At 46.4% G+C, this 912,273-nt stretch overlaps 2 protein-coding genes across 7 annotated transcripts in view; one reads left to right on the plus strand and one right to left on the minus strand.

The window, feature by feature from the left end:
- Nucleotides 1-191,838: 191,838 nt before the first annotated feature.
- On the minus strand, nucleotides 191,839-710,631 carry LOC138567301 (cyclin-Q-like). 4 transcript variants are annotated; one of them, XM_069645366.1, is made up of 7 exons: nucleotides 710,486-710,631; nucleotides 495,344-495,462; nucleotides 330,642-330,786; nucleotides 296,874-297,057; nucleotides 295,471-295,603; nucleotides 218,730-218,957; nucleotides 191,839-192,727 (listed from the first exon to the last, which is right to left on the minus strand). In XM_069645366.1, exons 3-7 carry the CDS (start codon nucleotides 330,775-330,777, stop codon nucleotides 192,638-192,640), a joined length of 771 nt encoding a protein of 256 aa, XP_069501467.1. In that variant the 5' UTR covers nucleotides 330,778-330,786; nucleotides 495,344-495,462; nucleotides 710,486-710,631; the 3' UTR covers nucleotides 191,839-192,637. The 4 variants fall into 4 exon arrangements, with proteins under 4 accessions (XP_069501467.1, XP_069501471.1, XP_069501470.1 ...); XM_069645370.1 differs by lacking the exons at nucleotides 495,344-495,462; nucleotides 710,486-710,631 and adding an exon at nucleotides 455,730-455,910; XM_069645369.1 differs by lacking the exons at nucleotides 495,344-495,462; nucleotides 710,486-710,631 and adding an exon at nucleotides 455,806-455,877.
- Nucleotides 710,632-899,277: 188,646 nt separating this feature from the next.
- Nucleotides 899,278-912,273, plus strand: part of DUSP9 (dual specificity phosphatase 9) — a 197,731-nt gene continuing 184,735 nt past the window's right edge. The window contains exon 1 of one of the 3 annotated variants that reach the window (XM_069645363.1): nucleotides 899,278-899,652. The gene's annotated coding sequence lies outside the window, so the exon portion shown is untranslated. Of the gene's footprint in view, nucleotides 899,653-899,729; nucleotides 900,133-912,273 lie in introns of those variants that run through there. The other 2 variants (XM_069645364.1, XM_069645365.1) reach the window with 2 other exon arrangements.

Consider the following 912,273-nt stretch of genomic DNA (forward strand, 5'->3'; position numbering starts at 1 on the left):
TTTCATCACAATACTGTGTCGTGAGGGTGGTCGACATGGAGAGACGCACAGTGCTTATCGTTGGTGATACTTTTGTGCACCATCTGCACAGGTGGTGCGTGCAAAGAGGCGTTGCTGGTAATTTCGGGTTGGCAGGAGTGGACGCTTTCTGGGCCTGTCAGGGTGACTGCAGTTTCGGCAGGATGGTTCGCCTTTGCAGATATGTGGCGTCCATCACGAACGTGGACTGTGTTGTGGCGCACTATGGAAGTGCACATTTGGGTTAGATGTCGTGCGGATGATTAATCCGTCTACTGATGAGGTTGCTGACCGCAGTGATGTGTATTTTCCCTACTGCCAAGGTGGTGTTCTCATGCATAACACCAAGAGCATTGTGGGTCCATGACGGTGTAATTTGTCCCCAGCCAGCGGTCAGAAGGTGCGTTATAAACAGAAGTGTGCGTCAATTTATGCAGACTGATGGCATGTTCTCCACCCACTATGAGATCTTAAGGTTGCAAAATATGCAGTGCTTCTGTAGAAATGGCATTTATTTGACCGCCATTGCCAATGCTGCTTTCTTTCACGCTGTTCAGGAAGCATTGACCAGAATGTTGTGAATATGTGAGAACAGGCAAACAGAAACACATACAAAGAGAAAATACAAAAAAGAATTGCTTGCATGCACGTAAAAAAAAAACCTTTATACCTATACGCTGGAAGACTGAAACCCCTGCCCAGTTTCATATTGTTTACCACCCACCTGCCCCCATGCCCCCCCACCTTCGCTTTCACGAAAAGGTAGTGGATTAGGCGGTATTTTCAGGATGGCACATGCCACATCCTGGATGGCTATGTGGATGTATGCGGATGGAGAAATCATTGCAGTGGGCGTGCTTTGGAATGGCACAACATTTCTACTGTAAATGTGCAACGGTACACTTCGAGTGCTGTACAGCAGTGACAGTGTTCAATGATGGCGGCTTTAATGCGATTGGTGGATGCGTGTGTGCCTATTTACCAGTGACCCAATAAAATCAAGCTGCAAAGAAGATACTGCAAAGGGAAGAAGGACTGTTCCAGCTTTACAGGGCTGCGGCCCATGCGCTACTTTGTGAGGCGCATGTGCCAAAATCTGGCCTTTACACCACCGAGCCAAATTGCCATGGCAGCGTGGGGATTAACCAATCAGGTAGTGTGGGTGTGGTTAACAGGAAGTGGAGGTGAAGCGGTTGCACATTATACTCTGTGTACTGAGGGTGGCTGACATGGCGAAATGTATTGTGCTGACTGTTGGTGATCCTTTCGTAATACATCTGCGCAATTAAGTCCTGCAAATGTTGACAGCAATTTTGGTTTGGAAGGAGTGGATGCATTGTGGAACGCTGTGTATGAGTGCAATTTTGTCGATATGCATGCACTTTGCAAAGACCTCACCACGTTTCCAGTAGTAGATGTTATCGTAATTCATTACGACGGCATGCACATTGGTTACCTGCCTTGCTTACATTTGTTCCGTAGACTGAGGAGGCTGCTGGATGTCGTGAGGACACTTTTTCCCACCGCCAAGGTGCTTTTCTCATCTATAATACCGCAAAGAGTATGGCCTACTGCTCATGAATGTTGTTACGAGCCAGATGAAGGAAGGTGTCTCATCAACAGAAGAATGTACACTTTTTTGTCCGCTCGTGGAATGTTCTTCAGCAACAATGACCTTAGTACTTGTGGAAATGCAGAGTTTTTCCATGAAAATGGCATTTTGTTGTCATCCATTGGCAATGCATTTTTGTTTGCTCGTCTACAGGATGCGGTGAAGAGTTTACTGAACTAATGTGCCTAGAAGAAAACACAAAAGCTACAAAAGCTACTAAGAACAGACAAAAAAGGTGTTTTTTAGAAGGATCTTCACACAAAAAAAGACAGACGCTTTCAAGAGTCGCCCCTTTCTACGAACTCCCCCAGCCCTGGTTGCAAGTTATTCCCCCACGACCGCACGCAGCACGAAAGTCACATGCTGGAATTTTGCAGGTAGTGGCCACGAAAATGGAACTGTGGGTATTGTCCAATGAGTTGCTTAGGATGTGTGGCAATAGGAAGAGGGGCTCCTGCTGCACAGGGGACTGGCCCTTGATGTAATAGGGGACCCGCATGTGCCACATTCGACGCTCCTCGCCATACTGGCCTATGGAAATGGAACTAGAGCGATTGTCCTATGATATGCTGCTCAGGGTGTGCGTCAGAAGAAATCGTGCCAATAGGAAGAAGGACTCCTCCAGCTTTACTGGGTACTTGGAGAAAGGCACGTGTCACATTCTGCGTTTGTGAGCATGCTGGCCAATAAAAATGGGACTGTGCCCTTTGGCCAATCAGGTGGCCAGGGTGTACGTTACAGAAAAGAGCACCAATAGGGAGAAGGAGTCCTCCTCCTTCACCGGGGCGCCTCCCTCGCGGCGATTGGAGAAAGGCACGTGCCACATTTTGCCCTGCTCACCATGTTGGCCAATGGAAATGGGACTATGGCCTTTGGCCAATCAGGTGCTCTGGGTGTGCGTCACAGGAAAGGGAGGCATTCACTTTTCCAGAACTTTGTGTACTGCAGCTGGCAAACATGGCAAGATGCACAGTTTTCGTAGTGGGTGATTACTTTGTGGAAGATCTATGGGTGTATGCCCTCCAAGAAGACTTGTCTAGCAATTTAGGTTTGGAGGGGGTGGACGTTTTGTGGAGTGGTATGGAATCATGCTGTTTTGGCAGACTGCTTCTAGAATGTCGACAACTGTAAATGTTGTGATCGTGCACTTTGGAGGCTTCTTTTTGTGTTCCATGCCTTGTTCCTGTGTGTTCAGTCAACTGAAGATTTTTATGAAAGCAGTGCAGCACATTTTTCCTACTGCCAAGGTGCTTTTCTCATTTATACTGCTGAGAATCGTGTGGCATTATTCCAATGCCTCCTGTTGCCAGCCAGAGGTCAGAAGGGGTTTCATCAACAGAAGCATGTGCGACTTCTTGAGTGCTGCTGGGATGTTCTCCTGTGAGAATGAGAACATTGGTTCCCGATACATACACCTTTTCAAGGGAAATGGCATGTCTTTGTTGGCCACTGGCAATGAAATGTTTGTGCACAATCTACAGACTGTACTGAAGACCCTACTGCAAGAATGTGAGCTGAAGTTGAAAACACACATTCATGTATGAAAGTGTTTCTAGGGAAGCACCTTTAAAACATTTTTTTTAAAAAAATACCAAAAAAAACAAATGTTCTTTTAAGTGGCACCACAACCAATGACGTGCGCCATCCTGGTAGAAAGTTATTACCACACTCCTGTGCACGTGCTGTCATGGCCACTGGCCAGGAGCCACAGACCCCACAACATAAAGGGTCCAGTTGGACCCAGCCTTTGGCACCAGGCTCATGAATAAGTGTGCAATGCACACTTTTATTTCTGTGCAAGGTGCTTGTCTCCCCTGCAGGGGCCTCCATGTGCTTCCAGTTCGGGCGTGGCCTTGAGAGAGAGTTGGGCTGCACGTACAGCATCCTTTAGGAGTGGCAGGTGGGGCCATGAGTCAGAACTAATGGGCGTGGCCGGAGCCAGGCTATTTAAGCCTGCCCCGCCCGCATGCAAGCACTTTGTGTTAATCTGCTTATGGCAATTTAACGCTCACCACTGCCTGAGCACAACCTTATCTGTTTCAGCAACCACAGTCAGAGAGCAACCTTACCTGTTTCAGCAACTGCAGTCGGAGCACATCCTTACCTGTTTCAGCAACCGCAGTCGGAGCGCATCCTTACCTGTTTCCACCAACTACAGTCGGAGCACATGATTACCTGTTTCCAGCTACCGGGCACAGCACTTACCAGGGAATCAGCTTACAGCCAGCATCATCATAGACCCAGGTATTCTTCATCCGCCTCCAGACCTCCGGATAGCAGCGCTCCAGTCCTACATCGCGACAGGCGGTGCCTGCAAGAGAAAGACAAAGACAAGGTTAGAAACGGCTAAGACCATTACGTTTAAGGTCATTCTTAGACAAATCCTTGCGCTTGACTTTAAACCAATACTCACCATCTGTTGGAACATCGTGGACTCCATTCTCTTCCCATTTGGCCTCGCTTCTTGCACCGCAACTACCGCTGGGTCGCATATCACCTATTGGGAGAAAGCGGAGGGAAGACATTATAAAAGGATACAGACAATAATAATAATCAAGGAAAGACATTATTAAAAGGATACAGACAATAATCAAGGAAAGACATTATTAAAGGATAATTACCTTTAGGAGTGGTTCAGCCACAGCCGGTCTGGGCTGCCACGCACATGGGCCAGTGAAGGAACTTCATCCATCAAAAGCGCCCCTGCAGTGAGAAGCAGGCCAGAGAGCTCGCCATCATCAATAAACAGGTTAGACTATATGGGTCGGCGTATGCTCACCACATTCTGGGAAGAAGGGTTTGAAGGAGACAGCAGTCATATTGCAGCATTCTCACAACCTCTCATATCCTCGCAGGGGCAGTGCCAACAACCAGCGCAGTCCACAGCACACAAGCAGGGGAAGAAGCCTTACAAGGGGAAGTCATTTCCAGGAAGGGCTGCAACCGTGCCCCAACGTCGCTGCAGAGACCAGGTGAGCGTAACACGTGCAGTCTGCTAATATTGCGATAGTTGCAGGGTGGCACGTGGTACATATGCCCCTTTTGCAGATGACGACCATAGAAATGGGCCTGCATAGGCTACGGGATTGGGCAATACAGTTTGTGGGTGTGGTGTTTACGGACCGACGGTTCTACCCTGTGTATTTGTTCACAGAAATGCAGAGGGTGCCGTTATGGCTGTGTGTGTTTTACGAGGCACAGCGTGCACATTTTAGGGTATGCCAACATACATTCAGTGAAAGTGAATGCAAAACACTGTGCACTCGCTACTCATTTACCAGTCTATGATGTGCATTTGTATTGCTATAGACTAGGTACAATAAAGTGCCTGATTTTGGTTTGTGTGTGTGATACGCAATCATGACGATATTATTGTTGTTCATTGTGCAGGGAACATTGCACAGCATGTTACACGTGTTTCAGTGCCGTTTGTGATGAAAGAGGCACTTGCACAGTTCATGCGTTTCTTTCCGCTCTCTTGCATAACTTTCTATCGCAGTATGCAGCTACCGATGTGGCAGTGTCATTTTCTATTTGGTCCGTCAATGAAGACAGCACAGTACATTGCAAAGAAGTGTATTTGTGCATTTCTTTGTCATGTGCCAATGGCATACTTCGCCCATGGCATTATGACGTTTCAAAGCACGAATACTTTTCTCTACCTACAACGTTCATCTTACTGTGCCAGCTATCTCGATTTCTGCACATCCCATCTAAATTGGCTTGGTGCCTTTCTTGCAAGTATTGATATGGTCTAGTAGTAAGTGTTGCGCTGTAACTCTCTTGAAAACACTCTGCAACACGTAAAGAAACCTCTTGGTACACCGCACTCCTTTCTAACCGAATAAACTACAGTGTTCTCCACAATGCCACGCCTCCCACCCTGCAGGCATGCATTGCCAATTCCGTTGTTCATCTGTGAAAGGTGCTTTTTTTTAAAAACCTTTTTTTCTGTTACTCAGTGCATCTTTATTTATGATCATGTTCACACAAGCGCCACAGAAGGAAAAAGTCTGGTACAGAAGGGGCAGCATCTGCCTAGATACTATAGGGGATGTGGCGGGAGACGGAATTATTGGGTGGCCCTCACCTACGTAGGCGGCACTCATTGTAATGCTCCTGTAATGACCGTTGCAATGCACTTCCAACTACCTTCCCTGTGTACAGTAGCGCATTGCACTACATGTACAATACAATGTCCTTTGCCGGGTAAGGGTCTGAAGCGCAGCATATGCTTTGGCAAAGGTTATTTTACAGCTCCGCTGCCCTACAGGAGTGCCCCTCTTGTTGCCCGCATGGGAATGTGGAAAATGCTGTACATGAAAGTACCCAACGTCATTCTTTGAAAGGCGGTAGCCGGCCCACTGCTCCTTTGTCCTTTAATTTGAGTTGTCGTCACATGCAGTACAAACACTTTATGTTACGCCATTACTGTTAGCGGTACCATCCACGGATATACATACATTGTGGAATACAAGAATGTTTACAACAATGCCAACCACAGCTTCTTTACGTTTGCCACAAAGCCATTTATTCTGTGCAACCCATGAACATACAGCGCTTTTCTAACCACCTGTAAGATTGTTTGTGCTCTGCATATTCTGCTATTTCCTTACTTGCCTTTACATGCACTAGTATGTGCTTGCGGAAGGTGCACCAGCTTGGCAATTGTGCAGCCTTACTACAGACTGTCCCACTTGCAGTTACATGTTTTCTTCAACTGTATAACCGGCACACGAGCTGTTCATACTTTCCATCACACTGCTGAGTGCACACACAATGTATCGGTTTCACGGGTCATGGAAAGGGAAGCAGCAGATAGAACAAAGTAATGCCACATTTAACACGCCCACGTCACAGTGCAGGTTGCTGTACTTTGTTTACCAGTGGCTGTTATACAGTTAGGAGTACTTTAGCCACACATTGCTAAGTTTGCAGAGCCTCCCACTTAGTGGACAGCAATACTTTAAATGTGGTAGCCTACTGCATGAATAGGTAGGGCTGGTGACAGGGGCAGTGTTATCAGCATACAGTGCATGACCTATGCATGGGTCTAGGTGTGGAACGTTAACACTTGCACTTCCACAACTACTTAAAAGTACATTTGAAGATGCTGACACTAATGGAGTCCTATGAATACTTGCCGTGTAATTGCTCATACGCCAACCAGCTGAAGTCTATATATGTTACAAAAAACCTTTTCCCTTTACTGAAAAAGCGATGTTATGCTTAAAGTGCCCGACTAAAAACCTATGAAATTCAATAACAAAAAACGTTGTTAAAGGGACATTATGGTTAAGTTGCACTACTAAAAAACCTGTGAAATTCAATGGAAAAACATTGTTATAGGAACGTTATGGTTACAGGTAAAACCGGAAACAAATATACACACACACAAATAGTCAAAGCAAAAAGAAAGAATATATTACAATAAAAAATTCTGTCAGCTTCAGACATCTCAAACAAGCTTTTTTGCTCCCTTATGAAGTAGGGTCTCCAGCAGTGCTGGCACCAGTGCCTATAATAACACAAAGTATTTGAGATGGTAGTGCAACCTATTTCAATTTAAACGTTAGCATAATCCAGAAAGCTCTGAACTGTTAATGCAATTCCAGATTTAGAGTATTTGTAACCCAATTGGGAGAAGTTCATAGTTCCTACAGACCATTATTTTAAAAAAAACTATGCTGGACCTAGAGGATCCATCAAATGTTAGGCCTTTTTCAAGCTTCCTTTCTGGGGCAAGTTCTTGGAATTTTTTACTGTATCTCAGATCCAAGGTTTTGAAGAGGTTAATAATCTTCTGGATCTAAATCAAGCTGGGTTATCACTATGATGAATGACATTAAGAGAATGGTCGATGGCCGCAGTAATGCAGACCTCAATGTCTTTATAGATGAGATTTAAAAAGTGTGAACCTAGCTTTCAAAAGGTCATATGGGACCAGTTTTGAGGTTGTCCGGGAATGATCCTTCTGTGAGGGAGGCATTGATGATGGTGAGGAGCACATTGAGGACCAGGCCCGTTGATTGTTTAATGATGGAGGCCGGAATGATATCATCAGAGTCAGAAGTAGGTTTAAGGGAGACAATCATTTTTAAGAGATCCGGGGAAAGAGAGGAGAGAATTTGGTCCAGAGGGGCAGTGTGCATGCCGGGGTGCAGGAGATGCTAATAGAGTAAGAGGTTGATTCGATGGTCACTTGGATTTTGCCTATTTTTTCAATACAAAGTGTGTTGATTGCATTGCATTTTTCCTGAGTACCTGAGGGTTTGGTACAATGTTTTACTACTTCAAGAGGGCTTTGCTCCTATTAGTGGCAGCCACAATAGTGGTGGAGTAGTAAGCAGCTTTGGCCTCGGTAATTAGAATTCTACGGTTTGCACAGAGAGATTTGAGGTTTGTGAGGTCTCCCAAGTTATGGTTTTTGCCTATCTGGATTTTAGGGGGGTATGAGTGTCCACCAATTTCATAGCAGAGTTGCTGAATAATTCCAGGAGGCCCAAGGCATTCCCTGCGGTGGGGAACTCTGTAAAGATTTCTCCCAGCTCACTGACAGGGAAACATTGTGTATGGGAGTGTTTAGGCATTCAAGCATTGAGTCCAAGAAACAGTAATGTTTCCAATAGGCCTGGATAAACTTACCTAGATCCCCTATATTTTTGGTGATTCCTCAAGGACGAACCTCGGACACACCTTTTGAAAAGCTCATCTAAATTTTTTCCACATGGTATAAATGGCTGATGCTGCCATTAAGTCCCATTAAGTATCAGATGGTGGTCATACAGGCAGGAGGTAGGGAGAGGTACTAAGTGTATGAGACCCAGTCAGAGAGTGAGATGTAAGGTTGGTTTTGCTTACACAGAACTGTGTGGCCCATTCACTGGATTAGAGTGTCTAAACCATACAAGTGGCATCTTCAGAGATGTGGGAGAGGGTGACACACCAGCCCATGCCATAGAGTGACACCTAGTAGACGGGAATACCTGAGAGCAGCCTGTGGGAGAGTCACGCTCAAATGATTTACCTCAGAGATTCAGGGAGGCGGGTGACACATCATGCAGTGTCCATCTGTTGAATGAAGTGGACGAGACACCTGGGAGGAGGAACAGAAAATCCCCCAGGGCAGCTCTCTGGGGAGCGAACCTTGTCTGATTTATCTAGAAGGGAGCAGAAGAAATACAGAGAGGCAAGAAACGCACCGATCTGTATGCATATCTTTATGCAAGTGAGCAAGACTTGTGGCATCCCTGAGGGCAGCTTGTGGGAGTGTCATGTTCCCTTGATTTACCTGGAGGGTGCAGCAGATAGTCAGGGAGGAAGGTGAGACATCAGTCAGTGTCCGTCACTTGACAAGAGCAGGCAAAACATGTGCCAGTGGGTGACACCTGGCAGGATGAGCGTAAAGCTCCAGGAATCCTCAAAGGCATGCTTGTGGGATTGTGAAGCTTATCTGATTTACCTGTGAGGGAGCAGCGGAGATGGAGGTAGGTGGGTGATGCACAACAGTCAGTGTCAGTCTCTTGGCAGAGGTGTATGAGACACATGCCATGGGGTCACACATGGAAGAGGAGTGGGAGGAGCCTGTAATCCCAGGAAGCAGTTTATAGGATAGTCATGCTCACCTGATTTACCTAGTAGGTGCAGCAAATATTGAGGGAGGGAGGATGGTTATACATTGTTGAACACACTTGGAACACCATATCCACAACCAAGCGAGCTAGAGGCAGGAGGGAGACATGCTGCTGGTGATCATTCCCTCCTGAATCAGCACTGGTTGCGTTTACAGTGGAGAACTGCACGTGGCAAATTGAGTGAATCATCCAACCTATGTTCCACTCCCCCCGTTACAAGCGATTCAGGGATACATATGCCATTACAAGAAAATGCACAGGCAGTGAACCATGACATTGAACAACCAACACCAACAAAGGAAGGTGCACATTCATTTTCAGCATCTCTGGGGCAGATGGTAAGAGGTGGAGATCTTATCTAATGAAGATTAGGAAAGACGACAGATGGAATACTTGAACAGTAGAACAAGACTGAAAATCCCAGATCTCTACCTCCACTACCTCATCCACAGGGTCCAACAGTAAATAAGAGAGGGATGGTCTAGGCAAGCATTTCTGCTGGATAACAGGCATACAGAGGTGCAAGAGTAGAATGACACAACCATAAATGCAGAGGCTGTAGTATTACTTGAATCACGCCCCTCACCTGTATACACTCTCTCTGCAAAACAGACGTCCAGCTGCAGATCAGCCAGCACAAAACATTACTACATGGCATCTAGAACTCCACCAGCACCATCACAGCTACATGAATCCCGCCCTGTACTGCTAGCCACTATGAAAGTCAAAAGTGTGGCCATAGTTTACAGAAAATAAAAAGCAGCAGAATCTGGACACATACACTCTCAGCCGGAAAACAGAATTGCAGGGAAGGGCAGGAACAAACATGCTTAACCCATCTATGCAGTCCAATATGCAGCGGCATCATGCACAGAAATGGGAAGAAGTCAAAAGATCTGAAATGTACTCCTCTCCAAACCATCAGACAAGTAGCATATCTCTACAAGTAGGCACTATTACCACTGAAAATACTTCACCTGCGCCAGTGCTTGGTACTGGGAGTAGCACACCACGCTCGAGCCCCTGCACCCAATAGCAGTGATCCCCCATTGCATCAAGGCAAAGAATAGAAGCATTAGAGTACATTGCCTGTTTGATGCTTACCTGGTTATAATGTCGGCAAAAGATCTCTTGCCCCTTACTCATCAGTGGAACATGCTGGATTTCGGTTCCTTAAGGGAAAAGTTGATCCCACTTGTTCCTGGAGGCTGTTTCTTCTCACACAAAGTGTTATCAGAATTGTATGACGAGAGTATGAATACAGTAAAGCAGGCACTACAGCAGCCCTTGGGACAGAATGTTCACTTCAACATGGACATGAGTATCAGAGGTAAGTCTAATGACTATATGGCCATCCCAGCACACTGGGTGGTCTTTCTTTCCTCCAACATCTGAAGGCACGCCCCTGTACGCTCACACCAGAAAAAATACAACCCACTAGAGAAAAAGGCCCATACACTGCTTGCAAGGATAACAAGTATTTATTTCTACAAAATAGAAGTGCATCAGAAAAGAACTCTGCTGCTGACGAATGTTCTGCCAATTCTGTGATGTGCAGCAAGCTAAAAAGACAACTGGCATCATCAATATCGTCATTACATACAGTAAAAACCTGCGAGACTGGTTGGATTGGCCATATTCATGGGTGGTCCATTCCATAGGGGTTACTAGGCCATTGGTCCCAGCCTTCTTGTCCATGTCCGTCCACGTGGGTGCTGCTGGGCTCGTCATCCATGATAAAACAGGGCCTAACAAGCAATTACTTATTTCGAAAACAATGCTAATCTATCACTGTAATGGTGCACCGGGCAGACACAGAGATGGGCCCAGGGGAGAGCCAAGGTCATACCAACTTGCATACTTCACCAACTCCCAGATGCGCCAGCAGCCTCCCATGGTCCTCCGCCCTCATTTTGAATTATAATTTCACCTCGCAGCACAAATCACGTGACCCAAATGTGCCTCGTTTCCTGATCTTTCTGATCGATCGGGGGTTTTACAGCTTTATGGTCTGCCATCTGCGCCTGGCTGGTGACGTGGTATGTGGGTATCTTGCGATCAAAGCATAGGAGAGCTGTAACTCTGATGTGTGGGGTGTTGTGCTGAGGGTTTGTGCTAACTGTATCGTGGAATGGTAACTGCCAAGAGGCGCTCTGCCCCAGAGCATATTCTTTCCAGGGTGTGAAGGCCTACAACCTCTGAGACAATGGCAGGTTTGTAACTCACCGAAGCTCACTTGTGGTGGGGGTTGTGTGGGCAATGCAAATCTACTACTAACACGTTTGGTACTATTGGGCCTATGTGCAAACATTGCTGCCAATAACTAAGATGGCCTTTACCCCTGCCTCTACTATATAGCTCCTAGTGCATGCACTATGCAATCATACATTCTCCTGTGTGTATGCCCCCCACACCTCTGCACCCTCGATGTGCGGTTTACAGTTTGTATGTCATTCATAATCGCTTAGGCCGGTAGGAAGACCCTCTCCCCTTCCCAACTGTCCCCCTTTCATTCATTTTACATTAACGAATTCCCCAGTATTGCTGCCCCGTTTATCCCTCAATAATCGTTCTCTTCCTATATCTGTACCCTTTCAAACCGTCCAGCTTCCAGATATGGTGCCAATCCCTCCTTAGGAACCCATGCTCTACACATGCTGCACAAACTTGCTCCTGATCAAGCATACTGTTCATGGGTACAAGTCCTATATATACACCCTCTATCCCCAGCCGAATCAACCCAATGCTCAGTATTATCCTTTTTGGGTCGTCGGTCTGGGTACTGCATTCTGTGGTACCGCAAGGTGCGTTTGATGCCCCAATTGAGACCATCATCCTAGCACTAGTAGGTACTGTCTTGGCACAGCATGTGAGGGCCTACTGGCAGGTACAGAAGATGACCGGCACAAACACGATCACGGGTACCAACATCTTTAATATTGGCCCATCAAGGACGGTGCCCAGGAGAAAATGCTGTCAAACCAGTCCTCGCTTTGTATTCCAGCTTCTTTTTTCATGCGTAATCCTAGGGTGTGTACGGCTCCTATTATTTGCGAGAGGGAGCCATTCTGTGCATCATTAGGAGGCACGGATGTGCAAGAGGAATCTCTAATATTTTTGCACATGCCTCCTTCCATCGATGTGAGAAGGTCAAGAAGGTAGCGGTTCTGCATCATCATCAGCAGCAATGCTTGCAACTCTACCTTTATAGTGTTGAACCCTTTTTCCATGTCATTTGCCAGCTGATTTAGTTCCCAACGGACTATCTGCAGCCATTTAGCGTTAGCCGCTGCTTGGACCCTAGGTAGTAACAGTGATGCAAAGAACTTTTCTGCGCCACTAAATAGTCTTTACTCATCGGGTATCTCACCGAGGAGTTCAGATACATCGTGAGATAAATAGTTTGCTCTTTTCTTCCTCCGCAACTTGCCTTTTCTTTTGCTTTTAGGGAGGATGTGGAACTCCGGGGCCTGTAATGGATTTCTCATAGGCCCTTCGGAGGTTGGATCTACAATTGGTGGTGATGTGTCTATCGGCCCTGCTTGGAGATGCTCTTTGGGTATTACAAGTAGTGCCGAGTGCAAGGTAGCTAGCGAACAATAGCCACTCCATGAGGGTGGGAGGTGCAAGTACGCCTGCTGACCACACACGCAATAATAGTCCATAACTGCAGCTGTGCTTTTCTTGAGGTCTGGAATGAGCAATGTATTGTTGCATTGGTCCCTACAGAAACAGTCCCCTCATTGTAAAAGCATAGTCCATATTTTTCTTCTCTGGGCACCTTCACTGTTTTTTCCCATTGCCTTTATCCATGTCAATGTGTGATATGGTCAATCCAGAATGGTGCACATGCTGCATTCACCTGGGCCAGGACCTTATCTTCAATCCCTATTAACCGACCTGCCATACAACTCAGCGTCATTTCTTGCCACTTATTCACCACATATTTAAATCCTTGTAACACCGAAAATAGTCTTGGTAAGCACTGGATGCTTTTAGGGTCGCTGTTGCATTGTAGTCGATCTGGATGTGTGCCTGGAACGTGCCTTTTATACTACATAGTGCTAGATGTATTAGGCATTGAGCCTCTAGAATGGGTACTTCCTGCGGCACTAAAACTTTGGGGGTCCCTGATGCATGCAGTATCAACAAACAAACATTACAACTCCAATTCACTTTCTCTCTCCCCACAGTGCTCATGTCCGTGTACCAGCTATTGGACAGTTCTGGATTGCACATATCCTCCATAACATCCAAGCCAAGCAAATGATAGGCATCATACTTTGCCCTTTTTTGTTTGTCTTTTCATTAGTTTGTTTCCTTTTATATATCCATTAGTAACTCTACAAGTACTAGTGTCATTAGTGCAGCTGGCCTCGTGGATAAGATTGGGGAAAAATAAGGACCTGACAATAACGTCTAACAATCCTGATCCAAGGGGTACGTCTCCAACAGGGAAAGAACTGTTACTGCTGGCATGTAAGTTAGCATTTGTACTAGTACTATTATATACATTATCAGTTAAAAAGAGTATTTGATCTCATAGAGACCTGGATGCTTAATAATAATTTGGCATTAAAGAAAAGTAAAACTGAACTGATGATAGTAGGTAGTTCAGCCGCCCTTATGAAGCTGGATAGGAAATACGGTTCCCTTAGGCTAGGGACTGACAATATCATTCCTGTCCCAAAACTCAAGATTTTGGAAGTGATCTTTGATCAGTCACTTTCTATGAGTCCCCATGTAACCAGCGTTGTCTCTGCCTCAGCTTATTATGTTAAACTGTTTTATCATTTTAGGCCCCTCATTACACAGGCTAGTGCAGAAACAATCGCCAGAGCCATTATAGGGGGCAAGATCAATTATTGTGGTAGTCTACTGGTCAGACTTTGCAAGAGCGATGTTCACAGGCTCCAGACAGTTCAAAATAGGGCAGTAAGAGTAGTGATGGGTCTGTCCAGAAGAGATCACATATCGGACGCTAGGCGTTCTCTTCATTGGCTTCCAATCAAAGCACGTGTTAAGTACCCGATACTAGTTATTACATTCAAATGTAGGCTAGGATTTATGCCAGCATACTTGCAGGACTCCATCACTAATAAAGTAAATGGCAGAGCCTTGAGGTCTTGTGGACAGAGTTTTCTGTTCCTCCCTCGGTGCAGAACATCTAAAGCCGAGAAGGGTGCCTTCCATTTAGCAGCCCCAAAGCTCTGGAATCAGTTACCGATTGCACTAAGGAGCCAAAGCTCTCTGTCGGTTTTTAAGAAAGAATTAAAAACGCTCCTGTTCTCTTAATCTTAGCATGCCTTCCCCCAGTCATTCAGCCTCCAGAGCCCCTACTCTATGTGAGATATATGTTCTTTGTCACTGTCCGTCTCAAGTGCCTGCACATTTATGTCCCAGGGTCCATAGTGCGCATTACAAATACTGTAATGTAATATAATCCCCATCACCCCCTTTTTATGCCCATATAAAAAAAGTTCCTAAAATAAACGCCTAATGCATACATATCAATTGCAAACAAGCCTGCGATATAAAGCAGTGCACATAAGTATGAGTATGAAAATCTACACACAGTATGATAATTACATTTTTTCTTAATATATAGGGAGTTGTTTGCGAGCACTGGTGGCATCTTCTGCTGTTTCTGAAAAGCCATTATATTATTTAAGGAGAGATATAATCGAGGAGAAAAAAGAAACAGAGAGAGAGAAAGAGAAAAAAAGATAAAGAGGGGAGAGAGATAGACAGAAAGATAAAGAGCGAGATGGATAGAGAGAGCGAGAAAGAGAAAGAAAGAGAGAGAATGAGATAAGGAGTGGAAGACCATCAGGAGGGTGCAAGAGAGCACCCCTGTGCAAAAGTGCTGTGTAGTGCAGGTGTGCAATGGTTGTAGTGGCACCAAGTGGCCAAACAGGAGGTAGGTAGTATGTCTCAGTACACAATTGGTCAGGACTGCTGGGCATAGGAAGTCACTACGCTGTGCTCAGGGGTGCTCTCCGCACATCTGATAGGTGGATCCAGTAGGGCAGCTCCTTCACTTTGACAGCAAGGGGAGTGGAGAAGACGATCACATATGGCCCGCTCTATCTGGGGTCGCTCCACTTGCGGATGAAGTTCTGCATGTAGATCAGGTTACCTGGTAGTAAAAGTTAAGTGGATGGGGAATCTGATGGTGTAGCATTCGCAGCACCTGGTGATTCCTCGTATCAGGGGGTGCAATCCTTCAAGAGACAATTTTAATGGCCTGTGTTAGTGTGGTCAAGTAGCTTTGAAACTCTCGTCCTAACAAAGATGCTGCCCTGTGTGCGTCTGATGTTCTTCAAACAGGAGAAAGGGGGGTATGCATGCGATGACCAATGACCACATCATGGGGTGACAAGTAGTGGTCTTTGCAGGGATGTGTGTGCAAGTTGTAAAGTGCTAGTGGCAAGCAGTGCACCCAGTTTTTGTTCAAAGTGGTGCAAAGCTTGGGCAATTTGCTCTTTAGAAGGCCTTTCATCCTCTCCACAACTCCATTGGCCTGGGGGTGGCCTGGGGGTGGCATATTCGATGTTTAATGACAAGCAATTTCTCAGAACAATTCATTAAAAAAGTGTATGCTGTTATCTGACCTTAATACACTGCACACACCCGATCGAGGAAAAACCTAATGCACTAAACATGTAGCTGCACATTTGGCATCTGGATGTGCACATGGTCCTGCCTATACCCACCAGTAGTGACAGACGACAACGATCAAATAGCGTGACCCCATGCACCTCTCACCCATATCCACGTAGTCGATATGCAACTCGTGAAATGGCCCAGTAGGAAGGGGCAGAGTGCCTCTTATTGTTCGGAGTGTGATTCCATGCTGTCATTCTGACAAGTGGTGCAATAACCAATAAAGCTTGCCAAGTGTTCCTGAAGGTTTGGGACAAGCCAGTCTTCCTGTATATCAGCAGCAATATGTTGCTTAGAAACATGATGGATGATAAAGATGGTCAAACGCTACTATCAGTAACTCGTGTGGCATAACTGCTTTCCCAGTTATCTCCGGTCTCCATAATAAATCAGTAGGGGATTGTTTGTAACCTCTTTTTAACAACAATTGTTTTTCTTCCTCTAGGGCCCATCCCTGTATCTCAATTATTTGTGTTGTTAGTATTGTGTTGTAAGGGATACGGTGATGCTCGAGGTTGCTCATTAGCACATTGTATCATGCTGGCTAAGGCACTGGAATATATGCAGCTATTTTGTCTGCTGCGTCTGGGACAGCTTTACTGAGGGAGACCATCTCTGTGTTATTTGTATGGGCGGTGCATTTTATGACTGCCACAACAGATGGTTGTGAAAGTGCAAAAATGAGTCTATCTAACAACGTAGCATGCTGAACTGGGGAACCATCAGCCCTTCTGAACTCCCTCCTTTTCCAACTTGAGAGACCGGTGTGCACTTTTTTAGTGACGTACGCTGAATTGGAATAGATGGTCGAATGGCACCCCTGTGATGCTTGCAGCGCTTCAATGAGCGCTATGAGCTCCGCTGCCTGAGTTGAAAAGTGCATTGGTCATCTTTTTTGCACTAATGTTTTCGCATTGTCATCCACTAGGCGCACCACTTCCGCCCCAGTGTGTCTCAGGCCAGTATCCTGGTCAATTGTTACTGAACCATCAACAAAGAGAACCTCACCCACCCCCTTCGAGTGGGCTGTCTCTCGCTTTGGGGATGTTTTCCTCCTCCCCTTCATAAGATACACAGTCATGATGGGCCATGCACAGTTCAGTCACAAACATAGCAGGGTTTACTGTCTTGCATCTTACAATGTGGATATTTGGGCTTAACACAATTCTCTCATAGGGAGACGCTCCTTGGTTTCTAGGGTGGACTTTGATCTTTCCAGGGTAGAGAACATAGCGTGCTGCATGTACAAGGAGATGGAACACCCCATTGCTATCGTCAAACTCATTTCAATTTTGAATGCAGCAGCAGCGGGTGCCTGTTTGCATGCAAATTGTCCCTGCATTACTGAGTCCAAGAGGCTGCTGTTGTAGGCCAATGGCTTGTGGGCCATTGTGCTCTTTTGTGTTAGTACTGCAGTCATAAATTGGCTTTTGGACTGAGAAAATAAATAAAATTGTTGTGCATAGTCTGGGGTTCCCAGAAACGGGGCAATAGATATTACTACTTTAAGGGCCTTTCACTGTTTTCTGGTGGCAGTTCGTTGCGAATAGGGGTGAGTTTGCTTCCGTCTGTTTGCGAAAAGTTTTGGTAAACAGTTTGTCATCTTGCACATATATTGTGAGATCAAGAAAGTCTAAACTAGAGTCACTAGATGGTCCTGACAGAAAAATCCCTTCTTCATTGTTGTTTAAGCGATCTCTGAATTTGATGAGCTATTGGTCATTGCCATTCCAGATTAGTAGAATATCGTTGATAAATCTGGTCCACATCACAATCTTGTCTTGTGCATATTGGTCTGAGTAAACATACTTATCCTCGAACATGCTCATAAAGAGATTTGCAAGTGCGAGAGCATATTTTACGCCCCTGGCTACTCCCTGCTTTTGCTTGAAGTATCTCTTGTCAAGATATTATTTTCCAAAGTTGTTGTCAACATTTCTTTCAGCATAGTCACGTAATGGTAGTGTGAAGCAGTTTCCCCACGGAATATGTACTCTATGGTTTCAATGGCTGACTCATGTTTAATCGATGTGTACAGGGCACGGACATCCCAGGTAACAAGTTTATATGTGCCCACCCAATGAATAGTTTGAAGTTTCTTGATTACATCAGTTGAATCTTTACAGAAAGCTCTAATGTCAGGTACACGTGGGCTTAGTATATTGTCAATATATTCACCACTAACAATCGGTCTTCCTTCCGGAATTCTATTGAATGTTTTATGCACTTTAGGTAAGAAATAAATGGTCGGGACCACAGGATAAGGGACAGATATGTAGGCTCTTTCATCTTCAGTAATTAGGCCTTTCCTTTCCCATGTTTTAATCTGCTCCATTATCAAGTTCTTGATTTCCATGGTAGGGTTTGTTCGAAGTTCCTCATAACAGAATGGGGTTTTTAGGTGATTCTCTGCCATCTGTATGTAATCCACACGGTCCATGATAATTATTTTTCCCCCTTCATCGGCTTCCTTGATAACTATGGACTGATCCTTCTGAAGATTTTTCAGGGCTTTAATTTCCTCTGGGGTGAGGTGTTGTTTTTAGTCTTGAATCTGTTGCTTGACTTGTTCTTACGTTCGAATAAATTGTTAATGTCCAACTGAACCACTTTGTGAAAAGCATCTATCATGTTTTCTTGGGCAAATTGCGGTGTGAATTTAGATTTAATTTTCAAATGTTGTGTAGTGATACTGATGGGTTGTATTCTTAAATCATGTAACGTTTCATGCGCCTCCAATTCTTCTGATTCAAGAGTTCGTAATAGATGAATATTTTCAATATCTTGTATGGACAATGTACTTGGTTTCTCATGACTTGGTCGATATTGCTATCTTGGGTAGCAAAGAACTTTTTTAATTTCAATTTCCTTGTAAATTTAAATAGATCAATTTGGGTTTGAATATGATCGTATCTATATGTAGGGGCAAAAGAAAGGCCTTTGTTAAGTAATTTAATTTAATCTGTTGTCAAGTCTTTGGACGAAATATTCATAACAAGGTCATTGCTTGTTTTGTTCCTGTAGCTAGCCGTACTCTGGCTCTTGTCAAACGTCTGTAATCTTCCAGGGCATTTGGATTTCCGCTGTCTTGCACCCCCCCTCCTTCCTCTCCTCCTGGTGAAACTGGTTGGGGGTTTATAGATGGAGTTGTCTGAAAACGGACTTGCTTGGTATTAGTTAGTCTAGTTCCCTTTTTAAAACGTCTAATCTGGTTAAAAAAACCTGATCCTTCAGTATTACGTTCTATTTCCCTTGATTCCTCTTTGTCAGTCTCAGAATCAACATCAGAGCTACCTGGTGAGCTGGTTGGTGTGTTGTCTTTTGAAAGTGGTTTGGACAGTTTATTATATTTTTCTTGGAAAGTGAATACTTTGTCTTCGCAATAGTCCCGTTCATCTCTGTAGAATTTGCGTATTTTATGTATCTTGATCTCGTCCTGATATTTCATAAGTATTTCATGCATTTTATTAAAGTTTTTCTCCTTGGTTGCTTCCAATGCTTGTGTTTCCTTTATTTCTTGGGTGATGAGATCTATTTGTTCTTTTGCTCGTTTCTGTTCCCTTGTAGCATGTTCAATAAGTATTTCGATCATTTTGGTGGAACTTGTGTTCAAATTCTTTGCCCAGTCTTCCGCTAGGTCTTTGTCCTCATCTTTTGAGAAATCAGGGAAGATCAAAATCCTTAGGCCACAAGGTATGAATCTGTTTTCTAGATAGTTCTTCAAAGATATAATTTCCCAAAATGTATTGATTTCTTTTCTCGAAATTCTTTCTAATTTGATAAACTTGTATCGTAAGTCTTCTCTTCTGGGTACAGAGGATGAAAATCCATGTCTAGTATCTCCTCTTTGAGAGAAAAGGTTTTTTGCGTCTTGTTCCCGGTTCAAGATATATTGAGCCATGTTTGTTAGTTATTAAGGCAGCACAGAAAGTTGGTAGCTTGGATAACACACTATAGCACAGTCCAGGGGTTTGTGTGTACCAATTTACACACCCATGCGCCTGGCTGCTACTCCAATTTGAGATTGTGTCGCAGTTAGTGCGGGGCAGAAAAAAGGGGGACCAGACCCCGACCCCTTGAAAACACAGTAGACAGTAATGCTCCACACTTTAGGAACTGCACCACACTTGGTTCTGGTGAAAAAGGTATATGTTTAATATGTTGCCCTTTCCAGATAACAAGTGTTTCGACACACAGGTGTCTTTTTCAAATCAGGGCTAATCAAAACTGACATGATGTAATAACTTATATTAACCAAATGACAAGTCGAGGATATGTAAAAACCAAAAATACAGAAAATACATAGTCACATAGGTGTAAGAATGATGCCATTACACATAGCGTAAGATCCATTATCTAGCACATTACAATTTATGATGTCTAATCGTGATAATTAAATGCATGTAATCTAGTAATAATGCAATAAAACACTATAGTCCATACATCATTCAATTATTGGTTTTATGCGGTAAGTTACACCGCACAATTTCACTTGATATGGTAAATGAAGTATGTGTATTTTGAAATTAGTGTATGGCCAGATACTTGAAGGGGCCATAGACAGTGTCGAGTATGTTGGCCTACAGTGCTCAAACGGCATTTAACCCATGATTTGCAATCTGATTTCAAATAGAGGGATTCATCCCGTGACATTTTTTGCTTCTTTGCATTGGAAACCTAGATGTGGAAGATAGGTAAGGTTCTCATGAGCATAACTATATATATATTTTTCACCAAAAGGACTGGTAATATCATGTTCAGATGAACCGTTCATTTAAATTGAATTAATTACTTATTGCCTTGGTCTATTTTTTGTTCTCTTTTTTATTTACCTTAAACCTCCACCCCTTTCACCCCTCCCTGATTTTATGTGACTTCTTACTGTTTCATGGTTATTGGTATTGGAACATAAGGGTGGCGTCCTGCCACACACATTTTTATGGGTATTGATCTGCATTCACATTCACTGCAGAAATTATACCATTTGACATGCCAAGTTTCAAAGAGACTGTATACTTGTGTTAAATGGAGGTCTAAACAAAAGAAAAAACTGTATATAGAGCTGATGTTGAATAAACATGGGTTTGGTTTCCCATAGTATTATATAGTTTTTTTTAGAACAAAAACCTGCCTAATATCTAATATTTGGCAGACATATTAAGAAGAGAACAGAAAAAAACAATCCAGATTATTCACAGATGAACATAGGTGTGTTATTACATAGATTATTAATATTGCACCTTCATCATGTATGCTGCACACAATGCCTATGTTTCTACATGAGTAGCTTAGTATAATGGAAAGAACTTCATAATACAATGCTATTTGTATCAATGCATTGCTTAATGCACTACTACCTCATGATATTTATTCCAATGATCCTTGACACTTTTTTTTATCAACATTACAATAAGAATCCCTTGTACAGACTTTTCATGAAAAGTAAATGCAAATGTGATGTCATGAGTGATGTCATCAATGACATTTGTGATGTCATCTTTGATGTCCTGGGTGTTAGTTTTAGCAGTGCACGGTGGTGGCGCGAGTTATGGTTGCTTAGCTTACAATAACTGGCGAATTTCAGGGGGTTTTCGGTTTTACTTGGAACCATATCAAGGTCCCTTTAACAAAGTTTTTTTCACTAAATTTCATAGGTTTTTAGTAACGCAACTTAACCATAAAGTCTCTTTAACAAAGGTTTTTTTACTGAATTTCATAGGGTTTTAGTAGCGCCTATAACATGACATGAGTGAAAACAGTGATACTAATGGTAGACACTACACTTCTCTATATAAACCAATTTATTACCCATTAGTTTATGTGTAATTACCAAAATTTGTGTTTTTTAAACACACCATACAGACATTAAAAATAATACAGAAACAGAGACCTTAGAAAATCATCTGCAGCGAATGGAGCAAAAAATGTAAACGAATAGTGCGCTCAGAAATATTATTGTCCCGAGGGGTCGGGCATCTGTTTCTAAACATACGTTGATCGAGCGAACAAACATTTCCTATGTACCTTACCGTAGTTTTCCTCTTTTTTACACATGCGAAATCAGTCAACAGGGCGCGGCCATCTTGTGATAATCTTATCTGTTGCTGCATCGCCCAAGGTGGACTTCCCTGGCAGCACTAATTCATATGCCCCGCCCCTGAGGCTGACATCACCAAACCTAGTGATATTCTCTGTCTATCTCCAGGACATTACTGGGCAGTGTAGCCAAATGCACCCAGTCATCACCTACGTGATAACGTTAGCTGACACAGAACCCTGAATTTCAACATCATGTCACAGCACAGCGCATCCCAATTTTGAATATAAAACCATATGTTTAAAGGAAATAGCAAAACTGTACAATTTTTAAAGTACTTTTATTTCACAATAAACCTCCGAGAACATCCGAGTGCGCCCAGTGTTTATTATGTCCAGGGACACCATGAACACATCACAACCCTCTCCAACCTAAACAAATACAGCATTTGACCCATCTCTTTCTCCCCCACCCTCTCCAAGCACTCATACACACTCCCCAAAATTGGATTTATGCTTACTTCCAGCGCATGTCCGCGTATCCAATATGGCGGGCGCATCGAAACCATTTGACGCACCTCACGCCTCATCCACGCCTCATCCCAGCCAATCAAAGAATATGACGCGTGTCCGCAGACACGACACAAGCCGATTATCCAATTGGTGTCCTGTCCGCGGAGCGAACAGGGAAATGTGTCCGCAGAGCGGACATAGATATCACTAATTGTTTTGGCTTGCGTTTTGGTCATTCAAATAAAAACTACTGGACGGATTTACACCAATTTAACAAAAGCATGCTTTCGGGACCAAGCCTCCGCCGCCCCTGCTGCAAATTTGGTGAAAACCCGTCCAGCGGTTTGGGCTGTAGGCGCGACAGAAATTTTTCCCGACTATGTCTATGGGAAAAAAATACATTTTGGGACCCCCCTATTACTTTGCCCCTCCTTGACCAAACCTCACCAAACTTTGCAAAATAATTCAGAGTGGGCCATATACTTTATCAGGAAAGTTTGGTGAGGCTTCGTCTAGGGGGAGCAAAGTTATAAGCCACCCAAAAAGTGTTCTTCCTATGGGTTTAGCAACTTAACTATTACTACATGGTCGCTACCGCAGGCCATGTGATATATATATATATATATACAATGAAAAAACGTTGTTAAATGGACGTTATGGTTAAGTTGCGCTACTAAAAACCTATCAAATTCAGTGAAAAAACTTTGTTAAAGGGATGTTACGGTTACAAGTAAAACCCAAAAACCCCTGAAATTCCCCAGTTATGGTAAGCTAAACAACCATAACTCGCGCCACCATCGTGCACTGCTAAGACTAACACCCAGGGCATCAAAGATGACATCAGTGATGTTATTGATGACATCACTGATGCCATCACATATCTGGGCCACTTGTTTTTGTTCATTGACATATATAGGCCAGGTGGTTTTGTTCACTGGCAGTCAGAATAATAAAATTGAAAAAGGTGCTATATATCTAGACGTTAACCTTGTCATATGTTCTTTAAGTACTTTCCTTAGCGTTTGGTCTCAGCTCATGGTGCACATACATGGGGAAATGAGCAGGCCTCAAACAACTGCACAGTGCACGGTGGTGGCGCGAGTTATGGTTGTTTAGCTTACCATAACTGGCGAATTTCTGGGGGTTTTCGGTTTTACTTGTAACCATAACGTCCCTTTAACAAAGTTTTTTCACTGAATTTGATAGGTTTTTAGTAGCGCAACGTAACGATAACATCGCTTTAACAAAGTTTTTTCATTGAATTTCATAGGTTTTTATTAGTCCAACTGAACCATAACGCCGAATTTCATAGTTTTTTACCAGTGCATGCTATTTTCCTACAATTTACTAATATCATACTTACCCAATATAGCAATATTTGTGTCCCATTTACAAAGTGTCACCTTAAAACTCTGCCATTTCCCACCTTCTGGAATAATTTTTAACACTGCTATACACTTTTTGCAACTAATTCAACTAGTTTTGCATCCGTAGCCATCTACAAAGATCTGACCCCAAGGCGAACCTTCCGGACAGTGCCACATGACCATACACTGGCGCGTGGCATGATGATGTGTCCGAGAACCCGTCGCACTTCACGATAAGATCTCTGCTTCGCGGACAGTTCAGAACTGCATTTTCTACTGATCTAGGAACTTTCAACTTCAAAATTTCCCTTGCACAGCTTCAACACCTATTCCTACTCATTATCCATTAACAATCTAGTACACAGTACATACTTTTAGCAAAACTGCTATTTATCTTAAAATGGCATCAGCTAATGCCATCCCTCCTCCCCAAGAGCCACCACCACTGCTGTAATCAATGAGCATGAGAAACACTGCCCCCTACCTTAGAAATAACACACGCGCAACATTTTCCCTTGTCCACCTACCCCTCCATATTAGTGTTGGGTTCCTTTTCCCTCATTTCCCTCCCCACCTTTCGTTCTCAGATCTCCTGCCAAAGAAAATACACCCAAAAACAACAAAAGAACCACCTTTCACAGTTAAAAAATAGAACTAAAAAAAACATGTATAGACTCCATCTACTTTATATTTCTCAGTAAAGTACATAGACTCAATAAGATTTTCTAACATGTCCATTTGCATTTTGTGTTATGCTAATGGGAATATTGTGGCGTTCATCCTCCGTTCCAGGGACTGGAATGGTGGATACCGGCCCAGCAGCCCAAGTTATCAGCCCAAACAAAGTGAGGGTGGATAACGAGGTCTCTGGACCATTATCCCACCATTCCAGCTCCTGAAATGGGGGATGAAGGCCATTAGCAAACTAGGTTCCCAAAGCGGGAAACCGAGGTGCTAAAAAAAGAGGATTTTTCTTCCTACACCGGGATGCCTGTGGCGTCCCGGTGTAGGAAGGAAAATCCTTTTCAAAGATGGCCACCATGGAAAGGGAAGGCGAGGGTTCCATACAGGGCCCTCTTCGCTTTCCATGGCAGCCTGCAGAAGACAAAAAGAGAACCCTATGACCATATTACCACAAGCACATTTTTCTTCCCTTTCAGATCTATCCTAATTTCGAATAACTTTACCACAAAGCCAGTCCCAGGTGGACATGGCCACTTTAATCCTATGTTTTGTCCTTTGTGGTCATGGCCAGTAGCCTGATTGTCCGGATCATGACCTTATTCCACTACCCGGACAATCTGGCCACTGCCCATGGCCACAGGCTACCCCTCACTAAAGGTATACCGCTATTTTTTGTAGCTACATTATGACACTTGTCAAATAATAAAAGACTGGCACATTTGCAAAACCATGCTTGTAGGTCCTTGCCAATGCTCCTTATGTAAGTGTGCTGGAAATCCACTGATGTTTTATTTTTTCAGAAGTGTCAAATGTATGCACATACAATCGTCATATAACCTAGCCCCCACTTGACAAAATCAATTCAGACTTTACGAAAACATCTATATCTAGATATATAATCTTTTTGCAAACCTTGTGTAGATTTGTCAAATGGCACCACATTTATAAGCCTTTACAATATTTTGGGACCCCCCCTCTAATTTTGCTCCCTCTTGACAGAATCCCTCCAAACTTTGCAGCTCAGAAATATACATGCAAAATGACATGCAGTTGCATTAAGTGGCGCCAAAGTTATAATCCTTCCAAGAACTGCATTTCACCAACCCTGTAATGCTGAGGTGTCTGCGAACTTTTCAGGACTGTTCGCGAACATCCAAACTGTTCGTGGACTTTCGCAGCAAAAAACACCCGGTATTTTGCTTCTTGCAGCCATACCCCATCCCATCCTCATCACCCCTAACCTCCCCAGAGATTATTTGATAAGTTTGACAAGTGAAATGTTGTGTTTTTTAATATGTTACAGCGGTGAAGTCTCCGAATCCAAGATGGCGGGTGTTTCCAAAAATCTGGCGCACTTCACGCTCTTCACCATCCAATCAGCGAACACGTCGCACGTCCGCGGAAATGACGCAAGCCGATTAACCAATCGGTGTCTTGTCCACGCAATGTACAGGGAAGTGTTTCCGCGGAGCGGACATAGATATCACTAATTTTTTGTGACCTACTTTTTGGTCGTTTTAAAAAAAACTACTGGGCGGATTTTCACCAAATTTACAAAAGCACGCTTTCGCAAATTTGGTGAAAATCCGTCCAGTGGTTTGGGCTGTAAGCGTGAGCAAAGTTTTTTCCCCATTCAGTCTATGGGAAAAAAATAAATTTTGGGACCTCCCCCTATAACTACCCCCCCTCCCGCCCCGGACCAAACCTCACCAAACCTTTGCACAACAATTCAGAGGGCCATATACTTTTTTTGCAAAGTTTGGTGTGGATTCGTCCAGGGGGAGCAAAGTTATAAGCCGCCCAAAAAGTGCTTTTCCTATGGGTTTGGCAACTTAACCATAACACTATACATGTATTCTAAAGGTGTCCCTCCTCCCATTTTAACAGATAAGCGATCAGACCTTCCATCCTTGCGTTTACTCGCGGCAGCTCGTCAAAGTCAGAATCGGTTTTCTGTCCCCTCCTTCACGTTGCCCCCAGTCAAAATTCCCTCCCCTTCCCTACATGCACACCCAATACTACACTACACTCACACAATATACTTACAATACCATACCCGCAACAACCCACTTTAAATTTCCACTCCTCATTGATAAATACTACTATATCCGAGCACACACTAATTATGAAGGGCTTCTTCTCGTTTTTCAAAAAAAATGTATTGGTTTTTTATAATGTGCTTAATACCCGAGTTCAGTTTCTAAGTGCAGATCCGGGGTTCAAACCTCTGATGCTCTTCTTGGTCTTGTTTCCAAGACCAGCACATTGCCCCTGTGCTATCCTCCGTGTTCACAAAGTAAATTGTACCATCATCTCCCCTCACTCAGGAAGGCTCCCTACACTCCTTTATTTGCCTTCCTTATTATTCATCTTAAAAATTCAATAAATGAAAACAAATTCTCCTTTACCACATAGTCACACACTCCCTTCCTCCATTCGCACAATCCCTGCTTTTCATACATGTGCACCGTTCCTCTACTTGTTATAACTTGCAAGGGTATATTCACGTATGTGTGTTCACCCGAACTCCTCCGTCAGGGGTACCAACAAAGACCTGCACTCTCCTCAGAGCTGTGTCCTGCTTCAAAGAGCAGATAGGAATTCTGTAAAAAAGGCCCTTGCACACTTCTGGGGCTGACGTGCCTAGGTCATTGCAGCTGGGCGCGTCCCCTTTGGAGAAGTGGCCTGGAAGACTCCGTCTGCACGGGGGTCGCTGGGATTACATCTCGGTCACCAAATGAAGGCACGCCTGTGCACGCTCACACCAGAAGAAATACAACCCGCTGGGGAAAAAGACCCAAGACACTGCTTACAAGGCTAACAATGTATTTCTACAAAATAGGAGTACATCAGCAAAGAACTCTGCAGCCGCCGAACGTTCTGCCAAATTGCGGATGTGCAGCAAGCTAAAAGGATGCCTGGCATCATCAATGTTGTCATTAGATACAGAAAAATACCTGCAAGACTGGTTGGATTGACCCTATACATGGGTGGCCGACGCCATAGGGGATACTAGGCCATTGGTCCCAGCCTTCTTGTCCGTCTCTATCCGCGTGGGTGCTGCTGGGCTCATCATCCACGATAAAACGGGGCCTAACAGGCAATTACTTATTTCGAAAACAATGCTACTCTATCCCTGTAATGGTGCACCTGGCAGACAAAGAGATGGGCCCAGAGGGAGAGCCAAGGTCATACCAACTCGCATACTTCACTCACTCGCAGATGCACCAGCAGCCTCCCAAGGTCCTCCACGCTCGTTTTGAACCATAATTGTATCCCTTCCTGGCACCTCGCAGCACAAATCATGTGACTCAAATGTGAAGGCGAGATAACCTTGCTTTCTCATCGATCAGGGGTCTTACAGCTTTATGGTTAGTGCTCTGCACTTGGATGGCGCTGTGTTATGTGAGGGGCTTGCAATCAAAGCATAGGAGGGCTGTAACTCTGGCTTTGTGTTTAGGGGTCATGCTATCTGTCTTGTGGAATGGTAACTGCCAAGAGGCGCTCTGCCCCCTTCTTGTGGCCTTGATTGGGCCCCTAGGGTACCCTCGCGTATGGAAACAAGGCACAATCACCACACACGAACTGATACGCCAGACACGAGGTTCAATTCCCAAAATATAGGGTTTATTGCAAAGCACATAGTCTCAGTCGGCCGACTGGGTCTCACGTCCCGCAACGTGTCTCACACAGACCTCGTGGGACGCAAGAGAGCGAGCATCCTACATCAGTTACATATATACAAAATGATCATCTTATTATCAGTAGTGACACATTCAAAACCGCCCATAATGTATCTTTCTTTGCAATGGTTTCGATGATTGACAATTATGACGAATATGACACCCTTCAGACATTTATTGAGCAACAGTTTGCAATTTGCGAAGTCGCAGACCCGATTCTTTGTTTTAGGGAACATAAAGCTCTTGTTCTTACTAGCAAGCTGCGTGCAGGGGAAGGACACATTCCAGGCCTCGCTATCTTGTAGTTTCTATTTGTGTGCTAGAGGTCAGCTCTATCTACAGGCGCTCAGTGAAGAGGGGCCATAAAAGAGAGCATAATTCAAGCCATGAATTGTTAATTTCTACCGTTTCTGCCGCACCAGTGAAACTAGCTGGCACCTGCGTAGTGATTAAATGCCTTGTTGCTTACTGCCAAGGACTTGTGAGGGAGGAGACCGGGGCATTGCTGTCTGGGTTGCCTGGGCTGCGTTTCAACATGTAACTTGTGGCCTTGCTCTATGCATGAGCAATAACGGAATAGAATTCACTTACAGCAAAGCAGTTTGAACAGAAAGCAAAAAAGTGAAAATTTGTCAAAATGGCGAATTCTATTCCTACAAAATGGACGCTCTCTGGTTATGCTCATGAGTCTGTACTAATAATGCTGAACATATGATGCGGTTGGTTTTCAGCCAACAAAATATATCGCCTATGCTATGGAAGGGCAATTTCTAGACTCACAAACCCTCCTCTTGGCCGTAAGCCAAACGCATCATTCGAACATCACATCTTCCTCTGACCATGTATCTGATTCCGAGCTTTGCATACTACTATAATCGTCATCATTGTCATCGATATTGATCGACATACATTCTTTCACTGTCTTCATTTCATGATTCATCTTTGTATCCAATCTGTTTTTTTTCTGTGTTACCATGTGTACGCATTCATCACTCAATTCAGTGCAAATTATTGGTAAACAGTGTATGCAACAACAGCATGTCATGAATATCCTGAGCACTGCTACTAGAATTGCAACCAATTTCCATCCTCATGAGCATAATATTTCCCAAAGCCAGGGGTTTATGTTTAATTCCCAACTACCTTCTGGGGGATGGAGGTCGGAGGTGCAACTTTTTTATCGCTTCAAAAATCGTAGGGGAGGAGTCACTTACAAATACGCAACACAATGATCCCACGATTTTACAAACTCCCCCACGATCAGCCAAAACTATGTCAAGATCCATCCTATTTTGAAGTGTCATCAATCTAATCCCTTTTTCCTCCAAAGTCATGTTGTATAATATATCCATTGTCCCATTTATCTTTTTTTCTAATATTCTGGACAGTTGTCTTATATTATAGGAGTTTATTGCTTGACCCCAAAATGGTATAAATGATTTTGCTATGTCTTCTGTAATTAATCCTCCTTCCTTATCTCGTCGTGGTCTTGATCTAGATAGTTTGGCTATATCTGCCGTGTTTGAAAGAAACACCCCCGGAAACAGAATCCCCAAGTAACAAGTACCTACCCAATTTCTAGGCAACCAGGGATAAGCTTTTTCTCCACATATGAAATAGACAGGATCATCTATATACACGGGTTCTTCCTCTCTCTCGAAACAGAGCGTGGACTGTAATTTACTGTATAGGAGGGGGCACTGTATCTTTATTCCCTTCTAGGTTCTTGATGATTTATATGGCACATATAGTCTATCTTGTGGCATTACTACTGGGGTTATTGGTCTTGCTTTGCGAAATATAGAGCAACCTACAGGTTTCATTATTACCTCCTCAAATTTGTCCATGTTTGTTTTATCTAATTGACCCGTTTCACTCTTATTCCATTTCCCATAATACAGTGCACTTAAGGACGCATAACATGCAGAACTCAATGGCAATGGCTGCACATACCAACCTATTCCCTTTCCACCATGTTGTGGTATATGGGTACACTCCCAACAATTGTTTTTTCTCAGAATTGAGTGTGTCATATTCATTATCAGAAGTAATGTGCTATTTTCATATCCTTCCCTGTGTCTTTCTTCCATTGGGGACAAAGCATAAAAATTACATGGACTGGGATTTCAGTGGTGGAAATATTTCTAATAGGCAAGAACACTTCCAATGGATGTATCTCTTCTAGATACCATAATACCAGTACCGTCATTATCAGGGCTAGTATACTCATGACACACATGACTATTGTTACGATCAGCATACAATTTTTTCGGCACTTTTTTCGGCAATCTTACAGTCTCTTTATTTACTACATTGTCAGCATTGGTGCAGGAGGGGGCAGACGCTGGTGCAGGCATTTTCCTTGATTCTTCTTCTCCAACAATGTTTGTCGTGAATATATCTTACCGCTGCATTTGTCTGAATATCAGTAAGTTCTGAAGCGTCAACAAAATGTTTTAGCCAGTTTTCCACAGCCTGGATTGCTATACGTTGGGCAAGATTATCGTGCTTCTGCACATTGCTCAAAGAACTCCGGAGCAGTCATCAATTGCCTTTGTACCATATTAGCCCCACTTGTCCATGTGGGGTGATCAACACATGGATTTTTTTGTTTTCAACGATAGCACCGGGGAGCCGCGTTCCTGAGCTGTCGGATTTGCTCTCCACTAGGCCTCCGGTTCCCACTTCATCCGTGATGGGAAATAGAGGCAACAAAGAAAATAGAACGAAGATCTGATAACCACTTATCTCGAGACCGTAGATTGTACCGTATTGCTCTAGGTACTGTGTGATCGATGAATAGTGCGGGCGCACTTCCAGATTCAGGCTCAGTCAGCCTGCAGCGCAGCGAAAAGTGGTGGGCACCAAAGTGATGATGCAGGCTTCGTGTCAGCCAGCATTGATGTAGATTCTGCTGAGCAACGTTGGGGCACTCTTAGTCCTTTCTCCTTTATAGCAATCTTTCCTGGCTTTGTTTCAGGATTAGACAGATTTTGTGGCAGAAAACTGGCAACAATTTCCTTTGTTTTAGAGGCAGCCATCTCCCTCTTGTCGTCTGGATCAGGCAGTTCTTTCAATGGCAATGGAACTCTCTTCGTATGCGTGGCATGTATCCACGCCTTCCTACCGTCCACACAGACTGCTGTCTGTGTTGCCAGAAGGACTTCGTAGGGCCCACGCCATCTGGGTGCAAGCGATGACTTCCTCTCGAAATTCTTCACCAGGATCCAGGTACCTGGCTGCAGAGAATGTCCCTGACCAGTATATCTGATGAGACGAGCCTCCTGCACCTGCTGATGAATCAAACGCAATTTCTGCATTAACAGGTTACAATAGGTACTAAGCACAGGATTTCTACTTCACTCAACCGCCTTGGCTGCGGCGCACACCAAACATTAGAAGGCCTCCCCATTACTATTTCACAGCCCAGTCCTTGCCTGCACAGATGTGCGCATGCACAACAAAGCTAGGGGCAATGCATCAGTCCAGCATAACTCGTTTCCTGCACACATTTTACTAATCCTGGCCTTTAATATGCTGTTCTGACGTTCAACAAGCCCGGCGCTCATTGGATGCCTGGCACAATGGAATATTTTATCAATCTGAAGACCTGCGCAAATCTGTAAAATTACTGCGCCAACAAAGTGTGGGCCGTTGTCTGACCATATGACTCGGGGCAAGCCAAACCACGAAAAGTACTCCTTTAACATCACTTTAGCAGTGCTCATGGCGGTGCAATCCTTCAGAGGATATGCTTCCACCCATTTACTGAACGCACACACTACCACCAGTACATATTTTAAGTTCTGACACCTTTCCATCTCTATAAAATCGAAATGGATCACCTGAAATGGCATAGAGCGGGGGTCAAAACTACCTGTTGGGGTAGCTGTTCCTTTTCCAACATTGTGTTGTAAACACGTTATGCAATTCTGTACTAGCCTTTCCGCATTTTTCTTTGTGTGTGTGTTCTGCCATACTGTAGCTAAATGCTGAATTATTTTCTTTGCACAAATGTGCGTGGGGCTGTGGGCCATACTGACCATTGCAGTTACATAGGAGTTGGGCAGCATCCAATTTCTACTCTTCTTGTCCACCCAGCAACCTTCCAGATCTAATTCTGCAGAGCCCTTAGCCCATTCTTGTATTTCATCAGTAGTTGCTTCTGCCTGCATCTCTTTGACGGTAGCAATCCCATTCTCTATCATGCAAGGCACTTCTCCTGACTGTACTGTTAACATTTTGGTACTCTAATCAGTTTGTTTCGCAATCCTGTCTGCAAATGCGTTTCCCTCTCCCAATTTACATGTTACTTTTTTATGCGCCTCGCATTTCACTATTGCTAGGCGCTTCGGACAAGTAAGTGCAGACAGCAATCGTACAATCAAAGCGCCATGTTGAATTCTGGTTCCATGTGATGTCAAGAAACCCCTCTCACCCCAAAGGCGTATTGACTGTCAGTATATATATATATTTACACTCAGATTTTCAGAAATTTCACATGCTCTGGTTAACGCTATTATCTCAGCGGCTTGTGCAGAGTTGTAGGGGATTCTTTTGCTTTCTACAATACTTTTTTGTGTCGTAATGGCATAGGCAGCAGTTGATGTGCCATCAGGTAATTTAAAGCAGGAGCCGTCACAAAACAGTTCTCCATCTGGCTCTTTCTGTGGGGTGTCTGTTAAATCAACTCTTCCTTTCGTTTCTTCTTCAGTAACCATTAAACAATCATGGGGAGGTGATTCATTCTCCCTTATTTCTCCACTGGGCAGTGGCATTTATTCTGCAGGATTCAAAGCGCTACACCTCATAATTTGAATGTGTGGTGCAAATAGGACAATTTCATATCTAGTCAATCTAGCGGACGTGAGGTGTTGCGTCTGCGTTCTATTTAATGGAACGTCTATGGCATGTGGCACCATTAAAATGAAGGTGTGCCCCAACAACATTCCTTCGGTTTGTTACACTGATGCAGCAGCTGCTGAAACAGCTTGCAAACAACGTGGTAACCCGCATGCTACAGGGTCCAGCTCAGAAGAAAAATAACTGCATGGTCTTTTTCTTCCACCTTGTTCCTGCGTCAAAACAGCCAACGCGCAGCCTTCATTCTCATGCACAAATAATATGAAAATGTTTTTCTTATAAAAGCAAACACGCCAATTGTGTTAAGTAGGTGCTTTTATTAAGTAATGTGAAGCACAGTATCTTGAGACCCCCAACACATCCAGGATCTCAGGTTCAACTGCTATAACTCAAGCAACAACAAACTCTCCAAGATTCAGTGTTCCATTTAGAACATAATGTCGCATGCCCATTCCAGAATGAACATGACAAAGTAAAGCATGAAACACTAGTCATTTATACAACACATCCCCCTCCCCTATTTTACAAAAAAAAAATGTTTTATGAACACACAAGTTTATCACTTTAAATAAGCAAGAAGCAGGTTATCTCTTAATCTTCGCAACTCTGGACATGTTCCAGATTTGCCCACTTTCCAACCCCACAGCATTTCTAAAAACCTGCACAACTTTAACAGGGTCCGTATACAGGGGCTCTCCTTTCTTCAAGAGCACAGCCTTTCTTATTCGAACCCAGTCTCCAACTTTAACCACCGTTCTCTTTTTAGGATTTTTCTCATTGACTTTTTCCACCCATTTTCCTTTACGTACATCCATTCTTTTTTTTACATCTTCCACAACTACATCCGTCTCTCTTCCCTTGCCCAGCCAAGCTGGAGCCACCAATGTGTTGGCTTTTCGGCCCCTCATGAGTTCAAAAGGGCTCACACCTGTCTCAGGACCAGGAGCCATCCGCAACGCGTACAACCTTTCCCTCACAGCTACTCTCCTATCTAAACCACATGCGTTCTCCCCACGGATAGCTTCCACAATACACCTATTGACCCTTTTGGCCATACCATTTCCTTGTGGATAATACAGGGGAGACCTTTTGTGCCCAATCCCACATTTAACCAGATAAGCTCTGAGCAACGTTCCAGTGAATTGGGGACCATTGTCTGTGAGGATACTACTAGGTAGACACTGCCTTTCAAATACATTTTCAAGAAATTCTATAATGCGTTGACATATAACTTCTCTCATGATCTTGAACTCCGTCCATCTTGAGAATGTGTCAACTAGGGCAAGGATGAACTGTTCTCTACCCATCCCCATGTCAACCGGACCCAAAACATCCATTGCTACATCTTGCCACACTCCCTCAGGTGTACTTGTCTTTCCCATGGGCTGAGACACAGCCATCAAATTTTTTCTTGATTTAATACAATCTGTGCATGCACCAACCACTTTCTCAATTTCGCGGTCGATACCTGGCCACCAGTAGTCTGCTTTTATCACTTCTTTCGTTTTACATACCCCTATATGCCCATGATCAGCAGATTTTATCAGCTTTTCCCTCAGGCACCCAGGAACTACCAATTTGTCACATCGGAACAATAGCCCCCCCTTTCACAGACAATTCCATTCTTACTTCCCATAATGACCTTTCCTCCCCGGAAAGTAATCTTTTCTCTGGCCACTCATTTTCTACAAACATCATTATGCGTTTCCACATTTCATCTGATTCTAACACACAAATCCATTCTTGCTTTTGTATGATTCCCTCTGCAGTTACAAAAACCATTTCACTCTCACCACACACATTATTGATGCCCTCACTTGCCCCATCCTCCAATTTCACCCTGGAGGCATGGTCCGCGTGTACGTTTTCTTTCCCTGCAACCACTTCTACAGTGAACTTGTGGCATTGTAGTCTTGTGACCCAACCGGCAACTCTCCTTGATACCTTGTCAAGTCCTTTACTTTCAAAAATTGCCTTGAGGGGCTTATGATCTGTTCTTAAAGTAAAATCCTGACCCCACACAAAATTCTTCATTTTCTCTATGCCCCAATGGCATGCCAATGCTTCCTTTTCCAGAACAGAATAATTAAGTTCTGCCCCTCTCAACATTCGGGATGCATGCATTACAACCACCTCTGAGCCATCGACATCTAGTTGCAACATCACTACTCCTATTCCAGTATCACTGGCATCAACTGACAGAATAGTCCTTTTCCTTGTATCAAACATCGATAAGGGTTTGGCCATATCTATTTTCTTTTCATCTCTTCAAACTCTCTCTCACATTCCCTACTCCAATCAAATTCAACTCCTTTCCTTAAAAATGCCCTTAAACTGGTTATGCAGTCAGCATAGTTCTCAACAAACCTATGATAGAATTCAATAGTACCTAGAAATGACCTCAATTCAGCTTTATTCTTAGGTGATTTTGTCTTAAGAATGGAATCCACCAGATATTTCATGGCCTAGATATTCAACAGCCTGTGTCATAAAAACACATTTTTCACCTCGCAAAGTTATACCGCTCTCCTTAAAAAGTCTCCCCTTCAATTGTTCCTCATCCTTTCCACATATGAGAACATCATTCTGAAAGCACCACACACCTTTGACATCTTTTAACAACTTGTCCATAACCTTTTGGAATACCGAAGATGCCGATATTAAACCAAAAGGCATGCGTCGAAATTGATATATTCCCTCATAAGTATTGAAAGCAGTCAATTTGCGAGATTCAGCATCTAAATTGATTTGATGGTAGGCACTTGCCATATCAAGTTTGGCAAAAAATGTTGCACTTCCAATTCTACTTAACAACTCTCCCATGTTTGGAAGAGGGTGGCGATCCACCACAACACACCGATTAAGTTCCCTTAGATCGATGCACACTCTCAAATCTCCACTACTTTTCTTCACTACAACCACAGGAGAAATCCACTCTACTGCCTTGGCCGGCTCAATAATACCTTCTTTTTCTAATTTCATCAGTTCCTCACATACAGCTTTTCGCATCGACAAAGGTAAAGGCCTAAGTTTAGATGCAACTGGTTTACTTCCCTCTTTTACAACAATCTTGTGAACCATTCCTTTTAAGCATCCTACATTACTCTTGAATACTTCTGGATACTTAAGTAACAACTCATGTCTTCTGGGATTATTTCCACACGATCCATGTGTATTGGCCAGATTAAGTATTTGTTCCTCACTATTGGGATCTAACTTGATGCATAATCCTCTCTGCTCCTTCCAACCCAGCAATGTTTCCCCCCTTTTTGTGACATACATTTTTCCACGAGTCACTCTGCCCTTAAACTCGAACTCGGCATTACAACATCCCAAAATTTCTATCTTATCACCATTGTACCCACCCGGCATTTTATCAGAGGGCAGTAATTGTTCTATAGAACCACCAACTACATTTTCAAACACCACTCTGGACATTAACGTGATCTTTGAACATGAGTCTGCCAACACCTTAACTAAGTGTCCATTCACTTTTATCCAGGCAGAGGGGTGTTCACATTCATCAGACCCTGAGCACTTTACCATGTGAACAGTAACAATTTCATTCTCAGAAATATCACCTTCCTCAGATGTTGCACCGTCATATTCTTCAACGAGAAGAGTTCCTTTTCCACTACCAACCCGATAATTTTTTGGCAACAGTTCTCAAAATGACCCCATTTCTTACAAATGCTGCAATTCACGCGCCTTTCAGGACATATGGGAGACGTGGACAAATGTTGAGCACTGCCACATCTGAAACACAGTCTGTCTTCCCTTTTTTTGTGACCCTGGGGGCTATCTTTATGGACGCGTCTATTTACCTGTTCACTACCCCCACTGTTGTTTTGGGTAGCCTCATAACGTCTATCAGGTTTGAACTTCTGCTTTTTCTTTTCTTTCATGTAGGATCCTTTCTTATCATTCACCTTCAGAACCTCAAAAGTTGACATTGACTTATTTTCCTTAACCCCCAATTTGGCTACACACTGTAAGGTGTGCTCGATCCTTTTTGCAATGCCTATAACCTCCTCTAAATTAGGGTCATCTTTCAACCAAATTTCCTTGCAAATTTTATCATTTGCACAATGTAACATAAACTGGTCCCTTATATGTTCATCTAGACTACCACCAAATTTACAATTAAGAGACAAGTGTCTTAGAGCCGTGATGTAATCTTCAACAGATTCTCCATCATTTTGGAACCTCATCCCAAAATTATATCTTTCCAGGTCAGTACTCATTTTAGCTTCAAAATGTTTGTCCAACTTTAACAAAGCAACATCAAAATTGTTAGATCCCTCTTCCAAATCCAGTTCAGAAATATCTGGGAGAGTGTCATATATTCTCTGACCTTCATATCCCAAAAAGTGCATCAGCATTGCCACCTTCCTCTCCAGCGACATCCCATTACCACAGGTAGCTTTAACGTAATGTAAAAACCCCTTTTTCCAAGGTGCCCATTTAATCTTGGGCGGGCCTGGAGTAGGCATAAACACTTGGGGACCAGGTACTCCAGAAAGTGCCATATTATAACTTCAATCCGCAGCACTGGGTATTAAATATGCGTCTGGTGTCCCTCGTCCAGGACCAGAACAGCAAACACAGTCAATCTCTCCCCTTTCACTGGGTGGGTGTCAGTTAGCCAAAACTGGGGTTACACGAATCAGTACACTAGGCTGCTGGAAATATCACACCTGTTCCTGTTCTCAGCAGCAATCCCAGGCCGCCTTCGCCGGAGGGCCCTAGGCGGGTTTAACACAACACTCGCTTCACCCTGCAAAGTGAGACCTCTATTCCGAAAGCAGAGTCTCCACCACAGAATTTGCCTGACATCCGCACACGTGACTCACTTGTTTAGAACCGCGATCCAATGAAGGGCACATACACGGTTCCTTCCGCGATAACTGCCTGATTTCCGGATACGTGGTGGATCACGTGACATGGCAAAGTAAAGCATGAAACACTAGTCATTTATACAACAGTTTTCATAGTTTGGTGTGCCCAAAACTGGGGCGGAGCACAATGCAGTTTTGAGCAGATCAAATGCTCTCTGGCATTCTTCATTCCATTGCAACGGCATCACAACATCCTTCTTCGTCAATGCCACCATCGGTTTCACAATCATCGCGAAGTTCGCTATCCATTGACGGCAATAGGAAGCCACGCCTATTATGACTCTGACTCCTTTCTGCATTTTTGGAATAGGTATACCAGAGATACTTTCTATCCTTTCTGGTGTCAGTCAGTCTTCTCCCCTCTTTCGAAAGTAGGTAGTCCATATTAAGAAACTATAGGCCTAGTAATATGAGCCAAAAGAAATAAAATCACTCTGCGGTGACATGACAAGCTAAATAATAGGGTTGCTGTGCACTAAGTAGCTAATGCTAATGCATGGCTCCTATATGTGTTCCTGATGTAAGCATACCCACCGAAATAGATAGAGGGGTTAAACATAGGTTCTCTGCCATGAATGCATGTACAAAAATAACAATAGGCTCTTTAGTAATAAAGTTTGTTTTGTGTGTTTTTTAGATACTCTGAGACATTGCACATTTGATTGTGTAACATGTGGTACTTGTGAATATTGTGTCCTGAAGAAAGCCTTACATACACGATTAATCAACAAAAAATAAGGAGAAGTCGGTGTGGGATCAAAATATTAAGGCTGGAAACGTATTTGTGCACGTCGACACAAAGAAAGTGGGGACGTTTTAGCAAAACAAGATCAGGCTAATTTGAAGTCACCCTTTGGGTTACTAACAGCACTATTGTTGACTATCAAGTATCGTGTGAACACAACAGAAGAGTTAAATTATAGCTCAAGTGTCTTTTATTTGTGTTTTTCTAGGTATAATGAGTTTTGCAAATGTGACCAAATGGTCTGTTTTATTAGAAAATATAATAAACTGATGAATTATTTTAGCTAAAATTGAGCCTACCATCTCTCTATATTTGTTAAAAGATTGATGGTCTGTGAATACATGTATGTGGTGTGAGACCCAGATGTGTGACCTCCGGTGAGGATACGTAAAGGTAGTTTGTTGGTAACCCTTCTTTTGGTTCTCTCTGTATTTAGTCCTTTGCCAACAAGCCCCTAAAAAAAGAGGACTCGTGCTGTAAAAGTGTGCTCATTGTTTTTGTATAAAAAAGGTAGCCCAAATAAGCCACCTCCTTTCGACAATATTGGAATTTTTTCAAACTAGCTTTATGGCCATGTGCTGCTAAGTGTGACAATAACAAAACGGTACTCTTACTACAAATCTCCTCTGTATCAGCAGAAATTAACAAATCATCAATATATTGCAATAATACACAACCCGCCGGTAATTCTAGAATATCTAACTTCTTTTAATGCTCTGCTGCAAATACTTGGACTCTCTGTATAGCCTTGTGGAATACATGTGAACGTAAATGACCGTCCCCCTAATGTGAAAGAAAATAAATATCTGCTATCCTGGTGTACTAGAATGCTGAAAAATGCATTCTTAAGGTCTATCATGCAAATATATGCTGCCGAGGCAGGCATCATTGTCAAAATTGTAGTGACGTCTGGGACCAATGGGAACTGAGGATTAACCACTTTGTTCAATGCGGGTAAATCAATTATGAAACGGTACGGTATCTCATTACCTCCTTTCTTATACACTGGGAGAATGGGGCGGTTAGAAGTGCTACCTGTAATCTCTTCAATTACCTTCAGTTTTACCAAATCTGAGACAATATTTTTCAATGCTGTCACGCCCTCCATCGAAATTTTGTACTGAGGAATACGTGGCAATGTTACTCCTTCTTTCAAAACAATTTTCACTGGTTCTATCTTCAAACATCCCACATCATTGTCATCCGTTGCCCACACACAAGCTGGTACTTCACTTAACTCCCCTGGCAAAGGCTTAGACAGGAACTCGGACACTGGTATATTCTGTGGTGGTATTGTCAAAAACACTCCATCAGGAGTGCAATGGATAGTTGCACTTAGTTTCTTCAATAAATGTAATCCTAATAGATTTTCCCCGCACTTCTCTGTCAATAGGAATGGACAATATTCGGTAAATGGCCCTAGTGTTACTGGTACTGATTGGGACACGAGATTGATTACTGGCGTACTTGCAAACCCTACTGAAATATTCTTTTGCCCTTTACAGCGGTATTTCCGGAACCAAGTGGTGGTCTATTGAGCACTTTTGTGCACCTGTGTCTACGAGAAAGCTGTGCTCTCTATTCCTGACTTTCATTTCTACGTAGGGTCCTTTTTGATTTACGGGAATAAACACTGGTTCCGACCCCTTTCTTGGGCTGTCCTATTGGGGAAACAACAGATCATCCGATGTGTAGTCACCAGAATAATATGTATTTGGCTGTGTATCAAAAATATTTCTGCCCCTGCCTTTATTGCGCTCACTTTGATTTTGGAAGTAAGGAGTCTGACTCTGATCTTGGTTCTGATTCTGATTGCCATTCCCTTGATTATTCTGGTTTTGCTGCATATTATTATTCCTATTCTGTCCATTTGTTCCTGGGTGACCTCTATGCTGTCTTCTCTGACCATACCCATTTCTATTTTGCAAGTGTGGACATTGCGCTCGCCAATGACCCTCTTACTTACAATATGCACACTGATTTAATCCCAAAGGACCTCCATGCATGTTGGAATTACTTCCTCTCCCTTGTGCATTTCCTCTTCCTCTATCGTGACCCGCTCCTGTTGGAGTAACACCCTTGTTTTCAAATTTACCCTTTCCTTCGCCTCTTTCTCTTTCTCTGTATTCACTCTATTCTCATAATACTGGGCCATATGCAATACTTCACTCAATGATTTTGCTTGTCATGCACTTTCAGATGTCATTATCAGGTTTTGAATTGGAGGTATTAATTCCCTCACATATTTATCAACAAATAGTTTTTTCCCTGCCTCAGTGCTTACATCCTGCCCACTGAAATATGTAAACACTTCCTCAAATCTATTTAAATAGTCTGTTGCTAACTCATCTTTGCCTTGAACACATGCAGTTAATTTGTCCCATACAATTATTTTTTCTGGAACTATCTCCTTCAATTTTTTTTATTTGGCGATGGTTTCTCGTCTGCAACCTCTGTTGCTAGATGCTCCCATGTGTCACCAAAACTATCTTGATCATCTACTTTTCTTATTTGCTTCCATATGTCTGCTGGTAAAATTACTGGGAAGATTAGGTCAATTTCGTTAATAGTAAAAATGGACGATTTCAAATAGTACTCTATTTCTTTATAGAATCCCACCAGATTTTTCCTCAAATCAGGGATCGTCTGTTTTATATTATTCACCTCTTGTCTGGAGAAAGGGACATGTACATATTGTGCTGTATAATGTGCTTCCGTAACCTGTGCAGGTTGATTACCTGATGCAGGAATTTCTACTTTTGGCACAAAAGTAGGTGGAACTTCCCTCATAGGAAATACCGCACTTACTTTTCCTCCTCCCTCCCTCATATGCAACACTTTTGCTAAATCAAGAGATAAGGCTGTTTCTCCTGTATCGCGTTCAATAGCTCTCTTATATACTGCGATTAATTCGGGGGGGAGCTAGCTTGTTTATTTTCTATATCTCTATCATGCAAATATTCAACCATCACCTGCAGTGCTTTCCTTTTCATTGGTAATATATATTGATCAAATATTTCGTGCACTTCCATCGTGGGAATATTAGCATCTGTAATCCATTTTAGCGCCTCCCGTGTACATATTTTCATTTTCTCACTAGGCTGTCTTGACGGTGGAAGAAATCGCCACTGCACATATGGTACCGCCTCTTTCCTTTCCCTCCTTATGTCTGTTCCAATACCCTGGCATAGAAAACATTTCAGCATATGCTTCATCAAGTTCATTTTTCAATTCAAAAAGCCTGTCCACATGTTCCTTTATTTCTACTTCTCTTTCTATCATCCGTGCAAAAGTATTCAAATCCCACAACTTCTGCGGCAGTACCATACCAATCAACTGCTTCCATCTCTCCATTAAATATTCTCCCATGCATTCCAACAATACCTGCTTTTCACTAGTGTTCCTGAAATCATATATCGAATCCAGCGTCAATGTCTCATCGTTTCCATCTATATACATTTCTGCCTGTTCTTTTAACTCCTTTCTTCTCTCTTTGCTGACCGCACTACGGGTTACTCTAGTGCGGGTTACGTTGTGCCGTCCCCTCTCTTCCCGTACCGTCTTCTCTTGTTACTGTGAATTCAAGTTCAATAGGCGGAGGGGGAAGGGGAATGTCTTGGGGGTGAGGGGGGCGGTGCAGATGGAACAACTGGAAGGGGGAGTGGTTGCTGCGGCTGTATGGTCTGCAACTGTAATGATGACTGGGCAACAGGGATAGGTTGGGCAATGGGGATTAATGCAATTTTATCAACCCTACTCTTAGGGCGCTCTTGTCTCGTCTCGGTTAATATCTTATTGATTAGTTCATCTGATAAATGCAATTCTTGTTGAGGATATATTTTGTCTACCCCCATCTGGACACATCTATCTATCTGTCTTTCTTATATTCTCATCCCCCTCCTTTTCATCCTGTTCTTTCACTTTCTCTATTCTTGACTTGTGCCTGCGCGCATTTTTCTCTCTGCTTCTCAAGCAGAGCATAGCTTCCTTCCTCCAGTCTCTAATGACGTCAAACGTTGCAGGGCGCGCTTTCTTTTTCAACAGTATTGATTCCAAATAATCTTTTCGCGCAATCTCATAACTCCCATGTTTTGGCCATTGTAGATCTTCTTTGTGGCTGGTTTGCCTATGCCAAATTTCACAAAACATTATTGGCCCTATACCATACTGCACATACATCTCATATGCCGGCGACCATACAGGTGGCGCAGCATGGCCAGTTTCCAAAGATTGTCTACCGCAGTGGAAAAATCCCACTAAACAGGAAGACAATATCCCAGGCATTTTTTAACCTTACCCTGGGCATTTGATCTTGCAAGAGCAACACTCAACCAATATCAGGGTTATTTAGAATCGGGGCACGACTCACCTGATCAACCAAGTCGTCTTTCAAGACGCAATTCATCCGTATACTGACGCAACCAAGAATCGTCGTGTCTGCGTATCTTGGCTCACTCTGCCTCGTTTTGGGACCCTCGCCTCCTTCTCTCTGGCCGGAGACGTCGATCAGGGATCAGTTGTGTATAGATCTGCAAAGGCGTTTCTCATCACTTTCACAGGGGCGCCCCGAACACCTCTTGATCCCGGCTCGACCGTCTCGTCCTCGCTTTGTTTTTTCTTTCTGTCACCTTCCTTAAATTACCACGTCTACGATGGAGTAAGTGGGGGAGAGTCACTATTCGGGCACCATTATGATGGGCCCCTCGGGGACCCTCGCATATGGAAACAAGGCACAATCACCACACACAAACTGATACGCCAGACACGAGGTTCAATTCCCAAAACCTAGGGTTTATTGCAAAGCAAATAGTCTCAGTCGGCCGACTGGGTCTCACGTCCCGCAACGTGTGTCACCCAGACCTTGTGGGACACAAGAGAGCGAGCATTCTACATCAGTTACATATATACAAAATCATCATCTTATTATCAGTAGTGACACATTCAAAACCGCGCATAATGTATCTTTCTTTGCAATGGTTTTGATGATTGACAATTATGACGAATATGACACCCTTCAGACATTTATTCAGCAACAGTTTGCAATTTGCGAAGTCACAGACACGATTCTTTGTTTTAGGGAACATAAAGCTCTTGTTCTTACTAGCAAGCTGTGTGCAGGGGAGAGACACATTCCAGGCCTCACTATCTTCTAGTTTCTATTTGTGTGCTAGAGGTCAGCTCGATCTACAGGCACTCAGTGAAGGGGGGCCATAAAAGAGAGCATAATTCAAGCCATTAATTGTTCATTTCTACCGTTTCTGCCGCACCAGCGAGACTAGCTGGCACCTGCGTAGTGATTAAATGCCTTGTTGCTTACTTCCAAGGACTTGTGAGGGAGGAGACCGGGGCATTGCTGTCTGGGTTGCCTGGGCTGCGTTTCAACATGTAACTTGTGGCCTTGCTCTATGCATGAGCAGTAACGGAATAGAATTCACTTACAGCAAAGCAGTTTGAACAGAAAGCAAAAAAGTGAAAATTTGTCAAAATGGCGAATTCTATTCCTACAAAATGGACGCTCTCTGGTTATGCTCACGAGTCTGTACTAATAATGCTGAACATATGATGCGATTGGTTTTCAGCCAACAAAATATATCGCCTATGCTATGGGAGGGTAATTTCTAGACTCACAGCCTTGCAGAGCACATACTTTCCTGGCCACGAAGGCCTACAGCCTCTGAGACAATGGCAGACTTGTAACTCTCACCGAAGCTCACTCGTGGTGGGGATTATGTCTACTACTTACACATTTGGTACTTTTCGCTGCCCTTGGGCCTACGTGCAAAAAGGGCTGCCAATAACTATGCTTACATTCACCTCTTCTATATAGCTCCTAGTGCATTCACCATGCAATCATACATTCTGCTGTGTGTATAACCCCCTGCTCCCTCGATGTGCGGTTTACAGTTTGTTTCTCATTCGGAATCACTTAGGCGGGACGACTCTCCTTCTTAACACATCCAAGAGGGGTACCCAAGTATTTAAAGGGAGAAGCAGGTGTGTGCAATTCAGCATCAGGCAACCTTGTACATGCAAGGGTTTCACGGTTTTGACAGTTGGGAGAAGGTGGAGGAGGTGGAAACACAGTGGCTAAGAACAAGACAATGGAGCACATTTTCTTGTTGCCTTCAGGCTCGGACTTGGCTATAGGGCAAAGATCGGGCTAAAAACGCTAGTTTGGGATGATTTTTTTGTCAAAGTGGGCCACCTTTTTGGCCAATGTGGGCCAGTATGAGGAGTTATTTCACCATGCGATTAGTAGTTTGGACCATTGTTACTGAATACTATTCTTTAAATTGCACAATTTGTATCACATTTTATCAAAAAACTCCTTCTTCGATACTACTCAAACAGTCTGTTACAAAAGGAATGAATTGCCATTTGGAACTGTGGATCACATTTTAATTTGTGCCCAAGACAATTGTATGCCCCAGTCCGACCCTGGTTGCCTTACAAATTGGGAAGACAATGCATGTCCCTTGCTTTACACGTCCTTCACCTTGTGGTCACACACTTTAACACAAATTGTTAAACCTGTGAAAGAAATGTTCACTGTGGCCCAGAAGATAAGTTTAGATTTAATTCAGGCTTACCATGCCACAAATAAAGTCTGCCAACCTCAAGTGTGACACAAGTTGCCACTGCAGAATATGAAGACCTTGGTGGCGACCCAGTGGCACTCTAATTTGCACATGCTATACTGGCTACCCGAACAGTGCAACACCACAATCAATTAATGCAACACTCAAAGCAGAGCTGTAGATGTGGCATTTTTAGCACAGTGTCATTGGCAGCTGCTAGCTAATGTTTGTTCTATTCTTCAACTGTTTCAGGAGGCCACTAAGCAAGTTAGTCATCACAACACATCCCCGGGTGAGGTTCTTGCTCTGGTGTACCCGTTTGGGCTCAAGCTAACCAACCTGGCAATGGCTAGCCTTGACCAGGGATGGTGATACGGCAGAGCTAAAGTGGGACCTGCTTTCAACCTCACACAGTAATCTGGGGATAGTTGGATTTAAGGAAGGATAACATTGGGTACCTGCTGGCTACCCTTGTGGGCCCACATTTCCAAGTAAAAGTGGCGCTTTTTCAATTGCGTTGCACATGGGATGGGATCTTGCAATAAGCATCACAAGGAAGAGACAAAAGCTATGAGAGCAGTGCAGGCTCAGCTTACTAAGGAGGAGAATCTCTGGTATACCTGCCTCAGTGACTCGGGAATCTTCAATACATACAGGTCATTAAAAGACAGTGGATCATCAGCCACAAAAATGCTTCATGCCTATTTACTAGACACTTCACCCGTCGTACAGGATGAAGAGTTAGTGCAGTATTGATACAGTAAGTAGGCAGTCTGGCCAATAGCACTTGTGTGAGCTGCTGTGGAATCACTAAACTGCCCCATGCAAGTGTTTAATCCAAGAGATTTTTTAGTGCCGCCAAGACTATTGACTCACCAAAGTGGAGGCAGAGCCATTCCACGTGTAGAACAATTGGCATCTATAAAAATGAACTGTCACTTGATTGTGGAAGACTAGAGGAAGGCAGACAAGAGAAGAAACAAAACAATCCTACAACTACAACCTAAAACTACAGCCTACAATCCCCACTCACAATCTACAACTACAACCTACAAATACAATACAAAACAATAAAAACAAAAATGTACATTAAAAACACAAAGAGCACTTTTTCGGGGGGTGAAACAAATGGGTACGGGAAGTTTTTTTTTATGTTTTATAAAAGGACACATAAGGGGAATGGTAAAAGAGGAAATGGCACACTTTTTTTAAAGGGAAACTACCACAAGACCTTAACACACACAGAGCAAACAATTAGACATGCGGGAACAGAACATTTTCTTTTTTAAAAGAACTACTTCCCAAATCACCAACAACCAACACTAAACACTCCTCCAAACTACTTAAAAAGGCCGTTCAAATGCTCCCAAAGTGTCCAAACACCCTCCAAGTGTGAGTCTGCCCTGTTTGCACCTTCACTCACTGCCAAGCAATCCAGGAAATGAGCAGAGCCTTAAATAGGAGATATACTTCCTTTAGGAGATTTGTGGCCTCTGATTCGCTCTACGAACCTAGACGTACTTGATGAATCACTGGAGTGGGCCCTCATTGGCTAGATGAATACAACTAATAAACCTGTTATTTGTCATGAGAGCCACCGCTCCGGATTGGATGATGAATCATTTTGCCAGACCCTGAAGACTGCCACAAGTTTGTCAGGGATTCATCAGCATCTAAAAACCCATCCGGTTCATACAGTAGGGACACATCGCTACCATGTGTCAATTTTCAGATAGTTTGTCCAGCCCTATTTTAAAAGTACATACAAGACATGTGGATGAGCACTGCTACAAGAAGAAAAGGGTGTTTCAGTGCACTTGTCTGTTGGAGGAGAGTGAAGGCTAGGGTGATATGTTGGCAAAGTTAGTGTCAGATTTTCTGTGCATAGAACTAACATCTGCAAACCAGTCTTGCCTTTGAAACCTTTTGTTGTTCTGGTTTTGAAAGAAAGTTAACTATTTCAGCACTGCTTGCCTCCTTCCCAGGAGAGTGTAAAGTGCTTTAGGGAAGGAAGGATGGTGGACAGAGTTGAAAGCTGCAGGCATTATTATTATTAATATTATTATTATTATTATTTACTCGGATATGTAGAGCGCACGTCAGCCCGGGGGCATCGTGGCGCTTGTTACAGACATATCTTAGTTGCATATACACAAGTAATACATAATTTACAGGAGCAGGTCTGACATTTGTACCAATTTACAGTGCAGTATATTTACATAGGTTAGCGAGTGTGACATATTATTGTGCAAGGAAGGAGGTCTTAAGTTTCCTATGAAAAATCGAGAGTGAGTTCTCCGCTCTAATGTCTGCAGGTAGAGCGTTCCAGGACTTGGCAGCAATGTAGGGGAAGCTTAGGCCAACGGCTTTGGCTTTTTTGATGCGTGGGATATGGAGTAAGTTGGTGTATTGCGTCCTGGTGGGACGTGAGGAGGAGGGTTTGGAGACAGGTAGGACGGGGCGGAAAGAGAGGCATTTGTGTGTGAGGGTGAGGACTTTGAGTGTGATCCACTCTTTGATCGGGAGCCATTGGGCCGAGTGTCTGGCCTGGGAGATATGCTCTCTTCGTGGGATGCTAAGAGCAGCCCAGAGAGCATTGTACAGTGTGACTTGTCTGTTTAGGTTTTTTGCCGATATGCCTGCTAGGAGGGCATTGCAACAGTCATGTTTGGCTCCAATGGTTGCTCTGGCTATTGAAAGGCAGTTAGGTTTTGAGAGGTATGGCTTGATGGCGTTTATAAGTTTGGTGGTATGCGCAGAAGAGGAAGTGATTGCGCAGACTTGTCTGGTCATTGATAGTGAGGAGTCTAGGTAAACTCCCAGTGTCTTGACAACTGTGGATACGGGGTTGATGGAGTTGTCAATGGAGAAGTTGGCGTACAGTTTGTCCAGTTTGTCTAGGGTGCTCTGTTGACCAAGTATCACGATTTCAGTCTTGTCTCCATTAAGGCAGAGACCATTAACTGCCATCCAAGCCTGGATGATGGAGTAGATCGTGTGTAGTACCTTGGCGTCTTCGTGGTATGATCCTGAGAGAGGTAAAAGTACTTGTGTGTCGTCCGCGTAGTTCATGTACGTGATACCATGTGAGTCGAGTTTGTCAAAGAGAGGCTTAGTGAACAAGTTGTAAAGTGTGGGTGCAATGCAGGATCCTTGAGGGACCCCGCAATGGATTGTAGAAGGTGTGGCGTTAGCAATGTCTGAGAAGACTTTCATGGCTCTTCCCTCGAGGAAGGAGGTGATCCAGAGATCTGATTCGTTAGAGAAATTGGCTGAGTGTGTGAGGTGTGAGGTGAGGGTCTTGTGATCAACCAGATCGAATGCGGCTGAGAGCTCTAGGAGGAGCAGTAGGGCTGGCTTACCCTTATCCATGATTTGGGTGATCTGATTCTTCAGATCCCCCTGGGCTGTTTCAGTGCCGTGACCTTTCCGGAAGCCTGATTGCCTGGTCCCTAGGATGGAGTGGGTTTCCAGAAAGTGTTGGATTTGGCAGTGTGCGGCTTTGTCCAGTAATTCCAAGAGGAATGGCACTGTAGTTATCGGTCTGTAGTTGTTGGGTTGTAGGGGGTCGAGGGTATTTTTTTTAGAGGGGGCGGACCCAGGCCTCTTTGAGGCTAGCTGGGATAATGCCTGAATTAAAGGACGCATTTATGAAGGCTGTAAAGAGCGGCGCAAAGCAGTATGTGGAGTCTTTGATGAGCTTGGGCGGGCATATATCGCCTTTACAAGGGGAGGGTTTGAGATTTTTTAGTAAGTTGATAACTTCTGGTTCAGTGACGTCCCTGAAGGAGAAGTCAGGTATGGTGGGCTTAGACGAGGCGAGTGTGGAGTTGGTCCAGAATTGCAGATCCAGAAATGTTAGTGAGGAGCGTTGTCCTTTATGATCAGAAGTGTGTTGTAGATGGAAGTGGTCCTTACTGAAATTACAGTGGAAACCTGAGAATTTTGAATGGAGGAGGATGATGGGGGCGTTCGTTGGAAGGTTTACAGGTTTGGTGTACGGTTTCCTTATCAAGGGGAACATCTGACTAGTTGTGAATGAAGGAGGAAATGTTCCTGTGGAAAGGGATGTCTTGATTAGGTGAAGGACCAGTGAGAGTGTTTCTCTGGCAAGTGCCAAAGACAGTGGAGAGTAGAATGTGGTTTTGCATCTTGTGGGCTGGATGAAGGTAAATATATTCACCAGGCCATCTGTGCTAAGATATATGGAGGCATGTTGGGGGTTGTAGCAAGGTGTATGGAATGACAGAGACATTGTAAACTGAGTTTCTAATCAGATTTTTTTCTTGATGGTGGAGATTTTATCAACAAAGTACAGGTTTATTTAGACTTCTGGATAGAATAAGAGATGGTGGGTGGAGAGAGGGGGCTAATGCAATGTTTACAAGCTTTGAAGAGACACTTGCTTACAATTCTTGCTTGAGTGACATAGGGCCTCATTACGAGGAGGGCGGTAAGGGGTTAACAGCACCGGTAAAGGTGCCAGAGCCGTTAACCCCTTACTGCCCCATTACGAGGTCCTCTCGCGGGACCCGCTCAGGACGCCTGGTTTTACCAAACATCCTAAGCGGGTCCCGCGAGCGGCCCAGCATGCTAACAACGGGCCCATCATTAACGGGCCCATTGTTAGCATGCTCCCCATTCCCATTGAGCCCTATAGGGGCTCAATGGGAATGGGGATGGACTGGGTCCAGGTTCCCTGAACTGGGAAATACCAGGCCCTCCAAGGTCGGAATGGCCCGGTATTTCCTCATTCAGGGTACCCGGACACGGGTTTGGGGGTAGCCATGCCCTTGTTAAGGGCATGGCTACCACCAAACTAGTAATGAGGCCCATAGTCTGCTTTATTCTCAACTGTGTGAGATTATCTCCTGTGTTTAGAAGGCAACAGATTGTTTTGGTTTGCTATTTTTGGAGATCAGATGTGCGTGTAATTTGTAAATCTGGGGCAATGCCGAATTGAAGTGGTCTACCAGTGTCAATGTGTTGTAAAGGTGAGAGTTCACTCGATCAGAGTGTGCAAGTCTCCTAAGAATAAGTCGTGAAGGCGAGACACAATTTATGCAGAAATATAGTCAGTGAATTGAGGAATTCCTCATTTTGTATCCCTGGGCTGTAAATGTGCCGAGGGGAACGGCATTCTCGGATTTTCATAGAAGAAATATGGGATGAGAGGATAGTGAAGGCGAGTTCAGATTTGAAAATAATGATGAGGTGTCACGCCGCTTACCTTGCGTTTGGGGTCCTCCTGCCAGAGATGGCGTGCCCCATCCTGGCGGATGTATCCGCGCTTCCGTTTGGGGGGTCCTGGGGTGTCTTTGGTGCCGGGTGCTTCCGGGATCCACGTGCGCGCTGGACTGCGCATGAGCGGGCGGCTGTGTCTCGCTCTACACGCATGCGCAGTGCACAGGGTGCACGAGCAGGGACGGACTTGCGGTCCGAGCCTCTCTCTGGGCATACCAACGCCTGGGAGACAGCACGGCTTGCGTTTCAAGCCTCCCAGGTGTTGGTAGCCCTATTTAAGGAGCCTGGCCCTTCTATCAAACTGCAACTCAACGCGGTTTGGTCCAGATCGTGTCCACGCCAGTTCCTTGTGCTCCTGACTTACCTTTTGACCCAATTCCTGTTCTTCCTTGTTTCCTGGTTCTTCCTCTTTGGCTGTGCTGTCCTGGACCCTCTCCTTGCTCCTTGTCCTGGGGTAGGGTTCCCCCTGATTTCCCTTGTCCCAGACCCTTATTCTGCCCTGGGGTAGTTCCCCTTCAGTTCCCGCTTTTAGGGCTGGTCCTTGGGGCTAACCTTTTCCATCTTTAGTATCCCCTGCCTTCCTGCATGCTCTCCCTCTTGCTGCCTTGGTACGCTGCCCTTTTGGGTTCAACAACTTCTTACGACATCTTGCCTATGGTTCCTCCATCACCCGGATCCTGTTGTCTACAGAGGGACCCTGAACTGTCAACAGAAGACGCTTCCCATGTCAGTGCCTGAACTGTCCTGACGTCACGTAAATCAGGGGAAAGCGCATCCGTGGCGTTGGGAGCTGGTTCACCTCCAACCAGTTTCCCATTCGGATGGGAGTTCGGCTTGTTTCCCGCGTCATCCAAATCTCCACAGGACTTTGACAGTCTGGCATCTTCCCCGAGACCCTCAATCGGACGAACAGGTACGCAGCGCCCTTGTGACGCTTTCCTTAACAGATTGAGATGCCTGCCTTCAGACTCTGAGATGGAAGAGGACCAGGGTCTTCGAAATGAGATTCAAGCCCTTCGTGCTGAGATGACAGCGCTTCACCAGGAGGATGTAACATTACGCCAAATGGTGACGCAGAACATTGGAGCTGCTCCTCAGCCTGAAAGCACTATGGCTCACAGAGCACCAATCAAGTTTGATGGTGACCCCAGGCGTGTGGGTGAATTCTGTAATCATTGTCGGATACATTTCCTCGGCCGGTCAACTCATTTCAATAATGATAAGGCTAAGATCAGTTACATACTTGCAATTTATCTGGAAATGCTCTTGCTTGGGCAACACCCTTGGTTGTTACTAATAATCCTATACTCAGTGATTTCGTGGCCTTTGAAAAGGCATTCCTGGAAGTTTTTCAGTCTCCTAATCTGGCCTCTGCAGCGCAAAACCAACTAATGGACATTCGGCAGGCCAATAATGATATAATCACGTATATTGGTCGTTTCCGTCAACTGATTCCCAATGGCCTGAGATAACTCACAAGACCTTGTTCCACAGGGTATTAAGAGAGAAATACAAGGACGAGTTGTTGCACATTCCAGAACCCGAAAACCTCCAGAGGCTTATTGAACAAGTATTGAGGATTGGCCGAGAAAAGAGGTGAGAGACCTCGGTTTGAGAAGGCGTATCCCAGACCACCAAATATACCGACTGGTACACCAGCATCTTCAGATTCTACTCCTGAACCTATGCAATTGGGTGCAGTAAGAGGTCCTTTATCTGAAGAAGAGAAGAAGCGCGGGAGAAGTCTGCGACTGTGCTTATACTGTGGGGCTGCTGGTCACTATCTGGGTACCTGTCCTCTGCGCCCTATCAAGAAAGGGGGAAACTAAAAGTCCTGTCGTGTACCGGAAAGGCTACGACAGGTCCTTTCTTGCTTCCAGACCTTGCCTGTTCCAGTTGTGTGCTCCCACCTATGCAACCGGCTTTGTTGATGGTTTTGAAGATCAAGTTGAGGTGGCTTGGTAAGACAGTTGATATTAGTTTATTGGATTGTGGGGCTTCTGGAAATTATATTGATGAGGATTTCGCCACTAACAGTGGGATACCATTGCATTCCAGAAGAACCGCACTGCCTGTGGAGGTTATTGATGGTATTCCTTCAGCTTCGGGCCCCATACGATTGCATACTATCGGCATGCTACTGCGGATTCAGGGACATGAGGAATTAATAGCTCTCGATGTAATCAAGTCACCTTCATACCAGGTGGTGTTGGGGTTACCATGGCTTCTGCGACACAATCCCACTATCAATTGGGAGACTCAAACTCTAGTATTTACCTCTGGTCTTTGTCTTCAAGATTGTTGCAGGTCCGGTACGTCTTTGGACTCACCAACTTCAACACCTCTAGTCTTCGGTAGGGACTCATCTGGTCTGTGTTCTTTTTCTCAGATTCCACATGTGTATGCAGATGTAAGGACTGTGTTTTCTGAGCCCGGAGACATACCCCTTCCACCTCACAGATCCTTTGATTGTTCCGTTGATCTGATTCCGGGTGCAGTGATTCCCCATGGGAAGGTATATGCCTTGACTCAGTCCGAAAGACAAGTACTTCAAGACTATCTAGATGATTGTGTTAATAAAGGATACATTGTGCCTTCCAAATTCCCTGCGGGATTCCCGCTGTTTTTTGTGAAGAAGAAAGAAGGCACCTTACGGCCATGTATCGATTATCGCCAACTTAATGATGTCACCCTTAAGGACAGGTACTCATTACCTTTGAGTCGAAACATCTTGGCGTCCTTACGATCAGCCAAATTCTTCACTAAATTGGATCTCCGCGGAGCCTACCATCTGGTCCGGATCAAAAAGGGTGATGAGTGGAAGACGGCCTTTAAGACTCCATTTGGGCATTACGAATACAGGGTAATGCCCTTTGGTTTGTGTAATGCCCTGGCCGTCTTCCAACGCTTTATGGACAACATCTTCAGTGACTTGATAGGTATCTCGGTCTGGGTCTATCTGGATGATATCCTTGTCTTTTCCAACAATCTGGAACAACATGTTTCACATGTCAGAGAGTTACTTCAACGTCTATTGCAAAATCAACTGTTCGCCAAGGCCGAGAAATGTCCTTTTCATCAGAAAGATATGGAGTTTTTGGGATATGTGATCAGCAATGCAGGCATACAACATGGATTCCGATAAGGTTCATGCCATCCGCGCGCTAGAGAGCCGTCCAAGATGGCGGCTTCCCTGTGAGCTCCGTGTAGCTCCCCAAAAATCCTGAAAATATCATTCTTCCGTGGTGACTAGTTGAGCAGTTGTGAATACCCAGCGAGAGATAAGGCGTTTTTGTGCATAACTCTGGAACTATTTCATCGTCGCATGAGGTTTCGCCCACGAACGACGGCCGGAGGAAGGTCCCACCCCTCCCTCTGCCATCTTGGTGGCGGCGTGGCCTCGGCGGGGCTGTAGCGGGACAGCCGTAAGAGAGATAGAAGAACCCGGCTGTAACATCAAAAGGTGCCGGCCGTGCGGCGCCGGAGCTTTGGGGCCGTTGGACAGAGCGGAGAAACCGCACCGCAGTGGTGTGCAGCGGCGCCCACCCCTCCCCCCCCCCAAGCACCGGCAGTGCCTCGCTTGAGCTCCTGAGAAGTGGGGAGGAGCTGATTGCTGAGAAGCCGCGGAGTCGGGCGTGGGCCCGGGGGACCAGCGCGAACAAGCCGCAGACCATACTCCAATGGAAAGCCAGGTACGAGCGCGTTGTGCGCCCCCATAACCGCCAGCACCCGAGATAAGTGGGATTTGTCTCCCGGCTCTCCCGCGCGTCAACATTACCTGCAACCGCCGCGGTTCGGTGGGGCCTAGTCGCCACGTTCATAAAACGAACATAGATCAGAAGCGAAACCAAACTTTGTAGAGTGTGCGCCTAACCGCGCGCCAAGGAACCCCCGGCAAGCCTGCCACAAACACATCCAGCAGACTCTCGGCTAGCCCTCCTGAGCCCGCCCTGTGTCATTTCCTCGGTGCTCCATCGCTCACTTCTCATCGAGATCATGGGGAAAACAGATAGATCACAGAGAAAACTGAACTTTGAGTGCTGCCCCTCCGTCAAAGCGTCCTCTTCCAACAGTCGATCACAATCGCCCAACCCAAGTCCGCCCCACGAAGAAGAGGAGACGCAAGACTTCGATATTAGAGAAATTCTGTTAGACCTCGAGGCAGGGATAGGGAGCCTGGGGAGCAAACTAGACTCGCTTTCCTCCAAAGTAGACCTGCTCCAACATCAATTGGATAAACATGCTGACAGACTCGACTCTGTCGAACAGAGGGTCTCCGACCTTGATGACGGGTCATCGGCCTTAACCTCCAGGGTATCCCTACTGGAGGCGCAAATGAAGGCCGTGAGCGCCAAAAACGAGGACTTGGAGGGCCGCTCTCGGCGCAATAACATAAGGATCGTCGGAATCAGAGAGCACCAACCCACCCTAAAAATGGAGGAATATGTGGAGAAAATTTGCATGGACCTGTTCGGCTCGAAGATTACAAGAAAACCAGATCCAATACTCCATGCTTTTCCCGGCGAAACTTCGCCTTCAGCACGAAGGCAAAACACAGTTTTTCAGCACTCCAGAAGAGATCAGTCATTACCTGGACCGCACCGGATGCAGGCCTGCCCCAAACAACCGAAACCCTCAGAGGGGAAATAGACCGAGGAGGGATCCGCCATAAAAATCCACTTTGTAATTGTTGCAAATTGAAAGACACCTCACCAGCACCCACATAGCTGTTCTTTCACCACGGACCGCAATTCATACCGAAAGTTGGGAGCCAGCCCCCTCTTGGAGGGCCACCAGCGCCCCCAGCACTGCAATGTTGTTTATTGTGTTTATATGGGACTGTTCTTCGTGGGCCAGTTGGGGGTTGCCCACACAAGGGTGGGATTCCAATTCAGCCGAGCCACCACATACCCCTCTCCCCTAAACCACGACAATCACTTGGTTCCTCGTCGCTCCAACACAAGCCGGGCCCTTCGGCCAGATTGCAAGAATCCAGCCAATTCCGCCAGTCCTGATGGTTCGGAACTTAATTAACCTCCAAGATGGCAGGAACAACACTTAAAATCGCCACTTGGAACATCCAAGGGGGTAACCATCCAGCGAAGAATAGAAGGATCCTCCATTATCTCCGACGTCACAAGATCAACATCGCTATTTTACAAGAAACTCATCTCCTGCCTTCATCAGAACAACTTTGGGCTAAATCATGGGGTTTCATAGGTATTTCTCATCATATTCGTCATACGCTAGAGGTGTTGCAATTTTAATAGACAGGAAATCGAACTTTAGTCTCATTAACTCAGTAATGGACTCCGAGGGAAGAGCCCTACTGGTGAGGGGGTTGATCTCGGGGAGAGAGGTGGCAATAGTAAACTCATACGCACCAAATACCGATGGTCCCGACAACTTTAACTGGGTCATGACTCAGCTGGGGAAGATCAACGCAGTAACCATTATTTGGGGAGCGGACCTTAACATGCCAATTGACCCCATTCTCGACAAGTCCCATAACACAACAGGACATCCCTCCAAACCAGCGCCCAAGTCCACGAGATCTGCCATAAGTTCGAGCTGTCCGACACATGGAGGCAACACAACCGTGACGCAAGAGAGTACACCTTTCATTCTGCGGTTCACAATACAAGTTACCGGATCGATTACATTCTGGCATCCACTCACTGTCCTTTTAACTGGGGGGAAAGCCAGATCTTGCCGAGTTCCTTCTCTGATCATTCAATGGTCACACTGGAAGTCACCCTCTCAGGCACCACAAACCCTGGGCTCCGATGAAGATTCAAGCCCGGATCACTCAACGAAACCGTCTTCGCAGATGAACTTCGCAAAGAACTAATATCCTTTATAGAAATAAATCAGGACTCTGTCGCCTCGGCCAGCACCTTGTGGGAAACACTAAAATGTTATGTGCGAGGAGTTTGCCTGGCCAAAGAAAATGGCATACTAAAACTGATCCGGAAAGACTTGGCCAGCAGTGAACAACGCTTGAAAGATCTGGAGATGAGTGCCTCCACTACCCAAGACCCTCATGTCCAAGCCGAAATAAAGAAAGAACTGCTGAAGTTCAAAGGAATAGCTGATCGAGAAATAATGTTCATGAGCCGCAAACACCAGGTCTGTCAATATGGGGAAGGTCAGAAACCAGGTGCCTTGTTAGCCCGTCTTCTTTCAATAGACAAATCTCCGACCCAAGTGGAGTGTATTAAAGATTACCAAGGTCAACTAGTATATTCAGAAGAAAAAATTGCCAACGTATTTCGTGACTTCTATCAGGTGCTTTACAGTTCCAAAGGCGTTTCCGATCCAGAATCGATTAAAAAATTCCTCGACGACACAGAGTTGTACTGGGTTGAAGCGGAGCTACGTGAGCCCTTGAACGCTCCGATAACAGTAGATGAAATTCTGGAGGCAATAAAATCCCTCCCAAATGCCAAGGCGCCTGTGCCCGATGGGCTCATCAGAGAATTCTATAAGGCCCATGCAACCATCCTTGCTCCTCTTCTGCTCTGAGTTTTTGAAGAATCTTCGCAGTGTGGTTACCTCCCCCCCACATCACGTGAAGCCAACGTAATGTTGCTGCACAAAGTCGGCAAACCCCCAGTTGAATGTGCATCTTACAGGCCAATCTCCTTGATTAATTTGGACAATAAAATTGTAGCTAAAATCCTTGCTGCGCGGTTGCTCCCTCTTAAGCCTGCAATCGTATTAGGGGATCAAGCTGGGTTTATCCCGGGGCGAAGCACAACCTATGGGATCAGAAGACTGTTTGGTGTCATAGAGGCCCTAAATCCAACACAACAGGCCATAGCAGTCCTTCTTGACGCCGAGAAGGCGTTTGATTCGGTTGAATGGCCATTTATGTTCGCAACGCTTACACAAATGGGCCTAGGTAAATTCTTTATCAAATTAGTGTCCTTACTATATAGTGCCCCCCGCTCATATATTACACTCGGATACTCCAGGTCCTCAAGCATAAAACTAGAACGCGGAACTAGACAGGGTTGCCCGCTCTCTGCCCTTATTTTTGCCCTCATCATGGAACCCTTGGCGTCAAGGCTTCGCGCCAACCATCTGACACAAGGTCTTAAACTGGGTCCCCATAGATTAATTGTCTCTCTCTACGCTGATGACGACATGTTATTTGTCAGCGACCCCCAGGCCAATCTTAACCAGGTAATGCGAGAAGTCATACAATTTGGGCGAATGTCAGGTATCAAAACCAACGACTCAAAATCTGTAATTTTTCCCCTGACCCCGACCACAACTGAATTCGCGGACGATTACGGCCTTAAATGGGAAACCTCAAAGGTTCGCTATCTGGGTATTTATATGTCACGTAATCATCATGAGATATATGGAGATAACGATGTCTGTGCACTGAATTCCTTGCAGGAACAAATTCATAGGTGGAAAACTCTACCCCTAACATTGTGGAGAAGAACCTCCTTAACGAAAATGGTCATATTACCCAAACTTCTTTATTTGTTCACGAACATTCCGCTACTTGTCCCCAAATCCTTTTTCCAAAAAGTCAAGAGTCTAGTCCTAGAGTTGTTGTGGGCTGGGAAACCAGCGTGCGTAGCGTACAACACATTAATGTTGCCAGTGTTGAATGGCGGACTAGCGCTCCCCGATATTGAAAAGTACTACTGCGCAGCTCAGGCCCAATTTTTCAGTCATTGGTATACAGTCCACTTTGTTCGGCCCCATGTGCAGGTGGAACATGCCCTAGCTTCCCCCAACCTCCTGAGGGCCGTCATGATCAGTCATATGCCGGTCCCCTACAACACGCTAAACACGGTCCTATCCACCTACGCAATTTGGAAAAAAATAGCCAATAAACACAGGGTGACAATGAGATTTTCCCCATTACTGCCCATTAGATTCGTTCCTGGAATCCCCCTTACTAATGAGAAAGTGTTTCTTGTTTGGACAGGCAAGGTTAACATTCACTACTTTGGAGACCTCTTCCCCGGGGGCACCTTTCTGACTCCACAAATGGCCAAAGATAGAGGCGGCAACTCTTCGTTAGATGTGCTCATCTACTTTAGACTCCGTCACACCCTTCAAAAGCTGTTTCCGTCCTTTCCCAATCAATCTCCCACATGAGACTTATTACACAATACAATTCAAGCACAGGGGGAAGGACGATTAGTGTCACTACTATATAAATCCCTCTTAGTAGACAGTGTGACACCCAAACCCAAGCCGCAGCAAAAATGGGAATCAGCCATTCAGGAATCGATTTCGGACGATGACTGGTCCTATATCCTCCGCCAAACGTAAAAAAGTTGCAATAAACACTCAGCATAAATTAATTCACTTTAACTTCGTGCATCAGAGATACTACACCCCAGTCAGGAGGAACAAACACCACCCAGAATTGTCAGCCCGATGCTGTTCTACAAATAACTGAAGACATCATAGGCGAGGAAGTGTCCCCAACACCTCTTGGAACCCTGCTCAGTCTTACAAAATACTTGCAGCCAGCATCTCGAAAACTGGCAGCCCTTCTCCTGGTGCTGGCTCGTAGGAGAATCGCGATGTCATGGGGCCGCGGCCCACTTCCCAAGATTGAAGACTGGAAGAAAGACATTATTTATTGTCAAAACACTGAGTGTGAATTCATAAGACTCCTACCACTGCATGCTCGCCCCTCGGACATCTGGGGTCCATACATAAACTACCTACTAAAAAATGCAGATCCCCCAGATTCTGATTCATCTGCGGGCTAGATGTTGTGCAGAGAGGTCCAGATTCGTGAGGAGGCGCTGGACAATAGCGAACTGATGATAATGCGAAAGCAACTCACGGAATCCTGCAAGGGTAAACTTGAGGGGGGGTGAGGGGTTGGCTTGGTGGGGTTGTTTAAAGTTGGGGTCTTGTTTTTCTTTTTTCTTTCTAATTTTCTTTTTTCGCTGATTGTTTTATTATGGTTGCGCACCCTAGAGGTGCCTATGTATGGTGATCATGTTGAAAAACCAAAATAAAGTTTTAAAAAAAAAGGTTCACGGCATCCGAAACTGGCAACAACCTCACAATTTGAAATCTCTCCAGCTGTTCTTGGGATTCGCGCTTCATTCCACATTTAGCACGGGTGATGGCCCCATTGACGTGTTTGACCAGCGTCAAGATACCATTCCTCTGGGATCAACAGGCTTCCTCAGCTTTTGACTCTTTGAAAACGGCGTTCAGTACAGCTCCCGTTCTACGTCATCCCAACTATGAGATGCCATACATCGATGAGGCTGATGCCTCCAACTTCACTGTTGGCACCGTTCTCCTGCAGAAACAACCTGCATCCGGCGAAGAACACCCTTTGGCCTATTTTTGACGAAAACTCTCTCCCAGTGAACAGAATTACGCCGTTATTGAGAGGGAGCTTCTGGCCATCAAAATGGCATTTGAGGAATGGAGGCACCATTTGCTTGGGGGACTCTTCCCCGTAGAAGTACGTACAGATAATCGCAATTTACAATTTTTGCGGTCTTTGCAGTGTCGCACTGCTCGCCAAGCCCGATGGGCCGCCTTCTTTTCCCATTACGACTTCAGTATCACATACATTCCCAGTGCTCAGAACCTGAAGGCTGATGCCTTATCTCGCTCTCTGGAGAAAGAAGATGAAAGTACCAGTTTGAACACCCCACTGATTTCGCCCAAACATTTTCTATTGATGATTTCACCTCACCTGCAGAAGATATTGCAAGAGACTCTGGTCGACCCAGATCGAGTTGACCTTTTGAAACAACCACAGATCACAGAAAAGCAACGGTTTACTATTCTTTTTTAATCGATTGTACATGCCCACAAGCTCCCTTCAGTTGAACACACTCCACGGATTCCATGATTCGCAAGTTGATGGCCATCGTGGTATCAAGGCTACCCAGGAGCTGGTCTCCAGACAATTCTGGTGGCCTGGTTGGGCCAAGGAGGTTAAACAATATGTGGAGAGTTGTCCTATCTGCGCTCAGACCAAGACACCCAAGAGAACGCCTTTGGGATTGGTATGTCCTATCGAAACACCGCCCTACCCATGGCACAACATCGCCACTGATTTCATTGTCGAGCTTCCACCTTCGGAGGGCTACACTTGCATCATGGTGGTAGTGGACTGTTTCTCCAAGTATGCGCACTTTATTCAGTTTCTTGGAATTCCTACCTCCTCTCAGATGTCTCTGGCGTTTTTACATGACATCTACCGGTTACATGGGTTGCCAGAGAAGATCATCTCTGATCGTGGATCCCAATTCCTCTCCTCCTTTTGTCATCAGTTGTGCAGTCATCTTGGAATCCACAGGGCTTTGAGTTCTGGCTATCACCCGCACACCAATGGTCAGACAGGGAGAACTAATCAGACCCTGGAGCAGTACCTGCGTTGCTATGCCAATGCCACTCACTCCAACTGGAAGAAGCATCTAGATCTGGCTGAGGTTTCCTATAACAACACAACCCATGCCACCGCCGGTGTCAGTCCCTTTTACTGCTCCGCCAGACAACATCCTAAACTGGTTCCTTTTCGTCCTGAACAACTCAGAGCTGTCCCATCTGCCGATCAGTTGGTCATCAATATCCAGAGGCAACACGACTTGGCATGCAGTACTTTGGCAGAGGCACGAGAGCGCATGAAAAGGCAGGCGGAAAAGGGCCAGACCACAGAACCAGACTTCCAAGTAGGTGATTTGGCTTGGTTATCATCCAAAGACATGCCAGTACGCAATTTGCCCACTAAACTGGCACCCCGATTCTATGGGCCTTTCAAGATTTAAAGCGCTTGTCCTCAGTGGCTTTTCAGCTAGAGTTACCCCAATCTTGGCGAGTGCACCCAGTGTTTCATGTCTCCCTTTTGAAACCCCTTGTGGAGGATGTCTTTGGGAGCTCCTGTCCTCGTACCTCTTCTATTCAGGTCCCTGAGTTTGAAGTACAGGAAATATATGATTCACGAATTTGTCAGGGTGTGCTCCAGTTTTTGGTGGATTGGAAAGGATACCCGGCTTGCGATCGCACCTGGGAGCCACACTGTCATGTGCATGCACAACGTCTTGTTCGTGACTTTTTCCTTCGTTATCCCTGGAAGCCTGGGGCCCCGGGTCTTTCTGGGAGGGGGCATAGTGTCACCCCCCTTACCATGGGTTTCGGGTCCTCCTGCCATAGACGGTGTGCACAATCCTGGCAGATGTATCCGCGCATCTGTTTGGGGGTTCTGGGGGTCCTGGGGTGTCTTTGGTCCCGGGTGCTTCCGGGTTCCCCGTGCGCGCTGGACTGCGCAAGCGCGGGCGGCGCAAGCGCGGGCGGCCGTGTCTCACTCTCCGTGCATGCGCAGTGCACAGGACGTTCGGGCAGGGATGAACTTGCGGTCCTAGCCTCCCTCTGGGCATACCAATGCCTGAGAGACAGCACGGCTTGCGTTTCAAGCCTCCCAGGTGTTGGCAGCCCTATTTAAGGAGCCTAGCCATTCTATCAAACTGCGTCTCAAGGCTGTTTGGTCCAGATCGTGTCCACGCCGGTTCCCTGTGCTCCGGACCTACCTTTTGACCTGATTCCTGTTCTTCCTTGTTTCCTGGTTCTTCCTGTTTGGCTGTGCTGTCCTGGACCCTCTCCTTGCTCCTTGTCGTGGGGTAGGGTTCCCCCTGATATCCCTTGTCCCAGACCCTTAATCTGCCCTGGGGTGGTTCCCCTTCAGTTCCCTCTTTTAGGGCTGGTCCTTGGGGCAATCCTGTTCCATCTTTAGTATGCCCTGCCTTCCTGCCTGCTCTGCCTCTTGCTGCCTTGGTACGATGCTCTTTTGGGTTCAACAACTTCTTACATCTTGCCTACAGTTCCTCCATCATCCGGATCCTGTTGTCTACAGAAGGACCCTGAACTGTCAACAGAAGAGGCTTTCCCTGTCAGTGCCTGCACTGTCCTGACATCACGTAAATCAGGGGAAAGTGCACCCGTGGCATTGGGAGCGGGTTCACCTCCAACCCGGTTCCCATTCGGATGGGAGTTTGGCTCGTTTCCCGCGTCATCCAAATCTCCACAGGACTTTCCGACAGTCTGGCATCTTCCCCGAGACCCTCAATCGGACGAACAGGTACGCAGCGCCCTTGTGATGCTTTCCTTAACAGATTGAGTTGCCTGCCTTCAGACTCTGAGATGGAAGAGGACCAGGGTCTTCGAAATGAGATTCAAGCCCTTCGTGCTGAGATGACAGCGCTTCACCAGGAGGATGTTAAGCCTCATAGTGGATAGGTCGGCAGGTCACATGTAAATCTATGAAAGATGCCAATGCTGGAGACTGTAGAAACTCTTTCTTCTCCTACGTTGGATCTTTCACAAATTCATATTCTGTTGAATACATTACAAAGAAGTTAAATAAATAGCACTTACAAAGGTATAGAAGAGGAGAAATGAGGCTCAACAGAAGCAAACAGGCTGTGCAAGACTGCATGCGCTACTCTAGCAGCTTCAGTATGTTCATGCCAATGAGTGGCTTGCATCTGCAATCTTGCAAGTAGTAAACCCATCTTCTAACTACTGGGCTACTGCGTCTCCTTTTAGAAAACTCCTCTCCAAACTTCTTATCAATGTAGTAGAATTTTGTGAAGGTGTGGTTAACCTATGTTGCTGCTCTGAACATCTCGTCGTCCGGAGATACATCCACAAACAGTGATGTACTATATACAAAGGCTCATGGGGGAATAGGCCTGCCGGCTTTCTTGTGGCAAAAGCCAATGCAGGGTGAAAACCATCTAGCAACATCCACTTTAGATATTCCTTTTCCCATGCCATGAGGGCCAAAGACTAAGAACAGCTGACCTGAGCGATGAATCTCCTTTGTCCAGTAATACTCCAGGTCTCTTTTCACATCCAGGGAGCGGAACCATCTTTTGGCCGGTGAAGATGGGTTGCCAAAGAAAGTCAGAAGAATCAATGGCTTGTTCAGCTCAAAGTTTGTGGAGACTTTCGGCATCGATTTAGGGTTAATCCAAACGATCATTCTAACTTTGTGAAATTTCAAGCATGGTTCATGGACTTCTAGTTGCTGGCATTTTTCTGACGATACTAGCAGAGGAGCTTGTCACAAAAAAATCTGTCTTCAAAGATATAAACTCGATGTCTGCTTTATGCATAGGTTCAAATGGAGGTCCATCAACTTAGAGAGAACTGTTTCATTCCCACCTCTGTGCAACCTTTTTTGGAGGAAACGCCCTGAACAATCACTTTATGAATTTGTTGATGATCCTCTTAGACAACGAGAAGCTGTGTCTGGTTGTAGAGTACAGAGGGAGATGACTGCGAAATGAACCTTGGTGGAAGAGCAAGAAAAAACACTTTAGTCGGATTTAATAAGTATTGAAGGTGTTAGTGTGGCTGTCAATCAGAAGGGATAATGTCTTGCTTACAGAACCTTTTCCATTTACTGCCATGGCAATGCTTAGTGGACTGAGCTCTTGCTATAGCAACAATGTTGTTATATTCCTGAGGCACTGCTATGTTCCCCAAATCTCGGGATTCAGGAGCCACACTCTGGGGTTCAAGGAAGCCAGGATGGGGTGGAGAAGCCTGATCTGCTGCATGAACAAGTCAGGTGTCTGGCGGACAACTATTGCATGTGCATGCAACAGGAGTAGAAGAGCTGACTTCTCAAATTGATTAGCCCATGCTGGAGCAATATGAATCATTCAACAAGGTTGCCGTGTTACATTATGCAGGACTCTCAAACAAAAGCATATAGTAACTTGTTCTTCGAGGGAAATGAGAATGTGTCCCCAGACTGTCTGTATGATGGACTCTGCTGGCAAACAACTAGTATTACCCATTGTTTGGATGGCAGTTTGATTTGACGTCTTCATCATGTGTTCAAGATGTAATCAACTTGATATTGCTGCAACTTCCATTGGTGGCATGCAGTGAGGTCAGTGCTCAGTTATCCACTGTGGAGTTTCTGGTTGCCCGTTATGTGGAACTGAAGCACAAACATTCCTTAGCTGAAAGCCCATTTGCTAAGATTCTGGGCTTCAATTTATAAGAAGCTGGAACACGTTTCCCCCTTGTTGTGATGTTGTCTCTGAAAAGTCTGATGACTTTGCCTTTCACCCAAGGCAAACAAGACTTCAGTGTCCAAAGGACCACCCAGAGCTGTAGTATACTGATTTGCAATTGACTTTCTTCTTGGGACTAGAGCCCCTTATCCTGGAGATCCCCCATGTGTGCTCCCTTGCCCTCTGTAGGTGTGTCTGTTGTGACCGTTACTGGGAAGCGAGGGTCCATGAATGGTGCGCCTCTCATTAGATTATGCTCGTTCAGCCACAACAGACCGCTGCAGAATGGAGCTGTTGGGGCAATGTCATCATCTCAACATCCTGAGGTCTGTCACCATCTGGCATCTAGGCACTCAGGCGAGTTAGCAGTTCAGGATAACAGGCATCCAAGAAGAAAGCATGCCAAGCAGAGACTTATAGACGAGAAACATTGCTACTTTCCTTAACATCAGGATCTGTGTTCTGGAGAGTAGAGATTGCATCCTTTTGGATCAAGTCCCCATTGCGCTTGTTGTTTCCAGAAGTGCCCCTCTGAACACAATCAGCTTAATGGAATCTTGCAGGATTTTTTGTAATTCACTGAGAATCCCAGAGATCCTAGAGTCTCATTGTCTGCTATATTAAATGCTGATTTGACTCTTTGGTAGAGGCTTGAATAAGCAGATAGCTAGGGTAAGACATGATGGCCTGCTCTCATCAGAACAGCCACTGGACCAAGGTATTTGATGAAAATCCTTACTATCAACATAAGCCTGAAGGGTAGGACCTTTAATTGGTACTGGTTCCCATCTACTAGGGCCCTTCTGTGGAGGTGGTGTATGGAGATATGGAAGTAAGCATCTTCTTAATCCAATGAGGTGAGACAATTCCTGTTTTGTAGCTTTGTGAGGACCTTCTGCAAACATGACCATTTGTAAAGACTAGTCCCTGTGAAATCAGTGGTGTGTGCGGATCCGTTATAGGAATACGAATGATATAAAGAGCGTAATTGTTCACCTGACCCCGAATATCTCCTATTGGAGCAAAAGGAGTAGTGTGTTTGCCTATACTTTAGAGAGCACAAAGAATAAGGTGCATCTGCATTAGTCTTGATGGCCAATAGTGTGTCATTGACATCCTTATAAAAAAATACCTCACTGTCGAGAGGCATATTAACTACTTTAGCTTGCACATTAGCCCTAACGTTTGTTGCTTTTATCCATCCCTGCCTCTGCAGGATCGCTCCATTGCCCAGCTAGCAGAAACCAGTGTCCGCAATATTCACTGCTACTGTTATGAAGTAATACCAGGGCACATTGCCTTCATGAAAGAAAGCAAAGGCCTCCTCCTTCTTCTAATCAGACAGGGACTCGAGACTATAACATTGCATGGTTGTGCCTCGCCAGAATGGCAAGTTAGCTGCTATATCCATATCAGTTGCAGTGGCACTAGCCTTTTTTTCTAAAGGCATCATGCTGCTTGCCCTCTTTATCTGGAGGGACTGCACAGGGGAAATATGGATTCACTGATCTTTTCCTGACGGCAGCTGACAATTGAATCTAGACTAGGCTGTGCCCATCAACACCATCAAGAACTTTCATTTTAGAAATGGCACCTCCTTGCCAGTAGGCCATCTGTTCACATATACTGCAAAATAGAACAGACAGGATTGTGTTCCTTGCCTTCCCTCTCCTTTGGTAAACGGAGACCTCCTTCCTCTTTTCCGTTAGAAGAAAATGAAACATTTTCACAGCCTTTGCAATTGTTAATTGAAAGGCCCTATCGCATCCATAGCTGAATCCATTGGTGGTGGTGTGGGGGTGTTCTTCTAGTGTTTTTTTATCAAACTTGTCTGTCTTGGATGAATGAGTTATAGGGGTCTACCTCTTTCCACTGCTTGGGACATTTCACTGCTTGTATCTGCTGCCCTTCTATGGGATGCTATTCCCCCATGCTACTTTTCTACCAACCCCTTAACCCCTCCCCCCACCCAGTTTCGCCACTCCCTCTCTCTCCACCTGCCCCACATATGGTGCAGTAAAATGTCCCACAGTGAAACAGCTGCGGTGAGATGGGGGACACGGAGTCAGAGATGTGTCAGGTTGATTCTCCTCTCGTGTATCTGTAGCGGAGGCAAGGTCCACTTCTTCCTGCAAACTTCATGATCCCTCGTCTTTGTGAGTTCAAGGAGCTGGATCCAGGGAACTGCGCATGCGCGAGCCGCGCATGAGGAGCTAAAGGCATCAGCTCCCGGTGGCCGTGACAATATATCCTGTAAAAAGCCGGTAATTGCTTGAAAACGCCTGACCTCGGGCAACACAGAGGCAGCGCACCCATCCAGGCGGCGAACCCTGCAATCTGGGGCAGAATCGGACCCGGGATCACAAGGAACGCCCCGGAGTCCGTTGGCGCGAATCTCGCCGCCATTGCCGGACGGATGTGAGCGGCTGCTCCGCCCCTCCCCCCTGCCCCCTCGAGCGGCCGCGACCTTGGCCCCCCGGGGAGCGAACCACTACCGGACCACGATCGGCGGGGGCACGCCTGCGGATTACCGTTGGAACCCGAGGTGGCGACCAGAAGCGGCATCGAATCGCGGCACGACAGCGGCTGGCACCCCGCGCCTGAGGCCATCACGACTTGATCCCCTAGCGGCTGGGAGCTAGCAGCACAGAGCAGCCTCTCGTAGGCGCCAGAACAGGCTCCCCCCACCCCCGAGCGGCGAGACTGCGCCACCTGAGGCTGGGAAGCAGTGAGGAAGGAGAGAGGACTGGGGACAGTGCAGCAACATCACAAGGTACGCGCAGCCCCCCCTGCCAACCCCGCGAACAACTGGACAGTTTCCCGCGCCTCTCCAGTGTCCCCCCGGTGGCGCCGCAGATACGCCCGCGGAGGAGCTGGCATACGGGGGCTGAACGCGCTACACATTGCCGGAGGGGCAAAGCACTTGCTGGACTGGGCCACATATTGAGAAGGGGTGCGGAGCTGGAGCCCTCCCTCCCCCCCCCCCCCCATCAGTGAGACGGCGGCACCTGGGGTGGAGCGACGGCGCAGGCACAGGCAACGCGAGGCCGCGCTCCCCCCAGCAGCAACAGCAGGATACGGGCAACCTCTCCCCCCCCCTAATCCGGCGAATTGCGGGACAGAGACCCGCATGAGGGAGGCGGCACACTCCAAGACAACAACAGTGAGGAGTCGCGGGGATTGAAGGCATACCGCCCTCCCCAGTAAGCACCTACTCCCCAAAAGCCTTGCGGACTGACCATCCTCGGGGCGCGATTGCGGAGGGAGCAAGGCCCATACCGCCCCACAGGCAGAAACCAATGGACGTACACCCCACAAAGGGGGAATAACTCCTGGAGGGATCACGCACTGTGAACTACAGACAACCCCCCCCAGTAAACTCCGGACCCTCCATCGAGCACACCAGACCAGCCGGAACAGGGGACTGGCTCTCAGCAACCTACATATCATCACTGGGGCACAGGATCAAGGACAGAGGGGCAACAGATAGACGCCCGACAAGCCCACCCCAACTGGGCCTCCACGGCAATCCCTGAGGACATCCACGCGATCCACCTGGGCCTAAAATCTCACACAAACTACTGCCCTGGACATGGGCAAAGACAAGGCCAAGCGGCAGACCCTGCAGAGCAAAATGGACCTCTACACAGTGGAGGCCCCCTCGCGACAGGAGACACATAGCCTGGTGAAACCAGGCAACAGGGAAGAAACTCAGGACCCCCAACTCTCCCTGAATGATGTAATGAAGGCAATTGGGGACTCGAGAACATCGCTGGAACTCAATATAGGTGGAGTCTCCACGGAAGTATCTCTCCTACGCCAAGATCTCCGCAACCTATCGTCCAGGGTCGGAGAAGCAGAACAAAGAGTGTCAGACACAGAAGATAACGTCCGCCAGTTGGAGCAACAACTCGCCATAATTGCCCAAAAAGTCAATCAACTTGAATACCGAGCCGAAGACAGTGAGGGCAGGGCACGTCGCAATAACCTCAGGATCCTCGGGATCCCAGAAAAAGGATCCCAGAAAAAGAGGAAGGCCCCAGTGTTGAACTTTTCCTAGAAGACTGGCTGACCCGCATCTTCGCCCCCAGGAAACTGTCAGAATTCTTCTCTATCGAAAGAGCACACAGGGTACCCACCGGGCGACCTGCCCCAGGAGCCCTGCCCAGAACAATAATTGCACATCTCCTCAACTATCGGGACCAAGACGCTATCCTGCAGATGGCACGGGTCTCCAGTCCAATTACATACAATGGCTACAAAGTGGGGTTCTACCCGGACTATACTAAAGAGGTCCAAAAGGCCCGCCAATCTTTGACTCTGTCAAGAAGAAACTCCACTCCTTATCAATCAAGTTCGCTCTCTTCTTCCCAGCGACGCTCAAGGTCCACCATGAGGGTACAAACCCACCTATTTCACAACCCCAAAGAAGCATGGGACTGGCTTGAAACGCAGATCCTCAATGGGCCTGCGGTCCGACGCTCGCCCTCTGGACCGTCTGTCCGCAAACCCGGACCTGGGCAGAACTCACCGCCCCACACTCAGACAGTCTCGGAATCCGAATCGCCACAGGGCTCCACCAAAAATACCACAGGGAACGGATGAGGTCTGGGCACCACAGAATTGAACTCGCCACGAGATACCACGGCAACTACATTATTGCGGCCGCCATCGACTAGGCACCGCAGTCCCAAGCGTAGTCCGAGGGATCCCGCAGCGGTTACCACCCGAGCTCGGATCATCCCGAGGAAGCTGCAGTTCACCAAGTTATAAGTTTAATGTTTGGGCGACAGGTGCTCCCAGTTGAGGGGGGAAGTACAGGGTGGGGGGAGTTTTGGGGACCTAAGGAAACGGATTCACGAGACAAGAAGGCTGGAAGCAGACGAATGCAGGCGACAGGCGCTCCCAGTTGGGGGGGAAGTACAGGGAGGGGGGCGTTTTAGGTATATAAGGAATCCGAATTATGGATCGAGAAGGCATGACACCGATGGGCACTGGCGAGGGGGGGCGCGCATGGCCTCTGGGCGAAACGGCTAATAACACTACTGTTCTCCAAGCGTCTGGCGGGTCGTCACGGAGCGACCCACTGGCGTTTCCTCTGCGCTCCCTTGAACACTATGCAACTGCCATTGATCCGTCCAGATGACGAGCTACAGCACCCACGCAGATAGGATGACCTCCAACAGGATATCCTTACTGTCCTGGAATGTTAATGGACTGGGCTCCAGCATAAAGCGAAGGCTGGTGCTCCAATATCTTAATCGCTACTCGCCGGACATAGCTCTTTTAAACGAAACACACCTGATCGGTACGAACTCCAATTTTTTCAAAAGGTCCAACTACCCGCACACCTACCAGGCCGGATTCACGAAAGGCGCCAGGGGCACGATGATCCTCGTTCACAAACGCGTCCCCCTACAGGTTAGGAAGGTCAGAGCTGACCCCCCGGGGCCGATGTGTTGCTGCTCGCCGATGTCTGGGGCGAAAAATGGGGCCTCGCAGCAATTTATGCCCCCCCACGCTCACGAAGGAACTACTGTCTGAACTGCGGCATGTCCTCCTGGAGGAAGAGTCCGATCTGTGGGTGATAGGAGGGGACTTTAACGAGGTCATGGACACTGATCTTGATAGATCTCATAGGAGATCCGGATGCCGCCGCGCCTCTACGCCACTCGCCATGTTCGCCGAAGCCCTGGGAATGACGGACACATGGCGTTCACTCCATGACGACGAGGCCGGTTTTTCATTCTTCTCTGGCGCGCACAAATCGTTCTCCAGGATTGATTATGCCTTCATCCCCAGTAGCATAAACCACAGACTCCTGGCTGCTGAGTTCCTCGCAAGGGGCGTTTCGGACCACTCCTCACTCCTCTTAACCCTGAAGAGCGCCTGCCCAGGTCCGGATCGCAACTGGCGTCTGAACACATACCATCTGCGGCTCCCCGAGATAGCGGAGGAACTGGAAAAAAAGACAACAGTTTTTCGAGCTCAATGAGGACTCAGTGGACTGCCCGATCGCGATCTGGGAGGCATATAAGGCAGTTCTTCGGGGAGAAGCTATCTCAGCGGTTTTTGCCCACCAAAGAAGACAAGCCCAGAAGATCAGAGAGGCAGAGGCATATGTCCTGGAGTGTGAAAACAGACCCTGGAGCACAGCGACCGGGAGACGAAGGATGCCCTGACCACGGCACAAGATGCCCTCAGTAACCTAGCTCTGGACACAGCACGAACTGCCCACCAGCTCGTCCGGAGTCAAATTTATGAACGCGGCGACAAAGCAAATAAGACACTGGCCTGGCTGGAGAGGCGACAACAAAACAGGGGACATGTGCGTGCCATCAAGTCACCGGATGGCACACTACTCACGGGCGACTCTGACATTGTCGAAGCATTTGCCACCTACTATGAGAAGCTCTATACCCCACCCACCGAGAGCTCGCCGGCTGCACCCTCCCATTACCTCGACCGAGGTGCAAGAAACTCTCACGACGCCAGTTGGAACTCCTGAACGCGGAACTCACAGAGACCGAGATGCAAGAGGTGCAAGAGGCGCTAACACAGCTCCAACCCGGGAAAACCCTGGGCCCCAACGGCTTCCCCACGAAAACATGGAAATCCCTCGGAGGTAGGCTATCGACCCATATGCACCGCATGTTCCTACGTAGCAAAGAACTCGGGGCGCTCCCCCCGGACCTCAGGAAGGCATGCATCATAGTCATACATAAACCTGGGAAACCTCAGGAGGAATGTGCCTCCTATCGCCCCATCTCATTAATTAATGGAGAAGCCAAGGTCCTCGCCAGAGCACTCGCCAACAGGCTTCTGAAAGTAATAGAGACCCTTATTCATCCGGACCAGTGCGGATTTATGCCCAACAAGTCCACTCGTATGAACCTACGCAGGGTCCAACTGGCGCTGTGCAGAGCCAAAGAGATACCGGTCCCACTAGCCCTCCTGGCGGTGGACTTTGAAAAGGCATTTGACTCGGTGAGGTGGGACGCTCTGTGGGCAATCATGGACCGGATGAACCTGGGACAAGCATTCATATCATGGGTCAGGCTGCTCTATGCAATCCCGGAGGCCACGGTAAGAGTAAACGGCAGATCCTCTAAACCATTCCCACTGGGTAGGGGTACGAGACAGGGGTGCCCGCTGTCTCTGCTTCTCTTCCTCCTGGCTATCGAACCACTTGCTATTGAGCTCAGAGCTAACACCAACTGGACCGGGTTCGCCTGCCTGGGGGGGGGGGGGGGGTGGTGAAGACCGCCTTTCGCTATATGCGGACGACCTCCTTGTCTATCTCAGTAACCCATGCATCTCATGCCCTATTGTTTCCCTCATCCTTAGGGAATATCAGAACTTTGCGGGTCTGAAAGTGAATGAAACCAAAACTATTTACTTCCCAATCCAGGGTGGTGATTCCGCGATTCCTGAGTCTTGCCCATACCACATCTCTATCAGGGAATTTACATATTTAGGCATACGACTCGACCCGACACTTGAAAGGTTCCCCCAACTGAACCTACAACCTGTGATTGAGCGGTTCAACAGAGACACTTCACTCCCCCTGTCGCTGTTGGGTAGAGCCGCACTATTTAAGATGATGACCCTCCCGAGAGTCCTCCACGTCCTCCAAAACGCCCCATTCATCGTCTCCAAGGAAATGTTTGCACTTATCGATAGGAATCTCCGCACACTATTATGGGGAGGGAAGCAATCCAGAATTGCCCTTGATACGCTCCAAAGATCGGTCTGGGAGGGGGGTATCGGCTTGCCCTACATACGTACATACTACCTTGCAACACAGATCGGAGTGGTAAACGATTGGATGCATGCAGACCCCACACTACCGCACATCCGTATCGAGCTGGAGACCATGACCCCATTATCCCCACTCCAGAAACTGTATGCCACCCACAACCGTCTCCCGAGGCTTCCCAAGACGATTCACCATATCCGCCGAGCTTGGCGGGAGGCACACAAACTGGTCGGCTGGAAAGGAATTCCAACACTGTCCCAACCTATATGGCACAACGCACTCCTCCCAGAAGTAGTGAAAATGGGTGCTTTCGCTCACTGGCACGCAAAAGGGATACACACACTGGCACATGTGATACAGGGGGGTCGCCTTCTAGACTTCGAGACTATGCAAGTACAGTTTGATCTGACGCCCATGGACCGGTTTCGACATGCGCAGTTGGCCCACGCCATCCACACCCAATTCCCAGACACGACAGACATACCCCCATGCTCTCCCATTGAGACCAATATCCTCCCCCAGGGCATCCCTTCAAAGGTCACCTCCACTCTCTATCAGGCCCTCAATTATTTTGGGACTCCGCAGCTTGACGGGCTCAAAGCAAAGTGGGAAAGGGATGTGGGTCAACTAGAGCCGGAGGACTGGGTCGACGCGTTGATGTCCCCCAGGGAAATTGGGATAGAAAATAAACTCAGACTAATACAATTGAGAATTCTCCACCGCTCTTATCACTCACGGGCTGCAATGGCCAGATGGGGGGGGACTAGATGATGGGACATATATCAGAGGCAAAACTGAGTCCGCCACCTTCTACCATATGATATGGGAATGCCCAGTGTTACAGCTCTTCCGGGGGGACTGTATTAATATGATTTCTGCCGCCATGGGAACACCAATCCCTAGGGACCCCAAAATGGTACTCCTGGGCATCTGGGGGGAAGCAGACCTGACAAAACATGGGAAAATGTTCCTGTCAATAGCATTAGGGGCTGGCAAGAGACTTATCGCGGCTAAATGGGGTTCTGCAGACCCACTGTGTCTGAACCGATGGAGGAATGACCTGAACAGGTGTGCGGCTTCGGAACGCCGGATCTACAACGCACTGGGTTGCCCCCACAAATTCAGGAAAATATGGGACAAATGGCTTGATGCGAAGTAAACCCCGCCGGTCGATACAGCTCAACATCTTGATTAACTTTATCCGCCTGCCTTGACCTGCAACTGTCCTTGGCCCTTGGCCCTGCGATGCCCCTCTTGCCTTTGATATTGTCTTTGATGCTGCTATGCTACGCCTTTCTCATTTGTTGTATGCTGATGATTCATGTTTCTTGTTATGTTATTATGCTTTAAAACTCAATAAACAGAGTTATAAAAAAAAAAGGAGCTGGATCCCCTATCTCACTGCAACTGTTTCAGTGTGGGACACTGAATCAGAGATGTGTCAGGTTGATTCTCCTCTCGTGTATCTGTAGCGGAGGCAAGGTCCACTTCTTCCTGCAAACTTCATGATCCCTCGTCTTTGTGAGTTCAAGGAGCTGGATCCCAAGGCATAGGGTGTAATGGGAATGCTTCAGAAGGGTGGAGTCACCAGTGGCTTGAGCTGAATGTAATTGAGGTTCACAGTAATCTTCTTGTTCGTCGTCTTCATCTGACAACTGGCCCTCAAACTCTGAATCTATTTGTTATTGCAGGATCTCATCATGTAGAATCTCAGTAGGGTCCAAAAGAGTGGAGGGCACATTAGGGTGCAATGTGGGGATGCCCTGTTTTGGTTTCAGAGGAAAGAGAAGGCTCAATAACATCAATCTCTGGGGCTGTAAGAGTTTTGTCAGATGCTAAAAACTGGCCTTGTGATGACAATTGGCTGTGATATCTACTTCCTGATCTGCAGAGCACAGGAAAGGCACCAGCCGGCACATCCTCCAAGGGACCTTATATACGGCACATACCTGTTTGTGCCCCCATTTCTACCGGAGAAGCCATCCACCTGGGGGGGCAGGAGCCCAACCCTCCACCTTTCCGTGTTGCTCGATTGCGCCGAGACGCACGTCGGATCATCCAAATGCAGCATACAGGGTAAACATACCCACTGGAGCCCTCCTGCACTATCCTCGAGCCTTTAGGAATTTGCCACCAGATTTTGCCATTTTTCCCCATTCAGTGACCCGAAATCCAGGCCATCCCACGAGAAGCCTCCAGAAAATGGCTGCCGCGCCGTTTCTTTAGCTGTTGCCTAGCAACCCGCTCCAATGCAGCCTGCCTCCCATTGACTCTGATATCTACTTCCTGATCTGCATAGCGCCAGCAGGCGCGAGCCGGCACATCCTCGAAGGCACATACTACAAGGCACGCACCTGTCCTGAGTCTGTCCAGAGTCGAAAGAGGCCAGGGCCAGGAACTCTGCCCTGTTTTGCCTCCAGCTCATTTTCCCTCTTCTCATTTGTCTATTGACTAGCAATTCACTTTCTGGTAAGCACCCTGTTTGCTCCATCTGCATATCCAATGCAATTAAACTTGTGGTACGCCTATCTTCCCTCCCTCGACCGACTCCCACATTGCACAATTTACGCTTCTTGCCTACTTGCTGGCTCTGTACCATTGTGCTTACCTAGATTACTTTGTTCAGTAATGCTTGCACGTACCTGTCTGTGCCCCCACTGCCCTCCTGCATTGTATACCTACCTTGTATCGCTGTTCTACCTGTACACCTGCTACATCATCTGCTGCCTTTGCTAATCTATCTCCGCTTTAATGCTGTTCTCAACAGTCATTGTCCACCATAACCTGCATAACAGCTGCATCTAAGCCTGTTTAGCCCATGGCGTTTAGCAACCTTGCTACGCCGCATACTGTGTATTACTGTCTATGTGCATTTGCATAACTGCGTTTTATCTGCCACGTGAACTGCCCTGGCCGCCAGTTATATTGCATCCTGCTGCCTTCTCACTTCTATGATCAGTAATTTCAATGCGATGTATCACCACTTATTATTGCTTAAATTGTATGATCACTCGTACTTGCCAACCCTGTAATAATTTGAACAGATTTGGCCTCGGTTGTCACACGAATAGTAACTCATTGCATTACAAAACTGTTGCCTGATGCAGCTGTATCTCTAGGATTATCTACTGCTGTCTGCCCCCCTATTATGGTCTATCGATTTTGTCATAATTTCGAATACACTCTGCCACCACTGCGACCATTGCCCTACAACTGCTAGCCCACAGCTCACGTTCTTACTGGCTATTACACATTGCCCCTCTCCAGCCATTCTCATAACGAAGTACTGCACGCCGCGTGTACTCGACTAGATCCTGGAGCATTACTGTCCTCACACGTACGTCCGCATAAGCTAGCACTGTCTCTACCCACGTGTACCAACAGGCAGAGTGACCATGGGTGATGTGTGGCAGGATGGGAGGATGGGAAGGCAAGAGAGTTTGATTCATTGGTGGAAGACACTGGATTACATCAAGGACAATACATCACATACATCAGGCTGATGAAGATGATAAAAGGTACGTGGCCTGATGCAGTGTTGGCCCGACAGCCTGAGGCCATCATAGAAACATTTTACGATGCATCAGAAGGGGGCCATGAGGTCTCCCTGATATATGAGCTGTTCATGTCTAAAGTGCGGAAAGAGGTAACCAAGACGAGACTAGACTGGGAGGAAGAGGTGGGGAAAGCAATGAGAGATGGGCTATGGGTCAGGGTACAGGGATACCACAAACAAGTATCAAGGAATGTTAGGTTGCAACAGATTCAGTTATATGTTACCCACAGAGCATTCATGACCCCTGAGAAGATAGCCAAGTTGAAAAATACTGGAACAAAGGCATGCCCAAAATGTGGGGAGGTGAATGCAGGAATGGTACATATGTTCTGGGCATGCCCCGAAATAGGGAAATTCTGGAGGGAGGTGGCCCACTTCATGGCAAGAAAGGAGATAAATGTAGATGTGAGCTCCCCCTGGGCATGCATGTTGGGGGGGGTTCCCCAGACAGAGTAAAAGCGAGCAAACCTAAATAGCTGGCATATATACTGGCAAAACGCAGGATAGCAATGAGCTGGAAAGCTAGTAGGAGACCGAGGGCAGAAGCATGGTGGTACGATCTTCAGAAATGGGCGGATGCCGAAACAACCGTGTGGGACGTGGCAGCCAAAAGAAGGGGGGGGGGGCGGAGCGAGCACGTTGATTGCCTGGAAACAAATAGTAGCAACATTGTCCGGGTCTGACCAGGCAAGCATGGAGGAAGATAGCCCTCCAAGAGAAAAGGAAGGAGGAACGCCCGCAGGAACGGATTGAGGAAGGTTGAAGTGTTTGGTATGCTTGGGGAGGTTGAGGGGGGAGAAAATACAACATGGAACTGTACATGAAGATTGACATGCATATTCATTGTTAAACTGTATGGTGTACATGTTGGAAAACAATAGAAAAAAAAAAGACAAAAGTAAAATGCAAAAGCACTGCAGGCTGCAATGAGTCAAATCCAGTAGTCGCATATAGGTAAGATGCAAAAGCAGCGTAGGCTACAGGGAGTCGAAATCCAGTAGTTGCATATAAGTAGAATCACATGCAACGTAGGCTACAGGGAGTCGAAATCCAGTAGTTGCATATAGATGAAATGCAAAAGCAGCACAGGCTGCAAACAGTCAAATCCAATAGTTGCATATAGGTAGAATACAAATGCAGCGTAGGCTACAGGGAGTCAAAATCAAGTAGTTGCATATAAGTAAACTGCACATGCAGCGTAGGCTACAGGGAGTCAAACCCAGTATTTGCCTATAGGTAAAGTGCAAATGCATTGTCGACTACAAAGCGTCACAAGACAAAGTTAAGACAGTACATCCCTGCGGGAAAGTATACATGATGCAGATTATATTTTAATGTGAGGGATAGGGGATCGTCATTGCAAGGGTGCTAGACCGAGTCAGGTAAGGGGTATTGCAGTGTGGTAGGCATGTATTAGCAATGCCATCTCAGGAAAGGCACATCGCATATCATGTATTAGAGAGCTGAATTACAGGTCGGAGGCAAGAGGCTCGTGTAGGCGAGAAAAGGTGGGTGATGAGCGTGCTGAATGTTAGATACCATGCCTTTGGTGAGTATGGGTTACCAACACTTAGGATGGTCGGCTACCACAGTGAAAGCAGGACAGTCACAGGAGGCAGACACAAGGTATGGAAGGGAGGTGGGAGAGCACGCTGAAATAGGGTGCAAGCAGAGGGAGACCAGCTTGGGATTAGTTTATCTTAGGCTGCATACTGACTGCTGGAGGAGCCAGAAGTGATGGCCAAGGATCCTCAGGCGGTAATCAGGGTCAATAGCAGTGGTGAAGGAGGCTGCATGGCAGAGATTTGAGGCCTGAAGTGCTGTATGCGCCCGAACAGGCCCAGACAGGTAAACAGGCCTTTTAAGTCGGCCTTAGAAGTCGGAAAGAAATGGCGTCGCCATCCGGCTCGGTTCCATGCAGGCGGATGTAGCGCTTCCCAGCCAATAACTATGCTCGATAGGTGCAGGCTGGGGAAGCGCGTTTCCTGGTCGAGGGGGTGAAAATGCGGCGGCCATAATGGTATGGAGCTCCAGCTCCCACACACCATTGTGAGCACTGCAGGCAGAGCGGCAAGGGTGAAATGAGCCAGCCTGAGCGGCTCGTGCTGGCAGCATAGCGAATAGGTGCGTGGGATTTTGCTTGACACGTCGCAGGACCACTTTTATTCACATTTATTCGTTCTCTTTCAATTGGTCTCCCTCCGCCGGGCTCAGACCAAATGTATCTACTGTTATTACTTCTCAGCTAGACACCTTACAGAGATCTTCGATTGAGCGTCCATGCAGTGCCGGACCACTCCGTCAAAGTATTGTATGCTTGCTTTAAAGTTCAATCAATCCTCAGCAGTTTAACTTCACTCGTGTCTCTTATCACACGCGTTTTAACAATGTTCGTTCCAGCGCTCGCCATACAATGTAGCTGCTTGCAACCTTGGCTTCAACACAGACCTGTCTTTTATCGGTCTCCCCGACTCACCGGCTGTGCTGCTTTCACTGAAGCTGCTTTAATCTTATATCTAAGGATGGAACTACAGTGGCTGGTGATTCTCCACGCCTTGATTATTGACGCGGGAGGGCCCCAGGTATCTCCGACACACAATGCAGGATTCATCAGCCTGGTATCCTAATCTTACTTTCCCGAAACCTAGAGAGAAAGTGTAACGGTTCCCTGTCGAAAAGGTCGAGGGAATTTCCCTCCTTGCGATCCCCTTCTGTTTTGCCGCCTTTCCTCTCTTACTCAACTGGCATCTCGAAAATTGCTGTTTCCGCGTGTGCTTTTCCTCGCTCAGAGTGTGCTCTCGTGCTCCACCTTTTATCAGTGTGGGGAAGTGTAATGTAAGTCAGGTGTGAGTGATTGTCGATAATTGCCTGACCTCGCCTGACCATATTATTGGGACATGTCAGGTACACGGGTCGGGTGTTAGTCTGTTTTCCCTTAGAGCAGGCTGCCAGTGAGAAAGTGTTTGTGTTGTAAAAGGGGGTTGGGGGGTGTAGAGTTCCTAAATATCCTACCGGGTAGGATGGGGTAAAGGTGTTACAGGGAAGGGGATACCGCGTCTCACCATCCGGTGGCCCACTCCCACAAGACCCCTCACCCAGGTGATCCTCCCACACTGGTCCATCCCCAGGAATGATTTAACCCCAGCTCTGAGAATCTGCGGAACTATTACTGCCGTGCTAATACTGCTGGCGGTAATAGCGCCGAAAATACACCATTGGGCCCAATGGGGAATTCCTGAATGGGCCCAAAGGGGAATGGGAACTTACCCTTCCGCAAAACCCATGATCCAGTGCGAATAACACCGGGGGGTTGGCGGTAACGCTAATAGCCCGATACCGCCCAACTCGTGATGAGGCCCATAGTATTTTTTTCACGTGGAAAGAGTTTCTGACTGGTGAATAGGATAGGGTGTTCTAATACATCACAAACTTGTTACAAAACTGCTCCTAACCCTGGAAGAGAGGCGTCAGTTTGTAACACAAACTCTTTTGAAAAATCTACTACCTTAAGGATCGGGCTCTGGGACAGGGATTGTTTTAAGCGGTTGTAACATACATCGTCCTTGTCAGTCCAATGAATCATCTGGGGTTCCGCGTTCTTTGATTTGTCTGTCAAACTAGCTGTTCTGTCTGAGAAATTAGGGATAAATCTACGGTAATAACCGATTAACCCTAAGAATGCTCTGAGGTCTCTGTTGGTTTTAGGTGTGGACGTTATCTAGGACGGTTTTCACTTTTTCTCGTTGAGGCTGGCCACTGCCATTCCCTAGAAAGAAGCAGAGGTATTTCACGGCTGATTGAGCCAGCTTACATTTTGATGGATTGGCAGCTAAGCCGGCTTCTCTGAGGGCTCTCAAAATAGCAAAGAGATGGAAAGGATGGTCTTACTATAAATGACTGTCGTCAATATAAGCCCCTCAGAAATCGAGTAGGCGTGCAATATCCTGTCCATAAGCCATTGGAAAGTGGTGGGGGCCCTGTGTAAGCCAAAAGGGAGGATTTTGAACTGGAATAGTCCCTCAGCGTCGTGAAAGCTGTCTTTTCCTTATCAGGTCCTTGTACAGGGACCTGCCAGTACCCCCTGGTTAAGTCTAAGGATGATAGGAAGGTGGCATTTCCGAGTTTATCAATCAATTCATCAATGCGCGGCATGGGATAGGCATCACAGTCGGAGATGGTGTTGACCTGTCAGAAGTCTATGCAAAATCTTCAGGAATTATGGTTTTGTGACCAACACTATAGGGGAGGACCATGGGCTTGAAGAAGGTTTGATAATATTTGCCCTTAGCATTTTGTTCACTTCCTCAACCACTATCCGTCTGGCTTCCGTGTGTCTATATGGTTTCAAATGGACCAATTTTCCCTTTAGAATTCTGATATAATGATACCTGCCTTGCACGGTCCCTGGTTTCACACAGAATATATCGGGGAATCAATTCACAACTTGCCTGACCCCACACACCACAGGTGCAGCGCTCACCGCAATCCCTCCCTCCCCTGATCCTCCCCATCACATCTCCTGCATACCTACCACCGCCTGCCTACTCTTCGCACTCCCCATCGACCAAGCACACTCACCCCCCTCAAAGAGCACGTGCGTCCCGAACCCCCACTACCAGCCCTCGGTCAGTCTCAGACACCAAGACTGATCCAATCACACCTTTCATCGCAACAACTAACTCCTTACCCCTTGCCTCTCAATCCAACCGAGCCCTCCCAGTCACAAGCGTCACAAAAAGCACCACGCTTCATGAAGTCACCCCTGCCTCCTTTTCAATACCTGCTCCATGGCAAGAAACAGACAGCATCTTTGACCTCCCATCCTCTGACAATCCTGACCTAAGTTTCATCACTAAAACTTGGTTGTCAGACGATTTTGCACCACTAGCGCATGAGGCTTTCCCCCCCTGGATACTCGCTTATCTCCCACAACAGACCTTCCAGATGTGGCAGAGTAGCGATCCTCTACAAACCTCATTTATCCATCTCACTCACCAAAACCTTGACATGAAATGCTAACTGTGAATCCCTTCTAGTAAAACTCTCTCTACCATCAACACTCAGTCACAGCTTCCTACTCATGTACAGACCCCCTGCATATGACAGACATTTTGCCAACAATCTCCGTGAATCGCTAGCAACCATTCAGGTAAACCACCCAACAATCACATTACTGGGGGACTTCAATATCTGGATCGATGTGCCAACAACATCATGACCCAAACCCTGGTCGACAGTCCAGAGGCACTCAACCTCTCCCGACACACCACTGGTCCAACCCACTCCGATTGTCACATTGATGCAATCTTCAGCTCCGATTACCTTGTGTCTGTATCTAGTCCCAAACCGCTCATCTGGACAGACCACTCCGCCATGCCTTTCTCTGTCCACAATCACCCCCTACACCCAAGGCTCTCCCTGCCCCCACTCATGATTACAAATGCTGGAACAAAGTCAAAGTACTCCCTGACCTAGCTGAAGCCATGCTACACAGTCTCCCAGCACCGCTGACCTCAGATAGACCCTTGACCATCAAATCCTGTGTCTCATGGCTTATAGAATCACTACTTCCGCTCACGCACCGCAGCCTCTCGCAAAGGGCCACCCCCCAAATGGTTCACACCCCAGCTGAAGACTATCAAAAGCCAAAATAATTCTGTTGAGCGCAAATGGCAAACATCTAAAACCACTCTAAGCAGATTTGTGTTTGCACGCCTTTAACCCAAAGAGGAGGTAAGGGGAAATATTTTTTTATACTGCTACACCGATAGCAAAACCCCAAGATAGGTGAAACCTATGAGAAATGCACGACAGGTGCTGGTGAGCAGTGTTGGACCACAGGTGGGAACACTCCTACTCTCTACTACACGGTGAGGAAAGAACTCGACTAACAACAATAGACAGGAAAATTCAATCAAATGCTAGAACACACACAGAATAGAAAAATATACAATTTTATTCAAATACATTAAAATTATGAAATCACAACAAAAAATAACTCAAAATACATTGCATCTTCTGTTAGTTTAACAGAAATTTAACAGACAAAAAAGAATGCACAGGGAAACATAACCACATTAAAGGAGGCTTGCGAGCTTGACCAGTCAATCAAGTCAAGCTAATCAGTCAACCCAAGAGTTTTGGTGGTTGACCGGATGTTTGCTAAAATCACAAATATCCATTCATTACCATACCACTCCATTCCCATTCAGCCCAACATGTTGCATTTCTCACACACTTCTCATACAATAAAATCAGGGGAAATTCTTCAGGGGCTCTTGTAAGCCTGTAAACAGTTAGCAATGTGTTACATGGAAAATAGAAAACCACAATGATCTTCAAATTCAAGACCCAACAGGATAGATCAGACAATGGGTTTTTGCACAGACGGTCGGTTCTTCCACAACATGTAAAGCGGCAGTCAGCTTAATCCTGCTGCAGCGACCCACGTTACTCTGTCAAATAGAGAAACGGCGTGTTCACACTTGTGGAGGAGACAGAACAGAGGTAATTAAGGAGCCTCATATCCTAAAAGGCTAGTCAATTAGCCATTGATTAGGGGGGTTCATTATTACTATCAACCTATTATTCGAGTACTTAATGCTCTAAAACCACAAAAATGATCAAAAAGCTGCTTGAGATCTCAACATAAGAGAGGGAACACCTGTCGATCCACTGTCAGATGACACTACAGCAGGAATCGGCTATCAAACTTAACACTCAAGATAATGCAGTGTTAAAATATATATAATACACCAATCTATCAGTTTCTTAAGGGCAACAACAAACAGGCAAATGGTTGCAATAGTTAGGCTCTTAGAGACCTAACTCGACCATGTTACCCATATCACACACGAGCATTATATGTAAGTCTTCACTCACCAATACTCACGTCGGTGGCCATGTTTCAAGAACCACGCAAAAGTTGAACGTGAGTGGCGCCGTATTTGTCTCTGTGGCTGGTGCCGAGTTTGACCCTGATGGTTGATAAGAAAGATAAAAGGGAGTCAAACAGAGATAAGCACATTGAAAAGGCTAGCCGACCGTCAGCGGCTAATCTTTTTTATGGTAGGAGTAGTGGTAATTGCTCAACCGCATTTACCTAAATCAATGAAAGCAGAATCACTGTTTAGTGGTCTAGTCGATTATTGCCTAAAAAACACCAAAGGTGTCACGGCTGGTTAGCGGTGCAGACAGTAAAAATAAGAGAGAGTTGGGGAAACATGCACTGGAAAAGTATTAAACTGCATTGTCTCGACAGGAGTAGCTGGTTGGAAACGCGAGTTCATAAGTCCGCGTTTGTTTCAACAGGCAAAAAAGATCTTTACCTGTGTGCGTTTTCGTGTACGTCCAACGTTATAAATGAAAGGAGGAACACGCTGGCCTGGAACTATGTGGGCGGCTATCCAGTGTTGTTAGCGCTCGTCCATCTAAGGCGTCTGTGTTGCGACCCCTGTGAACAACCCAAGGGAATAGTCAGAGCAACATAGATACTCCAGACATTGTCCACTTCAATACAATTTGGCCCGACCTAACCATTGGGTAAGTGTGACCCAATGCACTACAAACACATAACTGAGTGGGGCGGCGTGTGCATTTTGCTTACCGTTCGTTCAGTGTGGAAATGCAGATCGCAACAACCACACCCTTCGTCAAATGCAGTTGTCAATAAGGGCTAAGCAGCTGCGTAGCGTGTTTCAAGTGCTCGGATCTCGATCGTCTGAGCGGTCGAGATCAGCCACCACCGTAATTACAAATCTGAGATCAGAAAGGCCAAAAGGCCTATTACCATAAACAAATCCTGAACTGTTGCAGCAGCAGCAAAGAGCTCCACAGGATCATCTCGGAATTTGTGAAACCCACCTGCACCACTGCCCAGACCACACCCACACAAACGCTCTGCAACTCCCTCTCGCTGCATTTCTACAACACATCACTGGACAGGATGGCAACCCTTAATACCAAACTTTCTGCCCTCTCCCCCACACCTGACTCTTTCGATTCCATTGCTCCGACTACCGCAATGCCATCTTTCGACTCAACACCACCTCGAGAGACGAGTTCCTTCATCTACTATCCAGCAGCAGATCCTCCAGATCCTGCCTTGACACCTGTCCCGCCTCTCTTCTGAAAGAAATATTCTTCTCAACCTGTGCAGGAGAACATGCAAGGTCCATACTAAATGAATCCCTCGCCGCTGGGATATTTCCCTAGGCGTTTAAAATAGCGCATGCCAAACGCTTCTAAGAAAGCCACCTCTCTACCCCCTTGACCCTAAGAATTACAGGCCGATCTCCAACACCAGATTCTTGGCAAAACTCATTGACCACGATTCACCCTCTCAACTCAACCACTTCGTAGAATCCAACAAACTACTCAATCCCGCTCAATGAGGCTTCAGGCTGTGACATGGAACAGAAACCATCCTGATCTTAAACTGGGATGATTTGAAGGTCGCAGCAGGCTCAGAGGGTTGTGCAGCACTGGTTCTCCTTGATCTGTCAGCAGCCTTTGACACTGTTAACCATTCTGTCCTCCTTGACCGACTCCACTCCCTAGGAATGCGAGGCTCGGCACTCAAATGGATTGCCTCCTTCTTCAACAACAGGAAACAAATCACTTTCCTCTCCCCTTTTGTCACAACCACTTGCACCATGAACACTGGAGTACCCCCGAGGTGCCTGCCTCTCTACTCTCCTTTTCAGCCTCTATTTGACCACTCTACCAAGGATCATTCGTGCGCACAACCTCACCTGCTACAACTACACTGACGATACCCAAATAATCCTGAGAATTCCCAAAATAAGCTCTACCCATGCCCAACCTTGAAGCCTGCCTCAGAGATATTGACTGATGGATGACAAGAAAACACCTCCTTCTGAACCCAAATAAAACTGAGATCATGGTGTGCGGCAACAATGCCCTTCTCCCGCAACCACTCCCATGGCCCCCCGCCCTCCCTTGGAACCCCACTCCTACCTCCAATATAGTCAAAAACCTTGGCTGCACTATGGACTCTGGCGTAACCCTCTCAATCAGATCAATAATGTATCAAAACCCTGTCACTACCACCTCAAAATCCTGATACACATCTTCCCTTACCTCACCTACACCCAACAGACTCGCTGCTATTATGTCCATTGTGATGTCGAGACTGGACTATGCCAACTCCTTATACCTGGGTGCACCGGCATACCAACCTAAACTCCAAAGAGCTCAGAACGCTGCCACCAGACTCCTCCTTGCTCTGGACACAGGGATCACATCTTCCCCCGCTCTCCGCACCCTTCACTGGCTCCCTGTTGGACAAAGGGCCACTTTAAAAATCCTATGCATTACCCACCGAGAGGTGCACATGACCAGCCCAGCATACCTACAAGAGAAGATTACACCCTACCACCCATCACGCACCCTGAGGTCAAGCACTGCCCTCTTACTAGTGACTCCAGCCTCCAAATTGAGCAAGGATTGGAGGGTCCTTGGCTCCAACTCTGTGGAACTCCCTCCCTCCGCACATTCAACACACACAAGACTACATGGCCTTCCGCAAACCTCTAAAAACCTGCCTCTTTCTGTAAACCATGAATAGGACCATCTAGGGCAGCTGAGCCCTACCAACATTATGGACTCATGACTTCAACGACATTTACTCTAGAAAGTAATTACAGCCGGCTGACAAATTCCCAGCCTGTCCTTTAGCATCACTGCCTTGGTGTGACCACGTTGGTGTGAGATATCTCCTGCCCTACAGCCAAGTATCCTGCCTAGACCTACCCTACAACCCACCACAAACCACAACCAGAGACCTGGAAAATGGGCTCCTAAAACACAGTGCTAAGCCTAAGAATAATGCCCCTCTGACCAAGCAAAACATAATTTACCACAGCCCTACCTGTGAATCTACCTCAGAGTGACGCTTCCGTGAAACAAGGGGACGACCACTAGCGGCTCGTCCGGATTCATAATGCAATCCAGGAATAGTGGGCTCCTAAGAGTAAATCATCCACTCCAGACACTCACCTCTCCTACCGCCATGTTCACCCACTACTTTGAACAACTCAACATCCTACTAGAACGCAGCTATACCCCATGAAAGAAATCAGCCTAGCTGCACACATATACATCCTACAGAGGTCTAATGCCGCCAGAATGCAGTCTGGGAGACCAACCACCTGACTGCACACATTCGACTGATCCCGCTCTACCACTGCACCTAATGTTAGGATGCAGCTACTATAAGGCAATCACACTAGCTGCACACATATTGAGTGCACCCAAGCACCCTATACTACCCTACTCTCTCGACTGACCTCGACTACTGTCCCCAAGGGCGTTCAACCCACAAGCGCTTTGAGATCATACCAATGATATATAGGGCGCTATATAAATTCGTAATAACAATGTTGTGACTAAATCTTTAAGTCTTCTTGTTGTTGACTAGATAGCTCTTGGGGAATTAATTTAAAAGTATCTATTTCCTCAGGTACCAAACAAGACAGTATTGAGGCAGTGGCTGCGGATGGATTTTCTTTCCCTTGTTTTAAGAGATTTACATAGTAGAGGTGGGTCTTTCGTTTCTTGTCAAGTTGGGCTATTTTTTAGGTACAGGTCCCTGTTTGCTCTAATATTTCATGTGGCCCATGCCACTCTGAGACAAGTTTATTTTCAGAGGTAACTAAGAGGACTAATAACTTTTGTCATATTGAAAAAGATCTTCAGTTTACCTTTTTGTCGTAGGTGGACCTGTTGTGCTTGGGCTTTTTCCATGTGGGTATAGACTAGATTTCGAACAAGTTTCATATGCTCTTGCAATCTGTTTGTGAGACAGGAATAGGTGCCTCTTCTTGTTCTTCTAAGAAATCTCTTGGTTCTCTGCCATAAAGTAGTTTGAAAGGAGAGAAACAAATCGATGCCTGAGGGGTCTTTCTTACTGCAAATAGGGCTCAGGGAAACATGATCCCAATCCTTCCTGTCCGTCTACCAACTTTCTTAGGATCATCTTAAGTGTTTTGTTAAATCTTTCTACCAATCCGTCCGTTTGGGGTGGTAAACTGATTTTCTTAAGGTGGCAATATGGAGCAATTATTTGACTTCAACAATGAGTTTGCTCATAAAATTGGATCCCTGAATTTCCTTGGGAAAACCAACCCTGGAAAAATACGGCAATATATATTTTTTAATCAGTTGGGTTGTGTTATTCCGCATGGGGAATACCTCAGGGTATCGGGTGGCGTAATCACGGATTACGAGGACATACTTGTTACCCAGTATAGAGATTTCCAACGGTACAATGATATCCATCCCAATCCGGGGGAAAGGGATTTCTATTATTGGTAAAGCGTTCAGAGGGGCAGGTCCGGGAAGATGCCTACTGGTTTCTGACATATTTCACACCTCTGAATTAAGTTCTTCATATCAGTATGGATACCTGGCAAATAAAACTTCCCACTGATGTGGGCCTGGGTCTTAATATGTCCTAAGTGTCTCCCTGTCAAATGAGAATGTGCAATCTCTAGCACGATCTTCCAATGGGTTTCAGGGATTACTGAGTTTTACTTATGCCTTCTGTGGAGGTTTCCTTTCTGTACAGTAATCCTTGTCGTAGGAAGAAAAAGGGACTTCTCTTCTCCAATCCTTACCCTTCAGGAATCACCTTTAAGAAACCCTCTGCGAGTGGTGGATCATTTCGCTGGGCGAAGGCTAGTTCGGGAAAGATGGTAGGTTTGTCTTCCCTTTTTGCCTCTGTGATAGATGGTTCATCAACTTGCCCAAAGCCTAAGGTACCTCTATCAGTTTCTTCTGATTCACTCTCTATAAAACGCAGAAATAGAGCCTTTTCAAGAATTCCCTGGGCAATTTTGTCCCATTATGTATTTAAAATGGAATTTCGCCATGGTTCTGTAGGAGAAACTTTATGTCTCCCCGAAGTCGGGATCTATGATGCCTGCTAGGACATCCAGACTGAACTTCTAGGCATGGCCAGATTTTGGAGGCAATCTTATCTAACACCCATGAGGGGATGTCAAGACTAAGTCTGTCGGAATCATTCATCTTTTTCCTGGAGGGATAGTATCTTCCCTGCTGCTACAGATATCAAAGCCTATTGATTCTTTTGTGGCGATAGAGGGATCTGAGGCTCTATAACTAAGCTTCTGGAATTTTAGGGCTCCCCAATTTTTCTCAATTGAGTCGCATCCCACTCCTGACACAATCTGTAAGGAAGGCCTGGTATCAAACAGTAAGTCAGACACAAGTGATCACAGTTCAAGGGTATTTAAAGAACTTCAACTGGGTTTGAAAAACACCTATATAATCCTAAATCAAAAGATGGGAGCAAGCTATGACCATCAAATAATAATAACGCAGTCCTAGTGGTGTCTTGTCTAAATAAAACGGTCTATACTAATAAACGTATTGCCAATCCCTACTTCTAAATACAAATAGTGCGAGAAACAATGTTATGAAAAAGAAAAGTGTTCAAGAAATGTCAGGCTATTCAAGCCGTTGGCTTCCCTTACCCACGTATTCAGCACAGGACAAGGCGACACACTTGAGCTCGCTTCTCTAGCACACAGACGCAGTTCAAGAGTTCAACATCAGGACCTTCTGTGCCAACATCTCGGTCATTCAAAGTCTCTTATTTCAGAGGGCCAGATGCAACACAACAAAACAGTACAGTTCCTTTCTTCTTAGGATTTCCACATATTTATTTATTGTTTGCTTTTTAGGTGCTTAAACAATAAGATAATACTGTTTCAAAGCCCCTAGCCCCAGGGCAAGGGAGGGAGCAGGAGTGGGAAATAGAATAAAACACAATAAATAAGAGCAGTGGGGGGAAGCGGAAAACAGGATGCACCTACTATGCCGTGTGAGTATTCAGAATGTGCAAGTGCAGCAAGGGAGAAGGCGGGGGGCCCGTGCTGTGGGGTCAAGCTCAAGGGGGAGCCACAGATGAAGTGCGAGGAATGTTGAGTGCTACACGGCCCTGTGGAAGCGAGAGGTGAAAGTGCGAGCCACCGGGGCAGAGGGTGGAAGTGCAAGTGCAGAAGACAGGAGCTGACTCGGGATGTAAAGGTTGTTTTATTGCTATAAAAAGGGTGTCCTAATAATCAAATTTAAAAACATCTTCCTGTATCATTCATTAACCCATGTGTGGTCATTAATACACATTTTCCTTCAAATAGTCTTTTCGAAACTCAGTCAAATTGACTTTTTAGACATTTTCATTATGGGTGTTTTTTGTTACCCCATTTTTTGTTATTTGCTTTTTTGTGTTGAAAGAAATAGTATTGCTTCATTCTGTTCAAAACCAGGATTGTCGTTTTTCATTTCTTCATGCCTCTTTTTTGTAAGAGTTGCTTAATTTATCAAACAAATATTCACAACAAACATTGAAATAAATTAATAGCACCCAACAATCAGTGCTCGTCAAACATACTTTTGTTAAAATCACATATAGAGGTATGTCGACAAATCTTTAGATACAACACATATACGGGTACAAGGAAGAAAATTACATTAAAAAAAGTCTCCTATTTGCATCTATCAAGCGTTCCTGATTCCTTTAGCTGCCTGAACCAGTCAGCTATGTGTGAAGCCTTATTTTTCTCAGTGTGTGTATATTTCTCAGAATTGGTTATTCATCCTGGGGGCTCTGGGCTGTGGCAAAAAATGAACGGTTATTTTTTCCTACAACGGTCAACGGTCATTCGACCAATCCTCTGCCGACGTCGCTAATGGTTAGCTGTAGACCGGGGCAAGGACTTAGTCTTGGGAATCCTTATCCTTTCTTTGGACTTTCGGCAGGATATTTTGAATTCGGCAGCCTTCTGCTGGACCTGGATTGGGGTACCCCCTAGTGTGGAACACCAAATACTGAGTTCCTAAAGTGTTGATTGCTCGGGACATAGAATTTAGACAAGAAAGACTATGAAAAGGTAAAGAAGGAATGGGCCTTTATTGGCCTTGCACTCATTGACCTTGTAAAACCAACCCTTCCTCAGAGGGATTGAGTAGGGACGTGGGCCGCAGGGTGCTATGCTTTATTTAGTAGGGGTGTCCGCAAGTCGCATTCAGAAATAAAGGTTGGGATTAGATTAAATGCTGTCATGGGCTACTGCAGTAACATGCATGTAGGCAGAATCGCACCCACCTGTGAGGGGATTTTCTGTTGTATTGTTGCCCAGGGTTGTTGGGGTATGCACCCTCTATTTGGGATGGCAATAATATTGAGAGACAGAAAATATATGGTCATATCTATGATGGGAAGAGGGATTCTGTACATGTACAGTGTTTAATCATACAGTTATCAATGCGCTGAGGTGATGATTATCATTTGAGCTACCATTTAAACTTTCTCTCTCGCCAAACATTCATGGTTTAGCTGGTGCCTTCACCTGCAAGATTGAGAAATACAGGCGGAGTGGGGGGTCTGTGCAAAATCTCTCTATCAGAGCTGATGTGGCGCTTTCTTTTAGCTGTTTATGACCTATGAAAAGGGTTTTCCTGGTCCAGATGAGCTCCCATTAGGATAACCACATGTAATCCGTCTCTGCATCCATTTCAGGTCCATGTCTGCACCTGTTTCTGACGCTGTAAAGAATAAGACAGGGGAGCGGGGGATTTGTTGATCTGTCCATGCAGGTGGGTGTTGGGCACATTGTATATTTATAGGTGCAGCAAGGATCTAGAAGAGGTTTTACCTGCGGGGCAGCCGTGCTAAAAGCGCTGTACCGTTCACATGCATCGGGATTCAGAGGTTTCCTAGGTTATTTGAGGCTACTATACATTTGAGCATGCTCTTTGCCCAGGACCTGGATGTCAACGAGCTGCAGCAATAGTGGCGGCCATTATTAAAGGGCTACCTTTGTCGGTGGGATAACTGTAGTGAATGGGGGGTAGGACAGAGGGGGGAAAAAGGAAACCACACAGTGACAGTACACAGCGACCCAGAAACTGTGCCTATTAGGGGGCCACGTGGTGATTCGAAAGGATCAGATATCATTATCGGGGTTCCTTATGGTTCCAGTATGTGGAGCATCATTCTGAGTGATGTGCTCAGATGTATGCTCACCATATGGTTGTCGCAGTGTGTGTGTGGCCCTCCTGACACATATATTGAACAATGCTGCAGGGTGTAACTGGTCCAACTACCTGTACGGATCTTATCCAATGGCCCTTAGTATAAATTACATGTAGTGATTGGAAGACAGGGGCACGGCCTCTATTAAGTAATGGGTCCCAGCTGGAATGCTGGTTAAGGGACCTGATTTTGAAGAATTAGATGTGTGTGTGTGTGTGTGTGATGTACATCTATTGAGACCCTTTGAGGGGTGTTTATTGACCTTCAATAAACTGACTGGATGCTGAATTTGGGTGTTCTGTAGGGTTCTCTGGGCTTGGGGTTTTGGGCGATAGGGCCATCCCTCTCTGGCTCGACTTTCTGTTTTTCCCTCCTCCTAATACAGGCGTCCCTAGCAGCCATGTGTTCTGCAAAATTGGGACAGAACCAGTCCTCTCCAATATGAACAGAAAGCAACGCCTTCCCTATATGTGTACGATGTTGTAATTGTGTCAGTGCAGCGTGCAATAATGAAAATGGCAGCACCACTTTTCCTGTGTTATTTTGCCACCATAAGGCGTCTGTCGGAGACACTGTACATCCCCTCTTAATCCCTAGCTCTTTTCCTTCCCTGGGTGCAGCTCCCTGCAATTCCATAATCTGTGTCACTGGTAATGTGTTATATCATTCCTTTAGTATCATTGTTCGGGCATAATTGCGCGCTGGGGACGAAGCAGCAGCGTGTTTTGCTTCCGCATCTGCTGCCTCGTTACCCCTAGAGATAGGGTCCACCCCCCCTAGAGCGTGTTTGGCATTTCGCCACTGCTATGCGCAGTGGGTACTGGAGTGCCTCTTATCAGTCTGCCCAATAGGAGTGCGTGTGCACTGGTGACCCATCAGCACGTCTGAAGTACCTTAGCCAACGTGACAGGCCAGAATGCACTGTGGATGCCACGTAGGCTGAATCTGAATACACTGTCACTTCCTTTCCTATGCTGTGCTCCAATGCTAATATTAAAGCTAATTCTGCTGCTTGTGCTGATAATTGTGAAGTCGACATGTGCTTGTCACCACCTCGCTCGTCCTGGCCTCTCTCAATCTCACTACTGCTGTCCCAATATGTCTTTCCGCATTTGTTTGGTCAATTGTTGATGACCCGTCAATATAAAGTACGTCTCCCCCTCAAGTGCATTCTCCTGTACTTTTCTAGTGTCACTGAATTCTTCTATGTTGGCTGTGCAGTTGTGCACATAGACTCTTTTACGGATTCAGTGATGGAAGTCGCAGGGTTGACAAGTCTGCATCTCAGTTGAGGGCTGGGTTTGACAGTAACACCTTGTATTCTGAAGTTGTCATTCTACTTTTTGGTCTTTCCAGTATTGCGAAGAGAGCATGCTCTGCATAAAGAGTAGTGCTACATCCCATGGTCATACTCACTGATTTGTCTACTGTGAATTCTGCGGCAGCCAATGCCGGTTCACATGCATAGTAAACTCTCATTACTGGGTCTAATTTCCCACTGTAATATGCAAAAGGTTTGTGCCACATGCTTGGCTTTTGTGTCAGTACTGCAGTCATAACCACTCCATTTGAGTGTGAGAATATGAAAATCTCACTTTGATAGTCTGGGATCCCTAAAACTGGAGCTGTGCATATTGCTTCTTTCAGCTCATCAAATGCCTCAGTCAACTCGGTTGTCCATTGTAATGTACCCTCCCCTTTTTGTGCTTCCTTCAGTGCACTCAATAGGGGTCTAGTGTAAGTGCTGTAATCAAATACCTATGCCCTGCAGTAATTACATAGTCCTAAAAACTGCTGCGTTTGTCTTATGGTTGTGGGTTTGGCTGTCTTGCGTATTGCTTCTGCCCTTTCTGGTGTCACTTTTTGCCCACCTCGGGATATCATTTGTCCAATGTACAACATTTCTTTCTGGCAATATTGTAATTTGGCCTGGTACCCTTTGTCTGCTAGTACTGTCAACATGTGCACAGAGTCATCTCTACACTGTGTCTCTGTCTTGCTGCAAATCAATATGTTTATGTACTGTATAACAGTGCTCTCTAATTTTACATTTCCTAATTCCATTTGAAGTACTCTGTTGAATACAGAAGGTGATTCGCAGTACCCTTGAGGAAGTTTTGATTGTTTCCACTTCTTATTTCTATGTAGAAATTAAGTTAAGACTTGAGAGTCTGGGTGTAATGGTATAGAGAAGAACGCATTCTTCAAATCTATGACCGTGAAGTAGGTAGCTTCCAAGGGAATGCTACACAAAATGGTCGCTGGATTCTGTATAAAATGCCACAACCCACGGTCACCTTTTTGACAGGATACATCGTAGTGTTGCACAGTGATTCCGATGGTCCTAGGATGCCAAGCTTCACTAGTGCTGCAATGGTCACAAAGATAGCCTCATCTGCCTCCCTCGAAAAGGGATACTGCCTCGCTCTTGGTAAAACAGCTCCTGGCTTCAGGTTTATTTTCACTGCTCCTAACCCTTTCAGAAGCCCCACATCACAGGTACTTGTGGTCTATAAAATGCTGGGGACCTTTGCCAAGTCTTCCTTGAGAAATGTCAGCAGTGCTTTTAGCATCATCGCCATTCTCTGTGCTACCTCTGTGTAATGTATTTTCACCCAGTATGTGATGCTAATTTCAAACACCATCTCCTGATCTGATCAGTTGTCTTCGAATAGTTCTTCGTCTGTAACTGTAGCCAATCTGTACCCCTCTACCACGGCAATCACGGATCGCCATGGTCGCCCTGCGTCAGCTGTCCCATGTACTGCTATCCAGTTCCAGTCGTCCCCCACTATTACTGCCTCTAATTCTAGTGGCACTATCGTCCCTTGCTTCTTGTCCAATGGCATTTCTGGCCTGAAGAAGTACTCATTTGGAATTCGCCACATTTTTCCCTGAATCCCTGGGAGCCATGCTATTATTATTTCAGCCCCATATCGAAATAGCTCCTCATCTGCTGGTACCCCGCTCTGCAACTTGCGTCCACAGTAAGCTTGAATAATTTCCCTCACATTTAGACGGTGTATCCCAGGTGTGGAACACAATACCCTCTTGTCAGGGAATGCAATGATCATGTTGAGTTTGCTCATGATATCCCCTCCCCGTTATGTTTACTGTTGTCTGTCATGAATATAGGAAGGGTAGAGTTAAGTCGTGTTCTCCTATAGAAAGTGCAATATCGTCTGCAAATAGAACCAATTCTGTTTCTCCAGAGAATCCTTGAGCCTTCATGGCATCACCTGCCATTCTATACTTCCCTTCTTTTATGCAGGATCTAGTCGCCCTAGTGTCTACAAAAAAGCATAACGTTTTGCCACCCATCGTCACCCCTATGCGTGGTCCTCCGCTGGGTTGGGTGTAATTGATAGAATGGAACACATTAAGTCTATCTGTGGGCTGTCCAATTGAGAGTATAATGACATTCTGTTTCCTAATAATGTGTTGCCCCCCCCCCCACTACAGTGACCGACCCTAGTTTCCTAATGGGAGTTGTCATGGAGTCTGTGCATGCCAGTGTCCCATAGTTTGGCTGTGCCGTGTATGATGGCTGAGTGTTATTCTGCATCTGCTGTATCTTTGGTGTCTGTGAATATTGTTGTGTGGGTGTCTGCATTTGTGATGTCTGTCATGGGCTGTTGGGCTTGTGGGTATGCGCTTGGTGCCTGTCCTTGTTGTCGTCGTGTCTGGTTTTGGGCATAGAACTCATTCTGTCCCCTGGGTATGCCAGCTGATATTGCATCCTCTCTCCTGTGGCCTCCCCCTGTATTTCTACATACCGTAGAGATATGCCCTATCTTTCCACACACCCAGCACTGGTGTGGTTCTCTTATTTGTCTCTGATACCCTCCAGAGACCCTTTCTAAACCCTGCTGAATTTGTTGTCTGTATCCTCGATACCCTCCCAAAAGTCCTGCTTAGCTTGGTTGCAATTGATGCCCATAATTGCGTCTGTTTGGTGGCCCCCTCTTCCTCGGAATCCATGCCGTGCATCTCCCCACCCCATGAACCCTTCTCCTGTGGGCAGGGATGCATACTGTGTCTGTGGTGCGTTCTGTCCTTCCAAGCTTGTTAGCACTGCTCCTTCCATGGCGTATTTAGACAGTTTTGTTCTGCACTAAATTCACCTCGTCCAGCTTTCTTTCCTCACGCTTTTTCCTCATGCTTTCTTACATTAGTCTGCAGTAATGTACTATTGCAAGTTTCCTTTCTTACCATGGTTTTGCTTCGATCGCCACCAACTTCCTTAGTATATGATAGAATATTGCCACTGTTTTCTCCCACGGTTCTTGCATTTCGACGCACCATCACTCTGGAATAGCATGAATATATTGTAGGGGGTCTTCATCTTCCCCCATCCAATGTGCCATGATATCTGACGCGCGTCAATACTGCGTCCGTAGAGCTTGCCATACAGCCATTCGGCAGTTAGCAAACGGTGAACCATTGCATGCAGTGTTCTGTGTTGTTACTCCTGGATACCCCGTCCTTTTCCATACGTCAGTGGCAGCCTCTCCAAGGTCTGCCACTAGTAAACCTTTTACAATCCCAACTGCAAATTTTTGTGCTGCCATCATCCTTTCCATTTTGTATACCCATTTCTCCAAACCTGCGATCAAACGAAGGTAGCCTACAACTCAAACTTTCCTTGTCGCTATGTTTCCAGGGTATGTATAGGGTTCGCCCCCCTCCCCTTTCCAGTAAGGGGAACTGTGACAGCCCTGCCCCCCCATCCACTCTCCCCATGTCTTTGGTGGATGCAAATTAATTTGTCATTTCTCCCCTCCTTCGTGCTGGAAGGTCTCTAAGTCTTTGCACATATGGGGTTAAGTCATCCAAGCTGTGCAATGTAGCTCTGGACTGTTGTAGTCTCCCGTCCTTATCCCCCAGCGTCTTTGTCTGCTCCCCAAGTGGAGCTCTGATCAGTGAGTTTTCCCTGCCCACTCCCTCGTTCTCACTCCCTACCAATTCATCTTCTGACTGAGTGTCACCCAAGTCACTGCCAAAATCGATCATGGAAGCTCAGACCCCTCAGTACCTTTGCTCCCTGTGGTTCCCCTTCTAGGTTAATCAAGTTCTCGCAGCCCCCCTTACGGAGGACCCTGTGTTTGTTTTGTCTGACAGCGTAGCTGCCCTATCACATTTCTTGCTGCACTCTTGTTCCGCGTGCCTATCCCTTCCTTCGCTGTCATCAAAAGTGGTCGTTCCCAACTTTAGTCTTATGTCTCTCACTGCACGCTCCTCCTCCTTGCATTTGCGCTCTCTTCCAAGGGGCTCAATTTGCCACTTTCTCTTACCAAAACCTACCTTTCCTTCTCGTCTTCATCCCTTCTCCTTTCTGTCTTTGAGCTCTCTCTTTCTCCTCATCTCTTGCTGCTCCTGCTCTCTCTACTGCCTTTAGCTTCTCCCTTTCTCATGCTCCTAATTTTCCTTTCTTTTGTCTCCACCTCTTCCTTTATCTCTGCCCACTCTTGTGCGTCCCTGCTCTCTTTGCAACCAGCTACTTCCTTACTCGCCCCCCCCCTGTTTCTCCCACTGTCTTCCCATCTAATTTCAGGAGTTTTTGTCCTCCTACTGTAAGAAAGGCATGTTATCAACCAGTAAGACAGACACAAGTGATCACAGTTTAAGAGTGTGTATTGAACTATGACCATCAAATAACGCAGTCCTAGTCAAGTATGTCAAAATAAAAGGGCCTATACTAACAAAAACCTATTGCCAATCCTTACTTCTAAATACAAATAGTGTGGGAAACAATGTTATGCAAAAAGAAAAGTGTTCAAGAAATCATATGTCAGGTTATTCAAGCCATTGGCTTCCCTTCCCCATGTTTTCAGCACGGGACAAGGCGGCAAACTAAAGCTTAGCACACTCTTTGGCTTCTCTAGCACGAGGATGCAGTTCAAGACTCCAACATCAGGGCCTTCTGTGCCAAAGTCTCTTTGTCTTTCAAAGTCATTTCAGACAGCCTGATGCAACACGACAAACACCAAAGGTGCTTTCTTCTCAGGATTTCACAACTTCTCAGGTGATTTAGTGTTCATCCAGCGTACACTTTCGACTGTGCGCTGGATTTTACATGACCCGTCGTAGGACCACTTCGATTCACAATTATTCATTCTCTTTCAATTGGTCCTCTCTCCCGGGCTCGGGACAAATTTATCTTCTTTGGCCACTTCTCATTTGGATACCTTACAGATATCTTCAATTGAGCACCCACGCGGTGCCGGACCACTCCGTCAAAGGTATTGTATTTTGCTTTCAAAGTTCAATCACTCATCAGCAGTTCAACTTTACTTGCGTCTCTTATTACATGTGTTTTAACAATGTTCATTCCAGTGCTCGCTTCAGCGCTCACCATGCTATGTTGCTGCTTGCAACCTTGGTTTCATCACAGACCGGCCTTGTATCGGTCTCCCCAACTGGCCGGCTGTGTTGATTTCACTGACGCTGGTCAGTGAAATCACAGCGGCTGGTGATTCTCCCCGCATTGATTATTGACGTGGGAGTGCCCCAGGTATCTCTGACACACAATGCAGGATTCTTCAGGCTGGCTTCCTGGTCTTACGCTATCTATTCTTGAGGTCTCTGGAAAGTAACGGTTCCTTGTCGAAAAGGTCAACGGAACGTCCCTCCTTGCGTTCCCCTTCTGTTTTTCAGTTTTTCCTCTCTTGTTCAGCTGCTGTCTAGAGACTGCTGTTTCCTAGTGTTCTTTGCCTCAATCAGAGTGTGCTCTTTTGTTCCGCCTTTAATCCGCGTGGGGAAGCTTAATGAAATGGTGTTTTGTGTGATGGTCACTAATTGCCTGACCTTGCCTCACCATTATATTGGGACACATCAGGTATACCGCTCGGATGTTAGTCTGTTTTCTCTCATAGCGGGCTTTCAGTGAGAAAGTGTTCGTGTTTGGAAAGGGGTGGAGGGTAGAGTTTGGAAAGGGGTGGAGGGTAGAGTTCCTAACTATCATATCTGGTAGGATGGGGTAAAGGTGTTACAGGGAAGGGGATACCACGTCTCACCATTTGGTGTCCCACTCTCACTCCCTGAAGACCCCTCACCCAGGTGATCCTCCTGGACTGGTCCACCCCAGGAACTGGATTCAAAAGCGATGGCCGTGTCCTGGCCACCTGGATGACATATCCCCAGGGACTAGTGGTTGAGACACCTTCTGGTTTCTCACACTACTCACTCGCTGGATACTATATTCTCCAGCCCTTCCCTCGTGCTTGTCTGGGTCTCGCTGTGCATCCCTTTTCCACCTCTTGCTTGTCCGGCCACTATTTGCCCCTCCTCCTTGGTTTATGGTGGAGGTTTGAATGTTGGATCGCTGCTGTTAACTCCTTATAGGGTACTGTCCCTGTGTTCCTGCTGCAGCCCCTTAGCGCTCATGGTCAGGTGGAAGTGGGGGCTGAGGGCTTTTCGCCCAGGGTCTACTGTAGGCTCACCATCCATTGATTCCTTTGCCACATCCCCGAGTCATCCATAAACATTTTCCAGAGCTCAAATATAGGCATACGATTGCTCAACATTTCTCCTTATAAACCGCTTACAAATGTGTGTGTAACGGTTGCGTCGCGTATTTGGAGAAGCTCCCGCCCTTTGGCCGTGGCTTAGTCAATTTTCCTTCTGTAATTTTAATCCATTCTGCGCTATAATTACAAATCTTGTCCTTATTTCGCGGAAGAGCCTTACATAGGTGCTGTAGGGGCGTATCCCCCGCACCATTACCACAATACATTGCTTTTTTAATACTTACTTGACCTCGAGTCAAGGTTTGACAACTGCAGTTTTGTACAAAATATACTTATCATGAACAATGTCCAATTTCAAAATAATACTTGTTTTGTACTATCACGAGCCTCTCTGGCTCTCAGTCATCTGTCCAGGTGTGCTCTGCACACCACCCTTCTGCAACTCTCTGCCTCCTCAGGCACACCCACCAATCTCGCGCATGCACCGCCACAGAACAGCCGATCAGCCGATTTGGTCCTTGTGCTCTCCTATACACAAACCTCCCTGGTGACATCTCTTCAACAACAAAGGAATACGAGAAATCACTAACAAAGCTCACAACACTATTGTCCATTACACAGATATTTTCAAAACCCCAACATATACCCACGGCCGTCGCCCTGACTCCTAACAGGGAATACCAATATTCCCCATGCTCAAGCTGTACCTACAGCGTCACCTTGTAGATAAAAAGCCTCAGCGAGTCTTAACCAGAAGAACACTTTGCGCAATTTAAGCTAGCACATTTTCTAAGCCCTGTATACAGGGATACCATCATCCATGACCTGAGCTAAAACGCCCAATCCACAGGAAATCCAATATTTACATAACTTCTGTCATCCGTACCCTTAAGTCAATAGTCAAGGCTATTCACCAGAACCTTTTACCTCAACGATCGAATGTTCCCTATGCATGAACAAATGACATTTACCTCCACTCCTTTCCCTACTCTACTGCACAATACTCGACAATACTTCAACAGAACTCAACAATACTACACTGATACTAAACAATACTCATCACCACCCCACACCCAACATTTCTTTACCACATCCCTTAATTGCTGTGTGGCTGAGTCAATTCTTACACTCCGTGATCCACTGACGCTGCTCGGCCACCAGCTCTCCCCAAAACTGCCACACCTGGTCTGGTGGGCTCCTCACGGACCGCAGGCAGGATATTTCCAAGACGGCTCCTGATGGCCTCTGCACGGGGTGCACTTCCCATGTGGTCTCAGGCTCCATGTGGCCCCTCTCAGTCCTACAGGCGCAGAAACAGAAGAGGCTGCTCTATGCTGAACGGGCGTAGTGAACCATACCTCTGCTACCATTTTGTATAGGTATGCCAGAGAGGACCGGGGTTCACACCACGCATTCACTGTTCAGAGCACCTACGGCCCAACAAACCCTCCCCCGACATACAAACGGACTCAGCCAAGGGCAAGTTAGAATTGTCCTTTATTTTCCATAACAGACAGGGATCATACAGGAAAACAAAACCCTGCAGCAATCACAGCTCCTAAACCCATGTCCGGGCCTTTTGTCGAGGTCTGATGTCACAAATCAGGGCTCTTCCCCATTAACCTAAGTAAGAGCATGAGTGATTGGGTGATTGCACTGGTATTACCTATAGCCGGCGAATATAGAGGTTATCTGACTGGCCCTCTCATGTCAGGTGGCTTGCTTGAACCTTCCCCAGAAACTATTACATTGTTGCAGGGTCGCAGGATTACCTTGCCCTTTGTCATCCACCCCTAGATTTGTGTTTCCTGATTGGCTGGAGCTGATCTCCCAAGGCCTGGGACCCAGCTCTAGTCTCAGTGCTCCATGCACCTTCACAAGGTGATGAGAAAGACCATGTGTTCCCATTGTTGCCATCAGTATTACCACTTTGCCTTTGAGAGTACCTGCAGGTTTGCAATGTTGTAAAAACACCACATGTATCACTTCATGTCTGTTTCACTGGGAACTGCTCCTCTTCCCAACATAAGTAAATTGCCATTGGTCGGCAAGGCTGCACCACATGGGTGAAGACCACAAAACTGAGCTTTCTAGTCTGGAATTAGTGATGATTTATTCTGCTTTTCTGCAGGTGGCTCTTTGTCTCTGAGGCTTAGGAATGTTCTGCTCATCTCCGACCTTGGCTGCAAGCCTTGGCCTGGTGCTTCGTGCAGCGTAATTCTGCTTTTCTTCATCCCTCGTCCTGAGGCCTGTGGCTTCACTTCATTCAGCTATAGCTATGCTATAATTGCTTTGTGTGTGTATTGTGCTATTCTTCTTAAAGGTTAGTAGTATTTTGGTTCTTCCAGGTGCCTTATGCAATCCTGCAGTTCCATATGGTTAGTTGCAATAAACATCTGCAAGCTTGCTCTGCATCTCTTGCTTTCTTGCATTTCTGCATTAAAAAGGGTTTCAACAGTATGTATATGTATCTGTCCTCTATCTACAGAACTGTGTAAGCATGTCCTTCGTGTGCGTATGTGTGCGTCCATGTGATTTTGTGCATGGATGCAAGTTTGGTTCATGGCTAAGGTTGCTATGTCCTGGTGTCTCTAATGCCGGCAGCAGAGTTAGATATTGGTCATTAGTCGATCAGGTCAAGAGAGGCACATGTATCCATGTTCAGTGTTGGTGCACCTGGATCCATGATAACATTAGCTGGATAAGATTTGAATGTCTGTCCGAAAGAATATCTGTTTTCATATGTATTTGTCACTGGCCCTCATGGGGGCTGTCTAAACAGCGACTGGCATCTTGCATAACTGGCTCTTCAGGCTATCACATTTATAGGGGTCAAGAGGGGCATTCCAGGGACCCTCTCTTCAGTATGTTCATTCTATTGAATGGTGCCACCTCTGTCTGGTCTTCCGACTGGGACGTATGTTTTCCCTAAGGCAATGGCTACTTGTCTACCTAGGGACCTTCTAGATGTCTGGACATAGCACACTTAGTACTCTAGGAGTGTTATAGGGTAGTGCCTCCCTTCACCCAGTTCCACCTTTTCTTGTTGCACACATGGTCTCACTGACCCTGCCCTACACTAGGCCCTAGATGTTTTCCTCCCCACCGTTCTACTGTCCCTCTGATCTAACACTCTGCCTTCCTACCTCCACCATTTAATGTTACTACTCCTCCTTTCCTCCACTCACTACTGTGAATACCGTCTGTTACCTCTGGTGTATCTTCTCCTCCTTCCTCCTCCTTGCCACCGCTGCAACTATTACCTCTCTGTTCTTACTGCTAGTCCTTACTCCGCTACTCCCCTCTTCTACTACCACTCCTGTCCCTACTGTTGCTCCCAGTCCACTGCCACTGTATTACTACTGCTGCCGCTCTACTAGCTCTTTTAACTCCAGTCTTTTCTTCATGCTGCTACTACTTACTACCTCTCCCTACTATTCTGCTTCTCCCACTAGCACGTCCTACTACCACTTCCTCCACTTCCTACTACCACTACCCCCACTCCCAACTACCACTACCTCCACTCTCAATTACTACTCCCACTTCTCTACTTCCGCTCTATCACTAATGCACTCACTCCACACTCAGACTCTACAGACCCCCCTCTCTCCAATAACGTCTGTACTCCTGTCACACTCACCTCTTCTAGTCTCTCGAATGTACTCCTACACCGCATGTCCTCACCCAACTGCAGCCCACGCTAAACTCGCCCCAAACTTCTTCTTAAATACACCTAGCCTTCTCAGGATTGGCCAATTTACCCCCTACCAATGGCTTACCTTGCTCTCAGGGGGTGCGACAGGGGAGGGCTTGGGGGCTAGATTAGGGCTTTAAGCCCTACCCTCTTTACTATGTGGCTCTGTCGTGTTAATGAGTTTCTCCAGGTGCACAGGCTTTTCTCCTTTGCTGGCCCGCTCTACTTGTTGCTGGGATGTTTTCAGCCTGACGGCGGGGCTTGCTGCCTGCAACTTCAAGCCGGGTTCTGCAGTCTCTTTTCCTCTGCGCCCCTTTGCGGTGCAGCCACCCTCTTCTCTACAGCATACTGCAATGGTGCCATCCTAGCAAGTAAGTATGTGCTGCGAGGAAGCCTGCCTGCACATTCTCTGGCACATGGGGGTGTTTGGGTCAGACTTCCTCGCTCCCCTGACAGCGATAAATGGCCCTGTCACACAACAGTTCAAACTTAAAATCAGAAATGAATGGGAACAAGATCTTGGAATAAGTTTAGAAGAGGAGAAATGTTAAGACACTTGAGACATGCTTGCTGGTTCAACATCCCAGGAAAAAGAACCAGAAATATACAACAATGTTAACAGACTTGGTGTGTATTTTAGGGAATGAACCAGAAGGCCCTAAGACAAACAACGGGTGGGAAGATCATTAGAAAGGGACATTAGGCAAAACTAAAGTCTGGTACCAAAACAAGCATCCATGAGGCGCAGACAAAAATAATATAATAGGCTACAACATGCAGCCACAATCCATATTCTATCCCTCAGACAACAAACCTCTGTGAATAGCAATCAAATTAAAAATCTCTACAAGAATAAGCTATATGATACATGACAGACAGAAATAACAACAATTAATTAGGAATGACTTGTGAAATGAGACGGAATGGAACATGCAGACAACATATCTCAAGGTTACAAAGGAAAGGCAATACTATGAAAGGAGTAACAGCAGTAAACGTTAGTGGTTGTATATTTATAGAACTTCAATGCTGTAATGATGCATATTACAAATACATCAAGAAAATAAAAAAATAAAAATTGTTTTAATCGTAGGGTTGGGGTTGTATTCAATAGTTTTGTTTGCATTTCATGGTTCTTAGGTTCTGTCACGAAATAACCGAAAGTGTTCTTACATAAATCAAATCCACCTTGTGTGTACATCACTCTTTCAGGGAAGGGCAGCCAGGGTTCCTTCTGGTGGGGTGAAAGAAACAGAACCAAATTTTACAGTAGTTTAATTTACAATATGGTTTCACCTTCTACAAGCCCCTTACCCTAGGGATGACATAACGGCTCAGGAATAACCCTTCATGGCTAACAGGTTTATTTAGTTTAATGTGTTTTAGTTTCAAAACATTTCACATACATTTCATACACACATTCAACCTACTTAAACAAAACATACATTTACACCAATCATATAACTATAAAAATCATCTATATACGTATAAAAACGTATACCACCTAAAAATGACTTCAAATCTAAAAATCAGCTTAAAAACAGTCCATCTTCAATCTAACAGCAACTATCTTCCATATTCTATAGAGTGCATAGGCGTATTATTGTTCGCTAAACTCTTTTTCCAAATAGTACTACTTTTGTTCTCATCGACATTGTACACAAACCTACTCAACTCTCTCATATACAGTTCCCTACAGATTGTGTCAACACATGTCTAGGGGTTTCCAATCTACTGGGGATTTGGCACATACGACATGATCTGCTTTTTAATTCTGTTCCCCACCTAGGCCCTATTTCTCTAAGGGCAGGCACATGGTTCATTCAAAGCAGCAATATGAATCGTCTCAATTTCAAAAGGGCAGATAATCAAATATTGCTGCAATGCTACGAATTGATGCATCCTTCCAAAGGTTTCAGAACACGTTTTTTATTTTCTTAGTCTTTCGTAGTTCATGTTCCAGTACCAAGTTCTAGGTTTTCACCTCCACTTCCAACTGAAGGATACTAAATCCAAAGACAAGTCAGGATTCCAGCAAAGTGTTTCAAATTTGCTCATACACTGGGCCTCTAACCAGATTTTCTATTTTGCAGTTTCATTTTGAGTAATCAGAGGTCTAATCACCCTTTGAATCATACTTTTAGGGTCTTTCAGAATCTTGCTATATAATAGGCCCCTCTTTTCTATGTCCTGTCCTTCTAAAGATAGCAACCCTACCTCAACCCTTGTGATTGAAATAGGCACACAAAAAGGCAAGAACAATATTTTTCTCCAAAATTGCCCCTGCACAATTTTCAACCATTTCAAGTCTATGCCTGAGAGCGCCTCTAGCCCATACAGTATGGATGGACAGAAACATTGTATAGTCGACTTATTACATCCATACTGTATCCAGTGGTCCCCTGTGCATATATTGCAATCCTTACAGTAAAAGAGTGCCAATCTTTTTCTAACTCTTACCAAATTCTCATATCCACTCCTTTCTTGAAAGGTCAAACTTGATATTTATATTTCTCCACGTATTCCAGCTTATTTCCCATTAAACTCAGGGTCGAAAGAGGTATCAGCCTAATACAGAATATCATAGCCTTAGTTTTGTTTACAATGACTTAAAGATCACTTTCAACAGCAAACCATTCTAAAGCCCTAAGTGAGGCGTTCATTCCCCTACATGTGTGATCTGGTATCACAATATCATCTGCGTACAAAACAGTGGCAATATGGATCCTTACAATTTTAGGTGGACAATTGGTTTCAGCATGCAGAATGGCTGACAAATCAACAAATTAAACAGTGGTGGAACTAAAACACAGACTTGCTTCACTCGCTTCCTAGTCTCAATAGATTTAGTGAAGGCTCCACAACTGTCCAACCGCACTGTGGCACAATTATTAGTATACAATCGCCTCACAAGTAGGAGTAACTCCATTTTGCACCCCATTTTGCCATTTTTTCCCCAGAGTTTGCCCCGATTTATTGTGGCACGCAGATCAACAAATGTCACATACAATCCTAGCTCACCCTTTTGTCTGGCTCTTCCTATAATGTAATCCATAAGCACAGTACTCCAGATAAGATTTCCAAGTGGGAGTATTTTACTCCCTATTTTTTAAAATTTGTGAGTAAAATGATTTTTAAGGAGTAAAAATGTAAGTCCAATTCCCAATAGGAGTATTTTATAAGCACGTGAAAATCTCGTTAAATACTAGACGCCGCCATATTGGATGAGGACTAGAGCGGTGGAGTGGCATAAGCGAATGTCTCCAGCGCCCCCAAAGCTTCCAACCACAGTACCTGACAGTATACCCCGTCTCCTCGGAATCCCCCCCACCTTTCCAGGATGTAATTGGTGGAATCTTCTTCTTAGCAATCGGGGGGGCATGAATGTGGGAGCTTGGTTTCCAGGATCTCTCTTCTACAGGGTATCCCTTCCAATGTACCAGGTATTGTACCTTGCCCTTGCGATATCTGGAATCCACTAGGTAGGAAACCTCATACTCAACTGGAACTGGGGTAACAGATGTCTGTACTCTATGAAACCGTCTCTTAAATGGGTCTTCCTTGTGCATCTTCAGGAGGAAGGTGTGGAATACTGGATGCACCCTCTGGAGGTATTTGGGTAGTTTAAGCTTATAGGCCACCGGATCGATTCTGGATAAGATAGGAAAGGGACCCAAATATTGTGAGGAGAATTTACCAGTGTGGACCCATTTAGGTAGGAATTTGGTAGATAGCCAGACTAACTGACCTGTCTTCCAGTCAGGGTTGTTGCGTCTACCCTTGTCGGCCCATCTTTTTTGTGCCTGTTGACTGGTCTCATGTGCCTTCTTGGCCAAGGCATGCACTTCATGAAGGTCCTTCAAAACACTGTCCAGGGCAGGAACACTGGTCGGTGGTATGTTAGACCAAGGTAAGTGGTGAGGATGGTAGCCATAAGTACAATAGAATGGGCTCATCCGGATGGTAGTATGTATGGAATTGTTATAGGCGAGTTCCGCCTGTGGAAGGTATCGAAACCACTCGTCTTGCTGGGGACAACAAAAGCATCTCAGGTACTGTTCGAGGCTTGCATTGAGCCTTTATGTTTGCCCGTTACTCCGGGGATGGTACCTTGAAGAAAGAGCCCTGTGAATACCCAAAGATTGACAGAGTGCTGACCAGAACCTGGATGCAAATGGGGAGCCTCAATCTGATACAATGGTCCTGGGCAAACCATGAAGACGAACCACATCACAGAGAAAAGTGGCTGCGGTTTCAGGTGCTGAGGGTATGTGTGAGAAGGCTGAGAAATGGGCTATTTTACTGTATGAATCTACAGTAACCATAATCACCGTCTTGCCATACGATCTGGGGAGGTCCACAATTAAGTCTGTGGAAATATGTTCCCACGGACGTTCCGGCAATTGTGGCTGTTGTAATAAACCGATCGGTTTACCCGTTTGGTATTTGCTGGAAGCACAAACAGGACAAGAAGATACATACTCATGTACGTCCTTCCGGAGGGTAGGCCACCCGAAACCTCTACCAAGTAGTTTGTATGTCTTCCTGATACCAGGGTGACCAACCAGAGGAGCATCGTGACACCAGGAAAGCACCGGTTTATGTAACCACTTGGTGGGAATAAAGAGGGCTGTATCATGATAATAGAGACCATCACTACCTTGAGTAACAGGAGAAGGAAATCTGGCTTGATCCAGATACTGTGGAATTAGATACTGAAGAAAAGGGGTGGCAGATGCAACTATTTTGAGGGCTAGAAAAACCAGTCTGTGACCTTGATAGTTTCCAGAGTCCTCTCCGTCACTGCGGGACAAAGCATCCACCTTCTGATTTTCTGAACCTTGGATATGAGTGATTAAAAAGTTGATTTGTAAGAAGAAGTAGGCCCATCTGGCATGACGGGCATTAGTACATTCCATTTGTTGCACGACTTGTAGGTTGCGATGGTCTGTGCGGATGATGAAACTGTGGCCCGCACCTTGCAGAAGATGACGCCACTCTTGGCAGACTAACTTAATAGCTAACAGTTCTCTCTCGAGAACTGAATAGTTACGTTCACTGCTGGTTAACATTTTAGAACAGTAGGCAACTGGATGTTCTTCCCCGTCAAGAGTCTTCTGAAGTAGAATGGCTCCTACTGCTCCTATAGAAGCGTCATTCTCCAGGATAAACTGTTTAGTCTGGTCCGGTTGTACAAGGATGGGAGCAGAAGTGAACAATCCTTTAAGTTGTTGAAAGGCTTCTCTGGGTCCCTTGTCAAAGGAGTATTTGACTCCCTTATTTAGAAGTGATGCGATAGGTGATACTACGTTGGAAAAATTAGGTATAAATCTATAATAATTTGCCAACCCGAGAAACCTTTGTACTTCTTTGATGTTCGAGGGTTCCTTCCATTCCACTATGGCCTTGATCTTCTTTGGGTCCATCTTGATGCCGTCCTTCGACAGGATGAAACCTAGGTAGGATATAGTAGTTACCTCTAACTCAAATTTTTCTGGCTTAACCAACAATTGATGGGTTTGTAGACGATGTACTTCTTTTACGAATCGGCGGTGGTCTTGTAAAGTTCGGGAAAATATCAGAATGACGTCCAAGTAGACTACCACTGACAAACAGCACGTCCGAAAAAATCTCATCCATAAACCGCTGGAATATGGCAGGCGCATTTACCAGCCCAAAGGGCATCACCTTGTATTTGAACAGACCCAAAGGGGTCCAAAAGGCAGTCTTCCATTCGTCGCCCTTCCGTACCCTCAAAAGATGGTATGCACCTCTTAGATCAAGCTTGGTAAAATAAACTGCCCCCTGAACCACCTCCAGGACTTCTCTTATCAACGGCATTGGGTATCGATCGCGGATCGTGATTTGATGGAGACCACTGTAATCAATGCATGGTCGCAGTTCAGAGGAGTCCTTCTTTGGGATAAAGAACAAGGATGCACCACAAGAAGAATTGGATTCCTGAATGAGACCGTTCTGTAAATTAGCGTCCAGGTAGTCTTTTAGTGCACGTCTTTCAGGCATTGATAATGAGTCCATGCAACCAAAAGGCACCACCGATTCCGGTATTAGGTCTATGGAACAATCTTCTTTCCTGTGAGGAGGTAAGAGTCTAGGTAGGGTCTCCTGGAACACTTCAAAATATTCCTGGTATAGGACGGGAACCGAAAATATGGTCACTGTTCTGACGATGTTGGTCACTTCTTCGTTTGAGTTCTTGACAGGAAGGTTCATACAGTTTGATTCGCAATATGCCGAGTTAAAGCTCACTCTGTTGGATGTCCAGTCGATGGCAGGATTATGCCTTCTCAACCAAGGTATTCCGATAACCACATGGAAGGGAGCTGCTCTGATGAGATCAAAAAACAGATATTCTTGATGTTCTCCCAGCTTCATCCTCAAAGGAATAGTCTCATTAATAATGGGACCCTTAGATAATGGTATACCATCCACTCCTTCGACTGGTATGGGTCTTGGCGTGGGTCTTGAGGGTACCATCTTCTCTCTGGCCCAATTTAAGTCGATAAAGTTACCCGCTGCACCACAATCCAGCATTGCCAGTACTTCGGTAGGTTCTGAATCGGTCAGCCAAAGGTGTACTCTGAATACCATTAGTTGATTGTCGTCTGACTTCTCTATTGATCTGGAATAGTTGCAAGGGTTGCAGGTGGCTCCCCCGATACTTCCCTTGCATAAGAACGGGGGCTGGAGTTTTCCTTCCTCCTGCGTGGAACTTATGGACAATTACTCAAGAGATGCTTGGAAGAACCACAATACATGCATAACCTAGCTTCACGACCTTGTCTTCTCTCTTCCTGGGTTAACGGTCCTCGCGTGGCTCCGATTTGCATTGGCTCTTCAGTAGAATGAGTGTTCCTAAGTGATGGAGATTGGGAAGGCGGATTGGAAGCCTGAGGGGTAATGCGACGACTTATTTCCTGACGGCGTTCTTGCATCCGAAACTCAATTTGTAGGGATAATGTAATTAAATCCTGAAAGGTAGCAGGTCTGGCCACTCTGGCTAGTTCATCCTTAATTTCATCTTGGAGCCCCTGGCGAAAAATGGTCTGTTTAGCTGAGTCAGGCCAATCGGATTTAGCGGCCAGTCTCAAAAAACGGGAGATGTACGTTTGTAGGTCGGTGGTTCCCTGCCGCACATCTAATATTGCTTCCAGAGAGGTGTACAGCACTTCTAGTCGGTCGAATCGTTCTTTAAGTGTTTCCAAAAAGCGGTCATAGTCATTTAAGGAGGGATCATTCCCAGTGGCCCAGGATAACGCATTTCCCATAAGGTTAGCGATGATGAATCCAACCCTGGATTGTGCAGTTTCACAGCCATGAGGTCTGAAAGTAAAATGAACATGGCAGGCATCTAGGAAATCCTTAATACCCCCAAGGTGCCAATCGTCTTTGCCAAAGGATAAGGCCATGGGTGGTAAGTCACCCTGATCATCGCGGCGTAACACGACTTGCTGTCTGAGTGCGATATTCTCATTCCGCAAAGCCTGTACCTCTACAGTAAGGTTCTGCATGGCAGCCACCAACTCTTGATACTGTTCCAACGACACAATGGGTGTATCTGGGTGTTGTATGCTGTCAGACTCCTGCGTACCCTTCAATTCTCCTCACCTGATTCTTCTGAAGTTCGGTCCTTGATAACAGTACCTGAAGGTTTGCGTCCTCCTTGTCGGGAGACGACCTTTCCTTAGGCTTGTGGTCCTTCCGTTCGTGCAAATAGGGTTTGGCTCCCCCAGAGGCCACCTTGACAGAGATGGGAATCTGCCATCGGGGGACCCCGAGGAGCCAGCCCCAGTTACGTGGAAAAAGCCAAGTGGCAGAAAAAACCCTGATGACCAAGAGTTCTGGTAGGATCTCAAAGTTCCGGGGTGCTGAGCAGAATATTGAGTACTGGATTCTGCAGCCCAAAGAGTCAAGCTGCTGGTCACAAGGATCGGTAGTCAGAAATTCCAAAAATAGGAGTGATTGCCACGGAAAGAGGTAAACAGAAAAGAAAAGAGGGTAACAGAGAGCTGAAAGAGGAAAAGGTAAATAAGGTAAATAAGATCCAACGAGAGTTGATCCAAGAGTGAAAAGGACGGATAGCCGCTAAAAGAAAGGTGGCGATATGTGACTAGAAGGAGCAGCAGAACCAAAAGGAGGAGTATAGATATGAACGGCAAGTAGAAGCCACAATGAGAAGGGCAGCGGAAGAAACCCAATACAAAAAAGGAAGCAGGCAAGCCGAACACTGGCAAGAACGCCGAAGGAAAGTAAACGTAGAAAAAAATGAAAGGCGATAGAAATGCTAGGTTGAGCGAACGTTAGTTAGAAGCTTAGGACAGATGAACAAAACACAGAAACTACAAAGGATTAGTCAGGGCGAAACTGATAGGATTCAAAAGTGGGCAAAAAACTCGGAGAGTAGCACAGAGCTTGACCAAGAAAACAGATACAATGCAATGAACGGGGGGGTGGAGTCTGGTTAAATACTAGTCGCCGCCATATTGGATGACTAGAGCTGTGGAGTGGCATAAGTTAATGTCTCCAGTGCTCCCACAGCTTCCAACCACAGTTCCTGACAATTAGAGACAACCTTGGGGCACCTTTGCGAGGTAGGAAACCTTATAATGTATGGCAGACCCACTAATAAGTTAACAGCTGGAAAATGTGAGCAAGACAGATTCTGAGAACTATGATCTCTCCTATAGATATCCTGAAAATTGGCCAGTGAAGTTTAGAAAATGAAGGTCTATGGAGATGAATAGACTTTGAGAAACCGTAATATTTACTCCTAATGAAGGGAATTTTCCCGAAATGCGTTGAGAATGCTATGTACCACTACCTGTGAAAAATAAGTGTTACATATTTGCACATTTTTTCATTATATACAATTTCTTTTTTGATTAAATTTGATGTATGTGAATACGTAAAAAACCTATAATTACCAACAGAATAATATTTGTGAATACACAAATATTGGTTATCTTGAAATTACTGTGAAGATTATCGGTTATAAACATTACCATATAGTAGCTGGTTGTAGAAATATCACCCTGAAATCGTCTTTGCAGATATACCTAATATAAATTGTATCAGGAAAATAATCACTCTTAGAATTATCCGTTAGAAATTCTTCCTTAAATATGTTGACATAGAGCTTTCCCTAGAAAACCATACCTATTGGCTGTCTAGTGACAGTACCTTGAGTGTGCAGGGGACGCGAGGGGTCCACAACCTGTGGATACCCTCTCTTCTTTGGTTTTCTAGAACTCACAACCTAGTGTCAGGGTTGTGTCTCTCCTCTGCACCTCATAATTTATCTAAAAAACTACCAAACAGGTCCATTCCTGAACTACTTAGGTGTGCATATGTTCCCATTTCCTCCCTGTACTTGAGAGAGCAGCAGAACCTATCCTGAAACCCATTTGGGATTTAGATAGTACGTTTGATTCATTTGCCCATTTTTTTTAAGATATAGCAATATCGAAGAAGCAAAGATTTTGCTGGTAGAATCTAGTAGTTTTTGGGAGAAAGTTCTCGGGGGGCCTCTCGTTGCCACTTTTTAAAAAAAATAAATTACAGCAACATAACGTTGGTGCCATGAAGGAGGAATAACACATTCCCTATTGATTTCAGCAAATAAATTAAATAGCATCTACAACCATAAAGCTAGGGTCAAGCTTGCACTTTTTCTTACAAGCCTTTTACATTTGCTCCAAAACTCCATGAAACACCTTGCTCTCCATAGCCATCAATGCCAAAAGCACAAGTAATTCACACCTTAATCTTTTCTCACACGAAATACATTCTGATATTGATCAAGTCTGGATACTATTCAAAGTTAATCTCAGTGACATTCACCTTGAAAACACCCTCCTGCCCCCCCCCCCCACATACACACACAGAAATGTCTTGTGGTTGGTTAGCAGTATGACAAAAGTTTCAAATTTCTTCACCATCCAAGCACACACAATCTTCACCTCAATCACAATTTGATTGCACTCAACATTACACATTTGTGATATATGCATCTTAACTCTTGCCAGTTAGGAGAGTCTCGCTCTCAAACCAAACCAAGGCTACATCAACTATAGCCACACCCTTCCAGTTTTCAACATACTATTTCAGGATTGATGCTGTAGTTCTGCTATTCCCCCCAAATGCCCTGCTACAATTTAAGTCCCCCAAAATACCACCCCCTTCCCTAACCAGACAGAAAACTAAATTTTCTTTGAAATCAACTTTGTGTAAACATGGAGAACCCCAGTAAGGATATCATTTTTCATGGTAATATCGAGCATGAATTTGGCATCAACCCCCTTCCCACTGATGACATGGTACACATATTCCGATTCCTGCTTCAGGAAGCAACTTTTATGCCTATAGCGTCAACCCTGGACCCCGGAGTCCACCAAACTACTTCTGGAGAATTTCACCATGCATTCCAACAATGGGAGCATAAATCAATAGAGATCCTCACTAGCATTCACACGATTGATGCCCTTGAACATAGCATTGGGGACGGGCCAAAGAGGAACAGTTTAAATGAAAGTTCCCAATGTGTCAACAATGCAGTTGCTAATATGGTAGCAGGTGCATGAAACCCCAAGTGCTGCCACCATTTAATGTGTCATGGGAATGTGCAAAAAGCAACCCATTTTTTCTTATTAATGCTGCTGAAATTAATGCATAACCCTAATCTCATTCTTTTATCCATGCAACTGGGGAAAGATAAAATGGTGATTCTAGTACTTCAATTATTCCCTCAGAACCCCATCTACAATAACTGACCTGTTGATGTGCCAAGAGGACCATTCCTGCACCAATGCTTTGTTGGCACTGCACCCAGATTTAGTTAGATCATAATAATAATACTAATTTGGCACTTATGCGAACCCTCAGGTATCTGGGCGCTGCTTATTATTACCCACGGTGTGTGGTGCTCATTTATCGACCTCGGAAGGATGAAAGGCTGAGTTTGGCCCTGCCGGGATTCGAACCTGCGTTAGCAGGCTCTGCACGGATGTCAAAGCGAGCGCTCTACTCGCTGTGCCTCTTGACCGGCGTTATCATGCTTTGGTAGTATCCTTTTACCTTACCCCTTCTGTATTTAATTTTTTTTAAAAGTGCTTGTATACTACCAACACAGCTTCAAGCTTTCCTTTGCAGACAGATCATATACATTGCAAAGAAAAGGTAACTACCATAATCTTCAACAGCCCCCGTTTCAGGCTCCATACTTTCCATCCTTGTTCTGCAAGAGTTTAACAATCTTGTGCCATTTACCCTGCATTTTTGTTTCAAAGATCCCTGCCATTTATTTACCCCTCATGATATAATTCCAGCATAGGGTTCAGTGTTTGCAAGGCAGGTCACTCTTATTGATCCATAGCATTTCATAGATATCCGAATTATATCTGCCCCATATTTTGAGCTTCCTTTACCATTTACAGTCCGGACTTTTTCATACATCTTGTTTCAGGTAATGGTCTTCTTGATCTTTAATAATGCAACACCTTATTTTTTAACAAACACACATGCGTATGCACACGTACACACTTTATTCTGCAATTTCTTTGCATTCTTTCCCAACTGTAGTGCAGCTTTTACTGGTTGCCAAGCAGGTTGCAGACCAACAAAGATAGAATCCTTCAACCCCAGTTTAGCTCAGTTAGCCTCTGCATAAAAAGGGTTTTGCTCTTTCTGGAAAGGCATACACATTTTGCATCTCTCCTTTTCTGCTGATCTTTATTCAAATGGCAGACTGTTCTATACCCTTTGCTAATTATCGTCCTTTTTAGGGTTGAATTCTTAGAACTTTGGTGTCATGTGTTCAGCATCTGCACAATGGCTAGCTCTCTCTTTTCATCGGTATTTGTGAATTCAAAATTTGCAGGCAATAAACTCAAGCTGGTAGCAAAGTCTTGCACCGTTGTGGAGATGGCTTGGGATCTATGCAAGTTCCGTCTGTCAATTATTACACCTAAAGTGATAGTGTTTTGCAGACCTAATTTGGTTTCTTCACACTCCAATGTCATTCAATCACACCCACACACTGCACCACTGGTGGAGGGTGATCACACCATTTTTCTTTATTTGCCAAATTAATTAAAGAGGAAGGTATGTTTATTGTGAAGTTGGAAGTGAACACAACATGGGATTATTCCAGAAGAATAAGTTACTTACCAACTGTAACATTCTTTCAATTGGATGTTCCTCCCACGTATGCCTCATCTTAGATATTCGTATCTTCAGCTTTGCTGCTTCGGAAAGAAGATTTCTTCCAGGAGGCGCTGTGCTTGAGGTCACAGTATCGATGTCCCTCGAGGGCTACCGTCAAGGTCATCCGCAGTATAAAGGGCTTGAGCCGCGCCTGTTGACTTCAGTTCTGTTTTGTTTTTTCAATATACCCAGCTTAGTAGTCTACCAGGCTTTCTTTAGACCTCAAGCTCTGAAGAAATTCGGAGTGCAATTGATGTAAACTGTACGGCGGGGTAGGCTGGGAGGGTCGATGAGGAATACGTGGGAGGAACATCCAATCGTAAGAATGTTACAGTTGGTAAGTAACTTGTTCTTCAAATGGATTGTATCCTCCCATGCATTCCTCATCTTAGTTATACTCCCAAAGCAGTATAAATTTGGAGGAGTGAGTACCAGGTGATACTAATCATGGACTGTATGAAGAACGGACTTAGCAAACAGACCTTGTGATGGGGTGGAATCTAGAGAATAGTGTTTCACAAAAGTGTGCATAGGCGACCAGGTGGCAGCTGCACAAATATCTTGCACCGGAACACCCCTTCTGGAGAGCCGGTCAAAGTTGCCGTGTCCCTAGTTGAGTGAGCTCTTAGGCCATCTGGAGGCTCTTTTCCAGCCAATCTGTAGCATTCAGTAATTGCCAAAATGATCCATCTGGATAATGTCTGTTTAGTTACTGCTAGGCCCAATTTATGTCCAGTATATCCAACAAAAAGCTGGTCACCTTGCCGAAATGTTGCCAATCTAGCAATACATAAACTGAGAGCCCTTTTGGGGTCCAGTCTGTGTAGTCTTTCTTGATCTTTACTTGCATGAGGAGGTGGATAAAAAGAAGGCAGAGTGATTTTTGCAACAGAAGAGACTAGTTTAGGCAAAAACAAGCGTTTGACTCCGAGAATAACCTTATCCTTACGAAAGATGGTGTGAGAAGGCTTACAAGAGAGAGCCTGCAACTCACTCACCCTGCAGGCTGATGTAATTGCCACTAGAAGGATTGTCTTTAAGTAAGGAGCCTTAGCAGACAAGAGTGCAAGGGCTCAAAAGGAATGCATGTAAGGAACTTTAAAACTAAATTTAAATCCCACATGGGTACCTGAAAAGGAACTGAAGGGTACACATTAGTGAGACCTTTCAGGAACTGGACAATCAAAGGCATCTTGAAGTAAGACACTTCTTCCGAGGAGCGCTTAAAAATAGATATCGCTGCCAAGTTTCCTTTTATTGTGCCAACCTGAAGTCCCAGATTGGCTAAGTGTAAAAGGAATGAAAGTACCATAGGTGTTATTACATAGGAATGGGTTCACATTCTTATCTTTGCCCCAGTTACTGAACTTGTTCCAATGACACCGGTGCAATGATTTTGTTGCTGGTCTTCTGGCTAGAGCAAAATCTCCATTACATCAGCCGGGAGGTCCCAATCCTTACATCTTAGCCTCTCAGAAACCATGCGTGAAGGCTGAGTGTTTTGACCTCTGGATGGAGAACTCGACCTTCCTATTGCGAAAGAAGATCCTCTCTTTGTGAAAGATGTATTGGAGGGCAGATGGACATGTCCAGAAGGTCCGGGTACCATGTCCTCCTGGCCCAATCCGGGGCAATTAGGATCATGGTTTTCTCGAACTTTCTCAACCTCCTGATTACATGAGGAATCATGGGGACTGGAGGGAACGCGTATAGGAGTGGAAATTCCCAGTCCACTACGAATGCATCCCCTAGTGCTCCTCTTGGAGGAAATTCCCTTGAGCAGTACAGTTTGAACTTCTGGTTGACACTGGTTGCAAACAGATCCACCTGAGGGGTTCACCAAAGAGTGAAGATCTCTTGAAGCACTTCCTGAGCTAGTTCCCACTCGTGGGACACTGTGCTCTGCTCAGAGCATCCGCCGCTGTGTTCTGCTCTCTGGCTAGTTGAACTGCCGACAGAGATTCCTTTCTGCACAGAAGTAGTGATCCTACGCCTCCTCTCTTGTTGAGGTAGTAGGTGGCCACTGTGTTGTCCGTCATTATCAGTATATTCTTTCCTCATACAGAGGGCAGAAAGGCCTTCAGCTCCAATAGGTTGATGTGTAGTTTGGACTCGGATGGAGACCAACGACCGCCGATTGTCAGATTGTTGGTGTGTGCTCACCACCCTGTGATGAGACGTCCGTCACTACTGTGATCTCCGGCCATGGTTGCCAAAAAGATTCTCCCTTGAGGATATTGTCCTTGCAAGCCCACCATAGAAGATCTTGAGCCACTCTGTCTGGAACTTGCAAAAGATCTGACATATCCCCTGGACCATTGAGTCCTGAGGGCCCATTGAAGGGATCTCGTTCTCAATCTGGCCTCTGGGACCAGAAAAATGCAGGATGCCATGAGGTCGAGCAACCTCAGAAAATCGAAGGCCGGCAGATGCAGGGCATTCTGGAACTTTGTTACCATCTGCAGAATGTGACGAGCTCTCACTTCGTGAGGTGAGGCTTTGCCCGAGGAAGTATCCAGGACTGCTCCGATGAATTGGAGTCTTTGGAATGGTATCATATTTGACTTCTTGAAATTGAGGGAGAAGCTCAGTCTGTGTAAGAAGTGGCAGGTCATGTTCAGATGTTCCTGGGCTTGTTCTGGTGAACGCGCCCTGATTAACCAATCGTCCAGGTAAGGGTTGACATGAATCCCACCTCTCCTGAGACTCGCTGCCACTACCGCCATCATCTTGGTGAAAACCCTTGGGGCGGAGATCAACCCGAATGGCAGAACTCGATAGTGAGAATTGCTAATCGAAAACCTCGGGTACTTCCTGTGCTTGAGATGGATCGGCACATGAAAGTAAGCATCCTGAAGGTCCAATGATACCAACCAGTCTTGGAGTTGGAGAGCCTGAAGGATCTGAGAAAGTGTTAGCATCTTGAACTTGTCCTTCCTGAGGAACTTGTTCAAGTTTCTTAAGTCCAAGATGGGTCTCAATCCTCCATCCTTTTTTGGGATGAGAACGTATGGGGAACAACAACCCTTGTTCCACCCTGCTACAGGTACATGTTCTATTGCACCTTTCTCTAGCAGGGTTAACATTTCCTGCAACAGGGGCAGATCTGGAATTTGACAGAGTTGTATCCCGGTGGATGATCCTGAGGCCTTCTTTGAAAGGGAAGGCAGTAACCCTGGGCTACTGTTTCCAGTGCCCAAGCATATGAAGAAATGCCCCGCCATTCGTTCAGATGCTGAGAGATTCTGCCCCTCACCGGGGTCTTGTGGGTCAAGGCCTCAGAGTGGCTTTGCAAAGGCTGTAGCAGCGGCTGAGTGGACAGATTCCACTGCTGGGGCTGATTTGGTATCCTTTCTTCTTCCACCACGAGAAAATGTTCTTTGCTGTCCTCTGACTGGCCTGTCCTTTTCCTCTTCCAAATGAGGAATAAAAACAAAAAGGACGACCCCTCCAGGAAGATGAGCCTGAGTAGGAGTGTTGCTGAGGTCGTCGTATGGAGGTGCTAAGTGATTTAGCCCCCACATTAGAGGTCTGCAGATTCTCCAAACTTCCATCTGCCTTGCTTCCATACAACCTCAAGCCGTCAAATGGCATATTGAGAAGTCTGGCCTGCACATCTGGTGCGAAACCCGACTTTCTCAGCCACGCAAATCTGCGTAGCACTGTGCTAGACGCCATGGACCTGCTGATAATAATAATTTAGCATTTATATAGCACTACGAACCCTCAAGTATCTGAGCGCTGCTTATTATTACTCACAGTGTGTGGTGCTCATTTATCGACCTCGGACGGATGAAAGGCTGAGTTTGGCCCTGCCAGGATTCGAACCTGCATCAGCAGCCCTGCACAGATGTCAAAGTGAGCGTTCTACTCGCTGTGCTATCGGACCACTGATGCCGTCAGCAGTGTCCAGTCCTGATTAAAGGCACTCCCCCATAGCCTCCTTTCCATCTTTCACAATCGGAAGGAAACTGTTTCGCTCCTTGCCCTGAGGATTACGTTCAGCCGCTGCAGTAATACAATCCCACAGGGTTCTGTGAATCTTGCAAGTATGCAAGTCACATTTGTTGACTTTAAGGCCATGCTTCCCAAAGAGAAAATCTTGCCAGACCAGACATCAATTATTTTACTGTCCCTATCTGGGGGAATTGAAGGGTATGCCGACTGTCTAGTGCATGTGGCTGCCTGGACTACTAAGCTCTCAGGTATAGGATGTTTAGTTAAGTATCAGGGTCAGAAGAAGAGGATCTGTATTTTCCTGCAAATGTTTTATTTACAGCTGGTCCAGAATCTGGGGTTTCCCATGCAGCCATAACCTTTTTCTGAAGGGCAGTCTGAAAAGGAAGGACAGGATACTTTTGAGGACCTTCACAAAGAATGTCTATCCTGTCGTCTTGCTCAAAAACGGGGGAATTTCTATTCCACCCCATAAATTCTACTACCCTATTCATAAGGTTCCTATATCCTAATTCTGCATGGTCAGGATTATCAAACTCCAATTTAGGAGACGTGTCTAGACCACTAGCTTTTTGCAGGCATTCTTAGAGGTCAGCCATTTCAGTGAGGATCAATTAGTTCCTCCCCACTTTTTGTCCTCCAATGGTCTTTATGGAGATTTAAGAGAAATAGGTTGGGCAACAAAGCAAACTGATTTTTTTTAAATACATGACAATCAGGAAAAGTAAAAGGGAGTAAAAGAGTATCAGGCAGAGAATAAAAGGTATGTTAGGAAAAATTATAAGTTATACAAAATTACTTAAAATTAACTAACATAGGTTATAGTAATGCATTAAACCTGAGTTAATATCCACCTATCGAAGGGAGATCAATGTGGGTCCAAATAAGAAACAATTTACAAAACATGCCCCAATTGTCACACAAGCTCGTGACCTGTTTGGACCTGCTTGGATTGCCTGACTTTGCCTGCCTGGACTTTGCTGGCCCCGCCCCCCGCTACCGGAAGTGCTTATAATCCTCTTCCGGCGCGCATCTGCGCGCGCGCATCAAGTACGCGCTCTAAGTAGCGCTGTTTGCTGGCCATCCTCGCTGTCACACGAGCTCGTGACCTGTTTGGACCTGCTTGGATTGCCTGACTTTGCCTGCCTGGACTTTGCTGGCCCCGCCCCCCGCTACCGGAAGTGCTTATAATCCTCTTCCGGCGCGCATCTGCGCGCGCGCATCAAGTACGCGCTCTAAGTAGCGCTGTTTGCTGGCCATCCTCGCTGTCACACGAGCTCGTGACCTGTTTGGACCTGCTTGGATTGCCTGACTTTGCCTGCCTGGACTTTGGTATATTTCCCTCCTGCATTACTATTGATACTATATTGCCTAATATTAGTATATGTCACTTATATATGTCTACTTTTCTATTATTCTAGCTGGCCCCGCCCCCCGCTACCGGAAGTGCTTATAATCCTCTTCCGGCGCGCATCTGCGCGCGCGCATCAAGTACGCGCTCTAAGTAGCGCTGTTTGCTGGCCATCCTCGCTGTCACACGAGCTCATGACCTGTTTGGACCAGCTTGGATTGCCTGACTTTGCCTGCCTGGACTTTGGTATATTTCCCTCCTGCATTACTATTGATACTATATTGCCTAATATTAGTATATGTCACTTATATATGTCTACTTTTCTATTATTCTAGCTGGCCCCGCCCCCCGCTACCGGAAGTGATTATAATCCTCTTCCGGCGCGCATCTGCACGCGCGCATCAAGTACGCGCTCTAAGTAGCGCTGTTTGCTGTTCGGCTGCGGGGTGCGATTTCCTCCTTCGATTATAGGTTTTCTATCAGCCTCACGGCTCATTTCACACAGTCCATTACCCCCTGACCCTCTCAAATGTTAAATTATTTTGAGCGGACCTAGTCGATTTTGCGACTGCTCTCGCCCAAAACAAAAGAGAAAGTCATCCGTTTTCTGTACATTCTTTTCACTCCCTTTCCTTTTCGAGGTTGCTTCGGTGAAAATGGCAAATGGCTTGAGAAGCGCCAAGGGCAGATTCATCGCCCCCCCCCCGCTTTCAGTAACAAGTATTGACTCACTGGTATGTCCGGGCACGCCATCTTACACTGAAATAACTGCCCCGGACGTTCGAGCGCCCTTACCAATCCTGGACCTGCCGTGTACTCCTTGCCCTGTAGTACATACTGTGCAAATAAACACACCAAAAAACCCTCTACCTCCCCTGCTTTCCTCACCTTCGACCCCTCCGGTGCCTCCAATTTCTTCCCCTTCTATCAGTCCTGAAGTACGCAAGGCTATTGATGATTTCCAAAGTTGCTCTGTATCTCCGTTGGTCACTGATTCTGATCAATGCCAATTTGATCTAACCATGGCGAAAATGGAGGCATTGGATAAGGCGGTCTGCCGCTCTATAGGCACTTTGACACCTATAGTCCTTAATTCTGTATCAAACCGTATGGTTACCCAAGCTCACGCGTTGCATGATCCCAAAACTCTTCAGGATAAGAGCGACAGTTCAACCAATGCCACCAATAAAAAACTTTCCTTTCCGCATTTACTGTTATCTCCTGAACCCACTTGCAAAACTACTAATGTGGAACATTTGGTACCATCTTCTCATGAATGTCAAACTCAGCACCCTTGTGAGGGGTCTCAATCCTAATACTCCCCAAATTCGTTTCCGGTGATCATCCGTATTCTGGACCTCCTGGACAAAGGTCATGACCTGACCCATCTTGCACTGAGGGAGATCAAGTCATCGCAGTCAATGATCATTGCTAAGATGGACCGGATCGAGGGTTTCATCATAGCAGCTGAAATGCTAAATAATTCCAAAAATGTAGGCCCTACGGTTCAGCAATCTGCCTCCACCCAGTCCACGAAAAATAAAAGTATACAGTGCTGCTTGGATCTGACCCCAGAATTGCCTGCCATTTATTCTGCAAAGCCTATAGACTCTCCCCCGTGCAAATATTACCATCCTGCTTGCGATTTGAACTCAGCCATTGAAAAAATGAACACATTATTAGCTTTATACCCCCCGGCAATTCCGCCCCCTATGATTGGCCCTGATAGCCCCACTGTTCTTCTTACAGCTCTTGAACATATGCAATCCTCACCTCCGGTTCCTGATTCCGGTAGTAATTACACTGGCTTCATGTCGCGGAAGGCTAAGAAACTCCACCAAAGAGCTGTAAAAAGAAACGCTAAAAGAAAGAAGAAGATCATCTCAAAAGATTTCAATACCTCACCTGGCTCGATTATTAGGATCAACGATAACACACCAACAGATGAGGATCATATTGACCTTAATCAGCTCTCGAAAGAAAACCAAGATGTCCTAACTCCATCCGTAATACTAGATCTGCCTGAAAGTGATACAGCAGTTTGCCCCTGTAAAATTACTGGGCCCCACGCAGCTATACTTCCAACTATTGACTCTAGTTTGACCATTTTGGATATCCCTCGAGTCGAGAAACAACAAGCTGTCCTCACTGAAACACACACCTTAAAACGAAAAACGAAGAACATTAATGCAACTCCAATCAACTCATCCTCAAACGGACAAGCACCGTCACTTTTGACAGGACCCAAATCAAATCTGATTACTTATTTTCCGGTCTGTGGGAGAAATCGTACCACCCGGCTTGCCGAAATGGCAGGGCATGATTCCCCAGCCTATTCCCTCCCAGGAACCGGTACTGAAATATGTATCTCACCCCCTGGAAACAATCTAAATGCTAATACTAGCAATACAATGAACACTGCCTGGGACCAACCCAATGCACTGATACCACCTTGCTTGCCCTCTGTGCCTTTAGCACTTCCATGTTCGACTGACGTGCAATCCAGTATCATTATGGGCTCATCGCGTGCACTTCCTCATCTGATCAATGATCCCAAATGTTGTACTGCCTTGCATAGCAATGCCGACTTTATTAACCGTATTAGCTCTGAGAGGTCTGGTAACGGATTAGGTAAGGTTGCACTATGGGCCCCTGATTCCACCATGGTATCCTCCATTCCTCCTCCTAACATCATATTCCCCCCTCTTGCTCCGAATTGCACCCCTGACCAGAGCCTCCCAACGGGTGGCCACACCTCTGACCAGAACCTTCCAACGGGTGGCTGCACCCTTGATCCTCAAGCTACTACCATGCTATCCCATCATGCAATTCTGGACATTTTGAGGAAGGAACTTGATGAAAGATCATCGAAATCGAACCTTCCTAATGCAATCTCCCATCATGCAGCTTCCTCGATCTCCCACCAGGGTTCGTTCTGCGAAATCACTTCTGATCCCCACTCAAAAGCACTCGACCAACGATCTGTTACGAATGCACCAATTATTCCGGAAAAACACCATTTAATAGGTTTTGAGGGGAAAAGTGATCTACTCGGCAGAAATCGAATCAATCGTGCCTTTCTTTTGGCACTATTTGGTCGCATCCCCCAACTACGGATGTTCAAATCGGCCGACATTCTAAGAGTATCATTAGCTACGGACAATAACTACCGTGCCGCAATTTACTTAGCGTCAGAGACCGTGAAGAAATACTTATGGTCTAACAGGGATGGCATTTATGAAGAAGGCCTCATCCTTACTTCATTGGAAAATGAACAAGAGGCCAACGAATTTATCCAATTTAACTGTCCCCAGGCTATGAGCCCCGAAGTGCCTGTTCCACTACAAGCTATCAATCATCCGGCCGCTAATGTTGCAATCTCTGAACTTTTGCTCAAAATAGGCACCTCTTACAACTTGCCTTGGCTTGCCCCTATGCTGAATTCCCTCTTAAAAACTACGGACGGTTTCTCCTCTTCATAGCCATCCTTCATAGACCACCTTTCTTTCCAATCATGGAACTCATGCGGATACCTTAATCTCATGAAATGGCACTCAACTCTCGACCATTTGAGTCGTCCATCAATATTAATGTTCCAGGAGACCATGAAAACCTCCTCCTTTCTTTTGCCTGATTATGTAACGCATCACATTCCTGCTACATGTGCTCCGGTTGGCCGCCCTTCGGGTGGAATTATGATAGCCATAGACAATGCTCTTATGTTTAATTCAAAAATCGTGTGGCACGCTAATAACCTACTAGCAGTTCTACTGGATACGAACCTCCAGAACTATCCCCATTTAATTATTATGACTATGTATTGGAATCCGTCCACCCTTGAGATTGATGAGATGATTGAGATAGTTGAGAACTGTCTGGAATATGTCACTCATGAATATGAAAAGACTGAAATCATTCTAGGTGGTGACTTTAACTGTGATTGCAGAACCATCAATGAAATCGGAAATCCCCCTAGAAACCCTCTCTCTAAAAATAGAGGCAAGATATGGAGGTCCTTTTTGAAAGACTGGGACTTAGATCTTATTCCACCTGTCGACCTGTTGAATTGGACCACATGGTCAAGAGATGGCAAAATGTCAACTCTTGACTTTATATTTGTTAGTCACAACTTGCTTCTACGAACTTCTCCCCTACGAATCTCCATGTTGCCTTTTAGTGACCATGCTGCGTTACTAGGTAATTTGAAACTTGATTTTTCTATTACCGGAGTTGACCATGCTACTGCATTATGTGAAGTAGATCGACCTATGACCTCTATCAGATGGTCTACGGCTCTCTGCAAGCAATTTATTCAATTTATAAAGTCAGCCACTGCGCCTTGGCATAACCTGGATTGTATGCCTATGGATGCCCTTGAGCAGCAATACGCTGAAATAACACACAGAGCACTAACATACCTCAACAAAAAGAAAAATACAGACAGCAAAGACTGTCATTCTTTTGATCCGCTGTATAAGGTACAGAAGCGGGAAAAAAACAAGGCTCTTAGGGCCCTGAAAAAACTTCCAGATCTGTCGCAGGAACAATATCTTTCACAGCGCAAATCCATTCTGTCGAATTACAAACATAGCTTGAAGCAGTTAAGGCTCATAAGGCATAACGAAATAAATTGTAAACTCATCAGAGCCATTTCTGCTCATGACACCTGTATTATATGGCGAACGATTAAGAGCAATTCTTCGCAAGTAACACTTTCAATGCCGAATGTCATATCGGAACCTACTTGGCATAAGTATATCTGGCTCAAATTCCGGATTCCGGAGCAATTTGCGAATATCTCGACACCGCTAATAAGATATCAAGATCTGCCGCGGTTGGGCTGGTCCATTGCTGACATTAAATGGGCGATCTCCAAACTCAGATATTCTAAATCATCCGGTCCCGATGGCCTACCTCCATGCCTCTATAAAGAAGATCCGGACCTGTGGGCCAGTATTCTCAATACCAAGTTTCAGTCCATTTTTAACACAGGAATTATTCCAGCTTCATGGCTAACTGCTAACATCATTCCGATTTTCAAGAAAGGAGATGCTGCGCTGCCACAGAATTACCGTCCCATTGCCTTAATTGACACTGCGGCGAAATTATTCGCCTCTCTCCTTCTTCATGACTTGGAAAAGCACATTGGGGCACTAGGACTATATTCCAAATACCAAACCGGATTTAGAAAAGGCATGTCCACCACGTTAAATGCTATGGTAATAGCATTTACGATCGCAGAAGCCAAAAAACCAACATCTAACCCGGTCTACATTGCCTTTATCGACATGTCCTCAGCCTTCGACACAGTGATTCGTAATATATTATGGACGAAGTTGACCAACATGGGAATCCCACCTATTCTCATTTATTGGTTTAAAGCTTTACATACTAACACTTCTTATAGAATCAAGCTCACTTCAGAGGGACGTGTTTCTAAAGATATCAGTACAGAGGTGGGGCTGAAGCAGGGTTGTAATCTTGCTGCTACCCTCTTTAACCTATACCTCTCTGATCTTGATAAAGGTTGGGATGAAAAAAATCTTTTCTCTGCTAAAATCGGCTTGATCCACCTTAAGTGGCTCGCCTTTGCGGATGATATCATTTTATTTGATCCCACCCCGTCAGGCCTCCAACTTAAACTACGTCTATTTGAAGAATTTGCACTAGTACACAACCTGATGCCTAATCCTGCTAAAACAGCAGTCATGCAATTTGGTGTACAGAAACGAACCGGCAAATCACAGTGGCATCTCATGCAGATCCCCATCTCAGTTATTAGAGAAACAATCTACTTGGGATACCACTTATCAGAGAAAAATTCTATCTCAATGTGGCATGATGTTCTCAGCAAAAAGATCAGACCCTTGATATCACAATCCAAAGTCATCTATGCAAAATATTGCAAATTCTCACTAATTCCCCTTATCGAGTTCTTTACTTTGAAAATTGAAAGCGTAATCCTGTATTCTCTTGACATATGTATGGGTGAAATGGGCCCAATTTTGGACCAACTGCAGGGTACTGCCCTGAAACGTGCCATGTCGCTTCCGATGTCCCTCCCCAATGCGATCTTGAGGCATGAATTGGGTCTAGTCGCACTGTCTACTCGTTGGAAATGGCGTCTCCTCACCAATTTTGCCAAGATCAGGCATCCCACAGCGAACTCCCTATATGCCGAGTTAAATCACACCATTACGCTGTCACCCACGTCTTCCATGGCCCTCTATGTGTCAAAAATGGCTGGTATACTCAAGACGGCTAACATCACCGTGGACGATGTCTATCATAGACCGGGCTATGCTAAAAAAAAACTTTTTGAACTTGATTGGTGCACAACCCTTGATAAAATGGGATCGTACTATCTTTACAAGGAATATCAATTATTTGCACGTAAACGTATCCCTAGACACGACTACATTGTGCTTTTTCCTTGTAACTCCACGCGGAGGACGTATCTCTGGTTCAAACTCAATTTGTTTCACACTAAAGAAAGAGTTGTAAAATGGATCGGTCATAAGCTGTATGCCTCCAGTCCGCACTGTAGATTTCCCATGTGTACCGAACCCACTGAAACATTAAAACATCTGGTTTTAAACTGTCCCCATTTTAGGAATCAAAGATCGTTATTATTGATGGAATTTGTAAACATTAATTTTATTGACTGCCTTCCCTTTCTCTGGGACAGAATGATGCGAGGTAACCATAAGCCGTTGATATATGCTGTATCGAAATTATGTAAAGTGATTGCAAGAGAATTGGAAAAAGACTGTTACATGAATATCTCTTGAATCACTTATTTTAACTCTCTTCCCCCTTGTAAAATTAGTATGAATTTGAGGATGCATGTACATTTGAGCGTATAGATAATCCCATTGTGTATTCTCTTGTTTTTTTATGTGTTTTTCATTATGTTATATGAATTAATGGTTCTTAAACTTCGACTTGAATGATGTCTTTTTAGGTCTATGCATTGTAAATCTTCATGTTTGTAGGCATTTGTTGTAATGCCCTCTTTTTATCATAACTTCTTTGTAAAGTCTCTCCTACTTGCTAGGAGAGTCAAATACAAATAATAAAAAAAAAAAAATTATACTTTTATCAGTATTTTTTCATAGACAGCAACCAGGCTCATCAGTTATGAACAGGAATATTAACACCTTTCCAGCTGGAGTTGATAATTATATATGCAGTGGAAAATAAATCCTACTTATGGTTTGTATTTAGAGAGAATTAAGAATCAGAAGTTTTCCGGACTGTATTCCAAAAATCGAAAGTGACTGCATCATTCAAATAGCATATGTTTAAGAACCTGTAATCTAAATGCAGTACCAACAGTCTGACGAAGAACTCTACTTCCTCTTAAAAGGTTTGTAAGGTGACGTGAAATATGAAGAAATTGGTTTGAGGGAATCTTAGGACCAATCGCGATTCAATATTTGAATTCCACAGATATTTTTCCAATTCAGAAGGCTAAATTCAGATCATCCCAAAACCTAAACATTTAATTGTAAAGTCCAGGGATATAGTACACTATACATGATAGCTAACAACAAAGCAACACCAAAAATGCAAGCTTGAAAGATTTGGATTACATTTTTTAAATACACTTAGTGAACACTTTCCTCAACATGACAAAGATCCATCTTGCTTGGAAAAAGAATAAAACAAGATTGTATTAGCGTGAAGGAGAAAGGTCCGAGCTCGCCCTCTTGATGTCTCCTATAGTATAAACCCATTTATCAATCCACGCCTCCTAATTGTACACCGTCCACTATTTATTTAAAGGTTTTTCAAAGATTAATATCACAAGATAACCTCATTTGATTATGCAGTGTAGACAAGCTCCCACAATGCATCCAGCATGGACATGAAAATAGGATTGAAATATGTGCTGTCTGTTCTACGTCCTGTAACTAAGTCAGTAAGATTTCTACAGCTGGGAGCAAATGAATGCGCAACAGTTGTGGAATCCAAGGGAACCCTTGCTCCTTGGTATAGCTAGAAGTGAGGTACTTGCTCTCTAACACATAAAAAGATGGCATAAGTTTTGACAGAGCAATTCTGGGTATGTATAGCAACTTGGAAATTGAACCTTGTTTTGTGAAAAATGTGTTCGGAAACTCAACCAGAGGTATGCATAGGACATACATCAGGGGTCTGCAACCTGCTGCTATCCAGATGCTTTGTACTACGACACCCATGATAAATCATTATTCAGTATGCTAGTTAGGGGTGATGAAGTTGTTGTCCAAAACATCTGGAGAGTCAAAGGTTGCTGACCCCTGACAAACGATTGAGAGCTTTGCTCATCTACACAGTATGGAGACAATCCCACAAAGTATTTAAAGAAAATGACTGTAAGAATATAATTATTCAAAATGTAATTATTTATATACACATTCAACTTCAGTTTCTTGCAAGTTCCAATATATTGACTGTAGTCCATAACACATCACTGTCACCCAAATCCCTCGCACATTCATGAGATGGGAAATTCATTTTTAGTTCTATTTAGCAAAGACCAGGGACCTTTGAGTAATCCTGAATAATTTTTAAATGTTACGAACAGAAAAGGCAGGAATCCTTACATAAAGAGGAATGTTGCCCGCATATGCACAAAACTTCACTTCTACATTCCCTCTGAAAAGGGGTTTGACAACTTAAGAGGTTCTAAAGCCAGTAAATATAATATAGGCAAGAGGGGACAGCATCTCCAAATTCCCCTGCAACATGAGAAGTAGGGAGAAGTTGTACCATTAATTGTGGTTCCATAAACAAAGCACTTAATGTTATGTTAAAGGTTTTTATACCGCGCACTGGTCCCTTGATGCTCTGGTCGGATCTGTAAAGCAAGAGGGTAAGGGGGTGTAAGTTAGCAGGACTTAGCTGAAGAAAAGAGCAAGAGGGCTGTGATGTGCTGTGCTGTGCTGTTGGCAGCATCAGTTCGGTTTACACTGTTAGCTGAACGTAAATGTGATTTTCAGTCGGTAGCCGTCATGTGCTGTTGTGCGAGGCTATGTGTGGTTTCTTTCGTTGTTGTGGTGTAGTGAAGTGTGTGCAGTTTGTTGTGCTGTAGAGGTATGTTGTGTATAGTTCAGAGTTTGAGAGGTGGATGCAGAAAGGGGAGTTCTTATTTAGAAGGGTTGGTTAGTGGCGGTTCTCTAACCTACCCCCTCTGTTTTGACTGTCTGTGGCAAATATTTCTCCCCATAATACATTGTGATGTGTTACAATTACCCCTCCTATGTTGTATGCAGAGGTGTCAGCTCTCAACAGGGCTATTCAATGGTGGCACCCTCTCCACCCTTAGTGTTCAGACCAAATGCCGCCCACATCCCAGTGTGCAGCAACTAGTTATTTATATAGCGCCTATCCACAATGTGTTTCAAAGCGCTTCAAGGCAAGGGAGCAAACAAGGGAAAATACAAGGACATCCTTACAGGCCATGAACAGTAAGGATGTGAAATTAACTATCGTACTCAGCGTGATGACATTTCAGATAGTGCAAGAGCTAAGACATAGATAAGGAAGGGAGGGAGGGGGAGAGTGGGAAGGAAATGGAAACAGACAACTACCGTACTAGGCCTGACGACATTTCTAGTAGAGATGGAGAAAACAAAAAGGTGAGGGAGAGGGATGCAGAAACGGAGGGGAGATACAAAACAAGCGACTATCGTACTAGGACTGACGACATTTCAGATAGTGCTGCAGGGTGGCAGGGAGGGGGCAGTGCAGTAAGTAAGCGGAGGGGGTGGAGACAGACGAGGTTGCTATCATACTAAGTCCAGGGACAATTCTGATAGAGTAAGTGCCTAGAAGAAAGTAAGGGGAGGAGATAGGAAAAGGGAGAAAGGGAGAGGAGTAAAGAACAGAGAGTAAGCAGTCAAAAAGAGTGGCGAAGCAAGAGGGGAGAGTGAATACAAATGCAGAAGTCAGTAGTAACACAATGTTGCAAGCCTGGATACAAGATGAAGATGGGAACAGCATGATTCAGGGCCACCATGAGAAAGGGTGACGCACCGTAAATCAATGAAGTCCATAAAAGTCAAACCCAGCATTGGCCACAAGACAGTGATGGTGAAACCAGAATGTATCACGACAGACTCCTGCAGAAGAAGGCTGGAAGGGTGTGGGGGAGAGCAGGGTAGAAGAATCGAGCAAAACAGGCAACACCTGGGTGCGAGAAGGGGGGGCAAAAGGGAACATCATGGCAGGACTAGAGGGGTGGGGATGGCCTGTGGGGACAGCGGGAGTAAACACATGTTGGTGCATGCTTACCTGCTGTCTGAGCAGGGGTTCGGGCCCTGAATCCTCCTGGTCCGAACAGGTCCAAACAGGAATTGTCCTTTTCTTTGTCTGCCCTTCACTTAGGACGCCCGGGTGAGAGACGCCCTTATTCGAAGAGTTAAGAGGAGGTAAGAAGAGGCAGGGCTAAGAAGGTGGGTGGTGCTTAGGGCAGGTGACCTAGATCCACTTACACCTGCTCACCATCTGCAAAGGAAGAGAGGCTGGAGGGCTCCTTAAGTGGTGAAAAAGAGCAGCAACCAGAAAGGCACAAGGTGGGCGGGGCTTGCTAAGTGGGGAGAAGAGCGGCAACCAGGAAGGAACCAGGTGGGTGGTGCTTAGGCCAGGTGACCTAGATCCACTTGCACCTGCTCCCCATCTGCCAATCACTCCTATGTACCCCCGCACCCACCAGGAGGGGACCTGCTCCCTTTGCCCTGTAGTCCTTAAGTTCCGGTTTTGGGATGCCCCTCTCTCCCCCCTTTTTTTTTATCTAGAGCCCTCTTATCCATGGTCCAATTAAGACGACCCCTCTCTGTCCCTTGGTTTCAGTTTGACCCTCTATGGTGACGGGTACATCTGGATCTCCCTCCCATTCAGACGTCGATCTACTTCCCTGCACTTCAGTCCAGTCCAGTCCAGTCCAGTCTGGCCTATTCCCCAGTCTTTCAGTTTTCTGTTTGTTTCATGTGCCGTGGGTGTTCATTCACTTTCGTACCGCTGAGTTGAAGAGCCAGGTTTTTAGAAGTTTGTGAATTTTAGATTCTACTTAATGGTTCATATTTCACTGGGGAAGGCGTTCCAAAGTTTAACGGCTAGGCATGTTTAACAAAGACTTTTAATAAAAAGCTTCTATTGATAAGAGAAATGTACACAAAACATGATCAATTTCTCTACTCCCCCGAAAGAAAGTACCAAGCAATACAAACTCGGGTGACCAGAGGACGAATCTCTCTTAAGAAACCCTGACTTGACTGGTTGTATTATAGATCGGATAACGCATGAAGGAAAGTCTGCAAAGATAAAAGCAAACAATTGAAAATGTTTAGCAATTAAAATTATTGGAAGTTGATAACCATTTCTGTCCTTTCCAGCATAGGTATGGCCATTACTAAAACATTTTTGAAAGAACCTTCAACTTCTTCCAAGTTGACAAAGTGCTAAAGGAATAGTAAATGGGGTGACAATATAGATTTAAAGGTTTTATCAAATCCAGGAGAAATGGCACCAGCAGCAGGCGCCGTTCGGATCTACAGGTTTTGATAGCCAATGATAATTCATAAAATGTAATGGGTTGTTCCAATAACTATCTGCAAGTGAAAGTTTAGTAACAGAACTCGGATTTAAAAAAGTATTTAATCATGTCATCCGGAGGGGGGGGATCTGCCTCATAGTATAACTGTTCATAGAAATGACATAATTCATCAGGGATGCTAAATTTGTCAACAAGCTACCCTAAAAGTAGGCCAATGTTCAATTTTCTTCCCAGCCTATTAGCACAGACACTTTGTACATCTTTGTTTTCAGCATCAATGTGCTTGGATTGATAAGAAAGTAAAGAAAGGCAATGCTTTGTACAGTGGAGCAAAGGCTGCGGTGACCGTCAACGGTCTCACCTCTGAAAGCTTTGCCGTTAGAAGGGTACACGTCAAGGCTGCCCTTTGTCGCCTTCGCTTTTTGACTTGTTTATAGAGCTGCTGGCTGCTATGCTCAGGGCGCATCAGAGCATACAGGGGAGTTAATTTGGTGAGTGTACTTCTAAGGTGCTTTAGTATGTGGCAGATCTCTTGGTGCTGACTCTCTGACCCGGAACGCTCCTGCAGAGAGTTGATGTCTTTGTAGATGTTTGGAGAAATCTCTGATTACAAGGTAAAGTTGAAAAGATGTTGATTTTCCACATCTCGCCTTCGTGCCCTAGGGCCCTCTTTGATGTCGAGCAAAATGCTTAGTCTTTGAGTGGTTTTAGGTATGCAGGTCACTAGAGAGGTCGATTCACTCCTTGGTTTGAACATTGGGCTTAAACTTGCAGAGATTGCTTTATGTCATGTCTCAAGTGGGGGAGACTGCATTTATCGCTCTGGGGTACAATTAGTACAATTAAGATGACCCTGCTACCCAAGTTGTTGTATGTATTTAGCATGCTCCCTCTTCTGCTTTCGGGTAAGCGGGAGTGGGACATTATTCCATTTCATAATCTTCTTTGGAGTGAAGGTGGGAAGCCGAGAATTCCGAAAGATGTCCTTTTGAGACTAGTGCACTTGGGTGGCTTTGGCTTTCCTATAGACAGGCAGTATCACACAGCCTTCACGCTGCGCACTCTGCGTTGTTGTTTTGTAAGTCTAGAAAACGACCCTAGCCAAGCATAGAAAGTATATTATGTTGGTCGTAAACCAATCGCATCACATAACCAACATCGCAAGCACAGACTCGTCAGTATAAACATAGGGCGTCCATCTTATGTAACATTCGCCATTTGCTTTTTTCCTTTGTTAAAATGCTTTGCAAAACGTATTATATTCTGAAAACCCAATACACGGTACAAGGCCGCAGCTTGCATGTTGAAAGAACAGCCCAGACACGAATGTCAAACAGTACAGAAATACATTGTTTTCCTCCCTCACTGTGTCCTTGAAAGCAAGCGGAAACAGCATTCAATCAGCGGCCCAGGTGCCGGCCTGTCTCCCTACAGCTGTAGAAACAGGCAGTTAAAACATGATTTAGACTTTTCTAGCGGTCCTCCTTCGCAGATCTTCCTTAGAACAGGCTGACCCCTAGTTCACGAATAGAAACTGGTAGATAACGTGCTTTGGAATGTGTCTCTCTCGTGAACATGATATCTTAAATGAACAAGAGCTTTGTGTTCTTAAGAACTATGACTGCAACTGTTGCTAAACTATAAGAAACTTGTCATAATGTGTCATAATTGTCAATCACCAAACCCTAGCTCAAGAAGATACATTATGGGCGGTTCTGATGTGCCTTGAAGGCTGGTATTTTGTATATATGCAACTGTTCTTATGATGCTCACGCTCTTGCGTCTAACGAGGTCTGGGTGACACACGTTGCGAGAAGTTAGACCCCAGTCGGCCGACTGAGCATATTTTTTGCAATAAACCCTAGCACTTGCAAAATCGAACCTCGTGTCTGCCGTATCACTAGTATATGGTGATTGTGCCTTGGTTTCCATATGCAAAGGTCTTCAGAGCCTAGCAAAAAATGGCACCCGAATAGGGATCCTCCCCCTTTTGCTCCATCATATACATTAAGTTCGAAGAAGGCGAAAGCGAATCGAGGACGAGGCCGTCGAGCCGGGATCGAAAGGTGTTCGGGGTACCCCTGTGAAAGTGATGAGACTCCTTTGCAGATCTGTACACAGCCGATACCTGGTCGACGAGCAGCATCCAGAGAGCATCGAGGCGAGGGTCCCGAAATGAGGCAGATTGAGCCAGATACGCAGTCACGATGATTCTTGGTTGCGTCTGTATACGGACGAATTGCACCTTGAGTGACGAACTGATTGATCAGGTGAGTCGTGCCCAGATTTTTAACAGCCCTGATATTGATTGAGTGTTGCTCTTGCAAGATTAAACACCCAGGGTAAGGAAATGAGTAAGATCAATTGGGTCTGGGAAATTGTCTTCCTGTCTAGTGGGATTTTACCACTGCAGTAGACAATCTTTGGAAACTGGCCAGGTTGTGCCACCCGTAGGGTCGCCAGCGTTTGAAATGTGTGAAATATGGCATAGGGGCAATAATGTTCAAAGCAATTTGGCATAAGCAGACCAGACATGAAGCAGACTTGCAGTGGCCGAACGAGGGGACTTTTGAATTAGCACGAACAGAACACTTAGAATCAGTATTGCTACGCAAGAAGGCACGTCCAGCGACATTCAATGTCGTGAGAGACTGGAGGAAGGAAGCTAATCTCTGTTTAATAAGTAGGCAGAAACATGCACATAGACACAAATCAAACAGAAAAAGCGCTAGAACTAAATGAGCTTAAAGGATGCACAGCTTCCAAATACCAAAATATTGGGATTAGTGTAATCAGAATGCAAATTAATATATTAACATATGTTTCCTACAGTAAATTCATCTATGTATTTTTTTAGTCTCCATCTCTATAACATCATCAGCGTTGGTGCAGGAGGGAACAGGAGTAAGTATAGGCATTGTCTGCAATCCTTATCTCGGCAATGTTCGTTGCAAAAAATGTCTTTACAGCAGCACATGTTTAAGCAGCAAAGCGTCCAAATAGCAGCAAAGCGTCTAGGCCAGTTCCCGTTAGCCTGCTTTATAAAGAAGTAGCAAGCTTATTGTGACTCTGCACAGTGCTCCAAAACAGTAGAACAGGGAAGCCGCGTTCCAGAGCTTTCAATTTGATGCAGATTGATACAGCTCCCACACTCCACTTCCCTAAGCCTCAGTTTCCCAATCCATCCGTGTTGGCAAAAAAAACACACAGATCAGATCACTTCCGACTTTGAGAACGTAGGTTGTACCTTATTGCTCCAGGTACTGTGTGATCAATGAATAATGCCTTTTCATTTCCAGTAACAGGCTTAGTGTCAGCCTGCGATGCAATGGGTGATGATGCAACGGTGGTCGGGCAAGGCTGAGGCACCTTTGGCCCTTTGATCCTTGTTTCAATCTCCCTGGGCCCTTCCTCAGGATTAGGAAGCACTTCTGGCAGAGAACTGGCAATCGTGTCTTTGCGATCGGGTGCAGCTGTTTCTTTCTCAGCGTTTGGATCAGGCAGCTCTTTCAAAGGAAATGGAATTCTTTTTGTATGCGTTGCATGGATCCACGCCTTGCGACCATCCACTCGGTCTGCAGTCTGTTGCCAGGAGGACCTGGTAAGGGCCCTTACACCTCGGTTTAAATGTTTTTTCTCGAATGCGGGATGGTGTGTCGGAAATACAAGAACACGTAGGCTGGCTATTTGTGTTTAACAGTGAGCTTGACCAATTGATTGAAAAAATTAAGTGCGGTTATTCATTATTCCCCTGATGGAGTGCATTTGACAATATAACCACAAAAAGCGCTGGTCGCACAATTACTGACTGAATTAAGTAGCGTACCAACTTGTATATGGGCGATTAATGATAATGATGTTGGCTGTTTGAAGATGGAGCCGGTAAAAATTGTTTTAAAGGAAGGAATTACATTTCCACGCATTCCACTGTATAACATTTCAGTAGAAGGAGAGAAAGCATCGAAATGCATGGTTTCTGATTTGATTAAACGAAATGTGATGGAAGAGATTACTGGTAGCACTTGCAATAGTCCAATTCTTCCAGTTTACAAGAAAGGAGGTAATGAAATACCGTATTGTTTCATAATTGATTTGCGCGGATTGAATAAAGTAGTTAATCCCCAATTTCCAATGGTCCTAGATGTGACTACCATTTTGACTATGATTCCAGCATCTGCATCATATTTTAGTTTTGTAGATTTGAAGAATGCATTTTTTAGCATTCCGGTACATCCAGATAGCAGATATTTATTTGCTTTTACTCTAGGAGGACATTCATTCACATGGATTCCACAAGGTTATACTGAAAGCCCGAGTATTTATAGTAGAGCATTGAAGGAACAACTAGACATGCTAGAGCTACCAACAGGTTGTGTATTATTGCAATACATTGATGACCTATTGATTGCAGCAGACACAGAAGACATTTGCAAGAAGAGCACAGCTGCATTGCTGACACAATTAGCAGCACATGGACGTAAAGCATCATTACAAAAATTCCAGTATTGTCGAAAGGAGGTGACCTATTTGGGCTACCTACTTTCGAAGGAGTGAAGGAGACTGACACCAGAAAGGATAGAAAGCATCTCTGGTATGCCTATTCCAAAAGCGCAGAAGGCAAGCTATAATAGGCATGGCTTCATATTGTAGGCAGTGGATCCCGAATTTCGCCATGATTGTGAAACCAATGGTGGCATTAACAAAGAAGGATGTTGCTTTGCCCTTGCCATGGAGTATGTAATGTCAAAAGCATTTGATTTGCTCAAAGCTGCATTGTGCTCAGCTCCAGTTTTGGGCACACCAAATTATGAGAAGAATTTAAAGTTATTTGTGCATGAAAACAATGGATGTGCTTTGGCTGTTTTAACCAAGGAACAAGGAGGGAGAAATAGACTATGCGGTTATTTTTCTTCTGCGCTGGATCCTGTTGCATGCGCTTTGCTGCGCTGTTTGCGAGCTGTTGCTGGGGCTGCCACGTCAGTAAAACAAACCGAGGGAATGGTTTTGGTCACACCTTAACCATACTGGTGCCTCACGTAGTAGACATTCTTTTAAATAGAATGCAGACGCAACATCTTACATCAGCCAGGCTGACGAGATATGAAATAGTTCTATTTGCACCGCATATTCAAATTATGAGGTGTTGCGCTTTGAATCCGGCTGAGTTAATGCCCCCTCCCAATGAAAGAACGGGTGAAAAAGAATTCCCCCATGATTGTTTAATGGTTACTGAGCAAGAAACGAAAGGAAGAATTGATCTAACAGACACCCCGTGGAAGGAGACAGATGGAGAACTGTTTGGTGACGGTTCTTGTTTCAAATTACCTGATGGTACATCAACTGCTGCATATGCCATCACGACACAAAAGAGTATTGTAGAAAGCAAAAGAATCCCATACAACTCTGCACAGGCTGCAGAGAAAATAGTGTTAACAAGAGCATGTGAAATTTCTGAAAACCTGAATATAAAAATATATACTGACAGTCAGTACGCATTTGGGGTGGTACACAATTTTGGTTGACTATGGGCTGAGAGGGATTTCCTGACATCACATGGAACCAATATCCAAAATTAAGATTGTTGTCTGCCTTTGCACTTCCTAAACGACTAGCAATAATGAAATGTGAAGCGCATAAAAAAATAACATGTAACGTTGGAAAAGGAAACGCATTTGCAGAAAAAATTGCAAAACAAACTGCCACCGATTTACATACGAAAATGTGTATGGAGAGATCAAAAGAGGTACCCTGCATGGTAGAGAATGGAATTGCAACAGTTAAAGAGATGCAAACAGAAGCAACTGCAGACGAAATAAAAGCTTGGTCCGAGGGTACAGCAGAACTAGACAGAGGGTTGCTGGGTGGACAAAAGAAGTAAAAAATGGATGTTGCCAAATGCCTATGTAACAGCGATGGTCATTATGGCCCACACCCCCACGCACATATGTGCTAGGAAAATGATTCAGCATCTAGACACAGAGCCTCATCACGAGTTGGGCGGTAAACCCCGGCGCTATTAGCGCCAGCGCCAATAGCCCTAAAGCCAAACCCCCCCGGCGCTATTAGCGTCAGATCACGGGTTTGGCAGAAGGGTCATTGCCCATTCCCCATTGGGCCCCATTCGGGAATTCCTCATTCCCCATTGGGGAAAATCTGTGCTATTACCACCAGCGGATTTCCCTTCGGCGGTAATCGTGCCGAAAATCGTCAATTTTGCCGCCTATTTCCCCCCAGCTCAGGGCTGGGGGGAAATCCACCAAAGCCATGATTTGGCGGACCCTTAAATGCAGCGGTAATAGCGCTACCGCCACATCTAAGGGTTACCGCCAGACTCGTGATGAGGCCCACAGTATGGCAGAATCCACACATTAAAAAAACTGCTAACAGACTAGTCCAGAACTGCAGGACCGGTTTGCAACATAACATTGGAAAAGGAACAACTACACCAGTAGGTAGCTTTGCCCCCCCCCTCTATGCCTTTTGAATTCATTCATTTTGATTTCATAGAAATGGAAAGGTGTCAGAATTTCAAGTACTTCCTTGTAGTGGTCTGTGCATTTAGCAGATGGGTGGAGGCATATCCACTTAAAGATTGCACGTCAATGAGCACAGCAAAGATGATGTTAAAAGAATACTTCTCCTGTTTTGGCCTGCCACGTGTCATATGGTCAGATAACGGCCAGCGTTTTATTGCGGCCGTGATATTACAAATTTGTGCAGGTCTCCAGATTGATAAACGATTCCATTTGGCCCGACACCCGATGAGTGCCGGTCTTGTTGAGCGCCAGAACGGTATTTTGAAGAATAAAATTAGCAAAATATGCTCAGGGAGTCAGCTGAAGTGGCCTGATGCGCTGCCATTAGCTTTGCTGTGCATGCGAACATCTGTACAGGCAAGGACTGGACTCTACCCCTATGAAATCGTAATGGGGAGACCCGCAAATGTTTGGAGCGTACCACAGCCTAAACATCTAAATGAAATTGAATACCCTTTGCTGAGCACTTATTGTAAACTGTTAACTCAGAAATTGCGTTTGATTCATGAGCCGGTGCAGGGGGCAATTCTGGTCAGATATACCAGCCTGGGGCATTGTCTACATTCTGGAGACTGGGTGCCGACTAAGAATTTAGAGCGGAAGTCCTCACTGGCACCGAGGTGGAAGGGCCCGTACCAGGTCCTCCTGGCAACACAGACTGCAGTCCGAGTGGATGGTCGTAAGGCCTGGATCCATGCAACGCATACGAAAAGAATTCTATTTCCTTTGAAAGAGCTGCCTGATCCAAACGCCGAGAAAGTAACAGCTGCACTCAATCGCAAAGACACGATTGCCAGTTCTCTGCCAGAAGTGCTTCCTAAGCCCGAGGAAGGGCCCGGGGAGATTGGAACAAGGATCAAAGGGCCAAAGGTGCCTCAGCCTTGCCCGACCACCGTTGCATCATCACCCATTGCATCGCAGGCTGACACTAAGCCTGTTACTGGAAATGAAAAGGCATTATTCATTGATCACACAGTGCCTGGAGCAATAAGGTACAACCTACGTTCTCAAAGTCAGAAGTGATTTGATCTGCGTGTTTGTTTTGCCTCTATTCCCAACACGGATGAATTGGGAAACGAAGGCCTAGGGAAGTGGAGCGTGGGAGCTGTATCAAATTGAAAGATCTGGAATGCGGCTTCCCGGCGCTACCTTGAAAAAAAAAAAAAGGAATGGCCAATGCGAGCCCGAGCGGACAAGCGGGGAGGCATATGGTACCAACACAACTGATGCTTGCTGTAACGTTTTTGGAGCACTGTGCAGAGTCACAATAAGCTTGCTACGTCTTTACAAAGCAGGCTAACGAGAAGTGGCCGAGACGCTTTGCTGCTATTTGGACGCTTTGCTGCTTAAACGTGTGCTGCTGTAAAGAAATTATTCTTGACGAAGATTGCCGAGATAAGGATTGCAGACAATGCCTATACTTACTCCTGTTCCCTCGTGCACCAATCCTGATGATGTTATAGGGATAGACTAAAAAAATACGTAGAAGAATTTGCTGTAGGAAACATATGTTAATAATTATGATATTACTTTGCATTCTGATTACACTAATCCCAATATTTTGTATTTGGAAGCTGTGCATCCTTTAAACTAATTTTTGCCTGCTACTAATGCTCCTGCCACAAACAGTTGGTACATGTGCTCTCTTACACTCTCCCTCCATTAGACGAGAGACACAGAAAAGGCTATGACAATAAAACATTGCTTTTAATTATGAATATGACTCACACTATCCTGAATAGAACAAATTGTTGGGTCTAGGTGGAAAAGGAATGGGTTGGTACGTACAGCCATTACCTCTTAATACGCCATTACCTCTTAATACGGCATGTTATGCATCCTTGAGTGCATTATTCTTTGGGAACTGGAATAAGAGTGATACAGGCCAATGATGAACGTCCAAACTGGTCCATCACTTTGGATAGGTTCTGGTTTCGTCAAAAGATCCAGTTGTTCTGGGGAGAAGTCCTCCATTGTATGGACCTTGTACTGGGCCTTTCCCTCCCTCCCCCACACACCTAAGCTATGAGTGTTGGGTTTATTTCCGGTTGACAATTTGCCAGTTGGTAAACTCTTTGGTGTCTACAGAGCTCTTGTGGGGGCTAAGAAGCATATTTTGTTGCATTGGAAGAGCAAAGTCAGACCTATATGATAGGTTATTTATAACGCGCCTAATACCCAGAGGTTTCTAAGCGTGGACCCGGGGATCAAACCCATGTTGCTCCGTGTCGTCTTGCTTCCAAGGCAAGCACGTTGCCCTTGAGCTATCCTCCCGAGACAACCTACTGTTGATGACTGGCTTCACAACCTGTCGCTCTTTTCCAGCAGAAAAAGGGTGTCCTTCAAGTGTAAACAGCGGCTTGATAAGTACACAGCCAAGTAAAACACTCCCAGGTGCTTTATTACAATCCACCTCTCACATGTGATTGGACAAAATCTCTTTAAAAAAATCCCATCTTCCTCCAATTCCTACACTCTCAGTGGCAGCCATTTATCTAAACTACCAGCGTCAGATCGTATTCACAGTCCAGCCTTGCTTGGGATTCATCCATTGCAGGTTGTTGACACCATGACATGATAAAACACAAACAAACATAGCAACAACTGGCTTAAGGCCTTTAAACCTTAACTCCTAACTGCACATGGTTCCCATAAATACTTCAAGCGATATGAAGAAGGCCGAGTAAACCAAGTCTCCTTTCAATTAGCAATAACTCTCTCATTCCCCGGTTCTCCATCTCCATGGATAAATTCTAATCTAAATAGATGCCATTTCGTCACACATAGCACATCTGAAAGTATAATTGACACTCCTGCATTTCAATTACTTTAACCCCGAACACTGACGTACCCCATGTTTTACTGTTGGTCAAAAACAAATAGCAAAACCCTTCTGTCAAGCTCTCATACGTTCAAGAGATAACATCTGTTTTCTGTAATACTTATCAGACCATAAAACCAATGGCCGCTTCTTGAGCTGAGCTGGCCATCTGCGGAAATAGTTTCTCAAAAGTCAACTCCCAAGCCTGCAAAACCTGAACTTCCATTATCAAATATACATTGCACAAACTGCTAGCTGCAAAATCCAAATTAATTCCTAAAAAGCCCACTACATACATATTTATATAAACTCCCTTTGTATATTTTCCTCGGTGTGCATGTCATATATATATTATTTCTTTTTGACTGTGGGTTTTGAGGACAGACTCCCTCTGCCTGCGCATAAAAAAAAGGAAATGTTCCAGTTTCCACGTACCTTAGAGCACCCGGTGTGTGAATCGCATTCATGTTGCATTTGTTTGTTTTAACATTTTATCTTTCTGCGTGCATGCAAATGTCATATATATCAGTTCTAAACAAAAAATAACAAACAAACATTCCAACAATACTTAACTACACTGGATACATATAAAATTGCAGCAGTGCACCCAGATCACTGCACCAGTCATAAATATGGCATGCACAACATCAACCCCTTGTGCTTGTGGGGACCCTTCCAGACCACCCCGACTTTCCCCCCCTTTAGCTAATACTTAAACTAACAAATAATCTTCTTGGGGAGCACCCCCACAATAATTTCTCATCTCTGTCCCAAAAGGGGCATACTCCTCTGCTGAACAAACCCAACTCACCCCCCCCCCCCAGCATTTCTGCAATCTACCCACCACTCCACACAATAATCAAACCTTGGTGGAGGACACAGAACACCTTCAGTCCGAGTACCCATGTGAGATGAAATTGTAGTTATTCTAGCCATGGACAGGGTCACAGTTATCATGGCAGCTGCTTTCCATACCTGGGCAGAACAATATCGTAAGAGTATTTGACAGGAACAGAAAAGAATAAGAAAAAAGAAAAATAGGGAACAACATTTTCACAGCGAGGCTCATCCAAAATGGTACCCAAGAGAAGAAAGACTCCAACCACGAATCATTGGTAGTGACTGCCTCATTTTCCATAATCACTCCAAGCTTATGTAAGGCAGTGATAGTCTGCGTTAGGGTACCATTCTCTGTGTCATTGGGAGGCACAAATGTGCAACAAGTACTCCCAATCTTCTGACATATTCCCCCCTGCATTGCAATCAGGGGATCGAGTATGTACCGATTCTGCAAAGTCATTAGCCTAAGTGCCCGTAACTTCTTTGATGGCACTAAATGCAGACTCAGATATGTTGACAACCAGTCACACCTGGAGCCACTTGGCATTCACCGCGGATTGGACACCAGGTGCCAGAAGAGAAGTGAAGAAAGTTACAGTATGGCTAAACGGTCGGTAATGATCAGAAATGTCAATTAAAGCTTTTGATGAGGACGCTGACAAGTAGTTCGAGAGTCTGGTGTGTTGCAATAGTTCCCGATCTTCGTTGTTGATTAAAGTCATTGGTTTGTCCATATGCGTTGATGAAGGGCACGCCTTAGTGGCCGCTGAAGAAATTTCTTTTATTGGAACACCTCTCTGAAGAGCAGCAGAGGTTGCCATGACCCTTGTGGAATGTACTTTCAAGTCTTCCGGCGGGTCTTTGCCCGCTAACCTGTAACATTCCCGGCCTGTGGGTGGTAAACTGAGCACAACCTATGCTTGAATCCCAAAAGCGAAGTGATTTCTGTGAATAAGGCATTAAAAAAGTGGGTTCCATTGTAGGCTTTTAGTACCTCACAAATTCCCCACTGTGGAAATAACTATCGCCAGAAATGTTGCTGCCGATTTAGCATCAGGATGTACACATGGACCAACCTAAAGCTACCGGGAGAATGGACAAGTGACAACAATCAAATAACGATAGTTACTACACCTTGTAATTGCGTCCATGAAGTCGGTATGGATCTCCCTGAATGGCCAGAAGGGCATAGGCAAGTCTCCCCTTACAGACTTCATGGTGTTTCCAGGGTTGATTCTTTGCACACTACACAGTTTCCTCCAAATCTACTTACCTGTTACAGGAGATTCAGGACAAACCACTCTTCCTTGTGCTCTGCTGCAATTTGTCTCAGAGAAGTATGCCATGGTTAATGTAGTTGCTCTAGAGTCAAAAGAAGCAGCTCTACGTGCATTAATACCTTCCCCGCAACCTCCTGTCTCCAAAGCAAATGCATGGGTGAGAGGAAACATCCTCTCCTTCCAGAGCTCCAGTTCTTCTCTAGGGGATGTCTCTTGCATCTCTATGATCTGAAGCACTGTAACTGCGGTGTACGGGGCTGGCAACTGTACCTGTTGGGACACGGTTTCTATATTCTCAGAATCTGTAAAGGGTAAATACACTGCTTCCTTTGACGCCTTGTCTGCGGCATCATTCCCAAAAGCTATTGAATTAGTGCGGTGTAACGCTCACCTGGTATCCACGGGGATGTCACTCAGCCTGTTCTGACCTCTTACGACCTCGAGCCCTTCCCTGGAGGCTATTCGACTGGAGACTGGGCCTGAAACACACGATTGGTAGAGTTTAACTCCCTATTGTCTGTGTGCTTGAACCCCTTCTTCCCCGGGGTCCAACCCTTCCCTTTGATCTACAGCTCACCTTGTTTTCTTGGATAGTGTGCTCTCTGTCCTGCCTTCAGCGCAGGGGCGCGTTGATTGATAAGGGCTTGTTGCTGCCTAGTTACTTCACTGGCAAGAGTCCGACAGGTAAGTATTATTATTCTTTTGAACAGTTCTCTAACTTCGTTCCTTTCCTTCCTTAGATGATGGCCGGCGTCCGGGGATGGCGGTGTGCTGCTGAGATGAGTAGCGCTGAAGGTGAGTGAGAGCTCGATGCGCGATGCACCCCTTTCGTATTTGCATTGAACTGTGTTCTTTTTCTGTCTTTTAGGTGCCGCGACGTTTTCAGCGTGGATGCAGGTTATGAAGAACAAATGCGGTGGGTAAGCGCGGTATGCAGCGCCTCTAGATGTTTCCACACTAACCTGGAGTGTCTTTTCCCTCTTGCAGATGGATGAGAAGTTCCGGAGACAGAGTTCCCCCAGAGTGGCTCGCATTCAGGTAAGCATTTGAAGCTCATACAGTATTTAAAAATAAGCGAAGATTTGCAGGATTCCTACTAATGCCTTTTCCCTTTACCTTAGGAAGCGCCGTGCCGGGATGGGAATGACACCGCCGATGACTGATGGGCAGAAGCGCCGCAAGGTAAGGCTGTTCCTAACAGTGTTCTTGTTCTTACAGGAGCTGAGCGCAGAAGAAAGATGCAGGCCTACTGGAGACCGATCCGAACACGGTGAGTGTCACGCTGCAGGTACAGAAAACGCAAAGCATGTTTCTTAGCCTGGGTGTGGCTTAAGGTGCCTCTGGGCTAAACCACACCCAAAAGACTAGACCGCACATGCAGTTCTGGGAACCGAAATATGTGGGGGAATCCATCTTGTCCCCATCAATGCACTACAAGTCCCATCCCCAATGTTATCCTATGGGAGTGAGTAAGTCTGGTGTCACAAGCGCCAAGTCTGACTCCAAGTGGGTCTTTGGAGGGATGGAGAGGCCTTTGAGGGCCATGTAGGTGATTGTGGCCTAGCTCCAGCCTGACATCTTGGAGGGCTGGGGACATGAGGTCAGGAATCATGACATGCGGTTAGTATGTGCAGTGCATTTGACCAAACCTATCTCTGCGGGCAATGTGAACACTGCAATTAGTCGGGATAGCAGCGCAGAATGCTGAAAAAGGGGGCCCATCAGACCACCTAAACCCTCTTCTCTACCATCATGATAACCCAGAATGTACAGTGGAGGTGACATACGCAGAGTCAGAGTAAATAGTGACTGCCGTCCCCTTACTCATTTCTAGAACCTCTATAAAGTGCCACCAGTTCTGCTGCTTGCACAGAGTAATGAGCTAGCAACCGCCCCTTCAGTCTGACCCGGTATTCCCTTTCCTCAAAGCCCACAACAGCTGTACTCTTATGCACCTCACCCGTGCCCTGGTTGATGGTCAAAGGCCCATCAACAAAAAGTACCTCACCCCCTCCAGGGCATGCTCTTTCACATTCACCCACTCTTCCTCTTATCCCTCGTAAGTGGCATAATCATGGAACATGTCCTCCGGTTTCAGAGGTTAAGCTACAAGTGTTGCAGGATTGACTAGGTGACACCGCACAGGATGTATGGATGCATTTGATAAAATGACCTCCTCACCTGACACTCTGAGTTGTTAACGTTGACTTAGACTTCTCCAAGATCGCAAAGACTGCATGCTCCATGTACAATGTCACTGGGCAACCCATAGTAACGGTGGAAGACCTTTGTATTGCAAAAGCCGCTGCCGCTAGAGCTTGCTTAAAAGGTAACTGTCCCTGCATCACTGGGTCTGGGAGTCTGATGTAATACGCTAAAGGTTTGTGGACTAACAATGTCTGCTGGGTCAAGACAGCTGTCATCACCTGCCCGTTTGAATGCATAAACAAATAAAATGGCATTGTAATTCTGGGTCACCAAGATCAGCGCATTGCTGATCGCGGCCTCGAGTTCCCCAAATCAAGTCCCCATTTCCACAGACCACTATTAGACCCTCCACCTGCTGTACTTCTTTAAGCACCTGCAGAAAGGACCTCTCGTAACTAGAGTAATTGAAGATCCATGATCTACAATAGTAACAGAGTCCGAAAAACTTCTGCATTGTTTCACTGACTGGCTGAAGCATATTGTGAACTGCGGTGGCTGTGTCTAGAATTACCTTCCTTCCTGCAGGCGATATTACTTGCCCCAAATATACTAACTCTGTACGGCAGTAATGCAATTTTTCTTTGTCCACTTTGTAACCCTTGTCTGCGAGCAGGGTGAGGAGCATAATGGAGTCTCCTCAACACCGCTCCTTTGAAGTGCTACAATCCAATATATCATCCACGTACTGAATTATGATACTGGAAAGATGTTAAGTCAACAAATCCATTTGAACCACGCTGTTGAAGACACCCAGCGATTCAAAGTACCTCGGGGCAAACTTGGGTGCGCGAATCTCTGACCACGATACGTAAACGCTGTGAAGTACTGAGAATCTGGGTGTAAGGGAACACAGACTTTACTTACCCCTGGTAATTGGATGTTCCTCCCATGTATTCCTCATCTTAATTATCCTTCCAGCTTTAGCTGCTTCTGAATTTTTTTTCGACAGGGGGCGGTGTGTGCCGTCTCGTCGAGTCGATGTTCCTCGAGGGTCTCCGTTCGACTGTCGACATCATCATCAGTATAAATAGCGCACACAGCTCCCGCTGGCTTCAGTTCTGTTTTTTCCCCCTCCTGTAGAGGAATTATCAGGCGTACCGTAGACCGCAGGCTCCAAGAAAGCGTAAAGACATGTAAATTCTACAGCGGGGTATGTTGAGAGGGGTTATGAGGAATATGTGGGAGAAACATCCAATCAAAAGAACGTTACCAGGGATAAGTAACTTGTTCTTCGAATGGGTTGGTCCTCCCACGTATTCCTCATCTTATAATAGACTCCCAATGCAGCAATAAATTGGAGGTGGGAGTACACATATTTTGTTTTAATTGTTGTCATGGACTGAATGAAGGACCGTTTTAACAAATTGTCCCTTCTGACTGGAAGATGAATCCAGGCAGAAATGTTTCACAGACGTGTGAACAGACGACCTAGTGGCCGCTGAAGAAATTTCTTTTATTGGAACACCTCTCTGAAGAGCAGCAGAGGTTGCCATGACCCTTGTGGAATGTACTTTCAAGCCTTCCGGCGGGTCTTTGCCCGCTAACCTGTAACATTCCCCAATAGCCAGGATGATCCATCTTGATAGGGTCTGTTTTGTCACAGCTAAACCTATTTTAGGGCCTCTAGAGCCAATGAATATTTGGTCATGTTGACAAAATTTAGCCATTCTTGATATATAAAAACCGAGCGCTTTTTGGGCCCAGCCCATGTAATCTTTCCTCTTCCTTTCCAGGAGAAGGAGGTGGATAGAAAGTTGGCAAAATTATCTTTTGCGGCAAGTGGAAGTCAGAGACTTCAGGTAGAAAAGAAGGTGCCACCCTGAGAACAACCTTGTCTTTATAGAAATACTGTATGTGGGGGTTTACAGGAATGTGCCTGCAACTCTCTTACCCTGCAGGCTGACGTTATTGCGATTAGCAAAACAGTTTTCAGGTTCCCCAAAGGGTGAAGATCTCTAGAAGGACTTCCTGACCTAGTTCCCAATTGTCGGAGACTGTGCTCCGCATGCTCAGAGCATCCGCTGCCATGTTCTCCTCTCCGGCTAGGTGAACTGCCAATAGAGAGATTCCTTCTTCAATTGCCCAGAACCAGAGCTGCATTGCTTCTCTGCACAGTGGTAGTGACCATATGCCTCCTGTCTTGATGAGGTAGTACATGGCCACTGTGTTGGACATTCTTTCCCCATACATAGTGCAGAAAGGCCTTCAGCGCTAGTCTGATGGCCCTCAGCTCCAAAAGGTTGATGTGTAGTTTGGATTCCAATGAAGACCAACGATGGCCGATTGTCGGCTCGTTGGTGTTGGCTCCCCAACCCATGAGTGAGGCATCCGTCACTACAGTTATCTCTGGCCAAGGCTGCCAAAAAGATTCTCCCTTGAGAATGTTGTCCTTGCAAGCGCACCACAGAAGGTCCTGAGCGACTTTGCTCAAAACTTTCAGGTAGTCTGACATTCTGCATGAGAATTGGTACATCAATTCCAGAGAGCACATTGGAGGGATCTCATTCTGAGACAAGCCTCTGGAACCAGAAAAATGCAGGATGCCATGAGACGGAGCAACCTCAAAAAGCCGAAGGCCGGAAGATGCTGGGCACTCTGGAATTTGGTGACCATCTGCAGAATATGTTGAGCTCTCACCTCGAGTGGCGAGGCTTTCCCAGACGAAGCATCCAGGACTACTGCAATAAATTGCAGTCTTTGAGATGGTATCATGAGGGACTTCTTGTACTTGAGGGAGAAGCCCAATTTGTGGAAAGAGTGGTAGGTTACGCCGAGATGTTCCCGGGCTTGTTCGGGTGAACGGGCCCTGATCAGCCAATCGTCCAGGTAGGGATAGACGCGAATTCCCCCCACCCCCCTGAAACTCGCTGCCACCACTGACATTAACCCGCGGAGCGGAGGTCAGCCCGAATGGCAGAACTCAAAACTAATAATGAGAAACGACAACCGCAATCCTCACATAGTTTGTGCTTGTGACGGATAGGAACATGAAAGTAAGCATCCTGAAGGTCCAATGACACCATCCAGTATTGGAGTTGGAGAGCCTGCAGCATTTGGGAAAGGGTAACCATCTTGAACTTGTCCTTCCTGAGGAACTTGGTCAAGTTTCTTAAGTCAAAGAATGGTCTCAATCCTCTGTCCTTTTTGGGAATAAGAAAGTATGGGGAGAACCAATCCTTGTTCCTTTCCACCACAGGTACTGGTTCTATAGCACCTTTCTCTAGCAGGGTCATAATTTCCAGCCCAAGAAGCGGTTCCAGAACTTTGAAAGTTGTTCCCTAGTGGATGATCCCGAGGCCTTTTTTAAAAAGGAAGGCAGTAACCTTGGGCTACAGATTATAGTGCCAAAGCATCTGAAGTAATGCCCCACCATTCTTTCAGATGCTGAGTAAGTTTGCGTCCCACCGGGGTCTTGCGAGTCAAGGCCTCAGAGTGGTTTTGAGGCGGCTGAGGGTAAAACTGCCGCTGCTTGGGCTGGCTTAGCACCTCTCCCTCGTCCACCACAAGGGCATCTTCTCTGACCTCTTTGACTCACTTGTCCTTTTCCTCTTCCAATCGAGGAGTAGAATCGAAAGGACTTATCCCTCAAGATGAACCTGGAGAAGGGGTGTTGAGGCTGTCTAATGGCGGTGCTAAGGGATTTAGCCGCCGCTTTCAAGGTCGGCAGCTTTTCCAAACTCTCATCAGCCTTGCTGCCAAACAGCCTGGAGCCATCAAAGGGCATATTGAGGGCTCTAGACTGTACATCTGGTGCAAATCCAGACTTCCTCAAACACACAAATCTGTGCAACACAGTGCTAGTTAGCATGGATCTGCTGATGCTGTCGGCAGTATCCAGACCTGACTGGTGGCATTCTCCCATTGCCTTCTTACCCTCCTTGCCGATAGCCAGGAAGCCGTCGCTTTCTTTATCTTCCGGGATGTGGTCAGCCGGCATAACTACGCAGTCCCAAAGGGTAAACGTAAATCTTGACAAGGTACAAGTTGCGTTAGTTGACTTTAACACCATACTACCGGCAGTAAATATTTTTTCTCGCCCAGGCATCCACTCTCTGATCATCCCTATCTGGAGGGATAGAGGGGCATGCGGATTGCTTAGTCGAATAGCACCTTGAACCACCAAACCTTCTGGTGTTGGATGTTTTGTTAAGTACTTTGGGTCACTGCTGGATGGCCTATATTTTTTAACAGAATGTTTATTTACTGCAGCCGCAGTATCGGGTGTCTCCCAATTTGTTGAGACCCTTCTTTGTAGTGCAATGTGAAAAGGCAAAATTGGATCTTTTTGGGGATCCTAATCCGAAATATCCGTTAGGTCATCCAGCTCGAAAGGAGTAGGCCTGCTCCAACATCAAAACACTATCACCTTGCTCATTAGCTTCCTATGAGGACTCAGCGTGGTCAGTAGGATCTGGTTTACCAAATTCCAGTCCAGGAGAGGTATCTAAACCACTAGCTGATTGAAGGTTATCATACAAATCTTTTAACCTAAACTCTTCTGAGATGAATTCCTCTGGCACATTAGGGGTGCCATATTGTAACCCAAATGTTGGTGTGTTATAATCTGAAGGTTCATTTTCTTCATAGATGGAGGTTAAAGATTTAAAGAAAATCTGTCTTTGGCAAAGGTTTGAAAACCTTTTCCTGGGTTACTGTTGGCTTCGACAACTTCAAGGAAATCGCCGACAATTACTTCGGAGTCGATTGTCAGGGTCAACTTTGACACTGGCAGTGACGGCTCAGACGCCAATGGTGTTAGCAAAGGCGCCTGTGATTTTTTTTACTTTTTCAAAGGAACCCTAGATGGACTGGATTCCTGATGTGTGGAAGCTCTTGACAATTTATCGTCGGATCGAGATTTTTCTTGATGCTGTTCGGGCTTATGGCTCTGTTTTGAAGGTTTCGTCTTTGACTTCCCTTTACCTTCTAGATGCAGATTGACAGGGGCATGGGCTTGCGGCTTGTGCTTCCAGGGGGTCGGGCCACATTCTCAAAGATTTTAAGCATTTCTTTACGAAACGCATTCCCATTTTGCTGGGGAGTCTGACTTAGTTGGACATTTGATTACCTCGGCCGATGGATCACTAGAGGCCGAAGGTGACCTGTGATGCCATTTCTTGGCCTTTTTCGAAGACTAAGAATGGCACGATTGACTACTCGATCGAGATTTTATATCTTGTTCGTCGAGAACTTCGACTCATCGGTCTTTCTTTTTGAGCTCCTCAAAGGAGACTTCGAATGCAACCTCCCCACCGCCAATTTATCTTTACGCTCCCTCAGAGCCTTTTTGGTCATTCCTGACAGGAGTTAAGTCAGAGGTACGGTGACCGGTACCAAGACACCACAGACATATGTGGTGGGGGTCAGTGATCAACATCTTCGATCCACAGTTTTGGCACTTCTTGAAGCCCATATTGGGCGTTGATGGAGCCTACAGGGAAGACATTTTCATAGATCGAAAATAGCTGACAAAGTTCACTGAAGAAACAAAGCTGTAATTCTTCTAAGCGCTTGCTCGGAAAAACGTAACTGAAGCCAATGGGTGCTGCGTGCGCTATTTATACTGATGATGACGTCAACAGTTCCAATGGAGGCCCTCGTGGGACATCGACTCAACGAGACGGCACACAGCGCACCCTGTCGAAAATAATTTCCAACGCAACTAAAGCTGGAAGGATAATTATCATAAGATGAGGAATACGTGGGAGGGCACAATCCATTCGAAAAACACATTTTTATAAATAAATCACTGTGAAGTGGGTCGACCCAGTAGGGATGTTAAAGAGAATGGTGGCAGGATTCGGTGCTTCCAGAAAATCTGCATCAACAATATTATTAAGGGAATGCAAATCCTGGACCATATTCCAACTGGACCCCTCCGCTTTCTTGCCAGGGTAGATGGCTGTATTGCATGGGGACACAGAAGGTTTTATTATACCCTCCTTCAACAATGCCATAATGGTCTCATAAATCCCTTTGTCCGCCTCCCTAGACATGGGGTATTGTTTAACCCACGGGAATATCGCACCAGGTTTACATTTTATCCTCACCACTCCAACACTCTTTTGCAGCCCCACATCATGATAATTGCTTGACTACAAATGGTCTGGCATCTTTCCCAAATCTTCCTTCCAATATGGTGATGTATTTGTTAACGATGAGGATGGTCTCTGGTACTTACCTTTGCTCTATTGCGGTCTGGCAAGGCACCCCAATTTCAAAGACCATCGGTCCTGTCTCTTTGAACAATTGCTCATCGGACACATCCCTTAGCGATGCGGTCAGATCAATGCACAGAACTGTGCGCAACTCTCTGCCTTCCTCATCTGTGCCTTAGAGAACCACCCTGCTGTTTTTGATCACTACCGACTATAGTGCCTGGTGTTACTTCCTGAGGCAACAGGCCAGGATAAAAACTCCACTGGTACCCGCCATGTCTGATTTTTGAGCCCTGGTACCCATTTTACCAAAAACCATCACCCCATAAAGGAACAATTCTGAATTTACCGGAACCCTCCCCCTAGTCAAGCTGTCACTACAATACGCTTGCAAATGCACTGCCTCACTTATCGGAGCCAAACCTGGTGTCGGGCATAACCTTCCTCTCCTTTTCTGGTCTTCTTTTACAAAAATGCACAATGTGTGCTTGAATCTCCAGCCAACTTTGGCCTCCAATACTACCACCTTATGTAAATCATGCAGACTTCCTTAGAGAGACCCTTTATTTGCATTTGGTAAAAGAAATGGCCATGTGTTCGGTCCCACATTTCTCCCTTACCTGCACTCCACATCTCCTGAATTTACTGGATGTGTGCACAGGATCACCCTCCAATTTCATTGTTTTCGTTAAAATCAAATTTATATCTGGATACATCATTTGCAGGCCCCCCCAACCCTGTGCCCTATAATTATTAAAAGCTGCTTAGTCAAGGGTGTTTGTATCTAACTGAACTCCCAGATACCCTGCTCTTTTCCAAAGTTCATCTGACCACTCCCCACATGAGCACCAGGGAATGAAAAAGGATTCTTGTCCCCATGTCTGCACCGATGCTTGTGCTGGCATGGTCAGTGGGAGCTGATGGGCCTGTGTGACCCCAGTCACTGTGTTCTGTTCAATCTGTGCCCGCTGCGATTGCACAGAGCCTGGGGCATATGGCAGGGGGGCATCTGCTCAGCTCCAAAGTTGAAATACTGTGGTTGTTCACAACAACCTCTTGACACATCTCACAATGTCCCATATGACCAACACTGAACACCATAGAACCCTCCATGTTTTCCCATTGGACCATTGAACTGTGGCCCTATACTCCGAACCCGCCAAAAGACCCACCTCCCCCCGGAAATGCTCCCTGCCCCTCAAACTCCCTCATTTGCATTGGCCCGGGAGCATACCCATCCATCCACCTGTGTCATACCCGATTCACCATGTCCCTGTTGTCCCTCCATAAACTTCTTAATGACCACCTCTTCCAAGCCAATCTATGCCAATTTTTTCTGCAAAAGCTTAGCCTCTGCTTTTTGAGCCTGCTTTATACGCACCTTCTCTTTTTCTTGTCTTTTACAAAAATGCACAATGTGCACTTGAATCTCCAACCAACTCTTGGCCTCCGTTCCTAACACCTTATCTAAATTATGCTGATTTCCTTAGAGAGCCCCTTTTTTAGCATGTGGCAAAAAAATTGCCACACTTTGGTCCCACATTTCTCCTGTCTCTGCCCTCCACATCTCCTGAATCAACTGGATGTATCATCCTCCAATTTCATTGTTTTCGTTAAAATCAAATTTATATCCTGCATATCTGGATACATATCTGGCATATCCGGATACATAACTTGCGGTGCCCCACAAACCTGTGCCCTACAATTATTAAAAGCTACTCTGTTATGGGTATTCGCATCTTACTGAACTCCTGGATACCCCGCTCTTTTCCAAAGCTCACCTGCCCGCTCCCCCATCAGGAAAGAATAGGCTTTTCAAATCCCCTATGACCAACCTGATGCCAGCGGTATGTTTTTCCAATGCATAAATCCACTTCCCCGCCCCTGCCGTGAGCAAAGGGAGTGTTTTCATCAAGTTGTTCCAGTCCATGTGTGACCATGGGACAGAATACCCTCTTTCTTGGCCCTTCTGAAGTAACGGAAACTGAGTTGCACCAGTTTTTACTGGGGCTTCCCCCCATCTCACCCCTACTACTTGCTACACCCATGCGAGTACCCCAGCGTGTCCTATGACTCCATGGTCTGCTCTCCATTGCTGCTACTGGAGAGGGAGGGAAGGCTACTTCGCCCTGCTCATCATCCCATTCCTCCCCCTCTCCTGTTCCGATTACCACATCCCGTGAACCTTCTACAGGCAAAGAAGCATAACCAGCACTACCATAGGGTGACTGCCTCTCATCCTCCCTGCTGTGGCAGCATCCCTGTTCTCCATATCCACCTCAACTGCTCCGATAACTGATTGATCCAATCTCACAAGAACCTGCCCATTCCACCACCTTCCTTCCTCTACATCCCTTACCTCTCTTTTCCCTTCTTCCTGCTCTTTAGCTCTTTGCCGGCAGAGCAGCATTAACTTTCTCCGCTAGCCTTAGCACTTCTTTCTTGTTTTCCCGCTCTTGTGTCTCTACCACTCTTCACAGCCTATCCTCTATCCTATCAGGAAAAGGTCTAACCTCCTCCTCCCTCGTTCTGAATCCTTCATCTGCTCTTCTAGCCGCTGGCCTCACTCTCCCTCATTCCTTCTCTCTCAATCTGTCTGCTAATCTAGCAGTCGGGGGAGCTATCCCCTTTCCGCTCTCTATTCTCAGTCTTTCTGTAGCCCTTACCATCCAAGGACTTACCCTTCCACTTTCCTCGCTATCCAACTTCATAGGCATCGCAGGTGATGGAGGCATCACCTGTGTCGATCTTGCAACCACTGGAGTGGCCACTGGGGAAAATGGAGGTTCAAACTCTGGGTCCTTTTACCCCTCTGCAGACAAAGAATAGCACCCATATGGGGGTGGTGCAGAAGGAATTCCAGCACCCTCCTTTTTCAGCCCTTCCTGCACGATTTTAACATTGTGGCCCATCACATCTTTTTCATACATCCTTTGCACCCACTTGTTCCATACAACCTACAAAGTTCTAAGATATTTAACCACTTCCCTAGTTTTGAGCCTTTGTGCCTTGTAGTCAAGAAAGGATGCAAGTTCTCCAATACCCACATGTCATAGGACCCCCCCAATAGGCCAAGAATTTAGCATTTTCCCCTTAGTGTCCCAAAACCTTTCCCTGTGGTACTTTAGAATTTTCGCCTTACAGCCAGGAAGTACCAGACACAAATGATTCAACAGTCTCCATACTCCACCTCAATTTATCCAAAATGTTTTTCCCAAAAACAATAGCAAACCAAACCCACGGCACAAAATAAATGTCTTCCCAAAACAATCCCCGCATTTACCCCTATCCAGTTAGTCATTGCCCACACTCAATCACCGTACTCATGTATACCGCAATTACCTCGCTCAGCTATTCGCTTTAATTCTACTTCAAACTCTTACAAAAAGATAGCATCTTATAAAAAAAAACTGTGCCGGACAATATCCTCCGAGATATCTCCCGCACTCGAGCATAGGAGTGCAAAAGCTTTTCACTACAGCACTGCTGCTCTCACTTCCCTTTTTTTTTACTAGTACGTTCCTCTCTACTACAAAACTGTCTTTTCCTGACGACAGGAAGTTTCCCCATCACTACTTCAACTAACCAAAAAAATCAAGGTGCACAGCCGATACACAATAAAGACTGTCAAGGGTATACTTCAGAGAGGTATCTACGGTTGGACTTATCATAAGATGCCACCCCACCTTCAGGTGAGGGCTCCAGCCAACCAGACAAGCAAACTAAAGGGTATCAAGACAACCCCTACAGTGGGCATGCCAGGTAGGATACCACCTGACATCTTTAAAATAACAAACTAGGTAAAAACATATATGTATAAAGGACTTAGAACACAAAACAGTACAATCACTCGCTCAGAGCACTCTCCCTTTCAATCCTCGTAACCTCAACTAACTCTGTATTCCAACTCTACCTTACCAAATACCTTAAATCAAGAGAAACCAACCCCATTTCCCTCCTTGATTTACATCCAAAAGTACACTCACGTGAACCTGAGGCACTGCGTTGTGGTGCTCTGTTAAAACGTCCTAGACAACTGGGCCACGGTACCACACCTTTGTGGAAAAGACAGTTCTTTAACCAATATGATAGTATATGGTATTTATTGCGCGCCTATACACAAGTGTTTCAAGGCGCGATGAGGCAAGGGAGGGGGAATAAATGGAATACAGACAACAATCTTACTAGGCCAGGTGACATTGAGATCATGGAAGTGCTGGGGAGGCGGGAGGGGAAAAGTGCGAGCGGAACGGTGGGGGGCAGTGTAGTACATGGGATCACACAGTAGGACAAATAAAAAAGGGTGGCCAGCTGGTGGCAAGTGCAAGGGTAAGTGCAGACATCAAGTGTCAAGTGGTGATAGGGGACTTTAGGGATATAGAAACAGACCCCGAGTGCAAAGGTTGCTGAGGGGGGGGGGGGGGGGGGGGGCAACCAGTGCAGGAGTGCAACTGGCGGGAAAAGGGACCTGGGCCCGAGATCAGAGGGTACCCAGGTGACCAGTGTAGTTCCAATTTCAACCAGGAGTTCAGCAGGGGAGAGGAAGAGAGAAAGCAGACGCAAAGAGGTGCTCCCGGAACCGGAGCTGGTTCTTCTCAAGAGGCAGGGAGGCTGTTCCAGAGGGAGGCCCCAGCCAAGAAAAGAGATCCACCACGCTTGGAGAAGCGACTGACCCTGAGGAAGTTGGAGACAGAGGAGTGAAGGGCTGGATAAGGAAGATATTTACAATGAGGGAGTTGAAGATATTGAGGCCTCAGACCCCAGAAGGCCTTGTGGACAATGCAGACTTTTAACTTAATCCTCGCAGCCACGGGTAGCCAGTGAAGAGATTTCAGTCCTGGAGAGATACGATCCCTGGACTTGAGACCAAGGACAAGTCTCGTAGTCCTGTTTTGGATTAGTTGCAGAGGGCGGAGAGTAGAAGCAGGCAGATTTAATAAGAGGGTGTTGCAGTAGTCCAGCCTAGAGAAAACCAGAGCTCTGAAGACAGTGAGCTTCTGGGGGAAGGAGAGGAAAGGAAGAATACTTCTGAGGAGGTGCAGTTATCGCATCCGCAAACCTCCCTTTCACTGTGCACAGAAGACTGATTCCCGTAGTGAGGTGCTGCAGCCGAGTGGTGCGGACAGAAGACACCCAACATCTCGGAAAGCCTGGGCTCCTGGCTGGCTCCCAAATTTGTGGGAGCGGACCCCTAATTACCTCAACCTAAGCGGGCCCACCAACTGAGGAACGAGTGTACTTTCTGAAAGTAAAGCAAGTTTATTGTACAATTGTTCAGGGAGCAGTTAGATGGTAACGTGGAACCAAACTAACCCAAGTCTCAACGAACCATATCAGTTGATACATTTCTGCAACAGTTAAAACCCTCCCAGATGCTTTGTTACAATCCAACCACCACAGGCAATTGGACAAAACATCTTCAAAGAAATCCCATCTTTCTCCAATTCCTACGCTCTCATTGCTAGCCGTTTATCTTAACTACCATCTTCAGATAGCCTTCATAGTCCACCACTGCTAGGGATTCGTCAATGGTAGGTCGTGACATCATGACATGATAAAACTTTCACATACAAACAATTAATTGCTAGCAACAACTGGCCTAAGGCCTTTTAACCTTAACTCCTAATTGCACATGGTTCACATAAAATACTTCAAGCGATACGAAGAAGGCTGAGTAAACCACTTCTTTGAACTAGTGATAGCTATCCCATTACCCGGTTCCCTGTCTCCATTGGAACATTATATATAAACAGCTGCCATTTCATCACACACAGCACATCTGGAAGTACAAAATCTCCTGTGTTTCAATTACTTTAGCCCACAGCATTGAATTACCCATTGTTTTACTGTTGGTCAAAAACCTTGTGTCATTCTCCCATGCATTCAAGAGAAAACATCTATTTTCTGTAATACTTATCAGACCATAAAACCCATGGCTGCTCCTTGAGCTGAGCGGACCATTGCGAAGGATGAAGTTACTTATTTACCTATCCTCTGGCCACTGAAACTCTGCGGAACAAGGTTTCTCAAAATTCAACCCCCAAAACCTGCAAAACCAGAACTTCCCAGTTACCTAAAATACATTGCACAAACTGCTAGATGCAAAATCCGAATTAATTCATAAAAAGCCCACTACATACAGATTTATATGAGCACCCTTTGTATGTTCCTCTGTGTGCATGTCTAATACATTTTTCTCTTTTACCATGGGGTTTCAGAATAGGCTCCCACTTCGCTTGCACATTAAACAAAAAATAATCTTCCAGTTTCTACATACTCTAGAGCACCTTATGTGTGATTCGTGTTCATGTTGCATTTGGTGGTTTTAACATTTGATCTTTCTGTGTGTTAGGCAGAAACCTGTGCAGTTCCCTCTGGGACCACTGCAAAAGATTTAAGACTACAGGTGTTTGGCAGTAAACCCACTTGGTAGCAGTCTGTACCACACAGATTCACTTGGTAGCTGTGGCTGAGCAGTCAGACTTCCCTCAAGAAGAGTTAGGCAGTATACAGAGTATCCACAATAGGTCAAAAGAACACAGTAGAACAAGTAAACACTGGCCAGAGCTTGGTGTAAAAGAGAGATGATTATTTATTTAAAACCACATCTAATAAAACACACATGCACTAATATTAAGCAGTTCAAAAACACGGTCACTAAAAGATATACACTCCCTTAAAAGAATATTAGACAATTTTTAAGTAAAGCCCCACTTATTTTCAGACAGCAGTGAGCGGTTAACGCAGATGGCACTCCAATAATTCGTTTTAAAAAGGGACAGAAAAGCAGACATAAATTGAAACAGATCCCAACACTTTCACAAGAACACAACAAGAGAGGAAGGCAAAGTAAAACCGTGAAGTTAGAGTTCAGAAGGCCGGATCCACTTTAAGAGGATCAGAACGAAATGTATCCAAGGTCACACGGTTAAAAAGTGCACAAAAGTCTCGGAAAGGTTCAGAAAGAGTTGGGCCAAAAGAAAGGGGACCAGTTAGATGGTCAAGGTGGCCAGCCCAGTCCAGAAGGTTAAGGGATTATTATTACCTTGTAGCAATCTTTAGAAAGGGAGGCCTGGCGGACACGGTACCTTAAAGTGGTGAGAATACTCCAGCAGGGGCAGTTGTTCCTGGCAGCGGATGCAGTGGGTGCTTCGTCTGGGGGAAGAGAGGATCTTGTCAGGGAGGAAGACAGGAGTCTGTTGCACTGCCAGGGAAGAAACCAGCCGCGGAGTTCTCAGTTAAAAGGAGCGGTCCTTTGGTTCGCAGTCCAGTGGTAAGTGGCTATCCAGTTGCCGGGGTGCTTGGCACGGGCAATTCGACCACAAGCCGTCCTGGAATGCGAGGAAAAGAAGGTAAACTGGTTTTGCCCACCAGTCAGGGGAAGAAGACTCTCCCGCAGTGAGATCTTCTCTGTCGTCGGGAAGTGGTGAGTCGGTTCTGCAGGGCTCCACCGGTGTTGTATCGTAGCAGGTCGGCTCAGCTTCTCCCTCGTCGGATTCTCAGGTCCTGTGGCGACTTCTGAAGTTCCAGTCCCCAAAGCCCTGCTTTTATGCAGCACACCCCCATTCACTCAGCCTAGCTGTCAATCAAACATGCTAAGGCCGGCTCACCACTTGGGCCAATCACACAAGAGTGTGACTTGAGTTACCAAGGTAACTCAGTCCAGGGTGCCTAAACCCCCCTCCCATACCCCCAGTGGTACCCAGACAGAGTGGCACCACTTTTGGAGGCTTCTGTGGAGAAGCCCGCCAAAAAGTGGAACAAAGGGCTCGACTTGGGTTGGAGTCACAGAAGAGAACACAAACGGCATTTTAGAATCGAGTCCTGGCAAAAAATACCAACCGGCGAATTAATATTAAATAAACCGGCGGTATGTTCGAGGCTATGAGAATTAAATAATTCAAGTTGGTAGCCTCGAACAATGGGAAAATCCCATAGGGATATATTTGCGGTCGAATATAAAAAGTAGTATCCACTGCCACCAGCCAAAACTTGATCAGGGGGGAAGGAGATGTGCCCCCTTGACTAACAGACCCCAGGGCAATCGAATTGCCCCGACCAGTACGTCAACAATATGATGGTTTGTACCGGTTTCTGTTAACAATTTGGGACTAGTAAAGCCAATGGTGACTTTACATGCCCTGGGAGACAGTAGTCAGTCCCAGGGTATGGAGTCTATGGTGGGGTGTCACTATGACACCCCTGTGTCACTGCACAGGGGGTGCTGTGTAACACACATAGTAAAAACACATGAGACCCTATGGGGTAAAGGACCCCATAGCCCATAAAACACAAACAGTCAAAGGAACACCATAAATCATGTCCAAGAGTGGGAGAAAAAGAGTCTCACTCTTGGCAGAAGAAAAAAAACAAACTCCAGAAATCCAGCAAAGCTGCTGGGGGACTCACTAGGTTAGGAAATTCAGCCTAAAGAGAGAATTCTCCCTAAAACTGTGCCTGCAAATCTAATATGTATCCGTTGTAAACAAAAAGTAACTCTAAAATTAACATTCCATCCATAATTAACTACTATGATTCATATATGAAATGGATATATATGAAATTGTAACATTGCGCTCATATCGCCGCACACCCAGTCATCAATAGGACACGCGCAACATGGACCCCTCATGCTCGTGGGGACCCTTCTGACCACCTCAACATTGTTTTTATTTTTCATACTAATGGACCAGTTGCCTTTGCATCCTAGATGTGTTTTGAATCAGTTGCCCGTTATGTATAGGCTGTTGCTCTTTCTGTAAAATCAATACAAAAATAAAAGAAAGGAAACTAGTCATCTTGCAATGGACTATGTGGATGCTACAAGGCTGCTGTTGATTGGACCATAAGGAAAGCTTAGTTTTGTAGTTCTATCCAATTGATATGTAAGGGCACTTTTCACTAACATGTGCAAGTACTGTTCCACTGGAGAAAGCGTTCTTTCGACTGGATGTTCCTCCCACGTATTCCTTATCTTTGATAAATCCACTTCCAGCTTGCTGGCATCAGAAACATTTTTCACAGTAAAGGGCGCTGCGTGTCGACGTCCCTCTAAGTCCTCTGTATCGGCGCCGAGGTCACCATAGGTATAAATAGTCTCACGCAGCGTCCGTTGCTCAGTTACGTTTTGAGGTTGCAGGAAATGGTTAATAACCTTGAAGGAGCGTAGGCTGCAACTACAAGGGAAGTTTGACTGCAGGAAGGATGGGAGGGGCGATAAGGAATACGTGGGAGGAACATGCAGTCGAAATGATTGTGCCCTCCCACGTATTCCTGATCTTTGATAGACTCCCATAGCAGTAGTATATAGAGGAGGCGGGAGTAAAGTGAAACGTTTCCCTTTAAAGATGCACATAGTGCAACACAGCTTTTCCAAATTTCGTCGTCTCCTGGCTAGAGGAGGAATCAAGACTGTAGAATTTAGTGAAAGTGTGAGCGGGCAACCATGTGGCAGCCGCACATATGTCCTTAATTGGAACTCCTCTTTGGAGAGCTGAAGAGGCTGCTACCCCTGGTTGAATGAGCACTGCGATGTTGAGGGGGCTCTTTTCCTGCCAATTTATAGCGCTCTATAATGGTTAATATAATCCATCTTGAGATGGTTTGTTTTGTAATAGGTAAACTTAATTTGTGCCATGCATACCCCACAAAAAATTGGTCTGCTTGACTAATCGTCGCAAGTCTGATGATGTAAAAACTCAAGGCACGCCTTGGATCCAGCCTGTGCAATCTCTCCTCCTCATTCCCTGGATGGGGAGGAGGATAAAACGAGGGTAAGGTTATCTTTTGTGTGATGTGGAATTCCGAGACTACCTTTGGGAGAAAATTCGGCTTCACTTGGAGCACAACCTTATCTTCATGAAAGATCGCATGTGGAAGTTTGCAAGATAAAGCATGTAATTCGCTCACTCTTCTGGCCGAAGTTAAAGCCACTAGAAAGACTGTTTTAAGCGTAAGAAACTTTAATGAACAGGAATGAAGGGGTTTGAATGGAGAACCCATTAGACATTTGAAGACTAGGTTTAGGTGCCACATTGGAACTTGAAAAGGAGTTGGGGGAAAAACATTAGTTAACCCTTTCAGAAATTGAATCACTATGGGCAATTTGAAGTATGAAGGCTCCTCCACGGTGAGCTGCGAGGTAGCGCTTGTTTGTGCCAACTTGAAGACCTGAATTTTCCAAATATAGCAAAAAAGATAACACCATCAGTGTACTACATGAAAAGGGTTCAATATTCTTTTCTCTACACCAGCTGCAAAATTTGTTCCAACGGCAGCGGTATAAAGATTTTGTTGCTGGCCTTCTGGCTGAACGCAACACCTCCATTACGTCATCCGGGAGATCCCAATCCTTGTATCTCAGCCTTTCAGAAACCAGGTGTGAAGGTTGAGGGTCCTGATATCCCGATGGAGAACCCGACCTCCCTTCGGAGAGAGAAGATACTCTCTTTGCGGAAACAAATCGAAGGACAGATGGACATGTCTAGAAGATCCGGGTACCACGTTCTCCTGGCCCAATCCGGGGGAAATTAGGATCATGGGTTTCCGGAATGTTCTCAACCTCCTGATCATTTGAGGAATGATCAGGGCGACTGGAGGAAACGCGTACAGAAGTGGAAACTCCCAATTCACTACGAACGCGTCCCCTAGAGCTCCTCTCGGGGTAAATTCCATTGAGCAATACTGATCGCACTTCCAGTCGATACTGGTGGCAAACAGATCCACTTGAGGGATTCCAAAGGGCGAAGATCTCATGAAGGACTTCCTGAGGTATTTCCCACTCGTGGGAAACTGTTCTGCCCGCTCAGAGCGTCCGCCGTCAAGTTCTTCTCTCCGGCTAGGTGAGCTGCCGATAGAGGGATTCCTTCTCAAATTGCCCAAAACCAGAGCTGCATTGCCTTTCTGCACAGTGGCAGTGCCCCTACGACCCCTCCTTTGTTGAGGTAGTGCATGGCCACTGTGTTATCTGTCATTATCAGGACATTCTTTCCCTGTACTGATGGCAGGAAAGCCTTCAGCGCTAGTCTGATCGCTCTCAGCTCTAATAGGGTGATGTGCAGTCTGGACTCCGATGGAGACCAACGACCGCTTATGGTCAAGTCGTTAGCATGGGCTCCCCACCCCGTGAGTGAGGCATCCGTGACTACTGTTATCTCTGGCCATGGTTGCCAAAACTGTTCTCCTTTCAAGATATTCTCCCGACAGGCCCACCACTGAAGGTCTCAAGCTACTCTGTCTGGGATTAGTAGGAGATCTGACATCTTTACCGAGCATTTTATTTAAATTTATACAGCGCCGGGAGGCATCCTGGCGCTGTTACAGCAAGTTACTTAGTACAGTAGGACAGGTAATACATAGGCAGTGACAAAATTGGTACATGCTCAGTGACAGTGTTGAGAAAGAGTTCCAGGGGTTACAGTGGAACAGAGTGGAGAAAGTACATTTGTAAAAAATTGTTAGTTAAATAAATTTGTTTTTAGCAGCTTTCTAAACAGTGTAAGAGATTCTTCGCTTCTTAGGCTGAGAGGTAGAGCGTTCCAGGCTATGGGGGCTAATACGTCAAAGCTAGTGCCGCCAGCTTTGGCTCTGTTGAACGCTGGGAAAGAGAGCAGGTGGGAGTATTGGTCACGTTTAGGTCTGTGGGCTGGAGTCTGTTGTATTCTGTCTACTAGGTAGGCTGGGGCGGTCTTGGCAAGGCACTTGGGTGTGATGGTAAGGGCTTTGAATGTTATGCGTTCTCTGATTGGGAGCCAGTGGGCATCCTTTCTTGCCTGGGAGATGTGCTCTCTCTTGGGGATGCAGAGGGCATTGTTTTGTGCAATCTGTAGTCTGTTAATGTTATTGGCAGACGTGCCCATGAGAAGGATGTTACAGTGGTAAAGTTTTGTGCCAATTGTGGCTCTCGCAATGTTAAGGAGATTGCTTGTCGATAGGTGGGGTTTTACTACATAATTGTAGAATTGTGACCACTGGGTCCTTAACGCCCACTGGAGAGATCGCATCCTCAGGCGGGCCTTTGGCACTAGGAAAATGCAGGATGCCATGAGACCGAGCAACCTCAAAAAGTCAAAGGCTGGTAGACATTGGGCATTTTGAAACCTGGTGACCATCTGTAGAATATCTTGAGTCCTCACCTCTGGTGGCAAGGCTTTTCCCAGGGATGTGTCCAGGACTGCTCCAATGAACTGGAGTCTCTGTGATGGTATCTGTGACTTCAAGTTGAGGGAGAAGCCCAGCTTGTGGAGGAAATGGCAAACATAATCTAGATGAATCTGAGCTTGTTCCGGGGACGCTGCTCTGATCAACCAGTCATCTAGGTAGGGATAGACTTGAATCCCGTCCCTCCTTAAACTTGCAGCCACAACCGCCATTAGCTTGATAAAGACACTCAGGCGGAAGTCAGCCCAAAGGGCAGAACTCGAAATTGATAATGAGAGTTGCCAATTGCGAAACTCAGGTACTTCCTGTGCCTGAGATGGATGGGCACATGGAAGTAAGCATCCTGAGGAAGGAACAAGTTACTTACCTGTAACTGTTGTTCTCCAGCATGGGTCTGGCATGGATTCACATGCTCATGAATATTCCCAGTCGTCAGGCTGGGAATCCTTGGTATAGAAAAAAATCAGTATCAGTTTCGTTTCTGATCTGTCTTTCTTAGTAGTAACCAATCACTGGTCTCTGGGTCATACTGCCCCCCAGCCAATGACTGCCCTCTCCCTAAGCCCCGCCTCTGGCAGCCATCCTCAGATTTGGTAGCACGTAAAGTGGCAGTATGACAAGTGAAGAGCCGCAGAGGGGTAGGCAGGAGGGTTTGCATGTGAATCCATGCCAGACCCATGCTGGAGAACAACAGTTACAGGTAAGTAACTTGTTCCTTCTCCAGCATGGGGTCTGGCATGGATTCACATGCTCATGAATAAGAGAATACATAGCAGTACACACATGCACAACCACGGGAGGTGGCAACAGGCTCAACATTAAGCAATACAACAACTCAACATTAAGCAATTCTTACCTCCTCACCAGGGAGAACAGTTTGCGCAGCACTGCTTGGCCGACCCTGGACTCCTCCCTGGAGTCCCGATCGACGCAGTAGAATCTTGTGAAGGTGTGCGTCGACCTCCACGTCGCAGCCCTGCAGATGTCCATCAGGGGCACACCAGACAGGAACGCCGTGGTAGTAGCGATCGCTCTGGTCGAATGGGCTCTCGGACGGCCGGGCAGCGGCCGGTTTGCCAACCGGTGACAGTGCATGATGCAGCTGGTGAGCCATCTGGAAATGGAAGTCTTCGAGAGAGCCTTCCCTCGATTCACAGTCCCAAAGTTCACAAACAGCTGTGACGTCTTCTGAAAACTCTTCGTGCGGTCCACGTAGAACATCCAGCGAGTGCAAAGTCCTCTCGGCCGGCGACGAAGGCGACGGGAAGAAAACTGGCAACACCAAGGGCTCGTTGAGGTGGAAGTCCGACGGCACCTTGGGCATAAAGGAGGGGTGTGTCCGCAGCACCACCCTTGTGTCATGAAAAGTCAAGTATGGAGGCTTGCAAGATCGTCGTGCGGAGGTGATGGCCACAAGAAAAGCTGTCTTCCATGACAGGAACTTCAAAGGCGCCGAATGCATAGGCTCGAATGGGGGCCCCCATGAGCCTGGTCAGCACCACATTAAGCTCCCACGCCGGGGCAGGAGCCTTCACTGGCGGGAATGATCGGAATAGTCCCTTCATGAATTCTTTCACCAGGCGATGAGACCACAAGGACGCCCGTCCCGTAGACCTGGTATATCGGGAGATTGCAGCCAGATGTATTTTGATGGAGGCGTGAGCCAGTCCAGCTTTGGCCAGCGACAGTAGGTACGGCAGTACTTGAGGGGCCGTAATCCGCAGAGGATTAATCTTCAGTGCACGGCACCAGACAGAGAACCTCTTCCATTTATGTCCGTAGCACTTGAGAGTTGAGGACGCCCTGGTCTTTGCAAGAACCTCTCTGCAGTCGGCCGGGATGTCGTGCCCTCCAAACTCTAGTGCTGCAGGAGCCAGGCCTGCAAGTTCAGCGACTCAGGGTTGTGGTGAAGAATGGCGCCTCCTTCTCTGGAGAGAAGGTCTGCGTCCGTCGGTAGCTTGACTGGTGGGGACGTTCACAAGTCCAGAAGGTCCGGGAACCAGATCTGTCTCGGCCACGCCAGTGCGACAAGTGCACCAGGACCTCTTGAGCTGGTTGATGAGCCGGAGCCGCAACGGCAGCGGAGGGAACGCATAAAGAAATAGGCCGTCCCAGGGGAGCGAGAAAGCATCGCCCATGCTCCTCGGCTGGGGGAACCTGCTGGTGAACCTCCAGCACTTGGAATTCGTCGCCGTCGCAAAGAGATCGATTTGGGGTTCGCCCCATTTTCGGAAGAGTCGATCCACTCGATCCTGGCGTAGTTACCACACGTGGCACGAGCGCAGCTCCCTGCTGAGTGAGTAGACGATTGTGTTTTTTATTCCTGCCAGATGAAGAGGCACCAGAAACATCCCCTGGGCGACGGCCCAATGCCACAGATCCTGGGCTTTCCTGGATAGGGCAGGGGACCTGGTTCCGCCCTGCTTCCGGATGTAGAACATCGTGGTGGTGTTGTCGGTGAAGATCCTCACCACCTTGCCCTTGAAGGACGGAAGAAAGGACCTGAGGGCCCAGAACACTGCGCGGAGCTCCAAGATGTTGATGTGGAGAGACTTCTCCGGGAGCCAAAGGCCTCTCGCGTGAAGATCTCCGGAGTGCGCTTCCCAACCTTCCAGGGAGGCGTCCATCGTCACCGTCACCTGGTGAGCTGGGGTCTGAAAGTCTGTGCCTGCCGACAGATGGGAGCGGGTACCCCACCACCGGATCGCCTGACTGAACGTCTCGTTGAGGGATCCTGTCCTCGAAGCTGCCCGTCGACTGGACCCAGAGGGCGTCGAGGAACTCTTGTAAGGGGCGCATCCGAATACTGCAAAGGCGCACCAGATAAATGCAGGAGGGCATCATCCCGAGGACGGATTTGATAGATTTTACCCTGGCCATGTCCGTGGCCAGCAGACACTGCACCTTGCCCAGAATGGTCCTGGTCCTTTCCTCCGACGGCGAGGCCAGCCGTGCCACTGTGTCGAGCTTGGCTCCCAGAAACAGGGTGACTTGCGACAGAACCAGGCTGGATTTTGGAAAGTTGATGGAGAATCCCAGGTCCGTGAGCAGCTGGACGGTCTTCGCAGTGTGCTCCACAGCGAACTCCCTTGTCCTTGCCCGGATGAGCCAGTCGTCCAGGTAGGGGTAGACGTGGATCCCCTGTAGGCGCAGCCACGCCGCCACCGGTGCGAGGCACTTGGTGAACACCCTGGGTGCCGACTTCAATCCGAACGGGAGGGCTTTGAACTGGTAGTGCCGCCCTTGGACCACAAACCTGAGGAACTTTCGGTGTCTTTTTAAAATGGGGATGTGGAAGTACGCATCCTCCAAGGCCAACGACGACAGGAAATCGCCCTCCTCCAGGTGTCCCAGCACGTGCTGGAGGGTGACCATACGGAACTTCTGTGCCTTGATGTACTTGTTCAGTTGTCGTAGGTCCAGGATGGGGCGCCATCCTCCTGTCTTCTTTTTTACGAGGAAGTACCTTGAGTACACTCCGGAGCCCCGAAGCCTCTTTGGGACGAGCTCGATGGCACCCTTCTTGAGCATCGCACTTACTTCCAACAGTAGTTGAGGGACGTGATTTTCCTTCCTGGCCACGGGTGGAACGCGAGGGCACTTCTTCTGAAACTCGAGGGCGTGCCCTTGGGCCAGGGCGTCCAGCACCCAACGGTCGGTGGAGATGGACTCCCACACGCTGACGAACCTCACCAGCTGGCCTCCCACCGGGGTGCTTCGGCGGGGGCCCGACCCCACGGTCGGTTCAATCTTGTTTGGAGGCCGCCTTGCCTCCTTGACCTCCCTGTCGACGACGACTGGCACCACCTGACTTGCTGCGTCCCCTGTAGGCTTCCTGGGACGAAGATCTTGCCGCTTGGTGGTACGTGGAGGAGCCACTGCCGGATCCCTTGGAGGCACCTTGTCTGCCTCCGGAGCTCCGAAAGGACGGCCGTCGTTGTTGGAGCACTCCCGGTGCCCGGGCAGTCTGTCTGCCTTGATGGCCTGAAGGGACTCATCAACCGCCTTCACAAACAGGTTGTTCCCGTCGAAGGGCATGTCCAAAACCTTGGTTTGTACGTCCTGGCGGAAATCCGTGGCCTTGAGCCACCCTCGTCGTCTCAAGCAAACGCCGTTGCCCAAATGACGGAAACCGGTGTCGGCGATGTCCGTTGCCACCGTGATGGTATGGTCCGAAGCAATCTCACCCTCCTGTAGGATTTCAAGGGCCTCAGCCCTTTTGGCGTCCGGAAGGAAGTCCAACAGAGGGGCGATTTTGAACCACAATCCCTGCCGTAGTGGGCTACGATAGCCAGAGCGTTGGCCGCCTTGATAGTTGTCGTTGCGGATGAGATCATCCGCCGTCCCATCGTGTCCAACTTCCTGCCCTCGCCGTCCGGCGGGGAAGTTGATGTCGAGGCCGATGCCCCCCCAGCTTTCTTCTTTGCCGCCGCCGAGATGACCGAATCCAGGGTAGGTTGCGCCCGAAGACACAAGGGGGCAGCGTCGGGGACCCGGTACTTCTTCTCGTACCGGTCCCTCTTTGCCGGCGCCGTGGCAGGGTTCTTGAGGAGGGCGAGCCCCTCATCCCAGATGTCATCAAGAAGCGGTACGGCGAGGACCGTCTTCCTTTTAGCCTCGCGCTGTTGGTAAAGGAACCCTTCCTTTTTCTCTTCTGGGCAGAGCTGGAAGAGCTCGGATGCCCTGGAAATCATGGCATGAAAGGATCCAATTTTGTCAGGCGGGGACGCCCGAGCAGGGGGGCGATGAGGGACACGTTCCGTCGCCGCCTCCGTCATCATCTGTACCTGTCGTAGCCGTGTCCGTGCCTGTATCATCCCCGTGGGTAGTAGACCGGGGGGGAGGCAGAGCAGGCCGCAGAGGTGGGAGAGGTGGAGTAGGATGCGTCGTCCTCCTCTTATGCAGTGGACTTTCTGAAGGTCCTGGCTCCGGTTCCCCCGTCGGGTCAGGCTCAGGTACCTCTGTCGGGGGGAGGGGCAACCTTGTCCTTATCTCCGAACATAAGGACTGAATCGCTGACAAAATGGCCGCCGAAGTGTCCTGCGGCGCCGGAAACGACGGGCGCGTGGGCTCTTGAGGAGCCTTGTCGGCGAGCCTTGGCGGCGACCCCGTCGCTCTCGTCGTCACCCTCGTCGGGATCCCTCCCGATGGGCTGGGCCTCATCCACGACTTCGATGAGCTCTTCTTCAGAGGTCGTGTCCGTATCCACGATGGCCACCAGCCACTCCCTCACGAGGACTTCGTGGGGGTCTTCTCAATGGGCCTGAAAGATGACTCCCTCCGCGGTGGCAGGGAGACTCTGGGTCCTGAGGGCGCCTCCACAGGCTGAGCCAGGGCCGCAGGGACATCCTCAATCGAGGTCTTAGCAGGGTGAATTAAGGCCATCGTCACCTTCTGGACGCCTGGGGCCTTCACCTTGGGGGGAGGGTCCGAGCCTCGCTCCCCCTCTGCTGGAATCTTCGAGATCAACCAGGGCCTCTCCAGAAGCTTCGCCGGGTTCTCGGACTTCCTCATACCCGAGCCAGAGAGTTGGCTCGTGGTTGATGGCACCGGGGAGGATGCCCGACCGTTCGGTGCTCCCGGTGCCTGCGGACTCGCAGTGCTTAGCCTTTTGTTGGGCCCCCGTCGCCACTCAGACTTCTTTTTCTTCTTCTCGCCTGATGGGCTCTTCCCTTCCAGCCAGTTGGCGAGACGGAGGTGGCGATCCTTCATGGTCCGCTCCGACATGTTCCCACAAAACGCGCAGTCCTTCTCCGTGTGTGTCTTGTCCTCATGGAGACAGTCGAGGCATAACAAATGCTCGTCCTCCTTGAAAACATTCTGAAGCTGGCATCCAGGGCCTCCCCCACAGGTCCTGAACAGCTTCCCAGGCGTCGAGCTTCCTTTCTCCTGCTCCTGGGCCATGTCCGGGGTAGGCCTCAGAACTTCTGGAATCCTCCAAAAGCGTAACTCGACGAAATCTTCACCCTTGAGGGGCGTAGAAAACTCTGAAACGGATCCCCGTTGATCGGATGTAGAAACGGTGGAGCTTGAGGCTCTATTTAACCAAAAAATGAGAAAAATCTCCTGAAAAAAGCACGAAAACGCAGCAAAAGCTCGAGAGCTACAGCACGAGGACTCCCAACACTTGAACGTGCGGTAAAAATCTGAGGATGGCTGCCAGAGGCGGGGCTTAGGGAGAGGGCAGTCATTGGCTGGGGGCAGTATGACCCAGAGACCAGGGATCGGTTACTACTAAGAAACACAGATCAGAAACGAAACTGATACCGATTTTTTTCTATACCAAGGATTCCCGGCCTGACTGGGAATATTCATGAGCATGTGAATCCATGCCAGACCCCATGCTGGAGAATTTGTTCAATTCTCGCAAGTCCAAGATGGGTCTCAATCCTCCGTCCTCCTTCCGTATTAGAAAATGGGGGGGAATACCAACCCTTGTTCGTCGCTGCTACAGGTACCGGTTCTAATGGCACCTTTCTCTAGCAGGTCTGAAATCTCCTGCATAAGGAGCAGGTCTGGAAACTTCAAACAGTTGTTCCCTGGTGGACGTGACTCTGAAGAGTTTGTAGGAAAGGCAGGTAGTAACCTTGGGCAACTGTCTCCAATGCCCAAGCATCCAACGTAATAGCCTGCCATTCTGTCAGATGTTGAGTTAACCTGCTTCCTACTGGTGTCTTGTGAGGGGAGACCTCAGAGTGGTTTAGAAGCGGCTGACGCAGATGCTGAGTGCAAAGTAGCACCTGCTGATGCGGGTTTGGTACCTTTGACCCGTCCACCACGGGTGAATCATCTCTGGCCCCTTTGAGCTGGCTGTCCTCTGCCTTTTTTGAATGCAGTGTAAAAACTAAAGGACTTCCCCCTCCAGGATGTACCTGTGGGGCGATTTGGAGTTTGCCATATCACAGCCCCGAGTGATTTCGCTGCTGCTTTAGATGCAATTTCTCCAGGCTGTTATCAGCCTTTTTGCCAAATAGAGAAGTGCCGTCAAAGGGCATATTCAGAAGTATGGCTTGCACATCTGAAGCAAAACCAGACTTCCACAACCACGCAAATCTGCGGATTGTCGTACTCACAGGTATGGCTCTGCTGATGCTGTCAGCAGAGTCGATGCCTGTTTGGAGGGACTCGCACATCGCATCCTTCGCATCCTTGATGATGTTCAAGAATGCTTCTCGTTCCTCCGCTTCCGGGAGACAGTCAGCCACTGATGAAGCACACTCCCAAAGGGTGTGGCTGAATCTCACTAGCGTGCAAGTGGCGTTGATAGGCTTAAGCGCCATACTGCATGCTGAAAATACTTTTTTTGACATTGCATCAAATCTTTTGTCATCTCTGTCTTGTGGTATAGTGGGGTATGCCAACTTACTACTTGACAACGTCACTGCCTGCACTACTAAACTCTCTGGAGTTGGGTGCTTGCTTAGATATTCAGGGTCTGAAGCGGACACTTTGTTTTTAGCCGAGTTTTTTTATTGAATGCAAGCATAACTTCAGGTGTCTCCCAACTCGCGGATATTTTCCTCTGCAATGCAGCATGAAAAAGGGACGATAGGGTCCTCTTGGGGCCCTTTATCCAAGATATCAGTAAGCTCATCTTGCTGGAAAGAGGGTGCAGGTGTAGTCCACTCCGTAAATTGCATAATCCTAGCCATAAGGGCTCTGTAAGGTATTTCTGCATATTCTCCAGGTTCTGGTCTAGCATGTTCGGCCTCTGGAGAGGTATCTATGCCACTGGCATCTTGTAAAGACTCTTGTAGATCTTTCAATCTATTTTCTTCCGAAATTAGTTCCTCTGGAATGGGTACTGTTCTTTGTAACCCAAAAGGTCTCTCATTGTCAGAGTCCTCCCCTTCCTCATATATAGAGGATAAAGATCTGAAATAAGCAGATCTTGGATAAGGGGTTATACCCATTTCCAGAGAAGGAGCCAAATTGGTGGTTACTGCTTGTGAAAACGTGGTTGTAGACATAGGTCTCGACAAACCTGTAAAAGGCGTTGAAAACGTCAAAAAGGGCCTTGGTGTACTCGAGAGGACCGGAATCCTACTCGGTGTCGAAGTTGTCGACACCACTCTCGACACCTTGGTCGGAACCTTCAACACCTCTGGTGCCCGTGGCGTAGTTGAGGTTTGACGCCTCGAGGACGTATCCTTCATCTGGGTCGAAGACGGCGTCAATGACACAGATTTGTGCGTTGAAGGTACCTTCGACGATGGCGCAGCCGTATCAGATTATGTTTTACCTTTACTCGAGGGTTCATGACGCTCGAGGATTTTTGGTCGCCGGGTTCAATGACTCGCAGCGTTTTTGTATTTCGCGTCTTTCAACTAGGGGATCACCTCTAGGCATCTCCGAGGGGGTCAAGGCCGCTTTCTCGAAGACCCTAAGCATCTTTTTGCGAAATTCTTCCCACTTAGTCAGAGAGCTGTGCTTAGTGGGGCAGGTGACCCTTTCCGGGGAATTTGAGGAAGTGGAAGAGGGAGATCTATGACGCCTCTTTTTAGAGTGTCTCGATCTCGAAGCGTGATGGGAACCGCTTCGAGATCTCAATCGGGAATGTTTCTTTTGACGGTGAGGAGACGAATGTCTCGATTCAGTCGAGGACAATTTTGAAGGGGTAGAAGATTTAACAGCCTTGCCCCTTTCTAACTTACCCATACGCTCCTTCAAGGCTTTCAACGTCATAGACATACATTCCAAACACTGGTGCTCTGATCCCAGGCACCACAAACAGATCCTGTGAGGATCCGTTAGTGACATCTTCTTTCCACAATCGCAAAATTTTTTGAAGCCGTTTCGTGGCGTCGATGGTTTGGATGAAGATGCCATTGTAGATATTTTAGATTTGAGTAATTTCAAAGAATAGTGTAGCACCGAGCGTTGCGTCTCCGAGGCTCACGAAGCGCGGAAAAACGGAACTGAGCAACGGATGCTGCGCAAGACTATTTATATCTATGGTGAGGTCGGCGCTGATACGGAGGCCTTCGAGGCAAGTCGACGCGCAGCACCCTCTACTGTGAATTTTTTTTGCGAGGCAAGCAAGCTGAAGTGGATTTATCAAAGATAAGGAATACGCGGGAGGACACAATCCATTCGAATGGTAATATTTAAATGGATATCAGACCATCTTACGTAGAAGGGAAGGATGTTTATGAAGGACTACCTTTCCAGGATTTCAATCACCTGTCTGGCTGAAGCTATGGTGACCAAAAAAAGGTTACTTAAAAAAATGATGTTTCAGATGTAATCCGTGTAATAGCTTGAAAGGTGAACCCACATGTGTAGACAGGACTACACTATGCTTTCAGGAAAGGTGGGTGGGGTCTTCAAACTAGTGAAAAAATATTTTTAGTGAGTGACAAATGATCAACCCTTATGGAATAGTACGGCAAACTACACCTTGCCAATTAAATATGTTAATACCATATCTTCTTGACACTGCCATGTGTCTGCTTTGGTCTTTATGTACCAAATGTGCAATCATTTCCATGTAAAACCCCCAAAATGTTCCAGTTGAAAGTCTCTTTGCATCTAAATATACATGTACAGTCTTGTGGTAGGTCCAAAAATATATACTGCAAGATCTTAAAAGCCAGGCTGCTATTTTCAGCAAGGGAAGGTTTTGGTAGAAAAGACTCTCTCGCTTGTTCATCACGAGTTCATGACTGCACAGCAGCTTCTTGAGTGGTAATAGTCATCTTCATCAGTCTGTGTACCACTTTATTCTTGGCAGTTCTGGTCCTTTTAAATCATTGTAGATCGGAACCAGCTCACCATCACAATAGTCAAATCAGAAAACAACACGAATAGGACATCGAAAGGCAATACCCCATTAAAATCAGGAATCTGGATGTGAAGTACACCCCCTTGTGTTTCTTGCTTTGGCTAAAAATACTTGGGTGCCCTCATTTTTAAACAATATTCTGTGAAACCATGCTGCTGAGCACACATGTTTTTTAAGTTAACTGTAAAGCATTGGTCCTTATGTGTTCTATTTCTGGTAGATGTACAACTGAGATTGGTGCCTGATACTGGTGGGAGGATTGGCTGAGCTTTTTTAGAGTGGGTTCTCTACCTCACTTCATCACTGGGCATATTATTTTAATACATCATTGTAAGTTTGTATTAGTACGGTTAGGGAGGTTTACACAAGTTGCGGTCTGTGACAGAACTTGGAAAAGCCCACCTTAGGTGACAGGGTTGCACCCCCTAAGCGACAGGGCTGTACCCCTTAAGTTTAGTCTTTAACTACCCAAAGGTTTGGTACAATGGCTGTGCATCCAGGCTTAGTCTAGGAGGGAGACGGGTTGTAGTGAGGCACACAGTACTTGGAGCATACAATTGGTTTAAGAAAACACTTACACACTAGCAGTTATATAAAGAATAGTCATTCCTTTTATATACACTAAGGCTTTAGAAGAAGGTAATGAAGGTACTATTCACACATTAATATCATAGGAGATTAAATCAATCAAATTTAAAGCAACACAAAAAGGGTGAAAAAAAGGTTATATGGAATCTTACTGATCACAATTACAAAGTGGTAAATTTAATCGCGGACAAATTATCAGGTTACTCACTATAGTGACCACCTTACTCCTAGTTCATAGTCCCCTTTCCTCCATACTTATGGACATCTCTCCGTCCTGTGGGACGGGACCGAAGCACTTTGTAAAAAGCATCCAAAATGTTTCCAAAAATGTGTCCTTCCTCTTATTCCTGCGCGGGGCCCGGCGCGCTGCCATAACCCCACTCACCTTGGCTCCACCCCGCGCATCACCCATCAGTCTTTTTCTATCGCCAGGTCAGAGACCTATTAGCAATAACAGAGGAACCTTATTAGAGGGGACGGAGGGCGGGAGTATGGAGGAAAGAGGACTTTGGACTAGGAGTAAGGTTGTCACTACGGTGAGTAACCTGGTAATACTCCTACATCCCGTCCTCTTTCCTCCATACTTATGGGAGATTCCCAGGCACTTCTTACAGGAACTACGCGTGGATGGAAATACTCCTTACTGAAAAAGGTTCTTCAGCACAGCCTGACCAAACTGAGCATCAGCTCTTGAGCTTGTGTAAAGACAATAATGCTTACAAAAAGCAGACGGGGTAGGCCCAAGTAGCTGCCCTAGTGATGGACTCCCAGGGGACATATTTCTGAAAAGCAACCGCGGCTGCCTTGCCCCGCACCAGGTGTGCATGAATATCCTTAGGAGGTTTCAGCCCTCGGACGGTGAAAGACTCCATAATGCAGGCGGCGATCTGCCGAGAAATAGTCGCCTTAGACACCTGCTTACCCTGAGGGTTACCAAAAGTCACAAACAGTTGAGAGCAACTCTTAAGCTCGGAAGTTCTGTCCAGATAGCACTTAAGAGCCCTTCTGACATCGAGACAATGCAGACCCCTTTCTGCCTCTGAGGTAGGGTTCGGAAAAAAGACGGGCAGGGAGATCTACTGATTCAAATGGAATTCAGTTACCACCTTCGGCAGGAAAGCAGAATTCGTCCGTAGGACTACCTTATCCTTGTGTAAGACCAAAAAGGGATGCTCCATCGACAAAGCCTGGAGCTCACTCACCCGCCTCGCTGATGTAACAGCGACCAAAAAGGACACTTTCCATGATAGGTACTTGAGGTCCACCATGGCCATTGGTTCAAAAGGCTTATGGCACAACGCCGTCAGGACTACATTTAGATCCCACAGCGGGTGCGGACTACGAATTGGAGGGTAAAGGCATGTCAAGCCTGCAAAATGCCTCTTAGCCACTGGATTACACAGCAAGTAAGAACATTGGTCCATAGAAAGATAAGCAGAGACCACTGAAATGTAAGGTCTGCATGACAGAACGTGAACAACCAACTCTGCTAGGAAGGATACGAAGGACAGCACTGTATCAATCGTAGCCCCCCCCCCCTCTTGGGTCCAACTGTTTTTCCAAACACCAATGACAGAACCTGAGCCATTTACTTCTGTATTGGGATCTAGTCGAGGGTTTCCTGGCTGCCTGGATAATACACATGTTATCCACAGACAAGTTAAGATGCTCTAAAGACTTGAACTCGGGCACCATGCCGCCAAGCTGAGCAATTGTGGGGAGGGGTGCCACATCCGCTGTTCCCCGTGGTGAAGAAGATCGGGAGTCACTGGTAACCTGATCGGCGGATACACAGACAGGTGTTGAAGTTCTGAGAACCAAAACCTGGCCGGCCACCACGGGGCTATGAGTAGAAGGGAACAGTTCACCGAGTTTATCAAATTGCTCGATGGACCAGAGGCAGAGGCGATAAGGCGTAAGCTCTCATGTCGTGCCATGGAATCTCGAGAGCATCCTCCAGAGAGGAGGCTCCCAGCCCCCCTCTGGAGGCATACTGAGGAAGCTTCTTGGTTTCCGCCGTAGCGAAGAGGTCCACCTCCAGTGTGCCCAAACGCAAGAAAATCCATGAGAGGACCTCCGCCTTCAACTCCCACTCATAGCCGACCACTGTCCGCCGGCTGAGGGCATCCGCTGTGACATTCAGCTGGCCCGGGATGTGCACTGCAAGCAGCCAAACACCATGAAGCACGGCACACTCCCAAATCTGGATGGACAGGTCCACGAGAGGGGGAGACTTGGTTCCCCCTTGCTTGATGATGTAATACATCGACACCATATTGTCCGTGCGTATGCGGACCACCTTGTTGGCTATGATCAGTCTGAAAGCCCTGAGTGCTAGGAAGATCGCCAGAATCTCTAAATGATTTATGTGGAGGAGCTTGTCCTGAGGCGACCAGAGATCCGAGACCTGAAGAGGATCTAACGTCGCACCCCACCCCAGGAGGGAGGAGTCACTTGTGATCGTCACCGTTGGGCTGGGTCCTGAAACCATGCACCCACCGACAGGTTGCTGAGAGATGACCACCATTCCAGGTCCACTCTCATGGAAGCAGGAATCATTATCAGCTTGGAATCCGGGTCCACAGCCTGACGGCAAGAACTCTGAAGAGCCATCTGGGTCCGCCTCATCTTGAGACGAGGAAGAGCCAACACGCACAAGGCCATGAGGCCCAGAAGCCTCTCGAACCACCAGGCCTACATGCTCTCCGACTGCGCAAACATCCGACACGTGGCTAACAGATCCGCCATCCTGTCCCCGGTCAGGTACACTCTGCAGTCGATCGTGTTCCAGCGAAAACCCAGGAAATATCAAGTCCTGCGAGACCGTCATGGAAGATTTCCGCCAGTTCACCGACAGCCCAAGATGGAACAGGAGCTGAAGGAGAGACTGAGGATTGCCCGCTGCTGTCAGCAGACAAGGGCTGCATAAGAGCCAATTGTCAAATACGGAAACACATGGATACCCTGCAGACGAAGATAGGCCGCAATCACCGACATCATCGTGAAGACACACGACGCCGAGCTGAGGCCAAAAGGAAGCACCCGAAACTGGAAGTGCTCCTCTCCCAAAGAGAAACTGAGCTATCTCCTGTGTGGATTCCAAATCAGAATATGCATATACGCATCCTGAAGATCCACCACACTGAGCCAATCGCCCATCTGCAAGGAGGACCGTATCTGGCTGGGCATGATCATCTTGAATTTCTCTTGGGGTAGGAAAAGATTGAACTGGGAAAGGTCTAGGATGGTACGCAGGCCAGTCTGCTTGGGTTTGGGCACCGTAAACAGCCAGGAGTAGAAGCCGTCCCCTCGTTCCCCGAGGGGAATGGGTTCCACAGCTCTGAGGTCCAGCAGTTTCTGAACCTCGGCTTTGAGGGAGGGCGAGCCCAACAGCTGAAAGGGAGGGTTGAAGGGTGGGGTAGGGGTAAGCGGAAGCCCGCCCGAGCAAAGACCCATCTGTCTTCGGTGATGGTCTGCCATGCCTCCCAATGAGACGCAATGAGTCCTCCCACGGGGTCTCGTGCGAGCGCGGAGAACCCTCATTTTGTAGGTTTTTCGGTGGTGTTGCCACCTGAGGAGGCTGAGGAGCGGGAGAAAAACAGAGTCTGTTGTTGCCTACGGCGGTTATTCCCCAAAGGGGTATCTACTCTGCGAGATTTCCAGTCGAGGAAGCCCCTAAAGCCAGAGGAGGGTCGGCTTTGTGACAACGGTCTCTGGGTTTTGAAAGGAGTCTTAACAAGGACCGACAAGGATTTAGCTGTCTGAGTGCTATCCTTCATTTTAGTGAACTCTATATCTGTTGTAGAATGAAAGAGCTCCTTACCATCGAACGGAAGGTCCAACACCTTGTCCTGCACTTCTTCCGAGAATTTAGTGGCATGCAGCCATGCCTGCCATTAGGTATCAACCCCCAGCATAAGGCCCCGAGCCAAGGAGTCTACGTGATAAGCAGCAGCCTCCAGGAGATCCTGGGCCAAGACCCTGACGTCGGATAATCCCCCCCCCTAAAGTCTTCCAGCTTCTCGACCGGGATGAATTCCTCAAACTTCGACAAACCTTTCCACATCCGCATATTAGACCCTGCTAACACCAGTTCGGCATTGGCCTGCCTGAGCTGCAAGGCAGAGTTGGCAAAGATTTTTCTCCCAAGGGAGTCTCCTTTCCCAGAACTTGAGTAGCCGTCGTGGAAGAGGATGCTGCAGGCCTGGACTGCAAAGTGGCCGCAGCCACCACTGTGGAGGAGGGGGGCGGACAAGATGACAGGGCCACCTCTTCCAAAGAATGCAGCCTGTGTCTCGCGTCAATTTTCTTATTGATGAAAAGTCCAGAGTGTGGCTTTTCCCAGACCCTACGGACCTCGGCCAAAACGTCCTTCTGCAAGAACATGCCGGTACGCTCCAAAGGAGACAGGGTGAAAGCCCCAGAAAGCACACCCTCCTGCGGAGTGGGTGCCTCGGGCACCGGAACATCTAAGAAGCACATCATGTCCAGTACCAGGTCATGAAAAGCTCTAATAGAGCGGAGCAGGTCCTCGTTGTCCTGATCGCCTTGCGTGTCATCTGACAGGTCAGGATCCTGCTGAGCCATGTCGGGCGCTGCCTTGTCCACGGGGGATAATGGGGGCAAAGGCAGAAGAGTCGGGGAAGGCACCGTAGGCAAGGGAGGTGCCGGCGGAACCACCGGAGGAACGGGTGGAGCCGGAAGCACAGGCGGACATATCTCCCTAAAAAGCCCTTTGAAATACTCTTTCATGGGGTCGGTACCATGAGCGTTTGAAATTTACCGAAAAAGGCATCCTCCGGGAACTGCTTTGGAACATGAGGAGGACCATTCCAGGGACGTAACGGGGAAGGGTGCCACAGCGGCCCTTTCACCGACGTATCCACATAAATCAAAGGTGCCGACCCCGCAGGCAACGAAACATTGTGCAGAAGGGGCATCCGGGCATTCCAATCGTTAACTGGCTGATAAGGATGCACACGAGGAACTCTATGTTCACCCAAGGAACCAAGCCCTGCACCTGAGGCCGAAGGTGTAGTTGTAGGGGTAGCACCCAAAATGGCTGCCGTGGTCGTGGCGAGAACGGGCGCCATTTTGTCATCGCCCGAGGGGAACTGCAGCACGTGAGGAAATGAGGCAGGGGTCCACGTCGATGGATCAGGGGTCTTAACTTTAGCCTTAACATAAGGAACCTCGGCAGAGCCGGTACTATGAGGCCTGGAATGTTTCTGCGACATACCAACCGCCAAATTAGCCTTCCCAGGAAGGACCCCGGCACTGCCGGTAAAAGAAGAACTTTCCTTCTTTGCCCCCTCAACAGATCTGGTGTCGCCGCAAGAGCGGGAATGGTGAGAAACAGCCTTCACCGATAAGGCCTTGTCAGGCCTCTCAGAAATGTTGGTAAGTTTAGCCTCTGTAAGGGGGACCTCGGACCCACGTCCGGTAACAGCCTTATCCGCGCGGGCCTCCAACATCCGTTCGGTAACACCAAGGCCTCGGGACGCATCCCAGTCTTATTTTTGAGGGAAGCCGATAGAGCGGCTTCAGAGCGAGCTCCGGTATCCCACGACTCAGTAGAACTGGGTCTACAAACAGCCCCCACAAGAGGGGCCTCTGAGAGTGCTCCAGTATCTACAGGCCCCTTACGGAGACCCTCGGAGAAAACTTTGGTACAATTATTAGGCCCAATGGGCACCTCAGGGCGATCCCTGGTGATAGAGCGATCAACGCTCCTCCCGGCCCGAGAGGAACCTGGAAAGGTATCCCCCGGCCGGGGTGCTCTGAAAAGTAAAGAACTTACTGGGCGTTTTTTCTTTTCGTCGATGAATGCCTGAAAATGCGAAGGAGTCGTTCGTCGGAACACCTCCTCCCACCGCTCCAACCGACATTGAAGTGCCCGGACCGAAAGGGAGTCGCAGTAAAAACAGGAGTCCCAACGGTGATCCGGACCCAAACACTCTAAACAAAGAGGATGGGGATCCGCCCTCGCGAAGCGACGGTGACACGGTGAACAATCTGGAAAGTCTAGTTTGAGCAACAGACTAGTACACGATAGCTAGCGAGAGCCAGAGAGGAAAAAAGGGAAGAACATCTTCTGAGGATGCAAGTGCGTCCATTCCCGAAAGAGCAGAGAAAAGGACTGACGGGCGGTGCGCGGGGCAGAGCCAAGATGGGCGAGGTAACGGCCGCGTGCCGGGCCCCACGCAGGAACGAGAGGAAGGACACATTTTTGGAAAAATTTTGGATGCTTTTTACAAAGTGCTCCGGTCCCGTCCCACAGGACGGAGAGATGTCCCATAAGTATGGAGGAAAGGGGACGGGACGTAGGAGTGCACAAAAAACACAATTTTTAAAAAATTTTAATTGGGGGAGGTCCCCCCCAAACCCCCTGTTTTAAGCTTTTAACGCCACCACAACCACATCCCAACTTATTTTAACCCTTTACCCCACTACCCTTTAATTAATGTTTGCAATGTTTTTCGGTGTTATTGTCTGCTCTGAAATTTACCACTGTGTTTTGCTTGCAATAAAATGACTGGATACCGAAAAAACAACTGATGCTAATAAGAAAACTTATATCAACTCTTGCAGCTTTAGTTAACCCATGCCCAACTAATCTTCAAAAGTCCAAACCTATACCAAAGGAGTCTCACAGAGTAGTCAAGAGGGGCAGTGGGGGCTCAGTGACCAAGGGCTGAGGAGTAAAGAGGCATGTAAGCAGCAGACAGAGCAGAGTCTATGAAGGTTTCTTCAGGTTAAGGAATAGTTTGTTTGGGAAATTTAGAGTCCAGTGCGTTGTTCACGCCAACGTGACTTAGGGTGCCCTGGAGGGAGGGTGCAAGTAACAGTTTAACTGCACCCCCCCCCCCCCCAAGAACAATCTGAGCAACGAAGCAAGACCAAGTTAAGTACCTAGGCTCGAGAAAGTACCTTATCAATGAAGAACTTGGTGCAGGAGGTAGCTCCCCAAGGTGAGGCGACAGTTGTCCCCGGGTTCGGGATTCTTGGCCTGGATGTCTGAAGAAGGAACTTGCAGGGAATAGACGGATGCACTCGAGCAGTGGGACATCCAGCATTGGATCTTCACGGCACTGATGACTTGGAGCCCTTCACAGGCTTTGGGTCCAAAATGGTTGTCGTCCGCTAGACTTTACTGTACTTCTTGGTCCACGACTCAGCTGAGGGGACGACCAAGAGTGGAAAAATGTCACTGCAGGCCCAGAAGGATGCCCACGAGGTTTCAGACAGATCCTCGGTTGGCAAGACGTTGCACTGCAAAATGGCATAGGTGCCAGGCTATTGTGAGTTGGCAACACAAGCTCACAGCTCTTTGTGGGATAGCGAAAATGCAGGTGGTCTTGAGACTGGTTAGGCCCACCAGACCATGGGAGAAGTCATCTTCAATAGATCTTCTGCGTCGCTCGGAATTCGGAGTCGTGTCGTCAGCAGTCATTCAACGGCTCTGGTGGTCGCTTCAAAGTTGCTGGGACGTCCTACAAATTCCTCTTTGGATCTTTAGTCCAGTGGTTGACTGAGGTTCAGCTGCAGGACTTTGCCTTTTATGCAGGAAAACTGGCTGAGGCCACACCAATCACCATTTAAGCCTTTCATGCAAATATGGGGCAAGAGGGAGCAGCCAGCCTCCCAGCTCAAACTGGACCCAGGCAGGCACACTGTAGGAGTAAAAACATGGGAGTTTTGGTTACCTCCCCCACTTTCTGTCCTTTCAGGCACTCAGCAGGCTTTCCAAGGGAAGTCCTCCAAAGACACAAGACCTCCCCCGCCCAGGAAGGTGGAAGAAGGCTCCAGTAAGAGCAAGTCATCATGAACAAGGCTTAAAAAGTACAGCCACCATTTTAGGAAAATGGTGACCCCTGTGTCCCTACTGAAGCTGCCAAGACAGCCTGAAGTTCCTGGAACAGTGATAAAAGGGAGACAATGTTTCCCCTCAGCACTCCACATAAGGTGGGGCGTGCTGATCTCACCAAATAAAATACAGGAGGGACAAAAGGGTGTGTCCCCCTGCCCTGGTAAAAGTAGTTAACCCAGGTAAAATAAAAAGTAAAGCCTAAGGAACTTCCAGCAACACTGCACAGAAAGTGCTGTGCACTGTAATTGTAAAAGGTAGATGCCAGAAAACATGGAGGAAAGCATAATGGAATGAAAAAGTATCCAAAAGAGATACAAAGTGTTCCCAACTACAGAGTAAAAGAATCAGTGAGTGTGGAAAAAAGTTCCAACTCACTCACGAGAGTCATAAAAAAAAACAAGAGTCCAGCAAAAAGTGTTGGGGGTGCACAGGTGGAGATAAGTTCATTCAAAAAGCAAATTTTACTTTAACAAGTACTAATCCATCTAAAATGGGTACGAAAAAATGAACTGCCCAAAGCTCCCAACCACATTCCTTGGGTGGCTAGAGTACTCAATCCCCACCCTGTTTAAGTGATGCAACCATCAATCGTTTTTCCTACCAGATGTTGAAAAGGTGCTTCTACCATTACTTTTAAAGTTTTTGTCCACCAAGTTCAGATAGCAGAACTTTCGTGCACCAGTACATTTTGTCCACCAAGAGGTCAGGTTATTTTACTATGATCCTGAAATCAGTCCAGGAGACTGTGTGTTAGAAACATTGGTTTGGTGTAATGAAAATCACTAAGTCCTCAAACCCAGCAGAGAGGGCACCTGGGGGAAGAGTAGTCTTCAGCGTGCATTTCTTCTTTTGGATAGATAGGAAATGTCTATTCAGTAGAGGGTCCTATCTAAGTTTTAAAGGTTGTACCCAGGTACTGTATGCTTTGAATCGGAGTGAGCATGAGCATGATTTAACCCCTTGTTAACATAAAAGGCAAAACGGTTTCTGCTGTTTGGGTGATCTTTACTGATTGCCGAAGAGCTTTCTCAATAAGCCAATTATCTAAATGCAGCTAGATGAATGTGTTCTTTCTTGGAAAGACTGCCACATCTGCTATGCACTTGGAGAAAGTTCATGGAGCAGACGCAAGACTGAAAGCAAACATTGTTTGGCTCATCTTTATAATAATCCAGAGCTATCACTGCCTTTTATAATTTTGCAGCTTATTCCATGGACTGATGGAACTGGGAGAGCCCTGTTCACCTTTCTTGTTGTAGGTAACATAAGATTTGACATGCAGTCACTATTTGTAGGATAAGAACAACAGTGAATATGTGCTTTATGCCATATATTCGGATGCAATGAACACTTATAAGAATGGAACGCTGACAAAATGTCTACATCCCATACTCTCCATAACATTCATTCACATATCTAAAAATGTGCAAAAGATAAGCAATCCTTTGCATTCTTCTCTCTATTTGTCTGCTCCTTGAAGTTTAGGTTCCCTGTTATTCGAGACATGTGACATACCCTACATTTGCCACGTATACATGGTACAGATACATGCCATTGCGAACATTTACTTACTAGTAATGAATATGAACTGAAATATTTGTTTATATAATCACATTTCGATAGGATCCTACAACTATTGAAGAATCTGAGATCCTGAGGGATTCGGGAACAAAAAGAAAATCCCTGGTGTATTAACTAGAGTTGTATTTTGTAACAGATTTTGCCCGGTATTATCCTCTGTAGTTTTCATATATATGTATACGTTGTATGTTTTTACTTATTTATCTCATGTTTATTATTTTAGGCTTTATGTGTGTCCTCTCATTTTCATCACAGGACTTGATCTTATGGATGTGTTCTGTCATGGGTTAGGAGATGGCATAGTTCATGATTATATTATGGATTAGCAATTTCAATAATAAAAATGTAGACTTTTTATAAATATTTAGCTGTTTGGTCATTATCAATGAATCGGATGTATTCTTTGCACATTTTATGAATGAGGTGTGAATAGGTCATTAATTAACCTTAATAATGTTTCTTTCAATATTCAACGCTGATAGGAAGCACCCATTACTGGTAGTAATTCTTTCCCATGGGAATCATACGAAGCCCCCATGACTTTCCTTTAGGGAACATAGAAGTAGGCATCCTCAAACGCTATGGCTGCCAGCCAAGCTTCTCCAGTAAGGTGCAGGACAATTTTATGAAGAGCTAGGATTCTGAATATTTCCTTTCTTATCTACCAGCTGAATCTGAGATCCAGGAAAGGCCCAACATCCTCCATTCTTTAACCCTTTTTTGCTGTGCTTGGAAATACCTAAAAAAACAATGCCTTTCCTACTTGCTTCATCAGCACCGTTTCTATGGCGTTTCTTGCAACAAGGATTGCCTCTCGCTGCAGCCTGATCTGATGAACTGGCATTCCATCCAGTTTGGGGTGCATTTCCGGTGTGATCCCCTTTAGCCTCGATTCACAGGGTTGAATATGCGGAACACCAATGCAATGTTTGCAATGTCCATCCAGGCCTCGATACCATCCTCTGGGATGCCCCTCCGTAGAAGGTGAGGTAACAAGTAAGATGTCTGCATGTGATGAGCCTTCTCTACTGCAACTGATGATTATGCAGTGCTAATTACATTGTTCGAATGCCTGTGCCCTGTTGAAACAGACCGTTAGCTTTGTGATTGCCAATTAGGTAATTGAGCACCGTCATTGTTACTTGCAAAGTGGTAAACCTCTGATGGCTTTGAAATAGTCTACTCCATTATATGTTCAACTCAAAGCACCTTTATCCAAATCATATTTTATACGGCAGTATTCACAAACACTACTTTCTTCTCGTACCAATGCTACATACAGAGTGGTGTGACCTTCCATGTTAGCAGAGACTCGCATAACCTTCCCACCTCTCCCTGCTTTTCGTCTTCCATTTAGCTCCCAAAGCACACCTGCAATCCTCCCACCCAGACCCCTCGCAACCTCCCAATCCACCCTCCCTTCATCCTTGCATGGCACTGTGCTGCTTTGAACAGCTCCCAGCCACCCATTCTCCTCCAGGTTTCCTTTACTTCTTCATCACCCTACCAGTAGTAAGCCCACACATCCGCCGGCAGGCGGAAGCCGGCGGCCACCCAAGGCCAACATAAGGCCGTCTGCCCTGTTTGCCCCCTCAGACCCCCATCGACGTGGAGAGGGCAGGAGCCCCCCACCACCGTCCAGGACCGCAGGACGTCCAAGATCCCAACGGAGACCCCCGACTCGACGGAGACGGCGTGATCCCCTCACAGGATCCGCAGAGCACAGGATCCGCAGAGGCACCCCCCTGCTCTGGCTATCTGCTCCCCCTGGGCACCCCAGCACAGAAGCCCCTACCGCCTCCTGCACCCCGAGAAACACGCGCGCCGACATTATTTAAAAAACAAAAACAAAATGTCGGGCGCGATGCGGCCCGAAAGCGAGGCTTGGCATCACACGTTGCCTAGCAACGGTGTGTAGGCTGCCTTTAAGCCCACACATCCGCCGGCAGGCGGAAGCCGGCGGCCACCCAAGGCCAACATAAGGCCGTCTGCCCTGTTTGCCCCCTCAGACCCCCATCGACGTGGAGAGGGCAGGAGCCCCCCACCACCGTCCAGGACCGCAGGACGTCCAAGATCCCAACGGAGACCCCCGACTCGACGGAGACGGCGTGATCCCCTCACAGGATCCGCAGAGCACAGGATCCGCAGAGGCACCCCCCTGCTCTGGCTATCTGCTCCCCCTGGGCACCCCAGCACAGAAGCCCCTACCGCCTCCTGCACCCCGAGAAACACGCGCGCCGACATTATTTAAAAAACAAAAACAAAATGTCGGGCGCGATGCGGCCCGAAAGCGAGGCTTGGCATCACACGTTGCCTAGCAACGGTGTGTAGGCTGCCTTTAAGCCCACACATCCGCCGGCAGGCGGAAGCCGGCGGCCACCCAAGGCCAACATAAGGCCGTCTGCCCTGTTTGCCCCTGTTCGCTCCGGGGAGCTACTGCTTCTTAAGGTAAAAACTTTTTAGCACATTGTACGCGGATGAGAGATTATTTACTGGACTTTAATCCACGTGAGTACTGTTACTGCTAAACTGCTATGCTATAACTAGCTACAGTAGTGCTCCCCTGTTACCCCTGTCACGTGCTATGCCCCTTGCCCTGGCCCAGACACCCATTGTCCTATGTTGTGCTTTTGATTGTTATATGATTCATGCTATGCCTAGTGCTGTGCCTCATGGTAAACCACAAATATACTGTGCTCCTTGGTCGCCTACAGACCACATTTCAGCTGTGTTGTGCCCCTTGGTCGCCTACAGACCAGTCTAGAATTGTATTGTGCCCTATGGTCGCCCACAGACCACATGTCAGCTGTGTTGTGCCCCTTGGTCGCCTACAGACCAGTCTAGAACTGTATTGTGCCCTATGGTCGCCCACAGACCACATGTCAGCTGTGTTGTGCCCCTTGGTCGCCTACAGACCAGTCTAGAATTGTATTGTGCCCCTTGGTCGCCTACAGACCAGTCTAGAATTGTATTGTGCCCCTTGGTCGCCTACAGACCAGTCTAGAATTGTATTGTGCCCCTTGGTCGCCTACAGACCACATTTCAGCTGTGTTGTGCCCTTTGGTCGCCCACAGACCACATGTCAGCTGTGTTGTGCCCCTTGGTCGCCTACAGACCAGTCTAGAATTGTATTGTGCCCCTTGGTCGCCTACAAACCAGTCTAGAATTGTATTGTGCCCCTTGGTCGCCTACAGACCAGTCTAGAATTGTATTGTGCCCCTTGGTCGCCTACAGACCACATTTCAGCTGTGTTGTGCCCCCTGGTCAAAATGCTCTTTTGTGATACAGACTGCCCCAAACTGTCCTGATTTACTCTGTGATCTGACCTTCTGCGTTTTTGCACACTTACATGTACATCCCTTGTCTACCAATGCAGCCCCCTAGCCCACACCCCAAAGCGCCTACATACCTCCCTTCCACTTTTTCCATCTTTCTCACATCCCTCTCCTTTCTGGCCACCTGCAACATGCTGCATGCGCACCTAGATCAACATGCCCACCTTCGCCCCACCCCTCCAGCAGACCTCATACACAACACACCGTCATTTGCACTCCATCCCACACTCAACTCCCGTACCGACCCGGTCGGACACCACCCACTCCACCTCAGGCTCTGCAGACTGAGAACTCGCACTAAACACCTCCTTACTCTCCGCAGTACTCCACACTCCACATTCCTTAGGAACTACAGACTCAGCTCTCGCACCCATACATCAGCCGCTCAGACTTCCTTCCCTGACCACGCTCACTACCTTAGCTCTCACCACGCTGCATGTGCCACGACCAAGCCTCACACACCCAAATTCTCACCGCCCACCCCCAGCACCACCAACACACACACTATACATCCAAACTTAAGATGCGCCCTCATCAACGCGCGCTCTGTCCATGCCCATGCCATTGAAATCAATGACCTTATCTCTACCCATGATCTCGACATACTTGCCATCTCCGAAACTTGGCTCCATGAAGCCTCCAGTCCTTCCATTCACCTCGCTCTCCCTGAAAACTATACCATCCTTAGACAGGACCGTAAAAACTTAAAAAGTGGTGGCGGCGTAGCCCTCATCTTCAAGGACACCCTCTCCATAAGAATGTGTAATCAACAATGGGACAATAACGCCGATCTCCTCACTGCCAAACTAGCCCTTTCACCTAATTGCACCATAAACTTCTTTATCACCTACAGACCACCAGGATCTCCTCTTTACTACCAAAAGCAACTCCTCCAAAACATAGGCAACAACCTCAAAAGCACCACCAAAAGCATCCTACTAGGGGACATTAATCTTGGCTTAGCTGACCCAAAGGACAAAGCAGCCGCAAATTTAGCCAAAGAACTATCTAACATGGGATTCGAACACAAAGTTACTGCACCCACTCACAGCAAAGGCAGATCCATTGACTGGCTAGCTGATCACAACTGCTCATCGACAATTACCTCCATCTCAGCCCTTCCATGGACGGACCATCACTTCATCCAATTTACCATTCCTACCACGCCTTCTCATAAAACCTTAACCCATGCCCCACCCGCTAAAGTAAGAAGCTCCAAAAAACTCACTGCTGCCAACCTCGCCCCTCTCCTTGATACCTCACAACTCAAGCACCCATTCCCCACTGACCCTACATCTCTAGCCAACATCTATTCCAGCACACTCACTCAAGCCATCGATCTCATTGCCCCGCTAGAAGAAAAAAAAGGGAAAAAATCTATGCACTGCAACTCTTGGTTCACTGAAGAACTATCCGTCCTACGCACCAAGAAACGCAAAGCCCTAACCAGGTGGCAAGCAGCGCCTAATCAATCCTCGCTTAAAGACTTTAAAGAGATCTCTCTGACCTACAAAAAAGCCATATTCCTTGCTAAATCCGAATCCTACAACCAGAGAATCACTAATGCCAGCTCCAAATCTAGAGAAATTTTCTCCATATTCAAAGAACTCACCACACCAGCCTCTAGCCCAGACAAAATCATCAAGGATGAAGCATGGTGTACAGGCATCCAGGCTGCTCTCCTCAACAAAGTTAAATCACTCCAAGACAAAATAGCCTCCCAACGCAAAGCTCTCAACACCCCCACCTGCCCGCCCATACTTCACACCAACAACTCCCCATCACAAACACCCCTTTTTGCCTTCAGAGAAGTCTCGGAGACGGAAGTCAATGACCTCCTAAAAAAAATCAAACCCTCCACTTGCAAAGGGGATATCTGCCCACCCTCCGTAATCAAAGAGAGCGCAGAATACCTCACCCCCATCATCACGGCTTTTATCAATGCCTCCTTCACATCTGGAAGTGTACCACAATGCCTAAAAGAAGCCTGGGTCCGCCCGCTCCTAAAAAAACCCTCCCTTGATCCTTCCTCCCCTAACAACTACCGCCCCATCACCACCGTCCCCTTTCTCCTTAAAATCTTGGACAAAGCTGCTCACAATCAAATCCAACACTACCTGGAAACAAACACCATCCTAGGCAAAAGACAGTCAGGTTTCCGCAAAGGCCATGGGACTGAAACTGCTCTTCTAGATTTAAAAAATCAGATTACTAAAATAATGGACACAGGCAAACCTGCCCTCCTCCTCCTCCTCGACCTTTCTGCAGCATTCGATTTGGTCGACCACAGCATTCTCACAACGCACCTCTCCAATGCTGCACACTTCTCTCACAAGGCTACCACATGGATTACATCCTTCCTTGAAGGCAGGGCCATGAAAGTGTACTCTGACCAGGATAGCGCCCCCCCCACCACTATCAATTGTGGAGTCCCACAAGGGTCCTGCACCGCACCGACCCTCTACAACCTATTCACCAAACCCCTCTTTGACCTACTGGACTCCCTCAACATAGCGTACACCAACTACGCTGATGACACGCAGGTCCTCCTCCCCCTCTCTGGAGACTACGACCTTGACTCAGAAGCCCTCCTCAAAATCTACTCAACTATCCAAACATGGATGGCTATCAATGGCCTCTGCCTAAACGGAGACAAAACCGAAATCATCATCCTAGCCCCTAACGAAACTCTAACCAAACTCAGCCCCAATTACTCGCACATGATCATCGACAATATTAGCATACCTGTCTCCTCTGCCGTCAAGACCCTAGGAGTCTACATTGACGCGACACTCTCAATGACAAGACAAACCAGCGCCATTGCCTCAGCTTCTGCTCTGACTACCAAACTCATCTACGCCATAAAACCCTACCTCACCACGCCCAACTGCCTCTCCATAGCCAGAGCTACTATAGGAGCCAGACTGGACTACTGTAACGCCCTCCTGGCAGGCACCTCATCAAAAAACCTAAACAAGCTCCAAACAGTGCAAAACAATGCCCTCCGTGCTGCACTACACATGCCCAAAACTGACCATATCTCACAGGCCAGAAGACGCGTCCATTGGCTCCCAGTCAAGGAAAGGATCAACTTTAAAATCCTCACCCTCACACACAAATGCATTAACCTCACAGCACCCCCCTACCTATCTGAGACTATAACCAAGAACTCCTCCATCCGCCCCAGAAGAAGTCACCACGCCAACCAACTCCAAGTACCCACTGTAAAAAGAGCCAAAGCCGGCGGCATTGGCTTCCCTCACATAGCACCTAAGCTATGGAATGCCCTCCCCAACGCGCTTAGAGCAGAACCATCTCTGTATCTCTTTCGCAAATCCCTCAAAACCACGCTATTCAACTAACGCCACCTTCCCCTCACCCACCTCAGCTCGCACACATCTGATACTAAAAGTGTTCGATACGAAATGCTTCCTGTAATGAAAATTGCTTGTAACCATCTTCCTTCCATTGTAACCAGACTATGTATGTATTCATGTAACAGCGCCACGATGCCCCCGGGCTGATGTGCGCCTTAAATAAATCTGAATAAATAAATAAATAAATAAAATGCCACCAAAGAGTTAAGGGAAGCTATGGTAAGTTTAACTGTGCGAGTAATGTCGGTGTCTCATTCTGAAAAATTGCCATTCAGTAATTTATTTGGACTGAAGGCCCTCAATAGCCACCTTCTAGACTTTGGCTGCTGAAAAGGTTCCTGAAAAATGGAGGCCTTGAATTATTTGTTCAGTATCAGCCATTAATGGAAGTCACAGCCACAAATTAGGTCTTAAAGAAAGAACATACCAGTATTTCTGTCTCAAGGTCCACACAAAGGCACTAACCTCCTGGTTAGAAACAGTCTTGCCTGTCCAACTTGCAAGAGAGGATTTCACTTATCTTCTTGCATGAACTGTGTTCAATACGCTATGGAATCCATAGTGACACATCATATTGACATAGTAAATCAGCCTCACTTACTAGAGGATACAGAATCTGTGAAACATACCGTTTGTCCCCATACCATGAAGTACTTTGCTATACAATGTGGTGCTTATAAAGGGAACGAAAAAGACTGAGGATTTTGTTATTGCTGCTGACACCAGAATCAAATCTGGAAAAAGATGTATTCTCATTCAAAGTGCCTTGCTCATATCCTCTTGCCCCGGAATCAACCTTGTCCATTTCATAAAAGCAGGCGTTAGAACATATTCTTGCATGATTACTGGCATGAAGGGTACCGATTGCCTGGAAGACGAAATATCTCAAACAACTGTTTTAGGTGTGGTTGGTTTCAGTGTTGGGGATTTCTACTTGATGTTGTGGCGCTCTTGTCCAAATCAATGCCCCTTTCCTCCAAAGAAGCAAATTCTGAAGGATACTGACATATGAAAGGGAGCTCTGTAGGTGGGGATGGGGATCGTAACCCAAGAGCTAGAGCATGTCCAGAGGCATATCATGGACAGGCAAGGTGGAGTCTGGAAGACATGGTTGACTGTGGCCATAACCATTTGTGTCAAGGTCTTGAGAGAAAGACATCCCCCTCCTGGTTAAATAGCCGCAGACTGCCTCAACATTGACTGTATCAAGGTCGAGTGCACAAACATGAAAAAGGAGATCCTTAACAGCCAGAGTGGACCTTGAGACCACGTGGTTCAGCCAGATTGGGGCAAGGGGGCAACAACACTGCCAATAACAGGTTTCTGCCTCACCTCCTTGCAGGTTTGGTGGAGCAAGATTGATATCTCTGATGCCCCAATATGTCCATCCACCCCTGCAACCCCTTACACAGCATGCTAAGGGGGAGAAAACAGCTCTACACAAAGCACACACACCTTTGGACCAGGTTTCAATACTTATCTGGATTAACTCGTGCCTTCATGTTTCCACAGTCGTAAATTGAGTACCATAAATGTGGATAACAATTAATGTTACCAAGAGCTAAGAAATTGGAATTTCTGGTATGCAGCACTATATAAAAAAACAAATCCATGTCCTGGCAGACATGACCCTTCTCAATGCAGTGGTCTTCAGGCAAAGAGTATATGCTTGCCAGTTTACCATCCCATTTGGGGAATCTGTCAAATCGGGCAGGTATGTTGAAGCTCTAGAAACCTGTCAAGAACTACAATGCATTTCTGTAAAATAAATCCAGGAAAACTTCAAATGATGTCAAATGAGGAAAACTCTGTAAAAAGAGCTTGAAATTAAGCAATAATAGGTTAAAAGCAAAGTTAGTTCAGGGATATTCCTACTGAGACAACATGACTAAAGGCTAACTGCCACCACAGTGCAATGTGGGTCTCTCCGAACGCTTCACTTTTTCAAGCTGCTGTGGGTCTAATCTATATGCAGCACAATGGAATCTCTTCTCACATTCAAATTTACTTCAAGGGGTAAAAGCAGGCAAACAAACTAGAACCTGATGGTACCTACTATTTTTGTTTAGGTGGAAAAAAAAAAACACAATTGTATTTATATGACTTTCTTTATAATTGTATAAATGTCTCAAGACATTTTTCACATTGAAATGTGTTCTTGGATCCTGCTCTTGCACCGAGACATTCTAATTTTTATGATGAAGAAAGAAAATTCCATGACTCAAACCATCAGCTGCGCCGGCTGGAGATTAGCTAGAACACTTGGTTGCTGCATTCAGTCAGGTTTCCAAAAGTCATCTGTAGAAAGTAATAGCAACGCAGCAAATTCTACCATGAATTTTCAATAGTAGTTATAGGTCGTCTGTTCTCCGCTGCACACCTCCCCAAGTGTGCACCCACTACCCAAAGTTGCTCCCAATTCTGTATTTGACATACCAGTTCTAAATACAGCATTCCGACATAAATATTTCCGCCACACACAGGAAGAGATGCACAAGTATGCAAACCAAAAAGGATATTTTACACAGAGAAAATGGAGACCTGCACTGATCCCCGAATGTAGAAGTAGAGTTCCATCGAGCAATGTAGCTTTGGCATACTTTCCAATTCCTTTTTACATTACATTTGTAGGTCCATCATGCTCAGTTCGTCACTTTCCTCTCTTGTACACAGGAGATGTTCAGGTTTTATACACAAAGCCAACACTAGATCGGGTATGCTTGTTAAAATATCCAGTGTGAAGGAGGGTAGACCCATCTCACCATTTTTAAAACGCAGCATCACCACAGCCAAGGACCCAGTCTTGGAAGTGCACCATGTCTCAATAACCAGAAATTGAGGTAGTGCCTCATGCACCTTTAACCGGCAGAATTCCACATTATCATCCATCAGGAAATTTCAGTGTCCAAAGTGTAAATGTGTATCAGTTCCGCGATAATGCTATGGAGCACTGGTTTGGTAAGATTGTCACTAAAAACCTGCAGTGGAATTAAAGAAAAGAAAGTCAAACCGATGCATATATGAAATGACAGTGACACTAGAAAATCCGATCTTGCCGACCTGGAAACTTCCTGTGTATAGAACATTAGAATTAAAACATAACATCCTGTTTGTCGGGCCAGTTGGTCCTGTTCAAAATCACTCGTGAAAGCCCAGCCAACACAAAAAAAAAACTACTCACAACCCAAAGCAGTACATAGGAGAAGTGTCATTTAACCACATAAGCGTGGCATTGATCTGCAGCTAAAATGAGTGACCCACAATTATAACAGGTACTACGAGAAGTGGCTGTCCTAGTCTTGTGCAACGGAAAGGGCTTGCACAGGATGTGGACGGCCGTGTCCCGGCCAGGGAACTGGTCAAACAATAACATGATAAACCAATCAGGTCTCCACCACCCCTGAACACTTCTGTTGTAAGAAAAAAATCAAGGGCATTCCATCTTGCATTCACATGTGCCTTTTATATGACAAACATGAATTGTCCTAACAACGGTTTTTGTATCTTATTAGTAAAATATTTTATTGGTTATTAAACTTAATTTTCATTACTGTTCATATTGTGGTGGTCTTTATTTAGTGTCTTGACAAGCATCCTGTTACATAACCGCTCTACGTTATTGAACAAAGGCAGCCGCTTTCTACAAACTGAGCATAGTCAACTTAGTTAAAACACAGAGGTTAACGGATTTAACAGTCCTCTTTCCACTTTATTGCAGGGTATCTGGCATTTCTTTTCCAAAGACTGGAGCATGAGCAACACAGCTTCAGCCGGAATGCACAAGCACATGCTTTAACCATGCCCTGCTCTGCCCCTCAGTCCCCTCTGCGACTCTTTTTACGATTCCTAGACTATTTCAAGCTACGAGGTTGGATGCGTTTATGTGGGGGGAAAGTTACAGGAGATTTCCCAAAGTTGGATAAAAAAAACAAACCCAGAAAGTACTGGATCCCTGCCAAAATGTTTGAGGAGAACCGCTTCACCAAATTGTACACGGGCCATGGAACTGGAGTCCAAGGAATAAAGTTTGCAGTGGGCATGCAAAGTGGACACAAAGCTGCCTTATAAAACAAATCAAAGGGCACCCTATCATAAAAGAACCTCGACACAGTCTTAGCTAAATGTGAATGGCCCTCAATCCTTTTGGTGAAGGTAGAGACCTCTTGCAGTTGGACTGTTATAAACTGGAAACCATCCATCTATAAAGCTACGATAGAATGCCAGGAGAAGCATCAAAAGTGACCAATGGTCTAGAAGACTTTCGGATAGTCTCTTCTCTCTCGCTCTCTCCTAACACATGTAAAATTTAAGAGCACTGTGCACACTGAGCACAGGGAGGACTTTTTACTGGAATCGACGAGTGGGTGTGGAAAAACAGGGAGGCAGCTCTTATGGGCAATGTGGAAATAAGTAACCACCATTGGTGAGAAAGAGGAATAGGTCCATGGAACCACCATTGCTTTGTATAATCAGCTAATAGTTCTTACGAGCATGGTAGAAAGTTCACCGGCTCTCTTGGTGAATGCAAGGATCATTAAGAATACTGTTTTCAGAGTGACCAGTTAAATGTCAGCTGTCGCCATTGGTTCAAACTGTTCATGACCAGAGGCAAGAGGGATTCTATGATGGAAGAGTGCAGCTGGCTGGAAAAACAAAAGTTTGACAAGTGAGGTAGAGTGCCTACGAACCACTGGGTTAGAAAGGGAGAAGGATTCTTCCAGGCTGCAGTAGGCTCTGACCAGGCACAATTTAGTACCGAGATGCTTATTGCTAGCTGTAGCCGGTTGTGGAACCTCACACATTTCCTTCACCTCCTTCAGCTCATCCGCTGAAGCGGAATCACCAGTTTATCCTGTCTGGCCAATGATACTGCTGTCAACTCTGCAGTCTTTGTTAATGGGGCCATTGGGAACCCCAAGCTCTAGGAATTCCATCTCTGCTCGAAAAATCTCAAGGTGCAATCTAACTGAAGGAAGACTTTCCTCTCACACTGGTTGCTACCTCCAGTTCAATCACCTTCGGTGAACTTTGAGCAATCTTGGGATGGGATGGGATGGGAGTGGCAGCATCTTGAGGCGAGGAAATGGAGGGCAAGAGAAAAGTGGTGAGATAGGAGACGCATCTCGGGGGTAGCCATCATGGCCTCCCTTGTCGCTGAAAAGCAGAGTTCCCATTGAAAACAAGGTCTGAAATGTATGAAACATCACCAAGAGTTAGGACTCTTGCTGAGGGGCATACAGACTCCCAGTACTTGTAGGGATAGGGCCCGCTGGTAGGCTCTGTACAGGAGGCAGCACTTCAAACATCAAAAATAGCATTGACTGGCATTCAGCTTCTATGACAGGCCAGTAGATCCAAGAATGCAGTGAGACAGACGAAATGGCTAGGGTTCTGAAAAACATAGTGCAGCAGGTGCAGACTGGTTTTTAAAGGGACATGGTGTGTGCCTCCTGCTAAGAAGTGTGCCATTGTTAAGAGAAAGCAGTAGATGAGACTGACACGATGTAGCCCACCAACCCACTGCAGCATTTTACTGCAGTGTTTTATTCCAGGGTAGCAGAATAAGGAGTAGGCGGGTTGGGGATGAGGCGCAGCACTAGAATGGACGTGTAGGGAGCCGGAAACTGTAAAAATAGAGCAAAACATGCAGTAAAATGTCCCATACGATGTCACCTCCTGATAAAGCCACAGGGTGTCCCCTAATCCCTATCTTCAAGTCTTAAGAGTTCTAGGGACCAGGGGTGCTCACTCGTTTGCTATCTGGAGTAGGTCATTCCGGGGTTACGAGAAGGGGTAGGGAGGATATTATACATATCCCCTTCTAAGGTCCCAACCAGTTGGATGTCTGCCCCCCTGGAGCATGTGCAGTCAAAGACTTCCCCCCACTGTCAGGTGCCAGTCTGGGAGCTCTATCTCCATCCACCCACACAGACAGACTCCAGCGACTGGTCATGCACAGCATCCCATTCACAAGTCATTTGCTATTTATGTTGCCCAGTTTCACTCCACCAATGCAAGCTTCCACTTCTGCAAGCTGCTATATTCACTTTGACTCTCGGAGCACGTAGCGTGAGCAAGGTTTCAGCTGGGTAAAATGCATCCCTTTTGAGTGTGGTTCTTCCTTTCCTGCTGACTCACAATGGAGAAACACACTCACCCGATTCCTACCCCACTGCAAGTCGATACAAACCTGGACCTGGGGCATGGCCCATCACAGCGAATCCGTTAGGACAATACCTCTCTTTCACCCGACTTAAAAATGGCAGATGGGCCATTTGAGCCTTCAGCCACTGCAGCACCAAGGCTAAATAGCACCATAAGCAACATGTGCTCAATAACCAGTGTAAATTATGGAGACTTTAGGAGAGGGGAAAACACATGGAGAAAGGGAATAACCAATCTCACTTAGAGCCCAAATCACTCTAGCAATAAGCTTAAATTAAGAAAACTACTATGAAGGAGTTTGAGGCTCAGGAGCAAGAGCCACAAACACAACACCGCAACAACACACAAGGACTGACATCGATCCGAGTTGAAGCTGCCAACAGAACACCACTCCTCTCACTATCCTACTCCCGCTTCACCTGCTAACCCATCCCACCTTCTCGTTTGCAGATCCGCCATAGCGGCTGAGGACCAACTCTGTTGGTGACCGTGCACGGTACAAATACCTTTAACATTAACATGTGTAATTGCCTGGTATACTCTCCTGCTAGGGATAGGGGGACACGGGGACACACACACACACACGCACAAGTGTCCGGTATACTCTCCTGCCATGGCCTGGTTTACTTTCCTGCCATGGTCCCTTATATGCACACACATGTTGTTTCTCTTAACTTTCACAGTTGTGCATACCCTTTTTGGCACACTATATCCTCTTGATACATCATTCGATTTGGGTTCCCCATGTATTTGCATTCCATGCATTGATATACTGATAGGGGTCTTACTCGCAATACACGGTCTCTTGTGCCTCAATCAGTCTCTTTGCTTTCTCTGCTTCTATGTCTTTAGTTATTATTGTTGTTCTAGTTGGTAAAGCCGCTGAAGCACCCCGTGGTCCCCACTGCGCTTGGGTTGACTCACCAACTCTTTTTGGCCTTCTCGGTCCTATTCACACTGAAGTGGCAAAGGTGTACCGCCTGCTTTCCTCTCTGGACTGCTTTCTCTGCATTCTGGTGTCTTCCATGGCTTCGCCTCAGCACGCTTGCCTTGGCTCAGGTTCCATTAGGTAAATTGCTGCTTTCTGCAGTCGGCGAATGAGGAGTACCATCCTTGCAGTGCTTCTCTTCTCCCTTCCGGGTGAGTCGCTTGGCTCTGGCACACCATGTCATGCTTCCAAGCTTCAGAAGCCTCGCGCAGAGGTGAGATTTCTTCTCCCAAACAGCAGCAGTCTCTAAGACTCTGCCTCCGGTCTTTACTCTCCAGGGCACTGTTAGGCAGAAACCTGTGCAGTTCCCTCTGGGACCACTGCAAAAGATTTAGGACTACATGTGTTTGGCAGTAAACCCACTTGGTAGCAGTCTGTACCACACAGATTCACTTGGTAGCTGTGGCTGAGCAGTCAGACTTCCCTCAAGAAGAGTTAGGCAGTATACAGAGAATTCACAATAGGTCAAGAGAACACAGTAGAACAAGTACACACTGACCAGGGATTGGTGTAAAAGATATAATTATTTATTTAAAACCACATCTAGAAAAACACACAGGCACTAATAGTAAGCAATTCAAAAACATGGTCACTAAGATATACACTCCCTTAAAAGAATATTAGACAAGTCTTAAGTAAAGCTCCACTTATTTTCAGACAGCGGTGAGCGCTTAACGTAGATGGCGCTCTAATAGTTCGTTTTAAAAAGGGAGAGAATAGCAGAGACAAAGTTGAAACAGATCCCAACACTTTTACCAGAACATGACAAGATAGAAAGGCAAAGTAAAACCGTGTAGTTAGAGTTCAAGAGGCCGGACCCACTTTCAGAGGATTCAAACGAAATGTGTCCAAGGTCACACGGTTGCAGTGCACGGAAGTCTTGTAAGGGTTAAAAAAAAGGAGTTGGACCAACAAAAGGGACCAGTTAGAGGGTCAAGGCGGCCAGCCCAGTCCAGAAGGTTAAGGGGTTATTATTACCTTGTAGCAATCTTTAGAAAGGGAGGCCTGGCGGACACAGTACCTTAAAGTGGTGAGAACGCTCCAGCGGGGGCAGTTGTTCCTGGCAGCGGATGTAAATCGGTGCTTCGTCTGGGGGAAGAGAGGATCTCGTCGTGGAGGAAGACAGGAGTCCGTTGCACTGCCAGGGAAGAAACCAGCCGCGAAGTTTCTCAGGTACAAGAAGCGGTCTGGTGATTCGCGGTTCAGTGGTGAGTGGCTATCCGGCCGCCGGGGTGCTTGGCACGGGCAGTTGGACCACAAACCGGGCTGGGGTGCGAAGAAGGAAAGGTAAACTGGTTGTGCCCACCAGTCAGGGGAAGAAGCCTCTCCAGCTGGGAGATCTTCTCTGTGGTCGGGAAGTGGTGAGTCGGTTCTGCAGGGCTCCACTGGTGGTGTCGTCGTGGTAGGTCGGCTCAGCTTCTCCCTCGTCGGATTCTCAGGTCCTGTAGCGACTTCTGAAGTTCCAGTCCCCAAAGCCCTGCTTTTATGCAGAAAACCCCCATTCACTGAGACTAGCTGTCAATCAAACATGCCAAGTGGTGAGCCGGCTCACCACTTGGGCCAATCACACAAGAGTGCGACTTGAGTTACCAAGGTAACTCAGTCCAGGGTGCCTAAACCCCCTCCCACACCTCCTGTGGTACCCAGACAGAGTGGCACCACTTTTGGAGGCTTCTGTGGAGAAGCCCGCCAAAAAGTGGAACAAAGGGCTCGACTTGGGTTGGAGTCACAGAAGAGAACACAAACGCCATTTTAGAATCGAGTCTTGGCAAAAAATACCAACCGGAGAATATTAATTAAATAAACAGGCGGTATGTTCGAGGCTATGAGAATTAAATAATTAAAGGTGGTAGCCTCGAACAATGGGAAAATCCCATAGGAAAATATTCGCGGTCGAATATAAAAAGTAGTTTCAACTGCCACCAGCCAAAACTCGATCAGGGGGGACGGAGACGTGCCCCCTCGACTAACAGAACCCGGGGCAATCGAATTGCCCCAACCAGTACGTCCACAATATGATGGTTTGTACTGGTTTCTGTAAATAATTTGGGACTAGTAAAGCCAATGGTGACTTTACATGCCCTGGGAAACAGTAGTCAGTCCCAGGGTATGGAGTCTATGGTGGGGTGTCACTATGACACCCCTGTGTTACTGCACGGAGGGTGCTGTGTAACACACATAGGAAAAACATATGAGACCCTATGGAGTAAAGGACCCCATAGCCCATAAAACACATTACTAGTCAAAGGAATACCATAAATCATGTCCAAGAGTGGGAGAAAAAGAGTCTCACTTTTGGCAGGAGGAAAAAAACAAACTCCAGAAATCCAGCAAAGCTGCTGGGGGGGGGACTCACTAGGTTAGGAAATTCAGCCTAAAGAGAGAATTCTCCCTAACAGGCACATTGAGCTTGTGTCTCCTTCCGCTCCGCATTGCTCTTTCCCTCTTCCTCGTGCCAGTATTTGAGTGATTGTGGGAAAAGGAATCCATTGTTCTTGGTTGATGTAAATTGCTTGAAAAATCTCTTTCAATAGTTCTGAGTGGTGAATCCGTGCTATATGATGAATAATCACAACTGAAAAAGGTGGTCTTGGAGCTTCCACATTTTAGACCAGGGATGGAAGTTTGGTCTATAAGGTTTTGGGAAAGATGTTCTCTACCCCCCCCTAGAAAGGGGTGTAGACGTATGGCAATAGACCATGATGGTACTGGGTATAAAGGGATCATCTTCACGGGCAAATGGGTGATACCATGTCTCATCCAATGAAGCCATGACATCCCCCCCCCGGAGGCTGTCTTCTCCCATGTGATCCTCCCTCAAATAGCTGCACCCAGGGTCAGGATCAGGTGCAGCTGCCGTCCCCTGGCCACATGAGAGGAGGTTACCGTTGGGAGATCAGTGATGACTCCATTGGATTTATCTAAGTGATCAGGACTCAACAGATAAATGCAACATGAAATGCAATGCACAACTAATTGCAGGTTATACTTAGTACAGATACAGGCAGGTACACGCAATTCACTTTTGCATGGAGGCTTTTTGTAAAATTGATGTAGTGGTACGAATAGAAGTTAGTGCTAACAAGTTAAGCCCTTTTTTGTTTATGGGGTGTTTGTGTCACAACAGGGATATGACATATCGCAATACTACACAAGCCACAATCTACCTCCTCCTCCTGTTAATTATGCAACTCATGGATATGCCTATAGTCGAATAGTTCAAAAACATTAGAAGACCCCCAAATTCTTATGAAAATATAAAAACCAATATATTCATTTTTTGCAAGACAAATTGGTCTCGTCTCCTTATAACTCATCTAGTAAAAGACAATACACAACACATATGGATCCAACCACACTAAGTGCACTACTGATGGAGGGGGTTTTAGTGCCTGATGTGGAAATACAGTACTCTCAACAATTCTTTTACATTTGTTGACACATGGTCAAGTCGGGAACGTGTTTGTCATCTCACAGCTATTCATATCCTTATCAATTCAGATCACAGTCTCCATGAACCTACAAAAAATGAATTTCTTTCCTGACGAAGGCCTATAAGCAAAATGATAAGCGATCACAAGGGATGGGCGAAACTCTGCGAAAAGGCCAAAAGGCTGTGTGTCAACAAACCTGTTTTTAATCACATCCTTTGTTTAATAAAACAGTAATCCCAAGGGGAATTATGGGCCATGTGTGGCTTCTCTAATGCTGAAAAACTGAGTCTCTAAATCTGTGTATTCAACTGTTTGAAACTAGTAGTTTCATGGAGAAAATTAATACATTGAGTTTTATATTTTCATAAAGAGTCTTTTATACAGTTGTTGAACTATTCGACTGTAGGTTTATCCAGGAGTTGTATAATTGAGTAACATGAGGGGGGAGTGGCTTGTGTAGTATTGCAATGTGGTACGGTATATTAAAAAAAATGCTTTGTGGGTTATGGAGTTCTTCATAACATGGTGGTCTGTTCATCTAATAGTGAAAGACCATTGTACGTTATGGTTAACTGTTCCATGTTATTATGCATGTGGTCCTAGTAGATATTTAGGAGGTATCACATGTGGTGGTTTGTTCTGTTCTTCAGTGGCTGTAAGTTTTCCATGCTGAGCTAGTTACCCAAAACTGTACCATATGATAGTACATCTTCTAGTTTGATAAGCCTAAAACCAAATTGAGAGTAAGTGTTGAATTTACTTCCAAAATGTATGCGTTGTACAGATCCTGCACCATCCAGGGTATGAATGAACATATGAAGGTATGGTTTTCCCAAGATCGTATGCTGTGCGTTTGTTTTTTCATATATACTTTTTAGCTTACACTGCATTTACCCTTAATTGTTATCAAAAAGCAATTACAAAGTCATGCTATTCACAAGATAACAGTTCACTTAACTTAGGCCTAAGGCCCCTGAGCACAAGCCCCCCCTGCCTGTGCCCCTCATTCACGCTGCAAGGGCTGGATCCCAACATCACTGAAGCTGCAGGAGCAGCTGTCCCTCCTCGACTGCTGCAGGAGCGACTAGACTTCATCCCGAATCATTCCATATGCGCCATAATAAGGAATCAGCTGACAACCACATTTTCACCCACATTTGAAAAAGCCTACCTGGCCCGAGACCGAGGTCTCGTTCTGCCTTACTGTTGCATCCCACGTGGAGCTGCTGCTCCGTGGTCCACTGTCTGATGAAAATTGCCCCTAAAATGGCCGCCGCAGCGATGCCCGCATTTTGTTTACTTCAGGTTGCCTAGCAACCAATCCACTCGACGTGCCTATAGAATACGAGGGCAGCCAGAAGGCGCAAGCCGGCCCCCTACGCCTAATGCCCCCTAGCACAAGCCCCCCTGTCTGTGCCTATCGGGGCCTTTAGGGCAGCAGGCTTGTTACGCTGCCTTGTCGCCTCAAACCTTTTAATTGGTATGCACTGCACACTTGGCGCCTAACCTTCCCAAACATTACTTTGAACTGAGAGGACTCTTTCAAACATTTAAGATACTCTCATATGGACCACCCAGCTGTGGTTGGCAAACCCTAACCTGAGTTCTACATCTACATATCCGCCGACTTATGCGGTAAACGTACAAACAAATGATACGGTTAACCACGCAATCGATACTATGATATCCCCCCAGTTGTAGAACCTCTCTAATGTACTATGTTAGAATCTGATCTTACCAATGCCATTCACTAGCTAATGTTGTGCCTTATTAGCCTTGTACCTACAGATGTTCTATACTATGTTTATTGAATTTATATAGCGCTTTAAGCCAAAGCGCTTTACAGTATAACAGGTACAAGTGAGAGAAACCTATATACAAGCATGAACAGGTAATTAGAACAATAAGTAGAACTATTTACAAAGAGGGGGAGGGGGATATGGTAGAGGAGAGGGTAGGAGAAGGGAGTAACGGTGTAGGATTTGAGGTAGGGGGGAAGGGGAAGCATATACAAGCATGAACAGGTCATTAGAACAATAAGTAGAATTATTTACAAGTGGGGTGGGGATAGGGTAGAGGAGGGAGTAGGAGAAGGGAGTTACAGTGTAGGATTTGAGGTAGGGGGGGAGGGTTAGGGAAGGGGGAGTGATCTGGTGTCATTACCTTGAAGTAGTATTTGTTACTAATTTAAGGTCAGAGGGGAAGGAAAGTCAAGGGGGGAAGAAGGGGGTGTAGAAGATGAGCTTTCAGGGAGTGGCGGAAGGATGAGTAGGTAGGGATGGAGCGGATGGAGAGCGGGAGGGAGTTCCAGTGTATGGGGGCCAAGAGTTGGAAGGAGCGGAAGCATGAGGAGGCACATGGGGCTGGGGGTACAGTGAGGAGGTAGCGGTTTGCTGAGTGGAGAGAGCGGGAGGGGGAGAAAAAATGAGATGAGGGAGGAAAGGTAGGGGGGCGCTAGGTCATGGAGAGATTTGTAGACCAGACAGAGGAATTGAAATTTCAGTTGTGAGAGGAAGGGAAGCCAGCCAAGTTGAGTGAGAGAGGAAGAAATAGAGTCTCGAGGGCCGAGGAGGCATAGAGTACAGATAGAGGAGTGGATTTTAGGGGAGTTAGGGAGTCCAAAGAGGAGAGAGGAGCAGTAGAAGAGGCGGGAGAAAATGAGGGAGGAGATTAGGAGTTTGGAAGCAAGGAATGTGAGAGAGGTGCGGATCTTGCGGATGTTATAGAGGTGGTACCGACAGGCTCGAGAGGTTAGAGATGTGGTTGGAGAAGGAGAGAGAGGAGTCGAGGTGGAGGCTGAGATTGCGGGCATGAGAAGATATGGGGAGGTTGGAAGGTGGAAAGTGGATGAAGGGAGGGGGAGAATTAGGAGGGAAGAAAAGCACCTCAGTCTTGTCAGTGTTGAGGGAAAGAAAGTGGGATGACATCAAATCTTTTATGGCCGTGAGGCAGGAAAAAAGAATGAGGTGGAGGTCAGCTGTGAAGGAAGAGAAGGAAAGAAAGAGTTTGGTGTCATCAGCATAGAAGTGGTGGGAAATGCCGAAAGAAGAAATGACTGGGGAGAGAAGGGAGGTATAGAGAGAAAAGAAAGGGTCCCAGCACGGAACCCTGAGGGATGCCATAGTTCAGGGGGAGGCTGGAGGAGGTGCGGCGGCCCCAGGAGACAGTGAAGGATCGATTGGAGAGGTAAGAGGTGAGCCAGGAGAGAACAGTCTTTGAAGCCGAAGGAGGACAGAGTGCTAAGTAGTAAGGGGTGATCTACGGTATCAAAAGCTGCAGAAAGATCAAGGAGGATGAGAATTGAAGATTGCTTAGCGTAACGAGCAGTGAGGAGAGAGTTGAGGACATAGGTGAGGGCTGTCTCAGTGGAGTGTTTTGGGGGCGGAAACCAGATTGAGCGGGGAGGAGGGAGAGTGATGAGACGAAAGAAAAAAGTTGAGTAAGCAAGGCAACAAGAGGGTTAGCAGAAGGTTTCTTCATGATAGGGATTAGGGTGGCATGTTTGAAAGCTGAAGGAAAGGTGGCGGAGGAGAGACAGATGTTGAAGAAGGTGGTTAGGTAGGGAATAAGGAGGGGGTACATTTTGGGGATGAGGGAGGTGGGGATGGGGTCAGAGGGAGCAGCTGTAGGGTGAGTTTTGGACAGTAGGTGGGAGACACATGCCGGGGTGATAGGAGAGAAGGAGGAAAAGTTGGCAGAGCTGGAAGAGGGAGAGGAGGTAGGGGGAGAAGGAAGAAGAGGATATGATGTTCTGGCGAAGAGAGGATTTTGGATGAGAAGAAGTTGGCGAAGTCAGAGGGAGAGAGGGGAGAGTTCGTGGAAGGGTCAGAAGTGGGAGGGGAGAGAAGCCGAGAGAGGGTCTGGAAGATACAGCGAGGTTGAGAGGCTTTTGAGTGGAGGAGGCTAGAGTAGTAGGAGTGTTTGGCAGCTGAGAGGCAAGAGTCGGAGAGAGAATGTTATGAGAAATAAGAGGATTGATTAGTCAGAGAAGGGGATTTGATCCAGCGTCGATCGAGGCGGCGCATGGACAGAACGTGTGAAGAGAGCCAGGGCCAGGGTTGGGAACGTTTGTGAGAAGGGGAGAAGGGAGTGAGAGGATAGAGTTGGTCAAGACTGGAGGTTAAAAAGGAGGACAGTGTGGAGAGGGCGTCATCTGCTGAGAGGGAAGCGAGGAAGAACATGAGTCGTGGAAGAGAGTAGGGTTAAAGTTGTGCAGAGGTCGCGACAAGAGAAGGAGGGAGAGGTGGGGGAAGAGAAGGGGAGAGGAGTGAGGGAGAAGGAGAGTAAGGCATGGTCGGATAGATAGTTGGGAAGAGACGATATGGGTGAGGAAGAGAAAGATGAGATCAAGTGTGGAGCCAGAGGAGTGGGTAGGAAGGGGAGAGAGGAGGTAGGAGTCAAGTAATGAGAGAAGAGGAGAAGAAGGGAGATGTGGATGAGAGAGGGAGGTTGAAGTCGCCAAGGACAGAGAGGAGTAGGAGAAGGAGAGGAGAGAGGAGAGAGACAAGATGGTCAAGGTCTTCATAGAAGGAAGAGAGGGGGCCAGGAGGTCTAAATAATTAAGAAGGAGATTGCGTGAGGAAAGGTGAAGGATTTGTAAAGAAATTCAAAGGAAGAGAAGGTGGGGAGGGTGAGGGAAGGGGATGAGGAAAGACATTTAGAGTGAAAAATGAGGCAGCCGCTGCCCCCACGACCAGAGGGGCGTGAGACATTGGAGAAGGAGGAGGAGGAGAGAGAGAGATGCAGGGACTGTGGAATTGAAGAGGGGGATCCAAGTCACGGTGATGCAGAGGAAGTGAAGATTTAGTCGGAAGAACAGGTCAAAGGTCGCCAGGGCTTTATTGCAGATAGAACAGGCATTCCAGAGGGCAATGTTGATGCTTGAGGGGGTAGCACTGGGGAGATGGATAAGATTGGGGCGAGAAGTGATGGTGCAGGGTGGGAGGAGTGGGCAGGGGTGGAGGTGTGAGGTGGGGGTGGACATTAGGATGAGGGGAAGGTAGAGGAGGAGGAGAGGGGGAGGGAGAAGGATGGAAGAAGACGAAGGGAGAGACAGTATACCAGACCACATTAGCTACATCCTCTACGAATTTGAATCCCATGTTGCTGTTGTTTATATCTCACCTTTTGTTGATAACATTGCCATTGAGATCTCATAGCACTAGACTGTACTACTCGCTGCCTGTCTGTGTACTCGATCATACAATACTTTGATTGTTAACTACTGAATACTGGCTACATTCAATGCCTGTAGTTAGGCCTGCACTATTGTCCATGAAGACCACCTGTGTCAGACCCTCCAACGTACTGTGACAGCACATTCGTAGCTACCTTACTACCTTTGAACCTCTCGTTGTGCATTAACTTACGCCTTCCCTTCACTCTTGACCCAACATTAACAAACTGAACCAACTTGCTTCCCCTTTGTGAACTTTTCCTCTGCCTATCCCTACCCACCAACATAATTTCCACGATATATGCCTATTAGACCTGCTCCCAAAGTCATGTACTCCCTCACTACCACTATTCTATGCATGTTGCCACTGTTTAGTTCACTCCTCGCACTAACACTACCTTCACTTACTATTACCACAATGGCCAACGTCCAGCTACACAGCGCCTTGGTCACACTAACACCACAATGGTCATGTCTCACAAACATCGGTTCTCTCTTACTACGACCACACCACTATTTCAGTCGGATCTCATAACACAGACTAAATTCCTGCCGCCTTTTCAACCAGTCTTCGCTAATCCCACCCATAATGTCAAAATAAGCACCAGCCCCACCTGTCCTCTATCCCCCAGCTCAATGGATCCAATTATATGCCACCCGGCCTACTCCCAACCAACCTTGCTTCACTAACTTCAGAAACTATAGGCTTGGATCTAGACTTAAAAATGCCCAACAACCGCTAACTAATTACAGTGACAAACTAAATATCCCAACCTTACTAAAGAAGAGAATCAAACAAAAGTCAAACAACATTTCTACCAATAACCAAACTCGACAGAAAACTGTTCCATCAGCCAAACTCACTTGACAATGACACACCACATATCAAAGGTGCATTGGTAAATGCCAGATCCATGGTAGCTCATGCATTAGACATTTTTGACCTCATTGTCTCAAACCAACTAGATTTCCTAGCCATAACTGAGGCTTGGCTTCATGCAGCAGCAGGACCAACCCTGTCACTAGCTATACTAGAAAACTATACCATACTAAGATTAGATAGAGAAACATCCAGAGGAGGCCACATTGCGTTCATTGCTAAAACTAAATTGGGACTAAGGGTCCTCCCACATATCCCTTTCCCCTCAGGAGAACACTTGACAGTCAAATTGCCACTTACAGCGTCGCGTACCATAACTATGCACCTCATATGTAGACCATCTGGCCCTATTTCAACTTTTGTGGAAGATATCACTTCACTACTTAATATAAACACGAAACCTAGCTCACAAATCATATTACTAGGAGACCTCAATCTAGGCCTTAATGACATGAATGACAACAATGCCTCAGCACTCGCTAATACTATCACTGAATTAGGCTTCATCCACCGCATCAACACGCCAAAACATACCAAAGGAAGAACCTTAGATTATCTAGCCGACCTTAACTGTGATACTAGAATCGTATCCGATGAACCGTGTGCCTGGACTGACCATCACCTTATCTCCTTCACCTTACAAGACAGCTTACAAACCAATCTGACGAATCCAACGGCTCCCCCGGCACTTAAAAGAAACAAGCGCAATATAACAGTGGAGAACTTATTACTCTTACTCCAACCTATTACCAGTCCTACCTCCACTAGTTCAGACCCGTCTGCACTAGTAGAATTATACAATTTTACTATCAAACAAGCCATTGATAAAATGGCACCCTTAAAAATGTGCAAAGTTAAGCCATGAGCATACCTAAACTCCTGGTTCACCCCTAATCTCAAAGCCTTATGCAACAAAAAAAAAGTGCAGAATCCTTATGAAACAATAATCCTAAAGCTTTGAATAAGAAAAACTCTCTAAAATCTCCACTAGATACAAATCTGAGATCCTTCAAACCAAAATGTACACTTATAACGACAGAATTAATAAAGCCAATTCAAGCACTAGAGAACTCTTCATCATCTTAAGAGAACTAGAGTCCCCTACACCTCCAACTGAAACTTGTATAAAGGACAAGACTTGGTGTACAAATATTCAAACTGCGCTCCCTGAAAGAAATTATCTTTTACAAGAGGAAAACAAAACTAAAAAAACTAACTTTCTGGGGACCTGCCCTTGCAAGAGTTGCAGAAGATTCCCACAAAACCATGCAACCGTTTCCATCCACGACGTAGTAGACATAATAGCCTCCCTCAAACCATCCAGATGCCAGGGGGACCCTTGCCCGGCACCAATAATCAAAAAGGCAGCCCGGGAACTAGCGCCATTCGCCACTACTCTAATAAACTCTTCCTTTGATTCATGTACCGTCCCATCCAATTTTAAAGGTGGTTGGGCCAATAACTACTATTCCATTCCTCTTGAAAATTCTAGGCAGGGCGGCCTACTTACAGATACAGACTTACCATGAATCCAACAATCTCCTTGGCCTGCGACAGTTAGGATTTAGACCCAAACACGCCACAGAATCTGCTTTAATAGACCTGAAAAACCAAATGGACGAGCTAAAGGACAAAGGGAAGAAGATCCTCCTCTCCCTCCTCTTCCTCCTCTTCCTGGATCTCCTGGATCTCGTTAATCATAACGTTTTGTATAATCATTTGACATCAGCTGCCCACTTCTCCGCTGAAAACTGCTAACTATTTAGCCCAGAGCACACCTATTATAAACAAAGTTAATATTGTTAAATACTTTGTGGGTTGCAGGGGAGAACAACAACCTTGACACTGGGTTGTATCAAACAATGTACAGACAGCAGGTGACCACAATTTTGTGGAACACTCCCGTCCCCTGCACACCCTAGTGTTGTAATGACAACCAAAATTCACACATTTTTATAAAATTTAAAAATAAAGTTTTATAAAAAATATATTTTTGTATCCAAAGATTTGTAACCAACATTTTTTAAAGTACAAACAATCAGAAAAATTGTATGTAAATAAATTCTTTACTCACCAAGTGCATATTTTCACCATCACTTCTTGATGTACTTTGGCAATTGGTATTCCAACATAACATTTCACATTGCAGGTAAACATTTGCATACTATCGATCAACATACAACAAGTACTAGTTCTTTACTCCTAGTTATATTTGATCTATTTGTTCTTAACTGTGGTGTACTTGACGCGTTTCGGGGAAACAAAACCCCTTCTTCAGAAGACATTTACCAGTGCTTTCCTTTCTCAATATATCTAGAGAAATATATAATAAATAAATTCTCAGTAATCTTTCACATCAGTTCATTTATCTCTGTCATGTCTGTGTGGCATCAAATATATCATCACCTGGATATGCATTCCTTAGTTCTATCTTATGATAGTTCCTTGTGTCATCATCGTGTGTCCTATATGACCAATCCTAAAGGAAACAAAAAGAGACCACATTCAGTCTCAACTGGTTATAACTCAGTCTTCCAACTTTATAATTAGAGATATCAGATCGTACTGGTTAATAACTGTGTATCCAGGTTTAAATGTCCTTGATTCGATAATGCTAGGGATTATGTGTCTATATATGTTAAAAGGAGTATAGAGTCCATCAACCTGGATTAGTCACTCTGTATTGGCTTACCTGTAGATAAAAACAAAGTTCACAATGACTCATCCTGCTCTACTGAATAAAGAGGTGATTTTATGCATATTAGCAAATGTATTATAAAGTCAGTTATTCATATCATACTGTCATGATGAGTTGACTAATATTGTCAATATTTCTATTCACTGAATACCATCACTCATGCGTGTATCCCCCAATTAGTATCCTGAAAAAATTCAAAAGGATTTCTATGATATTCCCACCAAAATTAAAAACGTGCTGCAAAGCTTTACAGAAACCTTTACATGTAGTGTTAAGCTGGCTTACCTGGAGGGGGACATTATTTCATGGATTCTGTAATGTGCTTGTAGCAGCGATATAAAAAAAAAGGCCGCTATTTGGGTGCCCAATGTGACCAGTATACTAATGTGATAGTTCCCAAACGATCTGAAAAGTGATTCAGATAGATATTAAGTGTAGAGTCCTACCAAAGGATCTCGCTCTAGTCAGGATATATTAAATTGCAATAACAAAAGTTGTCTCATGTAACCGATTCATTATCACTCACCTAAGGGGACATTCTTGCATGAGCTCAGTTTTCCGAAATTCAAAGAAAGCGGCGAGATTCAAGATGGCCGTCTTTTTATTTCGCGTAACGTGATGACGTCATTTGTTTACATTATGCCAAAATTCATAAATGGGAGAAATCCGGTTCCATAGAATAAATTGTCACTATACTAAATCATCTTTTTGTCTAGTATCAAAAAAAGGATTATCTGGTCTCAAGGTCATTTTAGGATACTAAGTTGTGACCTTTAATGAGTATCAAGGGCATATGTTTCAATTACAGCTCGTACTCAATTAGTTCTTACAGTGTAGCTCAGTTAGTAAAATAGTATTGTCTACAACCACGACCATTCAACTAACCATGGAATGTGATCCAAGGTGAATTACCGAAGGGCACCGTTTGAGGGTCGAGCCCCCCCCCCCGGCACCACCGGAGTGAGGAGTAGACCATACCCCCACCTTGCCATTGTTGGTGGGCACATCACCCCGAAATCTGGACTTCCGTGGTGGAGCCGCCGTGAAACCACAACCCGTTTTAGTTTGGCGGGATAGTGACCCCTCCCCCCTTCGGCGCTGCGGCTCCACGAGAAGCTACGCGGAGCCCGGGCTTGAGAGCGGCCTGTGGCAAGGCCGAGCGACGCTGGCTGGCGCCTTCCCCCTTCTCCCTGGAGGGAGGTAGTGGTGGCAGGACGTGCCTTAGAAGTAGCTGGGCCCGCTCTCCTTGGGGCAGACACAAGCCCCCTGCAACATCCGGGGAGGGCTCGGAGCGACGCCGTTGGGTCCCCCTGTGCGTGGAGAGCGGAATCGGGCAGAGGAAGAGAGCCCCCGCCGAGGGCATACTGCGCCGCGAGAGGCGCGAAAGTGGAGAGCTTGGACCGGGACCCGAGGCACAAGGACGGCGGGCGGGGCCCTCCCCCAGGCCCGCTCAGATCGGATGCGGCATCAACCCTACGGGGTGGCACCAGCAGGCCCATGAGGTGAGGAGATCACAGCGAGACCCGAACGGCACCCCGAGAGCCTCCAAGATCGTGGGAGGAAACGGAGTAGCACAGGGGGTGGTCCACTACCCCTTCCATCGAACCTGGGAGGGTTATTGAGTGAGTCTCCCGACATCCGTGGGACCCCCGGGGAAAACTGCCAGTCATAGACAGTATAGACTCTTTGGCAGAGGGCCCGCGACCAATCCTTTAGACATCTCCCGCCTGGCTGGGGTGGGGTGTCAAGACGCATGCACCAGGAGATCCCATTTGCAGGACAAGGAAAGACGCAGAAGTGAGGATACAAGGTGGAAGACCAGTGGCGGTGCATTCTGCACCTACACGGGGGAGCCTGTGAGCGACCAGGACCTCCTGCAAAGCATCTTCGCTCCCTATGCTTCCAGAGTGATCAGCCCCTGCCCCTAGCGAAGCCGGCGGTGAGGCCCCCTGAACACGTGCTTTTTGGAGGCAGAACCCTCGAGTCAGAGATGTCCGGGGGGTCAGGGGGGCTATGAGCTGGAAGGAGGCACTACAGAGATTTCGCCGTCTGTCCCCGAGCCCCCAAGTACGTCCTGAAATGGCAGCACAGACACACCAGGAAGCTGCGGACACTAGCACTGTCACCAGGGGCATGGCGGCCCTCCTGGAGGAAATCAGAGGCTTCAGGGCAGATATAGCGCTGCGACTGGACACCCTGGACAAGAAAGTTGACAAAATAGACGATAGAGTTCTCGAGCTCGAGAATAACACTGCTTCCAACGATATCTTCGAGACCCAATTCGATATGCGCCTTGCAGAGATTGAAAGGAGGGAAGTGAAATGCTCCTTGAAGTTGGATGACAGAGAACAGGGTATGTCGGTGTAACTTGCGCTTTTTAGGTTTCCCGGAGCACGAAGGGGAAACTCAAGCGGACATTAATAAAGCTGTTAGCGCAGTGGTCGGCTTGCTGTTCGGAGGGGCCAACACGAATGTGCCCACCATCGACAGGGCCCACAGAGCGGGCACATCCTCCAGAGGCCCCAGGTCCATTCTTGTTCGCTTTCACTATTTTGCCGAGAAAAGCAAGATTCTCGAATTGGCTCGCAAGACAGGCCCAGTGGAGTGGGAAGGGGCCCAAATCTCAGTCCATCAGGATCTGTCAGCTTTTACATTGGCAAGGCGCCTCCTATGCTCTCCGCTGACAAAAATGCTCCAGTCCAAGGGGGTCCGATACAGGTGGGGGTACCCCTTCTCGCTCTCTTTTGAGTTTGAAGGCTATAAGTATGCGCTGGTGACGGAGGACGACATCCAGAGAGTGTCAGGCGAACTATTGGCTGGTCCGAATATGGAACTGGGTGACCAGGAGGGTGAGCGAGCTCCGACAGGCCCAAAAGGGACCAGGGCCCCAAGGGAAAGATGCAGGGTTTGTGGCCAAAGGAAATTCAGGAGAGTGGCCCCGGCATCCCTGGGGCTCCCGGACACATGAAAAGGGCTTGTGGTGTTCAATGAGAAAGCCTGTAATCGACTGAGTGGATGGGGGGAAATAATTGTTTATACCCAGGGATGACCTTGGGGGTGGGGGGGGTGGTCTCGAGTTGTTATTAATCAAGAGTTATTGAGCCCGGAGGGGGAGACAATGGTGGCCTGTTGGCGATAGGATGAGACCAAAGACCTGCCAGGCGATCAGGGGGGAGGGGGGGGGGGGGCGGGGAGGGGGGGAAGTAAGGGGGTTGGAATGTTGGGGTTCTAGTTATGGAACACCAGGTTTTGGGGTCTACTACGCACCCCCAGGGCTTTCACGAGCCTCTAATGGGGTGGGCAAGCACCGTGGGAGCAAGAACCGTTGCTGTTTTTCGAGGGGAGCTACGAGCCTTTATCAGTGTACTAAGGTATGATTTGCTCCAGTACTTGACAGTGGGATCGTTAAATGTGCAGGGGCTCAATTCGCCTACGAAGAGGTTGTTGTTGGTGCGGGAATTTGCAAGGCTCCGGCTTCACTTCTTATTTGTTATACAGGAAACTCACTGGGTTCGGCGCAAGGATCCAAAGCTAAGAGCTAAAACCATTGAACAGGTATTCACAGCATCTTCTCAGGCAAAGAAGCGAGGAGTAGCTTTGGTGGTATCCCCCCGGGGCCCACTTTGTGTTCAAAGCCTTGAAATCAGATCCAGATGGACGATATCTTATGGTTAAGGGCGAGGTGCGGGGCCGGCTGTTTACTCTGGTGTGTATTTACGCCCAAATGAAGCACAGGATGCCTTCTGGGTTGGAATGAAAGAAACAATAATATCATTCTCGGAGGGTACCCTATTGATTGGTGGAGATTTTAATATGGTTCTATGGCCCGAGAGGGATAGGAAATCTGCTAAACCCTGCCCGAACACGCACCTTCACAAGAGACTTGCTGTGGCCTTTCGCGAAGTGAACAGGGATCTGGGCCTGAGTGACACATGTACCTCCAAGCAGGGTCGGAATCCCGACTATACTTTTTACTCAAGGCCCCATGCAGCTTTCTCCCGTATTGATTACATCTTGGTTGAGACTTCGCTTCAGGGGGAGGTCACTGACTGGGGAGTGGAGATTGTCCCCTGGACTGACCACGACATGGTAAAAATTAGACTGGGTCTCCCCCCTGCCCCAGCAGTAGGTTCCCGGTGGAGGTGTAATGACCTTCTACAGGACAAAGAGGTCCGCCAATCCCTTCTGGTGGCCATAGAGGACTATTTCTCCCTCAATGATAACGGCGAGGTTGGGGTTATGGGAGGCATTTAAGGCAACTATTAGAGGCACCCTCATTGGGATAGGGTTGGGGAAAAAGAGGGAAAGAGCCTGTGAGGAGAAATCATTAAGGGAAAAGATAGAAGCTATACAACCAGGGGGGAAATTAAAAACACAGATGTTCCCTGGGAAATGGGAGGAATTGCAGAGGTTACGAACCAACTTGGCGGACCTCCTCGTGGGACAGACGGAAAAGAAGCTCTCTTTCTTAAAAACAGAAATATATAGAAAAGGGGGAAAAGGCGGATAAGATATTGGCTTGGAGGCTTCATGAGTTCAGAAACAGCAGAAAGGTGAATTCCATCTGCACCCCGGAGGGGGACTCGACAGTGAGGGATGGTAAAATCGCAGAACAATTTAGGCGATATTATGAAAGGCTGTACAGCTCGGAATACGTGGGAGATGTGAATGAGGTTGACAGCTTTCTCGACTCCCTCCCGATCCCGGGCCTCCACCCCGACAAAGCTGAGTCACTGGAGCTGCCCATAACCCCACAAGAATTAATAGATACCATATCCTCGGTGAAAAGCGGAACGGCCCCAGGGGACGATGGCTATACAGTCAAGTTTTATAAAACTTACCAGTCCACGCTCGCCCCATTCATGGCCAAGATGTTCAATGCTGCTTTGAATCAGGGCTCCCTCCCACCCACGATGATGTCGGCTTTGATTGTAGTTCTCCCCAAGGAGGGAAAGGATCCCGCCTATTGTCAATCATATCGCCCCATCTCCCTTCTCAACACGGATGTTAAAATCCTGGCTAAACTCCTAGCAAATAGGTTGGCGAAACTCCTCCCTTCCCTAGTACATGGCGATCAGGTGGGTTTTGTTTCGGGGCGCCAGGGATCAGACAACATAAGGAAAACCCTTGATCTCATGCATGAGGCTTCAAAACAAGAGGTGGAAGGCTACCTTCTTTCGTTAGACTCAGAAAAGGCCTTCGACCGTGTCTAGTGGCCTTACATGGGCAGAGTTCTTCGCAAGATGGGGTTGGGAGACAACTTCTGTGGGTGGATCGCAGCACTTTCCAACGGCCCCTCAGCGAGAGTATTGGTCAACGGAGACACCACGGAACCGTTCTCCCTCTCCAGGGGCACCCAACAGGGATGTCCCATGTCTACCCTTTTATATGCCTTGGCAATGGAACCTCTGGCTGTAGCAGTCAGGACAGACCAGGAAATCACGGGAATAAGGTGTGGTGACTGCGACTTTAAACTATCCTTATTCGCAGATGATATCCTGGGCTACCTAACAAACCTCCAGGTCTCCCTACCAAGGTTATTCGATCTCATACACTATTTCAGCTCCTTCTCGGGGCTGAAGGTAAACAGGCAGCTCTGAAATACTGGTGGTAAGAATAGAGCGGGAATCCACCAGATACCTGGGCACCACCATCCCCAGAGACCTCTCCCAACTATACCAATGCAATTTCCCAGAGATCTTGGCTCAGGTTAGTAGTGACCTTGAACGTTTGGCTCCCCTTACACTCTCTTGGCTGGGGCGCATGGTTACGGTGAAGATGAATATCTTGCCCCGCCTCCTTTATCTCTTCGCAGCGCTCCCTGTGGTGATACCCGATGCCTTTTTTGAGGTACTCCAATCCCGGGTCCTCCAATTTATCTGGAATGGCAAAAGGACGAGAGTCAAGACTTCTACCTTGACCCTTCCAAAGTCAGATGGTGGGTTCGGTCTCCCGGACTTCAGGCTTTATTATAAAGCAGCCCAGGTCTGAGTGATGTTGGAACATATGAGGGCTGACATGGGAACATATTGGACATATATTGAGGACATTCATGCCCACCCGAGAAAAGTTAGAGACCTTTTGTGGGCCTCCCCCAGGGCTCTCCCCTCACATCTCAGAACTCATTCCTCCTTGGCAGCCCTCTGGGCGGCTTGAAAGCCTAATGCCGCTAACAAACAGCTATCCTCTTGGCCATCCCCCCTGACTTCGCTCTGGGGCTCCCCTATTGATCTGGGCTCCAAGGGATTCCGAGACACCCAATCTTGGTCAGACATGGGCCTGGAGAGAATCTCTCAATTGTATTGTGAGGAGGGCTTTATAGAATATGACAAATTGACCGAAGCATTGGCAGACAACCCTCCCTCAGTCTTCGAATACCTACGCTTGAAGGGGATCCTGACCCACCCTCGCTGGGCCGATCACCTCAAACGCCCCCTCACCCCTTTCGAGACTATCCTGGCCAAAACCACAACTCGGAAGGGCTCCTTATCTATGTTCTATAGCGTCTTGATAACAGCGGACCTGGAGGGCAGACAATCTTTCAAAAAGATCTGGGAAGCTAGGCTGGGCATGCCTCTGGATGACAATACTTGGAGGGCAATCTTTAAATGCATTTTCACTGGTTCTCTATATACGGCTGCTATAGAACATAGCTTCAAAATTCTCCATTCATGGCACCGCCCCCCGGCCACCCTGTCCAAAATGTTTAGGGATGTATCCCCCTTTTGCCCCAGAGGTTGTCACCAACGAGGCACATGGTTTCATCTGTAGTGGGAATGCCCAGTCATTCAGGTTTATTGGTCGGAACTACTTAGTTGGATTAAGGAAATTGAGGGGTTCTGCCCGACCCTACTGCCATTGGAAATCCTCCTGGGCATCCCCACGCCAGAGACAGAACTGAATGCGTTCTGTAAGGTCATTGGGGCCATGTTGAGAGCGGGGAGGCTAGCGCTCGCCCAAAAGTGGAAAAGTGCTTTGGCCCCGTCCAAAGAGGAATGGCTCTGCAAACTCAGGTCGATTTTCATATATGAAAAGCTTACCGCAATAACAAACGACACCATGACGGACTTTGTGCAAGAATGGACTGCAGTTCTTCTCCATGAGGATTGTATTTCTATGAGCCTGTAGAATGTATCTTAGGTTGCTTCCATAAGATGCCTATCTCCATGCCTCCTTGAGACTGTGATTGTTTCCCAACCGGTTAATTCACGATCTGAACCCACTGTGTCAAGTGATTTGTCTAATTGGTATTTAGCAAGCAATCGTTCTCCCCAGAGCTATTATTGTTCGTGAATCCTCAAAACATGGTATGTTGAAATTGGGCGAGGGTGGGGGGAGGGTGGTGGTGGGAAGGGAGTTATTATTGGAAAAACCGACAACTTGTTCCTCTTTTTGTGTCTTACTGGTTGAACGGACCGTTTCGTTCAGCCCTATATGTATGTTATGAATAAAACAAATTGGAAAAAAAAAGAATAACTAACTTTATAATACATTTGGTAATATGCATAAAATCACCTCTTTATTCAGTAGAGCCAGATGAGTCATTGTGAACTCCGTTTTTATCTACAGGTGAGCCAATACAGAGTGACTAATCCAGGTTGATGGACTCTATACTCCCTTTAACATATATGGACACATAAGCCCTAGCATTATCGAATCAAGGACATTTAAACCTGGATACACAGGTATTAACCAGTACGATCTGATATCTCTAATTATGAAGTTGGAAGACTGAGTTATAACCAGTTGAGACTGAATGCGGTCTCTTTTTGTTCCCTTTAGGATTGGTCATATAGGACACACGATGATGACACAAGGAACTATCATAACCATAAGATAGAACTAAGGAATGCATATCCAGGTGATGATATATTTGAAGCCACCCAGACATGACAAAGATAAATAAACTGATGTGAAAGATTACTAAGAATATTTATTTATTATATATTTCTCTAGATATATTGAGAAAGGAAAGCACTGGTAAATATCTTCTGAAAAAGGGGTTTTGTCCCCGAAACGCATCAAGTACACCACAGTTAAGAACAAGTAGATCAAATATAACTAGGAGTAAAGAACTAGTACTTGTTGTATGTTGATCGATAGTATGCAAATGTTTACCTGCAATGTGAAATGTTATGTTGGAATACCGATTGCCAAAGTACATCAAGAAGTGATGGTGAAAATATGCACTTAGTGAGTAAAGAATTTATTTACATACAATTTTTCCGATTGTTTGTACTTTAAACATTTTTGGTTACAAATCTTTGGATGCAAAAATATATTTTTTATAAAACTTTATTTTTAAATTTATAAAAATGTGTGAATTTTGGTTGTCATTACAACACTAGGGTGTGCAGGGGACGGGAGTGTTCCACTTCTCCGCTGAAGCCACTGCCTGGATACAATCCTTCCTGGATAATCGAACCATGAGGGTTTTATCACCAACTGCATCAACTGAGCCTGCACCAATCACCTGCGCAATACCACAGGGGTCGTGTGTCTCCCCCACGATGTACAATATTTTTAACAACCTGCTTTTCGATGACCTCGACAATCTGGGTGTCACCTACACCAACTATGCAGAAGATTTTCATTCCCATCACTGGCAATCATGACTCTGCCTCAACCTTGCTCAACAAATATACCTTATTATCCAAGCATGGATAGCCACTCACAGCCTCTGTCTTAATGATGAAAAGAAACAGCTTCTTATTGGCTCTACAGTAAGACAAAATTACTTGGGCAACCAGTTTAAATCATTTAATATCGACGGTATCAATATTAAAGTATCGAAGGAGGTAGAAACCTTAGGTTTGTATCTTGACTGTGCCCTAAACTTGAATAGACAAGTCAATGCCACAGCTGTCATGGCAGACACTTGTAAACTAATGAATGCTTGCAAACCATTCCTCTCGACAGCAGGTTGTACCACTCTGGCTAGAGCTTTCATTTTATCAAAATTAGACTATTGCAACACCTTATACTTCGGCTCGAGTAAACAAATTACAAATGCTGCAAAATAATGCATTAATAACTGTGTTAAATATTCCCAGAACGCAGCACAACTCGCCGGTCAGACGTAGCACTAATTAGCACTCTGTTAAGGACAGAATCAACTTCAAATCATTAACCCTTACGCATAAATGCCTCTCCAACTCAGCCCCTAAATACGTAACAGACAAATTCTCCAAAAACACATCGGAACGACCGACAAGAACCCTACACTCACATTGCCTCAAGGTTCAGAAAGCAGGTGAAAGTAGCTTTCCTGTCCTGGCAGCCAAACTTTGGAACTCCCTGCCTGTCGACCTAAAATCAGAACCATCCTACTACAGCTTTAGAAAAAATATCAAAACTTGGCTCTTCCCTCACAATGCATAATGTATTAGCCTGTCATCTTTGTAAATATCTGTAATGTAATCCCTGCAAATGTGTAATGTAAATAATATTTTATATATGCTTCTTCTGCATCTTTGTTTTAGGCTTGTATGTAACTCTGTAACGCGACCAGATACCTCTAAACAAACAGAACATATAAAAAATAAAAAGAATTACATACTCTAATGCTCACAGCAAATCTGCTTTGGAATATCAAGACATGCATGTTTTTTGCTCAAGCCATGATGTGTTAAATCTCACCTGCCACCACTGCTTCTCAGCCTCTGAATCAGCTGGCACCTCAACACCATAGCACTGCAGGGCAAAGAAAAGGATGGCTACTGCTATGTGCTGTGCTTCATATTGAAGGCACAAGGCCCGGTGATAGCTGTCCCGCAGCAAGGCCCAAGCTGCTTGTGCAATAGGCGTTCGATCCCAGCAGTGACGATTCATCCAGTTTTTTAGCGAAACCAGGTAATGCAGGAGGTACTGTAAGAAAAAGGGAATACAAATTAATTGCCTCTCCCAACTAACAACTAAAAGTGAAAACAGAAGCACCCCAAAAGAGGTCTACCATTTAATCACATACATTTTAGGAAAAAGCAGTCAACACCACACTCATATGAAAAACAAATACATAGAGTTCATGGAGCGAGACTTGGGAAACTTCTAATTCAGACATCTGCTTTATCTCAAAGCCTTTTAGAATTTGTATGTTCAAATGGCTGAACTAATAAATATTGGGGAAGCATGTCTACAAGGCAACAAATGGATTTATAACTAAAAGGTTCACAGCAGTACAGCTCCCCTTTTCGGTATGCTGATGGCAACCAGTTGCTCTCACTGCGTCCAGCATGCCCTGTGCTAACACTTTCACTTACAAACACAGTTTTTTAGAGCCGGTTTTTTCCAAGTCTGTCCCACTATTAGACTTAATAAATGTCTGTTTTTAAAGTTCATTATGTTAAGGATGGCCCAATGTGCACGTATTGCATTTATTCACATTGTGTAGTTCCATTGGCACAGTTTCTTTTCAATTCAAGATCTTGCTCCAAAGCACTTTTTTTCTTAATGATTTTAAATTCTTGTAATCTGAAATTCACTCTTGGCAAATCAAGTGTGAAACACTTGTAGAAAGGTCCCACAATCTATATAATTTTCAATAGTCGGCAAGATGCCCTTGCACAAATTGCATTTACCTTCGCATAAATTGCATTGACTAATTTGGTGTGTTACATTTGCAGATACGTTGTTGTTCTTCATAAGCCTTACCAAGTCTCCACAAATATATCACAAGATTATTTAGAAAGTATGAAGCAATGTGAAGCCCAAGGATCATTATCTTCCATTATCAACCCGCAAGGAAAAGTGCTGAAAACCCATTTAATATACTCTTAACGCTTGGTCAAGGTGTCGCAACATTTGTATGTGTTTTTCTATAAACACAATCAATAGTAGGAACATGAAAAAATCTTTTCAGAGAAAATCCAATGCCAAATACTCACCTATTTTGCCATGCACTTTCAAGCTCATGGGTCTATGTTCATATAGCTAACACAACATGGGTGCAAGAATTTATATACAGTAGGTAATTAATTTCCGAAGTGTGAAAACAAGGTGTGCCTCTAGAGATTGATGTGAACAGTAACTAATGGGGCCCAAGTTACACTTCTTTTAATTTTCAAATGATTACAGTTCTACTTTTTACAAGCAGATATAGCTAATTACTTCTTTTTTGGCTTATGCAGCAGTAAGGAGTAAACAATAGTAAGCTTTGGTTAACAGACAAGTTTTGAGAAGAATGGAGTACAAGTGTCAAACACATTCACCATGGTATGCATCATTTTAGTTTGGGCCTCCATTTTCTATGTATTAGATGAATCTACAATGTTTGGAATGTTTGCTCCTTTCCATTTTGTGCTGGCTTCATCATGTGATTATGTGAACAATGAACAACTTCTCCTAACTACTTTGGAGACATCAGTATCTCTGAGAGGATGTACAATATACAAGAGGAAGCTTTGATGAAATTGTGATTCTCATTAAAAATGTTAGTCCAAACCCTCTGCCACTCGATATACATTTTTGGGGAACACATAGGGCACTGTTCCACTAGTTTTCTGTGCTCTTCATAAATTGATAAAGTCTGGAACTGTTCCCCAATAATATCAGGAAACTAAAACTGTCAAGGTGACTCCTGTCCGCTCCAATCATTAAAGAGGCCGCGCATGACCTCGCCCCTTTCATCACTAGCCTTATCAATGCCTCCTTCAAAACAGGTACGGCACCTGATACCTTAAAAGATGCCTAGGTCATTCCACTCCTCAAAAAACCCTCACTTGACCCTAGTAACCCCTCCAATTACAGACCTAATACGACAGTGCCTTGTCTACTAAAAATACTGGACCGCTTACTTACAAATTCAAGCATATCTAGAAACGAACAATCTCCTGGGCCTTAGGCAATCTGGCTTCCGCCCTAGGCATGGTACAGAAACAGCCTTGATTGACCTTGTAACCCAAATGCATGATATAAAAGACAAGGGTAAATTAGTATGCCTACTACTACTCGACCTATCCGCGGCCTTCGATCTTGTCAACCATCAAATACTGTGCCAACACCTAAAATCAGCCGCACACTTTTCTGACTCCGCTACCTCTTGGATTAGGTCTTTCCTTGCTAACAGAACCATGAGTCTTCTCAGCCTCAGCCTCTGCCGAACCGTCTCCTGTACTCTGTGGGGTCCCTCAAGGATCATGCATCTCCCCTATGTCCTATAATGTCTTTAGTAAGCCTTTATTCGATATTCTTGACTACTTGGGTGTCTCGTATACTAACTATGCCGACGACACCCAGATACTGATCCCAATCTCAGGAAATCACTATGAAGACTCCAAAGTCCTTAACGGAATTTACTCAGTAATCCAAGCCTGGATGGCGCACCATGGACTCTGTTTAAATGATGAGAAAACTGATACTAATACTTGGCCCACGCTCCAGACTGAATAAACTAGACCCTTCATTTTGATGGCAACACCATCACGGCTTCTAATAACACTAAAACACTCGGTATTTACCTAGATGACACTTTATTCTTCAACAGACAAACCAACGCTGTGGTTGCAGCATCTGCCTACACTTGAAAGCTTATTACTGCTTGTAGGCCCTTCCTCACGACACCCAACTGCATCACCCTGGCCAGAACGTTAGTTATGTCCAAAATCGATTATTGTAACTCACTCTTTTTAGGGACTAGCCTTAGAAACATGAACAAACTACAAGTGACACAGAACAACGCTATCAGGGCTGCCCTTAGCACCCCAAAGAAGTCACACATATCCGACACAAGACGTAACCTTAACTGGCTGTCAAACACAGAATAGCCCTTAAAACCCTAGCCTTAACACACAAAGCCAAAGCCCACCTCGCCCCAGTATAGCTCTCCAACAGACTCCTGCCACACACATCCTCAAGGCCCTTATAATCGGCCCAAGCCCACACTATGTCCACTCCCAGATTCAAGCTGCAGAATTCAGAGGGTTCTAGCTTTCCTGTCCAGGCGGCTAAGCTCTGGAACACGCTGCCGACGTCCATTAGATCCGAACCGTCCTTCCATATCTTCAAAAGAAAATTCATACACTGGTTGCATGAACTTGACTGCCAGTCGCCTTATGGCTCTCACTAACATGACCGCGGCTGCAGTTACGCCCTTTGGTATTTGTTTGCACTCATTATTGTGTCCTGCATACTATTGTTGTAACCTATTTAATTGTGTAACTGAAGTATCCTGTGTAACTGTACTGCCTTAAGAGCTTTAATAGCTGTAAGATATGCGCCCAGCTGCCTCAGGGCCGTGAGTGCTTTACAAATAAAATAAATACAAATACAAAATAAAATGCCAGAATGGGGAGGATGACAAGGAAAGCAAAAAAGTAAATTGCCAATTGCCATCTCCTCCACACTTTCTATAATTTCTTGACTTTTCAGGAGAAATAAAATCCATCCTAACAGCAACATTCAGGAACATCCTTATTCTTTTCTTTTTTTTTTGCATTTGGTTTAAATTAAACCTTTACAATTCTCATTAGAAAATACAGGACATAAACAATACATCAGACATAAATACAATTCAAATGCATGTACAAGCACATAGGCTTAAATCGAAATGTCCTTAATAGCAAATTTGCTTAATAAAAGAAGTTTCCACTCCGTTTCCTCTCTCCACATGACTATCTCCTCTTCAATCTCCTCACTTGGCTGGCTCTCGTTTCACTCCCAACTCAAATTCAACTTCCTCTGTCTTGTCTTCAAATCCCTCCATGATCTTGACCCTCCCTACCTTTCCTCCCTCCTTTCATTCTACTCTCCCTCTCCGTTCTGCTGATCACTTCCTACTTACTGTTCCACCTGCACCATGTGCCCCTTCCCGCTTCTGGTCCTTGCCCCACTCCACTGGCATTTTCTCCCTCTCCGCTCCATCTCCACATATTCATCTTTTCCGCTCCTCCTTAAAATCCCACCTACTTGAATCTCCCTCCTGACAGTTCTCTACTATTTCCCTCTTCTGCTCTACCCTACTTAGGCTTTCCAATGATCTTGGCAAATTGTTCTGCATATTGTTCTTGGTTATTTGACTCATGATTTGTTTTTTACTGCTAATGTATTCCTGTTTCAGATAAAGCGCTTTGGCTTAAAGCGCTATATAAAATCCCAAAAATATAAATACAAATCAAATCTATTAAACAAACCTTATTTCCTAAATACAAAAGTCTTCGTTCCAGTACTACCGCTTATTAAGTGGACATTCGTCAAACTTTACGGCATATTAAGACTTAACATCCAAAATATACATGACGGTCTAGCATTTTCCGGATTTATTAAGACATTGTTTCCATATAGTATCCTCACTGCAGCCTACTCTATATTGTAGAAAAGGCATCATAAATGTCGACCTATGTGCAGTTAATGCTCCACACTCAAGGACTTTATGGTTTCCAAATTAGAATTACAAAATCTACACCGACTCTCAGCCTCTGTGATTAGACTTCTCCTGAGCAAGATCTCTTTGGTCAGGAGCAGGTTCCAGCATAACCCAAGTAGCAGCCCCCTTTAGTAGCAGTTAGGGAATTGGGAGAGGATGGTAGAGAGAGATCCTCGACGTTTGTGCTCATGATGCATAAGAGTGGAATACATCAGTAGTCAATGCCCAATCAGTATCATGCAAGGCTTTTTTGGTCTTCAAGGGGTTGTTAATTAAAGTCTCCAGATCAGAACCAATACTTACGAGGACAGCTTCACATATTCTAAATAAGGCCAGATAGTTAGAATTACCGTAGGGCTCAATTCTACAGTTAATAGCACCACCAAGGGTCTGATAAAGGGAGTAAGCAATAGGTGCTACAGGATTTGAGAATAGCGCCAGTAACCGCCACTCTACCCGAGCTCTTAATCACGTGGCCCCAAGTTCAAACCTGATGGCCGCCAGTGGTACACCATTCGATACACCGAGGATCTTCCTCCACAGCCTGCCCTCAATCCCATCTAATAATTTGAAAATATAATTTTGAAGTTCAAGACCATAGATTGCTCTTGGTACGATATTCCCTTTAAAGAACATTAGGGCAGGTTTAATAGAGAATCTGCCAAACGTACGATCAATTTTAATTATCTGGCACTGCACTTGAGCTGCCTTTTGCAGCAGAATATCCGTACCACTTTTGAGGCCTTTAGGAGCCCCAAAGTAGAACCCAAAATATACAACACTAGGACTGTTCTTAATAGTTATCCCTTCAATGTCGCAAGAAGTATGGCTACTCTTCTTTCCTTTTCCTTGTAGATGCCAAGATTTGTGTTTTCCTTGGGCTGATAATGAGACCATTGTCTTTGGCATACCCAGCAAAGGACTTTAGCAATCTCTGCAAGCCGATCCCGGCTTGATCAAAGATCAGGAAGTCATCAGCATAAGCCAACCATGCTATTTTCGACTGCCCAACTCTTGGAGAAATAAGGCCACCGTCGCCGAAACGTCGGGCATATATTGGTTGAAAAGCCAGGGGGCCAACACGCAGCGCTGCCTGACCCCCAGATATGAGTGGATTCTCTTAGTGAGATCCCCTTTTTGACTTTGCCGGGCCTTTATCACACAGTTTTCATAAACCCATTTACAAGCCTCAAAAGTTCTGCCAGCATACCCCATCCGGCCAATTTGGCCCATAGCCGACTCCAGTCTACACAATCAAAAGCAGCCGATACATCGACAGGCAATATAAGTACAACCTTTGGGCATCAGCCAGGAGGCTTCTTGGATGCACCAAACCACTAGGCCATTAAAGTTGGTAGAATAACCCTTGCGGAAGCCTGTCTGTAGTTTATTTAATGAGTGTGCTGAGAAAGCCCATGGTTTCAGATGGGTCAAAACCACACACAACCACAATCCTAAAACACAAAAAAATGCACAAACTTCACTACACTGCAACAACAAAACACACCACGTATAGCCTTGCACAACAGCACACAGCGGCAGTGTTAACCGAACTGAAGCTGCTAACAGCACATCACTGCTCTCTAGCACTGATCCCGCTCGTTCCCACTAACCTCACCCCCTAACCCTCTTTTTCCTTTTCAGATCCACCAGAGCGCCAGGGGACCACTCCGGTGGCGCTAGTGCGTGGTACAAATATCCTTTAACATTAACTTAACATTAGGATACCTAGAAGACCACTCATCAATATACTCACATCGCTTTCACAAAAGGAATAATCTCAAGGATTCCCGTATGCCAGTATATGTTGATTAGCAAAAACCTCAGTGCACAATCAGAGGAACACATTGCCTTTCTTAACTTAACCATGCAAGAGGGATTGGTAGAAAGGTGTCTACTCCCACTGGTATTCCAGAATTTAAGGCAAAATGTTATCTCCCTCGTCCCCGTACCCAGAGCTCTTAATTGACCATTGCACTGGCTTTCACCACAAAGTTGACGTAACTGCTGCCCAGTCCATTTTACTCTCATGCTCCCATTCCACTGACACCAGCTCTCCTAGCCTCATCATCATATGATCGGACCACAATACATAAGCTTTCTTGAGCCCCCCCAAAAAACATCCTCCTACTTAATAGGACTGATTTTAAAACCAAGATCTAAGAGACTAGATCGCTGGGAAAGGACAAGTTCTTTTACCAAAGAAAAATTAAGATAAACAATGCTAGTATCCAGGTGAAATCCATCCGAAAAAGCCACTATCAATATCTGAAGAGCAAAGAAGACCCAGGGATGGGATTTCAGCAAACATCAGCAGGATGTTTGATTGAGACAAACTGGAAAGTTGGAACCGAGAACACACGACATCTTAAGTCTGAGCTCCCTTTTACTCACAAATGATTCATTCATTCTCCCTCTTGGGTTCCCATTAAGCCTTTCCCCCATTACATCAATTGCCATGGCAAGATACTATATGATTTACCCCCATTGCGGGGCGGGACACTAAGGAGAGCGATCCCGTGGCACATAGGTGGTAGGTACGTAGATGGCAACTTGCTCAAAATCTGAGCTGCCTCAGCCCAGATTTTGGGTTCACAAGGCCAGCGACGTGGGCATGAGTCAGCTGGTTTCAAAAGTATCTTGGTCGCCTCCATAGATGGAAGACAAACAGATCTCAGCAGCGAATCCCTCCTACTTAGCAGGATCCCCTCTCTCCCCTCCGGGTGATTTGCAATCGGAACACGTACAGGCAAACTCCCCCCCCCCCTTTCCTTTGTTTGGTTCTCAGTCATACAAGAATCCCCATCCTGATGGGGAATGAGGGCGTGGTGAGTGGCTGCTTGGCCAGAGTGGTAGACAACTCCACGGAGGATGCCATATATACATCGTTCCCAGGATGAGCCCCTGCAGTCAACAGGCCTAACAGAGTGACCAGCCTCCCTTGATGTTCCCACCCTCATACACGTTACCCCTCATTTGGAGGGGGTAGGAATACCAGCACAGAGAAATCCGGAGGAACCGGAGCAGCCTGTGCAATAGAGTCAGACCTTATTCATTACCGGATCTAATGGAGGATCGCCTTCCAATAGAGGCGGCATGTTGGTTCTAAAGAGGGGTTTGTAGTTCAGTTTGAGGCTATTTTGGCTGGCTGCAAGGGTCTTTTTTTTAATAAGTTTCGCTGATTTCGGGCAAGTGGCTTGGCGGCCATGAGTTGAGGAGTGGTATACGAGAGCTCCCGCATGATCCGTCATAAGATCCTGAAAAGCTAGCAGTAAACTTAACAGAAACGACTGCAGAGACACAGAGGCATCCGAAGGTCCAGGGCACCGGCTAATAGGTATCCTGAACGAAACCGGACCAGGTTATGGTCAGGAGAGGCGAAGAGGAGAATGTGGCACTAGTATCCAAAATGGCAGGCGAGACTCGCGGCACTGGCGGATGAGACCCACAGTCACTGCAGGGACAGACGAGACACAAGATGGCGGTGTGTGCGGGGCACGCGTCCTGAAGCCGGGGCGGACGCTGGTGCTGTGAGGAACCACCCGGCTGGTGATCAGGCAGCCCTAAACACACCTAGGGCTGGTAGAGGAGATCCGGCTTGCCACGAGGAAGAGGCGTAAAGCCGCTGGGGGGGGGCACTGTGACAAGTGGACAAAGGCGAGTGACCACTGGGAGGAACCTGCAAACCCGGCGCAGTGAAGGCCAGAGTGGAGCCCACAACAGGGTGCCTGAGTCACTGGACCCCCCCGGGGGAGTCCGCCGTGCCAAATATCCAGTGAGTGTGGCTCCGACCCTCTTGGTGCGGATTCAGGGAAGCATCACCCCGACTCCCGGGTGTGGGGTGCATCTGGCAAGCAGACGACAGACCGAGGGGACAGCACGCATTGGCTCAGTATATGAGGAGCAGCAGTCCCCTCAAGGCAGGGGGGCTACGGAAAGACACAAACAGTATCCTGCTTCAACAACAGTGCAGGCGCGGGAGACATCCGGGCAATACATCCCTTGAAACAAAGAGGGCCCCGAACAGCTCCAGAGTAGATCCCTGCGAAGAGGGAGACAGGACAAAGGGGGGCTGCAGGAGGACAGAGGGTGCCTGGCTCACCCGGACAAAAGCCCCGAGGCAGAGGACGAAGATTGTTGGCCACCATCTGGAACTCCCCTCCCACCCCCCCTCCACAGCTAGTGAGACTGGGAGGACAAGCGGGGAGGCGGACAGCGCAGGCAATCATATACAACAGGCCGGCACGAACAAAGATCTGACATGTGGGAGGGCACAGTCTATTCGCCCGCACAGGCAGGTGGTCACCTCAGGTTTCCAGAGGCCAGTCAATAAACCCAAAAGGCCCTGCGGAGGACTACGACTACGGCCTGGGCGTTCACAGAGCTACCACCAGCACTGGCGGTAGAGGGAGAAGGGCATGTGAAAGTGGACTAGTGGGAAGCCCAAGTCCTGTGGACAGTCACCGAGACACGGGAGGCTACGTTTGCAGAAGGGGGGTTGTAGCTCCGCAAAACAAGGCCATCGCACACATGCAGCCCCAGTAGGGGGAAACTGCGCCGTACTCCGTGAAGGCGTGGGGAAGACCACGGCAGAGCAGACGCCCACAACAGGGTGCCTGCTACACCGGAGCACCCGGTGGGGACCGCCACAGAAAGCTTCTGGCGAGTGCGACCCCGGACCTTCACAGTGCAGATCCAGGAGAGCGTAGCCCTGACAGCCGGGGGTTAGAAGCGCCTCGCAAAGAGCTGACGGGCTAAGGGGACAGTAAGCAGCGTCCTGGCACATTGAGAGTGGCGGTCCCCGCTAGGAAGAGGGCTGCGTGAGGCACGCTGGTCGGCACCCATAACAGTGCAGGCAGGGGAGAGCACTGGCCACCATGTAGGACGACATATTCCCAGAGGCAAGGCGGGCCCCGAATAGGCCTGCAGTGTAATCCCATGTGGAGGGGGACAGAAAAAAGGGGGCTGCTGGGGGTCAGTGGAGGCCGGGGCCCCCTGAGAGCATAATCAACACCGGACAAAGAACGACAAAAGCCAGGACAGCATGACTGGGCACTAACAAGCTGCAAGGGGGCGGGCGTTACCGCTTGCCCAACCTAGAGGACACCGCACCACTGTAACATCACAGCCTGTAATGTTGTGAGGGCGGCGCACAGGAACAAAGAAACAACGAAACCCCACCGGCAGGGCGGAAGCCCAGGGACGAACTCGGAGGAGCGAGACACCAAAGGAAGAAGCATGTCAGGGAGTACACAAAGGTGGAAGAAGGCACGTTTGTGGGAGACACAAAAGACAACATCCAAGCCGACAATTAATAGACCTAAGGGTTAAGAGAAGAAGCTGGGGCCCCGACACAGACGCACATGCGCCACTGGTACCGGAATGCCGGACAAACAGAAAGGTGGCAAAGGAAGGCAAACCAGCATGCAGGCGTTCGCCAGGAAGAACGGGGATCCTCAGGCTGAGGAGCCGGAGGACGGGACCCCACGGAAAGACAACTTGTGATGCCAGTTTAAAGACACCGCACCGAGTGCACCCACGGAAAAGAGGGTGGCATGCGGAAAGCAGCACAGCCCGAGCAGGGGGAGGGTGGCTGAGCTTTTATTGACGGTTATAGTAGTTGTGTGGTTAGGTTTGTTAGGAGAAGGCACGAGTGGAGGGGAAGCACCAAACAGCAAGGACATGAAAGAGGCACAACTGGCAAGCAATCAGAGCTAGGTCCAAATGCAAAGATCTAGAGATATATACCAGGGTTGCGAACCCGCACGGAACCAGCGCAAGCAGAATTAAAAGAGACGAAAAGGGGTCAGCATTGCCCCAGCCGGCGGGGAATAGTAACGGCAGAACCGGAAGCATCAATCACCAGAAGAAGACCAACACATGAGCCCATGGGAACTGGTGGGCCGCTGGATTCAGTGAACAAATTGGCCAGGAATCACTGAACATAGTCACCTGGAATGTCAGGGGACTGAACCACTATATCAAGAGACTCAGGGTCTATGCCTGGCTGAACAGGGCGAAAGTACATATCGCAATATTACAGGAAATGCATCTGGCGGCCGAAAAGCAGACCAAGGTAGCCAAGAAGTGGGGAGGCCAAACATAGTTCAACGTACTCCAACTACGCCAGGGGGGTGTTGACGCGGATTGCCCCAGGAATCCCATCCAGCCCATAAAACAAGAAAAGGACAAGGGAGGCAGAGTGGTAATCGTTCAGGGGATGTTAGAGAACCGGGAGGTGTGTCTGACAATTACGCCCTGACTAGCCCCATATAGGGAAGCGTCGATTATCTGGGCTGGCAACTTCAATTGTACATTGAACCCTCGGCTGGATAGATCAGATGACAAGCAAAGGAAGCCAGCACCACCGGCCAGAGCGCTACAGAAGATACTGGACCAGCTCGAATTGGAAAACGCCTGGAGGAAGGTACATGCAGGCACTAGAGGAGATGCACACTATAGAGCCCCACATGGGATATTCGCCCAAATAGATTATTTGTTTACGGGTGGGGAGGCACTGGGGGAATTCACGGAGATACACATCAATGCACGAACGTTATCTGACCACGCACCACTGGTCGCGGCATGGACACACAAAGGAGAGCCCCTATACCCACACGGCGAATGAGGGCAGAGGCATTGATGGATGGGAGTTCCAGGAGTATATCCAGGATACAATAGATGATTATTTTGACCACAATACGGGGAGTGTGGATAGCACTGGAACGGTTTGTGAAACCCTTAAAGTGGTGGTTAGGGGAGCAGCAATAGGAAAGGCTGGAGGTCTCAGGCGAAGTATCTTGGGTGAACTGGACGATGTAGAAAGGGAGATAGAACGAGCAGAGGTGCGGGCGGGCAGGATGAGAAGTGAGCCGGGAGAACTTACCACTCTAAGGCTGCAGTGTATAGCAATCTGGGAGAGACTAGGGAAACTGGACTATGGGAAATATACACAGAGGCTGCACGGAGAGGGAGATAAACCCAGCAGACTGCTAGCCTGGAAGGACCCGATAAATGCAATTAAAGATGAGCAGAGAGAGGAGGTCCGGACCCTGAAAGGCATTAATGAGGTTTCTTCACGATTCTATGAGAATTTGTACTCCCAGGCCCAGGAGGCAAGAGTCAGGAGATATAGCCGATGCTCTGGCAGAGATTAACCTTCCCAAGCTGACAGAGGAACAAGCTTGAATGCTAGATGCGCCCCTCACTGCGGAGGAACTGTCATAACTGATATTTCGACAGGCAAGTCCCCGGGACCCGATGGGTTACCAAGTGAATTATGTAAGAAATACAGTGCTACCCCGGCCCCGAGGTTGCTAGAGACACTTGAGGAGGTGTATGAGAGGGGACAGTTGCCAAGGTGTATGTCAGAATCCGTAATTGTGCCCATGTTAAAGCCAGGGAAACAGCCCCTAGAGTGCGGGTCCTACAGACCGATCTCCCCGATGAACCAAGATTTGAAAATCCTGACAGCGACCCTAGCCAGCCGACTCAAACGGGTCAAACCCACACTGGTGCACCCAGACCAAACAGGATATGTACCAGGGAGGAATACAATATGGAATCTCTGTAGACTCCACAACATCAAAGATAACACGAACCAGAGACACGGGGGGGCGGGAGGGGATTGCAGTAGCATCACTGGATGCTATAAAAGCCTTTGACTCAGTGAACTGGGACTGGCTCCTTGGTGCGCTGGCTCACTCTGGGATAGGTGAAGGGTTTTTATGCTGGATCAAGCTCCTATACAAGGATCCAAGGGCAAAGGTGAAGACAGGTAGACATGTCTCGAAGGGGTGGAACATTGCTCGGGGCACAAAGCAGGGTTGCCCACTGTCCCGGATGCTAGATTTACTGGCCCTGGAACCATTTGTGGCCTTCCTCAGGGCAGAGTACAAAGATACGGAATAGAGATAGACGGGGTGGTGCATCAAATATCGATATATGCCGACGACATGCTCCTCTATGTTGAGAAACCACTGGCACACTTGCCGACCTGCTCGAAGCCCTAGGAGCATTCGGCAGACTGTTGGGAATCACTATTAATAAGGGAAAGTCGTTGCAGTTTCCCCTAGCGGATCTGAGAGGAGCAACCCCAAACCAGCTGCCGAACTTGGGCCTCACGTGGAAGCCACCTAGGAGTAGACATTTATCATGACATTACAGAGACACACAAAGCGAACACTCAGGGGGTCTTAGACAAAATAGGGAAAGCAATGCAGTTTTGGAAGACATTACTGCTGAGGAGGATAGGGAGGGCAGCTCTGTTGAAGAGGACGGTATTACCCTCTACTGTACTATTTCACTAACATCCCTTACTACATCCCTGGGTCGTTCTTTAGGATACTACACACTATGGCAAGGGAATTCCTGTGGGGAGGAGGGAGAAACAGCATAGCACTGAGCACACTACAAAGGGACTATGAGTGAGGGGTGGGAGGGCATCAGGTTACCAGACTTCGAACGATATTATATGGCGGGACAGTTTTAATTTGTCGTACAGTGGGTGGGAGAGGACACATCAATAGACAATACACTTTCAACAGGCAATTCAACAATATTACTTGTGGGAACTCTTGTGGATAGATACAGCCTCAACCATAACATTCCCCAACATGGTGAAGCTGGGCCTGGCCCTGTGGAGGAGAGCATGGAAAACCCAAAGGATATGTGACCCCTGCTCCAGGCAGAACCCTCTTGCAGGACTAGTAGACACCCGCATAGTGACGCTGACAGCGTATCTAACACAGTGGGAAGATAAGGGAGTAGCCCAGATTGGGGACTTGTGGCGCAATGGACATTGGGCAGACTTTCAGACTTTTTCATATTGTACAACAACTTGTTCCGAACGATCAGGAAAAGGTGGGAGACCCTGCCGGAGGTGGATGAAGCTGGGGGGCACTGGATGCATTGTATGATATTTCGGAGGGGGGGGGGGACACAGTGTCCAGACTCTATGTACAGCAAGAGAGCTACAAGCACATGCCAGAATGGAGGAAGAGCTCCAGAAATCCTTTACAGATGGCGAATGGAGCCGAGCCATCCGATACGCAAAGAAAGTCTGTAGGAATGCAAGGTTTAGACAGATGCAGCTTTATTTTATACATAGAGCATATCTCATGCCTAAAAGAATATTGGCCAGGGGGAACAGGCAGACCTGGAGTTGCCTGCGCTGCTCTGCGGAATTGGCGGACATGCAGCATATGTTCTGGTCCTGCCCGGTGATAACCAACCAAGGAAAGGGGCATCGAGAGGGGTATGGGGGCATCCAAATGCAAGCATGGTCACCGGAGTCTATCTGCTGGACCTATTCCCGAGAGGAGATAAACAGAGGACACACTTGGCAAAAATTTAAGATTTGATGACAGTGATGGCGAAGCGCCGCATAGCAATGACATGGAACACAAGCACGGAACAGTCAATAGAAATGTGTTGGGCTTTACGAGCATTGTGGACAGGGGATGAGAACGCCTCATCAGAAAACCAAGAAGATAGAAGTAGTGCAAACTCCAACTCGAATGTGCCAGTAGTGTAGTGATGTTTGTTGTGGTTTATGGTTGTTGTACGTTATGTTTTGAGTTGAAAAAAGGTTTAGCTGATTTCCCTTAGTGGTTTATTGGTGGTCGGCTCTTCAGCAGTTGCCCCACAAACCAAGGGAACTTGCACAGGTACGCAGAGTTCCCCGGTAGATCAATCCTTGTAGCATCCCTTATACTGCCTTGCTGGGGCAAGTTGTCCGAGTTGAGGCACAACTTTGACACAGGGGAAATACTCTTAGCGGGTGTTTGTTCAATGACCCTTGGAGTAGTAGTGTCAGAAATTTCAATGATATCCTCCACATTCACTGGCATAGTATGTGACCCCGCCAGGAGGGACTCCCAATGCAGCCAGGCCAGATCGCATTGGATGAAAACGCCACTCTGAACCAACATAATCTAGTTTGCTGTTCACCACAGTTATCAGGGAGTTTGCTGACTTTAACTCAGCCCAGATGTTATCATAGAAAGATACACAAGAACTCAGAACCATATTAAGGGCAGAGACCATCGGATGGGTCAAACAAATTTTTTCATCTGCTTCCCTGAGTGTGTGGTGCATAGCAGGATTTTCATTTTTATTTTATTTTCATTTTTATAAACGCGCCACATGGCCGCAGGCCTCAGAGCGCACATTCATGTTGATGTCATGATTCCTGCCCCTCTTGTCCCCAGCTCTCCAAGATGTCAGGCTGGAGCCAGGATACGATCGCCTACATGGCCCTCAAGGGCCTCTCCATCCCTCCAAAGACCCACTTGGAGTCAGACTTGGCGCTTGTGGCACCAGACTCACTCACTCACTCCCATAGGAGAACATTGGAGATTGGACTTGTAGTGCATTGATGGGGACAAGATGGATGCCCCCACATATTTCGGTTCCCAGAACTGCATGTGCAGTCTAGTATTTTGGGTGTGGTTCAGCCCAGAGACACCTGGGATACCCAGAGACTATTTAAGACACGCCCAGGCTGAGAAACATCCTTTGCGTTTTCTGCACCTGCAGCGTGACACTGTGTTCGGATCAGTCTCCAGTAGGCCTGCATCTTTCTTCTGCGCTCAGCTCCTGCAAGAACAAGAACACTGTTAGGAACAGCCTTACCTTGCGGCGCTTCTGCCCATCATTCATCGCTTCTTCTCTTCTGCGGGCACCTTTGGCGGTGTCATTCCCACCCCGGCACGCCGCTTCCTAAGGAAAAGGGAAAAGAACAGAAAAAAGGCATTAGCAAGCATTCAGCAAATCTTCGCTTATTTTTAAAGACTGTACGAGCTTCAAACGCTTACCTGAATCCCAGCCGCTCTGACGGAACTTCTCATCCATCTGCAAGAGCGAAAAGACACTCCAGGTTAGCGTGGAAACATCTAGAGGCGCTGCATACCGCGCTTACTCACTGAATTCCTTCTTTATAACCGGCATCCACGCTGAAAACGTCGCAGCACCTAAAAGACACAGAAAAAGAACTCCGTTCAATACAAATACGAAAGGGTCGCATCGCGCTCTCACTCACCTTCAGCGCTACTCCTCTCAGCAGCACGTCGCCATCCCTGGACGCCGGCCACCATCTAAGGAAGGAAAGGAACGAAGTTAGAGAACGGTTCAAAAGACTCATTATACTTACCTGTCAGACTCTTGCCAGTGAAGTAACTAGGCAGCAACAAGCCTGCATCAATCAACGCGCCCCTGCGCTGAAAGCAGGATGGAGAGCACACTTTCCAAGAAAACAGGATGAGCTGTGGATCAAAGGGAAGGGTTGGACCCCGGGGAAGAAGGGGTTCAAGCACACAGAGACAATAGGGAGTTAAACTCTACTAATCCTGTGTTTCAGGCCCAGTCTCCAGTCCAGTAGACTCCAGGGAAGGGTTCGAGGTCGTAAGAGGTCAGAACAGGCTGAGTGACGTTCCCGTGGATACCAGGTGAGTGTACAGTTGAACACTAGCCTCAGGGGAACAGTCATCATAGACTCGAGCATGGCCATCGGCTTTGTTGGTAATGGAATACCTATCGGTTAAATTGGTGAGATCCGACAGGGAGCCAGGTAACGATGCGTTGCATGTATGGTGGACCATGCTATCAGTTATCAAACAGCGTTTGCCCCGAAAAGCATCATGTTCCACAGCTTGGTCAGCAAATACAATGATCCTAATGTCTAAGGTCTTTTTGGCCACCAAAATGATCCGGTGCCAACATAACCAAATTATCCAAAATCGCCTTGGCTCTAACCAATGGTAGAGATTTCAGTTTGGTACTTGTTTGCGCAGATTTTACTAAATAGTGATCCAAGAAACGTTGTCCAGACATAGGCAGAAATGCTCAAGAAGCTCAAGAAGTTTTAGGTAAAGCTAGGGGTTTAGTGAGGATGTTGCTGCCTGTTTAAAATTGAGTGATAGCAGCATGCACTGTATCCATAATAGGCAATTTAGCAGGATTGAACTGATCATCTGGATTTAAAGTCAGTTGAGGTACTATATACCCTGTATTTATTTCTCCACAAGGCACAGGCAGTGTAGTCTCCACGCTGGTATAAGGAGGAGAGAACCGACAGAGCGATGAAGACACCTGCAGCGTCTGTAGTGCCTTGCTATTGCGGCCGAGCAGGGAAACATTGTATTGCTGTCTAGCCGGAACAAAAAAAAAAAATTCAGATCCCAAGTGAGGCTCTTGACCCGACTGGCTTCGCAGGCATGATCGCATGGTAACTTATAGGTCCTACCAATAAAGTTCAGCAAACAACGATCCCCACTCATGGCAAAATGTAGCACTCTGTGTAAATGCTGAGTGAAACCTGATGATAATGGTATTAATCACTGCAAACAGAGGATACAGTTCAGTATTGTAGCCGGGAGTAACAGACTAATTCAGCTGTGCTACTTCAGTCTACTAGATCGAAAGTAGCAGCTGGCCCACATCAAAGGGAGTAAATCTCCCTGCAGGCTCTGGGAATACGCTGTAGCACGAGGATAGCAGGCGGAGCTTCCCACGGTGAGTAGACAGGAGGAAAACACTGCAGCTTCCAGGAAAATGAAGAGCCCTTATTGTGCCCATCCCATATATTTGTTGCAACCTTAATCCCTTATCTGACCTGCAGCTCCATGCTTCCACCGAAACCAGTTCCCACTGGGGTTCAGTTACAATACTTTTTTTGTTACACTTCTACCTCAGAACGGCTCTCTAATCTGCCAGACTATTAAGGAACGAGACATTCCACAGATGGCAAAAAAGGATTTGTTGTTCTCAGGTACACTGGATGTGTCAAACACTTTCCAAGGTACTCAAAGAAGGGACAACTGTACTTATTCCGTAGTCACATTTTCCCCCATACTCATGGAACATTGTATGAAATGGAGAGGGGACGGAGCCTATTGCGCAGAAGCATTCCACTTGAAAAAAAAGCAGTGGGGCTTTACCGCACAGTCGTGATTCTCACCATACCGTGCCTGTCAAGCCTAACGTCCACCCCAAAGGCAGGCTACATGCCCATCTATGGAGGGCATTGTGGCAGAAAGTAGTGCTGTACCAAATGCAAGGCTCTGGAGAGAAGGGGATCTCAGCACCTAGTACAAGGGAAACCACCAACCCTGAACACCGAAAAGGCTTACTATTGGACGGCACTATTATCATGTCCTACGCCTTAAAGGATCTAGAACTAATTCTTCTTATTGGTATATGTAGGATTAAAGATGTGTTCAATATCTTCCTACACTGTTTTATCAATAAACAACAAATATTTACAATTGCAATATAGTGTGTTTATAGTCATAAATAGAAACACATTGGGAATGCTCACTTAGCATTTGTGTACATTTATAAACTTTTTTAGAGATGGCTAAAAATGTTAGTCAAATAATATGCACTTACACAAAGTAACAATAATGTAGTTTAATATAGTCTTGGCATCCTTTTACTCATTTCCACAAGGTTACCGCAACCTACAACCAATCAGACTTGTCTAGCCATTTAAAACTGTGGTACAGGAAAACATAAAATTATGATCACTGTAGTGCTGTCAGGATTGGCAAGTCAGGGGATAGGATAGGTTATAGCACTCCCTGTGCAACCTATTCCGTAGAATGGGTACAAAAAAACTGTCAATCACGGGACCACCAAGGGACACAGGCAGCACAGATCCTTAACGTGCCGTCTCACTTGTCCCCGGAGACGAGAAGGGTAAAGAAAAGCTGGAAACTTGCATGATCTGACCTTTGTTTAATATTGTATATGTCAGAAGATCCGTGGAGACCCTCGCGCAAATTTGAGCTGGTGGGAGGAAAGTTGATGCATGGCCCCGGGGGAGCTAGAACGTACCCCATCTTGCCAGCTGCACTGTAGCTGGGCTCTGGGCGCTGTGTGCTTCATCAGAGATGGACAGAGTGATTGAATGGGGCGATGTACCTGCTACGTTCCATACTGGTAGCATGCTTCATCCCTGCGGAGGCACGCTTGGGCAGCCGGTGACTGGTGACAGTGGAGGCCAGAACCAGGGGAGCCCCGGGCATGCACAAAATGGCTCTTCCGGTGCAGGACACAGGAGTGCCCCTGGTCACGCACAGTGCAGCGAGCAAGTAAGAGTAAGCGCTATCATATAGGGCCGTGACACAAAGGGAGCCAACACCGAACTTTGCGCAGAGGTGAAGCTACACGCTGGGGGCTGTGCAGCAGCATTGCAGAGGGGGCATTTCCTACGCAAGGCGGTGAAGTAGAGATTATAGGTGCCCACCCCTGCATGACTAGTGCGACTGGTGGGATACCATGCAGGCCATATGCCTCTGGTGAGAAAGGACATACTTGGTACAGTTATTGGGAGGGCGCTCTCCACTCTGGTGCTTCGGCCTAACTGCTTTGAACTGAGGTTTGGTGAGGGGGTTGACCCAGTGATTCTGTGCGGTGTGCCTGGTCTGCAGGAGCCCCAGGTGAAGTGCAACTCAGTGGCTTCATTGTGGCATTGGTGCCTACCGTCAGTGAATATTGAAGGGGGGAATCAGTTCTCTCCCTGGAGCACTGGGTGCAGACACTAATAAATGGACTTTGAGGAAGCTCCCTCCCTTGAAATTACTTTTGACAGGATTCATTGGGCAGGCGGCCCTCCAGGGGGTCCAAGATCAGTCCTAGCGAAATGTCATCATTTCAGGCACACAGCACCTATCCTACGGAAAGCCAGAGAGAAAGATCAGAGTCTGACTAGATGCTGGGAATCTCACCCACTGACTCAGTGGTTACGGGAGAAAGACATCAGATACCGATGGGGATTCCAGTTTGCTCTCTCATTCGAAAATCCTGCAGAGGAGTATAGGGCCACTTCGTTGAAGGAGGCGCAAGATATTCTGCGAAAGGTGATGTCGGAAGATCGCAGTTCGGAGGCAGGCGACGCCCGGTCAACAACAGATGTCCAGATGGAGACCTCATCTCTTCGGCCAAGAAGAGGCAGAGCGGCGGGCACAAGAAAGTTCTGGAGGTTTAATACACCTTGACTTTAACCCAGACTCAATTTTTAGCTCGTTTAGAGTGCTTATTACCGCCAACTGTCCCGGGAATGCACGGGGGGTGCTGGCCTTGTGGACTTGGCCTCAGGTTCTCTGGGGGCTCTATGTACTTTGATTTTGGCAGTTGAAGGGAAAAGTTCATGTTAATGGTTTGTTGAGAGATGTGCAATTAGGCTGATCGGGGATGTGACCAAGGCTGTCCGGGGATGAGGGGTCACTCTTTGCTACCCCTAATATCCTGGGGCATCTTGTTATTCAAGGGCTCTTCGCCCTCTCTGGTCAGTGGGGTCGGGCGAGTCACAGTGGGAATTGGGGAAATGGTGGAAGCATGGGTTAGTTTGGTTGTTCTTGGGGTGGGGCCAGAAGGAGGGGGGACGTTGGATGAGAGTTTGTTGGGATGGGACGGTTACGATGGGGAGGAGCGGCTCTATTAAGGTGCAACTACATATAGTATCCGAATGACAGAACAGCAAGAATTTTGTTGAGTGCTTATGGTGGGCTCACTCAACGTAAAAGGTTTGAATTCTCTGCAAAAGCGGTACATGACAGTGCAAGAGTTTAGACAGTCTAACCTAGATATTTCTCTGCTTGCAGGAGACCAAATAGAAGACAGGAGAGGAGTATACATTGCGCTGGAAAGGGCTGGAGGAACTCATGGTGGTCAACGGGCCCAGCCAAAAAAAGCGGGCGTGTATTTTGATACAAAGCAAACTAGGCTTTGAGGTGACCCAAGTTAAAAAAAGGGATGGAAGGACGATTGTTGGCGGTGAATGGACTTCTGGGACAAAGGGCTGTAGCATTGCGCTCTCATTATGCCCACAATAAGCAAAAGTTAGTCTTCCGCTCGGAAGCCCTGGCCCTGATACTGCTGGGGGACCGGATTACTGTTATGTGGGGGAGACCTGAACCTTATTTAGGGACCCTGCCAAAGATTGGGGACTCACCTCCTTCACCACAAGAGGGAGCAGCACTTATGGCGCTCTTAGAGGAGCATTTTACTGCTACTAGAATAGACTATATTTTTCTTGAAGCGGCACAGGAATACCTTATGACGGGGCAGATAGTCAGATAGTGGGATGCTCGATCACGATATGGGTGTTGGGTACTTTGGTTATGGACCAAAGCTCTCCATCAGACATGCGCTGCGTTTGTAATGATACCCAGTGGCGTGTTTAGGCTTTCTGCTGCCCTAGGCCCAAATAATTGTATGCACCCCACCCCAACTTTACCCCACCTCTGCAAGATTCTGCATCTTCACCAGATTCCGCTCCTTCAACAGAGAGTCCGCTTTGGCAAAACTACACCCATTCTCCACCATCTTGTCCCATTTTGGCTTCATAGCAACATAAGGATGTTTTAGAGGCTGAGAGGATTAGGAAGTTATTGCTTCCACTCTCATTGAAGCCTGTTATTGTCTGTTATGTTGGTTGAAACAGTGTTTTCAGATCTCTGCTGCCCAGTATTTGGGGAAAGTGTGTGTTCTACAGTTAAGTTCACTAGAGGTACTCCTTGAGGCCCACTGCCTACTTTCAATTAGGTCAGAGAACAATCTTTTAGAGAAGCAGAGAATAAGCTGTCTGCCAACTGGACACAAGTGTGGGAGGATTGGAACAAGGAATTTCGATTTCAATGCCAATATCTGGTTTCTACACAATTGCCTGCAGTCCACCCTTGAGAAGCACTTTGACTGGTCTGTAATATGAATGTTTCAGGCAACATAACTTCAATTCTACATGTGGTCTTGTGAAATGGTATAGATACATATGAAATATATATGCAGGTGGTTCAGGAGCATAACGAAAATGTTGATTAAAAATAACTAAACAACCTTCCCATGGTAACAGCTCTGCTGTTGGCAGGGTCCATAACGGAGATTAAGGAAGTTAACACCTGCTGCAGCCCATGTACCTCCAAATCCCTGGGGCTGGAACACCATTAAAAGATGGCCAAGTGACAAGTGAAAATTGTAACCTCTGCCTGGGCATAACACCTCTGTGGAATAAAAAATAGTTGGAGAAGGTTTTTGGGACCATTGGCTGAGCATTTGCACGGTGGAATAATGGATGGGTAACAACAACATTCCCCGTAGATGTGCAGTCCAGGCAGCTTTTATAACAAATTAAGTGATACATACTGTTTACATCTTTGCTGTTGGTGCCATTGTCCGAAACACCCAAGAGTAATGGGTCAGGCTTTTCAGCACAACATTACTTTTGCGGGTGTGGGACCTGCCAACTTGCGTTTGTGGTCATTTAAATTTTGTGCCAACTCGTTCGAGCTGGTTGGACTGTACAATACGAAGGAACATTTTCAGATTTATGGTTTATAGATCGCGATTTTGTGCTGCCATTTCAGTTAATTTTATTGTCAAACAGTAAAATTCATACCTTGTATTTTAAATGTAATTCATGTAAAGGTTACTTCTAAATGTAATTGTTATGCATTGTGTGGCATGCTTTACAGTTGTTCTCCTGGTAGCACTGAGCATGCAGCTTAATGTGATCAAAGGCACATGATAAACCCAGCAGGAATGCCATTTGCCTTCTTAGCACTGGGCAGCTTCTGTAAATATGGTCAAAGGGATATCTTGAAGGGACATCTCAGACCTTTTTTCTTTACAGCTCTGAAATCGTGTATACCTTTGGAACACAGTTTGTTTTCCCTTTCAACCTTCTATTGGCTTTGGGCATAATTTCACAGGCTTCTTGATGCACTTACACATTTAGACTTACTCTTTGCCATTTTAACCGCTGTACAATCAATTTCATGTTTGCACCTTCCTGGTGGCCACATATCTCCGAAACGTGTGGCTGGTGAGAGAAAGTGCTGCTTGCCTCTGAACATCATTTTAGTGCCAACCTGTGGGATTGCTGTGCTTGACGTAAGCATAGGCATGAATTTAATATTGGAAAATGATGCATAGTTTTTAACCTTTACTTTTCTGCAGGGAGAACACTAATTTTGCAATGGTTTCATAAATGTATGTCATGTGTATTTGAACATAATGTCATGATTGGCTACCCCAGTAGCCAAAAGAACCAACCGGGAGCTGGCAGGCGTAAGCCGGCCTCCCACCTAAAGCCCACACACAAGGCCCCGTTGGCCTCTGTTAGCCGAGGTGAGCCGTGACCGTGTTGCCCCCCGAGGAATACGTCCATGTCATAACTGCCCTCCGGCCGTAGTCTCCAGCAACCGATGCCATTCCTAAGGCCTGCTTTCACAAGGCCTGTCAATGCCTGAGCTGTCTTCTGACAGACCCCCTGCACGATTCCTCAGAGCCTTCCATAAGCCGTAACAAAGGTACTGTACTTGTCCCATCTCTGAGCAGGCCTCCGACCTTTGGCGCCGTTTACATTGCAAAGACTCCCATACTACAATGCTCCCCGTGCCTACGATGACCAGTGCACCCACCTCATCCTAGTTACCGCCCCAGTCCGCTCGCCGCAGACGCATTAATCACTGCAATTACAGGACTTGTGCCTGAGCCACTAACTGTAATACTGCCATACAATTGTACTTAAATATGCCCACACACCTTGTCTATTAAGTACATGTACTTGAGTTCTTGTGCTGCTTTGAAAACTTAGCTTCAGGCCGTCTGGACATACGTAAACCTGGCCATAACGACTGCACTGCTGATTTGCCACTAGCCTTCAGATGTTGATATTAGCCATAGTTGTGGTACCCTCTGGGCTTAGACTACCCATACCCTGCCTAGGCATCCAGGATACCGACATTGTGCATCTACAGAGGAGCTACTGTCTAACTACTGAACCCCCACTGCTGAAACTAGCCACCTGCTTCTATTGCTGTTGCATTGTCAGCCCACACAGTGGACTCTTGCATTTAGGTGAAACCTCATTGTTTAAACTAATGCATTTTCAGCCTATACTGTAACTGTCGAATTTAGGTGAACCCTCACTGCTCAAACTAACTATATGCATTTTCAGCCTATATTGTGATTTTCGAATTTAGGTGAACCCTAATGGTTTAAACCAGTTACATGCATTCTCACCCTTTACTGTGGTGGTCAAATTTAGGCGATCCCTCACCATTTAAACTAGCTATTTACATTCTCTGCCTTTATTTTCACGAATTCAGGCGAACCCCCACCACCGAAATCAGCCACCTACCTACCGGATTGCTATCCCATACTATAATTTTCTAATAAAGGCGCATCACAATTCAGCCACCGCTGAAACTGCACCTCTACACGTACACTGCACTCTTAGCTTCTACTGAGACAGCTCAACTAGGTTATCCCCTTCTGCTGAAACTGATTCCTGGCCATCATTATATAGCAGTCTTTTAGCGACACCTGTTACACTGTTACCACTGATAACGCTAGCTAAGTGCCTACTGCCCACTACCACCCTGCCTAACATGAGTAAAAATACAAATACCCCGACTCTCATGCTCACGATTGGTCTCATCATAATCATGGCCTCTGCTGCCTATAGCTCAAGTCCACCCACAGACAGAAACACGAGACTTAGATCAAGACTACCCTGCATCTATGAACCTAAAAGAAATAAAACAAGTAATACCACTTGACTCCTCTCCACCCCCTCCACCACCTGGCCAAGCAAGCACAGGTAGCTAAAACAGTCACTCCTATCTTAGTGCCGGATCACTCGCACATAAAGAAGCATTTGAACCAAATTAGACACAACCAAACCCTCTCACAATCCTAACCCTAAGAGCTCTTTTACGCTAACGGGGTCACTCAACGCCAGATCCATGGTTGCCCTGCCGCCGAAATTGCAGGCATCCTATACAACGATAACCTGGACCTACTCGCCATAACAGAGACCTGGCTCCACGAGGCTGCAGGACCTACCCTGATAGCTATACCTGACAGCTACTAGATCCTTAGGGGTAGATAGACCCAATACCAAAGGCGGTGGCCTAGCCATCATCTCCAAAACCACCTTGCCCATTAGGTTTGCCACCTCTCCCTCATGTTCTTCCTGTGAAATACCACACAGCCAAGTTGCTATTATCTAATAACCGCACGTTGACCATCCATTTGATCTACAGGCCCCCAGGACCACTAGGGACCTTTGAAGAAGACCTCACTAACGTTATAGCAAACAACTCTCAAAACCACTCCCAAACATTGCTGATGGGCGATTTCAACATTGGCGTCAATGACCTAGATAACAAACACGCCAACTCAATTGCAGCTCTACTTAATGATCACGGGCTTACCCAAAAAGTCCTCGCCCCTACCCACATCCAGGGCAGAACCCATGACTGGGTATCACACCTCAACTGTAACATTGCCATCACCGACATTATCCCACAACTCTGGACGGACCATTATCTAATAAACTTTACCGCCACACTTGATCTCCTGAGCCCTAAGACTATCAACATGGTAACACCCTCCCCACCAGAAGCAAAAAAGATATTGCTGCTGAAAAACTCATCCCTCTCCTCCTCCCAGCTATTAATAGCCTGGACAATAACACTGACCCGGACACCTTAGTGGATACCTTCAACAAAGCTATGACCACTGCACTAGACACCATCGCACCAACCAAACTGCGCAGAGGTAAGCAGGAAGCACACCTGAATGCCTGGTTCACACCCCAATTTAAGGACTTAAGAAAACAAAGAAGAATGCTTCAAGCCATCTGGCTCAACTCACCCGCCGAAAATAACAGAATTAAACTTGCCCAACTATCCAAACTCTGTAAGAAAGAAATCATCAAGACAAAAAAATATATACTCGACATTAGAATCACAAAAGCTAAATCAAATACCAAGGAACTCTTTTCCATCCTCCGGGAAATGGAATCCCCCTAAAACCAGCAGACACCACTCCCAAGGATGAGAAATGGTGCACTAACATACAAAACGCCCTATCTAACAAAATCACCACCCTGCAACACAAAATAACAAAAGGACTCTGCCCCTTCTCCGATCAAAAATCACCATTGCCCATCGAGCCCAATACTATGCCTCCTTTCAGTTTCAAAACAATCTCCATTATTGACACTGAAAAAGTCATTCTCTCCCTGAAACCATCCAACTGCAAGGGCGACAGCTGCCCAGCGCAAATAATAAAAGATGCAGCTAGGGACCTAGCCCCTTTTATATCGAAGCTTATAAATTCCTCTTTTAAATCAAACACAGTACCTACCATCTTGAATGAATCTTTGGTCCTTCCACTACTCAAAAAACAAACCCTTGATCCATCCATCCATCCATCCATCCATCCCAACCAATTACAGACCCATCACTACGGTGCCATTCCTTCTCAGAAACATTGACAGAGTGGCCTACTTACAAATCCAGGACTACCTGGAAGCCAACCATCTGCTAGGTTCTCGGCAATCAGGTTTCCGTCCCCTCCATGGTACCGAAACAGCCCTGCTAGACCTCAAGACTAAAATTGAGGATAGTGGAAAAATGGCATTGCTACTTCTACTGGACCTGTCTGCAGCCTTCGACCTGGTGGATCACGCAGTTCTATGCAACCACTTCAGGCTCTCTGCCAATTTCACGGGGGAAGCCATAGCATGCGTCCAATCATTTCTAGCTAACCGGACTATGAGAGTCTTTTCAACCTCAACCTGCGTTGATCCTATCCAAATAATATGTGGAGTCCCACAGGGTTCCTGTGTCTCACCCACTATGTATAACATTTTCACCAAGCCACTGTTTGACAAGTTGGACAGACTGGGCGTCACCAACACAAATTATGCAGATGACACCCAGATCCTCATACCCCTTTCGGGCAACTATGAAACAGACCTGGCTTTGATGAATAAGATTTACATCCTCATTCAGGCATGGATGGCGACCCACGGCCTCTGCCTGAATGACAATAAAACTGAGATACTGCTCCTTGGATCCGATACCAACCTAAATAAACTACCCCCAAACTACTCATCCTTCAACATTGATAACAATATAATTACAGTTATGCCTGTAGTAAAAACACTAGGTTTCTATCTAGACTCCTGCCTCACCCTCAAAAAGCAAGTTAGCTCCCTTGCCTCCACAACAGCTTAAACTTGCAAGCTAATCCGTGCTGCCAGACCATTCCTCTCCAATGCCAGCTGTATCACCTTGGCTAACGCTCCAATTATGTCCAGACTAGATTATTGCAACACCTTGTACTCTGGAGCCAACAAATATGTCACTGACAAACTACAATGACTGCAAAATAATGCCCTAAGAGCAGCGCTGAACGTCCCAACTAGAGACCACATCACTAAATCCAGGAAAGAGACCCATTGGCTAAAAATAAAAGACAAAATCCTCCTAAAAACGATTTCCATCACATCCAAATGCTTAAACAACCTAGCTCCATTGTACCTAGCGGGGAAAGAAAAAAAAAAAATGAAAATCGCTATGAGAACCACGTCCCGACCCACCAGATCTGCCAATTCATTCATGCTCGAAACCCCTCGATTTAAGCTACCTACGGCTAGAGGAACCAGTTTCCCAGTCAAAGCCGCGCAATCCTGGAATACACTTCCAATTGACCTTAGACGCCCATTACCCTATGCCAGATTTAGACACAATGTTATCAACTGGCTCCGCACCAACGACCTATAACCTTCTCGTCCCCTCTCTGCCACTCCACCCTCAACTTGACTATGTTTAGCCCTGGTCCTTGACTTGCACCTTTAATCAGCTAGATCCTGTATTATACACTGAGGTGGGTATATCATTCACATATATATATATCCACCCTAAATATAAGTAATGCCCACCTTGATCAACTAGATCCTGTATTATATACACTGTATTATATCGTATTGTATTATATTGGCATGTATGTACCTGCCTGAGACTGGCACTGTAACTAAGCCTCGAGAATTCTTGTACTGCTGCGCCCGTCTACCTAAGGGTTTGGTGCATTATCAAATTAATAAACAAACAAACATACATACAGGGCGATTCCTTGGGGGGAGTGGCTTGACGGCAATGCGGTAGGAGGCACTGCCCGAGAGCTCCAACGAGATCCTAAAGAGTATCCTGTTAATCTGGCGTAATTCGAAACTATACACAGCAAAAATTACTGAGCAGACGAAGGAAAATTCACAGATCACTCAGTGAGCCTGCAGAGCATAACCGGAACAGCATTGCAGAGAAATCAGCCGAGAAGAACCCCGCTGGCAGAATACAAAATGGCGGGCGCGGGTGGACCGCTGAAGGAGGCTGAATGCAGGAACGTTCTGGCCACCCGAGGTAGAGCTGCTGAGCTCACAGCGCTGACACCAGAGTCCCGGAGGGAGGCCCGACCGGGCAGCGACCCCCCATCAACGCCCCCCCCCGTCAACCACCTCCAGCCGAGTCTCGCAACAGGAGAACACATTCAGGAGGCGACCAAGTCGGGCTGCCAGGTCTACGAGCCAGGAGCGTGGCTGGCTCCGGCAAGAGCGCATTGGCAGGTGGTGGTGAGAGCTGATCTGATCCGGGAGGCGAGACAGTAGGAAGCGGGCAACGCGGAGGACGACAGAACCCGCGCCCACTGTGGGGCGATATCACGGCCCTCTGACATGGGCAGAGCAGGCCCTGAGGAGGCCAAGAATGTGTATAGAGGGACACTGATCCGACGGCCAGACTGGCATAAAAGGAGCCGTGAGCAATAGGAAGGCCAGTGACGACGGCTGCAGCAAACAGGAAGGCACTCGTCGGAACGGACAGACAACGCCTATAAAAAGGTGTTCGGAAGACAAGTGAATGCTGGCTCTAAGAGGAACAAGCACGACAAACCACATCTGCAGGACTAAATGGACTAACAAGATACAATGACCGCACACTTTACATGAGTGCACAGCATTCTAAATTCAGTGCAAACAAGAGGAGCCCTTTATGAACTGTATGTGTGATCTGCCGCCCGGGGGGACTGGTGAAGGACAGTGAGCCCGGTGAGAGTCGGCAAGACAGCATTTGGGAGTCAGACACAGCGGACGCAGAAAACAGGGCCCAACCTGCTCTGAAGGAACGCAGCAATGAAGGACCCAAGAAGGGGATGGTGCAGAGATGCTGCAGTAACCTACTGGCACCTCGAGAAGTAAGAAAGGCGCAGGGAAGACATCTGAGAGTCTAGAAGCCAAGGGCGGCAGCAAAGACAGCAGAGGACACTAAAACGAACCGGAGGGGGAAGGACCATGCTCTGCCACATCGTCGCTCTATAATCAGCGGCCTATAAGCAACATTAAGACACTACATTCCTGCAAGTGGGGAGATTGGGAAATATTCAGAGGAGGAAGATGCACAAAGAGGCAAAAGGCAGTATAACATGGGAGGTCACAATCCGCCCGAAAAGTGATGAGGACGAAGTGGGCTAACAAGTTTTGGAAAGAGGCAATCCCACCCGGTGAATGAGACGGAAAGTTTGTAAAGTGGAAGGCCAGGCCAATGCGACCTGGGCACCAAGGGGCGCCCTATAAGTGAAGCGAAGCTCGGGGAGAAGTGTTGCAGACCGGAGGAGAGGCCCTCGGAACCCCAGAATTAACGAGGCCGGTAGCACGGACAGATCCAACATCACCTACGGCAACACGCAGCAGGCGCTAGTTCCACTCAGACCCACGTGATTGGGCCTACAGAAAGGGCAGAAGAGGAAAAGAAGCCTGATCCCTGCAAGAGAGATAATGCCAAACAGAACAACAGGGGCAAAAAGTAATCAGTATAGACTATTTCACCAGGAAATCTGGGAGCAGGCAATCTGCCCAGCCAAACGCAGCGATGGCCGTAACAAGTGCCACGCACCAGTTAGGAAGTGCGAGTGAGGAACCAATCCTGGAAGCAATAGCCACCCTGAAGGCCTTCCTGGAAAATTAAATGGACACAGCAATAGGTGCCTTGAAGGCGTCCTTAGAAAATAAGTTGGACACAGTCATGGTGGACGTGGGCTTCCTCCGCCAGGATGCACGAAACCTGACGGACAGAGCGACGACGGTGGAGCAGCAGGTACAGCAAAACACCACCGATGTCACCGTCACACAGACACAAATGACGGAAGTAATGCAGAGAGTCAAGATCCTGGAACGGAGAGCGGAGGATGCAGAAGCGAGGGCACGGAGAAACAACATCCGAATAGTCGGGCTTCCAGAAGGTGAAGAAGGCAGAGACCCCACGGGGTACGTTGAGAATCTGCTGCTCCAGGAGGTCGGGGTGGGAATGCTGGCTCAGGGCTTTGTGGTGGAGAGAGCACATAGAGCCCTGACCAGGAGCCCCCAACCATGCGCCCCCCCCTGAGAGCGATGATCGCCAGGATCATGAACTTTAAAGACCGAGAAAAGATGGCATTTTCAAGAGAAGGGGTAGTGATCAGCAGGAACTCTTCCAGGATTACCATGTACCCAGACTACACAGTCATGGTCCAGACGCAGAAGGTGTGGTTTGGCACGACTTAAGAGCGCCTCAGGGTCGCAGGCGTGCGCTATATGCTGCTATATCCCACTAAACTCAAAGTGATATATCAAGGGAAGTCCTTTTTGTTCGAGATGACACAGGAGGCCCATACATGGATGGATCAACTAGGCATCCCCCAGCAAAGACCGAGGAATGCCAATGAAGAAGATATTCAGCCCCAGGCATAAAGACTGAGGACTACCATGTAGAGACGTCAAGTTTACAGAATCTAAGACAAGCCAGAAGGAAGTAAAGATGGAGCGGCGGGCTCCAGTTCAGCCATAGGGGCCGACAGGACACGTACCGCCAGAGTGTTTTGTGAGTTCAGATGCCAGTTTGGAGGAGTCACGCTGCGGCGGGCCAGTCCCACTTCGGTGGGCAGAGCAAGAGAAGTGGCGAAGCCTGAGCAGGGGAAGGGTGGCTGGGCGTTGGTTAGATAGTTAATCAATTGTTTGAGAGGATGGTAGAAGGCACTAATAGTGCAGGAAGCAACATACGTAGAAGCAAAGGAAGAGGAATGAGAGGCGGCGGAAACAAGGAAGAGCAGGAAACGGGAGCCCAGAGCAATAGTCCCGGTCAGGAACCCAATGAGAGGGTGACATGGGAATGCGCTGGAGGGAGGAGACAGAATTGAACCACAGAGAGATGGAACGCCCCAAGAGGGAGCCAAGAGATGGAGATACAGGGTAGGGTACATTTGGACGGCCATGGGACGACAGAGCCGGAAGAGACACAGTGAATATGGGCCCAGATGAGATAAAGATTGCAACCTGGAATGTCAGGGGGCTCAATGCCTATGTGAAAAGACTTAGGGTACATGCGTGGCTAAACAAAATTAAGATAGAGATGTTGCAAGAGACTCACCTTAGACGAGAGAAGCTAACTAAAGTAGACAAGAAATGGGGAGGACATGTGTACGGCTCTACATATTCCAACTACGCTAGGGGAGTACTAATTTGGGTGGCCCCTGGGATTCCATTTCAACTAATTAAGCAAGAGCGTTACACTGAAGGAAGAATGATCCTAGTGCATGGAATGTTTGAAAATAAGGAGATCTGCTTAGTAAACACGTACGCACCGAATCATGAGGCGGAGAGTTCTTTAGAGGACTTGCGCCAAAACTAGTGCAGTACAGAGAAGCGACACTCATCTGGGCGGGAGACTTCAACTGCACTCTTGATCCACTCATAGCCAGGTCATATGACAAATTCAGGAAGCCGGCCCCCCCAGCCAAGGCGTTACAAACGGCCCTGACTCGACTGCAGCTGACAGATGTATGGAGGAAGGCGCACACAGTGAGGATAGAGGATATACACATTATAGTGCCCCCATGGGATATTTACACGTATAGATTATTTATTCACAGGCACAGAATTGTTGACAGAATTTTCGGTGATAGAAATTAAGATGCACACATTATCCAACCACACACCACTGGTAGCAATATGGGTACACAACCACAGAAGGGCCCCGATTCCAACTAGGCGGCTGAGGGCAAAGGCATTAAAAGGAGAGTTTGAGGAATTATTGCGCAATGTGATAGAAGACTACTTTGAGTACAACGTGGGAAGCGTAGAGAGCAATGGCACGCTATGGTACGTGTTCAGGTTGGTGGTCGAAGGCGTCGGAAATTGGTAGCGGCAGATCAAGAAGGATGGGAGAGGAACCCAGAGAGCTGATTGATCTGAGACTCAGATGTGTAGAGTTATGGGAGAAGTTGGGAAGGTTGAATTATGGGAAATATTTACAGCAGCTGCACACAGAAGGGGACAAACCTGGTAGGCTCCTGGCCTGGCTCACCAAGCAGGAAAATAAAAAAGAACCAATTAACACGATATGCGATGAAGCAGGGACAGAGGTCAGGTGTCAAGAGGTCATTAATAAGTTATTTTCCCACTTCTTTGAGCGATTGTATGCCCTCAACCCAGAGCTGGAGCCGGGGGACATAGCAGATGCTCTAGCAGAGATAAGACTGCCGAAGCTAGCAGAAGATCGGGCCCCACTATTACATGAATTCCTCACGGTAGAGGAAATAGAGACAGTAATAGCGGAACTCCCATCAGGCAAGTCCCCGGGTCCCGACGGGCTCCCGGGGGAAATCTATAAGGTGTCTCAGAGCGCCCTGGCACCAAGATTGCTTGAAACATATCAAGAGGCCAGATAGCATGTCGGAATCGGTAATTATACTGATCCTTAAACCCGTGAAAACCCCTCTGGAGTGCGCCTCATACAGGCCGATCACGCTTATCAACCAAGATGCTAAAATCCTCACTTCAGTGTTAGCTAACCGCCTTAAGCGAGTGATACCCGCGCTGATCCATGTAGACCAGACGGGTTATGTCCCGGGGAGGAAGACGTAGTAGAATCTCGGGAGTCTCCATCATGTGGTAGACCGGACAAATCTTAGACGGGGCGAATGCACAGTAGTGTCATTAGACGCTGTGAAGGCCTTCGATTCTGTGAATTGGAGGTGGTTGCTGGAGGTACTTGCCCACTGGAGTAAGGGAGGGGTTCCTTAGGTGGATTAGGTTGCTATATAAGGATCCCAGGACCAGAGTGAAAGACGGCATATTTTTGACATCTGGAGGATATATAGAGGCACGAAGCAGGGCTGTCCATTATCGCTGATGTTGTATGTATTGGCTCTGGAAGCGCTTGTAGTTTTCCTTAGAGCGGAGTATGGAGACACGGGGGAAGACATAGATGGAGTTGTACATCAGGTCTCGCTGTATGCAGATGATATGTTCCTATTTGTGGAAAACCCACAAGAAAACCTGTCCCGTCTACTGGAAGCAATTGATGCATACACCAGACTTTCGGGCATAGCCATCAATAAAGAAAAGTCCTCACTATTTCGCTTGGCAGACTTGAGACGGATCCTCTTGGAACAGCTTCCAGATCTGGGCCTTAGATGGGCGCCGGATTCCTTCCGATACCTGGGGATAGAAATACACTAGGATACCGCAGATACACATAAAATAAACACACAAGCAGCCCTTGACAGAAAGCAAAAAGCTATGGGATTCTGGGAAACAATTACGTTGGGTATGATGGGGAGGGCGGCCCTCTTGAAGATGGTGGTACTCCCACACTTGTTATACTTCTTCATGAACATTCCATACAACATACAGAGGACCTTCTTCACAAAGCTGAACACGATAGCTTGACAGTTCCTGTGGAGGTTGGGGGGTGCAGAATCGCCAGGACGACTCTGCAAAGAGACTATGATGCAGGAGGCATTCGATTGTCGGACTTTGAAAAGTACTAACTAGTGGGACAATTACAATTTGTGGTCAAATGGTTGGGGGAGGACATAACTATAGACACGATACTTTTCCAACCGGCGCAAAAAGTACACTTTTTGAGAGAACTGCCATGGATCGATAATTCCCTGATTAAGACCCTATCAAATATGGTCAGACTCGCAACAACACTGGAGCAGGGCGTGGAAACTTCAGGGGACGAAAGATACTTGTTCAACTCAGACCCCCCTAACCGGATTCGTAGGCCCAGATACAGGAACTCTAGCGACAGAGATCCCAGTGGGAGGCCAAAGGAGTGGCCCAGATAGGATACCTGAGGAAGGAGGGACAATGGACAGAATTCCCAGACCTTATGGAGGACCAAGATATACATGGAGGCCAGTTTATTCTACATGCCAGAATGATAACGGCAATTAGGAAGAGATGGGCAGAATGGCCGGAGGAAGAGGATATGGAGGGAGGGCTGGATGCATGGTATACCATTTCTGAATGGTGACATAGAGCCTCAAGACTATATGAACAGTTGTTGCGACACAGCAACGTGAGAGTGTTACAAGTGAGAGAACGCTGGGAAACGGAGCTTCAGAGACCATTTAGCGAACAGGAATGGGTAAGGGTGCCGAGATATCCAAAAAAAGGTGTCCAGAAACGCAAGGTTTAGACAAGCACATTTATACCTTGCACACAGGGCATACCTCACGCCCAAAAGGATGACCATGGTGAGACAGGGTGAACCCTGTTATTTCCCCCTGTTGCCCTGAGGAAGAAGCTGACATGTTGCATATGTTTTGGACCTGTCCAGTAATACGTATTTTCTGGGAGGGAATCAAGAAGAAAGTGGCAGGGGTGGACTTCAAATGCAAGCATGGGAACCTGAGTTGTATCTACTGGGGCTCTTCCCCAGGAGACACCGACAAAGGACGCACCTGGCCAAAATGAAAGATCTGGTATGCATATTGGCTAAACGCCGGATAGCAATGACATGGAACTCCAAGGAGGGCCCAAGTATAGACTTATGGTGGTTTGATCTTCAGAAGTGGGCGGTGGCAGAGACAGTGGTATGGATGAGAGCGGTGCAGAGGGGGGAGGGGAAAGCAGTCAGAAGATAACAGCGTGGAACTCCCCGATGCAAGAGCTATTTGGAAAAGGGCCAGAAGGTGACTCTGGAGATTCTGGGTAAGCGGAGGGACATTGATAAGTGGAGGGATGCGAACACGCGGCACCCCTTGGAAAGCCTGGCAGGAGAGATAGACTTGAGACTGATCACACGGAGGGAGGCGACCCACAACAACACGGCCACAGTGTGCCACACACAAGTGCCAGAGTGGTTGTTATGTTAGGTTTTGGTGTTTGGTTTTTGTGGTTGTTTTATGGTTAGAAATAATAAAGAGTTAAAAAAAAAAGGGGGAGGGGTAGATTCCTTAACACGGTGTATGTATGTGTTGATTAGAACACACTCCAATGATAATGGTGGGTGGCCCCAATAAAACCATTTGTATTCTCACTGGTTTGCATATTAAGCAGAAATCTGGGAGCATAAGCATGAGCAAAGAAGTTTATATCGTTCACAACGGACGCAAGAGTTGTATGACTGAATCACTAAATACTCAAAGCACGTTGGGTTTGGTACACATTTCCTTATTTATTTGTTAACAAGCGTCACCCTAACAATACAGCTTTTGTAAATATCAAGCATATGTACAAGTTTGGCCGGCGAATACATAAACTGTCTAAGTGCAATGTCTAATAACAGCTCCAAATCATTCATGCGTTGTGTTTCTGAAAGACTCAGAAACAAAACACCTTTTAATTCAAAAAATGACAATGAGTAAATTCAAATTAACTGCTATTAAAAGGGTTTCTCCAGTGACAATCTGCCACCCTAGGCCTGGGCCTAGTTGGCTTATTGTATACATCACCGATTTATTGATACCCTGTTTAGGATCAGGTTTTTAGAGACTTTCAGGACAGAAATGCAGGTCTTCTTAAAGTGCAATGACAAGGGCGAGATACCGCTTTATATAGTATGCGAAACAGCAAAACAGCTAAGGCCACCATCCACGGCATTCTCATATCCTAGGGAGCAGCCAAAAAGAGGGAAAGATAATTACACAAGTCTGAATTAAAACAGATCAAGGGGAAAGAGGAGGAGTTAAGCAGAAGGTATTCAAATGGGGAGATAAGGCGCACACTACTGGCATCTCGCACGAGACATCAACAGGGCGGAAAGGATGGTCTTTAATATCAGAAATGAAAAGGGGGAAATAATGTCGGACCCAAAAGGGATTGCAACAAGAGTTTGAGACTTATTCCAAGCTATATACTACTGAGGACCATGGGGAAGAAGGAGCAATTCATGAATACTTACATTCTCTCCCACTAAATTTGTTAGGACCCGAGGAGCGGGAGGCGCTCGATGCTGCCATTTCAGGTGAGGAAATGTGGATTGCCATTGCCGGGCTACCGGCAGGGTCTGCACCAGGGCTACCGGCAGGGACCGCACCAGGGCTACCGGCAGGGACCGCACCAGGGCAGGACGGCTGTACGGTGGGATTTTACAAAAGACATGGCCCTCTGCTGATCCCTTGCCTGAAGAGGCTCTTCAACAACATCCTCGATGGAGATGCTACCACGAATACGTTTACACAAGCGTGTATCATAGTAATTCCCAAAGAAGGTAGGGATGTATTGGATTGTGGGTCCTAGAGACTCACATGCCTCCAACACAGATTCAAAAATGTATGCCAGCGTTCTTGCAGGTAGGCTAAATCTTGTCCTCCCCTCGCCGATACATAACGACCAGGTTGATTTTATCAGAGATAAACAGGGGACGGACAATATTCGTAAGACCTTAAACCTGATGGCAGGAGCAGATAAGGGGGAGAAGACGCAGTCCTGTGATCTGTGAATGTAGGTTTGGTGCTTTATGAAAGACACCCTGATGAAGACAGGTATAGGGTGCAGATGGCTGGCAGGGGCAATTGGGCTTAATGAACAAGCGAGGTTGGTGGTGAATGGAGTTGCCTCTCGATCATTCCACCTAAGTCGCGGGACGCTGCATGATGTCCCTTGTCGCCACTTCTATATGCACTGACTCTTGAGGCGCTAGCAGTAGCCGTACGCTTGGACGAGTGGATCCGAGGTCTAACCATGGAGACTAGAGAATACAAACTGGCGCTATATGCTATTGACATTTTGGCATATCTGAGCTCTCAGAGTACGTTGGTGGCAGCGTTTCTCCTACCTCCAGCTGAAAGGGGGTTTGACAGAGGTACGCTGGGCATTGATCTGAAACACCCACTGACCCAATTCGAGAAGATTCTAAACACACAAACTGGATCTAAAGGCCTCATCTCGCAACGGAATTTGTCATTGTTGATGACTGGACAAGTGGGCATACCAGGATCTCGGACACAGTGGTCCACGGACCTCCAGCTCACAGAGAAAACAGATTTGGATGGTAATATACAGGGCGATCTGGTCTTCCTCCATAGAGATCCAATTTAAAATGCGTAATAGCAGTTTTTTGTTCAAGTGGCATGAAGCAAGTGATTTCATTTAACACAGAAGCCTGACATTGTGCTAAACAAGCAGGTGAGTAATCGCAGTTATAGTTAGTAGGTTTGAATGTCATGATTAGAGTATCTCATCAGAGGAAATTGGAGCAAACCTAAAACTATGGACAGAAGCGGTCAGAGATTGTTTAGGATGTAGGAATTTGAAAGGTAGCGGTGTTAGCATAAATATTATTATGAATTATAATGACTATTAAAAAATAATCATTAAACTAATTAGCCAGTTGAGTAGTAAGTAGCAGAGTTGACGATATGCATGACGGGTTAGATAATTTTCTAATGACGTTCAACATTTCTTTGGGCAAATTGATAGTCACATTAATGTGATTTTACAAAAAGCTTGATGTAACAAAAAGAATAGCTGTTTTGTAAACAATAAGGGCTGTACTTAGAACACTACAGGAGAGGCAGGGTCGTTTTTTACACCGCAAGGTTTCTTTTTTCAGTAATCCTCTTTGAGGGCCCAAAGGAAAGCAGAATACTTCGTTTTTTGTGTGTCTTGGCAGCTTGTTGAATGGTGATAAAAAATGATATGGAATGAATACAAAGGAAAAGTGGTTCATATTATATGATAGGTTATTTATAACGCGCTTAATACCCAGAGGTTTCCAAGCGCAGACCCGGGGATCGAACCTGTGGTGCTCTGTGTCGTCTTGCTTCCAAGGCAAGCATGTTGCCTCTGAGCTATCCTCTCGAGATTTGTAATTCAATTTCTTGTTCTACAATATTTGATTGAATGATGTGGTGTGTGGGGCTTTGAAACAGACTGTAGCGTGAATGACAAAACAGGGTTTGAAATTGAGGGGTGATGGGAGCTCTTCAGCTCCAGCTTGTTGCCCAGAAGTGCTTGGTTAGCTTAATGACAATATATGACATGCATTACTTACCGTAAAAGCATTTCTGATTGTATCTGCTTAGATTCACATGCTGTGCATATAGTCCGACATCCAGTGGTCACCGCAGAGTATTGCATCTCGTCTTTCGAGAATCGAAAGGGGACGTCGACATGGGCGTACTTGTAACACCATCCCTAACGTGACGTGTAGTGTACCCAAAATCCCTCACGCGTCGAGGTCCCTCAGATTGTATTTTTACTGCCGTGAGGGAGCTTGTGACTATCGTGAGTGAGTACAGAAAAGAGAGAAATTAGTAAGACGTCTATGTTCCTTCCATCCGAGCGGGGAGGAAGAGTGGGCGCATGCTAAGCAGATACAATCATCAGAAATGCTTTTACGGTAAGTAATGCATGTGTTCTGATGCTTGTGAATCTACTTAGAATCACATGCTGTGCATAAACTAGCGAGCAGTACCCAGAATTGGAGGTGGGTTGTGAGAAGGAACAGCAGTGAAAAGATGTCTTGGTACTGCTTGTCCTACCTGAGAATCAGACCTAGAATGAGTGTCTAGGCAATTGTGTTTTGTAAAAGTGTGTACAGAACTCCAGGTTGCCCCTTTGCAAATGGACTATAGGCGAACATTTGCAATGAATGCTATGGAAGCCCCATTGCCTCGAATAGAAAACACTCTAGGCTTGAAGGGCAGTTCTCTCTTAACAAGAGTGTAACAGAGTGTGATGCATTTGACAATCCACCTAGAGATCGTTGATTTGGAGACATGGTCTCCTTCTCTACCTGCTGCCACCGAAACAAAAAACTGATTTATCTTTCTTAGTGGTTGAGCGTTTTCCATGTAAAACATGACTGCTCTGCGTACATCCAGTGTGTGCAAGCTTCTTTCCCCCATGTTTGAGGGGTTCAGAAAGAACGTGGGTAGTTCTATGGATGGGTTAAGATGGAACTTTGAAATGAATTTAGGTGCAAACCTAGGGTGAGTGCACAGAACCAAGTTATCTCTGAACTGTAACAAAGGGGGTCTAGAACTGAGAGCGCTTGTAGTTCACCGACTCTCCTAATGGAAGTAATGGCTACTAAAAAGGCAGTCTTGTAGGTGAGATCTTTGAGACTTGCTTTATGCACGGGCTCGAAAGGAGACCCCATAAGTCTAGTCAACACCACATTAAGGTCCCATCCGGGAGCTGGGTTAGAAACGGGAGGGTGAATTCTCTTTACTCCCTCCATGAAAGCCTTAATAACTGGTAAGTTCCACCACAATACCTTTTGTTGTGATGTAGTGTAGGCTGAAAGAGCAGCTAAATGAATTTTTAGCGAGTTAAAGACCAGGCCTGAGTCAAGTAAACGAGTCCGCTACAAGACGATGTGTAGGAGAGCAGTCAATGGGGTTGATGCTCTTAGAGTTGCACCAGATTACAAAACGCTTCCACTTACTGGAATAGCAATAACGTGTGTGAGGTTTTCTTGCCTCTCTGAGTATGTCCATACATCTCTGAGGGAGTAGCAGGTGCCCGAACTCTAGGACCTCAGGAGCCATGCCGCTAAATTCAGCGTCTGCGGGCATTGGGTGAAGTGTCTCCCCTTTGTCTTGCGACAACATGTTGTATAGGCAAGGCAGTTTCATTCGAGGAGATAGGGACATCTCCATCAAATGAGCGAACCATGGTTTGCAGGTCCACATGGGGACCACAAATATCATTGTAACTGGATCCTGGTGCATCTTGTGCACTATTTTGTTGAGTAGGGGAGTCGGGGAAAAGCGTAAATAAATTTCCCGGACCATGTTATCCAGAGTCTGTTCCCCTTGGAACGGTTCTGGGAGTACCTGGAGGTGTAATCTTGGCATTGAGCGTTCTCCAGAGTTGCGAACTCTGGGAAGCCCCATTCTACGAAGATGTTGGAGACTATGTCTTTGTGTAATCGCCATTCGCACTCCATGGGTAGTGGGAAATCTCTGCTGAGTAAGTCTGCCAGAAGATTGAGTTCCCCTGGAACATGTTGTGACAACAGGAACATGTGTGTTGAGAGCCCACTTCCAAATGTTCTGGGGCAGTTTGGACAGCCCTGGAGAGCGGGTGTCCCCTTGCTTGTTCAGATAGTATATGGCCGTGGTGCTGTCTGTGAGGATCATGACCGTCATTCCCTGCAGTTGTGTCTGGAAAGCGTTCAGTTCTTTGAATACTGCTAACAGTTCCAACAGGTTTATGTGGTTGGATGCTATGTCTGACGACCAAACTGGGTGCGCTGTCTGTTGAAGCAGGTGAGCTCCCCACCCTGTGAGAGATGCGTCTGTAGTTAGCCTCCACTGCGGGAGTGAAGGATTTCCCATTCAAGAGGTTCTCCCTCAACCACAACCCTAGCGAGAGAACGAGGGCTGGCGAGACAACCACTAGATCATCCCATTGTCCACTGGCCTGACACCACTGGCCGTTGAGCCACTCCTGCATAGGACGCAAGCGCGCGCGAAGAACTAAAATGCATGACGCCATAATTCCCAACATTCGTATAGCCTTGCGTACCGTCACCTCTCGACTGGCTGCATATTGAGGGATTTGAAACAGCATGTTTTGGACCCGCTCGTTGGAGAGGAAGACCAAGCCGTCCTTTGTTCAAATTAGAGCCCGTAGGAATTCTGTGACCCGACTGGGGTCTAGGCTGGATTTCTTCTCGTTGATGGAGAAACCCAGACTGAATAGAAGAGCTATAGTCCTTTGGGTATTTGACAGACATGTTTCGTAGGAGTCCCCTGTTATGAGCCAGTCGTCGAGATAAGGATAAACTAGAATGGATTGCCTGCGCAGGTGTGCTGCTGCCACTGCCAGTACCTTTGTAAATACCCTTGGTGCAGAGGCTATGCCGAAGGGTATTACCTTGAACTGACAGTGCTTGTCTTGTATCATGAATCTGAGGTATTTTCTGTGCGCCGGCAACATTGAAATATGAAAGTATGCATCTTTCATGTCCAAAGTTGCCATGTAATCCCGCCTGTGTGAGCAGGGGAATTACCTCTTGCAGAGTGACCATACGAAACGCTTGGGGCTTCACAAATGTGTTCGGTGGGTGCAAATCTAGTACAGGGCGCATGGTGTGATCCTTTTTAGGTACAAGGAAGTACAATGAATAAATACCCTTGTTTACCTGTAGAAGAGGTACGACTTCTATGGCGCCCTTTTCCTGCAGGGTCTCGACTTCTTGTAGCAGGATGCACAGATGTTCTGGCGTCAGGCGTCTTGCTTGTGGCGGTCTGAACTGTGGGGTCCGGCAGAATTCTATACAGTATCCATGGGCGAAGGGTCATTAGCACCCACCAATCTGTAGTTATTCCCTTCCCTGCTTGAAGAAATGTTAGCCGGCCCCCGATGGGGGATGCATGGGAGGGGACGTGGAACTGCGGGTCATTTCTGGCCTGAGGCCGGGGAGCCTCAAGTGGTAGAATCCGGCCCCTTCCTTTACCACGTTGTTGCCCCTTTCTGGGGTATCAGGTGGTGTAGCTGCTGGTTCCTTGGGAAGAGGACCAGTTATTCCCCGAGCTGTATCGATTTTGAGGAAACCGTTGCCCAAGAAAGGAAAGTCTATTCTCGCTTCCCTTTCTTTGAGAAGGTCTCTGGGTGATCTGGTCCAGAGTCTTAGAGTGTCATGCTCCTTTTTTGCAGTTTCAAGGGCTTCATCCACTGCTTTCCAAATAAATTAATCTCCTCCACTGGTTTATTTATAAATGAAGCTTGCGTTTTTGGCTTGAACCCAGAGTTCCTAAGCCAGGCGTGCCTTTTCGGGAGGGTACCTTGAGCCAAAGATCTTCCTACTTGCTCTGCTGCATTCAAAGTATTCTTTAGCATACTTTGGTTAACTTGCCTGCCCTTTGCCACTGTTGAGAGCAGATGGGTTTGCTGTGGCTCCTGGACTTCTTGAAGGCCCTCCTCTAGCTTGGCCCATTGTGCCTCAGCATATCTGGCCAACAACCTTGTATTGTTTGCGATGCGAGTGGAGTAAGCCGCTGCTGCAGTGATCCTTTACCCTAGAGCATAAAGTCTCTTACATTCCTTGTCAGGGGGTGCCTCCCGAGTAGATAGGGGTACCCCTGCTCTTTTCCTGGTAGTTGTAACAACCAGTGAATCTGGAGTAGAATGACCCCTGATGTAAAGGGGGTTGAGGAGGAGGGTCAGAAAAGTTTCTCTACCCTCGGATTCACTGCTCTAGTAAGTGCAGGTGCTAATAAAGAAGGTGCCAATCTCTTCTTAATTGAATTTAGTAGAGGAATAGCTTGGCTGTCAGGTGGTTTTTCTTTCAAATTGTCTTCCACAAAATCAGCCTCTGGAACAGCTTCTTGAGTAGCAATGTTGAAGTGTTCTGCTGCTTTCCTCAATATAGCGTTGAAAGCCATTTGATCCTCCACCAGGGAGGCCTGTCGAGTGGTGGTGGTTGGAGGGGAGTCCAAGCACAAGGCATCAGGTTCCGGTGTTGGAGTAGGTGACTGCCAAGGGCGAGGACAATGGAATCCGGGTCCAATCCCCAACCCTCAGTGGGGTCTCCATGAACCGCCTCAGAGTCGATAAAGGCATCTTCATTTTGAGCCTCCTCCTCGGTGAGGTCATAAATATACTCCTCTTCTTCCTCATCTTGAGTAGGGTCAAAGACCCTCTGTAGCTTAGCCACAGGGAGAGGGGGATTTTCCCTCCCTAGACCTCTTGGGTGTGCATTTCTCAGAGAGTTACACAAACGTCTCTAGCCTGTCCATACATCCTTCACATTTTTCTGTGGACCAAAACCATGAACCAGAGCGGTCCAGGGGTGGAAAGGGCTCTTCTAGTCGATCATCCGTTTGCAAACGTTGAAAGCCGAAGAAATCCCTTCCGGAGCTTCCGAAAAGTCTTCTCGGGGTTCCGACAGTTGACTCGTGTCCCTTTAGTTGTCTGTGGGCCTTTCCGTAGGCTCCGGTAAATCCTTCAGCCTATCCTTGGATCTCGACGAATCCTTGTGCTTGTCCTTGGGTTTCGATGAATCCTTGGGTTTTTGTTTCTGAGAATCCGCCGAAATGATCCTGGCGATGCTCTGAGTAATCACCTCAGAATCGGAAAGTTCTGATGTTCGGGCCTCTGGTTGCGTGACTACTTTTGGCGGAACCAGGGCCTTTTCGGCTGTGGACGCTTTCTTCCAATTCGTCTCGACGGGTGGGTGGATATTGGGGGCAGCGCCCTTAATTTTAGACGGCCCAGTCGCAAGACGCGCCTGCAGTTGCAGGGAGGGCTGCCGACCTGGACGGTCGGCAGGCAAGGCCGAAGTTTTCGGTGTGCCCGCTGCCGCTTTGGACCACTTCAACTGTTTCATCGAAGACGTCCCTGTAGTTGTGCGTTTAGCGTGTGTAACATGTGTGTCTATGTTGCCGGGGTGTACATTCCCAATAGCAGGGCCAGAGTCTTGCCTAGCAGGGCCGGGGACCAACGACGCAGAGTGAGAATGCTCCACGAGAGGTCAATCGCCTCCAAATCGGAGGCTTGTTCGTCACTCAGCCCCTTGTCATAATTGGCAGTTGTGGCAGCGGAAGAACCAGACTCGGCCTGCGACATTCCGTAGGCCACCCACCGTTTAACACTGCGCTCCTTTAGAGTTTTCAGGCGCAGGAGCTTGCAAGCCGCAAAACCATTTCGTCGTGATTAAGGGGTAAACACTGGTTACATTTGGGGTGCTTATCTTTCCAAGGGAATTTGGCTCTGCAAACAGGACAAAACCTAAATGGAGTCCTCTCCATAGCCGAGGACATAAATGGTGACGAAGAGACCCAGGGAACAAAGAGAGAGGAAAGGGAAAAGCATTCTCAAAGAAATTAAATGTCCACCCCGACCCCACTCTCCCTACTGTGTAGGCTGGCCAGAAGGCCCGGCCACGTGGTCGGCAGGTATTCTGGGTACACTACACGTCACATTAGGGATAGTGTTACAGGCATGCCCATGTCGACGTATACTTTCTTTTCTCGAAAAACAAGATGCAATATTCTGCGGTGACCACTGGATGTCGGACTATATGCACAGAATGTGATTCTAAACAGATTAACAAGCATCAGAAACATACATATAGAGAGGTTGAGAAGCATAGTTGTGAGCCGGAAACTTCCTCCATAGGACCGGCATCTTTTGTCCCGGATGACGACCTCCGGAAGCAGACCTCCCCCGACAAATGGGCATTGGTAAAGGCCAATATAATCAAAGACCTCAACCGGTGTAATAACTGTCGACTTTTGCACTTAGATTGACTCCTTAGATAACTGTGTAGGGAGCTACCACCTAATTAAGATGGACACATCTTGCCAAACTGTTCCCCCAACTCCTACTACATTGTGTGCAGGGACCTACCATCTAACCAAGACAGACACATCTAGCCAAACTAACCCCATCTATAGCGTCCCTGAACAAATGAACATCAGTTAGTTCTTATGCCAGGGAAAATCGACCAGGGCTTACTAACTATCCAGTCAGCATTTGATGCTGGGGTTCCCATTGCTGACCCCCCTCAAACCCCCCCCCCCCCCCCCCCCCCCCCCCCAAGGGTCAGGCCCTGTGTCATCACCCATGACTCAGGCAAAGGTCCGGAAGGTCCTGATCCCTCATCATTGGTGAATATAAGAAAAACCAAACCAGGCCCATTTGAGGGGGCCCAAGTTGTGAAAGGCTGCCCCACTTCATCCATTTCCAAGATGTTCCGAGTGAGGAAAGCATCAATGCCGGTAATCAGGGATAAGTCCCTACAAGTCTTTATCATGAATGCAAGGAATTTCATCATTACCAAAGTAGAAAAATCATGTGGGTTCCCCAAAGAGCAGGGTCGGGAGTGGTCAGATGTTCAGATTTGAAAATTGTACGTAGACTGGATATTGACGAGTGGTGTACGCAGGAAAATCGGGTCTGTGTTCTGGTAGGATGTGGGGCCAATAATCTACCCCCTTTTCTTAGCAAATGCAAGTACTTGCCGAGGTTCCATGTGTTAAAATCACGGCAAAAATGGCTGTGGACACAAAATATTGCAACAAATAGGCTGTGATTTTGCCGCCGCAATCCATGTAAAGGATGCGGGTGACACCCTCGCAACTCCCGGACCCATTATACCATTTAAGGAGAGCGGGGGAGACCCCTGCAACCCCATCTCCTCTTAAATGGTGTAATGGGGTACACCTTTAACAGGTCAAACCACAGTATTTTTGCCCCGATTTTTTGCACAGGCAACATTTTTGCCGCAATTATATCACTGCATACCCTTGCCTAAGGGTGTATCTGATTTAAAATGTATTCTGAGCTAGTTCTGGTCTGCTAATTATTTTGTCAAAGAATGTTGATATCAAGTTAGTTTTGTTTTATGTATTTGTGTTTTACATGTTGCAAGTCTTGTTTCGTTATAGCGCTCCAATGCCTGCAGGCTTTAGCACTTTATAAACATACAAATAAAAACACCAGCAGCTACTTTTGGCTCCCCACGTTAAGTGCTGCTGAACAACATCTATGCAACTGTAACTCTCTGTGTTTGGGCCCATCTATAAACATTAGAACACATCTATACAACATTTAAATCATAAGAAGTCATAAATAATGGACACAATTATATGTTTGCATCTTATTTGGAAGCTAGATTTGCAAAACACTATTTAGTAGCTTCCTGTTCCACTGTACCACCTCCTGGTTACCGGCTAATGCTGGAAATTGTGAAGGGTCAGAAATGTGAGACAGACACAAAGGTAACGTTTTCTCAAGGTTTGCTGTCAAGGGGAAGGTATGACACGAATAGGAGAGACTAGATATTCATCTTCTTCTGAAGAGGACAATGAAATCATTCCTAGAAATGTAATGCCATATCATCAATGAACCAATCCCTCTAATATCAATGTGAAAAGAACATGTTATCAAAAGTCAATTAAACAAGATGAATTTGATATCTTTAATTCCTGAGAATCTGAGTTGAAAACCTTGAATTGTCACAATTCTGTCTTAATAGAAAGTGATCCCTCAAAATGTGAAATTCCAGACTCTTCCCACACAATCCCCTTTATTTAATAAGTCTCAGTGTATAGAACACCCTGGCTTAATTGAAAATAACATGGAACAACTTAATGTTACACCTTTTTCTATGGACTCCAGTTGCCGCAGTGCTAAATACACTAGGATGAAGTAGAGGAGCCTAGAGGCAATGAGGAGCCCAGAAACCCCAGAGTGGGATATTTACAAGCTGAAACCTAGCTGAGAGAGGAAGGTGGTCATGGAGCAGTTGATGGCAGGGCGGGAAGCCATCGTCTAAGGTGCAGAGGCAGCCACAGAGAGAAGGAACGAGTTACTTACTTGTAACTGTTCTCCAGCATGGGAATGGCATGGATTCACATGCTCATGAATATTCCCCGTCTTCAGACTGGGAATCCTCAGTAAAGAAAAAATCAGTTTCACTTCTGAATTCTCTTTCTCCTAACAATCAATCACTGGTCTCTGGGTCATACTGCCCCCAGCCAATGACTGCCCTCTACCTAAGCCCATCCTCTGGCAGCCATCTTCAAATTTGGTAGCACGTAAAGTGGCAGTAGGACCAAGAGAAGAGCCACAGAGGGGTAGGCAGGAGGGTTTGCATGTGAATCCATGCCAGACCCTTCCTGGAGAACAACAGTTACAGGTAAGTAACTTGTTCCTTCTCCAGCATGGGGTCTGGCATGGATTCACATGCTCATGAATAAATACATAGCAGTACACACATGCACAACCACGGGAGGTGGCAAGGCTCAACATTAAGCATTTAAACAACTCAACATTAAATATCTCTTACCTCCTCACCAGGCTCACCTTCAAGCGAACAGGTTGCACAGCACTACTTGGCCGACTCTGGACCCCTCCCTGGAATCCGGGTCGACGCAGTAGAATCTCGTGAAGCTGTGCGTCGACCTCCACGTAGCAGCCCTGCAGATGTCCAGCAGGGGCACACCAGACAGGAACGCCGTAGTTGCAGTGATCGCTCTGGTCGAATGGGCTCTCGGACGGCCAGACAACAGTCGGTTTGCCAACCAATGACAATGGGTGATGCAGCCGGAGAGCCATCTGGAAATGGAAGCCTTGGAGAGGGCCTTCCCTTGGTTCACAGTGCCAAAGTTCACAAACATCTGTGAAGTCTTCCGAAAACTCTTTGTGCGGTCCACGTAGAAGTTCAGCGCTCTAGCCACATCCAGCGAGACCAAAGTCTTCTCAGCCGGCGACGGGAAGAAACAGGCAACACCAAGGGCTCGTTGTGATGGCAGTCCGACGGCACCTTGGTCATGAAGGAGGGGTCTGTCCTCAGCTCGACCCTCGTTTCGTGGAATGTCAAGTACAGCGGCTTGCAGGAAAGGGCCTAGATCTCTCCCACTCGTCGTGCGGAGGTGAAGGTCACAAGAAACGCCTCTCCCACGATAGGAATTTCAGAGGTGCCGAATGCAGAGGCTCGAACGGAGGATCCAGGAGGCTAGTCAGCACCACATTGAGCTCCCACGCCAGAGCAGGAGCCTTCACCGGCGGGAACGAGCGGAAAAGCTTTCATGAACTCCTTAACCAGGCGATGAGACCACAGCAACGATCGCCCCGGAGCTCTGGTATAGCGTATGATAGCCGCCAGACAGTGGCGGCTGGTGAGTTTGAAAGCTGGTGGGGCGTACATTTCCCAGGGCGAATTTAGTAGCGAGCGCGCACAGCGTGCGAGCCCACACCCCCAACAGGGGGGGAAAAAAATGGCCTACAAAATGTGCAATTTACTGTCCAAAAAACCCACCGAAATATGAAAAAAGCATTTGGTTTTACATATTAATGGTGGTACACTATTCTTACGTGTGCAAGTGTGATGATGTATTTTACAGCAGCTTGTATTGAGAATAGCTGGTACTATGGTGTATGCATAAAGAAATTCATTATATAGTCCATAATGATGGAAACATATGTTTGTCATGCTGTTACTGGCATTCACATGCGTTCATCATCTTAATAAGGTGGGATTTTAGGCATTTTCTGAAAGGGGGAAACTAAGCTAAAATATTACTTTAGTTTTTAATCACTTAATGCGACATTTGTCCTACCTCTAATGGCTGTCTGCCTCGCTGAGTTGCCATTGCTCCTCCCCCCTTTTCTTTTCTGAACGCTCGTCATCCTGCTGCCTCTGCAGTCCTCTAGACCCCCTGCTGTCGCCGTCGCTCCGCCCTAGATTTTATTTGTATTTATTTATTTTTTCTTTCATGTTTTTATTTATTTCTGAGAGGGTGTATGTCCAAACCCCCCCCCACACCCTCCACATCCCCCACATCCCCATGCTACACCACCTGCTCAAAGACTAGCAGAGCCCCACCATCCTACAACTGCCCCCAGTTTGTTTCAGCAAAGTGACTAAAAGACAGACCAAGAAGTTCAGAAGTTTAAGGTGGAGGCAATGGCAGAAATACAGTGTGACATGCAGGGCAGGGGCAAATGGGGTAACCTCTGCTTCATTGGTATTACAGAGGATGTCAAAGTGAGCACCTGCCTGGATTCCCTCCTGCTGTGCTGGCCATTAATTCGCTTTTTCCTAGAACACTGGCTCTTCTGATCCTACTCCTCAGAGTAGTAGTCTCTCAATGTTTGGTCCTCAGCCTACTACTCTTCACGCTCTACTCCTCCTCCCTCCACAAACATACATTCTCCTTCAGTTTCTCCTACTAACTCTTTGAGGGCATTAAGTCAATCCTCTTCTCATTCTTCACTGCCACCATCAACCTCTCCCGCTGGGTCGCATGGTGCCTCTCCACCATACGTTACTGGATGGCCTTTCACGGTCTAATGCTCAGTTACTTAAAAAGCAAAGCAATCTCTTTCCAGCTCCTATGACTTCTGTCCTTTCCTCCTCCCCTATTTATTTACCGCTGATCGCCTTACATATTCCCACAAAGCATGCAAACCTGGGGTGCCCTCCTATAGAGCTTTAAAGCTCCAGTACTTAATCACCTGCACCACACAGCCATTGCTGCCTGGCTCCCTCGACTTCCTGCTAGTCTTGTCCTGGTAGCCTATGATCAGTCTCGGGAAGATAGATCAGGGGCAACGTGCACGCCTTGGAAACAAGATGACACGGAGCACCGCAGGTTCGATCCCCCGGTCAACGCTTAGAAACCTCTGGGTATTAAGCGCGTTATAAATAACGTATATCGTATCAGGCACCCTCCTCAATCTAGCTCTCCAGCCCTCTGCCCCTCTTGCTTCGGCTCCTTCCTCCTAACCTTCCTCCACTAGAACTCCCTTGCTCCAGACTTTAAAACACCAGCATCATTGCATCAGTCTTCGAGCAGCACCTTCTACACCTGTACAGCATAGCCCCCAAAGCTACCTCCCTCAACCCAAACCACCAATGCTACCCCTTGGGGCCTTGTGTCAGACATGGCCCCAAAGTTGTGTGTGTCCCGGCCCGACACAAGTTGCCTACACGGCTCCTACAGTCAGCACTGAAAGACGTGTAGATCCCTGGCCTGCATGTCTTTCAGTGCCGACTGTAGGGACCGTGTTACTGTAACATGGCCCCTACAGTCAGCACTGAAAGAGGTAGGATGTGATCCAGGACAATACTAGATAACCGATACCCTGTAGATTGACATTGTTTGCAGTAGCGTATGGTAGACGGTATTGAATGCTGCTGATAAACCGAGCTGCATCAGCGCTCCAACTCCAACCCATCAGCAATCTTACAATGATCCTCGATCACACTGGTCAAAAAACTGCAATACACATACAACGGTGCAAAACAGCTTTGTTCGCATGACTCTTCCCCTTAAGATCAGCGTTCTGTTGCATCTGCGTGGCTACTGTATGCTCGAGCAATTTAGCTCGATACGGAAATTGTGAAATGGTCTACAAATTCACTGAAACATAAGGCGCCAGAAAGGTTTTGTTCACTAATGGCACCACAATTGCACGTTTTTAAACAATCAGGACCAATGCCTGCCTTTAGGTATATATTAATAGTGATTCAGATTGTACTGATCACTGCATTTTGGCAGGGCATGGGTCCTCAGAGGATCTGAAAGGGAGGCTCTCATTAATCAGTTCTTCCACTTGTCGGACAGTCAGTGTACATTCAGTTAAATACTCTAAGATATGGCTTGTCTTTCAACTAGAGAATTCAACATTAAGCGATTCATGTCACTGCCTCCATATATATTCACTAGGCCCTGGCCTGCATGTCTTTCAGTGCTGACTGTAGGGGCCGCCATATTACTGTAACACGGCCCCTACAGTCAGCACTGAAAGACATGTAGGCCCTGGCCTGCACGTCATTCAGTGCGGACTGTAGGGGCCGTGTTACACACACGCGGCCATGCAAAACAGTGGGTAGGGTAAGGGTTGGTACTAAGTTCACTTACCGCAGCAGGCAAGGCAGGGCCCAAGCTGTCTCTCTGGTCAGACAACTCTCCCGTCTTAGCAGGGGTCGGGTCCGGTCCAGTCGTCTTGTGGCATTCGCTCGTCGGGCAGAGAAAGAGAAGTGTGAAGGTGGTGCAGGCGCACGTACACACCCTGCGCCACCTGCATAGATACAGTAATGTCATTGGCTGTTTGCCAGCCAATGCAAGGTTTGTCATTGGCTGGAAAACAGCCAATGACATTACTGTAGCAAGAGGGGGGGGGGGGGGGAGAGAAGAATTCTTCACTGCGCTGTTTGCACACATTTTATGCTGGCAGGGCCACCCCTCAAGCGCCCCGCCAGCCTACTAATGAAAAGGCCTTACGTAGAGTGCGTGGAGCTACGAGCTCCACGCACTCTACTATTGTAAAAATGTGTGTAAAACAGGACGCGCCCCGCTGTGGCAGCCAGCCCGACGCCCATAGGAGTCAAGGGCCTCGGGCCAGCTGCCACAGTATTGTTGCCACAGCGCCCCCGCGCTGGTGGGAAATGCAGAAGATTCAGAAGAGATTCTTCTGAATCTTGCTGCTTTTTTCCTGCTTTTTTCTTCTTTTCTACTTTTTGGGGGTCACAGAAACAACCGCAACAGAGGAAATGCATAGAGGAGCAGGCTGTCCCAGGGGAGGAGAACGCATCCCCCAAGCTCCCGGGCTGAGGAAACCTGCTGGCGAACCTATGGCACTTGGAGTTCCTCGCCGTCGCAAAAAGGTCGATCTGGGGGTTGCCCCATCGTCGAAACAGTAGATCCACTTGATCCTGCCGCAGCTCCCACTCGTGGCTAGCGCGCAGCTCCCTGCTGAGTGAGTCGGCGACTGTGTTCTTCCCTCCTGCCAGATGAGAGGGTACCAGGAACATCCCCTGGGCGACGGCCCAGTGCCACAGGTCCTGCGCTTCCTTGGAGAGAGCCGGGGATCTGGTGCCCCCCTGCTTCCAAATGTAGAACAGTGTGGTGGTGTTGTCAGTGATGACCCGCACCACCTTGCCCTTGAGGGACGGGAGGAATGATCTGCGGGCCCAAAACACGGCCTGGAGTTATAGAACGTTGATGTGCAACGACTTCTCCAGTAGTCATAGGCCTCTTGCGCGGAGATCTCCGGTGTGCGCACCCCATCCCTCCAGGGAGGCATCCGTCGTCACTGCCTCCTGATGTGCTGGGGTCTGAAAGTCCGTGCCCGCCGCTAGATGCGTGCGGAGGCCCCATCACTGAATTGTTCGACGGAATATCTCGTTGAGGGCGATCTTGTCCTCGAAGCTCCCCACCCCTTGAATCCAATGGGCGTCGAGGAACTCCTGCAGCGGTCACATCCGCAGCCTGCACAGCCGAATGAGGTAGATGCATGACGACATCCTGCCGAGCAGGGACTTGGTGAACCTCACCCTGGCAACTTCGATGGTCAACAGCCGTTGAACCTTGCCCAGGATGGCTTTTATCCTGTCCACTGACGGTGCAGGCAGGCGCGCCATCGTGTCGAGCCTGGACCCCAGGAACTGAGAGTCCTGCGATGGCACCAAGCAGGACTTCACATAGTTTATCGAGAACCCCAGTTCCGTGAGCAGGCGGACGGTCCTCGCTGTGTGTTCGGCGGCGAGTTGCCTTGACTTCGCTCAAATGAGCCAATCATCCAGATGGGGGTAGATGTGGACCCCCCCTGCAGGTGCAGCCGCACCGCCACCGGTGCCAGGCACTTGGTGAAGACCCTTGGAGCCGACTTCAAACCGAAGGGAAGGGCCTTGAACTGATAGTGCCGTCCTTGGACCACGAAGCGCAGAAACCTTTGATGCCCCTTGTGGATGGGGATGTAGAAATCAGAAAACGGGGACAATTCCTTTGGCACTCTAGGGTGTGTCCATGGGCCAGGGCATCCAGTACCCAATGGCCGGAGATTGACTTCCACACGCTGACGAAGTTTGCCAGCCGGCCTCCCACCGGGGTGCTCATGTGGGGGTGTTACGCTCACCTGGCTCCCACAGAGGCGTCGATCTGAACTGGACAGCTGCGGTCTCCACCAGTGTGACGCGTAGGGCCGAGATGACGGACTGGACTGGCCCACCTAGCTTCGTTTGCATGGCCTGTAGGAATATTCTTCTGTAAATGGAGAAAGGGAATTAACCACCCGTGGGGTTGAGCGTAAATCACCCCACCCCCACTGTTCTCCCCACAGATCACCTTTGATGTCCCCTCTTATAGTCTCACCTGATGGTTTGAAAAGATGAGCTCTCCATCCTGCATTGATCGCAGGGGCGCGTTGATAACCAGTTCCTTCACTGGCTCGGAGGAATTGGTGAGTTCCAGAACAATATTGACTCCGAAAATTATGTAGTTCGTAAGAGTTCACATGTCTGACTTTCACTCTTGTCCGATCCTTGCAGTTTGCAGCTTGACCCCAGCGAAGAGTTCCTCGTGGTAGCTGACGAAGTTCAGGTAAGGATTTGGCTTATCCAACACAGTTCAATAAAATAAGACCAGAATGTAACCTGTGGCTTGCTCCCTTATTCAGGTGTGGAGAGAAAATATGAAGTTCGGGGAATAATGCCTCCGGTGGTTAAATTAGGTAAGTCTATTGTGGTGAGAAGAGTTCCCCTTGTTAGTCCCTTCGTCTCACCTTGTTGTCTTTTTGTTCCCCTTAGGGGCTGGGGTACGGCGAGGATGCAATGGAGACTGCGCCGACCCGTGAAGAGGAATAGTACCCCCGGCGGTAATCAGGTAAGTCTATGGGGGTAGTTACTATTGCCTCTGTTTATTCCCTTGGCTCACCTTTGCTGTTCTTGTGTTCCCCTTAGGTGCCAGAATGCGGCGGGAACGTGCAGAAGGATGCGGTGGATCGTGAGGATGCTGCGAAGGCCGGTGAGTTCAGCGCAGCGCTGTAGCAGGCGAGGTGGCGCGCGTAAAATGCTTCTTTCTGCAAGCTCGAAGGCGCGGTGGATCCGGAATTCAGGTAAGGATCGAAGGTTTTGCTCTTATTCTAACCTCTTCTCCTTCTGTTCCTCCCTTTTTTTTTTAGGAGCTGCAGACTCGAGGCGGGCGTGGCAGAAAACTGGATGCAGGCTTGCAGACATGGTGAGCGTTACGCTGCTGGATGCAGAATAACACGAAGCGTGTGCTGCTCTTCGGGCGTGGTTTAAATAGCCTCCAAAGTAGTCCTAGGTAAGTATTCCTCCCCAGCCCCACCAGAGTAAAAAAATAGTCCCTAGGTAAAATAGTCCTTCCAAGCCTCATTTGGCTTGGAGCTCTGCAGCATGGTCTGCATCAGGTAAGTTCTACTCTATGAGCCTGGCGCCATAGGCGCCAGGACTGACTCCATATGAGCCTGGTGCAATAGGTGCCAGGACTGCACCCAAACAGCCACTAGCAGGGGTTTTTGGGCTTGCTCAAAATAACTTGATGCCTGCTTCCGGGGTTGCTGGACCTGGTCTGGTTCCCCGGGGGTAGGCCTCATGACAGGGGGCCCGACATCACGGCCGGTTCAGTCCTGTTCCGCCGAGGCTGTACCACCTTGGGCACCTTGTCGATGACGATTTCCTCTGGCCTTGCTGCGGCCCCTGTAGGCTTCCTGGGACGAAGAACGGGGCGCTTGACGGTACGAAGAAAAGCTGCCACCGAATCCTTTGGAGGCGCCCTGTGATTTGCCTCCGGAAGCCCGAAAGGACAGCCGTCGCTGCTGGAGAGTGCCCAAGGCACGGGACGTCTCGGTGTCTGCCTTTATGGACTGCAGCGGCTCATCCACTGTCTTGCCGAACAAGTTGTCCCCATCGAAGGGCATGTCAATATCCTCGTCTGGACGTCCTGATGGAAGTTGGCGGCCTTGACCCAACCATGCCCACGAAGGTAAACGTTGTTGCCCATCTGGCAGAACCCAGTGTCTCCAATGTCCGTGGCCACCGTGATGGCATGGTCCGATGCCACCTCGCCCTCTTGTAGGATTTCAAGGGCCTCCGCCCTCTTGTCACCTGGGAGGAGTCCAGGAGAGGGGTGATTTTAAACCACATCTCCCTGTTGTTGCGGGCCACGATTTGGAGGGCGTTGGCCGCCTTAATGGTCATCGCCGCCGACGAGATGACTCGTCGTCCCATGGCGTCTAGCTTCTTTCCCTCGCCGTCCGGTGGGGAAGTGGAATTCAATGCCGTCGACCCTGCAGATTACTTCCTGGCCGCTGCCGAGACCAAGTCCGAGGACGGCTGTACGCCGAGACACTTCAGTGCAGAGTCTGGAACCTGGTATTTCTTCTCGTACCGGTCTCTCTTCACCGAGGCCGAGGACGGGTTCCTCAGGAGGGGCAGCCCTTCATCCCAAATGTCGTCCAACAGCGGGATCGAGAGCATTGTCTTCCTCTTGGCCTCTTGTCGTTGATAAAGGAATCCCTCCTTCCTCTTTTCCCCAGGGTTGAGCTGGAACAGCTCCGAGGCCCTAGAGATCACAGCGTTGAAGGAGCCGATCTCGTCGGGGGGGGGGGGGGTGGGGTGAAGACCTTGGTACCGGCTGTTAGGGAGAATTGTCTGTTTAGGCTGAATTTCCTAACCTAGCGAGTCCCCCAGCAGCTTTGTTGGATTTCTGGAGTTTGTTTTTTTTTCTCCTGCCAAGAGGGAGACTCTTTTTCTCCCACTCTTGGACATGATTTATGGTGTTCCTTTGACTGTTAATGTGTTTTATGGGCTATGGGGTCCTTTACTCCATAGGGTCTCATGAATTTTTACTATGTGTGTTACACAGCACCCTCCGTGCAGTGACACGGGGGTGTCATAGTGACACCCCACCATAGACTCCATACCCTGCGACTGACTACTGTCTCCCAGGGCATGGAAAGTCACCCTTGGCTTTACTAGTCCCAAATTATGAACAGAAACCAGTACAAACCATCATATTGTGGACGTAATGGTCGGGGCAATTCGATTGCCCCGGGGTCTGTTAGTCGAGGGGGCACGTCTCCGTCCCCCCTGATCGAGTTTTGGCTGGTGGCAGTGGATACTACTTTTTATATTCGACCGCGAATATATCCCTATGGGATTTTCCCATTGTTCGAGGCTACCAACTTTAATTATTTAATTCTCATAGCCTCAAACATACCGCCGGTTTATTTGATTAATATTAATTCACTGGTTGGTATTTTTTGCCAGGACTCGATTCTAAAATGGCGTTTGTGTTCTCTTCTGTGACTCCAACCCAAGTCGAGCCCTTGGTTTCACTTTTGACGGGCTTCTCCACAGAAGCCTCCAAAAGTGGTGCCACTCTGTCTGGGTACCACAGGGGGTGTGGGAGGGTGGTTTAGGCACCTTGGACTGAGTTACCTTGGTAACTCAAGTCACACTCTTGTGTGATTGGCCCCAGTGGTGAGCCGGCCTAACTCTTCTTGAGGGAAGTCTGACTGCTCAGCCACAGCTACCAAGTGAATCTGTGTGGTACAATCTGCTACCAAGTGGGTTTACTGCCAAACACCTGTAGTCTTAAATCTTTTGCAGTGGTCCCAGAGGGAACTGCACAGGTTTCTGCCTAACACTGGTGTACAGCGGTGGGATTTGTATTGAATATACACTTTAGAGTGTTTTTTGAACACTTTAGGACAACTAACCACAAAGCTTAGCACTAAGAAGCTGATTTTCTAACTATGTCTGCTATGGAGACTTATACCCTAGAATCATTGTCTGCCAAAACTGTTGATTGCTTAAAGGTATTGTGTAGACATAAGAATCTCTCTGAGAAGGGCAAGAAAATGGAACTTATAGAAAGATTGTTCGAAAACCAAAGTCTGGGTGGTACAGAGGAATCTACCCCCCACACCCCCCCCCCCGGCAAATGTAGAAAACAGTGATGGTATTGATCTGAATCAAAGTCTTGATAATGAGTCAGAAGAGGAAAGTGAACCTAATGAAGTTAGCCACTCTGAGCCTCTGTCTGCCTTACCTACTGTACCTACTGGGCTTATACCAGGTCCTACATGTAACCCTGCTTATTTTGAACTTGAAAAAATGAAGCTTGAATTAGAGTACAAACGTTTTATTGCTCAATCTGAAAGAAACCAAGAGCTAGAGTTCAGAAGAATGAATGCCCAGGCTGAGCAGAAGAAAGCTGAGTTAAGACTCAGAGAAATAGAGCTTAATCATGAACTAGAAATGAAAAAGTTGTCTGTGGAAAATGCTTCCCTCTCCTCTGGTTCCTCTAGGAGTTCCAGTCCCAAAAGACCCCGGATGCCTAAGGAATTAGTGGGTATGTATGTACCTAAATTGGATGTGTTGGATTGGTTAAAAATGTTTGTGTATAATCATGGGCTCCAGGACATCACAGGGAATGAGTTACTTCCCTGGTTGTTCTCTAGGCTTCCCCCTGTTGCAACTGATGTGGTAATGGAGTTGGGGGAGGTGGATAAGAAGGATTATGAATGTGTGAAACTAGCTTTGATAGCTAGATTTGGGAAGACCCCTTCCCAATACCTTAAGAGGTTTAGGACTCTCAAAAAGCATGATGGTACCCTGTGGGCTACCTGGGTGAGTGAAAGTTTGAAAAACTTAGAGGGATGGATTAAGGGTTACAGAGTTAACACTTACGAAGGCATGAAGAATCTTGTAATGTTGGAGTCAATTTATAATGCCTGCTCTCCTGAGCTCAGACAGCACTTGGCTGATTCAAAGGAATTGGATTCCAGGAAGTTAGCGAAGGCTGCTGACTTGTGGGTTGCCAACAGGGCCACTCAAGGATTCTGGGCTTACTCAGAAAAAGGATGAGGGGAAAACAGCCAAAAAAGGACTCCAAAGAGAATTCTAATAATTCCAATTCCAAAGAGGGCCCCAAACAAAACCAAAAGGGTAAGCCACAAGGGAAACCAAATCAGGCTAGTGTACCTTGTGGTGCCAAACCAGAAGGAGGTCAGAAAAAGCCACCATTCCAGAAAGCATTTGGTAAATGCTTTGTTTGTGGCTCTACTGACCATGTGAAAGGAGATCCCAGATGTAAGGGTAAACCTTCAGGGGTCCAGCTTGTCTCCAAATGGCAAGTGGAAACATTCTATTGCTGGCTGATGAACCCATTGGAGTCTCAGCCAGTGTTTCTTTAGCGTCTCTGGGTTTGTGGGAACAACAGAACTTAGATGTCTATAATTATATCCCAGATAATACTAAAGAGTATTATAAGGACAGTGTCCAGGTGAATGGTCAGGAGACTCCTGCCATTAGGGACACTGGGGCCAGCATAACTGTGGTGGACACATTGTTTTTTCAGGCTGAGCATGTTGCTAAGGCACCCAAACGCCTCACAAAGTTAGCTGGAGGGCCTGTGCAGACGCTTCCCCAATTACCAGTTCTCATCCAGTGTAATGACATGACTCTGAAGATACCCGTCAGCATACAAAGTGAGGTGCCAGGAAGGGTTCTGCTGGGTAATGACTTGAAAACTCTTGGAGTAGTGTCACATACCCCCAGACCTCCTAGTAAAAGGTTACAGGAGCTCACCAGACCTGCAAGGGAGAGAACCATGAGAGGTACTCCCAAGGAGATGATGAAGAAAGAGATCACTCCTACTCCACTGGAGATGTCAGCTGCTGTCTCCAAGAAACTAGAAGGAAAAAGGAAACCTAAAACTTCTAAAAAGAACCTCACAGCCAGCACTCCAGTGCAGCCAACAAGGACTTCCCCGAGGTTGTCCAAAGTTACACCAGTAACTCCCCCTCCAGCTGAGGCTGAGAGGGAGGTACAACCCTGTGTGGTTGAACTAGACTCTGAAGAAGAGCTAGTGGAAGGCCAGGAACTCATTGGAGATGTGGATCCTGTTGACCATCCTGAGCTGCAGTCTTTACTGGCAGAAGGTGGACCCAACAGGGCAGACTTCAGTAAGGGACAGAGAGAATGTCCAACTCTGGAAGGTCTTCGCCACCAGGCAGATGCACAGGCTGAAGGGAAAGAGCCTGGGAAATATAGGTTACACTGGGAAGATGGCCTTTTCTACAGTGAACCAACGGAGTCTGCACCTAGGGACAACAAACGAATTGTAGTACCCCAAGAGAACAGACCACAGTTCTTGCAGTTAGCCCACGAGATTCCTTTGGCTGGTCACTTGAGTTTCAAGAAGACTAAGGAAAGGCTCTCGCTCTACTTTTATTGGCCAAAGATGGGGGCTGAAGTAGATAAGTACTGCAGGAGCTGCCACACCTGCCAGACTTCTGGTAAGGTTGGCTCCAAGAATGTGGCACCTTTAGTGCCTCTCCCTGTAGTGGGAGTCCCATTTGAGAGAGTAGGGATCGACATTGTTGGTCCCCTTGATCCTCCAACCTCCTCAGGCAACAGGTTTATACTTGTTGTAGTAGACCATGCTACTAGGTACCCTGAGGCAATTCCTATGAGGACTGTTACAGCTCCGGCTGTGGCTAATGGCTAAGGCCCTCCTTGGTATTTTTACCAGGGTTGGGTTTCCTAAGGAAGTAATCTGACAGGGGGTCGAATTTTATGTCCCACTACATGAAAGCCATGTGGAAAACCTGCGGAGTTACTTACAAGTTCTCAACCGCATACCACCCTCAGACAAACGGACTGGTTGAAAGGTTCAACAGAACCATGAAGAGCATGATAGGTGCTGTAGAGGACCCCCTTAAAATAAAGTGGGACCTTCTACTGCCATGCCTTCTCTTTGCTTATAGAGAAGTCCCTCAGGAGGGAGTAGGTTATTCTCCATTTTGAACTTCTTTATGGTCATCCGGTCAGAGGTCCATTGGCCCTGATCAAGGAGGGGTTGGAGAGTGCTCCTTCCCCCAAGCCAGTCAGAGTGACTGACTATGTGATAGGTCTCCGAAGCAGAATGTCACAAATGATGGCAGAAGCAAGTGATAACTTGAAAGCTGGACAAGCAGTGGTCAAGCACTGGCATGACCAAAAGGCTAACATGGTTGAGTTTACTCAGGACCAGCTATTTCTCGTTATGATTCCAACAAGGCAGAGGGCCTTGCAAGACAAATGGATGGGACCCTTCAAGGTTGTGGGTAAACTTGGAGGTCAACTATCTGGTGGACTTGAGCAACCCCAAGGAGGCTCCTACAGTCTTCCACACCAACAGACTAAAAGCGTATGTCTCCAGACCTGATGTAGGAGCTTTGCTTCTAGCATCATCAGAGGAAGAAGATGAGAGTGAAGCTCTTCCTGATCTCCTCAGAGGCTTACCTTTAGACAAAAAGATTGACGGAGTAAATCTCTCTTCAAACCTGACACCTGAACAACAGGAAGAGCGCAAATCTATGTTAAATCAGTTTGCCTCCCTGTTCTCACTTTCACCAGGCTTGACCCCTTGGGGACAGCATGACATACTCACTGGTGACTGTCTGCTAGTCAAAAGCAGAGGATATCGAATGTCAGAGAATGTAAGAACCCACATCAAATGTGAGGTCAGCAAGATGCTTGATCTCGCGGTAAAAGAGCCCTCTACTAATCCATGTTCTAGCCCAGTTGTGTTCGTACCAAAGGCAGGATCTAAGGAACTTAGATTCTGTGTGGATTACAGAGCTCTTAATGCAGTCACTAAGACTGATGCCTACCCTTTGCCAAGGACAGATTAGTTAGTGGACAAACTTGGTGCAGCCAAGTTCCTCAGCACATTTGACTTGACGTCAGGCTATTGGCAAATAGCCGTGACAGACCATGCCAAGGAGAAAACTGCATTTTCTACCCCAGTTGGCTTATACCAGTTTAAGGTTATGCCTTTTGGATTGAAAAATGCACCTGCTACATTTCAAAGGATGGTAAACCAGGTTCTGAATGGGATGGAGGACTTCTGCATGGCATACTTGGATGACATAGCCGTGTTCAGCAATTCCTGGGAAGAACATGTGGACCACCTGAGATATGTTTTGCAGGCTCTTGGAAAGGCCAATCTGACCATAAAGGCGAGTAAATGCCAGATTGGACAGAGTAAAGTGGTCTACCTTGGACATGAGGTAGGAGGTGGAGAAATAAGGCCTTTGCCCAGTAAGATTGAAGCTGTGCAAAATTGGACAACACCTACTACTCAGACCCAGGTGAGAGCCTTCTTAGGTCTCACTGGGTATTACAGGAATTTCATTGAGAACTATGGGTCCATAGCTTCTCCACTGAATATCATCTCCTCTCCTAAATTCCCTAAAAAGGTTAGGTGGAATGAGGAATGCAATCAGGCCTTTGAAACCCTGAAAAGGGCTCTTTGCCAAGCCCCAGTACTCAAGAGCTCCTGACTACCACCAAACTTTCATTGTGCAAACAGATGCTTAAAAATGTAGGAATAGGTGCAGTCCTTAGTCAACTGGATGGGAAAGGTAGGGGACACCCCATTTGCTTCATAAGTAGAAAACTGATGGATCCTGAAACAAGGTGGGCAACCATTGAACAAGGGTGTTTTGCTATTGTGTGGGCTCTGAAGAAGTTTAGGCCATACTTGTATGGTTCTACTTTTGTCATTCAGACTGAGCACCAACCCTTGAGATGGTTAATGCAAATGAAAGGGGAAAACCCAAAACTATTCAGATGGTCAATCTGCCTGCGGTTTGATTTCACCATTGAGCACAGGTCAGGGTGTCACCACCAAAATGCTGATGGTCTCTCTAGGATGTATGTCTCTCTAGGATGTATATCATCGACTAGAGGTATGAGATTAATCCAGGAGTGGATTAAATCCTCCTGTCCCTTAGTCTGGGGGGGCGAGTGTTAGGGAGAATTCTCTATTTAGGCTGAATTTCCTAACCTAGTGAGTCCCCAAGCAGCTTTGCTGGATTTCTGGAGTTTGTTTTTTTCTCCTGCCAAGAGTGAGGCTCTTTCTCCCACTCTTTGACATATATGGTGTTCCTTTGACTGTTAATGTGTTTTATGGGCTATGGGGTCCTTTACTCCATAGGGTCTTATGTGTTTTTACTATGCGTGTTACACAGCACCCTCTGTGCAGTGACACAGGGGTGTCATAGTGACACCCCACCATAGACTCCATACCCTGGGACCGACTACTGTCTCCCAGGGCATGTAAAGTCACCATTGGCTTTACTAGTCCCAAATTATGAACAGAAACCAGTACAAACCATCATATTGTGGACGTACTGGTCGGGGCAATTCAATTGCCCCGGGGTCTGTTAGTCGAGGGGGCACGTCTCCGTCCCCCCTGATCGAGTTTTGGCTGGTGGCAGTGGATACTACTTTTTATATCCGACCGCGAATATATCCCTATGGGATTTTCCCATTGTTCGAGGCTACCAACTTTAATTATTTCATTCTCAGCCTCGAACATACCGCCGGTTTATTTAATTAATATTAATTCGCCGGTTGGTATTTTTTGCCAGGACTCGATTCGAAAATGGCGTTTGTGTTCTCTTCTGTGACTCCAACCCAAGTCGAGCCCTTTGTTCCACTTTTGACGGGCTTCTCCACAGAAGCCTCCAAAAGTGGTGCCACTCTGTCTGGGTAACACAGGGGGTCTGGGAGGGGGTTTAGGCACCCTGGACCGAGTTACCTTGGTAACTCAAGTCGCACTCTTGTGCGATTGGCCCAAGTGGTGAGCCGGCCTTAGCATGTTTGATTGACAGCTAGGCTGAGTGAATGGGGGTGTGCTGCATAAAAGCAGGGCTTTGGGGACTGGAACTTCAGAAGTCGCCACAGGACCTGAGAATCCGACGAGGGAGACGCTGAGCCGACCTGCTACGATGACACCACTGGTGGAGCCCTGCGGAACCGACTCACCACTTCCCGACGACAGAGAAGATCTCACTGCGGGAGAGTCTTCTTCCCCTGACTGGTGGGCACAACCAGTTTACCTTCTTTTCCTCGCATTCCAGGAGGCCTTGTGGTCGAATTGCCCGTGCCAAGCACCCCGGCAACTGGATAGCCACTTACCACTGGACCGCAAACCAAAGGACCGCTCCTTTTAACTGAGAACTCTGCGGCTGGTTTCTTCCCTGTCAGTGCAACAGACTCCTGTCTTCCTCCCCGACGAGATCCTCTCTTCCCCCAGACGAAGCACCCACTTGCATCCGCTGCCAGGAACAACTGCCCCCGCAGGAGTATTCTCACCACTTTAAGGTACCGTGTCCGCCAGGCCCCCCTTTCTAAAGATTGCTACAAGGTAATAATAATCCCTTAACCTTCTGGACTGGGCTGGCCACCTTGACCATCTAACTGGTCCCCTTTCTTTTGGCCCAACTCTTTCTGAACCTTTCCGAGACTTTTGTGCACTTTTTAACCATGTGACCTTGGACACATTTCGTTCTGATCCTCTTAAAGTGGATCCGGCTTTCTGAACTCTAACTTCACGGTTTGACACTGCCTTCCTCTCTTGCTGTGTTCTTGTGAAAGTGTTGGGATCCGTTTCAATTTTTATCCTGCTTTTCTCTCCCTTTTAAAACAAACTATTAGAGTGCCATCTGCGTTAAGCGCTCACAGCGGTCTGAAAATAAGTGGAGCTTTACTTAAGACTTGTCTAATATTCTTTTAAGGGAGTGTATATCTTTTAGTGACCGTGTTTTTGAACTGCTTAATATTAGTGCCTGTGTGTTTTATTAGATGTGGTTTTAAATAAATAATTATCTCTTTTACACCAAGCTCTGGTCAGTGTTTGCTTGTTCTACTGTGTTCTTTTGACCTATTGTGAATACTCTGAATACTGCCTAACTCTTCTTGAGGGAAGTCTGACTGCTCAGCCACAGCTACCAAGTGAATCTGTGTGGTACAGACTGCTACCAAGTGGGTTTACTGCCAAACACCTGTAGTCTTAAATCTTTTGCAGTGGTCCCAGAGGGAACTGCACAGGTTTCTGCCTAACACTGGCGACAGGAGATCGTTCCGTCATCGTCGCCCGTACCCGTCGTCGCTGTATCCGGCTCAGTCTCGTCCCTCAGCGGAGGGGATGGAGGAGAGGGATGGTACGCTGGAGGAGGATGGAGTCGTCTCCTCTTAGCTGGTGGATCCTCTGAAGGTCCAGGCGCCGGATCGCCCGTCGGAGGCGTGGGCAACCTTGTCCGTATCTCAGTGCACAGGGTGTGCAGAGCCTGCAGGATGTCTTCCGACCTGTCCGTCGGTGGGGGAGGTGGTTGTGACAGGAGCATTGAAAGTGGTGTGGTGTCCGGTTCCTCATCGCCCTGCCGCTCCTCGTCGGTCCCCTCGTCTCTCTCCCCATCTGCCTCGTTGGGGTCCTTCCCATAGGACCTGGCCTAGACGAACTTCTTGTCAAGAACTGCCTTAAGGCCCGAGAGCTCCTCCTCGCAGGAGATATCCGAGTCCGGCAGGACTACCGTGCCCCCCCCCCCCCTTCTTCTCGGCCAGGGGCGACGGTCTCGGGAGATGATCGGCATCGCCTTCACGGGAGTCTTCTCAATGGGCAGAAAGGAGGATGCCCTGCAGTGGGGTGGGAAACTCATCTTGGTGGAGGTCTCCTGTGAACCCGCATCCACCCCCTTTGTTAGGGACGCCACCACTCCCTCAATAGCCGTTTTCGCCTGGTGAACCTGGGCCTTCACGACATTGGGCGCGTCTGAGGCCTTCACCGTGGGAGGAGGGCCAGCGCCTCGCTCCTCCTTGGCTTTCTCTGTCGGAGTCGATCGGGCCTTCTCCAGAAGCTTACCCGAGTGCTCAGACTTCCTTTTCTTTGCTGAGCCGGAGCGTTGGCTCGTGGTTGACCGTGTCGGCGATGCTGCGCCCAGCCTGGCTGCCGCTGGGCCCATGTCAACGTCGCTTCCGGTGTCTGCAGACTCGCAGTGCTTTGCCTTCTGTTGGGCCCCTGTTGCCAGAGCGCCCTCAAAGGTCTTAGAAGACAGCTCAAATTTCCTTTTGGGAGAAGTACGTTGCCAGGGCTCACCTGCCGTCGTGTTCTTCATCTCCAGCCACATGGCGAGCCTCTTGCGACGGTCCTTCATGGTGCGGGAGGACATGTCCTTGAAGAACGCACAGACCTACTCCACGTGCGATTCATCCGAGTGTAGGCAGTAAAGGAAGTGCCCATCCTCCAGGAAAATGTTCCTTAGTCCACATCATGGGCAGATCCTAAACAGGTGTCGAGACTCCCTGGTCGCGGGGTAGGCCTCAAGAATCTTCTGGAATCCTCCGAAAATTTCAACAAAAAAAAAAATATTAAAAAAAAAAAATCAACCAACATTGAGGGGCGTAAAATATTCCGAAAACCGGTCCCCGTTAATCGGATGATGAATCGGTGGAGCTTGAGGCTCAATTAACCGAAAAAAGAGAAAACTCTTTGAAAAAATGCAATACGCAGTAAAAGCTCGAGAGCTATAGCACGAGGACTCCCAACAATTGAATGTGTGGTAAAAATCTGAAGATGGCTGCCAGAGGAGGGGCTTAGGTAGAGGGCTGTCATTGACAGGGGGCAGTATGACCCAGAGACCAGTGATTGGTTGTTAGGAGAAAGACAGTTCAGAAGTGAAACTCAAACTGATTTTTTCTTTACCGCGGATTCCCAGCCTGGCGACGGGGAATATTCATGAGCATGTGAATCCATGCCAGACCCCCATGCTGAAGAAGCCCACGTATAGGAGCCACCTCGACAACTGAAAACAGGAAAGACTGCAGAGTATGCGCAGAGGAAGAAAGCGTACTAAGGAGAAGCAGAGTGGAAAAGTCGGGCTTCCCGAACAGCACGTGGTAGACTGGTATTGCAGTGGAAGACCAACGAAGCAAGCGTCGCTGCCAAGACTGCTGCATCACTTACCCGAGAGGCATGCAGAGACGAGGAAGAAAGCCGACCGAAAGCAGAAGCACCCCTATGAAGCCGAAGAGCCAGCAAGAGCAGCCGCAGAGCCGGTGATTTGGCAAAGCAGTAACGCTAACCCCAGGGCGCTCTGTGAACTAAGATTGTCACAGAAGCAGAGTTTTGACTACCGAACCATTGATAAAGCGAAGCAGAATTTACTTGAATCACAAACAGAGTTTTAAATACGAACTGTTGATAAAGCAAAGCAGAACTTGATTGCTGACTACCAAACAATTAGAGAAACCAAAACTAAGTGGCAAAGAGGAAAGTTTCCCCATAAGGGAATACAAGAGGGGAATGTGTGTAGACATTACCCACAGCCAAGAGGATGTCAAAAGCCTCTGGGCAAACAACCTGTAAAAAAAGCCTCAAACAAATACTACTCCCAGCCAAGAGGCTATGAGAAGTCTATATTGAGACACAGTGGGAAAAGTTCACAACAAGCATTACCATCAGCCAAGAAGTTGTGAAAACCCCTTAAGAGCACCTGAAGTATAAAATCCATTTTGAGAGATATACTTTAGGAAAACCATATATCTCAACCTGCCAACATCCAAGTGATTGTGAAACTAGATTGAGGCGAAAAGGGTGCAACTCTTCGTTTTTGGGATTTCAATTGGAGGAATATTGTAACCCAAACTGCTATCAATACATTATTAAGACATCTTTTAAGAATAAATCTTTCACATATTATTCTCAGTTTAAGGAAAATTGGAACACAAGGTGTCAAGAACTAAAAGAATGTAAGAAGAGACAACTGTTGGTTACACCCCCTTCCAAGAAAGATTGGTGTGGAGAATATTAGGCCCACCACCATCATCATCATGTTTGAAGTTAGTTGTAGTAGTTTTCTTCCTGGCAGGCGAGTATACCAGGAAAGGGTTTAGTGCAGTTTGTCCTGGCAGCTGAGTGGAACAGGAAAGAAGATGGTTGTTTCTTACAATTGTGGCAGAAATACATGTGGAAAGAACTTTTGTTGAATAAAGAGAATTCTCTTAGGTACGTTATAATTTATTAATAAGCAGTAGAAACAATAAGACAAGTTGCTTTTTGCTATCCTAAGAAGTGTTTCATTTTATGAAGATGTTTTGGGAAAGAGTAACGTGCTACCCTGAGAAGGAGTTTACTTTCAAAGAAAGTAAATAACATAAAAAACGCATTTGATTTTGAAACCTGTGTTTTGGGGGAGAAAGTTAATCTTCCTTGCAAGAGACATATTGTGGAAGGCATTGAATTGTTTGGACTGTCAACCATCTGCGGTTAAAAGAATATTTGTTGTTTCTCTAAGAAAGACTGGTTGAAAAAGACTTTTCTAATTCTTTGAATGGAACTTTGTTGAAACAGAACTATAATCTGAGTATTAATGAATTGATCCAGGGGAAGGCAATACAACTATGTTCGTAAGGAATATTTCTAAGGACATTTAAGTTTGAATTACAAAACTGTTTTGTTGAATCAAAGGTCAGCCATACTTTCCTTGTACAAATAGATCGTGTTTATTAGTGTGAGGGCCAGACGTATTTTGGACACTAGGTCATTTTTTTGTATTAGCTTGCTAGGTAGGGACCGCTCTGTTAGGTTCGATAACTAAGAGCCCATCAACCAGGGCATTATTTTTTTAGAAAGACCTGCATAACATCACTGCACTTTGGCAACTTCAATATTTAGCAATACTGAATGTCATCTTTTATAAAAGATGCACAGCGTCTGACATGTCTGAACAATAAATACATTTGTTAGTCAAGGAGTTTTCATGCACACGGTTTACCCTTGCCCCATTTACATTCATAAACAGAGGTCCAACAGAAGTTACAGGCATGGGAAGACCAAAATAAATGCATAACCTGGGTAAGAGGTCCTACAGATGGCCTTCCTGGCATACCAAACTGGGAAGCTACCCCCTGTGTATCCTCCAAAGCCATTTTTATATCTAGTGTGTGTGTCCCATGGGTTCGAAGAATGTGTGAGGATTGTGTTAGTACTGTAGGTGCCTGTAGTCGTGGGACATTGAGGGATCTTTGCAGATCTTTGCAGGGTTCGTTCTACGGGCCAATATGTTTGGGTCCTTATTTGCTTTTGCTACTTGGTTATTGATATCAGTAATTGGTCCAACCTGTTGAGGTGGTCTGCCACCTGCCAGGACCTGGGTGTTTGCACCTTAAGGGGATAACTACTAGGTGGCTCCTTGGCCAGATTCCCCAAGGATATCGCTTGGGCATTAGCGATAGAATGTATTTCATCTACTTTTGCTAGAAGGGGGCCTACCACAAAGCATTTTATCAACAGCTTCCTTCAGGGTCTCCAGCTCTACCCTCAGGTCAACGACGTTTGATTAATCTTCCTTATTTCTCAAAATGGGGTCTTTGGACATTTAACATTAGCCTTGGTAATATCGGACACATTCCTGGTCTTCTTATACAAAGCTTTGTCTGACAGTATTTTGACCCAAACCTTTCATCCTTTACCCCCCCCCCCTTAATCCTCACATTTATTTTTTGCCTTACTATCACATTTCCCCTTTGCCCATTCAAGGGTGCTCAATATTGAGTATTTCTTCGAGGTATGGATTCTGGCCGAGATTACCACTATGTCATCCTCTATTGTTTCCGGGTTAATCGATTTTCAGTTTCTCGTGCCAGACCTACAGGTGCCTCTGTCCCTATGATCTTCTCTACAATGACCTGGTTAGTATGCACTGGGGCTTCTTCAACAGGTGGAGTTAGACCAGCCTCAGGGGTACTGGCGTGATGTTAGATGATACATGGCAGCGCTGGACTCACCAGGCTCATCTTGCCAACAGGTAGGGAACACACTTTACCGCCCTCTTGGCCCGCTCTCATGTCATTGACAAAAGCTTCCAGGTACTCTTTCTGCAACCCACTCATCTTACCACAAAGGGAACTGGTGCTTTTCTCAAGGACCCCAGGGCCAACCACCTATGTCACTATCTACTGCAACTCTCCATCTGTGCCATTCACCACACAATTTGAACTGGGAGGCTTTTTGCCCTTAACCCTTACTGCCCCCCTCGATGTCGTAAAGTAGGTCTTTAATTTCCATTATGACCACATTGACTTCCATGATTGGTTGGAACATTCCAAAGAGTTTTTATTGGGCCTTTCACTGGGGCGGTGTCAAATCGCCTGTTTTGGACATGGCTCCAGTGACCTCTATGAGGCTGATAATACCAAGGCACCAATTGGTCCTTACCCTCAACACAGCACCCACTTATCGGCCCCTCATGTGCAAAATGGTTTAAGTTACTTACCTGTAACTATTGTTCCCCAGCATGGGTCTGGCATGGATTCACATGCTCATGAATATTCCCAGTCGTCAGGCTGGGAATACTCGGTAAAAGAAAAAACTGTCACTTTCACTGTCCTCTGGGTCATACTGCCTCCATCCAATGACTGTCCTCTCCCCAAGCCTTGCCTCTGGCAGCCATCTTCAGATTTGGTAAGCATGTAAAGGGGCAGTATGACCAAGAAGAGCCCCAGAGGGGCTGGAGGGAAGGCTTGCAGCTAAGTAACAAACCTTTTCCAGCATGGGGTCTGGCATGGATTCACATGCTCATGAATAACAAATACATAGCAGTACACATTACACAACCACGGGAGGTGGCAAGGCTCAACAGAAGCAATTAACACTTACCCCGGGAACAGACTCACATCAAGCGAACAGGTTGCACAACGCTGCCTGGCCTACTCTGGACTCCTCCCTGAAATCCCTGTTGACGCGGTAGAACTTTGTGAAGGTATACGGGGACCTCCATGTTGCAGCCCTGCTGATGTCGAGCAGGGAACACCAGAATGGAACGCTGCCGTCAAAGCGATTGCTCTGGTGGAGTGGGCTCTCGGACGGCCCAGCAGAGACCGGTTCGCCATCCGATGACAGTGCATGATGCAGCCAGAGAGCCATCTTGAGATGGAAGTGTTGGACAAGCCCTTCCCATGGTTCACAGGTCCAAAGTACAAACAATTGAGAAGTCTTCCGAAAACTATAGAACTTCAAGGCACAAGCAACATCCAGCGAATGCAAGGCCCTCTATGCCAGCAACAAAGGTTTCGGGAAGAAAACAAGCAACACCAAACGCTTGTTGAGGTGGAATTCTGACTGAACCTTCGGCATGAAAGTGGGGTGCGTACGCAGTACCTCACGTGATTTGTGGAAAGTCAAGATACGGCTGCTTGCAGCATAGGGCTTGGATCTCACCCACAGGTCTGGCTGAGGTGATGGCCACAAGGAATGCTGTCTTCCACGAGTGGGGCTTGATGCAAAGGTTCGAAAGGTGCCCTTACGAGTCTTGCCAGGACCATGTTTAGTTCCCATGCCGGGGAAGGCCCTTCAGCGGAGGGAAAGACGGAAAAAGCTCCTTGAGGAACTCCTTGACGAGTCTGGGACCAAAGCGAGGATCTTCCCGGGGATCTGGTGTAGCGCGAGATGGCCGCCAGGTGCACCTTGATGGAAGCGTGAGCAAGCCCAGCTTTTGCCAAGGACTGCAAGTATGGAAGAATCTGTGAAGCCGTGACCCTCAGTGGGGTAATCTTCTGCGACTGGCACCACGCAGCAAAACGCTTCCACTTATGGCTGTAGCACTTTAGAGCCGACAACGCCCTGGTTTTGGTGAGGAACTCCTTGCAGTTAGCTGGCAACTCATAACCTCGAAACTCTAAGGCTGCAGGAGCCATGACTTCAGGTTCAGAGATCCTGGGTCGTGATGAAGGATTGCGTCTCCCTCCCTGGTGAGCAGATCCTGAAGTAACAGCAACTTGCCTGGAGGCTACACTGACAGGCAGAGTAGGTTCGGATAGCAAAATCTGCCTCGGCCACGCCGGGCGATGAGTATTATCTTGCACCAACACTGAGTGTGTTGATCACACATAGCACGAGAGGAAATGGGGGAAAAGTGTACAGAAACAGACCTTCCCACAGGAAAGAGAGCACGTCCCCCATGCTCCTCAGTTGGTGGAACCTGCTGATGAACTTCTGGCACTTGAGTTTGCCGCCGTGACAAAAAGATCAGAGGTCTGCCCCGTTTGACACAAAGATGGTCCACCTGATCCTGGCAAAGTTCCTACTGGTGGCAGGAGCGCTGCTCCCTGCAAAGGGAGTCTGCAAAGGGAGTCTGCAAAGGTTTCTTGATGCCTGCCAGGTGCAACGGGATGAGGAACATCCCTTGTCCAATGGTCCAATGCCACAAGTCCTGAGCTTCATGAAGAGCGCCAGGGATCGAGTGTCCCATTATTTCCTGATGTAGAACATGGTGGTGGTGTTGTCCGTGAAGATCCTCACCACTTTGTCTCTCAGAGACGGTAGGAAAGACTTGAAGGCCCAGACACCTGCCCGTAACTCCAGGATGTTGATGGCAGATCCTTCTTCTGCGGAAGCCACAGACCTCTGGCGTGTATAAGTCCGGTGTGAGCTCCCCAACCTTCCAGAGAGGCATTCGTGATGACCGTCTCCTGGTATGGCGGGGTTTGAAATCCCGTTTCTTGGGTGATGTGGGAGCGTACCCCCCCCCCCCACCACTCTATTGCCCGCCGGAACTCCTTGCTAAGGGTAATCTGGTCCGTAAAATTCCCAGACACTTGTATCCAAAGTGCATCCAATTGCTGTAGGGGTCGCATCTGCAACCTGTATAGGTGGACGAAGTAAATGCAGAACGACATTATGCCCAGCAAAGACTTAACGGCCCGAACCGTGGCCGCCTTCGCTGACAACAGCCGCTGTACCTTCCTGTGAATGGACGCTAGCCTCTCCTCCGAGGGGGACATCAAGCAAGCCACTGTGTTGAGTATGGCGCTTAGGAACAGCGCATTCTGCTATGGCGTTCAGCAGGACTTCGGATAGTTCACAGAGGACATCAGCTCCGCCAGTCACCAGACGGTCTCCTTCGTGTGATCATCGGCTAGTTCCCGGGAGCGGGCTCGTAACAGCCAATCGTCCAGGTACGGGTATACGTGTACGCCCTGCAGCCGCAGGTGGGCCGCCACCGGGGCCAGGCATTTTGTGAACACCCTTGTGGCCGACCTTAGGCCGAAAGGTAAGGCCTTTAACTGGTAATGTTGGCCTTGTACCACTAAACATATGTTTCCTGTGGATGGGTACGTGGAAGTACGCATCCTCTGGGCCCAACGACATGAAGAAATCCCCTTCCTCCAATTGGCCGAGCATGTGTTTCAACGTGACCATCCAGAATTTTTGGGACTTCAAGTACTTGTTTAGATGGTGCAGGTCCAGGATGAGCCTCCAGCCCCCGGTCTTCTTTATGACCAGAAAGTATCTGGAAGAGACTCCGGAGCCCCAGAGCCATTGGGGAACTAGCTCTATCATCCCTTTCCGTAACATGGCTCACACTTCTTACAGGAGTTGAGGGATGTGCGCTCCTGACGGGGACCGGTGGAATAATAGGGCATCTGCATTGGAACTACAAGGTGTGTCCCTCAGCGTCGCTGGTGATGATCTTCTTCGTCAGTCGGCCTCCAACCGGGGTGCACAAGTGGGGGCTCCAAAAGTGCCTAGTCTCAAAAACTCGTTCCTGAAATCAAACATTTGCTCTTGGGTTGCTCTCTGAGAGAGCTCTCCTTCAAGAACATACTCTCCCTTACCTTAGGGAATACGGCAAGGGTCAGATTGAAGTTATTCTCATCCACAAGCCAAAGGTCGCCCTTCACGGTTTCAGACCATCACAGGCTTGTCTGTATTACTTTCCTGCAAAGACAGTGGCTTTTGACAGAGTCTGGACTTATTAGGCTAACTACCAAGCTCTGCCTACTACTAATAGTCTTTGCCTCTTGCCAGGGACTAGGCTGTAGCCTCTTGCAGGCTAATAACCAACCTCTCCTAGGCCATGGCTGACCTGTGATCTGGCCTCTCATTCCTAGCAGGCTTATTTTGTTTGAATTGTGTCCTCCAATGATCCTACAGAGAGCATCTCGAAGTGCCTTACAAAGGGTGAAAAAGAAGTTACCTTTCCAGGACAGGAAGGTCAGGATAGACAAGAGGATGGCAGGGGAAGTGGTTTCGCTGGATTAGGCGTGGGGAAATATGTATGTTTGGTAGAAGTTTTCAGAAAGTGGTGATAGTGCGTGGTGCGGATGTGGAATGATAGGGCATCCAAGGATTTGGGTGCCCATTGAGTGAATGCTTGTTTGTGTGCAAGTTCATTTGCAGAGGGTAAGGTGTAGGAGATTTTGGTTGGCTTGTCTTGAATTTATATGTGTGAGGGGTTTCAGTTTGTTGTGAAGGTAGGATGGCCTTTGAAAAGCAATTCTGAGATACAGGGAACCAGCCAGTGCAACTGGGAGAGTGTGGGTGTTGAGTGTTTGAGTAGATGCAAGAGGAGTCTTGCTGCTGCGTTCAGGAGAGAGTGAGTGAGTGAGATATATCTATATCTCTGTGGCAGGTTTTTGAACCAGGGGGTGAGGTCTGAGTGTTGCCTGGAGATTGGAGGTTTTGAATGGGTTGAGTTTGAGAAAGTGGGAAGCCATCCAGGTGGTGATAGTAGTAAGCTTTTTAGAGCGTGGAGTAGTAAGGGGGATGGGATTTGGTTGTATAATTGTGTCATTTGAAAATTGACATTGTGACCACTAAGGATTTGTCCGAGGGATTCAACGTATAGGTTGAAGAGGTGGGGAGCTAGGGAGAATCCTTGTGGAAACCATACTCGACTGATGTGGGGTAGGTTAGATAGGAGGACATGCAGACAAAGAGTGTCCTGTTAGTAAAGGAGGAAAACAAGTAGAGAGTCTCACAATTTCATCCTGTGGGATAGGATGTTTCAGAGAAGGGTGTGGCCGATGGTGTCAAACCATTTCTTCAGTGTTGTTGGGAAGGTCATCCAGTTTATCAAGTGTTACAGTTTCAGTGCTGTTGCCCAAAAGCTGTTTGGAATAAGTGGAGGAGGTTGTTTGTGGTGATGTGCTGTTTGAGTTGGCTTGTGAAGAAGCATTCCATGATTCTAGCAAGGTATGGCAGGATAGTAAGGGCACAGTCGTTTGTAGTGGGGTTGAGGGACAGTTTGACGGGAGAGGTGATTTGTCCTGTTTTGAGTGTGCAAGGGAGTGTGCCATGTGAGAGACGGGAGTTGATGTTGACCCAGTTCGTAGCCAGGGTGGTGATGCAGTTTGATGCAGCTATCCGTGGATAGGAGTTATCTAGGTGGCGTGCTGAATTTGATTTTTCTGTGAGAGTGAGGAGCGGGCCTTGGTCGATGCAGTGGAATGTTTACCATGTGTTGCAAGGTTTGGGAGTAGGGGATGGCAGTGGGAAAGCAGCAAGCGTGTCTGTAGAGCATTTTACACATAGGCTAACTTGTCAGTCACAAAGATTTAGTAGTTTCCAGAAAACCATGACTCCTCCGTTTACTGTTTGTTACTCAACTGCTTTCCCCGCCTCGGTGGACTGAAGTTCAAACACCCTTAATCTCGGGGCCCTTCAGTCTTATTTTATTCATTTTGACCTGCTCCAAGTGCCTTAATTATGCTAGATTGGCTATGCCATTTCCTCATTACCAAATGGCCACATGATTGGGCAGGGTACCTTTCCAACTTCCATTTTTAGGTTTCCCTCTCCTCTCGGTTGTCTAATGTGTTTTGACTTCCCTGCAGCTTTGGGAGTAATGTCTTGATTAGTAATCTGTGTGTGGGCTATGGGCTTACTTACCACATCTGCAATCTGAGTCACATGGAAATGCAATGGCTCTGCCTCACAGCTCCACTCCCTCTGCCACTAGGTACATTATCTGGAGTGAAGTGTTTTTAGCTCCTTGCAAGCCTTATGTCTCTTGCATGTGACCTGTTGTCTGTATTCGTTATTCCTAACCTGTGAGCAGACTTGCAAGCCACTTGCATCCTATTCTGAAGTGTTGTGGCTTCCCTGTAGCTTCGTTATTAGTAATGTCTTGATCACTAGACAGGCAGAGGAAAATGACAACAAGAATTCTCCAATTTTAAAATAATGTTATGCAGTTGTGGGGAAGGGTTGTAGGGACCAAACCCAAACCATCCTCATTTTTTTTGTATTATGTAATTTATTGAGCGCGGATCTAGCTTCGAGAAGCAACAGAGCGCTTTACAGAGGTGTACAACATAACAGATGCATGACAGAGTGCTTTTCAGTGGTAACAATAGAACAGATATACAGCGGGGGTGGGATAAAGAGGGGGAACAGAGGAGGGATACAGCTGTACCGGGTGGCAGGGAGCAGAGGGGCCGGTACCATCTAGTGAGTCAGGTAGCGCGAGTGGAGAAATGATGGCCTAGGTATTGAGGAGGAGAGACAAAGTTTTCTTTTCTGAATTGTAGGAGCGTGGGGGCAAGTCTGATGCAGGCGGGGAGGAGGTTCCATAGTCTTGGGGTGTAGGCAGAACAGGCTTGTTTTCTGGTCCTTTCCCTTTTGCAGCGGCGGATATCAAGTCTGCACAGGTCCTGGCTTCTGGTGGTGCACTGTCTGCCAGAAATGAAGAGTTTCCCCGCAAGGTAGATGGGTGACGTTAGGGCGACTGCCTTCTAGATGATGCAGCAAGACTTGAAGGTGATTTGGGAGTGCAGTGGGAGCAGTGAAGGTCCCCGAGCGCCAGGGTGATGTGGTCGTATCTGCTCAGATCCTTGATGAAGCGTGCGGCCGCATGTAGGAACCTTCTCATGGGCACAAGGGAGGATGACGGGAGGCCTTCGAGGAGTGCATTGCCGCCATCCATGTGGGATAGGACCTTTACTTGAACAGTGCATCTAAAAGCTGTCCGGAGGAAGGGAGAGCTGATGCAGAGCTGTATTGAGTCTTACCTATGTGTGTCTTGAAGGAAAGGTGTTTGTCGATGTGGAATCGGAGGGATTTGGCGCAGGAGGTGAGCTAGGGTGTGAAGCCGTCAAAGTTCATGGTTGATAGCCATTTCTGTATGTCTGGGTGTTCAGTGTTGTTGGTGAGAAGTAGGAATTCGGTCTTGGAGGGGTTGAGCTTCAAGTATGAACTGGACATCCAAAACTGGATCAGTGAGAGGCATGTTTTGAGCCTATGATGACCTTGATGGAGTCGATCTTGAGGTATAGAAGTGTATTGTCGGCGTGTTGGTGGATGTTGTATGTGGCTAGGAGGGCTGCCAGCTGTTCCATGTATAGATTGAGGATCACTGCGGAGAGGATGATGTGAGGGGTAGCATTGGTGATCGAGGAGTCTATCTGAATAAACGGCTTGCGGTTGACGAGGTAGGTCTTGAACGAGCATAGGACAAGGTTGCTGATTCCCATGCGCCGATGTAGGGTGTTCGTAAGCGCATGGTGGTCTACTGTGTCGAAAGCGGCCGAGAGGTCGAATAGAACCAGGATGCAGGGTTAGCCGTCGTCAAGGATGTTGAGGGTGTCGTCGACCACCTGTATGGTTGCTGTCTCTGTGCTGCATCTGGGTCTGAATCTGGATTGGCACGTTTGGAGGAGATTGTTGGTGTCAATGTGTTGCTGCAGTTGTGTGGCTACCGCTTCCTCAATGCTCTTATGAAGGAAAGATGGATGAGGGGGCAATAGTTACCTAGGATGTCAAGATTCCAGAGTGGCTTCCTTTTGTAGAGGGAGGATTTGGCAAATTGTGAGGGTCGATGGGAAGGTGCCTTGAGTTAGGGAGCCGTTGATGATGTCCAGGTAGGGAAGTAGAGCTTCTGTGGGGAGGGTCTTGAGGGTGGATGCTGCGAGGATGTCATCTGTATACGATGTGGCTTTGAGGGCGGCCAGGGTTTCTACCAGGTCCCCTGTCAAGTGTCTTGAGTGTTGTCCAGGGTGTGGAGATATTGCCAGGAAGGACATGGCATGGGTCTGTGGATGCAGAGCTGGCATCTATGTGCTGGTGAATCTTGCTGATTTTATCGATGAAACTGTTGAAGGCGGTGGATTTTTTGATGAGCGTGGTATGGCAGTGTTGGGTAGCGAGTTGACTTACTGCTTGACCGCTTTGAAGTGGGCTCTTTTGTTGTTGGCTTCTGCTATGGTATTCTGATAGTAGGAGACCTTGCTTGTGTTGATTAGTTGTCGGCGTGTTGCTCAGAGTTCTTTGAGGAGCACCAGGTCGGTAGCAGTCCTGGAGCGGCGCCAGGTTTTCTCTCGTTTCCTGATGACTCTTTGCTGAGGTCGATTTCTTGCATGTACCAGGCTTTCAGGGTTGCTCACTTGAATTAATTTGTCAGAAAACATTTACGTTCCACCAGTTTAATAATTCACCATGTGCCAATGTGTATTATCATGTAGTTAATTTCCATAGGCCAAACATTGTGGCCAGGAAGATGTGCATTTGAAATAAAATAGGCCCTGTGTCAGAGTTTGACACCCGTAGCCTAAGCAGTCTTCTGTGACCAGCAGAAGCAGATACAGATGTAAAAAAGACTTAGAGCTTCTGGGGCACTAAGCCATCCTCTATCAAACAAACATAACAATAGCACAACATAACGACTGTTCAAGGAAGACCTGAAACACTTCAGACAATCAATCCTCTGGCTGCTAGTATGACAGCAACACAACCAAAGGAACAGACCCAGTTAAGCAACACACTGACAATTGTACAGTTCGAGTCCTAAACACCTAATAATAATACCCAGCGGGGGTTGGCGGGGTGAAGGAGGAGGGGAAAAAGGAAAAATATTATGGATTTGCCCGGAGACAATCCTTTAAATTGTTCTCTGCCTCAGGGGGCACAAGCCTACCAATTGACAATCAATACCAGCCTTTCATTGGGTGATTAAGCACCGACGTGTCCGCATGAGACATGACTGGTGCTTTATAGAACATTATAGTCTAACCAACATAAAAGCGAGATTGGCTTCGTCTATTGTGCCACACGCAGAAGTGAGAAGACACAACTTACTTTGTGTGGGTGTTGGAAAGAGACTCGGAAGTTTAAAAGTCTCAGCATAAGTAATTCACACTGCACAATGCTGTCTCTGAGCTCCCAGAAGCGGGCGTCCAACTCCAGAGGATCACTGCCAGGATTCAGGTACCTATGTAAAATAAAGGAAAAAGGAGTCAGGAGAGAGGGGCAGAAGTGTGAGAAGATTTATCTCCCATGTATGACCTACATACTAAAAACGTACAGAGTATTCTGAGGCAGACTATAGAAAAACGTAGTTTAGGGTTCTCATTTCAGCAGATTCAAAAGCTCCCACAGACATTTCATCCCACAATTGCTATTGAATACATAACCCACCTCGTTCTCAATATACAGGGCTATGCACAGAGGAAGAGACCTGTGTCCCACCCCATAGTTTTAAGACATATAGTAACTGTCGATTGAAGCTTTGGCAAACTATTTTGCCATTGTGTCACAATCCTGGACAGGACCAGTCCATGACTGCTAGTGCACACCACCCCACATCAGCCTTCCTGTTAATTTGATGACTGCCAGATGTTGCAAGCACTCAAAAGCGCAATTCTTATGCAAATCTCTGCTCACGCACAATGACTGGCAACATTTCATATTTCAGTCCCAAAAGTAGGATGAGGATGCAATGGAATTTAGGAATACAAAAAAAAGGTGGGAGTGGGGATCAACACCATGAACAAGCTGAGACTACATCATCTGCAGTGTTCGATAATTGCCAGGAGCTGGAAGCTATTTAGCTCCTGTTAACAGCCAAGGGGAGCCTGGTTAGCTGGAAACCAACAGCTACCAGGAGCTTCTATTCACTCCCCAGACAAGTGGCGACACACATACATAGCTAGGCGATATTAACTTTGCAGTTTTGGAAATGTATATAAAAGAGACTAAAGGACACACCAAAGGGACATTTAAAGAATATTGAATAATATGTTATGGGCAAAAAGTTAGAGTTTGCATCTTTGCACAAGTTAGATTTGCTCTGACAATGTGCTAGTTCCTAGTTCCCTATAGGTAGCTCCTGCCTAACGTATGATGTCCGATACCCAGGCGCTGCTTTTTGCTCCTGGTCAACAAATCCTTACTTCGACCTCTGCATCTGTATGCACTCTGCTGTGGCTGATTGAGAAATACATTTTGGATAACTAATTTCACATGCAAATTACATCGATGAAATGCTGGGAAGCAATGGGACTAATAATCTAACATTTAGGAGGAGTGCAAATGTGTTAGTAAGGTTGTGATGGATGAGTAATTGTTACTTATGGGAAGTACAGGTTCTTCTGCCAAGAAATGGTACATAATCTGCAAAAGTCTTTTGGCCATTGGCAGTGATTCATATTACAGGGAATTAAGGTACTCTTTAGTTTTTGACTTTTTAATAAAGAAAATACCTGTGGGCCACATTGATAATATCTCTTGTCCGCAGGTGCTGCTCCTCCACTTTGCCTGCCAGGTAGATTGCAGACATTGCCACAAGGTACGGATCGTAGGCATCAAGGCTCGTTTCACAAAAGAACTTGTGGTAAATGGTGCAGGCAGTGGCAATGGGAATAGACTGCATTCCCAGCTTCACCCCTAGGAAAAAAGAAACCAAAGTGTGTACAAATAGAGTCTTGCCTTTACAGAATTGGCATGACAATGCCTCGAAACTAAAGGGAAGTCCACAATATAAGAGACCTGTTCAACAACGACCAACCCCTTCCAACATACACTCCCTTAGTCAGACTATTTAACCAAGCTACACCCTACAAAAGGTATACTAATTTAGTGCCCATTCAGTACGCATCCAAATGTTTCCTCCCCATCAATTAACCAGATTGGATTTTCGCCTTGTTGAAAAAGAGCACCAGCCAGTGAAAAGGCCAGGCACTCCTATTTAATAATTGATGAATATCCCTAACGTTACTTAATTTTTATACTGCGCCCATCACCATTAGAGTCGTCCTACGGTACCTGAACCTTGTCCATGATGTAGTGAATTGCGACCTCGCAAGACCTTTGAAGGTGGATAGTAAAGAAAAGGGATGCACAAGGGCAGAGGTACATAGGCTGAGGGAGGGCCAATATGGATGTGGTGGTATTGACACAATTGGTTATTAGTGATCAGGAGATAACAATTCATGAATGTAAAGACGATTTAAAACAAAGGCTTTACTGTGATGGCAATATCTAGACCAGACGATGCATGGCACCAGATATAGTTGGTGTCCGGTTGAGTGATATATTTGAGATATGTTCAAGAGGGCCCTTTAAGTGTGGACGCTTCACCAGATTAGTTAGTAAGAAACACTGGCTGTGTCCGGGGAGAGAACTGTTTTTTCCAAGCCAGCAGATCGATAAGTCAGTGTCAAGAGTTGGGGCAGGTAAAGATGAGGCAAGGGGAAGAGGAGAAACAAACCTGCACTTAGTAGTATCATGTTGTGAAGCTGTAAATTAGGTATAATTCATAATCCACAAGGTAATCCAATCAATGCTCTATGACCTTCCCAATTTAAGGCAGCAGACTGATTGTGGTACGTTCTGAAAAAGCTACTCTGATCTTGCTGCACATCTTAAACACCGTGAGCACGGACTGAAGAAGATTCTTAAGGTGGTGTGCTAGATAGGGACTAAAAGCCTGGGAGCTGAGTTACAAGCTACAGACCAGCCATAAAATACACCCGCTGCACTTCATTTCTATAAATAAACACAGCACACTTGAGCAATAAGTCCCTCGCCGGCGGAGTGGGAGGGGGCATTACTGCATGGGTTAATACCCCGGGGCCCATAGTAAAAGGCCCGAGCATTGCTGCGGTAATGCCCCCCGGCGAGGGGCTTATTGCTATTTGTACACCGGACCATTGGACTGGGGTAGTGATAGTGTCTTTATTCGGTTGCAAGACGCTCTGCTGTTCAGCAACTGAAAAAATTAAAATAAAATGCCAGCCATGGGACAGGATATGTTCTCCCTTTCCATGGCGGCCATTGAAAAGAGTAAACAAAAAAGTAAACAAAGAACATGGCAGCCATGGAAAGGGAGAAGGGACTACATGTAGCCCCTTCTCCCTTTCCTTGGCGACCACACGCGGAAGGAACACAGGGGGACATAGCAGCAGCAACCCGAGCCTGGTCGGCTTGTTAAGGACCCGTTGACGGCCAATCAGATCGTTTGTAACAATCCGATTGTCCCTCACTGTATACTAATATCAATTACTCGCCAAGAGTCAATTATCAGTAGTCAAAGGCTAGTGGCGAGTGTGCATTTTGCACCCTGTGAGTAGTATTTATAGGCAAAGATGGATAAAAAGAAAATTACATAAAATGCCCACTTTCTAGCAGAGTGGAAAGCTTGCACAGTAAATAAGACTCTTGGGGCAACCCAACAAATCAGATACTTTAAGTATGCAAAATAAATTAAACTTCAATATTGCATAAAAGTGAAATAAACCAAAATAAAACAAGACCAGGGAAAATCTCAAATCCAAACTAAACACAGCAGCTCTATTTCTGCTTAGTTGTGACCTTTAGCTCAGGGCTCGAGGCGGAGGCGAGTGGTGGATTTCCCGTTGTCCCCTTTGAGTTTTTTGAAAATATTTCCCTTTGCCACCTTCTTGCGCTACTGTGCGCACTCCAACACCCCTCCACCTCCCTTTCCAGTATTGCCGCCTCCATCCCGCCCCCAGAGTCCCAACACCCAGGGCATCCCCCTCAGCGAAGGGACCAGAAGCAAAGGGCAGGTCCCAAAGCAGCAGCTCCAGACCTTGTCTGCAGGTGTATCAGGAAGCAGGCAGCCGTCAATCAGCAGCGACAGACAAAGTAGGTGTGGTGCGGACAGGGGGAACAGCAATCACTGCGCCCAACAAAACTGGCCCACCTCTCTCTCTCCCTCATCTTCCACACCACCCATTAGCTTGCAGCCTGCATGTACGATCTCTATTTAGCAACTGTTAACCCATATAAACCCGCTGAGTTGTCAACTGTGTTGCCTAGCCATCTCTCACTTCTAGGAGAACTGGTGGTTGTCGATATCTCACATCTAGATTTACTGTACTCTAAATATGCTAGCCACTCCAGAAAGAATTGAGAGCATTGACCCGCATCACATCTGGGCAGAACCGTGGCAAATAGCTTGGGTCACATCTAGGCAAAATTGTAAATATTAGCTTGTGTCACATCTAGGCAGAATTGTGAATATTAGCTTGCATCAAATCTAGGTAGAATTGTAAATATTAGCTTGCGCCACATCTAGACAGGAACGTGAATATTAGTTTGTGTCACAGCTAGGCAGAAATGTGGAGATATGCATGCGCCACATCTCAAGGCATAAATTAGTTTTGCAAAATTGATTAGCAGAAATTGCTAAATAAAAAATAAAAAATGTTTAGCAATCCAACCTAAATGGTTAGCAATTTTTATATCTTTATTTTTAAAGGGATGAGTAGTTAATTGCAACAAGGAAATTGCCCAAATAAGGCACAGGTCTTCTCCAGGCCTTTTAGGCCAGGCACCATCCATTTATTACATTGACACTGAAACAACATTTAGAAGGCCTCATGCCTGCAGGCTATCAGTGCAGACACAACTGCTAGCAAATAGCTAGGAATAATACATCGCCAGCCAATCATCAAACAGGAGAAATATCATTCCCAGACAATTGATGCCACACAGCCTGTGGGTATATGCATGCCTACTAAATGCTCTTTGATGCGAGGGCAGCAGCAAATCACTGCATTTCAGGGGCAGCATCATGGCATTTCAACCTTTTTAGTTGAAAGGAGCCTGAGTCTCAGGGGGTTCCCCAGCAGCTGCTTGCATGTTAGCAGTCATGAATCGTATTGCATGGCAACAAACAGATTATATTCCATTCTTTAAATGTGCACTTTGCAGTGCACACAGAAGCTGCACGAGCTGGAGTCCTTCAGGCCATCACCTTCCTTGGGCCTCTCTGGTATCTAAATGTGTTCTTATCGCCTTATTGCATTTTTAGTCCAGTGGCTCTGCAATAGCCCCTTGCTACTAAAATAGGATTTCAGTTGAAGTTTAGTGTTTCAGTTCTCCGCTGTTTGGCAGTCTTGTGATAATCGGCCGCTATTAACCCCCTGGCTGTATTTTATGGTCTTCATTAGGATGTACACACAGGTGCCTCAGACTTTCTCAGCTCCAAAAGGGGCCCCGCAAAGATCATTTTGAAATGAGCCCGCTGAGCCATGACTCAGCAGGCCCTGCTGTAATCCAGCAAATCAAAGACATTTAGAAAGCCTCCTGCCTACAGGTTGTATCATCAGTGGCAGGTTGAGCATTAGCAAATGGCTGGGAATAATATATCTCCTGCCAATCATGGCAGGAGAAATATTTCCAGACACTTGACAGCACACAACCCGCACTGATAACGCAGCCAGACCTGCCTGAATTCTGGTATTGTTCTGTATCCCATGGGTTATTTCATGCTCGTATCCGGGACTCCCGGGAAGAGCATCAAGCCTCTGGGATTGTCAGGGCCTGCAATAAAAGCAATGCCTTTCGTCCCTCAGCAGTGATCAGAGGATGCCTGTGATGGAAAGAGTGCACAATGCTGCTCAGTCTGCAAAGTGCACAGGGCTCCCTTCGAGGCATTTAAAGAACTAACACCTCTTTGTTATTAGTCAGTGATCAGAATGGAGCAGGCATTGGCTATTTTGAACAAGAAAGGCCAAATAAAGGCCCCGCTAAATTATGTTATCTTGAATGTGTATAGCGTCTCCTGCCAAAGTTATGACCATATTTTTTTGTCATGTGGCTATAAGTATTGAGAGATCTATTGCACCTTAAGGTTATTTTTGTAAGCATGTGCCCCCTTTTTCTATATAGGACTAGACAAGGACAGAATTTATAGTAATTAGAGCTGCAGCGAAGCACGGACCGCAGAAATCTCAGGGTTTTTGATTTTCAAATGTAGGTAGGTCTGCCTGCATAAATACCTTGTAAATGTTGTTTGAAGTACAGTGCAGCAGCAAATCACTGCAGCACTGTGCTTCAAAGAACATTAAGAAGGCAATATGCCTGCAGGCTGCTCTCAGTGCTAGGGCAGTGTGAGCCCTGCACTAACACTGCCTGCAGGCACAAGGCTTTCTAAATGTTCTTTGAAGAGCGAGACCGCAGCAAACCACTGCAGTCCTGCTCTTCAAAAAACATTAAGAAGGCAATATGCCGGCAGGATGTTATCAGTGCCCCACCACCTACTAAAATAAAATTAGCATGTACTTACCAGCAGCAACCACGATAGCTGGAGAAACTGTCTCGAGCTGCCTCTTGCATGCTCGGCCTCGGCACATGGGCTCCTCTGCGCATGTGTTTTACATGGAGCCTGGGCTGCGCACATAAAAAAACAAAAATGCTTCAGTTTCAGCCCAGCCCGGGAGCCGCTGCCTCGCCTGTGTGCACTCTGCACCCCAGACACAGGCTGTGCTGACTAAACCTAAATCCTCGTTCTAAAAATCATGTCACAGTTAGTGCGACATGATTATTGAAATAAAAAGCTAATAAGCAGTACTGTATCGCAAACTGCGATGCGATACCGCTTATTTTATGCCTTGCATCTAGATAGAATTTTGGAGATTAGCATGCACCAGATCGGGAAAGAATTGTGAAGATTAGCATGGGTCACATCTAGATGGCGATGCCACTAAACAACCCCCTAAAAAAAAAATAATCTCACCCCTCTGCATACACCTCTCTAACTCTAACCAAACACAGCCAAACCTCTAAAGCACACCAAACTGTACACATTTCACTACACCGCAACAATAAAACAAATTAAAAATAGCTAAGCACAACATAACATGACGGCTACCAAACGAAAAGCACGCGTAAACTCAGCAGACTGTGTTAACCGAACTGAAGCTGCCAACAGCATATCGCAGCTCTTTGGCACGTTTCCCACTCTGACCTACTAACTCGCCCTACGCCCTCGGGTTTTCAGATCCGCCGCTACCCTGGTGGTGATAGTACGTGGTAAAAATGTCCTTTAACATTAACAAAACTAGTGTAAATTAAGGCCTTGTGTTTTTTGGCAGTAGACAGTCATCTTTACTAGTTTATTTGGCCTTCAAAATGTTCTTCTACATGCACCCCACATTGCTCTCATCAGGATTACCCCTCCAAGGTTTCTGGCTTAAATACGCCAGTGGCAGTATCACACAAATATGGATATTTGCCTTTGCTTCACCCTGTTGATAGGGGATTGCATCTGAAAGAAGTGAAAAGTGCACTTTTGCAAGTGGAAACTGCCAGAATGTGTTTTCATAACAAAAATGGTCCAAGTCTTCATTGTCCCTACAGGTCATTAATTAAGCTTTCTAAACAGATACCGGGTTCATGGGATAATTACCTACTTCCCAGTTAGTGTCCCAGGTGAAATGAAGGGCTAAAAGTTGGGGAAGGTCATCATCCCATGATCAGGACCATTGGCAAGGTCTAGGCAGCTATAATAGCACATATAGTTGTGCAAATAAAAAGTAAAGTGAATGATTTTGGGCTGCTACGCAAGACCTAATGTTTGGAGTGTGGTCTAGAACAGAGATTAACCCCTTAAGTGCCAAGGACGAGGTATCTCGTCCTTGGGATTACCTCCCTGTTGCCAAGGACGAGATACCTCGTCCTTTTTGGCACTTAGTTTTGTGTGATCCCTGCAAAGGAGGGATCACACAAAACTGTAATCCAACCCCTGGGTTATGCGAGGGGGAGGTCCCTCCTCACTGCCCGGGGGCTGGATTACCTTCAGTTTCACATCTGCGTGCATAACGCACGCCATGAAACAAAGCATTTTCACCGCGGCAGCCATTTTCAGCTGCCGTGGTGAAAACACAAGGTGAGTGTCCACCTTGCTCTGCCTCGATCTCCGGCTGTATTTCAAACCGGAGATCGAGGCAGGTGTCGTTGAAAAGGGGAGATTCTCTCCTTTCCAACGACACCTTGTGTGACAGCATTGCTGGTCACGGAGCTGGCGCAGAGCGCTCGATCTGTGGCCAGCAATGCCACTGGACCACCAGGGATGTGTTTTCAAAGCAGAGGGAGGAGGGGGCTGCTTACAATAAGCAGCCCTCCTCCCCAGCCCCCAAAGCATGGGGGCACATATATGGATAACCCTGGGGGCAGATAGCGGATCATCTGCCCCCAGGGAAGGGGGCACAATGAAAAAAAAAATGAAAAAAAGGAGAAAAATAACAAAGGGAGATTTGGGTGGGGGGGCCACCAGGAACTTTTTTTTTTTTTAAATGTGTGCACAAAATGGGGGTGGCCCTCTCCCCCTCATCCTAAGGGGAAAGGGGGGCACCCCTTGTAGCCCTCCCTGTGGGCAGATTTCTGCCCCCAGGCAGGAGTACATGAGGTGGCCCACCATCCAATTGGTGGGGGCTGCCAGGAAAGTGTGGGGGCCGCCAGGAAAGTGTGGGCAAGCCCGCCAAAGGATGGGGCCTGCAGGTTAGGGCCCCCTTGGGCAGATGGGTGCCCATCTGCCCCCATCTGCCCTAGGGATTGGGCCCACGGGTAAAACAAACAAATTAATTGATTGTTTTGGTGAGAGTGCCCCCCCCCCCCCCACTAGACCACCAGGGATTTTTTTTTTTTATGAGAAGGGGGTGTCCCTTAACCCCCCCTCCCAAAATGGACAGGGGGTCATGTCATGCAGCCCTCCCTGGCGGCAGTTATCTGCTCCTAGGAAGGGGCATCTGACCACCGGGGAGAGCTGCATGAGATGCCCCCCCCTCTAATCCGCCCCCAGGGAGGGCTGAATGAGATGCTCTCCCTGCATTTGGTGTGGGGGGGTGGAGGGGGCCACCCCCCTTTACATTAGAAAATTCCCCGGCGGTTTAGGGTGCCCCTCAGCCCCCCCTAAAGTGTAGTCTACCATTTTCAATTCATTTGTTTACCAAACTTCCCTTGGTGCAGATGGGCACAATGGTGTGCCAATCTGTCCCCAGGGTGCCCAAACCTTAATGCCCCACCCACTGGGGGACCTGTCGCACATTTTTTGGTGGCCCTCTCTCCCCCACCCCAAACGGAGGGGGGGGTACCTCTTGCAGCCATTCATAGGAGCCCCAGGGAGGCCTGCATGAGGTGCCCCCCCACCCATTTAGGGTGGGGGGGGGGGGGGGGAAGAGGGCCCTTGCCATTACACCAGATGACAAATCGCTTCCATTTGCTGGAGTAGCAATGCCTGGTGTTAGGTTTCCGTGCTACTCTGAGTATGTCCATACATCTTTGAGGGAGTTGGAGGTGCCCGAACTCTATGAATACAGGAGCCAGGCTGCTAAATTGAGAGTTTGAGGACATGGAAATAGTGTTTCCCCCGGTCTTGAGAAAGCATGTTGTATGGGCACAGCAGCTTCCTGGGAGGGGAGACTGACATGGCCATGAGATGGGCGAACCAAGGCTGCAGGGCCCACATCGGGGCCACCAGAATCATCCTGACTGGCTCTTGGTCCATCTTGTGCACAATTCTGTTGAACGGGGGAAATCGGGGGGGAAAGTGTAGACAAATTTCCCAGACCATGTTATCCAAAGACCGTTCCCTTTAGTGCGGTTCTGAGGGTAGCTGGAGGCATAATCTCAGCAATGGGCGTTCTCCAGAGTGGCGAACAAGTCTACCTCTCGGAAGCCCCAGTCTGCAAAGACTTGGAGTACAATGTCCTTGTGTAGTCGCCACTCATGCTCTACGGGTAGAGGGAAGTCTCTGCTGAGTACGTGCACCAGAAGATTGAGTTCACCTGGAACATGTTGTGACAGGAGGAAAATCGAGAGCACACTTCCATATGTTCTGGGACAGTTTGGACAGCCCTAGAGAGTGAGTGCTCCCTTGTTTAAGAAATACATGGCCGTAGTACTGTCTGTGAGGACTAGAACTGTCTTCCGCTGGACTTGTGTTTGGAAGGCCTTCAGGGACTTGAACACTGCTAGCAGTTTCAACAAGTTTATTTGATTTGATGCTACCGCTGGGGACCACACGCCGTGCGCCGTCTGATGAAGGAGGAGAGCCCCCCACCCAGTCATAGATGCGTCTGTGGTGAGAGTGGCTTCTACTGTGGGGGTGGTGAAGGTTTTCCCCTGCAGAACATTTTTCCTTGACCACCACGGCAGAGACTGAACAAGGGCTGCCGAGATAACCACTAGATCATCCCGTGGCCTGATACCATTGGCTTGAGAGCCACTCTTGCATGGGGCGCATGCGCAGGCGAGCGTGTGGAACTAGGTAGATGCAGGAGGCCATCATCCCTTACAGTCGCATGGCTTTGCCTACGGTCACCTTGTGACTAACTACGTAGTGAGGGATCTAGAAGAGCATGATGCCGTCTTTGGTCAGAATTAGAGCCCCCAGAAACCTAGGTTGAAGAGGAGATCTACCATCTACTGGGTATTTGTTTGACATGTCCGTACAAATCCCCTGTTATGAGCCAGTCGTCGAGGTTAAGGATAGGCTGGGATGTACTGCCTGCGCAGGTGCGCAGCTACTGCCGCCAGTACCTTCGTGAACACCTGTGGAGCTGAGGCAATGCCGAAGGGGAGATCCTTGAACTGATAGGGGGTGTTTTCTATCATGAACCTAAGGTACTTTCTGTGCACTGGCAACATTGAAATATGAAAGTATGCATCTTTCATATCCAATGTGGCCATGCAGCAGCAGTGGGATTACTTCCTGCAGTGTTGTCATTCAGAATTTTTGAGGTTTGACATACTTGTTTGCTGGGCGCAGGGCTAGCACATGGTGAGATCCTTTTTGGGTACAAGGAAGTACACTGAATAAATACCCATGTTTACCTGGTGAATGAGGACGACCTCTACGGTGCCCTTTTCCAGAACCTCAAAGTAAGTTTCACCCGATTTACCAAGAAAAAGGACATCCGCCACAAAATAGTCTATACAACTCCCATTGGCGGAACACACACCAGCACAAATGAAGGCACACAGCAAACAAGACAGACGATGTCCCTTCAAACAGCAAAATATTTTTCCCATACACCCAAAAACGTTCATGCAGCACACTTACACTGTCAACCTCATGGAGTAAGTTACACCACTCTACACAGATATCCCAAGATCCACACTCGCTTAGTAAACCGGCTCAACACTCTTGGGGCATTGCGCTCACTGATACACACACCACCCCTGACATTCCCATCAAAACAGGAACATCCACAGAAATGCCCATTTGACGTGGCCTGGAGAGGCAGATACGCTGTGCAAAGCAAGACACCGACACGTACACTTTACATTTCAGATATTCAGACTCTCAGACACTACGCCATGGGATGGCGGATTTTCCACCAAATGTCAAACCAATGCTAGGACTCCTCAAACATGGGTAACACAAGCCACTACTGGTACAGCAGCGACACGGCATACACATCACACAGCGACACAGACATATTACAACGTATACCAAGACACAGATGCATGCGAATCACTCAACAACATGACCCCACACATGCTACCTCATCAAGACACTGGATCCACAACCGACAAGGTGCACGCTGGGATATAGGTAAGGTCTAGACCACATGGTGGACCCAAACACCGGTGCACTCAAACAACAAAGTCCACCCGACTGCCAAAAAACAGAATGACACACCCATCACATTTAGCGTCAAGCGCCTCCACACCCACTGATAATCTATAAAAAACCACCACACCAGTGGCCCCAATCACTGCAGAGGTCGTGGTGCCCATCAAAATGGGAAGGTTGGAAGGTGTGCCAGTGCAATATGAACTTCACAGGAGGAGAGGTGGATGTGATAATATGGTGGAGTTCATCAATCAGAACAGGACCACCATGATCCGGACCCCTTGACACTGTATCACGCGGAGTCCGCTGCACATACTTGGGAACAGCCTCACACAGATCAGCGCCCTGGACATGAACTGCACCGCGTAAGACCTCATGATAAAGTGGGCAGACGAGAAGCATCGGGTGAAGCTGAAGTACACCAAAATCACAGTCACCCAAGCTCTCGGAGGAAACTCACCAGGCCTCACAGAGAGATTGATGCCAAGAGAGGAGCTGGCCATCAGCCTGATCCAGAAGGACACCTGCACGGGCATACAAGGCACTGCGACAGGCACAGTCTACCGAGGTAACACTTAATGTCCCTCATCACAAGTTAAAAAACTTGTGATTCCGTGATCCCGGTGGCACCGTTTCTGGCAACCTAAATCATGGAATCACTGGTATTTTTATTTTATTTATTTGCATTTTTAAAGCGCTCACACAGCCAACAGGCATCGAGGCGCTGTTACAGGAATTGTGTTTTTTTGTTGCAAAATAGTTTTTTTTGTCTTAGTTGTGTATTTATAACGCGCTTAAATACCCGGAGGTTTCCAAGCGCGGACTCGGGGATCGAACCTGTGTTGCTTCTTGTCGTCTTGCTTCCAAGGCGCGCACGTTGCCACTGAGCTATCCTCCTGGGACATATCACAAGTACGCGAGCATGTGCACTCCGGTATGCTGGTAACAGTGCCAGTGTCATCCCGCAAACACCTTCAAGTCACTGTTCATGCTGCTTCCATCATCAAAAATGGCAGTGGCACTGTCTCGAACATCTCTACAATGGAAACGCTGGTGATGGCGAAACAACGTCATCGCCGGAACTGGAGGTTTGCCAGCTGCCATTTTAAAAAACTCAACTTAAAATCACCAACCTCCGAACACTGGCATCATGTCAGGAGCTGCAAAATCCTGTGTAACCCAAGTCGGCATGCGTAAGACATGACTTACTCACCGTACTAGCATTTCTGATGATTGCATCTGCTTAGATTCACATGCTGTGCATATGGTCCGACATCCAGTGGTAACCGCAGAGTATTGGATCTTGTCTTTCGGCATAGGCGTGTCTAACACTATCCCCATCGTAACGTGTAGTGTACTCAAAATCCCTCACGCGCCGAGGTCGATCCGATAGTATTTATTCTGCAATGAGTGTCTAGGCAATAGTGTTTCGTAAAGGTGTGTACAGAACTCCAGGTTGCCGCTTTGCAAATGGACTCTACGGGAACAAGTGCAATGAATGCTATGGAAGCCGCAGTGGCCCAAGTAGAGTGTGCTGTAGGCTTGAAGGGCAGTTCTCTCTTAGCAAGAGTGTAACACAGTGTAATGCGTTTGACAATCCATCTTGAGATAGCCAATTTAGAGACCGGATCCCCAGCTCTACCAGCTGCCACTGAAACAAAAAACTGGTTTGCCTTCCTCAGTGGTTTAGTCCTTTCCAGGTAGAACATGACTGCCCGGCGCACATATCGTGTGTGTAGGCTTCTTGCTAGTGGGATTCTGCAAGAAAGTGGGTAGTTTGATCGATTGGTTCACATGGAACTTCGAGATGAACTTAGGCGCAAATCTGGGATGAGTGCGCAGAACCACCTTATCCCTGTGGACTGTAACAAAAGGGTCTAGGACTGAAAGGGCCTGTAGTTCGCTAACCCTTCTAATAGAAGTCATAGCCACTAGGAAGGCTGTCTTGTAAGTTAGGTCTTTCAGACGTGCTTTATGCATTGGCTCAAAAGGAGATCCCATGAGTCTGGTTAAAACCACATTTAGATCCCATCCAGGAGCTGGGTGAGAAATGGGGGGATGGATACTCTTAACCCCTTCCATAAAAGCCTTAATAACTTGTATTTTCCACCACAACACTCTCTGTTGTGACGTAGTGTAGGCTGAGAGAGCAACTAGATGAACCTTTAGGGAATTGAAGACCAGTCCTGAGTCTAACAAATGGGTTAGGTACAGTACAATGTGTGTGGGTGAGCAATCAATGGGATTGACGCCCTTGGTATTACACCAGATGACAAAGCGATTCCATTTACTGGAATAGCAATAGCGCGTGTTAGGTTTCCTAGCTTCCCCGAGTATGTCCATGCATCTCTGAGGGAGCTGAAGGTGTCCAAACTCTATGACCTCAGGAGCCACGCCGCTAAATTCAGAGTTTGTGGGCAGGAGAGTAGGGACTTCCTCCCCACCCCCCGTCCTGAGACATGATATACAGGCAGGGTAGTTTTACTGGGGGGCATGGGGTGGGTGAAGAAGGACATCTCCATTAGATGAGCGAACCAGACCTGGCGGGCCCACATGGGGGCCACCAGTACCACGGTAACTGGTTCCTGGTGCATCTTGTGCGCTATCTTGTTGAGAAGGGGAGTCCCGGGGGGGGGGGCGTAGAAAATTTTCCCTGACCATGCTATCCAATCCAGAGTCCGTTCCCCTTGAAGCGGTTCTGGGGATACCTGGAGGCGTAGCCTTGGCATTGGGCGTTCTCCTGAGTAGCGAACAGATCTATCTCTGGGAAGCCCCATTCTGCAAAGACGTTGAAGACAATGTCTTTGTGTAGACGCCATTTGTATTCTAAGGGCAGTGGGAAATCTATGCTGAGCACAGCCGCCAGACGATCGAGTTCCCCTGGAACGTGTTGGGACGTGCAGCTTGGATAGCCCTGGAGAGTGTGTGCCGCCTTGTTTGTTTAGGTAGTACATGGCTGTGGTGTTGTCTGTCAGGAACAGAACTGCCTTCCCTTGTAGTCGAGTCTGAAAGGCCTTTAGTGCCTTGAATACTGTCAATAGCTCTAACAGATTTATATGGTTGGATGCTACTTGTGGGGACCACACTCCATGCGCTGTCTGCTGAAGTAGGTGAGCCCCCCGACCCCGTGAGAGATGTGTCTGTCGTGAGTGGCGGGGGTGGTGAAGGTCTTCCCCTTCAAGAGGTTGTCCCTTGACCACCACTGCAGAGAGAGAACGAGGACTGGTGAGACAACTAAATCTTCCCATGGTCCGCTGGCATGACAGCACTGGCTGTTGAGCCACTCTTGCATGGGACGCATGCGCAGTCGCACGTGGGGAGCAAAAAAAAATGCATGACGCCATCATACCTAGCAAGCGCATAGCATTGCTTACCGTCAATTCCCGAATAGCTACACATTGAGGGTTCTGAGAAAGCATGTTCTGAACCCTCTCGTTGGAGGGGAAGACAAGACCCTCCTTTGTCTCAATCAGAGCACCTAGGAATTGTTTGGCTTGACTGGGGTCCAAGCTGCTTTTCTTCTCGTTGGAGAATCCTAGACTGAATAGGAGGTCTATTGTCTTCTGTGCATTTCTTAGGCATGTCTCCTAAGAGTCCCCTGTTATGAGCCAGTTGTCAAGGTAAGGGTAGACAGGGACGTATAGCATGCGCAGGTGTGCTGCTGCCCCTGTCAGGCCTTTCATAAACACCCTTGGCGCTTAGGCAATGCCAAAGGGGAGTACCTTGAACTGATAGTGCTTGTCCTCTATCATAAACCTTAAGTATTTTCTGTGCGCTGGCAACATTGAAATATGAAAGTATGCATCTTTCATGTCCAATGTTGCCATGTAATCCCTCTGCTTCAGCTGTGGAATTACTTCCTGCAGAGTTACCATACGAAACTTTTGAGGTTTGACAAATTTGTTCGCTGGGCGCATGTCTAGTACAGGGCGCATGGTGAGGTCCTTTATGGGTACAAGGAAGTACACTGAATAAATACCCTTGTTTACCTGAAGAATAGGGACGGCTTCAATGGCGTCCTTTTCCAGAAGTGCTTCCACCTCTTGCTTCAGGATTCTCAGATGATCTGGCGTTGGGCGTCTTGTCTTGGGCGGTCTGAACTGTGGAGGCCGGGCGAATTCCACGCAGTACCGGTGGGAGACCGTCTTTAGAACACGCTGGTCTGATGTAATCCCCTCCCATGCCGAAAGGAAAGATGTTAAGCGCCCCCCCCCCCCCCCCCGACTGGGGTGACATGGGATGGGACCTGGATCCGTAGGTCATTTCTGACCGGAGACTGCAGGATTCCTGGAGTTGGGACCTCTGCCCTTCCCACGACGCTGACCCCTAGGTGGATAGTTGGCAGGGGTGCTGGACGCTTGATATGAGTTCCAGTTGTTTCCCGTGTTGTAGATGTTTTGGGCGGAACGGAATTGGCCTCGAAAGGACCGGCGGGAACCACTTCCCCTCTGGGGAGAGGGTTTCTGTATCTATTGCAGGGACTTAAGAGTCGCATGCTCTTTTTTGGCAGTCTCCAAAGCATCGTCGACTTCTTTACCAAAGAGATTCGATTCTTCGATAGGTTTGTTTATGAGAGCAGCTTGGATTTCCGGCTTGAAGCCCGAGTTTCGGAGCTAAGCGTGCCGCTTAAGCAGAGTGCCCTGAGCCAGGGATCCTACTGCCATCTCCGCAGTATCCAGAGTGTTCTTTAAAACATTCTGATTGACTTGACACAATGGCAAGTAATTTGGATCTTGCGGGTTCAGGCACCTCCTGGAGACCTTCTTGTATAAGGTTCCATTGTGCATCAGCATAACTGCCAAGCAAAGTGGCGGTGTTTGCGATGCGCTTTGTAAAGGCAGCTGCCGTGGTAACACGTTTACCCAAGGCATATGATCTTGTTGACTTCTTATCGGGAGGCGCTTCTCTCCCGCCCGTTTCTGGGTGGTGGTGACCACTAAGGTCTGTAGGCGTGGCCTTTAATATATTGAAGGTCTGTAGGCGATGGCCGAAATAATTTCTCCACCCTTGTATTGACTGCCCTGGTCGGCGCTGGTGTGACAAGAGAAGGAGCCAGTCTCGTCTTAATGGAATTAAGGAGAGGGATTGTTGACTGGAGGGAGGGGGACAGGGGGTTGGGGGGGAGGAGGGTGTCTTTAAGAATGTCCTCCACAAAATCTTGATCAGGTATGGCTTCTTACAGTGATTGGCTGCCTTTCTTAAAATTGCATTAAAGGCCATCTGATAGTCTATTGGTGACGCCTGGCGGGCCGGGGTGGAAGGAGGGGAGTCCACACATAGGACATCTGTGTCCCGATTGTGAGTAAAGAGTGCCCATGGATCTGTATCAACTTGGTGAGAGTCCTCCCATTTGTCCATGGCATCCGCCTGGTCATCTGCAGTATAGTCTTGTAGGAAGGCATTCTCTTCTTCCTCATCATAAATATCTTGGTATGTGTCCATTTGAATTTCCTCCTCAGGGTGAGTAGAAATTAAATGGTCCCGAGAAGATTCTACATTTCCAGGAAATCTTAAGGTCGACATAGAAAGAGGATCCTCACGAGGTCTCTTAGGTGTAGGGTGCTCTGAGAGCGACAATCCTTTCCAGGCGGTCCATGCACCCTTCAAATTTTTCCCTGGTCCATTTAGATGAGCCAGAAGGTGCAAAATCTTCATTTTCTTACCCTTGGCGCCAAAATGTATTAGCAATAGCGCTAGACAAAGGCTCCTGCATGACCTCATAGTCTTTGCGAGCATCGGAGTGCTGTGGTGAATCTTCAGACGTGTCCACGGAACACTCCTTGCGTTTTGATGATTCTTTAGGCATCAACCCCACTGCTGAAGTGATCCTCGCAATACTTTCGGCGATGTCCGACGAATCGTGGCATGCCGTAGGCCTAGCGGTAGAAAGAGGCATAGAGGAAGAAGGAGGCCTAGCGGCGGGTTGTCGCCTACCAATTGATTAGTAGGCCCAATTTTTGTCCTACCGGGGCCTTAGGGGGGGGTGGGGGGAGAGTCAGAGCGTCGGATGAGCGCTCTTCGCCGGCCAAATGTGATTTTGAAGTAGCACCCTTAATTTTCAAAGGCCCAGTCGCAAGACGCTGCTGCGGATGCGGGGAAGGCTGTTGATCTGCAAGATCAGAGAAAACCGTCGACATTTTCGGCAGTCCTATTGGCGCTTTCACAAGTTTCGATGAACCAGTCGAATTTGTGGCAGGTGTTGTGTGTTTAGTGTGGGTTTTATGAACGCCCCTGTCGCCTGGTGTTGTCCCCATAGCGCGACTTGCGTGAGGCCCGGAGGGGTCAGGATGGGCGTGGCGGACCTAGGAGGGTCCGTCATAAGGTCAATGGCATCCGGTATGGATGCTTGGTCATCACTGGTGCCCCTGTCACTTTCGGCAGGTGCGCGGTGGGGGAAGAAGATCCAGCCCACGACATGCCGTAGACGGCCCACCGCTTAACGCAGCGCTCCTTAAGAGTTTTGGGTCGAAGGAGTCTACAAGCTGCGCACCGGGCTACGTCCTGGTCAAGGGGTAGACAATTATTGTACTTCCCGTGCTCGTCCTTCCACAGGTATCTAATCCTGCAAGAGGGGCAAAACCTTAATGGTGTCCTTTCCATGGCGAAAGGTAATAAAAATTATGACCAGTCCTAGAGGGTGAAGAGGGGGAAAGAGGAGAGACAGAACGAAGATATGAGCACCACGACCCCACTATCCCTATTGTGTAGGCCGGCCAGAGGGCCCAGCCACGTGGATGACTCTGCCGCCGGATCTTGGGTGTCTAGGTCCACCGCAGTCGAAGGTTCCCGCAGTCTTCGTCGTAGTATCTTGAAGCACCATCAAAGTGACTTCAGGGAAATAAACCGACAAAGTCGGTAAACAAGGATAGACGATGTCTCTTATGAAGAGCTCTGCAATGGGGAGCCTAGTTATCTGGGTGAAAAAAAACAATCTGAGGGACCTCGGCACGTCAGGGATTTTGGGTACACTACACGTCACGATAGGGATAGTGTTACAGACACGCCTATGCCGACGTCCCCTTTCGGGCCCCGAAAGACAAGATGCAATACTTGCGGTGACCACTGGATGTCGGACCATATGCACAGTATGTGATTCTAAGCAGATTAACAAGCATCAGAAACCACGTTTTACGGAGTCAGAATTAAGCATGCTCACAGACACCATTGTGGCAAATGCTGGTCAGCTGTTCACATCTGACTGCAGGAGCACCAGCCAACTAAGAAAGACTGCAATATGGGAGGAGGTCGCAGAGAAGGTGTCGGCTGTGGGCCCTGTTCCCTGCACCCCAAAATATTGCCACAAGCGGTGGGAGGACCTCCGCCTGAGAGTCTGCAACCTGCTCTTGGCCCACAGGAGTGATAGCAGGGCAACTGGAGGCGGGACAGGCTACCCAATAATGTTGATGGCCTGGGAGGAGACATGCAGCACTGTGCTGCATCTCAAGGGCATTGATGGAGCCAAAGCGATGGAGGCCGGCACAGGGACCCAAGCAGATGTCGGTGAGTACAACATGCATCACCCAAATAATTACTGCAGGCATGCAAATGTAGGCACAACACATGCACACATGTCCAACTGCATAACGCTAACCACATCCAACCCATACAGTGGGCAACGTACCATGGCTGTTGTCCTAGGGTGCACAAACATTCTCCCCCCCTTCCATACACACATATGCCGACATAAGTACAGGTCATGCACAGACACCGACAACATGAGAATCAACAAATACACAAGGCAAACACCCTCCAAGGCCGCATGCATGCACCACAAGCAATCTGCCCCATGACACACCCACATGCATGGCGCATCGAAAGCACCCCGACATACCCGCCACATGGTTGACCGGCTACCTGTCCGACCGACACCACAAAGTGCGGCAGTGCCCTCCCCACCCATCCACCTCACTCCCCCACCTGTGGTGTCCCTCAGGGCACCATTCAAACCCCATGCGCCCACAACACCTATTTCTCACCTCTGGCCCACTAGATCAACACCATTGCACTCCACCCCCGTTGTCATGCTGACGACACACTGCCCATCTACAGACTTTCATTCTGTGCTTCCTCTCCATCCCCTTTCAAACATGACTGCCAACGATCTCTGCCTCAACACCAGCAAGACAGAGAAGCCACGCACCTTGACGGCAGAGCCCTGACACCCACCCACTCCCTAGCCAACCTCCATAGGCCCACTCCCCACATACCCCTGATAGGCCACAAACCTGTGGACAGCTCTGACTTATCCCACACCCTCTATCCGTCCATGACAAACCATGGCAAGAAGCCCTACACAGCACCTCCACCTCAGAGGCATCCTCCCCCAACTCTTGGGCCATGATCCCAATATCTCCAGATGACTGGTTCCCACTGACCATGACTCCAGTACCAGCCCTCCCACATTGGACCTCTCGCCTCCCTCTGCCCCTCATACATATCCAGAATTATGCTGCGTGATTCAATCTAGGCCCAAGCCCCGGAACCGCTACCCTCCACTTGTACCCCGACCGCAAATTGCAATACAAAGAGTCCCTTCTCCATATACAAGCTTGTCTGGGGCCTGTTGCCCCATGAGAAACACTGCAGCCAGCCCATCCACGACCAGTCACACTCAGCATCCCTCACAGGCACTTTTCAATGGCCACCCTTCCCTGTATCCGCCCAAATCTGGGCAAGCCCATCCTTCACACTGTACTGCATTAGCCCCTCCCCCCCCCATTTCCCCCTTGCACCTGCCCCTGTGGCTCCCACCCCCTGCATCACACCCCTACTGATGCTTGTGAATCTGCTTAGAATCACATACTGTGTATATAGTCCAACATCTAGTGGTAATCTCAGAGTATTGCATCTTTCTTTTGAAGATCGAAAGGGGACATCGACATAGGAGTGACTATAACACTATCCATAACCTGACGTGCAGTGTACCCAAACTCCCTCACAGGTCGAGGACCCTCAGATTGTTTTTTTTCCACCAACCTAGTTGGTCACCTAATGCGGAGCTCGCAAGAGTTAATATTGCTTACTTTGTCTCCACGACCTACGGTCGTCTAGTCTGACTAATGTTCGATGAGTGCCTTGTAGGCTTCCTGCCGCCGAAGACATCCACAACTGCTCGGCAACTGTCGACCGCATAGCCTCAGCCCTCCAGCCAGGCCCTTACAGTAGGGAGAGTGGGGCACTGGGTTTATTCTTCTTCAAGAATGTATTTCCTTTTCCCTTCTCTTTCTCTATTTGGTTTGGCCACCATCACCCTCTGCTATGGAGAGGATGCCCTTTAAATTTTGCCCGTCGTGTAACAGCAAGTTTCCTTGGAAGGACACCCATCGGCATTGCAATCGGTGTCTGCCTCGAGACCACGACGAGCGCTCATGCAAGTCCTGCAAGCTCCTTCAGCCAAAAACATAGAAGGACAAGCGGACTAAATGGTGGGTGGCCTACGCTATGCAGGCCAAAAGCCATTCCCCCGTTGGCGCCGTCGCTTCAGACGACAAAGAATCCATTGGCAGCAATGGCTCTGAATTGAAAGCCATCGACCATTCGGCAGAACCTTCAGGCTCCCATATGCCCGGCCCGACAGACAGGCCGCCGGCTCTGTTATGGGGATTTTACACCCCGGCGACAAGGGAACACATGCACCACAAAATGCTAAACACACAACCCCTAAGGCCTCCTCAACAGTCGGCGAACAAGCGTGCAACGCCAACTGGACGGCCGGAAATGTTGGCGCCTCCCGAACCTTGCGGTTCGGCACCCTCCACCCAACCGTCTTCGCGGCATGCGACTGGGCATTCCTCTGGAAAGGGCATTCACCCAAAAAAAAACATATGGTTGCCGACACACCGTCCAAGGACGCACAAGCACCTAAGGCCTCAGTGGAGTCGTCAACCACTACATCGCCATCGGTCGCGTCGAGACCCTTCATTCAGCTGGCGAAAATTCATGAAATCTTCTCAGCTATTTCGGCAGCTACAGCACACAAGGGCACCCCCTCTTGTCGAGGAGTATTTTGAAGCCCCCCAGCCTCTCTCGAAGGCCTTATTAGGAACATTTCCCCTTTCCGGGCAATCTTTTCCAGACCCTTCTGCATCTTCCCTATGGACTAGGGAGAGATTTTAAAACTGTGTGGACAAAATGGCCCAATTTATTAACTTTTCAGACAAATGCACCACTCCCAAAAGACCTAGGGAAGAGGACTCCTGCCCCATTTCACATAAATTGCACACATTTCCCATCTCTGCACAAGGCAACCAGGAGGATATCTTGGATGTCTCACAGCAGGAGGATACCTACGAGGACATTAATCTAATCTATTTGCTCAGGACACATCTGACCAAGACCCAGACTGGGATCAAGATCAGTTAGGGGATCAGGGCCCATGGCCATCACCAACACATACCCCTGACCCGTACATCATTTGTCTAGATACCACTTCTTCGCCTCTACAGAAAGTGTTGTCACCTGTAGATGACCAAATGTTATTCAACTCTATTTTAAAAAGAGCGGCCGATCATTTTCAGATCGCAACACATGAGGCAGCTCCAGACTCAGAGGTTTCTCCTTGAGGATATCCTAAAAGTCCGACTAGTCAAGCCATACCCTTACTCAATTCTATAAAGAAGCGCCTAGCTCCTTCCTAATTGTCGCCGTTCCTCACACGGGCAGTCCAGGTTGAAAAATGATTCCGCCCATCACCTTCCAACCCACTATACATACAGGTCATACCACACCAGACGCCCTGGTGGTTACAACCACTAGGAAGAAGGCAGGGGTTCACTCTCAAGTGATGCCATAACCTGGGTTCAGTCCTTCCTTGCTAACCATACAATGAGAGTCTTCTCCCCATCAGCAGCTGCTGAGCCCATACAAGTCTCCTGCGGCGTACCCCAGGGATCATGTGTTTCTCCTACCATGTATAACATCTTTATTAATCCTGTGTTTGCCAAGTTGGATAGACTGGGAGTCACCTACACTAATTACGCAGATGACACCCAGATCCTCATTCCCCTTTCGGGCAACTTTCTGGAGGACTCGGCCTTAGTAAATAAGATATACCTCCTCATTCAGGCATGGATGGCATCTCGCGGCCTATGCCTGAATGATGACAAAGGAACAAGTTACTTACCTGTAACTGTTGTTCTCCAGCATGGGTCTGGCATGGATTCACATGCTCATGAATATTCCCCGTCGTCAGGCTGGGAATCCTCGGTAAAGAAAAAACCAGTATCAGTTTCGTTTCTGATCTGTCTTTCGTAGTGATAACCAATCACTGGTCTCTGCGTCACACTGACCACAGCCAATGACTGCCCTCTACCTAAGCACCGCCTCTGGCAGCCATCTTCAGATTTGGAAGCACGTGAAGTGGCAGTATGACCAAGTGAAGAGCCGCAGAGGGGTAGGCGGGAGGGTTCGCATGTGAATCCATGCCAGACCCATGCTGGAGAACAACAGTTACAGGTAAGTAACTTGTTCCTTCTCCAGCATGGGGTCTGGCATGGATTCACATGCTCATGAATAAAGAATACATAGCAGTACACACATGCACAACCACGGGAGGTGGCAAAGGCTCAACATTAAGCATCACATCAACTCAACATTAAGCATCTTACCTCCTCACCAGGCTCACCTCAGGCGAACAGGTTGCGCAGCACTGCTTGGCCGACCCTGGACTCCTCCCTGGAATCCCGGTCGACGCAGTAGAATTTCGTGAAGGTGTGCGTCGACCTCCACGTAGCAGCCCTGCATATGTCCAGCAGGGGCACACCAGCTAGGAACGCCGTGGTAGCTGCGATCGCTCTGGTGGAATGGGCTCTCGGACGGCCAGGCAGCGGTCGGTTTGCCAACCGGTGACAGCACATGATACAGCCGGAGAGCCATCTGGAGATGGAAGCCTTCGAGAGAGCCTTCCCCTGATTGACAGGTCCAAAGTTCACAAAGAGTTGTGACGTCTTCCGAAAACCCTTCGTGCGGTCCACGTAGAACTTCAGCGCTCTAGCCACATCCAGCGAGTGCAAAGTCCTCTCAGCCGGCGATGAAGGCGACGGGAAGAACACAGGTAACACCAAGGGTTCGTTGAGATGGAAGTCCGACGGTACCTTGGGCATGAAGGAGGGGTGCGTCCTGAGCACTACCCTCGTGTCGTGGAAAGTCAAGTACGGGGCCTTGCAGGAAAGGGCCTGGATCTCTCCCACTCGTCGTGCGGAGGTGATGGCCACAAGAAAAGCTGTTTTCCACGATAGAAACTTCAACGGGGCCGAGTGCAGAGGCTCGAACGGAGGTCCCATGAGCTTGGTCAGCACCACGTTGAGCTCCCACGCCGGGGCCGGAGCCTTCACCGGCGGGAACGATCTGAACAGTCCCTTCATGAACTCTTTCACCAGACGATGAGACCACAAGGACGTCCGCCCCGTGGTTCTGGTGTATCGGGAGATCGCAGCAAGATGAATCTTGATGGACGCGTGTGCCAGACCAGCTTTGGCCAGCGTCAGCAGGTACGGCAGTACTTGGGGAGCCGTAATCCGTAGAGGGTTAATCTTCTGTGCGTGGCACCAGACAGAGAACCTCTTCCATTTGTGTCCGTAGCATTTAAGAGTCGAGGACGCCCTGGCCTTTGCAAGAACCTCTCTGCAATCGGCCGGTATGTCGTATCCTCCAAACTCTAGCGCTGCAGGAGCCAGGCCTGCAAGTTCAGCGACTTCGGGTCGTGGTGGAGGATGGCGCCTCCTTCCCTGGAGAGTAGATCCGCGTCCGCCGGCAGCTTGATCGGCGGGGACGCTGACAAGTCCAGAAGGTCCGGGAACCATATCTGCCTCGGCCACGCAGGTGCGACGAGGATCATCCTGCACGTGACCTCTTGAGCTGGTTGACGAGCCGGATTAGCAGAGGCAAGGGAGGGAACGCGTAGAGGAACAGGCCCTCCCAGGGGAACGAGAAAGCATCGCCCATGCTCCTCGTCTGGGGAAACCTGCTGGCGAACCTCCGGCACTTGGTGTTCGTCGCCGTCGCGAACAGGTCGATCTGGGGTGTGCCCCACCGTCGGAAGAGGCGATCCACCAGATCCTGCCGTAGTTCCCACTCGTGGCACGAGCGCAGTTCCCTGCTGAGTGAGTCGGCGATGGTGTTTTTTATCCCTGCCAGATGAAACGGCACCAGAAAAATCCCTTGGGCGACGGCCCAATGCCACAGGTCCTGCGCCTCCTTGGACAGCGCTGGGGACCTGGTTCCGCCCTGTTTCCTGATGTAAAACATGGTGGTGGTGTTGTCGGTGAAGATCCTCACCACCTTGCCCTTGAGGGACGGAAGGAAGGACCTGAGGGCCCAAAACACTGCACGGAGCTTCAGGACGTTGATATGCAGGGACTTCTCCGTCGGGAGCCAGAGTCCCCTTGCGTGCAGATTTTCGGTGTGCGCGCCCCACCCTTCCAGGGAGGCATCCGTGGTCACAGTCTCCTGGTGGGCTGGGGTCTGGAAGTCCATGCCCGCCGTCAGATGCGCGCGGGTGCCCCACCACCGTATCGCTCGTCGGAAACTCTCGTCGAGCTTGATCCTTTCCTCGAAGCTGCCCGTCGTCTGGATCCAGCGCGCATCCAGGAATTCTTGCAACGGGCGCATCCGGAGCCTGCACATGGGAATGAGGTAGATGCAGGAAGACATCATCCCGAGGAGGGACTTGATGGACCTCACCTTGGCCGCGTCGGCCACCAACATCCGTTGCACCTTGCCCAAGATGGTCCTGGTCCTCTCCTCCGACGGGGAGGCCAGAAGGGACACTGTCGAGCCTCGCTCCCAGAAACAGTGCGACTTGCGCGGGCACCAGGTGGGATTTGGCGTAGTTCACGGAGAATCCCAGGTCCGTGAGGAGTTGGACGGTCCTTGCCGTGTGGACCACGGCGAGCTCCCTCGTCTTGGCGCGGATGAGCCAGTCGTCCAGGTAGGGGTAGACGTGAATCCCCTCGCGGCGCAGCTGCGCCGCCACCGGTGCGAGGCACTTGGTGAATACCCTGGGTGCCGACCGTAGTCCGAAGGGAAGGGCTTTGAACTGGTAATGACGCCCTTGGACCACGAATCTGAGGAATTTTCGATGCCCCTTTAGGATGGGAATGTGGAAGTAGGCATCCTCCAAATCCAACGACGATAGGAAGTCTCCTTCCTCCAGCTGACCCAGGACGTGCTGGAGGGTGACCATCCGGAACTTCTGCGCCTTGATGAACTTGTTCAGACGTCGCAGGTCTAGGATGGGGCGCCATCCTCCCGTCTTCTTCTTCACGAGGAAGTATCGCGAGTAGACTCCGGAGCCCCGAAGCCTCTTTGGGACGAGTTCGATGGCGCCCTTTCTGAGCATCGCCTTTACCTCCAGGAGAAGTTGAGGGACGTGAAGTTCTTTCCTGGCCACGGGGGGGACGCGCGGGCACCTTCTTAGAAACTCGAGCGCGTGGCCCCGGGCCAGGGCGTCCAGCACCCAACGGTCGGTGGAGATGGACTCCCACACGCTGACGAAGCCCGCCAGCCGGCCTCCCACCGGTGTGCTTCGGTGGGGGCCCGACCCCACGGCCGGTTCAATCCTGCTTGGACGCGGCCTTGCCGCCTTGACCTCCTTGGCGACGACGGCGGGGTCCGCTAGACTTGCCTCGTCCTCTGTAGGCCTCTTGCGACGACGAGCGGGCCGCTTGACGGTAGGAAGCGAAACCGCCGCCGGAACCTTTGGAGGCGCCCTTGCCTCCGCCGCTCCGAAAGGGCGTTCGTCGTTGCTGCAGGACTCCAAGGGCCCTGGCCGTCTCAGTATCCGCCTTGATGGCCTGAAGGGAATCGTCCACTGTCTTCCCAAACAGGTTGTTCCCGTCGAAGGGCATGTCCAGGACTCTGGTCTGGACGTCCGGCCGAAAGTCCGTAGCTTTGAGCCATCCACGACGTCGAAGGCAAACGCCGTTGCCCAGCTGGCGGAACCCAGTGTCGGCGATGTCCGTCGCCACGGTGATGGCGTGGTCCGACGCCACCTCACCTTCCTGCAGGATCTCAAGGGCCTCCGCCCTCTTGTCGTCCGGCAGAAAATCCAGCAGGGGAGCTATCTTGTACCAGAGCTCCCTGTCGTAGCGGGCCACGATAGCCAAGGCGTTGGCCGCTTTAATCGTCGTCGCTGCCGACGAGATGACTCTACGTCCCATAGCATCCAATTTCTTTCCCTCGCCGTCCGGCGGGGAAGTCGATGTGGAGGCCGCACCCCCCCCCGCTTTCTTCCTGGCTGCCGCGGAGACGACGGAGTCCGGGGTAGGCTGCGCCCGGAGGCATAGGGGGGCCGTGTCCGGGACCCGGTACTTTTTCTCGTACCGGTCTCTTCTAGCTGGCGTCGTGGAAGGGTTCTTGAGGAGGGAAAGGCCCTCATCCCAAATGTCGTCCAACAGAGGCACTGCGAGGACCGTCTTCCTCTTGGCCTCGCGCCGCTGATAAAGGAAGCCTTCCTTTTTCTTCTCCTCAGGGCAGAGTTGGAAAAGCTCGGACGCCCTGGAGATCATGGAGTGGAAAGATCCGATCTCGTCGGGCGGAGAAGCCCTGGTGGGAGGCGACGACGGAAAATCCTCGTCGTATGCCTCGTCGTCCGTACCCGTCGCTGCCGTGTCAGTCCCCGTATCATCCCCTCGGGTGGACGGGGAGGAGGGCTGGACGGGGCGCGATGGTTGAAAAGGAGGTGGTGGATGGATCCTTCTTTTCTTGGTAGGGGGAACACCAGAAGGTCCCGGTTCTGGATCCCCCGACGGGAGAGGTTCCTCCGTCGGTAACGGTAGCCTCGTCCTTATCTCGGAGCATAAGGACTGTATGGCCAACAAAATGGCCGCCGAGTTGTCTTGCGGCGCTGGCAGAGGGGATTCCGACGGGCGAGCAGGGGCCCCGTCGGTATCCTCGACGATGTCGTCGTCGTCACCTGCGTCGGGGTCCATTCCGACGGGCTGGCCTTCTTCCACGCCTAGGCCGTGGCTTAAGACCTCGATCAGCTCCTCTTCTGAGGTTGAGGCCGAATCTACGACGACGCCCTGCCCCCCCTTCTTCCCCACGGAGGGTTTCACGGGGGTCCTATCGATGGGCACAAAGGAAGACTCCCTCCGAGGAGGCAGGGAGATTCTGGGCCCTGAGGTCGCCACCACTGGTGTAGCCACCACAGGCTGAGCCAGGGCCGCCGCGACCGTTTCGATAGAGGGCTTGGTCGGATGGATCAAGGCCTTCACCACCTTAGGTGCGCTCACCGCCTTATCCTTGAGGGAGGGGGCACTGCCACGCTCCTCCTCTGCCTTAGAGCTCGACCGGGGCCTCTCCAGGAGCTTCGCCGGGTGCTCGGCCTTCCTCTTACCCGACCCAGAGCGTTGGCTCGTGGTTGATGGTGCCGGGGAGGGTGCGCCCTGCCTGGCGCCCGTAGAGCCCGACCGTTCGGCGCTCCCGGTGCCAGCGGACTCGCGGTGCTTGGCCTTATGTTGGGCCCCCGTCGCCGGGGCGCCCTCAAAGGTCTTAGAAGACCGCTCGGATTTCTTCTTCTTCTCGCCAGACGGGCTCTTACCCTCCAGCCAGTTGGCGAGACGTTGATGGCGGTCCTTCATGGTCCGTTCCGACATGTTGCCGCAAAACGCACAGTCCTTCTCCACGTGCGTCTTGTCCTCATGAAGGCAGTAAAGGCAGAAAGAGTGTTCGTCCTCCTTGAAGACGTTCTGCAGCTGGCATCCAGGGCAGACCCTGAACAGCTTTCCGGGCGTCGAGCTTCCCTTCTCCTGGGCCATCTCCGAGACCGGGCCTGAGAAGCTTCTGGAGTCCTCCGAAGCGTAGCTCGACGAAATCTTCACCCTTGAGGGGCACAGATGAATCCGACACGGGTCCCCGTTGATCGGATGTAGGATCGGTGGAGCTTGAGGCTCTTTTGACCGAAAGAATCGAAGTTTTTTTTTTTGTGAAAAAGCGCGAAAAAAAAGCACTAACGCTCGCCGCTCGGATAGAGCAATAGCACGAGGATCCCAACACATGAACGTGCGGTAAAAATCTGAAGATGGCTGCCAGAGGCGGTGCTTAGGTAGAGGGCAGTCATTGGCTGTGGTCAGTGTGACGCAGAGACCAGTGATTGGTTATCACTACGAAAGACAGATCAGAAACGAAACTGATACTGGTTTTTTCTTTACTGAGGATTCCCAGCCTGACGACGGGGAATATTCATGAGCATGTGAATCCATGCCAGACCCCATGCTGGAGAAACGGAGTTACTGATCCTAGGTTCAGAGACGGCCATAAAAAAACTCAACCCTAGCTATGCCTCCTTCAACATGGACAATGACGTCATCAAAGTGATGCCCGCAGACAAAATATTAGGCTTTTACCTGGACTCTGCACTTAACCTTAAAAAGCAAGTCAACTCATTAGCATCATCAACAGCATATACATGCAAACTGATACGAGCCTGCAGGCCATTTCTCTCTGAAACTAACTGTATTACCCTGGCCAATGCCCTAATAATATCCAGATTGGATTACTGTAATGCCCTGTACGCAGGAGCCAATAAGTACATTATTGACAAATTGCAGACTTCAAAACAATGCCCTTAGAGCAGCTCTAAATATCCCTAAGAGAGCACATCTCTACATTTAGAAGAGATGTCCACTGGCTTAAGGTCAACGACAGGATCCTCCTTAAAACACTCTCACGTCCAAATGCCTGAATAATGCACCTCCACCTTATCTTGTAGAAAGAATAAACAAGAGACTCACTGCCCGGCCCATGAGATCTGCCAACGCTTACACCTTAGAGATTCCAGATTTAAACGTACCATAGCAGGCGGCTCCAGCTTCCCCGTCATAGCCGCTCAATCTTGGAATGCACTCCCACTCGATCTCATAACAGACCAAACCTATTCCAGATTTAGACGGAAAGTCCTCACCTGGATACATACCAATGACTCCTAAGCCCTTCTCGCCCCGCGCTTATACCACGACTGCACTTGCTACCCAATGCTCGTTAGGCCTTACCGTTCTCAATGTATGTGCTTCTTTTGTACCATTCAACTGTAAACATGTAATACCTTTTTGTGACCACTAGTCCCTGCATTCTATGTGGCAGTAACACTGTATTTCTTGTATGTACGTATCTACTCTGTAACTAAGCTTTAAGTATACTTGTAACGTCGCGCCCAGCTACCTGAGGGTTTGGTGCACTTTATCAAATAAATAAACAAACTGTCCACAGCAGAAGCCCCTCCGGATAAAGATTGTAAAAACGTTATGTGTTCAGTAAACAAATCACTGCCTCTGCGGCCTATTCTACTAGTATTGCAAACAGTACAACTCTTCTGGCAAGCAACAGCGATGGCCAATGGGGCCTATGGCTTAGGGCAGACAGGTTACCCACAGCATATTTAAAAATATTCTAGACTCTGCTGAGACTGCTGGATGCACTCTATCCCAGTGGACTTTACTTAAGAGACAGGCCTGGTTGAAGAACTCCGGCCTCTCTCATTAAACCAGTCGAGGACTCCAACCTTTTCAGGAAAGTTGTCGATGATGCCCTGGAGACTGCCAAGAAGCAGCAAGAAAACGCTGAAATCACTCAGCCACATCACGGCCAAGCCCTTCCACCAACGTGGAGGCTCTAACTCCTGCCGTTCCCTTCATGGACAATCTTTTTCTCGGTTTCCCCATGGACAATATGGCTCAAGAAGTACACCCTGGTCCTCCGGCTAAGGCTCTACCAGTAACAGCCAGTATCAAGAAAGAGGTCCTTGTAGAGGCAAGGGTAAAGGCAGGAACTCTACTCCTAGAGGCTCCCCGGCCTCCACCTCAAAGTGACTCGTCGATTCGGGTCCCCTCCCACACCTCCCCGGTTGGGGGTCGCTTGTCATTCATTCATGCCTGGGAGGGGATCACATCAGACCAGTGGCTGTTAAAGTCCATTACCCACGACTACTGCATCGAGTTTCACTGACCACCTCGATACCACTCACCGAAAAGCAGACGCCTGTCGCCAGAACATCTGTGCATCCTGCTGGAAGAGGTTCCGCGATATTGCTGTGTCTGACTTAGTACATTTCCTCATCTTGACGTAACTTATAGTGTGCTTATGCCAAATTGACGTTTCACGGAATTTACACCAAAAATTGGCATAGTTATCAAGTCGGCCCCATAGATCTGGTCAGCCTTTCCAGAGGCAATACTGAAAATGTGACCATCGGTCTGAATAATTCTCTAAATACATTTGTTCAACAAGTGACTGGCTGTGTTTCCTACCCCAAGCTTAAGCATAAGTAGGCATGGTGGGCAAGAGACTAAGTGGAGATGGGCACGCAACTGACTGTCTAAAACATACCGGCAATAAGTAGGTTGGCACATGCCATTACTGAGACCACCTCATTCCTTCATGCTTCTTTGAGAGCAGCCCAGCAGTGTGTCGTTCTCTTTCCTGTATGCATGTTGTTTTCAGTGCCACACTTAAATGTTTGTGACTGGAATACATCAGGGCACTTGTGAAGGAAACAAACCAGAAGCAGATAAGAACAGATGAGATATTCCAGGGGGCAGTTGTCCTGCTACTCCAAGAACCACATTTTTCCTATGCCTGATGAAGATTATGAAATCTTGAACATAAAGGACTTTTAGCCTAACTAAGGTATCATCCTGTTGTCTTTTTTGGAGCAACTATATATGTGCGAAGGAAACCAAACAGAAGAATCAAACAGATACAACATTCCAGAGGTGAATCCTTGAGCTGCCCTGCTGTTCCAAAGGCCTCATTCTTTCTTATGCCTGATGACATCATTCGAAAATTAAGAAAGAACCACCCCCTGGATCCAAGGGTCTTTACCTTGGAGAAAATAGTTGTTGAAATCATTATTATATTTGGTTTTGAATACTTTTTCTTATCATTCAGAAAAAGACATTTCCTTGCACCCTTTGTTTTGTTTTAGTGGCAGAGACAGGATAAGAACTTTTGGACACAAGGACGGCTTTTCAGTTATCAACTTCCTGACATAGATTGATCCTTAGTTTTGAATTTTAGGAAGGGGAATTCCTCTTAGAATAGGGCCAGTTAGGCAATTTCCAAACCCGTTTTGATTCAATAAATGTCTTTACTTGAGAATATGAATCCCCTTGTGTCTGTCATTTCTGACCCCTCACATCTACTACAGACCACAATATATCACAAACCTACAGACCGGCCCATTTATTTGAAGAGTGACAGCTTCCAGCGAGCACACACAAGGCATGCCACAATATTCAGCCAGGCAATAAGGTACAACCGAATACGTTCAGACACAAGGGACCAGGATAACAACATACATGCTTTGAGATCGGACTTCCTGAACCACGGATTGAACTGCAGGATTGTGGACAGAGATCAACCAGGCAACAAGGATCCCCTGCAGCAACCTCCTGGAATATAGAGCAAAAGGGGCAGACAAAACGGGTGCCACTGGTCGTCACATACAATCCAGAGTTGGAATCGCTCCGCAAGATTGCTGAAGAATTGCAAACTAACTAGGACAAGGATGGACGACTGTGTGAGGGTTTTCCCTGCAATGCCATTCCTTGCTTTCAGACAGCCAGCAAATCTCAAATAAATCACGATAAGTCACACAAAATGTAACAAAGCCGTGCAATGACAAAAGATGCCTGACCTATTTACATATCTACAGTTCAGAAACAATCAAGATACCCGACACAGGGCAGGATTACAAAAAAACCAGGAAATTTCACATGTGCATCCAGCAATGTTGTGTATCAGATTATGTGTTTGAAATGTCCCCTGCAGGGTTACTATGCTGGGGAAACTGGCCAGCAACTTCATAAGCAGATAAATTTGCACAGACAAAACATTTAAGTCACAAAGTAAGGAGACGACCTTCGGTCTGCACTTTTTGGAACCAAATCGCACCCTGGATGACTAAAATTGTAGTGCTGAAAGGAAACTTTAGGACATAAAATGTGCAAAAATATATGAATACAAATGCATTGTGGCTTCATGAGTCACTATGCTGATTAACAAATTCCCATTCTTTGCACCAGAGGTCAAAATAGATGGACCTGTTTTTTCCTATAACATTTTCTATGGTTCTTTACTGACAATTAACCCAAACCCCATCTGCTTCTCTGATGCAATGTTATGTTGCTGCACTCACTCCTGACCAAGCCCTACCAGCTCTTTAAAAGCCCTGCCCCGTAATCTTCCCAGCTTCCCTTAATCCTCGTACAGAGCCATCAAAAGTCTCAACAAACCACCGCTATTCCCTATCGAACAAGTGTGCTCCAAAGTCTATTCCTGGTCATCTTATCAAAAGCCATGGAGAGGTCGATGGATGCCGCATAAGTACAACCATTCGCCCATTCCATGCCAAAACTTGCAGTGCCTTCACCATTAAACCATTAAGGTTAGTAGTGTGTCCTTTACGAAAACAGTCTGAAATGGGCTCAATCGACCAGTTGCCACAGCCCATTCTTCTACACAAGCTTCCCAAAGGCTGGTTAGTGCTCCTGTTCCATGCCAAACAGTGTTTATCCCCTCCCCCGACCCAGATGTAGACAAGCACACAACGCAGCAGTATCCTTTTCACACCAACCTTCACAAGCCAAAGAACCAAAATATGGTCCCCCCCTCCTTATTGCCCTTCTGGGAGGATACTGAAAATGTGACCAATAGACTGAACCATTTTCCAAATACAAGCCTCCAACAAGTGACTGGCTACCTTTCCTATCCCAAGCATGCTGGGCAAAAGGCTTAGTGGAGATGGACATACACATGACTAGGTCTAAAACAAACTGGTCTTCAGTAGGAGTGCACATACTATGACTGACAACCCCATTCCGTTTTCAGTGCTCCACTTAAATCTTTGGGACTGCAATGCGTGGGGGGCGACTTCTGAAGGCTAAGGCTCCTTGTGAAGGAAACCAATCAGAAGCAGACACGAACAGATATTCCAGGTGAATCCATGAGCTGCCCTGCTATTCCAAAAGCCTCATTCTTTTCCTATGCCTGATGAGGTCATTTAAAAATTACGAATGCTTGCAAATAAATGACTTTGTTAACATAATTAAGGTATCACCTGATTTTCTTTTTTGGAGCAACATGTATACAAAGTTATTGCATGCCATTATGTACACGTTCAGTTTTAGTATACCAAAAAAGCGCAGGCTAACTGCAACGATATGGTTCATGAGCGATGAAGCCCAATTCTATTTATATCGTTACATAGGGGAAAAATAAATTCTCTGTAGCGTAAGACCTCGTCCATGAAGTTCAAATATTGATAAGTAACTGATCTAACCAGATCTGAACGCTCCATACCCAAATTGGTGTTTTATGGACTACCTCATGTAAAAGTAAGAATGTTGAAACATCTACTATCTAATCTGGTTAGATCAGTTGCTTGTCAATATTTGGTGAACTTCATGGATGGGATGTACTTGTTAGCTAAAGAGGATTTCATTCATTTACACAAATGACAGGCAGCCTGATGTAAACAGCACCTAGACCGAGATTCTACTCATCGGCACACCCACTCCATCCTTCCCTGCAGCTCTCTGGCTGGCCTCTCTCAGCCCTCTTCCTGCTCCTGCCTGCAAGGCAAAAAACCTCGGGGTCATCTTCGACTCCACACTCTCCTTCTCTCCTCACATATCTGACGTCTCTAAGAAGTCACACTACCAGCTGCACCTCCTCAGAGGTATCCTTCCTTTCCTCTCCTTCCCCCAGAAGCTCACAGTCTCCAGAGCCCTGGTTCTCTCTAAGCTGGACTACTGTAACAGCCTCTATCTAAATATGCCTGCCTCTACGCTCCGCCCTCTGCAACTCAACCAGAACAGGATCGCGAGACTTGTCCTTGGCCTCAAGCCCAGGGACCGTATCTCTCCAGGACTGGAATCTCTACACTGGCTTCCAGTGGCTGCGAGGATTAAGTTCAAAGCCCTCCGCATTGTACACAAGGCCTTCTGGGGCCTGGGGCCAAAATACCTTCAACTCTCTTCCTAAATATCTTCCTTCTTGAGCTCTTCGCTCATCCGCCTCCAACTCCCTCAGGGTCAGCCGCTTCTCCAAGCAACGAGTTGGGGGTAGATCTCTCTCCGCGGCAGGGGCCACCCTCTGGAACAGCCTTCCTGCCTCCCTGAAACTTGAGGAGAACCATCTCCGGTTCCAGAAGCACCTCAAAACTTTCCTCTTTGCTTCTGCTTTCTCTCCCCCTCTCCCCTGCTAAATTCCGGACTGAAATTGTGCTGAATCTGCAACTGGGCCACTCTCACCGATCTCGGTCCTTGGCCCAGCCACTCTCCCCTTGCACTGCCTACCCGGCAACCCCTGCACTGCGGGACTGTCTCTGTATCCCTACAGCCCCCCCCCTTCCCAGCACTTGTTTGCACTTACCTTGCACTTGCCACCAGCTGGCCCTTATTTATCTTGTTATTCTACTACCCCTGTACTGCACTTTCCCCTCTCCCTTTCCCCTTGCACTTTTCCCTTCCCCTCTACCCATGCACGCGCGATCTGAAGGACACCTGGCCTAGTAGGATCATTGTCTGTCTTCCCTTTGTTCAACCTCCCTGCCTCGTCGCGCCTTGAAACACTTGTGTATAGGCGCGTTACAAATTTCATATCATATCACCTTGACTTGAAAAGGAACCGAATGAAGGATGATTACCTGCTTCCATGATGAATCGTGTCACTCTAAAATGTATTTTTGTCTGGCTGGATACTTTGTCCATGTTGCTTTGATGGCTCTTCCATGAGCTTTGCCTGGAACTGGCTTCGATGTCCATTTCAACTCCAGTGCTCATCTTCTTGCTCTACAAAAAATAAAGAGTTATGGAAAAGACTGTTTCCACACATGCCAGGCTCAAGTATAACAATAAAATATTGATGGTTTTCCATCCAGGTGTCCCCTCTGTACTTAACGTATCCCCCCAATAAAACACCCTTCGAAAGAAACTAAGTACGTATTCAAAGTTGCCGTATCTATGGCAACAAAAAAATTGTTGGGGTCAAACCAATGACAATCCTAAACTATCCACTTAAGCATTTAACACCAAGGCACAACACAGAATACCTTGGCTATCACACATACAAGAAAGGGTTCTACGTTATTTCGGCAAATGATTTTACATCGTGGGACTTTTCATCGCCAGCCTTTCATCGCCAAAATTATTTTTTATTTAAGGGGGGCTTCGCCCCCCCAAACACCCCTTACTTAAATAATCATACCCCAAACCGCACCAAACACCCCCCCCCCATAAAAAAGTTTTTAAAAAGTTTTTGGCGATGAAAGGGTTGGCGATGAAAAGTCCCACGATGTAAAATCATTAATAACGTAGAACCCTTTCTTGTATGTGTGATAGCCAAGGTATTCTGTGTTGTGCCTTGGTGTTAAATGTAAAATCATTCGACGAAATGCATGTATACCCAAGAAAGGAACCCCTAGATGTACTCTGTGGGCAGCATCGGGCATCTGAATTTCCAATTCCCAAATAACTGTTCACATATTAGTGCCCCACCCAAATAGACCCCACACAGAAAGAGGTTGTGGGATATACAAAATCATACATTTTTTTTTTACAGAAGAATGATGCATATCAAGACAACAAATTATGATATTTGTCTCGAGAGGCTACCTTAGCCTAGGAACCATAGAACCATCACATGGTAACTTTTACAAGAACTATGCCAACAACCTAAACTACTACCAGGCGGATATATTTTAACTTGCAAGGCACTAGCCAACCATAAACAATCACTTGTCACTGCAATTTTACACCTAGACAAACAACATTTCTTAAATCGCCAAGAGTCAATTATCATGATGGCGTGTGGTGGTGCAATTTCTGAGCCCCACTACTACTGAACTATTATAACCCACATTATCCAGGAGGCAATACCATCTTACTTTGAAAAAAGGACCCTACTGCTGTGATAAACATCAGTTTGGACCATGCATATCCAAAGTTGGACGTTTCTGCCCAAGTCAGATTCAATGATTCCGGCATTACATTCATTACTTAAGATTCATAAAGATCGAACCGACCCTCCAGGTCTAAACTCATTTTTTTTTAATATTGAGAGGGACTTCTCAAAGTCTTGGAGCTTTTCTTCGGTGACTTACTGGGTGTGATCATTTAAAGCTCACAATGAATGTTCACTGTCAGATAGTCTTTCTGGATCTGAGCATCATATAGCATAAACCGCCTTTTCTGAAAGTTTGTTTACAAAACCTACCTCATAATCGTCTACTCAATTTTCAAACTTTCCACCAACCATGTTTTCGGTATGAACTCTGATTCGGCAAGTTTATCTGGATAAGAATGAATGTACAGAGCCCTTACATATTTTTTTAAATGCACAACTACTTACTATGTGAAAAGTTAAGAGCAGGGGCTACCTCACTTGCTCCACTAATAGTACAGAAGAGAGCTAGAACTCAAGTGTACCTAAAAAGAAAACAGGGAAAATAAAACACTGGTGCGTTACAAACTTTTCAGAAGGGTTCGGAAGGCATGCATTACTTACCGTAAAAACATTTCTGATGATTGCATCTGCTTAGATTCACATGCGCTGCATATAGTCTGACATCCAGTGGTCACAGCAGAGTATTGCATCTTGTCTTTCGAGGATCGAAAGGGGGCATAGGCGTGTCTGTAACACTACCCCTATCGTGACTTGTAGTGTACCCAAAATCCCTCATGCGCCGAGGTCCCTCCGATTGTATTTTTTCTGCCATGAGGGAGCCTATGACTAGCATGAGTGAGTGCAGAAAGAGAGAAATTACTAAGACGTCTATGTTCCTTCCATCCGAGAGGGGAGGAAGGGATGGGCGCATTTGAATATAAGCAGATACAGTCATCAGAAATGCTTTTACGGTAAGTAATGCATGTCTTCTGATGCTTGTTAATCTGCTTAGACTAGCGAGCAGTACCCAGAGTTGGAGGTGGGATGTTAGAAGGAACGGTAGTGAAAAGATGTCTTAGTACTGCCTGTCCCACCTGAGAATCAGACCTAGAATGAGTGTCTAGGCAAAAGTGTTTTGTAAAGGGGTGTACAGAACTCCAGGTTGCAGCTTTGCAAATGGACTCTAGGGGAACATTTGCAATCAATGCTATGGAAGCCCCAGTGCCTCGAGTAGAATGTGCTCTAGGCTTGAAGGGCAGCTCTCTCTTAGCAAGAGAGAAACAGAGTGTGATGCATTTGACAATCTCTTTAGAGATAGGGTTTCCCACTCTACCTGCTGCCACTGAAACGAAAAACTGGTTTGTTTTTCTTAGTGGTCGAGTTCTTTCCCATGTAAAACATGACTGCTCTGCGTACATCCAGTGTGTGCAGGCTTCTTTCTCCCATGTTTGAGGGGTTCTGAAAGAACGTTGGTAGTTTTATGGATTGGTTCACATGGAACTTTGAAATTAATTTAGGCACAAACCTAGGGTGAGTAAACTATTACAAAGGCGTCTAGAACTGAGAGCGCTTGTAGTTCACGGACTCTCCTAATGGAAGTAATGGCTATTAAAAAGGCAGTTGTGTAGGTGAGATCTTTGAGACTTGCCGTATGCATGGGCTCGAAAGGAGACCCCATAAGCCTGGTCTCATCCGGGAGCTGGATTAGAAATGGGAGGGGGAATTCTCTTTACTCCTTCCATGAAAGCCTTAATAACTGGTATCTTCCACCACAACACCTTCTGTTGTGATGTAGTCTATGCTGAAAGAGCAGCTAAGTGAACCTTTAGAGAGTTAAGGACCAGGCCTGAGTCAAGTAAATGAGTCGGGTACAAAACAATATGTGTAGGAGAGCAGTCAACAGGGTTGATGCTCTTAGAGTTGCACCAAATGACAAAAATGCTTCCACTTACTGGAATAGCAATATTGAGTGTTAGGTTTTCTTGCCTCCCTGAGTATGTCCATACATCTCTGAGGGAGTTGTAGGGGCCCAAACTCTGACTTCAGGAGCCAGTCCGCTAAATTCAATGTCTGCGGGCATGGGTGAAGTGTCTCTCCTTTGTCTTGTGGCAACATGTTGTACGGGCAAGACAGTTTCATCAGAGGAGATATAGACATTCCCATCAGATGAGTGAACCAGGGTTGGCGGGCGCACATGGGGGCCACCAATATCATTGTGACTGGTTCCTGGTGCATCTTGTGCACTATATTGTTGAGAAGCCGAGTCGGGGGGAAAAGCGACAACCACTAGATCGTCCCATTGTCCGCTGGTCTGACACAACTGGCTATTGAGCCACTCCTGCATTGGACGCATGTGCAAGCGCGCGTGAGGAAACAAATAAATACATGACGCCATCATTCCTAACAGTCGCTTAGCCTTGCGTACAGTCACCCGACGACTGGCTACATCTTGAGGGATTTGAAACAGCATGTTTTGGACCCTCTCATTGGAGGGGAAGACGAGGCCGTCCTTTGTTCGAATTAGAGCCCCTAGGAACTGCTTGACCTGACTGGGGTCTAGGCTGGATTTCTTCTAGTTGATTGAGAATCCCAGACTGAATAAAGGATCTATTGTTCTCTGGGTATTCGACAGACAGGTTTCGTAAGAGTCCCCCGTATTGAGCCAGTCGTCGAAGTAAGGATAAACCGGGATGGATTTTCTGCACAGGTGTGCTGCTGCCACTGCTAGTACCTTTGTAAATACCCTTGGTGCGGAGGCTATGCCGAAGGGTAGTACCTTGAATTGATAGTGTTCGTTTTGTATCATGAATCTGAGGTATTGTCTGTGTGCCAGCAACATTGAAATATGAAAGTATGCATCTTTCATGTTCAGTGTTGCCATGTAATCCCCCTGTGAGAGCAGGGGAATTACTTCCTGCAGAGTGATCATGCAGAACTTTTGTGGCTTTACAAATTTGTTCGCTGGGCACAGATCTAATACAGGGCGCATAGTGAGATCCTTTTTGGGTACAAGGAAGTACACTGAATAAATACCTTTGTTCACCTGCGAAAGAGGAACAACCTCTATGGCTTCCTTTTCCTGTAGTGTCTGGACTTCCTGAAGAAGGATACGCGAGATGGTCTGGTGTCAATCGTCTTGCGCGTGGAGGTCTGAACGTTGGGGGAACGGCAGAACACTGTCTTTACCCCCAATGGTCTGTAGTTATCCCCGCCCAAGCCTGAAGGAATGATGTTAGCCGGCTCCCAAACGGGGAGGCATGGGAAGGGACCTGGATCTTAGGGTCATTTTGAACCGGAGGCCGGGGAGCCTCTAGGGGTAGAGTTACGGCCCCTTCCTTTCCCAACATGCTGCCCCCTTTGGGGATACGGGGTGGTGTATCTGCTGGTTCCCTGTGGAGAGGACCAAATGTTTCCCGAGGTGTACTGGTGTTGAGGGAAGCGATGGCCAGGAAGAAGGCGTCTGGACCCAGACCCTCACCTTGTGGATGGTCTTTGTGTGATCTGGTCTAGCGTCTTCATGGTGTCATGCTCCTTCTTTGCGGTCTCAAGAGCCTCGTCGACCACTCTTCCAAATAGGTTGGATTCTTCCAAGGGTTTATTAAATCAGACACGCTTGCATTTCTGGCTTGAACCCAGAGTTTCTTAGCCACGCGTGTCTTTTTAGGAGGGTGCCCTGAGCCAAAGATCGACCCGTTGTCCCAGCAGAATCCAAAGTGTTCTCAAGTATACTTTGATTTACCTGCCTGCCCTCGGTTACCATGGTCAGAAGACGAGCCCGAAGCGGTTCAGGAACCTCCTGCAGGCCTTCCTGTAACAAGGCCCACTGAGCGTCTGCATAGCTGGCTAACAAGGTGGTATTGTTAGCGATGCATGTAGAAAAGGCTGCTGCGGCCGTGACCCTCTTTCCTAGGGTGTAGAGTCTTTGAAACTCTTTGTCAAGGGGGTGCCTCGCTGGTTGACAGGGGAACCCCTGCCCTTTTTTCTTGTAGTGGTCACCACCAGAGAGTCTGGGGTGGAGTGACCTCTGATATAAAGGGCGTCAGAGGGAGGGGGGGGAGGGGGATGAAAAAGCTTTTCTATCCTCGGATTAACTGCTCTTGTGAGTGCAGGTGTTGCTAACGAGGGAGCCAGATGCTTTTTAATCCGAGTTGAGGAGAGGAATCGCCTGGCTGGCTGGCGGCTTCTCTTTAAGAATATCCTCCACAAAGTCAGCCTCAGGAACAGCTTCATCGGTGGCAATTTTGAAATGTTCTGCTGCCCTGAGTAACATGGCGTTAAACAACATTTGATCGTCCACTGGAGAGGGCTGTCTAGTGGGAGTAGTCGGGGGGGGGGGGGGGAATCCAAAACACAGGGCATCAGGATCTGGTGAAAGGTTTGGAGACTGCCATGGTGGAGGGTCACCCATATCTAGGTTTTCCCCCCCACCCCTCTATGGGGTCATGCATATCCTCAGGGTCGATACAGTGATCATCATCCTGCGTGTCTGCAGGAACTTCCTCCTCAGGGAGGTTGTAGGTGTATACATCCGCCTCTTGAGAGGAGTCAAAGTCTTGGAAATGTAGCCACAGGGTCCAAAAGGCTTTCTTCCCATGGTCTTTTGGGGGTGGATTGCTCTAAGAAGGTAACAAACCTGTCAAGCTTCTCCATACAATTCTCAAATGTTTCCCTAGTCCAAACAGAAGACCTAGCGGGGTCTAGAGGTGGAAAGTGCTCCTGTAAACACTTCTCTGCTGTAAAACGTCGAGATTTGTCTTAACGTCGAAGAAATACCTTATTTGCCTTCCCAAAACTCCAGCCTTAAGCTATCTTTGGATTTAGACTGATCCTTGGCCTTTTCCGTAGGCCTCAGCGAATCTTTCGGCTGCCGCTTCGGAGCGTCAGCTGAAACAATTCTCTCGGCAACGTCCTCCGCAGACGGGAGACACGTAGCCTTGGCCTGCGGTTGAGTAGTTTTGGCAGAGCCGGGACCTTACCTCCGGCGGATGCTTTTTTCGGCAGAGCTAGGGCCTAGTCTTCGGCGGACGCCTTCTTCAGCGGAGTAGGGGCCTTGTCGTCGGCAGACACCTTCTTGTGATGCGTCTCGTAGGAACTTGGAATATTGGTAGCGCCCTTTGTTTTCAAATGCCCAGTCACTAGACGCATCCGCGGCTGCAGGGAGGGCTGCCGATCGTGACAGTCGGCGGGCACGGCCAGAACCTCCGGTGTGCCCGTTGACGCTGTGGTATTCTCCGAATTCAAAGAATGGCCGGGGGTTGTGCGTTTAGTGATATGCAAATGTTCGTCTTTGTCGCCGGGGTGTATATTCCCTATAGCAGTGCCTGAGCCGTGCCTGGAGGGGCTGTGGACAGACGCAGAGCGGGAGCGCTCCGTCGAAAGGTCAATGACCTCCGGGTCGGCGGTATGCTCGTCACTATTGCCCTCGTCGCACTCTGCGGTTGCGGCAGCAGGAGATGACTTGGCCTTCAACATCCTGTAGGCCGCCCAGCGCTTGACACAGCGCTCCTTCGTCCTAAAACATTGGAGGAGCTTGCAAGCCGCACAACCTTCTTCGTTATGATCGAGGGGCAAGCAACGGTTACACCGTCGATGCTTATCTCTCCAAGGAAATTTTCCCTTGCAAATGGGGCAAAACCTAAATGGAGTCCTCTCCATCGCTGAGGATAGGGAAAGTGACGAAGACCAAAGAGGAAAGAGTGTTGAATGGGAAGGGCATTCTCAGATTTTACAGAAATGTCCACCCGACCCCGCTCTCCCTACTGTGTAGGCCGGCTGGAAGGCCCGGCCACGTGGTCGGCAGCTCCGACAGGATCACTGTCCGCTGGAGGTTTCGGCAGAGATCCGGAACAGCCGTCGAGAAGAAGGACGGTTAGGGTGATCTTAAATATTATTATAATCTATTCGACCACATTTTAGGTACACTACACGTCACAATAGGGATATTGTTACAGAGACGCCTATGCCAACATCCCCTTTCGATCCTCAAAAGATAAGATGTAATACTCCACGGAGACCGCTGGATGTCAGACTATATGCACAACATAGGATTCTAAACAGATTAACAAGCATCAGAAAAATAAATACATCTTCTCAAATAGGCATTTTAAAACTGATATTAGGAAAGATCAATGCACCCCTTTGTCTAAGGTTCTCGTCTTTCTTGAAAGGGCAAACACATATTAAGATCGATCAAGAACTACAGCAACATACCTTGTGGAGTCAGTGGGGTCACCCATCAGTGTTGGGTCACTGTATGTGTGGAAACTAGATTGCCAGTGTACTATTGAACCTAAAGAGATCAAGTTCAATCGTTAAGAAACTTTCATTGGAATTTAACAGCACTATACCTTCTGTGATGTCCCTGTGTGCTCATCTACATAGACCGCACTAAAAGAAAGGTGTCTGTTAGGAAAGATTTCCATTTATGAGTAATTTTCCCTCCAGTTGTGTACCCCCCAACTTTTTGCTGCTGTTCAAACACCATAGTCTGACTTTGCCAGTGAAGCACAGCCTTCAGCTGCACTCTACTGGGCTTTCCTTCACTTTGTATGGGGAAACTGACGTGCCCTTAAAGACAGTCAGTACTGGGAGACTTTTTCCCTTAGTCCTTTCCAATGTTGCAACTTTTCTGCAACATGATACAAGTGCACAATGTACCTTACAGTACAGTGCGCTTGGGTCTTCCTTTCTTTTCCGAAAAGGCCCTAGACTCCCTCAAAGGATGTTTCAGGAGAAGTGCAGATGTGCCTTGGACAGGGTTGGTGGCAGCTTATCTTTTTGCTTTATGTTATCCCTTTCTTGCTGTGCAAACCGCTGTTACCACGGTTGGCACAGGAAGGTGGCCTTGCTCCAAAATGGCCATGCCACCAGGTTCTTTGACCTGTCCTTTGGCCATCTTGCCCCTTTGCCTTCCCCAGGTCGAGCCGACCCATGGCAGTCCTTATTTGGGCATGCATTCTCCCACGAAACGCCAAGCTTTCGCTGGCTTCTGCATGCCTTGTGTGTGCTTCCAGGATGTGGGTTGGACTGTCTAGTTCCAATACACATCCTGGGTGCCAGAGAGTCTGGTGTGCTGGGAACGACTGGGACCACCGTGGTCCATGATTGTCCACGTCTGGTGTGCCTGAATGTGAGCAGATCTCTCATTGGGTCCTCTGCATTTTGGCGCAAAGGAGATTCTGGATAAGAGAAGGCAACAAACACCCACACCGGGTCGATCTCTTGAGTTCTCACTGAGCCTAGGATAGGATCCAAGTATCCTGAAACTAAGAATCCAAGTCGAGGAACCGCTGGTGCCCAGTCAGAAGGTTTGGCACCCCGAGCCCACTGTCACCCCGCTGGACCCCTCTGCATCTGATCGAACTAGGTCTGCAAAGACGCTTCGAGCCATTGGAATAGTGGGACCAACTATTCTCGGCACCTTCATCAAACCCTGAAAGTTAGCCTTCTCGGAAGTGTCCCTGGGCCAACCAGTGTGCTGACCAGCTTGCGCAGGACCTTTGCTCTGACACCACGGCTGTTTTGAGACGACCCTTGATGGCACTCACACCGAATTTCGTACACTTGGCATTCCCAGGTCTGGCATAAAGAGAGAGGGCCCGAATCGGATTACATGCGGTTTCTGTGTCGCCCAGCCGTGGCGACGAACTTGGCAGGTGCCTTGCTGCTGTGCCCCTTTGTCCCCTGAAGCCTGCTACAGTGAAACTGGCCCGATCCATCCACCCGGAGCATTGAAATCGCCACTGTCCCGTTTGGGAATCAACGCTGCAGCTTCACCACTGAAAGCCGCAGAGCCACACAACTGCCGCAGTTGAACCTGCAACCGAAGTGGACTTGACTGCCGAAGTTTGGTCCGGAGGGCGCCAGGGCAGGGTGGGGAGAGGGGGGGGGGTGAGGTCGGTGAGTACTTGCAACCCTTATCAGTGGCCCCCACCGCATCCACCAATTTTTATGCACGAGAGTCCCTTGAAGCCCACTCTCCCTTCCACAGATAGCCTGAGCTATCGAACCATTCCCAACTCCTAGAACCTGTTCTGCCCTCCACGAATAGTGGCAACGTATTCTTCATCGTGTCACCCACCTTCCCGAGCTGCTACAGCCCCTGCAAGAGACCCTTCTGCACTATCCCGTTCACCAGCATTTGAAAGTACATCAGGCGTTAGGCTCCTCTCTTCGTAAGGACTGGACTGCCTCTCAGTTAGGGTTAATTTCATGAAGAATTGCCTAAAGAGTATTTGCACTGCTTGTTTCCTTCCCTTTTAGGTTGTGGACCCATTCTGTGCTTATTATCCTTTTAGGCCACTTGGTCTTGTATATATGTATTGTAGGTTTGTATTGGTTTAAAAGGTATTGCAATTGATTATTACTGTGTGTTGAAACTCAAAGGCCTTGAATAAATGTATTTGTTTTTTTTAATATATATACACCTGACTGGGAGTGATTGTGTCGTTTACTCTGTGTGCTCACTGAGGTCTTTCAGTGACCCTCACCCCCTACTGAGACCTAGTGTTGACCACCGTCAATGCTACCTTGATTGGTCTGGCTTGTCCAGAAGGTTACCCTGTTCCAAGAAACTAGGCTGGCCTTCTGAACTTCTGCCCACCAGGTCAGAGTTCAGAAATCCATTTTAACAAATGTACAGCAGTGGGATAGGACTGAAGGTATCCAGTGTTACACACTAGTGAAGGTATTTCAGATTACCCCTACCCAGGACACATAGTGACCTTAGTAGTAAGTAACTGTAAAGGCCATAGACCTATCCAGAATAATGGAAACAATTACTTATTTTTTTTTATAGTTTATTACAAACTTTTAAAAACACACAGTGAGCAGAATCATAGCAAAAGCAGCATATTTAGCAAGACTGTTATCATACTTTTTCATCCATTTATCAATTTATCCGGATAGCGTACACCCTTTGTTCCTTTATTATTCTCGGCTTTTCTCACCTCTTACCTACCTCTTATTTTTACATTCTCTCCACCCTTTTTTCACTAAATGTCTTGCTATCTCCTCTAAAAATGCTGTCAATGCAAAAGTTAATTTATTCCTTTCTCCTAGATACATTGTACTCCACCATTCGTCTACAGTATATGTGGAACATTCATTTGATAACTTCCCCAGGTATCTTATTCTCTCGTCTTGCAAGCTGGGGCATAAAAGTACCAGGTGTTTTGTCGTTTCTTCAGAGTTAGAGACAACATAAGGGTTCCTCGTGCGGCCTCGCTCCCCTTTGATACGTCTCCCTAGTTTCCAATTCATCGAGTCTGAAGTTCATAAAGATTCTTCTCCTTTTCTTACATGGGAATTGTACCATATATTTCGGGAGTTCATTTAATTTCTTTGCTTCAAAGGGAGCATTTTTCATTCTTTGGTGTTGTCTTTACCAATATAACCTTGAATGCTTAAAAATCTGAAACACTGAGAACAATGTGTACCTAGAGAGGTTTGCTTGCTCAAGGTACAAAGGGTAAAATGATTCAGAGAATCATAGATTGGCAAGCGTTGCAACTCACTGCCATTACCACCGATGAAAGTGCAGAAGGAGGTGGGGTTGCTCTCACTGACAGATCTGTTAGATCTGTTGCTGCACTCATCCATGGTACCCTGGAAGACAGAGATGATGTGATGTCCCAAGTTTCCTCTGCCAGCTCTGATGCTGATGCCATGTTGAAATTCAAGAATCAATAGCTGCTGTTTAAGCAGAAGGAGATTGCATTTCATATGGTTAAGCTGAAGCGAGAACAGGCAGAAAAACAAAAGGACAGATCACCAGTTGGAACTGGCCAAGCTTCAAGTTTCAAACGGATCCACATTTGAGCATGCATTTGAGGTTGAAGAGTTTGTAAATGCTGATAAGATTGCATGGTCGCTCAGCAGACTACCCCATTCAGGCTGCAGTGCTATTATGGAAATGTCAAAAGCTTAAAGAGTAGATTTTGCAATGTTGAAAAAAAACTCTCATCTTTAAGTTTGGGAAGGCTCCTGCCCAATACTTGAAGAGGTTTAGAGAGTACAAAAAGAAAGGAGGTAGTACGTGGGTGTCTTATGTAACTGTTCCTTAAAGAACTTGACTGGTTGGGTTGGAAGCTATAGGGTCCCCACCTTTGAGGGTACGGTATGTCTTGTCATGCTTGAACATATTTTTGCATCCTGTTCCCCTGAGCTTAAGCAGCATTTGGCAGATTCGAAGAAGTTAGATCCTAAGAAGCTGGTCATAGCAGCAGATGTGTGGGAGTCACAGAGTGTCACATAAGGACAAGACATCCTGGCAAACAGGGGGAGGGGAAAAAGTGAAAAGATAAATAGGGTTGGGGGTCTGATAAAACATCCTCCCAAAAGAGCCAGAAAAAGAAATCTAAGGGTAAGTCACAGGAAAACGCACAGGGCAGTGGAAGTTATCCTTCCAATTAGAACTCTTGTTACAGTAAGCCTCCTTGTGTCCCAAGACCCAGTGGATCTTGTGTGGCTTGTGGAGCAAGTGACCATGTGATGGGAGAGCCCTGATGTAAGGTCAAAACCTTGGGGTCCACTCTGCGAATCTGGCCTTCTCCTTCTATGAGGAAGAAGAGATCACAGGGACATCTTTCTCCTCAGACTCCTTCCCCAGTGGGATAGAATCTGAAGTAGTTTTAGTTTCCCTGGGAGAATAAAGTCTGAGGCTTATGCTAGAATTCCTGAGAACACCAAGCACTATTTTAAAGAAAGTGTGCTGATCAATTGAGTTGATATTCCTGCCCTTAGGGATAGTGGGGCCAGCAAAACAGTAGTGTATTCTACCTTGGTAGACCCAGAGGAAATTGGCAGAGCTCCTCTGTTGCCCACTAAGTTAGCTGATGGGCCCCCTCTCAAGTTCCCAGTTATGCCTGTAAATCTTACTATAAATGGTACATTAGTCAGTATTCCAGTGAGCATTCAGAAGCAAGTCCCAGGAAAGGTCCTGCTGGGGAATGATCTCAGAGCTTTAGGGCTTGTGGGTGACACAGCAGAGAGACCATGCACAAGGTCAAAAACAAGGGCTGCACTGGTCAAGTCCAATGCCAAGCCTAAACCAAAGGGGAAACCCAAGGCTATAAGGAGTCAAATAAAAAAGACAGAAGAGGGAAAGAGAGGGAAAGAATATTCCCCCTAACTCACCTACCACTGAGGTGGAGGTAGTTGGTCAAACACCTGAACCGGACGGAGAAGAGGTGTTGCCTGAAATCCTCAATCCCCATGACCATCCTGAACTACAGTTTGCTAGTGGAAGGTAGTCTCGACAGGGTTGAGTTCAGTAGGGGCCAACATCAGTGCCCATCTTTGGAAGGCCTAAGGAGACAGGCCTGCTTCCAGCTTGAGGGTGACCCTCCTGGGAAGCACAGGATTTATTGGGAAGTTGAGCCCCTCTACAGTGAGCCCACAGAGTCTACAGGAGACCATAGGAGGTTGGTGGTTCCCCTTGCTGTAAGACCCTTCCTCTTGCAGTTGGCGCATGAAGTACCCCTTGCTGGTCACCTTGGAATCAAGAGAACCAAGAAAAGGTTATCCATGCACTTCTACTGGCCCATGATGGGGGTGCAAGTAGAAAGCCACTGCAGGAGCTGTGCCACATGACAGTTATCTGGGAAAAGTGGAAGAACAATCCAAGCTCCATTGGTACCACTCCCAGTTGTGGGGGAACCATTTGAGAGGGTAGGGATTGACATTGTTGGTCCCCTTGACCACCAAACATCCGCAATAGGTTTATACTGGTCGACCATGCCACCATATATCCTGAGGCCATCCCATTGAAGATTGACTGCCAATTTACTTGGCATATTTACTAGGGTTGGCTTCCCTAAAGAAGTTGCGTCTGATGGGGGCAGCAACTTTATGTCAAAGTATATGCAGGCCATGTGGAAGGAATGGTCTCCTTGAGCGGTTTCACATGACCCTTAGGAGCATGATTGGGGCTCTGGAAGATCTTCTATTACCATGCTAACGGTTTTCCTACAGAGAGGTACCTCAGGAGAGTGTTGGCTTCAGCCCCTTTGAACTTCTTTTTGGCCACCCTGTAAGGGGGTCCTTTGCAATAGTCAGAAAGGGATGAGAGATACCCACTCCCTACATCAATATCAATGAAGTAGACTGTGTGCTAAGAAAGATGTCCTCATCAATTTCACACCAGGTCAGCAAGTCCTGATCATGAATCCTATAAGACCTGGAGCTTTGCAGGACAAATGGTCAGCCCCTTACACAGTGGTGAAGTCACTGGGTGAGGTCAACTATTTAGTGGACCGTGGAAGGGCTGGACAGGCTCCAATAGTGCTCCATGTAAATAAACTGAAGGCATTCATCCCAAAGGTTGAAATAAATGCACTGCTGCTGGCTTCAGATGTCGAGGAGGAGTCAGAACCTTTCCCTGGCCTGTTCTAGGGCAGTCATTCAGATAGCTCCATTGAGGGTGTCAAAGTGGCCCCTCACCTGGCTTCTGATCAACAAGAGGTTGTCAGAAGTTTGCTCTGGGGAAGTTCTCCCCCTTGTTTTCACAAGCTCCTGGTTTGACACCTTGGTGCAAACATGATATTGACAGAGGAGATAGTGTACCTACTAAAAGAAGAAGATGCAGTGTAGCTACTAAAAGTAGGAGATGCAGGCTGTCACACAAAGTAAGGTCTTACATTAAGACAGACCGCCCTCCTCACATCCAGTGTGTGGAGTTTTACTTCAGCTGAGCTAGTTGGCCTCTGAAAGAAAGCGGGAAGCTCAATAGATTGGTTCACATGGAATTTAGAAATGAATTTAGGTGAGAACCTAGGACGAGTATGTAAAACCAAATTATAGATTGGTTCACGTGGAATTTGTAAATTAATTTAGGTGAGATCCTAGGACGAGTATGTAAAACCAAATTATCAATTTATCTTTATGTATGATAAAGAAAGGGTCCTGCGCTGACAATGCTTGCAATTCACACAACTCTTCTTATGGAAGTAATAGCCACTAAGAAGGCAGTCTTGTGTGTCAGGTGTTTAAAGCTTGACTTATGCATAAGCTCGGATGGGGGCCCCATAAGCTTTGCTAGCACTACATCGAGTTCCCATCCTGGTGGTGGGTTTGAAATAGAAGGGTGGAGTCTTGACTCCCTCCATGAATGCCTTATTTTGCACCACAATACCTTGCTCTGAGAGGTGGTATTAGCTGATAAAGCCGCCAGGTGGACCTTTATAGAGTTGAATACTAACCCCGAACAAGTGGAGCATATAGTTAAGAATGTGTGAAGGAGTACATTCTATGGGGTTTATTTGTTTGGACTGGCACCAAATTACGAGTCTCCCCCACTTGTCGAAATAACAGTGTCTAGGGTTAGGTTTTCTTGCCTCCTTGAGTATATCCATACCCCACTGTGGTAAATTAGGCGTCTTAACTCTGACTTCAGGATCCATGCTGCCAAGTTCATCGAGTGTGGTAGAGGGTGTACTGTTGTTCCCCAGTGTTGAGTTACCAGGTTGGTTAGGTATGGCAGTTTGATGGGATCGCACATCGCCAGTTTGCGCAGATGTGGATACCATGGCTGTCTCGCCCACATAGGAGCAACTAGGATAAGCGTCATCTGTTCTCTGTGCATTTTGTTCACTCTCCTGCTCATTAATGGAGTCGGGGGAAAAGCGTAAGCAAATTTCCCTGGCCAGTTCATCCATAGGGCGTTTCCCTTGGAGTCTGGCTGGGGGAACCTGGACGCGAAGTCTGGGAATTGCTTGTTTTCGCCTGTAGCGAGAAAGTCTATTGTTGGGTAACCCATTGAGAGAAGATGTGGTCTACGACGCCTAAGTCTAGTTGCCACTCGTGTTCCTCTGGCAGGGAATCTCTGCTCAGAGAGTCTGCTAGAATGTCGAGTACCCACCCCTGGAACGTGTTGTGAGGATAGGCATATTCCTCGTCCGAGGGTCCATTTCCATATTTTCTGTGCCAACTTGGACAGACTTGGAGAGTGCGTGCCCCCTGTTTGTTGATGTAAACATCGCAGTTGTGCTGTCCATAAGAATTTGAACCGAATGGTTCGTCAGTTGCACTTCAAATGCTTGGAGTGCTTCAAGTACTGCTAGTAGTTCCAGAAGGTTGATATGGTTCTGTGCGGTGACCTGGGTCCACCGACCATGTGCTGTGTGGTGAAGATAATGAACCCCCCACCCGGAGAGTGACGCTATCTGTTGTGACAATCGCTTGTGCTTCCGGATCGTGGAAGGGTTTTCCCTTTAACAGATTCTCTTGACCACCAGCGTAGGCTCTGTACTAGTGTTGGGGAAACGACCACTAGATCATCCCACTGACCACTTGCCTGAGACCCTTGTTTCGCCAACCACTCCTGCATTGGTGGCATGCGCAGACGTGCGTGCAGGACTAGATGTATGCACAATGCCATAATGCCTAACAAACGCATAGCTTTGCCTACGCTTAACTGGAGACCGGCTTGATTCTGGGGTATTTGCCGAAGCATGTTCTGCACTCTTTCCATGGAAGGGAAGGCCGAGCCTGTGTTTGTTTATTTATTTATATAGTGCTCTTGACCCAGAGGTATCTGGGTGCTTAAAGTACAGAATATGGTTACAGGTGAGCAGCAGGTACATAATACAAGTATGTAAAGAATACATAATACAGTAAAGCAAGCAGTAAACAGTGATCCAACAATACAAAAATGCAGATGCTGTCACATGTTGAACAAGTTATAGGTTAGATTTTGTTGAGAAGCCAAGAGATGACACGGCTTCTGAATGCTGTGAAGGATTGGGTGGATTTGATATTCTGTGGAAGTATGTTCCATAATTGGGCTGCAAGAACTGGGAAGCTGGGTCTGCCTGCCCTTTTAAGATTGTATCTGGGTACTATGAGGCAGGGTGTGTTTGAGGATCTGGTAGTTCTCGCTGGAAATTTTTTGGTGAATTTGTCAGTAATGTAAGGTGGGGCTTGATGATTAAGCGCGTTGGGGGCGAGGCAGAGGGTTTTCAAGTCAATTTATTTTCTTGGATGAAAAGCCATTTGCACTGTTTTCTCGTAGCCAATATGTGTTCTCTTTTGGGTATGTTTAATGATGCTCTGAGCACATTATTTTGCAGAATTTGCAGTTTGTTGGTTATGGATTTGTTGGCGCCAAAGTAAAGGCTGTTGCAGTAATCCAGCTTGGATTGTATCGGTGCTCTGGCCAATGTGAGGCAGCTGTTGGGGGATAATAGTGGCCTGCAGGCCCTAAACAGCTTACCTGTGTAGGCGGTGGCTGATGCCGTCATGTTGACCTGTTTAGTAAGATTGCAGTTGGCATCGAGGTAGAACCCAAGAGTTTTAACGTCTTTGGCAATGGGAATGTTCCCATCTATGTGGATGCTGGTATATTTGGGGCTGAGTTTGAGTAGGTTATTGGGTGAGCAGACTAGGAGCAGCTCTGTCTTGTCATCATTCAGGCATAAGCCATGAGTGGCCATCCATACCTGAATGATGGAGTAGACTTTGTTGATGCGGCGGACGTGGGTTTCGTAGGTACCAGATAGTGGTATGAGTATCTGGGAGTCATCTGCGAAATTAGTGTAGGTGACACCCAGATGGCCTAGTTTGTCGAAAAGGGGCTGTGTAAAAATATTGTACAAAGTGGGCAATACGCATGAATCTTGTGGGACTCTGCATGTTATGGGGTTTGGGTCTGCTGCTGCTGTGAGTGAGAAGACGCGCATAGTCCTGTTGTCGAGGAAGGATCGTATCCACATGACGGCGGAGTTGGAGAAATGAGCTGCCCATGACAAGTGGTCACATAGTATGTTGTGGTCAACCAAGTCAAAGATAGGTCCAGGAGGAGTAGTACAGCTACTTTGCGTCTTTTAGGTCGTCAATTTGGCTATTGAGGTCAACAAGTGTGGTTTTAGTTCCATGTTGTGGTCTAAAACCAGTTTGACGAGTTCCTAGTAGTGTAGTGGTCTCTAGGTGATCTTGTATTTGCAAGTAGGCTACTCTGTCTAGAATTCTTAGTAAAAAGGGGACTGTGCTGATTGGCCTACAGTTCGTGGGAATCACCGGGTGGATGTTTGTTTTTTTTAGTAAAGGGAGGACCCATGACTGTTTAAGGTTACTTGGGACTAGGTTATTAGTGAATGAGGAGTTTATTAATTTGGTAATAAAGTTGGCTAGCTCTCTGGCCGCATCCTTTATAATCTGCGCTGGACAGCTGTCGCCTTTGCAGTTGGAAGGTTTAAGTGAAGTTGTGATTTTTTTCAACTTCAGGAATGGATAGCTTGTTAAATTTGAAGCCTGAGTTAAGGTATGTGGTAAGGGGGCAAAGTCGGATTTGTTGGATTGGCTGATGACAGTTGGTGCTGTTTGTTGGCTATTTTGGTCTCGAGTCCCGTGATTTTGTTGGCGAGTGCATTTTGGATGCTAGTGCACCAGGGTTTGTCCTTTTCACTAGTATCTATAAGGGGGTTGGGGTTTTCTATCTAAGGATGGTGAAAAGTTAGTGTTAGATCCTGCTTGTTTAATTTGATCATTGTACGTGTCTTTTTTGGTTCGGATAATCTCACTTTTGTATAAGGCGGTGGTATTTATGAGGTTAGTTTTGTTTTCTGAGGAGGGAAGTGATTTCGAAAGTGTCTCAAGTTTTCTTTTTTCTGCGCGAGGCAGTTTGAGTTCAGGGGTGAACCAAGAATTCAGGTGTGCTCTAGGTTTAGCTTTGCGTAGTTTACGTGGGGAAAGGGGGTCTATAGCTTTCGTCAAAGAATCAATGTAGGGGTTAACCAGTAGGTTGAGGTCAACTGTGTCTGGTAGAGCATTTAGGGTGGGGGATGACCAGTGGTACTATGTTCTCAGCTGTAATATTCCATTTGTTTCTGGTGAGGCAAGGTAATGCCGCTGGAGACTTTAACGTAATAGGGTTATTGGCATTGAGTTCAAAGTATAAGAGGTGATGGTCAGACCATACAAGGGGTGTAGAGTCCTTGAGGGTGATGTTACAATTAATGGCTGTTATCCAGTCAAGTATCCTGCCCTGCGCATGGGTGGGTAAAGTGCTTACTTGAGTGAAGCCTAGTTCGGATAGTGCAGTGGCTAAGGAGGTGGCAGAAATGTCATTAGGGTCATTATAGCCAAGGTTGAAGTCCCCTAGAATGATGCTTTGCGTGGTTAGTTTGGTGTTGTTGGCTGCTAATGATGTGGTATCTTCCTCAAAGGCTCCAGGAGGACCTGGGTGCCTGCATATGAGGTGGATAGTGATGATACTTTTGGCAGAGGTTTGGAGCTTGACATCCCAGGATGTCAGAGGAGGGGAGGTAGCCAGTCTCATGTCAAGTGTAGCTTTGAAAATGATGGCAATTCCTCCTCCTCGAGCATTGGTCTGTCAGCTCCGATGATGGAGTAGTTGTCTGGGACAGCTAAAGTGATGGATGGGCCTCCAGCGTCATGTAGCCACGTTTCTGTCACAGCAAGGAAGTCAAGGTCATTAGTCAGAATGAGGTCTGCAATCTCGGTTGCATGGCAACGAGGGACCTAGCATTTAGAAGGACCCCTTTTAGCGATGGCTTCTGGGTGTCTTTATCGCTGTGGATTGAGGTATTGCCGACTGAGTTCTTAGTCTGGCCAGTGTAGGATCTATTGCTTGCTTGTTTTTTACTGGTGGATTTGGTGTGGCGCAGTCTGGTGGCTAGTCTGTTGCACATTGTGATGTCTGGGATGTATGTGAGAGTGTTAGTGTGTATGTGAGGCAGTTGTGGGGCAATAAGAGGGAGGATGGGTAGACCAGATTTAGCTTGGGGGGGGGGAATGCAAGAGAGAAGTGGGGGAGAAAAGGCGTAGGCTTGATCCTGGAGTCCCGATAGGTCAGGTTCAATGCTGGGAGGAACACAGTGGCCTTGATCATGGGAGTGGATGCAGGGAGAGAGCTAGGATGACCCCTTAGGTCGGGGTTATCAAGGGGCTGCATCGTGTGGCTGGGAGGTTCGCTAGTAATGGACCTAAAGGTGGTGAGTATTAGCGGTATGATGTAGGAGGTGCTGATCATGATGGGGCTACTAAATGCAGTGTTGGGGCAGTGCCAGGGCAGTGTCTTCAAAGTTATCTCAGTCTACATAGAAGGGATGACGGAGTGGCTAATGGACGCCAACCTACGCTAAGCAAGGCTAGTACATCTCTGATGATGGAGTGTGCTTTGTCAGGGGTCTCGGTGGCTAGTACAGATAAAAGGCTGTTTCAGTAAACATGCAATCAAAGTGAGCTAGTACAGGTTAAGGCATAGTGGCCATTACAGGAATCACGCAAAAAGGCTGTTTCAGTAAACATGTACACAGTGCGCTAGCACAGGTCAAGGCACAGTAGGCTATTGCAGGCATGGATTTTTAAGCATAATGGGCCAATGCAATCAAGATAATACAGGAGTGAGCCCTTGGGCATGATGGGTTACTACACATGCATAGGCTATTACAGTAAAACAATTGAGCAGTACAGGTAGTGGGCTGTTTCTATAGGGCCCTATATACAAAGGTTGGTACGTATAGAGACAGGATAGGCAGTTCGAGGCGATCCGATGTGTACAGTGAAGCAGTAGGAGTCGAATAAGTTCCAGTATATAAAATATACTTTGTGCGGTTTTGAGATTGAGTTGAGTATCTAATACAGCTCCTAGGAACTGTTTGGATTGGTACAAGACTTAATTTTTTCTCGTTTATCGAGAAGCCCAAATGGAAGAGATGATCTATGGTTCTTTGCGTGTTTAGTTTGCAAAGATGGGGAGTCTCTCCTGTGATCAGCCAGTCGTCCACATAGGGGTACACTGGGATTGCCTCCCTGCGCAAGTGCGCCGCCGCCGCCACCGCCAGCACCTTGGTGAATACCCTTGGAGCTGATGCTATTGCAAAGGGTAGCACCTTGAATTGGTATTGCTGGTTTGCTACTTTGAACCCCAAGAGTTTTCTGTGCGCTGAGAGCATTGAAATATGAAAATAGGCATCTTTCATATCCAATGTTGCCATGCAATCCCCTTGTTTTAGCAGGGGAATTACTTCTTGTAGCGTTGTCATGCTGAACTTTTGTGGCTTTACATAAGTGTTTTCAGGGCGCAAGTCTAGTACTGGGCGCATTGTCAGATCTTTCTTTGGTACAACGAAGTATGTTGAATAAATATTCTTGTTTACCTCGTTGTATGGCACAATCTCGATGGCACCCTTGAGGAGCAGCGCGTTCACCTCTTCTATTAAGAAGCATAGTTCTTCTGATGTTTTCCTTTGACGTAGAGGGAGGTTTGATGGTGTTCCTATGAGCTCCAGGCAATAACCTACCGCTACTGTCGATACACCCACTTGTCCGTGGTTATTCCCTCCCATGCGTGGGTGAAGTTTGAAATTCGTCCCCATACTGGGGAGGCATGGGAGGGGAACAGTAGCGGGTTGCCATTGTTTGGGAGGCGTTCCTCCTCCTCTGGAAGTGAAGGCTCCCCCCCCTGCCGCGTCCCCTGCGCTGGCCTCTAGGATAGCCCTGGGACGCTTGACCATGGTTGCTGTTCCATGAAGAATTCTGTTTTTGCTCATAGCCTGAGCCTCTCTGGGAGTTTTGTCAGCGAAAACGACAAAAATCGTTTCCGCCCCCTTGCACAGTTTGTTTGTTGGTAAGTTGGCCAAGAGATTTGAGAGTTTCATACTCCTCTTCGGCCAACTTTAGAGCATCCTCCACTGCTTTGCCAAATAGTACATTTGGTTCCACTGGCATGTTAAGCAACATTGCCTGTGTTTCCAGCTTAAAACCGGATTGGCAATGTCTGCAGCGTCAAGGTTATTTTTTAGCAGACTGCTGGCAGTAGCTTTGCCTTCAGCTGCTACAAGTGAAAGTTTACTTCGTAGAGGCTCTGGAGCAGAATCACCAAGGGCTGAAATTTCATCCCATTTATTGCAGTCATAGCTCGCCAACAGTGTGGAATTGTTGGCGATTCTAGCTTGGTACGCTGCCGAAGTTGCCACTTTCCTACTCAAGGTGTAGAGCTTCTTTCTCTCCTTGTCTGATGGAGCTTCTGAAGAGGCTAGAGGTGTACCCGCCCTCTTCCGGGTAGTTGTGAATCTGGTTTAAGCTGTCCTCTGATATATAATGGATCAGATGGCACTGGTCGGAATAGTTTTTCTATTCGTGGATTGACTGCCCTGGTTTGATTGGGCGTTTCAGGAGAGGGTTGGATCCTCCTTTGACCAGACTTTGATATGGGTATAAACTGGGTGGCCACCTTTTTGTCCTCCAGGATATCTTCTGCAAAAGCCTTTTCTTGCTGAGTTTGGTGCTCAGCTGCTTTGATTAATAGATCATTAAAGACTGGCCGATTATCCACTGGGGAATAAGGTAAGGGGGAGTCTTGTGGAATAGGAGAGTCTATAGTGTAAACCTCTGACTCATCGTCATTATTATGATCACCATCATCCCCATCATAGTATTCATCCTCCTCCTGTTCCTCCCGATCTCCCTCTGTATCTGCATGCATGCATGTCATAAAGGTCTGCAGTGCAAGACCTTTTAGTTGGAGGTTGGAATGAAAACAAGGGTTGAATAGTGGAAGACCTGGGCGGATAGCTTGAGGCCTGATCAGTTGGAGGGGTCTTTAGAAAACTTTCTAAAGCATTAGGATTTTTTTCAAAAGAATCTGCAAAGAAAGACATTCTAGACATAACTATCTATGTTTTATGATGAACACTTAGCTGGGGAAGACCCCAAAGTAGGGTACAGTAGGTGTCTGGGTAAGATCTTTATAATGTAGGGCCTCACTTAAAGGGACCCCCCCCCCTCATCTTGTGGGGCACTTACAGTGTCCTCCACCCTCTGAGACTCTCCTTTGTGGATCTTGGTCTTCTGGGACTTGTCCTTATGATTTGGGCTCTTAAGAGGAAGATGTTTTGGAATTGGAACCTCGAATAATGGTACGGGACATGTTTTTGAATCAGGTGAGATAACCCTGAATCTTTAGGCTTCCCTACCGGTTTCGACAAAACGCGTCGAGTTTCGTTACTGGGATGGACCTTTGCCGCATCAACCGACGTTCAGTTGTAGAAGTTTTGTGGGTGGCGTCTTTAGTCTTGTGGGGCCTGTTATGAGGCGACCGTGACTTGGAGTGTCCAGAGGACAGGGAATCCACTGATCTGCCGCTAGACGCTGAATCTCGGCATTTGTCTGGCGGAGCCGACACATCGCTGCGGGTTGTGCGTTTAGTGCGATGGGACGATGTAGTGCTCTTGCCGCCGGGTGTAGTCCCCAAAACAGAGCCACCGGCATGTCTCCCAGGGTCGGTGGCTAACACTTGGGAACGTGCCTGTGCCCCATCACCCTCGCTGTCTGAAAAGGCGGTGTCGATGCCGTGACTGGAGGCTTCCTCCACGTCCATGGTGGCCTCGGCCTGCATGGCGTGATGGGCCCAGCGCTTTGTTCTGCGATCCTTAAGGGTCTTGGGCCGAAAGAGCTTACAAGCTCGACAGTGCCCTTCGACCCGGTTTAAACAGAGGTTACAGACTCTATGTTTGTCGATCCACAGAACATGGAAGGTAGCTACAGGCCCCAGTATGAGTTTTCGCATTAGCAACCCGAGGAGGCCAGGAAGAAGGTTTCCCTGAATTGAGGGACTTGTGTTATTTAAGCGAAGGACTTTAGGTTGGAGATCTCCCCAAAACCTTTCCACTTAAGGGAAGGACTTACTTATTTTCCTAATCAGCGTGTGATTTAGCCATTCCGACAACCCACTATTTTAGGAACTTTTAATTCAGGAAACCTTTATATTAAGTTGAGAATTAGCTGTGACAGATTTACTTTAGGGTTTTAGTACTTTGGGCACCTTTGTGACTCCATAGGTGACGTGCACCTTAGGTTTGTCTTATTCACACAGGGATGGACTTAGGTTTGAACACTTTGCTTTATTCCACAAACCCGGTTTTGTCTTACGTTTGCTTAATAAAAAGAGTTGCTTTTTTTAAAGACCCAAAGTTTGGAGATCCTTCTGTTCGCCCTGTCGTCACACTCGTCACAGTTATTGGCAAACGTGTTATTACGGGGCTAGACTGGCCTACATTCAATGAATACCAGTTTAGCCACTAAATATCACTTCACTTACCATTTTGCTTTACCGTTGATGGATGGTTCTGTGCATCAAGGATAAAGCAAAAAGGAAAGCCATGCCCCCAGCCACCCCAACTCTAAATTTAGGCGTTAGGGCTGACGCGCGCACACACACGAACACTACTCACACATTCATATATACTTTTAAGCTTTATTTCGGTAATAAAAATACCATCTAAGCACCAGTGATACATTTACACAAATAAAATCAGACTTAAAATCTTAAGTATGTCACCTATACAATGTGAAACTAAAAACGCGAGACAAGGTTATCAAATTAAGATGTCTAGAAACTCAGTATAATTGGTTATTAATACAACTCCATAATGGACAATGCCAAATTGTGGGACTAATCCAAGAAAATCAAAGCGGGTTACATACAGTACAGTATAGTTTACAATAAAAGTAGATGCAAATCACATTCAGATTCATAAAGTTCTTCATACGTGCAGAAAGTGGATTACATCCCAGACCAATACAAAACCATGTCTAGTTATCCTTCTGTTTCTCATGTATAAAACTGTATCAAACCAAGGAGTGTGTGTACATAGAGAAACAAAAGTACTTCCAAAGGAATTATATCATCCACCCTTTTGTAAAACGAGATCCGTCACGTCATATTTCTTAACTTACTAAAACAGTATTCTTTTTTAAAAACGAGATTATCATGATGTATTGTAATAAAAATGATTTTTGTCCATACAATTACCAAAAGCGTGAGACATCAAGGTGCACGCAATTAGAGAAATAAAATCAAATAGTGCTATCTTCCAGGACGGCAGGGGTTAATCTATCTATCATTTTCAGCCTCCTTAGCCAGGCCGATGAATGAATCTGGACATGCAGTACGCAATAAAAGAATCTGCTGAGCCTTGACAATACAGGACAGCCTCCGAGGTTGATCTAATACCCAAAGCCCTAAGCATCAGTCTCAGATACTGTGCCCTTAGAATTCTTTATTCAATACAAAAGAATACCACACAAGGGGCACATTCCTGAAATTACAGCGCCCCATAAATTGGTGATGCTACTCAGAGTGCCCAATCGGAATTCTATACATAGGGCTCCTGCATAGAGAGGGTGAATAATGTCAAGGTACATTTCGTACCAAAATTCTTGTTTGGTCGTAAGATAAATAAGGCCCATCCCCAGCCTCCTTCAAGCAAACTCCATTTGCCTCCTGGTAATCACCAACACAGTCTCCTTGGCTCTAGCTAGGACAGTCTTGTATATTAGCATCAGTCTTGACCATAATGCAGGCTCTTCCATTTCATGGAGGATTCTCTTTACATGCATCATCCATGACAGACTCCCCTCCCCCCCTTCTAGTTCCAACATGCGGACCATAGTATCACGCTACTTTCCTAGCCCAGGGGTCGACCACAATCTCAGCCAATAATTAACTGGTTTAAATGCAACCTGTTCATCAAAATGGACCAAATTCGTTTCCAGGTGTAGAATAGCATTTGGGGAGCTTTGGGGAAGAAGCAATATTTTTCAGTTGTATGCCCATTTGAGAGGTGGATAGGAGGACTGCATCACCGGCAAAGAACAAAGCCAGCATATGGTCCTTGCCAACTTTGGGTTGGTCAAGGCAATTGCCAACTTCATCAATGTATATGCAAAATAACAGGGGAGCAAGGACGCTTCCCTGCCTCACAACTCTGCTTACCTTAAATCTGTCAGTAACTTCACCCGCTAGACCATAAACGGGACCATTGCCTTATTGTCCATATACAATGCCCGTATGATCCCAATCAAATGTGCAGGGATAGGTCTTTTGTGAAGAACACGCCATAGTTGGTCACGTGGTACTCCATCAAACGCTGTTTGAAAGACCACAAAAAACAGCGTAAAGTTTCACTTTCCTCAATATGGTGTACTTCTGGATTAATAGGGACAGCTGGAAGCCTAATTCATTGTACTCATTCCTTCCCGGAATCTTACTTGCAAATTGTGTATTGTCTCTTGGTGATCTACCTATTTTTGTATGTGCCTCAGTACTGATTTGGCAAAGATTTCATATATTATTCATACAACTACTTGCATGCAGACATTCATGAAAACAAATGTCAACATATAATCATGTTAAGTATAAAAAAAAAAAAAGCACACTTATCTAAATGCACCCTCCACTCGCACCTGCACTGCCACAGGGATGACCTCCTCTCAACGACAAACACGCTGACAGGAGAGGACTTCTGTCCGGCCGCGAGGCTCCGATGCCCCACCCTCTCCCACTATAAGCTATACTTGTTCCGGTGCTGAAAGGGCTCGCAAAAAAAAAGAAAAAAAGAAATAAAAATAAATTAAAAAATAATGCACGGCGGGGGGATGTACCCCTGCTCAGAGGCAGGCAACATAGTCCCCATGCAAATAATGCACCCTGGGCATTGTGCTGCCCGCCGTTCAGGTGAGGGAAGGTTCTTCTGCCAGGTTCTCCCCGATTGCACTCTTTAGTTTCCATTCCTGCGTTACAACTTCCGACCCCCTAATTTGGGAAACCATTGTGTCTTCATATGCGACTGTTACCCATGAAGTATGGGATGCATTACTCACCGTAATCGTATTTCTGATGCTTGTATCTCCTTAGATTCACATGCTGTGCATAGGCCGACATCTAGTGGAAGCTGCAGAGTAGTACAGTTGGTTTCGAAACTCGAATTACAAGTGGAAGCAATGAGCACACCCAACTAATTTAAAATTTGTTAAATCAAAATTTTCCATGTCAAACAGAGTATAAACCATATAACGTTGCTCTGTTTGTCAAATGATCCACAAGTGTCCGACCTTCAACTGTGATGTAATAAAGTTTGACTCAAAATGCTACCTATTAAAACTTTCAGGCAGACTGAGCACCAACCAATGTTCCCCCTAAGATGAGCCTGCACGCTGTTTTATTGGCCACTGAAACTCTCCATCACTGTGCACCAGTGGCGTTGCCAGAAATCAGATTTAGAAGGGGCACAGAGGGGGGCCACAGACAAAAGTATGGGGTTCCACAGACAAAAGTAGGGGGGCCGCATATAAAAGGGCAATGAATGACGTCAGAAGCCCTCCTGCAGTGAATCTTCTGTTCACACTACCACACCCCACTGCACCTGCCCTCCCATCAGAATGTAGGCACTAAACCATCAAGTCACTAATGACCCATCATTAGCGGGTTTGTGTGCTACATTCGGATTGGGGGGGCTGCTCTTGGCTGCAGGGGGAACTTAAAAGCTCTTCATTGTTGTGCGGCAGCATCAATTGTGGCCCTGTGTGTGTGTGCTGTGCGGGCAGACAAACACTGTAGACAGAACAGAGAACGTAGCCATGCTGAGGTAGGGGGCGGGGCATAAGGGGGGGCCCAGGATTTCAGAGGAGGGGCCCGAGACCCCCTTGCAACGCCACTGCTGCACACCAGACATAAGCAATGTCTGTACAAATGCTTCTTTCACTCAGATTAGTTGAAAGACAACCAATCAGAGTGAACTGAGTCCACACCCTGTCTGCGTGCTTTTTCTTGGCAGAGTAGGCCAGGTGATCCTTGTCAGAGCGCACGCGACAGTCTTGAAGCGATGCCTAGAGGTAGGATTAGGATGGCCACTTTCAATCCTCGAGTTCTTCATTTTTCACAGCTTGCATCCATGACCTGCTGGTGCAGGTGTGGAAATGCAGATTTTGACTTTCATGCAAGCCGTGCTGCTTCCTGCCACTCTCCAAGCAACTCAGCACAGGGGAAAGGAGACATGTTCGCATCATTTGGCTTTTGTTTTTGTGCAGCTGCTATAGCTACTGGCTGACTAGGAAGCTTGCTTCATTCCTATGCTGAGGAGCTCATCGAGGCACTGCCTGTCCCCTCTGTTGACACTGATTAACTCTCACTCGGGTTCACCATCGCTGCCTTGACAGGGATTGCTACTGCAGTGAACAATACCACGTGCCAACGTGCTGGCAGCAACAGCACCATCATGAATGTGAAGTATTTATTACTGAATCTAATAATTTCAACTGTACTGATGGTGGTGCATTGGTGCATGAACGTTAGTGTGTCACACATTGCTGGACGTCTAAAAGTACTGTTTCTTGGCCAGCATTCTATCTCCCCCATTACTCCGTTGCATTATCTCCGGACGCACGAATGGAGCTTTATATGGTTTGGAACTCCTGCCTCGTTTTAAAATGCATGAAAAGACATCCTTTTGCCTCCAGTGTGTTGTATGAACTGAACTTCAGGAATGCCTTGGAGCCAGCCTATGGGTTTGTGCTCTTCGATTACATCACGGGCAGCACCGACCAGAGCACGGCCCTCGCGGGGAACCATGACACCTAGGAGAGAGAGCCACAGCGTGAGCCCCACCGCATGACGTATGCATCGGGATGCCTCATGTACACATAAATCTAAGTTTTCTGTGTGTGTACATAGTGGGAGTGGCTGTCCTATGAGACTCGTGTACGGTGGGAGTGTCACGTCTTGTGCTTCAAGTCACTTCTACAAGATGGGATATGTCTATACATGCCACACAGTCACACAGGGTGTTTGTCCCTGCATGCCACGCAAGCAGATAAGGGTGTATCGCAAAGTACACGCCTCCTTGCAGGTCACTTGTGTACATGGATGGTAGTATTGCTGCATTGCACATGACTGGTCAGGGTATACACATGCATGTCTCACATACTGTTAAGAGTGTGTCTATTCATGCCACATGGGGTGGGGTGACGGGGTTGGGGGGGTTGCATGCCTTGCTGCATGTCCTGCTCATGTCTGAATATTATCTGCATATCACACAAATGTGGCTTCAAGTTGTGTACATGTGAGGAAAGTGTAGGTCTGGATAGAAAGGTGTCCTTAGGGAGTCTGCATATTGCCTGGATATGGGTCTACGTGTACCATGTTTTTTTATTCAACTTTTCAATATTCTTTTCCATATAAAAAGACACTTTAAAATAATTATATCCAAAGTAAGTACAAATTCAATAAAATGAAATGCATGTATGTAATAAACTAGCGGTTATTCATCTCACATTTCACGATACATTTGACAGTCTATCCACACTTCCAATTTGTAAATAAACTAATTCAAGGTTTTCACTCTGAAGGAATTATTCACACATGCTCCGTTACTCATTGTAATTTACCATTTTCTAGCATCATTAGATAGTTTACAAGAGCAATTCTAACTTTATTCAAATTGGTGATTATATATAAATATACCACAATGGTTCTGCAGTTATGTGTCCAAAGCCTTCAAAATGTCGTTTGAAGTACTCTATTCGATAATTTATCAAGGCAGGACAGGTTATCAAATGAGGCAGGGTTTCCGGTTCTGCAGAGTTATTGCAAAAGCGGCAGATGTTTTCGTCTGAAGAAATTAATTTCCATTTGGCTAGAATGTCTCTCGTATACCAGATGTTCAGTCTAAATCTGATAGAGATCTCGATATTTTGCATCCGGAAATTTCAAGATCTAAGATTCCGGTGTTCCAAGTCTCTTAAGTAAGGTGTAAATCCAATCCCACAGGATCATGTTCTCTTTTGCTTGGGTTGGTTATCAATAAAGTTTCAGTTACACCGGCCTCAAGCACAAACTCCTTGACCTTCACCCGCCATTCCTTCATCATTGTATGTTCAGTCATTTCTTTATATTTAGACAGAATGTCAAGTATAGTTTTAGCCTTGGATCCCATAATACATTTTCGGTGTAAACTGCACAATTTTCACATATACATTGCATACAGTGATGTTAGCCCTAGGTCATATGCACATAGGAATGTTATTTGGGAATTTCAACAGTTTTTTTTTCCAAAAGATTCCCTCAATCACAGACCAGAAGGATTTGTCACGCCATGTTCTCGCGTCTGAACCATATAACACTGTTGGGACTGCTTTCTAGCAATAAAAAGGGAAGTAATGGTTTTAGGGAGAATGTTCTATACTTCTAATTTAGTGATATAGCTTGCGAAGTAGCCGTTTTCATTTTGGCTCCAATTTCATATTAGTACGATGCATCTGATATTAGGTGATTAACATTCAAACCCAAATACTTGTACTCCGATACAATCTCTAGAGGTTTCTGGTGCAGAGACCAAGATTGACGAATCCTTCTCTTCGCATATGTGGTTGCTACAATCATAGTCTTTGACTTATCCAAACTGACAATCATCTTGTTATGTGCGTAGTCCCTTAGTTGATCTAGCAGGGTTTGCAGACCCCTGGCCGTCTTAGCCAACAACACAAGATCGTCGGCATAGAGAAGCCAGGGGATCGCACAGCCCCCTAGACGAAGAGAATCAGACATTATATAGATGAAATGGTTTTTAACATCAGATATGAAAACATTAAACAATGAGGATGCCAACATGCATCCGTTTAAGACCTCTGTATGTATTAATGCGCCAAGTTAACTTGCCATCCATCAAGAGTCTTATTTGTATGGATGTATTAGTGTGAAATTCACGTATCCAGTGTTGCAAGTGATCAGGACAGTTCCTCTTTAATAGTTTATCAAATGTCTCGATACTGAATCAAAAGCAGTTTCAAAATCGAAGGCCATGAATAAAGATTGCTTCATTTGCCATTCATGATGCTTAATAGCATGTAATACATGCAGGCTGATGGAAGTCCCTAGCCCTGGCGTAAATCCTGATTGGTATGGATCATTGATGTTAGTCTCTTTGGTCCATTGATTAAACTCAACCAAAATCAAGCATGCAAAATGTTTTCCGGGCGCATCCAAAAGGGCTATTGGACTGTAATTTCTGGGATCAAGCCTATCTTCCTTTTTGTAGATAGGAACAATAATAGACTTTAGCCACGAGTGGGGAATTCTCTGTGAGTGGATTACCTGCAGAAATATTACTCTCAATAGTTGACCATGCCTCTGGATGAGTTTTCAACATTACGTTGGCTAACCCATCCGGGCCCGGGGCTCTAGAAGAGCTCAGTTTCTTATTGTTCTCTAGAATATCCACTTCATTTATATCTAAGTGGGGTAGATTTTGCGAAGGAGTTATAGTGGAATGACTAGCCCAGGGAATATCAGCATAAAATGAGTTATAATATTCTAACCATACCTCCTCTGGTACTGCATTAATCTGTATAACAGACTGTTGATCAGTATATATAGTTTTTAAAAGACCCCATAGCAAGGCTGAGCTCTTGGAGGCTATAGTGGAAAGCATAAGTTGAGCATCTTTAAGATGCATTGCAGCTTTGTGTTGTTTGAGTCAATTAACATATCTGGTCTTAAGTTCAGATGTTTGTTGTACCCTTTGAGCCAAAGGTAAATAGCCAAGGTCTCGAATTGTTCCTCATTTTTGCTTTCAATAGTCTTACAGAGTCATCTTTTACGTGCAGATGTGCTTTCTTAAAAGTAATATATTTGACATTTTTCATGTTTAAATAACTGAAGAGCCGCAACATACATTCCATCCCGTAAGACAATGCCTGGACATAAAATGTAATTAGAATAGGATATATTGCCTTTGTCGAAGTAACTAAATGAATATTATAACATTCTGCTGGATTAATAATAGGATCAGTTGACCAAGACCACGTCATCTCTAATATGTCATGATCACTTATAGCTTGTTCCGTTACTTTAAAGGATTTTAGACATGCAAAGAGATTGGTATCTACGTAGATATAATCTATTAGAGAAGCTTGATTGCCTCTTCGCCAAGTGTTTTCTTGGTGGAACATCGTTTAGAATAGAGCTATTGACCATATTGAGGCCTCTTTCTTCCATCAGGTGAATCAATTTTTTGATGGAGGTCTGATGCTTTTTACCTTTTCCTGTCATGCAGTTCATGTTGAGATCTCCTGCTACAACAATATGTTCTACATGTGGATATTTGGCAATAAGATCTAAACACATCTCTATAACTTCAAAGAATTGTTTGTCTTTTATCGCTTGATCATTCCAGTATAGGTTTAAGCACGCAACATGTTTAAAAGGTGGACTTAATTCTAACTGTAATTGTATGTAGCTGCTCGGTGCTGCCCAAGAGGTTAGGCTCAGATCCCTTGTATTTTTCACTGCTACCATGAGGCCAGCCATCGGTCTCCCTCTCAGTCCATTGCTGGCTGGATTCAAAACTACTTGATGGTGGCCCTCCCCATCCGAGTCTCGCCAGAATTCTTTAAATCCCTCTCCAAAATTATCACAAAATATATTTGGCAAAACAAACCCCGAGATTGTCACAAGTGCTTACGGCTCAAAAAACAGACGGAGGCATGGCGCTCCCCCATATGAAGAAATACTACGAGGCGGCACAATTGTGGGTCTTACATGAATGGATCACAGATAACTCAGAAAAAACGTCGGAGGCACAGGACAGGGCTGACGCAAACACTAATCTGCGCCACCTCCTATGGAGGAAACCCGAACACAGACACCAAAATATCAAACTCAGCGAAGTCATGAGCTCCACCATGGAAATCTGGAACAGAGCAACCAAAAAGGGAACTCTAATGATAGACTCCGCCCCTTTCATACCTCTCCTAGACAACCCAGACTCCCCCCCCCCCCCGGTCAAGAAAAAGGATCCTTTAAGAAATGGAGGGAAGCGCATTGTACAAAAGTGGGTGATATGATTGAGGAACGTCAGATCAGATCTTTCCAGGAATGCCAGGAACTACTGGGCCTCACGGAAAAGGACGGATACCAGTGTGAGCAACTCCACCACTGGCTCACAACTCCAAGAATAACAGAGGCATGGACAAGGGACCTCACCCCCATTTGAGACCTACATACTGACCCAAACGGGGGAAACAAAATTTGTATCCTCTCTCTACAAATTCCTTAACACACAAGATGAAAAGATCACCTGGCTGTACATGAAAAAGTGGGAAGCAACCCTAGGGAAACAAATCACGAGGGACCATTGGTTATACCTCTGGCAAATAATTCCGAAATGGACACGACCAGTACAAACAAGGGAAGCCTGGACAAAAGTGATGATACAATGGCATTACAAGCCGGATAGAATCCACAAAATGTTCCCCACAACACAAGGGAAATGCTGGAGGGGATGTGACACACTTGGAACCTGGAGACACATCTGGTGGGACTGCATAGAAATCCAACAATATTGGGAGGAAGTGAAAGCACAAATGCAGGTTATCTTCGAGGGAGCTGCCAGCCTAGGAGAAGAAATATGGATGTGCGGCATGTGGGCCCCCCCCGAGATAAGTCCTTTACTAAGACACAAAAACGGAATTTTATGGGCTTCCTAATAGCAGCGTGGATGGCAATTGCGCAAAAATGGAAACAAAAAGCCCCTCCAACCTCTCAAGAATGGCTTCGAAGGATTTGGACATACGTAGCGATGGAGAAGATCATGTAGAACCTCCAAGGAGACAGACAGAAGTTTACCACGGATTGGGGAGAAACCATAGAATTCCTGCAAAGAGATTTCATACAACAATGGTGCCCCCACAACATCTGCATACTGGATATGTTCACAGCCTAAAGTAGAAACACCTAAGGATCGTAGAGACACTTCATAGACGTTAATTCTGTGAGGAGGGAGGGGGAGGGGAAGGGGTTTTGAGGCACACTGTTGAGTCCTGTTTGAAGAAATGCCAATAAAAATTATTTTTAAAAAAACAAAAAAAAAAAAACTACTTGATGGTTATCCCAAACTGGGGGGGATCGTGAGCCACACCTCTTGGAGAAGAATGATATCGAAATTTTCAAGCCAACTCAATGAAGATGAAGTTAGATGCTTATTGCCACGTGTATTCCACGAGCCCAAGTTAAAGATAAGATCTATTATAGGTTCGGATTGTTATTGGTTGTTTTTTGTATGAGGGTCATTTGCAAAAATTACAGATTGGTCATTTGCTTGATCCGTTGAGGAACAGAAGAACGACATGGATGTAGACAACCATGTTTTTTTTTGTATTCCCTCCATGATTCATAGGCAGAGTTTGGTCATCTTCAGGCATCATATTTGTATTCAAGAATAAGAATCCCAACTGATAGAGCTCATGTCTGGCATGCCAGATGATATTTCTCACTAAACAGGATGACATCCACAATTTAACTACAGATGTGTCATGGTGATGGATAAATTCCACTTGAGCTATGTCAGTGGTTGTTACATCTTGTAGGCTGGGAACATTGCTCATGATGTTCAACACAGAAGACCTGTTAAGATCATATGTCCCAAAGCCATTACTACGTAATTGCAATATCAGACTGAAGCAAGCAATAGTTTCAGTTTTGTTCCGAGTTACTTTTGATTTAGTGTTATTAGATAAATGCTTTATGCGAGATGCTTAAACATCATTCACCTGTACTGGATTTATCCCCAATTGCTTGCATATATTCTGTTGTGGCATTATGGATCTCACGTCATTCTCTTTCAATTGGGTAATGCATGGCCCTCCTTGAGCCTGTATTTTGTGTACAATTGGTCCAGTTGGATGAGACATGAACAGGTCAAAAGATTTTTGTATTTCTTCTCGCCTGGTTTGTAACGTGATAAGAGAGGAATCCACCACTTGATTTGTGAGTAGTGACGGGGTTGACTTCGGTTTTAGTTGGAGTTCAGTCACAGAGGCAGTCGTTATGACGCAGTTCGCATGATTTTGTTTTTTGCGCTTCTTCTACCAGGTTATCCAACGGAGCATAAAATAAATTCAGTGCAAGTAAGGATTCATTATTTGAGCCATTTGTGTTCGGTTTGATGCTTTGATCTTCGATAACGCTGCATACATCCTTATTACGGCTGATCCTCGTTCTTTTATTCTTCTGTCAGGCAGAGGTAAGGATCTGATAAATTGACGCAAGTTCCTATTTTTCGGTGCTTTTGTCATATTTTGGTTTTTAATTTTTTTTTGCCATTATGTCTTTGATTGTAGTGGACTTTCGTTCACAATAAGTGACAAGTTACTTACCTGTAACTGTTCTCCAGCATGGGTCTGGCATGGATTCACATGCTCATGAATATTCCCCGTCGTCAGGCTGGGAATCATCAGTAAAGAAAAAAAATCAGTATCAATTTCGTTTCTGATCTGTCTTTCTTAGTAGTAACCAATCACTGATCTCTGGGTCATACTGCCCCCAGCCAATGACTGCCTTCTCCCTAAGCCCCGCCTCCGGCAGCCATCCTTAGATTTGGTAGCACGCCAAGTGGCAGTATGACCAAATGAAGAGCCGCAGAGGGGTAGGCAGGAGTGTTCGCATGTGAATCCATGCCAGACCCATGCTGGAGAACAACAGTTACAGGTAAGTAACTTGTTCCTTCTCCAGCATGGGGTCTGGCATGGATTCACATGCTCATGAATAAAAGAATACATAGCAGTATACACATGCACAGCCACGGGAGGTGGCAACAGGCTCAACATTAAGCAATATAACAACTCAACACTAAGCGTCTCTTACCTCCTCACCAGGCTCACCTTAAGCGAACAGGTTGCGCAGCACTGTTTGGCCGACCCTGGACTCCTCCCTGGAGTCCCGATCGACGCAGTAGAATCTTGTGAAGAAGTGCGTCGACCTCCACGTAGCAGCCCTGCAGATGTCCAGCAGGGGCACACCAGACAGGAATGCCGTGGTAGCAGCGATCGCTCTGGTCGAATGGGCTCTCGGACGGCCGGACAGCGGTCAGTTTGCCAACCGGCGACAATGCATGATGCAGCCGGAGAGCCATCTGGAAATGGAAGTCTTCGAAAGAGCCTTCCCTTGATTCACAGACCCAAAGTTCACAAACAGTTGTGACGTCTTCCGAAAACTCTTCGTGCGGTCCACGTAGAACTTCAGTGCTCTAGCAACATCCAGCGAGTGCAAAGTCCTCTCGGCCGGCGTCGAAGGCGACAGAAAGAAAACTGCTAACACCAGGGGCTCGTTGAGGTGGAAGTCTGACGCACCGCCCTCGTGTCATGAAAAGTCAAGTATGGAGGCTTGCAAGATAGGGCCTGAATCTCTCCCACTCGTAGTGCAGAGGTGATGGCCACAAGGAACGCTGTCTTCCATGACAGGAACTTCAAAGGCGCCAAATGCATAGGCTCGAATGGGGCTCCCATGAGCCTGGTCAGCACCACTTAAGCTTCCACGCCGGGGCAGGAGCCTTCACCGGCGGGAATGATCGGAATAGTCCCTTCATAAACTCCTTCACCAGGCGATGAGACCACAAGGACGCCCATCCCATCGTCCTGGTATATCGGGAGATGGCAGCCAGATTTATTTTTATGGAGGCGTGAGCCAGTCCAGCCTTGGCCAGCAACAGTAGGTACGGCAGTACTTGAGGGGCCGTAATTCGCAGAGGGTTAATCTTCTGTGCACGGCACCAGACAGAGAACCTCTTCCATTTATGACCATAACACTGAATTGAGAATTGAGGGCGCCCTGGCCTTTGCAAGAACCTCTCTGCAATCACCCGGAATATCGTACCCTCCAAACTCTAGTGCTGCAGGAGCCAGGCCTGCAAGTTCAGCGACTGTGGGACGTGGTGGAGAATGGCACCTCCTTCTCTGGAGAGAAGATCCGCGTCCGCCGGCAGCCTAACTGGCGGGGACATTGACAAGTCCAGAAGGTCCGGGAACCAGATCTGCCTCGGCCACGCCGGTACGACGAGGATCATCCTGCACCTGGACTTCTTGAGCTGGTTGATGAGGCGGAGCAGCAACGGCAACGGAGGGAACGCGTATAGAAACAGGCCGTCCCAAGGGAACGAGAAAGCATCGCTCATGCTCCTCGGCTGTGGGAAACTGCTGGCGAACCTCTGGCACTTGGGAGTTTGTCGCTGTTGCAAACAGGGTGATCTGGGGTTTGCCCCATCGTTGGAAGAGTCGATCCACTTGATCCTGGCGCAGTTCCCACTCGTGGCACGAGCGCAGCTCCCTGCTGAGTGAGTCGGCCATGGTGTTTTTTATTCCTGCCAGGTGCAAGGGAACCAGAAACATCCTCTGGGCGATGGCCCAGTGCCACAGATCCTGTGCTTCCTTGGATGGGGCTGGGGATCTGGTGCCCCCCTGCTTCCGTATGTAGAACATCGTGGTGTTGTCGGTGAAGATCCTCACCACTTTGTCCTTGAGGGATGGGAGGAACGACCTGAGCGCCCAGAACACTGCTCGGAGCTCCAAGATGTTGATGTGAAGAGACCTCTCCTCTGGGAGCCAAAGGCCTCTGGCGTGGAGATCTCCGGTGTGGGCCCCCCCACCCCCAACCCTCCAGAGAGGCGTCCGTAGTCATCGCCTCCTGAAACGCCGTGGTTTGAAAGTCTGTGCCTGTAGTGAGGTGAGCCCGGGTGCCCCACCATAGGATTGCCCAACAGAACTCCTCGTCGAGAGGGATCCTGTCCTCGAAGCAGCCCCTCGCCTGAAACCAGCGGGCGTCGAGGAACTCCTGTAGCGGACGCATCCGAAGTCTGCAAAGGGGCACAAGGTAGATGCATGAGGACATCATCCCGAGAAGGGACTTGATGGACCTCACCCTGGCCACGTCCGTGGCTAACAGGCGCCGCACCTTGCCCAGGATGGTCTTGGTCCTCTCCTCTGAAGGGGAGGCCAATTGCTCCACTGTATCAAGCTTCGCTCCCAAAATCAGCGCTACCTGCGATGGAACCAGGTGGGATTTGGGGTAGTTGATGGCGAACCCCAGCTCCGTGAGCAACCAGACGGTCCTCGCTGTATGAACGACGCCGAGTTCCCTTGACCTTGCCCGGATTAGCCAGTCGTCCAGGTAGGGGTAGACGTGGATCCCCTGCAGGCGCAGCTGCACCGCCACTGGTGCCAGGCACTTGGTGAAAACCCTGGGTGCCGACTTTAATCCGAACGGTAGGGCTCTGAATTGATAGTGGCGTCCCTGAACCACGAACCTGAGGAACTTCATGTTCCTTTTTAGAATGGGGATGTGGAAGTAAGCATCCTCCAGGTCCAACGACGATAGGAAGTCGCCTTCCTCCAGCTGTCCCAGCACGTGCTTGAGGGTGACCATCCTAAATTTCTGCGCCTTGATGTATTTGTTTAACCGACGCAGGTCCAGAATGGGGCGCCAACCGCCTGTCTTTTTTCTGACGAGGAAGTACCTGGAGTACACTCCAGAGCCCCGGAGCCTCCTGGGGACGAACTCGATGGCACCTTTCTTGAGCATCACCTTTACTTCCAACAGCAGTTGAGGGACGTGATTCTCCTTCCTGGCTACGGGAGCAATGCGAGGGCACTTCTCTAGAAATTCCAGCGAGTGCTCTTTGGCCAGGGTGTCCAACACCCAACGATCGGTGGAGATGGACTCCCACACTCTGACGGCCTCCCACCGGGGTGCTTCGGTGGGGGCCCGACAACCCGGCCGGGTCAGTCTTGCTTGGAAGCGGCCTTGCCGCCTTGGCGACGACGGCGGGAACCCCCTTGCTTGCCGCGACCTCTGTAAGCTTCCTGGGAAGAGGAGCAGGCCACCTGGCGGTAAGTGGAGGAGTCACCGCTGGAGCCTTTGGAGGCACCCCGTCTGCCTCTGGGGCTCCGAAAGGGGCGTCGCTGCTGAAGCACCTCGAGGGCCCAGGCCGTCTCAAAGTCGGTCTTGATGGCCTGTAGAGACTCATCAACCGCCTTACCAAAAAGGTTGTTGCTGTCGAAAGGCATGTCCAACACTCTGGTCTGGATGTCCTGGCGAAAATCTGTCGCCTCTAGCCATCCTCGTCGTCGGAGGCAAACCCTGTTGCCCAGTTGGCGAAATCCGGTATCGGCAATGTCCGTTGCCACCGTTATGGCGTGATCCGACGCCACCTCGCCCGCTTGCAGAATTTCTAGGGCCTCCACCCTTTTGTCATCAGGCAGGAAATCTAGCAGGGGAGCTATCTTGAACCATAGCTCCCTGTCGTAGCGGCCCACGATAGCTAAGGCACTGGCCGATGATTCGTCGTCCCATAGAGTCCAACTTCTTGCCCTCGCTGTCCGGCGGGGAAGTGGAAGTTGAAGCCGCCGCGCCCGCTGCTGCCTTCTTAGCCGCTGCCGAGACGACCGAGTCTGGCGTGGGCTGGGCCCTGAGGCACAAGGGGGCAACATCATGGACTCGGTACTTCTTCTCGTACCTGTCCCTCTTGGCGGGTGTCGTGGCAGGGTTCTTGAGGTCAGCAAGCCCCTCGTCCCAGATGTCGTCGAGTAAAGGCACCGCGAGGACCGTCTTCCTCTTAGCCTCTCGTCGTTGGTACAGAAACCTCTCCTTTTTGTGTTCTTCAGGGCAGAGCTGGAAGAGCTCAGATGCCCTGGTTATCATGGCGTGGAAAGAGCCAACCTCGTCGGCTGGGGACACCCGCGGGGGGGGCGCGACGACGGGATGTCCGCTAGGTCATCACCACCGTCATCGTCCGTCCCCGTCGCTGTATCCGTCGCCGTATCCTCTCTAGGGTCCGGTGAGGGGGAAGAGGCGTCCACCGGTCTCGCAGGCACGAAGGGCGGAGCGGGGTGGACTCTCCTCCGCTTGGACGGAGGGCTTCCCGAAGGGCCTGGTTCTGGCTCCTCCGTCGGGGTTTCATCCTTATCTCGGTACATAAGGATTGGAATGCCAACAAAATGGCCACCGAGCTATCCTGGGGCTCGGGCAATGGCTGCGACGGACGGGATGGCCGCTCCACTGGGCCCTGTTCGTCGTTGCTATCTTTGATCACGTCAGCAGGAACCGTCCCCTGGGATCGAACCTTCTCGAACCTCTCGTTGAGGTTTATGAACCTCTCGTTGAGGCCTATGGACCTTTCGTTGAGGCCCTTCTCGGTCTCCACCAGTTCCTCCCTCAGAGGCTGATTCCGAGTCTGTAATGGCCTCCCCCCCTCTTTTTCAGCCGGGGGCTTCAGCGATGGGCTGCATAGAGGATTCCCTCCGCGGCGGCAGGGATACTCTGGGCCCAGAGGCCGTTTCCATTGGCGTAGTCTCAGCCGGCTCCGGCAGGGTCGCAGCGACCACTTCGGTAGAGGCCTTAGCCGGGTGGATCAAAGCCCTCACCACCTTAGGTGTGTCCTGGGCCTTCGGCTTGGGGCGGGGGGAGGGGGGGGATCAGCGCCTCGCTCCCCCTTTCAGATCGGCCGGGTCCGCTCCAGCGGCCTACCCGGGTTCTCGGACTTCCTCTTCCCCGAACCAGAGCGCTGGCTCGTGGTCGAACGTGCCAGGGAAGTAGCGCCCTGCTTGGCAACCGAAGAGCCTGACCTTTCAGCGCTCCCGGACTCGCAGTACTTGGCCTTCTGTTGGGCCCCCGTCGCTGGGGCTCCCTCAAAGGACTTAGAACCCGCTCAGACTACTTCTTCGCCTTCTCACTTGCTGTGCCCTTCTCCAGCCAGGTGGCGAGGCGGGAACGACAATCTTGTTTGGTCCGTTCCGAAAGGTTCTTGCAGAACGCACAGTCCTGCTCCACGTGCGTCTTGTCCCCATGGAGGCAGTAGAGACATCGCGAATGCTCGTCCTCCTTGAAAAGGTTATATAATCCGCATCCAGGGCAGTTCCTGAACAGCTTGGATCCGGGCGTCGAGCTCTCCTTATCCTGGGCCATGTGCATTGAGGTAGGCCGCAGATCTTCCGGAATCCTCCAAGAAGTGTAAACTCGACGAAAACTTCACCCTTGAGGGGCGTAGAAGAATTCCAAAACGGGTCCCCGTTATCGGAAGTAGAAACGGTGGAGCTGGAGGCTCGATTCCAAAAAAATGAGAAAAAAGCGTGAAAACGCAGTAAAAAAATAAATAAAAAAAACTTGAGAGCTAAACACGAGGACTCCCAACACTTGAGCGTGCGGTAAAAATCTGAGGATGGCTGCCAGAGGCGGGGCTTAGGGAGAGGGCAGTCATTGGCTGTGGGCAGTATGACCCAGAGATCAGTGATTGGTTACTACTAAGAAAGACAGATCTGAAACGAAACTGATACCGATTTTTTCTTTACCGAAGATTCCCAGCCTGACGACAGGGAATATTCTTGAGCATGTGAATCCATGCCAGACCCCATGCTGGAGAACATGCAAATATATTGAATGGCGGTTTCTTTAAAACCGTAAACTCTGCAGGTGGCTTTTTAGAATCAACTTGAGTTTGAGAAAGTGTTGGATCATATATCTGAATTACTTCAACCTGTAGATTTTCATCATTAACACACCCCGTTTTTCTGAAGGTCTTCAGTTTTTGCGCATGTTTAGTCTTGTTTGCTTCAGACGGTATAGATTCTTGGTCATCTCTTGGTCGAATTATAGACATTTCCTTTGGTAATGGATGATCTTCACTTTTTGTATTACCATTGTTATTCAGATTTGATGTTGCTTCTCGAGTCATTGTTGAGCCCTCTATAATCGGTAAAGATTGTTGTCTAGTATCCAATAACTCTTAGTAAAAGATTTTGGTCAATAAGGCAAGAGTCTAAGCTTTCGTAAAGTTTGGCAAAGGAGAAAAGCGCTGTGTTCATGGCTTGTAGCGTTATCTCAGGAAATAGCATTGTGGTTGGAGAAGGAATTTCATGAGAATGTGCCATGAAAGGCTTAAATTGCCTCGGTGTAGGCTGAGTATTGATAATACAGAGGATTTGTTTGGTGAACGAGTGAACATAACAGGCGATTGTGACAGGTGTTCATAGTCTCGAGGGTCACTTAATTTTTTTTGAAGGGGTCAACTGTTGGTGAGTGATTTGTGTCTTTGCAGGAATTAAGGGTAAGGCTGCAGTTATCTCATCTGCGTCAGACTGAGGGGGCTGGTTAACTTGTGAAGGAAGTGTCCGTTGAGATTCTTCATGAATTACATGAACTTGCGCTCTGGCCTCGATTTGATTTAATATAGGGAGTGCAAAGTCACCAGGGAGACTTGTTTCCGAGAAGGCTGCTAATAAAGAGCCAGATGGCGTACACAAATTAATGTGTTGTATTTCTTCAGTTCTTGAAGATGGTAGAGGTACATTTGAGAGTGCTGCACGTGTTACCTTTGGTGGGTCACTCACGTTTGTTGTCTTAGCCTGGATTTGATCTGGATAGAATTTCCGTATGTCTGTTATACAAGAAATCGACTTTGCACGAGCAGCTAATTTATCAGGGCGCACTCGGTTTACAGTGCGAGCAGCTCACTTAGGCATTTCATTGTTTGAAAAGAATGCTTCCCCTGCTTGGTTCGGTGGCATTCCTGACAAAAGAGTATATATAATATTTCCATTTGCTCTTCGAGTCAGTGGCTTTTATATTAGTATAATTTTCAACAGCAATCAAATATTTAAATTTGAAATTATTTTCAACAAATACCGTAGTGTAAGTGAGAACTTGTCTCCTCTTCACCCTCCAGCCCTATCTGCAGTATCAGCCCTAGACGAAGCCCTTGCTGCTGATCTGGGCTTCTTGGAAGGGAAGGGGGGAGTCTCTAGCAACACTGAAAAAAAGGAAAATAGGCAACAATTGTATCAAGTAGGTCTGATCAAGTCCAGTCGTACGTTGCCACAAAAGTCTCTTGTAGTTGGAATAAATATATACCGTGATCTCCAAGTTCATATGCAAAATAGGTCTTTGTGAATGAAACGGACAGCAGTAGCAGTATCAGCACTTGACGAAGCCCTTGCTAGAATGAGCGCGCCATACGTTTGTTTCTGCATATCACCTGTATGCATGGGTGGTAATGGAATGAATAGAGCTCCAAGTAGCTGCTTTGCAAAGTGTGTCAAGGGGTACATTTACAATGAAAGCCAGAGTGGCCCCAATGCCTCTTGTAGAGTGGGCTCTTGGCGTGAAAGGCAGAGTATTTTCAGAAAGGGAGTAACACAGCTGGATACAATTTATAATCCACTTAGAGATGGCGCCTTTAGAGACGCGATCTCCCTCTCTGCCTGTAGCTACGGAGACAAACAGTTGGTCCGTTTTCCTTAGCGGCCTGGTCTTGTCTACATAGTATAGGACTGCCCTACACACATCTAGGGTGTGTAGTTTCACCTCAGCAGAGCTGTGGGGTTCTTGGAAGAAAGCCGGAAGCTCAATGGACTGGTTAACGTGGAATTTAGAAATCAATTTAGGTGAAAACCTAGGGTGTGTTTGTAAAACCAGTTTATCTTTATGAACATTAAATAAAGAATCCTGCACTGACAGGGCCTTTAATTTCACTGACCCTTCTTATGGATGTAATGGCTACTAAAAAGGCAGTTTTATATGTCAGGTGTTTGAAACTGCGTTTATGCATGGGCTCGAATGGGGGGCCCATGAGTCTAGCCAGCACCAAATTAAGGTCCTATCCTGGTGGTGGGTTAGAAATTGGAGGGTGGAGTCTCTTTACCCCTTCCATGAAGGCTTTAACCACTGGTACTTTCCACCACGATACCTGGTTATGGGAGGTGGTGTATGCTGACAGTGCTGCCAGATGTACCTTTAGTGAATGAAATACCAACCCTGCGTCCAGCAGGTGGAGTATGTAGGTGACGATAGTGGAAGGAGTGCAATCAACTGGGTTGATTTGATTTTTATGGCACCAGTAAACAAATCTTTTCCATTTGTCAAAATAACAGAGCCTAGTGTTGGGCTTCGTAGATTCCTTTAGGATGTCCATGCACCTTTGTGGTAAATTGAGGTGTCCAAACTCTATGACTTCAGGGGCCATACTGCCAAGTTAATTGAGCTGGGTTGAGGATGCACTGTTTGACCTTGGTGCTGGGATAGTAGGTTGTACCAGCACAGGAGTCTGATGGGTTTGCACGCTGCTAGCCTGCGCAGGTGTGGGAACCATGGTTGTCTTGCCCACATGGGAGCAACTAGGATGAGCGTCATCGATTCCCTGTGCATCTTGTTGACCACCTTCCTCATTAGAGGAGTTGGTGGAAAAGCATAAGCAAACATCCCTGACCAGTTCGTCCACAGGGCGTTCCCCTTGGAGCCTGGCTGGGGAAACCTGGATGCGAAGTCTGGGCATTGTCTGTTTTCGCTTGTGGCAAAGAGGTCTATAGTGGGGAAACCGCACTGAGAGAAGATGTCTTCTACGACTTCTCTGTGTAGAGATCACTCGTGTTCTCTTGGGAGAAGATCTCTGCTCAAGGCGTCTGCTAGTGAATTGAGATCCCCTGGAACATGTTGAGATGACAGGTAAATTTTCCGTCTGAGTGCCCATATCCAAATTTTCTGAGCAAGCTTGGACAGATTCGGCGAACGAGTCCCTCCCTGCTTGTTTAGGTAGAACATCGCTGTCGTGCTGTCTGTTAAGATCTGCACTGACAGGTTCAACAGGTGGGGCTCAAATGCTCTGAATACTGCCAGAAGCTCTAGCAGATTGATATGATTCTTGACCACTGTGCGAGACCAGAGACCCTGAGCTGTGTGGTGAAGGAGGTGTGCTCCCCACCCTGACAGGGATGCATCTGTAGTGACTACAGCCTGTACTTCTGGATCGTAAAAGGGTTTCCCCTTTGACAGGTTCTCTCTTGTCCACCAGTGAAGACTTTGTACAAGTGTTGGCGAAACGACCACTAGATCGTCCCACTGACTACTTGCCTGAGACCACTGTTTCGCCAAACATTCTTGCATGGGACGCATGCGCAGGCGCGTGTGGGGGACCAGATAAATACATGACGCCATCATGCCTAGCAAACGCATCGCTTTGTGCACCGTTATCTGGCGACCGGGCAGATATAGAGGAATTTACAGTAGTAGATTCCGAATTCTTTCCTCCGATGGAAAGGCCAACCCCTCTTGAGTGTTTAGTACAGTTCCTAGGAACTGTTTGGAGGTGCTTGGCACCAGGCTTGATTTTTTCTCGTTTATGGAGAAACCCAACTCGAAGAGGAGGTCGACAGTTCTCTGAATGTTTGAACTGCAAATTACTGGGGTCTCCCGCGTGATGAGCCAGTCGTCCAGGTAAGGGTACACTGGGATTGCCTCCCTACATAGGTGTGCCGCCACCACCGCCAGAACCTTGGTGAATACCCTTGGAGCCGAGGCTATACCGAAGGGCAACAGCTTGAACTGGTAGTGCTGACCGTCCACCTTGAAGCGCAAGAATCTTCTGTGCGCTGGGAACATGGAAATATGAAAATAAGCATCTTTCATGTCCAATGTTGCCATGTAATCAACTTTTTTTTTTTCTGTTTTTTATTTTTTTTTTTCTCTTGGAGAGTAGTCATGCGAAACTTTTGGGGCTTGACATACTTGATTTGCAGGGCGCAAGTATAAAACTGAGCGCATTGTCAGATCTTTTTTTGGCACAAGGAAGTAAGTTGAATAAATACCCTTGTTTACCTGTTTGCCCGGGACGAGTTTGATCGCGTCCTTTTCGATCTCCTCGAGGAGGATCTTCTGGTGGTCCAAGGAATGTACTTTTTGTTGTGGGGGGGGTGGTTTTGGGGACGCTCAAGCAGTTCTATGCAGTATCCTGCAGACACTGTGGACAGCACCCATTCCCAAGCTTGGGTGAAGTTGGTAATGCGTCCCCCTACTGGAGATGCGTGGGAAGGGACCCGGATCTTGGCGTCACTGTTTTCCGGGAGGCGTGCCGCCTCTGCTGGGGCTGCCTCTTGCCTTAACACGGCCCCTCTTGTTTCCCCTGTTGTAACTCTGGGTAGACTGCTGGTTGTTACCCCATGATGTACCCTGCCCCTGAGAATAGTTGGAGCCTCTTTGTGAATTTTGGCCGCGTGGGCAACGAAAATTGCCATTTCCTCTTTGATTAGGGGGTTTGTTGGTCAACTGTCCCAGGGATTTCCGAGTCTCATACTCATCTTTGGCATTTTTTTTAATGCGTCCTCTACCGCCTTGCCAAACAGTAGATTAGGCTCCACTGGCATGTCGATTAAGGATGCTTGCGTCTCAGGTTTAAACCCTGATTGTCTTAACCAAGCATGCCTCTTAATGACAGTGCTCTCTGCTATTAGCCTGCCAGCGTTATCCGCGTCATCGAAGGTTGCCTTCAGGATGCAACCGGACACGGCTCTCCCCTCTGACGCAGCCTGGGCCAACTGGCCCTTTAAAGGTTCTGGTACGGAGTTGAAGTGCAGCAACTTGCTCCCACTGGTGGCAGTTGTAACTAGCCAACAGGGTGGTGGAGTTGGCAATCCTTGCCTGGTAGGCGGAAGTGGAGGCTACCTTCCTTCCCAACCCGTAGATCTTTTTGCTCTCCTTGTCGGGGGGAGCCTCAGATGAAGATAGGGGCGTTCCCGCCCTCTTCCGGGTATTAGTCACTACCAGGGAGTCAGTTTTCAGTTGCCCCTTTATGTAAAGCGGGTCTGATTGGGCTGCCCTGAACAATTTTTCGATTCTGGGGTTTACCGCCATGGTGCGGTTTGGATTGAGAAGGGAAGGATCAATTCTCCTTTGTATAGACTTGAGAATAGGGATGGCCTGGGCAATGGGTTTCTTTTCTCCTACTAGTTCCTCGGCAAAGTCCCTCTCCTCCTGTGCTCCCCGAGTGTCTATGCGGAAGTGTTCTGCCGCTCTAGACAAAACCTCATTTAGGAGAGGTTGGTTGTCGACTGGAGAGTCGGTAACCTGAGGTTCTTTGCCTACCGGGGAGTCTATTCTGTAGACTTCTGGGTCATCATGTTCCTCCTCCTCCTCCACTTCCTCCTCCTCCACTTCCTCCTCCTCCACTTCCTCCTCTTGGTCCTAGTCATCCCCATAGTAGGCCACCCCAGTTTGGTCGTCCAAGCTTACCAATTCCGGATCCTCATATTGTAGTGGATCCTCACTATACTGAGTGTATGGCTGTACGTAGAAAGGGTCAGAAGACAGACTTTGCGTTGGTGCCTCAACTCGAGGTTTCTTACCAGGGGGGGGTTGCGGGTCCCTAGAACCTGAGGGAGTAGCCCCATCAGGGGTATATGAGAGCAAGTGATCTGGGTTCTTGGCATAGAAGTCTGCTAGGGATGACATTCTAGACATACCTCTGTCTATATCCTCATTGGACCATTCTTTGGAGCTGGGGATTACCCTTTCCTGGGAGGGTTTCCCTGCTGTGACCTGACTGGACCTATGGGCTTGTGCAGGGGTCTTGGCTAGCCGTTACCAGAAGACTTAGCACTGTCTTTATGTAGCAGAGGTGTAGAAGAAGGCTGAGATGTTTTCTTCTTCCGTTTTCTCCCCTCCCCATGAGTGGAAGAGTGCTTCCCTGGTGTTTTCACCTTCTCAGAGCTTTTCGATGTCTGACGCCGAGATTCGGGGGTAGAGTCCCTTTCCTTAGAGTGAGGATGTCAGGATACAGGAGCAGCCGTCGAGCGGTCTGCTGACGCCGACTCCTGGAGTGCGGCCTGGGGAGGGAGGTCGGCTTCGTCATCCGACGATCGTACTTCCATAACTTTGGTGAGTGAGGCCCTCTTGGCAACAGTGGATGGTTGCCTGGTGTCATGCGGCGATCTTGACCGAGAACGCCCAGAGGACACCGATTCGGTGGACCGTTCTGTGTGTGCCTCTTTCCGAGAACTCGACAGGCGCTTTGATTATCGGTTGGACTTAGAGTGTTTAGTGGAAGTGATGTGGGTAGCGCTTGTGTCGCCGGATGTGCTCCCCATAGCTGCCCTGCCAGACAACCTTCCGAGGTCGGGGACTTGTGCTTGGCTGTCTTTTGACGCCACGTTGCCGTCGCCGTCCGATAGTACGGCGTCGCTGCCATCACTGAAGGTGCCCTCCGCTTCCATGGCCTCTCGTTGCCTGGCGTGGTGGGCCCAACGTTTGGTCGAACGGTCCTTTAGAGTCTTCGCCTTGAACCGGCTACATGCTCTGCAGTTTGCCTCAGGGTGGTCCCTCGGCAAGCAGAGGTTACAGGTGGCGTGTCCGTCAACCCAAGTCTACTTGCGGTTGCACTTAGGGCAAAATTAGAAAGGGGTACCCTCCATACGCACCCTGTGGCAGCGGGCTAGTGTGTGTAGGAATATATATATATAAATATATGTGAGTGTATGTACCACCCCCACTCTCCCTACTTGAAGGGCCGAGGCCAGAGGCCTTCCGACGCCCAAAGTCTGTTGTGCAGCTCTCAACGGTTGTTTTCTTCTCCAGGCCCGCGTTGAGCTTCGAACTTCGGTGACTCGACGTGGGAATGGAGAAAACGGGGAAATATTATACTATTTGCAAGATTATGGCTAAAAGCCAGGGAACTCCGCGGAATGCTTCCGACAAGTATGGCGGAAAAAAACAATCTCAGGGTCCTAGACGCATGAGGGATCATGGGTATAGTGGACGTCACACTAGGGATAGTATTACTGGCACGCTCTGTGTCGACGCCCATTTTCGAAAAACAAACTGTAATACTCCACAGCTTCCACTAGATGTCAGCCTATGCACAGGATGTGATCCAAGCAGATTCCACAAGCCTCTGAAATTATATATATAACGGTATACCGTTAAAGATACCATGAACCACTTAATTGAACAATAATAACCGTCACATTGTTTATATCGGTATACCGTTTATACCATTAACTGTGCTTTTCAATCTGATTTGGAAAGGCTGCAGTAAGCAATTGCTGCACAGTCTTGGTTTTGCAAGGTTGGATGTGCCATCTGCCAAGTAGTTTCAGTTGGAACAGTTTTTAATTCCATTCCATAAACCACACGTGTCTGACCAGACACAAAATCACTATGTTAGCAATAGGAAGAATAAATACAGTGCCAAGAAGGAAAAAGGGTTTACTTTGGGTTGGCGGCTTTGGGGTTTATATATTTATAATGGATTATGTTTGCTAAACATATGACAATGGGGGATTTCCCTGGTTCTATCATTGAATTTACATGTAATAAGTCACACTGCGAAATGTACTCATCTCTGTGGCTATTCCCTGCTGCCATACCAAAGGGTAAGATGCCCGTAATTATTGAACACCTTTTGGCCTGCAAGTAAACTAAAGGCTGTAACGTAAAGAGAGCGTGTGTATGCGCACAAGCGTATACTACCATCAGCCCCCATTGATCTGTGGCATTCAGGTTATAAAGATGGCAACATGTTCATCTTCACCAGTAGCCAGTGGGGAGCTAAAAGCCCAAATGACCACTTAAGAAAAGCTATTCAGTTTGCTTTGCCAGTCGCAGCAGGCCCCCCCATCCCTCCTCCTCTCCACACGTGCATTTGTGTTTGGTGGAAGCAAGAGGTGGCATTTCAGTGGAAAGTATGTTGAAAAGCCCACTTCTTGCCCTCAGTGCCTGGAAAATATTTGTTAAAATTGGTTAACTCCACCTGCTATACCGCGATAACCATGGTATACCGTCATTTGGCAAAAAAGATTATTGTACCACCAAAAAACAGATACCATGACACCCCTAATATATTATATATATATACACATATACATACACACACACACCCACACACACACACACGAAAATAAAATGCAGTAAATAAATGCAAAGATAGCGCTCTAAGCTACCAGAAAGGGCCTACTCACTTTATATTACTACAAGCAACAGACATGTGAATGTAATTACCATGTGATTACGATCGGGTGCTGCACTTGATAGTATGCTTACTGAAGATCACATGGGTAGATTTCACAACCTCAACATTTCCCCAGCTGCATTAATTCCAGAATCAAGATCAAGTGTGGGTTTGGAGGTGTATGTTTCAGGTAGTAAAGAAGTGAGCACAAAGCACACACCAAAGAGATTTCTAGGTTTTAAAAGGCTTAAATAAAAATATAATAAGCGCAGGTAAAGGTACAAATGTTGTTAGTTCAGTATGATATATACTGAACTATCAGTGTTGCCTGTAAGGCCCATATGCGCAGCATGGTGATAAGTATCAGGTAAACATGCCTTTGGAAACGGTGCAGTCACTGGACAAATTCTGGACGGACGTCTACAATTACATCCAGTTTTCGTCGGGTCCTTGCAGCAACTTGCCAATTGGTCCCGGCAATGGATGAGACTGATCTACCGCATGTTTGCTTAGAAAGGGCACGGGTAGATCCCCCTCCATTGCTGTCGCTATTGGAATGAAGTCCATACCAACCTACTCACCCTTCAGACCCAGTGAGACCAACTTGGAATGCGTGAGGGAAACTTAAATAAAAGGCTAGATATCGGATCCCCGTATGATAAACGGCTCCCATTATATGACGCAAGTGCCGTCGGCCCCCATGGATGCGCACATCCAGAGGGCGCGGAGAGCGGCGATATCCTTTTCATGGGGGACTTATACAAGGAGGGCTGCTTTGTAGACTGGAATGATTTGAAGTCACACTTAGGCGACAACCCACTGCAAATATTCAATTATCTCTCTATGAAAGCAGCATACATGTCACACTGGGCAACATTCCCCGAGGAGCCCCACACCCCCATGCATGCCTATAATATATATTAGTTCTCTCACCGGGGAAGAAGAGTATTTCCACACTATATAAACTAGCACAAAGCAAGGACACCGGAGCAGTCACGAAGGGCAGCGCCAAATGGATGCCAATCTCCAAGTAGACTTTACAGACCCACAATGGAAGGCTGTAAACAACCTAATGAAATCGGCATCTCTGAATTCTAAATATCGCCTTATACATTTTAAGGTTCTCAATAGATTATATTACTATCCCTCTAGAACAGGGCTATTCCAAACTGATATGGTGGCAGAATGCCCCAGATATCATACGGTGAACGCTACTTTGTTGCACATGCTGTGGTCATGTTCAAAACTGGATGGGTACTGGCGTTCAATTATTAATGTTCTTACAGACGTCTTAGGGCAGCAGCTAACACTAACTGCACGTGATCGCATAATAAGCTATATGGGCAAGATGGGGACCCCCCCAAGCGCAGAGTTCTAAACCTAGGATTGCTTTTGGCTAAAAGAGCGATACTAATGAAATGGACTTGCAAGGAACCGCCCATGGAGGAAGTATGGCTACAGTATGTTATTTAGGCGAATGGTAACGAAGAACTGTATATCACTTTACTAACAAGTATTAGCCACCCTAAAGACATTTGGTCAGAATTCCGAATACACTTAGCAAAAGCTGCACAATTGTAGATTACACTTATGCTAATGCTGTAATGTTTGATCACACGCTATTCTGTACATCTGTATATGGCTGTTGTATGTTCCGCTCATGTCAAGTGCCGTATTGCTCGTTACATAATGTCTGTGATCACTGTATTGAATGTATTCCACCAAGTGTTGCAAACATTTTTTCTTTATTAAAAAGCCAGTTGGTTTTGATCAGATTCCTAACCACTTGCCACAAACATTTTGCCTCAGAATACTTGATTTACACAAACTTGAAACAGCAATAGCACAAAGAAGCAGACCAAGCAGCATTTAGTGATGTCTTCAAACAGCATAAAGTAACAGATCCCCGATTTCCAAAGTTACCCAACAATGCTAAAACATTGGGACCAAAAAAAAAAAAAAAGTAGCAACTTATTTCAAGCTAAACTAAATATTGAAGTAGTAAGTGGAACTCGGAATAACATGAATTTTTTTTTAAATGTGTTGCCATTTTATTTGGTGAATTGCGGTGCCACGATCCCCACAAAAGACTTCCCCAGTACTGCCTTACGGCGATAACAGTTTGGAGAAAGACTGACAGCAGTGGTGCAGCTCACCGCACGTGGCGAAGAGGGCATCCACCCTTCAGCACGCCTGTGATGGAACACCGGGAACCCAGATGGTGGCGTGCTACATGCTCTCTGAGGGATGGAATTGGATGAGAGGCGCTGCCAGAGAGGTGCGCAGGACCTCATAGGAAAGGCCTTAGCCTTTTCCTACGGCAGTGCTAGCACAAGTCCAAGGTGCTCGCAACACCATAGAGCATGTGGAAGGACCCAAGTTCGAATCTCAATAGAGGAACCTGGGGAAGTGTAAGGGGTACTTATTAATAAAATAAAAACCTGAGCCCCAAGGATCAGACAAATAATTAAAAAGAGGTCCAGGATAAAAGAAGAATAAATAATATAAGTGAAATCATTACTAAAAACAGAAGTCCAATCGGCCAATCAGGAAAGAGAGCCTAACCCAAGTGGACCAGAGTGGAAACACCTTGCCAGCCAATCCTGTAAGCAGGGCTTTCCCCAATCAGCAGCCAAGATGATCAGACGGAGTCTGCCTATAAAAGCAGAGCCAGCTAATTCTGAACGTGTCTCAGTCATGGACAGGTTCCCTGTGCTTCTCGCCAGACGCTGGTGAAGAGAAGCTGAGCTGTATCCTGGAGAAGGAGATGCTGCCTGGGTGAAAGCGCCTGGACTACCCTGGAGCACTGACTGCATGGAATCTACCTGAAGAACCTTGAGTAAACCGATGGACCCACAGAGGAGGGTGGGGGAAGAGGGTAGAAGAAGAGTACCTCTGTAGCCCACCTAAGCATAAAAGAGTGGGAGAGCTGACCTGCCTGGGAAGAGGCTAAGGCAACCCTTCCATAAGACCCTGGTAGAGAGGCCAAAACAGAAGCCGGTCCCCTGAAGAAGAGAGGGCCAAACCCTTCGAGAAGACCCTGCCAGAGAGACCAGGACAGAAGCTTGACCCCTGAAGAGAAGAGGGCAAACGCAAAGCCTCCTGAAGAGGACAGGGCAAAGCAAAGAGAGAAAAGGTGAGAATACCCCAAATAGGGGGTAAGAGAGAGAAATTCAGAAGCCCAACTGGGGGTTGGGGCTACACACTAAGCAACCAGAAGAGAGCAAGAGATTGTGGGAGGGATGAATCAACCAAGGGATTAAAATACAGAACCAAAACACAGGACCCATCTGATCCCTTGCCTAAGAGGTCCTGCATCTGGAAGGTAGCTACAGGCCCCAGTATGAGTTTTCGCATAAGCAACCCGAGGAGGCCAGGAAGAAGGTTTCCCTGAATTAAGGGACTTGTGTTATTTAAGGGAAGGACTTTAGGTTGGAGATCTCCCCAAAACCTTTCCACTTAAGGGAAGGACTTACTTATTTCCCCAATATCAGCATGTGATTTAGCCATTCCTATTTTAGGAACTTTTAATTCAGGAAACCTTTATATTAAATTGAGAATTAGCTGTGACAGATTTACTTTAGGGTTTTTAGTACTTTGGGCACCTGTGTGACTCACTAGGAGACGTGCACCTTAGGTTTGCCTTATTCACACAGGGATGGACTTAGGTTTGAACACTTTGCTTTATTCCTCAAACCCGGTTTTGTCTTACGTTTGCTTAATAAAGAGTTGCTTTTTTTTTAAAAGACCCAAAGTCTGGAGACCCTTCTGTTCGCCCTGTCTTCACACTGGTCAGTTATTGGCAAATGTGTTATTACGGGGCTAGACTGGCCTACATTCAATGAATACCAGTTTAGCCACTAAATATCACTTCACTTACCATTTCGCTTTACCGTTGATGGATGGTTCTGTGCATCAAGGATAAAGCAAAAAGGAATGGCATGCCCCCAGCCACCCCAACTCTAAATTTAGGGGTTAGGGCTGACGCACACACAAACACTACCCACACATTCATATATTCTTTTAAGCTTTTTTTGGTAGTAAAAATACCATCTAAGCACCAGCGATATATTTACACAAATAAAATCAGACTTAAAATCTTAAGTATGTCACCTATACAATGTGAAACTAAAAATGCAAGACAAGGTTATCAAATTAAGATGTATAGAAACTCAGTATAATTGGTTATTAATACAACTCCATAATGGACAATGCCAAATTGTGGGACTAATCCATGAAAAGCAAAGCGAGTTACATACAGTACAGTGGTTGACAATAAAAGTAGATGCAAATCACATTCAGATTCATAAAGTGCTTCATAAGTGCAACAAGTGGATTACATCCCAGACCAATACAAAACCATATCTAGTTATCCTTCTGTTTCTCATGTATAAAACTCTATCAAACCAGGGAGTGTGTGCACATAGAGAAACAAAAGTACTTCCAAAGGAATTAGATCATCCACCCTTTCGTAAAACGAGACCCGTCACGTCATATTTCTTAAAACTTACTAAAACAGTACTCTTTAACAACAAGACTATTATCATGATCTTATTGTAATAAAAATGATTTTTGTCCATACAATTACCAAAAGCGTGAGACATCAAGGTGCATGCAATTAGAGAAATAAAATCAAATAGTGCTATCTTCCAGGATGGCAGGGGTTAATCTATCTATCATTTTCAGCCTCTTTAGCCAGGCCACTGAATGAATCTGGACATGCAGTACACAATAAAAGAATCTGCTGAGCCTTGACAATACATGAGAGCCTCCGAGGTTGATCTAATACCCAAAGCCCTAAGCATCAGTCTCAGATACTGTGCCCTTAGAATTCTTAATTCAATACAAAAGAATACCACACATGGGGCACATTCCTGAAATTACAGCGCCCCATACCTTGGTGAACATTGCTACTCAGTGCCCAATCGGAATTCTATACATAGGGCTCCTGCATAGAGGGCGAACAACGTCAAGGTACATTTCGTACCAAAATTCTTGTTTGGTCGTAAGCTAAATAAGGCCCATCCCCAGCCTCCTGCAAGCAAATTCCATTTGCCTCCTGGTAATCACCAACACAGTCTCCTTGGCTCTAGCTAGGACAGTCTCGTCTATTAGCATCAGTCTTGCCCACAAAGCAGGCTCTTCTATTTCATGGAGGATTCTCTTTACATGCATCATCTATGACAGATTCTTCCCCCCCTTCAAGTTCCAACATGCGGACCATAGTATCACGCTACTTTCCTAGCCCAGGGGTCGACCACAATCTCAGCCAATAATTAACTGGTTTAAATGCAACCTGTTCATCAAAATGGACCAAATTAGTTTCCAGGTGTAGAATAGCATTTGGGGAGCTTTGGGGAAGAAGCAATATTTTTTTGTTTAATATGTTGCCCACTGTCTTCAATTTTACATTATTGGTATAACCCTAGATATCTGCTCCATATAAGGCTGAGGGAATTGCCTGCCTCTTAAAAAGTTCTGTAACTGGTGAGATTGTGCCACCGCCATGACGGCGGTGGAATCCTCTCGCTGCAGCACTGCATTTTTCTAAGCTGATGCACGATTTATCGACTTGGGGAATCCAACCACAGTTCTTGTGAAATCTGATCCCCATATAGTTGCAGAAACCTACTTCCTCTCATTTGCTTTCTTAAAAGGACCTAGGCTTAAAAACCAACTACTTTGTTTTCCCAACATTTAAATTAAGTCCCAATGTCTCACAGTTATTTATGAAAATTGACAAGTTCAGTTTTATGCCCATTTGAGAGGTGGATAGGAGGACTGCATCACCGGCAAAGAACAAAGCCGGCATATGGTCCTTGCCAACTTTGGGTTGGTCAAGGCAATTGCCAACTTCATCAATGTATATGCAAAATAACAGGGGAGCAAGGACGCTTCCCTGCCTCACAACTCTGCTTACCTTAAATCTGTCAGTAACTTCAACCGCTAGACCATAAACGGGACCATTGCCTTATTGTCCATATACAATGCCCGCATGATCCCAATCAAATGTGCAGGGATATGTCTTCTGTGAAGAACACGCCATAGTTGGTCACGTGGTACTCCATCAAACGCTGTTTGAAAGTCCACAACAAACAGCGAAAAGTTTCACTTTCCTTTATATGGTGTACTTCTGGATTAATAGGGACAGCCAGAAGCCTAGTTGATTGTACTCATTCCTTCCCGGACTCCTACTTGCAAATTGTGGATTGTCTCTTGGTGAGATACCCATTTTTGTATGTGCCTCAGTACTGATTTGGCAAAAATGTCATTATTCATACAACTCCTTGCATGCACACATTCATGAAAACAAATGTCAACATACATACATGTTAAGTTTATTTATTTATTTTTTTTAAAAAGCACACTTACTTAATGCACCCTCCACTCGCACCTGCACTGCCACAGGGATGACCAGATGGCCCTCCCCTCCTCCCAACGACAAACACGCTGACAGGAGAGGACTTCTCTCCTGTCCGGCCGCGACGCTCTGATGCCTCACCCCCTCCCACTATTATAAGCTATGCTTGTTGCGGTGCTGAAAGGGCTCGCAAAAAATGCACGGTGGAGGATGTGCCCCTGCTCAGAGGCAGGCAGCACAATTCCCAGTGTGCATTATTTGCATGGGGACTATGCTGCCTGCCTCTGAGCAGGGGCACATCCTCCACCGTGCATTATTTTTATTTTTTTGCCTGCCGTTCAGGTGAGGGACGACCTGCAACTCAGCGAGGGCAACAAAGTTCTTCTGCAAAGTTCTCCCCGATTGCACACTTTAGTTTCCATTCCTGCGTTACAACTTCCGACCCCTTAATTTGGGAAACCATTGTGTCGTCATATGCGACTGTTACCCATGAAGTATGGGATACATTACTCACCGTAATCGTATTTCTGATGCTAGTATCTGCTTAGATTCACATGCTGTTCATAGGCCGACATCTAGTGGAAGCTGCGGAGTATTACAGTTGTTTTCGAATCTCGAATTACAAGTGGAAGCAATGAGCACACCCAATTAATTTTAAATTTGTTAAATCAAATTTTCCATGTCAACAGAGTATAAACCATTTAACGTTGCCCTGTTTGTCAACAAATGATCCACAAGTGTCCGACCTTCAACTGTGATGTAATAAAGTTTGACTCAAAATGCTACCTATTAAAACTTTCAGGCAGACTGAGCACCAACCAATGTTCCCCCTAAAATGAGCCTGCACGCTGTTTTATTGACCACTGAAACTCTCCATCACTGCGCCCCAGTGGCGTTGCCAGGAACCAGATTTTAGGAGGGACACAGAGGGGGGGGGGGGGGGGGGCACAGACAAAAGTATGTGGTGCCACAGAAAAAAGTAGGGGGGCGCATATAAAAGGGCAATGCATGACGTCAGAAGCCCTCCTGCAGAGAATCTTCTGTTCACACCAACTACCACACCCCACTGCACCTGTCCTCCCATCAGAATGTAGGCACTAAACCATTAAGTCACTAATGACCCATCATTAGCGGGTTTGTGTGCTACATTCGGATTGGGGGGGCTGCTCTTGGCTGCAGGGGGAACTTAAAAGCTCTTCATTGTTGTGCGGCAGCATCAATTGTGGCCCTGTGTGTGTGTGCTGTGCGGGCAGACAAACACTGTAGACAGAACAGAGAAAGTAGCCATGCTGAGGTAGGGGGCGGGGCATAAGGGGGGGCCCAGGATTTCAGAGGAGGGGCCCGAGACCCCCTTGCAACGCCACTGCTGCACACCAGACATAAGCAATGGCTGTACAAATGCTTCTTTCACTCAGATTAGTTGAAAGACAACCAATCAGAGTGAACTGAGTCCACACCCTGTCTGCGTGCTTTTTCTTGGCAGAGTAGGCCAGGTGATCCTTGTCAGAGCGCACGCGACAGGCTTGAGGCGATGCCTAGAGGTAGGATTGGTATGGAAAGGAGACATGTTCGCATCATTTGGCTTTTGTTTTTGTGCAGCTGCTATAGCTACTGGCTGACTAGGAAGCTTGCTTCATTCCTATGCTGAGGAGCTCATCGAGGCACTGTCTGTCCCCTCTGTTCACGCGGATTAACTCACTCGGTTCAACATCGCTGCCTTGACAGGGATTGCTACTGCAGTGAACAATACCACGTGCCAACATGATGGCAGCAACAACACCATCATGAATGTGAAGTATGTATTACTGAATCTAATAATTTCAACTGTACTGATGGTGGTGCATTCGTGCATGAACGGTAGTGTGTCACACATTGCTGGACGTCTAAAAGTACTGTTTCTTGGCCAGCATTCTATCTCCCCCATTACTCAGTTGCATCAGCTCCGGACGCACGAATGGAGCGTTATATGGTTTGGAACTCCTGCCTCGTTTTAAAACGCATGAAAATACATCCTTTTGCCTCCAGTGTGTTGTATGAACTGAACTTCAGGAATGCCTTGGAGACAGCCTATGGGTTTGTGCTCTTCGATTACATCACGGGCAGCACCGACCAGAGCACGGCCCTCGCGACACCTAGGAGAGAGAGAGAGAGAGCCACAGCGTGAGCCCCACCGCATGACGTGTGCATAGGGATGCCTCATGTACACAGAATGTGTGTATTGAATAAATCTCTGTTTTCTGTGTGTGTACATAGTGGGAGTGGCTGTCCTATGAGACTCGTGTACGGTGGGAGTGACACGTCTTGTGCTTCAAGCCACTTCTACAAGGTGGGATATGTCTATACATGCCACACAGTCACAGGGTGTTTGTCCCTGCATACCACGCAAGCAGATAAGGGTGTATCTACTCGCAAAGTGCACGCCTCCTTGCAGGTCACTTGTGTACATGGATGGTAGTCTTGCTGCATTGCACATGACTGTCAGGGTATACACATGCATGTCTCACATACTGTTAAGAGTGTGTCTATTCATGCCACATGGGGTGGGGTGACGGGGTTGGGGGGTTGCATGCCTTGCTGCATGTCCTGCTCATGTCTGAATATTATCTGCATATCACACAAATGTGGCTTCAAGTTGTGTACATGTGAAGAAAGTGTAGGTCTGGATAGAAAGGTGTCCTTAGGGAGTCTGTATATGGCCTGGATATGGGTCGACGTGTATCATATGTTTATTTTGTATTGGTATAGTTGATAAATCAACTTTTCAATATTCATTTCCATACAAAAAGACACTTTAAAATAATTATATCCAAAATATCTACAAATTTAATCAAACAAATAAAATGAAATGCATGTATGTAATAAACTAGCGGTTATTCATCTCACATTTCAAGATACATTTGACAGTCTATCCACACTTCCAATTGGTAAATAACCTATTCAAGGTTTTCACTCTGAGGGAATTATTCATACATGCTCTGTTACTCATTTTAATTTACCATTTTCTAAGTTGAGCATCATTAGATAGTTTACAAGAGCAATATATATATAATACCACCATGGTTCTGCAGTTATGTGTCCAAAACCTTCAAAATGTCGTTTGAAGTACTCGATTCGATAATTTATCAAGGCAGGACAGGTTGTTATCAAATGAGGCAGGGTTTCCGGTTCTGCAGAGTTATTGCAAAAGCGGAAGATGTTTTCCGTCTGAAGAAATTAATTTCCATTTGGCTAGAATGTCTCTCGTATACCAGATGTTCAGTCTAAATCTGATAAAGAGATCTCGATATTTTGCATCCGGAAATTTCAAGATATAAGATTCTGCTGTTCTAAGTCTCTTAAGTATGGTGCAGAAAAACTGTGTATGTTTCCGTTTTATACATTGAGATCGTGTGTAAATCCAATCCCACAGCATAATTTTCTCTTTTGCTTGGGTTGGTTATCAATAAAGTTTCAGTTACATCGGCCTCAAGCAAAAACTCCCTGACCTTCACCCGCCATTCCTTCATCATTATATGTTCAGTCATTTCTTTATATTTAGACAGAATGTCAAGTATAGTTTTAGCCTTGGATCCCATAATACATTTTCGGTGTAAACTGCACAATTTTCACATATACATTGCATACAGTGATGTTAGCCCTAGCTCATAGCGCAATATGCACATAGAGATGGTATTTGGCAATTTCAACTGTTATTTTCTCCAAAAGATTCCCTCAAACACAGACCAGAAGGATTCGTCAAGCCATGTTCTCGCTTCTGAACCATATAACACGGTTGGGACTGCTTTCTGGCAATAAAAGGTAAGTATTGGTTTTAGGGAGAACGTTCCATACTTAGAATTTACTAATATAGTTTGCGATGTAGCCGTTTTCATTTTGGCTCTAATTTCATTATAGTACGATGCATCTGATATCAGGTTATTAACATTCAAACCCAAATACTTGTACTCCGATACAATCTCTAGAGGTTTCTGGTGCAGAGACCAAGACTAACGAATCCTTCTCTTCACATATGTGGTTGCTACAATCATAGTCTTTGACTTATCCAAATTGACAATCAACTTGTTATGTGCGTAGTCCCTTAGTTGATCTAGCAGCGTTTGCAGACCCCTGGCCGTCTTGGCCAACAACACAAGATCGTCGGCATAGAGAAGCCAGGGGAATCGTACAGCCCCCTAGACGAAGAGAATCAGACATTATATTGATGAAATGGTTTATAACATCAGATATGAAAAAATTAAACAATGAGGATGCCAACAGGCATCCGTTTACGACCTCTGCATGTATTAATGCTCTGAGTTAACTTGCCATCCATGGAGAGTCTTATTTGTATTAGTGTGAAATCCACGTATCCAGTGTTGCAAGGGATCAGTACCGTTCCCCTTTACTAGTTTATCAAATAGCAATTGTCTAGATACTGAATCAAAAGCAGTTTCAAAATCGAAGGCCATGAATAGAGGTTGCTTCATTTGCATTCATGATGCTTAATAGCATGTAATACATGCAGGTTAATGGAAGTTCCTAGCCCTGGCATAAATCCCGATTGGTATGGATCATTGATTTTAGTCTTTTTGATCCATTGATTAAACTCAGCCAAAATCAAACATGCAAAATGTTTTCCGGGCGCATCCAAAAGCACGATTGGCCTGTAATTTCTGGGATCAAGCCTATCTTGCTTTTTGTAGATAGGAACGATAATAGACTTTAGCCACGAGTGGGGAATTCTCCGAGTGGATTATCTGTAGAAATATTACTCCCAATATAGTTGACCATACCTCTGGATGAGTTTTCAGCATTACATTGGCTAACCCATCCGGGCCCGGGGCTCCAGAAGAGCTCAGTTTCTTAATGTTCTCTAGAATATCCACTTCATTTATACCTAAGTGGGGTAGATTTTGCAAAGGAGTTATGGTGGAATGATTAGCCCAGGGAATATCAGCATAAAATGAGTTCTAATATTCTAACCATACCTCCTCTGGTACTGCATTAATCTGTATAAGAGACTGTTGATCAGTATATATAGTTTTTATAAGACCCCATAAAGGCTGAGCTCTTTGAGGCTATAGTGGAAAGCATAAGTTGAGCATCTTTAAGATGCATTGCAGCTTTGTGTTGTTTGAGCCAATTAACATATCTGGTCTTAAGTTTAGATGTTTTTTGTACCCTTTGAGCCAAAGGTAAATAGCCAAGGTCTCGAATTGTTCCTCATTTTTGCTTTCGATAGGCTTACAGAGTCATCTGTTACGTGCAGATGTGCTTTCTTAAAAGTAATACATTTGACATTTTTCATGTTTAATAACTGAAGAGCCGCAACATACATTCCATCCCGTAAGACAATGCCTGGACATAAAATGTAATTAGAATAGGATATATTGCCTTTGACGAAGTAACTAAATGAATATTATAATATTCTGCTGGATTAATAATAGGAACAGTTGACCAAGACCACGTCATCTCTAATATGTCATGATCACTTATAGCTTGTTCCGTTACTTTAAAGGATTTTAGACATGCAATGGTATCTACGTAGATATAATCTATTAGAGAAGCTTGATTGCCTCTTCGCCAAGTGTTTTTTGGTGGGACATCGTTTAGAATAGAGCCATTGACCATATTGAGGCCTCTTTCTTCCATCAGGTGAATCAATTTTTTGATGGAGGTCTGATGCTTTTTACCTTTTCCCGTCATGCAGTTCATGTTGAGATCACCTGCTACAACAATATGTTCTACATGTGGATATTTGGCAATCAGATCTAAACACATCTCTATATCTTCAAAGAATTGTTTGTCTTTTAATCGCTTGATGATTCCAGTATAAGTTTAAGCACGCAACATGTTTGGAGGTGGACTTAATTCGAACTAATTGTATGTAGCTGCTCGGTGCTGCCCAAGACGTTAGGCTCAGATCGCTTGTATATTTCACTGCTACCATGAGGCCAACCATCGGTCTCCTTCTCAGTACATTGCTGGCTGGATTCAAAACTACTTGATGGTTATCCCAAACTTGGGGGATCGTGAGCCACACCTCTTGGAGAAGAAAGATATCGAAATTTGCAAGTGAACTCAATGAAGATGAAGTTAGATGCTTATTGCCACGTGTATTCCACAAGCCCAATTTAAAGATCTGATCTATTATAGGTTCGGTATGTTATTGGTTGTTTTTTGTAGGATGGTCATTTGCGAAAATTACAAATCGGGCATCTGCTTGATCCGTTGAGGAACAGGAGATCGTCATGGATTGACAACCATGTTTTTTTTGTATTCCCTCCATGATTCATAGGCAGAGTTTGGTTATCTTCAGGCATCATATTTGTATTCAAGAATAAGAATCCCAACTGATAGAGCTCATGTCTGGCCTGCCAGATGATATTTCTCACTAAACCTGATGACATCCACAATTTAACTACAGATGTGTCATGGCGGTGGATAAATTCCACTTGAGCTATGTCAGTGGTTGTTACATCTTGTAGGCTGGGAACATTGCTCATGATGTTCAACACAGAAGACCTGTTGAGATCATATGTCCCAAAGCCATTACTACGTAATTGCAATATCAGACTGAAGCAAGCAATAGTTTCAGTTTTGTTCAGAGTTACTTTTGATTTAGTGTTATTACATAAATGCTTTATGTGAGATGCTTCAACGTCATTCGCCTGTACTGGATCCCCAATTGCTTGCATATATTCTGTTGTGGGATTATGGATCTCACGTCATTCTCTTTCAGTTGGGTAATGCGTGGCCCTCCTTGTGCCTGTATTTTTTGTACAATTGGCCCAGTTGGATGAGACATGAACAGGTCGAGAGATTTTTGTATTTCTTCTCGCCTTGTTTGTAACGTACTAAGAGAGGAATCCATCACTTGATTTGCGAGTAGTGACGGGGTTGACTTCGGTTTTAGTTGGAGTTCAGTCACAGAGGGAGTGGTTATGATGCAGTTCGCATGATTCTGTTTTTGCACTTATTCTACCAGGTTATCCAACGGAGCATAAGATAAATTCAGTGCAAGTAAGGATTATTTGAGCCATTTGTGTTCGGTTTCAATAATGATGCTTTGATCTTCGATAACCCTGCATACTTCCTTATTACGGCTGATCCTCGTTCTTTTATTCTTCTGTCGGGCAGCAGTAAGGATCTGATAAATTGACAGGAGTTCCTATTTTTCGGTGCTTTTGTCATCTTTTGGTTTTTAGTTTTTTTAACCATTATGTCTTTGATTGTGTTGGACTTTTGTTCACAATAAGATGCAAATATATTGGATGACAGTTTCTTTAAAACCGTAAACTCTGCAGGTGGCTTTTTAGAATCAACTTGAGTTTGAGAAAGTTTTGGGTCATATAGCTGAATTACTTCAACCTGTAGATTTTCATCATTAACACAACCCGTTTTTCTGAAGGTCTTCAGTTTTTGCGCATGTTTAGTCTTGCTCGTTTCAGACAGAATGGATTCTTGGTCATCTCTTGGTCGAATTATAGAGATTTCCTTTGGTAATGGATGATCTTCACTTTTTGTATTACCATTGTTATTCAGATTTGATGTTGCTTCTTGAGTCATTGTTGAGACCTCTACCATCGGTAAAGATTGTTGTCTAGTATCCAATAACCCTTAGTAAAAAGTTTTAGTCAATAAGGCGAGAGTCTAAGCTTTCGTAAAGTTTGGCAAAGGAGAAAAGTGCTGTGCTCATGGCTTGTAGCGTTATCTCAGGAAATAGCATTGTGGTTGGAGAGGGAATTTCATGAGAATGTGCCATGAAAGGCTTAAATTGCCTCGGTGTAGGCTGAGTATAGGATATTGATAATACAGAGGATTTGTTTGGTGAACATAACAGGCGATTGTGACAGGTGTTCATAGTCTCGAGGGTCACTTAATTTTGAAGGGGTCAACTGTTGGTGAGTGATTTGTGTCTTTGCAGGAATTAAGGGTAAGGCTGCGGGTATCTCATCTGTGTCAGACTGAGGGAGCTGGTTAATTTGTGAAGGAAGAGTCCGTTGAGATTCTTCATGAATTACATGAACTTGCGCCCTGGCCTCGATTTGATTTAATTTAGGGAGTGCAAAGTCACCAAGGAGACTTGTTTCCAAGAAGGCTGCTAATAAAGAGCCAGATGGCGCACCTAAATTAATTTGTTGCATTTCTTCAGTTCTCGAAGATGGTAGAGGTACATTTGAGAGTGCTGCATGTGTTACCTTTGGTGGGTCACTCACGTTTGTTGCCTTAGCCTGGATTTGATCTAGATAGAATTTCCTTATGTCTTGTTATACAGGAAATCGACTTCGCACGAGCAGCTAGTTTATCAGGGCGCACTCCGTTTACAGTGCGAGTTGCTTGCTTAGGTGTTTCATTGTTTGAAAAGAATGCTTCCCCTGCTTGGTTCGGCGGCACTCCCGACAAAAGAGTATATATAATATTACCATTTGCTCTGTAAGTCAGTGGCTTTTATATTAGTATAATTTTCAACAGCAATCAAATATTTAAACATTTAAATTATTTTCAACAAATACCATAGTGTAAGTGAGAACTTGTCTCCTCTTCACCCTCCAGCCCCATCTGCAGTATCAGCCCTTGACGAAGCCCTTGCTCGAATGCGCGTGTGCGAATGCGCGTGCTTTCCTGCTGATATGGGCTTCTGGGAAGGGAAGGAGGAGGAAGAGTCTCTATCAACACTGAAAAAAAGGAAAATAGGCAACAATTGTATCAAGTAGATCAAGCCCAGTCGTACGTTGCCACAAAAGTCTCTTGTAGTTGAAATAAATATATACCGTGATCTCCAAGTTCATATGCAAAATAGGGCTTTGTGAATGAAACAGACAGCACGGACAGCAGTAGCAGTATCAGCACTTGACGAAGCTCTTGCTCGAATGCGCGCGCCATGTTTGTTTCTGCATATCACCTGTATGCATGGGTGGTAATGGCCAAACCATGTTCCCCCACATAGATTACGTGTTGGATGACATGGAATTCTGGCCCTTTTCCAGAAAGCTGGCATGAACTTCTAGGGAATTGATTTTCTCTATATGAAGGTTTTCAGGCTCCTTGGCTGAATATACAGACCTGTCCGAACCAAAAAACGTCATATGTGTTTGGCTATGTTTCATGTGAATTTTGTCGTTGATGCACTGGCCTTGGGCGTCCAAGGCCATCGAAGTTGAAAGGATGCATAGTTGTGAATGCGACTGGAGTGCGGCTTATGCTCCATTCTTCTGTGGACCATTAAGAGTCTGCGGCAACATACCGTGGCAGTGGTGGGTCCACTAGTACCTCACACCTCTCCAAAAGGATGACCACAGCTGCAGGCCTTTAGCGCAATGGTGCCTGTAAGCGTAGCTACTGCCTTCATTCGCTAAAACGTTCAGGTAGAAGCCACAAAAGCCTCACTTACAAATAAGCATTAACAGCTGATACCAACCCCTTCTTCCACCAAGTAAGCCACTACTCTAGCACCAGCTCCTACTTTTGAGACCCCACTGTGTAGGTGGGTGGAGACACCCATGAACCCATTGCTAGTTGAGGCCAGGCCAGAATCTCCCCGAGAACGCCCCATTGCTGTAAAGACTGCCGCTGTTTGGACTCTTTTTCCCAAAACAGAGACCCAAGTGTGCTGAATGGGCCATTGAATTGGAAGACTTTCTCAATGCCATCGAAGGGAGCAAGGCAGGAGAAAGGTTTCATTAATCTGGCAGGAAAAGAGCTATATCTTATCCCACACTAATGGCATCACTGAATGCAAAGTTCATCACACCAGGAACCATGGACTAGAGGAGGCACGCATTCAGCCAGTGCTTCCTTTTTGAAGGAGACACAAACTCCTTTGTGACCAGACTACAGGGATTGGTGAGCCATGTTATCTCCAGCGTGGAAGCCAGCAACCTGAGGGTAATTGAAGGCTGCCACTCATCATTCTTCAGCAAACAAATCTTCAAAAATGTGCTTTCACACCATGTCCCTGAACTGGTAAGAGTAGCAGAAAGGGGTGCGCTACAAAGCGGCTTCCATGGTAGCATCAAAAGGAAATGCTGAAAACGAGCTTCCTCACTGAAGCAGGATCAATGGAAAGCCGGTGGCCCTACAAATCTCCTCCATAGGGGGAGCTAATGGAAATCAATGACCGCATATTGGCACTGATCCTGACTCAAACCTCTTCCAAGGGTTAATAATGCCTAAAGACTTCTAAATGACAAAACACATAGTCTGAAGGCCCACCGCCCCATTCTCACCAAATATATAGATGCTTTCTGCGATGTAATAAGCAGCCCACCTAGGTCTTCCCTCTCAAACACTCCCAGCCCCATGCCGATTTGCAAGCACTCGGCCATGGAGCCAAAACATTCTTTTGATGAATGGGCTGTACACGACATGGTGGACTGCTAAATTGAAGGGAGAGCTTTTTGGATGAGATGGAGTGCTTTCTTGACAAAACATTGATGCTACTAATGTTTCTACATAAAGAATGGCACTTCATAGTTTTAACAATGTCTGTATAAAGTATGCTAATTTTACATATTTAGTTGTACGGGCATTGCCTGCAAAAATAAAGCTTTTTTTGATTCTGATACTTTAAAGCACTCAAAATCCCCAAAAATTGAAATTCAGTTACACCCGGCAATAGAGAAGGAATTGAAATCCATATTGGATCACAACTTGATTGAGAAGGCAAAAGTACCTACCCTCCCAAAGTCAGGAGGACACGAGCTCCAGTGTGTTGAAATGAGGCAGACGAATCTAGCCACCCAGCGGGACTACCACCCGGGACTGTGAAAGGAGACCTGATAATCCAGCTCAACAGTGCAAAAGTCTTCTCAATATAGACCGGACTAAAGGTTACTACCAAATTGAATAGGTGCCCCAATTCTCATACATAATCACATTATCCATACATCTAGGACTGTTCAGAAGCAGGACACTACTCTATGCAATCCACTCCGCCACTTAAATCGTCTGAGAGGCAATCTGCAGAATCCTTTAAACAATGCACTCCACTACAGTGATGCCCTACTCCTGTTAAGAGATGCACACCAAACACCACAACCAAACACTAGAACACACCTGCCAAGCACTTAAGACCCCAGCTTAATCTAAACGCACAAAGATTTAGCAAGAACAGTTTCACGTTCTTCTGACCTCTCTTCTCACAAGAAGGGTTAACCTGACCCAGACATGCTGTTATATATGCAAGACACAATCTTGTTAAGAGTAACATGATTAGCTGCAGCAAAGGCATGAAGAGAGCAAGGTGCTGCCCTGAGACCCCCTTCCCTCCGGTATTGCTGACAGCAGTGAAGACAGCTGTCCCAGGGAAACCCTCTGGGGAAGAAAACCCTGTTTCTGCTGCTTGTCGTTCTTGGTGTAGATGTATTCCACAAAGATGAGATGCCCATCTTCCTCTCCTTGCAGCGTTGCATACTACGGTATTGATTCACACATTATCCTCTGAAGAGTAAATGTCTCCGGAGCCAAGCTCTGGATTAAACAATGGTAAAAGTTGATCAGTATAAAGGGAAGTTTTGTGGAGGTATGGTTTATAGCAGTGTATTTATGTCTCCCAGTGCGGAATAAAGCACAGAAGGGACGTGCCCGGAATCAGCACTACTGCGTGAAGCGGAGACACTGGAATGCTGTAAGAGGAGACACCGGAAAACTATCCTTGCTTCCAACAGGTGGTGTGTATGCGCCAATCTGTGTTTGGGAGAAATGCCAGAGTGGGTTTAAAGCACAGACAGGGAAGGGGAAGAAAGGAATAGAAATAACGGAACAGAGAAATAGGGTTTTGCTAGAAAACAAACTTACAAGTGTCTTGCTAATGAAGTAGCAACGCGTTGTTGCAGAGGGAAATGTCTTCATTGTAGACTTCCCGATACAAGAGTCAATACAGTATAAGGAGCGGTGATGACAAGAGCTCGTTGCTCCCTGTACTGCTAGACAGTTACCTTGTGCTGCAGGCGCCATGTTGAATGAGGATTAATGAGTCGATCTGCCGCCACCTATGCCACAAGAAGTGCTGCTTAGAGCAATACGTGACACAATGTAAAAACACTATCCCGCGTAGCAGCCTCTAAAACTGATGGCACAGCCAGGTCTTTCCTTGGAATGGTGGGGATACTGCACCCGCTATATTAAGGAGTTTGTAACCGTGGCCACAACGAAATGCAACCTCACAAAGCAAGGATACCCACTCCAGAAGTCCTCCCGACTGCCATGAAGCCTTCACGAAAACCAAGAGGCACTCGCAAATACCCGCCATTTAGCCTTGAGAGAGAGAGAGACCACGGTTGATGCAAGCCCAGCGGGGCTGAGATTCATTTTGTCTCAACATTTGCATGGACAGGAGTTGCCTTACAGAATTGTCTAGGAACGAAAACTCTAGCAGTTGCCTGGGCATACAGACACTTACAACATTTCCTGTATGTCGGGCCCTTCACAATTATAATTTAGCAATGAGCACCAATAGTGATCTTTTTATCTTTGAAAACATAAGAGCTAAGAAACCAGCGTACATCGAACAATGGGGTATTCATACCCAACGGTATGATTATCGCATCATCGAAAACCCAGGATGAGAACGCAATCCTGCAGATAGCATATCACGTTACTCAAATGCCAACAAGACAAAGTAACCAGAAGTCATAGCAGATGAGTATCTTAACTTCACGAGCCTGTAAGCAATACATGTAAAGGATGTGAAAGTCAAAGCAGTCAGCAGTGAGCTCGTGATAACAGAGTTGACTGTTGTGCTGCACAGAACTTGGCTTGTCATGCCTTAGGCTCCGTCACTCAAAATGATCCAGATTGCCCACAAGCTTTTGCAGCTACCAAACGATTTTTAAGAGGCACGACTCGACGGACTGGATGGTTGAGGAAATGATCAAAGCCTGGCAAGTATGCTAATGCACTTACAAAGACAACCTGCCACCACCCCTCCAGATGTCCGAACTGCCAACTCTGCTGTGGAAGAGTGAGAGTGAATTATTTGGCCCCTTCAATCCGCAAAATAGATCTTTGATCATCACTGATGTATGTTTGTGCTTTAGTGTAATACGAAAAATCTTGATGACCTTCCAGTTGTTTCTACATTTGATGTCGGCAAACGGGAAAGCCTCAACAAGATTGAACACTGTAATGAACCTCCATTCAATGGCCATTACTTTTTGCAATTACCTGAGATTCAGACACCAGAAAGTAACTTCTGTGGCCGCAGACGAATGGGAGGACCAGAGCCTTCTGGCTAATGTCAAAAAGGGCGTACAGAAGGTTAAAATGGGTCACTAAACCCAGCAATAACTGTGCCAACTACTCCAACCCTACCAAAACACTCCCCATGGTAACACCAACAAATGCCCTCCGGGTTAATGCTAAGCAGGTGAATAGAAACAAGTATACCCTGCATCCTGACCGACTCACCGGCAGGTGATGAAACCATAAAGAAGGGAGACTAGAGGTACAAAGTGAATCTGAAGAACTCCCCACTCCAACAGAGGCATTCTTGAGAAAGCAAGGAGAGTGCCGGAAAGCGGATAGGAACCAAGTAAATTAAGTGCTAGAGGGCCAACAGAGACTCTGAAAGATGGATATCCGACTTAAACCCCAACCAATGATAGTGACTTGAGCAAACAGGATAATGATCACTGCGGTAAACAAAGCCAATATTGTGACACAAAATGGCTCAAACTGCAGGAAACCCCTGAAGTTCGAAGACCCTGAAACAGTGGAGTGGATGCTGGAAAAAGTGAGATTCTTAAAAGAGAAGACCACACTAGAGAAGCAGTAGAACCACCTCTCTGAAAGAAACATGAAGATCCAACTCAACAGGAAATGAGACAGAGTTTAGACATAAACAGACTCCTCAAAGAATGGAGTGTGGAGAGGTTATATTCCTGACCAGCACGTGAGAGGGGACCATGACACCAGGAACCTGTAGTAATCACATGGCCGGGGACAAATAAAAGGTATAGGGCTAGAGGAACGCTCTTGCTTCCTGAGATGCTCCCAAGATTAGACAACTGCATTAGACCTCATGTCACGGTATAGAGAAGCAAGGAGTAAAAGCCACACTTGAAATCTGCTTCTATAGAATGTATGTGTGGTGGCTTTTTATAAAGCGCATGCATTATGGCTCTATAGAGCAAGGAAGATTTGCGTCTGTATTGAGTGGGCAGGTCATTAATTAAGTTCTGTAATAGACATGGTTTACATTTTTTCTGGGAGGTCGGAAGAATACCTTAGAGGAGAAAAGAAGTTGGAAGTTCTTTCCAGCTGCGAGGACCCCGATGAGAGAATGGTCTCCTGCCAGATCTTGCTTTTTTAACTGCCGGCACCACCAAGAGAACACCAGAGCTTGACTTCGGGTGCCTGGCTGGATGATGAAGATGCAAACTATTAGTATAGTATTTAATTTGTCATGTAGAGCTTTGTGTATCAGACACCTAGCCTTGAACCACATTTTCTTTTTTTTATTGGTAGCCAATGAGGCAGGGTGTATGTATACTTGGTATTGTCAAAGCACTAGTGTATCCGAATTTGTATAGGATGCTTGCTGCAATACACAAAATATTTAAACCCAAAAGTTAGCAACTGTAAGAATTTAGAAAATGATCGTTCTTACTCTAATGTGCCATTCCAATTAGTAAAGTACTATTGAATATGCGTTTCATTAATTGGAATTGTTTATTTTAGAACAAAAGATAATTTTCTAACTTATGCCAACACGTTTCGCTCAATTTCTGAGCTTCATTAAGGTCAAATACATTCGAGATGATTGCATAATCAAACAATATCGCCAATGTTAATGATTAACAGAGTTTTTGTATAATTAAAGCTGACATGAGGTCTATTGTGTATTGTTAATCACCCGTTATTCAACAGTAAACCTTCATCAAATGATTTAAGCTATTCAGCAGTAAATCTTCATCAAATTATGAAACCTATAAAGTAAAGAGCCCAGTGCCAGATTATGCCAGTCGTTCAGTTTTATAGCCGCGACTTATTAATGGGACATTTATTCCTAGCATTCCTCCAAGATTCCTCGTCTAATGATAGACAATAACAACTGGTGGAATCTTGTAACAATTGTGTTGTTGCATCTATCTTACAATTTTCTTTAAGCAATTTCAATGTTGTATCTACTCCTCCTTAGTAGTCATTATTGGTGTAGCTGCTCCGGTCGGTGTGTATTCATCGTTCTCACCTGTGGTGAGAGTAACTATAGGGTATCTATCCTCACACCTAATCCCTTTGGCTCCTCTTCTCAGGTGGCCAGGGAAAAGCCATCGCTTTTGGATCCTGACACTGGTGGTGGAGAAGCGAGGGAGGATCACCTGGGTGGAGAGTCCTTGGGGATTGGGAAGAGGGTATCCACAGGTGAGACATGACATGATATTGCATTTATAACGCGCCTATACACAAGTGTTTCAAGGCGGGACAAGGCAAGGGAGGGGGGAACAGAGGGAAGACAGAGACAACAATCTTACTAGGCCAGGTGACATGAGATCGCGCAAGTGCAGGGGAGGTGGGGAAGTGAAAAGTGGCCAGAGCAGTACATAGGATAACAGTAAAATAAATAAAGACAATAAAAAGTGTGGCCAGCTGGTGGCAAGTGCAGACAACAGGTTTCAAGTGCTGGTAGGGGGCTGTAGGGATACAGACACAGTCTCCGAGTGCAAGGGTTGCCAGAGGGCCAGTGCAGGTGTGCAACTTCCAGGGAGGGGACCTGGGCCCGAGATCAGAGGGTAGCCAGGTAACCAGTGCAGTTTCAGTCAAGAGATCAGCAGGGGAGAGAAGGAGAGAAAGCAGAAGCCAAGAGGAAGGTCTTGAGGTGCTTCCGGCACCGGAGATGGTTCTCCTCAAGTTTCAGAGAGGAGGAGAGACTTTTCCAGAGGAAGGCCCCAGCAGAAGAAAGAGCTCTACCACCAACTCGTTGCTTGGAGAAGCGACTGACCCTGAGAGAGTTGGAGGAGGATGAGCGAAGAGCTCGAGAATGAAGATATTTAGGAAGAGTGAGTTGAAGGTATTGAGGCTCCAGGCCCTAGAAGGCCTTGTGGACAATGCAGAGGGTTTTGAACTTAATCCGTGCTGCCACTGGGAGACAGTGCAGAGATTTCAGTCCTGGAGAGATACGATCCCTGGGATTGAGGCCAAGGACAAGTCTCGCAGTCCTGTTTTGGATGAGTTGCAGAGGTCAGAGTAGATGCAGGCGGATTTAGAAAGAGATTGTTGCAGTAGTCCAGCTTAGAGAGAACCAGAGCTCTGGAGACAGTGAGCTTCTGGGGGGAAGGAGAGGAAAGGGAGAATACCTCTGAGGAGGTGCAGCTGGTAGCGTGACTTCTTAGAGACGTCAGATGTGAGGAGAGAAGGAAAGTGTGGAATCGAAGATGACCCCAAAGGTTTTTAGCCTCACAGGTGGGAGCAGGAAGAGGGCCCAGAGAGGCCGGCCAGAGAGTGACCGTAAAGGAGGGAGCAGGTGTGCCGATGAGGAGAATCTCGGTCTTAATGGCGTTAAGGCCGAGATTATTGGCGGCACACCTCTCCTGGGTAGCAGAGAGACAGTCAGAGAAGAGGTGGTGGAAGGGAGCCCGGAAACGAGCAGAGTGTCGGCCGCATACCACTGAAAGTTGGGGCAGAGAGTGGCAATGCAGTGGGCAAGAAGTGCCAGGTATTGGTTGAACAGCCATGGAGAGAGGTTAGACCCCTGGGGAACACCACAGGTAGAGATGGAGGAGAGGAAGGACCCAAGTTGGACCTGGGAGGGTAGATTGGAGAGGAAAGACTTCAGCCAAGCCAGCGCCCGATTGGTGATACCCAGGTTATCATGAAGATGGTTGAGCAGAATGGCATGGTTGACTGTGTCAAAGGGAGAAGAGAGATCAAGTAAGATGAGGACACAGGGGTTGTCCCCCTTTCCCTTGTGAGAACCAACCTAACCCTCCCCCGGCCTTTAAGGGCTATTGTAAAATATCTCCCCTCATTCAACCAACCATAGTACTGGGACGAAGAAGCGACTGGGAGTAGTGAACACTAGTAACTAATTTCACCACTCTAGTACTGCAACGAGGAAGAGGCCTGCAGAGTGTTGAAAGGTTCAGGCAAGTCCCAAGTTCTCGGCTAATTGCGACTAAGCAATGACAATTTGGAACTCGCACCTGCAACCCGTCAAGTGATTGTAGGTGTATAAAAAGGAAGGAGACCAGCAGAGAAGCCTGTATGCGAGGAGGAAGCCGCGGTGGGTCCTTTATGGGTGCCAGGATGCTGGCAGACGACCCCAAGGAACTGTGGAGCCCAGGGCCAGGCGGGCCACGAGAAGGACACAGGTGGGGGAGCCTCAATGGTTGGAGGTTCGCAGCTGGAGCTGTGAATGCATAAGGAAGCAGTAAAGCAACTCTCAGCGTCCGCAGAGAGAAAGCAGAGCTGCCGGCGTGAGGCGGAGAGAAACTAAAGTGTGAGTGGGGCTAATGGTAGGTAGGTAGTATCCGATTTTCACAAACTTATAAGTACAAGCTGTTTAAAACACAGAAGAAAGCAAGTATGGAAGATTCCGAGAGAGCATGAAAGCAAGGTGGTGAAGTTAACAAAACCACTGCAAAGCTAACTTTGCATAAATACAGTGTGGCAAGGCCAGAGAATGAAAAAGGATATGTGACATATTGGGGCAAAGCCAAGCGGCTCACAAGGGGAAGCCAAGTGAATGTGAATCTTCACACAGGTACAAGTCAGAAGAACCTGTGTGGGCTAGAGAGCCTAGGGTTCCTTGTTGCGTGACCTGTAATGGGTGGACCGTGTGGTCTGACAACTGCACCTAGACCGGTGAACCCCAATTGTGAAAAACAAAAGTTGCTGAAGTGAAGTAAGACAAAGCAATTTGATTGAACCGTTAAAAAAACAGGAGTGTAAAGTTGATTGAGAGCGGTTTTTGAACATTGAAAGATTGAGAATAAGTATAAGTTGACCATCTTGAACTTGAAAGGGAACCTTGAGGTTTTGCGGAACTGCCTTGAACTTTGGGAAGGGAACCCAAGGTTTTATGGAACTGTCTTGAACTAGGAAGCTAATCCCGAGACTTTTGTGAACTTTCCTGAATTTGGGAAGGGTAACTGAAAAGTAAGCTAGGAGCTGGAAGAAGCGCAAACATTTATTTCGAACACGTTTTCTTTTATTGCTGACATCCACACACATTGTTTAGCTTTAGTTGTGAGGGCAAGTATAGGTTTTGGACACTGACAAAAATTTTAAGTGGAACTTTCTGACTCCGACTTTCTTTAGTTTCTTTCAGGTAGGGAAATCCCACCTTTGCATAGGGCAAGTTAAGCATTCATCCATCCTAACTTTTGAGTTCATAAAGCAATTCTGTTTCAACTTCGAATCTGTTGTCTGTGTCTTGCTTCATGATGCCTTCACAGTGGGAAGGATAGAAAAAGAAGCACGTACTTACGTTTGCAAAGGTGGTCAAAACACGATTTTACCACCTCAGATGTGTGTGGGATGGGGGACAGTCCAGAGTCTCACATAATTCCTACGTTCTGCAGAACTGGACTAAGATCTGTTCTTCTGCCAAAGTATTCTGGACAAAAAGTTGTCCTCTGTGTCCACCACTGCAATAAAGGCAAAAACCTCTACTTTATTCAGGTTAATTAATTGCGAGTTCCTATCCAATCCTTTATGCTTCCAAGGTAAACTTTTAATCTATGCAATGAAGTGGCTCTGACAACATGACCAAAACGTGGGCGTCTTTTGCATAGTTCAAAAAGCAGAATCTGCGTTGGCCAATCGGTAAGCTAGAGGTCTGATGTACAAATTAAACAAAAGCGGGGGGGTGGGAGGGCAAGATGGTCCTTGCAGTACACTGCATGCCATAGAGCTGGGGGGATGACCAGAATGGTCCCACATTGAACACTTGTGCGCCAGATCATAATGCGCTAATCAATTTATTATCCACCTAAGCCAAGTTCCAATAGTATTTGCTAGTCGACTGGGTTGAATGTTGCTGACGGGTCCAGTAACACCACTGCACCAGCCTCGTCTTTCTCCCATAGTGCCTGGGTCTTATCCCACTCATTTTGGCTGGTTTGACTGCCTCATTCTTCATGAACTTGGTTGCTTGGTTTATACCAATACATTTGTTTGGCGAGAAAGGGAATCTGTGAGATGGGGGTTGCAAATCAGTTGGATCAAAAGATGGCTTCTTCAGAAGTGGCAGGATCACAGCATTTTTCCAGCACTCTGGCATCGTACCCAAGATTTAAGACAAATGAAATGGTTCTTTTATCGAACCATGATCTAATGTTAAGATTTCCTTTGGTGCTATAGGTGCCATAGGATCAAGCACACTGCGTCTGTCCAAGAGAGACCCTGTAGCATTGTCACCCCGGGCTATGACTGTGATTGGCAAGAGCACCCCATGCTGCACGGCATGACCTGGCCTAGAGGCCATCCGGTGGGCCATGGCCGCTGAACCCACCACCCATCACCACAATCGTTCACCGGGCTACAGAGCACTGGGTTCTCACTCTGTGGCCATTGTCTATAGGGTTGTGCCCCCCCCCCAAACCTTAGCTTGCATCACATCTAGATGGAAATGTGAATGTTAGCATGTGCCACACTTAGATGGAATAGTGGATGATAGCAGCCACCACACCTAGACATAATTGCAAGGACAGCAATGCCAACTAACCATTCCACTGACAATTTCATCCCTCTGCATACACCTCTCAACTCTAACCAAACACAGCCACAAGCCTTAACCGCACAAACTTCACTACATTGCAACAACAAAACAAACCGCACATAGACTTGCACAACAGCGCACGACGACTACCGACCGTAAAACACCATAAGCCCAGCCAACGGACCCACCGGGCTGAGGCTGCCAACAGCACATCACTGCCATCTTTCCCCTTTCCAGCTCATTCCCACTAACTCACCCCCCGTCCCTTTTTCAGAGCTGCCAGGGCGACAGGGGACCACTCCAGTGGTGATAGTGCGCGGTACAAATATCCTTTAACATTAACATGTGCCAATATATATTTTTTTTATTGTTTAAAGTGCATTTGGTTACTTTTCAACCTTTTCACACTATTACAAATACATAATAAAAACCTTTTCACACCGTTACAGCACATAGCGGAAACAGAATAAAAAAACACATGCCATCAGATACCATCATGATAATATCAAGATCTAGTAGAACACTTACAAAACAGGCATATAATTAAAAACAGAAAGTCTTCAAACATTACAGGTTAAAATTAGAGTTACAAAATGTCATATCTTCCATTCCAAAGGGTCCCTTTATTAACAGAAGTTTGCTAGCAGCAATTTCCCATGCATGAAAACCAGGTGCTGAAATTACCACGGATTCGGACCCGAACACACAGCTCCAAAATTGATTAGTAGTAGGCATCACAAATTTAGCATAGGTTCGCTCATATAATCCTTCCAAAACCTTACATTGGGTTAGAATATGTTGCCCGGATTTTATATTTTTACTGCACAATCTACATATTCTATCTTCATGCAGAATACCCGCCCATGCCCCTGTATTTTCGAGTACTGGAATAGTCTGCAACCTCACCAAGGTGATAAACCTAATCAGAGCCGGATGGTGCCCTTTTGTTAAATACGTCTTGGGAACACCCAGACCAAAGGCATGATGGGCATATACCTCTGAATTCCATATGGTTCTAGGATGGCTTAAAGCCTGATCAGCGTCAAAGGTCCTGGCTCTCACAGGGATCCTGGCCAGGTTGAATCCAAGCCAGGAATCCGGCAATGGAGTTACCCCGATGTCAACCAGGCAGCGCATCACCCTTGAGTCCAGGTTGTTAAACCATTCGCTCTTCAGGAATCTCAATGAATGTAGAGTGGTATGTGCCAACAGAGAATTCTTCCTCCCCCCCCTAAGTTGTATTTTATCGTTGCACACAAATTACAGGAAGCAAGCGACCACATCGTAAAAAGAGAGGGTAGGCCGAGTTCCAGCCTAATAGCCCAAGGCATAAAATAAGCGGTATTGCATCACAATTTGCGATACGATACCGCTGGTTTGCCTTTTAATTTTATAATCATGTTGCAGAAACTGCGATATGATTTATGCCACCGAGCGCAGAGCTTAAAGGCACAGATTACTGTGCCTTTTTATTTAAACTTTGCGCTCGGTGCACTGACAGTGTGCAGGCAGCAGCTCCCCGGCTGGGCTAAATACATTGTATCAATATATGAACCCAGCCCGGGGGCCGCGTCGAAGTCACGTGGAGAACACTGCAGCAGGAGCACCCCAGCTCCACTCACAGACCCGCCTTCTAGCTGAGGTAAGTGGTTCTTGCTGGGGTGCTTAGGGGAGGGTGTGGGGAGGAGGGTGCAAGCCTTCTGCAAGCCCCTTGTCTGCGGGGCAGGGTGTTAGCAAGTGGCCATGGCTAGGAAGAAATATTTTGCCTGCCCGTACGGGTGGGAGAAATATTAATTCCAGCCACTTGCTAGTACCCAGCCCCACAGTAAAATGGCATGCTGGCAGATCGCCTTTCAATATTCTTTCCTGCTCGTGATTCACGAGAAGGAAGGAATATTTGAAATGCCCTCTGCAAGCAGGCTATGTTATCACTGCAGGCCTGGGTGTTAAGAAAGTGGCTGGAAATAATATTTCTCCTGCCCGAACAGACGGGAGAAATATTATTTCTGCCACTTTCTAAGCACCCAGGTCCGCTCGAATAACATAGCCTGCTACAGAAGGCACTTAACATTTTCTTTCAGTCTCGTGATTAAAAAGGTGCCACAAGCGCTTCAATCACGAGACTGAAAGAATATGTAAAATGCCCTCTGCAAGCAGGCTATGTTGTTGGCCTAGAGTGACCAGACATCCCGGTTTTGACGGGACTGTCCCGGTATTTGGTGCTCTGTCCCCCCTTTCTCAAGATTATGTTCCCATTGGAAACTGCAGTGGTCTCGTTTTTTTGTAGTAGGTCTTCATAGCTTGCAGGCAGGAATGCACAATCTCGCACAGAAGAAATGCTTTATTTTACAAATTAAGATAATGCTAGTTTGTAATAAATGTATTATAATATGTGTTTCTTTGAACAGCAACACTTCAACCCCCTTCTCCTCCAAACGCGACTGAAGTGTAGTGCCTTGACAGCCACTTTCAAGAGTTAGTCCTACGTTTATGTTAGTTGCCATGTCCCAGTTTTTTACTTTTTAAATTTGGTCACCCTATGGTGGCCTGATGGGCATTACAAAGACGTTCCATTACGGATAAGGGTGCACTGGAACCCTGGCTTTCAGTCTCGTGATTAAAGTGCGTGTGGCACCTTAATCACTAGAACTTTCTAAGCACCCAGGCCCGCACTAATAACATCATGGTGCTGCAGAAGGCTTTTAAATATTCCTTCAGTCTCCAAGATGGCGACGACACCAGGTAGACGTGTGTCGACGGCGCTCCAGAACCTCCAACTCACTTAAACAGTTCCACCACCCCTTATGAGCTGAGGAACTCAGGAAAACAGTGGCCGGCGCCCCCCCGTACTTTCGATCACCCGTAGCTGCTACATCACCCGGCAGGAGAAGGGGAAACAACCGCTGCGCGCATCGGAGGCCCACGGGCGAAAGGAGAAGCATCAGGCCTACTGTGCTGGGCAGGAGAGGGGGCGCTGCAGGCGGGACGAGAGCAGCCCCGTCCTTGTCCTCACGCCGTGGTGCGGCCTCGGGGGAGCGGATGTGCTCTTGGCCGCACAGCGGGCTCTCCCGCCAACCATCGGGCACGGCTGGCTGAGCCGGGAGGAGGAGACCCCGGGAAAGGAGGCACCTTCAGGACACACCGGCGGAGTTGCTATCGGCCCAGCGGCGGAGCCTCGGATCGGAGGTCCGCGGGAGCCGGGTGCACGCCGGGGGGCCCGCGCAAGTCCTTGCGAGCGGCGGCGAGCTCCGGGCAGGAACACCGGCCCGTGAAGCAGAGTACGGCCCCAGGCGGCGAGTGGATACTACCAGAGAAGTGCGGTGAGCGGAGCGGGGCCCAGGGGCCATTTATGCTGGGCTGGCGTTGGCACCCCGCGCGGCCTCACGGAGGTACTGTCCTACTACACGCAACCCCAACAGGCCCCAAGGCAACGTTAAGCACTGCAAGGCTGGAGATTCAGGCCTGGTCAGGAACAGCGAGGCAAGGAACTCAGGCCCGGTCAGGAGTAACTCCCTGGGGAGGCACGGGCAGGATCAGAGGGGACCTTCCGGCCTTCAAGCCACAATTATAGCAGCTAAAAACAAGAGCAAGGCCAATAAGAGCGGTCAGTCGCAGGCGGACGCCCCCTCTGGTCAAGCAAGGACGCAGCCGAAGAACGCAGGCCACACAGGCGGGGGGGGGGAGTGGTGGGGGGGAGGGGGGAGGTGGGGGGAGTATGGAGCAGGAGCATGCCGAGACCCTGGAAGCGTCTGAACAGACCTCACGCCAGGATCTGCACGGGGGGCTGCTTTCATTCCAAGCATCCTTGGGGAAAACCTTTCAAGAGCAATTTCAATTAATGAGGTCCGACATCAACCAGGCGCTGGCCGAAATCAAGCAGGAAGTGGGTCAACTGGGGGAGAGAACGGACATAGTCGAAAAAGGCCTGCAGGAGATAGCTTCACTGTTCTCCGTGGCCTCTCTGCCTATCGAGAGACTCGACACGGCAACGCAGAACTTGGAAATAAGAATGGAAGACATGGAAAACAGGTCTCGGCGGATCAACATCAGGTTGAAGCTCCTGCCGGAGACGGTGCAAGAGAGGGACTTGAAGGAAACGGTTCAAGGAATTTTTTGCGGAGCTACTGGGCGAGCCTTCACCTGATCGGATCGAGTTAGACAGGGTTCACAGAGTGGGTTTCCTCAATAGGAACCCGAAGTCTAGGCCGCGGGACATGTTAGCGGCGTTCACAAGATATGCTCAAAAAGAGGCAGTACTCAAGGCCGCTAGACAAAAAGAGCCGATATACTTTAACGACCAACGTATTGAACTGTACCAGGATCTCGCCAGCTGTACCCTGCTCAAGAGGTGACAATGGAGCCCCCTCACCCTGAAGCTTAAAGAAAAGGGGATTAGATATAAGTGGACCTTCCCTTTTGGACTTGTCTTCGAGAGGCTGGTTCTCAGAAGCGGATAACCAAAATGCAGGAAGGAGCGGACCTACTTCAACTTGAACTGGATCAAGAGCTGTTCGGGGAATCGAGGGTGGCGGGTCCGAGCGTCTCCTCGGAGGCGGGAAGTGGTGTCCGAACCAGGCCATTGGAATGGTCACTGGTCGGTGAGGGGAAAAGGAGGAGGCCCGTGAGGCGGAGGCCCCCCGGGAAGTGAGATGATGTGGAGCCAGCAGCGGTGGAGTGATCTGGACCAGAGGAGAACTAATCGGGTATTTGAATAATCTCAGGGGGTGGTGGACACAAAGGCTGTTTTGATTACAAGGAGGAGAGAGGGCGCTAAGAGCAAACATCATGGGAACTTCCGCTTGGGAGACACCCTAAAGGACAAGGAGGGTAGGTTTGTTGTGGTAAAAGGCACAATTGCGGAAGAGACGTATACAATAGGGGTGATTTATGCGCCCAACACAGGGCAGGACTCCTTCCTCTGCAATCTCATGGGGAAAATAGGTGACTGGGCAAGAGGCCAGATAATCATAATGGGGGACCTGAATATAGCATGGAACAAGGTTAAAGACAGGTCAGGAGGGACTAAAAGCCATGGGGGAGGGGTGGTAGCCTCAGCGGAACTCTGGGACAAAGTGGAGAGCGTAGGGTTGAGGGATGTCTGGAGGGAATTGAAAGGGGACGAGGAGGGCTACACATTCCTTTGCGAAGTTCATGGGACCCAGTCCAGAATTGACTACATCTGGATCTCAGCCAATCTGGTGGGTAAGGTCAAAGAGATGCAGCTGGAACTGGGAAAGAGGAGGAGGGGGCTGTGGGGTTGGAAATACCCAGAACACCTGCTGAGGGACCCTGTGGTAAGGGAGGAGATAGAGGGCAAGATGTGAGAGTTCTTTGATAACAACAAGAGAGGGGACAGGGGTGAGGATATTAAATGGGACGCGTTTAAGGCCACATTGAGGGGGGAAATTATAGCACTTAAGGCACAGAGACAGAAACAGCTACAGGTCTTGGAGGCCCGGCTAGAAGCAGAAGTTGAGGAAGCGAGAGGCAGGGTAGCGGCGAACCCCAGCAGGACTAACCAGAAGGACTACAGGAGGGCAGTAGGACAATTGGGGATCCTCCGGAGGGGGCCTCGCTTTTCGTGAGGCAAAAATGTTATGCAAGAGGGAATAAGGCGGACGCCCTGCTGGCTCGCCTCCTTCGGGGAGCTGCCTCTAGAAACACAATCACGGCTCTAAACTCAGATAGGGGGGAAAGGGTTACTCGAATAGAAGATATCCAAGAGGCCATGGCTGAATTTTACGAGACCTTGTATGCTTCACAGCACCCCTGCGGCCAAGCCCAAGAGAAATTCCTGGAAAGGGTTAACCTGCGTAAAATTGAGGGGGACGCCCAGACTGGTTTACAACAAAAGATAAAGGAGGACGAGGTGACGGGGGTTATTCGGAAGCTGCCCGCAGGTAAGGCCCCTGCCCCTGATGGGTACACTGCGTCCTTTTATAAGACATTTGCGGGAGTGCTGGTTCCACAGTTGACCTACCTTTTCAACTCTTTTTTAGGTAGTGGGCAAATCACCCCGTCCATGAAAGAAGCCAAGATTTCCCCGATTCTGAAGGAGGGCAAGGACCCTCTCGAAAGATCCTCCTACAGGCCAATAGCACTTATTAACGTAGACACAAAAATCTACACTAAGATCCTGGCGAATAGGCTTGAGGGGCTTCTCCCGGATCTGATCCGCCAGGATCAGGCGGGATTCGTGAAGGGGAGGCAGACAGCGGATAATATTAGAAGGGTGGCCCATCTGGTGGAAAAGGCGGAAAAGACTCGTACACCGGCAGTACTTCGGTCCTTAGACGCTGAAAAAGCATTCGACCGGGTGGAGTGGTCCTTCCTTTTCAAAACCATGGAAAAAATGGGGTTATGAGGCGCTTATTTACAGATGGTCAAGGCGAACTATGAGGGCCCGCGAGCGAGGGTGGTGGTTAATGGGGCTTTAACTAGATCATTCCAACTCCAAAGAGGTACAAAAAAGGGATGCCCCCTATCGCCCCTGCAATATGCGTTTACTTGGAGCCCCTCCTGCAGGCAATTCGGGAATACAGGGAATACCGTTTGAGGGCAGGCAGCACAAGGTGGCGGCCTTCGCGGACGACATGTTGCTTGCCCTGACCAATCCCATAGAGTCGAGTATGCAATGCAGGCTACTGCTGGAAGACTTTGGGGAAGCATCCGGATTACGCATTAACATGCACAAGTCGGAATTGATGGACCTGACATTGGCAAGCGAAGAGAGGGAGGAGTTGAAGGGGACGACGCCCTTCGCCTGGCGACCGGGGGAATTACGTACCTGGGGGGTGAGAATCACTCAGGCTCTACGAGGATGGTATGCAGCAAACTACCACCCACTCCTGCAAAGAATTAAAAAAGACCTCCTTAAATGGCGGAACTTGCGGATTTCCTGGTTGGGGAAGCTAGAGGCACTTAAAATGGTTAGCCTGCCGAGGTTGCTCTACCTCTTCCAAGCTATCCCTCAAGCAGTCCCGGCCAGCTTCTTTTAAGGAGCTCCAGGTGGTAACAAACGAGTTTATATGGGAGGGTAAAAGGGCAAGGGCGAGTAGGATGCAATTTATGGTCCCGAGAAAAGGGGGGGTCGCAAGCTCTTCCCAACTTCCATCAATATTACGAAGCGGCCCAACTGAGGGTGATTAGGGAATGGCTGCAGGAGGGGAGTGGGGGGGGGGGGGACACTGGGTTCAGATGGACAGAGCGGTCACGCGACATGAACTGGGGGAGGTTCTGTGGCTACCCAGACAGCATCGTCCAGGCCATATGTACCCGAGCTCGATCACCAAACTAGTTGCAGACAATTGGGACAGACTGGTCCAACGTAAGGAAATTACAACCTACCCTTCCCCCTTCATCCCCATCTTCAATAATAAAGACTTTACCCCGGGGTTAGAAAGAGGGGCATTCTGGAACTGGCGGGAGGTAGAATGTCGTTGGATGCGGGACATGTTTATAGGAGGGGAGATCAGTTCTTTTGTAGATTGTAAAAGGGATTTTGCACTGTGAGAAGGTGAAAGGCGGAGATACTCACAGCTGCGACACTGGCTTCTATACCCCATAAATAAGGATGCGGCTACTAGATCACTGACCCTTTTTGAGAAATTCCTGATGACCAACGACGGCTCGAAAGGCCTTATCTCGCAGATTTATAAGATCTTGGATGAGGCTACCCCGAGGCCGCAATGGGCATATATGGGAAGGTGAGAAAAAATTCTGGGCAGGGAAATAGAGAAGACGGAGTGGGAAAATCTATGGAGGAAGATCCCTAAACTAGCGAGAGCCTCGCAAACCCGGGAGGCCTGGTATAAGATTATATGGGTGGCACTATACTACAGCTCGGCTGCGCAGGATCTACCCAGATTCGTCGGGAACTTGCTGGAGGGGATGCGGCCAGGGGGGCACTGTGGAACATATTTGGTGGCGATGCCCAAAAATAGTCCCGTTCTGGGGAGACATCAAGCAGGCGATGGAACAAGTGTTTGGGGCAGAGGGAGGCATACCCCGGAATGGTCACTATTAGGCTTGAGGCCAGCAGAAGGGCTGGCGGGTTCGAGGGGCAGGGAAAGAGCGAGGGTGATGCTCACTCTGGCAGCAATGACAATCAGAGCCCAGAGATGGAAGAGCTCGAACATACCAATGTTTCAAGACTGGTTGCGTAAAGTCTGGGAGATAGCAGCGATGGAATGGGCCTCCTATGCAATGAACAATACAATACAAAACTTTGCGGGCGAGTGGGGTGAGGTCCTTTCCTTTCTCAGAGATTATTTCAGGATCGGGTGGAGCCCGCAACGTTTAAGACGTTTGGATCTGAAATAACCCTGACTAGACACTTTGTGGTGACAGGGAGCTACAGAGACTTTGGCACAGCACCGGGGGGGGGGAAAGGAGGGAGGGGGGGAGTTGTGGGGATTGTTAAAGTTGTTGAAAAATTCAATAAAGAGAATTTAAAAAAAATATATATATATTCCTTCAGTCTCGTGATTAAGGTGCCACGAGCATTTAATCACGAGACTGAAAGCCAGTGTTCCCGTAAAACCTGATCCATTTTGGAACGTCTTTGTATCTCAGATAACTGCAGTTTTAAATCACACTGCTATCCATCTAGATCAGGGGTGCACAACTGATTTTGACAGAGGGCCGAAGGTACCTTACATGATGGCTATAGTGGGCAGAAAAGTAAATGTGGTTGGGCAGGTAGACGGGGCGTGGCATGGCATGGCGTGAGGCTTTTTCAACCCCCAATTTTTATTAATCACATGGAAAAAGAATATGTTTTTGAGGTGTAACAATGTTTATTTGTATTTCAAACTTACATTTTGTGCTACACATTTTCCATTGTTATTTATTTCCATTTAGTTATTGCATATTGTCTATTTAATTAAATTATATATATTTTATTGACCCGTAATTGGACATTCCGTTATTTTGGACTGCTATACTTTGCTATTTGGGTTGCCCAAGAGGATTATGGCCTTCGTTAACTCAGGTTTCCACAAAAAGCAAAGGATGTACATCTTCTAACTGTGCCCGTTTTAGCTTTATTATTGGGTTCACTCTTGGGGTGCGACACTATGCCCCATGGCCCCTACCCCCAACCAGACACTATGCCCCGTGGCCCCAACCCCCACCAAGCACTATGCCCCATGACACCCACCCCCCAACCAAACACTATGCCCCATGGCCCCCACCCCCAACCAAACACTATGCCCCATGGCCCCTACCCCCTCAACCAAACACTATGCCCCATGGCCCCCACTCCCCAACCAAGCACTACGCCCCATGACACCCACCCCTCAACCAAACGCTATGCCCCATGTCCCCCAACCAAACGCTATGCCCCATGTCCCCCAACCAAACGCTATGCCCCATGGTCCCCACCCCTCAAACCAAACTAACAAGCATACACCAATACACCATGCACCCATACAAACCCAAGCCCTCCAATTCAGCATACAAACTCACAAGCATACACCATGCACCCATACAAACCCGAGCCCTCCAACTCGGGATACAAACTCACAAGCATACACCAAGCACCCATACAAACCCGAGCCCTCCAACTCAGCATACAAACTCACAAGCATACACCATGCACCCATACAAACCCGAGCCCTCCAACTCAGCATACAAACTCACAAGCATACACCATGCACCCATACAAACCCGAGCCCTCCAACTCAGCATACAAACTCACAAGCATACACCATGCACCCATACAAACCCGAGCCCTCCAACTCAGCATACAAACTCACAAGCATACACCAAGCACCCATACAGACCCGAAACCCCAACCCGCATCTCAACATACACAGCACTTCCCAGAAACACACACTCAGGCAGACCCGACACACAAACACAAACCCACCCCCCTGTACTTACCGGACATGCTGCAAGGCAGGCTAGCTGGAACGCTGGCGAGGTCTCTGGCACTACGGCTGGCGTGGGCGTGGCAAGGCCGAAATGCCTTCTGGCATCAAGCCTTACTGGCCACGCCAGCCGTAGTGCTGTCCCTCCATTGGTGCAGCACACACGCACTACGTGGCTCATAGGAGCTACGTGGTGCGTGTGCCTTGAGCCAACGAGGGCCAGTGTTTTCGTCCGGCCCGGAAGAGTTACAAAGACTTTCCTTATGGAGGGCAGCCAATGCTGCTTGCAGGCCGCCCTCCATTAGGAAAGTCTGTTCCTCGCGGACCGGACAAAACTGCATGGCGGGCCGTAAATAGTGCACCCGTGATCTAGATAATCTGATCGAAGACTGTGATATGCCAACATTCTGGGACCAGTTTCAAAAATAGTAAGTACCATATGAGGACATCACAGCAGATGTCACGTCAATATTACCCAATGAAATGACAAAGAAGTAATCTGGGGGTTAACAGCCGCTGATTATCACTAAACGGTCAGGCAGCAGGAAGTTGAAATAATACCCACTGAAAAGCTAGAAATCCTATATAAAGCCTACGTCAGCAAGTGCATGCTGCGGAGGAACCCGTGTGAAAAGGCAATGAGGTGATAACACTTCTGTATACCCCAAGGGAAGTGACGGCTGGAAGAGCTCCCGCAAATGCAACCAAGGCATTAAGCCCCAGAACAAAAGTATATACAGATATATAAATTGCTGTGTTATTATATAACACTGCAAACTGGCAACATGGGGTAGTTGCTGTGGACATCCCCGAGGCACATCAACTGAAAAGGTTGAAAGGCCCGGATGCTGTTCCTGATTGCAGGGCTCGTTGCTAGCAAGTGGCTGGCAGTAATATTTCTCCACCCGTTCCCGTGGGACAAATATTTCCAGCCACTTAAGCACATTTCTGTGGTTAATCAGTTGCTCTTTGTTTGTTTTGTAAACATTGGAATGGGTCTGTAGAGGACGATAACAGGAACGAGTGAACCTTCACACTGACTTTGACAACAAACGAAGAGTCACCAGAGAGGTAAGAAAAGCATAGCCCATCTTTTTATACTAAAAAATCTTTTGTGTTGGTGCCATAGGCAGCGCCTTACAAGAATGGAATAATATTTTGAAAAGCCTTTTGCGGTCGGCCAGCAGGGGGCGCACGGATGTGTTTGCTTTCCGTGTAGGCTCCGCGCAAGGGTCCTGAAAAGTGGATTGAGACCCCTCCCCCCCCAGCCAAAATAATCACCGAATCGGGCGTCGTAGGTGTCCGTGACGCACTGGTAAGAAAATTTGGCTTCAAACATAGCTTCCTTCGCGGAGATACTTCCCTCTGCATATTCCGGCGCAGGAAGTCAAAGAGGGCCTGCGAGCTCCCGCCAAACTCCTGAGCGACTACGCAGCTGTGATATTCGCAGGGCCCCTTGAAGGTACTGTGTGAAGATGCGCTTAGCCCTATAAAGCCCACTTGAGGCGTCCACGGCCCCCGGGAGGTTGTGCACACTCCCACTCCCAGAATCGAAGGCCGTGGAAGAAGAAGGCCGCCCGCCTTTGGGTGCTCCCGGCACCGTCCCCACACTACCGTGAGGCGATTGCTGAAGGTGCTGCACTACAGATGGCCTCCGCTGATGCTTACACTGCGGGCACGCACTCCGGTCACGGTGGACGGAGACGCCCGCATTGGGACTATTGAGACTACATGCTCCCGCGTAGTACAAAATCGCTCTTCCTCGCAATACCACAGTGCTGGCTCCCCTCAGCGCAATTGATTGAGTTGTCCGAGAAGCCCGACTCACGTAGAACCTCAGGACCTCGGCACGCCGGACGGCACCGCTGGAAGCGCGCACGTTGTTCAGCGCAGAGCTGCTCATGCCCACTCTCCCTCTTGGCGTCTTGTCCCTGATCCACAACGCGTAAGGGATATAAGCACTTGCTGGGCCTGACATCACGGTATTGGAACCCCGAAGAGATGGGAGAAGCTATAATGCCACAGACAATAAGCATTAAGGAGCACGAGTAGATCCCTCTTCGGCGAAAAAGGAGAGGGTTGGGTCCCTGTTGGACAGGACATGTGCCCTCCTCTGATGCCATACATACCTCCAAGCTCACCAGATCTAAAAACAGGACCCCAGCTTTCCGTCTGGAGTGCTCTTTGTGCATAAGGAATACCCAAGGTGGTCGTACCCTGTCTGCAAACTGCTGTCCCTCTCCCTGGGGAACTACTCTCGGAGCCTCCCGTTGTGCTACGTCGCAGGCAAGTCCCCATGAAAATAGGGCTAAACAAGTAACAAAAAAGAACCAAGTGGTGCTTGATTACACATGAGAAGCTGCTTGTCAAGGGAACTTTCCAAAGCACCTCACTCGAAGCCACGTCTGGCCACCGTAGGACAAAAGCTCGCATGCACAAGCGCACCATCCTCGAATGACCATTCCGGCGTTATAGCCCTCCTACGTGCATTTGAGATCTATCGCCCATGGACCCTACGGGCAAACTGGCGAGATACAAGTTCGTACCAACCACTGAACCGCCAAAGTCTTTCACTGAGTCCAGGATGTCGACGTCAGGGTCTGATGCAGCTGCGACCAAGGCGGACGTCGCTGACCTACTTACCGAGATGAGGGGCATGAGAGCGGACATTGGCAGCAAAATAGATAAAATTACACAGAGGATGGACAAAATGGATGACCGGCTGGAACAGGTCGAGCATAATCAAACCTCCCTGAACACACTGGAGGCACAAATGGTCCACCGCATTGCAGAGATAGAACATGGAGAAGAGGAAATACGGCTCAAGGTTGATGATCTTGAAAACAGGGAGCGCCATAACATACGGGTTTCTGGCGTTCCCGAGAGAGAGGGCGAAACCGAATATGATCTAAAGCGAACCCTGCACGCTATTCTGAAGCTCCTCTTGAAGGACGAATCGGTGGATGAACCCAAAATTGACTGTATTCATAGAGCTGGAGGCAGACCAGGATGCCAGAGATCGGTGCTAGCTCGTTTTCACAATTATGCTGACAGAGCACGAATCCTAGAGAAGACCAGAAACATCCCACAACTTTTGGATGACTCCAATATTTCACTCTACCAAGACTTATTATCACTCACGTTGGCAATGAGGAAGAAGTGTTCTCCAACCACAAAGATGCTAAAGGACAAAGGCATTAGATACCGATGGGGCTACCCGTTCTCCCTCACCTTTGAGTGGGAGGGCTCGTCAATGAGACTTGTCTCGGAAAAAGACATTGTTGAGTGTATAGCGGACCTCATAGGTCCCCAGGGGCAGGGCCCCTCCCTGGGTGAATCGAAAAGTGAGGACGACGAGTGGCGCACCAAGGGCCTGCGGCGGAGGAGGATTCAGGGATCCAGGAAATTCCGGAGGATTAACAATTCCCAGGACATGGAGCACTAATCTAGATCCAAGAGTGTCACATCAGGCTGCACGACGCATGGAAATGAGGGGGTGGATGGTATGGCTGAAGCTGGGAGCTTGAGCGCCACCTGACAGTGGTTGGTGTACCTCAGACTCATTTGTGGGGGAACTAAACCTCGGCATACGCCAACGATGCACCCGACTCTAAGGTCAGAATATTTGTCTTATTGCTTTACTCTAGTCGCACAAGCGGCGAATTTGGACCCGAATGCTTGGATTGCCTGATAGACCTATGAGGTAAAACAGACACTGGATAGATGCCTAAAATGGAGGGGGAAAGGGGGTCGGGATTCATATTTACAAGCTGGTTTTGTTGAGTTATGAGTACATGGTTGGGGGCTCATTGTTAAACTTACATTAAGATGGGACCGCTTGTTTTGCGGTTTCCATTGGTGGTCCGAGGCCGACTGGGTGATGTTAACCTGGACGGACCGGGCGGACACCGAATGTATGGGGGAGGGAGGGCAGGGATGGGTGGGCGGGATGGGATAACGACACATAGTACACCAGAAGGCAGTACACCAGAAGGCAGTACACCAGAAGGCAGAAGAGCACGAAACGGGACTATGAAGGGACAGGAAGCGAACTGGGCAGGTCAATCCTTGACCTCTTCAGGACTTATTGAGTCCCAACTCAAAAAAGACGAATCACACTCCGTGCTATCAAACATGGCAAGGGCTATGAAGCAGACGATTTGGTCATTCATATACTCCCACAAAGCTCGAGATGTCTCCTACATTCTCTAACACACTACGCATATGCACACTTAATGTAAAGGGTCTGAATTCCCCCACAAAATGCTCCATGGTGGCCAGGGAATTCAGGCGGTCCAACAGACATTCTATTTCTCCGAGAAACACGATATCGAAGAGGGGAGGAGAAACCTATTCCATCTCGTGAGGTGGGCCTTTCCTTCTGGAGCTCTAATATCACAAAAAAGGGGGGAGAGGGGATTCTAATTTGCAAAGGTCTCAGGATGGTAACTCAAGTCATGGACGGACGAGGGAAGGGCTCTCGTGGTGGTGGGAAACATTCTTGGCACAATTGTCATCCTGGCTACACTTTAAGCTCCTAATCAAGGGCAGAAAAAGTTCCTCCATAGGATTACTGAGAAGGTTTTTAACATGGCACAGGGACACATAGCTCTTGGTGGAGATTTTAACACATGGATGGATATTTCAGTGGACAGACAAACCAGGGCAGAGGCACATAACCCACCCATCTCTCGAGATGAAGCTGAAATCAAACTAACCCTTGACCTATATGGTCTCACCGACAGCTGGCGCCACCTACACCCAACGGATAGAGGCTTCACTTTCCACTCCCTCCCCATGACACGCTTACACATATAGATTATATTTTCCTTTCCGATGGCCTTCTCCGGATACTTCATGCAGCAAATATATATCCTACCGGATGGTCAGATCATGACATGGTTGCGGTTGATGTGTGCTGGAACGACCTGGCCCCTCGGAACTCTAAATGGAGATGCAATGATTCCCTATGGGCTGACTCTGTTTTCAAGGAAACCCTTGAAAATTAGACTGAGCAATTTTTTCTTACCAATGATACAGGAGAGGTTGGGAAGGCATCCGTATGGTAAGCAGCTAAGGCCACTTGGAGGGGGGTGCTCATTAGGGATGGGGCCCCAAAAAAAAAAAGAAAAAAAAAAAAAAAGAACGTGCTTTGATAGAAACGAACATTAGGGAAAAGCTCCACAAAGCCCAGAAACTAGCGCAGTCTTTCCCATGTGACAGACCCAAGCACATGGCCGAAGCCAAACGGCTCAGAGAAGAGCTCAAATTACTTATCGTGGGTAAGACAGCCCGAACCTTACAATATTTAAAACAAAAATATTATGAAAAGGGCGATAAAGCAGATGCCCTCCTGGCGGCTCGTCTTCGGGCACAGAAAGCAGAGAGATGGGTCGATCTTATCGAAAGGACCGATGGCACCCTCACAGATACGATAGTAACATCCCCGGAAGGGATACAGGAAGCATTCGCCGATTTTTAGGGGGGCTTTATATATGCAACCCCCCCCTCCCCTAGGTAGCATTGGCACATATCTTAAAGAGGTCCGGATCCCCACACTCACGTCCATAGAGGCTGAATCCTTAGACACACCAGTCACAGAAGAAGAAGTCACAGAAGCCATAAAACGCCTAAAGACAGGAAAGGCACCGGGTGACGATGGTTTCACGCCCGGATTCTATAAGGCGTTCTCTCCACTCATCGCCCCCTTCCTTGTATCCTTATTCAATCATCTTTGAAACAGGCCAAGCACCCCCGTCCTTTTCCCATGCCCTTCTCGCTGTCATTCCAAAGGAAGGGAGGGACCCCACACACTGTAGTTCCTATCGCCCCATCTCTCTTCTCAACATCAATGCTAAAATGTATGCAAGAGTCATTGCAGCCCGACTCGAAATGTACCTACCACGACTAATACATTCTGATCACTAATACATTCTGATCAGGTTGGCTTTGTCATTGGGAGACAGGGTGCAGACACCATGAGAAAAACACTACACTTCCCTGTCCCTTCTGTCACTAGATGCCGAGAAGGCCTTGACAGGGTGGCATGGGACTTCCTAGAAAGGGTACTAGTTTGGTACGGGTTAGGGCCGAAGCTACGCCGTGCCATTACAGTCCTGTACACATCTCCTACAACTTCAGTGACAGTAAACGGGGGCTACTCACAATGGTTCCCTTTGGAAAGGGGAACAAGGCAGGGTTGCCCATTATCAGCAATACTTTTCGTGCTATCCCTTGAACCGTTGGCGCAGAAATTAAGGCAGGACGGTAGAGTTTAAGGCATTACAGTGGGAGAACGCGAATACAAACTAGGCCTCTATGCTGACGATATATTATTGCACCTAACTGATCCCCTAAACTCTGTTCCGGCTGCGATCAGCATAATCGAAGAATCTGAAGAACTGGCTGGCCTCAAAATCAATACCGGAAAGTCGATCCTCCTTCCCATTGACAAAAGTAGAGATGCTGAGGTGGACCGCTTTGATCCCCTAGGAGTAAAAGGTCAGCCTCACCACGTTTCGATACCTGGGCATTAATGTAACCCGAGACCTTGACTCTCTTTACGAGGCTAATTTTCCCCCACTATCACTCACCCTTCAAAAGGACATTCAAAGGGGGTCTAGACTCACCATCTCCTGGCTGGGCCGTTTAAATGCAATAAAAATGGTGATTCTCCCTAAAATATTCTATCTGTTCCAAATGCTCCCCATTAAAATGCCCCAGGAATACTTTACGAACACAAGAAAAGTTATTTTAGCCTTCCTGTGGCAAAGCCAAAAGCCGAGAGTCCCCAGATCCTTGCTCCAGCTCCGAAAGGACAATGCGGGGGTAGGTGCCCCGGACATAGGAACATACTACAGGGCAGCCCAACTACGTGTCCTTGTCCCGCACGTCAGACAGAAGTCAGAACCACAGTGGATAGCCCTAGACAATTATCACCTCCGACCATTCATCCTTGGAGAATGGCTATGGGTTCTGGGGCCCCAATTGCGAAACAGTGTTAAAAATCACCCCATTATTGGAACGATATGGGCAATATGGACACCAGGCAAGAAAATGGTGGGAGGTACGACCTGGCCCTCTCCCCTTGGACATCTTTTGTCACCGGGGATCCGAGATGCAATCCCGGATCCAGGGAGCTTTGAGACATGGTACGATGCAGGATTACAAAGGGCTGGTCAACTCTGGGGAGACGGCGCCTTTATCACCATTCAGGACCTGCAAGAGGCACTTGGCATAGGTCCGCTCTCGATCTTCCTATATCTGAGACTCAAGGGGGTGATGACTAGGGCAATATGGAAGGACAAGTTACAAAGGGATCTCACCCCGGTTGAAAGCATTCTCAACACATGTACGAGTTCTAGGGGCTTAATAAGTGCAATGTACTCGGCGCTGATCGAGGTTGATATTACGCCATCCCACACATTGAAGAGTAGGTGGGAATCAGACATGAGCAGGCAGATCTCACCAAAATTATGTCTCCAAATATGTAGACGAAGGGCGAAATCCCCCATCTCTTGCCAATACAAATAACATGCCGTCAACCTGTTGTACAGGTGGCAATATGACCCGCCTCGACTTGCCAAAATGTACCAAGGGGTAAGCCCATATTGCTGGAGGGGCTGTGGGAAGCGGGCCGATTATTGGCATATGTGGTGGAGATGTGAGGTGGTCCAAGCTTACTGGACGGAAGTTCTCAGCTGGATCAAGGAGTTGGATGATGGCGACAGAGAGAGAAACATCCACTTTTGATCTTGTTTGGCTTAGTTGAAACGGACAATATGATCATGAAAGCGCCCAAAATGATACAAGGTCTACTGTTGGCCGCTAGAGCTTGTCTCACCATGGTATGGAAGAGAGCCAGGCTCCCTAATAAAACCGAATGGCTGGGTGTTGGGTGTTGCCCTGAGTATATATAGAATGGACAACCTCACTGCAGTCCTCCACGGGGAAATCGCACCTCAGTTGAGAATGCATGGTCGGAATTTCGAGCTAAATATGTGACAGAATGTGTGCAAAGCGTTTTTACATTTCAGAGACAATGTAAGTAGTGGTTGACAATGTCTGCTATATCAAACCCGCAGGATCTTATGTGCACACGTGATCGACATCAGAGTCAAAATTGGTTCAGATGTATATATTGGTCTCTTCGAGTCCTTCAGATGGTATTATGTGGAAAGGGGGGAGGGAGGGAGGGAAAGGGTACATTGGTTTGATGACACTATTGAAAAGTTAAGTGACGTGCAATAGATGCTATGCGTTTTATATACTGTTTTTCCTTCTTATGTGCTATTTCTCGTATTTGACCGGTTGGTCGCAAATGCCTACATATGATCGTCAAACTTTTGCCTTGCAAACCAATAAAATTCAAATAAAAAGATAAATTCAAAAAAGGCCTTTTGCAAGCAGGTTGTGTTATTTGGCCGTCACTTGTAGCCTTATATTCAGGGTGGTGCAAATACTCCCCCAAGGATGGTTGCTTCGAGTGATTGTGTTCTTTGCAAATAAACAACCATTTTGTGGTTCTTGAAACACAAAACAAATGTGTACTAATTAGAGCTTGAAAGGCATGTGGTAAATTTCTGGCAAATTCTGGCTTCATTGCTTAACCAAACTGTGATCCTGGGGAAATCATTTGACCCAACCCAGCCACACCAGTGTGCTGGCAAGAACAGAAATGTGCAATATTTATCCTTAGGCAGTGTTGGTGGCCTGATGGGCATTACATTGCACAATTTGCTGCCGTGTCACTCAGTACTTCAAACAATGCCGTGGAGTCACAAAATGCGGTGCATGTGCGCCATAGGTTCAGAGAGATTTCCGACCTCTTGGGCACCCCGATTTTTCTGTTGGCTTTTAGGTGTCTGGGACGGCACTCCCTCTTGATCATTTATTTTGATCTCTTAAATCATCTCAGTTTTTGCCGTCTTGCAATAAACCAGACCACAAATGGTTGATTACCTGTTAACTTGCTGGGCCCATTTGTCTCGCAGATGAAACTTTATGGCTCTAGTAACTGGTAGGTGCTGCATCAGGGCCTCAATGACCTTGGCAGACCAAGAGACAGGCATCTAGCCATTTGGTTCTGCAGAATAAGATAACTAATGTCCCCAACTTGTCATACACTCATTGTAGCTGGTGTCTTCATCGTGGGCAGTTGCTTGTGACCGTTTTATGCCAAACACTAGTTAAATGAAACTAGATAATAAAAAGGACACACGCACAATTGCATCTTTATTGATGTCTTGTTGAGATGGACACTGCACTATGCACCACTGACTGCTGCAAGACCCAGCTGCACAGAGCCTTCAACTGAAAAATGTTTTCAGAGCTTTTTTTTTTTTTTTAAATCAGATCTATTTATGTAGTCCATTCATGCAGTGAACCTTTACATTTTACACTCATTGCACTAATGTATTACTTCAGAGGTACATAGAAATGCTGTATTCTTGCTAATTGTATGCCTTGGGGGTAAAACTAACTTCTGATGACATTTAAAACAGGAGTACAAAATTGCTAATCAAATAAGTTTATTTGCTAATCAAAAATATTTTAATTAGCTAATTCTGCTAATCAATGTTTGAAAACTAATTTATGCCTTGTAGCCTGTGTGTATTCACAATGGTAGGTTCAACAAGGACCGAAGGATCTTTCCCTCTAACCTACCCAGATGGGACACCAACCTCCATGGGAAAACCTCTAAGGCATATAGCATGGTGGACACAATTGAAGACTTACATGCTAAAATCTTGGCTTCTATGCATCTTCCTCCTTGGGAGTCGATCATTTTTTTTTTAAAGTGCACCCGAAAGAGTTGTCCTAATAGAGATTCCTAGGTATCTGTACTCCTTTCTAATATTTCCCCCCCCCCCTAACCACCAATTATGACTGCTCCTTGCAAGTGCCCCTTTTCCGAACACCATAACCTTTGTCTTTTTAATATTTGGTCTCAGGCATAGGTTGATGGAATAGCCAAATAGCGCCTGTAATGAGTACTGTAAACCTGTTTTTGTTCGATCAATAATGACAACGTGGATCAGCATATGACATACAAACCAAGCTCGTATCCCCCATACTGAGCTTGGGGGTTTGGGGAGTTCATTACCTCCCCTAGCCTTTGTCCGAGTTGAGATATGCATAGATTAAAAATCAGGGGTGCCAAAGCACAACCCTGTTTTAGTCCCTTCTTGATATGAATGGGGCTTGATAAGTCCCCATTCTGGGAAAGTCCAATTCTGACTTCTGTCTCGCTGTACAGTGCTTTAATATAATAGCTTTCAACATTTCCCACAATGTATCTCTGTCCACACTATCAAAGGCGACTGAGAAATCAACAAAACAGGCGTAAAGCGCTGTACCAGGATAACGTTGGGTATCTTATATTAAAGTCAATAATGTCCAAATTTAATGTGATGAGGCACACCCTTTCTAAAACCAGTTTGATGGTAACTTAGTAAGCCCTTTCCAGCCACCCAAGCAGACAATTCCAGCAATATGCTAGCAAAGGTTTTTGCACTACAATCTAGCATAGCTAGTAATCTATAGTTGTCTGGCAGGTCACGTGGGCGCTTTTTATAGACTGGAATTAAAATTGTCAATTTCCATGTTTTTGGGATAGTACTAGTTTCGCAGACATATTTAAACAAGTGTTTTAGGATATGAGCCAATAATGAGACATCTGCCTTCCAGACCAGATTTGAAAGCCCATCAGGGCCAACTGCACTAGATGCCTTGATTTGATTAATTTTCGTCTCTAGGTCAGCACTTTAAGTGCAAGCAAACAGTCTTCCTCCTAAACATAACCTCCCTGGTGTTCAGGATATTAAACCTACATCTAAGAAGAAGATCTCTGTATATAGACAATGGAAACTTTAAGGGGAATTTTGACAAGGTGTTCATCCACCCCTGCTCCAAAGTCAAAGACAACCCCGATTTTAAAGTTGCACAATGATCAATTGTAGAGCTCCAGTCCTGCCTCATCAATTTGTTTTTGACTGATACTGGATTGTGTAACAGCAATTCAATCAATCTGGATCTCCTTTTCCTGAAGGAAGGCTTCTAATTTAAGTTTCCATGCCTATAACGATGTATCTAGCGAACTTTTGCCCAAAGTCAGTATTTCAAGAGGCTTTATTGCTTCTTGCAAAACACATTTTCTATTTAAACTAATGGACTTCCAAGCCACCAATGATTCCAAAGATTGCAGCCTAAGTTCCAATCTAATAATACAGGACGATAGACTATTTGGGAGTTTCAGGACAGCTCGCCAAAATTGGCCTTCAAGCCTCTCCCACCACTGCCAAGGTAAGCGGAGGAATGCCTCCGCTCCATACGTTAGAATTTGGGCTACCTTCTGTTTGTAGAAGGATAGGATGGGGACCATCGTAAATTTGCCAAATCTATAGTGCAAGACTTTCCCCTAGTTAATCAAGGGGACAAGTCTAGTCCGCAAAAATTCCAACTGAGAGGCTCATTACTATTCTTATTGATCGTAGCCCCCCCCCAAATAGACCATTGCATCTACAATCTCTAGGAGTACGCCCTTCACCCTCCAGGTAAATTTCTCCTCCTTTGTTTTTCCGGCATGCTTCATAGGGAGGATTTTTGACTTTTAATATTGATGCTCATGCCATTGGCACTCAGATAGTGCTCAAAAGCTTCAAATCGACGCTTGATATGTATTAAGTCGCACACCAGGCAGAATCTTTCATTTGGTTTTCATTGCCCCAGGTCCTAGGCCTTAGTTGATTAACCCGGTCAGCCCAGGTTAATTGCACGTCCCACGCAGATCTCTAAGTCTTGATGAGGCGCCATATTTGCTTGCATAGAATTTTTTGGGGCAGGGCATTCCCCTGCCGATAACTGAGTCTGAGGGGGCGCACCCGGAAACTCTGCCCTTCCATTCGGCAGGTGTAGTTCCTCACGCATGGTTAATATGCTCGACTCTAACTCGCCCCTTTCATCAGCACTTAATTTACCCGTCACAGATGGCACTTGTGCCAACGGTTGGTTATTGCTGACCTGTTGTGGCCTTCTCACCTGCACCGAGGACCCAATCCCAAAACTTCCACCACCAAGTGGCATGGTCAGGGATTTAGTCACCCAGCCATCCATAGGGCCTTTAAGGATAACTTGTCTGGTCTTGCCATCTGCCAGGGTATTTGAGACACTTAACACCCCCTGCTTTTTTCAATTGATGCCAGGTTAGGCCCGTTAGTTGTCTTTGGTCACTTCTTTAAACGCTTGGCCTTACAGGGAGGGGAATGTGACGCGTTCAACATGGAAATCTCAGCACAAATAACTTCCAACGCCCCACTATCCAAAGCCGCCACAACATATGCCCTTTCTTGGGAAGGCTCCTCCTTCCTGGGAGAGGATATGGCACTTATTGTATGGCTGATTTTTTGGTTGACCATTTCATCAAGGGAAGAACCTGTTTAAGGAGTGTTATTCCAACCACATCCTCTCTTAAGGCCTTCTTGTCCTTCACCATCCCAACCACATCCTCTCTTAGGGACTTCTTGTCCTTCAGCATCCTGGAACACAAAGCACCTCAATTTTTGGTTCCAAGGACCCCAATCTACTGTTCCCTTGTGGGGTCTGGTCTTATCGATTACATCTCCCTCCTCTTCAATTTCCTCCAAACTTTCTTCCCTATCACTCTCACTCTCCCCAGGCGCCTATTCTGACAGGGTCATAACATTTTCCAAATTAGGTGTGCAAGAAAAGTTGCAGGACATCAAATTATCAGTCTCAAAGTCAGCTGGCGCCATAGAATTCCTTTTCACCACATGTGACCAATTATTATCCAAGGAGGTTACTGGATCCAACTCATGATTTATGGTGCCAGGTGTTTAGTGTGGCGAACACACCCTCCAGGAAATAGCTTAGTAGGAGGGGGGGGGGGAGAATGTTTTTATTTTTGTCTGGGAGTGAGGATTAACCGGTAGGAGAGGAGTCGCAATCTTATTTACATGACACTGCGACTGATTTGTTCATGGTCGGAATTCTCATGCGTTTTCCCAGTGTCTTAATTTCCCAGATAATCCAAATACAAGGAAGCAACAACTACCAGGGAGATCACATATAGGTCTTACAATTCAGGGAGAGAATTTTCAGCCCAGTTAGTTACAAAAGTATTGTCAAGTGTTATAGTTCAACTTTCTTTCTCCCCAAGCCCTTTAGCCGGAGATAACAGAGTTGCTCCGGTCCGTAGAACTAGATATTCCATGCTTAAAGGTGTTAGAATAGGCAGGGAGAGGACCTACTGTGTCAACCTCCAATCGACTCCAGCAGCCAGGGTACCAGGTCGACTTCCACCGCCCCACGGACCACAGACCACTTAACCCACTTCCACCAACATACACTGAACCATGCACTGACTTTCAGCTACTTGTTATGTGCTTCAAAACCCACTCCAACAATAGTTGTACAGTAGCTAACCTATTTGTACTTGAAGAACTCCGGTGTTTGTGTAGCAAAATTCAGAAATACATAAGAGTCGGAACTCCGTAGGGGCACGTGGGCCCAGGCACATTAGTTTTATGGTGACATGTTTTGTCCCTGAAACGTATCTGCTCTTTGAGCATGTGGTAACATTCCCAATTGGGAATGTGTGGCTCACATAAATGATAGTTCAAAAAGAATTGTTCATGCTATGGAGGAAAGGGGGAGCCTGAGAACATCTAGGGATAGCGCATTCATATCGGTTGTCACTAATGAAAACTGCAAACAGTGTATGGCACTGTGCATTGACGTCTTAAAATGATGCAACAATTCTGAGAACGACTGCTTGCGTTTGATCCACATAGCTCGGTAGCAGGGCCTCAAACCCCAAACAGGGCCTGCATAGGATTAAAATGTTTGTATGGACGAATACCTTTTTGAATTTCATTTTTAATTATGGTACAATTTACAGAATGGGCAAACATTATTTGTCAGTTTGTGTAGTGTATGTGCAAAATTGCAACTATACTGTGCACAATGCAACTGGTATTCCTCGGACCATTGGCTGTCTCACTCGAACAATGGTGTCCCGGAGTTGGCAGAGGAGCGAAAGGTAAGTGTATTTTATGTACCAAAACACAGAGGTGTGCATCTGACAGCATAGACAAGTAAACAGTCTCAATCAGGACAAAAAGCCCCTGTAACATTAGTTTTACCTCAACCTGGAAGTTACCTTCTGCTCTCACGCATACGTCAAGAGAGCAAGAGTTGTGTGGAGCCTAGATTGTCTATACGGTACAGACAGTTGATTCAATATTCGAAGGTCATCAGGAAGAAATACTGATAATGAGCATACTCTGCAGCCATCTGATTGCAGACTGCAAACATGGTCTGATTTGTTTTCTAAGTGATTGGTCATCTCAACTGATATGTTTTCTGCACTGACCAACAGACGGGTTTTCCATCCACATGAGAATTTATTTTGCAGATATACATGCTCTTTTCATGGCTCATTTCAGAGTGAATGCTTAGCATATTACTATACATATTTCTTGTATATTATTAACCAACTGATTTAAACTGCTCTTTGTTGGTTTGCAAGGCAGGCTTTATTGAACAGGGTTCTTGCTGGGTTATCGAAAAATAACAGAGAAAGCATTTCATTTTGGCGTAACTTTTAAGAGGGAGGAGAATATATGGTTTGTCAACTTGCCAAGTACCAAAGCGCTACTCGTTGAACCAAGAAACCTACGGTCAAGTGTCAACTTTCCCCTTTCACCAAATGGTGTGATCATGGGAAATAACTTCACAAAGAAACTGCCACTATTCCGTTGTGTCAGACTGTCATGTTACGTTGTGTTATGTTATGGTTATTTGGCATTTATATATCGCTCTATACATCAGTGGTCTGACCTCAAAGCGCTGGTAAATTGAACGGCCGTGGGGATTGCAGTCCATGTCAGTCGAGAGAGTAGGGTGTAAAAGGGTGCTTGGGTGGACGGATTATGTGCACAGCTGATGCAAAAGCCTGATGGTAGCTGAAAAACTAGCATTAGGTGTGGTGATATTTGAAATCAGATGAATGTGTGCAGTGTGGAGGGAGATCACCAACACTGGGTTTTGGCTGCATTAGGCCTGTGTAGGACGCTTATGTGTCCAGCTAGGCCCAAATTTCATCAGTATAGTTGCGTTTTATCAGAATGATGAGGTGCTCATGGAGTATTGTTCGTATGTGAGCAGCTAGCCTGAATTGATTTAGGGGTGTAGCTGCGCTCTAATTGTGTGTTGGTGTAGAGTAGAGAGTGAGCATAGTTATAGGAGAGGTTAGTGTCCGGGTCGAGTTCTGATCTAACAAGCTCAGTATTTCGTATTCCAAGTGCACGTTTGTGATTGCTGCGTCCAGAGTAAACTTATTAGTGACTTCATAAGCACTTTGCGGTGGTGTCATTGCTCCTGATCACACTGAACATTGGTCACCGGGTTGAAGGTCTCGGTCGCCTTAGATGTTCATAGTTGGTGTTATGGAAAGAGCCAGGATTTTAGAGCTTTGCGGAACGTCATGTAGTCTTGGGTGTGTCAAATATGAGGGGGGAGTGAGTTCCACAGAGTTGGGGCTAATGTTGAGAAGGCGGATCCTCCGATTCTTACAGAATTAGAGGTTGGAATCGCTAGAAGGAGGACAGTGCTTGATATTAGGGTGCGAGAGGGGAGGTAGGGTTTTAGCTTCTCTTGTATGTACGTTGGGCCGGTCTTGTGCACTGCGCGGTGGGTAATTCAAAGTGTCTTGAAGGTGGCCCTTCGTCCAACTGGGAGCCAGTGCAGGGTTCGGAGAGCGGGTGAGATGTGGCTCTGTGTCACAGGGCAAGGAGGAGTTTGGCAGCAGTATTTTGGGCTCTTTGGAGTTTGAGTTGGTATGCCAGTGCTCCCATGTAAAGGGAGTTGGCATAATCCAGTGTCAATTTAACAATAGATATAAGAGCGGCGAGTCTGTTGGGGTAGGAGAGGTAAGGAAAGATACATCTAAGACGTTAGAGGTGGTAGTGACAGCATTTTGAAACAATGATCTGGCGGGAGAAAGTTAGTGCAGACTCCATCGTGCAGGCTAGGTTTTTGACTACATCGGAGGGAGGAAGTGGTGGGCAGAGGGAGGTGGGGCCATGGGTGCGGATGTTGGAGAAGGGAAGTATTGCTGCATACCATGATTTCAGTTTTATAAAGGTTCAGGGGGGTGGGGGTGGTTACTTGTCATCCATTGATCAATATCAGGGAGACAAGCTTCAAGGTCGGGAGGCGGGTCGTTTTTTGTCTTGGGAATTCAAAAGATCATTTGGGTATCATCAGTGTAGTTTTAACAGGAGAGGTTGCGCGTGTGGATGATTCGTGGTCGAGTGGTCAGATAGAGGTTGAAGAGGAGAGCAGAGAGGCATACGCCTTGGGGTACTCCAGTGTTCACTGGGTGAGCAGTTGAAACAAAGGGAGAGGAGGGCTATTTGTTTCCTGTTGCTGAGGATCGAGGCAATCCACTTGAGTGCTGAGTTACGGATTCCTAGGGAGTGGACGCGGTCAAGGAGGATTTAATCATTAACTGTGTCAAAGACAGCAGAGAGATTGAGGAGAATCAGTGCTGCAGTCCGGTGAATGAGTTTCGTGAGAAATCTGGTGTTGTAGAAGTGGCTTGACATGCGCTATTTTAAAGGCTTCAGGGAAGATGCCAGAGGTGAGGAAGTCGCTTAGTATGGTTCTCGCATGTTCTCCTGCGCAGGTAGAGGAGAATATTTCCTTCAGGAGAGAGACGGGGCAGGGGTCGAGGGGCGACCCGGAAGGTCTGCTGGCTGATAGTAGGTCACGGAACTAGTCTCTGGAGATGGGTTTGAAAAAGTCGAAGGTCGGAAAAGCAAAGCGGGCGTCGGTGGAGTGGGGTTGATGTAGGATATGGGGTGAGCGAGGACAATTGTGTTAAGGGTTGCCATCCTATCATGTGCAGTGTTGTAGAAATGTAGCGAGAGGGAGTAACAGAGTGATTGTGTGGGAGTGGATTGTGCAGATGTGCAGTTAGGTTTTACAAATTCGGAGATGATCTTGTGGTGTTCTTTGCCGTTACTGGCACAGTTCAGAATTTGTTTATTGTAATAGGCATTTTTAACCTTTCGAATCTTGGATTTGTAATTACGGTGGTGGAGGGCGAACATGGATCTGCTGAGATCTGTTTTAGAGGCTCGCCATTTGCGTTCAAGAGTTGTTGCGACAGTCCTCGGATGGGGTGTGAACCATTTGGGGGATGGTCCTTTGCATGAGGTTGCAGGGCGCGAGATGGTGAGAGGAATTAGTGATTCCTTAAGCCAGGAGTCGAAGGAATCGATGGTTAAGGGTCTACCACAGGGCAGCGTTCCAGGAGGATGGAGTAGCAGGGCTTCGGCTAGGTCGGGGAGTACCTTGACTTTGTTCCAGCATTTGTGTTCAACGGTGGGGCTAGACAAAGCTGTAGGAGGGGTAGGTTTCTGGCTAGAGAAAGGGATGGCAAGGTGGTCGGTCCAGATAAGAGGTTTGGGACTGGATATATAGACCAGGTCAAAGGAGCTGAAAATCACTTCAAGGTTGTGCCCACCAAAGTGGGTTGGACCAGTGGGATGTTGGGAGAGGTTGAGTGCATCAAGACTGTCAACCAGAGGGTGGGTCTTGGGGTCGTTGGGCATATCAAACCAGATATTGAAATCTCCCAGGAGTGTAAGAGATGGGTGAATGGTAGGTATTGAGTCACAGAGGTTGTTGGCGAAATGTCTGTCGTATCCACGGGGTCTGTAGATGAGTAGGAAGCTGTGGGTGAATGTCGATGATAGCGAGAGTTTTACCAGAAGGGACTCACAGGATGCGTTGCATGCCTGGGATTTGACGAGTGAGATGGTGAAATGGGGTTTGTAGGGAACTGCCGCTCCGCCACCTCTGAAGGCCTATTGTGGCTGGTAAGCGAGTAGCCGGGGCGGGGGGGGGGTAGCCTTGTGCGCGACTGGTGCAAAACCTTCAGAGAACCAGGTTTCGGTGATAGAAGTGAGGTTGGGATTGTCAGAGGATAGGTCAAAGATGTTGTGTCCGTTTCTTGCAACGGAGCGGGCATTAAAGAGGATGCATGTGACTTTGTGAGGGGAGGTGGTTTTCTTCAAAGGAGTGCTCAGTGGACCTGGATGCCAGTTGAGGAGGGGGATGTGGTGGTATCATTCTGGGTGGTGGAGACTGGCTCGGGGGCAGGGGTTATGGAGGTGCTGGAAGTCTGCAGATTTTGAGTTTTAGGTGAGAGGTTACGTCGATGGGCGGGGAAGAGTAGGAGGGTGGTGGTATGTGGGAGACAGAGGGGGTATCAGGGCGAGTTGGGAGGGTGGTGAGTGGATTTAGGCAGGTTGTTTCCAGTTCGAGTCTGGAGAGCGCTGGGGGGTTTCAGGGTATTGGGAGAGAAGTCAAGAGAAAGGGCGTGGAGAGTGGGAGAAGCAGGAGGGGGAGGATCTGAAGGTAGGGGTGGGAAATGCTGGGAAGTTGGACCGATGGAGAAGTGGTGAGGTATGGAGGGACAGTGGAGAGGACCAGACACTCGTTCAGCTTTTTATGGGTTTTGTTATCATAGGATTGTGGGAGAGGGTAGGAGGGTCAGAGGGGGGAAGGGGTTGAAGCAACCATTCTAGATAGGGCGAGACGTGCCGCTTTCAGAGAAGGGAAGGAATATGAAGAGGCGGGTCTGTGAGTGGGGGGGGGGTCGAGTAGGGGCTGATGGGGACAGAGAGGGCGAAATGGAGGTAGGTTGAAAGGGTGGCAAGTTCCTCAGTGGGCACAAGGGTGGCGTGGTAGAGGGGGACTCCCGATGTTTGGGGTGCCAGAGACCTCCTCTGGCTTGTGAGCTTAATTTGGGCGTGGTGTCTTGACGGGGAATGTGGGATTGTTCTCAATAGATGCTAGAGGGAAGGTGGATGTTGATGCATTTGGGTGGGTTGAGGAGTGGGGGATGTTCGTTTGAGGAGACAGGCGTTTGGTGCGCCAGAGCTCATCTGCTCTTAGAGCTGGAGGGGGCATGATCGTGGGAGGGTGGGCAGGCGCCGTCCGGGTGTACTGATGTTTGGGTGCAGGGGTTGCGACCAGATGCGGGATAAAAGGGGGGGTCATAAAGTTGGGTGCTATAGCGGGGGTAATGTGCCGGGACCGGTGAGTTAAGGGGAGGGTATGGTGCAGGGAGGCAAGGAAAGAGGACGGGTCGAAGAGGCAGTCTTTGTTGAAGTGGGGTCTGCATCCCGTGGGGAGGTTAACAGGCTGTATCTAGGGATTGATGTCCTTATAACAGTAGATGTTGTCACTCTAGAATGAAGAACCAGCGTCTAGATTCTGGAGACCAGGATGGTTGCAGGGTCAAACAGGGATCAGCAGTAGAATGCGACAACTCTTACATGCAATAGGCGTGCCTCGGATTGGGACACTTGGACAGAGGGAAAGAGGCTTAACACGAGACACTAGCCAATGCAGTAACAAACAATGCAAGAATCCTGGATGGTACAGCATCGCCCAGATTCATGGAAACAGGATCAAGGGAGAGGGCAACTACGACAACAGGAAATGCAGTTGCAAGTAATAAGCATTCACCTTAGGTGTAAACAGCAGCGCCTAGACTTGGGACACCTGAACAGAGGGAGAAAGGGCCCAACACAGGGGGCAGTTCTAAAGTGGCACTCAATGGATGTGACACAATGGAGCATTAACAATTTTCAATCTAACATGGCGACACCAGCTAATGCAGTAGCAGGTAGTTTAGTTTAGTTTATTATTTGATAATGTGCTCCAAACTAAGGGGTAGCCGGGTGCAGCAGTTACAAGAATACTTAGGCTGCATACATACAGAAGATGCATTATGTGAGTTATTAACATATACTATACAAACATACATGAGATACAAAATGTGAATCCCTCTCATTGGTCTGATGTCGGAAGAATCAAAGTGGTTATGCGCAATGATAGGACCGGGTTCATTTACTTAGTTGTCGTTATTCCAGAGCCAACTTTTCACATTACATCTGAATCTAGTATACGATCACTCTAGATGTAACAGCAGCGATTAGACTCAGGAAACCAGGACAGAGGGAGAAAAGGGCCAATACAAGGGGCAGTTCTATAGAGGCACCCAATTCACAGTGCTATATCAGTGTGGGACTTTCTAGGTGTGAATCAATAAAACATTAACAATCTCCAGGTGCGCGATGCAGGTAAATAGTTCCACAGCACTATCTCAGTGTGGCACCTTCTAGGTGTGAATCACACCTGGCAGAGGATGGAGGCTTCACAATGTGGTTTGAGTACAAGAGAAAGACACACCATAGGTTTGAGAGTCCTAGGTTTCACAATGCAGACTACATGAAGGAGAAAACACACCTAGATTTGAAAGACCTGTATAGTGCGCGAGAAGCCTCGGTTTCGCAATGCAGTTTACAAACAGCACAATAACCAGTTATCTCGGTGTGGCGCTCTCTAGATGTGGCTTAAGGCCCTGTTACCAAGTGTCTGAGGAAGTGACGCTTGCTAGTGTTCAGTGCGTTATTCTAGTGTGGTGCTTTCTAAATGTGATTCAAAACAATATGAAACATTCTCCAAGGGTGCGGCACAGGCTAATAATTACAGTACTATCCCGATGTAGGTAAGTTCACTATGTGGCAGGGCTTCCTGGGTAGAGCGATAGCTCTACTCCCCACCCAGGCAAATCCTACCTTGGTAGTAGCTGCTGGTTGACGGCTAGCCACTGGCTTCCCCTGCAGACACAACCTGGAGCCGCCTTTTGCCTTGGGGCCCTTAGCCGCAAGGGGTGCACGGGCAGAGGGCTGGGCTGCTCTGGGAAGATCAGATAACCATCAAAACACACCAATCAGGGACGGTGGGAGGTCTGGGCAATTGGGAAGTGGAAGGGGAGAGAGGGATGGGTGGGCAGAGGGCGCACATCAGGGCTGGGGGCACACAAAAAAAACACAAATTCACCCAGGCAAAGGCCCAGGAGGGTCTCCTAGCAGAATCACTCACCTGCTTCGCATTTACAAAAAGAGGCGAGCAGGGGTAGGCATAGCAGCACCCGGTCAACGCACCAATCAGGGACAGGGGGTGGGCTGAGAGGCGGGAGGTCTGTGCTACCGGGAAGTGGAAGGGGAGAGAGCGATGGGTGGGGAGAGGGTGCACAATGGGGCTAAGGGCACAATTCACCCAGGCAAAGGCCCAGGAGGATCTTCTAGCAGAATCACTCACCTGATTCGCATTTACATGTGAACTTGTTTTAGAAATTTTAATGCAGCCACTACTGAGGGAGTAACTCTGCAACATGTTGAATACCTGCATTTCCCCTTTTGTTTTGATGTGTCCATTTTCAAATGTTTTTGCCTTACTGTGCGCGTCTTTACGTTTTCTAAGATAGTGATGAGTACTCTGTACTGTATCACTAAGCTTTGCTCAATGCAATTCTTTTACTCGTAGTGGAGGCCATACATCCAATGATAGGCCACTCCTCCTTCTGCAATGTAGAAGTTTGACCATTTACCCTACTGAAAACATCCCTCCAGGCAGGAACTCCATCACCCTCTGCAGTGCACACTTCGGTGACGGAGGCATTTGATGCTACTCTTCGCTTAAAATGATGAAATGGTAGAAATACCTAGTCAAAATACCTTGTGGGGTAGTTTATAACAACATGTGGTGGCAACCACCAGTCAGGCAGTGGGCTGGCACTATGATCTATCTACAACCTCTCTCCTAACCACCAGGCACATGGCCATTAATCGGGAGACAGAGATCAGTTTTAGAGCCTTGCCGTGTTCCCCAATGTTCCTTTAGTTCTTCTCTGTGACTTTGCAAATCTGCTGGAGTTCTTTCTGTGAAAACATCATGCATGTTTCTTTACATTAACAAAATTATAAGAATCTCTCAGGGACTACACTGTTGCACACCAATGAACACGCCAATTCACTTGTGGTGACATACAAGGCCACTGCTGTTAAGTTTCATTATACAAACTGATCAGGATCAGGCTTGAACAATTTGACTTGTGATACTGTCACAGTGCTGCACCCAGGGCACTAGGGAAGGGCAGTATTGTTACAAAGTAGTGGCAAGGCTCTTGAATTGATTTCATATCTGCTTAAAGTGCACTGGCTGAGCAGAAATGATAGATTAGCGCTCATATTTTAATCCTTATTATTCACACTAATCCGAAATATAGAAAATTTTCTATTTACACACATCCTTCAGAAATGTATGTTTTAAACAACGCAAAAAAAGGTATTCTAGTTTATAAAATTTAGTTTGATGCTATTTTGAATAGCATCATTTTACAATTTCTTTTATGACCCAAAACCCCCTAAATGCACATGCTCGCCCCACAACGCTCTCTTGCTTAGTGATTCACTCATTCATTTAGGTGCGCGCATGCCTCGGAGCGCACATAAGGATTCAATTAAGGCACAGGGCAAGAAAATTAGAGGGAACATTGATGACTCCTATTTAATTCTACTAAGGCAGTGATCTCCAACATGTAGCTCGGGAGAAACAGGTTGCTCACAGCACCCTAAAATGTTGCTCGCCAGTTGCTCTGGGATACTGTATGGGAGGCCAAAAAGGAGGAGGTGCTACAGTAATGCGAGACGAATGGCAATGTAGGATGAACTAGGAAAGCAAGGGAAAACTAGCAGATAGATGACATATTATATGTTGTGAAGGCATCATCACAATAAGCTGAAGGGCAGGGGTAGGTGGCACATGGGTTTGCATAGCACAGAGAGCATGGTAGGAAGCTCATGATCTATTAAAATCAGAAGCCATAACCGCCTCCTGCTGCACCCACACTGACTGGCCCATTTGGATGTGCAGTTTGCATTGACCCAATGAGATAGTCATTCAGGAGAACCTGGAAGCCAAACCGATGCCAAACGGGGAAGGCAGGGATGAACAATGCTACTGCAATCATCAGTAGATGCATCCATTTAACCGTCATTTAAAAGGCCTGCCTATCCTGGCAACTCTCTACCATCGCTACATCACATGGAACAGAAACAATGGTTGGAGAAGTTACTTAATTTGTCTAGTAAGCACTGTAAACAACAGGGTCTCTCCTTTCCGTACCACTTTATGATGAAGTAGGGATGCTAACAGAAGCATGTCTTGTGTCACCTTTCTCTGTGCCCCAGCTAATGACATGTCTCCATGGAAATGGCAGGAATCGTTTCAGTTTTTTTGTATAGCATGTGTTCTGCTCTGTTCAGCTATCTTCGTTGCTCGTAGCCCGTGCGAACAGATACTTGTTCTAGCATTACTATCGATTTTAATTTTCAACTATGGCAACTATACAGCCCTACCAGTACGAGCCTGAGTATTCTGAGGCGGAATTAGCTGATAGAGAACGATGCGGAAACCATGGTGCATCGGACGACAGTTGGGAAGACAAATCACTAGATCCCGAGTCAGAGCCTAGTCGCATGGAAGACATTTCCACATGGTGTACCTGCAATCGGTGCGAGGTCATGCCAACCGAGGAGGAGAACTGCTGCTGCAGAGAAAACTCTGGATGCTTGGAAGAAGCCAAACAGCCGCTATGCGTTACTGAGCTGCATAACTTCAGGGCACCTGCCTCACAAGGATTATGATGGTGCTTATGCATGAATTTTCGTGCAACAGTTCGGCCTCGCAATCAAAGTAACGAGTAAGTGTACTCTAGATAGGATGTCACTTTGACCACTGAGGCCACTAACATTTCTTGTTTGTCTCCTATATCGTCGTAACTTTGATCTATCACTGCCAAATGAATGTAGTCTGGCAATTCAATACATCTCTCGCGCTTTGGGGGAAATCATGGTGGTCATCTTATGTGTCTTTCAATTTCAACTAAGAAACAATATTTTCTGTACCCCAAACGTAACGGATTGCATGCGTGTTCACTTCTGTAATGTGTCTACACTTTAAAGCACAAGCTGATTGATCCATGAAGTAACAGTTGTACGGGCAACTATGCCAAAGGATACAGGATGCATTTTCAACTAAGGTTTGTACACTTATCAGGTTCATTTACATACATTATATGTATGCTTCTCTTCCACAGGTGGTACAGGCTGGTGGCCTATCGTTCGTTTACATGGGGGCTTCATGGGAAGCTTGGATATCGTGTTCGACGAGTAATACCCACCTGTGTCGTTGGAGCCATTTGCGCCGAATTCCCCAGTGACAGTGCACAGTACAGGGGATTTTCCCACACCGTGCTGCAACCCGAACTATACAATGTGTAGTATATTTGTGCCATCAACATCAGCAATAAAATACAAAAGAGCTTTTATGAATAGTTGTTTCAATTTTTCAGTGAATCAAGGTCACTTGCCTATGAGGGACATGAAATAATGGTTGGTGCCCTTTTACTCTCACCTCCTCTGCAATAATCCATCCCCCCCTCCATTATAAACAGCCAAGGTGCCAAACACCATGTACACTTCAAAGGTATCTTCCACACAGGGGCCATTGTTCACACGGCCTCCCCAGACCCAATTCTCCAGGCTCCCCTGTAGCATACCGCACCAGAAACATGTCAAACATTCACATACACACCCACTTTTCTAATCCTTTATAAAACCCATGATATTTATCCGGAGAATATCTGAGCACTGGAAGTCAACTCTTGATCGTGCTACCTGTGAACATCTGTGGGCACTGGAAAGTCAACACCTGATCGTGCTAGCTTTTCTTCTGCTACTAACTCCCCTGCTTGTTGAATCTAATCGTTTGTTATTCAAGGCAAGGGCAGATCACCTTTTAACTTCACTATATTCATCTCAATGACTTTACCGTTGTCTAATGTAAGTTTTATGATCTTGATATATAGTACATTATATCATTGTCAATTGAAATAGATTGCATCTTTCTCGGACCATGTCTATAAGCAGGTTTCCTTTTGATGCATGAAAGTATGAGTAACACGCTGCGATTAGCGTCATAGCAATCAATGCTGTATGTACAAAAAATGCTAATAAATAAATAAATACCTAGGTCAATTCAATATGTATGTAGTATTCGACTACGCTACACAGGTTTTGCTTCTTTGAACAAAACAAACATTGCACAGAAAACTGATAATTCTATAAATCTCATGCATTCAGTACAATTTTTTTGTAATTGTTTATACTTTTTTTTTATATATACAGATTGATTTTTCAAGAATGCCTGCTTGTATGGTTTTGGGTTGCCGTCCTAGGAGCCATGTGAAAAGTCAGGGCACAATCCTGCATCCATTCCCGAAGGATATTCATTTAATAAGAAGATGGGTTCAACATTGTGGTTTTGCAGTGGACGAGATTGAAAGTAGAGCCCAGGCTGTCTTTGGAGACTTGAGGCCCAATTGATTCCGCATCTGCAGCCTGCACTTTAGCCAGGATATGTACGACCAATCAACGAACACAAAAAAGGGTCGACCCAGAATGTTTTGTAAATTGCTTCCAAATGCAATTCCAACTCTATTGATGCACACGCTGCCTCTGGCGAGTCCCGGGTGATGAATTACCTGTAGGCGGTGGGATACTGAACAGATAACTGCTTCAACAGATTGGTGCTTTCGGTGTAAATGTGTCTTACTAAAGTTTGCATATTTACCAGATTGCATTACATTTTAACTATACCACATTTTACAACACATCTGTCCCTGGTTTATGGAGCCTCAAAAGAGCTCATTATGAACATGGAAAACAATGCCATAGTGCCCTTCACACGATGCATAATGTTTTCGTAATCGGTCGCTTAACATGTCAATTTTTTTAGGAAAGCATACGGACGGAAGCACAGACCCTCGAAAGTGGCGAAACAACCGACATGTCCAGTATACCATTGGTGAGCCCTACAGACTCGCAGAAGTTTATATTCGACAGTTGCATTTTACCTACATATCTAATGCAAATCTAATTTTCAATTTTACCACTTCATGACAATGCACTGCAAATGAAGGAGCAAGATTCTGCATCCATTTATTTTCACGAGTCAACTACAACTTCAAGCACTATTTTATTTCACTTTTCCTTTCCGAGAATGTATTATGCTTGGAATTTCCAATAATAGGAAAACGTTTATGTATCCTGTCGGTTGTTTACACTAGGTGTCATTTATGGGTTTCTCTTTATATGTACCATTGTCTGCATCCCATGGTCTCTGTTCCATTTCGATGTTGTCATCCGTACTAAAACAAGTACTGTGTTACAGGTGGATGCTGGTACTTTGACTACAATTACATCATCCTTTGCAGCTGGTGCAGAGTATGAGGTATCCGTACTAACAGTTACATTGAATGAAAGAAATTAAATCCTACATGCTGTTAGACAGTGACATGCATATAAACGCGCAGTGTTTCAAACCTTTATCATTTCAGTTCCAACGTTGCAGTTCCTCCCTAATGCTGAATACATTGCAAAACGTTTGAGGGGAACATTACAATCAGTATATTTTGCACGGTGATCTCTGATCAAGTAAACTTCGAAATGTATGTTTTGACTAAATGACATGCACTGTTTGCGAGGGTATGTGTGTAACCGATGAAAGATTTGAATTTCCAATATGATTGACTTTTTTTTTTTTAGGAATATTCTATTCAAGGAATGTACACAAGGTGTGGAATTAGAAGTGGAGGCATGTAGATCAGTGTGCATGCATATGAAATACTGGAGAACACGAGTGGAGCACACTAGAGAATAAAGCATAGACTAGAACACGCATGGGAACCAGAGCGCATGAGTGTGTTGTGCAATCTTGAACGCCTGAAATGACCAAGAATGCATAGAACGGACCTGACCACTCAGAATTGCGTGACGTATATAGTATGCCTTGGAATGCATGAAACCTACGAAAGAGCATACTTCATATCACACCCCACGCTTACTCTCTCCTTACACCACCACTCAACTAGAACACAGAGATACTATGACACCATTCGGTATAACTGTTCTCATATCAACATCTGCCGCTCAACCCCCATCACTCTAAGTAAACATTGCTGGTCTCACACCCCCAGCCAGGCGTTCTCCTCAGGCCTAACGCTGCCACACTCAGTCTGGATAATTCGGCCAGAGCGAACACATACTCCTGATCTCTCAACCACCACACCTACCGCTAAGAAGCAGCTACCACATGAATTCCGCACCAGCTGCACACATACCCGGTGCGCACACGCACCTTTGGACTCTCTCTAATCTCTCTACTGACTCGAACTTCGGTTCCCAAGGGCGTTCAACCTACCAGCACCTTCAGACCATACCAATGGTATATAAGGCGCTATATAAATGCAAAATAACATAACATAACATAGATCAGAGGTGGTGGATCAGCTTGCTGGTGCCGTCATTATAGAGAAGACCACGGTTTCACAGAAAATCAAGAAAACAAGGGTAACTAGGAAACAATTTCATTTTCTAGAAGTGTTTTGGGCTGGTATTTTCTTCATAACATGTTTTTGTATCTAAAGTGCTATCTACTGTATGTGTGCTATACACTGAACATGTTTTTACAACCCATCTCCTAGAGACCCCAGAAGGAAAACAAGTATAAAGACACAGACAACAATTGAAACCAAAGATGTCGCTTGCCAAACAGATTTCACCATGGAGCAACTACTATTTGAGGCGCAGCGTGATCCATTCAATAAGCAGACTCGTGATGCTTAAGCCCAATGGCCTGAAACTGAATGAAATGTGACCGGCGAATCCAGCAAAGTGTTCTTGGACCATTGCTACAATATGAGAACACCCGCCCAAAAAAAAAAAAAAAAAAGGTCCACCCAATAAACAATGGACATTGATGGTTTCTCCAAGTCGTGTGCAATTAACACAAGCTGAACTAACAACTAACAGACTGAAGCTTCTACGCAATTGACAGAGGAACTTGCCAAAGATCTCGACTACAGTTTGTCTAGTTTGGCCGATTTGTCCACCACAGTTCAGTCACAAAACACAATCATGCAGGATGAATGGCTAAAGGAGCAGAAATACATTGTATTCGACAGCTGCCTGGTAGAGATTATAGTGATGCTGAAATGTATCCATACATTGAGGGAGAAAATATGCGGGCAGCCATTGGTGCATGTGTCTCGTGTATTACAAGGCACTAACCTTAAAATCCAAGCCAGCTGTGTCCACATCCATGATATATTTTCATGGTGCGCTCAACCGATGCTGGGCAAAGTGCTAGATGGAAAACTACTATGGTCAGCAGCTTTACTTTTTAGTGCCTCAAATTTTAGTAAGTTGTCAGTTTCTGTCAATTTGTGGGAATTCAGTTCCTTGCTAATACGCAGTACTACAAATATCAAAAGAGAATCCCTATTCCCCGCTATTAGTCAAGCCTGGAAAATTGAACAAATGTCAATTGAAAGCACATTCTCAGGCAACCGGTTCAGGCTAGCTGGCGACAGTGCGACAGCTCCAGATTTTCAGCAAAGTACTGCACATACCACTTTCAATACATAGAAACAAAAAGAATTGTGAGTTCTGAGATCGTGCAGGTGGTGTCCCAATGTAAATCCTCTGTGGCCATGGAGAAACATGGTTTCATAAAATCCCTGGAACATCTTCAATCGAGGGAAATGCAAATAGACCTCATAGCCACTGACACGCATGTTTCAATAGCCAAGGCCACGCGAGAGCAGTTTCCAAACATTCGTCATCAATTTGAAGTATGGCACGTTGCCAAATCAGTCAAAAAAATTACAGCTGCTGGTAAAAAGAATTGTTTGGAAAATATTTTACAGTGGTCTCAGTCGTTCAGCACCCATCTTTGGTGGAGCTCCAAAACTTGTGATGGGTCTGTGGAAATTCTACTTGAAAAATGGCACTCATTAATGCACCACTGTTCCACGTTCACTCATGGACAGAAAACCAACACGTTCACCAATGTGCACATGGACCTTTATCGGAGGAGCAAGAACGCAAGAAGAGTGGTTGGTTCCATCGTCACCTCCACACAAAGCTCTTGTGAAGATCGTGTTTGATAAGACCTAAAGAGACTCACAGAATTCTGTACCACTGGAGATTTGGAGGTGTTCCACAATATGTGCCTAAAGTACAGACCCAAAAGATTGCATTTCAGCATAGACGGTATGAAAGCTCGGACATAACTAGCTGTATTAGCGCATAACGAGAACCTAGGGAGAGAACAATTGAGAACTGCAGGAAACTTTGGGATGCTTCGTTACACAATGGCCTTTGCAAAACGAAGCAAAAAAATGGGTGGCCAAGCCAATATACCAGGAAATGGAATTCGATTTTGTGAAAGATCTCACTTTGACTGTGTTGGACATGCATACTCATGGAATCGATCCATATCTCTGAGGTCAAACTTCCTACTGCAATTCCTCAGAGGTACTCTGCCTTTCCTCTCCTTCCCTCAGAAGCTCACTGTCTCCCAAGCTCTGGTTCTCTCTAGGTTGGACTATAGTAACAGCCTCTTTCTAAATCTACTTGCCTCTACTCTATGCCCTCTGCAACTTATCCAGAACAGGACTGCAAGACTTGTCCTTGGCCTCAAGCTCTGGGATCGTATCTCTCCAGCCCTGAAATCTCTCCATTGGCTCCCAGTGGATGCAAGGATTAAATTCAAAACCCTCTGCATTGTCCACAAGGCTTTCTGGGGCCTGGGTCCAAAATACCCTCAGCTATCCCTCTGCAAATACCTCCCCTCTCGAGCTCTTCGCTCCTCTACCTCTAACTCCCCCCGGGTCAATCGTTTCTCAAAGAAACAAGCTGGGGTAGATCTCCATCTTCCGCTGTGGCCTCCCTCTGGAACAGCCTCCCTGCCAATCTAAAACTTGAGGAGAACCATCTCCGGTTCCGGAAGAACCTCAAGACCTTCCTCTTCGTTTCCGCCTTCGCTCACCCTCTCCCCTGCTGATCTGCTCTCTCTTGGCATGTGCACTTGGCCATCCACTGTCCCGTGGGCCCAGGTACCTGCTCACCCTGTCACCCTTCTGCACTGCCTCCTGGCCTCTGCTTGCACTGAGGACTACAGTATCTGTACCCTTACAGCCCCCCATACATTTTTCTTCTTTTTCTGCACTTATCAGACTTACCCAGTCTGCTGCCTTAAACACAGCACTTGCCACTTGCTGGCTGCACTACCACTGTTTATTGCCCCCATTTTCTATTTATTTTTATTTATTATCTTTTATCTGCTCTCCTCTGCTCCGCACTTTCCACTCTCCCCCTTCCATGCACTTTTTCCCCCATTTTCCCATTCCCATGCACTTGTGCGTTCTCAATGTCACTGGGCCTAGAAAGATCGTTGTTGTGTTGTGTTCTCCCCTGTTGCCCTCCCTTGCCTAGTCGCGCTCTGAAACACTTGTGTACGAACGCGATACAAATAAAATATATCATAATTTTGTTCCGAGAGCACATACATTGCCACAAAACATTGCAAACGTACCCTGTCCACCTAAAGCGGATCTCGTTGAACAGTTGACTTCCCGGTATAAATGATTTGCAGCAGTGTTCGTACATGACAATGGAATGCTGTTAATACTTTCAATAGCTTTGAAATTCGAGTTCAAGAAGTATTTAATTATGCACATTTAATCCGGTTTACGATTCATTTATTTTTATCTTGAATGATAACATGCATGTCTGTGGTTACTTGGTGTCTGTAAAGCTCGACATAGGTGGCCAAAGCTTCCAAATTGTCTTTTTCAAATGTATCCTCTGTCAACTTTTTTTTTGCAAGAGGATGCCATACAGTGTAACGCTGTTTTGTGTCCGCTTACGCTTTCGCCACACTCTTGTGGGTCCTTGACTGATCAGGGGACGGAAGGGTCAGATGGATATCAGCATGAAAGGAACTGTGGGGTCTGAACAGGTGGGCTCAGGCCTGGCGGGGTGTAGGTTAGTGCACGGGAAGTTCAGTGGCGATGAATGGGCGCTTAGATTTATGACACGTTAGAGTCTCACGTTATCCGCAGAGCACATTCCTCCGTGGGAACAGGGCATGCGCAGACGTGGCGAGGACATGGGGTGGGCTGGCTGAGCTAGGAGCTGGCGATGGGACAGTTGCATTTGTACAAAGAGAGATGGATTTTCGGGCATAGTAGAAAGATATCATTGGGCCTATTTGAAAATGGTTTCCACGTAATCTGTTTTACTTACCCTAACTTACAAAAAGAAATGAAATCACTAGCACTACTGATGGGTAAAAAAAGTATTCACGTTTGTGGACATCTAATTTGTTTAAAGATACAAAGAGTTAGTGAAGAACTTTGGCCCAGCAAGGGCGTTGAGTCGTCAGCGGTCAGTGTCGGCGAGAGGGACGTGACCATGGCTAGCTTCAGTAGCTTCCTCCACGTCTCCGAGGTCTTCGGGTGGTGGGAAACCCTCCAGCGGATTCTCACCCTAGGCTCTAAACTATACTAAAACATTCCTTTTCAACAGTAGCCCACCTAAGTTCTCTACCCTCGAGTTGTCTACTGATACTGAATATGATCGAATGTTCTCTCCCTTTGTCATCTAACTGGGACAAGACAGCTCCAATTCCTTTGTTGCAGGCGTCAGTTTGAACGATAAAGGGCTTGCTATAATCAGGCGCACACAACACAGGTGCCCTACACAGACTTTCCTTCAAGCCATTGAAGGCCCTCTGACAGTCTTCAGTCCAATTAACCTTCCTCAGTTGTTTGGGCGAAGTCAGAGCATTCAGGGGTCCAGCTATAGTTCCATAGTCTACCATGAAGTTGTGAGAATACCCAGCGAGGCCCAAAAAGGCTCTCACCTGGGTTTGAGTAGTCCCAGTCATGTATATCCTGTACCTTACTGGGGAGAGGTTAAATTTGACCCCCTGCTACCTCATGACCAAGATATGCGTCTTTCCCCTGTGCCATCTGGCACTTGGTGGCCTTGATAGTGGTGTTAGCCCTTTTCAAGGCCTGCAACACTTTATCCAAGTGAGTCAAATGCTCCTCCCAAGTGGAACTGAGGATGGCGATGTCGTCTATGTAGGCCACACAAAAGGCCTCTAGCCCACCAAGTGCATGATTGACTGGAAAGTGGCAGGTGCATTCTTCAACCCAGAAGGCACGACTCTAAACTGTTAGAGCACCTCAGGTGTTGAGAATGCAGTCTTTTCCTTAGCATGGTCTGTCAGAGCTATTTGCCAATAGCCTGAGGTAAGGTCAAAGGTGCTCACAAATTTGGCAGCACCTATGGTGTCCACGAGCTAATCAGCCCTGGGCAATGGGTGTGCGTCAGTTTTGGTGACGACATTGACTCCTCTGTAGTCCACACAGAACCTCCAATCCTTGGTACCTGCCTGGGAACAAGAACCACTGGACCAGGGAGTGGTTGAGGGTTCAATAACACCCAGATCCAACATCTTGGTGACCTCAGCTTGGATGCGGTTCTTAACTGTATCTGACATACAGTAGCACCTGCTTTTGACAGGCACATTGTCACCAGTGTCAATTTCATGCCTACATCATGGTGCAAGGCCTGGCATCTGTGAGAACAAAGAGAAATACTGCCAGAACAAAGCCCTGCAGGCCCTCTGCTGCTCTGTCGTCAGATGTGGCGAGAGATGCACTCCCTCCACTGAGCCATACTGAGGGTTTCTATGCAGCAAAGCAGGAAGGGGCTCACTCTCATCCTCTTCTTGCTCCGAAGCAAGTAAAAGACATGAGACTTCAGCTTGCCTATGGAAAGGCTTGAGCCTGTTAACATGGAATACCTGAGGGGCTACCACAGGGACTCCCATGTCAACCAGATAATTGACTTTGCCCATCTTGGAGATGATCCTGAAGGGTCCAGTCCACTTATCTGCCAAAGCTAGAGGCTTGGTAGGCTCCATCACAAGGATTTCCTGTCCCAGAGTCCAATCCACTTGCGAGGCTTTAAGGTCATGCCAGTATCTGTTCAGCTCCTGGCTTGCCTTTAGATTCACTGTCGCCTGACCCATCATCTGTTTCATCCTCCGTCTGAGACCTAACACATAGTCCCCCACTTGTTTGGCAGGACCTGGACAGGTGGCTTCCAACCCTTCTCTGATCAAGGTAAGGGGCCCCCACACTGGATGGCCAAAGAGTAACTCAAAGGGGCTGAAACCAACACCCTCTTGAGGTACCTCTCTGTAAGCGAGCAGCAGACATGGCAGGAGGAGATCCCATTTCCTCCTTGGGGGCTCTTCCAAAGCGCCTAGCATGCCCTTGAGAGTTTTATTAAATCTCTCGACCAGACCATTGGTCTGGGGATGGTTAAGAGGTAGAGAACTTGTAGGATACCCCACACTCTTTCCACATTGTTTTCATGTAGCTCGAAATGAAGTTGGATCCTCTGTCATAAACAACCTCTTTAGGGAATCCAACACGGGGGAAAAGGCCCAGGAGCACCCTGGCAACCACCTTGGCCGTAACGGTCCGAAGGGGTATAGCTTCAGGGCACCTGGTGGCATGATCTACCAAGACCAGGATGAACCGATGTCCACCTGAAGTAGGAGGGTCAAGGGGACCGACAATGTCAATGCCCACCCTCTCAATTGGTGTGCCAACCACTGGCAATGGCTGCAGTGGGGTAATAAGTCTTGACAGACAACTGACAAGTTGGGCAGGTTCTTGCAGTGGGACTCCACTTCTACTCCCATCCAGGCCAGTATAAATGGGCAGAGAGCCTTTGCTTCGTCTTCTTGGTACCAAGATGACCAGCTAAGGGAACCTCATGCGCCAACTGCAGTAGGAGGACCTGTAAACCTGGGGTGCGACCAACCTCTTGAGGGCACCAGGTTCAGGCTTAGTGGGGTCACTTACAAGGAACTCACCCTCCCAATAGATCCGGAATATCCTAGGCACTTCTCCTTGTGCCTGGGACAGGGCCGGTTTCCTCAGACCCTCAAGAGAGTGGAACTCTCTCTGACCCTTACAGAAGTCCGCCCGTGAGGGTTCCCCTTCAGCTAACAAGCATTGAAGGTCGGGGTGGTCCTCCGGGTTGAGTACCTCTACAGGAGAGTCTTCTGGCTCTTCTCCCACAGGAGTTGAGGCTTGTGTCTCCACTGGATACAGCCGGCCGGAGCATGAATCCCAATGGGTGCTGAAGGAGCAGCAGGAAGGGAAGGGGTTCCTTCTGCAGAGGCAACCTTCTTGCTCTTCCTTCTTCGTCGTTCCTTGGGTTTCCCTGTCGGCGAGGGTACCGGACTCACAGCAGGACCCGGTGTGACCTGTGATCGGGTGACTGCCGCAGCAGTCATGGGTAGACCATCCGTGATCATCCCCAATTCTACCAAATCATTTCCTAACAAAATGTTAGCAGGTACGTTGTCCTGTACCAGAAGAGGAAGCTTGGCTGTCTTGTCTTCAATCGTAATGTTGACTAAGGCTACAGGTGATGATTTGGGAAGCCCACCAGCTAACTTGGAGGTGCTCAAAGGAGCACCTACATAGTGTTCTGGCTTGAGCAGGGTCCTGTCCTCCCACTCATGCTCGCCCCAGCGTCTCTCAAACCAGCAGAAGGCTGGCCATTCAAGAGGACACTTCTCAAAAACTTACGGTTGGTCTGTGGGATTGTCACCAGTACTTCTGCGTACTGGTCCCAGGCCCCCAAGGGACACTAGGGAAATCTCCACGGGAGCACCGAAGGTGATCCCAGTAGAGGATGGGAGGACAGTGGCCTCCACCTCAGGTACGGAGTAGGGGTAAGTCAGGCTGACAGCCTGGACTCCAAGTGCCTTACCCCTACACTTGGGGTTACTCCTTTTGTGGTCCAGAGTCCCACAGTCACAACAAGTGCCAGGAGTGCGGGGTACTGTAATGGAACCACAAGGACCCTGCTTTGCAGCAGGCGGACCACTGCTCTTACTCCCACCCACAAGAGACTTATCCCACTAGGTTTTGGGTCTTGGGAGAGGAAGGTTTTGGTTTACCCGACTGATTGCTTTTGTGACTCCTCAGCCTTCTGAGAGGTCCCCTTTTCTTTGTTCTTGTCCTTCCCACGGCAGTCCTTAGGGCACACCCGGTGGGAGACCCACTTGTCAGCCAGCCTGGCCAGCTTAAAGGGATCTAGAACGTTCTGGTCAGCAACATACTGACGCAACTCCAGTGAACAGGCTTCTGAAAAATACTCAAAAAATAAACAGCTCAACAAACGTTTTCACTTTGTAACCATCAATCCACCCCATCATGTTCATGTGCGCAGCACTCACCCAGTCAACCCAAGACACATTCTCTAAAAGGTATTGGGTCGGTGTCTTGCCAAACTTGGCAATCAAAGCAGACTTCATGCACTCATACTGACTCCTTTCTTCCACACTCAGTTTCAGAATACAGTCATATCCAGTCTGATGCACTCCGCTTGACAAAAACTTAGCCCAATCTCTTTTATCAACATCATGAATTGCAAAAGCCATCTCAAACACTTCAATCTATTGGAGGATGTCAGAACCCTCTGCATACACACCAACCAAATATTTCATAAACTTGGTAGCTGGGGACCTAACACTCAACTGGTTTCACTGAAGTGTCCACTCTAGCTCTGACATTAAGTGCCCTTGTTCTCAAGTTCAATGTCGTGATCTCCGAGTTCAAGATCCCTATTCTTGTGCTTGACTTGTTGTGCCAACTCCTCTTTCTTAAGCTTCACCTAAGCTCCCTAGCTCCAAGTCCACCAAGTCAATATCAACTATTGGCGACCAATTTCCCAAATAGACTAAAGAGTAATCAATGAATGGCCTGAGCCTAGAATTTGCAAACTTGTGTTTCCCAGGAATACCAGATGAGAATCTACCGTTTGTAGACTGAAATCTTAGCTTTACTAAGCTTTTTAGCAAAAATTCTACTACGTTTATTTTAGCTCACATCTTGTCATACGAGGGTGGGGATATCAAAAACAACATCTTCGTCCCTTACACCATAATCTTCAAACATTGCATTCAGATTAAAATCCCCCCTATGACGAGCATCATATTTGCTGGATGGGTAGAAAAATACTTAGCTAATTGCATGTTGTGCAACAGCTTTGCAAGGCGGTTCCTGTGACAGGCCCCTTTTGGGGGTTATAACAAAGTATTAAGTGCCAAAAGGGGTCCTTGCCCCAGTCTATATCAATCACCAGAAGGGTGGTGAAGAAGAAGAAACACATATGCGCTTATACTTCATTCTTGAAGACATACATATGCTGCCAGCCCCCCCCCCAATTCCTCCAGCTCTTGCTACTTCAAAGAAAGCCTTAAATCCAGCCAATTGAATTGGTGTGGTTGCCCACTTCGCCTGAAACATCAACCCAACAACAACAAAAAATATAAGAAGATCACCAGGTCAAGGCCTCCCAATCGATTTGCCAAACAAGCAATGTTCCAGGAGATGATTCTCAGTCAATTCCTGCAATCAATTTCATGGCTGGGGGGGCACAATAGGCAACTGTACACAACCTCTCAGTGTCAGTGATAAAGGGGGCAAGGAGAGATTGTGCAATTCAATATTCTCTTCAAGAAAAGTTGATTTAAATCCATGAGCACAAGATCTTCCTTTTAACCTATATTGCAGTTATGTAAAGGTGCTGGTCTGCCGGGCCTGACCATATTTCAAAAAGTATGATTTCTCGTCATCTAAGTGACAGAATTTGTCAAAGTTACTCTCTTGCCATGATGTTTCTTTTGTCCCAAATCAGATTGCAGACTAAAACCTCTGCAGAACATGCAATCCGATAAGGTCCTTAGAGATGGCAATGCTTTGTTGGATAGGAACCCTATTCCCATATAGTGAGCTAATACTTTGATTGGTGCCCTGCGATATGCAGTCTTAGTTTCATGAAATAAAGCCTTAAATGTGCAGATAAGATCTAATTTTCTCCACTGTGCAAGATCAGGTTGGGTGCATTTCCTTGGTTAGAAAGATTTAAAACCAAGCCATCATTTGGGTCATGTTGGAAGCTGTGGCAGATTGTTTGATCGGTCTCATATCAGCACTCCTTCCTCGATTCCCTGTTGCCTTCGTTATGTCAATGTTTTTGGGAGCTAACCCAGTTTCATATTTTTCGGCGACCAATGAACTCCGATAGGGAGGCTTCCATCGACCCAATTGACTTCAGGTTATTAGTTTGCATACTCACGGAGACCAAATTCTGTTTTTTAAGACTCAGATCTTGACCTCTGCTGATAGCTATCGCAAGATTACGGTCACCAATTTTATCCACTTCCTCTCGCCTAGTGTTCTTTTGATTGTTCCTGGCAATGCAGGACCGTTTTTCTTAATGGATATCAAGTCCAAGCTTTTCTCTAGCAAGAGCCGGTCCTGTAGTCTCTCCTTTCAAACTAAATGTTTTGTTCAACTCTTTTACTAGAACCTCCAACTGTAGGATCCTTCTGGAAGGTTAAGCCTTGGAGCGGTAAAAGAGGGTTCCAATAGTCTCTGCATAGTTCCTATAAAGGATTGATCTTAATTCTCTTCAGAGCAGTTACTTCCTGCTGCTTCGATATGGCCCCTCATGTCCTCCTTAAAAGACCGTTCTTCTGAAAGGTCCTGTCTAGGCACTTTTTCGCCATAACAGGCAACATTAGCATTCACGTAACATAATTTGTAGTATAAGGGGGCTTCTCTGTTCTCCTACCATCAGTAATTGTTTACTGCTCCTTATAACCCACCATAGCAGTGATGGTTCTTTTTAGGCAAAACCCAGGAAGAGGAGGGGGTTGATTACCCTCTCTTGGCTCTCATCCCAACTGCTTGCTGTTGTAATCAGCTGAGTCTTTATTTGTTCTCTCAACCTCAGTCAGGCTCAATTGTTTCTCCCTTAGGCTGGCCTTTTGCCCTCTTGGAATTTTGGGCAAACTCGAGAGTGCCTTGCTGGCCTAGTGAGTTAGCAGATAACAATTGGGTAGATCAATGTAGCTAATAAATAGCCAATCAATTAAATAATCTAACAGTCAAAAAGTCAAAATAGTTGGAAATTAGAGCATCCTATATAGAAAAAATGTGAAAATAATAAACAAGCATCATATAGACCCGGAACATCAACTAACTCTCCTAAACCTTAGTGTCCAAAGTTATAGCTACTCAAACAAGTTTCAGCTAATAAAGGTGTAAACGTATGCGACAAAAACGCTAATAGTGAAGGAAGTTTAAATTGGCTCATGCTGAAATCAGATCCAGCATGCCACTTGTCCACAGGTTCCACACCGGTACGAGTACTTCAAGTACTCCAGTGCCTCTCGAACTAAGGTCAGTTAACCCACCTACTGATCATCTGTATACAAACTAAAATATTTTTTATATAGCACCAATCGCCCGAAGGCCTCAGAGTGCTCACAGACAGACAGACAGAGTGCTGCACATGGAGCAACATGCTGGACCAAGGGGGGGTCCATCCAGTCTAATGTTTAAACACATCAGTTCAGATTTCTGTCGAAAAGTAATGTTTTTAAGCTGAAGTGCTGAGTGGATACAACCCGTGATGTCCAGGAGAAGCAGATTCCAAAGAGACAGGGCCTAAGCATTAAAGCTTGCTCCACCAAGCTTTTTCAGGACAACGCGTGGTAGTTCGAGTAACATCTTGTTATTTGAACGTAGTGTCCGACAGGAGGAAGATTTGTTCACTCTAGTGGCGAGGTAACCCGAAGCTTCGACCATCAGGCATTTAAACACCATAACGGCACCTTTGAATTTGATACGTTGTTCAATCGGGAGCAAATGTAGCTTCCTGCGATAGTCTGAGACATGAGATTGGCGGTCAAGGCCGCAGACAACTCAAACTGCACCATTTTGCAGTACTTCAAGTTTACTAATGTTGCCTTTTGATGTCTGCAGAAGACTATTACAGTAATCCATCTTCATGTTTACTATAGCCGCCGCAATCAGAGCCCCGTCAGACTCAGATAAAGGGGCAGATCTGCCACAGTAGGTGTACATAGTAAGAGCACGAATATTTTAAAATGGGAGACATGTTTTTGAAAGGAAAGGTGGGAGTCAAAATAGACCCCCGGTGTCTTTACTGAGTCCGACACTGGGATAGAGTTCCCATTAATCACAAAGCTTTTGTTTTGTGAATCTAAATTCTTCAGTCTATGGGGTTTTCCAAGCATAAGAAGCTCTGTTTTCGTGTCATTTAATGCCAAGGAGTTTAGGGCCATCAATTTCTGGATCCCTCTGCATCATCCATAAGGCTGTCTGGATCCGGTGACCATGTTATCTACAACTGGCACTCATCAAATACTCTCCCACCAGATCTCTATGCTCTTTAGGCACCAACACTGGCACCAACACTCTGCATGACAAGCGGTTCTCAAAACAGCAAGCTCATTGACAATCTCTTTCCTCGGCTGGCTCCCTCCTCTGGAATAGCCTCCCCCTTCCTCTCCGTCTTGAGCCCGATCTCCTCAAATTCTGGAAGCTCCTCAAGACTTTCTTTTTCACCTCCTCCTTCCTCCTCTCCCTCTCTTGCTAAACCCCACAGTCGCCATGATTGGTGACTAGGGTGCTGTGTCCTTCTGGGCCTTGGCCTACCCCCAATCACCTTCAGCCCCCACCCACCCCCAGCACTTGCCTTTGATGCCCCCTAGCCTGTGCTGTCTCACAGGCCTGCACTTATTGTATTGGCAGTTGACCACTCCCATCAAGAGATATCTGCCAGGCACTTAACCAATGATTGGAACGTACTCCTTAGCACTTCCCTCCGTGGAGCCCCTCGAACTTATCCCCCCCAAACCCAATTGTCCCTTCTCTCTCTCTGCAATTGCACGTTCTGAATGCTCATAAGGCCTAGTAGGACTGCCTCTTTCTTCTCTTCACTGTTATCATAGTCTCTTTCTTCTCTTCACTGTTATCATAGTCTCTTTCTTCTCTTCACTGTTATCATAGTCTCTTTCTGCTCTTCACTGTTATCATATTTGCCCCTCATTCCCCCCCTGACCTGTGGGCACTTTGAAGCATAATTTACTTTATAAGCGCCTTACAAATGCATTATAAATGAATGCCCTGGGTCCTATACAAATAATGATTTTCCCAATCCCCCTTGTCCCTTCTCTCCCTCTCTGCAATTGCACGTTCTGAATACTCATAAGGCCTAGTAGGACCGCCTCTTTCTTCTCTTCACTGTTATTATATTTGCCCCTCATTCCCCCCCCCCCCCCCCTCTGGGTGCTTTGAAGCATAATTTACTTTATAAGCGCCTTACAAATGCACTATAAATTAATGCCGAGTCCTATACAAATAAGGATTTTATTGTGCCAACACTTGCGTATAGGCACATTATAAATAACCAAAAAATAAACCACAATGCGAGAACAGAATAACCTGGGAAAGCCTTTGCGTTACATACATGCCAATACGTTGCCACGGCTGGGAGGAAAGTTGTGTAATACAAAAAGGGAGAAGTGAATTTTCCCATTGGATTGAATTGGGCCAAACACATTTTAGGAGGGAGAAAATAAAAAGTAGCACCATTACTGGTGAAAATATCACGAGTCTCCCACACAAATCGGGAGGGTTGCCATGTAGGCATTTATGACTTAAGAACGTGCATACTCTGTGTGCCGAAGCGTTCGTTATAGCAGTCATAGAGATGAAGCAGTAAAAAAAAGGTGGAAACTCTTCAGCCCGCATCATTTCAACCCAGTAATACGTAATCTCTGACATCTGTTCTCACTGTGCAGCAAGGAACATGGCATCTTTTTAGTTGTTACTACCCGTACTAAAATGCCCTTCTTCTCACACAGCAGCACTCACATTTTTGTTGTGAAGGAACTACTTCAACAGGACGTGACGTAGAACAGCTTCTTACATGCCTGCCTGCGAGTCGTACCTTCAACGTCACCCTCTTCGTCAGTGCGGCGCCGTCTCCCAATGTACTAGAGAGCACGCCTTCCTATTGGTCCTTGCCACAGGAGCCAGCACAGGAACTGGAAGTGACGGATGCGCAGGCAGGACAGGCTTTAAAAGAAGCGGAAGTGCATGGCTTAAGTTACCAACGAGAAAACATTGGCTTATTCTATGCAATAGTTACTTAGTTATGTTTAAGTGAGTTTAGGAAAAGCAGAATCTCACCCGCATTTTTGTTTAGCGAAGTGTCTTTGATCATTCGTTTTTCATTATTTAAACCGCAGTATTTGAGGAAGCCAAAGTAGAAGCTTCATATTGATATTTTGATATTGATATTTAATTTCTATCGCGCTCGTACACAAGTGTTTCAGAGCGCGAAAGTGTTTCATGCGTGTGTCCCCCCCTAAAATCAGGCTTTTAATAACAAAATGTGCGTTTTCTTCGACCGTCTACGTTTTACATGATTTAAGCTGCGGTTTTTGAGGGTGCGAGAAGAGGCTGCTTATGTTTGCAAAGTGAAAGTTGCATTTGTTAAGAACATACATGCCAACATTTTGCCATAGCTGAGAGGGAGATTTTGTAAAAGAAATCGGGAAAATTTACATGCCAACATTCGGATGCACCTGGGCGGGAGATTTCATCAGGGAAATCGGGAGACCAATATTTTCCCATACGAATGCATTGGGGCTACATATATTTTAGGCGGGAGACCGTGAAAAATAGCAATATTTTTCACTGAAAAATCGGTAGTGTCCTACCTAAATCAGGAGGGTTGGCAAAGAATTTTATTTTACAGGACATTTTAAAATATGTGCATGAGTGCATTTTCAAAAAGAAAATAATGTTTTGTTTGTTTATTTGACACTTCATTTAGGTGTGACACCTTTGTTTGAAGCAAAACTGGACTTTGACGCCTGCCCCTATTTTTTAGAAGCACTGTCCCCACAACACACCCTTTTTTTTTATAGATATCAAAACTAGCAAGGGGGGCACAGAGCATTTGAGAACGTGGGTCTATGATATAATATTGGAGTCATAGTGGGATTGTCATCTACACAATCGAAGGCTGGATTGGGTAAATAATTATAAGGAGGAGAGTATGCCCCGAAATTTAAAGGTAACCTGTAGCACCACCAATGATGAGTTGCAAGTGTGTAAAGTGATATGTTCAGGAATAGAGAATAGATGGGGGGAGTCTGATTGGTCCTGGCTTGCAGCCACTTGTGAGTCACTTCAAGGCAGCTTTAATAAAGTGCCCTTGATGGGTATTATTTGTTGAAACTCTAGGGGCACTAGCCATTTAGTAAATAATATGAATTCATGTGAAATATTAAAGGAATTCCCTATAATAATGATCCAGGAGACTTGGTTAACAATGAATGTCTGTTTGGATGGGTACTGCATAAGTCAGCAATTGGCAACTCAAGGACAAGTAGGTAAACTATCATGGGGCCTCCTCACTACTATCGAAAATAAGATGGGATGGTCACTCAAAGCTTACGTATTCTGGTATGCAACGTCATGGTTGATTGGTATTTGAATGAGGTGGAATCCTCTGCTACCAATTTCTTTATTATGAATATCTACTGGAATTCGGATAGATTTCTGATTGGGCCCTTCCTTAAAAAGAATGAGTCCTTGTTAGAAGATTGGTACATGCAAGGTCAGGGAGGCTTTGTCCTTTTGGCAGGTGATCTAAATTCTAAACTGTCACTATTAAATGGGGAGGAAGAGAGTGAGGAGACGTTTCGCCTTAGGGCTGCCACCCTGGATGAAAACGGTGACCTTCGGTCTACATTCATGCTCATAGGAATGTTGCTGGTGATTTTTCATTGTGTGACACCTGGTACATGGGCAATTGTGCCTCCAGAAATTACTATGTTATGGTTAATAAGGAGCTATTCCCTCGAGTAAACTTTCGAATTAGGGACACATGCCTGAGTTACCATAGGATGTTAACTGCTCAATTCTCTATTAAGCAGTACACAAAGGAGGGCCCAACTGGAGGGTCTAGTAAATTCAGCAGGGGACCACATTAAATGGAAACAGGAATATCACATTTTATTTGGTTGTCATGAATGCTCTGGATGATTCAAGAGAGTGTTTAACCTCATCTTATTCGTATAGCACCTTTATTAAAAAGTCTGAAAATAAGTTGTCCTCGAGCTTAAGTTTGTGCTCTTGTTTTCAAACAGAACATGGTTCTCTCCTCACCTCGAGAGAACCTCTTCCTTTGAGTTCTTGAACCTTTTAAACAAAACAGAGTTTTGTTTCTTCCTGAAGGTAAGTAACCCTCTCCACCAATTATATATTGTTCTCCTGCCTTCAGGAAGAAACAGAGGAGACCTCTCCTGACATAACCCACACACTTCTCATGCAAAGAATATACAAGTAAACAACCTTTGCTTGAAAGTTCCAACAAACTTTGCTTGAAAGTTCCAACAAACTTAGAGAAAAACCCCAGTTCCCCAATCTTCTGTAGGGAACCTCTTCCTGGGTTCCTGTTCTATTTCTCCTATAAACACAAAGTTCCTCACAATTTCCTGGCGGGATCTTCCTCCCCAGCCTGTGGCATAAAATAATCATTTCCATTCTTTTCCATGCCTGGTTCATTAACCTGTGACCACAAAAGTGATGGGTGGAAGGTTTTGAATGAATCTGTACCACTGGCAATGCTCTGGGCAACCTTCCACACCACCGTTTTTTAGCCCGTCTGCGCCATTGCAAAAGTAGTCCAACCATATGCAAATCAGTCAGGTACTGCCACCAATGGTAGCAGCCCATCCCGAACTGCTATGCCAGGTCCCCTCTGCACGGAAACACAAGCAACCCCAGACATGTTTCGGCCTTGTTGGGCCTCCTCAGTGAGGTGCAGCTTGGTTCCCTATGGCACAGCGAGGAAGGGACCCACGTCTGGGCATACCCTCTCTCACATAGTGAGACAAACTGTGACCACAAAAGTGATGGGTGGAAGGTTTTGAATGAATCTGTACAACTGGCAAGACTCTGGGCAACCTCCCACACCACAGTTTTTTTAGCCCGTCTGCGCCATTACAAAAGGGATCCAGCCATATGCAAATCAGTCAGGTACTGCCACCAATGGTAGCAGCCCAGCCCGAATTGCTAGGCCAGGTCCCCTCTGCACGGAATGCACAAGCAACCCCAGACATGTTTCGGCCTTGTTGGGCCTCCTCAGTGAGGTGCAGCTTGGTCTCCTATGGCGCAGCGAGCAAGGGACCCACGTCTGGGCATACCCTCTCTCACATAGTGAGACAAACTGTGACCACAAAAGTGATGGGTGGAAGGTTTTGAATGAATCTGTACCACTGGCAATGCTCTGGGCAACCTTCCCCCCCGAGTGGGACGGGTATGCCCACGGGTCCCGAGTCTGCCGGGCCTAGAGACCCAAGCTACTCCTCACTGATGATGCCCAACAAGGCTGAAACATGTCTGGGGATGCTTGTGGTCTCGTGCAGAAGGGATGTGACCTAGCAGTTCGGGCTGGACTGCCCCTTTTGGGGTAGGACCAAACCTGATTTGCATATGGTTTTTCCCTTTTTGTAATGGCTTGGCAGGCTAAAAAACGATGGTCTGGAGGGTTGCCTAGATCATTGCCCGTGGTTATGATTAATTCAAAACCTTCCAGCCATCACCTTTCTGTTTTGTTCTGGTTCAGTAACATTCCAGGCCTTATCGTAGACTTTCCAAATTATGTATCAAGTCAGGTTTACTAGCCTGCCAGACTTGATGTTCGCAGCTTTTAGTTCTCTTGCAATGAAATGGGTCTTTGAGCCTTATCCATTCCTCTGATGGGCCTTGCCCGATTCCATCTGGGTCTCAGACCCTGTTCCTCTGCTTTAAATGGATTCCTTTTCCCACTTTACTTATTGTCCATTTGGATAGACCTGGTATACTTTCCTGCTAGGTACTTTCCCTTGTATCAAAGTATGTGCCTTCACTGTTATCGCTTTGTACCCTTTGCTATGGGTTTATCTGTTTCATATATCTGTATGTTTCCTCTTTCATCCACTTGTAATCTTCGGGGTGTTTTTATATGGTTTACAAAGTTTGTATCAATTGGTATCGGAATCCTTACACCCCTTGTGCTCTTCAGGATGCTTTCATGTGATTTACAAAGTTTGCATTAATCTGATTGGGATCCCATTCTCCCCCTTGTGCTCCTCAGGATGCTTTCATGTGATTTACAAAGTTTGCATTAATCTGTATGGGATCCCCTTAGCCCCTTTGTGCCCTTCGAGATGCTTTCACAATGTTGCTTAATTCCTTTAGATCCCTTAATGCTCCGCTAACTGGCCCGGCCCTTTCCCAAACTTTGGGAATTCTTGGCACAGTCTCCTGTTAAGGTGAACTCCCAGGAATTCAGAGCCTTTTGCTAAGAGTCTGTGGGTGCCGAACTCATGGAATGCCTAACTCCTTCCCAGCCCAAAAGGATCTAAGGTATAACTGGTTTATTACAGCCAACAAACCACAGGGATCACATGCACGGCAGCGATTCCGGGCACCTCTCAGCAAATTCTGGCTAGCAGGGCAGTTTTGGTAACAAATGGCGTCACAACTCACGTCACATTCCGGGCCTTCAAATACCTAACTCCACTCTGGATAGGTTGTTGAGTGGTAGTTCCCCTATAGGAGCCCATATAGAGGTGAGTTCATTGGACCAGGCCACGTCAGGTGTCAGATTGAACTATCCCAGACAATTGCTACTTTATAATTGTTACAGTGTGCAGACCCCATGATTGGTCAGTGATCCCAGCTACCCACCCCTAAGGTCATGAATTTTGGTTGGTGGAGCCCTGAGCCCCCAAGCCTGGGACAAACGGAGTTCCCAGACCGCAAGACACCTGTTCACGGAGCATGTGCAACTATGTGTCCGTGAGGTGCAACTATGTGTCAGCGTCATTACCGTGTGTGGATCATCATTGCTGTGAGCACGCTCCATTCTCAGCGCAGAACTGTAACTTAAGTGAAAGTTTGTTGCGAACATTGTCTGGGCCGTGAGATGGTTTGCTCTTCCCAGCCACCAAATCTTGGCTTATCAGCTCGGCCAGATCACGTGCTTGGAGACCAGGAGCTCTGAATTATTTTGTATTTTACGTGAATGGGCTCCTTTGCAGCTCGTCTTACTTCGGTTCAGGGTGAGGAATGTCACTTGCTACATTGCAACCTTGTCAGTGGCTTTGTTCCTGCCTCAGTGATTCTGCTTGCAGAGCATTCTGTGTGGCTTCAGGTTTTCTAAAATGATCATGGCCTACTAGAACCTCATTAGCCCTGGTCTGGTTTCTACTGTATACGCCTTTCATAGTATCCATAGGCTAGTACATTATGGCTGTCGGGTCCCTCGAGTGCTCCTGCCATTTCATAGGGTTATTCGCATGTAAGCATTGGAAAGCATTTTCCTGCGTTGCTGCGGCAAGCTAATGGCAAAAATAATAAATGTGCAGACAGTATGTACATGTCACTGTCCTCTAACTCATAGAACTGTACGCATGTGTTCTTCGTGTAGTTGGGTGTGTGAGTTTCCCGAATGTGCGGATGGGATGTGTGCTTCATGTCTGACGTAGCTATGTCGTGGTGGTGTCTGTAATGACTTGAGACATGGCTTCTCGGCGCCTTAGTCGATTCTGTCCATGTATCTGTCTCCCTCTTGTGTATATTCATCCACTCTGGGTAGTGTTCGCACTGCTCCTGGGTTGTAGGGTCTGGCAAGAGGGTATCTCTTGTGGTAGTTGTCAACCATACCACCACAGTCTCTTCCATCGTATATCAATCGCCATACCTTCGTTATCCCTGCCCGGTGTGCTTAGTAGTTGATGTGATCTTCAAATGACCAGTACATATAGACGCACCCACCTTTGGGTTTGCACCATACCCCCTTCCCTACATATTTCTTTGGGCTGCATGGGTTTTCTACCTTCATTCCAGGTGGGAATATGTCAGATTCTGCTATTTTCTGCCTTAGTCTCTCTCTTTCCTTTACAATACTGCCCATAGCTTCTCCATTCTCCAGTTCCATTAGTACTTGCATCCCTACTACCTCTTACGCAATTTTCTAGCACCTTCGAATACATCTTGATCCCACACAGAGATTCTGCTCCCAGTACTAGTCCTCCAACTATCACCTTCAGTCCATCAGCCAGCCAGGAAGGCACCCATGACCAGAGTTAGGCGAACCAGCTCTTGTCCTTTCCTGTTCCCTTCGCCTCTTGTTCAATTATTGTGTGCATCACATCAGGGCTAATTGAGCGACTGCGTCTCAGTGTCCCGTTGTCTTCGTCTTTGGCAGGTATGAACGTGCAACAGGAACTCCCTATTATTTTCCGCAAACTCCTCCTTCCATAGCTGTAAGGAGATCCAGAACATATCTATTCTGGAGCGCCACCAACCTTATTGCTCTGAGCTCTTCTTTGATTGGTTACCATCAACTCCGAGCGGGTGATCTAGCGTTTGCATACATCTGTACTGAGGGTAATAGTGATGCAAAGAACATTTGTGTTCTGCTGAATAATTTTCCCCATAAGTAATTTCCCTCTCTCTTTACCCTGCTTAGTGTTTTGTGTTGGTTAGTATTGTACGGTTGGACAGTTGCTGCAGTGTTCAGTGATCTTTTCTTCCTCTTGTTGGGTTACATTTTCAGGAACTCATCTAGCTTGACGTCCTTCCTCGGTACCACTAAAGAGGGCATGTTGACGTGTGCTAGGGAGCATAACCCTCCCCAGTTTGGTGGCAGTTTGTGATATGCCTTTGCTCTGCAAGCCCAATAGTGGTCCATCAGTTCTGCTGTTCCCGCTCCCATTTCTGGTATTGTTTCTATTCTTTTGCATCCAATGTTTTCTCCTACTTCTTATTCGCCATTGCGTTGATAACACAGTGTTGTTGTAGTAAGGGGAACTATTGGCATAGGTCCAGCTTCCCTGTCCACCCATGTCACCAATGATGTGCTTCTGTCCCACTCTTTGAGGCACTTGTCATTTTCTTCTTGCACTTTATTCACTGGTGCCTTTGCTAAGGTTAGGGCTTTACTTCTCAACACTCCTTACTTGTCCATAGATCAGTATTTGTGGTCTCTCCCAGCACCCCGGCTCTCCTTCTACTTCCCTCGCTCTCCACTTGCATGGCAGATATTGCTGTGTGATTGTCTTTGTTTCCCCTTTTTCAGATCCTTCTGTTATGTACTGCAACCCCTCACCGAGTTGCCAGTAATTGTTCATCACAGGTAACGTCTTAATATAGTTGTCCTCGTAGGGAAAGGTCACCTTGGACATTCACCTTAATGTGGCTGTTCTCCCTTGGAATCTTCCTTGTGTTTGGAACATTGCTAGATACATCAGACATTGTGCTGTTGCTGCAGGGATTTCTGTTGCCAAGAAGGTACGGGAAGCGCTCATAGTAAAGGGGATTAATAAGCAGACATAGCAGCTCTCCCCGGTAGTATCCCAACCAATTTAGACATGTGCTTCTACCACATGTTGTTTTTTACGTGTGCTGTTTCTGTGAGATATGTGTCAACTTCCTTTATGTCTGTGCCAACACTGTGCTTACCTCTTCTTACCTCATCAGCAGTGTCTTCACTTCCACCTGACATGATAGTCCTTGCTGCTTGGGTCGGGAATTGTTAGTGTGGGAGACAGCGGTGACATGCAAAACAAAGTACAGCTGCCAGAAGGCAGTACCTAAGAGCCCAGTGGATAATAGGAACCGCACAACAATCATGACAATCTTTATTGTTTGTACCATAATTACTTATGCACTATTGAGCAGCTGATGAGATGATAAAGTTGCTTGCCTGAAAATCGAGAGAAGAGGCGTTATTATATTAGTATTTGTGAGTAGTATTTAAGCTCTGCATACTAAATAATCACTGAGTGCCCATGCAAATATCTCTTACCAAATTTTCTGTATAGAGGAGTTTCGTAACGTTGGAAGGACAGAGTATGCACTGTGTTCAAGTTGTGTGTATGTTTCGGCCAAATACTCTATGAATACTAGGAAGTAAATCTCAGGGGAACGTGCTGTAAAATGGCAGGGTCTTCTTATAGCACGAACGAATTGGTTGGAAAATGCTTTGGGGCGATCAATAGGAGGTAACATCAGACAGTCCTCTCTAACAATTATATCACAGTCGCAGCACCCTGCATGTGTGAAAAAAGAAGAGAAATGTTAAGACGGTGCACTGCTGTGGTCGGTTCGCGACCTGCGTTTACGAAAAAAGGAAAATGTTAAATTGTGTTACTGCTGTCAATGTGCATTTATGTTGAAGTTGTTTCTTCTCAAGGGAGTGTGTTTGGAAGAGGGGATATTTCAGAGGTCAAATTACTTGGGAAGAGGGTAGTGTTCTTCATTGGTCAATTTGCACCAATGTTGCTGTGGGAACTTCAGTGGCTTGGGAGCGTTTGACCATTGAGTGGCCAGTAGTCTCTAGTTCAGGGGTGTTTGGGACATTTGTGTTTTCTTGTGGATCATCAGTCGTTGCAACGTTGGCCCTGTCAATCTCTGCAGTTGTGCGTTGGGGCGAGGCCAATGCTTTGTAGGGCTTGATGTCCTGGAAGTGATACCAAACCTACTTCCCTTGCAACCTCACTGCTCTATCGGTTATTGCCTCAACGATGTGTGGACCAGTAAAGCGGGGTGCATTCTATCGCCTCACAAAATTCGTAAGAAGGACGAGTTCTCCTTTTTACACAAGTTGTACCTGGCGTGTTTCTTGTTCTTGGTCGTTAGTACCTGCTTCTACGTTGTCTTCATGCCTGCCCTGTGTTCGCTGTATCTGACGAGAGATAAAAGAAGCGCTAGAAACTAGTGAAGTTACATAGTCGGACATTTCCTGTCCTAATATATCAGCCACATTTTCGCAGTCCTTCAGTGCCCTAGTGGGAGGAGCCAATGGGAGGTGCATGTGCCGTACTGTCACCACTTCGTGGAGTGTTAAATGGTGGTCAGACCCTGGTTTGTTGCGCAGTTCGAATAGGGCTAATGGCAAACAATGCAACCAGTTTTTCTTGGTGTTTTGCAGAATTTATGCAATTTGCTCCTTCAAGAGACCATTGAGGTGTTCACACAATCCATTTGCTTGCGGGTGGTTTGCACATGCAAATTTGTGTTTTATTCCTAGCAGGGTAGTGATGTGTTGGAACATTTCATTGGCGAAGTGAGGGCCGTTGGCAGACCACAGGATCTCACAAATGCCCACTTTGGGAATACTTCCTAGGCCAGAAACTTTGCAGCTCAGAGGGCGTCAGCATGGCAGCAGGGTCCAGCCTCTACCCATCATGAGAAGGGGCAGAGAAGCACTATCATGTAGCTGTATCCTTGACATACTTGGATCATGTCCACATAGTCAACATGGAGGTGCAGGAATGGGCCTTTGGGTCTGGGTATGGCTCCTTACAACACTCAGGGTGTGTCTAGCGGTGAACCGCTGGCACATCAAACAATTACTGATAAAGTTCGCTACATGTTTATTTAAATTAGGACAGAACCATGATTCGCCAATGCGTGCTGCAATGACGCAAGTGGTAAGCACGGGACATTGAACATCCTCTCTTTACCCAGAGTTCCTTTTCATCCCTGGGTGCAGCCCCCTGCAGTTCCATTATCTGAGTTTCTGGAAGGTAATTGTATCCCTCCTTCAACAGCATCTGCCCCACCCCCTCTTTCTTTTTGTTTTCCCTTCAATTCCCACATTTCTCCGAAATATGATGCACACTTTGCTTCATAGTCTGTTGCTTCATTGCATCCTCCCCAATAGTGTGCGCTTGACACTTCACTAATGCTAGTTCCTGTGGGTATGTTATTAGTTCTATTAGTTCTCCTAACAGGGCATGCTGTACCAGAGTTCCGTCAGCTCTCCTGAATCCTCTCCTGAGCCATCCTACTAATCCTGAATGTACTGTTGAGGTGACATAAGCACTGTCTGAGTAGATTGTAACCCTCTTGTCTGCATTGTTTTGCAGGGCCAATATTAGTGCAACTAATTCTGCTGCTTGAGCTGAATAATGAGGAGGTAATCGAGCACTCACTACTACCTCGCTTGTCCAATCTTCCTTCAATCTCACTACAGCAGCCCCAGTTCTCCTGATGACATCACTTTGTTCAATAGTTGAAGAACCACCAATGTACAGTACCTCTCCCTCCTCAAGTACACCTTCCTCTACCTTGCTTGTCTCAGTGTATATCTCTATGTTTTTGGTGCAGTCATGGGCCCATTCTCCTGGTTGGTAGACATCTGCCATGAATAGTGATGGGTTTACATTTTTGCATCTTACTATCTTCAATTCTGGTTTTGAAAGTGTTATCTCATAACCTGTTGCTCTTTGTGTTGTCAGTGTGTTTTTTTGGCTTGTGCAGTATCGCAAAGAGGGCCTGGCGTGTTCCACGTAGAGGGTGGTTGTGCTCCCCATTGTTATTGTTGAGGCCTGTTCTACTGCGAATGCTGCAGCAGCCAATGATTGTTCGCACAGATAATGTCCTCTCATAATTGGATCAAGTTGTCCACTGTAATAAGCAATCGGCCTATGGCCCATGCTTGTCTTTTGGGTCAGTACTGCCTTCATAACCACACAGTCGGCATGTGAAAACAGGAAGAATTCTTTTTGTATTCTGGGGTCCCTAACACTGGAGCTGTGCATATTGCTTCTTTCAGCTCGCTGGAGGCTTCAGTCATTTCTCTTTTCCAACCCAGCGGCTTTGATTCTCTCTGTGCTTCCTTGAGGGTGGTTAAGAGTGGACATGTGTAGGAACTGTAGTCAAAAACCCATGCCCTGCAATAGTTGCATAAGCCGAGAAACTTCTGTAGTTCTCTCACTGTTTTGTTTTGTGGAGCGTTATGGATTGTTTGAGCTCCCTTTGGGGCAATGTACCTACCGTCTTTGGCAGTACTGGAGTTTGTCCTTTTCTACCTTGTATCCTTTTTCTGCTAGTACGGTGAGCATGTGTACTGAGTCTGCTCTGCACTCTTCCTCTGTTCGGCTACAGATATCATCTACGTACTGCAAGACCTTTCTCTCTGTCTGTACATTCCCTAAATCCTTCTGTATTACTCCGTTAAAGATAGATGGTGATTCGCAGTACCCTTGTGGTAATCTGATGTGTTTCCATTTCTGGTTGCGGTACATAAAGCTGGCCAAATCTTGTGAATCCGGGTGTAATGGTACTGAGAAGAAGGCATTTTTAAGGTCAATAACAGTGAAACAGAAGGTCAATAACAGTGAAACAGGTGGCTTCTGCTGGGATGCCACATAAGATTGTTGCAGGATTTGCTACTACCGGGTACTCTGCCTCCACACTGCAATTGTTGCCCTCCATGCCTTCCCCTAGTCATCAATTACATGCACTGCAACCCAATCCTCTCTTCCCACAACTCCCTTGATATCTAAAGATACAATTGTTGCCTCCTTCTCATCTAGTGGTGTCTCTGGTCTGAATAGTTACTCACCTGGTCTCCTCCATACGTTCGCTGCTATTCCTGGCATCCATGCAAGGGCCATGTCTGTCCCGTACTGGAACATCTAGGGGTCTGATGTTCCCCCCGCTGTACTGTAGCCCCGCAATATGCTTGAACAACAATCTGGCTTTCAGTAAAGCTGTGTATCCCTGGTGTGGAGCATACTATGCCCTTGGGGCTCTTTACAATACCGGCAGTAGCTGTGCCGGTATAACAGGCATGGCTGCTGCCGGTATCGATTTTTTTCCGGTGCCTGCGAATGGGCAATTATCGGGTCATTACGGGCCCGCCGGACCTGGTAATTGCCCATTCGTGGGCGCCGGAAAAAATGCTCCCCAATCCCATTTGGGCCCCATAGCGCTCAATGGGAATGGGGAGGTTGGATGCACCAGCACCATTAAGAATGGTGCCGGTGCATCCGACATGCTCTGCATGCGGGTGCCGGTACGCCAGCCAGGTCAGACCTGGCGGGCGGGAGGGCACCCACGAGCAGAACTTGTAGTTTGCTGGTCCGGTAACAACGGTACCGGCAAGCTTAGGACCGGCAAACCTATAATGAGGGCCCTTGTCTCTGAATGAGATGCTCATATTCAGTCTGCTCATTATGTCCCGTCCCAATATTTTTACAGGTGTTTGTTTGAAGTAGAGCAAGGGTAAAGATAAGTTGTGATCTCTTATAGATAAGGATATGTTATCAGTCAAGAGAACCACTTCTCGAGCCCCAGAGAATCCTTGAGTGTTCATGGCATCGCCTGACAAAGCAAATGTTCCCTCCCGAATGCATGACCTAGTGTCAACAAGAAAGGAAAACGTTTTGTCACCTATCGCCACCCTTATGCGAGGTTCCTCTGCACGGTTCGGTCTGACCGACAGGATGGGACACAAGTTCGTCCATGGGCTGTCCTATTGTGGGTACAATGATAATCTGTTCCCTATGTAAGGGTTGTTCCCCACTATGGTAACTCCTCCCATTCATCTGACAGGTACCGTTGCCGTCGTGTCCATGGGTTCTGGGGAGTAACGATCCTTTATTTGTGTTAGCTGTTGTGCTGCTTGCAAATATTGGGGTAGTGGTGCTGTGGTTTGGGGTGCTGTCATGTCTGGTGGTGTTGGTGCAGCCTAAGGCTGTGTCTGTATGGGATGTGTGGCCTGTTTTTTTATGTTCTGTGACTGCCCTTGTTGCTGTATGTCCTGGCGGTAGTAGCCGTCCTGTCTTCCTTGGTAGCCCTGTTGGCCCTGTTCTCCCCACCCCTGTGGTACCCCTCTGCTTCTGCATGCACGGGAAATGTGTCACAGCTGCCCGCAGGTCCAGCACTGGGGTGGTTATCTCGCTTGCCATGGGAAGCCCCCCACCTTCTTTTCCTGGTCCTTGTGACATTTTTTGTGTGTGTCCCCTAAACCCTCCCGTGGGTTTGTGTGAATGTGGTCCGAAACCTCACCCCCTTTGGAAACCTCCCCTACCTCTGTAATTCTGTTGGTATCCGCCCCTTCCCATGTACCCTACTTCCATGGGCGGTGCATATTGTTGCATGGGGTTGTATGGCATCTGATGTTGGTACAGAGGCTGAGTTGCTGTTGCTTGTGTATGTGGGTTAGGGATTGTTATTAATGCTCCTTCCAGTGCAAATTTTGAGAATTTATTTTGAACCAGCTTGGCTTCGTCTGCTTTTCTCTCTTCTGCCTTTTGTTTTGCTTTCTCTTGCCATAGCCTGCCATGATGCACTATGGTGAGTTGTATTTCTGGCCAACTCTTTGCCTCCATCCCCACTATTTGTTTCAAACTGTTCTGTACTTGTTCTGGTAATCCTTGTATCAAGAAGTGATAAAAGATTGCTATCGTTTTGTCCCACGGCTCTCGAGTTTCAAGGCGCCAAAGCTCTTGAATCTCTTGGATATAAGTAACAGGATCCTCGTCATCACGCATGTTGAGTGACGTAATAGCTCCTATGTCTGACGTGTAGGGATATTGTGTCCGCAGTGCCTGCCACACTCCGGCACTGCAATTGGCAAATGGCGCCCGTCGTGTGCATTGTTCTGGATGGTCACCCCAGGAACCCCCGCCCTCTTCCAAATGTCATCAGCTGCGTCACAAAATATTGAAACCATTAAGCCCTTGACGTCACCCACTGCCTGTCTGTGCCCTGCAATCAGTTTCTCCATTTCACAGATCCACTTCCCTGCCCGGCACTTCATGAGGGTAATCAGTACTTGACATTGTCCTTGTCTGTGTGCTTCTAGGGCACGTATTGTGGTCTTGCCTCTCCCCGCTCTAGTAAAGGCCTCTGTGAGTATGCTGCCCTCTCCTTCGGTGTCTATCTGTACTGCCTGACCTGGATGGGCCCTCTTTCGTCCTCAACGTCTGCGCACATGTTCAATGGTTCTACTGCCGGTGTCTGTTGTAGTTGGTCATATACCCTAGGCAGTTGTCCCCTGGAACAGGAGTGTCCCCTGGATTGTGCAACAGTCTCCTCATCCCTCCTGCGCCCGGGGAGGTCTCATAGTCTGTTACTGTAAGGAGTTTGTGGGGTCACCCCGTCTGCTGTGTCTTGTGTTGTTCATCTGTGTTGTGCCTTACTCCCCTCTGTGCCTGCGATCTGCACTCCCATTATGTCCCTTGACCTGTCCTTGTGAGGTAGAGTTTGCTGGGCCCCTCCCTCTCCTCACTGGGGGTGTCATTATGGTCTGACTCTTCGTCCATGTGGCTACAGAATCCATTTGAAAAGTTTAATTTCCATTTTTTGGGTTGGGACTATGCTGGGCATTAAAGGAATAGTGCGCTCAAAAATATTATTGTCCCAACAGATGGGCAATAATGTAAAACATGCATTAAACATAATTTTAATGAAAGTTCATACGTAAACATTTGAGCAAACGAGGCTCAAAGCATTTACATGGGAGCATCCATTTTGCCATTTCAGGCAGCCTACTCAGCTCATGTTAAGCTCTGCCCTGGCGGCACTAAACAGCCAGAGCAGAGCTGTACATGAGCGTGGGAGGCTGCCTTCACTTTCATTTTACGTTTTCTGTGCTCTCCAAGCCCAGGGAAGCACCGAAAAATGTAAAATGAAAGGCAAAAAGCAAAGGTGCAGCCAGGGCTCTAGATAAGGTGTGTACTAGGCCTTTTTACGCATGACATTTCTTGTAAATACGACAGCTTTACTATTTTCCTGTGTACATTTACACATAAGAGCAGACTGCAATGCAATGGTCAGGTTAATTGACAGAAACCAGAAGACTTCTTTTGATTTTTATCCAAGTGGATGTAATTGCAAACAGAATGTATTTCTGTGAAACATTTTAAAAAAAGAAACTGTACGATGGGATAAAAGGAATGGTTTATTTCCATTCAGCTTCTAGTCTGCTGCTGCACACGGAGCAAACAGAAGCACTGTGCATATTTATTTCCCTAGCATTTTAGGATTGTAAAATTAATAAAATTAAAAAATAAGCTGCAATTGAGAATTCATATTTTGTAACAAATTATGCTTTTTTCCCAACTGAAAGCAAACCAGTATTGACCAATTTTATTTTTAAGAGTTCCTGTGCTGTGTACATAATCATGCTAAGGCAGATCATTTTTACACTTATAATTTAATTTACACTCTAATTATAAAAACAGTGTGTAAAATGATGACTGTGCACCATCTAGTTTACATCCATTCAACCTTGCAGTCAATGGGGTACATTACTATAAATGGTCAGTGGCAGCAGAGTCTGTGCTCAAGGGTGAATGATTGTCATTACACGAATCACTGGTGTTCTAGCCTCTCAAATCTTCAAGACTACAATTAAAACATCCAAAACCTGACTTTCCAGGAAGTGCAACCGCTTTTTAAAAACAAACAAATTAAAGTTACATTTGTAATTGAAATAGAAACTCTGCAAAACCTGTCCCTGTGATAATCCACATAGGTATTTAACTTTATGTAGCGCTTCATACATGGTTCGTCCAACATCTAGGCACTGTGATTAGTATACCTCAGTCGATAGTCAACCAACTTCTGAAGGATGTTAGCCAATAAGATAGCTCAGCAGGTTGAGCACTCGTTGCTGCGATATCTGTGTGATCTGTAGGTTGCAGGTTCGAATCCCGGCAAGGCTAACTCAGCCTTTCATCCTTTCAAGGTCGATAAAGGAGGCCCAACTTTGGATTGGTGATAATTGTGATAAATATGTTCTATGTACAGTGCTTTGCCAAAAGCGCTATATAAATGACCATTTGACCATGAGATTAGATATAGAATTTAGCAGAGTTCTTGCCTCTCTGCACTCATAACATTGGCATACCATTAGGTAGTAATAGGTCCAGGTAATTAGGACTTTCATTAAACATAAAAAGGCAATTCTGCTATCTAACCTCAAAACACACAATACAATTCATTCTTGCTTTACTATGTAATTGGCTAGGTTTTTGTGTTTTTAACATTTAAATATATACAAGAGAGGTCAAATGGGAGAGCTTAGAGAAATAACAAAAGCTGTATTCTGTCACAATGCAGAAAGGTGCTGCCTAGTAATGATTTCCATACAGTTTTTGCACACGTCGGCTGGATGTCACATACATTTTACTCTCTTGCAAAGGAAAAAGTAAATTTTTACTCTCTTAAAATCACATTTACTCTCAAAGTTTAAAAATAGGGAGTAAAATACTCCCACCTCCAAAATCCTATCTGGAGCACTGGGTGCAGCAATTATAAATACAACGTTGTTGTATTTGTGATTGCTGTGGTTGGAAAACCACGGCATTCACAAATACAACAACATTGTTTTTCTGCCTGTGGCGGATTTCGCTTTGAGTCTCCTGGGCTCCCCCCCCCCCGGGTCGGGGGAGTCCAGGAGACTCCAAGTTAAAGCCGCTGCAGTCAGAAATACAACGTTGTTGTATTTCAAAATGCAGCGGTTTTCTTTCTACATTTCTCGGGCTCCGGGAAACGTAGAAAGAAAACTGCAGTATTTTTAAATACAACAACGTTGTATTTAGGTTTGTTGTGGCTTCAGCTTTGAGTCTCCTGTGCTCCGCCGGCACGGGGGAGCCCAGGAGTGTAAAGACTGCAGGGGGGGGGTTTGTACTCCTGCTCTCTATATCTTAGAGGAGAGGCACAGAGGACCCTAGCCAAGATACTCTATTACGGTAACAATGGACGAGCAATCAAGGCCTAGCTTCTCAGGAGGTGATGCAGGCTGGTTCTTAAGTACAGTGTAGTCCCCAAGCACCCACAAAGGACTGTCCACACACTGTATTAGTTAAAACACAGTCTTTATATAATTAATGTTCAAGGTTATGTACAATATCAAAATAACTCACTTTGTACTCGGTTATCTACAATGGCAAATATACAGTTCTATGTGGTACCACAATTACTATTCAATCTCTTTAAAGTGCATCAACGGTACGGGTAAATGACACACAAATCAGTTTGTAAAGGAAACCAACAATAGATATAAGAGAAAAACAGTTGGTTAGAACAATTGGCAGAGTACTGGCCCCTACCAACTAGACACAGTTCTGTGTGGTGATCCCCCAACCTGGGCAACCTGTAAAATAAAGATATATCACAAGACCAGTCCATATAATGTTCACAAGAGTCTTTCCAATAGTTCAGCAACCCCTAAAGTACCTGGTGTTGTAGCGTTCTTCGTCGGGAAATCGACTGCCCTTCTTGAGTGCACTCCCTTTAAGGCAGGAGCCACAGGTCGTCGAACGTCCGGTGATGAACAGGGTGAATTGGCAGCTTCGTTCCTAGCGGTTCTCATTGATGACGGAGCATAGACATCCTGCAAGGAAGAGGCGAACGGGCACCTCCATGTCGATAGTTCAAGACCGCAAAGAGTTTGAAGAACTGTGGCCCAGCAAGGGCATCGAGTCGTCCGGCGTCTCTGTGGTCTTTAGGTGGCGGGAAACCCACCGGTGGATGCTCCTTTGCGTGTCGACAGCCTCGACTTTCTCCGGCGGGACAAAGTGGTCAACGGTGCAGACGAGAGTGTCTTTGGATCAAATGTTCTTAGGCAACGGGAGCACTGCGGCTCCAGTCGGCGACGGCAGGTGTTTCTCCTTGGGATTCTGCAGCAGTCCCAGTCTCCGGTTGGCAGCCTTTCGTAGGTCTGTCTACCAGGGAGCTTTGGCAAAGATCAGCTGGTGCACGATGGTCCCTCGTAGCTCGGGAAGAGGGAGCCTTACCGGGTCCTCTCTGGGTCAGTCCTTGGAGACACAGCAGCTTTCAGATCGATGAAGTAGAGCAACAGCAATACTTCCCTTCCAACAGGGCTTCAAGATCAAGCTTCAGTTTCAACAAAGTTACTCTTCAGCTTCTGAACGATTTCTAGCAGTGAGAGGACCCCAAATATACTGTTGATCTCCCATTTTCTGCTGGGTCACACTCAGGCGACCAATCACTCAGAAGGCCATTCATGCAGTCAGTCAGCCGATCAGGCGCACAGTGCATTCAGGCCATTCTTCTCCATCCAGACACTCACAACACAGAATGTGGATTTGGACAAGTTCCACGCCATTCAACACTACACACTGCATTCATACCAGTTTCGGGCAGGGCTGTCTCAGTCCTTGTGTCAAACACCAGATACCAGACATCCAAGGCAAGAAGTGTCTATTCGTCACACACTCCATTCACCCCAGTCCCACCCACAGGTGTTACCACAACATACCTTCGTTGGGAAGGCTCCAGCCAGTCTGGTCGGCACTTCCCCTCACTACCATATATGGAACTTCCACCCAACAGCCAGCCAGGAGGAAAAGACAGAGCCAGGGCTTCCCAGGACTTCGGGAAGATCAAGGTAACAGCCGATAAAAGGCAAGAGACCACGGGAGCCATCTTGTTTCCATCAGGAATCTACCGATTCCAATGACAGGGCCTGGCCATCCCAAAATGGAGGACACTCAGGGCACCAGTCATTTCAGCACAGCGCTGCCACCAGCCCGTACCCTGTTCTGTGGGCCACACACAGGTGCCCAAAACCATACACTAGGGGCACAGGGTTGTACCCCCCACCCACGGGTGCCATAATGGTATCCTATGTGTCTGTACACCAAACCAAAAGAGAAAGCTGCACCGCCAGGAGTCCCACATGAACTCCTGCGCTGAAATCACGATAGAACACACGATAAAAAGCAGCGAAGGACAAGGATACGGAGGCCCTGTCCCTCCGATGCATTTCCAGCATCATAGTCGAGGTTAGGGTGCCTAATCTCCAATGGCATAGACACCCTCATCCAGACGGTCAACATACCATCTGGAAAGGCCATCTGCATTATCGTGACTCTTCCCTGGTCTATGCTATATGGTGAAGTCTAGCCCTTGCAGGCTAATGGACCACCTGAGCAGTTTCGGGTTCTCACCCTTCATCTGCATAAGCCACTTCAGGGGCTTATGATCTGTTTGGATCTTGAAGGTAGCCCTGGAAAGGTAGGGTCTAAAACGCCTAAGGCTCATAACTATACTAAAACATTCCTTTTCAACAGCACCTAAGTTCTGTACCCTTGTGTTGTCTACTGATGAATGTGATCAGATGTTCTCTTCCTTTGTCATCTAACTGGGATAAGACAGCTCCAATTCTGGTGTCGCAGGCATCAGTTTGAACGATAAAGGGCTTGCTGTGATCAGGTGCACACAACACTGGTGCCCTACACAGACTTTCTTTCGAGCCATCAAAGGCCCTCTGACAGTAATCAGTCCAATTAACCTTCCTCGGTTGTTTGGGTGAAGTCAGAGCTGTCAGTGGTACAGCTATGGTTCCATAGTCCGCCATGAAAGTGCGATAATACCCAGTGAGGCCCAAAAAGGCTCTCACCTGGGTTTGAATAGCGGGAGTCTCCCAGTCATGTACATCCTGTACTTTACTGGGGAGAGGTTGGATTCGACCCCCTCCTACCTCATGACCAAGGTACGTGACTTTCCCCTGAGCTATCCGGCACTTGGTGGACTTGATAGAGGGGTTAGCACTTTTCAAGGCCTGCAACACCTTATCCAGATGTGTCAAATGCTCTTCCCCGGTGGAACTGTAGACGGCAATGTCGTCTAAGTAGGCCACGCAAAAGGCCTCCACCCCACTGAGCGCATGATTGACCAATCTCTGGAAGGTGGCAGGGGGAGTCTTCAACCCAAAAGGCATGACCCTAAACTGGTAGAGTCCCTCAGGTGTTGAGAACACCGTCTTTTTCTTGGCATGGTCCGTCAGAGCTATTTCCCGATAGCCTGAGGTAAGGTCAAAGGTGCTCACGAATTGGCAGCACCTATGGTGTCCAAAAGCTCATCAGCCCTGGGCAATGGGTGCGCGTCAGTTTTGGTGACGGCATTGACTCCTCGGTAGTCCACACAGAACCTCCACTCCCTGGTACCTGCCGGGGAGCTTGCCTTGGGGACAAGGACCACGGGACTGGACCAGGGACTGGTTGAGGGTTCAATAACACCCAGATCCAATATCTTGGCAACCTCAGCCTGGATGCGGTTCTTAACTGTATCTGACATACGGTAGCACCTGCTTTTGACAGGCACACTATCACCAGTGTCAATCTCGTGCCTACACCATGGTGTAAGGCCTTCTACTGCTCTGTCGTCAGATCGGGAGAGAGATGTACTCCCTCCACTGAGCCATCCTGAGGGTTGCTATGCAGCAAATCAGGAAGGGGCTCATTCTCATCCTCTTCTTGCTCTGAAGCTAGCAAGAGACATGAGACTTCTGCTCGCCTGTGGAAAGACATGAGCGTGTTAACATGGAATACCTGAGGGGCTATCCCAGGGACTCCCATGTAAAACAGATAATTGACTTCGTCCATCTTGGAGATGATCCTAAAGGGTCCAGGCCACTTATCTGCCAAAGGTCGAGGCTTGGTAGGCTCCATCACGAAGACCTCCTGTCCCGGAGTCCAATCCACTTGCGATGTTTCAAGGTCATGCCAGTACTTATTCAATTCCTGGCTGGCCTTAAGATTCGCTGTCGCCTGACCCATCATCTGTGTCATCCTCCGTCTGAGGCCTAACACATAGTCGCCCACTTGCTTGGTGGGACCTGGTTGTGTGGCTTCCAAACCTTCTCTGATCAAGGCAAGGGGCCCCCTCACGGGATGTCCAAAGAGTAACTCAAAGGGGCTGAAACCAACACCCTCTTGAGGTACCTCTCTGTAAGGGAACAGCAGGCATGGCAGGAGAAGTTCCCACTTCTTTCTTAGGGGCTTTTCCAAAGCACCTAGCATGCCCTTGAGAGTTTTATTAAATCTCTCAACCAGACCATTGGTCTAGAGATGGTAAGAGGTGGAGAACTTGTAGGTTACCCCGCACTCTTTCCACATGGTTTTCATGTAACTAGACATAAAGTTGGATCCTCTGTCAGACAACCTCCTTAGGGAATCCAACACCGGTGAAAATGCCCAGGAGAGCCCTGGCAACCACCTTGGCAGTAACCGTCTGAAGGGGTATAGCTTCAGGGTACCTGGTGGCATGATCAACCAAGACCAGGATCAACCGATGTCCACCTGAAGTGGGAGGGTCAAGGGGACCGACAATGTCGATGGCCACCCTCTCAAACGGTGTGCCAACCACTGGCAACGGTTGCAGTGGGGCAATGACACTGCCTCCAGTCTTGCCAGACAACTGACAAGTTGGCCAGGTCCTGCAGTGGGACTCCACTTCCACTCCCATCCGTGGCCAGTAGAAATGGGCCGAGAGCCTCTGCTTAGTCTTCTTGGTCTCAAGATGACCAGCTAAGGGCACCTCATGCGCCAACTGCAGCAGGAAGGGCCTGCAAACCTGGGGTACCACTAACCTCTTGAGGGCACCAGGTTCAGGCTTAGTGGGCTCACTAACAAGGAGCTCACCCTCCCAATAGATCCAGAATGTCCTAGGCACTTCTCCTTGTGCCTGGGACAGGGCCTGTTTTCTCAGACCCTCGAGAGAGTGGCACTCTCTCTGACCCTTACAGAAGTCCGCCCAGGAGGGTCCCCCTTCAGCTAACAGGCATTGACGGTCGGGGTTGTCCTCCAGGTTGAGTACCTCTCCCACAGGAGAGTCTTCTGGCTCTTCTCCCACAGGATTTGAGACTGGGTTCACCACTGGACTCAGCCCGCCAGAGCATGAGTACCAGCGGATGCTGCAGCTGGAAAAGAAGGAGTTCCCTCCACAGAGGTGGCCTTCTTACCCTTCCGCTTCCTTCGCGCCTTGGGTTTCCCCATCGGCGAGGGTACCGGCTCGCAGCCGAACCCTCTGTGACCTGCGATCGGGTGACAGCCACAGCAGCCATGGGTAGACCATCCGTGATCATCCCCGACTCGACCGAATCGTTGCCTAACAAAATGTTCGCAGGCACGTTGTCCTGAACCAGGACCGGATGCTTCGATGTCTTGTCTCCAATCGTGACGTGGACTAAGGCTACAGGCGAGAATTTGGGAGGCCCACCAGCTAACCTGGTAGTTCTCAGAGGAGCACCTACATAGTCCTCTGGCTTGAGCAGTGTCCTGTCCACCACTGTCCTGCTTGCCCCAGTGTCTCTCAAACCAGTAGAAGGCTGGCCATTCAAGAGGACACTTCTCAAAAACCTACGGGTGTTCCGTGGGATAGTTGCTGCGTACTGGTCACAGGCCCCAAGGGACATTAGGGAAATCTCTACGGGGGCACCGACTGTGATCCCGGTAGAGGAGGGGAGGACAGTGATCTCAACCTCAGGCATAGAGTAGGGGTAGGTCAGGCTGACAGCCTGGACTCCAAGTGCCTTACCCCTACACTTGGGGTCCCCCTTTCTGTGATCCAGAGCCCCACAATCCCAACAAGTGCCGGTAGTGCGGGGTACGGTACTGGAACCACTGGGACCCTGCTTTGCAGCAGGCGGACCACTACTCTTATTCCCACCCACAACAGACTTATCCCCAATAGGTTTTTGGGTCTTAGGAGAGGAAGGTTTTGGTTTACCCGACGGTGATTGCTTTTGGGACTCCTTAGCTTTCTGAGAGGTCCCCTTTTCTTTGTCCTTGTCCTTCCCACTGGAGTCCTAAGGGGACACCCGTTGGGAGACCCACTTGTCAGACAACCTAGCCAGCTTAAAGGGATCCAAAATGTTCTGGTCAGAAACATACTGACGCAGCACTGGTAAAAATACTTCTGAAAAATGCTCAAAAAACAAAAGGTGGGACAATTCAACAAAAGTTTTTACCTTGTATCCATCAATCCACCCCATCATGTTCATGTGCTTAGCACTCACCCAGTCAACCCAAGACGCATTCTCTCATATCTTAAAATCCCTGAACCTTTTAAGGTATTGGGTAGGTGTCTTGCCAAACTTGGCAATCAAAGCAGACTTCATGCACTCATACTGACCCCTTTCTTCCACACTCAGTTTCAGAATACAGTCATACCCAATCTGCGGCACTCTGCTTAACAAACACTTAGCCCAATCGTTCTTTATCTACATCATGAATTGCACAAGCCATCTCAAACGCTTCAATCCACTGGAGGATATCAGAACCATCCACACACACACCAACCAAATCTTTCATAAACTTGGTGTCTGGGGACCTGCCACTCTCAACTGGTTTCGCTGAAGTCTCCATTCTAGCTCTCTCCAGCTGAATCTTCTGGTGCTCAGTGTCCCTATCTTTGAGTATCACTTGCTGTGCCAACTCCTCTTTCTTTAACTCAGCTTTGGTTTGCAACGTTTTGTATTGAAAGGCTAACTGTTCCAGTTGTAGCTCTAATTTTAAAAGTTCAATCTTCAGGGCTTCCCCCTGAAGAGCAGTGCTGGGGTTCGGAAACGAGGCAGCAGGAATGGTTGCATTCCCAGAATCAGATTCAGCAACAACCCCAGGGGCAGAGTCCTCATTTGTTGCACCCCCCCCTTCAAGAGTTTCACCATCAGTCTGGTAGTCCACCAGGGCAGCTATCAGCTCAGCCCTAGACATATCCACAAAGTCTAACCCTCTGGCTTCACAAGCACTCTGGAGAGCCTCTAAGCTCATCCAAGTCAATTTACCATTTGCAATAGATTCCATTGCTTGTAATGCAGTTATCCTGTACACAATGAAACCTCAATTTAACAAAGTGCAGATATTTTGCAAGTGCACGGTTATACACTGATTCTTAAAACCATAAGCATCCCACCGCTGCCACCAGTGTAAAGACTGGAGGGGGGGTCTGTACACCTGCTCTCTATATGGTAGAGGAGAGGCACAGAGGACCCCAGCCAAGATTCTCTATTACGGTAGCAATGGACGAGCAATCAAGGCCTAGCTTCTCAGGAGGTGATGCAGGCTGGTTCTTAAGTACAGTGTAGTCGCCAAGCACCCACAAAGGAATGTCCACACACTGGGCCTCATCACGAGTTTGGCGGTAACCCTTAAATGCGGCGGTATCGCTATTACCGCCGCATTTAAGGGTCTGCCAAATCACAGGTTTGGCAGATTTTCGAAATCTGCCGAAATTTCGCGCTCTTACCACCGGTGGGAAATTTGCTCAATGGGAAATAGCCCAATGGGAAATAGGGAATTCCTGAATGGGCTCAGTGGGGAATAGGCAATACCCGTTCTGCCAAACCCATGATCCGGCGCTATTAGCGCCGGGGGTTTGGCGGTAGGGCTATTAACGCCGGCGCTAATAGTGCCGGCGTTACCGCCCAACTCGTGATGAGGCCCACTGTATTAGTTAAAACACAGGGCCTCATTACATGTTGTGCAGTAACCATGGCGCTATTAGCGCCATGGTTGCCATTTTAACGTGTCCGCCTTGGTGGATGGCGGAATTACCGGCCTACTCCAAGGTGAGCGGGGCCGGTAATTCCCCATTCACCAAGGCCCTTCCCCATTCCCATTTTCGCCCCCATAGGGCATAATGGGAATGGGGAAGGTGGTGCGGTACCGTAATTAGCACCGAGGTCCCTTTGCGGCACCCTACTTTAACGGCTGGTAAAACCAGCCGTTAAAGTCGGGTCCAGCAAAGGGAACTCGTAGTAAGGCGGTAAGGGTTTACCGGTACCAGTGCCCTTACCGGTAAACCCTTATCGTCTACCGTGTAATGAGGCCCACAGTCTTTATATAATTAATGTTCGAGGTTCTGTACAATATCACGATAACTCACTTTGTACTAGGTTATCTACAATGGCAAATATACAATTCTACATGGTACCACAGTTACTATTCGATCTCTTTAAAGTGTCAAGGGGATCAATATGTCGAGGGGACTCTGTCAGGGTAACATCTTGCCACCTTGTTTGTTCAATATCCATATTTCCGATATTTGTGATTTTCTAAATAATTATTGTAGAACATTATTGTATGGTGTCCACAAGATTAGGTGCCCATCACCTAAAGTGATTGCCTTAAGCAGACAATGTTCTCCTGTTGGATTACACGACAATTGGTCCACAGAGTTTGCTGGTAGGCCTTAAAGTGTATGCAGAAACAAAGGACCTAATCATAAATAAAAGCAAGATGAAAATAATGAGATTCTCAAATTTAAGGAGACCAACTAAGTTTAAATGGTAAACAAGAAACAGTATTGCTGAGGTGTGCCAGGTTGTGGAAGCGCTTGAGCTTATTTATCCGGTAGAAAACCACTTTAATCAATCAATTCTAGCTGCTGCATACTTATGGAACAAGTAGGCACCTCAAACCTACTACACATTGAAAAGAGACAGTAATTGTTCCACCATTAGATGTGCTGCTAGCTCACACGAATTGCACATATGCTTAATTAATAATTTTAAATGTCGTCATTTATTCAAGCCCATATACACAAGTGCTTCTCAAAGGAGACTCAGATACATTTTGCGTTATTTTGTTCTGTTCTTTTTCCGTGTTCAATTGTGAGAGTTATTTGCCAACACGTGTTTCGACCTCCACAGGTCTTTCTCAAGGCAAAGCTCTGCACCAAACAAGTAATGTAAAACCATATGAGTCCATAATATTTCAACAAGATGAACATTGAAAATAACCCAACATATGGACAGGGGCATAGATTACAAGGAAAACATAAAACCATAAAGTAAGGTATACATTACCAAGTCACATTGTCAAAAAATATAAAGAGGAGCATGTCATCAACAGCACATAAAAAGAAGAAAAAACACACATATGCACATTAGGCATCTAGATAATTGGTATGGCATGCAACCTGTATACCATCTGTGTAATGTGTTCAGTTTATTGAAACCCATGCAATGAATTCAAGTGTGCCACCGGCTGGAGCCCAGTGCCTCCAACCGCAGTGCCTCTCACCGCACCTGCTAGCCAAATGCACTACACAAGCTGTGTAAGTGGTGAATGAATGCACAGTTATCACTAGTCCCCTAGTTGTGCATAGAATGCCAATACCCAATAATTATCAAGCAATTGACTGATTATATGGACATGTCAATTACCAAATTAAAATCACTCTGATTTATGTCCGCTCGTGGGCAATTACGAAAAGATTTTCAGCAATGGAGATTCTGACGTATACCTTACTTTATGGTTTTATGTTTTTCCTGTAATCTATGCCCCTGTCCATATGTTGGGTTATTTTCAATGTTCATCTTGTTGAAATATTATGGACTCATATGGTTTTACATTACTTGTTTGGTGCAGAACTTTGCCTTGAGAAAGACCTGTGGAGGTCGAAACATGTGTTGGCAAATAACTCTGACAATTGAACATGGAAAAAGAACAGAATAAAATAACGCAAAATTTAACTGAGTCTCCTTTGAGAAGCACTTGTGTATATGGGCTTGTATAAATGACGACATTTAAAATTATTAATTAAGCATATGTACAATTTGTGTGAGCTAGCAGCGCATCTAATGGTGGAACAATTACTGTCTCTGTTCAATGTGTAGTAGGTTTGAGGTGCCTACTTGTTCCATAAGTATGCAGCAGCTAGAATTGATTGATTAAAGTGGTTTTCTACTAGATAAATAAGCTCAAGCACTTCCACAACCTAGCACACCTCGGCAATATTGTTTCTTGTTTTCCTTTTAATGCCGGGTGGGGCATTGCTGAGCAAACTACACATTTGAATTTCTGTTAGTATTTAACATGGCTGAATATCTTGTTAATCGAGAAAGGGACAGGGTAGCATTGTTCTCCCCCAAAAGGTAACCCTGGTAATGCTTTCGCTGGTAGTAGCACACAACCAGAGACTTTGGCTAACACATTTTTCAAATTAGAAAGATTGTCCAAGCGTGAAACAAACAAGTATTGGGAAAAGGTATCTTTAGCTAATTATCTAGAGCATAATATGATACCCAGGGGATTACGTATACTCATATTCCCTGATTTTACCAATAATGCGGATCAGGATCTCGCCCAAGAATGGGAAGAGAACTTAACGCTCAGTTCTAAAAAATTTTAAAGTTACTGATAACACACGCAGAACGGGAACATGAGAGAGTTTCTACACAAATTGAGACTTTACACAAAGAAATAGAAGAAATGGGGAATTCACCTGCAATTAAAGAGAAAAACTTTGACAAAATGCATAGCATTTTGAAAGATTATCAGGATGAGATTAAAATTCGGAAATTTCGTAAATTGTTCCGGGACGAGAGAGACTACAGTAACGATAGTGTATAATTTCCAGGCTAAGTTTGATAAAGACAATATTGGTCCAATGGTTAAAACACCAACTGGAACTCCTGTCTCTTCTGAGGTAGATTCTGAGGAGGAACCCTCCAATACAACAGAGGGGCTGGGGGAGAAAATCCTACCCCTTCCTTAACCCACCGCAGAAGGGGTTTCATGGCAGAAATTAAAAGACACAAGAAAGGAAACTTTTCCAGTTACAATGCTGCCACTAATAAACATGTACGATTCACTGTCCCTTTAGGACGAGCTACCACAACACCAACCACATCGTCCGAGGAAGAAGAGAAAGAGGATCTAGGGACAGATACAGGGCACAACATAAACAGACGTCAGACAAGGGCCAGCCTCAGGAATCTTCAAGCCAAATCCATTCTGAAAACCTAGTTCATAATCTATCTTCCAAAGTACTTACCCCGGTGGAGCTGTCTGTATTGAATAAAGGTTTGTCATTTGAACCAAGACGTAAGCCTGATCTTATTGATTTCCAAATAGATCTTTTTAAGTTTATACGGAAGTTGAAACTTAACATTTCTTTCCACACACAGGTACAGCAGTATAAACCTAGAAGTATCTCTCACTCACCAAGTCATCTTATGTTATCTGATATCGAAGGTACTGCATTACTTTTGTCTCTGACAGACGATCTTAGCTCCTAGGAAGGCCAATTCCAACAGGAATTAGGTATTCATCAACTCAATTTGAAATTCCCAGAACATAAAAGGTCTTCAAAATGTGTACCAGTATCCCAAAATGAGAATGTTATTGATACATTTTATCAGGCTGTTACACAGGATCTACACCGCCTTATAGATCATACTAAGAATACATTGCATCGATATAATAACCTTTCTAATGTTGAGCAGCAGACACTCACTAAACTGATGCAGGATTCGAATACAGTCACTAAGGAAGCTGATAAAGGCGGAAATATAGTGATACTAAATAAAGCTGATTATATTAAGATGGCCAATGATCATCTAGCCACTGCTGGCTGTTATCGATTACTACCTGGCAATCCTACTTCCCAAACAGTTTCCAATTTATCAACCCTGATTCAAAACTGGCACTCACGTGGTTTAATTTCTGATGATGAAAAACAGTATCTGCATCGCTCGGCTCCAGTCATGCCTACGATGTATTTTTTGCCCAAGATTCATAAAGAGTTCCATGAACTGCCACAAGTTAGACCTATTATGAGTGGTTTGGGATGGGCCACAGAAGGTCTGTCTCAATACATTGATACCTCCATCAAAAATTTGGTTACCACACTACCTGCCTACTTGCGAGATACAACTCACACTTTACAAATTTTATCATCTATTCAATGGTCGGAGCAATTTTTGTTAGCAAGCTTTGATGTCAAATCTTTATATACTGCAATTCAACATAATCTAGCATTGGATACTATTGATTTTTCTTTCAGGAATCATTCAGCCTCTTATGCAGAACATATATCCATGGTTAAGGATTTCCTGGTCTTCACGTTAGAACATAATCAGTTTCTGGTTAATGGTCACTATTACGTTCAAACCAGAGGAGTGGCTATGGGAGCTAAGTACGCCCCTTCGTTAGCCAACCTCTTTATGGGGAATTTTGAACAACATTACATTTTCATTCCACATAAATTTAAAGATCACATTGTAATATGGAAGAGGTATATTGACAATGTTTTACTTGAATGGAATGGTTCTACAGACACTTTTCAGGAATTTACAGAATATTTGAATAATACTACTTTTGGTATTGAATTTGTGGGGCATGCTAGTCCGAACAGAATAGAATATTTGGACCTAATTATCAGCATTTCGAACTGTGAGATACATACACAAACGTTCAGAAAAGCGACAGCTGTTAATTCAATTTTACACGCTAAAAGTTGTCACAAACGATCAGTCATTGAAAACATACCGTTTGGTGAATTCTATCGAGTTCGCAGAAATTGCAGTGCTCCGTTAGACTTTATCAATGAATGTGGATGGATCCAAGACAGGTTTAAGAGAAGAGGTTATTCTAACCAAAGCATTCAGCAAGGTATACAATGAGCAAGTAGTATAGCACGACAGGATATGCTTTCTGTTCAAGAGACACATAAATCCACCAGTTATTCTGATGTGCGTATTATTACCAAATATGTGCAAAATTCGGATTTGTTATATGGACTTTTAGCTAAACATTGGCATTTACTTCAGCTTGATTCGGATATACGTCCTTATATAGCGGACAAACCAAAGTTTATCTTGGCACGCAATCAGACACTTAAAGGGCATTTGTGTCCTTCCTTTTTAGTACCTCAAACCAACTCTGCGGACTCAACATCATGGTTACCGCCCAAACCAAAGGTTTTTTTAAAATATGCAAGTTTGTTATAAGCTCTGATACTTTTTCTTGTCATAATGGTCTTTTGATTCAAATTCGTGATTTCATGAACTGCAAGACCAAATATGTGGTGTATGGGATTCTCTGCATATGTGGTAAAGCTTATGTGGGTTCCACAATAAGGGAATTGCGAATACGCATTCGAGAAAACTTTGCAAGTTTGAAAAAACCTGATTCTAAATTGCCTCTTTCCATGCACTGGCAAGAATACCATCAAATGGATAATGTAAGAGATATCAAGTTTATTGGTTTAATGCAAGCGCAAGCTCACCCTGGGGGGGGGGGGCGACCGTCTTGCACTTACGTCAATTAGAAGCACGTACTATATGCAGACTACGATGTACTACATTGGGTCTTAACAGTGATACAGAACTACATGTTTTCTTGTAAATGGGCAATTGGATGTGGTACCCATTTTTGAACAGGATGGAGATTGCTCTGTGTTATATGTGGGTGGCACTGCTGGAGCTGCACCTGTGGGCCAAATGTATTGGAATTAGCCAAGTACTTATTCTTACTTACATAACACGTGGCATCGTGAGCATTCACAGCAATTGGCATTCTTTCATTTTCTCAATCCAGTTCCGTAATTTCAGTACATTGCAGTGAAAGTACTAATAGCATTCTTACTTACATAATACGTGGCACTGCGAGCACTAACAGCAATTTGCACTTTTTCAAAAACATTTTTTTTTTCATTTTCTTAATCCATTTCTTCATTTTAGGTACATTATAGTGTAAGTACTACTAGTATTCTCCACCATTGTTTCACTTTGCTATAAGTGAATTATCGGGCGATTACATTTGAGCGCGTGATCGGGGACGTGCCACATTTTTTAAGTGAATCTTCTAATTTAGTTCTCATTTATTGTACATGGAATTGGCACTATTTATGCAGCAGTGATTAGCCTGCATCTTTAACTTTTGAATTGTCTGTCTCGCTATGCAATAAAGATTGCGTAGTCCTATAGACTTCTATTCACCGATCACGTGATTGCATGGGGTCACGTGATTAGTGACGTGTCACATGTTCACAAGGTTCTTTTCTTTAACATTGAGTCCAGGGACGACTGTTGTAGTGCTGGGTTGTGTTTTGGACGACGCGAACAGACGGCAGTTTATTTGGGTAAGGCAGTAACAGCTGTGTACTCATCGCGTGGCATTCAGAGTCGCTGCTTTTTCAAGTCCTTATTTTTAATATAGACGGTTTTGCTCATTAGGTCTTGCCATTCAAGGGCTAGCTGTGCTTCGTTTACATTGATCGGCATAGATGAAGTGTTCCGCGACAGATCTGCACAAAATCTGCGCAGGTAACGTCTTCTTTTTGTATTTGTTAATTCAGGAACTTTGTGATACAAGTTACTTTGGTCAATGAACTAGTTGCACTTTTCTATTGTTCCTAATTTGGAATGCAGGACGCCAGAATCTCCATTGCTGAAAATCTTTTCGTAATTGCCCACGAGCGGACATAAATCAGAGTGATTTTACATTTGGTAATTGACATGTCCATATAATCATTCAATTGCTTGAGAATTATTGGGTATTGGCATTCTATGCACACCTAGGGGACTAGTGATAACTGTGCATTCATTCACCACTTACACAGCTTGTATAGTGCATTTGGCTAGCGCTTGTGGTGAGAGGCACTGCGGTTGGAGGCACTGGGCTCCAGTCGGTGGCACACTTGAATTCATTGCATGGGTTTCAATAAACTGAACACATTACACAGATGGTATACAGATTGCATGCCATACCAATTATCTAGATGCTTAATGTGCATATGCGTGTTTTTTCTTCTTTTTATGTGCTGTTGATGACATGTTCCTGTTTATATTTTTTGACAATGTGACTTGGTAATGTATACCTTATTTTATGGTTTTATGTTTTCCCTGTCATCTATGCCCCTGTCCATATGTTGGGTTATTTTCAATGTTCATCTTGTTGAAATATTCTGGACTCATATGGTTTTATATTACTTGTTTGGTGCAGAGCTTTGCCTTGAGAAACACCTGTGGAGGTCGAAATACGTGTTGGCAAATAACTGACAATTGAACACGGAAAAAGAAAAGAATAAAATAACGCGGAAAATAACTCTGACAATTGAACACGGAAAAAGAACAGAATAAAATAACGCAAAATGTATCTGAGTCTCCTTTGAGAAGCACTTGTGTATATGGGCTTGTATAAATGACGACATTTAAAATTGTTAATTAAACATATGTGCAATTCGTGTGTGCTAGCAGCGCATCTAATGGTGGAACAATTACTGTCTCTTTTTAAGTTTAAATGGTATCTGGGTAAGATGCCCTTGGAGGTGATTGAACACTTTATTCATCTGGGAATCATGTTCTTTACGAAACCTAATAAATCAGCCCTAATTACTGTGAGAAACCTGAAAGTGTCTCACCGGCTAGTCCCGGGAGAGGTGTCATCCAGGTGGCCAGGATACGGCCATCGCTATTGGATCCAATTCCTGGGGGTGGACCAATGGGGGAGGATCACCTGGATGGGGAGTCTTCGGGGAGTGGAAGTGGGACACCGACAGGCAAGATGTGGTACCCCCTTCCTTGTAACACCTCTTCTCCATCCTACCCCTTAGGATATCTAGAAGCACTACCCCCCTCCCTTTTCAAAACAAACACTTTCCTACACTATGACAAACAACAGACTAACACCAGAACCGTTTACCTGACATGTCCCAACACAAGGGTTAGGCAAAGTCAGGCAATTGACAACAACTACACACACCTGATGACCCTTTCCCGCCCCCACAGGGATAAAAAGCGAAGCACGAAAGCACATGTCTAGCAAGGCCAACCGCACAAGGAGACAGCTATTCCAGGACGGCAGTTCAAACGGAGAAGGAAAGCGACAAGACCCAAAAGGATGACATGGATAGAAATGCGTTTGCCCTTTTCAATGCAAAACTGCAAAACCTCGGTGAAAGGAATTATAAGACCGGGAACGACAGCTGACGTGTGGTATAAAAGATGTCAGTGGTGCACGCGGCCCTCCTTCACTGATAACTAAGGCGGGGAGACGTGCCTGCTACCGTGGTATCGTCCTTGACTCCAGAGACAAAAAACGCCAAGGAGATCAACACCGCCTGTGAATCGGAGGGAGCTGATAGTAAGCCGGGCTGTGTTGAACTGAAGGTTCTAATCGGGAACATATTATGAACGCGAGGACTTGTGTGTGTTTGAACTTTTGGGAAAGCCCAGTGAAGGGCCAGCTGCATAGTGGTCAGGCGACGCAAAAGTGCTCATTCAAAGGACTCTGGCTTCCACCATTTGTTGACACTACAAGTACCAGGAGGCCCTATGAGAGGCTGATGTGAGGTGTCAGAGTGGTCCTACAATGGTCACGTCAAATACCTTGTACAGTTGAAAGTCTCTGACCCTTTGCCAAGAGAAAGCTAGGGGAAGGGCCCCCATACCCCCGCTTTATCATGAGATTTTGAACTGTGTAAATGGCTATGTGAACCCGACGGAGGGATGCCAAGGGGAAAGCTAACGAGAGTGAATCCCTTACTGTGATAAAGCAACTGTGTAACTGGCAAGTGTGAACCCGGCAGAGGGATGCCTGGGAATCGGGATGAAGCATAAAACATCTAGGAACATTGTATTGACAAGAGTAAATCCAACTGAGGGTTGTCCACAGTGAATGATTGTTGAACTTGTGATTGAAAGGCCATAGTGGATCCGACAGGGAGGTTGACACTAAGAGAAGGGTCAAAGCCTGGCAGAGGGGGATCCTAAGGCGAAGGGTAATCGCGCAACGTGGAACATTTATTGAAGGAACCTTTTGTTTGTTTTGGCACTTCATGTCCTCTGAGGCAAGAGGCTTTGTGTAAAAGACTCGGCCACAGAAGGCCCTGATATTTGTAAACAAACTTTAAACTTGTGCTGGCGAGGCCCAGGAGTGTGCTGTGCTCAGAAGTCCTTCCCTGTCCCGTGTAAAAGAAGTGGGGAAGGGAGACCCCAGCAATACCATCCTGACTTATCATTTTGTAAAAACGTCTTTCTATTCTGGTGAACATTACCCCACATTATTTTGTAACTAAGCGGTAAAGATTGGCAATAGATTTTATTAGTATGACAAGATGCCACTAGGACTGCCTTATTATTGTCTGATGGTCGTAGCTTGCTCCCATCTTAGATTTAGGTTTAGAGTAGGTGTTTTCTTTCTCACCCATTTATGCAGTTTAATAAACACCCTTGACCTGTGATCACTTGTGTCTGTCTTTACTGTTGCCACCATGAGTTCCTTACATTATGTATCTCACTTCAAAGATAGAGGCAATCAATCCACAAATGCAGAAAATCCTAGCCAGATTTGGTCGATACTCCATAGTGCCAGTGATAAAGTACTGTACTGAAAAGGTGATTCCAAAAATTATATATGGCCTAGATACAATATTTTGGTTTGATTGAAAGGAGCTGAAGTCATTGAAGCACGTTTATGGAGAAGTGTTCTGGGGTTGCACAATAGTGTACCAAGAACAGTTATAAGGTTCGCGATGGGCCCTATTATCTTTACAAGCAAGAATAATGTGAAGTGTACTTTTGCTATATATAATATGATATGGCATTTATAACGCGCTTGAACACAAGTGTTTCTAGGCGCGATAAGATTAGGAGGGGGAAACAAAGAGAGGACAAAAAAAGATCTCACTAGGCCTTGTGTCATTCAGATTGCGCAAGTGCTGGGAAGGGGAGAAGTGCCAGGGGGAGGGGAAGGAGAAGTGCAGTTAACTCACAAGTGAAGCCAGAGGGTGGCTCATATGTGCAGAGAGAAGGGACTGTAGGGTTTCAGATAAAGACATTTAAGTGCTGGGGAACCCGGAAGCAGTGCGAGAGCAACTGGACATGCAGGAGCTTGGGCCCAAGTTCAGAGGGTGAGCAGGTGACCAGTGCGCAGAGCAATCAGATGCATCAGCAGGGGAGAGGAATAGAGAAAACGGAAGCAAAAAGGAAGGTCTTGAGTTGCTTCCGGAACCGGAGGTTGTTCTGCTCAAGTTTGAGAGGGGCAGGGAGGCTGTTCCAGAGGGAGGCCCCAGCCGAAGAGATAGATCTGCCCCCAACTCTCTGCTTGGAGAAGCGTCTGATTCTCAGTGAGTTGGAGGTGGATGAGCAGAGAGCTCGAGAAGGAAAATGTTTTGGAAGAAAAAGTTGGAGGTAGAGCGGTCCCAGGCCCCAGAAAGCCTTGTGGATGATGCAGAGGGTCTTGAACTTGATCCTTGCAGCCACAGGGACCCAGTGAAGAGATTTCAGAGTTGGAGAGATATGATCCCTGGGCTTGAGGCCAAGGACAAGTCTTGCAGTCCTGTTCTAGGTAAGTAGTAACAGTCGAGTAGAGGCAGGAAGATTTAGAAAGAGGCTGTTGCAATAGTCCAGCCTAGGACCCGAGCTCTGGAGACAGTGAGTTTCTGGGGGAAAGTGAGTAAAGGCGGAATACCTCTGAGGAGGTGCAGCTGATAGTTTGACTTCTTAGAGATGTCAGAGATGCGAGGAAAGAACGAGAGGGTGGAGTCAAAGATGACACCAAGGTTCTTAGCCTCACAAGAAGGAGCAGGAAGAGGGCCCAGAGTGGGTGGCCACAGAGAGAGGAAAGGATGGTGAGGGTTCCCCAATGAGGAAGATCCCAGTTTTTCTGGCATTAAGGCAGAGATCATTGGTGGCACATAATTCCTGATTTGCAGCCAGGCAGTCTGGTATGAGAGAAGAAGCACAGGTGGCTGAGGGGAGCCTGAAAGAGAGTGGAGTGTCCTCCACATAACATTGAAAATTGGAGCAGAAAGTAGCGATGCAGTGGGCAAGAGGTGCCAGGTAGTGGTTGAATATCCAGGGAGAGAGGTTAGACCCTGGGGGCACCACAAGTAGAGAGAGGGATAGAAGAGAGGAAAGAACCCGGTTGGACCTGAGAGGGTCGGTCGGTGAAAAAATGAGGTTACCCAGGCCATGGCCTGATCAGTAATACCAAAATTGTCACAAAAGTGATTAAGCAGGATTGCATGGTTTACCGTGTCAAAAGAAGAGGAAAGCTCGAGGAGAATGAGGAGATTAGAGTCAAGATTGGAAAGCAAGTCTTCACGGTTGTTCAAGAGAGCAGTTTCTGTGCTCCCGGCAGCACTGAAGCCAGACTGGTGGCCATGGAAGCAAACAACAGATTAATTATGTAGATTAAGCTGGGAGATCGCCAGCCTTTCTAAGAATTAACTCAGGAAAGGGGGGATGAAGATCGGACGATGGTTAGCCGGAGAGGAAAGAACGGTCGAGGGCTTCTTTAGAAGGGGGTGCACAAGGGAGTGCATAAGGGCGGAGGGGAAATTTCCAGTGGCAAAGGAATGATTGCTTCAATCGGCCAAGTTTGGAGCAATGGTGTCAATGTGGTCCTTGATGGTTCTGGGTGAGCAGGGGAGAACGTGCTTTGATAAGACTTTCATAGATTGGATTTTTCTAGAAACATCATTAGGGGTGAACAAAGGAAAGGAGGAGAAAGGAGGATGAGAGACGGCCTCAGACAGGCCTAGAGCGGTAGAGGAGGAGGAAGAGAAAGAGGAGGTAGAGGAAGAGAGGGTGGACAGGATGTCCTGAGTTTTAGTGGTGAAATGAGAGGCCAAGGCCATGCAGAGGGCCTGAGATGGAACAGAAGAGGTAGGGACTGTAGCAGGATTGGGCATTTCCTTGCAGATTTTGACATTTTTGGCCGAGTTGTTAGATGCTGCAGAGATGCGGGTTTGGATGTAGGCTCTCTTCTTGGAGAGGACAGAGAGTCTGTACTGACTTTAGAGCAGGCGGCAGACCAGTTTGTCAGGGGGTGCGCCTGATGCCCTTCACTTCCTCTCTGCCGCCCTCCACTTACGTTTAAGGACGGCGAGGTCAGAATCGTACCAAGAGTTGCACTTGGATTTGGGCTTCAAGCGGATTCTCATGACGGGGTAAGGACATCCAGAGTGTTAGAGATAGATAGATGAAAGTTAGAGAGGGCTTTGTCAGGGTGTGAGTCAGCCAAAGGTGCAAGAGAAGGAGAGAAATTAGCAGCGAAATCCTCAACTGACACACGCTTCATGGGTCGGATGACCGAGAAGGTAGGTGGCAGTGCTGTAGTCGGCTTGACCTGCGGGGAAGAGAGAGAGAGGTGGGAAGAAAGGAGAAAGTAATCACTCCAAGAGAGAGGAGTTGTGAGAGGGTTAGAGAAGGGCATGTCTGAGGAGATCAGAACATCCAGGGTGTGCCCTGCAGAGTGAGTCAGGCCAGAGGGAAGAATAGAGAGAAAGAGAGAATCACAGATGTTGCGTCCTGAAGAAGGGCTGGTAGCATCCAGGTGCATGTTAAAGTCTACAAGGAGGAGAAGTTGAGAGGTAGAGGCAAGGAACGAGGAGGAGAGGTCAGCCTACTCAGAGAGGAAGAGGGTGACCTGGCCAGGCAGCCTGTAGATAGTGGCCACAGTGAGAGAGAGGCCAGGAGAGATGGAGGGCCTGCAGACCAGGCATTCAAAGGAGTAGTCCTGCATTGGAATGCTAGAAGCAGGGATCCACTCTGGGAAAATCAAGGCTACACCCCCACTGGGACGGTTGGTTCTGGGTTCGGAGAGGATCTTGTGGCCATCGGGAAGGAGAGTGTCGAAACTCGTGACAGAGCTGGCCATGAACCAAGTCTCTGTGAGACAGAGTACATCCAAATCAAGCTCTTCCAGGAGACGGCAGATGTCAGAGGAGTGTTTGACAGCTGAACGAGAGTTGAGAGTAGCGATGTGGAGCAGGTTGCCACATTTGAAGGACTTACAGGGAGGGGTACAGGCCAGAGGTACACCATGCAGAAGTGTTGGGGTGCCTGAGGATGCGCAGAGGAGAAAGGAAGAGAAGTCAGGGTAGTCGGAGAGGGACAAGAGAGTGCCAGAGGGGTGGCAGATGGGTGGCAGAGGAGGGAGGCAACAGGGTGGCCAGAGAAGCAGCAGGGAGTGCTGAAGAGGTGGCAGAGGAAGGAGGCAGCAGAGGAGCCAGAGAGGGGTAAGAAGGAATAGCAGGATAGGAAAGGGGAGTTGCTAAGGTGCGGGAAGTGTCTATCAAACCAGAGGCGATTGGCCTTAGGGCCCTGGACCAAGATGGTGCCATTTAAGTAGACATTAGTGACAGTCTTAGAGGAGTAGAAGTGGGCCAGGAAGGCCTCCCAGTGGGTGCCGCCATTAATGGGAGAAGAGGAAAAAGGAGAGAGAACAGAGACCATATGGGGGGGGTCCATAGGCATGCAGAGGGAACGACAAAGAGTATGTCAGTAAGAGTCTGTCTGGAGGAAGCACTGGTATACGTATCAGCGATGGGGAGGCCTGGGTCGGAGACCAGGATGTCCCTTTAGTATGAGGGATAGGATAGTCGATAGAAAAGCAGTTAGAAAAGATAGGTGCAACAGAGAGCACCATAGGAGGTGCGGGAAGGAAAGAGGGGGGGATGCGGAGGGGGGAACCCAGGAGGAGGAGGTCACGCAGGGGCAGGGGGGCAGACAGGAGGGAGGCTCAGGGGAGACACGAAGGGAGGGAGTAACAACAAAGAACAAGAACAACAAAACTACAAATCAGATGCAGTGCAGGGCCATCAGCCAAGAACAGAGCACAGCAGGGAACATAGAAGCAGAGAATGCAGATGTAGTACAGAACATGACAAAGCACAAAAGGGAACCTGGAAGTAAATAATGAAGATGCAATACAGGACCAAAAGCAAAACACAGAGATCAGCATGGAACCTAGAAGTGAAGAATGCAGGCAATTGCAATGGGATGACACAAACCGTGGATAGCAACACAATATCAAGAACCGTGGAGAGCAAACAGAAAGTCAATACAGTCAACAAGGCACAGAACACAACAGGAACCTAGAAGAAGAATGCAGGCAATGCAAAGTAATGCCAGAAAAACAGTGTAGCATGAGACAGTGTCATTATAGTACACAATAGTAGCTCAAAGAGGGAAGGGCTAAGATACCAGAGGAAGGAAGGGAAACACATAGGGTGGACGGAACAGGATGTGGGGACCTACAATCTGAGGGAGCGTACGTGGCTAGAGAAGCAAGGGAGTGCACGCGGCCAAGTTGTGAGGGAGTGCACGCACACAAATAGGATGACAGGACCTGCGATAAGAGGGAGTGCACGTGGCTAGGGAAGCAAGGGAGCGCACGCAGCCTGAGTTGAAGGGAGCACACGAAGAGGGGAGACATAAGGGTGTGGGGTTGGGAGGATCGGTTGCAGGGGCAGCAGTGCGTATGCAAGAGGGGGAAGGGGCACAAGGTCAGGGGGCTGCATGGAGTCAAGTGAAGCTAACACTCCCCGAACCTTCTTACTTTTCGGCTGCAGACAGGAGGGTGAGGTCATCCGCGCCGCTACCCTATTGCCGCCAAACACCTGCGTCGCTCAACACCGCGGCCTCGTCCTGCGAGGGCTTTGTCGCAGAGGGTACATACCTCTGTTCTTATAGGCACGGAAGCGTGGACGAAGCGAAGCATGCTACGTATAATCGGGCAGCGTCTCCTGCGCACCTGCATCGCTCAACATCGCTGCCTTCTCCTGCAAGTGCTTTGCCGGAGAGGGTGTGAAAACACCCAAATTCGACTTTCCCAGAAGGGGGAAAAGGGCAAATATTTTAGCACAGCACAATACAACACACCCAATTTGAATTTCCTATAAAGGGAAAAAGGCAACGTTTTTGAGCACAGCACAATACAACACACCCAGGTTGGACATACCTGATCAGTTACAGCAAGTCGATGACTGCAGGCTACGTGCTACCACGGCGGACACCAGCAGACACCACTGGAGCTGTCGTTATCCTATGGTCATTGGCCGAGGGGGCTGCCACGGATGGGGGTGCCTTGGGAGTCCGATTTAAAGGGCCCTCCAACCAATGGGCGTGCAGTGGGAGGGAGGAAGGCAGGAGGACCAACAAACAAGGAAGAAACTGGGACAAAGGGAGGGGGAGCGGGTACACACACGCTGCAGCATGAGAATAAAACCTTTACAAATGCACAACTTACTGTGCCACGGAGCACCTGTCCTCACCCCAGCACTGGAGAAGTTAGCGTTGCCAGATGATGGTGGGGATGGCCTGTGGGAGAAAACAAATGTTGCTGCATGCTTACCTGCTGTCTGAGCAGGGGTCAGGCCCTGGGTATTCCTGGTCCGAACAAGTCCAAACAGGAATTTCCCCTTTCTTCGTCTGCCCTTTGCTTTGGATGCCCATGCGAGAGACGTGCTTGATCTAAGAGTAAAGAGCAGAAAGGAAGAGGGAGGGTAAGAAGGTGGGTGGTGCTTAGGTCATGTGGCCTAAATGCACTTGCACCTGCTCACCAATAGGAACATTTTATCCCCCCCAGCTGACTATGTTGGGCAAGTCCTGATCCAAGTACAAAAATGAATCAACACGAGCCATGGAAAAACTGAATGCACTCAATATGAGAAGAACAAAATGTATTAACTTGCCTAAGCAGGGAAACATCTAAACAGACATTCAATTACAGACAAAAAATGGCTGGTTTTATAGTGTGTTACAGAAAGGAAAAGACAACAAATGTTAGAAGTCACTTGCATTTTTCAGGCTTCTGATTCGCCTGCATCATTTTCACTATAGGAATTTCCATACATTTCCTAATTCCATTGGATTAATCTAACCACATGACTAACCTTGATTGTCAAGCACGTTCAATCATTAGCATTGAGCTCATCTCCTTTCTCAGGCGGTCTAATTGGCTAGCTCATTTTGAAACATGTATTAACTACATATGGCTTTCAATTGTTTGCTTCACAAAAAGTATGAGTGGAGGGAATGATTACGTATATTTCAACCAATCCCTTATGTGAGATTTGGCAGTTTGACCGTAAAAGTTTAACTTGACATCCCCTTCCTATTGACCTAAGTGGTTTGGCACCTTCTTACCATTGTCATCATTTATGAACCATTTGTCTCTCTCTTGTACACTTTGCAACTCATTATTGGAAACAGTGCTGGCCAAAACCTCTGTTTCTCATGAGTTCATCTATCCGTTGTCTGACCTTTTACATGGAGACTTAGCTGTTTTCGAGTTTTATTCTCTTACAATGACAAGGTTATGTTCATATATGTATATGCTTATATGTACGTGCAATTGTATGATTTGTGACTTCAAGAAAGTACCTATATTTCCATTATGTACATAAAGTGAGGGTTATGTGTGAGTTTCTGGACACCTAATCAATGATTCCTCATCAATCCTACTTCACGTGTAATGGGATTCTGCATGATGTCTTCTATACCACATGGAGCCTTAATGGTGGGCTTTATCCTACAGATGGCAGTATTGTGCCTTAGTCAATCTGTCTTGCCAGACCTATCTTCCGCCAGTCATTGCTCAGCTCATACAGGCTTATGACCTTTGTTGTAATACATTTTGACATGTTGTTTAGGAACAGAATATTTTTGTCTTTCGAATGCTTTGCCTGGGAACTCAACTAGACCCATATATTTTGACCAATCAGTATGCTGTGTTCTGTCCTTCTAGCACTGGGGTCTGCTATTTATTTGTTGCTCTTCTTATGATCTCACTACTGTATTTCAAGCCTGGGAACTGTTTCGCCTCCCAAGTCTTGGGCAATCACTGCGTGGCCTCTTACTGTGTGCTCTGGAAAGTGCTACAGTTGGGATATTTGTATGGTTCCTTGCAAAGGTTTGGTTAATATCACCTGCTGTGGGGGTTGAGGATTTTCATCATTGCGAAGTGGCTAACTGGATGTTGAGGCCTGCAGGTGCTCTGCGCTCAGTTCAATTTCACAGACTGCTGGCATTCATTATTATGGTTACAACGTGCTATACTTCCCTACTTAATACTAAATGCAGCTGTGAATGATATAGCATGGGGCTCTATTCAACTAAAGGGTGAATATGCTATGGTTCACTAAAACATGGCCGCTTGTATTTTGTTAGGTCTTCATAAGGGGATCTCTTGTGTGTGTATGTATGCATGGCTGCTGGCTTCCTTGCTGCATGCTCATGTTATAAGGACTTTTGCAGCTTGTATTTTCGTGCACGTTTAATGCGCTGAATGTACTCTTCAGTGCTGTTGTAATCACCCATGTCCGGGTACTCCCCAACACTCCCCTTTCATCCCTTGAGGGATACATCTTTCTCTAAACTCCCTCTCGTAATCTTCTTCCTCTTGTTGCCAGTCATAGACACTACTGGGGACCCATATTTTAATCCCCACCACCAATAGCATAATCCCATGTGTTGATCTCAAGTATCTAGTTGGCTAATCTGATTTGATATCTATATAACATCAAGGTAATTGTTTGGAACAGGGGATTGTGGCCAAAGGGCATCTTCTGGGCAACAATGTCTATTTACTGGGCACTGTGGAGAATCCTGCGGATCCTCCACTAAAACCCTGCCTAAAGTCTCCCCCCAGGTGGCCTGGAGAGGGCAGACTCTTCCTGATCCCAATCCTGGGAGGGATGTACTGCGGCAGGATCACCTGGGTGGAGACAAGGCCCAGGGTAGTGGGGAGACTTTGCAGGGTGAGACAGAGTATTTCTCCTTGGAAAGAGATGCTCTTAATACTGGGTTAAAGAAGGAAATTATTTATTGTCATTTTGCTATAATCTCAATCTCCTACTCAGGATGGAAGGGTGAACTCAAAGGGGGTAATCCAACAAGGTATTGGGGGTCATTATGACCCAGGCGGTAACCATGGCGCTAGTTGCGCCATGGTTTCCGCTGGTATTTTACTGATTCCGCCAATGGTAACTGGGGAATTACCGCCCCATTCCAAGGTTGGCGGGGCGGTAATTCCCCATTTACCATTGGCCCTTCCCCATTCCCATTTTTGCCCCACAGGGCTCAATGGGAATGGGGAAGGCGGTAATTACGGTACCGCAAATTGCGGTACCGTAATTACCTTCAAGGTCCCTTTGCGGGTCCCTACCTTAACGGCTGGTACAGACCAGCCGTTAAGGTCGGGAGCCGCAAAGGGACTTCGTAGTAAGGCGTTAAGGGGTTAACGGCGCTGCAACCTTTTACAGCGCCGTTAACCCCTTAACGCCTGGGTCGTAATGAGGCTCATTGTGTCCAAAGAGCAGGTCTTTTGTACCCCTAAAATCCCATGTCCTCCCAAACACCAAGAGTATGCCAAAAGGAATGACGGAAATATGACCTTTCCGGTCCCATCGGTCTCCCAAAAGGTTAAAACCTGCAATCGCTCCTCTAACAATATATGGGGAAGTAAAATCCTTGTTAAAAATAATTAAGAAGTAGGAACACCGAATTTCCCTAAAAAGAACTACATGTCCCAGAATCCCTCAGGGACTGTGATGAAGGAGAAGACTGATTTCATTATTATTTATTATTGATGTATTTCTACCGCACCATAGCCCGCAGGCATCAGAAGGCAAAACAGACAACATAAAACTAAAAGAAAAAGGTAAAGTGGCTGGACCACTTTATTCGAACAGAGTAGTCTTCAGATTCTTTTGGAAAGTAGTGTAACTTTCCTGTGATCGCAAGGATATCGGAAGTTTGTTCCAATTTGTTGCCGCTTTAGTAGGGAAAGATCTACCTTTTCCATGAGCTCTTTTAGCATGTGGCATAATCAAAAAGTGAGTGGCACTTGAGCGCAAAGTCCTACTTGGGAAGTATTTTCTTAGAGTTTGTTTTAGGTAAACTGGTGCCTCTCCGTATAGGCATCTTTGGGCCAGAGCCAGTGTCTTAAACTGTATTAGTTTCTCTACCGGCAGCCAGTGAAGCTCCTTGCTGTAGTATGACATGTGTTCCTTCCTGTTAACTTTATGGATTATCCTGATGGCGTCATTCTGAACGATCTGAAGTTTTTTAATATTCTTTTTGCTTGCATAACAAGCCGTTGCAATAGTCCAGCCGGGGCATCATTATTAATCGAACCAGGGTTTCACAGTTTTTACGTGATACCAAGGAGTTTATCTGTCTCAGGATTTTTTAAGTGGCAGTGTGCATTTTTGGTCACATAATTGACATGTGCATCCGCATTGAAAGATGCCTCAAATATTGTGCCAAGAGTTTTTACTTTTTCAGCCACCTTGATGGTGCAGTTGTCTAAACTAAATTTTGTGTAAGCTTGGTCTAATTTAATTCTAGCCTGGCTGGTTCCAAAGATCATGAGCTCTGTTTTAGAGCTATTGAGGCACATCCAGTTTTAAATCATCCATTCCTGGATGATTGCGTATACGTGGATGATTGCGTATACGTGGTTCAGGGTTTTTGTATCTACAGTGTGGTCACCACTAAGGTCCATAATAAGCTGGAAGTCGTTGGTGTAGTTGGTTAAATGAAAGCCCATGCTTTCTAATCTGTCGCATAGTAGCTTTATGTAAATGTTAAAAAGGATTGGCGAAATACAGGCCCCTTGTGGTACTCCGTATTTGATGGTAATTGGGTCTGTGTAAGCCGTAGCCCAACTTATCTTAGATGTTCTTTGGCTCAAAAAGGAGCGAATCCATTCTACGTGTGGCTTGAGCATTTACCGATCTCAGCCAGTGTTTCCAGTAGTCTGGTGTGGTCTAGGAAATTGAATGCCGCCAAGAGATCTAATCAAATCGGCATGCCCATTTTACCCTCGTCTATGCTTCTTAGCATTTGTGTCTGCAGATCCAGTAATGCACTTTATGTAATGTAGTTTCTGCGGAAGCCAGATTGTTTATGATGAAATATGGCCGCAGTTCCAAAGTGAGTCTGCAGTTAGTCACCTTATTGAGTATTTTAACAAGAAAGGAGTATTTGTTATAGGCCGTAGGTTTGCTGGGTCCTTAGCACTAAGTCCTGGCTTCTTAGCAATAGGTGTAACTGCTACTTCTTTAATAGAAGTGGGAGCTGTCTTTTGTAGGAACAAAGCATTTATGAATTTTGTAAAGAAAGATGCAAAGATGCTGGTATTTTTAAGTATGAACTTAGATGGTAGGAGATCCTCGACACAGGACGTAGGCTTAATGTTAGCTAGCATTTGGTTAGTGTCAGTGATTGTCGTAGTTTGAAAGTCAAAGTAGAGCATGGAGTTAGTGTTCTCAGTATGGGTTTCCGTCTCTTGTTCTGAGGAAGTCTTTGTGGTACTTTGAGAGTTTTGGATTTTATCACAGGCTAATAGGACCTTGTTTTGAAAAGCCATTTGCACTAGTTTACAGTCTTCCTTATTGGGATTTATGCTTTGAGTGAGTGCAGTGGATTTTTCTGTGAATCTGTATAGCTCAAATCGTTTTTTGGTGTCATGTCCAGCCTGTTCAATTTCAGCATCACAGAAGGCTTTCTTGGCTTCGAGAATCCTGGACTTGTATTTTCGTTATATAATTTGACTTTAATTTCTGTTCTCAATATTTGGATCTTTTCTACATAATCGCTCTGCTTGTCTTCTTTCCTGTTTTAGAATTTTTAACTCCGGGCGGGAACCAGTCTTGTTTGATTGGGGCGGTCTCTGATGGTCTTTGTTTTTATCGGTGCAATATCAGCTAACAATTGCAAGATTTGAGATTTATAGATTTCTGCAAGCCTGTCTGGGGAGTCTAGTTCCGAAGTTTCTTTCATAACATGCTGAGGAGGCAATTGTCTCACATGAGAGGCATAAAAGGCTGCAGCAGGAAGAGGCAGTAGAGAGAAGCTGGAGCAGGAGCTGGAAAGTCAGCAGCTGTAGCAGAAGAAGAAGCAGAGCACGAGGCTGGCAGTTCACTAGGAAGTGCAAACACAGAAGGAACGCCGTAGCAAGAGAAGAGCAGAATCTACCTGCAGGCTCTGAGTTGGTCCTGTCCTCACAAGCCCTCTTTAACTGTGTCAGCATTGGAAGAGACTGGGAGAAATTAGCAGTCTTTCCAGGTGCGCCTAATTGCTGTGAATGCAGAGATGAAGTCATGCATCCACCCGAGGCTCGTGTGCAGAAGCAAGTTGAGGGAAGCTGGAGAAAGAAAGACTCTCCATTGTTGAGGCCTGATGAGGCACCCATGCTGCAGAGGGGTGAGGGTCATGTGAAACAGGCATGGTATCAAGAGAGACACAGGGCCTCATTACGGCCATGGCGCTCCCGTAATGAAGGGTGCTGGTACGGGACCGGCACCCTTCATTAAGGGACGCCCTATTACGAGGTTCCCTTGCGAGACCCGGTAAGGACGCCTGGTAAAACCAGGCGTCCTTAGCGTGTCCCGTGAGGGGACCAGGGAGCTAATAACGGTCCCGTTATTAACAGGCCTGTCATTAGCTCCCTCCCCATTCCCATTGAGCCCTATGGTGCTCAAATGGGAATGGGGATTGGTTTTTCCGATGAGGACTTACCGGGTCCTCCATGTTTGGAATAGCCCGGTAAGTCTTCATTGGAGGAACCCGGTACTGGAACCCGGTATGGAGGCAGCCATGCCCTTAAAAAGGGCATGGCTGCCTCCATACTCGTAATGAGGCCCACAGACTCATAGTCGAAACCTTTATTGAAGAACTTTGTTGAGTTGGTGTAAGGCCTCACTGGCCCTAACTCTAAATGGATTGTTCCCTCAACTGATGTTTCAAAGGGCCGTCAATTTCCGTAAGTCCAAAATCTGTCTGTGCCCCAATCTATGCTTGCCCTCACTTCTAGACAAAATGTTAATTGGGGTCTTCTTAAGGAAAGAAATGGCGATTAAAAAGAAATGTAAATCACGATTAGTTGCAGGTGGCCTTACCATCAGGTGTAGGTCTGCCAGTTTCAGATAAAAGGATAGTTCAACACAAAAAGGGTTACCCTTGGTACCTTCCACGTAGGGCTCTCCCAGCAAATAAAGTTCACAAAGTCTTTAGGTCGCCTGGGTTTGCTTCCCCAAGTTTTACTCATTCCAGTTCCAAACAAAAAGACACACTTCTGATCAGGCCTCTCAGGGTTCCCTTCCTCAAGTCTAGGCCTCTCCTACAAAAGTTCAAAATGTCTCTACCGGCCTCAGGGTTCCCTTCCCGAAGCTTAGGCCCCTCAAGTTCACACAGTTCCTTCCATGGGTCAATGTCAGAGACTTTCGAAAATGCTGGGCTTTTGCTCCACCGCTGCGCGACCACTCTGACGTCTATCCTCTCTCTTCACACTTAGGGCCTCATTCCACGGTAGGTGGTAAGGGTTAACGGTCACCGTTAATGGTAATGGTGACCGTTAACCCTTACCACCTTACTACGAGATCCCTTTGCGGGTTGGGGAATTTAACGCCTGCTTTTTGCAGGCGTTAAAATCCAACCCGCAAAGGGACCTCGGAGCTAATTACGGCACCGCAAAATTGCGCAAAATGGCAGTGCCGTAATTAGCGCCTTCCCCATTCCCATAGAGCCCTATGGGGCAGAAATGGGAATGGGGAAGGGCAATGGTGGAAGGGAGATTTACCGCCCCTCCAACCTTGGAATGGGGCGGTAAATCCCCTTTCCACCAAGGCGGTATTTTACCGGCATGAGCCATGGCGCTAATAGCGCCATGGCTCACCGCCTACTGTGTAATGAGGCCCTTAGTATCTTTTCCTCTTGTCTTGCCTCACTTCTGTCCTTCTTTTCACTTTGCAGTGCCATGCATGCCAACCCTCCCGATTTAGCCGGGAGACTCCCAATTTCTTTATTAAAAGTAGTGCTTTTTTACTGTCTCCCACCTAAAATAAGTATATCCCCCATGCACTCCTATGGGAAAAATGCATTCTCCCGATTTCTGTGGTGCAATCTCCCTCTCAGTGGCTCCAGAATGTTGGCAAGTCTGCAGTGCACTCCTGCACCTTCTATCTCTTTACTTTGCCTCTTGCACACTCCTCTTGCGTTCTTGTGCCCCTGGCACCTTCTTTTCACTTTGCCGTGCAGCCTTGCACCTTCTTTTCTCACTTGCTTTATCGTGCCCCTGGTACACCCTTTCCACTTTACTGTGCAGCCTTGCACCTTCTTTTCTGCTTTTGGGTCGCTCGCACCCTCTTTTTTACTTCCTTTGACTTTCAATGTCACTATTTCTGTCTTTATGGTAACTCGCACCGTCTCATTTTCTTTCTTTGGGCGTCATCACGACTTCGGCGGTAACGCCGGTGGTATTAGCGCGTGGGCTATTAGCGTGACTGCCATAGCCCCCGGCGCTAATAGCGCGGGATCACGAGTTGGGCGGACTTGGAAGTCCCCATTCCCCATTGAGCCCATTCGGGAATGCCCCATTCCCCATTGGGCTCAATGGGGAAATTTCGCGCTCATACCACCGGCGGATTTCCCGCCGGCGGTATGAGCGCGAATTCCTGGCGGATTTCACACCAGCTCAGAGCTGGGTTGAAATCCCCCGAGGCCCTGATTCGGCGGACCCTTAAATCCAGCGGTAATAGCGCTACCGCCGGATTTAAGAGTTACCGCCGAGGTCACGATGAGGCCCTTTGACTTCAATGTCACTCGTTCAGCCTTTTGGGTCGCTTGCACCCTTTCTTCTGCTTTTGGGTCGCTTGCACCCTCTCTTCTGTCTTTTCCTATCTTTGTGCAGCTCGTGCTCCTTGTTTTCCTTGTGTGAAAAACCAGAGGGTGTTTCACAACCAAGAACCTAGGGATCCTGTACTCGGGTGACCAGAGAAAGGCCATCGTTTTCGGATCCCGACCCTGGGGTGGACAAGCGAGGGAGGTTCACCTGGGTAGGGGGCCCTTGGGGAATGGGGGAGAAGCACCCGATGGTGAGACATGATATCCACCCTTTTTCCACCACCCATCTAACACCTATCCCTGCTTATTTTGTGGGAAACTACAGCTCCCATAATTCCTACACACTTTACATTGACAACACTACTGAGCCAAGGAAGATGAGGAAAGAGGCCAGAAAGATTACCTCTACTGACTTGCAATGGCTCTGTCCCTATAATGATGCCAGGCAAATTCACGCACGTAATCCCCACTATACACACCTGCCACTTATTAACAGATGTGGTCTGCGGGGAAGGTTCTGCCTGAAAATACAGGAGGACTGTGTTCAAGACTGACCGACCGGGGTAAGTATCCTCCCTCCACCCCGTATGATTTCAGCCCCTCTGGGCCCTCTCCTCACCTGGTGGTAGAATTAGGCATGCTCTCCGTCCTGCCTTCTTTGTAGGGGCGCGTTGTCTTTCTTGGGCGTGTGCGGTCCAGTTACTTCACTGACGCTGGCCCGTTTGATATTGTTCAGGTAGGTCTTATTGCTGTTCTTTAGTTTTGTTGCTATCCTGCATGCCTTTATTTATTTAGAATGTCTCTTTTTTCCTCCTTTAGGTATGCAGAGCTTCAGCGCGGCGAACTGGCTTGGTTGAGCCCCGCTGGTAAATGATGGCGCATTAAGAGCGCTATGATGCGGTAAGTAAGTGCTATGCGCAGCGCTGGGAAGTCTTGCCTTTGCTAACCTGTGTTTTCCTTCCTTGTAGGTCGCAATGTTCTTCAACGCGAGTAGAATATCCGGAATGGTGCCAGCCGTGAGGCGACCAGCCAGGTAAGTCTTTTGAGCACTTCGTAATTTACAAATGTCTCTGCTGCTTTCTTTAATGTTGCCTCTATCTTCCTCTTTCAGGTCGTGCTGTCCGGGAGGCGTGCTGATTCAAGGAAGCTGTTCTCAGAAGCTGCGAGATGAAGACTGCAGGTGAGATGCTGCTGCTAATGATGTTCCTTTTGTCTCTTTGCAGGTTCTGCTTCTCCGAGGTTCGAGGGAATAGCTGGACACGGTGAGCGTCACGCTGCAAAGTAACGCGAAGCGTGTTGTCTTGCTCGGGTGTGGTTTAAATAGCCCCAACAAAATAGTCCAGGTAAAGTAGTCCCTAGGCTACCACACCCAAAACAATAGACCGCATAGCTTGGTTCCTGAGAACCAAGCTATGTGGATGCCTCCATGTTGGCTGGCAACTCAATAAGTAGTTCCCAAGCACATGTTTCTCATGGTGTATGAGCCTGGCGCCATTGGCGCCAGGAGTGGCCCCAAGAGGGCTTTGGAAAAGGATGCCTGGCTCTAGAGGCCCGAGTCCTGACTCCACCTGGCCAATGGGTTTGCCAGAGGGGGTTTTGGGCGAGGGTCATGACAGCACTCCCCCTAAGGCGCCTCCCATGGTGTTCCTTCTGTCTTGCCCAGGTTTGGTTGGGAAGTTCCGATGGAATTTCCTGATTAAACGTGGTGCGTGGATATTCTCACTGGGCTCCCAGGATCTATCTTGTGGTCCAAATCCTTTCCAATCGACGAGATAATATAGTTTGGTCCTAGAATATTTAGAGTCCAAGATATCTTTGACTTTGAATTCTGGTTCTCCGTCAACAAGTATGGGCTTAGGTGGTGCCCCAATTTGTGTGCCGGGTTGCATTGGTTTCAGGAGGAACACATGAAATACCGGGTGGATTTTTAGATTAGGTGGTAAATCCAGTTTCACGGCTACTGGGTTGATAATTGCCTTAATGGTATAGGGTCCTAAGAATCTGGGATGAAAGGTCCGGGTTCCCTTGATGGGTATGAATTTAGCAGCTAACCAAACTTTGTCACCTACTTGATAATCAGGGGCCTTTCTCCAGTGTTGGTCGGCGAATCTCTTTTGTTTTTCTTTGGCATGAATAAGGTGTTCCTTTGCCCTTTTGAAAGCTTGGGTAATGGTTGTATTTATAGTCTTTACCGCTGGCATTTCCAAGCTGGCTGGAAGGTCTAGTTCAGAGGTACGTGGATTTCTGCCATAAAGAGTATAGAAGGGCGTTGGTCCGTTCTTAAATGCCAAGAATTGTTATATGCATATTCGGCTATCCATAGTAGGTCTTTCCAATTCCTTTGTTCGTGGTGCAGCATGCACCGTAAATGCCTTCCAAGAGCTGGAAGTGAAATTCACGTCTGCACCTGTATTAAAGCACCCGTGCCCTGAACTTCCATACATAGTGGAAACTGATGCATCCAGTCTAGCCATGGGAGCTGTCCTGTCTCAAAAGGACCCTGAAACTGGGCAGCTTCATCCAGTAGCATTTTGGTCCAGAAAGTTCTCAGCACCCGAGTTAAACTATGCGGTTACCGACAAGGAGTTATTAGCTATTAAATCCACCTTCAAGGCTTGGCGGCACTATCTTCTCGGTGCCAGGCATACCATTACTGTGATCACCGATCACCGGAACTTACAGTATTTAAAGACAGCCAAGGCCCAATCATCACGTCAACTCCGATGGGCATTTTTCTTTGCCGAGTTCGATTTCGTAATAACCTATTGACCAGGTTGTAAGAATGGTAAAGCAGACACCTTATTCCAAATAGGTATGGGAGAGGCAGAAGTGAACCCAGAACCAGTACCTATAATTTCCGAACAAAGAATTCTTGGCATGACTATTCTACAGACACTAGAGGACATTCAGGTAAAGATCCAGCAACTCTTTGATCCTACAGCCCTGCAGGACTGGGTTAAAAAAAGGCCCGGACTACTCTGTCACCAATGATTATTTATTTATTTATTTATTTAAAACGGTTTTTATTACTTTTTAAAAGAAACAAACAATACAAACTGGCAGCGCTTTTTGCAACAATCACATGAACATCAATTAGTCAAGACCACTGCTCCCCCAATCCCTCCCCCCTCAAGAACTTGTTTGACCTTCACTTTCCGTATCTGCTACGTGTGGCAGGGTATCACCCCCTTCTGAGTCTGCAGAATCCGTTATTGTTCCAAACAGTCCTGCTATTAATACTCTCCATGCCATCAGGGTACCCACTTCTTCTTCCCCACTCATGCTACATGCCTCCTGCCATACCACCGTTTCAGCCTCCACCCATTTCTGCAATTCCCGCCACCATACCTCCACCCGTGGCTTATGACACTGCAATCCTCCGTTTTGCGAGCACATATGCCAAGTCCTTCAATTTCCCAACATGTTTAAGTTTCCGTGGTCTGGGAAACCCTCCCAACAGGCAGGCCCAGGCCGTATCTATAATGAGCGTGACCCCTTTGTCCGCTAGTTTTTGCGCCACTTCTCCCCAGAAACTCTCAATCACTGGGCAAGACCAAAACATGTGTGTCATATCAGCATTTTCCTTGTCGCATTTTGGGCACGCTTGTCGTCCCGCATTTCCGAACTTAGATTTTCTCATCAGGGTCATATAAGCTCTGTGCATTATATACCTGTGTATTTGTTGTAATCTAGCATTTCTTGACACCTTCTTGTGGTATCCCATAGCACGCTCCCACATCCCATCCTCCATCTGGGCTCCCACCTCTGTTTCCCAATCCAACCTCAAATGCATAAACTCCTTCACAACCCGGGTCATCACCATCTCATACAATCTAGAGATCTCATGCCCCCCTTCTGATATGTCATATATTGTCCCCATAGTGGCATCTGGTTCCTCCGCCAATACTGTCTCAGGCCAGATTTTACGAATATTCTGCACCAGCCTTAGGTACGTGACATACTGGCCCCTATGCAAGCCTGCCTCTTCCCCTAGTCCTTCAAAATCCCTAATGGCCCCTCTTGCCAAGCATCCCCCAATGTAACCAGCCCGACCGACTCCCAGTAGGTCCTGATTATCATCCTTAGTTGCTTGTCTTCCCCTGCCAAAGCAACCAACGGCACCTGCGGGGAACACGGGTCTGTCACCAATGATCTGCCTTATTACCAAGGGCGGCTATTTCTGCCACACAAGGAACTACAAGAGCTAGTCATTTCCCGTTATCATGATACCCTAATGGAGGGGCACCCAGGTATTGCAAAAACTGAAGCTAAAATTAAAAGACAATTCTGGTGGCCCACCTGGCGAAAGGATATTAAATCATTTGTGATGTCTTGTGGCATTTGCCCCCAAAACAAAAGTCAAAAGAAAAACTTTTAGACATTCCGCCTACACCATGGCACACCTTATCGTTAGACTTTATTACTGATCTACCCCCATGCAATGGATTTAACACCATTCTAGTTATTGTGGATCTTTTTTCCAAGATGGCCCACTTTATTCCTTTAAAGGGATTACCTTCAGCTTCATTCCTGGCCAAGGAGTTCCTCGAAAACATTGTTCACATACACGGATTTCCATCCATATTGGTCTCTGACCGGGGCAGTCAATTCATTTCACATTTTTGGAAAAATGCTGTCAATTGGCGCAAATCGATGTGAGGTTATCGACCAGTCACCACCCCCAGACCGATGGTCAAACGGAGAGGACCAACCAGACTCTCGAACAATACCTGTGTTGTATGTTACATCAGACTGAGAGTAATTGGAAAGACATTCTTTGGATCGCTGAATATGCATACAATAATTCAGTACACTCTGGAACTGGACAAAGCCCCTTTTATACCTTATATGGGCACCATCCTCGAATATCAAACCTTGACTCACCCCAACACTTAGAAATGCTTGCAGTGGACCATCTGCACGCTACGATAACACAAGCCTTTAAGGAAGCAACTACACATTTAAAACAGGCGAAAGAAAAATACAAGAAAGATGCTGATCGGCATAGAAGTGATACTCCACAATACCAGATGGGGACCAAGTATGGTTAGCCACAAAACATGTACCTCTAAAGGGAACACAGACCTTTAACCCCAGATATTTGGGACCTTACTCTATTAAGTCCATTATCAACCCGGTGGCTGTCAAGTTGGCCTTACCTGCTAATATGCAAATTCACCCCATCTTTCATGTGTCACTTTTGAAGCCAGCGCAACCAGGGACAAGACTAACCAAGCCACCAGACCCTATCCTTGTAGACGGAGAACCCGAATTTGAAGTTAAGAACATCCTGGACTCCAAGGTGATAAAGTCAAAATCGACTGGAAAGGTTATGGACCACAGGAAAGGTCATGGGAACCTAGTGACCATGTTCATGCACCCCGATTGGTGAAAAAATTCCACCGAAATTTCCCAGACAAACCGAAACCACAGGGAAGAACGACTTTAGGAGGGGCCTTGGGGGGGGGGGGGGAAATGATGTCTACCCCCGGGGACCCAGACCAAGTCCAGTAACCCCAGAAGCAGGCATCAAGTTATCCTAAGCAAGCCCAACAACCCCTGCTAGGGGCTATTTGGGTCCAGTCCTGGTGCCTATGGCGCCAGGCTCATATGGAGAGTCAGTCCTGGCGCCATAGGCGCCAGGCTCATAGATTAAAACTTACCTGAAGCAGACCATGCTGCAAGCTTACCCGATGCAGACCATGCTGCAAGAGCTCCAAGCCAAAGGAGGCTTGGAAGGGACTACTTTACGTAGGGACTATTTTTATTACTCGGGCGGGGCTGGGGAGGAATACTTACCTGGGACTACTTTGGAGGCTATTTAAACCACACCCGAAGAGCAGCACACGCTTCGCGTTATTCTGCATCCAGCAGCGTAACGCTCGCTGTGCCTGCAAGTCTGCATCCAGCCTTCTGCCACGCCCGCCTCAAGTTTGGAGCTCCTAGAAAAAGGGAGCAAGAAGGAGAAAAGGTTAGAACAAGAGCAACACCTTTTATCCTTACCTGAATTCCCGATCCATCGCGCCTTCGAGCTGGAAGAAAGAAGTTATTATATGCGCGTCGCCTCGCCTGCTGCAGTGCCGCGCTGAACTCACCGGCCTTCGCAGCATCTTCACATTCCACCGCATCCTCCTGCATGTTCACGCCGCACTCCGGCACCTAAGGAGAAGACAAGAACAGCAAGGTGAGCCAAGGGAATACACAGAGGAATATTAGTTACCCCCCCATAGACTTACCTGATTTTACTACCGGGGGTACTATTCCTCTTCACGGGTCGGCGCAGCTTCCACTGCATCTTCGCCGAACCCCGGCCCCTAAGGGGAAACAAAAGGACAGCAAGGTGAAACAAGGGGACTAACAAGAGGAACCCTCCTCACCACAATAGACTTACCTGATTTTACCGCCGGAGGTATTATTCCCTGAGACTTCATACTTTCTCTCAGCGCCTGAATAAGGGAGAAAGCAACAGGTTACATATTGACATTATTTTATCGAACTGTGTTGGAAAATACAAATCCTTACCAGAATACTACCGGCTGCCACGAGGAACTCTTCATTAGGGTCAAGCTGCAACCTGCAAGGAATCGGACACGTCTTGCCGGGAATCTCGGAGTCAATATTGTTATGGAACTCACCAATTCCTTCGAGCCAGTGAAGCAACTGGTTATCAACGCGCCCCTGCGCTCAAAGCAGGATGGAGAGCTCATCTTTTCAAACCATCAGGTGAGACTATAAGAGGGGACATCAAAGGTGATCTGTGGGGAGAACAGCGGGAGTGGGGGGATTTACGCTCAACTCCACGGGTGGTTCATTCCCTTTCTCCATTTCCAGAAAAATATTCCTACGGGCAAAGCAAACGTAGCTAGGTGGGCCAGTCCAGTCCGTCATCTCGGCCCTACGTGTCACATTGGTGGAGACCGCAGCTGTCCAGTTCCGATCGACGCCTCTGTGGGAGCCAGGTGAGCGTAACACCGGCATCCGGCGATGGCGGCGTGCTGCTGAGATGAGTAGCGCTGAAGGTGAGTGAGAGCGCGATGCACCCCTTTCGTATTTGCATTGAACTTTTTCTGTGTTTTTTAGGTGCCACAATGTTTTCAGCGTGGATGCCGGTTATGAAGGACAAATGCGGTGTGTATGCGATGTTTCCACACTAGCCTGGAGTGTCTTTTCCCTCTTGCAGATGGATGAGAAGTTCCGGAGACAGAGTTCCCCCAGAGCGGCTGGGATTCAGGTAATCGTTTGAAGCTCGTACAGTATTTAAAAATAAGCGAAGATTTGCAGAATGCTTACTAATGCCTTTTTTCTGTTCTTTTCCCTTTTCCTTAGGAAGCGGCGTGCCGGGATGGGAATGACACCACCGAAGATGCCCGTAGAACAGAAGGAGCAATGAATGATGGGCAGAAGCGCCGCAAGGTAAGGCTGTTCCTAACAGTGTTCTTGTTCTTGCAGGAGCTGAGCGCAGAAGAAAGATGCAGGCCTACTGGAGACCGATCCGAACACGTTGAGTGTCACGCTGCAGGTGCAGAAAACGCAAAGCATGTTTCTCAGCCTAGGTGTGGCTTAAATAGTCTCTGTGTATCCCAGGTGTCTCTGGGCTGAACCACATCCAAAAGGCTAGACCGCACATGCAGTTCTGGGAACTGAAATATGTGGGGGCATCCATCTTGTCCCCATCAATGCACTATAAGTCCAATCCCCAATGTTATCCTATGTGGCTCCAGCCTGACATCTTGGAGGGCTGGGGACGTGAGGGGCAGGAATCATGACAGCACTCCCCCCCAAGGCCCCTCTCAAGGTGGCTCTTCTGTCTGGTCCTGGTTTGGTTGAATGGTTTTGATGAAATCGTCTAAGCAAGCAAGGTGCATGGATGTACTCACAAGGCTCCCATATCCTGTCTTGTGGACCATACCCCTTCCAGTCTACTAAGTAGTATAATTTGGATCTGATGTACTTTGAATCTAGGATGTCCTTGACTTCGAATTCTGGCTCCCCGGCGACTACTACTGGCTGCGGTGGCGTTGCTACCCGGGTCCCAGGTTGAACAGGTTTAAGGAGAGACACGTGGAACACAGGATGAATCTGCATGTTTGACCGCAAAGCTAGTCTGACCGTCACAGGATTTATCACAGAGGTGATGGTGAATGGACCCAGGTATCTTGGACGGAAAGTTCGGGCTCCTTTAATGGACATGTGTTTAAACGCCAGCCAGACTTTGTCTCCCACTTGGTAGTTGGGGACCTTTGCTCGGTGTTGATCAGCAAACTTCTTTTGGCGATTCTTAGCTTTAAGTGGGTGTCCAGCTGCCCTTTTAAAGGGTTGAGAAATGGTTGTGTGCAAGGTTTTGACTGCTGGCATTTCCAGGGTTGTAGGAACATCCAACTCAGAAGTACGTGGGTGCCTGCCATACATGGTATAAAAGGGTGTCTGCCCAGTGCTGGTGTGTAGGGAATTATTATGAGCATATTCAGCTATCCATAATAGGTTGAACCAGCTTCCTTCAGCTTGGTGTAACATGCAACGCAGATACTGATCGAGCGTCTGATTTGTCCTCTCAGTTTGACCATCCGTTTGGGGATGGTGAATGGTGGATAGCCGGTTGTCGATCTGGGCCATAGAGCAGCATTTTCTCCAGAAGTTAGATACGAATTGAGTATCTTGGTCTGAGACCAAAACTGAAGGAAACCCATGGAGCCATACGATGCTTTCAAGAAATACCTTTGCCAGAGTGGAAGCATTTGGGAGCCCCTTAAGAGGAATGAAATGTGCCAATTTTGAAAATAGGTCCACGACCACAAGAATAGTGTTAAACCCTTGACTGGGTGGTAAGTCAGTAATAAAATCGAGGGACAACGTGTGCCAGGGTGCTGGTGGGATTTCCAATGGTTTTAATAGCCCAGCCGGTTTCTGCTTGGATGACTTGTTTTGAGCACACACTCCACAAGATAGGATGAATTGGATAATGTCTTTACGTCACATGGGCCACCAATAATTTTGTTTTACCTTGGCTAGGGTTTTAGCGATTGCGGGGTGGCCCTCGATCAAGGAATCATGATAACCGGACATGACTTGTTCTCGTAGTTCTTGGTTTGGTAAGAATAAACGATTCCTGAAGTAGGGCAACTGATCTTTTATCATGTAATGTTCGCCTTGTGCACTCCACGCTTGTAATTGCTCCGGACTCATCAGGTTTTGGATTTCTTCATGTAATTCTTTCTGAGTTATGGTTGCTGTGATTCCTAGGAGCTTGTCACTCGGGATGATTGCTTTTGGGTCAGGGGTCTGATACACCTGCTCTTCCACCCCCACACGGGAAAGGGCATTAGCCTTCCCGTTTTTCATCTCTGGTCGAAAAGTAATCACGTAGTCATATTCAGCAAAAAAAGAGCCCAACGTAGTTGTCGTGAGGATTGGGCCTTTGCCGTTTTTAGGTACTGGAGGTTCCGGTGGTCAGTTATTACGGTGATTGTGTGTCTGGCGCCCAAGAGGTAGTGCCACCATGCCTTAAAGGCTGACTTAATGGCCAGGAGTTCTTTGTCTGTGATAGCGTAATTAAGTTCAGGGGGTGTGAATTTACATGACCAGAGGCAACAGGGTGTAACTAACCCGTTTCGGGGTCCTTTTGTGAGTGGATTGCTCCAATAGCCATGCTTGAGGCGTCCGCTTCCACCAGGTATGGGAGATCAGGGCGAGGGTGGAGTAAGATTGGGGAAGATGTGAATCTTGCTTTGAGTTCCTGAAAAGCCTCCTCGGCTTCTGTTGTCCACTGGAACTTTTTGTTGCTTTTCCTTAGTAATTACGTGATGGGATGTACGATTTGCGAAAATCCTGGGATGAACCGGCGGTAGAAGTTTGCAAAACCCAGCATACTTTGAACCCCCTTGAATGAATTTGAGGATGGCCAGTTCAGGATAGCATCTACCTTGTGTACATCCATTCGGATTCCATTCGGGCCGAGAATAAAGTCCAGGAATTTCACCTCGGAGACATGGAATGAGCACTTTTCGAGCTTGGCGTAGAGCTGGTGTTGACAGAGTTTCTCCAATACGGATTGGACGTGTTTAACGTGGTCCTGCTTTGATGCGGAATATACTAGGATATCGTCGATGTACACTAGAGCACAGACATCAATCAATTCCCATAGGACATCGTTCATGAAGTATTGAAATGCAGCAGGCGCGTTGGAAAGGCCAAAGGGCATTACTTGATATTCGTACAAGCCGTATTTGGTGCGAAAAGCAGTTTTCCATTCATCCCCGTTTTACGCAAACAAGGTGATATGCCCCCCTCAGGTCTAGTTTTGTGTAGATTTGGGCATCTTTGACTTGATCAAGCAATTCAGGGATCAGTGGCAGGGGGTAGCAATTTTTTACAGTAATCTGGTTCAGTGCGCGATAGTCGATGAACGTTCTCAAGTCCCCCTCCTTTTGCAGTATGAAGAATAGAGGACTGGCTGCTGAAGACTTCGAGGACGGATGAACCTGTTGGCTAAGTATTGGTGAAGATAGGCCTTCATGTGCTGGTTTTCTGGTTCCGTGAGTGCGTAAATTCGCCCACAAGGGATTTGTGCGCCGGGTATCAGGTCGATTTGGCAATCGTATGGTCTATGCGGTGGCAGGGTATTAGCCTGTTCTTTCTGAAAGACATCTTGAAAGTCCTGGTATTCACTTGGTAGGGTGCCAATTGCCACATTTGCAAGCGTGGAGGTTCTGGTGTCTATTGGTTGTTTCTCTTGGCGATAACATGTGTGGGCGCAAGTCTCGGGAAAGGCCAATTCTTTTGCTTGCCAATCGATTCGAGTATTGTGAGCTACCAACCATGGCATTCCCAAAATCAACTGGAACTGTGGTGGCTTAATGAGGTCGAAAAAGATAGTTTCTTGGTGTCCATCCTGGCACAGAAGGGTTAAAGCGGCAGTGCATTGGGATACTGGACCAGAAGCTATTTCCGTGCTGTCGACAGTGGTAACAGTGTCGGTGGTTGATTTAGGGCGTAACGGAAGCCCCATCTTTGCCGCAAGATCCTGGTCAATATAATTCCCAACGGCTCCACTGTCTATGTACGCTCTTACTGCGTGCATCCGAGATGGTTGTTGGTGATTGATCAAGACCACAGATAGTGAAAAATGGGAGGTCTGTAGTTCACTTTCTTCGCTCGACAAGTGGACCCCTACACTTGCCAGGCTGGGGAGTTTTCCGATTCCTTGATGGTATCTTCCTTGTCCGTGGCCCCTACCGCCCTCCTCGGTGGCTTCACAGGGCACTCTTTAAGGAAATGACCTGACCCTCCACAGTACAGACATAACTGCTGCTGTCTCCTTTTATCCCTTTCCGCTTTAGTTAAGGGGGATCTGACCCCCCATCCCCAATTTGCATTGGTTCTCCTGAACCTTCCGTTGTTCAGGCAGTATTTTCCTTTGAACGCACATACATAGGGCGAGGGTCCGGTCTGGTTCGATCTGCTCTTCGGTCCTGCAACCTATGATCCAGTTCACTGCTTGTGCGAGAACATCCTTGAGCTCCCCCCGCAACCCCTGATGAAGTAACGTGGTTCTCTTCTCCACTGGCCATTCTGCTTCAACTACGAGTCTAATGAACGTGGCTATGTATGTTAATAGGTCTTGATTCCCTTGTCGTAGGGACAGAAGTTTTGTTGTCTAATGCCAGCCCATGAGTACGACGGGCGAACAGCTTTTCCATCTCCTGCTGAAAGCCCCTGAAGTCATGCAGCAAAGGATCGTCTTGGGCCACAAAGGGTACAGACCAGTCCGCGGCGCAACCAATCAGGTAGGACAGCACAAAAGCGACCCGTGATTGGTCATTCGGAAAGGCCCCTGGCCTACAAAGGAAGTGCAGGCGGCACTGGTTCATGAACGTTGCAAACCTCTTGGGATCCCCCGTAAATCGTTCGGGCGGGGCCAAGGGAACTACCCCAGGAAGGGTTATCTGAACGGGATTGGCTGATGGCGCTGGCATAGAGGGCACGCTTCCCGGCAATGGTGCATGCCCTGCTTGTGACTGGAGAAGTTGCCGGCTTAAATCATCAGTGCGTTCTTTGGCTACTATCAGCTCTCTTCTCATGGTGTTGGTCTCCTGCCTGGCTGCATGTACTTCGGAACGTAGTTGCCCAACATGTGGGCTAACTGGTCGGTTTCTGACGTTTCCATGACCCCCAGGAGGATTTTGATGTGAGGCTTTGCGTTCTGTAACGCTCACCTGGTATCCACGGAGACGTCACTCAGCCTGTTCTGACCTCTTACGACCTTGAACCCTTCCCTGGAGGCTATTCGACTGGAGACTGGGCCTGAAACACAGGATTGGTAGAGTTTAACTCCCTATTGTCTCTGTGTGCTTGAACCCCTTCTTCCCCGGGGTCCAACCCTTCCCTTTGATCCACAGCTCACCTTGTTTTCTTGGATAGTGTGCTCTCCGTCCTGCTTTCAGCGCAGGGGCGCGTTGATTGATGCAGGCTCGTTGCTGCCTAGTTACTTCACTGGCAAGAGTCCGACAGGTAAGTATAATGAGTCTTTTGAACAGTTCTCTAACTTCGTTCCTTTCCTTCCTTAGATGATGGCCGGTGTCCGGGGATGGCGGCGTGCTGCTGAGATGAGTAGCGCTGAAGGTGAGTGAGAGCGCGATGCGTGATGCACCCCTTTCGTATTTGCATTGAACTGAGTTCTTTTTCTGTGTCTTTTAGGTGCTGTGACGTTTTCAGCGTGGGTGCCGGTTATGAAGAACAAATGCGGTGGGTAAGCGCGGTATGTGGCGCCTCTAGATGTTTCCACGCTAACCTGGAGTGTCTTTTCCCTCTTGCAGATGGATGAGAAGTTCCGGAGACAGAGTTCCCCCAGAGCGGCTGGGATTCAGGTAAGCTTTTGAAGCTCGCACAGTATTTAAAAATAAGCAAAGATTTGCAGAATGCTTACTAATGTCTTTTTTTCTGTTCCTTTCCCTTTTCCTTAGGAAGCGGCGTGCCGGGATGGGAATGACACGGCCGAAGATGCCCACAGAATAGAAGGAGCGATGAATGATGGGCAGAAGCGCCGCAAGGTAAGGCTGTTCCTAACAGTGTTCTTGTTCTTGCAGGAGCTGAGCGCAGAAGAAAGATGCAGGCCTACTGGAGACAGACACAAACACAGTGAGTGTCACGCTGCAGGTGCAGAAAACGCAAAGCATGTTTCTCAGCCTGGGTGTGGCTTAAATAGTCTCTGTGTATCCCAGGTGTCTCTGGGCTGAACCACACCCAAAAGACTAGACCGCACATGCAGTTCTGGGAATCGAAATATGTGGGGGCATCCATCTTGTCCCCATCAATGCACTACAAGTCCAATCCCCAATGTTATCCTATGGGAGTGAGTGAGTCTGGTGCCACAAGCGCCAAGTCTGACTCCAAGTGGGTCTTTGGAGGGATGGAGAGGCCCTTGAGGGCCATGTAGGTGATCGTGGCCTGGCTCCAGCCTAACATCTTGGAGGGCTGGGGACATCAGGGGCAGGAATCATGACAGAGAGTCAGTGGAGTCCGTTAACTCCGAAGTGAGGTCTCAGGCGAAGGAAACCTCAGCGGAGGTTACTGAGGCAAGGGGAGAAATCCAAAGATAAGACCTGAAAGCCATGGGAGAGCCAGAGGGAAGAGAAAGGAGAGGAAGTGCTCCGCCGTGGAACTGCAAAGAGGAGCGTGACCAGAGGCGAGCAGGAGAGAAAAAAGAGAGCTGCAAAGAGGCATGGCGGGGAGAAAGGAGAGAGAGAAGCCCTCAGCAGAGCTCAAGCAGGAAAATAGCATATGAAGCCGAAAGTGAGCAAAAACGCAGGTTTGCAGCATGCCGACCGCCGGGAGAACGGGAAAGAAAAACCTCCTGGCAGCGGCCATGATAGAAAAGACTAGACAGCTCGAAGTGGTGCGGGGAAGAACATAATGGGTAGTTCAATGGCGGCGAGACCGCCAGCGATCCCAGACGTGCCAGCTGGTGTAGCGTGTGACAATATGCCCGTTATGTCACTCCCTAGTCACTTCCAGGTTTCTAGCGGGAAGCCATTGGGCCCGGGAGTTTTCCGTGATTGGAGCTGTGACAGAGTGGTCTGGACTTCCTCTTCTGTGATCTCGGCCTCGAGATTCCCCACCAGTTGTTCAGCGAGACGGGGGAGTGTGATCGAGTCTAGGAATTGTCAGCTGCCTGTTTTGTATCTCTTGATAGGGGGGAGTAGAGTTGTTCATAAAAGGCAGCAAAAGCCTCCGCTATGTCAAGGTCCACAGTTAACATTTCCCCTTCACCCGATACAATGGCTTGTACTTGCCCCTTATGTTGTTTGCACCGTTCTAGCCAGGCCAGAGTTTTACCTGCCTTCTCCCCTGTTTTGTATATTTGACTCCGGATCGACCAGTGGGCCGCTTGTGCATTATCTAATGCAATATTTCTCAAAACCTCCTGCACCGTCACTAGGGCCTCCTGTGTGGTCCCCAGTTCCAGAAGCTGTTCCTCCTTTCTAGCCACCTGTCTTTCTGCCTTGGTGTGTTGCTTGCGGTGAGCCAACATTAAGGAAATGGCTTCCCCCCGTAGGACTGTTTTGTAGGCTTCCCACAACGTGACTGGACAGGTCATCGACCCCTCATTTAAATCAAAGTATTCTGTGGTCTTCTGAGAGAGACCCTTTGCAATCTCAGGTATACCCAGGTAGTATGCGTTCAGACACCAAGCAGGATCTGGTTAATCTTCTCTGCTCTTAAGCGTTATCTGTAGGGGGTAGTGGTCAGATATCCCTCTTGCAAGGAATTCTGTGGACAGCAGCCGGTGTGACATACTTTGGGGGACTAAGACATCGGGGGTCATTACAAATTTGGAGGTAGCCATGCCGCTATTAGCGGCATGGCTACCCCCTTACCGGCTACCGGGTCTGGGTTCCTCGAATGAGGAATTACCGGGCCATTCCAACCTTGGAGGACCTGGTAATTCCTCAATCGAGGAACCCTTCCCCATTCCCATAGTGCTCAATGGGAATGGGGAGGGGGCTAACAACAGAATAACGGAATAACGGGCCCGTTGTTAGAACCCTGGTCTGCTTGCAGGACCCGCTAAGTGTGCCTGGTAAAACCAGGCGTCCTTAGCGGGTTCCCGCAAGCAGACTCGTAATGAGACGGTAAGGGGTTGACGGCTCCGGCACCTTTACGGGCGCCGTTACCCCTTACCGCCTCACTTGTAATGACCCCCATAGTCTATCCTCGAGAGTGACTTATGTGCATTAGGAAAAGGAAAACCCAGCCTCAGTGGAATGTAGTGCCCTCTAAGTATCCACCATCCCCGAAGGTGTATAGTTTAGTTGGGTTGTTTTTTCGGTTTTATTAAAGCTGTGTGACCTGTCTCTGCCAATCTCCATTACTTCGTTAAAGTCCCCTCCCAGGACCCATGAGTCTGCCCGCTCTGCCAGCAACACTGCATGAAGCTCTTTCAGGAGCTCCATTGTGAGACGAGGGGGGCATAGCCTGCAATAAGGCCCCAGCTTTCTCCTCGCATGTCACCCAACACCACCACAAATCAGCCCCGGTGATCAGCACGTACCTTTCGCAATTGAAATGGCACTCGCTTATGAATGAGAACCATCGTGCCCCTGGCCCCTCTTGAGAATCTTGCGTGGTATGCTTGCGGGTAGTTGGACCTCATAACGAAGCCACATTATGTGCTCCTCAAGTGGGTTTCCATGAGGAGAGCGATGTCGGGGGAATGGCAGTTGAGATATTGTAGCACTAGTTTCCTTTTAATGCTAGAACCTAGCCCGTTGATGTTCCATGTCATTAGGGACATATGCCCATCACGTGCCATCTATATGTATGTGACGTCTTAATGGGTTTGGAGGGGGTATTGTGGAATTGAAGCTTCCCAACCCCATAAGTGGCCCGTCCAACCCGATCTCACTGCTCTCCCACTGCCTGTGCCGTGGTCGTACTTTTCTGACCTTGCTGCTGCTTTGTGACCCTGCAACGTAAACCTTGAACTATTAACCTCCCAGCACCCCCATTCTTGGGTTTCTACACCTACTAACGGAACGAGTGGATTAAGTGCGGAATCTGGGTTTTCAACAGCCGTTTGTCACGCACCACTGTGCATCCTCTCCCCCGGTCCAACCAACAGTGCCCCATAAACACCCCCAACCCTGCACCACCCCTCCCCCCAACTAGAAGTACCTGTCGCCCAAACTTGTGAAACTCTGAACTTGTGAACACATAATCTGGGTGGTCCTCAGGAGCCAGTTCGACTCTCTCCCCCTATGCCCCCGGCCGGGGCTTCCAGTTTTAGGATTGAAAGAGCTGTGCGATTGGAGCCTTTTAGCAGGTATGGGTCCCCTCAGTTGTGGTCATCAAGACCCCGGTCTGGGATCGCTGTGCATCAATACCTCTCAGGTGTTTTCAGTCTGTCTTGGGGATCTTCCACTCTTGTTGTCCGGGCGTGGTGACAGGGTCTCTACTTGAGTCGGGCTCCCTCCGTCAGTGTTCCTTCGGGGTGTACGGTCCCTTGGCGCTCTCGGGCGCGGGACAGAGAGAACTTGCGTTTGCAGCCAGTTCCAGACCTAACTCGGAATGTGGAACACATGGACCGTGTTGTTGTTGTAAAGCTTGAGAGTAGCTGGAAAAAACAGCACATATTTGATGCCGAGGGATGAATGTTTTTTCTTCACTGAGTCATACGATTGGCAGGACTTTTGCACCCCTCTCGTGTAGTCTGGGAAGAAGCCAATGCAGTTGCCATTGTACAGGATCAGGGCCGTCGTCCTTGCCATGTGGAGGAGTGTATCCCGGTCTCTGTAATTCATGAGTTGGGCAAGCACTGTACGCAGAGAGGCCCCGGGTATTAGCCTGCCGGAACGGACTCTGTGCGCCCATTCTATAGAGAGAAAGTTCGAAAGCTTTTTGGGTGCCATGATATCCGACAGCCAACTTTCCAAGAAGAGCTCCATAGACGGTCCCTCTTCCTTTTCTGGGAGGGCGAGTATGCGCAAGTTGTTCCCGGCGGGATCTGCCTACGCTATCCTCTGCACGTGTCTCGATGGTGGTGAGCTTCAGTGCCATTCGTTCCAGGCGTTCTTCCATGTTTTTTATTGTATCTTCGCTATTTGATATGCGTTGCTCTGCTTCTCCTACCCGAGATGTCAGTTATGCAGATCATGCTGCAGAAAGGAGACTTCAGAGGCCAGTCTATCAATTTTAGTCTCCACTGATGTCCTGGATTCTCCGATGGCAGCCATGATGTCCGTGAGTGATGGTATCTGGCCGATGCCCTCATGTGTTACCTCTTCTCCTGAGTTTCCTGTAGCCCCAGAGGCCTTTGCTGGGGTACTCTTTATGTACCAGTCCATTTTGTACTGTGCTGCCCGATTGTGGGGCATGTCTTTGACCATGGCCTTGGATTTGTTGTGTTTCTTCAGGAGTTGCAATCCCACGTGCTGCTGCCCCTGAAGCGATGATTCGGCTCCGGGTATGTAGCAAGGGTAAGAATGAGTCCTCAAAGCTGACTGTCCACAAGGTTGTCCACTTTTAGAGTGAGGTGCACGGTGAGACCTGCGCCCAAGCCTGGCCTGGAACCTGGGATTCAAGAGGTCCAGGTAATGCCCCAGAACGCTCTGGCAGCGATGAATGGGAGCCAATGTCAGTCTCCTGTCCCCCCGTCAGGCGCCTCACCGGGTGTTGTCTTTCCTGCACTGTTGTTCACCTCCAGGAGCTCAGCCGTGTTATAGTACCAGCTGCACCGGGTGTCATCCCAGGGGTAGCCTCTGATTCCTCCGGTGCATTGCGCCCCCTTGTTGATGCGTCCACAGTGCGGCGAGGGCTCCGCACAGTCATTAACAAGCAAACCCTTTTTTTGATCAGCGACGCTGCCTGTTTGCCTTATGTCTATTATAGCTTCAGGATTGCGTTGGTGCTCCGCAGGTGGGTTGCCAGGGAACAATTGGGTTCACCAACACGATATAAGGAATTCACCCACTACTCCCCGGCGAGTCTTCCTAAAGAAAAATGGTGATTCAAAAGAAATGTAAGTGACTATTAGTTTCAGGTGGCCTTACCATCAAGTGTAGTTCTGCCAGTTTCAGAAAAAAGGATAGTTCAACACAAAAAGGGTTGCCCTTGGCACCTTCCACGTAGGGCTCTTGCAGCAAATAAAGTTCACAAAGTCTTTAGGTCACCTTTTGTTTCCTTCACCAAGCTTTACAGTTCCAAACAAAAGACATAGTTCTGACCAGGCCTCTCAGGGTTCCTTTCCCCAAGTTTCTGCCTCTCCTACAAAAGTTCAAAATGTCTCTACAGTCCTCTCAGTGTTCCCTTCCCCAATCTTAGGCCCTTCTGGTTCCCAAACACAAGTTCACACATTTCCTTCCATGGGGCAATGTCAGAGACTTTCGAAAAAGCTGGGCTTTTGCTCCACCCCTGCACGACCACTCTGACTTCTATCCCCTCTCTTCACACTTGGTATCTTTTCCTCTTGTCTTGCTTCACTTCTTTCTTTCCACTTTGCAGTGCACTCCTGCACCGTCTTTCTCGTTACTGTGCCTCTTGCACACGCCATTCTTTCTCGTACCCTTGGCACCTACCTTTCACTTTGCTGTGCACCCTTGCACCTTCTTTTCTCTCCTCTTGCTTTATCGTGCCCCTGGCACACTCTTTCCACTTTTCACTCTCTCACCCACTATGAAACTCACACAGATAGTGGGGCGCCGGCCAGCAGCTTCTTGGGATCTGTGGGCCGAGCTCAGGGTATCACCACCTGCACCTCGGACACCCCTGGGACCTGCAAACGCCCCAGGGGGAACAAGCACTGGCCTGGATACAGCCAATAATTATCAGCTTGCCTCACACCGGTGCCATGGAGATGCGGCTCCCTCACCACGCTGCAACTCAGACACACAGGGTCCACGTCTCACGTCCCTTTCTCCTCCAGACTGCCCAGCCTTCTTGTGATGCAGAATACATGTTCCAACCAGCAAGCCCAACTTGCTCCTCTTCTCTGGCAGAACCACACCTTTTATACCCTAAGTGGGGGTCAAGTGGAGTCCTCTGTGAATGGTTAAGGTAAACTGCCTGACCTTGCATGACTCTATTAGTGGGAAGCCTAGTGGTATAAATTTGGTAGGCTTCTCTCTGCTCCTCGCTGTTATGTCTATGGGTAATCTTCACTGCTCTTGATCACCTCCTCTTCGTGCCAGTACATGTTGGAAATGGGGACAGGGAGATGGAATGGCCCTTCCCATGCCACCTGAATGGAGTATCCCGGGGGAGCAGGTGGAAGAATACCATCGAGTTTCTCACAGTCCTGAGAGTGCCCGTAGCAGAAGAAAGAAAGTCGGGAAGTGGAAGCAGTCCTCAACCGCTGTGACTTTGGAGCCGTTGAATGAAGCTCAGTACTCCAAAACACTCGAAAGTCCTTGGCGGTAACTGTAACCAGCTGAATTAAAGCTTGCGTATAAGTAGAAGCGAGGAAAGTTGTTTGTGGTTGTGGGAAGTCAATTATCACAAAGGGAATTGTATCACACTGTTATTTGCACAAGTAAAAGTGCTTGCGTAGAAAGAAAACCTTTCTTTTTCCCTTTGCTGCATTTAAACTATTACCAGAGTAGCCGTATGTCTTCTATTAAGAAGGAGAACATTGCCAGTAAGCTTTAAAATAAGTAGAAGCTGACTTTCTCAAAGTGTTAAAAGATTGTTCAATATCAAAGAGAGGTTGCGTGTATGAAACTGTTTCCCGATCCACATTAAACAGAACGCTGCACGTACAAAAGGGAACACAAGTTTTTAAGTAGAAGTTTAACATCAAAGAGAGATCACGTGTACCTAAATTTGTTTCTAAAGTGCAACCTAACTCTTGTAACATTCAGAACAATTATCAAGTAGTTGTAGAAGTTCCTGAAGTTATGAAAAGAACATGCATTGCCCAAGCCAGTAGGTCGATCCTTTCTAAGGTGAAACCAGCCCAATTAAGACCTGAACACCAATGCTTTGAAGTTGTTGAAGCTGTTATAAACCCAGAGTCCTCCGATATAAGGGTGACAAGGTTATCCAAGGTTGGAGGAGTGGCACTACAGCTTTGGGGTAACTATTGCTAGCCAGAGGTGTGCATAAAGATGGGGAAGCGAGCTAGGTGCTTGTTAAAATGACTAAGCAATAATCTGTGAAGCTGAGACTGTTGAACTTGAGAGAGAGAAGCAGTCTAGAAGCTGAGAGAGAGAAGCAGTCTAGATGCGGAGATAGATTTTGTGGTAGCTGTAAGACAGACAGAAGAGGCAAAGAGGATGCCCTTTCTTATGATACAGGTAAGAAGAGTGCCTTGCCTACCTGTAGAGGTCGAAGAGTCTTGTCTAAGTTGCCTACACTATTTACAAAGTATCAAGTTGCAGCAGAAGCCTCTGGTTGTGTATATTTTTGTCAGAACATTTCTATTTGAATGTAGTTGAAGTAGTAGCTGACTGTGAGGCAAAGGATCCTGCTTTTACAGTATCACTGGCAGAAGGGAGTTGCCAAGGAGAAAGCATCCCCATTAGAAGAGGCATCCTGACAAGTTATATTAAAGACACTGCAGAGGGTACAGAAGAGGAAGTATTGTTAAAACAGAAGTGATACTTTTGTTTGAACTTTATCCATTCTATCCTAGAGGGAGGTTATCCAGGATTGCCATTGGTGCTGTTTTCATTGTGGAAATTGGGGTGGATCTTTGTTTGATTGAACTTTTGTTTCTTTGGAACTTTTCAAGAACTGATTTAAGACTTTATTTTCCTTGGAAGAAATTGACGTTGGAAATTCCTGGGGAACAAGATCTACCTAGGACAAGTAGAGGTCATCCAAGACAATGGTTATTTGGTCATCCTTCATTTATGTTGTTTAGACTTTGTTTTGTTGTTTAGTGTGAGGGACAGGTTTGTGTATGCTTGGTGATTTTCCCTCAGATCCTAGACTACATAGGGAATCCCCTGGTAGCGTAGGCTTAGTTAGGTTTTCTTTGCAATTTATGTGTACAATATAATGTCAAATATTAAGAAAAGTACAAGCAGTTGTCCGCCTCGTGGTTGCTCGCCTGTTTGTCAGCTTCTATCTTTCCAATAAGGAATGGCATTACCTGTCATAACTACAAGAAGGGAGCTTTTATTACCTCGGGACACACAACAAGTTACTATTATCTGATAAGAGCACCATAATATTATTAGAAGAACAAGTATAGGAAATAACACTGGACAAAACTTGAGGAGCCACTGCAGCATCCATGATGTTAAAAATGTCAACTAGCTGTTGTCCTTGACAATTCCTCCTGCTTTCTCCATGCCCATTGTTAATGTGGTCATCTGTTTGATAGCAAGGGTTAGGGATCAATTTTCAGTGTCATTGGGAGGCACGTAAGTACATCACGTGCGCCCGATTTTGCCCTCCACTGGTGTGAGTAGGTCGAGCACCATCGTGTTCTGGAGTGCCAGAAGCTCTTCCTGTATTGCGTCAAGTCCATTTTCAGTAGCGTTATAAAGCTCCATCAGGTTAAAACTTAGGATTTGAAGCCATTTGGAGTTGGTAGCAGTTTGAATCCCTGGTGCAAGCAAGGAAGTGAAGAATACCTCAGTTTTGGAAAGACTGCCAAATGGAGGCCCATTGTCTGACTTCAGCATATCGGGAATGCCCCACGCGGAGAATATGATGTCCAACTCCGGGATTACGGTGCTGGCTGACGTAGACGAGATCATCTGTACAAGGGGAACTGGGAGAATTCATCCATTAGCATCATCCAGTACTTTCCCCTGCCAAACGGTCCAAAACATCAACCGAAACATGGGTCCATGAAGCTTTTCACAGTACCAACATAATAAGTGGTTCTGGATTGCTAGGCGTTGAAGTGCACGGACATAAATGGCATTTCCTTACAGTGTCTTCTACCATTGCTTGATCCCTGGGAGCCACATAGTGTCTCTTATCTGACATTTAATGGCTACCCTGCCTCGATGCCCTTCGTGTGCCAGGTCCACTACTTGTTTCTGTTGGTATGATGATCCGCCTCTCGCGCATAACAAGGCCTTCGGCCGTTACTGATAGTTCACCTTTCACCTGTCTGAAGGCTTGCAATTCTTGCTTCAAAGTTGTGTGTATTCTAGCTCACTGTCTCTCCACCTTCGCAATATGATAAGTTCCTTCACCTTCTGTAGTATCCTGTCCCTCGTGGTGTGGTCTCTCACCATGCACATCGTGAGCTGCTTTGGGGGTCCTTGCTGAGCGAGGAAGTTGATGTAGTCCTCTGCCATGGATGGGTCACAGTTTTGTTTCACAACCGGGTGCCGGGACATGAAATCTGCCAGAATGTATTCCTTTCCTGGTTTATGAACGATGGTGAAGTTGAAGTCCTGTAGTCTTAACCCCCATCCTTCAATCCTTGGAGGCATCTTGCACTGAGGGTTTCCATAGGTAATGACCAACGCCTGGTGGTCAGTCACTACTGTGAATGGCTTTCCCAGTACGAACATATGAAAATGCTTGCACGGCCCAATGACCGCCAACCCCTCTTTGTCCTGCTGTGAGTACTTTCTTTCGCCCTCTGTCAGACTTTTGACCACGGGACTGTCCTTGCCAGGCTTGTGCTGTGCCAGGATGGCTGCCACACCTACTGGGCTTGCGTCCACCGTCAGTTCAGTACATTTAACCTTGTCAAAATAGGCCATGCACTCAGCAGAACCAATGGGCATTTCTACCCTACCGGCGGACGCTGGCAGGCGAAGCCAGGCCACGGCTAAGGCACACTATTAAGGCGCCTGACTGGAGCCGTATGGGCAGTAGGCCAGGCACTTTGCTAATCCACCTGCGGTCGCTTGTTGGCGGTCATCCGGTAAGAGCTGCACTACACCCCTCTAAGCTGCGCCATCCTGAACACATGTACTATATAGTCCCAGCGAGCCTGAGGTAACGTCTTCCCGCTAAGACTCTAGCCTTGCCCCTGCCGAGCATGACTTTGAAATTGTCCGACATACTTGCAACACTGCCACATGGAGCTTAACCAGTAAACAATTGTATTTGTTATCCTATGCCTTGCCTTTGCATGTGTGCCTTGCCTTTCATGCAACCGCTGCCACTATGCTACAATACTGTCTACATTACCTGCACTTGACTATCTTTACTGTATGCTGCCTGTTCCCAAGATCATTACAGTACAATGTGCACCCTCTAATCTAACCTTACTGGACAACTCCAGATACACCACCTCCAGAGTATTACAAATGCTAGCCCATATTTACTTCTGTATCTGCTATAATTACCTAGAGGTGCGCATGCCAACACTTTCTACTGCCCGCACTACTTTTTAATTTGAACATTGAGTGATACCCTGTCTGATCACTAGCCTACATTATAGTCTACTGTGCATATTCTGAACCTGCCTACTACGCCTATGCTTAAGCTAGCCCTGTGACCATGCCAATGCCTATGCTCAATTTAGCCAGTGTAAATATATTGCACTTAGCCCCTCTGTGATTACACCGATTCTAGCCCTGTTCAACTCAGCCTACTGTGAAGGTTTTGCATTTAGCCACTTGTGCATATACTGATTTTAGCCATTTATGATTATTTTGATTTTAGCCATCAGTGACAACACTGATATTAGCCTGCCCAACTCAGCCTATTGTGAAAGCTTTGAATTTAGCCACCTGTGCATATACTGATTTTAGCCATTTATGATTATTTTGATTTTAGCCATCAGTGACTACAGTGATATTAGCCTGCGCAACTCAGCCTACTGTGAAAGTTTAGATTTTAGCCATTTGTGCATATATTGATTTTAGCCATTTGATCTCATTGAACTTATCCATCTGTGAATAGATTGAACATAGCCTTGTTACTTTGACTACTTTGATTTAGCCTATGCCTCTCTCAGCCATGGCAACCATATTGAATCTAACCAGCCCACGCTATACCTAGCCCAGGTGAATCATTGTGTCATACCTGAACGTAACTACTGCAGCCAACTATTCCTAGCCTGATCCCTACCTGGCCTCAACCTTAGACCACCTGACCATACTTCCCGTAACCGGCACTAACTGCCGCACAATGTATGTCAGAAAATTCTGCTGTTAACTACACCTCTGCTGATCATACAACTAAATTCGATGACCATGGACCAAATTAAGTATGCTCCGTGCCCTATTATGAATAGAAATATTAGGCTTCGAGCTAGACTTTCTGCCAACCACAAACCCAAAACAACTAGTAACACCTACTTAAACCGCTGCACCAACCCTAAAACTACTACTCTGCATTTGGGGCAACTCCCCATACAAACCACTGCAGATGCTAAAATGAAAGAACACTCACCAGCCACTTTGAAAACCCAAAGATTACCTAGAACAACTACTACAGTGGGAGCACTGATCAATGCTAGATCTGTCATTGCCCACGCCACCGAAATAGCCGATATTCTATCATCAGATAACCCCGACCTCTTAGCGGTCACAGAAACCTGGCTGCATGAGGCAGCAGGTCCAGCGCTCTCTTTAACGATACCAAAAGAATATCAACTTCTAAGAATGGACATGACCAAACTCTAGAGGAGGTGGCTTAGCTATCATTGCTAAAGCCAACCTGGACTTAAGATTATCCACGGTACCCCCACTAAAATCATGTGAAATGCTTTCGGCAAAATTGCCTATATCCCCATGTCGCACTCTAACCATCTACCTTAGAGGACATATCTAGCCTCTTAGCCAATAACACAAAAGACTCTTCATAGATAATGATCCTAGGCGACCTCAACCTAGGACCTAACGACCCGGACGACAAACAAGCTCAAGCGATAGCTTCCATGTTTGATGAACATGGCCTTACCCAAAAAGTCCTCGCCCCTACCCATGATAAAGGAAGTACCCTAGACTGGGTAGCTACCTCAAACTGCCCAGCAACGATCACCAAAATTACACCCCAACCTTGGACTGACCATTTCCTGATTGACTTCAACTTAACACTTAATAAAGAAGCAAACAAAGACAAAACAATCACACCTTCTCTCCCCACAAGATCAAGGAAAAATATCACACCAGATAACATTTTACCACTCCTCCTTCCAGTGATTAATGCCCTGACAAGCAATTCTGATCCAGATACGCTGGTGGACACCTATAATGACACTATGGCCAAGGTCCTAGATACCATTGCCCCACTTAAGGCTTGTAAGAGCAAACAACAGACTCACCTCATCTCCCAGTTCACCCAGCACCTAAAAGAACTTAGACTGGAAAAAAGGAAGTTAGAAACCACTTGGCAACACACCGCAACGGAAGAAAACAAACTAAAATTAAAACTCTGTGCCACCAACTACAAGAAAGAAATTATCCAAACCAAAAAAGAAGTCTACAACGAAACAATATCCAAAGCAGGTTCCAATACTAAGGAACTATTTGTGATCCTGCGAGAATTGGAATCGCCCATACCTCTACCGGATAATGTACCTAAAGACAAGCAATTGTGTACTAACATCCAAAATGCCCTAGCAAATAAAATTGCAGTAAAAAAAGCCTCCCTGCCCCTCGTAGAAATGCCAACTATCACCACTCCACTTGATAAGCCCTAATCTAGCTCCATTTAAATAAAGTCTCCATTCAGGAAACTGAAAAAATGATTGCCTCCCTAAAACCGTCAAACTGCAAAGGTGACAACTGCCCGGCCCAAATAATTAAGGATGCAGCCAGAGAAATAGCCCCCTTCATTTCTAAACTCATGAACGCCTCCTTTTTATCTAATACTGTCCCAAGCAGCTTAACAGAATTCTGGGTTCTACCCCTACCCAAAAAACAAACTTTAGACCCATCCATCCCCACAAACTACAGGCACATCACAATGGTCCCATTTCCCCTGAAGATAATAGATAGAGTGGCCTATCTTCAAATGCAAAAGTACCCTGAAACCAACCAACTCTTAGGCTCTCGACAATCTGGGTTCAGATCTCAGCACGGCACGGAGACAGCTTTAATAGACCTGGAAGCCCAAATCGATGAGCTTTATGACAAAGGAAATACGGCTATGCTACTCCTCCTTGATCTGTCAGCAGCATTCGACTTGGTGGACCATGCAGTATTATGGGTCCAATCCTTTCTAGACAACAGAAGCATGCAAGTCTTCTCCACCTCAGCATCTGCAGATCCAATTCAAACAACATGTGGAGTTCCCCAGGGCTCATGTGTCTCACCAACTATGTATAATATCTTTACTAAGCCTTTATTTGACAAATTGGACAGACTGGGCGTCACCTACACAAACTATGCAGATGACACCCAGATCCTCATTCCCCTCTCGGGCAATTTCACCTCAGATACAGCCTTAGTAAACAAAATGTACATCCTCATTCAGGCATGGATGGCAACCCATGGCCTCTGCCTGAATGACAATAAAACGGAGATCCTGATCCTTGGCTTAGCCAACAACCAAAAAAAAACTTGACTGAAACTATAGCGCCTTCAAAATTGACAGCAATATAATCACAGTTGCCAAAGAAGTGAAGACTCTTGGCTTCTATCTGGATTCCACGCTATCCCTAAAAAAACAGGTAAACTCCCTGGCCTCATCCACCGCCTACACTAGCAAACTTATTAGAACATGCAGACCCTTCCTTTCACTAGTAAGCTGCATTACCTTAGCCAATGCCATCATCCTATCAAAACTGGACTACTGCAATGCACTGTATGTAGGAGCCAATAAATACATCATCAATAAGTTACAAACATTGCAAAATAATGCGCTCAGAACGGCCTTGAACCTCCTTACTAGAGAGCACATTTCTAATGCCAGGAGAAACTACAATTGGTCGAAAATCAGCGATAGGATCCTCTTTAAAACTGTTACATTAACCTTCAAATGCCTGAACAACACTGCCCCCCATACCTAAGGGAAAGAATAACTAGAAAGTCGTCAGCACGACCAACTAGGACAGCCAACTCCCACTGCCTCCAAATACCTAGATTCCGACTAAAAAAACGGGAGGCAACAGTTTCCCTGTAAAAGCAGCCCAGCATTGGAACGCATTACCAGTGGAGCTAAGAAGAGATCAGTCTTATGATAGTTTTAGACGCAACAACCGTGCCTGGCTACACCTCAACAAACACTAGACTAATAACATTAGCGGTCTGTTTCTGTGCCTTGTCTCTAACCTGTACCGTTAACATCTGTAACTGTGCCTGTAAGCATTCTCTGTACCTGTCTATACCTATAACCAAGATGTAAGTATTCTTGTCATACTGTGCGCCCAGCTACCTAAGGGTTTAGGGCGCCCTACAAATAAACAAACAAAACAAACAATGTCTCTCTTGATCTGTGCGAATGCCTTTTTGCATGCTTGGTCCCACTGAAACTCGTTCCCTTGCTTGGTGAGTTCTCTCAGCGGTGAAATAATGGTCGCAAAGTCCTTCAGGTATCTGCTGCAATAGCTAGCCATCCCCAGAAATGACCGTTCATCACTCACATCTTGCGGAGGCGAAATGTTTTCAATTGCAATTACTTTCCCCCGGATAGGGACGCATCCCCTCTTGTGAAAACGCATGCCTTAAAAACTTGAGATACTTTTTGTGAAATGCACACTTGTCCGCTTTTAACGTCAGCCCCGCCTGAGAGAGAGCTGTGCATACCTGATGCAGCGCCTGATCATGTTGTTCAAGATTGACTCCAAAAACCAAAATATTGTCGCTGTAGTTGAAACAATTCTTTATGTGCCGAATTACCTTCCTAATTCTCGTCTGCAAAATGTCAGCAGCCAATGATATCCCAAAGCTCAGCCGTTTATATCAAAACAACCCGTGGGTTGCAAAGGTGGTTATATAGTGTGATTGTTCGTCTATCTGTATCTTGTGGTATCCTTTGTGTAGATCATGTTTTGTGAATATCTTAGCTCCGTTGAGCACGCTGATAATGTCATCCCAGATGCATGCCAGGGTGTCTCTCTCGTTGACTTGCTTTGTTGGCATGGCGCATGTTCATGCACAGGTGAATTGTTTTGAATGATCCTTGCTTGGGTACTGCTACCACATGCGACACACACTGTGTCGGTCCACTCGCATGTTCTGTGATGTCCTTCTTTAGCAGGTACTTAATCTCTTTCTCTACTTGCAATTGCAGGTGGATGGGTTTCCGCCGGGGATGTTGCGCCACTGGAGGTATTGACCTGTCAATATGAAGGGTGACTAGGTCTCCCTTCAGGCACCCGATTCCTTTGAAGAGTTCTGGAAATCGTTACACCACTGAGATTCCATGCTGCATTCTGTCCATTATAGCAGTGATCTTCATCTCAAGGGCCGTGGGTCGGCCTAACAAGTAGTTTCCTGGCACTTCTCCTTGAAGAACATGATGCTCTGCCATGGCCAGTCTCCTTTTGTAGTTCACTTGTACCGAGAACATTCCATGGTTCCGAAGTGGCCCTCGGGCGGCCCACTGAAATACCTTCTGTTCCGACAGTTCCAATTCTGGCAGATGTGCCATCTTGCAAAATTGTGATATGCACATGATGTTCAGTGTGGCCCCTGTGTTATTGACAAACTTGGCAGGGTGTTGACCCACTTTGATGTCGATATCTCCTTCTGGGGCCGTCACCACATCAGTCATCATATATGCATACTCATGGTGACTTCTCTCTTGCTCTGGCAGAGGTGACGGTGACCGTCCAGTGATCTGTCAAACAATGCTGACCAAGTCTCTTCTCGTGTAAGTATCTCTCCTGGATCCTTGGGCACGTGGGTTGTATTCTTGTCGAGTCCCACTAGGACCGCCCCTTGTCTCCTGCATTGCACACTCTCGCCATGTGATTTTCCTGCCTGTAGTTGGTGCACTTCTGTCCAAAAGCAGGGCATCAGGTACCTTCCTCGTGGGGAAAAGGCAGGCCACACCTATAACACTTTCCAGCAGTACCATACCTTCTATGTGGGGCAGTACCACTGTTGCTGCTTCTCACACTTTGACTGATATAATACACTTGCTCTTTCACCGGTACCTTGCTGGTTTCCATCTGCGTGGCTTGTGAGCCTGCTCTCGCTTCTGTCCATGCTATTTGTAGAATGGTGGCAAGGGGGAACGGTTCCCGGAGTAATTTCTTCCTGAAGGTGGACGATAAACATCCTTAACCTGATGGCTTCTTCATTAGAGAATTTATGAAAGTCCCAATGACCCACCAATTTAGGCAATTGAGTTACAAATGTGTCCATGGACTCACCAGTAATTTGGCAGGCTGTGTTGAAGGTGTGTCTTTCTTAGTCTATGTTGCGCTGAGGGTTGGAGTATGTATATAGCGCCTCCTTGAGCCCTTCATATGATTTGACTTCTTCAGGCGGGAACGTATGGATGAGGTCTTCAACGTCATCACCAACCAGGTTGATAAGTAGTCTCCTGGCAAACTTGTCTAGAGCCTTTTCATCATAGGCGGCCATGTAATTCTCAAATCTCGGTAGCCATCTTTCCCATCTCTTTCCCAGGGCTTGTTGATCACCCATATAAAAAGGGCCTGGTCGACGAAATGCAGTTGCACTGGGCCCTTCATCATCAGATGCATCGCTTGGTCGCTTCTAACTATCTTTCTCTTCATTCGCCAACATCTTGCTACAGTTAGGCACCCTCAGTTATGCACGTTGTTGCAAGACTCAAAGATGGTCACCAACTGCTGTATTTTCTCTCTTCCCTTTTTTTATTTCATTTGAGGAGGTGTCAAATTCCCACCTTCAGTGCTGTTTTTCACATCCCTGTAAATGAGAATATATGTATCCCTCTTCTTAGGTCCCCAATGCACTGCGGGGCCAAAATGAGGGACACGGAGCCGGAAAACGTGATGCTCACTCTTTATTTTACTTTTACTTTCTGCCTAACGTGGCAGATTTCGCTTGCGCATGTGCAGACATGCGCGAGCCTCCTTGGCTGCATTGGGTGTGGCGAGGTCTTCTTGTCACGCCGGGACAACTGTGTCAGTAATCAATATGTGAAAACCGTATTCAGAGTAAGAAGATGGAGAGAAAAAGGTTCAGAGACCCCATAAATAAGTTGAAAAACAACATACCTCAAAGGTAAAAACAAAGTCAATCCATGTCAGAATGGCCAAAGACAAAATATTAAATAATGGAACTCCAACAAGCCCAAAAACTGCAGCAAATGAAGAAGAAAAACATGAACATAGTTTCAGAACAAAAAAACACCAAGTTCATGACACCTTCAAGTGTAAAATATGCTTACTCTGCCAATCAGGAATACATGATATGAAGGCATCATGAAGCAAGGCACAGGCAACAGATTCAAACTTCAAACAAACTTGTATTATTTAACTTAAATGTCATGCCTAACTTGCCCTAAGCTAAGGTTGGATTTCTGTACCTAAAGAAACTATGGAAAGTCAGAGTCAAAAAGTTCAACTTAAAATTCTATCTGTGTCCAAAACCTATACTTGCTCTCACAGATAAAGCTAAACAATGTGTAGGGATGTCAGCAATAAAATAAATAGTGTTCCAAACAAAGATATGAGCTTCTTCCAGCTCCTGGCTTACTTTCAGCTCCCATTCCGAAGTTTAAAGCAGTTCCACAACATCTTGGGCTTCCCTTCCCCACGTCCTAGACAGTTCCACAAAGTCTCGGGGTTCGCTTCCCCAAGTTGAAGATGGAAGGTTCAAAGTTCAAAACAAAACAGTTCTCAAAGAATTGGGATCCTCCCCAACCCTCTTAACATAGGTAACTTTCCCTGATTCTCCAACGCACGTATCTTAGAACACAAGTATTTTCATGTATATTTCCATTGACCTGCTCCTTTTGATATTAACACTCTTGTTTCCTCCTTTCATTTGCTTTTCATGCAGGGCTCTCGGGCTAGGCGCTGTTGTTGGACTGTGTGGTCCACCCATTACAGGTCACGCAACCGATACCCCTTTCTTGGCTGTCGTCCATTAATATGGCTCCAATACAGGGGTTCCACGATCTATGCGCAGTTGACAGACCACACGGTCCACCCATCCGAGGTCACACAACCGATACCCCTTTTCCATCTGCTTTAGCAAGAATTGTCCACTGCTTTCCCTTGACAGTGACAAGTATTTCTTGTATCAGTATTATTTTCTTTCAACACTTTATCGTGGCTAGTTTGGTCACCATTCACTTGGTTATACTTTTGATACTTCCCTGGCTCCTGCAAATACAGGCTTCCTCTTAACCTGTAGTTCCTTGACCACTTGGCTTGTGTCAATAGTTGTTTCTCTTCTCACACCCTTCTTAGGATTTTACTTGCTTTGCCAACACTTATATTTAATTCAATTCACTCTGTGGTATTTGCCAGCTGCACAACATTGCTTTTATTGTACTCAAACATGCTCATTATTTGCTTGGTCTTTGTGGGGCATTCAGAAATGCATATTCAGTCAGTCCTCCATGTTGCTTTAATTCTGTACGGTATTCAATAATGCTTTCAGTTTGTTCAGTATTCAAAACTTATTTGTTTCTCCCTTGAAACCACATTCAATTCAATTCAAGCACTCGCTTCAATATTCAAAAGTGTTTATGATATGATATGTTATTTATAACGTGCTTAATACCCAGAGGTTTCTACGCGCGGGCCTGGGGATCGAACCTGTGGTGCTCCGTGTCGTCTTGCTTCCAAGGCGAGCACATTGCCCCGAGACACTTTCCAAAATGGTTGAAATTCAAGAATGGCTTATTGCAGGTTTTCGTAGCACCCTGGTATGAGTGTTTCCCATCTGCACCCACTGGCTTCAGGTGGCATCTCCTGTCGGCTTTGTTCCTTGCCCTGCTGTGTCTTTCCAGCTTCAACGGTCTCTGCTCTTCTTTCTCGGAGGTCGTTGCTCACTCTCCCTTAGGTCTGCGACAACCAGAGTGCTTCAGTGCCCCACAGCTCCTGCTTGCACCCGACACGGAGGGTGCATAGTACTTCCCAACATTCTCTGGGCCTGTCTCAGCCCCCAGCGTCTATGTTCCTTGCCTGGCACGGTTTCTCACACTCGTGTCTCCTGCTCCTGTCTCCCCAGTTCACCAGCTTCCAGCTCCAGCCAGCTCTATGCTCCAGCAAGCTGTGCGTCTCCATCTTGGGTCAACAGCCCGCATTTTTATATCCTTTTGTCTTGCTAAGTGACCACAGGTGGTGGTCATTTAGCCCAATTGCCTGATTATAGTTAAAGGGACATGCCTGTCCTTTATAATACTCTGCAGGCCTCTTCCTCGTCTCCCTACTAGAGTGGTGAAATGACTTACTAGTGTTCACCACTCTTAGCCGTCTCTTCTTTGTGCCAGTACCATAGTGGGTTGAATGATGGAAAATGTGGGAAATGTGTTACAATAGCCCATGAAGGCCTTGGGAGTGTTGGCCTGGTCTTCGTGCCATGTTTCGCTATTAACCTTCCTCCTGTTTGCCTTCTTTCTATCGCTTCTTGATTGATAATATGGTCTGCTATTACCCTGGCTAGAGGGAAAGGGTTACCAATAGCCCATAAATACACCTGGGATTATGGGTTCATCATGGAATAAGAAGGGGAATAGGATGGGGGAGTACTGTGTCTCCCATAAGGGCGTCCTCGCTCCAATCTCCAAGGACCCTCCACTCAGGTGATCCTCCCTTGCTTCTCCACCCCCAGGTTCAGGATCCAAAAGCGATGGCCTTTCCCTAGCCACCTGAGAAGAGGATCCAAGCAGAGTAGATGTAAGGACGCTCTCAGGTTTCTCACAACGCTTAAAAGATGTTTCTATCAGGACGTACAATCTAATGTACAGAAACACAAACAATGATAGATCACTGTATCAAATCGTCCCCTCTAAGTACACGTTCGTGAAGCCAACCAGAGTTGCCCTGGTTAAGAAAGCAAAATGTTTTGCTTCCGGTCTCCCACTCACCACCTCTGCATAGGCGTACTTCTGGCCCCAAAGAGTGGCCCACATTGGCCCTGTCCTCTACCACACACTTGGTGCAAGTGGAGAGACATACCTCCCACACCAAGCACCTGTCACGACCCACTTCCTGAAACCCCCCTGTCAGGCCCATGGGCCAGGAGGGGTCTCGGCTCGGGCTCCCAACAAGCTTAGGCATCCTTTGCCTAGGCCCTCTTGGCGCCAGGCTCATACTTAATGAAGACTTGTGCTTGGGAACTACTTTATTTCAATGCCAGTCAACATGGAGGCATCCACATAGCTTGGCTCCTTGGAACCAAGCTATGCGGTATAGTGTTTTGGGTGTGGTAGCCTAGTGACTATTTGACCTGGACTACTTTCTTGATGCTATTTAAACCACACCCGACTTGGAGAACACGCTTCACGTTACTTTGCAATCCTGCAACGTGAAGCTCATCGTGTTCAGCAGCATCTGCGAACCTCGGAAGAAAAGCACCTGAAAAACAAAAGGGACATCGTTATTAGCAGCAGCTTACCTGTGATTCCACCGCTAGCTGCCCTCTGCTCCTGCAAACAGCATCCAAGGAGCCGAGCCTCCGGGACCGTCGGATCTGCAAAACGAGAGAAACAAGACATTAGACATTTACAATTGTGCCGGCAGTTTACCTCTCAAGTCGGCCATCGACCAGCACTGCGTTGGGACTTCTTGCTCCGGGTGAGCACCGCAACCTACGGGAACAAAAGACAACAGGTTAGCAAAGGCAAGGCATCATAGCGCTGCGCATAGCGCCTACTTACCGCATCAAGGCGCTCTCGAAACACCATCACCTGCCGGTGAGTCCAAATTCAGCCAATGTTCCACAGTGAACTTCCGCGCACCTAAGGAGAGAGAAAAGACATTATTGAATCTAAGAAAGGCTTACAGTATAACAGTAATAAGACCTACCTGAAAGACTCTAAAGGGCAGCATCAGTGAAGTAACTAGATCGCACTCGCCCACAAAGGACAACGCGCCCCTGCCAAGAAGGCAGGACGGAGAGCACGCCAAAATCCATAACAAGGTGAGGAAAGGTCCGAGGAGGGGCTGCGGGCATATGGGGCGTTGGGAGGCTCTTACCCCAGTTGCCCAGTCTTGAACATTGCCCACCTGTTTTCCAGGCAGAACTTCCCCGCTGATTATACCAGGGAGCGGCTGAGAAGGGCACTAGAGACCCGCAGCTGGGTGGCGTCCCCGTGGATACCAGGTGAGCGTAACAGCACCCATGTATTTGTAACTCAGAGTATTGAGGAGGGGGGCGTGGCTAGCAAGCATGTGAAGAGGAAGTGCTTTACGGAGCTCTCCTGCTAGATCCTGATATAAGATCCTGAAATCAGTTTACAAAGGGCGAAAATCTGATAATAAACGGCACCAGCAGGTGCTGTGATTTGTGCGGCGGCTGACTTCAGCCTTAAATCCAGATTGAGTGGATCCTGACGGTGAACGGCGGAGAGGGAAGCAGAGAGAAGGAGATCCAAAATGGCACAGACCTCCAAGACGGCGAGAGAGGGGAGCGCCCATTGAAGTCGCTGACAACAGCGGAGAGGGATAGAGCTGCACGGGACAGAGTGCAGAGACAGACAGCAGTTGAAGCTCCTCCGGTCGGGAGGAGGATGGTGAGAGCGAGGCAGCGGGCGGAGGGAAGTGCTGACCGCAGAACACACGGCAGAACGGGAACAGCAGGGATAGCGATCCGCAAAGCGGGAACTGCTCGGCAGGTAACAAGCCCGGGTCCCAGGCGGCGATGTAGAGGAGTCCAGGCCCCTCCACTAAGACGGGCTGCCGGTCCGGAAATTAAACGCATGATACTAGATTGATTCCTCTATCCCCTGCATGGGTACTGGAGTGGTGTGGACACGAGAGAACACAGAGCGCTGACCGGATGAGCCCGGCAAAGCCTCAACCCTAACAAACTAGTAAACTGCTAGCCCAGGCCCTATGGGGCTACCACAGTGGAGGGAGGCACGCCGAGGACTTCCAACATGCCTGCAGGAACAGAACACCATGTGAATGCCAGAACAGCGGAGCACCACGCTGAGAAAGCTGACGGGCGGCCCGGATGGTGGTGGCCTGTGCAGACAACAGCCGGTAACAGGGAAGATTCTGAAGCATAATAGAGGTGGTAAAGAGGAGCATGGGGCGGCTCTGTCCCCTCTGAGATGTAGCTAAACTGGGAGTGATTACTGTGCATAAGAGGCCATAAAGAGGTGTGAGTGGCAAATACAGTGGCGCAGGAGCCACTAGAAAAGTGCCCACAGAGGTTCATAAGATCTGAAGTTCACTGGCCATAAGAGAGACTGAGAAATCACAAAAATACGCTCGGTCATAGCGGTGTTCCAGGCAATCCATCCTAAGTAAAGCAGGCACTTACAGCTGGGCCGGCACAACGAGGGAACCTGAGAATGTGAAGGACAGGTTACTAGGACCCAGAGAAGTAGGCAGCCGCGCACCTTGCGGCAGGTCTAAATACTGAGATTCACCAACGAACAAAGACTGATAAAAGAGAACACCAACCAACACAAAGAGAAAACTCAGTGCCGGGGTCCACTGCAGACTCCAGTAAAGCATACAGCATTCCACGCCCAGCCCCAAATGCCAGGCGGGCAGAAGAAATTGACCGCACATCAGAAGCATGCCCAAGCACCCCCTAGACAAGCCACAATGGATAAATATGCAAAGAAGACAGACCCGCCGGCTGACCCCAAGCGCAGAGAGAAGTCACCAGAAGGTGCAGCAGCAGAGATGCGGCAAATAACAGACCAAAAGATGGTCCTGGATGCGCTAGCGACCATGCGTGCCTCAATGGAAACGCACATAGGAGAGATAAAATGCAACATGGGACTTCTACAACAAGATCTCCGGAATCTAGCTGGTAGAGTTGAGACAATGGAGAAGACACTCACACAGACTGTCTCCAAGACCAAAGACCTTGAAGGCACGGTACGAGACCTGGTCTCCCAAGTGAAAACGCTACAAGACCACGCAGAGGATGCAGAGGGCAGAGCGCGCCGGAGCAACATCGGAATACTAGGACTCCCGGAGGGCACAGAGGGAAGCGACCCAACGGAATACGTGGAAAATGTACTCCTTCACTAAATAGGACCGGGAACCTTGTTGCAAGGATTCACAGTCGAAAGGGCTCACCGGGCACTCACCAAGAAACCCCCACCGGGAGCCCCACTGAGGCCCATCATAGCGAAAACACTCAATTATCGTGACAAGGAAAAGATCCTCATGTTCTCGAGGCTCGGAGGCATAATTCAGAGAAACTCTGCAACCCTGGCCATCTATCCTGGTTACACAGTCCAGGTCCAGAGGAAGAGAGTGCAATACGTACCCACGAAAGAGCGACTGCGGCAACAAGGCATAACATATATGCTCCTCTACACAGCCAAAATGAAAATACTCTACAATGGTAAATCCTGGTTCTTTGACACTCCTGAAGAAGTGAACTCTTGGATGGATGACCACAGCCTGGGCCACTTATCCGACAGGAACATGAATGGGTCCGGGAAGAACACCTCACAGAATTGAGCACTCTACTAGCTAACTAGCCTTTTTACCAACAAGCAAATATGAAAACACAGCAGGACCTAGAAGATTGAACAACGCCTGAGAGACAAGGGAATATTAGGGAAAATATGAACTATGGAAGCCTGTCTATTGGGTATTTGCAATTTTCCACATAAGAATAAGGCAATGGCACATTTGGCATGGGCACTAGCCAAGCAGTGGATAGCAATGGGGTGGAAGGAGGCAGAAGAACCAAGCATCGAGACATGGTGGAAAGACCTACAAAGATGGACCATCGCAGAGTCAGCGGTTTGGCAAGAGGCACTACGAACCGGAAGCAGGGAAAGTTCTATAGACATAATGACATGGAATCAGATACTACAGGACATGTTCGTCTCTACAAAGGATAGACCACCTGAACCAGGTCCCCTTCAGCACAATCGAGCAGTAGTGGAGGGGCAGGGCACACAAGAATAATCACTGTCAGACAAATATTGATCTTGAGGACTCCCATGGCATAGAATGTCTAGATAATCAATTGCTAGTGACCATTTATGTAGCACGTTCATGTTTAGACTTGTTTACGTTAATGTTGGGTTAAGGGGGGAGGCAGGTGGGGTAGGGATATGGAAGTCATTGAAGAAATGTTATAATGCAATGTTTTTGTGATCTATTCAACTTGGAAATTAATAAACAAACTTTAAAAAAAAATAATTCTGAGTATCGAGGAGAGACAAAGCCCATAAAGAAAAACAAAGGAACGGTTGGCTCTGCTCCCGACCACATCCCATAAGAGGACAGCAGAATAAACCGAGGAAACATATATCATCTTCACCTCCCAGAGGAAGAAGTTATGCGACTTGCAATCTCTGTACTGCCGCTAACGAGAGCACTTGTGCAAAAAAATAAACTCTACTGGTTGCCAGATTCCTGTGCCGCCTTCTTACAATCTGGGGAAAGAAAACCACATACCAGCTTAATTGTACCTTGGTTTTAAGATGGATTTCTAAACTCTGACCTGGTGGGCAGAAGTTTAGGAGACCACCCTCAGTTTAGTGAAACAGGGGAACCTTCTGGACTAGCCAGTCCAATCTAGGTCACTTGGCAGGCGGTCAAGAAGGAGGGATGAGAGTGATCGGATGCCCACAATGAGCACACACAGCAATGAACCACAAATTACTCTTAGACAAGTGTATATGAAAAACATCTATACATTTATTGTCGGCTGGACCAAATAGACACAAGTAACTTTAGTAATGAGAAAAACAATGATCACTCAAATCCTTAATCTATACAATATATATACAACACATTTCCTAATACAATTCAGTTACGAGATATAACCACAACCTGTGAAGAGGGTTAAGTTAGCATACAAATGGCATTAGGTCATTCTTCAGAGTTCGTTCCCTAACTTTCGAGTTCTACCCTAAGAAGTGTGGAGCCTTGTACTTAACAGTGCAGTTGTGCGTAAAAACGCACGATTGCGCAGATGAACGAAAAGCGGGTCTTCTTTGTAGGGATGTAGCAAGTCAGGAAGGGGTTTGAGGCAATGAAGAATAAGTTCCCACTATTCGAGTAGGCCCTGCCCTTGGCGGCAAAGCCGTGTTGAAAAGGGGAGAATAGCTAGGGAGCGGAGGCTAACCCTGCCAAGTTTGAATGCCAAGGTATTTTTGTGTGTAAAAATAATCGGCTGTGCCATGGGGCCACTGGTAAGTTATACAAGTACTCACTGACCCTCAGCACAGTACGGACAAAACCTTTCCAGTTTAGTCGAGGTTGCTAGTTGGTTTGAGCCCTGCAGTTTCGCGGCGCTCTGGCTCTCGGTGGTTCAGGCACTCCAGACATCCTGGCACCAGTAGTGTGGATTGGAAGTAGACAGTTGCAGCCCTCTTCCTGGGCACACATACGTGACAGGCAGAAGCCTGCGAAAGAGATTGGATTTTGCGGGAGGCTGCATGCCCAAATAAGTAAAACCCAGTTTACTCGACCTGGGTGGAGGCAAGGGACAAAATGGTCATGGGAAAGAACAAAAGATTTTGTGGCTCGGCAGTTTGGGACCTGGCCACAGTCTTGAGCCAAACGCGGTAAACACGGTTTAACTTAGTAAAAAGAAGTAAAACATTATGAAAAATAACTGCTGCCACGAGTTCATCCCAGGCACAATCATACAATCCCCTAAAAATCCTTCGAGGGTGTATAGGGCCATGAAATAAAAAGGAGCCCCAGCACACGGTACTGGAAGGTACATTGTGCACTATTAAAAAGTTACCAAGAAATGGCAACATAGTCCAAGACTAAGGGAACATAATATCCCAGTACTGACAGTCTAAAGGACGTGTCAGTTTCCCCATAACAAGTTAGCAAAAGTCCAGGGGAGCTCAGCTGAAGACTGAGCTCCACTGGAAAATGTCAGATTAAGCTAGCCAAACAAAAGCAAAAAGTTTGGGGGGGTCTATAAATGGAGGGAAAATTGCACATAAATGAAATATTTCCTATCACTGGTCCTTGGGAAAAGATACACTGCCTGAGCTCTACTTAGGAGCTCTATGTTTCGCCCTGAGGCACTCATGATTGGAGCCTGTATCAGCATTCCTTACCTCCATTTCCTGGGTCAAACAAACACAGCAAAGCAGACAAAACTCTTCGTAGTCTGCTTAAAATGGGTCTTGCCTAAGGCCAAGCGATCCTTCCAGAGTAGAGATTGACAGTGAATGAAGCCTTTACTGACTGCCACCTCCACAAATAGGACAGAGAAGAAAGCCCACCACCAGCCCTTCTTGCACTAGCAGTCACCCTGCAACCCATTTTACAGCTTGGCAGGTTCCTCAAAAGACAGGTAAGCTTGCATGCTTTTTTTCTTTTTTGGGGTAAAGGGCTAATACATTTTTGTTTTGTTTTTGGTTTACGGTATCTGCCATTAGTTCATTTTCTCTTTGGTTTAACATGGGAAAAATGTTTACCATAAACCAATATCACCGGCCTCTGTAAATGTATAGACTTGTGAGGGGAATTTAAGATTGGACCAGGAAGACGCAGGAGACATGTTATGCATGTTAAGCGGATGTATAAAGCGCACTTGCACCCAGGAGCATCATGGCGCTAAAGGGAACCAGTGGCAACAAGCCAAAAGTCAATCAATGACACTCACTGAAATAGGACAGTTTTCAACTGATGGCGGAAGACTAGGTGATCTGTAACATTTCAACGTTTCAGAGGGAGCTTATTCCAAGATCATGAAGCGGGGGCGAAAAAGGCTCTACCGTCTAACGTAGCTCAGTGAAATCTTGGCACTGTTCTCCGTCAATGCAAAGAAGAGCCGTGCAACCGTGCTGGCACAGAGCGACAAACTGTTTTTGCTGGTAATCGGGTCCTTGACCGTTAAAGGCCCGATGTACAAGGCAAAGTGCCTTGAACTCGACTTACTGAGCTACCGGGAGCCAATGGAGGCTGTGTCTTCCTAACATGATATGGTCGTGGGAGAAAAGCACAAGAACTACTCGTGCTGCAGTGTTTTGGAGCACCTGTAGCCGATCCAGAACATAGGTGGGTTGGGATAAATCGAGGGCATTGCAATAATCCAATTCACTCAAAATCAGTGAGGCCACCACAGGTGCCCGTAGTGAAGTAGAGAGGAACAGAAGTACTTTACGTAGCACTCGAAGTTTGAAATGGCCTTGCTGTCAAACTGCACTGACCTGTGACTCCATAGAAAGGGGAGCCAGTATCTTGAAACCCACATTTTTTTCCATAGGCACGTGTAGTGGAAAAGGGCCTAGGGACGAGGGCCAGTATTCAGGTGTCCAGAGGGGGGTGACCGATGGCTGACCAACAATTGGTACCTCTGTTTTTTCGCCATTCAATTTAAGCCAGTTCTAGCCTATCCAGTCCCCAACAGCTTTTAGGCAGTTCTTGAGATTTGCAGCCCCAAAAGGGTTGTCCACATACATGTGACAACGCAGGCCAAAAGACTGGATGAGATGAGTGAGGGGCTGGACATATATATTAAAAAGAGACATATACATTAAAAAGAATGGGCAAGAGCGTGGACCCCTGAGGGACACCAAAAGAGAGTGCACAGGGAGATGCCATGTAGGGCTGCAAAGAAAGAGTTTGTGTCCGGTCGGCGAAAAAGGACTCAAACCCATCCAGCCAGAGAAGCCAACTAGTGACAGCCTGTGAAGCAAGATGGTATAATCTATGGTGTCGATGGTGGACGACAGATCCAATGTTATCAGGACGCCTTCTCCACCCAGGTCATCTAGCCTCTTTAAGATCATCCATAACCGATACCAAAACTGATTCTGTGCCCCGACCAGAGAACTTGGAATGGATTTAAAAAAGTGGAACTTTCCAAAAAAGAACTCAGCACAGGTGTAGCTATCGACTCTGGGCGGAGTAAAGAGAGGTGCTTTGTTTGTTCTCTACGCTGTTTTGCTGCTGTTTGGCTCTGGCGGCTCGGTGACTCCTTGAGGTGCCGAAATAGATCCATTCAGCCCTTCCTCCGTGGTGGCGAGCAGCAGAGGCAGTCATGCGTCCTCCCCAACAATCATCTTGCTCTAGGAAAGGAGCCCCTACAAAAAGGTAACTTTGGAGGCAACTCTTAAAACTATCTTGTGACCTGTGTAAAGCCCTATAGACTCACTGTTGTTCTTTTGCAATCTACAATCACGTAACGCCAAGTGAGACATCAAAAGTGCGGGAAGGGGGTGGCTCAGCGGTTATTTGGGAGCCTTATAGAGGCATCAGACATTGCCCAGAAATTAACGTCCCCCTTCTTGCAAAACCCCAAGCTTGACACCGGTATCCAGTTCTCGCAAAAATACATCAGTGCTTGATGGAGCCATACTGAAAGCTTAAAGAAGAGCTGATCTACTGGAAGCTCTGTGCCTCGTTAGTTTATTAGAAACCTCCCTCGCAAATGAGACTTTGCAGCACCCCACCTTGGAGAGTATGCCTGACCAGGATGGCTCCTACCTGGAACAGGTTCCGGGCGAAGGGGAGAGAACTGGGACAGTTGCATCAAATACCCCAGTCCCAACCCAAAAACAAAATGCTCCCATAACGATACGCGCTCTTGTTCACACGCATGCTCAACAAACAGTCAGGGAAGCTGACACATCCACCTCATTGGGAAAAGGGTGGAAACAGGGTTTGGAATACACCATTATAACAACAAAAATCCAGAGCAGAATTAAAGACCATTTTGCCAGAAAAAGAAAAAAAAGTGTAAATGACACAGAAGATCTGGTAGACAGAGTGTGGCAATCCACAGAATGTAGGCAAGAGGGTGAAGAAATGGCCTCATCCACGCAAATGGATCGTAGAAAAAATATCGCCACAGACTCCAACACCCAAAGTGAGGCGAGCCTGACTATTACGCAAGACTCTTCAGACAGACCCTCCGAAGGCATACAAGATGTTCCCTTACAAGCCAGCAAAAGCACATCATCGGCATTAAGCTTTGTACTAAACTCCCTGGTCTCAGTATTCAAACTATTAAAAATGGAAGTACTAGCCCAAGCCGGTGTTCTGTTGGAACTAACAAATGAGACAGCTAAAAGCGAATCAGCAGTGGTGGGCCTTAGCTATGTCATGAATACCATTTTGATTCTGACTCTTAAGGAGACTCAATTGGAAGGCGTGAAACAAGGGCTTGACATTGCCCAAATTTTCCATCTACTTAAGGTAGGGAAAAAGGATAATGATACCACACACAAGCTCTTAAAGACCTCTCGGTGAGCCTATCACAACCCTCAAACCCTGGACATTTATCCAGTGAAGAGGTTTTAGACGGTAATCCAACATTTGATGATACCCCACTATCTGAATCAATTCTGGAAGAATTCCGGAGATTAGCAAATGTGGTTGTCGATGATGATGGGGTGATCATAGGAAGTCCGTTGTCGAGTGAGGAAAAACCTATCCAAGGAATTATTTCCACTGAAGACACCTGGACCTCAGCAGCCTGTCAAAACTACAAAGGAAGAAGGACAAAACGGAGAAAAGGGAGCAGAGTTCGGTCTAGAACACCTCTGCCACAGGCAAGAAGAACACAGAAAAAGGCAAAAAACAAGAAAAATCAATGTGCAAAGAAGACAGGAGTAAATCTGTTCTTGAAAGTGCCGGTGGAAAACAAGACCACGGTAGCTAGTCCCTCCGTCATCCCACCCTCAGAACCTGCCCAGAGTATGGGCGACAACCAAATAAGGCCAAACAAGCCCTTCCTGAAAAAATCTAGGAAAAAGAGATCCAAATCACATGCCCAAAAGAAAACAAGATACATAGTTCAAGCATTGGTCTGCAAACTGACCCAGTGAAGTCCCCCCTAAAGGCTGCGAGCAAGCAAAGCTCTGGGAAAGGACATGCCAGTATTAAAATACCCCCAATATTCTTGAAAAGCAAACAAACCAGGGTCCAAAAAACACTGCAGATCCTGAAACCGTAAAGGAAGCTCCAAAGATCCCCATGAAACTGGCAACGATCTTCTTAAGACAGACAGAGAAATCTGTGCCCCTCTCGGGCATAAGCCTACCCAGACAAATTGCACATGTTCCAGAGGAGGCACCTAAAGAGATCATCCCTAGTGCAAAAGGCACATGGAACGGCCTGGGAAAATGCAGAAATCTGGAGCCAATAAGCGGCACAAGCCCTATGAAGGAGCCAGAAGCATCAACTATTAAAGAGTTGGCTGATAACAAGGAAATAGAAGTGACCGACTACACAATTCCAAAAGTATGGTTGAGGTTGACCGACCACAATAAAAACGAATCACTCAGCAGATCAGTGATATTATTTTACATCAAAAAAATCCAAAACCTGTACTTACTTGCAAGTGAGGACATCGAATATGTGAAATTTCCATATAAAAATGACCAATACTTTGTGGAAATTGGCCTAAAGTCGCAAAGAGCGCAGCAAGTACTATTTAACAACAGGAATGAGTTGGGCCGTGCAGGCCTCATGGTATACAAAGCCTTGGAAGAAGACAAACCAGAAGGCACCCCAAATATGAGAAGCCCGGCAGAAAGAGAATGCACTAAGAAAGGGGGAAACGCTGGAGAAACACAATTGTCAGACTCGAGCTCAGCCTCAGGCTCAAGTATAAATGGAAATCATATGTCAAAAATCCCAGAGATCATTTCCCAAATATTTCTAAATCTAGGAGCGGAGGAAAACTGTCTTTAGGCAAAGAGGCCTGAAGCTGGTGTGCTGGAACACGCGAGGTCCTGGCTTCCTGAAAAGGAAAAAATTGAAAGAGGGCCTTTTTGGGCTAAATGACATTTTACTACTTCAGGAAACATGGCTAGTAAACCCAATTGAGATCGAGGGCTTCTCAATTCAAAATCTGCGAGCTTCCCAAAAAGCCAAAGGGAGACCAGCGGGGGGGCTAATAATTGCCCTCAAAAACTCTATTGTTAAAACAATCATTCCATTATGTAATAACACAATGGGAATACAAACCTGTAAAATAGAAATGAAAATAGACATACCGTATCCTGAAGTTGCAATCATTAACATCTATTGGAACCCTGCCAGCTCAAAACTCCAGCACTTCTTAGCAGAACTCGATTCCGTACTAACAAAGGTGAAGACTGAGCATGATGGAATAAACATTCTTTTAGCAGGCGATTTCAACACAGATTGCATCATCAATGAGTGTGGTAAATCCTGTCAAATAGGTAGGAAACCATAAAAAAAGGCCAACTGTGGCTGGACTTCCTGACCACTTGGGATCTTGAGATGCTACAAGGAAAGATCACGGAAGGTGAAAAGGCCGGAGCGACCTGGCGCCGGGGCAAATCAGCATCCACTTTGGACTACATCTTTGTGTCCTCGGGACTGGCCTGCCTTCACTCTAACCTAAACATAAAACATGATGGCGGGAGCGACCATGCAAGACTGGAACTATCTTTTCCTGATATGCAAAGCTTTCGACACACTAAGAATGGGCAAGAACTGGAGAGTCTCAAAGGAAAACTGAGAGTGACACAATACAACCAAGGGGGAAAACCTTAAATAAGCTACTAAAAGAAATACTGAGTTTAACCCGGAGGGAAGAATCTCATCCAGAGAAATTCAGAAAGTTCATCTGGTCTATACATCCACCAAGTAAGATAGGTGGTTTCGGAAAACAAGAACATCTCCACATCTTTAATGAAGAATCCCAAAGGAAAAAGAGGGAACTTAGACGCACATTGCGTTATATAAAAAAAAAAGTTTTGTGCCTCTACTAAGCTCTTGTATGAACTAAAAAAAGCAAAGAAGACCTATAGGAATTGGTCAAAAAATCAAAAACAGCAAAGGGTGCAACAAGATTGAGAACAAATGTTACATCTATTAAGTGCTTGGTCAACTAGAGTCGGGGTTCAACAGCTACCTGTGTAACCTAGTCCCAGAACCAAAATGGGTGGAACATCTATTTTTTTTTTTTTTAAAGAATTTTTTATTTTGAAAAATAAACAATACAAACCAAACTTGCAGCATTATTTACAATAAACTCGTGAATATCAATTAACGCTCATTACTGCTCCCCAAATCCCCCCCCCCCCCAAGAGCTTATTTGCATTTCTAGTTCTGTATCCGCTGCGTGTGGCTGGGTATCGCTTCCTTCCGAAGCTGCAGGATCCAATACTGTGCCAAACAGTCCTGTTATTAACATTCTCCAAGCCATCAGGTTACCTACATCTTCCTCCCCGCAATTGCTACATGCCTCCTGCCACACCACCGTTTCAGCCTCTGCCCATTTTTGCAAGTCCCGCCACCATACCTCTACCCGTGGCTTGTGGCATTGCTTCCAGCCCATGGCTATCCTTCTTTTAGCAAGCACATATGCCAGGTCCCTCAGTTTCCCAAGGTGTTTAGTGTTCCGTGGTCTGGGAAACCCTCCCAACAGGCAGGCCCAGGCCGTATCTATGTTGAGCGGGACCCCTTTATCCGCTAGTTTCCGTGCCACTTCCCCCCAAAAAGCTTCAATCACTGGGCAAGACCAGAACATGTGTGTCATATCAGCGTCTTCCTCATCGCATTTTGGGCATGCTTGTCTTCCTGCGTTTGCGAGCTTAGATATTCTCTTCGGGGTCATATAGGCTCTATGCGTTATGTATAACTGTATCTGCTGCAATCAAGCATTTCTGGACTCTTTATTGTGGTATCCTATGGCACGTTCCCACATTCCATCGATCATCTGTGCCCCCACCTCCGCTTCCCAGTCCAGCCTCAGATCAGTCAAATCCTTCCCCACCCGGGTCATCACCATCTCATATAGTCTAGAGATCTCGTGCCCTCCCTCCGATATGTCATATATTGTTCCCATTAGAACGTCTGGCTCTTCCGCCAGTACAGTCTCTGGCCAGGTTTTGCGAATAGTCTGCACTAGCCTAAGATATGTGACATATTGGCCTCCATGCAAGCCTGTCTCTTCTCCCAGGTCTTCGAAATCTTTAATAGCCCCTTCTTGCCATATGTCTCCCAATGTGGCCAGCCCAACCGATTCCCAATAGGTCCTGATTATCATCCTGAGCTGGTTGTCTCCCCTAGCCAAGGCAACCAGTGGCACCTGTGGGGAACACGGGCACGGGTTCTCCATCAGTTGGCATACTCTGTGCCACATCTTCCACCCAAGCAACAGCATACCCGGGCGTTCTTTCATTTCAAGTCTAGGAACCCAGATAATCTCTTTTAGGTAAAACGGGGTGCAGTCCTGCCCAAACAGCCTAGATTCAGGAGTTTCTTCATCAGAGAGCCATTTGGTTACATATTGCAACTGACTGGCTACATAATAGGCCTCAAAGTTCGGCAGTTTAATGCCCCCTCTATCATGGAAGTTCTGTAGCTTCCATAGCGCCACTCTATTGCAAGTGCCGTGCCACAGGAAGTCCCTACACATGCTGTTCAGTTTGACAAAAAACTTTTTGGGTATCAGGTATGGTATATTACTGAAGAAATGTAACAGCCTAGGCAGGACCACCATTTTGAGCATCGCCCCCGTCCCATCATCGCCAGCGGCAGCTTCTCCCAAAACTTCATATTTGTGCGGATTTTTTTCACAGCCACCTCGGTGTTATGCAAGTGTTCCCCCTCCACAGTATGATACACATCTATTCCGAGGTAGCAGAAGGAATCAGCCGCCCAAGGTACAGACAACACTGGCAGCCGTTCCAGAGGGACTCCTATGTAGCTCCCCAATGGGAACATGCTCGATTTTTGGGGGTTCACCGCTATGCCGGACAGTTCTGGATACTTTTCCATGACCTCTAGAATATACTGAAGATTTTCTTCCGGATATTTCAAATACAGTAGCAAATCGTCAGCATATAAGGATATTAGGTGTTTCTCCCCCCCTGCTTCAATACCGACCATGTCATATTGTTGTCTGAGGTCCACTGCCAGGGGCTGTAGGGCCAGAATGTATAACATCGGGGACCAGGGGCACCCTTGTCTGGTGCCTCTACTGAGTTGCCACCTCTCAGATATCACTGATCCTGTGCGTACTCTGGCCAGTGGTTCACTGTACAACAATTTCGCCCACCTAACATAACCCGGCCCCATCCCGTATTCTTCCTGGGCCGCCAGCAACCATGGCCACCTCACTGAATCAAAAGCCTTGACTGCATCTAGGGACACCACCGCCATTTCCCCATCGCTTCTGTTTCCCTCTTCAATCACCCGGTGGAGTCGCCTGTGGTTGTGGGTTATATTTCTGTTGGGGACATAACCTGTCTGATCCGGGTGTATCAGTTTACTGATGACCCTTCGTAGCCTATTAGCCAGGACCGCCGTCAAGATCTTGCTGTCCTGGTTAAACATTGACAACGGCCTATAGGAGCCGCAGCAATGCCCTGGCTTGTTGGGCTTGGGGAGCGGCACGATTAGTGCTTCTCTGAGTGTGTCCGGTAGCCGACCCTTCTCAAAAGACTCATTGAGCATCTCTAGCATAGGGGGGAGTACTTCTGCTTTATATATTTTGTAAAACTCGCCCGGGAATCCGTCCGTACCCGGGGTCTTGCAGGTGGGCAGCTGTTTTACCACCTCCTCTAATTCCTCCAGGGTAATCGGTGCATCTAGTTCCTCCCTTTCTTCATCACTAATCTTAGGTAATTCCATGTATTTTAGTGTTTCTCTAATCTCCTCCTGATTGTCCCCTCCCCTGTCCTCATATAATGTTCTATAATAGTCCAAGAATGCCTCGTTGACTCCTTCCCGGGTGTCAACCACCTTCCCGTCCTCTCTGGTTATTATCCTAATCGGGGCCTGGGGGTTTCGCTCTTATATAACCACGCCAACAAGCGGCCAGTTTTATCCCCACCTGCATGTTGCCTCTCGACATACTTTTTGTAGTTAAGGTTGCAGAGCCTTTCCCAAAGCTCCGCACACCTCTGCTGCAACTCGAGTACAAGTTCCGTGTCCCCTCCTGCCCTGTCGCTTTCGCGCTCCAGTTTCTCTTCCGCTTCCTCTAGTTCTGTTAGGACCCCACCCTGTAGGCCTTTTGATTTAGCAATAGCAGCACCCCGCAACACCACCTTAAAGGCCTCCCAGAGTGTGCACACTGAATCTACGCTGCCTGTGTTCACCTCAAAGTACTGTGAGATCACATCCCTGATGTCTTCCCTGAAGACTAGGTCTCTGAGCGCCTCCGCCCAGAGGCGCCACGTCGGTATCCGCGCCCTTGGGCGGCAGTGCTGCCAGGTCAGCACCAGAGGCGAGTGGTCCGACAGGACCCTCGCTCTATATTCTATTTGGGTGGTCTCTATCATCACATCTGGCGTGGCAAAAAAATAATCCAGCCTCGTGTGCAGGTGCTGCGGAGCTGAGTAGTGCGAGTACTGTGTTTCATTAGGGTGTTTCAGTCTCCAAACATCCGCCAAGCCCAAGTCATCTAGTAATGTCTAATACCCTGGCCGCCGGGGTGGGCCGATCAATCTTCCCATCAGATCTGTCCGCCTTTGGTCCCCTCCCCAGATAACCGCTCCCCCCACACACGCGCCCAGATGAGTACATAGGGTTCTAAAATACGTAGCAGTGTTTTGATTGGGGGCATATATATTTATAATGCACACCTCTTTATTCTCTACCAAGGCCTTCAATATGACCAACCTACCCTCCGTGTCCACCACCTCTTGTGTGAGTTGGAGCGGAACGTGCGGTGCCACCCAGACCAGCACTCCCCTAGCGTAGGCAGAGTACAGAGAGCCCACTACAGTGCCTCTCCACTTCTTCCCCACCAGTTCCAATTTTTGCTGGGTCAGATGTGTTTCCTGCAACAGCGCAATATCAATCCTCTTTCTTTTTAGGTACATCATGACTTTGTTCCTTTTTAAGTAGCTGTTAAGTCCCCTGACATTCCATGTTACGATCTTAAGGTCTCTCATCGCTCATGAGTGTCTTCCTGCCTCCCATGTAGCGACTCCCCTTTGCCCACGTGATACAGATACAGCCCTCCATTTTTGCTTGTAGCTTCTCGTACCAGCTCAAACTCCCCATAACTATGTACACAATAAATCCCCAACTTCCCGTGGCATCCTCCGGGGTCTCAAAAAACAAAGTTTTATGTTTATGAATGACTTTCAATTTTGCCAGATACAGTAACATATATTTGTGGCCCGCCTCTCTCAATCTCCGCTTTACCGTCCCAAAGTTCATGCGGCTACGCTGCACAGACAGGGTGTAGTCCGGGTAAGCCGTGATGTTTGCCGCTCCTCGTGTGATCGTTCCTCCCTTACGAAAGTGTTCCAATATCCTCTCCCGGTCACGGTAATTAAGAATTTTGGCTATCACAGGCCTAGGCGGGATCCCCGGTGGCGGCCTCCTTGTTAGGGCTCTGTGTGCCCTTTCCACTGCAAATCCTTGGGATAGGGCTCCTCCGGGTATCTCTTGCAGTAGCATGGATTCAATGAATTCCGTGGGATCGTGGCCCTCCAATCCCTCCGGCAGGCCCACGATGCGGATGTTGTTTCGTCGGGCTCGTCCTTCCGCCTCCTCCGCTCTGCTCTCCAAGTTGCCCACTCTTTGTATCAGGGCGTGCAGTTCGGCTTTATGAGAGGCGCAATCCGCAGTGTTCGGGCAGACTTCCTTCTCAAGGGACTCCGTGCGCTCCGCCAAGGCCCTGACATCCTGTCGGAGTAGGTTAACGTCCTCCTGCACCTCTCCGACCTTGAGGTCCAGTGCCGTTTTTAGTTCAGTGACGGCTAGTTCGAGCTTAGATTCCCAGGCCGCCCTTAGGTCCGCAATCGCAGCCAGGATTTCTTGGTTGGCGCCCGAAGTCGTCATGCCGCTTGCAGGCAGCTTGTCCCTGCTCTTGGTAATGTCTTGACCCGGGGACGTCTCAGCGAAGTCGTCTAAGGTGGGCTGTTTCGCCTTCGGCCTCACCGTTCTATTCGACATGACCCAGGGGACCTGTAGTTTGCACAAGTGACAAATGTGCACTCAGTGCGCCCCTTTCGCTGGGTTACCGTGCGGCCTGCTTCTTCCTTTGTTCTGGACTTTGGTTGGCCATTTTGTGTCGTCTTTCGTCTCCGGTGCTCCTTATCTCTTCCGCACCGATCTCTGCCCCCGTCCCTCCTGCACCATCCAGAAGTTCACCACGCGTAGCCCAATCATTCACACACCGGCATGTGTATTTTCAGCGCTCGACGGCCCGTCTTCACGCACATTTTTGCCCGGATCATTGCAGGATCTCGGGAGCTCCTCCAGAACGCGTCCTCCTACATGGCCCTCGTAGCCAAGCCCCCCATGGGTGGAACATCTATCAGAAAACTTCAAACCTTCAGGGTCAATAGAATTTATTATGACCACGGATCCCCCTTGGCTCCCTTCATTTGATGAACAAAATATTCTCGAATTTATATCTAATTCGTCCACATCTAAAGCTGCAGGCCCAAACGGTCTGACCTATCAGGTCTTAAGAAATAATCCAAAACTCTGGGCCAAGATACTAAACCATCTCTTTGGAGAAATTTTGAAGACCAGAATTTTTCCTCCGTCGTGGAAGAATGCACTTGATATTCAATGTTTCAAGGGGGGTGATCGGCTAAATCCGGCAAACTATCGCCCAATCACCCTCCTTGAAATCGATAGCAAACTCTTTATGCTACTACCTCTAAGAGAGCTATCACACTGGGTGGACTCAAGGCCGATCCTATCATACCATCGAACAGGCTTTAGAAAGGGGCTGTCCACAAGCCTCTATGGTCTAATCTTAAATTTGGTCAGCAAAAAGACAAAGGAGAAAGAGGACACCCCCCTCTTTGGGGCTTGGGAAGATCTAGCCAAAGCATTTGATCATGTGGATAGATCTTTACTCTGCTGAAAATTAAACAGCTGGGGGATCCCAGACTCCTTGTTAGCAATGCTAATTGAGTTACACAATAACACCACCAATAAGACTGCGGCTGGACGAACAGGGACACCTGTCGGATTTAATACACGTTTTCAGAGGGGTAAGGCAAGGTTGCCTGGGAGCACCATTGTCCGTCAACCTCTTCTTATCACACTTGGGAGATTTTTTGTTTTTTCGTCTGCGTTGGCCAGTCCAGTGATTAATGGGAAGAGGATTCACTGCCTACGCTGATGATATAGTTCTATTGGACAGATCTGCAGTTGGACTTCAACGTCTCTTAAATAAACTTGGGCAATATGCCAGCTTAAATGGGCTTTCAATCAACCCCCTGAAATCCAAAATCCTAATCTTCAAACACCCAAAAAAGAAAATTGGATATCGAAACTGGGTTCTGGATGGGAAAGTCATCCCCCGTGTGGAAGAACTCATATATCTGGGCTATGAGATATTTGCCTCCCCTGCTAACAACAAAGTCAATACGGCAATTATGAAGAAAGCCGCACAAATAATACCGCAAATGAAAAAACTGAATGCAAAGTTTTGCAAATTTTCCATTCTACCGCTTATCAAATTTTATATGGCTAAAACAGTCCCAGTTCTACTCTATCGCCTGGAAGCAAAAACCCTACTATGGCACACAAACTGGAACAAATTGGAGGGTCTTCTTTGGAAAAAAATTGTGGCCCTCCCGATGTGCACCCCAATTTTGAGTCTTCGCTTTGAACTGGGCTTAGTTTCTCTCAGGTGTCGAGCAGACTGGAAACTCATCTCATTATATCGCAAAATAATCACCGCAGGGAGGGTCTCCCTCGTTTTCGATGTGAACGAGCATCTTAAAAACTCGAGATCTCAGATACTCCTCAGCCTGGAGAAGAAAATAAGAGGAATCCTGATCATGCTCGATCTGAACCTTGAAACCCTAGTGTTAAACCCTTTGAAAGTGAAAAGTTCATTAGGAACAAGCGACTGGATTGACACAATCGCCGGCGTAAGATCCCTCAATCCTCCTAATCTATTAATGAAGGTGGAAAAAAAGTTAGGTTCCCTTCCTCGTTATCTACAAAAATGTCCAGATAAAACAGCGAGAAATAACTTGAGACTCATGCTGAACATAGCCCACACCGGGGACATTTTGGCAAGAAGAAACCAGGGGGACCAGGCAAAAAAACTCTGCGGACAATGCAAATCTATTAGTAAACAATCCCTAAGACACTTATTAATGGAGTGCAAAGGCACTTGGGAAGCTGGGCTGCTGTTGTTCAGGAGATTTGTGGCCAAAGAGGAGGGCCTAATATCAGAGTTTTTTTGGGACAGATTGATAGCTGGACATGAGATCATGCTAACTGCAACAATAGTGCAAGTTTTGAAAATAAGCTCAATTCTATTGTAAAATATAGTTATCTACAACATGAAAGACTGCTGCTTCGATATGATCGGTCTGCCTTGTAGCCTTATGGCCTTTCTTCTTTTTTCTTGCTCGTCTTAACATAGTTTTTTTTCTTTTTTGTGGCTACTTGTAATAATGTTTCTTTTTTGTAAAGGTTTTGTTATTAAAACCAAAACAAATAATAAAATATAAAAATAACAAAAAAAACTATCGACTCCAACAGTTTCAACAGATAGGGGTGCAAAGAAATAGGATGATTATTAGATAGAAGCAGAGGGTCAAGCGAAACATTTTTGAGTAGAGGAATCACCATAGCATGCTTGAGAGAGGCAGCGATAGAACCTGAAGAGAGAGAGTTGTTAGCAGCCCTAGCAACAAGTGGTGCAAATCCGGTATTATTTGTTTTAGGACACTAAGAGGAATAGGATCCAATGGAGACGTCGACTTGAGCTTCTCAGTAGATGGTCATTGGGGGGCCCACCAAACAGAAAGAGGACTAGGACGAGGAGTTGATAGATGTTGCTATTAAAGTGGGGCTATCTGCATAACGGCTGGGTACTGATGTACATATAGTTTGACGAATGTGGTGGATTTTGTCAATAAAGACATCAGACAATGCATCGCACAGAGACTGATTGGGGGGGGTGCTGCTAGGAGGAGAAGGAGCAACTGACAGCAACCTCACAATTTTAAAAAGTTCTCTGGGTTAATTTAGGGCATTTGTGATTTGGCCAAAGAAGTAGGATCTGTTACCTTCTATGATGGCCTGCTGGTAGGTGCATGGTGCCTTGCAAAGATTGAGATTAGTCCGTCTGCCACTTTCTCTCAGTTTGCCTGCGGAGGAGGCAAATCTCTGCCAAATGGGGTTGTGAGGGAGGCATAGTATCACAAGTAGACACTGACACAAGAGCTGCACGTTTCAAAACCTTTATTGATGGTTTAAAAGGGTTTGGAAAACTCCTATCTTGCCCTATAACTAAGATGGGGGAGTATTCTCAGCCAGCAAACTAGTCAGTCCTTAGTCAAAATAACACAGCCTGTACTAATAAACCTAATGCCTGCCCTCTTTCTAATACAATAAATGTGTAAAGGGAATGTGTAATGCAAAAAGGAAAATCAGTGTTGAAAAGAAATGTCAGTATGGCTGAATAAACTCCCTTCCCCACGTTTTGTAGCATGGGGAAAGATGGCACACTTGGACCTTGAGACACACTCTGGCTTCGGACTCAAGGATGCAGTTTGTTTTGTGGACCAGGGCCCACTTGGCCTTCTATGAAAAGTCACTAGTTGAGCTCCTGGACCTCTCGACTTTCTCTCACTCGAGCCCAGGTCACCTTTTATCTTATAATACAGTTCAACAAAGTTTGTTTCCTTCTGGTTACCACAATTCAGTACAGGTTCCCTCCGCCGGACTCAAACCTTTCAATCATAATTTTTGGGGGTTCCCTTCCCCAAGTTTCAATCACACCATTATAGACTTTCGTCTGTCGGGCTCGAGCTTCCTTTCACTTTCCTTCTGCTGAAGAAGACTTTCGAAACGGCAAGGCTTTTGCTCTAACCTCGGCATGACCACTTCGATGTTCTTTCCTCAAATGTCTGTAGAGGAGCAGCCAAATGCCTCTGCAGTAAGTCCGGCCCCCTGCTACCTGCTACCTGCTACATATAAATGTGCAATTCCATCGAAACCAGTCCATCGACAATATACATGGACTGGTTTCAATGGAAATGCACTTTTACATGTAAAAAGTAGCATTTCCATGCATTTTTGTGTTACTTTAAAACGTTACATGGCGCTGAAATTTTTTTGTCTTGGGGGGTTCCCCCATCCCCAATACCCCACGCCTACTCCCCCCAACCCTAACCCAAGCCCCAACACTAACCCTAGCTCTGGCCCCAACCCTAACCCTAATGTAACCCTTAAACTAACCCAAGCCCCAACCCTAAACCTAACCCTAGCCCTAACCCAAGCCCCAGCCCTAACCCTACTTTTTTTTTTTTTAAACTTGTTTTTATTAGATTTCCATGTCAAACATCAACATAAACAAACTGAAATTCCCCCCCCCCCCCTTTGCTTCCCCTCTCCCCATCGGGGCACTTATGTCCATTTTTTGGGGGGGCTTTATGCATTGAAGATATCAGATACTTTTACGTTGTGGGGACACCATTGTTCCATGAAATCCGACTGAAGATATTCCAATATCCGTTCCCATTCCTTGGTGAATATGTCTCTCGTGCCCTGAATCGTGTGGGTAACTTTTCCATCGTTATTTGGGCCCAGACCTTTTGCAACCATGTGAAAGTCAATGGAGTGTCCTTATTTTTCCAATTCTGGGCGATGGTTGCCCACACAGCTATTAGGAGCCCCATGAAGCCTCTCCACTGTGAATTTTTGCATTTTTTTGCTATATGGTCTCTCATGCCGCACAGCCACACCCCCTCACCCAACAGCGATACATTCGGCAACATTTTTCCCATCTCTCCCTTTACCTCTTCCCAGAATGGTTTTTATCATTTTACAGTCCCACCATATATGCCTCCAAGATCCCACATCCTCACATCCTCTCCAGCATTTGTTAGACGTTTTGGGAAACATGGTTTGCAGTCTTTATGGAGTGTACTGAACCACTATTTTGGTCCACATTTCTCTAGTCTGTGCAGAGCGTGTCATCTTGGGGATCAATTTCTATAGGTCCTCCCATTGGGATTTTGTAGGTTGCACCCCCAGTGTTCTGCCCCATCTAATCATGTACGACCACTTTCTTTCCTCCTCTTGTGAGTTTATAAATGAATAGAGTGTCGATAACCATTTTTTTGCCCCCGTGTTGGAGATAACATAGCGCTCAAATGGCGTGAGGTCCCTTGTTGCCGCTTTCGTAATATTCGGGGATTTCAGCCAGTGTTTGAGTTGCTCATATTTGTATTTGTCCCGTCGGGAGCGAGATGCAGCTGGGTAGCACGCGTCGTGTGACCTAATTTCATTATCGTTAAACATTTCCCCTATTTTCTTTATGCCCGCCTCTTCCCATTTCTCGTATGCCCCTTGTTCCATCCCTGGTGGGAATTGGGGATTTCGGCAAATGGGTGTGAAGGGGCCCAGCGCCGGGTAATTTTACCTGTCCGCGTTTGGGTGACCCATGCCTCCAATGTGGTTTTCATAATTTCGCTTATGCCTAGATTTGGGTGTCTATGTTGCTTCTGTTTCCAAAGTAGTTCCACCAAAGGTGTCCTTGCCACTGCACGATCTTGTTTCGCCTTGATCAGCTGAGGATCATCCCCCATCCATTCCCGCAGAACCTTTAATTGCGCCGCCTGGTAATACTTCTTGAAATGGGGGAGCGCCATCCCCCCCTCCCTGGTTGGAGCTGTGAGGGTAGCCCTAGCAATTCTCGGGGTGTTTCCTCTCCATATAAATGAGGAGATAGCTTTGTACAATGTTTTAAAGAAGGTATGGGGGACACCCACCGGGAGAGCCTGAAAATAATATAAGATCTTTGGGAGAATGGTCATCTTGACTGATTGTACTCTACCCCACCAAGATATTAGAAGGGGGTTCCATCTTTCCAGGTCTTTACGTACATCTGCTAAAAGTTGCGGGTAATTCTCCCCATATAGCTGCTCTATCTTTTGGGTTATTCTTATTCCCAGGTATTTTATGCCCTTCCCACCAATTTTGAGATCTAGCAGACTAGCTTCCCTTTCTATCTTTCCCCTATCACCCGCCAGGATTAGAATTTCTGATTTTTTTCTATTAATTTTCAGTCCTGATAGGTTCCCAAACTCTTCTAATTCCCTAACCACTGTCGGTAGAGTTGACTCCCGGTTTTCCAGGGTTATCAGCATATCGTCTGCGTACGCTATTACTTTGTGCTGTGTGTCTGGCATTTCGATCCCCTTGATGTGGGTAGCCTCCCTCATTTTTATTAAAAAGGGTTCTAAAAAGATAGCGTACAAAAGAGGTGAGAGTGGCCAACCCTGTTTCGTACCCCTGGAGATTGTTATCTTGTCTGTGATTTCTCCATTGATGGCCACCCTACTAGAGGGTGTGTTATAGTTCGCCCTGATCCTGGCTATATAATGTTCCCCAAATCCCATACAGGATAGGACTTTAAATAGCATTGACCATTCTACTCTGTCGAACGCTTTCTCGGCGTCCAATGAGAGTGATAGCGCAGGGGTGTGTGTTATACCAATTTTTGCCACTAAGTGGATGAGCCTTCTAAGATTGCCGTGGGTTTGTCTTCCCGGGATGAAACCTGATTGATCCATGTGAATTAGCTTTGGGAGGAGCGGGGATAGCCTTGCTGCTAGGATCTTTGTATATATTTTTGCATCCAAATTGATCAGGGAAATAGCCCTATATGCCTCTGGGAGTGTCGGGTCCTTCCCTGCTTTATGGAAGACTAAGACCTTCGCCACATTCATTGTGGGGGTTACGTTGCCACTATCTTTGAAAGAATTTAGAAGCCTGGTGAGAGTTGGGATTATCTGATCTGCGTACTTTTTATAGAAAGGGGCTGTAAAACCGTCTGGGCCGGGTGCTTTATTTACGGGGAGTTCTGTGATTGCTTTTTTAACTTCCTCTTCCGTTATTGGGTTCTCTACGGTCTGTCTATTATATTCTGAGATTCGCGGGATGGGGATGGCTTTTAAATATGTGGCTTGTGCTTCTACCTCTGGGAGGCCCGAAGTGTATAGTTTTTGATAGTATTCTCTAAATGATTCCCGCATCTCTTGCGTGCACGTCTGCAATTCCCCTTCTGAGTTTCGCATGGCCTTAATCGTTGTATCTTTCTGCTTTGAGCGGAGTTGTCTCGCAAGGAGTCTGTCCGCTTCATTTGCTATTATGTAGTATCGCTGCCTGAGGTAGGGTAAGTTCCTTTCTGCTCCTTTTGTACGCAATAGCTCCAATTGGCCATGTGTCTGTTTCAGCGCTTTTTTAATGCTTTAGTAGGGTGGGCCAAGATTTTCTCGTGCAGCTCAGTTATAGACTTTTCCAATTCTTTTTCCCACATGTATCTTTGTTTTTCCTTCGTGATTTTTAATGCTATGATCTTCCCTCTCATGACAGCCTTAAATGCATCCCATATCATGGCCATGGAGACCTCCCCGGTATCGTTTTGTGTAAAATATTTTTCTATCATTTCTTTTATGGTCTCCCCTGTAATCGGATCTTGGATTACGTCCAGTGGTAATCTCCACCTCCACAGATTGTTCCTTTTCCCCGGTAGGGTTAGTTCAAGCCATAGCAGTGCATGGTGTGACAGCGCTATCGCTCCCAGTTCTATCCCTTGGATCTTTCCCATCAGGCCCACTGATGCCCAGAAATAATCTATTCTCGACATAGAATTATGAACGTGTGAGAAGTATGTATAACCCTTTTGTTCCCCTTTCAGTTCCCTCCACACATCATTGAGGGCCATGTGGTCCATCTGTTGTTTGAGGCGTTTAGACGGCGCACCCTGGCCCTGGGCATTGCTTGCACTTCTGTCTAGTAATGGATTCCATGCCAGGTTGAGATCTCCTCCCAGCATCACCTCCCCCTTGGCAAAGTTTTCAAGTTTCCCCAGAGCGTCCCTGAGGAAGCCGTCTTGTCCCAGATTAGGTGCATATTTCGATGCGAAGGCAATGCGATAACCCTCTACCTCCGCATTGGCAAATGCATATCTCCCTTCTTTATCCGTACAAGTCTCTAGCAGGCTGGCCCCAATCCCCTCCCGTATCGCTATCAGGACCCCCCTTTTTTCTCTGTTGAGGTTGCCTGTGTCCATATTTTATACCCTTTGATGCGTGTCTTCTGTTTGTCCCTTGTCCTAATATGGGTTTCTTGAAGTAATAGTACATCTGCCTTCTCTCTTTTAAGTTGCTTCTCCAGCTTCACCCTTTTCGTCGGATGGTTCATGCCCCTTATGTTATAGCTCAGTATGCGTATCTTTCCAATTTTCTTTACGTGTTGGAGCACTGCTTTCGGGTCCCCCTTGCTGCCCGGCATGTATGGTTCCTGCCCCTATACCTCCCTCCCATCCCCTTTAACTGTCCCCCTAACCAAAAACATTAAGAACTTTAAACCAAACAACTTGCCCCCGAGTTGGGCGAGGGTTCCGATTGTCGCTAGGGCGTTGCGCCCGTCGCTCCCTGCCCATCTTACCCTCGGGGGAAGAGATTGTAGGGAATCCTAAACCCCACAATACCATCTTTTCTTTCTCAACTCCAAGATGGTGGGTCCCTACCGGACCGCCATCACCAAGTCGTATGCTGCCGTTCTGTATCTCTCTGCATGCCCTCTACGGGCTGTGTGAATTGACCTCATGTGGTTTATTGTTCAATAAGGTCCTTCACATTTCTATTTCGTCATCGCTGCTTCCTACGATCTTCCCTTCCTGCTTTTGTTCTTCTCTGTCTGACCGTTTCCCAGCCTTTCGGCTTTCTCGATTGGTCCCCTCTTGTATTCACATTCTCCGAGTCCTCTTCCTCTTCTTGTAGTCTCATCGTTCTGAGACCTTCTTCCCATGTGGTAACCCTTCTCTGCTTTCCTTCGCAGGTGAACAGCAGCCCAAATGGGAAGTTCCATTTGTAGCGGATTTGTTTTTCCACCAGGGCTTTGACCAGCGGGGCCATAGCTCTCCTCTTTTGTAAGGTCACCAGTGCCAGGTCTTGATAGAGCTGTATATCTTGTCCATTCATTCTGATGTGTTCCATTTCTCTTGCCCTCCTCAGGATCTGTTCTTTCTGTGGATATGAGGAAATAGCCACCAGGACGTCCCTTGGTCCTTCTCCCGGTGCTCCTGTTCTTTTAGGACCTACCCTATGGACTCTATCAATCCCAATTTCCTCCGTTTCCTGGGCACCCAGGAAATCTCTGAAGACTTCCTTCACTGCCTGCTTCAGGTCCTTATCCAGAATGGATTCTGCCATGTTTTTAATGTGAATGTTCGACCGCCGGGAGCGGTTTTCTAGATCTTCACATTGAATTTCCAGTTTGTGGGTGAGTCTCAGTAGGTGTTCTTGTGTTTCACTTGCCTGTAGCGCCTCTTCCTCGCCCTGCTGAATTGTTCTCTCAACTATGTCCGTTCTTTCCTCTAGCTTGGCCATATCTATTTTGATATCCTGCACCGCCTGCTTCATGTCATTCTTCATTGTTGTAAATTGTTCTTGTACCGTGGACATGAACATGTCTTGTAGGTCCTGAAACCATGTCTGCATATCCTCTCTTGTTGGAGGCTGCTGGTGATGGGTGGGCTCTTCGCCCTCTCTTTGAGAGTCTTCTTGTGGTCTTCCTTTGTATTGTGCCGCTCCATCCGTCGACCACATTTGTAGGATATTTGCATCCTGTTTTATGGACTGTGGTGTTTGTTGCGTGACGTTGTTTTTCCCCTGGGCTCTTGACATTGTTCACTGCCTTTCTGGGGCGACCCTTGGTTTTCCTTTCCTTCTGCTGGCCTGTGGGTACTTCTTATGTGTCCGCTGTATTATTCCCCTGAGCTAGGTGTTCATTCCTAACCCCTTAGGAGTTCCAGGTTGCAAATTCTGACCTATCGGTCTTCACCTTGTCTTCTCTTGTCATTTAACATTCAGACGCTGGGGTGCTCCTGATCTTTCCTTTCCCCAATAGGATTGTGCGCTACATTCAGTTTGTACCCCCGTCACCTTTTTTGTTCCTCTTTGCCCCGTCGGGGACCTCCTCACCTGCTGTTATGAAGTCCGTTGGGTGAGGTGGTGCGGGGGGTCCCCCCTGTTCCGGGGTTCCTCTGTGCCTGATGCGTAGATGGGGTGGATTGACTGATATCAGCGCGTGCCGTCCAAGGGGGGAGAGAAAAACCCCACTCTTCTCTCTGCTCTCTGTGTGACTGATTACCGCCCCACCCTTAAGGCCTGGGCTGCCTTCCTTGATAGTCTTATGCAGCTACTTGGCCCAATTTGCCAGGCTTCATCTATCGTCCACAAGTTCCCATCTTATCATTCTTTCCCTTTAATTATGGCCTGATGCAGCGCCTTCCCTCCTTATTGTTTTTCCTTTACATTCCTTAAGTCCACTCGAGGGATTTCCCCCACCCCCTCGGGGGTTTCTCAGTATAACTTGGGTGCGTTGGCCCGCCTTGCCTGTTCTTTTCACCCCTCCTCCACCACCGCCGCCGGGCCGGCACCGGGACTCCACCCGACCCGACTCACCTCTTCCGTGTGTGCTTGAAGTGGCTGCAGGGCAGCCCCCGCTCGAGGATCCAAGCGTTCCGCCCCGCCGCTGTCGTCAGCTGCTGCCTATCCCCTTAGCCGGCATCTGCTTCTGCACGGGCCGTCGCTCCCCCGGCCTCCAGATCAGGCGGTCTACACTCCTCTCCTCCCGCTGAGTGGCTCCTATCCAGCGCTTGTTGCCGGGGGAGCTGTGGGGGAGTGGCGCGCTTAGGCGCCGGAGCCCGCGCTGTCCCCGGATCGTAGGGCTCGCTGAATCTCGTGCTGTGGGGGGGGCGGTCCAAGCACCCCACTCGGGGCTTCCACGCTCACCCCCGGCATCCCCCTACTCTCCTCGCCGGATCTGTTTCCCGCCGTGGGGGAGGGGCCGCTCCCGATGTGTCTCCGCGCCGTTGTTTCTCCACGCACCGGCTGTCGCTGGGGGGGGCTGTAGCCACGTTGTAGTCAATCCACCTTGACTGTCCGTCAGCTGCTTCTTTACGGTGCTAAATTGTTTGGCGGTCCGGGCGGAGCGCAGCTCATGTGCGACTCCTCACCCCGGCTGCCATCTTGGAATGCGCCCTAACCCTACTTCAACCCTTAAACTAACCCAAGCCCCACCCAACGTTTTAAACTAACCCAAGCAAAAACCCCAACCCTAATACTTACCATTACATGTCGATGGAACCATCACATTTTTTCAATTAAATGGCCATTCTATGGAATGGTATTTCGATGGAAAACATTGTATGGTTTGGGTTTCGATAGAATGACCGGATACCACTGTGACTGTTCTGCAGAGAATCTTCAAGACAAGATATCCACTAAGAAAACCCTTTCTGATGTATCCCTGTGGAATTATGACCCGGGAGTCCGGGATGCTGCAGAAATTATATTTTATTCTTCAAGAAAGCCAACAAAAGAAATGTCCTTATAAGTACTTGACAGTTACTTCACTGTCAAGGTTCCCTTCTTGGGAAGTAGAAAGTTGTTTTTTGTTTCTGTTATTCCTTGGTGTCCGGATAGGCCCACCATTCGTTCCTTCTCCTTGTGTCCTCTCTGGCATTGTATAATAAGCACAACAGAGCGGGTGGGTTTGTGGGCTTTTGTATCCTTTGCCTGACTCACATCCCCACCAATCAGACCTGACACCGCATAGCAGGCCTTTCATTGGTTGCCCTTGCTGTGTCCCACCTCCCTTAAAGGCAGCCCCCATCTCTATACTTTTGATTTTCCCCGGTAGTCTGGTGTGGCGTGTCCGAGGTTTGTCACGCCTGGATTCCCTCGGCTTCGTGGAGTTGTCCAATAATGTAGATTCCTGGTCCCGGGTCTCTTCATTTCAGCGCGGTGTCTCGCTCCGTCCCTGGAGATGGGTTTGCCCCGCCGACAGCACCGCCTCTCCACACGATCCCGCCTGGGTGGCGAGATGCTCTTGTTAAGCTGCCTATATCGCTCCTCCACAACATCATGTCCTGTTGGTGGGACGCGTATCTCGCCGTCGGCCCTGGCGTCTCTGCAGGCTAAGGGCAGTTTGTTGTGGAGGTTCTGCTCCTGCACACCGTAACGGCTCTGCCCACTATGTACAAGAGCCCCTTTCATTTACAGCATCGCCCCTCCACTCGTGTATGGTGTTTGGGTTCCTGGCTGGTTTACGGTAGCACCATCCTGCGATCCCCTTCCTGCTCCCCCTTACATGTCTCCACATCACAATCCCTGAAGAGATTACAATCTCTTGGAAGAAGTCCTGGAAGGGATATGAAAATGAGAGAAAGAGAAGTTGGTGACATCACAAAAGATGAGCATGCAGCACTGAAAAGAGAGATTGAAGAAGAGTATGTATAGTTCTTATAGAATCTGATGATGAAATAAAGAATCGAGTAAGCTTTCATATGCGGAATGAAGATTGCATGTGTGAAGAACACTGCAGAAAATGCAAGCCGTTTTATAACTGTACTGATGCAGCAACGCAAGTAGACTAAGTAATCATAAAGGCTGGCTATACGTAGTGAATAGACTGCAGGCGATGCTGCCATTATATAGGATCTGGACATTTCGATGTCACAACTTTAGTAAACTCAAACCCACGCAGAAAGAATGATTGGTAGCTGTGCATTTCGCAGCAAGAAGAATAGCTGAGAACTAAGAAAGGATGGAGACAGGCTGGCTGGCCTGGTGTCAATAATGGAGTAGCCAAGAACTGGTTATCTATTCCTGTAGATGATGAACGTGAGAAGCCGAATAATATCTCGTGAAGGTGCAAAGAAAGAACACCATGTCTGCCAAGTTTCTTCATTGAAGACAATCAAATGATATGAAATGAGCCAATTCACAGTCTCCTGTCATGTGAGCTGAGGATGGAAATAGGACTTCCAGGAGCAAGCTCACACCCCCTAATATTCTCAGAGGCAAAGATACATTGCAAGGCCAAGCTCAAAGGCAATCCACATAGTAGAAGGCTTGAGTGATGAGAGATGTAGGGCTAATTGGGTGGGGAGACATGGTCGATTCCGCCTCCTGGCACCTGGGGTGCTAGTTTACGTGCTGCTAAGTGAGTGAAATGTTCCAGAAGGGTACAAGCGTGCCAACCAATTGTAGAGGGCCCTATATTGAAGAGCCTTATAGTTTGAAAGCCAATGACATAGCGTGTATCTAATACATTGCAAAGATGACTTGCACTAGGGGTGGGCATAAGTGTTACGCTCACCTGATTCCCACGGGGGCGTCGATCTGGACTGGCCCGCTGTTGCTTCCACCAGAGTCACACGTAGAGCTGAGATGACAGACTGGACAGACCCACTTAGCTTCGTTTATTGGACTCGTACGAATATCTTTCTGCAATGGAGAAAGGGAATTAACCTCCCGTAATCTGAGCGTTAACCCGCCTTCCCACTCCCCTTGTCTGCCCACAGAACACTCCTGAAGTTCCCTCTTAATCTCACCTGAAGATTTGGAAAGATGAGCTCTCCATCCTGCGTCGAGCGCAGGGGCGCATAGAGGACCAGTTACTTTACTGGCGTGGAGGAATTGGTGAGTTCCAGTATTGACTCCAAGTCCAATTGTTCGTAAGAGTTCAAAAGTCTGATCTTCACTCTACCAGATTCCTTGCAGGTTGCGGATTTAAACCACCAGAAGAGTTTCAAGTGGCAATTGGTAAGATCCTGGTAAGTCTATTGTGGTTCTCCCCTTTGGGGCCGGGGTACAGCGATGATGCAGAATTAACTGCGCCGACCCAAAATGAGGTGAGTACCCCCCTGTGGTAAATCAGGTAAGTCTTTGGGGTTAGGTTGTATTGTCCTTGTTTTTTCCCCTTAGGGGCCGGGGTGCGGCAGTGATGCAGAATTGACTACGCCGACCCGAGATGAGGTGAGTACCCCCCTATGGTAAATCAGGTAAGTCTTTGGGAGTGGTTTGTATTGCTCTTGCTCACCTATCTGTTCTTGTCTCCCCCAGGTGTTGAAGAATGGCCTGGAGATGCTGGATTCGCGATGGAGTAAAGGAATGCAGCCACGGTTGGCGAGTTCAGCGCGGCGCTGCGAGGTGCGTGGCAATGCACCTGAGAAGGCTTCTCTCTTCCAGATCGACGATGTGCTGGATCAAGGATTCAGGTAAGGGTTTTGTTCTGACCTCTTCTCCTTCTCCTTTTCTTGTTCTAGGTGTTCCAGGGCTGAAGCGGGCGTGGCTGAAGACTGGAGCTGCTGAAGACACGGTGAGCGTTACGCTGCAGCAAGCAGAATAACGCGAAGCACGTGTGGCTGTCCGGGCGTGGCTTAAATAGCCTTGGAAGAAGTCCCAGGTAAGTATTCTTCCACAGCCCCACCCGAGAGGAAAGGAGTCCCTGAGGTAAAGTAGTCCCTTTAAGCCTCATTTGGCTTGTGGCATCGTGCAGCATGGTCTGCATCAGGTAGGTATGCAGCATGGTCTGCAACAGGTAAGATTTCTGTAATGAGCCTGGCGCCCATGGCGCCAGGACTGACTTTATTCTTATGAGCCTGGCGCCATAGGTGCCAGGACTGTAGCCAAAGAGCCCCTAACTGGGGTTTTTGGGCATGCTTCAAGTGGCATGATGCCTGCTTCCGGGGTTGCTGGGCCTGGTCTGGCTTTCCGGGGGCAGGCATCGTGACAATAAGTTGTCCACCTGACTGAAGAGACCCAATCACAACCTGACCCCTTATAGAAAGTATGAGGGAAAAGTACTGACCTCACCGGATGCGCTCTACCATCCAATCATATCTATTCACATTGACCACTCAAATAATAAATGGTGTTTTGGCAGCTCAAATAAATAAAAATGAAATGCACTTTGAGTGCAGGTAAGTATTTAAACTCCTTCTGTATTAAGATTCATACAGATTGTTATGTACCACGCCACATTTGTATAACACATATATCACATCATATGTACCACGCCGACACGTGTTTCAACCCTAACAATGGTCGTCCTCAGGGCGCATAAATAAATAATATAACATCAGGTTGTATTACAATTTGTCGGAACAAAAGAGTTATTTTTTTGGAGGAATCATGAATTTTTGTGCGAGCAATTCAAAAGATTGTTTCTCCTATAGACGTAATTAGTAGCCAAACGAGCATTCTTGTAAAATGGCAGTTGTTATATAGTTGCTGGTTATTGTATCATATTTGAGTACTGGGGAAGCAGCCGCTTTTCGGGAACGGTAGTTCCGGACAGGTTTGTAGAGCTCTAACCTGCATTCGCCATTGTGCGGAGGACTTCTTGTGATACAGACCGATCAAGGCCAAAAACTTGTCAGAGTGAAACCTGTCCGGAACTACCGTTGCCGAAAAGCGGCTGCTTCCCCTGTACTCAAATATGATACAGTAACCAACAACTATATAACAACTGCCATTTTACAAGAATGCTCGTTTGGCTACTAATTACGTCTATAGGAGAAACAATCTTTTGAATTGCTCGCACAAAAATTCATGATTGCTCCAAAAAAATAACTCTCTTGTTCTGACAAATTGTAATACAACCTGATGGTATATTATTTTGTTATGCGCCCTGAGGACGACCTTTGTTAGGGTTGAAACACGTGTCTGTGTGGTACATATGATGTGATATATGTGTTATACAAATGTGGCGTGGTACATAACAATCTGTATGAATCTTAATACAGAAGGAGTTTAAATACTTACTTGGACTCAAAGTGCATTTCATTTTTTTTGTTTGAGCTGCCAACACACCATTTCTTATTTGAGTGGTCAATGTGAATAGATATGATTGGATGGTAGAGCGCATCCGGTGAGGTCAGTACTTTTCCCTCATAAGTTCACTATGAAGGCGGTAGTGGAATATTGCCTAACTCATCTCACGGCTGCAGCTAGCTTTTGAAACATATATATATACTAGCTTTAATTTTCCTTTTGATGTGCGCACACCCACCTTGGGGGCCTTTTTGTTTCCACAAATCTTCACAGTTCCTTATAGAAAGTATACTTAGATCTTCCCCTGAAGCCTATTACAACCCCTCATAGGGTTTTTATGTTTGCCACACAGTATGGTGTAATGTATGATGAATTCTTGCTATATAAACAATGTTTTTTATGAAATGTACGAGCGAGCTTGTGCGACGTCAGTTTATGTCCATTGTAACTCCCTGTTTTAGATAATTGATAATAAAACAGTTGGATGAAACTTTGCTAACTTACTGAGTCAGTTTTATTATTTGATGTAAGAGCTATTCTGCGTCCCATCCTTTGCATGACGTGTTACCTATTTAAAGGCCACAAGGGTTCACATGGTAGCATGTAGGATAGTTAGACAAGAGCCATCGTCCTGTTGACTCCAGAGTTTCGGAAGTTCGAACATCCTCCGCCATCTAGCCGGAAGATTGCGGGTTTTCTGTGAAAATCGATAGAGTGGGCAGGGTCCCGCTTTGACGAAATCCCCACCTGGTTTCCACAGGCGCTTTGCGGACAGAAGGCGAAAGTGGTCGATTGGAGGAGGAAGTCTATACCGAAAGCCTTGAGATAAACAAGCAAATGGTGAGTAGACTGAGGGGAATAGCAAACTAAGGGGAGGTGGATGTGATAATTTTAAAGTAACAAAAGTAACAAGAGTAATGAGAGGAACAGGAAATATTGTGTAAAGAGAATAAGTGTATGAAGAGAGAGAGAGATAGCACCTGAGAGTCCTGACCCAAGGGGGTTCCAGAAGAGGTTGTCTTATACTCCGATCAGGGTCACTAGGCTACGTATGCACAGGTCACTATAAGAAGACAATCTAAATCCTGTGACAGGATATTAATTAGGGGCGAGGAGAACAAAGGGTGATCACAATGTTTTAAATGTGAAGAGTTGACTAGTTTGTTTGTGTATTTATATTGAAATTAATGTGTCAAAGAGCGACGTGAATAGTTGTAAGAAAATATAGATAGAAGTCAAGAAAGGTTCATTATCTATCTAAGAAGGTGGTGGTACCGACCCAAAGGTATGATATGATATGGCATTTATAACACACCTATACACAAGTGTTTCAAGGCATGATAGACAGCGACAGAGATTATTGAAAAACAGAGGTCTGAGCAGCGATTGTTGGAGCGCTCATATTTGTTGTTTTAAATCAGTGAAGGTATTTTATAAAGCCTGGTAAGTATTGACAGTCAATTGAGACTTGTCACAATGGGAGATATCACTCCCCTGATGCATTTATGTAAGACATTATATGCCCAAGCTCAAACAGTATAATGTGGAATGGGTGAAATGCACGGCAGATAAGATGTTCATGCCATGGCCACAAGGGGGATCGCTATCAAAGGCAGTGTTACAACATATGACCACATACTTGCACGCTGCATAAATGAGGAAACAGTTAGAGAAAAGGTTAGCTATTTAAAAGCTTTGGAAAATGTACCAGGAAGAGAGACGGGATCTGCCACCTGAAGAGTGGATGCTTAATCAGTGTAAGGAGGAAGGTTTCGAGCCTTATGCACCCTTACCTTGCCTGATGTAAAAGGCGCTAGTACTGAAGAGGGTTGTATGCCTTGAGGGAACTGAAAGCAGCGGTGGGGTATAGCAATCCGATATACGAGCTGCCCACTCACCGCAGTGACGATAGCCCAGAGGAGAGTAAGAGAAAAGAGGAGATCTTTAAGATCTTACAAACAAGGAAGAGAAAAGTGAGCAAACAAATGTATCAACCGAAATGGAATGAGAGATTAAGAGATGGAAATGAGAAAAGGATAAAGCCAATGAGGTAATGCTCGTGCAGAGCGAATGAATGGGAGGACAGATATTGCTCAAGCTAGATGGGAAGAGCATCGAGGAAGTTAGGCAAAGAGAATATAAGGACAAACAGGATGGAAAAGACAGGGCGTGGGAAAAAAGACTAAAGAATGATGAGCACAAAAGAAATCAGACAGCAGCGAGGACAGATGTATCAGGAGGAGCATCAAAAGAAAGAGGAACTGGATGAGGAGCAAAGAAAATATGATAACAGGCAGAGAGCAATAGAAAATAGGGACAGACGAGAAAGGAAGAGAGAAGAGGAGGAAGCGCAGAAATTAAGGGATAAAAGAGTACAGAGACAAAGAGAAGTAGAAGAAAGGAGAGCAGGAGTAAGGAGAGAAGAGATAAGACAAGAAGAGGAGAGAGTTAGATGGGAAGCGAGAAAGCAAAGAGAATTAGACGAAGAAATGGAATTGATATCAACCTCATTCAAAAGGAGCTAATAAAGCCAAGTCCAGCAATACAATGGGACAGGATAGAAGAGTTCCTTCCCTTAAAGGGAGCAATGTCAGGGGCATTTAGAGTGGCCTTAGAAGAGAACTTTGACATAGGGAGTAGTGGAGAAAAGATCGATAAAACCAATTAAGAATTAAAGGAAGGTAGCAAATTGGGAAGCCGAGGGAAGCAAGATCAAACCCTGTGTTTCCAATCACAGAGCGAAGAGGAAAATCCATTTAGTCTTGAACATAGAGCCTTATCTTTAAGTAGACTGACCTTAGATAAGGGTGAAGGGGACGAGAGTCACACCAGTTGGGGACTAGACATGTCAGACTAAGAGAGAGAATTTTTCTGTGGGGAAGACGGAAGAGGTGCATGTGCCCCTGAGGGAAGCCTACAGACAGACAAAGAGGTTAGATGGTCCGATCTAGAGCAACCTAAGCATAGGACGCCTGTCAAGATACACAACATAAAAGGGGAAGAGAGGTTGACATTCTCCCCCGAACCACAGAAGCCGAATGAAGTCGACCCTCCCACCGTGGTTGGCACAGGTACCTGATGTATAGTAAACAGAACACCACGTGGCAGCCAGTGGGGGGGAAGAGGGTTAGGGAGAGGTTGTGGACAGGGTAGGGGATTTTAGGAACCCCGGATAGATGGTGAGGGAAAACCTAGTGTGGATAGGACGGGGGACGCAACAGGAAAAAACCCTATCCTGACTAATACCTTGTAACACCCTCAATGGCGTATTTCCTTGTCTCATAACATACCCTTTTTTTTGTACTCCTTGATACCTACATAACATACTTATGTAGTACACCTTGATACATGCACCTCCTTCACCCTCTGATATGAACAATATGCATAGCAAGCAGGATGGAACGTACAATTGGGGAATATTCCCATTATGAAAGACATAACACATGGCCCCAGGGGCTGGCATAAGCAACACTTATAAACACTGAACATAGAATGGTGATGAACATGGAAACATAAGCATTTTGCCATTCACACTTCCAGTCCGAAGTTTTCCCAACCAAACTCTTGTTAGCAGTACTGGAGAACCAAAGGAATGGGGCTTGTTCAAATGTGAACGAATGTTTACACTACAGCAAAACCGAACCAGTCCATTCATCCGGGGTATGTTGTGCACCTGAACCCTTGAGCCCCAGTAGAGATTTAGTAGGCTGCCCTGATGCCTTCCTGAACCTTGCCCCCCTCCTCCCCTGGCAAATGGTGCCAGCTCATGCACTTAAAGAAATGCTTGTATACAGTTTTGACATTTCACTTATCTTAAGTCCGGGAGGCTCCTGAGCCCTCCCAGACGTAGTATGGTGTAGCCCGTAGCAGCTGCAAAGATTCCTCCTTCACCGCTGCGAACACTCACGCCCGGCGCTTCCAAGCAAAGTCCATAAGCAGGCGGCTCCTTCTTTCCTTCGACACAGCTCTGCACCAACACAAAATAAGCCACACCTGCAGTGCGACGTGGGCCCCTCATAAACCGTTACTAATCAGGACCAGCTGGCCACACGCGCACGGCGATGACTACTCGACCTTCCCAGGTACTGCTGGGTAATGTAGTTTCTATGTATTTTACATGTATTTACAATCCCTGGCTCATCCTGGGTCCATGTCACCTGCTCCTATCCTTATTCCTGACAAAGCCAGATCCTATAGCGTATCCAAAACTTCCCCGAGGACGTTTGTATAGTGAGAAGGGAGAATCACTGCCATATGTGAGCAGGTTAAGATCGGTACCGGTGAGGAGAAGGTCGGGACTATTGTCCCTGCCATGGACAGACAGACAATGGGAGCTGATTGTGGGTTATGGTTAATGCAGTTTCCCTTATTGGAAAAAGGGGGAGCAAGACCACAGTATATTCCATGTCCACAGATGGATAAGGATAATTTGAGGTGCAAACTCCTGAGTTTGACAGCGGGTGCAGGAAAATGGATTTATGAACTAGAGACGATGATGGGAGGAAATAAATTAGCAATAGGGGACATTAAGGGTCTCCTAGCAGCCATTCTTGGGGAAAGAGCTGATGACAGCACAGAACACAGCGCACAATGGAGCGCCATTTAATAATTGCAGAGCAGATGTTTGGAGGGCTCTAAGGGTACAGTATCCTGACATTTCAGATATGGGTGCAATCATGACACGCAAGCTGAAAGAAGACAAGGATCCTCTTGCTTACATTCAGGACATTCAAGAGCGTTGGACTCTTGAAAGACGTGAACCGTGGGGAAAACAGTGCCAGTATTTTACCACATTTTATGCCAGGGGTTGCTGGAGCAAGTACAGAGGCAACTGAAGAAGTAAGTGGGAATGGAAGCATAGCCATGGGCTGAAATACAGTTGACCATAATGCATCACTGTCTGCTATTACAGGAGAAAAACAAGAAGAAAGATGAGGCTAGAAAACTTGAGGAAGCCAAGTTAGTTCAGAAGAAATTGTCAAAATATGCCATAGAAGGGGTGGTATTGACAAGCGGAGAAGGGTTGGGAATGCAGCAAGAAGTGGGTACATCGCTGGCGAATAATCAGCGTCCGATGAACCAAGGTGGGAATGAGTTCATGCCACGAGGCAGAGCCATGGGCTACAGAGGAAGGGGTGGATTTATAAACAATCAAGGTGGGTTTCAAAATACACAGAATGAGAAGCAGAATGCACAAGGAGAATTCAACCAAGGGGGACTAGTCAGACGGGCTGGTCCTATATGTTGGACTTGTGGGATTACAGGGCACATTGCACACGTATGTGGGACACAAGGGTATGTACAAAATTGCCAATTCTCAAGAGAGGGGACAGCATATCCTCCATCATATAGCTCACAAGCTAGGGAAGGGTTTGCCCAAGATCAGACGGTGTATCAAGACACAAGTGCCGGGAATGCAACAGACACAGCAACCACAGCAAGTGCAAATGAATCCACCGCAAGGGCAGTCGAAACACACCCCCATGCAAACATAGCAGTATGCAAACAAGGGACAATTATTGGCACCTAGAATAGGGGGTGTCACTGTGGTAGGAAGGAATTGTTTCAAAGGTACAGGGGTATGCATGAATCCACAACAGGACAGCTCACAGGGCGACTTGATGTGTTCAGTACTATCAGTGACACCAGAACCCCCAGAGGAACCAAGGGATGATGTGACGATGGGAGGCAAATCTTTTTCTTTTTTAGTCATGTATACGAGAGGGAAAATATTCAATGTCAGGAAGTGCCATGAATGCTCAAGGGTTCTCTGGAGCTACAAGTTGAGTTCCTTTTACTGACGAATTACCAGTCTCTATAGGAGAGTGTGACATGACTGTTAGATTGTTGTATTCACGACAGACACCAGTTAACATTTTGGGAAGAGACTTAATGACAAAACTTGACATGACGATTTCATTTACTGATGAAGGCCTAGTGTGTTCCACTCCTGAAATACACAACTTAAATGTGTGTGAATTCATATTAGCATTCACAGGGCAAGTGGCTCAGCGATGCATACCAATAGAGCCAGAGGTTTTTCTTTATGCGGTAAGCATTCTATTGACATGGTTACCTGGCTTAGTGGGAAGAACAATGAGGATACCTGAAAAATTCTTGTTTAGACCACAGATACCTATGGACGAATGGAGGGACAGACTATCCCTCTTGAATTAGATGCCACCATTGTACAAGGGGAAATGGCAATGCTCGAAGGAACGGATGACAAGGGTAGACCCTGGAGAACAGTGATAGCTATTGAAGAAGGGTGCAGACTGACTGACATCACTGATGATGCTATGTTTAGAGATGATCCAACAGATGATGAAGTGGTGTTCTTTATGAGCATCACATTTTGGAATAGAATAGAGAAAAGGGAGATCCCACAGAGAATGGCGATAATGCGGCAGCGTCCAGCATTTTTTGACGAATACTTGGAAAAGGTGCCAAGTGTCTTATGGACTACAGGCCCTTATGATGTAAGCCTATTGAAGGGAGTAGGGAAAGTCAAAATAAAGCTGAAGCCAGGGGCAATTTTACCTCAAGCAAGACAGTACCCCATGTCTCGAGAGGCTGATGAGGGTATCTTTAAGACTATTTCAGTATTGATGGAACAAGGTATTCTGGTGCCGTCAGAATCATTGTGTAATACCGCTGTGTATCCTGTGAAAAAAATCAAAGAGAGGGTCGTTTCTATTCATAGAGGACATGAGACTGATTAACCAGATTGTAGAGGCACAATACTATGCAGTATCCCAGTAGAAGCACAATATTTCACAGTGATTGATTTGAAAAAGGCATTTTTCTCAATCCTGTTGCACAAGTACTTACAAGACTTGACTTCATTTACGTTTCGCCAAACTTGCCTGAAGCAGACTAGGCTGCCACCAGGGTACTGTGAGTCCCCATAGATTTTTAATAGAGTCCTACAGATGGACTTAGGCTAAATTGATTTAAAGAGTGCTGTGATACAGTTCATAGATGACATTTTAATCTGCAGCACTACAGAAGAAGAGTGCAGACAAGACTCTATTCAGTTGATGACTATCCTAGCAGACAAGGGATACAAGGTGGACAAAGAGAAGCTGCAGTACTGTTAAGAAGAGGTGTTATACATAGGACAGTTGATTTCACATGAGGGAAAAAATATGACACCTGAAAGAGTTTAGGCAATTATGAAGACTGCACAACCGCACACAGTAAAACAGACGCAAACGTTTTTGGGACTGTGCAATTATGTTAGGACCTGGGTATTTGATTACAGTTCGTACACAATACCCCTTTTGTGGCTCTAAAGAGAGCACAAGTGAACTAGGAGGAAATAGAGTGGACTGAGGAAATGGAGGAAGGGTTTGAAGAATTAAAGAAAGCAATTTGTACAGCACTTGTTTTAGGAATTCCCAATTATGCTGAGGAATTTTAATTATTTTCACACACGAGTAGGACAGTTATGACAGCAGTGCTTACACAGAGGACTACATTGGGGTACAAACCTAGCGTATTACATTGGGATACTAGACTCATTAATGAAAGGCCACTTTCCTTGCGAACAGTCATTGGCAGCCGCTACATTCGCAATAAAGAGGTCTACAAGTATTGTAATGGGCTGCTCTAAGACGCTGTTTGTAGGACATGCTTTTTTTCACCATCTTAGAGAACCCCAAAGGCACATTGACATCTCAGAGGGCTTCTGCTTATCAAGAAATGATTTCAAATCCAGCAATCAAAATTGTCAGATGTAAAATAGTGAATCCAGCCACAGTTGTAGCTGAGCCAGTGACAAAAGGCGAGCATGTGCATGACTGCTCAAACTATGTTGAATATTACGATGATATGCCACGAATGAAAGAGAACGCATTGACGGGGGTGGGGGAGAAATCCTCTTTATTGATGGTTCTTCGAAAATTATCAAACAAATGGAGAAAGACATTCTGGCGCAGCTGTAGTAAGGCATGACAAAAATGGGGAGTTTGAGGTTGTAGTAAGCATAAAGCTACCATTTCATTTTTCAGCACAGGCAGCAGAATTGGTGGCGCTTATTGTTGCCCCCGAGAAACACAAAGGACTGGAATTGACGATGTACAGTGACTCCGCCTATGTGACATCAACCGTACACGCAGAGTTAGCACGTTGGAAAAGGAGGGGCTACCTCCGAGCGGACGGCACTCCAGTGCAGCACGCATCCTTATTGGACAGGCTTATCAAGGCACTAAAGCTCCCATCAGCCAACGCAATAGTTAAATGTGCTGCTCACACTAAGCAAACAGACTTTGTCTATTGCAGGAACAAAGCTGCAGACGTACAAGACAAAAGGGTTGCAGGTTCTTCATATATATCAAGTTTTGATACTCCAATTATAAGGAACGGAGTGACTATGACTATGTTAATACGAGAAGGGTTTTATCAGTTACCAATGACCCAATTAATGGAGATTCAATGTAGTGCACCGCAGGAAGAGCAGGAATTGTGGAAACGAAGGGGGTGCTCTCTATCCCCCACAGAGCATTACGGCGACAAGATAGCACTGGAAAGCCGGTGATGCCAGTAGCGCTTGAACAGCTGTACTACTGAAAGGAAGCCCAACTTACAGGGGTAGCCCCTTAAATATATCAGGGTACCCCTAATCATGCTCACACCAGAATGAATGCACCCCTCTTGGGAATTAAGGCCAAGCGTCTTTATCCTGCAAGGATAACAAACTTTAAGCTTTACAGAAAATGAGGATAGGAGCAAAGAACTCCTGCAGAATGATGCCAAGCAGGGGGCTTATAAACTGTTCAACTTGGTTACTGCATAGCTCATCCAAAACTGTCCTCCTTCCTTAAAAGGGACGCTGCAGTCTTCCTTCTGGCATTGCCGAGGTTCCGTTTGGGACAGGCTACTTAACATAAGCTAGCCTATACAAAAATACATTGTTGCTTAATTTCTCATCCTTTTCTATATTATAAACATTTATATACACACACACCTTACCGCCATACTCTACACTCACCCATATTCTCGTATTTTTGTCTGATCCAGTAATCACCATAAAAACCCTGTTTTCCATAGTGTTACATTGTATACATGCGCCCCAGCCTGCCTCAGTGTTTTGATGGACAGGGAACCGCTGCTCAGCCACTTTGTGTGCTCTGCCAGAGCTTAGCCGGGCCCCACGCAATGCCTGGAGTCTATTTTTAGCACATGATGCATTCACCGTGCTTTGAGAAAGACTAACTACAATTTAACTTTTTTACAAATGTATTCGGCTAAATAGTTATTTGCACCTTATATTTAAATACTAACTATTTTCATTTAGTGCCTAGCCACGTCTGTCTGTGAATATTTTTGAATGAAAAAGCTTTCTCAGTGCTATAGTGATTTAAGAACAGTCAACAGAAGTATTGCCTATTTGTAAAGTGCTTAGGAATGAAGAAAGGCACTAGCTCCTGCCCAACATTCACCCCTTTCATTACTTCTACAGTAACTGCCTCATCCCCACCCGACATATCTATAACCCCAGAAACATTAGTTTGAGTTTTGCTGTTTATTGTATAGCAAGGTGTTTTAGATCCCCCAATTGATACCATCATCTTTGCACTATTAGGGACTATATGAACACAACATTGGAGACCCAGTTGACACATGCAGAAGAGAACCAAAAAGAACGTGATCACAGGGACCAGTAGTTTTACTGCTGCCCCCAGCCATGACGAGACCCAAGGCAAGCAATAGCCAATCTGTGTTCTGAACTCCACCTTCTTTCTTCATTGAACACCTAGATTGTGCACCGCCTTGTTGATGTGGGCTAGTGACCCATTCTCCGCATCATCCGGGGGTATAAAAGTGCAGCAGCTGCTTGTACCCCAGGAGCCAAAAAAGATGAAAGAAAATTCTCTGCTGAGCTAAAAGGAGCAGTGTGGAAGAGTCTTTTGAGACAGTTTGAGCTCTTCTTTCTTCCCCGCCATTGAAATCGTCCTTTTTCTGACAGCATACCAAATTCTTGTGTGAGCTGCAAGCCTCTTTCTGCTTCTTTAGGTGCTAGAGTGGCTGTTGGCACCTCAACAGACATTTCTCCTCCCTTCAGGTGTTTTTCCAGGATTACTAGTAGCACTGAGTGCACAGTGGCCAGTGAACACTTGCCCCTCCAAGATGGTAGGAGGTGCAAGTAGGCTTGTCGGCCACAAACCCAGTAGTAATCCATCACCGGTGCTGTATCTTTTGTCATGTCCGGGATCACAAGAGTGTGGTTGCACTGTATGTTTGTGCCACCAGGAACTGTCCCTTCATTGAGCCTATGGCTCTATGTATTTGCACTGGCTTCTTCATTGTTGCAATCCGTGTCAGCCTTGTGATGTGTTGGGACCATATTTGTACACACATAGTCTCTATTTGGGATATTGCTTCTCCACTGTACTCAATCAGTCCATCTGCCGGGCACGTCACTGTGGTGCTCTGCCATTTGTCATTGTCATTTGAGTAACATCCCAAGGAAAAATATGGTACTTGTAGACACTGGCTGTATTTTGTGTTGCCTTTGCATAACGTTAGGTCTAGATCAATGCTCCTCAACTGTATGCTGTGTGCCTGGAATGTGCCCTTTATCCCCTATAATGTAAGATGTATCAGGCATTGTGCCTCTGTAATTGGGACTGGATGTGGAACTAAAACCTTATGAGCCCCTGATGTGTGCGGGATAAGTGCACACACGTAACAGCTTTCATTGATTATATTCCTTCCTGCAATGTGCATATCAGAGTACCAGCTATTCAATGTTTCTGAATGCTGGATGTCAGTAAATAGTGTCAAAGCCCAATCCCTTATATAAATCATACGTCATTCATACTTCCCGTTTCATTCGTCTAAGAAAACTTGTAGGGGTGGGCGGCAAAAAGTGAGCCATTTTGTATTTCCTTTTTTATAGACAGACATTTTAGTATTTTTTTCCCAACTGTCTACTCCCCCCCCCTTTATATGGCCACATCATATAACAGACATACCTTCATCCACCCCAACAACCATGAACAGTGTCATACAAATCAACATAGTACTTTATATAATACAGTTCCTAGAACAAATTACTTTTGTTTTAATCTTATCCCTACATAACAGAGAGGTCGGTCAGCCATCTTTGCTTATTCCTAGAGAGGAGATAAAAGGTTATCAAGAAAGAGAGAGGGAGAGAGAGAGACAAGGGAGAGAAGGGAGAGAAAGGCAAGGAGAAAGGGAGAGGGGGACAGAGGGAGAGAGACCCTTTTCTCACCAGGGTCGACCGGGGTCTGGAACTTCAAAAAATTGAAAATGTTTAAAAAAAATGAAAAAAGATACAAAATTTAAAAACACTAAAAAATGAAAAACCGAAAAAAGAAAAGAAAGAAAAAAAATCAGACGTGTACCACTGCACACCACCATGGCATGGATCTTTTATCTTACTCTGCCGTTTGAGCTTTGCTTTGTCGCAGGTGCTCTCCGGACATCTGAGAGATGCACCCAATATCTAACTCCTTCATACGACTGCGAGAGGAGTACAGAACACCACCTCATATGGACCTTTAAACCTGGATCTGGTCAGTTCCCTTGATAATATTGGTCCAGTTTTAATACGGGCAATGCTGTGTATGGAACTGTGGTCTTACTTTCTACAGGGGTGGTCACTATTTCTCCCCCCCCTTTACTGTGCCCCGTTACCGCCTCTGTCTTCCTCCATCCCGTCCCCATGTCAATTATTTATGACCCATCAACATATAGTATGTCTCCTTCCGTCAATGCATGAGCCGTTCATCAGAGTGGGAAAATAAATAAAACTCCTGTATAATCCGGAGTTACTAAAACAGGGGCCGTGCAAAGTCCTCAAATTGTCTAGTCATTTTGTCAGCCCATTCAAATGTACTTTTAAGTCCTCTGTCTTTCCCTGAGACTTTGTAACAGTGGCCTTGTGTAGACTGCATAGTCTAGGATCCACGCCCTACAAAAATTACATAAGCCCAAAAACTGCTGCATTTCCTTCACAGTACTGGGCCTAGGGGTGGTGCGTACTGTCACCGCACCTATCTGATAATATGTTTTCCCCATTACAAAAATGAGTTGTCCCAAGTATAGTATCTTCTGTTGGCTGTATTATAGCTTCTTTTTATCTGCCTTGTTCCCTTCGGGAGTCATTACAAAAATGCACCAGAATCCCTCCTGCACTGATGTTCATTTTCACTACATACCAACCGATCATCCACATAATGGATGATTGTGCAAAGCACCTCACTTCAATGTAATTTGTACAGGGGTCACACCTCTCAGTTACCCATCATAATGTGGATTAACAGTCCCTACTTGTGCTGGCACATATCACATGTCCTCCTCAAAAAATAGACACGACTAGGTCACCACTGCCATCAGTGGGCTCTGTACTTCCCTATACTGCACCACGATATCACAGGGGATGTAGATTTCCAAAATAATCTCCCCATTTTGTTCACGGTCCTCAAATAACTCCTCATCAGTCATTTTCTTTAATTACACTGTCGGGTCTATACATAATATTGTGCGTCACCCGCACCCAACATGGTTTGTTCCAATCAGGACTACTCTTTTGTCTGATACTAAAAGTCCTTATAAATCTAATGACAATATTGTCCCTGCCACCATCACGGGTGGCACCATGGGTTGGAAAATAAAATCTGTAGGCACTTGCCAACATTTTGTCACAATTGGAGGCACTGCTTTTACTAATACCTTAATCCTATAAAAATAAATATATCGAGGACCACAGGAACGCCATGGATTACTGGTTCCCTTGCTATTGCATTGATTATTACCATTGCTTGAGCTACACACGTCCCCGGAGTGGAACACACTACCCCTTGATCTGTGAATGACATAGTTACATTTAATTTACTGAGCAGATGCCTACCCAACAAGTTCACAGGGGAACACTCTGAATATAACAAGGGGGCTCATACTACCTCCCCTCCCACTTTTATATCCAGCTCCTCAGTGTATGGAACTGTAGAAATAGCCCCAGAGAATCCCTGCATGTAACAATATTTACCTGATAATGGAAAGTTCCCCTCCATGATGCACGCTTTGGTTGTGCCTGAATTTACCATAAATATAAATTACCTGTTTCCTATTTCCAACTCCACCAAGGGCTCCTCTTCAGGGTGTGCAGTTATCAATAGGATTGGACATGCAAGTGCTTTCTGTGGGTTGTCCTAATCAGAATATGTAGTTGTCCTGGGGAATGAAAAAGGGCCGCCCGTCATTGTAACTGCTTGGAATCGGGCACCTGTTCCCTGTGCCATCCTGTTACACTGTGTTCCCTCACCCTGCTGTAGTTGTTGACAATGTAGCCCTTACCTGTCAGCCCCATAAGGGAACTGATTTTGACCCCCTCGCCAAATTGCTGTTGTCTCCTTCCTTGAGGCCCTTGGAATCCCTGCCCTGGAGGTGATAGCCCATAATTAAATCTGATCCCAGGGTTGTTCCTGCACTCCCTTGCAAAATGTCCCCATTTCCTGCAGCACCAGCACTGTGATGTTCCCAATCCTCATCCCCGAGGCCCTATCCCCCCAAAGCCTCCTGCTCTTGCTCCTCGACATCCTCCTCTTCCCCTTGGTTCTCCCTCATACTGCCACTGTTGGTTGGGGTACTGTCTCCACACCCCATTGTCCCTGTCCTCCTTCGCCCCATAGTGCTGCAATTGTGGCATTCCCAATTTGTTGAGTGTCTCCTGTCTTTTCCCCCTGAGCTGGTGCCATCACTGGTGCTTGGACGACAACCTTATTTAGTTTCTTTTCCACTAGTTTTGCCTCGTCCGTTTGCCGCTTCTGGGTTGTCTCCCTGTCCCGCTTCTTGATTCTCTTACAATGGTGGACTATTATACGTTGTATCTCAGCCCACCCTTTGGTTTCCACGATTTTATCTAGTGCCTTCTGGACCTTTTTTGATAATCCCCTCTTTACAATAAAATAGAAAAATGGTACTGTCTCAATTCTTCACATTTCCTGTAACTTAAGAATACACCTAACTGGGTCCTGATCATCACCCATTGTGCACTGCATTAAAGAATGTAAGTCACGGGCATCTGGGTACATCCTTCGTGGGGCATCCCATGCCCTTGCCCTTACCTCATCAAAGGCTGCTCCATCATGTTCATTATCTGCAAGACTTACCGCAGCCCTTGCCCATATGTCCCCAGCCTGGTCCCCAGCTATGGCAACCAGTAGACTCTTAAAATCTCCTAGTGCTATGGCTACCCTTGCTGTTTGTTTTTCAAATTCATAGATCCATTTACTACCTACATCTATAAGCTGGGGGAGAGCTTTAATCAAATGATGTTTGTCCATATGAGGCCATGGCACATACTGAGTTATCCCTACTAATTTATGTATAAGAGGCATCTGCATATCTATTTTGTCTTCTACCCCTTTGTTCTTCTGATCTTGCACTACCACCATTAAATCTGGTCTATTTCTTGGTCTGTCCCTCCTCACTGCCTCTTGTGGCAGGGACGGGTTTCTTGCCACCTCCTCTCCTTGATCTCCTTCTTGCCCCGCCTCTTCATTATTTCTACCACCTTGATCTTCCCCTCCATTATCCCTTGCTTGTTCTACTTCTTGTCCCAAGACTGTCCATACCCTGTGCCCATCATCTTTTTCAATGCAAACATTTCTTATTGCCCCAGGGTTAAACCTAAACAAAAAAATCGCCTGACTTCCAATCCCATGTTTTCTGCAACAGTACCGTTATTTCTGGTGATACTTCTTCAGGTTCTTGAAACCTGACTAACTTTTCCTGCAATGCTCTTAACTCATTGTCTATGTCTACTTGTGTACCCTGTGGGTACACCAATGGTACGGGCATATCAGCGCTTGTGGATGGGTTATATGGAGGTGCAAAAGCTCTTGAGTCCCCCCTCCCTAGTTGCTAATCCTGTTGTTGACACTCTCTCTACTACTGGAGGTTTATAGACTGGGTTTGAATACCCTACTGCAGGTTTAGGCGTTACGGGGTATATCCCCTTATAGTTGATCTCTTTTTCACCTTCCTGATCTTCCATATCCTCAGCTAATTGCCAGAGATCTAGAATCTCTTTTCTTTTTTGGGACTTGTTCCCTTGATATGTTGCTGCTACACAGATGGACCTTTTTTCTAGCATGTTTCTGTTATGGGAGCCCTGCTCTGGCCAGGAGCAGGACGTCCCCTCTTCCTTTGTTTCTACTATCCATTGTTCATTTATTCTGTCACAATACAGTGGCAGAACCCTATGCATGTGTTTTATTTGAGTTTTTTCCTCCATAATGCTGCCTGCGTCCCTAATACTTCACTTAGACCCTACTGCTATGCTGCACATGCAGCTATTGTTTACATAAAAATACAGATCAACCCACTTTTTCCCCCCACACCCCTTGCTTGTTTTGACTGATTTCACACACACACAAACACTGTGACTCATCCACCTTCCTTCCGTTTTTACCACAAAAGACAGCAAGAGAAAATATACAAAGAAATGGACTAAAATCCAGGCCCATTCCTTATACCGAGCCGCTACTGTTTTTCCTTATATCCTTTGTAATAACACGTATTGCTTTTATCGTCATAAAAGAAAAATGCATGATTCTACCTTCTCAACCTGTTATGGCTGAGGATCCCTTACCTCCCAGTCCTTATAAGCTGGGGCTCCCTTTAATCTCAGTCTTTTATATGCTGAGGATCCCTTTGATCTCAGTCTTTTATTTTATATGCTGAGGTTCCCTTTCATTGTAAAAAGTAGAAAAATTAAAATAGGCGACAATTTGAATACATCGCCCACCTCTTATCCAATCTACTCCCTAACACATCACCTGAAATCCTATCCAATCTATCCTATCCAATCTATTCCTTATCATCAAAAAGTCCTATTCCATAATACATCACCAAAGGTCCTATTCCATAATACATTACCAAAAAGTCCTATTCCATAATACATTACCAAAAAGTCCTATTCCATAATACATCACCAAATGTCCTATTCTATCTATTCCATTGACCTCGTACATCGGTCACATCACCATAGTATTGTTCACATCCCACAGTATCATTTACATAACCAAATATTTAGTGTACATCACCATACTATCATTCACATCACCATATCATGCATATGTGTTCCCATGTTGTTATAACTTGCAAGAGTATACTCACATGGGCGTTGTTCACTTGAGTTGTTCCTCTGTTACGAAGTCCCCATGACGGCCTGTATTTCTGGAGCCATGCCCTACTTCAGTGAGCAGAAGGGATTTTTTTTAAAATGGCTTCTACTAAAGTTGCTCAGGATACATGGGTTTTTTGATTTAGGGGTCTGATCAAAAATACATTGTCGCTTCATTTTTCATCATTTTCTATATTATAAACATTTATATATAAACACACCTTCCCGCCATATTCTACACACTTCACCCATATTCTCGTATTTTTGTGTGGTCCAGTAATTGCCCTAAAAACCCTGTTTTCCATAGTGTTACATAGTATACATGAGCCCCACCCTGCCTGAGTGTTTTAATGGACAGGGAACAGCTGCTCAGCCACTTTGTGTGCTCTGCCAGAGTTTAGCCGGGCCCCACGCAATGCCTGTAGTCTATTTTTAGCACAGGCTGCATTGACCGTGCTTTGAGAAAGACTAACTACAATTTAACCTTTTTACAAATGTATTCTGCTAAATAGTTATTTGCACCTTATATTTAAATACTAACTATTTTAATTTAGTGCCTAGCCACTCCTCTCAGTGCTATAGTGCTTTAGAAACAGTCAACAGAAGTCTTGCCTATTTGTAAAGTGCTTGAGAATGAAGAAAGGTGCTAGCTCATTCCCAAAATACCCTGAACATGTAACTAGAGAAAGTCTTTCTGCAACAATTGCGGAAGACTGGTTTGTTCCAAATTTGTTAGAACGCGTTGCATTTTATGTAGTAAATTGCACCGCATGTCAAAGGTTTACCGCTGGGCATACACTAAAAATGATTAGACCGAATGGTCCTTTTCAGCATTTACATATTGACTATGTTGATATGCTGCAGGTGTGTAGTGGATATAGGTATCTGATAGTGGTGGTGTGTCCCTTCTCTAGGTTGATTGAGGCAGGTCAATGTACACACCCTGATGCCACTTGCGTAGCAAACTTTTTAGTATGCGAAGTCTCAAGATGGGGTGTGTGTGTTACATCTGGAAGGCAGCAGACCCAGCAGACCCTACAATGTCCTCACACCTAGAGGCGTGCATTTCCTACATCTCGTTGTATGGCTGTGCACCTTTGGCAAGAGTGGTGCTTGCCGTGGCGACAAGCTGCAGCAGCTGTATCTGCAGCACATCTGCGAAGTTTGCGTCACATGACCAGTCCGCTGACTTCCCCCGAGACGCGAACTCGCAAGGACCGCTTTCAAGGTAAAGCTTAAAGTCGGCATTGTCCTTTAGAACTCTGCTTCTATTCGTAGCGTTACATCCAGTATCTTCGTCTTTTGGTGTTTTGATTCCTGATCTGATTACGGCTTTGTGAAACCAACTTCTCTTTGTCTATATTTTTTGGCTCCTCGTACTCGTGTTACCGACCCGGATTCCACTCAGACTTCTGCTGCCTGCCCCTTTTGCAAATCCACTGATCTCCCATTAATGAACTTCAGTCTGTCCCCTGGAACTCCTTTGGCCTCAAGTTTTGTGTACCTCAGCCCGTATTTCCTCTGCATTACAATGCCTCCTACAAGCATCGGGTAAGCCGTTTGTTGTGCTGAATACTTTTCTATTAAGCACGTGTCTCCTACCAGCCAACGTGCAATGTAGGGGAACTTATTTCGTACCCTGTGAACTCTCCAGTATTTACAAGGTGTTCCTTCATCAACATTCCGCGCACCCCATTGTTCTGCCACTTTGCTCAAAGCATTCAGACATACCTCATCATTACATTGGTCTTCTTGGTTCACTAAAGGATATACCACGGCTTACAACTACTTCATCAAGTGCACACAGGACGCTCTGCAGACAGTGCACCAACCTGGAACTAGTGTGTCCCGCGTGCCGCCCGGGTTTACTTCCCTATACTAACCTCCTGTTTATTATTTTGTCCTGTCATTGTTTTCAGAGTGTTTAGTGGTTCAAGACTCTCTCCTCCCTCAGTTGTGCTAAGACTTTGTACTGTTCTTCTTCTTTACTGCTCTCCTCCCTTGGCGTGACATAGTAGAAAGTCCTGTTATTCCTCCCTTTTGCTTAGGACCATAGTCAATTCCTGTCATACCAATCCACTCACAAGGTCATATCCGGGAGAATTTAGATAATTAGTGTGACCTTCCATATGTCAGCTTAATCCGTTGTTTCTTTCTTCCCTACAGCATTGGTTTGGCGGTGCGCGGGTTCCTCATTGTTTAATTTGCTTTACTCCTCTGTCTGTCTATATCATCCAGCAGAGGGGCGTATCATAGTAAAGAGTTCCCTCAAGTTGAGGAGCCCCAGGTTCTGGAAGAAACCTGGCTCGTAGCTGAGAGTTCAAGGTATTGCTGTCCTTCATCCTTTCCTCCGATCATCTTGAGGTACTCTCTCATTAAGCATAGGTTTTCTTCTGCTTATCACCCACAAGCGACCGGGATATGTGAGAGACTCAACTGCCTCCTTAAGGGAATGATTGCCAAACTAAAGCTCACGCTGAAAAAGAGATGACTACATTGCCTGCCCTTAGCTTTATATGCTTTAAGGAATCAGCCTGGTTCGGACCACCACTTCACACCCCATGAATTAGTAACAGGGAGGCGAATGAGAATGCCTCTGACTCCTCAATCTGTCATGAACCATCAAACTCACCCTTTCTGGGCCTCCTGGTCCCTGACACGTCGGGGATTACACTCCATAATACTACCAACATGGCTGCAAGCTCAGAACGCTGCTCACCAGTCTTCATGTTCTACGCAGCGTACTCTATAAAGGGGCCACGCACCCGCGGCCCCGCACGTCTCAATGCTGCTGTTAACTGTGACCAGACATGTGCTCCGTACTCTCCCTTGTATTATTCTGTTGTTTCCTGGTTCCCGGAACCCCTTCTTCCAATCTACCTTGCCTCCTTCTTATCCAGCCCTTCCCGGAAACCCTTCACCGCCTCCACGTGCTCCACATCCTTTTTCTGAATTTCCTGGAGTTTTCCCTTGATCCCGGACATCGAAGCTGAACGAACACTGGAAGCCGAGGACGGCCGAGCGGGCTTGTATAAGATCCGAACCATACGAAAGAAGACTCCTCCTAAAGAAGTCATCAGACAACGAAAACAGGTGAGAAAGGGGGAAACATGTGACACAGTCAAGGAGTAGAAGTGATGCCCAGAGTACAGCAACATTGTTAGGAAATGAGTTAAGTGATTATTTCACATGTATGACCTCTAGCATCTCTCTCATTTCAGTTAAACTCAAGCGCCAGGGGTCAGTCTCAGAACACAGATGAAAACCATTCAGAAACCAGACCTATTGAACTATTATCAGCATCCAAATTATTTGTTGGCGATACTGTGCTAATTAGAAACTTTACTAGGAAGTGGCACAAGCCGAGATTTGACGGTCCATTTATTGTAGAAAATGTTACTACCTCAGCAGTAAAAGTCCAAGGCAGACGAGCGTGGATTTACCCGAATGACATCGTGCTACACGCCAGAGAGACCGTAGCACCCCCAACTATCGATCCAGAAGCAAGACAAGAAGAAGAACCTTAGCGTGTGCAGACTTGATCAATGACAAAGAAAAAAGACAACAAAGCTACTGGCTGATTAAAAATGCATATTGCAACCGGCCACCAGGGGGCGCACGGATGAGCAGCACCTCCGTGTGAGCTCCAACACGTGGGCCCACAAAAGTGACCTGAGCCCCCACTTTTGACCCCCCGCGTGAATATTGGGTCCCCCACGGCCCGTGAACCGGTCCTCCGTCGCGGAGCGAAGTTTTGGTGAAAAACGGTGTCTCCAGGGGGAAGAAAAGACCCACGGCGTGAGCCTCCCCTCCTCGAACACACGCGTAGCAGGAAAAGACTTGTCAGCGCGGATGTGGGCCCTGGAGTGACCGGCCCCTCCCATCATCCACGCAGGTGGAACGCAGACCTAGCCGCGGTTCCTCAGAGCAGCTGGAATCTCCCTGCCTGCACCGAGGATTCTACGGAGGCTGACTGGTGCGCGTCAGTGAGACCCATGCACTATCCCTGTCTCCCCGTCTGGGCTGTGGCGGAGGCTGGCACTGCAGAAGAGGAAGCAGCGCAGCCGAGTGGGTAGGTGCTCCCCTGCCCCCCACCTCAGAACCTTACACAAGCCTGACCCCCTGACTGGGGCTCCCCTTCATTGGGAGTGCCTCCAGTGGTCCGGCTCGCAGGGGAAGAGCTCCCCTCCGCTTCCCGCTCCCTCCCTCCACTGAGGACGGGACGCGGAGTGATCTGGGCCTTGTCCCACGCCGCAGGCCGGGAGCGGCGTCAGCTACCACCCGGCCCCTTCAAAACACACTTCTCCACAGGGACCTCCCCGTGGGGCCTCCACCAGCATCCCCCACTCTACCGTGGCCCGGCAGGCACCAAACAGTGAACTGAAGGCCCGAAGGCGGTCGCCCCAGCCATTGATACGTGATCCAGGCACCCCTCCATTAAGTCTTTTCTTGGACTCATTGACGAGATTGGCCCCCAGACATTACACGGGCCGTAAATCCGTAAACGACACGAGCGGAGGGTACGGCCCCTGGTCTCAGGGCGTGTGCCTCCTCCCCCCACCACGATCCTACCATCCCGGACCCCCGGAACCATGTTCCACAACGCACTTTGAGGCCTCCATACTACATCAGTGCAGAGGGTAAGGCCCCCATCTTAGGGGCGTGTGCCTCCTCGCATACAAGCATCATATGAACATCCAAAGCAAGCTGGCCAGGTTCGCCTACGCCTCTCCACACTTGGAACCGGGAATAAATGCCACGATGTCAGGGGAAGCATCGGAGACGGGAGCGACAGCCACGAAGGGGGACATCGCCACCCTCCTAAGCGAAATTCGAAACATGGGCACAAATCTTGGCGACAAAATATATAAGATGATTCAAAGAGTGGACAAAATCGAAGAGAGGCTGGAGGGTGTCGAAAATAATCAAGCCTCAATAGACACACTAGAAACCCAGCTGGACGTAAGAATGCCTAGCATAGAGAGGAGGGAGGACGAAATTCGCCTAAAAATTGACGATTTGGAAAATAGAGAAAGGAGAAATAACCTACGATTTTTTGGAATTCCGGAACGTGAGGGGGAAACAGAGGAAGATCTCAAGCAAACGGTGCACGACCTCATCAGAATCTTAGCAGCGATGAGAACATTGATGAACCGACAATAGAGAGAATACACAGAGCCGGGGGTCCCCCGGGCGGCCCAAGATCTGTCCTTGTCAGATTTCATAAATACCAAGATAGAGCCAGGATACTCACGAAGGCCAGGTCCTGCAACGCTCTCACCCTGGGGGAGCCCAGATAACTATTTTTCAGGACCTATCCTCGCCCACCCTGGCCTTGCGGCGTCTCTGTAGCCCCCTAGCAAAATGGCTTAAGAATCAAGGAACCAGATACAGATGGGATACCCCTTCTCCCTCACGTTTGAGCATGGATGCACGAAGGTAACCCTCCGCTCTGAGGAAGAAATCCGTGAGTGCATTGCAGACATTCTTGGAACCACCCCAAGCGAGGAAATGCAAGAGGACCTATCGCAGAACAGAGCGAGATGGGGATTACAGGGTGCGAGAAGGAAAAAAGTCAAGGGATCAAGAAAGTACAGACGGCCCAATGACACACCGAATAGCAACAAATGAGATAGAAATGAGTAGTCCTCCATCGCGGTAAAGCATGGCCTGACACCATTGTCCAGCATAGACCAGCATTTCAGAACTTGGTACAGTCACTTGGTCTTTTCATATACGTGAAGTGACAGCCACCCGAAGCACAGAGACGAACAACTGGCGGAGTCGACTCTTGTAACTACACGCATCGATGCATTAATCAAGTTAACGCTAACAGTTGTCATTGTTTTGTTAATATGCTGTTGGGAACAGAATCGGACAGAATGAAAAAAGGGGGCTAGGGGCTTCAGGAAGTTATACAGATGATAGCTGCGATCAGGGTCGTGCGGCTACGACCCTCACTGGTGGTCCGACAGTAGACTGGCTGCACGCATCTGGTCCAAATCGGATGCCATCAACCTGGGACACAGACCCCCATGAATATAATAAGGAGTCAACGACGGGATCTGGGGACAATGGGTATGAGGCTTAATACCCTTGGGGGGGGGACACCGAGTCGTGAAGCCTCTGCTCGGTAGGGGCAGCTATTACATTATTTTCATCATGGCAATTTCCTGCAATGATAGCGTGAAGTTCCGATTGAGTTCTACGAACATATCAATGTCCCACGGATATAACGAATCAAGTGACAGGCAGGGCACACTCAAAATTGGCACGCTGAACGTTAAGGGACTTAACTCCCCCACCAAAAGATCGCTAGTGACAAGAGAGTTCAAGAGAGCCAAACTAGATATACTCTTTTTACAAGAAACCCGATACAGCAAGGGAGAAGAGAGGAGGGTTTTATATGCCAAGCTGGTCTCTGAATACTGGGGCTCTGGCCCACTGAAGAAAGCGGGAGTCGGTATATTAGTCAGTAAACTGATTCAATTTGAACTCTTGAAGTCATGGATGGACGTCAGCGGCAGAGCACTAGCCCTAGTAGGCAAGATACAAGGCACCGTCATCACCCTGGCGTCAGTGTACGCCCCCAATACAGGACAGGCTAGATTCCTGCAGAGGATAATCCCGAAAGTCATGAGCGAAGCAGAGGGCGAGGTAATACTGGGAGGTGATCTGAACACGTAGATGGATCCAGAACACGATAGACAATCAGGACGCACCTCTACGCCCCCCTCAGCGGGCGTTAGACGCCCATCGGCCGCAGATATGATGTATGCCTACAGTCTCACCGATGTGTGGAGTCATAACAATCCCACCCGAACTGGCTTTACTTTCTTCTCAGCACCGCATGCAACCTTTTCCAGAATAGACTATATATACCTAACCGCAGACCTCATCACGGCAATGATCTCATGCTCGGACCACCATATGGTCACGGCCACATTCGATCAAATGGCTCTTCCTCGAAGATGCTCTAAATGGCGTTGCAACGAGACTCTCTTTAAGGACCCAATTTTTAGGGAACAACTTGAACAGGACATCACTCAATACTTTGAGCTTAACAACACGGGCGAAACTGCCATGAACACAGTTTGGGAAGCTGGCAAGGCTACCTGGAGAGGTCTACTTATTAAGGAGGGAGCAGCAAAAAAAGAGAGCGCCAACTGAGAGAAAATAGGCTCTGAAACAAAATTACCCGACTTGATCGCATGGAACAGTCAGCCGACCAAGATAGAACGCAAAAGATTAAGGAGGCCAATGACAAGAGGGAGGAACTATGACAACTGGAGGCAGGTAGCATCGCGCGCAAGCTTCATTGCCTGAAGCAGAAGCATTATGAACATGGCACCCTATTAGCCGCAAGACTCCGTGGTCAACGCCAGGAGAGGTGGGTCCCCACAATCCAGACAGATGGAAATTCCTGCGAACCATATCCCCTCAGTGTCCCAGAAGCCTTCGCCGACTTCTACGAGTAGCTATACACGTCACGCGCTGCTTTGCATCCAGAAGCGATAACTGAGTATATGGACAAAATATCCTTGCCCACTCTCCCGCCCGACAAAGCACATACCTTGGAAGCCCCCATCACAGGAGAAGAAATTGAAGAAGCAATCAAAAGACTCCCAACTGGGAAAGCCCCCGGGAACGATGGGTACACAGCGGGGTTCTATAAGACTTTCAAAGATGCCCTTCTCCCATTCATGGTTGACCTATTTAACAACATCCTTCAATCCGGTGTGGCGCCTGATTCCTTCTCTGAAGCACTGATAACAGTCATCCCCACGGAGGGTAAGGACCCAAAGCTGTGTGCCTCCTACCACCCAATATCCCTTCTAAATATCGATGCCAAAATCTATACGAGAGTCCTTACTGCAAGGCTGGAGTCGCACATGCTCGCAATAATCCACAACGACCAAGTGGGTTTCATCCTAGGCAGACAAGGCGTGGACTCCACCCGGAAAACCCTGCACCTAATCCAGGAGGCCCAAACATTGTTGAGCAATGCAGCGTTATTCTCAATCGATGTCGAGAAGGCATTCGACAGAGTTGAATGGCATTTCCTGGAGGCCACGCTAAACAAAATAGGCCTGGGCCCCACACTCTGCCGAGGGATCAAGACGATCTATACAACCCCAAGGGCGTCGGTCGTGGTGAACTCTCAATTCTCCCGTTGGTTCCCCCTCAGCAGGGGTACGAGACAAGGTTGCCCCCTCTCGGCAATACTTTTCGCGCTGTCCCTGGAGCCTCTTGCCGTAATGCTTCGAGCAGATCCTGCAGTGGAAGAGATTCAGGTGAATGGCAAAGAATATAAACTTGCCTTATATGCGGATGACAATCTGCTTCATGTGTCAAACCCGACGTCTTCCATCCCACGAGCGATCCATTTGATAGAGGAATACGGCACACTCTCAGGTTTCAAAATCAACAAATCCAAATCCATTCTTTTTCCACTCCATGATCCAACTCCAGAACACCAAATCACCTTAGAGCGCCTTGGGCTGATCATCGGCGGCCCAACAATGAAGTACTTGGGGATTAACTTAACGCGACACCCCGATAACCTCTATGAAGCAAATTTCCCTTCGCTTCTCGAAGCCCTCAAGGCAGATCTTAAGAAATGGAAACCATTGACATTCTCCTGGATGGGACGCCTAAACGCGATCAAAATGGTGACCCTTCCACGGTTCTTATACCCCTTTCAGGTCCTGCCCATTACAATCCCGGAACATTTCTTCAGACAAGTCAGAAAGGCCATACTAGACATTCTATGGAATGGGAAGAAATCCAGAATCCCCTACGATGTCTTAATATTGCCAAAGGACCTAGGAGGGGTAGGCTTACCAGACATTGAACGCTATTATCAAGCCACACAGCTTAGAATTCTGATCCCACACCTGCGAGATAGGACGGACCTCCAATGGGTCCAACTGGACAACAACGTTCTGGCCAACGTAACTCTGGCAGAATGGCTATGGGTCTCAAGACCGAAACTCACGAGGAGACTGCACAACCACCCAATATTGGGCACAATGTGGAACATATGGAAGAAGGGGAAAGCGATGCTTGGAGTCACCATGTGGCCTTCGCCCCTGAGCCATCTCTGGTCCCCCGGGATCAGAGAAGAAATCCCAGAACACACTAGATACCAATCTTGGTTCGATGCCAGCCTCGAGAGAGTCGGTCAGCTATGGAGAAAAGGGAAATTCATCTCAATAACGGAATTAGAGGAGGCCCTCCAAATTCACCCAATACCAGTCTTCCTGTAATTACGACTGAAAGGCGTATTATCCCGAAAAGAATGGAAGGCAACCACACAGAGAGAACTAACGCACATTGAGATGATCCTGGACACGACCACCACCTCCAAGGGCCACATAGCGCAAATGTGCAGGGCTTTAATCACCAAAGACGACGCGCCGAGCCTTCGTCTCAAGGCAAGATGGGAAAGAGACTTCAGCAGAGAGTTCGACCAGCAGGCTTGGGACAAAATTTGTGAGACGCCATCCAAAATATCAATTGCATCCCAGTACAAATTATACACTATAAAATTGCTCCATAGATGGCAGTACGATCCATACAGGCTTTCCAAAATGTTCCACAACTCCAGCCCCGGACACTGGCGACAATGTGGTATGACTGCCGACTACTGGCACATGTGGTGGCATTGCCCCAAGGTCCGCATCTATTGGCAAGAAGTTCTGGGATGGATCAAACAGCTGGACGGCACGGAGAGGGAACTGTCAACCCTCCTGATTCTTTTTGGCCTTGAAGAAGACGATGACGAACTGATCAGGGTAAAATGCCTAGTATCCCCCTTGTTGTTCGCGGCGAGAGCAGCCCTCATGATAAAATGGAAATCTTCATGCTTACCTGGAAAAAAGGACTGGATACAAATTGCCACGAACATCTATACAATGGAAAAAATAACAGCAATACTCCATGACAAGGCCGCACGACATGAGGAAGCCTGGTGCGACTTTGCTGAACAATATATTCCACGCTCAGCTACGGATGACTTAACGCAGCAATGAAATTAGCACTCAACCCACGCCAACGTTGAACGACCCAACGTCAACAGCCCATGCCTGTCACAGACCATACAGGAGATCAATGATTTAGAGACAATTGAAGATGAACATCACACAGACCACTACGATTCAACATAGCAACGCCACGGATGAAGGAGACTCGGGATCTGGGAGGGAGGGTGGGGTGAGTGGGGTAGGGCTTTCATTTTCCTTTCATTGGAACATCGAACGTTAATATTGTCAAATATTGTTAAGGTGGACTGGAACCATTTCTTGATATAGCTCCTAAAGTATAATATGTACCCGCTTGTATGTTCGCATCCAATGTCAAAATTCATAAAAGTCAAGTTGGAAAAAAAAATGCATATTGCATTTGGACTGGGCCTCACCTTGAACATCCCTTATAGATATTATAGCAGGTGTGCAATTCGTGCCGAGAGACACATAGATCTTTTTGGACTTTAGAATTTGTTGACGTATCAAAGTTATGCCTAAACATCAGATTCTGATTAAAGACTGGAAATGTGAGCAGTTCCCAGATTCGTTTCTCTGTTATTATTTGGCTAGATCTTTGAATTAATGGTACTGTCGGATGGAGATGCCCATAGATTTATTTTTACTGTTTTCAGATTTATCCTTCAAGCTTATCCTGCTCTCGTCAGAAGAGAAGTGGACATTCACACTTTTTTACAGGATCATAAAAATGGTCCTGTGATCAGAAGGCAAGAATAAAGAAGAGATATGGAGATGCTGGGAAACGGTACATTGCAAATCAAAGGAACAATGCTGACTGCAGAAGGATGGACTGAGGGCCTGATTGTGTGCAGAGCAGCAGCATTGACTGAACAGTATGAGCCAGTTATAGAAACTGCAGAAAATGAATGTCAAAATCCCTGGTCCAAAATTATGAAATTGTTGACATGGGTCAACGACAAAGGAAGACCATTACAGATACTACCGCTAAAGGATGCATCCTTGTGTTTCAGAAATAATGCTACAAGGAAAGTTGGAGAGAATTGCCAGTGTGGCCACATTTTTGATGTACCAGGCATGAAGGACGGAACACTTATTTTAATGGACCATTATTGGTCTTATGGGTCCAGGGCCTACATGATGTTGCCCAAGGACTGGGGAGGGATATGTTCCCTAGTACTTATCCATGTTCCAGCATTAGTGATTCCTCAAAGTGACCTGAACATTGCAGAATTTCTAAAGGCGGATGCCCATTTCAGAAGGAGGTGATCACTCGAATTTCTCAATTGAACAAGGAGGAAGAATTACTTCTCAGCTAAATCAATAGAAGCCTTTGAAGCTATTCCATATGAGCACAGGTTGTTCAGCCAGACTTCAGCAATATTCATGACTATATTTATGCCATGAATCCAGACGATGGCAAATGCGAAGTGGTCACAAATCACTCGCTGGGAGCTCCTGCAGACGATCAATACCGCCATAAAGGGATTGAATGCTATTAGAGAAGAGATGAGGGTCATAAGATTGATGACTCAGCAGAACAGATATGTCCTTGATATGATCACAGAGATGGATGCAAGGAGTTTGTGCCAAAATTGGGAATCATGTTGCACGCTCATACCTTCTCATGATGACGAGAATGGGACCTGGACAGAGGCCATAACTTTGCTGACGAGCCTGCATAACAAGATGGAAGACGAAACAGAAGACATTGCAGACGACAGTTGGTTTGCATCTATCTTCTCATGGATCCCACACTGGACAGCATATAAATTCAAGATCCTTGGAGAAATATTGGGGATGATAATGTTTGTATTCTGTGTGATCAGAATAATAATCACACAGTGTAGGAAGACAGCAAAAAAGGCAGTAGGAATGAAGATCATGATTGATGTTGAATCAGGGTTTGGACCCAAGTAGATAACAGATGAAGAAATAAGGCAATATATAGAGACCAGTATTATAGCACCAGAGGAACAAAGTTCCAGGTATCCGAAGAATCCCAATAAATACGTGGGATGTTGGGTCTATTGTAATCCGAATGGACAGTGCAGCTACATGACCTGGAGTGTAGATTAACATGTAAAATCAGCAGGATCCCTGAAGGGAGTGATGAAGATATGTACTCCGAAGAAGCACTTCTTCAAGAGAAGATATCAAGATGTGGAGACCAGTGAAGGTGTGGTTGATGAATCAACCAGAGGGGGGATGGAGTGTAGAGAAGTAGCCAAATGCCTCTGCAGGAAGTCCCGCCCCCCCTGCTACCTGTATGCTGGAAACCAGAAGTTGTGCCATGCGTGACACCAGTAACTGTGACTATTCTGCAGAGAGTTCTTGAGACAAGATATCCACTAAGAAACCCCTATCTGATGTATCCCAGAAGAGATGACAATCTCCTGGAAGAAGTCCCCAAAGGCATATGAAAATGAGAGAAACAGAAGTTGTTGACTTCACAAAAGGCGAGTGGGGCACACTGAGAAGAGAGGTTGAAGAAGAGGATGCATTGTCCTTATAGAATCTGATGACAAAATAAAGAATCAAGTAAGCTTTCATTTGCAGAATGAAGATTGCATGTGTGAAGAACACTGCAGAAAATGCAAGCCATTTTATAACTCTACAGATGCAGCAAAGCAAGTAGACTAAGGAATCATAAAGGCTGGATATACGTAGTGAAAAGACTGCAGGCGGTGCCACCATTATATAGAATCTGGACAATCGATGTCAGAACTTTAGTAAGTTCAAACCCACGGAAAAATAAGGATTGGTAGCTGTGCATTTCGCAGCAAGAAGAATAGCTGAGAATTAAGAGAGGATCGAGACAGGCTGTCTGGCCTGGTGTCAAAGGCTGGAGCAGCCAAGAACTGGTTATCTATTCCTGTAGACGATGAAAATGAGAATCCAAATCATTTCACGTGAAGGCGCAAAGAAAGAACACCATGCCTGCCAAGTTTCTTCATTGAAGACAATTAAATGCTATACAATGGGCCAATTCACGGTCTCCTGTCACATGAGCTGAGGATGGAAATAGGACTTCCAGGAGCAAGCTCACACTCCCTAATATTCTCAGAGGCAAAGCTACATTGCAAGGCCAAGCTCAAAGGAAATCAGCATAGCAGAAGGCTTGAGTGATGAGATGTAGGGCTAATTGGGAGTGGAGATATGATCGAGCCCAACTCCTGGCGCCTGGAGTGCTAGCTTACGTGCTGCTACGTGAGTCAAATGTTCCAGAAGGGTATGAGCGTGCCAACCAATTGTAGAGGGCCGTATATTGAAGAGAATTATAGTTCGAGTGCCAATGATATACTGTGTATCTAATAAATTGCTAAAATGACTTGAACTAGGGATGGGCATATGTTGTCCACCTGAATGAAGAGACCCAATCACAAGCGACCCCTTATAGAAAGTATACTTAGATGTTCCCCATAAGCCTATCACAACCTCCTCGTAGGTTTTTCTTGTTTGCCACGTAGGATGATGTCATGTATGATGACTTTTTGCGATATAAACAATGTTTTTTATGAAATGTACGAGCGATGTCTGTTGGTGTCCATTGTAACTCCCTGTTTTAGATAATTGATAATGAGTCTGATGAGACTTTGCTAACTTCCTGAGTCAGTCTTATTATTTGATGTAAGCGTTATTCTGCATCCCATCCTTTGCGTGACGTGTTTCCTTTTCAGGGGCCAGAAGGTTTCCCGTCACCTTTTCTCTCCTACGCCAAAGCCTCTTGGTAAATGTAGTTTCGAGCACAGTACTTATTTCAAAGTTCAATCTCTCACATCCAGGTTTCTCTCTACCAGGATCAAACCTAACTGTTCAAAGACATTTCTCACATTCAGGTTTCCCTCTGCCGGGATCAGACCTTGTACCTCAGTTTCTTCCTCTTCCCACCACTTCTATGGCATCAGACATTTCACAGAGACTTTCGATTGGGCAATCTTCTTTCGCCTACCACTCTGTTATTTTGTCTCTTTAATTAACAGTTCTTTACAATGCTTTGCTTTCTCTTGTGTCTTATCGGCACACGCGCAACCTTCATTCATCGGATACTGTTGCCGTCAAGTTTCATTTAACACAGACCGGACTTTCATTGCCTTCACCAACACACCGGCTGTGTTAATTAATTTTCGTCTTTCGCGGCTTTGATTCTGAAGTCAAGACTGATACCATAAGTGCTTCCGCACCTCCCCAATTCTGGGGTTCACCCGATAGGGTGGCTGTATCCTGAAAACACAAAAGATGTTTGTCTCCTCTCTCAAGCTGGACTTCCTTGCGCAACCTTAAATGCCCTTTGTAGGTAACCATCTCTTGCTGGGGTGTCCAAGGTTTCTACGTACCCCGGTTCTGTCCCTCGGCCTGTCGTTCTGCTCCACCTTGTTCGCTGCCGCCTTGGAAGAACTGCTCCTTCTCGTGCATCATCCTTGCTCAGAGTGTTTCTCAGTGTTCCACCTTTTAACTATGTGGGGAGAGTTAATAGGTACCAGGTGTATGTAATTAAGATCAAGTGCCTGACCCTACCTGATCTTATTAGTTGGACATGTCCAATGTATTGCATGAGTGGTATTCCTTTCAGCCTCAGATCTCCTTTTTCTCGGCTCAGTGTTTGTGTGGGAAGGGGGGATCTGGGAAGTTGGAATATCCTAAAAAATAGGATGGGACAGGGTTATTTGAAAAAGGGGGATACCATGTCTCGCCATTGGGCGTTCCTCCCCCACTCCCAGAGGACCCCTCACCCAGGTCATCCTCCCGCACTTGTCCTCCCCCAGGGTCTGGATCCAAAGGCAATGGCGATGCCCTGGCCACCTGAGTAAGGGATCCCCATGGTCTAGGCAGTGAAACACCCTCTGGATTTTCACATACCCTTATCCTCTGCAGTGTGGACGGATCTGTTTCGCAGAGATACCGGGAAAGGAAGTCAACGTTACCCTGGTATTTACCCTTTCGATGTTCCACCACAAAACAGTATGGTTGCAAGTTCAGGAACCAACACATCTCTCAAGGCTTAGATTCTTTCCTCTGACATATTGTCACGGCTCGCTCCCTTCGCTCCCGTTCCCGCCACTTGGGGGCATGTTTTGGGGTTTGTTCCCTACTGGACGTTTCCTTCGAGCCCTATGCTGCAGTGTTCTGATGAATTGGGAGCGTTGAAGCCTTATGTTCCGGGTTGCTTCCCTTCCGGATCCGTTCCGGGTTTTTGGCAGCCAGCGTGCTGCTTGAGTCGGGTGACTGTGCTTCCCAGAATGCCTTGGCTCACTGCTTCACCTCCTGCTTCCCAGAATGCCTGGCTCACTGCTTCATCTCCTCCCTGGCAGCCAGCATGCTACTTAAATCAAATGACTATGCTTCCCAGAATGCCTTGGCTCACTGCTTCACCTCCTGCTTCCCAGAATGCCTGGCTCACTGCTTCATCTCCTCCCTGGCAGCCAGCATGTTACTTAAATCAAATGACTATGCTTCCCAGAATGCCTGGCTCACTGCTTCATCTCCTCCCTTGCAGCACAAGGCTGGGTGGAGGATAGGCAACACCTGTGGCTGCAGGTGCAGCAGGCGGCACGCCTGAGGGGTGTGCTCGTTTAGCAGCTTTAAAAGCCTCAGTTTGCTTCAGTCCGGCGCTGGTCATTGTAGCAGTGTTCCTGTTGTGACTAGTCTCTGTTCCTTGTTCCTAGTTTCTGTGCTTGTACCTAGTTCCAGTTCCTTGTTCCTAGTTTCTGTGCCTTATACCTAGTTCCAGTTCCTTGCTCCTAGTTTCTGTGCCTAGTACCTAGTTCCAGTTCCTTGTTCATAGTTATTGTGCCAAGTACCTAGTTCCAGTTCCTAGCTTTTGTGCCCAGTTCCTAGTTCCTGTATCTTGTTCCTCTGTCCTGGATTTCGGATTAATGTGCTTAATTGATTTATGCTTTCTGAATTTCCCTTTCTGTCTTCCTCTGTCTGCAGACAGCCTTTCTCTGTGCTTTACTCTTTGATGCAGCCCAGTTTGCCGGTGCTTTCTGTCCCTTTATGCTGTCCTGGTTACTGAAAAGCTTGATGAATTAACCTTTACTTTTGTATAATTAGTTTACTGCCTTTTCTCCTTGGATGGTGGGAAAGGTTTCCTTTTGTGATATCATTTTCCCTGCTCCCGATCCTACTTTATTGAGATTCCATTCCATGTTTTCCATTGCACTTCTGCATTTATTTTCCATTGATTATTAGGTGTGGGTGTTGTTGTAACTAGTTCCAGTGTGTATCCCCTTTTGTTTTCCTCACAATTATTATCACAATTCATACTTGCCCTAGACTAGGGTTTTATGTATTTTGTTATCTTTAACCCTTTGCTTTTACAGCCTTCTGGGTCCCTGTTTGATCTACAGGGTTCGTGAAATTACTGACATTCAAGTGGTCTTTCCGGTCCTCGTGAGTACTGTTTGGAAGTTCCTTATTCAGTATTTTACAGAGTGTGAGTTCACAGAATCTGTCCTTGCTTGCCCGCTACATGGGTTTAGCGCTGTCAGTATCTGTAATAGCATAGTGGGTAAAGAGTTTGCTGACTTTCCTTTCAGTCATAAGGAGGTCCTAAGTGCTTACCCCACATCCCTTTTTTCATATATTGGTAATATTGTTTTACTTTATTTGCACTCCTGGGTTTTATATATACACAAGTCTTGGGTATTATATGCACGTTGTTAGATTCAAAGTTGTTCACTGTGCAATTCTGTGCACTTTTCCCCTTGCCATAGTCAATGCCTTCTTCCTTTCTTAACAGAATGACCAGCCCTTATTCCCGTTTGAATATGGCCAGTTTAAGAAAGAAAGGCAGCAAGGCCACTAACAAGTTTGTACAGAAAGCTTCCCTTAAGTTTACCTGTGACAATCAAACCATTGATCCTGACTTAAATGAACTCCTTGTTACAAATGGGTATTTACGTGCACAGTATTTTACCCACAGGATGGCCCATCGTACATTGCCTGATCCTAGTTCTGTCTTTAATTTTGATCCAGATTCTATGTCCGCACAAGCCTTAGCAGCGGAAAACAACACACAGTTAGATTTACTACACACGAGTACGTCTGTTGTTGAACTCCATGATTCCGGTTGTGCTTTACCTCAGATTGAACAGTTTCATGATTCAAACATAAAGAATGGAGGGGTTCATTGCATATCTTCTGTTTTCAGCCCTCAGTCTACTGCTTACTCCTCTGCACAAGTACTTACTGTAGCCCCTAATGTCAAGAGGTCTGATATCAGTAGTCTGCTTAAGGGTAACACAGACCAAGTCGATAAGAGAGTATAGATCACAAAATCTGCAAGCAGTAAATGACAATGTACAATCAGTGCACATCCGGATGGCTAGGGCAGGATCCAGCCCTGATGCCACCATGCCTTCCCCTGTGCCTACTGATAGGGATGTACAGTTAAGGCGGGGCATGCTAAAAGCTGAACTTGAGGAGCTAAAACAAGAATACATTACTTTACTAGAGGAGAATAAAACCTTACAGTCTTTTCTGAATACACCTCAAACTTTATCCGTTGATGAAGTGAATACTGTTCAATCCCTGAGTGCGGAGGTTTTTGTAGGTCAGGATACTTGTCAATATGAAAAATCTATTGGGAGTGAAAGTCCTCTTTCTAGCACAGCACTTATTCAGGGCACAGGTTCTGACAATTGTTCTACCATTTGTCAGGAATTGCTGTTAGCTGAAGATTTACAAGCCACTCCTTTACCTAAGATTTCCTGTGTAGCAGTCTGTCATAATTCTGAGCTTGAACACATACATGCTTCTGATTCCCAAACAAAATCCACAATGGTGGCATACACAGAATCAGTCACTACTGTAGGCTTAGGTTCTGCCCTTGATCTAGCTGCTGAGACTGAAGTAGACATTCAAGCTGATGTGGAAAACGATGCTACCTCTGTGTTCGCTCCTTCTTCTGCCAATTTTTGTCACAATGAACAGTCAAAGACAGTACAAAATTCATGTTTTGATGGACTCATTCCACAGTATACTGAACCAAAGACCCGGCAGGCAATTCCTGAACTGTTGATTGTTAATATGCCACTTTCAGAAGCTAAGTCAGAGGAATGGACATTTGACGAAATCCTGATTAACAGAGACTTTACTATGGTAATTCCTCTGGTTGATTTTGACTTCTACAAAGGAAGAGACTCTGTGTCATCCACTAAGGAGAGGGACGGCATGGCTACAGCTCAGTCTTTGGTTACTGGTGCCAAGGAGTCAACCGCCCTAAAGGTGCTTTTCATTCCTGAGCCACAAATGTGCCTGTCGACTTCTGGGACTTCAGTCTGCCCTCCTACAACTATTGACTCTTCGATTATCTAGTCCACGGCTCTGCAGTCATCATTGTCAAACGGGTCTACAATCAATGAACAATTGCTATGTCTGCCAGTCACTCAAGAGCCTTCACCATGTACGTGGTCAGAGTCAAAGACCTTGACAAGTTTGTCTTCAGCTAACGAGACGGCTCCAGCTTGCATGCCCTCAGCCTCTGAATTTCCTCTGGCATGCCTGTTTTCGGCTACAGTGACTCATCCAGCAGATTATCCTTCAGCCATGGAACCTCCGGTAGCACATCCTAAGTGCCTGTCTCCGGTCCCAGAGCCAACTGTTAGTTTGGCTTCAGTTCATGAAAGACCTGTATCCTGCTCAGCCTCGCTGCCAATATCGGAGGTGCACCTGTCTGCTCTGTTTGATCATGTTGCAGATTCATCTACTTCAGAGCTATCTCCTAAATCCCAACCATTTATTACGGATGAACGTCCAATCTGCCCATCCTATGCTTCAGGAGGATCACCTGAAGGCCTGCCTTTTACACAAGCTAATTCTCCCAACTGTTTGTCTGTAGAATTAGCACCTCCCGCATATGCTACATCTGAGTCTGAGACTTCTGCCAAAAACATCAAGCTGGTTCACGACTCGGGAGGGCCTTACATGCAAGGCCGTTGGACTTGCCTGGAGTGTTACAAGAGGGAGACGGATACCATCCGCCATGGCCTAGACATCGAACAAGTAGCCAACCAGGATAACGGGCTGGATGGTTCACCTTTGGGGGCCGGTTTGGATCAGCCGCTTGACAGCCCTTTTGTTGCCGGATCCCACATGAGCCTGAAGGAAGGGACGGGCACGGCCCCCCAACTGCTGCACCATTCGGGTGCTAGTAGTCAAAGGGAGGATATGACTGCTGCAGTTCAAGATGTGCCTGTTATTGCTCCAGCTGCGAGTGTGCCTGATGTACCAAGTACTGCGTCTATCACTCCTATCGGTATGCCAAACGTCCCTGCGGTTGTATCCCACGTGCTACAAGGTGTCCATTCGACTGACACCTGGAATGCCAGCCTTGTACAACCCATTGGACTTCCAGGCCCCCAAGGAGTTGAACAGATGCAATCGAATCTTGGTCACGCTCAACCACAGGCCTTGAACCAGTTGGATGATGGGAGAAGATCCGAACCTCTTTCTCGGCCGCCACCTTCTTTGTCTGAACATGAACATTTCTTGAAACCTGCAATTTTCTCACCTCCTGTGTGTAGGCTCTCAGCAGGGGGGCTACCAGAGCATCTATCATTATCCAAAGCATGTTGCACCAGCCAGCCTCCCTCCTCAATGATGTATGAGTGTTCGCTCCCAGAGACTGAGCTTCCTGGACCTTCCAACTCTGCTTCAGGTCCTGCAAGTCCTTCATGCCTTTCCTCAGCCCATGAGTCTCTTCCTCACCGAAAACCTGCCTATGGCTCTTATAGACTGCAGCCTGATTCTATTCATTCCAGTCCTTCTGCTTCTGCCCGTGGATCATCGTTTTCGTCAGTGCCACCTCCAAAGACAAAGCGCTCCTGTTATGGAAAGAAGATGTTTTGTGCGAGTAACGGCCGCCTGGAGTCGGCCGTGGGAGGGGGTATAGTGTCACGGCTCGCTCCCTTCGCTCCCGTTCCCGCCACTTGTAGGCATGTTTTGGGGTTTGTTCCCTACTGGACGTTTCCTTCGAGCCCTATGCTGCAGTGTTCTGATGAATTGGGAGCGTTGAAGCCTTGTGTTCCGGGTTGCTTCCCTTCCGGATCCGTTCCGGGTTTTTGGCAGCCAGCGTGCTGCTTGAGTCGGGTGACTGTGCTTCCCAGAATGCCTTGGCTCACTGCTTCACCTCCTGCTTCCCAGAATGCCTGGCTCACTGCTTCATCTCCTCCCTGGCAGCCAGCATGCTACTTAAATCAAATGACTATGCTTCCCAGAATGCCTTGGCTCACTGCTTCACCTCCTGCTTCCCAGAATGCCTGGCTCCCTGCTTCATCTCCTCCCTGGCAGCCAGCATGTTACTTAAATCAAATGACTATGCTTCCTAGAATGCCTGGCTCACTGCTTCATCTCCTCCCTTGCAGCACAAGGCTGGGTGGAGGATAGGCAACACCTGTGGCTGCAGGTGCAGCAGGCAGCACGCCTGAGGGGTGTGCTCGTTTAGCAGCTTTAAAAGCCTCAGTTTGCTTCAGTCTGGCGCTGGTCATTGTAGCAGTGTTCCTGTTGTGACTAGTCTCTGTGCTTGTACCTAGTTCCAGTTCCTTGTTCCTAGTTTCTGTGCCTTATACCTAGTTCCAGTTCCTTGCTCCTAGTTTCTGTGTCTAGTACCTAGTTCCAGTTCCTTGTTCATAGTTATTGTGCCAAGTACCTAGTTCCAGTTCCTAGCTTTTGTGCCCAGTTCCTAGTTCCTGTATCTTGTTCCTCTGTCCTGGATTTCGGATTAATGTGCTTAATTGATTTATGCTTTCTGAATTTCCCTTTCTGTCTTCCTCTGTCTGCAGACAGCCTTTCTCTGTGCTTTACTCTTTGATGCAGCCCAGTTTGCCGGTGCTTTCTGTCCCTTTATGCTGTCCTGGTTACTGAAAAGCTTGATGAATTAACCTTTACTTTTGTATAATTAGTTTACTGCCTTTTCTCCTTGGATGGTGGGAAAGGTTTCCTTTTGTGATATCATTTTCCCTGCTCCCGATCCTACTTTATTGAGATTCCATTCCATGTTTTCCATTGCACTTCTGCATTTATTTTCCATTGATTATTAGGTGTGGGTGTTGTTGTAACTAGTTCCAGTGTGTATCCCCTTTTGTTCTCCTCATAATTATTATCACAATTCATACTTGCCCTAGACTAGGGTTTTATGTATTTTGTTATCTTTAACCCTTTGCTTTTACAGCCTTCTGGGTCCCTGTTTGATCTACAGGGTTCGTGAAATTACTGACATTCAAGTGGTCTTTCCGGTCCTCGTGAGTACTGTTTGTAAGTTCCTTATTCAGTATTTTACAGAGTGTGAGTTCACAGAATCTGTCCTTGCTTGCCCGCTACATGGGTTTAGCGCTGTCAGTATCTGTAATAGCATAGTGGGTAAAGAGTTTGCTGACTTTCCTTTCAGTCATAAGGAGGTCCTAAGTGCTTACCCCACATCCCTTTTTTCATATATTGGTAATATTGTTTTACTTTATTTGCACTCCTGGGTTTTATATATACACAAGTCTTGGGTATTATATGCACGTTGTTAGATTCAAAGTTGTTCACTGTGCAATTCTGTGCACTTTTCCCCTTGCCATAGTCAATGCCTTCTTCCTTTCTTAACACATATCCAAACTAAGGGTGAATGATCAGTAATAAGGGTAAATGTCATTCCCAATAGGTAGTACATGAGATGGATGATTGCCCATTTGATGGCAAGGGTTTCTAGTTCTAACACAGAGTAGTTTTTCTCTCTGGGAAATAGTTTGCAACTGGTAAATAATATAGGATGTTCCAAGCCATCATGTATTTGCAACAGTACGGATCCTAATCCAGTCAGGGAGGTATCAGTCTGTAAAACAAATTCTTTTGAGAAGTCTGCCACTTTTAAAATGGGGTTGTGACATAATGTTTGTTTGAGGTTGACATAACAAACATCATCGTCATCGGCCAAACTAATTTTCTGGAGTTCTGCATTTAGTAATTTATCTGTCAACCATGATGTTTTGTCTGAAAATGTTGGGATAAACCTGCGATAATACCCAATCAAGCCCAAGAATGCTCTAAGATCTCTTTTGGTCTTGGGTATGGTGGCATCTAAAACAGCTCTCACCTTTTCTTGCTGAGGCTGTACACTAACATTCCTCATGAAGTACAATTCCTACGGTTGGCAGTCTATCCGGCCTTTCTGCGAGCTCTCATAATAGTGTAAAGATGGAAAAGATCGCCCTCCCACGATTTACTGTAGATAACTATATCGTCAATATAGGCCGCACAGAAATCAGGATAGGGTTGTAGTATTCTGTCCATAAGTCATTGAAAAGTCACTGGGGCCCTATGCAGACCAAAAGAGAGAACTATAAATTGGAATAGCCCTATGGATGTCAAGAAGGCTGTTTTTTTCTTATCCGGTCCGTGGACAGGGACATGCCAATACCCTTTAGTTAAATCTAGAGTAGACAAGAACACTGCATTTCCAAGTTTATCTTTGAAATCATCGATGCATGGCATAGGATATGCATCAAAGGTGGAGATGGCGTTGACTTGTCTAAAATCTATGCAAAATCTCTAAGACTGGTGTGGTTTAGTTACCAACACAATAGGCGAGGACCATGTGCTTGAAGATGGCTCGATAATATTTGCCTCTAGCATATTCTCAAACTCATCAAATACTAGTTTCTTTTGCGCCTCTGGGAGTCTGTATGGTTCTAAATGAACCACTTTTCCTTTTGGGGTTCTGATCTAATGATAAATTCCATGTACTCTCCCTGATTTTTCACAAAATACGTCGGGGCAAGTGATAACAAGGACATTCACATTTTTTATTTATCTTTAGGTAGTTCTTGTGGAATGAGTTCTAGGTGATCACGCTACTGGAGTACCAAATAGGATAACAGGGAAGAGTTAGAGGCAGAATTGTTCTTTTTCCATTCTTTCAGGAGATTTACGTGGTAGAGGTGGGTATTTTGTCTTCTATCAGGTTGGGCTACCCTATAAGAACATGTTCCAGTTTGCTCTAGTATTTCATAGGGCCCATGCCTTTTTGAAAAAAACTTTCTTTTGGATGCAGGTAAAAGAACCAGAACTTTCTGACCTACTGAAAACAAAGTAAGATTTACCTTTTCATCATAGGAAAGCTTCTGTTGTTTTTGAGCTTTTTCCATATGAGTATGAACTAGAGTTCTGGCTAGATTCATTTGTTCTCGTGAACGGGAGCTGTCTGTGAAAGAGGTATTGGTGCTTCTTCCCTTTCTTCCCAGGTTTCCCTGAGCATGTCTAAGACATCTCTTGGTTCTCTACCATACAATAATTCGAAGTGGAAAATACAGTAGATGCTTGAGGGGTCTTTCTTACCGCAAACAGGGCCCAGGGGACCGTGCAATCCCAGTCTTTCCCATCCTTGTCTACTAACCTTATTAGAATCATCATCTTGATGGTCTTATTAAATCTACCAATCCACTGAGGTCCTTAAGTTTGTAATATGTAGCAATTCCTTTATTTTACCCATTAGCTTACTCATAAAATGTGTCCTCTGGTCAGTTGGAATTTCTTCAGGGAATCCAACTCTAGAAAAGAATGGTAGTATATATTTTAAGATTTGCTGGGTGGTGTTATTTCTCATGGCAAAGGCTTCTGGGTACCTGGTGGCGTAATCAACGATCACAAGAACAAATTTGTTGCCCAACTTAGAAGTATCTAATGGTCCGATAATATCCATCCCGAACGGGAGAAGGGAACTTTGATTATCGGTAGTGGATTTAAAGGGGCAGGTAGAGGAATATGCAAGCTGGTCTTTTAACATATCTCACGTCTGAACAACATTTTTTATATCAGCATGTATCTCCGGCCAATAGAATTTTCCACTAATGTGAGCTTGGGTCTTAGACTGTCTTAAGTATCCCCCTGTAAAGTGAGAGTGTGCAATTTCTAACACGATTTTGTGATGGGTTTTGGGTATTACCAATTGGGTTTTACTTATGCCTTCACTTGAGGTTTCGCTATGATATAGTAGTCCCTGTTTCATATAGAAAACAGGATTTCTTTTTTCTTGGCTTTCTCCCTCAGGAATCATTTGCAAGAAATCCTCTGCCGGCATTGGGTTGTTTTGTTTGGAGAAGGCTAAGCCTGGAAGGATGGTGGGTTCATCTTCCACTTTGGCTCCGATTTTAAGTTTTTCATTAGCCTCTCCAAAACCTGAGTTACCTCTCTCAGTTTCCTCAGGCTCTATCTCTTCCTCAAAATGGGGAAATAAAGCTTTCTCAAGAATTCCCTCGGCAATCCTGTCACCAGGACATATCTCAAACGCATCTCTATGATTTTGCAAGTGTGGTTTTATGTCTCCCCAAGAGTCCGGATCTATAACTCCTGCAAGTACATCCAGACCAAATTTCCAAGCTAACAGATTTTGGTGCCAGCCTAATGTAACAACCACAGGGGGGTATTAGCACTAAACCAGTGGGAACCAGTCGCCTTTTCCCAGGAGGGATGGTAACCTGTCTACTGCTGCATATATCAGAGCCGATAGATTATTTTGTGGCGGTAGTGGGGTCTGAGGCTTGCTTATTACGTTTCTGAAATGTTAGGGTTCTCCAACTTGTTTCAATTGAGTCTTATACCACTCCTGACACCATACGTGAGAGAGGCATGGTATCACAAGTAGATAATGACACAAGAGCTGCAAGTTCCAAAACCTTTATTGATGTTCTAAAGGGGTTAGCAAACTTGTATCTTGCCCTACAACTAAGATGGGAGTTTTCTCAACCATCAAACAAAAAAGGAACGCAGTTCTAATCAGTACTTATTCAAGATAAAATGGCCTACTAATAAACCTAATGCCTGCCCTCTTTCTAATACAATAAATGTGTAATGGGAATGTGTAATGCAAAAAGGAATATCAGTGTTCAAATGAAATGTCATTATGGTTCAATAAACTTCCTTCCCCGCGTTTTGTAGCATGGGGTCAGATGGCACACTTGGGCCTTGCCACAACCTCTGGCTTCGGACACAAGGATGCAGTTTATTTTGGGGACCAGGGCCCACTGGGCCTTCCACGAAAAGTCACTAGTTTAACCGATGGACCTCTCGGATTTCTCTCACTCCAGCCCAGGTCACCTTTTAGCTTATAATACAGTTCAACAAAGTTTGTTTCCTTCCGGTTACCACAATTCAGTACAGGTTTCCGTCTGCCGGGCTCAAATCTTTCAATCACAATTTGTGGGGGTTCCCTTCCCCAAGTTTCAAACACAACTTCATAGGCTTTCATCCGTCAGGCACAAGCCTCCTTTCGCTTTCCTTCTGCTGTCGAAGACTTTCGAAACTGCAAGGCTTTTGCTCTTACCTCAGCATGACCACTTCGACCTTCTTTCCTCAAATGTCACTTTTTCTCTCCTAGACCAAGGCCTCTTGGTAAATGTAGTTTCCAGCACAGTACTTATTTCAAAGTTCAAAGATATCTCTCACATTCAGGTTTCCCTCTGCCGGGATCAAATCTACCAGTTCAAAGACATTTCTCAGATCCAGGTTTCCCTCTGCCGTGATCAAACCTTGTGTCTCAGTTTCTTTCTCTTCCCTCTGCTTCTACGGCATCAGACATTTCACAGAGACTTTTGATTTGGCAATCTTCTTTCGCTGGACCACTCTGTTACTTTGTATCTTTAATTTACAGTTCTTTACAATGCTTTGGTTTCTCTAGCATCTTATCAGCACACGTACATCCTTCATTCATCGGATACTGTTCATTTAACACAGACCGGACTTTCATTGCTTTCATCAACTCACCGGCTGTGTTCTATGATTTCCGTCATTCGCGGCTTTGATCCTGAAGTCAAGGCTGATACCACAACTGCTGCTGCACCTCCCCAACTCTGCCGTTCACCCAGGAGGGTTGCTGGTATCCTCAAAACACAAAAGAGGTTTGTCTCTTCTCCCCAGCTCGGCTTCCTTGCGCATCCTTAAAGGCCCTGTGAAGGTAACGATCTCTTACTGGGGTGTCCAAGATTTCTCCATATCTCGGTTCCATCCCTCGGCATGTCGCTCTGCTCCTCCTGGTTCGCTGCTGCCATGGAAGCACTCTTCCTTCCTATGCATCACCTTGGTCAGAGTGTGTCTCAGTGTTCTACCTTTTAACCATGTGGGGAGAGCTAATAGGTACCAAGTGTGTGTAATTAAGATCAAGTGACAGACCCTGCCTGATCTTATTAGTGGGACAGGTCCAATGTATTGCATGGGTGGTACTCCTTTCAGCCTCAGATCTCCTTTTCCTTGGCTCAGTGTTTGTGTAGGAAAGGGTGGGAGGATCAGGGAAGTTGGAATATCCTAAAAAAAATAGGATGGGACTGGGGTATTCGGAAAGTGGGGGATACTATGTCTCGCCATCAGGCGTTCCTCCCCCATTCCCCGAGGACCCCTGAACCAGGTGATCCTCCCATACTTGTCCACCCCCAGGGTCTGGATCCAAAGGCGATGGCTGTGCCATGGCCACCAGAGTAAGGGATCCATGGGGTCTTGGCAGTGAAACACCCTCTGGTTTTTCACAGGGTGAATACCATAGCTCGGAAGGTTGTGTCTGGGTTTTAAGATGCTTTAAAGGAGCTAGCAAGTCAGCCCTGGCATTCAGAGCAAATACCAATTGTGACTAGTTATTATTTTCCTTATCACAGAATGATTTCACTTTAGCTGAAATGACAGAGGGAAAAACAACAGTCCATCTGTGCCTCAATGACAAAAGTTGAATAATAGGAGAAGACGGACCTAAGCAGTTCATAACAAAAGGTACAACAAAGTGATTTGTCCAAAATGACGAAACAGGACTGATCAGAGTTGAGGATGAAAACACCAGATCAAACTTATTGCCCTGTATATGAGTGGGGCCCGAGATTTGTTGCAGGAGATCTAAGTCATTCATAGATTGTAGAAAACTATCCATCCCGTCAGGCGTGGTTTGTAGGGATGTCAGATTCAAATCCCCTAAAATCACCACATCTGAGTGCTGCTGTTTAAGGCGGCCAAATCTTAAAACATGGAGCAAAATGTCCCATATGGAGCGGGTGGACAATAAACCAGAAGCACATAAGCAGTTTGAGTGTGTGACAGAGTGACACGCAGGAGCAAAGCCTCCATTTAAACCTCATGCTGCAATGTTACTAAAGTACAAGACCGAGGTGTTCGATAAACCACTGTTAAGCCTCCACCAGGATGGACAGAATTTCTGATCACCCGAAAAATACCATATTCAGATGGCATGGCTTGGGCGAGATTAGGGCCAGATGTGTCACGCAGCCATGACTCAGTTATAAAACAGAGATTAGGAGCTGCATCACAACACAGCTCGTACAGATCATGAGCAGGAGTCGAGTGAGATTTAATAATAGGCACTGAAGTTCACTGACATCTTGGGTAACAATTTAAGATTGGGTTAGGAAAACGCAGGAGACATGTTGCAGGTAGGGACAAAGTAGGTTTATTCCTAGCGAGTATGGTACAAGTTTCTTGGTTCAAGTCTGCAGTTACAGGTATTAAAAAATGTGGAAGCCCCTTTACTGAGAATTAACATGGTCTATGGGATGTATCCCACTCAGGAAGAAGGGCTACAGCCAGATCATAGTCCACTGTGCACTCTTTTTTTTTTTATTGAAGACGGTTTAAAAAAACCTTTACACCATAAAACATTTTAGAATCTTAATACAATACTCCAAAAAGAAAAAATATATAAATAAACCGAACATGGTACACAAATTAATACATCAAACATAAACGCACACTATCAACAGTTAATTAACTAATACAGAATTAAAACAAAGTATCTAATTTATGAGCCATTGATTTAAAAAAAGCCTGCAACTGTCAACCCATCAGTTATATTTTCATGATATAAGCACCTTAGGCAAAGAGATTCACTATCAATCCAATTTACAGAGAGGAATAGCCTTCCTAGATAACTCATTCTTTGGACATTAAGGGAAGGACAATCCAAAATCAGATGTCTAACTTTTTCTTTTTGATCCCTGTTCTTACAGAATCTACAGCAAGATTCTTCAAGATTCGTCATTCCTCTCCTGTAAAGAACCTCCTTGGTGAGTAGTAAGTTCCACCGAAATCTCTATGTTGAAGATTTGGGAACTGAATGAGATACAGGGGGATTACTCCTCTTTGTTTGTGTTTGTGTCTAAGATGCCTCATGGAGGAATAACTGTGGAAAATATCCAATGTCTCAACCCAGTCTAAGTCATACAAAAGCTATTGAACCGTTTCAGGATTGCAGATAAAGGTCTTGATACCTGCATTCAACTTTTGCAGCACAGACTCACAGAACACTTGAAGGTCTGAAAGGAGGTTTACTCTATCTCCCCGGAAAGTCTGGTCCATACATTTACTCAGTTCCTCGTACAAAGAAGTGGAGGCGTGAGAGAGCAATTTTAGAAAAAGCAACAGTAGATTCCATTGAACGCATGCTCTAATTGAAGTCAGCCCCAACTCGGATCTAATGGCTGCAAGTGTCACGGCTCGCTCCCTTCGCTCCCGTTCCCGCCACTTGGGGGCATGTTTTGGGGTTTCTTCCCTACTGGACATTTCCTCCGAACCTTATGCTACAGTGTCCTGATGAATTGGGAGCGCTAAAACCTTATTTCCCAAATTACTTCCCTTCCGGATCAATTCCAGGTTTTTGGCAGCCAGCATGCTACTGCTACTTTAATCAAATGACTATGCTTCCCAGAATGCCTGGCTCACTGCCTCACCTCCTCCCTTGCAGGACAAGGCTGGGTGGAGGATAGGCAACACCTGTGGCTGCAGGTGCAGCAGGCGACACGCCTGAGGGGTGTGCTCGTTAAGCAGCTTTAAAAGCCTCAGTTTGCTTCAGTCCAGCGCTGGTAATTGTTGCAGCGTTCCTGTCGTGACTGGTCCCTTGTTCCTGGTTCCTAGTTTTTGTGCCCAGTTTCTAGTTAGTGTTTCTTGTTCCTTGTCCTGGAATTCGTATTTGTATGCCTAATTGATTTCTGCCTTTTGGAAATCCCTTTCTCCCTTTCTCTGTCTGCAGGCAGCCTTTCTCTGAGCTTTCCTTTTGCTGTAGCCCAATTGCCTGTGTTCACTGTTTCCTAGAAATTGTCCTTTGCTACTGAAAGACTTGTTGCATTAATCTTTCCTTTACAGGTTTAGTTTCCTGCCTTCTCACCTTGGATGGGTGGGAAAGTTTCCCTTTTGATATCGTTTTCACTGCTCCTGATCCTTGCCTTCTATTGGGATCCATGCCATGTTTTCCTTTACACTTTTACATTTATTTCCTATTTTATTATTAGGTGTGGGAAGCTGTTGTAACTAGCTCCTGTGTGATTGATTATCTTTTGTTTTCCACACGGTACTATTCCTTCTTGCCTCTTGACTTGGGTTTAGGTATTTAGTCACCCTCACTCTTTGCCTTTACTGCCTTCTGGGTTCTTGTTTGATTTACAGGGTTGTGGGTTAGTACTGACTTTTGAGTGGTCTTTCCGGTCCTCGTGAATACGGACATCCAAGTGGTCTTTCCGGTCTTCGTGAGTACTGGCATTCATATGGTCATTCCGGTCCTTGAGAGTACTGTTTCCAAATTCTTTATTCAGTACCGTCTAGAGTGTCAGCTTACAGATTCTGCCCCTGCTTGCCCTCTACGTGGGCTTAGCGCTGTCAGTATCTGTAATAGCATAGTGGGTAAGGAGTTTGCCGACTTTCCTTTCAGTCATAAGGAGGTTCTAAGTGCTTACCCTACATTCCTTTTCATATAGTGGTATACACGAGTCTTGGGTATTGAATGCACGTTGTTATATTCAAGGTTGTTTACTGTGTATTTTGTGCACATTTCCCCTGCCATTTCCATCGCCTTCTTCCTTTCCTAACAGCAAGGGGGCTTGAGTTTAGAACACCCAAAATCTGCCTATAGGTCTTAACTTCGATCAAATCCAACCATTTCGGGACTACCTTAAAGTATAGCTCCAACCCATAGATAATCTTGGGGACAAATTTCCCCTCATAAGATTTCATGGCAGGCTTGATCGAATAGCAGCCAAATTTTTGATTCACTATTGACAATTGATTCGAGACAAGCGCAGCTTTCTGAAATAAGATTTGAAGAAGATTGTGGCTCGCTGGGGCAGCAGACATTTTAAGTAAATGATGCTGGTCGATGGACGAATAACTACATTCTCAGAAGGCCAAGATAAAGGAGCGCATTTTCTACTACGAGTGAAAACAAGGATTTCAGTTTTCGGGGGATTGATATGAAGGCCATTTTCCTCTGCAAACTTTCAAAAGGAAACCAATATCCTTTTCATACCAACACAGGAATTATCGAACAATAAAAAATTGTCCGCGTATGCTAGCCAAGGAATCTTCACATCACCCAGCTTAAGCAAAACAAAAGTAGGGGAACTCAGGTAGTTATTTGCATCTGGTACATACAGATTAAAGAGGCAGCGTTCCAAAGAGCATCCCTGCCTCAAACCAGAGGGAGTAGGAATACGAGAGGACATTGACCCATCCCTGTTTCGATGGGCTGCAACCCTGAATTCTCATGGAGGCCAATAATACATTTTAGCAGGCCCCAAGGTAAACCACAACTGTCGAGCTTCCACCATAGGCGCCTTCGATCCACTCGGTCGAAAGTGGAAGATAAATTGATCGAAGCAACATAGGTGGATGCCGCCTTATCTGACCAGGACAATTCCTGAATGACCCCGACTGCCACACCATTGTTGTTTGTGGAATGTACTTGACGAAAACCGGGCTGGAATATCGAGAGCCTATTAGTGGAGACAGACCATGCTCCAAGGTGTAAAAGCAAGAGGGACGCAAAGATTTAACTGTCTGAATCCAGAAGAGAAATAGGTCTAAAATTCTTCAGATCGGACCTTGCGACCCTCTTAAATCTTGGAACAACATAAGCCACCTGCCAAGAAAGAGGGAAGGAGTTCAGCGCAATTACACTGTCACAAACAATTACGTGGGCATTTGTCTAGTTATGGGGGTCAGCCTTTAAGGTGCTATTAGTCAGGCCATTTGGGCCTGCTGCCCTCAAAGGCTTACAAGAATTAATAAGATCAAAAATCCTCCCCGCATCCACCTCCATGTTAAAAACTGGAATGACTTCCGTAGATACTCGACGAACTTTAGGTTCCTGTTTGGCATTACCCAGAGAGTAAAGATCCAGAAAGAAACAGACACATTCATGTTTCATCACTGCATTAGACTGAGAAACAATGAGGGGGACACCATGTCCATTAATCATCGACCAAAAAGCACCCACATCCTTACTAATAACCACCTGGATTATCAGTTCTGCATCCCTCTGCAGGAGAGTGGCTTTTTTAAATTTACAATAATTCCTATACCTTTGTCTCACTATCTTAATCAGCCCCAACTGCGAATCCCTCTGTGTTTCTGATCGCCTCATTACCCGAATTTCTCTCCTGTTGTTAGCTTTCATTATAGCCAGGGATGCGTTGGGAGCATTTAAGTGCACACCGGCTCGTTTGTGTCCAAACCACAATACTTTGACGCCTCTGACATTAATTCATCAAAATGATCAACATTAAATACTTCCAATTTCCAATCCAGAGGTGTCTGGTGGATCACACTGTCCAGAATATAATTTAGGGTCCCGATATTGAGTGGGGACCACCTGATCCCATTGCGACCAGTAGAAACTTTCAGGTTAGTAGGACCCCCCACCATTTGCTCTTTTCCCCTCAGATTTAATTGAAAAGTTGCCCTCAATATACAGTGCTCGCTCCATGCATTCTCAATTATATTAAAGTCAGAGCACATCTCAATAAGGGCATGCCCCACAAAAATGCCATTTTACTGGTACTGGTACTGGTGAGTCTAGGGTAGACTCACCAGGACCGCAAAACCATGGAGAGTGACTACCCTCATGGTCACCAATCTGCCCGTTCAGAAATTTCAAACCTAGAGAGGCGGTGGCACAGCACCATTTAATCCGTGCCTGGGACTTAAAATCCAAACGGAACAGATTGTGTGGAATATCCCATAAGTGATAAGCCATTTCCGACAAGAGACAATTTGCATTTAAGTCACCCCCGAGGATGACCTGGTGGTAACCAGTAAACGACTGCCAACGGGAGACAAGATCGACTATAAATAGAAGGAATTCCTACAAAAAACAAACTCCCTTGTGCCAGTAAATGTTCACCAGGAGGAGATGGAAGTCTTCCCCAAGAACAGAAACCTCCACTGACAATATCCCATAAAAGGAGTTTGATAACTCACGGACAGTCAAATTAGGACCCGTACATATAGCAGTGACCAGGCCCCCTGCTGGTCGACCCTCCCTTACTAGGTTTAGCTTATTGGAGAAAATAAACAGAAACCATCTAACAGAGGTGGAAGAGTCAGCCATGTTTCCTGTAAAAAACACAATTACAGTTTCTCAGGACTAGTATAGTCTCCACGTTGGTAAACAAATGCACATTGCCCCGAGAGTTCCAAGATAACAGCTTTGATTCAATGTTACTGATTTCGGTGATGGGCAGTCCTAATTTGTCATTGCCCGACCTATATTCCTGGATTGAAGACGCGTCATACTGCCCGCTCCCAGAGACACCTTGACTATCCTGACGATTAAACCACCCCACAGTTTTGCAATTTGTAATACCACTAGCTACAAAATCGCTTACAAAATGTACTTGGGTCTTAAAGCCTTGCTCATACCCCTGGTCGATTTTAAAACCCAAATTCTGCAGAATAACCCTTTCAGAGAGGATCAAATCAGTAACCAATCTTGAGCCGAAACACAACAGAGATTGTTGGGTGTCTCCCTGTCGGGGAAGAAGACCCTGTCAATATCCGCTGATGGCAAGGTGCGTAAGGACATAATTTCAGCAAAAATCAACAGGACATTAGTACGATTTAAAAAGATAGGAATATTGTTCTACAACAGACTCGAAATTTCAAGTATGTTGATTCCCAATTGACAAAGGCGGTTTAGCCCTTGGCCCAAAAATTGGGCAAGCATTCACAACACTCGCAACCAAATTCATTGGATTCGGACCGGGGTACCGGTCGCTAATATTTGTTTTTTTTCCAGGCACATATGGCTTATCTTAACCTTTCCCCGACATTTTGGGTTTCATCTTGTTAGTATACTCTTTTGCCGAGGGCTGGATCCTTTCTGAGCGGTAGGAAGGCCGCCCCCATCTCCCATCGGGGGTTGGAACTACATCCCTCAGCACATTTGGGTTGTAAAGTTTATTCAAGAAATGTCCCAACTTCAAGTTCACACCCTCGCAATGGGGTTGAGCAGCCAGGTCAAAATCTCCCCCATCGATACTTTCTCTAGAGGGACAGCAGGTAAGAAATTAGGAGCTGATTGGGGGAAATTCCCAAAAGTATTGTTGCCCCGCTCACCCTCTGGGAGCCACTTCCCATCTGTTTGAGCACCCACATTGTGCCCTGAACTCCTAAACTGAGGCAAGTTATTCACCTCCTCCGGAGCATCAAGTAGCCCCCACTGCGAAGGAATTGGCAAAGGTGTAGACCAAAGAGTAGGGACGACCCCAAATGATATGATATAATAGGGTATTTATGTCGAGCTTAATACCCAGAGGTTTCTAAGTGCGGATCCGTGTTGTTTTGCTTCTAAAGGGAGCACGTTGCCCCTGAGCTATCCTGCCGAGACCATTAGAACAGACAAGCAGGATGATACATTTGGCATTGTTTGCACCCCGCCCTCCACCCTTCCCTTAGGAGTTGGCACAGAAACCCTATGAATCTCCACATTGCAGTTAATTTCATCAGATGGAATATTGGGGTGAAGGGAGGCAATTGATTCCCGCTGGGGTTAATAAGCTTCAAACCAAACGAGGGTAACACCCCGGGCCTCCCGCTTACCACAGAAGTACAGTCAGACTGGATAACTACGCCCGGCAGTGGATCCCCTGCCACCACGAAAGAAGGTAAATCATGGTTGCCTTCCTCGGAAAGCGGGGTCAACAATTGCAACTGCAACAAGCCCCAGATTTTTTTTTATGGACTCAGGAACCGTGAGGTTGCGCATATATTTTACGAGAGGAGACATTTCTCAATTTTTACAGGTTTCTGTTTTTTTTTACTTATTCACCCTCCTACCTCTCGTAGGAACAATAACACCAAGCTCAGAGTCCATCTCTTCCGGTTCTGGCAAATTTAAACCATCAGTGGCAAATCCCACCGGATTGCAACTATTCCCAGCTTGGTGTCCCTCAGTGCAACTATTCCCAGCTTGGTGTCCCTCAGTCGAAGGTGATGAAAACGCAGACGGGTTAGCCACCAACACTGACTCGTCGATAATTATTGGGGCCTCCTCTTCCGACAAATTAGTACTTTTCTGTGCCCCCCCCCCAGTAGGAGGGGCGGAGCTACAGAGACTATGTGGCACAAGCACGCCTCCAAGTCTTCAACTTTTGTGTTGATGGAGCACAACATTAATGTATGGGTTTTCACTTCCTCCCAGATGTTATAGTACAATCACAGGAATGCGCTCAACACCATGTTATGGGGAAGACAGTTTGACCAGTTCATCAGCCTCCCTTACGGTATGGTGTATAGGGACCTCCTCTGCTCGCTCACTAGATTCCGATGGATGAAAAGATGACATGTTGCATGCTTCATGGGCCATACAGTCGGTCAGTTCCCTCGGAGACCCTGGCTGTGAGGCGTCACAGATCTGTTGAGTCACACTGCCCTGGACCTCACAGATATCCACTGACGTAACAGCATCAGCGTGTTCGATTATGCTCATATCTGTGAGGGTATTCGTCTGGGTACAATCCAAGCTTGCAAGGCTTCGGGTTGATAAAGGGGCTCTGATTTATGTACTTGAGCCCAAAGATTTGGGGAAGAAATCTGTGATTTTATTACCCGCTATGGGGGAATCATGTTTTGCATAGCAGAACATTTCAATGCAGCCTTAATGTTTTTCTTACCCCGCTTCTTCCCACCTGCGCAGTGAGGTTCCGATGATCCCAAGTTAGCCCTATCCCTCAAGGCATCAGGACTTGCCTCAACTCGGTGAAGGCTCAATCCCCCCACTACCGGGGTTGAAAGGCAATTCCTGCCTACCCCATCCGATTGGGGCCGAACAGAAAACCATAGACGATAAAATGGAGGAGGCACCCACTTTTTGTGGCTTCAGCTGGCAGGCTTCACCGGCACTGGCCTTGCTCCTAAAACCCATGCAGAAAGCCTTTATCTGGGACCGGATGTTGGGTTCTGAAACCATCCTTGGCTCAAAGGGAAGCACAACGCAACCCTGCAGTCATCAAACGAAAAAAAAACTGTTCACTGCCATAGATGAAGTGTTGGCAAACAGTGCTGTGATACGTGGGTGTGAAGGCTGCGGGTCTTTACAAGCTGAATACATGTACCTTGGAGCAATAGTAGGAGTCAGTAGTTGGCAGCTGATTGCCTTCCGAAGACCGCCAAAGACCAACAACTCTGTCAACAACTCTGCGAACGCTCTGCATTCCAACTGAGTCTTTAGAGTCTTTCATGGCAGCTCCTCCTTCCTGCTTCTATGCGCTGTGTTGAAAGACTGTAAACTGCAGAGCACGCCACTCGCGAAAAAGACCAACAACTCTACCAACGACTCTGTGAACGCTTCGTGTTCTAATGGAGTCTTTCAGAGCAGCTCCTCCTTCCCACTCCTATGCGCAGCGTAGAACGACTGTAGACTGTAAACTGCAGAGCACGCCACTCGCCAAAGACCAACAACTCCCGCCAACGACTCCGCAAACGCTCTGCATTCCAACAGTCTTTAGAGTCTTTCAGGGCAGCTCCCCCTTCCCGCTCCTATGCACTGTGTAGAAAGAGTGATACGTGGGTGTGAATGCTGCAGGTCTTTACAAGCTGAATAAATGTACCTTGGAGCAATAGGAGGAGTCAGTAGTTGGCAGCTGATTCTGCCGAAGATCGCCAAAAGCCAACAACTCTGCCAACGACCTAGCGAAAACTCTGCATTTGGGCTTACTGCACAAAAACACCCAGACTCGCTTGTAGTGGAAAAGGTCGCTTTAATGTGACAGGCCAAAGCTCACAAATAACCGCTGACCTGGCTCCCTAGCCTTACAGACTAACACAAAATGTTTTAACAACCAAACAAATTTAATAATTAGACGATGGTAAGGAGACGGTAGGGACCAAGGGATAGGTAGGGGGGAAGTGTAACGGATTTAATTATTCCTGAACTGCCCCTGACACCCTTACCCGATGTTGTGGGCACTTTGCTCCCGCCATAGACCGCGTCATGTTCCTACAAAAGGTACACCCCGGGGCCAAAACCTTGCATGCAAAATTCAAATGCCCTACTAGCCTCTGCATCTCCACTAGTGTCATCTTCTGAGCACACACCGCATAACGAAAATGTCTCCCAAGATCTCCGACCCCTCCCTGTCCAGATAAAATTTGAGCCACTTCTCCAACACCTCCACTTTCATTGTAGTAAAAGCCTTTTCCCACAACCCCCTTGCCCTCTCCCCCTGTTCTCCTGCTGGAAAAACTGAGTGAATGGGTGCCTCCGTACTCACCTGCTGCATTCGTGTCTAAACCTACATACTGTCCTTGTGCAGCCGTTCTTATTGAAAGCCCAACATGCGGCTGAGGGCTGCCCTCTGCCTCCTACCCCCACCCCCTCGTGGGCGGGGCGACCATGAAAGGGCTGGAAAGGCACAGGCAAACCACTCGATGTGTGCAACGTTGGAGATGGCCTCGTCGGAGCCATCCACTGCAGTCAGAGATCCATATCTATCTCACCCCAGACCGCCTGGCTGTCCTCTGTCATACTCGCCCTAAATTCCTCGTCATAACACCCATGCGAAACCCCTGAAGCTCGTGAAAGCCTTTCTAATTCCGTCTATGTACTTCAACAGAGCCACACATCTATGTGGACATTTCTCACAATAGACATTTGCATAGATAATAAAAGCCGACGTCCAATTCTTGATCGTCACTGGCACCTTTGGACGCGAGGCCAGCTCCCTCTCCTCCTCTTTAGAACCCTCTTTGGCTCTCACCTCCCTATGTAGCAGCTCGAACACGTCCACAAATTCCCCAGCCCATATCTTATCCTTTGTTGTTGTCATCAAATGTGCTCCTAGAGGTTTCGTAATTCCCATGTACGGCAGCTTTTTCTCCTTGCTCTTTACCTCTGCATCCTTCTCCTTTGGAACCTGTACCTCGGGTGCCAAGGGCTCAATCACCCTGTCTGTCTGTACCTCCACTGAAGAAATCTCCTTTTCCCCAACCAAGGCTCCCATACCCTGCACGCCAATCTCTCCTCACCCCTTGTGCCCCTGTCCCTTCCCTTCTTGGCCGCATCCTTGTGCCCCCCCTCTGCCATACCACTGACCATTCACCTTCCCGCTCACCTCTTTCTGCCCTGCCATCGCCCGTCTGCAGCCTGGCCTCCACTCCAACGCTTCTCGTCTCCTTCCTTACTGGACTCCTGCTGTGAGGACAAAACATGTCAACAGTCTCACCCAGCCAGTTCCCCCCCGACCTCTAACCCCTAGCCCCCCTGCTCCTGGTTTACCCCTTCCCACCTTACACTCCTTCTCGCTCTCTCCCTCCTCCTTACAACACTGTACCCTTCATCCTCCCACTGCCCCACATATTCTTCCACCCTTTCATCATCCCCCATGTAATACCAAGGCTGCTGCGAGGGGCAGATCCTCCTCTTGTGAGCCCGGGGCATCCACCCTGCCACTCCGTCGGCTTCTTCTCAGCGGGGCTGCAGAAATACCTTCCTGGTCCTCTTCTCTGGGGCAAGGGGTCCTCTCCTCCATCCTGTGGTCCTCCTCACTAGGGGCCATGCTGCACCCTCTAGACTGTCCTCGCGAATTTCGGGGAGGGGCCGTTCTTAAATCCTCTCCATATTCCCGTTCTGCAATAGCGGGGGCTGCTCTGTGCCCTTCACCCGAAATCCTCCTAACCGGGGGGCCGTTCCGCACCCCTCCTTTTCCTCACTAATCGAAGGGGACCGCACACTCCTCCTCCCACCTGCACTCTTCTGCAGGTATTTTCCTCCCTTGCCCCTCCTCCCTGTCGCCCCTCTCTGCACGCTGTCACCCCCATCTTCACCCCCCACCCGTCCTGCACCTTTTTGAAAACTCCTAATGTCCCCTTCCTGGTCTTTGTCCCCCCACACCCATTCCTGACCCCTCTCCTAACTCCACTACCCCCGGACGCTCTCCTGTCAATCTCCCTCCTCATCTTCCTACCCCTAGACTCCCAGACCTCCCCTCTACCAGCTGCGGGGCTACATGCCACCACTGCCACGAGAGCCCCATCTGCCGCTGCTCTCTGCTGCGGCCTTTCTCCAACGGTCTACCCTTCACCCGTAACCTCTCCCACAGCCCCCTCAAGCTGGGCTTTGGATGCCCTGCTAATACTCTCTAAAGCCTCCCTCAGTGCCTTGGCATCCACCAATCCCTTCCTCTTGGCCCCTTACCCCACCATGGCACCCAGTAATACTCAAATTGGGTGCAAATATATACATCCTTGTAGCTCCTGCCCTAAAAACAAACTGCAAAGTTTCTCTCGTGCGCACCGCACTACCTTCCACAAAAAAGACTCCTGAGCCAAACAAATGTCCCCTGGCGTGGCCTACCCTAGGAAAAAAGGGGGGGGCGCAACAATGCGAATGCCCTCAAACCCAAACGAAAATAACCTGCAAAAAGAGGATAGAAACCTGCCGAAGAGGAAGCCTGGCCCCCTATAAACTTAACTCTCCTCTAAATTGCTACCAATTGCACTCTATATTTATTTGTCATCAATTTTCCTTATTTCATTATCTTTGTTTTTTTTATATATAGCCCTGGCAGGCTGCTAATGTAAAGCCAATCCTTATTTTAAATATATTTATACAGCCCCGGCACCCAGCTTGCAGATAACCACCGGCAGGGAAATGCAACATAACAAAACCTAATCCCCTACAACAGTACCGGCAGTGCAACCAGCGCGCCGTTTAATAAACAGTGTGTAGCCCTTTAAGTGATCCGCACTGCCCCCTGGCAGCAGATACACGTCACTGCGTGCACTCGAAGAAACAGAGACGCTGGAAGGCAGCAAGACTCCTGGAGCTCCTACTCACCGCAGCCGCAATCCAACAGTCACCAGGCAATAGCCATGCAAAAGCCCAGCGGCCCTACCACGACCTCGCTACCCCCTAGCAGCGGCCCTTAAACTTGGCAAGGGCCCACTAAAAAGTCTTGCCCCACTGCCGGTATTCCAAACCCAAAGGCCAACACGCCCCCTGTCACCGTGCTCAGCCGCCTCAGAGCCTGCACAGCTGACCCCATAGCCCTGCGGGCTGTCTACGCAGCAAAGGCTGAGCCCCCTTCCCAATCCTACTGAGTGGTTGTAAGCCCACAACCTTTCTGCACGCCATGCTAAACAGCAGCCTACCAAACCCACACCGCAACTAATGCCCCACGACTCGATCCACAAACACCAAAGAAAAGAAGAGACCCACTAACTACCCGACGGCATGTCGCCGTAGGTAAAGGTAAGGGAGGGTGTCCTTATTTACGGCACACCCACTAACTGAAACTTCTATAAATATACATATATATATTTTTAAACTATGCCTAACCGCCAGCCAGCACTACTCTAAACCCCCAAAACCTGCCTCACCTCACTAACCGCTACCAATATGGGTCCTTGCAGGGAAGGCTCGAGAGCAGGCGACGAGGACAAACGCTTGTCCTAACCGTCACCTGCTCCCGAACCTTCACTGCCCCCTTAAATATCGCTGGAGGCGCGCTATGTGCAGGGCAGCTGGTTGGCCTGTGCAGCGCCCAAAATAACCCGGGGGGGGGGGGGGAACGCGATGCGTTCTCCCCGGGTCCACCCTTCCAATGGATTCATTTAGAGTCTTTCAGGGCAGCTCCTCCTTCCCACTCCCATGTGATGTGTAGAAAGACTGTAGACTGTAAACTGCAGAGCACGCCACTCTCCAAAGACCAACAACTCTGCCAACGACTCTGTGAACGCTCTGTGCTCTAATGGAGCCTTTCAGGGCAGCTCCTCCTTCCCGCTCCTATACGCAGCGTAGAATGACTGTAGACTGTAAACAGCAGAGCACGCCACGTACCAGAGACCAACAACTCTGCCAACACTCTTCATTCCAATGGAGTCTTTAGAGTCTTTCAGGGCAGCTCCTCCTTCCCGCTCCTATGCGCTGTGTAGAAAGACTGTAGACTGTAAACTGCAGAGCACGCCACTCGCCAAAGGCCAACAAGTCTGCCAACGACTCTGTGAACGCTCCGTGTTCTAATGGAGTCTTTCAGGGCAGCTCCTCCTTCCCGCTCCTATGCGCAGCGTAGAAAGACTGTAGTCTGTAAACTGCAGAGCATGCCATTCGGCAAAGACCAACAACTCTGCCAATGACTACGCCCTTCACAGTGAAAAAAAATATCCCTTTGCATATCAGTCTGGTCCCACCCACAAGGGCAGTCCAGCACCGAAATAATAGGCAATTCTCCTCTAAACTTGCATTGGGTCTGCAAAAGAGGAAATGGGGCTGAAAGGGAAGTAGACTAAGGTCATGAGTAGCGATTGTGCATCAGGGAATGCTGGGAGAGACGCAATGATCTCACAGGAGTTACTGGGAGGAAAAGGGGAGGAGGCAACTATGCCTCCAGGGTGTATAGGGTGAGCCACATTTTGGAGTAGGAAGCTCAGGGGGCAGCAGAGACTGTGGTAGGGCCTGTCACACCATGGACCCAGGTCTCAGTGAGGCATAACAAGGCAAGGTTTTTGTGGGAAAACAGATATGGGATGAATGTGTGATGTTTGAGATCAGGCCATTAAAAGTTGGCTATGGGTGGCTGTAGAAGGCGATGCGGGAAGGGGAAGAGCACAGGCTTCTTAACAGCAAAGGCGACTGCAGGGGGACACCAGGATCAGGAGAGATTGTCGTTGTGGGCTTGAGCGGTACGAGGGGGCCACTGACCCACATAAGGACAACGCATAGACATTTTCATAAAAGTAACCAATTATAGCCTTCAAATAAGGAGTAGATAGACCCTCCTTTCCTTTGCCTAGATCTAGGCGCTGACCAGCACACAAGCGTAGTATGGCAGGAAAAAGTCTTACCTATGTAAACCAATTATATACATTTCATGTGGTTTTGGAATGGACAGCATTGCTATTTTATGGGAAAATGCAAGAGTGTATTCATTTAAAAGAAATCCCTTGTGAGGAGAGGCAGACAGCAAGGGCACACACAGCCAAAGTATTGCACAGAATTATTCTCACCAGCATAGCACATTTTGAGGGTCGAAGCAAGTAACCGAAAATCAGTCGCTTCATCATTTAGGGCCCGATTCATGGAATTTTTTGCACGGTTCAAAGTGACTTTGCACTGCTGAAAAGTGACTTTGCACTGAAGACACAAACCCTGATTCATGGAACTGTGCAAAGTGTATTGTTGCCGTGCAAAGTCAGTGTGAAGTAATTTTGTGCTGCAAAAATGACGTACTGATTTTGAACTGACTTTGCCCGCAGTAAGTAAAATGACTCATAGCTTTGTAGACTGCTAAACCTACGTGGATACAATCCGATTTTTAAAGCTTTCCTGCTCGCATCGTGCACGAGCAGTTAAATGTTGCACTAATGATCAGCTACCAGGAGCTCATGCGCAGTATCCAGGGCTATCTATTGCATTTAACCAGGTGAGAACACTGCTCCAGGCAGTGGTCGAAGTGAGCGGGAGCGGTCGGGAGCGGTCCTCCTCTACTTTTTTTAATGACCTTTTACAGCTCCTATACTTTTATTTTAAAAAGAAACCGTTCCGGAATGGTTTCGTTTTAAAATAAATGTGTAGGAAAAAGTTGAAACTTGCACTTTCAGTGCACTGCACTGAACGTTCCCTTTAAACAGCAGTTGCAAGTTTTTGGGGGTATGAATTGTGTGTGGGAGGGGACGCGGTGATGGGGTTTGCGGGGAGTGGGTGCAGGCCAGCAGGGCACATAGTTCCACTACTTCTTTGCGTACACTTCGACCATTGGCTCCAGGCAGTGAACGCAGAGACTAAGCCTGATCCGCCAGCCCGGCGCATGAATCCTTACAGCCAAACTACTAAAATGACACATTGGCATTACATATTTGAGTTCTCAAACGCAGAATCCCCGAGGTGTGCCAGCCATTTCTTTCACACCAACTGCAAATAGTGCCCCATGCTCTTGCCATAGTCTCGGGAGTATAGCCAGGGGCACAATGTGCTCCGCTTGGAAGCAAGAGGAGCAACACAGGTTCGATCCCCGGGTCCGCGCATAGAAACTATAAATAACCTATCATATCATGTCTTGACATTTTAGGAGGAGGATTTAATAAGTGCTTGTTTTCAGTTAAGTGGTTTTCTATATTTGTATTTCACAAGCGGGTTTGCACAGTATGCTAAAGAAATCACACACATGTCTTTAGCTGGACACAGACATGCAGATTGCCTTGGATAAAGGGGCTTCAGTGCAGTGGTGTGGCAAATGGAACCGCCCCGCCAATGGCCTGTGATGGCAGAGCGTCTGGAATGCCCGCATACATGTTCTGGATGTGTGGTACTTGACTGAGTACAAGAGAAGACGCTCTCGCAAGTTCTAGATTTTCCTCAGAATGGACACAGGAGTTGTTGTTTGAACCACGGGGTGGCAGTGTTGCTCAGCTTTATGCACAGGCTAGGTTTTACGTCGCACCGCTTTAGGCGCAGGCCGTTGCGGCCCATCCCTTTTGGCGGCGGTCTCCTTTGGGCTCGCCCTGTTGCTGTTTTATTTAAATATATTGTGTACCAAAGAACAGGAACATGCAGTGCTTTGGTTGACAGTATATTGACACTATATTTAAGCAAATACTAGCTCCTCAGCACAAGGACCTGCACTGTGTGCCTAAAAGTGACCTGAGCCAAAAGCGTTGCTTGCGCCCAAAGTGCTGCGCCGATCGTCCAGCTTCGTGACAGCCAACCAGCTAGCTGCACCGTGGAAATAAAATGGCCCGGTCTTTAAACCCAGACTCCGATGGGAGTGGTGGTTAGGTACGTTATAGTTCATATGGCCACAGGGGTGATTGTTCTATCTTCTGACACTCTTGAGAATTAATTAAAACATTTATGTGGCGTAGTTTTTCTGCACATGCCAATAGGTTCTCATTGTTTATACTGAGTCAAATAGTCAATTTCATTGACCAACAGTGAGTGCAACCTAGTGTCAATGCCTGGACGTTCACACCCAGTTCAGAGCCACATAGCAAAGCAAAACGAGAATGCAAATTGAATGAAATGCTTGCTTTTTACGCCTTTTGAGATCAAGGGCATGAGCCTATGCTTCGCCACATGTTTTGCCACCTTTCATTGGCTCTGGGTGTTTTAACTTTTTCTGCTGATATGGACCTCCACACAGCATTCCATTTGACTCTAAAAAAGAAACCGTACTAGCTTTTTCAAGGGGTTTTATATGGTTTAAGTTCCCCTGCTAGCTGCCCTTCTTTGTTCTGCTGTGCATAGGACCTTAAACAGTCCAATGTTGATCTGCATGCCCCCGCCATTGCTTTATCTAGCATTTTGTCCCAGAATCCAGGCACAAGCTGGGCATGAACATACAGCATTCACTAAGGAAGCTACATTCCTAGCATTTAGTTGATCTAGGAAACCCACAACCCAGAAACAAATGTTAAACATGTTGTAAAGTGTGAGAAGCAAAACATAATTTTCCAAGAACTCGTCCCATTCCTTATAACATATTCATTATATGATCAGCTAAGCACACAGGGATACACAGCTAATACAAATAAACATGCTTATGATCCAATAAACCGAACATTCATATACATTGAATGAAAAAACTATTAACATGAAACAATTTATTGCACCAAAGCCCATGAAGTTTGGCGGGTGCTGGAAGTGACAATCACTGTAACTCGGCACCCCACCTCCCCCATTGACATCACCATGATGTTATTTTATTTTAAGACAAACTGGAAGGTGAACACCTGGCACTCTAAGAAAATTGTGATAATGATTAGATTTATATGGCTCTCTTTAGAAAAAAGAGAGTTGTATTTGGGGTAATTCAAGGTGCAGGGGAGAAAGTTAACAACCCGGGCATATGGGTTGTACATACAGATAAGGACCAAGTAATTTCCCACTCAGGGAACTCCCGCCCCCTGCACTCTATTAGTGGCTAAACAAGCTCAATAGATTTATATTTCCTATGGGAAAATCAATATGAATATAGTCAAGAGATTACATTCCATGCAGGTACATAGTATTCAGAAACATTGGCATTTAAACCAAATAATTTAGGTACAACTTCAAAGTAAATTAGTTCTCAAAGATGATTTATTTTTCATATGCATATGCCCAACTCGTTTCGAGATCATTTCTCTTCATCAGGGGCTGTAATAGTTCATTCAATGGTCAAAAGAATTCTAAAGAAACATAAAACAATAGTGTCAGAATTCAGTTTTGAACAACTCATAGTGTCAAAGACAAGTTTTCACTTATGCAAACATGATAGGGGATTTAGTTCAAACAATAACTCAATGCTGCTAGAAATCATCAATACATGTTCGAGTGTTCGCCTAGTAACATCAATTCATAATTCATATTAGCCAAAAATCTTCCCAGTAGTGCCTAAAGGCCTGGTTTAACAAGACATTCCTTATATAAGTTGTAGCCTAAAGTCAAACTATCTGGCCGATTCATGGAATTAATGTGCGCTGAACATTTTGGCGCAAGCGTGCGAAAACGTGCGATTCGCAGTGAAAGAGAGAAAATCACAGTGCAAGTGCGAATATCGCAGGGAAACCAGCGCACATCTATTCATGGAAGTCCGTGCGCAAGTAAAATCAGGGATGTGCGCTGAAAAAGTGCACGGCGCACGCCGGCGCCCAGGTCATATAACAGCGTTCGCTAAGGCCACAGCGAAAGCGCAAATAGCGCGGCGCACATAACAAAAGTAGGCGGAACATGGGGTGTAACACTCGGAATGGGGAACAACTCGTGAAAATGTGGGCATCACGGGGGAAGTACAGGAGGCAAGTGCGCGGAACGGCCACACGCTCGCCTACAACACGTATTCATGGAAACAAATAGGGCAAACCAGCGCACGGGCAAAGACGCGCACAGACCCAAACCCGTCCGCCACACGAAGGCAGGCAGTAGCGTCCCTGCGCTGGAAAAAAATGTGCGCCAAAATGTGCGCTAACAAAAAGCACGAATATACAGCTCTGATGAATGTCCCATACTGTGGCCCCCTAGGACAAATGATGTGCAAAGGAGTACGCGACAAACAGCGACACCCGCTGTGTGAAAAATTAGCTTGTGCGTGTACTTTGGGTGTGCGCGGGAAGTTTTACACGCGATCGGGCCTGGGGGAGCGGGGTACGTGTATTTCAGGGGTGCGCGTGAAGTTCTACACGCAATCGTGCCTGGGGGAGCGGGATACGTGTATTCCAGGGGTGTGCAGGAAGTTTCACACGCGATTGGCCTTGGGCGAGCGTGGTGCGTGTAAATCTGGGGTTCGCGGTAAGTTTCACACGCGATAGGCCCTGTACGAGTGGGGTGCGTGTATTCCTGGGGTTCGCGTGAAGTTGCACACGCAATTGGCCTGGGTACGTGTAAATCTCGGGTTAGCAGGAAGTCTCACACACGATAGGCCCTGTGCAAGTGTGGTGCGTGTATTCCTGGGGTTCGTGTGAAGTTTCACATGCGATTGGCTTAGGTACGTGTAAATCTGGGGTGCGCGAGAAGTTTCACACGCGACAGGCCCTGTGCGAGTGGGGTACGTGTATATCTGGGGTGCAGGGGAGTCCTACACATGAATTGGCAGTGTGGGCCCTCCCAGGTGTTCCCTCTACACCCTCCACGGCCCCTGCAGGCAGCATACACCACAGGGGACTACCCTGCACTTCTGGTCATGTCCCGCAGGCAGCCCATCCACCATGGGCATGCCCCCCTGGCAAGCCACATGTTAGCTTGCACTACTGATCACCAACGCATGACCCCCTCCACCCCCACCCCCAGCAGTGCAGGGCACCTGCCAGTAGGCCCCTACTCATGTCCCCTTGCACCCCCACCCCCAGCAGTGCAGGGCACCTGCCAGCAGGCCCCCACTCGTGTCCCCTTGCACACCCACCCCCCAGCACTGAGGGGCACCTGCCAGCAGGCTCCCACTCATGTCCCCTTGCACACCCACCCCCCAGCAGTGCAGGGCACCTGCCAGCAGGCCCCACTCGTGTCCCCTTGCACACCCAACCCCCAGCACTGAGGGGCACCTGCCAGCAGGCCCCCACTCATGTCCCCTTGCACCCCCACCCCACAGAAATGCAGGGCACCTGCCAGCAGGCCCCCACTCATGTCCCACACATGTCCCCTTGCACCCCCACCCCTCAGCAGTGCAGGGCACCTGCCAGCAGGCCCCCACTCATGTCCCACTCATGTCCCCTTGCACCCCCACCCCCAGCAGTGCAGGGCACCTGCCAGCAGGCCCCCACTCGTGTGCCCTTGCACACCCACCCCCCAGCACTGAGGGGCACCTGCCAGCAGGACCCCACTCACGTCCCCTTGCACCCCCACACCCCAGCAGTGCAGGGTGTTAGGGAGAATTCTCTGTTTAGGCTGAATTTCCTAACCTAGTGAGTCCCCCAGCAGCTTTGCTGGATTTCTGGAGTTTGTTTTTTCCATCCTGCCAAGAGTGAGACTCTTTTTCTCCCACTCTTGGACATGAATGTGTGTAATTCCTTTGAATGTCAATGTGTTCTATGGGCTATGGGGTCTTTTACTCCATAGGGTCTCATATGTTTTTCTATGTGTGTTGCACCGCACCCTCCATGCCGTAACACTGGGGCGTCCTAGAGGATCCCACCATAGACTCCACACCCGGGGACTGACTACTGTCTCCCCGGGCATGTAAAGTCACCATTGGCTTTACTAGACCTAAATTTACTAACAGAACTAGTACAAACCATCCTATTGTGGACGTACTAGTAGGGGTAATTCGATTACTCCTGGGTCTGTTATTCGAGGGGGCACTGTCCCGTCCCCCCTCGTCGAGTTTTGGCTGGTGGCAGTGGAAACTACTTGTTATATTCGACCCCGAATATAACTCTATGGGATTCTTCCCATTGTTGGAGGTTAATACTTTTTCTCGTTAATCTCTAACATACCACCGGTTTATTTATCTTAAATAAATCTATTGGTTGGTATTTTCTGCCAGAACTCGGTTTTTAAAATGGCGTCTGTGTTCGTCTCTGTGACTCCTAAACCAAAGGTTGGGCCCTTTGTTCCACTTTTGGCGGGCTTCTGCACAGAGGCCCTCCAAAGTGGTGCCATTCTGTCTGGGTACCACAGGGGGTGTGGGAGGGGGTTTAGGCACCCTGGACTGAGTTGCCTTGCCAACTCAAGTCACACTCTGGTGTGATTGGCCCAAGTGGTGAGCCACCCCGCTCACCACTTAGCGTGTTTTGATTGACAGCTAGGCTGAATGAATGGGGGTTTTATGCATAAAAGCAGGGCTTTGGGACTGGATCTTCAGAAGTCGCCAGAGGACCTAAGAATCCGACGAGGGTAAAGCTGAGCCGACCTGCAACGACGACACCTCTGGTGGAGCCCTGCTGAACCGACTCACCACTTCCCAACGACAGAGGAGATCTCCCGGCTGGAGAGTCTTCTTCCCCTCACTGGTGGGAACAACCAGTCCCCTTTGCTTTTTCTTTGTTCCAGGACTTAGTGGTCGAATTGCCCGTGCAGAGCACCCCGGCAACCGGATAGCCACTACCCCTGTACCGTGACCAAAAGGTGGTGCCTTGTGACGGAGCACTCCGTGGCTGGTCTCTTCCCTGGTGGTGCAACGATCTTCAAATTTCCTTCGACGACGAGATCATCTCTTCTCTTGGCAAAGCCCCGACGTGCATCCACTACCAGGAACTACTGCCCCCGCCGGAGCTGTCTCTCCACAAACAAGGTACCGTGTCTGCCTGGCTTCCCTTGTGTCGGTTAGCGTGAGGTGTCTGAATCCTCGCCTCTCCATTGGGTCGCCTCCAAGCCTTCTTAACTTTCTGTTCTGAACTGGTCCAATCTTTCTATAACAATTTGCGACAAAGACTCGAAGTGCATTTCCACTGTGATACTTTTTGGGACATACCGCCTTGCCTCTCTCCGAGTGGGCCTGGCCCCTGAACTTTGCGATCTACAGTAGACCCTGCCTTACTTGACTTGCATTTGTTCGTAAAAGTGTTGGTACCGAGTTGATTTCATACCCTGCCTTTTCTCTCCCGTCCTAACGAATACTAGAGTGCCATCTAGGTTAAAGCATTCACCTCTGTCTGCAAATAAGTGGTGCCGTTGAACCTAGACTGGTCGAACTATTGTTAGGGGGATTGATTTACTTATAGTAATTGTGATTGAAGTTGTTTGCCGTATTAGTGCCAGTGTGTTTTCCATAGATGTGTTTTTATAAATAAATAACTATATATCTTTACACCGAAGCCTTGTTCCGTGTTTGCTTGTTCTACTGTGTAAATTGCCCTATTTTGTATACTCCATATACTGCCTAACTCTTCTTGAGGGAAGTCTGACTGCTCAGCCACAGCTACCAAGTGAATCTGTGTGGTACAGACTGCTACCAAGTGGGTTTACTGCCAAACACCTGTAGTCCTAAATCTTTTGCAGTGGTCCCAGAGGGAACTGCACAGGTTTCCGCCTATCACAGGGCACCTGCCAGCAGGCCCCCACTGATGTCCCACTCATGTCCCCTTGCACCCCCACCCCCCAGTAGTGCAGGGCATCTGCCAGCAGGCCCCCACTCATGTCCCCTTGCACCCCCACTCCCCAGCAGTGCAGGGCACCTGCCAGCAGGCCCCCACTCATGTTCCACTCATGTCCCCTTGCGACCCACCCCCCAGCAGTGCAGGGAACCTGCCAGCAGGCCCCCACTCGTGTCCCCTTGCACACCCACCCCCCAGCACGGAGGGGCACCTGCCAGCAGGCCCCCACTCATGTCCCCTTGCACCACCACCCCCCAGCAGTGCAGGGCACCTGCCAGCAGGCCCCCACTCATGTCCCACTCATGTCCCCTTGAACCCCCACCCCCCAGCAGTGCAGGGCACCTGCCAGCAGGCCCCCACTCATGTCCCACTCATGTCCCCTTGCACCCCCACCCCCCAGCAGTGCAGGGCACCTGCCAGCAGGCCCCTCCTCGTTTCCCCTTGCACACCCACCCCCCAGCAAGGAGGGGCACCTGCCAGCAGGCCCCCACTCATGTCCCCTTGCACACCCACCCCCCAACACTGAGGGGCACCTGCCAGCAGGCCCCCACTCATGTCCCCTTGAACACCCACCCCCCAGCACTGAGGGGCACCTACCAGCAGGCCCCCACTCATGTTCCCTTGCACGCCCACCCTCCAGCACTCAGGGGCACCTGCCAGCAGGCCCCCACTCATGTCCCACTCATGTCCCCTTGCACCCCCACCCCCCAGCAGTGCAGGGCACCTGCCAGCAGGCCCCCACTCATGTCCCCTTGCACACCCATCCCCCAGCAGTGAGGGGCACCTGCCAGCAGGCCCCCACTCATGTCCCCTTGCACCCCCACCGCCCAGCAGTGCAGGGCACCTGCCAGCAGGCCCCCACTCATGTCCCCTTGCGCACCCACCCCCCAGCGGTGCAGGGAACCTGCCAGCAGGCCCCCACTCGTGTCCCCTTGCACACCCACCCCCCAGCACTGAGGGGCACCTGCCAGCAGGCCCCTACTCACGTCCCCTTGCACACCCACCCCCCAGCACTGAGGGACACCTGCCAGCAGGCCCCCACTCATGTCCCCTTGCACCCCCACCCCACAGCAGTGCAGGGCACCTGCCAGCAGGCCCCCACTCATGTCCCACTCATGTCCCCTTACACCCCCACCCCCGAGCAGTGCAGGGCACCTGCCAGCATGCCCCCACTCATGTCCCCTTGCACACCCACCCCCCAGCACTGAGGGGCACCTGCCAGCAGGCCCCCACTCATGTCCCCTTGCACCCCCACCCCCCAGCAGTGCAGGGCACCTGCCAGCAGGCCCCCACTCATGTCCCACTCATGTCCCCTTGCACCCCCACTCCCCAGCAGTGCAGGGCACCTGCCAGCAGGCCCCCACTCATGTCCCACTCATGTCCCCTTGAACCCCCACCCCCCCAGCAGTACAGGGCACCTGCCAGCAGGCCCCCACTCATGTCCCACTCATGTCCCACTCATGTCCCCTTGAACCCCCACCCCCCCAGCAGTGCAGGGCACCTGCCAGCAGGCCCCCACTCATGTACCACTCATGTCCCCTTGCCCCCCACGCCCCAGCAGTGCAGGGCACCTGCCAGCAGGCCCCCACTCATGTCCCACTCATGTCCCCTTGCACCCCCACCCCCCAGCAGTGCAGGGCACCTGTCAGCAGGCCCCCACTCGTGACTGCTTGCACACCCAGCCCCCAGCACTGAGGGGCACCTGCCAGCAGGCCCCCACTCATGTCCCACTCATGTCCCCTTGCACCCCACCCCCCAGCAGTGCAGGGCACCTGCCAGCAGGCCCCCACTCATGTCCCACTCATGTCACCTTGCACCCCCACCCCCCAGCAGTGCAGGGCACCTGCCAGCAGGCCCCCACTCATGTTCCACTCATGTCCCCTTGCACCCCCACCCCCGAGCAGGGCACCTTCCAGCAGGCCCCCACTCGTGTCCCCTTGCACACCCACCCCCCAGCACTGAGGGGTACCTGCCAGCAGGCCCCCACTCATGTCCCCTTGCACACCCACCCCCCAGCACTGAGGGGCACCTGCCAGCAGGCCCTCACTCATGTCCCCTTGCACACCCACCCCACAGCACTGTGGGGCACCTGCCAGCAGGCCCCCACTCATGTCCCTTTGCACAACCACCCCCCAGCACTAAGGGGCTCCTGCCAGCAGGCCCTCACTCATGTCCCCTTGCACCCCCACCCCCCAGCAGTGCAGGGCACCTGCCAGCAGGCCCCCACTCATGTCCCACTCATGTCCCCGTGCACCCCCACCCCCCAGCAGTGCAGGGCACCTGCCAGCAGGCCCCCACTCATGTCCCACTCATGTCCCCTTGCACCCCCACCCCCCAGCAGTGCAGGGCACCTGCCAGCAGGCCCCCACTCATGTCCCACTCATGTCCCCTTGCACACCCACCCCCCAGCAGTGCAGGGCACCTGCCAGCAGGACCCCACTCGTGTCCCCTTGCACACCCACCCCCCAGCACTGAGGGGCACCTGCCAGCAGGCCCCCACTCATGTCCCCTTGCACACCCACCCCCCAGCACTGAGGGGCACCTGCCAGCAGGCCCTCACTCATGTCCCCTTGCACACCCACCCCACAGCACTGAGGGGCACCTGCCAGCAGGCCCCCACTCATGTCCCCTTGCACACCTACCCCCCAGCACTGAGGGGCACCTGCCAGCAGGCCCTCACTCATGTCCCCTTGCACCCCCACCCCCCAGCAGTGCAGGGCACCTGCCAGCAGGCCCCCACTCATGTCCCCTTGCACACCCACCCCCCAGCACTGAGGGGCACCTGCCAGCAGGCCCTCACTCATGTCCCACTCATGTCCCCTTGCACCCCCACCCCCCAGCAGTGCAGGGCACCTGCCAGCAGGCCCCCACTCATGTCCCACTCATGTCCCCTTGCACACCCACCCCCCAGCAGTGCAGGGCACCTGCCAGCAGGACCCCACTCCTGTCCCCTTGCACACCCACCCCCCAGCACTGAGGGGCACCTGCCAGCAGGCCCCCACTCATGTCCCACTCATGTCCCCTTGCACCCCCACCCCCCAGCAGTGCAGGGCACCTGCCAGCAGGCCCCACTCATGTCCCTTTGCACCCCCATCCCCAGCAGTGCAGGGCACCTGCCAGCAGGCCCCCACTCATATCCCACTCATGTCCCCTTGCATACCCACCCCCCAGCAGTGCAGGGCACCTGCCAGCAGGCCCCCACTCATGTCCCCTTGCACCCCCACCCCCCAGCAGTGGCGGGCACCTGCCAGCAGGCCTCCACTGGTGTCCACTTGCACACCCACCCCCAGCACTGAGGGGCACCTGCCAGCAGGCCCCCACTCATGTCCCCTTGCACACCCACCCCCCAGCACTGAGGGGCACCTGCCAGCAGGCCCCCACTCATGTCCCATTCATGTCCCCTTGCACCCCCACCCCCCACCCCCAGCAGTGCAGGGCACCTGCCAGCAGGCCCCCACTCATATCCCACTCATGTCCCCTTGCACACCCACCCACCAGCAGTGCAGGGCACCTGCCAGCAGGCCCCCACCCATGTCCCACTCATGTCCCATTGCACCCCCACCCCCCAGCAGTGCAGGGCACCTGCCAGCAGGCCCCCACTCATGTCCCCTTGCACCCCCACCCCCCAGCAGTGAAATGGTGATCCTATGACACAAACCAAAAGTCAACTATGTACATCAACATGTCCGCCACACGAAGGCAGGCGGTAGCGTCCCTGCGCATTAAAAAAATGTGCGCTAACAAAAAGCCGTATATACAGCTCTGATGAATGTCCCATACTGTGTCCCTCTAGGACAAATGACGTGCAAAGGGGTATGCGACAAACACGGACACCCGCTGTGTCAAAAATAGCGTATATTTCGGGGCTGTGCGGGAAGTTTCACACGCGATTGAGCCTGGGCGAGCGGGGTACATATACTTCAGGGGCTCGCGGGAAGTATTACACGCGATTGTGCCTGGGCGAGCGGGGTACGTGTACTTCAGGGGCTCGCAGGAAGTTTTACACGCGATTGGGCCTGGGCGAGCGGGGTACGTGTATTACTGTGGTGGGCGTGGAAGTACAGGAGGCAAATGCGTGGAACGCCCACACGCACACGCCAAAAAAGACACACTAATCCGGAAACACGTACGCCTGCAGGAAGCAGGCGTACGTCAACCTGCGCAGCATAAAAGTGCGCGCAAACAACAAACAAGCTCAGACGCCAGGATGAAAATACCGTTCCTAGCAGCAGTGGCCGTGGGATACCGCAGGAGGAGGAGGAGGAGGAGGAGGATAGTCAGGGCCATAATTTTTACACCCAGTACCAGCCTTTTTGGGATGCCTGATGACCACGTGTATGAGAGGTACAGGTTTCCACCTCACATAATACTCGACCTGGTCAGTGAGTGGGAGGATGACCTCACATCACCCACCCTCTGCTCCCAAGCACTCAGCCCCCTGGAGAAGGTCCTTAATGTACTGCACTTCTTGGCCACTGGATCATTTCAGCGGACAAGTGCCATAGTGGGGGGGCTGTCACAGGCCAAGCAGTCACGCTGCCTACACCAGGTCTTGGCCATCATGACTGCACGCCCATCAGTACGCAGGCACATATACCTGCCCAGAACACCTGCAGAAAGGCAAGCTGTCGTCCAGGATTTTTACGGGGTGGCACACTTCCCCAAAGTGCTAGGTGCCTTTGACTGCACCCATGTGGCTCTACGTCCCCCCGGGCATCTGAGCACATCTATAGAAACCGCAAGCACTGGCATTTCATCAACATCCAGGTAGTATGTGATGCCAAGGGAATCATCACCTCAGTATATGCCAACTATCCAGGGTCCACCCACAATAGTTTAATTTACAGAATGTCAACCCCAAACCGGGACCTAGAAGATGGGCGGCATGGCGATACATGGCTGATCGGTGAGTATAAATGCCACAGCACATGCATGCATGTCAGATACTAAGTAATCTCACAACCCCACTAATGATACCCATCACCACCTCCCCAGGGGACAGTCCCTACCCTCTGAGCACCCACATGATGACGCCAATTCGGAACCCCACCACGCCACCCGAGGTAAGATACAACACAGCCCATATTGCAACCCGGGGCATAGTGGAGCGCACATTCGGAGTGCTCAAGTCACGCTTTCGCTCCCTTGACCGTTCTGGTGGGCAGCTGTTATACGCTCCCCCAGTAGTGTGCAGGATCATAGTGACAGCATGTGTCCTGCAAAATGTTGCAACACGCCGGGGCCTGCCCGTGGACATGGTGGTGCCCCCACATCCCCAACCACATGCACGCCCGCTGCGCATGGGAGGGGAAAGGGCACGGGGTGAGGCAGCCCGTACGCAGCTGGTGGCTAATTACTTCACCTAAAATCACACCCCTGTGGAGTGCACACAGCCCTGGCACATACCAGCTGACTATCAATGATGATGAGTCAAGTGACAGTCAACTGTCACAACCATACCAGCCTGAGATTGTTCACCTGGAAGTGTTCCATTGTGTGCATCCCTGCCTACAAAAACACCACCAATGCTGTGTCATCAAAAGACACACTTCTATGGTGCTAAAATCATTACCCCCTTGCAAGATACAACATGACAACAGTGCCATGTCACCCAACACCTCCCCAGCACCGCCACCCAACACACCATGGCATGTCATGCTATGTGAGAGCAAACAAAGGAATCCCCAAAACATGACACAAGTGTCACAAAGTACAGTGTCCCGAATGGAAAATGGCCAATATGCTCCCATTAATGTAGAACTGACAACACACATGACCAAAGACTTACCACAATACAATGCAGCTAGCCAACCCCAAACATAGCATTCACATGACAGTACTAAGTTAAAGGATACGTAGTCTTACAACCTGGTGATGCTAGCACATCGACCACTTCCAACTGTACAGTGTTGGTGCCACGCAAATCTGGAAGTGCACTGCTTACAACATGAACTCCATCTCCAAAGTAGACGGCCTTGTGAAGACATGAGGAATGAACCTGCAAATTAGGAGGTAGACATGGATGCACAAGCACATATCAATACACCATGCAGTGTACAATACTACAACAATATGCACTAGGAATGTATACACAGTATTGACTACAGACTGCCACACATGTCATGGGAGTCCAACGTCACTGTGTAAGTCTCTGTCACTTGGGCACACCCTTTGCAAGCCCATGGAAACGGGAAGCAGGAGGGGTGTGTGTCTCACGAACCCAAGCATCTAACCCAAACTCAGGACAAGCCTGCATGTGCCCAGCCGGAATACAGTGGATGCCCACGGGAGCCACACAAGGCAACACACTGTATCAAAAACTCAAAAATCAAAAACCAAAAGTCAAAAATCAAAAATCAAAAATGGCCATGTGGGGGCCACGGGGGGTGGGGGAGGCCACCCAGGAGGTCCGAGGACAGGGTGCACACCAACAGCCACCTGTGTGGATGTTGCAAAAAAAAAACACCTCCATGGGCTTATGGCCTCCACGGCTACGCTATCGTGAGAGAATCAGAAACGCTGTGGTCGCTCTCATCACTCTGTGCTGCTGCCGCCACAGGAGGTGGAGGTGCTATGGGAGGCAGCCCACGCAAAGCCCTAGTGAGGTCCTCCATGGCAGCAAGCATGCGGGTGTGGAAGGTCTCGTTCTGGAGGAATATGGTGCGGAGATCCCCATGCACCACCTGACGTGATGCCCGGACCTCCTCCCGAGTTGCCTGCATCTCTGCTGAGAGCGTACGTGTGACCCGCTCCAGCAGCTGTTCTGTCCTCGTGACAGTGGAAGCCTCAAGGTCCACAAGAGTCTGCCTGTGGTGATGGTCTACTACCCTCAGGGCTTCCCTCTGGCCCTGGGACTCTAAAGAAATGGCTTCCCGCAGAGTGTCCAGGACCGCCCGTCTGTCCCTGTTGGACGCCAACATGTCCTCCCTGAGTGATCGGCAAATGGAGTCTGTTGCCTGCTGTAGTTGCTCCATCTGCCTTTCTGGGAGGACAATGGTAGTGGCCACCCTCTCCATAGCTTGAGCCATCATCTCAGATGCTGCTGCCTGTTGGTTTGCCATACCGTATATGGATTTCTCCCATGCCGTATTGCCTGGTGGCGTAAGGCCACCGCGTTGGCGGGCACCACACCTGTCTGGGGCAAGGGTAACTGTGCCTTGCTGTGTCGGCACTGCCTGAGGCTGCAGGACTGCATTCCCCCTCTGATCTGCTGGCCCAGGAACAGGATCAGATGTTGCGGAGTGTGGCCCTGCATCTGTAACCACCAAAGGCGGACCTACCAACACTGACATCCCCATAGTGGGCTGTACCCCTGGTGCAGGTCGGTCGGACAGAACAGAATCCCTTCCAGAAACACCTACCTGCGAAGCCACATAGGTCTCATCATCCGAATCAACACCTGAATAGAGGTCTGGGGAGGTGCACTCAGAGACACCCCTGGAGAGAACGGTCTGCAGCAAGAGTGGGTTCTCACCCACCACCACACCCCGTCCCCCACTGGTGCCCGGTCGTGCCTGAGATCCCTCCTGGGTCTGCACCATCTCCTCACCCTCAACAGCATCAAGTGCGTCATCCCCTGCAAAAACATGAAAGACAGAAAATGGAAACAGGCATCAGCACTATGGCACACAATTAGGCCTCACAAGCTATAGAACCAGTACTTGATTGACACATGTCCCACATGACTATAACCCTCCCATGCATGCACTGTCACTGAGTTTGAAGGGGAGGAAAATGTCAGACACTGATGACACCAAGATGGAAGAGCAACACATTAGCTGCATGCTGGTTAGCAGAGCCATCACACATTGGCCTGTGAGTGGCATGTCCAATCCACATACATGACGCATGCCATCAGACAGATGGCATGTACCATAGGCATGTCACATATCGTTTGACAATAGGGCTGAGAAATGCGTAGTGAAAGTGGGGGGATCGAAACAATCAGCCTGAATGAACAATGAGAAATACGGAACAATGTTGTTGCAAGATGCCACTTCAAGGGCAACTGGCGTGATGTTGCACAAAATGTCTACTGTGGGCAGAAGGGATACTGTAATACCCAAATCCAGGGGCACAGCATGTTTTGGATGAAGCACATGGGTGACCCAAACCATTCAGGCACACACACCCTCACCTGGCACTCAATCAGAACCCCTCACACACAAAACATACACATGGATCACACACACATGCATGTGCACTCACCGGACAATGCCTCGTAATCTGGCAGTTCTCCCACACATTGGATCTGTTCCTCTGTGACGTAGGTCCCAGCAACAGACTCATGTACAGTGAGTTCAATGTCCTCTTGTGGAGACCTACTTCCAGTCACCAGAGTAGCGGCATGACTTGAGGCCAGCTTTATCTTTGCCCTGCGCTTAAGGTCATTCCAGCGCTTGTAGCACTCACCAGCTGTGCGCCTCACTAATCCAAGGGCACTTATGATGTCCGCGACGGTCTGCCAGTGTGCCTGACGTCGAGCAGGTGTGGTCTTGCACCCTGAAGTGATCAACATTTCGCTGTCATGTGCGGAGACATACTGCACAAGTGCATCACGTTCGGCATCATTGAAGCTAGGCTTCCTTTGCGTGCCGGACTGCGTAGCCATGTCTGGGGTATCAGCCTGTAGTGGACGAGCACTCTTCCTCTTTTTTTTTGGAAGGTGGTGGGGATCCTGAGTGGCCTACGCTGCTCTGGCCACTAGGGGCAGGAGCACCGGTGGACTGGGTAGTTGGAGTGTGGGAATGCACACTGAGCATGGGACTTGGTGCAGGCATTGGCTGAAGTGTTACGTAGTCAGGGGGAACGTTAGCAAGATGGACTGGGACCAACACTGCCCTGGCTGGGAGAGTCAGAGCTGGGGTGGATGGAGCTGCAGCTGCCCCTGCAGCCTCCCCACCCTGCCTACTCGGGGCAGCAGATGACATAGCTGCCCCTGATCCACGTGGCCTGGTGACACCAACTTGCACCACCACACGTGGCCTAGTCTTGGCGACCTGAAAGTCAGCCTGGGAGTCACCCTCTGCCAGGTCAGGTGCCACAATGGGCCGGTCCAACAAGGGCTGAGCAGAGATGGTGTCAGCCATGTTTCCCTCAACTATGGGGGGGGGGCATGGGTGTCCCTGACTGGTCCTCCACACTTGGGGGGCTAGGGGTACCCTGCAAATCCCGGCCACGTCCCCTACCGCGCCCACCACGCCCACCTCTTGAGGCTCAGCCACCTTTGCCACCCTTACCGCTTGGTCGCCTCCCAACCATGGCACTGATGTTGTTGTGCGTATGGGAGTTGCAGTAAACTATTGTCCTGGGCAATTGGGGGTCAAAGGGGTAGGGTACTAGATGGAATTCATACCCTAGTGCTCTAGCAAGGCTGTATGTGACCCCTGGGGAAAGATGACGGGGCACTCAACGCACAGGCACCCCAAAAACAGAAAATAACGTGCACGCAACCCCTCGTAGACCACGTGTGTGGAAAAATGAACCCGCACTACACTGTGGCACCCAGAAACACAAAAATGAACGCACGCGTGTTACACGCAGCCTACAATGACCTCTGAAGGGGTACGCGACACACGGGGCAAGCAAAGTTGGCAAATACGTGCGCGACTCACCGTCTGCCTGGAAAATGAGCGTGAAAAATACGCGCATGTGCGCGTTGGCAACACCCCCACCAAAAGAAGAATTGTACACTGTCTGAGGAGACAGGACAAAAGAAGAAGTGAACGCTGTTTGAGGAAACAGGACCAACAGAAAATCAGAAAAAAGCTGTCAGAGGTAACAGGGAGTACGAACTAGAAACGCTGTGAAGTAAATCGCGTGTGAACCGACAAGAAGTACAGAATTCACCCACTCGCTCTCCACGAAAAGGACGTACAAGGAAATGACGTCCTACACATACCTTTTGAACCAGCCCACACGTCCAACGTCACTTCTGCGTATACGCGCTAAGGCCCTATCCTCCAATTACACGAGCTGACACTCGGACGTGCAGTTCTTGGACGTGTAACATGCACCCGGGTTCAGGGAAACGCCCGCGCGCGCACGCCGCTTACGCGCTAAGGGCCTTTCGTCCAATGAAATCGCGTACGCGTGCTGACGTGCTTACGCGCTAAGGGCCTTTAATCAAATTACACGCTGGCGTGCTAGATTTTCACGTGCCAAATCACTCCGTATCAAGCTGGCCACGCGTTCGCACACGGAAGACCATGCTCCTGCCCAGAAGGCCGAATTACTGCCCCCCAGAGCCCCGAGCACGCTCCCACCTGCCATCTGCTGCTGCCTGATTGCCTGCTGCCCACGTGCCCTGCCATTTGCTGTCTGCACGTCAGCCCAGGGTGCTGTTGCTGTGACCACCCCTGCTGGAACCAAAGACTCCCGACTGCTATTCCATTGCTCCACAGCCCAGCCCCACCACCCAGTTGCCCACCCACACCTGCCTCTGGGGTTGCCATGTCGGGCACTACACCATCTGGCACCACTGGCAACCCCCAGCCAGAGAGGCAGAGGGCGACAAGCTTCACTGCCACCAAAGTTGGTGTCCTGGTGGAGCAAGTCCTGGGGCAGTATGATGCCCTCTTCGGAAGGTCGGCCGCTGACAAGGAAGGACGGACTCGGATCTGGACGGACATCGTGACTGCCATCAATGCGGAGGGGGTGGCAGTCCGCAACTTCCAACATGTCAAGAAGCGCTGGGAGGACTTCAGGTCCAGGACCCTCAACAAGGCCCGGCGCCTCTTGAAGGCAGCGGATGCTAAGGGGCGCCGTGGCCACCTGTCGGAACATCAGATGAGGGTCCTGGAACGCATACGCCCAGCGCTCCACGTCCAGGTCCTTGAGAGGCAGACTCGTCTGGAGTCGAGCGGTAAGTGTACATGCATACTTATTGGAAGCTGTGCGTGTGGTGGTGTGCCAGTAGTGTGCAGGTTGTACATGTAGTTTTGTAGGGCCATGTATGGATGTGTATGTACAGGGCTGTGAGGCTGACACATGCAAGTCCTTTCATGTGTGAGGCACATGGATGGTGTATGTGTGGGTAAGCATGCATGCCAAATGCAGATGTGTGAGCACACATGTTTTGATTACTGTGTATGTAAATTGGCATGGTTGTGGTGTCACACATGGATGTTAGTTCCAGCTGCATGTATCTGCACCGTGTACATGTGCATGTGTGTGTATTTGACATGGGTGCAACAGTGATGCAACATGGATGCATGTGAGACTGATATGTAGAAGACTGATTGCCAGATGTGACATGGATTCCAATCTCATCACTGCGACAGTTGGCGGAGGTGTACACATGCATGTAATTGTGGTGGAGTGTGTGCATGTCTAGTGCACTCCCTGTGTTTCATGTGATGTCTGGCTCACCTTTGGCTGCTCATGCTGTTTGTATGTGTATGGATGGTGCTGGCTGTTGCAATATGGCTGTGGAATAGCTCATGTGTTTGAGTTGCAATGACATGTGTGTTGGGGATTGTGATGCCATGTCTGAAGTATGACAATGCCACTCATGTACAACTGTCATGTGTGTATGAGTCCATTGTACAGTGCCCTGATGCCGGTCTCCAATCTCTCCCTGTCTGCAGCGTCAACTGATGAAGAGGGCGGAGAAGGTGCTGTGGAGCACAGCGGCAGGGATCGCACCGCCAGCCGGAGACGCAAGGCCCAGCTCCTCTCCCAGGTTGTCATCTCGTCGTGGAGTGAGGAGTCCGGTGCCACGTCCCAGGTCGCAGCTGCCGAGGGGAGGTCCAAGAGGCAGAGGTTGGAGTTGGACTCCTCGGCAGCCGAAGGGGCAGCTGAGACCCCACAGGGCCCAACGGAGGAAGATGGCACAGAGTCATCCAGGTTGGTGGGGGGTTTGGTGGAGGAGGAGGCAGTGCAAGGGACAGAGACAGGGTCTGGAGGTGGGATTCTAGTGGTGCAGTGCAGGGACAGGAGGCAACACAGGCTGCCGCGGAGGTGCCTGTGTGTAATCCTGTCCCTGATCCTGTGACTGCATCATCTTGCACCAGCAGGGATACCTACGTCCAGACCCGTTCTCAGGGAGGGGATTGGCTTACACCAACTGGCCTTCCTCTCCCTGCGGATGTGGCTATCTGGCACCGGGTTGAGCCTGTCCTGGGTGGGGTGGGGTGGCGTTGCGTCAACGTGCCATGCGAGCTGACCTGCAGTCTTTTCATGAGGAGACTGCACGTCTTCTCGCATGGCTTGTTGACCGCGTTGACCCACTGGGACAGCTCACCATGGCCGGATTCCTCCGTTTTGTGGACCTTGTTCCGACCCCCTCCTCAACTGAACCCCCTATGCGCCAGTCGTCCTCCGTGCCATCTTCCCACCCATGTGTCACCTGGGGGCCCTGTGGAGCTGCCTCTGACCCTGCGGCCAGGCTGGTGGAGGACACATCCCTGCCACAGTCGGGAGTCGGACGTCCAGCAGGGGGTGGGCACCTCAACAACTGCACCCCAGCTGGAGGAGGATGTGCAGGCAGCAGGAGCCAGGGCACAGGCAGCGGCACAGCAGCAGCAGCAACAAGGTGGGAGCCATGATGGCTCGGGGCCTTCATCATCGGAGGGGCAGGCATCGCCAGAGGGCAGGAGGACCCTGGACGGGAAGTGTCTTCCGTGTGGCAGCGGTTGGGCCATGCAATAGATGCGGAGCAGCAGCGGGCGGAAGAGGCACGGCTCACGATGGTCAGGGCGGAGAACTCCATGCGTAGAGCCCCGAGGCGGGCCGAGTGCCTTAAGGCCATTCGCAGGGACCTGGAGTTCCAGATGTCATCGTCCCTGCGAACCCTCGGGGCCATGGAAGAGGACCGCCTCCGGGAGATCGAGCAGGAGTTCGATGATGCCCTGGCCCGGAACATCAACATGTGAGCCGTTGGACTTGCCCGCTGCCCTTGTAAATAGTTAGATAGTGTTAGGTTTCCTTTGGTTTTTTCCTTTATTTTGGTTGCGCTTGGACAATGCACCACCTTTCTGTATATAGTTTTTCATAAGGTAGTATTTTTGATAGGTTTCATTTCTTCAGTTGGGATCATGGACCCTGGATTGTTCTTCTGTATATAGTTCACTATTGGATTCATCTTTTTTTATTATTTTATTTACCCATGGAGCAATGGTTTTCACTTTTGTTTTTGCCTTGGATTTGATTTTTTGAACTGTGACTTTGGACACCTTTCCTTTGGATTATGATTTGTTGTTTTTCATTATTTTACGGACATGCAGCTTTTCGTTTTTAATTCCCGTTGTCGTTTGTTTGTTTTTAATTCCATTCATGTTGCTTTTAATACATTTTTTTCTTCAAACTTCGATGTGTGGTATTATCTCATTGGTTTCATGCATGTCATGATATGGGTTTTGAGATTCACTTGCACCCATTGTGTGTGTGTGACAGACTTGTGTTCATTTACATATTTGCCATTGGGGTTGTATCATGTAATTGGCATTTCTATGTGGGTGGATGCAATACTTTGGTGGGTCTTTGGCATGTGGAGGCTGGCCATAAGGGCCAGGGATCTAGATTGTGATGACATGTTGGCTGGGGGACATGTGTCAGGGCCTGCTGGCAGGTGCCCCGCACTGCTGGGGGGGTGGGGGTGCAGGGGACATGTGTCGGGGCCTGTTGGCAGGTGCCCCCAGTGCTGGGGGGTGGGGGAGCAAGGGGGCATGAGTGGGACCTGAGTGGGGGCCTGCTGGCAGTTGCCCCTCAGTGCTGGGGGGTGCAAGGGGACATGAGTGGGGGCCTGCTGGCAGGTGTCCTGCACTGCTGGGGGGTCGGTGTGCAAGGGGACATGAGTGGGGGCCTGCTGGCAGGTGCCCCTCATTGCCTGGGGGTGGAGGTGCAAGGGGACATGAGTGGGGGCCTGCTGGCAGGTGCCCTGCACTGCTGGGGAGTGAGGATGCAAAGGGACATGAGTGGGACATGAGTGCGGGCCTGCTGGCAGGTGCCCCATACTGCTGGGGGGTGGGGGTGCAAGGGGACATGAGTGGGGGCCTGCTGGCAGGTGCCCCTCAGTGCTGGGGGTGCAAGGGGACATGAGTGGGGGCCTGTTGGCAGGTGCCCCACACTGCTAGGGGGTGGGGGTGCAAGGCAACATGAGTGGGGCCTGCTGGCAGGTGTCCTGCACTGCTGGGGGTAGGGGTGCAGGGGGACATGAGTGGGACATGAGTGGGGGCCTGCTGGCAGGTGTCCCGCACTGCTGGGGGGTGGGTGTGCAAGGGGACATGAGTGGGGGCCTGCTGGCAGGTGACCCTCAGTGCTGGGGGGTGGGAGGGTTCAAGGGGACATGAGTGGGGGCCTGCTGGCAGGTGCCCTGCACTGCTGGGGGGTGGGGGTGCTGGGGGACATGATTGTGTGCCTGCTGGCAGGTGCCCTGCACTGCTGTGGGGTGGGGGTGCAAGGGGGTAATGTGTTGGTGATCACTAGTGCAAGGTGACATGTGGCTTGGCTGGGGGGGCATGCCCATGGTGGATGGGCTGCTTGCGGGACATGACCAGGGGTGCAGGGCAGTCCCCTGTGGTGTGGTCTTCCTGCAGGGGCTGTGGAGGGTGTAGAGGGAACACCTGGGAGGTCCCACACTGCCAATTCACGTGTAGGACTCCCCTGCACCCCCAAAATACACGTACCCCACTCGCACAGGGCCTATCGCGTGTGAAACTTGCCCGCACCCCAGTAATACACATACCCTGCTGAAATCACGTGTGGAACTTCCCACGCACCCCAGTAATACACGCACCCTGCTGAAATCGCCTGTGGAACTTCCCGCGCACCCCAGTAATACAGGTACCCTGCTGTGATCGCGTGTTACACTTCCACGCACCCCAGAAATACACGTACCCTGCTGAAATCGCATGTAAAACCTCCCTGCACCCCAGAAATACACGTACCCTGCTGGAATCGTGTGTGGGACTTCCCCGCACCCCAGAAATACACGTACCCTGCTGAAATCGCATGTGTAACTTCCCGCGCACCCCTGTAATACACGTGCCCTGCTGAAATCGCGTGTCAATCTTCTCCGCACCCCAGAAATGCACGTACCCTGCTGAAATCGCGTGTGTAACTTCCCGCGCACCCCAGTAATACAGGTACCCTGCTGTAATCGCGTGTTGAACTTCCCCGCACCCCAGAAATACACGTACCCTGCTGAAATCGCATGTGTAACTTCCCGCGCACTCCAGTAATACAGGTACCCTGCTGAAATCACGTGTAAAAGTTCCCCGCACCCCAGAAATACATGTACCCTGCTGATATCGCGTGTGGAACTTCCCGCGCACCCCAGTAATACTGGTATCCTGCTGAAATCGCGTGTAAAACTTCCCGCGCACCGCAGTAATACACGTTCCCCGCTCGCCGTTTGCTGTTTGGCAGCCCTGTATACTGATCCAGGGTTAGTGCAGCCCTTTGCGATGAAATGGGAATTTTGATGGCTTTTCCTTGCGCGAGGGCGTTCTTGGGGGCGTAACTGGCGCAGCTGCAGGGTCGCTGCGCCACTCTGCGCCACGGCTGGTTTTGGAGGCTGAAAACCATGAATACGCTGTGCGCGGATATCGATTTTAGCGCACGCGGCTGGTGCAGACATTCGCAAGCGCACACTGTGCGCCAGCCGCGTGTGCCACTTTTGTGCAAAATTCTATGAATTACCCTGTATATATCCCAATATTATAAGAATAAGGTAAAGCATACCGTATAATCCTCTTTAGAGGAGAAAGGCGTAATGTTCAACCAATATAGCTCCAACAAGGAGAGGTTGTGAGAATCCCCTATTGTGGAAAAAGCAAAATGCTGTGTAAAAAGTAGTGTCAGCAGTGTGCGCCGTCTACTAACATATAGGGATAGTAAGGAATAAGTAGAGACTTACTAGTAAATGTCCAAGCTATTAGTCAGTCCACTGTCCTTCAATAGAAAGTGGTGGATGATAGATTTCAAAGGGACAAATGTGCGCTCCAAATCTCCTCAACGGCACCCTGAAAAAATGGCGTCATGTATTAATGTCATGGAAAATGCCTCGTATGAGTATAGACACCCACTGAGGGTGCAAGGTGATTATTTGGGTTGCCGTAAGAGTGCCATCACCCTGTAGGAGCATCATAAAGCATAATGAGCTTGAATCAGAGTACTTACTGATGTCTCAGTGGAATTGTAAAAGTTGATCGAGCCGCTCCGGACAAGCGCTGTGATAGCGGCTGTCAAGATGGCGGCTAATGTATGTGTCATTGGTGTGACGTCATCACGTTGAAACGTGAATGATGTCACAAATGTCAACAATTCGGCCGCGTCATAATGTAACCTTACTGACTGATCCATGGAGAGGGAATATTGTATGTGGTGCCATGTCCACAATAATGTGCATGGCGTCACTGTAAAACATAAAGATCTCAGCCGTACTGAACGGCCTGAAGTGTAAAGCAAAAATACACATAGTGGAGAAATGTTTGTGAGTCTAGTCACGTGTATGGCCAAGTCTGTGTATAAAGTAACCTGAATGATTCCATCAATGATTTATAGAGGACACAATGGGGGAAATACCCAAAGTCAAAGTGTGTTAAATCGCCATGTATTATGTCATTAGCAATATCCTAGACAAATGTCTGGACCACGGTAAAGAAATATGTTGCAACTGTCATATGATATTACATATATAGATGTGGCTCCCAGGTCAGTAAGTACAAGTAACTACATTCAATATCACCAAATTAATTGACTTGTCCGCTGTCTCATAAGAAAGAGTTCACAGTCTATTCAGTGAAGTTGGTGTCACACACAAAAGATAAGTTCCATAGGCGACTGTCTCTCTAGGAAGAGTTCACAATCTGTAAGTACTTCAAGTGGTGAATAATGTGCCAGTCTCATTAACATCATGTTTAGAGTTCAATAGGGTAATATATTTAACACACTCCAAGTATTGGAGAACAATATCCACCTCTATTTGTCAGTGAGCTACGGCAAAAAGTAGGAATAAAGCCTATATAGATCAGAAGTAGTTGGATGACCTGAGTATGGGATAATGTGAAAGGTATGCTTTAAAGGAATGGCCCAAGGTAAAAATCTTCATTTAAAACATGGGGATTCACGACATCTAATTTATGAATCCAATAGAGTTCTCTCTGGGCACATTTTTTGGCAAAATCTCCGCCTCTGGGTAATGAGTGTACTACCTCCAAAATTGCCCATCTCAGTTGTGAGATGCTCAGTCCATTTTCTTTAAAATGTCTAAAGACTGGTGATTTGTCATTACTGGTCCTGATGTTCGATGTATGTTCCGTCCAGCGTTCCTTAGCTTTCCTGATTGTTTTGCCGACGTAATATTTCCCACAAGGGCATTTTAGGGCATAAATTACATTTTTTCTGTCACATGATGTGTAGTCTGTTAGGAATATTTTTTTGCCGTTACTGGGATGATGGATGTACTCTCCTTTGATAATATTGGGGCAATGCTGACAGTGTAGGTATGGGTAAATCCCTGGTTTTTGTTTTCTCAAAGATGTTTGAACCGTGGTTTTTCTCTTTTCTGCTTTAACCAAGCTATCCTTCAGGTTCTTTCCCTTTTGTAAGCCAACATTGGCAGTTCCGGGAACAGCTTGTTGAGATTAGGATCTGCTTTGATCAGATCCCAATTCTTAGTGATGATCCTCTTGATTTGATAACTTTGGCTAGAAAATTTCAGAGTGTGGATAAGTCTGGTTGTGCTTTTCTTGGGTTTTTCTTCAAGGAGGTCTGATCTAGTCAGGGCATATGTGCGTCTGACAGCTTTATCTAATGTTTCATTAGGAAAACCTCTTTTTATGAATCTTTGCTTTATATCCTCGTATTCCCCTTGGAGTTTTGTGGTGTCTGACGTGATCCTCTTTAGTCGTAACATCTGACTAAAGGGCAAATTATCTTTAAGATGGGTGGGGTGGAAGCTGTCGAAGTGTAGTGTGCTGTTACAATCTGTGGGTTTCCTGCAGATGCTTGTCTGTAGGTTGGTGCCAATTATTCCGATATTGATGTCCAGGAAATGAATGTAGAGTTGACCTATCTCCAGAGTAAAGGTGATTCTGTCATTACAACTGTTAAGGTATTGAAAAAACTCGTTGAGTTCATCTCTGGTACCTAGCCAAATCCCAAAGATATCGTCTATAAACCTTTTCCAAAATGCGATCTTTTCTTTCCAGGGGTCTTTGTTAAGTATATGGGTCTCCTCGAAATGCAACATGAAAATGTTTGCATATGATGGGGCTACCGGTGAGCCCATGGATGTACCAGCTGTCTGTAAATAGTATTTACCATTGAACCGGAAGTAGTTGTTAAATAGAATTATATGAATTAGTTCTATAGCGAACACTTTTTGAATCATGGTATCTTTGTGTTTCAAGAGAAACCATTCTAATGCGTCGATCCCTTGTTGGTGTGGGATCGAAGTGTACAAACTATTCACATCAAGTGTCAAAAGAATCGATGTAGAGTTGTTGATCTGTACTTCATTGAGGAGTCTGAGAAAATGGGCTGTGTCTTTCAAATAAGTAGATGTTTTTTGGACCAATGGTTGAAGGTCTTGGTCCAAGTAGATTGGTAGAGGATGACATACGCTTTCAGTCCCGGCAACAATGGGTCTGAAGGGTGGATTAGTCTTGTTTTTGTGTATTTTTGGAAGAGCATAGAAAACTCGAGTTACTGGAAATTTCTTGACTAGGAAATCACAGGTGTGATCTGATATCCAATCCATATCTGACGCTTTCTCAACTGCTTTCTTGATAGTTTCTTTGATGGAGGAAATAGGATCAGAGTCCGATACTAGGTAGGTTCCTTGATCATTGAGTAAATTCAAACAACCTAAGTTGTAGAAATCCGTATCCATTAATACCAACGCACTGCCTTTATCAGCTGGTTTAAGTGTTATGGTAGGGTCTTCTGCCAATTCTTTGATCAATTTAAGTTGGTGTTTTCTGATATTGATTTTTTTTAGGTGTGTTGTACTTAAGGCCTTTATGTTCTTTAGATGTTTTAAACTTGAAGAGGTTGATCACCGGATGGTTTAGTTGTGGATGAAAAGCACTTTTGTTCTGCAATTCAAGGTAGTCATGTTTTTTCTGTTGTCGCATCCTCAGCCTCATAAAAGAAACTGACAAGGAGTCAGTAGGGGATGACAATCCAGAAATACTGATTTTTAAACTCGAGAAGCTGATAAGAAGAGAAATATCACAAAAACTACATGCTACAACCTTAGTACAATATTACAAAAGCAAAGTAATCCCTCGTGGACTACGAGTTTATCTCCGACCTACATTGTGCAGAGACAATCAGTCATTTATCAAACGTTGGGAGCAAATCCTTAACAAATGCTCATTGGACTTGATCATTTTAACCATAGAGGAACTGGCAGGATCTCTTTCATCAATCAACCAAGAAATCGAGGATTTAACGGCACAATTGTCTAAATTAAAATCAGCGGATGATTTAAAAACTATATTGGAAGACACCAAGAGGAAACTAGACAGTTACAAACGTGACATCGAACAAAGGAAGATCAGAAAATTCAGGCGAGATACGCTTGATTATGCCCGAGATATAGTCTACACTTGGCAAGACTTCTACAACAATACCCGACCAGGACCTACTAGACCATCCAGACAACCGGGCACACCAGGACCCACCAATAATAGTGATAGTAGTGACTTAACAAGTGGGGAACAAGATATCCAGAACCCAACACCACCATCTCCATCAGCAAATATTCCATCAGAACCAACTGAGATACCCACACAGCCAGACACAGCTACACCAACAACATCTACAGCGCCTTGTTTAGGCAGAGGAAAACCCAAAGAGGGAAAAAGAAAACCAAGACAAAAGAACAAACAATAGAATCTATCATTCTCAATATTTCCTCCAAAATATTGACTAAATCCCAAATGGACACTCTCAATCTAGGCTTATCATTTATTCCAACATCCAGTACTAATAATTTTGAAGAGGAAGTCAACTTATTCAAACTCATACGCAAAATGGAGCTGAAAGTCTTTTTCTACTCACTTCCAGAACCCACTGGACAACAGAAAAAACATGACTACCTTGAATTGCAGAACAAAAGTGCTTTTCATCCACAACTAAACCATCCGGTGATCAACCTCTTCAAGTTTAAATCATCTAAATAACTCAAACGCCTTAAGTACAACACACCTAAAAAAAATCAATATCAGAAAACACCAACTTAAATTGATCAAAGAATTGGCAGAGGACCCTACCATAACACTTAAACCAGCTGATAAAGGCGGTGCGTTGGTATTAATGGATACGGATTTCTACAACTTAGGTTGTTTGAATTTACTCAATGATCAAGGAACCTACCTAGTATTGGACTCTGGTCCTATTTCCTCCATCAAAGAAACTATCAAGAAAGCAGTTGAGAAAGCGTCAGATATGGATTGGATATCAGATCACACCTGTGATTTCCTAGTCAAGAAATTTCCAGTAACTCGAGTTTTCTATGCTCTTCCAAAAATACACAAAAACAAGACTAATCCACCCTTCAGACCCATTGTTGCCGGGACTGAAAGCGTATTTCATCCTCTAGCAATCTACTTGGACCAAGACCTTCAACCATTGGTCCAAAAAACATCTACTTATTTGAAAGACACAGCCCATTTTCTCAGACTCCTCAATGAAGTACAGATCAACAACTCTACATCGATTCTTATGATACTTGATGTGAATAGTTTGTACACTTCGATCCCACACCAACAAGGGATCGACGCATTAGAATGGTTTCTCTTGAAACACAAAGATACCATGATTCAAAAAGTGTTCGCTATAGAACTAATTCATATAATTCTATTTAACAACTACTTCCGGTTCAATGGTAAATACTATTTACAGACAGCTGGTACATCCATGGGCTCACCGGTAGCCCCATCATATGCAAACATTTTCATGTTGCATTTCGAGGAGACCCAAATACTTAACAAAGACCCCTGGAAAAAAAAGATCACATTTTGGAAAAGGTTTATAGATAATATCTTTGGGATTTGGCTAGGTACCAGAGATGAACTCAACCAGTTTTTTCAATACCTTAACAGTTGTAATGACAGAATCACCTTTACTCTGGAAATAGGTCAACGCTACATTCATTTCCTGGACATCAATATCGGAATAATTGGCACCAACCTACAGACAAGCATCTGCAGGAAACCCACAGATTGTAACAGCACACTACACTTCGACAGCTTCCACCCCACCCATCTTAAAGATAATTTGCCCTTTAGTCAGATGTTACGACTAAAGAGGATCACGTCAGACACCACAAAACTCCAAGGGGAATACGAGGATATGAAGCAAAGATTCATAAAAAGAGGTTTTCCTAATGAAACATTAGATAAAGCTGTCAGACGCACAGATGTCCGGACTGGATCAGACCTCCTTGAAGAAAAACCCAAGAAATGCACAACCAGACTTATCCACACTCTGAAATTTTCTAGCCAAAGTTATCAAATCAAGAGGATCATCACTAAGAATTGGGATCTGATCAAAGCAGATCCTAATCTCAACAGGCTGTTCCCGGAACTGCCAATGTTGGCTTACAAAAGGGAAAGAACCTGAAGGATAGCTTGGTTAAAGCAGAAAAGAGAAAAACCACGGTTCAAACATCTTTGAGAAAAGAAAAACCAGGGACTTACCCATGCCTACACTGTGAGCATTGCCCCAATATTATCAAAGGAGAGTACATCCATCATCCCAGTAACGGCAAAAAAATATTCCTAACAGACTACACATCATGTGACAGTAAAAATGTAATTTATGCCCTAAGATGCCCTTGTGGGAAATATTACGTCAGCAAAACAATCAGGAAAGCTAAGGAACGCTGGACGGAACATAAATCGATCAGGACCAGTAATGACAAATCAGCAGTCGTTAGACATTTTAAAGAAAATGGACTGAGCATCTCACAACTGAGATGGGCAATTTTGGAGGTAGTACACTCATTACCCAGAGGCGGAGATTTTGGCAAAAAATGTGCCCAGAGAGAACTCTATTGGATTCATAAATTAGACGCAGTGAATCCCCATGGTTTAAATGAAGATTTTTACCTTGGGCCATTCCTTTAAAGCATACCTTTCACATTATCCCATACTCAGGTCATCCAACTACTTCTGATCTATATAGGCTTTATTCCTACTTTTTGCCGTAGCTCACTGACAAATAGAGGTGGATATTGTTCTCCAATACTTGGAGTGTGTTGAATATATTACCCTATTGAACTCTAAACATGATGTTAATGAGACTGGCACATTAATCACCACTTGAAGTACTTACAGATTGTGAACTCTTCCTAGAGAGACAGTCGCCTATGGAACTTATCTTTTGTGTGTGACACCAGCTTCACTGAATAGACTGTGAACTCTTTCTTATGAGACAGCGGACGAGTCAATTAATTTGGTGATAGTGAATGTAGTTACTTGTACTTACTGACCTGGGAGCCACATCTATATATGTAATATCATATGACAGTTGCAACATCTTTCTTTACCGTGGTCCAGACATTTGTCTAGGATATTGCTAATGACATAATACATGGCGATTTAACACACTTTGACTTTGGGTATTTCCCCCATTGTGTCCTCTATAAATCATTGATGGAATCATTCAGGTTACTTTATACACAGACTTGGCCATACACGTGACTAGACTCACAAACATTTCTCCACTATGTGTATTTTTGCTTTACACTTCAGGCCGTTCAGTACGGCTGAGATCTTTATGTTTTACAGTGACGCCATGCACATTATTGTGGACATGGCACCACATACAATATTCCCTCTCCATGGATCAGTCAGTAAGGTTACATCATGACGCGGTCGAATTGTTGACATTTGTGGCATCATTCACGTTTCAACGTGATGACGTCACACCAATGACACATACATTAGCCGCCATCTTGACAGCCGTAATCACAGCGCTTGTCCAGAGCGGCTCGATCGACTTTTACAATTCCACTGAGACATCAGTAAGTACTCTGATTCAAGCTCATTATGCTTTATGATGCTACTACAGGGTGATGGCACACTTACGGCTAGCCAAATACTCACCTAACACCCTCAGTGGGTGTCTATACTCATGCGAGGCATTTTCCATGACATTAATACATGATGCCATTTTTTCAAGGTGCCGTTGAGATTTGGAGCGCTCATTTGTCCCTTTGAAGTCTATCATCCACCACTTTCTATTGAAGGACAGTGGACTGACTAATAGCTTGGACATTTACTAGTAAGTCTCTACTTATTCCTTACTATCCCTATATGTTAGTAGACAGCGCACACTGCTGACACTACCTTTTACACAGCATTTTGCTTTTTCCACAATAGGGGATTTTCACAACCTCTAGTTGTTGGAGCTATATTGGTTGAACATTACGCCTTTCTCCTCTAAAGAGGATTATACGGTATGCTTTACCTTATTTTTATAATATTGGGATATATAGTTTGACTTTAGGCTACAACTTATATAAGGAATGTCTTGTTAAACCAGGCCTTTAGGCACTATTGGGAAGATTTTTGCCTAATATGAATTATGAATTGATGTTACTAGGCAAACACTCGAACATGTACTGATGATTTCTAACAGCATTGAGTTATCGTTTGAACTAAATCCCCCCATCATGTTTGCATAAGTGAAAACTTGTCTTTGACACTATGAGTTGTTCAAAACTGAATTTTGACACTATTGTTTTATATTTCTTTAGAATTCTTTTGACCATTGAATGAACTATTACAGTCCCTGATGAAGAGAAATGATCTCGAAACGCGTTGGGCATATGCATATGAAAAATAAATCATCTTTGAGAACTAATTTACTTTGAAGTTGTACCTAAATTATTTGGTTTAAATGCCAGTGTTTCTGAATACTATGTACCTGCATAGAATGTAATCTCTTGACTATATGTATAGTTATTTTATTTTATGTCATTGCTGATTTTATTTATTTTTATTCATTGGGTATTTATAATGCGCCTATACAGTAAATCTTGTTTCAAGGCATCACATGACAAAAAGGGTGCTGGGGGTAAAGGGATGAAGGAAAACAAAACTGGTCCTACTAGGCTTTGATTTATTCGTATTGTGCAAGTGCAGAAACAAGAAGTGTCGGTAAGTGGGGGGGGGTGTGCTGGTCGGAGCGGAATGCGACTAAGGAGAGCGTAATTGCTGAAGGGTGGGGCAGGGGAGATGGACGGGGGCGAATAGGGCCCAAGGGCTAGGCGCGAGTGCTAAGGGAGGCCAGGTGGACAAGAGCCAAGGGGGGTGTTGGGGTAGACTGGGCGAGGAGGGCCTGGTGCCCTGTATGACTCAGAAGGAACTAGGCAGCCAGTCAAAATGCGGCAGAGGGGGACATTAGTAGGGGACTGGGAGAAGGAAGGAGGAAAGGAGGAAGAGAAAGGAGAGTCTTGAGAAGCTTCCAGAACTTAAGGAGATCCAGCTCAAGCCTGAGAGGGGCAGGAAGGCCATTCCAGAGGAGGCTTCTGTGGAAAAGAGGGATCAGAATGGCACTCTCATGGTCCTGGGCTCTCAGCCCAACCTCCTCCTTCTTGATAGACATCTTTCATCTCTCATAAATTCCCTGCCTCCTGCCACTCCTCCTTCTGCCAACCCTCTGACCCCTTTGCCGCCACCAACGGGTGTACCACATTCCTGTACCCCTCCTCACAAGACCTTCAAAGGTGGCAACCAGCTTCACATAGTTACCCTCGACTCTCACTCTGCCGTTAAACACTTCTCTGACATCTGTCACCTCCTTGAAGACTTCAACCTTGATGTCCTCGCTCTCACTGAGATGTGGTTCACTGCCAACTTTGTCACTGTTTTTGACACACTCCTCCCGGAGGGCTACAAGATCCTCTCTAAGCCCAGGCCTAACTGGTCTGTGGGCGGAGTGGCCCTGATCTTCCCTAAATGGGTCCCTCATACAATCATACCCAATCAGACCAACTCTTCCTTTGAATCCCTTGTCTGTAGGGTTAGAGTCTCCTCAATCCTCTTACTGACTCTTGCCACCATCTACGGGACCCCTGGTCCAGTCTCCCTCATCCTTTTCGGAGTGGTCTGACCTCACCTCTTCTCTTCAGGCCTCCACCTCTAAGCTTCTCTTCCTCAGTGACTTCAATATTTACCTTGACTCCCCTGATGCGGCCTGTGGTCTCTTTTGCAGCCTCTGTGACTCTCTTTCCCTCACCATTTTTCCCTCCGGTCATACACACCTAGCCGGACTCACCTTGGATTCTCTCATCTCAGCAGACATCCCCATCTCCAACCCTCTCACTGCACCTCTCTCCTGGTCGGACCATGCTCTCCTGTCTTCTCACCTGGATGTCTTGGGTCCCCTGTCTAAGCCTCTGCTCGCATGGCCGGTCTCCTCCGACATTTCCACCACATTCATTCTCCCTCTCACTCCAGCCACTGACTCTAACACTGACAAAACCCTTGTTAACCTTTACCTCTCCATCTCCAACATCCTTGACATCCTTGCCCCTGTCATGAGGATCTGCATGAAGCCTGCCTCCAAGTGCAACACCTGATATGACTCCGACCTAGCCTCTCTGAAACTAAAGTGCAGACCTGCTGAGTGGAAGTGTCAGGCTTCGTTCCCATCCTCTGACAGACTGACCTACTGCCTGCTCTGAATCCATACAGAGGCTCCATCTGCTCGAAAAAAGCCTACAGTCAAGCCTGCATCTCTGGGGCCACTGACAACACGGCCAAACTGTTCAAAATCTCCAAGGAATTTGCCAATCCCTCTGCAATCTCCACTTCTCCTCTGCCATCCCTGACTCTCTGCACTGAACTGGCCTCTCACTTCATAACCAAAACTCAGGAAAGCCTGTCCTCACTCTCCTCTACACGCCTACCTTCTCCCTCGCCCGCTCTCAGGCCTCCCCCGACTCCTCTCCTCTTTCTCGCCCACAGCATTTGATGAGGTCTCCAGACTGTTCCATGTGTTAATATCCCCGCAAAAATATCGCCATACAAAAATATAGGCATATTTTTTTGGCGATTTTAAGGCATGGAACCTGTGGGGGACACCCCTACAACTCCTGCATTATTTTTAAAGGAGCAGGGGACACCCTCGCAACCCCGCTCCCAAAAACCCCAAAAATTATCCCCCCAAAAATATTGCCTATGGCCGTTTCAGATGACCATATATACGGCGAGATTTGTGGTGGGGATAATATGTAGCGATACCCTCTAGACAAGTCCTCTCTATGAAAGTCTCCTCCAAACAAGTGGTCCCCTACTCCTCCTGAACTATCATGGGCAACATTGCCCCCCTCGCTTCAGCCCTGTCAGATTTCTGTAATCTTTCCTTTGCCACTGGCTCCTTTCAGCGACCCCTCAAGCAGTCCCTTGTGCACCCTCTCCTCAAAAAGCCTTCCGCCAACCCCACCTGCCCGAATAACTACTGCCCTATCACCATTACCCTATTCACGGGCAAACTCTTGGAGAAGCTGGTCATCTCCCAGCTGTTCCACCACACTGAATCTGTTGGTTTTCTCCACGACCACCAGTCTGGCTTCAGAGCAGCCAGAGACACAGAACATGCTCTCCTGAACTCCTGTGAAGACTTGCTCTCAAATCTCGATTCCAACTCTCCTTCCTTTCTCTTGCTTCGCAATGTTTCCTCTGCTTTTTACATAGTCAATCATTGCACCCTTTTAAATTGACTCTGTGATACCCTTGGCATCACGGACCTACCACTTTATTGGTTGACCTCCTTCCTCTCTGACCAACCATCCCAGGTTCAACTGGGCCCGTTTCTCTCCTCCATCATACTCTCCACCTGCGGCGCCCCTCAGGGCTCTATCCTCTCGTTGTGGCTCTTCAACATCTATCTTGTCCCTCTGGCCCATTTGATCTCTGCCTTCTCACCTCACTTCCAGTGTTATCCGGACGACATGCAGATCTCCTTCAAGCTTCCTTCCACTGCCTCCTCCTCTTCCTCTCTCATTCCTGACTGTTTGACTTCTATTCAGGCATGGTGCCCTGCTAATGATCTCTGCCTTAATGCCAGTAAAACTGAGATCCTTCTCATTGGGACCGCAGCTACCTCCTTCCCTCCTACTCGCTGGCCACCTTCCTACAGGGTCAGCATCATGTACTGGTTTGCTGGGCACCCAGGATCCCTCTTACCACACTTTTCACCCTTACCAATGGGACTCTGTCACAGAGGATTGTTTCATCCTACTGAAAGGGTCCACACAATCAGGCATACAGTGGCGTGGTAATTTACAAATATTACCCTAATCCCGCATTAACAAACCTCACTGTTTTTGGGCGATTAACTTGGGCTTATTGATGTTTACCATACATGGTGCAGGTGTGGGTCTATTAGACTATATTATTTCTTCCAAGATGACCATCATTAATCATCTGACCCTTCTAGTGCCACCTTCAATTCATTCGCACAGCTTGTGCTTTGTGCAACTGCTTGGTACTGTATGCTTGTAGAGTCTCCAGCATCAATCACTCAATCTCATTCAGCACCCCACTTCAACCTTTACCTCGAGAGGATTAAACAAGCACATAGAAGAGTGCAATCTGATTGGCCCACATACTGTTGCTCAGAAAGTAAACTCACTTATCTAACACTCCTGAAAGCCTACAAAATGCTATTCTAACAGTGGAAAAAAACACTAGGCCTCTAAGATCAAGGTTGCAGTCAACCACTCAGTGTTCGTGTTTGTCTGAGTCAATTACTGACCCTAAATCTTTTTTTTTGTCCTCTCTCACCCCATCTTTACAACTTTATGAAAACAATATCTTTTTTAGGAGAAAAAACCTCCAATGATGCAGAAACTGGGCATGACTTGAAAATATGCACTACTGTCAAGTATAGTTTCTCCTTCTGAAGTAAAGGTATGTTCTTCTAGGTCCCATCTCGAACCTTTGCACTTAGATTCAACCTTACTGTGAATTTTTAATCTTAAAACAACCCCGGATGCGATGCTGTGCAGCATCTGGGTGGATTTTACTATAACATCGGTCTTGTTTCTCCCCCTGTATCTCTCATATCATTAGTCTCCGTTTTGCAGCAGGTCTTGGCTTCTTTTCATTTGTGGGGTGCATTTAAAGGCCCCAAACAGAAGTCCCTTTCACATGAATGGCAGGCATTTTAAACACTGAAACAAAAAGGGCCTGGATTTTTGTTGGTGTTTTTCAAGTAAAATTAAAGAGCCATGTGGAAAGGGGCCTACCTGTCATTACTAATTGATAAGCAACATTTTCATTTATAAAGGAAGGAAGAATGCGAGATCCCTGTCACATGTAAAACAGGATTTTTAAACATTGAAAACAAAAACAGCCTGCACATGTGTTTGCAAATAAAAACGGGCTTAAAAAGTAAAAGTGAAAAAATATCACTGCTCACAGAAAAATATTAGGAAAACAAAACATAATGTGCGGGTTGACCAAAAGCAATGTATATTATGTTCCACCTACCAATCCAAAACTCCAGTGACATTAGATGAGCGATTTTGTCTTCATGGAAAATGTCAGCCCAAGGCAGACCCTTTTTCTGGCTGTGGGAAAAACTTCACAAGGAAAACTCCCACTCTGAGCCTAGATGTCAAATCTCCCATCTATTAACCAACAGCAATAACATTTCCTGCTAAAGGTGTTGAAATTCAGTGTTCTCCAGACCTGCTGGCTCTGAAAGCATTGACTCCAAGAAAAAGTCATCCTTGGCTGGGGCACAACTAATATGTGTGAAAATGGTGGCACCCACTTCAAAGAGCAAACTTCCATTACAACGGAGATTGATTAATAAAAACTGTGGGCACAGGCTGACCCAGTGAAAAAAAAAGGGCCGGAAGGCAGGAGTCAGGGCCATTTGTCCCACATGAAGATTCACAATGAATTTAAAAGGACTATTATCATTTAGGCCTTTTTCTCAGCCATTTTAAGGTGGATGGATTTCATCTATGTAGCATGTTTTATGTAATTTCAAGGCGATTTTGGGGATATAAATTTCATCCAGGTGCAACTCATGGAACTGTAATGGCTATCTAAGATGTGTTTCTGGCTGATCTGAACATGTTCCAAATTTAAGAGTTGGTGAATGGGTGGAAAATGAAATTACGGATATGCTTAATAACTTGCATATTAATAACGGTTGTTCTTTTTATGGAAAGGGCAGAAAGGTGCCACATGGCTGTGCTACATGATTTGGATTTGGTGGACGGCTTATCTAATTCCCCATGAGTAGCTGAAACAGAAAATATGTTTAGTATGGCAGTTGCTAGTACAAGTGGTGATACATAACTAGTTTTGCCAAAAAGTTGAAATGAGAACAAAAGGGCAATTACAAATGGGAATTGCCATATGTTTCTCCAGACCCCGAAACCAATTCTGACTTGGAGGCTGGAATTGGGAGGAGAGAGAAGGGTAACTTTCCAATCCTAGTGACAGGAATTATTGCAGCGTACTTCCCCAAGATTATAAAATTGACTGCTATATAAGGGGGACTGCACTAGAACAGGGGACATACAGAGAAGAAAATAAAGAAAAAGGGAGAATGACAAGAGGATAGAGAGAAGAGACAGACCATCAGGAAGGCTGCTGAAACCTACCACCTGACAGCTGTAAGGAGACACCAGAGGAGATTTCTGAGAGTGCATCTGGGTGGAGCTGTCTAATTCTAGGGAGTCCTCAAAGCTGACTGGCTCCTATGGTGGAGAGCGGGAGGCCATCTTTGAGAGTGGAGTGACCAGACCTCTGCCCTATATTTCCAGAGAGTCCTGAGATGCAGCTGGCTTTCCTGAACCTTAAACAGAGGCTTGCTATGTAAATAGAACTGAGCTCTGGGAAACCAAAAGGTGGGGGAGTCTGCTTGCCTTGAATCCTTTACCTTTATAGTGGGTGGAGGGAGGGGGGCAAAACTGTGTAGATCCTTAGCCTATTTAACATGTTAATTCCCCATTTGGCAGAGCACTACGTGGTGAATTTTGTTAACATTCAAAATTAACAAAGCTCACTTCCCAGTATGTGCTGATAAATATAGCATATACATTAATTGGGTAATCCATCTTGTCCAGCTGACTGTGACTTCTTTAGGGAAGAGGGGTGTCTTTGTTCTTAAATCAGTCTAACCTTTTTATCCAGCTTCCCCAACACAGGCCTTTCAGTAAGTGGGGGTCTGAAATCCAAAATTCCCCAAATGGTTCCAATTGTTCTGTGTGACTTCCTAACATAGACCAAAGCAAGGGGGGTCTGAAAAACAAACCGCCAAATCACCCTGTGTTTATTTTAAACCAAAAGTGTGGGCAAAATCATAATTACCAATCTTGAAATCCTACTGCTAGCCTTTTAAGCCGGCAGGAAAATCAAAATCGCACAACCTCACAGGATAAGTGCCTTTATTATTGATTGGTGTAATTATTTTGTGATTTGAAATCTGCAGAAAGTGAATAATTGTGATTGTGTTCTTTTTAATTCACTTTTGTAATATATTTTTGCTGAGAGAAGTTGATTGTGTTATGCCACGGATAAAGTGGTTTTGGACATTTTGTGCTAATTTCCGTTACTTTTAATTTAAATAAATACCAATATATTTCCTGTACACCGGCCTGGTTCTTGGCTCATTTTTAGCTCCGCGGAGAGGGATCTAAGGGGCATGATATGTGTCTGAGATAGGGCTAAAAAAAGAATCTGTTAAACAGTTTGTTGCATAACCACGTGACTGTGGAGGGAAGAAACTCCCCGTGTTGAGGGTGGCTTCTCAATAAACCGTTACACAATCAACAACAGTACTATTAAAAATAATCCTTGATGAATACTTGTATTCTTTGCAATGGTAGATCCATAATCATCCATACCATCCTATCCTTTCCAAGCTCATGCAAAGGGCAGTGGGCTAATGACAGGTTTTCTTGAATCCAGCCCATTTCCTTGCACTAGTGCAATCAGGCCTCCGCTAGAAACACGGCAAAGTGACCACTTTGTTGGAGTTTGAGCATGATGGCTTGGCAGTAGTGGAAGTGGGCTAAGCTGTTTTTTTGACCATGCTGGACCTTCTGGGAGTAGAGTTGATCATCACATTCTACTGTACAGTGTGATGAATCCTGTGGAGTCATCACTGATCCCCAGCCTAAAATATCCTCCCATGTGGCCAGGGGACGGCAGCTGCTACCTGATCCTGGGGTGATTTTATGAGGGAGGATCACATGGGAGGAGATGGTTGTCGGGGAGAAGTGGTGACCCCATAAGAAGAGACACGGTATGACCCTCTTCCATGTGAAGATGATGATGTTATAATCCCTGATTTCTCGATGGCATATAATAAAACTCAAAAACCTCTTCTTGCTAGACAATCTAGGCAGCATGACATTCACCTTATATGTGCACGTGGTGTTTATATAACATCTTCAAGGTCTCACAATCTTAACCAGAATTTAAATCCAAAGCATTGTAACTTTAGAAAGCTACAATCGCCAATGGACTCCAAATCCCAGAAAGCTTATGGTACTGGGACGAGGAAGAGGAAAGGGAGAAAGGAGTTAAAGTGGATCAAGAACCACACCAAGCTGAATGTGCAGACTAGTTGTTGGGATTCCAATCAGCTGTGTGGGATATTTAAAAATGGTGTGCTTTTCGGAACAGAGGGAGAGGAGAGATGCAGAGCAAGCGCAGTGGGAAGCAGAACATGAGATAGACACGCTTGGGCAGGCCACACTGAAGGAAGCAAGTGCTTCTTACCGTAGTTGAGAGAGACTGGGAGCAACATGACAGAAGCAGGAGAGGTACCGCGAAGGAGCCGGCAGCAAAGAGAAGGCTGGCGGGAGCACAGTTATGCTGCAGAGCCATCGTTCCACCAGCGACTGAGAGAGAAGCCGGCAGATAGACCGAAGAGGTGCCTGCAGGGCGGTGAACGCTTCCCCAGCATTTGAACATTGTGGTAGCAGTACGCCAAAGGTCGGGGGTGCCAAGAGATACCGATGAGTCTGCCCTGGAGTTTTGGGATGCTCAGGGCGTACCGACAGGTCTACCAGCAATTACCAAGATCTTTTGAATGTCTGCCAAGTACCGTTGAAAGATTAAGTTTACACAACTCTCCATGTAAGGGATGCCAATATGGGGAAAGTTGGAGTAAACATCTGAAAAGCAAATGAACATTAATAATGAAGTTGAAGGGCAAAACTTGAACAAACCTCCATAGAATCGACTGCAGTGTGGGGGAAGTTGGATCACGTAGTTACTGAAAGGCAAGATTTGTGCAGATCTTCATATGTGAAAGGTCGATATGGGGAAGATTGGAACAAGCATTGCCACAAGCCAATGAACAGTGTTAATGAAGTTGAAGGGCAAAACTTGAACTTCCCCCACACTGTCAATGGATGACAGTGTGGGGGAAGTTGGAACAAGTAATAACTGAAGCTAATGGAGTATGAAACAGTGAAGAAGTAAGAACTGTGTTATAGTTATGAGAAACCTGAGGGTGGTTTCACATAGAGACCCCAGGGATTCTTTGTTCAGGTGGCCAGGGCATGGCCATCGCCTTTGGAACCAGACCCTGGGGGTGGACCAGTGCGGGCGGATCACCTGGACAGGGGTTCCTTGGGGACTGTTGGAGGAATACCCTCAGGTGAGACGCAGTATTCCCCTCTTTTGTCCGACACACCCCTATACGATATTCCCTCTATCTTTGGAGGATATTGTCAGCAGAATCCTGTCGCACCCCAACTCTTTAACTTAGAAAAGGGAAAGAGAAAACACCATGGGAAATCAAACCATCTGTTGACCCTTAAAAGTAATCTAGTCCCCCCTCTTCTAAATCCAGAGGACATTTAATACATCCCTTGTTTTCTGATGTGTACGTACACTAGCTATCTACCGTCACGACAGAAAACTGCAACTCCCATAATTCCCTTTCCCCACTGAGTTACCCATGTACTACAACTAGAAAGAATACCTCTAGTAATATGCAGTGGCCCGGCCCGATTGAGACCAAGCAGGTTCAAATGCTCAATCACAATCACACCCATTCTGCCTTTAAAGGACAATATTTTCATCACAACTCCCCCTCCCCAATTTCGAAAATCACTAAGAAGAAGAGGAGGCGACTAAGAAGAATAAAGATTACTCAAAACCACACTGAGAGACATAAGACAGACTTTTCCATGTTAATATTGGACTGTTGCACTAAAAGAGTCAGGCAAGGACAGGCAGATCCAGCCCAGAACTCACACCTGCAGCCTGTTAAAGAAACCCAGGTGTATATAAGGTGGAGTTCCAGGCAGAACAGGGAGCAGCAGTTGGGAGAACTGAAGGGAAGCCGAGTGGCTGAGTTCAGCAGGGGGATCCCTTCTCAATCCCAGCCCCACTTGCTACTTGGGCCAAGGAAAAGCGAGACACCATAACGTTGACCCGGTGTGGCTGAAGGCTTGCAGCCTGAGGGACAGCCAAAAAGCAAGGAAGGCTGCCTGCAGCAAGCCAGATACAGGCCAATGTTGCTTTCCCAGGGTGGATGTTGACCCCCAGGGAGGCAGAGGGGCAGGTGGCGAGACCCTGACTTCAGATCTGACAGCGGTCTTTTCCCTACAGCATCATGTGGCCGGTGAGTTTCTGAGTGAGGGGAAAACCGGCATGCGTGTGAGCCTGTAGCAGGAACTTGTCCGAAATATATGAACCTTTCTTGTGAGCATGAAACCCATTATTTAACCATAAGGAAAGGTGTATTATGGGACATGTAGTGGAAATACAACCACAAAGACATCTGCACCTTCCCTATAACTTGTGAACTGTGGACAGATGCCACAGAGTAACATAGTGGTCCGGCATAGTGAAAATGCCCAATCAAAAGTCTTTGATTAGACGAACATTTAAGACTGTGAGAAACTGTGAATTGAAGGGATTGGAAGTTTAGGGGAAGGAAACTCCCACCAGTGTTGTGATTGCGAGGTCTGAGTCCGGCTGAGGGAGACCTACGTGGAACCAAGTGCTTCTTGTTGAAAGAGGTCCGAGCCCGACTGATGGAGACCTGTAAACAAACATTGGGTTTAAAAGGGTCCGAGCCCAACCGAGGGAGACCTATTGAGATTTTTGTGTTTAAAAAGGGGTCTGAGCCTGACCGACAGAGACCCAATTTCAATTTTCAACCTGAGCCTTGAGAACTTTGAGCTCCTAAAGAGAAAGAACTTTGGTTTGTGTGTACCCAGGCATTCTGCAAATGATAGACTTTGTTTTGGAAATAGACTTTGTTGCGGGAAGCCCTGGCTTATGTCCCGAACTGCATTCTCGAGTGAAGAAGCCCGAAAGTGTTCCAAAGCCAGAGTGTGCCACCTTGTTCCATGCTGAAAACGTGGGGAAAAGAACACCACTGTTCAGTCATCCTGATACACACTAATTCTAAGACTGTTTTCTGTTGCATAAACTTTTTCCCCCGCACACATTTGTTATAGCGTTAGGATTGGCAACGGGTTTCTTTAGTATAGGCCATTTTGATTTGACAAGACACTACTAGGACCGTGTTATTTATTATTTGATGGTCGAGTTGCTCCCATCCTTGGATATGGGGTATAGCTAGCCGTTCTACTACCCCATCTTTGCTAATTAAACACCCTTGAACTGTGCCTCATTTGTGTCTGTCTTCCTTCATGATACCATGCCTTCCTCACATAGTCAAGAAAGAAAGAGTATTTAAAGATTGTGAGAAGACCTGGTGAAGGTGTTGCATCAGGCAATGAGCCTTTGGGGAAGGGGAGACACCTGGCAATAGATTACACAAGGGGATATTCCGAACCCAGAGGAACCTTTGGGGGTGATACCTGGCAGGAGAGTACACCAGGGGTTGATCACACCCAGAAGGGGAAGTAGACTAAGAAGATCTAGTGGAAGTGTTGCATCAGACAGCAAGACTTTGGGGAGAGATACTTGGCAGGAGAGTAACCCAGGGGATCTTCCAAACACAGAAGACCCTTTTTGGAGGACACACCTGACAGGAGAGTACACCAGGAAATCTTTAAGGACTGAAAGGGGAGTATGCCAGGTGAACCAGCTAAATTGTATAGCAGAAAATACATTGTAAAACAAGTTCCTGGCAGGGGTGTATACCAGGAAATCCTCATCAATCAATTGCTGAGTAGAAAGAGGCATTTATTTTCCACTATCCTTACAGAAATCCTAAACTGCTTCGAGAATATGCTCTTTTCTTCATTCTTGAGAAAGTGTTGTACAAGAGAGACATTTCCACTACTCTTGGGGAATCAGTGTTTGGGAAGAACAATGTTTTCATCATCCCTAAGAAAGTACTAAAACCATCTGTGCTCAAGTTGCGAAGAGATACTTTGACATCCTTGAAATATAATTTGTTTGGGAAGAGACATTTTCATCTTAAGAAGGTGTTATATGAAAGAGACATTTCTACCACTCTAAGGAACTCTTGTTTGAATTTGAAAGAGACATTTCTACCACTCCTAAGGAACTGTTGTTTGAACTGAACATATTATAACAGAACCAATTCAGGGGAAAGGAACTTTTGGATTTAGATAGTTCGTTTTTGCACTTATTTTTCTAATTTTAAACCAGAGGCATTTACCTTGCACATTTTGTTGTTCATTTTTAGTGTGATGGTCAGACATGTTTTGGACCAAAGGACTGTTTACTTAAGTTGGACTACGACACACAGACTGTTCCATAGTTCTGATTCCATAGGTAGGGAAACTCATTTGTATAGGGATAGAGAGGCCTTTTTCCAAACTCTTATTTTAATAAAATGCCCAATGTTGAAAACATTACAACTTTGTGTCCGAATCTCATTTCTGACCCCTCACAACAGGCTATCTTTTGTAGTTTGCATGACCAACACATCCCTGACCTGGACCCACTAATCCTTGAATATAAGGATCCACCAAAGTTAGTTGGTCCTATTTTGCTCATCGACACCTAAAGTTAGGTATGGTGTTCCACAGGGGCTGCCCTTGAACCCCAGTCATTTTAAATATCTCCCTGCCTCTCCTCTTTAACATTCTGAGTGGATAAAGCCATATGTAGATGACACAAAGGTTTAAGTGAATGTGTTAGGGGCAGTAGGAGAATTGCAGACCCTCCAAGAGCACATTTTTTTAAATTCACTCTTGGATGAGAGATAATTATCTATGGTTAGATAAGTCCAAAACTCTATGTAACCTATTTGGGCCAGAACATATTTACAAGTTCTATATTTTCTGTCTCTTCTCACTCTGAGCATAAAGCAAAAACAACTTGGCTTTGTTTTTGATGGCAAAATGATGCTAGTACGAAAGGTTAATGCAGTAGTTAGGAGCTTTTTTTATCATCTAAAAAAACCTTAAAGAAATTGATGAATCTACTGGTCACCAAATATAGGCTTCCACCTCCCACAGCTATTGTTCTTGTCCCTGATGTCCTCACATCTTCCTCAAAGTCTTGCACCCATCAGATCTTCTAATGGCCAAGCAAAGCTTCAGAAATTTATAACCTCTTCTTCCCGAGCTGGACGGACACTGCGCCCTCAAATTGATATTGGTTTTTTATTTGTATTGCGCTCATAAACAAGTGTTTCAAAGACAAGTGTTCTGGTCCATGCCCTGCGGCCAGTGACGACCAACCTCTTTGTCATTTGAAGACTTTAGAGCAACCCCCAGAGGGAATTCAATGTTAAGTTGCTCTAACCTCACTGCACTGGGCTGACATGGTACTGTTACTCGTGACTGCTTAAGAAAAGGATGAAAATGACCAATCCCTCCAAATATTGCTGTTTTCCATCATCATAAACTATTTCTTCAAGTCATAGCATAACGGCCACAGAACCCCAGAGAAATATAGTACTGTGCCCCCTGTGCTTAATTTTTTTTTATTACTTCTTTTTATTGGTTTTACAACAAAGAGAAAAAAGAACCAAGAGAGAAAAGGCAAAGAAAGGAAAAGAACTATTACCCAACTCCCCTCCCGCACCCCCCCTCTTCTCCCTCAAAGGCAGCAGCAGTATGTCCGTGGTCCATCACCTCCTCGGACCGGTTCACAACAGTTGTCAAGTTTATGGTGGAGAAACAGCCCTCCCAGCTACGCCCTTCTCTTCCCTGGGGGTGTCTTCTCCTTTGTCCGTGAGTGTATATGCTGGCACTTCCACGTGAAATCTGCGTTGTCCATTGTCCGCACTGGTCACGGCCAGGCCTTCTCCTTTCCGGTTGTTTGCCCTTCTCTCGTCTATATATTGCCCCCAGGAGCGAGCGGGTCAACTTCTTCTTTTCCTGAGTCGTCTGGGTCGCTTGTGTTGTCTTCGTCTCTGTTTCGGAACAGGTCTTGCACCAGGGTGTTCCATGCCAATAGACTGGCCCCGCTGTTGCCTTCTCCCCTCTGCGTGGCTCTCGTCCAGACTGCTGTTTCTGCTATCGCCCATTTTTGCAGGTCGGCCCACCAGCCCTCCTTCAAGGGGCCTTCACTCTTGTTCCATGCCATCGCTATGCGGCGCTTCGCCAATATTGTCATCAAGTCTTTCATTTTTGCCATGTGCGACATCTGCCGGTCTCCCCTCGGGAACAGGCCCAGAATATAAGACGCCGGCGACCCAGCTGGCATGTGAATTTCTGCTGTCATCGCCCTTTCCTTTACCATGTTCCAGAAGTCTATTATATTCGGGCACGACCAGAACATGTGCAGCATGTCAGCTTGTTCTTCTGTGCAGCGCGGGCAGCACCAGGTCTGTCCATCTCCCATCCTCGGCATTCTCTTGGGAGTTAGATATGCTCTATGTACTATAAAGATTTGCAGCTGCCTGAACCTAGCGTTCCTGGAGACTTTTTTCGTGTACTGGAGGATCCTGTTCCATTCCTCATCTTTGAAGGGTTGTGTAAGTTCCTCCTCCCATTTCGCTCGTGCTTTCAGTGTCTTTTTGTTGGTGGTTCCCAGTAGTTGCTCATAGAGTCTGGACACGGTGTGTCCCCCTTCAGAAACATCGTACCATGCATCCAACGCTCCTTCAGTCTCCTCTGTCTCTGGCATGGTGTCCCACCTTTTCTTTATTGCTTGCACTAGGCTATTGTGCAGGATGAATTGGCCTTTGTGTACATCCTGTTCGTCCACCAGGGACTGGAATTCGACCCATTGTCCTTCATGCCACAAGTCCCCTATTTGGGCTACTCGTCTTCCCATTGTGTTCTATACGTGGTCAGGCTCGCCACTCGGGTATCAACTAATCCCGCCAGGGGGATCTGTCTTGAGCAAGGGTCTTGCGTGCCTTGTGTCTTCCAGGCTCTTTTCCACAATGTTCAACTATATGTTCCATGTTGGGAAGGTCTTTGGCTTGGGCGGCATGTAACCATAGGAGTTCTCTCAGGTAGTATTGCTGGAGTGTTGGCCGGAAAAGTATTGCATCTATGGAAATCTCTTCCCCCAGCCTTCGTACCACAAATTGGAGCTGTGCTGCTAAGTAATAGTACTCAAAGTCCGGGACCTTGATGCCCCCCCACTCATAGCCCCTTTGTAGTGTGTTTAGTGCCACCCTGTTTCTCACCCCTCCCCACAAGAAGGTTCTCACCATGGTGTGCAGGTGTTTAAAGAAGGCCCCTGGTATGTTGTAAGGGATGTTTGTGAAGTAATATAGGAGTCGGGGCAGGACCGTCATCTTTAATAAGGCTGCTCGGCCTATCATTCCCAACGGTAAAGTCTGCCAAAATTTCATGGCGTTCCCAATTTTGTCCACGGCTGCATGCATGTTGCCTATATGTGTTTCCGTGGTGCCGTGATAAATGTCCACTCCCAGGTATTTGAAGGTGGTCGGGGTCCATTTGATGCTCAGGCGTGGCAATTGGTCTGCCGGCACTGTGCGCAGGCCGGCCAGGGGGAACAGTGAGGATTTTTCTCTGTTAACCACAATTCCTGATAACCTACCAAACGCACTCAGCGCCTCTAGCAGGTCCTGCAGGTGGGTGCGTGGGTCTTGTACGTAAAGCAATATATCGTCCGCGTATATTGATATCTGGTGTGTTTCCCCGTCTATCTCTATGCCCGTGTCTTTGTAGTCCATTCTTAGGAAGGCCCCGAATGGCTCCAGGGCCAAAATATATAACATTGGGGACAGGGGGGCGCCCCTGCTTCGTACCTCTCTCTATGCCCCATTCCCTGGAAACATGTCTACCTGTCTTGACCCTTGCTCTCGGGTCTTTGTAAAGTATCTTTATCCATCGTGGAAACCCCTGTCCTATCCCAAAATGGGCGTGCGCCCCCAGGAGCCATTCCCAACCCACCGAATTGAATGCTTTAATTGCATCTAGTGAAGCTACAGCGCACTCCCCCTTCTCCTGGTTCGTCCTATCGATGACATAGTGGAGTCTTCGAAGGTTCCATGACGTATTTCGTTCCGGTACGTACCCTGTCTGGTCCGTATGGATCAGGGTGGGTATCGCCCTCTTAAGGCGGTTAGCTAACGCCGCTGTCAGGATCTTGGAGTCCTGATTTATCAGGGAGATCGGTCTATAAGACCCACATTCGAGAGGTGGTTTACCTGGTTTAAGGATCGGGACTATTATAGATTCCGACATGCTGTTCGGGGGCCTTCCCGTCTCATATGCCTCCTCCAATGTTTCCAGCAGCCTCGGGCCAGGACATCCCTGTACTGTTTGTAAAATTCCCCCGGCAACCCGTCGGGCCCCGGAGACTTCGCTGTCGGCAGTTGGGTGATCACTTCCGCCAATTCCTCTACAGTAAGGGGAGCGTCCAACATTTGGGCCTGCTCCTCCGTTAGTTGTGGGAGCCTAATTTCCGCAAGGGCCTCCTCCAGGTCCCCCTCATCCGCTTCCTGGACTCTGGAGTATAAGTCCTCGTAAAATTGCGAGAACACCTCATTTATACCCTCCTGGGACCTTATCACCTCCCCTTCACTGTTCTGAATTGCATTGATCGGTTCCCGCTTGGTCTCCTGTTTGGTTAGCCAGGCCAGGAGTCTACTAGGCTTATCCCCCTCTGCGTGCAGCTTCTGTATATATTTCCCATAGTCAAAACGCCCTAGTCTTTCCCAGGTCGCTGCACATTGTTGTCGCAGAGTGGTAAGGTTGCCCTGTTCTGCCCCTCTCTCTCCCGCCTGCCCCTCGGCCTTCTCAATTTTCCTTTCTAGCTCGTCCAGTTGTGCTAGGGTTTCCCGCCTGAGTCCTCCCATCTTCCCCATTGCCTCTCCCCTGACCACCACCTTGAAGGCCTCCCAGACCGTCCCCGTGCTATCCACACTACCCATGTTATGCTCGAAGTAATCATCTATTGTGTTTTGGATGTATTCCTGGAAGTCCCCGTCAAGTAGTGCTTCTGCCCTTAGCCTCCACGTGGGTATGGGGGCTCCCCTGTGTGTATGTGCCCATGTAACTCTCAGGGGGGCGTGGTCAGATGGGGTTCATGCGTGTATATGTGCCTCAGTGAATTCCCCCAGTGTTTCTTTGCCCGTAAGAAGGTAATCTATCCGTGTCAATGTCCTGTGTGGAGCACTGTAGTGCGTGTATCCCCTTTCTTCCCCATGTACCTTTCTCCAGATGTCCTCGAGCTCGAGCTGGTCCAGCAACTGCCGTAGCGCCCTTGCTGGTGGCGCTGCTCTTTTATGCTTGTCGTCCGACCTGTCCAGCCGGGGGTCCAATGTGCAATCATGATCTCTGGCCCAGATTATCGTAGCGTTCCTGTACGGGGCTAGCCGGGGTGGGAGCGACCTAAAGAAGGCCGTCGCGTCATGGTTGGGGGCGTAGGTGTTCACCAGGCACACCTCCCGATTCTCCAACATCCCATGGACAATCAGGACCCTACCCTCGGCGTCCTTTTCTTGATTGATGAGTTGAAATGGGACGACGGGGGCAATCCAGGTCGTCACCCCTCTTGTGTAATTGGAGTATGTTGAACTATACATCTGACCTCCCCATTTTTTTGTTACCTTGGCTTGTTTTTCAGCTGTCAGGTGTGTCTCTTGCAACATTGCAATGTGGGTTCTCGCTTTGTTCAACCAGGTATAAATCCTCAGCCTCTTGACATATGCGTTCAGCCCTCTTACATTCCACGTGACGATCCTCAGGTCATCTCGGTCTTTGTGGATGTTAGCACTAGCGGCCTGCTCTTTCCCATGGGCTCGCTTACTGTCATATTCTCCTGGTATACCACTTTCGGGGATTTATATCCCGTCCCCTGCTTGCCGAATTGTAAATGATTAGTTTGTCCTCCTTCCCAAGTTGCTCTTGCTGCTATTGGCTTCATTTCGCTGTTGAGTCTTTCCCCGTGCTCTCCGCCAGTCCCCTGCGTTTGGGTACTGCCCCATGTGATTATCTGTCGTGCCTTCTCCTTGTTTACGCCAACTGTTATGTCCACTTCCTCCTGTGCCTTCTTCCTGCAAGCTTAACCTTAACCTTTGAACTGCTTCAACTGTTAACCACAACAACAACAAACGCCCAGCCTCCCTCCCCCTGCTCGGGCCCCACCGCACTCCATGTACCGCCTTCCTCTCCTCCGGCGTACTTGTTGCGGCGTGTCTCAAAACTGACACTGCAAACATTGTCTCTACTGGGGTTTCTACTGTGGGTCTTGGCGGATCCGCTTCCCAAAGTCTTGTGCTCCCATTTCAAGTCTCTAGTTTAGGCCTTTGAACTTTTCGGCTGTTGATTATCCTGCTCCGTCACGTCTCAGCAGGGTGTCTCTGTTGTCTTATTGCTGCGGTTTTGGGCATGCATATCGTACTTAGACTCACTCTCTGCCACGCCGGGGAGCGTTCCTGTTCCGCTCATTCCCCTCCCTCAGCTGCGGGATCCTCCGTTGGTCCATCCACTCTTGGGCATCAGTCGTTGTCTCAAAGATCTGTGTCCTCCCGTCTTGCAGGACTTTAAGTTAGGCTGGGTACAGCAGCATACATTTCACACCCGCAGCCCGAAGGCGCTCTTTGGTCTGCCAGAACTGGGCTCTCTGTCTTTGCACAAGTGCCGTGTAGTCTGGGTATATTGTTATCCTGGCCCCATTTCACGTTATGTCTCCACCTTCTCTTGAAAACGTCAGTATTTTTTCCCTGTCTTTAAAGTTCATGATCTTTGCGATCATTGGTCTCGGTGGTGCCCCCGGGCGGGGCTTCTTAGTTAGCGCTCGGTGTGCCCTCTCTACTGTGAAACCCTGAGACAGGGTCCCTGCTCCGACCTCTTGGATCAGGAGGTTCTCTATATAGTTTGTGGGGTCTCTGCCTTCCTCCCCTTCCGGCAACCCATCTATACATACATTGTTGCGCCGAGCCCTGCCTTCCGCGTCCTCGGCTCTGCGTTCTAGTGTACTGATTCTCTCCAGCGCCTCTGACATTTGCGATCGAGAGGTGGTCATGTCCGCTGTATTGCTCTGTACTTGTTGTTCCACCGTTGTCATCCTCTCCGCCAAGCTCCTCGTGTCCTGTCTGAGGAGCCCCACATCGACAATCACTGCATCCAGCTTGCCTTCTATCGACGTCTCCAGTGCTTCTATGGCCTCTAGTATACTGCCTTCCACCTGTCTGATCTCTCCTTGAGTGGCGTATGGCTCTGGCGCATCCTTCTCGCCTGCCCGAGGCTGCTGAACATCACATTTGCGGGTGAATGACTCCATGACTGTCTGCCTCCCCCTGCCACCTTTTTGCTTGTCTGGCATATCGACACCAGCTGCTCCGTGCCTGTGTGTGGATCTTGCTCGTTCCGGGTCTGCTTTGCGCTTCAGTGGGTTTGTTCGCAGGTTTTCCCTTTTGGTTGTGCTCCCTCCCACAGTTTCCTGCTTGTGCTGGCCTCTGATGGGCGGTCTCTCCCCGTCTTCTTTCAGCGTTATTCAACCGCCGTGTCTCTGCGGTACTGCTCTCACACGTACCCATGGGTGCGTTGCTGCCTGTCTCACCATGGGGTAATATTCCCCCTGGCTATTGCTCCTGCCTTGATGTTGTAGGAGGAGGCTAGCCGCCCATGGGAGCCCTTTCCTCGATCGTGTTACAGCCTAGTTGTGTGGTTCGTGGCGTCTATCGGAGGCCTTTTACTAACGACCTGGGTGCTGCTTGAGTGGGTTATATTCTCCCATCGATTGTCCTTTGATCCCCGGAGCAGCGGACTGGGCTGGGGTCAGACTGCGTGTATGCCTCCACTGGCCCCCTCTCCAGCCGCTCTGTTGATGACCACCACCTGTCTCGGTATTTTCAAGGAGGAGGCTGGCCACCCATGGGGCAGTGTCACCCCCGCGGTGCAGTCCGTGGATTCCCGCTTCCCTTGCTTGGCGGTCGGCACTGGCCGTCCGGGCGCTGCCCTGGTTAGATTGTGTCTCACCTCCCAAGCTCAGTAGTCCTCCGCTTTGCCTCCGGGTCTGGGGCCTAACGCCCTGGTCGTCCGCCTCGCCTCTCGGTCTCGGGGTCCCCCGCTGCTCCGCTGGGTCCTCGTGATGCTCTGGTCATTGGCCTCCGCTCCGGTGCAGCTGCTCTCGATCGCGCTGGTGGGAGCTGGGCTCCCCAAGCTCTCGCGGGCCCCTCTCCGGTCTGGTCCGCGGGCCGCCTCCCGTTCCTCACGGCCGCTGGTCACCACGTCGTCGCCCGCCTCGGCTCAGCGCGGCGGCGCGAAGTGCTGTCGCGGCCTTCTCTCCTCTTCCGCTGGAGCCGGCACCCCACGCCTCCGCCTCCAAGGTGGTTTCCTAGCCTTGCCTGGGCTGCATGCTGGTCGTCAGTCCCTCCAAGCTCTGCCTTCCGCCATCAGCGCTTCTTCGCGTCGCAGGGTGCGGGCGGCGGTTTCAGTGAGACGCGCCCGCCATTTTGTTGACGGCTCCGCGAGTCTCGCGCACTTCACTTTCTCCGTTTTCGCCCTTCCGGCTTCTGATTATTTTCGGGTCTTCCCCCGTACGTGCTCTGGGCCCTCCGGTGCCTCTTCCCAGTGTTTGTTCGGTCTATCAACGATTATTTCAGCCTTATATCAGGATCAGTTGTCGGATCGAGTGGGAGCTCCTCTGAATCAGCTCACGCTTGCATGGCCGCCAAGTCACGCCCCCCCCCCCCCTGTGCTTAATTAAACTGTTTTGGCTATGAAGTGACAAAACTCCACGCCTACATTTGTCGTGTCGGTGTGATGCTGCATGAAAGTCTGTACATGTTCCTACCTACTAGAGTTGTGCTTGGGGGAGGATAAGCGGCACAGGTGCCCATATGTTACCACACCACGCACCAACTGTCCTTGAGTTGGAAGCATTAGCATACAATCAGAAAAATAAAAGAAACAAACCATCTCAGGTAGACCTGCAGGGGATGGAAACAGTCATTGTATGAAGATACTGAGGCTCCACAACTGGAAGTGATACTTTCAATGCACTGCAGTGTTGGAAGCCTTTTGATTCCTGGCTCCTAATTTGGGATGTTTGTTGGCTTTTTCTGTACATATTCATGTGATTTATAAAGCGCAAAGCCAGCTGGGATGCAAGAAAGAGCCATACACAGAGGATGCATGCATGGAGTTACAAGATGTAGGCATAGCAGAGGAGAGTCGAGGTACCAGAAGAGATGCCTGTTTTCTGCCGCCACCCCCTCCCCCCACCCCCCCACGTGCAGCTCTTTGTTTCCAGCCTAGCAACACTGTGGGTTACGTTGGCACGTTGGCACGCTGGCCTCTGGAGATGGTGAGTTTATCTCTCCCATGTGAAGTTGGGGTTTAAGCCGTGACTGCTTTTTAGCTGATGCAGGCTGTCTTGCCCATACTGTGTGCTTGGAGGCGTGGCCAGTGCAAGTTCCTTGACAATAGAAGTGATTTGATATAATTGTAATAGTCCTTTGATGAGGCCGGCTGGAGTGTGCTGGGTGGCTTTGAGAGGGGCCATGGTGGCATCTTTGACTCCTGTGAGAAGGCCATTGCCACCATTCAGGTAGGTGATGACCAGGGTGTTCTGCGGGGTGACAAGTGTTCTGAACCTCAGGGCACAGATGAAAGGCTTGAATGTGTGCAGGAATGCAGCATTCTTGGCGATATGCAGTTTGAATGAGAGGTCATAGTCGACGATAAAGCTGACAGATTTTGCACTGGGTCCCTGGGTGAGAGTTGAGGCATCGATCCATCGAGTATTTCTGTCATCAAAACCTTTCATAGTGGCCTAACTGATGCTTTAGACACAGAATATAATACCATAATGCATGATCTCTAGATTTATACGAGCAGAGTCTCAAAAAGTGCAATAAGCAACAACAAAAAAAAAGCAAAGGGGATGCAGGGTTTCCACTTGTGCCACTTTGACATGCACAGGCTGCCTCATTCTCTAACGCGACCTGCACATTTCAGGGGGGCTATGCGCTAGTGCAAAAGATGTGCTGGCCAATCCCCTTCCACACATTAGTGCCAGGATTGTGCTCCTGGCATAAAATGTATGACAGGCTTCCAGGACTGGTGTGTATTTTTTTTTAAAGCATTTCTTTGCGAGGCTGTAAGAAAGTCACATTGTGAACATCCCATCCAGTCCCCCGTCCGCCTGAGAGTAGGACTGACAGGACCAGCCTTGGACTATTCCTAAACTCCATGAGAGAGCAATTTCATGGAGACAACCAGGTCCTAGACAAACAGGCTATTCGGGGCAGCATCTCCCAAGATGCATCAGATTTAGAGATCCAAAGCCCAAAGAAGATTATTGAGTGTGTTTCAGGGACACTAGCACATACAAAAACCTAACTTATGCCAACCCGCGTGCCCCAGCAGCAAATCACGTGGAGAACGGTTTTCTCCCTCTTCTGCAGTGGCAGCATTTAAGGAGTGGAATATTTCCATCCATTTTCCCAAAAGGAGAACATTTTGCACCGGTGGGAAACTACCTGAAGTTTTCGTGTTCGTTGGGATGGTCTTTTCACCATCAGAATTCCACAAAATGAACTTCTGTGAAGGGGACAGCCAGAAGGCAAGGCAGGAGCAGAGAAGCAGACAAACACCAGCTCGCCTGCACTTGCAGACCAACTGAAAGAAATCCAAGATGGTGGCACGCCATTTTAAAGACTTTCTTCCCCTGACATGGAATAGGAAGAAAAGAAAATTAACCAACCAATTCAAAGGTTTGCCTCAGACAGTGGGAGTATGGCGAGGGCTTTAATACTGAGGCTAAGAAACGCAGACAGTGCCTTTTGGGCTGGGAGCTGAGCAAAGACGTTTTTGAGAAAGCAAGTGCACCAGAGCAGCCCAGAAGAGGGGCGTGTTGCAGTGAGAGAGAGAAGAGCCCCTGAACCCCAGAGGAGTGTGCTCCAGTGAAGGGGAGATGAGCTTCCCTGCAGGGGTCTGCGGGGGGGGGGGGGCTGCTCCAGTAAGGGGGAGAGGGGTGTGCTCCAGTAAGGGGGAGGAGAACCCATGGAGACCAAAAGAAAGAGATCCTGACTCCTGAGAAGGGAGAGGTGATAAGTAGTAAGAGGGAAAGTGATGTTGACCCTAAAAGAGAGGATGTGCAACATAAAAATGAGAGCCCCTGGAATCCTGAAGTGAAGAGAGAGAGAGAGGGTGAGCAGAGCACTATATCGCTGGGTGTCAGCCAGTGAGCAGGGAACCATATTCTCAAGTAAAAGAACAAAGGGGCGAGGGGGCGTTTGGCCCCAAAAGGGAGCAATTCGTAACAGAGAAGGAGAGCCCCATTGAAGGGGAGGAATCCCTAAATCCAGAGAAAGGCAGATATGCCTTGTGGTCCCCACTTTATGAACGCCTTTTGGGTTGCTGTCCTTCCTTTATAATCCCGAGTTCAAGATCATGGGTCCCAAAGAATCTTTATGTTACACTGATACTGAACCAATTTCCATCCAATAGTCTTATGTCTTTGTTTTGTTTAATAAAACCTATTAAACGTATTCTGGTGTCAGTAGCTGTGTGTTCCTTCGGCCGTGGGTCAGAGGCAAAAGTGCAAGTGGGACAGCAGTGGTCCATACCACTACTGTTACACTTAAAAATAAATACATGACCGTGTCAAAAATAACAACTTCATGCATTGCACAACCCCCTGCACCTGTTCAAACAGACACAGGGAAATGTGCTTGTTTCCTGTACATTTTAAAGGGCATCCTTTTCTGAGTACAAAATGCACTATAAACTATGCACAGCTGGCCCCTGAATTCCATGATTTCGGAAAGGGGTGAAAAGGGGCACCTGAATGTGTTAATCGAAGACAGGACATTCAGATGCCCTTTGTAAAGCGCACAACAGAAGGAGATGCCCTTCTAATTAGAGTATGGGTCATAATGACCTTGAAAGCTGTGCATATTTGGTGTTTATTATCATATATATATATATATATATATATATATATATATATATATATATATATATATATATATATAGAAGCCTGACCCCTTCCAAGAACACCCTTCAACTTCTCCATAGTTAGAAGACAGTGTAAGAAAAGATGAGGGACCTAAAGAAGTGGGGAAACTCCTTTGTTTTCAAGGCGATCATCTTCCCTGGGGGTGGGGGTTATGCGTTAAGACCTGTCCAGACTCATACAGGCCCTGGACTCACACATATCCCGCCAGACTACAGGAGACGTGCAGCCCTCACTCCGCAGGGACAAGCCACGTTGAGATAAATGGCAGCTATTTCTCTGTCTCCCCGGGACCAGGAGGAGCGTCACACAAAGAGTCAGATGGTGGTGAAGGTCGGAGCACACACCCTGGCACCCTCCCCCCCTGATAGTTCACCGCCCTTGATCAACGAGGAACCCCCAGTGAAAAAAACTCTATCCCACACCCCATTCATCAGCCGCCCCTTCCCAAAAAGAAACAATACTACCGACCGCCACAGCACCTTGGGGGCCCTAAACGAATTTCAATAGTGGGAAAAAGTCAGAAGACTCCAGAAATTACCCTGCTTAAACCCATTTTACTTGGAAACAGGGAAAGGGCTGCTCACCAAATAAACACTTCAAGCACATGGGGGAGATGTAGAGTGGCCATTGGTTCCTTGAAAGCCCACCTCTCTCACTCCTGGACTACAACCCTTCATTGCCAGCCAGATCATGTCCACGGAGCAACTGACCGGCTCGGCCATTCTGGGAGCTGGTATATGGATCAGGCACTATCAAGGGGTCTCTGCTTCCTCGTTCTGGGAGATGGGAGCAGGACTACAGGCAGTGAGTGACCAGAAGTGCCGGAGAAGGAGAAGCAGAGCTGCTGTGAGAGAACACTTGGAAGAGCTAACAGAGGGCAAATCAGCAGCCACAAAAGGACTCCTTGGGCGCTTTGGCTGCTAGTGGACTGCTGACCCTGCGTAGAAGACAGACAGGGTTCCTCACTTTGTTAAAGGCTGAGACCTGTACTTTGTGGAACCAGTTCAAAAGGGGCTGGAAGGGCCCCTTGAGGATACTGATCAGCAGGGATGGAAGGCTAACCCAGATATAACAAGGGATAACGTGTTGGCCGATGGTGGGAAGGGCTATGCATCCCTTTGGTGAGAAGGAGGCCATATCCCGTGTAAGTTGAGAAGGCTATTAGTTAAGGTAAGGGGTGAGGGGGAATTAGAAAAAAATACATTCGGTAATTTCTCCTTTCGATTATTTAAATTCGATCATTTCATGGTAAGCCGATTTTCGAGGTTTTACCATGAGTGCCAGTTTTAGTCCTATGGAGGGAATTGCTTGTTCTATAATAAAGAAGCACTGAGTCCCTATATGAGTTGGCCCCGATGCATTCCGACCCTATATCCCATAAACAGTAAAATATACTACAGAACAGCCCCACCGGAATAGTAATGCTGACACCTTTACCCCGTCCTTGCTTAAATCGTTCTCAGGGAAACTATCTGGTTTTGTTGTGGAAAGACCCCTTTACCTCTAGGATTCTCTCAATTCCATCCTGAAGAAGTTAAATGAAGACTTTGAAATGCACTTGTGTGTCACATGTTTGCTGGAAATAACACAATATGTAGCTCACCACTAGAAGCTCTGCAGTAAATATTTGGGAAGGCAGATGGTTCTGAAAATGTATCATTCTGGGGCAACGCAATTACGGCATACAACTGACTCAGCCCCAGCCCTAACGGCCGTTCAAAGGCAAAAGGTGCCCCCTTGAGTTGTTTCCCTGCAGCAGTGAGGAGGAATTAAGCTGAAACCCTCCTCGCAGAGTCTATTGATTCGGTGGTTAATCTCACACCGATCGTAAACGTCCTTTGAGCTCAGGTATCATCACCAAAGGACCTTGAGGAGGCCACGCTCAGCATGTCGCAGTGGGCTGGGAAGGGGCGGGCACTCCCCTTCGGCGCAGGCAGCAGGAGTCAGCGCGTGCTGACGGGAGCAGAGGTTGCTTGCCACAAACGTGCTGCAGATGACAGCCACTCATGAAAAGCTAACTGGTGTATATGAGATTAGAAATATGTGCTAGGGCTGGTGAACCGTCAGTCTGAACATGTCAGGCTAGACCCACAGCACACAAACAATGCTGCCTTATGTTACCATCCCATTACGACCCCAATCTCTCAGTACATCTGGAGCCTACTACTTCACCAAAATCACACCATTACTGTACTGTACATAAACAATACATAGAGCACAACGTATAAGGAAGGCTCCTTTTGTACGCTCTGAGGCGACACTTTTTTAGGTGGCTGAGTCCATTAAGGGGAGGCGGCCATCTTAATGAGAGTGAATTGAGAGGCATGCTTGACTCTACTGTCGAAACTCTAGGCATCAATACAGCACAACCCCCCTCACCACCCTTCAGTTCAGGGCAACTGAATCATGTTGCAGTCTGCCATTTCCGACCCAGAACTCGTCAAGCATGGCAGATTAGTTTGCTCAGAACTTTTTGTTTTCGTGAGGAGAGGACAGCAGAGATTGGAACTGGGGCAACGCTTGCTCATCACCTTCCTTCACAAAATGGAGTCAATGATCGCAGAGAAATGCGTGGAAGTGCAGCAAAAGCGTAATGTGAGGGAATGTTAATGTTCAGAACCACACCAGAGCCACACAGGACATTGGACTGCCCATACAGAAGCGGCAGCAACGTATGCGCCCATGTTTACACCAAGGAGATTTTGAAAAGGCAGCTGACATGGCAGAATGTGCCAAATAACTTGCTTTGGGATGGGTCATATTTTAGGAGGGGGGATAAAGGAGAGAGAAAGTAAAAATCTATAACAACTAGCAACATTTTTGGCTAAAGAAATCGTGAATCTTCCTCATAAACAGGAAAGGTTGATATGTTAGGAGCCCCCAAGGCATTCCCATAGCACCCCACCGCAGTTACTCGCCCTCATGCCTAATTATCTGCCTCTGTGGGTGCGCTTCCCCACTGGCGTGAAAGTAGATGGTAGGCCCCACTGGCGTGATAGTAGATGGTAGGCCGTGGTAGGGGAATTCTGAGAGTTATGAGAGTTTGCTGGATTTCTGTAATGGAATGCCCATGCAGTGCCTAAAAAGTTCTGTCTCTTTGGCTTTCATCTATGGGTCAATGATTACAAGAAAAGTGGAGAGCACAGCAGGTGAAGTACCTCTCGGGTTTAACTTCACAATAATTATCTTGTTATATTATGTTGGGACCATTCATAGAGGGCATGCGCTCCCATAGGGTTCCTTGGCACTAAAGTCCAAACCATCGGAAAGTGTTATGGTAAAACAGAAGAAAAGAGGTAGGTTCTAAGGTGGCAACGGAAAAGGCTATGAGAACTGAATGGTCATCTTAAAAATAGGGTACTTGGGGCGTGGCTTGGTGCCTTGTGGAATGGCAGGCTAGTTCCTCGGCTCCGCTCTGCACGTTTGAAGTTTATATATTTTTGGAATGTTAAGAGTCGAGTCCTCTTACCTTTTACTTGTTCGGGACCTTGTGGAACAGGGTGAGCCCAAGCACGGCGAGGTTGCTGGTATGGGATGCTACAATTCTTGAAAAGAAGGAACTGCGTGTGAGGCCGTTTGAAGCAGTGAGCTACCGTTGCAGTGAGACCGAGAATCCAGTCAGCTGCTTCCGGGCAACTTGCGATGTGCGCACCGCCTGCTGGTGGAAACATTTATCCCTCACAACCCGAGCCAAATCTGCTTAATGCACTGAAAACAACAGTAATTTTGCATATGTTAGTGTTTCAGGTATTTTTTGACCCTAAGAAGCCCCATATGTTCTAAATAACTATGCTGCTTTCTGTATCTTGTCAACTCACAGCATTATACTTAGAATTGCATGACACTGTCCTTTTCTGCATTTGGGCAATTTAGAAAGCTCAATTTTTAAGTCCTTACTATGAACAAAAGCTCTATAATATTAAGAGGGAGGCAGAAACGGTCTAGTCTATCATTTACAAAATACCCCTTTAAATAAATATGGAACATCTTACGAAAAACATGGTTAAAGACACTACCTTCCCCAATGCCACTATGCTAAAAAAGCAAAAAAAGAGATTCACTCACTCCCAATGAAGAAGGTATGGACCCGCCAAGTTAGACATTTTAACTGAAATTAGAGCTTTAAAATCATTTATGGAAGCAACCAACAATAAATTGCAATATCTGGATGATAAATGGTCAGCTTTTGATTCCATGATCTCTGAAGTATAGCGCAGAGTGAGTACTGCGGAAGACATCACAAATAGAGTTGGCAACTTGGAAAACTCGGTCAAAGCACTTCAAAAGCACTCAGAAAACCTAGAAAACAGGAACAGTAGACACAATCTTCGCATTGTGGGCCTTCCTGAAGGAATTGAAGGTGGGTATACTATTCTTTATGCTATGTAGTTTTTTTTTACCTCTCCCTTCACTGCAACTCAACACTGAAAGAGCACACAGGATTGGCCCGATACGACCTCTGACTAACCCTACAAAGGCCTCTAGAACCCTTATTTTTGCTCTTCTGGATTTTAAACATGTGCAGCTTACAATGAAAAAGGTCAAGATGACTAAACATCTCACTTGGAATGGAAATAACATTTTCTTCTCTCAAGATGTTGCCACGAGAAGAAAAGAGCTATTAGCGCTAAGGCTAATACAACTGAAACAACTTAATGCCAAATATGGAATGGTTCATCCGGCATCTTTAAAAGTAAGTTTTAAGGGTCAAACTACCTCTTGCGACAATCCTGGAGACTTAAGACAATGTATTCAATCTCAAAGATCGGATGAAATGGATATTGCTGGTCCATTCCTAAATAACACTACGTAAAGACTCCTAAACTTTTTGACTCTTTTAAGCCAAATTATGCAGGAGCTCTGCCTTGGACCTGGTCTCACTCGGCGCCCCGTCCTCATTACTGTTCTGTGCTTTCGACATGAGATGTTTTGGCTGTTTACAGTTAGCCATATTGTTTTATCTTACCATGAGTTGATCTACTTTTACTTATCTTCATGTTTTTGTTTGTCATCTCTTTTTCCATATGTACCTTCTTTCCCTGTTGTTTTTCCCCCAAGGGTATTGCACTATTTATAACTGCTGGAAATGTCATCAAAACTGTTTAGAAATCCTTAAATTTATATTATCCTGTCACTCGATTAATTTCTATTCAAGGTCAAGGTACCTAAAGTTCATCTCTGAATTAGGCCTGGCTGACATCTGGCGCCTGTAACACCCATGGAGTATACTTTTCATTCTAGTCCCCATGGCTCTTTTTCTAGAATGGACTATATATTTCTGGCTAACGCCTTAGCTGCCAATCTAATCGATTCCACCATAGAATGTATATCCCTATCTGCTCACACCCCTGTTCATATTAAACTTAAGGACACCCATCCTACTTCTAAATTAAATAGATGGAGATTTAATTTGGCCTTATTAAAAGACGAACAATGTGCTCCCTTCCTGACAAATGCTCAGAATAATTATTATTAAGCAGTACTAAGAGGTGAAATAGTCTGCTTTGTGGCAAGGAAAATGAAGGCTTTGAAACACGAATCCGAATAGATCTTATGAAATTTAAAAATCCTTGAGAAACAATATATCTCTAAACCTTCTAAGGAAACTCATTTTAATATAGTACAGCTAAGAATTAAATATAACAAACTTACCTCTAAATACTCATGTACTAACCTGTTAAAATATAAATCAAACATTTATCAATTTTCCAATAAACCATTAAATCCCTATCTTCCGACTTGAAAATTAAAAAATAATGAAGCAGAATCACAGTAATAAAAGACCTCGATGGTACTAGAAAATTCATAGATAAAGATATTATCAATGTATTCAATACATTCTATCATCAATTATATTCCTCCGAGTTCACTTCCAATAATCCTAACATTTCTGCCTTCCTACAGAATATTACACGCTCAAACTATCCAACCTTTAATGTTGACTCTCTTAATTCACTCATAACACAAAATGAAATTATCAAGGCAATACATGGGTTTAAAAAAGGCAAAACACCAGGACCTGATGGTTTTTCCATTGACTTTTCTGCTCATTTCGAATCACTATTTACCCCCAGACTATTTGAACTTTTCTCTCACTTCATCTCAAACCCAAAACATGATGGTTTCTTCACAAAGACCATGCTCCTAGCATTCCCTAAACCTAATAAAGACCCTGAATTGCCACAAAGCTACAGACCAATTTGCCTAATTAATACTGACTGCAATATCTTTGCAAAAACTTTAGCAAATACATTTCTACCCTTTATGCCTAAATTAATCAAACCAGATCAGTAAGGTTATGTTAAAGGAAGACTCTCGGCATCCAACATCAGGATCTTTTTGGATGATTTCAATGTTGCAGCCCTTTCAAGTGAACGTGTGCAGTTTTTGCCTTAGATGCTAAAAAAGCATTTGATAGAGTTGAATGGGATTACTTGTTTGATGCATTGCGATGGCATGGTCTTCATGAAACCTTTATATCCATGATTTGTTTTCTTTATTCAAATCCCAAAACCACAATATTTATAAATGGTCAAATGTCTCCCTTTTTTCCTTTAGGTAGAGGTACAAGGCAAAGATGTCCCCTTTCTCCTCTATTATTCATTTAAGCCCTTGAACCATTTTTAGAAACTATTAGACTCCACCCACATATCCAGGGAATAGCTTTTGGTAATTTGCAAGTTAAATTGGCAGCCTATGCAGATGATATCTACTTCTTATGAATCCTGAAATAAGTTAGGCAATGTACTTGACACAATATCACGCTTTTTACTAGCCCCAGGCTATGAATTAAACATGGATAAGTCAGAAATTCTTCATAGTGGTGTACTATGGTTGAGTGATCTGATGGAAGATGGCAAATGGATCAGCTATAGAAGACTTGCACAAATTAAAGATCTCAGAGACTGTACAATGGGTGAATACAGAAAATTGAGAGGTTTGCTGCGGAACCAGAGAACTGTTGATGGCGGTGGTTGGCAGTTATGGCTACCTGAATATAAGACGTTAGGTGGTATGGCGTCCAAAGTATATAGAAATCTGAGCCAACAGTACACGCCAGCAGAGAGGTTGTTAACTAAGTGGTCTGAGGTCCTTGGCTCTGATATGACTGTGGAGAGGTGGAGGTTTCTTTGTAAAAACGTAACTCTGACATCCATTAATCTTGGAGAACAATGCCGCCAAATCAGAATTCTTAATAGAGTGTTTTGGACTCCGCAGAGACTTTATGTGAGAGGGATGATTGACTCAGAGGCCTGTTGGAGGTGTAAGCATGATGTCGGCTCCTTTGAACACTTGATCTGGGACTGTTATGAACTGAGGACATTTTGGAGGAGTGTCACTGAGAAGATTAATGAGGTTCTATTACTGCAAGAGGATTTTGATTATAACACTATCATCTTGGGTGAGGATGATAAAGTGGAAGATCTCACTTATCCACAGAAATGCTGGTTTTTTTAGGGCTGCAAATTCTGCGAGAAAAATTGTTTTGAGAAAATGGAAATGTGATGAGAGGCCGACCTGTTCAGAATGGGTGGAGGACTTGAGGCAAGTGGCCAGAATTGAGAAGGTTATCCTTCGCAGGAACAAAAAGTTTAAATTGTTTGATGATATGTGGGGTGGGTTTTTGGATGACATGTGATAATAAGTGGGTCTGTTTTGCTTTTTAGATTCTGTGAAGGTTGGGGGTGGTTATGGGGTGTGGATTCTATGCAATCAGTTCTACGATTACAATGCTAATAAGTTTGTTGCTTGTATGTTTTCTATAAAATTCAATAAACTTAAAATAAAAAAGAAATTCTTCCCCTAAATATGTATTGCAGTAAACATAGTGTCCACTCATACGGCATGAGATGGTATTCTAAGAAAATCAAATATCTAGGAATGCAAATGTTCTCATTAGTTAAGGATATGATTAGAGAAAATACTAATATATTAACCAAATTTAAAAGTCTCTTAGACTCCCGGTCCCTGTTATATCTATCCTGGTGTGGCCACTGCGGATCCATGAAAATGATGATTTCCCTGATTATTTTATACATGTTATTTATGCTTCCTCTCACAATTCCAAGTAAATGTTTTAAAGACACTGATGCATGCCTTGCCAAATATTTGTGGGGTAAGAAAAAACATAGAATCTCCCATAGCACACTAAAGAGAAATGTTATGTGTGGAGGGGTGGGATTTCCCTCTTTCACTAAATATCACTCTGCCTTTAGATTAAAGCAAGCTCAAAACTGGTTTTGTCATGCTCAACATTTTGACACCCCAACATGGTTTTGAGTAGAAGCCTCTATGGTTTGGCCCTTCTCTTTATCTGAATGCCATTAATTTGCTACAAAAGATAGATTTATTAAATATACAAATGTTCAGTTTACTGCTAAACAGATTAGAATGTATCTCATCTCTACAATTTCCTTAGTTCATTTGGTTAAATAACCTCTACCGAATGAATGGTACATTTTCTTTTGGAAAAGTTGGATTTTAAAAGGAATCAAATGTGTACATCACCTTTTTAATCAAGATATACCGCTAGCTTTCAATGAATTCAGAGTGAAATTCGTCACTCCTAATTCTTTCCATGACCAATATTCACTACTAATGAACGCTATCATAGATAACCTGCAGCTCCTGATGGAATCTTCTGGACAAATCAATATTGTTAGACAGAATTATATGCACAACTACCAGCTCTCAGCCTCCCTTATTTATAAATATCTTACTAATGACTTAACTGAAATCTCCAATGGTAAATACAACAAGAATGTCATCAAGACATCTGGATACTTTGCCTGGCGGTCCTCTTGGAAAAAAAACATCTAGCATAACTGCTTCAGCCTATCTAACACAAACTCTTTTCTTCTTCCATCATAGAATTTTTATCACCCCGGCTATGGTCTTTAAATGTAAGATATCTTTGGATGATAGGTGTTGGAACTGTCGTGATGGCGAAGGATCACTCAAACATATGTTTTTGGAATGTAAATACACTGAAAAATGTATGGCAAATCATTAAATGTATCTTTAAGTTAGAAGAACCCTTACATTTTAAGATCTTATATCTAGATAGTGCTCTATTTAAACATCACCTAGACGACCACATTCCCTATTTATTTGATTTATTTATTTTAATTGCAGTTCAAGTCATCACAACCAACTGGAAAAAATCTGATCTGATTAATCTTAAAATATGGTGATACTCCATATGTAATATACATGCATTGTAGGGATGCATAGCTTCAACACCAATACTATATCACAAATATGAATTGAAATGGAGAATGTTTATTGACTTCCTTACTTCAAATGATTATTCGATTTTAATATAATATCTTTGTATTAACAAATACCCTTATCCTATCCTTTCCACTTCTCCTTGTCCTCCCCACGTCCTTCCTCTCTTGTCTGTATTGTTTGTTACATGTCCCTGCACCCCATTAATCTTTTGAAAAATCTCTCTACTTCTGACCTATACATAACCTTAATTCAATACATCAAGTCTTAATATAACATTTTAAGTTCCCCAAGTATTACTATGATATAAGATGTTCTGCTTTGTCATTCTTGTATCTACTATGATGTACATGCATTGATTTATGTCTTCAATAAAATATGTCAACACAAAAAAATAGGGTACTTTAAGTTGGGTAGCATGGGAAGAGGAGTGGTAAACAAGGCACATACAAGTGTGCAGTTTAATTGTTTCATACAGTTCCATATTGAGTTTGGCCACCAACGCTTGACAACGTAATCAGGGTCTATTGACATTTTTCATTATGGGCAGGTGGAAATTGCACATGTAAAAAGCATGCAAACATGTGCAGGAGGGCAGAGGCGGCAACAGGCAATGTGCATAAGGTTAAGATCTCCATATCAGTGAGATGCCCTCTCACCCTTAAGTAATCCAAAATGCAAACTAAAGTCTGCCCAAATAGTAGCACATATTTGAAAAAAGGGGGACTGTAAGGAGGGAACTAAAAAACGGCATTTGGTATCAAAGAGGTCCGATCTCTGGATGGATCATGTAAACCTGTTCAGCATCATTGCACAGGCCTTGGCTATGCGGCCGTTAGGTTAAGTGCTGCCTCAAGCATCCATAGTATTTGACCCCATATTGTCTACATATGTCTTTGTACTACTTGTCAAAGGTTGACGGGGGAAAAAAGCAACCAAAAAAATAAAATAAAAACACAAGGCAAAATCAAAAATGCATGAAGGAAGTGAGATTCAAATCCAGCTAACACGGTTGCTCCCTTTTCTGAGATGAGCATCCACACCACTTCACAACCAATGCCGTAACTATGAAGACTGTAGAAGTGCACATAAGATTTAACACAGCCTGGCATGTCATAACGCAGGACAATGCTCGGGATGCAAACAAACCTTCTGTGCATGGGCAGTGCCATTTCTGTCCAGTGCCAAACTATAGAGAAAGTGGAGAAGTGTCCTTAGTTTCTCTTCAGGCCGACCAGCGATGGGAAAAAGAAATACATTAATCACAGGACACTCGCCAACACAAAGGGACTTGTATCGTGGCCAAGGTTACTTCACATGTTGCCAGATATTCCAGGTGTCAATGACAAATATTGTACTTTGATTTTTCAGGCTGACTAATTCTTTGTAAGGCACCCTTGTGATCCCTAAGGTGTGTGCTAGACCAAGGAACACTTTGTACACATAAACATATGTATTAATACATCCCTGCATATCACCGCTAATCATAGAATTTGCTGTCGTTCTACATTCTGCATGCCAGCAAGCGGACCACTTGTTCCTTGTTCATTTGAAATATACACCAGAAGCATAGATCAGATTTTGTAACCTTCGCACTGATGCTAAAAATGAGGAAAATGTACTTATCACCAGTTTTGCTGATTGTGTAATTTAGGAATGTTATCTTAATATGCTTTTATGCAATAAGGAACCAAAAAAGTGTTGCTAAAAGATTGTTTTTGTCATTGAGGCAAATGAAGATTTTTTTTGGTGCAAATTCTTTTTATTCAATTTAAAAAAATGTAGTTCAGTTATAAAAACAAATGTAATTAGACATGAACTTAAGCAATCAATGTTATAACTAAAATAAAAGTAATCTCAAATACCCAATTCGCCAGCCCACAAAAACAGGATAAGTAACTGCTTTTGTAAAGCACATAGTCCACATGGATGGATGTACTTGCATATGTAAAAAAAGTACAGAGGTACAGGCTTTCCCTCTGACCTTGACCACCAGCCATCAAAGCAACTATTGACTAGACATATTCAAGTAGAACAAAAATAAGCAACATTATACTGGTATAATATCTTACACATATCCCATCCCCACAATACTGATTGTGACAGCAAAATCAAATGTATAAATACAAGATTTTGGGCCTTTACAGACAGGGCAAGTCACTGAAACAAGCTGTTAAAATATCAGCTATCCATTTTCACATTTTCAAGAAAGAGGAGTGGTTAGGGATAAGTAAGAAAGAGATTTGTTCTATGGCCATCAGTTCCTAAATACCCACAGTTACTCAATGTGTTTCAGATAGGAAGATGAAGTCACAGTGTTGAAAGTGGCCATCTTCTGTTTCATTGCAATTTCCTGTGGTGCGGCTTCACTCCACAAGGTGCTTTACTCTATCCAAATCGAGGCGAGCTGGGACCACGGCTGCTGGAAATTAGAGGACTGGAGCAGTGTTGAGCATTGAGGGGTGAGCAGTGGACAGGAGGAGAGCAGCAAATGGTCATGGGGAGCTGCTGCTGTTACCAAGCTTGCACCATCTGGTACTCACTGAAGATAGAGAGCGGCATGCTGAGCTGCCTGCAGAACCGCTTGCTTTTGGACTAGTTGAGCAGTGAGGCTTCCCCCTCCCGAGGACAGGCTGAGTTGCTGGTGAGTCTGCAGTAAGTTTGCACCTGCTCTTAGGTACTGTACCCCCTTTTCCCCGAGTGGGTGAATTGTAACTAAACCAGTTGATAATGAATATCTTGACCGAAGTAGCCACACTATCTCATACTATTCCATAAGCCCTGCTGAATCAGAGAGTCTCTCCATTTTTTTAGAGACCGAAGAGGAGTTTTTCTTCTTTGCTTTTGTCTTGGAATGGGCTGGGTCGTAGTCGTAGTGGAAAAATCCGACCCATACCAGCCTGGATTCTTATTATTTTTCAGTAGAGAAGAGGGTGGTGACTGGAGACTTAGAGCATTTGAGCTGCCTTACTCTCTAGAGCTTTTATGTGTATCCCCATACAACTATGAGGATACGCATGTGCTGCTAACCCCCAATCTATTTGGTGGGTCAGATTAGTGCAATGTGTAACATCCTACAAAGGCAGAGGAGCTTGGGACAGCTTCGCACAGTGAATGTGTGACAATGATCAAGAGGCTAATCACTGCTTGATCTACGTCATAAACCTCAGTGGCAGTAAATACATCTGTCTGTCTGAAGTCAGGACTCTAATCAGTGCAATAATAAATTACAATACCATTTTCGCACCATTACATTATCTATTAAGACTATAGAAGGGCACTTCTGGCAATAACTTTGCTGCACGTAATATATGTACGACTTAAGAAGAAGTCATAATACATTTTTAAAAATGCAGGTATCTGTGCAAGTGGTCGAGTGGATGAACGCTGAGATGGTAGTGGAAAACCATCTGGGCTCACAGCATTTGAGTGTTGAGAGAGAGCAAGGCAGAGCAAGGCAACAGAGAGTAGATCTGCTGCCACAGATAATCCAGTCAAGCTCTCGGTTTAATGGAAAGCTTCCGGTGCTCACGTCTACTTCCTCCTTAGCCTCAGCTGCAAGACCAAATTTGACAATAACGTATGCAGCAGTTGTGAGCAGTACGGGGATGAAACCCCTGCAGGGAAAGTTAAATCTTCCAAAGGATTGGCAAAGAAAATCCTGAACAAGCATCCACAGAGATCATATGGTCGCAGTCTAATAACAGACCAATTGAAGGACCAACCAACAATGGGGAGAGAAGTGACTGTGAGTGAAAGTTCCACTCCTGCTCACACAACAAAAGGCAATCAACAGCAGAGCCTGAAAGAATGTTTCCAGAAAGCCAGAACAAGCACGGATGTACAGTCTAAAATGTCTCTGGGCGTATCTCTGTGGTGCATTTCATAAGCGTCAGAAATATCTTGGAGGCGGCCGCCGAAATAGATCAAGAGAGAGACTTATTGGTAACTTCTCCTCAGGAGGTAAACACGGTGCAGTCGAGAGGTGAAAAGACCATGGACAAAGCACAGATTAAACTAGAGGAGATGACATCTATATTGACAGAACATTTGTCTTTGAGCTCCATGTCATCTCCTGGCCAGAAGTCACGGTTTACATGAGACTTTACAATTAATGGATGACAAAGTAAAACGAACATCACCTTAAATCTCTGCTTTAAACCTGGTGCTGAGCTCATTTGTTAGCCTTTACGAGAGCATAAAGGTAAAAGTATCAGCCGACAGTCTACAACTGAGTGAGATAAAAATAGCCCTGTTCTGGTTACAGGAAATGAAGAGGAGTAGACCAAAAGAGTCTACCCCCCTCCTCTAGTGAAGGACATGTCGTTCAGGGCCTGTGCCCTGCCTTCCTGTCCAACATTGTAAAAGTGAGAAACATTGTCCATTTAGTCAGCCACACCACCCTTATTCCGGGCAAGGGCATTAGATAATGAATGCCATGTCAAATAAAGGTGTCGGGAATAGGTGAAAGAAGTGTACATGCACATGTTTAAGACATATGAAAAATATTACACTGCACACATTCATTTAGGAAAACACATACATAAAGAAGTGCATACATTTGCGAACAACATGAATAACACAGAATGTAGCTCCCTGACACAGAAACACTACAGCAAAATATAGCCATTCTTCCTAAAATGGACGCCACATCATGTATTAAAATGAATACATGCCTTAAGCCTCATGGAAATTTAAAGTGCTGAAAACACAGAATACATAGATGTGAAGAAGCTCAGACAAATAGTTAAGCAACTCGAGCCAAGGTTATTGGGAGCAGGGAGAGGCTTGGAAAAAAGCCAGGTGCATAGTTTTAGCAATATTTAATGGTAGGAAAATATGATTTAGCAGAGCCATGGCAGAAAGGGAGTCTAAGGCTTAAAGTTGGCAGTAAAGTAAAAAATATAGAAGAACGAAATGGACCAATTGGGACACAACATCATGTTTCATGTCCTTGTCACGCTGACGGATGTCATGTTATCTCAGAACTGCTTTCATTCAGTTCTTAAGTTGCAACAATATGTTCCGTGATTCATTGAAAATTGGAAACAGCAAGACATGCTGATCAGAAGAGAATGAGTAATTAAAAATAAGAAATAATGTATTTCAGGAAGCATGTTTATCCAATGAGAAAAAGTAATGCATTGCATTCATAGCAACTTGACCAATGAGATTATAGAAGTCATGTTAGAACAGAAATGATGTATTATGTTTGTCTTACTATAAATATATGTTAAGGAGAGGCAGACTTTAAATGACTATCTAGGCACGGTTGGGTCATGTTGCACTTGTGTTGGCATTGGGATTGGCACTCAGCATGCGTGTGTTGCAGGGTGTGCCACACATTCTTGATTGGATATGTTGATGTGGGCCTGGGACATGCATTGCCTTGCCTAGTCTCACTTCCACATCACTTGTGCCACATCATGGTTTAGCCTACATGGATGTGATGGGTCACTCACCTTCTTCTGTGGATGATGCGGCGCCCGCCTCCTGGTCTCCAATTCCCTCGATGGATTCAGGGTCAATGAAGGTACTGGCGGTCTCCTCCCATGCCGTCAACTTCACTGGGGAGTGTGGGTCCCCGCCTGTCGCCATTGCGGCCCTCCTGCTCTCCGCCAGGATCTTCCTCACCCTGAGGCGGAGGTCATCCCACCGCTTTCTACAGTCATGCACACTCCTTGGGGTGGTGCACACTCCTTGGGGTGGTTCCCACTGCTGACACCCTCTGTGCGACCGACCTGCCAGACTTCTTTTTTTTTGGTTTGGGCCGCATGCTTCATGTCAGTGCTCCTGATTGTGTCCTCATGCTGGGCCAAGGTGTCAGCAAGCATGCTTAGTTCAGCGTCTGAAAAACGCTGTTTTCTCTTCCTTTGGGTCACTTTCTTTGTAGCCTTGGACATCCTGCTTTTATTCTGCCACTGAACAACACGCAAGAACTGGTGGTTGTGGAGGATGGCAATGGATTGTGTTTTTAAAGATGGCCGCCTGCCCATTTCCCGTTCCTGCGCGATGACGTAATTTCTGGGTCTGTTTTTTGCAAACATGGTAATACCTTGCCGGTATTACCGTGCCGGTATTTAGGGGTTGTTATGAGGCGTTAAAGCTATGGGCGGGCCACACAATGCCAGTATAGGTGTGTTGGTGGCCCTTTACCGGCATGGTGGTATTGCCACTACCGGCATGGGGGAATGCGCGTGCTCATGCACTCGTAACCACCCGCTGTTAGCAGGTTTATACGAGCACGGACCCGCTCATTCCGGCATACCGGTAATGAACCTGCTTTTACCGGGCAACTCATAATGAGGCCCTGTGTCTTTATTCAGAGATGGCTGGAGTGGATTATGTTCAAGAAGTGACCCCAATACATATGGTGCCCAACAGCGAGGCCTTGAACCCACAATCCTCTAATGTGCTGCACTGAAAAGGGCATGAGGACCTCACAGAGCTGGATGGGAGGCACAAGGAAAGGCTGCAGTCTGACCCCATTTATCAAAGCAGCCATTTGGTGATGTGTCTTCCCCGTGTCTTGGCAGTGCAGCACAGACAGCAGACTTCATGGAAGAGAGGCTCCATTAATCTTCCTAAAGTATGCATTTTACAAAAAACAAAACTAAGGGGACGATCTGTATAAATATATTTATATTTTCAAAAACAGAAACTCCCAAGAGCAGCTGAGAAACGAAATCCAGTCTCAGCAAGGAAAAGGCATGACAGCAAATCCAGGCAGGACAAATGTTTCTTTATTAATAAAAAGGTGCATCAAAAAGGGAAAGCCTGGTTACAAAACGACGCGTTTCGCGATACACTGACCGCTTGTTCACGTAGGTAGGGAGTTTCATGGAAGAAGGACTTCTTATATATGCTTTAAAAACCTCTATGATACAAGTGCATAGAATGTCCCCATTCACGAGGTGGTACAAAATGATGAACACATGGCAGCCATCTTAAAACATTTAAGGCACTTCAACATGCAGTGTGTTAAGTAAAATAAAAACACATCGTAAGTGTCAATACATCAACCAAATGTTATAGGATTAAGAATATAGCAACATTTGCACAGATGTGCTGGCTGCGAGGACTGTGGAGGAAAAATGGCAAAAAGAAAGCCTCCGGTACATAACGAGTGTCAAAGAAAAAATATATATAAAAAAATAATATATAAATATATATAAATACACATCGTTCAAAATAAATGTGTGTTTTCCAATGGTATGTCTGTCAACAAAGGCTGGTACCCAAAATTAAATAAAGTCAAAAAAGAATGCCATGCTAAGGCAACCGCCAAAAATGACGAGCCCTGCCTGGTAGGTCTGCCCATATTATAACGTCTGAAGCAGCCATTACCCCAACACTGTCCAAGCAGCCCCACAACATAATGTGTTCACTAGACAAAATATAGCCATTCTAAGTGTCCAACGTTGGTCTCGAATAAACAAAGATATATAGTCATGTAAGTCTAAGTTTACGCATACATGTGCGAGGTGTAATACAAATCGAACTTAATAATGCAGTCTTGAGACAATGTAAAGTGCTTAGTGCTTTAGCAGCAGTGTAAAGTGCTAAGTGCTTTAGCAGCAATTTTAAAATGCTTAGTGCAATAGCAGCAGTTGTTAAAATGCATAATATTTAGCAGCAAGGTAGGGAAAAAGTTTAAAGGAGAGAAATGTCCAGACAACAGCAATGATAAAATGCACAGTGCTCTACGTCCATGCATGCACAAATATGTTCCTAAGTGTATGGTTCATATACTGAGTAACATAATACAATTTGACAGTCAAATAGATAAAAAAATTAAAGTCAATAAATATATATATCTCACAAAAAGATAAAATAACAATGTCACTGGAACAAAAAAACGTGCATAAGTGGACGGCTGTAAAGTAGACAACAAATGTATCCCCAATAAAGTGCAAGTCCAAAAAACTTAACTTAAAATTGCCTACCATGAATGGTAAACTATTCCCTATAAAAAAATCCTCAAGACCCTTTCTGCTCGATGAGCCCAGCAAGGAAGGAAGATAACATCACTGGGAAATTATTACCTTAAAAAGGACTACATACCAAACTACAATAATCAATCGACAATGAAACAATGCGAGACAAAAAAACGAGATATGGGGACAGAGTAAAAAAGCAATTAAGAAGCCTAAAACCAAGCTATATAAAAATATTGATCAAAGTGATAAATATCAATAGAAAATACCCTCCTAAGAATCTTGTTAAAAACAATCATATACAAGATATGCTTCACAATCATTTGGAGAAAGAACCTGTAAGATGCATCAATAAAAAAGAAGAAAGAAGAGTTAATTTACATTAATACATAAGAATGTGGACCGGAATGGAAAAGTATTCAAATATTAAACACACTAGGGGTCACTCTTGAACATTGCAGGTACCTAGTATTGCAAAAAAGTGCAAGCAAATTCACAAAGTATACTTAATTGGTACCTAAAAACGTATATAACTCTTCATCAAGATTGTGGCCACTGGGTTTTTTTGTTTCAAGATCGAGAATGGGACCTAGTTTCCAGTTGTCTCAACAGTAACTCCCGGTTACCACCTCTGGGTGATTTAGGCACTGTCCGAATACCGAAGAAGGAAAAGCCATCCAATTTACCTTCATGTTGAGACTGAAAATGCAGAGCCATCGGATAGTTGGGATCAACATTTCTTATGGCTCTTATGTGTTGCAGCATTCTCAGCTTCAATTTACCCTTTGTACTGCCCACATACCACATATTGCAAGGGCAATTCAAAACATAGACCACAAATTCTGTATTGCAAGTGATTCTGGATGCGATTTGAACATTATTACCCACGATAGGATGTATATAACACGTCTTGTTGACTGCATAAGTGCAGGCTTTGCATTTGGAACACTTATGAAAGCCTCGTGGTTTGGTGTTTAACCAACCATCAGTCAATGCATTGTCAATAGGCCTCAAAGCTGGGAACTAAGGTATCCCTAAATGAGGTAGATCTGAGAAAAGTAATATTAATGCGATCTCCCAAAATAGTGTTTAAATGCTCATCTGATTTAAGGATATGCCAATGACGTTGCATGACTTGTCGAATCTTGTGGGCACCCTCACCATAAGTCAAGATAAGACGTGTCTCACTGGTGTCTGTGGTTCTGTGTTCAGGGATGTCAGCTGACAAAAGTTGAGAGCGATCAATCGCTCTAGCTTTATGGAAGGCTCTCTCCAACACTTTTTTGGGGTAACCCCGTTGCTTAAATTTGTTAGCCATGAGGGTACATTCGCAATCAAAAGTTTCGATCTTAGAACAATTTCTGCATATGCGAATGAACTCCCCATAGGGGATACTCCATTTTAAAGCTGTAGGGTGATTACTCTTGGCGTGAAGAGGGATATTAGAACTCGTAGGTTTTCTAAACAGACTAGTAGTCAATTCACCTTGAGCCACAGTAACAACAATATCCAAGTATGTGATAGTAGTCTTGCTGTGGCTCTCCGTGAACTGCAGATTAAGGTCAATGATATTGAGTACTGGGACAAAATCCAACCATTCTGCACTAGTTCCTTCCCAAATGATAAACAAATCATCTATGTATCTAAGCCATAGGGCAATCTTGGATGTGTGGTAACAGTTTCTAGGATCCATACAACAAATTTCTCCCACCAGCCCATCAACAAATTAGCATCGGAGGGGGCAAATGTAGAAAACATAGCAGTACCTTGTAATTGCCTGAAGAACTGCTTGTTGAAAAGAAAACAATTATTGGTTAAACAAAGCAAAATCATTTCCAATATCATTTGAGAATGTTGGAGGTAATTCAAAGATCTGGTATGCAAGAAATGTTTACATGCTTTAAGACCATCTGTATGTCTAATTGACGTGTAGAGAGAGACTACATCAAGTGTTGTTAATAGAAAAGTAGATTCCCATGGTATACCTTCTATACGACTGAGAAAATCTTTGGTGTCACAAAGATAAGAAGGCAAGGTGTTAACAAAGGACACCAAAGAGTCATCAATGAATCTCGAAGTATTTTCTAACAAGGCACCACATAGGGTGACTATTGGTCTGCCAGGGGGCCTTATAAGGCGCTTGTGTACTTTAGGCAGAAAGTAAATAGTCGGAATAACTGGGAACTTCGGATGTAGATAAGAACAAATGTCCTCATCCAACAGGTCTTTCTCTTTCCATGTCTGTAAAAGGTGCTCTAATTTGTCACTCATGGTTCCAGATGGATCATTTAGTAGTTTAGCATAACAGTCCTTGGTCAGTAGTTGTCTATGGGCCACGATTCATGAGGACGATATTCATGCCCTTATCTGATGGTTTGATAATGCAGTCCGTCATGGCACTCAAACGTTCAATAGTGCATTGTTGTGATGCAGTAAGATTAGTTTTATGAGGCACCTGTTTCTTCCTGATTTTATTTAGATCCTGAGCAACCAAATCTTGAAAGGCCTCAACATGTCCCCCTGGATTAAATACCGGGTTGAAGCGTGATTTAGCTTCGAGTTGTGTCTTGGCAGGCCAAGCTGTGTCAACATACATGGAGGCAGATTCTTGGTCCCAAACATCCATGTCTCGATCCCCATATATATATATGTGCAACAGGATTTTTATTCAAGGAGAAGATTGCAGGTGTAAATAGAAAATGTAACGGGATTTGTGTTAGAAAGACAACCTCGATTCCTTGTTCCAAGGGGGCAGCAGGATCCACATTAAACTCCAAGTCGGGTATTGTTAGGGATTCCTGAGGCAAAGCCAAGATGAAAAATGCGTGCCAAACTTGTAAATGGGGTAACTTGAGATGAGATACCTTTTCTAAAAGATAGCGAGGAAGACGATCGTAGAAAAACATAGCACACATTTGTTTTGGGGTTTATTTGTGGCATTTACATTTTTTTAAGTATTTGTTATATTGTATATATGAAAGTTGTGTTGTGTTAGCGACGGCTAACTTGTTGTGTGTTCTTATTTTTTTATGTTGTATTAATGAAGACTAACTCATGTTAAATGTGATGTGTGTTGTGTTGTGCGTCATTTGTTGAGCTCAAAGGAAGGGATTTCAATTTATTTTTAAATAAAGAAATGGCTTGGAATGTAGGTTGTGTTTCTGCAAGAAAGGCAAGGCCGCATTCTTGGGTGTATAGTCAGTGAATACAGCTTCAAATAAATAGCTTAGGCATTGATACTGATATTGATATTTTATTTCTATCGCGCTCATACACAAGTGTTTCAGAGCGCAACAAGGCAGGGAAGGGGAACAGGGGAGAACAGAAACAACGATCTTACTAGGCCCAGTGATATTGTGAACGTGCAAGTGCATGGTAGAGGGGGAGGGGGATAAGTGCATGGAAGAGGGAACAAAAGGAGAGTGCGCAGCGGGGAGGAAAAAAACATAAATAATAATACATTAATAAATAAAAAGGCAACTAACAGTGGGAGTGCAGGCAGCAAGTGGCAAGTGCTGGGTTTAAGGCAGCAGGCTGGGTAGGTCTGATAAGTGCAGGAAGAAAAAAGAGGGCGGGGGCTGTATGGGTACAGATACAGACCCCAGTGCAAGGGTTTGCCCGGAGGCAGTGCGTGAGGGTGGCAAGAGGAGCAGGTACCTGAACCCGGAGGAAAGAGGGTGTCCAGGTGCATGGTGCGAGGGAAAGTAGAATCAGCAGTGCAGAGGGGGGGCAAAGGCATTAGCAAAGAGGGAGGTCTTGAGGTGCTTCCGGAACCGGAGATGGTTCTCCTCAAGTTTTAGAGTGGCAGGGAGGCTGTTCCAGGGGTAGGCCCCAGCCGAAGACAGAGATCTACCCCAAACTTGTTTCTTTGAGAAACAACTGACCCTAAGGGAGTTAGAGGTAGAGGAGCGGAGTGCTCGAGATGGGAGGTATTTGCAGGGGGAAAGGGAAAGGTATGTTGGACCCAGGCCCCAGAAAGCCTTGTGGACAATGTAGAGGGTTTTGAATTTAATCCTTGCATCCACTGGGAGCCAATGGAGAGATTTCAGAGTTGGAGAGATACAATCCCAGGGCTTGAGGTCAAGGACAAGTCTCGCAGTCCTGTTCTGGATAAGTTGCAAAGGGCGGAGAGTAGAGGCAGGTATATTAAGAAAGAGGCTGTTGCAATAGTCCAACCTAGAGAGAACCAGAGCTTGGGAAACAGTGAGCTTCTGAGGAATGAGAGGAAAGGAAGAGTTCCTCTGAGGAGGTGCAGTAGGAAGTTTGACTTTTTTCATACATCAGCGATGTGGGCAGAGAAGGAGAGTGTGTAATCAAAGGTGACACCAAGGTTCTTGGCCTCGCAGGTGGGGATAGGAGGAGGGCCAAGGGAGACTGGCCAGAGAGTGAGGGGAAAGTAAGGTGATGGTGTGCCGATGAAGAGGATCTCAGTCTTGCTGGCATTCAGACAAAGATCGTTGGTAGCACACCAATCACATAGGCATAGTTTGGTTTATTCGCATGTGCGTATTTTATTATATATTAACTTAAGCTAAAAAGATTAGAGAGTTTAGAAGAGTGTTTTTCTGTGCAGTGATTCAGTTGCAAACTGTACAGCTGTCTACCAGGCAGAGATAACATTCCTTTGACCTGCGCACAGACTTCAAATAGGGAGGGGTATAGGGCTTTTTCTTTTTTTGTGTGTGCATGGCAGAACAGAAAGGCTGCATTCCTTTAGAAATGAAGGAGGCAACCAGGGCCTGAGCTGGATAGCTCAGTTAGTATAAGCGGTGGGTGTTCAACTCCCCACATTGATGGAGTAACATGCATTTATGAAGTTTTGTAGATCTTAGAGAGCTCCCTGGAAGTTGAGGTCAGTCACTTTAGGAGCCATTGTGTTAAAGATGCCAGCAGGGTTAGGGTGCTTACAGTTGAATGGATGTAGAGAAGGCTGGAGAAAAAGATGGGAACTGTTTGTATTTTTAGGAAAATTGGATTGGGCTGTTTGCAAGTATTTTTTGAAATAATATGTGGAAAAGTGACGGTATGTTTTTTAGTGCCTGAACGGTCAGCAGGAGTATTTGATAACTAATGTGCACAGGCACATGTTGACACAGAAGGAGAAGTTGTTTTATGCGAGTGTCAATTTCGACTGGACAATGATAAATAGTGATATATGTAAAATATAGGCAATATAAAGCACATTGAACTAAGCAGCTATGTAAATATCAGAGTATATATATACATTGAGTAAGGTTGAAATATAATGTGCAGAAGATGCATTTTGTTAGATGTGAAAGTGATAAAACAAGTTTGAGAAGGTAATTTTAGAAAAAAATATATAATGGCAGTGACACAGAGGGCATCATGCAAAAGCCAGTATTATTGAACCTTTAATGAGAAAAAAGGGCTACGAAATAGGTTAATTAAAAAAGATGAATCCCTTTTAGTGGTGTGATCTGAAGCGCCTTAAAGAGTGCATGTGAAAAATAGATTTTTTTATTAGGATGAAGCAATATGTTGAATATAATAGCAAAGTGGTTTTGGCCTAAGATTGTTAGTGGAGAAAGTATTAGAATGGTTGCGCTGACATATTTTGGAAACATTATTAATACAGAGCTTTAACTGAGCAGGGGCTCAGTACTACTCTCATTCAAATAGTGCCCCAGAACCAGGGCTCAGTGAACGGACTTCCCTTTTGAAGGATTTGTAAGAGATATATGAGTAATAATGGCAATTTCTTATCAAGAGATGTCATTTTTATGTATTTATTCATCAATTTGCTTGGCTTTTTATAATATGCTTAATACCAGAGTTTGGTTTCTAAGCGCGTGATCCGGGATTCAAACCTCTCTTGCTCTGTGTGGTCTTACTTCCAAGACCAGCACATTGTCCATCTGTTGAAGGAATTCGAGATTGGATAGTTTTTAAAGAAGAAAGGGATTTGATGTTTGTTATATGCTATGACGAGGTGGTTCTCTTGGGGCACATTTGATTGATATATATTGGATGGTGGGTTATATGTAGCCCTGTTTTTTGATTTGTTGGGGGTCTATATTTTTGAATAAAAATATATATATATATATTAAATATATGTATGATCAACCATATTTTCAGCACACTTTTTCACACTACAATTTGCCGCTTTTCATTGCACATGTGTGGACCAGGTTGGTTACATTAGATATTTTTTAAAATTACACATGCCACTTCCCACATGCCACTGCCCATTTACGGTTTCATTAGCTATTATGGATTTTAGGGCTATGCCAGACACTTTTCAGGCCCTGATCACAGACATTATATTAGCACACATTAGAGCCCCTGCCCAATCGTTTAACCCATTTAAATATTATAGTATCTTTATTAGCTAAAATGAGGCATTTTTAAAAGGCTCACTTTAAGTGTGCACAGACCAGTCACACAGATAAGGGACAAAGGAATGTTGTTTTATTTATTATTTTTTTTTGGTTTATTTATAAACCTTTACAAAATCACACATTTAATAATTTCACAAATTAATTTCTTCAAAATTAAAAACGATCAGTTTAAGAAACTCAATAACGGATACTAAAATAACGAGACAGAAATTTTTACTACTTAGTCACAAACTAAATCCAAAGATAAAACACACATTTAAAATCACCTACATAATCATATGTGAAAGAATCAAATTCATTAAAATCATCATAAACATTACAAAATTTAACTTTTAGCAGCCCATCATCATAAAAAAACCAAATGCTAGTATCAACTGCCCACACTCTTCGGTACATCTTGGCATAGATCACACACATTACGCAAGAAAGTGGTCACCCATATTTTTAACCTAATAGTGTTGTCATGTAGCATTCTTTGCCATATAAAATCTCTATCGAAACCATGAATGGAATTTACAAACTGAGCAAAGTACCTAATTCTTTGGGTCTTAAGTCCAGGACAAACCAGCAGAATATGTTGCAAAGTTTCAACTTCTCCTTATTTCATACAAAATCTACACCAGGGCCAATTATCTGAGTTGCATTGGCTAATACCACTTCCAGGTGGAACAAGCATACTTATACAGTTTGGATTCCAAGATTTTGTGCTTGGGCTTCTGCCAACCAAAGCCCATAAGGCTAGTTTGAATCCTTGCTGGTTTCTTACATAGAGTAGTGACTGACATACCCAAGGAAACAAGATAACACATCGTCTCCATATGTAGTTAATGTATAAAGGGATTAGACAATTCTTGATAGGCCCCTGCATATAGTGTCCTCTGCAGCTGTTTTACATTTTTTTCAGAGACTCATACGTTTCCATGTAGCATATATAGAAAGCGATTCAAGACCCAATTCAAATTTTACCAGTTCTAAAGGTATGCATTTAGGCAGATGAAACAAAACTGATCGAGATTTTACTTTCAATATGGTTCAAATATTCATAAAGTTAATTTGAGAAAGGTTCCATGCCATACATCAGATGGGGGAAGGATTTTTTATGATGTAGAGTTCCCTCTGGGGGACCATAGAAATTTTACCAAATTTCATGTCAATAGCACACATCTGTCTGATGGAAATATCCGATTTTAGTTTGAGCTGACTTTTTATCAATGTATTGGAATCAACTCCAGAGAAATAGAAACCCAGGTATTTAAATGCTGGTTGGGCTTTGATTGTCTTCTTCCCACAAAACCAAGAAAAGGAATTTTCTTTCCAGTTTCGTTTGCCAAAACGCACGATGACTGTCTTGGATGGATTAATTTTCAGTTGTAGGCCAGATGTAAACATTTCAAAAGCTATAAGCAGTCTTTGAAGAACAATCTTAGTATTATCCATCAGAAGAAAGTCATCGGCATAAGCCAACCATGACAGATGAATATTATTTAGCTTTGGAGAAACAAGACCTTTTTCACTGAGAGCCTTATTTGCCCCGCTAACATACAAGTTAAAAACTGTAGGTGCCAACATGCACCCTTGATGCAGTCCATTAGGTATAATAGGTTCCTTGGACAATAGGCCCTCAGTGTTTAATCGTACTGTCACCCTTGTGTCCGTATAGAGAGCACTAATGATGTCCAATAAATGTAAGGGGATTTCCAGGTCTTTTAGTCTCTGCCACAGAAGATTCCTATCAACGAAATCAAAAGCAGAGCTTAGATCCATCGAAGCCACAAAGAGGCATCTATTGCCTCGTATCATGGACTTTGCTATAAGTGATTTTAATAAAAGTCCCCCACAATCAGTTCCAATCTTTTTTTTAAAGCCGATTTGTTTGGCATCTAGGACTGATTTTGCTTTAATCCATTCTTGCAATTCCCGTAAAACAAGAGAGCTGAATATTTTAGATTCTGGGTCGGCAATCTCAATCGGTCGATAGCTTGTGGGGCACAATCGAGAACCCTTCTTAAAGACCGGGATAACAATTGATACTCTCCACGATTGTTTAATGATCTTGTGCACCACAATATTTCTGTAAAGTATGTACAGAACCTTGGCCCAAATAACCGGGTTGAGTTTCAAAAGTTTATTGGACAGATTGTTTGGACCAGTAGCACTTGAGTTTTTAGATTTATTTATGAGTGTTAATATGTCCTCCACCGTAAATTGCAATGACCATTTCGATCTTTGAGGACTCTTACAAACCTCAGATCTTCTGCTGTCAATGTATAACTTTGAAAAATGACCCAACCATATGTCTTCTGAGATGGGATTTAGAACGGCATCTTTCCGTGGTCGTTCCAGATCATTAATTAGAGTCCAGAAATTCGAACAATTATAACCATGCAGAGATTTTAACATAGCTTCCCAGTCAAGCTGTGTGCGGCAGCCTTTGTGATAGATTACCAAGTTTTTATAATTTTGTTGTATTTTTTTTCCTCACAAGCAAAGCGAAAGAGTCAGATAGTCCTGATTTTTTTAGATGTCTAAGCTCTCTCCCATAGTTGATCTTAAGTTCATGAATAGCAATATCCATATTGTGTCTATGGCTTTTGTTTCTGTGCGAGTTCTTATTCGTGTTAAACATCAAATTTGTTATAGAGGATTTAATGTATTTGGTGAAATTACTAGCTGAATAACATTCAGCCGGATTCTGAGTTGACATTAAGTCGTGATCTCTGATCATAGTGACAATGAATTTGTCATTCAGTCTGTGACACCTTTTAATTCTATTCCCTCTAACATTTACATCACATAATGTGTATAGGATTTCACAGGTGGTTTACAAATATCAACTCTCATTTCAAAAGTGAGGAAACAATGTTCATTACTTCCAGATTCCTTAACTTCAAACTTACATAGACCTTCAGACAAGACAGTTGATAAAAAGACATAATCTATTATAGATTCTAAGCCTCTAGCCTTCGGAGTGTAGTGGGCATTGTGGAGGAGATCCAGGCCCCAAGATTCGGCAAAATGGGTCCATAGTCTCCCACGTAGATCAGAATTTCCCACTGCTCTATCACGATCTCCAGAAAAGGCCACAGCAATATCCCCAGTAAACCTGTCACAGTAGCAGTTAGCGTTCAAATCCCCAGCAATTATAATCTTACCTCCTTGGTTACTTTATAGCCACAGTTCCATTATAGCTCCCAAATTAACAAGCTCTTTTTCAAGAATGAGATCAGTCAATTCACAGGGATTCCAGTATACATTAATAATGAGCACCGAAAAACCATCACAATTGTTACCCAGCTTGAAAGAAACCACTAAGAAGTGATGTGAACAGATCCATTCCCCAGTTTTCACCATTTTATTGGCCTGTTTTGCAGCTATAATCAATCCCCCCTTCGGGCGGCCCCTATTAGTGCCATAAGCACAATCCGAGGTGACATCAAAGCTGTCCCAACATAACTGAACTCTGGACCAGGTCTCTTGTAGGAGAATGAAGTCAAACTCACCTAAGTATCTCATAAATTTTACTTTATGCAGCAGATTGAGACAGCCTCTCGAGTTCCAGCTCACACATTTTAGCTAGTCGCAGGAGCTAAAGAGGCCTACCCAACTGCTTCAATGTGTCAATCGATTCCCTCAAAGACGAAGCCAGCCATCGCCAATTTTGTTTTCCCCCCTCAAAAGACACCGGCTTCTGTAACAAGCTTGGAGGATTTTGCATAGTTAGTCTATAATCATGTATATCAAAGCCTCGTATTTGTAGTTGTTCGGCCTCCTTCAAGAGCATAGACCTTACCAAGGGTGAGGGAATGACAAGGCGAACATGATCGTACCTAAATCTATGTATATAATCCACCAGTTTAATATCTGATGAATTAATTAAGCTAAGTTCGGGGATAGTCGACAATAATGATAAAATGTATGGTCTATTCAGGGATTCATGACCCTTATCATAAAATAAGACTTTGAGGATTAGCCCAGGCACCTCTGGAAAAACCGGTTGTGGTAAGTCAGTATCCCGCTTACCAGACATCAGATATTCATTAGAAAAATTCAGACTCATTCTGCTTAATGCCAAAAACATCCTTACCACACTCTACCAATGTAGACCCGACACTGGAGGCAGGTAGGTGTTCCTGCAGTTTTCTGGATTGAGTTAAAGCATCATAGGTATTACCAGGACCAGAGGCAATGTCGTCCCTGAGCACCTTAATGATCAATTGTTGTATATCGTTGGCATTCATAGTATTTTTAGAAACTTCGGGGCCAACGACCACCTCACAGTCTGTCCTCAGCGAGGATGTGGCCTCATTCTCTATAGTGTTGACTCTAGCTTCCATGTCATGCTGCTTAGCAGTATGTTTTACTCTTGTATCACTCTTAAGATCTACATTACCCACTGACATATTCACAGAAGTTCCATCGGGATTATACCCTTTAACCACAAGCAGATTTTTCATTGTCAGCCGAATTACCTTCAATAAGCACCACGCCATCACTGCCATCATTATGTATAATTTGCCCCCAGACGGACTCAAAATTAGAGGACACACCATTGGTACTTGGCATGGGTACCATTTTGAAGATTTCAAACATTACATCACTTTTCATTTTCATAGCCTCATTCATGGTAGCCTCACCCTCTGCGTACCTATCCCGTGCAATTGTTTCTTCACTAGTTTTGCGGTTTACCAGATTACCCTTTACATTATGATCTCTATTACCCTTCCCATTGTGATCTCTCTTTGACATTATATCTTTATGAACCACATCAGAGGGTTCACCCTCCTCATCTGTCATTGTCATTGTTTGTGCCGGTTCCACATCCCTCAAGAATTTCCTAGAGGTTTTTTTAAGGACAGCAGCCATGTTATTATTCTTTTTCCTTTGTTTGGCCATTTTTTTCCCTGCCTTTTGGATAGTTTTACCTCAAAATTATCACTAGGAGGGTCCACTAATAAGACTTTGCCATCCGTGTCGGCCTTAGGATTTTCTTCACCCAGGGCTTTTTTGTGAAACAGAGCTTTTGAGTTGTGCACCCTCCCGCCCCCCAATTCCTGTGTAGATCCGATTAGAATAATTTCTTCCTCAGAGAAAGTATCAATGGAGCGGGTACATGGTTTATCTACTTTACACTCATTCTCGTTAGACTTAGCTTCGTCCTCTATGCCCTGAACAAATGACTCAGTAAATTTTATAGGTAGTTTATCCACCTCGTTAGCCAAAGTCACTAAGGCCGCTGTATGTTTCCTCAATTCCGACAGCAGCAATCTGTTAAATATACTCATCATTGCAGAAAAATCAGACCCCATAACTGGTTGGGTTAAATCGTTCAGGCCCCCCCCCCCCCCCCCCCGCCACTGGCTCTATACCACATCCAACAAATCACTGTTAACCAGTGTTTCACCTTTAGCAGTATTAGAAATAGGTGAATCTAAGTCAACAAAAAGGGGTTGAGAGGGATCAATTTGATCCCCAATGGTTTTGCAGTCAGGGGAACATTCCTGCGCACATAGCAAGAGGGCTTCCTCTTCATCATTCACAATGGGTAAGGGACAGGCGGCAGCCCTTGCATGACTCGCACGTCTGGTGCTGACAGTGGTGAAAAGTGAGCCCCAGCATCTCTCATCATTGCTGGAAGTTTGTTTTTACGCATCATTAACTATAATGACAGGCTAGAACAACAACAACAAATTCTACTCAGGTTATTGGAGGAAATCGTGTAGTTAACACCCTTACTGATCATTGTTAACACACTTACTAGAGTATAGAAAGTTCCCGCTGCCTCTGCCCCCACCAGCCGAACAGCCCAACAGCAGACACTTACAGACACTTCCGGTGCACGTAGCTGGATCAGGTATAGTGTCTGGTATCCAATCACATCGAGGGCGGGCGGGGCAGTCAGGCACACGAGGATTATGGCTGCAAGAGAGAAGCACGCTTCAATATGGTGCCATTAACATTAGCTACGAAACAAGATGCAGCATAGCATCAAGCGTTAAGCTTAATATAACAGCCAATTAGAATGGCAATGAGACACAGTCAATAATTACTTAAGCAAGTCCACCCAGCAGGGTATGTAGGCGCGGTTCACCACAACCTTTCCTTCTCCTTGCCGACGGCGTGTAGAGCAGCAGTACAGCACTGCAGCACAATAGGTCAGCCCAACAGCAGATACTTATAGACACTTCTGGTGCGTGTACCCAGATCAGGTATAGTGTCTGGTATCCAATCACAGTGAGGGCGGGCGGGGCAGTCAGGCACACGAGGATTATGGTTAAGGAAGTCCACCCAGCAGGGTATGAAGGTGCGGTTCGCCGCAACCTTTCCTTCTCCTTGCCGATGGTGTGTAGAGCAGCAGTACAGCACGGCAGCCCAATAGGGACAGCCCAACAGCAGACACTTACAGACACTTCCAGTTTGGGTATATTGCTGGATAGTAATTTTAAAAAGGGAAGGTGCCCAACCCAATGGTTTTCTAACACACAATGAATAGGCAAAGGGAAGTGACTCATACCCTTGTGTTAAATAGCACTGAAATGCCCGCAACACCTGGAAGGGCTATTACATTGTATCAACAAAAAAAAAAAAGTAGTTGCACACAGTTTATTTTTATAGAATTGTGACAATAAGAAGGGAAGGAAGTAAGTAGAAGAGAGACATGAGAAAGAGACTGAGGAAGGAAAGAGAGAGAGAGAGAGTGACAGTGGTGAGAAAGAAACAGGCATCGGAGAGCAAGGGGAGACAGAGATTGCAATGAAGGCACATGAGAGTGCTGCAAGTAAACATACAGTGAGGACACTATTTAGAAATATAACTAAGGACAGAAAGAAGGGGGACAGCATACTCCCCACTGCATAGTATATAACCATTGGAATATTACGCTCAAGATCACACATAGGGTCAGACATGCGCCAAGAATAAAAGTGCAATTATAAATACAAATTACACAACAGGGAAGGTTAATGCAACAGCAAGGAGTGTGCCTTTAGATTATGAAGTATTACTTATGGAGTACATACACTGATTAGCATATTTTTAAGAATAAAGGACAGAGGGCCTCATTACAAGCCTGGCGGTCCAGAAATAAGGGTGCTAGTAGCAATGTACCAGCACCCTTTCTGGCCCGCCAGACTACAAGAATGCCTGCATGGGCCGGTGCCTCTGTCAGGTCTGACCTTTTGGGAGCACCAGCCCCTGCAGGTATGGTTTTCACGGGAACACCAGCCCCTGCAGGTATGGTTTTCACGGAAGCACCGTTAGCAACCGGTACACTTTGAGCCGCCTGGCATCCCAGGCCGCTGGCACTTGTAATGTCTGGGATCTCGGGCGGCGTAACAGTGTTTACTCTGTCGGTCTTCTTAACACTCTGGGCATCATTACAAGATCAGTGGTAACCCTCGCAATGAGGCCCAGAGTGTTAACAAGGCCCACAGAGTTTTTTTTTCAGATAAAATGTACCAATGAAGGACCTATGTGTATAAGCAAGCTAAGAGCTGCAGAAGTGAAGGAATAACATTGAAGGGTAGTGATAGCTCTTGGCAGAAAACAAACATACATTAAACAAACCTTTGTTTGTCAAATTAATCTAAGTTTATTTAGCAGTTAAAGATTGAAAATCGAAACAAGGAGGATTTGGCGCAATTACTGAGTATGTTGTGGACCAGTAGTATTTATGATGATTGGTTTATTAGTGTCAAGAAGGGCATCACGAGGAGGAACCTGCCTTCTTCACGGTTGGTGTTGATCTTGAATCCAGGCTGTTGCATTTTCCAGGCTGTAGGAGACTGAGCAGCGCAGGGTACCAACCCAACACCCCTCTGATAAACAGACAGGTGCTGGATCAGATCCCAACGCCACGAGACGGCACTTCCCCAATTTATGTGGCATCAGGACAGTGCAAGCACTGGTAGGGAAGGCCACTGTAAATGTTGAGTTTCCCGGATGTCCAAACTACGGGTACTGGTATAGCTGGTCCAGATGGCTGCTGGAGCTGAAGCACTGGCAGAGGCGACAGCTGAGTTGACCAGGATGGGATAAAGAGGTCAAGCAAAGAAAGACAGGATGAGAACCCAGGAAGACAGAAAGGGAACCCAGAAGGCCAGGAAACGGGATCTAAGGAAGGGGAAAGGCAACCCCAGGAACCAGAGAACCAACAGAGAGGCCCCTACCAAAGGCTAGCAGAGATAGAGAGGCCAGAGAGGACAAGATCCATTAACAAGGGCAAGCAGAGCATAAGGCAGGACTCAGTAACCAGACTGAGCGCAGAGGGAGCGAGGCGGGATTCAAACAAAACTGCGTTGTGACGTGACTGGCAGAATCTGCGGTTGCCGGAAATAGCCCTTAGCATGAAAATGAGGCTTGGAATGCAAGCGCTTGTTGTCGCAGGGTCCGTGCATGCGCAGAACAGAGAGAAATGGAGAATGTGCATGTGTGGACATACACGGAGCACCAAGTCCTCGAAGACCTGAAGGGGGAAGGTAAGGCAACAGGGAAAGGCGCCAAGCAGGATAGAACCCCCGCAGGTGACAACCCAGGCCTGATGAACCAGCTACCGCCCGAGGGTGAGTGGCATGACAATTAGAAGGAGTGAGGAGAAGGAAAGTTGTATATGTGAAAAGAGAGGTCATCATGCACAAGATTTGGAAAAACATAGGTGTATCACGTTATGGCCTTGTCACGTTCTGGCCACAAGGACACAAGGAAGGGAGAGCAACACACACACACACTGAACCTATATACCCCTCACCCACAATAGTAGACAATATTCCCACAATGCAATCATAGCACCAATTTACGGAACAGTAACCCCATGTCCTGCTAGTATAACATAGGAGAATATAGAGTGCATGTCATTTATCATGTAGTATATTTGGAGCATTTTGAACATTTTTGGGGAGGGACTACAAGAAATAAAATGACATACAGTAACCTGCAACTGTGAGGGCCAGGAATGAGGAGTTGTGAGGAAAAACACAATGAGAGAACTCCTGCCAGTATTCAGAACGACATATGAGAGTAAGTAACAAGAAAACTATTTTATTTTATATACATGTTTAACTAAAAATATTGATTTATGTTATAGATGAAAACATTGGGCCTCATTACAAGTACGGCGGTAACCCTGCCGGTGCTATGCCGTCAGACTCGTGAAAGTTACTGGCAACTAGCTAGCCGGTGCCACCGGGACATTACAAAATCCCGGTGGACCGGGAGCTAGGTGCCGGTAAGGTAAAATGTTTTTCCCCATTCCCGTGGAATCTTATAGGACTCCACGGGAATGGGCACACGGAAGCACCGGCACTGTTATTAACGGTGCCGGTGCTTCCGTGATGGGTCTGGCTACCCTGGCTGCTGTGTCCGGTGGGGTCAGACCTATCAGACAAGGCGGCTCCAGCAGGCAGACCTGTAATATGCTGCTCCGGAAACAACGGTGCCGGTAAGCTTACCGGCACCCTTGTTTCCAGACTGTCAGGGTCAGAATGAAGCTCATTGTCATTTTTTAGCGCAAGAGTAATTTTTATATGGCATTCGTGGAGTATAGTGTTGTGATACAGTTGGAAGGAACATCATAGGAAAAGGTAAATAGTAGTGGATGAAAGAAGAAGATGAACAGAGACAGAAAAGGTAGGTATCTGTGGATACAGGGAGTGTGTGGATCTGCTTATTGCTTATTATTAGAGGAAAGAGGACGCAGGTGAGTACCAGTGAAAGATAGTGAGAGATAGAGCGGTTTTATTTCTCAAAACTAGAGTGTAGCAGGTGTAAGTAATGTATAATATATATATATATATATATATATATATATATATATATATATATATATATATATATTGTATATATAAATAAGTATGGCCATATCTATTGAAGAAGGTAAAGGAGACCCCTGGATAGAAGAGGTGGAGTAACCTTTTTATGATTATGTCAATGTAAAGTATTGAAAATGTATATCTTTAATATGTGTTATGTTTTAGTAAAGGACCAGAGAAATATGATATTGTAAAAAACGAATGGAAGTGATAGGCAACAATTCTATACATATATGTCACACTTGCCTGCACTTATATAGAACATGCGCATATCTTCAGCGTCAAGGGTAGGTATATTAGAGTAGGAAGGGCAACAAAAAGTATTAATTATATCTTGCCAGGATAAAAACAGCAAAGAAAGAAAAGACTGTGGTCCGGTGACATCAGAAGAAGAACTATGAACAGCAAAGACACAGAGAAAATGTTCATCAAAATAAGCACCTGCCAACATGTCTATAAAAAAAAGATAAAGAAAATTGCACTGAAGCCACTACTCTAAGAAGATAAGGAAATACTCTACCTGGCCATGGACAAACAGAGATGACACAAGCACCATCATGTCAAGATAACATGCAGTGACAAAGCCAATGCCCTACATGCAAAGACAGGAGAAGACATACTAAATAGGAAGCACAGCTTTGTTTGATTAGTATAGCATGACTTTTTTCCTCTATTACCAAATAAGAAGTGAATGACATTTCTCTATGCATGTGCCAAGAAAAATAAAAAGAGCAGTGGATGAAGACAAGAAGAATGTTTCTTTTTCATTATTGTTGTGTTGTGTTGTGTTGTTTGTGTCTTGTATGTTTTTTTGTGGTTATAAAAAAGGGGACAGTTAAACTCCAGCAATATTAATGATGCAACCGTTTATAATGAGATTTATCAAAAGATAGACGAGAGATGTTTCCTTTTTCAATAAAGAGAAGCATTTGGAGATGACATTTGAGCTCAGCATAGCACTGAGAAGGACAAAGTAGGGTGGGAACCTATGAAACAGGTGAGGCAAGAAAGGGCAGAACAACACATATGTGTGTACTTTCATTCCCACGTCACAGGCACACCCAGGTACAAAGTAGATACTAAAATAGGCACAAGAGGAAGGAGAAGCAGCCATTCTACTAAATAAAAAAAAGAGAATAAACTTAGTAACAAGCATTTGAAAGGTAGTAATATTTCAAAGAGACAAAAGCATTGAAGTAGTAATGTTTAGGTTTTAAGGAGGGAGTGATGATAATAAAATGCACTTATTCTTCAAGAAACTCCCCCAGTTTTGTATATTACAGATGGACAGAGAATACCTGTACTTCAAGTGGCCTATGCACCTGAGCCTACGAGCAGGGATGACGGCCCTAACTATCATACAAAGGGCTTGGGGACCCAGCCAGATGGCTAATTGCCACTGAACTGAAAGGAAAAACAACTACAATCATCTTATGCACTCCTCTGCCCTTGGGTTCCCAATGGCAACAATGCCCACTTGACTGACTATTTTGCTTGAAAAGATGAAGTGTTTTAAAACAAAGCCCTTATATGAACTAAGGGGCCCTTGAACGTGCTGCAAAGCAGCCTAAAAAATAATGGACTAATGAAAGGTCCTTAGACTCGATATGGAAAAGAACAAAGAACCAGATGGAAGAGGAGCAGATGGAAGTTGAGCCAGTTGATTGCCAGGCAATCAAAGAGGAACAGCTGGCAACAGGACAGGGACAAGGAAACATTGTGGGGTGGAGAAAGAAAAAAGTGTATGCGTATGCATTCTTGATGAACTACTAAGAGAAGAAGAAAGAGGAATGATATTAAATAAAGGGCTGGTGGGTCCCCTCAAACTGTATGTAGATGTTGCTTAACGATATATCCCAATTCTCATAGTGTCAGACTCACTTGTGCATATTAAATGATACATATTGTAGGGAAGGCATGGTATCACAAGTATTGACACTGACACAATGGATACAGTTCATAAAACTTTTTGGAGAAACTCCTATTTTGCCCTGTAACTAAGATGGGAGTAGTCTCGGCCATCAAACGATAAACAAAACAGTCCTAGTGGCGTCTGTCAAATCAAAGTGGCCTATGTAAACAAACACTTAATACCTGCCCTAGCTCTTGTACCAAACAGTGTGAAAAGGGAGAAATGTCTTCAAAAGCAAAGATTTCTCCATACGAGTATGGACTAGACTCCGGACTATTTTCATGTGCTCTCGTAATCGGGCAGCTGTTTTTGAAAGGGCAATAGGTGCCTCTTCTCTCTCTTCCCAGGTCTCCCAGGGCATGTCTATGACATCTCTTGGTTCTCTACTGTAAAGTAGTTCAAAAGAAGGAAATCCAGTGGATGCCTGAGGGGTCTTTTTTACTGCAAATAGGGCTTAAGGGATCATGCGATCCCAGTCCTTCCCATTCTCATCTACCAATTTTCTCAAAATCGTTTTAAGAGTCTTGTTAAATCACTCTACCAATCTGTCAATTTGGAGGTGGTAAACTGATGTTCTTAAGGTGGTAATGTTTAATAATTCCTTGACTTCACCCACAAGTTTATTCATAAAATTGGATCCTTATCTGTTCGAATTTCCTTGGGGAAAGCAACCCTAGAAAAAAACTGTAGAAGGTGTTTTAGAATTTGCTGGGTTGTGCTGTTCTGCATGGGGAAAGCCTCTGGGTACCAGGTAGCGGAATCAATGATTACTAGAACATATGCATTACCCAGTCTACACATTTCAAACGGTCCAATGACATCCACTCCAATTTGGGAGAAGGGCGCTTCTATTATCAGTAAGGGGTTTAGAAGGGCAGGTAAGGGAATATGTCCGCAGGTTTTCTGGCATATCTCACATGTCTGACTGAAGTTCTTTATGTCAGCCTGGATACCTGGCCAGTAGAACTTCCCACTGATGTGAGCTTGGGTTTTAGATAGTCCTAACTGTCAAATGAGAATGTGCAATCTCTAGCACTATCTTGCGATGGGTTTTGGGTATTACTAACTGAGTTTTACTTAGGCCTTCTGTGGAGGTTTCCTTTCTATATAATAATCCATGTTTCAGGAAGAAAAAGAGTCTGCCCTTTTCTTGGCCTTCTCCTTCAGGAATCACTTGCAAGAAGGCCCCTGCAAGTGCTGGATCATTTCGCTGAGCGAAGACTAGATCGGGAAGGATTGTAGGTTCTTCTTCCCTTTTTGTATTAGTGATAGGTGTTTCATCAGCTTCTCCAAAGCCTGAGCTACCTCTCTGTTTTCTCTGGTTCACTTTTTTCCTTAAAACAGGGAAATAGAACCTTCTCCAGAATTCCCTGTGCAATTATGTCCCCACTGTGTATTTCAAATGGAGATTTGCCATGGTTCTGTAGGAGAACCTTTATGTCTCCCCGAAAGTCTAGTTCTATGACGCCTGCCAGGACATCGAGACCAAACTTCCAGGCCAGGCCAGATTTTAGCATCAGTTTTATATAACAACCCACAGGGGTGTTTTTATGACTAAGTCTGTAGGAATCCTTTCTCTTTTCCCTGGAGTGATAGTGGCTTCTCTGCTGCTACAAATGTCAAAACCTATAGACTCTTTTGTGGAGGTAGAGGGGTCTGAGGCTCTGTGACTAAGTTTCTGGAATTTTAGGGTTCCTCAATTTGTCTCAATTGAGTCGTATCCCACTTCTAACACCATATTTAGGGAAGGCGTGGTATCACAAGTATTGACACTGACACAATGGATACAATTTGTAAAACATTTATTGAAAATCTTGGGGTTGGAAAAACTCCTATTTTGCCCTCTAACTAAGATGGGAGTAGTCTTGACCATCAAACGATAAACAAAACAGTCTTGGTGGAGTCCATCAAATCAAAGTGGCCTATGCTAACAAAAACCTAATGCCTGCCCTATCTCTTGTACCAAAATGTGTGAAAAAGGAGAAATGTATGCAAAAGGAAAAATCAGTGTCGAAATGATAATGTGGCTGAACCAGCTCTCCTCCCCACATTACACCTCATGGGGTAAGGCGATCCTTGTAGGAAGGATGACACACGCTGGCTCGGTTTCTAACACAATACACAGTTCACAACCATGGATCGAGGCCCGTCTGGCCTTCCACAGTAAAGTTTCTTTCTCTAACTTCAAAAACAATGTTTAAATCAAACTGTTCATAAAGATCCCCCTCTGCCGGGCTCTGACCTTTTACCACACAGTTCTTGTAGTTCACCCTCTGTTGGGCTCAGACCTCTCACGATAACGTTCAACATAAAGTTGCAAGGGGGCTGCCTTCCCCAAGCTTATTATGCTTCGGGTCTCCCTGGGTCAGTGTCACGACCATTGGCGCTTGGAGGATTTGGCGAAGGTGGAAGTTCCGTCGCCATTAGACGGTTCCGTTACGTTTTCGCTTCAACGTACGGTGCAGTCTAGTGTTTTCCAACATGGCCGCCCGCCGTGTATTTCTCCATCCGAATCTCAGCGGGCTGGCGCGTTGCAACTTGCTTTCCCGTTCGTTGCGTGCGCTCTGTAGCTTTGTCCCCTCTTAGCGATCTTCCAACCCCAATTCCTGCTACGCTCTCTCCCGCTTGCTCTCTCCCCTTTTCCTCGCTTCCTACTCTATCGGAAGTACTCCCTGCTGGTCGTTTCCTCCTATCAATGTTTTCAGGAGCTCTCTCCTCTGTGAAGCCCATTCACGCTGCTTCGTTTACCTTCTTGTGATTCCACCGCTTCTGCCTGGAGCCGATTTCTCTGGATACTGCGTTTAGTGCTCCACGCTTCAACGGACCTGCTTCAGGAGTCTTCTATCAACTTGTGGGGGTTTTTTGGGCCTCGGAGGCTTTTTCCCCCGATAACAACTGGCTGTCACGGGAGGGGGTCATCGTGAGGTTTCCTCTGTTGAGATTCACGGTGGCTTCTTTTCGAGGCAGACCGTATCTGCTCTCCAAGAAGAAGTCTCAAAGGGAGAAACCACGTCGAAGGAGAACCCACTACTCTTCTACATCAGGTGAGGAGGAGAACGGTATTTCGGGGGAACCTTTCCTATCAAGTGAGGAGGAGGACATTACAGACCTAGTGGGCAAATCTGCAGGCCAGTCACCAATCCTTGATAGCTTGCAACGCCTAAAAGAAGAAGACATGGCCACGCCACAGCAGTTACAGGAGCTGGTGGCCGCAGTTCAGAACCTTAATGTCGAGGTCCAAACACTCAAGGCCGACAACGCAGCACTCCAACAGAGAGTAGCAACTAGAGAACAACAGGCTACTGATCTACCCCCTTTGCCTTTAGTGTCAGGAAAGTTTGATGGCACTGAGAGAAGGGTAAAAGAATTCCTTGATGCCTGCAATATACATTTCACCTTTAGACCCTATGCGTTTTCCACGGATCATGCTAAGGTGGGTTTCATGATCACACACCTAACTGGGAACGCCTTGGCATGGGCAACACCATTGGTATCCCAGTCAGATCCTGTGTTACAGGATTATACTGCCTTTAAGGATCTCCTTAAACAGACCTTTTTGCGGACGGAATGTGCCCACATTGCTAGTGAGGATTTACTGGATGTGCGGCAAGGGACCTCAGATTTACTATCTTACATAGCAACATTCAAGACCTTGGCTGCGGAAGCTGGGTGGCAAGAACAGGCTCAGTACACGATTTTCCGCAGAGGTTTACGGGAAGAACTTAAGGACGAACTTGCCAGGATTTCTCGTCCTGACTCTTTCTCGGATCTATTAGCAGCAGTACTAAGAATAGACTTCCGCCTAACCGAACGGAAAAACGAAAGAAAGAAGAGCCGTGGCCCAAACTTGTTCTCAGACTCTCACACCTCCACCTCCTCACCTGCTACTCGAAAGACCCGAGACGAACCCATGCAAGTCGGAACCACTAGACCTCCCTTGACCGCCGAAGAGAAGAGGAAGAGACGTGACGAAAATCTTTGTCTGTATTGCGGTTCTGCTGCCCACCTGTTGAGGGACTGCCCTTCTGTGCCCCCCCGAAGGTCGGGAAACGAGCGCCCTCGGTAGTTGGTAGGACGGACTACCGAGGGGTGCTTCCCTGTTCTTACACCACACTTTCCGTGACCTCTGCCAGAACGCCAGAGGACCTCCGCCTGATGGTGATAGGCATCACGCTCCGTTTCAGAGACAAGGAAATCGACACGCAAGCGTTGTTGGATTGCGGAGCCGCAGGAAACTTTTTGGACACCTTGTGGGCGGATAAGGTGGGTCTATTTAGAATTGCAAAAAAGGAGGATCAAAAGGTGGAAGGAGTGGATGGAACACCCCTATGTTCCGGACTCATAACTCATACCACCGAAGTTATACAAGTATCTATTCAGCAACACAAGGAGCGGTTATCATTTGACATAATCCGAGCAGCTCATTTCCCTGTCATCTTGGGTATCGGTTGGCTCCGGAAGCACAACCCAACTGTGGATTGGACAAACAACCTGTTAAGCTTTCATTCCAAGTACTGTTTGAAGGAGTGTTTACCTGAACCCCAACATGAATTGGTCAAGACGGTATGTGCTACGGAACAGAATACCGTAAATTGTATACCCAGTTGCTATTCCAAATTTACTGAAGTATTTGAAGAACAGGTACCCATTGAACTACCTCCGCATAGACCCGAAGACTGTGGTATTGATCTGGTTCCTCAGGCATTGGTTCCTTTCGGCAGGATGTATCCCCTCTCATTGTCAGAAAAGGCAGTTCTCAGGCGCTACCTTGACGACAATCTCGCCAATGGACTTATTCGTTCTTCTAAATCTCCCGCAGGCGCCTCTTTGTTTTTCATTCCTAAACGCGAGAGCAAGGAGTTGAGACCGTGTATAGACTACAGGGGTCTCAACAAAGTGACCATCAAAGACCGTTACCCGATGCCTATCATCCATGAGATCCTGGAAGCCGTTCAGGGCTCTGTAGTATTCACCAAGCTCGACCTACGAAACGCCTACCATCTACTCCGGATAAGAGCGGGTGATGAATGGAAGACGGCTTTTCGCACTCCCTACGGCCTTTACGAATACCAAGTAATGCCGTTTGGCCTAGTAAATGCACCCTCCATATTTCAGAGGTTCATGGACCGCCTATTTTCAGATCTTTTGGGTCAAAACACTGTGATCTACTTGGATGACATTCTGGTGTACTCTCGCAATTTAAAAGACCACATTCTTCATGTTGGAGAGGTCCTAAGTAGGCTTAAACAACATCACCTTCTAGTAAAGCCGGAGAAATGTACCTTTGCCCAGTCTTCTGTATCCTATTTAGGATTCATTCTATCCGAGCAAGGGATTACTATGGACCCCAAAAAGGTTGAATCCATTCTTGGTTGGCCGTCTCCCACCTCTGTCAAAGAGATACAACGGTTTTTGGGACTAGCCAATTTTTACAGAAAGTTTATACCAAACTTCTCACAACTCACTCTACCCATAACCTCGCTGCTAAAGAAATCTTCTGAACCTTTTATCTGGTCAACAGCCGCTGAGGATAGTTTTCTCCACCTGAAACGAAGTTTCTGTTCTGCACCTATACTTAGACAGCCCGATCAGCTGAGTCCTTTCATTCTGGAGACCGACGCTTCAGCGGCAGCCGTAGGAGCTGTTCTTCTGCAATTGGACCAGGGCCAGGAACACCCTGTGGCCTACTTCTCAAAGACACTAACTGCGAGCCAACGGAACTATTCAGTCATCGAGCGGGAGCTCTTGGCCATGAAGCTGGCTTGCCTCGAGTGGAGACATCTACTCCAAGGAAGCTTTCATCCTTTCCAAATACGCACCGATCATAAAAATTTACAGGTCCTCAGACAACAAGAATGTTACAACACTAGACAGGCCAGGTGGGCTCATTTCTTTGCTCAATTTCATTTTACTATTTCCTACATCCCGGGTACTCAAAATCAGATTGCTGATGCTTTGTCCCGCAAAGACGACCTGAACCCTACCTACAGAAAGGAGTTAATGTTCCCACATACCCGAATTGTCTCAACGGTGTCCTCTTTTATGCAGGAGGTAAGGGAAACCTCTTCAGATGTTCCTGCTCTAGACGTCAATAAGCTGCCTGTCTGTAGGAAAGATGGTCTATACTTCATCCAGGGAAGACTGTTCTTGCCCGCGCAGAAACATCGCCAACAGGCTCTTCAGTGGTGTCACGACGCCAGGACCGCCGGACATCGAGGAATTAGAGGAACATTGGAACTGTTAAAACGTTCTTTTCATTGGCCCAACATGAGGACAGATACCAAGACCTATGTACAATCTTGTTTAGTGTGCCAACAGAACAAGTATTCCACTCAAAAACCACTGGGATTGTTACAACAAGAACCTGTTCCGTCGGGTCCTTGGAATTCTATCTCTACTGACTTCATCGTAGAACTACCTAGTTCCCAGGGTTGTACTTGTATCATGGTTACTGTCGACACCTACTCCAAACTCGCTCATTTCTCTCCCTTATCCCAGCTGCCTACAGCCTCATTTATGGCTGAAGTATTCCTCAGGGATATCTTTAGATTACACGGCTTACCCCAGAAGATCGTATCCGATCGTGGTACTCAATACACCTCCAAGTTCTGGACGGCCCTATGTAAGCTCTTGGGCATGGAGAGGGCTCTCTCTTCTGGGTATCACCCTCAAACTAATGGCCAGACTGAAAGACTCAATGGTTCACTGGAACAGTATTTACGGTGTTTCACAAATCAACAACAAGACAACTGGGTCTCTCTACTTCCAACAGCTGAGTTTGCATATAATAATGCTGTGCATTCCGCAACGGGCATCAGCCCTTTTTTTTGCACTTATGGGTTCCATCCTAAATCCATCATACCAACAGCCTGGAATGAGACCAACATCCCGTCTTTAGAGACCACTCTCAATCGCCTGAATGAAGCTCATGACACAGCGGAACGTAGTCTAAGTGAGACTAGCCGACGGTATAAGGAACAATCCGATAGACATCGACGACAAGTGCCTTCTTGGGACAAGGGTACAGAGGTCATGTTGTCCACCAAGTTCCTACCCCGTTGGGTCCGTCCTTCTAAGTTGTCCCCTCGTTTCATTGGACCTTTCAAGATAGAGACAAAGATCAACCCTGTTGCCTACCGTTTAGAGTTGCCAAAGACTCTCCGACGGATACATCCGGTGTTCCATTCCTCCCTCCTTCGACCCTTTGTCCCTGATGCCAGGAAACAAGCTGCTCCCAAGTTAGTGATTCGACCTACTTCTACCTCGGAGGAATATGAGGTCTCCCAGATTCGAGACTCTCGGTACCATCAAGGACGCCTGGAGTACCTCATACATTGGAAAGGCTACCCCTCTTCCGAGGATACTTGGGAACCGGCTGCACAGGTTTTTGCCCCCCGATTGATTCTACGATTCCACCGTCTCCTCCCGGGTAAGCCTGGAGGAAGGGGCCTTCGAAGGGGGCATACTGTCACGACCATTGGCGCTTGGAGGATTTGGCGAAGGTGGAAGTTCCGTCGCCATTAGACGGTTCCGTTACGTTTTCGCTTCAACGTACGGTGCAGTCTAGTGTTTTCCAACATGGCCGCCCGCCGTGTATTTCTCCATCCGAATCTCAGCGGGCTGGCGCGTTGCAACTTGCTTTCCCGTTCGTTGCGTGCGCTCTGTAGCTTTGTCCCCTCTTAGCGATCTTCCAACCCCAATTCCTGCTACGCTCTCTCCCGCTTGCTCTCTCCCCTTTTCCTCGCTTCCTACTCTATCGGAAGTACTCCCTGCTGGTCGTTTCCTCCTATCAATGTTTTCAGGAGCTCTCTCCTCTGTGAAGCCCATTCACGCTGCTTCGTTTACCTTCTTGTGATTCCACCGCTTCTGCCTGGAGCCGATTTCTCTGGATACTGCGTTTAGTGCTCCACGCTTCAACGGACCTGCTTCAGGAGTCTTCTATCAACTTGTGGGGGTTTTTTGGGCCTCGGAGGCTTTTTCCCCCGATAACAACTGGCTGTCACGGGAGGGGGTCATCGTGAGGTTTCCTCTGTTGAGATTCACGGTGGCTTCTTTTCGAGGCAGACCGTATCTGCTCTCCAAGAAGAAGTCTCAAAGGGAGAAACCACGTCGAAGGAGAACCCACTACTCTTCTACATCAGGTGAGGAGGAGAACGGTATTTCGGGGGAACCTTTCCTATCAAGTGAGGAGGAGGACATTACAGACCTAGTGGGCAAATCTGCAGGCCAGTCACCAATCCTTGATAGTCAGGCTCAGACCACTTTTGAATGTCGAAGTCTTTCGAATGTGCATGGATTTCTTTACAGACCATCGCAGGACCACTTCGACTCAACATTCACTGTTTTACTTTCTCTCTTCCCTTCTCTAGGAATCCCCGTTACTTTGGTTGTTTGTTCACCTTTAGCTTCAAAAAATGCACCTTTCACAGAGACTTTCAAATGGGGTACTTCCTTTCACCAGACCACTCCGTTTACTGAGTATTGCTGATCTCACAGCTGCATTTCACTTTAAAGTTCATTGACAGGTCTGCCATTCTTCATGTCTCATTCACCCATGTGCAACCTTCAATTGTGATATAATGTTGCTACTTCATTTGCTTTAACACACACCAGTGTCTCAGGTCACTTGCCAACTCACTGGTTGTGTGTGCTTCTTTCTTGCTTTGCGATTTCCAATATATGAGTCAAGGCTTGGCCTCACCTCCCAACTCTGCCGTTCACCTGGGAGGGTCGCTGGTGTCCTTTTAACATAATGCAATCTTCACTTCTGGGATCTGTCCTTCTCCATCTGACTTTCACAGTCTGTTGGAAACAACAACGTCCAGTAGGGAAGCCTTGGGGTTTTCGGCCAGCTGTTCTCGTCCCTTGGTCCGCTGCTATGCTCCAGTAGGTGTGCCTTCACTCCGTAAGTTCTGCTCGTAGTCATGTTCCACCTTGTTTAGAGTGTGTTTTTATATGTTGCCTTTTATTCATGTGAGGAGACCTAACTGATATCAGGTGTATGCACTTAGTGTGAAGTGCCTGACTTTGACTGACCTGATTAACGGGACATGTCCAGTACGATGTGAGAGAGTTAGTCTGGTTACTCTCATTCACCCTCTTCTTTGGCCCAGTGTTGGTGTAAAAAGGGGGGGGTCTGGATCTCAGAGTATCCTAAAAATAGCATGGGGTAGATGAACAAAAAAGGGGGGAACCCGTGTGTCACTATCGGCTGCCTCACTCCTACTCCCCGAAAGACCCCTCACCCAGGTGATCCTCCCGCACTGGTCCACCCCCTGGGTCTGAATCCAAAGCCAATGATCGTGCCCTGGCCACCTGAGAGAGCGATCCCTGGGGACTAGCGGGTGAGACACCCTCTAGTTTCTCACAATACATACACATAAATAAAAAAAGAGGGCAGAATATGCCACACTTTACACAAAAAAAGATACATAAATATGAATACATAGATAAAGACACTATTGGCCCTTTAGGAGTGTTTTTCATGACACCTCCCATACTGAGATGAGCACTGAGTTGAGGGGGTGTCTAAGATAGGGATGCACAAATATACCTCATGCAGGGAAGGTTAGACAATGAGCGTATGGTCAATATCTCGACCAGTGGGGGCAATCAAGAGGAGGACACCAAAACAGACTACCCCCTTCCCCTCTGGTGAAGGACATGTCATTCAGGGCCCGTGCCCGGCCTTCCTGCCCAACATTGTAAAAGTGAGAAGCATTGTCCATTGAGGCAGCCACACCACCCTTATTCCGGGCAGAGGCATTAGGGAATGGATGCCATGTCAAATAAAGGTATCAGGAATAGATGAAAAGACTACACATGTACATATTTAGGAAATATAAAAAATATTCCACTGCACACATTCATTTAGGAAAACACATACATAAAGAAGTGCATACATTTGCGAATAACATGACTAACACAGAATATAGCTCCCTGAAAGAGAAACACTACAGAAAAAGGTAGCCATTCTTCCTAAAATGGATAACACAGCATGCATTAAAATGAATACAGGCCTTAAGCCTCATGGAAATTCAAAGTACTGAAAACGCAGAAATACCAAGCTGTGTAGAAGCTCAGACAAATAGTTAAGCAAATCAAGTCAAGGTTATTGGGGAGAGGGAGAGGCCTGGGCAAAAGCCAGGTGCATGGATTTAGAAGTATTAAATGGCAGACAAATATGATTTTAGCAGTGCCATGACAGAAAGGGAGTTTTAGGTTAAATGTTGGCAGTAAAGTAAGAAATAGATAAGAACAAAATGGACCAATAGGGACGCAACAGCGAGTTTCATGTCCTTGGCAGGCTGATGGAGGCTCATGTTATTAAGTTGCAAAAATATGTTCTGTGATCCATTGAAAATTGGAAATAACAAGTCATGCTGATCAGCAGAGAATGAGTCCTTAAAATAAGAAATAATAATGTATTTCAGGAAGCTTGTTTATCTGATGAGAAAAAGTAATGCATTTCACTTGACCAATAAGATTATAGAAGTCATGTTAAAACAGAAATGATGTATTGTGTTTCATCTTGCTATAAATATTTGTTAAGGAGAGGCGACTTTGTGACTTTTGTTTTCAGCTGTATCATAGATGATTAAACAAATGCTCCCCGGCTAGCCATGGGGATGATGAATATTGTCTCTTTTTCTTGCACAGTGTGTGTCTTTATTCATAGATGGCTGGAGTGGGTTATGTCTTAGAAGTGGCCCCAATACAGAAATAATGGAAGAAAATGAAAGGGATGATGTAGAAAGGTACTGGGTGAAAGACACAGTGAGAGAAAAAGAAGGAACTTCAAAGTTAAAAAAGGGTCAAGCAATGACAAAAGAACTATCAGTTAATGACAAAGCTGGAAGAGTCCTGCCTAACACATCATCAAGAATTACGAGAGCAAAGAGGAGGGTGATGACACCCAGGGAGTTCATTTAGGAGTCCCATACCAGCTTCAGTATTAGATCAAGTAAAGAAATTAGATCGATGGAGACCCCTTGTTTGGGATTAATTGAAGGAAAATGGTGGATAACATTCAAATGACAGTAAATAGCCCTGATCGCTCTCCACCAAGGGTGGCCTCGAAAACGGCAGTGAAAAAATCAAAGAATGGTAAAAAGAATTCAAGGAAGAATGCAAGAAAATGTCTTCAAAATTTAAATCTTCTGGAGAAACAAACTGAGTTGACTAGTCTGAGTATACCTTAGTTGATCAGGGGAAAAAGCTTGGTTAAATGTATGAAAGAGATAGGAGTCCATTGGGCCACACAAAAAGGAAAAAGAGATGGAATTACTCAGACACAGTAGAAGAGTGTGTGCAGGAAATTGGCCAAATATTGGAGGAACAAGATAATACCATAAGATGTAACTCCAGGTCTCGGAACATATATAGAAGAAGTAAGATTGAAAGATGCAGAACAACAAACAGAGACTCTGGGAATGCGTGATATGGAACATCCATGAACAAGTAACACTGCATCCCAGCATTCAAAAGATAAAACGTCAAAAGGAGATGATGCAGCTACACATACTGAGCGTCCTATGGCCATCTCACAGTGGGAGACAATATTTTATCGTAGTAAAAGAGATCCAAAAGCCTCCCTTATAACTAAACTAAAAGTGACAGTCCAATCACAGACTGATGACCGGAATCCGAGGGGCACCCCTACACTGGGAAATGTAAATTATGGTAAAATCGATGGTCTGCTGTTCCTCCAACAGCAGAGGCAGAAATCGCCCCCAACTAATCACCATCATGACTAAAAAGGCTGTTGAAAATAATAAAGAACAAAGATTATTAGAGAATACCAGTCAGCCATTTGCTCTTCCAAGAATATGGCTTCAACAGCTCGCTGTAGAGGAGGAGCCGAGGGTACAGACTAGAAGTGCACTCCTGCAGGTAGCAAAATAAATCCTCAAACTCTTTCTCCTTTCTACGTATGGCATTGATTATATCCACTTCCTGTACGAAGACTGTATGAACATTCTGGAGGTGGTTTTGAAATCACCAATGGGGGCCAATGCATTGTTAGCAGCGGAGGAAGAGTTCTATAAATTGGGCAATGGGGTCACAAATTATGTTCCCGGAAAAGAAAGAAACTTGTCCTGACAATAACAACAGTGGTAGGTGTGCAAACAATTCTGCAGAGCATTCCCACTTCATTGCAAACAACAAAACCCGATCAGAGTGCTGCTTTATAGTAAGAGCAAATTACGGTCTCTGCTACCGGACATATTAACTCAGGTCTTTCAGTAATTGGTGGAAAATAATATGCCACTTTAGTTGATCAAAGTGTTAACTTGCTCACTTGGAACAGCAGAGGTTCAAGGAGATTCATGAATAAGATCATGAGAGATGAGGGAGAAAAGCAAAAATGAGTGGGCACCACTATGTTAATCACCTTATATTGAAATTCAAAAAATATTTCAAAAATTCAGTGGGAAAAAACCCAACCAATTCCAAAAATATTTCAAAAATTCAGTGGGAAAAAACCCAACCAATTCCAAAATTAATAGAAGAGTGTTCAGGAGCTGACTGTGAAGAGTCTGGAGACACACTGACTCAAAAATCCATGTGTAGCAAAAGGCTGGGTGACAATACCAAGCCACACAGTCACTCTCTGTTGGTCCCAACTTGGGATGTAGAGGTTCAAAGTATATAGATCACAAGTGTAACTTATCTTGTAAAAAGATTAAATTTCAAATTCAAAAAAATAATGATAAGTCTGTGCCTTGATTCTTTATAACAGGTTTTTATCCAAAAAGTTTGTCTTCAAAAGGAGTCACTAATGATATCTTAGTGAAGAAGCAGTCAACACATCCATAAAGTTAGACTCAATTGCCAATGCATTTCGGAGTTTCCTCCTTCATCAGGGCGAATCTTGCATGATACAGTTAAATCATCAGAGTAACATGAACAAATATACAAAATGTAAAATAACACAACATACCATGTTGAAATGTTCATCAAAGTACACGTGCCGAAAAGAAATGATGAAAAAAAAAATGTGTTAAGTGTGAGTGGTTCGTGATAAGTATAAAAGATATCTGAAAATAAATTACCTGTGAGATAGTTGACCGTGTTTAAACCAGGAAGTTATCCTGAAGTATGCTGTGAGGACGTATCAAATCAACGTGGCTGCCTTGTAAAACATAAGCAGGCGGCGGGTAGCGCCCCACCTTTATGTACTCTAAAGGATAAGAGAATAGTATGTAAGTGCTACGTGGCCGTGTTAGGTGTGATGTAGAAAATGATGAGCACTATACATTAAACCCACCTGTCGGCGGGGATACAGCTTCTGACTCTGTTCGGCAGCTAGCAATGCGCGTACGGGGAGTCCGTGACTTTCCTGTTAGTCTGTTGTCATGACTACGGAACTATTTTCTTGCACATAGCTGCATCACAAACAGCGCGGCGCAGACTGCAGAGATGTTATATGTGGATAGACTACCGTATAGACGTAAAAAAAGATCTATTCGCTTAGGGGATTGACATTACGTGTATAATGTAAAAAAATAGAAAATGTAATTAAAAGTAAATAATAGAAATAGAAATAATACTGCTGAAGCAAATCTCTCGGTGATACATCAAACCCCATCAAAAATAAAAATAAGAAATAAAATAGAAATAAAAATAAAAATAGAAATAAATGCTGTTGCACTGAATATATGTGAGAATTAAGCACCCAAAGACACAAGCGGTGTCGTCACGGGTGGCACCTCGGGTCCCAGACTAATTAGTCCGGGAAAAGTGTTGAGGGTTCTTAGTCACGGTACTTTAGTCCAGAAGGAATACAACTAAATACATTTTGATGGATTCTCAGGTAAAAGCATGACAACACATCCAAATTGTGTATCAAACATCATGGTTATCAATGTATTCACAAAGTATATTCACATAAGGAATTTCTGGTGGTATTAGAGAAACATACTATGTTGGACTAGGTGTCTATCCACATCGATGGAATGTCTTGTGACATTTCTACGATTGATTAGAGAATGAACAAAACAACTAAACAAATAGATTATTCAAATAAAACAATTGAAATTGATCTCCTCGTTAAGAGCATTGGGAGTTCAACTCCCTAGTTTATCAATCAGAAGGTCTCTCTTCTGTTGAGTCGTAAGCCCAAATCTTCATGTGGATTATTTCTGGTTAAGACTTCTAAAATCTGAAACCTTATTTGTGTTAGGCTGTGTGTCCAATGTCGAGCAACTGCAGAGTTTACATTCGCATTATGAATGCATGAGCGGTGCACATTCCAGCATATCTTGGCTGCTCTGGTAGACTTCCCCACGTAATACTTACCGCAGGGGCATTTAATTCCATAAATGATTTTAATGCTGTCACATGTGCCATATATTTTTAGAAAGATTTTCTTGCCTGTACGTGGGTGATATGCTACATTGCCCTTAATCACAAAATTACAGTTGATACAATGTAAACAGGGATACGTTCCAGTGCGCTGAGTGATTGTTTCTTTCATTGGCGGTCTTGTTCTCACTAACTCGTCACGTAAGTTCCGGCTTCTTTGGTAGGCAAAAACTGGTAGTTCAGCAAACAAATGTTGTACTCTGATGTCGTTCTTGAAAATACCCCAGTGTTTTTTAATGGTATTTTTAATTCTGTTGCTTAGAATAGAAAACTTGGAGACGTATACAGGTGATTTAAGTTCTCTCTTCATTTTCCGAGTGCTTACTAGTAATGTATCCCGGTCCAAAACATTCACCCTTTGGGTAGCTGAATCCAATTCATCTCTCTTATATCCTCTTGCAAGGAACTTGTCTTTCATCTCAGTCTGTTGCGATAGGTAATCTTCAGGATCACTCACGATTTTCTTTACTCGTAGTAGCTAACTGTATGGTAAGTTTTTTAGCAGGCTCGGTTGGTGGAAACTCAAGCGATGTAACAGACTCTTACGGTCTGTGGATTTACAGAAAAGAGTGGTTTTATAGCCTGTCTCTTTATTCTCTATCTTTACATCGAGGATAGTAATCATGCTGTTAGATGTTTCCTTGGTGAATTGAATTCTGTTGTCAATATTGTTGAGGTAGTCAAAAAAGATATCAAATTCAGATTCAGTACTTGTCCAAATTCCAAAAATACTGTCGATATAACGTACCCAAAGTTGGATGTTCTTACTCCATTCATTTTGGTTAAGTATGTGATCTATCTCATATTTATGCATGAGGCAGTTTGCGTATATGGGTGCCATATTTGCACCCATTGATGTACAAGAGATTTGTAGGAAGAACTGATCTTTGTATTGGAAATACGAGTTCTCTGCTATGAATTGTAAAAGAGTAAGTATTAATTCTTTCTTAGCTTGGATATCAGGTGCTTGAAGTAATGTCCACTCCACAAACTCCATTCCTAGATTGTGCGGAATGGCTGTGTACAGACTTTTAACGTCAATGGTGAACATTAAGTAATCTTGTTTGAAAGGAGTAGTCTTCAATTTTTGTAAACAGTGCGTGGTATCCCGGATATATGTGTTGGTATTCTGTATCAGTGGTTGTAAAAAGAAATCAATGTAAATGGTGATGGTTTTGCTGCTGTAAAGATCCTTAATCAATTTCATCTCGTGAGGTTTTTATGAGGAGGTGATTTGTAGCTTATTCTTTCCAGATCTTTAGTGACAAGCTTCTGAAATATGTCTATTGATGGTACCGTGATTGGAGGTACAAAGCCACTCTTGGCTCGAAATTCTTTATAATCAGGACCAGTTTTGGTGGATCTTTCTTGTGCATCTAATTCAACAAAGAAAACTTTAAGTTTGAGTTTCCTAACAAATTTGTATAACTCAATCTTGGTATCAAATAGAGTAGTTCCGTATGTAGGGACAAAACTCAGTCCCTTCTGTAACGTCTCTTCTTCTGATCTTGTGAACAGTCTCTGTGAAATATTGATCCCTAGGTTTTCCTTAATTGTAATCTTGTCTGGGGTTTGTTTCTTTGATTTCCTCCTCCCCCTACAGGTTCTTTTGGGCGTGCGCCTAAAAAAGCTGAACTTGAGGGTTTTTGGGTTGATGGATTATCTATGCGATTTGCTATATCCGTTGTTTGATCTGTGGTGGATTCAGAATCTCGGATGTGCTTCTGAGTCGGAACTGGATGTGTTGTCCGATGTGTTTTTATATTGTTTTTTGAGTATAGTTGGTCCGTATCTGTCCATCCAAGTATACACCGCTTTGTTAATGTAGTCGTAGGTATCACGTTTAAACTTTTTAACTTTCTTTTGCTCTAATTACGTCTTGTAATCCTCTAATTTGGTGTTAATGTCTGCCAGAATTACATCATATTCCTCTTTCCCCAGTGATCCTACTAATTCTTTTTCAATTTCTTTAATTTCAGTACTGAGAGATGTTAAATTCTTGGATAATTCTTGGATAGTTAGGAGAATCAGATCCAAAGAGCATGTATTCAAAATGGCCTCCCATTTGCGAACAAATTCTTTACTCTCTTTGCATAAAGTAGGGCGAAGTTGTATTCGTAAACCTCCTGGGATGCGTTGATTTTTGAAATAACAACCCAATGTTATCGCATGGAGTTTCCTATTGATCTCCTTTCTTGTTAAGTATTCCAATTGTTTAATCCGTTTAGCTGGATCTTAAGTTGTGGTAACATGTGTACCAATCGATGTTTCACTCATCAATTCTAGAATAGCTGAAGCTTCCTCTGTATTCATGACAAAGGACTAACAGGAACGTCACGCACTCCCCGTATGCTCATTGCTAGCTGCCGAACAGAGACAGAAGCTGTATCCCTGCCGTCAGGTGGGTTTAATGTATAGTGCTCATAATTTTCTACATTACACCTAATACGGCCACGTAGCACGTACATACCATTCTCTTATCCTTTAGAATACATAAAGGTGGGGCGCTACCCGCCGCCTGCTTATGTTTTACAAGGCAGCCATGTTGATTTGATACGTCCTCACAGCATACTTCAGGATAACATCCTGGTTTAAACACAGTCAACTATCTCACAGGTAATTTATTTTCAGATATCTTTTCTACTTTCACGAACCACTCACAATTAACAAATTTTCTTTTTTTCATCATTTCTTTTCGGCACGTGTACTTTGATGACATTTGACAACATTTCAACATGGTATGTTGTGTTATTTTACATTTTGTATATTTGTTCATGTTACTCTGATGATTTAACTGTATCATGCAAGATTCGCCCTGATGAAGGAGGAAACTCCGAAATGCATTGGCAATTGAGTCTAACTTTATGGATGTGTTGACTGCTTTCTCACCAAGATATTATTAGTGACTCCTTTTGAAGACAACATTTTTGGTTAAAAACTTGTTATAAAGAATCAAGGCACAGTCTTATCATTATTATTTTTTTGAATCATACTGAATTTAGAAAAAAATACCAACCAATTCCCATGGGATCCTTGCAGCTAGACTACATTTTCAAATGGGTCAAACTCTAAAAAGTGTAATAGTTGTGAATCACTACTGGAACCTGTTGCACTCCAACTTGGAATCTTTTTTGGAGACCCTGTCTGCAGTACTATTGAATGCTACCTCCATGAATGTCCCAGTAGGATTGATCATAGCAGGTGATTTGAATTTGTATTGCCTACAGCTCTGCCCTTCAAGAAGGAAAAAGGTAGTGGCCTGTGAGAACGGAATAAAATGGTTGAGCTTTTTTAAAGACTGGGATTTATATATGGTGAACGGTAGTGTTAAGGGTGACAACTTGCAAAAACAGATACTTTTGCTCCTTAATAGACTATCTGTTTTTTTCAAAAGACATGTTTGGTCCCTGTGCCATTATGGAGATAGAAGAGACATTGTACAGTGACCACAACATGTTGAACGCTTGTTTATCAATGTCAGTGACTGGAGCAGATGTGTGGTTTCAAGATGGGCAACCTGATTAATGTTGGTAGGAATAGAATCTCAAAGACTAAGAGGGGCGGTGTGAATCTTAACGAAAAGCTTGGCGAAACCTTGGGCATTTTATCTGAAGTAGAACTCGGAAATGCATGCAGACCATCCAATTTTGTAGATTTCTAATGGGAGCCCGACCCTCCAGTGCATCCTGGAGCACACACCAGCTGACAGCATAAGTACACCTTTGACCAAGCTACTTGGGATCTAAGAAAGAACATTATAAATGCCCCTCTAAGACAGATTTTCAAAAAGAGAAAAAGAAATTAAGCAGTGACTATAAAAACTGGTCTAGAGCTCATCGCTTTTTGCAAGCACAAAGAGAGGGTGAGTTAATGTTGGGTTTCCTAGTAACAAAGAACTTGCAGAATTTCTGGTCATTGGTAAACCAAGACCAAGGGAACCAATTTCAACTCCAAAGTAATACTGTACCTGAGAGTATGTGGAGAAACCACTTCTTGGATTTATACAAGAATCCCTCCAGCGAGGTAAAGGGACGGTATGATAATGAGACGTGGGAGTTAGATCTGACTCATGAGGATTTAGTGCAATCGATTAAAAAATCATCATCCTCCAGAGCTGCTGGTCCATATGGCCTAGCTAATGCCATCCTAAAATCTGATGTTATAACCTGGTCCAAAATATTGTTGAAACTGTCAGGGGTGTGATAAGAAATAGACAATGCCCACAGACTTGGAAGACCGCTATTATTATTCCAATCTATAAGAAGGGTGTTCGGGCAGATCCCATCAAGTATCACCCGATCGCCCTTCTAGATGCAGATAGTAAGATCTTCTCGGGCGCTGTCTTGAGAGAACTGGAATTATGGGCCAGTAACAGGGGTATTTTTCATGAACAACAAATTGGTTTCAGGAAGGGATTGTCAACTTCCCTGAATGGGTATTACCCAAATTGTTTGAACACAATTGTTCGAATGACCCAATTGATCGAAAGTCAAGGGTCCGAATTGACCTTTGCACAATTGACCGCATATATATACACATATATATATATATATATATATATACATATATATATATATATATACATATATATATATATATATATATATATATATATATATATATATATATATATATATATATATATATAATGGGGTTGCGGGGGGTTTCCCCCCGCAGATATGTAACAATTGACCTTCACAATTCGGTCAATTGTGCAAAGGTCAATTGTGATTCGAACAATTGTAGTTCGAACAATTCGTATACATCCCCCTGAATGGTCTAGTAATAAATATCTTGGGTGGTAAGGCTTGGACGAACAGAGTCCCCCCTTTATAGTACCTTGGTAGACTGATCAAAGGCCTTCGACAACATTAACAGAGAGCACCTTTGGGGTAAATTAAACCAATTTCTCATTATGTAATTATTGTTGGATTTTTTTGAAGACTTGTGATATAAATGTATTTGTTTGTGACCTGGGGTTTGGTTATTTAAATGTAATATGTTTTAACATGTTTTAAAAACAAATCTACCTTTCCTATTAATTGTGCATATATGTGAAGAAATACCACAGTACATATGCAGGCAGGCAGTTCTGCCTGCAAGATAATGTTATCTGCATTTTTGCTGCCTATAGCGTCGTGCCACTTGATGATTTGTGACACTAGCCACGGACAGCAAGTATGGTCATGTGACCAGAGTTAATGAGGCAAAGTGGGCGAGGTTAATAAAGTAAACCTTGACACCCTCTTCATGTGTGCAGATGTGTGTCATTGTGTGGATGCATGAGTGCGGCCCTATGGACAAACCCAACACCGCCAATGTTAGTTAGAAAATTAACATTTGGCATGAGAGAGCCAGCCAATCAGCTCTCTTCACTGATCAAAGCCTGCATTTGGAGGGAGCTGCTGGCTCCCCCATGCCCTAGGACCTCCAGAGACATGATTCCACTCCTTGAAGTCCCCTAACAAGAGTGCTGGACCGAGATAGCAAGGCAAATCTGATCGGTGTTGACCGTCCTTCATCTGGTACCTTGAAAAGGGTGCCAAATCCACAGAGCTGTGAGAAGCACCGAAGAATCCTGTGTTGGGAGCCTTGTCTGTCGACTGCTGCTGAAAGTTCCCATCCAGACAGGTCCTATGCTGCTGCATCATGAAGGCATCCATCTGCAAGCTCTTCTTCACTTCACTGCTGAGGTAATGTTTGGCTTGCCTAAAATCTTGTGTGCCTCCTGTCTAGCTGAGTGGGTGATTTGTGAGTTTTGGTAGTTCGGCCATACCGTTCGCCAAGGCCTACTGCTGGAACACATTTAGGGAGCCTTCTACGAAGTCCCTAAACACTTTCTACTAACTCTAAAGTCTGTACTTACTTGTTCGACAAGAAATCGTCTGGAACTCTGACTTTCCTGCATCTGAGCCCTATCCTGACCTGCCTACTGTTGGCCCCTGGTCCACCAGTGTCCCTCCTCTGCCTCTGAGATCACTTGTGCTTTAGAATAGGGAAGGACTTTTAAGTATAAAGCCTCTGACTAGAAAATATAACAAGTGTTGCAAAGTACTTCCTTGAAAAGGTGTTAGTGTGTAACTTTGATTCCTGAAATAGAATAAGTTACAAAGTGTTACTAAGTTCTTACTTACCTTGTTGCTTATTGCCCCTCTGAAAAGTATATGTTATTTACTTAACTTTGAATTGCATTCCAGTCTTCTAGAAAGTAACTGAATTGGTATTTATTTAATTTCGGAAAGTGATTAAGTGTAAAAGTTTACCAATAGGGTTTACTCACCTTGAATAGCTTATTTTTTTAAAATGTATGTATTTATTTATTTATTTATTTATTTGGTTATTTATATAGCGCTCATAGCCTGAAGGCATCTAGGCGCATTTCTTGACAGATAACCCGCAGAGCAAGTTGCTCTGGTTACATTGTTGCCGGTTGTCAAAGTTACAGTGTTGCATCAGTTTACTACAATGCTATGCAGTACAAAAAGTGATTACATTGTTACCAGTATTAGACGTTGCTATTTGACATCATACAAAAAAGTACAGGGTAATTGCATGGTTACGTGCGGCGGGGTTTACATAGTTGCCAGAGGTAATAATGATACAGGGTGAGCGAGACAGGACAAAATATATTGCTAGGTCAATCTACTAAGTGCAGCACGGTGGGGAGTTATTTTTCAAGCTCTTGGGTGAATATCCATGTTTTGAGGTGTTTGCAGAAGGTCGAATGGGAGCTTTCGGATCTCAGTGTTACCGGTAGGTTGTTCCACTGTTTGGCAGCCACCACCGGGAAGCTGTCACCGCCGGCCTTCTGAAGCGTAAATCTGGGTGTGGCGCGACAATGCGTGTATGCAGCACGTGTGGGTCTCAAGGAGTGGTTAGGAGTGATTTATCTGTGAGGTATTTCGATGCTCGCTTTTGTATGTGTTTTGAATTGAATGCGCTCTGAGATGGGGAGCCAGTGGGTGTTTCTTCTGGTAGCTGAGATGTGTGATTGTTTTGGGATGTTTAATGCTGCTCTGAGAGCATTCTTTTGTATCACTTGGAGTCCTTGTGCCTGCGTAAAGGGCATTGCAAAGTCTAGTCTAGACAGTATAAGTGCTCTAGCTAGGGTAATACAGCTGTTGGATGAGAAGAATGGTCTACATGCAGTGATGAGCTTAGATGTATAGGCAGCCGCAGATGCAGTGGCGTTGACTTGTCATGCCAGTGTTAAGGATGAGTCCAGGTAGAAGCCAAGGGTTTTGACTTTGTTAGATACTTTAATGATGTTACCGTCTATGTTGAATGAGTTGAAAGAATTGGGTAGTTTGTGGTGGTGGTGTTGGGAGCCTTTCAGGAGGAATTTCATCTTGTCGTCATTGAGGTATAGCCCATATAGGGCCATCCAAGCTTGGATTGTCTGGTAGATTCTGTTTAATGACTCAGAGTCTGTGTCATGGGTGCCGGTGATCGGTATGAGGATATGGGTGTCATCTGGGTGTCAACATCCGCAGGATCCGCTCCTCTCTCACCTTCCATGCTTCAAAACTCTTAATATCCTCCCTTATTTTCTCCCGCCCTTTCTACTGCTCCTTTCTCCTCTTTGGACTCCCTGTCTCTCACCTGACTCCCCTAAAATCCATCTACCACTCCTCTATCCGTACTCTATGTCTTCTTGGCCCTCGAGATTCTATTTCTACCTCACTCTCTCAACTCGGCTGGCTTCCCTTCCTCTCTCAACTAAAATTTCAATTCCTCTGTGTTGTCTACAAATCTCTCCATGATCTCGCCCCCTATCTATCATCCCTCCTCTCATTTTACTCTCCTTCCCGCCCTCTCCGCTCAGCTGATCTCTACCTACTCACTGTTCCCCAAGCCCCATGTGCCTCCTCACACTTCTGCTCCTTTCAACTCTTACCCCTCCTTCACTGGAACTCCCTACCTCTCTCTATTTGCTCCTCCCCTTCCTACTCTTCCTTCTGCTCCTCTCTGAAAGCCCTTCTTCTCCACTCACCCCTGACTCTCCTTCCCTTACTCTCTCCCCCATACCTCCTGACCCCCTTCCCTTCCCCTCCTTCTTTCCCCCTCCCCCTGCTGACCTCACATCTGCCATTGAAACCACCAGGAGGCGTAGGAGGTCACCAGAGCCCCCCTTCCCTTCCCCTCCTTCCTTCCCCCTTCCTCCCCTTCCGCTGACCTCAAACAAGACATTGAAACCTTCCTTACCTACCTCCTCTCCCCTCCCCTCCACCCCTTTAAGCAAATTGTTCTGCCTACTGCATCACTGGTTTGTTTCATGTTTTTAAATATGCTTCATCCATTATTGTAAAGCTCTTTGGATTAAAGCGCTATATAAACTCAATATACATGAACATAACATAAACATCTGCATAGTTAGTGTAGGTGACTCCCAGTTTGTCAAGTTTGTCAAATAGAGGTTTCGTGAATATGTTATATAGGGTTGGGGAGACACAAGAACCTTGGGGTACTCCGCAGGTGACCGGGGCATGGTTCTGTCTGAGAGGAAGGATTTGATCCAGAGGATTGTTTTTGGTGAGTAGTGTGCTGCTACGGCAAGGTGGTTGCAAAGTTTGTCGTGATTGACTAAGTTGAACGCAGCAGAGAAGTCTAAGAGGAGAAGGACCACTAGGTTGCCATTGTCTTTTAGTTCGTTCATTTGTATTTTAAGGTCAAGTAGAGCGGTTTCCGTCCCATGTCTAGGGCGGAAGCCAGATTGACAAGGCCAAGGAGATTATTGGATGCCAGGTAGTCCTGAATCTGGAGGTAAACTGCTCTGTTCAATATTTTTAGAAGAATTGGTACTGTCATTATGGGTCTGTAGTTGGTCGATGTATTGGGGTCTAGAGTAGGTTTCTTTATAAGGGGGAGGACACAGGCATCTTTGAGTTTGGTTGGTACAGAGGCACTTTCGAAGGATGCATTAATTAGCCTGGTGATGAATGGGGTCAGTTCAGATGTGCATTCTTTAATTAAAGAGGCTGGACTTGTATCACCTTGACATCTTGACGGTTTAAGGCTAGAAATAATGTTTTCAGTTTCGGTGTTGGAGTCGGATGAGTTAGGTTGAGGCTTGTTCTTTTGCATTCGATTTCGGTCTGCAGAAGGGAGATTTTGTCTGTTAAGGCTTTTTGGATGCTAGAACACCACCTCTCGTCTCTGATACAGCTTTCTTGAGGTGTAACTGGGGACTCAAGTTCTCTGAAGATGGAGAAAAGTTCTTTGGATTTTGATTTAGCGCTTGAGATTCTCTCGCCGTAGGTGGTGTTTTAGCCTGCAGGATTGCCTGCTTGTAGTTATTCGAGACTGTAACAAAGGCATATTTATTCTGAGATGTTGGAAATGTTTTCCAGTATGATTCAGCTGTTCTTTTCAGTTTGTGTAGGGCTTTGAGGCTAGGTGAGCAGTGGGTTTGGCTTTGCGTAGAGTGATGGGAGCTACCTTATGGAGGGTTGTTAGAAAGGTTTGGCTGTAAAGGTCGACTAAGTCAGAGGGGTCATAAGAGTGTGAGTCGTGGAGAGTTGTGATGGGGCGGAGCAGCGGGAGGATGTTGTTGCCTTTGATCTTTCATGAATTTCTGGCGAATGTGGCCTGAGGATGAGTAGTGTCAACTACTTCATTCTTGTCTATGTTGAAGGTGATTATGTGATGGTCCAACCATGGACAATGGGAGTTGGAGCTGATGGTGATGTTGCAGTTGAGGTTGATAAGCCAGTCAAGAGTGCAGCCTTTGTCATGTGTGGGGTTATGTATGCGTTGCGTGAATCCTAGTGAGGAGATGGTATTGGCTAGGGTCTGTGCATGATTGCCTTTAGGGTCATTGAAGCCCAAATCGAAGTCACCTAGTAGAAGGGTACGGGTATTAGTCTTAGTGTTGGTGGACAGGAGTTGAGCTATGTCGTCCTCGAAGGACGATATGGGGCCAGGCGGCCGGTAGATCAGGTGTATATTCAGTGTGATTGTGGGAGAGATAGTCATTTTGATAGACAGTAGTTCCCCTGTTGAGAAGGTAGGGTTAGGTGATTCGTAGATGTTGATACCATTCTTAGCAATAATAGCTACTCCATCCCCTTTACTTGTAGGCCTGTCGGTCCTGTGTATGGAGTTGTTGTCAGGGACAGCTAGCAAGAGGGCAGGGCCTGCGGCTGCATGGAGCCATGTTTCCGTGATAGCTTGGAAGTCAAGGTCATTGGTTGTGATCAGGTCTGCGATGTCAAGCGCATGGGCTAGTAATGATCTGGCATTTATGAGTGCGCCCTGGATGGTGGGCATTTTAATATGAGAGATGGCGATAGGCGGATGCCTGGTGTCAGTGTTTTGTGGTTGGGGCAGGGTCGATGGCTTAGAGGACTTCACATCGGCCAGTGGTCCGTGGGGTACTTTTAGATTGTCACCATGGTGCCCTTTGGCGTACGTGTGCATAACAAGTACCCTTAACATTGTTAGGCAGAAACCTGTGCAGTTCCCTCTGGGACCACTGCAAAAGATTTAGGACTACAGGTGTTTGGCAGTAAACCCACTTGGTAGCAGCCTGTACCACACAGATTCACTTGGTAGCTGTGGCTGAGCAGTCAGACTTCCCTCAAGAAGAGTTAGGCAGTATACAGAGTATTCACAATAGGTCAAAAGAACACAGTAGAACAAGTAAACGCTGACCAGAGCTTGGTGTAAAAGAGATATAATTATTTATTTAAAACCACATCTAGAAAAATACACAGGCACTAATAGTAAGCAATTCAAAAACACGGTCACTAAAAGAAATACACTCCCTTAGAAGAACATTAGACAAGTCTTAAGTAAAGCCGCACTTATTTTCAGACAGCGGTGAGCGCTTAACGCAGATGGCACTCTAATAATTTGTTTAAAAAGGGAGAGAAAAGCAGAGAATAATATGAAACAGATCCCAACACTTTCGTAAGATCAAAGCAAGAGAGGAAGGCAAATAAAACCGTGAAGTTAGAGTTCAGTAGGCCGGTTCCACTTTAAGAGGATCAGAACAAAATGTGTCCAAGGTCACATGGTTGAAGTGCACAAGAGTCTTGCAAAGGTTCAAAAAGAGTTGGACCAAAAGAAAGGGACCAGTTAGAGGGTCAAGGCGGCCAGCCCAGTCCAGAAGGTTAAGGGGTTATTATTACCTTGTAGCAATCTTTAAAAAGGGAGGCCTGGCGGACACAGTACCTTAAAGTGGTGAGAATACTCCAGTGGGGGAAGTTGTTCCTGTACCGGATGCAAGTCGGTGCTTCGTCCGGGGGAAGAGAAGATCTCGTCGGGGAGGAAGACAGGAGTCCGTTCCACTGCCAGGGAAGAAACCAGCCACAGAGTTCTCAGGTAAAAGGAGCGGTCCGTTGATTCGCGGTTCAGTGGTGAGTGGCTATCCAGCTGCCAGGGTGCTTGGCACGGTCAGTTCGACCACAAATCGGTCTTGGGTGCAAAGAAAAGAAGGTAAACTGGTTGTGCCCACCAGTCAGGGGAAGAAGCCTCTCCAGCCGGGAGATCTTCTCTGTCGTCGGGAAGTGGTGAGTCGGTTGCGCAGGGCTCCACTGGTGGTGTCATCGTGGTAGGTCGGCTCAGCTTCTCCCTCGTCGGATTCTCAGGTCCTGTGGCGACTTCTGAAGTTCCAGTCCCCAAAGCCCTGCTTTTATGCAGCACACCCACATTCACTCAGCCTAGCTGTCAATCAAACATGCTAAGTGGTGAGCCGGCCGGCTCACCACTCGTGCCAATCACACAAGAGTGCAACTTGAGTTACCAAGGTAACTCAGTCCAGGGTGCCTAAACCCCCTCCCTCACCCTTTGTGGTACCCAGACAGAGTGGCACCACTTTTGGAGGCTTCTGTGGAGAAGCCCGCCAAAAAGTGGAACAAAGGGCTCGACTTGGGTTGGAGTCACAGAAGAGAACACAAACGCCATTTTAGAATCGAGTCCTGGCAAAAAATACCAACCGGCGAATTAATATTAAATAAATAAACCGGCGGTATGTTCGAGGCTATGAGAATTAAATAATTAAAGTTGGTAGCCTCGAACAATGGGAAAATTACATAGGGAAATATTTGCGGTCGAATATAAAAAGTAGTTTCCACTGCCACCAGCCAAAACTCGATCAGGGGGACGGAGACGTGCCCCCTCGACTAACAGACCCCGGGGCAATCGAATTGCCCCGACCAGTACGTCCACAATATGATGGTTTGCACTGGTTTCTGTTAATAATTTGGGACTAGTAAAGCCAATGGTGACTTTACTTGCCCTGGGAGACAGTAGTCAGTCCCAGGGCATGGAGTCTATGGTGGGGTGTCACTAAGACACCCCTGTGTTACAGCACGGAGGGTGCTGTGTAACACACATAGTAAAAACACATGAGACCCTATGGAGTAAAGGACCCCATAGCCCATAAAACACATTAACAGTCAAAGAAACACCATAAATCATGTCCAAGAGTGGGAGACAAAGTGTCTCACTCTTGGCAGGAGAAAAAAAAACAAACTCCAGAAATCCAGCAAAGCTGCTGGGGCACTCACTAGGTTAGGAAATTCAGCCTAAAGAGAGAATTCTCCCTAACAAACATAAAATAACATTCTCTGGTTTGAGGGTCATGGATTTGTAACCTCTTGGGTGGCTGTTGACTGTGGTGCGTGCATAGCGGGGGAGTCTGGAATTCAGATGAAGGTTCCTCCAAGAGATAGATGGAGAGGTGGTTGTGGACTGATGGTTGGGAAGCTTGCCAGGGAGCCTAAGTTGTCTGTGATATATATATAGGTCAGAGTGGTAGGAGCAGGTTGGCTTGAAATGGCAGGGAATTGCTTTCTACCACTGGTCCCTGTCCGGTGTGCATTGGAACTGGGTCGCTGGAGTTTAGTATTGGTGTGAAGCATATTGGCTGGAAGGGCGATGAGAGGAGGTAAGAAGCGGGTCAGTGAGATGGAGGAGGAGTCAGGAAGCTTAGGTGGCATGATGGATACCGTTGTGGTTGTCTGGTCAGTTATGTGGAGCACAAGTGGCACAAGTCTGCGAGTGGTAGGTATGCTAATTGCATTTTGTGGCATTTTGCGAGTTGTGATGTACCTGGTTCGGGGGAGTCAGCTGACCGCGATAACAGTATGCTGTATGACTTGAAGCAAAAGCTAGTGGTGCGGTGTGGTAGCGCTATAATGTAGGTCTCAGACAACAATTACAAGTTGGTATGCAGTTTAGGGCGTTTAGCACTAGGTGAAGAGGGTTGGCTTCTGCCTGACGGCGATGTAGATTGGCTGAAAACGAATTCACTGGCCAATCACCTTGCAGAATCTTGTGGGCCATGAAATCAACAGTGCACAGCTTGTGCGACGGCCATCTTGGTATGGCTCAGCTTCAAGGCAGATTAAACAATGCAAAATGCACGGGACTTCGGTATTCACAGGATGCTTCAATCTTCATGGAGTTGGTGCCGTGAAAGCAATTTAGATTGTGTGGAGTAGTGATCAAACGCACGCTGTGCGTTTCTTTGAGGTTATGCCCTGTGAATGGCTAGGGCACATACAGATGCTTGTGAGGCTTACCTAAGCATCTTCATAGGTGTACGGTGCTCCTGCAACATACTACGAGGTGAGGGAGGCTTCCTCTCAGGTTCCGATACAATATGATGAGGACAGGCTCAAACAGGAGCCTTTGTGGTAGGGCAGGGCCTTGGTGAGGAGGGCCGGCTTCTGCCTGACAGCGATGTAGATTGGCTGAAAAATAATTCACTGGCCAATCACCTTGGGGAATCTTGCGGATCAGGAAATCAACAGTGCAAAGCTTGTGCAATGGCCATCTTGGTATGGCTCATCTTCAAGGCAGATTAAATGATGCAAAATGCACAGGACTTCAGAATTCACGGGATGCTTCAATCTTCATGGAGTTGGTGCCGTGAAAGCAATTTAGATTGTGCGGAGTAGTGATCAAATGCACACCGTTCATTTCTTCAAAGTTATGCCCCATGAATGGCTGGGGCACTGTGGGCACATACAGATGCTTGTGAGGCTTACCTAAGCATCTACATAATTATACGCTGCTCCTGCATCATATTCCGAGGTGAGGGAGGCTTCCTCTCGTGTTCCGATCCGGTATGATGAGGACAGGCTCAGACAGGAGCCTTTGTGGTAGGGCCTGGGTGAGGAGGGCTGGCTTCCGCCTGATGGTGATGTAGATTGGCTGAAAAAGAATTCACTGGCCAATCACCTTGCGGAATCTTGCAGACCATGAAATCAAAAGTGCACAGCTTGTGCAACGGCCATCTTGGTATGGCTCAGCTTCAAGGCAGATTAAACGATGCAAAATGCACGGGACTTCGGTATTCATGGGATGCTTCAATCTTCACAGAGTTGGTGCCGTGAAAGCAATTTAGATTGTGTGGAGTAGTGATCAAACGCATGCCATGCTTTTCTTCAATATTATGCCCCGTGAATGGCTGAGGCACTGTCGGCACATACAGATGCTTGTGAGGCTTACCTAAGCATCTTCATAGGTGTACGCTGCTCCTGCATCATACTCCGAGGTGAGGGAGGCTTCCTCTCGGGTTCCGATGCCATTCTAATTTGGTAACATTAGGTTCTTACTTACCTTTCTGAAAAAGTCTGATAGAGTTCTTGCTTACCTTAGAATTGTGTCCCACTCTTCTGAAAAGTAACAGTGGTATGACAAAATATTCCTGTAATAGAAATAGTGTAAGAGTTTATTACCAAGAAGGTTTTACTCACCTTGAATTGCGTATTGCCATTCTAAATGTGTATCGTGAGTTCTTACTTGTCCATGCCGTGCCTACTGCGCTCTGAAAAGTAATTGTTTACCTTACAATTGTGTTCTACTAATCTGAAAAGTATTGTTTGTGTAACTGTGTCATTCCTGAGAGAATAATATGTTTCATGTGTTGCAAGGTGTTTACTTGTAACAATGTTGGTATAACTATAGTATTCCTGAAACAGAAAAACGAGTATAGCTCATTACCAATAGACTCTCCTTACGTTGAATAACATACTGTCATTCTAAAAGTCTACTACTGTGGTTTTACTCCGCATGCATAGCATACTGTCAATGTGTATCACTAGGTTTTACTCACCTTGGACTTCTAAATATAAGGTTTGTACTTTGGTTTGTATACCATACGTATTGTGTTGGTTTTTATAATTGGGTTTATAAAGGATAATAATACATACCTTTGTAAGCATTCTCTTTGCCTTTGTGTGTATACATAAATAAACCATTATTTTTACAATACATCAGTGTTTCATTGGACGATATGTATGCTACAAGTCCTTTGTACCTATCTACAGCCCTCTCTCCCTCCCACGATAAGTCTGACTCCTCTGTCCATGACATCAGCAGTACAAGTGTATACTAAGAGTTGGAGTTTATTGTATTGCACAAGATAAAGGTTTAAAAAGCCCATGGGTAGACTTTAGAAAAAGCTTCCTAACAGGAGGTGAGCGCTTCGGAGAGCCAGCGATCGAAGAAGGTAATGGATAGGTGGCCAAAGAGATGGGGTAAGGAGGTAAAGGAGACGAGAAGGGATTCTGCAAGATCAGGGGTCACGTTGACTGAGTGGGTGAGAATTCCCAGGGCTCCTTTGGGGGAGGGAGGGTATGCTGTGGACAGAAAAAATGGCTGCATGGTCAGTCCAGATGAGTGAGTGGGTTGCTGTGCTGTGATGAGGTCACGTGAACTAAAGATTGCATCAAGGCTGAGACCTGCAGAGTGTGTAGGGCCTGACACTAGTTGAGTTGACTAAATGTAGGGATTCAAGGTTATCTAGTAGGGCTTGTGCCATGGGACTGTGTGGGATGTCAAACCATATGTTGAAATCCCCCTAGTATTGTGAGAAGGTGGTGGGATATCAGTAAGGCTGCTAATGAGTCACTAATGGCTTCTGCACAGCATCTATTTTTTTTTATTTGGTTAGTTGATAAATCAACCTTTCAAATATTTCATTTAATTATTACAATTTTATAAAATGTCATCAATAATCACATAATTGTTGCATATTAAATCATTCAGAATCAATGAATATCAAAAAAAGCATCTATTGTATTGCAGGCGTCTATAAATGAGCAAGAAACTGTGGGTGTGTGAAGGGATGACCAGATGTTTTACCAGAAGCGACTCGCAATCTGCGTTGCAGGCTTGTTCCTCTGAGTGCAAGATGGTAGAGAGGGGGCTGAGAAGATGTAGATGTGGGGAAGGGTGGGAGTTGAGATTGTGTTAGCCTTGTAGAAGGGTTTGGGGGGCCTGCTGGGGATTTTCTGGTGGATGTCTTGTTGTGCATTCGTGGGATCAGAAGGTAGGGACTGATTGCAGGTCTAAGATGTGTTTGAGGGTGAGGTGTTACTGGGTGGACGGCAAATGTTTCTTGAATTGTATTGGTCATGTACATAGCGCCACTTCCCCATTTGTATGACCTCAATGCGCTTTGCGGTTGGAACACCCTCAGGGACCAAAGTACATGTATGGGAGATTTGACTTTATGATGCATGTGTGCATTCTGCCATGTTAGGGCGTAGGAGGGCTAGCTAGGCTCCAGTAAGCAGCCCGCAGGTCAGGCACGTGGGTGGGTCCTGTTGGTGGTTTAGGATAGAGTGCTAGTGCGGGAGACTTGGTGTGTGCCCAGCTAGATCACATTTTTTGTAGGTTGTCGCTTTATACTAGTGGCAGAGGTGTTGAGGCACGTTAGGTGCTTCAGTGCAGATGGCTATGCGAGCTGCTAGACCGGATGTGCGTAGCCATAGCTGCATTCTATAGTGCAAGGATTGTTGGACGTGGCTGTGGCATGTGTCCACAGACGTGGTGCAAGCTATACATACCTTAAACTCGGATGCAGTTCATCTTCAATGTTGCTTCCTAGGTTCAACACAATTGTCTGGCCTCGCCAGCTGAGGACTTCTTAGATGAGCAGTGGGAGGGGGCCTGGAGGGACGGGGGAGTGATGTACAATTGTTTGGGGTGGGCGGGGGGGCAGGTTTATCACAGTGTGCCACGGCGAACGCTGCCAGTATCCACAATGGATTGGGGGGATAGGTGTGATGTCTGGCTTGGGCCACTGCTTATGTGCACGTGTCACAGCATAGAGTTGTTAGGCAGAATCCTGTGCAGTGCCCTTAGGGACCACTACACGTGATTAAGACTACAGGTGGCAATACAAGTTTTACCTTTGGTACAAGCCTGTACTACTAAGTTATAGTGGTAGCAGTAGCAGAGCAGCCAGGTTTATCTCAAGAGTATATGAGCAGTAGCAGAGATTAGACAAAGGGTGTAAAATATAAGTACATTTATTTTTAGACCATCAGTTATAAACACAACACCTCTATTAAACTTTAAACAAAACCACACGTTAAATATACCACAATTACCCAATTCACTTTGTACAGTAAGTCTCAAGGTAAGTACCCTGTGTTTGAATGAACCGGTGTTATGAACAAAACACGATACCGCGGTAACGGTTGCGATCACTTTTTGACAGTTCGGTCTACTAAATAAACGCGTATCCGTGACATGAAATGCTACCGGGGCAAAAACACACTTAGCACCTGAGATACCCAGAGGGAGTTGGAGGCAAAAATCACAGGCAATATTTAGATTAGGCAAACAGTATCGAGAAACACTCAGAAACAGGAGTTCAAAAGTCAGAGGGTCGGAGCCAGGTTTAGTTGACACCGGAGGCCTGTGCCGAAGATCACACCGTTAGACAGTTCACGATTCCGTAGAGCCAAAGAGTACTTGTATATTGTCAATGTTCGGAAGCAAAAGTTATAAGAAGGAGAGAAAACAAGGACGAGCCTTGAAGATGAAGAAAAGGGATTCACCCAGTTTCCTCGAGTAGAACACAGTACCTTATTTCCACGATGCAGCTAGTGCCCTGGCAGTTGTTCCTGTTGGTTTCCTGCAGACCCACGATTCCTGGAGCTTCGTTGTGAAGGAGGACGTCTGAAGGGGGTCTGCACCACGCAGGGATGAAGCCGGCAGCAGCGACTGCGAAAAAAGGTGTGCTCCTTAAAAACAGGAGAGGCTCAGCAGGTGGCTATCCGGACCACTACAGCAGTGTGCAGCGATTTCGACCACGGCAGAGATCTCTGGCTGAAGAAGATGAGCTGGTTATCCCCACCAGGCTCAAGGGAAGAAGACTCCGGACTGGATCTTCTCTTAGTCGTCGAAGGGTAGATAGCTCAGGACTGCAGCAGGGCTTCACCGGGACGGGGTAGTCATAGCAGCCATTGTTCTCTCCGCTTCTCTTCGGTTCCTTGTAGTTCTAGAGGCGACTCTGACTTCTAGCCCAAGAGACCTGCCTTTTATGTGCAAAACCCCCATTTACACAGCCTGGCTGTCAATCACGCAGCAGTGGGGGTTGTCCGGCCGGGACAACCACCTCAGCCAATCATGGCAAAGTGCGACTTGGGTTTCCTTGGATACCCTGTGGAGGGGGTGACTACACCCCTTGCCCACATTCAGTCTACCTAGACACCCAGGCGCCAAGAATAGGGCTTCTCTGCAGAAGCCCGCCAAAAGAAGGTGAACAAAGAAGGCGAACCTAGTTTGCCGCGCAAAGTAAAACACAAGAAGGACTTTAACAAAAAGAAATGGCGAATAAACCCAACCGGAGCCAAAAGAAAGACGATTTGGTCAAGCGGGTTTATGTTCGAGGCTAATATAATAGCCAAGAACAGTACCACGTTTATTTAATATAATCGCGGTAGAAAAGTTAGGGTAGATACCACTGCCACCAGCCAAGTCTAAATGTTAAAAGAGCAAAACAATGCTCAGGGAGGCAAAGACAGAAAAGGGGTACAGATTAGCTCTTTCCAGTACTCCATGTAAGATGGGGTGTACTGGGTCTGTGGTAAAAGTGACTATGTAAAGTAAATGGCAACTTTACCTTTCTCTGGGGGACAGGAGTCAGCCCCAGCGAAATGGAGTCAGAGGGAAGTCTAAAAGACAACCCTGGGTTACTACACTAAAGGTGCTGTGTAATCCATACAAGAACAGGGGCACTTGGAGTGGTGTGCTCCAGTGCCCAAGATCACACAATGAGTAACAACACATAGGCCAAAACACATGTAAGAGTGAAAAAAGGATGCACACTCTTACCAGGTGGAAAAATAAACTTCAGAAATCCAGCACAGCTGCTGGGGGACTCACTAGGTGAGGGTAATTAGCCCTAGAAGGAGAATTCTCCCTAACACTCGCCCCCCCACACTAAGGGACAGGAAGATTTAATCCACTCCTGGATGGATATCATACATCTAGTCGGTTACAAACATCCTAGGGAGACCATCAGCATTTTGGTGGTGACTTCCTGCTCTGTGCTCAATGGAAAAATCAAATCCTTGCAGGCAGATTGCCCATCTGAGTAACTTTGGGTTTTCCCCTTTCATTTGCATCAGCCATCTCAAGGGTTGGTGGTCAGTCTGAATGATGAAGATAGATCCATACAAGTATGGTCTAAACCTCTTCAGTGACCACACAATAGCAAAGCATTCTCTTTCTATTGTTGCCCACCTTGTCTCAGGATACTTTAATTTCCTGCTGCCGAAACAAATGGGGTGTTCCCTACCTTTCTCATCCATTTGACTAAGGACTGCACCTAAACCTACATTAGAAGCATCAGTTTGTACAATGAAGGGTTGGTGATAGTCAGGAGCTCTTAGGACTGGAGCTTGACAAAGGACTTTCTTTAGACCTTCAAAGGCTTGATTGCACTCCTCATTCCACCTGACCTTTTTAGGGAATTTGGGAGAGGAGATGACATTCAAGGGAGAAGCTATGGTCCCATAGTTCTCTATGAAGTTCCTGTAATACCCAGTGAGACCTAAGAAGGCTCTCACTTGGGTTTGAGTAGGAGGGGTGGCCCAGTTTTGTACAGTTTGTACTTTGCTAGGCAATGGCCTTATTTCACCTCCTCCTACCTCATGCCCAAAGTAGACCACTGAACTCTGACCAATTTGACATTTGCTTGCCTTTAGGGTCAGATGGACCTGTTCCAGAGCCTGCAATACATAACCTAGGTGTTCAACATGTTCTTTCCATGTAGGGCTGAACACTGCAATGTCATCCATGTATGCCATGCAGAAGTCCTCCATCCCATTCAGAACTTGATTGACCAGCCTCTGAAGGGTAGCAGGTGCATTCTTTAACCCACAGGGCATCACCTTGAATTGGTAGAGGTCAGCTGGAGTGGAGAATGCAGTTTTCTCCTTGGCATGGTCTGTCAGGGCTATTTGCCAATAGCCTGACGTTAGGTCAAATGTGCTGAGGTACTTGGCTGCACCAAGTTTGTCCAGCTCATCTGTCCTAGGCAAAGGATGGGCATCATTTGTGGTGACTTCATTTAGAGCTCTATAGTCCACACAGAATCTCAATTCTTTGGATCCTGCCTTTGGTACAAGCACAACTGGGCTAGACCATGGGCTAGTAGAGGGCTCTATAACCCCGAGTTCAAGCATCTTGTTGACCTCATTCCTTATGTGGGATCTGATGTGGTCTGACATTCTGTACCCCCTGCTTTTGACAGGTAAACAGACACCAGTGTTTATGTCATGCTTGCCCCAAGGGGTCAAGCCTGGTGAAAGTGAGAACAGGGAGGCAAACTGATTTAACAGTAACTTGCACTCATCCTGCTGGTCAGAAGTGAGACTGGAAGAGAGATTGACTCCTTCCACTTGCTCATCTAAAGGTAAGCCTCTGAGGGGGTCAGGCAGAGGTTCACTCTCCTCCTCCGCCAGCTGAAGCTAGAAGCAGAGCTCCTATGTCGGGTCTAGAGACATAAGCCTTTAAACGCTTGGTGTGAAAGACTCTGGGAGCCTCCTTAGGGTTGCCTAAGTCCACCAGATAGTTCACCTCTCCAAGTTTACCCACAACCTTGAAGGGTCCTATCCATTTGTCCTGCAAGGCCCTCTGCCTTGTGGGGACCATAACAAGAACAAGCTGGTCTTGAGTAAACTCAACCATGTTAGCCTTCTGGTCATGCCAATGCTTGACCAGAGCTTGACCAGCCCTCAAGTTATCACTTGCCTCTGCCATCATGTGTGACATTCTCCTCCGGAGACCTATCACGTAGTCAGTCACTCTGACTGGCTTGGGGGAAGGAGCACTCTCCAACCGAAGGGACTAAATCCTACTCCCTCCTGAGGGACTTCTCTATAAGCAAAGAGAAGGCATGGCAGTAGAAGGTCCCACTTTCTTCTAAGGGGTTCTTCTAAAGCACCTATCATGCTCTTCATAGTTCTGTTAAACCTCTCTACCAGTCCATTGGTTTGAGGGTGGTAGGCAGTTGAGAACTTGTAGGTAACTCCACAGGTTTTCCACATGGTGTGCATGTAGTGGGACATAAAAGTTGATCCCCTGTCAGATATTACCTCCTTAGGAAATCCTACTCTAGTAAAAATACCAAGTAGGGCCTTAGCCACAGCCGGAGACGTAACAGTCCTCATAGGTATGGATTCAGGAAATCTAGTGGCATGGTCCACTACAACCAGGATAAACTTGTTGCCTGAAGATGTGGGAGGGTCAAGAGGACCAACAATGTCAATCCCCACCCTCTCAAAAGGAACTCCCACCACTGGGAGAGGCACTAAGGGTGACACATTCTTGGACCCACTTTTGCCAGAGGTTTGGCAAGTGTGGCAGCTTCTGCAGAATTTGTCTACTTCTGTACCCATTTTAGGCCAGTAGAAGTGCAGAGATAGCCTTTCTTTGGTCTTCTTAAAACTTACGTGACCAGCCAAAGGTACCTCATGGGCTAACTGCAGAAACTGGAGTCGGTTCACTAGAGGTACTACAAGTCTTTTGTAGTCTCTGGGGTTTGACTCAGTTGGTTCACTGTAGAAGAGGCCATCTTCCCAGTGCAACCTATACTTCCCAGGCTCAGTCCCATTGAGCTGAGAAGTGGACTGTTGGTGAAGACCTTCCAAGGTAGGACACTCCCTTTGTCCCTTGCTGAAATCCTCCCTGTTGGGTCCACCTTCTGCCAGTAAAGACTGCAGCTCAGGATGGTCAACAGGGTCAAGATCTCCTACCAAGGTAAGATCCTCTTCTAGATCTGATACCTCAGTATCTAGTTTAACCATACAGGGTTGAACCTCACACTCAGCCTCAGCTGGTGTGGGAGTCACAGGTGTGACTTTGGACAGTCTCTGAGATGTCCTCCTGGGCACAGGAGTGCTTGCTGGTTTCTTGCTGGCAGACTTAGGTTTCCCTTTTGTCTTGTCTTGCCCTGCAATGGCAGTAAGTAAGTCCTGTGGACTTGGGGTGATAGCTTCCTCTATCATGTCCCCAGGAGAGCCTCTTAAGGTTCTCTTCCTTGCACACCTTGTAGGCTCCTGCTTCCTTCTGCTGGAGGGCCTGGGGGTACTAGACACAACTCCAAGAGTTTTAGGGTCATTACCCAACAGGACCCTCCCAGGTACGTTATTTTGCACACTTACAGGTATCCTGACAGTCATGTCATTACACTGGATGAGAGCTGGTAACTGGGGAACCATTTGCACAGGGCCTCCAGCTAACTTGGTTAGGTGTTTGGGTGCCTTAGCAACATCCTCCACCTTGAAAAAACATTCATAAACCACAGTTATGCTGGCTCCAGTGTCTCCGATGAAGAGTAAGATGATGGAAATCCACTACTCACTCCCCTACCCCTCAAATAGGACCCTCTGATAGATTTTCCGGCACTACAAGTCTTGACAACATAGACTGCATGCAACACTTTAACTTTCAAAAAACATATTTTGTTTATTCAAAATGTTTTCAAGTAAAACATAAAACACTGCCCTCACCTAACACAGTGCAGTTACTAACACTAGAGTTCAAGTGAAGAAAGTACAGGAGACAATGGCCCTGATGCCCAGCCTAACTCAAACAGAGGTAGAGGAAGGGGCCAGAGAGGGGCGAATAGACAAAGACAAAGGATGCCTTTTTTAGGGCAGGGTCCAAATCGAGAGGACTGGGACAACCAGGTCAGAACACGAAGTCGGACAAGGAATCAGTGGTGATTAATCTGTCCAACTATACCCTCTCCCCAGAAGAGGAAAGTACCCTTAATAAGGGTCTTAGCTTTGTCATCACTAAACCACATGATCCTTTCGAATTCAGAACTGAGTCCTTTGCATTCATGCGTAAGGTACGCCTAAATGAATACTTCAGTCAACATGAAGGGTATAACAGTAACAATTGTAGTAGGCTGCGTAATGCGTCCACTTTTTGTGTGCTGAGCCATTCTCACACCGCTGAATCTACGGTGTTTGAAAGACAGGTCTTGGCTGAAGTCCGTAAGTTAGAGTCCTGTGAGAAGTCTCATAATTCTAATTTTAGCAAACTTCAAAGAGCATCAGATTTGAAGTTAGCTAAAGATAAGAACCTTATCATTAGACAAGATGATAAAGGGGGAACGATTGTTTTAATGAATCGCAGTGACTATGTTAAAGAATGTGAGAGACTTCTATCAGATGGCATTAGCTATTTGAAACTCACCAGTGACCCTTCAGCTAGACTTGTGAAGATCATTAAAGAAAGAGTGGCTCTAGCATTTGACTCTGAGATGATTAGTAAACAAGAATATGAGTTTTTGACCAGCGAACAAGGTAGGGTACGAGTCTTTTACATCTTGCCCAAGGTGCATAAGAGACTTGTTGATCCGCCAAATTCGCAGACTTTTACTTGCGACCTTTTGTTGTGAAAATGAAAAGTTATTTGAGGGACACCACCGATGCCATTAACAAAATTGAGGATATAGAATTTGTTCCGGGCCATTCCTTACTAATAGGGTTGGACATTCAATCCCTTTACACGATGATACCTCAAAGAGCCACACTAGAGGTGGTGGAAGAGATTTTGCTCAGTAGAGAGGACGGACACCCTGTGAGCAATGCTTTCATTTTATGGTGCACAGAGTTTGCCCTTACTCAAGATTTCTTCCAATTTCAAGGACATATTTCCAACAAATCGAGGGCACTGCCATGGTGGCTGCCAAGGCCCCAAACTTAGCTAACCTCTACATTGAGTACTTTGAGAAAATGGTGATATACCCAGCCACAAATCCTTATATTCATCACCTGAGGAAGTGGCTGAGGTATATAGATGACATACTGATCATATGGGATGGCACGAGGGAAGAGGCTGACGGTTTTTTGATTTGGATTAACCAACAAAATCATTTTTTGAAATTCACGGGGTCGATATGTGATCTTGAAACTCATTTCTTGGATATTACCATCTTCCATCACAATGGGCTACTACAAGTTAGGCCCTACAAAAAGACTACTGACAAAAATTCCCTATTGCATTTTAACAGTCATCATGCTAAGCATTTAAAGACCAATTTACCCTTTGGACAGTTTTTAAGGTTGAAACTAACAGTAGTAGGAAAGAGGATTTCAGCCAGAGTGCGGATGTACTGACTCAGAAATTGTTAGCCAAAGGCTGCCCGTCTAGAGTGATTAGAACTGCTTCTAAGAGAGCGTATAATAATAACCGGGAGGCTCTGTTAGAGAAAAATACGAAAACCAAGAGAAAGATTGGCACTGTTTTTTTAAACACTTTTTCAAATTTATTCTATAAAATTAAAACCATTGTCATGAAAATATGGAAGAAAGTTTATAGAGGTAAAGAGGTCTTGCCAAGGTTGGTGGCCTTCAAAAAAAGTCAGATCTTACGGAATGTATTGATTAGGAATGATGTGACAGAAATGAAAACACCTCCTGTCAGACAAACAAGACTTTGGGGCCTGCCGGAAGTAAGAGGACATTTTCCATGTGGTAAATGCAGTATGTGTGCCCAAACCAAAGAAATAAGACCCAATCAAATTTTGCCTAATGTTAAATGGGTGTTCAGTGAAATGACCAATTGTAACACATCTAATGTTGTGTATTTAATCACGTGTCCGTCTGGCCTACATTATGTGGGCAAGACCAACAGGCAGTGTAAAGTCCGAATGGTGGAACACCGGAGCTGTATCAAAAATCAAGTAATTACAGCTCCTTTAGTGAAACCTTTCATTGATATGAAACATGGATGTAATGATTTCACTTGGCTCATATTGAAAAAGGTGCATGGCCATAGTAAAGCTGAGACAGATCAAAGACTATTGAATTTGGAGCAGAAAATTATTTTCAAACTGCAAAGTAATGTTTTGGGGCTTAATGAAAGCATTGATTGGCATTTGGTCAGCCAAATATAAAGAGTAATGTTCGATCAAACTACATGTACATATCTTGCCTTCAAATATTGAGTATGTGAATTTAGACATGAAGTGCCATAGTTGTCACGATATTTTGAAATATTGTAGTTTCGTGTATTTTTTACATTGTTGCAATCTCAGCATACCCATAACTTTTTGTAACTGTTTGCAATTACAACTTGTTGCGTGTTGCATTTTTAGCAAATAAGCTGCTTTCACATTTTGTTTCTTTATAATGGCAAGATATTGGCCCTCATTACAACCCAGGCGGTAAGTGTTTAACAGCGCCGTAAAGAGCGTCGGCGCCGTTAAACACTTACCGCCTGATTACAAGGTCCCTTAGCGGGATGGTGACTTTAACGCCTGCTTTTTGCAGGCGTTAAAAACCAAACCGCTAATGGACCTTGGCGATAATTACGGCAACCGTAATTTACGGTGCCGTAATTATTGCCTTCCCCATTCCCATTATGCCCTATGGGGCAAAAATGGGACTGGGGAAGGGGCCATTGGTGAATGGGGAATTACCGCCCCACTCACCTTGTAATGGGGCGGTAATTCCACCATCCACCATGGCGGAATCGTAACCTTAGCGGCATGGACCATGGTGCTAAGAGCACCATGGTCCTCCGCCAAGGTTGTAATGAGGGCCATTGTATGTTTGGTAACCTTAACATATTGTATGCTGTTTTATAATCACAACACATTGTGCTCTATGTGTCATCTTTGCTCCAATTAGTCGTTTTTGGGGTCCATTAATCTCCTCAACATCAACCTTGTACTCTATGCAGGGTCTGTGTTAAAATGGCCGCTCTATTTTTAAGAGCGAGCGCTCCTCTGACGAGTTTAGTCTCTTTTCTGTGTTCACTCCCGAGGTGGGAGCCGTTGCTACTCAGACAGCGCTTACGTGCTTGTAAATACCTGCCGGTAGACGGCCGTTGTGTTTTCAAGGCTCGTTGTTGCTCCACAACTCGTTCAGCGACTTGGTCCGTGTAGGAAGTTTGCACGCACAATTGAAGGTGAGCATGTTAGTGGCAGGAAGACACGCGCACTCTATTTACACACCATTTCTCGCTGCATGTTACCATTTGGTCTGTGACTGGGGTGTAGCTTCAGTGTGATTGCACCTATATAGACACAGGACACAGCTGACTAGCGGCTGCTTTTATTGTACAGCATGAGAGTGTTTTACAGTGACACCGGATTTATACTTCATTTCATGCTGCATGCTACCATTTGGTTGGTGACTGTGGTGGTGCCCCTTTAAAACTGCTCCGATACAGGCACGGTACACAGCTGCACAGCATGAGAGTGATATACAATATGATGCACCCCCGTTTCTGATAATGCATGGGAAAAAGGTGGAGAACCTGACTTATAGAGGCATTATCGGTTGTTCATTTTTGCTTTACAGATTGGTACTGTGAAATGCCATGGGATTTTGTGGATCTGGTCCTTTTTGCGCTTCCAGGGAGGTTTTTCCTGTGTTCCCTGCAGTGGGCATCTCAACTTGTGTGGAGGTAATTATCATTATATTTGGCATGAATGTGCTACAGCTGAAGTTTTTTAGTGATTTTTGGCCATGGTTTCTGAAAGTTGGTTTGTCCTTTTAGGTGTTGCGATATCTCGGCGGACTGTGACGCCCTGTGAAGTTTTGGTTTCTGATTTTCGAGAGATTAGCATACTGGCCACTTACAGACGTGCTTTGGAGGTTCACCAATTGAAGGTAAATCTTAGGGGTCCATTTGTTCTAGACCCATGTGAGGTTGGCATCATGGCTTGAGCCGACTTCCCATTTACATTTTGTAGTATTTCCCCCCTTTGGAACTTATTAGTGTCCTCTGTTTTTTCCTTTACAGGCTCTGTTTGCCTGATACTACCCATTCAACATGGTGTTGAGGAGAATAGTGGATGTTTTAAATTATTCCCTGAAGAATGTTCGCCCGAAAAAGGGCTTTGAAGAACAGAAACATGTTGGGATCATATGTTTTTTAATGACACATTGAGGTTTTTTGTATTTTGTTATGTGATATCGTTTGTGTCTTGGGTATATGTATAATTTGAGGCCTAAGTTTTAGATACTGTGGTTTAGGGTTAGTAACTGCACTGTGTTAGGTGAGGGTAGTGTTTTATGTTTTACTTGAAAACAAATTGAATAAACAAAATATGTTTTTTGAAAGTTAAAGTGTTGCATGCAGGCTATGTTGTCAAGACTTGTAGTGCCGGAAAATCTATCAGAGGGTCCTATTTGAGGGGTAGGGGTGTGAGTAGTGGAATTCTATCATCTTACTCTTTATTTTACGATATATATCGATATTCCTATTGGTGGAGTAAGATGTGAATATTTGAATAGGGATTCTGTTGTACCTATTTGAATAGATCCAGTGTCTCTGATGGCAGGGGTCTCCTGACCATTCACAAGAACACTATCTTTGTAATACTCTTTAGGATTATCTGGGATTGAGTTGTAGACATCTAGGTTCTGTTGTTCCCAAAGACCCAAGGACACTAAAGAAACACTAGCTGAGACTCTCATGGGCTCATCAGCTAGTAGCTGAAAGTTTCCACTTGTCATAGGTACTTCATCCACCTGGGAAAAGGCTAAGGAGACAGTGTTGATCCCTGAAGGTTTACCCTTAAACTTGGGATCTCCTTTCACATGGCCAGGCACTCCACAAACAAAGCATTTCCCAAATGCTCTCTGGAATGGGGGCTTGCTCTGACCTCCATCTGGTGTGGAACCAGGTGGTACACTAGCCTGATTCGGTTTACCTTGTGGCTTACCCTGGTTATGTTTGGGGCCGTCTTTTGGATGGGAATTATTGGAATTCTCCTTGTTGTTTTTCTTGGACTGCTTTCCCTCTTCCTTCTTCTGAGTTGCCCCAGAATCCTTGTGAGTAGCCCTGTTGGCAACCAACAAGTCAGCAGCCTTAGCTAACTTCTTAGGATCTATCTCCTTTGAATCAGCCAAGTGTTGTCTAAGCTCAGGAGAGCAGGCATCAAAAATAGACTCCAACATTACAAGATTCCTCAAACCTTCATAAGTGTTCACTTAGTAACCCTTAACCCAACCATCTAAGGTTTTCAAACAGTCACACACCCAGGTAGCCCAAGGGGTACCGTCATGCTTTTTGAGGGTTCTAAACCTCTTAAGATACTAGGAAGGGGTCTTCCCAAACCTAGCTATTAATGCTAGCTTCACACACTCATAATCCTGCTTATCCTCCTCCCCCAACTCCATTACAGCATCACTTGCAACAGGGGGAAGCCTAGAGAAAAGCCAATGAATCAACTGATTCCCTGAGATACCTTGAATCCCATGATTGTACTCAAACAGTGCTAACCAATCCAAAACATCAAGTTTAGTCTCATACATACCAATCATTTCCTTTGGCATACGGGGTCTCTTAGGGCTGGAAGACCTAGAAGACTCTGGGAGAGAAGCATTTTCTAGAGACAGTTTCTTCATTTCTAGTTCATGATTCAGCTCCATTTCTCTGAGCCTCAACTCTTGATGTTTCGTAGCAGTTTGTGCATCAATACGTTTCATTTCTAATTCAAGTCTCATTTTCTCAAGTGCAATAAATTCAGGAGTAAGTGTAGGACCTGTGGGGGTCCCTGTGGACAGAGGTTGTGCATTCTGAGCAGGCAAAGGAGTTGTGGGGTTTCCTAGCAAGGACTCATCTACTTCTTCTAAATTAACACTCTCAGAATCAGAAACATCACAATCCACATTGGCTGGAGTGGTAGGCCCTTCTGACACACTCTCCAGACATTTTCCCATTAACTTTACAACCAGTTCAGATTTCTTTCCTTTATCAGAGAGTTTCTTATCTTTACACATGGTTCTAAGAACCTCAGCAGTATAGAGTAAAAGACTCTATTCAGTGTAGTTTTCCATACTTGACATGATTTCTCAGTTAAATAGATTTAGTGGTATTAGCCTTGTGGTTAGTTGGACACAAGCAATAACAGCACTCTAAGTGTAATCACTCTACTTCCAAATCCTCACCGCTGTACACCAGTGTTAGGCAGAATCTTTTGCAGTGCCCTTAGGGACCACTACACCTGATTAAGACTACAGGTGGCAATACAAGTTTTACCTTTGGTACAAGCCTGTACTACTAAGTTATAGTGGTGGCAGTAGCAGAGCAGCCAGGCTTATCTCAAGAGTATATGAGCAGTAGCAGAGATTACACAAAGGGACCACAATTACTTTGACTCAAGCAAACACTGACTCAAGGTTTCAGGTACAAAATATAAGTACATTTATTTTTAGACCATCAGGGGTCAAAAACACACACAGCACCTGAGATACCCTTAGCACCTGAGATACCCAGAGGGAGTTGAAGGCAAAAATCACAGGCATTATTTAGGTTAGACAAAAAGTATCGAGAAACACTCAGAAACAGGAGTTCAAAAGTCAGAGGGTTGGAGCCAGGTTTAGTTGACACCAGAAGCCTATGCCGAAGATCACACCGTTAGACAGTTCACGATTCCGTAGAGCCAAAGAGTACTTGAATATTGTCAATGTTCCGAAGCAAAAGTTATAAGAAGGAGGGAAGACAAGGACGAGCCTTCAAGATGAAGAAAAGGGATTCACCCAGTTTCCTCGAGTAGAACACAGTACCTTATTTCCACGATGCAGCTAATGCCCTGGCAGTTGTTCCTGTTGGTTTCCCGCAGACCCACGATTCTTGGAGCTTCGTTGTGAAGGAGGACGTCTGAAGGGGGTCTACACCACGCAGGGATGAAGCAAACAGCAGCGTCAACGAAAAAAGGTGTGCTCCTTAAAAACAGGAGAGGCTCAGCAGGTGGCTATCCGAACCACGGTGGAGATCTCTGGCTGAAGAAGATGAGCTGGTTATCCCCACCAGGCTCAAGGGAAGAAGACTCCGGACTGGATCTTCTCTTAGTCGTCGAAGGGTAGATAGCTCAGGACTTCAGTAGGGCTTCATCGGGACGGGGTAGTCGTAGCAGCCGTTGTTCTCCCCGCTTCTCTTCTGTTTCTTGTAGTTCCAGAGGCGGCTCTGACTTCTAGCCCAAGAGACCTGCCTTTTATTCACAAAACCCCCATTCACACAGCCTGGCTGTCAATCACGCAGCAGGGGGGTTGTCCGGCCGGGACAACCACCTCAGCCAATCATGGCAAAGTGCGACTTGGGTTTCCTAAGATACCCTGTGCAGGGGGTGACTACACCCCTTCCCCACATTCAGTCTACCTAGACACCCAGGCGCCAAAAAGAGGGCTTCTCTGCAGAAGCCCGGCAAAAGATGGTGAACAAAGAAGGCAAACCTAGTTTGCCGCGCAAAGTAAAACACAAGAAGGACTTTAACAAAAAGAAATGGCGAATAAACCCAACCGGAGCCAAAAGAAAGATGATTTGGTCAAGCGGGTTTATGTTCAAGGCTAATATAATAGCCAAGAACTGTACCACGTTTATCTAATATAATCGCGGTCGAAATGTTAGGGTAGATACCACTGCCACCAGCCAAGTCTAAATGTTAAAAGAGCGAAACGATGCTCAGGGAGGCACAGACAGAAAAGGGGTATAGATTAGCCCTTTCCAGTACTCCATGTAAGATGGGGTGTACGGGGTCTGTGCTAAAAGTGACTATGTAAAGTAAATGGTAACTTTACCTTTCTCTGGGGGACAGGAGTCAGCCCCAGGGAAATGGAGTCAGAGGGAAGTCTAAAAGACAACCCTGGGTTACTACACTAAAGGTGCTGTGTAACCCATACAAGAACAGGGGCACTTGGAGTGGTGTGCTCCAGTGCCCAAGATCACACAATGAGTAACAACACATAGGCCAAAACACATGTAAGAGTGAAAAAAGGATGCACACTCTTACCAGGTGGAAAAATAAACTTCAGAAATCCAGCAAAGCTGCTGGGGGACTCACTAGGTGAGGGTAATTAGCCCTAGAAGGAGAATTCTCCATAACACTCGCCCCCCACACTAAGAGACAGGAAGATGTAATCCACTCCTGGATGGATATCATACATCTAGTCGGTTACAAACATCCTAGGGAGACCATCAGCATTTTGGTGGTGACTTCCTGCTCTGTGCTCAATGGAAAAATCAAATCCTTGCAGGCAGATTGCCCATCTGAGTAACTTTGGGTTTTCCCCTTTCATTTGCATCAGCCATCTCAAGGGTTGGTGGTCAGTCTGAATGATGAAGATAGATCCATACAAGTATGGTCTAAACCTCTTCAGTGACCACACAATAGCAAAGCATTCTCTTTCTATTGTTGCCCACCTTGTCTCAGGATACTTTAATTTCCTGCTGCTGAAACAAATGGGGTGTTCCCTACCTTTCTCATCCATTTGACTAAGGACTGCACCTAAACCTACATTAGAAGCATCAGTTTGTACAATGAAGGGTTGGTGATAGTCAGGAGCTCTTAGGACTGGAGCTTGACAAAGGACTTTCTTTAGACCTTCAAAGGCTTGATTGCACTCCTCATTCCACCTGACCTTTTTAGGGAATTTGGGAGAGGAGATGACATTCAAGGGAGAAGCTATGGTCCCATAGTTCTCTATGAAGTTCCTGTAATACCCAGTGAGACCTAAGAAGGCTCTCACTTGGGTTTGAGTAGGAGGGGTGGCCCAGTTTTGTACAGCTTGTACTTTGCTAGGCAATGGCCTTATTTCACCTCCTCCTACCTCATGCCCAAAGTAGACCACTGAACTCTGACCAATTTGACATGTGCTTGCCTTTAGGGTCAGATGGGCCTGTTCCAGAGCCTGCAATACATAACCTAGGTGTTCAACATGTTCTTTCCATGTAGGGCTGAACACTGCAATGTCATCCATGTATGCCATGCAGAAGTCCTCCATCCCATTCAGAACTTGATTGACCAGCCTCTGAAGGGTAGCAGGTGCATTCTTTAACCCACAGGGCATCACCTTGAATTGGTAGAGGTCAGCTGGAGTGGAGAATGCAGTTTTCTCCTTGGCATGGTCTGTCAGGGCTATTTGCCAATAGCCTGACGTTAGGTCAAATGTGCTGAGGTACTTGGCTGCACCAAGTTTGTCCAGCTCATCTGTCCTAGGCAAAGGTGGGTATCATTTGTGGTGACTTCATTTAGAGCTCTATGGTCCACGCAGAACCTCAATTCTTTGGATCCTGCCTTTGGTACAAGCACAACTGGGCTAGACCATGGGCTAGTAGAGGGCTCTATAACCCCGAGTTCAAGCATCTTGTTTACCTCATTCCTTATGTGGGATCTGATGTGGTCTGATATTCTGTACCCCCTGATTTTGACAGGTAAACAGTCACCAGTGTTTATGTCATGCTGGCCCCAAGGGGTCAAGCCTGGTGAAAGTGAGAACATGGAGGCAAACTGATTTAACAGTAACCTGCACTCATCCTGCTGGTCAGAAGTGAGACTGGAAGAGAGATTGACTCCTTCCACTTGCTTATCTAAAGGTTAGCCTCTGAGGAGGTCAGGCAGAGGTTCACTCTCCTCCTCCTCCAGCTGAAGCTAGAAGCTGAGTTCCTATGTCAGGTCTAGAGACATAAGCCTTTAAACGCTTGGTATGAAAGACTCTGGGAGCCTCCTTAGGGTTGCCTAGGTCCACCAGATAGTTCACCTCTCCAAGTTTACCCACAACCTTGAAGGGTCCTATCCATTTGTCCTGCAAGGCCCTCTGCCTTGTGGGGACCATAACAAGAACAAGCTGGTCTTGAGTAAACTCAACCATGTTAGCCTTCTGGTCATGCCAATGCTTGACCAGAGCTTGACCAGCCCTCAAGTTATCACTTGCCTCTGCCATCATGTGTGACATTCTCCTCTGGAGACCTATCACGTAGTCAGTCACTCTGACTGGCTTGGGGGAAGGAGCACTCTCCAACCCCTCCTTAATCAGGGCCAATGGACCTCTGACTGGATGGCCATAGAGAAGTTCGAAGGGACTAATTCCTACTCCCTACTGAGGGACTTCTCTATAAGCAAAGAGAAGGCAGGGGAGTAGAAGGTTCCACTTTCTTCTAAGGGGTTCTTCTAAAGCACCTATCATGCTCTTCATGGTTCTGTTAAACCTCTCTACCAGTCCATTGGTTTGAGGGTGGTAGGCAGTTGAGAACTTGTAGGTAACTACACAGGTTTTCCACATGGTGTGCATGTAGTGGGACATAAAATTTGATCCCCTGTCAGATATTACCTTTTTCGGAAATCCTACTCTGGTAAAAATACCAACTAGGGCCTTAGCCACAGCCGGAGACGTAACAGTCCTCATAGGTATGGCTTCAGGAAATCTAGTGGCATGGTCCACTACAACCAGGATAAACTTGTTGCCTGAAGATGTGGGAGGGTCAAGAGGACCAACAATGTCAATCCCCACCCTCTCAAAAGGAACTCCCACTACTGGGAGAGGCACTAAGGGTGACACATTCTTGGACCAACTTTTGCCAGAGGTTTGGCAAGTGTGGCAGCTTCTGCAGAATTTGTCTACTTCTGTACCCATTTTAGGCCAGTAGAAGTGCAGAGATAGCCTTTCTTTGGTCTTCTTAAAAATTACGTGACCAGCCAAAGGTACCTCATGGGCTAACTGCAGAAACTGGAGTCGGTTCACTAGAGGTACTACACGTCTTTTGTAGTCTCCAGGGTTTGACTCAGTTGGTTCCTTGTAGAAGAGGCCATCTTCCCAGTGCAACCTATACTTCCCAGGCTCAGTCCCATTGAGCTGAGAAGTGGACTGTTGGTGAAGACCTTCCAAGGTAGGACACTCTCTTTGTCCCTTGCTGAAATCCTCCCTGTTGGGTCCACTTTCTGCCAGTAAAGACTGCAGCTCAGGATGGTCAACAGGGTCAAGATCTCCTACCAAGGTAAGATCCTCTTCTAGATCTGATTCCTCAGTATCTAGTTTAACCATACAGGGTTGAACCTCACACTCAGCCTCAGCTGGTGTGGGAGTCACAGGTGTGACTTTGGACAGTCTCTGAGATGTCCTCCTGGGCACAGGAGTGCTTGCTGGTTTCTTGCTGGCAGACTTAGGTTTCCCTTTTGTCTTGTCTTGCCCTGCAATGGCAGTAAGTAAGTCCTGTGGACTTGGGGTGATAGCTTCCTCTATCATGTCCCCAGGAGAGCCTCTTAAGGTTCTCTTCCTTGCACACCTTGTAGGCTCCTGCTTCCTTCTGCTGGAGGGCCTGGGGGTACTAGACACAACTCCAAGAGTTTTAGGGTCATTACCCAACAGGACCCTCCCAGGTACGTTATTTTGCACACTTACAGGTATCCTGACAGTCATGTCATTACACTGGATGAGAGCTGGTAACTGGGGAACCATTTGCACAGGGCCTCCAGCTAACTTGGTTAGGTGTTTGGGTGCCTTAGCAACATCCTCCACCTTGAGAAAACATTCATCAACCACCACAGTTATGCTGGCTCCAGTGTCTCTGATGAAGACTAAGGTGATGGAAATCCACTACTCACACCCCTACCCCTCTAATAGGACCCTCTGATAGATTTTCCGGCACTACAAGTCTTGACAACATAGACTGCATGAAACACTTTAACTTTCAAAAAACATATTTTGTTTATTCAAAATTTTTTCAAGTAAAACATAAAACACTGCCCTCACCTAACACAGTGCAGTTACTAACACTACAGTTCAAGTGAAGAAAGTACAGGAGACAATGGCCCTGATGCCCAGCCTAACTCAAACAGAGGTAGAGGAAGGGGCCAGAGAGGGGCGAATAGACAAAGACAAAGGATGCCTTTTTTAGGGCAGGGTCCAAATCGAGAGGACTGGGACAACCAGGTCAGAACACGAAGTCGGACAAGGAATCAGTGGTGATTAATCTGTCCAACTATACCCTCTCCCCAGAAGAGGAAAGTACCCTTAATAAGGGTCTTAGCTTTGTCATCACTAAACCACATGATCCTTTCGAATTCAGAACTGAGTTCTTTGCATTCATGCATAAGGTACGCCTAAATGAATACTTCAGTCAACATGAAGGGTATAACAGTAACAATTGTAGTGGGCTGCGTAATGCGGCCACTTTTTGTGTGCAGAGCCATTCTCACACCGCTGAATCTACGGTGTTTGAAAGACAGGTCTTGGCTGAAGTCCGTAAGTTAGAGTCCTGTGAGAAGTGTCATAATTCTAATTTTAGCAAACTTCAAAGAGCATCAGAGTTGAAGTTAGCTAAAGATAAGAACCTTATCATTAGACAAGCTGATAAAGGGGGAGTGATTGTTTTAATGAATCGCAGTGACTATGTTAAGGAATGTGAGAGACTTCTATCAGATGGCATTAGCTATTTGAAACTCACCAGTGACCCTTCAGCTAGACTTGTGAAGATCATTGAAGAAAAAGTGGCTCTAGCATTTGACTCTGAGATGATCAGTAAACAAGAATATGAGTTTTTGGCCAGAGAACAAGGTAGGGTACGAGTCTTTTACATCTTGCCCAAGGTGTATAAGAGACTTGTTGATCCGCCAAATTCGCAGACTTTTACTTGCGACCTTTTGTTGTGAAAATGAAAAGTTATTTGAGGGACACTACCGATGCCATTAACAAAATTGAGAATCTAGAATTTGTTCCGGGCCATTCCTTACTAATTGGGTTGGACATTCAATCCCTTTACACGATGATACCTCAAAGAGCCACACTAGAGGTGGTGGAAGAGATTTTGCTCAGTAGAGAGGACGGACACCCTGTGAGCAATGCTTTCATCTTATGGTGCACAGAGTTTGCCCTTACTCAAGATTTCTTCCAATTTCAAGGGACATATTTCCAACAAATCGAGGGTACTGCCATGGTGGCTGCCAAGGCCCCAAACTTAGCTAACCTCTACATTGAGTACTTTGAGAAAATGGTGATATACCCAGCCACAAATCCTTATATTCATCACCTGAGGAAGTGGCTGAGGTATATAGATGACATACTGATCGTATGGGAGGGCACGAGGGAAGAGGCTGACGGTTTTTTGATTTGGATTAACCAACAAAATCATTTTTTGAAATTCACGGGGTCGATATGTGATCTTGAAACTAATTTCTTGGATATTTCCATCTTCCATCACAATGGGCTACTACAAGTTAGGCCCTACAACAAGACTACTGGCAGAAATTCCCTATTGCATTTTAACAGTCATCATGCTAAGCATTTAAAGACCAATTTACCCTTTGGACAGTTTTTAAGGTTGAAACGTAACAGTAGTAGGAAAGAGGATTTCAGCCAGAGTGCGGATGTACTGACTCAGAAATTGTTAGCCAAAGGCTACCCGTCTAGAGTGATTAGAACTGCTTCTAAGAGAGTGTATAATAATAACTGGGAGGCTCTGTTAGAGAAAAATACAAAAACCAAGAGAAAGATTGGCACTGTTTTTGTAAACACTTTTTCAAATTTATCCTATAAAATTTAAACCATTGTCATGAAAATATGGAAGAAAGTTTATAGAGGTAAAGAGGTCTTGCCACCGTTGTGGCCTTCAAAAAAAGTCAGATCTTATGGAATGTATTGATTAGGAATGATGTGACAGAAATGAAAACACCTCCTGTCAGACAAACAAGACTTTGGGGCCTGCCGGAAGTAAGAGGACATTTTCCATGTGGTAAATGCAGTATGTGTGCCCAAACCAAAGAAATAAGATCCATACAAATTTTGCCTAATGTTAAATGGGTGTTCAGTGAAATTACCAATTGTAACACATCTAATGTTGTGTATTTAATCACGTGTCCGTCTGGCCTACATTATGTGGGCAAGACCAACAGGCAGTGTAAAGTCCGAATGGTGGAACACCGGAGCTGTATCAAAAATCAAGTAATTACAGCTCCTTTAGTAAAACCTTTCATTGATATGAAACATGGCTCATATTGAAAAAGGTGCATGGCCATAGTAAAGCTGAGACAGATCAAAGACTATTGAATTTGGAGCAGAAAATTATTTTCAAACTGCAAAGTAATGTTTTGGGGCTTAATGAAAGCATTGATTGGCATTTGGTCAGCCAAATATAAAGAGTAATGCTCGATCAAACTACATGTACATATCTTGCCTTCAAATATTGAGTATGTGATTTTAGACATGAAGTGCCATAGTTGTCACGATATTTTGAAATATTGTAGTTTTGTGTATTTATTACATTGTTGCAATCTCAGCATACCCATAACTTTTTGTAACTGTTTGCAATTACAACTTGTTGCATGTTGCATTTTTAGCAAATAAGCTGCTTTCACATTTTGTTTCTTTATAATGGCAAGATATTGTATGTTTGGTAACCTTAACATATTGTATGCTGTTTTATAATCACAACACATTGTGCTCTATGTGTCATCTTTGCTCCAATTAGTCGTTTTTGGGGTCCATTAATCTCCTCAACATCAACCTTGTGCTCTATACAGTGTCTGTGTTAAAATGGCCACTCTATTTTTAAGAGCGAGCGCTCCTCTGACGAGTTTAGTCTCTTTTCTATGTTCACTCCCGAGGTGGGAGCCGCTGCTACTCAGACAGCGCTTACGCGCTTGTAAATACCTGCCGGTAGACGGCCGTTGTGTTTTCAAGGCTCGTTGTTGCTCCACAACTCGTTCAGCGACTTGGTCCGTGTAGGAGGTTTGCACGCACAATTGAAGGTGAGCATGTTAGTGGCAGGAAGACACGCGCACTGTATTTACACACCATTTCTCGCTGCATGTTACCATTTGGTCTGTGACTGGGGTGTAGCCTCAGTGTGATTGCACCTATATAGACACAGGACACAGCTGACTAGCGGCTGCTTTTATTGTACGGCATAAGAGTGTTTTACAGTGACACCGGATTTATACTTCATTTCATGCTGCATGCTACCATTTGGTTGGTCACTGGGGTGGTGCCCCTTTAAAACTGCTCCGATACAGACACGGTACACAGCTGCACGGCATGAGAGTGATATACAATATGATGCACCCCCGTTTCTGCTAATGCATGGGAAAAAGGTGGAGAACCTGACTTATGAAGGCATTATAGGTTGTTCATTTTTGCTTTACAGATTGGTACTGTGAAATGCCATAGAATTTTGTGGATCTGGTCCTTTTTGCGCTGCCAGGGAGGTTTTTCCTGTGTTCCCTACAGTGGGCATCTCTACTTGTGTGGAGGTAATTATCACTATATTTGGCATGAATGTGCTACAGCTGAAGTTTTTTAGTGATTTTTGGCTGACATAGAGTGCATGGTTTCTGAAAGTTGGTTTGTCCATTTAGGTGTTGCGATATCTTGGCGGACTGTGACGCCCTGTGAAGTTTTGGTTTCTGATTTTCGAGAGATTAGCATACTGGTCACTTACAGACATGCTTTGGAGGTTCACCAATTGAAGGTAAATCTTAGGGGTCCATTTGTTCTAGACCCATGTGAGGTTGGCATCATGGCTTGAGCCGACTTCCCATTTACATTTTGTAGTATTTCCCCCCCTTTGGAACTTTTTAGTGTCCTCTGTTTTTTCCTTTACAGGCTCTGTTTGCCTGATACTACCCATTCAACATGGTGTTGAGGAGAATAGTGGATGTTTTAAATTATTCCCTGAAGAATGTTCGCCCGAAAAGGGCTTTGAAGAACAGAAACATGTTGGGATCACATGTTTTTTAATGACACATTGAGGTTTTTTGTATTTTGTTATGTGATATCGTTTGTGTCTTGGGTATGTGTATAATTTGAGGCCTAAGTTTTAGATACTGTGGTTTAGTGTTAGTAACTGCACTGTGTTAGGTGAGGGTAGTGTTTTATGTTTTACTTGAAACAAAATTGAATAAACAAAATATGTTTTTTGAAAGTTAAAGTGTTGCATGCAGGCTATGTTGTCAAGACTTGTAGTGCCGGAAAATCTATCAGAGGGTCCTATTTGAGGGGTAGGGGTGTGAGTAGTGGAATTCTATCATCTTACTCTTTATTTTACGATATATATCGATATTCCTATTAGTGGAGTAAGATGTGAATATTTGAATAGGGATTCTGTTGTACCTATTGGAATAGATCCAGTGTCTCTGATGGCAGGGGTCTCCTGACCATTCACAAGAACACTATCTTTGTAATACTCTTTAGGATTATCTGGGATTGAGTTGTAGACATCTAAGTTCTGTTGTTCCCAAAGACCCAAGGACACTAAAGAAACACTAGCTGAGACTCTCATGGGCTCATCAGCTAGTAGCTGAAAGTTTCCACTTGTCATAGGTACTTCATCCACCTGGGAGAAGGCTAAGGAGACAGTGTTGATCCCTGAAGTTTTACCCTTACACTTGGGATCTCCTTTCACATGGCCAGGCACTCCACAAACAAAGCATTTCCCAAATGCTCTCTGGAATGGGGGCTTGCTCTGACCTCCATCTGGTGTGGAACCAGGTGGTACACTAGCCTGATTCGGTTTACCTTGTGGCTTACCCTGGTTATGTTTGGGGCCGTCTTTTGGATGGGAATTATTGGAATTCTCCTTGTTGTTTTTCTTGGACTGCTTTCCCTCTTCCTTCTTCTGAGTTGCCCCAGAATCCTTGTGAGTAGCCCTGTTGGCAACCAACAAGTCAGCAGCCTTAGCTAACTTCTTAGGATCTATCTCCTTTGAATCAGCCAAGTGTTGTCTAAGCTCAGGAGAGCAGGCATCAAAAATAGACTCCAACATTACAAGATTCCTCAAACCTTCATAAGTGTTCACTTTGTAACCCTTAACCCAACCATCTAAGGTTTTCAAACAGTCACACACCCAGGTAGCCCAAGGGGTACCGTCATGCTTTTTGAGGGTTCTAAACCTCTTAAGATACTAGGAAGGGGTCTTCCCAAACCTAGCTATTAATGCTAGCTTCACACACTCATAATCCTGCTTATCCTCCTCCCCCAACTCCATTACAGCATCACTTGCAACAGGGGGAAGCCTAGAGAAAAGCCAAGGAATCAACTGATTCCCTGAGATACCTTGAATCCCATGATTGTACTCAAACAGTGCTAACCAATCCAAAACATCAATTTTAGTCTCATACATACCAATCATTTCCTTTGGCATACAGGGTCTCTTAGGGCTGGAAGACCTAGAAGACTCTGGGAGAGAAGCATTTTCTAGAGACAGTTTCTTCATTTCTAGTTCATGATTCAGCTCCATTTCTCTGAGCCTCAACTCTTGATGTTTCATAGCAGTTTGTGCATCAATATGTTTCATTTCTAATTCAAGTCTCATTTTCTCAAGTGCAATAAATTCAGGAGTAAGTGTAGGACCTGTGGGGGTCCCTGTGGACAGAGGTTGTGCATTCTGAGCAGGCAAAGGAGTTGTGGGGTTTCCTAGCAAGGACTCATCTACTTCTTCTAAATCAACACTCTCAGAATCAGAAACATCACAATCCACATTGGCTGGAGTGGTAGGCCCTTCTGACACACTCTCCAGACTTTTTCCCATTAACTTTACAACCAGTTCAGATTTCTTTCCTTTACCAGAGAGTTTCTTATCTTTACACATGGTTCTAAGAACCTCAGCAGTATAGAGTAAAATACTCTCTTCAGTGTAGTTTTCCATACTTGACATGATTTCTCAGTTAAATAGATTTAGTGGTCTTAGCCTTGTGGTTAGTTGAACCCAAGCAATAACAGCACTCTAAGTGTAATCACTCTACTTCCAAATCCTCACCGCTGTACACCAGTTTTAGGCAGAATCCTTTGCAGTGCCCTTAGGGACCACTACACCTGATTAACACTACAGGTGGCAATACAAGTTTTACCTTTGGTACAAGCCTGTACTACTAAGTTATAGTGGTGGCAGTAGCAGAGCAGCCAGGCTTATCTCAAAAGTATATGAGCAGTAGCAGAGATTACACAAAGGGACCACAATTACTTTGACTCAAGCAAACACTGACTCAAGGTTTCAGGTAAAAAATATAAGTACATTTATTTTTAGACCATCAGTTATCAACACAACACCTCTAAACTTTAAACAAAACCACACGTTAAATATACCAAAATTACCCAATTCACTTTGTACAGTAAGTCTCAGGGTAAGTACCCTGTGTTTGAATGAACCGGTGTTATGAAAAAACACGATACCGCAGATACAGTTGCGATCACTTTTTGACAGTTCGGTCTACTAAAGAAACGCGTATCCGTGACATGAAATGCTACCGGGGCAAAAACACACATAGCACCTGAGATACCCTTAGCACCTGAGATACCCAGAGGGAGTTGAAGGCAAAAATCACAGGCACTATTTAGGTTAGGCAAAAAGTATCGAGAAACACTCAGAAACAGGAGTTCAAAAGTCAGAGGGTTGGAGCCAGGTTTAGTTGACACCGGAAGCCTGTGCCGAAGATCACACCGTTAGACAGTTCACGATTCCGTAGAGCCAAAGAGTACTTGAATATTGTCAATGTTCGGAAGCAAAAGTTATAAGAAGGAGGGAAGACAAGGACGTGCCTTGAAGATGAAGAAAAGGGATTCACCCAGTTTCCTTGAGTAGAACACAGTACCTTATTTCCACGATGCAGCTAATGCCCTGGCAGTTGTTCCTGTTGGTTTCCCGCAGACCCACGATTCTTGGAGCTTCGTTGTGAAGGAGGACGTCTGAAGGGGGTCTGCACCACGCAGGGATGAAGCCGGCAGCAGCGTCAACGAAAAAAGGTGTGCTCCTTAAAAACAGGAGAGGCTCAGCAGGTGGCTATCCGAACCACTACAGCAGTGTGCAGCAGTTTCCACCACGGTGGAGATCTCTGGCTGAAGAAGATGAACTGGTTATCCCCACCAGGCTCAAGGGAAGAAGACTCCGGACTGGATCTGCTCTTAGTCGTCGAAGGGTAGGTAGCTCAGGACTTCAGCGCAAAGTAAAACACAAGAAGGACTTTAACAAAAAGAAATGGTGAATAAACCCAACCGGAGCCAAAAGAAAGATGATTTGGTCAAGCAGGTTTATGTTCAAGGCTAATATAATAGCCAAGAACAGTACCACGTTTCTCTAATATAATCGCGGTCGAGATGTTAGGGTAGATTCCACTGCCACCAGCCAAGTCTAAATGTTAAAAGAGCAAAACGATGCTCAGGGAGGCACAGACAGAAAAGGGGTATAGATTAGCCCTTTCCAGTACTCCATGTAAGATGGGGTGTACGGGGTCTGTGATAAAAGTGACTATGTAAAGTAAATGGCAACTTTACCTTTCTCTGGGGGACAGGAGTCAGCCCCAGCGAAATGGAGTCAGAGGGAAGTCTAAAAGACAACCCTGGGTTACTACACTAAAGGTGCTATGTAACCCATACAAGAACAGGGGCCCTTGGAGTGGTGTGCTCCAGTGCCCAAGATCAGACAATGAGTAACAACACATATGCCAAAACACATGTAAGAGTGAAAAAAGAATGCACACTCTTACCAGGTGGAAAAATAAACTCCAGAAATCCAGCAAAGCTGCTGGGGGACTCACTAGGTGAGGGAAATTAGCCATAGAAGGAGAATTCTCCCTAACAAGAGTGTTAGAAGATTTCAAGATGGGAAAGGAAAGAGCCAGGTTTTGAGGACCTTTCTGAATAGCAGGTGATTGTCATTGTCCCGGGAGGATAGCTCAGCAGCAACGTGCTCGCCTTGGAAGCAAGACAACACGAAGCAATACAGGTTCGAACCCCGGGTCCGTGCTTAGAAACCTCTGGGTATTTAAGCATGTTATAAATACGCAACTAAGACAAAAAAAACAATTACGCAACTAAAAAACAAACAATTCCTGTAACAGCGCCTCGATGGCTGTGTGAGCGCTTTAAAAATGCAAAAATAAATAAAAGTGTTGGATGTGGAAGGGCAGAGGGTTCCAGATGGTCGCAGCATAGACACTTAAGGAGGATCGGCCCAGTCTGGTGCAGTTGTAATGGGGGGCAACTAGGAGGGACCTTGTGCCGGATCTGAGTGCCAGTGTTGTGGATGGCACAGTGAGTGATGCACATGGCTTTAAAGGTATTTTTTCGACCAATAAGGAGCTAGTGGAGGACTCTTAGTGTAGGGCTTAAAGTGTTCTCTGAGAGGGAAGCTAATGAGCAGGCACGCCACAGCATTTTGCCTTCTTTGCAGTTTCCTTAGCTGGAACGCTGGTGCACCTAGACAAAGGCAGTTTGTATAGTCTAAGCGGGGGAGGATGATGGAGATGATAGCAGAGAATAGGCGAGGGTAGGTGAGGAAATATGCCTGAGAATGCATCGGTGGAAGAAGCGGGTTCTGAATACAGAATTGATGTGTTGGGAGAGTGTAGTAATCTGGCCTACAGATTAGCTGTGAGTGTGAGGTCATCTGCAGTGGAATGTTTGTGTGGAATGTTTGTGTGGAGGGTTCTGCTGGTGACGGTTAGAGAGGAGAGTGAAGCTGTGAGCTGAGAAGATGGGTGTGGGGGTGAGCCCGGTGTTTCCTATGTCATCTTGTGTCCCCTACCATCCCTGTGTCTTGTGGAGGAGTTCAGGACATGGACATTAAAGAACCTTAGAACTTACCTGATGTACTGGCGGTCCATCATTGTCACAGAGAGGAATAAATCTGTGTTCATTGTGCATCCAAGGTTTTTCACCAAGGCTGAGGTTGCCGGTAGGGGGCCTAGAGAATGAGGCCAGGGGATGGGCTGGGGAAGGAGCGTGGTTTTCCCCGCAGACTCGTATCCTTGAACAGTGACATTGTTGCCAATTGCCTGAACATCCTTATTAGTCCACCCAGAGTGCCCTTTCCCTGCGTCTGCATTCTCTATCTTTCTTTTACACGGGTGGGTTTTCCAGTGTTTTCTGATAAGTTGATTGAATATTATTGTTTGATTAAAAGTCTATATTTTTATAGAACCTTGACTGGATATTCTTTTCATGTAGTACTATTGTACCAGAGTTGTTTGGTTTGGCATTGCCATCAGCGCACACCCCTCCTGCAGATATAGCCTGCCCTTGGCCTGTGCTACCACACACGGAGAATGAGGCATAACTTTCAGGCTGTGCCTGTTCCCCCTTCATGAATGGGAACCCTGCTGCTATAATGGTAGTGTGGAGCTGAGCAGGCGGTTTAGCCACCATTCATCACTGTAGTCCTGCAGAGCAGTAGTCATCTCATCACACGCGTTCCGCCCTTTCAAATTGGCCCCATAGTCCATATTTTTAGCAAGCCCAACCCTTTTCTATGAGAAAATGTGGAAATACCACACAAAGAGGCCCAGGGTGCAGAGGCCTACCAGGAAATCTCCAGAGGTCCCTATTGGCCAGTCCACCCCTGTTCACGTGAGCTTGTTGTGGCACCCATCGCTAAAACCTTGCCACCACAGTGTGCATGATACATGCTGCTCAAGCAAGTATCACACGTTACACTTTCTTTTTTGCAGACGGACTAAACTATTCTAGAGTTGCTCACAAATGCATTCTTTTGATTACTTCCCACGCATCTACTTTTAACATCCACTGTCAAAAATGCTGTAGATAGAAACAGGAAGCCTTTAGTAAATTGGCGGCACACACAAGTGGCTGGCTAAGGCAGTTGTTTTTGGGGCTTTTCCCCCCATAAGGCACAAGAATTACATCCCATCAATAACATCTGATTAACTAGAGGTAAAGGATTGGGGTTGTGAGCCACTATTGAATTGTTCTGCTCCTCTGCAAACATTAAAGTGTGGAGTGATTTATAGTTCTTTCTCTTGGCTGACCTCTGTTTTATGAGGGGAGGGAAGTATAACTCTTGATTGAGAAGAAACACCCGGTGAAGCTTGGTGTTTAATTGCATTAAATCCACTTAAAAAGGAAAAACAAAATTCCCCAATGTCCTTCCGTGGTGTATTATATCGAAAGCAATGTAGCCAAATGCAGCAGCTAAGAAAAGGCAAGCCGGGACAGCAGGCCCACTTCAGTGCGAGGCGCTTGGCCGCGAACTTGAGTCTGAGAGCGAATCGATTGCCGTCCTTAGCTCGTGAGCAAGTGACAGGCCTTACTGGTCTTCTCAAAAGCTGCGTACTGTTAAGGAAGCTCGCACACCCCCCTCATTCAGCCTGCCCGCGCACTCCATCATTTAAATCAAAATAAACAAATGAAGTCATTCTTAGCCTTCAGTTCTTGAGGCACAATAACCCCCAGTCTGTCCTCTGATGCGGCCACGCCTCGCGACTGTCCCCGCGTGGCTCCCTGACGCGCCACTCTGGAGGATGCCAGAAACAAAAGAAGGAACTGTGCCATTGTTTTCTGGGGGCGGGCTGTTTGTTGACAGCCGCATCTGTGGGCATCTGTGCCAAAACGTTGATTTTTGTGGAGACAGAAAGAACAGTTGTATAGTGCTCCTTATGATACGGCTCATATCTAACCACTGCCGCCACCCCGTTTTATTTTCTCTTTTGGTGCTTTGCACAGGCTCAGGTAAAGACCCTGGGGTAAAGTGGATACAGGGTGAGACTGGGCCAGGCATGAGTTGTTGAGCTTAATTTCGGCATTTTCAACTGGGGCCCAGGGGTGCACTGGCAAGGGGGGAAGGGGCAATTGGGGAAGGTTGGCTGGGCTGTTGTACCGTGGGCCAGAGTTAAAAAATGTAAACAGATTATTGAAAAAGACAAAATCTAACCTGTCACAAAGGAACAGAGTGCTGCAAACCCTGCTCAGAATCTGTGTAAATGGGGCAAGGCATTCGTCCTGATTTCAGCAATGTTGTAGATGTACCTGGGTGGCCCCCACAGTGAGAGAGAGAGAGAGAGAGAGGAGTCTAGCCTTCAAGGGCATGTTCATACCACCCAGTGGCAATGTATGCATTTAAATAACAGATTCTGTGCCCTGGTTGGCCATTTTGACATCACTGCTCCCCATGCACCATTGATCGGTTACAAGCCAAAGCAGCCTATCGTGATGCCTACTTGCCAAGGAAGTAAGGGTCCATATCTTATTAGAGTTTGTCCTCGGTTTGATTCTATACGAATCCTTCCCCTATGTCCTGATGAATTTCTTGATCACCAGTGTATTCATACAAAAAGAGATCGTTAGCATTAGGTTTTAGAAATGGTTGCTGGGCTGTTTGTGGTTCTCACTTTTGGACACAGTTGAAAAACACACCTAGAAAGATGTAATATTCAGGTATTATTAGAAGACTCCAAACTAAGGGGGTCATTCAGAATTGGGTGGATTTTTTAAGACTGCTAAAGAAGGTTACCATCTCCACTGGTGGTATTTCAGAACATCCGGCCATAGTCAAAGTTTTCCACCTGGAGAGGCGGTATTTCTGGAATGTGAAGGGAGAAATGGATAATGCACAGTAGTGTTTAGTATCACTCCTGGAGATTTTCTTTATGCACAAACGTGTCAATTCTGGCCCTTTTATGCATTATAAGGGTACAGTGGGAAAAGGAGGGAATCAGATACCTCCTACCTTTTTAGCCCCTCAACATGGCTCTTAGTAAAATAGTCGTTCACTCCATTGAAGAGAAGCAGCTGTGCTTCTGTTCTGTACAGTAAAAAGAAAGATTTAAAATATTTGGGGACAGTTTGGAAGGTGGAGGGAACCCACCAATGGTATTTGATCAAACCCTGAATTGGGTGGACGGTAAAATCAATGGTGTTTGCCAGATACTGGCGATTTTACGTTTACCGTCCAGCTCTGAATGACCACCTAAGTATATGATAATTTTCCATTGTCTTATACAGAACACTCTTCTCTTATGTGACCAACAGAAGACACACATGCAAATCAACACCAGATTCAGATATATAGATATAAAAGTCATATGAACACAGATACATTTTTCCACTTGTTTACACTGACACAAATATTCTCAAATACATGACCCCAGTCACAGAAACTGAAACACACACATACGCGCCCCAACTTATTTGGAAACCCACAAATATAATACACCACTCTTGCTCCCTCTCCATCTCCAGGAACACGTTGTGTTCCCCTTGCAGTTCTCTCTGCTTCCTTCAGTTGTAATATACAGCTGATTTTCTAAGAAAGTGCAATTTTGGCAGCACAAAATATGCCACGTCCCTTTGTCGTCTTTCGCTCCGCATTGCCCAAGTGCAGACCCCGTAGCCACAAATACCAGCAAGATCCCAACTACGGCTTCGTGTCATGTCTGGCAGAGGATGACTGGCAAATCAAGGTGGTCGACTGTCTAACTGTAAGTTAGGGCAGCGGAAGGTGCTCAGGTGCAAGGAATGGGCTTAGTGTGATGGGAAATTAAATGGCATGAGTGGCAGAGAATTAGCGACTGAACAATGTGGGCAAGAGGAGGAGGTGCATACAGGGTAAGGGAAGGTGATTGAGTAAATAGTTAAAGGGGAACGGAGTTCTGAAAGTTAATCGGATGAAATGGGGCATTGAGACTGCGGTGCAAGGGAAGGACACTGTGGAATGATGGGTAGGGAAAATAGGGTAAATGAGACTGTTTACACATCTGGAATGGTAGGTAAGCAGGTTTACTGTTGCTGAGATCAATATCTGACCTGCATGCCACTGCACCCAATTTTGGGAGTGGCTTGACCCCCTTTCCTTTTTCTAACTGATGCACACTTGCTTTAGGAACACATGTTTCAAGGACTAATTTGCTTATAGATTTTCAGGTTGCTTGATCATGTCACTTGGTGCTTTGAAAGTACACACAACTGTACAGACTAAAGATTATAATTATGGTCTATTTTCATAATATTTATAATCTTAGTCTGTTTCTCAGATGTATTTGCCTTAGGATACAGACGATTAATAGGCTTCCCCCTTGTATATACATTGGTGCATCGAAAACTATAGCTATTGAAAAGTATACTAGTTTAGCCCTTGAATCAGAGACAGATTTAACACTCGCCAGGGAGACAAACGGCGAGTGGGTCCCTGTGGCCTGCCCCACCCCTTCACAGTCTTTCAGAGACATGCAGACCCAGCTATAGCTCCTACTCCACCTTTCCATTTCTGCAATTTCTCGACCAGTGGAGATAGGGTTGGACTGGGCCATAAAATGATCTCGAGCACCAATGAAAAAGTGGCCTGCAGTAGCAAATGGCTCCTTTTGTGACACTGTTTGAATAGTACCCCAGGGGGAGTTTTTTGATAAAATGTGATGCAAATTGTGCATTTTAAAGAATATTTATTCAGCAGCACTGCTCAAAACTACTAAAAACTCTCCCACACCAGCATTTTGCATTTTTGGTTCGCCCATGGGCCTATTGCCCTATAGGCCAGTCCGAGCCTGAGTCGAGAGTAGATACGGCAGACAGACCTCCAACAAGGAAGAAGAAGCTGCCATGGCCACCGTGCCTATATTTAGCAGGGTCCCGGTGGTCATGGTCTGCACTCTGCAAATGTTCCTGAAGGTGCATGAATGCTGAAGGCCTGGGAGACACTGCAAAGAAGAGAGAGGTTTGTCTCTGCGGCATCAGATCGCGTAGGCAGCCAGGAAAACCAAGTGCTACCCCTGTCTCTACCTTCCTGCCTACTTGGATTGCACTTCACCATCACATGTTGCTGTGACCTGGGCCCTGGGGGTTTAATGTCTCGGCCCCATACCTATCCCTGTCCTGATTTCCTGGCATTTCTTCTCCTTTCTAGCCCCCGCTGCACCATTCCCCTCCTCTACTGGTTCACTGGGACCGGGTCAATCATCTCATTCGCTTGGAACCCTCTCCCCTTTTCTAGGCCTTTGTGTATCACACTGAAGGCTCCCCAGCCCTCTGTTCCGACCTTGGGGGGTACTTTGGCTGGGCCCACAACTTCAGTCCCCTGTGGCCCTGCCAGATTATTCTGTCCAATCCGTACCCCTTCACTATCCATTCCCAGGCCTTGGGGGGGCTTCCTTTCCCAGCCTTTGTGCCCCATGCTGTAAACCATCCTCCCCTGCCGCTTTGCCACATAGGGGGAGTAACCTTCCTTCAACAACATAATTTTTCAGGCCACTTTAGGCCCGATGGCAATGGCACATCAGAAGCAGATTGTGGCACGCAAAGTTAGCATCATACAAACATACCTCTTATGGTATCATTTGTGGCAAAAGGCATTTAGCTTATACACAGCACAGTGAAATAACACATTAGGACTCTTAGGAATCCGAGGCACTGACTGTTAGATTTTTCTTTGTGGCCTGCCTGGGTTTTTGAAGGCCCTCTACAACAAAAGGCATGCAGACTCCCTAATTCCTATGGTATGGCTTGACATGAGAAACATCACAGAAAATAACATCACAAAAAGTGACACTGATCTTCAGTATTGGTATTAACATTAAGAGGTTTTAATGTGTGAGCCAAGGGGAGTTTGTTGTGCACTATATTAATGAACACTACATTTTTAATATGTAACAAGGTAGCTCAGTGGGTTGAGCGCTCGCTTCTGTGGTGTGTGTGTGTGTGTGTGTGTTCTGCAGGTCAAATACTCTAATTCTGGCAAGGCTAACACAGCCGTTCATCCTTCTGAGGTCTATAAATCATATACAAATACATATACAAACATAATACAAACTTTGGTTGGCTGATAATTGTATGTGAATATATTTTATGTCTAGTAGTTTGGGGAAAGCGCTATTTAAATAACCAATAATTATCATTAAGTAGAGTTTAGTGACTCTTGGGAGTAGATGTTATTTCATAGGAAAAGTTGCAAACTGAATTGCTTTTATGGCTCCCAATGTTGGTAGATCAGGCACGATGAGATTGCATGATTTGCCCAGGATTACACAATTTGTTTAAGTAGCGAAACCAGGATTGTTTCCCACCTGGCGATGTAAGAACTTGACCACATATCTTCCCAGGTATACTTCATATCAGTATTTGCTATGGTTTAGTAATCAAAAGGTTAAATAATTATTTTCTAGCAATGCTTTGAAAAGTACATAAATCACATAATAAAATAACCTGACAGTATATAAACATTGTTATAGAAACAGGTCAAGCAAGAGAATGTGATTATACATTTATTTTGCCTATCCTGGATGCCGGGTTTTCCTGTGCAAACCAAAAGAATTTTGTGGTCTGTAATATATGAATGGACACTTTATTATTAACATGTAACAACACTATAGTTTTGGTGGACTCCTTTAATTACATCTGTGATGTTTAATGATATTTGACGTGTGTGGGGTAAGGACACCAGGGCCATGCATAAAATGGATCAGCATGCTGTAGGAATGATCTTGTTATGTCACATCCTGTGACGTCTTCCCATTGCCCATGTTCATAAGGCCCCTATTTGTCTTCGTTTTTCTTTTTAAGACTTGCCTGCCCTGCACCCATATGTGTCAGTCATCAAACATTGGATCCAACTAACCTTCTTAGAGCCATATCGCTAGGAAATTGTGTGGTCTTGATAAGCTCCTAGTGTCCTTGGCCTTCAAACATTTTCATTTCCAACATTAGTTTCAGGCTTGATCATCCAATGTTATCATTGAGAGCAAAGCCTGTTCAGGGGGCTCAGCTGTTTCCAGCTAGTCAGACCCCTAAGCAGAGGTAAATATAATAAACACAACTTTTAAAAAAAAATACTTTTGTCCCTAAAGTTCACCATTGTGCACTTTTGACTGCAATTAATTCCGCTCACCCTAAGCTCTGCCTCTCTGACCTGCCCACCTAGGGCCCTTTGTCAGGTGCTGGCCACTGTGCCCTTTGCCTTAAATCTGCCTCTGCCTTGAATAACAATTGTGTAGAAAGCATTTTTTGTTTCTAATATTGAAGATTGAATAGGAGAATATGAAGTCTCCCCTGCTTTCTGAATTGGAAGCTGTGGAACCAGGAAGACAGGGCTGAAATCCCCACCTTCCACACGTCATACATTATGTGACCCAGAGAAAATCACTTTTCCTCATTGTGCCTTACTCTACTTAGCCATCTGTAGAGAAGTTCACTCATATGGGTTTATACATTATAGTTTTACTCTATAAATAATTATAATGTGAATGTATGTTAAGCATACTGGTGAGGAGGAAGGATCACAAGTGAGGGTGTGGGTGTATAGGATGCCAGGTACGGTTCTTTTGCCATGCCAACTCATGTTTGGGTCTGAGAGCAAACTCAGCCCATCTGGTTCAGCAATGGCCCTGCTCTACCAATGAATTCTCAAAGCTTTGTCACCTCTTTACATTGTTCTAAAACTAAAGATGGCTTGGAATGGGAGGAGATGTAGCCTGCTGTCAAATTACAAACTGCAATACAATGAAAACTGGGCACTAATCCCAGCTTTTCCAATTCACCAATTATAGTATCCTGGTGAAATAATTGTACTATGTTTGGTAAGTGGGAGAATGTCACGGGGTCTCCAAGAAACCACAAACAAAACTGAAAATATGTTGCATCAAAGGAAAGTAATGGCAATAATGTCTACTATATATACTTGATAATATGCAAAGCGTGGTCATGTCAAACGGAACAATGCTTAAGCAGCAAGGCAAAAAACCGACAAAGAATGAAAAGAAGAAACCCAGTACATACACCACAGACCAACCCAGAAAAGACATATTTTCTTAAAAAACTACAATAATTTTATTATCATTTCAACATTAAAAAAACATATTAAATGTACATGAGCTTGTATTAAATATTAGCTTATTTTTTATGAAGATAAAGTGCATCACAATTAAGTGCTTGTCTAAGAAAGAGGTCTGTGCCGCTGGTATGCAACTGGGCTGCCTGAAACCCAGAGTGAGTGAAGGTGATCACTCAAAGGGGGGACGGTTATCCCAGATGTGTCTGCGGAATGCTGACTGAAAGATCAAACATATGTGGTCAAACAATGATAATACGCATGAAGACTGACAATGGGGTGCAGTACGTCGACTACTAAAGTTTCAAGACAAGCGAATACACAAAAATAAGCCTGGCACGGATTGTTAATAGTAGTTTCGATGGTATAGAGCATCTAGCTGTATCACAGTTGATGCCCATCTTCTTCAGGACGGCGCACTCCCTTGGGAATAGTTACCACTTGATGTTTAATGTATGCAATTTGTGAAGCAATGGTAAAACCGACAATAAATGCTTAAAAGACGGAACCAATAATCACACCATAATCTCACCACACCACCACACCACCTCACCTCACCACACCATTATCTCAACCAAACCGGCTGGTCCCAGCATCCTGTGGATTAGTCCAGGAATCTATGTAGGCCGTGCCGAAAGCAGATCACAGTGAAATGAATCTGGTTGAAATTATTCGAAAGTCAAAAGTAGAAACCTCCCATAGGTTGAGATGGGCAAGTAAACTCTGTAATTGGATCATTTGCTTTTAACCGATGATTAATGCAGGCCGGGAAATGTCAACCTTGTTTTCATGTAGCACATGTGTGAAAGGTTGAATAGCTTCTACTAGAGCAGCCTTCCGGCGGGATGAATATCCAGAAATGCTATATATACTTGAGAATGTGTATGGGAGGGGGTTGGTATTGAGTTCACTTGTTCTGGAAGTTGGGACCAGTGCACTGTGGGTTTGGGCCTTTGCACTATGGAACAGAAAAGAAAACCTGCCCCCCAGGCCTAATGTTCCCAGTCCATCCCTGACGGGGCGTTCGAGAGATGCAATTGATGGAGCCTCCCTTACCATTCCTTGACTGGCTTCTCTGAGGCTCTCACCACTAGGTGGGGAGGCCTCTCTCTACCTCTTATCACCTGACAGGGTGGGAAGAGTGTTCTGTGTTTGCTCCTATCCAGTCCTTAGTCTCACTTGTTTTCTTTCACCATTGAATTGTTGGCCTCTCAGAGGGCATACCCTCTTTGGGGGGAATTTGAGTTGTATCACTATGTGCTGCTTCAATTATGTGCCACTTTTTAATTGTTGCCTAGGCATATTTTTTGTGCCAGTTCGACCCTTACCGCTGGCACTTATAGCCACAAGCTGATTACAGTGGCATGGGCCTTCTCCAGGTACATAGACTTTGGATGGAAAATGCCTGCGTGGACCCATTTCATGCTCCGTGGTGGGAGCGCAAGCTAGGCAACCCGTTCGGAAACAGTCCACGCTCAGTGGCTGGGGTGTTCAATATGAGGACTCCTGCAGATGCTAATGATCTGGATGGAGTGAGCCCATTGTTCATACGCTTGTCCATCAAAGTGCTGCAAACCACTGACCCACGTCTACCTGCGCAGGGACAGAACAGCATGGCAAGAAACAGCCCAAGTGCCGCCCAACCAACTAGTCAAGATAATAATTCTTCTTTCATTGCAGCGCCTAGATGCCATTGGGTTAAGTGCGCTATACAAATGTTAAAATAGCTTAATAGCATCGAGTGGTTTCGGGATCGGGATTTGAATCTGTATTGCGCTGCACGTTTCCCCTGAGTTACCCTTCCTCTTAATGGTCTGGCTTTTTTCCTCAAAAAGTCAAATGGAGGGCTTAAGTGGGAAAAGTAATATCAAGTAACATTTCATGGCAAATGATTTTGTAGTTGTGATATCTGTGATAGACTCTATGGTTTTATAAGACGACATCATGTGTAATTGTTGTTTAGCTTACTTAGAATCACGACTAGTAGATGTGAATTCTGTATTTAGTAACCTCACATCTGTGTGAGTGGCAGGAAGGATGGGGCCGTCATCAGGTAGGGATGGCAGGGTGCTTAATGTTTGAGATTCTTTGCAAATTCCTAATATAGCACGTTCCTAATTTTTGCACCGCCATTCTTTAAAAATGGAAACCCTTAAATAGTGTGTTGTTTTGTACGCCGTACTTAAAAACAGTGCTCATTCAAACTGAATGAGAAGCCCAAGGCACTCTTCATTGGATAAACCTTCCACCTGTTTTGAATTAATCAAATTGTAACATGTTTTATGACCCGGCACACTCCAGCCAGGAACTTCTTCCACTGACAATGAAGGTGGCGCAAAATAAAACACACCTTTTTATTTTTATTTGAACCCGGGGTTCTTTCTTGAGAAGGCATCCACCCGTCTCACACCCACCTTAACAAATACCACGTGTCACAATGGACCATGAACCAGGCCGGTGTGTAACAATGAAATATTTATTTATTTTTTAGAATTCAAATGAAAAATCAGAGCAAACTAAATTTAGAGCAGCGGCCACCATGGTGTGGCAGTGCAAATGTAAAATCTTATGACACAGTTAATTCTAAATTCATCTACATAAACCTTTAATAGTAATGGAAACAAAATCACTTTTTTTCACAATCACAGATGGCACATAGGTTATGCACTACCCCTGCAACACTTCCCCCAGAACAACTGCTGACTAAAGGTTGTGTGGATGCAAAGCAGTGGCAAGGAGCCTGAAAGAAGAGGGAAAAATCAATTTTTAAATTCAACCCACTACCCCAAAATGGAAGGCCAAAAACGAAAAATGAAAACCGTCAAATGTTCAAAATGGAATACTTGGATTTACTGGTTACTTATAGATGTTTTTACACTTGCGGTAGTCTAGCTAGGACAAAAATGTGTGTGGCTGCACTAAAGGGACACAGAAGCTTACAGGCTACTGAGCAGGGCACATGCTCATCTTCAAACTGCATGACAACACCAAAATACCTTTCCTTACCTAAAAGGAAAGAAGCAAGACATTATTATTCGAACTAAGAGGAACATAAGAGCTGCATATAAAGACTGTAAAGCAGCAAACCTAAGGAGTTGCAGCACTCCTGGATTCCCATATGGGGGCTTGCACCAGTGAAGTAACTTGGTCGCTGCTCGCCCCCCACATCTACGTGCCCCTGGTTGATTGATGTGTACCCATTTCTCTTCTGACAGCTCTCCTTAGGGGATGCGGATCCTGTAGGCAACAGGTGAAATTTTGTCTACAATTTCAAAGGGACCGCACCAGGAGGGGATTAATGTTCTCTCCTTAGTCTGGTTCCTCTGAAAATTGTACAAGTAGACCCTGTCTCCTACTTAGTATTCTTTTTTAGTTGTTTTTAAGTCGTAGTGGGTTTTCATCCCCTCTGACAATTTCTCCAGATTCCGCTGAGCATACGCAAAAGCATGCTGAAGGTGTTTTCTTAGATTCTCAACATATTCATGTTTTGTGGAGGCGTTAATCAGTGTCTGCTTTTGTGTTCTACAGAACAGATGCTGAGGTAGCACCTTTTTCTGTCCAGTCATTAGCTCAAATGGAGACATTTTTGTTGCAGAAGATGGTGTAGATCTGTTGGCCATCAGGACAAACAGTAATCGGATGTCCCTACTAGGCCCAGAGTCTGCCACAAACTACTTGAGAATGCTCACAATGGTTTTATTGTACCTCTCAACTCCCCCACTAGAGGACTGATGGTATGCAATATCAAGTTTCCTTTTTACCCCAAGTATCTCCCACATCTTTGTCATCACTTCGCTGGTGAAGCGAATTCCTCGGTCTGACTCAGTCCTTTGGGGAAGGCCAAAACGCGAGAAGATGTGGTTGATCATCAGGGCAGCTGCTGTTTCTGCCTTGCAATTTGGGTCCGGGAGACATTCCACCCATTTGGTAAACAGGCATGTTACTGTTAACATGTACTTGTTCCCGTAGAGGAGCGAATCACAGGCTCAATGAAATCTACTTGTTAATCTGACAAAGGCAGTGTCATCCCCCTCTTCTAGAGGGGAGCTCTGTGTATGAGTGAATTTGGCTGAAATTGGGTACAAACAAGACTCCCCTTCAGATATTGGTTGAGGTCCTGCCCCATGTGTGGCCAGTATGCAACCTCCCGCAAGATTTTTAAAGTAGTGTGGAACCCCCTGATGACCGACTGTGGCCACGTCATCGGCGTGACTTAGCATCAGGCTTTGGAATTAGGGAGGTACCACCCATTTGTCACATACAGAGATGGATCTCCTTACCAACAAACCGTCTTGGATTCGGAACATTTTGGGAAACTTCATCAACATCCTGAATTCCTCTTTCCCAATATAATCAGTTTCCGGCAAAGGAAAGTTCACAGGGTCCTCAATGTGTTGGTAAAATTTCCCAATAATTGGATCCTCTTTTTGTGCCGATATTAAATCAGCATCTGCGGTCTCCTGACTCCTTGTAACGCTCACCTGGTATCCACAGGGACGTCACTCAGCCTGTTCTGACCTCTTACGACCTCAAACCTTTCCCTGGAGGCTATTCGATTGCAGACTGGGCCTGAAACACAGGATTGGTAGAGTTTAACTCCCTATTGTCTCTGTGTGCTTGAACCGCTTCTTCCCCGGGGTCCAACCCTTCCCTTTGATCCACAGCTCACCTTGTTTTCTTGGATAGTATGCTCTCCATCCTGCTTTCAGCGCAGGGGCGCGTTGATTGATGCAGGCCATTGCTGCCTAGTTACTTCACCGGCAAGAGTCCGACAGGTAAGTATAATGAGTCTTTTGAACAGTTCTCTAACTCGTTCCTTTCCTTCCTTCGATGATGGCCGGCGTCCGGGGATGGCGGCGTGCTGCTGAGATGAGTAGCGCTGAAGGTGAGTGAGAGCGCGATGCACGATGCACCCCTTTCGTATTTGCATTGAACTGAGTTCTTTTTCTGTGTCTTTTAGGTGCCGCGATCTTTTCAGCGTGGATGCCGGTTATGAAGAACAAATGCGGTGGGTAAGCGTGGTATGCGTAGCCTCTAGATGTTTCCACGCTAACCTGGAGTGTCTTTTCCCTCTTGCAGATGGATGAGAAGTTCCGGAGACAGAGTTCCCCCAGAGAGGCTGGGATTCAGGTAAGCGTTTGAAGCTTGTACAGTATTTAAAAATAAGCGAAGATTTGCAGAATTCTTACTAATGCCTTTTTTCTGTTCTTTTCCCTTTTCCTTAGGAAGCGGCATGCCGGGATGGGAATGACACCGCCGAAGATGCCCACAGAACAGAAGGAGCGATGAATGATGGGCAGAAGCGCCGCAAGGGAAGGCTGTTCCTAACGGTGTTCTTGTTCTTGCAGGAGCTGAGTGCAGAAGAAAGATGCAGGCCTACTGGAGACCGATCCGAACACGGTGAGTGTCACGCTGCAGGTGCAAAAAACGAAAAGCATGTTTCTCAGTCTGGGTGTGGCTTAAATAGTCTCTGGGTAAATTTTTAAGTAATGTGGGAATTGTCGGGTCCGTCCTGGGATGGTGACCTCCTCTCCAATTTGAATTTCAACTGCATACGGTAGCAAATGGGCTGACCGAAATGCCTTTTACGAATTATCAAAGCCCATAGGGTTGCACCCCAGTCGGGACCAGGCCTTGTAATTTACGAGGTCCAAATTAATTGGGAACCGATTGAGAATGTCATTGCCTAAATGGAATGCAGAAGGGACATCTCGCACCCAACAATTATGCTCTATGCTTTTATCACCTATGAACATTTTTAGCATACACCGGCTACGCAGGAGATGTTTGGAATTGGGACTTTCCAGGCCCATCTCCCATTTATCAACCAATTTAAATGTGGGAATGGTTGGATCTTTTGGGAGTTTCTTGAACAACGCTTCGCTGATGAATCTTTTTCCATTATTCAGGCACACTCTGGCGAGAACAGACTCCCTCCCATCATTTAACTGAATAGGGAAGAACAGCTGTTCACTCATTTTCTGAATATCAGCCAGGCTTTGAGCTGGTTTTTCATCACTTTTGACTACAGGACTTGGATTTTCAGATTGGGAATCGGTATAACGTTTCAAGGTATTTCCTTCCACTGTGGAATGCCACTTAAAGCTGGAAGGAAGGTTGATTTTCAGGAATGGAGAGGAGTTCCCATCACCAGTTTGTTGTCCTACAGCAATTACAGTAATGTCAGGTATTTGACCAGATCGTTGTTCAACAATGTGGCATGTGCCATTTAAACTGACATAGTTGATGCTTTGTTTTTTAATTGAATTGAATTGATTGTTTATTTATATACGCCTATACACAATCTACCTCATTACGAGGCTGGCGCTCCCATAATGAAGGGTGCCGGTACAGGACTGGCACTGTTCATTACTGGATGCCTTATTACGAGGCCCCCTAGCGGGACCCGCACAGGACATCTGGTCAGACCAGACGTCCTTTGCGGGTCCCGCAAGGGGACCAAGGAGCTAATAACGGGCCCGTTATTAGCTCCATCCCCATTCCCATTAAGCCCTCTGAGGGCTCAATGGGAATGGGGATTGGTTTTGTGGATGAGGAATTACCAGGTCCTCCAAGGTTGGAATGACCCGGTAATTCCTCATTTACATAACCCAGTACTGGAACCTGGTATGGAGGCAGCCATACTCGTAATGCAGCCCAAGTGCTTCAAGGCAGGGAGGGAACAAGGGAGAATACAGTAACATTCTTACAAGTTATTGATACACTTAGAATCTGAAATGAACTATTGTAATCAGCCTGGCAACATTTCTGATAGTGCAAGAGCTTTTGACATTGATAAGGAGGGGAGAGGTGTGAGAAAGAGAATGAGACATACAAGCGGCTACATTACTATGTCTGACGACAATTGAGGTAGTGCTGGAATTTATCAATGGGTGGGCGAGGGGGATTTGGAGTAAAGGGAGAAGGAGAAAAACAAAACAAGCGACTATCATACTAGGCCTGACGACATTTAAGATAGTGCTGGACGGGTGGGTGAACAAGTAAGGGAAGGGGGAGACAAACATTAGATGCTATCATACTAGGTCTGGGACAATTCTGATAGAGTAAGTGCATAGAAAATGTAAGGGAGGGAGGGAGACGGGAGAGGAGGAAGGAGCTGAGAATAAAACTGTGAAAAAGAGAGGAGAAGCAGAGGGGAGAGCAAATACAGTTGCAAAGGTCAGTAAAACACATAATGTTCTAGGGAACAGAAAATGGGAGCAAGGATTCAAGATGACGATGGGCCCAGCATGGTTCAGGGCCACCCTGATTATGAGATCCAGGGGAGGTCCAGCATTAGAGTTGAGAACGTGAAGCAACAGAAGTCAATGTGTCCACAAAGTCAAATCCAAGCGAAGGCAACTGGTCGGTGATGGTGAAACCATAGTGAATCAAGACAACTCCAGCGGTGGTTATGGAGAAAGGGGGGGTGGAACAACGGATAGGGGGAATGGGAAGGCAGGAAAAAAAGAGATCAGACACAGCAGGGTGGGAGGGACAAGGCAGGAAGAGGGGCCAGAGAAGAGTGGGGGAGGGGCAAACAGACATCACAGGGATCAGGGAGGGCTGGGGGGCACAGCGGACCTCACGGGGGGACCAGGGAGGGGGTGGGGGGCACAGCAGACATCACAGTGGGACCATGGAGGGGCTGGGGTCACAGCAGACATCACGGGGGACCAGGTTAGCCTGAGTCCAGAGGACCTTGTACACACAGTGTATTAGGGGAGACAACCTCCGAAGTGATGTCATTCCCTAATAGACAGGCAGTTCCCTCTGGAGTCATGACTATGACCAGGTGTTTCACCTTATGTCACCCAATTTTTGTCTCCAGATCCGCAGTCCCCTCAACGGGAATTTAATTCCTGTCGAAGTTCTGGAGTTGTCCAGAAAGAGGGGTGAGAGGAATTTGGTGTCCCTCCACCCGTCCTGAATTTAGCTGCTCAAAGGTCCTTTTGGACAGAAGAGTGGCTTCGGATCCAGTGTCCACCAGTGCTAAAAATGTACATTGTCCTTGTACTCGGACGGGGGCATAGAACCTACCTTCTTTCTCCTCCAATGGGCAAAGGAAATGGGCATTTTAGGCAAGCTGGGCGGTTAGTTTCTTTATTTTGGACTCCGACACTGTGGGATTTTGGACAGTATTCTGTGTCGGAGTTCGGGAATCTGTAAAGAAAATTTGGCATTCCGAAATAGATAGGATTTTGGAATTCCCTTTTTCCCTAAGCTCTGTGCTGTCCCCCTTTCCCTGAAGACAGTCACTAGAACTGGTTTGTGGGGAGGATCCCTCATTTATCGTTATCTTCTCTGGATGACAACTCGGATTCAGGGATGGGCAATTCTGAATCAGTCCCCACACCTACACAGTCTGGGTTCTGGTCTCTTGGGACCCACATTACTTTGGGAGGAATACCCCCGTCCTTGAAGAAGACTTTCTTCCGAAAATCCTCCAAAGATTCTTCCCCTTCAAACTGGAGGACACTGACTTCCTCCACAAAATGGGCCTTTTTGGTCTATTTGTTTCTCCTACCCGCCCAGCGTTCCCTGGTTTGCAGATTTTCGGGGTCAGGAGATTTTAGTTTTGATTCCGGGGTGTCTAGGGGCTTTTTGCAAATCCCTAGAGGAAGCAACCTTCCTCTAGGGATTTGCACCCTCCTTCCTCCCGTGCCTCCTCCTCTGGAACCGGTGGGTTATCGGGGTTCTCTCCCCGTCATTGTTCCGGGTTGCCAGATCCTTGGTTTGAGTTAATCTGGGCCGCCATGTCCATCTAAGGGTTCTGCTGAGCCCTCAACATGCGACTCAGATCCTGAGTTAGGTTCTGGACCTAGTGCTGCAGTTGGGACACCCGCTCTGGCTGGTACGGGGGTCTTGTATCAAATCTGGGTTGTTCTCTGGAAGGGTAACTATCCCTTCTCCCAGAAAAACCTGGGTACTGAGGGTTTCCCTGGCAGCCCTCCACCCTTGGCCTCCCCTCTCCTGGATTTGGTGGTCTGGACTCCTGAAAGTGGGGAGAGTAAGGAGGGTTGTCCTGCATGTTGGGGGTTTGAGAGTACCGGGGGAAGAAACTTCAACCAGGATTTGGAGGATTACTGCCCTCCTGAGGAAAGTTTGAAGGGAAATTTCCTGGGGCCGTACTCACTTGATTGGATCCCCGCCCCTGGGCAGGGAGTCCACACATACCCCAAGATGGGTCTGTTGCCCTTGTACCTAGGGCTGCTGTAATTGGCAGAGTCAGGGGGCACATTGGTTGGGTACCCTACCTGACTACCACCTGCTTATGATTGATCAGAGGGTCTTCTTTGCCTCTGATTTGGTTGGTTTTGGGAAAGTAGATTTTTAGTCCCCCCCCATTTCTAGGTCCAAAATGGGGGCAAACTTCACCTCTGCCACCTTGGCAGCTGCGGGGTGTTGGTTGGTTTGGGGTTTTTGGTTGGATATTTGATTTCTACAGGCTTTTGGACCTCGTAGATCTGGGTATCTTGCTCTATTACCCAGTCCAGGGAAATCTCTTACCAGCTGTGTCATTATATATTTTGGGAGTGCTTGAATATAGGTATTTGTAAAATCCCTATTATTTGTGCGCACCCGCCTAGTGGTTTGCACAAATGCCCGCTTTAGCTCCTGAACAAATTCTCTTGGGGCCTGATCTTCTCCAAACTGCAGATTGCAAGCTGCCATGCGGACCACCTGGGGGTTTCTGTGTGTGGAGAAGTGCTTCAAGATGGCCGCCTTGTAGGTGAACCATTTTGTAATGGTTCTGGTCTTCCAGCCCAGCAAAGAAGCTGGAGTACTCTTAGGAGAGCGTCCATTTTGCAAATTCTCCTTTGAGGTCATCATCTGTTTACATAGCTCCAGATGCTCCCAGATAGAATATTTGGGATTCTTGTGGTACAAAGTCATGAAACTCCTAATAGCTTTAATCTGTTTAACGGGGTCTTTCACCAGAGTTCTCTTTTTCCGCTGCACCTGAGTCCATTTGGCCTCAGACTCAGAGCTGCTACTATTTGAGGTCCCTACACTTTCATCCAGGTGCTCCCTGATTCTTTGAGCTTGGGAGTCTCTCCCAGAATGATAGGGCCTAGTCTCATCTCCCTTGTTGTCCTTTGGGCTCTCTGGGTCACTCCCCTTGCACTCCCTCTTTCGCACAGGAGAGTAGTCTTCTGACTCTTCCCTGCTTCTAGGGTTGATGGAGAACTCCCCCATCTTCCTGATTGGGTGGAGGTTTTCAGAATACTCTTTTGGGGCCTCAGTTCATGCTCTTTTTTCTCTGCAAAGCGAACCAAAAGGTCCCTTTGTAGATGATGTTTCTTCAAGTCTAGCTCCCTGATTTTCTTCTCATCGGAGTCTTCCTGGTCAGATACATCAGCCATAATATTTTTGAACCTGTACAGGGATGCCCGTCCATCAATCTCTGATGGGCGGTGGCTGCCTGCTCAATCCTACTGGGCCTATTTAAGTCTGGCTGCCTCAAGGTTTCGGGTTCATGTGAACCTGTGGGCCAGTTTGATGAGTTACTTCACTATGGGTTTGAGGCCCTTGGTACAGAGTGCATAACCTGTGATCAGGGGTTGCCCTGCCACTCTCTACTTGTTGGGGGTCCCTCAAGTTTTGATTCAACCTAGCACACTCTTTTTCTAACTTCCCAAGTTTCTGCTTCTCAGCCCCTACCTCTTGATAGTATGCAAAGGCCTGAGCCTTTTGCTCGGCTATCAGGGCTTGACTGGCCTCTATTACCTTGTGCTGCCAGCCAGGAACTTCTTCCACTGACACTGAAGGTGGCGCACAATAAAACAACCCTTTTTATTTTTATTTGACCCCGGGGTTCTTTCTTGAGAAGGCACCCAACCCGTCTCACACCTACCTTAACAAATACCCTGTGTCGCAATGGCCCATTAACCAGGCCGGTGTGTAACAATGAAATATTTATTTATTTTTTAGAATTCTAATGAAAAATCAGAGCAAACTAAATTCAGGGCAGCGGCCACCACGGTGTGGCCATACAAATGCAAAATCTTATAATATAGTTAATTCAACTTTCTAACATCATCTACATAAACCTTTAATAGTAATGGAAACAAAATTACTTTTTTTCACAATCACAGATGGCACATAGGTTACAGGCTTCTGACCAGGGCACTAACGCAACGTGAACAGAGGTGAGAAAATCGATTTTGGTAGTAAAACACAGCAGCAGAAAACACACGCGGCAGAATTGCAATTTGTTATTTCACACAGGCTTTAAACTGGCAAACTGCTAAGAAAATGGGCTTAGCACTCAAAATCAGAAATCGGTTTTTGGGATGGGGAACAAAGGCACAGAACAGACAGAATACTGAGGGGAAGGGATGACTCTTTATAGGATGATAGTATGGGTTTTTTCTATAGGAAATGCAAATCAGATTTTAAAGAAAAGCAAAATAAATGGGCAAAATCGGTTTTGGTTGCACAATGACAGGTTTTGTATTTGTATTTTGTATTTTATTTATTTGTATAGCGCTCCAGGCCCGAAGGCATCCGGGCGTGTATCTTAGAACAACAAGTAACAACAAGGTACAGTTAAGGCAGTGGTTGAAGTTACAGTTAAGGCAAAGGTTATAGTTACATTGGAATACAAGCAGTAAACATGAACAGAGTGATGCAATAAATAAAGTACATGAAAATGCAGTAGATCGGTGGTAGTTGCCAAGGAGTAAGAAGAAGAATTTAGAGTATCGGGGTGAAAGTCAGTTAGGCAAGTGTGGTAGATATCCAAAGCTTGGCTCTTTGTTTGAATAAGGTTGGAGAAGATATGGATCTGGTGGTAAGTGGAAGTGAGTTCCATAGTTTAGAGGCTAGAACTGGGAAACTTACACCCCCAGCTTTCTGAAGTTTGTATCTGGGAATGGTAAGCCAATGTGTTTGGGCTGATCTGAGTGACTGGATGGGTGCATGCTGAGAGAATCGAGAGGCTAGGTACATGGCGGCCTGATTGTTTACATATTTGTGTGTGAGTGAAAGGGATTTCAGTGAAATCTGTTGGGTAACTGAAAGCCAGTGTAGACTCTTTCTAGTTTCAGAGATGTGTGCAGATCTGGGGATGTTGAGGGCCTCTCTAATAGGATTATTTTGGGGCACCTCGAGTTTGTTGAGGTTTCATTGGTTAGTCCCTTGATTTAGTGCATTACAGTAATCAAGTTTAGACATAACCAATGTCCTGGTCAGAGTAATGCAGGTCTGTGTAGAGTGGAAGGGGCGGCAGGCTCTAATGAGTTTACCTGTGTAGGCAGAGGCAGCGACAACCGCATTGGTTTGTCTGTTGAGGGAGAGCGTAGAATCGAGATAGATTCCTAGAGTTTTGGTGTCGTTAGACACTTAGATGGAGCTGCCATCAATATCGAAGGTTTTGAACAATGGGTCAAGCTTGTTCAGTCTCTGTTGTGTACTCAGGATGAGGAGCTCTGTCTTGTCATCATTGAGACAGAGCTCATGTTGGGCCATCCATGCTTGGATGACTTGGTATATGACATTCAAAGCTTTGGAGTCAGCCATGTAGTCACCGGTAATGGGAATGAGTATCTGGGTGTCATCAGCGTAGTTGGTGTAGGTGACACCCAGATAATCAAGTACATCAAACAATGTTTTGGTAGATACATTATAAAGTGTAGGTGAAACACAAGAACCTTGTGGCACTCCACACGGCACCGGGGTTGGATCTGCGGATGAGGTAGGTGAAAATACTCTCATGTGTCTGTTGTCCAGGAAGGAGCTGATCCAGTTGGTAGCTTTTTCCAAGAAGTGGGCAGCTGATTTCAAATGACGGCAGAGGATTTGTTGATTGACCAAATCAAAAGCTGCCGATAGGTCAAGAAGTAGTAGGAGGGCTAGTTTGCCATTCTCTTTTAAATCCTCAATTTGAGTTTTGAGATCTAGTAGGGCTGTTTCTGTCCCATGCTTAGGTCCAAATCCGGATTGTCTAGTAGCAAGTAAAATGTGGGTTTCTATGTATTTCTGGATCTGTAAGTAGGCTGCTCTGTCTAGTATTTGTAGAAGAAACGGGACCGTGGTAATGGGTCTATAATTGGATGGTATACAAGGGTCAAGGGAGTGTTTTTTCAACAATAGGATGACCCAGGAGTCCTTGAGATTATCAGGGACGATGCATGATTGAAATGAGGAGTTAATAAAGGTGGTGATGAAAGGTGCAAGATCATGCACAGATTCCTTAATTATGGGGCAGGGCAGGAATCGCCCTGGCAGTTGGAAGGTTTTAATTTACTGATGATATTTTCAACCTCTAGGATGGTGAGAGGCGCGAAGCTGAACAGAGTATGAGTAAAGGAAGGGGTGGCTATCTTAAATGTCGGGTGTAAAGTTTGGGAGGTGGTTAGTAAACAATTTTGTTTAGCATTGATTTTGGACTGTAGAATGGTTATTTTGGTGTGGAGGGCTTTTTGAATATTGTTGCACCACGTGCTGTCTTTGCTGCAGGTATCAAGGATGGGCAAAGGGGATTCTAGTTCTTTAGGAATTTTGAATAGCTCCTTTGTTTTGGATTCTGCCTGTGAGATGCGTAAATTGTACGCCTCTTTTTTTGCTTGTACAATCTCTTCCTTGTAATTCAGGGATGCTATGCTATGTTTTACTGAGACTATATTTTAAGGACTATAATTATTTAAAGAAAGGCACTTGACAGGAGGTGGTTGAGTTTAAATTGCAACCAGCTCGTCGTGAATCTCTTTATAAAATAAATAATTAGCTTATTTAAAAAAAACAAATTGTAAAAATGGTACTAACGACTTACAAAGATAACTGAAATAATTCTAAAAGGAATACACTAATAGGTATCGATTAACACATATTCTTCTAAGTAGAGGGTAAAGAGAGGATACTGACTATTTGGATTGTGACAAGGGTTTTTATGGGATTTTAATAGTATTTGAACCAGATGCAAAGAAAAAGAGTGGGATATGCAGTTTTTTGGGGATACTGGGTGATGTGATACTTACAAGGTACACTTGAGTTTGGTAATTTCGACAGCCAGCAAGGTCTCCGGTCAGTGGGGCTCTCCTGGATGGGGACATAGGGGCAAGGTCTGGTCACTGTGGACAGCGGTATGGGTCAGCTGGGCAAAGGGTCAGGTCACTGGATTCTCCTAAAGGCGATCAGCTGCCTTTCTGCCTTTCTCCCTTGATTCTTGGGTATGCCTGGATCTAGATGGGTGGTTATGCCTGGATCTGGATGGTCCTGCCTGGATGGGATCAGCGCCTCTTGATCTGGCTTGGAGTCTTGGAATCTTGAATGTTGAATATTGAATATACCTTGTGTCTCTCCATCTCCTGCTAATATATAGGCAAAGTGACATTACAGAATTTACAATCTGGGGGGGAAGTACTCTGGAGGTAATCCTATCCTAGGATAGGCCAGCCTATCGGTCCTCCCACCTCCCTCCGGGCTGATTGGTTCAGGGAAAGTGACCTCATTTTATGCGTGTGCATTTTATGACTCCCTTTGTCTCACAAGCCTAATTCTTTTTACAAATAGGAGCTATGGAACACAACTTCATATTTACATTAGTCACCATCAAAAACAGCAGATATGCAGATGCCATATTTCACAAGGAATTGGCCAGTCCGAACACCAATTCAGTGTGATGTTGCATCGCCCGTTTGGCTCAATTTTGCCATTTTCAGGAGAAACATACCATCTAAAATTCTGCAAATGGCTACATATATGCATACTAGTATTTGCCATATTTTCCCCAAGTTTAATGTCTGTGCCATTTATGCTTCACCCAGAAATGCATTGCTCCTGCCATTCCAGTTTGCCACATACCAGAAAGACGCACATGGTCTCATTGTGCTTATCCAAAAATCACATAAACTACTAGCATAATATTGAATTCTTGCTTATTTAGAGTGCTGGGCAAAATGTCTTGATGTACAACAGTTTTTAAAATCAATGGGCCAGATTAGTCCCTTTTGTTGGCGCTCTTCCACTCCCCCAGCCAAACTGTCTTCCTCCTATGTCAGCCTGAACAAGGGTTTCCATGACTCCCCTTTGAAGCCATCCAGTGGGTGCTGGGAATGAATGTTGAGGAAATTACTGTCATGATGCCTACCTCCAAGGAGCCAGGTCCGACCCAGCAACCCCAGAGGCAGGCATCATTCCCCCCAGGGAAGTTCCAGCGGGCCCAAGCTGGGGCCCTTTGGACGCAGTCCTGGCGCCTTAGGCGCCAGGCTCATAAAGCTGGACATGTGTTCAAGTGTTTTAGTGTGCACTTACCTGATGCAGACCATGCTGCTACATCCAGGCCCTCTTGAGGCCTGAATGGGACTACTTTACCTGTGGGACTACTTTCCACCCGGGTGTGGTCGGGGAAGGATACATACCTGATCGGTGGAAGGATACATACCTGGAACTTCTTCCAAAGCTATTTAAACCCCACCCGAACAGCCACACGTGCTTCGCATTGTTCTGCACCTAGCAGCTGGACGCTCACCGTGTCTGCTCCTGCTTCTGGACTTCAGCCACGCCTGTCAGCATCCAGGGACACCTGCAAAGGGTAATAAGAAGAGAATTGGGGAGGAAGAAGGCCTTACCTGCTAAACCTGCATCACGGAGGCATTTCACCGACGATCCTGAAAAGGAAGACATCATTTTTTAAAGCATTTCGCTCCGATCGCTGCAGCGCTGCATTTCACTCACCTTTCTTGGGCGCCTCCATTTTCAGCAGCGATCATCCGGATCCGCAGCCACTTCCCAGAGCCTAGAGAGAAAAAGACAAGAACACAAGGTGAGAGAAGGAAGAGAATATGAAAAGCTCAGTTTCCTTCTAAGACTTACCTGTTGGGTCATTCCCATTTCATTTCGGGTCTTGCTGCTTAAAAGCATTTTCCAGACCCCGGCCCCTATGGGGAAAAAAGACAAAGACATTAGATGAGCGAATGCAAAAACATTACCTGAGCGCTCATCTAGGACTTACCAGATCTTTACTGGAACTGCACGTTTCACTTCGGGTCGGCGCCATATCTCCGGCATTCCGAACCCCGGCCCCTATGGGGAAAAGACATCAACATTAGCGCTTTGTTGCAAGAAGTCTCCAAAGGAATCTTCATTCATCACCTGAAAAAAGACAATGAACATTATTATTTAAAGCTTGAACTTTTGAACTTGCAACAGAACTTTTACAGCGCCTTACCAGTATAATCAAGCTTACCTGAACTCCCATCCAACCTCAATCCAGTGAAGTAACTGGGTTCAACGCGCCCCTGCGTCAGAAGCAGGATGGAGAGCTCGTCCTTTCAGACCCTAAGGTGAGACTTCACAGGGAATCGTGGAAGGGTATCGAGGAGGGTTGGAAGGAAGTGGGAGGCTTGAGCATTATTCCGCCAGATTGTAATACTCCCTTTTCACGTACAGGAGGATATTCCTGCGAGCCAGATTAACCAGAGTTGAGGGGCCCGTCCTATCCATCTTCAGAGCCCTGCGCTTCACCATTGAAGAGGCATCAGCACTCGAAACCAGGCCAGCGCCCCCGTGGGAATCAGGTGAGCGTGACAGAACGCGAAGCCTACCCACAATTTCCCACCCGGGCGCTATGGAGACTTCCGAGACTGACCAGCTGGCCCAGCTTTTGGGGGAATTACGGGCAGAGGTGCACTCAGCCTGCCAGGAGACTAACGCTCTCAAAAGAGAACTGATCCTATCCAAGGAAAGAACAGATGACCTGGCCAAAAGGTTATTGCAGGCCCAGGCAGGGCACACTCCTTTACCGAATTCCGGTGGTACTTCCACATCAATGGGTTTGAATAACCCGGTACAAACCAATCTACCTGGACACATGCCTTTGGCCCCGCCTGAACGTTTTGCGGGGGATCCTAAGAAATATGCCGTCTTTATGAACCAATGTCGTTTACACTTTCTATGCAGACCCGAGGCGTTCCCTAACGACCAGACCAAGGTAGCCTTTATACTATCTTACCTCAGTGGCAGTGCTGCCGATTGGTCTATTCCATTGGTAAATCAGGATGATCCCATTCTCCAGGATTTTCAGAGCTTTCAGGCCAGCATGGAAAGATTGTTTGCTCGACACTCTCAAGGACAGGCTCTTGATAATGAACTGCTATCCTTACGACAAGGTAATTGTCATGATCACTGCTTCCAAGGAGCCAGGACCAGCCCAACGTCCTTGGAAGCAGGCCCCTAACCCAAATCCTAGGCACCAGCCGGTCCCCACGGAGACCTTTTGGACCATGTCCTGGCACCAGTGGCACCAGGCTCATCAGAATCATCGGTCCCGGCACTGGAAGCGCCGGGCTCATAATATGTGTGCAGATGCTTGGGTGGACTTACCTGCAGCAGACCATGCTGCTTACTTACCAGCCTCTTAGAAGTCCTCTGTGAACAGGGACTACTTTCTTACCTGGGTGGGGCAAGCTCCACTCCCTGGATTCAGCACTGGAAAGCTTCTGGAACTGGAACTCTTTTCTTACCTAGGCGGGGCCGTGGAGGAAGACGCCTCATCACTCCAAGGCTATTTAACCCACACCCGATAGACGAAACGTGCTTCGCGTTCTTCTCCATCTGCAGCAGAACGCTCACCGAGTCTGTTCCAGCCTTTCTTCTTACGATCCCGAATCTGCAAGAGTCATACTCACCATTCCTGCATCCTGAATCTGCAAGAAGCATACTCACCATTCCTGCATCCAGTCGACAGCAGCACCTGCAGAGACAAGAAACAGCAGGTTAGCAAGGCAGCCTTATCTCGCAGGGCTACTCACCTGATCCATCGGCGGCGGTCATTTTCGGCACGCTGCACCTCCGCCTGCGAAGACAAAAGCATTGTCACTACTTACCGGCACTCCATGAATTCTGGATTTCTTCACACTGCATCGCCGCCTGCGGAGATAAAAGCATTGTATCTACTTACGGACATTCCGCGGACTCCGGCGCTGCAAACCAACTTCTGAAAGACAAAAGAAGAGACATTAGACAGGTATTTACTTACTCCCATCGCGCTCTTCGCAATAGAACGCCTGCTCTTCAGCACGAACTACGCTGCAAGGAAAAGACAGTTAGAGCGCTTGCATTTACTCACGCATTTCCAGGCGCTTCACTCCATCTTCCTCAAGAGTCCTGCAAGACAAAAGGGAGAAAAGCATTATACGAAGTCCTGTTCAATGTTAACGTGCCTTGCACCTAAAGACTATAAAGACTAAAAAAGTGTCTGGAAACTCACCGCTCGTGCAGTTAACGACGGTAACGGTCTTCTGAGTCCAAGAGGCCTATGTTTCACCAGTGAAGGAACTGGCAACAGCGCCCTGCACCAGACGCAGATGGAGAGCCCAGCATTCACCTATCTAAGGTGAGCACGTTGACCTGGGGGCTCTACGGAGAGGGAGAGAGAGGAAGAGGGACATTGAACAACCCAGACCATTAACCCCCATATTCTTTCACCTGCAGAAACCTCACCCTACGAGTTCGACACACAGTGCGAAGAGGTTCGACCCCAGAAGCCCATCGGATTCTGCACATCACCTTTCGAGTCACAGACACCTTCCTGCCAAGATCAGCGCCTCCGTGGGAATCAGGTGAGCGTTACAGAACGCGAAGCCCACCGCAAAACTCCTACCCAGGCGCAATGGAAACCTCAGACACTGATCACTTAGCCCAGTTGCTCGGGGAATTAAGAGCAGAAGTACATGCAGCTCGTCAGGAAACAAGCTCTCTAAGAAGAGAACTGATAATTTCCAAGGAGCGAACAGAGGACCTCGCTAGGCAATTGCTACAAACGCAGGCAGGACAGACACCCCTGCCTGCTCCAGGAGGAAGCTATCCTTCTGCATCATCTGTAAATCCAGTGCAAATCAATCTACCTGGTAATGTGCCCTTGGCTCCGCCCGAACGTTTTTCTGGTGACCCAAAGAAATTTGCAGTGTTCCTCAACCAGTGCCGCTTACATTTCTTATGTCGACCAGCTGCATTCCCAACAGACCAGACCAAAGTGGCTTTCGTGCTTTCTTATCTCAGTGGCAGCGCCGCAGATTGGTCGATCCCTTTAGTCACCCAGGATGATCCGGTTTTACATGATTTCCAGGCCTTCCAGTCCAGCATGGAGAAACTGTTTGCGAGACATGCACAAGGGCAGGCCTTGGACAATGAACTTCTTTCATTACGACAGGGTAATCAAGACCTCTTGACCTATATAGCCTCATTCAACAGACTCATAGTGGAAACTCAATGGCCCGAGGATAAGAGAATAACGCTTTTCTACAGAGGCCTGCGTGGAGAGCTCAAGGATGTGTTAGCTCAAGTTGTGAACCCTCCACAAGAATGTTCGGACTATATTGACTTAGTCGTCCAATTGGACCACAGATTACAGAACAGGAAGGCTGATCGTTCTAAATTTGATACCTGAGTGTTTTCTAAACCACAGACTTCTACTAAGGGAGCTGACACTGTGGAACCCATGCAAATAGGGGGGATGAAAGGTCCTTTAACCCAAAAGGAGCGGGGAAGAAGAAGACAGCTGCAATTATGCCTCTATTGCGGGAACTCGGGGCACTTTCTTCGAGACTGTCCAGTGAAACCAGCTAAGAAGGCTGTATTAGCAGCAGATTCCAGTACCTCAAGTTCCGAGCAGGGAAACGACCTAGCCAGGCAAGTGTAGAGGTCCTCTTGCCGAGCGTTAAGATCTGTCCCGTGACCTCGCATTTCGTGGTGCCCATGATCCTCATTAATCCTGCACGTCTGGATCGTTTGCATGCAATTGAAGCTTACATCGACAGCGGAGCAATCGGCAATTATGTGGACCGTGAAATGGCATCAAGGATGAATCTACCCCTTGCCCCTAAGGCAGTAAAAGACGTCATTACTACAGTGGATGGCACGGAAAAGCCTCCGGACCAGTAACGCACGCCACCCAAGAAGTGACGCTAGTGAGCCAAGATGGACACCGGGAGAAAATCGTGTTCAATGTGATCAAGGCCCCTCAGTTCCAGATCATTCTGGGAATCCCTTGGTTAGAGAAGCACAATCCTCAGATCAACTGGCGAGCAAAGACGGTTCAGTTTCCAGAATGTTTTACCACTTGTTATCCTCGGCCTGAAGTTTCAGTGGCGGCGATCTCTTCAGAGGTTCCCACATTGCCTCCCGACTACCAAGAATTCCAAGATGTCTTTCGGAAGGATCAAGCTAACACCCTGCCTCCTCATAGGTCTTACGACTGTCAAATAGACCTGATACCCGGAACAACTCCTCCTTGCAGTAGGATTTATGCCCTCACCGAGCCAGAGAATCTTCACCTCAGGCAATATCTGGACCAATACCTAGCTAACGGGTTTATCCGTCCTTCTAAATCTCCAGCTTCCTCGGCTTTGTTCTTCGTTCCGAAAAAGGAAGGAGACCTTGGAACTTGTATAGATTACCGCGCCCTGAATCAAATCACCGTTAAAAACAGATACCCGTTACCTTTGATCCCTGAACTCCTGGACCAAGTCAAAGAAGCATGCATATATACAAAGTTGGATCTCAGAGGAGCCTACCACTTGGTACGAATAAAAGAAGGCGATGAGTGGAAGACGGCCTTTCGCACCAAGTATGGGCTATTCGAATATCAAGTGATGCCCTTTGGACTTTGTAACGCTCCTGCCGCTTTCCAGTATTTTATGAACGATGTCCTTAGAGAACTCATAGATGTGTGTGTTGTTGTCTACATTGATGACATCCTTGTCTATTCATCATCTGAAGAGGAACATCAGAAACACGTTAAAAAGGTTCTCGAGAGACTGCGTCAACATAACCTTTTTGCCAAGCTTGAAAAATGCGTTTTCAACGTAACTGAAGTTGAGTTCTTGGGATTCATATTGTCACCTAATGGGGTTCATATGGATTCAAAGAAGGTCGATGCAATCATCAAGTGGCCATCACCAACCTCGGTAAAAGGAGTTCAAAGCATGTTAGGCTTCGCTAACTTTTACCGCAGATTCATTCCTGAATTCTCTCGGATAGTCCAGCCCATCACCGCTCTGTTAAAGAAGAACAAACGTTTCGAATGGTCTACAGAAGCAGAACAAGCTTTTCAGGACATAAAAGCTAAATTAATTTCTGCTCCTGTTCTAAAACATCCTCGCCCAGAACTCCCCTACATCGTGGAAACGGATGCTTCTAGTCTTGCTATGGGGGCAGTGTTATCACAAAGAGATCCGGTCACACACCAATTACATCCAGTAGCCTTTTGGTCCCGCAAATTCTCGGCCTCCGAGATCAACTATTCAATTACAGACAAGGAACTTTTAGCTATCAGATCGGCCTTTAAAGCCTGGCGGCATTATCTTTTGGGGGCCAGACACACATGCACCGAAATGACTGATCACTGCAATCTACAATATCTGAAGACGGCCAAAGCTCAGTCTTCCAGACAGCTTCGTTGGGCTCTGTTCTGGCTGAGTTTGACTTTATAATTACTTATCGACCCGGCAGTAAAAACCGAAAAGCAAATGCCCTCTCTCGGATGGGAGTTGATGAACATTTGACCAATCCAGAACCAATGCCCATAATCCCAGAACAAAGGCTTTTGGGGTTGGTCAACGCTCAATCCTTTGAAGACATCAAGACTACAGTCAAGTCACTCCTAACTCCGGCCGATTTGCAGGACTGGCAATTAAAGGGAAAAGAATTCTCAGTGGATCAAGACCTACCTTATTTCCAAGGGCGATTGTACTTGCCCTGTGAGAAAATACAAAAACAAGTAATTTCCTGTTATCACGAATCTCTAATGGAGGGTCATCCTGGCATTACCAAAACCATGGAAAAGATCAAGAGACATTTCTGGTGGCCATCATGGAAGAAGGATATTAGAGACTTTGTAATCTCCTGCGGTGTGTGTGCCCAGAATAAAAGTCAGAAGGAGAAACCAGCCGGCCTGTTACACCCTCTGGATATTCCTCCCTGTCCATGGCATACCCTGTCCATGGATTTCATCACGGACTTACCTCCATGCTCAGGGTATAATACCATTTTAGTAAGCGTGGATCTATTCTCCAAGATGGCTCACTTCATTCCCCTGAAGGGCCTACCTTCGGCTTCGGTATTGACTCGAGAATTCTTAGAAAACATTGTTCGGTTACATGGTTTTCCCTCGGTTTTAATCTCCGATAGGGGAAGTCAATTCATCTCCCACTTTTGGCGAAGTTGCTGTCGTCTAGCCCAAATTGATGTAAGACTTTCAACCAGTCACCATCCCCAAACTGACGGACAAACCGAGAGGACAAATCAGACTCTAGAGCAATATCTGCGTTGCATGCTCCAACAAACTGAAAACCCTTGGAAGGATATTCTTTGGATCGCTGAATATGCTTACAACAATTCGACTCATTCTGGAACCGGGAAGACTCCCTTCTTCCTATTATACGGACATCATCCTAGAACCTCTAATCTGGATCCTCCCCAAGAATTCGAAACACCTGCTGTGGATCATTTGCACTCTGAGATTACCCGTGCTTTTAAAGAAGCCACTGCCCATCTGCAAAGAGCTAAAGCTCAAGTCAAAAAGGGAGCAGATCGACACCGTAAAGAGGCTCCTCACTACGCAGTAGGAGATCAGGTCTGGTTATCCACTAAGCACCTGCCGCTAAAAGGACCCCGCACCTTCAACCCGAGATATCTTGGACCTTACCCCATCTCTACCATAGTTAATCCGGTGGCGGTCAAATTGGAATTACCTGCGCATATGAAAATACATCCAGTATTCCATGTCTCCTTATTAAAACCAGTACAACCAGAAACCCGATTGGCTGAACTCCCAGAACCTGTTTTGGTAGACGGAGAACTCGAATTCGAAGTAAAGAACATTCTAGACTCCAAGATCTCCAAATCTAAGTTATATTATCTGGTTGATTGGAAAGGATACGGCCCCCAGGAAAGGTCTTGGGAACCCTCTGAATATGTCCACGCCCCTCGTCTGGTCAAGAGATTCCATCTGAATCACCCCGACAAGCCAAAACCCCCGGAGAAGACACGCTTAGGAGGGGACTTGAGGGGGGGTACTGTCATGATCACTGCTTCCAAGGAGCCAGGACCAGCCCAACGTCCTTGGAAGCAGGCCCCTAACCCTAATCCTAGGCACCAGCCGGTCCCCACGGGGACCTTTTGGACCATGTCCTGGCGCCAGTTACACCAGGCTCATCAGAATCATCGGTCCTGGCACTGGAAGCGCCGGGCTCATAATATGTGTGCAGATGCTTGGGTGGACTTACCTGCAGCAGACCATGCTGCTTACTTACCAGCCTCTTAGAAGTCCTCTGTGAACAGGGACTACTTTCTTACCTGGGTGGGGCAAGCTCCACTCCCTGGATTCAGCACTGGAAAGCTTCTGGAACTGGAACTCTTTTCTTACCTAGGCGGGGCCGTGGAGGAAGACGCCTCATCACTCCAAGGCTATTTAAACCACACCCGATAGACGAAGCGTGCTTCGCGTTATTCTGCATCTGCAGCAGAACGCTCACCGAGTCTGTTGCAGCCTTTCTTCTTACGATCCCGAATCTGCAAGAGTCATACTCACCATTCCTGCATCCTGAATCTGCAAGAAGCATACTCACCATTCCTGCATCCAGTCGACAGCAGCACCTGCAGAGACAAGAAACAGCAGGTTAGCAAGGCAGCCTTATCTCGCAGGGCTACTCACCTGATCCATCGGCGGCGGTCATTTTCGGCACGCTGCACCTCCGCCTGCGAAGACAAAAGCATTGTCACTACTTACCGGCACTCTGTGAATTCTGGATTTCTTCACACCGCATCGCCGCCTGCGGAGATAAAAGCATTGTATCTACTCACGGACATTCCGCGGACTCCGGCGCTGCAAACCAACTTCTGAAAGACAAAAGAAGAGACATTAGACAGGTATTTACTTACTCCCATCGCGCTCTTCACAATAGAACGCCTGCTCTTCAGCACGAACTACGCTGCAAGGAAAAGACAGTTAGAGCGCTTGCATTTACTCACGCATTTCCAGGCGCTTCACTCCATCTTCCTCAAGAGTCCTGCAAGACAAAAGGGAGAAAAGCATTATACGAAGTCCTGTTCAATGTTAACGTGCCTTGCACCTAAAGACTATAAAGACTAAAAAAGTGTCTGGAAACTCACCGCTCGTGCAGTTAACGACGGTAACGGTCTTCTGAGTCCAAGAGGCCTATGTTTCACCAGTGAAGGAACTGGCAACAGCGCCCTGCACCAGACGCAGATGGAGAGCCCAGCATTCACCTACCTAAGGTGAGCACGTTGACCTGGGGGCTCTATGGAGAGGGAGAGAGAGGAAGAGGGACATTGAACAACCCAGACCATTAACCCCCATATTCTTTCACCTGCAGAAACCTCACCCTACGAGTTCGACACACAGTGCGAAGAGGTTCGACCCCAGAAGCCCATCGGGTTCTGCACATCACCTTTCGAGTCACAGACACCTTCCTGCCAAGATCAGCGCCTCCGTGGGAATCAGGTGAGCGTTACAGTAATCAGGATCTCCTGTCCTACATTGCCACCTTTAATAGACTAGTTGTGGAAACTGGATGGCCAGAAAATAAAAGGATCACATTGTTTCATCGAGGCCTGCGCGGAGAGATTAAAGATGTTCTAGCTCAGATAGTAAATCCACCCCAGGTCTGCGCAGACTACATAGACTTTGCGGTTCAACTTGATCACAGACTTCAAAATAGAAAAGCAGATCGGTTCAAGTATGAAACCCGAGTACCGATCAAAACCCTGGCTAACTCCAAGAGTGCCGATGTATCCGAACCTATGCAAATCGGCGGTGTTAAAGGACCATTAACGCAGAAGGAACGGGAGAGAAGGCGGCAAATGCAACTTTGTCTGTATTGCGGGGCTTCCGGTCACTTTCTTCGAAATTGTCCGGTTAAACCACCTAAGAAGGTGGTTGGAACGACTGATAACGATTTATTGACACCTGATTCGGGAAACGACCTAGCCCGACAAGCATAGGGGTCCGCTTGCCGAGCTTGAAAACAAACTCTTTGACCTCGCATTTTGTCATGCCAATGGTGCTCGTGGACCCAAAACAGCCTCAGCAGTTGCATGCTATAAAAGCATACATCGACAGTGGAGCTATTGGAAATTACGTAGACCGTGAATTGGCTTCCAGGATTAAGCTCCCTCTCCGCCCGAAAGTAACCCAAGATGTCATTACTACAGTAGATGGAACCGAAATAGCCTCAGGGCCTGTAACGCATTCCACTGTTGAATTGACACTGGTGGGTCAGGATGGACATCGGGAAGCAATTGTGTTTGATGTGATCCAGGCCCCACAATTTCAAGTAATTCTTGGAATTCCTTGGTTAGAAACACATAATCCAAGAATAGACTGGCGAGCAAAGAAGATAAGTTTTCCTGATTGTGAACCAACTTGTTATCCAAGAAATTCAGCTATGGGTTTAGCCTCAGCAACTTCCACCTCTGTACAGCTACCGTCAGAATACCAAGAATTCCAAGACGTTTTTCAGAAAGAACAGGCTAACACGTTACCTCCCCATCGATCTTATGATTGCCAAATCGATCTGGTACCCAATGCTCAACTACCTTGTAGTAGGATTTATGCTCTTACGGAACCTGAGAACCTGCATTTGCGTCAGTATTTAGATCAGTACCTAGCCAATGGTTTTATTCGCCCGTCCAAGTCTCCTGTCTCTTCAGCTTTGTTCTTCGTGCCGAAAAAAGAGGGCGACCTTAGAACATGTATAGACTATCGCGCCCTAAACCAAATAACGATTAAGAATCGTTATCCTCTGCCCCTGATCCCTGAGCTTATCGACCAGGTGAAAGACGCTAGTGTGTACACCAAGTTAGATCTCCGAGGAGCTTATCACCTGGTGCGTATAAAAGAAGGCGACGAATGGAAGACTACATTCCGCACCAAATTTGGGCTCTTCGAATATCAGGTGATGCCCTTCGGTTTGTGCAATGCACCTGCCGCCTTTCAGTACTTTATGAATGATGTTTTTCGGGAATTTAATAATGTCTGTGTCATTGTTTACATTGATGACATCCTGGTGTACTCTTCTTCAGAATCCGATCACAGAAAACATGTCGGGGCAGTTCTTGAGAAATTGCGCCAGCACAAACTATTTCCCAAGCTCGGAAAATGTGTTTTTCATACCACAGAAGTTGAGTTTCTCAGATTCATCCTGACACCTCAAGGAGTCCGAATGGACTCGCGAAAGGTGGACGCCATCCTCAAATGGCCATCTCCTAGCTCGGTGAAGGGAGTTCAGAGCATGCTTGGCTTTGCCAATTTCTATCGAAGATTCATCCCGGAATTTTCCCGAACAGTCCAACCCATCACAGCTCTCCTAAAGAAAAATAAACACTTCGAATGGACTCTTGAGGCCGAACAAGCCTTTCAGGACCTGAAAACCAAATTCACCTCTGCACCTGTATTGAGGCACCCGCACCCAGATCTCCCTTACATTGTGGAAACCGACGCATCCAGTTCGGCCATGGGAGCTGTCCTGTCGCAAAGAGACCCAGAAACCAACCAACTACACCCTGTGGCCTTTTGGTCCAGAAAATTCTCTCCTCCTGAAATCAACTACGCAATTACCGACAAAGAGTTACTGGCTATTAAATCTGCTTTCAAGGCTTGGCGTCACTACCTTCTCGGGGCCAGACACACCATCACCGTAATTACGGACCACAGAAATTTGCAGTATTTAAAGACGGCCAGAGCTCAATCTTCACGACAACTCCGATGGGCTCTATTCTTTGCGGAATTTGATTTTGTAATTACCTATCGCCCTGGCTGCAAGAATTGTAAAGCAGACGCCTTATCCCGGATTGGCATGGAAGAACCCAATTCGAGTTTAGAACCTGTGCCAATCATACCTGAACAAAGACTCTTAGGCTTAACTTCATTGCAAACTATTGAGGATATCCAAACGCAAGTAAAACAACTTCTAGACTCTTCAGCCTTACTGGAATGGAGTCAAAAGGGTCCTCATTACACCGTTAAGGATGATTTACCCTACTTCCAGGAGCGGTTGTTTCTGCCAAGTAAAGAATTGCAGGAACTTGTTATTGCCCATCATCATGAATCATTAATGGAAGGACACCCTGGTATCGCTAAAACGGAGGAAAAAATCAAACGCCACTTCTGTGGCCTTCTTGGAGAAAAGACATAAGTCTTTTGTGTTGTCTTGCGGAATTTGCGCCCAAAACAAGGGTCAAAAGAAAAGGCCAGCCGGCCTACTTCAACCCTTGGATATTCCACCGGCACCATGGCACACCTTGTCAATGGACTTTATAACTGACCTGCCTCTTTGTGGTGGTTACAACACTATCCTTGTAATTGTGGATCTATTCTCCAAAATGGCCCACTTTATCCCTTTAAAAGGGTTGCCTTCAGCTTCCACCTTGGCCAAGGAATTTCTGGAGAATATAGTTTGCATACATGGTTTCCCTTCCATATTAGTCTCGGATCGTGGAAGTCAGTTTGTCTCCCATTTTTGGAAGAAGTGTTGTCAACTAGCACAAATAGATATGCGGTTATCCACCAGCCACCACCCCCAGACTGACGGACAAACCGAGAGAACCAATCAGACTCTCGAGCAATATCTTCGGTGCATGTTACACCAATCCGAGTTGAATTGGAAAGACATCCTTTGGATCGCAGAATATGCATACAACAATTCAGTGCATTCTGGAAGCGGACAAACTCCTTTTTATACTTTGTATGGTCACCATCCTCGGACCTCTGACCTAGATCCACCTCTGACCCTGGAAATGCCCGCAGTAAATCATCTGCATTCCACAATAACCCGAGCCTTCAAAGAAGCTGCAACTCATTTACAGCAAGCCAAGAAAAAGTATAAAGAAAACGCTGATTTGCACCAAAGTAAAACTCCTCCTTACCAAGTAGGAGACCAGGTATGGCTAGCAACTAAACATTTACCCCTCAAGGGCCCGCAAACCTTCAATCCCAGGTTCATAGTACCTTATCCCATCAAAGCTATAATCAACCCAGTGGCCTTTAAACTGGATTTACCGTCCAACATGCGTATTCATCCAGTTTTTCATGCGTCACTTTTGAAGCCAGTACAACCAGGAACCCGACTGTCCAAGCCTCCAGACCCAGTTCAAATTGAAGGGGAATTAGAATTCGAAGTTAAAGACATTTTAGACTCCAAGGTGTTAAAGTCGAAACTCTTCTATCTTGTTGACTGGAAGGGATATGGACCTCAGGAGAGATCGTGGGAGCCTAGTAACCATGTTCACGCACCTCGATTAATACAAAGGTTCCACCGGAGATTACCGAACAAGCCAAAACCCCCGGAGGGAACAACCTTGGGAGGGGCCTTGAGGGGGGGTACTGTCATGATGCCTACCTCCAAGGAGCCAGGTCCGACCCAGCAACCCCAGAGGCTGGCATCATTCCCCCCAGGGAAGTTCCAGCGGGCCCAAGCTGGGGCCCTTTGGATGCAGTCCTGGCGCCTTAGGCGCCAGGCTCATGTTGGACCCCAGTCCTGGCGCCTTAGGCGCCAGGCTCATAAAGCTGGACATGTGTTCAAGTGTTTTAGTGTGCACTTACCTGATGCAGACCATGCTGCTACATCCAGGCCCTCTTGAGGCCTGAATGGGACTACTTTACCTGTGGGACTACTTTCCACCCGGGTGTGGTCAGGGAAGGATACATACCTGATCGGTGGAAGGATACATACCTGGAACTTCTTCCAAAGCTATTTAAACCCCACCCGAACAGCCACACGTGCTTCGCGTTGTTCTGCACCTAGCAGCCAGACGCTCACCGTGTCTGCTCCTGCTTCTGGACTTCAGCCACGCCTGTCAGCATCCTGGGACACCTGCAAAGGGTAATAAGAAGAGAATTGGGGAGGAAGAAGGCCTTACCTGCTAAACCTGCATCACGGAGGCATTTCACCGACGATCCTGAAAAGGAAGACATCATTTTTTAAAGCATTTCGCTCCGATCGCTGCAGCGCTGCATTTCACTCACCTTTCTTGGGCGCCTCCATCTTCAGCAGCGATCATCCGGATCCGCAGCCACTTCCCAGAGCCTAGAGAGAAAAAGACAAGAACACAAGGTGAGAGAAGGAAGAGAATATGAAAAGCTCAGTTTCCTTCTAAGACTTACCTGTTGGGTCATTCCCATTTCATTTCGGGTCTTGCTGCTTCCAAGCATTTTCCCGACTCGGCCCCTATGGGGAAAAAAGACAAAGACATTAGATGAGCGAATGCAAAAACATTACCTGAGCGCTCATCTAGGACTTACCAGATCTTTACTGGAACTGCACGTTTCACTTCGGGTCGGCGCCATATCTCCGGCATTCCGAACCCCGGCCCCTATGGGGAAAAGACATCAACATTAGCGCTTTGTTGCAAGAAGTCTCCAAAGGAATCTTCATTCATCACCTGAAAAAAGACAATGAACATTATTATTTAAAGCTTGAACTTTTGAACTTGCAACAGAACTTTTACAGCGCCTTACCAGTATAATCAAGCTTAACTGAACTCCCATCCAACCTCAATCCAGCGAAGTAACTGTGTTCAACGCGCCCCTGCGTCAGAAGCAGGATGGAGAGCTCGTCCTTTCAGACCCTAAGGTGAGAATTCACGGGGAAGCGTGGAAGGGTATCGAGGAGGGTTGGAAGGAAGTGGGAGGTTCGAGCATTATTCCACCAGATTGTAATACTCCCTTTTCACGTACAGGAGGATATTCCTGCGAGCCAGATTAGCCAGAGTTTAGGGGCCCGTCCTATCCATCTTCAGAGCCCTGCGCTTCACCATTGAAGAGGCATCAGCACTCGAAACCAGGCCAGCGCCCCGTGGGAATCAGGTGAGCGTGACAATTACACCTCCGAGGCAAACCCCCTAGCTTTGTCCTTGGGAGCAGTTCTGTCTGGCAGTCTGGGAGAACATGTAATTATCACACTGGCAGACCCACAAGAACAGAGCACATGCCATTGCAGCAGTCTGTTCACTGGTAGGTGCTACATTAGCCTTTCTGCCAATCTGGTTTGGCAGAAATTCCTGGGCCTCAGCCAGGCTGATTGGTCTTTTTTGGGGGGGAAAAGCATAATGTATATAGCTTTGCAGCCTCTCTCCCCGCATATACAATTGTGTTTCTGTGCGAGCCACGGTATTATTTCACATTTCGTTTTCAAAATGTCATTTTCCTGCTTTGAAAAAAGCAGATTTACCCGTGTGTTTTTTCTCTCATGCTAGTTTCCCAAAACGCGATTTCTGCCACACAAAGTTTCCTTTGCATTAACTTTCTGAAAGGCTTTTAAAGGTATGGTCAGTTTCTGGACACAGAGATAAGCTGAAAATAGTTTCTTGGTAATTGACACGAAGCAAGAGAGAGCCACGCTATAGCTTTCCTTTGAAGTACTTTGCGTGTGTTGGTTTATTTCAAAAGTGAATCATAGCCATACGGACTTGAAGCAGAATTCTTTGCTCTTCATGAACTTTATAAAGGAAAACAATGCTGTTCTGGTAGGGAAGGCCTTATTTTATGGCATTCCAATGAAATACACAGGCAGGGTTGTGTTTTAATAGAGCAAACTGTGTGATGTTTAAAATGAAAGGAGGCACCAGTGCGATGCCGTCTTGAATGCAGGTTATTTTCTTGTGCAGCCTTGAGTTTTTAAATGACAGAACAGCATTGGAGAGCCATTCTGAATTTAAATTATTTTCTCTGGATGTGAAGGAAATAAAAATGCAGCCATTCTTGTGGTGGCTGTGTTCATGTCTCTGCCCACATGTGCGCAGCCGACAAAAGCACTGCTGTTTTTAGGCATTATTTCTGATGCAGTTTTTGTTGTAGGGGGTTCTGCTTTAGGCCTTAAATATACCCCACAGAATCAATTGAAATTATCTGAAAGATACTTCACCTTTACCAATTAATTGTTGTTATATTCATTTTTTAATGTGTACTTTTTCATTAAAAATGAATATATCAACAATTAATACATAAAGGTGAAGTATATTTCAGATAATTTACATCGATTTGATTAATCAAATAAAAGCAAGTCGAAGGTTTTTCCAATGAGAGGGTGTTGGGCTTTTTCTTCAGTTTGAAGGAGCACTGTTTTTTTTTTAATGTATAGGTCCTATAGCCTGGGATGCACCCAAGGCACCAGAGGTTTACTGAGCATAGAGCGAATATTTACTGGTTGAATTGCTGTGCATCTGTACATTACAGTATCTTTGATGTCATGTTCGTACATCGAGCCACTCTCCATCGCCTGTGTCTGTAGTTACGCTCCAGGTAATCAGGCCGGCTGGGACAAGTGGCAAAAGGGCCTTTCAGAACATCGGGGATACATACCCAAGCTCGGACTGACCTATAGGGCAATAGGACCATGACCAAACCAAAAACACAAAATGCTGGTGTGGGCCTGTTTTTTTAGTCAAAGTGGGCCACTTTCTTGGTCAATGTGGACCAGTTTGATGAGTTACTTCACTATGGGTTTTCAAACAGTATTTTCTTATTGTATACGTGCCTAAAAAGCAATAAATAAATAAATATGCAGATAATAGTTTTGACCAGTGTTGCTGAATAAATATTCTTTAAAATGCAAAATTTCAATCACATTTTATATTTAAAAAAACTCCCCCTTCGGTACTATTTAAACAGTGTCACAAAAGTAATGAATAGCCGTGTTCAACTGTGGGACACTTTTTTATTGGTGCCCAAGACAATTTAATGGCCTAGTCTGACCCTGTCCATACCTGATCAGCACTGGGGCCGCAATCAAGTGCGCTGAGCGAGGTGGAATGGGGAGATTTCCCGGCATACTTGAGCCTTTCAAAGGACCGGAGGGTGATGGGAAAACTGTCACAGGTCAAAAGGCATTCCTCGGTAAAGTTACATGGTCGGTGGAAGTAACTCACGTGCAGGGAGTACCAGTGGTGCTGGGGACGAGCCCATTGCCCGCCCGTTGGGGTTTCTTGAACCCCAAAATGTTCAAGAAACCCACGCTCTGCTCCAGGTACCCGGGGTGCTTTAAGTGGGATTAGAAATTGAGGGGGGCTCTCATTAGGGGGTGTGGCCTAAGTACAAGTGTGCATAGGCCATGCCCCCTATCGAGAGCCCCCCCCTTGCCAAATGGGTGGGGGCTGCTGAAAGAAGCAGAGCTGGGGCGTACTGGCATTATTATCTTTGATGTGCCCAACCCCTCCTTTTAAACAAAAGAAGGGTCTGGGCGTACCAAAGGTGTGGCACTAGTGTGCCCCAGCTCACACCCAGCTCGCAGCCTTTTCATTCAAGGAGCCACATGGTGCAATACCTAATCCCCCACACTAGCGTGAGATGGGGGTTTAGATTCTATAAAAGACAACGAGGTCGAGTATTATGCATTACAATCTTTACTGAGATCCACAGCAGCAAAGAAAAGAACTTTGTAAAACGAAATTTTTAAGAAACATAAAGTTATAACAATGCAATGGGAACATCCCAGTTCAACATGGTGGGCAGGTCATGCCCTGTAGGTAGCCAATAGGGAGCGAGCCCATCCCATATAGGTCCATTCCTTTAACAACTCCCCCTCTTTCTGAAGCTGATCCTCTGCACACGACCACCGAACCACTTCTCCACGTACAATGAAGACCAAACTCCTATGGAGACGCTGGGCTGAACCGTCAGCAACCTGGAGCGGAAACTCATTCCTTTTCCTGCGTCGAAGCCATCAATCGAAAGCTGAAACAACAACCAACACCAGTAAGGGTGGGTGGGTGGGATAATACTCGCCTCCTTGTCTTTTATAGAATCTAAACCCCCATCTCACGCTAGTGTGGGGGATTAGGTATTCTATGGCAAGACAGGAGGCTCATATTATGCAAGTTCAAAGCCCTTGCATTACATTCACCGCCACATGAGCAATACGTTTATGGTAAAATGTCTTAAAAGTTGACTCCCTTGACCAGTCAGCTGCTTTTAGAATCTTTTCCAAGCTACCCCCCAGAAAGGCTGCCTTAGAGGCCATAGCGCCACGGACTGAGTGGGGACCAAAGGAGGAAGTGTCCACCCCCGCCTCTCGCATGACCCATTTGATCCATCTGGCTAAAGTAGAAGGGGAGACCGGCTTATGGGGTTTTCGGAAGGAAATCAGCAGCTGAGAGGTATTGGGAGGTCTAAAACGTTCAGTTTTTAGCTCAAAACATTTCAGACAATTAACCACACATAATTTACAATCTTCAGGAAAAGCAGGATAGGATATCGAGGAAGTCATGCATTTAGTCCTTCGTGAGATAAAGAAGGTAACCCCCTGAGGGGTGAACATCTTATTATCCACATCCAAAGCTCTGATATCAGAGACCCTTTTAATAGATACTAGACATAGTAACATAGCAAGTTTGGCAAATAACTACTGCAGGGACAGATCTTCATTAGGAGGCCAGGACCTGAAGAGCTGTAGAACCATATTAACATCCCAAAGAACCGAATATTTCGGTTGTGGTGGAACTTTAATACGGATAGATTTGAGGGCTCTTCGCACCAAAAAATGTCTACCCACCGGTTCCCCTTTCACCAAAAGGTGTCCTGCTGAAATAGCTGAACGAAACCCATTAACAGTCCTGTAGGCTTTTCCTTCTTTATACAACTCCACTAAAAAATTAACCACCTCTACAGGAGGGGCTGAAACGGGATTGAGGTGCCTAGCCACACACCAGCTAACCCATTTGTTCCATGCTGAGGAATACCCCGCCTTAGTAGAGGGTGCCCAGGAGTCCCTGATGACCGCCATAGAGTCTTGCGAAAGTCCTCTGAAGCACCAGGAAGAGCTGAAATCTTCCAAGCCATAAGGGCAAGGTGTCCCCGCAGGACCAACTCGTGAGGGTGACCCTCCGGATCCACCAGCAATAGGGGATCGAGAGGGAGGAGACGGGGAATATCTACTGCTAACTCCAGCAGAGCCGGAAACCAAACCTGAGAGGGCCAAAAGGGGGTGACTAGAACCAGAGACGCCACTTGTGTGCGTGCTTGGACCAGAACCCGCGCTATCATGGCAAAGGGAGGAAAGGCATACCCCAACTGACCCGACCAATCCTGGAGGAAAGCGTCGGTGCCCAGAGCTAACGGATCTGGTCTCCAACTGTAAAACCTGGGAACTTGACAATTCAGTCTCGAGGCAAACAAGTCTATGGTCAGGGGACCCCAGAGGGACGCTAAGCGGGCGAAAAGAGATCTGTTCAACATCCAATCGCTCCTGTCTTGCAGGTGCCTGGAGTTCCAATCTGCCACTTCGTTGTTTACTCCCGGGAGGTATTCCGCTTTCAATGTAATATCCCTGTCGAGGCAAAAATGCCAGAACTCTCTTGCCAAATCCGCCAAGACTTTGGACCTGGTACCCCCCAGATGATTGATGTACCTCACCGCAGAGATGTTGTCAATGCGGAGGAGAACACAACAATTCCCCCGATCCTTGAGGAGACTCCGAACCGCAAAGGACCCCGCTAACAACTCTAGGCAGTTGATATGAAGATGTTTCTCTGACTCCGACCATTTCCCACCTGTGGAAACCTGACCTAATCTGGCTCCCCAACCTGATCTGCTCGCATCTGACTCTAGTACGACATCCGGAGATGGGCCAAAGATTGCCTTGCCATTCCATGCCTCCATGTGCCTGAGCCACCACAGGAGTTCCAATCTGGCTTCCGGCGTCAATACCACCATTTGGGAGTAAGAGAGACATTTGTTCAAATGCTTGGCTTTTAAGCGCTGCAGAGCTCTGTAATGTAGGGGAGCAGGGAAGATAGCCTGAATGGATGCTGACAGCATTCCCACCACTCTGGCTAACTGCCTGAGGGAGACCCTCCCTCTTTTGAGGAGCAGCCGAATTTCCTTCTTTATCTTGGATAGCCTGGTGTCTGGGAGAAGAAGGATGCAAAGCTTTGAATCTATATTGAAGCCCAGAAATTGGATACATTGCGTAGGCTTCAATATGGATTTTTTTACATTTATCACAAAACCTAGATCCTGCAAGAGGGTCACAGTGAATTTCAGCTGAGAACACAGAGTTTGATAATTCTGGGCTAGGAGCAACATGTCGTCTAAATAAATTATGATCCGAATCCCCCTGGATCTGAGAAGGGCCATCACCGGCCTCATGAGCTTGGTGAAGCACCATGGGGCCGAGGACAGGCCAAACGGAAGGGATGCAAACTGCCACACCCGCCCCCCCCATTGAAACTGGAGAAACTACTGATGCGGGGGAAAGACGGGAACAACCAGGTAAGCGTCTTTGAGGTCCAATTTGACCATCCAATCCGCAGGGAGAAGGGTATCCCTGAGTAAATGAATTCCCTCCATTTTGAAGTGGTGATACACCACAAAAGAGTTGAGGGCTTTCAGATTGATTACTGGGCGAAACCCCTGGTCTGGTTTCGGAACCAGAAAAATGGAACTTAGAAACTGAGAGGCCTTGTAAGAAGCCGGGACTACCGCCCCCTTGGAAATGAGATCCCTTACCTCCAAATCTATGAGGGACTGTTTGACTTCGTCGAACACCAGAGGAAGGGGAAAGGACAACTGACAAGGTGGGGCATAGAATTCTATTTGATAACCCTGAACCGTTTGTAACACCCAAGGATCTGAAGTGAGGGCCTCCCACTGCGGAAGGAACATGGCCAGTCTGCCCAAAAACTTTTGAGGGAAAAAACTTTTAGCACCTGAGAAAGTACCTGAATGCCCTCTTGCTCTTCCGGCTCCTCTGCCGGCACGTCCTCTGCCATTCGAGTTCTGTTGTGGGTAGAAGTGGGTATGTGCTCCCCGAGCAGAGGAGGTATGGTGTGCGCCACGGGGCGCGAACTGGCGGGGACGGGAGGAGCCCTGGGAAAATCAGCCGGAGGAGCGGGCCCTACCTCGTCCAGCCTTGTTAAAAACCTTTGGGGCAAAGACCTTTTTTATATTAACCTGCACCTTGTCCAACGCTGTAAAGGTGTGAACATAAGCCGACAAGTCTTTCAGGAAAGAATCCCCAAATAAATTACCCTGAGCTGAAGGGCCACCTTCTCTTTCGGCCATGTCTGCCAACTTGGAATCCAACCTCATCAACAATGATTTTCTCCTCTCCCTACATATGGAGGCATTGGCGTTGCCGAGCAGGCATACCGTACGTTGGATCCAACCCCTTAATGCGTCAACGTCAACCGGGGTATTAGAGGCCGCCGCCTCTTCTGCCATTTCAAAAATCTCCGTGACTGGACCCAGGATGTCCAACAGTCTGTCTTGGCAACTACGCCACGCTTTATCGACCCCCTTCTTGGGGTCCTTCCCTTTTTGGGACAGAAAAGCCGCCATAGACTGGTCTATTTCCGGCGCTAAAGCCACCTTGTCTGCCAGCACAGGTCTGGGACACTCCGTCCGCATCTTATTACGATCCTCTTTGGGCATGGGGCGCCTTACCCAGAACTTGAGGAACGAGGAAACCTCCTCAGAGGGCTGCCACTCGGCCGACCTGGGGTGCTGAATCAGGGCAGGGTCAAAGAAAGGCACCCCGCTACCATCAAGCAGGGGTGCTTCCTGAGGGCGCACAGAAGTTACTTTCTTTTTCCTCCTCTTAGGGGGTGAATCAGAATCAACAGAGCTTTCTGAGGATGACACCGCAATAGGGTACTCCTCCGGCGCGAAACGCGCATGCGCAGGCCCGGGTGTGGAAGTGAAAGGTTGATGAGACTCTTCCCACCCTCTCTTTAAAGTTCTTTTAGGGGAAGATATGGGAGAAATGGCCAAGGGGGGACTGAATTGTCCCTGGATATGTTTAGTTTTGGCCGTACACTTTTTAGGGGCCAGGGTTGCAACAGATGGGGAAACCTCATGGGAGGGGTGGAAATCCGCAATGCGGGATATTAATCTGTCAAAGGCAGACGCCAAGGTGTTATTTAAACCAGTTAAAGCTGTGTCCAACGAGGACTGAATAGCTTGAGCCACTGAAGGCTGGGCATGACAGGATTGATCCCCCACAATGTCTCCAGACCTGTCACTTTTCTTGGCAGTACGTACTTGAGTGCTGGCATCAGCAGAGGAGTGGAGCACCCCCTTATCCATGACAGCACTTGGGAGTATTCCACTCAGAATATATATATATGAATATATAATATATCAACAAACAGCCGGACAAGCTGATAAACCATGCAAGCCTAGCAGGCTAAACCTAAAATACCTCAGGTATTAATATCAGGGAGAGGGCCCCCTATGCCTCACACAGGCAGAGGCTGCTAACTAGCAGTAAAAGCACGCGAGCAGCGTGAGGGAAAAAATCATAAAAACAACATATGGTAAAGAACCTTCGTGTACACGCACAATCCAACCAATTAACTTTCCATTTTCACAGAAAAAACCCCCAGGCTGACAGCAGGCTCGAACCGCCAACCTTTAAACCAACAGTGGCACACTTACAGCGTGTGCTAAAGACCCAGTGAAAACGCACGCAGCCTGTCAGAATACAAGCTTTCTGACACAGGCTGCCCCGCGCTTAAACAAACAAAGCAGATGGCGCGGCCCTGAACAGGGACGCGCGCCTGAACTAGAACGCGGTGAGCGTTCGCAACAATGTGTCCCTGAGGACTGAAACAGCGTGTGGGAGGGAACGCGCGCCCTTCAGGCCTACGCGCAGCCCCCAAGACGCGGAGCGGGCTCCAATTCGGAACGCCACGCTCGCGTGTGAAGAAACATGAAAGAAATGAAAGTCAAGGAAAAAAAGCACACGCTTGAAACGAACGCCGTAAATAAGGCAAACCAAGATAATAAAGCAATAATAAAGCAATAATTCAATCAATTCCTACAGAAATGCCACAATGTAACTAAGCAAACTGTAGGTGTGACTTAGCTGTGGGTCAGCTGCAAAGAAAGAGGGGGAGTTGTTAAAGGAATGGACCTATATGGGATGGGCTCGCTCCCTATTGGCTACCTACAGGGCATGACCTGCCCACCATGTTGAACTGGGATGTTCCCATTGCATTGTTATAACTTTATGTTTCTTAAAAATTTCGTTTTACAAAGTTTTTTTCTTTGCTGCTGTGGATCTCAGTAAAGATTGTAATGCATAATATGAGCCTCCTGTCTTGCCATAGAATCCTTTACCACGGGCTGCTTGAATGAAAGTGCTGCCTGCTGTTGATGGCTCTGCACTCTGAAACAGGACCATGGCTGGACTGCCCAGCCCTCCTTTTGTTTCAGAGTAAATAGCCATTAGCCAGCGTGAGGGGCCTCCTGTTTCATAGTACAGAGCCATCAGGCAGCCCGCACTGCACGGTTACACTTGCTGCTTGCAGTTGTTTGCACTTCCGTTTAGAAAAAAGAAAAGGGGATGCCTTTGATTTTCTTCTAATACGAAGTGCTGACACCTGCCCGCAGCTCATGTAACTGTGCAGCCACTACACGCGCTGCCTCAGCTGTCAGCCTGGCTGGGGCTGGTTGGGGGTGGCCCCGGCAGTGCCCAGGCTCGGGAGCCTTTTCTTGAGACTGCTGGGGCTTGGCCCCACCCACTTAAAGCACCGGGTACCCCCCCCCTACCATTATGTTATCCTCATTAGAAGTGTTTTCTCTTCTAGGATGACAGGCAGGGTGGGGACACCTGCGATTAAAATGTGTGGCCTGCCAGTAAACACACTGATCTCTAAAGCAGGCCCATTATCCCACTGGTGTATCTCGCCGCTGTCAGATAGTGCAGGCAGGAAGATTTACGGATGTCGAGTAAAGCAGGCTCTGGCCGATAAATTATGTACATCAGGGCTAGATCAGAATACTCAATCCATTACTGAACGCGGGTTAAAAATAGGTGTTCTCGATCACAGAGCGATGCCCTAATGGAACAGGTTCATGAGGTGTGAGTGATAATATCCAATCTCGCGCATCGTCACGTGACGCTCATGTGTGTAATAATAACATCCGGCAAAAAAAAAGAAAAAAACAATAAAACGATGCTACTGACAGTGCAACGTTTCCTCTTCCACTAAACGTACACTCTGCGTGTCGAGTTTGTGATGATTCAAATCCCAAAAGGAAATGCATATTTATGGCTAGATGTGTATATTTTTGTGTCTAGTTGTGCGGTAGATTGCAGGAGTATTATGTCCAGATTTGGAAACCATGTCGTTCTGAAGGCCACATGTGCAAACTAGCCACCATCGGGAGTGTGGAGTCCAATTCCAGAAGCCCATGGCTAATATTGTGTTCTGTTCTGGAGGCCACCATAGAATAGAGTGTCTACTTCCAGAGGCCCCTTTGGAGGCCTCATTCAAATGATTGTGTACAGTCATATACGCCATATTCAGAATACTGTTTTCCTTTCTGGAGGCATTGTTCTATGGGCCTCATCTGGTATATAGCATCCAGAGCAGGAGGCCTCAACTGGGCTTTAGTGTACAATTCAGGACTTCTCATCTGGTGTATGGCTTCCAGTTACAGGGGCTTCACCTGCAACATTGTTTTCAGTTCTGGAGGCTGCAACTCGAGTATTGTATACAGTTCTAGGGGCGTCATCGGGAGTATTGGGCTCACTTCTATAGCTTTCTGAGGAGTATTATGCTCACTTGTGAAGGGCTCATCTTGAGCAGTGTTCTGCCTCACCTGGAGTAAATTATCTAGTTTCAGAGTACTCATCTAGTGTATTGTGTTCCATTTATGAGGTCTCATTTTGAAAATAGTGCTGTGCTAAAGGTACCTTAACCAGAGTATTGTCTTAAGTCCAGGAATCCTCATCTGGAGTACAGTGACCAGTTCCAGAGGTCTCATTTGCAATATATATATATATATATATCGTTTAGCTCCAGAGGCCTCATTTGGAATGCTGAAAAGTACCTCTTGCCTGGTTGCACTCAGTATAACATATTATTAACACAGAGGTTCACAATATAAGTCTTGTTTCATAGGTTTTTAATACCATTGCAAATTATAAATAACAGAAAGTAGACGTTGGTACTAATCTGTATCCTTGTATTATCTCGTGACTACATTCACCTGCTAGTGCACAAGTAAATGTTTCGCCCCTTGTGGGCTTTATCTAGGCATGAACATATCATGTTACAGATGATTTACAGACGAATCAATCACAATCCGTAAAATTATAACATGTACTCCACTTATGTAACTGTGAGAGCACATGCAGGGGTTCCCTTCCCCTGTCTTATTTCATATTCCGGTCGGACTCAGACCTTTCTCTTGGTGAAGGGAGTCCCAAGATCACAGTGTTGTATTAACTTGATTACATTTGAACTTGGGGAAGGGAATCCCAAGACATTCTTTTGATGCAAACTTTGATGCCAGAGAACCTACAGATGGTAACTTTATGACGTGATCACACCTCCTTGCAACGAAGTTACATTGGAACTATATTGAACTTGAAGACTTATTCTTGGTTGAGAACATTTCCCCACTAGATGTTGTAGTAGTTGTGAGAACAAGCATAGGTTTTGACGGAGACAGACTTTTGGTTTGGACTTATAGACACAGAATTTCCTTAGATTTCTTTAGGCAGGGAAACTCCCAACATAGCAGAAGGTTAGTTGGGCGTTACACCATCCTGATCATTAATAAAGCTTTGTTTAGAAATATATATCTGTTGTCTGTGTCTTCTCTCTTGATACCATGCCTGTCTCACGTTGTTGAATTGCACGATATTGCTTAATCCTTTCAAATCAGCCTGACTAACTCAACCCCAGCACAACTTACCAGAAATTGCCCATAAGTGCAGTTCAATGCTGTCGAGCTCCAGAAAAAAAGACCTTAAGGTGTCTACAGTGGTTCTGTCCCCCCTGCCTTGTTTTATGGGCCCTATTGAAATTTAAGACCCCACTGTTTACCTTATGAGAAATATTCTTGAACTTGACCTTGCTAGAAAGACTATAAGCCACCAAGCCCCTGTTCTCCACTCCCCAGAGTGTCCTTTTCATCAAATGTCTGCATTATCTTTAATAATAATAATTTTATTGTGAATTAGTCCAAAATCAAAACTTTACACAAAAAACTTTACACAAAAATAAACATAAATCATTCAATCTACTAAATACATACAATCATTACTACTTCAATTACACACAAATAGTCATACGTAAAATAATATGATGGTCACATATATAATCATCATATTTTTTTTAATGTTTTTATTTGCACTCAATCCATTTAGATTTTTACAAGGACGTTTTCATAGTACAGAAAGAAAAACACACATTTGTGATTTTTTGATCCTGATGAGAAGTGTTTACTGTTTTGACTGAGCGTCCTCAACGGGGACCAAGGAAAAAAGAAGGTTCTGTGGGTGGATAGACTTCAAGAGGGTCTCGAGATCTTCGTCTTCTAACTGGATGGCTTTTCCTGTTGCAGTTGGGAGACCTTCTCCAAGGCAATGTTTAGAAGTTTAGCCGATGCTATTAGCGATCTAGTTTGGGCTCTTGTAATAAGGCGATTCCACCATGTGTTTTCGTCGTCGACGAAAGAGTTTATGGACAAGGGGCCGAGGAAAGCTTTTCTTTCTTGGTCCATTGTCGGACAAACCATCAGAAGGTGTTTAATTTAATCATAATACTAACAATGCTAATAGTGTTAAAATACCAGAAAATAATTATGAAAGCGTGTGCTATACACCCATCCCCAGAAATGTTTGCAGTAGCAATGTCAGGGGCGCTGATAATAATACTACTACTCTTCTTGTTCTTGATCTTATTCTAACTCTTCTTACTCTTGGTCCCCCCCACAAGCTCTTTATCATAAATCATCTTAGGTAACATACTTTTGACATATAGCCATAACCTATGTAGCGCCAGCTGGATTCCATGGTATCTGAATTTAAACAATAATCCCAGAAGGCTTCTCCCGTAATAGCTTCATAATTATGCACCCGTCCACCCAGCATACACATGTATGTAGGACCAAGTCGATGGCACTGGGTCAAAACATGTCTAGTTGTTTCCAGGTTACCCACTATCCCACAGATACGACAACACTTATCTTTAGGCAAAATGCCCAAGCAAGGGCTCACTACCATGAGTACCTGTAGTTGGTTGGTGCGCAACCTTAACATAAATTGACGCACCTCAGGATCAGGACAAAGCATCAGATAGTGCTGAGTCTTCCTGTATCTGTCGATAACATGGGAAACCGCCTCATACCGTTTCAGGGAGGCCAAGTGTACAAAATTCTGATTCCAGTCCCATTTTGTGCATAAAAGATGTTTTAAGATGTTCAAAGGGCAACGTTCTTTTATTAGCATAAGACCAGTCTATGTCCAGGAATAGGGACTCATTTAATTGCTTATAATTAAGTCCACAGGAGGCCTTTTCAGCTTCAAAATTGCTAACCACCAGTGAGAGCAGTTTGCAAGCCGGTGCAGTGAGAGCCTTCAAGTAAATAGCTCCTCGGGCATGCAATGCCATGCCTCTAAAAGAGGTCAAACCCAGTTCCAGTCTTAAGAATTGGATGGAACAAGACGGGCCCATGCCTAGCACTGATCGCCAGTATTGACCCTCTAGTATATTCAACCAATTCAGGTCCTGCCTTGCCAATGCCTCTAGGCCATACAGGATGGCTGGGACAAAGCATTGTTGGTAAAGCTTTATAATCCCAGCCTGCCGTTCCCTTGGCAAATTTACAGGCATGTAACGTAAGGAGTTTGGCTTGTCTCTTTTTTTGGGCAATTATCAGGTTGTATTTAGGCTGGCCATCAAATTCCAGTCCTATGTACGGGTATGACTGTACAAAACCTATCGTACCCAGACTGGTGCCAACCCCCGAGCCACTAGGTCCCTTTTTGGCAATCGCTACAATCTCCATCTTACCCAAATTAATGGTAAACCTAGCTGGGCTAAATAGAGTGCCAGCTCTTCCAACATGTTTTTTACACCAGTCAGCGTTCTTTATATTTCCTTGCTTTGGTGGCTTGCTAGTGTTTTTAATAGTGTGTCCTTTTAGTGTGATTAAAGTGTTATTTTTATAGAACCTTGGTCGGACATTTTATTTATTTTGTTACCACGGTACTATTGCTTTTTTCAATACTTCCGTGCTGGCTTACACCCTCATGGCTCATGCTACCATAAAGAGGCAAAGGAGGTGAACAATATAAGCAGCCTTATGATTGAGATCACTGCTGGTTTCGTATCAGTGTGGGGCTGAGTAGAAGTTTCAAAACCTCTTCTCATCCCTCTAATCCTGGAGAGCAGTAGTCATTTTGTCACAGAAAGGGTTTGGGAAGCGCTGCAACCAACGACAGCAGCAAATCTGGCTTGGACATTAACTGAAGCGGATAGGTCAGGCGGCCTGCCCGAGTGACAGAAGCCTTATGGAGTCTGGAAGAATAGAACTTTGGATTCGTAAGGTCCTGTTTCCTTGGAAGACGGATTTGAGCAAGCTCGCTGGTTGCTCCTTTGAAACTGCCTCTACGCTCAAGTGTACGTATCATCCATCTATAGCTTAAGTGGTTATGCATTTTTTATCTTAGTAGAATTGGCGTTTTGCTAAAACCTGAAGAAAGTCTCCCCACTCGTGTTCTGTGTCAACTTTACTCTAGTGGCAATACATCTTTCTGCAGTAAGAACACCTGTAGAGACTTTTCTCCACAAGGCGCTCCTTTGGGACATCTGACGTAGCTGACAAAAATCAGACTTGTTAGTGCAACCAGTGATGGAGAACAGGCTGTTTCCAAGGAGTTCTTTTTGGCTGCCAGGAAGCCTGGTCCTTGGAAACACTAGCACATTCACACAAGTATTGGAAGGTACTGAAGTATTACCCAGGAGTGCTGTTAGGCAAGTGCCCATTGATAGAACGGCAATTCTCAGGGGAGAATGGAAGATATAGCAAATAGGACGATTTTTTGTGTCAGATTATTTAGGCAAGAGTACACTCGTTGGCAGCATTGATGGCCTTGCTACGGCATCCACAGGTGCGTTTATCTAGTGGCGCCAGCAGCTTGGATGTCAAAATGGCCGCTGCATTGTTTACATTAAACAGAGCATGCTCATACATCAATCCACTTAACAGTGCAGCATCCTAGTTGCTTTTCGAGACTGAGAGCATGTTCTGAAGTTACATGTCGATCTCTGCTGACCTCCTCCTGGGTGCATGGGTATAAAAGCACTATGTCCACATTCAAACTTTGCCTTGAAAAATACATTTGACTTGTTTGGCTACTGTGAGCTTTGGTGTTGTGGTGAGACTCAGAGAGCATTTTTACTGCTATCCATGCTGCTGGAACTATTTGGCGCTGCAGAGAGATATGCCTTAGTGGGGCAGTGTTGTTTTGAATGGCTTGTGTGGCCTAGTGCTGTCCATGGCTGGTGGTTAAGGGTGGTTCTCAGCTGGGTAAAACATGTATGACTGCAATCCTTGCATATTCTGGTTGCTATGTGGGTATTTGTGGCATTACCTGCGCCACGCTGTTTGTTACAGTGATGCAGTACCGGTGAAGGTCCAGGATGACATGTCTGCAAAGTACCTTTGTACCACTGAATGACCAGAGGAAAGGAATGAGGCGATCTTCGTAGAGTGACATAACTTCTGCCTCAAACTAGGGGGGACGGGGGGGGCGACTTGCAGGCAGCAAACCACTCTATGAAAGAAGACAACACAAATGGCCAATCCTCTGAACATCTCAGGAGGAGCTGAAGAGGGGGTGGGGCCGTGGTTAATGTTACCTGAGAGACCAAGCCCCCACCTTAGGTCAGAGGAACCCAATCCAAAGCCTTTATAGAGAGAGCACGAATCCCACAGGTACAAAACAACACACTGGAGAGGGAACAGGAGTGCTCATAATTCCCACAGGAAACTGGGATGCAGAGTGTGGGAGGGTGTGGTGAGCTGATTCTTTAATAACTGTGATTTGTCTTTCCTTTCAGGACAAAGGAGAACCCATTGCAGATAAGAGTCATGACTGGCCTGAGCACTTCTTTTCAACTACAGCGGTCCTAGCAGCAACCTAAAAAGGCTGATTGTGATTGGTGTCACACGTTTTGATGACCTCCCACCCAGGATCACACCACTGATCTCAGTTGTCAATTCAGCCCTAAAATCTGCAAACGAGAACTAAAAGAGATATCAGAGAAGATAACAGACTTTGACCAAGCGATATTGTAGGAAAATATTCAACATTAGATCTTTGAATGGGACCCCTGCTTCCAATCTTTGGGGAAATCTAAGATATCTGATGAATTGAAGAAAATATCAAGTCGACTGAGTCTTTCCCCTCTTCTGTAAAATAGGGGGCAACATTTAAGATGCTGCCGAGACAAAAGGGGTACACAGCCGACAGGAAGATGGGGAAATGCTGTGAAGTCCTAAAAGTGGCAGCGAACCATTTAAGACGTAGAAAAGTCAGGAAGGCGAGAGCCTAGTAGTTATAGAGGGCCAGCTGAGTTATGCCTGACGTCAAACAGGTTGACAGCAGTGCGGGAGAACCAGCTTCCAGGAGTGTGCCTGGAAGAAAAATCCCCCCGCGAGGGACAAGTACTACTACTGCAGGGTACAGACCAAAAGTGAAACCTAACCACATCCTGGACCTGGAGCCAACAGGAAGAGGAGAGACGGGTCATTGCCCGGTTATGAGCTGTACGACTGTTAAAGCAGAATGATGACAAGGGACTGACAGGAACTGTAACAAGTTCAAGGGCCCTGCTATGAAGCCTATTTCTATGTTCTTGCTCTCCCGGCTAAGAATGCGGCTCCTGCTGTATATGTTTTTATTGAGAATGCTTTCCTATTTAGGAGGGATATTATTTTGTAATTGGCTGTTGTGTTATCTCTTCATTTGTTGATTCTGTAATGTAAATTTGCTTTTACGAAATCTTGTATTTTTCGAAATAAAGCTTTAGCAAGGAAGGACTATGTCTGGGAACCCGTTGAACTATAACGATGAAGTGAAACTGAGAAACACGGTTACACATTCCCAAATCCTGTTATGGAGCCGTTTATTGCCGAGGCAAAGTGAAATCAGCAATGTTGAAAGTTGGAAGGAATACCATGGTAGTGACGTTGACATTAGAGAAGAGAGGGGCAGAGAAGAAAGTGTTGCAAGTCATGTATGCCTGGAAAAGTGCAACTGCATTTATAAGAGTTATCAGCAATTTTGCATTCTGGGAAACAGTGATCAAGCAGTACACAGAGACTGGAAGAAAGAAGTTGCGCATGCGAAGAAAGAACCGAGAAAAAACTTAAAATCGAACCCTGTACATTCTGGGAGACCTATAGAGAAACAGCTATGTAAAACCTGAGAAACAGGACTGCATCCTGGGAAATGTAATGAGACAGAACTACACCGAGTCTAACAAAGTGCATCCCAGTTAACAAAGTGCAAACAACTACGTAGGACACAGAGGCTGAGCATACGAAATTGTACATACTACCGAGAGCAAAGCGAACTGAGCAGTGCAAGAACAAGAACTACACAAAGCTAACCATACTGACAACTTGTGTTTTAATAAGACTGTTGAAATTTGCTCTGTTTTCTTGAGAGAATATAACCCGATCGACCAAGCAGCCAATTATCATAGAGAAGGTCTAGGCTAGGGTCATTATATAAGAGGTGTAACTACCAGTGTTATTCAGGGTACAAATCCCAGGTAGGCAGGCATTGGGTTCAAGACAACTCTCTGCGATCCAGTCCTCTCCTTGACATGGAAGGTGACGATGAAACAACATGGAGGAGGCGGCCTTGTAACATGGGCAGGGTCCTCTCCTCCCTCCCCCCTGGGTAAGGGGGAGGGGCGTTAAAATGGGCGGCGGGCGTGAAGCCTGCGAAAACAAGGAAATGCCCACGAAAGGGGACAATGGGAGTGGGCGTGCCAAGTGGCTTATAAGCCGCTTGGTTCCTGCTGCAGGAGATTCAGCTCATGCAGAGGACGCCCGCCACACCAAGGCACCTGCCATGATTTCGTTTTTGAAATCACTGGAATACTATTTGAAGGACGGAGTGCATTTGTCATCATCGGGCATGGATCTGTTTTACTGGAATTTGTGCACAAAGCTGCTGGAATTATGAAGTAGGAAAGGGGGAGCCAAGGTGGGCGTAGATCCACCGTTGATATGGCAGTGTTTTGACGACCAGTGGCAAGATACAGACTCCGAATGAGCCGTCGGAAAGCCGGAAGGGTCTTTGCTCTTCTTGGGACCAGCGCCTCTTGGGGGCCTAAGCGCAGGGGCGCTGGATGTAGCAATAATGGCTCAGCTTTCCCCCGAATAAACAGCACTCCCCCAGCCCAGGAACACCAGCAAGTGCAGGTGGGGCTCAGACAAGAAGGTTTGGGGGAGCTCTAGCCTACTGTGGACTTGGTTGGGAAAGGGGGAAGCAAGGTTCTGGACATGGAGTAGTCGCTGCACCTTCAGAGCTATTTTCACAAAAAGTTGTTTGCAGTGTTTTGAGTGTATTATGTTGTGAAAATAAATCTGAGGCCTTTTCATGCCAACGAAGAAAACATGTGTCATTCTGCACCTTTCCTGGGTGGGGTATCAAAGGGGCAATTAGAATGAGCAAGTGTGTTGGTACAAAGATGGACAAATGCCCAGGTTATGATTTTTCATATGTTTAAGGCAGTGATCAGGACCAGACTGGGACAAGAAATAGGCTCGGTCACCCAAAAAAAAGTGGCCCGCCCCTCGCCTCAAAAAAGTGGCCCATCCTCGCCTCACGACCCTTGACCTCTGATGACATCACCGGAAGTGATGTCATTTTACCCCATCCCAAAGTGATGTCCCGGGAAGCTGCAAACACAACCTTTCGCCCCTTGACAAAACAGGAAGTGGCATCAAATAGCATTGTTCCTTAGTACACTAAATTGCTGTGAATGCAAGCAGACCTCCAAGGCCAAATGATAATATGTCTTTTTTATAGAACAAATATGCATACAATATCACCCAACATGTGTTGGTACTGATTTATCAACCTAAAAAAAAGGATGAAAGGCTTTTTGGCAAAAAAATAAAATGTGAAAAAATAATAATAAAAAAACAATTTATTTTTCTTCCAAACCGACCCAGGCATGTCCAAAAACCGGCTCCCACTCCCCAGGGACAATTTATTTCAAGGGGCCAATCCGACCCTGGCAGTGATGTTAGTAAGCGCGTTATGCTGCTTTTCTGGAATGCCTCTCAGTGGGCCAGGCAGGTACGCACTGTGCAGAATATTAACCCAAAACAAATGGGAAGCTGTAAACCACTGCAATGTTGTTTCATACGCTTCTGTGAGCTCCAATCCTAAACAGAGCGCTGTGAGTACATCTCTTTAGGACTGCATACAGGCTTCACTCATTTGGTCCTATGAAAAAGGACAGCAAAAGGCCATCTCTACCGCTTTACTAATTGGCAGGCGATGTCCCAGTCCATGATCCAGGGCTGCTGGAGACAGTAGTCTTTGATACGTCAGTGAAACAGTTCCAAGGACCGACGTCTCCTTCCTACGGAATCACAGCAGAGAGTGTGGACGTCAGACCTTCCCGGCATGCCCAGCGTGAAGCAGCTTCATAGCATAGTTGGGTTTCCTCTCGGGTGCCCTCCCAGCAGATGAGCTATGAGCAAGTGTGGAACGCTGCCTCTAAGAGGTAGGGAAAGGGGAATACTAAACTTACAGATGTAGCAATCGGTGATACCCTCTAAACCGGGGCTAGCTAGGACCAGTAAGGAAACACAATGGGATTGAAATTGATGTAGCTACCTGGCAGTTTAGAAACAATGGCGCCTCCATAAACCTCTTGTATGTATCCTTAAAATGAGTGCATCGTCTGCTCTCCCTCAATTTTGCTGCTTTAGATTGAATCAGTTTAAAGTAAAAAATAAAGTTGTCGTTTTTAAGGGAAACGTATCTCATATTGTTCAGACTTCATTTCAGTAATCATTTATACAAATGACACATCTCCAAATTGGCTTTTTATTTGCACTTTCGAGTTACCAAATTCTAGTTACCAAATTGTGCGAAGCTGCTATTTTCGCCTCTTTGCAACTTATGTATTCGCCCCGCAAGCCATCGACTAATTTGAATAAATATGTACGTTGTGAACTCTCAAGGACTACCACAACACTGTGGTCGACGGTATTTACTTGCACATATGAACGGACCGCCAGCATGTTCAAGCAATGACATGCATAATTATGCCTTTGTGCTGATTTCCCTTTTACACGAGGGTCCCTGCAACTGTTCCCACTACCTATGTTACTATTTTTTCATAAATAGGCTGATGGTGGGAGCACTTGGATGCCACCTCAGGCTCCAACTATGCACACGAAGACACAATAGGCAAACAGTTTCCTATGGTTGTGCTCCAATTTAAAATCATCGTTTCCACCTCTGAAGAGGTGTAATTCTCCAACACGAAACCACACTGGTGCCTTCCGTGCTATGCGTCTAGAGGTCCTCTCCTGCCCCTTGTAGTGAGCAGTAGGAAAGGTGAGTTCCATGCCATTTACAGTTTCCCCCATGCCCATTATCCGCAGACCAACCTACCCATCCCTTATCAAATACCATACATTTTGACGGCCTCAGAATTATGTATTTCTTTTAATAAAAACAATAATAATAACAATTATACAAATTCACATTTATGTAGCGCTACGAACCCTCAGGCATCTGAGCGCTGCTTATTATTACTCACAGTGTGTGGTGCTTTTAAATGCATTACTTGTTATCAAGGGTAGAATTTCAAGTGGCAAGCTACAGTCAAGTATAAAACACCCTCTCCCCACCCAATTCTCGATATATAGGCAGAGCACACCATTTCTTACTGGCCAAGTGTCAATTATCACTAGCCCATGGCGAGTGTTTAGTGCACATTTTTGAAGCATTGTTTTTTTTTTAATGACTTTCCCTCATCCCCTGTAGGCCCACTGACATATTTGCCCTCACAACTAAAGCTAAACAATAAGTAGGGATGTCAGCAACACAAAAAATAGTGTTTCAAATAAAGCTTTTGAGATTTTTCCTGCTCCTGGCTTACTTTCTAGCTCCCCTTACCCAAGTTCAAAACAGTTCCACAAAGTCTTGGGGATCACCTCCCCAAGAAGACAACACAGTTCCAAAAAGGGGTCTCGGGATTCCCCTCCTCAAGGCAACAACAAAGTTCTTAAGGTCTCGGAGGCAGCGAAGGCCACCTTCAGGGGTCTCCTCATTGCAGAGGGTGCGAGCAAGAAGCAAGAGAGGGCCCTGATGGAATCCAGACTCCGGGAAGACCTGCGGGCCATGAGGGCACAGCTCACCAAGGGAAACATAGACCGCGAAAACCTCCTGAGTGAAATGAGAGAGAAGAGACAGGCTCTGCATACAATCATACAAGATACTACGAGAGGGGCGACAGGGTTGGGACTCTTCTGGCACACAAGCTGAGGGGAAATAGAGCGGACAGACACATAGAAAAGGTCAAGGACGGGGCGGGTAACACCCAGATAAAAACTGAACATATAGCAGAATCATTTGTGGCCTTTTATAGGGCCCTCTATACCAAACAAGAGAGTGAATCACTGGATGAAATTCGAAAATATCTTGATGACCACCCCCTACCCAAGCTCACAGACCTAGAGAGAAAGACACTGGACAAGGAGATAATGGGAGGAGGAGGTGGAGGAGGCCATCAAAAAGCTTAAAATAGGCAAGACCCCGGAGGAAGACGGGTACACAGCGGATTTCTATAAACAATTCTAGTCCGAACTAACCCAACCGCTGACCAAATTATTTAACCATATCAAGACCATAGAAACCATTCCACCGACATTCCTGCAGGCCATAATCACAGTTATCCCTAAGCCGGGCAGAGATCCAGCGGAGTGTGGTTCATATAGGCCCATCTCGCTCCTGAACACAGACGCCAAGATCTTCACCAGGATCCTGGCGACACGTCTAGAATGGTGTCTCCCCCGGCTGATCCACCCCGATCAGGTAGGCTTTGTAGTAAATAGACATGGAGCGGATAGTATGCGCAATACCCTGCACATATTGACCTCAAATGGAGTGAAATCCGATGGTGCCCTTCTCCTGTCTCTAGACGTGGAGAAGGCGTTCGACAGGGTGAGCTGGGCCTTCATGGAGGGGGTTCTATCGTCTTTGGGGATGGGACCCAGGTGGCGGGGATGGATGACGGCCCTCTACTCCCGCCCTTCCGCTAAAGTGGTGGTCAATGGAAGAGAGTCAGAGTCCTTTCCTTTAGAGAGAGGCACAAGACAGGGATGCCCATTGTCCCCCCTCATATATGCCCTGGTGATGGAACCTTGGGCTATAGCAATCAGGACTAACGATCAGAACCAGGGTGTTAAGATGGGGGGAACTGATTACAAAATAACCCTGTTTGCCGACAATGTCCTTCTGTACCTCTCTAAACCATCCCAATCTGTCCCATAGGTGTTGAATAGTCTAGAGCGATATGGTTCCCTGGCAGGCTACAGGGTCAATGTAGATAAACCAGTGGCGTTCCCGGCAGGCCAGCTCAACGAGACCGAGAGACAATATATCGATAACCTTCCGTTTTGTAAACATACAGAGGGACTCTCCCACCTGGGGATCCAAATTCCATCAGACCTAGGGGATCTCTTCAAAGTAAACTACCCGCCCCTATGGAGGTCAATCAAACACGACCTGGGACGCTGGTCGAAATCCGGCCTCTCATGGATGGCTCGCCTCAACTCCATCAAAATGTTAATCCTCCCCAAATTCTTGTACCTGTTTCAAATGCTGCCAACCCAGATACCAAACCCATTCCTCCTGGAGATCAAACGGGCCCTTCTCCGTTATCTATGGGCCGGTAAATCCCATAGAATTGCTTACGACACTCTCACAAGACCCAAAGATGAGGGTGGGGTGGGTTAACACCCGATCTTGACACCTACTATAAGGCGTCACAATTGCGTCTCCTTGTTAACCACTTAATGACTGGCCCAAAGAAACAATGGGTAACGTTAGATAACACACTCTTCTCGCCGGTCACATTGGACGAATGGCTATGGGTCCCCAAGACATCTATTCCAAGAAGGGTTCTGAAACACCCAGTGTTGGGAGTGCTGTGGTCCATTTGGGAGGAAAGGGGTTACCTGAGATGGCTCACAAGGTGGCCCTCACCTTGGAGCTGCATCTGGGCCCCACTACTTTGGAAAGGGATCAACGAACCACTAGCCTTCCAGCAATGGTATGAGGTGGGTCTTTGTAGGGCCGGACAGCTTTATTTCTCTAGGTGACTTGAAGGACGCCCTGGGCCTCTCTGACCTCTCCCCCTTTCGATATCTACAGCTCAAGGGTGCCCTTACCGAGAGCAGATGGGGAGACACACTCAGGCGGGACCTAGCCGATTTTGAGAATCCTCATAACGCGCAAAGGTACCAAGGGGGTGATATCGCGGCTTTATAGCTTCTTGCTGTTCTCTACCCCACGGGACCCCCCATCTTCCCAAGTACAATGGGGCAAGGACCTGGGCACCCCTATAACGGAAAAGAGATGGACCAAGATCTGTAGGCAGGCACACCACTCCACAACTGAACCCCAATACCGCCACCAGGCCCTGAAGTTGATACACAGATGGCACTACCCCCCACAAAGGATAGCCAGAATGAGAAAAGGCTACAACCCCCACTGCTGGAAAGGCCATGTAGTAAAGGGAGACTATGGCCATATGTGGTGGAAGTGCCAGGTGGCACAAACCTATTGGAGTGAGGTCCTGTCATGGATAAGGGGATTGGACGGATTGGTGAGAACTCTGTTCCCCTGGCTGATGTTGTTCGGTATTGAGGTTGAGGGGGGCCCCAAGGTGAAACACGACCACATGTTGCAGGTCATGCTAGTCGCGGCTAGATGCTGCTGGGCCCAGAAATGGAAATCACCCCGACCTCCGGGGGAGGGGGAGTGGGTAGCGAAAACACAAGCAATCTACGATATGGAGTATTTCACCCACCTGATTGATGAATCCAAATCTAACATCAAGGCCCTATGGCTGCCATTTTTTGACAAATACGGGAAAACAGCCTGAGGCACGAGTAACCATCTCAGACGGTTCTCTTGATGGGAACAACATGATTGGGGCAACCCCTTTGGAGTGGGAGGAGATTGATTGTTACAAGGCATGTGACTCTTATATGTTGGACCTTATTTTTTGAGCACCGTTTCTCTCTTGGAAGCAACCCTATGCTCGCATTGTATCCTCAGATGATGTGCTGGGCCCTGTTGTTGTTATCTACCATTAAACCATGGCGTGGGATGGGGGGGGCGGGTGAGCGAGGTGGGGGGGGGGAGTTGTGACCTCACCTTGATATATATGGATGTTTGCATTAATTTTGGAATTATGTCATAACTGTAAAATTCCAATAAAACCACATTTTCAACAAAAAAAGTTCTTAAGGTCTCAGGTTTCCCTTCCCCAAGACTTCATCTTGTTCAGCTTGCCAACTTGTACTGTATCTCAGTCTCTCGATATTCAAAACCAGTTCCAGGTCAACTTTACATTCCTTCTACTTTCTTAACAGTTCATACAGATTGCCGTCTTCTGCTTCACTTCAGCAATCTCTTTCATACACTTGAATTTGCTCTCTGTATGTTTCGTTGGCTTTCACACATAGGGTACCCCCACTCTAGGTGCAGTTGTCAGACCACATGGTCCACCCATCACAGGTCACGCAACCGGTAACCCTTGGCTTTGTTGCCCACACAGGTTCTTTTGTAACTTCACCTGTGTACTGTTTCACATTCCCTTGGTTTGCTCCTTGCCAGTCTCTTAACTTTGCCACAGCGTGTTCTCTCATAGAGGTCACTTTGTGGTGCTCTCTTTCCTTCACCAAATTGGTTTCACAATCTTCAGCAATATTACATACTTGCTTTTCACTGCTTTTCATAAAATTCGTTCTTTGCTTTCAATATATTGTACGTGTACTTTACACAAACTTGTCACCAGTTCATAGATTTGTCAAAAGCTTTCATTCAGTTCGGTATTCAATAGTTCAGAGCTTTTATTCTGTTTCTCACAGTTCATCTTAGTCGCATTATTATTCATCACAACCTGTAGCTTTCGGTTAACTGTACCTTGCACACCATCTTTCGTTCTTTGGGCATTTACTTTGGATTCCTAACATCCCCCAGATGCGCCCTGGTTCGCGTGCTCCCTACTGTTCACTCACCGGTCCCTGGCATCACCTCCGGCGGCTGCCTTCTCTTCTTCTGCTCCGCAGACAAGTTTCCTTCAGATTACGAGCCCTGCTTGCACTTCACTCCTCTCTGTGGGTTGCGGGCACCTCCGCTCCCTTCCCGTGGAAGCTGTCGGTAACTTCCAGCTATCTAATGTCTTCCTTGCCCTGCTGCTACTGCTGCGGGCACCCGACCAGTGAGGCTCCCACCACTGTGACCTCTCACAGCCCGCCTGGGCCTCGGCTCCACAGCTCCTTCGGGATACTTGCCAGCAATTTGGCTTCTCAGCAGGACCCTACATGGCCGCCTCCTTCTGCACAGGATTGTCCCCTCAGGCCTGCAACGCTCGGCCCCGCTTCTCTCCTGCTGGTCACTCTCTTCTCCTTGTCGGCCCCACCTTTTGTATTTGTATTTGTATATGTATTTATTTGTTTATATAGCGCTTTACACCAAAACGCTGGTGTATGCAGGTGCTTTATGCACCTGCAACAATTTGACAGGTTGCAGTGTGAGTCCTCAGGCCCATTTGCCTGACTATAGTTAGTGGAGTACTCTGGACATGCCTGACCCTTACAACAGTCTGCAGGCCTCTTCCTCCTCTCAGTGCTAGAGTGGTGAAATCACATGCTAGTGTGCACTACTCCAATTCGCCTCTTCCTTGTCCCAGTACTATAATGGTATGAATGAAGGACAATGTGGGGAAATGGTTTGGAACAGTCTATAAAGGCAGGGGGGGTGGGAGGTTGGTTCTCACAAGAAAAGGGGGGATACCATGTCTCGCCTGCGGATATCCTCTTCCCAATCCCAAGGACCCTCCCCCCCAGATGATCCTCCCTCGCATCCCACCCGCAGAGTCAGGATCCACAAAGCGATGTGCTTTCCATGGCCACTTGAGAAGAGGATCCAAGGGAAGTAGGTGTGATGATACCATCAGGTTTCTCAAAGCACCCACAGTTACCATATATTCACTCCTCTATAGACATACAGCTCTCCAGGCCCCTTTCCAACTGGGAGATCCTAGGTGGGTCCTTGGCCCCCACTGTTTGGCTACATTGCAACTGACCACAATCATCACATTTTCAATACAGAGTTTTTCTTATTTGGAAAAAAACAATTCCTCTCATATGCCCAGTAAGGCGGGTTTTGGATCATCTGGGGTAGGTTGACCAAGTGTTCAGGATACACATCTTTTTACTGCAAGACAATATCGACAGATTCTCTGGGAGTGAAATGCAGAAGATGATTTAAATATCATCTTCAATAAATCAATGTAAGCTCCCCAAAATGTAGATGTTAATTGAGTGCCATGGCCATTCACCAATGAGAAAGGAATTCCATAGAAATGATACACTTTTTTCAGCAATTCTTTGGATAACTTTGCTGATTCCTATCTTGCTAATGCAAATATTTTTTTTTAAAGAATTAGCCCACAATCACCAAAATGGGAACATTTCATACCAGAGCCCCCCATATTTCAACAAAATACTATGGATACAGTAGGCCATGGCTAGTTAACAATCGTAAAGCCATTAGCAACTCAATTAATTCGCTTGTACACTGAGCCCAGACAACTTTCATGCATTCTGCAACCTCATTAATCACAGATGCCACTTAAAACCATCATACAATCAAATTAAGAGTGTTTTCTAATCCCAGATGTCCGACAATCAAATTACCATGTCCCCATATCAAAATTGCCCCATGCCTTTGTTTCAGTGGCACAAATAAAAATTAATTCTTCCAGACAAGTTTTTGCTCAACTTGATTTTAGCGAAGTTAGCAAAACAGAGAGGCTGCAGTCGGCAGGTCGCTCTCAGTGTTACTCAGTACTACGTTTGGCTGACAACCCTACTTTCAAGTGCTGCAGCTTGTCGGACCTCACACTCCGCCCCCTTGGATTTGAAATAGGGACAGACAGTGCGAAGTGCGGGAAAGTGAGAGGTTGCAGTCGGACGTCAGCTTTCATCGTGTGCGGTGGAGTGCCCTAGCTTGAAAGGTTACAGATTAATTTACCAGCAAATGTTGAGCACTTTTGACCTGCACTATATACTGGGATTCACACAACATCATTTGAGATTATGTTTGTCTCTCATTCACAAATAGCAGCAAAGAAGTGGGCACCACTTTGTAATCTTTACCCGGATACTGATTTTTTAGAAAATTAGTTTCTTATGTGATTTCTTGTCCAAAAATTGTAAGAGGGAGCCAGCTGAGATAAATGAGGAGACACCCAAATCTAAACTCAACTAAAAAAGCAAAAGACCAAGTACACAACTAGGTCACTCAACTGCTCTCCAGAAAACCCAACCGGGTACAATGATAATGCAAATTCATCAAAAGTTTAATGTATTTCCGAAATTATATGTTCACATATAATAACCACGTTAGTCCATTGATTTTTCAAAAAAAGAGAGTTTTTATCAACAAATAGTTGCGTGAAGGCATAGTAATCTGCCTCGTGGTGTGAGGCGTTACCAATATTTCCTTAACGAGGAAGGAAAAGCCACTTAACATCTCATGTCAGACAAAAACATTTGCCAATGCATTTCGGATTCATATATCCTTCTTCAGGGCAAGTCTACAAATTGTACATGTGTCATATCATAATATTCCAAAATTAATGTATCAACAATAATTAAATGAATAAAGTAAATAACATACCAATAATTGTTGTGGTGGAAAAGGTCAAAATTGATAGATGCGGATAACAGGAAACAGAAGGAGAAGAAGAAAACAGCAGTGAGAGGGCTGATGCATATAAAATTGGCAAGAAATAAAAATTCGAATAGCATTTACCTGACTGAGTAGTAAAGTGCTTGCATGCGTGGTGGCTTGGTGTGCGAAAACATGTGGACGGCAGTGAACTGCCCGGGAAAATGTCAGCGCCGTAGCGCAGCCTTCGGAATAGGCTGAAATGTAATGAAAGTACCATAAGCTATGGAAGCAGACAGGTACGATCAGTATAGATAAATCTTAAAGAAGGCTTACCGTGTGACCAGCGAGCGATAGAACTGTTCCTCTCGCTAGCTCACTTGAAACTGCGATGCACGCATCGGCGCGTTGTCAGGACAACGCCTCTTGAATCTACCACGTGACCGCGTTCCCGAAGGACTCGCGGGTAGGGATAACAGACTGTGTGTGGATCTCCGGAAGGGAGTGCAAAGTCAAAAAATAATTTACATTCTACCAAAAGGTAATCACGGAATAATGGTGACTCAAAATTATCAATAATGAAAAACATGGAAATAGAAGAAATACTGCCAAAGTAAAGAAGAGTAAAGACAAGCAGTAGCCAAAGGTATGAAAGTGAGATGGCAATTAAAATGGTGTCCAACCCAGAGGCGGGCTGCTAAATATGTTAAGCACAGTATACATAATATTAGTAACACATGGTTGTGGAATTACATTCTGAAATTACAATCAACATACAAAATGCAGTGTCGAACAGTGGCGACACCAAAGGGAGTAACACTGATGGTGCAAGCCTCCCCACTGCTATGGTGGCGCAAAACAACGCCACCTTGGGTCCCAGACAATTGTTCAGGAGACGTAGCGGGGAGGACACAAATAGATCAGTCATATGGAAATTCACAGTATATAATAGCTAGAAACATGTCTATAAAGCAATTCACAGTATATAATAGCTAGAAACATGTCCATAGAATCAAAGAAAAGGTAAAATTATAAAAAACAGTGATAATTGATCTCCTCGTTCATTCCATGGGGAACCAAACTCCCAAGTTTGTCGATCCAAAATGTCTCTCTTCGGTTCAACCGCTGGTTCAAATCTTCGTGAGGATTATTCTTAGTCAGTACCTCCAAGATCACAAATCTGATTTGGGTCAAATTATGACCATTCTCCATCCAGTGGCGGGCTACAGCAGAGTTGGTGTTAGCAGTCCGGATGCATGAGCGATGCTCATTCCACCTCACTTTAGCCATTCTTGTGGATTGTCCCACATAGAATTTTCCACACGGGCATTTGATGCCGTAAATTATATTGGTGCTATCACAAGTACCATAGTTCTTGAGCGGAATCTTTTTCCCTGTTCTGGGATGGTTGATAGAGTCTCCTTTAATTACTGAATTACAATTGGTACAGTGGAGGCAAGGGTATGTCCCAGTGCGTTGGGTTGCAGATTCTTTCAAGGGGGGTCTAGTATATACCAGTTCATCCCTCAAGTTCCTGCTACGTTGATAGGCAAATACCGGTAATTCAGTGAATAAACTTTGTACTCGGACATCATTCTTCAAAATCCCCCAGTGCTTACTAATAATTTTCTTAATCATGTTACTCTGAGTTGAAAATTTAGAAACAAATACCGGTGTTTTTAATTCTTTCTTATTTCTGGGATTTTGGGTAGATAACAAAGTTTCTCGTGTCAGGGTACTGACCCTATTTGATGCTATGTCGAGTTCTGTTTGTTTGTAGCCCCGGGCTAGAAATTTCTCTTTCATAATCTGTTGTTGGACTGCACAATCCTCGGGGTCGCTAACAATCTTCTTAACCCTAAGCAGTTGACTGTATGGAAGGTTCTTGAGTAAACTGGGTTGGTGAAAACTTAAGCGATGTAACAGATTGTTACGATCTGTCGGTTTCCGGAAGATTGAGGTACTGTAAGATGTAGTCTCTCTCTTAATGCAGATATCCAAAAAGGTAATCGTATCCTGTGAAACCTCTCTAGTGAATTGGATGCGTTGATCAATACTGTTGAGATATTCAAAGAAGGTGTCAAAGGCCGTCTTGGTGCCCCTCCACACTCCAAAGATATCATCGATGTAGCGAGTCCATAGGCGAATGTCATTTTTCCAACGTTGAATACCCAGCACATTATCAGTTTCAAATTTATACATGAAGCTGTTGGCGTATGAGGGTGCCATTGTTGCCCCCATAGATGTTCCAGAGGTTTGTAAATAGAACTGATTACGGTACTGAAAGTAGGAATTTTCTGATATGAATTGTAAGAGGGCTAATAGAAACTCCTTTTGTGCTCGTATGTCAGGTGCTTGTAGCAGTAGCCATTCCACAGCTTCTAATCCTAGATCATGTGGTATAGATGTGTAGAGGCTTCTAACATCTATAGTAAACAGCCAATCCCCTTGTTCAGGAATAATGGAGTTGAGTTTCTGTAAAAAGTGGGTGGTGTCGCGAGTATATGTGGATGTTTTCTGAATTAAAGGTTGTAGAAAAAAATCGACATAGACGCCCAGTGGTTGATTAATACTTTCCATGCCAGCCACAATTGGTCTTCCTGGAGGGTTGGTGGGATGCTTATGAATTTTGGGTAAAGTATAGAAGTTTGGTATCCTTGGATGATCTTTAAGCAAAAACTTCTGGGTGTGTTCGTTAATCCACTCTAGTTCGAAGGCCTTATCTAGTAGAGTCTTGAGATTTTGTTTAATCGTAACGGTAGGATCACAGTCCAGGGTGGCATAAATTGACCTGTCCTGAAGTTGCCTGTTACATTCTGCATCATAGTCCACCGTGTTTTGGATAACTAACGCTCCACCTTTGTCCGCTGGGCGAATGGTTATTTTCTTATCGCCATACAGGTCTCTAATGAGTCTCATTTCGTGAGGTTTCAGATTCTTATGGGGAGGATTCTTATAGCTAATTCTCTCCAAGTCACGAGTAACTAGTTTCTGAAAAATATCGATGGAAGGAACAGTAATGGGTGGCACAAAGCCACTCTTTTCTCTAAATTCTTGAAAATCTGGACCAATGGGTGGTTTTTCTTAACCCCGAGCGACCCCGAGGATTGTGCAGTCCAACAACAGATTATGAAAGAGAAATTTCTAGCCCGGGGCTACAAACAAACAGAACTCGACATAGCATCAAATAGGGTCAGTACCCTGACACGAGAAACTTTGTTATCTACCCAAAATCCCAGAAATAAGAAAGAATTAAAAACACCGGTATTTGTTTCTAAATTTTCAACTCAGAGTAACAGGATTAAGAAAATTATTAGTAAGCACTGGGGGATTTTGAAGAATGATGTCCGAGTACAAAGTTTATTCACTGAATTACCGGTATTTGCCTATCAACGTAGCAGGAACTTGAGGGATGAACTGGTATATACTAGACCCCCCTTGAAAGAATCTGCAACCCAACGCACTGGGACATACCCTTGCCTCCACTGTACCAATTGTAATTCAGTAATTAAAGGAGACTCTATCAACCATCCTAGAACAGGGAAAAAGATTCCGCTCAAGAACTATGGTACTTGTGATAGCACCAATATAATTTACGGCATCAAATGCCCGTGTGGAAAATTCTATGTGGGACAATCCACAAGAATGGCTAAAGTGAGGTGGAATGAGCATCGCTCATGCATCCGGACTGCTAACACCAACTCTGCTGTAGCCCGCCACTGGATGGAGAATGGTCATAATTTGACCCAAATCAGATTTGTGATCTTGGAGGTACTGACTAAGAATAATCCTCACGAAGATTTGAACCAGCGGTTGAACCGAAGAGAGACATTTTGGATCGACAAACTTGGGAGTTTGGTTCCCCATGGAATGAACGAGGAGATCAATTATCACTGTTTTTTATAATTTTACCTTTTCTTTGATTCTATGGACATGTTTCTAGCTATTATATACTGTGAATTGCTTTATAGACATGTTTCTAGCTATTATATACTGTGAATTTCCATATGACTGATCTATTTGTGTCCTCCCCGCTACGTCTCCTGGACAATTGTCTGGGACCCAAGGTGGCGTTGTTTTGCGCCACCATAGCAGTGGGGAGGCTTGCACCATCAGTGTTACTCCCTTTGGTGTCGCCACTGTTCGACACTGCATTTTGTATGTTGATTGTAATTTCAGAATGTAATTCCACAACCATGTGTTACTAATATTATGTATACTGTGCTTAACATATTTAGCAGCCCGCCTCTGGGTTGGACACCATTTTAATTGCCATCTCACTTTCATACCTTTGGCTACTGCTTGTCTTTACTCTTCTTTACTTTGGCAGTATTTCTTCTATTTCCATGTTTTTCATTATTGATAATTTTGAGTCACCATTATTCCGTGATTACCTTTTGGTAGAATGTAAATTATTTTTTGACTTTGCACTCCCTTCCGGAGATCCACACACAGTCTGTTATCCCTACCCGCGAGTCCTTCGGGAACGCGGTCACGTGGTAGATTCAAGAGGCGTTGTCCTGACAACGCGCCGATGCGTGCATCGCAGTTTCAAGTGAGCTAGCGAGAGGAACAGTTCTATCGCTCGCTGGTCACACGGTAAGCCTTCTTTAAGATTTATCTATACTGATCGTACCTGTCTGCTTCCATAGCTTATGGTACTTTCATTACATTTCAGCCTATTCCGAAGGCTGCGCTACGGCGCTGACATTTTCCCGGGCAGTTCACTGCCGTCCACATGTTTTCGCACACCAAGCCACCACGCATGCAAGCACTTTACTACTCAGTCAGGTAAATGCTATTCGAATTTTTATTTCTTGCCAATTTTATATGCATCAGCCCTCTCACTGCTGTTTTCTTCTTCTCCTTCTGTTTCCTGTTATCCGCATCTATCAATTTTGACCTTTTCCACCACAACAATTATTGGTATGTTATTTACTTTATTCATTTAATTATTGTTGATACATTAATTTTGGAATATTATGATATGACACATGTACAATTTGCAGACTTGCCCTGAAGAAGGATATATGAATCCGAAATGCATTGGCAAATGTTTTTGTCTGACATGAGATGTTAAGTGGCTTTTCCTTCCTCGTTAAGGAAATATTGGTAACGCCTCACACCACGAGGCAGATTACTATGCCTTCACGCAACTATTTGTTGATAAAAACTCTCTTTTTTTGAAAAATCAATGGACTAACGTGGTTATTATATGTGAACATATAATTTCGGAAATACATTAAACTTTTGATGAATTTGCATTATCATTGTACCCGGTTGGGTTTTCTGGAGAGCAGTTGAGTGACCTAGTTGTGTACTTGGTCTTTTGCTTTTTTAGTTGAGTTTAGATTTGGGTGTCTCCTCATTTATCTCAGCTGGCTCCCTCTTACAATTTTTGGACAAGAAATCACATAAGAAACTAATTTTCTAAAAAATCAGTATCCGGGTAAAGATTACAAAGTGGTGCCCACTTCTTTGCTGCTATTCGCTTTTTTGTTCCCCATTTTTGGCGAGACACATCACAGTGGAGGCACACGTTTTCTTCAACATCACCAAGATTTAGACTACATTACTATGTCATATGAAGATATAGAAGGATTATCGAACAAATGCGCAGAAACCTTAGGGTTCTCACCTGAGGAAGCAAACGCCATTTTGAAACTAATTAGTGATACATCAATTGGCACACATGGGACTACACCTAAAGATCCTGCGAAACAGATCAGACAGCTAGAATACTTAATACGTAAAGAAATCAACAGAAAATTACATGCAATTACATTAGGACGTTACTTCAAGAACCAACGCATTCCTAGAGGCCTACGTATACAACTTCGGCCAACCTTGTGCAAGGAAAATAAGGAGTTTGTCCGTAAATGGGAAGCTATTTTAAACAAATGTTCATTGGATCTGATTCTGTTAACCATCCAAGAACTTTCCAAGAACTTGATGACATTAAAGACAGAGATTGAAGATATCGAGAAAGAACTAACCGCTTCATTAGGAAAAGAAGAATACGATACTATCTTGCTAGATGTCAACACTAAGCTTGAAGACTACAAAGCAGAACTAGAACAGAAAAAAGTCAAAAAATTTAAACGTGATACCTACGATTACATTAATGATGAGGTATATACATGGATGGAACGGTATAGTTCTGTAACACCTAAGAAACCATTTAAATACACGTCAGATAATACCAGCAGCTCTGATTCGGAAGCTCAGAGAGAATCTGAAACTTCCACAGAACGAACCACGGAAGAGCTTAATACAGCTAGCGGCTCCACAACACAAGCACCTTCCTCTTTGCCTTTTTTAGGCGCCCGCCCAAAAGAACGCGCAGGGGGAGGAGGAAATCAAAAAAACAGACCACAAACCAGATTTCAACTAAGGAAAACTTAGTGATCAACATATCTAGCCGACCACTGACAGGAGCAGAGGAAGACATATTACAAAAAGGTTTGAGTTTTGTACCCACTTACGGTACTACTCTCTTCAATACAAAAATTGAGCTCTATAAATTCGTTAGAAAATTGAAATTGAAGGTCTTCTTCGAAGAACTTGAAGTCCAAGAAAAACCACCCATTGGTCCAGATTTTCAAGAATTTAGAGAAAAGAGTGGCTTTGTGCCACCCATTACTGTTCCTTCCATCGATATTTTTCAGAAACTAGTTACTCGTGACTTGGAGAGAATTAGCTATAAGAATCCTCCCCATAAGAATCTGAAACCTCACGAAATGAGACTCATTAGAGACCTGTATGGCGATAAGAAAATAACCATTCGCCCAGCGGACAAAGGAGGATTGTGCAGTCCAACAACAGATTATGAAAGAGAAATTTCTAGCCCGGGGCTACAAACAAACAGAACTCGACATAGCATCAAATAGGGTCAGTACCCTGACACGAGAAACTTTGTTATCTACCCAAAATCCCAGAAATAAGAAAGAATTAAAAACACCGGTATTTGTTTCTAAATTTTCAACTCAGAGTAACAGGATTAAGAAAATTATTAGTAAGCACTGGGGGATTTTGAAGAATGATGTCCGAGTACAAAGTTTATTCACTGAATTACCGGTATTTGCCTATCAACGTAGCAGGAACTTGAGGGATGAACTGGTATATACTAGACCCCCCTTGAAAGAATCTGCAACCCAACGCACTGGGACATACCCTTGCCTCCACTGTACCAATTGTAATTCAGTAATTAAAGGAGACTCTATCAACCATCCCAGAACAGGGAAAAAGATTCCGCTCAAGAACTATGGTACTTGTGATAGCACCAATATAATTTACGGCATCAAATGCCCGTGTGGAAAATTCTATGTGGGACAATCCACAAGAATGGCTAAAGTGAGGTGGAATGAGCATCGCTCATGCATCCGGACTGCTAACACCAACTCTGCTGTAGCCCGCCACTGGATGGAGAATGGTCATAATTTGACCCAAATCAGATTTGTGATCTTGGAGGTACTGACTAAGAATAATCCTCACGAAGATTTGAACCAGCGGTTGAACCGAAGAGAGACATTTTGGATCGACAAACTTGGGAGTTTGGTTCCCCATGGAATGAACGAGGAGATCAATTATCACTGTTTTTTATAATTTTACCTTTTCTTTGATTCTATGGACATGTTTCTAGCTATTATATACTGTGAATTGCTTTATAGACATGTTTCTAGCTATTATATACTGTGAATTTCCATATGACTGATCTATTTGTGTCCTCCCCGCTACGTCTCCTGGACAATTGTCTGGGACCCAAGGTGGCGTTGTTTTGCGCCACCATAGCAGTGGGGAGGCTTGCACCATCAGTGTTACTCCCTTTGGTGTCGCCACTGTTCGACACTGCATTTTGTATGTTGATTGTAACTTCAGAATGTAATTCCACAACCATGTGTTACTAATATTATGTATACTGTGCTTAACATATTTAGCAGCCCGCCTCTGGGTTGGACACCATTTTAATTGCCATCTCACTTTCATACCTTTGGCTACTGCTTGTCTTTACTCTTCTTTACTTTGGCAGTATTTCTTCTATTTCCATGTTTTTCATTATTGATAATTTTGAGTCACCATTATTCCGTGATTACCTTTTGGTAGAATGTAAATTATTTTTTGACTTTGCACTCCCTTCCGGAGATCCACACACAGTCTGTTATCCCTACCCGCGAGTCCTTCGGGAACGCGGTCACGTGGTAGATTCAAGAGGCGTTGTCCTGACAACGCGCCGATGCGTGCATCGCAGTTTCAAGTGAGCTAGCGAGAGGAACAGTTCTATCGCTCGCTGGTCACACGGTAAGCCTTCTTTAAGATTTATCTATACTGATCGTACCTGTCTGCTTCCATAGCTTATGGTACTTTCATTACATTTCAGCCTATTCCGAAGGCTGCGCTACGGCGCTGACATTTTCCCGGGCAGTTCACTGCCGTCCACATGTTTTCGCACACCAAGCCACCACGCATGCAAGCACTTTACTACTCAGTCAGGTAAATGCTATTCGAATTTTTATTTCTTGCCAATTTTATATGCATCAGCCCTCTCACTGCTGTTTTCTTCTTCTCCTTCTGTTTCCTGTTATCCGCATCTATCAATTTTGACCTTTTCCACCACAACAATTATTGGTATGTTATTTACTTTATTCATTTAATTATTGTTGATACATTAATTTTGGAATATTATGATATGACACATGTACAATTTGCAGACTTGCCCTGAAGAAGGATATATGAATCCGAAATGCATTGGCAAATGTTTTTGTCTGACATGAGATGTTAAGTGGCTTTTCCTTCCTCGTTAAGGAAATATTGGTAACGCCTCACACCACGAGGCAGATTACTATGCCTTCACGCAACTATTTGTTGATAAAAACTCTCTTTTTTTGAAAAATCAATGGACTAACGTGGTTATTATATGTGAACATATAATTTCGGAAATACATTAAACTTTTGATGAATTTGCATTATCATTGTACCCGGTTGGGTTTTCTGGAGAGCAGTTGAGTGACCTAGTTGTGTACTTGGTCTTTTGCTTTTTTAGTTGAGTTTAGATTTGGGTGTCTCCTCATTTATCTCAGCTGGCTCCCTCTTACAATTTTTGGACAAGAAATCACATAAGAAACTAATTTTCTAAAAAATCAGTATCCGGGTAAAGATTACAAAGTGGTGCCCACTTCTTTGCTGCTATTCGCTTTTTTGTTCCCCATTTTTGGCGAGACACATCACAGTGGAGGCACACGTTTTCTTCAACATCACCAAGATTTAGACTACATTACTATGTCATATGAAGATATAGAAGGATTATCGAACAAATGCGCAGAAACCTTAGGGTTCTCACCTGAGGAAGCAAACGCCATTTTGAAACTAATTAGTGATACATCAATTGGCACACATGGGACTACACCTAAAGATCCTGCGAAACAGATCAGACAGCTAGAATACTTAATACGTAAAGAAATCAACAGAAAATTACATGCAATTACATTAGGACGTTACTTCAAGAACCAACGCATTCCTAGAGGCCTACGTATACAACTTCGGCCAACCTTGTGCAAGGAAAATAAGGAGTTTGTCCGTAAATGGGAAGCTATTTTAAACAAATGTTCATTGGATCTGATTCTGTTAACCATCCAAGAACTTTCCAAGAACTTGATGACATTAAAGACAGAGATTGAAGATATCGAGAAAGAACTAACCGCTTCATTAGGAAAAGAAGAATACGATACTATCTTGCTAGATGTCAACACTAAGCTTGAAGACTACAAAGCAGAACTAGAACAGAAAAAAGTCAAAAAATTTAAACGTGATACCTACGATTACATTAATGATGAGGTATATACATGGATGGAACGGTATAGTTCTGTAACACCTAAGAAACCATTTAAATACACGTCAGATAATACCAGCAGCTCTGATTCGGAAGCTCAGAGAGAATCTGAAACTTCCACAGAACGAACCACGGAAGAGCTTAATACAGCTAGCGGCTCCACAACACAAGCACCTTCCTCTTTGCCTTTTTTAGGCGCCCGCCCAAAAGAACGCGCAGGGGGAGGAGGAAATCAAAAAAACAGACCACAAACCAGATTTCAACTAAGGAAAACTTAGTGATCAACATATCTAGCCGACCACTGACAGGAGCAGAGGAAGACATATTACAAAAAGGTTTGAGTTTTGTACCCACTTACGGTACTACTCTCTTCAATACAAAAATTGAGCTCTATAAATTCGTTAGAAAATTGAAATTGAAGGTCTTCTTCGAAGAACTTGAAGTCCAAGAAAAACCACCCATTGGTCCAGATTTTCAAGAATTTAGAGAAAAGAGTGGCTTTGTGCCACCCATTACTGTTCCTTCCATCGATATTTTTCAGAAACTAGTTACTCGTGACTTGGAGAGAATTAGCTATAAGAATCCTCCCCATAAGAATCTGAAACCTCACGAAATGAGACTCATTAGAGACCTGTATGGCGATAAGAAAATAACCATTCGCCCAGCGGACAAAGGTGGAGCGTTAGTTATCCAAAACACGGTGGACTATGATGCAGAATGTAACAGGCAACTTCAGGACAGGTCAATTTATGCCACCCTGGACTGTGATCCTACCGTTACGATTAAACAAAATCTCAAGACTCTACTAGATAAGGCCTTCGAACTAGAGTGGATTAACGAACACACCCAGAAGTTTTTGCTTAAAGATCATCCAAGGATACCAAACTTCTATACTTTACCCAAAATTCATAAGCATCCCACCAACCCTCCAGGAAGACCAATTGTGGCTGGCATGGAAAGTATTAATCAACCACTGGGCGTCTATGTCGATTTTTTTCTACAACCTTTAATTCAGAAAACATCCACATATACTCGCGACACCACCCACTTTTTACAGAAACTCAACTCCATTATTCCTGAACAAGGGGACTGGCTGTTTACTATAGATGTTAGAAGCCTCTACACATCTATACCACATGATCTAGGATTAGAAGCTGTGGAATGGCTACTGCTACAAGCACCTGACATACGAGCACAAAAGGAGTTTCTATTAGCCCTCTTACAATTCATATCAGAAAATTCCTACTTTCAGTACCGTAATCAGTTCTATTTACAAACCTCTGGAACATCTATGGGGGCAACAATGGCACCCTCATACGCCAACAGCTTCATGTATAAATTTGAAACTGATAATGTGCTGGGTAATCAACGTTGGAAAAATGACATTCGCCTATGGACTCGCTACATCGATGATATCTTTGGAGTGTGGAGGGGCACCAAGACGGCCTTTGACACCTTCTTTGAATATCTCAACAGTATTGATCAACGCATCCAATTCACTAGAGAGGTTTCACAGGATACGATTACCTTTTTGGATATCTGCATTAAGAGAGAGACTACATCTTACAGTACCTCAATCTTCCGGAAACCGACAGATCGTAACAATCTGTTACATCGCTTAAGTTTTCACCAACCCAGTTTACTCAAGAACCTTCCATACAGTCAACTGCTTAGGGTTAAGAAGATTGTTAGCGACCCCGAGGATTGTGCAGTCCAACAACAGATTATGAAAGAGAAATTTCTAGCCCGGGGCTACAAACAAACAGAACTCGACATAGCATCAAATAGGGTCAGTACCCTGACACGAGAAACTTTGTTATCTACCCAAAATCCCAGAAATAAGAAAGAATTAAAAACACCGGTATTTGTTTCTAAATTTTCAACTCAGAGTAACAGGATTAAGAAAATTATTAGTAAGCACTGGGGGATTTTGAAGAATGATGTCCGAGTACAAAGTTTATTCACTGAATTACCGGTATTTGCCTATCAACGTAGCAGGAACTTGAGGGATGAACTGGTATATACTAGACCCCCCTTGAAAGAATCTGCAACCCAACGCACTGGGACATACCCTTGCCTCCACTGTACCAATTGTAATTCAGTAATTAAAGGAGACTCTATCAACCATCCCAGAACAGGGAAAAAGATTCCGCTCAAGAACTATGGTACTTGTGATAGCACCAATATAATTTACGGCATCAAATGCCCGTGTGGAAAATTCTATGTGGGACAATCCACAAGAATGGCTAAAGTGAGGTGGAATGAGCATCGCTCATGCATCCGGACTGCTAACACCAACTCTGCTGTAGCCCGCCACTGGATGGAGAATGGTCATAATTTGACCCAAATCAGATTTGTGATCTTGGAGGTACTGACTAAGAATAATCCTCACGAAGATTTGAACCAGCGGTTGAACCGAAGAGAGACATTTTGGATCGACAAACTTGGGAGTTTGGTTCCCCATGGAATGAACGAGGAGATCAATTATCACTGTTTTTTATAATTTTACCTTTTCTTTGATTCTATGGACATGTTTCTAGCTATTATATACTGTGAATTGCTTTATAGACATGTTTCTAGCTATTATATACTGTGAATTTCCATATGACTGATCTATTTGTGTCCTCCCCGCTACGTCTCCTGGACAATTGTCTGGGACCCAAGGTGGCGTTGTTTTGCGCCACCATAGCAGTGGGGAGGCTTGCACCATCAGTGTTACTCCCTTTGGTGTCGCCACTGTTCGACACTGCATTTTGTATGTTGATTGTAATTTCAGAATGTAATTCCACAACCATGTGTTACTAATATTATGTATACTGTGCTTAACATATTTAGCAGCCCGCCTCTGGGTTGGACACCATTTTAATTGCCATCTCACTTTCATACCTTTGGCTACTGCTTGTCTTTACTCTTCTTTACTTTGGCAGTATTTCTTCTATTTCCATGTTTTTCATTATTGATAATTTTGAGTCACCATTATTCCGTGATTACCTTTTGGTAGAATGTAAATTATTTTTTGACTTTGCACTCCCTTCCGGAGATCCACACACAGTCTGTTATCCCTACCCGCGAGTCCTTCGGGAACGCGGTCACGTGGTAGATTCAAGAGGCGTTGTCCTGACAACGCGCCGATGCGTGCATCGCAGTTTCAAGTGAGCTAGCGAGAGGAACAGTTCTATCGCTCGCTGGTCACACGGTAAGCCTTCTTTAAGATTTATCTATACTGATCGTACCTGTCTGCTTCCATAGCTTATGGTACTTTCATTACATTTCAGCCTATTCCGAAGGCTGCGCTACGGCGCTGACATTTTCCCGGGCAGTTCACTGCCGTCCACATGTTTTCGCACACCAAGCCACCACGCATGCAAGCACTTTACTACTCAGTCAGGTAAATGCTATTCGAATTTTTATTTCTTGCCAATTTTATATGCATCAGCCCTCTCACTGCTGTTTTCTTCTTCTCCTTCTGTTTCCTGTTATCCGCATCTATCAATTTTGACCTTTTCCACCACAACAATTATTGGTATGTTATTTACTTTATTCATTTAATTATTGTTGATACATTAATTTTGGAATATTATGATATGACACATGTACAATTTGCAGACTTGCCCTGAAGAAGGATATATGAATCTGAAATGCATTGGCAAATGTTTTTGTCTGACATGAGATGTTAAGTGGCTTTTCCTTCCTCGTTAAGGAAATATTGGTAACGCCTCACACCACGAGGCAGATTACTATGCCTTCACGCAACTATTTGTTGATAAAAACTCTCTTTTTTTGAAAAATCAATGGACTAACGTGGTTATTATATGTGAACATATAATTTCGGAAATACATTAAACTTTTGATGAATTTGCATTATCATTGTACCCGGTTGGGTTTTCTGGAGAGCAGTTGAGTGACCTAGTTGTGTACTTGGTCTTTTGCTTTTTTTGTCTCTCATTCACAAACAACGCATGACTTACATAGCAAACCAACTCCTGAAACGGCCTCTGTGCCAAATGATTTTCCTTTGTTGCCGTGTTGGCATTAAGTGCCCAGGCCTGACCCCTCCCCACCCCCCCTCCACCTTTGCTGCAGCTGGGGGTGGCAGGGTCTATCTCAGCTGCACATGTATCAGCGGTTTCCTCCCCACCCCAGCTGCTGTCTTTGGCAAGTCTTGTTCCTCTTGTTGAGGTCGCTGAACCAAATACTCCAAACACATCGGTGGACAGGCTAAGAGGAACTAGGGGCCTGCCTTTGCATCCTGTCCAGATAAATGCACAAGAAGGGATTGCATGCCTCACAGAGGAGTTTTTTTGTCTCAAACTGCATGGGCGTTTGTCCAAAAATGGACTCCAATTTGTTCGGCTAAATCCTTTCAGCAAAAGAACATTAAGGATTTCTTTCCTACTGCTGGAACTAGTACTGATATTCACCCAGCCGGGGTCCTCTGCTGAAGTCCACTTGCTAAGTGATGGGAGTATTTTAGAAGCAGCAACAATTATAGATGAAGCAGCTATTTTTAATGATCCCCCTCTTTCAGAAGTAACTTTAAACCGGGTGGAAGATACTGCAACGCACAAGGTTTTTCAAGCAAATTTGGGGGGCATACCATCCATTTTAACAGAGCATTTTAGTCTGAACTCAATCTCCTCCATGGGTCCAATATTGGATTAAGGCTTACATCATACACTTTGTGACATGGATGAGAGGGTGAAGCTCGCCACTCCCTCCCTTTCTGCACTAAATTGTGTGAGCCTTTATGATAATATTAAGTTAAAGCTCTCCACACACGCGTTACACCTGAGTGAAATTAAGATTGCCCTCTTCCTGCTGAAGGAGTCTTTGGAAGCAAGAGATCAAGTAAAAGAGAAAGCACAGGCGGAAGCGGTTAATGAATTAAGGATGGTGCGGCTATGGTCTTGGGAATTTCCCTCCTGTTGTGCCTTGCGTTTCTACCTCTTCTTCCACGCAGGTATCTGCGAATGCTCCGTTCATTATTACCACAACTCCTGAGGCTCTGACAGTGCAGAATAAAGGGCATAATATTCAGGAAGTCGAAAAAAGAGTAGCTTCGGCCAGTAGCCCCAAAAAGGCATTAGAAAAATCCAAGAATGGCAGGAAAAACGCCAGGAAGAATGCAAGCAAATGTTTAAGAAATCTGCATTGTCTGAAGAGGCTGAAATAGCCTGAGAGACTCAATCTGAGGTTGAAAAACGTGTTTCCTCTTCTCTAAAAGAAGCTAGTGGTAAAATGGGTGTGCAGCAAAGGGAAAACTGATGTGTGTGCCTGGTGTTGCCACAAAATCACCATATGTCGGTTGTGTGATGTCTGACTCGTATAGCCAAGAATCTATTGCTTGCTCGAGCACCAAATGTCCTACAAAACCCCAAATGAAAACTGTGGGTCTTTAAACAGAAAGTTGGGGAACGCCACGGCAGACAAATGTGGTTATGGCGGAGCAAATTCTGTGCTTGGTGCAAATACACAACAAGATGCTGGGGTGGTCCTGGCAGCGTGCAATACAGTAACTTGAAAAAGCCATAGTGGATTGAGCCAATTTTCTCTAGAGGAAAGAGCTCCCCTATGAAGATTCTTGACAGAAAATTAATTAAAACTGTGCCCTTGCAAACTGAAAGTTGTGGCTTCGACACACTTCAAGGCATAGATTAGTTAAAATCTCAGGACATATATCATTGGCTGTGGCTGCGAATTCTATGATTCATAATAACATGCTGACATGCTCCATCGGGGGTTTGGCAGGCTCAATTAAGGAGCCTAGGTCATGCCGCGAGCAACCCCAAACCTCTCCGTTGACAATAGTGAAGTTAGAGCAGGCTTTAGTCCTAAACAGATTGTCAATTTACAACTATTGCATGAAATCCCGGCACTGCATCTATTTCCACAAATGGCATTGAAGATGTGAATTTTCCATATGATGATCGTACTAATATTTTGGACGTTGATTTTAGGTCCTGTTTAGTGGTGAACACGTTATTGGAAAAGACCCAAGAAATGTATACGTTGGACTATATATTTATTCAAGCAATTCCTGAAAGTAAAGGGAAGGTCTCAGAGGTTAAGGAAGTCTCGGCTGGTCGGGGAAAAGACTATCTAAAGGATCAATCAAAAATGATTGGTGTAAATAATCTGTTTAGGCCTAGAGAGGACTGTGGGATTAAAGCAATTGCATCACCAACTAAAGTGAGGAGTAGTGTGTGGGCTTGGTCCCCCTTAAATCTCGACCCAGGTCATAAAGAAATTAGGGGAGCAGAGTTTGGGGCTTTAACTAAATGAAGTATGTCAGTGATGGTTTGGAATAAACAGGATTACAGACGTTTTATGAATGATACATCGGGAGACTATATATTCAATAACTTTGAAATAGTGATGTTGCAGGAGAACTGGTTGACTTACTCAATAAAAATGGACGGGTTCACCATATTGCAACAATTGGCGTCCACCCTTAATACACCTAGCATACTTCCGGTAAATGTATATCTGCAAGATGACTACATTACACACCTCAGAGGTTGGTAACCCTGGGTTGCATTTCCTGGACGTTCAAATCACACCAAATGTTCCCAATTTCGACACCAACATCTATCACAAATCCACAGACAGAAACAACCTTTTGCACAGAGTGAGTTTTCATCCACCATCCACAATAAAAAGTCTACCTTACAGTTAACTTTTAAGGGTAAAATGCATCATCAGTATCACCAATAATTGTGAAATGGAATCCGCGACAATGCTAAAAAAATTCGAAGACAGAGGGTACCATGAGGCAGAACTTACAGAGGCAAGAACCAAGGTCAACACACAAGAATTTAGTAGACTTTTGACACCCAGAGAACAAAAAAACGAGATTGAATCACCATTAGTGTTTCTAACTAAACACAGTATCCAATCTGCCAGGATAAAAAAAAACATTCTGAAACACTGATCATTACTCTCCTGTGATACAAGACACAACCAATCTTTGAATTCAAAAGATGCCATAACCTTAAAGACCTTCTTGTGAAAACTCAACCCGATACAGCAAAAAAGCAATTAAGCAAACATCCAGGAATATACCCATGTCTCGCATGCAACAACTGCAACAATGTAATTAAGGGGAACATCATTACACATTCCAAGACCGATTAAAAAATAATACTGACAAACTTTGCAACCTGTGACACCCAGAATTGTATCTACGCCATCAAATGCCCATGTGGGCTGACATAGGTAGGGCAAACTATCTGCAATGCAAAAATACGATGGAATGAACATAAATGAAATATAATGACCAACAACTGACATTCACCAGTCGTCAGGCATTTTCAAGAACACAAGCATGAGCTATCACAGATCTGGTTTCAGATACTTGAAGTGATCAACACCAAAAATTTGAGCACGGGTTTGACCAAGAGACTCGAACAACGGGAGGCCTTTTGGATCGATAGACTTGACTCGGTTGCTCCATCAGGCCTCAATGAAGAACTGGATCTGCATTGTTTTTTGTAATCAACATATATAGCTGGGAATCTGCACACAATGCAGTCCAGAACTTTGGATATGAATGCAAGAAAGTGACAAGCAAGTTTCCTATTATCCTTCTTTTTTACATTTTTTATTTATTTATTTGTATGAATCAAAAAGAAAAATGGATTTTTACAAAGAACTTTTCATAGTCCGTTGCTCGAATAGTCTTTTGAACAGTCTACGTGTAAGGTTAAAAAGAAAGAGTTCCGATGGTTTTTTTCAGCCTTTTTTGGCCTTTTCGAACTGGAACTAAGAAGAGGGGATCACACAGAATTTCGGCTCATCTGGGATCTCGTAGGATGGTAGTAACAGTGTAGACCCTTAGCTTTCTGCGGTCGCTTCCAGATGTGCCAAGGTGTCCAACTTGGACATAATTTGTTTCACAAGTTGGGAAGTTGCCATTAGCCAGGTTGGTTTATCCCCACTGATCATTCTTGACCACCAAGAGGATTCTCTATCTAGTGAAGGATCAGACGAGAAGTGCCACATGTAAGCTGATCTGATTGGTTTTGTTTCTGGGCAACCTAAAAGCAGATGGCGAACTGTCTCTTTATCATTTGTATTCCGACATAATCTGCAGTATGTTGAGTTGGAAAGTCCGCTGATGGCTTTAGTTTCATTAGTAGGTAGCAGATTTAGTCTTGCTCTTAGGAGGTCGTTTCTGGCTTGTCTATTTGGGAATTGTTTGATGTATCCCTGAAGTTCGTTTAGTTTCTTTGTGTTAGGTGGCAAGTGTAGCGTTAACTTGTTTTCCATGGCTTTTGCCAGAGTCGAGATCCAATCTAACTCCGTGATTTTTTTCATGATTTTTACCGGGTTTTGGATCAGGTCATCTTTATCACTCTCGATAGACTTCAGAAGCGAGGAGATATATAGCCTCCAAGATTGTACGGATTTATTTGATTCAACTGCTAGTTCTGCTTTGATGATTCTTTAGGGGAGTGGGCTTTCCGGGAGCAGTATTTTTCTGTATAGTCTTAAGCAATTGCAATTTAGGGTCCCTTGTAGGGACAGGAGACTCAGTTCTCTGCGTATAGATGCTATAGGCGTCGAGGCCGGAAGGCCGAGAACTGTTCTCCAATAATAAGCTTCGAGTTTCGGCCAGATTTCTCTCTGGAGCAGTATCATTGCCTCTGTACCGTAGGCTATGGCAGGGACTACTTTCATTTTGTAAAAGTCGATCGCTGGTATCGTTGAGAAGCGTCCAAGCTTTTGGTCAATTGCTTTTCCTTGTGTAGCTAGTTTCCTGAGTTTTTTGTTCTTAGATAGACTTGCATAGCTGTTTCTTTTTTAGTATTGTCCAGTATGATTCCCAGATATTTAAAGCATTGGACTTTTTCAATCTCAGCCGATTGGAAGAACCATTTTAGTTTTTCAGTTTTCTTTGTTGTTTTTTCTAAGGTGACTATTTTTGTTTTCTCTTTGTTTACTTACAAATTGTTGGTTGTTGCATATACATGAAGGTTATCGAGTTGGCGCTGTAATCCTATAGGCGTCTGATCAATTAATATGAGATCGTCAGCATAGAGTAATCTGCTGATTTTGTGTTGACCCAACTGCGGTGGAAACGATCTCACAGTGGTTTCTGATGTTTGAAAGTCACCAAGATAGGCCAAAAAGAGAGAAGGGGCCAACAGGCACCCCTGCTTGACTCCCCTTTGGATCACGATTGTTTTTGGTAGAGATCCTTGGCAGTTTAATCTTACTCGTACTGACGTGTTCGTGTGCAGAAATTTAATAGGGTTCAGTAACTCTTGGGGGCAGGACCAGTCTTCAGTTTACTCCATAGGAGGGTCCTGTTAACTCTATCGAACGCTTGAGAAAAGTCGATGAAGGCCAGGTGTAATCGGGGCCCTCCTTCTAGTACTTTAGTTTTCAAGACGCTTAATATGAAAATGTTGGCTGCGGTTCACAGGTCCTTTTTAAATCCAGATTGAAATGGATCATTGCACGAAGCACCATGACCCCATATTCGGAACCTTTTCAGTAGAAGGGAGCAAAAAAGTTTTCCTATGGGATCAAGAAGCGCGATTGGTCGATAGTTTACGGGATCATTGATGTCACCCTTCTTGTATATTGGTATAATAGTAGCTGTAGTCCAAGAAGCAGGAATTGATTTTGAGTCTGAGCATCTTGAGAAGACTTGACTTATGAAGGTGGACCAGGCTTCCGGATGGGACTTTAGATCAATGTTTGTAATGCCTTCCGGTCCCGGTGCCCCTGAGTTTTTCAATTTGTTTATTGAATCGAAGATTTCTTCTTGATCATTTAGTATAGCCCAGGGGGTCTCATGACTCTCTGACATAGGAGAAGTCTGGCCCAAGGGTAATTTAAAGTTTTCCTTTATGTACTTTTCCCAGGTTACTTCGCTAATCACATTTTGCGTGTTTTTACTCCTGGTGGATGACTTTGAGTTTAACAACGACCAGAATTCTCTCCAATTTTTAGTACAGATGGATCTCAGTATGGCTTCGGAATCCTGTTGATATAAGTTCCTTTGGTGTGATCTTAGCCAGGAGCGATAGATTGATTTTGCTTTCGTTTTGGCGATTTTTGCTTGGTCAATGTCTAGCTTAGCTGCAAGTCTAGCGGCTGTTCGGTATTCTCGTAGTTTTTCCACTAGCAATATGTTGTACGAGTGCTTCACAGACGTAGCGGGCAGTCTCGTTAGACAGGGCTTCTTGTATGTTGTTAACAAGGGGCCATAATCGGTCACATACTCCAATTCGTTGGATTTGGTCTTTTTGTACTATTTGAGAGATCATTGATGTCTTTCGCTGAGAGGCGCAGTCTGTTTCCTTGTGCATTTAGTTTGGGCTGATAAGTCAGCGTTGCCACTGGGTCATTTATACTTTGCCACAATGTAATTAAAGGATTGTGGTCACTGGCCTTAATTTGTTTCACCTCAAAGGACGAGATCAGGTCCAGAAACAGTTGCGAGGTGAATATGTGATCGATTGATGACTGTGACACACCGTTGGACCATGTCGGTGGACGGTACTGGTAAGGAAAAACCGACTCTAGACTTTGGAACTGTCGAGATTTCATTAAATCGTGCCACTGTGTACCTCTGCCGGGGTCGAGGATTTTTTAGGTTTTTGTAGTGTGCATACGGCGTTAAGGTCTCCACAAATTAGTATGTGTGGCACTAAATGGACTGTTAAGATCTCGTCAATTTCTTTTTCCATTTCTCTGAGGAAGGTTGATGCTTCGATTTTTGCTGGATTCCAGTATGTATTTAGAATGGCTAGGGGCGTGCTTTGTTTTTTTTTTGTCACTGTCACTTTGGTGGGAACATTGTAGCAGCACTGCTAGAAGGTGTTGGTTTGCACTTAAGACTTTGTCCAATTTTAAACTGCTGTCAAGTAGCCAGAGGAGGGACGGCCTTTCGTGATCTTTAGGGCTGGCGCCAGGGAGAGTTCATAGCCGTCTAGAGTTGGTAATTTCATAAGCCACGTTTCTCGTAGGCATAGTATGTCGTAATCGCCAAGATGGATTTCTCCAGCGGAGGTCAGGTGTTGAAAGCCCCTAGTGCTCCAAGAGCAGAGGCGGATGGTATGTCTAACTGCGTCTGTTGGCTGCTGCTCTTCGAGGCTGTAGTCCGGATTCTTGGATTGCTATTTGGACTTCCTTGATGAGAGAGCCTTGGGAAGCCAGGCCCACAGGCCCACAGCAGTCGACTTGGGTGCGTTTGAGACTTGCTCCAATGGCACAGATTGAACCGATTGGCTAAATGTTTTTCGCAGGGGCTGCAATGTTGGACTGCTAGTGATGGCCGATCGGTTGTTGGTGTCGGTTTTTTGCCCTTTTTCATCGTACTTCAGGTTTAATTTAGCTTGAACCTTTGGGTATGAAATTTCACGATCGATGGTGGTTAGATCATGCACTGTGGTAGAGTTTAACTTACACTGGTTCACTTTTGCAGAGAAACACTCCGTGTCTCTAAGATGATTCTTTTGGGAGCTTGCTTCACTTGATGATGGCTGAGTTTGTGACCTTTCGTTTCCCCTTGAAGTATGGGATTTACTGTGTGAATGATCGTTGTTGTTGTTTGACTCAGTAAGATCGTAACCAAGTCTCAGTAGTTCTCTTGCTTCTTTTCTTAGTAGATCTTTAACCGCTGCTGATGCAATATAGAGATAAGTTTGAGCCTTCCATTTCTTATGGCTTGGGTCGACGATCTTAAGATCTTCAGTTTTTATTGTCCTCAGCTTTGGTATGTGGTTAAACAGGATTAGCACTGAGCTTCGATTTAGGATCACGTTGTCGTGGGTTCCATGAATTTGTTCTAGTTTGAGAACCCACCGCTGTTCTTGTGTAGCAAGGTGAGTCTTACAGTATTTTTCTGTTTTGGAGCGATAGTGATGATCTCTGCTTCCTGATTTCCGAGAGTCGGCGTCAGATTTAGCCTTGGGAGTGACTTTCTCTTGTATCTGGCCCTCTTTTAAGATGGGATGAGATTGGGTTTGCTTTCTGTGTGGGGAAAGTCTTGGTCTGAAGTCTTTCACCGTTCGCAAGGGGGGCGTTGTGGGACTTCGGTTTTTGCTCTGATTTGTAGACGCGAGATGACTCGTTTTCATTTGTGGTTTCTGCGAGTTTGGGTTTATTTTATTGCAACGTTCTTCTGGCGTAAGGAAAGGTGAAGTTTGGTATGAGTTGGCCTCTTCTGAGCTATCAAATGAGCTTTGTGGGAGGCCCGTGAAAGTTACTTTTCTTCCTGGAGTCGCGTGTACTTCCTCGATGAGGTCTTGCTGAGGACACTCATCTAAGTGTTGGCTGATATTCATGAAGGACTTCTGGGCCATGAACTCTTCAGTCGTTTTAGGAGATTGTGTATCTGCATTTTGGATGATTGAGACACTCTGGATTGAAGGAGGACTTGCGCCCCTCCTTACGGGTACGGGCCTTTCTTTGCTCAAATTCGTCTTGGGCTGTGATCGTTTCGTAGACTTCAGATCTTGTTTTTCACAGTTTTTGCTTATATCCTTTTCTGCTTTGTTTTTCTTAAAAATCAGGAAAGGTTGGTCGGCGCTTTGGCCCGAGGTGGTGTTTTCCGAATCCAGGTGGATGATGTCATCCACTACCAGCACCACTTCCTTTCTCCCTCCTCGGTCGTGATTTATTGTTGCCGTTTTCGTTTGAATTGCATCAGTTTGGGTTTGGGTGTTTCTAGAGGTGGTTTGCGCAGTCAGATCTATGATAGGAGATGTTTGTTCCCCCACCTCTCTTGTGGTTTTGTTTTGCCTCAGGTCAGTGGTTGGTGAGTTTGAGTCTCTAGTTTGGTACTGGGCTGAGGCAAAGTAATGTTTTTGCTCTTTGACCAATTTCAGGAGTTCTTCATGGGCCATCACGTAGACCTCTAAGTAAGTCAGTTTAGTATACATCATAGCCTGAATTGAGGTATGGTCTTTTAAGGTCTCGTTCAGAGATTCCTAGAGTTTTGTAAACGGTGTGAGACCTATTGAAATTGCAGACATAATTGAAAAGATGTCAGGTTTTTTCACTGGTGGGGCTTTTAAAGGAGATTTGCCTTGGCCACTTGGGCTTCTTGGAGAAGAAGGAATAGTTAGTGGTGCCATTGAGGATTTTTGGTGATATCTTGTGGGCAGCTGGTCAAGAGAAAATCTTCTATGTGGTCCACGCGAAGGAAATAGGACTGGAATGCTGTTTGGACTTCCAAAGCCATTTCTGGCGCCTCTAAAGTTTTCTCTTTCAGGAGAAACGGCGCAATTTGATGCACTTAGTTGGACCCGTCCCGCCACAAATGGGACACCGGTCTTGTCATGCTCTGCCGGGGACCTTATGCCCCGCCAGGGTGATTGAGGACTAAAATGGTTTTCCTCTTCATGGGGGTTTATTGGTACACTAGGTGCTTCAGACACTTGTGCTTCAAACACTAGAGATTGAAGATCTGAGGTGTTTCTGTTGGGATTTGACCCTGCTGGTATCTTTGATGAATCCTCTTCAAGAAGGTTTTTTGGTGCGCTAGGTGGAACAAACATTTGCGCTTCAGTAGTTGAAGGTAGGGAATCTAAGGTATTTTCATTAGAATTGTTTTTTTGGAGATTGCCTAATTCCTGGACGTCAATTGTACTAGGGTTATTTTGAGGCGATGCCTTTGGTGGTTCACAAAAGTCGTTTTGGGACGCCAACTCGTCAGCCATCAATAACTGTGATTTCAATATTGGCGGTATTACGGTTTGCTTTAGGGTGTTCAGCGGTACCGCCTCTCTGTGAACTTGATGTGTGTTAGTGGCTGAAAATGCCGTCAGCGTTTGTGGGCGGGATGACCGGTGGTCAAACTTCCTTTGTTTCAACGTAGGTTGGCTGTCCTGGAACGCTTCCAAGATTTCTGTGTCAGTGAGCTCTAATGTATATGATGGACGTTGAGGGTTTTTAGAGTTGAAGAAACTTGTAAGCAGGTTCTGTGAGGTCGAATTGTGAATTGCCTTTCCTGATCTGTTCGAATAAGCTATCGATCCGTTGCTGTTTTTCTTGGTGACTGTGCCATTATGTAAATGCAGCCCTCTCTTTTTGCTTTCTTTTTTTTCCCGTTCGGGTTGTTTGTTTTTCACTGCATTACAGGATGCAGGCGAGTGTCTAGCGCGTTTTCTAGGATTTGACTGAGCCGGAATTATAATGGTGCTCGGCTCATCTGACGTTGCTGGTGAAATCACGCCATCCAGAAAAGGTTGATCGAGGGAAGGCCTCGATACAGTTTCCAAAGAGTCACGCCTCCTGTGGGTGGGGTTTTCTTCTCCTGCCTCCTCGTCGCAGTGTATGATTGCTTTAACCGTGATGCGGCTGCAGGGTATGGCCTCTTCAGTCTCCGCCCCCGCTGCTTCATCCTCGTGTATCAAACTTTTCTCCCCACTGCCAGTGCCGGCTCCTGAGTAGAAATTTGTCCGCGCCCCGATTTCGCGGAGCAGCATTTCCCCCAGCCGCAGACCCGGATCCTCTCCCCGAGGCGACGCGGACCTGCTATCCCCGATGGGATTAACAGGTGAGCGGGCCAGTGGGACAGTATTCATGGGATCTGCGATGCCCGCGGAGGGTGGATCCTCGTTTTGCAAATCCTCAGTGGCCGATGGCGGGGGAGCTTGAGGATGATGGCTTTCCAATTGGATCTCTGCTCGATGAACAGCTTTTACTGGAGAGTGTAAGGGGGTCAGAAGGTCGTCAGGTTTCTTCCGCATTTGTTTGTAGCTTAACAATTTACTTCTATTTCCTGTTGGGCTACGAACTGTAGGAAAAGAGTATTCTTGATTAAATTTCGTAGCCACGGGTTCCTCTGAGACTAGATGGGGGCGCGAGCTGCGCATCCAACGCCTTTCTTCAGCTTCATCTTTAGATGAGTTTGCGGATGTGGCAGTCCTCGCAGCCTCGACCGCCATGACTGCAGGACTGCCACACGCCGCCACTCCGCGTCCGCGGACTGTAGGGGTTGTTATAGTCCAGCCGAAAAGGTGCACCGCCTCTAAAAGTCAAGATAGGGAAGGCAGACTGTGCAGGTAGAAGGTACTGCAGGAATGCCACTAGCCGCCACTCTGCCTCCACTCCGCAGACTGTAGGGGTTGTTATAGTCCAGCTGAAAAGGTGCTCTGCCTCCAAAAGTGAAGATAGGGAAGGCAGACTCTGCAGGTAGAAGGTACTGCAGGACTGCCACTCGCCGCCACTCCGCGTCCGCTCCGCGGACTGTAGGGGTTGTTATAGTCCAGCTGAAAAGGTGCTCCGCCTCCAAAAGTGAAGATATGGAAGGCAGACTCTGCAGGCAGAAAGTACTGCAGGACTGCCACTTGCCGCCACTCCGCCTTCACAAACTGACGTGTTGTCATTATGAACAGCATATTGTTTGTACAAAAAATGTTCTTTGAACTCTTTTCTTCAATAGTTTCATCCTTCGTTGAGGAAAATGTGTTTTTTCTAGTGTATTGTTCAAATTTGCAGCAGATACAGAATGATTATGATAATAAAGCAATGGTATGATACAGATAGTACATATATACCCAACACTGTGGGCACAAGTAGTCAAGATATGGAGCGAGAAATAGACAATAAACAGGATTTGTGGTACAATTAATATAATGTGGCCACCAACAGTAGAGAGCATGTAAGAATGTTTTTTTGGGCACTTAAAAGCACTGTTGCTGCAGCGCGGAGACGCCGGATGAACACGCAGGACCACCCCGAGATCTTGACAAGTAAGTCCTCATAGGATTTAGCACAAAAATCACACACATAAACCAGCTCTCGACAGAGGGAATCTAACACAATTTTTTCCCAGCAGGGTCTCCGAGAAGCACGGCATCACACGCCGACGATTCACTGTGCTAGCGAACAACGCACAAGTATGATTTACTTATGGAGATCAGGTCTCCGCTCTCGTGAGGTAGTGTTGGGTAGGTTTGTTTTTCGGTTTTACAGTGAATGTATCAATACAAAGGGAGCTAAATGTGTCAGGCGAGCCCAATTCCATTTGGAAACTGAATATTGGCATAAAATCCTCATAAACCAGTGTCCTTGAAATATACAAACTGGAGATTGAGAGGTGCTCTCCAAGAGCACAAAGTGTAATTTGAACACAGACATTTTACCCACAGGTATTTCACATGCGATGTAAAGTATAAAGTGAAGTGCATCAATAATTGTTGACCGTATGTATGAATCTAGTATGCATTAGGGGTCTCAACAAACCCTTATCTGTTCATTTGTTTTAGAGTCTGCCCTTACAAAGGACGCATCGTCCGAAATGCATCGGCTCGGGCCTCTGCTAATTAAAGATCAAAATAAAAACTTTTGTTGAACATTTGTAACAAACGGAACCACTAATTATTTGATGTAACATCAATAGGTTGAACAGAGAACACAATAATATACTCACAACTAAAGATAGAACATTGAAGTAGTTTTCACTACAAATAGGGCGTCTCCAAACTCAGTGAGAGTCTCACTGAGTACACTCTGTCTACATTACGCAGTGTATCATGTTGGTCAACCTTTACTGGAACCCCATTAATTCCCAACTAGATGATTTCTTGGTAAGCATTTCGGACATTTTATTGGAAGCTTGGTAAGCATTTCGGACATTTTATTGGAAGCTATGTCTATGCAGGGCTTGCCTTATATTTTGCCTGTGAGTGATCTGAACTCTCACTGTCTACTTCTCCCAAGGACTTCCTACCAGGGAACAGTTGTTAAGTAAAATTAGTTAAAATGGCCTATGTTTTTTTGAGGATTTGCGATGAGGTCATGGCTAAAGGTTGTGTGGCAGTTGAGTCGTAGGTGGAAGCCACTTGGAAAAATGGCAACTCTCGATCTATCATCGATTACCTTGTCCTTTCCCATAATTTAATCTCATGTTGCAAATCCTTTAAAATCGTTGCATCCCATTACAGCGATCATAATATGTTAACTGCAAATTTTTCATTTTGTACAGAGGATAATTATTTGTCTTCACATGCCACACTATCAGTAAATCCCAGGGCGCACTGAATTTACAAATTTTGAAGGGGTGGGCGACTCATAAAAAATGTAAATAGTTGTGTTATTAGCATCAAGGACACCAGCGGGAGCAGGCAAGTTCGGTTTTCATTTTTTTAAATTTTGTGTGGAATCAGGACCCTCCCTTGCAAATTGGCCAGAAGAGTATGGTTAATCATAGGCATAGATTTGATCAGGAAGTTTGGGAAAATAAAAGAGTTTTGAAAAATAACTTACGAGCACTGACAAACTTAAGTTTAGTAGGGGAAGATCTCCAGCAGGAAATAAGACGACTCAAATCAGGCTATAAGAACTGGCTCAGGGAGCATCGTTTTTTGAGGGCTCAAATGGAGAGTGAGCAGATGCTCTGTATAATGACTACGAATAATGTTTGTTATTTCTTGTACAGGATCTGAAACCCCAGAACGTTCTGCAAAGTAATCATGTTTCTGAAGATCGTTGGCAGAAGCATTTTGAGCACTGTATAAAATAAATCTAGTGCCGAGACCTTGGGATCAGTGGATCATTTTAGCTGGGAACTGAATTTAACTGTTGAATATATTGATCTACTCCTCTCTAGATCTTCGTCATCAAGGCTGGTGGGCCAAATGGCCTCACTAATTAAATTTTTAAGGCTTACAAAGTTCTCTGGTCTCGCATTCTCTTACTCGTATGTACGAACCTAATACAGACTCAACAGATGTCACCTACTTTGAAGACTGCAATCACTATTTCCATTTTCAAGAAGGGCGATCGGGCTGATCCCGTTAAGTATTGGCCGAACAACCTTCTTGATGCCGACAGTAAGATCTTTGTGGCAGCTTGAAATATGGGTGCAAAAACGGGAATGCTGAGTAAATTCTAGATAGGATTCAAAAAGGGCATGTCAACTTCCCTAAATGGCCTCTTAATTAATTCTATGCATGCCAGCTCTTGGACAAAGGGTAGCCCTCCTCTTTATGCACTGGTAGACTTTTCTAAAGCCTTTGATGCCATCAATCGAGGTTGCTTGTGGCTAAAAGCTAAACAGTTTGGTCTACCTTCTTCTCTCCTGCCAATGAGTTCAAATTCTTGAAAAGACGCTGGTACAAATTAGATTAAATGGGCTGTGTCATTTGACAAATCCAATCCGACTAGAGAGAGGCCTAAGGAGGGGTGCATTCTTGCCTCCTGCCTTTTTAATTTATATCTGGCTGATTGTCATGATCTCTGCTTCCAAAAGGTCAGGGTTTTCCCAACTCCCTTGGAAGCAGATCCATAACCCAGGTTCCGAGTGCCAATCAGTCCCAATTGGGACCTTTTGGACCCAGTCCTGGCGCCAGTGGCACCAGCCTCATAAATATGCCGAGTCCCAGCGCTGGAAGCGCCGGGCTCATTAGGCTTGGGTGGACTTACCTGCAGCAGACCATGCTGCTTACTTGCCTGCCAGTTGAGTCTCTGATCCTCTTCTGTTTGGAACTACTTTTCCTGTTGGGTGGGGCAGGAGCCACTCCCTAGATTCAGAACACTGGAACTCTTCTGGAAAGCAGGAACTCTTTTCTTACCTAGGCGTGGCTGTGGAAGGAGACACCTAAGCACTACAGGAGGCTATTTAAACCACACCCGATGGATGAATCTTGCTTTGCGTTATTCTGCATCCTCAGCAGCAGAACGCTCATCGTGTCTTCTGCATCTGATCCTGGGCCTAAGGAAAAAGGCTTACCATCCTGAATCCAGTCTTCAGCAACACCTATAAAGACAAGAAAGAACAGGTTAGCATTACGGTCTTCAGTGACAGCTCTTCACTTACTTGGTCCATCGGCTGTCACCAACGCCTCGCGCTGCATTCCGGCATCTGAAAGACAAAGGCTTACCTACTCTTCGTGCGCTCCGGAGGTCTTCACACTGCATTCCGGCATCTGAAAGACAAAAGCTTACCAACTCTTTGCACGCTCCGGAGGCCTTCGGCGCTGCATCCCGCATCTGAAAGACAAAACAAGGTGCGTTTAAAGACATTGGGGAACTTTAATACTCACGGGCCATTACTCCTTTCCACATCTAACCCAGTGGGTATTCCGGCACCCTGCAGCCGCCCCGAACTTGTACCTGCAAAATAAAAAGACAGTTAGAGCGCATCGTGAAGCAGGCAACAAGCGCTTACTTACGTGCTTCCAGGCGCTTCTATTCATCACACGGGCTCCATCTTCAACTCACTTCAGCCCGCCATCCGCCATCGCCGGAACCCTGCAAAACAAGAGACATCATTACTAAAGACTTTAAACACATTAGAATTACTCGAAACTTACCGTTCGTGCAGTAAACGACGGACAGCAGTCCTCTGAAGTCAAGAGGCCTGCTCCTCTTATCCAGTGAAGAAACTGGTTACAGCACCCTGCCTCTAGGGAGATGGAGAGCACGGCGTTCACTTACCTAAGGTGAGAGCGTTAACCTTTGGGGTTCTACAGGAGAAGAGAAAGGGAAGAAGAGAGACACATTCAATAATCCCACATTTTCTATCTGCAGACATCTTACCCTTCGAGCCAGACATACAGTGCACAGAGGTCCAGCCCAAAGAGCCAGCCGTGTGTTACACATCACCTTTGAAGATACGGTATACGCCCAGTCAAGACCGGCGCCTCTACAGGAATCAGGTGAGCGTTACAGAACGCAAAGCCTACCACAAAACTCCCGGCCAGGCGCTATGGAAACCTCGGATACCGACCAGCTAGCCCAGTTACTTGGGGAACTAAGGGCAGAAGTGCATGCAGCCCGTCAGGAAACGAACGCTCTAAGAAGGGAACTGATTATTTCCAAGGAGCGAACAGATGATCTCGCTAGACAATTGCTACAGTCACAAGCCGGACAGACCCCGTTACCCGCATCTGGGGGAAATCTTCCTTCTACATCCTCTATGAATCCAGTGCAGATCAACCTACCTGGGAATGTACCTCTGGCTCCGCCCGAACGATTTTCTGGTGACCCAAAGAGGTTTGCAGTATTTATCAATCAGTGCCGGTTGCATTTCTTCTGCCGGCCAGCAGCCTTTCCAACTGATCAAGCTAAAGTAGCTTTCGTGCTTTCGTACCTTAGTGGCAATGCGGCAGACTGGTCGATCCCTCTAGTAAATCAAGATGATCCGGTCCTCCATGATTATCAAGCTTTTCAGCTCAGTATGGAAAAACTGTTCGCAAGACATTCACAGGGGCAGGCCTTGGACAATGAGCTTCTTTCGTTGCGACAAGGTAATCAAGACCTTTTGGCTTATATTGCGTCTTTCAACAGACTGATAGTGGAAACTCACTGGCCTGAGGACAAAAGGATTACACTGTTTTATAGAGGTCTACGCGGAGAGCTCAAAGATGTGTTAGCCCAAGTAGTGAATCCCCCACAAGATTGTTCGGACTATATAGACTTAGTCGTTCAAATAGATCACAGACTGCAGAACAGGAAGGCCGATCGTTCCAAGTTTGATGCTCGAGTATTTTCCAAACCGCCAACTCCTTCCAAAGGAGTAGACTCCGGGGAACCCATGCAAATAGGGGGTCTGAAAGGTCCTCTAACACAAAAGGAGCGGGAAAGGAGAAAACAGTTGCAATTATGCCTCTATTGCGGATACTCAGGGCACTTTCTTCGAGACTGTCCGGTGAAACCTGCCAAGAAGGCAGTAGGAGCTGCAGTTACCAAAGTTACAAACTCTGAGCAGGGAAACAACCTCGCCCGACAAGAATAGAGGTCCTCTTGCCGAGCGTGAAAACCAGTTCCGTGACCTCGCATTTCGTGATACCTATGGTCCTCATTAGCCCTGATAATCCGGATCGATTACATGCAATTGAAGCTTACGTTGACAGCGGTGCCATCGGCAATTATGTGGATCATGAAATGGTTTTGAGGATGAATCTAACTCTTTGTCCCAAGGCTGTAAAGGACGTCATTACTACGGTGGATGGTACGGAGATAGCCTCCGGGCCAGTAACGCATACCACTCAAGAAGTGACGCTAGTAAGTCAAGATGGACACCATGAGAAGATCGTGTTCGATGTGATCAAGGCCCCTCAGTTTCAGATTATTCTAGGAATACCTTGGTTAGAGAAACACAATCCTCTGATCGATTGGCGAGCAAGAACGGTCCAGTTTCCAGAATGTGTCTCTACTTGTCACCCTCCACCTGGTGTTGCACTGGCAGCAATTTCTTCAGAGACTCCCCAGTTACCTCCCGAATACCTAGAATACCAAGATGTTTTCCGGAAGGATCAGGCTAACTCTCTACCTCCTCATAGGTCTTATGACTGCCAGATCGACCTGATACCTGGATCTACTCCTCCTTGTAGTAGAATTTATGCCCTCACCGAGCCTGAGAACCTTCACCTTCGACAATACCTGGATCAATACTTGGCAAATGGGTTTATTCGTCCTTCCAAGTCTCCTGCTTCTTCAGCTTTGTTCTTCGTTCCAAAAAAGGAAGGAGACCTTAGAACTTGTATTGATTATCGCTCCCTGAACCAGATCACCGTTAAGAATAGATATCCATTACCTTTGATCCCTGAACTCCTGGACCAAGTCAGAAAAGCATGCATATATACAAAGCTGGATCTTAGAGGAGCTTACCACTTGGTACGAGTAAAAGAGGGCGATGAATGGAAGACGGCCTTCCGCACCAAGTATGGGCTATTTGAATATCAGGTCATGCCCTTCGGACTTTGTAATGCCCCGGCCGCCTTTCAATATTTTATGAACGATGTCCTCAGAGAGCTCATAGATGTGTGTGTTGTTGTTTACATTGACGACATCCTCGTTTATTCTTCATCGGAATCTGAACATCGGAAACACGTGAAAGTGGTCCTCGAAAGATTGCGTCAACACAAACTTTTCGCTAAGTTGGAAAAATGTGTTTTCAACGTGACTGAAGTTGAATTCTTGGGATTCATATTATCACCTGGCGAAGTCCGTATGGATTCAAAGAAGGTCGATGCAGTTCTCAAATGGCCATCACCATCCTCCGTAAAAGGTGTGCAAAGCATGTTAGGCTTCGCTAACTTTTACCGCAGGTTTATCCCCGAATTCTCTCGAATAGTCCAGCCCATCACTGCCTTGTTAAAGAAAAACAAACGTTTTGAATGGATTACAGAGGCGGAACAAGCTTTCCAGGATTTGAAGACTAAATTTATCTCTGCACCAATCTTAAAACACCCTCGCCCCGAACTCCCCTACATCGTGGAAACTGATGCTTCAAGCCTTGCCATGGGGGCAGTTCTATCACAAAAGGACCCGGTAACCAATCAGTTGCATCCCGTGGCATTTTGGTCCCGCAAATTCTCGCCTCCTGAAATCAATTACACGATTACTGACAAGGAACTTCTGGCTATCAAGTCTGCCTTTAAGGCTTGGCGGCATTATCTGCTGGGGGCCCGACACACCGTTACTGTGATTACGGATCACCAAAACCTGCAATATTTGAAAACCGTAAAAGCCCAATCCTCTAGACAACTCCGTTGGGCATTATTCTTTGCCGAGTTTGACTTCATAATTACCTATCGACCTGGTACAAAAAACGGTAAAGCTGATGCCCTTTCTCGGATGGGAGTGGAAGAACACTTGATCAACCCTAAACCTGTACCAATCATTCCCGAACAAAGAATTCTGGGTGTAATCGCCACAGAATCCATAGAGGAAGTTAAGGATAAAGCCAGGCAACTTGTAACTCCAGCAGACATACAGAATTGGCATCTGCAGGGAAAGGCCTTTGCAGTAAAGGACAACTTATTGTATTTCCAAGAACGATTATACCTACCCAGCACAGATTTACAGAAAAAAGTAATCTCTTGTTATCACGATTCTTTAATGGAAGGACATCCCGGTATGGCCAAGACCTCAGAAAAGATCAAGCGCTACTTCTGGTGGCCGTCTTGGAAAAAAGATATCAGAGACTTTATAATGTCCTGTGGAGTATGCGCCCAAAACAAGAGTCAAAAGGAAAGACCAGCAGGCCTCTTACGCCCTATTGACATCCCACCTCGCCCTTGGCATACGCTTTCTATGGACTTCATCACCGATCTACCTCCATGCTCCGGATACAATACGATTCTAGTAATCGTGGACTTATTCTCCAAGATGGCGCATTTCATTCCGCTCAAAGGCTTGCCAACAGCAGCAACTCTGGCCCGAGAATTTCTCGAAAACATCGTCCGACTGCACGGTTTTCCTTCGGTTCTAAATTCGGATCGAGGTAGTCAATTTATTTCTCATTTTTGGCGAAGTTGCTGTCGGTCGGCTCAAATTGATGTGAGACTATCGACCAGTCACCACTCTCAGACCGACGGACAAACCGAGAGGACCAATCAAACTCTGGAACAGTATTTACGCTGCATGCTGCAACAAACTGAAAAAACTTGGAAAGACATCCTTTGGATAGCCGAATATGCCTACAATAACTCTGTCCATTCGGGAACTGGGAAAACCCCGTTTTTTCTTTTGTACGGCAGTCACCCTCGAACCTCGGAGTTGGATCCCCTCCAAGATCTTGAAACACCAGCAGTAGACTACCTGCATTCTACAATCACCCAAGCCTTTAAGGAAGCTGTTTCTCACCTTCAAAGGGCTAAAGAACAATACAAGAAAGGAGCAGATCAACATCGGAAGGAAGCACCTCAATATCAAGTAGGGGATCAAGTCTGGTTATCCACCAAATATCTACCTCTAAAAGGGCCACGCACATTCAACCCAAGATACCTTGGTCCCTATTCCATCACTACCATAGTAAACCCAGTAGCGGTCAAGTTGGACTTGCCCCCGCACATGAAGATACATCCGGTCTTCCACGTCTCTCTATTAAAACCCGTGCAACCTCAAACCCGACTAACCAAATCTCCAAAACCTATCCTAGTTGATGGAGAATTCGAGTTTGAAGTCAAAAGCATTCTGGACTCCAAGATCTCCAAATATAAACTATTCTACCTAATTGACTGGAAAGGCTACGGCCCCCAAGAGAGATCCTGGGAACCTGCTGAATATGTCCATGCTCCTCGCCTAATCAAAAGATTTCACCGAACATTTCCTGACAAGCCAAAACCCCCGGAGAAGCCCGGTTTGGGAGGGGCCTTGAGGGGGGGTACTGTCATGATCTCTGCTTCCAAAAGGTCAGGGTTTTCCCAACTCCCTTGGAAGCAGATCCATAACCCAGGTTCCGAGTGCCAATCAGTCCCAATTGGGACCTTTTGGACCCAGTCCTGGCGCCAGTGGCACCAGCCTCATAAATATGCCGAGTCCCAGCGCTGGAAGCGCCGGGCTCATAATGCTTGGGTGGACTTACCTGCAGCAGACCATGCTGCTTACTTGCCTGCCAGTTGAGTCTCTGATCCTCTTCTGTTTGGAACTACTTTTCCTGTTGGGTGGGGCAGGAGCCACTCCCTAGATTCAGAACACTGGAACTCTTCTGGAAAGCAGGAACTCTTTTCTTACCTAGGCGTGGCTGTGGAAGGAGACACCTAAGCACTACAGGAGGCTATTTAAACCACACCCGATGGATGAATCTTGCTTTGCGTTATTCTGCATCCTCAGCAGCAGAACGCTCATCGTGTCTTCTGCATCTGATCCTGGGCCTAAGGAAAAAGGCTTACCATCCGGAATCCAGTCTTCAGCAACACCTATAAAGACAAGAAAGAACAGGTTAGCATTACGGTCTTCAGTGACAGCTCTTCACTTACCTGGTCCATCGGCTGTCACCAACGCCTCGCGCTGCATTCCGGCATCTGAAAGACAAAGGCTTACCTACTCTTCGTGCGCTCCGGAGGTCTTCACACTGCATTCCGGCATCTGAAAGACAAAAGCTTACCAACTCTTTGCACGCTCCGGAGGCCTTCGGCGCTGCATCCCGCATCTGAAAGACAAAACAAGGTGCGTTTAAAGACATTGGGGAACTTTAATACTCACGGGCCATTACTCCTTTCCACATCTAACCCAGTGGGTATTCCGGCACCCTGGAGCGGCCCCGAACTTGTAGCTGCAAAATAAAAAGACAGTTAGAGCGCATCGTGAAGCAGGCAACAAGCGCTTACTTACGTGCTTCCAGGCGCTTCTATTCATCACACGGGCTCCATCTTCAACTCACTTCAGCCCGCCATCGCCGGAACCCTGCAAAACAAGAGACATCATTACTAAAGACTTTAAACACATTAGAATTACTCGAAACTTACCGTTCGTGCAGTAAACGACGGACAGCAGTCCTCTGAAGTCAAGAGGCCTGCTCCTCTTATCCAGTGAAGAAACTGGTTACAGCACCCTGCCTCTAGGCAGATGGAGAGCACGGCGTTCACTTACCTAAGGTGAGAGCGTTAACCTTTGGGGTTCTACAGGAGAAGAGAAAGGGAAGAAGAGAGAGACATTCAATAACCCAGTTCATTAATCCCACATTTTCTATCTGCAGACATCTTACCCTTCGAGCCAGACATACAGTGCACAGAGGTCCAGCCCAAAGAGCCAGCCGTGTGTTACACATCACCTTTGAAGATACGGTATACGCCCAGTCAAGACCGGCGCCTCTACGGGAATCAGGTGAGCGTTACACTGATTTGGGGGAGGTATTGCAAAAACAGGCCTTTGTTAGTCCAAAAATAGGCAACCAAAAGGTTTGCTGGATGTCCTATGCGGACGACATAGTCCTAGTCGACCCTACTCCCATAGGCCTAAAGTGCCTTTAAAAAGTAATTAGTGTGAATTCTTTGGAAAATTACCTGCTGGCATCCTAAAAATCGCATATAATCTGCTTCTCAAAAACAGCTAGAAGGCGTGCTAGTTTCAAGTGGGTTCTCAACTTTGTGCAGGTTATCTCTACAAAGGAAGTTTTATCCCTGGGTTTTAGAATTACATCACAGCCAAACAGGAGATTATGGACGAAAGTTTTTAATCTACCTCTCTCTCTCCCAATGGCCTCCCTCCGTTATGAGCTCGGTCTGATCTCTTTGAAAGCGTGGTTAGACTGCAGGATGGTTTCCCATTTTTAGATCTATAATTCTTCCTCTTCAGAATTCTTCGTATGAGGATATTAGGATAGCCATGGTAGGGGGGAATAATCCATGTCTTGGCATATTGAATAATGCAGTATAATCCTTCTGAATAACTGTAGCTTCACTTTCCATGATTTGATTTTAAATCTGGGCAGTGTTATATCATCAATCAAGAGAGTGGACTGGAGGAATACAATTGATAGGATGAGATGCTATCGCTTGCATGCTTCATTATCCTGACTTTTGGAGTCTTGCCCATATATTTGCATACATTTGCAAATGCATATTGCTGTGGCCAATTTTACGATTTAGATTGAACTTGTTGCCTACAGGAGAGGTTGGGGAAGTTTGGTTAAGAGGGCAAAGCTTTGATGGTATGTGTAAGCTTTTTACAGAGAAAGAGAAGACACAAACTTTGATGCACATTTTAATTTCATGTTCAGCTTTGCAAGCTCAGCGTCAATTATATTTCGGACGATTTGTGAATAATAGTGTATGGTTAAACTCTGAAGATCTCTGGGAACGCTTGTCCGCTGGGAATGAAACTTTCTTGACCATGGAAGTTCTTAAAATGTTGAGTAACGTGGGACTTTTAGAACGATTTTAACGAAGTGTATTGGTAATAATGTTTAATTTATTATAAGAACTATTTTCTGGAAGCTGCTATTTAAATTTATTTTTGCCGTATTAGTTTGGTACACACCAATGTATAATGCATAATGTATATTTGTTTATGTTTTGACATGTTATGTGAAAAGTCATATTTTTGACTGGAACACATTAAATACAAAATAAATAATTGCTCCAGCTAGCTCTTACTCTTCTCCAATATTTATGTTTTTGTTGGCACTGGAACTTTTGTGGATTCTTTGTACCACTCCACTTCTCCTATCGACACAACTCTTGCTCCAGTGGAATACTTAGCAAATATTCAACCATGGGACTCTGACCATGCCAAACTAATACTTTTTCCATGTTTACAGGCAGGTTAAGGTGTTATTATAAAAGTAAGTTTAGAGAAGAACCGTAACCATGCCCATTTTGCCTGACGTTGCACTTCACAAGTAAACAACCACAGCGGGGGTGCTGTTGCCTGGCGAATGAAGTGGCAGTTTAACCGAGCCGCTCTGCCCTGGGTCCAAAGGCACATGCTGAAATATCATACCAAGTGAATAAACTGGCCCACCGAAAGGCTACAGGAGAGGTGAGGGGCACCCGAGGCACCGTGGACAAGGTTAAAGGGGCCATCTATCCTGGAAGTGAAGTAGCAAGCCGGGAGATTGTGGAGAGTCCATGAGGGACACAGAGGGAAAGTGGCGCCTGCCTAGGAGTGCAGCCAAGGAGACAAAGTGGAGTGGCGGCCTGGGACTTTGGACTGTGGAGGCGGCGCACAACATCCTGGTGAGTCGGGCCACAGTGGAGACTGGAGTCAGGGGGGTGCCACAGAGGAGGAAACTGGAATAATCTGCAGTGTGGAAGCAGGGCTAGGTGCCGACTTGTGGATCGAGAGGAAAGAAAAGATGGATGCGTTAGAAGAAGAAGTGGCCAAGGCAGAAAGAAAACACGTACACCAAAAGACGGCAGAAATGTAGAAAGCATTCAGGAAATATAAAGTGGCTGCAATCGGCGAGGCTAAAAAAGCCTATTGGGCCACAAAAAACAGAGTTTATGAACTAGCGGACAAAGGGAGTTGGATGTTGGCATGGTTTGAGAGATGACAAGAGATTTAGATAGTTGAGAACTATAAGGAACGGGAATGGGGAAATATATTCGGAAGGGGATAAAATTGCTCAAGCTTTCGCAAACTACTACCAGGAATTATACAGAGAGATATAAGGTCCCTAGACGACAGAGACAGAGGGATACTTAGAGGGAATTACCTTGCTGACATTAGACGAGCAATCGAGGCAGAATATAGAAAAAGACATAACGCTGGAGGAGATGCAAGAGGTGACAAGCGGGTTACAACTGGGAAAGATCCCTTGGCCGAACGGGATCCCGGTGGAATTTTGGAAATGCATGGGCAGGAAGGTGGGCAAGCCAATGCTGGCCATGTTCAAAGAAAGCCGAGAATAGGGGGAGCTTCTGCAAGATGTGAGGATGGCCACAATTGTGGTCATACACAAGGAGGGTAAACCTCCTGACAAGTGCTCATTGTACCAGCCCATCTTGTTGCTAAATGGGGAGGCTAAGGTGCTGGTGAAAGTATAAGCGAGTCTGTTACTGAGGGTCATCGGACCAGTGTGGCTTTGTGCCCGGGAGGACCACAAGAATGAACCTATGGAGGTCCATAATGCTTTAGCTCTGTATAAAACCTTGGCGTTTCACCATGCAGTCATGGCGTTAGACTCAGAAAAAGCTTTTGACTCTGTGGGTTGGAACGTCCTCTGCGTGGCGATGGCTAACTTTGGCCTGGGACCCAACTTACTCAGGTGGGTACAAATTCTTTACGTGCATCCACAGGCCCGGATCAGAGTCAATGGCCACCTGTCCTATGCATTCCCCCTGAAGAGGGGCACCCAGCAGGGATACCTGCAGTTGCCATTACTTTTGCTTATAGCCATAGAGCCTTTGGCTGAGCAGATTAGGGTGTATCCACATATCGGAGGGTTTTGGTGCCTGGGAAGCTGGGAGGACAAGGTCTCCCTGTATGAGGGCAACCTCCTCATATACCTGGAGGACCCCGAATGATCAGGGCCTGGGGTAATAGACAGTTTGAGGGAGTTCTGCATGTACTGCAGACTCAAGATCAGCTGAGTACATCAGTGATAATGCCAGTCCAAGGGGGAGAGGACGTGATAGCAAGGGGGTGTCCCCTTTGGATGTAGCATGAAGGGTTTAAATATGTAGGCATAATGGTGCATACATAGGACACATGATTCCTCGAGAAGTACCTAGAGCCGATAGTTCACAGTCTACAAGAAGACGCCAAACACTGGGCTACCCTACCGATAACGTTGCTGGGGAGGGTTAACCTACTAATATTGCTGGCGCCTCCGGGACTGTTGTACGTCCTACAAAACACCCCAGTGAAAATACCCAACAGTCGGTTTGCAGGGATCGAGGCTACCATTAGGCGGATATTATGGGGCAACAGGAACCCACAGATTGCGATGAAGACGTTGACGAGGTCCGTATGGAATGGGGGTGTTGGTCTGCCAGACATCCAGAAATACTACTGGGTAGCTCACTTAGTAGTTGCAAATGAGTGGATATTTGGGTGGAGAAATCTCTCCCACACTAGAATGGAACTGTTGATATCAGGTAATAATATTCCCACCAATAATATCGCCATATATATGGTCGTGAGGTAAGGCCATAGGCAATATTATCGGTGGGGATAATTTATGGGGTAAATAGGATCAGGGATTGCGGGGCTGTCCCCCGCTCCCTTTGGATAAGATACTGCATAAGCTTGTGAGGTTACTCGGCCATACGATTCCCAAAGACCACAAAATGCTGATACTGCACATAAGCAGGGAGTATTAAGGGAACAGATGGGTGGAACAGCTGGTCTATATTGCAATGATGGTGGTCAAAAGGGACCTGGCAGCAAAGTGGGGATTCCAGAAATGCCCACGTATGGGAACTGGAAGATGGGTATGGACTACTGCCAAAGTTTGGAGGAGATCGCATATAGGAACAGAGGGATGGAGCAGAAATACCAGAAGATATGGGGTAAATGGGAGGTGGCAGAGGGATAGGACTATGATTGGACCACTATTTAAAAAAGGGAGGGTGCTGTTCCGGTAAGGGATGAGGGGAGGGATTAAGAGAAGGACTACAAGATCCGCAACCAAATGGAAGTATATTGTCAACCTTAATTGTGCATTGGAGTTATGTTGCGTGGTTTTCTTTTTTAATGAAACATTTAATTAAAAGGGTTTATTAAAAAAAAGAAATGTAATAAACCACAAGTTTCCCAATATCCATGGATTGCTGTGAAACATTTCCCATTTTGTGGCAAGATATAAGCAAGCATAATTGGTTTAGGGGAGCCTTATGGGTTTTCCCCAATAGAGATATTCTTTAAATAACACTCAAACTCAAACCTTTGTGAACATGTTTATAAAGTGCATTTACCATTAAACATTCCATATCACGGCACCTCAGAAAACAATGACAACACCATATGGGATTAGCATGAATGGCCAACAGATTGATTCAGATAAGGGCCATCAAGCAGGATTTTACCATTACCGAGCAAGCAAAAGATGAGCAATAATGACAGCTGGCAAGGAATTGGAAGTACTGACGTCCAGATGTATTAGCAATAATGACCTTTGGTCATGGGTGTGTAATAATTTAAATAAGCACTACTAGATTTAAAAATGCAACTCGACGCCTTTAAAGACGAAGGCAAACCAGCGTTCCTTCTCCTCATGGACCTATTGGCTGCATTCGGCTTGGTTGACCATAACACATTATGCCACAATCTCACAACTGCTGCCAACTTCTCCTATCCTACAAAGCTGCCTCATGGATAGCTTTCTTCCTGACCAACAGGTCTTTGAGAGTCTTCTCAGACACTGCAAGTGCACCCCCTATCAATTTACCCTGTGGTGTCCATCAAGAGTCTTGTGTCCTGCCCTCACTCTACAACATCTTCACCAAACCCCTGTTCGACCTCCTAGACTCGATCAGCATTTCCTACACCAATTACGCTGATGACACCCAAATCCGCCTCCTTCTATCTGGATCTTACCTGGACTATACACTTACCATTAACAAAATCTATGCGACCATCCAAACCTGGATGGTGGCCAACCACCTATGCCTGAATGACGACAAGACAGAGATTCTTCCAGTGGGCTACCCTGCTCTGCTCAAGAAACTCAGCAGTGAATTTACCACTTACACCATAGATGGATTTCAGATACTAGTCTCCACAACTGTAAAAACATTAGGGGTACACATGGATGCCACCCTCTCTTTCACAGAGCAAGTAAATTCAATTGCTTCCTCGGCCACATACACAACAAAATGTATCAATGCTGCCAGACACTTCCTCTCCCGAACAAGCTGCCTTACCATCGCCAGAGCAATCATTGGAGCAAGACCCAACTACTGCAATGTCCTACTCGCTGGAACATCTAAACAGATCCTGGATAAACTGCAGGTAATCCAAAACAATGCACTATGTGTCAGCCACCACGAAAAAAAGTTCACTGGCCACCCATTCGCCAAAGGATCATCTTCAAAACATTATCCATCACGCACAAATGCCTCTCAAACACTGCTCCCCAATACCTAACCCAGAAGATTGAAAAATGCATGTCTTCCAGACCGGTACAAGCAACCGATGCAAACCGCCTAGCAGTACCAAAGGTGAAAAGGGCAAGAGGAGGAGGGACTAGTTTCCAGTCAGTCGCAGCCTAACACTGGAGTGCCCTTCCTCCCAAACTAAGAGCGGAAACCTCTCACTGGCCCTTCCGCAAGACCCTAAAAACATGGCTCTTCAGCTAATGTGATCCCATAGTTCACAAGTCTCAAACCACAAGCAAGTAGGAACCCTGGTGCTTTACAACTCGCTACATGACTTTTCACCCATGACACAAAGGTACACACATGCAACCCTTTGCCTGTCCCCGCTCACTGTCGTCCAACAAGAATGTCACCCAGACTGCCTACACACGCCAGCCTTGCCTGCGCGTCCTTGTGTTTTCTGTTTTTGCCAATATCAGTGTAACCGGATTGCAATAGCGCCATGATGCCCTTCGGCTTGGGCGCTTTACAAATGTAATAAATAACTAAATAGCGGCAGGCAGGGAATTCGCTTTATTGATCAATTGGCAGGGGCTAGTAAGAATGTGAGCATGCAGGGGGTTCATAATAGTTGCTTTGTACAGTGTGGCGGACTGACATGACACAGTGGATGGGTTTTATTTCTTGTCATGTTCAGGTTGGGACGAATGGCAATGGGAAGTAGGGGTCTAACTGCAACTAAAACCGAATGTTCTTGGAATAATCTACATAAACGGTTTTCAAATGGTCCAACATATATGATGGCACGGTTTTCTCTATAAGACACAGTTCTCCCTCTGGATTCCTACTATACTACACAGTCTCTCTGATATAGTGCCCAACCACGGCTATGTAGGACCCACAGAACTATAGCGCCTAGTAAGCTTCCTTGCCCAACTCGCTATTTGTAATTCACCTAGGGTTATAGTGCCTGGTTCAGTTCTTCCTCCTGGCAGGGATTTGATGCGCATAGTACCCATATCATTCTTCAGGCATGCAGTGCCCAGCTCACTGTAAACTAGTCAATCATAGGTCTTCCTCAGGAATGTCAGGCTTTTCAACTCTTAAGTAGGGTTAAGGTCAGCAGATTGATCAGTCCCCTCTGCTCCTGTACTGCTCTCAGCCCCTTGAGCTTGGCCAGACCCTGCAGCTCACCCCTATTCTGCAACTACCCGGGAACCCTGTGCTGTTTGCCATCCTCCTTTCTTTGTCACTCCCTGCTGACTACCTCCGTATCACATCTGTGCCCTAATTTCTATAGACCTTTCTCTTCCTGGCCTGAAGTGCCTAGGTTTTTCATTGGATTGTGTTTGGCTTGTGGTCTCTTGAGCCTCCGGATATGCTCCCATTTCCAATTATCTCATTTGCCCCAGCTGTATTGGGTCTGCGGTGTCGGGAGCCTTCAAAAGCTTCATAAGCCATCTGTTTTGGGCAGAAGTACCCCCTTGCCTGCTCTGGGGTTCCATCATTGCATTGGGTGAGTGTTTGCAAGGATCCAACATACCATAGGGAATGCTGCAGAATGGGTGTGTAGAAGACATTTCTCTTTGTCTCTTCTTTTGGGTGCTAGTCTCTTCCTCGGTGTCCAGTGAGAGTCCCTCCCGAGGCACGGAAGCTCATGGTGTGCTAGCAGATGATGCCCCATATCTCATTCTTATCCCTGATACTTGACTTGCCTCTGCGGTGATCCCTGTGGGAAAGAGATCCCATCTGCTGGGCTTTCTGGGTCTGATCTGGTACTACACTGATGGCCATCTGCAATGTTGCTGCTAGTATTGGGACCCACTTCCTCTCTCTTCAAATACAACTTCATATACAAGCAAGGCAGATATATTTTTACTAAGCCTGAGACTGTCCCAACAGGACTGGGAAGGGAGTGGGGTTTCAGAGGAGGGGTCTGCTGCTCCAATACGGTGGTTCCATTTTGTTTCTACAAAGGGAATTACTTTGATGAAATTTACTTGGTGGTCATTACTTTGATTATTTTATTGGGCGGGAGTGTCCACCAGCCATACACCCCCTTCCCCTTCACTACCACCTCCACCCCAAACCCCTCCCCACCCCCTTTTACCGCTTATCTCACAAATACATATAACAATTCAAAGTAATTCCCACAAAGTAAATTACAACCAAGTACATTACTTCATGGAAACAGCGGGACACCCAAACTGTACCACCACCAGATAGCTCCCAGTTCTTTTAACCAGACCCTGGCAGGCAGGCCTTCTCTGACTGCCGGGTCACCTCCAGGCTTGGCGAGGGTTCTAGCACTGGGGTTTATCACTGCGGTATAATAAATAACGACTATTAGACTAGATGTGTCATAAAGATAATTGGCAGGATTAGCAATAACTAGACATCAGACACGTCTTTGGTTGTATTGCTCAGGTATCCACTTCATCCTTTTACTTTACTTTAATTGATTTATATAGCGCGGCCATAGACCCGAAGGCCAAAACAGAACAAATAAACAGATTCGAAGGAATAGGAGGGATAGGATGTTTTCCCTGACATATACCAGCTAATTAATGAAAGAGATGAGTCTTCAACCTCCTTTTAAAGATCTCAAGTGACCCAGAGGATCTCAGCTCGAGGGGAAGGGCATTCCATATGTTCGGACCCATTACAAAAAAAGCAGATTTAGCCACCTTGCCAGTGCGGCATCTTGGAACGAATAAGAGATGTTGTGAATTAGATCTCAAAGCTCTTATATTAGCTCTGGTGGTGAAAAATTGTTGTAAATAATCTGGCATTTTACCCTGTAATGATTTATAAATAATCGTCTGGGTTCTGAACCGGATTCTGGACTCCACTGGCAACCAATGTAGGGCCCGTCTGGCAACTGTGATATGGTCTCTACGCTTGAGGTCCATGACAACTCTAACAGCGCTATTTTGGCACATTTGAAGTTTATTAAGGCTATTTTTGTCCAGTCCTAGTAGCAAACTTGACCAATAGTGAATTTTAGATCCTATTATAGCTCTTGCAATCGTCTCTGTGTTTTCTTGAGATATAAAAGGTCTTAGGTGAGCCAACAGTTTTTATAAAATAGGCGCTTGAGGAGACTAAGCTGCTCACATGTTGCTTCATTGAGAGTCTCTGGTCAAATGTAACACCTAGCGTTTTTACTTTTTTTAATGGGATGATGGTTTCATCTCCCATCTGAAAACTATCATAGCCAGGACCAAGTCTTTTTAGGATCCCTAAAGATCCGATAACAAGAAGTTCCGTTTTAGATTTATTTAATGCTAGCTTTTTAATGACCATCCAGAATTCGATGATGGCAAAGACTTTTTGAATGGCCAATTTATCCACATCATATGAACCAAGTAATGGGATGACACATTGAGTATCATCCGCGTAATTCGTGAATATGATGTTCTCATGATCTAACCTGGCAGATAATGGAGCCGTAAAGATGTTATAGAAACATGGGGAGGTGCAGGCCCCTTGTGGGACACCACAAGCAGTTGTGATAGACTGCCACCTTGTTCCCCAGAGACATAGCCACATCCTCAATCAACAGCTAACCATGCACATCCCTATACACTATCCACCCAGCTGCACCACAAACACTTTCCAACACTCTACAACCCCTTAGCAGCCATATCCTTCCTCTCCATCCTTTCAGCTCTCCATCCTGACGGGAACATCCTCACTTTTCACTCACTGCACAGGCATTGTCCATTCTGCTCCATGCCCACAGAAGCATAGCACCACTCTCTAGCCATACACCCACGGGTACATACAAATCCTGCTATTCAAATGCACTACAAATCAACCCACACTCCATCCAACCCAAAACAAAACAGACATAGGCCACCTTCCATCCATGTATTGTCACAGAGCGACATGGATCAATATGTCAGTCTGACATAAAAGGGACTCCTTCACACTTCTTTTATTTTGCAATTTCTTGAACAAATTAATATGTATGAGCACCTCCCAGCAGCCAAAGGAATGAATTCCACTTCTCCCCAGATTCTACTGAGCGATACTCTAATGTTCCTGGTACATCTCACCCTCTGTGCCAGGATGGGCGCAGTGGACAATGTTAGGGCACTCTGAGGATCATTAAAACAGAAGGGCACACCATAGAAAGGTTCTTCCAGTTTAAGTCGTGTAGCAGATCAGCATGTGTACGTAGGTGGGAATGGGTCACCACCAGCAACTTCCAACAGTTCTCTTTTTCTAGGATCAAATGTTCTCAAACATAAACTATAATCGAAATGTATAGGAAGCGTCCTTGGGCTTAACAGCAGGGACATGTAAAACCAATGTTAAATGGATTCTACAGGTATTCCCCTGCATCTCTCATGGTGTCGAAAGGTTCTCAAATGTCCTTGCTTCCTTGGTTTTAGCTTCTACATTGTGTCAGTCTTCCCCGCAGTCAGCAGACTCTGCTCTCTGATAGTGGCACATGACCCAGTCTGGCAGCTCTGCTATCCTTATGGTCTTGCTGAGGTTTCAAGAAAGCCCAAAGTTTCCAACAGGTAAGAGTCCCTGGCATTGGCTTTTATCAAAGAATTCCTGTCCTTGGGTTACCCCCTGACCCAGGGTCCTATTCCTGCCTTCCACCACTCCCAGCCGATTCCCTTCCTCACTCCTATAACTCGCTCAACTCGTCGTGATTGTGCCTCCTCTCTGCCTTCTCACACACCTTACAGGCTTTGGGTTTGTGCGTCCCCTCTGTCTTCCACCACTTCTCTCCACTAATCCTCTTCCTCAGTTCTTCCCTCCTCTGTGTCCTCCTTGACTTTTCTCTCTACCACCTCTCCATAACTCTTCCCCCACCTCCCCGGCAGATCATCTTTCCTTCACCTCCTTATCACCGCTGTCCAACTGCTTAGTTCTTCTCTTCATCTTCTCCTCCTTAGTTCTCCTCTCCACATCTCCTTAGATATCCACCCACCTCCTCCTTTTTAGCCTCCCACCGAAATGTAATGCACAGTAGCTGCACAGGCCACCTCTGTCAAACTCTCAGCTCTCCAGCCCTTGTAGAAACCTGCCAACCTCAGGGTTCCATGATGACCTCAACCGACAGGGACCAATGTCCAGGCTTGAGCTGGCTGGCCTGGGTAGCCCAGGGGAATGGTAAGAGGAGTGTGTATAAGGAGGATACTGAGGGTAGAGGGAGGGAGCATGGTGACAGTAATTTGGGAAAGGTAACATGGATAACCAGAAAATCATTTAAGTCAGAACCATTGCCATCGACAGGGCACAGCAGGACCCACCTCTCTTCCCACCACCTCCCCCTACTCATTCTCCAAAAGCCAGGCTCTTCAAACTCCTTCTGCCATCCACCTCCATTCACCATCTCTACAAACCTACAGTGACTCCTGGGTTTACAGGGACCTCTGAACCCACACCCTGGGCAGGGTGTAGCAGGATTGTATGCACCCAGTCCCCAATTGCTCTAGAGGGGAGATTGGTAGCCTGCAGAAAAGAAATGTCTGTGTTTAACTGAATGTACTGAACAGTGGCCCTGCTCTGACAGGCGGACAGCACCTACAAGAAGGTTGCCCGCCATCTAGAAATGGTGCATGCAGTATATGCAGGAACAATAATTTGTTTCCTTCATGCCACACAACATCTACCACTGCCGCCTGGGCTCCCTGCTTTGCAGAAAACCTCTCTTGTGTGGAATGGAACTTTTCCAGAGATCCAGAGGAACAGCCCTTGCTTAATGGTACTAGGGGACAGTCAATTCACTCAATTACCAGACATATTTCCTCGGCTATCAGAGCCTTTTCAAGGGAACGGCTACATTGCAGGTGCCTTAGAATTGTGTGATTATTGCCAGACCTTCCGTGATCCCTTAACGAGATCAGTCCAACTGAGGGTTTCACGTGGTGAGCTCATGCTCCTGAGGGTGGTATAGTATAGTAGTAGTAGTATTCATCATTTATATAGCGCCCTTTGCCCATTTGTATGGCCTCAATGCACTTTGTGGTAGGAACGCCCTTGGTGACCGCAGTCCATGTGTAGGAGATTCTAAGAGTTTAAATTAGAAATGCATGTGTGCATTTTGCCATGGTAGGACTTAGGTGGGCTGGCTAGGATCCAGTAAGCAACCCGGAGGTCAGGCATGTGGGTGGGTGCTGTTGGTGGTTTAGGGTAGAGTGCTAGTGCTGAAGATTGATGTGTGCCCAGCTAGATTCCATTTTCTTCTTAGGTGGCCGCTGTATACTATTGGCAGAGGTGTTGGGGTATGTCAGGAGTTTCAGTGTGGACGGCTATGTGAGCTGCTAGACTGGTATAGGATAGCCATAGCTGCATTCTAGGGTGCATGGATGGGTGGCCATGCATGTGGCATTTGTCCACAGACATGGGGCCTCATTATAACCCAGGCGGTACAGGGTTAATGGTGCCGGTAAAGGTGCGGCGCTGTCAACCCTGTACCGCCTGATTACGAGGTCCCCTCGCAGGACCCGGTCTGAACGTCTGGTTTCACCAGACGTGCAGAGCGGGTCCCGCGAGGGGAGGAGGGAGCAAACAACGGGCTGCTCGTAATCGGCCCGTTGTTTGCTCCCTCTCCCATTATCATTCAGCCCTATGGGGGCTGAAATGGGAATGGGGAAGGTCTGGGCCCGGGTTCCTAGAAGGAGGAATTACCGGGCCCTCCGAACTCGGAATGGCCCGGTAATTCCTCATTCTGGGAACCCGGACGTGATTTCGGCGGCAGCCATGCCGCCAAAAGCGGCATGGCTACCGCCGAGATCGTAATGAGGCCCATGGTGTAAGGTGTACGTACAATGCACTTGAATGGAGTTTGACTATAATGTTCTTTTTCAAGGTCCAATGCGATTGTTTGATCTCGCTATTCGTGGTCTCCCTGGAACGAAAGTCTTTCCAACAGTTGAGGTAGCCTGGGAATCCTCCCTGCACTGCTTCTGGCCCCAGCATAATGCAATCCATGGTGGCACTAGGCCCCATTAGGTACCAGGATGGGGTCGTCTTCACAACACTCGCAGGCAGATGTCAACCTTACTTCCACACTTCCACACTGACCACGGGCTAAAATGAGGAGAGGAAATATAGGAGGCAGAGGGGTAAGGAGGGAGAATAGGAAGGGGAATTATAAAAGAGGACGAAAAGGGAGAAGTGGATACATTGGTACCTCTGGAACCGCTTGATACGTGTTCTAATCCCTGCTTCCCCCTTGACCAAAATGGTGTGACCATGGTCATATCACTTTAGCATCATGCACTCTAGTTTCTTTATCTACCAACATCTGTGAGTGCTTAGAAATAAAATAAACACTGGCATAACATGAAAACTTAAATAAAAAGGAACCGAGAGGAAATGAAAGGGGCAGATGCAACCTTGCACATCTGGCCTCTACTTTTAAACCAAACGATCCAGGTTCTGTTCCTGTCTTCCCCATTTGACCAAAAATATTTGATCTTGGAAAAATAATGTTCTATGTGTTCTTCGCATGCCTGTGAAATTTGGAAGTACCCAGAAACAAAATGGCCACCCGCATGCAGCACAATATTAAACCAAACTGTCTGGGGTGGAGAGAAGAAGACACTTTAGAACAAGAAGGTATGTATTGTAATCATGCACATGTTTTTGGCATAGCAATTGCTACCCCGTTGCTTGCTTGGAACCAGTGGTGGGTGCGTTGGTACCCCAAGGATTTAACCAAACCAACTGCTAATCTGTGAAGCCATCAGGCCTTTAGCTTTGTTACTTTCAATAGCTTATGTTTGTGGTCATTATCAATTAGTGTTTATTAATATGATGCTTCCTCAGGATCCCAATAAATACTGTTGCAAAGCATATGCTGGCCTATCACCGGGGACAAGGATACGTTGATGTCCCTTCCTCTAATGTGACCGAGGGGTCAAGGGATGTGTGATAGCTCTCCCACGACCTCTATGATTTTTGTTAAATGATGCCACTGACTCTAATCCTGCTTTTCCCACTTGTACAAAATGTTGTTATCTTGGACAAATATCCTTCCCTCTCTCCTTGAATTTCCTGATCTTACAAGTGCAGGAAATGTGACAATGCCTAGAAAGGACATAAACCACTTCATGAGGTGGGGTAATAAGCTGGTGAGATAGCACAGCCAGTAGCGGGCTTGCTTTGACATCAGTACAAAGTTTGCCGACGCAGGTTCGAAACCCGGCAGCGCCAATCTCAGCCTTTCATCCTTCCTAGGTCGATAAATGAGCACTACACACCGTGGGAGATAAGCAGCGCTTGGCGCTATATAAATGCATCATCATCAATAGCTCCATATGACTTTCAAGGAGAGGAACAAAGGAGAACTAATAGTGAAGCTAAAGTTGCCAGTGTTGATCTGGACCCTTATCTAAGCCTGCGTGCTTGAGCAAAATGATTTGATCCTGAGCAAATCACTTTACTTTCGTTCTCTTATCTGCCATTTTTTCCCGTTTTCCCCACATAAAATCAAATGTCCACAGTGCATGTTGACAAGCAATGGTGACCTCTCCATGTTTTTAAAGTTGCTAGGAGGAGAGAGCCTTCCTTTCTCATTTGTAATGGTCGGAGATCGGCATTTGTAATGCACCCATTTCAGCCGTAGTGTTCTCCCGGTAAAGAGGTGTGTCCGAGGTGAGGAGGTGCATTATGGCCGTGCCAGGGTTTGCAGACCTTGATCTTTGGTGGGAAGATGAGGGGTGGGTTGAGAGGGATTTTGAGAAAGCACACAGTAGGGGGCAGGTTAGGAAAGGCAGTGAGGTGAGTTGGTGTGTTGTGTTTGTTTAACGTTGGAGGCGTGTGGACTTGACCTCTCTAGCTTGAGCAAAATAAAGAAAAGAACATGAGTTGTGTACGGTTCTGATGATGTCGTGTATTGTCAAAAATGGTACTACCAGTTAGGTGTATTCAGATTGCATTTAATTGGTTGTGTGATGGGTGCAAGATATGCTCAAGTGGATTAGATAGATTTAGGACTTCTATATCTGCCCACCAGCAATAGATCCTGCGATTGCCAAGCAATATGCATTCTAGTCCAAAGTGACGTGCAACAAGGAGCAATGGGTGAGACTGGGTTAACCAGCTAAAACCATTAGACACACAAAAGCTAATGGATGGAAACCTTTGATACACTCTTAATCCTGGCATTGTGCTGGGCATCTTCAAGCAGGTTTTTTTATCATGTCTGTCCATTTAACAAACGATCGAACTATATGCAAATCAGTGTTGGTCCCACTACCAGTGCACATCCCCTCTGCACAGGATTACAAGCAGCCGCAGACATGTTTCAGCCAAGGCACCGAACGCAAGGGATGAACTTCTGGGCACACCCTCGTCCAATTTAGGGAGACTCACAGAGTGACAGGTGTTTGAAGTAATCATAACCACTCGCATTGCTGCGAGCTGCTTCCATTGGATCGCTTTCTTATTCTGCCTGCACAGTTACAGAAGGGGACCAGCCATATGCAAATCACACTTGATTTTACCAGCAGTGGGGGCAGCTCAGCTTAAACTGATGGGCGGTGTTCCCTTTGAATACAAGCAATCCCAGGCATCCTTCAGACTTGTTGGATCTCATCAGGTAAGTGCATCCAGATTTCATAGGGCCACCAGGCAAGACCAAGGTGAACATAACAAAATGCCCTTAATTGTATATTGTCATACTTGCATGGACAATCTTTCCATTAGGAACTCATTGTTTCTTCCAAGAGTCTTTGCACCATTCTGCAGACACATCCTATCTTCTTGGTTATTCACAGTAAAGGCTGGAACTCTTCCACAGTTGCAGGCAATCAAAGGAAACTACCTTAGCCTAAATGCGCTCGAATAAAGGTGGGGTATGATTCACACCATGCTGGCAATGGTATGCAGTGATTTTAACAAGTTAAATTACAGAGAATGCTGTAATAACGAAAATGTGATAATGAAAAAATATCTGATTTTTGTTTCAAATGTATTTGGAGGGTGGAGTAAGGGGTTAACACAGGTGGGGAGGGGTTTGGGGTGGGCTTAAAAGCATAGAGAAACAGGGCGTTTGGGACCACCCCTCCAAAATATATATATATTTTTAAAATTGATAATTTTCATTATGACATTTTCGTTATTGCAGCATTCGCTGTAATTTAATTCGTTAAAAGCATATGTTACCGCTGGCAATCGATAGGAAAAAAAGAAACCCTATAGTATTTAAGAAATATTTTTACATAGGAAATTAAAAACTGAATTAATCAATGAGTACAGCAACATTTAATCAACAATTTTATTGCATAATGGCATCAACATTTTTATATTAAATGTTTTGAAAAAGTGAGAGTGCCAGTAAACAAAATGCAGTGTGATAACATTCCTACGTGCAAGTGCATAAACCCTATGGTATTACCAACTATCGTACAATAACGACAACCATTCCTACGCATTCAACAACCATACCCACATTCACATCCACCTAAAATAGAATTAACAACAAATGACGAAAGTAGGCCAAGTGATGCAGCTAATGTGCCAATCTATTTCAAGTGCGTGCACAACTCTAAATTGAAATACGGTCTATATTGCACATCATTTTATAGGGATTAGACCTTCTGAATATCTAAACCAGTCCTGAGTTTGATGGCCAACATTTTTTCTTGTATGTCAACTCGAGTTTCAGCTCTACGGTCTCCTTTTTCGATGCAACCAGCCTTCATCAGGACGAACAATTTCCGGTCATCGAGGATTATGCTAGCATGCTAAAACTACACAAAACAAAGTCATAATTCTTATTTACATTGGCTTAAGGCATTGTCATGCTGGCAATCAGCCCTACAAGACCTTCTGCCCAAACAATAAAGTCCCCACAAACTAGGGATCACTGTGAACAGTTTGCCACTTTGAGAACAAGTCTAGGATCAATAAGCAATGGAATATAAAGATTTATATCATTTTGGGGGGAAGGGGTTCTCCACTAAAAGTATATTTCTTAAATCTGACCCAAATTCTACATTTGAAGCACATTTACATATAAACCCTTACATCATTACCTTTTAGAGAGCAATGTCTTTGTCAGATAGGATCAGCAAGCATGGCCATCAAACAGGTTTGGGAGTAAAGGCCACCATGCAGAACTTGCAATATTGTCTAGAATGCAAGATATCAACAGTAATGACAGCAGATAATAGTGGATTAACAATATTGACCTCACCCGTTGTTAGCAATAATTATTGTTGTAAAACCTTTATTGGGCATAAGCTGTTTCAGTAAAAAAAAAAAAAATACATTAAAAAAATAGAACCACAATACACAGTACAAAATGTTGAACATTGGATTCCAAAATCAGGTTAAAAGAAGTACCTCAATTCCCCCTGCACGTCCATACTTCATCTTAAATGGGCTTTATGCGATGATCAAGATCTTAGGCCACTAGACGGCAGAGCCTTATCTCTTCTAAACCAGGCTCTGTGAGCAAATTTGCGGACAAAGTAGGCCACACTCAAGTCCGAGGACTGCTGGCCTAACCGCATAGCGTCCCTGGCTGTGAAATAATTAGCAATAATGTGTATAAGGCAGGGTTAGCAATACTGAAGATTTGTTGCAGTGACCAATTAGCATTGAATTAGCAACATTGAGAATAAGCAGGGGATTAGCAACCTTGACCTTGTGTGGGCAGACGCATGTGGAATAAATCCAGTCATTAAAAGGTGTGTTAGCCAGGCTGCCTTGATTCAACTCATATGAAGTGTGGCTTGTCTGAAAGCACTCCTGTTCTTGCTGGAATCCTTTAATGCAAGTCTTCTCAACCCTTGAGTAGGCCCAAAGTGGGCAGACTTTCGCCGTGTGGGGTGCATTTTTCACACCTGTGTACAATGGCAATCATATGCAGGTGTGCCTGAAGACAGCCCCGTACATAGCCAAAACCTTGAACTCCTTCTGACACCTAATGTCAGCATGGGGAGCTGACTTACTTGAGTATGCCTGATTCCAAGTGCACAAAAGATCACACTCATAGAACCCAGCTTTACCCATGGGCAGGGAAGAAAGAATAACGCTGTGGGCAATGCTGTGGATATGATCATTAATATGCATTACGGTTTTCGTGCTAAACCGAAAAAAACTTCCAAGATGAATGATCTTTTCAGTATTAACTGCAAAGCACAGAGATATGTTTAACTTTGGTGTGGCACTAAGAGGTTTTGCCAGACCCTAGCCCAATGTCCTGCAAGGCATGTGAACAACTTGTAATGCTCCTCTGTTTGGAGCAATGCACAGATAATAGGCCGCTAAATTGTAACAAAAACAGCTTATGCAGTATAATGACGCTGTGAAACTGGCTGCCAGGTGGTGACAATTCCCTAAAAATCCACCCTCCAGACAACCAAAAACTTTCCACAAATACTCTAGGATTGGAGGTAATAATATATAATTATACACTTCCTAGAATATTTGGGGTCTTTAAGGAACTCATGGTGGCAACAGTAAAGACAGACACAAGTGATCACAGTTCAAGGGTGTTTATTGAACTTCATAATGGGTGAGATAAACACCTAATCTAAACCTAAATCTAAGATGGGAGCCAGCTACGACATTCAAATAATAATATGGCAGTCCTAGTGGCGTCTTGTCAAATAAAAAAAGGCCTGTACAAAAAAATTGCCAATCCTTTCTACTAGTTACAAAAGAAGAGCGTGGGATAATGTTCACCAGAAAAGAAAGAAGTGTTCACAAAATGATAAGTCAGGATGGTATGGCTGGGTCTCCCTTCCCTACGTTTCAAGCACAGGAGAAGGTGGGACTCTTGAGCACAGCACACTCATGGGTCTTGACAGCATGAGGTTCACAGTTCAGTTCAAAGACATCAAAACCCCTTCAAAGGCTAAGTCTCTTTCCTGCAGAAGTCTCTTGCATTGGAAGGTTTGCTGGTTAGAAGAACAAACAAACACAAGTTATCTGGGCGATTGCTCTTTGCCCCTGGGATCTCCCTCTGCCGGTCTTGGACCCCTTCTTGCAATCCTTGGGCGATTGCTCTTCGCCCCTGGGATTTCCCTCTGCTGGGCTTGGATTCCTTCTTGCAAAAATGGGCCTCCCTCAATCGGGTTCACTATGGCCTTTTTTCTACACAGTTCATGTATTGCTCAGTTTTATCAGAAAGCAGGATTTCTTTCTCTTCAGCTTTCTTTTCGGCATCCCTCTATCGGGTTCACATTTGGCAACTATCACAGTTCACAATCATAGTGGAAAGTGGGGTTCCCTTCCCCTAGCTTTCTTCTAGCAACGGGTCAGATTTGGCAACTATCACAGTTCACAATCATAGTGGAAAGTGGGGTTCCCTTCCCCTAGCTTTCTTCTAGCAACGGGTCAGAGACTTTCAATTGTACAAGGGATTTGACGTGACCCTTGTAGGACCACTCTGATGCCTCTCACCACCCTTTGCTAGGGCCTTCTGGTTGTTGTAGTTTCAAAAACAGGTCTTGGTCAGAGCCTTTCGAATGAGCGCCCACGTGGCGCCGGACACCTCTGCACCTGGACCTCAACTGGGCTTTCTTTAAAGTTCAAACATACACACATGTCCTTTTGTCTTGCGTTCAAAATGTTGCTACTCGCAAACTTGGGCTTAAGACAGTTCGGTTTTATATCAGCTTCCTCCATCTTAACGGCTGTGCTGACCCCGCTGGCTTCTTTGTTCTCTGGAGTCAAGAATAGTACCACGGTAGCCAGCTTGCCTCTCCGCCTGAGTTATCAATGCGGGAGGTCCCCATGTACCATTGACCTCTGTTGCTCCGCACGTCCGCTGTAACTCCCGGTCTTACGTTTTCCCTTCTGGAGGCTTTGCAGGGCTGAGTTGAAAAGGGCAATTCCCCCTTCGTCATCCGTCCAGATCTCACTGCTTTCCTTCTCCCTTTATACTGCCGGTTTGGATAGCTGTCTCCTTGTGCGTTCTGCCTTGCTCAAAGTGTGCTTTCATGCTCCGCCTTTTATTCCTTAGGGGAAGGTAAAGGGCCGTCAGGTGTGCGTGGTTATTGTCAATTGCCTGACTCGAGTGTTGGGATATGTCAGGTAAACTGCTCTGGTGTTAGTCCGTTGTCTGTTACCATGTAAGCAAGTGTTTGTGTGGGAAAAGAGGGGGGATGGGAGTAGAGCTTCTAAATATCCTGCAGGGTAGGATGGGGAAAAGTTGTTACAGGGAAGGGGATATCACGTCTCAATCCTCTGTGTCCTACTTCCGTTTCCCGAAGATACCTCGCCCAGGTGATCCTCCCCCACTGGTCCACCCCCTGGAACTGGATCCAATAGCAGTGGCCGTGTCCTGGTCACCTGGATGACAGATACTCGGGGACCAGCGGGTGAGACACCTTCAGGTTTCTAACAGGTCAGGGAAAACAAGGCACCTACCTGGCGACTTTTTCACAGCGACATTATCACATGGATCCAAAAACAGCACCAGCAGTTAGAAGGCAATTCGCCTGAGGGACCACAGCCTCAAACTAATGAACACAAATGCTTAACGGCAGGAGGAGGTAAAAATGGACATCACCTGAGAAAACTATGGGCCCCATTACGAGGCTGGCGGTAAGGGGTTAACAGCACCAGTAAGGATGCCGGTGCCGTTAACCCCCTACCACCGCATTCCGAGGTCCCTTAGTGGGTCCCACTAAGGCCGGCTGGTTTTACCAGCTGCCCTTAGCGGGAGCCGCTAAGGGACCAGGGAGCTAATAACGGGCCCGCTATTTGCGGGGCCCTTATTAGCTCCTTCCCCATTCCCATTGAGCCCTATGAGGGCTCGAATGGGAATGGTTTTCAGAATGGGGACTTACCAGGTCCTCCAAGGTTGGAATGACCCGGTAAGTCCCCATACCAAGAACCCGGACCCGGTATGCGGTATGGGGGTAGCCATTGCGCTAATAGCACCATGGCTACCTCCATACTCGTAATGAGGCCCAATGTCTTTATGTTTTTGCTCCATGTGTGTAAATTAGGAAGTGGTGCTGGGTGAAAAAAGCGGGCAGTAGTTTCTTAACACTACTCGGTGTAACTTTTCACAATACACTTACCCAGCAGTTACTGCACATCAATTTCCCTATTGTATGAGGGAAGAAAGCATGCACGAATGCCAGTTACATTTATCCCACGGGGCGGGAAACTGCATATAGATCATCAGAAATCTGCGGAGGTATGCACAGGTCTGCATGCAACCGGCATCAGCAAATACTTGCTTTTTAGTGTAGAATGGACAACTCAGCTTTTTGTACTCTTAGTTCGATAAAAACAGGTACCATTGATTTGGGTTATCGTAACACGAGCCTGGTAATAGTAACATGTTATTTGCAGTGAATTTGGGGGTCTCTGCAGTCAGAAACACGCCCTGGTTTATCTTTGGCTGCAGCGAGAATGCTGGGGGCTACTCTATTCCCTCTCCTAATCACATAGCCCTCGCGCCTTGCCTTTTGCCTGCTCCATGAATACTTTCCGAGCCTTTGCAGGCTTCACAGTAGACATTCTGCTAGGTGAAAAATTGGGTGCTAGAGACAACTGGAAAGTGGGATGAGGGAGTATTTTTTAATCAAACATGATACTTCTCGTTAATTTAACACGCTTTCCAGGCTTGGCCTTTCTTTAAAAGACAGTGGGCCTGATTCTGAGCTGGGCGCAAAGGGATACTGGGCACTGGTAATGACACTGGTGCCGGTAATCCCTTTGCGCCCTATTCCGAGGTCCCTTAGCGGGTCCCTCTCTTAAAGCCTGGTTTTACCAGGAGTTATGGATGGGACCTGTTAAGGGATACCGGGTTCAATAACGGTACCGCAATGTGCGGTACCGTTATTGACGCCTTCCCCCTTCCCACTATGGGGGCTCAAATGGGAATGGGAATGGCTTTTACAATGGGGACTGGACCGGTAAGTCCCCATTGAATGAGGGCGGACACGGTCCCATTATTGGTGCTAGTCATGGCGGTAATTGCGCCATGACTAGCACCAACCTCGTAATGTGGCCCATTGGGCCTCATTCCGAGTTCGGCAGTAGCCATGCCGGAAAAACCGGCAGGCTGCCGCCGGACCTGTAAACCTGTAATGCCATTCCGTCTCTGTGATTGCTGGAATCACCGGGGCATTACAGCCCCGGTGATCCGGTAATTCCGGAGGTGGAATTCCATAAATCCCCATTCCCATGGAGTCCCATGGGACACCATGGGGATGGCGACAATGGAAACACTGGTTCCGTCTATGACGGAGCCAGTGTTTCAATTTTCGCCTGCAGGCAGTTGGCGTTACTCCCGCCAGGTCAGAATCAGCCGGTCTGGAAACAACGGTGGCAGCGGATTTACCACCACCATTGTTTCCGGACCGGCAGGGTCGTAATGAGGCCCATTGTATTCTGGGTCTTCTTATGTTGGTTCACTTCTTTCGAAGTAATGGGGCTCACATATCTGATGACCGTGGTTTGTAAAAGGGAAACGTTAAAAGGGAAACGTTAAAAAAAACAAATGGCTTAGGTAGAGCCTTCCCTACCATAGCCATTGCAAAATGGAATACCTTACCTGAGCCCCTAAGAACTGAAACAAACCTACAACTGAAACAAAGCTTTAAAAAGAAACTGAAAACTTTTTAATTTAAATAACCTTACTGAAATAGACCACCTCTAACCGATCTATCTGTATATCTGCATTGTCCCGTCACCATGTCCCCTGTCTCTATGGAAAGCGCTCTGATGCCTGTGAGCTGCAGCGCTATAGAAATAAATAAATAATAATTTAACAAAAAGTAAGACGGGAAATGTAGTCCCATTAACGATTGCCGGAAGCATTTACAGCGGATTCTTATGGAATCCACTTGCTTTTAACAGGTAGTAAATAAGACAGTTTCCTCAGGAAAATACATGGTGGAAAAGCTGGTGGATTTGGCAGCCAGAGACGAGTGTGTAAGCGAACTTGTTAAACCCTCTCCACTCTACAACTGCAACGAGGCCATAATGACACTAGGCCGCAGAGATTTGTAACACGCCGTGAGGCTGTGTCACGGCGACCCAGGCGCGTCTCCAGGACTGTACAATGCGCGCCAGCAGTTCCGGTTGATAGGCGCAGAATACTGGACACAATAACGGAAGGAAAGGAACAGTATAGGCAAAGATGTGATGTCGAGAACAAGGTAAAGTAGAGGGTTTGGAAGGTAGAGGATTTGTGTCGATTTTAGGATTCCAGAGTAACTCAAAAATGTCAGGGGGACAAATGTATAGGTCCCAAAAAGGTTGCGGAGGTGAGATAAGGAGTGTTCATATTGCAAGGATGAGGGTATAGCCGATGGGAAGAATTGTACCGTCTGTAAGAGAAAAGGGAGGGAGTGAAGCAGGGATGGATGGAGAATCAGGGAGGGTGAAAGTGATTAAGGACGAGAATTTGGAGAACAAATGCGTCACTGACGGGATAAGGAAGCCTCCCTCTTGGAGGAAAGACTATGGGCCTCATTACACGGATGGCGGTAACCATGGCGCTATTAGCGCCATGGTTGCCGCCAGTATTTTACCGTGTCCGTCATGGTGAATGACGGAATTACCGCCCTATTCCAAGGTGTGTTGGGGCGGTAATTCCCCATTCACCATGGCCCTTCCCCATTCCCATTTAAGGGTTTACCGGCACTGGTACCATTACCGGTAAACCCTTACCGCCGTCCGTGTAATGAGGCGTGTGCACATGAGACATTATGTGTAGGTTCCTTGTAACTGTATGTATATAGTTCCTCCGAAAGTGGCTCGAGAGAAATACAATTTTGTGGCTAGGGATCGTTTCACAGGTCTTTATAGGGGTTTGTTGGAGGGGGGGGCATGTTATGTTCTGTGATCCTGGTAGAATGGAATGTGGAGAGGTTCTGCAAGGTGGGGACGTTGGAGGGAAGGTTATCACTGCGAGGACAGCACTACCTGTAGGGGTGATCGAATAAACAGGACATACAACTTACTTTGGTCACCTTAATAAAAACCCTTTATCTGCTATTCACCAAAGTGACAGCTACTATTATTACCTTGCAGACTAGTGATCGCCTCTTCCATAGGTTCATCCAAAGCCAAATGTTGTCAACCAGCCAAAAATGAAGACAACAATATAGGAACGCTGCCACGGCTGATGAACTCCACCTCATAGATCCAGCCAGCTTCCTGGCGGTAAAGACTTCACCAGTCAGGCCAATGCTGTCCTTTGCCGCGGACAGGGTGCTGTGGCCCCCAGGCAGGCATGGACTGGCCTTTAGTGAGGCCCTTCTTCGGCTAAGCCTCCCTCTAAGGAGATGCTGGCCATGGTACGCATGCGCTTCACATGCATAGGTTAAGCCATTCCACAAAGGCAGCAGAGGTGAGCTTTTCTAAACTGGAGGTGGGGGGCATTGCACGAGAGGACAAATCTCTGCCAACAGAACAGGGAGCATCGTGGCAGGACAGGAGTGGCCTATCAGGGGGCACAAGGAAACTTTTGGACGGCCAGTCTTCTGAATGACATTTAACCTGACGCAGTCTAACTGGTGGCACGACCATTGGATGACATTGGCACAAAGACTTCATTTAACGCTTTTGAACACTCATGGCCCGCGCATTTCCCCAACATTACTAGGAATGGAATGCCTTGAGTTCAGAGCCCCTCCTTATAGCCATGCAGCCCGATCCTCCTCTTCCCCCTTACCAGGAGTCCACAAGCCATCTCTCCATAGGGTGACCAGATTTTAAAAGTAAAAAACCGGGACAGGGCAACTAACATAAAAGTAAGACTAACTCTTGAAAGTGACTGTCAAGATACTACACTTCAGTAGTGTTTGGGTGAGAAGGGGGTTTAAATGTTACTGTTCAAAGAAACACTTATAATTAATTTATCACAGACTAGCCTTATCTTAAGTCTTAAGTTGTAAAATGCATTTCTTCTGTGCGAGTTTGTGAATTCCTTCCTACCAGCTATGATGACCTACTACAAAAAAAACGGGACCACTGCAGTAGTTTCCAATGGGAACATGATCTTGAGAAAGGGGGACAGAGAACCAAATACGGGGACAGTCCTGGCAAAACCGGGACGTCTGGTCACCCTACCTCTCCACCTTCTCCTCCCTGGCCCGGAGACCTCCCCAGTCCACGTTCTCCACCTCCTCTCACAGCAGATGCCCCCTACCTCATGTCCTTCTGTCTCTGCCCACCACTGCCTTCTCTATCTCCCCCCCCAGCTGTCACCCCCTCACTCCTCCATTCCCACCTAGCCCCTTCGAATGTCTTCCTTTCCCCGTCCTCCCTTCGTATCTAGTTTCTCTCCACCCCCTCTCACAGCAGAGCCCCCCTTTCTTTCGTTGACATCTCTGAGGGTCTGCTACCCTCCTCCCCCCCCCCGCCCCCAAGGTCCAGTGGGCGTGGGGGCGGGTGGGGGGAGGCTCAGCTTGTACACAGACAGCACGTGGACCAGGGGCACCGGAGCCTCAGAGAGGAAACGACCTCATCGCCGTCCCGGCGGGGCTGGGAACCATTACAAGTCGGCTGCCTGGCCGGGAGGACTCCGGGAGCTGCCGTCCCACCGGAGCCTGCCAGCAGCCCCCGCTGCCAGCGAGGTTCAGCGCGCAGCCGGAAAGCTCGGCGGGCAGACGGCGGTGGCGCTCCATTTATAAAGGTAAGTGATGCGGCGTGGCCAACCTACCCTCCCTCGCCCGCCCCCTCGCCCCTCGGGATCGCTAGGGTGGAGTCCCCTGTAGACCGAGGGATGTTTTACCCGGAGCGGACCCACTTCAGAGCGGAACGACGGGTCTCCACACGAGCTGTTGGCACACGGGCATATAACACGGCGTCGCCTCGCCTGAGCACGCCCTCGGGCGGCGCCGGGGCTGGGGAGGCACGTGTACGCTGGCGCCATTCGGGTACGAGGTCCAGGTCCAGCAGTAATGCGCACCAGAAGCCGTGGGTTTGGGGCACCGAGTCCCGACTGCGCCACTGGCGTTGGAAGAACGTCCGCCCTGTCCTGTGTCCTCTAGGGCGCTTGCTTGAGCACTCCCCGGCTGTGTGCCCTTTGCCCGGTGTTGGCTGGGAGCAGAGCTGAGGTCAGATTGCAGGATGCAGTCTTCGACGGCCTTCAGATGTATCTTCGGATCACCTGGTAACGCCCTGACCACTGTGGTTCCTTTTCTCCTTGCTTTAATCGCAGGGCAGTTTGATCCACTTTTAAGAGAATTTGGATACAATCAGAGCATGGCTTCTAGCAGCGCAGTGAATCCTTCTAAGGTATCAGGGTGTCTGACTCAGCTGCGTTGCACCCCTCCTTCGAGAGTGTCTGAGAAAGAGGGCTGCGCCCAAGAGTGATATCGAGGAAAGTGCACTTTGAAGGACGCGGGGGGGGGGGGGTCGCATTTCCAGGTGCTATCTCGGGTAGCATCGAGGCACTTGGTCTGCTGAATTCCCATCGCATGTGGCTGTAACCTGGAATCTAGTAGCCTCTTAAGGCAGCATTTGTGCGCAGGCTGCAGTTGCGCTACACCCTTGGGTGGCCCAGGGATAGGCGGCCCGCTACATCCTGGGTCGATGTCATGAGGACGCTTTGGTTGCCATCTTGGATTGTTTCAGGGCAGGGGGGGTTTCAGTGGGCTGGACCATCGCGCATATTCGGGATGTGGGGTCTGGCTGCCTCATCAGATGGCTGTGGGCTACGTTTTTCCCTTGGCTGGCATCAGAGTAGGGGAGGGGGGGGGTCTGTATTCAACTTCAGACAGCCCTGGTACATGGACTCTGCTGCGCCTTCAGACAGTGTTGGGTCAATGGCTCCAACTCCATAGGTCCCTTGGACAGCACCAGTGCTTAGGTGGAGCTACCCCTTCAACGTGACCATTACAGGTCTTGAGGTTTGGGACTGATACTTTTTTTCCTCTTTAGTTGGGACTCTGCCGCTGAGGACATGAAAGTTGGAGCTAATGGGGAGAAATTGTTGGGGAGTGGGACTTTGTTGGGTATGTGGAGGAAAATTGACATTCACCATCGATATATTATTTTTATTTATTTGCATTTTTAAAGCGCTCACGCAGCCCGCAGGTATCTAGGCGCTGTTACAGGAATATGTCTTAGTTTGTGTATTTGTTTTATTAATATAGCGCAGCCAGGCCCGAGGGCAACCGGGCGCATGTCTTAACAGTACATTACAGCAATGACATATAATCACAGTGGTAATAACAGTTGTGGCAGAGTTACAATTAGCATTACAGATATCATATGCATCAACGAGAGCAGTAATGTGCGTGAGCAGTAGAGTGTCCCAGCAGGCACGTAGGGGTCACGTTATACTTAATCCAGAGGATGGTTGTTATTGTGAGGTAGCTAGCCAAAGCTTGGCTTTGTGTTTGAATAGTTTGAATGAAGGTAGATTTCTAATGGTGAGTGGTAGGGTGTTCCAGAGCTTGGCAGCAAGGACTGGGAAGCTAACGCCTCGAGCTGTTTGGAGCTTGTATCTGGGGATCACGAGACCATGAGTTTGTGCGGATCTGAATGCACGCGGTGGGATGTGATGAGTGAAGCGAGAGGCTAGATATATGGGGGCCTGATTGTTTACGCATTTGTAAGTGTATTTATAACACGCTTAATACCCAGAAGTTTCTAAGTGCGGACCCGCGGATCAAACCTGTGTTGCTTCCTGTCGTCTTGTTTCCAAGGCGAGCACGTTGCCGCTGAGTTATCCTCCCGGGACAATATGGCACCCGCCACCAAACAAGCGGCTGTAGAAGAAAATCCTCTTGAGGATGAATCAATGTACACATTTGAACAAGAAACTGCGTTCTCACCTCTGCCCACTCCCTCAATCTGTTCATCCAAAGTAATTGTCGCACTCACCATCCCGCTTATGCTCCAATGGCTAAAACGCTGGGTTAGAAGTAATTTAAAGACGAACACAGAGTTTGTCAAAAAAAAGATCAAACTCCCTCCAACAAAGACTATCCGGGACAACCCAAAAGCATGCAGCAATTTGCTCTCGTGCGTGTGGAATGTAGCCCCCTTTCAGCCCCTACTGCCCACAAAAAACTGGATAGTGGAAGACCCTCTCAGCTCTTGCAAACCCCAGGAACAGCCAGACCTTGCTATTTCGGCTTTGCTGAATCATCAAAAATGACTCACTAATGCTCAGCCCACAGCAGTATATTCCTGGTAATTATTCCTCAGATGTCCCTCCCTAATAACCTACCAGTGATATCTCTGGGACTCTCCTCAGTGATCAGCCTTCACTGCTCAGTCTTTAGCGATCAGTCGCCAGCAACATGTCCTATGGGATCGGTATTCCATCGCGGATACGTCCAAAGCAATCATTCCCCAGGCATGAATCGCAAATTACCAGTCTGTTGCATCCTGAGTGGTGTGTGTGTGTGTGTGTGTGTGTGTGTGCGCGCGCGGGTGCATGCAGAGCGTGTGCGCTTGAGTACGGAGCCTTGGGGTTCACAGTGTTATGTTATGTTACTTTGCATTTTTATAGCGCCTTATGTATCATTGGTATGATCTCAAAGCGCTGGTAGGTTGAACGCCCTCGGGAACCGTAGTTCAAGTCAGTTGAGAGAGAGAAAGAGAGTTATAAGGTGCGTGGGTGCACCGGATATGTGTGCAGCTGGTGTGGCATGGTGTGATGAACGACTGGTCACAGTGGTTGCACAAATGCAGATTTTCGTTCTTCGTTCTTTAAAATTCTTTAAAATTGCTTTGAAATGTAGCGCACTGAAGAGTTCTTAGGACCACAGTAGATCTGTAGGCGGCATTTGACACTGGGATGAGAGAAGCATAGTGTTCGGTATTGCTGTGAGCTCAGCGCTATTTAACTCCTGGTTCGGGTCTAGCAGAGCCTGGTTGGCTTGACACCACTAGCAACCAGGAGCTACATTTGACTACTAGGTCCACTGGTACAATACACACCTGTATGACATTAATTAGTATATTTGGGAGTGTACATAGAATGGAGCTATGGGGTATATTTAAAAGACATTTATAACATAAGGGTCAGGGATGGAAATTAAGATTGGAAAAGCAGGAGCTAAAAGTAACTCCTCGGTATCCAGCACTGGGGAACGAAGAGCTAGTACATATCGTTACAGAAATCTGACTTCCACATAATATGTAAAAATATCATTTTGTCTATTCTATGTGGGCCCATCATGCTTTTAATGTTTTATAGATGTGTCCTAATGTGTATTCATAGATTCTCCCAAATTCACAGAGTCAAATTCACATAGGTCTGTTTGTTTAGCATCAGTTGGCCTGGGGAGCGAAAGTAGCTTCTGGTAGCTGTTGGTGTCAAGTAGGTGTGTTGCTTGGTCTGGAAAAGATCTGGGGCTACGCTAATGTTGGGACTGTCGGGACTGGTGGCTAGCTAGCCTTTTGGTTGTAGCTCCTGAGCTTCTATCCAGGGCTTCAACCAAAAGACCTGGGCTATTGCCCTCTCAGCCCCCCTTAGCAACGCCCCTGGTGTCAAGCTCTGCAAACTCGTATAGGCCTACAAGCAGGACCTAAATAGCTCTGAGTAGCCCTCAATTTCGTACCCTGATGAGTTCAACAAATGTATGGTTTGCATCTCCTGGGGTAGTTAGATTTGCACCACACTGTACTAGCTCCTTGTTCTCCAGAGGTAGCTTCTGCTCACTGTGTGATGTCAGATGGCCATAAGCTGCTCTCTTGGCTCCGGCTAATCAAATCCTTATTTTGATTCCTGGAAGCACAATGCATGGCCCTCATTACAACACTGGCGCTAAACCATGGCGCTATTAGCACCAGGGTTGCTGCCGGTATTGTAACGAGTCCACCATGGTGAAATGGGGAAGTACCACCCCATTCCAAGGTTGGCGGGGCGGTACTTCCCCATCTCACCATGGCCCTTCCCCATTCCCATTTTTGCCCCATAGGGCATAATGGGAATGGGGAAAGGCGATAATTACGGTACCGCAAATTGCGGTACCGTAATTATCGCCACGGTCCCTTTGCGGGTCCCTCCAATAACGCCTGGTTCCAGCCGCCGTTATGGGAATTGGGCTCTAAGGGATTACCGGTACCCTTACCTGTACCGGTAATCCCTTAGCGCCAGGGTCGTAATGACCCCCCATGTGTCTTATTTTACTGCTGAGAAGTGAGACCTGCGTCATACATTGAAATTAAAAGCAAAGCTCATAACTCTTGTGTTGAGTATGGAAGAATGTATTATACTGGCAACAAAGTTTAATGTCTGAGTACACCACTATTGTCTTCAATGGACTGCAGTAAAGTCACCGATTAAGGTACAGTGGGGCTCATATACAAGCATGGCAGTGCGGGAACAAATTGGTGGTAACAGAATTACGGCCACTTTTCCTGCTCCGCCATACTATGAATATTTCCCTGGAGTGGGGGATTTACCTCCAGCATCATGCTGGAGGAAAGTCCTCCCAATTTCAGCTGCAAAATTGGCAGAATTACCACAGCGGTAATGCTGCCAAAAATGCCCCATAGAGTCCAATGGTCTCTCAAAAAATGGGGATTAACTCCATCACTGGCACTTGTAATCTGGCGGTAATTCCGCCAGACCACGTGGTGGTAACGGTAATTCCCTTAGGCGGTATAACAGCAGCTTTACTGCCAGAATACCACCAAACTCGTAATGAGCCCCAGTGACCTGGCATTACTTTGCTCATTGGAGTATTTCTGGAGCTGTGCCGCAGTTTGCTTATCTCTACCCTGAGTTTAGAGTTGTTTTTGTGCACCCCTGAGTTGTGAATACTTGACACAGTGTGGAAATCGCAGCCGTCTGTAGCAACCTTTACTCGTGCATAGTGCAGCCAGCATCCCATGTGCATCTTCATTCGATTCCATGTGACGCCGCAAAAGTATTAACGTTGTGCAACATGTGGAGGGTACATACACCGTGGCAGTTTCTTCAGCTGGTGGACGATTTGAATGAGATGAGTTCCAGATGCCCTTTTGATCAATGGAGAATTGAAGCCATTGTGAGGTCATGCTGGTGAGTGCTGGAAAGCATAAAGGTGTTAATCTGATGTTTCCTAATATCACTTAGTTCAATATTGATGCCATGCACGTAGGGAAGTAGGACATTACTTTGAGTGCCAGAGTACGATTAATAACTATGTTGAAGGAGGCTTATTTTGAGTCAGGCGCTGCTGGTAAATGCCATTGATCTGTTTGCAATATACAGTCGAGGGAGGTAGGGTATTGGTGCAGGTGCTGTGGATGTAAAAGAGACCCTGCAGGTTGAAAGACTGGAGAAAAGAACAATTCATTGCTTTTTTTTGTACTGTATCAGACTACAAAAAAGGTGCAGCAAAATAAATAATGAAAACACGTTTCCACAACAGTCATGAGAAAATTATAATTCAAGAGTGGAGCAATTGTAGTGCGAACAATAAACTCTATGGGCCTGATTCACAGAGAGTTTTCAAAGGGATTGTTCCATTATAAAACGCTTCTGTGAATCATGCCCATGTGTGTTGGGGTAGGGTCAGAAGTGAGGTTTTGAAATTAGTGTATTTTAATTCATATTTTTTAAAACTGGGAGTACAATGATTTTTTGGGATGTAGAAATGTAATTCCCATTACTGATAGAGGTATTTAATTTGGTGTGTAAAAATGTATTTTGCTTATCTTTTTGTAATCCATATTTGTTTTGCAGCTACTGATATATGCAAATTGAAAGGTGCATTTTAACCCCAATGTTCCTCATCAAACTAGGCAGTGTAACAGTAGAGCTCCTTCCTGTTGCGCTGCTCTGCTGGTACCAGGGATCCACATATATCCATGTAGTATGGAGGTGGAAGCAGGGACGCAGGCCCCAGTGCCAGTTGTTCCCTATTTTTTTGGGGAGTATTCTCATTTTTTTTAACAGTGTAAAAGTGGCTCATACACCACTTATCTGCAAGGCCGGTTGAGGTCTAGAAAGACACTTTAAATCAACCATTGAGGTATTTTGACCAGTTAACTGCAGGGTTCGACATTGAGGGCATTTGGGAGCTACTTTTAGCTCTCCATGGCAACGGATGCCAAACAAACACACCTATGTGAATATAACTGTGTGCATTTGGGACAATCTAAAAATAAACATTCAGACACATCTGTACACCATTTAAAGGGAACCGGCCAAAATTACTGAGCTTAAAAGCCTAAATGCGTGATTCAAAAATTCCGAGCTGGCGAAAAGTTCGACCAAATCACGCATTCGGTTCTGGGGGCTGTGCGGGTGTCGCCCGCAGCCATCCCCCAAAGAAAAGAACAAAAAAAAGGACCCTGCGGCGCGGTTCCCGGTCGCAGAAGTGAAAGGGAACAGGCGTTGTAGGGCCACAAGGTAAGTAAGGGTGTGGTGTGGTTGGGGGTAGGGGCCAAGTTGTAAATGTTCAGGGGAGTAAAGCTCGAAGATTATTTCGGAAAAATAATCTTCAGTCTTTTCTCCCTCGAACATTTGGTTTGCAGGCTTTCAACCCCGATCCCATTTAAAGCATAAGGGTTCATAAATAATGGACAACATTATATATGTACTATCTCCTCTTCCCCCCGTGGTAGCTCCTGGTCACAAGTCAATGCTGGATACCCAGGAGCTGCTTTTAGCCCCTCCTCATCCAATCGCAATTTTGAGACCTGAACTGATTTTGTAGGCTTATTTTTTTTTAAAGAAATATTTAGTTGCTGAAGTTGAACATGGGATGTGTGGTGAGTTCACTGGATTCTACCTGTGGGGGTAGTGAGCCATTAGGGACGCAGGTAGTGCTAGAGGGTGATTTAAGATGGTCTAACTGGAGCCTTGTTATAACCTTGGGAAAGGTTGTACATTTTGTTTCCTGAGACACATGTCATTAAATTTGAGGGCCACAACTCCAGTGGACTGCATTGTCCAGCAGGCCCCCAGCTGGGAAAAGGCTGTCTGATCTCGCACTTAATGTGCAGGATAGCGTACCCTCACAATAAGAGACACAGTAGCCTGGCTGCAAGTGCAACCCTGCCCAGACTGGCATCCGTGACTCGCATTTCCCGGACTACACAACAAGGGAATGGAGCAGCCCATCAGCCCGGATATACAAATGAGTAGTGGCACACTCACTGACCCAGTATTCCAGTACCCAATCTGGGGGAGACACTGCAACCACCATAAGAAACTGTCGAGTGCAAAGGAGCCAACAACTTCAAACTAGCGAAGTCCAAGATGATGCAGCACATTGTCCACGTCTTAGAAACCTTTCAGTTGCAGGCTAGAGCAGAGGTTACCAATGCAGCCTTTGGGAAACACCAAGAACCAGTCATTAAAGAGATAGTAAAAGGAAATGAGATTGCTCCCAAATGCAACCAATCCCCAAGAGGGAGACAAAGAAGCCTGGCAATGAACCAATCAGGGACCATTTTATAAATTGCACCAGAATCCTATCGGTATAAAAAGAGCAGTGAAGCTTTTGAAAGGTAGTCCAATTTTCAGGGGTACCCCTTAATTATTTTGGTGTACCCTAATCACACTCACACCAGATTAATAGTTCACCCCTCCAGGGAATTAAGTCCAAGAGTCTATCTTGCAAGAATAACACATTTAATCTGTATAAAAATGAGGATGGGGGCGTGAAAGGACTGTGCCTCCCGACCGGCATTCTGTCCTTCTTCCATGGCCTGCTCCTCCAGACTGGTGCTAAGCAGGTACCTTGTATACTGTTTGAATTGATTGGTCACTGGATACTGGCATAGCTCATCTTTAGGACAAAACTACTTAGCCTATTGCTGCCTAGGCACGAATACATTGTAGCTCCTGTTTATTATATTTTGCTATATTATAAACATTTATATATAAACACACCTTCCCGCCATACTCTCCATACTTCACTCAATATAATCATATTTTATCTGTTCCAGTAATTCTCCTTAAAAACTTGTTTTTCCATAGTACTCTGTATGTCGTGCATTGAGTTTTGAAACTGCATGGGTTTTTGATGGACAGGAGACAGCTGCCCGGTCACTTCGTGTGCTCTGCCAGAGCCAGCGGACACCAGAAGTGTATTCAACTAATGGTTATTTGCACCTTATATTTAAATACTATTATCATTTAGTGCCTGGCCACGCCTGTGTGTGATTATTTTTGCATGAAAAAAGCTTTCTCAGTGCTCTAGTGCTTAGAGAAGTCTTGCCTAATTGTAAAGCGCTTGGGGGTGCAGGAAGGCGCTAGTTCCTCCCCAACATTCCCCCTTTCGTTACTTCTACAGTAACAAACTCATCCCCACCCGACTTATCTACAACCCCAGAAATATTAGTTTGAGTTTTGCTGTTTATTGTATGGCGTGGTGTTTTAGATCCCCCAATTGATACCATCATCTTTTCACTATTAGGGATTATATGAACACAACATATGAGACCCAATTGGCACTCACAGAAGAGAACCAAGAAGAACACGATCACAGGCACCAGTAGTTTTACTGCTGCCCCAGCCATGACGGGGCCCAATCAAAGGCAAGTGATAGCCAATCTGCGTTCTGAACGCCACCTTCTTTCTTTATTTGAACACCTAGATTGTGCACTGTCATGATGTGGGATAATGACCCATTCTCAGCCTCCTTCGGGGGTATAAAAGTGAAAGCAGCTGCTTGTACCTTAGCAGCCAAAAAAGATGAAAAGAAAGTCTCTGCTGAGCTAAAAAGCTGACACTCGTGCGTATTCCTCTGAGCAGTGCGGAAGAGTATTTTGAGACAGTTTGAGCTCTTCTTTCTTCCCAGCTGTTGAAATCATCCTTTTTCTGGCAGCTTGTCGGCCACAAACCCATTAGTAATCCATCACCGCTGCCGTACCTTTCGTCATACCAGGGATCACAAGGGTGTGGTTGGACTGTGTGTTTGCGCCACTAGGAAATGTTCCTTCATTGAGTCTATGACTCTATGTATTCACACTGCCATCTTCATTGTTGCAATCTGTGTCAGCCTTGTGATGTATTGGAACCATATTTGTACGGGACCGGCACCCTTCATTACGGGCGTGCCTATTATGAGATTCCCTTTGCGGGACCCGGAACAGACGTCTGGTAAAACCAGACGGCCTTTCCGGGTCCTGCGAGGGGAAGAGGGAGCTAATAATTCGTAATGTGCCCATTATTACATTTGTAATGTGCCCATTATTACCTCCCTCCCCATTCCCATTGAGCCCCATAAGGGCTCAATGGGGAATGGTTCCTTCAAGGAGGAATTACCGGGTCCTCCAATGTTGGAATGACCCGGTAATTCCCCAATGAAGGAACCCGGTATTGGAGCCCGGTATGGAGGCAGCCATGGCGCTAATAGCACCATGGCTACCTCCATACTCGTAATGAGGCCATAGTCTCTATTTGGGATATTGCTTCTCTGCTGTACTCGATCAGTCCATCTGCCTGGTACGTCACTGTGGTGCCCTGCCATTTGTCATTCCCATGTGAATAACCTCCCACAGAGAAATATGGTCCTTGTAGACACTGGTGGTACTTCATGTTGCCATTGCAGCTGGGCCTAGATCAACGCTCCTCAACTGCACAGTGTGTGCCTGGAATGTGCCCTTTATCCCTTATAGTGCAAGATGTACCAGGCATTGTGCCTCTGTAATTGGGAATGGAAGTGGAACTAAAACCTTAGGAGCCCCTGATGCGTGCGAGCTAAGTGCACACAAGTAACAGCTTTCATTGATTATATTCTTTCCTGCAATGCGCATATCAGAGTACCAGCTATTGGAGGATTCTGGGTACTCAATATCAGAAATGACGTCAAAGCCCATTCCCTTATATAAAAAAGAAACTCCAAGCTCAAGACTGGACAACAGTCGAGAGATGGGAGCAAGATAAGTTGAGACAACCACTTGGCTTGGAGCGTAAAGGCTTAAACTTTCTTCCGGTATATCTTCAAAAATTCCTGTTGTTGATATACCGTTATCTCCTTCTCAGATGTCAGTTAAATGTGCTAAAAGCAAGAGAGGTGCTATGGGCGAGGAAAATGCCAGGAATTAGAGATGCCTAATGGAGGTTCTGTAATGAAGTAGGAGGTGCAGAAACACTACTGCATTGGGTAGGAGCATGTGAAGCACTAAGGGAAGTCAGAAGTCAGTATTTGGATGGGATGTTGCATGGGTGTGCGACATTGGGGCACTTACAATGATGGGAATGAGTTTTGTTGGGAGAAAAAAACAATCTTGTGGTTGCTGTGATGAAAATGGTGTCATTTATCATAAGAAAAATCTCGGAAATTGAGGATGAGCCATTAGGAGACGCTGTGAAAGTGAAAGAAAAAAAAAACCTGAGGCCCTTTCCCGTCCCCATCATTGTCCGAAATCCATCTCCTCTCCTTTTTAGCCCCTCTCTCCCCTTCAAATTGTGCTCTGTGATTGGATTGAAATGGATCTTAAGGAAGTAGGAATTTGCCGTATTAGAGGACGGCATTTTAAATTAATTGATTGAATATTAGAAAGTGATTGTGATGATTTGATAACAGAGGATTGATTGATATATATGTTAAAGGTTTAATTTTTATGTCTTTCTTTTAAACAAATAAAACATTAAACAAAGTATATATAAATCATACGTCATTCGTAGTTCCTGTTTCATTCGTCTAAGAAAACTTGTAGGGGTGGCCGGCAAAAAGTGAGCCATTTTGTATTTCCTTTTTTATAGACATATTCACATTATTTTCCAACTTTCCATCCCCCCTTTATATGACCACTCCATATAACAGACATACCTTCATCCACCCCAACAACCACGACCAATCATACAAAACAATATCATACTTTATATAATACATAGTTCCTAGAACAAATTACTTTTGTCTTATTCTTATCCCTACATAACAGAGAGGTCGGTTGGCCATCTTTGCTTATTCCTGGAGAGGAGAAAGGAAGGTTATTAAGAAAGAGAGAGAGAGAGAGAGAGAGAGAGAGATAAAAAGAGAAAGAGAAAAACAAGGAAAGAGAGAGAGGAGAGAAGGGCATGGATCCTTGACTATGCATTGTACACAAGGCCACTTTTACAAAGTCTCAGGGAAAGAAAGAGGACTTGGAATGGACTGAAGAAATGACTAGACAATTTGAGGACTTAAAAGAAGCTATTTGCCCTACAATAATTACATAAGTTCAAAAACTGCTACATTTCCTTCCCAGTACTGGGCTTGGGGGCGGCGCGTACTGGCGCCGCTCTATCTGGTAATTCATTTTCCCCATTGCAAAAATGAGTTGTCCCAAGTATAGTCCCTCCTGTTGGCAGTATTGTAGCTTATTTGTATTTGCCTTGTACCTTTTGTGAGCCAGCAATTGCATTAATGCAACAGAATCCCTCCTGCCCTGATGTTCATTTTCACTACATACCAACCGATCATCCACATAATAGATGATTGTGTTAAGCACCTGACTTCAATGTAAACTGTGCTGGGATCACATCTCTCAGTAACCAAACATCATGTGGATTAACAGTCCATAATTATGCTGGCACATATCGCATGACTTCCCCAAAAATTAAAATCGACTGGGTCACCACTGCCATCAGGGGGCACTGTACCTTCCTATACTGCATCATCACATCACATGGGATGCATATTTCCAAAATAATCACCCCATTTTGCTCGTTGTCCTCAAATAACTCCTTATCCGTAATTTCCTTTAATTGTGCTGTCGGGTCTATACATAATATTGGGCGCCACTTGCACCCGTCCTGTTCTGTTCCAATCAAGACTACCCTTTTGTCTGACACTACTAGTCCTTGCAAATCTAATGACAATATTTTCCCTGCCACCATCTCGGGTAGCACCATGGGTTGGAAAATAAAATATGCGGGCACTCGCCAACACTTTGTCGCAATTGGAGGCCCTGTTTTTACTAATATCTTTAAAACCATAGAAAAATATATCTGGGACCAGAGGAACTCCATGGACTACTGACTCCCTTGCCATTGCATTGATTATTACCGTTGCTCGAACTACACACATCCCTGGAGTAGAACACACTAATCCTTGATCTGTGAATGATATAGTTATAATTAGTTTACTGAGCTGATCACTACCCAACAAGTTCAGAGGGGAACTCTTTGAATATCACAAGGGGGCTCGTACTACCTTCCCTCCAACTTTTATATCCAGCCCCTCAGTGTATGGAAGCATAGAAATAGCCCCAGAGAGTCCCCACGTGTAAAGAGTTTTACCTGATAATGGAAAGTTCCCCTCCAAAATGCATGATTTATTTGCACCTGGATCTACCATAAATATAAATTGACTGTTTCCTATTTCCACCTCCACCAAGTGCTCCTCTTCAGGGTGTTGCGTTTATC

The sequence above is a fragment of the Ambystoma mexicanum genome, chromosome 2p, assembly GCF_040938575.1.
Source record: "Ambystoma mexicanum isolate Mex_15411 chromosome 2p, UKY_AmexF1_1, whole genome shotgun sequence".
Classification (NCBI taxonomy): Eukaryota; Metazoa; Chordata; class Amphibia; order Caudata; family Ambystomatidae; genus Ambystoma; species Ambystoma mexicanum.

Coding starts and splice junctions, on each gene's coding strand:
- LOC138567301 (XM_069645366.1), bottom strand. CDS start 330,777: ATGAGCACTGGAGTTGAAATGGACATCGAAGCCAGTTCCAGGCAAAGC. Junction 297,058..330,641: donor ACGATTCATCATGGAAGCAG/GTAATCATCCTT, acceptor CTTTTTTCCTAG/GGGTGAAGCTGGGAATGCAG. Junction 192,728..218,729: donor CTGAGAAGCAGTGGTGGCAG/GTGAGATTTAAC, acceptor ATTCCACTGCAG/GTTTTTAGTGACAATCTTAC.